The following is a 1,109,479-nucleotide window of genomic DNA, read 5'->3' as shown; positions in this document are numbered from 1 at the left end:
GCCAAAGGCTTTGCGTGCGGTGCTGGTAGTCCCCCAGAGGGACTTGTGGCCACAGGGAGCGTTTCCTGGATCGTTCCTAAGGTCTCGTCCCATCTTTATGCCCAGCGGGCTCTGCAGATGGCTGAGCAACCTGAGTTCTGCAGGAAGTCAAGGTTGTGCTCTGTCGCTCCTGAGCCAAGGCATGATCCAGTCCGTGGGTGTGCTGTAGAGCTGGAGCTTTCCTTGAGAAGAAACAGAGGTCCTCAGATCAACAACAGGGCTGAGGCATTTCCATTAGAGCCAGGCATTTGCTCCAGCCTCCTGGCCAACTTCTTTGAGTGTCTTTCACCATTATGCGGTTTGCAGTTGTGTCCCAAAGGAAAAGAAATTATACGTATGCCCTTTATGCTCTTCACAGTGTATTAAGGAGAAAAACAAGGAGGTGGGGGGAAACCTTTGTTTTGAGTTTCCTTCCAAATGGGGCTTTTTTGGTCGTCTTTGGATATTTTTGCCTTTTGTTTTGTTTTACTGGTTAATGTCATCATTCATCTTTCCTGTTTTCACTGTAGGACTTCTGAGATGGTTCACAGATGTGCACTGGAAAGCCTCTCACTGGAAATTAAAAGGTAGCCTGCTGAATCTTGAACACAAACAGTCTTCATTTGTAACTTGAGTTAGGTTATTGCTAACAAAGGCAGACAGAAAAGAGATTTCACTGGATCTTGCTGCTTTGGTTTCCCTTTTCCCTGGAATTTTTAAAAATGCCTCCCGATACTTGCGCAAGCCCCCGAACAGGGTTTTTACAATAACATCACAGCTCAGTTGGCAGTCTTCCCCAAAACAAGTCTTTCCTCACCCCATATTTTCTTCAACCTTTTGCTAAACCCAGTGGAACTTTCTAATCAACAGAACCTGGTGGTGGTGTTGTGTTTGTTTTTTTTTTCTTTTCCTTCATGTTTTCCCATTTACAGCAGCTTATTGCCTTGTGTAAGTTTCTGGTTTTGTTGTTTACTGCAAAGAACCAGGCCTCTTCTGCCAGCTGATCTGTAGGGACATTTCCCTGGTCATTCCCTGGTCAGTTGCTCTTCTCAGGATCCCCTTTTTATCTATTTCTCCACTCAAACTTGTACTTGAGCTCCTAGACATGACCCTCTCTCAATTTTCCAGGTCTAAGCAGAGGAGTTTCTGCCACGCCTGCTCCACATACTGAGCATCTTTGGAAATTTATTTTAGAATATCTTTCCTAATTTTGTATCTTCCTGCTTCAGATAGGGCATCCTGTTTTGGTGGAAAGCCATGATTCTTTGGGCCAACGGTGACAGCCCCATGTCATCTGTCCTCTAAAATCACACTCCCAACTATTTCTGCAAGTGTGTAGCATGTCACATATTTTCATAGAATCATAGAACCATGGAATGGCTTGGGTTGGAAGGGACCTTCAGGACCATCTAGTTCCAACCCCACTGTCTTTCACCAGACCAGGTTGCCCAAAGCCCCATCCAGCCTGGCCTTGAGCACCTCCAGGGATGGGGCATCCACAGCTTCTCTGGGCAGCCTGTGCCAGGGCCTTACCACCCTCTGAGTGAAGGATTTCTTCCAAATATCTAACCTAAATCTACTTTCTTTTAGCTTAAAACCATTCCCCCTTGCCATATCCCTACACCCCCTGACACAGTCCCTCCCCAGCTTTCCTGTGGCCCCCTTTAGGCACTGGAAGGCCGCTGTAAGGTCTGCCTGGGGCCTTCTCTTCTCCAGGCTGAACAACCCCAGCTCCCTCAGCCTGTCTGCATAGGAGGGGTGCTCCAGCCCTCTGAGCATCCCCGTAGCCCTCCTCTGACTCTCTCCAACAGGCCCATGTCCTCCTTGTGCTGAGGGCCCCAGAGCTGAACGCAGGCTCCAGGTGGGGTCTCACAAGAGCAGAGCAGAGGGGGACAATCACCCCCCTCGCCCTGCTGGCCACGCTGCTTTTGGTGCAGCCCAGGGTACAGTTGGCTTTCTGGGCTGCAAGCACACATTTTACGGTCATATTCAGGTTTTTGTCCCCCATTTCATCACAGCATGTGGTAAAGCACACGCGGCTGGACTGTGAACTGTTCACTGGAGACAGTGGCAGACAACCCCACGCGTGCTGTCCCACCAAGCGTTAGAGTTAATCATGTTCCTGCAGGGAAGCTGCACGACGATTCAGAGGAGAAAGGTGGCTGAGGATCAAGCGTATCAAGCATCTCTGGAAACTGTATCGTGTTATTTTCATTGGTTTCTGACCTCGGTAAGCTGGGATTGACTGAATGCTCCGAGGGAGTTCAAAACGAGAACGGCTGAATCACAGCAGACTCACTGCAAGGATCGAAGGCAACTGCAAGCAGAAATCTGCGTGAGTCATCCCAGAGAGAGAGGCCAGAGAAAAGGGTGGGTGTGCTTTGTGCTGAAGTACAGAGCTCTTGTGGGAACACAAACTTCTCGGGAGCTTTTGCTTTACTGTTCCGGTGTAAACCTGAAGGAAACCTGATTTGTATGAAATTGCTGTAGATACAGGTGCACTCTGCTGGGAACAACAAGTACAGCCCGAGCTCATACACCTGCTCTGTCCTTATACCTGTTTTCCACCTGCTGCAAGTCCACATACCCAGGAAGGAACCACTCCACTATAAAGACCATGGGTTGGGCAGGGACAGAACTGTACCCAAAGAGACCTTATGGGACCCTGGCCTCGGCTTCTTCCACTGATATCCCAAATGTGTGGAGAAAAATCACTGCTCCCCTTGGGCCGGGGCTGGGAACATGGTGCCTCGTGCCATGGGGCCATGCCTTGCACAACCTCCCTTGCATGCTCTGGATGACTAGCCGTGAACTCATCTCAGCAGTGAACTTCCAAAAGGGGGAAGTATCAAAAGCCTCAGCTTGAAGCCATAGCAATGGAGCCATTTATTTCAGGGGGGTTCCAAGGATGCTCTGTACCTCACATAAATGACGGGACACCCTCAGCTACAGCCAGCAGTAGGAAGAGCTGAAGGCACTCAGCACACCAGCAGAATGAGCTCCCAGCCCGGCAGGGAGAAAACGAAGGGCAGAAAAAGTAGTCAACCTGCCAAAAGCATCCCACAGGTTATCGGCTGTACTCCCGCAGAGGAGCCCCCAGACAGACCTCAGTGGCTGCAGACACCTGTCAGTCCCCTTAACCACCATCTAGCAGGGGCTCAGGTGGTGGGAACAGGCTCTGTCCCATTCACCCGGCTGCTCCCGTAGCGTACCCCCTCTCTGACTGGCTTTATTTTCCCAGAGCAGGTAGGTCCCTTGCTGCTTTTTCTGTTTGTCACAGGAAGAGAGCCAGTTTGACCATGAGCCCTGCATTCCTCCGTGGCAAGGCTCCTCCACATGCAAAGGAACAAAGTGAGTCTAATGTTTACAAGGAATACTCTAATTCCAGCGTGTGAAACCATTGTTTTGACAACTTCTTTATGCGGTTAAGCACTAAAATGTTTATGCAGACTGGACCGAGGTCTATTTCAAGTAAAACCCCACAGTCAGACAGTCCTGCGTCCTACAAACGCTTTCCCTCAAGCCAACCGTGGCAGGACAAAGCTGGCTGTAGCTGTCCCAGGGACAGAAAGGTCTGCTCCTGCTCATGCACTGTCCCCTTGCTTCTGAAAAGGAAAACCTCCATACCTAAGAAGCACTGCTGCTGTGGATGCCCACCATACACTAGGGAGACGGGCAGCTGCTCAGTTTAGTGCTCTCTGATGTCCAATGAAAATATGTACGACAATATACATGCACCAACTGCTTCCAGCTAAGCACTGGATTAACCTGGATGTTCCCATCAATCTTTAATAGCGGAAAAATATCTCCTGGAAGCTCTCTTCATTTCTAGTTTTTCTGTATCTTGATATGAAAACATAGTGTCTGACAAGATATATTTTTGTTGTTATTGTTTTGGTTTGGTTTTAGTTTCTTTTAGCTTTTTAAAAAACATTATTAGATGTCTTTTATAAAGCTTTTCTTCGTAATCTTATGGTATGAATGCTCTTTGGGGTATCATGGCCCATATTTTCCCAGACCAGTGTGGAATTGTAACCAGATGAACAAACAAAAGTACACTTACATATCCCTATACCTTGTATATAAGTAATGGTCCAACAGGTATGTAAAAATTCAAGGATTGCACACACTAATATGATAAATGCAAAACCAAGTGATATTCTTTGCAGAAAGAAACTGGTGACAAATGAAGTGACACGTATGTATGTGTCCATGTATATTGTGCCTTCCTGTTTCAGAGTGTGGTATTATTAACTCGGAAAACAGAAACAAGAAATGATCACACTTTCTTAAAAATATGAGAGTTTAAAAAGCCAATACACAGTGAATTCTTGGTCTTCCACTTTTTCAACCTTCAGGTTCTGCTCTGGTATGTACTTTCAAACTTAGGGAGAAAAAAAAAAAAAGCATTGTTGAGATTCCTATATAATCAAATCAGGGCTTGAAAAGACACCATTTGTCAAGAGACAAAAGAGACACACACTGAAGCTGTGAGAGCTGGCAGCAGTGACAGTATTACAATTAAGAATAACATTTTTTCCGGATAGGATAAACACCATTTGTCACTTCATAAGCTTTAGGATTTGAAAATGGAACTACAACCATTTCCTTTTCTCCTCCAGATGTAGATGATGTTGCTTCATCTTCTGACATTGCAAGTATTTGTAGACCTCATTAAATGAAATTAAAAGCCTCCTCCCTTTGTCCTCTTCTTTATTCCCAAAGTTTCCCATCCAAATGCTTTGCTACTGATTAGTTCTATTGCTTTGGACTCAAAAAACGCTCTAACAGAAAAGGAAGATCCATAAAAAATGACAAAGGAATACTTGAAGTTCTTAGTATCTGTACTGGAGAAATTTGGTATTTGTTATGGCAGTACATTTCATAATTGCAGGTCAAGGTCTGTGTGACAGAGATAAATTTGCAACTAAATCAGATGTCTGGACATCTTTTTGTTATGAGTTGCACCCTGTAGAAAAATGTCAGTAAAACTCATAGCTATTCATTCTGTACATCAGTAAACATGGAAATGGATGTGACCACGTCTGTGGGTGTGGATGGGAAGGATTATGGCACAGTATAACTCCACAGCATAGCACAGCAGAGGAAACCTGGAAAGAATCCCAGCTGGCATTTCCAAATACTCTCAATGCAATAATCAGGCGTGCATCACTCTGGAAAGCTGTCTGAGTGTTGGATATTTAATGCTTTTAAACACCTTTAAAAATCCTTCTGTCAAAAGAAGTATTCCACTAAATGAGACCTAACTGCAGGAGGCTGGATAGGCCTTTGTTTTTCTCAGCAAAGTTAAAAAGGGATTTTCACAGGTAAATAGGATCTAGGTAATGCCTCTTGCTCCTGGGGTGGCGTAACAGAGGGGTCCCCTCAGGTATGCAGAGGAAAATCTGCCAAATGAACGGCTGGTAGCACTCCTTGTAGTTCTCACATCTTTCCAAAATCTCCTTTTCTCTCCTGATGTTGTGTTCTGGCCTCCAAGGCATGGAGTGGGCTCCAGGCTGCCCGTGCTGCAGCTTCTTTTCCCACCTCCCTGAGTGACTGCTGGGGCTCTGCTCCTGCCTGGGCTTCGGGCACTGACAAGTCACAATCTTTCCAACTCCTTTTCTTTTACTGATCTCGATTTTCAATTTCTTTACCTCAGACAGCGCCCTCCAACGTGATGAGGAGTGGTGTCCCAAGGCAAGGAGGCCTGCTTGGTCCCCCATATACCATCCAACTTTGGAGGAGAATGGGGGCCAGACAGAAGTACAGGTCTTTCAGCATCTTCTGTTCCCAAAATAATGTATTTTTAACCTTAAAACAGTCTTTATAATCTCTAAAGAGTCTGGGAACTTGGTGTCTCCGTGGTCTCTGATCCTTTGGCATTCTGTCCGACTACCTGCAGTTTCCAGCATGGGAAGGATGGAAATTTCCTGACAGCGCCCTCCACTTAAGCACATGCCTGCCTTCAGGTTGAGCCAGCCCTGCTGAGTTGATTTGCAAAGCAAAGCAAAGCCTTCCCAGCCCGAGTTCAGTCTTTTCCAGCCACTCCTGGGCATAGAGTTTTGTTCATGATGCCCAGTCTCAGAAGCTGGAGAAGTCTTTGACCTGTATGTGCCAACTGTGCTGGAGACGGATCGGTGCGTGGAGCGAGAGGAGGAAGGCATGTCGCCAGCCTTTTGGTGTGTCTCAACCAGCGACACCAACAAAGACAGGAAAGGATTTTTAAAAGCCTCCCCGTGATAGCTGAACACAAAAGTGCACTAAACTGACAATTTGGATAGAGCTTCGGAGGCGATTTGCTTCGTATTGAGCCCGGTGTGCCCGCCATTTGACATAATTTGACAACTTGCACATTAAGCAAAGCCCAAGTGTTCTGGAAGAGAAAATGGCGGCTGCGTTACCTCAGCGCCGCCATCCCGCCTCCGAGGACCTTTCTCCTCTACGCAGTTAAAAGAGGAGGATAACCGTAGGCCTCAAGGTGGGGATGTTTTAGGCCGTGTTATGCAGGTATTTCCGAGCGAGGGGAGAGACAAAGAGAAGGGAAAAATCCTTCCCTTTTACCTGGAGCCTTTTTGCTTGCCCTCCCGCAGTGAGAAATCTCCATGGCCATTATCACCCACCTCCTGCTGGCTTTGCTCTGCCCCTGGCCCAGGAAGCCCTCAGCTGTTTAACCAACAAAGGCCAGCAAGGCAGAAACTGCAATGAAGGACTGTGACTAATTAAGATGTTATCTTGTGAGCAGATTCGAATGAAGGTTCCTGGGAAGAGAATACAAAAATCCTAAGTAGCTGTAAAGTGGCTCTTTTCACCAACCTGAAAGCACTGGCACCACATAATAACTCACAGCTGTGCATATTTGATCCTCATCTAGCACCAGCTCATGCATTATTTACGTCCTTATTACTGGCAGGGGAGCTGGGCAGAAATGACAGCAATATCTGCTGTACCTGATGGGACACCAAGCCTTTGGCACAGCTCGCACCTGTGGTGGAGCTCAGCCCCTTGGCTGGGAGAGGCAGGCAGTGAGGAGGTGGGAAAGCAACTGAGCTTGGAGACACTGGAAACCTGAAACATCAGGGAAAAAAAAAAAAAAAAGAGAGAAGGGGGGAGAGGTTTTGGACAGTGAGCAGGCACCCAGCGGACGAGAGAAGGAAAACTCACTTTTGTTGCCTCTACATTGTGCCGAAACAAAGGGAAAGAGCAGGTGAAGAGTGGAGAAGCACAGGTGGAAAATCCTGCGGGATTAGCAGCGCATGAGGCAACATCATGCTCTGCTCAAGTCCTTGTTAGTAGTGTCCTTTGACTGACACACGACGGCCTATGCTAAAGGTCTGGCAGGTTTCTTGGCCACCGACCAAGGCAGGGAGCTGGCACAGAGACCTCTAATAAGCACAGAGGACTCTGGTGTGCCCACAAAGGAGGTGCTGATGCACACCACACCCTGTGGCAGCCTCCTGCCATCAGGAGACCCAGGACTGCTGTCACGTAGGCTGCTTGGTGGTGGCTGGTGGCTTTTGCATGGGTGCTGGCTCATGGGGAAATGGATGGACACCACCAATTATGCTCCCACAAAGCACCAGGCAGCTGGGGGCAGCTGGGCACTTTCCCTCCTTCCCAGCAAGGTCAAGGACAAAACCATTAAAAGCTCTGCTTTCTGTGCCTGAAATCCATTTTGCCTCATGCTATGACGTCCCACAGGCAGCCTGGAACAGGTTATTTGTGCTGTCTTTACTCAGCTGCTCCAAAGTCCTTGCTGGACAGCTGGGATGGCCTTCCCAGGCAGACGCTCAGGCAGGGTGGTATGGGCTCTCTGTTGCTCCTGATTATCGTCAAAACAATATTCCAGGACCACATCCAGTCGTCAGCAGGAAGCTAACACACAACCTCGGCTACAAAAACTGCAATCAAAACCCAAAGCAGCAGCCCTTCAGTCAGCAGTATGACTAACCCCAGGTCAGCTGAAGCCAAATTCTCCTTTTAAGTAAACAGACCTCCAAGTACTGCTGTCTGACACATGCAGGATCATCGCATACAAGATGAAACTAGCCTTTCTTCTGCCGTGAACCTGAAGTCAGAGGCAACCTTTGAATGAATCATGGATTGGTTTGTCCAAATGCGTCTGATCCACATGGGTCATGAAACAGAACTGCCACGCTGCAAAAGCTCCATGTGCCAGCCTAGCTGCAGAGGAAGACTGTGAGGAGGCAGTCAGTGGTGCAAGCCTCGTGGCAGGCAATTCTGCATACATGGGAAGCTTAGAGTCAAGTACGCTACCAGCTGCAGCAGTCCAAGGCAGCCAGGCCTCAAGGACAAGAAAAACTTCTGTGGATGAAGGTCACAGGAAGAAAGAGGGTCCAGAGCAGTAAGAAAGCATCAGGCCCACTTGGAGGACCTCTGAGCAGTGGCCACCAGGGAGGCATAGCTGCCTGTGTGCATAGTCACCGGGGGTTTTAAAGAGAAAACCCACAGCACAGCATGACTGTTGACATTGTCCAGATCAAAGCAGCTTTGTGGTTTAGAAAATGTGTCATCAAAGGAAGTGGGGAAAAAAAATGGGAACCTCCTTCAGGAAAGCCTAACAGAAGGTAAGGGATAACCAGCTTGGGGTAGGCACCATGCGTGAGATCTGTATAACCAAAACTGTGAGCCTGGCAAATTGCCCGTAGGCTTGAGAAATAGAGGTACAGCGTGCCCCAGACCAAAGAGAAGATCCTTTGTGCATTTTTAAGCAACATCCCATCATGGATAGTTTAGCCTGCTTCCCCCTGCTAGGGCACCTGGACAATTCTGCCAGGTCACACATCTTCTCTAGTGTCTTCATGGTGATTTAGATGAGCTTTCCAGGAGTCTCCCTTGCACTGAAGCCTTCCAAAGAATGGTCGTAGGAAAGATTCTTCTATTTCACTCTTCCTCTCCCAAGTTCTCCTATGCAGGCGTGAGGTATAGGCATGCCTTCATGTTCACTACTTCAAGACAATCCCACAGTTGAGACCTTTATTTGACTCACCTGATTTGCCCTGGCACTTGGATGTGACTGATGTAAGCAGTAGGACAAGCCTGGTGCAGGGAACATGTTCGTTAGCACATTCCATCCATCCAGTTGTCCACAGATGCTTAACAAGACCCCAAAAGACAGCCATGAGGCCAGGCAGCTCAGGCCTCATCCATAATTGCTTCCTGTGCAGCAAGTAGCAATCATACAGCAGCTATAAACATTACAGTCTTAATGTCTATAGCTCCAACAGGAACACAAGCAGGAGCAGAGACCTTACTGACAGGATTTTAGTTTGAATTATCTCAAGATCCATCTGTGCTGTGAGAATTACGATTCATGGGCTAAGTCCTGAGGGTCTTTCTCAGTATTTTTTTCTGAAATTGAAAAACACTTGTGAAAGCTGTGTAGAAGCCTTACCTGACTAAATGCTTTGAGACCAGCTTTCCTGTTTTCCCTAAGCAGGCATCTATCACCAAAAAATGTGCCTTGTTTTACAAAACATGGAACAGAAGGGGATTCTCTGTCCTGAGGAATTTACAGTCTAGTAAGTATGAATATGAGGATGGGCAGTCTCATAGTAGTGGGTTACTCTCCATTAATCCTTAGACCTTTCACATTTTGTTTCCATTTTTTTTAAACAAAAAATGTCCAATGTTGTTGTATGAATCCCTTTAGAAACCTAAGGTACCAGACCACTCTATAACATCTACAAACTTGCTTTTCTCTGTCACCTCTTCTGGACCCTGCTCAGTATTTTCTACACCATGGTCTTATTCATGCTGTTTTAAGCAAAATTCTCTCTCCAGTAGACTTCAGCATTCCTGCTGCCCACACTGCTTGTGAGGAGCTCCGAAAGTGCCGTAATTGCATGTTGGAGTTCCTGAAGTGATGGCTGGTATTGACTGCAGGTACATTTCTAGACCCTATCAGCAGGCTGGAGATAGAGCAGGGAAAGAACAGGAATGCGATTCCTTGCATTAAAACAGGCAGGTAGCTATTAGGCAGTGCTCTGTGTGTGTTCAGGCAGTGCCTGGTGCGCCCAGTGAAAGCAGGGAGTCCTGTGGCACCCAGCGCTAGTCAGACACCTTATAACAGGCTCCCCCATAATTTTGTACAGAGCATGGCAAGAGGTCATAAAGATGTCTCTTCTGTTCAGTATTTATCAGTAGGGCTGGGGCTTGTTCAAGGACTCCCTCTTCTCCCCTCCCTTACAGGCTGAGGTCAAATGAGAACACAAATCTCGCTGATAAGGTTGTCAAAACATGCCAATTGAATGTCAGATTTGATTAATAAGGAAGATAACAGTGATGTGATAGGTCATGGGGAGGAGACTGCTAAACCAGTTGGATAAATGGAGAATATATTAAAAGGAGGCAATAGAGCCAAGCCAGAATGAAGACATTTGCACTGCACAGAAGTCTGTGTCAAGACTGTGTGCTGGTGCGGAAAACTTTGCTATCAGCACTCCAGGGAAGATTGGAATACCTTCAGGAAAGTCGTCCTTTTATAACGTGCAAATGGGTTTAGGATGGCTTCCAGACACTCCTGTGATTTCACTGAATTAATGTGTTGCATCACTTTCCCTGGTATACTGATTTTCAGCGTGGACATCTATCCAGCTGAATTGTCTCCGAGCAGTGGTAGGAGGCATTGTTGAAGAGTTTAGCTCTTCACCATTGTGCAGCAGACCAGGGATACCACAGAGAGGAGATCCTCATACACGGACCACTTGCAGGATTACAAGGACAACCCTGAGGTCCACAGCTTCCCCATTGCTTGTTAGCATCAGCTGCTGTGGCGTACAGGCTCCAGGTCACCCAGGAACGGCCATACGGCTCCTGTCACTCAGATTACAGTTTCCACCTCTGCACATGTTTGCACAAGAAAAGGCTGGAGGCTGAGGTGGAGGAGGAAGGGAAAGGCTGGGCACAGAGCACTGCACTTCTCTATCAAAGAGACAAGATAAAGGGCAGGACAGGTTTTGCCGTGCTCCTTCAGCCACCCCAACACACTTGTCAGCAGAGCTGTGGGGTGATGTAGTAGGGGTAAAGAGCAGATTGCTAGAAGAAAGTGAGGCACATAGAGGAGCTCTTGCTTTCCTGACCCATGCTTTCTTGCTTTAGCTTCTAAGAAAGTGGCCCCACATGATGCTTCAGGCCACTTCACCCCAATCTCAGCCTTATTTATTGCCCCTTCCCAGCTGCACCAACGCTCTCCTCCTCCCCAGCACTCCTGCGGCCTGGGACCTTTGCCAGCGCCACCACCTTGGCTGAGCTGAGGAATAAGCAGAGGTGAAAGCAAGTGCTTTGCAGCCATGAGTGCTTCTACTTAAACTGTCAGCAGAGTCGTACTGCCACACAACCCTGGCACAAATGCACGTAGCTGCAATTTGCTCACAACTTTACCCCAAAGAAGTATAACTGATGCTGACTTGCTGGTCAGTCAGGGAAGCAGGTTACTGGCCCTCAACAGCAGATATTTAAGTTAATCTCTTATGCCAACAAAGCCTCCATTTTAATTCAAACTGCTCTTTTATCTTTCTGCCTTTCTTCTCTAGAACAAACATGCTTTCACCTAGTGCAAGTGAATTGGATGAAAAAAACATTTTTTTTCTTGCCCTGACACAAAGCCGCATTCTGGAGCAACTGCATATGTGGAATTTTCCACGTGTTTGCGATAAGCAGCCCATGTGCACAGAAGAATAAACAGTGTGGCTTTTAGATGGTGCTAGAATTGCCCCTGATTACTTCCACAACACCTGTATAGGTCCTTAACCAAATCTCTGGCTGCCTCCAAGTGAAACAGAGCGTTGGACGCTAACAAGACAACCAAACGCCAAGCAGGGTGTTCAGAACGTGTCAGCAAACAATGCTGTCGTTGTTGGGATATTTAAGTGTCTCGAACAGCTGTAGCCAGCTAGAGTACATAAAAGGGCATAGCCATTAATTCACAGTAGTCCACACCACTGATTCAACGCACACAAATTGGAGAACCAGGTGGCTAAATGTCATGCTGCTGGCTTGTTTTTGAAGCCCGGATAACAGATTTCCAATTCCTTTCCAGACTTGGTAGAAAAAAATGCGTGCAATGACTTACTGCAGTAGCTATGGAGTTAGATAATTCTAGTATCAGGGGTTATTTACTCTGACTCAGAGAAAAATCAAGTGAAGCCCTCTGCCTCTATGTAAGTACAGAAGAAGTCCAGTATCAAGACACTTGCTTACCTTCTATTGTTTTCTTGATTATATTTTAATTTTCAGGTTTAGGTGAATTATTTCTAATTGGTGGTAAGCTATAGAAGTTCACTGTACCTGGAATTAGAATTTCACAGATTCCTTGGCACACTCCCACTCTTAAAACAACAGGAGTTTTGTTGCTGGTTGGTAGGAAAACTACCCCTAGGGCAGATGCTGATGATGAGATTCAGCGTATGAGTATCAGCAAGGTGAAACTACGTGCATAGGAAAACTGTACCTCCCTCAAACACACCTCTGCAAAGAGAGCCCTGTTTCTGGGCTCAGCAGGGTGCTCTGTTTGCTGTATGAACCTGGTGCACCCAGATGAGGTGCCGGGCAGCAATATGAATCCTGAAGCCAGAGGAAAAGGGCTAGAAGGAGCTTCCAGGATCTGCAGGCCCAGCCGCTGGCTGCCAGGAGCACTGTATCAGAATTCCTGGTGTGATTTTTTGGACGGGACAAGGGAGATAAACCCAACAGCCTGATGATGGCATGTCCCTTGGTGGCCCATGTGCCCGGCCTCTCCATGTGCGTGGGAGAGGGGCTCTCACCGTGCACACACTCACCAGAGCCCACCTCGTGCCTGGGGTTTCCGTGTGTCCCCAAGAAGCCTTCAAATGCCCCGGCAGCCTTGTTCAGGATTCAGGAAAAGCTCACGGGGTGGTGGTGGTGGGTAGTTATTGAATCAAAGAGTGGTTTGGGTTGGAAGGGGCCTTTAAAGATCATTTAGCCCAACCCTCCAAAGCCAGCTTCAGTCTTCTTCACAGAGACAGATTACAGAGCCAAAAAGCCTGTGGGAATAATAAATAAATAAATAAATAAATCAGCCTAAAGGCTTGAAAGGAGACAAATTTCTTACAAGCCACACTTCCTGCAGTGCTAACAAATTGTGCTCAAGAAATCCACCTCTTCTTTTAGAAAAATTCAGCCAGCTTGTTCCATTTTTTGAGAAATGTTATCGAGCCCAAAGTGAGTGCAAATGGATGCGAGCCTGTAAGAGCCTGGGCAAGGCCCAAGAATCTCTACAGGAAGAGACAGCCCCACAGAAATACACCCGAGACTGACTTTGAAATGTAATGACAGTAGCTCCAACCTGCACACCAGTGTCGGTGTCCAGGTGGATGACCCTCACGAAGCGGCCAGGCCGCTCACGGGTCCCTCAGCCCATGACACCCTTGCTCCATCTCCAAGGGCCATCAGAGCCCAAACCTTGAGGCCTCCACCACAGCTCCTGTGACGTAACCCGGTGTTTTTGGTTTAAAACCCTACACTGCAATGAAAATTAAACATTTACGAGGGGCATGAAATTAAATGTGGTTTCCAGCTAGGTCACCCCAGGAGTGATGCACGAAGTACATTATTCATTTTCATATTTAATTTATTCCCAAACTCCATTTGTGGATCCTGTGATGTGCACCGGGCCCGGAGCAGTGCAGGATCAAGGTTTCTTACCAAAGGACCTATGGGACCCATGCCACAGGACAGAGAGAGCTCAGAGAGCCCTCTTCTGCCTCTTGGGTGTCTTAGATGTAACAACAGACACACATCTGGGTCCCCACTACTCAGCATCCCAGGGATGTGGTCTGGGGCTTAAGGTCTGTCTTGGTTCTCCCTGGCCTCCTTTATCAGGAGGGCTGAGCACCAGACTGAAGTCTTTGAGTTTTGAAAGTATAATACTGTTTGGTAGCGGATGTTGTGAGAAATGAGGTATATCTCAAACTGCAAACCCCCAGTTTTTGGATTTTTCCCCTTAACCTATCTCTGTTTTACCAGATTAAATCTACTTTACCTTAATCTAGCTCGGTCTGCCATCACTGATGGGCATCCCTCTCACCAAAGAGAGGATGTTATGAACAGAAACTCATGAGGCTCTCCCAGGTGACAGAGATGAGCACCACTGATAATAAAGCAGTGAGAAAAAAACTGTTTCTCCTCTATAGTGGGGTTTCAATAGCACGCATTAAATAGGATGTAAACTCACATGTGGGACTGTCAGGGGAAAACCAATCCGGCCTCGTTGCTCTATAGGTTAGTATTACACATTTCATACAGCAAGCGAGGCAATGACTACGGAAAAGCAAAATATATGATCAGGCAATTATCATTATGCAGAGGAGACTGAATTAAAATGGTACAGGACTTCCTAATCCTGGTGTTGCCTATCCTGGTCTGCTTGACCTTGCAGCCTTCCTGTTCTTTGAACAGAGATTTGGGGTTATAAACTAGTATTTATAGTACAGGAATACCCTCATTTTCCCCTCAAGACAAGATGTACCGAGGCAGTGCAGCACAGGCACAGCATCTGATCCAGCAAGCCTGCAATCCAAGGAGAGTAACAGAGAAGGAAGAGGATGAAGGAGAAATAAAACAAGCTGAAATGTGTATGGTTGTGTATGTGTGTATGTGCACACATACACAAATGCATTCACATATACCTGTATGTTACACGTGTACTGATGTAAAAACTCAGGATCTGAACTATATACATCCATAGATATATACAGAATTACATATATATATGTCTGAGTATTTACTGAAGCACTGCCTTTCCCCAGCTGCCTTGTAGCCTAGCTAACATACGGTGGCTGGTTTTCCTGCTGGCGTCATAGCACCAGCGAGCTGTGAGAGGCATATCAAAGCCAAGGCCCTCCAGATTTCTTCGGGGAGATGCTCCACACATAAGGTGGAATGCAGAGATATTGCAAAAATATAAGTGAAAGGAATGGGCAAATTTGCTGAAAGCTTCTAGGAAATTACCCTTCTAATTAGATTTGACTGAAAATGTTTTGAAGAAGTGTTTTGATGGGAAATGGTTTTAAAATGTCTTTTTTTTTAATTCATTTTATTTTTATTTTTTAGAAATTTCCATTTAACCTACATGTTGAAGAAGGGAAAGCAAAACCATTTTTTTTTGTTTGTTTCAAAAATTAATTCTGTGTTTATCATTTGAAAATTAAGACTCAGTGCATAGGTTTTAACATCAGGAAACACTTTTTACCATGAGGGTGACCAAGCCCTGGCACAGGCTGCCCAGGGGCTGTGGGGTCTCCTCCTTGGAGCCCTTCGGAAGCCGCCTGGACGTGGTGCTGGGCACCCTGCTCTGGGTGTCCCTGCTTGGGCACGGGTGGCACCGGGTGGCTCCAGAGGGCCCTGCAGGCCTCAGCCACTCTGGGATTCTGCTTATTTAGGCTAAATATCTAACCCTGATTACTTAGATTTCTCATTTATATGAAGTCATTTGCTCTCATCTGCAAATGGCAAAAGCCGTAGTCAGTAGTTTTCAGTTATTTTTGAGTCATTAAACCCTAAATGTTTTCCAGTAGAATTGCAGATTCCTCTCCAGTGAAGTGAAACCTATCTGCAGGAAGTTTAGTTTTCTTGCTTGTAGTTTACTGAATCCCCTGGTCCTGGGTCAGAGGACCCCAGCCAGGGTTCCAGAGACCCCAGATATGTAATTGTTGTTATGAATAACTTTTATTTTCTTAGAAGGACTTTGAGATCTATAAGGCACAATCAAATTGCTATCAGTGAGTAACATTTATTACACGTACATATTGAGACACATGGCATTACTTCCATCCTTCAGGTCCTAACAGAGATGCCCTGTAAACAGCTGTGGGCTATTCGTGGGACACACGTATTTCCTTGTCAGTCTTGCACACAGCAACCCTTGCTTCTAACCTCCGGTGTGATTTGTTTCTGGGATTTTATTGATTCATTTTTGAAGCAGACGATTACCTATTTTAAAACCAGCCTCACCAAAACCCAGCTTTGCAATCGAGCCAAACGGCCCAGGAAACCCACACAAACATTCTTTTGCTTTCTCGAAAGCCTGATTGTGCTGTGTACAGACTAACAAATCAACGTGCCTTCAGTGGTGACTAATGCTGTAACCTCCCTTGAAGAAAAAGACTGGTTTTGTGTGATCTGCTGTACTTAGCAAACCTGCCTTTCTTCATACTCACCAGCGTAAATAAAGACTAATTTAACTGAAATCAGTGGTTATACCAGTGACAAACTGGGGTGTAGTAAGATCTGATTCAAGCCCACAGGGGTGAATATACAGTTGTTGACAAGTGTGCATACCGCAAGCCGATGTCTAGGCTTTCAAAGAGACTGGGAAGCCCTGAAGCTGTGCCTTGTATCGTTAGGAGATGAAATCTGCCCTCTGGAATACCCCTTCTGATACTGATCTGACAGAGAAAGGAAGAGAAAAAATCCCCTGTTCTCTTTGACCTAGCTGGTATTAGTTAGCATTTCTCTACATATTAATAGCACTCAAAGTGCCCGCCCTTCCTTCAGGACCTGCAGTGAAGGGATGAGTGGAAGAGGAATGACTTTTCAGTGGAGGAAACTGATGGAGCGATGAATCGAGGAGACGGCTCCTTCCACAAGGCCGGGGAAGACAGGGACGGAATGGCCGAGGGGAAGCAATCACTCAAATGCCACAGCTTCTGAGAGACTTCATCAGATCCTTTTTTTTTAACATTCAACCTTATTTCAGAACTGCATTCAGCTGCTGCAGCCTACACAGGGGCTCACCTGAGCACACTTGTCAGTCAGTGTTACAAGGCAGGGAAATGGTCTCTCTCTCAGGCTGCAGTTCTGTTTTTGTATTAAGCCTGGCTGCGTGGACCATGTGGATCAGAGTCACACCATAAGAGCACCCTGCCTTAAGTCTGAAGCTAAACACACATATATATTTTTTTCTTATTTCTGATATGATCTACTTGAAACACGTGTACTCAACTCAGGAAGTCTCTAGTATTTTATATCCCTCCATAAAGGCACTTCCAAAAAAGCACCTGTGTGCGCTGCAGTGTTTGCTAGAGGCACACTGGTAAATGGGTACTCTGTGTCCTTTCAGTTGGCATTAAGATTGTAATGAATCATTGATAAAGCTAATAATGTACTCAGTTTAATCTAATATTACAGCACAATAGCTGCACCCAGTGCTTACAGCACAGGAATATACAAAAGTAATTAGTTTTACACCACTGAAGCTAACTGCAGTTGAACCTCTCCAGGTTATGAAAGTTTGCTAAAGCAAGCGGTGCAAACAATCACCATAGACTGCACAAGGGCTGACTTTTAAACAGAAGGGGCAGTCTCAGTGTCACTTTAACAAAAGAAAAAAATATATATACATCTCATGCAACCCGAGCAAAAAGAGCTATCAACACCTGCACGTGAAACTGAGCAACACGGGAGCATCTCTCTGGCAGGCATTGTTGCTTCCCATGTCTTTCATGGGGCATGCCGTGTGTCTACCTTATGAGCTGACGCACTTCATTTGCGAAGTAAGTATAGATGGGCCAAAAGCAATCACAGTGCCGAAGCGAGCCCCTTTGCTGCTGTGTGCCATAATAGCTCTTTGATGGAGTAACATGGTCATGGGCCAGCTGAGGCTCTGATCCACTCGCTCCCCGAAATGGCAAATCAAGCACTGTCTTAAATTAACTTTCTAAACTTAAATCAGAATGTTATATTTCAGTGTACTACGCCTTTAGGTAATATCAGTTGACAGACAGCCCTCATCAGGTATCATATCCTGCCCAAGTGAAAAAAATTTAGTTGAACTCATTCTTCTGACAGCAGAAGCCAAAACCAGATTTAGCCCAAATTTATGCTGGTCTGTGGATCATCCCAGTCCAAGACGTTCACAAGGGCATTTACTGCTACTTCGCTAGCAACAGTGCTGCATTTTCTGTCTCTTCAGAAACTGTAGTGTTAACTACAGCAAAAGAAGCAGGATAGGGTAGGAAAGGACAGAACAGGACAGTGTTGTCCGTGGGAGGAAGGCTTGCTAAATAGTCTCTCTTTCTCCTTGCCCACAATTTCTTTACCTCAGGATGAGAAGCTACAACAGCAGATAGCGTTACTACTCACCTGAATCACACGGGGTTGGTTTGTCCCGTGCTATCACAACAGAAGGATGTATTTCATGTTTGGTTATGACACGGCTACTCTTCTTCCTTAGGCGGCCAGACGTGTTGGGATGGAGCTGGGCTTCAGGTCCCAGCGAAGCCAGAAGGAACATCTACCATATTTCTGTGTCAGTTGTAGTAACAATGCTAAGGAAGCAAGAGAGCTCAGTGGAAAAAGTAGTCAAAAGAGATACGAAATGATAACACAGATGGAACAACACCAGGAAACTAGGGTACTGTAGCCAACTGAAATAACACTGACTATTGGAAAATTGATATTAATCTGGGAGATAGCCTGTCAGAGCTGAACAACAGGGCTTCAGCACAGTCCCCCTGCTTTTACCACCTCTTGGTTAGAACTTTAAAGCTGGTCTACTTCGTTGTATTTATTTTCAGAACCATGTCCAGCTGGGCTATGGATGAATTTTACAGAGGAAGTTCACTGCGTCTATCAACACAAGGGTGAGTTTTGCCAAAAACACAACTCTGCTGGTGGTTTGTTGAGTTTTCTAGTGATAGTCACTTCGAACTGTTATTTTGAGCATTTTGCTGGGAAGCCTTTATCACCAGGACCACTTGTTTAAACAAAGAAGACGCTTACAACCACCAAATGTGGCTTTTAAATAGGGAAAGTTTCTGTAGGGTCACCATTTTGTCTCTAAAGTTACCATAAACTCCCATCAGCTACTTTCCTCTCTCTTTAGAGATCTATAATGATAACAATTATAATAGATCATAAAAAAATATGAGAGGTCCTAGCTGACTCGTTCCTACCCAGAAAAATAGGACCGACTTTGACTATTGTCCTTGCTATCCACAATTCCTGTCATCAGCTGACTGCAGTTAAAGTCTCTTCTGTTCCTGTGCTCATTTTCTTGCCATTCGGCCTGGTTTCCTTCAGTTTCTCTTTAGCTTTGCATAGAAAAGATTAAAAGAGACAAAAGAAAAGTGAAGAAAAAAGACCCAATTGCTTGAGCTGATTTTTCCTGGTGGCGAGAATGGCTGTCTCTTCAGAGAGACCAATTAACATTCTCGTCATCTCTCTGGACCTAATCTAAATATGAATAAAATATCAAACCCTTCCTAAAATTGTTCTTTGTTCTTCGTACCGTATTGAAATTAACTTTTTGACATGACGCCAGGCAGAACTTCAATACAAAATGCATAATTCCTCCCCCTCTACATTTGCATACCGAAATGCCGCTCCCTGCGCCACCGGCCACTGCTACTGTAACAATGGATGTCCAGTCTTCCCCAAAAGATCTTGAAGGTCATGCGTAACAATTCAGAACTGTCTCAAAAGTTTTTTTTTTTTTAGGGATCTGGATTATTACACATCATTTATGAACATAGTGCAAATTCTTTGATCTGCACCTTTTCATTGGCTCAAAGAAACGAGCTCGTAATAAGCATTGAACAGGTCATAGAAAGATGGAGAAAATCTTGTACGTGTGAACATTTGTAGGGTTCTTGCTCGTTTCTGGCTAATTATGGTCATTTCCACGTGTAATTACCCAAATTACTCTTGCAATCAATGTAATTGTGCTAAGTTTTTTAAAAATCAGCCTCATTAGATTTTGCCTGGTAAAAATATACTGTTTTAAAAATATATATGTATACATTTTGATCTTATGTTAGCCACCAACAGGGCTATAAAAGAAAATAGGTTTTCTTTGTCCCTTTTTTTGTGTGCCTGTGCGTGTTGTATGACTTTCATTACGGTAGTCTGAACATTTTCTATTGCCTCCTGTAAAAACCTATTATGTGTGTCTGCAAGTTATTGCACGGCACGCTTCCATTTTCAAACCTGTAAAACCTCCAGTGTTGATGAATGCAGAATTAAAAGAGCATTTCAAAACATGACCTGAATATTGAGCGTTTAGGTACTGCTCCCCTGAAATAACCGCGCTGGGAGATCCGAATGGTGGCACAAGGCACAGAGCTGTGCTGCTGGCTACTGCCACCCCACCAAGATGTTTTGGAGGAAGAGTGCAGTATGCCAGAAGTCGATCCCAACAGTTTTGACTGTGTTCTTCCCAGAACATAGCATGCTGCCTCTCGCTGTCTGAGCCCAGCATCTCTGCCTGGCCACCCACCTTGCTGCTCTTGTTTCCTTTCCAAAAAATTCCCTGCCTTTACGCAGTCGTTCACATGGAGAAACTATAACTGCAGCAGGGTGCCCCAAGTGTCCTTGACTGTGGCTAGCATCCTTTCGTACGACCTTCCCGTGCTGTAAGTGAGCATTCAGGCTGGCATCACAATCGTCTGGTGCCCAAAATCAGAGAGAACTGCGGCTTGTGCTTTGGGGTGAGAGGTAGGAGTAGAGCTCATCCGTGACAAGGCTTGGGCTGGCCGCAGCTCTGCTGCAAGGGCGCATCAGAGGGATGCTGCCCGTTCTGCTGTGCATGTATCCCACTGCCACGGGAGATCCAGCTCCGTACCAGCACTGCAGCTACACCAGGAGGTGATAATTGTCGAAAGGGTAGCAGTAAGTGCCGTGCTGAGTGTGAACGTTCACTGATATGTTGCTGCAATCCTCCGTCTGAAGGATACTTTTTCACACTGTGTTTGCTTTTGGAATAAAAAGCTATTTGCTCATCAGCAGTAGGTACTTGATTCTCTCTTCTCTGTTTAGCTAAAATAAATCTCTTGTGGTCCTAGAGACATGCCAGGATTAGGATTTATTCTAGAGAGGAAAGCACAAAACAGGAGAGGAAGATAGGTGCAGAATTTCGTTAAACAGGACCTTGAATTTGGTCCCGAGCACTGACTGAGCAGCTCTGACAGGGGCTGCAGAGGTTGTCCACGTGAGCTGAGGCCAGCATCTCCACCTGGCCAGCTGATTTCCCCAGCAGCGGCCACAGCAGATGGTGCGTGGGGGGCAGGGATAGCAGTGGGCTGAACCCCAGGTCAGCTCCTCGATGGGCTGCACGCGGAGCCAAGCTGAGTGCTTCGACTCTGCAGCCCGCAGCGTGGTCCCACGGGAGCGAGGGCAGGATTTAACCCACGTGTTCTGCTGGAAAAAAAAAGCAAGTGACAAGCCTAAGCGCAGCTTTTTCTCTTATCTGAAGATCTGTTGCTTTCCATGCCTCCCTTTGATTGTAAGGGAGGTTATTCTGAAGTCATCTGCAACAGCTGCGCTGTAAAATACCTCAGTCGTGGTTTTAAGCAACCCAGAGCAAAAAAAAAAAAAAAATAAAAATCACAGCTCTTTAAATAAAGATGCACGTATTCTTGTGACATTTCCATACAATTGCCATTTCCAAGGGAGCCAAACATTCATTACTATACAGACTGCTCTTTAGAGGCCAAACCTGGTCTTTAGGCAGAAAAAAAATTCCCATTTGGCCAGGCTTATTCATACAGCCTACAGTTTTATTTGAATTCTGTATTGACTGGGAAAATTTTAAACTAGACTGGACAAGTAATTAGATTAAGAGTACAACTGTATTAAAAAGCTCTGCGTTGGCAGAGAAGTGGCCCTGCCACGGGACCTGAGGATCTTAGACTGCATGTAGTTTCCAGGAACCTAGACTTAGAAGCAACGTGTCGTGTAACAGTGTATTGCAACCATGGGGAGGAAGATGAGGGTAAAGAATGGCCCGCAGGTGGTTAATCAAACTAGGACTTAAAAGGCCACTCAGATGTCCAACTTTCTTTTTTCTTTTTTCTTTTTTAATATGGTATATCACAGTTTAACGAACGGGGAGTATTGCAGACTCTGTCTCCCCCCGTTCAGGATGGTGGAGATCATTTTTTCTCCAGCACACATTCACACAATACCCCTGGGGCAGCCACGCTCATTATTTCTGTGGAACACCATTTTCCCCTGCTTTTATTAGAAGCTAGCAGCTGGAAAAGCTGAGGAGCCAGCAACATGTGATCAGGCAAGTCTGTGGGGACCACCAGGCAGCTCTCCATAGATCACAGTTGGAAATTTTGAGACAGATGGAAAAGAGTTGGTCTCGTTCTCCGCGCACTGACACTGAGACACTATGTTTAGGTGTGCCAGGAAGGATATTTAGTAGAGTATTATATGGGTTAAGTCATGTTTTTTTGAATTGTTCTATTAATGACCTAAAGGCAGGAGAAAAAAAAATAGAAAAATGAAATATTGCATGCTGTGCATGCAGTATTTCCAAAGCTGTACCAAAGTCTTGGCCTTTTGGCTAAAATGTTAGTAAGCATGATCATTCGTGTGAAAAACAAGAAGGGACAGGAAGAACCTGCAGAACACCAAGGGAAAATAACCTCATTGAAGTTCTTGTCAGGCTCGTCAAGACCGGAGGAGACACCAGAGCTGGGGAATGACCAAGCTGCAGAGAACTGGGGGGCACAGCAGTGCTGTGCTCCGGCAAACTCTGGCCGAGCCCCTTGGAATAGCTCCGTGTGTTTCCCGAAGGAAATGCCTTCAACTCTCTCCTCCATACCTGCTTGTGGATATGAAGGCAGGGAAAGTGTCTTCTTCCCGGGCCTGTATTTTCAAATTGTCTTTCATTTACCTGTCTCTAGAGAATGGCACTTGGATTAGATATAGACCAAACGGCCAGCTTATTTACCGATAAAAAAAATTGCTTATTGGTGCATTCCAATGTGAAGAGATCCTTGGGCGACTGTGATGAAGGAACCTTGACATTGAAAATGCTCAGAATGTACATTTAGGTGCTTTTCTCTAGCAGTGGGAACAGTAGCCAGGGACTTGACTAAGTCCTGTTCAAAACGCCACCTGTGGCTTTTCTTGTTGCCCTGCTACTTCATTCCATACATGAATTATTGTGAATATGTCTCTGGTTGTCGGTGTAGGAGTCCCTGATATCCTGTTAGTGCCAATTTCAGCTTCTAGAAACATAATATTAAATATTATGGATTATTCTTCTTACAATTACGCTAGCCCAACAAGTTAAATTGCTCAACTGGTTTCAGCTCAACTACATTTGTGGCTTTAGGACTTCTGGTTTCTCCAAAACAGTGCATACATTAGTGAAGTGCCACTTGCCCTCAATTTCCCCTTTTCTAGAGATAAAAATCTGTTCTCTCCAAGCATTTTGCTTGAATTAATTTCTTGGCCAAATGCAGTGTTTTATCACCTTCAGACTCCTGCAATACTTCTGAGATGGCCAGCACCGACAGCCTCACTGCTCCTGTTATGTACGTGTGTGTGCACGTGTAAAACAGAACACCAGGCCTCACAACAAAAATATATATTCAAATTACAGGTTTACTGGCATCACGTCTTCATGCTGTGCTAAAATAATCTCCTGCAGTCTATATTCAGCGCTGCTATTTATGCATCCTGCATTTTGCTTCGCAGTAAGACAAAAAGCAAGCAGGCCACCATGGGCCTGGTGTTGTGAGGCTGTGAACACCCTCCTCTCAGGGCACTTCCCAACCTATTAGCACTGAGGGTGAGTGTTGTTTTTAGCAATGTACTTAGAATTATTCTTTTCTGGCTTCTGTGCAGGGAACATGGGCCTGGACTCAGAAACGCGAAGAGGCTAAAGAGCAGATGCTCCAGAGTAGTTTGCCATCTCCTATTTTTATATCATTCACTCCCTCAAAGCCTCAGCGATAAGAAAAGGGAATTGTGGAAAACCTCTTACTGTTGGTTTATTCACAGCTGGACAGTCCTAGCATTTCGCCCAGAGGCTGGCTTCAAGCCCCTCCACAGCTACACAGGCCCACGAGTCAATGGCCACGAGCTGTGGGGTTTGGGTGCCCACACCACTGGCATCCCACACAAATCCCAAAACCTCCCTGCCTCCGAGCAGGAGGCCTTTTGGGGAGCCCTCGGTCACTTGGTAAGCCTTATAGCTCCTGTGATCTTATATTTTCTCGTTCTCCTCATTCTTTAGTCCTGACATGCTTTAATCCCACCTGGGGCACTCTCAACGCCTTTTACTTGGCTGGAGCATCCCTTGCATAGCTCTGGTACCGCACAAACACTTAATCAAGGTTTCATGTGCAATAAAGAGGAATAAAGCTAACAAGCTGGCTAGGTCACATCTCTGCACAGAAAAAAGAAATAAAAAAATCCTTGCAAAGAGCCGTCAGTGTGTCCTGTCCCTCCAGTTGGCTGTTGTGATCTGGCTGACAAAATCCTCCAGCTGCAGAAAATTTGGCTTAAGGATCTTAGAAATAGGATAAGAGTTTATTTGCAAATTAAACTATGATGTAAGCTATCATCACTGACTAATTATAGCACTTCGCTTTTAAGTATGAGCATTTATTATACCAAATAATTCTGCAGGAATCACTATCTAGGTTTTAGTAACGCTGTGGAGGAAGAAAGGAAGGAGCAGTTGATATATTTTGTGATATTTGACTAATTCTGATATTTGACTAATCTGCTCACGTTACCTAACCTTAGCTGTTCAAATGGTATGCATGAGTCTAAGCTCATAATCTGTGCTTTCTCTACACGGAAAGACAGACACAGGCAGAAAGTGACTCGTACAACTTCTTCGGTGACAACCAGTTGACATGGGGCTACAGTATGCCATGGGAAAATGGCACGCACTGGCTATATGATAAAATATTTACATTAACCTATGACTTCAGTGTCAGAATATGAAGTGTTTTCACTATATCCATTCTTCAGAACAGTATGGGATTTCTTTCATATCCTAACTCCAGGTGCTCAGGCCCCAGGTGTTTTTGCTCACTGTGGTATGTAAATAAATAAATAAATAAATAAATAAATAATAATAATTCTTTGTGCATTCCTATTACTAGATGGTAGGAACTCAGTTTGTGAGCTGGAAATTTCCTAGGCTTTTTCCTTTTTTGTCAATTAAATAAAAATAAAAAAAAAAACAAACATCCCTCCATACCTTTGACAACTACTTTAAATTTACCCTGAGGGCTGGGAGGCATTTCACCCGTGTAAATGGTAACCTAGTAAAATGCCAGTGGTGACACCACATCCTAACATCTAGCTGCACGCACAAAGAAATTGCAAACTGCAAAGTGATCCCATCAGAGCAGTGGGGAATTGCAGGGAATGCAAAGATTCAGTCCTCATAAATGTAAAATCCTGCAAAAGGGAGAAACAAAAAACATAGAAAGCAAATGACAGATGGGAAAGAGTTCAAAGAATTCATAAAAATAAGTTTATTGTCATTTTGTCTTCCTGTTAGGCAGTGATGTTGTTTTGTTCATGTAACCAAGCAATACAGTTGTCACGAGGCAGGTGGGAAATCAGAAGCAGGAGCGTGTCATGAGATCTCTGCTGTCAAGCCATGAAAAGGATTTCAGCTGATGGCACTGGAGTATCTGTCACGTCTAAGGTAATTACACCACTGAGCCCTGTCTCTAGCAATGGGCAACGTCAGGGGCTGCAGAGGAATTGCTCTACTATGAAGCCTGAACGCACTTGTGGAAGTGTAAACTCTTCCCTGGGCTGTGGTTAGCAGATTGCATCATTTGCCTATTCTTGTCCTCATCTTTGTAGTTATGCGAATGTCTTACTGCTCATAAACTCATCCAGCCTCTTTATTGATCATAACCTCTTATCCAGCCAGTACCCTCAGGATCTGGGTGTAATTATGAAGTCGGTCACCAAGAACACCAGACCCTGTACTTCAGGTCCCAGATCTGACAGCTAAATAGGGGCGACCTGAAGCTTACAACGTACACTCCTTGCCGTTGCAGAGAGACATCCACAGGAGCAGAGGCCTGTGTGGCCAGATACCGTGCCACGGAATAATGTTGTACCAAACCTCTTAATCTTTGCTTTGTGCTAACTCAGCACTCCCTATTGAAGCGAAGGGCAGAACAATTAAGCAGCAAAGGCCAGACCAGGATCTCGGAAGAGTGTTGCCAGCATGTCAAGGGAGGTGATCCTCCTCCTCTGCTCAGCCCTGGTGAGGCCTCACCTGGAGCACTGTGTCCAGCTCTGGGCTCCCCGGTACAAAAGGGAAATGGAGCTGCTGGAGCAAGTCCAGAGGAGGGCTACGAAGATGATGAGAGGACTGAAGCATCTGTCATACGAGGAGAGGTTGAGAGAACTGGGCCTGTTTAGCCTGGAAAAGACTGAGGGGAGACCTCATTAATGTGTATAAGTACCTGAGGGGAGGGTGTCGAGAGGATGGAGCCAGTCTCTTTGCAGTTGTCCCCAGCGACAGGATGAGAGGCAACGGGCACAAACTGAAGCACAGGAGGTTCCGACTCAATATGAGGGGCACTTCTTTACTGTGAGGGTGACAGAGCACTGGGACAGGTTGCCCAGAGAGGCTGTGGAGTCTCCTTCTCTGGAGATACCCAAAACCCACCTGGAGGCCATCCTGCGCAATGTGCTCTAGGTGACCCTGCTTGGCAGGCGGGTTGGACCAGATGATCTCCAGAGGTCCCTTCCTACCTCGGTCATTCTGTGATTCTGTGATCTCAAGATCACAACCAATTGTGTTCCTGTGCACATTAACGCTGCAACAGCACAGAGCATTTCTCAGCCTGGAAGGATGGCGAGCTGTTGTTCTTCACTGTGCTCTGTGGTTGCACAGCCAGCTGAACCTATTTAGAGCTAGCGCAGATGTATCTACGTACTCTGCATTATAGATAAACCTCACAACAGTGTCAGAGAGCCTGCCTGCTGAGCAGTGTGACTGCCCTTTTGGTGCCTCAGATAGAAACCTGGACTGTGGGTCAAACCTGTGGTCAAACTGTATCAAAACTTGAAAAAACAAAACAAAACAAACAAACAAAAAAACATTGAACAGGTTTCAGTGTTAAGTGTCATTTACAACCCTTTAGGGGGATAAATGTGGTGCAGAAACAGCTTCCAGAAAGCAATGAGTAGCACTGCAGTCTCCAGAAAGGACTCACTTCTGCAGGTCTCGTGGTAGACTGCATCTGCAGTGAGCACAGGATTAGGAATGGTATCTGAGGGAGAAAGTGATCTCCCAAAAAGCAGGTGAAACCCTAACCCTTCCTTCTAATCACCCAGACTTTGTGAGTCACTACCCTTGGGTGAGAGGAAATCTCTGTCCGTATATCTTGGCCAGAATTGAGTGCGGGGGGGCAGAGGGGAGGGTGCAGAGTGAGTGAAGTCTTCGGTGTCATGTGTCCGGCTGATCTAACGCAAAAATAGAAAGGAATCAGGGGAAAAGAAACCCTGTGAAGACAAGCCAAGAGGGAAAAAAAAAAAAAAGGAAGCAACACCACCACACGCTGCACCTTCTGCAGGCACAGTCCTTGGAGGAGCCAAATCTACTCATTCCTGCCTTGATGACTTTGGGACAGTAGGCAAATTCTGGCATGAAAGAAAGTACGAAGCTAACTCAAGACACCTGGCTGTAGAAATTAACAACTGTGGCCTAAAGCATATGTGAAATATATTTCACATCAAATCAATTCAGTTTTCCTTCTGAGGCCAGGCAAAGCAGGCACACCACCCAAGAGCTGCATTGCCCCATCTGTAGCATGGCAGAGGGGAAGCCAGATGGAGCTTCCTGGGGACCTTGTTGGACAGCAGAGAGACGAAGACACATAACAGCACTTTCCTCACTTCGTCATCAATGCAAGCGCACGTAAACTCCCCCGTGAATAAACTGTGCAGTATGTTTTCTCGTCCTGTGGTTTTGAGCACGATACTGGACAAGACTCTGCTAGATGTGCTGCAGAGGATTATCCTGTAGCTGGCCCCGTTACGGAAAGCTTTATGGACAGACCCACTGCCCATTCTCAACCACGCGCAGCTGATCCTCTGCCAGATACCCTGGTCTGCAGCCAATCTGAGGTATTCACAGGAATGTTTGGCCAACAATGTAGTTAAAGAGCTAATGGACAGCATTATACAAAACATCCAAACCTTCCCAGTGAACCCATTGGGATTCACTTCTTGCCTTTCATGGGCCCACAACCTATGTGTTGTTTCACTGAGTAAAGGCAGACGGGACTGTTCGTCCCTACGCAGGCAAGAAACTGAGCTGTCAAAGGCTTCAAGAGTGCAGGGAGGAGCTAGCAAGCAGGCAGAAGTACTTCAAATTCCCAAACAAATATTAATAGGTTGAAAAAGCTATTTAAAATGCCCATTTATGCTTGAAGTTGCTCTTCAAGCAAACTGAAAGAAAGGACTCCACAACACTCCTGGGCTGTTCTCACCCCTCACAAGCCCTCTCGGTGCACAGACTAGAAGGAAGAAGCTTGAGGAACATCCTCCCTTCATCTCTCTCCAGGCCTGGAGCTCACAGGGACCACCTTTGAAGTCTCATGGACTATCTGCCAGCTCAGCTTCCTTTCTTGCACATTCCCACCAGGAAAGCATATTCCCACCAGGGCTGGATCTGCAGCTGGTGGTAATACTGCTGGAGGTAGCTGTATTGCCACTCCTCTGCCGTAATGTCTTAGAGGGCCCTACTGCAGCACGGATCCTGAAGATACCTGTAACTTGATTGATCTTCACTGATATTTCTTCATCCCTGTAGCCTGGTCAGAGTGTTGAGTAGCCTGAAAACCTTTGGCTGCTTCAGATACTTCCCTTGGACATGGCAGGGACATTTGAGACCAGCAGTTATCTCCCAGTCATGCTCCATCATGGCCAAACTAGGCACGTCCTGGTATGATGCCCACCATGAATCAAAACTATTTAGAGCTCTCTGTCAAAGATTTAGCTATGTACCGTTCCTGGGTAATCTCACAGCACTGAAACCGTTGCCATCCCTCTGTGCAATGACTGTCCCAAAAGGGACCTGAAGTCATGGGAACTACCAGAGAGACCGGTGGATCTGGACTCTCTTTTCCACAGGACCTTGCTCTGTTACTGCCTTGTGTCTGTAGCCAGCTACATATGAGGGAGCAAGAGGTTCAGACCTCACCCTGGAGGCAGTCTGGAAGGCCCACTTCTGGCTAGGCTGAGGAAGGAGAGACAACAGAGGAGACTTTGGGGTGAAAGGTAAAGGCTGCAATTGATGCTTAACGAGGGTCATGCTGAGAGCAATCGCAGTAAACAGCAAACTTGCCAGAGACCTTGGCAAGGAGGCAAGCACAGTCACAAGTGCAACGCTCGTGGTGAAACTGTCACCCTGGGGGTGGCCTGAGCACACAGAGGAGAGCAGCTCTGTCTCGCAAGCAGAACTCACCCCTGGACACTGGGAAGGCCCAGACCCCCTCAGAGTGCCCTAGTCACGTGCCCTGCCCTCAGGCAGCAGCTGGGCCTGCAGGTTGTTTTATTGCAAGTGGGAATTGCTGGACAACCTGGTGTAGCTGTCTGCACCTCCCCACGCCGAGCGAGCATGAGTCTGCCCCGGTGAGGCCAGGAAGGATGACGCAGTTCTGGGAAGCTCTCCCTGTACAGAGGTCCTGTGTCCTGCTGCTGCTTGCCTCTCGGCTCTCAGAGCCACAGTCATCATATCAGACACCATCACCCCTCTAAGCGAGGACTAAAGGCAACCACTCCTCAACAACCCCATCTCTGTCCCTTTCCACATGACAGCACACACTGAGCTCTGATATCCTGGTATCAGGGATGATGAAAGCCATCCTGACATCAGGGATGGTGAAAGCCATGTGGAGTCTCTCCATGACGATGTGTCAGGACACTGAGAGCACCCACAGCCCTGACCTCCCCAGGCCTCCCCTCCTACCCATGGCCTAAGACCCCATTTCAGCCCCCCCTGGGACACAGGAGAGTCAGGTTGTGACACCTCCCTCGCTGTCTTTGCCGGACATGGGCTCGTGCTGGGTGTGCAATGCCTGGCACAACCACAGGTGAGTGTGTGGAAATTGGGTGGCGTGGTGTCATGCCTACCCAGAATCTCCTCTCCACGTCATCCAGGCTGGCAGCTGGCATCCTGGGTGCAAACATATGCTGCCTTCAGGTCCACTGATCTCCTTGCAGTTGGCTGGAGGCAGCTCATTGTGGGGTGCTTCTGCAGAGCTCTGATCAGCGGCATGAGGACGTGCAAAGGTACAAGACTACAAGGCCCACTATGACACTTCTGAAGATCTCTGTACCATCAATAGCAGACCGTGGCCATAGCACACATCAAGGTGGGACCTCCAAAGGCACCGAGTATCTCCCCACTGGCCTCCCTCATCTAAATCCGTATCTAACCTGTAGATACACTGCAGGTGAGCCACCCTATTAAGGGATCTGCAGCAATAGGGCAACTAGTGGAGTGGGACTTTGGGGTGTAATTAAAGTGTCACCATGAAAATAGGGGTGCTCTGTTTGTGACTCTGAGGACAGCTAACTCTGAGCAGACATTAACTCCTCACAGAAGGGCAAACCTAAATATTCTCTGCCTCTGCTGAAGATGGATTGTACATGCTGCTTGAAGGGCCCTCTAGCTGATTTGAGACCAACTAGAAAACAAAAAAAAAAAGCTTTCCTAAGCAGGGCTATTTCTGCCATGACTTTAATCTTTTCACATCTAGTGTTGCTGATGAAAAAGTTATTTAAAAAAACCTCAAGCACTTTTCCCTTTATACAATTCTTTCCCCCTATCCCACTGTCCTCATACTTAAAGCAGCAAAAACAGTCTTGCTCAAGCTTTCCAGAAACAATTTCACCTTTGGGCAGAGACTAAGCACATAACTTCTCAACCCAGAAAAACAGAAGTTTCAGTCTGTTCTGAGTAACAGAGGAGGAAAGCCCAGGGGACTAGAATGGAAACAGCATTGTGCAATAGAAACGATAGTCTGCTGCTTTTCACAATATTACTCTTGCTGGATTTTCTTTTCTTTTTTTTTCTTTTTTTCTTTTTTTTTTTCTAACAAATTAGAGCTACCCAAGGATACAGGGAATGATAGCAGCTGACCTTTAAAAAGGACTAGCTCCAAGAAAGTACATAGTTATCACATGAGCCCCTTGCAACTCCTCACCCATAGGTACCTGACTTCCAGAAGTCACCAGAGCTTAAGCATAATGTGCAGAGGTGGAGTTTTGGGTGTTCACAAAATTTTAAGCTCATTAATGATGCTTTTGCAGACTTTCAGAGCCTTGCAAGTTGAGCGATATCTGATCTGTGTCTAGGAACAACTTTTTGGCACACTGATTTCTCTAAATTGTTCTATTCCAGGTCTTTTTAGGGGGAGGCATGGCTCTAAATAAAAAGGAGAATCAGTGCATTATAAAAAGACATCTTTAAAAAAAAAAAAAAGGAGGAATTTTGAAACAGAATAAAGGAACAAAGAAAGCTCAAGTACATAATTTTACCTACATTGAAAAATGTTAATGATGGCGTTGTTATGCTGCAACAAATGTGCTTTTCTAAAAATGCCTACCAGATTGCAGAGGAACTGGGACGATATAAGGATTTCTAAGATTTTAGAATTAGAAAATATGATTTTTTTAGAATTTCAGGATTTATTTTTTTGGCAGGGTAACAGAGTAATTCCCACTTTCCACCTTACATGCTGCTTATGATCATAATTTACCAGCTGGCACTAACACACAGAAGAATATGGCTCCCTGCTATATGGCATACCTTACATAATGTTGTTTGTTTCCAGTATTTCATGTCAAGCAAACACTGCACATTTCATACACCACGGGATTTCTGTACTGGAAAGGAAAAAAAAAAAAAAGAAATAATTAATGGGAACTTTCTCTAAATATCACAGAAAGTGCCTTGCAGAGACATCTGGTATGTGCAGAGAGATGGACTGGATGACTTGCTACTCTTTTCCCATATACACCGTGAGACTAAGAGTTTCCAGAAATTGGCATAAAACACAACCTGTCACCCGAATTCAGTTGCCACATGGCTAGCACAGTTATCTGTTTGCTGACTAGTTGTCTAGTCTCTTCAGCGTCGATTAAATCAAATCTATTGTGCCACGAAAAAAAATGTTCGTATGACCAATTGTCACTGTTACTATATCAGATAAGCATAAAGTGCCCCAAAAATGTAACAATAATCAGATTTACTGATGGGAAACTTTAAAAATCAAGGGCTCCCTCCTTCAGTCGAGTTCTCCATTTACAAGGCTCCAGCTTGTGCCCGTTACTCAGACAGAGCTTGCTGAAGTCAGTAGAACTAACCGTAGCAGACAATGTGGTATCAAGCCCTGGGAAAATATAGTCTTCTTTTTCAATTTCATAAGAGCTGGAAATTAGCTTACTTAATTATTTTAAAGAAATTTTCTTTCTTGGGGAAGGCATGTTCTGGGACCTGTAGTTCTAGGTATCTTAAATTTTCTATCCTTTTTTTATCTTTATTGACTACTACAGTAACTGATTCGAACAGATGATGTAACTGCACGATATATGAGGTGTTTGAAATGGCTATGGAAGCCTTCATCTTTAATGTTTTATGACATGCTGAGAATTTGGAAATTCTCTGCCTGCACATTATTTACTGGTATCTTGCCACTTTGTAGCTTGGATCAGTGAGAGCATCTACCTCATCTTGCTCTATCTGATACTAATCCATTCTCCTAGGCATTTTAAATGTGCTTCTTATTATAGCACTCCTGTATTTAAGTATCCTTTCATTTTATCTTCAGGTTAATTATACCTTTTGAGAAAATCCTAATTTGGATTTCTCCTGTTGTATATATTTTTTAATCTGCTCCACTCAATACAATTGATGACAATCAGCACGTGGCAAAAGATTTTTCACAGAGTCAACAGAAAACTGACAGAATTCAACACTTATTCCAGTTCCTGTGCACTTTGTATCTTGGCCATAATAATATATGATATATTTATCAGGTATATATTGACATTTATTAGTATTGCATATTTTTTCATGCCTTGTCTAAGGATATATTTTGCTATCAATGGATTTGGCAGATATTTTACTTTTTCAAAGGCTTTTGTCCTTTCTTCTTCAGGTACAAGTCAGAATACATTTCTACACTAAATTTTCTCCAATGGCAAAATTGATATAAATCCTCTGTGTTTCCCATGACGCTTGCTGTTGCTGCCACATCAATCTTCTGCCATGCTTTTTGTGCAAATACAGCCATTTGTGGGGTAACACTGCAAGACAGATTGGTAAAATGAGGGGTGCTAAAAATAAACTCACCAGAAAGAACACTTTTGGCAAGAGAGATTAGCTGGTAAATGTAGGAAAGTAGTGGGTCCTCAAACAGGGGGGGTTCTTCAGAACACGATGAAAGATCAGAGACACAAATGTGTTTGTCAGAAGAGGAAAGGCTGAGGATGTCTCTTTCTCCCTAAAAACAATGAACTGGAGACCAGATGATGGCAGAGCTGTAGGAAATACAAAATGATCTACATGAAAAAAAAAAAAAAAAGAAAAAAAAAAGAGAGATTGGCTTTGGAGATTTTATGTTTAAGATGTTGGAATATTCACTGAAAGATTTCAGAGAGAGTCAGATGTGGGATCAGACGGATGGAAACATTTAGCCATCATGTTTGATACTCTTCCAATATAAGTTAAAAGAACTGAACATAAACACTTGAAGTTCTGGCCCAGGATACAGTACCCTTTCATATGAGATATGAACCTATGCTGAGACCAGCAGTCCATACTAGCATAGATTATGAGAATATACTATATTAACAGGTTATCCATGTCACACCCATTCTCCATTCCCTACCACCGAGGGAAAAAGCACTTTTCTTTCTCAGTTCTGTCCACTCACCTCCTCTGTGCATGCTGATATGATTTCTGCCCTTCCACATTTGACAGTGTGCTGTGTGTGCTTATATCTTTTTAGGACGTACCAGCTGCTTCGTTTGGAGGGCAGTATTTTTGTATTCTGATATACTACTTTGTAGTTTTCTGCCAGCAGCTGTATTAAATACCCAGCTATCTAGACAGAATGTTTCAATCCTAGATGTTCTCCAGAAAGTGATTTGGAAAGACAGTCTTGTTTGTTTTCATAAATTTTGTATACTTCAAAAAATGCACTGTGCATGAGGTATTTCCTCTTTGTTAAAAGGTCTGGGCAGCCCCTTCTTTTCCTTAGTACCTCTTTGTCATCCTGTTCTATAATAAGAAGAAGAAAGCAAGCAAACACATAAATATATCCTCCCTATAAATCAAAACAAACCTCTGTTGTCTTTTGGATGTATTGCTTGTGCAGAAAAGATTCTCTTTCCTCCCTGTGCTTTCTGTATTTTGCTAATTGACTATTTTGAATGCTTCTGTCAAAAAGCACCTACTTAGCTGCAGGCTCTCTGGTGCAACGCTCTCAGGAGGGCAGCTGGCTGGAGGTTTCTGTTTTTTCCCTCATCGGCTTCAAGGAGAAACCATCTGACCGCCACAATGACCACTCTATCTCCCAGTGCAGAATTTTAAAACGCCTGGACTCTGCTCCCCTCCTGTTTTCCAGCATTAGCCAAGAGACCTCAGAATATTTTTACTGAATTGCTGAATCCCTCTGGACATTTAGAAACCAAGACATTACTGCATTACTTTGCTTTTGTCGTTGCTGTTTTTCCTTTTAGTGCAATTGACAATTGCACATTTGAGTTGGTAAAATGGTTTGCTGTTCCTGTCCCAGTCAAAATTTGCCTTATCATACTATTCTGTATGCTGTCTATTCCCCTCATTTTCTACCCCTCATTCATCTTGTCTTTCCTTTTTTCCCCTCATTTTATGGATGTCACTTCTCTACTTCATTTCTCTGTACCAAATGTAATACAAAAAAAGTGTGCAAGACTTTACCCAGCAAAGTTATATATAACATTTTTCTGCTTATGTTGTCGTGATGATACAGTGGCACTACTGACAAGCCTTTAAAGACACGTACATGTTTGCAATAGCAGAGCCCAAGTAACTCATCTTTCTACTAGCTTTCACAAGCAAAGAAGAAACTGCCATTTTTTGTACATAACAGCAAAACTCCAGCATAATTTTATTGTTGTTACCCTCATTTCCCACTTGCCCTCCCCATTTGTTTTAAGTGCCTATTCTGTTATTTCAGATTAAGTATCTCACCGTGGAATGACTTGGATCCACCCTTAATTTTAATCCACACTGGAAGCTGTCCTACTGACTTAAATAGATCTATGCACATAAATGAAGCTAAGTATATGTACAATCCTTTAGCAGACCATACATTGCAAATTCCATAGGAAAAGCATGGCACATTTTAGTCATTTTACAACATTTGCACATTAAATGCAGGTTGGATAATTGGTAACTATTTCCAGAGTTAAGCTTTTAGGTTTCAAACCAGCTTAATGGAAGCACCACTGTTCATCTATAAACAGGGGATAAACTCTGGTTCTGGAGAATTCAGAGTTGCCACTAGAAAGTATGAATGATTAACTGGAGAAAACAAAAGGCACAAGATTTAAGACCAATGTAATAACTACGTATGCAAATAATTCTTGCAGCACGCCAGAGGAGAGTGATTTGGAGTTGGCCCTGAAGTGGAGGTCAACAAAACGGAGGTCAACAAAAAAGACAGCTACGGTATTATTGCAGATAGGGAGTCCTGTGAGAAAAGTTGGGGGAGGTCAGCAGCAAAAGGAGAAAGGAACCCAAGAGAGGGGCAGCCCAGCACAGCAAGCATCCTTATAATAATAATCTATGATTATTCTCACCCTGGCACCCAGAAGCCAGAGGCTGACTGCAGTTATGCAAAGGGAGAACAGGGCTGCGCAATCAAAGCTGGGGGGCTCCTGGACAAAATTTTGGGGAGGGTTATCTTTCCAGTCGCCTGAATGTGAACTGGCAGCGTGCCCAGGTGGCCAAGAAGGCCAACGGCATCCTGGCTTGTATCAGGAATAACGTAGCCAGCAGGACCAGGGAGGTGATCCTCCACCTGTACTCAGCTCTGGTGAGGCCACACGTCGAGTACTGTGTTCAGTTTGGGGGCCCTCACTACAAGAAGGACATCGAGGCCCTGGAACGTGTCCAGAGAAAGGCTACAAAGCTGATGAAGGGCCTGGAACACAAGTCCTGTGAGGAGAGGCTGAGGGAGCTGGGGGTGTGCAGTCTGGGGAAGAGGAGGCTCAGGGGAGACCTTAGTGCTCTCTGCAGGTACCTGAAAGGAGGGTGTGGGGAGCTGGGGGTCGGCCTCTTCTCGCAGGTAACTAGTGGTAGGACTAGAGGGAATGGCCTCAAGTTGCGCCAGGGAAGGTTTAGGTTGGAAATTAGACATTTCTTCTCAGAAAGAGCAGTCAGGCACTGGGACAGGTTGCCCAGGGTGGTGGTAAAGTCTCTGTCCCTGGGGGTGTTCAAGGTTGGACGTGGTGCTTAGGGACATGGTTTAGTGGGTGACATTGGTGGTAGCATGATGGTTGTTGGACCAGGTGATCTTGAAGGTCTTTTCCAATCCTAATGATTCCATGATTCAGTGCCATACCATGCCATGAAAGCTCTGCTTGCTCATTTCCACAACCGCATCAGCCCTCAGCCGCCCGACCCCACCGAAACGCCTCAGCAGCTCGCTGTCCCCCGGCCACCTTTACCCGTTACCGAGTACCAAGCCCACGCAGTGTTAAATAATTATTTATTAAATAAAGGACGGCGGGAAGGCCCGGTGGGCGGGCACCCCCCGCACCCCACCGAGCCGGGGGCGGCGGGCGGCGACTGTGGCGACCGGGACCCGCCCCGAGGCGGCGCCGCCGCCGCCGCCATACGCGTGAGCTCAGCGCGTCGCGGAAACCGACGGCCCCGGCGCCGCCTCCCCTCGGCGGGCAGGGCCGGCCCCGGCAGCGCCGCCCCGTTCTCCCTCTCTCTCCCTCACACACAGAGACACGGACACGGGGAGACGCTTCCTGCGCCGGGCCGGCTTCCTCTGCCGCCGCCCCGCAGGTACTCGGCGGCGGGGAGGCGCCCCCCCCCCCCCCCACTCCGCCCCCGGTCCCCCGCCGGGGGCTGGCAGCCGCCGCCCTGAGCGTGGCGGAGGGGGGCGAAGGGGTTGGGGGGGGGGAGGTGGAGCGGAGCCGCCTCTGGGCGGGGGTGAGGGGCCCGGGGGGGGGTCCGGGGAGGGATGGAAGGGGGGGGCCGCTGCCCCTCGCATTGCTGGAGGGTGAAGTCATCGCGCCCATTGTCTCCCCCCCGGGCGGGGCGAGGGGCCTGTCCCGCCCCGAGGAGGAGGAGGAGGAAGATGGGGGGGGGGGTCCGGCCCGTGCCGCCCCCCAGCCCGAGGGGAGCCGCCGGGTGGGTTCCTCCTGGGGGGTGGTGGCGGTGCAAGGGGGGAGCCCCCCCGGGGAACTCCTGCGCTGGAACTTGCAGGGCAAAGCCCAGCCGGCCCTTCCCCGGCGCTTCTGCGGCCCTGCCGAGGAGAGGTGGCGGTGCCCGGGGGTGTTGGGACACTGGTTCCCCTCCTCGGAGGTGCGGGGGGGGGGGACAGGAGGTGGCACCGGGCCGGGTTTCCTTGCCCCCGTCCCCCTGCAGCAATGGGGGGTTGCACCTGGCAGCACGGCGTGCTGCGGGCGCGCCGGGGGAGGATGGGGGAAAAACGGGGAAAAATGGGGAAAAACGGGGAACGACCCATGGGAAGGGCAGCAGGAGGGTGTGGGGGGGCTCCTGGTGCCCCCTGGTGACCAGGAAAGCTCGGGGGGGGGGAGGCCAAGGGGCAGTGGGGAGAGGGCAGCCCCTGAGCAGAGGAATGGGCCGCCCGAGCCTCCCTGCCCCCGGGGTCGCCGGCTGGAAACGTGCCTGGGTTTCCCTGCGAGGAGCACAGCAAATCCTGGTTCTGGTAAAATACCGGAGCTGGCGTTGGAAGCGATTAGGGCTTTATCTCGGTTGTCATCGAGGACAGCAGTATTTTTTTTTTTTTTTTTTTTGAAAGGCAAAGGGCAGGTTGGGAAATGGAGCTTGCAGGATTTACTTCTGCAGAGGAGCCTCCTCATAAACTCATTTTAAAAAAAATACTTTCATAATTTTTACTTCAAAGCTGTTTTTCTTCCAATTTTTTTTAGAAAAAAAGTTTCATTTTTTGTCAGATAAAGGGCTGTATTTCCCTATCTGATGAGATGCTGTGGCGTTGTTGTTGCTCAGTGGAAAAGAAGGCTTTCGGTTCAACGTTCAGAGCGCACCGCGGTACAGACGCTGAGCTGCCCACTTCACGGAACTCGCTTGCATACGTAGAAATGATGGTTGTGCAACAGCACTTACTGCTTTCTGAAGTTTTACCATTATTTCACTTGTAAACATTTATATGCTTGCACTTGAAACTTTCAGAAAGCTGCGAAACCGCTTTGTTTTAATTGCACGTGAGCTAGACACATTTGGACCAGAAAATGAAAATGAAAGTTTTTTGCATAATGGCAATAATGCTGCTCTTCAAGTCAGCTCACTGAAAGGTTTACAGGAAACCTCTCTTCTATATGCGTGTTTCTTGAACCGTGCCAGAGTTCTAGCGGTGCTTTATAAAATTCAGCATCTGTAAAATGCTGAATTCTGACTCTTGTCTTTACCTCGTCAGCTAGTTTTCAGTTTGAGGACATCAGATCATAATTTCTACGAGGGGGAATTGAAATGCGTATATGCGGTTTTCTTCCATCCACTTCCCCTTAAATCCACCAGACAAACGATGCTTTTCTTATAGAGCAGTCATCAGATTGTATTTAATTACGCTTATTGAGGCTCAGGAGGAAGGAAGGCACTTGATAGATGTATTTGTTTACCTTCATAGTGTGTGTACAAATCCTTGTCTCTGCCTTAGTAAATGAATCATTAAAGCTCCCTTAGCCATGGGATTCCTAGTTAGCGTTAAGATATGCATTAGGACAACTCGTTTGGTGTGAATACTTTCAACTTGTGAAAGAGCACAAGTCCTTGAATTCTTTTGTCGGTTGGGTAGAGCCTTCTGATGGAAAATGGGCAAACTTTTTAAAATTATTCATTAACAGTGTCTTACTATTTAACATGGCAAAAACTTTAGACTTTGAATTTGTCAGGTGGGTAGGTAATTCTTCCTAACCTTTCCTTTTTTATTTTTTCCCTGTTTACGTGGGCTTTTTTGATCTTCACGTAGTCTTATTAAAAAGGTTCTTCACAAGGATAGCTTTTCTTCCTTTACGGTTGGATGCCTGAATCTTTTCAAAGGACTTCTGAATCCTGGTTTGGAAGTGTTAAGAAAGGTCTTTGAACTCTGAACTGCAGCTACGCTGTTCTGTGCCACAGTCTGATGGCTTTTAGCCAAGCTTGTGGTCTCTATTATGGGGTCAGTTTACTCTGGCCCATGGTCAGACATCCGTAATTAGCTTTGTGATTTGTTTTCTGAATTGTACCTAAACGCTGCATACCAGCTTAGTAGGAGAAGTTTTAATACCTGACTGGAACAAACTGATGGATACGTGTTTTAGGTTTTCCATTTCTTAGTGTGATTTCTGGCATGTAGCTGAGTTGTGAGTCAGTCGGATTCGTAGGGTCAGCAAATGTTCTATGAAGGACTAATAAAAATAGTCATTTTAACACTGGCTTATCCACAAGGAAGTTAATGTCACTTTTTCTTTTCTCTTTGCGTTTGTCTTAGACCTAAGTTTCCGTTGTCACTTCTGTATTAACTGATGGAAGATGTGTAGCTGAATGAATTGGTGCACGTAACACGGCTTCAAGATACGGTGAGAATGGTGTTGGATCTAAAGTTGCTAGATGCATCTGAATTGCACCTGGAGGTAGACTTCTACCAAGAAGGTAAAATGTTACATTGAGCTTTAGAGAAATGGTTGTTTTTAACAGTGTTGGCCTTTGATTTTAGCAATGTACTTTTTTTTTTCCTTTTTCCCGTATGAAGAATATGAAGGAGGCTGTCAGTTCCTAGGAAATTGTTTTTTGTTTTTTTTTTAAATGTTCCTGAGATTTCTAAAGAGGGGACTTCCTTTTATTTTTGATTCTTTGAAGTGGAAGTTTTATCCATGATCTAACCTAATGCCAGTTAATTTCTAGTAGCTTATCTTTCAAATCTTTGGTGAAGTAATCTTTAAGGAAAACTGAAACTTTTTTTAGGTTAGATTTCAGATATTCTGTGCTCTACTTTAACTCAAAAAGAAAGAAAACTCCAAATAAATGACTTTAGCTTGAACTAAGGAATCCAGCCCCAACCAGACTTCCATGTGTTTTCTTTCTGTTCAGAGCAGAATTTCAGTATTTTCCTCTTAAGTTTTCATTAAAAGGTTATTTCAGAAGATTCCTTCAGTCACTCTTATTTATTTTCAGTGTTTTCTAACTTATTTGGTCTCTGGTCTACTGCTGATATTTATCGATTGACAGATTTATTCCAAACTTCTGAAAAATTGATGCTCACCTTGTTATGCCAGGCTTCCTTGTAAGGATATTTTCTTTAGTTGATAAGATCAGTGAAAGAGACTTTCATCATCTGAGTGGTAAGAAGGCTTAGTCTTCTTTCTTCAGTGATCTCTGGTTGTTTCACGTGTGTTTCTGGCAGTTTTCAACCACTGCAGAACCGTGTTTCACCTTGGTTTTGATTGCTGATCCTTCCCTGACATGTGTGGCTCCCTTCTCTTGGTGCGGTGGGCTCAAGTGTACTGATTCAAGGGTCCAGAACACGGCAATGATATCCAAAAAGAACTGTAAATGTTATGTGGGACTAGAATATTACAGGCCTTAATGACAAGTTTTTTATTGTATGTATGACTTATACTAGTTTGAGCTCTTGAAAGACAGAGTTGAGAGAAGAAAAAAGCCCCGCAGCTGAGCAGTAAGATGTCATTTGTGGTATCACTCTCTTTCCTCATTAAGACAGGCGAGGAAGGCGTTGACTCTGTTCTGCTTGACTTTTGTGGAAGGTCTATGAGAAGATTTAACCCTACCTTGAGCTTTATCCACAGAATGAAAAAAAAGTAGGCGTGTTTACATTACTCTTCTGCAGTGGAAGAATTACGGTAGGCTTTTCCACTCTTAACCTGTGGATTGAAGTCAGCCATCTGCTGGATGACTCTTAGCATCTCGCTGAACAGGTAGTCTAAGCACTGCAACCGCAATTGCCTTTTACAAGGTGAGCATAGCTATAGAAGATTTTTTTTTTTCCGAAAGACGAGTTTCTAGCAGGTTTCCTGCATTTCTAGATAAATCATACCAGACTGGAAAGCTGACTAAGAGTTGCTTTAACCTAAAGCAACCAAGCAAAGAGATCTAATGAAATGAGCTTAAAAAAAAAAAAGTTATATATACACAGGTGTTTCCTCAGGCATTAAAACTTCCTTTCTTTAGAGGTCAGCATATCCTCTAATGATGTCTTCAGCAAGGTGGTGGAGCACCACTGGAGCCCTTCTCCTATGCAGACAGGCTGAGAGAGTTGGGATTGTTCAGCCTGGAGAAGAGAAGGCCCCGGGCAGACCTTACAGCGGCCTTCCAGTGCCTAAAGGGGGCTACAGGAAAGCTGGGGAGGGACTCTGTCAGGGGGTGTAGTGATAGGGCAGGGGGGGATGGCTTTAAACTAAGAGAGGGTAGATTTAAATTACGTGTTCAGAAGAAAATCTTTACTCAGGGCGGTGAGGCCCTGGCACAGGCTGCCCAGAGAAGCTGTGGATGCCCCATCCCTGGAGGTGCTCAAGGCCAGGCTGGATGGGGCTTTGGGCAACCTGGTGTGGTGGGAGGTGTCCCTGCCCATGGCAGGGGGTTGGAATTAGATGATCTTTAAGGTCCCTTCCAACCCAAACCATTCTGTGATTCTGTGAAGACATTTGGGAGGTATCTTGCTGAAATAAACGTTTGTACTAATTTAATTTGGTATAGTCACTTGTTTTTGGTGTGGTGTTTTTTTGTTTTTGCTTCCTAAGTGAAGCACCACTCTGCTAATGCAAGTATCCTGTTATTGTTCAGCACAAACTGTCGTTGTGGAACTATGTCAGTTCTGTTTCCATTTATAGTTGAGATAAATTACTGTTAAACAAACATTTTTCCATAGGTCCTTTAGCTGCTCCCATAAGGCAGATTAGAGCTCTTATTCTAAATTGGAGCCCCTGGCTGTCCCCTTCAGTTTTTCCATTTATTGAATAAAGAGCTGCTTCAGCAAGAGGAATAGCTCTGGACACACAGTCTGCCATACGAATTACGTTGCTTTGTTCTCATTGAGATTCATCGATGCTGCATATTCTCAGTAAACAAAAATATCAATTTTAAGTTTGTCGCTTAACGTTCAGGTTTTTCACAGAAAATCAAACTGTGCAAGCCACATCAAGTTAATCAAGTTCTATTTTTATCTGAACATGCTTAATCTGTAGGAGTTCCAGTTATACTGTTGAGAGAGATGCTTCTGCTGAGACAGATTTACCTCGTATGTTTTCAAGAAAGGATTTGTAGGGATCGTGATGCAGTCCTGCCCCTCAGGGCGATCTGCTGAACGGTGGAGGCTGGGGTAACACTGAAGATCCTGCCTGAGCCGTGGGGTTTTTCAGGTGCTACCTGGCTAGCATTTTTGGTATGATGGCATCACAGCATTAGTGCTGCTGCACCTCATTTTTATTTTATACGTATTTATACATGCATGTATATGCATATATAAATGTATTCATCTATATAAATTCACTTTGTTAGCTGTCTGCTCTTAGGCAAGTAGGAGTCTTGGCACCATAGTGGCTGCGTTCCAGAGGACAAGACTTGGACAGATGACACATTTGGGCATATCATCACCATTTCCTTTGCTGGAAGCGCTTGGTGCGCAAAACTTACTGTATATTTCAGTGAAACTGGTCAAGGGGAGGGATATTCTGGCAGATCTGCAGTATCATCGTTCAGAGATCAGTCTCATGAAGTAATATTTATACCTTTATTTTTATGAAGTAAAAAACTTCTATTCTTGTCTAGATTAGATAGTTAATGACTGCTTTTCTGCCATTGCTTTGGGCTTCTCGTGACCTGGAAATTGGCGCCATATGCTCAGTCCAGATTCCATGCTGCAGCTTTTTCTCATCTTGAGATTTAATTGTACCTTGACAATAAATGTTTTATTGAAGTATTAAGTGAAAATCTGTAAGGGGGTTGTGTATTAAGTGAAGATGCTGACAGAAGGTGGTTGATGCAACATACTTACTGTGTTTCCCCCTTCATATCAAAATCCTTTATGTTGTGAGCTTCCAGCTGTCCCTCAAACATCGAACAGTGGAAGAACATTCAGATGGGAATAAGTAATGGCTGTAGTGAGACCACCCAACTAGTAAGGGAGTTGGAGTGAAGCCTGCTGAGAAACTTTTCCATCTGGTCAGTGGTTGGGAATATCTTAAGTTGGGCCTACCTTTCATGTTTCCATAGTGGGCAATCTAATAAGGTGATTAATGCAAAGAAATGTCTTCCAAATGAAGCGTAGTCAAGGTTAAAGGCTTCTTCTTAGACTGTGTTACTAGAAAAATAATTTTTCTCACAAGGATTTCTGTTGTACATCCTGATGAAGGTGTTCTTACTTTACATTCTTCTATTTTACGTCAAAAAATAAACAGAACAAAGTCTTTAAACTTACTCTTTTTGCTGAATTGAAGGCCTTGCTGCAGTTTCACAAGAAGAGCAGTTTCCTTCTCAGTTTTATTTTACCTGTAAAGCTGTATCTAATACTTTGGTTTCGTTTCATTCTGTACCTTCAAAGAAAGGTGTCAAGCTTTGCTTTTATATGACGCTGCTAAAAATACATCTTGGGAGACCAGGAGCCCTTTTACTCAGGGTCAGAGATGGAGGTATCAAACTTCTAGGTCCTTTTTAAGCAAAGGGATCTTCAGTGCTTGTAGCCCGTGAAGCCAGACTATTGCTTTCCTGCTATGTAAGATTCTGCAGTCTGTGTGGGACAGCACAGAGAAGAAATCTGCAAAGCTATTGTGTTTGCTCTATTCTCTAAATTTCACAACACTGTAGTTTTAAACTGCCTCCATTTGGACTGAGGGGTTTTTGTGTCCAGTAACCAGAAGTATTTTCCTCCTTGAGTTCCTACCTGAATAATTACTTTCCCCCTTTCATTCTTCCCATTCTTGTTCCTGTTTGCTGTGTTCTTTTTTCCCTTTAAGTGGCAGTACACTTTTGTTTGGACTTTGTCTGTGGTGGGTAGTTGCAGAAAAATAGGCTTTGCCTTCTGTGACCTGACACCAGGCAGAAATTCAGCTAGGGTAAGAATAGAAGAGAGCCTTGTAAGCTCAGCAGAGGAGTCCCAAGTCTTTCCATTATTAACAATTAAAGATGATTCCACGATAAATTAGGTAATGGATTAACTAAAAAAAAAAAAAAGAGAGAGAGCAAGGATAAACAAAGAGAAGGATCCTGCCTTGCAAGAATTCAGATTATTGGGATTACATGCTGCCTGCATGTCTGGAAAAGGAAGAACAAGCTCCCCTGTTGTCAGCGTTAATGTAGTTAGTAGCTAAGTTTATCTGGCACATCATATACCTTATCTCTTGCTGTTGAATTGAAGCTTCACAAGGAGGTGTTACTTACTGGGGGCATGGTTTAAGAAATAAAAGCACCCTGTTAAGTCCTGCCCAGCAGTAGTGCAACTCCAAAACAGAGTAAGCAGTGAAAACGGTTTCTTCCCACCTCCTACACTCTGCCCTAATCAACATAATCTTGTGGCTAGATCTAGACTAAGAAGTGTTGTTTGGGTGAAGTATGAGCAGTGACATGGTTTTCTTTTCGTTATAGCTTTTTCCTCTGTTTTGTTTCTAAGGTGTGATCTATTTTTTTAGGGCAGTGTAATTAATCCATATCCTTTTTGGTATCTCAATGTTATCTCAATATTACTTTTCTTTTTTAAGGGTAATAAATAATTTAGATTGAAACTGTGACTTAGAAATTATCCCCCACAAACTGGGAATATTTGTACCGTATGCTTTTCAAAGCCATAATAAGGTAAATGATATGTGCACAATTAATGTGAAGCCACAATATGCTCCATTTGTGGAGCAGCTCCTCTTTAACCGAATGTAAATGTGCTTTTGTTCACCTCCGGTGGTTGAAAGTAAATAAGAGAGAACATGTATTTTGATATGATTGGTGTTCTCCTGAAGTCCAGGAAAACGCACTGCAGTAAGAGCAGGCAGAGAATGAATGGTTTTATTGTGCTAAAAATCAAGAGAGACAAATCAGAACTTGAAAACGGGGGAGCTTCCAGTTGGAAATATAGCAAACAAAAATGCAACAGTTTATGGAAAGTATATTGATGCTTCATTTCTCTCTTTTTTTTTTTTTAAAAGTGATGTATGTTCCAAGCACTCTGTAAAAAATAGTCCTTTAGAAGTTAGAACTACGCACCTTTAAAGTTGAACTCGCAGAAGTGTGTGCCTTGGTCCTACAGTATTATTGCAGACAAGGTAGTAACCAGAATGAGTGGTTTTGGAATATTTGGTGATGAAGTAAAACCTTAAGTATTGTCTAAATGTATATTCTTAGTGTAGCTTTAACTCCCCTAATGGGCATTCTGCAAAACAGTGTATTTTGTGGGTGCAGGATGGCTCAGTTTGTAATAGCGTAGTATGCAAAAACTCAGTATTTCATGGGTGAAGACAGAGAAAATGCCTCTAGGATGAGGTGGTTTAACTTCATTGCTCAGAAACCATGATTATGAGCGCACTAGAAATATTAGAAACAGGTGGGTATGGTTTCTGTAGTGATTAGATTACTTCTCTTTGCCCTCTTTTAGTAATGGTGAAGGATTGCACACGTCAACAAAGTGGAATCGATTGTTCCCATTCCATGTAGTTTGTCATATTAAGGTTTCAGGTAAAATTCTCCAAAGTTGAGAAATACCAGAACTAAGGTTGAAGAAGCAACCATAGTTTGATCAGCTTTTGCGCCTACCCTTATTAAATTGTAGTTCTCAGTTATGCTGTGGCTTTTTGGTTTCTTCTTCCCCCAGAGAAGTGTTTCTCAGAACACTTTTTGCCCTGTCTACTGGATAGTCTGTCTAGGTTGGGCAGCAGTAAACCTTGCCTCTAGGGCAGTTGTTTTCCTTGAGTGAATTTGGAGATGTAATGCAAATAAACCAGAAGGCTGAAATTATTTTCTTCTTCTTCCCTGGTGAAGGCATGTGAATAATGGCTATGCATAGATATAGATATATCTATATATATATATATCCCATCCTATTCCTACTTTGCAGTTGATATGATATGTTTTCTCATAGGTTGACGTTCAGTGGTATTTCTTGTGGATTTTCTTTTTGCATGTGTACCCCCTTGATACTTCAGATATCTCTGGACATACAATTTGGTGTATAACAGTCTGAAAGAAATTACGTATCTCAGATCAGGCACCTGAGGTTGGAACTGTTGGCTATCCTTAATCATCTGCTTTAATACCATATCTGTTAACAGGGATAACCATGCTGCTTCAGTGGGATGAATATGATATTTTACTGTTGTAGCTATATTAATCTAACATATTGGTGCTCTGCAGTGGCCTATCAGGAAATCAGTTCCTTTTTGCAGTGTAGCATTATACTCAGTATTCTTTTCTCTTTTTTAAGATAAGAGACATGATCAGTAAGGACAAACAAAATACTGAATAGTAACCTGGTAATAACGAATGTGGCAAAGATTCTACAGGGACGAAAGAGGTAAAAGCCATGCATTTAAGCCCTCATAATTCATTTCCAAACTGCATCAAGCAAGCAGATTTAATCTCTGAAATTATTTCTAATGCAGTTTGTGTGCTGTTTCCTAGCTGTTAAAAATAATAATTGCAATCCTACCAGCAGGTTTGGAACCTACTCGCTAGGCAGACCTCTGCTATTTGAGCTTGTGGTATCTAATAATACTCTGTCATGCTTTATAGGGATCAGCCCCAGACAGTATGATCCATGTGCTTATGCAGAGGGTTTTATGGATCTCTTCAGACTGTGGAGGACAAGCTGTAGAGGAAGGCATGCTTTGACAACACAAGCCTCTTCTGCTGATGATTTTTTTTTCTTGTCACCAGTAATGTACCTTTTGCTTTCTGCCTGCTTAAGTGTTCTATCCAAATCCTATTCTTTCTTAGTCAGTTATGATCTTTGTTAAGAAGATTCTTAGCCAATTTAAATTCATACCCTTTCAATACCTAATTTGATGTCTTTCTTTCCTGCCGTTTGGCAGCGCTCCCTCTGTCAGCTCTCCCAGTTCTGCTGCTCTTTGTAGGGTCTCTGTGTTATCTGGGCCCCGTCCTTGTTAGCTCATTTTCCTCTAGTGTTTGTGATCAGTCAGTTCCCCAGCCTCATTGTTTTTTTCAGGAGATATATGGTCTCAATTACTTGTGCTACGAGTTCCCAGATTACTTCCCTGAACAACTCCTTACTCTGTGATTCCCATTTTTCTTTTATTTTTCTGCAGCAGGCTCTGATGACATCTGTATTCTGTCACCCAAGCCCTGTGTCCAAGTCCAAGCTTGATTTGGGTTGAAAGGGAGCTTTGGAGCACAGCTAGTCCAGCCCCTGCTCAAAGTAGGGCTAATCTTAAGTCAGGTTCTCAGTCCTCAGGACCGACGAGGCAGGCTTGGACTATATCCACTCTTGCTTTCATCTACTCTTTTTCTTCCCTTCGCCACAAATTTAATCCTGTCCCCCCCCCCCCCCCCCCCACGTTTGGTTAGAGGGTCTTCAGCAATGCCATTACTTCGTAGTGTGATCTTGGAAAGGGTAAGGCAACCTCTTAGCTTTTTTTTTTGGGGTACTTTGGCTTAGCATATTGGGTGCCTGGAAATGAAAGGAAGATCCTGTCCAGTTCCAGGCTGGATCAAGTTCAGGACAGATCTTTAGCAGCCAAAACACATGCTGTTTGTTGGAAACTGTGCATTCCTTTCTCATTCCCCAAAACTTGTAAGAATGACAATATTGACATTGCCACAGGGCTGATAAAATGTACGTCCTAGATACACAGGTCAGAATTCACATCCCAGTCTCAAAGCATGCTGGTGCTAAACCTTTGTGGAGGAAATACTTCAAGTTTTGGATTTATTTTCTTTCCTAGGATGACTTTCTTCATTAAAAGTGTTGGATTTTTTGAGTTGGCATAAGCAGCTTGGTTGAAGTAAGTGCACTGAAGACGTTAGTATATAACTTTTCAGTCCATTTTGCTTGAGAAGACTCCAAGCACATTTGGAAATGTGATCTTACAATGGGAAATGTCAGGCAGTTGTAATAATAGACTAACTGTCCTTTATTTTAACAAGAAATCATCATTTTTTGAGATAAATGACATACTAAACTGTAAAAACGAGGTGAGGCACAATGCGTTTAACTTCTTATTACTTCGCTTTCTGTTTTCAATAGCATAGTTATATTTTTCCATTTTGACTTAATCTGACTGTCTGCTTACATTCTCCTCCCCCATAACATCTGCTGTTTAACCAGGAGGTGCTATATCCATCCTTGCTTTAAGCCTGCTGCCGTGTATGTAGGACTGCTCTACTCTTTTTTTGTGCTGCTCGCGTCTGGCCTGCCGAGTAAGGTCTGAGAAACTGTTGATTTGGGAGAGTTAGTCCCACAAAATAGAGTAGCATGATAATGTAGAAGCTTAAGTGCTGTCGTAAGGACACTATTAATTTAGCAAATAGCCTCAGTGTTTTAAAATGTTAAACCTGTTGCCACCTCCTATTTATTGCTGTCCTCCTCTTGGAATTTACTAACCTATGGCCATCAATATTAGGAAATGCATACCCCTGCTTCAACTGAGATCTGGGAATTTAGTTTAAAGCTGCCTTTTAGGCAGTTTAAACAGAACATCTAGCTTTGCTCTGGAGGGGGTGAGGTGTCTCTGTTCTGGGTATCTGCTGTGGGGTGGGTTAACACACAGCAGAGACAGAGCAGACAACTACCTGTGCTAATTCACAGTTTTTAAGCTACTTCAGTAGGGGCTTCATCTTTATCTGAAGGAGTCACAAATGACATCGTGAAGCTTTCTGAGGGCACAGCCCCTCTGTGCCAGAGCCTCTTGCTGGGGACCTAGGAAGAGGTGTAGTAGCCTTGTAGTACACAATATCTTAAAGTGCAAGGAACAAACTTCCCATCTGTAGTCCTGTAGCACTTGTCAGCCTTGTGTCTGTACACACTGAGTAGCTTAGAGCATTTTTGGAGGAAATTCTATTAAAATATCAAAAAATCTGCACGCTGCCTGACTCTGCACATTAGTAGAGTTTTGTCCAAGTATTTTTTTCTGCTGCAGAAATAACCTTTCTTAAAGTTATACATGGCTTAATTAGTCTCAAATAACTCCAGATATTACTGTAACTTGAAGTAAATGACAAGAAAAGTAAATCTGAAACAAAACTGAGGGAACAATGAAAACAAATGGTGTGATATCATACAGAATTCTGTTGAATTACTGCAGCCTTGTGTAAAGTTTGATTTTTTTTTTTTTTTTTACTGTCGTGTCTCTAGGTATTTTACCATTTAATTGTGATATTCAGAATTGTCTTCCTACATCCGCAACCTCAAGTGACGCTGGTGTTTTCCTGGCACTGTGGCCATTTTAGTTTTCATTTTGGGTCACAGAGCAGCGCTTGCTGGTTCTGTGGAATACTCTATGGCTACTTTCCTTTTGTAAAATAGTAAGGCAAGTATTCAATTATACATCCTAGTAAGTAACTTAAGGAAATGTTTGAAAGATCGCCTGTGCTGAAATAAGGTTCCTTTGTAACAGACTTAAATAGCTTTTAAATGAGATTATACACCTGCTTCCTCTAATGTATTTGCGTAACTATTTTCTTTGGAACTGCAGGAGGAAATAAATGGTTTCAAATAAACAGTGAAGCTCCTGACTTCAAAGAACTTCCTTCAAAAGCGAAATAACTTCACTTTCCTTTCTCAAATGAATAAAAAACAAACATACCTTACCTTGGTGGTATTTTCTACCCATGTCTACAGGGATTTTCATCTTGGGTCTTTTATAGGAAAAGAAGTAGTGTAGGATGTCTAAATGAGTGCTGGAAAAGATTTATTGGATTTGTTCTCATCTGCTGCATATCTTTATTAGGGTGATGTAAAAAGATAAGCACTCTTTGAAGATGGGCTCTCTTACTGAGAAGAGTCTACAGCTAAGTATTTCTGCAGTAATGCTGTAGGACAGTGTCTTTTCTTCTTCAATGACTGCTTACCTGGAGTATCCCAAAAATAGACTAGATAGCGTCTGTTCTCATGCTGTTCTTAACCAGGATGTTACTTAAGGAATATAATTAAAACATAATAGATCTTACTGGTGGAGGCTGTTTAATTAGGATGTGTGCAGATAGCAGATCTTCAAATAAGCTTCTGTATACACACAGATCAAAAGTTTAAGTATTGGATACCCATTTATTTTCATTGTTCTTATCGCTAAAATACTCAGTGCTCCTCAATCTGTTTTAGGATTTCATTAGTTCATTTCTTTAGCAAATCTGACCTGTAAGGACTGCTTCTCACCTGGAGTATGTATACTTTTGCAGTGTTTGTAAGTGTATGTTTAACATTTTTAAAAGCTTGATTTTTATTTATTTATTTTTTGCTTTGGTCTGTTACCAGATTTATAAGAGTGTGCTCTTCTAATGCGGCATAAGGCTTACACCAATCTGCTGGAAACAACACAATTTCTAAGATTTCTACCAGCTCAGCGGTGCTTCACAGCAGTTTTTTGTACGCTTCAGAGAAGCGTTTTCCAAGTTCACGATTAGCAACATATTTTATTCTTCTTGGCAAGCCAGACCTGGTATGAATTACATATGAATAGAAGGACTATGTTTTACGTACAAAATGCTCTCTCTAGCTCTGTATATGATCTGGCTTCCTCTTGCTTTAATCAGGGCACAGCACAACTTCAATAAAGTCACTTTAATTCCTTTTTCTGAAGGAAGCTTTTCTTCATGAGCTTGTTTACAAATAGGTTAGTGTGTTTGCATCGTAGGAAAGTATTGCTTTGCATCCTATGTTATAAATTTGGTACTTGGGGCAGGATTTTTTTAAAGAAAAAAATTCAGTTAGAAAACTGAAATAATGTGTCTTTATATGGCATAAAGCTGTAACTGCAAGGTTATATATTTGGTTGAACTTTGTTAACAACCTTGTGCTAGATTTGAGTGAGCTTGCATTCCTCGCAGAAACATTTGTGTGTTCAAATACTTCTCTTTAAAAAAGGCCTGGACTTTAAATTGTTGAAGCATCTGGCATCCAAAGCATCAGTTTAAAAACTTTACTACTTGCCAGTTATGGTATCAAACTGTAGTTTATAGCTGACTGAGATGTTTCTGAGGCATTTAAAATAATGACGAAATAAAGATTTAGGCTAAAAACAATTCTTTTGAATAATTGGTTTGTTATTACAATATTAGTTATTTTTCTTTAATTCAATTACTTTGATTTAAAAAAAAAAAGTTTGGGCTATTCTAGATGTTATGTGTAATCAGAGGGGAATATGGAAATAGCAGGGAGTTGCTTCACCCCGTGGTGTGAAGAAAAAGGGAATTCACCTCTGAGCCCAAGTGTGGCAGCTGGTATGCCTGTGCTTACCTGGGCAATGCGTGTTGGTCATGTAAATCTTAATAACATGGAGAGTACCAGGATACTTCTGCTGTATTCCCAGCTTCTTTGTGTAGCCAGTCTCTGGTGCTTGACAAGAAGGCGATTTCCCCCTCCACCTTTAAAACAAACCCAAAGGAATCCGCTCCATCCACTCACCCAGAGAGAAGTTCTGCATTGGGCTTGGAAGACACGTTCATCTTTGACCCCTGCACGTGGCCAGCGGAGACCTTGCAGCCTGAGATTGCATTGCTAAACTAAGTATTAATTTCAGCTGAAACGTATCCAGTGTGCTCTGAGGGGATACTACCACAGGCTTAATAATGCTTCACAAAAGAAGAAAAAAATACGTCAGATTGCTGTAAAACTTATAAATAAGACAAAAGCCATACCTGGTCAGGACAGTTTCGTTCATTTTTTCCTTGACAACTAGTTATGAATATTGGGGGAGAAAAGTACTTTAGTCGAAAGTTGAAATTCAAGTGATTGCTCTGGTGTCTAGTTGGGCTTCTAGCCTGGCTCTGTTCTTCCTCTGTATATACAGTTAGCTGTCAAAATGTCCTCTGACATCCTGAGTTGAAATACCCTAGCTTTTGACTGTTGTTTTATTTTTTTTTATTTGTGGAAGGGCATTTTAAGAAAATGTTTAACGTCTGTTTTTTATCTCCGTGATTTTTGCTGCTCTTGTTCAAGAGATGGGGAAATGGGAAGAAATGGTCCTCAAGGCTGATAGCATTTTGCACTTGCACGGAAAAGCGATTTCAGAACTTGAAGTTAATTTTTATTGCTGTTGTCGTTGTAACTTATCACTTAAAGTTCATCGAAGGAACTTACATTGATTCTTGAATATTCTGTTTAATAGTTTTCAGAACTGCTCTATTCAGGTTAGTGGTTTGGGAACATAAATGAATAGCTGGATTAGATACAGGCGTTACCTAAGAAAAATAAATTGTGAAATTAAGTTACTGGGGACAGTCATTACAGCATGGAAGAAGAGCAACCATAGGAATGAGGCTTGCACTTGTAAGAGAGAGCACCCAGGAGATGCTTGGGAAACGCCGACCCCCTTTTAGGCTTGGGGGGTGAGAAAAAAAAAAATTGCCAGAAGAAATCTTGCATAAATTGAAATCATGATAGGAGCAAGGGTAAAAATTCCTCATTTTGCCTGTGCAAAAGTGAAAACGCCTTGTTTTCCATGGAACTAATTACAGAAGACAGTAATATTAGAATTAATATTCTAATATTAATTCTGTAATTACAGAAGGAGTAATATTTATCTTGTCAATTACGCAGTCTGCCCCCTTTTTAATTGAGGCTCCTGAGAACGCAGCTGATGTCTGAGAGTTCAGCTGTTGGTTTCCTTCGGGTGCATTGCCAGTAATAAAAAGTTATCCAGGCAAAATTATCTCCTACTTTTTCTGCTTTTGCAACACTTGTTGTCTTAATTCTGTTTTATACTGTACGGATGCAGCTTTATAATTTAAATAGAACAGCTTACCTTGGGAGGATCAAAATCTACATGCATCCCTTGATGGTGCTGTCTTTACAGCGTTTGTAGCAATAAGTAAAATGTTCTTTGACTAAAATAAAACAACTTGATAACTAGATTTGATTCTAGATACTGCTGTATCATCAGATTAATCAAGTTTAGTCTCCGTGTGATTCGGGGAGGAACACCTTGAACATATTTCGTTGCGATAATTCATTTAAATACGATACATTAAAAGAATATGAAGGCTTTAAGAGCAGTAACTCCCTAAGTAGCTGGTTTTTAACGTTTTAATCTGTTACGCAATGGTGAGATTTTAACCAAAGGAAAGCTGATTGCATATATAATAAATGGAGGAGGTTTTAGTGGAATGTAAATGCAGTATCAACAGCATATCTATAAAACAGGCCTAGAGTTGTTCCAAGTGAAGCCAGAAATCAGCCTACTGTGTGGCTAAGCTGGAAGGAAAACGAGGGTTCACTGTACTTTGGCACTGATGTTTATTTGGCAACACACCATTTTTTCATATCTTGGCTAATGTTTTATCAGTCCATGCTCTTCGATGTGGATCACTTGAATTCCACTTATTCACTATCCACCTGAAAATGTGAAGCACCAGAAACTGTGGAAGATACCTGTCGTGTGCCATAGTAAAGGGAAAGACCCTAATTTATTTTCCTTTACTGAACAATGTATAGCTATGGTATTAGCTATTGAAATTGTGATGTGATACAGATCAATGTCTCAGCTTCTGTTGCTTTAAAAAGAAAAAAAAGATGCAAGACCGAAAAATTTCATGGTGTTTCTTCTCAAGGTTTATTATTTCAGTCTGATTCATTTCCTGTTTTTCTGCTAATGTACTGACAAAAGCAGAAACAAGTATCCTTCAACTGTTTGTTTGTAAATCAAGAAAATATGTAATTTACTGTATCACAAGTGGCTGTGTGTAGCTGTAAATGGTGCAAAGGTTGATGCAGTTCTTCCTCAGACCCTGGTCATGCGTTTCCTTCCCCGGCTGCCCCAAGGATCCGGATGTGATGGAGGTGGTGATTCCCCTCAGGTAGGGGAAAGATGAAGGTAGGGTAGAGCTCCTCCTCTTCTCTCACACGAGAGCAAGGAGATGCTCAGTAAAATCAGAAGCAAAATAAGGCCTGATTTTAGGGGGAGCAATCTCTTTGCAAGCCAGGTTTCGCGAGACTGTTGAGCTCGTTACCATAGAACTTGCTGAGGATTCACTGCAATGAGAGAGTTTTGATATTAAACAGATAACAATATACAAAGCTAACGATAGAAAATGCTCGAACATACTGGCAGGGAGATAAGCGTGATTTTTGGATTTGAAAGTAGTCTGATGAAAGGTGCAAGAAATCTCCCACTGGGCCCATGCCCTAAACACAAACTCTCATCTCCACCATGGAGCCCGTCCTGTATGCTGTGGATGCAGGATCCTGTCCGCATGAACTCAGTGTAACTGCTTATGTTCCTGGGAATTTTGAAGGCAGGCAGGAATGCAGGTGGATGTTCAAATGACTGTGCTTTTTTTCATGGTTACTGATACCCTGAAATGTATTAAAATTGTAACACGTTAGCACACTTTCATAAGGTCTATAATGCTTGAATAAAAGATGGATTCTTTTAAATGCAATTTTTATGTTAAAGGTGTAGCAAAAGAGTATGTCTGGCATAAAAGCTAAATCCCATTTCTCTCAAGTAAATGCCTGGAAAAGATAAACACTTCCAGCAGGGTATTTCTCATGATGTTGGAGCTCATACTGTAATTCACAAATTTATGAATTAGGAGGCAGATGGAAGTTTGCAGCTTCTTTTAGAAAACGTAATCAAATAAAGTAATTGTTTAAATGGCCTTTTAAATTAAATTTGGGATTACAGTAGTCTAGTATTTAAATCCTTTTCAAACCTGTATTTCAGAATTAGTTTGATAGCATAGCAGGCATGGTGGTCTTGTACATGTTCTTATTTCTCGGTTGAAGAATGCTTCTCTTTGGCGAAGCAAAATCAAGGCCTTCAATCTTGTAAATTCTTTTTCCAGTTGAGCATTTCTGTGTTGGTAACGTTTTATTAGGCTCTTAACTATAGGTAATTTCATCTAAAAGTATCCACCTTTTTCTGGTACGGTGTATGATGTTAGTACTGGAAATTTTGTTAAGTGCTTTGCCCTTTTTCATCGAGTATTTGCCTTTCTAGATGTGTGGCTCCTTGAAGGATGAGGAAGGCATGCTCCTGAATGGCACAAAATGCCTCCAGGCCACCAGTATGGACCACATCTTCTGCTGGGCAGAGAAAAACTTCAGGGCTTTTTCTTCAGTGATGTCAGTCATATGGAAGAGGTTATACTGTAAAATTAGCAGTTGATTAAAATGGAGAAACAATCTTTTTCTACTGCGGATAGTTGAGAGAGACGATGTGGCTAAGTATGAGGAAGGAAAAAACATGCCTTATTTGTGCTCCAGACGGCAGTGGGATTTATAAATGTTGTTGAAGATAGCCATGGTGATGAGAGACCAGACTGCTGTGCTACATATCCAGAGTACGGGCAGTCGAGTGCACGTTGTGAAGTTATTGTGGCTTAATGCTCAGCGCTTGGTAGCTCGGATGCAGGAGGCTGGCAGTTCATGTGATCCCCCAGCTAGCTGAGAGATAAGTCACGTCCTCCCCTGCCCATAGTCAGCCTTGTGCGTTGTCAGCGTGAGAGTTTGGCAAGTCCCAGTATCTGTCCGCCTCAACCCCCTATCTGTGAAATAAGAGCGAGGCTTCCTTTCTCTTCGTGCTGTATTTTTAGAATTTAAACTGCCCGGGGAAAGCCACAGTCACACATATGTGACGTTCGTAGTGGTCTTGGTAGGCCTTCCAGTTTGATAGCAGGAAGGAGTATCATGAAGTCAGGAGCAAGGAATCATGAAGTAAGGAACGAGGAATACATCTTTTTAGGAGTATGTCTTTGTGTCTACAGTATTTAAGACTATCAGTATCTCCTATGATTAAGATTATTTAATACTTCACGTTGTAAAGGCAGGCTTTCAGGTTTTTGATTCAGTTTCATTCAGAATGTAAACTATTTGAAACACTTATATCTAGGTTGAGCCACGAAACATTAAAACAAACAAAAAACCCCACCCAACCATTGTTTCTGAGAACACAGAGGGAAGGTTTCTTAATGATCAAGAATATAATCCCTTGCAGCTGCTCTGATGGAGCTATGATGTCTGTGTTCTGGAGCAGAGGTGGCTGGCTCTTTCTTAACCAGAAGCCTTGCTCCATCTCTGTTCTGTGCCTCTGAGAGCTTGCAAGCGATGGCAGCTTTTTAGAAAACTGCTTTGAGCATTTGCTTTAAAGACTGGTTGGGGTGGCACCTACATTTCTGCGTATTTCACATCTAACCCCCTTAACCCCCTGCTAAGAACTGGCCGATGTGTGGGCCAGCGCAGTGTCGTGGGGGTTTGGTTCCTGGGGCGCAGGGATGGGAAGGCTAAATGAAGCTTAGCCCTGGGTAGCCCTCTAAACCACCGCTCTGTGCCTGCTGTTGATAGAGCACGCATTTATGTCGTGGTTCCTCGTGTTCTCCTCTCCGTGGCCCCTACTTCGAGCAGCGCTACGGCAGGCAGCAGCCTGTCTGAGGGGAAGGTGTTCTTACAGGTTTGTTTTCCTCTTTAGAAACCCATTGGCCAACGTTAATCAAACGTGATGTGGGGATAGAAGTCTGAAAGAGAAACTAGTTAATGCTAGCTAAGTCTTCTCTCTTGGTGTCTGCACGTTGCTAAACTGCATAAAATTCATATAAGAGAACATACTTATGCCCTAACCAGAGAAAAGAGTATTGTTGATGCTTAAATCATCATAGAAAACAGCTACGTATTTTGGAGGGTGCTGCGGTGTAAGCTTAGGTTAGGAAATGCTAGAGTGAGAAGTCTGTGGTAGCCTCGTTCGTAGAGTTGTGTACGTGGTGTTGGGCAAGGCCCTTAGGGACTTGTTGGGTGTTTCTTCTCCTTTCTGCCCTTCTCCAGATGTTAAGGGGTTGATTTAGAAGTAGCCACCACTGTCAGTGCTTAACAGAAGCTTTGAACCTATACAATCCTATAAAGACACAAAACAGCCTCACAAGTTGGGCAGCCTGCATTACCTTACTTCAGGTGGCACTTCTGGCCTTAGTGTCTGTTTCCCATTCTGTAAATTAGGAGAAATAATTTACTATCGCGGAATTACTATGACAACTTCACAGGAGTTCTCCAAAGATTGACCTGTTAATGGTTTTGAAGCCATTAGTCTGGTTTAAAAAACAAAAAATCTTAGGCTTGTATGGTATTTACGAATTCAGTGTTGTATAATGTTGTTATAAACCAAAAAATGTACAATAAATAAGGCATGGGGCCTCATCTAGTAAGGAATTGAGTATAGCCATCCGTGGAATGAGGCCAGCTCCACAAAGATCAGTATGGGTGTGATCCTCCACGCAGCTCAGAAGCCAGATCCAGTCTTTAGGATCCTTCTGCCTCGCTTGGTGCCCTTGTCCCCAGCATCTGGGAAATGGCTGATGAAGCACTGAACCGCATCCGAACAGTGGTGCTCTTCCATCCTCTCTTACTAGAGGTCATCTCCCCGGTGCTGTGCTTGCACCTTGTCCTCCCAGCAAGCGGCCAGCAGCTGGGTAATGTGTGTACCTGCAGGTGGTGGCAAGGGACGGATCCTCTTACCAGGCATCGTGTGAGCAGAGGTTGGGCCAGCATTTGCAGCATGCTACGGTGCATCCGCTGCGCAGTCCAGTGGATGGGCGGGGGATGCTGGATGTCCTCTTTTATGGACAGCTTGCATTCCGGCATCCTTAATTTCTGAGCGCTGAGCTGTGCAGTGTTCAGCATCTCCCTGACAGTTCTTCGTGTAGCTGCTCTGTGAGCTGCGGAGTATTTGATGGTGCTGTGTCAGAAGCAGGTAATACGAGTGAGGGCTTTCTGGGGGAGGGCAGAAGAACAGTAAGATCCTCTTTTACATCATTTGTGGTGTGGTTATGGTAGCCTTGCTGCGCTGCCCTGTATGGCATGGCTGCATAGGGCTATTATACGTGGTTAAACACCTTATGGGAAAGAATCGATTCCAAATGGAAAAAATCTTCCTTATTTAATAGAAAAGTTCTGCTGCTCTATTTGCTAGCAAAAGACATGGTAGCTCTGCTTTCTTGGTGCATCTTGCTCTTCTAATCTTGATGTTATAGGTAAATGTAAACAGGTTAAAAAAGCTGTTCTTCAGCTGGGAAGTTAAGGTAGGAAGCCTGGGTGTCAGCAGTGCTGGAAAACAGACTCGATCCAGACTTGTATGTTAATTGTCTTCTTCATGATCAAGCCAAACTTAAGGAGGAAGTAGAAGATGTCACACAATTATTGCAGACCAGGCAGAGAGAGCACCTAATGAAAAAAGGCATCTCCTAAAAACTCTTACGCTTTCTTCTTGCTGACCCGAGAACAACTTGTCGGGTTTCTTCCCCGCCCTGTCATTTGTATCTGCAGTATCGTTGGTGAGCTGAAATGAGCGAACAAACAGTATTGCATCAATGTGCCAGTTATGCAGACTTATGACTTCTCTGTTAGCTTATCTTTCACTCCACCCATTTCACATTTCTTCCGTCTGTCTTCTTTTCCTCTCCCTTCCCTGTCTCAGCAGCAGAGCTCTCTAGGATTGTGGTTCCGGTGGTGAGTATGTGAGTGGACGTTCGGGCATTAGACGGAAAGGAGAGGGATTGTACCCGGGCAGTGAAAGCTCTAATTAAATTCTAATAACTTGCTAGTTTTTACTGGCACAAACGTTTTTCTGTTCCATTGAAAAGCCACAAACGCAGCCGGAGCGGCTGCGAACTCTAATGGGGAAGTGTGGACAGATACAAACTACTCCAGTTATGTGAAAATTTAAATTTAAGCAAAGTGCTATCTTTTTGAACGTAGGCTCTTATCTCCCTCGTACGGAACAATGTCAGCCTGACCAGTTATGTAAAAAGGCTTCGCTCTGTGTACGTTTCGCTTTGAGTTAAAGCTTGCCCGGTATAAGTAAATAATGAAAGTCTTGTGATGCGAGGCAGAACAATTCCTCCTTGGACAGCGTCGTGCCTGATATCCGAGTTGAGTTGGCAGATCATTACTCTGCTTTATTTGTGTTTATTATTCATATTCTCCACCGGCTTTGATGTAAAATCCTTTTGAATGTGTCTTGGCCTTTCTGCACGCTTAAATTCCATTGCTCGGCTCACTCAGTAATACAACAGTGATAGCTACGAGGTGGTCTTCTGCTGGGTTAACGACAGCTTTCCTCTTCTAAGAAGGATTCGTCTGGAATAATGGTTAAAAGTTTGCAGCAGAGTACTTCTATAGCTGTGTGCAGTTGTAAAGAGGGAGGAGTCATTTGTCTCTCCAGTATTGGAATGGTTTCAGTCAGCAGATGTGGAGCTTCTAAATAAGTATTAAATCATAAAAATTAGTATTTTAACAGTTTGTGTTAAGATGGTCTGATTAAAATGCCTCACTTTTAGAGCATTAGAACTTTTTAACGTTTTATATGCCTATTTTTTCCAGGTGAAGTTGCTGAATTTCAGAGTCAGTGCAAAAAAAGTTACTCCTTTCTTTGTACAATGGAACCAGATGTGCAACTGGAGTTTTTACAGGGAACTTTCATTCTTCAATAACAGTGATTGGGACTGTTTTATTCTCAGTATTGGCACTGTTAGAGCACATGATTCATTTTTGTCTCATGCTAGCTTTAGCAAGGAAACCACATGCGTATTGCAGCCTACCAAGGTTAGAGAAGTACATTTCCAATTGCATGCAGACCAGCCGTCGAGGATACTTACTTATTCCATGGAAGCTGTGTCCTGTGTTACAAAGTAGACTTGGGAAAAAATGAATCTCTTGCACAGATGTGTTTTGCCTTCGCTGTAGGCAGCAGTTCTGCACTGTATGAAGAATTGAGCTGACAATAATGCTCCATTCTTGAAATCTGAGTTAGTTTTTGTAGGTTGTTTATGCTGGCTGTTTCCCCACCCTCCCATCCTCCACCACAACCCCACGCTGCATTTGTTGAATTTGTTTCAACAGCCCCTGGAAAGGGCTGAGTTGAGATTAGAGCCTGGGTTTTATACCTGTGCAGTAATCCTTAGAGCTGAGGGGAAGGGCTCTTGTTGTGATAGCTGCTGGAGTTTGCTAAGAGCTTCTGGCATCGTGTCTGAGTGCATTGCATTGATCCGGGCTTGCTGGGAGATGGCAAACGCAAACACAGGTTTGTCCAGATCACAGTCCACTGAGCTGGAACTCTAGGTGAACTCCAGATAACTGGGTAATGTTTGATAAAGTCAACAGATTATCTGGAAGGAGACGTGGCCATTTGTGAATCCGAAACTCGAAGCTCTTCAGCTTTGGTTTTCATTTGAATGCCCGCATCCTCTCTGGTTTGTCTGGTTTCTTTGTTAGACGCTCGTTTTTCTCCCAGGGGCTGCTTTTTTTTTTTCCTTTTCCAAGAACCAAGTCATGTTGGCAGGAGCTGTGGAAGCTGAATGTCGTTCTCCTTGAGTGTTTGTGTGCAGGTTTGTAAAATTCCTATCTTAAATCTGTTTCAGCTATTGCAGGCTTTTGTTCGGGTCCTTCTACCTGACATATGGTGCCACGTGAACCAGAAGCGCTGGCAGAAGTGGAAGGGGCTGTTTATTATATACACGCGTGTCTAGCTGGGAGTAACGTGAGGATGGCTCGCGGCATCCTTACAGAGTGAGCTGACTGAGGGCACTTCCACGTGCAGCTCAGCTCTGGGGGTCTGGCACAGCCGCTGTCAGGTTTGTGAACGTGCCTTCGTGCCTGCGCACAGCTTGTTTGGAGCGAACGCCTGCCTTTGGAGTGGAAATGCAAGGTGTTAGTGCTGTGGCACTGCAGCAGAGGGGAACCCCTGCAAGCTGTAAAATGCTGAGTGGACAGAGGGGGCTTTGGGGTTAATTTTTGAGGACTTTTTAGTATTGCTGTCTGTTCCCCAACCAGCCGGTGTGAGGTATTCTGCCACTGTCACGGGGTCAGTATCTGCTGGCTGTTTCAGAAATCCCTTAGTCTTAAGTGATCCGCAGTGCCTTCACACTGTTAGCTTTGGCTCTGTTTCCTGCTTTTAGAATAATTCAAATGACACTTTCCTCCTCGAGGCATCTGCTTTGTTTTTGAAGATGGGAAAGAAGACAAATGCCCTGCTGTCTGCCCTCTTTCTGTCTGGGTCAGGCTGTGTGGCTGAAGGGACGAGGTAGGCGGCTGGGGGGCTCGCGCTGCTTCCCTGCTGAGCAGCTGGGAGCATGGGGACATGGCAGCAAGCTTCACTCTGCCAGCCTCTCTAGCTCTTGCTGCCACTGCTTTGTTCTCCTCCTGGCTCTGGCTGGTGCAGAGAATTCACCTGAAGCTGGCTGCGTGGGGAGCGTGCCTGATAGAGCCGTAGTCTCCAGCTGCAAAACTGAATCTGTCCTCCCCCTTTTCCTGCTGCTCTGCATTCAGCTTCTGAGTCGGGAATGCAGCCTCCGAGTTGGGTGAAGTCCCCGTTGTGCTCTGCAACAGCTTCCAAAGCATCTGTCGGCAAGGAAATCTGACGTCAGCAGTGCCAGGGCGAGGGCTGCCTTGCGCACGTTCGGTCCCCTCGTTCATCGTGGGTGATGCCTTGTTGGGATCGAAGCAGAGTTAGCAGGGGAAGGAAACCATCGCGAATGCTGTCTGCAGCCTGGTACTCGCTGTGTGTCTTCTCTGGGTAGAAAATGTGCCTGACAAACTACGTGTATGTATTACAGACATTTCAGATTATTTTCTAAACATTTGTGCTTGACGTGCTTGGCTTGCAGGGTATTGCTTTTAGTTCTGCAGTAGCAGTTCTTTGCTGGTGCTCAGAGTGAAGATATTTTTCAGAAACAAGAATCACTCGAGGTTTTTTTTTTCCAGTGTTAATACGAGGTTTATTTAAGCAAGAAAAATAGAGAGTCGTATTCTGCAATTTGAAATTCACAAATGATTACCTTGCAGTAGAAAGGAAGCAGAGAGCTGAAGGTGCTGTGTGAACTTAGCATCTGCCAGAGAAAGTGGTACTGTGTTTTTAAAGATGAGCAGAGGATCGACTTTTGCTTTTGCTGATTAAACAAGTATATTTTACTTGGAAATAAATATGAAAGCCTGTGTGTTAGAGTGAATTTAAGATGCTTGTTATATCTGAGATTTATTTGGATGTGAACAGTTCAGGAGAGCTCTATTTAAGGCAGTCAGAGCAGAACCGTGGGTGTCACTGACAGAACTCAAAGTCAAGCCGGAGGATTGCAGCCGATTTAAGAAAAAAATAAACAAGAAGCTTTTGTAGCTTATACAAATTGTTTACTCTGCTTTTTAAAGAAAAATCCATGCTGACATTTGAGGACTTTATCTCAAGTTCAGGTTAACAAGTAGTCTTGGCCTGAGGCAGCGTCTTCTGTACTAATTCAGTTTACCAGATCTAATGTTTCTGTGATCTTAGGAAGCTTTTAAATTTGACTTTTTTTTCTTTGTTTTTTAAGGTTTACTAAAAAGGATATAGTTGAAGGCATGTACCAATGTTACTGCTTAAAAACCACAAAGTATGGTTTGACCTCAGAACCTGAAATAACCCCCCTTTGGTTGGAAGTCATAATTAGAAAGTGTCGAAGCTGATTTCAGTAATGGAGAATGGAGCACAGGAGCTTTTCTAGGAATTGTGTTATGCTCGCTTCGTTTCTTTCCCCTCTTGTAACTGCTTGAAATGGATAATGTGTCAGTGTTGCACAGTGCTCGAACTGATGGATGTTGCCATAAATGTGTAGAAAAAGCTCTTTGAGGTGATCAACGCGAAACGGAGGACTAGGGAGAATCTCCATCCTTTACTGGATGCGAGGGGAAACCTAGTTACTAAGGATGAGGAAAAGGCTGAGGTGCTTAATGCCGCCTTTGCCTCAGTCTTTAGCGGCAATACCGGTTGTTCTCCGGACACCCAGTGCCCTGAGCTGGTGGAAGGGGATGGGGAGCAGGATGTGGCCTTCGCTATCCATGAGGAAATGGTTGGCGACCTGCTACGGAGCTTGGATGTGCGCAAGTCGATGGGGCCGGATGGGATCCACCCGAGGGTACTGCGAGAACTGGCGGAGGAGCTGGCCGAGCCGCTTTCCATCATTTATCGGCAGTCCTGGCTATCGGGGGAGGTCCCGGTTGACTGGCGGCTAGCCAATGTGACGCCCATCTATAAGAAGGGCCGGAGGGCAGACCCGGGGAACTATAGGCCTGTCAGTTTGACCTCAGTGCCGGGGAAGCTCATGGAGCAGATTATCTTGAGGGTCATCACGCGGCACTTGCAGGGCAAGCAGGCGATCAGGCCCAGTCAGCATGGGTTTATGAAAGGCAGGTCCTGCTTGACGAACCTGATCTCCTTCTATGACCAAGTGACGCGCTTGGTGGATGAGGGAAAGGCTGTGGACGTGGTCTACCTTGACCTCAGTAAGGCTTTTGACACCGTTCCCCACAACATTCTCCTCAAGAAACTGGCTGCTCGGGGCTTGGACTGGCGTACGCTTCGCTGGGTTAGAAACTGGCTGGATGGCCGGGCCCAGAGAGTTGTGGTGAATGGAGTCAAATCTGGTTGGAGGCCGGTCACTAGTGGAGTCCCCCAGGGCTCGGTACTGGGGCCGGTCCTCTTTAATATCTTTATCGATGATCTGGATGAGGGCGTCCAGTGCACCCTCAGTAAGTTTGCAGATGACACCAAGCTAAGTACGTGTGTCGATCTGCTCGAGGGCAGGAAGGCTCTGCAGGAGGATCTGGATAGGCTGGAGCGATGGGCTGAGGTCAACTGCATGAAGTTCAACAAGGCCAAGTGCCGGGTCCTGCACCTGGGCTGCAACAACCCCAAGCAGAGCTACAGGCTGGGAGATGAGTGGCTGGAAAGCTGCCTGGCCGAGAAGGACCTGGGAGTATTGGTGGATAGTCGGCTGAATATGAGCCAGCAGTGTGCTCAGGTGGCCAAGAAGGCCAACGGCATCCTGGCCTGTATAAGAAGCAGTGTGGCCAGCAGGTCGAGGGAAGTGATTGTGCCCCTGTACTCGGCTCTGGTGAGGCCGCACCTCGAGTACTGTGTTCAGTTTTGGGCCCCTCGCTACAGGAAGGACATGGACGTGCTCGAGCGAGTCCAGAGAAGGGCGACCAAGCTGGTGAGGGGTCTGGAGAACAAGTCTTACGAGGAGCGGCTGAGGGAGCTGGGCTTGTTCAGCCTGGAGAAGAGGAGGCTCAGGGGCGACCTCATCGCTCTCTACAGTTACCTGAAAGGAGGCTGTAGAGAGGTGGGGGTTGGTCTATTCTCCCACGTGCCTAGTGACAGGACGAGGGGGAATGGGCTAAAGTTGCGACAGGGGAGTTTTAGGTTGGATGTTAGGAAGTACTTCTTTACCGAAAGGGTTATTAAGCATTGGAACGGGCTGCCCAGGGAGGTGGTGGAGTCACCATCCCTGGAGGTCTTTAAAAGACGTTTAGATGTAGAGCTTAGGGATATGGTTTAGTGGAGTACTTAGTGTTAGGTCGGAGGTTGGACTCGATGATCTTGAGGTCTCTTCCAACCTAGAGAAATCTGTGAATCTGTGAATCTGTGATGCTGGGTGAAGAAAAATGTAACGTCCAAGAAAGCGTACTTAAAGAGCTGCTAGAAGGAATACGTGGGCTTGCATGTGGATATGTGAGTTTGTGTTGTGAGGGGGAAGACTTAGGGAAAATGCTTTGTAAGCCCCCTTAAAGGCGTGAAGGCAGGGGAGCTGCATTTCAGAAATACTCCCTGTGTGATGGGGCCTGACGATGGGGATGCAACTTGCTCATTAAAAAATCATGGAGTAAACGTAATGGTGTGCAAACACACCTTGCCCCACAGTTGCTATTCTCCTTCCCAGCAGTTGCTCACAGAACATTGCTGCAGCATTCCTCAACTGTTGGAGGAAAATATCTGTCCCCTGTGCTTTCTCCGACTTTATATTCTAATATTAAATACATTAAGTGCAGCAGTGAACCTTTGAGTATTTTTTTGAGCTTAGTTTTAAGTGGAGTGATAGGATTTTCTGACACAGCATCGCTGGTGTCATCAGCACCGGAGCATCGCCCCACGTGCAGGTGGGTGCCGTGAGGGGCTGCCAGCTCTGTCTGCTACACGGTGAGGTGCAGGGGATTCACCACCCTCCTGCTTGCTTCTTGTTTTTAAATGTTATTAGTGAGTCAGTGAGGGCCAAGAAAGCTTTGCAAGGGTGAGTCTTCAAAGCCACAAGTGGGTGTTCTGCACTAACATTTCTTGCTGTTTGAAAGAGCAGATTTTTGCATAAAGAAACTCTGCTCAGCCCTGAGTCTATGTTACGGTTACGCTGCATTGCTGTTGGTGAAAACTGTTTGGAAAAACTCGCATCCACCAAGCTAAACCCTGCTGCATGCTGACACAGCATATTTTTTGGCATAGTGTATGATGTTGTAGGTGGTAAAACAGTGCTGGCAGAGTAACTTCCCCTGTTGGCATATACTCTATTTCCAGCATAGGTACAGCATCGGATGTACTTTTAATGGCATACATTCAGCATTTTATTGTTTTGTGCTTTTTAACTAGCATTTACACTATTTATACTGCTCGTGGAATCTGTCTATAAAGACTGCTAGATCATTCCCCTTCTCTTGCCCTGTCTCTGCTGACTGGGCTCTATCTTTTCAGCCCAGCCTTTTCTAATTTATTGAATTTCAATGGGACTGGAAGAATCCTTTCCACTTGCTCTTTTCCCCAAAGAAGCATCTGTAAGATTGAACTTTGCACCTCGTGTATTGGTAAGCAAAGATTTAGTGCTTTATGGCTAGCTGATTTGTCTTTGCTGCCCTTTTCTGCTGTTCCCGTTTCTTTTTGCAGCAGGTTAGGCTGTGAGATAAGTTCCGTGGTACTTCTGCCATTTCCTGACGCCAATGGTTTTTCTGGAGGCAGCGAGTGTTTCCTGTCTGGAAGCTAGAGGCAGTGTTCCTGGCAGGAGGGCTTATTTTTGTTTCCCTGGCTAGACCTTTCCCTGTCTTTGTTTTTGTCTCTTTCTTTCAGTTGTTCGTTCTGTTTTGATCTTGGTTGGTCTTTAAAATTGCACCAGTTTAACGAGGGCTGTCATCGAATAAAAATTCATCCACGCAGGACTTTGTAGCTAACGTTTGTATGTTGACAGAACACATTCATAGGCCAGGCGGCAGTGGGATTGGGCATGTTATGATAGGTTTTGCATTAATTTCTCTTCTGGAGTGAACAGAAGTGGTAAGTTCTGCTGGTACCTGGATGCTGTATGATAACTGTTTCAGCGTTTATGGCATTAGCCATGACAACGTTCAGGAATCCCTGCTGTGGGCTTGCTACTGCTAGCATGGGCTGCCTTGGGTTGTTCATTCAGGTACCTGACTTTTTCTGAAAGTCTTACACTGAGTTAGATTTATCAAAATGATCAGTTAATCTGTAAAGAGACTTCTGTCAAAGGAGACCCGTGCACAGAAGCTGTTCAGCTGCCAGGCCTGAGATGCACTTTCAGGTTACAGCGTCTGTAAGGAGGTTGCTGCGGGTTGTCCAACGGTGGCTTCCAGAAACCGTGACCAAGCTTGTGTCCCGTGCCCTGCTAAGGTAACACAGCCTGACCTGGTCTCACTGAGAGAAGTCAAAACCTGCATTGACTTGTTCCCTTTTTGATTTAGTTTGGAGTACTCTACAAATTTTATTCGAAGTATATGTATCCATTTTAGTAAAATTGATAAAATAGCACCAGAGAATTAGAAAGTAATACACTAATAGTTTCCAGCACTCTTTGAGACATATTTCAAGAACAGTGTGCTTTTTTCTTTTTCTTCCCCACCCTGAAAATAGAGGTTAGTTGTGCCAGAGGAAAAACTGGAAGAGGGCTGGAAGATGCTGTCAGTCAGCTGGTCGGTAATGTCTTGCCTCAGTGCAAGACAAACTCCTGGCTCTTAACAAATTTAAAGCTTACTAGGAGCCAGGACCCAAGATCTGTTAGCTCGTATGTATTCTTCCTCCCCCAAGCTGCTGCCTCTACGGCATGGTGTGCTGCTATACAGAATCTCTGTGCTGTCTCTGGCACTCCTGCTGTTGATTTCATATCCCACTGCTGCAATATTTGTCCCATCTTACATTGTGGTACGTTTTATTTGGTTTGTTTTAATAGTAGGGCAAATTAGGAAGCTTGTTTGAAAACAAAAGCTGCTCAGAATTCATTGTGTAGCCATTACTGTTTGATCAGGCATGATTACAAGCCTGAAATTACATCTGCATATTCTGGAATTTTATGAAAGTCTTCGTTATTTTCATTTTGGAGCAGCTTTTCCTGAAGGAATGATCTAAGTGTTCAGAAGTGTTGCAGTGTTTTCCCCCTGCAGTATTGGTGACACTTACAGGAAACAAAACCTTCTGGCATTATTTCACCTGTGTATGCGTTTGTTCCAGTTATTTTGCAATGTATAGTTCAGATTAAATTGCAGCTGAAGTAAATGCCAAGTCATCATCCAGTAGTAGGCTTAAAGAGCAAAAATAAAAGTAGGGAATACTTGACTAAAGTAAAGGCAGAGCTGAAAAATTCCTGCTTTGAGTTTTTGCCTTAAGCAAAGAAAACATGCTTTGGGATTATTTTGATATTGCTATCGTTTATTTTGTTACACTTATATCTTTCTTAAGACTGCATGGATGAAGTACATGGATCTGTTAATACCTTACGAGACTTCTGAGAAGACTGTATTTTAAATTATATATATAAATATCTCTCCACAGCATTCACAAGTAAAGATATATGCCCATCGTTGCACAAGAAGAAAACATTGCCATCACTTATGCAAGAAAAAACTCTGGCAGTGTGAAGCTTTTAATGGTTAAAGGAAAAAATAGTTCTGGTGTTTTGTTTTTCTTCCTTTTTTTTTGCTTCCCAGGGTTTCCAAGATTGGTTTGTGTTGGCAGAGTTTGGTGTACATTTGCTTGCACAGTGCCTAGAATAAGCATTTTTTTTTCTTGTACGGCGAGAGAATGCATGGTTAAACTAAGACTGCTCTGCTCAGTTAGATAAGGGAAAATTGATCCTGTTAGTCTTGTTTGCACCAGATGTAGGCTTGGAGATTTATGAATAGGAACAAGTCTGTCTCCCCTGAGTTGTTAGTTTTGGTCAACCATTGCGCGCAGTGTATCCAGATTTAATGCTGCTGGTTTGGAAAATTAATGTTTTTAGAATTTCAGGAATTGCTGCCCATTTGCCATTTGTCAGCAAAATGCAGGCATACGACATGGGCCCTTACAAGAATATCAGTCAACCTCCATTTTTACCGTGGCTGACCTCGCTTGTAATCTACGTCTGTGCAGAAGAAAGCTTTTACTGGACGTGTAAATTGTAGAGGAAAAGATATTTCTCTCCTAAGCTGCTTTTGTTTGATTATGGAGTGTTCCTTTGGGATTTGAAAGGACTGTGTGTGTGTCCCTGAAGAAAAAAAAAAAAAAAAAACAACCAAGCTGAGCTGGGAGGTACACGAGAATGCTTATAAATAAGAGCATGCAGCTCTGCAAGAGCAAGGGGAACAGTTTTGCTGGAGCTGGCAGTCAGTCACTCAGAGACTTTCAGAATGAGTTGAGCAGCTTGCAGGACTTCCTTTCCTAATAGCAGCTGTCATGGACACATGATGCAGGATGTATTGCACATAAATTTCTAAGGAAGAAGCATAACTGTTTTTTTTTTATAAGCTGTTGAAGATTTTTCTAGCTGTCAGGATTGGTTAGTCGTGCTAAATACCATTGTGAATTTTAAAGTAGAGCATTGTATATCAGTTAACTTCTGGCATTTCTGCGTTGTTTACTCTGCAGGGTTCTGTATATTTTAAATACTGTCAATCTTTTGATTTTAATGGCCGGTCAGTCTGACTGTCTTAGGCTCTGAGCCCAAGCGGGTCCATAGTCTGTCTGCTTGCTTCATTGTCTTACAAACAATTATGGTTTTGTTCGGTAAGTGAAAATAACATTTCCAGATAACTGACAGAGGACTGCACGGAAAAATACAGTTCAATAGAATAAACTGGGACATAACCTTGCAGCCCTTAGACTTTTAAGGGATTAAAATATCTCTGTCTTACAAACGTTTTTCTTCGTAAATCCTTGTACGTAATTGAAGCTATGAAAACCAAATTTTTTTATAACGTGATTTGGAATATGGAATAATAATGTAGGCATAAAGGCTATTAGAGAAACCATAGTATTTCTCTTTAATGTCTGTTGACGGATGTGTTACAGATGAATTGCAGTTGTCTTCTTGCTTTAGTGAACATCCCAGTTGAAGTGTAGATTCTCAGCTGAAAAGAGAGGCTGCGCATGATCAGGGACCTTTGCTAACTTTTTTTCAGCTTTTGGTATCTCAAATATTCTTTTGTTTAATTCTAACAATGTATTATTTATTTCTAAACCAATCCTAATTATTAAAAGACTTTGAAAGTAAATTGAGCCGGTGTTACAGGAATTCCCATATGTTAAAACAAGTCCTTTTGCTCCTGGGAGATCCCTTGTTTTTCACTTGACACTGATCTAATGGACTACTCATGTTGAGCTGGCTCTTCCTAGATGCTGTGACTCCCTTTCAGTGCTGGGATAAGGCCCATACTCTGTTCTGCTTATCAGTTTTGTGCTGATACAGGCATGTTTGCGATCATGTCAGCAGCTCTATTGAGTCTACTGCAAACTCCAGTGTGAAATTAGTGAATGTTCGATGCAGTACCCGCAGGCAGCTCAATTCCCAATCTTCTATTTCACTAGAACTGTTTTTCTGTTTCTTTAAAGTTTCTTTAAAGTTGATATGTAAAGTTTAAGACCTGTCATGACATTTCTAAAGGTTTTGGCGAATTTGTCAGTGAAATGTGGATTTGGGAGTCCTATTTCTGAAATAATGGCTTCTGTGCATCTATCAGTAAGTCCATCATAGATACAGAGAAGTGAGAGCCCAATTAACTAAGTGAAGAACTAATTTGCACTTTGAAAAAGATCTGCTAGTAATAGGACACACTGGTAACTTGAGTACGAATGGTCTTTTGTGCTTAAAGTGACGCGTTCGTGTATGTGGTGGCTGTTAGAATGACCTGGGACGCAAACTGAAAGGTATCTTGCACAAGTGTCTGAAAGATAAGAATTGCTTTTTGCTTAGATCAGTTTTGGAAGATGTAAACTACCATACTGGTGCCCTCCTTTTGAAAAAGAGAAAGCTATAGTGAAGTAAAATTGACCTTAGTATATACTTAAAGTAGTTTTACACAGCTCAGTTTGAGGCGAATCAATTATTTAGGTCACTTTGACTTCACATTTTTGCATCCTGGCACACTGTAATAAATTACTGTGAATGGTGAGCATAAGTTTCTCAAGGTCTGGGTACTTCTTAAAGCTTGAGAAAGCTTCTGATGTTCAACAGAAGTTAACAATTTTAAAATTTTTTAGTGTAAAGAGTTTATATTATTTGGATTACATTCACCTTTTATTAGAAAATAAAGTTAGAAGGCATGACAAAAATGCACAAACTGCATTTTGTAGAATCACAGAATATCCTGAGTTGAAAGATCATAAGGATCGCTGTGTCCATCTCCCGGCTCCACACAGCACAACCCCAAAATCAGACCGTGTGAGAGAGCGTTGTCCAAAGGCTTTTTTAAACTCTGTCAGGCTCAGTGCTGTGACCACAGCCCTGGGGAGCCTGTCCCAGTGCCCGACCACCCTCTGGGTGCAGAACCTTTCCCTAACCCCCAGCCTGACCCTCCCCTGTCCCAGCTCCATGCCGTTCCCTCGGGTCCTGTCGCTGTCCCCAGAGAGCAGAGCTCAGCGCCTGCCCCTCCGCTCCCCTCGTGAGGGAGCTGCAGGCCGCCATGAGGCCTCCCCTCAGCCTGGGCCTCCCTGCTCTGGGCTGAACAAACCATGGGGCCGCTCCTCATATATCCTTCCCTCTAGACCCTTCACCATCTTTATAGCCCTCATTTGGACACCCTCTAATAGTTTTATATCCTTCTTATACTGTGGCACCCAAACTGCACACTGTGCCCGAGGTGAGGCTGCACAGCGCAGAGCAGAGCAGGACAATCCCTTTCCTCGCCCGGCTGGCAGTGCTGGGCCTGAGGCACACCAGGGCAGGGTCGGCCCTTTGGGCTCCCAGGGCACGCTGCTGGCTCATGTGCAACTTGTCATTGACCAGAACCCCCCAATCCCTTTCTGTGGGTCTGCTATCCAGCCTCTTATCCCTGAGTCTGTACATATAACCAGGGTTTCCCTGTCCCAGGTGTGGCATCTGGCACTTGCTCATATTAAATTTCATATTGCTGGTAATTGCCCAGGTCTCCAATTTAAGGTATCTCTGCAAGGTCGCTCTGCCTTCAAGAGAGTCAGCAGCTCCTCCCAGTTTAGTGTTATCTGCAAACTTAGTGTACCTTCAAGTCCTGCATCCAAGTCATTCATGAAAACATCAAAGAGAACTGGCTGTGAAAAGGAGCCTGGTAGAACAGTGACTGGCTGCCAGGACGATGTAACCCTGTTTACTATAACCCTTTGAGCCCAACCCATCAGCCAATTGTTCACCCATCATATTACGTATTTATGTAGCTCTGTGCTGGACATTTTGTCCAGAAGAATACTGTGGGAAGCGGTATTGAAAGTTTTGCTGAAATCCTAAAAGTCTGCATCAACTGGCTTCCCTCGGTCAACTAAGAGGGTGACCTGGTCGTAAAAGGAAATTAAGTTAGTTAAACGGGACTTTCCCCTTGTGAACCCATGTTAGCTGTGGCCAATGACTGCATTGTCCTTAGGTGTTTCTCATTAACTCCCAGAATAAACTTCTCCATAATTTTACTAGGCACTGAAGTGAGACTGACAGGCCTGTAATTACCAGGGTCTTCCTTCTTTCCCTTCTTGAAAATTGGAGCAGTATTTGTCAGCTTCCAGTCAGATGGGACCTCTCCAGATTCCCAAGACCATTGAAAAATAATTTAGAGAGGTCTCGTGATGACATCAGCCAGCTCCTTCAGTACCCTGGGTTGAGTCCCATCAGGCCCATAAATTATCAGCCACTTGGAGCAGCAAATCCTGCACAAGCTTGAGGTTGGCTGGGAGTTTATCGTTACTGCAATCATAGTCTTCCAAACTGCCATGCAAATTTTCTCCCTACAATGGTGAACAGCATCTCTGTAGTCCTCCGGTGTCACCCAACCTTGCTTCCAGTGGCCATATACTTTTTTTTCCCACCTAATCTCTAGAAGAAAATCCCTGCTTAGCCAAGTTGGTCTTCTGCCCTGCTTGCTTGACTTGGGCATTTTGGAATTGCCTTCTCCTGTGCTCTTAGGAAGTGGTACTTCAAAAGTGACCAACACTGATGGACGCTAGTGTCTTTAAAAGCAGCTTCGCAGGGGGCTCTACTAACTATTTCCCCTAGCAGCCTGAAGTCTGCTCTCTTCGTATCAAGGGTTGAAATTTTGGTGGCAGTTTTCTTCCTGTCACCAAAGACTTTAAACTCAACTACTTTGTGGTCACTATGGCCAAGATGGCCACCAATTGCCACTTCACCCATGAGATCCTCTCTGTTGAGAAGGAACAAAGGTACCAGGAGAGTCCCTTTCCTAGTTGGCTTCCTTAGTTCCTGTACCAAGAAGTTATCATCAGGGTGTTTTAGGAATCTCCTGGACCTGTTTGTGTCAGCTATGTGAAAGTCACCCATAAGGACAACGTTGGCTGGTCTCTTAAATATATCTTTAGTCTTGTAAACATTAAATGGCAAATACGTTGCTATTTTTAACTGTAGTTTTTGAGGGGAAACACATCGAACTGTTCTTTGAAGATTATTCTTCACTGTTTTAACTCTTCATGATACCAGACTTCTGGGTGAACCAGTTTAAAGGCAGTAGAGGTATATTCTTTAGAAATACTCAGACAAAAGTGTTTTTTTTCCTCCCAATTTAAAGACTGTTATGGAATGAAGTGACACTTAAAGAATGCCTATTGGAGCCATAAACTTGATTGCTGTTTAACAATCCTGTTCATTGGCATTTAATTTAGTATCTTAAGCTTTTGTATGTTTTATATCATCCCATTTTATTTTTACATTTCTTACATAACGCAGTAAACAAAACAACAGCATGTTTTTGTGATGCCTTCTATAGATCTTTACCTGTGCATAAAGAACATCACGAATTAGAAATTCCAGGCTACTGTATGATCACAACAGGAAATCCTCATTGGAAGAGGGAGGTAGAAGTGGGTTTCAGATCTCTAGATGCATTGTCAGTGGATGAACTTCAAGCTCTGGGCTTTTTTGCTACAGCTAAGTTGAAGTAGTGCATCTCACAAAACAACTACAGAGCATGGGTGTTTGGAATTACAGATGTCAAAGGGAGCTGTTATTAATCAGTTTTATTCAAGAAATTGCTTTCAGTATACCAACACAGAGTTGACGCTTGGCTAAATCACCTGGAGGAACAAATGCCTGAGATGAAAGGGTGTTCATTTGCAACAGGAAAAGTCAAAATTAGCAATTTAAGCATCAATAACACGAGGGACTATTAAGGGTTTTAGTGAGGATGTAGCTGCATCTACCTTTATGCTGTATTTCTCCTTTCATACGTGAATACTTAAGCCTGCCCTCATTTTGCAAAGGTGTGTGAAACAACTTGTACTAGTAGCTGAGAATCCCTCATTTGTTGCTCCTGTGAGTGCATGTGTGGTGCAAGAGCAGGCAATGTGTTAAATTTGTGCCTCTGTGTTTGAGGGACAGTTTGGAACATGAGCACATTAGTCTTCTGTATAAAGTAGCTTATGGGAGTAGTACTTTATTGCTACTTTCTTGCAAAACCAGTAGGGTTGTACTTGGCTGTCCTAGAGCATTTCTTAAAAAATTTTGAAATTGGTGAGATCTTAATGTTACGTTATAAAAATACCAGAGGTTGAGAACTTCTCCCTTTCCAAGATTTCCAAAGCCTTATTTACTTTCCGTGCAACGGCGTTATGTGGTCAGCAATAGCATTTCCTTAGGGCAGCATGATCAAAAAGAGTTATAGAAGGGAATGAACTAGATGTAAGTGATGTTAGATTTCTCCATCAAACTGTTTAGGAGATGTTACTGAAGGAACAGGGAGCAGTTATGTGCTGAGCTTTGTGAGTTAACGTCTATAAATGTCGTTTGTGCTTTTGGAAAAGTTCAAATTATAAGGTGTTTTGTGCTGTGGTAAGTTGTGTCTTGTGGTCGTCTGTGGCATGAGGAGAATGTGAGGAACTGCTGGAATCTTGATTTGTGGTAGGGTTTTAGGCATGGCAGGAAGCCAAAACCATGTTTTTTCTGTCATCTGCAAGTGCTTTTGAGGAAATGTTGAGGACAGTGGTGAATTTATATTTTTAGGAATTATGCTGTGTGTGGCTTTTCTTTAATCCCTTCACTGCTGCCTGTATTAGTCCCTTCTGTATGTTGATAGAGCTTATACTGGGCTGTACGAGTGGTGCAGAGCTTGGAATAAATGCTGCTCAAACTCAGACTATTGATGTTCATAACCGTGTACCGCAGCTCCTTTCAAGTCCTTTGATTTCACAACTTCACTTTTCACACAGTGTATCTTCTTCGTATGGGCTCATTGTTACCGGAATAATACAGGCATTGTGTTCTCCCGCTGTACAGAGTGCAATATCTTTTCCTTCTCCTGTCAGCACAAGCATGCAGATGCTGCGTTGGGTTGGGCAACGGGAGGAGAATCGGCCAGGGCTCCACACGGCGCTCGTAAGGCTTTTGTGGTTCCGTACGGCTCTGGTCGTAATTAGCATTATAAGGTTTGTCTTCATTTCTTTGTCATAAATCATCTGCCAAGTCTTCTCAGCAAAGTCATCTTTGAACGTCACTAAAATGGCAATCCAGAATCACTATATAAGGAAGAGAATGGCTTTTAAAACTAGCTTCGTGCACTTAAATCTAGGGAGAGTAATTGATGATTGCTCTTCTAAAGAAAACGGCGGAAATTCAGTCAGGACTTAGCGAAGTTGCCAGTTATTTCAGGACAGTCTGCTATTTCTGAGAGGCTGCTTATGAGATTGCGTTACACAAAGAGAGCTATAGGACCTAGCCATCTGCTTCTGGAGAGCATGGGAGAATCTTTGTTTATTAAAAAAAAAAAAAAAAAAAAAGACCGGTTCATCATCACCAGAGCTTCCATTACTTGATTTCATACATCTGTTGGAGCTGGCAGAAATGTAATACACATTCTTTCCTCTCCAGAGAGAGGGAGGAGGAGGCTTATAGTCATAGATTTGGCTGTGTGACTGTGTTTACTTCCTATTTTTTTTACACGTATTTAGTTTTATTTAAAACAAAACAAAAAAACACCTTTACGCTTGAAATAAATGTTTTGATTTCTGTTCCTTTATGGATTCTCCTGGCTGAAGAAGACTGGTGCTTTCCACTAGTCTGGTAGTATCTGTGTGAATATGCAAATGTTACAAAGTAAGTAGTTATAATAATGCTTTTAAGGTTGTTCTTGCACTTCTAGACCTACAAACTGAATTTATAATCAGCTGTAGGCTTATAGGATTTGTTTCTGTAGTATATTTCAGGCACTATCTACGAACTGCAAACGGTATCTATGATTCAATGTCAAGATCCCAGACAGAAGCACATTCACTTCTGTCATCACTGAGCAATTTTTTTGTTTCACTTTTTTTTTTTTTAAGATAAGGGGATGTTTTAGTTCACTGAAAGACAGTGGCAGTAAAACCACTGTATTGTGTTGTGGGGGAACAGAAGCAGGTGAAGCATCCAAGATGTTCCCTCTGGGATGGAGACTCCCAGGGAAGCTGTGGGGTCTCCTCCTTGGAGACCTTCAGAAGCCGCCTGGACGTGGTGCTGGGCACCCTGCTCTGGGTGTCCCTGCTTGGGCACGGGTGGCTCCAGAGGGTCCTGCCGGCCTCAGCCACTCTGGGATTCTTCTTGGCTAGGTTTTACGCTGAGAGTGTTCCCTCAGGAGGGAAGAATATGTTCCTGAAATTGGCTTTATTTTAGACAGACCCTGGGAATAAAACTAAGACTTTTTGCATGGTGTTCCACAGAGGTAAGATTTTCCATTATTTAAAAGAAAAAAAGAAAGTAATAATTCAACACTTGGAAAAAACAATATAGTCTCTCTAATTTTTCCTTAAAAAAAAAAGTCTACTGACCTGAAACATAAGACATCTTTTAAACAAAACCAGGAGGTGGTGGTGGTGGTTTTTCTTTTAAATTCTTACACTTGACGTAGGTAATGCATCCATGGGGTACTGCTGTACCAGGCAGTAGCGTAAATGCCGTCGTGCTGACTTGGCTGCCTGCTGGCTCCTAGTCTTGACCCAGTCATGACAGAGGTGAGGCCTCAGATGTGCAGCACACAATATCCAGTTTCTGACTTTATCACACCATGGTAAAATTGTGGAAATCCAGTGTACTCCGTGCAGGGGGGGAGGTAAGCTGGGAAATGCTGAGGAGAAAAATGGTGCCAGCATTCGTTGCATCGAGCCATGCGCCACTGATGTCTCGTGAGAAATGTCTTCTCTTTCTTCTGTTACAGGTGGTTGACTAAGAATTCTTCTTGTACAATTAAGCTGGCAAAAAATGGGAATATTTACATGTTTGGGGCAACCTGGTGTTTTTGGTTGGAGATGGTGTGCTGCACCATCTGTGTGTGTGGAGATGGTTGTATCGGTCTCCTGTGTCAGAGGAAAATGGGAGAACACCTTTATTTCTCCTTTGAGCCAGTCATTTAAACAATAGGCACCCCTCTGTCTTAAAGAGAATAATTGAACCCTACTATGTGATAGGAATCTCTTTTTTTGTTGATGTTTTTGCTCTTTTTTAAATGTCATGAAAAATTCAAATGTCGTCATCTTAACTCTAGTCTTTGCTTGAATTGCAGTATGGAATTGGAATGGCAAAGCAGTGTTGCCTGTCACTCACTCTCCAGCTCTGCTTTCTGAAATATTCAAGTGCTTTAAATATAAAAATATGCATCTGCTTACTGCTCTGCAAACCCTTAGGATATGAGAATACCCTGAGTTGTTTAGCCACAGTGACTTGGTTTCTGCTGGTTGTCTAAACGCATTCAAAACACACAGAGAACTCCTTAGTTTCTTTTAACTAACCATATAGGCTCGGTACGTTATCTGATCACGCGTGGAAACTGTAAAGTAGAGGAAACAAAAATTTCCAATGCTCTCAGCTTGTTAGGGTGTTGTATATAAGAACTGGTTATACATTTACTTGTCACCTAGGATTATGGTGGCTCTTGTGCACACATCCTCAGGGAGCGGGGGGGGTGAGGTTGCCGTTCTCAGCACCACTTAAAAACAACAAAAATGTTCCTTGCCCCTGGGGAAATTTCGGACTTGTTAAGATGAGAAGGATGTAATGGATAGAAAAAAGAAGACAGAAGGAAATACTGGGTCAAAAGTATGAGAAGAAGATGGTAGTAATAGGAATAACAGGTCATTAGAGTGCTGTGATGTTTCAGAACCAGAAGTGATGGATGTGATTCTAATCTATTTTTTCTTTTCTCTTAATAAAGGGAATTCCTGTGAAGAATTTGCTGCAAGCGAAGAGATGTGTGAATTTTCTGCGTGAAGACTCTCAAACTGGATTACATAATAATATGACTTAAGCATGTATCCTCTGGCTCTCTTATTTTGATCCTTAAAAATGAGTAGGGTTGTATGTGAAATTTAACCCATTTTTGATGAGTGATCTAGACATGAGTTTACATCGGCAAATGGGCTCTGATCGGGACCTCCAGTCTTCTGCTTCTTCTGTGAGTTTGCCTTCGGTTAAAAAGGCACCAAAGAAAAGAAGAATTTCCTTGGGCTCTCTTTTTCGGAGAAAAAAGGACACAAAACGCAAGTCTAGGGATTTAAATGGAGGTGTTGATGGAATTGCGAGTATTGAAAGCATTCATTCAGAAATGTGTACAGACAAGAACTCTATTTTCTCCACGTGTACCTCTTCCGATAATGGAACAACCTCTAGCAGCAAACCGAGCGGAGACTTCATGGAATGCCCCTTGTGCCTTTTGCGGCACTCCAAGGACAGGTTCCCAGAGATAATGACTTGCCACCATAGATCTTGTGTGGATTGCTTGCGTCAGTATCTCCGGATAGAAATCTCTGAGAGTAGAGTTAATATTAGCTGTCCAGAATGCTCAGAACGATTTAATCCTCATGATATCCGTTTGATATTAAATGACGACATCTTGATGGAAAAATACGAAGAGTTCATGCTTAGACGATGGCTAGTTGCGGATCCTGATTGTAGGTGGTGCCCAGCTCCAGATTGCGGGTAGGTTTTTTTTTTTCCTTCCATACCTGCAAAAGAAGTGAGAGCATAAATAGATAACATGCCTAGCACTGTGCTTTTTGAAAAGTTAATTACTTTACCTTAGTATTTTGTTACGTGTTGTATGAGTGGGTAGCAAAGAGAATTCTCATTTAAAAACAAACAAAAAAACCTTTCCCCCTAGTTTTTCCTCAAGGAGGATTTTCTTATTCTGCACAGAGAGAATGTCAGTAAATTAATGAAACTTATTGGTAGGTGGTTGCTATGTATCTACTGCAGGGAAAAGCTTCAAATGTTGCACTGTTAAAGCAAGAAACAAAAAAAAAAGTTGAAAATTAGTTTACTGTACTTTTAGCTTAGTCCATTTATTTGGACTTCTCATGGAAGAGAAAGCAGATATCTTTTTTTTTTTTAACAATGAAATACGATTGAAGATTTTCTTCTTATAAAAAGCCCTCTCCGGCTTCAGATATCTTCTGGCTGGCTGACACACCACTTGTTGCCTGTCAACAGAGTTCTGATGTAAGATAATAATCAGTTTGTTCCTGCTTATTATCTGAAGAACGTAGTGTTTTAACTTTGCTTTAATATTTAAACAGCTCTGAAATCATTCTGAATTCTGACATGAGTAGGCTGAATACGACACCGCGGCTCATCACGCTTTTCTACCGTTGGTGTCTCATAATGCCATTTTTTCAGCAAGTTGTTTTTTTTAGAGGTTTTGTTTTGCATTATGATAATGCCTAAAGGTTATAGCTATGACTGCAATCCAGATGTGCAGCGCACGGTAAAAACTCTTAGAGAATATCTCTATTTTTGGGTATCACAGATGAACAATAAGTAGAGAGAAAGGGAGGAATGTTGGAAGAGTACAAGCTAAATAGGACAGGCAATTAGGTAGATTAAGCAACCTGAACATTAATATCAGAATATTTAATGGTTAGGAGGTTTTTCAAATATGAACAGTATATTAAGAAACATTTTAGATGAAATACAATTTTGCTTTCATAATTTAAATGAAATAGAACTTGCTAATGTGGATCACAAGCAGGGACTGGAAATATGACAGCTTCTTGGGTCCTCTGGTCTGACATGGATGGCGCTGCTGTGGTCAGTTCGAGTAGAGGAGGAAGAATGACTTGGGAGGATTGGTTGCATGAGTTTGTTACAAAGTCATGTGGATGAAGTCAGCAGAGCTTTACTACTAATGAAAGCAAACCGTGGAAAGCATTATTTGATAAGCCTTTGGTTGCTTTGCTCGGGATTCCCTGAGTTTTGGTGTTCCTGAACAAACCGATGTTCCTCAGGGTGTGTAGAAGTATATATGAACGTGGCCACGTCTTCTGTTAAACCATGTTTCAGTGATTCAGATAGTCTTAGTGAAGTGCTGGAAAAGAAAGGCACAGATTTGTTTAATGGAGAATTTTTACTTTGCCTTTTTTTTTTTTGGTGCACTTCATTTTTCTCATCTGTTTAAAGGAAATCTTAAGCATCTGTAAATGGTCAGAAAATGTAATGGTAATTCCTATTGATAATATCATTACAAAATTACAGATTGGGTCTTCAAGGTGAAGCTAAAGCTCTGTGCAATCATGTGGGACCATAGCCATGGATTAGTATGTAGCAAAATATTTAAATCTTTGCTCCAGAGCTGCCTCCTGCGTGCTCCTTCCTCTGACCAAGGGTGGAGTCCCACAGCAAGCACAGCCTATTGCCATGATGTCAAACTTGACAGTTTTTTGAGAGGAACAAACCGATGTGTTATATGGGTGTCCTTAACTGTACCTTTGGAAACACGCGTGGTAGGGAAATGCTTTACGTGGGATTCTGGTTTTAGTGCATAGATCCTCACCAAGTTCTCATTGCTAGTTAAAAACCAGGTGAAGTTGGTTATGTGGATGCTTCTCAGGATCATTGATCGCTGTCATCCTAAAGAAACGAGCTGATGCGACCATGTGTTGCCTTGCTCCCTTCCTCCTCCTGGTTGCTTTTGAAACCTTTAGCACTTTGAAATACGTTTGGCAGAGGGAGGTGGAGCTTTCAGAGTAATTTAATTTACTAAGTTTTGTGGAAAAAACACACAATAGTTGAGCAGAGGAGAGAGACATCCCCAATAACACCTCCAGCGAGGGAAAGGACCGCGTGTGAATCCTACGGGTACCTTCTCCAGCCTGGCCCCAGGCAGCAGCGCAGCAAATGGTTCGCAGACGTGCTCCTGCCCAGCAGGGCAGCTGCCAGAAGGCACCCGGCAGAGATGGGAAGGAGAAGCAGCGTCGGAAGTAACGGGGATTGTTATGGTGTAGTGAAGAGAGAGAGGGTGGAGGGAGGAGCTGGACAGGCATGAGATTTAGGGAAGCGAACGCGATCCAGCTTTTCACTGAGTAGCTTAGTTAGCAGAGGTGGTTTAAAGACTCCATACCACGTACAGCAGGCATAGACTTCAGCAGACAACTGCTTTACCAGTGATGTGGTGCAACAGCAGTCATGCTTTTCTACTTGCTTTGGCAACTGTACTCAGCTTGCCAGTTAAAATTGAGGGCTTCTTTTCTTTTCTGATCAGTTCTTGATGTGTATTACTGGTGGGTTGTGTTAAGGTTGTAGCTGACCTGATTTTAGGACGTATCAAAATTTTCCTGAAGAAGCCGGATGGCTCGCATTTACTGAACTTGCGATTAATCCCAAAGCAGGAGAGGTGCAAGAGCTTCAGGTGCAGGGAACGGGGTAGCATCCTTTGCTAAAGTCGAGCATTTCAGTAGGGATGATTTACTGCACAAGTAGGTAAGAGAACAAACCGAGTGGATGCTGTGTGACAGTGCTTCTGCCCAGCATTGGCAAAACATCCGATTAGGTAAAAGTCTCTGGACCAGCTGCAGCCTACCTGCAATAGCTTGCCAGGGGACATCAGCAAACAGTTGTTGTGTCCATGGGGTAAGGAAACCTCTTGGGCTTTCTTCCAGCCAAATTTTTCGAGGGTTCTGTTTCAACATGATGAGTTGTCAAATGTCGTTTTTATAAGCCTTAGTGAATCAGTATTCCAAAAGTGGTCCGTCATTTATTCTGCCTGAATTATTTAGGGGTTTTTGCGCAGAGATTTTATTGCTGACATTATTAGAAGAGAGCTGCAGTTCTTAGATTTTTATCTTTGTCAAGCAAAACGTAGATTGGGCAAAAGAGTGCGCGTTTTTTGTTCCTGTTCTGCTCCCACCATATATCGTTTCTGCAATTAGTTGTCCTTTTCCTGTGTTTTTTTTTAAACTTGCTGTTACCCTGAGTTCGGTTATTTGTCCCTTCTCTCCTCTCAGCCTATCCAGAACTTCGAGAATTCACACGCCCTGTAAAATGAATGCAGATTAAACCCGTAATCTTGTGCAGTTTGACCAAACACTTGCCCTGGTCTAAAAGGTTACTTCCAGAGGTCTGCCGATACATCGGTCCCCAACAGGGAGTGCTTTCAGGGATGTGCCCAGCCCCTGTTAGCCGTGGGAGGCAAGAGATGAATTGGTACTTCTCAAGCTCAGGCTGCCGAGTGATGCTTCGATATAACATGAATGAATCGTGGATGTGTCCCTTTGTGCTGAAGAAGCGTTTGGACCAGAGTCACTTTGTGTACACGCAGAGTAATTAGCTCTTCAGTCGCTCCAAGTGAGGCAAATTGAGCTGATTAACTTGGCAACCCTATCGAAGATTCCAGCAATTACTGAAACAAGTTTTTGCTTGGAAAGTAAATTGTTTGAAAACAGGCGAGCATATGTAGTTTTGTGTAGCTACATCATCTCTAAGTGAAAGGTTGAAAACTCCCGTTTGTTTTGCATAGCGTTTAAAGAGGCGCAACCTCCAACGTGCTGGTTTAAAACATTAATAAAATGATATCACATTAATTTTATGGAGCTTCGGATCTATTAACTCTGAAATTAAAATAGCTAAGTTTCAGCTAAATATCTGTGCGGAAATATTTTTAGTATCATTACTGAATATTTTATGTGAATTTAATGCAACTCCTAGAAATGGGGCGAGGTGTGTTGAAAATTAACGATTTACGCTTAAAATAAAGCTACTTTTGTTTGAACAGCCACAAACATGGGCTCTGCTGTACTTACAGATCTGAAATCTGTGCAGGGCAGCTGTTTGCATGAATAAACCTACACATCTGTTCTAGGTGTTCATAGCAGTGGGCATAGTATTTTTTTTCTATTTAAAATAAAGCTATTGCATAAAATCATTGAAAACATTACAGTGGGTAGGAATTAAAGGCGTGTGTATATGTATATGAGTATACATGTGTGTATATGCATATATTTAGCATTAATATTCATTGTAATACACGTGTTCTTTATCATATGAACTTCAGAATTTAAAGCTGATGGAGGAATTAGTTTCAGCTGTGATGTGTGGCAACAACATTATCATTGGATAGAATTGGTTATGTGGTGTTTGATCGCAAAATAGCACAACAGTTCTGTAAGTCTCAACATTTGGGGAGCTTTTTGGTCTACAGTATTGTCAGAGTAAAGGTGGTAGTGATAGCCCAAGCTCCTGTCTACTTCTGCATATATAGTTTGAAATTTATTTTGAAAATTGGGGTGTTTTAAAAAATTGTGCTACCAATTTAGAAAGCCAAATCCTTACATTATAATTCCTCTGTTTTGGTATTTTAACATGCAAAGAGTAAGCAAACATCTATTTAATGTAGATAGCAGCGTTCATGGTAGAAGACAACCAGTAAAGTACCAAACTTTCAGGCACTATCAAGTCAGGTGCCTTTCAAGGAGCAGATCACACTATAGATCGTAGAAACCATAGAATCATGGATTGTGCAGCAGGGATTATCCTAGATTAAAGAGATGGTCGAATTTAGACATGCCTGTAGTGACTGGGACACTTCTGAAAGCAGTAACTTTTTCCAAGGTACTTAAACACCTTTTTTTTCTTCCTGCTCTTCTAAACTGTTGTTGTTTTGTGACTTTAAACTTCTCAGCCTTAAATACAGTGTGCTTCAGTCCTGCTTGAAGTCATTAAGTCTGGGGAGAGCAAAGTGTTGCCTTGATTATAGTATTCCTGTGCAGTCTGAGTCTAACACCATAGCCATAGACCCGTGGAAGAAAAAGGCGGTAAGGAATTTGTGCTGGCCACATGATGTCACCTCCTGATCTCTGCTGCCTTCGTACCTCTTCTGGTAGCTCTTTTTAGCTTTAGTCTATAACTAAAACTGATTTTATTAAAAAAATTTTCTCTTGTACCCCCATTGATAATTTCAAGGTATGCTGTGATCGCGTTTGGATGCGCCAGCTGTCCCAAACTTACATGTGGACGAGAAGGCTGCGGGACTGAGTTTTGCTATCACTGTAAGCAGATTTGGCACCCAAACCAGACCTGCGATGCAGCTCGCCAGGAGAGAGCTCAAAGTCTGCGCCTGAGAACAATTCGTTCTTCGTCTATCAGTTACAGCCAGGAATCTGGAGCAGCAGGTATTTATGATCAGGATACTGGGCCTGTAAAATATCTTTCTGCTACGTTTGCACAGTTAACTTTGAAAAGGAAAGAACTGAATGGTAGCTTGGTAGATACTAACTCCTTTGCGTTTCAGAAACATAAAATATGCAATTTTAGGATTGATGTCAAATTTTTGATGTTAATATTTCAAGTACTCTGTGACCAGAGCACCTGACTTTGACCCTAGAGGCATGTCAGCATTTTAAATTCTTACTTTATAGCTGAGAAATGGAAACTCTTAGGAGCTTGGTGCAAAGCATTCTCTGTGTTTGACAGGCTGACTTCATTAGCTCTATCCCTTACACTCTGGGAACATGCATTTTCTACGCTGTAGGTGAAATTTCACAAGGATACTGCTACTAATAAATGCTGTTAAAATAAAACCCCACAACACTAATTTTCTGCTTCCAGAAGAGACTGTTAGGCTGAGGCCAGCTCTGATGTTTGACATCTATGTTTGTTATTTTTTTCCTTTTGAGTAGGCTACTCCCTGTTCACAGGGAGTTACCTAGTTTCTGTTTTTCAATAAAATGCTCATTTTTCTTGGCTATCAGAAACAAAGCAATTCCAGCTTCTGAAAATCTTGACTTCTTCATAACTTAGAAAAAGAAAAAAAAAAAAGAGGGGGAGGTGTGGGGGGGAAGATAAACTCTTCAGAGCAATATGTTGCGGAGTGAGAGTCCAGTTTGCTACGGATGAGATTTGGCCTTACGTTTCACCACACTCTGATCTATTTGGCAGCTTTTGTCTGGCTGAGCAAACAAAAAGTACATGTTTTGGGGAAAGTGCTTCTTGCAACTTGAATGTAGTTAGAGCTGTCATTCTCCAATCCAGCCTTAGCCTTGGGAGTCTTTAATTTGTTGTTTGTGCCGCCTTGTTTTAAATGAGGCGCACCGTCTTGCCTTAAATTGGCATATTGCTCTGGTGTTCAAATGAATTTGAAAATAAACTTTAAATAAATTAGTATGCTATCTCCTTTCCTTCCCCTTTCAGTCCCTGCTAGCTCGAACACCAGTAGCTCTGCCACATCCATGCTCAGTTTAGTTGTGTCTCTTCCCATCTGGGAATAGTTAGTGCATCCTTTCAGCTGCTCACTGTCCAACTGCACTGGACTTGCTAGAGTTGATTCTGCCAGTTCCTCGCCTCTTTGGATATTCTTTACACCAGGTATAAGCTGCATCCCTCTTCTCCTTTTATCCCCACTAGTAGCACAAAGGTAGGAAACCGGAACTTCTGCACGAGGAGCTGCAAGTTAACTTCAGCTGCTGTGTATAAATAGCTTGGCTCAGAGTGGACATGCTGACCAGTGACGTAAAGGAACAAAGATCACAACTGTGATTGTGTCAGCATACAAGTATTTCACTGTTGCGCAATGCCCCCTTGTTTGCTAGTGATAGGGCTAGCTGCTTGACTACAATTTTTAAATATTTGTCTTAGGAACAAGGAGAGCCTCTGGAATTTTCTTATTTCTACAACAGTTTTTTTTTTCTAGGCAATAAGTATTTCTCTTCTGTGAAGAGAAATCAAGAAGAGAGTGGTGATGCCAAAGAAATGTAGAAGGGAGATGGAAGTATGATAAGAAATAACATAGTGGAGTCGAGCAAAATATTCGTAACAGCATGAAATGTAAAAAAGGATTATATTTAAAGAGAGTGTGCTGTCAGTCCTGTATTAACATAAAAGCTTAATGTCTGACTCTAATGTATGTATATTGCATTAAGCTTAGAAAATCCTTGAACAGTGTGTACATTAACTATTCAGTTACTCGAATGTGATATAATACACCTTGTTTTGATTAGTATCACTTGGTCCATGGTTTACAAATAGTTATCAAAGAAGTCGCTGCAAAACCATGATTTGTAAAGAAAACTTACAATAAACTTTTTCCGTTTTTCAGATGATGGTTCAATCAGCTTTCCCAAATGTCTGTATTTTGATTAAATCCGTTTGCCTAAAGAACTGATGCAATCTTAATATTCGTTTTTAAACAGCTGATGACATAAAGCCATGCCCACGCTGTGCTGCTTATATAATAAAAATGAATGATGGAAGCTGCAATCATATGACTTGTGCCGTCTGTGGCTGTGAGTTCTGCTGGCTGTGTATGAAAGAGATCTCAGATTTACACTATTTAAGGTACATCCAAGAAAAAAGATCTGTATGGTTGGTAATTTATTTTTTAAAGTATGTAGAAGTAGATTCCTAAGTGTTATAAGTCTGGCTTTCTTCCTGTTGGAGTAGAGAATCAAAGCTGAAGTATCTGTCTGAGAATTAAGTTAGTTTTCAATGCAAGTATTTAAATTAGTACATTGTTTTATTATAAAATATTTTTCATGCATGCAATGTGTACAACAAATGAAGTGTTTTAGATGGACATAACCACTGTTTTTACTGACATCTTAATACTGCTGAATTGTGTTTACATAAAGTAACACAAGAACTCTGATTATATTGCGTTACCTGTGAACCACAGATTAGCACGTGGTAATCCGCAATATGCTTCTCTACATTTCAAAATATTCTCCAAAGCCACTCCTACAAATCTGAAGACATAATAAATAATTCGGTGTCTGTTAGTTGAACCTAAGAACAATAATTTTGTAACTAGAGAACAATTTAGTACTGTATAGTTATATCAGTTTACTTGCAATTTCTTTAAAGTTTTTCTACTTTTCTCGTAGCCCATCAGGTTGCACATTTTGGGGAAAGAAACCATGGAGCCGTAAGAAGAAAATACTGTGGCAACTCGGGACGCTCGTTGGAGCTCCTGTAGGAATTGCATTAATAGCTGGCATTGCTATTCCTGCTATGATTATTGGAATTCCTGTGTATGTGGGACGGAAGGTAAAATACTACGTTCAGTTGGTTGTCTTCACCAGCCTTTTTGAAAAAAAAAAAACAACAAAAGACACAAATTACTTAAGAAAAGGTTGATGTCAGTTGCACAGGAGAAAGTGTTTTTAAGAATGTAGTTGATCTTAAAAACAGGTAGAACAAAATGCTGAAGAAGGATTTCTATATTTTGCCATGGGAGTTCTTGTATGCTTTTTCAAAATTGCTGTCTTTAATCTCTGGTTTCCATTGTGTTCATTTGAACTAAACAATATTTAGAGAGAAGGAAGGCAAAACTAGAAAAACACTTCTTTGTAGAAACAGATAATTACCAGTATTTTAACATACAGTTCTACTAGTACAAGTTTGTGCATGCATACACACGTTTCAGCATTTATATTTGGCACCTTGTAAATTGCCCCAGGCCAGTCCACCGTGTGCAACATGGGCAGGGACATCAGCCACTAGAACCCATTCAAAAGGGCCCAAAGCCCCATCCAGCCTGGCCTTGAGCACCTCCAGGGATGGGGCATCCACAGCTTCTCTGGGCAGCCTGTGCCACTGCCTCACCACACTGAGAGAAGAATTTCCTCCTTATATCTAATCTAAATCTTTCGTTTAGTTTAAAGTATTTCCCCCTTGTCCTATCCCCACACCCCCTGACAAAGAGTCGCTCTCCAGCTTTCTTGCAGGCCCCCTTTAGGCACTGGAAGGCCACTGTAAGGTCTGCCCAGAGCCTTCTCTTCTCCAGGTTGACGATACCCAACTGTCTTCATAGGAGAGGTGCTCCAGCCTTTTGATCATACTCATGGACCCAATGATCTCTTGAGGTCCATTCAGACCCCTACGATTCTGTGATTCCCTTCCTTACCCACCAGCTCTGTCTTAGAAGGCCACCAGATTTGTCAGGCGTGATCTGCCCTTAGTGAAGCCGTGTTGGCTGTCAGCAGTCACCTTCTTGTCCTCCATGTGCCTTAGCATAGTTTCCAGGAGGATCTGCTCCATGATCTGGCCAGGCACAGAAGTGAGACTGACTGGCCAGTAGTTCCCCAGGTTTTCCTTTTCCCCTTTTTAAAAATGGGGGTTATGTTTCCTATCTTCCAGTCAGTGGGAACTTCACCGGACTGCCATGACTTCTCAAATACAATGGACAGTGGCTTAGCAACTACATCTGCCAGTTCCCTTAGGACCTACAGATGCATCTCATCAGGTCCCGTGGACTTGTATGCCTTCAAATTCCTTAGATGGTCTTGAACCTGATCTTCTGCAGCGGGGCAGTTCATTCTCCCAATCCCTTCCTTTGTCCACTCGGAGTACAGCAGTGAAGCTGAGCTTTACTTCTGCTCAGTTAAACGAAAGGGTGACCCTCTTCATATAAATACCTGTTGACTCTTTCTCAACAAGGTGCTATTTTGATGTCGTGTATTCCAAAACCTGTACCCTTTTTCGCAGTACTGGTACTTCAAGCAATTGGTCTCCTCCTAAGCGACATAGTGTACGTATTCCCATTGTGCTGTATCCAACTGTTCCAGGGCATTTTTTCAGTTTCTCAAGACTAGTCTGAGTTCTGGCAGTCTTGTAGCCCTGATAGGTTGGTATTGTCCTGAAAGAGGACACTAGAAATGCTTTCCTCCTTCCATCTTCCAAATTAATGAAAATGGTGAAAATACTCTTGGATTCAGAGCACATCTCTTGGAAGGAAGAACAGGAGAAAGAGTTTCAATTTGGTGAGATAACAACAACAACAAAAAAACCACAACCTAATGAGAAATCTGATGTTTTTCTGTCAGCTTTACATGAAGTTAATAGTTCTTTTCTCCAGACTGTTTTTTTTCAGTCTGGACCATTATAAAAAGCATCACATAAGAAAACTTCAAAATTTGCAAGTCTGTGTGTGGCATCTGCTTCGCCCTGTCCTCAAGGCCAGTCATCCTCTCACTGAAGAAAACAAAACTGATTTGCTACTGATTTTTTTTTCTCAAACCTTTCTGAATAATAAATTTCTAAAATTATTATTAGTGACTTTGAAATTGGGCCTGATAAGATATTTTTCAGATCAGCTCATGCAAGTATGCTCTAATGTGCTGTTTTCCTACAGATCTTACTCCTTTGTCACCAATCACCTGTCTCACAGGTAATCTTTAGTGACATCTGAAGGGGGGAAAAGAAGGCCTCCAATTTAGTCTGCTAGCTCTTCGTTTTTGTTAAATAGCAAACTGATCTATTTTGGTCTTCCTCTTACTAGCAGTGTACTTTTAGAATAATTTCTTGTTAGCTTTGGCCCTTGCTCTTTTATTTCCTCTCTTAACCTTTCTGACTTTGTCTTGACACCCTCATGCTGTTCCTTCGTACTTCTTGAAAGTAATCTGACCTACTTTCCTTTTTTTTTAATGCTGCTGCTTCTTCAGTAAAGGAGGCTACTTTGTACTTCTGCAACACTTTCTTCTGCACTGGGAGAGTTCGTGCTTGTATTTCTATCGTTTCCTTAAGGAAGCACTCGTTATTCTCACTCATTTTCAGAGATACATATCTGGTAACCTACCAGTTTTCTGCTGGGATTGAAATCCCTCTTCTTTTGGCGCAGTGTTCTTTCTTAGGTATTCTTTCTTTCCTCGGAATTCTTATCTCATTGTTATTATTACCAATGTAACCCTCTGTCTTCATGTTTTTAATCAGTTTCCCCTCTGTAACCATCCCTTCCATTCCTTTTTGTTGCTTTGTGTTTAAGGACTCCAGAACCCTTGCAGACTGGTGTTTTTTTTTTTTGCATATTCCTTTTGTTTTGGGTAGTTAAAATTGCCCATACCAATAAAATTCAGTGCCCGAGATGGTCCTGCTTAACGTCCCACAGATACCCGTAAAACGTGATATTTCTGAATTTGTAATTCCTACACACGTATGCTGTGAGAGTATTCACGTTCAATTTTTCCTTTTAATCTGTACCTGCAGGCCTTACAGGTATGGTCCACACTCAAGTTCCCCCTCGTTCCATGCTGTTCTCTCAGAGCAAGTACATGCATTCCCATTGTATAGAAATGCAGTGTCGTCTCCTTTTCCTTGCCTGCCTTCCCTGAACAAGTTCTTACTTTATTCCAGAATGAGAACAACCCTATTAAATCTCAAATTGAAAATATAGAGAGCATAACATGTACTGAAGTTTCCAGTTCAACTTACGTTGTCATTCTTCTTTCAGTAGTATATCAGTACAAAAATATTGTGATTGTCCTCTTGTTGTTCTTCTGTGTTCTTCCTTAGATGTACTGAGGATTAACGTAGCCTCATGACAACCATTGAGATACTGACCTGTTGTTCATTTGTAATTACATCTTAACCGAGAATGCTGACAAATGAAGCACATATGGCTAAAAAGCCATGTTTCCTGAGAGCTGAATAAAACAAACAAAAAAGTAGGAAATCTCTGTAAAAGTGATCTTTGAAGGCCTTTGATATTTGTGTGGCTGCAGATAAATTTGAGATGGTCACACTTCAGGGTTAGGGCAGACTTGAACCACCAGTAAGGGTTTTGGATAGCAGATCCTACAGTAGATAATAGTACTGCTAAGACTCAGGTTTGCTAAAATATTCCCTACCTCGACAGTTTGTCATGAGAAGGTGCCAGAGCAATGGAGTCCTTGCTGTTCTTCCCTCCAGGTTATGTTTGGTGAAGGCTGCCTTACTACAAGATTTTCATGATGTTATTTCAAGCTGTTTCCACAGATCTAATCTGTGGAAATTTCACACTGTATTGTTCAAGGGAAAGATGACAGAGAATCAGAAGGGTCAGTTTGCTCAGGGGTGGCAGTTCTTTGATCCAGAAAATTGTTGACTTTTCCCAACCATGTAAGGTAGAGTAATGATTCAACAAATAAACCAAAAAAACCTGTTCAGTGTTTTAGCTCTTTGAGGCTGAAAGTAAATGTTTAGTTGCTGAATTGGGGGATTTCTAGCTTTTAAGACAGTTGTATAAAATTGAGTATGAATTTTCTTGTTCTTTGAGAAAGGCTAAGAAATAAATCACGACATAGAACATGGTCTGTATGGAAGAGAGCAGGATATAGGTTCCAAACCAGGTCAGCCCTTCTATTGTTGCAACAATGTATTATTGATTATTATGATAATATTCTAAAAACCCTTTCTTCTCTTCTCTCAAGATTCACAATCGATACGAAGGCAAAGACATTTCAAAGCACAAGCGAAATTTGGCCATAGCAGGTGGTGTAACCCTATCTGTAATTGTTTCTCCAGTTGTAGCTGCAGTAACTGTAGGTAAGTAAATACTTCTGTTTTGTATATTGGTAGCACCTTGCAATCAGAGTTGTATAAACACTTGTGAATAAAACCCAGATAAGCCTGATAGCTTTCTTTTGCAGGTGAAGAAACCAAGACTTGAAAAACACATGAAGTGTCTGAGGTTATACATACATATTCATAAAACTGACATATTTAAAGCTTTTTCTTAAATGATTGACCAAAAAAAACCTGCTGCAGAGTCTGTTCATATTTGAATAATTTCATGTCAGGCTTTTCTCAACACAGAAGAGAAATAGTCTGTTACATTTAACATTACAGTAGTTGATAAACCTCTTGTTACGCACTGGGAGTCAATTTGAATTTTACCATGTTTTTTTCATAAGGATGTGGAGGATGGCATTTGAGGAAGATCTGGCTCTGTATTATGACGCATTCATCTTCTTACCACGTAGCTCTAAGATCACTGTAAACAAACCCTGATTTTGAGACCCCAGTTAGATTCATCGTGCCATTTTTTCAGTCAGACATCTTTCTGTACCTTCTGCGTGCTTCCATCCGCAAAGTCTTAGAATGGTTTAATTCATATGCCTGAGGAATAACTTTCATAGTCCACTAGAAGTGGTGGGATAAATGTGCACATATATGTGTGCATCTTAGCCCACGGTTCTTTCCACTGTGTTCCCTCTGCTCCCTGCCCCCAGAATTTAAGGAAAATTTATATAATTCTTAAATGGAATTAGTATGATTCAGAAAATATAAAAGATCCTATGGTAATAATGAGGTTAAGTCCTATTAAATCAATAGCAAAGCCCTGTCTGACTCCAGTGAATGCAAAATCCAATAGAACTTGCATGAACTTTAAATATGAAATATTTTAATTTTGTTTATAAAAGATGTTCCAGACCTACTGGAAGTATTAGTTCACCCAGTGTTATGCTTCTCTACCTACTGATACTTTACTGTCATTTCAGCTAGTGATTTATCGGTGCTTCTTAATTTTGGCCCCTCCTGGTTTCTTTCGGGTGTAAATTACTTAAGTAATCACAGAGTATGAGATCACTGTTACGAAAGAGTGCAAAATATAAGTTATTTTTCATAAAAGATTGTACTTCCCTCTGCAGGTATTGGTGTTCCTATTATGCTGGCGTACGTGTATGGAGTCGTTCCAATTTCCCTCTGCCGAAGTGGAGGTTGTGGCGTTTCAGCAGGCAACGGGAAAGGTGTCAGGATAGAATTTGACGATGAAAATGATATAAACGTTGGTGGAACAAATGCAGCTGTAGGTAAGAAAAATGTTTCATTTTTTTTTGTGAACGGGGGCTTTGTGACTTGTATTTCATGGCCTCAGATACCCAGAGTACCTATTTGCAGAAGAGGTACTGCACAGTCAGGACCACCTCCATACTTCACTGAAAGACCAGCTCTCAGATGAAGGTAGCTGCTCTGCGTTCATGTTCTGCTGTGCTGTAATGCAGCACCTGCTCACTTGGACCTAGAGCAAGACAATCAGTCTTCTTGTGTTTTTGTCCAGCTTCTGACACAGCACTTAGTGAAAGGTAAGAGCAGGAACATTTTAATTTTTCTAGAATCCAGTTTTGCACTTTGATCAGTATGACTGAAAGGTACCTGAGCATCCCACTTCTATTTTACTTCCTCTCTAATGGCCAGCAAGATCTCGAAAGTGCAGAAATGGAGGACAGCGCACCCACAGCTTTATCTTATGTTAAAAACGATTAAAGGAACTTTTTTTAAAAAAAGCAAAAACATTTTCTTTTTTAAAGTCAGTTTTCGGAATCCAAATTCAAAGTAGCCATGCATTAAAGCTTTACTTGCCCATTTTAACCAAAACCAGACTCATGTAACGTCCATTCCATAGGTAAAAGTTTTAAGATAAAATCAAAGCTGCTTTTTTCAGAATACTGGTTTGTGGAAGCTTGCTGGGTTTCATCTGTTTATCTATAATAATGAGAACTAAATACTTGCAGCTGCTGATCGGGTGCTTTTGTTTAAAAATTGTGTAGCAATATCCTTTGACGTTGGGTCTCTCCATGTTCCTTGGCTCCATATTGCATGTCCTACCCATGGTTAACTTTTCAGTGTCTTCGGTATGTCATACCACGCATAACCATTATAGCAACTCCAAGAAAGGTCCAATTTTCTTTGACAAAGGTATTTTATTTTATAAATCTTTCTTCTCAATGTAACTCCAGGGACAGTTTCCATGGTCATGCTCTAGAAGGTATTAAGTTCTGCTTCCAGGAGTAACGAGCCTTCTTCCTTTCTGTCTAGACACCACTTCAGTAGCAGAGGCACGCCACAACCCCAGCATAGGTGAAGGGAGTGTCGGAGGACTGACCGGCAGCTTGAGTGCAAGTGGCAGCCACATGGATAGAATAGGAGCCATCCGAGACAACCTCAGTGAAACTGCTAGCACCATGGCCCTGGCTGGAGCCAGTATAACAGGGAGCCTCTCAGGGAGTGCGATGGTTAACTGCTTTAACAGGTAAGTGACGTTCTTCTGACATGTAGTATCCACCTCTTAATGTAAGCAGAGAAAGTTGTGTTACTAGGTTTCTTGATGTTTTTTTAAAATTTAAGTGGTTCCTGTTAAAAAACACAGTCTCTGAGATAGAATTTGTCCATGACAAGCTTATTGATATCCAAAAGATCCTGCTAGACCACGGTCTTAAAAGAGTTTGCATTTTTTCCTTCTTCCCAGGAGGGCACCTCACATTTAACACAACGTGGCCTCTAACAGGAGAGCTGTCTCGGTGCATCTCACGGCAGTCAGAACTTCTGGCTTGTTCAGCAATCTGCAAATAGCAAATTGTCCCTTCTGAGCACCTTAGCCTTGCCCAGGTGACATCTTTTTGTCACCTAGGTGCTCGGTGCCTTCTGTGATTGGGGTCTTACTGTACGTTTTGGCTGTCCTGTATGCTGAAGAGACAGAGTATCTGGAAAGGATACTCTTTTTTAGGGATCAGGATGGAATTAGCTCCTTAAGAAAATGAGTAGTGTTTGGCACCTGGTTTAAGTAACTCAGAAGTCCAGGCTACGTAGAAAAAGGAAATTGTTGCAATAAATAAAATGCAATATAAAGCAGAGTAGAGAACACAGTTCTCTGACAGTTATTTCATCAGTAATAATTTGCAGCTATGGAAACATGGGAACTGCCTTGAACTTATGTATCCTTCTGATTGCTTTGTCCATTTTTTTTAGAGGACCATACGTTATCTGCAAAAGAATTGTAGATTAGTCTGAAAGTTGTTCTTGTAAATCTCAGGGAGGAAGGCATCCAGAAACTGTTTTTACATGCAACGTTTTGCTCTGCTGGGAATTTCATCTATTTTGGGTTTTAACTAATAAACTGTGCTTACTACTGAATGGGGGAGAAATTTTACAAGGTGACAGTAATTTTCAACTAGGGTGCTTTAACTGTAGTAGCAGTATATAAAACTCTTTTTTTTTCTTTCCCTCCAAGACTGGAAGTACAAGCAGATGTGCAGAAAGAACGATACAGTCTGAGCGGAGAATCTGGCACAGTGAGCTTGGGAACAGTTAGTGATAACGCCAGTACCAAAGCGATGGCAGGATCCATTCTGAACTCCTATATCCCTTTGGACAGGTAAGAGAAATGTGCTAAAAACGGAAGATTAATAAACCTTGCTTATTAAAGGATCTTCTAAGCATGCCTCATCTGATCTACTTAAAACTTTTGAAGCTACGATTTTTTTGTTAGAAATTAAATTATGTATGATTGCTTGTATTTGCCAAGGTTATTTCCAAAGAGGAGCACACAGTCATCGTGGCTCAGTAAAGCATGTGGTCTTTCAGACTGCATGCTTCTGTTTGGGCTGTTTGTTTGGTTAAATGCTTTTCCTAAAATAAGTTATATCACTGTAACTTTCTTCTGCTCTATGTATTTTGGAAAGCAGCAGGAGTTTGTTTGGCGACGTTGGCTGGCTTGTCTTAGATGACCAGATATACTCACAGGTTTTCTTGTTCTAGGGAAGGCAACAGTATGGAAGTACAAGTGGATATTGAATCAAAGCCAGCCAAATTCAGACACAACAGTGGAAGCAGCAGTGTTGACGATGGCAGTGCTGCAGGTCGTGGTAATGCTGGCTGTTCCTCGGCCTGCGTGCCAGAAAGTAAATCTAGTGCCACCAAGTGGTCCAAAGAAACAACAGCAGGAAAAAAATGTAAGGGTAAGCTGCGAAAGAAGAGTAGCATGAAGATAAACGAGACAAGAGAGGACATGGATGCTCAGCTGCTGGAACAACAAAGCACAAACTCCAGTGAATTTGACTCTCCCTCTCTTAGCGATAGTATTCCATCTGTAGCAGATTCTCACTCGAGTCATTTTTCTGAGTTCAGTTGCTCAGATATGGAAAGTATGAAAACTTCCTGTAGCCACGGTTCCAGCGACTATCACACTCGCTTTACCACAGTCAGTGTTCTCCCGGAGGTGGAAAACGACCGCTTGGAAAACTCTCCCCAGGCGAGCGGAATCCCCGCGCCTCTTCCAGCAGCCCCAAGCACTGATGTTCCACAGCTGAGTTACATCGCTGAGGAAAGTGTTAATAATGCATCTGCGGCAGATGGAGATTTAGGTGTTGGTGAAACGCTGAAAGAAACAAACAACAACCATTCACAACATGCTGCGGAATTAAGCACTGCTATCCAGACTGAAATTTAAGCCAAAAAGTGCTGCAAAAACGTATTTACCACTAACGAACCCTGCCTGAAAGCTGGTTGAATTACATGCAATGACTTGCGTAAGTTTCAGGTGACCAGCAGAAGCAAGGTTTTGATACAACTGTATTTTATATATACCTGTCTAATAAAGAAGAGTACTTCATATGGATCCTAGACCTGTGTGAAGGGGCACGAAGGCTTTAACAAGTGCATTACAGCAGTACAAATACATCCATGTTTTTTTATTTTTTTGCCACGACTTTGCTTGAAAGCATATGCTTGGTGTACTTAGATAAAAAATAAAAAAATTGGGTAATCGTTAATATGTTAAATGCTAAAATGAATACTATGTCCTGCACTGTTCACTTGAAAAATAGGGGGTTTGGGATAAATGGGTGTTAGCTGAGCATTAGTGACTTAAAACCATTCTAGTGTGAACTCTAAGGGAAGCAAAAGTTTTGCAGAGACCTGTCCAAACATCTTCCAGCAGTGAATATTCATGAGGATCGTTTTGTTTCATAACTGGACACACTATTTAGAATGCATGTAGAATGAATCGCGTGTCTTCAGGTGGATGTAGCCTGTGTCAGAAGCGTTTGCGTGTACACTTTGAGCAAGGTTACGGCATTTTACATAGTTCTGAAACAGAAGAAATTGGTACTTAACGCGTGGCGGAATGGAGACACCACCAGTGAAGAGCAGTGGGGTCACTTATTTATTCATGCAACCAACCATGCAGCAGATAAGGCTACTATATATCGTGTAAAACCTGTAGAATAACAATCCATTGATTTATAAGCATTGTAGAAAAGCAGATGCAGTCACCTTTCATGAGGGGGGAAAAATGGTGCCCCACCAATTCTTGGTGCCTTCGGAAAAGACTGGGTTTGAAGTGCCTGGTCGTTTGAGGATTTTACTGTAATGTTTTCCAGAATGTCCTCTTTGGCCACCTTCAATCACAAAAGAAAATTCTAGTGAATAAAATGACTGTGGTAGATAAATGTATAATAATAATGAAGTATTAGCCTACCAAAGACTCACTCAGGCTTTCGTGAATGACGTTCACGTGACATCTCGTTGCAAGACGTGCATAGCTGCAGTCCCAGAATCAGAGTGCAGTGCAATGACTGCCCACGTGCAAAGATGGGTTCCAAATATGCTGGCTTTTTTTTTTTCTTTTGCATACGGAAGATGTACAGCTGAACACAAGCTGAAGTTGGCCAAAGCGCCTGCACTGTTAATGTTTTTTTTTTTTTGCTATGTAAATCACTAAAAATGGGAAAAGAAATTGTGAATATCAGAATAACAGTTAACAATGTTCTGTCTTGTGTTTCATGTATTGCCATTATGGTGCTACTGGAAGTTTGGTTGGATAAAAAGAAAACGCCATGAGCTGCAGTCCTCTTCCATGACTTACCCTCACCGGTTTCATTAATATGCTTATAACACTAGTGCCAGTTATGTTATTTGATAATGCTTGTTACAGTATTTGTATATTTGCAATTCAGTTTTGCTCAATAATATGCGTGTAAACTGCATATCTGAAATAAATGTCTAAATACTGACTTCTAGTGGTCCTTGGCTTAGCGTGCTGAGAGCCTTGTAAAAATGCCTGTGTTCCCAGGGGGCACTCCTTCCTGTAAGGTGCTGACTGCTGTCGTCTTCTGCCTTTAATTTTAATTTTGTTTGGCGTGCTTTGGAAGTTGAGTGCTCTGATACTTGGAAATACAAGATCTGAAGATGGTTGTGTTTTTGTGCAAGACTTCAGCCTCATTTCTTTTCATCACACAGAAGGGCGGTCTGAGCTGCCGGCAGGGCAGGGCAGCGATTTTCAGAGAGGATGTGGCTCTTGCAAGCAAATCATTCTGTTTAAAAATGCACCACCTGGTACAAGTGGACAGGCTGTGGTTGTATTGCTGAGCTAGACTGAACCCTAATTTCTCCTACATCTAAACGGACACTCGTCAATTCACACTGCCTATAAGATGTTGGTTCTGAAACACTGCAGATTGCCCAGTATTTACGGTTAAAAAATGGTATTTCTTCCTTGGCTGAGCTCGAGTGTTCATTAGGTTCGTTTTCTCACCTGCATTTTGACAGGCTCAGGAAGTGAAAAACCAAAACTGATTGGGGTGCTGTGACGCACGGATCCCAAACCCATGCGTAAGCTCTGTTGATAACAGATTGAATAACGAGATAACTTGGCTGGGTCAACCCTAAATCACTAAAAAGCATCGAGTTTTTTATATTGTTTCCAATAGTGGATGCTCCAGGAGAGAATAAAAAATGGGATGAGTGAAACCTAGCATACTCTAGGAATGATAGCAAGGCATAAAGGCAATTTTTGCCATAGCATCAGGCACTTTTTCTAGGGTGGATAGTGTTAAGACTTCTTTAGTGCTTTATTCTGGACTGATATTTTTCCCCCCAAGTCTGAATGCTTTTAAAAATACGTTGCTACTGAAGGTGTTGAATTAGGTTCAGCATTTACTGAAGCATTTGCTGTTAATCTTGTAATGCCAGTTTGTGAGTTCTGATATAGTTTTTCATGCCTGTATAGAATCTCTCAGTTATGATCATGAATTAAAGCATTCACTGATTCCTTTAGGTAGAGGCTGGAGAGTGAAGTTGCGGTAGGACGCCTCTGACTTGGTGAGCTGCCCGTGCTTCTGTCGTTGTGCGTGCCACAAGTTCAGTTTTTGTGGGATCTCCTCTGACAACCTTAGGCCAGAAGTTACTCGCTCCTTCCCGCAGAGCAGGAGGTGAAACTCCCCTTTTGGCTTCTATTTTCACTTTAGTTTTGAATCTGATGCCTTGTGCAGTAGCAATAGAGTTCTTGTTGGTGTCTCCAGCTCTGAAAATGTCTGGTTTGGCTTTGTCCAGTGTATTTATGGAATGACAAGAGCACGTCAATTTACAGTAATGCAATCTAGAGCTTGCAGCAGGGAACTGGCGTTGGAGGACGTATTTTCTTCTGTTCTTAAACCTAACAATCTCTCAGTTCCTCTGTTTTGCTGTGCAGGAAATTGAAAACATGGCTTGATCCTGTAAATAAGCTTTATCAAATGGTAGTATTATTGTCAGTCACTCTGAAACCATCTTTGATAATTTATATTCACATTAAAATGTAGTTAATAGAGTTAATTTTTTTTTTTAGCAGAACACGGTTGTGCAGATTCATCTTGTATCATTCTTTATTCGGAGGTAATATTTCATATGTGAGGCAATCCAAACAGCACTGTCTAATAAATTTAAATTTGATGCAGCATTGAATTGTTTAGAATCTATAAAAAAAAAAAAAAGTAGAAGATATATCAGTGGATTAATGGAATGCTCTAAGTGTATTGAGGAGAAGATGCCTCTCATTTAGAGAATTACCGAAATAGAAATTCACTTAAGCAATGGGTTTGTTCTTGCACTGAAATAAACTACAGGAGAGGTCAATTCCCTTGAAATAGCCATCTGCTCTCCCAGCGGGCTGGTAGTTTTTCAGGTATTTTTTGCAATCAGGGCTGCCCAGAGAAGCTGTGGATGCCCCATCCCTGGAGGTGCTCAAGGCCAGGCTGGATGGGGCTTTGGGCAACCTGGGCTGGTGGGAGGTGTCCCTGCCCATGGCAGGGGGCTGGAGCTGGGTGGGCTTTAAGGTTCTTCCCAACCCAAACCGTTCTGATTCATGGTTCCTGGACAGTTTGACTAATTTATGACAGATTATGAACCTTGAGGAAATTGTTTCTAACCTCTGCCATATCAGAGAGCACTTGAGATAGGGCTGCAATTTTAAATAGATAAAAAGTGCTGCGTAAGCTTTCTGACCAGTCTGCAGATTTTTTTTTTTTTTGGAGTGAAGCATCTGGACTTGTACATCGCTTCCTTTCATTGAATCAGTGTCACTAAACTGTGTGTGTGAAAGTACGAGCTTTTTTTTTTGTTTTTTCTTAACTGGTTGGTAAACATTTTTGACTATGACGTATGTCTCTTCCCTCCCAGTAACTTCTCATTATGCAAATCCAAAGTAATTTTTAAATAGTTGCCTACTGAGTAATGCCATCGCTTTCATGGGTAATGATGCTTTATGAGGATAACCACGGAGATGGTTGAAAATTAACTAGAGTTAATGAACTTAAAAATAATTTCCGGATAAAAATTCTATTGTTCTAGGTGTTTAGGAGATTGATTTTAGCTGCCTCACGAGAAAAAGCTGCATGTTACAAAATTGTCTACTTAAATTTACACAATCATATTGGGAAAGGGGAAAAAGGGTACTGAGGCAAAAATAAGAAATACAGAAGAGGTGAAAATAAGGAACGCTCCTGAGGACGTGTTTGGAAAGGAAAGTTGTATCCCAGCTGGGTTTTCGGTCCGGGTGCGCAGGCGTGCGCTGATGACAGGTTGGTAGTGTCTGGAGCGGGCATCCTTGCCTCTGTCACCCTGGGCTCAAGAAATGAGAAGGTGCCGAAGAGCGGAGACAGCCGGGAGGCGAATGTGCGCGGGGAGGTGGAGGCGAGCAGCTGCTCAGCTGGTTTTGTCCTTGTTTCCTTCCGGATGAGCAGCGATGGCACACCGCTATAAAAGGCAGCGGCGTTTCGTGATACCTCTGCCTTGGCTGGGGGCTGGTCCAGCTGCAATTACAGCTGTCAAGCTGCCATTTTAAAGATTTCCAGAATGGCAGAAGTTCTTAGTGGAGCCAATGCTTCATGCACGTGGTCTTCTGAGGCACAATGTGCTGATGTTGCCGTGGGCACAAAAAGGTGCTGAGACGAGTCCTGACCAGGACACGTTAGTCCCTTTTTTTTAAACGTAAGCCAGAGTTCAGCACACAGATGCGTCCCTGCTTCAGGCTGTAGCTGTATGACGGGTCCCCTGCTAAGAGAATGAGAGCAGATGGCACCAGGAAACCCTGGGGCTGTGCTGCAGGAAGCCTCTCCAAGTTGCTGCTTTTAGACCTCCTCATCATTGAATTCAGATGGACTTATTGCTATAATAGCTTACTTAACATGGCAATTGATCTTCCATACTCGATTAGATTGAAACAGAGGTATTTAAGGTGCCCTTGACTACTAAGAGCAGCACTAGAGTTGTATTTGAGGCTGTTGAAAATTTTAGAGTCAAGACCCAAACTGCTGAGTTGTCAGGGATTTCATAGTTTAAGAACTACATATATATATATATAGTTTTTTTTTTTCCAGAGGAGGCAGAATTTATGTATGTATTATGCATTTTTAAATGATTTAATTGTATTTCCTGCAGTTCAGGGTTGAGCAGTGGCTAGGTGACCAGTGCTGCGCAGGCAGAGACCCGGTAACTGAGGGAGTGGTTTTGGATAAGCATTTAACACGTCTCCAGCCAGGCATCAGGGTGTGATAGCCTGCTCCGAGCTGTTTCTCACCCCAGCACCTGCCCATTGCCCTTGGGTGGCTGCAGCGCATGGTCTGTGAGCACTAAGGCAGCACCAGAGCAGCCTGTAGGGCCCTCGGCCAGAAAGGACACTCAAAGACAAAGCAGGAGCCTGGATGAAAGTCCACTGCCCTCTGCTGTGCTGGGGCCACACGGCTGCACTCAGGCCAGGAGGCTGCACGTCCGTGCCTTGTGTGGGTGAACAGCCACCTCTTTTTGGAGGCGGACAATTACAAAATCCATTCACATCAGCTCATTTTTCTTCTGTTGTCTTTGTATTATTATGCTTTCTTGCATCAAGCATTTTAAAGGACACTGGTGTTTCTAAAACCGTGCACATCGTGTCCCATGCTGCTGCAGCATTGTTTTGGTTCCTCTGAGTTCTGTTGACTCAAGCCATAAATCTTAACTTACAAGTAGGGAAGGAGTTTTGTTCCTGCTGCTCAAAATATGTATTTTGTTTATTTTAAGTAACAAGTCTAAATAGTTCAGCTTGCACCCTTCAGCAAGGCCTAGTGGACACAAAGAGTAAGTAAGTAACCCTTTTTGTTATGTGTGCACATGGATTACGGGGTGCAGAGCAGGTTCTCATCAGTGGAAAAAAAAACCTTCCTACATAAGAGCAAGAAGCATGGTTTACCAGTACTGGGCCCATGCCAGCTTCTGTTGCCTGTGCCACTTTGAAAGAAGAGTAAAAAAAGGTGTGGTGGTGATGTCCTTGTAGTGAATCAGCTTTTGGGCAGAGAAGCAACCAGGCCCTGACAACACCTGTCCCTCAGGAACTTCTTGCCCTCGCCCTGTGTGTGACAGCACCTGTTATACCTGGGTACAGGGATACTTCACTAAAAATTTCAGGCTGTCTACTACCCAGCCTTTTGGGTGGGTTGGTGGTTTGGCTAAATGTGCAATTGGGCAAACCTTACAGCCTTCCTTAAGCTGAAAAGGGAAAGTAAAACCCCCTTTGTTGCTCAATATCTAGTTAGTGCTGGGTTTAAGGTTTCTACTGAGGCCTGTCTTATCGCTGTCTAATGAACTAACGACCGGCTCTGTACTTTAGAGGATGGGTAACTGCAGAGCAAAGCGCTGATTATTCAGATCAGGATGTTTGTTATTTGATCTTTTGCTGACTGCACCTGAAACAAAGCTCTGACTGCAGCTGGTGATGGCTCCCTCCTGTCAGCTGGGGAACAGGTTTGCTTGCTGTGGTTCTTCATTTAGCACTTCTTATCAAGAGGTAATTTTAGCTTTCTGCTCTGCTATCTCTGGCAGTTCTGCCTCAGGCTGAGCAGACCTCTTTCATCTGGCATTCAAGCTAGAATGTATTATGAGAGAAGGTATCTTCCTGGACTACCTCTAGGCTTCTAGTAAAATGACTTTTTTCTAATCCATGTATTACTAATATATCTCCTCAACTTAGCAGGCCTTTACTATGTTCAAAACCAGTTTTCCTCAGATAACCACACTTCCCCTTCCACCACTAAAGATGCTAGAAACATTGTTAGAGAAAAATGATATTTTAAAATCTTATATCTTTTTGAACTCCTGACTTCATAAAATAGTGGCTCTTTGATGCTTCTGTTCCAAGAAGATCCCTGAAGCAAACTGTTTTGGTGGCTATACCCCACCTAGAGTAGAGGTATAGTTTATAGTATAGAATTTGGGTTGGTCCTTTCCAACCCAAACCATTCTGTGGTTCTGAAATGAGGACGAGTTATGAGTAATAGGCCTTATGGCTGGAAAATATGTTCAGGAGAACGGTGCAAACACAAATCAGTAATTAATCTTTTATGTCAGTATGTGATAAAATAGGAAATGTCATAACGGTACTTCAACTAATTTTCCACGTGTCCAACTTTGTTACATGCACGCATCTGACAGAGTGTGCTCAAACCTAGGTCACTGTTCCCTGTGAAACCTATAGAGGCAAGAGTCCAGCACTGCTCCTGATGGGTCACAGTGACAATAACCTCTTTGCATAGAGAGGCTGGGTTCTTCCTCCCTCCCTCTAACAACACGGTTTCTCTGATGCAGTCTGATAATTTTCCTCAGTATTATAGGAACCTTAAAACTAGCAATGGAAATAATCTTGTTAAGTAAAACACCCTACCTTAAAATAAATGTTGAAATACTCCTTTTAAAAGTCAGTAATTTTAATAATTTAAGCTGTTTTTAGCGAGGGGAAAATATGTGTTCTGTAAACATTGGAGAAAACTTCAGCAGGATTTTATGAGAAAAAAAATATTCTGACAGCCAAGTAGGAACTACAAGGAACCTACTGCGTTGATCAACAAAATATTCTTAAAATCTGTAATTTACAACCACCTTCAGCTCTGTTCATTCAAAGCTGCAAGCCCTAAAGCCGAATCACCTGAAACAAAGCTGCAGAAACAAAAGTTACCCATGGGGAAATACGGATAATCTATGTAGTAAAGCTGTACTTCTGTTGCAGAAGGCAATACCATCCCATTTGATTAAGGAATCAAGTCTCCACGCCAATCCCTACAAACCTGATAGTTTAAATTGTATTGCATTTCTACAAATGGAATGGAAACAAAATGCTCTCAACCCCAAACCATGCCAGTAAGCTGCATACGTACATAGCTTTCTCAGACACACTAAACTACAGCAGGAATGGACTGAAATCGCTATCAGAGAAATTAGCGAACATGAATACCTTTGTCACTACAACTGAAGAATAAACTGCCTGGCACTTCCTTGGATAAGTACAATTGGTTATGCACAGATTAGATCACCTACAGAGCTCTCGGACACATGACAATCTCACAACAAGAGGACATCTAAGGACAAGAAGCATCAGTTGTGCTGACAGTGTTTTAGGAATTAAAAGCCATTCTTAGTATTCTACTTCAAGACAAAACTCATAAACCATGTCAGAACTGAAAATCTGAAGAGTGTAGAACCAGAAATGAAGAATCCATAACCTGAACTTTTCAAGAAAAAAAACTTTAATTTTTAATTAATATACACCTGAGAAAAATATTATTTGAACAACATCCCTAGTGATACTGCTGCAGTGCTTGTGAGTTCAACATTGATTTATATCACATGTGCAAAGAAGGCATTGGGGTATTTGAAAAACTTTTAAGCTTAGTCTTGAGAAAATGCAGCTTTGTCTAAATAATACATAAAACATAAGTACTGCCCGAAATAAAACAAGAATCACATTGGTCCACAAAGCGGTTTTAGTTTTAGCTTTATGAATATGTCTGCAAACAGAAATACACCCAGTGTTTTAAATAATCTGATTACAAAACCCGGAGTTAAATATTTTTAATGTTAAGTGCAGCCACTTGTTCTGTTTTTCATCACTATTACTCTAAAAGCTGTGCAAACCAGCAATCCTTCTACACACAGAGAAAATAAATAATTCTCTGTGCACTAAAAATTACTTACTTGTTCGTCATTTAAAAAAACATATCCATTCATTTAATAATTAATTATTTTGATTCAAAGTGTTCCATGACAAGCTAATGTATTATTCATTCACCTTTGCTGCTAAGCAGTACTGCACCAAAATATTTAAATCTGTTTTGTGTAGATCAGATGGTGAAGAAACAGATGGTCTGTAGTAGTTTATCTGAAAAATGTTTATACTTTTTGTAAACTCATTTTAGCAAAGCTATTGCTAACTGACCCGTTTACCTTGAAGACACTTCTTTATCACAAGAACATACAACCCACAAAATGATGACTAAAAGTATATTAGCTATCGTACCATCATGATATTTCACATTATATAAATGTAAAACATATATTTTATGTAAGTCTAAATAAAATCAGTATGCCAAACTTGAACTTTGTTACTGAACATAAAGGCATGCATTAAACTGTAGAGATTAAAAACGTGTACAACTACAAAAGAGCAGCAAGTTTTAAATGTGCATATACTATCAAAACAAAATAGAATCTAAACAGTCCACATAAAGACCCACTTCAACCCGTGCAAGCCTGCAGTGTTTATACAGGTATTTCATAAACATCAACTATATCCATGCAACAAATAAATTTTAACTTAAGTTCTTCTTAAAGTTCATAAACCTTTTTAAGACTCTCAAGATCTTCTGAAGAGTATTGATGATTCTGGTTTTCTGCAAGCAAGTCAAACAGTTGCTGAACCTGTTCTTTTTCGTTTTTGCTAAGAAGGCCCAGCACCACCTGAGAAAAGACATTATTTTATAATTAGCCCAAGCAATTACTGTATTGTTTCCTACTGAAATATGAAAATTTCCTCTAAGTTTCTGTTCAACTTAAGTACTCATTCAACCGAGGTTCTTACCTTAAATCTTTCTGCTTTGCTCAAGTAGAAAAGATGCTGATATACAAGACTGGGATCTTTTCCAAGTACGTAATATTCCAATGACTGGATAAAAATCAAAAAGGTCTCTACTTCAAGTTTGTTACTTAACAGCACTGGAAGTTTTTTGGGATCAGTAATTGTTAAAAGATCTGCACAAGCAACTTTATCCTTATTGGCATTCACTACATTTATAATCTGACCAAAGTCGTAAGCATTAGATGGTTCGGAAATTGTCAGTTTTTCAGAGGTCTTCAATGTCGTGCTCTTTTGAACCGCTTCTTTAGAAGTATCATCATCAGTCACAACATCTTCTGATGCAGCAAACTGCCCCTCTTCCTGTTCATCAGATTCAGTCACCTTCACAGAAGAAATAGCATCAACTCATTAATTTCGTAAGCTGCATGCATATATTCAATAATAATGTCACTTCGTTATAGTTAACATTTTACTCTTCATAAAAGAAAGGCTCCTACTTTTCTCTATATCCTACTTCCCCCCCCAGAATGGTACCTTTCTAATTTAGCTTTACAGGTTTCTTTCTAGTCAAAAGCATGTATTTTATATTTCCTTTCACTGCAGAAAGACATCTGAAGCACCCCAGGAGATTGCTAAGGAGGACTGTATGCATGTAACTAAACGTGAAGTTGCAGAACACAGGCAGAACTGAAGTTTAGCCCCCAGATAGCAGTGTTCCATTTTATTGCCATGACTTCAGAATAGCACAGGCATACAGCAGTGGCATCAGGCTGCTGTTCAGGCTTGTTGTGGAAGCAGAAAGCTCACCATGGTGTAACTGCATGAATACCCACTTAATGTCTTCAGAGCTTGCAGGCTGTACTGAATTTCATGAAGCGGTTGCAATAAAATTAGCCTTGGGATCAACTACATTTGCTAAAATCCATTTCAAACCATCAGGAGTCGTGGGATTAGTACAAACTGACCAAAACAAACCACTGAAGGGGATCTCTCCAGCTGATGCCAAGCTTTTGGAAAAGTCTCAAGATATTGCCTTGTACAGTATCAGTGCTGTGCCGGGAGCCAGCTTAGTCATTTCCGCAGAGCACTGCACTGGGCTTATAGAGCTTTTGCTCTGTTCGTCAACAATCATTACTATCCACAGAGGTATCCGTCTTACATACAATTATAGCTTGATTAAAATGCAATAATGATAAATCAATTTCTAATTAAATTTTCCCTAGTTATCTTTGCAGTCTGTTTTCACGGAATTCCCATGTATTACAGTAGATAAGACAGGGAATGCTCTTGAAGGGGACAGCTATAATTACGATAGCAAATATAAATGCTTCCTGCCCCACCCCTGGAAAAATTACCACTGCCAGTAATGCAGTTAGCTGGTCTCTGAACAATGCCTTCACTTCCCAGACCTCCTCTGAACACTCTCCAAGTCCCTTTGTTTGTCACAACTCACAGCTTAACTAACATTATTCCCAGTAACACCAGTTATGTAAAGTCCCATGAACTTGTGACAATGAAGTGTATCAATAAAACAAGTTGTTTCTATATTAAAAATTCTGTTACACCACCATTTTGAAATTACACAATCAAATTACAGTCTCAGTTTCATACTGTATAGACTAGAACTTGCATCTTTTAAACAGAAAAGGGAAAAAAAAAACACATTTGTAAAGGACTAGCAAAGTTACAATCCAAAAACATCAGATGACTGAGAAAATCCCTTCATCACCTAATCCAACACACAACTCCCCAAAGCTAATATTTTGATCTTGAATGTAACATTACATCCTGCATTTCTTTTGTAAGATTCCACAGATGTTTCACCCATACCATTGTTCTTTAAGGCAGGATTTTCTTCTTTGGACCAGTAATTTTACTACTAAGGCAAGAACAGCCAGCACGTCTGCTAACAATGAACCTCTGCCAGAGGTTTCCTGAGTAGCACAGACTTTAAAAGAAAAATGGCTATTTGTCAGCCACATTCTGTAAAATAGGTATTTCAAAGTAAGCAGTTTTTGTTTACAAGGAGCATATGCTCAGGCTTAATGCCATCTAAATGTACTTTTTTCATTTCTGCTGTGGTTATGAATGTACCTCAAAGCATGCCAAGCTTTACTAAAGAACACAGTGGATGCCAAACACATCTTATGTAAGAATCTTCCAATATGCCCTCAGAATAACATTAAATATACAACCCCACCCCCCAAAAATATATAGCTAAGGACTGCAAAACAAAACCTTTAACAGTATTTTTTCAAATGTGTGGCTTCTGTACTGCTTGCTTTTAAAAATGAACAGATATACCTCTTGTATGGTTATTTTCTTCCTTTGCTTTTGTAGACTGCCAGTTACAGCGCTGCTGCCGAGGTTAAGCAGTTGGGTTACCTGCTCTAGTTCATTTTTTGCCTCAAGAACATTTGGATCTATTAGAAGGACTTTGTTGAGATCATCAACACTGGCTTGATAGTTCTGTAAGTAAAAGGGAAAATATTTTTTTTCAATAAACACACCACTAGAAATATAAATTGTAATTACTATACTGTCCTTTCCAATTAAGAGAAATAGAAGTGCTAGAATCTTGACACTAAGTAGATAAAAATAATCTAAATACAGTGTAATTTCATTAAAGGAAGAAAAAAATGAAACCACGGATGAACTTGAATATTTTGTGAAACAAGACTTCCTTATTAAATATGTACTATGAAATAATTTATGTTCTGAAAACCATTTCCTTGTGCCAGTGAATGGCTTACTGAAGATTGCTGCTTTTAAGCATAATTGCTTAACTCTGGAACACCTCCTGAAGATTAATATAATGCTAGACCATCAACAGTTTGCATATTTGCTTTGCCAATGAAAGAGAGTCACCTGAGTTAAAAATATGCCTAATCTTCCTGGGCATCACTTCAATAGATAACCTCTTACAGGTTGACATGGGAAATTTATGCTAATACTTGAGAAGACTGAGATTACTTTACAAATTCTGGAATAACCAAGATAAGGACAAATAAAGAGACAGAATGACATTAGGACATAATTCCTCATGGATCAGTCTTGTGATTTATTTAATGTTTTAACTTCTAATTTTGGCATTAAATATGAATTTTCATATTAAGTTTTCTGGACAGATGAAGTTAATAGCAGCATCAGTTCTGAGGAAGACTGAAACACCACATGAAAAAAAAAAAATCAAGATACCTTGAAGGCTGGAGTATCAAAAATAAGAATGACATGTAACTGCAGATAGCGAAAGACTATGCAGAAACACAATTTCTTCAAGTGAGAGACCCAATATTTCTTCTGTTCCCAAGCAGTATCACAAAGTTATCTTAAGTCATTCATATTACTACAGAAAAAAAAATGTCCTCTGATGTACCACTTGAGGTATTTCCTCTGCAGCTTAACTGTAATTAAAGCACCAGTCTACAAGACACTCATCATCTTTTCTATCCAGAATATTTTGTTCAATACCAATTAACTGTATTCAAGGTGCAGAGCCATTGCAGTAAGTCTGTAAATTAACCAAAGTTTGCTGTATTATGAACAAAGAGTTAAGAAAACCAGAATTATTCAGCCTATGCAAATGAATGCATGAAGGAGACAGATTGCTTTCATCAAAAACCAGCTACCATTTAAGCTAAAGCACTGGAACTACAAATGCGAAGATTCACAACTACAGAGAAATGAGGTTCCAGAACAAGGGTCAGAAAATAACCAGTCCTGGGTTTCAAAGTGCAGCCTGCCAGATTTCGTGACAAACTCATTTGATATGGTTGTACCCAAAGCAAGGAATTGACTATCAGCTGTAGGAGATACAGGCCAGTCCCACGTCCCACGTTATAGGCCTAATTCACCAGATGAGCATGATTTCCATTCTGATCTTCCTTTACATCTCAGTGAATCTATAAAAATAATTTACTACATTAAATTCCACTGCAGCTTTCTGCCAAATAAATACCCAGATATTTATAAACAAATAACACTTTCCAGCTTAGTTACATCTTTGCCTAAACAGATGCATCTAGTCAGTAGTATCTTTTGTTACACAGTCATTTGTCAACCCCAGATCACTTTTGTTGCTTCCTCTGGTATTACCACTAACTCACAACCCTAGAACTTGAAATAATGAAGGTATTAAATCCAACCAAAATGTATGTTTTTTTTTTTTTTAAATATTTACAAAAAAACTGCTAAACTGTTTTTCCAATTCTTGACATTCTTCGCTAGTGTGTAATTCTTTTTTTTTTGACCAGTAGATTCACTATTTGTTTTTGCTTCTATTTATACTATTTATTTATTTTTGTTATTAACTCCAACAACATACAGTTACAGATGATTAATACCTGGGAGCTTGGTACAGCTACAAAAAATGATTTTACACAAAATGAATACTTTTCACCTTCTCTGAAAATTAATCAAAGGAAACCCTCAAAATTTTGTAGCTACTGTAACAGAGGAACACATTTATCATCAAAAGATTCTCATGGTTACTAAGACCTAAATTTGGTGTTGTAACATAGAATGTGAATAGTCAGGTATCCTGATAAGCACATACAAACTGTTCAAGTGATTTGTAGGCTGAGTGACAACGAATTATTGTTAAGGCATCAAACATAAGGGAGCTCTGATGTAAGTATTCCTTTGAAGAACACTGCTAGAACTTGGTGGATATTTGGAGTGATCACCTCCAGTTACAAAAAAAGCAGGAGAAAGCGGTTAAGATCTTTGATTAAAGACACTTGTAAAATTTAATACAAAGTAGATGATGAAAGCTGACATCATGAGACAACAGAAATGAGAAGCTGACCGTTCAATACAAGAGTTGACAGGTAGAGTAAGGATTACTATGAAGGAATTATGAAGTATAGAAAAGCAGTTAACTCACCCAGTGAAGAAGGGGGAACCAACAGAGTGATGGACAAAATGACGGTTCAAATGATGTAACATGACATTTGCAGTCACACTCAGGATGGATATGAGCAATATAAGACCGCGTTTTATCAAGGTCAGATAAAATGATACTCAAGGAACTGTGATATAAGACAGGGATGGTACAGACAACTTCAATGTGCAGATGGAAAAGAAAAAGGTTCAGTCCCCATACTGCCCACAGAGTGAGAAAGGAACTCTCTGACAAAGGTTTGTAATGTGTTTAGAGGAGGAAGAGGGAAGAAAACAAGGATAATTAAAGGCCTGGTACAATACTGACAAGCAGTTATACATGCGCAGATGCCAAAAGACAGCTTGAGATTTTAGTTTGGACAGATGAAGACAGACTTGAAAAGAATCTGCGTGTCGTTACCAAAGATATAGTGAACACCCTGACAGGAAAAAAAAAGATTGTGACACCCAGAAGTATATTAGAACATTAGAACAGTTGAAACTTGCTTAGCTAATCTCCAGTCAAAGCTCATTTGTTCCAATATTCTTGTCTTTTCTCAAGTTACTGCAAGTCAACATGAAGATTTTTATGTTCCAAAAATATGTATATTTTATGTATGCCTAATGCTTTGCAAAGTAATAAATCATCAGCACTGCACGCTTTGTGTTCGTTGACTGCAACTACCTGATTGCCTTTGAAGAGGATAAGCAAGTTTAGAAGTGCTTTAAAATACCTGTCATGTTCTTTTTCCTCACCTGTAATCCTTTGTACGCTAGTGCTCTTCTATAAAAAGCTTTAATATTAGAATCTTCTATTTGAAGAACATGATCACAATCTTGCTTAGCCTCTTCATATTTATACAGTTTCAAGTAACAGAGAGCTCTAACACAGAAAAACAGAATACACTGCAATATAAGTAAATTCTAGCGTACTGTAGTGCCAACAGTATCTGACTCATAAACATTAATTACAATTATTTCACACAATCTTAATGTGTCTTTTATTTTTTTTTTTTAGAGTACATCAAAACCACTAAGTATTAATGACATCACTGGATGGATTTAGAGAATTCCTGTAATAAAAAGTCAAAATTCAACTATGAATAATGCTTGAAGTTAAGTAGGTACGTACACATTTTAGAAGCGGAATTTATCTTAGGTTAATATGATAGTATACTAATGGATACAATAGGGATCCTATACAGCCATTCTGGGTAAAAAAGTGCTCTAGATTAAATAACCACTACTACCTTCTGTACCTAGTTATAACTTGAAAGTCTCCTATTCAAGTATCGGCCTAATCAAATCCTTCTTAGTTCGTGGAAGCTGATAGGATTACAGTATAAAGAATTATATGGCAGAATTAGGTCAACCTTTAAAATAATGCTGCTGTGTGACCAGGTTCCTACTTTTATTTTTGCACTATGCCCATTCTCTGAACTATTATTCTTCATGGTTGAGATACTGCTACTGCACATTAGTTTTTAATTAAAATCATACCAGTATTCTCAAAAACAATCTGCAAAACACTATGTTAATTATAACTTTTACTGTAGCTTATTTTACATATATCTTAAAGTCTTTATATAACTATCAGTGACATTAATACTTGCTCCCCTTGGGAAGTAATGCTGTTTAACCAAAAATCAATTTTGTTCTTAGAAACACTTATCAAGCAGGAAAAAAAAACTTTCTTTACAACAGTGACTGAAGTGATGAGAAATCTCTATTTGCAGTAGGAAAATGTAAGTGTTGTTATTCTACAAAGGGGGGTTAAATTTTAAATCTTTACCTGTTAGTGTAGATTGTACATTCTTTGTCATTTAACTTCATGCATTCGCTGTATTTATTTACAGCTTCTTCGTATTTACCGTTCTTTACGAAATCATTCCCTTCGTTTTTTAATGTCTTGAACTCTTCCTCTGCTTTCTCACCTATGTAACAAAAGGATCACATTGTTACCTAAGAAGGTCAGTGCATTAAGGGTAACTGAGCAGTCCACCCAGACTTAAGAATAAATGCCAGGCACCTGGAGGATCTTTATCAGTTTGCACATTGCAATGTGTGTTCCCAATCTCCCTGCTGCTCTAAGAAAGGCATGAACTAACATATACACATTTGGCACAACATATACCTTCCAATGCACCAAGTTAACAGTTTTGCTGAAAATAATGTGAATGCAAATAGACAGCTCTACACTTTTACCTCTTCCTGTCAACGTGTTCTGTGCAGTACAGAGGGATTATGCATCTCCACTGACATACTGACTTTATTTACAGTGGTGGAGATTTGATAAACAGGATTAAAGGCCTTCTAGATCTTCACCATCACACCAAAAACCGTAATTTCACCTAATATTCTTTCTGCAAGCAACTGATCCATCATAATTTTGATGTTAAACTGACAATGACAAACAAATCATCACATCAGTTAGGGTTAGTGATACATCAATAATAGTCTGTTAATGATTTCTATAAAAAAGATGCTTTCAGAGTAACCTGAAAACATAAAATATATATATATATATATTTTTTATGTTGTGTTGCTCTTCAATAATTTTCTTTCCTTCTAAACTCCACATCCTTTGTTACATGTGCTTCTGGGTTAGTCTGCATTTTTTCATTATGTTTGTAGTGGAAAACCAATCCTGACTGCAGTTTCATGTCTAAGTGTGAGCAAACAAAATTTAGTGAGCAAGCAAAAATTAGTAACATAATTCCAAGTAAATAACATTTGAAAAATCTGTTTTCTGTACCTTGCTAAAAGAATATGAGCCCCCTGCCAAGCTTCAGGTTTTAAACACTGCATATAAAGAAGACCATTTTAACCAATAATTAGGCTCAGTGAGCTATTTTAAAAAAAATATGGCAGTCTCTGATGCCAGAAAACTACATGCGGACTTGGGGAAAAATATAAATAACAATCTGAAAGCAAAGCAGATTTAAGCAGGAAACATAACTAAATTATAGCTCAAGTTGTTAGGACACAAAAAAAACAACACACAATCGTTGCAAAAAAAAATGTCAGCTACGCATAATGTTTAAATAATTACTGAATGTTATTGCTGGCACGCTTCCAGTGCCAGCTATTACCAGGGGTCTCACTGGTTTAATACAAGTCCTAGAAGGCAACCACGATCTTTGAGTTGGCCTTCAGTGAAGAAAGTGGTTACACAGCTTTCATTTACTATTTCTAAAAACAAAACCCACTCTATTTGAAATACATTTATGTAAGTTTTTTGTATCAAAATCCTGCGGACCACACTCCATGAAGATATTGATGGCTGATTTCAGTGTGTTTCAGAACAGGTTAACGTGATCATCACTAGTGTTCTGAGGAACTGCTTATCTTCATGCTTTTCACTATGATGATCTTCAAATTATCTCTCTTCACAATGTTACACAAGGTTATATAGATGTAAATTTAATCCTTACTAGTTAAAAGGTTTAGATTAAATAGGTTGGTTATACAATGAAATAAATTAAAAACAACAAATTGCATCCCTTAATAACAGGGAAAGCCTGGAGTACAATCACTACAACAAAAACAATTTTCAACCTAAGAATTTCTGTTTAATAGCAACCCATTTGTGCAAAACATCAGTTTTCTACTGTATTTCAAAAATAAATGCTAAATCCAATTACTGCCCAATCCTGAAGAGTGATAAATCAGTAATGTGCTAACAACGCATATAAGTGCTAACAACAACTGTAATGGAAATACTTAAGTCACTGGAAATTTTAAAAAGTAACATTGTTATGAATTTAATTGAACTTAAATTATACATTGATATTCTTCACGTTCCATAAGTGAAAAACAACTTTCTGTAGTTTACCATACTGTTTACCATGCTGTTTACCATACTTCAGTTTGCACTGTTATGTAGATCATACATACATTATGCTATTCTAAGTTTCTAGAACAATGCTTTATTCTTGAGAAGAACATCCAATTCTCAAAAATGCATGCATCTGTAAGTTGTCTGTTGTTCTATATCAGGTACAAATAAATTTAAAGATGATCTTTAAGGTAATATTGAAGTCCTTAAACTTGTAGGGCCCAAGAACGCAAAATATTTGTGGGCATGCATTATTTCAATAATGGATTACTAACAGACAACCACGTTACATATTTGGCGAACAATGCAGCTATTCTTTGCAGTCTCCCCTCTCTTAATCAAGGGGAGATTATCTTCAGTGCTAATTTTCTTTATATTGAAATAAACTTAAAAGGGAACCAATTAACAGTCAAGTAAGAATCAAAAATGATACAGCTGAAGACTTTGCAAGAAGAATCTTTAACATCAATAAAACAGAATCAGAAGGGTTCCTTCACTTGAATTGCTGGAGTAGAAAAAATAAAAACTCCAACAAAGGGGAAAAATCAGGAGGAACAAAGTCTCCTAAAGGAATAAAGCACTTGGTGCTTATGTATAAAAAGTCTTAAACTAACGGTTTTGAAAGGTGACTACTGAATAGTCACAGTCAAAGTTGAAATCTGTACTTAAAAACATCAGAAGTGTTATTCTGTAGCCTGTTCAGTCTACCTGAAAAGCTGAACAATACTTCCACGAACAATTAAATGATGGCTACAGATTATGCAGCGGATTATGTTACTGAGGATGGGTTTCTGGTGTTGGTCTGGGGTTGTTTGATTGATTGTTTGTTTTGGAGGGGTGAGCGGGGGGGGGGGTGGGGGGTGGAACTACATTATAACTGTAGCATGAGGTTAGGGAAACCACTGATACTTGTGGTAGGACTCAACACACTGCTGGTGAGTATTTCTGCTCTATTTTATGTGGCTTTAGAAATGACTTGCTACAAACTAAATCATCTGGACTAAAAAAATTATCATTACTGTGGTTCCTTAAAGCACATTAACCCTAATTGTACCAAAAGACCATCATCTTATTTGCCTTTTCAAAAAAATAAATATTTTCTAAAGATGCTCTTTTGACATTATTAAATTGTATTCCATTTTTCAATTAACATTATTTTCTTGTATGTATATATACTTGCATTAGCTATACGTACGATTCATCTGCAACTGTTCTTCTCCGTTCGTATCTGTAGTATTGCTTGGCTTAACCTCTGAAGTAAAATTTCCTCCATCCCACCTGTGTTGCTGAGCAGCGACTGGGACAACTGGAATCGGTGGCAGTTTCTCCCTCCAACTAGAGCCATCCTGGTCAATTAAAGTCTTTGTTATTCTGAAAAAGAAAACTCCTATCAGCATGACTTTTCATATATTTATTTAATGCTTTAATAAACTACAGCCAAATAAAATAATGCAATGTTCCAATTTTCCCCAAAACAACCGAACAGTTATCCTTAAGACTAATGAAAAAAAGTTACAGCAGTCAACACCATTGAATTAATTTATTTGATTCAGACTTTTTTTCCATTTTAAATTAAAATACTTATGCTAGTATGTAGGAGACAAGAAACTGACATCAGCTACATCTATAAATATTTAAGCAAATGACTTATTTTGCAACTAAGCTCTAACTGCTGCCTGAAACACGCAGTAAAGAAATAGAGGAAAGACATTTAATTTTGCTTAGTTTTCTTAGGTGTTCATTGGTGTTATTTGAAGCATAAGTAAAATACAATACACTCAGATATACAAGTGGTACCTAAATTTGCCAGTGTCAAGCAAAACCTCTTACACAATAATTACCTCTTACATAGCAATTTTGTAGATAACCAGTGTAGGTCATAAAGTATATACTAAATTACATTTTATACAACAGTCAAATTTTTCAAATGATCATTCTTCATCCCCATTTAAAAAGGCAAAGAAAAATATATTTGATCTTTTCAGTCTCTCTTTAACCAATGCATTTATTTTGACACGCGAGAGGTTCGAGTCAAAATGCACTTAAGTGGGAGTTTCCCATTGCTGTGATATATTTTGGAGCAAGACCTAAATAAACACGAGTAAAGCCATATAAGACTTAATGTTTCTGTTACATTTTTTGCAGTGTTTTAAAAGACAACAATCAAACAAAAAAAAAACCACACAAATTAATCTATGATGAGAATAACATTGATGTAAGTCTTCTGATATCAAAATAAACGGCTCTTAAGTTCAACTGGTGATAAGTCTAACATATGCTTTAACAAAGAAAAATCCTCAGTTCAGTAGTAAAGCAAGTCACATTGATATTATGGAAGTCATTAAACTGAAATTTGGATAATAGGTGTGTTTCCATTTAACACAAGTTTGAAAACATACTACATGAATACTCTTCAAAAAAAATTGTTACCTTGAACGTGACATGAATGAGATAAAATGAGTATAAATAACCCAAATAAAGTTTACTTCCTTGATTTTATTCTCTTTAAGTATTTGAAAAATGGCTACACACTAATAATAATAATAAATCCTCAGTGAAAGATTATGGCAATAGAGTCAAAGCAATTGGGACCAAATTCTTTTCCAATTTGGGTCTGAGAGAAGAGCCAATACAAGAAGCAGCATCTGTTCTCATATTATTTCAGACTCACGGAATGGTTAAAGTTGGCAGGGACCTCTGGAGGTCATCTGGTCCAACCCCCTGCTCAAGTAGAGACAACTACAACAGGTTGCCCAGGACCATGTCCAAGTGGACATTTATTGTAAAACAGAAATTACCAGTGTATTTCAATGATGTAGATGAAAAACACTGTTCGTGGAGCAATATAACGTGATTTTATGTATTACATAAAATGAAACATACCATTTTGAACTGAAAATAAGTTCTTCATATACAGAATATCACATTTTGTAGTATTATATCTCTGTTCCAACTCTTTCTAAGTGAACAAGACTATTTTTCTATGTATTAGCTGCACATGCCCTTTCAGGGCATTCCTCTATCTGGATGATTAGTAAGCAGTATTTTACAGGACAACAGAGAAGCTTGTCCAAGTTCTGTTTTGCTCTAATTTTCCTAAAACGTTAGGTTTTTAAAGCGTCATACAAATGCAATTGTTAAGAAAAATGTGGCATACCATCATAAATTAAATAGCCCTATGATTTACTCTTTTTTTTTGTTAGAGAAGAAAATTGTAAACTTTATAGTAAAAAGGCAATTATTTCTGTTCTGCTGCTTCTCATAGAAAGTAACAGAGTTTCAACTGTAAACCAGCATCCCACTTCCTTCCTGTCAGTTCTTTTCTACTTATCATAATGGCTTTAAAAAGTTGGACAAAAAACCTGATCTAATTCATCAAAATCAGCAGAATTTTTTGATTGATTTCTTGTAATAGGGCAGTCTCTTCTTAGAATGGCCTTCTGCAAAAATGCATACCTGTGAGCTATGGCTAATTTAACAGAGCACAGGTATCTCACAAAAAAGGTTGTGACAGATACTCATTCCCCAACACTATCACTCTAACTTGACCTAACAATCTCCTTGCAGTTTTGGAATTTATCACAAAGACATAGTCGGTACACTACAATACTCATACAGGGCTTTTATTAAAAGTTCTCAAGTTGTCTATTGCAATTTACTAACTGGCATTAAAGGGGTTGAGAGAATTTTGGAATGAAATTTCAATTTAGTAAATGGAAATGCATGAACATACTGCCCCCCATTAGAGCTTGTGTATTTCTAACAATGAAAAGCAAATAATAAAACAATCACTCAAGAGGAAATTAAAATACAAAGAAAGTCACTGATGTTCACAAAGCTAGTAAAACTACACTAATTAAAAAGTATACTTGAAAGGCATTTTCCTGTGATTTGGCACAGACCATTAAAAGATACAGTCCTTCCGATTTAACTAAAAGTCACCTCAAAATAACCAATAAAAGACTACTCATTATCATCTAACCATGACAAACACTCAAATAATTCTTTATATTTGTTCTCAGTTACCTTTTCATAAAAATATGTACTTACGTTCCTTTCTTTGTTATTTTCTTTTGGTTGTAAAATGGTCAGGTAAAGGCTTGATCTTAAAAAATTCTACTCATCTTTTACATGAGAATTATCTGAAATATCAAACCCCTTGGATTCTAAGATTTCTGGAAAGCCTGCTTAGCTAGGTAAGGGCAGAAAGACAAGCCTTAACAAGATTCAGTAAACCTGCCTTCAGACATAAGTAGGAAGATGAGTTTATCTGTCAGCTTCCTACAGGATCACCATCCAATTTCCTCCAGGAACTTAAAATCAAGTAAATCCTCCAGTAAAAGCATGCTGTTACGACCTGACATTCCTGATAAATTCATAGAGCTATTTTGGGGTTGTCCCATTAAGTTAAAAGGCAGTAGAGTAACTACAATTTTTTGGTTAAAATTCATCTTAAGAAGGTGTGTTACTTTGGAAATTAAAATCGATACTTTAGTCGACAATTTAATTTATGAACAATAAATAATTCAAAAGTAAGTCATACTAAAAGTTCAATTATGCAGGAGGTCTAGGCTCTAGAAACTAAGAATTTGCAAGCAAAAATGAATTACCAGCAGAAGAGAAGAGAAGAAGGAAGAAGCAGCTGAAATAAGGTGATGGGTTGCCAGGGAGGAAAGAGTAATGAGCAGTGAAGCTAAAAACATAAGGAAGGCCTAGAGGGGAGAAAAGGAAGAATGTTAAGGGAAAAGAAGGAAATATGCTTATTACTAAGCAAGTTACAAGTCATTGTCAGGCGAAATGTGAAAAGAATATCTGCAGATAAAATAAGCAAAGAAAAAAAAAGTACAGTAATTCACTCAGATACCAGGTCAGTCAGTTATTTCAACAAACCAAATGGGCTACTATCAATGCAGACACAGATCAGTAACTATTTGATGTGTAATCAAATGTAAGACTTCTAAGAGGAGAAGTTAAAGCAGAACTTAAAGATATCATGGCCTCTTTAATGAAGCATAGGGAATAATGTAATCACTCATGGTGTTGCCTTGAAGAGAAAAGTACTAGATTCCATTGTAAAAAAGTTACATGAATGCAGGTTTTTGCTCAACTATTAATGTCTGTTCTACTTTCATAAATATTTTTGTTCAATAAAAGAAAAAAAGGAAAGAAAAGGGAATGGAAATCCTTTCATTTGTGTATGGAAGTACTTTCTATATGTTAATGAGAATAAATTTGTATAAACACTATCATAATTGTGAACTATTGCAATATAGTTACAGAAATTGAGACATCTCTTGGTAGCAAGAGTTAATGTTGGAAGCATCAGAAATCAAGTCAAAAATAAGATTCAATTCTATTTTTTACACCTCTAAGCCTTGCAGTCAATCACTGTATCAAGCTGCTTCAGTGTCTGCACAACTGCAGCATAATGGAGGATTAACACAACATATATCTTCAACTGCTACAGGAAGAGTGCTAATATGCACAGGAATGTCAGAGAAAAGGTACGGACTTAAAATATTACTTTACATTGCGTCAAACAAATTCAGAAAGAAAAGAATTTGAAGAACCAGTGCAAAAGAAAGCCTTTTAAATAATACATTTTTGAAATAAAAAATGACCTACTGCTGATGACAATGGTGAAGCAATGGGAAAACAACTAAATGAAATAACTGGTCCACTAGTTAGAACATAGTAGTTGTGATGACCCTGTCTCAGGCATGTAGAACAGAGGGAGGGTAGGCCCCAAACAAAACTGAATTCTATTTTTCTATTTGGACCGATGAGTAGAAAATGTACAAAGTGCACTTACCTATTAACGCTATCATTTGCTGCTTGTATGCTGCTGTCTATTTGCAGAACTGTTTTATAATCAACGTATGCCTGTCGATACCGCTCCATGGACTCGTATGCCATTGCTCGTCGTAGGAGAGGCTTAAGGGAAAATGCCTGAAGCTCCAGAGCTCTGGAGAAAACAGAAGGATATGGTGTTGAAACAGAGTAACGTAAATAACAACAGCAAGAATATTTTATGGGATAGACATCTATATGGAACAATTCTGTGATTTCAGACAGGTCATACAGTAACATAACCCTGGAAAACACACTTGGGTGGTTTATTATTAATACTATTAATAATAATAAATAAGATGCAGTTATGTAATTGTTAGTGTTTTTACTACAGCTTACTCTGCTTACATCCACATTTACTACAGCTTACTCTGCTTACATCCACATCTTCCTTCTGCAGAACTAATGTTTTCCTGGTAATGTAAGTAATATAGTGACAGCTGTTAGGAAAAGTTTTTTTCCTAACATGTCTAGATCATAGAATGTCATGTCTAGATCATAGAATGGCTCAGATTGGAAGGGATCTTAAATATCGGTGGGTATATGGTGCCTACACAATTTTCAATTCTTCAATTCTTCTTACTTACGTGGAAGTATGCATGTAAAAAAACTGATCTAATAAAACATGAATGTACCCCTATTTTCAGCTATTAGGTTTGTGCCTGTCTTTTGTCGATTGGTGCCTGTTCAACAGTGAACTCAATCCCCAATACTGTGCAATGAGAACTTCTGAACACCATGTGCTTTTCCAGGAAAGTGACGAAGCAGCCCACAAAGACTTTATAGATTAAAGATTACCTTTTATTAATCAATGATTCTTGCTAATGAGACAAAAAGATAAACTGAAATACTGAAATTAGGATGAGTCTAGGCGATTAGATTTCAAAGAATCACGAGGTAATTCAGGTTCAGAGGTCCCCAGCCCAACCTTCTGCTAAAGGTCACCTCTAAGATCAGAAAGTTGCTCACAGCTTTATCCCATCAGGCCTTGAAAACCTCCAAGAAAATTTCTGCACAGCCTCTCTGGGCAGCCTGTCGCAATACCCCCGTGTTCCCATGGGGAAAAGGGAAAAGTTGTTTGTTTGTTTTTCCCTCTAACATGCAGTCAGAACCTCTTGGGTTCCTTTTCACCTGTTGCCACTTGTCCACCCACAACGTACTGCCAGAAAAAGCCAGGCTCCATCTTCTGGACAATCTCCTCACAGGTTCTGGCAGACTGCTGCTAGGACCTCCTGAAGCCATTCTTTAAGCTGAACAAACCCAGTTTCCTTAGTTTTTCCAGGGAAGTGTTCCAGAGCCCACAGCCTCCTCAGCAACACTTCACTGAACTCACTCCAGTTGATCAGTATCTTTCTTGTACTGGGAAAGCCAAAAACCAAAACAGTATCATAGATGTTATCTATCATATGCAGAGTACAGGGGGATAATCACTTTCCCTCCATCCACTGGCTATGCTCCTCTTTATATGGCCCAAGATGCTGTTGGCCTTTTTTGCTGTAACTTAGTTTTTCTCCATCACTCTTCCATTAACAATAAAGAAACAATGATTTCCAGAACAAACATTTCCATTTCATAAGCATTTCCAGCACTCCACTTCTCCTTATCCTGCTGAAAGCGTTTGCAAAATACAACAGCATGACATCACGGCCGTTAAAAAACCTCTACAAAAATGCTTCCCATTGTGTAACTCAGACAAAAAATAACACAATTTCCAGGTCCCTAAAACTGAGAAAGAAGAAAAAACCCACAAATACACTCAGGGACTGAAGACACTGTTTGAAGAATAGTATCAGTGGGAATGGAAAACTCCCTTTTCATGGCAGAATATAAAGATAAAACTTAGATACTCTCTACAATTACCTTAAAGGAGGCTATAGTGAGGTGGGACTGGTCTCTCCTCCCAAGCAGTAAGCAATAGGACAATAGGAAATAGCCTTAAGTTGCGCCGGGGAGGTTTAGGTAGGGTATTAGGGAAAATATCTTCATTGAAAGGATTGTGAGGCATTGGAACAGGCTGCCCAGGGAATTGGTTGAGTCACCATCCCTGGAGGTCTTCGAAAAACTTGGAGACCTTAGTGACATGGTTTAATGATGGACTTGGCAGTGCTAGGTTAAAGGTTGGACTAGATGATCTTAGAGGTCTCTTCCAACCTAAATGATTCTACTCTATGATAATACATCCATGAACCAAGCAACACCAGTATATTAAATAAGAGAAAATAATATTAGCACATAGGAACCCTGTTTCACTCTCTGTAGAAAGAAATACAGGCACTCCAAATTACAGTCTTGAGACAGAGACATCCAACAAAGTTTTTTTTTTTTTTTGACAAACTTCTAAGCCCTAAGTAGCTAAAACTTAATAAACATTCAATAATTTTATATACTTTCTGTATCGCAAATGTAAGCACTACGCCATTTTTTACTTCGATGATATCAAGTAACCTCTTCATAGATTATCCCTTTTGTTGTGTTGCCTAGAGTGGATTTAATTGACATTGCCTAATTTCTGTGTTTGAAGTTTTGCGGTTCTGCCTCCCAGTTTCTACATTCTTTCTACCTCTGCTGCGCTCACTAAGCATTATGGGTCATCGTGGATCCAGAAAATATGCATGAGATTAAAATACTATGTAAGTAATAAGAAAACCAAGCTTCCAATCACTAAGAATAAAAAAAAAACCCAAACCTTTGTATTACTGACTTTGGCTGAAGTCCTACATACTAGAAACCTCCTGAACTGAAGAATGTCATGGCACTTAAGTATGCCATCTTGTCTCATCAGCAAGCCATCTATGATCCTGCATCTACTTTAACAAAATGCTGATAGCAAGTCAATTTTTTCAGATGACATTTTCAAAAATCTTTTTCATCAGGCAGAATTTATACAGTAAGTCAAATATTCAGTTAATATAAAGTTACATACATACTTTAGATTTAGTTGTTTTTTTTTTTTTAATAGTTGGGTTCAACTATATTAATTAAAAAAAAAAAAAGAATTCTGACCATCTTGGGCTCCTCTTTGGCCCTTTAAGCCTCAGTCTTACTAGTGCTATTTAAGAAATTACAGCAAAAGACATCTGGAAATACACCAATAATTTAGTTGACAGCAGTGTTAGGAAGTTACTGAAGGTGTCTGATCTTTCACACCTGCGTCCTTAAAAGCCACCATAAGCAGACGGATTTTAGCTCAATTCCTTAACAACTGTAATCACTGTTCCTAACTATGCTGAGTTTATATTAAAAAACAAACAAGCAAACAAACAAACATAGAACACACACATTCACCACACAGATGCTTGAAAGTCATTTCCAGCACTATGATAAGCAGTTGGTTTAACAAAATTTTTACATATGGGTTACCATAGAGCATTACTGAAGTAAGCCTGCTTTTATAATAAAGATTTTAAGCTTTCTATGCATATTTGTGAATATGATACGTCTAACAACAGCCTTCACACACTAAGAAAGCAAACTAAAACTTACTCTCTCCCTAGGTTTCATGTGATTGTTTTCATAAATGAAAAATAAACTTATCTGTCATTCAGGCAGGGCTTCAAAGTGCAATAACAAGATATCACTTAAAGTGTTTAATCATCATCAGGAATGTTGTTGCTCTACATAGGAGGTTGCAATTTACCTGTTACAATCCTGAATACAGTCACTGCAGTTGCCTTCTTTGAGGTAACACGCTGCTCTGTTCGAGTACAAGATACTTAAATCATCTGGAATTTGTTTCCCTAAAAGAAGTCACAATTAAAATCAAAGACCACTCTAAAACGACACTGCAGAATTAATGTAGCTGCACAGAGCAAGTTGTACTGCAGTGATGCAGTTTGCTGATGCAAAGCTGTAAGGAGCTTTCCTTTATCATGTCACTGAGAATATGGAGTTATTCAAACATAAAGAAATGCAAACATCTCTGTCCCAAGGAAGTTAGAAGATTACTTCACTCATCTTCCTACATTTTGTATTACATGAATTGGCTTCTATTGCCAATGACGAAGTAATACGGCACAGTAACTCCTGCCAAAAATCCAGGGATAGGCTCGGTGACTTCACTTCTAGTTCCCTTAAACCACCTACATACGGTTTAAGCAGAAGGTATCACACTCACCTAGACCAACGACGTGTTCAATGGCTTCGGAATATCTGAGCACAGCTTCTCCGAACTGTCCTCCCTTAAACAGCTCGTTTCCTTCCCTTTTCAGTTCCGCTGCAGCCGGCGGGAGCGAGGTGGACCCGTCCCCGTGCGCCCCGGGGGGCTGCTGCTCTGCGGGGCTCCCCCTCGCCCCCTCGCCGTTCGAGTAGCCATCGGCTTCACCTTGCTGCTCCGGCCTCTGCGCGCCTTCCTCGGCCGTGCCCTTGGGGTCGGCGGTGCCGGCGGGGTCCCTGCGCTGCTCCCTGCCCTCGGCCTTGGCGCCGTGCGCCTTCCTCTGCGCGCTGCCCATGGCGGCCGGGCCGGCTGCCTGCCGGCGCCCTGCGGGGAGCCAAGGGGCGGCTGAGGAGCGAAGCCCCGCCCGCCGCGGGGGGGGCGCCCCGCCCGCACCACGCCGCGCCTCACGCAGAGGGGTACCCGGGGAAGGGCGGGGAGGGGGGGGGAAAGTTAAGGAGTTTGGACGAAACGACCAAATACACACTCTAAAGAATTTTAGTTCACGTTAGTAATGAGGGAACCGACTTTAAAATGGAAGGGCTGTCAAAAATCAAAAGCTCTTGGATACCCTGAAAGGAATATTTGAAGCGTATTTATGTAACGGGTGACATCTTTCACTGGGAATGAATTCTCAGCTATTTGAGGTATTTCTCCTTCAGAAGCATGGCACAAAAATAACGGTGGCACAAGGAAAAGCAAAATATTTCAGCTCGCGGAATCACAGATGTTCCTTCCAACCCCTGAGGATCATTGAGTCCCCCCCTGCTAAAAGCAGATTCCCTACAGCAGGTTGAGCAGGAAAGTGTCCAGGGGGTCTTGAATATCTCCAGAGCAGGAGCCTCCACAACCTCTCAGGGCAGCCTGTTCCAGAGCTCTGTCACCCTCACTGTAAAGAAGTTCTCACATTTGTGTGGAACCTCCTGTGTTCCAGTTTTTAGCCAGTACCTCTTGTCCTACCGCTGCACATCACTGAGAAGAGCCTGGCCACAAAGTCCAGCTCACAACGAATTCATCTATGCTGAAGTCAGGTTCCAATGCTTTAACTGCTCTGGAATAGCTATATTTGAAGGCAACTGTGATGGTCCAAATCTCTAGAGATTAATGTTTAATAATTTTTTTTTTCTTTTGTGCCACACACTGTCAGTAAATCTGTTTTGGATTACATCTTCTTGGTTTGTACCTGGATTTTTCTAAACCAGAATATATAATAAAGAGATTTCTTAAATAATTCTGATCTCTGACTGCTGCAGTGCAGTAGTAAAGAATGAAAAAAGACTTACTGATCAACATTTATGCTGACACGGTAACTGAGGAGTTTTCTTAACTTCAAGAAATTCATTACAAATTAAATTCTAGAGTTAATTTTCAATGCTGTTTATTTTAACATGATCTGATTTCTCATATTGCAAGCTTTCAATAGAGCCTAAAAGCTACAGTGGGTTGGGCCCTGTTGTGCTAGACATTATACCAATCAATTATAAATGAGAGTTCCTTCTTCACAGAATTTACAATTCTAAAAATTAGAAATAGAAAATGAAAAAGCACACTGGAAGGAGGAACAGGGAATACAGAATAATTATGGTTATGGATAACAAGGTGGCCAAATGTCCTTGTACAAGACCCCATCAATAAGGCTTGTAACCATAAGGAGAACAGACACAGTGACTTATTCAAGGCCACAGTGTCAAAGAAACTTTCTATTACAGTAAAAGTCTGGTCACAGATTACTACAAATTAAGATTTGGGTAGATGCATATTCATATATGGCATAAAGGCCAAGTGAGAGAGTATACAGAGCTGCTGCCACTAAGTATCAAGAAACAGATAACATCTCAATTATATTAGAGGCTCAGTGGTAGAGGAGAGCATAAAGCAATGCCAAAAATACATCAGCAAGCACAACTGATCACTTGAGTAGGAAAAAGCTCTAATTGTCTCCTACCCAATATGTATTGCTCCTAAACAAATCAGAAACTTCAAAATGCAAATCAAGACCTCACTCACTGTTCCCTGTGAAAAACCATGACATTAACACCTATGTTGAAGAACTATCTGTAGCATCAAATAAATCTTCCGTTATTCCACGTGGAATAATTCAAGAAGTGAAAATAAGAACCCAGTCCATTACATAAAAAAATTTGTCCAGGTCCTTCTGGATGGCATCTTTAGACCTGCACAGGCTGGAGAGTTGGGCAGAGAGGAACCTCATGAAACTCCACAAAGACAAGTGCAGGGTCCTTCACCTAGGGAGGAATAACCCTTTGGCCATTACAGGCTGCTGGAAAGCAGCTCTGTGGAAAGAGACCTGGGGGTCCTGGTGGACAGTAGGTTGTTAATGAGCCAGCCACGTGCCCTTGAGGCCAAGAAGGCCAATGAGATCCTGGGTTGCATTAGGAAGAGCATTGCCAGCAGGTCAAGGGAGGTGATCCTGCTCCTCTGCTCAGCCCTGGTGAGGCCATACCTGAAGTATTGAGTCCAGCTCTGGGCTCTCCAGTACAAGAAGGAAATGGAGCTACTAGAGCAAGTCCAGAGAAGGGGTACTAAGACGATTAGGGGACTGGAGCATCTGTCATATGAAGAGAGACTGAGAGCAGGGAGGGTGTCAAGAAGATGCAGCCAGAATCTTTTCAGTGGTGCCCAGTGACAGGATGAGAGGCAACGGGCACAAACTGAAACACACTGAAAGTTCTAGCTGATTATGAGAAAACACTTCTGTACTGTGAGGGTGACGGAGCACTGGAACAAGTTGCCCAGAGAGGCTGGGGAGTCTCTCCTTTGGAGACATTCAAAACCTGCCTCAGTGTGATCCTGTGCAACGTGCTCTAGGTGACCTTGCTTGGCGGGTGAGGTGGACTAGATGATCTCCAGAGGTAATTAATTTGGTACTATGAAGTAGAAAACAGACTGATAAAAAAAATCACAAAATAATTCTCTGTAAACAACTTTTGTGGCATCCAGTAAATTTAATACCACACAGGAAGTGAAACTAGAAGACTAAGATGCTTAGTCTGCTTACTGCTGTTCACAGAGCATATCAAATTTATTCAACAGCTGAATTTACTTTGTTTCCAGATATACTTTAAAACCCACAGTAATCTATGAAGATGCTTGCCTCCTAAATCTTAAAAATACTTACGTATATCACATGAACACCTTACACTGATGGCAGTTGACAATCTTCCCTACATTCAAAAGCCTAACCTTTCATCAGATGAATGGGAGCCTTCCTGTGGATCTAAAAGGCACTTAGTCATCTGAATGCTCCCAATGGCAAGCAACCCCTACATTACCTATATATAATGTTAGGGACACGATCCATCCTTTCCTCCAGGGTATTAGCTGAGAAGACTTTTAGCTGAGAAGACTTAGTGGAAACCTACTGGTTTTGAAAAATATATTTTGCCTAAACTCTTGTGCAAACAATGCATTACTAATTCACACATTTAGAGACTAATATTCACAATTAAGTGGAACATCTTGACTACTGGAAAACTAACAGGCTGATTTTAATTTCAAGACAAAGAACTACGTAAGCCATAGAAAACACAAAAGCCACAGCTGTCTGTGGCCAAATTCCCTTAAAGAACCAACAGAAAGGAGAAAAGGGTGGAAATCAACAAAGGGATGTTATTCTGTGGCAGGCTGGAGTCTAGACATGCAGCTGAACCCAAAAGCAAGCCTCAGAAATTTCTGCTACCCCACTTCCTCCTGAAGTCATGCATTCTGATTAAGCCAGCAGTTTCATCTCAGCAGTCTTGCAGTTAATCACACACTAATACCGGAACAGGAGCTGCACTTCAACTGCTTGTGAGCTACAAACAGTACAAGAATTACAGGTTGTTTACCTCTAATATATACTTTCAGTGCATGCAGATGACCTCATATTAAAAAAACAAAACAAGAACAAATTTGAAACTGTTTTCAAAAACAACAACAAAAAAATCAAGTGCCACTTGATCAGTTTTAGGCCCTTTGATCCAATTGAGAGAGGAAAAATGCAGAAGAAAAAAATGATGGTAGGAAGGCAGAAGAATTGTACAAGATAAAGATCTAAGGAACACAAGATGTTCTCTAATCTCAGAATACTCACAGGGTACACATCAAAGGAAAGGTATAAAATTATACAGGACACAGGGAGGAAGGTGACTTTTAGTAACATTTTTCCATTTGCATTTGTTATACCTTTCTTAGAAATATTTTAAAAAATGTCTAACAAAACTGGATTCTAGACTTCCTGTTCAGATCTACTTTAAGTAGTGAATGTAGAGAGATCTGGACAGATTAGAGAGCTGGGCAATCGCCAGGAGGGCCAACCGTATCCTGGGGTGCATCAAGCATGGCATTGATGGGCAGTCGAGGGAAGTGACTGCTCTGCTCTGCGCTGGTGTGGCCTCACCTTGAGTACTGTGTGCAGTTCTGGGCACCGCAGTACAAAAAGGATGTGACACTACTGGAGAGTGCTCAGAGAAGGGCTACTAAGATGGTGAAGGGCTTAGAGGGGAAGATGTATGAGAAGCGGCTGAGGTCACTTGGCCTGTTCAGCCTGGAAAAGAAGAGGCTGAGGGGAGACCTCATCACGGTTTACAGCTTCCTCATGAGGGGGAGTGGAGGGCCAAGTGACGATCTATTCTCTTTAGTCACCAGTGATAGGACCCGAGGGAACGGTGTCAAGCTGCACCAGGGGAGGTTCAGGCTGGATATCAGGAAGAGGTTCTTCACCAAGAGGGATGTCGTGCACTGGAACAAGCTCCCCAGGGACACAGGCACAGCACCAAGCCTGTCAGAGTTTAAGAAGCATTTGGACTGTGCTCTTAGTCATATGGTCTGAATTTTTGGGTAGACTTGTGTGGTGCCAGGAGTTGGACTCGATGATCCTTATGGTTCCCTTCCAACTCAGAGTATTCTATGATTCTATGTATTTTTAGTCTTCAAACAGAGGAAATTATTTGCAAGCAAGTATGGATGAATTTTGTGAATGAAGATTATAATATCAAAGGCAACAATTTTTTCTTCAGCTTAAAATTAAACAGGAAATGACACGACATTACCTTTATCTCCACTGCTTCTTCCACATTCCTCTGCATTTTCTCCTCTTTCTTCACTACCTTCAGAATCCTCTATCTCTTCAATAAGTATTCTTTTTCCTTTGCCTTCAGTCTTAGAGACAGGCTTTAAACCTTTCAGTTTCTTTTCAGTCTCTAGCAGATTTTTCTGCAACGGAGAAATAAACAGTAATAGAAGAAGACTTTTTTTTTATACGTATATAAATTGTAATTTATACCCAGAAAGTACACACTGTTAAATAATACATATAAGGTCCTGAATATATAATTATCCTGATAAATGTTACCAATACAAAAAAGAGAAAATAAATGTGACTTTTCCAAGAGTGAGTATCAAAACCAAGATTAACACTCAATTTCTGTCTCTTAGAAACTTAATTAGAAGATACCACACAAATGCATACATTCTTTTCTTTGCTTAAGCATAGATAAATAAATAGATGTAGATTGTATTATTGTGATATCTGGCATGGTCTACTCAGAAGAGACCCATGGAAAACAGGCTCTTTCCAGAATCCCTGAAAAAACCCAAAAACATCAAAAGTTTTTATCAAAACTTATGCTATCAGGAACTCAGCGTCTGATAGATATTTGATGGACTAATGTAACTGATGGAACTAGAACCAAAAGAGACAACAATTTCTTAGCAGTGTAGCAGAAGGACACTGTTGAATAATGAAAAGCTTTGCTCCTCGTGTAAGAACTGCAAATTAGCTAATCAGACAGCCTCTCATTTCCATAAACATTTTTGGATGAATCAAAAAAAATGCTCCAACTGCACTTCATGCTTTCAGAGCAGAGTAAGACACACCCAATATTATGCTCTATTCTGTTTTGTATTCAGTGCTCTGTGAGGAAGTGCCATTTCAGTACTCACTTCAACAAGAAAAAGATAAAGGACAGGAAAAAGCAAAGATTCATGTGGAAAAGTGCACTGAAAAACTCCAGTTACTGACAAGCAAAAAAATCAGTGACTCAGCATATAAACATTCACTCTGCATGTGTTCCGTGTATTTTTAATTAGCTCAAGAGGCTTTTGAGGATCCTTCAAGCAGAGTAACTCAAAAAAAAACAACACCACACTGTGTCACCTATAGATGTCTCAGCCAAGGCAAAAAAGCTGGCACAGATAAGGACAGACATTTGCTTTCAGCAACAGCAGCATTATACTCAGCAAAGGTATTAACGTATTTGGATCCCTGGAAGAGTGTACTCACAACGAGTATCATATGTCTGGTATTATAATAAGTCTCAGCATAGCCTTTGCACAAAGACTTTTGTGGAGTTTGTCAGCACAGACTCAGAAGCTATTTAGTGCTTCAGTCTTGTAAAGGTGAAGACAAACAAAAGTGCTCTTTCAGAAGTCAAATCTAGAGATGTGTTCGAAAAGAGAAAAAGAGGAAAAAAACAGGCAGGTTGATTCCTTGGTTGATGTGAACTCTGGAACTATTCTGGACAGGAATTTAGCTGCAAGAACACCCCAATGGGCATGAACGCAGTAGGTGGTGAACTTGATGCACAGGCTTGGACCTCCCTAAATTTTCTGGTGCAAGCAATAGCAGTATTGGATCGAGTAACTCCACAGAAAGAAGTACTAATCAGTAAGCTGCTAGCAGCTTAAAGCGTGCAACAATAAGAGCTAAATGGAATTCATGTGATGAGGCAACTGCACAGCATCCAGGAGTCATATGTTATAAAATTGGGGGGTAGCAGTATGATGGACTCCTAATTAACAGGTGAAGAGCAGTTTAGTATCAAAACTGCCTAGTACGGAAGATTCTCAGGACAGGTAGCATCCAAATTAAAGGACTGGGTTCTCAGCCACAAAACACCCTTAAGAAAATACCAATGGAAGGATACAAACCAATCTTTTTCTACAAGGACCACATCCTGACCTTGAGTTTTCAAAGAAAGCATCCTGCTTTCTTAAGCCCAGAACTGACCTAGAAGGATCTATGTTTATAAGAAGGTATGCAAGGCTTTTCAAAGAATCATAGAATCATAGAACGGTTTGGCTTGGAGGGACCTTAAAGATCATCTAGTTCAAACCCCAGCCATGGGTGAGGACACCTCCCACTAGATCATGTTGCTCAAAGCCCCATCCAGCCTGACTCTGAACACTTCCAAAGACAGGGCATCCGCAGCTTCTCTGGGCAACCTGTGCCACCCTCAGAGTAAATGATTTCTTCTGAATATCTGATCTAAGTCTACCTTTTTTTAGTTTAAAACCAATACCCCTTGCCCTCCCACTACACCCCCTGACAAGGAGTCCCTTCCCCAGCTTTCCAGTAAGCCCTTTAGGTACTGGAAGGCTGCAATGAAGTCTCCCCAGTGCATTTTCTTCTCCGGGCTGTACTACCCCAATTTTCTCAGCCTGTCTTCATAGGAGAAGTGCTCAAGCCCTCTGTGGCCCTCCTATGGACATGTTCCACTATACCCATGTTCTTCTTGTGCTGGGGAACCCAGAGCTGAACGCAGTACTCTAGGTGGGGTCTCAAGGGAGCAGAGTAGAGAGGGAGAATCACCTCCTGCTGGTCATTCTTCTTTTGGTGCAGCCCAGAATACGGCAGGCTTTCTGGGCTGCAAGTGCATGTTGCCGGCTCACACTGAGCTTCTCATCAACCAACACCCCAGGTCCTGCTCCTCAGGGCTGCTCTCAATCCATTAATTTTCATTCTAGCATGGAGATGAGAGATGAGTATTTATAACATCACACTGAAGTGAGACCAGAACCCAGGTCTTCCCCTTTCAGGTTAACTTGATCAGCACAATAGAAGTCTAGCATCTCCTTTGATTTTTTTCTTGTGAATTATGTGTCAAACTTCAAATATTCCTACCCCAGTGGATATTTTGGCACAAATTTCCAAGTAACTTTGATCAGCCAATGAACTAATACTGTAAGCATGTTCAGCAGCTAAATTTTAGGCACCTAAATTACTTTAATACAGAACACTTCCGTGCTTATATGTTCTAACAATTAAGTAGCAAATAGAATATTTGATCACATTCAGGTACCTAATTTCCGTCACAGGCTGCTAAGTGGTGTTTGGAAACTGATCACTGGCACAGTAGATCGATCATGTCCTCAGAACTCATATTCAAATCAAACGATATAAATGGTATGCACTTTATCCTACAACTGCTTACAACCTTTTTCTAGTCATCTGTGGGTCATGTATCTTTACCTTAGCTACAGCGTTTTCTGGTTCAATGCACAATACTTTGTTCAGATCCTCTATAGCAGTCTCGTAATTCTTCAGCTGATTGTTAACAGTGGCACGGCGCATCAGAGCTACAAAGGGACAGAGTATTGTATATACTTTAAAAGCATAAAGTGGATAACTAGGCTATTTTTCTAGACATATGAAGTATAAGTGTATGAACTGTAAGTGTAAACAATTTTTAAGATTCTGAGTTTACTTCATGATGACTCTATATTACTAATTACTGTTCTCTTGATTGTTTTTAATGATGTAATTTCACTTGCTGAGATAGCAATCATGACTTGTAAAACACCTTCTCATATTTTTCCAATTTGTCTGCTCCTCAAATGCAAATACTGTATTCAGGCTGCATTCAAGCCTTTGTCTTCAGAAAGGATTAAATCAGCAACTTTCATTGTTTACAGGTTGCTTGTAAGGTGATTAATACTTCAGTGTTGTCATTATGTAAACAACATATTGCACAAATACAAGAGCACTTATTGCCATCATATAAAAAATGAGTTGCTCCATGCTTCTGCTTAAGTATAGCCATTACAGATCAACAGGATGGACTGTAAAAAAACATCCCTGACCCCCCAAATACTGTTAAAATTATTTTGGGGAGCTAATTTCCTCCTTCTTCATACTTGGAACTGATCTAAAGCTCAGTGAAAACAAGAACATGAATAGATAAAAACCATTTTATTTGCTAGAAATAAACTAATACATAAAGGCACATTTATGTTAAACTTTACCTTTTACGTTGTTAGGTTCCATATCTAACACCTTCTCACAATCCTGCAAAGCACTGTCCCAGTCCTGAAGTTTTATTTCTGCTTGAGCTTTGTTATTGTATGCAGCTGCAGTGGGTAGTACTGATATACTCCTGAAAAAGATGACCATGATGCGCTCATCGTTAGAAAGCCTGAATGTAGAATCATAGAATCATTAAGGTTGGAAAAGACCTCTAAGATCATCTAGTCCAACCATCCACCTACCACCAATAATGCCTACTAAACCATGTCCCTAAGCACCACATGTACTCTTTCCTTAACAACCTCCAGGGATGACAACTACACCATTTCCCTGGGCAACCCGTTCCAACGCCTAATCACTCTCAGTGAAGAAATTTTTCCTAATATCCAACCTGAACCTCCCCTGGAGCAATCCGAGGCCATTCCCTCTTGTCCTATCGCTTGGTGCCTGGGAGAAGAGGCCAACCCTCACCTCATCACAACCTCCTTTCAGACAGTTGTGGAGAGCAATAAGGTCTCCCCTGAGCCTCCTCTTCTCCAGACCAAACAATCCTAGTTCCCACAGCTGCTCCTCCTAACACTTATGTTCCAGACCCTGCACCAGCTTCATTACCGTTCTCTGGACAAGCTCCAGGGCCTTGATGTCTTTCTTATATTGAGGGGCCCATGATTAAGCTGCACACAATGATTTTTAGTTCTCCTAAACAGACGTTATTAAATCAATTTTAATTAAAAACACCTGAGATAATACTACCAATATGATTACTTCAAAGAAATTTCTAATTAATTTATTTTCTCCACCCACTCTTTATCATTTTATTTTTGTCAACCTGCCCTTGAATCTCAATGGTTTTGAAAAATCTGAGTAACTCTGTGACACCTGCAAGTTGTCCTATCACTATTCATCCACTTCTTCCTGATAAATAAAAAAATCAGTATCAGGATGCAACAGCGCTTTAAGTATTCTTCTGTAAGACCTTTTTGCAATGTTGAAAATAATCTAATTGTCCTACTGCTCTAAAAATAATGTTCACAAGTAACAATAATTAGAATAATACAATAGTATATACTCACCGAGTGTAATATGTCACTGCTTCCATGTAATCTCCACTGGCAAAAGCTTCGTTGCCCTTTTCTTTTTCACGAGTAGCAATAAAGACCTTCTCTTTCTTTGTCATGCCTAGAAAAAAATTTATACATCACAACAATTAATGACTTGCACAGATGCAATCACAACATTGTCAGCTAAAATACTTTGAATGCCATATTCTTTAAATTACTTTTAAAACAATCAGTATTATGAAAAGACAATTTTTATTACGTTTTCTATAATAAAAAACTAAATTATTTTTATATGCATACAATTCAGAACACGAGATGAAAGAGGTTACCCTACCATTGAATTATAATAGCAGAAGTGTGCTTTATATTTTTAACTGGCTCTCTCAACCTAAATGCAACAAATATTTTAACTGATTTATTAACTGATTTATTTTTTTTTAAATATGGCTTCACTTGCAGTTGACCTCCTAAGAACTTTTATAATCTCTAGGTGCCAAAAAATATAGACAATTTTACCTCTATTTTACTTCTTCAATTTAGATTCACACTCTATAACACAGCATTACAGTTAAAGAAAAAAATATTTCTAAGGCATTACCAGTTGTGTCTATTTTCTTTTCAATTAGAGGTAGACTTGGCCTATTAAAGAATCTTGATTTTGAGTTATTTTCTTCACCTCCTTCATCAATTTTAGAACACTCCTTTTCCACATCAAACCTTAAATTAATAAAAGTGACAAATACAATAATGTTGCACAGTAAAAGTCCTCTACTAATAGAAAGCCATACTTTATATTTCCATTTTAAACCAGAGGTAAGCAGGCATAAAGGCAGTGTTCAATTATCCTTGACTAGTTAGGAAAAATAAAAAGTTTAGTGTTATCTCCTTTCCTCATGTTATTTTTTCCATTTCTCCTGCATATATATTACCATTCCTTTTCCCATCCCTTCTGCTCAAAACCAAAAAACAAACAAAAAAAGTCTACCAACCCCCCTTCTCACCATCTCCAGCAAAAGACAGGTGAAGTTTATGAAACTGTATCTTCAGGTTTGATTCCACTTCTATCAAACACCGGTATTAACCTTTGTTAAAAACACTGAAGAAATGTCTTTGAAGTGATTAATAGTGTAATTTGAGAGAAATTTGAAAATATTCTCAGACACTTCCAAGATTACAATGAAACAGCTTTTGAAAACAGTGTATAGGAATTTATATTGAATAAATATTGCAGCTATAATCCTACAAAAATATACAGTAATAACCAATTCCTACACTAAACTTTTCTGTTATGACTATGGAAGATAGCCTTTGCTTTTCACAATAGTATTCTCACTCTGATTCTACAACATCTTTTAAGGAGTTAGAGGGAAGCCACTAGTGCAAAAAACAGAAGTATGTGCTTTGCGCCTTCCACAGTCAATAATATGGAGGCATCAATCTGTCATCCAACTGGGGAGGGTAATATGCCACTATTACATTCTTTCAAAAAAATGATAAATTAAGCTATTTTTAATTCCCTTTTCTTAATGTACCTCCATAGACTTGTATCTAAGATGCTGAAAGAAAAAAAAGAAAACTGAAACAAAAACATATTTTATTTATATTTTCTGTTGACTTGTTATACTACACAACACTTGAACAGAAAATACAAGACAACCTGTTTTCAGTTAGCAGCACCACAATGCATCATTTGCTATTTAACAGAACATTTATTATGAAAAACATAAGTTTTACTGAATCGTTACAATTCCCTGAAAAGTTAATATTATGATTCTGGAAAATATTTAAACAACAATCCCCCTTCCCCCAACTGTGTTCCATTATAAAATAAATAAATAAGTTAATTAAAAAAATAAATATAAAGGGCTTAACATACTTGTCCCATTCACTGTAATCCCGTGGTATGTTTTTCTTGTATCTTTGTTTGTTTTGTAATTTTTCATTCTGAAAGAGAAACAACCAGCCTGTAAGCCTATACGACAATTTTCAAAATAGGAAATTCAGCTTTTTTTTTTTTTAATTTCTGCAATACATATCCATGCTAATTAACACTGTTCATGACTAATTTCAGCATAGTCTTGAAAATTTCATTCATCTTGCTTTAAAGAACATCTTTATGTATTTGATGGATCATTGTAATCTGAGTCTCACACTTCCTCTCCACTGCCCTGTTATGTGTCACAGAGGTGCTGGATAAAACTTTCAGGTAGAAGAGACTGCTCTTCCTAATTAGTATCTCGTGTTGCCATCTTCTAAACCATCCTTCCAATACAGCAATGAACTCTTCTTACTCTTGGAAAACCCCAGCCTTGTAATGCGATGTTTATCACTGAGATTGAATCAGTAACCTCATTTTAGCCTTGTCATTCCCAAGAGAATGCAATGCACAGATTCTGACAGCCCCTGGAGCCCTCTGAACAAACTTAAAATAAAAATCTGGTTTGACTCATAGATAGTGTTTGTACTTATTTGACACACTCCAATCAAGCTAAATCCCAAGATGATTTACTCTCATTCTAGGTTTCAGACAACGTCCATCGTTGATATTTGCCTTAACTAAAATTTATCCTTAGGACAATTTATCCTGTAGCAATCAGTCCCAATAACTGACTCGACTGACTTGTATCGCAACCCAGCTCCTGTCCTAATGGAATATATTTCCATAGCCACCACCTTTGGCATCTCTTCCACCTCTGTCATCAGACTTATGTTTCTGATAATGTCCCTCCCTGTTTGTTGACTTCAACAATATTCAACAGCAAGGTGTGGTTCCAAACAGGTATTCCATAGTCGTACAGCCAGTTCAAAATATTCCCGTCTACTCTTCGCTGGCTGTTCAGCCCTCCTCTTACCTTGCAATCCATCTCTCACCAAGTTAGACCAGTGTAATTTCTTGTAGGATTGCAGACTTACAATTATCTGGGTTCAAACAAACAATTTAATACATACTACAGTGCAACCCCTAAATATCTGTACCAGTGCAAGTGAGCATGTGGTAAACTGAACCAAAGAAACCAACAGAAACCTCTTAAACTAGCTTTACCAGTGGTGACACTGTTACAAGGAAACACTTCTGAAGTTGAATATAAACACCTCAATTTACATAATGCAAATGTGACCCTTCCTATAAACACCTATAGCTATGTTAGGTTACATAAGCTTTTGTAGTATTCGACTTCAGAATTACACTTAATGTTCTCAGTCATTCAAGAAGCTAGACAAAATGACATACATTTAGTGATTAATGCATGTTTGGAGGAGGTAACTCCTAAATATGGCTTCCTGGAATATTACATCATTACGTATGTATCCTGGGGTATATTACAAACTTTGTAATTTTTAAAATACCAAATCTCTTTTCAAACCAGAAGCCCTTAATCTAAATGAGCACAAAAAAAAGATGAAACTCTCAGAACATTTATAAAGTAATTACACAAACTTGAACACATCCTTTCATGGAATAAAGCAGAAGCATTGACTCGAAATTTCAAAAATCCTTAATATTCTAGGTCTCATATTCTTGGGACCATTGTAACCAAATTGTGGCTCCAATGGAGTAAGGAATTTCTCAATCAGTAATATTTCAGAGCATCTCATCCAAGAACCTTTCATGAAAAAGCTACATTTGCATGCTGTATTAACTTTTCATTGGTACTTGGTATTACAGGCAGAGAACAACAACAACAAAAACACCTCTGCCCTTGTCATGTTTCTTGCCAAAATTCAAATCGCATGGATCCCAAAGGGTTTTGAAGCCCAGTGAGTTATGTCCGGATCAAAAAAACGAAGTACAGACTGGATTTAGTTCAGATGACAAACAATTTGGCCTTGGTTCTCCTCTGGATCCCATACTAACTCATTATTTTTCTGCGTCAACTAACCAGTATTCTTTTTCGATTTGGAGTATCCAAAATAACATGAGGGCTATATAGATAGCATCACAGCAGAGTTTCATGAAATACAACTTGGAATATATGTTGCATGCCCTGGACTGTAGCCCATTGTGTTTGGCAAAGGAACCGACGTCTACTGAAATCTCATCCGTACAATATTTTGGAATTGAGTATTTCTAAACCCATGCTTCCAGGACATGCTTTAGTTCTGTCCTGGAAAAAGGGAGGCAGCAAAATTGATTAAGTAATACAGACAGTTAGAAACAGAAACATTCTAGCTGTCTCTCCAGTCCTCTTTTATTCTACAGTATAGTTGTAACCTCGAAATTCTAGGCAGTGTGAAACAAAAACCAGGGTATTAAGAAAATTCCCTAGTGTGTATGAAAGGGAAGTTTTACATGAAGTATTTATCTATTCAGCTGTGGAAAATCTTTCCTATGACTTCACACCAGTAAAAAGAAAACACTATATAGAGATATAAGCTATATAGCGAATTAAAACTGTACTTTTATATATATAACTATATATATAATTATGTACTTATATAACTGTAATTATATTTAGTATCAGCTCAAAAAGCTCTATAGGCACAAGATGCTTCCATTTACCAAACTTGTACCCACTGGTGTAATCCATGGTTTTAGGGTCAATAAGGATTTCCAGAATTGGCTTCACTGAAGTTCCTGGGGATTTTATGCACCACATCAGATAAACATACGTAGTCTCCAATCAAATGGAAGGGTTTGTGGATTTCTTTCTAGCAGAGAGGATTAATTTATCATACCAACTTTATACTTGATATCACATTATAAAATTATGTGATGATAGTGTAAAGATAGTTACAGACCTAATTGATTAACAAAATATGTTTAAAAAATTACTACCTTGCCCATAGCTTTATCAAGTAGAAAGAAAACAAATAACTGATTCAAAATATTAATCTTCTTTTTTGAGATTTCGTTATACAGGTATCTTAGTGTGCACTATAGAAGAAGCCTCCTTTTATTCAGTATTGATCTAGTAGTGGTGTAACTGCACTGCTACATAAAAAAATTGAATTCTAAAACACAACTTCAGGCCTCTCTTTTCTATTCCAGGAAAGGTTACAATTATTTCAGAGGTAGTCTTCATTGACAAAAGGAATGAAAATCATATACCAAAAATAACACACAAAGCTGTATCTGGGTTTCCTTGGTAATACCACTAATACCTAAACCTTGCAAGGAGAATAAAAGTAATAAAAACTTAGAATCGTTGAATCATTTAGGCTGAAAAAGACCTCTAAGATCATCTGGTCCAACCTTTAACCTAGCACTGCCAAGTCCACCATTAAACCATGTCACTAAGGTCTCCAAGTTTTTTGAAGACCTCCAGGGATGGTGACTCAACCTTTTGCCTGGGCAGCCTGTTCCAATGCCTCACAACCCTTTCAATGAAGAAATTTTTCCTAATATCTAACCTAAACCTCCCCTGGCGCAACCTGAGGTCATTCGCTCTTGTCTTATCACTTGTTGCTTGGGAGAAGAGCCTGATGCCCACCTCAACAAAACCTCCTTTAAGGGAATCGTAGAGTGTGATAAGGTCTCCCTGAGCCTCCTTTTCTCCAAACTAAACAACCCCAGCTCCCTCAGTAGCTCCTCATAAGACTTGCTTTCTAGACCCTCCACCAGCTTTCTTGTCCTTCTTTGGACATGCTCCAGCACCTCGATGTCATTCCTGTAGTGAGGGGCCCAAAACTGAACGCAGTACTCGAGGTGCAGCCTCACCAGAGCCGAGTACAGAGGGACAATCACCTCCCTAGACCTGCTGGCCACACTATTTCTGATACAAGCCAGGACGCTGTTGGCTTTCTTGGCCACCTGAGCACACTGATGGCTCATATTCAACCGACTTGACGAATATGCCCAGGTCCCTTTCCACTGGGCAGCTTTCCAGTTACTCTTCCCCCAGCCTGTAGCATTGCAGTAAGTCTGCAGACTTACTGAGGGTGCACGCAGTTCCCTCGTCCAAATCATCAATAAAGATATTAAACAGGATGGGTCCCAATACCAACCCCTGTATTTAATAGTATACCATCCAGTATTTAACCCAACGAAGCATACACCTGTCCAAGCAGCCAGTTTCTCTTTGTACAGCACATATGGCAATAACTTTGCATTCTCCATTATCTTGGTCTGGTGTTTAAATACTGGCTGACAGTAAGAAGTAGTTTCTGACAATATAGGAACACAAATCAGGCATTTACTAAAACATAGTAACTCAAATCAGTAATTTGCATGTGTTACATTAACAATTAAGAAATACCACATACTCCATAAGGGTCTGTTCTAATTTAAATTTCTAACTTCCAAAAAGAAAAATGCTTCAGTGAATTTGTTATGACAGTGTCTCAGAATTACAAACAGAACATTAGGAATCAGACTGAAGCCATCCGTAGTAACATCTGACAACTCAAAAAAAATCCCATTCCCACGCCTACTTTTCTGTCAATCGCGCCAGTAGCACTGTATATAGTATTAGTAAGATATTATAAGATTATATATTGTATATATAATAGTAAGATACAGTAGAATGGCAGAATACAGCTCCTGGCATAGCTTCCTCCAAAAGGAACCTAGTTCATCTGCTTTAATACCACTCTGAAACGTGAAACAAACACATACAAGGGTGTTTAAGGAGATTTTCTTCAGAAATGACTTCTTGATCAGAATTATAACATTACTACAAGATGCATGCTAGTACTAAAGAAGCACTTTTGTTTAAGCATTGGTCTCCTGCAAGACAGCTTGAAGATTTTTGTTTTCTGGTTAACAAAATATTTAAGAGAGGCTCAACGAATAGAAGTTCTTACAGATGATATTTTCTGATTTTAGAAAGACATAATTAACATACACTTGTAAAAATAAAGCCTTAGAAAACTGGAGATACCTGATTAGCAGGAAGACAGCTGCTGGAACAACGAATAGGTGGCAAGTTATCTTGTCCTTCAAGCAGTGTGTCTGTTCCCAAAAACTGTGGTTTATGATCATCTTCACGCATTTCTGTCACCCAGCTCTGAAAATAAGTAATACATCTGTACCTTAAAGCAGTAGAACAGATACACGTAGTCTACAATGATCCAAACAGTTATCCTTATGATGCATTGCTTTTAATGGAGAAAAGCAATTACGAGGAAGATGAAAAATTAAGTTTAAAATCAAGCTTAAAAAAAAAAATTATTAAACATAAGCTTAAGTTCCTTACTCTAGGTTAAAAGGGTTATTTTTGTAAATCACATTGCCAATTCGATCAAAGATAATGATGAACACAGTAGGAGTTACATCCACACCTGCCTTTATTGTTTTTTCAACTCAGGAAAGGGGAACCATTTTAAAGACAAATATGCAAAATAAAAGCAAAAGTGCTTTTAATCATTCAGAATCATAGAGTGGCTCAGGTTTGAAGGGACCTTAAAGATCATCTAGTTCCAGCCCCCTGCCATGGGCAGGGATGCCACCCACTAGATGAGGTTGCTCAGGGCCTCTTCCAAGCTGGTCTTGAACACTTCCAGGGATGGGGCATCCACAGCTTCTCTGGGCAACCTGCTCCAGTGCCTCACTGCTCTCTGAGTGAAGAATTCCCTTCTAACCTCTAATCTAAATTTTCCCTCTTTTAGTTTAAAACCATTCATCCTTGTCCTGTCATTATCTGAATGAGAAAAAGTTGTTCTCCATCTTTTTATGAGCCCTCTTTAATTATTGAAAAGCAGCAATAAGATCACCCTGGAGCCTTCTCTTCTTCAGGCTGAACAGCCCTAGATCTCTAAGTCTTTCTTCATATGAAAGGCCTCTATCATCTTCGTGGCCCTCCTCTGAACCCGCTCCAACAGCCCCACATCCTTCTTGTGCTGGGGGCCCCAGACCTGGGCGGAGCACTCCAGGTGGGACCTCACGAGGGCAGAGCAGAGGGTGACAATCTCCTCCCTCCACCTGCTGGCCACTCCTCTGTGGATGCAGCCCAGGATGCAGTTGGCCTTCTGGGCTGCAAGTGCACACTGCTGGCTCGTGTCAAGCTTTTTGTCCACCAGAACCTCCCAAGACTTTCTCTGCAGTGCTGCTCCCATTGAGTTCTTCTCCCAGTCTGTTCTCATGTCTGGAATTGCCCCAACAAGAGGTGCACTTAGACTTGTTGAACCTCATTAGGTTCATGTGAACCCAACTCTCAAGCTTGTCCAGGTCCCTTTGGATGGCATCCCTTCCTTCTGGTGTATCAACTGCACCACTCAGCTTGGTGCCATCTGCAAACCTGCTGAGGGGGCACTCGATCCCACTATCTCTGTCATTGGTAAAGATATGAAACAGCACCGGTCCCAAGACAGACCCCTGAGGGACACCACTCATCACCTACCTCCGCCTGGACATAGAGCCATTGACCATCACTCTCTGGGTGCGGCCTTCAGGCCAATTCCTTATCCACTGAATGGTCCACCCAGCAAGTCCACATCTCTCCAATTTGGAGATCAGGAAGTCATGTGGGACTGTGTCAAAGGCCTTACAGGAGTCCAGGTAGATGACATTGGTCGGTCTTCCCCTATCAACTGATGCAGTCACTCCATCAGAGAAGGCCACCAGATTGGTCAGGCATGATTTGCCCTTGGTGAAGCCATACTGGCTGTCCCAGGTCACCTCCTTGTCCTGCACATGCCTTGACATTGCTTCCATAAGGATCTTTTCCATGATCTCCCCAGGCACAGAGGTGAGCCTCACCGGTCTGTAGTTTCCTGGGTCCTCCTTTCCACCCTTTCTAAAAATGGGAAGGATGTTTCCCCTTTTCCAGTCACCAGGGACTTCACCTGACTACCAGGACTTTTCAAATATGACGGAGAGAGGCTTGGCAGCTACATCAGCCAGTTCCCTCAGGACCCTGGGATGCATTGCATCAGGCCCCATAGAATTATTCTTGTTTAGTTTCATCAGGTGGTCTCTAACCTGCTCTTTGCTTACAGTGGGTGGGACTTTACTTCCCCAGCCCTCATCTATGGGTTCAGGGAAACGAGGGCCATGGGAAGCCCGACTGTCAGTGAAGACTGAGGCAAAGAGTTATTGAGTACCTAAGCCTACTCCACGTCTTTTGTTACCAGTTCACCCGTGTCATCCATCAGAGGGGGTACACTCTCATTGGCCTTTCTTCTTTGACCAACATACCCATAGAATCCCTTCTTGTTACTCTTTGCATCCCCGCCAAGCTCAGTTCCGTTTGTGCCTTGTCTTTCCTGATCCCATCCCTGCACATTTGGACTGCATCCCTGTATTTTTCCCAGGCCATATGTCCCTGCTTTCACTGCCTGTGCATTCCTTTCTTGTACCTCAGTTTGACCAACAGGTCCTTGCTCAGCCATCCCTGTTGTCTGCCCTCCCTGTCCGCTTTCTTACACATGGGGATGGAGAGTTCTTGTACTCTAAGGAAATCATCCTTAAAGAGCTGCCAGCTCTGTTTAGCTCCTTTGTCCCTGAGGACAGTATTCCAGGGGATCTCATCTACTAGGTCTTTAAATAGCTTGAAGTTCACTCTTCGGAAGTTCAGGGTCTTGACTTTGCTCTTTGACAGACTCATATTCCTCGAGATCACAAACTCAACCAGGGCGTGGTCACTGCAGCCCAGACTGCCTCCAATCTTGAGCTCTTTAATGAACTCGTCTGCATTGGTGAGCAGCACCAGGTCCAGTAATGCTTCTTGTCTGGTTGGTTTGTCTAGTACCTGGACCAGGAAGTTATCCTCAACGCACTCCAGGAATCTCCCGTATTGCTTACAGCCTGCTGGGTAGCTTTTCCCGCAGACATCCGGGTGGTTGAAGTCCCCCATCAGGATGAGATTGTGCGAGCATGATGCTTATCGTACCTGAAGTAAGAATGCCTCATCCACAGGCTCCCCTTGATCAGGTGGCCTGTAGTAGACCCCGACCAAAAGGTGACTTTTATTGGTGTGGTCCTTAACTTTCACCCACAAGCTCTCAACCTGTTCATAGCTGTTTCTCAGAAGCATCTCTTCACAATCAAACCTTTCCCTAATACAGAGAACAACATCTATCTCCCCTCCTTCCCTGTCTGTCTCTTCTGAAGAGCTTATTAAGCACTGGCAGAATCTTCCTTAAAGGACTAGAAATAAATGATTTCAAACAGAAATAGCATAATATGATCAGAACATGTTGTAAACAAAATTGCCTCTAAGTTATCCAAAAGATTCAGAAAGCAACAAAAAGCATCTGCCTATCTTCTCATAGAATCTATTAAAAAAATAAACAACTATGCTTAATTTCTCATAAAATGAATTTTGCTGCTTTACTTTTTCCTGCACAATTCAATTCATAGCATGTTTGCTTCTAGGCCAGAAAAATAGTTGCTTCATATACACATCATTTTTTTTTTTTTTTTTTTTTTTTTTAATCACAGGTAAGGGGTGCTAGTGTCATTCTTCACTATAAGAGAATCTGTTTTTCTTATAAAATACTCTAATCTAAAATGCTTATGCCCACCTAGACTTCTTCAATATTTTCAGCTGGATAAAGTACTCTTCAGTTCCTACAGTATAGAAACAGTATAGAATATTCTTCTACTTTTACATATACAGATTGAGAAAAGTGGATTTCATAAATGTAGTTTGCAATTATTTTGTGCTTTTTTGAATGAAAAATAATACATAAAGAAGTTCTGTAGAATTATAATGGGCATTAAAAATTCAGTAGCGTTAATAAATTAAACAAACAAAAAAAAAACAGAATTCTTCTACCACTTCCTGATTTAATCAAATAATCATGTTCTACTTAAGCACAAGATGAAGTTGAACAATCACGCCAGATTGATACATCAAAGTGATTACATTACTGACCACTATAAACTAGAGTAATACTGTACCATCAGTTCACCATTAATTGTTTCCCATTCTTCAGCTGTAAAATCAGAAGCTGTGGCTGCAGGCTTATCTTTCCTGAGAGCTCTGCTCCCTGGGTCTAAATGCTCAATACGCTTTTCACAAAACAGTGTCAGGTCGGGATAACATCCCTCTTCACCAGACCTTTAAAATGAAAGATATTAAAGTTACGAAAGAAAAATCTCCATACTTTTCTGCATACTACAGTGATGATAGAAGACTGTTTTCCTGTTACAACTGAATTCTATCATCTCCTAGTATCATTTTGATCAGAAAATTGCAGCGAGTTAACCTTCAACCACTTTCCAATGGACATATATACACAGTTCACAGTGCTCATAAAAACGTTCTTGTCATTTTCATGAAAAGTTAAACAGGTATGGCATCTGAGATTAACACCAATATGCAAGATAGCTTCATGACAAAACCAAAATCCAGTGGCAACATTTGAGAAAAAGATGGAATTGAGTTACTCAAACCTCTTTAATGGGTTAAAACAGGACTTAGATTTTTAGTTTAATCATCTGGATATTTTTAACATGACTACTTTAACATCATATTTTAATTTCTAGTTTTTAAATTAGAAAGGCACAAAGAGGTTCAAAGACAAATAGGATATTTAGGTCCAAGTTCCTCTGAATTTTACAGACGGGGAATAAAAATAATGAAGTTAAGAAAGTATGTTTACCTTAATACCCTGAGAATCTTTTCCAGGTGTTTAACATCAGTGCATTTTTCAATGAACTTGTAGTCCAGATGACCAATAGGTATTTGATAAGTTTTTGTGGTTCCTTGGTCCAGCAAAGATGGTACTGATTCATCACCCATAACTAAATAGTAAAAGAAGAAGGAAAAAATCTATGGACATCTAGTTATCTTTTAAAGCAACAGTAATTTAAGGAATAGGCCAAGTATTACTTTGTTATGCAAGCAAAACTATTGCCACAAAAGTAAAAACCTCCAATTTGAAGACCTGATCACACAAACGGTTGTTGACAGAGGTCTACTGACAAATGTATGGTTATATGTAAGATACATTTTGGAAAAAGAATATGCACAACTTTACTGGTTCTGCATGGCAGAACATATCAGAAAATCTTAAAAAAAACGTTACCATATTTACACCTACCCCTTTACCTGCTTTTCTTTAGACATGGTATGGTATTACTTATTTTAAGCAAGGGCAGTCAGGATAAAGAAGATGATGGTGCACGGACTTCTCTTTTTTTTTCTTTCCAGAAGGAAGATGATTCACTGCATCTTATGGAGTAATAGCCCTTGTCTTCTCTGTAGCTCAAACTAATCTGATTGTTTGCCTTTTCTCACTAACTGCATTTTCTGGGTCTTTGATTATATTACCGTACTAATATAGATCTTTTCCAGTATGTATGTAACAGATGAAGCGAGGTGTTCAAAGCAGACATTTCCTGCCTCTCTGTACCTTTGAACTGCTTTACTGCATTTTTTTTGTACTTCAATTCCAAGCTCTGCTCCACAGAGCACGTTACATTGTGCTTAAAATGCTGTTATTTTAACAGGTATTATGAGGGCAGCCAGCCAGGCAGCATGTGATGATAACCACGTGCAGATGTGAATCTAATAAAAATAAATTTGTTCTAATGTTGTGCATAATTACACATATTAATTTGTAATAGTATGAAATGTTTATAATACAGCATAATTTAAATAATAAGCGGTCGTAATTAGGTACTGCATAAAGACAGTATTTGGCCTCTAGAATCTACAGTTTTGGTATAGGAAAAAAAAAACATGCATGGAGAGACAGAGGAATATGCGAAATAACTAGATAATAATAACACCCAACCCAGGCAGCAGTCACAAAAACGCAAGCGTTTACACAGCTGCAGTAGTTCCACAAGTCTCCGGAACAGGGAACAAGCCAGCCCTCATCCCCAGGCTCGCTCACCCAGCTCTCGCGCAGTGCGGTGTGAAGGACACCGGGTTGAAGGGGGGCTCTCCACCCCGCTCTCCGGCTCTGCAAACGGAGCCTTCGGCCAGGGGGTAGCGACCGACCCCCGGCATGGCGGCCGGCCCCAGCAACTGTTGCTATACACAACATGGCGGCCGGCCCCGGCAACTGTTGCTATATACAAGATGGCGGCCGGCCCCGGCAACCGTTGCTATGTACAAGATGGCGGAAGGCGGCGCGCGGGGCAGGGAGGAAGGACGGGGCGGGTTCCGCGCCGCCCTCCGCGGCCGCCCCACACGCGAGGCTCCCGCAGGGTCCCGCTGGGTCTCGGCGGAGCCACCGGCGCCGCCTGAGGGCCCCCGGCACCCACCTGCCCCGTGCCGCGCTGCCTCCAGGACGGCCGCCGCCCGGCCCGCGTGTACCCCGCGCAGGCGCAGCGGGGCTATGGCGGAGGGACACGGCGCGGTGCGGCTCGGAGACGTCGCTCTTTCCGCCACACCTGAGGTGGCGGGGGTGGAGAACCACAGAGAAATCCCTCTATGGCTATTAAAAATACATGCCCCGCGTTATGTCGTATTAAATAAAACGTCCCTTGTTATAAATTAAAAAGCTATTTTTAGAAGTGATTTGACTCTGGAGAGTTTATTCACCTCAGAAATACAGCAATTTGGGGGTTTGGCCTTCATAAAACATCACCAGTTTACCTTCGACGTACAATTTTATCTAGCCTAAATGTGCAATTTGATCTAGCTCCTCGATAGTTTCTCCAAAGCTGTGTTATCTACAGCACCATTGCCTTCCTAGCCTTGTCCCAGACCCGGCCACATTTGCTTTCCTCAGCAGCCTGCACTCCCCGCTCTGAGCAGAGGCTCCTCTCCGTCACCTGTCAAAAGGGCCTGAACGCGCTCCCACCAGGCTTTTTGTAGCACGAGCACCTACCTCTCCCGTGGGCAGTTCCCGAGCAGACAGGAAAAATAGCTCAGCTTTTGTTCCTGTCTTGCACGCAGAATGTACATGCTTACGCACACCACTGCTAAAACTCAAACTGAAACTTTATTGCAAAAGCATCACCCTGCTGAGTGATTTTCCAAGGGAAATCCTAGATAAGTTTCTTAACAGGAACGATCTGGTAAGATAGCCAAGAAAACAAAATGGCTCTAAATTTTTTTTAAAATCCCATTTGCTAGAACAACCCAGTATAGTTCATTTATGAAGCAGTCAGTATATGACCATATATTCCATCAGAAAAGTATCTTGCTATATTGATAGGAAGTTAAACATGTTATGTCATTATTAAAAGCACCATTTATCAAAAGCACTATTATCAAAATAATAATTTACCCTACCATTTCAATAGGGTAAATTAGTATCAGACACAATCCAGCAATATTTTATAATACTCTTCAGTAATAAGGGTATTTTAGTAACACGTAACACTTTCTGAACAGTCAAACAGATGCATAGTTCTGGCTAATGAATACAAAACAAGCACTTTTTATTACAGACTCACAAAAAGTCATCTGAAAAGCAAAATGGTATTATTTTAGCTTTGGGACCCTTACCCAGGGTATCTTTAAACTATAATCCTCCTTCTTTTCCTGAGTACAACCAAGTCACACTGGTTGGAAATTTGTTTACACATGCTTTTTAATTTTTATACCAAATTGGATGCTCTCGAGTCCTTGCTCTTTTGAAGATACTTGCTCCTTTGAAATCCAAATCTGTGTTTCAGACCTAACGTTGTGTACCCTTCAATTTATTTCCATTGGAACTTATTCAAACCAAGATTTTATGCAGTTCATAGGAGTCCAAAGAGCATTTAATAAAGTTAAGATGCAAGTAAGGTTTAGATGAGAGCCATGAAAACAAGATTAACTCAAAACCAAATACAATACCAATGAATTTAACAGACTTCTACATACTCTGACTAAAATTTAAGTCACAGTTTTAGAAACCTGTAGTAGTACAGACAAAAAATACTAAGTGAAGTTTAATATTTTAATATCTCAAAACAAAACTATGCATTTGTACATTAATAGAATTACAGAACAAAGTCAGAAAGAATAAACTGCAGCATAATAATCAATATATCTTCAGCTCACATCACCGGGCATCAAAAACCACCACTGGAATGGTGCAGTTAAAGAAAAACGTGTTGTGGTTGGGAAGGGAAAAAAAGAGAGAAAGATCAGGGAGAGAAAAGGAGGCACTGAGGGAAGACTACCCAAATCTAAAGTCACAGGTAACCATATAAAAGCATTTAGAACTCATTTTTAATTAACCCCACAACACTTTCCTTTGTTAAAAGGCTGCATGATATCAACCATACACTATACATCACCCACAAGACTATCGTGATTATAGTTTTCATAGAAAATGGAAAATGAGACAATGCACCAGGAAACAAGGTCCCCAATTACACAGCAGAGATGTCTCTATAGTTTGCTCTACTGTATTGATTTTTGGCTTTGAAGGATTCTTGCACAATTACTCAAATTTTCCATGTTGTTTACCTTAGATGCCTTACCCCAACTCACACCTCCCCAAATGCATTCGTGTGACTTTGTGAAAGGATACATCTTTTTGTCCTTTTCTTGTACATTATTCTGTACCCGCATTCTCGGCATCTGATAGGATCTCTTGCCTTTATTTCATTTTCTGTATGACATTCTGATGTGATGGAGGAAGAGAATTGGAGTGAGTAAATAAAAACAGCATTGTTAATGCATAGACAACTTTCAGAAGTCTTAATTCCTATTTGGGGCAAAATAGCATAATACAGAAAATAATTTGCAGTGAGTTTGTATAAAGAACTGAATGATATTACGATTCTGTGCAAAAAAAATAAAAAGATTGGCAAACTCCACTTTTTAATATCAAAGAGGACCTTGCTAGAAATCACTAAATCATTAGTGGTATTGAGAATGGTATGTAGACTGTACAGTAGACTGTCTACTAATGAAAACTTCAGCTCAGCCCCTCCCAGCCTCCCAAGTTTATTTTCTTTCATCTCCAAAACACTTTGACTCTTAAGCACTCAAAATCTCCAATGTTTACATTATTAACTTATCTATAGGTGAAAGAAAAATTGACTATTACACTTTAGTAAAAGCTGAGTGACCATACTGTATTTCCAGAAAATCCTCCCCCAGAAATGCACCAAACAGAAGTTTGTCTTGTGGAGATGCAGAAGTATTGTCCTGTGGAGATGCAGGACTTCCACACAGCAACAGAAGCTCTAATGAATTACTTCCATATCGCTGTCTGTATGTATTATTATTATGCTACCATACACGTGGTAGCATTAGTGAGTAAAATTTAAAAGATCATGAGGATTCACAACGCTATTTTCATTTCTTCAATATTATTATGCATTATTATTATGCATTATTATTATGCATGCATTATTATTATGCATTATTATTATGCATTATTATTATATGAACACCAGATCTCCAGTAACAAGGAAAAGAATTCACTAATGTCTTTTCTTTACCTCCACAAATGTAAATCATTGGCTGCTGCTTTGGAGGCTGAACATCCTTCTGTGAATCCATGTTCTACATAAACAAAAAAACAAAATATACACAGGAGGTTTTTTTTAAAAGGCATACACAAATATTGAAACATCTCCATCAGAAGTCAGCAGAAGATGGAAAACTTCCTCAAAGTAAATACAAATTCCATCTCTATTTGACACACACCAACATAGGATGACTCACATTGGAAGAGACTTCAGAAACTTATCTAGTTCAACTGCCTTCTCAAAACAGCGTGATCAGGTTGCACTGAGCTTCACCAATTGGGTGTTGAAAAAAAACTCCAAAAATGTAGTCTGTATATCAGTTTGTATTAAAGATAATTTTAAACACGAAAGGTAAATAAATATTTTCTTTCCTCCCTTCAACCTTGATGGAAACAGAAAAATAAAACAATTCATGTATCATTCATGTAACAACCATGCTATCATAAACAAGATAATCCTCGTTGCCTTTTTTCTGCTCTCCAACAACACTAGCTAACCTAATTCTAATCTAATGGATTAGAAATCCTGGGAACAAACTGTAGGCAGGAAAGTAATAGGCGTTTAAATAAATAAAGAGGGGCCATATAGAAGAAATTCCACCCTCTAAACCCCAAGATAGGTCTCTATACCTAACTCAAGGTTAAAGTTAGATAGCCTAGTGGTACACTTCAAGCACCTCTTAGTGCTCTATTGTAATGGCTTAAGTTGTTCAAGCTTATTTGGAGGCAAGTATTCCTTCTCATTATCAGACAACAGTTAAGTCTACTCCACAAACATTTAATGGAGTTTTAAGTAATCCCAACCTATCACATAAATGTTTCCAAGCATCAAGGTTGTTACAATAGAGAGATAGCAAACAGTTTTTCTCCCACCCATTCTAAGACAGAAGATGAGTATCTCCTTGCAGGTTTTTGGGGTTGTTGTTTCTGCACCCACTGACATAGAGGATAGGAATTCCAAACTATTATGTCATTAAATGACCTTCACAATGCTTCCTCATGAGCATGAGTCCTGGACACTTTCACTTAATTCCCTGGTATATTTCCCTGATCTTCACAGTTTGTTCCAGTATAAATGCACTTGGGACTTAAGGACACAAGCACAGGCTTGACAGAAACAGTTCATCCTTTGTTTACAGGAGTCTGATCAGCAGGTGCCAAACCCCCTCGTTAAAAAACACACTATGCCATTCCATTCTAGATAACTCAAGATAATTCATTAAACTCTACAGCTTTTAAGTAAGGCTTTGCTCTACTGTTATCATAGCGGCGCCTTAAAACACACATTATAGCCTTATTGTATCATGAGCTATAGTAAGGTATTGGCAGGCATCCCCTGGCACTTGAGAATAACAATGTCTTCAAAGTGAGCCACACTAAGCAGCACCAACTACCACAGTTACATCTGAAGGCTGAACTACCACAGTTACAGCTTACTCGAGGCAGTGCTGGCCATGCAGCACAACACACAGCTGCAGCAGACAGCAGCGAACTAAAGCTCTGTATTTTGCAGGGAGGCATCATCATTTCGCTAGCGTTTACACACCCAGCAGCTAAAGCACAAGCTGGCACAGCCAAAAGGCACACAGACACACCTGCGTGCTACAAGCATTGAGGGTCACGCCACAACTCACCACGAGGACGCGGAGCTCCAGCCACGATCGCCGAGCCCTCCAGACGTACCTGCGGGAGAAACAAACGCATTCCTTAGCGTTTCGCTGGGGGCAGGCTGCCTTCCTCGCAGCCCCCTAGACACCCTGTAGAACCCCACAGGGACTTTAACGAAGCTTCCCTGCTCACCCCAGCCACGAAGGGAACCGCGGCCCTTCTCGGCCTCTCGGCGCCGGCTGATGACGACGCGGCGCCGCCGCCCCTCCGAGCGGGCGGCCCGGGAGCGCCGCCGGGTGGCGGGAGCGAGCCCGGCGCCTGCCGAGGAAACCTGAGTGGGGTCCGCGCTCGTCCCGAGGCCTCAGTGCTTTGGGTCAAACTCTGGGGTTTTTAGTTGGCTGTACCTAACCTCTGTCTGTGCAGACTCAGACAAAAATCCTCCTGCAGCTCGCATCGTGAGACTGCAGAATTTTAAGCCGCTGGGGTGTCTCACCTCACGGTCCTTGTTGTTTTCAGAAGCACATTATTTAAGGTTCTTGGATGAAGCTAAATCTGGTACCTTGCTGTGTGTATTCCCGCTTTAAACAAAATTTACAAGCTATGATACTATATATTTTAATTGCAGGATCGTATTATGGAAGAGGTTCACATTTCAGTGATTCCAGCATCCTGAGCAGAAATATTCCAGCATATGAACCGAAATAGTACAGCCAAAATATGAAATGATTCCAAGTGCTTTCTTAGTCCCTGGTGGTGTAAATGGTGTAAATGACAAACGTTCAGTAGGCATTTTGTAGACTGTTTTCTTTACTCAATTTCACAAGAATTCCACCTCTGGAAAACATTTAGAAAATATTGTTTTGTAAATATTCCGATTTAATGACTTCATCATTCAAGAGACTCCCTTGTTTAATGAAATGTTTCTCAATACCAAGTAAAAGGCTCTTTCTCAATGCTGAAAAAAGCAAATACTCTTTCCGAATACTGAATAAAAATTGTTTTCTGAGGAGCCAAATGGGTTGTTACCACACGAGTTTACCAGTTATAACTTACTGATGCTCTCATAGTAGCAAATCACCTTCATATGTTACCTATAACTTATCTAAAATGAACTTGAGGAACAATAAATATTTGCGGTTTTCCTAATTTTGTATTTAAGTTACGCATAATAAAAATACATTCAAGATTTTAGACAGCTTGCCTGTTTTTCCATGCTGCTGTGTATAAATAAAGCTAAACATAACTTTTGAGTGCTAGAATAAAACACAAGCAAGAGAAACGACAGGTGAAAGGCAGCGCTATTCATACTGATTCGCACTCCCCCAAATTTACTGCCTGTGTCCTCTTCGCCACGGTTTTCGTAAGTGTGAGCTGGTGCGAAGAGTTTTAAGCAGAGGAGAAAATAAAGCCTGAACCATAGCTTCACTTGATAATGCATATCAAGTAATTAACATTCCGGAAAGTAAACAAATAAAAATCAACCGATAATGTTTCTCCGGGCTCGTTTTATTTTTAAGACGGATTTGTCGAGCCGATACTGTAAAACTGGTCTACTAATTATACCGCCATGAAAAAGACAATTAAAGTTAATTATGTGAAAACAAGGTCTCAATGAAATCACGCAATTGCTTGATTGTTGCCATCGTTTAACTGTTCTCTCGGAAAAAAATAGGTTTTATCAGGTGCCTCGGTTCCTTGCTCCGTTTCTGTCAAAGCCTTCCTTCAAGAGCAGCGCTATCGTGATAGAGCCCAGCTTTGAAGGGCTGATAAACGCCAGTCCGGGGGTGCTCAGAGGGTTGGGAACATGTGGGACTTCCCCGTAGCGGAAAAAAATCCGGAGGAGTAGCACTGGTCGGCAGCCAGAGTAAGGGTTCGTGGCTGCGGGATGAGGTGCGCAGGGTGCTCGGGGGAAGGCAAGGCGCTCGTAGCCTGCCCGTCAGGGCGTTGCGGGGTCTCTCGCATTATTTCGTTTTAAAATTAAGGTCCTCAGTTTTTTTTCTGCCCGCTTGTGACGCGTTTTGTTAAATGGTGTTGTTTGGTGTGATGTTTCTGTATGTCGCATTAAGCACCATAACTATAATTTGTTAAATTCCCTGTATGTTTTTTTTTCTTTTTTTTTTTTTTTTCACCCGGGTACCACAAGTTCCTGGGGGCTTGAGAGAGACAGACCTCGCACCTTCTGTGTGCCGCTTCACGGAGCTAGCAAGCTGCCCTTTTCACAGAAAAAGCGTTTTTTTTTTTTTTTTTCTATAGATAAACACAACTATTTGAGGAAGAAATTCTCCTGATACACGTGGAATAGATACTACTACACAAAGCCCTTTGGGAAATCGATTTCTTTTCGATCAGTTTCTATTAATTTCTCCTTTTAAAATGGAAGTCTCTGGCATATTTCCCCCTTTCTCTTTTTATCCGTAACGGTTACCTTGTAGTCACGTAAAACAGTACTCTTTATATGCAAATATCCCCATTTCCCCCGCTTTGGATGAGCAGATTTTAAATTCGCCTTTCCTCCGGCCCCCTTTGGCTGCGAGGCTTCGCCGCCTCCTCAGTGCGACGCCGCTCCCTGAACGGGCTCCGAGCGGCGGGGCAGAGCTCGCCCAGCCCACGAATTGGAAGTACGGCTGAATTTCGGCGTTAATTTAGAAAGCTTCTAGTTTTCTGCTTTGGATGTAGGCATTACTCTTAGTCACGCACAACAGTTTAAAATCTCTTTCTCATCTGATGTCGTTTCTGGTGGAGGAAATAAAACGTAAACGGGGGGGGAAAAATAAATAAATAAAAAAAAAATAGAGGTAACCTGTGGTAAATCTCGTCTCAACGAGGTGAGGGAGAATGATACCCAGAAGGAGGAGGACACAATGACAATTTATTCGGCCTCTGTGTGACAAGCAGCGGCTTTCCCCGCTCCTTTTCCTCGCTGCTGCGAGGCCTGCGGCTCCCCCCGCCCACTGTGGAGCCCCCAGGTGTGTGGGTGTGTGCAGCCGCACGGAGCTCAGGAAATGCGGGCACCTAATTACTCATTTTTTAATGTACAGTTTAAGTAAAAGTACTGCAAAACGTAGGCGTCATCACTGGCATCTCCCACCCGACTGACAGATGATTTAACCGAGGCAAACGCTCCGCGATTATCTCGTTCCCGAGCAGTCGGATACAAACGCACTAATTAATTTGAATTAATTGGCACCCTTATAACTCAAGCTCAAAGGTTCGGGTACAGATAACGTTCTGCATCTGTAAAAGCCTAGCCATGATCGACCAGCGCCTGTGAAGGGCACCCCTCAGCCCTCACCCCCCGCTCCTAGCGGCTCCTGAGGAGAAGCAGAAAGGCTCTAGCTGAGGCGGGAAAGCCTCGCCCCCAGCATCTCCTGAGGAGAGGCAGAAAGGGACGGGGGAGCTGAGGGAGAGAGGGACAACGTCGGGGGGATCTTATGGTGGGCTGAGTGCGGCGGGAGCCGCGGCGTTGAAGTGTAAACGCGAGGGGAAAGGCGAACCTCGCCGGTGCCCTGCAGCGGAGCGGGTTCTCCTCAGGCACCCGCCCCGCAGACGCCTGAGGGCGGCGGGGGCGGGGAGGCGGCGCGGAGCGGTTGGTAAAGGCGGGCGGTTCAAACCCAAGCGAGGGAAAGCAGCGGCGGTGGCTGCACGCGAGGAGCCGCTTGGCTTCCCCTCCACCCACAGCGCCTCCTCACTAAGGGCAACGGGCTCCGGAGCCGGGCGGCGAGCCGCTGAGGCGGCAGGATCCCCGCCTTCTCCAGCCAGCCAGCCGGGGGCGAGTTGGGGCATCGCCTTCGCCTCCCCCCAGGGAGCCCCGCCGGCCTCCTCGGGGGGCAGGGGGCCGCTGTCTCTGGCCGGCGGTTTGCCCCATGAGGAGGTGAAGCTGTTGCTTTGCTCGTGTCCGGCATTTCAGGTGACCGAGAGACCCCCGAGCGCTGCTCCCTAAGTAGCCGTCAGTTGTCTTCATCGCTGGGTAATTAAACGTTACAGTGAAAGCATGTATGTAAACTCTCAGCTGTCACCAAGCTACTGGGTAACGTTGCTCTTGTAACTCTCTTTTCTACCCACGCCCTTCCCCACTTTAGGTTGTCGGTAGGGGTAAATTGTACTTTGAATACGGTACCTTTGCTTTGGAAGATCTCAAATTGCTTCGCAAATTAGGGTAAGTTACTCCCGTCTCACACACAGGACTGAGCTATGCCATCTCAGTATTGACGGCTTCTCTGGTTTTAGATCTGGGAGCTCGAAGAGCAGCCCTCAGATAAAAATCAGTTTTCTTGCAGGTAGGATCTTTATTTAAAAAGCTGAGAAAGCAGTCTTGTACTACCAAAACTTTATTTTTTTATCGGTTTTGTTAACGTGACGATCAGTGACGAATAAGGGCAGAAAACAGCTTTTTAGAAGCAAAAGAGTTCAGCGTCTGTTACTAAGGAATGTAAATTAGCATCTAGAACAGGTGTAATTCCCTCCTGGAACTCATGTCTATGTTATGGGTATTATTTACACTGTTTTCTAGTAACAAACTTTTTTTTTTCCCCCCTTCTTAGGATGCTTTGTAAAGCCTAGGCTTGTAAGATATAATTCCAGGTCTGCATACCTGAATCCTGTCTGTAATTTAATTTGGGTTTCTGAGCATGAAGAACTTTATTCTGTAAACTGCTGTGAAGTTTGCTGGTGACTTATGGATTTGAGGACTGCAGAATCAATAATAGATACCATAGAAAGGGACGGAGCACAAGAAACTACACTTAGCAGATGCGCATTTTATTTCTTTCTCTGTAACAGACTTGAAATGTGACTAGTCTTTTTTTCCTAACGTGTCTATTTCCTGATGTCTAAAACAAGGGTGAGAATACTTTCATAAATTATTTCAAGATCCTCAAATGAAAAGGGCTTGATATTATGTATCAGAACAAGTAGCTCAAACGTTTCTCCCGATAAAAAGAGAAAGTGCTTATAAAGCACTAAACAAGCCTCTGTAATTTTTACTAGGTACCTCTTATGAATGTAAATAGCATCTCACTGTGTTATGAGGGATGAGCAGCGGCTCTGAAAGGCTTTCCCTTTCACATTCACTTTGTAAAATGAGACCTTGTGTTTAATTAAACCTTAACTTTCAAGAGTAACATGCTTGGAAAAAATATTTAAGCTAAACTGAGGTGTATACTGGGATCTGTCGTAAAGAATTAGACACTGTTCGCTCAGGGTCTGTATTGCGGTATCTTCCCTACAAATTTTCAGAGGTTTCACGCCTTCAATATAGGAAGCTCACAAGCGTCTCCTGCTGGACGTTGGCATACTGACAGCGTATTTTTGGCTTTTGCTTAAGGTCGCAGCGTGGCATTTCCTTTAACTGTGCCATTCTGATCTCTACTACAACTGTAAAAACTCTTTTTTTTTAATTATTTCTAGTGATCTCATGCTACTTGAAACACAAGCTAGCTTAAATAAATAATTTTAAATTGTAATATTTCAAATAAACTCTACTCTCAGTTGTTCATAAGATTAAATAATTTCTCCCCTGAAATGTCTGAGAACAAAACTACAAGTGCGTGTTTTCCCTTCTGTTATTTCTTCAGCTTTCTGCCTGTGCAGTTTTCAAACCTGCAGGCCCGTATGCTTTTGTTAAATGCATGTATAGTTTGACTGTGAGTAGGGAAAATATTAATGTTTTTAAAGGTAAGTGTGGTGCTTTTTTTTTTCCTGTTGGTGTTGAAAATTTGAGCATCTGTCTCTAAACATCATTCAAAACTTAAATCTATCCGTCAGTATTTTTGGTAGGAATATCTCTTGGCCACACTTCTTAACTAACTGCAGTTCACCAAAATTCCTCAAGGAAAATGAGGCCTCTACTCTTTTTGTATTTTACATAAAGATCATGCTCTATTTTTAGTACTGCTGTCTTATAGCTCTTCCCTGTGAATAATCAGCTGAAGAGCAGCAGTGAACTAAAAGGAGATTTTTCATATCTCTTTTCTACTTTTTTTTATATTTGTCTTTTAGTTTGTTTTACAGAATTTTCAGCCTACTACCTACAATGTTGAAGAACTATGCAGGTGAAATGCTAGACACTGTGTGGAGTTGGTCCTGTGCTGTCACTACAGTTATCCCTAATCTATGTAATAACTAGCTTAAAGCTATGCCCCTCATGTGTCCTATTTACATTGCCTATTATTTCACCAAGCTAAAAGAGTGAATGAGGAAAAAGGCATGGAAAACAAATACAGAAGTGAGCTACTATAATAATGTGAAAATAAGGTATTTGTAGAGGTAAATGGGAGAAGGAAAGGAAGCAGCCCAGGCTTCTGTCTTCATTTTGTAATTATTTTTACATAAGTTTCTTTCCCTGAAGAGTTCTTCTCAATTACATGCTTTATTTTTTGTTTTGTTTTAAATCAGTTTGATTTCATACTGACATCAGCATGGTTCCATAGGCAAGTTCTTTAGAACTTAGACTTTAAGGCAAGTTCTCAGTCTGTTCTTGAATATCCTGTTCCTCTGAATTCTTTATATATTGCAATTTGCTTGCTGTAGACAGCAAAAAACTTTGTATATCCCAAAGATCTTAGAGTGCCTTCATCATAGGTCAAAAAATGTTAATTAAATGATCTGAGATCATCAAAGGATAGTTTCCTCCCCATCAGTTCAGCTTCCCCTTGCTTGTATTTGGTAGCCTAGGGCCTGACTGGGTCAGTACTGTTGAGTTATTAATGATGTCTTAATGTTTGGTGTTTAAGTCACCTATAAATTTTTGTCTGGTCTGAATGTACCTCACTAAAAGCTGCTAATTCAGACTTTGGGGGTCCTTAAATGTTGATGTGAACTGCTATGGTTTCTGAGAGAACAACCCTCATTCTGGCATTATTCACATCTTTTTGGTTCCTTTTTTGTGTGTATAAAGCAGTAACCTATTGCTGTTTGGGGTAGGGTGGAGAAACTGCATGTTTGAATGGCAAAAATCATTGCCCATTTACTTATATGGGTGTATCAGCTCTTTGTAATTTTGGGGGGAAAACTTAAAGCTTTGGTGTGTACTAAGTTTATTGTAGAAAGTTCATGTACGTGGTGAGAGGGTTTATGGCCAATCCATCAGTTTCTTTGAAGTTTAAATCTTCTGAACACTTAGTTTATCCACAGAATGGTGCACAAGCAGATACCTTATTGACAATGTAACATTTGTATGTTAAGGCAGATGAGAATGCACTATTTAATATGTAACTTGAGGAAAAAGTTTATTCTATCCAGGGACTGTAGGATCTAAATAATAGGGAGACCTGTAGACATGTCACTTCATGATCAATCCTCTCTCTTCTTTAGACATGTTTTTGCTAATTAATCTATTATCAGACCTTCCACTAGTTCTTGAGGACTAAACTGTTAGTGATTGCATGAACAAATAACACAACAATGATTTTTTTAAAGTAATTATTTAAAACAAATAAACAAAAAACAACAACAACACCCTGACCCTACTGTGGGTCAGTTCTGTCTCTGATTTCAGTGTAAATGGGACTCTCATTGCTGTGTTGCTTGTTTGAAGGCTTTTCATTGCATGAAGGTTATCAGATTAATCAGTTAACTGAAAAGAAACTTTAATTATGCTTGCTTATGATATAGCATGCATTTTATTTGCTCATTCTAACAACCTATTTGGTTGTACTTTATATTTGTGTTCATGTATAAGCACGGTTTCTATTAAGCCTAATGAAAATACTTTTAAAGTCTCTATCTTGGTAGATTTATTGAAGGCTTTTTCACTGTTCCAGGTGTCTTTTAGTTCTATTGTTTGTTTCAGAAATAACGCTGGTATCTTTATTTACAGAGCCAAAGTGCCAAGCAGAAGATGTCAGACAGTCATTCAATAACGTTCAATATTCTGAAAAAAAATAGACTAACATCTCCCAGCAGCAGTTTTAGATACTCCAATTTTAAAGACACCTGTTCCCCTTCAGTATTTATGGACAGCAGATGCAATGATCCTGAAGCAGAACATAAAGAAGCACCGAGTGCAACAAGTTCATCTTCTCTACGAGAGCATTCTGACCATATTCACCCAAACAGCCTCTGGTCCGTGTCATCATCTATTGAAAAAGAAATGAATGCTATCTCCTTATCAGAAAGAAGAGAAGCAAATAGAAGTACAGATATTTTTGAAACTCCTAAAGTGAGTAGAAAAGGCTCCTCGCTACGCAGGAGACTGCTTTTATCCAAGGCTGCTCCAGCTGGCACACCTGTAGGATCCTGTGAAAGACAAGCTGGCTCTTCAGGAAGTGGCCGGAAAAAACTATTCTCTTGTGTTTTGAGCTCTGAAGAAAAACCTTCACAAATTGCCTCAGGTTCTTCAAAAGAAAACAGTTGCAAACGCCTGACAACTAGCACTTCAGAAACTGAGGACTCTAGTCCTAATTGCCCCAAACGGAGACTGTCATTTTCTCAACAAAGGACTTCTACTCTAGATGAGTCCAAAAATAAGGACCCCTTATCGCTAGAAACAGAATGTTTATCACCAATTCAGTGTAAGGATGTTAGTGTTAGTAATGCTAGTGAATTTGGTGAAAGTGTCCTTATGAGTGTTAATGAGGGGTTGCTTCACACTCCTACTTACAGTGTGTTACCTGAGGCCAATGAGAATAAGTGCCTGACTTCTGTTGATAGGCTTTTAGAGAACTTTAACTTCGAGCTGTGTAATAGAAACACTCCCGCTGTTAAACTGGCCAGTTACCCAAATCTTTCAACGCCTGAGGACAGCGGATATAATTCACTTCATCTAGACAAATCAGGAGACTTATCTGATTATGAGGGTTCTTTCCAAGAGTTCTTTCAAAAACATAAAGAAGATTCCAAAATTCCAGACAGTAAAAGGAAAGCAAGAAAGCTTGAGCGAGTTAGAAGGTTATCCACTCTTCGGGAACAAGGCTCGCAGTCAGAGACAGAAGACCATCATGGCAGTCCTTCTAATTCAGAATATATGCTAACAGAAGAAAGAAATGTCAATAAAGACTATGGAGTAGTTTTAAAAGAACAGACTAGTGAAGACTTAGTTGTAAATTATACAGATCTCTCCAGAACTCCAGCTCTGCAAATAGTCCATGAAATTTGCTTGCAGAGACAAAGATCAGACCAAAATCAAGCATCAAAGAATATTGATGGAACAGAAATATTCGCATTAGAACATGTTCTTTCTGGACTCATTGGCAAGAAAATGGGCCTTGAAAAATTAGATATTTTAACTGAATTAAAATACAGAAATTTAAAACATGTTCTTGCTATAGTTTTAGATGCTTTGACAGTGGAAAGTCTCTGCAGGTAGGTACTGCTGCTGTTCCCATTCCCCGTGCCCACTTCTCATAATGTTGAAAATGTGTTTCTGATAATAAATTAGAATAATTTTTGGAATAATTGGGATTGTCAATAGAATTTTTTTTCCTTAAATTAAGGAAATTAGAAGGGGTTTGTCACTGGCAATCAAGTGGTTCTTTCTATGTTGTTCTAAAAACATGTCTTATAGACGAGTTAGGGGGGAAAAAAGGAGGGGATTGATAAAGTTAAAGCTATTACAGTACTTGTAAATTTAAAACATTTCTTTAAAAAAATATCTGGGAAGTCAGTTCTTCTCACTGCAGGTTTCCTAATAATGCATAGAACTCAGAACACACTTTCTAGATTTTTCTTGCATATTTAATTTCCTCAGTCACTTCTAAGCACAAAGACAAAAATGCTCAAAGAATATTGCTTCATGGGTAATGTTCTGGATTCATTTGAAATCAACAGAAATTGTCAAAGAAACCAAGTGTGCCATGTGTTACTAGTTACAAAGGGAATGTGTAGAAGTATAATGGCACAGATATTTTCGGAGAACTTAATACATAAAAATGTGACTTTAGAAACAAAATTAAGTGTCTTATGTGGAGAGAAGAAACATCTGATTTTGTAAGCCAAAGATATGTTGTGTTATTTATATTGCAGTCATTCACTAGACTTGTGTATGTATTTCTGAACAATGGTGTGGAATACATTAAATTTGTTTCACGACAGTACAGTGAACTCTTGTAGTATATAGCAATAGTCTGTAAAATGACCAAAATAGTATGTGAAATCACGCAAAAAAAATCTTAAAATCGTAATTTTACTGTTATGGCTTCTGTGCTACTCTGCAAAACTGTGAAAATGGATAATTTTTTAAATTCATTTGTTCCAGCATTTGGAAAGTAAGCAAAAACTGGCGTGAAATCATTGTACAAGATAAAAGTGCAGATAGGAGGAGAAAGTCGTACATAAAACAGCTGAAGGAAGAAGCTGGGGTAAGGTTGTCTGAAAGGTAATATTTTACATGTGTGAACAAATGCAGGCCAGAGGAAAGACTGAACATCTTGCAAAACTATAGAATTGTAGCTGATAGCAACAGTTCTAAGTAGGTTATGTAAAAGATTCTGACATGAGATTGTAATTGCTTTTATTTTGTTCTTTTTCATCTGGCCCCGGTTTCAGTAGCAGTCTTTCAATCACGATTCCCCTTCTCCCACACCCTGAGGATCTCTTCCTCAACTGATTCTGGCTTTGGATCTTAAACTTTGTTTATACTTTTGTCATGTTATTCCTCATCTCCCATTTCACTGTAGTCCATTAGAACCCACTCTGGGCTACTTCCCAATTATTTTCAGTACCACTTGTTGCTGAGCTTCTTTGTGGTGTATATCTGAGCATCAGAAGGGCATATAGATCACTTGTTTTAAGGGGTTTCTTGAAAAGTAGCATATTATTAATAGGAGTGTATTTTTTAATAGATCCTCCACGCGTGCTCACAACACTTCAGGGTAACCTTGCTTTAACGGTGACAAAACTTATGTTTGATCACTTCATGCTTGGTATTGAGATGTATCCTACTTCAGAAGTTGAGGATCAGTAGAAAGTAATCAAGTGCTAAAGGCTGTTGGCTTGTTTACCTGCTCACGGGGCTTTGTTTTTAATGGTTCCTATCTTGTCCCCTTACTAAATACAAACTTTTAATTGGAAATATATGCACTATAAATCACTTCCATTTTTTAATGTGTTGTTGCAGGGGAAAACTTAAAATATGAAGCAAAACACAGCTGCAAATGCTAAATTAAATAAAACCCTGATATGCTTCCTTTTTATTTCTTTTTTTTTGTAATTATCAACTATAACAGGAATATCTCTTGAAAGCTGAAGATGCTGCCACAAGACTTAATGTTCTCAACAGATCTGCTCTAAGGCCTGTTCAGGCTCAAGCCAGAACTCCTGTACAAACACCACCTTCTCACATTGAACTTACTCCCAGGAGATGCAATTCTGTCCCCCAATTAACTAGTAGACAGGAAGAATACGTAAAAGTAGGTCTCTAACAAACTCTTAATTCTGGGGCTTTGGAAAACTCTAAATTACAAGAACTAAGTATCTCTTGTCTCCCTCCTCTTGCTATAGGCTGCTAGAACTCTATTCACCGATGAAGCTCTGAAACCTTGTCCAAGATGTCAATATCCTGCTAAGTATCAATTGGTAAAGAAACGGGGGCTATGTAGCAGAGAGGCCTGTGCATTTGAGTTCTGTATTTTATGTCTGCATTCTTTCCATGGGTCAAAAGAATGTAATAGTTTATCTGCAAAACGGAAGAACAAAGAAGATGCTCCTCCAGGAAGTGCTCAAAGCAAAAGAAATTTAAAAAGACTTTAAATTTGTAAGGCATGCAAGTCCTTACATTTGATTCCTTTCTACCTTCTCCTAACTTCCCAGTCTTGTTCATATTCTTAAGTATGCACATTTTGAAAGTCTAATTTGATGTGTTTTTGCTGACTTATCAAGATAACTTGTCATGCATGTATGTATCTTAATCAGTTCAGTATATTTTATGTTTATGAAAAAAGTGAGTATTTTAAAACATTTTGTCTTGTTTTACCTGTCATGTAGTAGTTAGGCACTTACTAACATCTTAATTATTCAATAAAGTATCTTAAATGTAGTCTTCAATACCTAGCTTACAGCATCTCACAGGTGTTTAAAAATGTGATTCTTGTCTTAATGACAAATTAAAGAAAAAATATTTTTTAAAAATTTGGGGATTTATTTATTGTTCACTTTAACAGATTTTTTAAAGATTTACTGTGAATTAAAGTTGGACCTTAAGTACACATGCAAGGGATACTTCCACTTGTATAAATGGTGATACCTCACAAGCAAATTATTCGTTGTCTGAATTTTATATCTGAATAATTAGAATAATGATTCTGTCGTTCTTAACCTCCATAGTGCAAGTCAATAGAAGAGGAATCTAAATCAAGGTGATGCTCTGTTCTATTATACTGGTTTTCATGGCATGTTTTCCTCTCCTGAAAACTTCAGGTGACATAATATGCATCTAAATAAGCTGTTGCATTACTCTTTTGATGTGAACTTGTGCTGTATACTTAGTCAGACTTAAATTCAGCTCCCAGATGCTGGATAATTTTCATACTTTTTACTTGAGTTAAAGGACAGAAATATTCCTTCTTCCATCTGTAGACTTAATAAAGGAAACTTGCTGATTTAGCACTTGAACAAAATATACTGACCATTTGCAGAAAAATAACTCAATCTTTCAGATTAAGTGAACTTTGTGTTTAAGTCCTAGCAATTTTAAACAACTTGAAATACAGACAACACAGTACTTCCTGCATGAAGATATATCAATTTACATCTTCAATTGTCATTTTTCTACTTGCCATTTCAAGGAGGTTTTTTGTCACAAACATCTTGCGGAGTGTTTATAGTCAGGTCTTCCCTGCCCCCCCCCCCCCCCCCCCCCTTTTTTTTTGTCTCATGCATTATGTTTGTGACTTTGTAATTTTATTATGTGTATTTGTAGGTAAGCCTTAGCTCTGGGCTGTATTTAAAAAGCATCTTGTTAAAACGGGCTTACAACTAAGTTATAATCTGTATGTTTGCTTGTCTTCATATTTATTTATTCACATATCTGTTACTTTTATAGTCTAAAAATTATGAATTGGAACTTCAGGTGTTTTTTCCCCTTCCGCACCATTTGTGGATATTTAAGAGAAATTAACTGAGATAATTCAGTTCAAGATGTTCTAGAAACCTAATTTCCTATTTCTCATTTCTAACTGTTGTAATTTGGTTAGTCCTTGTAGCATATTTGATTTCTGGGATAGTGCTAGTAGTTCCAGACAGCAGTTCCACACAGCATTTTGAAGGAGGAGGAAAAATACGGTAAGTAAAATGTCATAGTTTTAGTACTAACCTTATTAACCAAGCATAACAACATTAAAGAAGTGATCAACTCAAGCATCTGGCAGAAAATCATGTTTATTGTGTTAATTTAATTAACAATTTAATTCCATGCTCATTTGCATTCTGTTAAGCCTTTGTGTTATTCTTGTCTAGGGTTAGATTGGTGGCTCTTGAACTGGAAGACTGAAAGAGGAGTTTACATAAACTCTGTTCTGAGGGGGATAACTCAGGGGAAGGATTCTGGGGCAAGCCAGGAAATTTAAAGATATTTTTATACATAGTTTTGATTTAGGAAGAATTTAAAATCATTACAAAAAAGATGATGACAAATGGGGAAAATAGCTAAGTTATTTGATTTAATACTTGCATTTTCTTTGTTTTGAACTTTGTGTTCAAGGTCTACTTGAAAGTTAATTTGAAAGTTAATTGGATTGATTCTTTTTTAATTTTTATGTATGAAATAAACATTTCTAAAATAGACAGTTAATTACTAGTTTCAATGGAAGGTTAAATGGACAGGATGAGGAGGGATTTCCTGCATAGGAAGTTGTGTTATGCAAGATTCTGATTACATGTAATTTGTAACTTTGCAATAACTTCATTTGGCTTAGCATTTGTTGATAGTTGTCATCAAACTATCAAATAAAAGAGGGGATGGTAGTAGCTGCAATGCAGAATAAGTACGGCATATCAAACCATGCCAGAGCGCTATACCCATTGCTGCATTTTCTTTGCTAAATATCAATTTACCCTATCTCTAACATTTAAAAAAAATAAAATAATGGAGCCTTAAATGCATCCTTGAAATTAGTGGGAGAATTATCACAGATGCTGAGATGATTTATCTCACCATTCTGATATGCGGTATTATAGCCTAATCCAGAAATACATGAGGAGAGCAAGTCTCGTGTTAAAAACTTTAGCAGTATTTCTCAAAGCATTTCTGAAATAGGTGCACCTGTTTCAAGCAACCACCTTTGGATGGAAAGCCATATGTGAGCTTAGTTTAAGAACCAGTTGTTAAGTATGTTTTAACTTAGCGGATAAGTTCTGCTAAGAGATGTGAATTTATACAAAAAGTTTGTTTTTACTAAATCTGAATAATTCAGTAAGAACAGGGCTAGCAAATTGGTTCTGGTATGGTTATTATTCAAACTTTGTAAAATAAAATGGCCCATGAGTGTTAGGGTGTCCAGGGATTCATGCCCAACATCTTTTTTTCCTACTGGACTGAATCCATTTTCAGAGACCTGGACCTGGTACTTGTTTAGTACTGCTGTAGCTTTAATCACTAAAGTTTGTCAGGTACTAGCACCACTTGCGAGCATAGAGCAAAAGGATGCAAACCTCTTCCTTGAGTAGAAGCAGTAAGATGAGTATGGTCGAGAATTTCCTAAAGTATTCTGCCGATGATTATTCTCCAGTTGCAGATTTTTTGTTATAGTAGTAAGATTGTGGGAAAGGGAGGAGTGAATTGTCTTTCACTCTGAAAGACATGGATAATGAGGTTAAAATTAATGCCTAATAAAATATAGATATAATATTGGTTTATGTATTTGCTGCTGAATTTTTTGTCATTCACATTTCCCTTCAGACAGGCATGTTCTCTAGTGGGAGTAGCAATACTGCCTACAAAAAGATGTCCAAGGAATGCGTTTAGATTTCTGAAGGTGATGGTTTGAATTCTAAACAAGATTTCTTAGAAATAGCCTTAGTCTGCTGACAGACCTTGCCTTAACAGTCATACTTCATAAATCTTTTTTTTTAAAGTAGCAGCTATAAAATTCAAGCGGTCTCTGAGAGGGAAATTGAAATGACTTAAGTCTCTGATCATTCTTTCTTTGGTGACAAGGAACTTGGGAAAAATTGTTATAAATTTTTCTAATTGCTTATAGCATAGAGAACGTTAGTATGTTTTACCACTAACTCTAGCTAAAAATGGTAGAAGAGTTGTTCACTAAATTAAGGAGCTCACCAACATCTGTCAGATTTTCCTTTTCTATATATTGGTTATTCATTAGTACCCTTTGGCAATTTAGACTATTTAGGTTAATTTTAATACAAGACCTAATTCCCTTTCTTTGTTTTCATAGGCACATGAAGAAATGCAGGAATGACAGATTAGAAAGGGACTCCTAGTTTTTGGAGTCTAGAGCTGAGATCTTGTGTCAGCTCGTGAAGCCGTCTTAAAACGGGATAGAATCCCATCTAATTACCTTTATATTGGAGGTCTATTCCAGAATGCTCTACTAGTCACTTAGTTGCCTTTTTTCAACATTGCCATTAAAATAGCTGTTTGATGCATCTGTTACTCACTTTTTTCCCCAATGTTTTGACTGTGTAGTATAAATATCTTCTCACCCTTTATATCATTGACAAAAACAACCTGAACTTAATATAATCTTATAGATACATCTTTTGTTCCTTGTATTGTTTTAATGACTTTCACTGTTTCCATTTGAATCTATTCTTTGTGTGTTCAGCCACTATTCCAGGTAAAAGCTTCTCATAACCTTGAATATTATCAGTGCTTTCCTTGATCTACCAGAAATACTTGGAAATACTAACACATACTAAGAGTAGAATTTCTTTTATATGGCTTCTGCACATTTGCAGTTCAGTCACTAGGTGTAGTACTCCCACATTCTTCTCTCTAAAATCTTGAAAAGATAAGATCCCAATTTCTTCCATAAATTCTTACTGAACCTTAAGTATATAACCTTGTACTTTGTACTACTAAGCTTCAGGATTTTTCTCTGCTTCAGTCTTGTCGTGATTTAATGTTTTCTGTGTTTATAATACATGTTTAAGTGCAAATTCTTTGTCTGTAGTGAATCTTATAGGATTTTTTGATGTAAAACTTATAGCAGATTGTTATTACTTGTCACATGCCCCAACAAAATCTAACCGCTTTTTGGGAATGTGTTTATTTTTAGTTAAGCAAAAACAAAGGTTAAGCAAAAGCAACGCTTGCTTTTACTGTCTGTGACTTCCTGAGCTCTGACTCTTTGAAATGCTCATTACAAAAAAAAATAACACTTTTTTATACTCTTATTTTTTACAAGCCTCTGTACAGTGTTGGAATCTGTACAAACTTGTTGGAAGCCTAAATGTTTAAGACCTTTTAGAGCTGAGTGCTACTGGATGATCAGTAAAGATACCAACTATTCAGCTGACGATATGAATGGCATGGAGTTCCGAATGAATCCATAAACATCGGTGTTGAATACTAGATGCTTCATATAAAAATAGTTCTTTACTTTGGAGACTGGAGTTCGTATGTTAAAAGCGACTCCACTTTTTTGTGCATTCGAAAACTAAATCTGAAAACAGCTGTGTGAGGGTTGCTGAATAGTGACTTAATTCTGTGGGCACCTTCAATTTCTGGCTAATGGGATGTGGAATCTGTGCGTTTCAGCTGCTCTCCTTCAGTCCTGAACCACGGTGAAAATCTGCTTCTGAGGTGTTTAAGCTTAAACAGTGTGTCATGACTAGAACCAGCTAAAGTGGTAGAGGGATAGCAACTTCTGGCAAAAGGTGGGTAGTTAACTGAGAAGTATTAATAGACTAGATAAAAACATTTGCTAGAAGCTATGTTTATCACTTGGAACTGCAGAATTAGACTGCAGTGGTCTTCTACTTCAGCAAAAACATTGATTATTACCCTAAAGTGCTTCTCATCCATAAATGGAAGAGTCCAGTCTGATGTTCACGGAGCAGACACTAACGTTCTCTGAGTCTTGAAAGTGTGTAGGAAGTTATTCAGGGCCTGAAGAATGTGCCTCCTAGAAATGTTTCATTGAGACAGTACTCAAGTAGCTCAATGCCTTGTCTATACATTAGTCACTGAGATCCAAAATTATTTTTCCTCCATTTTGAATCCAGTATATTTTCCCCGTGCGTGGTCTGATAGATTAGATGCTACACAAATGCAGCAATAGCAACATCTTTTTTGTATTTTTAAATACAAAAACTGGTTGTGTTGAGAACGTTCTCCTATCTCTCAAAAAAATTCTACAAGAGAAACACTTCCACAGTGTTGGAATTCCACTTTCTTTCATCCTTCCTGATTCTTTTCAACCTTTCCTCACTGTGTACTCCGGAGTTCAAAAGCTATTGTTGGGATACAGTTATTCTCTAGCCTTGCTGTTCAATGTGTTTCTGTCAAGAAATGGTTCAAGACTTTGAATTCTAAAAGGGCAAAGTAAGAAGCTTCTTTTTTTTGTTTAAATCTTGTGAAAGGCAAGATAGGGATACAGTTTTCTGTTCCAAACATAAACGCTTGCTGGTGTAAGGTCTTCTTCTGGATTTCTTCTTTAGTTTAAATAATTGTCATCACCTAGAGGGAATGTCACACAACAAGGAATGGTTAACAAGAAAAGCTAATTCCAGGAAATGCTTTGCTCATTTAACTAACTGAAATGTGAATGTATCTCAAGGCCCAAGGTACTTTCCTCACGGTAAATAGACCCGGATTTCAAATGCACACATTCTGCTGATGAAAATATTTTATCACAAGGGGGCACCAAAGGTTTTTCTTACAGAACAGAACTTTAATTTTTTTTTTTGCTTTAACCTTTGCACACTAGCTCAACATTACAACTACGAAATGTTTTGAATAGCTGGGAGCAAGGATGGCTGTAATTCCTGTCCCCAGGAGCTGCATACTAAAATCTTCAAATCTTCCATGAGAAGAGTGACATCCTGGGAAGCAATCGATATGGTGATATTCCTCCAGAGCATCCCTTGCAGGGTGGGCACACAGCCAGGTCCTACAGCAACCAGGCAAGATTGGCCTGAACAGGCTCCATTCCTTTCTCTCAGCCACAGACTTGATCATCCAGCAGTCTCTATGCCAGCCTGGTGCTGGCTGCAAAATGTAACTGTCCATCACATTTTAAAACGATAGTGGGAAAAATTGTATGTTTTTCATATTTAATTGATACTCTGATGGCTTCAATGAACAAGAAAGGGAAAATAACTTAAAAAAAAAAAAATCAAATTTGGGATGGAGCTAAGTATTCCCATGTCGCTTTCTAACCAATATCAGAATCACAGCATTTCTTCTTAGTTGAAGCTTGTCAGATGAAGTCTGGACTGCTAACTTGGGAATCTTTTATTCTTTAACTAGATACTTCTGGAGTCCAGGAGAGCAATAGGCAGGAAAGAAGAATAAAGGGGTGGAAATGCTGTAACCTTGTCGACTTCTCTGAAGCCTTGAAATCTTTGAGTTCCTATTAGTTATTGACTCTTACACCATTCTTATGACCCGCATGTTGGCGCTACTCTGTTCTGGAAAATAATGTACATGAAATCTTTTTCTTTACTTCTGATATTTTCTTAGGTGGATAGGTCTCCCTGTCTGCTTCCTTATAGTTCTGGACAAGCAGCCGTGGCAGTGTAACACAAAAGTCTGGATCAGCGGTCAGCAGGAGATGCTGCCTGAAACAGCACTGGTGCTATTATGAATTCATAGGCTGGGTGCATCAGTAATATCCCATGTGGATAACAACTGTCAGCTGGGGAATCCTGGGCTTGGGGACTGTTGTTGACGCCTGTTTGCTTGTAACAGCAAGACTCAAACGGCTTGCATGCATTTACTGTTTCTTGTTAGGTATATGCTACCTGCTGCCAGGCAATGATTTTGTCAAAGGATATGTTCAGCATTATTGGCATATATTATTCCTATCTGCTGAAGCTACTGCTTATGTCTCTTGTGTGAGCTCTACACTTGGATAAAACACCTGTTAAGGCAAGATCAAGGAACTGATCCAAGAAACCAAGCTACAAGTAACACCAGGAAAAAAAAAGTCAGGAAACTTGTTCATACAACTAAAACGAAGTGGTGGTAAATTTGTAAAACTTGAACTAGCGTTGCCAAAATGCATTACAAACCATGACTCGTTTTATCTATGTGAGAAATAGAGAAGAGACAGTGACAGTGCAATCTCTCAAACACAGTGCCAAAATTTCTAATACATCCCCTGACACTGAAACCTCTGCGAGAAATATCTGTAATAGGTTATTCTGGTCTGTGTATCTTATGTTTCATTTGAAAGCTATGTTATGTTAACTGTAGTAGGGCTGCTAGCAATAAACTGTCTGCCTTGCTGTAAATTTATTCATGTGCCAATTTTTTTAAAATCTTCTATGAGGCTTAATGCTTAATAGCTGTGGGTCTAGTAGTTCTTTACTGATTTTTGTCGTCTTCAGAAAATGACTATTTCTAAGACACTTCTTCAAACTGCCACAATTCTGCTGAATAGTTTTTTTCCAATCAAGTATTAATGCTCCTTTCCAAAATTAGGAGAATATTGCAGCATCTTTTCTAAAGTTCTAGCGCTTCTCTTCTCTGAAGATGATAATGGGAATTTCTGAAGAGATCAGGTATTGCAGGTATGAAGAAGGTAGCTGACATGTACAAGGTAGCAAGAGTACAAATATGCATCATAAATTGCTGTTTTTGGTTCTATGAAATTCCAATTCAATTTCCAGGTATGCCTCTGTATTTTCTTTATTTTTTTTCTAAGGTTTGTAGTAAGGAAAAGGAAATCAAACTTGAAATGAACTCTTTAAATGTGATAAGACACCTCTGCCTTATCCTGGTAGAATAAGATTTGTTACAGGAATCCGCAAGCCCCCTGGTGACATGGACAAGGCAGAGAATATTTTCCACTGACCATCCAAATATTTACCTTTGTACAGGTCAAGCTCCCTTGCATCTCCTCCTTTCCTATTTAACCCTTTCTATCTTAAGCACTTTTTTCTTTTCACCTAGCCTATCTTCAGGAATATATTTTTCTCTTTTCAGAAATGAGTTCTTGTTTTCCTAATAAGTATTTCTTCTGGTGTCTGTGTTAACATTTTCCATCAGCCACAGGATCATGTTAAGCTGTGCTGTAAACCTGTATTATCAGACTCCACACATGGAGGCCATGCCACTGCAACAGCTGCCTTCTGCCATTTTGCTACTATAATCATTCCAGGCGTGGAAGGGCCAGGTATCTGGTGATGAATTCATGCTTTCCCCTCAAGGTCCGACTCCCATTTTGGCAGCCCTGTAGTCAATATTTAAACAGGTTTCCTAGCACCTGTTTTCTGATTATGAGATCGCTGCTTTCACACATGCAAAAACTAAAACGTATATGGCGATCATCCAAAAGAGAAAGAATGGCTATGTTTAAGGGTGGATTTTTATAAGGGTAGTTAAGCATTGAGGATAACATATGATGAAGTGCCCACGTATATTTGAGATGGGAAGTTTCTGTTGAAATCAATGGAAATTCATTCCTAGCTGCCCTTGATGGGCATTTTAAAAAAATGTTATTTACTAGTTTTGAATGTCATTATTATAGGGGTGTTCATGATTTCACTGTGACCATTGACAGGAATCAAACACAGGTTAGCATCAAAAAAGCACAGGTGGACATTTGGATTTAATGAAGCAATCCAGTTTATGTCTCTCCTTCAACAGAGGAAGTCACAAGGAGACTCGTTCACCCAGCAGGCTGGCATAGCCTATAGGCTTGTTTCTTCAGGTGCAAAGTTGTCTCGGCAGTTTTGATCTGGTTTACATAGGTGGTACTTTAAAACACTGCTCCTGGTAAATGTTTGAGAGCCTAGGAACATTTTAAGTTTTGGAGAAACAGGGTGAAAGGGACAATAACAAGTTAGTTTTGACTGGAGGTTTACCTCTCGAAATGGCTCTTCGGTAATGAGCAGTAGAGGGAGATGCCAGTGGGGATGGAGAGGACCCATTTATGTTATCCTCTAATTTATCTTCCTTTGCAAAGCTGTTCCGGTGCGGGCCTTCTGCTTGACTATCGTTTTGTCAAAATACTAATAACTTGAGACCTACTTCTGTTTTTTTTTTTTAATTTCTTCTGTTTAGAATTTTACTGGTATAACCTTCTTTGTAACTTGTTCTCTGTCCTGTCCAGCCATTCATCTTTTCTACGTGATCAGATGCTCCTTGGGGTAGATCATAGCTTTGACTACATTTATGAAATGTTTTTTAGGTCTGCATTTCTGTTAAAGGAAATATTAATCAAGATTAAAAGAAGAGGAGAAGAGTATAGAAAGAAAAATGTGGAAGAGGAGAGAAATGAGATGAATATTTATATCCCAATTTTATCAGATGGTGAACTTTATCTGGCAATATGAAATGAGGAGTGAAAGGTTCTGTTTCTCCAAACACACATACACACATTGGTCAATTTAAATGTGTGCTGGTAACTAAGAGAATGAGAAAGCAATAATGACTGCAAACAGATTCTCCATGAGAGTACAGTGTGCATTTCCTGATGAGCTCCCTCCAAAATGCAGTCTTTGAAGCATACTACAAAGAGACCAAAGACCTAAGAGTTTTATACCAAAATACACCAGATGACGGGAGAGAAAAAGGACTATTGTTTTTTTTATTGACTTGTTTCCAGACTTAGTTTCTATCTAAGCTGACTTGTGGCTTCTACTTTGTATTTTAAAAAAGATTCATTCATCATGTTTCTATTGTTGTTTGTTCTTGTAAAATTACAAAGAAGTATGGAAGTTTAAGAGAATGTTATATGCCAAAGATTATATCTAAACCTACATCAGAAAGAAAAAGAGAAGGGGGGGAAAGGGGCGAAATCCTCCCTTGAATCTTAACTTAAAGATTGAAAATCATATTAAGTAGTTTGGTTATAAGACCATGCAGTCTCATATAAAATATCGTGCAATTCTGCTACCTGTTAGAAAGATTTCACTTTACATTTTATGGATTATCTTGTTACGTATATTTCTCTTACATATATGTTAGGTATCTCCGTTTGAAATATTTCATAATCACAATAGAATGTGTCCTGATACATGGCACTAAGAAATCACATGTTTAAATGTGTCGTTTGGTGTTAATCTGTCACCTCTTACTGAAGAGAAGATACATAGAGAGCTTTGCTTATGAGTGGTTAATAATTCGTCAGAATACTGACCACAAAAATTAAATTGTCTGTAGCTTACTTAGGTTGGGAGACTGAAACTTTATATTTTGTTCTTTGCTTCTGTTGAGTATACTTTTCAGACATATCAAACTTTTGGCCAAAATGTGTATCTTGGCTATGATATTATTCAGACTTATTTCTTAGGTTTTTGGAAATACTGTTATTCCCTTATGTGAAAAACAAGACATAACAAAACACGCTAAAAAGCTAAACTGAGAGCAAACAGCACTCCACCAAGACAACTAGAGGCATTATTCTGGTATTTAGTGATTAGAGCAATGATCAGGGTATTTGGGCAGGCACCCCCGTGAGTGGTAATGCACATCTGAAGTAAAGGCTGCAAAATACCACGTCTTTCCAGGAAATTAAGCAATTTTTCCCTGCCTCTGAGATATTAAATTTGCTGCTTGTTTGTTTTTGATGCTTGTCAGTTCCAGGACCATAAACTGTAGTCCCTGAGCATGTGTGCTTCTCCTGTTTTACTTCATCATGAACTCCACCAAAGTCACGTATCGATTACAATTATCCTTTTTTCACACCTGGAGAGTATGTCTGGAGATACTGTATAGTTCTGTGTTCTGTGAAAGCGGGCACAAAGATAAGAGTTTGCTGGGAATGGGAAGCTCTTTGTCTGTTTTGGGTCCTTCTTGCACATACGTGTTGGATTAGGCTCCTTAAAAGAGACCTTTATGTAACTTGTACATGTGACCTATTGTACTGCTTCTGATCCCAATGGGATTTATGCCAAGCTACTGGAATCAGTACTGTTCTGGAAATATGCAGCAGTAAAACCTCTGAGGGAGATTTTATGAAAAAAAAAAAAAAAAACAAACCAAAACCAAAAAGCACCTGTAGGTGACTGAAGAATTTAAGCAGTTCTAGGTAGTCTTACCCACTAAGTAGGAAGTTTTCATATCCCAGCTGTAGCATACCTAAAACCCACTGAAATCCTCATGTAGGAGCCTGAATTCCTCCCTCATATACAGCTTCAGCTAAGCAGGTCAGAAATACGGTTTTCTCTTATATCCTGTATCTCCTTGAGCCCACTAATGTTCTGGGAGTCGGCTTTCTTCCGCTTCTCGCTCTTTTTTCCTTCCCCCTAGGCTGTTTATAATCTCCCTAAGTGAGGGGAAACATGGCTGCCTTTGGATTCCTGAGAAGTCAGGGCCTGGAAGCAGTGGGAGTGGGGCAGGCTGTTACCACGGCTGCAGCCCGGGTATCCCGCACATCGCTATGGAGCCATTGGCACCTGCTAGGAGCAGCCCAGGTTTCAGCTCGGCCTGAGGAACACCAAGCTCCTCTGCTTTTCTTACTTGGCTCTACCACAGATGGGACTTGCTTTGTTACTTGGGATCAAGCCTCACTTAAGGATACAGATTTGTGATGTAAATCCATTGGTCATTAATCGTATGGTTTGAGATTTTTTTTTTTTTTTAAAGGGCAATATCCCAACTGGCTGAAGAGATTTGCTAATGTAGGAGAAAAGCTGAATACCATTTTGGACTAAGAACTGCCCACGTTGGTTGAGAAGAGAGTGTTTTTTTTCTTTTTCCTTCAAATATCCTCAAATTCCTGTTTCCCAGGCATCTCTTTTGGGACTGTATCCCCAGTGTGCCTGATATGTGAGCCCCGTGCGTTGTTTGCAGTGCCATAGCAACCCGGGCTTGCCGTGAGCCGCACAGCAGAGCCAGGCTGCCCTGGTGCAGACCAGGAGTTCAGAGCCAGGCCCGGCAACTCTGCAGCTTCTATTTCTGACCTGCAGGGAAGGATTTCACCTTTGCAAATGAGGTCGTCATCTTGCAGGGGTGGATGCCGGCCCTTTTACGTGTAGCTCCAGCATGCAGTCGAAGAGGCTTACCACTGGTATGTAGCGCTTTCTAAACAGGGTAACGGACTGACTCCGTGTCAGACACGAGTCTGACCCCTGGCGTGATTGTCTCAAGTTCAGAGACAGTGATAAAAAAGGAGAACGATTTGGAACTGTTAGGTTTAAACTTGTTTAGCAAAATTAATTAATCTGAAGAGAGAGCTGTACTATCTTAAGTGGTATCACAGAAGATGAAGACTTTTCCTGGAATGCCTGAGATTTGGCTATTTGAGAACACCCCAAACTCGTTTGTTTTTAAATTTTAATCTTATTATTCACAATACTTGCTGGTCAAGGCTCGCAGAGCCTCATGCAAATCTGTATTTTCATTAAAACCAGCAAACTTCTAGTCATCAATTTTGCAGAGGAAAGATGACAAGAAGTTAGCTGATATATATCAGAAAAAATCTAGTTAAATGATACTTTCATTATATTTAAATCATTCTTGTGATATTTGACCTTTTTATGTATGGGTTAACATTTCTGCATTTTCTTAGAGTTTATTTTTTTTCCTCAGGTTATATTGTTTTATTTCTGAATATCCAAGGTTGTTGTGCCTCACTACTTCTTGTTTCTGCCCAGTACTCATAGTTGAACAAACTTGATTGTATTGCTTGTACAATGTATAACAGTTCATTTTTCTATTTCAGAGCCTCCCTGTATAACAGAAGACGTGTTTGTAAGTATGCTTTATAAGGCTTGATCATACATTTCATCATGTAACAGTAGAGCAAAAAAACAACAACAAAAACGTTACTGGAAACTGTTTTGTGGTTTCTTATTTCTTCCCTCTTCTAAGTATGGAGTGGCAGAACAATGTCTTACAATTTTCTCAGACAGAGGAAAATACTTAGTTTGAAAAATAATTAGCAAAAAAAAAAAAAGAAAAAGGAGAAAAGAAACTGTGGAGAATAAAGATGAAAACGAAAAGAAAAGTGAAATAGGAAGGAAACAATCAACATGTTTTGTTCAGCATGACAGATATAACAATCTTTTCCACAAAATATCTAAGAAACAGTTGCATTCCTTTGCAGAAATAAGTTTTAAATTCCTTTCAATGTTAAAAGACTGATAGAATTTGTACAGGCTGTATTTTACACAAAAGTTGCATGAAGGCAAAACTGTCATCTATTTCATTAAAATCATACTTTTTGACCAATTTTTAGCACATTGACTTCCAGCTGCAATTGGAAAACAGCTTTTTCTAGGTATAATTTTGACTGTGTAGGAGGAAAGCTAGCATGGGAAGAAATTAAAATTTTTCCTGGCACAAAAAAATCTAAGTTATAATATTGAATATGCAACTCTATAACCTATAATGTACAAATATGAAAGCACAACTATGCTTTCAAATGAAAATAAGACTGACCACAAAAAAAATAAAATAAAAAAAGATCCTGAGGAAAGCATGTTGTGTATATCAATAGATGCAGTAAGTAGCAAAGCTTGCATTAATAAGATCATAAACATTTTATTGATTAGTGATCCAGTGTGTTTATATTTCTTGCTGTTATATGGGACTACAGAGAATTATATTCCTTGCAAATTAAAAACACATGTTACCTGCGTATTCTTCAGCAGCTTATACTTCAGCCACTAATAAATGAATTGTTTTGAATAAGTCCTTTGAAACAGTGAAATGTGAATGGTGTATTACATATAGCAATCTTCAGATTCCTCTTTATCAGTTTGAAATCTAATTGTGCATTACCCAAACCAAATGTGAGGCAAACTGCAGTTTGTTTCTAATGATTTTCTTTGTTAATTGTATTAATACTTGCTGAATTGAGATTTATGGATCTGATTGACTGCCTAGTGACATTAGTGGGAGAATTTTCTCTTGACTTCAAAATGCTTTAGTTTAGACAATTTGGTAAATACAATCAGTACCCTAACATCTCCAGGTCCATGGTACTACAACTGCACTGGATCATGGGCCTGTGATCCAAATGATCAAAAAGCATGATCTCTGTAAAGCAAAAAGCCTTGCTTTCAGTGTTGTTAGCTCTTTCCAGGAATGAGCATGAGCTAACTTGCCTTTCCTGTATCAGTCAAAGCAGTCACTACAAGTGCTTAGGAATAGATGTTGGCAGACGAAGAGTGGACAAACACCGCCAGGGGTGGTTGTGGCTTGTTATGCAGCACATAACTCAGGACCTTCCTGAGTTCATATTAAGTAGAGATTAGTAGAGATTTCTTCCTTACGGAGTATAAGCTATCCTTAATTAGTTCAGACTCCGTGGAGTTTGGATCAAGATGTTGCCTGTCTACACATGATACCAGTGGCACTGTGTGTAACCTCTCTTTAACACTATTCCTCACTAATATATTTTAATGCCATGAACTTGTGAAAGAGAACAAGATTTGTGTCAGAAAACCTTTGCTGATATTGGTAAACAGATTTGACTTGGGTGCGTTCTGCTTGTGTTGCAAGGCAGAAATAATATTCAAGAAACTGTTAAAACTTTTCAGAAGTCTTCATGATACTAAAGACAGATTTATGAAGACAAATGTAATAATGTTCTTCTACCTTTTGTTGAATTGAAATCAGGGGTGGTGGTATTGGTAAGGTTGGGATTCATATTTATTGATTCAAAAACAGCAAGGAAGACAACTGTATTCTACTGAGAGTTTATGAGTCTCATTTGCAGTATTTAAATAACAGGGGTCAGAAAGGTACAAAAACCTGTGTATGCAGCCTTGACTTCTGATGAAATCAACAGGAAGCTCCCCAGTTCTGTCAGATTCCAGGTGTGGCATATACTGCTTGCTTGGCGAGCCGAATTATAGATCAGTAAATTCAGTTTTGTTTCCTAAACATTCCCTAAACCATCTCCAAACAGCACTGTGGGAGTAGAAGCAGGCTCTGCTGAACATTTATACTCTTCTCACTCCTCAGTGGGAGAGAGACAGGTATAATGTGGGGAATATCTAGACTATTAGCTTATGCATTTTTTCAAAAGCAAACATGCAGATGTCCAGCATTTAGAATCTGCTGGGTTTATGAAGGCTTTATCTGTAAATTTCTTGGCAAAGGATTTAACTTCACGTGTGTTTTTTAAATTGCTAAGGACCTCAGTGGTGTGCAATGGCCAGAATATAACAATGATGCAATGACTATATTCTCAAAAGTGAGAAATAACATTTTACAAAAGTTTGCATGTCATATCTCATGGAAAAAACATCGCTTGAGGCAACAGTGCATTCAAAACTTGTTAGCATAGATTAGTATAAGCCTTGCTTTCTGGTTTTGTGTCTCCACAGGAAGACTGCTTAGCCACAGATGATATGCTTGTGGACTACTTCAACGAATTTTTGAGTCTTCCAGTAAGTACCTTACAGAAATCCCTTTCAAAATACAAGAAACACCTTACTAAGATTAGTGATAAGGTAATCCATCTTAGAACATTTTGCATTTTGCCACAAGGAAGCTAAACTGCTTTTACAATTTGTTGTATTTTAATGGTAGTAACTCTTACTATTCAATGTAATTATCAGTGTCAGGAAACTAACACTTCTGGGGACGGATTTTCTCCTCCAAATTTACTTATTTAACTCACAGTGCACCAAAATATTATGAACAGTAAATGAAAAAGATATATAAATGCTTACGTAAAAAGTATAAGGAGTCCACTTTTATTCCAGTATCACGACACGCTGATAAAACCAGTGATTGTCCTTTTAAGTTCTTCTGGCAATGCACTCAGCAATTAATAAAAATTTTAGCCGACGAGCCAACACTGTGTTTCTTCATGTCTGTGAAGGCCTCAAAATTGGTGCTCCCCTCTTTTTCTCCTCCCATCTGTAGCTAGAAGGATGCAGCCTTACCTTTATTCTGTGTGCTGATCCAGCACTTAAACCAGCAAATCCAGTGCCCTGTATATAACCACGTGCCCTATACTTTGCTCCTTTTCCCCACCAACTACCCTGCCTCCCCACAATCTCATACGAGTCACATATACTGTCCTGCTCCCTCAATGTTGCAACTTCACCTAATTTCATCTTAATGCTCCTTATTTAGTATATCCCAATTTTCTCCATTGGCACACATCACATACATATTCCCCTGCGTGGTGGCACAGACCTTTCTACAGCGTCACTCGAAGTTCCCATGGGACCTCCCAACCAATCTACCCCAGAGCTGCCCCACAGCCTTTCACCCTCCTAATCCACTGCAGCCAAAGATGTTGCATATACTCATTTCTGCAACTTGCTTGGTAGGAATCACTGCTAGCATTAGGAAGGGGCAGAATATTTCTTGGATGCTCCTTGGCCAGTATTGGAATGAATTCAGCTAGGATTCAGGCTTACCAAGTTGATCTACACTTACCTGTACTTTCTAAACCATATCACACGTTTGTCTAAAATACGCATAATAGGAGTTGCGCATGGGATACCTATATCATTTTTTGATATGAAAATAGAATCTTGAAGCTTAAAACAACCATATCAGAGTGTGGGTTTTGTGCACAGCAGTGATACTAACTTCTAACAGTATCTCAGGCTTTATACACTTTCACCTCATTGCAAGATTCCTAAGAAAAATTTTTACAAAGCTATGGAGACACTGCCAGAAGAAAATGTATGTTGAGAGTGTTGGGTTTCTCTCTCTTTTTCTGCAGCTGCTTTAGGGTAATTGCCTAAATCCAAGCCTAACTACCTAGCCTTTAAAGCCAGGCCTCCTTTTGAGGCCTCCATCCATATGCCAGATTTTTCTTAGCACAGAAATACCATCCTCCACGCCTTCCCTGCTTATTTGGAAACTATGCTTCAGGTTTTCCCAAAATCACAGAGGATGGAGTGGGAAAAAACTTCAGCCTGCTTAGTATCTGGGTCCCCTTGGATATGCACAGATTTCAGGACATCTTTTAGAGGCCAAAATTCTCTTTGGCCTCACAGGGCTCCTCAGCCCAGAGTCCTGGCTCAGTTCAGCAGCTCTGAAATGCAGCAATTGTCCAGGCACTTCTGACTGCTCTTGAAGCCCACAGAAAAGAGTTCACAGACAGTCCTGAGTAAACACTGTTTTATGCTGGTAATCTTGGTAGGTTTCTAAAACCACACATGGTCTCTCTTTATTTACTTACTTACTTTCATGAAAACAGAAGATGTATTAGCTATGTTTATTTGTCATGTCCTCATAATTGGTTTTATTTTCTCTTTGATCTTTTCTTGGGGATTTACCCTCTGCAGGATTAAGTTCTATTAATGCCTTGGGTTCTGCGGTTTGAATATTTTATATTCCCAACTTCCCTCTCCTTCTCAGAACACTTCTACTAAAACAGCGCCTTGAAAATTCCATTGCTTTATTCTTGTTGTGCTTATATGCTGTTGCCTAGAAACTGTATTACCCAGGTGTGTTAGTAGTTAGGCAACAAGTTAAACTGAAAATATTGTGTGACTTGATACAAGAAATCAGTGGTAATACGTGCTTATTTTAAGAGCCTGTCTCTGTATTGATTTATAATGCACCTCTGGCGTATGGAAAATTATATCACTGGGAACTTGCTATAGCAGCACATTTTTTTTTTCTTTGATTTACAAAATATCCTTTAAGCAATAATATAGATATAATTATCATCAGTACAATCTGAATATCTATGAATATCTATGTACTCCAAAGAGCTACATATGGTAATGGAAGACAGTTTGTAAGGAAAATACTTTTGAAAGATAAAATAATAGAAAAAATCCCATGAGGGCACTTACTGCCAGTAGTACAGTGATTTCACAGCAGCAGAAATCAATCACATGGCATACAAACAAGTTGCACTTTCCATAGTAAATAATTAAAAATGAAAGATTTAAGAGAAACATTGGTATGGATGCATTTCCATTTTGAGCTGGTCAGGAATCCATAGCATTGGAATCTTTTATCCAATTAAAACATCCAAGATTATGCTTACCCAGGAATGAAAATTCAGAAGTCTGAAATCTCCATCCAGCTCTGTGTTGTAGGCCTCAGTGAGAAAGTGCAGTAATGTCAACTTGTTTCTCGTGCTCCTACCTGCTATTCGTTCCACTCCCAAGTCCATGCTGGGGCCTTGCCTCTCATCTTCCAGTTACCAGTTCCAATTACCAGTTCCTGATGAAGACACACTCCTCTGTTCAGCCTGCTTGAAGAATTTCACTACAGACCACTGAGCTACCTGTACCTCATTTGAATTGTATTCGGGAGATGGTACCCTTGGTGGCTAGACCATGGCTGTGGGTTTCCTTTGCACGAGAAAGCTACGAAGTGACCACAATTTTATCAACTTCAGATTTGAAGGCCTACTTCTTTTAGAACTCATTCCCACTATAAAAGCTCTCCACTCATAAAAAAAGAAAAAGAACCTTACAGAGATGTATTAATAGGGCCACAAGGATAGAAGACACAATATACTGCAGGTAGATTGCTTGATATTGTCATGATAGTAGGAACTATTGTGGTGGGATTTAAAAAAAAACAACAACATGCTGAATGGTCTAAGAAGTATATGAACCAGTATGCAGCTAACACTTTTAACTGTAGTATGATAATCTTCAGAGGTCCCTTCCAACCTTGGCCATTCTGTGATTCTGATTCTGTGATTTGGTGACTCTCCTGAGTAGTCTGGGCTCCAGGATTTGACCCAGGTGACAATTCTGAAAACAATTAAACCACAAGGAATAAACAATGAGCCCATTGGTCTTTCCGAAAACAGAATGGACCTGAAAACCTGATACTGTCGAGTAAAATCAGGCCTGATCTATGAGCAGCAGATGATGGAAAGGGCAGTAAGAAACCCATCTTCCTGCACATTTCAGGCCCTTTCTGTTTTGAAGATGTCTGTGAATCATTCTTTGAGGCATCAATATTTCCTCTTGTCTTTTCCAGGTATATGGAAGGAGGCTGCAGGAGCCATTACAACCCCCTTTAAAAAAAAACAAACATTTGCATCAGTGAGACCTTACATACATTTTATGTTGAGTCTTATCAAGGCCTAAAACTTGCCTCTGATATTCAAGGAGGCAAAAAAACATAACCTGAGTTCTCTTCTTATTGATAGTAGGTTTACCTAAAATGTTCCTCTCTTTGTGGTGTGTGACTGTGACTTGAATCTTACTCATCAATGGAAGGGGAATCCTGGACTCACTGAAGTCAATGGGAGATTTGGCATTGACCATGTGCAGCCTGAATTTTCCAGGCACTTCCTAGAGCTGCTCAAATTCTTTTCTGGTCTGGATTCTCACTGACTTTTATTTATGATATACACATACCCTTCTTAAAGAAGTTTTGGCAAAGTTCCTGGATGAGGTCTCTACTCATTCCCACCCTTTCAGGGCCTTAACCTAAGAGGCAGCCAAGCTGTGGTCATTCTGTTTCTCTTGGGATCAAACTATATTACTCGGGGTGGGATGTGGTGAGCATATTTACGCATTTGTTAACTGTATCTGAAGTTAAGTATATCTGAAAACTGTTAAGGCAGAGAACAGTAAGATTTATATGTCTGATATCCTGGCAACATGGTGATGGATGCTGTTTTGGTTTCTGTTTTGGGAAGACTGAGGGAAATTTGCCTTCCCTTCAGTTAAGTGTATAACTTCAGATTTCAGAATTATGTATTTTATTTATTCTTAAGCTGAAACCATATTCAATGTGCATTTGACAGCCACAAAATTTCTTTGCTGTCAAAAATGTACATGCAATTGTTTATTTATTCAATAGTATTGCTGTACCACAGTGTGAAAACATCTTTTTGTTGTTTGCTTGGAGATTTTTTCTGAAGCTAACTATGCTGAGTTATATTGGTCATACTGGGGCCAACGGGGGAATTGCCTGTGGATTACAGAGTTAGTAAGCTTATTTGTTAGTATTCTCAAATCCTTGTTGATCCTTTCTATTGTGCTACATTGATAATATATGAATCCCAAGTTTCAAGACTCCTGCCAAAACTGATTTTTTTTAATTTTATTTTTATTTTTTAACATCTTGAAGTATAATTTGGCTCTGGAGTTTTTCCTCTTTATCTTCAAAGGATCAAAAACTGGCCCAAACTAGAGAAAGAATGTAGGGAAGAATGCATTGATACTTTTAGTCTTTGGTTATTGTATTTTACTTGTCCGTAAAAAGCTAAAGCACTTGCCAAATCTGGGGTAAGAAAGGCATTTCTTAGTATATTAGATTGGCATGGATAATTTTTTTCCCTTCTTTTATAGTGTAGGCTATCATCCACTCCTTAACACAACATAGTCATCTTCACTGAAGAGATTCCTTGTTATTGCAATGACCCAGAATATTGGTGGTGCCATAAACCTCTCCCATTATTGTCCTGTGAAACATAGGATTTTATGGCACTTGGCTTCTGTGGGAAAAGCTTTAGGTTTGCTTGCTACAGGGTATTGAGCTTTTTTTTTTTTCTTTTCTTTTTTTTTTTTTTTGTGGTTGTAATGTGTGGGAATGGTTAGATTATGTGTTTTGTTCCAAAATTTTTGTTTTTCATATGCTGAGAGAACTGAGTGACTCTCTCTGTCCTGTCCTGTAACTTGGAAAATGCTGCCTACAAAGAAATCAGCTTTTTTTTTTTTATTTTTGGTGCTCCTATTTGATTTCATCATAACATTATCATTTTTATTTTTTTGGTGGGGATGATTTAAGAAGGTCATGACCTCTTCTTTCATTATGCCTATAAAAGCATTCTGATTTATCATTCTAGTTTTCTTAAGCAAGGTAGTGAAATACACTTCCCCAGGAAGGCTTAAACTGTTCTAAATTGTTTTTATATGATGCTATGATGCTTTGATGAGATGTTCTCTCTGGTAGAATTTGGGACTTGCACTTCATGCTGGAAAGGGCTTTGGGGAGGACTGTAGTCTGGCCTCCTGCTCAAAGCAGGGTCAGTGCTTTAATGCTGAGACCAGGTTGCTTGCAAATCTCCAACAACATATTCCATAGTCTCTTTGGACAGTTTGTCCCAATTCCAATTATCCTACTATCATTTTTTTTTTCTTATATCCAGTTGGAGCCTCTTCTATTTCAGTGTATGAACATCATCTCTTGTCCTTTCACCATGTACCTCTCTGAGAAGCCTGTCTTCTCAGTAATCTCCTTGTAAGTACTGTCAGACTGCTGCTAGGTCTCACACCAGAGCTGTCTCTTCAAGCTAAACAAGCTCTGTTCCCTCAGCTTTTCCTCACAGGGCAAGTGCTTCAGCCTTTGACAATCTCAGAAGTCTTCTGCTGGGCCTACTCAAGTTTATGAATGTTCTGCTTGTACTGGAGACCCAAAACTGGATACAGTACTTCAGATGCAATCTTGCTGGTGTCACGTAATGGGGAATAATTATACCTGGGGACAAGTAAACTACACCTTGGTCCATACCTCAAAACTCTAGACCAGAACCACCTGTTTCAGTCAAGTAGAGGTTGGACTAGGTGATCTTGGAGGTCTCTTCCAACCTAAATGAATCTGTGATTCTGTATGTACTGTGTGAAGTCTTAATCCTCTTAACCGTGTATGTCCTTTTGCTCCATTAGTGTATGTCTTATAAATGATTCATAGTTGGACACCCAAAATAGCAATACACTCTACATTTTGAAACTTGCCATTGCCATCTGTTTCACTATATTAAAGTTGCCATATGTTTTCCATTCAGTGAATGAGAATGTGCATTGAAAACCTAGATCTTGGGTAAGTTACACAGGATTTAGTAAAAGCAGGTATGTGTGACAAACTTTGTCATCTTTCCTTAGTTTTCAACTTGAATAACATGGTACTAAAATAATCTGGTCATATCTAGTCATGTAACCCTAGATTACGGAATTTGCATTTTGATTGCTTTTTTTTTCTGCAAGCAAGTGCATTTCAAATTCTGAGAGACTGAAGCACCTTGTTTCTTAGCTTATATTCTTCTGTTTCCATTTTAAAAGCACACAAAAAATAAGAAAGAATACATTTGGAGATTATTAGGGTTGCACAGTTAGTCTCTTAAAAGTTAGTAGCTGCCCAAATTAGGTTTGAAACTAAGTGAAACGTATGCACAACAAATGGGGAGCAGGTCGGAATGAAGTATAGAGAACACATAAAACAACACATAAAAGCCTCTTTTAAATGCTGCTCACTACATCTGGAGAAAAAGCACTAAAACCTGCAGAGTACCCTGGAGAAAATTAATGCCGAAAGAGGCACGAGGTGTCAGAGAACAAAAAACAAGCCTTGATTTTCAACTGAAGTTAGGTAACTCAACAGACTAGTGCAATTCCATGCATGGCTCTGACCAGTGACAGTCTGATGTCATAGGCCCTAATCATATACTTAAAGCTCTCACGTGCTACGTGCTTTGCCAGGCTGAGCCTCCACAGTGAGACATTATGGGAGAAGCAGGGAATGTTCTAACCACACGTTGCAGCCACATGGGCTGATTTGGGGCATTCCTCTATAAGACATTTATCAACAAAGGTGCTTCAAACAGAAGCAACAAAATAGCCGACATTGACATGGTTGCTTTGGACTTACATAGGTATAAAGAAGAATAAAATTGGTTTATAATATACTTCTATATTATATGTAGCATGTATTCAACATATGTAGTATGTGTATGAATTATGTCTGTGTGTGTGTATATATATGCTTCTATATGTGTACTGTGATACATGAAGAAGTTCAAGGAAATGAAAAATACAGTGCTTGAAAAAATATAATAATCTTATTAAGTGCAGGGGAACGACAACTGTACAAACACCAGGTGGGATCCTGGTTGGAACAATGCCAAAAAAAAGTCTTGGCACTGGATCTGGATATGGCCAGGATTTTTCACTCCTGCTTTCTTCAGTTATTAAATACTACATGTCCTCTAGTCCTCCAACTCAGGATGGAGATACTCATATGCTCTGGTTGTATATAGCCTGTTTCATAAATGTCTTGGTTATCTCCCAAGATTTCCGTAAAATCCATCAATATTTTCCCCTCTTCACTTGAAAGATAGAAGTATGTAGAAGAAAAGGAAATATTTAATATGAGAGCTCAAAAGATGAAAGATGCCTTGTGCTCTGTTTTAAAATGTACAATGCAGTGCTTTGTTTGTTTGTTTTTTATGTGTGCGTGTGTGCTGACAAAAGTTAAAATTACGTAGCTGAAGCTTAAGTTTGGTCTGCCTCATGTATACTACTGTATCTGACTGATGTAGTGCTGTATATTCACTATAGGCCGTAGGTTTTGGTAGGTGCTTGACCTACAAGTAATAATATGGGGAAAAGCCATTCCTATATTTGGGAATCTTCAGATTCATCCTCCTCAAATGCTTTCACATTTAAAAAGTCAGCTTCATTGCTAATCTTTTCAAGTCTTGCCTGTTTGTGGTAGTAAATGGGAAAATAATACTGGAGATCTGATCCCGTATCTAAAGTAGTTTCTTGCAGAACAGTTACTGAAGTCACTATGAACTATATGTTCTAGGCATTTGTGCAGTGGATCTATAATTTGCATCTGAAAAAGAATGGTCTGTGATCTAGAGTGAATTAGAATCAAGAGAAAGAAGCCTCATAATACCAGCTTGCATTCTGTAGGATGCGACTATACTATAAAAAATAATTTTCTTAAATGAGATATTTCCCTTATTACAGTGCTAAAAACTTTCCAAACTTCTTTTTGTAGACTTTTGCCCAGCCAGTTAAATTTAACCCTGACTTTGGGGTTTTTGAAGTAGTTAATGATGCCCCACAACGCCTGGAAAACCAGCTGAAAAAAGTTCTACATGATCAGAAACCTCCAAACCCCATTTATGATGTTATAAGGAAAGCAAAGAATGATGGGCAGCATTCCAAAAAGATCAGCGCTTCTCCAGTCTTCAATATTGATCCAAATTACAACACTATGGTAAGCATCTTATAGCCACTGAGTTTATATTTAGATCTTGCTGTAGAGATACTGGCAGTAGTTATTGTTGTGTTTGGCTTGGTAGCTTGGGAAAAATGTTAATTTATGTTAGGAAAACATAATGATGGGCCAAATTATGCCCTGCAATGCACATGTGTCTACCAGACAACTGAATGGAATTACACATGTACATCCTGTAGCACAGAATTTTGAAGATTCTGTAGGGCAGGATTCAGTTGTGTGGTCTGAATACTTTTTAATATTAAAAGAAAAAATATTATGACAACAGTTACTTTACTAGTGATCCCTGGAATGTGCAAATTGACTGAAACTAATGCATCTCAGTCTTTCCCTATTAATTAATTTCCTTATGTGGCTATGAGCTCATCTGTGGTCTGGCAACACATAAGTCTCTCCCCCATCAATTCCCAAAGTATTTACATGGTTAGCATCAATTGAAATGGCCAGAAAAAATAACCTTTGGCAACAAGAATGGTAAATTAATGGAAAAATAGGTTGGATTTTAGAAAAGAAAAAGTTTCAGATTTGTTCAGACACCATCAATTTTGGTATTGTTACCTCTTTACTTTCAGGACTTTATACAGCACCAGATTAGGCATCTTAAAATCAAGAATTGAAGCACCATGTGCATCTGTGAGAATGCAAGACATTAGTTGTGGGAGTTTACCTTTAAGCAATATCTTTGGAGGACAAAAAAATATATTTCACTGGGATACTTGGTTTATTCCTTTCTTGCTTACTTTGCATTGGTGTGACTGATGTGACTTCAGTTCATTTCATTCAAGGCCAGTTTAAGGTCTTGCTACATTTTTAGAGGCGGCTGCTCTAAATTATGTCATAGCTGGAAAGCTGAAAGAAAATCAGGGAGTTAAAACAGACTGCTGCTTTGCTCAGTATACGTTTAATGATTTTCAGAAAAGAAAACACAATGTTGAGAGAGGTCAAAAGGCAATGATGTTTAACAAAGTGATAGCAATGTGAGATTGCAACTATCTGCAATATAAACTGGGAAAATGCTAAAACGGGACAAAGCTCACAGACATGCCCACCACGTTAAATGATTATTTTCATGAATATTTTCCTTGGGACAAAAGCTCCAAAGCAGAAGAACTATTCTCGATTTCTTATTTGGGGTCAGGACTCAACTGAGGAAATGTTTTGTGCTTGTGCAAGAGTGGCTAACATTGCTCTCTTGGATAACCTCACATTATTGTGACAGTGGATGACTTCTTCGACAAATTCAAAGCCATCACCTTGTCTTCACTATTACTTACATCTCTCATGGATTAGAGCAACAGGGCTCCTATATTATTTAAGGATATCTTTCCTTCTCCATGGAATTTTCCAAAGATGGGAAGCATTATGGCTTTTTCAGGAACAATATGACTCAGCGGGCAGCTAAACCCTACACAGCCACTTGCTCACTTTCCCCGGTAGAACTGGGGAGAGAATTGGAAAGGTAAAAAAGAGAAAACTCATGGGTCAAGATGAAGGCATTTTAATACATAAAAATAAATAAATAAATAAAGCTGCATGTGTAAGGAAAGCAAAATGAGGAATTCATTCACTACTTTCCATTGGTAGGCAGATGTTCAGCTATTTCCAGGGAAGCCAGGCTCATCATGTGTAATGGTTACTTGGGAAGACAAATGCCATCACTCTGAACATCAGTCCCCTCAGCTTTTATTGCTGAGCAGGACACCATATGATTTGGAATATCCCTTTGGTCCGCTGGGGTCAGCTGTCCTGGCTGTGTCCCCTCCAATCTTCTGGTTCACCCCCAGCCTCCTCGCTGGCAGGCTGTGAAAAGAAGAGGCCTTGGCACTGAGTAAGCCCTGTCCAGCAATAGCTAAAACAGTATGTTTTAGTCACTGTTTTGGTCACAGGTTCAAAACATAGCACCATATGTGCTAATATGAAGAAAATTATCCCAGCCCAAACCAGATAATTTAGGCCCTCATCCACTTCAACTTGGCATTTTAAGGCTGAGCTGGAATTAAGCAGCCTGCAAAATACTATGCCAAAAATCAGTACTGCAACTGTGTAAGGTGAAAGATGTCAACTTCATTCATTGTACCACACTGTGACGGAACCAGAAGTCATCCCAGACCAACTGCATCAAGTAGTTCAGTTCAAATCAAATAGAATTTGATTTTTCAAGTATAGAGCAATGCTGCCTCTGTTTCTTTGACTGCTTCTATTTTTGCTTCTGTCATTGATTGACAGTTGATCAGCCATCACTCGCACATTACTGATGCAAATGAGTTGTGACCTTTCAGGCTACCGCCTGAATTCAAATGCACCTAGTCTGAGAAATAGAGAGAAAAATACTACCAATATTACTTTCCTTTCACACTGCCACAAATTTATGGATAAGCAAAGATCCTTCTGCATGTGTGCATGCACACTTGCTAGTTATTGATTTGGAGGTAGCTTGATTTGGAGGTAACTTCTTATCAATAGTCAAAATCAACTTGGTGTGAAATATATTGAGAAAAAAACCTGCAGAGTTGGGTAGACCCAGTCACCACTATGGAAAGAAACTGGCTGGCATCCCACATACCTTACTTCAGAGAAACCCCAGTTCAGCAAAGCACTTAAGTGTGTGTTTAACTTTAATCAAGTGAAGTTAAACACATGCTTAAACTTAAACACGTGCTAAAAGCTTTACTGGATTGGGTCCCAGCATGGCCTAAGGCTGACTGGGTAAGGAAGCTAACCAAGGTAACAAAACCCACCAGATTAAATGTTGCATCTGTCTTTGGGGAAGGGGAAAGAGTAGAGATTCTTTCCTTCTGATAGTATATATAATTTTGTGTACCAGCCATGTACAGACGTGAACATGTTATGAATCATTCAGATAAAAAACTGGGCTGTGAGTCAGTAAATACATAAATATTAAATGCAGACTGACTGGCCAAAATAAAGAGACAATCTTCTGTATTTCCAAAAGGCTTGTTAGTTACCAAAAGGAGGTATATACGGTATGGTTGGGAGTAATTAGTCTCCATCTCCACAAATTACATTGTGTGAGCCACTGCCAACATAAGCTTTCTATATTTTGAAATATTTTCTTCTCTCTAAATGAAACCACCCACTTTCTGAGTAATTTAGATTTTTTTAATCCCCTACAGATATGTATGAAGGAGAAATAAACCTGGTCCCTAATGAAATATTAGCTCATGGAAAGAAAATTTAAAATGTAATTTACATGAACTGGTTATTTGATATAGCAAGTAGCAAAAACATTGATACTTCCATCCTTGCCCCAAATTCACCTGTTTCTCTGGACAAGAGGAGTTATTGCATTTTTACTAATCATCAATTAGTAAAAATCTCTCTAAAAAGAAAAGCGCATCTCAGATAAATAAAACCAGTCGTCCCCTAAGAGTGTAAAAAACACACACTTTTTAATTATTTTTTTTTAATAAAAGTTAAAAGGTGTGTCGTGTCATTTAAACAGTTATGGTTCACTGTGGCCCACACTCAGAGAACTTGCTGTCTTTGTAATACCCTTAGGCAAGTTTTTCAGTTAGCTGTTTCTGTGTAGCTCACCGCTTAACACCTCCTTTTCACCCTCCAAATCACTCTTTGGCGGCACCTAGCTTTCTGCTTTGACTAGGCACTGAGATTTAGACCACCTGAGCGGAAATACATTAAGGGTCTGATTCTATTCACACTTAGATTTCCATTTAAAGTGTTACTGTGTGCAATGCAGTTATGCAACATAAAAGTGGGAAAGGTGATAACTGATCTTTGATTATTATTATTATTATTTTAATATCCAGAGTTCTACCATTTGCAAATTATAATTTATGCCAAAGATTCCCTATTCCTCAAATTATTGAGGAAAAAATGTAATAATGTCTGTTTATAAAAGATGAATAAATCAGAAAAATTATCAGTTTCCTACTGCAGAAAATTTGTATTGGAATTGTGTGGTAAAAGCATGACTCAGCACATATTCCAGGGCCTCAACATCCTTTTCATACTGAGGAACCCAAAACTGAACACAGTACTTGAGGTGCAGCCTCACCAGAGCAGAGTAGAAGGGGATGATCACCTCCCTGGTCCTGCTGGCTACACTATTCCTGATACAAGCCAGGATGCCGTTGGCCTTCTTGGCCCCCTGGGCACACTGCTGGCTCGTGTTCAGGCGAGCATCAATCAGCACCCCCAAATCCTTTTCCTCTGCACAGTTTTTGAGCCATTCTCCCCCAGGCCTGTAGAGCTACGTGGGGTTGTTGTGGCCCAAGTGCAAGAGCCGGCACTTAGCCATGTTGAACCTCATCCCATCAACCCTTCTTGTCCAGGTCCCTCTGCAGGGCCTTCCGACCCTGAGGCAGATCGACACTTTCCCCCAACTTGGTGTTGTCTGCAAACTTACTGAGGGTGCACTCAATTCCCTCATCCAAATCATCAGTAAAGATATTAAAGAGGATGGGCCCCAACAGTGACCCCTGGGGAACACCACTGGTGGCTGTTTGCCAGCTGGATTACACTCCATTCACCACTACTTTCTGGGCCTGGATGTCCAGCCAGTTTTTAACCCAGCAAAGAGTGTACCTGTCCAAGCCATGGGCTGCCATCTTCTCCAGGAGAACACTATGGGAGACCGTGTCAAAGGCCTTGCTGAAGTCTAGGTAGACATTATTTTTGAAGAAAAAACAGCCATGATTTGTTAAAAAAGTTGTACTCTCATAGGCAAAATCATATTTAGGCCTTATTACTTGTTAACAGCAAAGTAAAGAAATTCAATTGTCCTGGTACAGTTAAGGCTAAACTGGATAACAAAGGCGATGTACATTGTATACTAGTTTTTGTAAGACAATGCTTCTTTAGAAGGGGGATGGAGAGAATCCATTACATGTCAAGCAAAATAATAGAGTCAAGAATACTGCAAATCTTTGGCATTTCTTTTTTAATAGCGTCTTAATCGAGAACAAGCGGTTCAGTGGATTAAGAAAGAAAGACTTCCAGCTTTTCTAGAAAGCGACTGCTACTTTGAATACAGGTATTACAGTCTTTTATGCTCTTAGTTTTAAATCTACATTTGTCTTTTAACTAATCTTGACAGTACTCAATATATTTTCTCTCACCTCTTGTCTTTTAGAGTTTTAACAACCTGGATAAATTAAAATCAGTGACTTTTTTTTCAGTTGTTTTTCTGTAATTATCCTTGACCACAATTACATACTATATTACAACACTACAGAGAGAGTAGGAGTGGTATTTGGTGATTCTTGGATCTCTCTTTCACAGAGATATCATGGTAGCAATACATTTCTCTCTAATCAATATATAAGCCATATGGGTAAAAGAGATGAATCCATAAAATCTATTAAAAAAAGACAGATAGTCCTTTTTATCTCAATTATCTGTTTTGTATCTTCGAGCCTACTTCAGATTTCCTTTTGCAAGGTTCTCTGTGGGATGCCATGGTGAAGTTTGGAGGATTTCCAGTTATACACTTGCTGTATTTTTCCAGATGTCCTTTCAGCCTCTTTTCTAATATTCAAGAGGTTTGGTCTGTGTTTCAGAAGGACCTGTCTCTACAACCCTTAAGGTCGTTTCTAGATGCTGATAATTGTAGTGTGTAGGGTTCCTAAAAGGAGAAGCAGCTTGGCAGTATGGTTCACAAAACATGTTTGTTAATTGTTATGACAGAATAGTTACTGGGGTACTGACTTCTACATGAAAAGATTCAAAATTATTTTTAACTTCCAATATCCTGAAGACTGCACTTGGGAATGTTTCATGAGGGAAACTGCAAAGAATAAGAAAACCATCAAAGAGTGTTCCATTTTACCTTTAGTGGAAGCCTGCTTTATGATACAGGTATCTGGGCATTGTGAAACACTATAAGTTTTATCTTCTGCTATACCAAAGGTGTTTTTATCTATCTATCTATCTATCTATCTATCTATCTATCTATCTATCTATCTATCTATCTATCTTTATGAAGCAGGGTTACATAAGAGAATTATATAAAACTATCTTAGAATCACAGAATCATACAATATCCTGAGTTGGAAGGAACCCACACAGATCATTGAGTCCATCTCCTGACTCCACACAGGACTACCCAAAAATCAAACCATATGTCTGACAGCATTGTCCAAATGTTCTTGAACTCCAGCAGGCTTGGTGCCATGATGGCTGCCCTGGGGAGCCTGCCCCAGTGCCCGACCACCCTCTGGGTGAAGAACCTTTCCCTAACACCCAGCCTGACCCTCCCCTGTCCCAGCTCCATGCCGTTCCCTCGGGTCCTGTCGCTGTCCCCAGAGAGCAGAGCTCAGCGCCTGCCCCTCCGCTCCCCTCGTGAGGGAGCTGCAGGCTGCCATGAGGCCTCCCCTCAGCCTGCTCTGCTCTGGGCTGAACAGACCAAGGGACCTCAGCCGCTACTCATGTGTCTTCCCCTCTAGACCTCTTCATCCTCTAGTCCCCCAGTCTGTACATGCATGTGCCTAATTTCTGTAGATATCAGTGCTTTAAATTACGTTCCTGAATCAGGAGCAAGATAAGCTGAGGTGTTAAACTGGAAGCTTGTGTTTAAAGATGAAGATAAGATGAAAATATGTATTAGGTTTATGTGGCAAGGTTTTGGTAGTGGGGTGGCTGCAGGGGTGGCCTATGTGAGAAGAGCCCAGAGGCCACCCCATGTCAGATCAGAGCCAGCTCCAGCCAGCTCCATAAAGGACCCGCTGCTGGCTAGAGCTGAGACAGTGGGCCATGCTGGTTGCACCTCTGCGAGAGCAGATTTAATAAAGGAAAAAAACTGTTGTGTCACAGCAGCTGGGAGAGAGGAGGGAGTCAACCCTTTAGACACCAAGGTCAGTGAAGGAGGGCAGCAGGTGCTCCAGTTGCCAGAGCAGAAGTTCCTCTACAGCTCATGGGTCCCACATGAGCAGATCTCCACGCTGCAGCTCATGGAGGAGCCCCTGGTGGAGCAGGTGGATGTGGCCTGGAGGAGGCTGTGGCCCATGGAGAGCCCCCGCAGGAGCAGGCCCTGGACCAGAGCTGCAGCCCGTGGAGAGGAGCCCACGCAGGGGCAGGAGGGCTGGTTGTGGGGGACCCACACTTGAGAAGTCTGTTCCTGAAGATGGACACCATGGTATGGACCCATACTGGAGCAGTTCTTGAAGAGCTGCTGCCTGTGGGCAGCCCCCCCAGGCTCATTTTGGGAAGGACGGCATCCCGTGGGAGGGACCCCACGTGGAGCAGGGGCAGAGAGGGATTGTGAAGGAGTGGCGGAGATGAATCGTTAGGGACTGACCGCAACCCCCATTCCCATTCCCCTGCGCCTCTCGGGAGGAGGAGGTAGAAGAAGGTAGTTGGGGGAGGAGGTGATTTTGGTTTGCTTTTAGTTTTACCACTCTAGTCTGTTATCAATATGCAATAAATTATATTAATCTCCCTATGCTGAGTCTGTTTTGCCTATGGTGGTAGGTGGTGAGTGATCTCCCTGTCCTTATCTCAACCCATGTGCCTTTTTTCATCATATTTTCTCCTCCTGTTCTTTTGTGGAAGGGGAATGATGGTGGAACTTATTTGCCCTCCAGTATGAAACAAGTACACAAGGTACTCCAATCCTAGAATGAAATCCTTTTCACCTTCAAGTAATGGGGACAAACAAAAATGGGCATTCAGTTCATGGTCATATGCTAAGGCGTAGGCTACTTCTCTTCATATGCACCTAGGTTTTATACTGCTATCTGACTTAACTGAATAAGCTCTGCCACAGTTCTTGAGGCCAAAGCATCCTCAAGATCCTCCTGGTCATGTGGTTCTAATACTGCCTTTTTCTGGACATTGCAAGGTTCACAATATCACAAGGTAGCACTGGAGTGCTCTTCAGCACTATGTCTACATAGAGCAGCCAACTGAACATAGTAGCACCTGCTGTCTTGTTATCATCTGAAAGCTCAATTAGTATGAGTACTGCTGTGGCATTGCTGCTTGAAGATTGCTTGTGTCAAGGACAGGAAATGTAATGTCTGGTACTGATACAGGGCTTCTGCAATCTGAGAGAATAGTTCCATTTTAGCAAACAATATGTTCAAGTGTTTCTTGGCAGGGTTTGGAGCTGTATGGATATATGCAAGATCATCCTGACAGAAATCAATTTTGCTGGTAAAGATTTATAATGTAAAGCAGGCCACCATCTGTAAAGCTGGTGGACTATGGAATGGCAGTACTGGTGTTTACATATGTGACAGCAGGCGAGTGGTGAAATAATAAAGTAGAACATGAAGTTCCCTGTGGCAATTTATTTTCAGAGTGATCATGTTTTTTATTGCCTATTCTAGGGAAAAATCAATTGTTTCTCTGACTAAAAGCTAAGATTAACTATTTTCTTGTCTGAACATTTAATTTCAGGCTAGCTAAATTGATATCACAAGTAGAATGGAGCCAGACTGGCATTAATTTCACTATAGACAGTAACTATTATCCCTGGATAAGGAAGAAAGTCCCTAGTCCTCCCTCTCCTGAAGAGGATGACACTTCATTCACTATGAAGAAGTTCTATGTATCACTTGGCCAGGTAAAATGAATGTTTAGTGGGTGTAACATTGAGCTAGATTGAATGCATTGGGTTAAATTATTGTAATTGAGGTCCCAACTTAATTGAACAACTGATTCTCTGAATATTCCTTCTTTTTAAAGCTCTTTGTGCTATAGAAGAAGTTTGATGGGTCATACAACTTAAACAGAACTGCTGCTGTGTTATGAGTATGCTCAGCTACTGTCATACAGCTCTTTTCACTGGGAACTATTGGCATAGAAATGTATACAAATAGACTGCACAAAATGACTACAGACAGTAAGCCCTCTGTCAGAAACACTGCAATAAATAAAGCTGAATTATTCTATGACTTATCTTTTCATAGGCTACAGTTTCTCAGACAAAGGATTGGTTTACGTTAGCAAAAGAAAGTGAATCCACAAAAACTACAGATTCATTTACGTGTCCTGTAGCTTCTAGTCAAATTCAAGATATTCAGCATTTGCCTGAGATGCATGAAAGAGATGATTCATTAAGTGACAAAACTGGCCTCCTAGGTAAGTAACAGAGGCACAAATATTGTATATATAACTGTCTGACTAGGTCAAAATAGAAGGCATTCTAAGGAATTGCTACTAACTCCACTTACTACTCTCTAAAAGTATCACATGGTATCTCAGGCTTCAGATGGGGGAAAAAAATGGGTTTGTTTCTTTCCCTAGCCACAACATTAAATGTAAATTTGACTTAGTAGTCAAGTAATTTTGTGATAGTAGAAGCTTCTTTCCTTACACGTTTATGTCTCACATATATCTTTAAGTTTCAGCTGAGTTTTTTTTTGTTTGCTTGTTTAGTTGGTTGGTCTTTTGAGATGATTTGAAAGACTTAATTGTCTAGATCCTTTGGGTATTTGATAATATATGATTTGTACTGCAGCCGTCCCACGGTATTTATGTTGGGCACTTACAGGCCTTCTGGCTGCCAGTTTTTATGAATCTTAGAGAATGTAATTGTTTGTGACATTCTTGTCTATCTGTCAAACTTAACTGAAATTGTTCAGCAGGTTCAAAGGTACTGGGAGAAAACACACAGACACACATGTTAACATACATGATTGCATAGCTTTGCTTCTGTCCTGTAGGCAATAGCAAGATGAACAGAGTTGCTAGGAGTTCTCTCTCTCCCCATTCTCAGAGAAAAAACAGCCATACCTTGAGACTTGTACTGCTGGGACCTTGGAGTTGAAAGGCTGAATGGAAAATTGGAAGACGTGGTAATTCCAGAAATCTGTCTTCTTTCCCAAAACCCATGTGGATTATCTCAGGAAACATATTGCTGATTCATGGATTATTGATGAAGTTATTCAAGTTGCACTTGTTTGCAGCTCATGACTCTACCAGTAATTTTTGCAGTGCTTTGAGCAGAAAGGTCACAAGTGCACCATTCTTGCAGTGCCATTATGTAGCATGGCTCCGTATTGCAGTGGACTGAGCATAGAACTATAGAAAACCTCTCTGACCTCTGAGCATTTTGCCTCAATGAATATCTTTTATCTTCTCGCTGAAAGCTGTGTTTTATAACATAGACATTGATTTTACGTGTACTTCTTCTTTCACGGGAAAGCTAGCATTTATTTTCCAGTCAGAAAACTATTTTTAGGCACAATATTAATCTATTGTAGGGATCAAGAACTAAAAGCAATAAAGGGCATCAGCTAAGTTTCTCAGAACCAGCCTACAATTAAAAAGAGTGCAATAGCTGAAGGTATTTGCTTTGACAATACAGTTTGAATTCCTTGCTTTCTGCTTCAGTTGGATCAGGGTGATGAACAGATGTCTTGAGCAAAAACATTTACCACTTGGCTTTTGATTACTCAAAAGCTGTGCGTCTCTCTCCCTGGTTCTTCTAGGTCATGTGAAATCATTGTTCATGTTTCAGGTTCATAGAACTGTGTTGAGAAATTATACTTTGTCAAATGACAGTATTAGTAATAGTTTAGTAATAAGAAAAGATATTTTAAATAACACTGACTTTTAAATTAATGTCAACGTATTGTGTTGTAGGTACTTACACATGAAAGTATGTAAGTGCAGAGCAGAGAATTTCTATGCCACAATACTAATCCAAGGTTCTGTCTGTGACAGTAGCCTGCACTTGGCTTCTTTGTAGATTGACACAAGGAATGTCTAACTGCCATCGCCATTTATTGACTAGCCTACTGTAGAGAGTTACGTAGGCTAATAACAATGCAAATGTGAAGTTAGTGGATCGGAGGACTTTAGCCCTTTTCTGTCACAGTCCGATGTAGTACATGTGCTCAGAGTTTGTAGCATCTGTCTCATTGACAATGTGACTGAACGTACCCAGGTGTTTACCTTACTGATACAATAGAATATCAATGCCTATGTCTTAGCTTTAGGAAAATACTGAAGATTAAGCTTATCCAGTACTTTAACTACTGGATTGATATGAAGATATTGTAAAGCCACAGTTGAATTATGACTGTTTTTTTTTTTTCACTTTCACTTAGATTCTGTTGATGTTCAAAATATCTGTAGTCATTCTGCTCAATTTTACAGGGCTGACCAGTGAAATGATAGCAGCATTAACCTAGGTAAACAGTATGTATATTCAAATCATCTCCACTAACATGCTCCAGAAGCACTTGTTTTGTAGAAAATCTGTCAGAAGTAGAAAAGGTGCTTGAGTAAGTTAAAGCATCAAGTTTCTTTCTCAGCAGACCAGGATGGCAGGGCATGCCTCATAGCATGGGCACAAAGAGGAGTGGGGTAGTGTAGACAGCAAGAAACCACCAACCAACCAACAAACCAACAAACATGGCCAGTCATTGTTATGAACTTACCAGTTATAAAACATCTTTAAACAGAAAGGAGCCATTTCTGGGTGGCAGACTAGACTGCAGGGTTGTTAAATATTTCCAGAGTCCTTGACATAATCAAGGGCTTTGTTGTTCTCCTGTGTATGCCAAGACTTTACACAGCTGACAGAGGCACATTTGATGTTTTAGACACTTTGCAATAATTAAACAAAGACTTATCACTTACTAGCTTCCTTATGCCTAAAGAGAAAACAGTCCTGCTACGAACTGTGATTTTGATCAAACCATGAGCAAATGCTCAGGGAAGAAGCCAGGCCCTGCAGCACAACAAGGTGGTTTACCAAATGCTGAGGATCTGTAATATTCAGCTGAGTAAACAGGACAGTTGACTCCAGAGGGATTTGTTCCTGAACTCTGCTGTTCTGCTGGAATGCAATAGGGAATGAGTTTCTGAGTCATGGGGCTGAGTTTCTAGCCAGATAGCAAGAGCAGAAGCACCTCCACTGATACCTGTGCTGCAGTGCAACACGGCCTCATTGTTCTGCTGCTGCAGCACAGTATGAATAAGTTGCATTGGAAATGTTGATATGCAAGAGAACAGTCCTGAACCAAAAGTGTGTTCAATGATCTTTTCTGATTTAATGCAGAAGCAGGTTCCCTGTCTAAGGAATATCACCAATGGAGTTTCCTTTCCCCTTCAAGGACTGCGTCAGCAAAAGCTGGTGATATTAGGGAGAAATCCAGAGAGGCTGAGGAGCATTCTTCTGTGGCTATTGCTGAAACTCCTTCTCATACTCAGCTAATTTATGTAGACCAGAAACTGGAAAGTGCATCAAAAGAAGAAAGTGGACAGGAAAATGCAACTCTTCAGACACCAGAAGAAATCATCCCATCTTATACTCAATTTGTAATGGAGGAATCCATTTCAGAACTGAACCACCAGCCAGCTGCCGCGATTGAGAGTGATGTGGATTTCCATAAACAGCCTAAAGTGTTTGCACATGAGTTAGCAAATAATGAAGTTGCATGTGGTACTGTAGAGCCACTCTTTTCCCAACGTTCTTCTCCATTTACTGTCTTAGACTCCATGAGAGATGTAAGAGAACAGGATACTGAAGAAGCGAGCTTAAGATCAAGTTCTGAAAGTGATGGGGCCGACAGTAGGGCTGCCTGGTGTATTAGCCACAAAACATATGATGCTGGCAACAGAAATGAGTTTGAAAGATTCAAGAAATTCATTAAAGGAACACCTGGGGAGAGGTATTGGTGTCTCTGGATGGATATTGAGAGACTAAAGGTTCTTAAGGACACTACAAGGCAACAAAGGTATTTTCCATTATTTAACATTTATTCCTATTATTTTTTATACTTGTAACACAGATCAATGGAGGTTTTGAGATTTCAGAATAAATAATGTTTGAGTGGAATGGACACAATTAATCATGAGTATCCTGACAGGTAATGTCAGAAATGAGTCTGGTGAAGCTCATAAAGCAAAACTTCCATGTGCTCAGAATCACCTTAGCATTGAGGCTTTGTTAGAAAGAAATTTAGAAAACAGAAAGCAACAGAGAGGCAAAAAGAATAAAAGAACTTAAAATCACAAGTGGGGCATTCTGTATGACAAACTGCTTTAGTGAAAGGCTCTACCAGATTCAGGTTGTCTATCCTAAGGCACTGTACATTTTTTCTTATACACAACCTGTCTTTAATTTGTGGAAAAATTGTTTTGGCTTCTGCCACTTGCAATTAGATACATTGCATGACAGCAGGTTAACCAGTAGAATGTACTGTACTTAGTTCTATACAACATATGATACATGCTTATGTGACTATTTTTGTTTGACTCAAGGCAACTTGATAGGATGAAAAAATTCTATCTGCTGAGCAGTGGAGACTATTTCCTCACTTCTGAAGTGTTACTCAGACTTGATCTACTACGTGGAGATCAGTGGAATATAAAGCATTTAAGGCGGATTCAGCCTGAAGTAGTGAAACCTCTTCTTCTTTACTGGTATGAAAAAACGAACATGAACTAAGATCCTACTTTTTAACAAATCTCCCTTTTCTTTGATAAGCCTCCTAGGTTTATTTCTTCTCACTTATCCCACTGCAATTATGGAAGTAATGTCACATAAATACTAGCAGATGTTGCCTCTCAGTTTTAAGTTGAGACTAAACTACACTGCAGTCTGTTGAGAAGACAGGTAGATCTGCCTTACTGAACCTTTGTTATTTTACTGCCAGAGCATCTGAGCTACCTTGTGTATAGCTACCTTGGATACCATTCTAATAAACTTTGGCTGCAGGGTAGAGAAATCCCTGCAGGCGTAGAAGGTTAATTCTGTCCTAACCTATTCTCCATACTGCCCTTCTCAAGTTTCTGAGGATGCTCTGTGTATACATCTATGTGGAATTTGACCTTGAGACTTTACTGTTCAATGTCTGTTATACAAAATGCCTTTACATATTGACAGCTTAAGCAAGGATACAAATTCTAGCCTGCTTCCAAAACATTAGCTAGATTTTTGAAGGTCTTCTCTACTCCCCAAGGGGTATCAACACATTGCAGGCAGAAACAAATACCTGCAGTTGTGTACTTTGCTGTGAAGCCTCATGAGAGCTGTGGTCTATGTCCTGTGACCTAAAATTCTTTCCTATTCTTTTCTGTAGGATGAATGTGGCATATCCCACTACAGACTTATACAAAGACAACTGTGTAATGAATGGTGCAGTATTTGGAGTCTAAGTTAATGTATGTGTAGATTGTTTGTAAGAGTGCAATGTCTAAACATATCTTTAACTGATTTTCAGTTCTAGGTGCTTATAGCACCATATCTTGATACAGTAAACACCATCATGAAAAAAAAAGAAAGAAAGAAAAAACGAAAAAAAAGGAAAAAAAAGCCAAATAGCCTAGTATTTCATGCTTTGGAAAAAATCTATTTATTAGTTTTTGTTTGTTTTTGTTTTTTCCTTTTCTTTTTCTTTAGGGGTCCCAGATTCTGTGTCACTCATTCAACAGCAATAGATACTGCCAGTGCAAAGCTGAAGTTCTGGCACACATGCCAGGAGAGACCAAGGGTAGACATTGATCCTTTCCCACAAATGGTATCATTGCTGCCATTGACATCTAAATCTTGCATGCCCAGGATGCTTCCTCAGGTAGGTAGTATCATGACATTGAGACCTTGTCCCATCAAAAAATAACAATAGAACTCCTTGAATTCAACATAACAAGGATATCATACTTGCTTGTTAGGAAGTCAAGATTTAGCAAGCTTGTCTCTTCCAGATGGTTATATAGCAAAATACAGTATCATTTTACTACATTTTATGCAACAGGTCACTGTAAATTGAGCCAAACTTTCTTCTCAGTTATATCCTGGCTATTTTGTAAGTCTTTCGAATACACATTTTATTTTCATTCTTTTTAATTAATTTTAATTTAATTAATAGAATTAAAATACTAAAATTCTAGCAGCATAGATTCTGACCCTCAACCAGCCTTATCTTAATCAAGAGTAATTCCTACAAATTCACTGCAGTTACCCTCAATCTACTTTCATGTTTGTAAAAAGGGCAGAATTTTGCCCAGTTTCTATCACCACAGTCTTTCAATAATCTAGCTACACAGGACTTTTCTTTTCTACAGAGGGTCATGAACCACAGGACAATGACCTGTCTTTTTCACAGCATGTAGCTTGCAGATGACCAGTTCAGTTTTGACTCTGCTCTTCCCTGAAAGCCTCAGTTTGAGAGGTGATTGCAGTGAAAGCAGTAGGTTTTCAGCAATGTTGTGATAAGACTCTGGACAGAAGGTAGTTGGAGAATGTGACTCTAGAGTGTGCTTTCAGTATCAAGAACTGGGCGGTCTATGCCACAGATCTATTCACACATACCTCTGTTACTTTCAAGTGGATAGTTTTAGACTACAATTTTAATGCATGTTTTCAAAAAGTTAGTTCATAGGGATAATGGAGGAGAAACAGCGGGACAGATTTCCTTTTCAGAAGCAGCTGAGTTCAGGATGAGATTCCCACTGAGCATAGCAGGAATGGGCCAGAAGCAACTGCTTCTTACAGAGACCAGCTCTGGCTTCACAAGGTGTGCTAATGACCCAGGACTAGCTGTAGGTCATGGAGACAGGATCCTAACTCTGCAGGTTTTCCAGCCCCTGTTGAGTTCAATGCTTGAAGAAAACTATGACCTGGCACACATGACTCTTACAGAATCAGCTGACTTCTTGCTGCTGTTTTTGCTGTGAGAAATCTGGATTTCTGAATCTTCTATATCCACTGTGCTTGCCAGAGCTTAGAAAAAGCAGTAACTCAGGCTGAATTTCTGAGAGCACTCTGAGTACAACTGGCATCTCCAAAAAGTCATAACATGATTTTGTTCAGAATAAGTTAGTGAAGGTGTAGCAGAATGCACCCTTTCTCTCTTAGTCTGAGTGACTATATCTGTCTTACAGCCCTGATTTACAGATAGCTACTCAAGGTGTCCTTGAGATTCTCAAGATTCACAAAGCATGCTTTTCACCTGACATCTTCTGTAATTCTATGCAGTGTGTGTAACATATTTCTACCTGTTAAAAACGTAATTTCTAAGCTACCGTAGTTATTAAGTGTCCTGAAAAATCTAGAAGGATACATAGAGAAGTTTTTTTGCAATTTCCAGTTTTACATATTGTGATTAATAAGGAACAATGGTCCTGAAAAGCTTTTAATGCTTTTGAGTAGTTAATGAGAACATGTTAAGAAAATGGAAAGGTGGAAAAATAACCTAATTGCCCTATTTTTCTGCTGTGTCTTTTAGAGAAGTAGAACCAGCACACCAACAACATTTTTGAAACTAGCCACACCAAATTTCTCTTTGAAGAGTTCATCAAAGTTATCACCTATTTTGTCATCACGTCAGAGCCCCCAAAGGGATGACTTTTCTAGCAGTAGAAAGTGGTAAGCACAAAAGGACTTCAAAAAGTACTTCAAAAAGTACACAAAAGTACATCTTTCTCCACACCAATATACCTCAAACATTTATGAAAGGCTTTTAGATCCTACTCTTTTCATGAATACTTATCTTTAATACAGTATTCTACTTAGTGAAGCACATTTATGCTATAGATTGCTTGCATGGAGAACTTCTTCCTGGTTGATTAGTTATTCATTTGTTTGTGCCACAACACAAAAGGGGTTATTTCTCCAAATACAAGTTTTTCACTCTTTCATGTAACCATTAATATTCTCTACATACATTTACATTCTTTAAACCCACCTCAAGCATTTGGCCTCAAAGATATATCGTGTCAGTTATTTCCACAGGGTCACATGTATTTCTTTACATTTTTTACATTCGCTATAAGTTTGAACTACATTTACTTTTTCTCTACTGCTTGCTATGTTGTTTTACCAGTCTGATGTCCTTTCTTAGTTGTTTATTTCATTGACAGTCTTAGTTTTTTTCTTAAATAAGTATTAATTTTTTTTTTTGTGTGTGGATTCAGGCCAAAGCCAGTGAGCAGGGACATGATACCTTGCATAACTTTGGATGACTCTACAGAAATGCAATACCAGGCTCGTAGAAAGTATACCTATGCTGAGTTGCTCCCAGTAAGTAGTACCTGAAAACTTTAGTTGTCTTGAATCATGGGTTAAAATATTTTATTCTGTAGTATTAAAGGGGAAGTAGGCAATGATGGGGGAAATGGATTTGATTATGTGAATGTCAATGCCTTATGCAGAGGTATAATTAGAATGTCAGCATTTTGTGTGTGGTATCTGTCACCTATTTGATAGGAAATCATGGCACATACAGAGGTTTATTTTCACTAGAAAGTGTTGATCTTCTCCATGGTGACCATGTGTTCAGTAGGCTATTATGGAAAACTCAGTGGATAAATGCTTCAGTGGAATCATTACCTAGGAAAGTGTATCAGACTTAAAGTGTAACTGAGAACTGAATCTGGCATAGGAAGTCATTAAAATAGTAAAATTCATAAGGGGAAAATATTTCAGTTGTAAAAGTCATCTTTATTGCTTGCGTTCTTTGTTCTTTTGTTTGTTGAATTATTGCCTCCTAAGCAAGCCCTCAGTCCAGCAAGCCTCAGGAGGGACAGGCTGCCCAGAAGAGCCTTCTCTTAATAACTACTAAAATGCTGACAAATCAAGCAATTTGAGATGTCCAGATTTAGCAATTTAAAACATATCTAAAACTTTAATGTTTGTGGAATGTTCACAAAGCAGCTTGCTGTTTCACGGAGGTACCGATACCCATGGCCTCACTACTAAAAAAAGTATGTTATGAAATCTGGGCCTGTTTACATATGCATGGAATTAGTTGATCAGTTGAGCACATGATTATTTGCTTTTCACACCAAAATCATGCTTTGTTTATTACTTCACTGCATTCTTTTTATTTCTCTGTTAATTTTGACAGAAGAAAAGCTTTATCTTTGCAATTAGGGACATTTACATTCAGAAACTTACATTCAGGAAATGTTTACATCATGAACTATTAGTTTTTATGCACCTTCATCATGCAGGGTTTCTCTCTGGCTGAGGGAAGGAAAATTCTGTTTACACTTGTAAGGCTAGACTGGAACCTACAGTCAGGACCCCACAATTTGCTATCACAAATACAATGTAAAGGGGAATGCAGGGATCCACAATTTAACTTCATACTGGGGAGTGGGATCTTCCTACTCTGCTTCAGAAGCCTTGCTTCCTCTTGCCCTTTTCCATCCCTGTTACTGCTTGGAAAGAAGCTGGCTGCCAGCCACAAGACTCATTTACTTTCACCTTTTCTATCAGAGGTGGCAGGCCAGCCAAAGTTTCTCTTTTGTGATCATCAGAAGCTAATGTACTAGTCTGTAACCTCCTCTGGCTTCTCTGTGAGCATTGGCAAAATGGATGTATTCCTCCTCAAATGCCCTGGGAGCTAGCTGCTGTAAAGGGTATGATTTTCCTCCCTTAAAATATTCATGATTTTGTTGCTGATGTTGGTGGCATACCTCCAAGAGACATATTTTATTCCATGGAAATTAACCACTATGAGGTTTGACCAAAAATATCACTTGGTAACTTCTGTTAGTACAAAACACAGTAGCCTGAGCTGAGACAGCTTTTGACAGCTAAGTGATATAGTTTAGTATCACTAGAATTCCCTGGATTCAGTGCTAAAGAGTCAATGACAGAATTAAGGCCAAGTTTCTTTTCCTATTTCGAGGAACCACCTATGGAATGCTACAGTCATTTTGCTACTCTGCACACCTTAAGTCATCAAATTTACTCCATAGGACATGAATATTTAGTAGGAAAATTGTAAAGAGAGCTATGATCAGTTGCGTATGTAATAGAAAATGGAGTCTGGTTTCTTGGGATGAACGTACTAATTGAACACACTGCATGGCCCTCCATTGCAAAGTACTGACATTTAAAAATAATGAAAGTCTGTTTTTCCTTGTTGTATAACTATATATATATATATTTTTGTCCAGGGGAAAAGTGCTGCTGGCAGTGCTGTCTTAGGGAAATCAATAATGGAAAGCATGCTGCAGTCTCTTTATTTGGAAAGCAGAGCAGGCTACTACTTCACACACTTCTGTGAGAAGTCAGGGAATAAGGTATGAGCATTTTCCTACCCTGTGATAATTTAGTCCATAATTGACTGAATGCCAAGTTATAGAGGGCAGCCAGACTGAAAAAAAAAAAAAGAAAAATTGGAGAAAGAAAGATTGATGACTGGATGAATTATTACTTGTGAGACTACAATCCCTCAACAACAATAAACTGTTCATATGTATATTCAAACTAATGACAGGTCTTAACCAAGCTGTCAGATCCTAACTGTCTCAAACCTATTGGAAATCTGAATGTACCATCAGGAATAAAAAAAAAAGACTAATCATTTTTAAAAACTAGCCTTTAACTTGGCAGAAAAAATGAGATCTTAACCCACAAAAACATTTTTTATAAAGATGGAAAATCCGCTATGCTATTACTCATGATAATCTGTCTCATTCTTGCTTGTTGGGTTAGCGATGTCCAAACTCTCCAATGTTTTAAAAACGTTCTTCTACTTCCATGAAGCTTCTTGGATTTCTGAGAAACATAACACTGTTTCTTCCCTGCAGTCAGTAAAGTCATCATTCTTTGCTGGGTGTAAATTGAAGATTGGTTGGAACAATTTATTGATCTGAGTCAGTGTTTAGTGGCTTTTGAGGAACATTGAGTCTTTAGGGGAGACTTGAATACGATCAAGATGGACATCTGTTTCACTGCTAGCACAACCCAGAATCGAGCAGCAGTAGCTAGAAATGCCTTTGGCTACTAGAAGGAAAAAGTCAACATTTTCAAAGCTAAATACCTTCAACTAAAAATGTTAAATGTGTATAGGTAGAATCTAAGTAAAAGTAACTCATTTTTCACGGGAGATAGGCACCAACCCATATATCCTCTAGTATATGCAGGTGCCAAACTCCTTTGAAAATTATTTCCTTAAGGTCTTGTCTAAAACTGTGGAACCTATTTCATTTATATGCCAGGTTTGGTGGGCTAAAGTTTGTGGAAAAAAGTTTCCTGCCCCTATCTTTTTGAAACACATCCATTATTGTCCAGTGATGGCGGTTTCGGGGTATTTTTCAGATCCAAACACCATAATTAAAACAGAGGATTTGGGGAAAGATTTAGACTCCTTTTTCTAAAAGATAATTTGGCGTTTGTTTGAATTTATGAACTGGTTCCAAGACTCTATGCCTCAGAAATTCATGTAACAAAAATGCAATGATAGTCACAGTAACATATATCAAGCACACAATATTTAATTGTTTTGGTTATTGCTGCAAAATGCTATTTCACCGTGGCACAAATTCTGCATGTCCATTATCAGCGTTTCTTCTTAAGTGCTGGCTTTATGCCACTGAAATGTGGTTACTCTTCATATGTTAACTACAATGTTAACAATTTTAATGGCCAATTATGCATAAAGGATACAATAAAAGATATAGTATCACAGTGACGATGCCATTAAATATGTTGTCCTTCTGCCAGTATGCAACAGAAGATTAAATCCATCTTAAATTGAGCTTGATTTATGATGACCCCAAGGAGCTAAATAATTACTTGCATTGGAAACTCAACCTTCTATAAATGACTGATATTTGGGTAGTAATAACTTAAAGTTTTTTTCATCTCTAGTTGTGGAAGAACAGTGCGTACTTTTGGGCTGACCTACAGGCTTATCATCAGCTTTTCTACCAAGAAACTCTTCATCCCTTTAAAATATGCAAGCAAGCTCAAGTAAGTTGTAAATAATGTATTTTTTCTTCACAAATACATTTGTTCATTCCCTTCACAAATGCTTTTGTTCAGTGTAAAGACTGAAAAGAAGATAGAAAAGTTTCCAAATCTTGACAACTCACACCAAAGTATATCTGGTTTGTGGACAATAAAAGAAGCTCTTTGGCTTGCTTCCACAGAATTTCTTGATTTAAATGTTAAACATGCGTAGTTTCATTTCTAAGCTCTGTTGTCTGTTCCCAGTTTTATCTATTATACTCACTTTACCTAATCTCCCCTTTGCTACTCTACGTCGTATTTGGAAACCTCCTGTTTAGTATTAACATCTGTGATAACATTTTTTTATAAATCATCTAATTGTGTTTTACCTTTCTTTCCATCTCCTGTGTGGGTTAAAATTGCAGGTCTCATAGTCCAGGCCTCAGATAATGACCTTAAGTCATGAAAATGGATCTTTCAGTTGTCAGTCCTGATTTTCCTTTTCTGGTTGTCAGGGCATTGTTATACTCTTTACATAAGCATCTCCTCCACCCCCAGATTTGATCTTTAGACCCTTATTTACTGTCAAGCAGAATGGATGTTTCCTATAAACAAGTATTCTTAACAGAATATGCACTTTAAGTCAGGGAATAAAACAAAACTAAGCTGGTTCACCCCAGGCAGTGGGTACTGATAGCTCTTACTGACTGCAAAATAGTCTGATACTGTCAGGGAAGGAGGCTACAGCAGTGTGATATTGTGAGAAGGATTCCAAACAACTTTTAACATCATTTTGTGAAACTTCAGTCTGTTTTCCCTCTGTAAACCTTGTGTAGGAGTATATTCTATCTGCATATTTGAATATACGCTGTAATAGAGCAAAACTACTTCAGAGGTTGTTGGAACAAATATCTCTAGGAAGCATTAGAGAATAATCTCATTGTATAGCTTACGCTATTGAGCATCTTGAATTTGTCTTCTAACTTGGGAGTTTTACTGGGGCAAATTACACAATGTTGCATATTTGTACAGGTTTTTCACTAGAATCAGTGTTAATTGTTTGGAAACTCTAAGCAGAGGCTGAAACTTGGACTCCCTCTCCCCGTTGCATACTGGCTAACCCGAAGTACTCCCTTGTTTATTTTTTTTTCCCCCTCTAGCTCTACTGATGGCATTCCTAAGGCTGACCATCTCCCATATCTTTATGGGTTTGTGGCTAGGGACTTAGTTCACAACAGGTGTGTAAGCTATCTGCCTGTCCTGGAGTCCTTCTCCAGAACTCTCACCTATCAAAGAAGCTGCACAAGCATGTTGGACAGCGTGGATGTTTTGTCCCTATCCTTTTAACTGTGTAGCTGAGTCTCTGAAGTTGCGGTATACTTAACTAGATAATCTTTTGGGAAACTTGATAGGGATTGTTACTCTGGGGAATGTCAAGATGTGGGAGATTCACAAGCAGATTGGATAAATCCCTTTTTCCATTAGGCAAAGATATACTGACCCAAATTTACTGTGTCATTTGTGGGCACAGTTAGCTTGTTTAATCAGAGAGTTAGGAGTATAGCAGTGGCACTCTGTGTAAAGTCAAAAATATGAGAAATTTCTTCTTCTTTAAAAAAAATATTTAATTATTTAACCTACTGTATCTAGCCTGTGTCTTGATCTTCTTGTATATTTTTTGTAGGCCAATTTTAGGTTATGGTCTATGATGGCCTTAGGTTAAGATGATTCAGTTTTTAATTCATCTTAATTTCACACCAGTCTCCTCTCTTTTTGGTATGGTTGCATTGTTGATAATTAAGGTTCAGGTCTTTTTTATTTTTCTTATCTTATTTCCAGTGCCGGCCTGGTGGTGACAGCAGAACATCGCACAATCTGTGTTACTAGGCAATTGCAAAGAGCTACATACACATAGCCATTAAAGTAAATACATCAAAACGAAATATGCGAAACTGTTCCATTAGCATAACTAACAGCTGAAATGTAACATAACAAATCAACACATGTGCTGCAACATTTGGTATCATTCTCAAGCTTGCCTTTTAAGGCTTCACAAAAATTATTCTTGTTTTCATTGGAACACTGTTAAGAGTCAAGCTGCATCCAATCTACAGGGTCTTTATGGAAAAGATGCTCTCCCAGATTCTGTGCTCACCTTTGGCACAATAAGATAGTCATACCAAATACTCCTAAGAGAATGTGGATCAGATTCTAACAACACATCATCCTATGTATTTTACTATTTATTACAGAAAGAGACATCCAGAGTATTCTGTATGTGTTCTGCCTGCTTCCTGTTAGGAACAAGAGCAAACCTGGATTGCTGTGTCTGCTACTCATTGTTTCATTTGTTAGGTATTTTTATCTAGTTTTATGATAGAGAAGCACATTCATTCAGGGGGGTGTATATTCATTCATTCAGGGAAAACAAAACAAAACAAAACAAAACACCAACATAGAATGAGGATGAAATCTGATACATAAGAAAAATGATGGGTACTGGTAATCATCCAGGAACGTATGTGGTTATTCACTATAACCATGCACGCAGGAGTGTAAAATAAATTGGGAAAGAAAAACAATAAAGAAACAGATGTATCCTTTGAAAAAAATTGTTACTTAGAGTTGGAAAGTTTAATATAGTTATAGGAAGTACAATATTTTACACTAGAATCGGCTTAGATAGAGGAAGTTTTCATTACTGTGAAGTTCTAGGGTCAGATGCAAGATTTATGTTAATGGAAAGTGATGATGGGGGTTAAGGCAGTGCAGCCTTTCCATTTAAGGCCAGACAGTGCATTGTATTCTTCCCATCATGTAATTCTGTCAAGCAGCTGCATAAGCCCCTCATTTAGATCAGCGCAATATCCACACCAAAGAGCAGCAATATGAAGCACTTGGGCTTAAATTTTCAGTGTGTTTCTTGCTTCACTCTAGTCATTCTGAGATTACTTACCAAAGCTGCCTCATCTGAGGTGAATTCACAAAAAAAAAACAAGGCCTGAACAATCCCTGATTTGAAAATTAATAAATGAGGCCAAAATCTTAATCTGAATTTCCTGAACATTTCATATTTTCAGATTTGTGCCATCATAATTAATGTCAATATGCAAACTCTGATCAAAATTCCAGATCAGGTTTTTGGGCTGGATCCATCACTTCTTCTAATGCACTTATAGGAAAATGTATAGCTGGCAGGTAGGAAAGTTCTCTGTGTTTTACAAAAGAAACAAAACAGCGAGTAAATGAAGCATGATGTGCACTTGATATAACATGCCTAATATTTTTGTATGAGTTTTATAAACTTCAAATTCATATAATGTCATTTTTTTTTTCTGTTGATCCTTTAGGACATTGGCCAATACCACAGTTTCACTGTTCCACTGAGAAAACCACAAAATTTCCATGACATAGGAATCTAAAAAGGCTATGACTATTCCATTTAAAAGGACAAAAACCTTTTTTTTTTTCTTTATGTCGTGTTAATTTCATTGCCCAGTGTTGAAGGCTGTGTACACAGAATTTTTTTTTCTCTTTTCTGACATGTCTAGAACTCCTAGCAGTTGGTCTTCCTGCAGTCCTTGCACTGAAATCAGCACAGACCTACAGATGTGCCTGAACCCTCAGCAAGGGGCAGAGGAATGAAAGCTCCTTCTTTCTCTTGCCATTTGCAAGTGCATGCAGTCAATTTGTGGCTTTGTGATGTTATGTTTTTACTTGCTGGGTCAAATCCCATAGCAATGGATTCTTACAAAGATTAAAGCAAAAAGATGGCATCTCACCAAATTGTCAGACAGTGTGAATCTGCATCCTTCAAAGGTGAAGAGGCTGTACTGATTACAGCACTGAGGGTCTGGTTCTTCAAGTTCAGAAACGTGCACACCTATTGCTGGCTTAACCACCTCTAAATTTCTGCTTCACATGTATTACCAGCCCTAACAATTTTTTATAGGAAAAAAAAAAAAAAGAAGTCTTTCTTTATTATACACTAATTTTGCAGATGAAATTAAACATGGTTAGAGTTCTGCAGGTAGAGTAGTCTGCAAAGGCAGTCCCTAATACAGCAAAACATTACAACAGTGTTTATGTGAGCAGATTGCCAGTAGGTTTTGGTCTATTTAAAATTTTAGAAATCTGGGCAATTTCTGACCCTGTAGGTAGATTTTTTTTGTCATCTCGAAGAATAATGGTAAAAATATTTAAGTTAACATTTCATACAAAATCATCAGGGAATAAAGAACAGCACCCAGTCAGTTTTTTTGTTGTTGTTTTTATTTTTATTTTTTCTTAAAACTTTACTAGAAATGACCAGCCATTTAAGGAATGAGGCTAAATGTCTGTGAAAATATTGAGGACCTATTTTGGCCCCTTTCACCTATTTGCAGGTTCCTTGTGTGGTTTTATGAGTCATGACAGGTAGACCAATGTAGCCCTAATGATGAATAAAATGGTTAACCTCTCTTTAAAAAATCTATTTCTAAAGATATCACATCTTTTCATCATTGGGCTGTTCCTTTCTAATTTGTCTATTTTACATGTTATATGGTTTGGATCAGACTAGAACATGATATAACTGAAACTTTAGTAGTTTTCGGGTTCTTCAAAGTAACGTCTAAGACTTGAAGTCACTGTGAATCTAATTAATGCTGTCCCTGTTAAATTTCAATTTATTTGGGGATTTGCTGAGAAGGGTATAAGTTAGGATAAACGTGGTCTTGTTCTTTAGCTAGGGCTCTACTTGTGAATGTACTAGTTCCTTGGCCATGCCCTTACACCCGTGGCCCTATACTGCACTGATAAGGTGGTCCATAATAGCTACAAACAAGGTGGCCTAAAAAGGTGGTGATAAGGTGGTCCAAAATAGCTACAGTCTTTGTTTTCAGTGATTCCATCTACATAGAAAGGGGGCGAAATCCTGCAGAAACAGTAAATACACTAATCACAAGCTCTAACTGGAGGATGTCAGCTATCATAGCTCTGTATTCCTCAATGACCTGATATCATGAGAGTCTAGAGGGTATGTTTCAAATTGTTAAGGTCCAAAAGAATAGAGATGTAGTCTGGTACTATTACTGTTTGAAAGAAAGAGTCCAATAAGTCAGAATTTGATCTAAGTCAAACAGAAATATAATTATTTAATGTACTCAAACATTCTCTCAGTGCTAGAAATCTAATCACAATAGTGTTCTATTATAGCTAGAAAACAGAGTAGATGTACTATTTTCCTCTTTCTACTGCTTTGCTCACCTGCTAGTTACAGCTGGATTTTAGCAGCATAAAGAAAAATGAGATTTATCAGAAACCTGCATTCTTCATTGTCAAAACTGTGTGAAAATAAATACCAAAGATGGACTCTTCAGTGCCGTCCTACAGAGAAGTTCTGATTTTTTCTACTAATCTGAACCCCAACCATATGTTTAAAAATAGTTGGACTTTGACAATGTGAATAAGAGAAAGCATTTATATGAATTTTATTATGGCAGTATCTCTTTTCACTTCATTTCTTAGCTGCAGTCAGCATTGTGATGTATCAGAGAGATATTCGTGAATACATGCTTTCAAGATATTCCTGGAAGAAAGTGCTTTTCTCCGACTCTTCAGTATTGTCTTTCATAGCAATTTGTGAAACATTTAAAATGAAAGAAGAATTTGATCTAGGTGTCTGTTTGAAAAAAGAAGCCTTTGGGGGGAAAAAAAAAAAAGATTCTATGATTCAAGAATGTGCTGCTAGTGAAAAGAAAACATTCTCCAGGCTCTGCTTTTCTCTATTTTTACATGTTGAATGGCAAATTCTGTGTGTTTCATTAAAAAAAAAAAAAAAAAAAAAAAAAAGCATATTATAAACCTTGCTTTGGTAAGAATTTCTTCTGTTTTATTACAGTTCCTTTATGCAACTTACATTGCCCCATCGGCCAGTATGGACATTGGACTTCATCAGAGCAAGAAAAACATGATTTATCAGAAAATTGACCCAGCTTTTGAGGATCTTTTTGACTTGGCAGAAGAATATATCCTCATTCTTCTGCTAGAACCATGGATGAAAATGGTGGAAGCAGACAGGTACACTTATGGAAAGGTAATTGACTTGGATGACACTGTGAAAAATTTCTATGTCGTTGAAGAAAATCACAAGAACCTTCATATACAGCCTTTTCCCACTCCCGCACTTAATTCTGCTTCATTTATAGTCAGGAAGGGTGCAGTATTATGAGATATTTCAATCACCCACTCACTTCTACAAAGATGCAGGGAGTAGGCTGAGCTTCCTGTGAAAAGCAGACTTCCCCTTCTAAAGGGTGCTGCAGGCTTAATAGACCCCACGCTCAGTGAAATGGGAAGGAATGCCTTTTGCTACAAGCAAAATTTCTCTTTGTGCTCAAGAAAGTGTCATGCTTCTTTAATCTTGTTGCTGATCAAAAGTAATTTTGTAGTACAGTGTATTTTTTTTTACTACTTTCCTGCATGTATGTATGGACAAGTAGCAGAACGTATATCTAAATTCAAATTTGAGAATGGTCTTCTCGGCCTATTAGGAAGTCCTAGAAGGCCATTTCTAGGTGGTGAGTAGTACTACATGTTTAAGAATGGAGTATAAGGACAGAGAAAAAATGTACAGCAGCATTACCAGCTTCAGCACTTTGCAATTGAGGAGGTTCATAAAACAGATGTCTTGTTCACATTTTTGTGTTTAATAGTCTTTGATGACCCTTTTCCCCATGACTTTATGTAAACATGTCTTGGGTCATTGTATATCTTCAGCCTCACTGTAGCAGTTAGCATCCATGGTTATGAAAATGAACCCAAATACTTATTTTGTTATGTCGTCAAAGAAAATCACAAGAACCTTCATATGCATATAAAATACAAATACTTATTTTGGTTCATTTTCAAACCCCTCCCTGGTAATTTCACCTGATGCCCTAGTTCTGTAGGCATGAGGAACAGTGAACAATTGTTATCTTGTCATATTCTCACTGTTAATGCTTTTACATGTCTCTGTCATAACCCACTTCAATTACATCTCTTTGAAACTCAAGAATCTGTGACTATTTAACTTCCCCTTTTACAGCAGTCAGTTCATACCTTTCTTAAATTTGTCAATCCCATCTGTATTTGCTATTTTATATTCTTTTCAAGAAAGATGCAAGCAATACTTAAGATTTGGATGCACTAAGGATTATCTAGTGGCAGAATGGTGTTTTCTGTTTTGTTCTTCTTTTCCTTTCCTAATTGTTCCTATTATTCTAACTGCCTTTGGATTTCTGGTGAACTTTGAGTGGATGTGCAAAATGTAAGCTAATAGCCATCTGCAATGATTCCAAGATCTCTTTATTAAGTAACAGGAGCTAATATAAAGCCCTAATTTGGAGCTCATCTGAATGACTTAACGTTTATTGTTGTTGAATTCAGCTGTCCTTGTATCACACAGGCATTAAAGTATCCTGAAATCCTGCAGCTCTTCACAGTCAATTTATTTTTTTGCTCTGTGGAATCATTTTGCAAACTTTGTTGTCTCCTCACTCACCTCCTTTTCCAGAAAATTTCTGAATACGTTTGAAAAAACAACCTCAGCATAGATCCCTAGGAGACTCCAATAGGAACCACACCCCACTATGAAAACTATATTTCTTTATTTTTGATTTTCTACCTTTTAAATAATTCACAAGGGGACCTTTATCTCATCCTGTGATAACTTAATTTCCTTAAGAAACTTTGAAAGTTTGAACATTGTTGAAACTTTCTAAAATGAAATATGGGAATCCAAACACATCTGCAAAATAATCTATTTAATTTTCAACCTTTTCTGTGTTATTTTTTCCAAGTTATTCATCTAAAATTGTTTGTGACCTGCAGAATAACGTAATTGATTTGTGCTTTCATTAATCTGAAATTTAATTTACTTTCTATCAGACTACTTTTAAAATAAACTGTGTATCATTTATAAATGTATATTTTACATGTGTATGATTATTACTAGTTGTCTAGTATCTACTGCTAATGCTGCACTGAAACAAATGATCGGCTAAGCAGAGTATTAGGATACACCATTTGCGTATAAAAAGGACTCTGCTTTTGAGGACTCTGAATACAGCATTTTCACTGCTTCTAGTGATAGCAGAAGTAAAAATCAAAACCAAACCCTTACTTTATGTTAATTAAATGCATGTGTCAGGTAATACTTCCTTGAATTAACTGAGGAGTAATCTATTCCCCTTTCAGTTTAGATGATGCTTTGCTTTGCAAGCAGACTTCTGCAGGCAGACTTCTAAATAAGTGCCCTAATAATGAAAGCATCCTAATCAAAGATTGAAAAAAAAATAGAACTAAATCCTTTTGAATGCACAATATATGTGTTTGTGAAGAGTTATTATAAACAGACATAAACCAACCTGTTCTAGGAGGCACTAGAGTCTCTTTGTACTGGGCGCAGGCTGTTGCATTAGGCACACTCCTTCTGAGCACAAAGAAAAGGTCTGCTTTGTATTTTCTTCAGTCCCTGGCTCTACTCTCCCCCCTTTGTTCTCCCATACATCAGGATGTATTTGGCCCATAATGAAACAAGATATTTTATCAAGAATTAGGTGAGTTCAAAATTGTTTATTTGGGACATAGTCAGTATGTATCTACATTTTTATCTTTAAACAAAACATGAAAACAGGAGAGTTCCTTTTTATTGTTGACTCTCATCCTGCCTCTGTCTGTTCTCTGTTTGAAGTTTGTGAAAAATGTTCTGAATTATTTTCCTATTTGCTTTTAAACTACATTTTCCTTTAAAGAAAAGAATACCCCAAAGCACTTTACAACAGTGGAGCAGAGTTACATTGAGCCTAAAGGCATTCAGATAAAATGGTGATTAGTGTGGTATTCATGTTTACATAAAAGTGTAATGAATATCAATCTAAAAACTCTTTTCTTTCTCTTGCATGTAAATTCTTGTGTAATTAGACCACAGCTTTCTAATCTTTGTAATAGGAGTCCTAATTAATTTAATTAATTGACTCAGTTTTGCTAAATGTCCTAAACCTACATTTGAATGGTTTAGTCAGCCGAGAGGGACACCAAACTATTCTTTACTCAGTTACGGGTTGTTTGCACATAACATGGAGAATTACTCTAATGATACATGTAATGCTTCTAGTTAAGTTAAAAAAATACTAACAATTAATGAGTTCCAATCATGTACAATTTACTGTTTTAAGGCATTAACTGTTATGAGACTGAAGAAAGGGACAGGACTGAGAGTCTGAAAGCTTTCGGCTTAATTGTTTAGATATTATAGTAAGATGTCATCCTTGTCTCGAATTTCCTTTTCTGGAAACGTGTCACTTTATCTTTTCATTATTTCCCACTGAGAGCGATAGTTTTAAGACCTGGCTTTCTGCTTCTCAGTGACACTTTGAAATACAATTTGCTGGTAGAGGCTATCAGGTAAGTCTGGCGTGCTTTACACAATAGAATTCAACAATTTTTTAAATACGGTGTTCTTCCCTTAAAGAGGTTATTTAGTGGTGTTTTGTAGAAATCTACATGTGAACCTACATAGACCTGAAAATTTTGTTCCACCAGAGCTTTTAATTGAATTGTTTGTCACAAGGATGTGACTTCTAGTGTCTCCTAAACATCTGTCTCATTATTGGCAAACGTATTCTTTTCTATCCACTGTCACTGGCAAGTTGCCTGTCCAGTTCTCCATCTTTCTATAATGTGTACTGTAGGGATGACATAAGATATTATTTTTATTAGGTGGAGTTGGTGGAAGAAACTCGACAGCTGGACTCCGTGTACTTTAGAAAGCTCCAGGCTTTGCATCAAGAGAGTGTTTCCAAGAAGGATGAGGTAAGACAAGTACCTACTAACAAAAACAAACTCTTTTTCTATCAGAGAGGGTTAACGCTTTGAGTATCAGCAACGAAAGACTGACTAAATGCCAGTTTGGAGAAGCAAGTAATCTGATTTCTACCATCCAGTTTTTGTGTAATGATTGATAGCCATTGTGTTAATTACAAATTCAGTTTTCTGTCAGTTACATCAATATTACACCATTGTATGATTGGACCTAACACGACAGTTTCCACTAGTTGAACACGTACCCCAATTTCAAGTAAATTACAGGTATGTATTGGTTTATTTGATTAGAGAACCTGCACACGATATGTTTAAAGCAAACATAAAAATAAGGCTGTATAAAAGTTAGGGCCTTAACTCAATCTGTTTTCTTAGTGATCATAAAGCTGTTCTATGGAGACCGAAATTGTTTAATGCAGGATTATTAGACTGAGCAAATATAGAGACAACCAAAGTAGTTATGCAAGTGAAATCATTTCTTCCCTCAGAGTACTGTTGCTGACACTGGTCTCCCATCCTGCCCTGACGTTCTCAAAGAAGCTCAGAACTTGTGTCAAGTTCCCAAAGAATCGGCAGGTTCTAATCTGTATGACCTGATCCACGACAAACAGAAGTTAGAACAGTTCTGGGTTTTTCTGAATGAGCACTCTGCCAGGTATGTTTCTTGTTTATTATTAATTTATCCATTTTAAAGTTCAGAAGAAATCTTTGCTGAGAATCTTGGCTATGTAAATGTTCATGGATTTTAATCTTTTTTTTTTTAAAGTGTTTGCATATTTATGAAGTAGACATGCATATTGTCCAGACAGCTGAATTGTCTTAACTTTTTTTGAGGGTAAAAATTCTTCTTCGTAACATGTTTGTAGTCCAGTTTTACTTTCAGTTTATGCTTTTATTAGTGGTAAATTCCTGAATGAAGCAATTAGACAATAACGAGTAAAAAATATCTTTTTTAGTACAGTTTCAATTGAGTACATTTTAAGAATTAAGGCAGGATGTTACAAAAATGTACAAATAGAACACAGCCATGTTATGCTTATCGTGTGAAGGCAACCGTAGTTTTGTTTGCACTGAGCTGAACAGAACTAACTACCAGCCCCTAACAGATACAGTTTATGCAAGGTTCTTGAAAAACAACCCACTTATTTAAAAATGAAGATTTAAACAGAAGTTCTAGCAGAAGTAAATGTGAGTTTGCCACTGTTTTTTTTTTTTTTCTTTTTTCTTTTTTTCCAAGCCTCTCACTTATCTCTATTCTGTTTTAGGAAAAGGCAATTGTAATTTTTAAATAAGTGCTAGTAAATCCCTTAATTGTCACTTCCTTGAACCTGGGTTCCCATGAGCTGATGCTTATAGATAAACACTGCTATGGTTTTAAATTGGATGTTGGTCACCTTCTTCTAAAGTGCCCAGAGATGGTCATCTAGCACAGGATTCCTCTGGCCAAGACCAAATGTCACTGCTTCTGCTTATCATCATAGGTTCCCTTTGTAGTCAGAGAGATAAATACTTCTGGACACAATTCTTGTAATTCTGAAGGGAACATCTAGAAACAGTTGGATGAATCACTTCTAAATATGGCTGTTTTTCTTCACTGACTACAAAAAGACTGTGGGTAACAAGCTTAGACTGAAAATTTCATGGCGTAGGTGTTCATGTTCAAGCAAGCACTGTGCCACATTTCTTCTTAGTTATCTAGATCAGTGGTCTCCAGACTTTTTTGATTGTGCACACCTGTCAGTAAAAGTGTTTTGAGCGTGCATACCCAATATATACATATGCATTTTATTAATAAATTATAAGCATGTACTACTGAAGTTCTAATATTTTTTTCCTCCCTCCCAGTGGATTGTTTCATGAACCCTTGCATGCTCACACTCCACTTTGGAGACCACCAGTCTAGACTTCCTCTCTAACTGGGGTGATGGTAGCAATCACCAGTGAACTGGCTAGAATGGGGGCTCAGATAGGTATGCTAAATCACCTCGGTGAGTTCCTGTCTCTCTGTTAATCACAGGCAAGTCCTGTGTTAAGTAATAGAGCCAGCCAGAGAAATGTTTAATCTATGAACAATTTGCCTTTTAAAAAAATTCCTTATGAAGAAAAACATTTGAAAAAGTCTCAGAAAACTGTTTTAGAGATAGGTCCAGACCTAGTAACCCAAGTCTGTTGTGGCCCAATTGTAAGTGATTCAAGTTTCATGAAGTCAGGTTGCTAAGCACCTGCACACAAATTCTGGTAAGAAACAAAATCAATTTCCATTAATTAATAGTCTGTTAAATATACAGGATACAATCACACAGTTGCAGGACAATTTGTGTTACTTAGGTTTAATGGTTTATTTATAACTAACTTGTTAGTTTTGCCAGAGCAACTGACCCTGCACATGCTCCTGATCTGTTGGAAGTAAAAAGTAGAGCATGCTTGGATAAGCCATCGCCGTAGACAGTTTAAGCTAATACACTTTAAGATGATATATTCTGCTTTTTAAGTAAGATGGACATATTTGGTCAGTTGGCATGAGCAGATGACAAGGAATAACTCCATAAACCACAGCAACTTGGATTGCTTTCCTGTGGGTGAACTTATTTCCCTTTTGACAAACTAGCAAATGAAAGAATTTCAGTCTCAATAGAACTTAGGCCTGTATGGGTCTCAAAAGGCTTTTGAAAGGGAGACATCTGTTCTTAAAGCAGTTGGATGCTTTTGAAAGTTTTACTCAAAGATTAATGCTTCAAAAAAGCCAGTTATTAAACAAATGGAAAAGTGAAACAGATTTGTCTGAATTTAATGCTTCATATTTCCTGCTGCAAATACAATGAATGTCCTCATTAAAGTGCTCACAAAAGTCCAGATAGTAAGATACTATCAGAAAACAGTTATGTGAATTATTACTGAAACCGTGGGTATGTCAACTACTAGGTCCTCTGGTTTAAAGAATAAAACCAATATATGTTCCATTTAAACAAACTCAAATAGATAGTATACACTCAAATGATTATGAACAATATATAGGCTACGTATTGCATATAGATACAATTAGTCATTTATTATAAATAATGAAATAAGTAGTGGACTCAATAATTTATGAAAAGGCAGCCCATGAAAAGCCATAGAAATCAGATTTGCCATAAATTCTTTTTGTCTGCTTGACTTGTGGACTAACGCAAAAGCTCTAGCACCTCACATGGGGTAGGAAGGGGGTTGATTCCCAGGGCTGCTGTTCCCAGCTGTCAACCTGTCATCCCTGTTCCTCTGTCAGAAGGCAGGACCAGAAGGCAGAACAGCAATGTTGACTTATTTCCCAGTGGCTCACAGCCTGTGGTATCAATTCAAATTCTCATAGTATCAATTCAAACTCTCATCTGTTTCTTTTTGCATTCACTCTGTGAGCTCTGCTCTGTGTCTCTAGTTTGCAGTCCCTGCTAGATTTAGCAGCAGCAACCTGAGGAGGTTGCTCCATTCAGGGTCCTCCATAAGCAACCCTGAATGAGCTCCCCACGATGCTTTTTGATCTGTCTGTTCAGCATATGCCGCAGTCTCACCAGACAGTACAAGCAAAGAAGAACAGACATAAAATTTCAGTCCAATCTGACCTGGTATTTAGGACTTAACACTTTGGTGGTTTGTGGTTAAACTAATAACTCTCTAGAATGTTATGAAATTAACTCAATATTGAAAAAAACATTCTGTTTAAATTTGTCTGTAGGATGGATCTCATGTGCTGGCTAGATATTGAACAGTTCAGAAGGATGCTCCACAAGGATAAAGAAGGAAGAGAGGAAAAATCCAAGGACATTAAAAACAAGTACCTGAACAAAAAATACTTTTTTGGACCCAACAGTCCAGCTACCAGAGAGCAACAAGAACAGGTACCAGTTAAAAAAGCATTCATTAAGAAACTAGTTGCTGTGACTGAGATGAGTCTGTCATCAGCTTTACTCTTACTTTTCCCCAAGCCATCTCTGCAACTGTAATCTACTTTTTTTTTGGCCAGTATTTTTGGAACAGAACCAGTCTGGTTCTGCTTTGGTTGTGGGGGTCTCTTACTTCCTGTTCAGGCTCACCCTTCCGGGTCCTCACAGAACATTTCTCTTAAATCCTGATCTGAGGCCACAGCCAGGGCACGCACAGCACAGCTCAGAAAAAGTGTAAAAATGTTTTTCAGGCAGAGTGGCTTGTTTCAGCTTTCCATTTTTGGTATGTCAGTAAAGTCACAGACGGCAAGTCTGAGCTGTGGTACTCAAATATATCTTGATACTTATGAAATTTACTTGGTCAAGTTGGGGTATTATTTGCCAGAGTCTGTATTCTATTATAGGTAAAGACAAATGTAATCTGTTCCCTTTTATGAAAAGTACATGTGAGCCTTGGGTAAGCATGCATTAAATACTTTGCTTACAGTTAAGCTCTTGCTTTGCTAAATCAAGGATGTAGAGAGATAAAGGACTTCTGGTATACACAAAAGTTTATGTCGTGTTATTGTGTTTGGATTGCTTAGCTAATGCATTCAGGTGGAGGATGGGGACAAATCCTTCATGATCAGCTTCCTCCAGCGGTTTTGCTAGAAATTCAGCAGTGCATCCAGAAGAGATTAGAAGAACAATGGCTGCCATTGTTCCAGGCAGATGAACAATGTGGGGCGGAGGGACAAGCAAAGGTAATTTTTTAACAACAGCAACACATATGGGCATTGTTTTTTGTTTGGTTCATAATTTGCCATTGGGATAAAAAGGTTCGGGGGAAAAACAGCGTATAACTCACATTCAGTTTACATTGAAAAAGACACTCTAGCACATACAGGTTGAAGCATTTAACTTGATAATTGTGAAGGCAGTTCCTCTGAAGGCAGAGTCTGGCTGACAGTATTATTGTTAGATCCTAAATCTGAAGAAGTTGGTGTTGGCTCTGCTGCGAGCTAGGCTGCCAGGGGAGAAAGATAATCTTTGCCATAATGTTGCACTCTCCATGTGCCATTCTGCCAGAGCCATACACTTGTGCACAGAAGAAATTCTGCTTTGTAAAGGATTTGCCCAAGGGGACACGAACACAAGCGAGTGGGCTTCCCATGCTGTATTCACCCTCTCATATGGTGTCCATATTTTCCCTTCTGGAGCTACAGTGCCTGTAGAAATGACTGCCGGACTTCTGAAATTCTGCTTGGGGGGGATGTTAACTTCTACAAGCCTTGCTTCCAATTGGTTACCCTAAAAAGTTGCCAGAGAACTTGGAATGAGGAATCTTTCACTCTGCTGGCTCATTAGAAAGACTGGGGAAAGGGCAGAGCCAACACCTCCCTTTTATGGGAGCGCCTCTGTGGCTGGGATCTATGGGGGGAGATCATCCTGCTCATGACAGTTGCAAAAAAACTTGTCTTATGCACTTCCACAAGAGCTCTGTAATGTGAATGTCACAGCAGAAGGAAACTTGATGGTTCCACCATGCGGACAGACATGCACACCGCAGTGATTCATAAAACTTATTTTCTATGATTTGTTTTTAACATCAAGAGGGTTTTCAGAAGCATTGCCAAAAATGCACATGAACTGGATCCTTTTAATTGATTCAGAGCATTAAGCAATCGGAAAAGCGTAGATTCTGGTAAGACAAATTGTAATCTTAGTAATGATAAAATTAAAGCAAAATTTCCTAGTCCTCTGCCCTTTGTAGCTGAACTCTGCTTCCCTTATGAGCCCTGGCACAAGACCATGGGATGAGGCTAAGCTGCTTCCAGTTCTGGAAGCTAGCTTTTGCATGCCTCTTCTTGCACCTGCTGCACTGTACTGGCAGGGAGAGTAGCCCCTGCAGTTTGGAAAATGCTGTATTAAACTCTAATAAACAGTTTACAGGAAATGCATAGTTTTAATCAGCTTTTAGTCTTTCCCTAGTCTTCATTTTTGTCTCACTGCTCTTTTCTCTTTCTTACTGCAAATTCAGAGGATGAAAAGGTCCTTTGAAGAACGTATTTTAGAAGAAATGAAACCAGATGACATTCTCTACTTGGCTTCATATTTCACAGTGACCAAACACTGTGGGCATGCTATGTAGTCCTTATTCAGAAAATCTGCCCTTGATTTGAGGTGTATTTTTTGCTACAAAGAAGGTGAAGGATCAAGTCTGTATTTCTGATACAGCTGTCCAAAGGAACAAACCCAATTCATATTAAAAAAACCAACACCAACTTTAGACTCAAAATCTATTCCCAATGTAAGTGGTACCTCAACATTATGGGTAGGATAAATCAGGGGAAGAGCGCCGTTTGACTGCCATTGCCCTTGACTTAACTCGTCAGTGTTAATGAGCACGAGCTCATTTATAGCTTAACAGCGGATGGTGTTCAGTGCGGGTCCACAAGTTTCATATATCAAGAGCCAAATAAAGATAGTTGAAGTGTCAACTATTCTCCCACTGTGGTCTCAATCATTAGAGGGCTGAATATTAAACAAAATATTAAAAAAAATACAATGATAATCTTTTGTTCAACTGTAGGTAAGGGACAGAACTGAAGATCTCCTAAGCCAAAACCAGGAGAAGACAACTAGGATGTGGAAGGCAAGTGAAGTTTATTATGTCTCTTGTGTCTGCAGTTTCACTGTCTTTTCTGTTCGGACCTTGCACATCCTTCACCATTTCCCGGCTGACAGCATGAGGCCCAAATGCAATGCTGTCAAAAGCAGGCATGATTGTATTGGCTACAGTGGGATGATTACTCACATTACTGGTGAATCTAGCTCCCTGCTGGATGTTCACGGTAAATTTCTCTCCCTTCCTGGCTAAAGAGGTCATACTTGAAAAAAACATGTCTCTTGTCCTTCTCTGTAGAGCACTGTTAACCCTCCTTAAACTGGTATTGTACCTTTAATTCACATTTATCTGTATTTTGCATGCAGTGGACTTATTGGGACAAGCTGTTCATTCCAGCATCTGGTAGTTTATTTATTATTGCGAGTGGATTACGTGCAGACACAAAAGGGAATGTGAAGTATGCAGTGGAGTGGGCAGGTTTAATCATATCTCACAGTATCTGTTTCATTTAGAATTGTATTTTAATCTTACAGCACTGAGATAATATCAATTTTAAACATCTTAAACCTTTGTAATAATACATTTCATCAGATGTTTGCCAGTTTTTTCTCTTGAAGAGCAGTGAACTCTTGGTGATTGCCAACATACAAGTTGTGTACATTTATTCAGTTGAACTTTTATTGTCTGTTGAAATCAAACTGGAGACCCGGTCACCAATTATCCATGCAAACCATTAGCTCGGAAGGGATCCAAAGTGCATGTGGGTTCTGTTAACTGAGTTTTCTTTTGTCTGTTTGTCAGGAAGATGGTTATTTTCCATATTCTGCTTTAAGGTTATTAAACCATAAGCTAAACAGTATTCGTACATTAGGCGGGAGCAGCGTTTTGTTCTTCCTTTTATGAATATGCCCCAGAAAGAATTTTTCCCAATAGCTTCTTAAATCCTGGTCACAGCGGAGGGAACATGTTTGGAAATTTGGAGGAGGGCCGAGAAGATGCCACCTTAATGTCTTAAGTTGCACTGACTTCATTTTAACCAGAGGACTCTTTGGACAACCACCACACACCCTCCGGCAAGGGTAGGCGCCCAACCCTGGCAGGCTCCACAGCAGAATCTGCAGCGTAACCTCCGTCTTTAAGCAGTTGCAGGAAGTCTTTCAGCTTACCATCAGGTTATATTGCCAGGACTGTCTGCAACAACTACAAATGTTTCTGTCCCATGCAGACCATTGAACAGCACTCCATCTCTCCGGGACTTCAGGAGTTTTCTACCACTGTTACAAGACAGTTTTCATTCATCCATCTGATAACAAAGGGGGATTGTTTGGCTTGCTGCTCAGTTACAGCACAAGAACTGTTTGTTCAGGAAGGCAGGCCAGCCTGAACTTCATTTCAAACAAACTGTCCCTGCATAAGCCATCTTTCTTTCTCCACCCTTTCCTGGCTGCCTACTGCTCCCTGCTTTGCAGCAGGAGGATTTCCAAAATGTCTCGATGACTTTAAATTCTATTTTACTATTGGTAGTTTTATTCCACAGAGAGCAAACTCTCCAGCTTCTGTTGGTGATCATGGCAACACATTTCAAAGCTCATTTTGTTAGTGAGATCCCTGTCAGAAGCATTTTACAACTTTTAGCTATGTGGTTTGTCTGTTCCTTTTTCTTTGTTGTTTGTTTGCACAAAACTCAAACTGTTCTCTAGAAAAGTAGCCTGTTGCCATAATCAATAACAATAGCTGTTTCCATACTTTATAGTATGTACTCATATGGTCTAAATCATTGTCAGTCATTTCCTCTCCCATCACGTTTTCCAAAAAATGTTGCCCAAACCAAACTGGAAAAAAAAAAAAGAAAGAAAAGAAAAGAAAAGAAAAGAAAAGAAAAGAAAAGAAAAGAAAAGAAAAGAAAAGAAAAGAAAAGAAAAGAAAAGAAAAGAAAAGAAAAGAAAAGAAAAGAAAAGAAAAGAAAAGAAAAGAAAAGAAAAGAAAAGAAAAGAAAAGAAAAGAAAAGAAAAGAAAAGAAAAGAAAAGAAAAGAAAAGAAAAGAAAAGAAAAGAAAAGAAAAGAAAAGAAAAGAAAAGAAAAGAAAAAAGAAAAGAAAAGAAGGAAAGAAAGAAATGAAACCTTGCCAAATTCTATTGTATCCATGTCATAAACTCATAAACTACTGAAAGTTAGGGTCAGTGCAAAGATAAGAATCAGACAGTTTACGCTAACTAATGCCTTTGTTATTGCTTTTTGAAACAAAGTTTATTTGGTGCATTTATTTCTTCTTTGACAGCATGTGGACAATAAGTGGGTTTCTTCATCTAGTGAAATAATTGCTTTCCGCAAAGCGCTGTTGAATCCAGTGACAGCAAATCAGTTTCAACGCTTTGTGTCCCTGAAAGGAGACCTCCTGGAGAATGGAGTGCTCTTCTGGCAAGAGGTACAGAAGTATAAGGTACGGTAGTAAAACGGCACAAGGGGAGCATCATTCAACTTGTAAGCAAATGCATCCATTACTGCAAATTAGGAAAATTTTAACAAGAATATCTCTAAGCATTTTCTTATTCATAGTAAAACCTCCTTCACTATTTATTTGTCTTTTTCTTTGATGAAAATCCTGACTCCTTAAGGGTAGCTGTTTTTTAATGACTTGAATGTATTATGCCTGTGTTTCTTTGTGCTTCTTCAAACTCTACCTTTCTTTTGAATCTCTAAAGGGATACTACTAACTAATGAATGCCCAGATTTTGGTATACATCTGTTGAGCAGTAGAAAATATGCAAGCAGTAAATGTTCATTCTGTCTTTATAGCTAAACACTGTTAAACAGAGGGATTATTGCTGAGTTGGGTAGTTACTCAAAAATCAGAAAGAACTTTGAAATTCAATCAAATGTACAAATGTTAAGATGGTCTCTACCCAAAAAACTTGTATGTAAAATGCAGACATCATCTCCCTTACACTCTGCACAGTTGCATCTGACTGCCACTGAGGAGGTGGCCAAGGTTAGCAGGGGTTTTCTGTCTTCCACATGCATTCCTCTTTCTGCAGCTGCTGTAGTGTGAAGCAACACACAATCAGAAACCTCTGGAGTGAGACTTTAAATCACACAGCAGCCTCCGAGTAGCACCCTGGACTGAAGGCAGGGGCACCACAGATCTTTCACTTGTTCCTTACTCCTTTTGCCTCTGGGATATTGCTGGTGCAAACAAAGCCTCTCCTGGGCTCCTGAACATAGTCTGCATGCACATGGAGAGCAGGCAGCATGAGGTTAGCTAACATGCTCAGAAATTAGGAGCCGAACACAGGCGATGCTGCAGTAGCACTTGGAGATCCTGCTGCGGGCATGTGGGTGCATTTTCACTGGATAGTTTTGGCATTTGAATTTGGGGTCTACTTTAGAAGCTGAAGCTTCTCTGCTTCCAGAGGGCAATCCTTCTGTCCTCACAGTGGCTCTGACCCCAATGTGAGGAGTCACAGAGTTGTAGGCTGATACGCTCTCTGGAGGTGCTGCTGTCTCTCTTGGTTACAGAGTGACCATCTTATACTAGAAAGTTCACATTAAGGCACCTGAAGTTACGTGATATAAATGCTTCTCACAATATCCGACATTTTTTTTTCAGATTTGTGACTCCTCGTTGCTACATTTTGGAGGACATGGAAACTTTCTACAAATGTGGAGTGTAGTTTAGACTGTTTTCTTTGTATGTCTGCTTTCTGAAGAAAGGCTTCATTGTTTTATGTCCCACCCCCTCTCCTTCATCTATGTTAATTTTATTTGTCTTCTTATCAAGAAAAAGCACAATCTGACCATATTTCTACATGCATGCGATTTGTCATGGTTGGCAGTTGATGCTCTTTATAGAAGCAAAGGGCTGGAGCAGTAGGAGTGTTGTGGGTCAGGCTGAACTGGAGGAACATTGCCAAAGATGTGGGCAGTACTTTGCATAGTGCATGCTTGTGTTGTCTGAGCCCTATCACGCCATCAGTTTAGACAGAACTCCCTTTGGGAGTCAGTGTCTGCATTGCTCCTCATAACCCATTTGGGCTGGCGGCACATATTGGGACAAACAAAAAATACAAAATTTTTTTTGAAAACAAATATGAAGAAATATAACTCTGTGGATCATTTCCATCTGTTTCTGTATGTTCACGTTTCATTCCTCTTCATATCTTATGGCTTGTTTTTCTTCCCTCTTACTACAGCTCTCTGCATTTTCTTCTGTGCTAGATGAGCAAAGAAAACCATAATATATTCTTAGGATATATTGAATATGTTTTTGTATTGCCTTACTTTCTTCATTGTAGCTGTTATCATTCTTTTTTTCCTCCACAAAACTAAAAAGTATTCATAATAAAACAAAACTGTTCTTCCACATACCACATTTCTGGTTAAAAGCCCTGTTTTTAATTTCTTTGCAAAGTAAATATCCAGCCTCCTCTACCAAAACTAAATGCCTATTCTTCATTTAGAGAGCTCACTTCCTGAAAATTCTCTGGAATGCTCATTGTGCCTATAGAAGATACATGCGATAATCTCCTGTTGTTATAGAAATGTCTTGATGTTTATAGATAGATGGAAAGTACGTATTTCAGAGGATTTCAAGGAAGCTCTTTGAATGATTTTTCTCTCCTGTCACAGCCCAATAGTAGCATCATCAGAGTGTGAAAACACAGTAATAATAGGTTTTAACAGAATGATAGGGTCACATTAACAAGAGTAGAAAACCTCAATGCTCCTTTGAGATCTTACCCTTGTAAGTTCAGGTTTGTTTTGTATTCTGTCTATCCTGCATGAATTATTTCAGACATTGAGGTTTTGGGAAACTACAAAATCTTAATGACTGGAGAAACTAGAAATGAATGGAAGACTGTACTTGTAGCTGAAATTGTCTCCTCCTTTGCCAACATTCTTGGTTATAATACCTTGTACCACTCAAAATATTCCCCTCTGTTCTTGGAGTTTGTAAAGCATTTCTTTGTCTTTTTTTTTTAAAAGTTACTTTACTAGTCATAGCAAGCTCATTGTGAAAATCGGTGCATTTCAGACCTGCAAATGTGTTTGTCTTTTCAGAAATGCCTCCTATTTACCAGTAATGTGCTCTGATCGAGTGCAGGACAAAAACTACACTGTTCCATCAGAATGTGCAGGCAGAGACTATCACCTAAAATCAATGACTGCTGTATATCTGCATTTGCAAACCAGAAGTCCCACTCATGTTTTAACTATTGCTGTGACCATGCACATTTGCTATAAGAATTTCATCCTACATACTGAAGAAATCTCTTTGTATAATTATTTTTGTATGACTGTTACTCTTTGATCACTGGGCCCCTGGAAAGGGTCTTGCATCTCTCTTTACACTGACTGAAAGTGCTATTTTTCATCTTTCAGGACTTGTGCCATTCTCACTGTGATGATGCCACAGTCCAGAATAAGATCACGGCTATCATCGACTGCTTTATTAATTCCAACGTACCCCCAGCTTTGCAGATTGACATCCCAACTGAACAAGCACAGAAGATTTTGGAGCACAGGAAAGAACTAGGACCTTACATTTTCAGAGAGGCACAGGTAAGAAGCTGGGAGAATCTCTGTCACAGATTTGGATAGAGTTTGTGTGGCTGATTTTAAGGACATTCCTTGTTGCTTACATGACAATTTTGACACCATACATAAACCTAACCATGAAGCAGAACACTAGAGTCATCCATTTCAATTAAGATTGTAGGGTGGAGATGACAGAGAAGTTTCAGATATTTGCTGCCAAATAAACTGACAATTTGAGTCAGCCAGCTGATATGGGAAAGGTGGTATCCAGGTCTGTGTTAGGAGTGCTGTCAGTTGAAATGAACTTCATTTATTTTTTGAATTGCTTGTTCTTTATCATTTGGTTAATGCCAGAGAAGCAATTTACAGTTACAGGATTCATTGATATAAATATGAAAAAAAAAAAAGCAGATGTAAGTGAAGCACAAAGCTTAACTTGCTGAATCTTTCCCTTTTTTATTACAGAAAGTCTGCAGAAAATTTTCTCTCTGATCTTTTTACTAATCAGACCGAACAGTAATCTATAAACCTTTACTACAGACTTACTATTTTCTTATTCCTCATTACTATCTTCTACGACTTATCTTCTAAACCCGAGAAAGCTAATTCGTTTTCTTTTCCTATCTAATTTCCATCAATACCTTTAAAAATCAAATGCGAGTGCGCAAAATATTTGGATTACAAAAGATGAGTGGTTTGTCAGACAAAAGGGTACGTATAGATCCTAAGAGAAATAAGTTTCATTTCAGCCTGTGTAAAAGACAGTGAACTCCAGAAATGTGGCACAAAACCAAGGGAAGAACTTGGCCAAAAAGTTGTCACTCAAATATGACAGTGACTCAAATGTCACTTTCAAGTACTTTAAACCAGAAGCAGTGAGGTGCTGAGCATACTTGACTACTTAGAAGCCAAGTTTCTGAATGAGAATTAAATATCTAAATAAACTGAAAAATGTGAGCCTTAGTACATGCAGCAACAGAATTCACTGAGCCCTTCTGTTTGCTTTTTAAAAATTGTTTTTCTTATTCTAGTTCAAAAAAGACCCTGTGAGAGATTATATCATTTAAAAATTATCCAAGATTTGCTCATAGATCTGTAATGTGGTTTAAGAGGCTTTCCAGAGGCAAAAAAGTATTTCCTTTCTCTTAAGGAGGAAAAAAACCCTCTCTCCCTAATGAACTGAATATTTGAAATACTTGAACAGAACAGTGGTGCAAAAGCAATTCTACTGGTGTATATTTTATCAAGAATACTTGTAAAAAATGATGGATGTTTTCATTAATGCAAACAATTGTTTAGGGAAATATAAAAAAAGAAAGTGCCTTTTAACTATGTTTTAGGAAGATTTCTCACCAGTAATAAACACACTGATGAAAAAAGCATGTGCCGAGCAAAGCTGGGTTGAAATGTCAGGACACAGTACGTAGGAGGAACAAGGCTGTGTATTCAAAAAGAAATAGTTATTACATTCTCACGGTAAACTATACTTTATTTTACAGCACACTCTGTCTTCCTAATACAGTCGAGACTGACTTTCTTTTCTTTCTGCACAGATGACTATTTTTGCTCTTCTGTTTAAATTTTGGCCAAAATTTTGTAAGTTTCAAAGCCGTTTGGCTAGTGATGAAATTTTGCTTGCCTTGGAGAGAAAAAAAGGAAAAAAGATGCAAAAGAAGGAAGGCAAAACATTAGAGGAAAGGCTCACAAAGCTTCAGGTGAGAGCTGATGGACTGAATAAAAACTGTTTCATGAGCAAACAGATAGGAATCCAAATATCCTTTTCTCAGCCTGATCCAAAGCTACCGAAATCTTTTTGTTAGAATTCAAGCTTTACATACAATGTAGTCCTAGGGCGATTAGTTCCCAATCCTGCCAATGCATATACATATGTTTAACTTGAAGCAGATGAGTCAGTGGAATACTCCTTTCATTAAGCAGAGAGGAAAATGTATTTTAGCGATCTTTTGTGCCAAGAGAATAGCGGAAGAGAGGGATGATTTTTTTAAAAAAAAAACAAACATGTATACTCCATGTGTAGAATGGGTAACTGCAAACCTGTTTACACTTCCCATGTGTACTGTCCTTTTAAAAGAATTTACAGTCCTGCTGGGTCACAATTGACAAAACAAACAAACAAACAACAAGATTTCATATTTCTTATTCAGAAGGAGCATTTGAAACGGCTGCACATTATTATTTAAAATACTTATGTGCTAAATGCTTTGTATACTCTTTGTCTTTACTTGAGTATTTCTCAGCTTTGACAGTGAAATTGTGAGACTGTTCACAATAAGTTTCCAGACAGTGTCAGTGCATTAACACAACTGTGACCTCTGCAGCGGAATGCTCACTTGTAAAACTGTTTTTCTTGGAATTTTATTAATAAAAAAAATATATATTTTTTGCTATTGATTATAGGCTTTGCAAAATATTATTTTTTATGAAATGTAATTGTTCAGCAAGCTTTGAGGAGAGAACATTCCTTTAAGGGCAGAGAAATTATTGGACTTGCAAACTATCATAAGTAGCGTTAAAAGACCTTTACATATTTTAAATGCCATGTACACATGTGTTGAGACATTGCTTATGATGAGAACCACATGAGTATCCGAACAGATAAAGACATATGCCTGTACATCGCTATCCTCCTTTTAGACGTGTGAAAACTGAGGACCAGTGAAGTGTTACTCAAGGCCACACAGCAATGTCAAGTGAAGTCTAAAATCCAAAAACTCATCTTGCTTTCTCCAAAGCATGTTGCCTCCATACAGATACGTCTGGCAAGGCCATTGGCAACACTTACAGTGCAAGAATGCAATATTTCAAAGTAATGCACTTTTGTGTTTTTGCAGACTTATTTTTTCCATCTGTTTGTTGCCTGTCTATAAGATTTCTGATTAAGATCAAGGAAGTAAAGAGCAAATCTTGGCCAGGAGGGCAAAAGCCTAGTTTTTATGGGGAACAAATGGGAAAGGTGAATTACCCATCTGAGCTGGGAAAAAGGGTAAGAAATTTTAGAAAGTGACAGGCAGGGAATGCAGTTCAGTAAACAGTTTACAGACTATTCACAAAAAAAAATAATTATCAGTAAACCAGTTATTTCCTCTTGAAAGAATAGGTGGAACAGATAAATCTTTGAAACCCTTTCCTCTTCAATTATTTTTAAGAGTTTGCCATTGTTTGTTCTCTTACTTGAGATTTCTGTCCCCTTAGTGACAACATAACCATTCAAACTATTGATCCAGTATCCTTGGCAGAGCAGTGTAGGAAGCTCCTAAAGCCAATCAGCCTAGTTCAGGACAAAAGCCTTTCCCACCTCCTGCAAATTTCTGTTCCTGTTCCCCTGCCCCTCCATGCTGAGGGAGAAGAATAATCTGGCAAGCATTACAAATGATATTTTTTCTTATAGCTGCTTCCCCCCCACATATCATTTTTGTTTTATGTCAAACAAGCAACCATCCTCCTGTGGGAGGAATTTTGCTTTCTCCCTTCTCCCAGATTTGTCCCTAGGGTGGCTGATCTGTGTGGGCTTGCCTCACTGTCAGAACTGACTAGATAAGGCAGCCAGGCCTTGATGCAGCATAGAGGAAAAACAGGCAGACAAGGTGGTTTTCACTGGACAGTGATGCGTGCCTTGGTATCATCTGACTATCTCATTATTTTTTGTGGGTGCCTTTTGGTTATTTATGGGGCAAAGGTTGTTGAAGGCTTCCTGGCCCTGGTCTCAGTGCAGGGGATGAGTGGCTGACAGTGAGGGTAGTCCTGCATGTACTGTGCAGACCTCTTCGAGCTCTGTGTCTGAAAGGCAGGAATGAATAGGTATGGTGTGAAGTAAGCTGGAATATTCAATACCATGTGATTGCTTTGGTATATAGTTGAAATCATTGTTTTAAAAGATATTGCCTTGGGAGAGTATGCTTTGCTTGTCCCTTTTCGTCCTTAGTGTAGCACAGCTATATGGGTTCTTCTTCGCCCTTCTGTGGATTTGTTCCTCTGGTAACTGCACATGCCACATACTTTTAAAAATATCATTAGTCACTTTTTGCAGACTGCCTTGATGCCATTATTTGTAATTTATCGCCTACACAATTGCCCTTTACCCCCAAAACAGATTTTGAAATGTTAGATTTCAAGTGGACAAAATAATACTTACACTGTAAATCTGTCCTTGCTCTTTCCGTGCCCTTTAACAAAGAAAGGTTAAAAACATATATATTAATTTCACTTTTCCATGTTTCCCACCATCTCTTTTTAAGCTTCTAAGCAGTAAGCTTATTTGTTAGTAAGTGGTATAACATCATGAGATATGACATTGCCCTAACGTGGCTAATTTATTATGAGAAGACATTATTAAAGAACTCAGTTCACTTTTCTCATTTAGAAACATAGCAAACATAAATGTTAGTATATTAGTATATACACCCTATTTCTGTATTGGCTTTGGCCTCCTTGCTCCAACAATTGCATGTCCCGCAGATGGTAGTGAGCCTGCTTGTGGAGAGAATATAAACACCATGCTGCCTGCACAGTTCTATGCCCCAAAGTCCCCATTACAGACAATGGGTCCATTGGACAGAGGGGATGATGAGGAAGGAAAAGGCTCCATGGGAGCAATGAAGTAGGATATTCTGGTCCTTTTCCAGATCTTTCAGGGAGTTTCTGAGCAACTTTGGAAACATTTGACCTCTTTTTTTTTTTTCCTCACTTTCTCATTTGCATGCGGGAGAGTTATATTACTTGCCTCACGGGGATTTTGTGGGTTAATTATGTGAGGTTAAATATGAACATTGATTAATGTCCATAAAAGTTTTGGGATCGTCAGGCAGAATGTGCAAAGGTGCAGCCTTAATAAAACACTAAAACAACATGAAAATGACAAATACTTAATCACTAGAGCAGTTTACCAAGGGTTACAATGCCTTATCCTTCATTGTAAATGTTTTAAACAAGATTGTCCATCTTCCTAGCATGTATGCTGTAGCTCATTCACAGCTTCTGGACCAGGCTGGAATGAATCATGGGAAGTCCTATGTACTACATTTATACCCAAGGCTAAATCAGGGTACCACAATGGCCTCTCTGTCCTTAAAATAAATTCTCTTGCTGGTGTTCCCTCGCACTTAGTGATAGCTCACTCTTGAAGAAGTTATTAAATCTGAAATGAAGATAGTCAGTAGGAGTGTAGGGGTCGGGAAATTTTGATTAAGACAAAGAAAAGTATTAAAAAATCTGTACCTCCTGATATCTTTTAGTATGCCCAAAACAATGAATTATAAAACTGGGCATTATAAAACTCTGTCCACAGTATGTCCATCATATAAAATGACACTGCTTACAACACTGTTGTGCTTCCAATGACAATTTTTGCTTCCTCAGATTTGCTTTTTATGTTAGCTCAGCAGCTCCTGTTTAGAGCTAATTATGAGTTCTTATTATTGTCAGGGTAAAGAAGTGGATACAAACCTCATCAATCTGGCAAGTAGTGCCCTGGGACGAGATGTTGGCATGGAGAGAAGACCAACATCATTTTCAGATGGATATGGGTGGCAGGTGAATAATAAACATTTTGCTACAGATATCATCATTCAAGAGAGATAAAATGATCTTGGCAGAATGGGAAGGTGGGGTTTGGTCTTGAATACTACTTCCATGTGGTTCTTCAATAACTGTTCATTCTTTTACCATAGCTTTGCTGCTACGAGGTTACTTTTTCATTCCTTCCTTCTTTTCTCCCATCCTTCCTTCCTTCCAGATTTAGGTTCTGAGTAGTATTAAGGCCTAAAAACATATTACAATCTTTAGGTTTGGAGATGTAAAAATAATCTGTATTTAAAGATAAGCTGAAGGAAAGGAAGTTCAAATCTGGAATAAGAAATTATTCACTACTTCGGAAATTCATATCTTGAAAAAAATTGGTTTAGGCTTGAGTCCTGTTCTGCTCATTCACCAAAAACTGAAGCTGAACTCATTTTGGAAATCTAGTTACTTGGACAGAAATTCAGACAGAAAATAGCCATTTAGTACTTCTTGAAAACAACTCACATGATGCACTAAATCTGTAGTGAAAAGGTAGCAGTTATTTTACTGGAGAAAATGGAATAATAGACACACCACCTTGGGCATATGAAGTGATTGTTCATAGCTGCCCTGACACTGACATAATACAATGGGAAATCTGTGCAACCACATAATCACAGCTATGTCACGTGATAGAGGAGTAAATTGCACTCTGGCCACTGCTTAAATTCCACAGAACTCTTCCTGTGGCATTACATTAGTGAGAGCAGAATATAGAAACAAGCAGTCTGAAATGCTCTCAAAATCTGAAGCCACACTACCTGCTGTATGAAGCTCACAGTCTTACTCCTTAAATGAGCCTTTTAACCTTCACTCACAGCTGTTCCAAACAAAAACAAGAAGTTTACATGGAACGTGAACTGTGGTTCTTGCAATGTAAAACGCAACATTTGTTCCTTAGAAAAGGAAAGAATGACCATCTCTGGACTGTCTGCTTCTACTGGTAGCAGCTTTCTCCTGGAGTGGGCCAGCAGAAAGAACTTTGAGCCTAATGAGACTTTCTATGATTTGAGATGTGGTACATGAAAGGATGTGTCAGGGAGATAAAATAAAGTCTTTAAAAACACTAAATATTGCAGCTTTGGAAGGGGAAAGGACTGTTGTGTTTAGTTTTTGAAGAAGAAATGAGAGAATAGTACTCAGAACTAGGGATAGAGAATAAATGAAGACATTTTATCTGTCAGAGTTGCTTACATTACATCTCATGGTGTTTTGAGATTTGCTCACTTGTAGCAATATATTATTTTTCATGGGATTCTAGTATTGTCATGACAAAAGTTCTCTTTTCAATAACAGAGATTATTCAATAACTGGGATATAACATAAACAAGTTCTTTATCTCACAGTTGAAACGGACCATGAAAAACCAGTGGTGTGGTCAGGAGGCTGATTTTTTTAATGATTCTTGCAGGCTTCCTGGTCCTATTCCAAGTACATAGAAGCCTTGGAGCAGGAGAGAGTACTCCTTAAAATGCAAGAAGATCTGGAGAAAAATTCATCATCATTCTTTACAGGTTGTTATCCAAGTTCTGTAGTTTATGAGGACAAGCTTAGCTAAAATTCTCTCAGTATAAGGACTTTGTTTGCTCTTCTTTGGAGTTGCATTCATAAACATCTGCCTCTCTTATGCTATCTGCAGGAGAGTTGCTTTCTGCACCACACTGATGAATAATTTTTCTACAAAAGAGAAAGTGAAAGTTGCAAGGTACCAGTATTGCCTTTACTGTACAGGCCCTGTTGCAGAGGTGAATACTGGCCATTTCTTCATTCTGCACAGTGACACAGCAGTACTGTTTGAGTCACACACAAATTTCACATTCATGGCTTCTTGTACTTCAGCAACTTATATACAACCCAAGAGATTAAACTTTTTTTCACCAGTTTGTCAGTATGCAGCATGCTTTCAGGACTTGTACGAGGCATTACCTTGTGCTTCTGTGAATATCCTCTTACCATCTTCCTCAAAGATATTATGACCTGTTTGTTCCTTAAATAGCTCCACTTACCAGTAGGGCTAGCAACAGCACTATGTGATATTAAACCATTCAGATTCACATCATTTAAATTTTCTTTTTATATACAGGTACCTCATCTAAATCCTTCATGAAGGCTAGAAACTCTGAAAAATCCACTATTTCTCCGAAGAGTAGCGTGACTTTGGAGAAACGCTCAGATCTTCCCAAAGAAACAGAAAGTGAGTACCAGACTGCCAACAAGTGTGCTTTGAAATTTGGATTCTTAAAAGCTAGTTTTCCTGCTGTCAGTGCTGATGCTCATTAGTAGTGAGCTGTCCCATTCCAAATCACGTTTAACTGAAGCTGTACAGCCTCAACATGAAGGCAAGATTATTTTTTACTCCAACCACGGTAAGTGGACCTAATGTTGGCCAGATGGATTTTTGTTGCAAAATGGCAGTCTCTGAAATGTGGTTATCTGGGCTTTCCAGTTAAAATATTTTAAATAAGAGCATGGGATGACTGGAGTAAACTCAGACCCCATGGAGTCTGGCAAAGACCTGACACAGATCTAGCAATAGATCATCTCTGCCGAAGCAGATTAAACATTAGAATGGGAGAAAGAAGTAGGACAGCAAAGAGATCTGTTAAAAACAGAAAAACAGATTTTGCTTCAAAGCTTGGATTTCTAGATGAAAGAATCCCCTGGAGAGTTTTTTAAGCCTGTGCTGAAATTAGATAGACTTAAAAAATAATAGAACTTGGATTATTGCTCCCCTTTCTTCTCTGTTTCTCCTTCATCTTCTATTTCTGTACTTCAACACTTCTATTTTAGGTAAACAGGTGTCCAGCCCTCCCTCATCCTCCTAAGCTTGCCAATGCCTGAATACAGTCTTCTTGTGGCAGCGTTTTTTGTATGTGGCTTCAGGAAGAAAACCACAGCATTCCTCATTCTTTTCTTTCCTCATGTTCTCTTTCTGCCCTCTCATCACCTTTAGCTGCAGGTAAAATTCATTCAGTTGTGTTGGACCTTATGCCTCTCTGCAGATATTACTATACTTCATGCATTTATGCCTTTTTGCACTGCAGTTCTGCTTCACGTGCAATTATGTCAGCATGGGGAGTTCTTGTGCAGGGTCTTTGGTTCTTCTCTGTAGCTGAGAAACCTCCAGCTGGGCCCAGTGCTCAAAGGGGCCTGCAGTCTTTTCTGCAGACCAGACCAGCAGTCCCTGGCCCACCTTGATTTTCTAAACCTGAAAAAGGCATTCCTGACAGGCACCAGGCTGTGGAACAGGCTAACGAAATGAGAAATGAGTGGTCTTGAGAGGTTTGATAGGTCTCTCCTACTAGTTTCAGCTACAACCCATTCTCCAAGCCCACTGGAAATTTGCCTGCTCTGTCTCTTCCCAATAGCTCGTGTTCCTGCTGTCTCTGGGTGGTTTCCTTTTTCCCTCATGACTCTCTGGTGGCTCTCCTCACCCACATAGTGATCTGGTCACTCTGCTGATGGGGCAAAACACCTGTGAAAGACCACTGCTGCTTTTGATGGGACAGTGTCTCTCCACTTCGTTACAGAGAAAGTCATGCCTTGTGCATTGGGTATAAATGGCAAAGTTTTGGTAGTGGTGGGCTGCAGGGGTGACCTCTGTGGGGAGAGAGCAGGGGCTACTGGGCACAGCTGATACCACCAAGGTCAGAGGAGGAGGAGAAAAAGGAGGTATTCCATGGCGGAGCAGATACTCCCTGCAGCCCAAGTAGAATCACACTGGAGCAGAGGGAGAGTGAGAAGGATGAAGCGGCAGAGAGAAACTGCTGTGTACAGACTGCAGCCTCCCCACTTGCACTGCCCATTGCCTCACCGAAGAGGCTGTGTGTGACCCATGGTGATAACAAGTAGGGGAGGAGAGGTGCTTTGGAGTGAACTTGAGCCTGGGAAAGGAGGAGGAAAAGTGTTTTCCCTAAGTGCATCCACATTTCTTTCTCCCTTTTTGTTTGTTTTTGTTTCCCACTACCCAAATCAGTAGTTATTTATTCTAAATGGCAACAAATTAAGTTAATTTTCCCATTTTCAGTCTGTTTTGCCTGCAACAGTAACTGATAACCAATCTCCCTATCATTACCTTCATACACAAGCGTTCTCTCTCCTGCTCTTCCTGTTTTCTCCCCTCATCCTGCTGGGGGCAGAGTGAGCAGCTGTGGGTGGGAGACGTGATAGCCAGGACCAACCCATCACACCTTGTTTCTCAGGTGCTTTGTTACACTTTTTGATGCACTTGTTGAAGACTTGTTCTGACTATTTCAAGTGGCTGCCGCACAGTAATGATATTCTGATACCTTTTGCAGGCAGATTAAAATCTCTCTGAGGAAGGAAATGCAGAGACATTCGCCACAGGTGGGCAGGAGACACAAAACTAATGTGCGTGCAAGGTTTGTACTTAATTTCCAGAGCAAAGACAACGACTTCAAATATTATTAAGAACCATGAGGCATTAGTCAAGGGTAGAAAAGAAACATCTTCCAATACATTCCCTATCAACATGATTGTGAAACTGACTCTTGTGTCATTTATTAGTTTAACAGTACGCCTTGGAGGCTCAGCTTAGAGCAAGATTCCACTGAAGCATGCACAGCACAAACAATGACGTCGTCTTGGTCCTAATGATCTTATAACCAAGCCTAGTTCTTCAGCGCCTAATCTAATGAAAAAGTAAAACACTGCATTAACTGATAGCTCTGAAGCAGAGTGTCTCAGCATGCTATGGTCTCAGTACTGCAATTCACACAACTTCTGGTCATCAAGAATAACCCATGAAGTGTCTGAGCTATTCTAAAAACAAACCCTGTTGTGGTTTGTTCCCAGTCCAGTCTGATTCATGGTCCAAAGTACACCTTCTGCCTCATTTCTCAGTTTTGATCCACATGAAAGACTCAACATATATCAGGACACCGATCTGACTGATAATTTTTGCAAAATGTCATTCTTCCCAAGGCGTAATTCACTGGAAGGCTGCAGGAATTCATAGCTCTTGGGTAGCTCTCCCTTCTTTCTTAATTCCTTTTAAAACTTTAAGAGTTGTAAAAAGAGCTGGAACAGAGTTGATACTGGGGAGTGAAGGAAGGGCAGGGGCAGAATTAACTGCTGGGTAGGGGACAGGATGATGATAGACCTCTCCACATTTTCCAGACCACTTTAAACACCAGTCCCTAGCCACAGCATTGTTGGCTCCATTCTCCTCTGCATGTGGGTAATGCATGTAAGAGAAAGGCAGATCAGGGAGCTCCAGTTTGCTGAGTTCCTGACGACTTATCCCAGAGTTAGGGATGGGATTGTCTTCTGCGCCCCCTCCCAACATCCTGGACAAGAAGAAGGAGCTACGCGGCCCTCCGTGAGTTATCAGAAGTCAAGGACCTTCACGTGGAGCTCTTAGATCATCTGGCTAAGGACAATTCATGAGTGTTTTCCTCTTCAGTGTGGAGTGACAGCTAAAGACAACTGATAGTCCTTTTCTTTTTCACTCTCCAAACAGAATTGTATGGGATTTCCATCAGAAGTTCCTTTAGAGAGCCTGGCAGGGAAGCAACACATGCATGTTTATGGCTATAGCTCTTCTGCCATATAACCTCACAGAGCGAACACGGGAAATCACTGTTTTGGTTCCTACTTTCCCTACAGTTCAGATACAGAGTTTGCTTCATGCTTTTCTCTGTTCCTTCTGGGTTTGGGTTGTTTGCTCACAAGGTACTACCTGAGAAAGACATCTTGAGTAGAAGCCACAGCAAGGGAGTAAAAAAAGTTCCTGTTCCTGTTTTTCGTGTTATCCCAAATTTCACAGATGCACTGAACTGTAATGCTCAGTACATCTGAGGAGGGCGGAATGCAGCATCTTGCAGTGAGCAGAGCACATGTGGTGCCGTGTGGCCTACCACTCATTAATGTGAAAGGCAACGGATCATCATGAAATGCCACAAATGCAGTGCTGTATGTCAGTCTGAAAAACATGTGAAAGGCCACCTTCTACTGCAATGGTCGGTACAGTGCATGCAACCAAACGTTGGAGCACAGCAGTCAGTTTCTGTTTTGTTGTATTCTTGCCTTCGTGGCATTTCGAGACAGATAAATAACATGCAGACAATGCTTATCTTATGCTGGTAGCTTTTACTTGAATCATACTTGGATTACTTATAAAATGAAAAAGATTATCCAGATATTTGTCACAGATGATGCATTTCCTTGCATGTTTCAGCCTTACAAAATTGTTTGCGAAAATTTACCAGCCCTCCTCCTGCTGAAACCGCTGCCCTGGACAGTTACTGTGATTAATACCGTACACATCTATCAATTAAGAACAAACAAAACCAAAAAACAGACCATGTACTTCATGTACTTCCATGAGTGGGTAAAATTCTGCAAACTGGGTCTATTCACTTGAAGTTCTGCAAACAAATGATAGCCCTCAGTCCAGTCTGCAGTTCTGTTGCCATGTTAACTGAAATATATATATATGTGTGTGTGTGTGCATTTATAGGCCATTTCTGTGGGCTACATGGTCACTCTGTGTCACTTCGGAAAGCTCATGCTGGTACTGCCTTTTTGTCTTGTTCTCGAGATACATTCTCTCTCAGGTTGCTGAGCCACCACCTAAGTGAGCCCAGCAGTTTTAAGGGACTAGAAAAGTTTCAGTCAAAAACTCTAGCACCTCTCCGTTTAGATAAATAAAATTTTATTCCTTCTTTAGCTTAACTATGTATACTTTGGGAGTTTCAGAATTATATAGCACTGTAGTAGAACAACAGTTCTGTGTGGAACAGAAATAAAAAAGCTCTATTTTTAGAAACCTGGAAATGTAGATTTTTTTTCTGGATGGATCTGTGCTTTGGTAGAGTTCAAAATATAGAATCTAATAAAATACAGAGTGTAATCAGACTTTTGTTGTTTACTACCAAGTAATGCAACATATTGGAACTATTTCGAAATTTTTTAAACCATCATTTGGATTCATAAATATTTAGACTTAGATGCTATTACTGTGTATTTCACTTTTCTCTCATCAGACTTGGCATTTTTATTAAAATATTTTACAATCTTTGCATGCCAGACACAGCCTAGCTTAAAGGACGCAGTCCTGAAATCGATCACTCAGATACTCCTGATAGCAACACAAGCTGTGACTACTCGCTTACGAGCCTCAATGCAGTTTGCTTTGACTTCTTCCTGCTACCGCACGACACAAAGCATCAGACTATGGCATGAATTCCTGAAGTTATGTAGGGCTGGATTATGTTCTTAACATGCATTCTTAACATAGCTTACAAGTGCGGTGGTAGTGGTGGTCACCAGGCCAGTTAAAAAGGAGTAAAATGCTTTCTTAGTTGTATCTGTACAATGCTGCTGTGCCATTCCCTCTGTACTCCTTGAAATCTTTTTTTTTTTTAGTGACTGTTTTTTTTTTTTTTTTAATGACTAATAATGGGAATGGTTTTAGACAGTGAGCTGTAGATTTATGTATCGCTTTCAAGGTGTGGAAATCTAGATTTAATCATCAGGCACTGAGATCAGCAATGAAGAGAGGTGCTTTGCAGGCAGCAGCAGACCAGATTTGCCAGACCCAGCTTCTACTGTTGTTTCTCTTATTAAATAGCACAGGGTAGCCCAGGGCAGGTTGTTTCTGCCACACTTTCTACATCTTTTACACGAGAATGATCACTGTGAATCACTTTGCAAACATGTTTGACTTCAAATGAACAAACAAACAAAAAGCAGCATGCATTAGTGAAGACTACAGATGAAGCATCTATGAATCAGGTAATTTTATATACGTGGGACCCTCCGTTTCTGGCTGAAAATTTCCGGAGCACTGAAAAATGACAGGTGTCCCGTCATTGCTCCGTCTGTGCCTTTAGCCTCACACAGTATTGCAGACCTGGAGAAATTTTCTATCTTCTGTCACATGTACATTTGTGAAACGGCAGCCTCAATCCTGCCCAACCCTACTGCTCTAGTCAAAACTACTGACTTGAGCTTATTTTTTAATAGTTTTTAATTAGCATGTGTGAGCCTGTGTGCATGCGTAAAAATGATTGAAAATGAACCAGGTGCTTCGAAGTTCTGTTCCAAACTCAGAAAAGACATACCTTATGTTATTTATGTTTCTAATGTTAAATCTCATCACCGTGTAGCTGCCAATGCCAATGCAGCTGCAGTAATCCAGCTTGAATTTGACCTGTTTAAACTGTCCCATTACATTCAAACGGTATTTTTTGTTTCTGCTTTCTTACAGAAATGCTTTTAGTCAGTCACTGTGAATCATGCCTGAACAGAGCTAAGATGGGGTTAATTTTTTTATATTTTTTAAGCTTATGGAACGTTGGTTTTAATACATTCAGTAGTTGCTGTAAAAATGTAGGGAAAGACAGGTTTCAACAAAAATTTTAGATCTGGATCTGTACTCACAGTTCAAGGCTACCTCTAATGGCCTGATTTGGAGCTTTCCCAGGATTTTGGAGAGTTATAATTCACATCTGTGTTTCTAACTCCTTCATGCATGGTTGTTTGAATGTGCACTTTTGGAACAGGTCCATGTCTAATAGGCTAAATTGTAGTTCCCAAATCAGAAGCCACATGGTACTGCTATATAGTTTTTTATTTTTCCTTTTATTATGTAGCCTTCAAACAAGGTTCTGTCAGTCTGGCACACTGCACTAATACAAAACACCAAAATCTACACTTTCTACCTACCTGCTAATGAACTCATACATTTTGATTTCTACCAGTGATTTAATAAAGCATTTACACAATGGCCACAATGGATACTTCTCTGCCAAGTAATAATTTCTCAGAGTGTTAGAGCAGATTGGAATTATGCAGGACCCATTAAGCTGACACGATACGTTACGGGTAGTCAAGGTATAGATTAGATTCTCTCATTTTTAATATTCATTGAGCCAAACTAATTTATATCTCAAGCGCAGGCTGCATTTACTTGGATTTTCTCCACTAATTAAAAATATTCAAGTTTCATGGTAACATATGTGAAAGTGTTGACAACAACGTTGCTTATTCCACATGTTAATTATGTATTTGTTCAGAGTGTGCCGATGAACTATGTGCACTTCTCATGTTAACTTTTCATTTCATGTCAAAAGCAAATGTAGTAAGTGGATTTGTGCTTTTAATTTGAGAGACTTCTTTTTCCTCTAAAACAGTCTTGTACACGATTCCTCTGTACCACCTGCATTTGAAAATCTTTTGTTGGCAATAAGTTTAAGAAGAAAGTACTGCTCTCTTCTCAGAAAAGGACTTTTCAACAAAGCAAAGCAATTGTGCCATTAATGAGAAAGTTAAATGAAACAAATGACACGACAAGAAAAAAAACACAGCATCACACTCAAGGAATGCACAGGCACACAATAGCTTATGCAATGTTCCCCATCTGTCAAAGCCAGTAAATACAGAGATTTCATTGGAAATATTCATTAAAATCGTCTGCGGTGGCTGTGGCTCAGTAAATGCGATCAACCAGCTTTTAGCATTTTTAGTAGTTTTCACCTGTAGGCAAGCAAATGAATTTCATCCCAGCTGTAGACCCAACTGAGCAGTATTGGTTTTGGAAGCCCCAACCCCTGATTTTAAATACCACTCATTCCTGAAAAAGGTATTTTGGGAATCAAACCTGTTATATCTCTAGAGTAATTTACATCTTTACAGTTTTGTACGTGTATAGCTGTGTATATGTGTCTGAATTCTATACTTCATAAGTTTGTGTGTGTTTATATGCATAAATATACACTATATGCATATATGCATAAAATTAACTTGCTCAGTAAACTACTTGACTGTTATAATGACATAGGATTTAATCTTGATGTACATCACCATTTTCCTAATACAATTTTCCAATGAGTTGCTTCCGTATAATTTTTTGAGAATGAATGTCTTTTGTTTCATTAAAATGATTCATTCCGTACTCGCATTTCAGAGGATGAAGCCCTTATGCTTTCTTTGTTGAGGAATATGGCTCTTCCCAGAGGTATGCGTGGCTGCTGGGAAGAGAAAATTAGTACACTTTTCGGGAGTTCATTTTGCTCTAGAAAGCATATACAAGAAAAAATTAACTTTCCCTCTGTTTTTTCTCCCAAATGAGAAAGTAATTAGCAGCACATGTTGGACCACTCACTAAAGATTACAATAAATGATTTAGTATTTTCAAGCTAATGAACCCAATACTTGATCTAAAAATGTCGAGTATATATGATTGTGTTCATCTTCCAGTTACGACCTTCCAGTTCAAAGATCACCCTAACTCCTGGCTGCTGGATCCTAAAATTTGCAGAATTTATTGAAACTCACTCTCTTAAGTTGTGTCTCCAGAGATGCTCAGCACCTGGCAGTAGTAGGTCTTCAGAAAGTTATCCAAAGGACTGAAACAGATTTTTTTTTTCTCTCAAAACAAACAGACAAACAAACAGGGAAATAGCACTGCCTTGTCATGCAGCTCCACAACAAAGAATATTAAAAAACAAGGCAAAACACAATCAAAACACAGAAATACATAGACTCAGTTGGGCTTGCCAAGGCAACGTAGTACTAATCACAGATTGTATGCTGAGACACTAGCTAAGCATTGGAATAAACTGCCCAGAGAGTTTTTGGTATCCTTATAGTCATCAGAGGGGTTCTAAAAACAGATAAGGTATGTACATCTGCCAGGAACAACTAAGTATTTTCAGACCCATACTGGGGCAGGGGAGTGAGTAGATGAATTCTTGAGGGACTTATTTTCTCCGAATCCGTACTCAGGTTGTTCTGAACGCAAAAACTTAGCCTCTGCTAAGGAATATTACGACAGTCAAGGGCCGTGACACTTCATTTGCTCTGCACCCGAAACTCCCACTGAAGCCAATTATTCAATCTAATTTAACAAAGACCACAGCTTCTCTGGCTGTGCAATTGTTGGTAACCATCAACAAACTGATTCATCTACCATTGGGCCAAATGTTACAAAATCTGTTTCTGAGTTCTTGTTTGTACCCCCTTCATAAGATTACACCAAAATTAAAGCATGCAGTACTTGAACTAACTTCAAAGGCTGAGCTTGCACTTCTAGCTAGTTCAGCCTTTTTATTGGTTCATGTTTTCCATTTGGCTTCAACATCCTGTTCTTTACTGATGCCCTTCTAGAGTTTCATTTACAAATATTACGTCCCTGGTTAGTGAGCCATGCTAATTAATACTGTGGTGGAGGCTATGGATTATAGTAATCTTATGCCTCCTGCTTGGAAAAATGCTGCAATTTTTCCACCCATTTACATGTAATGCCGTATTGAACATGGCCAAATTTGTCTTAGGAAAATGTATCCTGAACTCATTTAATCATAATATATTTAACTAAGGTTGTTTATGCTGTTATCTATTGCCAGTTTTGCTAATCATGAAGCTCAGAAATTTCAATGCAGTAGAAACGTGAGACCTACAATATCCTAATTAGATTATTTCAAACAAAAGAGTAAAGTTGAAACAGGCTGGTTTCAGTATACATATTTTTAAAAGTTTATGCCAATAACAAGTTTGTTAAAAAAACACCAACAGATGATTTGACCACTTTCTGGAAGCCTCACACTTCTCACTGTGCCCTACCTTTCAAACCTGGGACCACAACCTGACCTGGATGGAGCTCCACCAGGGATTTTGTAGCCAGAGACTTCCTGACTGCTAGCACTCCATGGATTGCCAAAGTTATGCCTGTAAAAAAAAAAAAATGTTTTATATACAGTACCAACCAATATCAAATAAAAGTTATGAAACCTTTACACAACATAGCAATCCTAAGTTTACAGGTTCTTCCAACACCAGAATAAACAAAAGCAATGTCATTTTTTAAGAAGAGGCGGTATCTTTTATTAGACCAGGTGACGTAAGTGGAAACAACGGACAAGCTTGCAGGCTCTCAATTTGTTCATCAGGTCATAAATAGGTCAACTAATACATCATCTTCGGGGTACTTGTTATTTTATTTCTGTTTTTAATTGTGTTCATAAACTCTCTTTTCATAAATGGTCAGAATTTGGTTGACGTGACTCCCGTGTGATGATACAAGGCACACCACGAGGCACACAACAAACCTGCAAGAGATGTCCCAGCCCCAACCAGATTGTCATTGCAGACCCAGAAAGGAAAATTTGCCAACATCCTGTAACACTTACCATGTCATCACCTCGACATGAATTAAAAGACTGAAATGAGAGGTTTGTAAGCCTATGAGAAAAATGTTTAAACACTTGCTATAGAAACTGACTGCAAAAGTGCCACTTGAAACATGCCCTTGGTCAGTCTTTTTTGACAGAATGAGCAAAATTTCAGGTGTCCCTCTCCCAGGACTCAGTCCCTAAACTGAGCAGGTTTCTGTGCTCTCCATGCAGCACCCTATGGGGGCTCGGTCCTCTGCTGGCCCACGGAGCCACCGGCTGCCTAGGGTAAGCAAGCTGAGTCTAACCAGGGAAGAAAGGCAAAGGTAGCACCTTGAGAAGAGCACAGATCTGCTATTTGAAGGAAGCTTTCCCACTTCACAGACACTGCTTTATGCCCGCAGATATGTTGGTCTGTAGTTTTCTGTCAGAAAACAAAATGATAGCTGGATGAATGGCAGCAGCTAAAAACTTTCTGTTTCCTAGAAGTCAGATGATCACTGGTTGGGTCTAGGAAAAATAAAAGCCAGCAAAAGGTCTGGTCTGAGCCCTGTTAAGGTATGAAGAACACTGCTTGTTTCAATGTCTTTGGACTACTGAAATGTATCCATGCATCTTCTGCTCAGACTTACCGTAAAGCATTTATAATCAGGGAGGAGAGTACTGGCAAATGTACTAAGTGCTTGCGTGCATGGACTCACCGGGATTTCTGGGCAGGCCAATGCAGATGCTGTCTTCAGTATGATAAAGTTTGCGTGTATGGACTCACCGGGATTTCTGGGCAGGCCATGCAGACACTGTCTTCAATATGATAAAGCTTCCATATGGTAGATGATGTCTAGAGCTAGAGAATTTTGCCTCCTGTGAAACAAAACCACGTTACAGCACATCAGCCAAACTGTGCTTTGAAAAGGAGCGTGACAAGCTAAGCTTGGCCTTTTTGTGTTGTGGGCCTTGCTTTTATTTTCAAAAGGAGGAACTCTGTTCCCAGGCTGCTCTTACCCGGGATGCTTTCTGGAGCTGAACCCAGGCTCAGGATGCTCGTGGCCTCCTTTTGATGGGCTGCCATTTGCTGAGGTGGGACCGTAGAGACTGCAACGATTGCATGTCACGATTTTATGTGTTCACTGATTAAAATTAAGATTGGAGTATTTGTCTGTATGGGTGGTTTAACTCCACAGGCTCCTGTCTGGAAAAACAAGGACGAGGAATGAAAAAACTTAGAGTAAGGCATCTCTCAGCAAATACCGAGGAGTGGAGGAACAGCACAAAAACATTGTTTTTGATGACTTTGTTTCCATTGCAGACAAACTACATAACGCTTAAAACCCCAAAGGAAAACAGAATCCTGGCGTCATTCAAAGGGATTTGAGCAAGGAACAGGGACTGGAAGGAGGTGTCTCTGTGGGTGTGTTTTTGTTTTTTGTTTTTGTATTTTTCTTTTTCCTACGAAATCATATTATAATGTAGAACGTTTTTGGCAAGTTAGACTTGTCTAAGCTAAACTTTTAGGTAAGAACATGTGCATAGAGTACTACTTGTTTTAAAACTCCAGTTAATCTTAGCAATGTTTGCCTGTTGCTAAAAAAAAGCAGTGTATTTGTTTCAGATAGGCCTTCTGAACCCGGAGGACTTCAGAGTAAGAACAATTAATACAGAACCATATGCCAATTAAAAAAAGTAAATAAACATCACACGAATATTAATGTCTAAGCTGTGGGACCTGGTGTGTTTTCTAGTTTTCGTGCCTGAATGCAGACATTAGCCATGCCTTGACTGCTGGTTGGGAACTGGGAAACAGCTGAGTTTCTTTGTTTAACAATATAACTCATGATGGTACCAAGCACAGAGTCCTTCGTGTAATTATATCACCATTTGAAGTGTATAAATTTACCAAAATCTGTCTCTTTACAAGTTGAACAAAGCTTAAGAAATTAATTTTTGGAGATTTTTTTCTATCTTCAGAAGCATGCATAATATCAACAAAGGCTTGTGAAATCCTTGTCTGCTCCATTTATTCTGATTTGAACTTTTGCCTTTTTTCTCCTTTGTTTATAATGCCCTTTTGGAAGCCTGAAAATACTATTTTCCCTACTAATTCTGAATTTTTCCATTTAGGAATAATTGATTCACCCTTAATTTTTGTATAGCTGCCATTCCAATTTTGTTAAATAACTTCTTGTGCCACAATATCTTTGTTTGTTCCACACCACTCTTGACTGATGTCAACACAGCTGTAGCAAAAGAGTATTTAACTTGTTAATTTCTGGCACAGAAATGGGATGAGGAGCACAAATGTATTCATTCTCATATGTGGCATATAGCTACCAGTTAGCATTTTTTTTTTCTTTTGTGACAGAGAGGTAGGTATTATAATAAACTATTTAGGAATGCAGCTGGCTCAGGGGATTGCTGATGTCCCATGTGATCTTTTTTTCCAGTGGAGTTTTGGTTCTAATTTGATCCAGATTATGAGTATCTAAAGACTCTTTGTGGCATATGCAAAATCACTTGACTGTCACAGCCCTGTTCCGAGTCGGCTCCAGTCCACACCGCAGAAAGTACAATCCCAAGTATCACAGCTGGCACTCTTTGTGGAAAAGACAAGGATTCACTGCCTAATCTTTCTCTCACTAAATTCAGAGGTAAACTTTATTTAAAAGTTCGATGCAGCATGAGCAAGAAATGGTATCACATTAATGCCTGCTTTCCTTAAAAAATGATCCCTTTCAAGGAAACCATGAAGAAGTGTCAATTGTTGCTGATGCTCCAGTAGTATGCAGAGGAAAGAGGACTTATTTTGGAAACTGTGGCACCTTTTGGTCAAACAGTCCTGATATTCAGGTACAAAACCCAACTGGAACAGGTGTCGGAAGCCCCACGGACTGCATGGACTGGGAAGGAGACAACTGCTGTTGTCTGTGTGTTGTACGCCTCAGTGTTTTCAGAAGATTTCTTTCCTTTGATGCATTTTGGATGTTTGGATGTCTGGAAACACATTCAGCCTTATAATCCATTCAGAAACCAGCAACTCTGTGCACTGACTTAACAAAGCTGGTTACCTCTGCCTGCCTTCCATGGCTCTTCTTCTGCTGTATCCTGTACCCCTTTTTATCCTTTATTTGCACAGTCCTGAACTGCCCTTCATGCAGAACAATAAGAAGCTGGCTGTATATTCCACAGTAATGATGTCAAAGAATAAAAACAATTAGCTTTTCAATTAGCATCTTAACTATAACACAAGGATGCCTGGCCAGCAGTATCTCAGGCACATGGGGAAACACGTCACATAGAAAAGAATTTAATGACCTGGCCAGCCATGAAGTAAGCTATTGAAAAAAGTCATCACATCTTATACGCAGACCTAGGTCCATCTACCAAAACATTGTCTCATAAACACTGTCATTTATAGGAAAATTCCTCATGTGTAATTTATAATCATAGTAGCCATGAAGCCTGCTGTGCTTTTATTCCAGTTAAATTCTCTTTTTCTGACATCGTGTAATATGAGGGTGGGTTTATCAGAGCTTTACAGACCTCCTAGACAACTTTGTGGCCATTGCTCTCCTGGTCACATTGAATGCAGTCAACAGTGCCCTTCTGGTGTTTCCTTAGGCCCTCACAATCAGGTTGTGCCTGTATCTTGTCATTCGTTCTGCATGCTGTCACTAACATTTGCCTTTTTGTATTAATCCATACAAGAAAAAACTCTTGGGCAGCCATTCTTCAGTTTGGTATCAGTTACTGCAGCAGACTTCTCTTTGGTTTGAGAAACGCTGTTCAAATTAAATCTATTCAGAAATGCTGTTGCAAAGACTGTTCCCCCAGCTTGCTGCTGGGGCTGTGTGATTTCTCTCCACGTTTTCTACTGACACCTTCCTCTGTTTCATCTCGCCAAACGAAAATCCCTTATCCTCAGTTTTAGGGGCCTGTCTCCTCCGCCATTTGAAGTCAGGGTCCCCTGGCTTTGGCAAGGGTGTATAAGGCTTGAATGAATGCTTCACTGCACGGGAGGCTTTCACGGCAGGAATTTACAGGATTGAGTGTAAAACCCATCGAGTTTGGCTAGGAATAAAGTGAGTGAAAACGAACACCACCACCACAGGCAGGTGGTGATGAGGCGGAAACCCGCGGCACCACACCATTTCCAAGAAAGGTCCAAAGAGAGGATGCCTAGAAGGGATTACAGTTTATCGTGAAGCTTGGCCTTGGCAAACTCTATAAAGATTATTCTACGTTTTCCAGAGGGCAGCGGTTTGGGGAGCAACCCCCCCGCCCCACCCGGCCGCCCGCCTCAGCCCAACGCGCGCGCGGCGGGGCTTGAGCCGAGCCGCTCCCCGTAGCCGCGCGGCCCCGCCTCGCGCATGCGGGGTGGCGGCGCCGCAGAGGGCGGGCGGGAGGACGGCGGGGGGCTCGCGCTGAGGTGAGGCCGCGCTCGCGACACCCCCTCCCCGCCCCCCCCCCCTCTTCCTCACAGCCGCCCCCTCCCTAACGGTCGCCAACGGTCACCAACCGTCACCAACGGCCGCCAACGGCCGCAGCGGCAGCGCGTGACCTCTGCGCGTCCCTGAGGGTGGCGGTGGCGGTGGTTTCCCCTCAGAGGGGCGGCGGGCACCCTCTGCCAGCCGGCAGGGCCGAGGGGTGTTTTTATTTTGTGTTTTTAGCGAAGTCTTTGCAGGTATCTTTATTTACGTATTTATTGGCTTCTGATGCATGCAGCAGGCCTGAAAGGGTAGGCCCGGAAGGGAAGGAAGGGTTTAGTACGAACCTGTCTTTATGCTTGCCTTGTTACCGTGAGCCCTGGGCATAAATAACATAGCCAGGCACCTATATTCCTGTCATAATTAGCTTGCTCTTCAATGCGGTCCATTGAATACTCTAATCACAGAACGGTTGAGGTTGGAAAGGATTAAATAGCCTAGTCACAGAATGGCCGGGGTTGGAAATGGCCTCTAAAGATCATCTGGTCCAACGCCCCTGCCGAGCAGGATCACCTAGAGCACGTAACCCAAAAGTCAAATAGAGAGGGGCTCTGTTGCTTTTGTCAAGGTGACTTTTACATGACATTAAAGGGTATGATCTTTCTAGAATAAAATTAAATAAAAATATTCAAGTGGAGCTTCTTGTCCCACAGTCCTCTTCCTTTCTAATATATATTTTTTTTGTTCTTTTAGGGAATACAATCACCATGTCGTCTGCACTGTTGCCTAAGCCCCAAATGCGGCGCCTCCTGGCCAGGCGGATGAAGTTTCACCTCTTAGGGGCATTTTTTGTTTCTTTCGGATGTGCAGCGTTGTACAAGGTGAGATCACTGCTCATTCAGTCATAAACTGGACGCACTAGAGTGTTTTAAAATTCATAATATCACTTTGTTGAGATTTGAGTAAGCTCTTCATCAGAAGGCTTTAGTAACGTATTTTTATAAGGGTATTTTCAGAACATAAATAAATCCTCATAATCTCGAAGAAACAATGTGAACAAACTGATGCCTTACACTGTAATTAAGGTCATGCAATTTGTCATGACTTAACCTTGAGTCTCCTAGGCCTAGGCTGCTTTTGATTTTTCACACAGCTGATGCTCCTCCCGGTAACTGTAGATAGCCTGTGTCTCTGTCACAGTGTCGGAGGCTCTGGAGAGCTGTCTTATCTTTTGATTGACTTCTGAGATCTTGATAATAAACAGGATGCAAGCACTGCCCGTTACACAGAAGCTTTCAGTATGTGAAGGGCTAGTATGGTGATTTCATCCTTTTTTCTGAGGTAGCAGGTAGAAATGGAGCTGTACATTTCCAAAAAAATCCCACTCACAGATTGCGGTTTGTTTTTCGTGGTCCTTAAAAAGCCTCCTGACAAAGATAAGAGGGGTAGTTGTTTTCAGTGCCTTTACTAAACCCTTCTTGGATCTTACAAGTTACATCTTATCACAGGCAATTAGAACACACATTCCGTGAATTTCATGGAAGAACTGGGTCTTGCTTCACCCACTGAACTCATTCATTTGCAGCATTTAAATACTCAGGAAACTATTGATAAAAGCGACTAGAAATTAAGTTAACATCAGGTTAACAGTGCCGATTTTGTGGTAAGCAAAGTCCATGAAGGTCAATAAATGTCTGTCAGAAACAATAAACCTGCACAGTTAAGGCTCAGCATCCACTTCTCACACCTGCTGAGAGGTGGGCAGGCTTGCTTGTGATGAGATCTGCAGTGTCTTTTTTTAATAGTCTGTGGTTTTATGCTGTATTTGGCAGCCCCCCATTAATACATCAGTAAGGCAGTGGGCCATGTTTATAACAACTCTGATCTCAGAAGGAATTCACGATGTTATCTGTTGGACAAACCCACCTTAGCCTTTCCTGCACGTTTTTTTGGCTTTTCGGCGTATCCTCGTGCCTCAGAGGAGCGAGTACCCAAGGTATCAGGACCACATCTCTTGATGTCAGTGAGCTGGAGGATTGGTTTGGGAGCCTTGTAAAATTTTACCAGACTTTTGCAGTTGACCTACAACATAGCTCAAATGCGGTCAATTATTTTGGGATGCCATTTTATCTGCAGTTACAGTTCTGCAGCTGCCCACGGACATATTCAAAGCTTGCCGTAGCAATTTTTGTTACATGTAAAACAATCACCAGGCTGGGCAGAGGACATCTGAGTATCAATATAGACAATGTGTATCTGGATTTTAAAAATGCAGTCTGCTTAAAAATGTAATGCACTGTCTTTTAACTGGCTTTTTAAGGTTTCGCTTTAGATGTTATTTTCCAGACCAGCAGTCAGGTAGCCTGAACTGTGGATTTGAACAGGAACAAAGCAATTTTTTACTAACTTCTGTCATTGAACTAAGGCTTTTTAGACTGCTATCCACCGCTAAATTTATTAGCGTTAATAGCAAATAAATAAATACTGCTTGTAAAGGTTTGCAAGCTTTAATCTTCTGTGTGTTACTTTCCAGTTTGGAGTTGCTGAACCCAGAAAAAAAGCTTATGCAGAGTTCTATAAGAACTATGATCCTATGAAGGACTTTGAAGCCATGAGAGCAGCTGGTGTGTTTGAGTCTGCACCCCCCAAATAATGGCAGCCTGCATTTCCAGGTAATAAGCTCCTCTGCATTAGAAGGGTTGGTCGAGTTGTTTCAGTAAAATAAGGTGCTTCTGTTCGGACGTCTTCCTTTTCTATCAATCAGAAAGGCTCTCCCAAAGAAAAGGGTTACAAATTGCACTACTCAAGAGACCTGTGGGCAATAAAAACTTGAAGAAATATGGGAACTGGGAAAGGGGAGTAAGGGCAGAATGGGAATCTCCTGAAAACCTTTTGGGTAATTTGTTTAACTTGTGTGATGTAGCAGACCTCTGCAGAGCGATGCTGGGCCTTTCCCTCTGCAGGCAGCTGCCTTCAGAACAATTCTGCCTTTGCATAGAGAGGAGACCAAGCTTCTGTATGAGACTTGCCGGATACCAATATGTTGATGCGGTGACATCTTGTATCGCTTAGCTTCGGGCTATTAAAGTCAGCTTATGTGCTGGTGGTGGCACAGCGACTGAGAAAAGGGAAGGCTGTCTGCCATAGCATGGATCTCTGTATAAGAAACAGAGACGGCTTCCACACATCCTTTTGTCTTTTGAAGCTCGTGAGGGGACAGATAACTACCCGTGAGGGAAATATGTATTTAGTACATATATTTACGTATTTCAGTATATAAATACATGCTTTAAAAAAAAAATAAATGATGGCATGCAGCTTCTTTTGTACTAAATTCAGAGTTTTGCCTTACTGAATTCAGCTTGAATAGAGCTGTGATCACGATACTATTCTCCTAGTGCTTTTTTTGTTAGAGCACTGCCAAACTTTTTTCTTCTTTACTTCTTATCATAACGCCAGGAAAAAAAAGTCTTTATTTCAACCTTGTTACAGTTATTAATAAGCACACTCAGTAAACTGCACAGGCTCGTGATGTGACAACTCAACAAAGAATTCCTCCCCCCTTCTAGATCAAGATTTCTTACATTGAGTTCTCTGCTTCTCTTAAAATGACTTCAAACTAATCTAGAATGATAGCTTTTTCATTCTTTTGGAATGTTTTCATATTGTGATCATTATGTGATAATCTGTGGCTCTAATTATCCTGGCCAGCTGGGTTTTCTCAGCCTGTTTGCTTAAAGCAGCAAGATTGAATAAAATAAAACATTTGTACTTAACACTATTAATACAAAATTCTGTTGTGTGACAATCTGCAACTATCTGGTTACCGCATAATGCAATTGTATGAAAGAAGCAGAGCTCCAGCTACTCTAAAAGATTAAAAAAAAAAAAAAGCGGCAGTCCCTTTTTTTCCTTGAGGAAAAAGTGTCTCTCCTTGAGTGATGACTCCAGCCAAGGTAAATAATGAAATGATAAATTTACCTGGTTTTATTCTCAGTAATTCACCCTCTCGTTTGGCCCTTGGTAGTATGTAGGGACTTTCTAACTTTCTTAGACACTGGAATTGCATTCTTTAGTCAGGTGGCCTTCATCAGCATGTTCTGAAAGGCCATCTGGTGGTAAAATCATTTGAAACAAACACTGTCAACAATGATCCATGTTAAATATTTAATTGGAATCACAAACGGGATTTTTCAGTGCAAATAGAGCTCCGTTCTGTAAGCTTATGTTCCCATTTGGAACTTAAAAAAATCAAGTTGCACATTGTGTGCACCTGTTAAAATTAAACGTTTCCTAAACATTTCTTCCATTCCTTAATTACACCAGCTCAAAAGAAAATGTGAAGGCTAAATCTTGATATGTCATTTTGTTTGAACTGCTGATGCTTTTTATTCCTTATCCTATTTATGTAAGAACTTGTATTTTTCTGTAGAATAGCAGGAGAGAAGGGAAAAAAATGCCACTGTTTCAAATGCTCTAAAAAGGCTGTGAAAAAGACAAGTACCAAAACAGATGGAAGACATTTTCGTTTTCCTCAGCAATTTAAATCTTAGCTATGGAAGTTGGATGGAGGTTGAATCTGATGCTTTTTTTGGTATAGTTACCTAAAGGGTACGGTGGTCATGCATATTCTACATCTGCTCCCATTTTATTGGAATCTATTTTGTATGTGGCAGCAAATACAGTGGTTTAGCTTCATTTAATACTCACTCTGGAATCAGCACTTGCCCCCGAAACAAAGGAAATGCTAAGCAGGGAGGAGAATTAATTAGTTAAGGTGTTAGTTTGGAAGTCTGTCTGGAGTTTGTTCTTGCTGGGCACGTAGAGAACTTGGTATCTACGTGTGAATTTGCAGTTTCAGCTACCTGGCGTGGACTTTGGGGGTACTGGTGATGGAAAAGAAGCACAAGTATAAATCTGGGGAGTGTCTTACCTCTGGAGCGTGCTCAGCAGTACAATAAAGGGGCAAGTCATGGTGCTAACCACTTGCATGACTCTTGTCATGGAGCACAGCTGGTCTTGGATTGCGTTCAGTATAATGTGGAGAAGCAATTTGAATTTGGTTTTCTTCCTTCCTTGGTAGGTTGCCTACACCACTTGTTTCCTCTCTGGCTCCTATCTGAAAGTTGCATTCCTTTCTCTTTCAGGCCCTTAGCAAGATTGATTCAGTTATCAGTGCTGCATGTATAGTGAATCTGACGTGCTGTGCAGGATTGTTCCAGCTCTTGATTTGTTCCATGTTTCACTTCTGTTTGCCACATGAAGGGTGTGTGAATCTTAAACTGTCAGGAAATAACAGGGGGAATTCCTCTAGACTAAACCACCACATAAACATTTCTCTCTCTTGCTTTGCATTCATACATACTAATGTCTTTACTGAGGGTATGAAGTTTGTCCAACATAACTTAATTTCTTTTTATCTTGCAGATCCCGTTCAGTCTGAGGAGACTTGATGACCGAACCTTACTTGTTCACTGAATTATCAAGTGTAATGCACTTCAGTGCATGACACGCTCTAATGTATCTCAGTAAATAAAAAATGTACATCAGTGAGGCTTAATTGTCTTCATTAATGTCGAAATGCTTAAATACTGGAAAGAGCGGTGGAAGGTCTTCATAAACTGCTTTAGACAACCAAGTCTGTTTTTCTTTCCCCCAAGAATTATTTGCATCTTTGTTTTGGCCAAGTTCCATATTTGATAACAAAGTATATTCTTAAGCAATTATGGCTGGGTTGTCTTTGCTGCTGATGGGAATGTTCAAGAGGATAGTTGTTACTGGAAGGGAGAGGCTGCATTTCTGGAAGGGTCTCAGTTACCTCTGGCTTCAGAAGTGAACAGACCTTGAGATGAAAGAAACTAGAGGAATTCTGGAAACGCACCAGCCAACCTTTGTATCTTTTTCTGGTGCCATCGTTGTGTTGCCTTCTTTACGGCAGCAAAGTGTTACATCAAGACTTAGAATCTACGCCACTGCCCACTCCTATACATGGTATGTAACTGTAATTGGAAAATGACCCCAGACTGCAAGTATATTCGCATGTATTTGATGTACAAAGGGAAAGACGATAAAAGGAGACATAATAGAAGAGGAAATACTTACTTTAGGACATTACCGTAATGAAAATGTTTCCATGCTGCTTCTAGACACACACATCTCTTCATATCTGGAAGCAGTCAGCTGAGCACACTTAATTTTGGATACGTTCTGTAGTCCAAGACCTGATGCTCTACCTTCTGCCTCGTTACCGGCCACTTGGAGCGTGCTTTGTGCGTTGCCTACAGCTGAGGTTGAAAATACACAAGTGATACACAGGGCTGGAACTCCTGATTGCTGAATGGGGCACTATGAGAGGAGTCAAAGCTGATCATGAGAAAGAAGGGGAGGCTTTGTATGAAGCAGCATGACAAATTAAGCCATCTGTGTTGTATTTGAAAGTCTTCAGTTCAAATCCTGTTTGGAGTAACTCTTACTATTCTAAATGGATCATTATCTACTTAACTTAATAGGTAACTGTGAGCAGCATTTGGACTAATGAAAGCACATAAGTAACATATTTGATCCAGAACATTAATATGGAGCAACATGGCATTTTCTTTAAAGTTTCTGTAAGTGTGGGGCTGCCTTTGAGCAAAGAAGGAATGACATTAGTGGTGCAGGAGCAACCATCTAGTAATCAAAATACCCCTGTTCCTATAAATGTAAACCCAAGCTTAACAATAGCAAATGATACCAATTTATCTTCCAAATGTACAGTATAAACATTGTGTGCCATTAAATACTGACTAGCATTTTCTCAGCCATGTCTGCAGGTTTAAATAGCCAGGGGTCTTTAGTCATGCTGACAGCTTCGCAGGCAAGGGATTGTGCTGCTGCCAGGTGTGCAGGCTGGAGGAACTGACTCCCTCTCAGCTCTAGCCCATGTAGTCTTCCCAGTTGCTAGGTGTGAATTGACTTTTAAATTCCAAGTTTCTTCTAAACTGTTAAAGCCAACCACAGTTGTGTGTTCATTCCGTTACCAGTGTTGTGTGATTTAAAGAAATGAGAACGTTGTGGCCCACGTTGGCTTTTTGGTCGGACAGCAGAGCTCAACGCTGTCCCTGGCTAAATGTATTCAGCAACAAGGAAGAAACGCAGCTCTGCTGGGTGTTTGCAGTTTGTGTCAGCAATATGAAAGTGTTGTTTGCTTTATAATGCTACCATGTTTTCACACGGGGTGCGAAACAAGCACCTCCTTTCAGCAGGCACTGCCAAGCAACTGCTAGCTTTCCTCTGAGTGCGAAGGGAGGGCAAAACTGGGGCCCTCCTCAGGAGCTAGGCACAAGGGCTAACCTAGTCTGAAACCAGCACCAAGCCATCGATTTTCTTTCTTTATGGCTGTTGCTAGAAAGAGTTCAGCTAATCCTATTGGGTCTCAGCTGTTGTTGTATCTTAGAACCAATTGGGCGCGAGCCCTGGTGTGGCACAGGAAAGGACTGTGTGAGCAAGCCCCTAATCAGCTTCTTGTTATAGCAGCTGGCACGCTGCTTATAGGAGCTGCAGAGCTGAATAACATGCCTGTCTGCCCAGAGACCATCTCCAACCATCTGTAAAGGTTTTTGCTATATTTTTATATATGAAATAATATATAAAAAGGGATTGTTTGATCTAAACTACTTTGGGGAAGGGCTTGCCATCCATAAGCCTGAGTATGCCTCCAAATTTTTGGCTGGCTTGCTTTATTCTTGAGTGTTTGAGGAATGATTGATTGTTCTGGAAGCAAACTAAAAAGATAGATTTGAAGTTGTGAGCTCTCCAGGTCTAAAGAGCACTATGAAAGTAGGTATGCTTTAAGGGTACACATTGGAGTGCTTTAGCAGCTAAGTACAGGCAGCTGCTCTTTGGACAACTTTGTTTTCATAGTTCACACAGCTCATATGTAGGGGAGGCTGATTTATATGCCATCTCCACACATGTTTCCATACATGTGGTCAGAAGGGGGAGAAAGAACCTGCCTAATGCAGTAAAGATGCTAGCTTAATTCATTGAAGAAGAGTGTAATTTAAGCAAGTGTTTATTCCAAGGGAATATAATTCAGGAAAAACACAAATATAGCTTAAACAATGGCTGCAATCTACAAACTTTTAGGAATTAAACCGCTGCCTTCCCTCATCTTTTACAGGTGTGTTTGCATCCTCTTGGCTGGTTCGTGTACTACCTCCATAATGAACAGATTAGGCTAATTCAAATGGTGACTATAGCGCTGTTTTGATTCAGTTAGTCACAAAACCATAAAACTTTTCAGCACATGTTTTGGCAAGCTAATCATCAGGTTTTTTACTTCCAACGTATTGTCATGATCTATTGCATTTTCTGGTATATGACAAAGTCCAGTCACCAACAGGAATCTAGTGGGGTCGGTCTACATGAAGCTTGCGTGTCTTTGTGGTCATTGTTCTACACGATGACTGTTCATTCACTCGTAACCGAACGACCAAATAGCTCACAAAAACAACTATTATAGTAATAGCTTTATTATCTTTAAACAAACTCTATATTACAATTTATGCATCAATATGCAAAATTAGAATTATTAAACCATTTCCATAAAATACCAGGAATGAATTGTATGCGTATGTACATTTTTCTTAAAATAGTGTTATTTAAACAATGACTACATTATTAAATCACTATGAAATGTTGATAATTAATAGGCTTATTTCACATTCAGAAAGAACAACTCAGATCCCAGGCTACTGTATTTCAGTACACAAGAGACACGGCTTTTAGAAATACCTTTTAACAAAGCTGAACTCACGAGAAAAACATTACAAATACTACATTCTTATGTACTGTGCTTTTGGTCATATCAGGTATGCATAGAAGGTATTAACTAACTAAAGCAGATGTATTTACTCAAAATGATGATCAGACTTTATTCCAGTTCTTGTCTCTAATTCTGGCCATGTTCAGGAATCCCCAGACAAAATGAATGTCCATATACATATAACAGGGGAGAGAAGTTAGAAGTATAGTTGAAAACCAAGCAGGATTTTTTTTTTTTTTTAACTAAACTTGCTCTAGACAGATTTGGTTTATAAAGTAACCTAACTGTGCCTGGAGAGAATGATTTCTTGTCTATTACAAACTGTAAAACATCTGAAAATAAGACACTTAGAAAGCTCATTTGTCTTGATGCGTTTAACATAGTATTCTTAAGTGTACTGTGATGGCATCATAACTATTAATGTAATCGGACCCCGTGGGTCTTTACTTTTGTAGCAACCTGAAAAAGAACCCAACTCATTTTGCTTTGCAGAAATATATTTGAAAGGTCGTATTTCTAAATATCCCTGTTTTTATCACTTCAAAGATGATAAGCATAGAATGAATTAGGGCTTAATTGAACATTTACTGTATGTAGTGGTGGCAGATCAGAAGGGAGAGAGACCCAACAAGGCTATATTTAGCACCCGCACATCTACGGTACAGTGAGCTTTAGATTCTTGGTAGATTTTAAGGAGGCTAAGCTCTGGTTCTTAAGTTTTTGAATTGCATGTTACTGGCTTCCAGCTAATGACCAGACAATGCACAATGTCATATATACATTGAAAGTCCTCAAAATTTGACGGTGGATGAAATAAAGTTTCTGTATACAGACAGTTTTAAAAATAAATTCATGTTGTAGTTCATGTTTTGTTCTCCAAACCAGACAAAGGCACTAGTTTACATTAAGGACTAATGTCCTGCAAAACTTCAGTCAAATAAAGGAAGCTATTTTAAGGTTAAAGTGGTGCTAAAACCCAGCTGTCACTAGTAACTTAAAACAGCCACACTGGGTTTTTCAGATTTAGTGGGGGAAAATGTTTTGCCTCAGGATGTACATGTTGGGGGGAGTGCATGTGTGGGGGGCAGGCTCAGCCTTGAGCAAGTTTTTACAGCTGAGTTATAAACCTGGTTTATAACAGAAACTGGCAGACCCTAAAATATGATATAGTATGTATTGATATATATTTTTTGTGTGTGGCAAAAATGACTCTGTGCACTCAGTTCTTCCTTATTCCCTGATTTTTGGTAATTGAAAGAAAAAGGATTTTGATTGACCTATAGTCCAAGGCTTTTCCCTTTCACTTCATTTGTTTGCTAGAACACTTTCCTTCCAGCACTGGTATCTTGGCTAGGGAGCAGGAACGTTGTCAAGGTTAGAAAAGCTTAACTTCATTATAATCTCCTACTTCAAAAATTACATGCATCTCTACTTGACGTAGGTTACTGCATAGAAAGCATTATGCTCAAAATGGTAAGATATTACTACATTCACCACAAATATTTATTAAAAAAATCCTTTCCTCAAGGCTTTATTTTTTACCATGGTGAATTTGCTAATGAATACTTGGGCAAAATTTGGATCAACTACATACTGATACGTTTTCATTACAGTTGGAAGGTGTTCAGCAGCCACAGCTTGCAGTGTTGGCATTGCAGCAGCACTGGGGGCGAGGTGGTAAGATGTCTTCGTGATGTACTCCACAAGGCGGTTGTATTGTTGTTCTGATAGTCTCTCTCTAGCTCCATCTGCCTGAAATAAGACAACATAAAATGATTATTGAGTAATTGACAGTAACTGAACTCAACAGTGAAGACAATAACTTGCATATCACTTTGTAGAGTTAAAAATTGTCCTCCCTGGGATCTTTCTTACAGTAGTTTTGTGGATGTTTTAACCAGCAGAGTTCTCCTGTAGTTTAGCGGTAGGTGGATTACTCCTTTCCTTTGCATGTTTTGGACAGTTCTATCCTGAGATGCTGTAACTCCTACAATTACCATAAAGGAGGCTGTAGCAAGGTGAGGATCAGTCTCTTCTCCCAGGCACCAAGTGATAAGACAAGAGGAAATGGCCTCAAGTTGCACCGGGGAGGTTTAGTTTGGATATTAGGAAAAACTTCCTCACTGAAAGGGTTGTGAAGTATTGGAACAGGCTGCCCAGGGAAGTATTTGGGTCACCATCCCTGGAAGTCTTCAGAAAAGTTGTAGAGCTTGGTGACATGGTTTAATGGTAGACTTGGCAGTGCTACGTTAAAGGTTGGACCAGATGATCTTAGAGGTCTTCTCCAACCTAAATTATTCTAACTCCACCATGTAAAAGTCTAAGCAGTATCTTCAAACAATTTCAGGGATGGACTCCACCCACCTTACTCAAGAGTAGATCTTTACAGCAGATCAGCTCTTTGTAGACAGGAAAAGCATCTAAAGCCATCTCAGAAAAATGTCAGTAGCTCCCAGCAGTGTTTATCAGATAGACAGCATTTATAATTAGCAAACCTTTCTCTTGCAAAATACAATTTATGACAACCCACAGCCATTTCTGGGAAGTTAAGTCTTTCAGTTACTTGATTCAGAGTAAGAACTAGAAGCTACCTTCCAGGTGACTGGTCTATCTATGACTGGATATATCCATTTGCCTCTGCTAACCAAAGAAGCACTCATTTAATTAAATTTTTTTAAAACAAAAGATTTTTACTACAGATAGTTTGGGAATGTTATTAATAGAGAAGAAATTAAGGTATACATGCAAACTGCCTTTTCCATCATAAGCTGTAGGGACTCTTCTGAAGAAATCCCTTTTTGTAGGATGAAATACGCTGAGGTTCAAGGCTCTAGTAAGAAGGATACAATTAACCCACTTCTAGCTAAAACCGATGCTGCCAACAGAAAGGTGGCATCTACCACATGATTTCAACCCAATAAAGTATTAGACGAAAAGCCATGGGCAAACCTGGAAAATCAGTCTGCTGTGCCCCTTTTTTATTTTGAAGAAGAAACTGAAGATGACTATGACTAACTTGGGAAGGGCAAGCATGCAAGCAGACACCAAGCTAGCTGACTTCAAAATGACTTCCAAAAAAAGATACTCAGAAATATCGCCATTGATACTACAGGGGTATCACTATCAAAGTCATTCAGAATATAACTTATTTCCAAAATGTGAAAATGACAGAAAGGCAGACACTATCCTAGGGATAGGGTCTGATGCTTCCTTATTTATAGTGGGAGAACTGCTGAACAATTTCATTTTTGCATGGTTTAAAACATCTTTCTTTGTAGCATGTCACACTGAGGATTCAAAGACTGCTGTCTTCTGACCGTCTTTCAGGGGGTTTTACCCATGCCTCAGTAGATGTGATGATATTTCCAAGCAGTGCCATTGGATTCAATTTAACAGCCAGGATCAATATCCTGTCACATCTCTGGACATGCGAGGCTCATTTTATACAAACCATTGCTTATTTGAAGAAATAATTAATATGATTCATAGATTGTGACAGATGTCACGTTCAAATCAAAACAGTCCCCTCTTTTTTCTTTTTTCTTTTTTCTTTTTTTTTTTTTTTTTAAACTATGCCTTTGGAGAGGAATTTGCTGCTCAACAAGTAGGAACACTCCTGTTTTCAATCATCACCACAAAAATGCTAAAGGAAGTAGGCTCATGCACAAACTCAGAAGCTCAAAGTTGGAGCCTATGCTTAGAAACAGTGGAAATGATGAAATGGACAGAGGAAAGCTTGGTTTCCTCCATATTCTTAAAGGGAGGGGAAAAAAATTACAAGGCAGACTGCTGCAGCAGATAAATAGCTAATGAGGGAGAATGATGTCTGAATGATGGCTTCAGTCTGCTGTCACAGAAAAGGTAACACCTCATTAGTCAATCTGTTTTAGCAGTTGAAAGGAGAGAAATATGCTGAAGTAGCATCCATGTAAACTAGATTACACTTCTGACTCCACTCTGACCAAAAGATCAAAGTTATAATAGGAGATGGAAATGGTGCTGGCATCCCACTCCCATACTTGTGTGAACCCATTCTTCATAGGAGCTCTCCCCATGCAGACAGGCTGAGGGAGCGGGGGATGTTCGGCCTGGAGAAGAGAAGGCCCCGGGCAGACCTTACAGCGGCCTCCCAGTGCCTAAAGGGGGCCTGCAGGAAAGCTGGAGAGCGACTCTTTGTCATGGAGTGTAGGGATAGGGCAAGGGGGAATGGCTTGAGACTGAAAGAGGGTAGTTTTAGATTAGACACAAGGAAGAAATTCTTCACTCAGAGGGTGGTGAGGCAGTGGCACAGGCTGCCCAGAGAAGCTGTGGATGCCCCATCCCTGGAGGTGCTCAAGGCCAGGCTGGATGGGGCTTTGGGCAACCTGGGCTGGTGGGAGGTGTCCCTGCCCATGGCAGGGGGCTGGAACTGGGTGGGCTTTAGGGTCCCTTCCAACCCAAACCATTCTGTGATTTTATGATTCATTCAGCTCCAGGCTATATCCCATAGATATAGCACAATTATTCGGGAGGAAATATTAACTGTGCTTGGACAGTCTTCCAAAGTAACTGGGACCCTACTTGCTTCCAGATGACTTCATCTGTAACTGTCTACTTCTCCAGCCAGTTTCAGTTTAGCTTATATTGTCAAGACAACAACAGAAACTTGGAGTTGCTGTTATTCTACATTTTTTTTTTCCTAAATGGGACGTAGTATTGTCATTAACCAACTATTTTAAAAAACTGTAATATTTATAGCCAAACCATTCAATCAGTCACAACTTGGTTAATGGTTGCTTAATGCACCTGTTAGATGAATCTTAGAGATTATATGGCCTTTAATGTTAGAAGGTCACATTCTGGGGGTTAAGAACTCTTATTTTTTTTCTAAAATTATGACTTATAAAGAATAATACTTCAGCAATTCTAACAAAATCAGCAGTGGCTATAGCATATTTGTTGTGCAGTCCAGATTGTGTGTAGCACTAACAGTCTGCTTAGTGCACACTCAGTAAGTAAGAAGGTTCTTTATTTTTTATTTCCACTACTTCTTTGAAAATTCAGAGTGGTTTTCAGCTCCAGGTATGATACCTGTAGCACTATCATGAAAACCCTGTTGCAGATCATCACAAAGAAATTCAGGAATATTTGGGATTCCAGGGCCCGTCAGTTTTTTACTCTCTCCATGATATTATAAGCTACACCAAAAGCAGCTGGAAGAAGAGGCCTTTTAGAGTTTGATGTCTGTCTGGAACCAAGCAGTGTCTCAATTACTTTGGAAGATAATCCAAGTACAATTAATGCTTCCCTTTCAATAACAACCTTGTCAGTGCCAGAGTTTTCAAGAATCCATCCAGGCTATTCCTAGCCAGATGGATTAAGTTATATATTGTGGAGGCAAACAAGCCATCAGGCAAACCTATTGCTGAAGGAGTCAAAATATGTTCTATAACATCTCTGATGATTACAGCTGTAGAATAACTCATGTTTTGTTTCCTAGTAGTTCCAAGAAAATGAGGAGAGGCAAGGGGAGAAACTGTTTTGGGTAGAGCTGAAACAAAACTTTTGGCAACTATTTTGGGTGGACAGTAAGACACAAAAGTGCATTTTTATAATGTTGAAATGGATCGTTTCAATTTGTTGTATTATTTCTAGGATCTTTGATTAAATTAATCAGCAAATTAGATATAGTTTACATTTGGCAACATTACCTCTGTTTTTTGGATGACATGACTGGGCATTTTTTTAAGCAAAAAATTTTGGCCATCTTCACCAATGTCATCATGTACAGAAGTGTCAGCACTTCATGTAGCAGGACATCTTCAGTGCAACAAGAGAGCCCACCATTAATATTTAGGAGTCATGTCTATTTAGGTGTAGGTTCTGCAGCTCTGAGGCTGCTTACCTGCAATTCATAGCTTGCTACTCCTAAGGATGCTTTTCCCTATCAAAATCGAAGCTGTTTTTTTTTTTTTTTTTTAATAAATGTTCTTGCTGGGGAGCTGAAAGGGAGGCCATGGCAGAACAGCCCCAAGCACCACAGAAGTGAAATGCGCAGCTGCAGAAAGAAAACTTCCAAGTACGAAATGTCCCAATCCACTAAGGCAAAAAATAAGGGAGCTTTAATTACAAAATCATATTACATAACTCCAGGTAATTAGCAATACTTTATGAAGCTTTTGGAATCTGTTTTTGCGTAGCTGCCTTAGCATAAGAAAAAAAAAACATTTTCTTATTCTTGCCTGCCTTATTTTTAACTGCTCCTCTTTATAGCACATTTCTTTAAATATTCACACAAATTCCACTGTGAATTCTGCATTCTGAAGGCATACTTATGCCAAGTCAGTTTTGTACAGCATCGCTTAGCTTTTGATGTCTTGCCATCACTGACATTGCTCCACCCCTGGGGACATAGGCACTCTTCACTGCTTTTATCATGCCATACATTTTCCCTGCGTTCTCAAGGGCCTGTGTCAGCAGAAGACATTGTGTACTGCAGCTGGCTGGCTCAAGGTTTATAGCTCCTGGCATTGCTATGCCACTGGAATAAGGGTCCCATATTTTTATCCAGAACTACACAAAGAAACATATGTATTTCATCCAGTATCTACAAGGCAGCTCACTTACTGTGTGTATTTGCATATGTATGTGGGACTACTGGACTCTTTACCCAAGCCATGTAGGGTTGTGCTTGGACAGGATCCACTTGGCCCAGCAGTCTCATATATTTCCAGCTGCAGCAGCTATGGGGACTAGAATTAGGCTCCCTGTCCCATGTCTTTCCTCCTCCCAGGCAGGCATCACCCTCCTGCAACAACCTTTGGGCAAGCAGTGCTCCCGCAGAGTAGCAGCCTACTCCTCACCCCTTGGATAACCAGATATAAAGACAAGAGCCACCACAGGTGCTACAGCCCAACAAAAAAATCAGGGCTGGTGCTAAGTTAGGGTTAGGATAGGTTGAGTGCATCAATAGTCTCAGGGAGAACAAATTATCTTCCTCTTTCCTCCAGGACGGTAGCTCTGGACTGAACAGGATGGTCTGGTTTCAGCACGATGGCTGCCTCCAGCAACCACATAGTGTTCAGGGACAGAAAAACTGAGCTTTGCCCACTTGGACCAAATTTAAGTAATGCCTTGTTGTGGTGCAGGAAGGCAACTTCAGTCAACAGTTGGGCAAATGTCAGACTCTGTAAGACTGAGGTTACTGGAAAGACAATAAATGTAAGCAGAGAATTCAGCACTTAAAAAAGGAGCTTTCACAGAAATTCCAAGTGCTGTCATGACTCAGATGAAGTCCTTGTTCTGCTGGAATCGACAGCAAAATTCTTTGGTGACTTCAGCAAAGTTAGGATTTTACTGAAGGTGCTGAAGCCTCGCCTACTTTTTGGCACACCTCATACTTCCTGTTGTTTTACATATGCTCTTTTTGCATATCTGAAACGGAAATTTCTGGTATAGCAGTCTATGAACTACCTGACACACGCATATTTGTTTTTGAAATGAACTCTCATATGACTCCACTTGAGAATTTAATACAATAAACATTGTTTCCCAAAAGTGTAAAAATATACCATTCTTCTACCATTAAAAAAAAGAAGATAATTCATCCAAAACCTCAGTATTCAAATGGCCTAGAAATCTTTCAATAAGATGAAAGATTTATGCTTTTACTGGCAAACACATGGTACATCCAACCTCAGCAAAAGTACTGGTCCATTTTAAAGTCAGCGTTTGCAAAAGGAGGCAGATTTAAGGAACTAAACACAGCTGGCAGCCAAGAAAGAGCTCTGCATTGAAACTGGGGAGATAAGAAACATGCTGAAAAGAGGGAGCATCAGCATTACTGAACTGTTAAAACAGAATTCACAGAATAATAAAAGGAACTGTTCTCACTGTGACTCTGTAGGCATAGGCAGCAACTCTAACTTGCAAATAATAAACACCTGACACACAGGAAGCTAGTCCTGAGATCCTCTTCAGAAACGAGGAGGTGATTACCAAAAAACCTACAGTTCTGCTTTTTCCCTCGGAAAATTGCTGTCACAGATGTTCGATTTCTTGGTCAATAAGAGGACAGAAGAGAGGAGACATGTCCCTTTCATCCAAAGGGCAACCCAGTCAACAATGAGGCGTGTGAAATCAACAGGTCCCCTGGTTTGGCACTTAAATCTCTGGCCTCCCAAACCCAAGGTGAGTGTGTGTGCCCATTGCTAAATGCATCACCCCCCACTGTAACTTTATCTTTGGATGAAAATCTTACTCAGTCTTTACCTCCACATCACAAGGCACCCTCTGTTGTTTTAGCTGCACCTTCAGCAGGTCTTTTTGCTGATCATCTTCCAGACAATCAATTTCAGTCACAGGGAACGCCTGCTGCTGCGTGTCTTCACTGATACTGACCACAAAGAGCACCTCTGAGGTGAGCAGCAAGCAGCCTTCATGCTGCTGGCCTGATCCACTCACAATCATGACATCTAGGGCCATATGGACTTCTGGCCTCCCTAGAGATTGCAGCATTTTCCTGTGTTACCAAAGAAAAAAAAAAGTTAAAAAAAGAGGTAGTCAGTGTTAGGCACTGGATCCTTGAGGACTTCTTTTGATCACTAATGTTCTTACTTAAGCCTGTAGCTATTGCCTACAAATACAAAATAAGCCATGGAGTATATTCCAAATCTCCATTACTGAAAGATGTAAGACTTAAGATTTAGAGGATAAATGCGAAAATGTTATTTATCAAAACTCCTTAATCATTCAATGCAAAATTGGCTAATAACCATGCTAGGTCAGCCTATTTCCCATCCTAATAGAAAAATTACCCTGAGAAGCGGCTTACAAATTCAGCACAGAAAATAAAGCTATCTTCACTAACAGCTGTTTCTGGAGATGTGCAGTATTTTTCTTGGGCTCAGTGCAATGATAAATAAGTAAGAGCTCACTGAATGCCATTAAATAAAGATCAGCTCTGTAGTTCCAAAGCTGGAAGCAGATCAGCAGCCCATCATTTGCAGATTGGGTTTCTATGCACTACCTTTGTGTTTAATGTTCCTAAACAAACTGCCATAACTCAGCCTTTCCTAGGGAAGCAGCCTGTTAACTTGACCACAGGCCAGAACCTATTAATAAACAATGTGGATGTAAAAATGAGCAAGTGTCTAAATAATTTTACCAGACATATTTGACGTGGCTATTTGGAGCCTGCTCAACATGTTGATCATTTGGATGAGAGCGCTGCTTGGGAAGCTGAGAAAGTCCAGCTCCATGCAAAATACCTGTGGTAAGAGAATTTAAGTTTTTTAGTAGTTGTTTTCTACAAAACAGCTACATGTTGTAGTGATGTCATCTGTTTAGAGCAGTTCATAAAACAGTGCAGATCCAAAATGATGTCACATCCTTGGAAGCTGTAGTCAAGATAATTCATTAAATATTACAATGCAAGAGTTGTGCACTTAACCCCAGTGATCTTACATTAGCAAGAAACAAAAAAAACAACAACCTACCACTGCATGTTCTAAAAATCAGCCATACACTTGCAATTAGGAGAAACATAATGCTCCTGAGAGACATCATTTCATAGTAGGATCGGACACATCACTTACAATTTATGTATAAAAAATCAAGACCGTTGTTAACTTTCTTGCTTAATATTAAAATACTTCCACATACATGTCACGATCGGTACAAATTAGAAGGAAAGTTTGCCTAGATACTGTATTTAAATGTTCAGTTACTTAATCCAGCTGTTAAACACAGATCCATACACATTTATGAGATCTCCCGGGGCATCTGGTTTATTGTGAATTCTTCTCAGTGCCAACACAGAATGGAGACTACAAGAAGCAGTTAAACAGGTTTCTAAATAGACTATCCAAAGCTGAAGATGATACAGTACGTATGCTTTCAGATGGCTTGTAAACTTTTAAAAATGAGGTATGGTCACCAGAAAGAGAAAGAGCGATTGCAAAACATTCACAAATTAAGTAGTTTTATAAATTTTTACAAGAAAGTCAGGAAGTAGGTTAAGCAGTAAGCACCAGTGTTATAAGGTTTAGTGCAAAGTTACTCTTTCATAAACAGAAGATTTTTTCTTTTTTGGTCTAATTAAGCATTCCATTGAAGGAAAAGGCATTTTTTTGCATAAGGGTGTCAATAACTTAGATTCCTTTTTACACAATGGATAATAATTTAAACAAAACATCAGCACTGAAAAAAAACCTTTAATTTTTAACACACATGTTGATGGTAATACTTAAAAGCAGCATCCCAGTTATAACAGTTGGCTTACCGAGGTTCTCAGCATTATGTGAGTGAAAATGTTATTTACAGATGGAGAAAGAGAGAACATGTGTTTATTTCTGTGTGGTCCCCCACCCCTTGGTCCCCCCCAAGAGGCACGGTCCCACTTCCAATCCAGTTGTGGGTAAGAGTTACTTGAACTCTTGTGTTTTCCTCTCACGCACTGTCAGCTATTATTGATACAGTTTTTATGTTTTTTCCTGGCTAACTCTTTTTGTCACATGCTCATGGAAAACATGATGTGTTGTATACCATATCTGCAATGAAAAGTGTCCTTCTACTGTTACAAGCTTCTTGATAAAGACTGCACCGAATAATTCCCCAGTCAACAAAAAGAACGCACTGCCAGCTGACAACAGAAAGAAGCTTCTGATTTTACCAATACAGGTTTTGCACCAATGTTATGCACAATTCAGGAGAACAGATATTATTAGCACTCATACAAACTAGATAAAGTCAAGACAATTATTTTAAGGAAATATAATAATTAAATATTTACTTATTTCTTTCAATAGATTACTTCAATGAACGAGTTTTCAATGTAGTAGAAAGTGAGGAAACAAGATCCTAAACTTAAACTCTAGGAGAACTACTCGTATTCTAAATAACACATCACAAACGTAAATGTGGCTAGTGATTAAAGGCTTAAATCTTCAAGATTTGTCCAGTGCAATGAGTGAAGTAAAATCGATGACATTGTCCTTGTATCAACAGGTGTCCCCTGCCCACTGCTTCTTAAATATCCAGACCGACAGCTTCCATTTCGTGATACTGGAAGCAAAGAAATCGGTGTATTTTGATATTTTGTTCTTGTCTTTTATGGTTCTTGCTGGTTCAGAAGCATCTACTTCAGTCTGAAAGGATTCATCACTACCGCCACTGAGTGCTTAGTCTAGCCCGAAAACCCACCTCTGGTCGTTAGGAGGTTACCCGTGCAAACCAGGGCTGTCCTTGCACAACTCTCCAGATAAAGGGGATGATCCCACTACACGACTCACTTCTTTCTCCCAGGAACATAGCTCCCTCTTTGTGCAGAGATAACCCAACTCCTTCCTTGCTGTAACAAAGCAACCTCAAAATAATGCTGTAATTGGACATAGTGTTGCTCTACTACATTTATGTCAAAAACTCTTTTGTAAGCACATATGTTTCTGTAACTAATTCTTCTGTATTCCAAGGATTACTTCATGCTCTCTGCATTCCGTGTTTCTGTGGCTGTACAAGACTGATCGGTAACACAAGAGAGAAGCACAACATGATGATTTTTAAAGAAAATTAATACAACATTTAAAACTGTTCAGATGTGGCACTTCTAACTCTTTCTCGAAGTCACACAGCTACGAAGCCAAGTAAGTAGACATAGCAGGTTGTGTCTGAAGAGCATTTTAAAGTTCTGGTCATGAAAATTTAAACAGAGATGCTGGGCACAGAGAAACTCACCATAACCTGTCTGGGAGACAAGTTCAGCTGCACCTCCAATTGGCTTTGTAAAGACTCCCATGATTCCTTTGCCCACACCAGAGATAACGCCCTTGGCTTTACGTCCTGCTGAAGCCTGGCCCTCGGACACTCTCTGAAAGTTCTGCATCGGCTGATCTACTATACCAGCAATTGCACCTGAAAAAAAATAATCCCCAGTAATTAGTGAAGATTAACATTCCAGAATAAGAACAAATCTTAATAATACAACTGAGTGCTGTTTGAATTTCAGATGGTAAGCCACCCATCTTATACAGCTATTTAGCAAGCAGCCCAGTAGCTAAACAATCCCTTAGCTTCAGTTTAAGTTAAAACCCTACTTCATTTTTTTTTTAAAATGTATTTTATTTTTTTAAACATTCAGATCACCTGACAGTATGCTTTCATCCTCCGGCTACTTTCTCTAAATGCTTCTGCTGAGTTGGTATAATGTAGCTCATTCTGGGTAGCAATTCTGAAAATGCTGGGCTTGGAATGAAGTCCACCAGTCTTAGTTATGGAAATGAGATTTTCACATAAGCCTGAGATAGAATTCATGAGAATAAAAACTGCCTGTATTCAATAGATCATTTTTATATCCTCTTCCACTGCCAGAAACGTTCATAAGCTAATGCAACTTTTGATATATTACTGAGATTAGCAGAATTAGACTTTGAGACTTTTTGTTACTTTTTTGTGAAAACGATCATATTTTACTTTAATGTGCACAGGTCAAACTTTTACAAGTGACACAGTGACCTTCCCAGCTTTTAGTATCAACAGAGAACTCCAACTTAAATCTTCCTAAATGTAAACAGGTATGTGAGGTGGTACGTTTCTTTGATCTTGAGTTTACTCGAGCCACTTAACCACAGACATGTCTCTACTTATTGTAATTTTGATAGATAAACTATTTGGAAATTGCTAAGAACACAACGATTGGACAAAGTGACATCAGTTAGAAAATGGTTTGCCTTATCCAAAGTTCTTTGCTCAGTGGAAAGCAAGGCTTTGTAGGCTCCTTGGATAGCTCTTAGTATGCAGCTTCTGCTGCAAATATCAAAACAATTATTTAGTGACAGGACTGAGTGTCACCTTGGTAACCAGGCATTTTTACTGCAGCACAGACATCTCTGAAGATACTGCTTTGTATGTGGAAGCAAATCCAGGCACACTTCCACAGCTTCTGACAATCACGGCAGAGGTATTTGGCCCCACATGTTTACCAGCGTGACATACGCTAGTCAGCTCGCCGCTAACCGGTTTTCAGATGGTTTTAGTTACTGTTACTGGATAAACGGAGAAGTTGCTGCCTTCGAACAACAAGAACCAATACTGTACTCGTACACTGGTGTTCTGTCCAAATGAAAGACGAGGATAGTATCCCTGGGATACTATCTATTAGCAATTAATGTAACTTGCATCCCCCATAAATGCGTCCCCCATAAATGCCTCCCTCTCCTCTTAGATGCTGCTTCCAACTCCTGTACGTATACAATTTGCTGATAAATGTATAGCATTTCTTCAGAAAATACCGGTCTACTTTAATGTCATACTCAGTTTTTATTGAGATCACTTGCTGAAGCCAAGTGTTCAGCTGAACATTTACTCTTTGTAAGGCAAAGCTTCCTTAACTTTATGTCATGGAAATGATACAATTTTCTATTCGATTCTGTTTCACTGGTACTTACAGCTGCTCCTGCTGCTTGACTAAAATAATACCCAACACCACATTACACAATTGGGATTGTTTGTTCAGTCTTTTCTTTTGTACAATTGGGATGCATTTGAAGGCATAAAACAATACTTGGTGTTCTGCTAAGTTACAGTATTACATTACCCTGTGACCTCCTTCACCCTATCTATCGAGGTCATCCACAGCAACTGCGCTTTCAGAACAGAAGTTATTGCCTTATTAAATGTAATCCACCTAAGTCCTTGCACTAGTAAATTATTTACTGCAATACACTTGAGCAATGTTATAAGGTAATAATAAATAAGAGCCTACTCCAAGGACCTGTGGTATGCTCCAGGCACTTCTCAGCTGGAATTAGGCCCAGAGGACAAGGAAACAGAATGGAAACTGCTGTGACTGTGTTATATAAGATTATTTATAAAGTACCCAAAATAATATATAGCTTAATTAGCTGGTTGTTTAGTACTTCCACACTTTCTGTTATTCTGCCATTTTCTGCATGCTCTGCATTTCTTTGTTAGGCCACTGCCCTTTCACATGTCAAATCCTTTTGCACGTTGTGTCTTCCTACCTGCAAAAAGTATAACCAATGATCTCTTCCTGCTCTGCACACCCTTTGTAGTCTCTTATCTCCAACTGCAACTCACTGACGTAACTCATTCATTGTGGTGTGGACACTCCCACAAATCACATAATAAACTATAACCGTACTTCTTCAATTTAAGGAGTGGCTGGTCCTAACACACTTGCATGAGGAAGCCAGATCTGTGCAGCTGCTTCCCTGTACACATCATGTATGAGCAGAGGGAAAAAAAATAATTAAAAAAAAGGTCAAAGACTGAGCAACCTCAAAACCCAACAGCAGTGAGATAATGGTGACACATGTGAGGTTCACTACATCTCCTTGCGCCAGAAACTGTGCGAAGCAGATATCCCATGGTATTCATGTGGCTTCTTTCTTTCTAATGTAAAGTTAGTGGAAGAAGCACCATGCTGGATGGACTTACCACAAAAGGTCTCTCCCCTTAGTCTTCTGTTGGGCATGAGGTACATGTAGTGGTTCCTCCATTCCCAGTCTTACCCTCATAGTCTAGAGAGAGCTGTGGCATCCTACCATTGTTCCCATCTCTTCTTTTTCTCTTCTCTTCTTTTTCTCTTCTCTTCTTTTTCTCTTCTCTTCTTTTTCTCTTCTCTTCTTTTCTCTCTTCTCTTCTCTTCTCTTCTCTTCTCTTCTCTTCTCTTCTCTTCTCTTCTCTTCTCTTCTCTTCTTTCTCTTCTCTTCTCTTCTCTTCTCTTCTCTTCTCTTCTCTTCTCTTCTCTTCTCTTCTCTTCTCTTCTCTTCTCTTCTCTTCTCTTCTCTTCTCTTCTCTTCTCTTCTCTTCTCTTCTCTTCGCCTCACCCTATATTCTTCTCTTTTCTTCCCTTTCCTTTTCCTTTTTCTCTTTTTTTTTCTTACTTTTTCTATTCTTTTATTTTCTCTTTTCTTTTCAAGAAATGGTTCCCCATTTTTCTTTCCTTCCTTACCCTAGGCATTCAATTTTATATGCATGTCCACATATGTACACACACATTATGCATGTATAAAGAAAACCTCAATAAAATTAAACACCAAAGCAACAAAACAAAAACATATTCTTCTATTACTGGACCAAAGAAGTTCCAGCAACACCGTAACATCTGCTAAACATCAGCTAAACTCTAGTTAATACATGTTGCTCAGTAAGCATAAAAAAGATACTTTGATAACTACAAAATTCAGATAGTCCAGAAGTATATCACTGTATTACTTCAAGAAGAATTTGATTACTGGCAGCAACTCTGGTTCCTGCTCAGATTGACAATATTTGGTGATCGTAGCAAAAGCATGGCTTACAGAATTCAGTAAAGCGTGGTTTGCTTGCAACAAACTCTTTTGGACCAAGAAATAATTGGAAAATATTCCCAATCCCCCACCAGGAGAAACTGGCCATGCTTTGTCATGAGGCTGGAAGCTAGCAAAACTGAAACTGTTTCTGTTCCTTTTCTTTTCACTGTTGTCCTTCCGAGTTGCCGCAAGTGTTTTATACTGAAAATACAGCTGGAGCGTAGTCTCCTTACAGCAAACACCGCATGAAAATACAGCTAAAATAAAAGAGCACCTGTTGGCTTGCATTAATATATTTGTACAATTAGTGCGTGGAATAGCAAGACCTTCAGGATTGTAGGCAGGCAAACTTAAGGCAGCCCTGACACAGTGATCGTTGCACAGTCAGAACAACAATAACAACCCTTAGTAATAGAAATCTGAACTTCTGCAATCCAGGCTTCTCTACCAGGACAATTACATTGTCACTCAGTATTGCTATTAATTCATTTCCCTAAAAAGCAAGTAGCTTTTAGTAGCACTTTAGACATTGTGAAAGATGTTTTTTTAATATTTGTCTGCTTTTCAGTTATTCAGAAATGACTGACTTCCTAACGGGAGCTACTTCAATATGGTACTTTTCACAAGGATCAGCAGTTGAAAACGAAGCCCATAGTTTCAATGCTCTTTTATACTTACTATTTTACGCTCGACCCTGTCAAGCAAAATACAAAAGATAGTCCCTCGGTGGGGAGTGCCTGTCATCTAAACATTTTAAGTACAATTTCACTCCATTTTTGTCTGATCATATTAAAAAAAACGAAACAAAACAAAAATAACTATCATAAGCTTTTGCTTTTTCACGTACAAATGTGACTAAAATGACCCGGGAGTCTCCCCCAAACTAGAAAAGAAGAAGATAGCCTGCCAAAGATAACAATCAAATCAAACAACACCCTGACAGTGCTTGAGTCATTTAAAACGAGACAGGACAAAGCACTTAAGAATGTACCATGGGGAACAACTTGCACTGAGGAGGAGACAAGAGTACATAATTTTGGACCTGATTCAGCAAAGCTCTTAAGCACACGCTTAAGAGCTTTCCTGAATTGGGGTCACCATGAGCCAGATTTTCAGAAAAATCAGAAATGAAGCTCTTCTTTCTATGTAGATACCACAATGTATTGGTGAACTGTGTACTCTTACATGCCTGTGCCTAGGCATGAAATCTGCATTTGGAATTCTTTAAGCTGCTTGCACGAGTCAGATGGCTTTTTACAAACACGATAGTGCTTTGACTATCCTATAAATCCTTCTTACACTTCTCAATTTTACAATTACAATGTCATAGAAATTATGTCTTCAAAAGGTCTTGCTCTCTGCATTCCTGTACTCATCTGAACTCTTCATGCTTGCGAAGGAAAATAACACAGCAGCTCCTTTTTGTTTCGTTATGTAGGAAGAACCTGGAGGTATTTTTTCAGTAAGCATTTTCATGTTTACTCTGAATATGCTGGTGAAAAAGAGCAGCACGGCAGTAGCTCCCTTCAGTGACTGTTTTTGGGGGAAGGCACAGTATACATTAGGCTAAATGGCCAGGACAGAAACAGCTTTGTAATGCATTTGTAAAAAATTGAAATGTAGGTCTATTCATAATTTAGGTCTCGATGCAATTTATGTGAGTGCTGCTGTGTACACACAGAAAATATTCTTTTAAAAATCAAGTTTAAATTAGAAATTATGCCTAATACAAATTCATTGAAGTATTTCTGATTCTTCCCTTAGTGACAGGTACCATAATTGCCAGTTCCAGTTACGTGTAACCTTGGTTAGTATCTGAATACTTAGCTGTCTGCCATGCTGAGAGTAGAGGCATTTTGAAGTGAGAACTCTCTAAATAATAACAGCAGGAGTAAGGAGAGGATTACAACTTGCAAAGGAGCTCTCTTTAAATGCTAATGTGAAATTCAACATTTCTACTATGAAGTTCAATTTCTTAGGAAAATCAGCGATATTAAAATTCTAAATCTTGTTTTTCTAAACTCAGGCGTTCTCCTGCAGACAACCAAAGCATTGTGTACTGGGACGTATTATACTAGCACAGCATATTTGTGAACGCATCTTACAAGTTCCTGGCTTCCCTGAACAGCAGAAACTTTACATTGCAACAGCCAAAGCCACAAAGTTTTGCTCTGTAGTTCTGGCTGATGCTTTCAGCTCTGAAGGGCTCCGGTGTCGGTGAAGGGGACAGCAACGACGCTATCTTCCTTATTAATAACTGAGCCAAGATCACCAAACCTTTTCACCAGCTCACATACACCAGGCTGACACAGTGCTTCTAAAAGTATAATCTTTCATCCAGTTACTCAACCTGACTGCCCTTAGCCCAATAAAACAAGAAGGAAAAATAAAACCTTCTCTGAGCTGCCTTTGATTTGCAACACCAGTAACAGCTTACTATTGGGGTAGTAGCTACTAATATATGAAATTTCTCCTTTATGCACATTTCTCCCAGGACACTCGCTTTCCAGTTTACAGGCATTATCAAATGACAGTACTTCACATCATCTAATGTTATTGCTTAAAATAATTTCCAGTAACTTAACCCAAACTTGTAACATTTTTACCACTTCCTCTTTGGGGCTTTCAGGGCTGCGGTTGCAAATTTAGGAGTTGTGTACACTACTGAAGATTAGGAAAGAGGACGAATCCTTTCAAGCTTTAGCTCTTCTAACCTTTTGCACTGGACTGCATTTGGTCACTTTGATCTCTAAGGGATTCTTACTCTTTAATATGCACTAAGGAACTGTGCCAAACAATACAATTCTGCATTCTTTTGCTGTGTGACAAATAGAAGTAACCTTGAAAATCCATCCCCTTACGGCAAAACTTCTTTCAGAGATTTTTCCAGTATGGGTTAATTTTCAATTTTTTAGGTACTATTTTGAAATAGTGAGGGTAATCTTCACTTCTAACAAAACCACTTTGATGCTTGATGAATATAATTACACCGAATCAGGATGATCTGGGTCTCTTTGGAAAAGCAGAATTCCTCATCAAAGATTACTTAACATCTGCACTAAGTTCAACTGGTTTTCAAACAAAACCAAGAATCCCCGATATCTACAGTGCATCAAAAACAATCAGTTTTGGAAGGCATTCCTATAACTCGTTGGAAGTAAACACCAGTGTGATGACGTCTTTGTGCTGACTTAGTTACAAGTCACCCTGTCCAATGCAGAATATTCTTTTCTTCTGAGATTTACGCCATGTACCAATGAAAATATTTCACAAAGAAAGAGAGTGCAAACTTGTTCCATATCTGCAATTATTTCATCAGCAAAAAACACACACAGAAGTCACTAAACCTTGCTAAAAACAAATGGTATTTCATATACATACTATGCGACTATTTCACACACAAAAAAACAAACAACAAAAACAAAACAAAACAAAAGAACAGACTCTGCAATTATAACTCACATGTAGAAAAGGCTGATGAGCAGATTAGAAAACAGAATTATCGCTCAAGTTGATATGTAATAGTACGTTACCTAGAAGGCTAATGCCTAAACGAGAGAGCCCTTGTCTCAGTCCTTCTCCCAGACTCTCTGGAAGCTGCCTTCTCCATTCTTCCTGTCTGTTGTAATGTTCCTCATCCAGCGACAGCCTATCCATATTCCGAGCAAGACTTGTTGCCAGATTGGTAATTGACGTCAGTGTACCTAAATACATGGAGATATACATTTGGGTCCGGATCAAAATGCTTTAATTTAAAACATGGAGTTGTTCTATGCCTCACTGAAATACTGTGCTTACGAGCAGAACAGCAAGTCAATTGAAAAGTTGCCCATGTGTAACATTCTTTACTATTTGTTAAGCATCACCACACTGCTTTCTACGGTCCACATCATGCCTTTTACATTAGCCTTCATCAGGTTTGCCCAGCCAGTGGGAAAAGCAACTCATCCGAACATCCTTCCCTAGGTCCCAAACTTCTGTAAATCTAACCTAAACAGCGAGCGGGCGATGGAAAGGTAAACAAATATTTACAGAATGAGCCCGCAAGGATGTCTCCTGAGTCTGAATCACCAGCAAGCAGCTGCAGCTGCCGAGCTGCTGTCTCTGCCGGCCGGCTGAAGCCACGCGATGGCACTGTTTATACAGACTTCACAAAACAAAAGCTGCTTGTGTTTTAAATCCAGATCTGCCCTTCTGTCAAAACCTATCCGCATACTTACACAGTTATGACAACTGTATCTACTTTTTTTCAAAAGAAATAATAAATATGATGAGGCAACACAGTGTAGGATTTCTGATGGTTAGCAGAAGTACAGAACACCTTTAATATTTCTGAAGTTATCACATGAAATACTGGCTGAGCCAAGCTGGATTTCCCAATGGGAGGTTTAAAATTCTGAAGTTTCTGAAACATTCTTACACACTGTAGCTAAGCAGTGATCTGTTTAATACATAAGATGTTATATATGAGCTTTGTTACCCTCCCAGCATTTCGCTGCAGCCTAGCAAGCCAAACAAAGCTGCTAGCAATATTGTTTAAAACTTTTAACACATCCTTTAACAATGCACGACAACAAAGCAGCAGTAGGAGCGACAAAGTGAAAGATCTACCTTTGGAAATGTGTTTTACAAATGACGTTGTTCCTCTGGAAACTCCACTGACAAATGCTCCTGGGCCTCTGGTCAGCCCTTCGTAGGGGAGCCTAAAGAAATCAGCTATGCCGTTTCCTATGCTTCTCACCAGGCTAGCTGGGCTTCCGAGGATTTCCAAAGATCCAACAACCCAGCCTGTATGGAGAAACGAGACAAATGTTACGGCTGCAAAAACTGCAGAAGCAGCAGTTGTGAAAAGGTTATTCCTTAATTCTCCTTTTCACACTAGAATTCATCGCATTATGAACTTCCTTTGAGCAAAACACGGGAAATAACTCATCCACTATGAATTCAGAAATGGCAATCTTTCATACTTCGTAAATCAAAGAAATCCTTTTGGCAAACTCACAAATAGCTTTAGAATGACTTCCTTCCAGGAGCTTCCCGTATTTCTGCTAAAAGTGTGTTAGGGTGGTGGATGCTGGATTCTCACAGCTACGGAGGAACAGTACTGAAAGTTCAGATCGCTTGGTCGGTTTTATATGCTATAAGGCAACGTTGTGATTTCACATCCTTATGTGATAGAATTGTGACAGCAAGTTTATACTGATACAATGTACTGCTTTACAGGAGTGTGGAGGTCAATTGCTTGATGGAGTGTTAGGAAAGGGGATGCAGATTTCTGACAAGTGCTTAAGAAGTTATTTTAAATCCACCCCAACCCTTCTAAGCTGATCATTTTCTTTCAGAGTGTAGTGAAAGCCAGACAAATGTCTTTTTCTCAGTACAGTTGTGTAAACACCAATGACATCTACATGCTGATTAGGTTACTCATAGGGGAGTATTCCCTATGCATATCCCATGAGAGGTATCTGCGGATCTAGTTTCCTATATAAATGCAGGGTTGCCAGCAGCTTGCAGGATGGCCAAGCACACAGCAATTTCTGCGAGCCTTGCTGGAAAGCTGTTTGCAGGTCTTTTCTTTCTCAGGGTGGTTGGCAGCAGATTTATTAGGGAAGTAGTGCTGCATGACTTTTTTTTCGGCGGTCCAGAGAGAGTGATTCAGAAATGGCAATAAACATTAAACGGGAACTGCCTGGTCTTTGAGCCTTGGTATCGTGAATTTCAGCTAGCACTGTCAGATCACCACAAGGCATGACAGGGACAGAAGACTGAAAGATGGACTGATTTGCCTCCTGCTCTCCCGCCGAGGGCCCTTGATCTGTGTTGCCCTCCTCATTCCCATCTCGTCACCGCAAACTCCTGCTATCCAGATGCTGTTCTTGTTTTCTAGTAACCCCTCCCAGTCACTCCTGTGGAAGGCTGAATCATGAAACTGAACAGAAGAGAAAATGTTACTCATATGAAATGAATTAATCTCATACTATCATTCTAAGCTCCCGGAAAATCTATTATTCTTGTTGAATCTGTCCCACATTTCAGCCCTGGCAGGTTGAGAGCTCCGGTACATGCAGTATAAAAAGAGGGAATCGCACTGGACATAAGGGAGAGGGTGGGATGGAGTAGGAAAACAACAAAAAAAAGCACTACTGGCAGCTCAACGAGCAGAGCGGCCACGAGCGCTTCAGCCCCGCCGTGGCGGCCCGGGAGAGGAGTGTCCCACTGGCAGCCCGCTCCTGCTGGGGACCCAGAGGAAGCCAGCGCTCCAGGCTGGGCCTGCTACTCCCTCAGTGTCATATTTGTAACAAATTATACTTGCCACTGTGTGAAGTGATGAAAAGCTGGAGGGGTGGGGAGGCATGTGCAGATGGAAAAGATGCTCTTCCTGCTTTTTCTGATCAATAATATTGCAATAATCCCTTACAAACAGCCATATTTTTTTTTTTTTTTTTTAAATCTTCTTGGCATTCCTGAAGCAGTTGCTTCGTTCCCCGAGGTGTAACTGTCACAGCGCTGTCCCTCAGGCTGAGGCAGGCCGGATGGCGGTGCCTGATAACTGACCCGCTTGCCAGAGGCGGTGACAGGACAGTGTGAGGTGACAGCCCCGGGCTGTGGGACACAGCGGGGCAATGCCCCGCTGCCCTACAACACCTCGAGCAGGCACCGACAGGCCAGGACGCGATAGGCTCCAGCTCCACACACCTGCTTGGCCAGCCAGCGCTTTCAGGCAAGAAAACCAGAATAAAACCAGGAGTGAAGCTGAGAGGGGCTGCCTGGTATCCCGGGGATGGGCTGTTACAGCCTGGCCCCAGCCAGGGAAGCTCTGGAAGCGGTGCACAGCGAGGATGTGCGACCTGCAGTATGGGTGACCCTCCTTGGTCAACACTGAGAGCAAAACTTATGGCTTCCTGCTGCCAGCATGGACAAGCAGACCCGAGGAAGGTGTGGGACTAAGTTGGAATAGAAAAATGAGACATCAGGAGCAATCCCTCAATTCACAAACTCTCTGCTACTTCACAGAAATACAGTACCATGTTAGACTACCATATCCCAAAGTATGCTTCGTAATTATATCCACCAATATGAAATAGTTATGACTATATTAGCTAAAAGTCACTGCATTTCCTTTGTAGACAACTATAGGGCTAGATCTGTATGATACTAATAATATTTTTAAATGGATTTTTGCTAACTTTTAAATAGAAGCCAACATAATTAGAAAAGGATGGGAGATTTCCATTGCAAATTTTGCTAATTTGAGACAAGCAATGCTAATCAGCATATTTGAGAAGAGCTCTCCAGCCTCATTCATTGCTTACCAGACACGGAGTCTGACTGCTCCTCTGCAGCACATGGGGCAGGCAGCCTGATACAACCCCATGAGGAGGTTTCGGGGCAAATCCTGTGCCCTGCACAGGGTGGCAATGGTCTTGCACACAGCTAGGGGTAAAACAGGAGTGTATCCCACAGGGAGCACAGGCACAGCTGTATGGGAATACTGTGTGCAGATGCTACAATGATTTATGCATGGGGCAGAGGTGACGAGAATGGGGTCAAACACCCCCTCATCTTGGAGAAGACTAACATGGTTTAAATGTAGCAGAGTGACCCCTCTTCCACGAGAGTCCAGTCCAAGAACTGTAACTCACCTGACAGTGAGGAAAAGATTCAGGGCTTGCAAACCATATAAAGCTTTCTACACTTTTTTTTCCACCTTTTTAACTTTGTTGAAACAGTCAGACTTTTGACAAGTGTCACAAACGTTTCGAAATAAAGCAGTTGCTTTGTCTGCCCAGGCAAACACTTATATACAAAATTCACCATTTTAATAATGGTAACCCCTTTCAAAAATACATGTTAGTTTTAATGTTCTGAGAATGATATAATTAATGACTAAATATAAGGTTATGTGCTTTTCTGAAGAGAAGTTCCACTGAAGCAAACCTTATTTCTTACTACCTAAATTTGCTTGATTTCAGCTATGTTATGCGCCCAAAGTAAGGGGTGGCCTCTGCACTGCAGCACTCTGCAAGAGTAGCACAGGAGGAAAGACCAATATCAGGCTCAGGAATCTGTAACTAGCATATGTGCTTCACCTGGGATGTTGCAAATGAAAAGCCAATATAACCCCAATTTCCTGCTGCAGTCTATCACCACTTGTAGCACCACTCCCATCCAGTTGTGGGGAGGCAAATTCACACTGGGGACCACAACTGGCCACAGTTTCACTCTTAATTAACAAGAAAACAGATCTCCCCTTTTCTACTATGGGATTTGACTGTAAAATAAATCCAAACAAGTAGCAAAAAGCAAAACCTGCAAATTTTGCAAGCAACTACATATGAAAATAATGAAACCATGTTCAATGTTATGGTGCCCAACTGTACACACAGTACTCTGCATAATCAGCTATGCAAGTCAGATACATGCACAGTGAAATACCAGATCAGGAACTCACTATTTCTATTTATAAATACCTGAAATGCATGTGTACAATTTGGGCAATCATGCACAGAAAACTGGTCACAGCTATGCTTGCAGCACAAATGGAAGAATCAGGTTTTCAGAAAATCAATATGCAGGAAAATAAAACCTACGTTTCAGTGTGGAGTATGTTACTTGTGTGCGATTGTGGAGGGGCTTCCTCCTTTTTCAGGTAAAAATTATGTTGTATGCTAAGATAATTTGCACGCTATATAATCTCATTATTTATAAATTTATATTTATAAATATATATTAACATTTACAGGAAACAGAATGTACCTGCTAAACCTACAGACTAATTGCTCACTATTGATTCTATCTGGGAAAAAAGTTAGTAACAGCAAACTTCATAGTTCTTGGATCAAAGGACAGCAAACATCTGTGTGCCAGTTTAGCATGAAGGCTCTATGAAGAAAGACAGATTCCTAATCATAAACTGCAGCCAAAAGGAGTTTTAACAACAAAACAACATTCAGGGCTATAATTTACTTCTGAATGCAGAGCAACATGCTGAATAATTTGATTAAATGTAGTTTTGGGGAGTTTATGTGAGGAATGTGGGTTGATTCAGTCTAGCACTATAATATAAAATGACAAAACCTAAGCCAGCTAGAATACATTTTTATGCTGTGTTCAGGGTTTAGTAAAGCCTTCAGGCGGCTGGCTAATGTTTAGCACAGCTTTACAAATCTTCACTGGTGTCTGCTCGGCCATTTTATTTCCCTTCTGTCGTATGGCAGGACCTGAAACATGTCTCAAAATATTGTATCATTATTAAACAGTGTCTGAGAAAAACAATAATTGTATGGCTCACATCTAGATTACTCAGCCTGAGAAACAATTACAGAATCCTGGTACCTAATAAAAATATTACAGGTTAAGAAAAAGAACTGACCTGCTCTGAAAAGTGCTCCAGCAGCATAATGCATGGCCAAGGCATGGACAAGCTGCCTGGCAGTGGTGAAGATGGGTCCTCGCTCAAACACAGAGAAGGACAGCGGAGTGTGATCTGAGGCTATATACAGTTTTAACGAAGCGTGAATGCTGACGAGCAGATTAACAGGTTGTATTGTTAATTTTCTTAACTTCACTGGCTTGACTAAAGCTCTTGCATGCTCTCTCACTTGTTCAGGCAGTATCTGGGTAGTATCTGAAATATTAATGGACTGCCAAGCAGCTTTGTTTTCTGGAAGGTATGTATCAAATAAAGTCTTAATGTAATAAACAAAGGTGTCTTCCACATAAAGCCTAGCTGGTTTGAGCTCAAAGCTGAGGTCATTCACATGAAACATGAAATTCTCTTCCTCAGAAAAAGCAATACAGAGTTTTATAAAGCAGTTTTCCTTATAGCTTTCCAAATCTTTGTTAGAAACAATGAGGTTGTTCACTCTGGACCACTGCATGGTCTCATTTTTCTCTCCTTGGCACAGCAGGACTGCAAAATGGAAATTGGATTTGCTGTACAACTGATTGTCCAGTTGCAAGTCTTCACAATACACTTGGAGACTATAAAACGGTGGGAGGCCTTCCCCAGTGTCTCTCTGGAACCCCTGCGACAGGGGTGTCAGGTAGCTGGTTGCTGGGGCCATGTGGAGGAAAACGTTGTCTGCTGTGAGACGCAGAAGTTCAGATGACACTTTGTGATTTGTAATATCATCAAACACAGCGAGACTTAACTGACTGATAAACATTTTCAAGGACAGGCTCTGTTCTTGACTTCTAGACAGAAGGGAAAAAAAAGTTTGTTACTTTACATACTTTGAGTTCAGCTAGCATCTTGCTTTCTCAAAAAGCTATCAGGAGAGATGTTCTCTTTAATATATGGGTAACTCATTGTGCAAGTCCTATTAATGGGATCTGGCAGCCTTGATCACCACAGTGGGTACCACCCAGGAGATTTTCTAAGAAGTGGAATATTACAGATCTATGCCAGGTTTCTTTTTCTTTCTTATCAACGGGATAGTTTTGACAGGAATTCCCTATATACACAGTAATCCCCTATCAGATTTGCAATATAGCCAAATATTAAAGTGGACAACAAATAACATTTTCTAATAACTCAACTACAGCCTCAGCTGTACAGTATTTTCTTGGAGCCACTACTGAAGGCTGCTATTATGGATAATCCATTTCACTTTATCGAAGCAAAGTACGCTCCAACTAAACCACCACAGCATTTTTATAACAATGGCATTGAGGGCTTCCCCCCCTCCAGTGTTAACTGCTCTTTGCCAAGTTTAACTAGCAAGTGGGCTATTAAGTACTGCTGATGACCAATTTCTGAGGGATTAATACTTAATTATAGCTCAAATAAAAACAGTACAAGACATTCCACTCTAATTGTAACACCATTGCTGGAGGCCAGGCGTTCTGCATGTTAGAAATAGGTAGTGCTGTAATCACAATTGAATGGAGTTGAGCACCAGGCGGTGTGTGGTGTGTGGTGGAAGTAAGGGAAGTCTTCTAAGGAAGAATGTTATAATCAGGTCCAGTTAATTACTGGGTGTAAGACTTTTTCTACAGTCCTTACACATCAAGCTTCCCATCAATTTTAGTGGGAGCTCATATGATGAAGGATGGCAGGATCTGGGTAAATACATTTTAAACTTATGAACACACTCAAAATTAATTATGATTGAAAATGCTTTTTTTAATGAACAACTCAGGACTTCTTTTTGTATCAGACATGTAGTGTTTACCCTAAAGCAACAAGACTTTTGATGTTAGATTGTCTTTTTTTTAAACTGTGATATACAAAACATAACGTGGTCTAAATATATGCTACGGAACATGCAGCAGTATTAAACAAAACAAACAGTTAAGACAAAGTCCGTAAGTCAGTTAACACTTGGTAAGCAGCCTGACTTCTTGGGACTAGTCAGATATGCCTTTACCATATTTTATATTCTTTATGTACCTGTTGAGGTTGATCTCGATGGGTTCCGCTCTTCCCTCTGGGGCCAAGGTTATAATTATTGTTCCACACTGATGGGCAATGTCCACATAAACATAGCCAAAGCCAGTTAAGAACACAATCTAGTGGAGAGAGGTAAACACATACAGAATGCTACAGAAACTCTTATTTTTCATGTCAAAATTTGAATTAATACTATTAATGCCTTCTGGTTGAGATCTTTTACTCAAATCATAATACTGCTCAGGAAAAAAAGAAACAGATTTCAATAGTTCAGAAAATAATAGCTCTGATATTTAAAATATTTTAGCTGTCAGCTAGATGAAATTTGCACCTCATCCTTTAACTGAATACATTTTAATGAGAAACTTCTCTTCCAGGAATAAGCAAGATATACTGTGGGGGGAAGTTATGTTAGTAAAGAAAAAATTTTAATTTGTGATTTTGGACTAATGAGAAAGGCATATTCCTGGAGCTCTGCAAAATCCCACCTTCTCCTCTAGAAAACAAACCCTAAGTTAACATTATGCTGCTATGCTGTAGCTCAGAGCTGGTTAGATGAATGGCTGATAGCATGATGCAAAACACATGACAGCAAAATTATAAAAACTAAGGCTAAAAAATAAGTAATGTTGTGGATTCATGACAACTTGCTTAACAGCTCAATACTGAGCAAATTTTTAAGCCATCTACACTGATTTTGTGTGAACATCTTCACAAGCAAGATACTGTCACAAAGAAATGGCAATAGTCCACTGGAAAGTTTAAAAGGTTTAAAAAGTCAGGAAAATGGGAACTTGACAACAGGCTTGTGTCTTGCTTGTACAGATGTGCAAATGTTCATTCTGAACAAGTTCCCTTTAGGATTAAACAGTCTCGTTTAAAACATGACATTGTTTTTGGAGCTTAATTGTGTGGTATTTCCATGTAAGTTTTGTGTTTTCCCGAATATAAAAATTTAAGGTCTTTTTAGGTCTAGAAGACTCACAGCAGTCCTTGTTAGTATAAGCTGGATTCCCTTTTCTTGTAGTCCTACTATCAACACAATTATTTACTAGACTGTAATGACAGAAACTATCATTTAAAGGAATGAAAACTCAGAGAATATCACAAAGATAATGGGCTAGCACAGGTGAAATAAATAGTGTTTATCTTGAACAGTCTTTACTGCTGGTAACAAGTCACCAGAAGGAAAAGCACTTGGAAATTCAGTAGGATCAGCATTTAAACTGATTCTAACTTAAACTGTTATCTGTACATATTTTGTATAACATTGTACAGATAATTAAGTTTCATTCACCAAATTACACCTTCTGAGAATTTTGAGAATTAATCTGAGAATTACATGTAAAATAATTTCATTTAGCTACGTCAACTTTAATCCTTTGCTTATCTGAAAGTTATTTTCAATCCTGCATTATGGAATTGGTGAAAAAAGGACATTTACTGACTTTTCAGTGCAATCTCATTATTCTGTAAAATGTCATGGATCTTAAAGATTGGTCATTTTAATTCTAATCTCAGATAATTCTGATGACGGACAGCAGAGATAAATACCTTAAGTTTTAGTAAATTAGTAACAGTTTCTTCTACATATTAGCAACATATTCTAAGGGAACAGTGAATAAGAAGTATCTATCTGAGACTAGACAGAAAGAGCACAAATTACTTAAGATCATCTAAAGTTCCAGTTATTTCACAATCTCAACCAAATTGTATGTGAAGTCAAATCTAAAGCTATTTGCATCTTCATTATTTTTTGTATTTATAGTTTTCTAAGAGAAAGACTGACTGAGAAATCCTGGGGAAACTCTCTACATGTAAACCCTAAAACTTCAATAACAGAAGGCTACAATTTTTATTTGGAGAGTTCTTCAAGTAGACAATGATCCCCAAATGTTGTCTTAGCATCTAATTCCTTCTAGGAGCCAGATACTTATAAAGAACCCTGGTCTGGCATAACATTAATGACTGAAATTTGAAACCTCGCATTGCTTGACTGGCTTGCTGAATGAAACTGAACTACTTGCTATATAACATAACACTCAATAATCAAGAGCATTTTGTGATTGGTCCCCAGGGAAAACATCTGAAACTAGTATTTCTTTCAAAGAGCCAAGCAGTTTATGTTGATTCCATGTAAACTAATGACTTCAAAGATGGAAAAAATTCCCATCAAAAAGAATTACTCCAGTCAAGGAAGTTTTCATTTACCTCAAAACAGGAGAAAAATAACAGAAGGAAAAAAGTTGTTTTTTTTTTTTTTTTATAAAGACACGCTTAGCTTCTGTGAAGACACAGAGGGAGAATGACAGTGACGATTCCTACAAGATGTAAAGATAAAAAACCTGGGATAATGAAGTTACCAAATGGAAGGATTTTCCTGGATCTTGTGTGATTCTTTGCTTCCAGGGACCAGAAATTTTCAGGACTGATTTTTCCAGGGAATGCCTCAGCCTTGCCACATTGGCCAAAATTAAGTGAAAAACTTCAGCTCTAGAAAGTGTGTATTTTCGATCTATGTTTAAAATCAGCCACTGATATGGGTAAGCCATATTCTACAAATTCCACAGGAAGGGCCTTTGGAAGGAGAGCTCCCAAGACTTAAATAAAAAAAAAACAACAAACAAGGCCAACAGAAGGAATGTGCACTTTGCAGAGGAACAATATCCTATGCAGGTCAAAAAGAGATTTATGCTGTGAACTAGGAAATAGTTTATAGATTTACTTGAGTTCCTTGATTGTTGATGTCCACAACATCGCTCCATTCATTCACTAATTTGTCTGAAGACATCACTTTCAGAAGAATGCTGGGTAACAAATCTCTTGTTTTGCAATCTGGATAGCTGGAGACTTGATGGTAAAGTTCATGATGAACTGAACATTCAGCTGGAATCTTTCTACAATAAACTTCAAACTTTGGTGTATCTGCAATTTTGTAAAATATATAAGATTAGGTCTCTCTAAAACCTGTATTAAATGAAAACCCACCTGTGCTTCCACAACTAAGTTTCTAAAATTCACTGCCTGAAATATTACTAATAAATAAAGACATTACCTTTCTATTGGTTTGACTTGTATGTGGTTTTTTTTTCTTCTTCTCTTTATATTATTAAGATTTACATAAATTCTTTTCCACTTATCTTTATATTAACATACTGTAGCTGGAATTTTGAAAATATGTTTTGTTTTAGTTACATTTGCCAATCTGAGTAGATTTACATGTTCAATGGGATCGAACTGATGTCAACAGAATTTCACCATCTACTAGTTTCCTACTACCAAGTCACCTTGACAGATGGAACCATGGAGACCCCAAAACCTGTAGCCTTGTAAGTTCATACTCCTGACCTCATGGTTAGTTTCAATAGCTTCCAGGCTTCAGTATGTTCCAGAGTCTCTCTGAGATAGACCTTCATGTAAGCATCAACTTCTTTTTTTAATGAGAACACATAATGAATTCATCTTTGTATTGGAAATACTGTAAAACTGTTCATACTACAACAACACATTGTTTCTGATTACTGCATACTACATACCTTTGAAGTTCTCCTGTACAAGCAATGAAATGGAGCACCTGTTGTGGATAATTATACGAGGACTTGGATCTTCTGTAAGTGTTAGGTATGTCACACCAAGATGCTCTTGGTAAGTCAGCGTTATAGCTCTAAAACAGAAGAAGATGATTTGGATATATGTTTTTTTTTTCTTTATTTATTAACTTTGTATGTATTGTTACTCTGGACAAATAAAAACATTCAGAACTACCATCTATAAGATTCTTTATGATCGAGTTCCAATGTGACCAATACTTATGCATTTAGGCAAGTACCTGTCTTCACTAGGCATTGCATTTAAATGGAAGACCACATGGAGATACCATTAAACATAACAGTAGAGAAAAAATCATTTCATAGAGACTACTCATGAGTTAAATGGAGCATGTGTGTTTGCAAGATGAGAGCCCTCGCCAGCACAGATTTATATTAAATTAAAAACATGGGATTGTAAGCCCAAATTTTTAACATAAATCTTTAAAATTTTCCAGAAGAATTTGCACACATACTTCTGTGATACTCATGAAAGATATTTTTAACAAATACATAAATCTGTAACTGATTACTCCCCTGGAATGACCCACAATGCTATTGCCCTTTCAAACATTGATGTTATAGATCATCACTACATAAATTTTCAAAATGAAAATGAATTAACTGTATACTACTCATTAGCTACTTGAATATAAAGTAGTATAAACACAAATTCTTTTTTTGCACGTGCAAATTTATTGGCTATTTCTAAAAAAACTTCACCTCTTGGTGATTTTAAAATCCAAACACTCTCAAAATTTTATTAAGATCCTCTATAGCTGTCTCATAATTACAAGGAATTCTTTCCTTGTTCTTCAAAATTGGTGTTTTTTTGTTTTGTTTTGTTTTGTTTTGTTTGTTTTTAAATTGAAGTCTGTGTGGGAATCTTTAGCATCCACAATATCTCTTAGATTCTGCAGAGGAACCGTATGAGGGATTGAATGATATCAAATACTTCAGGCAAGAGAAAGATTAGATGGATGATAATTTATACTGATGTAGCTTCTCTAATTTGAGCAGATTGTTTCTTATTTATACCAATACAAGCATGTATAGATTTATATATCAAATCTGAGAATGAAAACTGGGCACTGAAATGTAAGAAGCAAATGCGCAGGCAGTGAAAGCCACGTGGCCTGGGAAGAGCAAAGATGTGTAGGGATGGGATCAGGAAAGCCAAAGCACAGATGGAACTGAACTTGGCAAGGGCTGCAGAGAATAACAAGAAGGAATTTTATAGGTACATTGGTCAGAGAAGAAAGGCCAGTGAGAGTGTACCCCCTCTGATGAGGGGGTTGAACTGTAACAACAGACATGGAGAAGGCTTAGGTACTCAACAACTTCTTTGCCTCAGTGTTCACTGACAATCAGGCTTCCTACATCTCTCAAGTCCCTGAACCTCTAGGCAGGGACTGAGGGAGCAAAGTCCTTCCCACTGTAAGCAAAGACCAGGTTTGAGACCACCTGATGAAACTAAACAAGTACAAGTCTATGGGGCCTGATGCCATGCATCCTAGGGTCCTGAAGGAACTGGCTGATATAGTTGCCAAGCCACTTTCCATCACATTTGAAAAGTCCTGGCAGTCAGGTGAAGTCCCTGGTGAGTAGAACAAGGGAAACATTACTCCCATTTTAAAAAAGGATAAAAAGGAAGACCTGGAGAACTACAGAGTGGGGAGCCTCACGTCTGTGCCTGGGAAGATCATGGAACAGATCCTCCTGGAAGTAATGTCAAGGTAAGACAAGGATGTGATCAAGGTTCACCAAGGGCAAATTGTGGCTGACCAATCTGGTGCATCAGTCAACAAGGGAAGACCAACCGATGTCATCCACCTGGACTTCTGTATGGCCTTTGACACAGTCCCACACAACATTCTTATCTCTAAATTGGAGAGACATGGATTTGAAGGGTAGATAAGGAATTAACTGGATGGCTGCAGCCAGACAGTTGTTGCCAATGGCTTTTTGTCCAGGTGGAGGCTGGTGACAAATGACATCCCTCAGGGGTCCATTTTGGGACTAGTGCCGTTTCATATCTTCATCAATGACAGAGACAGTGGGATTGAGTGCACCCTCAGCAAGTTTGCAGACAATACCAAGCTGAGTGGTGCAGTCGATACAACAGAAGGAAGGGATGCCATCCAAAGGGACCTGAACGAACTTGAGAAGTGGGCCCACATGAACCTAACAAGCTTCAACAAGGCCAAGTGCAAGGTGCTGCATCTGGGTCAGGGCAAACCCAGACAGGAATACAGGCTGGGAGAAGAACTCAATGAGAGCAGCCCTGTGGAGAAGGATTCTGCGTTACAGTGGACAAAAAGCTTGACATGAATCAGAAGTGAATGCTTGCAGCCCAGAAGGCCCACTGTACCCAGGGCTGCATGAACAGAGGAGTGGCCATCAGGTCGAGGGAGGAGATTGTCCCCCTCTACTCTGCCCTCGTGAAGCCCCATTTGGAGTGCTGCATGCAGGTCTGGGACCCCCAGCACAAGAAAGATGTTGGTCTGTTACAGTGGATCCAGAGGAGGGCCACAAAGATGCTCTGAGGCTGAAGCACCTCTCCTGTGAAGACATGCTGAGAGAGCTTGGGATGTTCAGCCTGGAGAAGAGAAGGCTCTGGGGAAATCTCACTGCAGCCTTTCAGTACTTAAACGGGGCTTATAAAAAAGATGCAGAGTGACTTTTTACATGGCCAGATACTGAAAGGACAAGGGGGGATAGTTTAAACTAAAAGAGGGGAGATTTAGATGAGATGTTAGGAGGAAATTCTTCACTCAGAGGGTGGTGAGGCACTGGAACAGGTTGCCCATAGAAGGTTGGAAGGTCCAACCAGGGATGGATGCCCCATCCCTGGAAGTGTTCAAGGACAAGTTGAAGGGGCCCTGGGCAACCTGATCTAGTGGGTGGCATCCCTGCCCACGGCAGCGGGGTAGGAATTAGATGGGCATTAAGGTCCCTTCCAACCCAATCCATTCTATGCTATGATTCTATGGTCTGATACGTAATAGGACTTTTATTTTTAACTAACTGGATGCATTTGTTTGGAAGCAGAATGCATATTTAAATATTTCAAGCTTTAAAACTTGGAAATCTCTCCCTGTTATAGTCTTAAAATAGTTTCTCCCCTGTATCACTTTTCCTGTTTTTCTCTTATTATGCTTACTAAAATGTATTTTTACCTTCTATAATCAAAAACTACATTTTTGTATTGTATTACTACACATTGTCCCTCACGTTTTAAATTGTTACAAAAAAATAGAAAAGACCATAATCTTGAACATAAACTTTCCATTCTCTTACTTTGTATGCATAGATAAATAGCAGCCCATACATCATAAAAATCATACAACTTGTACATGACCAAAACATTAAACCATTTATAATAAAAACAGCAAAACCATCAAAAGATAACAATTCTTAAATTAAAGTAAGACTTGCCTTTACATATGGGAGGCATGTGTTAATCTGACTTTTGAGTTAATCTCTTATGATTTGTTATTAGCTGAGGCTTTATAACAACAAGGAAAGTTCACTATTCGTGACTGTTCAGCGTCTATGTTCAGCAAACTGTACCTGGTACAAAATCCACTTTCACTATGAACCCCTATGGGCACTGCCACGCTCTGTCTTGGAAACTCCTGTTTAATCACAGCTGGTAGGCTCCAGAACTCAGAACTGCCAGCACAGCCACCTGGACTGAAACTCAGAAGCATGCGTTTTTGAGTAGGAGGTGTCCCTGAAGTTAACGGACTGGCGTCCGACATCAGGTCCCAGCACGGCACAGAAGTCAGTGCTTCAGTGGGTGGTGCCCCAGCCGGACTGACACTGAACACAGTGCTGTCTGGTGAGTGAAATTCCTGGAAAGAAAAAAGATGGTAGTACGGGGACGTGCTGGCTCGTAACGGGACTTTTATACATGCTGATATTGCACAGAACAGTTTTAGGTAGCCAATTGGCCACAACTTACTATAAGTTGCACTGAGTCTAATGCATTAAAAGATATTTGGCCAAAATCTGTCTTCAGTTATACTTAAGCAGTTAACTGAGCACAGTTATCTACAGCCCACTCTCAGTTGCACAAAATAACTCTACCAAAAGCAACAGTTACATCACTGTAAAATAACCGTGAGAAGAAAATCCATTGATAGATATAAAACTAGTAATGGATTTTAGCCTCAGCATTCTTCCAATTCCCCTTAAATTCCCCATAAGACTACCACAAAATGCACAATGCACAAATTTAGATACTGATGTAAAGAAAACTAATGCAGAAGTAAAACAATACAGAAATAGGGAACTTTAAAAATATGTATATCTGCCAAATCCTTTAGCAACTTTGACTCTGAGAATTTTTTTCCACATATTTTACAATAAATGTAATCTTCAATAAATATATATAAATGGTTGATTAAAATATATTGACCATGCATACATTTTGGTTCCTGTAAGCTAGTTCTTAAATATACTGTGAGATTATTAGAAAACTGATATTCACAATTTGATGCAGTTCACTGAAATACATAAACTTTGGGCACGTCTCTAGTTCTGCAGCTTTGTTCAGATAACTGGAATCTTCCCAAAAGGATAACAAAAACTTTTCAGCCTGCCAGGCCAATATACCTCTTTTACACGCAAACTCAGTAAAAATTCTCAGAAAAATTTCAACAGCTACTACGGATTATGCTGCCTATTTTACAGAAATGGCCATTAGTGTTTGAACAGATGGAGAACAGGCAGAACTAATTCTGCAACGTGCAAGAATCTCCTGCTTTGCACAGATTTTGATCACAGTTAATTACTGCACTTGAATTTGCCTAGGATTCTGTATTTTAAACTGAAACGATATACCATAAACTACCACTATTATGTCTAATGATTTCTGTTCAAGTTCTGATATATGCAGTTAAATATAAATGCCCCTGTAAAGCACATGACAAACAAAAACAGTATTTACTTTACCTCTTCTCCTGAGTATGGTTTCGAAATACAAAGCTGTGGCCTATAATAGATTTGATATGATGTATCATTGATTATTGTTGTCTTATCTTCTATCTGTAGAATTTGTATACCTTGTTGAACCATAGAAGAAACGCAGAATTGACATAACTGTAAGGTAACAATAATGAAGATGATGAGATCACACATAAAAGCATGAAACACTGAAATACACTGACAGAACTGCCATTTTTAACTCTGGAAGTCCTTTCTACATTCATGTACATTTTAACTGAAGCCATATCACATACTTCTGAAATTGCATCTGTCAATATTTTTCAAACAAGATTGAGAAATCATTAATTCTTTTTCCAGGAAGTCTTGTTTCTTGATGAGCTGAACAGAATGTTTCTGACTATCTAATGCTTTAAATTATACTTCATACACTGTTTATATTCTTGTTATGTTTTACATGTATTAACATAATCAGGGAAGAGTTTTTACGCTACATACATTTGATTGTTTTCATCTGCTGTATGATTTTTTATTAAAGCTATATGATTTTCTCCTAACCTTTTGATGACCTGGAAAAGCACCAAGTTTTATTTCAGCTTCAACAAAACCTTCTTCATCCAGTGTTACCATTTCCCCATTCTCAGCATCCTTCCATTTCGGGGAGGTCACATTATGGACCAGTTTGATTGCGACTGATTTGTGCACAGTATTAGTATTTGCCCAGTATATTCCAAGCTGAAAAGCTTCCTGTAAGTGAAAAATGACCAGTTATCACTTGTTGATAATTCAATACATTTCTACTACAGTTAAATATAGTTTCCAGTATGCGGCCAGTCTCATTTCCTGCCTTTCTCCCTCTGATTCTTTCTACACTGTACAAGGATAGATGAAACCACAATGTGATCCAGACAGTGGAATCAAGACTTTAGGCTACACTGAGATGTGTTAATAGGCAGACCTTTTGTTTATTAACACACATTCATGGGGAAAAAGAAGGACAGCAAAATAAACAGGAAGTATCAAATTGTCCAACTTGGAATTGACAAATTGTTCTGTTAAATTATTTTAATCCCTTCAAAAATAAACAATACTAGGGTTGTAATAAAAAAACCACATGCATGATGAAGCTAAGGTATGTGAGAAGATCTATTAGACAAAACTCTAATTTCAAGATGTCAGGCATCCTAAAGAACCGTCCCCATTTGTAATTCACCCTATCTTGCTATCAAGATTCACCCACTGCTATCAAGTATGCCATTGTGACCCACTCTTACTTAGTCAGCATAGCAAATTTCTATTGTTATTTCTACTTCCGATCATACAAGTAACAGACATAGTGACTGGAAGGTGGGAATCATCTGGATTAATAAGCATGTTCAGAACCAGAATATTAAGCAGAACTACGCCTCTTAACTTGAATGGGAGTTACCTCAAAGTTGGGGGGTATAATTACTTTCCCAGTAGGTACTTGAAGCACTATCTTTTCTCCTTCAAACAGCCAGAGGTCCCACTTGGACTGATTGATTAGCAAAGCCCAGGGTAGGAGTTCTATCAGCAGAGTTTTAACACATGGTTTCCACACTGACAGCTTTACCCGCATTGGACTGTCCCATTGGGAGAGTTGTTCGTTGCTGTTCAAAAACAAATAAATGAAATGATAAAGTCAAGGAATAAAGTACAAATTCAAGATTACAAATGACATGCAATCATTTTCATAACTTGCGAGGCTTTACCTTTTTTGAAACAGAAAAACAGTCTCCTCTTATCATTCTGGAACATACTGAGATGGTTTCAGACAGAGCTAACTGCTTGTAGGCTATAAAGACATATTTTAAACTGCACAAGCTCAGCCTAAATTTGATCAATTAAAGAAATGCCTTAGAAATAGAATTATTGCTGTCCTCCAGAATGAAACCTGTGACTTCCATAGTCATAAAATCAAATTTCAATTTTTCTTTGCGAAACTCCTTCTCCCCTGTTTCTGTGCTGAAACACAGCTGCCGAATACACAGCCTCTACAGCTGCAGTAAAAAAAAAGTTGTATTCACAAAAATATAGTTTCATTTCTTTAATCCTTGGACTGATGCAATCTTCTCAGTGTAATCAAGGGTAGCCCCTAGGCTAACCTAAAGTTTTTCCTGCCTGCAACCAATTCTGCAGCTTACATACTGGAATCATATAATTACTGAAAACATATTCAATGTTGATCCCATATAGTCTTCTTGAACTTGATTTCACAAAGTTGGCTATGCAAACATGCACCATGAAAAGCTCTTGGTAACAAAGAAAATGTTATAAATAGTATTTCTGGGTTGCTTTTTTGGGGGTGGTGGGGTGGCTACAGAAAACTGGAAGCATGACAATAAATTTTGCAAATTTATGATCAAAACTATAGCTAGTTCAGAAAATACTGTTGCTTAAAAATACATTTGGAATAATCTGATGGAAAATAAAATGCATTAAGCTTGAGCTTTTACAAAACTTACAGTATAGAGTGAAAAACAAAACATACATGGTGTCAACAACTCTCATTAGTATATATAGCTTTACCAGACCATACACAACAAATCTGAGATTACTGAGATAAATTTTAATTAACAAGGAATCCAATTTAAGCTACAACGTATTCACAGTTGACCTAACTCTGCAAAGGACATAGGTTGACCTATTAATGTGAGTGCATGCAAGGTTCATTAAGGGTCTTGACAATCCTTTCCTTAAGTAAGGAAAGTTGTTCAGATGCATAGAGTTTATCCTTGCTCAAGACTCAAAACACTAGTTATTGAGTTGCACTATTAGGTCGTTTACTTGAAATTTCATTAACAAAGTTTTACAGTAAAAACAGGTATCAATCAGTTTCATGCAGATGAAGAGAGTAATCTAGATAGAAATGGGTCAGATCAAAGATCCATCCAGCCTACTATCCCTATAGCAATGACTGACATTGGTCAGTAACAGATGTCTACAAAACTCTGTGAAAAGACAGCTGGCATATATGCTCTGCCAGTACATTCTCCCAGCCTCCAACAATCTGTGATTGAGGGAGTTATTTAGCAGTAAGCGATACCTTTGTGCTTAATGATATGGATGGCAAAGTGTTAGTCAGCTTCCTAGATGCTTTATTTCAACTAACAGTTGTATCTTTTAAAAGACCATTTTTATGTGAAAAAGCAATGCAACAACAATGAAGAAGGTTTAGCAAAGAATTACCTGTCTGAATCCTTCCTGTTATATGGCCATACAGGCTGGCGAGGATTAGCAGTGCCATAAAACTCGGAGAGGATCTGGTTGACATTGCCACCTGGATGGGATTTAGTTTCTATCTGTTTAATAAGTGTGGTTGAGATAGGGACTGCACACTCTGATGGATCATCTTCCTCCCTGTCATTGAAAACAGCTTCAATCACTTACAGAACAAGATCAAGTACTGGTAGCACAAACATTTTCTTTAATGAAGCTTTCCAAGCATATTCTGCAACAGAAACATTCTCAAGGTAACTGTGGATGAATCAAGCTATGATGTTTAATAAGTTACTGAGCATCTACTGACATGCATGAATTTGTTATGATACTGTAATGACCTTTTGTGTCTGAGACCCTAGGAACTGAAAAATATTCTCAAAGAACAGTTCAAGAGAAATTAGGAATTTACTTTTCAAAACACAAAAACATGCATGGTTTAAGCAAACAAATGCCAACATACTTAGGATAGTGATATTAAATTTAATTTTTCTATCATACAATTTCAGACCACATTTGGTAGTTCTGTTACACCTCCTCTGCATACACTGTACTCTTTGAAATATTGCACCAGAAGTGAAAGTGTAATTGATTTCTTATTTTCTATACAAATGAACCATTTTAAAAGAAAGTGAATATTATACCTGGCTTGAAATGTCAGGTGGTGAGTAAGATCAGGTTCTATATTTTGCAGTGCTTTCTCTTGTCCTTTCCCTGGAACCACCTGTGTTTCATTCAATCCCAGACTTCTTTTTTCTAAATGTATGATAATAGGATCTGGAAGATGGCTCCTTACAATGAAAAGAGGGCTGAAAACAATCTACAAAAAGAAAAATATATACCAATTTCATGGTAATTTTATTTCAGGATTATAACTGTTGAAACAAGCTATTAAGAAATCTTTACAGTGGGTCATTCTGCCCTTAATTTATTATATGGCATGTAAGGTGTAAACGTTTAGATTTCAGAGGCATTACATGTACTTACTATTCGTTGTTGCACATGAGAGTTGGGCTCTAAAGTCAAAATTGTGCACCACACATACGTAATTGAACTCTTTGAGGATGGTACCTGTATGCAGATAGATCAGCATTACGCCAAAATTATTTCAAACTGGTAATACTGAACATTTCATCATTTCAAACAGAACTTTGTAAAGTTCCCAGTTCTCACAGACATTTTTAATATTATATTCTAAATATCTATTACTAGACATACCTGAATGACAGTGCTGTGTTCTGTATGTTTAGAGCTTAGACGTACATCTCGGGACCAGTCTTCATCTCCTGTAGCCTTCACACTCAGCTCTGTGAGCTCATTGTCTTCTAGGACATAAGAAGGCAACTTCTGCTTGGCTGCAAGGCAGTTGGTGTGTTCTTTTACGACTGCCTGTCCATCCTGACTAATGTAATGCTGAACCACCTTCAGTTCAATACTTTCTGAAAGGTAACTACAGACTGTCTGTCTTCCGCAGATTAGGATCTAAAACACACAAAAATATGCAGGTCATATATAAACAATTGCAAATAGGAAAGGTCAAAATTGAATTATAGAGTGAAAACCTGTACAAGAATAATCTATTTTAGCATTTTGATTTTGTTAGATTTTCCCAAGCACTGCTGAAGGCGGTGAATGGTAAAATGTTATTTTTATTGGCCAAATGTACATGCAATTTCACAGAAACCTAGGCATTAAGAATCTTGAAGTGCTGCTAAAGCAATATCTGGGTTTGAAAGACACTTGCAACATAGCCACTTTCATTCCCACTGAATGCAGCCCATGGCTGACATAATTCTGGTTTTGATTTTAAGAATACTCTGATGGTCTCTGAATACTACACCCTTTTTGAGTAGACACAATGATGTACTTCAGAAGTAAGGTTTCCACTGACACCTCATATTCTCATCACAATTCACAGATCCAGACCTTTCAATATGTTTGCTGTTTCAAAGCTTATAATTCCGATAAATGGCTGTGCTATATTTCCGTATTTAAGTGCATCCACCTAGAAAATGACCATATAGACTCACGAGATGTTGTTGTCTATAGTACATGAATTATTTCTCATAAAACATATATCTGACTTTTTCTAATGTGTACCAAGAAACAGTATTCTATGTATATCCCTACTACAACCACCTTCATTTGCTTTTCACTAATGAGGCTATGCACCATAGCTACAACCTAACAAGGAAAGTCTCAGCAGGGCTTTCAGCAAAGCCAGGAATTGTCCTTGCCTGATCAGCTATATTTCTTTGCACAACATGAGGCACTCCGCCATATCCATGAGCTGAACATGTTATGTCCACCCCATGTTTTGGCTCCTGCCAATGCAGGCAGAATGACTGCTGTGTTATTACAGATCTCTATACAAAGATTTTATGTGAAAAGTTAAATTTTCAAATGTTAACTTGGTCCTTACTCCTTTCTCTTTTAACAATAAAAAGACCAGAATTACACCCCAGAATAAAACAAGAACAGTTTCTTAACTAACTAAAGATCTTCTGCCCAAGAGCTTAACACATCCAAGAAACTGTGGAAGTTACCACTGTCAGAATTTAGTAACCATGCTAAGGCAGGTTTATGGAAACATGCATGTAAAATATGTGGTGATAACAGCTTTTATATGTTAAGATCCACACCATAGTGAATTCTTACAGAAGAGTTGTAAAAACTCCTTTAATGAGACCAGAATACTGTTATACTTACTTTTTTGCAGGTCCCACTAGGAAAGGAATAATAAGGCAACTTATTCATGAATAAACAATGGTTTAAGTCACTCAGATTAAGTTATTTTTTCCAAGCAGGATCAAATACTTACTTGTTTTTGTACTCCACTGAGCTGCTGAACCTTGATAATAAGTGATGCCGTTCGGCCCTTGTACTGAATAGTACGAATAAAGGTCCCTGTATTGTCCACACTGAATGGCTCAGACCACCGCCAGTTTCCCCAGCCTTCGATACAGATGTGTAACAGCTGGAAAGAAAACAATTACTACTTCAATACACAAGCACCCTTGCAGTAGGATAGAAATTCCCATGATAGGGAAATATTCTTGTTTTTAAAACTCAGCAATGCTAAGCACACCAATTCTCTGAATGATTCACTTATTCTGTGATTTCAGATACAAACAGAAGAATGAACAATACCGTAAGATGGCTCTGCATCATGCATTCCTATAAATTACCTGTTTAAATTCTGTTTATGGATGGAAAAAATCCAGTACACAACTGTTCAAAAATGTTACATAGACTAGAGCGCAACAGGAAATAAGATACTTTCTTTACTGCCCTTGAAATTGTTCTAGAAATCTACCCTCTTTATTACCAGCAAGGTGATTTGGAGAGCAGGTCATATTTTTGGCCTTCAGGATAACAGAGAAAATTGCGAGTACCCTTCACTTCAGAAGAAGGATGCAAATCTATTTGTATGTATATATGTGGAGCTCATCCATGTGTTAAATGTTTAAGAATGTCGTATATTGCTGAGAGATGGGAAACATTTCATTTCTTATACAAATGTGGTGGCACGTTTAAGCTTGACTGCATGAGAAGAAATTTAACTGCATAATTATACTCCCTGTGTGATTTATTCCGGAAAAGGAGTGGCTTTTTTTTTCCAGTTTAACTTAAATCACTTCCAGAGCAATATAGTCTTTCATCATTTGAAGAGCCTTTCATCCACTTACCCACCATACGCACTTACCTCTATCCCATGGAGATTCTTTAAGCCAGAGTAGTGAAAATTGGTACTGTTCCATGTAGGTCAATGAAGTTACATAAATTTACGCCAGCTGAAGATCTGGCTATTTAGCTCTGTATAGATCTTTTGTGGCTGTGCTAGCTTAAGAATGTGAGTTATATATAAGGGATCAAAGCAATATGCATTCTGGGTAAAATTTATTCTTTGCAGAGGGCCAGCACAGAGTCTAAGCATCACTTAAGTCCTTTAAAACAGTTATATAAAGGCCTTGTGGGAATTCTTTCTTGAGGGTTGAATTTCAGTCTGATTTTGGACATATGTCATTAATTAATCTAAGTAATTGGGAACAGGATCAGGCCCAAAGTTTGGTTATTTACACTAGCAAAAAATGAAACTTGTAAATATTATGTTCTCCCATGATTTGTTTCCAAAGAGAGATACCACTGGCCATAGATCTGGCCAGTTGGACTTCGTGAACGTCTGCAAGTTGGTTTCTTTTCATTGTTTTAAGAAACAACGACAGCGACAACTTTCAAAGATATTACAACTCAGTAGCCTGTTTGCAATTTGTGGTATCCTCAGCACAAGTTACTCACAGAACAAAAACATCCATTCAGTGGGTGGCTTTTGAATTTGCTAGAGTGATGACTGTTGCATTCAGATTCAAATTAGTTTTATGCTGGAAGCACAAAGGCTAGTATGTGCCAGTGGGTGAATGGGCATTTGTTTGGGTATATACATGCGTGGGCACTTTATATTCAAGAATATGTTGAGGGAACTATGCACTAGGACACTCAAACTCATAAACAAACACATCGCTTTGATACTTGAGTATTAGTTACAGAAAAGGAAAAACAAAGCAAAAAAGAATCCAACTGCAGTGGCTGGAATCAGTTCAGTTTCTTACAGAGGCAGCTGGGAATAAATCTCATCACATATGAAAACTAAGAGAAACAAGAAAACTGTTTGCTTTGGAGAGACTGGTAGCTGGAAATGACAGCCAAGTAATGAGAAAAGGTACTAAGAAGGCACAAAAAATGTGGTGTGCTCCAAAGATAGATGTCACATGAATGCCATAACTGATGATTAGTAATTGCATGTAGCTCCAAGATTAGGATGTCTTCCACCCTGTATAAACAGCTTTCCTCATGAGCTGAACATTCCCAAGAAACATGCTGTCAGCTTTCACTGTGTAGTTATTAGCTTACAAATGCTGCCTTACTAATTTTCTTTGCAGCACAATAATTATTGTGCATTTAACTTCATAGTTCAGGAACAAAAATAAAAATGAGATATTACCATATATTGGAAATTCTTATTTCCTAAACATACTATTTGTATAGTGATAACTGCTACATCCAACAGGGAACAACCTTCATAAATTATTTTAAATATATCTAATATATTTGTATTAATGACATAGTAATATAAAAATTGGGTATTGCAAGTTTCCTTGTGAGCCAAGAAACTGCATTACATGAAAACACAAAGGGATCTCCTGGTGAACCAGTTACATGAATGTGAGATTCCTGCACAGCGTGGCTAGAAGTGATTAGCAAATGACACTAAGTGATATAGAGATATATGGCAGGAAACAAAAATTGAAGTAATTTTAGAAAATTAAGTAATCAGGTGTGAACATTATGTTAACAGATGTCATATTAGATGGTGTTAGATACTCAACAAGACAGACCTCTAATGTTATAAAGCTGACCTAATACTACAGATTCAAGGCAATTGCCATATAACCCCTTTCATTTATCAAGTTTTAAGTAAACACTGAGTATTTCTCAGGAACTACTTAAAAGTTTAACTAATAAAGCTGAGTATGGTATAGATTAGGAGAAAAAAGAAGTCATAGCAAAAAGGTACAAAATATTAAATGAACTTCAAAAACATTCTAACAAATATAATCCAGAGACAAATGGCAATTTATAGTTTAGAGAAAATTTAACACAGTTTGTTATGTCTAATGATATGTATTCATTTGTGTAACAATTTGATTTCTGCATTTTCTGTTGGGGAAACATAACAGATAATGCAGAGCTTTTTGTTTGGACTCGATGTTTGTGGGATTTTTAACTCTGAGCCATTATGGATCTCTGTTTTGAAAGGGAAAGGAATTGCCTTCAGGGAGGTAGACTAAGATGAAGTTGTTCCTACTGGCGGGAACGCTTAGAAAAGCTGCATTTTTATCACAGTTCCTTGCAGAATGTTTCCATGCACTCCTCAAAATTTGCTTAGGTTTTCAGCTAGATGTGTGGGTGAAGGATATGATCTGAGTAAATAAAGCGAAGTGTCATATGACAAGGCATGGAGACTAAAATGGGGGATTAAAAATGAGACTAAGAATGGAGTCTGTCCAGAAAAGGCAGCATTTCCCAGCTGTATAAGTAATTCTAAGCTTGTGCCCTCAAAATGCTTAGTGACACAAATTTGATTTCTATTTTGCTTGTAGAGCCACTGAAGTTAACTTAGGTTCACTTTAGTTAAATTTTATCTGTTTTCCAGGTGAAAGTAGTAAATGCCTTTTGGGAAGAATATGAGAGATTGCTGTAAACTCTGAGGGACTTGAAGGAATCAGGTGAGGAGCTGGTTAGTGCATGGAAGCAGATGATTATTTTCAGAGATATGCGACAGTAAAATAAAAGCTGGGATGATGCAGCAGCATGGAGGAAAATGGAGACCTGGAGATGGGAAGTGAATTGTAAGACTTGAAGCTAAAGCAGTTTTTAACTGAAAAATTAAAAGAGGATGATCTTTATTTTTGGCTGTGTTTTTAGCAATTAGCATTTGGGAAAGCAGTGAATGAAATGTTCATTCTGCATATTGTCAACTGTAGCAATCACCAAAGGCTGCATTTCATTTTGGCTTGATTTTCTCATGGCACCTGGGAGACCTGATCATTTCTATGCCATCACCCCTTGTAAGACAAAAGGATTGAACAGAGGATGGGAGAAAGCAATGTTCATCATCCCTGTCTTGGCCAGTAGAAGCATGTCACACTCAGCAGATAAATTATGACCTTTGGGGGCTCCTGTGAGTCTCAACAACCTGCACAGCAGGCCTGAACCTCGCAGGTACAAACTAACTCTAAATACCATGGAACAGACTTTTGGTTAAAGTATGGCAACCAAATTTTGAAGATTCATGTGTCTCATGGACAATATGAATCTTTACCTTCCCCAGATATCATTTAGAAAGTAATACAGTCTAACCATTGATTTTGAATGTAGATCCCCTGAGGAAAGCAACAACACATTTCTCACTACTGGAATAGTGCAAAATAAAATAAAAACTTCCAACCTCCCCACGCCCAATGTTCTGCAAATAACCTGGGGAGGATTATACGAAGTACAAAAGGTTGTGCAGAGCATCTGTAACATCCTTAAACAATAAAACAGGAAAAAAAAAACAATAATAACTGATGTATAAGTCACAGCTTCTAAGTCTGAACCCATAGAGTACTGTATATCACCTTACACTTAACAGGATATAACCCAATACCTGGAATAATAGCCATTTGGAAATAAGTAACAATGAATTATTTTCCTGGTGGATATGCAACATAAATTAAAATTTGGCTTAATTTTTTTTTCATAGGAGAAAGAGGATGAGGTTCTTAAAGCTATTTCCAAATCTACAACTGCTGTTAACAATGTTTATAAAATTCTAGCAGAAGTCGAGCTTTGCAGGCACGCTATTTGAAACAAGAGGAGAATAACTTTAAATGGATTATACTGTTCTAATGAACATATTATTAATGTAATGACCACTCCTAATAACTTTTCAAGAATGTATAAGTGTACATTCAGAAGAATAGCAAAGCAAACAACAGAGCTTTTCTCTCAAATTCTACATAACTAGCAAGTCAAGTGACACAGAGTTGTTTCAGGAATACATACCTACTTTGTGTATGTGGTTTATAAACAATAACTTGGTCACATTCTCACTGAAGTCATTGCTCAAACCAAAATACAAACTGATTTTTACCCACTGCACCTGCAGTGGGTAGAATAGAGCAAAGTGAAAATGGGCTGCTGCCAGTAGACTCTGGAGAAAGGTGTGGGAGCTGCTACTTTAAATGCAGACTTCCCCCATGCAACATTATGGTTTGCATTAAAAGAAATATCACAGATTTAGATCCTGTCTGAGTGTGGGGAAAACTGAACTAGTGTGCTACAGAAGATTTTTGCTGTTTATTTGCAAGCAAGCAATCTCTGCAGAATACATTTGGAGGACTCTCATATGAATAGCTGGTTTTCACGTTTGCTGTGATCCCTGGTGGGACCCTCGGACTGCCTACTGTCTTGCAAGACAGAATTCCTTAACCCTGAGTATATTGCTAGGAAGATCTGATCTCTTCTAACTTCAGAATTTCACCCTATGTATCATATGCTCCAGTTCTCCTAAAAAATGCAGCTGTCTTGGAGACAAACATGACTTTTGACATAACTGGGGCCCATCCCACAAAGCAACTGGAAGATCAAGATAAGGAGCACAGACTGGATCCAATAATAATGTAGGAGCCAGTGTTGTCTGTACAACACAGGAGTGATGTAGCTTCTCTTCCTTTTTAATGATATCTAACAGACCTCTAACTTTCATTAAAATCTGCAAAGAGAACTCACGAGGTCTGGCAACTTTTGCTGGAATTGCTTAAAGCTTCAAATATCATCAGTTTTGGACTTACCCCAACTCTGAAAAGGAGTATATACTGGGGGTGTCTTATCCCTAAGGAAGGTCAAAAACTCATGAAATCTGAGGAAAACATGGGGGATGGAACAGAGCAGGAGAAATAGCACTGGACCTCAGACTTATTACTGAAATATTAGCCAAACTAGTGAGACTTGCAGGAATCAGAGTGAAAGTTAAAAGGGAAATGTTAGATTCCCTGAAACATAGAAGATCCAGGCTGGAAAAAAAACAAAGGAAGGAAGGAGTTTCAACCTAAGCCAAACAACTGGAGGGACACCACCAATAACTGATATATCCAAATCCTCGCTGTGCTGTATCTGTTTTCTTAACTTTAAAAAGTTTAATAATTTTTAATTATAGCCTATTGTAACTTCACTAATATTAAAAGAAATCTAAATACAAATAAATCATTACAAAACTACCTGCTATTACAAAAATAATGGATTTTAGGTAATATATTTAGTTTTGTTAAATTATTCAAATAGCCAGTTACTGCATCTCTCACTCTGCTTAATTAGCAAAAGAAAAATGGAGAATTTTATTGATGTGAATGTAAAAGAAATACAATCCTTTAAAAACTATTTATTTTCATTTAACTGAACTGCCTTGCCATACTAAAAAAACATTTTGCAGAGGTTAAATAAAGTATTTCATGGCAACCGCTGCCTCTTAGTGCCTGTGTAACAAGAAACATGAGCCAGCCGAAGTTGTGCAAGTTGGTTTTCTTTCCCAGTAAGAGAATGTGGTATCTAAGACCTTGTCCTAACTCATTTTATCCCCAAGTGTAAGTCAAGTAAGTCAAGTATGAACTAATGCCTGGAGGGAAGTCCCTGACTCCAGAAGTATGGATTATTTCACATTTATCTTACAATCTGCTCTCAGAGTTCTTAAAATTCACTAACTTGGCAAGTCGGGAATTATCATGAGAAATGAAATAATTTCATAACTATGAAGTCATCTAGCATTCCATGAATATGACACTTGTAGGGTTTGTCCATGCTTGGGCATTATTCTGACCTTTGGATAATAAACTGCTAGATAGTTTTGTATGGAAACAATTAGAAAAGTGCCACAGCATAATAGGTACAACCTGATGTCTTAATTGAGTAGCTGTTTTTGTTTCAAGGATTTGTATTAATCATTAAAAAATCTGCGCATGACAACATTTGTAATAACCTTTAAACAAACTCGTTTCATATGATCAAAAATGACAAAGGATTGCGCTGTTTAGATGAACTGCCTTTCTGAAGCATGCTATATTTACAGCAATTCGTATTTAACATTAACCAAATGAACAAAGCTTATAGATGCATGCCAAGATCCTGTGACCTTTGTAAAGAAAATTTGCTTCTATCTCACAGTGTGAGGAAAGCTTACGCTTCCATATATTTTCAGGGAAATTATCTCAGAGCTGTTTTTTAGTCTCTAAGTTTCCCAGCAAGAAATGGTTGTTGAAAAATATTAAAGGAGCAGAATACTCTTGAAATTATTCCAAGGGCTGGGATAAGTGAGGCATAGCCCCCCTACAAGAAGAGACTGCTGGCCAGCAGTGTGGTTAAGTCAGGAGGAGTAGGCTGTTAGCTTCGCCATCTCCTGGGATATGGGAATCCAACATGACACTCGTGACTGTTTATCAGCCCAGTTCTTCAGTGAATCTGAATCTGATCAGAGCAAAACAGACCGGGGAAACCCTTTGACATCACCAAGTTTCAGCTGAAGAATGAATATCTGAAAAATGAATCTGAACTTCTTACTGTCACTTCATCCACTCCCTAATCTGTGATTTGGTTTTCTTCTGGAATTTTTCACCTTCCATCCTGCATTTCAAATTTTTCGTTTAATCTGAAACTTACATAGGAGCCATGAAACTGAATATTTTGCACAGCTCAAGTCTGTGCCAGAAAGGACAAGTTAAAGATCAATGTTTTAAGTTCTGCAGGTGTTAGATGGCTAATGCAATATGCTGTGCTGGTGGTCTTCAGCAGCTTGGCTGCAAGTGACAGAAAGTATCAGGAAAATGCTATAATTCAACTCTTCCACTTTTCACTTTCCTAGGGATAATCCTCATTTTCAAAGCTTTCCAATTATTGGAAGTACATCACTACTAGAAATCCACCATAATTAGAACTATGCTACCAGCAGAATGATCGAGAATGATGGTCAAAAAGAGGATTCTCCCAGCCTGGGTAATCTTATACAGAACACCAGAAAATGGATGTGGAAAGCCTTACTTAGTTCTGTTTTGAGCATTTCTTTCTTTTTCCATGTATTTATTAAAAGGTTTAAATGATTTTTTTTGGGTGACTGCTACAAGTGATAATTGGTTATGAAAGATGGGTCACATTTTGCTGACTTGCTAATACAAGCCCTGTTGTTCTTTCTCCTTCACATGACTGAATGAAGTGATGCCATTTGTAACCCAAATGCAAGTGAGTACTGTCAGCTGATGAGTGAGGATCCTGTCTCACCATTTGACACATGCCCACTACACTGCACATGGTTACCCATTTGGTTTGCTTGACCATGGGCTGGGCAGTCACAAGCACTTTGCTTGCATGAGAAAACATGCCGTTTTTGAAAATGTGACAAGAGACGTATTGTAACTCCAGTGTCTCTGCAAGTCTCCAAAGGCCTCCCTCTGTGCACTACTACACCAGCACACAAAGTTTATAACAGCTCCTCTGTTGGTGGCATTGAGATGGTCCTTTATTAACCTTCCCTCCTCTCAATTTATGCTTTGACTTCAGTGTCAACTGCAAGTGTTTACTCTGGCTGAATTTGCTCTGCAGAGATTACAGCATTCATGTACAGTTCGGTAGTTTTGCATAACCACTGACATATGAACAAGAACCACAGTGAGTTTGTCATCTCTGTTTCCCAGTGAAACTTGGCGGTAGTGGAAGTGGGCACAACTCCTGTTGAGAGTGACCATCCAAACTTCACCTTCTTTTTGATGTCCTAACGCTGGTATTTTCCAAGGCTCTACAGGAGCTAGGAAACCAGAGCCACTACACTTCTCCCAGGTTCTGTAAAAATGTCAGTAACTCTCCAGCGCAGGACTGCTGCTCAGCAAGGGGGGTAGCATAGGCCTCCAGTGTATCACTCAGCAGAAGCTGGGTGTATACTAAAAGGAGAGAAGAAATGTTTTTGCTGCCCCATAAATACCTTCTTTTAAATTTTAAATCCTGCCTTATCCTGAATCAGAAAGAAAAGCCCACTTTTCAACACTGCTCAAGAAAACCAAAAACCTGGTTTAATTGAAATGTTGACAATTTTACATTATTTTATTTTGGTTTCAGTGTTTATCCCTAAAAGAACAAAAAAAAAAAAAAAACACCAGAGAAACTGCATTACTTAAACTATATAAATGGGATGTTTCTGACGATTTCCGTTCTTTTCTAATGCAAGCACATGGTGAGTTGGGAGATTTGTCCAGTTTGACCCTATTCTGCAAACAATTTCAGTGAACAGATGCTTCTGGTAAAAACAATTCATTAAAAAAATTCCCCAAATCTCTAATGTACATCACAGAAAACAGACACTGATCACTTAGTTATAAAAACCTGGCAAGCAATCTTCTTTTGCTTTTTTTCAGAAGCTTCAGTTTCTACAAATGCTCAGTTTTACAGAAAGCGGTTGTGCACATGCAGATCCACCCTTGAGTAACTTCTAAACACTTCTGGCTTTCCTCACTCTTTGTTTACCTTTTCTTTCTGATGTAGCCACAGCATGTGGCTCCTGAAGGAACTGGAGCATTGCAGATAGTTGACACCGTACAGAAAATCAATGCATAAAGCCACCGGTCAGTTCTAGCAGTTGCTGCATTTGAAGGGCTGTTTCTGACATACCTGTGGGGACTTGTGAGAGCGCCAGCTGTACTGGTGACTGTGGAGACTAGCCAGCAAAATATTTTCATCAGTATCCACCTGGCCAAACCGCAGTGTCTCCTGTGTGTCATTACAGATCACAAAATGGCTGAAGACCAACTCCTCTGCCTCAGGGCATTGGTTCTGAAAGGAAAAGAATATGAAAGCCAATAAGCATCAGATTAATTGCAAGACGTTTGGCAGCTGTCTGCCCAGTGGCGACTGTTACAACACAGAAATGCTTTAAGATCTCTTGCCATTAGCCTTGGTCTCATAGTATTCTACTCTCAGCAAAAACTAGTGTTTGGTTTGACAAAATATAACTAAGAACGTATATTCCTTTATTTTTCTGCAATGCAAACCTTAAACATTTAAAACTAAAATAAAAAATAGATTTCCTAACTGATGAAAAAGACTTCAAAAAAATTAACCTCAATGGGAAATGACATGGCACATAGGGCAGGAGGGACACCACAGGCTGATCAGAGAAACATGGAGAGGATTCTCCAGGCTTGACAACTGATTTCTCAGGCCAACAGGCTGCAGTGCCCCTTCCCCAGCTACAGCCTTTAGTTTGAAATGTTGCTGTAGGTCAGGAGAAGACTCTCTCCAGATACTGCAACACTTAAAAATAAATAAATAAATAAATGGACATGTGGGGAGAGTATTTTCACAGATCCACAAGGCTAGTTTGAAGATACATCTTGTAATTTGATCATCCAATATGAAAGCATCAAAGAGTATCACAGGTTTTGAATTTTAGATTTCACAATACTCTTTATCCTGTCTAGAGCATTCTTACATTTCTCTCTCCACTTTTCATTTGGATACTTTTCATTCTGTTGACACAGTGAGACTGTATGATAGTCATAAAAATTACCAGAGCTACAGGTCTTCCATCCCTGAAGGCCCAAATTATAATCCCCTATACAGGAGAGGTCAAAGTGTGACCGACAATTTGATTTGAAGATTGTCCCTCATCTAGTATCATAGACTCACCAAGGTTGGAAAAGACCTCCAAGACCACCTGGTCCAACCATCCCCCTACCACCAATGTCACCCATTAAACCATGTCCCTAAGCACCACGTCCAACCTTTCCTTGAGCACCCCCAGTGACGGTGACGCCACCACCTCCCTGGGCAACCCGTCCCAATGCCTGACTGCTCTTTCTGAGAAGTTACTCCTAGTTTCTAACCTGAGAAGAAATTTCTCCTAATTTCCAACCTGAGAATTTCTGTCCTTGTCACTAATGGTCTGGCACTGTCCACTTACAAGCAACTACAAGAAAACACTATTTGGACAGCATTCGTGCAATTTAATGGGTGTAACATAAAAAAAATAAAATCATCTTCTTGTGTTTTTCGTTACCTGTTTTTGACCTATCACATACTTTTGACAATGCTTAATTATTGGTCGGTTCCCTTCTTCCCACAATATAGCCCAGCTGCTCTTTTCTCATCCTTCATTCCCATGACGTTTTCTCTAACTTAAGGGACCTCCATGGTCTTTGAGATCAGATTCTATTTCCCCTCCTTGCTCTCTCGGTGGACCTTTTAAAAAGACATAATGAAGGTAGCACCTCCTCTGTTTGTGATCATATGGGCCTCTAGTTCTTTGATAACCATGTGGGTGGAAGCCTGCAGATATTCAGAGATCAAAAAAGAGAGAAAAAATACTTCCTGATAGTTCCCTATGGATCCATAGTTATCCATGAAAAACAGTTTGGTACATTGCTCATAGCACATTGCTGGGTGATACACGTTGAACAGATTTTCTGAAAAGGGAATGGTGCAAAGTATGACCAATTTAACATCCTTGAATGCACACTCACTGCTGTTACTAACTTCAGAAGAACCTAAGGTGCACGTCTATGGACAGGTTGTGATTCCCTTTGAGGCCATATGTCAAAATGGTTCACTGTGAGCTTTTGTGCAAAAAAAAAAAATCACTTTGAAAGTATCGAAGCATGGGAATATTTAGATTAAAGCTTCTCTCCAAATCTCATGAATTCTTATGTGTAAGACCAGGTATCTTTTGTGAAACAACAGTTAGCCTGGCATAATCAAAATCTCACTTTTTCAAAGCAGTAAAACTCATTACAGAGCACGTCTGTATCCCATGTAGTAGCAGATCTGGGTATGCTAAAGGCTGACATTTACAGTGCCACTTCAGAGTGCACAGTTTATTTTGGCATTTTCTAGTGGTGGATCTATGACTTTTTACTGTCAAGCTGCCATACCCACATACCCATAAGTCTACCACAAATACATATATTTCCCTGTTACAGCTTTGCAAAATGTTCTTTTTAAAAGGGAGGATTTGGTATCCATAGAGCTCAACATGTTGTTATAGTCAAACCTAGATACAACCCAGGGGAATTTAAGAAAATTGTTTTACTCCAATAGGTTTGTCTTGCTGATTACGCACAGAAAGTCTGAGAAAGAAAAACAAAATAAGAGGATGAACTTCCTTCTTTTACTTGACTATTGGTTCTTGCATTTTCTGAATTGAAAAGGGAATCTAGCAAGCTTCAGTTTTCTGTCTTGACTTTTTGGCATGTACAGAACTCCTAAATTGTACTGGGGGAATATGGTCACACAAGGGATTATTAATAGATTTGCATCCATTTTGGTGCTGAGGAATGACTGCCACCACTAGTCTTAAATGTTATGCTACTAGAATCCATTGCTTTTAACAGCAACACTTCTCAAACTTAAGCCAGAGAGATATTTTAATTACATTATTATTTGATTTTGTAACGGTCCCAAAGTTTTAACCAAGAAACCACCAAGATTTGCGTAATAGGAAGTTGTTCTGTGCTGCTAGGCTTAACAGATAGCTACTGATGCCTCAAGTGTTGATAATAACAGATGACTAAAGGATTATCAAGGAAATTGGGCATTCTTTAGCTCAGTACAACAGCAATGGACTGTGCAGGTAGGGTTCTAGGGAAAACTCTCATTCTCCTTGCAGTAAATGAGGGAGATTTTCCTCTGGTGGAATAGCACCCATGCTTTTCAGTCCCTGATGCACCCATCACAGGGAAACGCATTCCAAAGGTACTGCTGAAGTTTGACAGCAGAAGCTTCTACAATACACAGAAAGGGACAAAACAAAACCAAAAAATAACAGACAAAAAAATACAATCAGAAAGAGGACTGATTGATAAAAGTGAGTGTAAAGAAACCAGACATAATAAAAACAAACAGAACTGAGCCATTTGTGTGGCAGTGATGCTGAAGGGCTGAATGATGACTCCAGCAGTTGAAAACACCTAAGTCTGGATTAGGAAAAAAATCCTTCTCTGAATTAAAACTGCAAATCAAAAGAATCAGCACAAGATCAACAGCCTGAATCAGATACAGATTAGGGTCAGTTCCTGGGGGACAATTTCCTGCCCCTCTTTAGATCATTTTTCAGCTGTTCTTTTCTCTCTGAGAGGCCTGGAAAGTGTCTCTCATTTATTGGGCTTTCAAATATTTTGTGAATTCTATTCAGAGAGGGGAAAAACACCCCACATGATACTAGTCACCAGGCTTTGCCTGTCTCAGGACTTTCTGCTCACATCTCAGCTCACAGCTATTTCAAAGCGTTTCTGGATCTGGAAACAAACCATAAAAGCATAGGCCCCTTTATGTGCACAAAGTTATTTTCTGCGTGCTTCACAAGCTACCGAAGACCTGTGCAAGCACATGCACACACACACTCCTTCTCTCTCCAGTACTTATTAATGTTTTTCAGACAAAGTCTTCAGCAATTTCTTATCTCCCTCCAAGTTCCTCCAAGAGAAAAGAACATTTTTCTTCTGATTAAGCTTTGTTGTAACTTCATTCTCATGGGAGCACCCAGACGTTATCAGCTAGAAACTTAAACTGAAGCAACACGCAAGCTTTCTGTACCGTTTTCCTTTGTTCTTTGTGCTTGGGGTAGAAAGACAGGGAAACTGCTGTGATCATTGATGTCCTTTTGACTGATCCCGACTCATTAAGAAAACTTATGCAACTGCTAACAGAAAGGTTAAGGACCACGCAGACCTCGAGGAAAAGAAGCTCTGATGGTTTAAAGCAGGTTTAAAACAGGAGCTTTTATAACTTCTGAGGGGTTTAGGAAAACATTTACAGTGGGACACCACAGAGGAATAGTTTCTCCTCAGGAATACTCACTTCATGCCATACCTGGGGAGCTGTTTTCTCAGCTGACTCTGTGTCTCTACATATCACAAAGCACTAACGCTATGAAACAATTTGTGAAGGATTAAGTACCCAAATAAAGGGAGTGAACAACAAACAAACAAACGAACAAACCCCACGTTGTATATTCACAGGATACACACATTTTATATCTTGCTTGATACTCCGTACGTTATTAAATACTAAAATCAATTAATAACGATCTCGATTTTCCCTGCCTAGCTACTTGATTATTAAAACTGTTACTTTAGCTTTGTTTTTAGACATTCATTAGCCTCTTATTGCTTGTATTTAAGTAGGGATTTCAGATTAGACAGTGAAATATGCCAAAAGGGCAAACAGTTTTTAAAAAGTGCTAATCCTCTCAGATTTTCAGCATGTGACTTAGAAGTAAAAGCAAGTTGTATGCCTGGTGTTTTTTAGGCTTAATCTACTTTCAAAATGGTAAGCATTACCTAACAGAAAAATCAGTACATATCTAGGAAACTAAGACACTGACAGAGGCTTCTGTTAATCTTGAACTCCTGACCTAAAGGTGCAAGGCCAAATTGTTTCATGCTTCATCTGTCCGTCCACTGACTACAGCATCACTTGTTTCAGATATTAATCCAGTAAAAAATATGTGGAGAATTCAAATAACCTTTCCTGCTTATTAAATTCATGTTTCTAGTTGGCAGCATCTATATTGTTTTTTTTTGTGTGAACAGCAAACATCAAACTATGCTTATCATTGCGAAATTCATTCCTTCCCCGTGCAGTGCTCTCTTCTCCACCAATCTGGAGGTAAAGCCACATACAAAACATCTTTGTAACAATTAATTTAATAAGCCATTTTGAACACACTTGTGTGTTAACTGTTCCCTAATTTCAAAGCGGTGCGAGTTTTTAATCTCAAATACTCAGGGCTAGGTACCCACCACATCAGAACATGGTGGCAAGTACCCTTGACATGAGAGGAAACGAGAAAATTACAGCAACAATTACAGAAGTATATCCTCCTGTGGCTCATGTTAACATTGCCAAATCCATGTATAAATCAGTACCAACTATTCATAGAATGTACCTGTCAGCAATATACTAGGCGACATATGGCTCTACTTAATCAAATATACAATTCCGTTTTTTCAACTCTGAATATTCCTTCAAGGCACAGAGTAGTCAGTCAGTCATTCACACTGTGATGTGGTTTAAAACATTTAAATATTTATGCACCATATTTTATTTATATGTATAACTATGTCTGAGAGACCTTTTTTCCCATCCTAAGAGGAAACTGACCTTTCTGAAGGCCATTTTGCAGTAGTTGCCACACATGTCTTAGATGAGAGACTAGTTCTAAGTCAGAAATATTTGGGGTTTAAACAGCCTACCAGGGACTCTCATATACTTTCTATGTTTGTTTTTTATTAAAAGCATTGTTCAAAATATGACAAAAAACAGAAATTGGAGCTACAAAGATTTTTGTTCACATTGATATCTGAGCCAGCTGTAAAGATTTAAATCACACTAGATCTTGTTTTATGAATGTCCTTTTGCAACAAGAAAACCATGGAATGCCCTTAAAAAAGATTTTTTTTTGATATAAAACAGATGTTTTATCCTTTTTTGGGGGCTTTGTTATTGTAGTGCCATGATAGGTAATTAATTCCCAGGCTCCACATAGGTCTTCAGGCAGATGAAGAGAATGATTTGATTTCAAGGCTATAGTGGAATAAGGGAATTACAGGCCTTCAAGGGGTCATTGCAGAAGCAAGGTTCTTTATGCTGGGACCGGCTTCAGCCATTAATGCTGCTTGTACAGCATGTAATGTGAAACTAGTGTTGAACTTCAAATAAGGATAGAAATAGTAACTGGAAACAATACGCTCTACCGCTTAGAGTGAGCTGTGCTTACATATCATGCATCATTCACCTTTTCATAAATTAACAGAATATTGTGCATTTCAAGACCAAGATTCTGATTAGTCTGATACAAATCCATGTAATTTCCCTGAAACTCAAGCTGTTCAGCCTACATTTACCTTTATATATAAAAGGAGTCATTGTCTCCTAATTTTCACTGCTATCATGGAACACTTTTAGTATAAATTTTTATATCTTGGAATTCTTTAAATGAATTCAGTTCGGAATCATCCTAATTTGCTACTAAATTAATCAAAATAGCTACAAAATTTATTTTTTCTCACTATTAGATCAGCATACCTGCTGCCAAGCTTGAATTGCTGTATTTAGAGAATGAATTGCATATTGGCCAAAGTTGATCAAAATGGGGTCCACCATTATTGTGCAGTCAAATAGCCTTCCTACTGTGCTGCTGGAAATGGCTGTCTGCCCCCAGATTTTGAAAGGCTTCACAACACTCTGCATTGTCACGTTTCGGCACTCCAGAAGTTTACAGTCGGCTTGAGATGAAAACTGGATCTCCTGGAACATTGACTCATCTCTCCACTGACGAAGATAAACATGAGGCTCATCAAAGGAAATTATCATGTATTCTAGTTCAGATGGCATGCTCTTATCAGATAAAAATGGCTGAAGAAACTTTGGTGGTGCTGAAAAGTAAAAGAACAAACAAGGTTAGACTAGAACATCACTATTGCCACATCATGCATGTTTTTGCAAATTATTTTTAACTGCTTGTACATGTGATTTAAACAAATAAAATTCATAAGAGTGTAGACATTTCTGAAATCTGAAATTAAAAAGTAACTGCAAACTAAATTCATTTCATGGTAAAGAGACCAACAACAGAGACAACCAAACTGTTTTACCTACAAACCATACAATACTTCAGATTGTCAACCATTTGGAGCAGAGACCATATTTTTGTGGGAGCTTTTGCTACAGTAGATGTATATGAAGTTCCACACATAGCTCATTATAAATGCAATAGAAATCAGCCATATAACATTTGCTGAAATTGTGATTGATCAGGTTAAAAAGCTCCACAAAGAAAAATGTCTTTGCTGCATCTACAGAGTACCCAAGACCACAGATGTGGAGATATGCCATATTACCCTGTAATACTAATAAGTATTACTACTGAGACTAAAGCATGAGAAATATATCATCAAAAAGGTTTTGCTGTATTCACTGAAGTCTCAGTCCTGCAAGTGCAGCACTGTGGCAGCAGACAGTGCAGAGCATGTATGCTGCTTGTTTAACATTAGGCATGCAAGTATTTCCACTGATGCTATTATTTATATTGCTGGAACAGCTCACATGCTTAAAATTAGCATATGCTCAAGTGCTCTACAAGTTTGGAACCAAAAAACTGACCACTTTCCAGGATCAAGCCCTATTATTCTATAAAAGTGTAATGGATGCAATAAGCTTTGTGCTCCCTTTATGTATAACATAGTAGAGCAGAACCCCAAATCTTAAGATTTTTAGGTGCTATATCAAGAACAATAGCAGCATCAGCATAAACTCAGTCGTTGTTGAAAAAAAAACCACCTGTGTTTGACTTTAATCTGTTTTTTTGCTTTTTCCAGTGTATGTGATTTTCAAGATCACACATCTGGAATTTGAATGCACTAGTGAAGAAGATTATGTGCAGATAGAGGTAGATGACAGGCAAATAATTGCTTGCTAGATGTTGAGTGTCAGACTTGGCATGATTTGATGATGAATATATTATAATATTTGCAAAAAAAACCCACCAAAATTACTCTTGAAAAAGAGTAAAAAAGCTGCTCCTGTCAAATTTGTCTAAGATATTTGCTCATCTTCCAAGGAAAGCATCCCTGGCATTTGAAAATCAGACAATAATCTAAAGATCTCTTGGAATGTATTTGTCATTAATGCAGTGACAGAGAGTACTGAACAAAACCAGATGTAGCTCCAAAAGTGATCATAATTGAAATAACAGTTAAATCTGCAGTTCTCAGAGCTCTTCCAAGGAACTCTTACTAAGCGGGTTGCAAAATCTTCAAATATTTTAATAGTACTGATAATATGCTGGAAAATTTAGAAGATCAAATTCATCCACTAAGATGGCTCAGAAATGAAGTGGCACCTGCTGCCACTAATCAGACTAGGAAAACTGGACTGCTTCTACAGTTACCCACGCCTGAGGGAGGAAGGGAGCTGATCAGCTAGCTGCACTGCTTACAGCATTTACTTTTTCCGTGCAGAGAATGGAAGTCATGAGTTTTACCCTTAAGTCTGTACCACTGGTGGCTGCTGGTGATAATTTATTGCAAGAGCGGCTGTTTGAAAGAGGAAATGGGGAACACAGAGAGCAAAATGATGATGAAGCAGTACATATGAACAACTTGCTTTTATTATTTTACATGAAGGAGTACATACCTGTGCCTAGTTGATCAAGGTGATGGCAGAGGTGGACTTCCAAATAAGTAAATTGGACCAACACACTGAGTGATGGCACAAACCAAGGAGTAAAGCAGGAGTCAACCCTGGTACAAGCTGCTAATGCTGTAGGAGTTACAAGCTGATCGCATGTGCTTTGTGAGCCAGATTCACTTTCTGAGCTGTGGAAGGCAGAGAACAAAGCGGTGGTTCAGCAGTTGCAGGATTTTATCACTTTACAGTAGGAATTGAGCATGTGCTGTGTTGGTTTTCAGACACCCAATGTCACCACTTTGTTTCACATTTAACTACTAATGTCAATGTATATATTTTTCCTTAAGCACAACATCTCAGACAAGATTGCAATCCAACAATTTTTGTATCAGAGCGAATGTTCAATTTACTGACTGAAACACCTGAATCACAGAAAAAAAGCATATTTACAAAAAATAAAAATTAAAGATATCAATTATATTTAATAATTGAAATAGCCAAACAAAGTACATATGAAAATGATCTGAAAGTTAGTGTGGCCAAGACAACAATTTTTTCATTCAATTTTAAGTAAACCAACTCACAACCATCTTAACTATTTTTATGTTCAAACCTTGTCCCCGTAAGCTTTCTTTCCATTATCCTTCTCATTCTACAGTCATCACTTAAAAAGAATCTCTGACTGTTACAAGGTCAGCCCACAGTCTTTTACTAACACCTATTACAACATATTTACTATACATTTAAAATGCCACCCCACTGATTTTTTTTTCCTAGCAGTGTTCCTGACCCCATGAATATTTCCAAGCATTATCTTTCAGTCTCTTGAGAGAAACAAAAACTATATCACAATTCTATAGGTTGCTAAGACACCACTGAAGTACAAATAAACTTTCTAATTTAAGCCAAATCTATCCTTAATGTTCCTCATTCTCACTCATTCTCACAGTTTGGCACTAAGAGTTTTCATTTGAAAGCATAATCTTGATTTAAGACCTGAAAATTAAGTCTGTATTCTCAGTCAAACACTACCTCTATTTTAAAATAGTTTAAATTTGAATATTGGGTTTCAAATAAACATGTTTTGTGATTTTTGTGAAAATGTAATTTTCCTTATTCCCCGTGTGCCTCTACAAAATCAGGCACAAATATGTAGGCACTCAAAACATTCATCTATAATGCGTGAAAGTCCACTGATGGGTAAATTTATCAATACTATTTTGTGTTACAATAATTAGCTAGTATGGTATTTATTTATGAGATTAAATCCAGCTTTAGATTTGTGGATATAAATTTAAATGCTTGTGTAGCAGTAAAACTCAAATAAAGATAAGCTAGTTATCAAAGCTTCGAGGCAGGATATAAAGAATGGATTAGGTTGCTGAAGGATGAAAGACACCCCCCTTAATCAGGTTTTCAGCTGCTTTTCGTTGCTTCTCTATGTCTTCAATGGCCTGTTTGTGTTTCAAACATAGTGTTTTAGGTCTTTCATGAACTGGCACCTTTGGAAATAATTTCTTTCTTTGGGTTCACATGATAAAACATCTATGACACTGCACTAGAGTCAGAGAAATGGGATGTTTTTCTTTGCTCTTCCATGGGTATTCCTTAGATTGCTGCAACAGAACTTGAAAGCAATCCCCAAACCCACCAAAATTCACATTTTGATTTAGACCATTAAATACTTTTGAATCTGTGAAACTGGTTAGTTCTCTCAGAATAACTCTCAATATTGTAAGAATTCTTGCCTGTTGCATTTTGATTAGAAACAGAACTGCAGGGATGTATGGAATGAAAGCAGAATAATGGTAGAGGGGTGCAAACAAATGTTAACCAAACTGAGAAACTTAAAAAAAAAAGACTGATACTGTGAATTAAGTCTTACTTTGCACAAAACAGCTATAACTCTTACTGCAGTAAAATAGAAGGGAATTTATTTCTGAAAGTAAAAAATTATTTTCCTTGGAAACAAACCTATCAGTGGCTCAGCAATTTTTCCCCTTTGATATGGATATTTTTATAAAATATTAATAATAAAAAAAAACAACCCCCAAATTCTTATTTAGTCAAATTTTATATACCTGCTTATTCCTTATTAAGCGTTTTACTGTGATGGAACCTCTGTTACTTCCCACTCATAATCCCAATCCACAGAATGGTTTGGGTTGGAAGGGACCTTAAAGCCCACCCAGCTCCACCCCCCTGCCATGGGCAGGGACACCTCCCACCAGCCCAGGTTGCCCAAAGCCCCATCCAGCCTGGCCTTGAGCACCTCCAGGGATGGGGCATCCACAGCTTCTCTGGGCAGCCTGTGCCAGGGCCTCACCACCCTCTGAGTGAGGAATTTCTTCCTAACGTCCAATCTACCCTCTTTTAGTTTAAAAATGTTCCCCCTTGTCCTATCACTACACTCCCTGACAGAGTTTTCTCCAGCTTTCTTGTAGGCCCCCTTTAGGTACCGGAAGGACGCTGTAAGGTCTCCCCAGAGCTTTCTCTTCTCTGAGCTGAACAACCCCAACTGCCTCAGCCTGTCCTCATAGGAAAGGTGCTCCAACCCTCTGAGCATCTTTGTGGCCCTTCTCTGAACCTGCAGCCATCTTTGTGGCCATCCTCTGGACCTCTGGACATAGGTCCATGTCCTTCTTGTGCTGGGTCCCCAGAGCTGAACGCCAGGTGGGATCTCATGAGAGCAGAGCAGAGGGGGCCAGTCTCCTCCCTCGCCCTGCTGACCATGCTGCTTTTGATGCAGCTCAGGATACAGTTGGCTTTCTGGGCTGCAAGCACACATTGCTGGCTCATGTTGAGCTTCTCATCCACCAACACCCCCGGGTCCTTCTCCTCAGGGCTGTGTTCAATCCATTCTCCACCCAGCCTGTATCTCTGCTTGGGATTGCCCCAGTGATTAGAGGACAAAATGGCATGCTTGATGCTGGAGGAAATACTTTGCTCGGATTTTTCTGCCCTACAAGCAGCAGACCAAGTGGAGGTAATATTCTGAAACTCATGATGTTGGGAACAAGAAGATTCAAATCTGCTTTTTGTTTCTTCATGGAGAATCACATTAGAAACCAAAAGGTCCCACTATTGACATGACTCACTAACAAACTTCAGAGTCCTTAAAAAGTAGCCAGAGAGAAAAAGCAAATGAGAGAAGAACAATGCAGCTCCCTGAGATGCAACTGGCTTTGCATCACCTCCTGTGCTAGGGAAGGGACAAGTGCTGGCAGTGAAGGACTGGGAAGAGCAGGACAATGTAGGTTAAAACACATTTTGGACGGAAAAGTCATGCTACAGAGAGAAAATCACTTTCTGGAAATTATCTGTAAAGAGATATAACGAAGATTCTTTCATCAGTGTTTTCCTAGCTGCCCAGAGCACAGAAGTAGATCTGACTGTGAAATTGAAATTTGTGCATCCAATGGTACATTAACAAAATAATCCTGCATTCTCTTGGCTGTTCTAGAGGTACCAAATGCACTGTGGCCTGTCCACCATTTTTCAGCTCGGGAGAAAAGGAGGAGCTAGCTTCTGCTGTGTCATGTTAAGCGCAACATGCTGTGGGATGCAGAACCAGAGGAAATTCTAAATAAAAATATTTGACTTCAGAAGACCAAAATTTTCTTTTCATTATCCTTATGTATCAGAATTTTTAAAATGGAAAATAGTTACAGCTGAAGTCATTACATATTATAAAGTATGATAATTTCACATCATGCAAAGCAGTTCAAGCTAGCTATATGGCAACTGGGAACAATGACTTAACAGTGACCTGCATTATTCTTGTTATTTTAAGAGTGGAATATTTAAACCAAAACTGCCATTTGTGATGAAACCACAACACGGGAAAATATCCACTGGGAAGTAGAAAGGGACCACTTAACGCATTTAATTTATGACTCAAATGCTGGTCTGAACTCAAATTGTCGGAGGTCAAAATCCAGTACATCATCTACTTTGAATAAAAGCTAAAACAATTAGCAGGAAACACGATCATGATTTCTCACTTTAATTTTATAAAAAGAGGCAATTTAAGGCTTATTTAAAAGTTTTTGTACTTGTTTCATGGTTTGTATTTTAAGGTGTTTTCTATTACTATTTCACATTAGTATGTCATTAATTATAAAAATACTCTTTACATTACACAGGAGATACACAAATGTATAAAACATCTTGGAATGTAACCCATTTAAACAAAGAATGATAAACTCTTCCTTACCAAACTGGGGAGCAGCTTTAGTGTCTCACCACCCAAACTGAGACCTAAATAAAAGCCATTACGATTATAACTTGCTAGCTCTGCAAAATGCAGATGTAACCTATAAAAATAATGTATTCTAAGATAATTTCCATTTAATCCCCTATTTTAAGGTTGTCCATGAATTGTCACTTATGCCAGATATGATTCTTTCCATAGACACGACACTAAAACCCCGAGGAGATGCTAAATTATTGCACTTAAGATTTCAAGTTTGTTCATTCATTGAATAAACTTTCGTGAATGTTCATTCAAACCTTACTCATTCTTCAATGAATGACCTACAATACTCTTAAAAATAAACAATGTACACATATGTATTATGTCTACAGCCAGATAGCTCCTTGATTTTTCTACTTCTAATTACTTCCTGATCAATCTCAGAAAGAGCTTGCATACCACAGCATTTGGATCATGACATTGTTGCATGTTCCCATATTCACTGTGCTTGATACTACTTCAGCCTGCCAGCTACTACTCAACGTATCAGCTGGATCCACATCTTCTCACAAACCTTGTTGTTTTCCTGTCACACGAGCCATATACGTTTCATACTTTATTACTGATGTTAGGAATCACTAATAAAGTACTTAAAACACAAGGGATCTGCTCTCTAGTATTAATAATTAGCATATCATAAAGGTTTTAACAAAAAAAACCCACAACCCTGTAGAATTTGAAGCAAAAAAATATTATCACTGAGCAGCAGCTGTGTGCATATGGCAGCTGTTAGGGTCTGACCCAAAACAGAAGATCAAACTAAGAAAATAAACTTCAACAAGACTAAGCATTTTTATCCTCTCCCATTAGTAGTGAACAAAATTTTCTAATCAGTCGTATGGTTTCATCATGTTATTAACGTCAAATTGTCAGGTGTCCACAGGCAAACTGAGATTCAACTTTTATACAGTCATTGCGTCTCGGTCTCAGTTGCAGACCTCTCAGCCCTGGTCTAACAGTTGGCACTGACCCTTGTGGCTCTTCTCACAAGTACGTAAGATCTCATGTTAAATACTTGCTTGTTTTAGAAAGAAGCCTAACATTGGACACTTACTGAGACATGGGGCAGTCTCTCTCAAAAATAAAAAAGTTGGGCATTTTTTGGTCAGGTAGAATATCGAGTACATTTGAGTGTGCTTGGTCACAAGAAAACATCCACACTGGTTGCAGTATGTTCATTTGATGAAGACGAGCTACAGCTTTCGGAAAGCTACTGCTAACATGGACTTCCTACCCTACGAGGGGTCTAGAAAGGCTGCCCTTCCTTGCCAAGTCCACAATATCTGTCACCATCTCCTAAACAAGATTTCTCTAACTGAACTTCATCCTTTGGGGCTTAACTCTTACCTTAATTTTACCTTAAATTTATTCCACTCCTTGGCTGTAATTGCATGTATTTCAGTAGTTGTAAATGGTCTCAAAACATCCAGGTCAATGATATGCCATTGACATTATTTGCTCTAGTTCCAAGAAAGAGATCCTGTGCCTTGAACACCATGGGTCAAAGCCTCATCTCTGAGAAGCAGCTACTCTTTTCCTGATCCATTAAGTTTCTTTGAGAAGGCTCACTCCAGACTAATCAGGACTACTACTTCCACATCAGTCCATGCTTAAGAAAGTTTGCAGTGTAGCCTTGTTTGAAGTTCACACAAGGAGAGATCAGTTTGAACTTCTATCCAAAACTGCAGGGAATACAGCCTTGTCTTTTCTCTGACTGGAAATGAAGGCTTGCCTCATGCACCCCTCAGGTTCCTGGCTTCTCAGTGGAGTTCACCGTGACCCACATGAATTCTTAAATTTCCATTCTACTGTTAGCATATTTAGGTTTAAATTCATAAAATAATTATACATTCATCAGACCACCAAAAGCATCCAGGCCAGCGACTCTGCAGTCTCTGTGTTGGTGCCTAAAGGAGCTGGCAGTTCAAGGCACCTTCCCTCAACTTCCCTCTTTCTCTCCTTTTTTTTTTTTCCTCTTCTGTTCAAATGCTTAAGTGGTGGACTGCATGCTTTTTACTGCCTTCTTTCCTTCCTGCCTTCACTATTCAGTGAACTGGTTCAGTTTAAATCCTGTTCTTTCAGATGTAGTTTCTGGTTTAGTTCTTTGTATATACACACAACCTGGAGAACAGTGTCATTGCTGTGGACAGAGAAATTGTCCTCCTAGGAGTCTTCTGGTACCTCAAGGCCATTCAATATTTTTACCCCATTTTTATCTTGAAAAACCAGTGAGGATGTTCACTATTCTGCAGAAGACTTGTAGCCTTCTAGCTGAAAACTCATGAGTTTAGGCCTTCTGGGCAGGTGAATGCATGTTGTGCTCTAAAATATTTCTGATGTTAGACACAGTCCAAACTGGTGTTATGATTTTTTTTGTTATTATTTCTATTTCATTTAAACCATAGATTCTTTCTTAAGAATTACTACTCATTAGCTTATCAGAGCTCCCTGAATGAAACACTGCATATAGTGATGAACCCTATTTGAGCAAAAAACAATATGCATGATTACAGTGTAAAATGCCTTGATAAAAAAAATCTACTAAATTTCACTACTTCATTTTCAGTTCCCACCGAGTTCACATTTCTGTGGTGTTAAGCTGACCAGGAAGGCAATTTTGCCAAGGTCCCACATTCAGAGGAATTAACCTTGTCTGAAACACTTAACTTCTCAATGATGAAAATGCATTCTTTCACAATTAACATCAAGAAATCATTTCCAACCTGATACTATTAATGGAAACCAGATGTTTAATTTTCTTCATTGATTTTGTTAGCCATGTTCATATTTCCTGATTTCTCTGAATTCTGTAGCATCTTGTACATATATGTGAATACTACACATGCACTCAAGCATGTGTTCATACACAGACATTGACAATCAGCAAATACCAATGATTCAACAAGGTCATTCTGGGTTCTCTGCTCTAACTACAGATGTTAAGAAGGTCTTTGACAGCAATTCCACTGCTGTTTATGAAGCCACCTTGCACTCATTTCTTCTGACTCTACGTATTAACTATAACTGAACGAATACAGAGTGAATTCAGAGCGTACAATGACAGAACTTCAATGTACAACATTTGAAGGTGGAAGCTGTAGACATAATGAAAAATTGATCCCCCAACAATTTTTACTGGTAGCATAGTAAGCAAGCAGTGTAAATAAAAATGTATTATTCTTGAAGAACTAGATTTTTTAAAATAAATATATTTAATAGACACATGGCTTGTTTTAGTCATTGGCTTGCACCGAGGTCAGTTAAAAGGTGATGTATGGGGGGGATACATGAAAGAATGATCACTACTACATTATACAATGTAGTATAGTACATAACGTAGTACATTATACGTGTCTCAGTCTCCTTTTGTTAATCACCCAATTTTAATACCTTGTGCAGTTTCAGGACCTGGCCTAACCGATTCTCTTCACTTTTCAGTAATTCTTGTATTCAGAAAATTATAATGCTTCCAGGCTGTCTGTAAATCTAAGAGAGCTCTTTTTGCACACACTCCATGACCTTGTGTGAAGGTGAATGACAGTCCAAAGCTTGTTTAAGATTCATTCCTCTTACCATATATGAAAATAGTATTTTATTTCCTAAGTCTCTTGAGAAAGATCTCTCAAGAGTGTAGCATTAGATTTCTGTTTTCCCCTCCTGCTTTATGATTACCTTTGGTCATCAGCCGCATTCTGACTGCTGTTCAGGACAATCCTCCAAAGATCGGAGGCTATGAGCTCCTTCTGATCACTCACAAGGTTGATGCTGGGCAGCTGTAGTTCACAGACTTTGCTTTCTGATAGACTGAATTCCCGGAATGCAACAAATGATTTCTGAAGCTCGTCCCAGTACTCCAAGCTGCAAGGAATCTGTGATAAAATGGATAAGTCGTAATTACTTCATTCTTCATCATTAATATAATGGCATCTATTGTACACACTAAAAATGGAAAACTAACTAAACTAAACAAAAGCTGTAGTGTGGAAAATCAGAATTGTAACTATTACTCAGATTCTGTGCTGTCTTTACTTAAATTAAAACATTTTTTGAATTTCAATGCAGCATAACATTTCAAGCTTTCTCTTACTAGGTACAGAAATAACTATTTGTTCCATAGTACCCAAGAATAACGAAGACAATGCAACAAACCATGATTTGTATTATGTAGTCAAAAAAACCCCAAACCATCAGATGTCATTACAGTGTACTATTGAATAAATTTTAATCTTCATTGCCGGGTCCTGCACCTGGGGCGCAACAACCCCAAGCAGAGCTACAGGCTGGGAGATGAGTGGTTGGAAAGCTGCCTGGCGGAGAAGGACCTGGGAGTACTGGTTGATAGTCGGCTGAATATGAGCCAGCAGTGTGCTCAGGTGGCCAAGACAGCCAACAGCATCCTGGCTTGCATAAGAAGCAGTGTGGCCAGCAGGTCTAGGAGGTGATTGTCCCCCTGTACTCGGCTCTGGTGAGGCCGCACCTCGAGTACTGTGTTCAGTTTTGGGCCCCTCGCTACAGGAAGGACATGGAGGTGCTCGAGAGAGTCCAGAGAAGGGCAACGAAGCTGGTGAGGGGTCTGGAGAACAAGTCTTACGAGGAGAGGCTGAGGGAGCTGGGCTTGTTCAGCCTGGAGAAGAGGAGGCTCAGGGGAGACCTCATCGCTCTCTACAGTTACCTTAAAGGAGGCTGTAGCGAGGTGGGGGTTGGTCTGTTCTCCCACGTGCCTGGTGACAGGACGAGGGGGAAGGGGCTAAAGTTGTGCCAGGGGAGGTTTAGGTTGGATCTTAGGAAAAACTTCTTTACCGAAAAGGGTTGTTAGGCATTGGAATGGGCTGCCCAGGGAAGTGGTTGAGTCACCATCCCTGGAGGTCTTTAAAAGACGTTTAGATGTAGCTTAGTGATATGGTTTAGTGGAGGATGTGTTAGTGTTAGGTCAGAGGTTGGACTAGGTGATCGTGGAGGTCTCTTCCAACCTAGACGATTCTGTGATTCTGTGATCATTAAAAATTACTTTTTATTCAAACTTGCTCTTTTAGTGTTAATGCATACCAAAACATCAACTTGTTAATTACTAATTTATTAATTGACATATTAAAATCATCAAAGATACAGAGGAAAAATATTGATGGGCAACATAATGCCACGTGGAAGGTCAACACATGAATAAAAATCCTGGGACAAATCATAACGTACTCATAATCACATCATCTTTTCTTTCATGGAATATGCAATTTAGACAACTGCATGCTTTGGGAAACCAAGTCTAATAAATACATAACTTCAGTTTAATCACGTCCCTAATTTTAAGTCTGCAAATAAACCACTTCGATTATTCCTGGCTGCACCACCCATCTGGAAAGAAAGTTACTAGAAACATTTCTAAATAAATCATAAAACAAATTTTAATAAAAAAATAAAATTAAAGGAGTGTCTTAGACTTTTTTTTTTAATATTATGAAAGTGAATGAAAATGTGAATTTAAAATAAATGCTAGCTCAGTAAGACAGGAAGATTTTACAATTAAGACACAAAAATCCACAGTTATGACACTTTTACATATCCAAGAAATACTGAAAGTGAAGTTGCTGTAAATATTAAAAACAACAACAACAAAAAAAACCATACATGTATTCACGTGTATGTGCTACTCCGTTTTTTTTTTTTTTAAATCTGTATATGTGTGTATACAGACAAATATAAATAACCAGGAAAGAATTGGGAACATGGTAGAAATTTAAATAAATCTAGACATAACTGAAAAAAAAAAGCTGCATGAGTATTTTTTCTTGTTACTCAGTAAGGACTACAGTGCACATGCAGGTGACAGCAGGTTAATTAATTAATGGGAATGAAGGTTAAGAAGGAAAATTCAGGGAGCTCAGTGGTTCAAGCTGGGGAGAGCAAAGGAACATAAATAATCTGCACCAAAGAATTCTGCAAGAATTAACATGTGGAACCACAAAGCCTGAAAAAAAGATTTTTTACTACATCGGTCAAGTCACAGTGATACCTGAAGACAGCAACCACAACCACAAACTTTTTTTAGGTCAGGATGGAAAAAAAAATATAAATCTGATAACTGCTAGCAAAACTCTGATGATATTAACATATGTAACATAGAGTAGCATAAGACTATCAATCAGGAATGCCAATATAATTTCAAAGACTTGAGTCTGAGAAAAAGGGATTGATTTAACATCAAAGAGTGCACATCAGATGCGTAAGATAGCAATACATCCTTTATAAGCTGCATATCCAATCGAAAATGGTGCAAACCTCCAAGTGTCAGCTGGAAAATTACGAGGCAGTAGGACGATGCCTGGAAAAAGCAAATGTCATCCTGAGAAACATCAGGTGAGATATTTGCAAAAGAGAGGGACAAATATTAATTGACTTGTATGAGACACCAGTGGGCCACATCTGGACTGTGGCACGCATTTCTAATTATTCATGTTAGAAGTGCTTCAACTTGCTCACACTGGAATCCGTGCAGTGTCGAGGACCAATTCAAGCAAAACAAAAGGAAGACCACTGCTCTCTCCAGACACCTCGGGAGATGAACAGTTAAAAGACGAAAAGGTCCAGAGAAACTCTAGGTTAAAACTGAGTTGCTCTCAAAAGAAGAAAACTCGGAGTTGCTCTTCTATTGAGTTTCTGCTAGAAACCAAAAGAAAAAAAGAAAGATGAGGAGGTTTGAGCATAGCCTTTGTGCTCATCACTGCTGCCCTTAAAAGCTTGATTTGTTAAGATAGAGACAGCAACCAACATTGCCCCTGCTGGGAGGAGACTGGGCTTGGTGACCCAGAAGACATCCTTCTTGGTTCTGTTTTGCCAACTCTGCAATGGTACTGTGCACAATAACAGTAGTATGAAACATTACATTACTATGCTTGTAGCTATGTTTCAAAGTCAAGTTGTACTTATTCTTTTTGCTCTTAGTGTCACTATAGAGTTGAATTAAGATCATTTTCATAATATAGCATATATATTATTTTCATAATACAGTTCTTCAAAACTTCTCAGTGTTGACTGTTTTTTAGGCTTTTATGCCTGTGGACAAACACTCAAAATTACAATGCCACGGTAATGTTCCTTTCATTCAAATACTGATATATCCAGGGAAATTTCCCTGTGCTAACTAAACATATAAATAGTAACTTCCATCATGTGATATCTTCCATACTACATTGTGGAGCCATTCACACTCACATACATATTTTCTAAGCCTTCACAGTCTCCACTGGTGATAAAACATTTTTTTTTTTTTATTAAAAAAAAGTAATATTTGCTATATTTCCACAAGGTCTTGGAATTATATGATTCTAACAAAAGATTGCAGCCTTTCATGGTTGTACAGTTATTTCTGAAAATATGACACAGATTTAAACTGCAGTCTTTATTTCCATTTATTTTTAAATCTCAGTCTTGAAATGACATTGACATTTTTAGGAGTCTGATTCAATATATTTGAATACTTGGTTTTCAACTTGGCCCAACACCTAAGTTATCTTTTCTTGTCAATGCTGTTGTGTAACACGTACAACAAAAGTCTTGAAAAGCTATCCTATTATTGTAGGGTATTTATTTCTTTCAGATCACATCTCACAACATAGTATTTTTTCCAATATGCAAGGAAAATAATCTCTAACATGAATCTCACAAAACTGGAACACAATGGCAAGTAGCAGACATTTTAAAAGAGATTAAGCAAGGTGATAAATTCTATTCCTGCTAAGATTAATGAGCTGAAAGAAGTTGTTGAAGAGCACAGTAAAGGAATTTCACAAGTGGCACTGCAGTATGAAAAACATAAAACAATTAGTAAGGCTAGAGGAAACTAACATAGAGATTGAAAATAAACACTGAAGATAAAGGAAGAGGGAAAGCTTGAAAAAAACACAATTAAACAGATTTCACACATATTATTAACAAAAATAATAAAAAATACAGTTACTCAGTAGGTGGTAGGGAAACTGATCTTGAGGAAAAGATGGCAAAACAAAATGATCAAAACAATTATTATGGCAAAAAAAAAACATTAACTACTCCTCTTAAGGCTCTTGTATAGTCTGACACAGTGTGATTACTTTTTAGGAACTTCATGGTAACCTCCTAAGTGAATTCTAAAGAATTTGGAAAGGCAGATTAGCAACCACTGGACTCAGCTGTATGAGCAGCCAGAAGGAACATACCAGCTACCAATTAAAGCAGGCTGGTAGGCATGCTGAAAAGATTATTCCTATTTACTTTTACTCAGGAAATTTTTCCTAACTTCACTGCAGGATGTCAAGAAATCTACCAGAGCAAGATACAGTATATTTCAAGATGTCATCTACATGTTAGAAGTAAAAAGTCAAAATACAGTATGTGATAGCCTATACAAAATACAGCTCATGCTTTGGGACTGTCAGAACCGTAAGCTTTCTAGTTTGAAGCTTTCAAAAGACTTAGTTGACTTAGAACCTTTGATTCCTACATACCTAGCTTTATTTGTTCTAGGGGGTTTATTGCTAATGCCTGATCTGGGCAAATTTAAGGAAAGATGGTAGCTCTGGGCAATATTAGCTGCCAAAAATAATAGTTGTGAAAGCCTGGAAATGGGCTATAACCCCAAAACTGAGTCATAGGCAGTGGGAATAAATGAATTAGCTGCAACAAAAAATCCCCGCATGTGGAATTAAATATGGTGTTTTTGCTTTAAAATATTTGAAAAAAACCTACGCTATAATTCAGATAATTGTTACCGCTAGTGCTGCCTCTATAAAACTAAACACCGAAGAAGCATATCTAACCACAAGCTTCTTTGCTAAACAACAAACACACTTTAACAGACACTTTTCCATATTTTTATATCTTCCTTCCTAACTCTCAAGAACTCTGAATTACAATGATTTTATTCACCTGTAACATGCAAAAAGAGCCATTAATGTACAGCCTATGTCACCTATAGGTGTATAAAACTATTATTTAACTCTGGGCTCAAATTTAACTAAGAATTTCCAAGCTGAGTTTTGCAAGAAAAGCACATGCTACTGCACACTTATTTAGAAGGATGACTATGGCAGTAGAGAGAAAAACATCAGTCAGATGTTTTTTGAACCACATTAACAACAGAGATCAGAAGCAGAAGTGAAAAGGTACATGAAATTAGCCTAAATTATTAGTGCTTGTGAAAAAAAATGTTGCTAAGATAAATTTGAAACAAAACAGTAAGAAAATTTGAAGGTTCCTCCTTTTTCTCTTTACCACTGTGGACTATAGATATGGGAGATCTGAAAATTGTGTGTGTCTGACAAACTGTCCTTCTTAAGAATGAAAACGGTGTATTAATAATTCTGTCAGGAAGGAAAGCAGTTTCATTGGAATGACAGTTTCAGTTCTGTTCCCTGCAAGGACAGGACACAAAGAAACAATTCTACTGAAATAGTTGCCTTGGAGCAGAAATTTTTTGAGTTAGGAGAGTAAGAGAGAGTGGTTTCCTATTCACTGTGAAATTTATCTCTCATTTTACTCTATTTTGAGAAAAAATCCTGATACATATTACACTAACGTAAACATTGTAAGAATCACCTCTGTGAACATAAATCAGTTCTGTACAAATAGCTCAAACAACAAACTCTTTTGCTTTGAAACCTTTATCATAAATATTTTTCAAAACAAACAAACAACAACAACAAAAAAGAAACTTGAAACCTCCTTTTAAATGCTGCATCCTTCGAGTCATTTCCTGAAAGGTTGTTAATCTATCAGCAAGACAGTATTAATAACCAACAAAAATATTCCCTCTAGTGCACTACAATGTGATAGACCCATGTTTTTAATTTTTCATCATGTATTATGCCTCACTTTATCTGTACCAGAATAATTTAATTCCTATTTGGAAACTGAAGGTCAGGCCTTGCTACGTAATCTGTTAACACTATGTTACTTATTAACATTTTCATCCATGTGTTGTACATCCTATTGACCACATGGATATTGTCTATTTCTACTTGAAGTTAGGCATAAGAAGATAGAATGGGAAAGAAAGGATTGTTGATCCATATGTGCTTTTTAAAGGCTTTTATGATGACAACATGCTTCTAGATTTTCCTGTGACCTGATGTTATCCTCCCAGCTTCAGACTACTTGGTTAATCTGGACTTTAAAAGCCTTTGGTGCCTACCACGTATTGCTAGGTATGTTTCTGCAGCTGAGCTCTGCAGCTAAATATTAAACAATGCCAGACTTCTACAAGCTACCAGGTTGCCATAAATGATAATTAAATATATATTATATACATTATATATATACATAACTACATATACACAGGTGTATTATACCTATATTATTCACTATACATATTGTCCTCATGCTGACAGGTCTCAAACAGGAACGTTTCAAACATCAAACAGGTCTCAAACATTATTGCCACTTAAGACAGAAATAATTAAAATATCTCAATTTCTTAGCTAATCATATCACTTTCACAGATATCTTTTTTTGTGTCTAGGAAAACACTATAGCCATCCACCTAGCTCTTTGAGGTTGCTGAATTAAAGTTATATTAAAATATTGTGGTCTTATTACTTAAAAACTAGAACAGTTAATTTTAAAATCAGTATTAAAAATGGACCTTTAAATATATACATACAGACCTCTAAAGAGAAAAATATTAATAGCTGGGTTACAGAAGAATGTGCTTAATGCTACTTTCAGTGGTGCATCCTTTTAATTTATGTTTTGTTTTAGTTTTTGCTGGAAAATAAACTTCTGCAGAATAAATGCTAATTTCTTGAGTCTCAGTCCCTCAGATGGTGGGTGTTTCCTCTTGGAAATGAAGTTACTCTTGTTCCAGAAACAACTACTGTACAAGAAAATGCACACAGAAGACAGGAAGCATGTGTGTGTTTTATCTTCTCTGAGAAGGGCCACCTAAGTGAATGAGAGGCAGAATACAATACAAACTAGCACTTTGTGTGAGACGCCAACCCATGCTGAGATTTTAACTCGAGCTTCCTGAGCATGAATAAACTGATTGCTCTGTAATAACACTATTCCGTTTTTAGGATATTTTCCTGTTTCAAGGCCAACTGCCTTAAAAATACAATTCTGTCTTCAGGTGAACAGAAGTAGCAGCAGTAGAAAACAAAGAGCTCTATCCAGATTTTATACAGGGAACATTCTTGGCAGTAACTACCAAGAACTTTAATTTTAAATTTGGTTTTGAACTATGATTTCTATAAAAATAGAAAAAAAAAACAGAAAAATTAATTACGTAAAAAACATGCTGAAAAGAAAATACTTAATAAAACCTCCTTACTATGCCAGTTTACATCACACACACAATCTGATCTGACCACTGGAACATTTTGGACAACTGTAGGATAGTAGGATACTTCAATATACACATGCACGTTTATCTTCTCATGTAATTGACAGTGAAAAATCATGCTACAAATCAAGCTGCTAGTTGCATAACATTTTTTTTTGCCTTCCTCAGGGCTAACATTGTATCATACCAGTGTGGAAAACCTCTCTGAGCAGAGCCACAGACCACCAGTTTTCCCTTCTCATGAAAAATCCAAATTAAAAAAAAAATAATAAAACTAGCTTATTAGTATTAGTACTAGTATTAAATACATTTTAGGTGTTCAAAGTATTTGTTGTCTTCCCACTGCAATCCCCTCTGTATTTTTATTATGATTTTCTGTTACTTTGACACTATTTTAATGCTTTAAATACCCATATGTTTTGGGCAGTAAAAGTTATTCCACAGTGGCATGCTCTTAATTTTCAACAGCCAGTAATAATCAGATACCACAACTGGAGAAATTAAAAAATTAAAGAAAAGTATCATTTCTTTACAGTTTGCTTTTTTTCTCTTTGAAGTGTTCTAGTTTTAAGACAAATTTTGTTAAACCACATTCAAATTAAAATATTCACTTCCAAATGTTTATCTGCCTAATTTCTTTGTTTTCCTATGCACATTGAAGCCTTTGACTGAATAAAGAAAATAGCTACTATTTTGTTTACTGAGGAATAACAAATACCTTGTCTCTTTCAACTCCATTTAACAAATATATTTATGGTACCATTAGCATATTTATTTAATTTTGCTTACATTTACATCTGTACTGCAGTTTATAAAGTAAATATTAAAAACTCAATTATAAAAAAGAGATGTGAAGGAAAACTCATGTCTTCTGAGAGAAATTGATCTTAAAAAACACATAACTGCCTTTTAGCTGACTTTGGAAAAAAAAAAACGCTTCTATACATCTTCAACTAATAGAAGCTATAAAAAACCCTTTGTAATATTGGAACCAGTTGAGAAACCACAAGTATTCAAATGCAGGAAATCATGATTTTATAACATTTTAATGTGATCTACTCTTGGGAAACAAAGTTAACCAAGCCCTATTTCTGTACAGGAAATATTCCACTGTACAGTTGTAATACATTGTGGTGAGGGGTACAGCTGCAAATTTTTCACCTGTAATGCCCCACTGGTATTGTGGCTTACTGAATTGCATCAAGATTGCCTTCCTGTCCGGAAAGCCCTCTAAGTACAAACAAGACTCTAAGCCCAGGTTTTATTTTCCCTTGGTATCACAATATGGTAATTTAAGAGCCCTGAGAAATGCTTTTTAACCTTTTAGAAGAAATATGTAGAATTCTTTTATTAGGAACTCTGTTCTTTGCCTTTTAAAAACAACATGTGACCAACTTATCTTATCAATTTATCAGGCTAGCAGGTTCAGAACGAATGCAGGTGTGTATAGTAATGTAATCTGTCACTGATATTGACTTTTTTCGTTACAGAAAAATTACTCTAAACACACTAATAGCTTTTGTTAAGAGAGCAGAGAGTTGTGCTATGCTATAATTGAGAAGATTTCTGCAGCATTTTTTTAAACAAGAAAATGTATGTACTACTAAGTGTCAAACCCATTTTTTCTACTGTGACATTCATCTTGACACTGAATTTATGTGAAGACCACTCATTTCTCCAATAGCAAAATCAACACCAGTTCATTTAGTTTACTAAGACCTTGCTTATTTTCTTAATTTATTTTTAAGTATTGACAAACAGATTTATATAAACAGGACATCTTACATTAGAGACCTAGTTACTTACACTATTTTTTAATTCTCTTTTTCTGAGATAGGAAAAATCTTCCACATTTTATTTCAGACTTTCATTTTCTAGGTTTCCATATTTGTTAACAATGTAAGCAGTATACTGTTGAAATGCAGTCACCTCTGGGACTGCGGGTAGCAGTCTATTAAAACATGAAGTACAGCATAATTTTCAGTACATGGGATATTTTGACCACATATTCTCACCACAGTAAAGCTTGACTCCTACAAAAAGTGTCACAAGATCAGTGAACGGCAGAAAGAACTTTGGTTTGCAAAGTTTCATAAATCAGAGTTACAAAATCTGAAAAGTACAGAACACAATGAGAGTGTAAATCTGTCATTAAGATAATCTGATGGTTTCGTCAGTCTTCTGGCACCCGGTAGAATTTTCACTAGCTCAGTAACCCCAAAGGGTAAATTTCAGTGAGATGCACAGGCAAATTATGCACAACTTCCATTAACATTCCCAACGAGTTACGCTTAACTCCCTGCAGACTGCACCGAAACTGTAGTCCAAACGATACAGCCTCATCTTGATGCAGCGAACACTAAGATCACACAGCAAAATAATTAAGATTATACACACAAAATACATTAACAAAATAGTGAATTCTGAGATAATCCTCCTCTCAGGCAAGGAAGTTCACAAATAATGCTTAAAGCTGGAATTTCTAAAGAGAACGGGCTCTGTTTCAACATCTGCTTACGACTCAATGTGTAACACCGAAACTTCTTTAGCCCCTACTTCCTTCCTTGAAAGAAAATGAAGACAACACTGATCATTAATAGTCAGAGCCTTAATGTTCGAAAACATGCAAAATTTTGCCTAGCATCACAGTGCTTACATCCAGATCAACCGAAGTGTTATTTGTTTAGTCTAAAAGCAAGTCTTCAGCCCTCTTAAACATAGTAGTTGTTTACATAATGACCTGCATTCTTTTTTGTACACATGCATGTATGCAAACTTCAGTTCTAGTGACAGGAAAGAAATTTCCTCCATTACATTAAAATGTGTTTGTTAAATTTCTAGTTTACAGTCAGATATGCTCAATAATGATAACATAGTGCTTTGTTTCAAGCTCGTTGCAACTCTTCACATAGTAGAGAGATCATAAAAACACTATATTCTACTGCAGTCATTTGAAATAACATCAAAAGGCAGAACTATCAAAATATGTTTTAAAAAGGAGAATCCCATATGAAGCACTGAATTGCCTTCTGAGCTGCTCACAACAATTAGACGAATTATTTCACCATTCATTTAAAAAGTCTGATTATTTAAAGATGATACAACTGCATGACAGTAGATTTAAAAATTTGCAAACCATCAAGTATATTGATGAGAACAGCTGAACTTTACAATTTATTATCGAATAACACTATGAACTTCAATCACTAACCTGTCACACACAAATTATCTGGATTTCCAAAATAGTTGTTGCTTGGAAATATAAGAAATGAATCAAAGATGAATAAAAGTTGTGGTTTCCCAAAATGCTCTTTTCCCAGACTCTCAAATGCCCAGCTGAATATTGTAGCCCCAACAGGGAGTTAAAAGCAAAAAGGAAGCAGAGCCAGCCAAAAATGAGGTATTCTCTGTCAAAAGGGAAAATGAATGTTTTTGACATTGATCATAATTCTTTTCCTGTTGACTGTCATGTCAAATCTTTCCTGGAATAATGACTTACAGTAGGTCTAATGTCAGTCCTTCTTAAGCTCGTGCTTCCTTAAGCCACTGTTTAAACAACCACAAGGTGTTAGAAAATGACTGTTTATTGGCTGACAGTGTTGAAAAAATCAGATTCCAGAATGTAAAGTTTGCAAATGTGTTAGTTAAATACTGTAAGCATGTAATGCAGTGCAACAGACAATCTTTTGAATCCTCACCTTTTGAAGTTGGAAATATTTTATGTTCTCTTCAAGGAGACTTCACCATCTCAGCAAATACTCTGGATGAAATTTACCAGAGAGGGATTATCTACCTAGTCTTTCCTTATTAAATCTCACTTAAGCCCTTGCAACCTCAAAACTATACTTACCTTCCCTAGTTTCCTACCGTAGACCTTGAGGTCTGGTTAATTTAATCACCTCTTTCTAAACCAGGAATAAGTGCTCTGTTTATTAGGATACTATATGAAGAAGAAAGGCCAAAAAAAAAAGAAACCTGGGGACACATTCATCTTTTCATCAGCTCTTACAATACTGACTACACTTGCATGCAATAGGAATCCTGGCAGGTACACAAGGGAAACATCATCAAATACAAAAAACCTGTCAGGGTTATAGCTCAGTAGATATTTTAACTTCACATGGAGAAATGAACAAATGCCATAGATTATCTTCCTTTTGTCTTGTAAGCATTAACAGCTTGTATCTATCACTGGCTAACAATCCAGGAGAAAGAATTTTAAGTCAGTGTTGGTGATGCAGCTTAAATAAATCACAGAGCTCAGAAGTCAGAGTATTACACACGATGTGATCACTTTGATTAGACAAATCTGTTCTTCTCCACCATTTAAACCCAGGGCCACTTGTGTAAACGCTATCGTGACAATACAGAGTTTTTTGTTTGAGGTATGGGGCAGCGCCAGCAATATCCTTTATTGCAAAAATTACTCTGCCACAGAATAGAAAACACTGAGTATCTCTGTGAACACTTCACTAGCTAAAACAGGCCTCCAGCTGTACAGGAAATCATTTGCATGTACTATTCACCTGCTGGCACAGAAAAGCCAAATACTTCCTTGATAGCATACAAATTGCTTTCCTGTCTTGGTGAACCCAACCACCCTCAATCTTTGCTCCCTTCCCTGCCAACCCAAACCTGTTGAACTTGTTCCTGGTAAAGATAAATAATATAAAAATGTGGCCCAGGTGAAATCAGAAAAATACATTCTTCTTAAAAGTATTGTACATCAAGAACTCCTCTTCATGCTTCTGACTGAACATAGGCTATTCTGAGGAAAAGACAAAAGTAAATCTGAGAGTATCAAGGCTGCAGAAAGACACAGGAATATTTTGGAAAACCAGAAGCATTGTGGAAGTCTAGCTTCAAGCCTCACAGAATAAATATCCACTACCACTTTCTTTGAGCTTAAATCCCTAAATGTAGCTAACTCAATATTCTATCTGTACAATCTAAAAATCACTACTGAATCACTAGGAGATTTTTATTCCTGCCACTCTCCTCTTTCAAACTGTAAATATGACAAAGAAATGAAGAACACTTATCCTTCCTCAGCTGTTGCAACCTGACAGACTCAAGGAACTGTACAAGCATGGTTGAATTCAGTATTACACCACACCTCTGAAATTAGAGTTCCTTGTTATGGTGTGGAATATATTCCTCTTGCATTATCCTTTATGGTCTGGACTGTGTTATTACCTGTATAACCACAGCCTATTGTCTGGAACTAGAAATGGTTGCCCTTACTCCTTTCTTGCTTAGTTGCCAGAATAACGGCACATTTCCAAAGTAGGCAGTTAAATCAGGACTGAGGAAACAGCCCCAAATTCTCCTTCAGTTGTCCTTGCCACCAGATCAAGCCAATGATCTCATCAGTTGGGTGATGAGGAAAGAAACTACCAAAGCCCTTTCTCTGCAGTTTAGACTGACCGGCACACTTCTGCTCCTGAGGTGCTCATGTCTTCCGCAACTCTGAGATTTTCCCTGGAGACATTTCTGTATAACATATAAATTATATTCTGCTTGACGGCTACTACTGTGCTTCTAAGTCCTCGGTAGAAGACATTTTATGGACACAATCACAAGACTGAGAATAATCTCCACCAGCAGATTACAACTTTAACTGCTACAGAATAAGAATGTCATGGAGCAAAGAAAAGACCTGTTACCCTGCAACAATGAGCTGTTTGCCTTATAGAATATAGTTTACAGTTAGAGTGGGAAACTGAAGCACACCTTAATTAAGTCTCCATATGTGAATACTTGCTGAGACAAATCTATAAACATGTGCACAATTCCAAAGTTCCAACACCAAATTTTACTATAGAAATTATGTGCAAAAGCTGATGTCCTAAATATAAATGTCCTTTTAAAATTACTCTTCCTTTTATCTTCAACCATCAGACTTCCTCTTATCATCAATCTACTTGTGTGATTTAAAAGTTGCTTCTGTTGCAAATGAGAAAATCTCAGAGGACATCCCTTTTGACATAGTAATGGTATTGCTACTTCTTTTCACACAGTATCACAGTATCACAGATTTCTAGGTTGGAAGAGACCTCAAGATCATCGAGTCCAACCTCCGACCTAACACTAAGTACTCCACTAAACCATATCGCTAAGCTCTACATCTAAACGTCTTTTAAAGACCTCCAGGGATGGTGACTCCACCACCTCCCTGGGCAGCCCGTTCCAATGCTTAATAACCCTTTTGGTAAAGAAGTACTTCCTAACATCCAACCTAAAACTCCCCTGTCGCAACTTTTGCCCATTCCCCCTCGTCCTGTCACCAGGCACGTAGGAGAACAGACCAACCCCCACCTCTTTACAGCCTCCTTTAAGGTAACTGTCGAGAGCGATAAGGTCGCCCCTGAGCCTCCTCTTCTCCAGGCTGAACAAGCCCAGCTCCCTCAGCCGCTCCTCATAAGACTTGTTCTCCAGACCCCTCACCAGCTTCGTTGCCCTTCTCTGGACTCTCTCGAGCACCTCCATGTCCTTCTTGTAGCGAGGGGCCCAAAACTGAACACAGTACTCGAGGTGCGGCCTCACCAGAGCCGAGTACAGGGGCACAATCACTTCCCTAGACCTGCTGGCCACACTGCTTCTTATGCAGGCCAGGATGCCGTTGGCCTTCTTGGCCACCTGGGCACACTGCTGGCTCATATTCAGCCGACTATCAACCAATACTCCCAGGTCCTTCTCGGCCAGGCAGCTTTCCAGCCACTCATCTCCCAGCCTGTAGCTCTGCTTGGGGTTGTTGCGCCCCAGGTGCAGGACCCGGCACTTGGCCTTGTTGAACTTCATACAGTTGGCCTCAGCCCATCGCTCCAGCCTATCCAGATCCTCCTGCAGAGCCTTCCTGCCCTCGAGCAGATCGACACACGCACTTAGCTTGGTGTCATCTCGCTTATTATCTTCATCTTGCTTATTATCTTCTAATTCATTCTGTGAATTTTTTCCTAATTGGACTTTTCTCTGCTCCTGAGCTGTGAATAAGATTCTCACATCAACACTGTTCTACCCCTTGCCCTTGCTGATTCGGGCAGTAATTATCCTGGATTAAATATCCATAGATGGAATCAGCACTGGGATTGACTTCACTCCTACAAAACTTGTGCTGTCCTAAGTGGAGTTACCAGTGTAATAGGGTTTCTCTTCTCCATGTGTTTTAAAAAATAATCTTAGCAATAGTCAAGATCAAAAGAGTATGCCTTTACCAATATTTGAGTCTCCTGCTGCCTGAAGGTCTTTTCTGTAGACCTCCATTATACGAAAGGTACAGTAGTGGTGTCTTATAGGCAGTATTTATCACATTACTTGCACAAGCCTAATTGCTTTCTTTTCATGAGAAAATTAAACTGTTGCTCTTGTGCATATTCCTTTATCCCATATCAACCTTTACTAAAATATTTAGTTGTACCTAAAGCTTTCTAAATACCAATAAAAAAAATTCTCACAACTTGGATAACAGGCAACTATTAGTGGAATTAAAACAGAAGCTGATGTAACAGTCAAGACTTAACGGTTTTGATCAAGGATATTCAGAATAAAAGACTAAAGAAAATTCTGTGTTAATAGCACATCTCTTTCCTGATATAGAACCCAATACTAACTTTTTTTCTGTTAGCTATACAAGGTTGCACCCAGACACTTGTAAGCACAGCAGCAAATTGATTTTTGCTTCATTTCACTGATTTTGTGTTCCTAAAATAATATGATTGCATGTACTTTCTTCACTAATAAGAACTTACAAATACATGCACTGTATAATTTGAATCTAAATTGATTTATAAACTTAAAAATGGTCTTGAGTAGGTATATTCAGAAAGTTATCTTGGCAGTGATGTAGACATAAAGGGGAGTAGTAGGAAATACAGCAAAGGCATCCCAAACCAAATCTCTGCTCCTCTCACAGTTACAAAATTCATATTGAAAGAAACAAGTTTCCCATAAAAACAGCACGTGACATTTCTTTATATTAATTTAAATACTTCTACATGTCTTTATTTTTAATCACTAACCATACAACAATATTTTCAGTCATAATGTTTTACAAGACACAAAATGACCATGGTTCCTGGATGCCTTCTCCTGGCATAGACCAACTACACCTTCAACCTGAAATCATCATAATCTCGTTACCACTGTATTTAGGTATCTGTCTGTTTGTAGGATGCTTAAAGATTTTCTTCTGTTCTGTGTGAGAGACTAAGAACTTTAAGTTTTGGAATTGTGTTGATAGGTTAGGACCCACTCTATCAAAGAACAACCAGGTACAAGAGAAGGCAGGTCTCCTTCTCTGCAGATCAAAAGGGTTAGAAGTGATGCCAGATAATGGTTTTAGTACTTGAGAATTAGAAATATCTCTGAACTGTCAGTTTAACAGGAACTCCTTAAAAAATTAAGAAGAGGCACTAGGGAAATCTAAAGGTGTTTCACCAAGTAGTTATCTAATAGAATGGTATGTCACACAAAGAACATTTTAGCATGTGAAAATGGGACAGTGAGAGATCAATAATTAAATAGAAAGGAGCTGCAATGTCTGGTAAACAGGAAGAAGAACAAATTTAAATTCTCTCAGTCTCACAGAAGAAATACAATCCGGGTGCAGTTTCTTGTAAGTGCAACTGGGATTCTCTCTCACTGCCTTCAAATGAAAAGATTGAAGTTCTATTTGAAATCACTAAAGAAAATGCAACATGCTATACACCATAGCAGAAACGCCCATTTTTCCTTTTCCCTATACAAATAAAAGCAACAGTGCTGGGATTGTAAGCAAGTAAAATATTAGAAATTTGACAAGTGAAATTGCTTATCCTTGCAACAACACAAGTAAAAGCACAAGAAAATAAGCCCCTGGGACAAACTACAAATAACAACAAGGTGAGGTTTTAGAGAAAATTATTGTTCATTTCGACTCGTATAAGCTGTAGCTGTTAGCTTGTCCTTTGGTCACAGCAGATGACGTACAGCTTTGGTATCTAAAAAAATTCTCTTTATGGTGAAGCTTTTGCAAGTTCCAAGAATTCAAAGAACAGTTACAGAAACAAAGAGACTTCTAAATTGTATTCATGATTAAAAAGATATGCCAGAAGAAGTTTAGCAAAGATAGAAAGCTAGATGAAATGTCACAGCAAGTAACTTGGAAAGAAAGATTGTGCAACTAGCAAACTTTTAAATCTGTTAAACTCAAGAGAACTTACAGAAGTGCACCTTTGCCTGGATTTATGTGAAGGATTAAGGGAGACTGGTAAAACGTGGTGACATTATGGATTCTCCTAGCATTTGAACATACATGCAATCTTGGGAAAGTTTTTAAAATATATTTTTAATGTACTTTGATATCATTATTGTCTTGAAATTTAGTTCCTTTTTCAAAAAAGCTTAAGTCTTTGGCTTGCAGATGTTCCTTTATCGTTTCATGTCAAGAAGTGAAGGAAAGTGTTGTTTTATCTTTTTCCTCTTTATATTTTGTGAATTTTCCATACACAGTAAATACACTGTGCTTAAGAAACAGAGATATATCCATACAGGGAAAAAGTAGAGCTGACGAAAGACCTCCTTATTCATTTAAATCAGCACCAAAAGTTCGAGATCTGTATTTGGTGAATTTGAAAATTGACTCTATTATTTCTTCCACCCACCTATTTGTTAGATTAATTAATCATTTTTTAAATGGCTGCTTATCGACTTTGTGCAAACCTGTTCTGCCTATGCAGATTTGCCATTTCTGGAAAATGTGATAAATTACCACCTATAGTCAGGCAACAGTTACTGCCATAATTAATGGCCCACTACCAAAATGTGGATATTTTTGTAGGCATTTCTGCACTCCATCTGCCCAAAAAGCGTAGCTGTTGAGTAGATGTGTTAGTCAAGATCACACGTGATGTTGTGCTCTTATTTGGCTGATATCTTTAATTTATTTCTGTGTAAATGAAAGCTCAAAGTATTAACTACTAAGAAATAATCCATCACAAAATTGAAAGCATCATGGAGGGAAGCTATACAGAGATGCTTGATTACAAACTTAAAACAAGATGGAAACAGTTTGTTGTGGTCAATGTATAAGATAAAATACTATGCTGAAGGATTACGTGAAGACCAGTAGAAGTTTAGGGAACATCAGAACTGGCAGCAGAGCACATGCTGGTTTCTGTCTTACTGAGTAAGGTAATCCCAGAGGAGATGACAGAAGATTGCAACTAACAGCTTTTCTCTTCACTGTAGTATGGAAGCACAAAGGGGCAAAACGTGCTTGCTACAAGAAGTCCAGCTGCATATGCAGTTGAATCCCTGTCGATACCCACTTGAAGAACTGATGCTTCTCTTTTCAAGGGACAGATTATTACAAAACACATACATTATGCTCATGATGTCTGTTATCTATAAGGGGAGCTTAATGCACTTCATGCCAAAACCTTGGTGTGCTATCTTCTGAAAATACCACCCTGAAAGAAGGCAAATTGCTGGCTTTCATAGCAACATAATAGGTCATCAAGAAAGCATACAATAACATAATTTTCATCTTTGATTCAAACCTCATGCCAAACGGAGCTGGTTTTTTCCATTTAATTTTAATTTTCATATAACTGAAAGGAGCTGACATTTGGCTGTCTAGAGGGCAAAGAAATTGGCAGGACACTTACATGATCTCACTAGCAGTATGTGCACGGTAATAACATTATACCATTTATCTGAGGAAGATTATACTTCTCATCCAAAACTCAACACATATTGCTGCATAATTCAATTTTAAAAGCAATTTTTTAAAGTTATAAGAACAATAAAATATAATTAAACATTTCTGAACAAATAAGAAGAATTGGGAGATACTTAATTCCCTTGACTCACAACACTATAATGCTATTCGGACCAACGAGCAGATTAGATTAAAAAAAAAAAAAAGAGAGATCCAATTTACAATACAAAAGGAAAACCAATAGTATTAAAATTGAAAATCAGCAAAAATCAAAATAGGCATGCAAGGAGTAAGTAACCTTTATAAACATGAATTACACTACACAGGAGACAGTGTAACTACCTAACTATAAATTTTGGAAAGCAAAAATTCTCAGAGTTAAGGATCAGTGCAATGGTGAGGTATGGCCCTATTTTTGAAGCACTGAATCACAGATTTGCAGCACTCAGCCCCTCTTTGAAGGGCAGTTCCATGATCTCACACAGTCAAACTGCCCACTTCAACCCTGTCAAAGAATAATGAGAGAAACTAGATCCTTTCTGTGAACCCTGTGGAACTTACTAGAAGAGGTACAGCCATCTACCATCACAGACGCAGGAGAGAACGGCAGGATTGGAGATTTTTGTTCAATGATTCCACTGCATCTCGGCTATTTCAGACCAGGTTTTTCTTTATATGTCTCTCTTTCAAATCAAATGAAATCTTTAAATAAAGACTGATGGGTGAAAACATATGAAGCCAGAATAAAAACTTGGTATGCCTGGCAAACCAGAACAGATAAAGCTTGCTACAGCTGAAAAACTTTGCAGATAAGTGGTTAAAATGTTTGGACAAGTAGTTTTAAAACTAAAGATACGTATAAACTGTAGAATCTACCTCCTATTGATTTTATAGAGCTCCTGACATTTGTTTTGCACTCATTTTTAATAAATGCGAGTTTGAAAACATTCACTTTACTGCTGTAATATTTTCTTTTGTTAGGGAAAGCAGAAAACTCTCTTTACCTACCTGAAGAACATCTCCGAGGTCAGCAGTGCTGATATCAGGATCTTCAGTGGTATTAAAAGGAACAGGATTAATTCTTACAAGAGTGAGCACTCTGGGTTCTGGATATCTCCATAACATCATTCCTGGACTATCCTCAGTTTCATTGTAAAACACAACTTCATAGGCACCAGGCAGTTTTTGTGCTTCTGTCAAATGAAAGAAAGCTATAATCTGTTATATAATTTCTAAAAAGAAACATGCTGGTTTATGAGACCAAAGTAGTTAAAAATAAACCCCTCAGGATCAAAAGCAGAGAAAGTAAAAAAAGCAATTTCCCTGACTTTTAAAAGATTACAGCTTAATGGAAAGAAATCAAAAAACTATTTTTTTCATTCTAGCAGATGTCATTTCAATTGCTTTTCAAAAAAAAAAAGAAAAAAGTAAAGAATTCATTGTGAGAGGCAAGTAATCTTTAATAGGTTACTACTGTACTTACTTTGTAATTATTAAAATAGAGTAATAATATTCTTCTTACCTGCATCTTGTATATACTGGAACAGGCCTGTTCTCAGATCATCTGAGGTATGCTCAGTTTTTGAGGCCTGATTCCTTTCCGTAGAAAAACAAGTGGGGTATCTACGTTCAGACATGAATGTCTCTACACTGCCGTTTTTAGTAAGATACTCCCACAGAAGCTCCTGGAGAAGAACTAAACAGTTCAAATGCTCTTGACCCCAGAAAACCTTTAAAAAAAAAAAAAGACAAAATGATTACCTACAATATTCAGTCGCATTTGAAGGGAAAAAAAAGGAACTTTATATTGCTTTCAGTCTGCTCTACGAATATCTTAATTTCTTCTAAGTATTCTTAACATGAAAATAATGAACAGGAACAACAAGAAACCTCTCCAAAAGAATTTTGGTAAATTTATTCTTTTAATCACTCTAAAGAATACATTCATTCATAGCACTAGCAATTGAGACAGATGCTGCCTGGAAGAGCACAGAACTAAAAAGTGATATGCAAAAACATACAGTTGAGTGCAGTACGTACTGCTAGGACTAGTCACAGGTCTTGCAATTTAAAATAGGATATAGCTCGCTAAAGTTTCAAAGTTTAAATTGTTCAAAGAGGATGTTGGAATTCTGGAACGCATTAAAAACTGAACATGCGACAAAGCAAAGATGATGACTAGAAAGACATACTCTAGGTCACCTCAAGCAAATACTGAGTACAATCAGAATATAGATTGGATGTGCTGTAAGTTCTGAGAGCATGGCTTGAATTAGGAAAAAAAAAAGCACAGAAATTTATAAAAATATGGAAAGTCAGAATTCAGTGTCACCTAAGGTGATCCCTGAGGTGATCCCTGAGGCCTCAGTTCTCCACTGGTGGAGGAAAGAAGGATGCTTTTTTCCACCCATTCTCATTTATTTTATTTTTTGGCAGCTGGAACTCCAGAGCAAGGAGCTCCTAATAGAGATATTCACAGATAAGGCACCAGTTTTACATAAGCTCTCTAGGCTTTGCTGTAATACAAATTAACAGTGGTAGAAAATTTGGTCATATTTAGATCTGGTAAAATTAGCCCCAAATAAATTCATTTGAAAACATTCTAAAACCTATTCTGTTGGACTTTTTTTTTTTCTTTTTTTTTTTTTTTTCCTTGAAGGGCTAATTACTGCAGGATATATTCTAATAATTAATTGTTTCTCAGATTTATAGATGGTCCTTGTCAGAAAATAAAATAAAATTGAAAAACAAACACCAAAACACCTTTTTAGTAATAATATGCAGAGGTGGTCAGCCAAGTATTTGTGAAAAACAAATCAAAAAGAAGCAGAGAAACAAACTGACTTTATTGATTAATATATGTATATATTTAGTTCGTATTATTCGCTTAGCCCTATTCCAAGTGCTGTGGTATTAAGAACTTTTGATGTCGATTCTGGGAAAAGGTCTAATTACACAACTAAATGTCAAAATTTCCTTTTTTTGTTTTATATACTTGATTTATATATTTATTTTAAAACATTTGGTGTGTATAGATACTACAATAAAAATAATTAAAACAAGACATATCTTAAAGCCTACTTGTTTAAGTCCCACAGAATCTATTTTTCATTTCAAGAACTCCCATGTTTCTTGGACTGGTTTCAAGCTATGGGCTTCCATACTTCCAAAAAGGAGAAGACAGCATGGAAAACTGAGTATTAATTACTACAAACAACAGTTTATAATTACTCCCCTGAGAAATTTGTGTAAGTTTAAAAAGAAAGGATATGCATTTCTTAAGACTACCCCTAGGCATTACAGAAACATAGCTCATGGACAGACAAACACACACAGATCAGAACAGGGTCCTAAATATTAAGTGTTAGTAATTTGATCCAGTACTTTTAAGGGAACACACACATACAGCTACAATACATAGCTTAAGTAGCATTAAAAAACAACACAACACAAAAAATCTTACACAATTTCTCAATCAACAATTTTACATAAAAGAATACTTGTTTTAAAAGGTAAAAATAAAATAAAATAAAATAAAATAAAATAAATAAAATAAAACAAAACAAAACAAAACAAAGCCAACCAAGCAAACAATCAAACAATAACAAAAACACACCCAAATGAGCTCTTGTTATCTGCAAAGCTTTACAGGCTCCCATGCAATTTGCTTGTAAAATCTCAATCATCCAAAGCCAGGCAAGTTCAATACCAGAACCATAAGCATGCATCTCATACAGACCTGCAGCAGTCCTCCTCTCAAATCAATGTATATTTTTGGAATGGATTGCTCTGGGCCAGGATCACCGCTGTGCTTACACCACTTGGCTTCCACACTAACAGAACAGCAAAAAGGGCCGATCAGAGACCTGGTTCTTTCTTTGAGACTTGTTTTAAGTAGGAAATCTTTTATGTCCAGGACAAAAGATGATCCATGGATTCCTAAAAAGACAGACGGAGAATTTATCCTACCGGTAGTTATTCTCCCAGCATTTTTATGCCTGTTGTTCAAATTCACTTTAGGATGACATTGTGAATCTGCACCAGCACGCAGTTTCCCACAGAAGCAGTCCCACTGACTTCCATGGAAATATTTCTGTGGACCACCGCTCTGCTGTCCAAGCAGGAGGATCACAGACCACAAGACTTGTGATTTTTTTTTCCTTCAGCTTGCTCTTCCAACATTATTGAGTACACTTAATGCAGTGTTGCAGTTATGGAGCAGGTATGTTTCATGCACATTCCTTACAAAGAGCTATTTGCCAAAGCATTATGACTTTTTACATGTGTGAGTATTTTAAGGTTTATGAGAAGAGACATTTTTCATTAAACTATGAAATTTTTTCAAAAGAGTATATTAAGAACAAGAACAGCTGCTTCACTTGATTATATTTTAAACTGATAGGAAATAGCTATTTTGAATTATTCTCTCTGCTTTTGTTCAGGTTACCTATAAAATATTGCTTTGCTCGACTTTGGAGTGCTTAGCAGGAGAATAAGAGTAATGTTTGAATTCAAATAATTCAAAGCAATTACTGTAACTCAAAATATATAACATGTGTTTACCTAAAAAACAATTTAATCTAAACTTTTCACATCATAACCATTTGCAGTTTACATAGCTTTATAAAACATAAAAAAAGACAATGGCATGTTAGATTTATGATAGGCCTTGTATACTCTCATTAAAGACAAACATTGTTAGGAAAAAACCACCGTCTAGAAATTTCACATCTCCTGTGAATTTAACTTATGCAATCACAATTTAATAAAACAAACCGTACTTAATATCTCTTTAATTCTTTTGTATATTTACATGAAAAGTACTACATCTGAGGTAGTGTTAACTTTACTCTTCTGGTGCTCACAGCTGGAAAAATCACACCGAATATTGAATGTCACCATACTTTACAATGCCCATGGCTTATTTTTCTAATGAAACAATATTTACAAACAGTGAATGATTCAAAACCACTTAAGGCTTACACATACAGATATTTCATGGCATAGTTCCACTTAACAATTTCATACCCTCGCTGGTAGAAAAGTCCCCCCAAAATACAACGTTCTATTTTGAATACATGCTGTAAAACTTCTCCCATGAATCTTGGAGAATCCAGAAAAAAAGTTTGTCTGCCTCCTGGGATGTTATGATTTCATAATACCAAGAAATATTTTATACAATGGAAGGAAATATATTGGATTTTTTTTATATTTATCCAGCATCTACTAGGAAGGTGGTCCAACAGTCCCAATAGCTCTAATGGCATTGAATTGTATTCAACTTGAGTAGGAATCAAACAAGAATAATCATTCCCTTGAGCTGTTTGGAGTTTAGTAAGAATGATCAAGGGCTCGAGTGGATGTTTGTCCCATGCCAATCAAACAGGACTCTTGCCACTGATTGTGAAAGGGATTTTAGCTCAGGGTTATTTAGGCTGGCTTCTGAGTCCCCAGGCTTGGTGTTACGTGTAAAAGGCTTACACGTCAGAAACTGTTCAGTGTTTTTCTGATACTACAGTGATAACCAAGAATACAAACAACGTGATGCCTCTCCTTTGGTCTGAGTTCAGACTTGGTTCTGCAAAACTGTGGAATGAATCAGCTTTACATACAGTCTTAACCCAAGAAAAAGAGGCGTTTTAGGGGAAGAGATCACCCTCACCCTGCTATGCTCAGTTTGGTTATTTTCAGAGGCATTACAATCTTTGGAAATTCTTTTTTTTTTAATACTGTACACAGAACTTTGTTTTTAAAGAGGAGAAATTCCTGTTAACTATTGCACAATTCCGCAACATACAGAAATGTTCTATAGTTTTATTGGAGTATGTGCCAAGTTGCAGAAATAACAAAAGGGAAAAAGGAATGCCAGAATACAAGTGGTTTTATTTATGTTTTCTTTCACTGGGATTACACTTGGAAGGATTATGTTTTGCAGTCTTTTTCTGTTGTCATTTCATCTCCACGAAGTACAAAGAAAACACAATATTCAACTGCTTAAAAACAGAACTGAGCATTCAGCACATAATCCTGCTGGTTCAGAATCAGCAGTGCCTTTTTTCAATCACTATGTAAACAATTGAGAAATGAAGACACAATTAACAGAAAAGGATGTGTTGGTAAATTCTAAACAAATAAATATTACGAAACACCTCCACAGATTGTTTCCTACAAATACCAGGTAAAGCTCACAGACCCAATGAGAGATTTTTCTTCTCACTGGGACACAGATTGCTCTTCCATGGGCAAATATGACACCTTTGTCCTTCCCAGCAATTCTATCTACATGCTCCCCAGGGGATGAAGTGAATCTTAGCATAAAATCTACTGTGCTCTTAATAAAAAAAAATGCAAAGAACATTCAGATAAGTTTGGGTAAAGGGATGTCCTGAGGAAGCTTAAAGAAAACAGATGAAGATTGACACGGATGCGCAAACCCTAAAAAGTAATAGCAAACAAAGAGGGCACGACGGAAGCTTCAATAGGGTACCATCAGGACAGAAATCCGAAAACAATGACATTAGAAAAGAAATAATCTCAAATCCTAAGGGAAGGGAGTGAAGAAATATCAGTTTGTGTTAGACAGGAGCTTATTTTAGCATTGCTAAATGCCATCCTAAAATTCAAAGTATAAGCTCGCTCAGTGAAGTCGCTTTCCTAAGAATGAAGCAACCACCTCAGAAAGGTAAAGATGCAAAGTATTTCTCCTCTGTTTTTTTCCTCCCACGCACAATTTTCTGACAGTCCTTTCAAGCATCTCTCACAAACTTCAATTGTAGAATTCTAACTTCAGTTTAAACAGATTAAATCAAAGTCTCCATTTGAAGTGAACTTGAGATGGCACCACACAGAAGCAATATATCTTCATAAACGATTGTTGTGATATGTAGAAGTTAACTTGTTCTGTTTGGATTATTGCTCATGAACACCAACACACTTTTCAGTATGTGCAATAATTTACTTCTAGAAACAAATAGTTTCACGACTTTTAAAATACTCCTCCAAGAGACTAATAAATATGAAGCACTTGCTTTAGACAGTGTTTAAAAAATGCTGCCAACCCTCCATTGTCAGACCCCACCCCGACTCACAATAGCACCTCAAGATGCTGCCAGGCTAAGTGAGCAGAGGTTTCTCTATGTCACTGCAAGGAGTACCTTATCACGACATATATTCAAAAGGAATATCTAGATATATTTATACAGTTGGAAATAATGTAGGAGGGTTTGAAAAACAGCTAGCACTTACTTGGTAATATCTAGCAATTAACTTGCACAAAAATTAAAGATGGAGATCATTACAAGAGAATAATGAATAAAATTTACTAAAAGACATTTGCTTTGATTTGTAACATCTCCTTTCTTTTTTCCCAGTCAGTAAAGACTTGATTTATACTAATATAAACATTAAAAAGACATTTCATAGAATGTGAGTACCCCAATATAACTATCTTGGGGCTAACCAATAATAGAAGGCTCCACATTAATTAAACTGTCCTGTGTGCATGAATCTCTGTGTATGCATGCACAGAAAAACAGAGCTGGCCCATTTAAATAGCTGCAGCAAATACACTGAAATAATCCTTGCCTTACAGTAACAATCACGTAGTGTTTAGGCAAAACAGGTGTTAAAGAGTTCTGTTATTTTTCCTGGTTCACAGACAAAGGGAGAGACAATGTTTTGACATCAGCTACATACATCTTGTTTTCAAAAACATTTAAAAATACTTATACTTGAATCTACTCCAAATGAAACAAGTAGAAATGCAGCAGGAGTTTTTTTCCTTCTATAATGCACTATACTGCTCTTCCTTAGGTAGCTGCAAATCCTGTTCGGTTCACTGCCCTGTCACCTAATACGACAGAAAGCGCTATTTTTGTTGGTAAATTTCTACATGAGGAAACTGTTTTAAGAAAATGGAAGCGTACATAATAAATACAACAAATCGCACCGGACTACACACAAGCTATATTTTGAAAAGCCTGTTGGAAGCGAGTCGCAGCTTTACTATAAATCTTATCTCTAGGAAGAAAATTGCTTTTCCGAGTTTGGGGCAGCTCAGGAACAAGACCAGGCCCCAGAGCCAGAGCCTGCTCCCCAGTTCAGACTGGGCAAGAGGCAAGTGAGTGACAGGGCCTGCACCCTGCAGCAGGCCGCGCTCCCACCCTTTGTGTCCTCCACTGCTGGACAGCAGAGACAGAACCTCTTATTAGCAATAAGAGGTTAATTAGCAAGTAGTTTTCCTTATCACCTTCTACTTTATGTCACACATTACACAGGTGATAAACTGTGATACTTGCTTCTGAGCATTTGCTCCTCGTATTTGCACCTTTAGTATCTAGTTTATAGCTGCCAAAGACAGGACAGCGATGAATATGTAAATATATTATAATTACCTACATGAACTATTTTCCTCGAAAACTCTAAGACACATCACCTAATGAGTACTATAAAACAATACTATGGTATAGTTTTTCCAGAAAACTTGAGATACATAACCTAATGAGTACTTATACTACGGCTACACTGCTTTGTTGATAGGTATCCTCTAAGAAATAGCTTCTGACAAAAAAGGGTAACAAAGCTATGAAAATAACTACAGGGAGAATACTGCAGTTAATTTAAGAGGCAGCCAATTTATCCAAGACTGGAAACAGCAGTAGCAAACAAACGGTGAGACACGTAGTAAGGGACAATTTTCCAGGAGAGATTTAGTTAACAATCCACTGACTGCACTGGATTTCTCATTAGTCTCGAGCTGAATCTTATGATAGTTCATTCTCCCCATGAGAACAATATTTACACATTACCAATTAACTATTCTTTAGTAAAAGAGCGTTTTTCAGCGTTACATATGGACACATGTGGGCTCTGTAAAACATGAGATGTGTAACACACGGTAAACAGAAAGTAATGATCTTAAACAGGCCAAACCCTTGAATTCGTCACTAATAAATGTCCCCATGCATTCAGCAGTCCTGGCTGCTGGGAGCCTGTTTTCTTCAAATACTTCAAACACTAAAATCCAGGAACATTTATTATTTTAATCCATTACAGGCAGTGCTTGATTTAACTTTATTGGTTGTGGTGGTGGTGGTGGTTATAGTGGGGGTAAAGCTATGTTCTTTTACACATCATTTCAAAAGGGCTTAATTATATTTTATAGCTCAGGCCAGGAATCCTGCTTGTTTTGTGTCTAACAAGGTTCAAATGGAGTTCAGGTCAGTGATGAATCAGAAGAGAAGTCAAAGATGGTTATCTATTTGAAATGAGCTCATCTCCCTTAAAGAATAACTGGGCAGGTACATCATGTTCATTACACTACTGAATACTAAAGAGCTGAAAAATTTCAATTCACTTGTTGATTTGGTATTTTTGGATTCTGCCTTATCGGAGAGGGTGTATTAAAATTTAGATCTAAAGGGACTTTCAGTTTTGTTCAAGACTGTCTTTCGTATACAATAATTATTAAGCTATTCGTAAATTACTATACTGACCTGTCTTATTCTAATTAAATGGAGAAAAATGTATAATGGAAAACAATGAAAATACTGCCTATTTCACATTTGTGAGGCCAGCTTTCAGAACGGACTGAGAGCTATACTGACATGAGTAATACTTAACTCTTGTATCATAAATATTTTATCTTTAGTACTAAGTAGCTCTCGGAAAGGTGACTAAATTTTCTTATTCCTGCTTTACAGATGGGCATGAAGAGGTTCTTCAATTAAAAAATTGTATCTACACATTTTTGTATCTTAATTTTAGGCATTTGGTTGCAAACACTGGTTTAGTTTCCAGGTATACCTGGTACCTGTGACTCTCACTGATTTATGTACTTGTAGATATTTAGTGCCTATTAAAAAAAAACACAACAAACAGATGTTGAATGGTTGTACAGTAAACAAAGCATCACAAAAGTGGAGGCTGCTCAAAATGTAGCCCTACATAATTGCCACATGGTTGAACTAGAATTACAACGTTGCTGTCTTCTCTTTTGCTCTATGCTTGATTCATCAGATTTCAACTGCTTTAATAAACTAAATAGTCTGTGAACTAGATGGTAACCTCTTGTAGGTAAACCATCCTGCAGATAGTGCCTGGCAGCACCTTAACTGCTTAAGCCTCTGAAACCCAGTGAATGAATCATGCTTGTGCAAGTCCAAGGCTCGACAGATACACCCAGGCTATACAAGCTGACTGCAGAGGTTGAGACAGAAAATACATCTCCCCTGCACTTCTGGTTCTCCAGCATTAAAGACAGTCCAGGTCCAGGCTCCTGTATTCCAAGTTTCTCCTCCCTTTCACCCTTCCTCCCTCTGCCTTCCTTTATACACTTTTCTGAATTCTCTTTTGTGCCAGTATGGCCATTAAGGTGTCCCCATCCAGTGAGCCAGATGAAGGAGATGATCTCGCCGGAAACTCTTCTTTCCTGTTGGATTAGTTTTCAGACAGATCAGTGCCCTGACTCAACTCACTGAACAGCTGCATGAGTAACAGAGCTAGTACACGGCAAAGTGTGGAAACGCACGGTCAAGATAACCTACAGTTCCTATGGAAATGCACCCTTCCTCCGGGTAGGAAGCTGGTGAAATCATCCATTAAAAATACGCCTGTCATAGAAAAAGCAGAAACATGTCACCAGCATGTCAGCAATTTAAACAACCTGGGGAACTGGCCCTTAAGACGGAACAATAATGACTGATCGCTGCTTTCTGTACTTCAAGCTATGAAATATAGATTGAACTGGAGGAATTGCACAGAAAGTATCAAACGTAAAAACAAAGAACTCAGCTTTCACTATTATCTATATTTCTTTGTGAATTTAAACATTCTGTAGAATCGACTACTGTGAAAACGCTGTACCTGCTACATACAGCACTGGGGTCCACGTAACAAAAGAAATTCCAGACTCAAAAAATACGCAAACACTTTCACAATAAAAGCATATGAGATTACAGAAACAACTGTATTTGTTCTGAATTGAATTTCGTTTGAAGTCTACTGTTTGAAATTATTTCAACAGTAAATGCAATTCCACAACATTGGTGTGCGCTGTCTTGAATCAACAACCTACAACTGATTTTCTTCCTTTTTTTTTTTTTTTCTTCGAAGTTAACATGCTAGCTCCTCAGTAGCAATTCTGAACCCTGTTACACAGTACCAGTAGGGAATCTGACCAGGATTAATAATGGTACTCAGTCCTGGGATTAGGTGGTGTCTTGTTTCATGGATTTTAGGCCATCTGTTCTTCCCTCCTACATTATACTCCTGCAGAACTATAAACGCACCTCCACCTCGGGGACTATAGAAAGGAATTAGAATTCTTCTGCTTTTCATTATCACAAGATTCAGTAACTCATTTCATTGTCAAGATAATCCCCTTTTACTCTTTCTTTTGCGCTTGCAGGGTATGCCAAAATGACAAATAAAATCCCAGATGTTAGAGACCTGATGAGGTCTCCACCTTTTCTTGAGTGTTGGGTTTAAGCTACTTGGGACATGGTGTCAAATCTGACAGGACCCTGATGCCCACACCCAATATTCATTAAGGTTTGTTAGTGATTTGTATAGCTGTCTACAAGCTGCACTTCCACCTCAATCCTCGGTGGCCATTTAAATATTTAGTTTGTCCTCTGGCTTTTACTGACAAAGAATTAATTTCCTATTGTTCAAGTGTTGGAAAGAGTTTATATTTCGTTCTAAAAGTAACAAAGGTCTTCTGGGTGTTGTAAATGGCTTGTTACTGCTGCATATTATTTTAGGTAGTCATATCTAATTTAATGTTTTATTTCCCCGTGGGCTAACTTGCATATCTGCAGCATCAAAAGGCTATGACAACGCCTTAGCAGAGCGTTCTCAAGAGAGCCGGTTAACTCCGAAATGAAGTTTGGTCTTTGCTCTACATCAATTAATAGCAGCATTTAATTTTTAATATTTCAGTAAAATATCTTGAGTATGTAAATACTCTCAGGTTTAATAAAACTACTTGCGATTATCATAGACTCAACTAGTGTTTACTTTTTTTCCCTTCTTTATATGCTAAAGTAATTATATCTGCATTCAGGACGAAGGGCTGGGAACTCTGTCTGTGATCTTTGGAATATTTTATGTCCTTAACTCCCTAACTTCAGACACTGCACAGCAAGACTTCCCTCCCGTGTCCAGCTAGAGCAAAAAAAGGCTCCACTGAGAGGCTACGAGCTTCTTGCTGTCTTGCACTCTGGGGAGAGTACAGTCCTCCACTTCTCTCATTTATCTGCTATTCTGGCAGGTAGGTAGTGCTAATTTCAACACCAAACCTAAATTAACTGGAAGTCGTATGCTGAGAATTGCATTCTGTTCCCTAGTATTTATTACTAAAAACAATTTGAACTTGAATGGCATGTGACTGTTCCACAGTGAGCTACATAGCTCAAGTGTGATACCAAGCAGTCGCAGGCTGAGACACTTGAGAGGTCTAGCCACTTTCTAGAAGATGCCACATACCTCAGAGGACAAAAATCACTGAACCAGGACTAATGATAATTCTTGAACTCGGGGTTCTCGTCAACAGTACAAAAAAGCTGCCAAAAATGAGCTAAATGTTGCTTGCTTGCTAGTATGAAACTGGTACAAGTTTTACCTTGTAACTCTAAGCCACAAAACCTAAAATGACTACAGTTAATTATCTTATTTAACAATGATGTGACTTAAGTTCTTGTCTTTTAAGAGTACCAGAAAAACATATACCTTTAGGCTTTTCTAAAGTAAAATTAATAACAGTTTTGGAGGAATGTTTTTTTCCTTCCTTTTTTTCCCCCAATACACCGCATCACATTCTACAACAATATTACTTTACTAAAACCAAAATAGTCAGGATTTCACCATAAGCACAGAGAAGAACATAAGTATTCTAGCAGAAATACTAACCACATTGTTATAAGTAACTGTTGTATTAAAACATGAAAAATGTCCAAAAAATGAAGTCCCTTGAAACACTAAAGGTTTGGGGTTGTATAACAGTGCAGCAGAATATGTAGAAATGAAGGTGTTTTAATTTGATCCAACTGAAATGTGAGCATTCAATACTTATAATTAATTTTGTTAAAGTGAAACAAATAATTCAACTAATTAGCCATTCGGTTTTTCAGAAGCTACAACTTTCTTACTTTCACAGAAAAAATTAAGAAGAAAAAATAAAACAGAAGGCCTTTATCTTCCATTATTAAGCCACGAAAGTCTAGAGGGAAAACTGATAATTAAGAAAAAACTCTATGGCAAGCTTTTTTCTTAATTTCAACTAAAAAAAATCAAACCATTACACAAGGTCACGCACTTTTGTTTTCCCCCTATAAGGGAGTAAAAATGCCGACAATACATTCTTATGAGTTTTTTTCTAAATAATTCCTAGCAAATAGGATTCCTTACAAACCAACTTCATCTCCTGCATTAAAACTCATCTGGAAAAGGGGTCGTTTACACTGTTTATAAAACACTGCCACATAAAATGTGTAAAAAAACATATTTCACTAAAAATAGCTTGCGTAAGTAAGGGATTAGAGTAGTTTCTACTGCTGTAATTGTTCCTTTGTAGTTTTTTCCATGATGTTTTTGAACAGTGTTTTTAACTATGTTTATTAAATTCAGCACATCAAAAAGGATCAAAGAGAAAGCTAGTGAGAACCAAAGAAACCCCAAGCGTATTGTGTTGTCTCACTGGGGAGTTATGCAGATTCAAGTAAACAAGTGCAAATTGTTGAGGTTTTAATGAAAATTTTCTACAATTATTGTATCTGAAGTCATTCTATATAATAACATCTGTACAGCAGATGGCCATACTGTACAAAAGGCAAGCAATGCTCCTTTTTCTTTCTCTGTTTTAACAGTACATCTGAGATGACTACTTTTGTCATTGTGCTTAGTTTGGTTCAGCAAATAATTCGTAAAATGCAGCTGCTGCAGATGGTCACAATAGTTATTTGACTGTAAAATCAAAGACACGGTGAAGTATTTGTGTATTAGTTTCATCCTGTAAAAAAAAATCTGACATTAACCCTGTTCAGCTCAAAAGGTGTATCTATAAAACGTTCTGTAAAAGGAAAAGTTAGTGAAGAATTGATGTATTTAAATGCTCCTTGCTCCCAAGACACAGCTACTACACTTTTTTTTTTTTTTTAAATTGAGTTAACTTGCATAATTTCTTTGCAATAATAAAACAAATCTAGTTAGTAAGTGTGGTATTCTTTTAAGTAATTCAACACAAGATTTTAATACCATTTCCTTCACACAGAGTAATTAATTTTGTTTCCTGAATTTATATTTTTCAATTTGGTTTCTATCAGAACTTTAATTTCAAATTGATAATTTTAAATAAAAACAGAATTTATTAAATGATTATTTTTTACAGTTTCAGTCAGCTTTGTGGAAGTGTGCCTTTTGTACTTGAAACAGGAAAATGTCTTTTACAGTCACACTTGCACGCAAAATGTCATGCACATGTATTTATCTTTTTATAAAGCAAAGATAAAGCAACTTTAACTGCAGAAAATGTGAAAAGAGTCTGTTGATATCTATTTATTATCTTGTTATGGCCGTTCCTCATAGAGAAGAACTAACTTCTGTTTTCATTAGATTCAGCATCACTATTGCTTTATTTAACGCTGCTTGCCAGACTACAAACATGCTGAAGATTCACGCATGGCTTGTGACACGAAAAATAAAGATCCTTTTCCTCAGACTGCCAGAAGAATTAAGAATTAGAGCTTCGTAGCAGAGTGTTTCCGAGGCTTTAATGCACACGGCAAGGTAAGTCCTCCTTCTGGGAGGATGAAAAATTCCAGGGTAAGTGATACGCTCTGCTGAGTTTGCCAAATTGCTTTATAGTGCAGTGACGGAACAGGCTCGGCTTTGATATATTGAAGCTTGCTGTGGACACCATAATGTACCATGGGACGGATAATGTATAAATGATAGAGGGGAAGTGATGGAAGGAAAGAGGATTATAACACACAAAGAAATCTAGAACTATTTAAAGGATATTAAAAAGACCCCTTACTCCGTTGCAGTGCTTTCTATGCCAGGATTGCGATATGATTGGAAAAGCGTGGGAATGCAGTCACTGTTCCTGCCTGCACTGCTGTTTATTTATGGGTAAATCAGGAGTTTTAGGCTCCAGCACTTTCGCAGGCTTTCATGTCCTACGAACCTTAAATTTTTCATTTTTAACTTTTAAAACAATAAAGAAGTACTGAAACTTGCTGGCCTGAGGAGAAATACTTCTGATGAAAAAGAAATAAATCACCACCTAGCTTGGCCTGGGACTCGCTCCTCTCAGCTACAGACCATTTTATCTCTCAAACGACTCTGCCAAATACCTACATCTAGCTCAACTCCAGATCATGCAAATGTACCATCTTATTAATTACATTAAAAAACTAATAAAGCAATTTATGAAGGTATTCAAAATGTCTTGATTTTAAACAAGTCTCTGGCATTCTGCTAATTCCACCCAAGGTGTAAAATTTCCTCACATTTTTGCAGCAATGAAAGCAATTTTGGGACAGGCACCCTCATTTTCTCTGCGAGACTCTCAGCTAGGCAGAGGAAGCATGTAACAATTCAAAACTTCACCAGCCTGGAGCGGAATAATGTTAGGACCCAATATTTACACAGCAGCATATGTCAGGACTCTGAACACTTTTTTCTTCTTTTTTTTTTTTGAACATAAATATAGAGTCCTAGCAAGCAAATGTAGTTACTGAGTGAAAACTGTCAAAATGTTGTCCTTTGAATTATCTGCTGCAGAGCCAGAATCCCAGAATCCCAGTTCTTGTAGCCATTATTCCATCCAGAATTCTGTCAATAAATTAGCAATCACAGTCCAGGGGATATTAACTACAAAATTATGCACTCTCGGGTGCTACTGAAAGGAAAACTCAGGTAATGGAGTCTATTGTGGTTTTGCTATTTTCTGCTGTGGGTTTACTATGTCAGCCGGAGGAGTTCCCCTTGATGGATGTCCCATGCTTTAAAATGGTTACTAGACCACCACTTGAACAAATCAGCAGCAATTCTAATTTTCAGAAACTCTTACCTGTAGTTTTATGGCCACTTTTAACATTCAGGCTTCCACTGAGGTTTGATAAAGAGGCTAACAAACACGGTTTACTCGGATGTGGGATGGTTTCCATAGAAACAACCATTTGGACAGTGTGAATGGAAATTTTCTGGAAGCAGGACAGAGCTCGCCATAGGTTTTCTTGTACCGAAACCTTCTGCGCAGCATTGGTGTGTGCTGCAGGTAGCAAGTCCTTTGTACTGGAGTGTTTGGCTACTGAAGTGCCGGCCCCATCTGGATGAATGCCAGCTGATGGAGCAGCCTCCTTCCTGGGCTCATAATCATTCGTGGTCATGATTTTTGTCAAAAACTGGTTTATTTGATCAAGTCTGACAAAACTCAGATTTGCTTTCAAAGGTTTTGATATATCCACATTGATGTCAGCTGTAGGAGAGAAGTGGAGAAAGAAGTATTAGAAGTTACAGTGCAATCATTCAAGAAATGGAAAAATGTTAGGCTTTTAGTGAAGAAAACATTATTTCTACTATGTTTCATTAGTGGGACATAATCAATGATAAATATAATAAAGCAATATTTTTATGAATAAATCTGAATTAATGCACCATGAAATGTACTATAAGCAATTTTCATCATTTAGAATTCTAAAGGAAGAAACATGCCTCAACCTAAATCTTATTTTCTTGTTTCTTGCCAGGGACCACCACAGCTATCTGAAAGGTATACACTTCATTTCAGTGTGTAGGAGGGTAAATACATAGCCCTTTTGTGTCAAAATGAAAATATACTTCACATTCTCTTGAGTTTTCCATACAGTAGAACTATTTGACTAAACTCCAAAGCCAACAGTGAACATTTTCAACACATTTAAATGAGTGAATAACATGTATATTCTTTTGCTTCTTGCACAACTTATAAGCAGTATTCTTCAATGCATTACCATGTTGGAGTGTAAAATAAAATCAAATATAAATGCTGAGGTATGTTTAGATTTTTTTTTTCAGGGAGATATATCTAATATGTAATATAGTAGAAATAATCTAATACTAAATAAAAAAATTAGAAATAATCTAATATTAAAAAAAATCATAGAATCATGCGTTCTTTGTCTCCTTACAAAAGGATTTTGGTACCTCCGAGACTGCTAAAAACCTCAAAGAAATTTTAAAAGTATTATGAACAACATTGGTAACAGTGGTATTTCTTGTAACTCAAATGTTGCAATTACCAAGATTATTTTGCAGATGGGAAGCAGGATTTTATGAAGCTGAAACTTACTTTTGTGCTACCTGCTTCTTTATCAGTAAATTACAGTTCATTACAGGAATCAAGCTTTTTCTTAGTTAAAATTTTTCATTTCAAATTAAACTTTCACCTAGTAATGAGATAGCAGGGGGAAAAGCTTGCTTTTCACTTAGCTCTTTCATTCTTGCCTCCCTCCCCTCCAGGAACAAAACAGGATGAATATTCTGCACATATACCTAAACTATATTAAATTGTTCTGAGAAAACATTGCTACTTAGTTCCAAGTTACACTAGAAATATATAATGGAAACAGTGTTTGTTGAAGGTTTCACACAGATTAAGGGATATTTCACCAAAATTAGGATGTAGTTTCAAGTTGTCCAGGATCACATTCTACACAGATGCAAACTGATAAACCGGATTCTCCCATCTTTTGGTAAATCAGAAACTTTTAGCACAATACAGGAGCAGAGATTTGGATCTGTTCTTAAGCATAACCTCATAGTGACATCCTAGAGTCCCAGGCACATGGCGAAGCTCTCCTCTGACTTCCCAAAATATCTGGAGGGTGGGATGTGTATATGTGTGTGTGAAAATTGCAGTTAGATACTTTGGTATCTGAACAGATAAGTGCAAATTGTAAACTAGCCCTTTTTCTACAAAGATAAATTTGCCCTGTAAGATTCGTTACACCTGAATAGAAACACAAAAATAATGTTCTCAGAAAAGTCTCAGTAGTACTTCACAAGCCAAAGATAACTGAGATTTAAGACTGAAATCTAGTTTAATTGTAACTTTCAATTTTAACTATTAGTTTTCTGAAAATACTTTCTCTTATGTTAAAGACTTTCATGCTGAACTAGAAACTGTGGCAAACACTACCAAACACAAGGGCCTAATAGAAAGGCAAGTATCAAAGCCAAACATTAGAAAAGGGCAAGATTTTTAAGCATCCAAAGCCATACATGACAGACTTGAAGATTTTTTCAAAACATGTATGTACCACTTTTAAAAACATTTAAAAACAAGGGAAGAAATATGTTATAACGCTTTTGAAAATATCCCTACCCTTCTTGGCACTACAAAATACCCCAAGGCATGCCTGCCTTTGCACATAATCATTGGTCCTCTCTTCCCTTTGAATGGAGGAAAGGAGAGCTATTAAAGAAGTATGGATAGACCCATGGGACATTACAATACTCACTTATACCCAGATGGAGAGTTATTCTAATGAATTGTTAAAAAAAAAAAAAAAGGAAAAAAAAAGCAGCATTTTTAAAAATGACCCAAGTTTGAAATCCAAGTCACACTAGGATTTGGGTCCCTGAAGCACTAAGGCACTTTCAAAAAATGTCCCTCATCAACTTAATTGTCTTCGTTAGTTAAGTAGTAATAAAGGACTAAAATAGAATCAATTTTTTTTGGCTTTGCTACATAATTAAGTAATGAATATGAGGAAAGGACCCTTCTTGCTTGGTGTGACAGCATTCATATCTAGCTTTTTTGCCCACGGTGCATTTTATGGCTAATGCTTTCCTATGGTAGTGCAGCCCAGAAAAGAAAAAAAAAAACACACCCCAAAACCCCCTAAAACCTGAAAACCACCTTGACGTAAGTTTGTTAGGACAGGTGTAAAGCTAAAGCCAGAGAATAAAGTGATTGAGCAAGACCTGAAAAGGAGCTGAATATGAGAGCTTTAGCTCTCTCTGGGGTTTTGTCAGGCCAGGGCAGAGAAGAAACAGGGTGCTGGTGATGCTCCGTGCTGGATCGTGCAAGGCACTGGTGGTGCTGGGCTGGTGTGTAATTGGTGCTGTTAATCACTCATTTTCGCAGATGCAGAACCCCTCCAAGAGGGCAGTAAAAAAAAAAAAAAGATACTAGAACACCAAAGAAATGCAAATGGCTTCCCTGTTTCGTGCTTGGAAACCGCACGTCACACTGCAAAAATGCTGTCATGACTGATATCTTGACAAAGGTTTGTATTAAGTTGTTATTATCCAGTGAATCAGCCCCGACAGAAAGTGGTGGCAGCCAGAAGCATAATTGCAGAAAATGTAACTTTGGAACCTTCACTGCAAATATTTTAACTATCTCATAATGACATAGGTTATTTTTACAACTGGGGAAAGATTATGTAAGGAGATTCTTTGGCAGTTTAAGTAAAACGTTAGAAAAATAAAAATCCAATTGAGCAATCAACATGTTTTTAGTCTTTGTCCTGTTTTATACTTTATACTTAGCCCTGTAAAAGAAACTTTAACATTCCCTCTAAGAAAAACACATTTAAGTGATGGACAGCAACAGTGAAAACTGATGAAATATGAAGAGCTATTTATAGCAGTTGATGAAGATGGATGTTCAGCAGCTTCTCCAGCTATTCAAAATGGGCTAAAAAGAGATGTTACAATGTAAAGGGTCACCTAGATGCAGCTGGAAAAAAATTCCCAAGGTGCAAACTCCAACAATAACAGTATTTTTAGATGATGTTAAACACCTTGGGAAGCACACCACACAATGCTGCACATTCCTTACTAGTAGGAAAGCACAGGTTCCCACAATTCAAGCAACTCTTTCAATTGTCCAAAATTGCATCAGAATCCAGACAGGGCAAAAAGTAGCTCAAAGTCTCCTTTAACTCCTCAATTACATTGCAACAATTCTTTCCTTTCCCTACCAGTGACTGGCTACCGCAATTATACTCTGACGCTTTGGATTTAAGGCAAAATAGCAATGCTCGATTTTGCCAGATGTTACCTATTTCCAGCAAACAAATAATAATGGAATTACTGTGATTGTAAATACACTGTGTTCAAGTGACTTATTTATGTTTAAATCAAGCTGAACTAGATGATATCAAAACAATATATTTTTTTTTATTACAGATTACCAGTTGAGTGTAGAATTTGTATTTTTCTTTCTCGCTCTCAATTTCTTCACTACATCTCTTTAGATTACCAAGTAAATCCATGCCTGTCAATTATTAGTTTCTAATTACCCTTCACAACTTTCTGAACAGCTACTAGGAAACAGAATGATGAAATAACTATTGAGTTAAAAGGAGATTAGATAAATATAAATAAATTACACTTATTATATGCTCCCACCACACCAGGAGATGACTTAACAGTGAAAGGAAAAGAATCACATTGCAATAATGAAATCAGAGAGGGAATTCAGGTCCCAGAGGCGATTCTACGGAGTTTATGTTAATGTACACCTTGTGGGGGACCAAAAATCAACTGGAATAGTTTCCTGAAAACTGTTTCCAGCTATTTTCTCATTTAAAAAGTTCCAACTTCACTTGACCCATTAGTCATCATATTACTTACATTTATTATGTATTTTGAAATCTATTACAAAAAACCCAATGGATTCAATATGGCCTGTTTGAACAAAATCATAACATCTATAAAAGAAAACCTATAAGCAGCACTCTGAAATTTCTGTCTGAAACAATTTCTTTCTTTGTCATTTTATTACTTATAGCTTCAGATAAAAAAAAAATCAGGGTTACGAGTATTTTACCCTTGTTCTCTGTAACATTCAGATTTGTACCGTGAAGATAAAATTTTATTCTGTGAACTTGGGATAATGATATTACTCCAAAGGACTTTTTATTTGGTGAGCTAAGGATGAATAAGCAACACAAAAATAACAGAGCTCCCAGCAAGTTGCTTTAGGTCAGTAACAGCTCTTATTGAAGTCAGTGGGCTTATTCTAATATATGCCATAACCTAATGTGCACCAGGTTACTATTTCTATGACTAATAAACTACCATAGGATACTCGTAATCTGAAAAATCAGAAAGTAAACTTCATGAAAATTATTTATAGGTTCTATTTATAAGACTGGGGTCTTTTCACAGACTTTGAGAAATGTTGAACTATGAGAGAGTAAAATAAGGCATTTTCCAAGAATTTGTTAACTTCTCATACACCTCATTCTGCAATGGATCTTTCATTTCTCATAGCTAATATGGAAAAGGCCAGATCTTTCTCCCCTTGCTGGACACAGGTCTCTCTCTCCTTTACCCCAAGAAGGCTGTAAAATACAGAACATAAAAAATAGAACAAAATACTATTTGCTGTAATCTCAGGATGATTGAATTTCCTAGTTCTAAACAGGAGAGGAGCAGACGACAGGCATGAAACATTTTACCACCAGTAATATCCTTTCTCTGGAAGCCACCCATTCTGGTGTAAGAAGTCTAACAGAGGAAATCTGAGGAAGGAAGGTAAAGGTAGTATTGAGCCCTGATTCTGATTTGTAGTCAGGGTGGCCCTTCAGTAACAGGGAAATGGCTGAATTGCAAGAATTAAGTTTATAAAAATAAGGAAAGAGAGAGACATGTAAAAAAAAGACTAGTTGTACTGTTCTCAATTGTCCCTGGTTAGGCATCAAAAGAGAAACAAATTAAAAGAAATTGAAAAGCAAGAAGAATCCAAAAGAATTGTTTTTATCTTCTAATTCATCATTCCCAATTTGGATCAAGGAAAAAGAAAGAAGAAACTTGAGACAAGGCTTCAGAGGCCATCTGCAGTCCATCTTGTATTCTGCTTCTGTGAGACAGATGCCAATTAGTCTGGAAGAAACTGGTAGTCACCGCTCAGTATTTCTACCTACTGTAATTTTTATGCTGCAGCCCTGCAGAAGAAGCCCTCTAAGGCCAATATGGCAAACAGAAACCTTCAGGGAGCTTAATAAACTTGAGCCATCTGGGGTGCTCCCCTGCGGTACCAGCTACTACCACAACCTAGTATATCAATGATACTATGCGAAGGTGACGTTAACAGCTCTAACCATTGCCTGGGTTGGAGATCTCAGACAAGGCTCAGTGTGATATAGCTGTATTTTTTTTTAATTGTCACAATTGAACCGAAATAAATTGTTGTCGGACTAGAAGACCAAAGTTACCAGTGATAAAGGATGGAGGATTACTGCTTTTTATAGGTTGTTGACTGAAATGAAGCAACTGTGCAACTACCGAATAGATTACAGACGTGTCAAGGACTGTGTGGTGAGGCCAAAAGTTATACCATGGGCATTTGAAGGCACTACCATGATAAGAAAACCCTAACTAAGAGAAATATTAACTCTCTCAGGTAAGAGTCAGTCAAGTTGAAGCACAGTGAGAATAAATAAATTGTTCCAGGTGACTGACCATGTTTGCGGAAAAGAATCCATAAATGCTCGCTATTATCTGCTTTAGCTGCTGAATAATACAGTTATAGTAAGACATACATGAAGAAAAAAAATAGAGTTTAGAAATTTGAGCAAACGTTTGAAATAAGTTTTAAAGGAATGCCAATATACTGTAAAAGTTACCAAGAAAGTATTTTCAAACTTATCCACATGGCTAAGATGTCCAGTTTTTGTTTCAGTATTTGGGAACTTAAGAAACTAAATTTCATTTAAAATAAATATTGCAGACACTGCTGTTAGGAAGGTGCTTTGCTAATTTTACACATTATTACACTGATATTACAGAGAATAGATGTGTTAAAAACAAAGCAGTACCTACAGGCTGGTACACCTGTTTGGAATATTTCTGCTTGCTCTCTTAATCAAATAAATATCATTTCATGGCTATAGTGTCAGTGCTTTAAAAACTTGTTTGTAAAAGAGTAAAGGGAAAAAAAAACCTACTAGAAAGCTCAAAAGTTTTGCAAATGACCCAGAGTTAATTAGAAAAGTCTGCACCCTGGCTAGTTCCCCTTCTCACGTGTCAGCTCTCATTAAATCAAAAAATTCTCATTTCAAAGTTAACAAACACCATGGTTAACAAAACTGTTAAACTGGGATCAAGTGGGCACATTCCTAGGTTTATATATGATGTCATGCTAAGCAGCCCACAGCTGAACTTGCAAGTAGTATGAATGATTTTTCAATATATTAAGTATCTGATCTAATGCTAATTTTCTCTCTATAGGCTAACTGTGCTGGGAACAGGTGGCCCTGCTTTCAATTACGGAGGGCTAACATGCCAGTGTGAGGCCTGGATTAGTTCACCTTCTCACAGGGAATTTGCCTCGGTTGGGAATGGATTTATTATGGCTTCACACATGGAACGGGGCTCATGTCAGCTGAGGGCAGTGATACATCATATGATTCAAATTAACCTGCTGTGGACTGCTCCGCAGGGCTGATATTGTGTATTAAAATGACGACATTTTTAAAACAGCTTGAAAGAAACCAGGATTGCTGAAGTGCAATGGTTCCAATTTGTTCCAACTAATCTATCACCTGCTGGAGATATTATTCTAGTGGGTTTCTGGTAGCTGCTATTTTCCAGGTTTCTCCAAACCACTGACCTTGCTAATGGAGACAATTGTTGCCTTTGGAAACAGGGAAAAAAGCCAGGGAGAGCGCGAGGTGCAGCTTGGTTTGGTGCTCTCCGTGCCTATGGCGAGGCCTAGTGCTGTGCTCCTCCTCACTGCGTCCCCCCGCTGCCAGGGGTGTCTGGCAAGAGCAGCCCCCAACCCCACCACCGTTATTTTATCGTTCAGTGGGAAATGTCTTCATTTGCCCACATAGTCTGCTCCATAGAAATTATTTCCAAAGGCAGACATCAAGGATCTTAGTTATTTCACATCAAGCCTAACTTCTTCCCAAGAAAATGCTTGGGGAAGAGGACTTTGGCATGAACGTTTATATTTTGCGTGTATATGTGTTTTGTATGAAGCTGTACTTCACAAATTAATGAAATGTTTTACATCATTTACACACAGAAAGAATACGTCAAAAAGACAGCTTTTGCAGTTAAAGCGTAGTTAGATAAATTTTAAAAAGACTATTAAAACAAGATGGTCATAATTTTTCCCCACCTAATGAATAATACCTGATGCTGAAGCAATAAATAGTTCACTTACGTGTATTAGACAAGAATTAAATGTACAGTCAGTAACAGACTGAATATAAAAGAGAGAAGGTCATGTAAACTGATGTAAATGGAATTTAAAAAATTTTAAATAATTAGTTACTGTAGAAAGAGAAAGAATAGTACTTTAATACATCGTGGGGTTAGGGTTAAGGTCTGTTCCCACAGGCCTGATGATGAATGCTTATTTCTCCTAGGATCCTATTACCTTAAATCTGGAAGAAATATCATTTTTCTTTAGTTGCCAAAAATGTACAAAATAATCAACTCATGTGGCAAGAAGCGCATTAATGTATCCTGTTATTCTCATTTAATTAGTGGTTTCCAAGTTTAGCTACTTGCTGTAGTTTTTTGATCTCCAAGTTAATACAGACTGACAACCTGGTTTCCTGTGTGGTGAAAGTATACAATTTTTCTGTGGAACACTATCTACTTATCTACTTCAGCTGACAAACTATTTACAAGGAGTACAGTTTTCACCTAAGACAGCAAACACTGGGAACCATTTGCAGATTTTTCCTTTTAACTGCTTGTATAGTAGTTTGCATCATAAACCACAGCCATGTTTGACTGCTCTATCTGAAACTTAACTTCAGCACGCCAACAAAATTCTTCTTAAGAATTATGGCATTGCAATTGAACAGCTGAACTCTGAACACTTAAAATCTATAGAGAAAACTGTGCATTTATCACAACTGCTGCATCCAGATTTTTGTCTGTATATGCACAGCTTTTAAGAGTCTTCTGAAAAGCAGATCACCTGTGCCCAAACACTAGCATCTACTAGCACACGTTGCCTTCAAGTACATTAAAAAAATGAACTTATTGGATTTATGAAATGCACATATATAAATGAACATGAAAATACACAACATGTCCTTAGAAAATACTCATTAGTGGCTCCATTATTTGCCAGATGTTCACTAAAAAACCCCTAGGCCTTTGAGGCATGCAACATAAGCATATTTCATCAGTGTATTTATTTAATCAATTTAGGTATTTGTGATGGGAGACATCATAATTAAGGTTGTCTGCTGATCTTACAAACATTTTCCTGAGGTTCCTGTCCTTAATGAACACCTGCAGGCTTAGTTAGGACCTGGTGATGTAGATACCTTCTCCAGATCCATGCTCTGTAGGCCAAGCTACGTCACCCAAGAAGTTGTGGTTAGAGAACTTTTTCCCCCCCAAGTAGAGTTAGTAACAGTAGTCTGCTCAGGAGTTGTCAAGCTTTCATAACCCCTTTGAATGTGCTATTTTGATGCAACCGCATGTGGAAAGTGTCTTTCACTACTAACTCAACAAAACACCCATGGAATAGTTCTTGGTAAAGGTTAGCCTAGTTGAAGAGTATCTCATACTCGCCACAACTGAGATGAGAAAAATCTGCAGAGGAATGCAGAGCTGTTTTATTATATTACCCTGGTAAAATACTTTATTAAAATTCGGAGTAATTACTGTTGAGTCATGTTTAACGATAGTTCCAATTAGCAGCAAATAGATGATAAAAAGAATGCCTTTTGGCTAAGAAGAGATCCTGGATGAAAGTTCTGAGGTTTTATGTGCCTTGCAAGAATAAATAGACTGGATTTTATGATGAGTTAATTTATGTTTTTTTCAGTTCCCTATTTAGCCAAATACCATGGAGGGGAGAGATTTAACACTGATTCAGGATCTGACTGAATTGTTGAGAATGGGGTAGAAACTGAGACCACTCGTGAACATGTATTTTGCAAGCTTGTACCAACTTCCTTGTATGCTAGTTTAGTCAGAAAGCTGTCCTACTAACAGGACTGTGTCAGGGAAACACCTTCAGGCATTTAAAAAATTAAATATAAATGCTGGGCCAGGAAACTGCAATAAGAACCTTAAGAAACAGGGGAATGGAAAGACAAGGGATCTGGGAATGTGGGAACCTGCCAGAGATGTGGGAAGAGAGGACTAGTAAATCAAAAAATTGGAAAAACGAGGATAAAAGAAAACAAACCAGCAGCAGTGACCAAAATATTGTAGTGTCAAGAGAGAATACATTTTCCTTTTGGCTTTCCAATGGAACTCAAAAATCTTGACTCCCCACATTTCTCTGCTCTTATCAGGTATCTATAAAGCCCACTGATAGTGTCTCTTCCCCTCTTATGCTGATCATGCTTAGACTGAAAATCAACTATTACTATTATTAATCCTTTAGCTCAAATGGCAGTAAAACATGCAGTAGGTCTGAAGGTTCAAAATCCTATTAATGAAGCCAAACAGGGATCAATATAAGAAAAACTGCATTATCAGGTGGTTTTAAAATCTTGTCTTAAAAGAATGCCTTTAAGGCAGCACAGAAAATGAAAAAAAGTGGCAATGATGAGGTTGTGAACTTTATTCTTTCTTCAAGACTCTTGCCTGCCTGCATGTAAAAAATGGATTTTCAAGTTACCTAACGAAATATTCGTAATCAGCTGGTAAATATATATCACCTCTCATTCCCTGGTTGTTCAGTTTGGTAACCTGGGGGCTCATATGCAGAAATGGTAACTGTTTCACCCAAAGACAATAGGAACTGTGCTTCCAACACCTAAATACCTGTATTTTTAAGTAACTTGGACACAAAATTGTCAGTTTTAAATTGGCAACGTTAATGTAATGAAAAAAACCTTCACCTCTGTTACCTCCTGTGAAATGGCAAGGGCATACTACCCCATCACCCACAGGAGGGTTGTGCAAGTAAATGAATTTGTTTGTAGTGCTCAGATCCTAAAGCAGTAAGCAACACAGAGGAAATATGTAATTATTTTGTAGAGCTAGGTTCACATAATGTGTTAGACTGTATAAACGTGTGTACCGGGATTAATAGAAAAACCCAACACTGAAGAGTTGCTCACTAAATGACTGATAACAGCTCACTCTGTGTGCTGAGTAAAGAAAAGATATTTATGAAAAAAGTTACACAATTCAACAAACTACAGTAAGTACACACAAGAGAGACGAATTATGACGGCATAGGAAAATGTAGGTCTATTTTCTAACTTTCAATACAACCTTAATTATATTCTACATAGTACTGTAGCTATAAATACATAATTCACAACATAGATAATACATAACAGTTTAATTTGCAGGAGTCTGTGATTCTTCAGGAGTCAGACTACAAGTCACTTAAATCTTTTTAACTAAATTCTAATGAACTGTCATACTACACCACTTATATTCTGTATTAAAGAAACACAATATAAATATTATTTTCATGTTTGCAGTGTTAGCATTTTAGATTGTATGAATTTGTAGTGCCAGGTATCCAGATTCCAAAGAACCCAAGAGAAGGCAGATCATTAAATTTTCCAAAAACAACTTAAAAGTCAGCTTTTATAAACATACTTCAATAAATTTTAAAATCTCAGTTGTTCAAGAGCCAGAAGCAGGTTGTTTACATTTTATTGGAAATTTGCCAAACTCAGGCTTCTAGAGGGGTAAAACTTCTATAATGACCTTGAAAAGAAAATAAATAATCAGGCCTTAAACCTATGACTGACCTAGGACTGACCATTCCTCAACTGTGATCTCAATTCAGGGTAACGATGGGAGGAAAATTTCACGTTCATCAGCAAGGAATACATTTTTCTGATGATCTAATTGTGTGTATACATGTGCATATCTATAAATAGATTACGTTATGAAAATAGAGCTTAAAGTCAATGCTTACCTGGTCCATTAAGGAAGTCTTTAATTTGTACTGTGATAAGAGGAGGTGGAATACCACTTTTAGCATCTACTTCTCCTGCTACTGTTTGCAGCCAAATCTTGCAATAATCCAGAGCTTCTGGTAGAGTCTTTCCAGGATCTACAGGTGACAATGATCATATTCATTAACACTATTCCAGGAATATGATACATAACGAAATACTAAATACGAAATTCATTAAGTAAAACTGAGAAGTTTAAAATGTATACACAGTAGACAAAATTCTTAATACTTTTACACACATCATTTGTGCAGACATAGATAGTGCATGTGTTTAACAATGCATGCATACATATGCAAGAAAGCAAATCCAGTATCACACAAAATGAAGAAAAATTGCAAAAATACCAAGTGAAATATGAGTAAAAGATATTACCCATCACAAGACAACTTTTAATGGCACTTAAATTGATCTTTTGTTAGCAGTACTACTTAGAAGAGAAACAGTGATCAAAAATCACTTTCTAGACTGTATTTTCATTACCATGTAAGAAAACGGTAACAGCAACATAAAGTTTAAGAGATCAGAATGCTAACAGATCTCGAGGACAAAGCACGATGATATTGCAGTTATATCATTCTCTTCAGAGTTTCACTCACACAGCATGTTTAGCTTCTAAAAACAGTAGCTATTCTTGGATAGCATCTTGAATGGTATTCCTTTGATCGGTCCGTAATATCACACAAGTACATGAAAATTAATTTCCTCCAAGCGGTATTCCTTTCTTTATTTTCTGCATATCACAGATGGCAAAAACAGTGCTGTAGATAGGCTTTTTATTCTTTAGCAACTTGTGACCTTTGTTACAATAGTCCTGAATTCTGGTACTACACATTCTTAAATTCTAAATACTCCATCATTCTTTAGTATCAAGATTGCTACTTAAATTATCAAATATCTGCCTCACCCTTAAAGATTTAAGATTTTCTTGATTAAAGTTCATCTCTCCCATTTTCAGTCAATTAAAAATTGTTAGAATTGTTTTATTTAACTGAGTGTTACTGAATGGATTCCTTTCAAGAGCAGTATTTACATACCCACTATTATACTCAACATATGGTATCGTGGTATCACAGTCATATGTGGACTGGGTATATAAAGTCAGCTTTGGAATTTGTATTTCTTGACCTTATCATGTGATTCATATAAAACTTGGCACATATGAACCCTTATGTGATTTCAAAGAACCTACTGAAACCAATTGATCATGACTTTAGATCTATATGGAAAAGATCAAAAGTTAGCACATTCTTCTGTTTTTATTTGATCAATTTTCAGGCAATGACTTTACAGCAGTATTTGTACTGCATGGCATATACATTACAGCCTTTCCTTCCCTTTATTCCCACTATACATTTATAAAGTCAGCTCTCAACAGTTGTTTAAGAGCTGTCACTGCATACAACAGATTTGTATATTTTCCATGTGAATTTCTACATTTTTATGGTTTTCAGCCCTTTTCTTTAATTACACTAACCAGAATTGTATGGCATACTCTCTTTTCTGTAGTAACTGCTTTAGGGAATTTCTTTTTCCTGTGTCTGGATTTTGGCTAGCATACTGAAAATAATAATACAATTTTTTTTTTTTTACCACTGAGGTACACATTATTTTCAAAACATAGTTTTGTAGTTGTTCCGAGCAAGGATCTCAGACTTGGATCTATTTAGTTTTGTACTGGTAGCTCGTCATAAACAATATACTCATGTTTTTCAGAACATATAGCATTGTAAAAATTACATTGTGCAATGCACATCGCTAAATCACTTAAATTGATCTTTTTATTTTTTGTTCCTTCAGAAATACTAATGTAAACATTGAGGTTTGCTAATATGGAGTAAAATATTACAATATGCTATTACTTTGTCTCATTTCTGAACGATATTGTGCCATACTTTATATAACAACCTAGATCAACCACTAGAAATTAAGAAATTCCAGTAAATTTAGTCAAACATTGCTTTTTCAGAATATACTTACAGGTATTCCTACTATCCTAAGACATGTTTACTTTATAAAACAGCTAATAACCATTTCACAGTTGCAGTTGTTCAAAGATGAAAATTTCTTTAATGAAAGGAACTTACATAGCAGAAAATCCATGCATGACATAATACATTAGCTATACAAATACCAGCCTCAGGGCACTGTATTGCAGGGTTGCATGTATTGCAGCAAGTAAGCACAGAATCAAAAAAAAAATAATAAAAAAATAAAGGAGCCATTGGGCTCTTGGAAGATTATTTTGCTCTGTCATGTCTCCAAGGTGTGCAGCACCATCATCAACCCTTCAGTACCTGGGATGTATCAGGACTGGGACACATGAGCAGTGAGAAAGACCTCAGAATTTACACATTAGGGACACAATGCAAAGACACCTCAACACACAAAACTAGCCCAAGCCCAACAAAATATATTACTTTTAACCCAGCACTGGCCTTACAGAGTTCAAGGTTTTTTTTTCTTTTTTAATTTTTATTTATTTATTTATTTTTATTTCAGGTGGAACCATGCTATGATGAAACCGAGATCATTCTGGAAGCAGGACAGCTGCATTGTCACAGTTCAGCATCTGAGGTAATAATTCTGAAGGGCCATGCAAAGAATGAGTTTGAGTGTTTCCAAGCACATGGCATGGTTTATTTGGACCTGCATGACAGACTTGACTTTACATCCAAGTATATCAGGCATGGATCAATAAATAATTTTTTATACAATGAGAAGAAAGCTAAATTCCAGAGGTTTCAAAACTGTCTGTACAAGTGCTTATATTAAAAACTTGAAGAAAGCTCCATAGAGGAGCTGCTAAATGTATCTGGGTAGGACAATTTCATTTACATTGAAAGTCAAAAGAGTAAAATATGTGTATCTTGATTAAAAAAAATAAAAATCTTCTACGGCAGAAAACAGCATACGTGTTTTCGTAGGATTAAGGATCAGGAAAAGAATAGAACAATACAAACAAACAAATAAATTCCTATGCCACTGGGCAGAGGAATCACCAGAGAAGCAATAGAATGAAAAAAAAAAAAGAGAAAATTTAGGCTGAAAAGTAAGAAATTCCTGATGGGAAGAGCTATTAGGAAAAGGATTCTTCTCCCTCAAGGAAATGATGGAAATGTTCAAAATGTTTAAAAATACACTTGACAAAACACTATAAAATATACAATAGGGAACAATTATGCATCAGCAGGGAACTGGTCTGAATAATGTATTATAATAGGTCATTTCCATTTCCATTTTCTATGATTCTCCCAAAAATCAACACTTAAATTTGCAGTTATTTGTATAAAGAAAATGCTGGAGAAAACCCAAGGGATGCATATATAAGCAAAAGGAGAGGCTAGAATTACTCCGCAGCAAGCCAAGAGAGAGAAAAGAAAGGCATGAAAAGTTGAGAGCGGTGAAGACGGCCAGAAATTCTATCCTCCGCACGATGTGAAAAATTTGTCTGGGGCAGCAAAAGAGAAATGCTAGGACAACTATCACAGATCGACAACCAAGAGTGTAATTTAAAATCTGTAAGACTGAAAAGCTGCAAGACCTTGAATACTTCCACATTGTTTTCCTTTATTATAATTATTATTCAAATGAAAAAGATATATTTCTGGCTATTTTTGAATCCTCTGAACATTCAAAGCCACTTTTAGTCCTGGTAAGTTTCAGACCTCGTCTCCAAAATTCACAGTTTATGAAGTAACTTCCTAAATTCGACTTGGATTTGCAAGTTTTGATTGCAGTTACCTCCCCCTCATTCTCATGTTAATAGGAGACGACAAACCCAAACTTCTGAGGGGGGAAAGGAAAGGATGGAGGCAGGAGAAATTTCACATCTCGAAGATTTTCATTTTTCAAAACGTGTTTTTTGACCCTGTTTGTACCTGACAGCCAGGGCACCCTGGGGGAACAGCCCACGGCAGGCGTTAGCAGGGCGACCGGGCTACCGAGCAACTTGGCCCCTCCAGCTGGAACCTCACCCAGGCCGAATGAGATCTCCAACAGGCTTTTATTTCAATGGATGAATCATGGCTTGGTTTGCAGTCAATTTTGCAAGCCAGTACGATGCTGCAATCTTCTCTGCACTTCCAACTCCGAAGTGGGACGTTTGGTGTTATTTTAGAAATGGTTTCCATTGGAATTTAGTGAACTTAAATGGGAAAACATTTCTGTGAGTGTACTCACAAGTGCTGTGTCAGGAAGTTCCCAAATGAGCATTTACAGTAACCCAAGGCATGCACACCCCTAGGCCAGCTCATCTTTACTGCTGGGGGCTGCACACCCTTACATCCCTGGATGCGGATGCGCTGGACGATAAATATACTCAGAGGGGAGCAGGTGATACTCCAGCACAACTCCCTCAGTGCTGTGCTAAGTAACAGCTTTAAATCCTCTTTCTGCTTCGGAGGAAGCCCAAGCTGACAGAGAGGCAGTGAATGAGACTTCCTGCCAGATCCAGCCTGTGTTTCTCTCCATTCAGCCTGGGCTTTTTCATTAGATCAGAGGTTACATGTGGTCTTAGCTACTGCATCTGCTCTTCATGGACCCCCTGCCATCAAAGGCGTGGGTGTAAAAAAAAAATAAAATTAAAGGAAAAAAAAAAAAAGAGAATAATTTTGGATGGCCTCACAATGGCTATTTTTTTTGCAAATGCTTCATTGGAGGAAGTTGAAGAAATTCCATGCATAACACATTTATTTGGAAATTTCTCTCCTTTATAATGGCCAAGCAGCACAACCTCCTCTTTGAAAATAAACAAACAAACAAATAGAAAAAAGATTTTTCAAGAATGCCCAGAGCACAATGCTCAGGAAATGAGGCAATTTTGTATCTGGATTACATTACCTGAAACAAAGCAAATAAAAGTTTAAAAAAATATTTATAAAAGCAGCTTATGAGATTACATTAAAAACAATTGCACCCACTTTTATTTAAGTGGAAATGGCCAACGCTCTGTTAGCAAAAACTAACGGCTAGCAGATGCCATTTTTTTAAAACGTAGGATGAGCAATGAATAAAAAGGGTTGTTTTATAGTATCTTTTAGGCTACCTACAAAGGATCTTACAAGTCAACTCAGGGAACAGCTAGTCTTTTTAATAACATTTATTGAGGGCTTAATATTTATCCCATTAATACATTTACTTTGATTTGAAGTTCCTATACCTGGCACTAAGTACCATAACCATAATCAAGCTGTGCGAGTACAAAAATAATTTAAAACACAAATGAAGCAGCTTAGCACAACCATAATAAAACAGAGCTAACATTGTAACAACCTAGTAACTTTCCTCCTCCTCCAGACTGACTTGCCAGTGGACGTGCTTTGAGAGAAAGATTGAGGAAATTGAAAGCACAGCCACTAGTCTTTAGCTCTAAGGCAGGCAAATGCTCCCAGATACAGACACAGGCCTGCTGGAAATGTGTTACTGCTAACTGATAATTGACATGCTAATAGTACTTAACTTTTAAATATTCTATTTCCTCCAATTTTCTTCTTATGCACTTATTTCTTTCATCTTTCAGAGTAAGTAAAAAACAGCCCCAAACACAGCTAGTGAACAGAGGAACCAAGTTCTTTGGAAAAAGCTCAGTGTTTTAGCCACTGGGCAATACTCTCTCACACATAAAAGAGTGATAGCTTACTGTAAAAATCCTGAATTTTAAGCTCCATTAACTTGAAATCTTAAAAAAAAAATAAAATTCCTTATCCCAAATAAAATGTATGTGGCTTCATAAGAGTATTAGAATCTTCACATGTTCAAAGTAGTAAATTATCACAAATTTAATTTTGTCAGTTACCTACGGTTACCTATTATTTTCTTCAGACTTCATGCTGGTGCAGTTTTACAGGATATTTTCCCTATTTTATTCAAAGCTTTATAAAACAGACTCTCATCAAATACCTGTTAGAAATAGCTATAAGGTCCAGAATATTCTTTGTTGATTTACAGTTGAACAATGTAATACACTCATGGAAAAGGTAAGGGATAAAAGCCATAACTAGGTCTAAACTACGATCAGCTTTTCTTTACTCCCAAACTGTCTTGGGAGCTACCTTCCATGAAAAAGTAAGACCTTTGTTGTTTCATAATAGAATCTTGTATTGCTTCTGCCTTGCAAGATTTGAGAGAATTGGTTTAAAAATGTAGACTTTTTGCTGAAAAGCAATAAGGAATTATAGCACTGCATTTCGTAAGACCTGAAGCCATTGCAGTTGAACTAATAGCAGTTGTCTTCAGAATTACACAACAAAACTGATTCAAAACAATTTTCCAAATGTTTTAGAATATTCCTAAAATGTTCTTATGCGGCATATATGGTATATACACATGCACAGGATGATTTGAAATGTCACAGTTTTTATTAGCATGTTTTGGATCTAATCTACATAGTTCATATACAGTTAGCTACGTAAGCTTAACCGCATTAGTATAAGTAATGAGAAACCACCCCCACAGGAGTACCAATAAAACTTCATAACAAATGACATATATTTTTTCTTCTGCCCGGAGGAGTCTTAATTTCATCAGGTTGTGATGAAATTTGCCATGTTATATCTGTTGCTGTGCTGTTGCCCATCTCCATCCTGTGGTGTCATGCACACAATGTTTTCATCAGGCTTAGTCCCACTGTTAAAGATGTTTTTCAAGGGGGAATATGCTCCGTTGGTAACCTAGTTTAAATATATCCTTCATATTTAGCTTGTGGCCTTCTCCCCATTGTACCTTAGATAATGGAGAATTAGTTGGCATGCTGACACACAGACACAAGAAGGGAAGTCTTTTAGAATTTAACTGGAAATATTCTTTAGCAACTTTCCCTGTAAATTAAACATCATTTCTACCCTCTTTCCACCTTCCAGTCCTTAACATACAGAGAAAAAAACCAAAACAATACATAGCTATTGTACAGACGGAGAGAATCCAACTTATTTTTTTCAAATGAACTTTATATCATTCTTCATTTGGACGATACATCTCTTTCAGATAAAGCTGTCAGCAAATAATCACAATGTCATGAAAAACTGGAGTGATTGATGAAATTGACTGCAGCAACATAGAAAATGCAGTGCAACATTCCTGATGTTGTATTATATGCTATGTAATATATATAGTGTGTGTATATAGATATATACACATATACACACATACATATAAAAAAATAGTTAATTGCAGTTTTGCCTCAAATATGAGTGCTAGAAATTAAAAATACAAGTTTCCAAAGCTACATGTTACCACAATGGTATGACAACATTAATCTTGAATGGTGCAATCACAAGCACAGCAGGTCTTCCTAAACAAGAGGCAATAAAAACTTTATACTGCCTATTTTGTTGTGCAAATTAGCATATGACTTAAAGTGTTTAAGTGTGGATTAGTTTTATTAACTTACTAATACATTTAGGGTGGTGTTTTCAGGCACTAGAACTTTGGCACCCACCTCTCAAACTCTATTAAAAAAAGGCATAATGCTTTGGCAGAAAGCACAGGATTCTGCCTGATACACGAGTTAAGTATTTATTACTGCCCACAAAAGCAGCAGGATGAGACCAGAACTTCTGCGTTCACATCATGTCTGACTCCCACCTCCACACTGTTTCACCTTTGCCCGACACAAAAACAAAAAGCCAAAGAAAAGGATGAGTCCCATGTAGGACTAATCTCTGGTTCTCCAAGACCTTTCCAGCTCTCTAGATGGTGAGCTAGGAGCTCTCAGACCGTGTGTTCCTATCATCTTTTCTACTCACACTTCTTGCCATGCTTCTGTGCTCTCTGATCCACCTTTATTTTGTAGGAAGACTTTATTGCTTTATAGCTCCCATAGGTACAAAGGTAGCAAAAGGCTTTGGAAGTTAACAGTAGCTGCAGAATGGAGAGAACTTTGCCCAGTTTATTGGTAATGCAATAGCAGCTTGTACAAGGACACATCTGAGTGTCTCAGACATGAAAATGAAGTTGTAACTTCATGAAGTTGTGATCTTAAACTTACAACTACTCCCACTGCCCTTCAAGCTTTGCTTTGTTAATGGATTTGTTAATTCTTTTCATATTAATTATTACAATGATAATCTTTTATATGGTATTTAACAAATAAAGATGGGAATCTGAAGTAAATCAAACTCATGACACATCTATGTTTCTCTCAAGACAGGATAGCAAAAACAAAGGAAGATGAAAATGGAGGACTGATAAAAGACGCATTCTCTGCCATGTTTTCTCATCTCTATTTTAAGTTTTTTCTCTCCAGCTCTCTATTCTTCCTCACTGTTTAATCACTTTATAAGTTCCACTATCACTCAGACTTCTGGAAGAAGTTAAGATTTATCAAAAATAGCATTTATTAGTCTTTAATGGCATCTATTAGTCCAAACACATGGCTTTAATCCCAATTTTCAGAAGATACAATCTATACAATCTCATTCAGTAGAGATTCAGTATAGCTGCATAAAAAAGATATTATACTTTTTGTAACTAGTGTGCTGTATGAAATCTGGCATGAAAAAACTAGCAATGTTTTTTATCTACAACTCTCATTCAGTGAATAAGTTAAAAAAGAACAACAAACAAACAAACCCGTCTCTAGCTATTTTTTCATCAAATTCCTGCATCCTCAGGTACACTTCTTTTTTTTTTTTTTTTTTTTTTTCATAACAGTCTGTAGTGTAATGATGCATCTCATTAAATTCTTATACTAAGTACTGGCTGTCAGAGAAATGAATTGCAACCATTCGATTTCTCTCTTCATCAGTACACATAAGACAGACAAAGAATTTTTCTAAATTTTTCCACTAAGCAGTTATTCTGTTCTTTCTTACTATAAACTTTGCATATGACATGAAAAAAGAAGTAAATTCATTAAAAACCTATATCTCAGCTGAATGAAAACTTAAAATAAATGACATCATTAGATGCCTTGGAAGATCACTATATTTTTCTTATAGATTATGATCAAAACACCAGGTGCTTCTAAAATGTTTTTCTTTAAATTTTACCAGTATTTTAATTTGGGGAAATATTGTGATACTCAGCCTCACGAAATGCTTTTTTGTATGAAATCTGCTTGACTTACAACTATTCTGTAGAAAACACTGAGAAGTTGAAGTAATGGAACAGTCCCTATGACAATCTGGTGTTGAGAAAGTAATATTGAGGAACAGGATGAAATGGTTGCTGAAAGGTTCAATCTTAATTAATTTCAAACGTTTTTCACACTCGACTGATTTAGCTGTGGTGTATAATCCTTAAAAAATGAATATTTACCGATTGATTTCTAAAGATGTCCTAGAAGTCCACCAGTTGTTTTCTCTTCCACCACCCCAGTAGCTTTAAGAAGTGTAATTATTTTGACATTTATACCCAGGAATGAATGTTGAATGATCTTACCTGTACACTTGTAGTCTGAGGCTACTCCCTTAAGACCAGCATCAAACACTGATATTTCTACCTTCTGCTTTCTGTGGTGGCAGCTGAGGAGCACAGAGGGCTGTGATACAACAAGGTAGAGAAATGGTTGCAGCTCTATGTCACCAGTTCCCCTGCGACCGGGCTGCCGAACAATAGTTATACCCAGGGCTTGTCGAGCAGATGACCTTGTGGAAGCATGCAGACTTTCCAGAGACAAAAGACCAGTTTTTCTTCCCGTAGACGGGGGAACATTGCTGCTCAAAAGATCATCTGCTGTGACGGAGGAAATGCATGGCTGACTGGGCTTCTTGGTATCATGGCTGCTACCTGAGCCTGCTTCTGGAAGGTTCAAGGAGCTTTTGCTTATTTTCTCACCATCTTTCTGCTCTTGTGGTGATTTTGGTTTAGGTAAGGCAGTGCATGAGTAAGTCATCAGGGAGATCCGACTTGCTGTAACAAAAATGTCAAAAGGGATGAAATTGAGATTCTTCACAATGGAAGACTGGTGGGAAGGACGGGCAATGCGGTGCTGGCTGGTGCCACTGTGCTGCTCGATCTGAACGATTCTGATCTTAACGCTGTCACTGCCAATTCCACTGTCCTGTGCTCCACTGTAACGTGAAGAAGTCTCAACTGTTCCCCCATCACACACGTCCATTTTTTTCTGCTCTTGTTTGGAAACCTGCAAAGGAAAATATTATATTAGCTTATTATATCCATATCCCAACTGTTTCCATTTCAGTGGCAGCAAACAATCACTCTATAAACATGATGTCAAAAAAGAGAATTATAAAAAAATATCTGCCAAGTTAACTTTAACAGAGTAATCACTCATGAAAACACAGCAGGTGTCTGTTCCAATGAAATGATGACTCACAACAGATGAAGTGCCAAAAGAACATGTGAAGGAAAAAAATAAAGATTTCTAGGCTTACAATTCATTTTTTAAATGGTTCCTTATATGGTAAAGATTCTACAAGAAATATATAGATTAATATGAAACCATATCTCTATAAAAGAATCCATCGTAAATAAAAAGCCTAGTCATAACTATTCTCTAGTTTTGAGCACTGATGCTCAAGAAGTTCTCTTTGGCACTAAAATATTTTACTGTGGTAACACGAAGGAGATAGCAATATTAATCTACTGCAAAATCACGAAAAGATTAAATAGAAATTGTAAGCTGAAAAGTGTAAATATTATGTTGCAGAACTAATATTTTTCTTAGAGTAATGGAAATGACAGCTAACTTACATAAAACACCAAAGTTGAAGGAAACATCACACAATATCTACACACTGCCCCTGTGATGGGGTATGAGTTCTTAAGCTTACCAAGGCTCACCGAGCGTAATCTTGGCTGTGACATCCACAGGGTTTCAGGTGAGAAATCATTGTATATAGAAATATTTCAAAAATAAAACATACACCACTGAATAAACACTTAAAATAACTTCTATTGTAGAAAATAAAACAATGAAACAAAATTTATTTGCAAGGCTTACTATCCAGGAACAGGATACATTTGTAAATACTGCCACTGAAACAAGTAGAAATCCTACAAAGAACCTGAGGACAAGGGGAGCACATATGCAAAAATATTTGGAAAGAAAAAAATTGCATAAATTCAATAATAATAATAACAGTAATGATGATGGAAGACCAACTCCTGTGATTCACATGACTTTAGAGACATGCATTACCATGGGTTGCTTCCACAGAATTACTAGCACTTCTATCTGTGCTGCCCAGAAGAAGTGTTTCTGCTCCACTTAGCAGAAGCGTTACCATAAGAAATGCCCTACTCAATCAGACACATGATCCATCCAGGACAGCATGCTGTTTCTGACAGTGCTAGGAGGAGACCCTATTGAGAGAGACGGGATGCTGGCCACTTACTGCAATTTGTTCCCCTTCTACTCCCTAAGCATCCATAGCTGCTGCGTTCGGGATGCTGGTGGGTACACATGCCTGTGTAGTCCTTTTAGTGACACTTTCTAGACTTCTTGTCATGATTCCTCCACTTCGTTTTTGAATATGCTGACACCGTCTGGCCTCCACAAGCAAATTTCAAAATCTGTATTCAGTTTAAACTAATCTCCTGCTAGTTCTACTGCATGTCCCCAGTTTTTTGTAGTGTAGGATTTGAACAACTGTTTCACGGTCAGCTTTGTCAGCACCGTTATGACTTTGTAAACCTTGATCATATTCCTCCCTCAACCTTCTCCTCTCAGGACAGTAGGGCCCCAGCTTTTTGGGTATCTCTTCACAAAGCAACTGCTCCAGCACATTTAGTTTTTGTTTCCTCTCTCTGACTTATCTAACTCCACTATGCACTTCTCGAGTACTCTACACAGCATTCAAGAAATAGGACTACTACAGTTTTATAAAGCAGCAAAATGATGTCTTGTGTCTTGCTCTCAATCTCCAAACTGATTATGTCCAGTATTTTTTTTTTTGGCTGCCACTGCACACTGACTCAATGATATCATTTATTTTTTTCCAGGACCTACTTCAACAGTTTCTTTTTGTCTTTTCCACTCTAACGAATCTTTGAAAAGGGGGATATAAAATAGGGCAAAACATACCTTAACTTCCATTTGAAAACTGTAAGCGTGAATTAAAAGAACTTACAAAATTTATCAGCAACTACAGAAATGAAGGGCAGTGATTACCGAATTTCTTCAAACTTCAGTCTTTATACAGCAGTATATGTAGATTCTACATTTACTTTAGAAATTAGGTGGTGGTGGTAGTTAAAGAAAAGCTGCTTTTCTAAAGGTTCCTTTACATTGCGCTTTCTGAAACAAAGGGAATAAACCCTCCCCCTCTTTCTTTAAAGGCATGGCCATACTAAAGAAAAGTATTACAAAGGAAATCCTGAAACAGAACCATTAACTAGCTGAGATTTTCTTTGAAAAGTTTTTTGCCAGCTCTGGTTACAGTCTTTTCATATTCACTCACGTACATATTTTTCAAATAACCAATAAACTTCCTTGTGGCTGATTTCTATGACAGACTCATATCACTGACTTGTAAAAGTGATACCAGTTTTAAGGCAGCCTCTGTAAAAATAACTGGAAACCATTCTAATGAATTACCACATTATAAGCCAAGAAACTGTGACCTCTCCTGATATCCTAGCAAGGTTAGACTATTTACACCTCAGCCTCTCTGTTTGGTAAACCATGAAGTGCTTTGGCCGTATCTTGTACTGATGGTACTTTCAAAATGGCATAGATGGTTTTACTGTTCATGCATTCAGGGCAAGCAAAAGGCAGAAGGGATGGAGCTGTGGAATGCTCTTGCCATATCATTTCATAGAAATACTGCCTGAAATGAAGTAGACAGCATATGCTGTTAAACACAGAAGTTCTTAATTACTCCAAAGCCTTCCATTCAGCACTATGAAAAAAATCTTTTTAGAGAGTACAGTTCTGCAGAGAAATACACTCTTCTGGCATCACATGGTATTCTCTTGTTTTCCTCTATGCAGGAGTAATTTCTACAGATACCTGACATATAAGTTATACCTGACTTCGCCAGAGGCATTGCAAATAGAATATCAGCCACCAAGTGGTAATCTTCCACAGAGAAAAACATTGCATGTGTATGACTGAGTGAAGGGAGAAAGCATCCTACTTCTGTTTTCTGAATGGATCATCTAATCTCGCACCTAAGTATATTTGACTTAAACCCTAGTTCTTTTCTTCTGCCTTGTTTTATAACTAAGCATCTATTAAATGTGCTCCTCTGTGTGAAGCACCTCAAGGAAGGTAGAAAACCAGCTCTACCCCCATCCCCATTCAGACCTTGGTTTCTCTGACTACTCTCAGTCTACTGCAAGGGTGCTAATTGGTCCCAACTGCTGAGTTTCCTGTTCCGTGGACATTCAACTAAAAGAATTATTGAGACCCCCAAATCAATTCACACAGGTCACTGAACAGCAGTCAGATGGTAACTTCTGCTTAGTACTAAGTAGCATGCAATACGAACCAGTGCCCAAAAGGTAAAAAGCACCATATCCTATTGCAATTTTCCATGCCATCCAGCCCAACAATTAAACTTTGACTTACGTATTCTCTTACCATACATACTATAAAGGTTGGAACAAGTGAGGAATGATTTGCTAGACAGCTTTTTAATAATATTACCAAGTACGAAACAAAGGTGCAGAAGTACCACTGGAACTGTTTGCATCAATTTCTGCTCAGTAAGCATTAAGCCTTCTCCCAAGTTTCACAGTTAACCTGAAAGTATGCCTAATAATAAACCTGGGCATCATTTAGGTATTCCTCTAATGGGATAGGAGACGAGAGGGAATGACTCTCAGGGTAACTCCTCCAAAAAGATTTTTTGCTTTATTATGGAATAAATGGGCCAATACTTTAAAGACGTCAAGAAAAGCAATATCAGCTTGCTGTTAGCAAATGTAATGGTAACATTTATCATTGGGCTGTATTATATCAATTCTCTTACTCTTTACATAACCCATTTAAAATGAACAATAAAAGTTTTCTTTAATTAGCTACTGGTGTGCATTAACATGATCATGATTAAACCATAAAAACCAACTGTACATTACTCTGGTCCCCTATCCCATGTGTTTTAAATTATTTTAGTTGAAAATGTACTTTGAGTCCCTTTTAAAAGTTCGACCTTCTGCTTTCAGAGAATTAAATGCATATTACTGTAGTGGAGAAGATAATGTTTCAGACCTCCAGGCATATATTAAACACACTGGCAGCACATTAGACAAAATGCTTTACTTATTAGATACTTCCTATTCTAAACAGTGTCATCAAAGGCTAAAAACAAAATCCATATAAAAGCTGCACAATGCTTCCACACAGAACCTGTGCCAAAATCCCTGTACTTTCCAACTAATGAGGAAAGGATGTGTACTCTTAACATATGAATGTAAGATTTTCCAAGCATTCACTTTAGGAAACAGGACTATTGATTCCACATGGCTTATGTTAAATGAAACTGTATTGGTAAAATAACCTTTAAGATATTTGGCATGATAACTGTAATTAAACAGTATTCAAAGGAGTAAAACAAAAGGGAATTTGGTTCCACAATGGCTAATTAAAATAAAATGAAAAAACACAGCATGTCATCTATCAAGATAAATTGTTATTGTTTAAGAACTATTTAAATACTGTTAAAATATACTTTTAGATAAAATCTGAAAGGACTGGAAAAATATTTGTGGCTTAAAAATGGATAGTTTGGCGAAGAAAAAAGTATAGGACGCTGAAATTTTATGCTGAGATAATAGCTTTAAAGCTTTGAGCATAACCAGATGGTACTTAAATCAGAGGAATTCTACAGTTTCACTGTCAGAATGAGTTGCAATATGGAAAGGTTTTCAATAGCTAGAAAAAACATGTCAAGATGATAGTTTACTTAGATCACTTCAGTGCATTTTCTCGTCTTTTCACAGTTATATATCCTATCAATACTAGACACCGTAGGAAAGGTGTTGAAAGCTACACTAGTAGCTAGGGAACTGCGGCTAATTCTTCCTTTTCATGTGTTGAGATAGGTAACTTTACTAGCTTAACCCCTTGAGTTCAATAGGGCATATGACATATATATCTATCTAGTGAGAGAGTGTGGAAATAGCATGTCCTGTAGAACACACACTGAGAAGCACATCTTAAAATCTATGGTAAATAAACAGATTTGCTTAACAAAATTGGCGAGCAGTCCCATCTGAGGTCAGTGCAACCTTAGCCAGGTAATCCTTATTTATTTTCTATTTCTGATGGAAGTCTTCAGACAGTAGAGACATTTCTTGAAAGTTTCAATCCAATTTAGACCAATAATTGACACATTTTCCAAATCAGAAAACGGTGTTTTACAATTGACATTTTTCATTATATTTTCACTTTCTTAATCTCTCTGGAGTTTTCAACAATAACAAACGTAAACACATGCAGTTTCACTGTAAACCTTTCTACCAGTTTTATTTTCTTTTACTGGTACTTTACTGCACTTTACAAACTAATTCTCTAATTAATGGATCAAACGTAAGCAATATAATCTTTGGAAGTGCAACTGCTCTAGATCAAAACAATCTACATCTGCATAATTTTTCCAGCTTCTCATATTAATTATGGTTATATAATGGTACTATTGAAGTAAAATTTCCAGCCTTCAGCATAGCCATTCCTTAACTCTGATCAAAAGCCTTCAGCCAATCATGAGATCATTCTTCACATTACATAAATTATGGAAAGAGTCACAAGTGTGAAACCACAGAATCAAAGTGCCAATCACATCTGGTACATCACCGTGACATGTGACCTAGTTTTATTTCTCTTGCTAAAAAGTAGCAGTATTTTCATGGAAATAAAAATCCTGCCTACCACACAAACTGAGCTAGAGAAAAATGAACACGTTCCTTTTTTTTTTTTTTTTTTTTTTTCTGTTGTGCTTAAACTGGAATTATGAAGAAAACACTGTGTATTTTCCTTCTGGATTTATTCTACATTCTTCATCTACTTCATCAAAGATTCTCCAACAGCATATGAATTTATTTGATGTACCATTGTTTTCTATAGATCTATTTTCGTTTTCTTTGTTAACTTGTTTACCACTTTGTTCTACTGAACAATTTTGTTTTGATTTGAATATGAATTGTATGAATGACTATAATTCTGACCACTATCAAAGTTAGTTTTTAAACTGACATATTAATCTCACATGGAAAATATAATGAAACACACACACAAAAACATTTTGGACTACTAAATTACTTTTTCTGGTCTAATAAAGTTGCTCTTAAGTTTTAAATTAAAACTTCAGTCCTGCAGTTTAATATAGACAACTTGCTTGTACTTGTATCAATGTGACGATGCAGAAAGAGTTCTGTATCCCAAACTTTCCTACAAAAAGGCAACTAATAAATGAAGTCAAAATGATGCAACTAAAATATCAGAAATTTTTAAAGTAGCTTATTTCATATAAAAGTCAAATTGTTTTTTCACTAAATAATTTTCTTTTTAATCAGAATTTGCTGTAAAATAAATGATGTGAATTTTAAGTGTAATGCTGTTTATGGTCTCACAGGCCTAAAGAACTCCTCCTGACAGGAATTTTCAATTTTAGTTTTCATAATACTGCACGAATTATGTGAAAGATGTGACGGCTAGGAACAATACAACACAGCTTCTTTGTGTAATGTTTTTCCAGCTCTTCAAAACTAGAGTAAGAGGCTACATTCTGTTAAACACTGATCCAAATATTCATAAATCAAAGCTGTGCTGAATGTTCCAGTTGTAACATGGTTATATGCAAATGCTGAATCCTTTCTAACTCCAACAGAATTACTTTTTAAAATCTTAATACAAACAGTATGCTTATTATGCTATACTATTAAAGGCCAGTAAGAAATTTGTGTTCATTTTTTTTTTTGCAGGCACACTTTCAAATTGAAAAGACCAGGCTGAAATCTGCCAGAATTCTTTGTCAAACAGTAATTTTTCCTTAATATTTTTAATAAAAGTATTGGGTTTTGTGTTATTTTTGAAAACTTAATTTCATAATTTTTAAGTTCATATCTTTGCCTTTACATGAAAAACATCTGGAATAAAATGAATATACATATCTACTTTATACACGATCAGTGTTTGTTCATTTTTGCACATGCTTTTTCTGGTTAAGGCCAAGAAACAATATTTTTCATGGGAGTCTGCTTGCATAGCTCTTGTACAAGTTTAAAAAAAAAGTAGTTGAAATTTCAGCTTGAGTTTGTATGACATTCTCTAGCATTTCAGTATTAAATTTTCAATATAACGATGTAATTGTACCAGTCACAGCTTTAGATCACATTTTCACATGCAGAAAGATCACTGAACTAAATTGTGCTTTAGGATTGATCTGATCTTATAAAAAGAACTTTGTCTCACCAAGCTAATTGAAAATGTCATAAAGCTGAATTAACTCACATTCACTGGTGTACCAAAGTACATTATAATAACAACAACATAACAAACAACCACTAACAAACACCCAAAGATGTGCAATTTTAAGTAATTAAGGCTGTACCTTCACAACAGAGAAAGATTGCTCTCAAACACTAGAAGAAGACCAGTTACTCAAATCAGAGGCCAATACGGCTGCATAAACAGGTTTTCCATCAGAATTGGCACATCACAGCCTGTGGTGGGATTGTTTTAAGTGGTGTTGTCACTGACCAGTCCTGGGAAATCGCAGTGCAACTGGGTGGGATTAGGTGCAAAAAATTCAGGGTCCTACACACTGATGTTTTCTTGACCAGGTGTTCTATTATGGGTTAAAAACTTTCTCACGTGATGAGGATGTTTAAAATAAGAACTCAATGAACAATTTTTAAATTCAAGAATTTAAATCATTTTAGAATTCTAAATATGGAAATATCTGATGATTCAGTGTTAGGACATCCAGAGATAAGAAATTTAACAAAGTTATTTACTCCCATTGGAGTAAATTGGAATATTCTGCCATTAACTACTATTCCATGTTTGATGCATTACTAGATGCCAAATACCATAGCAGTGATTCAAAGCAGGATTCAACAAAACCTCGGGATGCTAATTTAAGCATTGTTTTCTAGGATAGAATGAATGAGTGTATGAACAATGAAATTAGTCATTGCTGCAACACAGTAACTTATTAGTTGGCTATCATAACATAGATTCTACCTGCAGACCCTTAATCAAATAAGCATACAGCTAAACAAACTATCCCCCAAATCATACGCTACAATTTTTTCTTTCAGATATATTGGACCCTTTATATGTTCTGAACATCCTAAAGACAATTAAAATAACTAAAATCACAGCAGATTAGAAGACGTTATGTACAAACGTTGCCCAAGTCAACAAACTTCCTTCCACATTATTTCCAGTAATGTCAGACTGAGTCAGACTACATGCCACAAGCTGAAAAATCCACAGTACAGCAATCTCCAGTGAGAAATATCCAACTGCTGGCACACGATTGCTCACTGAAACGTATGCTGGGATGTTGACTGCTTAAGGTTTTAAAGCTTCCAGATGTCTGGAAAATTATCTTTTTTCCCTTAATGTTTTTTTTTAAGGTTGTTACATCTCACATGTATCAAGCCAGATACACTTGTACCTAGCCCAATGTTTGACTAAATCATGTTTCAATTTGTGTAGAGTACCTTACCAAAAGACTTCATGGGGAAGTAAAGCACATGAAGTGCTGTATGAACTGAAGACCAGGAAATTAAGAGTTCCAGAATACAGTTAATTTGATCTAGGCCATCAAAAAATATCCTCATTTTTAGCAAGCTGTTTGTCAGGGCCTTGGTGTGCAATTCCATGATAGACTGTTTTTGTGTCTTCTAAATTGTGCTTAGCATGACTGTATAAAACAGCCAGTTCAAGGTCCTGAAGCACACAAAATAATACCTCCCCCCCCCCCCCCCCCCCCCCCCCCATAAAAAAAATCGGGGGAAAAAAGAAGGTATTTGTTTTTGGCATGTTCTATTTTGGGCACTGGTTCATTGTGCTATGTCTCAAGAGGAGGAGGACCGATTGTGGCAGTCCAGTTTGTAATCACTCAATTAGCCTCAAAATTACACCCTAAGTTGTGTTCTCTGAACTTCCTTAAAAATAATTAAAGAAAACAATTGTAGTATTGGAGCAGGAATGAGAGGTGAGAAACACAACCCTTGTAAGCCCGCTTCAGGAGAAGAAAATACACGGAACTACACCTTCAGGTTTTTCTGACTGATCGACTCTGGCAGTCTTCCAAGTGCCCTCATCTCCTCGGTGCTAGGAAGCTGGCTTCAAAGTGCCCAGAGCTCAAATCATGCTGAGATATGACTATATACCTTACTGGAAAATCAACTGAGAATTATTACGAAAGACATCCTGTAGTAGTCTGCCATTTTCAAAGCTTCTAACTGCAATGCTAAGATTTCATTAGAACCATGTAACAGTGGGCTGGTGATGACATTAAAGAAAAGAAATGGGCCATAACATACACATAAGTTTTGTTCTCTCACTGAAAAACATTTTTGGCCTTTACCTGCTTCTATATGGTATTATTACGGCATATTATAATATATATTTAGATGTAAAAAGACTTTAGATTATTACTCAACATTATTTATATACTTTTTTTCATAAAAAGAATTTTTCTAATTTTGGTTCATAAAGTTTATTTTCCTTCACTAAGAACTTCTGTTTTCCTGGTTGTGGAAGCTTATTAAAATACTTTCTTAAATACTATTCCAAGTATTATTGCTCAATTATGCAACTGCTGCATTGGCCATGTAGAAAATATGCACTGCTGTAAATGTAAATGCACACAACATAAAACCAATATGACCATGATCCATACTTTTGAAGTATATGTGAGGTGCTGCCTTAAAGCTAGTGTTCCAAATAGCCTCCAACTCTTCCACTATATCTCCCGTCATGCAAGGTACTCCTTTCCAAAGACAATTTTTAAGCTGTTGGTTCTCATTTCTAGTACTGAAAGAATAACCTTTGAAAAGCAAGCTCTGGATGGTTCATCTTCAGGAATCTCCAAACAGCTTGTACAAAAGATGGACAGAACTGCATTATTTATTCAACACATGGTAAAAAACAACTTTTACGAATGTAATTTAAAATGTTTATCCTTTATTGTACTGCTATAGAATAGTTTATCAAAAGCAATCTTGGATGAGGTATCTTAACATTTACTGTTTGTCTCTAAAGCCTTTTTAAGATACCAAACCTACAGTATATGCAGTGGTATGACACAGCTATGAACTCCTTTTATTCAAATCTTTCATCTACAGCAAAATAAAAGTCAAGGAGAAGCATAAAAATGAATGGAACAAAAAAAACCCCAACGCATAAGAGATCAATGTTTTGCTTGAGTTACTACATAAATACTAACAAGCTTTAATTGCTTACAGAGATAAGCATTATTATATACTCATATTTAAATTATATATACAAATATATATTACAAAATGTATAGCTTTTATTCTAAAATTAGTTTTCAATTTTACAGTACCTACTGGAAAATTCTCTATCAGACTGCAGCCCATAAGAACCTGGGGAACCTGCTACTGAAGCTGAGAAACACATGGAGAATACAGTGAGAATGTGCAATTTATAAAAGCTAAATTTCTGACATATTATTTTGTTAGTTGGGCCAAACTGATTCTTGGCACAAATCTACATGCTGTGAGGGGCTTTATCATGGACAAACCCGGACAAATAGCGAGGCACTCAGCTCAAACCAGCCTATTGAGAAATGACTTTGTACGAACACCAAAGATCCAATACACATAATGGGTAAAAATCACGTGTTCAATGTGTAATAAACATTTACCTGAGGGAAAACGCCTTATTGCCAGATGGAATCAATTTTATGAAATGACGAGAGATTTTCAAAAGCATGTAGATCAGTTAGGTGACCATATCCCAGTGAAAGACAACAACAGATTGGCAAAAAAGTTATTTGTGATTCCAAATCTTTCTTACTCTCTTCTCTCCCTGTTTTGGAAGCCTAAGAATCACCAAAATTGATTGACCTTTATTAGCAGGATTTTGGAGACTAGATTACTTATTCCAGTGGGAAACCAAAGAAGAGATAGAAATTACTCCAAGATCAGTGGTGAACTACTCCAAACAAACACTTAATTACCCCTATAGCTACGTGAAAAGAAGATGCCTGACTTTCTAAAATACTACATTAATTCACTGCTCTTCAGATGAGTTTGATGAAATCTGTAGGCAGGATCCCTCCTCAGTAAAGCCAATAGATTTTTAGAATCATAGAATCACCTAGGTTGAAAAAGACCTTCAAGATCACCAAGAAAAACTATCAACCTGACCTCATCACTAAACCACGTCCCTCAGTGCCATGTCCACACATCTCTTTAATACCTCCAGGGATGGGGACTCCACCGCTTCCCTGTGCAGCCCATTCCAATGCTTCACCACCTTCTCTGTGAAGAAATTCTTCCTAATATCCTATCTAAAACGCCCCTAGTGCAACTTTAGACATTCCCCTCACATCCTATCACTTGTCACCTGAGAAAAGAGACTTACACCCTCCTCACTGTATCCTCCTTTCAGGCAGTTGTATGGAGTGATGAGGTCTCCCCTCAGCCTCCTTTTCTCCAGACTCAAGAATCCCAGTTCCCTCAGCTGCTCCTTATGAGTCTTGTTTGCTAGTCCCTTCACCAGCTTCATTGCTTTTCTCTACACATGCTCAAGCAACTTCATATCCTTCTTGTAGGGAGAGGCCCAAAACTGAACACAATATTCGAGGTGTGGTCTGACCAGTGCTATGTACAAGGGGTCAATCACTTCTCAAGTCCTGCTGACCACACTATTTCTCATACAAACCAAGATGCCAATGACCTTCTTGGCCACCTGGGCACACTGCTGGCTCATGTTTAGCCGGCTGTCAACCAGTACTCCCACATCCTTCTTTGCTAATCAAGTTTAGTTTTCCACATTTTCTATTTTACCCACTTTCCCAATAATTTAAAATAGTTGTCACTGTTCATTTCCGAGAATACCCTACCAAGTCATTATTACTCCTATACTTTGATGGAGAGAGCTAAAATTAATGGAGATCTTAGGAGAAGTTCAGAATGAAGCTTTCAGTCCTGATTCATGCAATGAGTCACAGGTAGTTTGGGGAGAAGGTACGGTGTCAATTAAACAACATGAGTTGGAAATACTGGCTAGAAACATGTACTGAAGAAAAAATTCTAACATTGAAGGTTATTAAGCAAAAATATTAATTAGCATAGCAGAAACACCAGAGCTACATACTATGGCTTTACACTGTTCCCTCTGAATAGGTACTAGTGGCCACTTATCTGCAGAAATAAGTTCAGAGCTATTTGAAGTGGCTGCAAACCTGAATTTGATTCACTAGATGTTATTAGTATCACATGCATGACTCATATCAGTCTATCACAATTATAATCTATGATTTCACTGTTTGATACAGCAACTGGTGACTTGATCAGCTGCAAAAAAGTACAAATGGAAATATTTTCCTGCTTTTTAATCTTCTCCATACTCACCAAAGCCACTCTGCAATGCAAGTCAGTGAGACAACTACCTCTACTATCTAAATGGGAACACAAATAATACTGGATTTCATCATACTAATCAAAGCCACGGGACCTATACATGTGGGCCTTGTCACATTTTTCATTGTGCACGTGTGCTTTCCATTGTGCATGTGTGCGCATGCGCACATCTACAAGCATGCATACATTCTTTTGAATATTCCTTATGTGTTTTGTCTTCCTATCTGCAAAATGGTCCCTTTCTTTTAAGATTTTTTATTTTAGGGTGAGTTTACTTTAGTCTCTTGCCTCTTATTTACTTTGTTGAAAAAAAATATTTCTGCATTGAAGAGTCATAGTAACAAAGTAAATTTAAAGACATTTTCCCAATACATGAATTGCACCTAGGTTTCTAATGGAATGAAAACATTTGCTTATAGGAAGTATCAAAAAAGTATTGCACAGCCCTTCAAAAAGATTTCTCTCTGCTGTTTTTGGCAACAAAATCAAATGATGAGACAAAGCTTCCTAACAATGGAAACAGGGTATGGCGATGACTCAAGATACTGGCAAGGACTTTATTTTGATAGTGTCCTTGACCTAACCAAAGACCAGTTTATTTTCAGGAAAACATCCGACAAGTGGCTATGTGGGATTCCTGGTAAAGCTACCAGGAAAATGATGCAAGAATTATTCAGCTATTCCAGCTAAGGGTTTTTATTGGCAATCTCACAAAGTTACACTTCTAGCACTCTCTCTGAAACTATCAAGCTACAAGCTTACTTTTAAAACTTTATGAACAGAACAGCCCAATGACAAAAAATGATCAGAAGATGACCCTCTACTGTCATTTATATTTCAAAAAAAATGGCCATTCCACAAATTTTACTGCATTAAAAGCAAGATGACACAGAAACCAAACTAAAGTCCAAGTATACGTGGACCAGCAAAAAGTCTATTTGTCTTCATATGAACTCCTTATAAATCACCCTAGCAAAGAAAAGAACTTGGTTCAACAGAAATTGTAGATCAGGAATCTAATGCAAAAACCTTACATCTACTTTTAACAGAGATGGGGTAAATCTTTTTTGGCTTCCCAAGGGAGAAGTCCTCACTAAATTTTTCTCAGTTGAAGTGAGAACCTATTTCAGATTTACCAGTCAATATGCAGCAGGACCATTTACAGATTTTCAGAATTACTTTCTCTTTAGTCTGTGCCTTTCATTCAGTGTGAATAATTTATAATAGCTACAATTCCAGCATTTCTAGAGTAGTGTCCCATCTTTAATATGAAGTAAGGATCCTACTGTATTGCACACTATTAGACTTTTCATATCTTCTCAACTGTGGGCAAACTGTGAACACAACAAGCTCAAGTGTTTGTAAGCAAAGGGAAGAAGTGTCTCTTTGCAGGGTTTGGAAAAGATACAAAGCAATAGGCTAGGACTTGCAAGATGAAGTACTTCATCCAGCTCCTGTGATTTTCATTTGTGACCTTGCTATTTACGTTCAAATCCCTCACTTGTCAGAGCAAAATGGTACTATTGCCAAACAAGAAATGGGATCCTGTGATGATCTGTTAATCCATGAGTGCTGTGCTGAAACTGTTAAAAAAAAAAATACACAGCAACTTTCCTGCTTTGAAAGTACAGGGGGGGAAGAAGACAACTTGAAATGTCCTCATCTCTGCTCCTTCCCCACAGCTTACTTGCTTCTCAGTTACATGTACAAAGATCAAGAAAAGCAAAGGCTGTGACATTCAGGGTTTCTGCACATATACTAAAGCTATTGCTTGTGGAGAGGAGCTATACACGAAGACATTAGGCTTTTCTTTGTTCTGATTAACAGACAAATGCAAAGTGATATTTTTATATCAGAGAAAAATGTCTTCCTTCAGCAAATAAAGATTAATTTTAAATTTATCATACAACACAGCAAACTATGGGCAACTGCAAGGAAAAAAAAAACAACGAGGACAACAGTTACTCTATCCCAAAGGAAAGTAAGACTTTGTTAGATGTCAAGGTATATGGATTTTAAGTTTATTAAAATCTTTTTTGACATAAAAGAACTCTCATGCAATTTAAAAAATTAAATCTAATTACTATCCGAGTGGCTAAGATTAATCTCTGGAACAACTGAAACTAAGAAAATGAAGTTATATGTAGTGCAAATTTTGTCCATGAATTCTATGCACATGTATATTACACACAATACATTACATTACAATATATTACACACATCTTCGTGTTATTATGTATTTGGAAAAAAACATGCAGGCACCCATTTATCTCATACAGCTTCCTTTTACAATTCAAGGTTTCAGATCTTCAACATGAGTAGAAATAGGAAACAAAGCTCACCTTATAATTAAATTAAACCTATCTTACAAAGTCCTACTGAATACAGATTCTCAGATTTAGATGAGATTGATTCATTGGCAATTCCCTGAATTGAAGGAATATTCATTTTTTTTTATTTTTTTTAGTTTAAAACATTATAGAAATTATTAAACTGTAACATGGCTATAGCTAATCCTGCTTAGCATAAAACTTGTTGTAAATGGCCCAAGGATACTGCTGCAGCTCAGACTCATGAAAATTCACTTGAGAGGAACCAGTAAACAACACTTAATTCTATCCAATATAATAATTTGGGCTTCTTGAACATCTTTGCATCTTTTTGATCTTAAATAAATAGACGGGTATTCTCTTTTATGTTTAAACCCACTACTGATAAAAAAGAAACTTTATTCATACAAGTAGTCTTGTCACTCTTAAAACTGTATGAAAAGCTCTTGAATTTCTACTAGGACAGGCACATGAGTTTTTGAGAAAATAACCACATTTGTTTCCTGCCATAATCTCTGGGATGAGTTACAGGATGTAACGTTCCATTAGGCTGTCTCAGATGATGCAGCATTACCTGAATATGAAAACAGACTACAGCTGGCCAGAAAAACTGAAAAAGTGGGAAGGCAGCTAATATGACTAAAAGCAATATACGCTGAAAGATTATGCCTATTTGAAGGCATTCATAATTACGAAAGATTATTGCTTAAGATACAGGGCAGTACTAAAGTGAAATCCTAGCCTTATGAAAATCAGTATGAGATTAAGCAGCATATTTATCCCAGGCTGACCATGCTGATTACACAAGGCACACAAGTGGCCAAACAGTGTCTCCTGCCAGCTACTGAGTAAGGGCTTTTGCTCAGTGGCAATACCTGGTTTGATTTCTCACCATCCCTTTCCTGATTTTCACAAAGCAAATAAAAAATGAACATCGAAACTTCTAGTCCACTTTTCAAATTTGGCTAAGAGCACAAAATAATACATATTATTTGCGGAAGCCTGATACACAGAGGGATCATGTTAGCTTCATATAGTTCTAAAAATAGGTTCAAACGCAAATAGATGAAGAAAACTGTTTCTCATGAAGGAATGTCAGGGAAAAGTGAGGATCCTTCTCTCAAAGAAAAGTTCAAAGTTCTCAAAGAAGTTCAAAACTTGAGACTGCTCACTGTCCACTGAGAATTACTTTAATTAGCTCTCTACTGGCTTCCACTATCCTTTCTCTTTTTATACCTCAGCTTTCCCTTTAAGAAAAAAACAAAAACCAAACAACAACAAAAAACAAAAACAAAAACCAACAACAAAAACAAAACAAAAAACCACAAAAAAACAAAAAACAACACCATTATTTCACTTTAAAATCAAGAGAATTAAGAGAGTCCATGTGTTTATAATTAATGATAATAATAATAATAATAATAATTAATGTCAAGAATCAAGTTTTCCACACTAACAAGCAGGTGAAAAAACTGTACAGAAAAAACATACAGTGAAAAAACTGTAACTGATGGTGTCTAAAGGTAATGTTGTCACAGAGTCAAACCCTCCTGTATACCAGCATTAGATGACTCAAAGGAGAAGGTTAGTAAGGATCAAAGAACGCAGAGCCCTCAGTCATACTTCGTATGACCTAACACTCAAATTTTCGTTTCTTCATCAGACGATTAAGCAAATCATCACCACGACACATTCAATGGCCATAGTGTGAGAAAGTCCAAGCACATGCTCTCTCACATTCTGCTTGTGGTGATTTTTGAGCCCATGTTGTCCACTCTTTTTTGACATCTTGAGATTCACCTCCCTTGACCTGCTATTGTCAACTGTATCTGTGATTTATGGCAGAACTATCATAATACAGTGGGTTTTTTTTGTTTTTTTTTTTTTTTTTTCAAACAACAAAGCAACAAAGTTAACCAATGAGGGTTTTTCCACGTTCTGTAATTTAAGGAACAGTTTGAATTTTGGACCTATTTCATAGCAATATTTTTATCAACTCTGTAAGGAATACTACAGATTTTTTGGTTAATACATTAAATGATCTGGAACAGCAAAGTTTTAAATTAACTTCACATACCATTTAGTTATTAAAAACATCTTTATTTTGATAAGAAAGTACAATAATATTTAAGTTAGTGATAATAAAAATAATATCCACAAGTTATGTTCAAAATATTGCTAGGCAGGCTATCTAATAAAGAGACTGGACAGAACATTTCTCTTTTTTAAACTACCCTGCATGAGGGTAGCACGAGACAAAAGAAATATAATCCGTAGAGCAGAGACAATAGGGTATGGTTCCTGTAGTCAAGTAACGTAGACTAAGACAAAAAAAAAAGTAGGAAGTCTTTAAATGCTATTGATAAGGAGCTTCTTAGTATTCTGAAGAAATACTTGTATTTTTCATTTCGTTAATACTATGAAGTCCCTTTTGATTTTGAAGCATTTTTGATGCTTTGGAGTGCTTTTGATGCTTCCTTGGATACAAGGAAGATTCGGAAGCATGCTTATTATTCATAAACTTATTTGCAGATTTTTGTTTTTGGGTAAATCTCACCACCAGCTATATTTTATGTGAGATCTTGGTATGCACGAACATCTTAGCACCTTACGTAGTCACACAAAACATTAAGAAAATTGTTTGAGAAACGGGTCCCGAATCATTCACAGTGTTTAAAATGTTATGGGTTACAACATACCATTTTTTCCCATGAATTTGTATGTTTGTGGACTTCAAAAACAGTCAGAAAAAAATAGTTTTTTCCTAGCAGAAAATAAATAAATTTTGAATCCACAATTTCAAGTTTGGTTTTGCTATACTAATAATTCTTAACTTTGTAAATTTAATTTCTACCTTTTTCCATATATTTATTTATCTTTCTGAATTACACCTGTTAGAATGCTTGTTAAACAGATACTTCATTGTAAAATAAAATTTTTCTTAGTTTCAGATTTCAAAGAGAGAACACAAAACATGTTTTTCTCACTTAAATTTTATTTTTGCAGAATCTGAGCATAAGTGAAGATCTCTTCAATACAGCCTTTTTGGTTGCAAGAATTATTCTGGAACAATTCAACATCGCTTTTTTTTCTAGTAATTTTAGGATGCAAGCTAAAGATAAGATATATTTACAGTAAAATGGATTTTCCTGTCTCCTAGTTCTCCTTTTTCACATTCTAAGAACAATGCTCTCTTTGAGTTTGATATGAAATGCCATTCCTCCTTATCAAAACTTTGTGGCCCTTTAGGTTACGGAAGTGATTCTCTTTCCTAAATTCTTGTGGGGTGTACATCGCACAATCTGGATTTATAACCATGTGGAAGTGACCTCACTACACATGAAAGGAAGTGTTAACACATCTCTTAGCTCCAATTTATGTCACTGGTGTTAATTTGGATATTTACTTGTGGTACATGCTTAGGATCTACAACCTTCTGCAATCCTTCTTATCTGAGAAAATGATTTTCTGGGAATATTGCATTATTTACAAACCCACAAAATAAACATAGGGAGAACCATCAAGCTTAAATTTTAAGCTAACTCATGGCAAACTGTTTGAGAACCTCCATCAGACCGCTTCAAATCTAAATAATCCAAATTTTGTAACTTTCTCTTTACCTTGTTTCCTACAGCTGTTATCTTAAACTTCACACTTTGTAACTGAACTATAACTTTTATAGTGAAAAGGAAAAAAAAAGCTACATTAAATAAGTATCACCATTTTGAAATTATTCATGCAAAAATGCAGTCCCACATCCCAAGTAATGAGATCATCGCTAACAACTTTATTATCCATTAAGCATATTAACCAGCTGCAATAAACTTGTGATTCTCCAGTTACCATAACCAACCAAAAAAGCATCTCATAGAAGCATAGAATCATTGAAAAGATCATTCCACTAGATCAGGTTGGTCACAACCATGTCCAACCTAACTTTGAACACTTCCAGGGATGGGGCATCCACGACTTCTCTGGGAAACCTGTTTCAGTGCCTCACCACCCTCATCATAAAAAATTTCTTCTGTACATCCAATCTACGCCTACCTTTTTTCAGTTTAGAACCACTGCCCCCTGGTCCTGTCACTACAGGCCCTGGTAGATAGTCTTTCTCCACCTTACTTATAAGCCCACTTAATAGATTGAAAGGCCTCTACAAGGTCTCCCCAGAGCCTTCTCTTCTCCAGGCTGATTGCCCTCAACTCTCAATCTTTCTTCATAGGAGAGTTGCTCCAGCCCTCTGATCATTTTTGTGGCTCTCCTCTAGACCTGCTCTAATAGTTCCATGTCTCTCGTGTGCTGGGGACCCCAGAACTGGATGCAGTGCTCCAGGTTGGGTCCCATGAAGGCAGAGTAGAGGGGGAAAATCACCTTGCTCACCCTGCTGGCCACACTGCTTTTGATGCAGCCCAGGATATGACTAGCTTTCAGGGCTGCACATACACATTATGTGTATGTACTCATATCCAGTTTTTCATCCGTTGGTATCCCCAGGTTCTTCTCTGCACGTCTCCTCTGAATCAGTTCACCACCCAGTCTGTATTGATACTGGGGACTGCCTCAGCATATCAAAGATATAGGGTTACATGCTGCATGATCTCCCTTTCCCTGAAATGAGCACTGAAAGCTTAACACACGGAGCAAAACTGAGCAGGTATACAAGATCTGATAAATAATGTGCAAACTATGAAAAAGACAAAACTATGAGAAGTTTTTTATGGCTTCACGTTTCAATACCTACTGTTTCTGGGATGTTACTGTTACCATACACAATGCTTGCTCTGCTTCTAGTCATTGCAACAATTTTCAAACGTATAATGAAAAAAGACTATAAACCCCTCAGGAAGCTATCTTCACTCAACATTACCTTTTTTATGTGCCAACACACTTGTGACTATCAAGACATACCTAAATTCGTCTGATCTATACAATATACAGAAACTAAGGCTGTTTTGGCTCTCTAACACTGATTACCTTAGACTTCAGGAATCAAAAGGCAAAAGATAAACAGATTCTTCAAAAGAAGCTTGTAAACGAGGATGCCAACTTCTCAAAGTTTCAACATACTAAAAATACTTCCAATTACACAAGCTTTCCATAAGGACACTAACCAGTCAACACAACATCTGTGCAACATGTGCATCTGCCATTTCACACTTTGGCTGTCTGGCTTCTTAAGTAGTATTATCTGGAACTTGTTTTACCAGTTTTCTGATTGTTATTATTTTTAAACAAAATACAAATGGAAAACAAAATTATGTTTGTTTTCAACACCAACAAAAAATATACTATTTGATTTTTTTTTTTATTATTCACATCAGTAATGCATTGATAACCTCGAGTAAAGTTTCATTAAATTGATCTTTACTCAAGAGAACTTGCTCTGTTAAAGTACAATAGGCAAGAAACACTGCTATAAACTCCATTAGCTATCATTCCTTCAACTTTTATGTGAGATGCAATTGTCAATTGCAATTTTGTACAAACCTCCTGCTGATCATGTGCTTTATGGTACAGTGAAGTTACAGCAACAACAGAAAGTTGATGAGAGAGCCATAAACAGAAATTAACTACAAGGGAACATACGAATGGCCCCACTGGGGCCAAAGGTCCTTCTAGGCTCCTGTTCTCCCTGACAGCAGCCATATGTGGATGCATAGGGAAAAGAAGTATAAAAAAAGCAAGTGTAGAGAAATACTTCTTCAGGATACTCTCCCAGACTTCCTGACCCAGCATATTACAGCATATCATAATTTATCAGAAAAGCTTTCTTAAGCCTAATCTGCAATGACAGCGGATGATTTATATCTTCTGCAGATATTACTGCATCGTCTCTAACGATCAATCAGTACAGAGTTTGATTCAACTAGGAGAGAAAGAAACTGGCTGCTCCAGGTGATTTTTCTGTGCCTTCCCCTTCTCGGAGACCTCAGTTAATTAGTTTGCTGTAATTAGTACGTTGCCTATCACTCACTGAAGCATCTGGTGATTTTGATTCGGTATCTGAGCCATGTAAGAGCCATACTTCTCCCCCTTTCCCTCCCCCCTCATATTAATATCATTTATTCAGGAAGCTGGTGGGTTGTCTTTGCAATTTATCGGAGTGTGGGGGTGAGCCTTATGGAACATGTCACATCTGCTGGTGGGGTTTGCTCAGAGTGATTGGCCAAGAGCCAGGTCTAGAGGCAAAATATCATCTGGCAGGCTGATGAACGCTGCTGAGGCCAGTGCTTGGGTACCTCAGACAGAGCGCTCAAAATTTAAACACTCAGAAGCAGATATCATAAAAGCAGAAAACATCAGCAGGCCATGCCTTGAATTTTTGAAAGAAAACAACGATCTGTCCACACCAGCTTCCCACCCTTTTTGCTCAGCACTGCCCCCAGATCAATGACAACTTGCGTCCATGGGGTATTGGTTTTGAATGCAAATTATGCCTGGGATACGATCTGTTATGAATAAAAAATCCAAGCAGACATTTCAGTCCCAGGTCATTCTTTGTATGACCACTTCACCCGTACACTAGAGTCTATCCTTCACCATCTCAATAGTTAAATATGGTTTCTCCTCAAGTTGAACAAGAAGTTTTCTTCTTGTTTTTTAAACAAGTTTGTGTGGGATCTACGATATTCTAATTGCTAACAAGACATAGCTACGCTAACAGCAGATATGTTGAAGAATTTTGGAAGCTTTTTTCATTGCTAAGGCTTTAATGGCAGAAATAGTGGAACACAAGAGGTCTGTCTGAGAGGGCTCCAAAACAGACAATTTTTTGGACTCTACTTCTTCTGTGTGCAAATATTTCCATATTTGCAACAGTTGATTGTTGAGTGCTACATTCACCACCGCAATTAAAAACTTGTGAATACGAAAAGAAAGATGGATGGAAAAGATGACGAATCTGGCTATGGTTCTTTCAAGAAATAGCTTATGCTGGTTTTTATTACTATATCAACTACCTGTTTGATTTTCAGATACTGTGGGATAGGTATAGGCTTGTAGCCTACTGAAGCAGGCAAGCAGAAAATAAACAAACAAGACTATGCAACCTGGCAAACAGGGATAGAGGGAACAGGGAGAATATGCTGGTAGAAGACAAAGACTGGGTGAAAAATTTAGATGACATCCTCTGCAAAAGACTTCAGATTCTTAATTTCCCTTATAGTTGATATGTAAGCATCTTGTGTTCAGTAGTGTAGTTGTTTTCTCTCCTAGAGCCATAACCCTCATAAAAATATTGTGAAGACAAAGTAAGCATTTGAAAATACCTTTTACGTTCTTCAGCGAAGGTACAAAATTTTGTATTCATAATTACCTCCAATGTAGATAGTTATTAGGAACACTCTTTAAGGTAAGTTTAAGCAAAATCATTATTTGTGGAGAAATTAATATTTTTCCAGAAATCTAGCCTTACTTTGAAGCTTACAGAGGAGTAATTTGTGTAAAAAATAGTTTGTAATGACCTCAATGACCATGTTTAATTCAGGAATACAAGATATACTGACTTGCCGTAAGATATGCTATCCATGCATGCCTATACAGAAGCAGACCAAGATGAGTGTTGCTTTGTATTTAATTTCTTTTTCAAAGAGAAGTCCTTGTATTTTCTACTTCTAAATGCTACCACGACAATAAGATGCTCTCTCGCCAAAAATCTCCAGGTGGTAAGTGATGGACAGCAGGAAATGGATTTGCCAGACTAAGAAATAAACTTCTTGAGAACTCACCTGTTCTATTACTCAGCAGTAAAAGCAGTTACCATCTATATTAAGAGACATTAACCAGAATATTAAACTATTAAGAATATATAAGAAACTGTTAATAATTTCCTCATGATGAAATACAGTCCTTTTATTAATATTGCACCTATTACCTTAGGTGCATCACTGTACAAATATTACATTAACTACAAGTCACTCTTATATTTGTATTTCTTTTCCTAGCACTTCTGTTTCTGTTCTCCATGTGGAGGTATTATATCTTCTTCTTGTAAGAATTTGGCATATATTAATTCTAAAAAAGTGAATAATTATGAAAAGGCAGCAACGTTCTTTACCCCTCAGGTAATTTATCATACACCACATATGTGTCCATACTTTAAAACTGTCAAGCAGATCAAAGCAATATTCTTTGCAATAATACACTATACTCTATGAATAAGTCAGTACAATAGGTCTACTGTACATCAAAGATGAACTTATAAAAGAGTATAAAGCTAGGGCTTACAAATAAGTAAAAACACAACACCGGAGACCAGGCATGAAATTCTTTACAGAATATTAAAATACTTAAAAAAAAAAAAAAAGATTTACACATAAATCATCACTACTTTATTATTTTTGTCTACAGTGCTCTTTACAACGTTGCACTATAAACCACCAAATACAGTCCATTTGGAAATCACACCTTTAAAGTTTAAACTCAGAGTCACTATTTGACGACTGCCTATATTTACGTAAACAAAGCAAAAAACAGAGCACCACAATGCATTTTATTTCTGAGGCATGCTTAATCCTTCTATTTACCAAGAACTTCCAGTGAAATCAAGTTTCCTAACTAAGATTAATGATGTTTATAGTTGCTCAACAATCTTCAGGATTTGATCTAGTCAAATATTTGGAAAAGAGGTTTTTTTTTCACAGCTTAAATGCCGTTTTTCCCCTGCATTTTTCCCTCATTCTTCAATACAGATGAAAAACATTTTTCCAATGATAATCAAAGCCAGTATATATTCAGCGTATTTTCTCTTTATTCTTCCAGCTTTAAATATAGTTAGCTATTTCAAATGTGGTTTCCAGACAAAAGGGAAAAGAGATAACACAGACTGTCACCTATTTTCTGATACTTGGGCATTAACAGCAATTATTCATCTTATAGAGTAATAGATTATCATATTTAAACAAGAAATTAGATGCACATTTTAAAGAGGTGAATAATTAATTACAGGAAAAGATTAAGAATGATGACAATGGATTCTCTATCAGTGATTTATTACTTTTAGAAAAAAACTTTTTAGAACATTTAGAACATTTTAAAATCCCTCAAAGATGAGTTAATTGAAGGAGGTCTTATAGTCTGAGTTAATTCTAGTTATGGTGATTTCCATTGTCACCTCAGTCAAGGATTCTATACAACTGTGTATCAGGAAAAAAAAAAAAAAGGTAGAAAAGCTAGTACACCTGCCAGGCTGCTTCCATTGTTAATACAGCTTTCCAAAGGACATCCTCTTTATTTGTCCAAATCAGTTTTAATTCAATTTCTTTCAGCTTTAATGCTGATTACATGTCTCTTTCACAGGGCTTACTTGCCTGAAATTGCACCCCCTATCTATTTTCCAATTAATACCGTAAACTTAATTTTGGCAATCTACCAGTTTTCATTAGAGTTTGTCAAATTCATAAATCAGTAAAAGTTCCAGTGGTTATTTCTACCTTAAGTAGTGATTAAAATGGAACAAATCCAGTATCGATATTAATCCATCAAAGTACACCCAAGGCCTCCAACAAAACCCATGTATACTGATGAACAGGTTAATCCCTTAACGAAACCAGATGCGTTATGATTGATAAAACAGTACTGAACTATATTTTCATGCTTGGGAAAAAATAACAGCAAGTGGATTGGCTTAAGTTATTTAATTTATTGATAATTTATTGATGAGGCACCTGCAATGATTTAATATAATTCTAACCTGCAATGTTAAACTGTTGAAAGGAGACAGTTAAGAACAGCCCTTGACACTTAAGAAGATCATAGTAGGCTGATCAGTACACTAAACAGGATTCTAAAAATCCTTATTATTTAAACAATGCTGCTTATGTAGTAATAATAAAATATTCCAGAACTACAGCAGCGTCAACTCTTCTGTTTCACTAGTAGAGCTAATCAATTACAACTACATTTTGATCATACCGTGTTCAAAGCACATTTTCAAAATTCTCTTTTTAATTGTAATGTTTTGATAAAAACTAACAAACATCAGTATAATGTCTCTAGCCCTACTAAACAATTTTTTTTTCATGTCAGTAGAATCAGGGAGTCAAATTCACATTTAGTAGTAGTAATGGTATACTGAGTAACTGCAGTTTACCAGATTGAAGTACGTCTGTAGGTTTTGAGATCCATATTCTGATCGTTCTGAATTATTTAAAGGAAAATTCAGGCATAATATAAAAGATATTATCATTAAGGTATATTTTATTGACAGAAGCTGGCAGCAAAGAACCTACTCTCTTCTAAATACTTTCTCAGATGACCGTGATAGAGTTAATTTCCAGCATATTAACAGTATTAAATGTTCTTTGCAATCTTTCATCAATCAATCTTTCATTATACTGTTAAAACTATTCAGATGTCTTTGCAAAAGCAAATATTAAACTTCTGAATACTGTCAAATCAAAACGTATTAAACTGTTGTCTAGCTTTGTTAGATAAACCAGTGATAAGAAGCAACTAGGAGAGATCTTCTGTTTTAAGCCTGAAGAGCAAAATTACAAATTCAGCTTTCAAGACTACCTTGAAAAACTTATTAGAACAAATTTTTAAGAATAACAAAAGCAAATAAAAGTAAAAACTTTGAAATATTTTAATACTGGCCTAATTTCAAGGTCAATATTCCCATTTTATAAACTGTAAAAACAGAGAGAGAGAAGAAATCTGAGAGATCCTCTCTAGCAGATGTGAAGTAGTACCCATGTTTTTGCAGAGAAGAAAAAACAGTATGGTGGTCATCTATGTTAGGAAAGATTTGCTGGTTGTAATCAAAAATAATTTCAGGATGTGACTTCTGCTCTACTTCCAGAGAAAGAAAGCTTTTATAAATCAAGGCCTAATTTTTTCAGGTTTCTGAAGTTATTGGTATGAACATAAAGTTATTACGCACAGGAAGACTTGTAATTTTCTGTTTGCATGTTTTTTAAGGGGAGAAAGTGAATATATAGGTCTTTTTTGCGCCAGAAGACCTGGATTAGAAAGATTAATATAACAATATACATTATTAGAGTATAATTGTCCTAATTAGAATGGTAATACAGTCTTTTCTCATTTATTCACAGTATGGGTGCATTTTATCAAGAGTAAGATAATCCTTAAATAATCTACTAGTAGCTTCCGGTTGCCTTTTCAAACACTGAGAGTATATTATAAAAATACCTGTTAATAAGTAAAGGCATACTCTAAATAAATACTCTAAATTATAGATATATACCGATTCTCACAGAATATTGTAAAGTACTTAAAACATGTACAAGGCACACGTTGTATGTTAGTTAGCATATATCACCAAGGATTAACGCATGGTCACTTCATATCTAGAGTGAAATCCAGAATGAAACTATGCTGAAAACGGATCTGTTGTAATACTGCTGATTCCTACAGTAATAGGAATGATTTGCTACGAGTCAACAGCAAAACAGGAAAAAGGCAATCATTGCACTCATTCCCTTCCCTTCAGAAAATGAACAACAATGTTCACAGCCAGACATGTAATGACATTGCTGTAAGTTTTTTATTTTGATAAAAAATGAGCTGCTTACATGAGGTTTTTGTGTTGGACTGAATGCTAAGTGGATTACTGCTTTTCCATGTCCTGAACCTAATATTCTTAATTTTATTTAAAACTCAGATTTAGACCATTGTGCTGCCACAGCTGGCTGGGGGAGGAAATGCACAAAATGAAATTTCGCATTTGTCTAAAAACCTGAAAAATAACCACTGCGCTCTAAAGGTCAGATATCTATGAACACATCAGAACAGGCAACTGTGTCCAGTTCTGGACTCTGTGGTATGAGAGGGACATGGAGTTACTGGAGTGAGTCCAGCAGAAGACTACTAAGATGATCAGGGGACTGGAGCATCTGTCATATGGGAAGAGGCTGAGAGAGCTGGGCCTGATTAGCCTTGAGAAGAGAAGACTGAGAGGGGATTTTATCAACGTGTATAGCTATCTGAAGGGAGGGTGTCCAGAAGATGGGGCCAGACTCTTTACAGTGGTGCCCAGCAACACGAGAGGCAACGGGCACAAAGGGAAACACAGGAAGTTCCAGCTGATTATGAGAAAACACTTTACTGTGAGGGCAACAGAGCACTGGAATAGGCTGTCCAGAGAGGTTGTGGAGTCTTTTTTTCTGGAGATATTCAAAACCTGCCTGGATGCCATCCTGGGCAATGTGTTCTAGGTGACATTGATTGACAGGGAGATTGGACCAAATGATCTCCAGAGGTCCCTTTCAACTCCAACTAATCTGGGATTCTGTAAGCTCACTGTATTTCTGGTCTTCATTACCTGATGGTTTAATAACTTATCCATTAGTTTATCATAATCAAGTATAGATTATGATAATAGATTATAACTTATTGTGTGAAATTTTACACTTAATGTTCATACATGTGCATATAGTCATGGGCTAAAGGCAGGGATCCAAAAAAATGTTTACTATAACTGTGATATTTTAAAACGATAAATTAGTAGCATTTCATTAGATTATTGCTGGATTTTGATTACTGGAAAATTTAGACAAAATTTTATTATATAGCTTAAGATTCTTCAAATCGACTTGGAAACAGAAATGTATTTCGTTTTGAATGCAACATCCACAGCCACATGAACCCACACACTCTTGGAGACCCCTGCGTTTCCCTATAAAACATTAACAATGTTGACTAAGCAGCAGGAATGAATGTGCATTTATGTAAAATTTATGTAAGAAAATCAGTCCTATTTTCAGCATGCGAGACACGTGTAATATGTACCTAATGCAAAACATCAAAAGAAAAAATGTTTTCCTTCCAGTAACTGGTGTCAAGCAGGTCATATCCCTTTATGGTACAAACATCTGTTGGGCGTGAATTAATTTCAGTGGCATAGGTTTTCTTAATGAGCGATGTGCCAAAATTGTAATACAATGTGGATAGCCACCTGCTTTCAATCTGCTTAAATCCAGTTCCTTGAAAAGCTACATTCCATCTCTTTCCTAGGTATGTCCTCATTTACACGTACAAAAAAGGCAACTGAAACATTACTTATATAATAGTGACAATTCAGCTGAAACTCCAAAGTCATCAGGAATGTCACTGTTCTGACACCGAGTTACCAAATTTGTAAATGCTAAACTTGCTTGCCTAAAGGATACTTCCATTTTTTTTTTCCTTTAAAAAGGAAGAACAAACAAGCTCTTCTACTCCTTCTGCATCAGCCGTTAAAAGATTGCTTTCTTTCCAATCATACAGGTTAAATATTCAAGAAAAAGCTCTCTGGACATGAGCCCCAGTTAGGTGCAATTGAGAGAAGGGCCTTTGAGAAACCTGCTGGTTCTCTGAAGTTCTTTCACAGCTGAGACCTGAGGGACCAAGGAGTAACATACCAGCAGTAGACTCCCTTTTCAAAAGTAATGCTATGCTCTTTGATTTCTACCAAGCCAGAGGTCGTTATCAATTGGTAATTTGTTTGTTTTCCTACAATAAAAACTTGATGCGTGATAATCAGAAAGAAAAAAAGGGGGTTGGGGGGAGCTCTTTGCTACAGTTTATTACAGGTGATTAATTTTTTCAAGAATTTCAAAGGTAACTGGGCAAATCCATGAGTAAAAAAAAAAATACAACTCTGAAGACTATCAATTACAAAGACATCACCACTACCTCTGCAAGTGGCTGAGCTGCAAATTACTCAGAGAATATTATAGGATGCATAATTAATGCAACTGTTCTTATATTCTTTCCAAGGCATTAGCTAATGTAGGACTCAATGAGCCTCAGTTTAACCCACAACGGCCATTACTATATCAGTTCTATACGATGTACCTCATATCAATTATATTTACATAGTCATTTCAATCATATTCATCTGTTAATGGGCCTGAAATTTTTCTATTAGCTTGTTTCTAAATTCTGTGCAGGAAGTTCAAACAGTACTGATGAACGTGATAAAGGAAGTACTTGTAAAATTTCAGGGTACTTACAAAAACAGGAAGACAGAGTTAGAAAATTGTAATGGTGCTTTCTAGAATTAACAAAATAAAACAAACAAAAAACCAGTGACTAATACGGTGTAAAAGGAATAAGTATGTTATCCCTTCCAAAGGATGATACAGGAAAGCAAGCAAGCAAGCGAACAAACAAAAAACACTCTTTGAATAAGAACAAATCTGCAGATGAAACCAGTAAGGACCAAAGAAAATGTTCAGACATGTTTTTTCACTGTAGCCTAAGCTCAGAAGTAAATCTACAGAAGGTATTATGATATTCTGAAGAATTTTTCTTCCTGTGTGAGAAACAACACAAGTCAAATATTTTCAGAAAACACAAAACTGTATTTATCCTTGCTTTCATTACTTGATTTCTAAACCAGAAGAAATACATGTAATGAAAGACTGGTGATCTGCAAATGAATATCAAAAGTGGGTCAAGACTACTGGAAGTCAAGACACTTGTGTATGGATTTCTGAAAGACAGCAGACTGTAGGAGACCAAGAAGAAAGAAAGAAGAAAGAAGAAAAGAATGTTACATTACAGCTTTATGACTTAAAGGATTTTTTGTTTGTTTGTTTGTTTGTTTTTGTTTTCCTGTGGGATACTGGGCAGAATACATACATAGATCAAAGATCACCCCCATCTCTGGTTTGCTTAATGATGTGGTTCATCCCTGCCCCCTTAAAATATGTTTTTTATTTTGTTAAAAAGTATAAATATTTAATTTGCTTGAAAACACTGGTTTCAAAAAATAGACATGTGTTATTCTTTATATATGGTTGTTTTTAAAGGAGATTTAATATGATGATTGCTTGATATTAATGAATAACAAAACTAATTACTGTTGGTAAATCCACATGCCCCAGGCATTCTTAATATGCTGACGTTCCTCTTTATCTAATAAAAAAGGATTTAGCTGCTTAATGATTTTTAGTCTTCAGAGAACGCAATTCACTAATTTTTCCCATTTGAACTAAGTGTGGCATAGTTTTTGAAACCCAGGGCAGACGAATGAAATTTATTAAACCCAAACCCACAAAACTAGAAATTTATTGGGGCTGTTATGATCAGTTAGAGATTATAACAACAGAACTATATAAATCAAAACCATGGCAGATAGTCTTGTCCTTATATGAAAAATCACTGAAATGACCTGAGCTGAAAATCTTCTTGTCACATCCTGTGGCAGTGTTCTTTCTACACCAAAGGTGATTTTTTCCAAAGTTCAAACTTCAGTGTTTCATTTCACTTAACTATATAACTCCTTCTATATCTCTATAATTCTTTCTAAAGCTCTAGATGATTCTATTTCAGCCTTCTCAAATATTTGTGGATTCACAGCTCCAAAACTTTCACTTTGTCATCTTACAGCCAAGGTATATGCATTTGACTCTGAAGTTCCACCCTCTGCCTCCCAATAAATCAGTACTCCAGAATTCCCAAATACTTTTGTTGTCTTTCTTGCAATATTGGTTAGTTGCAAATGGCTGCTTGCTGAAAGAGCTGTCAACAGCCCACATAGCTGGCATCCTTGGGTGCTCACCTTGCTGGAGAAAGAATCAGCAAGGGAGGCCTACAGATGAAAGAAGCAGCACAAGAGACAATCTTTATATATCCATAGCTTTTACTTGGACATTTACCTCCATTTGGAGAAACTACTGGCTCTGGGAAAATGCAAAGCATTGCTAAGAATCAAAAAAGATAAATAAAGCTAAGTTTAATGAGCTTCTGTCTGACATGCTTAGCCTTGCCTCAGAATCCACAAAGCTGGTATCTAACAGATCACCCAATTGCCTTCTGTGATTAAACAGATGGATATGTGGACAAGGGTAGACCAGGACATTTCATGTACCTCAACTCTGACAAGGCCTTTAACACTTTTAACACAATGTATCTTGCATCCAAGTTAGGACATTATGGTCTGGATGGGTGAACAACCAGACTGATAAAAAAACTTGTTGAATGACTGAGCTCAGAGGGTATTCATTCATGGAAGGTGGTGATATGTCCATCATATTTATCTGAGAAGTCATGGCAGTCCAGTGAAGTTCCCACTGACTGGAAGAGGAGAAACATAACCTCCAATTTTACAAAAGGAAAATAGGAAGACTCGGGGAACTACAGACCTTGACTGTATATATCAACTCCAGAGGTCCTGCCCAGCCTAAATTATTCCATGATTCTGTCCTACCTTAAGATTAAAAGCAACTCAACCATAACTATCCATATATGTATAACTGTGTTTAAACAGATACTATCAGGATACAAATAAAATTAGACATATCTAATAATACAACGCTATCTCTTCTTCTGACTTTTGCTTTAAAGAAGACCTCATACTCTAAAAATGGCTTCCTGAAAACATGCTAAACACAGCATCTTTAAATGGGGTTGAACAGCTTCCCTGAAGGAAAAATGCACAATCTAGATTATTATTTTAATTAGTAACAATGTGCGTGCCTCAAGGAAAGCCAAGCAGACGGTCGTTGCCTTAAGTCAGTGTCATACAAAATCTCATTCCTAATGTGAGTTCCAATATAACTTCGGTTTGTCTCCCCATCCTGGTGCTCAGAAGTCCATTCAGACCACAAAGTTCTCTAAACCTTGTCACTAGATACTGTGTATTCTATATGCTGGATTGTTTTTTCTTAAAAATAAAAATAAATTAAAGCAAAATCCTTACTAGCAATGCAGAATTTTCAGTCAGCTGGACACCTTAGGGAACAATAATTTTTGCAACATTCATTGGCCATGGTCAGATTGGTATAAATTCAAAAGTATTTCTAGGAGGTCTTTCACTATTTTCCCTGCAGTGTTTTTAAAGTGGTATCAGTGAATTAAAAAAAGTGAAGAATTTACCATTCTTGTTCTATTCACAGTTTTAGGCATCTCTTGAATCCTACAGTTCCTGTTACAGTTCACTTTTCAGTACCGAAGTTCAGTTTTTGACAGATACTCAACAAAATTTTTGACAGGTATGTATCTCAGTCTTTTCATTATTTTAGCAGATAGAAGTACATTCAGTAAAACTCTGATTTCTTTTACAGTCAGCTATCTCAAGAAATTCAAGGCACTGCTTTTTCCCCTTTCCTTTTCAGAAATTCCAGTGGGCAATGTTCACATACTTTTGTATGTGTGGTTGCTCATTTATTCATGAGTCCCCAAAGAGATGCACTGAATGGGCATAGGTTCTTAAAACCCTTGAAAACAACTGAACAAATGCTTAATGCAAATAGTTCAGTAATGTAAATTCATGTACAAATACTAAACCTGCATTATTAAAAAAAAAACATAATAACGTATTCTCTAGAATTAAAATATTCTATACCTTTCAACTACAAAATAATCACTGCCATGTTACCTTGTGGCAGGTTTGGAAGACAGCTTTTATACAATCCTATTTGGAACTGCAAGCTTTCTTGCTTTCTCCATTTCATTTTTTACTTTCCTATGGAAAATTAAAAAAACGAGAGGGTGGTCGAGTACTGGAACACGATCCCCAGGCAGTGGTCATGGCACTGAGCCTGCCAGAGTTCAAGAAGCATTTGGACAATACTCTCAGACACATGGTCAGATTTTTTGGGTGGTCCTTTGGGGACCCAGGAGTTAGACTTGATGATCCTTGTGGGTCTCTTCCAACTCGGGATATTCTATGATTCTATTATTCTAAATACAATTTCTTTTGCTGATTTCTACTATTCTATTAATCTTGTTTATGCATTTAATAAAAACACTGGTGAAAATCCTCACATAATACAAACCAGAAGCTCTAAATCTGGAAAGCTAACAGGCACTTTTGGGAAAAAACAAACAAAAAAAACCAAATACACCTTAAAGCTATTTCTATTAATCACCATGCTGAATAAGGCTGCGTTAAATGCAAGTGCAAGAACAACACTGCAGCAGGAGAAGCAGAGCCCAGGTTCTGTGTATCACTCTGACCTGCATAACAATCTAGGTAATTTGCAGTACTGTAGGAAAACCTTTAGAGGTTGGATAACTTCAGCTCAATTTTTCTCTTAAAAAAATGAGACAGGACACAACCAGAGGTGTTTGAGGAACTGGCCAGTGCCACTGCTGAGATCCTCTTTATCTCTTTTGAAAGTTTGTGCTGTTTGGGAGAGTCTTTGACAGCTGGAAACAGTAACTCTCATGTCTAGTTTCAAAAAAGAGCAAGGAGAAGGATCCAGGAAACTACCAGATAGTCAGCCACATTGTACTCTCTGGGAAGGTGACAGAAAAACAAACAAACGACCAACCCTTTTACAGTAACCAGTTCCAGGTACTTGAAGGGAAAGAAAGTGTTTAGGAACAAACACCACAAATATACCAGATGCAAATCATGCCTGACCACAACCTGACTGCCTCCTATCATGAGACGATTGGTTCTGTGGATAGAGTATTGACTGTCATCTGCTTTGACCTTAGCAAGTTTGGACAGTCTTCCACAGCATGCTCTTACCCAAACTGGTAAGTGTTAACTGAATGGGTGGACTACAAGGTGGGTAAAAACCAAACAGGACCACTAAAATCAGAGAGTAATGGTCAGTGTTCCAAAGTCTAGCTGAAGTCTGGTTACAGATTGACTTGTCCTCAAGATTTTATGGTGTTCGATGTTTTTATTATTGACCCTAGCAGTGATACAGACAGAACATACCCAGGGAAAGTCCACAGATGACAGCAAACTGAGGGGAGTGGTTGATACACTGAAAGGTGGGCTGTTAATCAGAGGGACATTGACAAAATGGAGGAACGGTTTGACAGAAACCTCATAAAGTTCGAAGGTAAATGTAAGGTCCTGTACCTGAGATGGAACAACCCCAAACAACAAATACAGTTTTGAGGCCAACTGTTACAGAGCAGCAGAGAAAAGAACTCAAGGGTCCCACTAGACAACAAACTGAACATGGGACAGTGGCATGACCCTGTAGTGATGAAGGATAATCACCTATTGGGCAGCAGAGCCAGAAGATCAGAGGTGAGATTACTTCTCTTTTGTTAGATACTTGTGAGTTCACATCTAGAGTACTGTCTCTAGCTTTGAGCTCAATAGCAGAAGAAACAGATTGACAAACTTGAGCAGGCAGAGGATCATCAAGAAGGTTAGCAGGTGGTTAGCATGTATCAAAGGATATATAAGGACAAGGTGAGAGGGCTGGGTGTGTTTAGACAGAAGAAGAGAAGGCTGAGTATGGTGAAGAGAAATCAAATTGCTGTTTCCAGTTACCTAAAGTAGGGTTATGAAAAAGATGAAGTCACACTTGTTCTTCAGTCTGAAGTGAAACACTGAAAGGCAGTGATTAATAGCTGCATCAAGCAAAGTGGATATAAACACAGAACTTCGCCAGAATGAGGGTAGTTGAGCACAGGGAATTTACCAGACACATAATTCAACCTCCATTTCTGGAGATATAGAAAGATTTAACTGGACAATGCATTGAAAAGCCTGACTTTAGTCTTGTTTTGAGAAAAAGAATGGCATCCAGAGATGTCTCCCAACCAAAGCTAAGTTTTGATTCTTGCAATGAAATAATTAGCAGGTGTGAAGTATGAATAGTTACGTGTGGGCTCCACACTTGGTTCACTGAGATGAAAACAGCAGCATACAGTGTATTATGTTTCTCTCTGCTGACTAAAGAAACATTATGAAGATAATAATATATATGCATATATTAGAGGATGGGGTAGTTTCATATAGGCACATGTGACCACAGAACAGTGAAGAAAGAAATGGACAGAAGAGTAAACAAGAAAAATACTGGATTTAAGATTTTCACTACAGTGAATCAAGGTACAGTTCTAAAACTTATTAATGAGAAGGGAACCACCACCTTGAGCCAGAAATATTCTCATTACTCACTACAGGAGACCTCAATAATGCCAGGGAGATAATAATGAAGGACAAATATGTATCTTAGGATGTAGTCAACAAAAAGCTTAATGAAATAATTTAGTAAATTACATTTAAGCTTGCATGGTCCACATCAGTAGTGAAGCAGTTCTGCACAGTGTCAACTCAAAATTAAAGTTTTTGGCAGCCACTGAAATCTTTTGATTCCATCCATTCCGCTGACAGTGGGAAAACAGTGCTTCATGAAGTATTGAAGATATTCCCATACATACTTATAATATTCACATCCAAAAGAGACCCTGCATCTGCAAAGTATCCAAGGAAGAGAAAGATACATTGCATTTCCTTACTACATCACTCATGTTTCAACCTGGTAATGAAATACCCTTTATTTACCCTATACTTGGGAAGGAATAAAGGAGGGAGCATGACGTGATACCTACATTAGCAGGATATAAACAACTTCTGGGGTTTTGACAGGGTGAGGAGAGAGGAACATAATCAATTTGGCTTCTCTAAATCATTTCCCATTTCCACCCAGACTCACATGCATGCTGAATCTGTGTGGGCAGGAAAAAGGAATAGTTTTTCCAGCTATTCCCTTAGATAGACTTTTGGAAAGGACAAGTTGATTGTCTTGCCTCTTTAACTCTCTCCTTAACTCTTCTTATTTGTGAAGATTTCTCAGTGGGTCCAACAGCCATTCCAGTGGAGTTGGTGTCTTGTCACATATTGACGTCTACTGTCTTTAAAAGATGTTGTCAACCTGACTACACTTTGGTATGAAGATAAGCAATAGGTAGTTTTTCTTAGGGCAAAGTTCTCACTTTCTTTTCTCTTGTCTTTTTTTTTTTTTTGTACCGACCCAGAAGTTTAATTATTTAAACTTACAATTCTGTCACTGTTAATGACTAGTCTTCCACATGAGCTGAAGTATTGACTTCCAGAAATAAATAAGAATGTCAAATTCAAGAGATGGCTGCTGAACACTACAGGATTCCATTAAAAAATATAATAATTTTAATTAATTTTTTAAATTAATTATTCAGAAGATGATCCCTCATGTGTTCCATCATCTCTCTCACTGAATAAGTACAAGAAGATTCAGAGATGGATTGAATCCTATGATCTTGAGTGAAGATACTTAATGTGAGTAGTGGGTACCAGGCACAGAGAATATTTTACAATTTATTGGTTTTAATGAAGAACATAATTAGTGCATACAAATATGAATTCATGAGAAGATGCCAAAGCTTCAGTAAAAATTAAACAACTCTAAAAAACTACTTTAAAATTTATTTTTTCATCATTTATATCAGATGATTCTCCTTCTACATAAGGTGTTGCAAAATAACCTCGGTCTAATTTACTGAATAATATTCTTATTAAAATAAGACCCTTCCTACTGTTAGAATATTAGAATGAGTTATAAGGCTGATCAAACAAACAATAATAAAACACCATTTCGCTTACCTGTCTAATTTTGTCATTGTAGATGATGTAAACACCTGCTCAGAGCTATGGTATTATAAAAAGAAATCAGCTGCAAACCAGGAAAAAACCTACCTCAGTGGCGGTACTGGAAGATTCCAGTCCAATCACATTGGCTTGTACCAACTGCTGAAGAAGTTGTACTTGAGCCACATTGAGGAAGAAATCCAGATTTGTTGTCATATTCACCTCCAAAGAATGACCACACACCAAAATTTCCTATGGAGAAATGGGGAAATATTAGATAGCAGGTAGTGGGCAAATAATTTTCAGCTTCTATGTAACTATGTATTGAAAATAAGGATTAGTAAAGCTCAGAGATTTCTTCACTGAATAAATTCTAAGCATCCTAGCCACCTTCTAAGCTATTTCTTTTTTTTTTTTAAAAAAAAAGTTATTTTACATCTGCACTTCATCTGTGATGACCTTTTACGCAAAACATGAAGTTTTCAATTTTTACTTTCTATATGCATTATTTGTTACTTTCCAACTGTGCACATCTATTGCATTGTTGTAGTACACACCTAATACCCTTTATGTTCCTGCATCAGTGTTGCTCTACCCAGGAGGTAGTTATTATGAAAAATATGCTTTGTGAGCTGACGGAAACTTACTGGCATCTTCCTTACATAAAATGTTTTAAATTCTTGAGATATAAACTATACCAAAAAGAGAGTCAATACCTTTTGTGTGTAACACGCTTCACAGACTAAGCATGAATAAGCTGACCCACAGACTGGTAAAAGTGATTGTTAAATCTGGAATAACTTTGAAGTACCCACAGTAATGACTGGGGAGTGGAAATTTGTGGGCTTGAAAACTTGGCTAAAAGAACACAGCTCAACTAGCTTCTTATAGACAGCGTATACATTGCATTTTTAGATTTCTTTATGAGAAGCTTGTGAATACATTTTGTAATGTTGTACTATAGCACCTATTTTCAAACTTCTTTCCATCACAATTTTTTTAAGGATTCAAATTTTCTGAACTGCAAACAAGCTTATCTACCTCTGGACAGGCTGCCTTTAATATTAAATGCCATACACAAATTCTTTCTCCAGCAGAGAGAAGACACTTCAGTTAACAATTAAGATTTTTTTTTTCTTTGCAGTTGGTGATGTCTGTATTTGAAAATTTACCACACCTGTGATTTAAAACAGTGAAACAGTAAAATATTAAGATTGTCCACATATTAAGAGTTCTGCTTTTTCTGTTCACATTTTATACTAACCTCTGGGTGTAAATTTTCTGGAGCATCAATTTTTGTAAAAATAATTGCAGGAGCTGCAGTTATTCGAACAGTGAAATCTGTTAAAATTGGAGTTAAAATGGCTCTCCTTTCCTGATGCCGCTTTATGCTAAAAGGAAAAAAAAAAAAGGATGAAATCACATTATAAATTGTTGAGATGCAAAAACTTCTAATGTTTTTCTTTACATCCATTATGTAGCATAAAACTGCTTCAACAGTAGTTTGGCTTTCTGGTAGTTACTTCAATAAGCATTAAATATCATAAATCACATCTATTCCAATCTTGAAGGCAGGCTTCTTCCTTCATTTCATGGAAAAGATATGTCTAAATATTTGACTCTTCAATCTATCTCCAGTTAGACAACTGGCACATTTGGCATTGCTTTTCTTTTGTTTAACCAAACTATACAAAATCATTTGAACAAAGATAAAAACATTATTAGAAGTATTTTTCAAACGTGCCTGTGGATGCCCTTCATTTTACAAATAACTGTCCTGAATCCTCCATAATACTTGAATACATGCATTAAAACCCCGCGGTGAAAAAATTACAGTTGCTGCACACAACAACAGAACCGACAGAAAATCAGAGATATGAAAAATGAAACTACCAAACATCGTAAAACTCTAGGATTTGCACATTTCATTTATAACAAATAGTCCAAAAAAAGTCCAAAATATTTAAAATGCCTTAAAAATTGAGGGGTGACAGTCCTTCTGAACTGCTTCTTTCACTGCTTGTTCCTAGTTGGTACCTTTTCATCTACATATTAACATTTGCTTGCCAAGAATATTTGCGCCATTAAACTTGATAATGATGTTTGTTTTCCAGCTGGGTATTTATTTTTTTCCTTTAACCAAATACAAAGCCTAGAGGTACAAGCTCATTATGGATGGACCGCTAATAGCTTATGACAACACATTCCAAATAGCCAGAATCTTCTGTGTCGGGTCAAATAAACTATTGCCACAAAATGCCATCTGAGAGCCTCTGATCGGGAAAAAAATAATGTAATGAGATCAAGATGGTGCTCAGCCCTTAAAAGAGGATACAGCTCGAATTCCTGGGACAGCCCTTCCATCATGATTGATTTTGGTAATTCTTTCTACCTATCATAACTTACAGAAATGCTAAATGTCTGCATTTCCCCAAGGAGAAATCTAGAAATTATTGAAAAGGTTATTGGTCTTAGGTAAATTTTCCAATGCCCATAGAATAAGAAATTATCAACTGTGAAACAATGTAAGTTAAACTATACACTGAATTATGCAAACTTATATCGCAATATAAAAGACCAAACCACACTGCCACATAAAAAAAAACCAGAGAATATATCTATACAGAACTCTTCAGATACATCTACTTGTCAGATTGGTATACCTGTGTTAGACTTAATCTCATTCTATCTAGTAATGGAAATGTGGTGGTTCAGACATCATCATAAATTGCCCAAGTGAACCAGACACGTGAACTATGTAATTATACAATCAGTTCTTACCATCAACTAGAATTATCTATATTAATGTCATTAAATGATATGGTTACATATCTGTCTATGCAGGAATCTCTTGACACGTGGAACAGGTGACTAAAGTTCTTGATTAAGAACAGGTATTGATATAGATATTCTAGAATAAAGATAATAGTTCTGAAAAGGATTCTGTTGAAAAGCACACGATCGCAAATGTTGCTGGTTTGTTGGCCAAGAGTTAGGCAGAAGTGAAATGAAATAGATATCATAACATGACTAGAAGTCAGGCTTAGATATATTTCTAGCAAGATATAAAACCACAGATCGCAGTTTACTGCTTAGACTATTTTGATGCTTCAAATTTCACTAACAGTCTGAGAGTCCTCAGAACTCGTAGGAGGCATGGCAAACAATAAGGGAATGTAAGCTGTCATATGGAGGTAGGCCTTAAGTCTTTTAAATTTATTTAGGACAACAATATACAGAAGTTAGCTAGCAGATGCTACAGATCATAGACCTATTATTTACTGAGCACAAGTGTAACAAACGTTTGTTTCAAATGACCGTCACAATCACTGCCAAGTTGGCTGCACACTAGTTACAGCAATATGCTTAAAAGCAAGTTGATTTGTGACTGTGAGAAATTTACCATCTTACAGTAAAAACTTTAATATTTTGGTAAGCTGTTGCTCTGCTGGTCTACAATTATGGTTTCTGAAGCAAGATTAGTCTAATTAAATCCCCAAATTAAATGCAGACCAGTTTTTGGTTAGTGTACATCTTCAACTGAGAAAAGTGTCTTAGATTTTGCCAGGTCTACAAATGCTTCTCTCCCTGCCATCACCTTCATTTTAAATTTAAACCAGATGGCTTTCTTCCCAATTCCTACTTCCCCTTCACAATAGGATGAGAAAGAAATGCCTTCGTTTCTGAGGAAAATGGAACAGCTAAGTCGTAGAACAATTCTATGAGAGAGCACACATCTATATGTTAAAAAACTTCAATGGGAAGGGACATAACACTGCTAGTACGTATGATTTTGACAAATGAAACAGAGCTATAGAAATAAGCTATTTGTTAAACCCCAAATCTACAACTGGCTCTTTTCACCATTGTTCAAATTATTTCTCAGCTTATAAATATTCCAATTTCTTAATTTTCAAATGTTATTCTAGTAGGTACCTGGTACACTGCAACTCAGAGGACTTTTTTGGTAATATAGATTGGTTGCTGATTTATTTTTTATTTTTTTTTTAATCATCCTTATGTGGTATTCCTGTCCTGCTCTACTTACTAGTTTCCACATTTCTAGTTGGTGAATTTGAAGCTCAGCCAAATCAAGTATTAGCAAAATAATTGTAAGTACAAACAGAAGGCAAACAGAGCACAGTAAATAATGAGGGGAGAGGATATGAGAAAGTGCACAAAAGGAACAAAGAAACAAATTCCACTTTGAATTATTAAGTCTTCCACACTGCACCTAAGTGCACCGTTAACTTAACACAGGTGTACGCCACATGAGCTTATGAAAAAACTTGATTGTGAAGAGCGTAATGATGGCTCTGTGTCTGCAGCACATTCATTCCATGGTTCATTTGTGCATCTGTTATATATTTGTCTCGGAAAAAAAATAAAAAGGAAAAGCTAGTACTTTTAGAGATGTTAAAGCAGTTGATCATCTACACTTAAAAGTACTGCACATAGTACTTGAAAGTCCATATGTTAGCACAGAGCAACAAGGAAGCAAACCAGTTATGATAAGGTCTGGAGGTGCCTTTTACTCAGTGCTGAATTAGGGCTATATCTGAATGATTATATGAACTCTGGTTATTGACTACAGATCCACATTGTAAAATCACAGGACAAAAATGGTCTCTGTCCTCAAAGGTTTACAATTTAAATCTAAGAAAAAACAGACCTGAAGACTGGGAAATAAAAGTAACAACTAACAGCATTGTAGGTAATGACATCAGTACAGTGGCAACGTTATAGCTGTTTTATGAGTTTTTCTATTACACTGTAATAGAAATGATTTTTTTTGGGGGGAAAGATGACATTGCAATAATTTTGTGAATGTTCACAGGAGATGCCTTTAAACCTGTAGGATAACCTAGGAGTGAGCAAGAAAGTACTTTTTTGGAAATTAAATGCAGCAGCCCTGTTAACTGGAATGGTGAGGTTTGATGAGCACTGAGTGTACTTGAGTCAAAGCAAATGAAAGAAGACATACAAGGAGAAATGGATAGTTTGGAAGTACCTTGAAAGTAAAGACGTATCTAATGATTAATGTAACAAAAAATGTTGTGGAGACAAGATAAAGAAATATGAAGAACAGAATTTTGTATTCAAAGCAGCATTTGATTACATCAAATCATAGAATCATAGAATGGCTTGGGTTGGAAGGGACCTCAAAGATCATTTAGTTCCAACCCCCCTGCCATAGGCATGGATGCCACCCACTAGATCAGGGTGCTCAGGGCCTCATCTAACCTGGTCTTGAACACCTCCAGGGATGGAGTATCCACAACCCCTCTAGGCAACCTGTGCCAGTGCCTCAACGCTCTGAGTGAAAAATTTCCTCCTAACCTCTAATCTAAATTTCCCCTCTTTCAGTTTAAAACCGTTCCCCCTCATCAGCATTTGATTACATCCACTCAGAAGTGCTTTGAATTTACATGAGGAGGAAGGACTGCCAAAGAGATGATGTTGCACTAACAGAAGAGGTGTGATGATGTGAGACTGGAAAAGCTATGAAAGTGTACAATAAGGAATATAACTTGGCAATTTTATATGGAAACAAAATCCAAACAAACAACAAATAATGGCCAGTAAGAGATAAAGCATGACCTAGATGTGAAACTTGGAAATGTCTGCCTTATTCCTAATTATCATTTTTTTTTAATGATACCTTACTCAATCCAGAGTTTGAGTCCTTATATAATTAAAAAATACATAGCTCAGGAAGTAACTCATATATATTGAATTCATGAATGACAACTAAGAGCTCCCTTATGCCATGTAAGTTTACTATCTACGGAGAGAAGAATCCTCACATAAAATTCCATTATGTGAAAAACAAAATTCAAGTATTAGCATGGAATATCCCACATAATCAAACAGTCTTTTCTAGAAGTGTAAGGCATGCAACCTGAAGATGTTTTATTAGTTAGCATGCTATCTTTGGACTTAAAAAGACTTTTACCTTGCAGGCTTCCCTTAGAGTCGTATAATTCATTTAATTGCTGATCTACAAATGCATTGGAATACCTAACTACTGATGAAATCTGTGGAAACCTGCATCATCCTGCCTCTGATCTCCATCTTCCAAAGGGTAGAACAGTTCACATCCTTTTAGCTCTCTGAGGTGTTACAAAGAATCACCACAAGACAGTGAAATAGTGTAACTCTACTTCGCGGACTATCTAATGACCAGAACTAGACAATGAACAAATGTACACCATCTGGCTGGACAGAATGACTATTGTTATGTAATTACGCCTCAGTAAAATTAATCTTCATCTTTTTAAGTATGATGTGCAACATTTCACTGCTGTGGATTAATAAAGGAAATAACATACCCCTTGTTTTTGAGTACGACTTTGTACAGTGCAAATAAAAATACGACTTCAGGTACAATAAATACAACAAACTGAAGTACAAAACTGAACGCAAACATATTGTATTTTATTCCAAGATTCACAAGGAATGCCCCTACTTCCCCACACATGGATCTACTGATCATTTCTTATTGGTCTTCCCTACTAGAATCTGGCAAGCTGCACTTCAACTTTCCAAAAAAGCATGAAAATGAAAACTATTCAAGGAAAAATCTGCAGGAAACATTTCTGAGGATCCTTGCAAAGCAAGAGTGGTATTTTGTTCAGTTTCATACAACAGATCATTGGCTCCCTGACATACTCAATGAGAGTTGCAAAGAGCTGTTCCAGATGGTCGTATGCCAAGGACAGAACTGTAACGCAGTATATTGCCACACTCAATTCATTACCACACAGAGAAGTAATGCTTTTAAGCTCAATTAAATTTTTTTTTTTCTAAACAGAGTTTATTCAGGCTGCAGGAAGCAGAAGTTGCTGCTGGGAGCTGTAGAAGGATTGCACAGGGATGGGGGCGAGGCCTCAAGAGAGGATATATTTCTTTATTTCCTTCAGGGCTGTTGTTTTTTCCATTGCGAGGAGGGAGAGGGAGGAGGAGATCCGCAAGCTGAAAAAGCAGTTTTCAATCAAGAAAACTTCTCTTGGTTAAGTACTCCCAGTTCCCCACATGCTGTTTGGTAAAGGGAATAAACGTGGACAGGTTTCATTTGTACGTAACCTTATTAGAACTGTCTGACTGTTTCCAGTACTCTTTTTATATATTACACCATTAGGGAGCTTTTTATAACATCTACAGTGAAGGATAAACATTTTATAATGGGAAGAGTTATGACCCCCGATCCCCAGTACAGCATGGTATTTGGACAGGTTTTTCTGAAAGCGGGCACCCACCCTGCCAGAGAGTTCTAGTTCCCCCATTCTTCCTGCAGTGACCTCCGGAGGCATGGGAGGCAGCACATAGACGCTTCAGGATAACACTGAAGAATTTTAGACTAATCTCCTTGAAACATTTAACACCTAGTCTCAAAGTAAGATTACTTTCTTTCCAAATCACACTGTAAGAGATAAAAAAAAATAAATAAAAAATTCAAAAGCATGAGATATTCAGTACTAGAAATATTGAACTCCAGAAGAAGTGGTGGGAACATTTGAATGATTTACTTTCCATATAAATGTTGCTAAAGCATTCAAATTATAAATTATGTCAAAAGCTTTCATATATTTGTTTATATTACATACAAAAAAAATTATATTTAGAATGATTTGATTTTCATTCAAGTTTTTAAAACAAGACCATATTTCAACTCAGAAGACTAAATTACAATATAATAAATTCTAGAATTTTTACAGCTCTTTAATTAAACAAAAACAAAACCAAAAACAAACAGTAATACATTTGGAAGTGGGAATGCAAAATAAAAGGTGGCATCTCTGCTGAAGTTTTCTGTATGTGAAATACTCGGATATAGATTAGATTCTATACTGTACATTACACCGTACATGTCTATACATTAAAAATGAGTAAAGTAAGAGAGAAATGGATCTCAAAAAAGAATTTTAAAATCCAGTTAACCGAATAAACTATAGCATTGTGTCTAAATGATAAGTAAAACCAAGGAGAAGTACATGTAAACCAAATAATGAAACTAACCCTAAAATAATTCAGTAAATATCATTATGTTCCAGGTTAAACATGTCAATGAAACTTAAAGAATTAAAAAAGAAAACAATATCACAAGTAGGTCAAAGTATAAAGCTTCCATGATAGTTGCAGTAAATCTTAAGATGAAAATCACCCTGAAAACACTAAGCACCATGTAAAACACCATGCAGCCACCCTCTTGGTACATGCTGGAAATATCTCAATGGATGGCAAAGTTCAATATGGGTTCTTATAGTTCTCAGCACACCACTTCCACAGATCATAAAATAGACCCAGATGCAGCAAAGCTGACTGCCAACTAAAAAGCAAAAATGTGAATATCCTGAAAAAGAATTGTAGTAAATGTGTAAAAATGTAAGCCAAAAGGACAAGAAAACACTCATTCCAGCCTTCTCTTTGAACATATTCAACCTGGAATTAAAATACAGCATTGCATACCACAAAGGAGAAGCTAATGTATTTAATTAAAACTGATCTAGAACAAAAAATGAAGTAGAAGACTCATGTAAAAACAATTTCAAAAGAAACTTACTTATATGTCAAATACATTGTAATAAAATTTTATTTTGGAAGTCTGCTGAGAAAAAGAATAATATCCAAGCACTTATACGAAAAAAAGAGAATTCTGATTATTTTCAACTGTTTCTCTTATTCTTATCTCTATAGCTTTCTAGTAATCCCACCAATTTTCCTATCAAAATCTATAACCATAAAGCTCAGACTGAAGTTTGCTAGCAACATGACTTCAGCCACCAACGGGAAGGAAAAGGAAAGGCAATTCCCCAGTGGCTGGTTTTGTAATGTTAGCTTTACTCACAGATTGGCCATAAGTCCTTTGGAAATTAATGTCATCTTTAAAGAAATGCCGGTGGCCCCACAACATTTTGTGAGAAAATGGGCAACTTGCCCAAAATCAAGGTCTAAATAGAAGGGGTCATGTATATATTTTCAAGACCAAGAATTTAAAAGCAAAGTTGTCTATAAAATTGTGTTAGTAATAAATAAATAAATAAATCGTTATATGGCAGGAGAGAACCAGGTGATCTTATAATTGAAGAACCGATACTATCACTGTGTTTAACTGATACATATAAATAAATAAAAGAATATACAAATATACAAAAAAAAAAAGAAAAACAAAACAAAACAAAAAATGTGTTTTCATCTGCATTCCAGTCACTCCTTGTGATTTTATCATTGCTTTGGTTAGATCTGCTGTTACTGACCTCTGTTTTTCAGTGATACACTAGAGTTTATTCTTGGTCATATTGTTTTCCTGCACGTATTCCTCCAGAATGGCCTTATATGCTCTTTTGATCTTTCATCAATTCATCATGTACAAATCTTAGGCTTCATGCCATCCTCATGTAGCTTCTTTTGCTACGGCTTGCCCTACTTTCAGGAAAATCTCACAGATTCCTGTCATCTTCCCTACTCCTGAAAATTAAATGAACAATAGTTCAATTTTTGTCTTCCCTCATGATTCGTCCTGTTTTTCTATTTCAATTTCAGGAACACATCTCTTAATTCAGACAGGAATCTGTATCTTGGGAGACATAAAATTGTGCATATATTTCATAAAGATTGGACTCACGGCCAAAGAGCCAAGCACACACAGCACCACAGAATGGGGGGCCAATAATGCAGAAGAATGGAAGCTTGACATGGCAAGGACCAGCAGGAGGAAGAGATTTCACCCGAAGCCTGACGTGCTCTTGCTGAACCTCTTCACCACTCTCTAGACTGAAGAAGAAAGATCCATCACATCAGGGGAGACTCCGGAGTTGAGTAAGGCAGCCTGATCTGCTCCTCATATATCAACCAGGGCAACTAAGAATAGGCAATGGCTGAGAGTGAGACTGTAGGGAAGCAACTGGGCCAACAGACCCTGCGCCGTATGGGAACACCTAGAAGAGGCATTGATTGTTGTGGGTGACTCCATGCTGCAGGGGACAGAGGAACCTGTCAACCTGATCTGTCTAGAGAGTTTTGTTGTCTGCCAGGGGCTCGAATATGAGATATCCTGGAAAGACCGCCAAGGCCTGTCCACGTGTTGGACTATTACACTCTGCTGCTCTTCCATGTGGATATTAATGATACCAAGGGCAAATTGTAAACCATCAGACAAAATTTCAGAGCTCTAGGGATGGTGGTCAAGGGTCTGGGAGCCCAGGTCATTTTGTCCTCAATCCTGCCAGTGAGGCAGGAGGATGGGAGGAGTAGCAGACAGATTTTCCAAGTTAACAACTGGCTGCACTGCTAGTGTTGGCAACATGTTTTCAGTTTCTATGATCACAAGACCCTGTCTGAAGACTGAAAACTGACAGGGAGAGGCGATATCCACCTTATTAAGTGAGGCACGTGTGTCTTTGCCAACAGGTTTGTCAGCCTGGTAAAGGAGGGCTTCAAACTCTGAAAGAAGGGGGACAGGGAACATCACAGAGACAGAGTAGTCAGCAAAACACGGCTTAAGTTGGGATGCCTCCAGGGGGTGCATGCAGCCGAGGAAGTGTGTACAGGACATGGCTGTGGAGGATCCTCTTACAATCCTGCTGGGAAACCTGCATGCTCAATTACCTCTCTGAAATGCCTGCATGAAGCATTGGGAATATACAGAAGAATTAAGAGATCTGCGTGTGGTCACAGGGCCATGATCTCATTGTAATTACAGAGATATGGTGAGATAGCTCACATGACTGGGATGCTATCAGAGATGGCTATGTGCTTTTTAAGGAAGACAGGCCAGGAAGGCAAGGTGGCGGAGTTGCTCTTTATGTGAGAGAGCAATTGGAATGTATCAAGCTCTGCCTCGGTGTGGATAAAGAGTGAGTCAAGAGCTTATGGGTAAGGATTAAAGGGCAGGCTAACATGGGTGACTGTTGTGGGTGTTTACTACAGGCCACCTGATCAGGAAGTCAACGAGACCTCCTACAGATAGCTGGAAGTAGCCTTACGATCACAGGTCCTGGTTCTCATGGGGGATTTCAATGACCCTGATATTTGCTGGAAAGACAACACACCTAGGCACAAACAGTCCAGGAGGTTCCTACAGAGCACTGATAATAACTTTTTGATACAGCTGCTGGAAAAGCCAATGAGGAGAGGTGTGATGCTGGACCTTGTACTAGCAAACAAGGACTGGTTGGAGATGTAAAAGTTGACAGCAGCCTTGGCTGCAGTGACCATGAGATGGTGGATTTCAGCATCCTGCATGGAAGAAGCAGGGCAATAAGTAGGATTGCAGCTCTGGACCTCAGGAGAGCAAACTTTTGCTTCAGGAATCCACTTGGAGGAATCCCATGGATTAGGGCCCTTGAAAGCAGAGGAGTCCAAGAGATCTGGTCAGTATTCAAGCATCACTTCCTCCAAGCACAAGATCAGTGCACCCCTATGAGAAAGAAGGTATGCAAAGGGGGCAGGAGATCTACATGGATGAGCAAGGAGCTCCCGGCAAAACTCAATCAGACGGAGGTATACAGGAGGTATTTTTTGACTGTTAAATAACCTGTAAAACCTGTATGCACTTTTATAGCATATGTATGAATTTGCAGAGTAAAACAAAAAAGCATATTAAAACTAGAAATTAAATTTCCAAAACTCCAAAATCAGAAAAAAAATTAAAACTAGTATTTTATAATTTTAAATTTTAAAACTTAAAATACCAAGCAAGTGTATGCAGGCTTTACCTTTCAGTTTTGTTTATATAGAGGGCAGGGCTTTGCATGTGTATCACACAGTATACAGCAAGGAAGACTCAGTTTAAATATCTCATTCTAAAAATTTGTCTGGTTTTAGTTACAGAAGCACAAAAAACAGTTCAGAACCAATAGGAAATGTTCTACTTTATCCTCCTCTAACTTAAAAATGACTAAGCTGGTTTTACTCAAGCTTTGTAATAATACAAACAAAAGAAGTTAAAAACAAAAACAAAACCTCCTGTTGCTTGTAGACTGAGAAGCTGAATGCCATGTCTCAGCCCCGGAGTTATTTTTATGGACATAACAATAAGCCACTCAGAAAAGAGCTTATAATGGAAAAAAAGACACAATAACTAGACAATAACTGCAGTGCAGCAATTAATACTGATATTCCCTTCAAATGCATAATCCAAAACTCCGTGCAAATGTGCTTGCCATGCAAAAAAACAATTCAGAGTTAGTTGATTCAGATATACTGCAAATAATACCTGTAATGTTTGTGCTATGTAACTTTAGAAGAGAGTAAAAAAAAAAGTTCCTACCTACTGGCCATGTTCCATTCAAGTGCTGGATTTTGAGAATTTCTTTCACTCTCTGGCAAAACCCCTCCTTTTCCATTTTCCTTCTCTGGTTTCAACTGATTCCAATGAGCAGTACCAATGTTTATAGATTGAAGATCTATTTGATATTGTCTGTCTTCAACTTCTGATCCAGGGTCTCGAAGTATTCCTAGATTCAGTGCTCTTCTGTAATACCAAAAAAAAGCACTTCAGAACAAATTGCAATGAAGAGAGCAATTGTGAACAAAGCTCAAAATCAGACTAAAAATTGCAATGAACAAGTTTTGCTTAGTAAGACAATGAAGATACAAAAATAAGAAAACTCAGGTATGTGTTTTGCTACTCTTGATTACATCTAAGCCTTAGTTTAGGTCCAGATCTTCAAAAGTATCCAGCTGCCTCTCTCTTATGGATTTGAATGAGGGATACCTAAATAAACATATTTCAAAGTTTAGCCAGATCCACCAAAGTCAATATGAGATCAATCCATTGACTTCAGTGGACTTTGAATCAGGTCCATATGAGCAGCCTTATGGGAAATGCAGGAAAGCATCTACTGAATAGATAAAGGATGTGTTATTCAAGTCTTCAAAAAGAACAGCTACATGTCGGTATGGTGAACAACTATACTGTGATATAATTGTTCAAACTTACCTGAAAGAATACAAATTAAAAAGAACATTCTAAGATGAAGAAAATCTTTTTAACACAGAATTTCAGGACAGAGTTCTGTTATTAAAATTCTTCTGACAAGGCAGAAAAAAAGCATTTTTGAGTGAACCACACTACTTGTGGACTCTGCCAAATTCTGCTGCATTGGAAGATTATTTGTATTTGCAGCTGAGCTTGGAGAACAGTCGTATCAAGCTTCAACAAAACATCAAGAGATTTAAGATGAGTGGGTGCTGTGAAGACCATTTGTTCTTACTAGTAACCAGTGTGGGAGGAGTCATCTACTATAATTTGCTTTTTGCTAATGAGAGCTAGGAAATCTTCCAAGAAATGAACTTGCCCTTTCTACATGGTGAACAACATAACTTTATCCACAATGTTCATTTAGTAATACAATAAAAAAGCACAATTGAACTTAGCACTTTTTTTTTTTTTTAACAAGCTAGGAAAAGGCACAAGGATATGATCTTGTTCATTTTGCTTTGAATCTATGCTCACATCAAATTATAGTCTATTTTTAATGATTTCATACATTACTGAGTTGAAGTTTGATTTGAAGGGTTAAAAGCAGCACCCTGCAATCTGTGATACATGCACTAATGCAATGTATAGGTATTGGTATGCACCATATTTCAAAGTGCAGTCCCTATGCTGCCCAAACCCAAACACCGTTGAAACTGCTGATACCATTGCCATTGTCACTGACGGAGTATGCTAGCAATTAAAATAATGAATTAATTACCTACCCACAGGGGCATGCAAATGGCAGGAAAGCCAACAGTTCTGACAAGAGTCACACCTGCTGAGGCAGTGTGATGGCACCATTCAGTAGCCCTATAACTTTCTGAAATGCTTATCTGAGATGCACTGAAAATCTCTTATGTCAGCAGTGATATTTCAAAATTAAATGTGGTTTCTTAAAACTTAGGAATGTGTTTGTCAACTTTTCACATAGAGAGATCTAACCACAACAACTGTGTCTTTTATTATTCTTTCTGGGCATTATTTCCTCAACATGTATGTAGTCTTATTTATTTATTTATAAACTGCAGATTACTGTTTGGCCCAGTGTCTATTTACTTACCTTGTTTAATGGAAGTAAATATTGGAATATATGTTTTGTGAAATACTACTGAAATTAAAGCACCAACTTACATATTTTGTGAAATCTGTTTAAGTATACAAAATACAGAATATGATCATTTCACCTGCATAATGAATCATTCTCTCCACTACTTAACAGTAAAGAAATTTTTTCATTCATTCTTTTATGAGCAGCTCGAGAGCTTGCATTAAACTGTACCTAGCACTATATTCCTTAGGCTTGTTCAGCACAACCATGATGTGGTGAACGGAATTCCTAGAGCAAAACTTGTCTGTGTGCGGCAATATGAAACTCCACATTGTGACAATGGCTTTCTTCCCCTCAAAAATAACTTATTTAATTACAAAAACAATGAAATCACCCTTTGACACACACACACACTTCCATGCAGCAAAATACACAGAGCTACTATTTGGACATAGGGTACTAGTATATTTCATGGCTAGTATAATATTAATGTAAAGGATTTTTTTTTTTTATTTTTTTTTTTTTACATTTTGACCAGACTGATTATTGCTTTCAGAAGTACAACTTGCCAGCTTTATACAAGGATCAAAATATACCTTTTTTTCCAAATATGTACATAGACACATTTACATGACCACTTATTTGCGGTTTTCTTTACGAACCATTTTTATAAGTAAGGCCCCTGTTTTATTAGGTATATACCTTCTAGAAGGATGAGAATAGGTTAAAATGAAGGAATTGGCCTAATCTTAAACACATACACTATGCATAAGGTCTGTAGTCTTTTTCATTCTGTAGCTTTCAAAACCCTTACAGAAAATAAAATCAGGGAAAAAGAGTAAGCTGAGATTCAAGACTTCTCTAGCCCTAGCATAAAAGATATTTTACCATCTGAAATGTACTGTAGGAGTAATGATTTTAATTGCTTCACCCTTCTGAAAACAACCTCACTATCCCATCTGAACCTTTCAGCAGGTGGTATAGACTACAACAGTTGGTCAATAATACAGTAAGATCATAAGCAAACAAAGAAGACCATCAGCATATAACAGGAAACACAGCTTTAATGTTTTTCTTTTCAAATTGATTTAGTCTGGGTCAGGCTTTTTGTATGTTTATATAAGAAACAGCTCATGTTGAACCAGTTACTTCATGCTGCTGAATAGGCATAATTCTGAGACCCACTATAAAGAAGTTAAATCTATCCACTTATAACTCATCTGAGACCTACAAAAAGCTGAACAAGGCAGGAAAAAAAGCATTGAAGTCTATACATTATGTAACAATCAAGAAATATATATAGACTTCACACATAACAGTTAATTTCTTTCAGCACTTACTAGATCTCTGCGTGTACTCATTTCCCCTCCCAGGTATAGAGATGAGAAAGCTATCCATTCAAATTAAAGGTTTTGCCCTGACGGTAAAAGATGCTTCCTATTCTAATTCCAAAGGAAACAGACAATAAGCTTGGATCAAAAAACACCCTCTATTTTATAGAGGTAAAAGTTGGACCTGGATACAGATGCTATGCAAAAGGACTACTTTCTCTTCTGCTTATACAGTTTGAGTCTAAATGAGTAGGAAATCCCATGATCTACGAACAAGGAGTGGCTGAACTAGTGCTGAAATCACAGCAATATTTATAGCTGACCTCGTACTCCATAATTGCATTTTCCCATTCTGTTCAACATAATTTCTTAACTTATTCTCCCTGACAAAGCCACTAAAAGTGTTATACCAAATATGGGGGAATTTGAAACAACTGTTTCTTGGGGAAGCAATAGGCAACAGCCCCATTTGGAGTGAGATGCTACAGGACATGATGTTAAGGGCAGAAAGAAAAAGTGTGGTAAACCTAGGGCATCTATGATGACAATACTGGCCTTCCAAAACGCTGAGCTTTTATTAGTAAAACTCAAGGCAGGAACCAGCTTTCTGAAAAAAAAGACAACTTTTTTTTTGCTCTCTCTCCTTTTCTTACAGCAAGTGGATGCCATTGCCACAAAGAAGCTAAAGCTTGAGTCACTGGGAGAAAAAAATAACTTTCCTATCATTGCAGAACATGTGCTACATGGACATGATCTTGGAGCATGAATGAAAGAAACACTGTATCACAGCAGTTGGTAATGGAAGACTTGGATTTGATTAAATTTGGAGAGATTAGAAGACATATTTGTCAGAAAGACCCAAAGAAGAAAGAGAAAAAAAATACAGGACACATAAGACACAGGAGAGGACAGGAGAGAGAAGAAAGATGGGATCTGGCTCTAATGCTAAAATTAGATAAAAGCTGGAGCTAAGAAAATTCTCTTATTACAAGAAAGGAGGAGACATCCTTAGGCAAGAAGCGTCAGTCCTGACAAAATTCTAAAATTTTGTTCATAATCCTGGGTATGCTTTCTGCCATATAGCCTGAGCTCCATATCTTTCCTAATGGGTAACCTCAGCGTTTCTTCCCCACTCTGCCATCCGTCCCTACAAAGACTCATTTGTGGCTTAACAGACATAATGTTTTATGATGGGAACAGTTTAATCCATGTCAGTAGAGCAGACTCAAATGCTGCCAGCAGTATACCCCACTTCTCACCATTTCTGCTATTCTTCTCAGAGCTATGCCACATATGGCTGGCTTTGCTTGTAGCCACTACTTCTCCCCTCTCCAGCTCAGCCCCAGAACTCAACTACTGCCCCATCTCCACACTTGCTGGCAGCACACTCTGGATTGGATACCATCAAATTCTTTATCCAGATCACCATTTTAGCAAATTAATTGTAAACTCTAACTTTTATATAATTCTTATCTCAGCACTGTAATGATTAAATACAAACTCAGTACAGTAAGACTCCTCTGTTTAATGCTTTACTGATTACCAAGTGATGCTGTCTTGTACACTTTCCATTGTAACATTAATTAATCTTCACAGGCATCTGCTTTATAACAACAAAAATTACATTTCCCTTATTAGCTCATTAGTCTCGTGTTCTGTACAGCCAGATACACCATCATCCCCTACAGAAGTACACTACATGGTGTGAGTGTCCTGTAAGTGAAAGTGGTTAAAGTACCTGGATTTAGTTTCAGCTTTGGAGGACCTTGTAAAAGAAAACAGCAATGCTAGCTGCATGAGCAAAGTAAAAATGATTAACCGCTTCTAAACATTTACGTAGTAGACAAATACATCACATTACTAAATCTGAGGAATAAGTTATTAACTGAATTCCAACCGAATACTTTTTGTAGTCATCAATGGTCATACTTATAACTATACAATGGTTTGCAGTGTTTATAGCTTTTTTGCATAGACATAAATCAACTTAAGAGGTAGATTACTTGTGCAATTAGCATGCTGAAAAAAGAAGACCAGCAGTAACTGAAATATGTACAAAAACTTCTTGTGATTGTGCTAGGCAGTTTCAAACAATTGATACAGTCAAGCAATAGTCGAAAGTACAACCTGGATAATTTTCCTTTGTTTTTATATAATGCTGCTTAAATGTTTGACTTGTGTCTCTTATGCAGCTTAGTTCCTTTTGCTTTCTGTATACCTCCAGATGAATATCATGGCCAAGAGAGAAATTGGTACAAGTGTAAAAAAGCTAAAGAGGAAGATGAGACACCAAGTAGTTATAGAGAACTTTAGGTAACTCAAGAATATGCAAATTACAGCAATTATGGAACTCTGTGCTTTCAAATCATCATAACAATAAATAATAATAATAAAAAGATTCTTCTGTGCACTAGTGTGTACTAAGGCATCATTCAAAACATGAACGTCAGAGCACCTGGGGAAAACAACAAAGGACAACTGGATCTACAGGACAGATCATCCAGCCCCACAACCATCCAACAGACCAACTAATAGAAGAGTACTAAGGTTTCGCCGAGTGTCACTGTGTGTCTGTTAGTCTCCTCAGAGTCTGGAATACATATGGATGTGGTGTTAGATACATGTATAGAAAATAAAGCTTTGAAAAGGAGTTCGATTTATTGCTGTTTCAAGACAGCTGAGCTTCAAGACACTTCAAGCACAGTGCAGAATCTACTACGAAGAATGTCCAAGTTCTCTGCAAACGAATGACATCAAGGGAAGATGGTCATCTCTTCCGCAATGCCATCACACTATCTACAATTGTTTCTCTTAAGTATTTCCAACTGTTATTAAACAGTCACGTTTGAAACAAATGTAAGTAGGATACATACAAAAACAGACTTATCCCCTTTCACAGCTTCCAGACTTTCCCAGTTGTTCAGCAAAAACTGACTTCTACAGAAAATAGTAGTAATAAAGCTATTTTTTTCCAGGAATCTTACCAAAATATGCCATTTACTTTTTACTAAAAGTTTTCATCACAGCTTTTTTCTTGCCAAGCTGGAGCAGACAGGTCTTCCCTTACAATTAATTTGTAAACTTTGTAAGCATAAATATAGACGACGGTACAGGTAAAAATCTCAGTTCTTAATCCTGCTCAGAGATACTTTTGAAATAGCAGACAATCACTTCTCTTCTGGCTAACTTTGTGTCCTTAACTTAACCAGTTTCATCAACTACTACAATTGAATTGTGCAGATATTTACTTTCACCCTAAACCATTTTTAAAAGGACTGATTTTCACTGAGCTACCATAATGCAAAAGGAAAGAAATATGGGTTTTGAACACATAGAACAAGAAATATGAAGAACTGAATTGAATGCTTTGAGAGTATTTTGCACATGTGGCTGATACCCTCCCCAAAAGACTAGAAGATTCTCTTTTGGCTACAGCAGAGGTGACATACCTAACTGGGTACATGGATGTGCAGAAGAGCTAAGTCTGCCAGGTGCCCAGACATTGTGCACAAGGAGGCTGGGGACAAGGGAGGCTGCTGGGACAGGCCTCTGGGTTGGCCACGTTTTCCTCGCTTCAAGGCTAGAACATGCCAAACGAAAATAGGAGAGGCAAGTTTCATTTCTACACCCCCCCCCCCCCCCCCCCCCCCCCCCGGCTTATTATGTGACTCTAAGCAACAAAATCAACATCTTCAGCCACCAGTTTACTCATATATATTTTGAGCGTCATGTCAAAATCACATTGTGAATACGATTAATTGCATATAAATCATTTCGAGATACAGTGTTATATGAACACAAATGTATAAAAACATTTTAAAATTAAGTACTGCTAATTTTTAACAGGATGTTATTTATGTAACTTAAATATTTTTACTTAACTACTTTCACTTTGAAAACCAGCCACTCTGAACCAGGTACATGTTCAGAGGAAAAAATAACAGCATCCCTCCACCCCACTAATTACAGTGGTGGTGTCAGGTGAGTGGTACTATAATTCTGTTTGCTGTCCATTTAGGAAGGTCAGAATTTAGTGAACTGGACTACACCAAGGACAGGACTGGTAGCTGTGCACTGATCGTATAAGAGCCACTGAACACATGAAAGGAATTACAGTAGATCACACATCAAACATTTTGGCCTGGTGCTTCCTTCCACTAGTCCTACAGGCAGGAAATGCTCTACATATCCTGTGAGGTGACCAGACATTTAGAAGCAGCCCCTTGCTCCAAGGGCTCTCGTACAGTCATTTCCTGCAAATAAGCTGATGAACTTTTGCAGTGCAGTCATCTTCTAGACTTGTATCTGGAACACAGAATGAATGATCCTACGATGATAAGGTATGGTATGGTAAACTACAAAGTAATTTCAGCCTGTCAGGAAAAAAAAAAGCATGAAACGAAACAAAGCTAAAGTTTGCAGCTGTGCATTTAGATGTCATCTGGTTTAATGACTTTTGTAACTTTATTGTTTAAATTCCTCAGCAAAAATAACAGCCTGAGCAAGTCTGAACTTTTAAAGATCAGTTTTTCATTTTTATACTGTTTAATGTTTAGACAGTTTGAGGAATCTCATTATATTTCTTAAGCATTCACCCAAATTCAGGGAGCATAGTATAAATATACAGTTGACAGACTGTATAAATGATAAGTATGCATAATTCCAAAGGAAGGTCTGTATGATATTTTTGGATGCCAAATGTTTCTACGAAAAACAAGTGGAATAGAGTTTCTCTGAACAGAGTCAGTGACGACTGAGCTTGAAGAGTTTTAAGTGGAAGCCTGGGGTAGGGAGGTTAGCAAAAAGAAGTCAAAATACATTGTAACCCAAACGCTTTTATGCTTTTAGATTCATGGTAGAAATAATTTTATCTCAAAACTTAATGCTGTTTGGCTGTAAGAGGATCTTTAGTCTTGATTTCTCAAATATTTCATGCATGATTAGTTTACCACCTAGCTAAGGTAAACAATCTTGTTATTCTGTCACTGCTTTCATCCTGTATTTTACTTTAGTTTAGTTGACCATTTCACCTAGTTTACTGATACAATACCTCAGTCTTTTCAGTTGTTCTATAAATTGACCTGGAAATATTGAGTTTCACCAAACACAGTCTTCATGTTTTATGCATGGTCTATCTTTAAGTGGTGCAGTATAGTCAGGTACGATGGTACAATCTAGAAGACATACTGTCCACAGTTTGCTTGATAAACTGACATGGGACAGGATTTCTTTTTGAAATATTGTATATCGAACTCATACCTAAACATAAGTCAAATTCTGTACAAGTATTACAGAACATTAGAAATAAATACCAATTTTTTCCTTTATACTAAACAGTATCTACCTATCCGTATTTTCAGCATGTATATATTGTAGTAGATGTTTGCAGCATACATAGTACAACGCAAAACCACACTGAATGGCAAATATTTAACTATTTAACTTTTCAAGGCGTAATTCACATTTACCTTTGACATAGATTGATCCCCCGAATGCCACATGTTTTTTTTCTTTTTGCAGAATCATTGCATTCATAATGGCAAATTGTAAATTAATTAAAAAAATATTGAATATTATATTGTAAAATACCCCAATAATAGTGTGATACCGGTAATAGCCCAACCTACTGTTTTAAAGTCACTTTATGCTGAAAAAGATGAAACACTCAACTTTCTTAAAAATTATATTTAAAAAAAATACTTCTTTCCTGTAGTCCTTGCAGTGCCTTTCTCATTTAAATGTCATTGGGAAACTGTCCTGGTAGAAGACCCATTCCGTAATCAATATGAAATATATTACCTTTCACGTTAAAAACAGTATTGTGTCTTCCTTTATACCCCATTAAACTATTGTTATTAGCATTTCCACATTTAGTACAAATTCAAGATAGATTGAAGGGTAGTTTACTACTAAAAATGCTCTGAGAGGAAAAAAAAGAGAAGATAGGTACAAATTTTCTGAATTCATTGTCAGTGATTCTTAGACTGTAAAAGGAATTATTCATAATACTATGGAAATAAAAGATATATTGCATGATGTATATTTTACATTTCAAAAGATTTATCACATTAATACTGAAAGAAAACAAAAGATTATGAGTAGAGAGTCAACACAGTTTCAAACTTCTGCTAATCAGTTAGATTGTAGAAGAAACTCTTAAAGCCATCTATACAAATCTGATCTTCCCACATGAATCATTCTCTGATAAAATGAAGAATGGCATATTTTGTACACATTATGAGCTGTATGGGAGTAGTTATATCTTCATATTTTGTGTCTTTTAAGACTATAATGACATGACTAAGGCATGCTAATTTTTATCGAATATTCTCATCTATCAACTTATCTACAGGATGCATTTGGATCTCATTAGAAAATTTGGAATTCAAAGGAAATGCGGGGATTCACTTTATTTAAAGTAATTTTGGAAAAAACCTACTTGAAGATAGTAAAATACTTAGGTTCAGCCAGACCTCCCCCAGCTCACAGGTTATGAAACTGCAGCCAGCTAACCACTGCTAGTCTGTTGAAACTAGATGCTCAGCTCACGATTCTGAATTGTTCTTGCTTTTACATTCTGCAACTCTATAAATATTGTGAAATGTAATAAATATATAATATGATCTTAGTATATACTCTATTATTTCAGTCCATTACTAATGGATAAAAATGTATTTTTTTTATTTTTATTTTTTGTTGTTGGAAGGGACTTTAAAGGCCACCCAGTTCCAGCCCCCTGCCATGGGCAGGGGCACCTCCCACCACACCAGGTTGCCCAAAGCCCCATCCAGCCTGGCCTTGAGCACCTCCAGGGATGGGGCATCCACAGCTTCTCTGGGCAGCCTGGTCCAGTGCCCAGAACAAGGGAGGACAATCACCTCCCTCGCCCTGCTGGCCACACTGCCTTTGATGCAGCCCAGGATACGGTTGGCTTTCTGGGCTGCAAGCACACGTTGCCAGCTCATTTTAAGCTTCTCCTCAACCAACACCCCCAGGTCCTTCTCCTTAGGGCTGCTTTCAATCCATTCTCTGTCTAGGCCTGTATTTGTGCTTGACTTTAGATACTGAGATTTATCTAGATTTACTGACAGAATATGTAAGATTTGAGCTGTCTCAGGAATGTACCAAGACTAGGACTGGATGGAAACATGAACAAGGGCTAGCTCAGACCACTGACATGTTTTTGTAGTGGAACGTGGAAAATTAAGAGATGTTGAGACAGCTTTAGAAGAGGAAGTAAAAATCACCTAAGCAGCAAAACAGGGGCAAGTGACTGACTGATAACCCAATTAGGAAGCTTATACATTTCCTGTTGAAAACACAATTATCTGACTTGAGAAAATCTGATTTGCTTTAATGTTGATTTTTTTTCATAGCAATCCACTTCTTTTTTTTTCTTTTTTAGCAGACATTCACTCTCTTCCTGTTTCTAATTTAGGTTGCAAATTTACTTGTTTCTCATGATATTGATAAACCTGTGAATGCCAATTTCCTTTCATAATTACCATGGTCTCCTCTTTAGACATGATGAATCTCTGCATATTAATTGCATCTACTCTACCGTGTTTTCAGGCAAGGAATTTGGTGTACTCCCACTCTTCCTAGTCCTTCCTCTTTCTCAAAGATGTTTTACCCCCTGAAATTGATTTTCCTAAGTTTACATCCTGAATATTTGTACCTGTAAGTCTGACCTTTTCCCTTTGTGATTTAAATTCAATTTTACTTCTTTTCTTCAGTTATGTCCTATGTAATGAATAAATCCTCAGTTCAGGGAAGTCAGTGCACAATCATCAGTGCCTGTAAAAATTTACCACTGTAAGTTTCCTGAGAGAATTACAGCTTTGAGTTCACATGCCTGTGGGCAGAAACGCTTGCTACACAGACAGAAGCTAACCTATACACAAGACCTCAGCTATAAAATAAATGATTCTTTTAGTTCCATGTCTAGTTCTTTCTAGAGCAAATCTAGTATTGATGAATTACTAACTAGCATTCCAGCTTGCTTAAATGCAAGCATGCTCGTTTTAATTCTTACAGGAATTAAAAGTCTGAAAGGTAATTTTCCAAACTGCTGTTTCTCCTATCTTTTTTTCATAGAACACTGGGACTTGAACAATCAAGATGTTGTTATCAAAACACAGGATAAAACACAAAATACCTGTTAAGTTTTCTCTTTTCTCTGTTTAGAGAATTCTTCTTGAACATTAAGTACAGAGTGCCCTTGAACTCCCTGCGCTTGTATTATTCTGTATTGGATATTTATAGGTTTCTTGTCAAATGCTTGAGAACCAGAAAAATGTAGTCCCCAAAACTTCCAGATTCCCCATGCCATTATGTTGGATTCTTTTTCCTCTCAGAAAACCCTTTTGAACAGCATCTCCATTGAGAAACCACTTCCCCACCATCATTTTCCGATTTTTCTCTGGCTTTGAGGGAAGACTGAAGTAGAGGAAAAGAGTGCTCCACTATAGTATATTTTGGCTTTGGAGATTACAACATACCTATTGAAGGTATTTCATCAGTTCTTTTAGGGACTTAAGGTAAAGCTTTTAATTATGTTACTACTAGTGAACTCATTTCCTCTTTACAAGATCATTTCTAATCTTTCTCATAGCATGACTATCTGAATCACACCTAAAAGTCAAGCATATTCTCCTTGACATACTACCACCAAATAAAGTTTTCAAGTATTAACAATTTTTGACAAGAGGTATCAAATTCCATATAGAAATCTAGGAAGGCTTTCTTAAAAAGCCCAACCAAAGAGACTAAAGCCATGAAGAGGTATTGTGCACATCACTGAAAGGGACTCTCTCTCTCTCTCTCTCTCTCTCTCTCTTTTTTCGAAACATTTTTAATTAATTTAGTGAAACATTCAAAAGATGTGGAAGGATGCAGCAGAGCTCCAAGAGAGATCTCCCTGAAAAGTCAGTTTACAAATGAAATTCTGATACACAGATTCTTGCCTTAAAACCTGCAAAAAAGCTATGAATATAAGCAACACATTTTGAGTCCCAGTCCTTCGGTCAATTGTAAAACCATTAAATCTTTCATATTATTAAACGTAATTACTGCAACTTAAATTTACAAGCAGTTATCTGAGATTGAAGTGATTAGATTTTTGTTTCTTCTGTGACAGAAAATAAATTGATAGCTTTTGTTTTGATAGCATACTATTGCTAAATCTTTAACTGTGATACCAACAAACTGAAGTTCCTAAAAATAAACTTTTAGGAACTCAAAGACCACACTATCTTAAAAGGGGTATTTATGTAAAAGTTTTAAACATATTTGGAGTTTAATATATTAATTTGGAGTTTAATGTATTAATATATGTTAAATATATTTAACAATATATTTAATAAATGTATTAAAACATCTATGTTTTAAACATACTTTTAAACGTATTTAAACATGTTTTTAAACATATTTCACCTTTAAAAGGTGAAAAACAGAACAAGTGGAATCTGGTAGGAAACTGACCTCAAAACTCATCGTTAGTACAAAAGTATAAAATATACAAAAATCATAAAGAATCATAAGGAACAGGTAAAGGACATGACAAAAACAGCCAAAGCCTAGACTCAACAGTATTCTTATTAATGATAAACTGTTGCTGAGGCAACTTTTGGTAGCAGGACACAATAGATTCTTAGAAGTCTACATCCCACCATAGGAAGCCACAGAATACACCATTGCTCTTTTAAACATTAAATAGAAAACCTTCACGGTAAATCAGTTAAAGCCTATTAAAGCCTACAGCATATACACAAAGCTGCCACAGATGTTTTTGAACAGAGGTTTTACGTAAGCTCCACTCACAGTGCGATGTCAGGCAAGACTAATCCTCATCTACTAGAAAAATCCCTATATATTTACACTATCGACCGTGAAGACTATGATTCCATTGTCAGGTAGTTCGAGAAACTCCACGAGGCACCCAAAACATACAAATGATGGTGGCTATGAAGAAAATTCAGTGTTTTACTTTCTGCCTGGAGCTAAAAAAAAAAAAAAAAAATACTGCAAGGACAGTACATAGATGCAGACATACACACAAATACCCTGCCCACTTGAGTGCCCATTTGGGAAACAGCAAATTCTGTCATCTGCATTTTGTTTGAGTCCAGTTTAGTAAATACTCTTTAATTATTTATTTTTATAAGCTGCAATGCATGAGGAGCGCAATAGATTTGTTAAAATTATTTTTAGAAAGCAACTTCACAACTCTTGCAGTTAGATAATACAGTGGGCATTTCTGGGGGGGCAAGAACCAAGAAAACCATTGCAAGCTGTCTGAAGAATAAGGCATATGTGATGATGGTCTGAAATAGCGCATAACAGAGAATTGCCCTCTTCTCAATTTTTGTTGAATATATGTACGTATCCTGCCTTAAATGAGGAAACCGAGAACTTTCAGATCTGCTTTGCAGCCGGATTTGCTAATCTGCAAGTTTCTTCTTGTTCTTTGAAAAACTGTCACATACAAAGATCAAATAATACTATTCGATAGTTAAACACCTTTGGTTATCAGGAAAAGTTCAAATCCATTCTGTTCCTATCTTGCAAAGACAGGATATGTCTATATATGTATATTCCTATGTCCTACTCATATCACCTCTGAACCTGTTTCTATTTTACTGCTGGAGAAAAACTATCAGACTATCATGTCAGAAGAATGGAGTATCTGTGATTTATATCAATCACTGACATTGAACTCAATGGAGATGCCTGACACTATCCCTGTATTTTATTACTCTCAACCTACACTTGTGTTAGCCATTAACATACCAGCGTTAGCCATTGCCTTCTCACAGGGACAAGAAACAAAAAAAAACCCAATAACTACCAAAAGCACCAGAGGGCAGGAAAAATGTTTTGAGAGGCTGAAGAATGATGGATTTATCTTTGTGTCCTACAACTAACAGACCCATAAGTATGTATGAACCAGTCCTCAAAAACAAACAAACAAACAAACAAAAAAACCCACAAATGAACAAAAAAAAAACAACTAATGGATTTATGTCTTTAAGGACACACACAAAGAATAGCCTCTGAAATGCAACAAGAACACTGTATATTACTTTTAAATCTGTATTTAACTGCATCATAATCAGGTTTAATAGCAACTAAGCATGACTTTTGTCTGTACTTAAGGTGGTTGAGCACTCAGCTCTCTTGGAAAATCAGTAAGGGCCAGGAACCGTACTCACTTAAATAATACAATTTGAGTTCTTCACGATAACTGCAATTAGGTTTTAATTTTGCCATGGGAGCTTTGAATTGTGTTGCATGTTCAAATATCTTTCCTGAACTAACTTAACATATAATGAGTCTGTATATTTCTGATAATCTTTTTTGTTAAATAATCAAAACCCGAAGTACTTAAAAAACGTTAAATGGAAAAGAAAGACTTGAGCAAACTGTTTTTCAAAAGAAAAGATCTCCTATCCAAAAAGTAGTTTAAGAACTGTGGTATGAATTTGTCATAGATAAAAACCCTGTGAGGGACATCAGAGAACCCACAAATATCTATGGAATGAACCGCAATCTGTATACAGAAGTTAACAAATGTCTCATTACAAATGGGGTATGGTTTTCCCAGTAACAGAAGCATAGAACTTGCATTATATTTAACTTGAGATCCTGTCATAATTAAAAATACTACAAAGAAAAAAGTCTGTTTTATATATTACTGGAAAATACTTTTCGACAAAACAGTTGTTGAACCAAATGTGATGGGAATTATAATTGCTCACTAACAATTGAGAAGAAAATTGTAATATAATAATAAGTTTTTAAAAGTTTTCCTGAATTATTTTAGAATAAATTATTTACCACAGCCGTGACCTTTGGGCGTTAATTTTCACTATATAAGACAGAAAAAGTAAACTAGAAGTGGTCACACAATTATTTTATTTTATTTTAAGAATCAGCAAAGGAAACCCAGGGAAGAAACTAAGGAGTCTGCAAAAAGTAAATGAACTTTACTGAACTTAAGTAACCTGTATAGGTGGACCACTCCGTCTCTTAAAACGGCATTAATTCCTAAGGATCAACTAATTATTTTTTCCCACACTAATAGAAAACCAGACACCTCTTTCTCTTACGTCCCAGTATTTTACAGTAACAAGCAAAATACTAAAACTAAAGGTTAGAGAAACAGAAAGATTAAAGGGAGGTAACTTGAAAGAAGTAAAGAAATGTAAAAACTGCAGTAATGTTGCTTTATGACATAAAACATACAACACAACTCACATAAATAACTCTACTTTTCAGATTTCCTTTTATTTTTCAGTTTTACAGCTTATCTGCAAAATTTTTCATTGCATTCAAGTTGCTGACTATCTAAACTGTGAAAGGCATCCTGGGATTTTTAAGTGCTATTTCATGTCCTTTTTCTTTGTCTCTGTGCCTTTTTTGTTTACCTTTTAAAACTGTTACAGTATGTTTAATAATGCCAATGCTCAATCTGAGAATTTTATTAAAATTCCTAGTTCATGGTGTCAGAATCTGTGCTGTGTTTCAAAAGCCATGAGCATGATGGTGGATTAAGCTGCTGCAAGCTCAGGCTGCTGCAATCCTACCCTTTTGCCAGGGCTAATCCTTGTGTGATTATGCAATAAATGGGTTCAGGGGAATGACCTGACTGAAAGAAAAATAAATGCCTCCAAAACATTTTGAGCTCATTTAGCTCCCTCAGCCAGCTCTCTACACACATGTACAACCAGTAACGCCACAGAGCTGCAAAGAGGAGTATGTCTTAGAAGAGCTTGAATTTAGATCTGCAGCCTAGGTGGGCACAAAACTCATGGTCCAAAGAAGACTTTGTCCAAAGTTGTGCTTTGAGTCTCTGCCCATGGCAGTGGGGTTGGAACTAGATGATCTTCAATGTCCCTTCCAACCTGAACCATTCTATGATTCCAAGACCATGGCTAAAATAATATTAAAAGTCAACGTTACATCCACTGTACTCTGGGCTTCTCCAAAGAAATTCAGACAGTATCCAGTCTTCTATCCACTGTGTTGAATCAAGAATTCATATTTTTCGAACTTTTAGTTCTTCTCATATTTTCAAATGGGAGGGAAGTAAATAGTTACGCAACCAGATTTCAGCACAGGAGGTGTGTTTTAGTGCTTTTTGAGGAGAAACAAAGACATAAGACTTCTAAGGGATTCATTTAAAATGTGCAAAAACATTATGAAAGAAGAAGGAGAAGAAATGACTCTTCCTTGGTAGCAGAACACAAGAATTGCAAGAAACCTAAGGTCTCAGTTAAAAAATAAATAAATCAAAAAACTATGCATAGAAATATACATAACAATCATTTAAAGATTAGGAAACAGCAAGGCAAGTAGTTCAAAATAATGAGCAATTCAGTTTGTAAAATGGTAACAGAATATAATGAGAAGTTTAAATGGTTTAAAACTAACCATAATTCAAACAATTCTTTGATTTTATTTTGATTGGCTTTGCTATAATAGGCTTTATCACAGCAGAATTGCAGCTTTTTTGTCAGGAAATGGAAAAAAACATGACTTTATACAGCACCTCAAAGCAGTACATACAAAGGAAATCATAATCTCTTCCCCAATTCAAACACCATATATATATTACAGATTTCTAAACTGAAGTTATAGCAATTTCACGTGAAAAGCTCCATACGTGCTACAGCAAATGCTATATAACTGTTAAAACAGTATTTGAGACAGTGAGAAACATCAGAAGACCAAGGAACTGAGTTCAGGTTGCTGTGTATCTTGAATTTAGTGTCAACTTTGCAATAGTTAACATCACCCACAGCTGAGAAACTTTGTTACAGAACAAAGGGTTGTGCACTGGCACAACAGAGAAATAGATGTCCTTGTGGAAGTTCTGCTTTGCAACTGCTATTTATGTCTGATCTTCAACTGTCCAGTGATGGCAGTTTTCTTAATAGTCATGGAAAGGGAGTAGACACTATGAAAATTACATAAAATGTGATATCGAACACTTTGCAGACTCTTTTTCTCTCATGCCTGTCTCCCAAATTCACAGCCCAACTGGCTGACCTGAGAACTTCACAATCTGAACTCGCAGTCTGAAAGCCTTTCCCAGTTTAGCTCAAAATTATACACAGTTATTAGTGAGAATGAGCTATACCTGAATAATGAAACAATCATAATAACCACACCGTAAACTCAAAAGCTTTGCCAGAAAAACTAAATGCAGTTGGCCTGGGCACTGAGATTTTCACTCTACTGCAGCAACTCCTTCACCAATTAGCGAAGGGAGTGAGGCAAACAGCCAAAACAAGGCTTGTACATGGAACACAAGACAGTTATAATCATATTTGCCTGCTGAAATGTGTGTGCAGTCACAGCTGGTCAGTCATTGACCTGGAAGTGGCACACGAGGCCATGGGGTACCCCTGTATTGCGCTGCACTGCTAGCCAACAAGCACCTCCACGAGGTGCCCAAGCTCACGGTGATTCTCCTCACCATAGCCTCTGCGCTGGAGTCCCTCCCAAACACATGGTGAAGTTCCCGTGATCTTCTAGGTCAAACCTGAAGGAATTTGAGAGATCTTTGAAGAAATCGCTGCCAGCCTCTGGATCTGCACTTTCTGTCACAGACAAGCTGTGAACCTCCATGAAATTAACTTCTTTCCTCCTCCCCACTCCCCATGAAGCGCTGGGATGCTGCTAGGGTGAAGATGACATTTGTGCAAATATCTCAGCCAAATCAGGAGCAGTGTACTCAACTGAAAACAAAGGAAAACTTTGCAGATAAAACTGACACATGAAGTTAGTAAAGCAGAAATGAAAGTAACAATAAATAACGGGGGGAGTGCTATTTTTAATCTTAAAACCTTTTCTTTTTTTAATGTACACATTGCATGAGAGTTATTGGAGACTTCAAAAAATAACTTCAGCAATTTAATGGATTTCACCTTTGCTGTGTTTGAATGAATTGGTTAGTCGTGTGAATAGATTCTTTATTGACATTTACTTGACAGTTTATTTTCCTGACATATTTAATAAGGTTTACGAAACAGCTGCCCTGATTAACAACAAATGGATGTTTAAATGACATAATAATGGCCATGCTCTTTGATAGCAGTGTTTCTATAAAGCTTGTTTCAATTTGTTTTCCATGAGGAACTGCACAAAGAAATTCAAAATCATTGTAAGAATCAGAGGAAAAAATTCAGTGCTACTAAGTGAAAGAGAAAATATAAAGTGGGTCTGTGTATTGCACACACAGTGATTAACCTGATTAAATTCAGGAGAAAAGTAAAGTTGTAGGAATGCTTTACTTATTTTGACATGCATTTTATTTTGAACCATCACAGTATAAGGGAAAGAAATGATTTTTAAAATATGTATTTAGCCAAATTAGTTATGTATTACTGCAGTTCCAGTAAAATGCTCAACTGAAGAAATCTCAAATAAAAATAAGATTGATGGTTAAAGTTGAACATTTTAAAAGTTGAATTCCAAATATAAATGAAGCTTTGAATAGCTCTTGGTATTAGATAATTAACAAGCTACATTTTTGAAATTAAATGGGCAGTTCCAGCTGTTATTTTACAATTAGTTTCCACTGAGGGTTTTAAATTAATAACTGCTGCAACAGCCTCAAACATGCCAATGTTAATTAGCAGTGATGTTTCCATGTAATGTTATCCATATATATGAATATTTTACTGGGGGAAAGGTCTAGGTAGAGTATTTTTCCCTTCCACTAAAGATAGAAGAAGAGAGAAATGTAAAGCAGGAAAATGTTACTTCCAAACCCAATTCCAGACAGAAGTTCAGGAAATTTATGCAAAGGAGAGATGACTTTCCTAAGCTCTTTATGCAAAACAAAACAAAATAAAACAAAAAACCAAGCAGCTAAGGTTCAACTACAGTAGCAAAAAGCAGTATTTAGAACCTAAGAGCTAATGGGAATAATTTGACTTAAAACCCAATTTGATAATTAATAAAGCTAAGATCATTAAACACAAAATAAAAAAGAATTTTAAAAGTTTTTTTTTTTTTACGAAGTAATACTGTAAATGTAGAGACAAGCCTCTTAAAAAAACAAACAAGTATGTTGATCAATAAAAACATACTTGTCTAAATTTCAAAAACTTAGAAGATAAGTTAGAGGAGCAAATTTAAAACATTCACTGTTACAGTATTTTTTATTGCCTTAGTATAGGAAGAAAAGAACTGAACTTGATGCTAGTGTAACCCTGCTTCACAGTTTCTATGTGATACATGAAATACCTCTCCTTGAAATACTGAGATTTTTTTTCTAAAAGTTATTTTTATATATTACCTCTGCTGTTTGAAAAATTCTGAAATTAAAGAAAAACTGCAATAGAGAGGTCACGATGCATCGTACTTTTCCTAATTCCTTATGACACAAATGCACATTTTAATAAGCTGCTCACATTTCCATCAAAATCTATGCATGCACTTTTTTTTTTTAAACTGATTATCTTTGTTGTCTTTATGCAAAGAAAAAGAAAGAAGCTCAGGTTGGCATTAGCTACTGCCCTGTTTGCCTACCAAATAAACTTCAATGAAGTATTAAAAAAATGAAGTAAAATGGAAAATAAGTTTTATTTAGAGCCTTTATAAAATAATCAACTCTTAAATGGAAATGATTAGGCATGTATTCCTGGAATCATTTAGTTATCTGAATACTAAACATCTATGCAAAAACAGAAGATTTTTTTAAGTGTTAATTGGTTTGAAAAGGAAAACAAAGAATTAGCCTTATTGCTCATACTATAGTTGTAGAAATTATAAGCTTTTTATAACAATAATTTAAAGGTACGGTTTTACAAATGTAAATATGGTCCCACAGTAATTTAATACTGAACAAAAAATGTTTCTGAAGAAAAGATGCTTATAGATGTGGGTGCTGCTGAAAAGTTTTGAAAAGCATTTGATTTTCCAAACCACATTTGAAAGAAAAAACAGATTTCCACGCAGATTGCTGGCTGTGTCTGCACTTCTTGCATAAACTCCTTCCATCATTCTTTCCTTCCTCTCACTCCAGCACTATCAGCACAGACACACAAAATTGTTTACTACTGCTTTTTTCACCAAAGGACTTTTGTTAACCAATTACGGGCATTCAATGATAGTATAGGTATGTTCTAGATAAAGTTCCTTGAAATAAAGATAGATAGAAGATATAAGAGAAATAAGATTGTTTTGTTATTTGCAAATGTTTGAGTTATCAAACAGTGGAAAACAGTAAAGTACAAAAATGAAAAGCAGTAGATGAGATACATTTACAATAGAAAGACTTGTATTGATGAAAGGTTTTAAGAAAAATGCTAAGTAATTTACAGCTATCTTTTCATGATTATACTCTTCACATGTAATTTTTGTGGGGGAAATGGGGGGAGTAAAGAATTTCCATTTTACATTCACAAATTGAAAACAGTCCAAGTACTGCTTTATGCTTTGATCTATGAGAGATCTACACATGAAAATGACCATGGAACATTCAGACCTGGACTATTAAGCTTTGATGTATGACATGAATGAAATCCTTGGATCTCAAAAATGATGAATCCGGAGTGTGGACAACAATTAGATTCTTTATTGGCCAAACTGAGGAAAGCTTATGATTCTACTCACCTAAATCTCCCAAACTCGATAGTTTAGTAACAGTTATGCAGCAATTCATAAACCAGGCCTCCAACACCTCCAGTCTGTATTCTCTGTGCTTTTTGTCAGTCATTTCTTTTTTTGTCTCAACAAACTCCGTTAATACGACAATACAATATTTTACCTTAAATTTATTTCACTCTCTCTGTTCATGGATATTCCCTAAAATTCTATTAATTAATCTTTCATGTCACAGTTTGAAAAAAAACGACCATTTTGGGGATGACTGGCAATTATCCATATAACTGAGTAGGTAATTTGCACAGTCTTCGTTATAATGGGGCCCTTATCCTGAACTAGAACTAAATGCAATCTCAATTTCAACTTTGTGCTCCTTCATACTTAAGCATGGGTTTATTTCCTCCTATTTCAGTTGGAGAAACAGAATTGCTGGGTCCTGTGATGGAGTTTTCTTACTAATACTGTCTAATCCTGATGGTAGCTTAGCACAACTAGTGTTATTCCCCATCATAAACCCTCAACACGCATAGATTTTTTAAAAATCCAGTCCCTTTTATGTTAGCTTTCCACTGATTGCACTAAGCACTGTTTGTATATACAGAAAAATATTATTGTAATCTAAAAAGGTGACAAAAGACAATGTGAGATAATTGAGCAGAAAACTGCTTAAGATGACTACAGACACATTTGATTAGTTCCACTTCTTTAGAGCATTATAATTTATTCACGCTGATATTCCACATTAGTCACTTTTATTAAAAGAGAAAGAACTGAGGAAACGACAAAGGGAAAACACATGAAGACACACAAAGAAGGAAATGTGGCCTTCTGGAGCTACCCCAGGAGATGATGCTCTGTTTGCCGCAGCCATCTCCATGCACGGAAAAGGATCTTCTGGTCTGGTGCCCTCAGAATTGCTTTATATACATCAATAAAAAGCCTTTGTTTGTTTGTTTTTGGCAAGGGATTATCATTTGTTGTCTTGAGAAAGACATGAGCCACTCAGTCTAAATTGCATTGAGGAAGGGGTTGGACTAGATGAACTAGAGAAGTCCCTTTCAACCATTCATTAATTCTATGCTTCCCTTTGGTTTTTCTTCAACAGAATCAGCAACACAGCTCCTTTTAGTACTTTTCCACAAATGTACACATATATATATGTTTTTAGAGAAATGCTCACTGCTAGAAAGAAATTTTAAACAATGTCCTCCAAAGCAAACAAGCTGTTGCTACTAACACCACAATGGTTTGTGAACGAGCTTTCTCTATCTCAGCACTCTTCCTCCCCCAAACTGCTAGAACTTCCTCTGTTCTGTAAAATGTACTTGAAATTGGCCATTTCAAAAGTTACTGCAAAACAAACACAGCATGATCACACAAGGTAAGAAACGACCACGCCATCTTTTCTTTCTGTGACCTGCTGAATCATCTCCATGTAGCAGCCCCCTAGTCTTAAGTTTATTATGATGAGATAGTTAAAACCACAAAAATACAGTTGTCTCCTTCACTGGTTCAGCAGAAATTTCATTTACTCTGACTATATGACTCCTCCACAGTTCTAATTCACTGCTCTGCTCTCTCTTTTGCCAAGCTAGGCAGCTGCCTCATCTGCATGCTCATCCAAAATCTCCTTTATTCTGCTCACGTGTCCCCATCACAAGAACTTCGGGTTCTGCTGCACAGAACAGTCAGTCCTTGACAAAAACACCTGATTCTGGTTGTGCTTGTTGAAGACGAACACACCTTAGTTGGGGATTAAGAATCATAAAGTCACGATGAATCATTAAAAAAACACAAACTCCTAGGACTTAAGAGGAAAAAAAAAGGAGAAATTGTTTCTCACTGTGACCCATACGGTGTAGCTGTACCTCTTTCAGGGATCCTATATTTACTGTTATGGTATACAACATCTTTGTCTACTATAGTTATTAATAGGTCTAAAAAATTAGACCATTTTCGATTGAAGGAAATAGTTATTTTTAGACTAATTTTTATATGGTAAAAGAAAACTGAAGTTACTGTGTCAATAAATTTCTTTCTAACTCGCAATAATCACCTGAAAAAATATTTGTGTCCAAACTTTTGGGGCACATTATGTTTCCAACATTCCATTTTCTATTTAATTCCCTCTCCAAGTCAAGCAAGTAAACTATTTTTCCTAAGACACAGATGGAGACATTCAGCTCACAAGGCCCGGTTTCATTTAATATGACCCGCAGCCATACCAGATTTACCTTTTATGCACTGATATTCTGTTAATACTAAACGAGCACTTTCAGTTTTTCATGTATGAATTTATGGGACAAATTCAGAAGATATTTGGAAATTCTATTCAGCCATTAGCCATGAAAAAGTTTCTCAGCCTTTCCTAAAAGAACAGTTTCTAAATGAGACACAAACATTCTTCTTTCTCATGAAACACTACTAGTGACATTAATTGCATGTGGTTGTAGTTCAGACCTAAACAGAAGACTGTTTAAACCAAAGTGACACCGCAAATTAAGTTTGAATCCCCACTCCAGAAACACTGTAAAGACAGTGGTTCAGACAATGATTTATTTTCTTTTATTCTATTAAAAGCAGCAGTAGTAAATTAGAGGAGAAGAGAGGTTGGAAAAAGAGGGAAGATGACATGTTGGGATTATTAGAATGCTGTAGCAGCTAATTCTTCAGTAATCAACAGGCTGCTGTAAGGGTTTTTTTAAGCATCTCTTAAACTGGATATTGTACTACTTGTACCTCTGTTGATATTTACTAAGAAATCTTTCACCAAAAGTCACGAGTTATACATTGAGTGTGAGCTTCTTCATTTAACTATCTAACTTCTTTTAAGCATTCTGTATCAGCACTACAATTCTCCCGCTACACATTTTTGCTATCCAGTGTCTTGTACCACGGACAGGTTAAAAAGGGCAAATACCACCTAACATATGAAATTTGGTATTTGGAGAACAGAATACTAACACTAGGCCTAAGTGTTAAAAATATCCCAATATCCCAACACTTTTTTCTTTTTTTTTTCCGCCTTTGAATATAGATTGTGTGGCCCACCCTAACAATCCAAAAATGTTTGCATTTTGTTACCTAATTTTCCAAAGAAAAACTGGCAAATGACGAAGTGAACACCACTCAATGCCACTGGTCAAACACCAGTGATTGTCACGTAAGAAAATGCACATGTATCTTCAACCATGCGTCTGTAACTACAGTACGTTCTGAATCAAAACATATGTAATTAGAAAATGCATTTATTTCAACACTAAACTGGAATCTTAGTATTTTGTGATAAAAAATATTCACTGATATTGCTAGAAAGTGTTGAGTCTTGCTTACACGCACCAAAATAGTAATGCTCTTCCCAAAAACAAAAGACCACCCACTACCAACTTCAATATTGTCTCATAAAATTCTGCAAGTAACTTGACACTCTGCCCCAATGTATTTTAAAAACACTAAAGCTAGGATAATTGGATGATTAAAGGAACAAAGATAAGACTGAGTCATTTGACAGCTGCTGAGAAATGAGAATGCTCAATGAAGTTAGAGGAAATTTCTGAAAATGGCAGACATTTCCCAAAAAAAGACATCAGAAGCATACGTTGTGAGGCTGGTCACAAAGAAATCAGCAACATTCAGATGAGAGACGTCTGTGGCCCAGACCTTATTTCTATCTTACCCCTTTAGTGCCTTGGTTTCTAAAGGAAGACTGGAGCATATCATAAAACTATGAAAACCAAACATACACTGCACAAACCTAATCCAGGATATTTCTGTATATATGACCCTGAGACCCATAATGCAAAAGAGTAGCAGAACCTTTAAGCAGTTGAATGACTTCTGGTTTGAACAGCACAGAATGTCTGCATTTCAGGTAAAGCCACAGCTGCAAAGGTATCAGCCTCAAGAATGTAAACTGGCATAGCTTCACCGACCTTGAGGTAAATGGCATCCCTCCCATTGCTTATGCACTGACTTGTGATGTGCACACAAGGAACATTACACAGTTCCCCTAAGTGACAGAAACTACCTTACTCTAGCTGAAACTCACAGATTCCATTTTTTGACAGGGAATTTTGCTGACAAACTTTCAGTTGCAGAGAGAAGAGTGGAACCTACTTTGATTTTTGCAACTCTCAAAGCAGCAATCAGGTGGGAGGAGCAGGGTAGAAGCAGGGAGAGCCTGTACAAATATCAGATCTCTTTTGTCTGTGGGCACACTGAGGGTTGGATCAGGCCTTGCCACCCAGAACAGTTGTTGGTGCCAGGCTTGAGATTTCTTCCACGAGAGCTCCATAATAAAATAGATACAGGACTCATTTAAAAAAACAAAACAAAACAAAAAAACACATCCTACTATAAACTACTATAAGTAAACATACAAGCAAATACAGTATTTTAAGCATCTCCAAATGGAAATATGAAGAAAAAGACTCTTACAACTTCTAAGTGTTCTGAAGAGAAACTGGAAATATTTCATTGGTCTCCTAAAAATCCTAGTCTTGACAAAAAGTAAAACTTGCTGTCATTTTCTGGGCAGTAAATGTTTTACTGCTGGGAAAAGATTTTGATGTTTGTAATTTCTATTGAAGAGCACTATGAAGTAGTTAAAAATATTGCCACATCTGAAAAACAGACCAGCGGGAAGTATAAGACACTTGTTCATCTGTATTTCTGTGACTTTTCTCACTTGGTATTATTTGCAACCATACTTTCATGTCTGGCAACAGTGCCAACTCTACTAAGGATCATATATTACTTTTATCATGTTGATTACATATGTTCCCCAGTTTTGCTGCCTATATATGATTAGTGTGGTTTGCACATACTTAGTGACACAATCCAGAGCATGACATTTTCACAGAAAGTATGTTTACTGGGAAAGAGTTCCTTAGAAGTTTGCTTTCCTTTACAGCTTTGATCTACATGACATCAAGAATCCTACAGTTTGACTATGTGTTTACCATTTATATTATTAAGATCTATCTCCTTCACACTATATGGCTACTGAGCATTTTGGTAGTCACAAAAAATTCCTTTTCTCTTAGGTGAATTTAGTAGCTAAATAAAAGAAAGCCTCTGAAAATGTTCTCATCTGTGAGCTTAAGCTGTGTAATGACTTGACATTTAAATTCTGTTATTCATCAGCACTTCACAGAAGAACTTGATTTGTCTAAATGCATTTGAAAGCCCACAAGTGAAGAAAATCAGAAAAACCTGGTTTTGAATATCAAAAGATTGTATGTGAAAAGTATTTTTACAGGCTGCACGTACCCATTTTATTGATCAATTAACTTCTCCCAAAATGAATTTTTCTGAGACTATGAAAAACCAAACCCTTCCCCCAACACTTACTGATAAATGTCTTTTCTGAGTACAGCTCTGCTTAGAGGGTTGTCAGCCTGGGGAGCCATAGAGACAGATCCAATCTTGAGAACCAAAGTGTCTTCTTTAATTGCTGAATTAGCTGTAGTTAAGAGAAGAGAAACGTGTGTTTGATTAAAAGTCAAATGCACATAGCATGGAAAAATTATTTCTTAAAAAAAAAAAAAAAGAACCACCTATAAGAATGTCTGTTAAGGATTCGGTTCTGCTTAGGAGCAACAACTTTGCAAAAGTAATTAAAAAAACCCAACACCTACAAAAACAGTATTGTTGTTGTGATATATAAAAGACAAAACTACTGTCATTTAACTTCCCCACAGTTTTATCATGCAACTAAATCCTGACCTGTGACTTCCTATTTTCTCTAACAGTTTTTTTATTTCAATTTTTTTTTTTCCAAAATGAGTTCAATTCCACAGACTTCTGTGTGATTTGTTCTCATAATTATCTGCCCACATATTTGCATGATAGGCACTTTGGAACATGCACCCTTTTTAATATGGACTTAGGTCCTTTAGAGGTTAAATAACCCGCAGGATATTACAATGCAACCATCCCAGTAGCATTTGGTTTGGGTTGCAACACACATGCAAAGTTCAAACACAAGGGCTGAAACAACAGAATCTGAAATCTGCCCCAAAAGGAATGAATGAGATGTAGCACCAGACAGTAAATTCCACATCAATAACAAAATTACTCAAAGAAGAAAGATCTTTGCTTTCCACTTTCTCTCCATCATATTCAAATTTCAGCCACATGTACAAATTCTTAGTTTTCAAAGCGCTGGTAATATTAGTCAGAAAACCCAAGCTCTGCCCAGAATAAAACAGTATGACATGTCTTCTAGTAAACAAACTCTGTAAAGTTTGCTTCTGCTTAGAAGACTACCAGACAGTTGGGAAGCTCCTGAGAACATGTAATGAAGGTTCAAAGAGTTCATCATCTGAAGTGCAATGGTTCACTTCAACACCAGTGTGACACGTGACAAAGATGGAATAATATCACACTTGCTCCCATGTTCAAGAAAATTCAGCAAGACTCTTATACAATGAGCTTGTTAAGCAGATATAAAAAATAAATAAATCACAGGGTTCACGGAAATTCCAATACAATATTTTGAAAACATTGTAGGGAATACCACAGTAAATATGCAGTAGAGTAGTAATACAAGCTACAACACATAACTTAGACATGAACATAAGGAATTTGCTTAAAAGAACTTCATCTACTTAAAAAGCGAAAGTCAAATCCTTTTGTCCCCAAAGCACATCAAAAATCATATACAGATGCTTTGGTTGCCAGAATGGAGGTAGAAAAAATTAAGTTGAAAACAAAATCCTGTTTGTTATTAATTTGAAATCGATTTTCAATTCGATATTAAATATACTTGAGATTCTAACTGTAACTTTATGGCAAATGCCTTATTCTGAGATTTGGTTTTTAATGAAACATATTTTAGGGTAAGAATTGTCATTTGGCTCTGACACTTAGCAAAGCAAAATAAACACAGGACTGTTCATTATGGTCTCTACTATGTAAGCTTTTTAGGATTATTATTATTATTTTTAAAGTCTGTCTTGGTTCTTTTGTGTACAGTTTCCTTCAGGTTAAGAAATTAAGTCTTAAGATTAAACCAGAAAGAATTACAAGGATTAATATTTTCAGCTGGTTTGTAATGAGTGGTGATCTGAGTTGTGACTTAGGGTGACGAACTCCTAACTCCATTCACTAACCTATGAATTCTCCTATCAGCTTTTCAAAACATGGAAATAATGTGGTAAACGTAATCACGGTCATTATGAAAAAAAATTTGGAGGGGAAAGTAAGTCTACACTGTACAAATACAATCTAGGAAAAACTTACAGACCCAAGTATAACAATGTTCCTCACACTCTCAGATGGTTTTACACATTCATCTCAGGCTTATTTTTGCTAAGCTGAAAACATTATGCTCCTTTAACCCTTCCTTGTAAGGCAACTTCTCCAGCACTTGCTTAACATTTCTGGTGCTTTCCAGAACACTCTCCAACTTCATCAATACCCATTTTTATAACAGGAAGCAAAGTGGACATGATATTCCGTCATCTGCCCTATGCAGAAGTACAGCTACCTCCCTTCTTTCTTTTCAGTAAGTCCACTGTGACTCTTGGGCTCTTTTCAGCCTCTGCTTTCCAGGAAAGAGTCTCCAGTCCTGAAGATGTAGTCTGCATAATCTTTTACTTGATATATAACTTCAGCATTTGAATAATTAGTATATTTTCTACAAGCAGTGCTTTAAGTGCACTGATCCAGATGCGTACCCTGTAGAGTCCTTAACATTATTTTTCCTGGGAAATTCTTACAGCAATGATTTAATATTTACTTTCATATTATTATATAGCAATTTCACTTACGACTCCCAACCGATAATAATTTTTCAGACCTTTAGTTAGCTATTTCTAATTCTTTTAATATTTCCACAGACATTAAACTGGGATAGATTTAAATTAGAATACCATGAGACACCGTGTTAAACTCTTTAGGAAAGTCTAAGCATATCAAATCTTTGCAAACATTTTATCAACTGGAATAGCAACCATCGTAAAGAATGGAAAGCAGATGTATTTAAGAAGACTGTTTTTCTATAAAATCATATTTATTATCATGTAATAAATATAATATAAATCTTTATTAACTGAATCCTGCCTGTAATAGATTTTTCCTTTATGTATTCCAAGGGAGAAATAAAGTTACCTCTCTTAATTTTATTTGCACATCACACTTTTCATTTCAACAGGTACACCTTCAGCTGTCTAAAACCTGTTATTCCAAGGCATGTTAAAAATTAACCTCAGAAGACCAAGATCCTTGAGCACAAGTTATTCAGTCTGACCAATTTGAAACTGTTTAATAGTAAGCAAGGAGGATGTTACAGACCATATGTTATGACAGACTTCAAAGTAGAGAGTCATGCTCATGTGACAAGAATATATCACTCCTACAAATGCAGGACATACGTTTATTCGGTATGCTGCCTTTTCTTTTTCACTATCAACAAATTTGTCATGTCCATTCTCGTGACTCGCGGTATTTTGCTCTTGGTATATATTACAAATATTTCTTGTTGTCTTCAAACCAGCCAGATGCAGATTTTTGTTGTCTTTACCACTTATCAGTTTTATGCAATTTACATGTTTTTATTTGATTTTTAGTGGCTGTCATACAGTATTTCTTTTTTCTATTTGTTATATATAGTTATATAGTGTGTAAACTCCTGAGGAAAAAAACCTACAATTTTGATTATTTTTTAATGTTTGGGTACTACACTTCAGAAGTTCAATTCTGGACTGCAAAAGTAAAGAACAATTTGCCTTTTTTTTCCTTTTTTTTTTAAAAAAAAAAACAACAACAAAACACTACACCTCTATATGAATCACAATTATATGTGTTTGATGGGTAACTATGGGTAGTTTAGGTAACTATCTCTAATTATAAGGTTAGAGTTGCAGACAATGGACTAAAAGACAAACCAAAGTCATTGCTTCTCTACTTATACTGCACAACTCTTTTTGGACTAAACTGTCTTAATCAACAGATGATGAATGAGGTCTTATTGGTGTATATATCCATGATATATAAGTTTTCTGATCTAGCACACCCGTAACATGGGTTATATTCAACTCTTACACTGCATTATTGTTTCTAAATTCTATGGGGCTTGAAGACAATAAGCAGTAGAAGATAGAAGTGATTTATTTCACATTCAGAAACAGATGAAAGTTTGGAAGAATGTGGATTGAAAATGAAATGAAAGGAGAATGGAACTGATTTTCCTATTGATGACATTTCAGAATTTTCCACTGGAAGAGATTAATTGACTTTGTTATTAGTTTAGTAAAGATAATCTTTATCATTATTCTTTAAAAGTATACATATTTTTTCTACCTACATTCATGTTTAACTATAGGCATTGTATATTTTGCAAGTGTTTTGAAACAAGGGATGGCAACTAAACAAGGGATAGCAAACAGATAAAGGATTTTTTAAAATTTCTTTTTAATGAAGTGTGCAGCTACAGAGCCACAAAAACATACTTCCAAAAATTTCCTTGACAGCATGCCCCATAACTCCCTTCCAGCCAGAATAATAATTCTTTCTTGCCAACACAGCCAGTCTAATTTCATCTTCCTGTGTTTGCACCATTCCCCCCTGGAAAATTGTAGAAGATACTGGCAAACAAATGATTCAAGTAAATTCTAACTGTCTGCACTTTTGCAATTAGGTTACAAAAAAAACCACAACCCACACACAAAAAACCTATATTTTTAGGATTATATCGTGTGCTATAATCTAAAATGGTTAATAAAAACAAACAAAAACCATCAAATACCTATAAGACTTCAGCAAACATATCATGATACCAGTAAAATACATATTTTTTAATTTCTAGAACAATTGTTGCTAATGGAAGTGATCACATTCCTGCTGTTACTAGGTGTACTTTTAGCCTCAGCATCTATTTCTGTACAAAGACTGTAAAAGTGATGTAAATATATTTTATGTAGGATGGAAAAATACTTTTTTAAATAAAAATGCATTGTTCATGGATCAAATGGCTAATTGCTGTTCTTTGAAAGAACAGTTTATGCTATCCACAATTTTGTAAATAACTGGAAGCTTCTTACATAAGGGAGTTTGAATAACTTCAGCTAAGAGTTACTAAATAAATGATAAACTGTATCAGCTGTTGGGCAACAATCACAAAGTACAGTTTGCAGAAAATAATTAAAATGAAACAGGACCTGCTTCACTACTGAATGGTTTCCTACGTGCCTATTTCCACAAAAGCTAAGGCTTCCTGCTTAGACTCCTCTTCCAACAATGGAGAGTATGGAAGACGTTACTGGTATCAGCATAGTAAGAAATGACAAAAGAATCACCACTGCAGAACTGCATTTCTCTTTTCACAACCTGCAACTCTCTTTTCAACAACTGCAACCTCTTTTCACAGTTCTTGGATGAATGACAGATGCTTTCCACCTCTGCCCCTTAAAATTCTGAAGACCCAAGCAATCATTCTAAATGTAAAGACAGTAAGGTCAGCAAGATAACGAAGTTAGAGCATTTGGTTGCAATACTGAACAGCAAATTTCTCTAACATAACATACCGTACCTTCAGCATTATGGCGGTCTTCCTCTTTGGGAAAGAAGACTCTTATTACACCAGTGTTGATATAAATCAGAGGCAAGTTGCGGGAGGTCAGAGTATGACTCCTCATAGGTTGGCCGGGTGATTTCCTTTTCTCCTTTTGACTCCTTGGCAACCTGGCTTGAAAAATGCTTGTGATTGCATTAAGCAAAGGAAAACAGAGGACCACATCAAAAGCCTGAGCAGAGAGAAGGATCTCGTGAAGAAAGCGAGGAGAACCATCAGTGTGGCCTTCGGACAGCTTATGGAATGTTCTTCGTTCATTTCGTGATATTAGTTTGTGCCGGACATTTTTTGTCACAGCTTTTGTATAAGTTAAAGAAAGAAATCCATGTTGCTGGTGTGAGCCATCTAAAAGTTTTGCAGTTGTCTGTTTCAAGAAGAAAAAAAAGGATGAAAAAATGTACACATACATCATCAGTCAATTCTCTGTTAGTTAAGATGTTTAAGGTTCTATATTTCCTAATAGCTTCCCACCCTCTCTGAATCCCAGAAGAAAATTTTTCCTTTTTTTTTTGTTGGACAATTCACCCCATAGTGTGTCCATATTTCACAATATTGTCACCTACAACTATAAATAATTTCCTAATAATTATTCACACAGTTACATGTATTGATGTCTATTTCATTTTAGAAGTAAGTCTTACTTGCTTTCACTGTCCTTTAAGTAATTGCAAACACCATGGGTGCTAAAGCAACCCTCTGATGTTGAGATAACTTCACTCCCTCTAAACATGAGTAGTCAACTAAATACTCGACGAATTCAGTTGGTTTTGCCCTGATCAGTTTTGAGTATTTTAAGAGAATAGCTGTAACATGTCTTAAAGCACATCATTTAAATAAGGATATATTACACTGTAGTTCAGAAATACCAGATTCCTTCACTTAGAAAGATTTCCTTGATGAATATGACAATTAGATACTTAACTCCCAGAGGACATATATTGAATTTTCGATATTATCTTTGAAAGTCTTTGGGATTTTGGTTATACATTGTTAGTGACTGAAAATTGCAAAAAAAAAGCAGCAACTAGGAAAAATATTATTTTAAGTGTAATTGTTATTTTAACAGTGTAATTGTAACATTTTTGATAGAATTCTCTATGAGTGTTCAAACATTACCTTCAATCATTTGAGCACAAATAAAAGCAACTACATTGTGCAAGCAGTTGCTTTTTTCAGCATCTTCAAATTAGATTAAAAATAATTTAAAGTAAATTAAACCACATTAATAGAGCAAACACCTCTTTCTTAAATAAACAGGATACACAGATTAAATGTAGCTTAAATGTTGAAAAATTTGAAGCTTTTATGATTAAGTGAATTAAAAAAAAAATAGAAAGTTATATTTTCTATAAGATATGAAACAAATAGAATAAGATAAAGTATTACCAATCAATATTCATGAAGAAAAAAAAATCAGACCACACAGAACTTCCACTAACATATAAAGATTCTATACAGTCATTCATTTGTGAAGACAAAGGGCCCAACGCCATTATATATAAAGTCTTTCAAGGACAAACCAGTAAGAAGAAAAAGTTTTTTAATATCTCACACTGATATATTCTGACTCAACAAGTAATGATCTAAGCAGGCAAAAGAAAGACACAAACATGAAATTGTTAATTGTTGCATTATCATTATTATATAAAGTAATTCTAAAAGGTTGCACAATGGCATACTGCAGTAATACAAACCAATTAAATCCCCAAGTACGTATCAGAACTACATGAACAAAATGCAGTGCTCAGTACTGGCTCTTATGTTAGTCTCTGAACATTACTGTATGTGCTTACTTTTAATATAAATGAATCGTACTGACTTCAGTGGACTGCTGTTATGCACTGGATTGTGAACCATAAACCCTTATACCCATATCTAGTCAAAAACGACTAACAATTATTTCTAAAAGGTAAGTGGGAAAAAGCACAACTTATGTAATCAATATATACAATAAATATATCCAGTACTACTATTTAGGTGAAATTGAGATTTTTAAAAAACGTCTCATTTTTTAACCCAGCCCAACTAGCATTTGTTAGTGGAAGTCCTGTTTAAAAAAAAAAAAAAAAAGGATTCTTACAGAGGGAAAGAAGCCAGAGAAATTACTGAAAGGGTCCTGCTTGCTGATGGGTCGAACCAACAAGGTACGTCTGTTCAGCTTGTCAGTACAGGAAAGGAATACACCTCCACATTGCCCCAGAGACCAAGAATCTTCCCCAAGGCTTGAGGTAATGAACAAGGCATGGAAGAAAGGAAGACAAAAAAAGAAAAAAGAAAAAAAAAAGAAAATCACCATAAGCAAAAAAAAAAGTTTATGTTAAACTTGCCCAGTTCTACGTAACTGCAACACAAAGCCTATGCCATACTCTCTCCTAAAATGTCAAAATTCAATTAGATAAAGCAAAAAACTGGTATTAAAAAAGAAACTTTGTAAAATTTTATATGAAAGGACAACCTATTGCAGGAGGAGATAACGTAAGAAAATAAAAGTATAATAGACTCTTATTTACAGAAAATCGACTTACCCGTGGATTTTCAGAAGACAGAATGAGGAGGAGAATGATGACAAGAATCAAGAAATTGTGAATGAAAAGCTATACTCAAATACATTATAAAATCATAGTATTGTTTAGAAATATTAGTTATTAAGAATTAAAATGTTGCTTTGTATTGTAATTCTTGTAATCATTCTTTTCAACATACAAAAGAACAAAGAAAACGATGTTGCTTAGGAAGAGTTATTCAGGTAAGCACCTTAGGTTACTAAAGAAATCTCACCAAAAACTTTTGTCTGCATTGTAGAAACATTCCTTCAGAATGTCCTGACTGCCAGCCTTCCCCTGGTCTGGAAGACAGAATGTTCACCTTATCTATTCTCTGCTTTTGGCTTTAGTTCATAGAAATTTAATGACAGAGAAGGTTATTCTGAAGAGATTATGAAATGTAAATTAAAACGGTAACAATTTGGTCATGTGAAATGACTTTAAAAAAATAAAGAAACCTCAATATAGCTTTAGGAAACAGGAACACTCTGAAATTGAATTTTTTTTCCAATGGAAGCATTATACTCCTGGAAGTGAGGTATCCTCTCTCAAGCACTGCACAAACTTTGTGGACAATGCAGCTTGTTAAGAGCTTCTGGCTACTGGGATTCCAAAGCATTTTAAAGCAGCATGACTTGCTTTAAAATAAATAAATAAATAAAATAAAGTACAGACTTTGATTATCAAATATTACCATATGTTCAAACAATAATATTTATAACTCAGGCAAAAGAACAGGAATCAGATTTTTTTGTTTGTTTTAGACTGTTGATTAGAAAAAAAAGTCTCAGAAATGTCAGTAACTTATCTAAGTTGATATTAAACCTCCTTCCTACACAGGCAAGGATAAGGAATGTCCAATAAAACCATGCATTCATAGGCTCTTAAGTCAACATGATTTGTGCTTCTAAATAGTTTAGTCATTTTCAATGCCAAAGAATCGTTCTAAAGCTTTCAGTTATTTTTTTTCTCCCAGGAAATAACACAACAGCTATCCTATTTCCTCTCAATTTCCGTCTCTTAGAATCTGTTGAGCTGTAACAGCAAACAATAACCCAGATGATCAAACACTACGTAATTATCTTTCATTTGTGTGCTCATGGCCAATACGTGCTATAAGAGATACGCAATATCTCTACAGAACTGTGCATTTGGGTGCCAAATGAATACAGTTACATCTCTGCAGTAAACTAAACAAGATTTGCTAAGTGGCAAGATATATAGTAGCTCTAACTCCCTAGCCTAAATGTACATAATATTGATGACATACTGGCTGACTGACATTAATGTCTGAAATGTTGCTTAGGCGTCTCTGCAAAACACTATGCCACAGAAACAGAGATGATCAGCTTAGTTCCCTCCATTACTGTGTTGCTGAAACACGGCAAAAGAAATAACTTGATTTGTTAGAAAATTCTTTTTAATATGTAAAAGTATGGCACCACGAAACACTAAACATTGACAAATTGATAAAGGTAATGTGTCATGAAATGGTACTTAAGAAATTTCCCATTCAAAAGTTCAGCTAAAATAAATGATTTTTGTCAATGGACCAACAGAGAAGCAAATGTGAAAAAATGTTCTCCTAATTTGTAATGATTTCCATGTGTGTTTTTTTTTTTGAATTGGATACAATTCTGAGAAAAAGAAATTCTGATTTTGCTTACTTAACAAGATAACATCTATCTCATTTAAAGGAAATTCAACAACAATCTTAAATTCAAGCTAAGAAATAGTAATAAGAAAGAAAAACCTGCCTCCCTTCACACTGACATTATAAAAGTGTAACTCCCAGGAATTACCTGTTTCTGTAATGGTCAATATTGAAGCTTTCTATTTTACATTTGATCTTCGTATACACATCCTGCATGTCCACTGAGGCGCTGAGATCTTCTAATTCACTGACAACACAAACTTCTGCAATAGTCCAAGGAGATAAAAAACAATTAATCTGAAGCCTGTAACTTTGAAAGCATAGAAATAAACCTGGGATGCTATGTTTCATAAATAGGATGATGCTAACTTGACTCAGAGGTTTTTCATATGGCACACTTTTATTCAACTGTCATAATGACAGGAACCAGAAGAAATCCTATAATCCAAACCGTTTTATACAAAAGCGTAGAGAGACTTATCTATGGGTGTTTTAGTTCAGGTTTTCGTAGTATAATTCCTGTAAAAATACAAAGATATTTGACAAGATATTTACTCCAACAACATCTGAGATTTCTTTCTCTCAGGTAATTTTTATCAAAGGTTCAAGCATATCTCTTTGAAAATTAATTTAATCACTAGTCTCCTTATATTTTCACAGTTCTATGATTAACAGTGTTAAACTGTTAATCATCAGTTTCCTAACAAAAACATATCTGAAGTCTTTCAGTACATTTACAGAATGAGTTCCTTTCAAACAACTACTGTCCAGATGATAATCACTGTAATCTCAAATTTAAAAAAAGCTAATTGTGTTCCACACATATTTCTATTTTTAATATGAACTTCAATCTTCCAATGACTTTACCGATCATGTGTGATCTGTGATGAAAAATAATCTGTGGTGAAAATAATCTGTGATGATTATTTTGAATTTATCAATGTAAAACTACATGCTTATAGATGGACACACACAAAACACACTATTAAATCATATAGAAATGGAACACGATTGCTATTAAGGCAAAAATGCAGTATTCTATTAAGTAAAATAACTGACTTATTTCCAATTTAATATAATCATCTTTCCATATGGAAAGGGAAGTTTAAGCCAAAGAACAATGCTGAATTATTTTTACATGCACTAACCTAACTCCAGCTTGTTGCTCTGATCCAACCATTTATTTTTGTATTAAATAATGTCTAATATTACCAACAAACACTCTGTAGCTAATACTGTGTTGTAAAATAATGTATGGAACTTAAAATTGTACATTAAGGGAAAAAAATGTTGAATACCTGTGCCATTATTTCTAGGATCAGGAGCAAACAATTTTATAGTAATTTTTGGTAACATCCACTGCATCCACAGGCTGACACGTCCACTTGAGACTCCAATATTACTTGTTGTTTGTTCCAATGTAATGGAGTCGGAGAATGGAGAGTCATCACCACCCTGAAGAGAATCACCCTATAAAACAGAAGTAACAGCTGAGAAAAGAATATTTGCTTTTCACCGCTGCCCATTTTTCTTCTGTCTAAAGTGATGTAGACCCACCAAATTATATGCATATAAATACAAGCAGACTCACTGACAGTGCATTTGAATTAAGCCATTTTTTTAATGTCAGGAAAAAAAATAGAACAAAATATATTATCCTTTTTTTTGTTGTTGTTTTTAGGTAGAAATAACGATTATATGGTAAAATGGTGATGTTCCATGACATCATTCCACTTGGTATAGGGAGCTTTCCTCAATAGCTTACACCAATCTTGCAGGAATTGATAGGAATATTCTGACGTGCAATGGGAAAAGACAAGTAGATATGTGTATATCTGAAGGGCAAAAGAAGAAAGAGTTGTTGGAGGTGCTAAATGGAGAAGATCACAGTATGTCAATAACATTTCCATACTGCATATATGGCATTAAACTTTTTTTTTTTTTGGAACTGCTTGGGAAAATGATTTCACCTAATAATAGCTGTGTGTAAGAACTGAAAGCATTTTAGTTCCAATGTTTAAAGCTTTTCTGTTGTTTAAAAAGTTGATTGTCACTTGCAGTATTCTTCAATAAATGAACTGTTGATAAATGGGCTTGTAGAAGCTTCTGCGCCACCATTAATCCTTGCTCATTCCCTAAAATATTAAGGACTCAGCAAAAACAAGACATAGAAGTATATGTTTTCTTAAAGAGAGCATGACATATGAAAGACATACTGAAAATCTTATTAGGAGAGCTTATCAGAGACCTGCAGCCAAATTCTGATAATTCTTCATAGGACAACTGAAAAATTCACCAGCAAGGGGATTTCACCAGAACTTTCCTTTGCCGGAACTTACTGGGTCCAGAGAGGAAAGAAAAGATGCTCCTCAGTTCTTAGTATTTACTGCCTATTAAATTCAATGCAACTGACACACAAGTCACTAGTGTGAACCAGAAGCCACTAACAATCCCCAGCACCTTCACTTGTAACCCCACCAAATGCTGCAAGTTTCCTTCAATATTCAAGCATAAATGGAAAAGAAAAAGGTATTGCCACTTTGATTCATTAAGACCAAGTTGTTTTTAACATTTTCAGACCAATAAACATCCAAACTTTTAATGAATGCTTTGAGGATTACAAAATATAAATTATGATGAACATTCTTACGAATTTTGACATTTACCTAAAGATTAACCATGATGATTTATATGGAAAACAGCCTAAAATCAGACACACATTGAAGGTATTGCACAGTTTGACTGAATCCACTTTAATCTGTCAGGCAAGATATGCTAATACACTCACTTCAGTTCTGGAAAAAACTTACTTTCAGTAGCAAAATCTAAAACCTGACATTACTTGACTCATTTTGCAGCCCAAGACTGCGAATATGGAAATTCTGTTAGCAATCTATTTTCTGGATGGGTAGAACTTATCCCAGACCAAGCAAAATAGCTCATATGGAAGCATTTATGTTGATAAATCACATTTTCAATCAACTCAGGCCTACAGTTTAATTACAGGATTTCTATCATGTATACATGTTCTCTTATCACCATCCCAAGCATAAGACAAGACAAAAAGGTAGGTCAAAATCTTTCAGAAATTTTGTATGCAGCATATTATGACTTTGGGCTATTTGATAGACACCAAATGGAGCAGCTGACATCGTGCTGTTATAATTTACTACATAATGAAGAAAACAATTTCTTTTTCCATCTTCTTCACAGAAACACTGAACGACAGCTTCTAATTCAAGCTTTCAGCTTTAAGTCACTCAAATTAACATTTACTGTTTTTTTTTTCCTGCAAAACTTTTAGAGGACACAAATAGAACGAAAAACAAAGGTATTTTATCAGTGTACAGCTACCTCTATCCTTTAAAAACCTACTGATACCTGTAAAGATGGGTAAGAAAACTTAGCTTGTGCACCTACGACATGTTACTGGAAAGGAATACCTAAATGTGAGACTACAGTATCTGGAGCAGTTCAACAGATACAGTATGATGTGCTGATACAAAAACTAAGATTAATTTCACCTTTAATTTTCCCAGTGATGGTGGTTTTGCATTAAAGAAATGCATGAAACCAAGTATTAGCACAACTGATTACAGCTCTGAACAGACTACTTGTAGAGTCACTGGCGACTGTCTTTTGAAAAATTGTTACACTACAGAGAACTACAGAAAAATAGCTGCTAATTGAGGCTTATTAGCTCTCCTCCCTTTCTTGCTTCCCTCCCTGTTCTTTCTTGTTTGAGCACTACACCGTATTCTCATTGAATGAACTTCCTTACACAAAACCACCCGAAATCCCTCTCCAAGACATGGACTTAGCAAGATCCTTTTGCTTTTATCATTTGTTTATTCCTCCTCCTTCTGTTTTTCTCTTACACTGACTCTAAATTTAGATTATTAATGAATAAAAATTGGGAAACAACCATGAAAAGTGGCAGGCCTGGCACTCTCCGAACATGTGAAAGGATACAAGGAGAGCAGCCACTTCTCCAGTACTATCCAGCATTAGTCCTTATTGCTTCTCCTGAAATGGCAGCCTCCATTATTAGGAAAGCGACACATGCAATGAAGCAAGGTCCCATTTTGCCATCCTCTGATTGTCACCCACAGAATCATAGAATAGCTTAGGTTGAAAGGGACCTTAAAAATCATCTAATTCCAATTCCAACCCCTCTGCCATGGGCAGGGACACCTTCCACTATACCAGGTTGCCCAAAGCCCCATCCAGCCTGGCCACGAACACTTCCAGGGATGGGGTGCCAGTGCCTCACTACGCTCTGAGTGAAGAATTTCTTCTTAACGTCTAATTTAAATCTACCCTCTTCTAGTTTAAGATGACTCTCCCTTGTCCCTTCATTATCTACCCGAGTAAAGAATTCTTTACCCATCCTTTTTATAAGACCCCTTTAAGTATTGAAAGGCCACTATGAGGTCTCCCTGGAGCCTTCTCTTCTCTTCTCTTCTCATCCCCAGCTTTCTCAGCCTGTCTTCACAGGAGAGGTGCTCCAGCCCTCTGAGCATCCTCATGGCCCTCCTGTGGACCCTCTCTAACAGCCCCACATCCTTCTTGTGCTGGGGGCCCAAGATCTGGACGCAGCACTCCAGGTGGGGCCTCACAAGGGCAGAGCAGAGGGGGACAATCACCTCCCTCCCCTGCTGGTCACTCCTCTGTTGTTGCAGCCCAGGATGCAGTTGGCCTTCTGGGCTGCAAGTGCACACTGCTGGCTCGTGTCAAGCTTTTTGTCCACCAGAACCCCCAGGTCCTTCTCTTCAGTGCTGTTTTCAATAGGTTCTTCGCTCAGTCTGTCCTCATGTCTTGGGATTGCCCCAACCCAGGTGCAGCACCTTGCACTTGGCCTTGCTGAAGCTTGTTAGGTTCACGTGGGCCCGCTTCTCAAGTTTGTCCAGGTCCCTTTGGATGGCATCCCTTCCTTCTGGTGTATCGACTGCACCACCCAGCTTGGTGTCACCTGCAAACTTGCTGAGGGTGCACTCGATTCCACCGTCTCTGTCATTGATAAAGATCTTAAGTGGCACCAGTCCCAGGATGGACCCCAGAGGAACACCACTCATCACTGGCCTCCACTTGGACACAGAGCCACAACTTTCTGGCTGCAGCCATCCAATTAATTCCTTATCCACCCTTCAGATCTACATCTCTCCAATTTAGAGAGAAGGATGTTGTATGAGACATGTCAAAGGCCTTAGAGGAGTCCAGGTAGACGACATCAGTCGGTCTTCCCTTGTCAACTGATGCAGTCACTCCATCATAGAAGTCCACCAGATTGGTCAGGCACGATTTGCCCTTGGTGAAGCCACACTGGCTGTCCCGGATCACCTCCTTGTCCTGCATGTGCCTTGACACTGCTTCCAGGAGGATCTGTTCCATGATCTCCCCAGGCACAGTGGTAATGCTCACCAGTCTGTAGTTCCTCGGGTCCTCCTTTCTATCCTTTTTAAAAATGGGAGTGATATTTCCCTTTTTTCAGTCACCAGGGATTTCACCTGACTGCCAGGACTTTTCAAATATAATGGAGATTGGCTTGGCAACTACATCAGCCTGTTCCGTCTGGACTCTGGGATGCATGGCATCAGCCCCCATAGACTTGTGCCTGTTCCGTTTCATCAGGTGGTCTCGAACCTGCTCTTTGCTTACAGTGGGAGGGACTTTGCTCCCCCAGCCCTCGCCTATGGGTTTGGGGAAACAAGAGATGTCGGGAGCCTGACTGGCACTGAAGACTGAGGCAAAGAAGTTGTTGAGGACCTCAGCCTTCTCCATGTCTGTTGTTACCAGTTCTCCCTTCTCATTTATCAGAGTGGGTACACTTCCTTGGACTTTTTTCTCTGACCAATGTGCCTACAGAATTCCTTCTTGTTATTCTTTGCACCCCTTGCCAAGTTCAGTTCCATCTGTGCCTTGGCTTTCACGATCCCATCCCTACACATCCAGACGGCATCCCCGTACTCTTCTCAGATGCATCTGCTTCCACTGCCTGTGCATTTCCTTCTTACACCTCAGTTTGCCTCCAGTCTGCCTCCCCTCAGCTGTCTACTATGCTTACATGCAAAGGTATAAAAAGCAGGAGCAGAAATGTATTCTTCCAGGGCCTGAATGAACACAACGATTTGAGAATCCCTTTTTAATCAGTCCTTATTTGCAAGATCCTCTCTCATCAGATGTCATGACTACATCTCTTCATCCTATCTTATCCATCTACATGTCTTTATCCTATGTCATGACTACAGTTTCATGTCATTCGGCATGGCATCTGTTCTGAGAATTTCAGTTTCTGCCAATACATTCCTTTCTCATTTGTCTTTGTATAACTCATCTGAACAGTTCTTTGATACACTGCCTTCCAATAACTTCCTACAGCTTTGTAACTTAACTAGCCTTTGAATGATACCCCTACAAGATGATGCTTCTGTTGCTGGTGTTCCATTTGTCTGGCTACAAGAGAACTTTAGAAAAGGGGGGATCCTGCAAGCCAGGCAGCTGTGGAGGGATCAGCCAGCCAAGGACAACCTGCCATAGCTGATATCCTCAGATGAATTTCACAGGATATCAAGAAATGCAGGCCAGTTAAAGGTCAAGGAAATGGAGGAACAATACTTGTTTAAACCTGAGACTGTTTATTTTCAGTTCAAGTCAAAGTTGAAACCAATATCGATGTGTTGTGGACTGATCTGCTGCTCTCTATTTTTTTTCATTTTATAAAAAGTATTTTCCTTTTACTTTTTTGAGCTGGAGCATTTTTGAAGTTCTTTTCGTACTGCTGGCACATTTCATTTGCTCGACTGCAACTTACAAACTGTGATGGAGGGGGTAGGAGTGAGAGACAGTCCCCTCCCTCCCCATTCACTCTCACATTAGACATGTTCCAAAATGCTTTTTGTATGAAAATCAACTCTGTTCTAAAATGTTGGCAGATCTCTACATTTCTGGTAATTAAAAAAAGTAGAAGACAACAATAGTAAATTAAACATTAAGTGGTGCACTTAACAGCACATACGTACCGCCACCATGGCAATTTTTTAATTTTACACTTTGGTTCTTCTTTTTTCATAATGCAATGTGTTCAGATGTTTCATGCATTTTTTAAACTTTTTTTTTTCTCTACAGAGAGCTGTTTTTGTTTAGTGGTTTGAGGATATAGATAACTTTGTTCTGCAGAAAACTGAGGCAATCGTGTTCCCACACTTTTCTTTAAGCTTATTTTTCTGTAGCTATTAAATTATGTACTTCACAAAAGTATCAGCCAGTTGATAATTTTGGCACAAGGTTAATTGTAACTGTAGTTCTTCAAGAGTCTCACAAATACTGTTATATAGCATAAACCCAGACATATATAAAAAGCAAATTAACTCAGGAATGTGCAATCAAATTTAAAAGCAGCAAACCCTGAATTTTAGGGAATGTGTCCCCTACCAACTTCCAAGCCCATTAAATCTATGAATTTTTATCAAAAAACAGTTACAGGGACTCATTGTATCATTAGAAACTGCTTCTTCCTTTTCTACATACCTAAGGTTTTGGAACAGGCTGTATATCTGATACGCTATAATCAAAAAATATACAGGTGAGGAAAAGAGGCCAAGATGCTTGCAGTTTCCATTGATGTTGCTGGAGCAAAGCTTACACTGGTACAATTCCAGTTATGTTTTTGCTTATGCTTGTCTGATTTGCAGATGTTTCTGACGTGAATTTCTGTAGCGTGTGAGGTGGATTTATTAAAATAAATTCAAATGCTGTAGCACATAGCTGTGTAGATGTAGAAAGAAAAACAGTTCTTGAATATCTAGGAATTAAGTGGAGGCTGTTGATATAAAACACCAGCGCAGAAAAAATAAGTATCTTGATCTGCAAAGCAAGCAATGCTATCAGAAATAAAAGAACTATGAACCTCTGGCCAGAGCTATAACACCAAGGGGCTGTTTTCATGGTAGAATAAGTTGGGGGTCTGACACCTGGACCTGCAATTGCTAGGATTTTAGGGCTTATTTGGTCACAGGGACTGCAAAACCTAACCAGGGCCTCAACTCAGTCGTGCTTAGCTTTGCTCCCTAATTCTGTACTCAGGCTAGCGATTGCTCACCTGGTATTCCAAGTCACTTATGTGTTTTACCACTTGCACTTGCTAGCTCGAAGACAGAGTTAGCTAAAACTGCATTAATCTGAGGCTTATGGAGAAAACCTCTTCTGCTTGCAGCTATGCCAGCTGAAGAGCTTATCAACAGACATCCCCAGCTGCTCATCGCTATGTCCCAGTCAAAGGTTACAGGCCCCTCCTATCTTCTACTTCAACAGTTCAATATGAACGTACTATCCACATTTTTTTTTCTACCATTCAAACATACACAAACAGTCGAATTGGCCCATTCTCTCTCAGTAGCAGGAGCAATACAGATGGATCCTTTGAAGGTAGAAGCTGCTATGTGGCTATCCTTTGCAGTGAAAAATGGAGATTACATTTCTTCTAAACTTTATATTAATGGTATTGTATCCTAAACCATTGGGCAGAGTCACAGGGATTGAAAAAGTGATGAACCGCAGTAGCTGAAGTCTTTTTTTGTTGTTTTAATAAGCTCAAATTCTTAGAATTTTTTTCACTGAAAAACTAAGAAAATGAAGTGAAAAGACAGACTGTGCTCTTGTTTCTCATGCAGTTTCAATTTTCGTTTTGCATTTTCAGCACCCAGCGTGGTATTGTTAAATATGTTTATGCATTAATTTTCCGCTCTGTTTCCAGATCTACAGAAAAATCAAGCCAGAGTCAGAAACACTGAGCTATTTTCCCACAACTTCTCATGCCAAGTCCTAAAATATACAATTTAATTCTTTCACCAATTGTTGCAAATTGACCAATATACTGAGTTTATTTTCTTAGCAGAATTTATCTTTGTTCATCAGGAAGAACCAAACATATGAGGCCTTCATCCTTGGCCTGCCTAAAGCTCAGGGATGATCACAGTTTGGCCACACTACTGCTATGCCTTATCAAAATAACTTCTGCGTTCTTGCTCAATCACTGAATTTCCCCAAGGACTAAACACTTCTACCACTGTTTGTACTTAAGTAAACAGTAACAAGTGGCCTGTTGTAGTCTGTACTACCTTTGCTATTGCTGTTCCAAAGGAGGGATGGTAAAAATGATTAACTGTTTCCATTCCTCCAGCAGTTATAAGCCTCTCACGGTTCCCTGTCTTACCACCACCCAGACTAAAATTCAGTAAGCTAGGTAGCTTTATCGGCATTGGACTGTGGTATTCCCTATCAACCTGTCAGCATGGGAAGAATTATACACAGCTTAAAATATAAATCATCCAGGGACCGTATAAACAAATTACTTCTTTTACTGTTTAATACAAACAGTTGTGAGAGTTTGCTTTCTTCTTACTCTTTTACAGCAAGTCCATGCAGCTGAAAGAAGCTTTTAAAAAAATCATGTCTCCCACAGAACAAAATAACATTAAATGTAAAACCTCTGAAGTTAAAAAAATGTACCTATCGTAGTGAATTATTCTTGTTTGACAGATTGCAAAATTTCAGTATTAAAAACTGTAGGAATATATAAACAAAATAAGAACTCTGATGAACAAAACACAAACAAGATTTCCCAAATTCTTGGAAAACGTCCCTAAGCCAAACCTGTAGATGAATATATTACTGTTTAATTACTCCATATGCTTTGTTGCTGTTAGTCTGCAATAACGGCTATAAAAATAGCTGCAAGCTTCAACTGTGGCTGATGCACTCCATTTCTTTCATGAAAAATCCTAGTGTTACAGTAGTCTGAATACAAGTTACAACTGACAAACATAGGATGGTATCTTCCAATTCAAACAAAAAGGACCTAGCTTCCTTCCCACATTGCTTGTAACTTTAAGCTGATATAAAGTACCTTCAAATTTCTGAAGATCACAATATGCCTCTATCAGTAATCAATAATGGCATTTTAGAGAATGTAAAGAAGTACATGGTATTTAAACGGAGATATAAAAATATTTTTCCATTTCTCAGAGTATTTGCAAGTTGTCTTCAGACGTGCCAGTATCAAGGCAGTGACCAAGCAAGGTTTTGTTGGTGTTAGGTCTCCTGGCCAGTGAGTGCCAGTACTTTAACTGCTTTGTGTGCATTTATTGATCCCTTGACGGAATTCATTCATCCTCTGCTTCCATGCAGTATGACTTACTCTCACTTGGTTAACTTTCCTGACATCCCAGCTCCTACAATCATTATTTCTGTGACGTATTAAAGATCACTTCTGCCTTCTCCTCTTCAAACAGCAATCCCTCTCCATGGCTCAGATTTTCTGTACCATTTTGAAGAGTACTTGAAGACACTTGGAAGTACTGAAGAGTACTCCATGCTATATGAAGCTGGTAAGTACTGGGTTACACCCCCCACTCTTCTTTTATACTTTTTTGAAATTAAAATTATTTTTTTCAGAAGGCACTCTGAAAAATACTCAGCTCTCAACTGAGGGATCTCTCAACAAGATAATGCAATCGAGTTTTAAAATACTTGATTGGATTTCATGAATTACGCACTTACGAACAAATGGGGTCTCCAGATAAAATCTTATTTCTAAAATAGCTGTCACATGCAATGATACATACGTAGACAGACTGTGAAGGACTACGCTTTTACACCAGACCCACAAGAAAACCTTGGCCTAACCAGAAGTAGCATGGCATAGCAGACTGACATCTGTAGCCCATTAGGCAAGTTGACAGGTAGAACTAACTGCTGTACTTCACAGGAGACAAAACAATCAAAAAAATCTGTCTCCATTTCTTGCCTGCAAGGCCTGTTGACTTACTTTGACTACTTCTGGGGCAGAGGAATAGCTGGACAGCACTTCCTCTCTGTACAGATGCCTCTCAGATGCACCTTTACTTCTATAATAGGAAACCATGCATATTTGAACATACTAAGAAAGTTACCTTTTTTTCGAATAAAGTCTATACAGACTATGCCTAAGGCTTTCAGTAGAATAAAATAGTCCAAAGTAGCAGCTGGAGACAGCAGAAGAGACCAGGTTCTCTCTCTCTCATCTTCTTATTCTACCCTCTTCAAATAAGGAATTAGAATTTCATGATCACACTATGTACAGCAAGGTATGGTGACTGTAATTAAATTAGCAAAAGGAAACAAAGAAACTAAGTAATTAATTACTCTCAGAGGACAAATGGCTCTCGCTGATTAAAAAGAATGAGGGAGAACATTCCCTAGCTTATTTTTCAATACATATTTTTTTTAATTCTCAACACGCTTTACCTCAAAGAACTGGACAGCAACCATGCCATTAATGAAAATCTAGCTTGTACTTTGATACTAGGAAATATGTTGAATAAGTTCAGAGACAGCCACTAACTGCAGAAGAAAATGTGTTGTGGAAATACTGCCAACCATTATGTTACCCATTATTTAATTTATATTGTCTAAAATAGTCCATTAGAACTCTGAGAAGACAGTATGGTTCCTTTTATTATTTCTCACTGGTTGGCCAAGGGTGTTTCTCCTCCCTCTTTCCCTTTCCCATTCCCAGCAGTAATAATACACAACTCACAGACATCAGGACTGTGCACAGTCTCAGGAACAGTGTTTGCTACTTTTCACAAGATGATCCACGAACGCTCATTTCATACCTTCAGAATGTTTTGAGATTTATTTTTGTTTCACCGTGCAAAACTAACTTTCACCACTAACTTCCTTCAAGTGATCACAAGACCCATATCAAGGGAGAACTGCAAGTATAAACATAGACTCTCAGAGTAATAAATGCTAATAGCACCCCACAAATTCAAATACAGCATTTTTGTAGCTACCAGTGTCGCAGGAATCTAAACTCTTACTTGACTTTCCATACCAAAGATTCTCTCCAAATCTTTTTTTTTTTTCAATCACAGTATTTCTGAACCTTCTCCTTTCTCTTTTTTATTGTAAATTTACACCTTTGCATGCTCTACATATTGTTTTCAACTTAATCACAATACACTTGATATTCCCACCCAGTTAACCAGAAATGGATTAAGATTCTCCTCAACTGCTGGGCCAAAAACATTACCCTCCTATACTTAAATAACTTTGTGAATCCTTTCCTGACAATATCAAATTTAGCCTTCTAATTTTCATTTTGCATTTCTGTAAAAGAACTTCCAACAACCTCACGTATCTAGCTACATATCATTGATTTGATGATTCTAAGAATGGTTTGGGTTGGAAGGAACCTTAAAGATCATCTAATTCCAATTCCAACCTTCCTGCCATGGGCAGGGACACCTCCCACCGGACCAGGTTGCTCAAAGCCCCATCCAGCCTGGCCTTGAACACTTCCAGGGATGGGGCATCCTCAGCTTCTCTGGGCAACCCGTGCCAGTGCCTCACCACCTTCTGAGTAAAGATTTTCTTCCTAATACCTAATCTACCCCCTTTTAGTTTAAAGCCATTCCCCCTTGTCCTATCACTATACTCCCTGACAAAGAGTCCCTCTCCAACTTTCCTGTAGGCCCTGTTTAGGTACTGTAAGGCTGCAATGAGGTCTGTCTGAAGCCTTCTCTTCTCCAGGATGAACAACTCCAACTCCCTCAACCCGTTTTCATAGAGAGGTGCTTCAGCCGTTCGATCATCTTTGTGGCCCTCCTCTGGACTCGTTCTAGTACTTTCATGCCCTTCTCTTGCTGGGGGCCACACAGCTAAATGCAGTGCTCCAGGTGAGGTCTCATGAGAGCAGGGTGAAGGGGGACAATCACCTCCCTCGCCCTGCCCTGCTAGCCACGCTGCTTTTAATGGAACCCAGGATACGGCTGGCTTTCTGGGCTGCAAGCGCACATTGCTGGCTCATGTTGAGCTTATCAACCAACACCCTCAGGTCTTCCTCCTCGCGGGTACTCTCAATCCACTCTCTGCCCAGCCTGTATTTGTGCTTGGGATTGCCCTGGCCCAGATGCAGGACCTTGCACCTGGCCTTGTTGTACCTCATGAGGTTTGCACAGGCCCACCTCTCAGGCCTGTCCAGGTCTCCCTGAATGGCATGTTTTGCCTCCAGCGTGTTGACCACACCACACAGCATGGTGTCATTGGCAGACTTGCTGAGGGTGCACTCAGTTTCACTGTTAATGTCACCAACAAAGATTTTAAATAGTGCTGGTCCTAATAGTGAGGAACATCACTCACTACTGACCTCCACCTGGACATTGAGCAGTTGACTGCAACTCTTTGAACGTGTATGTTCTCCCACCTCACTGTCTCCATTAAGCAAATGACACCTGCCTCAGTATGTTTTTCTGCCAGTGTATTTGCATATCTCTTGTGCCTGCTCTTTCTTCTGGACTGCCTTCCTACTCTGGACACAGATGGAACACCTTGGGCTGAGAGCTTTGAATGGAGATGATGGACAGGAGCTTCATTCCTCTATCATTCTTTCAGACATGTGGTCTATATGTTTTCACACAAAGATTTTCTCCTGTTTGCATCTTTTTTCTTCTTTCGTATCTTAAATAATGATATCCTCCAAGCACAATCAATCTTTTAAATTTATTTATATTGTCTAGCATAAAGATATGTTCCTTACAAAGCAATTTTCAAATCTTGTTTGTAAAGTGCTGTCAACTCTAAGTCCCCTATTGTGAAAAAAATCCAGTATTAATGCCATGTGTTTTAATATGACTTTCTATTCTAACAAGATTGAGATGCTGATCCCAGCTTCAGAGTGGAAAAGGCTGAACACAAATTTTACTATTGCTCTGTTAGCTACTTCACCAAACTTCACTTAGATCAGGAGAAAATTTATTTAGCTAGAGCACAATATTTGTTGAGAATAGGAAGAAAATGAAATAAATGACGAACAATATTTTGCAAGTAGTAGGATGTGAATGCTGAACTTGGACCCACATTGCCAAAATAATCTTGGTAACATATGGATTAAAACAATTACTGAATCAGTTTCAAGTAATTCTTTAAGTACAGCATGTACTCTAAATACTGCTGTCTATATAGAAAGAGGGTCAAAAACAAATTGTTATTTATAAAGCTGGTGGTTTCTGGTTTTAATGTAAAAGGAAGTTGATGTTAATAGGTAAAAAAATTCTACTTCTGTGGACATACTGTTTTCTTACTGTTATTGCTTACATTCAATTTTGCATCCATGGCAAGATTTTTTGCAACAGAGATCACATGCACACAGAAAGACACCAAAACACAGGCTAGTCAAAAAATTTAGAAATTAATATTTTAGTGAAATTACTAAAGAACTAAAGCTTCATCTCTAACACCCTTTAATGAATTACTTGTGTGTATGTATGTGCATGCATGTTATGCATATGTTATAGTAAGCACTAGAAATCACCGTTTTATTCTCTCCAAAACCTGGAATTGATACAGGCCACACATAGGGTTAAAGCAGTCCTGGTCCACTGTTGTTGAACTATGGAATTGGAATTAGTATTCAAACTGCCAAGTATTTGACTGTGTCTCAGAACTTCCAGGTACCCCTAAATCACTGTAGTTATCCTGAGAATGGAAAGAATTGAGCATTGCATACATATTATAAAATATCGGTGTACCTTCATCTCATCTTATGCATTTACAGGTCCCTGCTGGAGCACAAAGAAGGCCAACTAATTAATGTAACCAGTAAGCCTGTGAGGGGTACTAAGAAAATCACAAATACTTGGCCTATTCAGTTGCATAGGCTCCTGTGACCAACCACGCTAACGCATCAGCTAGCTGGTGAGCTAATGATAGTCATGGATGACATTTAACAATGTACTTATGCTGACAGAAGAATTAGCCTTCTTTCCTTCACATGGGAAAGAAGCAGAACTCCTTCCCATGCCTCAAAATAACATTTTACAGTTTTAGGCACACACAGAGATTAAGATCAGGTACCAGTTAGCTCCAGGCAGTTATGCAGTGCTGCAAATTAAGGAAACAGAAATAGATAAAAACAAGCGGCCAATCTTTCTCCTATTTGAAGCTGCATACCAAAATCCTCATGTGACAAAGTTATGAAAACACCCCTGAGACAAGGGACAGCTGGGGCAGTGGAAGAAGCAGAGCTCCTGAAGTAGCTCACAGATGGAGGATAACAGTGCCTGGATGGATCTGGCATGAGTGCACAACTGGGTAACCTGCAATGCCAGCGCTGGGAGTCTCCACATCCCCAGTACCTCTTCTGGCTCGTCAACAGAGACTACATGCAGCAGTTCTGCAATGTCTCAGTCTTCGTTTTGACTGGCTTCAATGCAACAGACTGACCGCCTGAAGCTACTTGGAATGACTCACATGCAGCACAGGTACCACAGGTACTTCAAAAGTACCAGTTACTATTCTAGTAATTCTGGACCTGAAAAATACCTTATGCTTCTTGACCTGAAAACACTAACCATAATTTTCTTACAAGAGTTAATATTCATTCAATTCAAAGAGAAAAAATCCAGACAAATAAAAGACATAGGAGAAATACTGCAACCTTTTTTTTTTTTCTACACCAAAGAGTAATGATGTATCCTTCATTAGTTGATCAGGAGCAAAGCTACTTTCCATAGGGACACCACTACTCTTTATTGATGCTTTTCATTTGTACTTGACTGAACTCCGTATCTTGTAAATCAGTATTCATGACTTTTTTTTTTTTTTAAAAAAGGAAAACTTACCTCTGTAGTGGTCCCAATGTCAGCTGATGGGCTGTATGTGCTGGTATCTGGTGGAGCGGTACCAATGCTACTTTTAACTGGAGAGCTAGGAGGAGCAGGTCCTGTCACAGTTTCAGGATAAACAGAAGACTGATACAGAATTCCTTTCCTCTGAATTTTATTCCAAACTTTACTTGTAATCTCAGCCAGTTCATATAAAAGCTGCACCTGAAAGAAAAGAAAAAAGTAAAGGAAGCATTTCTTAATGAGGTGGAGGAAGATCATCAAAATCAAAGTCCTCCAGTGAGACTTAAAACATAGAACTGAAATCCTCAGAATTTATAATGTTCTGATAAGCAACTGCATTGCAATTAAAATAATTAGCAGCAGTCACAGTATAGTGATTTTGATAAAAATAATCTGCTCTTTGTCTAATAATCCAGTATGTAGTTCATAAAAGTACAGCCAATGATCTGAGCTTGTAAAACTTTTACTAACATAAATTTTAACAATTAAACAAAGGTAATTTGTGGCATACTTCATATGTATAGATACTGCCTCTAGAAAAACGCAAACATATAAACTTTATGAAATAATAGCAACACAAAATTTATTCATTTAAATGGTATTAAAATAATGATCCCATGCAGCACATGAAACTGTTCTCTGTTTATCTGTGTTATCATTATTAAACTCAACAGTCTCCTGGCATATGTCATTCCAATATTCAGAAAACACACTGTTTAACTTGCACATTGTTTGACTCAGTTCTAAGATATTTACATAAGTTTTTGTAAATAAGCATTAATCACGGAATTTGTATGACAACATACTGCAATATACTGTATAAAACAAGCTCAGGGAAAACTGCAAACAATATATAAGCAGATCCACAGCTGGATACCATACCCAACTTGCCATTATAAAAAATGGAAATTCTCATATTTATAAGAACTTTAAGCCTCAGGACACATCTACTCTATGAAGCTGGCTTCTTATGTGGGCAGAACAGATGCAGAAAAACACTGCTGTCAATCTACATTTGATATAAAACAGTACTTGATTTTGTGCGTGAGAGTGTGTGATGAAGTCTCAAAGAACATGCTACAGTCCTTTCTTAAGAGGTGAAGTGCTGGAATTTTATAAAAACCTTCTTCGTTCATCTTGGATTTTCTTTTGAAGTTTCAAGGCTTACACTGAGCAGGTCATACACACTTTTGACAGAATTTTTCCTTACAGGAGATAAACTTCTCAGTACTTTTTTTTTTTTTTTTTTAAATCTTCATACATGGTGCAGTCTATAGACAAACAATAATGGCGGCTGTTTTCACTTATAAAAAAACCTTCTTTTAGCTTCACTTTAAAAGGTTTAATGTCTGTTGCACTTTGATATGCAGTGGTAGCCTTTAAATTGCTATTCACAAATTTCCAAGTTTTCCTGAGTTTCTTCCATGTAACCCAGGAAGATCAACTAATAATGTCCATCTGATTGATTGAGTAATATAATATTAACTGGTGTTGACACTTTACTGGCAAAACAATCTCTAGAAAATTAATAGGATACAGGCACGCATCCAAATCATACATGCTTGCAGCCTCCCCTCCCTCAAAATATTTATTGGTCAAGAGATGAAAGGATAATTTAAGCTATGCTTCTCCTGAGGAAGCAGGGCTTCCAGAAATTTAATTACGCTACTGTTCATAAAGGCCCAAAATGACACAAAGGAAGAAATGATGCAACTTCTCTGTTTACATGCACGCTATTGTACAGCCTGACGAGGTTTGTCATAAAATAATCCAGAGTTTAGACCTTATTGGGACTACAACAGTCATAATCATTAAATCTTTCCATCATTTATCGGCAGTCCTGGCTATCGGGGGAGGTCCCGGTTGACTGGCGGCTAGCCAATGTGACGCCCATCTATAAGAAGGGCCGGAGGGCAGACCCGGGGAACTATAGGCCTGTCAGTTTGACCTCAGTGCCGGGGAAGCTCATGGAGCAGATTATCTTGAGGGTCATCACGCGGCACTTGCAGGGCAAGCAGGCGATCAGGCCCAGTCAGCATGGGTTTATGAAAGGCAGGTCCTGCTTGACGAACCTGATCTCCTTCTATGACCAAGTGACGCGCTTGGTGGATGAGGGAAAGGCTGTGGACGTGGTCTACCTTGACCTCAGTAAGGCTTTTGACACCGTTCCCCACAACATTCTCCTCGAGAAACTGGCTGCTAGGGGCTTGGACTGGCGTACGCTTCGCTGGGTTAGAAACTGGCTGGATGGCCGGGCCCAGAGAGTTGTGGTGAATGGAGTCAAATCTGGTTGGAGGCCGGTCACTAGTGGAGTCCCCCAGGGCTCGGTGCTGGGGCCGGTCCTCTTTAATATCTTTATTGATGATCTGGATGAGGGCGTCCAGTGCACCCTCAGTAAGTTTGCAGACGACACCAAGCTAAGTGCGTGTGTCGATCTGCTCGAGGGCAGGAAGGCTCTGCAGGAGGATCTGGATAGGCTGGAGCGATGGGCTGAGGTCAACTGCATGAAGTTCAACAAGGCCAAGTGCCGGGTCCTGCACCTGGGCTGCAACAACCCCAAGCAGAGCTACAGGCTGGGAGATGAGTGGCTGGAAAGCTGCCTGGCCGAGAAGGACCTGGGAGTATTGGTGGATAGTCGGCTGAATATGAGCCAGCAGTGTGCTCAGGTGGCCAAGAAGGCCAACGGCATCCTGGCCTGTATAAGAAGCAGTGTGGCCAGCAGGTCGAGGGAAGTGATTGTGCCCCTGTACTCGGCTCTGGTGAGGCCGCACCTCGAGTACTGTGTTCAGTTCTGGGCCCCTCGCTACAGGAAGGACATGGAGGTGCTCGAGCGAGTCCAGAGAAGGGCGACCAAGCTGGTGAGGGGTCTGGAGAACAAGTCTTACGAGGAGCGGCTGAGGGAGCTGGGCTTGTTCAGCCTGGAGAAGAGGAGGCTCAGGGGCGACCTCATCGCTCTCTACAGGTACCTTAAAGGAGGCTGTAGAGAGGTGGGGGTTGGTCTATTCTCCCACGTGCCTAGTGACAGGACGAGGGGGAATGGGCTAAAGTTGCGACAGGGGAGTTTTAGGTTGGATGTTAGGAAGTACTTCTTTACCGAAAGGGTTATTAAGCATTGGAACGGGCTGCCCAGGGAGGTGGTGGAGTCACCATCCCTGGAGGTCTTTAAAAGACGTTTAGATGTAGAGCTTAGCGATATGGTTTAGTGGAGTACTTAGTGTTAGGTCGGAGGTTGGACTCGATGATCTTGAGGTCTCTTCCAACCTAGAGAGAAATCTGTGAATCTGTGAATCTGTGAATCTGTAAATCTAGTAATTATTTATATTCTCAGAGAGATTTTTAAAAATTTCTGAGGCTGCAATTCTTGCATCTACTCTGAAATAGTGGCTATTTCAGACAGCTACGGTCACCTTTCAGACTGTTGCCAGCAACCCATAAGCCAGTAAGTGTGAACCTAATGAACTTTATCATCTAAAATCAGAGACAAAGCAACAAGTTCACTAAGAAAAAAGGCACACTTTGATTAGAAATTGATAGAGATATTTTAAAAAATAGAAACTACAAAAAAGCCACACTATGAAACCTCTTTAAAGAAAAAAGACACGTCTATATGTTAAAAACAAAATAAAACAAAAAAACACCTCTCACATAAAGAGCTGAAGCTGTCTTTGATTATTTTTTAATACTCTTAATTTTACCGCAGCGGTTGTTACTCATTAAAATTGAAGGATTTCTGCTAATCTTGTTGGTTAAATTTCTTCAAGTTTTGAAAACCATTCCTCATAATATCAGAAGAGCTAACGTAAGCGTGAGGTCTCTTTGTTTTAGAAGTATTTTGGAGCACAACAGTAAACATATAATTATGTTTAGTACTCCATATTCAAGAAAAGAAAAATTGTATGACAAAAATAGGAATAACTCTGCCAGTATTTGTTAAGAAATGTTTCCCTCTCTCACTGCTTCCAATCCCTTCGCAGCAAAACCACACATAACTCAGTAAGACCCCACTGGCTACTTGGCAAGATCTGTGAATTTCAATATGTTACAGTATTTTATACTTAAAACACATTACTACAAAATTGAGAACAATACAACAAAAGGCAATATCCTGACAACTTTGCACACAGAGAGTATCTATCGACTTTACAGTGACACAACCATCAGAACATGGTTTCACATTAAATCATAATAGTCAAACAGTAAAATACTTCACCTTTGCTACCATTTAACAAATTCACCAGGTATCACCTAATTTAAGGCTGTCATCTGCAGACAAAATATAGCCTGTCATTCTAAAGAATCAAATTTTATAGTTACTCTAGGGCGAGTTTATAAATATCAAATGGTGTTTATGTAATTGTATTTTACATCTTCTGTTCTTGAACATCTGGCTAAAGAGGACTCATTTTCTTTCACCTTTTGCATAAATAAAGCAGGAAGAAAGAATAGCTCAAAAACCTTCACTACATTCATACAATTTGTCCACGTCTTTTTGGTCATTATAAAACTTCAATAAATGTCCTAATGTGTAAGAACATAATTTAAGACAACAACATTTAGTCTATTCAGTCTGATATTCCATTTCACTGAGCACGTAAAGTCAAACACAGTAAACTATTTTGATACATAAACATCTGAAAATATTTACAAATTCTCTGAATAGCTGCAATATTACAGTGAAATCTGTACAGTTTTATTAATATGGAATAAGGCAGGTTTCCATAGTCTGTGAAATTATTGAATATTAATGCATTAAACATTATGGAAATACCATGAAGTTGCAACGTACAGACTTCAGGAAGACTTGAAACGTAAAAAGTATAGTTTTCAGCAAAATCATAATTCTGTCCCTTTCTTATTTACACATTCATAACACAGTGACAACCTTTTATATGTGCAAACACACTCGTCATACAGATTAAAAAGCCTAAGAAGACATTGTTTAGGTTGCTCCGTTTCAAATTTGCCACATCTGGTGTGCAATCTCATTTTAACCAACCCTCTTGCTAGTGAATTTGAGCCCAACTAGTGCAGAAGACAATGGCATATAGCAAGTGAGTCAGAAATAAGTTGGATGGAAGTCAGTGAATGGGGCAGGAGAACAAACATTGACGATAAAATAAACATACAGTTTAAAACACTTTTTTCACTCATAGAACACAGAATGAGGCAAGGGAAAAATAGCACGTGACTGAGGAGCACATTGTAATGAATATACACAAAGGACAACATTAAAATTACACCAGCCATCATAGCTTTAGCATTCTCAGTCTTAGGCCATAGATCTATACATCTTTATAAGCATTATGTGCTGCATTTCAGATAAAAATGGTAATACTTTGTGTTCTTTTTCCTTCTACCCGTTAAATAAATCTCTAAACAGTCCATTTTGTCCATGTTGTCCTTTGAAAAAATTTTACTTGCGTACAACACTTTAGAGCAGATAATAAATGGATGCAGAGCCCTACTCAGACATAAGCATATTTGCAATTCCCATTAACATGAGTGTTATTGCCAACACCAGTGTTGTTCATACATTGCAACTGTCATGAAAGTGTTACTCAATTTACAGTAAAGATTACTCAAAATTTTGCAGAGAAAACCTACACTATTTTGACTACAGTAAACTTGATGCAACTCAGTAAAATACAGGGTGCATTTTCTGAAAATCTAACAACCTCTTTGACTTTTAATAAACATACATGAGGTGGTAACTTATTTTCAGACATTCATATGTTTTTTCCTTACTAAAGGATACAATTGTTTGCCTAAAAACATTTTATGTTCAAAGAAATGCTAGTTCTATGAGAATACGGTTAAAAATTACATTAAACCATTTCAATATACGAACCCACAGTGACAGCAAAAAAGCACTATAGCATTTAATGGTACATCTGCAATTCATTTCATTCCATCAGCCAAAAGATGCATTTATATTGTAGCTATTACATTTTGAGAAGAGTTTAAATTACAAAACTTGAGAGAGCTTCAAAGCAAATCTTAATCTAAGCACCTTGATCTTGATGGCCCAGTTAAAAAAAAATTAAGACAGAAGAGAACTTCTTCGACCAAATGCAGAACAACTGTACTTAAATCAAGTTATTTTTAATTTCCTTTCATAAATCAATTAAATGTACCAACCTGGGGGTTCGAGCATTTTATTTCAAGGGACTCAAGGTCAACATGGAGGCAGACAACAAATGAGTGTCTGGATTCTGGCCCCGAAGCAAGTAGTTTCTGTGAAGTAACAGCTAAAGTAGAAGTACAGCCCATTGGTTCCACTAAATTAAGTGTCATCTGTTGTCCCAGAAGAGTATACATACTGAAATGATGCAGACTAATAGTCCATGGAAAGGCATCACCTAACGGTGAAAGAAAAAAAAAAGAGAGAGAGAAAGAAAACAATTAAATATTAAGATGTCATCCATCATAAACACTGGGGTATGATTTTCTCAAAAGTCAGTAAAGGCCTTAGAAATCACTTAGAATTCAGCAATTGCTGTCAATGAACATTAAATTAATCCCCAAACCTCAAAAACATAATTCAATGCTCTTGCCACTGCTTCCCTTTAATGCCCCAGTAACAGAATGATGTATTTTGTAAAAACAAATTACTATAGACATACACTGAACACTCATTTCCTATATTTAGAATGGAGGCTACCCAGAGAAGTGCCTGACAGCCTATCATGGACCTTTATCGAGAATAATCAATTGGCAGAGTCCAACAACACAACAATACAGCTTTGATACAACCAGTTTGATTGTATCAGAGAAACAGTAAGGTTTTCTTTAGATTGTCAATAGATGGGAAAAGAACAGACAGGAATATTCTCCAAAGCAGGACCAGAGAGAGAATTATTTGGGTCAGTCATCAAAAGGCCCACAGGAACTCTTTTTAGTGAGAGAAAACCTCTGGCTCTACCAGCCAGAGGTGAAAGGAACTGCCTGAAGAACTGAGAAAACAGATGATGCAATGATGCAAACTGAAGGAGTATCCCACATATCTCTTTCCCAAAGAAATAATTTGGGGTCTGCAAGAGACCGTGAACCAAAACCCAAAGAATGCTCAACAGAAGTGGGGAAAATAAGACAAGGAAAGATAAGTGGGTAATTCTCATTTCACATGCAATATACAAACATGTATTTTTTTTTCCTCTTTAGAAATGCAAGAGCATAACAATTATTTCAGATTATTATTTTTCCTCTAAACAAAGTTTCATTATTCCATTTATCAGATTTTCCGCTGAGGAAGTTGGGCCTTTTTGTCCCCACTTGAATGACAGAGAGTCAGTGCCCAACACATGAGCCTTCAATCCACCAAGAGAAAGCATCAGCCCCAGTTCAAAGTCATGTAAAGGTTGCTAGATGCAGTCTTGCATCCAAGCATAGCACGCTAGTGCTCATCCATAAATCTCACTCAGGGCAGAAAAATTCTTCATCTTTGTACAGAGCACACTCATTTGGAGGAAGAAAAGGACAAAGTTCTCATTTCTATATCAAAATTCAGAAGATTATTTGATATGATGTTTTATTTTTCACAACTCATGGCCTGGAATCACAGTGGTAAGCAGAGTCCAAATTCATCTGATAACGCAGAAGCATGGGAGCCAGTCTTAAGAATCAGAACAGAAGATGGCAGAAAAATGCAGATGTACACTGGGATGGATCCTAAAGGTTTCATAAAGCAATAGATAACTTGAACTTGAGAATTTAAATAATATATGGAGAGTCGGCTTGCTGCCTTTTGTGTCGTACGGTCAACACTGTCCTGCTGAGAAATCACGTTGTTGAGAAATACTACTAATTAAGTGTTAACTCTGATTAATTAAAAGACATTTTAGAAAAGTTTAGAAAAATAAAAATGGACCCAAACACCTTTTTATGATATTATTTTAGTAAGAGTTCTATTGAGTCATCCGCAAGTAGTGGGTATATATGGGTATATATGGTCAGGAATATATATCAGGGAAGCCTGTGTATCTCATCCCAAGAAAGAACTGAAAAATTCAGTAGTTTATTTTGCAGCTATGACATACTGAAGATTTCAGCTCAGCCAAAGTAACTTGAAAATATTTTGGAAATGTTTCAGATTATAAATTTAAAAGTAGTTAGCAAACTGTATTTTTTCCAAGTTCAGTCAGCCAAGAAATACAAAATATTAATTGTAATAGACGGAAAAAATTCAAATGCAAAGTCAACTCTAACGATATGTTTCTAATTACTATGCATGATTTTTTTTTTCCTGTGACCATCACATTAAATTAACATTGCTTTTATTTCAGGGATTAGGAAGAATCTCTGAAGAGAGATACTGTTTTACACTGTATACAGTATCTACCTTAGAAAAAAATTACCAATCAAATTTTGTTACACGTATAGAAACCGCAGTATGCTGCTGAACAAATACTACAGAACATATATGACAAATTTACAACTATGAAATCCCCCTTATTTTCATCAATTTCCTCTTTCTCAGCTCCATATACACTATGTGACATTCTAACAGTACACCAGAACTGTCCACCTAATAAAGGCTTGTTTTGTGGTTGTACTTAAGTTTGCTTTATTTGTTAAAAAAATAATAATTGCTTACATGCATTCATTTGCAGATTGGTTTTATGAAAATATTTCAGCACCTGAAAGTGCTAACCATTAAAAGCAACAGTGTTTATAGATTTTATTTCAAAACTCATTTATTAGTAGGAATAAAGGATGGAAAAAAGCCAGTGCCACACTTTGCAGATGTTTTCTCTATATGTCTAACCTTACCATCCACGTTTCATCATCTAATTGCTGAGATTCTTTTATACTAAAATATTATAAGTAAAACTTATATTGCCTCTAATGGAACCAGAGCTCACCTCTTCTCTTACTGGCAAGAATATAAAAGATACACATGAAAGAGCCCTAGTACGGTTGAAGATTCCGGTTAGTTCCTGACCTATAGCTGTCATAAATACTTATTTTTAATTTCTCTAAAGATCACTTATGTTTGAAAAACCTGAAAATGTATTTATTAAGATCAACTGTTTTGATAACTTCTTAAAATTAGAAATACCACTTTCAGATCTTTGGCAGTTGGCTGACCTGATCACCAGACAATTTTCTGGAATTCATAATTTATTTGCTACATTTTGGCAAGACTTCTTTTCTACAGAGTGAATTACTTTTGTAATGTGTATAAGAGCAGAAGACATCACCTAGAATCATTAAAGTTGGAAAAGACCTCCAAGACCATCTGATCCAACCACCCCCCTACCACCAATATTACCCACTAAACCATGTCCACACACATGTCCATGCCCACATACAACCTTTCCTTAAACACCCCCTGGGGCAGCGACTCCATCACCTCCCTGGCCAGCCCATTCCAATGCCTGACTACTCTTTCTGAGAAGTTTCTCTAATTTCCAACCTGAACCTCTCCTGGCACAACTCGAGGCCATTGCCTCTTGTCCTAATCTACCTGGACTTGTGCAAAGCGCTTGACACTTCTCCCCCATCATATCCTTGTCTCTAAACTGAAGAGACATGGATGTGACAGATGGACCACCTGGTGGGTAAGGAATTGGCTGCATGGTCGCCTCAAAGTGTTGCTGTCAATGGCTTAATGTCCAAGTGGAGATCAGTAATGAGTGGTGTTTCTCAGGGGTCAGTATTGGAACTGGCACAATCTAACATCCTTGATGGTGAAATGAACAGTGAAACTGAGTGCACCGTCAGCAAGTCTGCCGATGACACCAAGCTGTGTGGTGCGGTCAACACACTGGAGGGAAGGGATGACATCCAGAGGGACCTGGACAGGCCTGAGACGTGGGCCGGGGTGAACCTCATGAGGTACAACAAGGCCAAGTGTAAGGTCCTGCATCTGGGCCAGGGCGATCCCAAGCACAAATACAGGCTGAGCAGAGAGTGGATTGAAAGCAGCCCTGAGGAGAAGGACCTGGGGGTGTTGGTTGATGCGAAGCTCAACAGGAGCCAGCAATGTGCACTTAAAGCCCAGAAAGCCAACTGTATCCTGGGCTGCATCAAATGCAGCATGGCCAGCAGGGCGAGGGAGGTGACTGTCCCCCTCAGCCCTGCTCTTGTGAGACCTCACCTAGAGTACTGCACGACATTCAGCAGTAGAGCAAGTCCAGAGGAGGGCCATGAAAATGATCAGAGGGCTGGAGCAGCTCTCTTATGACGACAGACTGAGGGAGTTGGGTTTATCCAGCCTGAAGAAGAAAAGGCTCCAGACAGACCTCATTACAGCCTTCCAGTACCTAAAAGGAGCCTACAGGAAAGCTGAAGAGGGGCTCTTTGTCAAGGAGTATAGTGATAGGGCAATGGTCTTAAAGTAAAAGAGGATACGTTTAGATTATATATAAGCAGGAGATTTTTTATTCAGAGGGTGGTGAGGCACTGGCACAAGTTGCTGAGAGAAGCTGTGGATACCCCATCCCTGGAGGTGCTCAAGGCCAGGCTGGATGGGGCTTTGAGCAACCTGGTCTGGTGGGAGGTGTCCCTGCCCATGGCAGGGGCGTTTGGAACTGGATGGACTTTAAGGTCCTTTTTAACCCAAACCATTCCGTGATTCTACGATTACTCTGTCTTTGTTCATGCAATGTTTAAATAAAGAGATATTGCAATAGTTACTATTAGGTCAGCATTGTACTTACTCCCAGTCATGCAACATGGTAGCAGTTATTATGACTGTATATATGCACCTAGTTGAAAGCACAGAGAGCTTTGTCCAAGTTCAGCACTCACTGCAGGTGAGATTTAGTTCTACAGACTTCAAACATAAGCACACACATGACTTGCTAACTTAAGCCTGGCTATTCAAGAGCTCACATGGATAAAAAGCTCTTTAAGTTGAACTTCATTGCCATTCAGATCCTGAAGAATGTCACTAAAATGTGAATGCTAACTTTATAAAGTCATTACTCATAACAGATAAATTGAATACAATTATTACCATGTTGTGGAGATGGTGACACGGAGTATAAGCTGAACCAGATCACTATTTGAAGGCCAAATAGTTTTCCACAAAATAATTGGCCAAATGACTTAAATACTCATCTCACAATTTACAGAAATTATTTTTATGTTTTTATATTGAAATACAGCATTATTTTAATCTAATGCAAGATAATTATTTCTAGGAATGGCCTAAATACTACTGCCAAAATTCAGCTGCCATTTTTGGGTGTTCAAGTCTATATGCTGCTATTGTATTGTAGTAGTTTATTATCAAAACACTTCATTACAATTAATTCAGACACCAGTATTAGATATCCTAATCTTCTACTTCCTTACAAGTCACATGACAACTTACTGAGTTGCTACAAATATGCTTACTGATATGCTACAAAATATCCGTGAGGTTACATAATTTGTCATAGTTCACAAAAAAAGCGCCATCTCTCAGGGATTGTCCTCATATTTAAATGTATGGAATACAGTGATTTACATAATTGTCATTACACTGTGATTCATATGAGAATGTGAATGTGACACCTAGCAACTGCAGCAACAATTGAAGCTATTTTGAACACTTTTTTCCCCTGTATTTTTACTATTTCTTACTTAAATACCTGTCTTACTTTATCTTACCTAAAAATAACATATTTACAAAGACTGCATGATAGAAATTACCAGTATAACCCAGAGAAGAACATCTTACACATGCCAGTTAAGGATTGTAAAAAAAATAAAATAAAAAAATAGAAATTGAAGCAGGGGGAACAAACTAACAATCAGTAATTAATTTAAAAATACGAATGGAAGCCGGGAAAATATTCTAAATAACTAAAATGCAAGCTTCTAAACACAGGAAGACTTCACAGATGCCAAAAATGTTCTCATTATTACTCTAAAACACAGTGCTACATCCAAAGCAACATTTTAATTCCCTTCATGTTTTCAATTTCTTTTCCTGTTATAACATTTCAAATGTGAATGCAAACATTTTCGGAAGAACACATAGCAGTTCAGAAGTCCCATCCGGAACAACTTTTGTCCATATCTAACTTCACCATGTTTTATCTTACTGTTCTGGGGGGTGACTAGAACAATATATAGAAGATTTGTCAAGTAGCTGATGTCAGAAACACACAAACATTCACAGAAAATCACAGCTCACTTTAAGCAGTTCCCTAAACATTTCAGTCCTGCTCTTAAATCGAGTTTCTTTCTACTTATTTTCTCCTTTCTAACTGTTTTAATTTCTTCAGTGAATACTGCCTCATGGGTAATAACTGGGTCTAAAATTTTCCTCATCGGCTTGATTTGAACTATAAAGATAATACTTAATGTAATCTAAAACTTTTTTTTAAGGATCTTATTAAGTAGTACCTGTAATTCAACAGAAATTCAACAGAACACCTCATTCTTTACACAGTTAAATCTATTTCTGATCATATCCTACGTAGTGTGACTGAGCTAAGTTATGTTCCCAAATCAAACTACTATACTTAAAAGTTCTTTTAAGTATAGTACTTTAACTTCTTAAGTTTTTAAGAACATAAAAAGTTCTTTTAAATATCCCTACAAACTAAAATTACTTCAGAAAAGACCTGTATACAAACTCTGAAAACAAATGGAAATACATGATTAAGGAATTTTGTATAAGCAGTTTTTACAATATGTTGATATCTTAAGTCTTTGTGAGTAAGCTGTAATATCACCAAATGACAGTATGACTATGCTCCCTTTTTTATGTCCTTTTTTTCAGTTTTTCAGGTGATAAGAAACATGTATGACTGAGCACACAGCTTTCTTAAAAGTAATGATGCATCTTTGTAAATAAGCCTTTCACATCTTCTTCATGAAAGAATGAATGATTCAAAAAATAGTTTCCAGGACAAGCAAGGCTGAATAAATATCATTTCAGAGAGGTGGTAACATGTTTTATGAATGATGCTATGTCCCTGAAGTCTTGTTCAAAGACAGAATGCAAATTTGAAAGACTCCCAATGAAAGTCCATAAAAAATATTTACCTCTTCACGGGAAGAAACAAAGAAGTTAACTTAAAAGCTTTGAAAAAACTTTGTAATAGTCTGTTTAAGGGGGAGTTTTGGCATGGGAGAAGGCAACAACTCCATTAGAGAATCAAAAATATCAAGATTGTGAGAACTTCTGTTTGGCATTATTCCCAGAGCACAAAGCCACACACAAATAAATTCCTTACCATAGGCTTTATCCCAACCAGGGGGATTCTTTTCTCTCACTAGGATCTTTCCTTCAAATCTGGGTTTGACAAAATTCAAATGACTTCTTACTTTTATAAATGGTTTAAATTACATCATCAGCTTAAAGCAAACAAAAGACTTTTATTAAATTTATCTTTTATCTGTCACTATGATTAGCAAAACAGATCATTCCTACTGAAAGTAATTAGGAAAAAACCACATTACCTTTCTCTCTCTTTTTCCCCCCCAGTTGGCTGCATTTAGCACACCTCTGATATGACTTTCAGTATCAAGAACTGTATTTTGTTTCTGTTGATGCAGGTTAAGTTAAAATATAGGAAGGAGAAGAAGAGTTCAACCAATATAAATGGTAAAACAAAAGAAGAGGGAAAACACTTACAGATCCAAACAAATTTGAGATTGCAAAAGCAGAGTAGTTCTTGAATATGCTTCAACCTCAATTTTTCACAGCATACCCTTTATAACCGCTTGTTTCAGCAATATATATGCAGAAAACAGAGTATTTTTTTTCCCAGAAAAGGCCGTCCCCAAACCAGCATAACAACTACTGCATCTTCCTCTCGTCATTATAGAACAAATACACAAAATAGCAACAATACTTTCCAAATAATATATTTCAAGAATACAATAATGATCTAACCGCTCACTGACATTTCCATGAACTTTTCAACTTTGTTATAGGGCTAGATCTCATGGATGCCATCAAAATAATCCAAAAACCAAGACTGAAGACTGTTAGGGATATTTGTCGCACCTATTTCCAAAATATGTTTTTTCACATGAATATGAGTAAACCAAGATTTTTACACTGGTATTCCTTCAAAAGACTGCTGCAAATCCCTATGCCATTTACTGTGGTCATTTCTAAGGACTTAATATGATTACAAAATCATATTAAATTTAAGTAGCTTGTTTTCACTTCCTAGTTCCTTTACAGCTTATCCCCTCCATTTCTCAATCAGTTGCATAATGTTACAACTTAATTCTTCCCCCAAATTGGTCAACAATTCAAATCTCTGTCAAATATTAGGTTTTCAAATAAACACTACCAAACTTTTTCCTCATCCTTACCTCACGCACAAGAGCATCCCACCCATAAACATTCATACAATTTTCTCAATTTCTCCTTATTTCTCTACAAAAACCTTTCTACAATGCCCTACAGACACACAACCCAGAACATGGCTGTTGCTTATCATGATGACCAATAAAGTCTCACTGTTCTGATAGTCTGCTATATTTTTCTTCTCTCACTTCAAATATTAGATCCAAGACGCCTTTTTTTTTTTCCCCCCAGAAAAGGTGGCATAAGATATTTTTCCCCACCTGCCTCCATTCTGTCTTAGAATTCACAGCTCACTGCCCCCTCTGTTGTGTCAAACCAACTGCTTGTGGCTACACAATAACTTGAATGAAAAAAACACTGACTGAAAAAAATCAGTCCTTACTTTTTCTGGCTTCCCCAAACATTTAAAACATATTACAGGACTACTGCTAGTTCAGTGATGATGAATTTCACTTTGATTTCCATGGGGCAAAGATTGTTGTGAGTATTGTTAGCCATCATTAATATACAACATACTGCTAAAAAACTGCCACAGCATCACAAGTTTTCAAAATAAAATGAAGATAACTTTCATATAAGTTATAAACGGAAATTAAAGAGTAATTTTTGAATTTATCACATTACCTTCTTCAAGGATGGGTCTCAGCACAACAAATGGGATTTCCTGCAGGGGTTCCATATGTTTGTGTCCAGCACTCATGATCTTTACCTGCGGCAAGCAGACAACTAGCGTGCCAGGCATACTGGCCTGGCCATGGTACCAGCTTCGGACAGTCCCAGGAATATCACCTGATACAATAGTACTTGGGGAAGGCAGGCTGTCATTTGGAAGGAACACACAACATGACTGTACTTCAAGCTGTAAAAACAAAGTCAGGAAAGATTTCTCAGAAACAGATTATCATTTCTCCCCTTTCCTCCCTCCCATGGCATATTCATTTTGGTACAAAATCTCATGTTACTTATCTATCACAGTTGATTTAAAATGGCTCTTAGTAGAATTAAGAGGAAATATAGCACAAAATGTTAGAGAATATAACAGTCTTGTAATATATGATTACGGAAGGTGATGGAAGAAAAAGCATCGTTTTGGTCTGTAAATTTCATCAGAATGGTGTTACCATGCAAACTGAATATGTATCTATCTACCTTTCAACAGCTTCTTACAGGAAGCATGATTCAGCTAGAAAATTTTCTCACAATAAAACTGAGGAAGTCCTCCTTTTTTGTCAGTGCATTAGTTTTTGTAAGCAACAGTTAAGTCTCTAGAACTAACCACCATTTTATATGCTCTTAGTTTCTACAAAGACTTCAGCAAAGAGTTATTTCATGGTGAATTCTGTCTTTACTTTGTAGTCGATTGTGATGTGTATGTACAAAAAGGTTAATCATCAGACAAACTAGAAAAAAAACACTGGTGAAAATTTGACTTTAAAACAAATGGACAGGTACATACATAAATTTTTAAAAAAGGGAGAAAAATTAATAAAGTTCAGCTTTTGCCCTGTTTTCAGATATAATACATGTAATTTCATATGAAATAGCACTTTTTGTTCTTTATTTTCACACAATGGTGGTACTCTGAAACATTTATGACCATTCTGCCATCTTCTTATGAACTTCTAGCAAGACTAAGTGAGTCCAAATAAAGGACTGAACTCATCATGACTTGTTAATTCAGAGGTGGTGTAAGCTGCAGACTGTTACCGTCTTCCTTGGCTCTTAAAAGCAATATTCTGCACCTGGATATCAAATAGTCCTAACAGCCTGCACACTTGAATGCTTTGTTAAGCAAGTACAAACTATGATTCAGTTCACTTCTTCATAATAGTTTGGAAAAGTCTAGTGTACAAAATATTGGATACAAGATGTTATTTGTAGCTGTGATAAAAGAACATTTCTTTGCTGTCTAACTCTGTTAGACTTTCTAACAGAGTCTTCCAATTTGCCATCATTAAAGACATCATAGCTAAAATTGATAACCAAGGTTTGTACATCACACCCCCTTTCCCTTAAGGCTAATAATCTCTTAAGACCACAACAGTGATTTGGAATAGAACTGGAATTCCTGAGCACCATAAGTACTTTGCCAGTCTAGTCAGGAGAACGCAGATATTCATCTTTATTTCAGCATTTTTGTGCCCTTTTGCTTAGACAAACTGACAAGAATTCACTGCAGAAAAATATAAGTAGAATTTTGCAAAAATAAATACATTGTTTCATGAAGTCTGTGTTTGTTTCTAGTTTTAGAACTGTTTGAGTTGTAAAATGAAGTTAATTACATCTTTGATAAGTAGTTTATTGATCCAAGGTTGCAGAGTGTACATTATTTATACTGGATGAAAAGCAACAGTGTATTGTTACAGATGTAATAGATTTAGATTTTTTTTTTTTTCAAACTGGTAAATTAGTCATTGTGTCAATTTGCAAAGATTTTTACGTTGACACGTTAGATCATTTTCTGGTCTATTAGTAATAAGTTGCAGGTCAAACCATTGTGAGATAATGATAAATAGATGACAAAAGAAGTTACGATCAATGTAACTTTTGTTTTATCAGTACAGTTACTGAGTAAACAGTTTATAACAGATCATCCATATATATATATATATATAAATATATATATTCATGATGACTAACATCAAATACTGCCTGGATATACAAACCATGTGGTAATAATAACCCAAAAATTCCACCAGCCTGGAGAGATGCAATAGTTTATCGCATTACCAGCAGCAGGATCTACAGGAGATGTTTTACAGAGTACTCTTGAGAAGAGCTCTCAATACTCAGTAGAGTTGTTACACTTAATTTACAGTTCAGTACAGCTTTGTATTGAAGACAAGTTCTTCAGGTCATTTTTGTTTTACTTCAATGCATCAAGAATATTGAAGTAGACTCACAATAGTTTCACTCCTTCAAATGCTTGAGGGAAATTTCATCCATCCATAGATGGATATTTTAGTATTCATTTTCAAAAAATTGCATTGGACTTGGACAGTGAATTTTGATGGGGTGTACTTGACAGCATCAGGCCCTGAATATGTTAAATTAAAGATCTGCTTACAGCTATGGTTTGTATACTTGTGTTTCATTTAAAGTTTTACAAGGATAAGTGAAATTTGCCAAACATTATTGCAGGATTTCAAAAGCCAATGCAGAGAAAACATGGCAAAATTCCACATTTTAGGGTAAAACATGCAATAATTGTAATAATATAAGAAATTGCCAACTTGGATGCACCAGGGCCTGGTAAGTGCAAATTCAAGCATTTGAATTGCACCTGTTGAACTTCTCAAAGGCAGGTTCTACTAAGACACAACTACCAACTTCAATTGGATTTGTAAATATTTGTCTGACAGAATCTGGGAAATCTCTCTAAGAACAAGTTCCACTGAAAGAATGGTAGACTGCACCTAAAAGGATGGAATTATATGTTGGACAAAAAGTGAGAATGTGTGCTACAGATTGCTTCACCAATCAGAAAGTGCTTTAAAATATATGTAGTCCAAATATCTTAAAATTAAACTACATCAATAGCATATATTAAAGCTATCATATAAATCTTTTTACACTTTTTAAATAACTGTTAAACTGTGTGTCTAAAATTGTGAATTTAATGTAAAATGTGACTGATTTATGTAACTGAATATAAATCTGCAGCAGTAAATCTTGCATTAATGTAAGGATCTGACAATCCAAGGGAAAGAAAATGAAGTAATCTGCCAGTAAGAAGTCCTCAAGCTGGGGGTCAGATCCTGTTCATGGAAACCATCTGGTTGGGACCCTCCAAGCCACACCAAACACAAATGATCTTTTAAAAAAATATCCTATTCATTAATGCTTCGCAGCTGCACTGAGTGTTACTTCATTTTTCCATGGCAACATCCTTTCTGTTTCAAGGATCTTATTTCAGTTTTGGTAGCAACGTGTCCTTTTGCCAATACTGAACACATTCATGTGTTAAAGAGAAGGAATTATTACAAATTCTTGAAACAGTATCACCCTCTATTTTCATTTCTATTATGTCAAGGCCTACACATGCTAAGTAACGTATGCTAATGATAAACCTATGAAGTAAGCAGTATTTTCCCTTCTACTTTCAAAAAGGTACTCAAAGCATATTGCTCTAAGCTTTCATTAATATATAAACCTAAAAAAGCATAATGACTTTAAGATCTCGGTTGTATAAGAAGGAAAGTATTTAGTTACTGGAATAAACGGACTATTTTATTAATTCATATTTTAGAAAGAGGATGTTGCTCTATAGAGAGAACTGTGAAATATATACACTACACAAGAATTAGGTCTTCAGAGCTGAGGAGAGTGGGTAGGGAGAGAGTGAGCAAAGCAAAACAAGTGACAGTCCATAGCTATTCTGTACAAGCACAACAAAGAGGGAAAGGTTATACAAGAGCCTCTACAGCCTTTCAAGACAGTGAAACAGTGAGATTCACTTCCCTAGCCCACATTTTACAGCTATGTAAACCAATTAGAGGTGTTGAAGATGACCTACTAGGTGACACTCACATAAAGCTGTCTCCTGGGGAATGGCCTCTCTCCGCATTAATCATCATCTATCATATTATCTCCTCAAAAAGGCTGAATTGTTTTTCAGGGAGTTTCAGATATGGAATATAATCTCGTAATTACTCCCCAAACGGCAAAGATCCACCGTAACACATCCCATGTGGGTTTATGGTGTAGACATTATTGTAGGACTCAGCTTCTGACAATCACTCCAACCCGACTCTACCAGTTGCAGTTGAGCCAGACAGCACCGTCTGTTCAAATTTTAAAAGGCAGGCTGGAAATTCATGTTTTAAACAAAAAAAAAAAAAAAAAAAAAGATATAAAAGGAAAGCAGAGCACATGAGTATGAGGACTAAGAGAGCAGGCTACCTGTATATAAAAAGGAGTATAATAAGGATCAGCTGCATTTTTCTTTTACCACTTGAAACACTATGTCTTGGCACTATACAGTATTCCTATTTTTTCTAAGTAAGCTTCATTTAAAAAAGCTTATTGTTATTTACAGAAAGCTTTTTGTTTGACAGTTTGTGATAAGTAACCATCATAAGACATCATCCTAGCTCATAACTGCTGAATAACTGCTTATAGCTCAATTGTTAAATATCACAAAGTCTCTTCCTGACCCAAGAATACAAAAAATAGGAGCGTTACTCAATCTCATCCTCAACTTCTGTTCTTTCAGTCAATGTTTCACTTTGACTAAAATTTTGTATAGGTTATATGCCTAAAAGAAAATATTATTTTCAATAATTTCAGGAAACAGACTTATTTTTTCAAATAATTTCAGGGATAGTTAAAAGCACGTGGAATAGCTGGCTAAGCTTTATACGAAATAATTACACTCTTAGTTGGCATTCATTGCAAGATTACTCATTAATTCATTTGCTTTTAATACAGATCCTTCGTTATTCTCACTGGAATCCAGTATTAACAACCAATTAAAAATAACTGTGTTTATACTGCTCCACAATTTTAGCAACTATTAGCATGAAGAACACGTGAAAAGTGAGTATTAACCTCCTACACCGTGTAACTGCCAAAAAGACTTAAAGGCTGCATATAAAATCCTACAACAATTAAATAATAAAAGCAACTTTTTACAGTTAAGTATGGAAGTCTTTTTACTAAAATACTAATAGCTTACCACAACTCCAATGCACAAAATCTTCATGCAATATTCTATCATTAGCAAGCCAGGGCTAGGGCTAAGCAAGTACCAGCTTTGGATCCAAAATAAACTTTCCAGTTACTTTGGTTCCAAGTACATTTACTTGCTCAAACTTCCACTAAAAGAATAATCCTTTGATGATTTTAAGTTATGAAGTTCTGTTTTATCTGATGACAACTGTAGACTTTTCTGTTCTACAATCATGTTAATAAAAGATCCAGGAACATGAAAATAGCTTTAGAAAAAAAGGCTAGAGTCTAAGTGCTCCAGTATTTAACCAGAAAAAAAAATAAATCCAGAAATTTGGCTTTTTCCTATCCACAGAAAATCTAAATGCACAGTCTATTTTATTAAAGGTATAAATATCTAATACTGTACTTGAACCAAAAAACAGGGTCATAACCCTCCTCTTCTAATAATCTACACATTGCTTTGCACAAATTCACCTTTCCTATTTAGGCTGGTATTGAAGGAAAAAAGCTGTATATCTATATGCATTTATGTCTTCAAAAATATATTTAAATAAAATAGTCAAAGGAACTGCTAGGCAACAAGAAGAACAGCAAGCACACCTACCAATCCCTTATATTTCACTATGAAGGACTACTGTATATTTGTTTGGAAACACATTCTTGGATATTGGCTGTGTTTGTGCTATTTCTGTGGAGTCTGTTGCAACTTTCTACTGGTACTTTCTACTTCCCCTTCTGGCAAGATATTGGATATACTTTACCAAGTATGATCAAAGAATAATAATGAAACATATCAGAAGTGTGTAAACTATGACTTCATAAGGTCATTGAACTTCAACAGAGATAAAAAAATATAATTTCATATTCGTAATGATGAAATTTGAAAGTATCTGAGTACCCTACCAAAAAATAACAACAAAAAAAAACCCACAAAACAGCCCACCTTCAAAAACTAAATAAATCTAGAACTTCAGACATGAGAAATAGTTCTTAAAATAAATAAATAAATAAATAAATCCTCAGCCACCACTAGCTCTAATCCATAAGTGTTTTATGTCAAAGTAAGGCTATATTTACCAATTAGTCTTTGAAAAAAAACTATGCCTATCACTGCTATCAATTTTCACCTCCACAAAAAATACTAGTTTGAACACATTTTTTTTCTCCTTCGTAACAGGCAAACTTAATTTTTAACTAGTTCTTACAAGTTAGAATCTTACACATTCTTCAAAAAAAAAATTCACTTGATTGCTTGCTTATGTAACAAAGCTTACCATGGAAAATGTGAGCAGAAGAAACAGACAGTATCTTAGTCCTTATTCAATTTTTATAATTTAGAAAGGATCCAGCTCTTCATCATCCTAAATATTTGATTATTATTTTCATTATGACTCAAACTGCAGGACTCATTTATATAAGGAGTTTCACTGTGCTAGGTATCACCCAAACACATAAAAAATATACAGCTTCTTTCAAACGTCTTAAAAATGACCTCTCAATTCCCCGTATTTAGTCATTCTCTTCTCCATTGGTGACAACATTAAGAAAGAAGTGAAAACAAGCAAAATACCTATGAAACAATAATAAAAGAGCTGAATGAAACCTAGATCAAGTTAACAGAAAGTGTCTCCTCAACTTCACTATGTTGTGCAATTAAGTTACTAATCTGAGGTTCTTGCTCAGGAAAAACTTAACTTTTCAACCTTTGAAATATTTTGAACCCAATCAAATTATTTTCTGCCTCAAACAGGAGAAAAAACAGACAAATTCTGAGAGGAGGCTGTATATGAATAAATATTTTTCTTGGTAGGAAGGTATTGTATTTCCTGACAATAAATTTTAATTTAATTAAGTTTTATTTTAATGTGAAAATAGTTCAGCTACTACATGCTGATGTACCATAAAATACCATTCTCATTGAATGTACTATTCAAAAGTTACAGTTTACAACAATCCTAAATTAGGGTAATTTCCAAGCGGGCATTTGATATATACTTGGAAGCACAGAGTCCTAATGCATTTCTAAGCCATCTAGTATTTGGTCATGTAATCAAAACACAAGATTTCTAACATTGCCTTTTTGTTTGTGTGTGTGTGTGTATAGCATGCATATATTTTGATGCCTGAAAATTCTGACCACAATCTAAAGCAGTCTAGGATGAAAGAATTTAATCTGATTGATCACGTAATTATCCTTAATAAAAAGGTACATAGGTAAGCATCTGAGCCACTACTGTATAACATTGCATTGTATCATACACCATCCCCCAAAATATATCATATGCAGTTTCCTCAAATATTTTTAAAAAGGAAGGTACTACGCAAATCTAATTATGGAAAAAAAGGTAGCTAACTATGTTTATAATATAGAAGACTGTGACGAGCATTTATTTCTTGACGTAACACTTTAAAGGATCTTCCCCTTAAATATAGAAAAGTATTTTGAAAACTAATAATCAAAAATGAAAAAATTCTTAGCCTAATTTACCAAAAATCTGTATTTTATTTTTCAGCCTCTAAGACTTTGAAACTACTGAAATAAAACAGTAAAACCTGGGAGCTCCTTTAAAAACCCTCCATAAAAAGCACTAGGATGCATAAAAAATATCATAAAGTTTGGAAAGACATAGTTTTTCTCACTTCCTTTTCATCTTACCTGAAGTGTAAGGCGCTTAACTGCATTCCATACTCTTCCAATAAATTCCTTCATTCTTTCTTCAGGACTTCTGCAACTTTCAGATGAGTTCAGCATGGTTTTCACGGGAAGTGACAAAGGGCGAGATTCTAATGCAAACAACAAAAGAATATACTGAGTGTATGTATTGTTTTACAAAGATTATACTAAGTAACATATATACTGGTAGCAAAGAAAAAGATTACTCATTTTAAATTCTAAAACGGATTTTCTCTCACCACGTATCTCACTATCTACGTGATAATAGCATGTAGCAGAAGCTTCTATTACTAGTTTTGAACTTGGGCAATACAACTGTACCAGTTAAACCTGTTGAGAAATGCAATGTTTCAAAAGCATTTGGACAAATACTTGAACTTTTTAAACACAAACTGCTAAGAAAATATTATGGAGAATGCTTGACCTAAGCAAATTAAGCCAGATTTCAAAGCATGATAACCTGTGGGTGATAAAATAGCAGTACACGAGTTTTTCACATACACTGCTGCCAGGATAACATAAAAAAGGTTTTAGTTTTTTTAACGTGTAAGAAATGAAGCCCATATTAAATTACAGCCTTTGATTTGTTTTCTTTAAAAAAAAATCATTAGGCAAAAACTTTGAGTATGTATCAAAAAAAAAAGTCTAAAAATTAAACCATTTTCTGACTTTGTCAAGCTTAAAAGGTACTAAAGTAAGTATGAAATATTTCAGCAACATTCAATGTTTTGTAGTAAAAAGATAAACTTCCTTAAGTTTTTAGGTATTTTAATATATGCTCAAATATGAGCAAAATAGAACTACAAAAAAGGAGTGGATCAAGTAGTAATTGCGAATGTATTAAAGAATATGTAAGTGGTACATAGTTCCTCCTTTCATCTCTTCCAGAACATGTGCTCCTTTCTATGTTTTAGGATATGCACCAAATTATTGTCAGCTTCTTTAACACTCCCAGTATTGGCCTACATCTTATTGAGTTGACGAAACTGCAAGAATAAATTATGAATTCTTCATGACTTCATTTAAAACTAAATTGAAATCAGCACAAGTGTTACTATTTATGCTTCCAAATTATACTGCTAGGAGAAATCTGTAGCATATCAAGTACAGAAAAGATCTTAAAACAAAATTATGCTATCAACAGAACTCAGGTGAGCAAAATTATGTCCCTTTATATGCATTACTGGTCTTCAGTCAATTTTGAACATGCAAGGAAACATCCAGGGAATTGAAAATTAAACATCTGAGAGGTGAATTTCTGCCAAGTGTGCAATGTTCACGCCACTTGAGGAATTAATTTGCGATATTTTCCCAATCAAATCTAGAAAAGACCACAGTTGATTAATATCCTGCACGAAATCCTTCAACAAATTACACTGCAATGATCTGAAAAGAAATTCAGACTTTAGTTTTATTAAAATGGTGAGGAGTCAATAAATTCTAAGAGAGATGGTCAAAAGAGTGAGAGAGAATTTTTAACCTCTCGGATATTCCTGGCTCCAATTATGGATCTGTTAAGAGTTATAAACAGTTAAAACTGGATCATAAGAATGTAGAAAGCATGACACTTCAGGATTGTTTATTGTCAGTTGTGCTGGAGAGACAAACTTAAGTAAATTGTCCATATGGAGAAGCAGCATGGAGTCACGGAGTAGCTATTTCGTAATATTTTCTTGTAACTATTTCATAATATTTTCTTTCTTGACTTTTATTGCATATAGTGAGTATTCAATCCACATTATGAATGGATTAGGTTAAAATAAAGACATTTAGTGAGGAATAGCTGCTCTTCTTTAACTTCTTACCCTACCTCAGTTCACACTATCTTCTCTGTGTAGACAAGCCCTGTACTACACTTATTACAAGGTAAGAATTAGGAACAGCTTGACTATGAAGAAAGACTAAAACAAAAGAGTTACTGGAATGCAGAACTCAAGAATAAAACTGTGGGTAAGGGGGAGAATGGTGTCTATAGTCACTGTGAGACTGGAAATATGAGAGGCAGGAATGCCTCAGCTTAGGATGAAAGGACATGTAACATAAAATTGCTTTTACAACACAGTCAACAGGAAATATCCTATGCCACTGAACAAGTGTATTCGTCATGAGCAGGATCTAAAACTACGTTTTGCTCCAGTCTTCCATGGTTTGTTGGCTGGGAAACACACACTCCAGTAATTCTCTCTCAGTTAGGGGAATCAACCTTCTAGTGCCAGAAACAGCTACCTATGATTTACAAATAAAATTAGATAGCTGAAACACCACTCATTTTTCTCCATATATGTACAACTCAAACCTGCAAAGCTGTTCAAAATTCCAAGAGTATCCATCATAGACAATAGCTTCACTCTAGTACCCCAGACTCAACAAAAGACCAAAAAAAGAGAAAGCTTCTGTAATCCAAACAGATAAAGACCCATTCTGCCAGAAATCATTGAGAACAGAGAAGCAATAAGAGGTGTTTCAGGGTGTAAAGAAACCAGCACAGAAATAATTCTTTGGAAAAAAAAAAAAAGAAAAAAAAAGTAGTCTTCTATTGTTATTTATTTTTTCTGTACTGGTAAGTCCTACAGCTTTGTCTGAAGGGTCTGAAAGCATGTGTCATAATTCCCTATCAGGCAAGGCCATCAGCAGATGGTAGCTGCTAAGAGACTGTAGTAGTCTGGTGTGGCTATCCTGTGTGTTTGGCTAGTCCTCTATAGTAAATACATAGACTGGATCGGCTCCATCTGTCTCAGTATGAAGGTTAATCTCCTAAAATAATTATGCTACTCAGCTACTACTGAACTGAAAAATCTAGGAACATTTCCTGGCACCGTAATCAGCCCTGTGTTGAAGCCAGGAGCCAGTCAGCAATAGCTGGATAGAAAATAGGATTTGTCTGAAACATTTACAAACTGGTAAGAAAGTAAAAAAACGGAAAGGGGGGACTGCCTCAAGTTGTACAAAATTGAATTTTTAAGAAAAAACAATGTACAGACACAATGCTCCTACTCTCATCTTCTAGTCACATATTGCATAAATGGTATTTTGGTAAAAATATACACCACATCTTTTTCAAAGTCACTCAGAGGCTGCCATACTCACCAAACTCAGATGACGCATTGGTAAGGAACTGACTTTTTGAAAAGGGCTGATCAGCTCAATCTGGGCTGAGCTACCAGAAGCTGCAATTTTCATAATTTATTTCACAACTTATGGTTAGAATATAAGGGAAGTTCCAAGCGGCAATCCTTCAAAATTAATTGTAAACATCCTCTCTTAGGAGATGCCCCTAAGCAAGACTTAAGGCATACATTCAAGATATAGATGTTTTTCCTATAGGGACAGATACCTCTATCTTCGTGTTTTTTAGCCTTCTGGGAACTGGTTGCTTTGGAAGTCGAATCCATAAAACATGAGTTTTAAAAATAAAAAAGATCTTTGGAAAAAACAGTGCTACACTGTGCTATTAATATTCACTGACCTAAGGAATGCAAAGGGGAAAATAAATCCTTTGAAGTGAGATGATTTGGGGGCAAATGGACATTTCCTCTAATAAATAAAAGAAAAGATCACAGAACAGAGATTTTCCACTACTGGGTTGAGGACCACTGATAATCTGTACTCACCAGTGGCCTCATGCTTTCAGTTCTTCCTCCCTCCTTACAGCTGGTACATAAACTAACAGCAGGTAAAATACAATACTAATACCTTACTCCTAATTTGTATGCAGTGCAGTTCTACCATGTCTTGTCCTTTTTGCTCGACTTCTCTCTCCCGACCCACTGTGTGCCTCAGGCATTTTATGCATGAAGAGGGTAGAGCAGCTTCTTCATGGCTGGAAAAGGTCATCCTGCTGCAGGCAAACCCATACTGTCGGTGATCCCCAAAAGCTCAGAGAGCTCCTACTGGAAGACAAGGTTCGCACAGAAACACCCACACGGCAGTCTGCAGCAGGACAGCCTCTCCACCATCCCATCGCGTGACCCTACTCAAAATGTGCATCGCATGACCTCAGCATGCTGGGCAAGCTTTCCTTCCCACATCACATCATCAGTCATACACTTCTCACACATCAGAAATGAGTTAAACCGAGAAAAATGCTATTGCAAACTAATCATCGATGCTAAAAGGCTATGGCAGCAAAACACATGAACAGGAATAATATTTCAAAGAAGAAATCAAAGGAAAGGATACTGTTATTACATGGATCTTTCTGGAAAGACTTTTCCTCTTCTAAAGTCGCCATAGCATCAAAAAACTCATTGGGGTTTCTTAATAACAATTCATACTTTATGCATTAGATGCGACTTTTTATCAGAAAGAAAAACAAAAATACCAAGGTGTTTGCAATAAATGCAAACCATTGAGGAACTGACCAAGGAGTCTAAGGAATTAGAAATGAGATTAAAAAGCAGTGGAGGAGAAAATTCAAACTTCAAACAACTCTGAAAAAAGGTGAAAACCTAAATGGACTCTAGGTTTGTGCGTGTGCGCATGTGTCTCCCCGCAAGATTAATTGGTTTCTTCGTATGTTAAAGGAAAAAAAAAAACAGTACAAACAACACCTACTTAAAACTTTCCTTCTTCTTTTCTGTATATCAGCAGTTTTTAGTTTGTACATATATATAATATCAGGCAAAATCAAAAGCTCAGTGGAACTTGTTACATAAAAGCTTGTTTGTCCTTTGGTTGGCATTTCAGTTTTCCTCATAAGATTATATATTTTATATTTGCAGCACAACATATATGTATGTAGAGATATATGAAAGCATTACAAATCATTCACCCTTTTCTATATATTACGGTCAAAGAAACAAGTTCTGTTCTCAATACAATGCATTTCCATGTAATAATTTTGTTCCATGATTTGATATTAAAACAGTATACATATTTTTAAAAATGCAAAAAGGGGAGTATCTTGCTGAAAATGCTGGCTATCTTAATACACTAATTTTTCCTATAATCCAATTTTAAAAGTTCATCTAAGTAGCAGGTGAGTTATTAGGTGAGGCTGACAGCTCATAGTATTTACTAATATTTTCTGAACTACCAGTGTCCATGAGAAGTGTTTCAAAAATATTCACAGTTTATTTTTATGGTGGTGTATCAGAAGCTATGCCCTATGCCTCCACTGATGGATGACTAATATTTGAATTATTCATGTAGCTGAGCGTTTTTTAAGGAAAGACTACGATGACCTGTATGTAAAAAAGTTTGCACTTTTCATCAGTTGCTTGAAAAGAAAAAACATAATAAATACTGTAAAAAAGGCATAACAACTTAAATAATCCAAATAATAGCACCAACTGCTTTTAAACTCATAAAATAAAAATGCAATATGTATGACCACATACTTAATAGTCTTTGCATTAAGTATTTGTCTACTGGGGATTGAGCATTTTTACACTCTACTAATGGTACAGATGATATGTTACTTTTATCAATCCAGTTAGTAGTTGAGCCACAGAATCCCTGATAACTAGCCAGAGGAAGTAGTTTATACCCAGGGAAACTGTAGCAGAGAGGTGTAGAGACTGAATTAGAAAAGTCCTTCAAATGAGTTAGCAGTAGAATAAATGTTAAAATCCAGAATCTTCAGACTTCTTACACAACATTCCTTTTTCTAGAGCAAATGTATGTCAGTAAATCAAGATAAATGTGATATGAATGTGGTTATGCAAGCAAAAAAGCTTTCAGTGTGAAAGCAGGGGTTGGCTAGAGAATGGCTATGGTTAGTGTTTTCTCCCATCAAATCCAATGATTACTGCACTATTTCTGGCAAACAATACCCATTTAGTTCTGGGAACATAAATAAAAAAGGACTGACACTTTTGTATAAATCACTAATGGCCTTTCACAGGCAACACTGAGCTACTATATTAGCAAATAACAAGATGTGTTGTATGTGTGTTTGTATCTAAAGTCCATGTCTGAATTTATCTTAATACTGCTTACCATTCCAAGTAACTTTTAGTACCTTACAAACTAATAATTTCGGCCTTCAGGTTTGCAAGAACTTTTCTGCTAAATTCAGGAAGAATTTTGCCTGATTGTCTGCCTCACTTTTTAAATATACACTGAAAATTCCTTAGTCTTTTAAATAGTATATAAAAATAAACACCTGTTCTTTTTCTTTCAACTTTTCCATACAGAAAGTGTAGTTGATGTACTACACTGGCTTTGTGTTCCTAATGCTCTTTAAAGTCCACACAGAACTGAAGAAATCATGCCATCATTTAACCAAACATTTCACTAGCTAAGAAAACCCACAATAATTATTTCTCAATATAGGTATGCGACTGTCCAGCCATTTAGAAGTTACCATAAATCATCTGAGCCCAGAGACCTTCTATTTAAATAATCCTTCCAAGAACTACAACCCTTTTATAAAAATATAAAAATCCTAGTACTTTCAGGCACCCTAAGTAAACGCGTCTGATTTAAATTCCTGTATTTTACTTAGCTTACTTAGCATCTATTTAATTTCATTCATCTTCCCAAATAAATCATAAGTGATACATTCCAAGACAGGCATGAATAAACAATAATCATTCAGTTCATTGAGCAGAAGTAGCGATGTACAAATTCTTCAGATAATCCATTGATTTCTCACCAGCCAGACTTCTCTCACATTTGCCAGTTTTGGGGTTTTCTTTTGCATTCCAGCAGCTCAATTCAGCAGAAATCTAGTTCACCATTCTAGTCGTGCTTCATAAGAAAAAAAATCAGTAACTGCACATGGGTTTGCTAGGTACAGGTCATATTATGCCACACTTCTTTTTTATGTTGAGTTACCTTTCTGTTGACTAAAGATGAAGCTTCAAATAAAAACACTAACACAGAATCAGTTGATCTAAACAGTATGCCGTCTAACAAATTCAAGAAGTTATCACACTTGTCCTAAACACTTCTACCTACTATACACCAGTAGTAAGACAAAATAGGTGAATTATTTCTTCATTTTAGTAATAGCTATCAAATGCACCATGTGCTCACTGTGTACTAACTTATGAAGAATGGAATATCTAAAATAAATACTCTTAGATCACTGCATTAACAATGTGGCTGCCACCTCTTTGGGCTGAGCATAGCTTCACTGCCATTGGACAAGGCACTGGGAAAGCTCTCCTGAACACATTTGGCTCCTCCTGGGTTGGTTTCTTAGTAATGAATTGTAGCTCCTTTTTGTCACACAGACCAACTATAGATCCACTCATTATTAGGTAAATGATACCTGACTTTTCTGATTTTTAGAGCAGTTCAGAAGCAATTTGTTTATAATCCTTTCCACTTCTGTAATGCTAGCCTAAACTGCATCAGCAAAACAAAGATATGTCTACATTTAAAGCTTCCTCTTCTCTCCACTTAGCTACCTTCAAAATAGTTCAGAAATATCACCTATGTATACTTGGAGGGAATTTTAACAATTACTTTATAAAAGCTTTCAAAATTGAATTAGTAAAGCTTCCCATAATAACCAAGAAATTCCATTTCTAAGAAGAATTTAATGACCAGTTTATAAGCATGTAATTATATCTACTTTATCAAATGTTAGGAAATGGTTGAAAGGAAAGGCGGGTGGTGGTCTTTGCCTCGTTTCCTATAAAAATAAGACTCATGGAATCCTATGGTCTATACGTGCACTTATTTGCTTGTATTTTCCCTTGGTGCTTACTGTTCAATATAAAATTTAACAAGATAAAACTCTCAAAGATTCTATGCTTCTATAAGCTCTGTGAAAATAAATAAGCAGGGGAAAGAAGGGAGAAATTGGCCACCTGAGTCCTGTCCTTACTAGAAATTGGACAATTTATATAGGACAGAGGATACAAAGGCCATCTTGGATTAAGCTTTAAATTTTCTTGTTATGACACCAACATCCATCTGCTTGAAATACAAATAATAGAAAACTAGGTTTAACTTAGCTTTAACTTCACGTGTATGCAACTTTGGAACTCTAATTACATCTCAAAAACAACAGCTCCACAGAACAAAATATTAACATTTCAGTAATGCAACAGATTTTACCAAACCAGAATTATTCTGTGTATTTTAAGTAATTATATTATGTTACATTATATTTTTCAAACAAAGTGAAAATAATTACTACCATTTATTAACATAATAAGAATGAAATCTGAAAGTTGTTTTAGTATTGAATGAGGACCCTTTTGAAAGAATGAAAATAGACAGTTTGGATTGATTAATCCTTAAACAGTAGTGCACAGGACAGCTTTCAAAGGCTGTCCTATCTACTCAACAACCCATATTACCTTCTTGCATAGGTATTCTACATATGCTATACATATATTACACATTCACACATTTTCCCACTACACAGTCGTAAGAGCTACAATTCTACACCAGGCTACAAGTCTGTAAATTACTTTTTATTGAATTAACAAGGAGCTCGTGAATTGCTGAGAACATGAAGAGAAGTGGGTGGACAGTGGAATTCAGGTAAATTTTTTTAAAATATTCTTTATCATCTTGCTCGTTCATGACCGCATCATACAAAATTTAAACCATATATTCTGTTATCTTACTCTGTTTTTGAGGCCTCTGTGGTTAAGGAGATTTATAAATAACTACCATTTGAGACTTAAGAACAGAAACTTTGGATTTTCACAGGCAGTTACCATATAAATAGTAGTTTTGCTCTTTTCCCATGCTTCATTTTTGGCAAAGTCTCAGCAGCCATTAGCTAATAAACTGAACTCAAGATCAATGTTTTAAATCATTTTACAGCTGTGATTACAAACTGCTTTCATTTAATACATAGAGTTGGTTTCTAGCAGTTCTCAAGGGACAGACTGCTAAGATCATATTAGACTCGAAAAGGGTATATTCCAAATCATCACCTGAATAGTATGATTTTAAGATATAACCTCTTTCAGTCTGCAAGACTATGCATATGGGCTTGCTATCAATGCAGCAATCTCAGTTATCTGACAACTTAAGGCATCCATAGCTACAGCTACAAGGCTGACAAGGATTTTTGCCTTTTACCTAGAATGCTTTTGTAGCATAGGTAGCATTGTATGACCTAGACCTATAATTATGTGCTTTTTATTTCTGGTTTTAAAAAAGTGAGACAAACAAAGAAAACTCAGACAGAAATTAGGTGAAATGAAAAAGAAAGGAAACCAAGTGAAAATTACTGGTAGGAAGGCACCCAGAAAAATCAGAAAGGAGAACAATTACAGGCACTCTATTTTTCATTTAAGAAACCAGTCACTCATTCACCATATTCCAGCACATACTGCACCTGTAGAGAAACAAATTGTGAAACAAAGCATCCACTGAAACATTTCTCAGAATCTCAGAATGAGATCTCACCTTTTACTCTTTCATTCATCCTACCTTTTCTAAGCATTTTAACCGGTAGCTTCATAATCAGAGACTTTTTTTTTTTTGGGGTGTGTGTGTGTGTGACACAACATAAGTGCTAGTATTTACTGTCCCCCAAACCTTCCAGGTCAAATCTAACTCTGTTAAACAGATGGAAAAGCTTTAAACACCACATGGTGCTTCAGGAGGCTATACAGAGAATGAGCCTGCACGGCACTGCAGTGTGACATGGCTCTCCTTCCATTTACTAAAGAAAATCTGAGTGGTCTACTGAAGTGGACAGAATATCCCTTTAAATTATTTCATAGTAAATTATTTCCTTTTGCTCTTTGGCATTTGTTTTATACTTTAATTCCGCTATAGGAATTAAAGGTAAATCTCAAATACTTCAGGTATTTTGCACCCGGCATTTTATCTCCAGCATAAAACAAATAGGTACACAGTTAAAAATACAGGCTGGTCTTCGAACAAGCAATTGTGTCATGCATGCTACATCTTAAAAACAAACAAAATTTAATGACATTTTAATCAGTTAAGGAGCCAACTTTAATGTAATGACTGAATGTACCACCCCTGTATGTTATCAGAATGTTTGGGTAACTCCAAAAAACAACTAAGTCCCTTCTTCTCTGAGTAAAACAACAGCTTTGGCAATCGAAATTTTCAAAGCTTCTCCATGATTGGGCTTTGTTCAGACAAAAAGGGATGCAGAATGCATCATTCTTTCAAATGAAAGTTTCTTCAAACACCAAGCAAAACAAATTAAATTCCCTGATCAGCTTCATTCCAGGGTTATATATGTCTCTGCAAAGAAAGGTCTTACAAAGGACATTTTTAATCCTATTTCTGACAGTCAAACATAAAAATCACACAAGTTTCTCTAGTGCATTACACCTCTGTGCTTTGTTGTTAGGCACTGGTAGAGCTAATCACAAGAGGAGATGAATGGACGCAAAACACATATGATGTTGGTGTAGCAGGACTATACATGCTAAATATCGCAAACTGAAGAATATATTTAATACGGTCATTTCATTACAGGTAAAAACAAAGGATAGGATGAAAGAATGGTAAAAATAAAAGGATAAATTTCATAGAATCATAGAATATCCCGAGTTGGAAGGAACCCATAAGGATCATCGAGTCCAACTCCTGGAAAAGTAAAATTTTGAAAAGAAAAATTTTGAAAGTAAAATTTTGAAAAGTAAATTATTAATAAATGAAATAGATAAATTTCCAAGATTTCCTTCTATTATTCTATCAATTTCAACATGGCAACCCATGTAATATTCAGATTTTCTGGCTATAGCCCTTTTTATCTCAAAATAACAGTTAAACTACCACTAATGGATAAGATCCTAATTTCAGTTTCAGTAGACAACATCTTGAAGTACTTCATGATTAACTGGAAATAAACATCAATGCAAAGGAAAAGAGTATTTGTTCAGTGTATTTCAAAAGGATTACTGAAAGTCTCAGCTGGATAGTCACTTTTGTTGGATGATGTCCTATTTTACTGCTTGCAAACAGTACTGTATGATTAAATAGTCCAGAAAATCCCAGAATGCCATATCATCTTGATTAGTAATAATGAAGTGTAACTTTAGCACTCCCGATGTGCCAGGGAAGATTCCTAAATTTAATAATTTCTTAAACTCCAGAAACAGAAGTGACAACAAATGTATTTTCTATGGGAGAAAAACTGTGAAATTTACTGTATTTATGCACAAAACTTAGATCTGCAGTGACTTGCATAAATGCCAGGTTGGAAACAATGGGAACAGTTTGACTGAAATCAAAGAGATTAATCTAAGTGTATAAAGTCTGACAAAATTAAGGGCTTAAATATTTAATATCAAGCAAAATAGCTATCTTCTATTGAAAGGACAACTCCTTTATCTTGTCTTAGAGAATATATTTCATGAAATTATCAGGAATAATCAGGACCCCTGAGGTAGTATCTATATTAAAAATAAGATGAAAATTAAACATTTTTATTAAAGAACTGGTAATTTTCTGGGACAATATTTCTTTAAATCTGAAAGATGTTCCCAAGTATTTGCACAGCTGATACTGTTCAATTGCACACGGATGTTATTGAGTAAGGCTAAAAAGGCTGAGTAGCTAGTTTCAATTAAGATGTGATCATACCTGTTATTGTTTTTGTTTTGACAGGACTGCTGGCATACTCAGAAGCTTGATTCGATTGCTGCCTTGCCAAAGGCGCACTTCCAACTGATGCTTCATCCTCTTTTTTTCGAGTTACTGACACACCAAGTGGAACAGATCCTACAGACTGCTAGAAAAAGAAGTGCTTTGAGAACCACGCAAACCCAAAAAACATTAATATTGAATTATGATATTGTCATGAGAAACATGTCTTCAACTGCATTTTTTTTTTATTTATAGAAGACAACTTAAAATGATGATTGAAGCACATACATTATGAAAACAAATTTTTACAACTTCATTAAACAGCTGAAATACTACATTCGGACTTGCAATTCTTTTTTTCTCAGACTAACAGGACTAAAATAAGCTCTACAATAAAAAAAAAAAAGTTAAATAGAATTTATTTACTTAAAATACCATGCTCACTAGCCCATCAAAATGTATATGAATAAACCTGGATCATCCTCAAAGCAAAATCATTATCTAAACGTTTAATGGAAACTGGACAAATTTAGCCAGATATGAAGATTCCAATGTTTTGCAAAGCAATTTATCAACCTTCATTAATTCAACTTCTAAAGAAAAGACACACAATTTAAAAGAAAAAGAAATGTGTAGCCTGACCCCGATCATTACTGATTTTGAATTACCTTTTGACTTTTAAGCAGACTGGTAAAATTACCAACTGCTCAAGATACAATACTGGTTAACAAAATTGAAGGCATTCAAACCTAGTTTGAAGGCCTGCACCTCTATTTCAAAGATTAGAAAACAGCAAAATACATTAACCCACATAATGCAAAAATGATGAGTTCAAGAACTGAAGGTTCAGAAATGAATATGATTGAAATGAATACAATTGAAGATTTTTCTTGGTGGTGTTGTGGTTTTTTTTTTTTTTTTTTTTTTTAAATCAACATGAGTTAGAAAAGACAAAATCATTACTAAAACCTGATCTTCCATTTTGTGTACAAAAACGTTAACAATTCTCTGTAGTGCTAGCTGCTAGGTAAATTGTAAAGACATGCCAGCTGAGAAGAGCAGAGTATTTCTACTGTTGATGTTGCAGAGGGTTATCATTTAAAGATGGCAGAAGTTTTTTCTAAAGATCAGACATTAGGATTACATGCATCTTAATCAATTTTTGTGTAATTTAATTTTGTTGGTATTGGAGTGAAAATGTAATCCATATAGCTGGGTAATGAGAAACCTCACACGTTGCATTAGGAATCTCTGTGGGAAACAAATTCGTGTGAGGCGGGCAATATGCTTGTAAATTTTCTCCAATGGAAAACAGATCACTGAATCAAGCAGTGTGCAACACGTGCACACATACAAAACCCCAAAACAAACAGAAAAATCGTTTAATTGAAGGAGAATGACTTCCAAATGCCCTTACCATTTTCCACTATAAAAGTAAATTAAAATAAGACAGACAATCAACTATTTAATCCTATTCCAGTGAAAACAATCAACTTACATATACAAAGGTATGCAAAGTTAATAGGAAAATACTAATGCCAATGACAAACAGAACTCTCATCTCTCTCCTCTCTCTGAATGTACAGTCATCAGCTTTGTCTCCAAAAGCACTAAAAAGCAATTCTGGAAGACAGTAACATGTCACTTTGGTGTCCTCTAGCCATAACAACAACAAAAAAACCAATCAGCTTTGAAAAAAAAAAAAAAAAAGTTTTACACCGTAGAAATACTTCCCACATGTAGACAGAGAGAGAGAGAGAGTCTCAAGTTTTATAAACTTCAGTCAGACATATTACATCACTTATTTTCAAAATTTATCTGATACAACCTTTCATACGGCAAAGCCACCTGCAGCTTTCCCATAACAGCAAGCGTTGAGCCATGTTTTGGCATTTCTGGATTTAACACTAAGAACACCGACTTGCCAAAGTGAAGCAAGAGTTCTGAAGAACGAATGCAGATAATACAAGACAGTACAAAAGACAATAGGATGGAAAATAGTGTCTGAAGAAGCTCTATCTGTTTCTGAACCACTGAAGAAATGGATCAGCGACATACAATAATAAGTTACACCACTAGTCATATAGGGAAAAACATCAAGGCTATCACAGCCAGCCAAAGCTGGAAAAAATTATGACCAAATATTGAGCGCTTGAGTGCTGATCTGGACAATGAAACAGCTGTTTCATCTTTGCTCACTGAAATCAAGCCTGATGTTGCTGTTGATGACGCCCAGTACAATCTTGTCAGATTTTTGGCAAAAGATTTCTGGTTAAAAGAATGCAGAAGATGAAAGATCAACGTTGAAATAGATGGAAAAGGATCATCAAGATTTGGGTTTTAGCCACAGACTGATGAGGAAATTGTGGCTTGGGAAATAGCAGATGACAAGAGCACCACAGCTGTACGAGAAGATGAATCTGATGGGAAAGGAGACATTGCAGTCAAGTGTTTTCATAAGCATTTCATCACAACAATCCAAAAAGCTGGCAATGAAGTAGCATGCAGTAAAGCTTAACACACCTACTTGGGATGGAAGCTTTATGGTTATTAATTGGTGGTCTTATAAAGAAGATAAAGAACACAACAGAATTATGGAACTACAGTAACATTTATATGAGGCTCCTTTATGCAGAGGACTACTGTAAATAGAGGCTTCTCACAACAGTCAGGAAAATGCTTTCTACTAGAAAATATTAATCAATTTCTATACAAGTCATCAACAATGTATGAATTACTATTGGCTCCGTCCTGAGTAATGGACAACTTTCCTGAATTCTGGAAACATAAAAAATCACCCAAAATGATGTAAGCTGAAGCTTCTGTTTAAATACAAATCTGTCTTCACATATTACATAAGATGACAAAGTTTACACTCAAAAAGTAAGCCCAATTTCATGACCTACAAGAAAACCCAGTATACCTTAAGGTATTTTGATTTCACAGTCAAAACCCAAATCCTATTCTGTTCTGGAATATTGACCACAGGTTTATCAACGCAATAATATTTTGTGGGTATTACACAATGAACACTGGATTAATAATAATTCATGGTATTCAACCTTTTTTTTTTTTTTTTTTTTTTTTTTTTTTTTTTTACTATTTCTTCAGTGAGTCTGAAGAACATGCAGGCAGATCAGGGAAGATGGGGAATGTGTTTGTCATGGTTTTGGCTGGGATAGAGGTAATTTTCTTTGTAGAGGCTTATATGGTGCTGTGTTTTGGATTTTTCATGAAAGTAGTGGTGGTAACAAACCAATGTTGTTGAAGAGACAAAGACTTTTCTGCTCCTTGTGCTACCCTGCTAATGAGGGGGCTGGGAATGGGGAGACATGCGGAGTGATGATGTTTGTGTTCCCAAGAAACTGTTAAGCATGATGAGCCCTGATTTCCTGGGAGTGGCTGAACACCTGCTTGTCAATGGGAAGCAGGGAATGAATTTCTGGAACTAAAACATAATAAATAAGGTTAAAAATGAAGCACTGGTCTGTGAGACATTGAACTCAATGCAGAAGACCCAACACAGACATGGATTGTCATCTGTGAAATGAAATCAAACCCAGCCATCCTGTTAGCGGCTGCTCCGTGCACACAGACTGATCTGTACATGTGCAATAGCTTTCAGCCAGCAAGCAGAAAGTGAAATTAATGAGGTCACTGGAATGGGCGCAGATGGCAGTTCTACTCAAGACAGGATGTTTGTGAACATGTAAGATCACTGTCATGCAAACATTTTATCTGCCTCTGAGAAGAACATTAATTTATCCTGCAGGACGGTCCAAGCTCTGACAGCTCCAAAAGCAAGGAGGATCTACCTTGTTCACCTTGAGCCAAGTTCTAATAGCACCTAATCACAGTTGCTGTTTGGCCACAGTTACATTTCACTGTTTTGGTTTCTGACAGCAATTATACAAGAACACACCTAAATCGCTTCAGAAAGCATTAAACATTAGGCCCAGTTTCTAGTTAAAATTAACCAATTAAATTGTTTCCTAATTAAAAACATTAGGCAAGCTTCACCTCTGGGGTTCACAAAAGCAGCTTCAATCCCAGCAGATAAATTTGCTAATCCAAACGAAACTACGTGACTGCTTCAGCTAGAAATTTCAGGTATGCTCAGAAAAAGCGCTTCTGCCAGGACCAAAGATCAGCCACTGGTTGATGAGCTGTAATCTTTCCAAACGTATGTGATAGACTTATGCCAGCCAAGAACCCCTACATTTTCATCAACTGACGAAAGCACTCTAATGAGCAGTTTCAAGGTTCCTCTGAAGTAGCACATAAAAGGGTCTAGTCCCATATAGCTCCAGCTCCTTAAGCAAGCATTAACTTAATTCCTACAGCCTTCAGAAACAAGGGTGCTCCTTGTATGTGGAGAAAGATCCAAATAGGTATAAGCATAGTGCTTTTTGCCTATCAGAAATCAAAACTTACTACGGTCTTAGAACCCTTGATGCATCAACAGGATAATTATGTCTACTTTAGAAACATGCTTGCTTTTATCACAGCCTTTCCTGCTATTTATCAAGGTAGAAGAAAAAAACTAGAACTAAAGTAGGGCAACACAGTTCTACCCTCAATAGCCAACTTTGCTACAACATGCAAAAATCTTAAGTTTAAGTGCTGAAACTCACCCTTATATTGCGTTATTTATTCACTGTCATTCATTATCAGAAGTGTTTGGCTCTTGAAGACACAAAGATCTGCAATATTCCAAAACACACCCTGAGTAATTCCTCAAATTACAGGAATTACTTGTTCTACATGAGTCTACTGACCAACTCATAATGACCAAACTACTTAAGCAAAAATTCCAGGAAGAGCTCTTCTGCAAACCACTTGATTGAAGAATTACCAAGCCATAGAATCAAACAGTTCAGTTGAAAGAGACTTACAAAGATCATCGAGTCCAAAATGGGATCAAGAGTTCAAAATATCCTGAGCTCACAGTTAACTTTCCATACAGCAGTGGCAGGATTTTATAATACAGTATAATTCCAAAAATAATGGTAGAAAAAAGGCAAAAGGAGCAGAAAAAAAAGTTGAGGGGAAAAAATGGATAAAATTGAATTGCTACAGACCAATTCTCTAATCTACCTACTCAGCTAATGGAAAAGTCCATTTTTCAATCGGGATATAAAAACTTCCATGGCATAGACGTTGATGAAAAAGGAGAAATTTGGATTTGGGAATCGTATAGGTATATTAAATTCCAGTGCTTTAAAATGATGAATCTGGAAGAGGAGCAACGTTGTTTCCTTCACTATTACTGTACATGACTAAGGATGTTCTCTGTGCACTGCAGTTTTTAGATCTATTCCATTTCTGAAACACTTATTAGACAATAACACTTACAGATGCATACAGAACAGCCAAAGAAAATGGCAGAAATGTGCAGCCATACACATTCATATACAAACAGATATGTGTAGGTATACATTTTTGATAGTTTCAGTCTTCTCTGGGATAAGATGATTAATTTTAGTGAAATGATTAATGTAAGAAAAATACAAACAGTAGAGGCTTTACAGTATTGTGCATTTGAGACAAAACAAGATTACATGCACTCATATTTTCACTGCAAAGAGCATCATATACCTGATGTCTCACCAAAGTATAGCTCATGCTTTTTTTGCCAAGGAAAATGAATTCTTTAAATATTTTTTGGTGTAAAGCTAGGTAAGGGCTTTTATAAGAGAGTAAATATGTGATAAAAACACCACTGGTTTACCAAAATGAAGAATGCCATAACTGAAAACATCTTAAAAAATAGTCAAAATAAAATATTAAGTTACTGGAAGCAAAGACTCTAAATGCAGCTTTTTTTTTTCTTTGACTTTTTTTTTCTTTAATAGGAAGGCAATGTAAACATACAGTAAGCAACGTATGTACAAGAAGTCACTCTATACAGTTGCATCTTTCCTGAATACTGTTCAAATCAATTTTTCATAAGGCATTAAAAAGCATATCTATTCAACAGGGCTTTCAAATGAAAGAAACACAAAGGTTTAGGTAAGCATATGTTACATAAGCTGAGTTAAAGAACTGTTAAAAAGCAGCAAATACGCAACTGGTGCACATACTACATGAATGCAGCTACTGCTGCTACACATATAGCTCAGCTTTACCAGAAAAACCTATACAGAATAAAGTGTTTAAAAACAAACGAGCACCAATTTTGGCTGACACATAAAAAAAAACATTTTAAAGCAAAATCAACTCTGAAACTTCTATGCCAGTTTAAACCCTGTTTAAAATCTAGCATAGGTTCATCAATCATCAAGCAGGGTATGGAAGATATCTATTGAATTTGCTGTTCCAACTTCATGGATTATTAACAGTTACTGAAAAAAATGTTGGTAACAAAAACATATTTCAGAAAAGTCTAACAAATTCAGGGAACCAGAAATGTGATTATTTTTAACACCCAAATAATGTAAAATATGTGATTTTTATATGGAGCATATGGATGGAGTGCAACGCATCTGGCATATACTAATTTGCCTTTGAGCAGTTACACAGAGTATATATAAATCAGAATAATTACCTTTTTATCAGATTTCTTCTTAATGTATTACTTCTGAAAATGTAGATCTTAAGAGCACAACATTATAAGAGTGTATTTCCAAAGCCAGTGGCTTTTCTGATTAATTTGAACTGAATCATGCAGTCAAAAGCTGATTTTTTTTGAAAAGTCACCTATGTTTCCAACATAATATTCTTCAGAAGCACTGATATCTTTAAATCTTTCTTAGTCCTTCAATTTCATACAAACTGTTAAGTAATATAATACAGCAGATATTAGTACATAAAATTTACCATTGAATAACTTTCTCCAGAATATTATTTACCTCCTCTTCAGGTTTTGAACTGAAGGAGAGCAAAATCAAAAAGGATATTTTTTAAAAATTTATTCTTGCAATATTAATTTAAAAGTTTAAAAGAAATTAAAAGTTTAAAACTTTTGAAGTTGAGAATCAATCCATTAAACGTTAGAACTGTTACACAGTGGATTACTATCAAGATGGTATGACAAATTCACTCTTTTTAAACTTACAAATAAATTATAAAGTTCTGGTTGTTGGGTTTTGACTTTTTTTTTTAACTAATAATTTGTTGTACATACTGTAAGTGACACAATGTTTGGAAGGTGATTAATTAAAATGCATCTCTCAGATGACTTTAGTTGACAAGTCCAAGATTAAGGATTTTGAAAATCAGTTTTGAACTTTAAGTTACAGTACTTTGATTTATAAACTTCATTCCTTGCTCTGCACCAGGTCTCAAGTTATTTCAGCTCAGTATTATTGAGGAGTAAATTAATATAACTTAACTAAATCATTTCCAACAGCTGCCACCATTTCTAACAATATAGTATCTTGGGTGTCCTAGGGTTTTTGTTTTTTAACACATTGGCCTGCAAAGCCTTCTGGTGTTGATTACTACACGCTATATACACAGTACAGTGGTCCAAACAGGAAAGGTATTCTACTAGTACTGTCTTTTTCTAGACATAGCAGCACGTAATGCTTGCTACGCTGCATATCTGGAAGACCATCAGCTGACGATGAAGTGAAAACACTCTCATGATAGCAAGTACCTTTTCCTTACCTCATCCTGTTAACATTATTTTTTTCTGACTCAAAATGACTGTTTTCTTCCGTTTATATGTTATTCGGGGTATTAAGTTTGAAATCAATACAAAACAGTTTTGAAGAACGCATATAAATATTATACAATCTTACTAATATTAACTTCCCATGTTCACTTAAGTTTAGAAAAGGAGTAGAAAGTCCTAAATAAAAGCAAGCTACAATATTTCCTTGTCTCTTGGAATATACACTGATACAATGTCAGGAAACCCACAAGCAGAAAGGTTCAGTAATTGAATGCCTTCTTCACCTCAATCTTTACTAGCAAAATGGGCCTTTAGAAATCCCAGATTCCAGAGGGAAAGACTGAAACAAAGAAGATGTGCCACCCTTCCTGAAAGAGGATCAGATCTGAGAGTACTTAAATTGGACATAAGAATGTCAGTGGGCCCTGGTGAGAGGCACCCATGAGCATTGAGGAAGCTGGCAGATGTTACCACAAGGCCACTCTCAACGTTCTTTAACTGACCATGGCAACTGGGAGAGCTGCTTGAGGACTGGAGAAAAGCAGATGTCACTATCTTCAAGAAGAACGTCAAGAACTAGGAATCTACAGGCTGGTCAGCCTCAACTTGATCCCTGGGAAGGTGATAGAACAGCTAATCCAGGCATATGGACAAGTCATCAGGAGTAATCAGCATTGATTCTCCAAGGGAAAGTCATGCTTGACCAACTTGATAAGCTTCTGTGACGGAATGACCAGCCTGATGGATGAAGAGAGAGCAGTGGATATTGTCTTCACGGACTTCAGTAAGGCTTTTGCCATGGCCTCCCACAAGATCCTCACAGACAAGCTGATGAAGTATGGGCTGGATGAGCAGGCAGGGAGGTGGATTCAAAACTGGTGTAACGACCAGGACCAAAGGTTAGTGATTAGCGGCACAAAGGCTAGTTGCAGGCCAGTAACTAGCCACATAATCCATGGGGTCAATCCCGGGCCCAGTCACATACAATGACTTCGTTAATGTTCTGGATGATGGGGCAGAGTGTAACCTTCAGCAAGTTTTTAATTGACATAAAACTGTGAGGGCCACGCAGCCATTCAGAGGGACCTCAACAGGCTGGAGAAATGGGCTGACAGGAAACTCATTAAGTTCAATGAGGAAACCTGCAAAGTCCTGCTCTTGGGGAGGAACAACCCCAGGCACCAGCACAGGCTGGGGGCCACCCAGCTGGGAAGCAGCTCTGTAGAAAAGGACCTGGGGGGTCCTAGTGGACACCAGCTGAACATGAGTCAGCGATGTGTCCATGCCAGTAAGGCGGCTAATGATATTCTTGGCTGCATTAGGCAAAGTATCACAGCAGGCGGAGGGAGGTTGATCCTTCCCCTCTATCCAGCAACAGTGAGGCCACACCTGGAGCACTGTTTCAAGTTCTGGGCTCCCTGGTACAAAAGAGACATAGAAATACTGGGAGGAGTCCAACGATGGGCTATGAAGATGATCAAAGTTCTGGAGCATCTCTTATGAGGACAGGCTGGGAGAGACAGGACATTGCAGTCTGGAGAAGAGAAGGCTCAGGGGGAATCTTATCATTATACATAAATAACTGAAGGGAGATTGCAAAGAGTATGGAGCCAGGCTCTTTTCAGTGGTGCCCAGTACTGAGACAACAGGCAACGGGTACAAAGAGAAGCACAGGAGCCTCCTGTTGAACATAAGGATGCACTTTTATTTGTTTATTTATTTATTTTTTACTGTGAAGGGGACTGAGCACCAAACAAGTTTTTTATTGAACAAGACCTTGTACAACTTGTATTAAGTAACAGGACTACAGACTTCACACATGAGAAAATTAAAGAGCTTGCCTCAAGTTCATTTCAAAGAGGTGCTAGAGATGTTAATTCTATTCCTGATTAAAATAAACTTCAGCAGCATTGACTTTTTTGTATCACCTTCTAAAGAAAACATGTTGCATGTTATACTATACAGCGTGCAAACAGGAAGTAGGACATCCTATTAAAAAATGTTGAAGCAGGTGCACTTTCCTCTATTACTAAAAAAATTTACAAAATATACGCTTGCAACAAACATTAAAATATGCCCATCAAAAGCACACAACAACTCTTTTGTATGTGTTTTGTATATATAAACTTATTTTAGTGCTGCCAAACTTAATTTTATAAGAAGCATTACTATTTTGAGATTAAAAATCCAGTTACGCCCCTCCAAACAGTATTATATTGACCTATGTCCAGTATCACCAGTTAGCTAAGAGGTGATAATGGACAAGTCTATAATGTAGAATAGACTTAGTTTACACAATGCTTTCACTTCAGCATAGAAACTTAAGAACCATACCAAATGTTACTAGTAGCCATGGGAGAAATTCAAAAGCAGTTCATGGAAGCATTGAGAGAGAGTCTCATGGATTTTTAGACTGCAATATTCTCATTGTTTCTGTTCTTCAAGTGGGACAACGGAAAACTTATAGAAGCATGTTGAAACTCAGAACGAATATAAAAAAATGAGTTACATTTACATCTATTTACCCTAGAGCACTGACCATATAGTCACAACAGCAACCACACAGATTATTATTCAAATGTGTAACAGCATCCACATTTTGGCATGCATAGTCACTTTATAATAAAAGGTAATACATTAAAATGCCATTCATTGAAAGCATCTGGCTCCAGATATTCCATTGTATTTCAAAAATTATGCAGAAGCCTAAAAAAGGACCAGTTGTATTTCCACGTTTTCTTCTTTTTTTTCCAAGTTTTAAATAAATGTGAACAAGAGTGATCTATGCAACTTGCACAACATACAGAGATAACTTAGGTGGAATTGCTGTGCATCATTAAACGAACTTCTGAATTCTAACATTTTCTTTAGTTAAACACTAAATTCAGTCTTCTGCAAACAGCTGTTATATGTATTGCTCCTAAAGACAGAAAATTCTGTATTGGAACAAGATAGAAAATTTCCTTCTGACAAGACTAGAAGAAGCAGAAAACCTTACTGTACTCTTAACTAATGATTTAAAAATGTCTCACTTCTAGCCAAAACATATTAAGAACCTGTTTATATTCACCGCTTGTTGTGCCAAACTTAACTTTTTATTTAAATAGCTTCTCTGTCCTTCTGTTTTTTATACCCTTATTCAGACTTAAAAAAATTTCATTTATAATTAATCACATTTTTCAGACACTATCTAAGAACATATCAGGACATCTGGCTTATTGTAGTAGATATTACATACACAAGGCTAAAGAGTTCATAACCTATCTGTACGAAATAGACAGACTCAGTAGAGGACAGGACAAAATGTAAAGTAACAACCATTTAAAACTGAGTAACATAATGGTTTCAGATGTCACACTGGTTTGACAGTGGGTAAGCAAGGTGCAGAAGTAGGTTGAACAAGAAGCTAACAAAAATAAATGAAAAGGGGTGATCCTCATTGGGCTGAGTTTGCCCCACACATCCCAACACCATTTTTCCATTGCTCTGTACCAGCTGAATAAAATCTCAATAAGGCCAAAGGCAATTACATTTCTTCATGGCTGTATCACATTAATCTTAAAGGAGATACAGCACGGTTTCATGGAAAAATCATTGAAAATTTATGTGCTTTGTGAAAATGTTTTGATGTCATGCTTCTGTCCTACCTCATTTCAGCTTAACTAAGTTAAAAAGGTTCTGATATTTCTGTTTTCATGCTTTCAGAGAAAACTACACCAACACAGTTACACTGCAAATACTGAGTATTTCAGTAAGCAAGCACACTGACAAATTGGCATTATAAACCTAAGAGTCTCAAAGTAATAGTTAAAAGGCAAACAAATCTGAAGAAGTTCAGGTACTAAAAGGCATACTTGTCTCTGGAAACACAGACAAACCCAGCTGCACCCTGTGTGTGATAAGTTAGTACCTTACTGTGGGCAGTAGTTGTGGTCCCAAATTTTTAACTTGATTTACCTTATCACACTTAAAATGTTATGACATGATAGGATGCATACATGGCACTAAACATGACCGAAGACTTTCTATGTGTTCAGATAAAACCCACAGTTTTGACTTACGCAAAATGGGAGAAAAAAATAGACATTAAAATTTAAAATATCTTAACATTTACAATCTTTCAATCACACACAGAACTTCTAGAATGATTTTTCTTTTTTCCTGTTGCAATTGTGTAAGACTGACAGAGAGGAAGAAAACAGTTTTATCAGTCAATAACATTTTGATGATAACACTTGTTTGAAAGCATCATGTTTTAGATTTCATTAAACGTTCAAAAATCATGATGGTTACACAGAGCATTTTTGTTACACCAGACTATGGTAACTGAACTTTTTCCAATATACAACAATATACAAGGCTATAAGTTTGACTACAATCCCTCACCTAGAATAATTACAGTCTTATACGAAGAAGAAAAAGAGTATTCTGTTAATATTTTAATAAAGGTATAGTATCTTTTCAAATAAAGTTTCTTCATGGCTGCCACAGACACTCTTTTTAACTTATATGTGCAGCCTACTACTGCAGTTATATTAATGGTGAAACTACTGCCATGTTGACAGATTTCTAAATTCACATTTAAAACCATTTCAAATGACCAAGCAACTCAAGCTGGTAACACTAGAAGCATGAAACTAATTTTACTTAGAAATTGAATAGAACAACTTTTAAGAGGCTGTATAAGCTAAGGTCACAAATTCCATAAATAAATAAATAAATAAATACAAACTAACCAGTTTAATTAACTAATCACTGTTGATCAAAACCATGGATAAAGAAGTTTTCTAATGTAGTCGCTAAACTGTTCCTATCTCTCAGTATAAAAGGGCAACTGAAAGAGAAAAGAACTGACACTGTTTAACTGCTGATTACATATATTAATGTTAAAGAAAGTCTTTTATTTGAACATTTGTCTTTTATATGAACATTTGAACAGGCTCAATTAAATTTTGGAAAGATACATAACAGTATTGCAAAAATACATAAATGGTCTGATTTTTTTAAAAAGAGGTATATCTGGAAATATCTAGCCCAATTATGATGCAGGAATGAAGAAAAATTCAACATCATTTAAAAAATTGTAAAGGTATTAAAATGATAACAGCAATTCACACACTGAAGTTTTTCAGGTGGTGTTGGTGCAGAATGAGCTTAATTGGACTTGAATGTTTGACAATTACTACGTAACAAGATCATTTACACACAAGAAACAGAAATGTTTGCAGATCATGTTAATCCTCACATTTCAAGGGCCAGCTATGAAGCTTGGTTAATGTGCACACTGTTCTGTGTATTGGCAATGAGATCAGTAGTGAAAGATTCTTGTGCTGGCCACTTAATAGTTGACAACTTATAACTGAGAGAGCACATCAGGCTACACAGACCACTCATTTGGTCAGTTATGACAAATTTAAGGTTTAGAATACTCTATTGGTCTGCCAAAAAACAGTGAAATATAAGTTTAAAACCAGGCAAAAACTTTCCAGATTCTTTCCAGGTCAGGAGTCTGCAGGATGAAAGTTATGATCAAGAATACTTCAAAGCAAGCACTGTGCCACACAGACCTTAACTTCCTGTATCTCTTCCAAGCACTTTGCATACAAATATGTGTTTTGACATTATATACAGAATCCATTACAGCATTCAATTGTATCAAGTTATGACCTGCATGGTTCATCTCCTACTAAAATCGGTTTTAATAAGAGTAGTGATTTTTCTTTAACAAAATTATGTAATTATTTGATAGACCATCCAAAATGACTAAAACCTGACTGATCCTCAGCAAGGACTACCAGAAAACACACTCTCTTTTCTTTTACTTAAACACTGTCAATGAAAACATTGAGAAACAAAAATTTTAATACGCAAGGTTTGACATTTTAAATAAATCAAAATCAGATCAACACTATGTGCAGCAAACTAAAATGAACAGGGCAACAGAAAAACATGTGGAACAAAAATGCACTACTGGTACACATGTAAGAGAAAGTTTTCTCTCTCTCCACTCCTTTAACTCCAAGAATACATACCTGCTGTATGTGTCTACTGGGTCGTTTCTGAGGCTGGTAGATAAGCCAAGTATAAAGCACTGGATCAACATTAATCGCTAATCCTTGTATACTGGACAAAAGTACTGCACCTATACAGCACAGAAAAGAGAATGTATTTTCAGAATATATATATTCACAGAAAATAATAACTGTCATATAAAGAATCTCCGTATATATTCATTTTTTTTTCTTGCACATACATCTCCTTTGATGCAGACTTTCATTTGGATTGTACTTCAGATATATTTACTCACATCAGATTTCTACTAAGAGTAATAATTACCACATAAATTTCAATAACTTTCTGAAAATGAGAAACTTGCCAGCACTGCTATCCTTAGAGACGCACACACACACAAAATCCGGAGAACTGCATTTTGATCTTTCTTGTTACTATTTTTTGCCAAGAAAAATTGTTTTCACAAAAATCAAGCACATAACTGAATATAAGTAACACCTTTACTCAGATTCTCGGCCAACAATAGAGTTATGCAAGAAATGAGTCAAATGACCCTTGACACAAAGAAAAGAATATAATACACAACTGCATGACTCCCCACCCCAAAGAAAAGCCTGGTTTAGGGCACTGGATTCTTCTTTTTTTTTTTTAATATCTTTTAATAAAGACAGTTTTAGTCTAGGTTAGTGTTCTGCTCAAGACAAACATTTTCTGTGTAAATGCGGTCATAAACACTCTTTAGCAGACTTGCTGGGTAAAATAAGGCAAAATTTTCAACTCTGCTACTGTTGTTAGTCTTAGTATTGTGTACTTTTAGAATTTCAACCTAAGTTTTACAATATGTTTTGTTTTCTTTAAATCTGATTTTTGAAGTTATAGGTTTATAAGATAGGGCTACTGTAACTTCATTTCTTAAAAGTAAACTCACAGTTTACATATGCTTGTGAAGAAACACCTACATGGGAAGCATAAAACAGGAGAAAAACTGTTCTCAGTAACTAGAAATCTTAACATACTACAATCCAGGCACCCCAAAGCCCAATTTAAGAGGAACTATTTCATTTCTAATTGCATTAAAAATCTAACCGTGCATTAATTTAGTGAGACTTTTCAGTAAATAGTACAGATAAAGTATTGCTATTCACTGTAGTTTGTTTATTGCAGCAGAAACTGACTGAGCTACAAGATTCAGAAGCAAATAGATTAATATAACACAAAGATAGTGATTATATTGAAAAAGTACAGCAAGCATTCTTAAGTAGCTGTCTTTTCATGCAAGTTGTGCAACTTGATAATGAATAAATAAATTAAATTAAATATTCCAATAAATAATGAAACACATTCAAAAAAGAATTCCTAGCTACTGGAAAGTCCAGTACCAAGTTCTATAGAATGACAGTAGGTTTATAAACCAAAGAATCGTAAGTTAGTTCCATAACAATATCTATTTACTCTATAGTATACAATTAAGCAGCAATCTGAATTTAATAATAAATTTAAATCCAAAAAGTTTATCACACAGTTCAACATACTTTCCAAAAAAATGAGAAATCATATTCCTCAAAACATAATATATCACAAAAACAAACAAACAAAAAAGAAAGTAATCAAGCTCTATACTTATTGTATAAAACAAAATCTTAAAACCTGCTGAATTCCAAATGGCAGAAGTCCAATCAAACCGGGGCTACACAAGCAAAGACTGACAAGTACAATGGGAAAATGGCAGTCAAGAAATACACAAAGATAAATCACCAGCCTAGCACAGGCTTGGAGTTGGAACACACACTGTGAGGAACTCCTATACTTAGAATAGTCTTTGTGATCTGATGGTTTTAAATGTCAGCAATAAACCTTAGAAATAAATCTGCAATTTAAGGCAAAGCTGATGTTGAGCATAAAATAAAAGGGTAATGTGCAAGTAAGAACAGCAGTGAATGTGTCTTGCAGCAGGATCTGGAGGAAACTAGAAAATGGAAGCAGAAGGTAACAGATTGATAAAAGTATATGCTACAATCATTAGCTTTTATAAGATACTTGGATGCCAAAATGAGAGAATCCTGCATCTTTAAGAGACACTGCCTGTTGTCAGCAATACTTAATGAAAGGTTTAATGTATGTGATATGACAAGTGGGAGTCAGAGACCTCCCAAAGAGTGAGGAATAAAGTCAGCCTACAGGCAAAATCAACAAAAATCCCATATTTACAACAGACTCTTGAAAAAAAATAGTGTTACTGTAGCACATGCTGCTAGTTACTCAATTTAGTTTCTTGTTTACTGCAAAAAATGAGCTAAAACTAAGATGTTCAAAACACTTAAGCCATGCTTTGAACTGAAATGTCTTTTAACTTCCATGAAGTCACTATCACAACCCCATAAAACTTTAATGTAAGGTAGAACGGAGAGCAACATAGTTTATTTTTCCAGTTGTCTTTTGTCATTGATAGCTTGCATCTGGGGAGAAAAAAAAAACCTAACATACAAGTAGTTAGATAAGCAATTGCACTATTTGACTTTCAATTTGACTGCAAGGTAATTCTGGCCTCCTACCAAGCCATTTCTGTCACTCTGAATTACCAAAATTTACTGCCATGTTTGCTGCTCAGCTGCTCTATTCACACAGCAACATAATCACCTATATCACTGTTTTCTGTGTAACGGCTCTCCTGAAAATAAGACACTAAATAATCAAAGAAAATATTCTCAGATTTATCCCCCCCCAAGCTTAAACTCGAGTTCTCATTCCAAGAAACAAGAAGCCCCCCCCAAGTTTTCACGGAAATCTCTGTGGGAGAACCAAGCTGTAAGTTGGCAGCAGGCTCCTTACATGGTTAAGAAAAAAGAATAAATTAATTGTTATTTTCTCTCTGTCAAGATGCAACACTAGAGTTTCCTGGATTTCATTAAGATTGTGGTGAACTTTCTTTTCTCCCCTCCCCCTTTTCTCCTCCTAATTAAATTTACATCTCAGAAAAAAAAAAGCAGACCTTAGATCCATACCATACTAGGTTTCGTTTTCAGATCCCAGCTCTTGCCAGAGTTATCTATTACATCTCTCTAGAAAACAGCTTAAAAACAAGATCGAACCCAACACCACGCAATCTTTGCATGTTTGAGAATTTCCTCAACGTCGCGTTGGTGTCATGTGCCAGGTGCAGCTAGGCAAATAATTTCTTTCCTGCCCAACTTAAGGCTGGCCCTGAAGGAATGAACCCAGGGAGGCGGCGGGTGGGCAGGCGGACGAGCAGGAGGCGGCTGAGCGCAGCTGCGCTCTCGCCCTACAGACGAGCTTCTCCATGAGTTTCCTTGGAGGACGACAGCTGTGGCTACGGCATTCCCTTTCCTGAGGCTTTCCTGAGGGCCTGGGGGCCCGCAGGGGATAATAACGCAGGGCCTCCTGCAGGGCCTCCTGCGGCTGGGCCTGCTCTGCCGCCACCTCCTCCTGCCATGAGTAGCCAGTAAAGGCTGCCTGGGAGGAGAGGGGCCCTTAGCATGGGGTCTCTAGCCCTCCCCTTCACAAGGAGAAATTCAAGCATGTAAGAAGTGTGCCTCGCTTCTTGTGAGGCAGGTGAGGCAGAAGAGGACACTTGGGGAATGAGGTGGCAGAGAAAGGAGGCCAGAGGTAAAAGGAGGATTGGTGAAACAGGGCATAGTCAAGGAGCAGAGTGATGGTGCTGAGGGATGCTCAGTGGTGAGTGAGGCACAGAAAAGGGCTTCAAAAATCAGAGCCAGAAGAAAGGAATGACAGCAGCAGGACAGTGAAAGGAATGAGGACGTGAAATAGTGTTTTGGGAATGAGAAAGGAGGTGGCAATGCCTGGAGCAAACAGCTGTTTGTTTGGAAGAATAAGAACCTCATGAAAGAATAAACTGCATTACTGAGTCATTCTCACCACTGTGGTGAAAAAGATTTACTATGAAAAGTAGACAATAATAGGTCAGTCAGAAATTTAGTTGTTGAAACTCAACATCTAATGCAGCAGCAATAACATACACTGTAACTCCCTTGACATTTAGAAGCAGCCTTGCTATTTATGTGCAGAAAAACGTATTTTATCTCTGCAACAGTAAAAGATCATCCTGGCAGTGCTATTTCTAAATTCTGCTGTGTGTATGCAGTACCTAAACACATCTATATTGCTATTTACAGTAAAAACATCCAGTAAAACATTTCAGATAGTCTCCTACAAAATGAACTGAAAAACCTTTACAGGAAACTAAAGTTTAAGTTAATGCAGTTTGTATTGAGGAGGGATCACAGATATGAACAAAGGGAATGATCTACAAGAAAAACTAATTCTGACAAGTTTTGTTTATTTTTAGTAACTAAGTAACTAAAGAAAACATTACACCATCTTGCTATATAAACGGCACCATGAATTATTTCAGCATTGAGCTTATGACTCCTACGTCTCAGGACATGTGAATGATAAGCAGGTGCTGATACAGGTCAAGGTAGTACTGTGAGTTTAGTATCCAAATATTTTAAAGGATAACAGAAGAAATAATATTTTTTACTTCTCTTATTGTTTTCAAGGGCATTTCCACTAAGGCATATTGTAAAAATGCAGACCTATGTATTACACAGAAATGAAAAGTTCTTTTTATAAGAAGTATATAGGTAATTAGTTCTCTCTGCTAGTTGACTCAGAACAGATGCACTGTAAATCACTAAATGTGGAAATATCTAACTCTGTTTAATTTTAGCCTGGGAGTCAACTAAGGGAAAAAGAGTGCTCTTTACTACTCCGCTCACTGCCAAAATGGCTCACTTATCCACATTCCAAACAGGCTTTACCAATTAGCTATCCCATGGCACCACAGCCATTTTCAGTTACATCCCAAGCTGAAGAATGAGAGCTGAAGTAGGAGCTACAGACTGCAGTTACACAGCATAAAAATATAACATGCAAACTCTTTCTCAGTGTTGTAATATCTATAACAAGCCAATGCGATTGTCTTGCAAAATCTAATCTAATATTACGTAAGAGACGGAGACCCACATTTCATCTTGAATTGCTGACTAAGGCAAGGAAAATAGACAAAGTTTGTTATTTTGAAAAATTGTTTTACATTTTACTAGCTACAGTAACTTGACAAATTTTGTCTAACCACTGAAATGTATGTCTGCATGTGTCTCAATTCAAGGTTGAGCTGAATGATTACAAATGGCCTTTTAGATAAATATTACCCCAATTTTACCTCAGAGAAAAAATCTCCTAGTCTACAGTACTTTTACAGAGTTTCACATTGGCCAAGTGCTTAAAACAACCCTAAGATCAATTAACTTAGTTGCCTGGACCAATATTAGACTATTTCATTAAAAGAGAACTACTAAAACTTTCCCATGCAATAAGCATTTTGTTCTGCAATATCAAACACAGTTCCTTCACAGAACAGTTATACTTTGCTCAAACATATACACACCACAATATTTAAATACTATATATTTTTGAAATAATAGCTTTTGATCTTAGGAAACATTTAATGAGTATGTACTTCTACAACTACCTTGTAACTCTCCAACTGAGGTTTATAGTTGAAAAGCTCTAAGCGCTGACACAAGAGGTCAGCATCATTATTTTTACTTCAAAAATAGAGAAAGTGAGGCATAGAGGTGAAGTTATTAAATCACACAGCAGGACAGCAGGACCTGGGGATAGAATTCAGATGTTGAAGTTATGTGCCATACCTACGTATCTACTGTAACTAGTAGCAAAAAAAAATAAATGTAGGGTTTCAACCTGTGTTAAAAATAAGTCTAAATCACAAATGCCTAATTTCAACTGAGTGTTCTGATAAGCCATTGTAAGGCTTAAAGAAACAAAACATCCTCTCTCTATTTATATAAATACCCAAATAGTCACAAATGCTGAATTAAGGAATTACAACCAAAGACATAACATAACGAGGCAAAATACAGAAACGCTCAATGCATTGGTTAATACAAAGCTCTGTATGTCAGACATCATTTTTCTGAAGTACAAGGAGCCATATTTCTGTAAATCAGCCTAAAGCAAGGTATATCAAGTCAGGGTATGGAGAACAATCCTCAAATATTCCATACAATCTCTGTCCTTTGATGTTAAGAATGGAAATGAGTCCATTTAGCATTTTGCCTTTCTTACTGAGGAAAAATGGCGTGCTGAGATGCAAGTTTTCAGAAAACTGCTGTAAGATGTATATTTAACATGGTTGCTATATGCTTCTGAAAAAAAAAATAATGAAAGGCTGCTTTGTTTTCCAAAATTCACTCGACCAAAACTTTAATTTCCTTTAGAGAATATGGTGATGTGGGTTCAGGGACACAGCTTAATAGGCAATAACAATCACGGGAAAAACGGGAAATGTGTAGGCAGCTATAGTATAAGAGATGTCAACTTTATTTGGGTGATTACTGAATTGTCTCCATGAAAATATAACAGCAATATTCCTATGCTGAGATGCTGAGATGCATAGCCCATCTCCGTTAATTTCTATTCTTTAATATAAGAAAGCTCATTCAAGTATAATTTTGTCATGTCCATCTTTAGGTCCTGCTAATATATTTAACTATCACACTGACTGTCCTGTAAATATAAGGAGAATGAGGAGCTCTACATTCAACTGACAAAAAGGACTATACATACAAGGACTCTACAGCAAGGATATATTACAATGACTTCAAAAACATCATCAGTGAATGAATAAAAAAGGGGGAGAAATATGATGGCTCAAGTTGCCTAGACAGTTACGTTTCCACTCAGAAAACACAGGGTGGTCCAAACTGATCATTTCAACCAGTGCTACAGAAGTAGGTCTTCAAACACCCAGTAGTGCTTACAGCTAACCACCTCAGTTTACAAAGGGACCTACCAAAGTCACTTCTCTTTGTCTTTTTTTTTTTTTTCCTCTCAAGGTCCCACTAGAAAGCCATCTCTTGATGTTAAAATTCCAATCATAAATCTGGCCCTGAGTCCTTAGAGAATTTATTATAAAACTTTATTGATAAGACCTGCACTGCTGGCATCATGATACTTCCACAAATAAGAGAGTTAGCTCTCAGACTCAATAGCTCTGCATCTGATGCCACCGCAATTACATGTATAACAAAGTCACTTAGATTTCTAATGCCAGAAGCTCCACTAACTTCACCATACCTGACCAGGTTTTCAAAATGGGCTGAGAATTTTAGCTTGTTTATCTCTGTGACAAAAGAACTTAAATACCTATTTTCACGTCAATGTTGTTTTGTTTCATTTCCTGTTTGGAATAAAGTACAGCTAGCAGTTGTTCACCGTCTTAGGGATCAAGAGGACACCAAACATTCCATTAAAATAAAAAGTCCCAAAGATACCATGAGGCAGATCTTCTCAATCCCATTTGAAAGGCTGTTGCTACTTTTCAGCTTACAAGAACTTTCAGTCTTGCAAAATTCAGCAATTCCAGAGAATGGATTTCTGATGAACCACTGAAAAAAGACATTATCTCAAAATAAATAAATAAATAAAATGTGTGTATTGATATTTTTCTGTTAAAAATATAGGAATTTTGGTAATTCCTATATTTAGTGGACTGAGATTAGAAATGAGATGAATAGGGCAGAAAATCCCTTTTTTCATTTGATCTCAAGTGTCTTGCACTGCTTTTGTATTATGTCCTATATAGCAACAAAAGATATGAACAAATGTAATTGCAAAATAAGATATACTATGGATCAAGCTTATTTTAGGCATAGTGATTCAGTACAGTGTTCAACACATCTTGTGTAAAGCAACACTACACCACAGAGACCCAGAGCTATCCTAGGGAATCATCAAGCATAAGGACAAGGCAGATTTAGTTCTCTAGTCTACTTAAATTTCCTACAGATATTCTACCAGGTGTTTCACCAAAGGCTTTTAAAGAAACTATGCCATTTTTAAGGGATATGAGAGGAAGTTAAATGGATAAATAATATAAGATTGAATAAATTATTTAGAAGTGAAACAGCGATAAGAAAACATGGTAGTTTTCACTATGGAAGAAAGCAGTCATACACGATGATGTTTTAGGATGATGAAATGTCAAGACGTTTCAGGAGATGAATGCGGTGCTACTACTAATGTGATCTACTAAGCTATCCAGAGCAACCATCAGCTGGGCTGGATGAACTGCTGAAGCATCTGGCCTGATTCAATACAGATAATATGCTTTTCCTACTGTTATCACTGCAACATAACTTTACATGTAAAGTGATGACTGAGCTGACTGCTTTGACTCCAAAAAAACAAGATTTACATTATCAAAATAGGTCTAGAAAAGTTTTAGCTCAATGTTCAGCTATAGGGAATGAACAGACAATGAAATAGAATATCATCTATACCACTGTATAAATCCATTGTGTACACAGATATTAAGAACACTGCATGCAGCTCTGGTCAGTTAAGAGGTCACTAGGTCAGTTTTAAGCATTCAAACATGGAAACTTCTGTTTCACAATACCATTCATTCAGTATTTATGCTTGCTAACTCACACTATGCTCCGTGCCAAAAGCATTATACATCCTCCAAACCCCCGAGCAGAGAGCACAGAAATAAAAATGCATACACACGTCTTCAACTTCAGTTACTGTTTAAGTAATTTTATTTTCTTCATTTTTAAATGATTGCTTATTTACTACAAAGCAAATGGGTTTTGAACTACTCTAGGTCCAAGCCACCTGGATGCGAACTTCAGAGCCTTAGGCAAACTACAACTGCAGACGCTCTTTTCCAAATGCAATAATATTTGCAGATTTTTATGATTTCATTGTTCTTGGAAAGCACGTACACAAATGTATAAGTAAAACCAGTAGCTGTACTTTACATATTGTCTGCACGTATATTATTTGATGAAGACACTGAAGTCTCCAGTTATGTAATAAGGGAGGGCTAATCACTGTAGACACAGTTGCTTTAACAACCCTGCTAAAGTTTGGTTTAAAAAACAACAAAAAAAAACACAACACAACAACAAAAACAGCCTCCAACTTCTACACAGAAACTGCTGCACAGTTTGAGCCTCAGCTGAAGGGACAAAGGGCCACGGAGAGGTAAGCCACTGAGAAAACATATGTCAATGGACAAAGACCTCGTAAGTGAGTGAAGGAAATACTACTCAGACAGGGTGACTGCTGAGTAAAACTTTGGGAGTTGCCTACTCTGGAGCTTCATTCAAAAATTCCATCCATACGTGGAAAATCTTAACCCTCTTTGAGGAAATGATGGCTGTCAGGAAAGCCTTCCTGGAAAGCCTTCCTTTCCCTTCCTGGAAAGGGAAGGCCTTAAACAGGTGATTTTACTCTATGAACTTGTTCCTTACGGAATGACAGGACTGCAAGAACGGTGAGAACTGAACATCTCTGCACCATCCAGTTAGTGGACTGAAACTGAAGTTACAGCATCCTGACCATCAAACGGCTGATCTTTGAGGTCTAAAAGGCAGTCTGAATCCTCCGGTTGAGGACTGTGGTTGGCTTGGATAAACAATCTCTTTTGTGATCTTTCCTGCTGTGAATAAGGATGTTTTCAATAAGGCTTAGACAAGGCTGAAAAGCTATCTGATCTGTTGTGAGATGGACTAGTGCAAGGCTAATCAAACTTCCAGGTCAATAGCTTGTATAGAAGCAAGAAAATATTGGAGAAACTGGCAGCAGAAGTCCTAAAGCTATCTTAAATCTAGAACCACTCCTAAGTTCACAGATCACCTATAAAGGCAGAGATATGACAGCAGAAAAGAAGCCCACATTTAACTTCCTCTTTAAAGCTCAGATGTCCTCTACACATAACAAAGAGATGTGTACAGGGTAACGAGACATTACTATCACTTACACTGAGACATTTTTTAGTGGTGGGACTCAGTAGGTCAGGCTGACAGTTGTTAGTCTTCGTGATCTTAAAGGTCTTTTCCAAATGAGATGATTCTATGACTCTATGGTGTTCAGCCCAGAAAATGAGCCAGGAAGATGAAGTTAGATTTATCAATATCTCATTCGGCTTAGAAAAGTAGAAAACAGCCAAGGTCTGCTCCAAGTCTCTGAGATCATGGGAAACTGAAGATTGTTGCTGGAATACTTGATTTCACATTTGCCTCAGCAGGGAAGAGAGGATGATATGTCACCACCTCTCTTAATGTAGAAGATAGTATCAGTCATGATCCAAACACATAATCCCTAACTAAGCGAACAGAATGCCTAATAAGCTCTCTCAACTTGTCTATTATGAAAAGCATCAGAGTGAAGCTCTGCTAACTTCAGAGTTTGCAAACCCTGATTTCTATGAGCTGTAGGTCAGTTAACCATGCGGCACAGTATATATAAGCACACTGATATCAGGACTGCTTTCTTTATTGCTAGATTGGAAGAGTGCTACCATACCATTTCTTTTACAAAACACTATAGGAAGATTGTGAACTAATGATACAGTTAAAATGAACAATGCCTCAATATATTTCCTTCTATGTGTTTTTCAATACATCCTTCACTTTGTTACTTTCATAATATGGGTTTTAAAATGAAACCAGAAAATGCTATGAAAACTGCCAAGAAATTTCTTAATACATTTCAGCTTCTGTATTTATAAACACCTCACTATCCTTTGCAATTTTTTACAGCAGTATTCCTCTGTGAATTGCAACGTGATTCTTCCCCTATGGCAACAGGGCATCAAGGGAGCTATTTTCATTCCTTTTTCAGCAGTTGAACATTTGTAGCACTGTGACTATGGATACCAACTAACTGGTTTTGCACTTGAACTTATAAAATTGAAACCTTTTTAGCAGTAGATGATTCACGTACTTCTTCTTAGAAGTAATTTGAATAATATACAGCTGTGATTTTTTTTTTCATTTTTCTTTAAAAATTGTAGGTGCTCAACTGAATGAATGCACACATGCTCAAAGGTTGATGATTAAGAAAATAACTTTAGGAAGGTAAACAAGCTTTACAGTAGAAATTACATGTAAGGGTATGCTTTTCTGTAGCAGAAATGTAAGCAGAGGAAGAATGGGAACTAAACAGAATATCCCACTTAATTCACATATTCCTTTACATTATTCAAGAAGCTTTCATGCTCCACAACAGTGATTCAGGACTGCAACAAATACCATATAAATGTGCTGCCAAACAATGAGCCAGAATAAAAATAGCCTCAGTACTTTACACTATCACAGTTGTGACACTACAAGATACGTAAAATGACATGGGCAGTTCTACCATATTTTTCTAAATGTGCATTCCAACAGAAACTTGATACATAAGGGGTTAAGATGAAAACAAATATTTCCTTTTTAATTAAAAACTTGGAAAAACATGATTTTCTTAATGCTTGGTAACTGAATGAGAAAGAAATACAAGTTTTATACCTTCAGATACTAAAAACATAAAATGAACAAGTTTTCTAATGGGCAGTCAATCCTGTTCCTTTTTGCAGATGATGTTTGCATAGGCAATAATTTCAAAAGGCACTTGTATTTGTGAATGACAGTACACAGATAATAAAACAAAACCAAAAACTTTCAATTGAATTTGTGTCCAGTTTACTCACACTAGGAAAATTACATTTTAGAGGTAAACTTAATGATAACATCAAATTAACTTAAATTTAACTCCAAATTTGAATGAAATTCCACAAGCCCACTAAAGATAATTTGATTTTGAGCTTTCCAATGCCATTATTGACAGACTTACATCTGTCATACAAAACAAAAAGCCTTCCTCAATGTATGCAATGTATGTTTAAGGAAAGACAGATGAGAACAGAGAAGCAAAGTTAGCAGTCCTCTCATTTCCACTTGTTGTACCAAGACACAAAGAGGCATGGACTCTCAAATGGGGAAATGACTCTGTTCACACCTACAGGAGGTGAACCAGCTTCCGAAAGTATTGGGAAGGTGCTGTAGTTTCAAGAGATTCGAGAAAGAAGAATTAAAATTAGCTACATTATATACTGGAATAATTCTTCAAGATATACAGCATACTTCTAGCTGGAAAATTTCCACGCCATAAACACCAAGAAAAAATTGTTGCTGTGTATTGTGAAATGGCCTGATATTCTGATTAAATTTACGTATCGTCATATTGAATGCATATAGTGCAATCTGCATTCCTTGCCTGCAGTTTTGTCTGTTATTTCTCTAACTTTCAATTGGGATACTAGTGAACTCAACAGAAAAAATAGCTTTCCTTCGTATATTGTTCTTGTAAATAAACACAAAACCTATAAACAAACAATGACTGTATTAATCACAGAGAGATTCAGTCAGCACTAAGAAATGGAAAGTTGCACCTTGAGTGGTACCAATCTTATCCCCTTCAGAAACAGCTTCATATATACTGGTTACAATGAATAACTGATATGGTGCATCTTCTTAATTACTTGGTAGCTTCCTACACCAGCGTTTATGATACTAGAAATGAAAGGTAACACAGATTCCGTAGACCATGGTGATGGTCTCTGTGTATGTTACAGATGAGATTAAAGAAGAACATGAGATGGGCAGGGGAAAGCCCAGTTCTTTTACAGAGGTGAAGCAATCAGCGTTAAAAATGCCAGTAAAGAAATGGTCTAACACAAAGCTCCAACTTGAGTAATACTGGAGGAAACTGTTGATCATTCTGCCTTCATCAAAAATACTCAAAATTGCCGGCAGTATTTTAAAAAGTGAGATAATCTTCAAAATTACTGAGATAAATGTTTCCAGATAAATTCAACAGAAATTTGGAATTACTGAAATGACTTTCCTCACTAATATTATGAATGTTACCATGATCACTAATAGACAAAGAAAGAAAAATATAAAAATATAAATATAAAATAAAATAAATATAAACATAAAAATATAAAATCAATGACAGCCTACAAAATATCCTTAAAGATATTCAGATTGCTAAACTAGTTTACTATAAAAGTTGTTATATTCTTCTGCCTGAAATTCAAATGTGTGATCTTTCAATGCAGCAAGCAGAAAAAGTAATTGTTAGCATTTTCACATGATAAATGTGAAAGTTTGTGTCATTCATTTCTACCTGCAGTGGACAGGACAGGAAGATGATTTTTTACTAGTTGTTTCAAAATTACTACATCATTTAGTTGATGAAGAATTAAGATTTTCTTCACAATACTGGTATGTTTGTAAACTTCTAAAGTACAGTTAAGGTCAATCGTTAAGATAAATGATTCAAAACCTTCAAAAGAGCTAGATATGATGCATCCAAAAACCTGAAACACCCTACAGAGTAAACTCATTTTCTTTTACATGCGTTCTTGAACGGTGTCAAGACTTCTGATCATTATCTTCTCACTCATCAGAACCAGGAATGTACCAGGTTACAGATGTGTGAAATCTCATAATTAATACAGTAAAAATTAATATTTCTAAATTCTAGGAAATCTTTGGTATGAGATTAATTGTGCTTAATATAAATTAAAGCATGAATTTACTATTATATAAACATATATATTTTCAAATCTGGGTGAGTTTTTTTATTTATTTTTAACCTCTTCCATCACTGCTAAACATTTTAAAAGCCTTTTGAAACAAGGTAAAACTGAATTGATTACATCTGTTTTGTTTACTAAATCAAAAATGTTTAGATCAGTCATTGTTTTAAATCCTTTCCTAGATAAAGTGACAGCAGGAATTTTACTTTCACTTTTGGGCTTGAGTGACTGCTTCTCTTCCTTAAAAATATTACCAATATTGCCTAGTTGGCTATTAGTTACACGAAAAAAAGCACGAACTTCTTAGATTTGGGTGCTGCAAAATCACAGGTAAGTTAAATTACAGAACTGCATCTCTTAACTGGTAGTGCAGAAAGCTGCTGTCATACATTTAGGCCACAGTGGGAGCTTTTATATAGATTGCCTTGAAAAACTGATTTTTAAGTGAAACCAGCTTTCACATTTTTACAGTGTCTTCTGAGAGAAATGTTACAAATAAACAGAAACATGTAACCTTTAGTATTATTTTGGCAGTAAGCTGAACACTGCAGCTTTATGATTTTACAAACCTCATTAAGATTTTTAGCAGAAAAGTGTTAAGCAAACCGTACAGAACATCTGCGAGAGCATTAGAAGAACGCTGGGTTTATTTACAAAGCAAATATTCCTGCAGATGGCTGACAATATATCACAATGTCTTCCGAATACTAATTTTCTGAGCAGATCTTCTGGGGATGTGCTCCATGAGAGTGGTATGTGCTTTTGCGTCATATTCTACAGATCAGCAAAAAAAAATGAACGTGCTACGAACTACTCAGATGAAGTTTGCCGAAGTGCTCATTTCAGACTGCAAAAATTATGACAATTTTTCAAAAAGAAATCCAACCGTGTAAAAACACGAAGAAAATCCTCGGCGTTGTAAGCACCGACATGTCGAAAAGAATGTTTTCTTACAATGCTGTAGATACTCCACGGGATTTCGGATTTTCTGCCTGCCGAGCCATGCTGCGGGCCCTACCATGTAACCATAGCACTGCCTAAACAACTTGCTTTCTAATCCCACATACCTCAGAGCTGCATTTCTAAGCTGGGACTGGAGAGCTTCCAGTTTTCAAACCAAGAGGTGAACACAACATTCCTGTAAGAGGAAAAAAGCTGACAGTTTTCACCTCATCTTCCTTTTCTTGATATTAAGGGCAGTAATTCTGGCTTCTTCCTCAGCTTGTTAACCTCACAGCCCCTTATTATGACTGCAACACTGTGTGGAGAAAACACATTTCTGGAATGAAATGCAGATGTTTATGAAGATTTGATACTGTCTATAGCTTTGTGTTTTGTGACATGAAGTGGACAGTTGGCTTTTATTTGTGTGTGTTTTGTTTTTGTTTTGTTTTTTTTACTGGTGAGAACGTTTTAAAGCTGTTTGAACAGTGACAGATATATAGCATTTGCAAGCCTACAGTTGTCATTCCAACAAAACTCCATCTTGGATCACAGACGGAGTCATTTCAAAGTTTCATTAAATCACAAGTTTAAGATAAAACTGGTTGATACATACTGTAGGCAAAAGGAGCAGTGTCACACATGCTGTGTTTCAGTGGCTTCCCTTTCCTTACCGCACCATTAATTCTACATGGAATAAGGGTTCGTCTGCTCTGTTACTGTACCTGCACATTTGTTTTCTCCTCTTGTATAAGTTTATATCAAGTCCAAAGGCAATTAAATCGCATAATTTCTCCGTAAATATTAATCTGCTCGGTTATCTCTACCCAAGACTGACAAGCTAGATGCTAAACAGCGTCCAAATGAAAAACATGACACAATATTTCATAACTGTTTACTTAGCTGTTTTCAGTCCGAGGCAAAAGTGGAGGAATAGTTAATATGACTATGAAATCGAAAACTTCCAAAGAATTCTTATTTTACAGATGCGTGTAAAGAAAACACTCTTTGTGTTTACTTTAAATCCAGATAATTCGCCAGAAAACAATTTCACGTAGTCGATAGCTAGCAATAAATATCCCAGTTGCTTTTGCACAGTAACTAATTTGAGCACACCCCAATTTAAGGAAAATAACTTCTCATCAACTCAAACTGGTTGTGTTTGTGATGTGCCTTGGTGAAAGAAACAGTGAGGCTTTCAAGAACAGCCTACTACAATTACGGACATGTTAGAAGAACATTATTTAATAGAATCTACTGTAATTTCTTGCACCCCCAGCAGGAAAGTTCCCACAGAGTTTACTGTAAAAATTGCAAGGTACACAAAGCAAGCACCTTATTGTGCTGCACATTAGAGATCATGGTTATGTTTGTGTCTGCATCTGTCAGATCTCAGAAGACCTGACAGCGTCCTGAATTATTTCATTGAATGCAACTTTCCCCAGCATGACCCCTTACATATCCCTTGTAACTCAGACAATTATACGCTGAATTGTGCATTAAATTGATCATATTCTTACCTCATTGCTCCATACGCCATAGCTCCATTTACAACCTTTTCACAAGACCACAGCATATCTTTATCACAAGATCACGATTTTCCTGTTTCAACTATTTTCGATGTCTTACAATCAATGCTTTTTAGCAGCCTGAAAGATTTGTATTTTGTAGTATATGCTTGTCTAGTTTTCCTTGTTTGTCAGTACATTCAGCTACACAAGAGCAGAATAGCAGATTTCAGTGGATGCTTAATGGATGTTTTTGATTAAAACAGGCTAAAAAAACCTGAATTTTACTAAAAATCCTAGCCACTATGAAAAAGATGTTCCCTACTTGAAATAATTCTAATAATGAAAATAATAATTCTAATAATTGGAAAGAAATGCTATGATACCTGAAATCTAACCACAGCAGTATAGTAAGAGTGAAAGAAAACATGAAAGAAGTATTTAAACATAAATGAAACTCAGTTGCGATAAATACAATAATCAAATGTATCCAACAGCAAAAGCTACTGGAGTTGAAAATTTAAGGTAAATGTGAATGGTAAAGTTAACCTTACTAAAACTTTTGACTTTTACATATCTGTCCTAAGTTGCATATTCATATGAAAAAATCAGATCACATATTCTTTAAATATATGATAAAATATCAAAGGTGCAAAGTCACCTACATCAGAATTATGGTATAAAGATATAACAAAACCTGTTTTAAACATCTATTTTGCGTCAGACCACAATTTAAAGAATACTAATTGTGCTTAAAAACTAAAGCATTAAAAAAAAAAAAAGAAAAAGGGTTCTTAAACATGAAAGATGAGCATTTTTAACATCAAAGTACCTACTCAACACTTCTTTATTAGACATGACTTTTTCACTTAAGCGGAATAAAGCAAATTAATGAATAGATAATCTGTGGATCTAATCTCAGTTTTTGTAGTTCTACCCATATCTTACATTCTCCAGCTGTAGTGGCCAACTGAAGCAGTTACAGACATTGAAAAAAAGACCCAAGTTTTATAAATCACATAAGTGATGTGAAACATTTTATAATGTTTCAGAGTATAAGGAGAATACTATGGGGGTAATCAATACAATATATATAATTCAAATAAACCTTTTACTGATCTAAAAAATCACAGATTAGTTCAGTCTTATGCTATCCTATAGAAGAACAACCATAACAGTTTTGTCCTGATACCTGAAAAATACTTAACATCAACTCCTCTAATAAATTTTCTGGACAATAGTTCTAATTTAAGAGATACTGCTGTTCCTATAATATCTAAAAATGGTGAGATTTCAAAAATTTTTTACAACTGAAAACATTCTATTCAAAATGCTCCTTGAAAATTACACACTGTATTTATTCCCACTTGCAGACTGAATCCTCCAGCCCGAGCAAAGACTGCTGTCATGAGAGACTACTACATCCAGGAAAGGGATGAAAATCCTCCACGGGTTCCAGCTGAAGAGCAACTGCTCCCAGCACCTTCCAGCAGAACTAGCCCTCCCTCCCAGGCAGGCCACCCATGCCTCCGACTCATGAGCCAGCAGCCCTGTTGGAGGTGCGTGGGCACCTTTAGACTCTACCATGACAAAAAAAAAAAAAGGCAGTTACCACTTATGCTTTCACTCTTAAATATTGGCACCAATAACAGGTAAACTGCTCGTGAAGTGCCTTGAAAGACAACAGCACTAATAGCGTTACCTCCATACAGCTGGTTCAAGTGAAGCAAAGTCTAATTGTCACAGAATATGACAAAAGGATTCTATCGTCTTAAACATCTCACTGGGAAAAAAAGTAATTTATCCTAGCCACAAGCTTCACAGTACTCATGCTCGCATATAGCATGTCAAAAATAAAGCTCAACTCTAATGTAAATCACGATTACATTAAAGTTTATTTTCCTGCAACTATTGCCACAATCAGAAGCATTCTACAGTCCTGAATATCTTCTCTTCCATTAGCATTAAATGTTTATAATTCCTCTTGAAACTGAAGACTCAAACAGGTGTTTTGTGAAGAAACTTTTCTCATCGTTTCATTGTGAAGCGAATGTATACTATAAGATAATAAATTAAAAATATTATGAGAAGCCATAATCTTCCTGTAGGGAGATACCATTTATTCACAGAGAATGCAATTTTCATGTGGTCCCATGGGAGCACTGAATTGCCATACACAAGTGCATGTCTCTGCTGATTACCAGGAAACTGTGGATCCTTAATGTCAGTCCCGAATCATTTCTTAGATGCCTGATGTAGGAATTCATGAGTCAGGCTTCCATGGTTCGAGGAAGTGGAAAGGGCAGGGGGGAGAAATGTGCCTTCTATCCTTTTCTTTCTGTATCTTTTATTTGACCAAGAAGGAGAAAAAAAATTAAAAGTATTACCAGAGAATAAATTCTGGAAAAACAAACAAAAAACAACAACAACAAAAAAAGAGCTAATTCTACAGTCATTGACTATCTCCCAGGCATAAATGAACAGTATGGCCCCGTAAAGAGACCCAGCAGTGCCCTCTGGTGATTCAGGCCAAATTTACCTGCTTTACATGGGAAAAAAAATGGACCACTGCCCCACAAAAGCTCCAGATAAAGAAGAATGCTGCTACCTTCATTGGGGAGTTACACATGGGCACATCCAATTTGCGTATATTTGTACTGGTCTGTGAAATTTCTACTACAAAAAAAAATTTGTTGGAAAGAATAAAAATCACACCTGTATTTGGGAAGAAAAAGGCACATTTATTTTGTCCACCATGCTTGTGAGTAGTCAACTCTCTAGTAATAGTGAAGATGGCAGTGGGAGGCCAAACAGTTTTAGAAGACGGGACAAAAAAGAGGTATTTGTTTTCTAGTTTCTTTGTGTGGTGGTTTTTTTTTTGTTTGTTTTTTGAAGTTATGTAAGAGATTCTGTCCAGGAATCTGCTTTGTGGTAAAGCTCCTGTGAGAGTCTTGTGTCCTAGAGATCCCTTCCTACAAGAACGTGGCAGGTTAATATGAATAAAATCAAGTAAGCGCAGCAGACTGGCATTATCTTTTGGTCCTTTCACATCTTTGGGAGAAACAATGGAAAATGGCAGCATGGGAAATGCCGGCGCAGCATTACTGGGAAAATCTTACTGGTCTCAGTGAAAACCCAGTATTGAAATGCCACCCAAAATGTGCAACTGTATGGCAAGATCTAAGAGGCTGGACTCCCAAAAGAAAAGACTGAAAAAAAATTAAAGGAGTAAGTAATTTAGGTTCTTAATATACTGACTTCATTATTCACGTCCCGTACTTCAGTTACTTTCACTTAGAGCTCCAATCTTTCTTCTGTCTATTCTGAATGTCATCAGCTTTCCATCTGACCCAAACCTCTTCTGCAATTCTCATGTTACATTGTTCCTGACATACCAAATATTTTTATTCTCATTAGCCTCTTCCCTTACTTCTTCAAATGCAGCCCCTCAATCACATTTAGTTTTCACTTTCTACCCATCAGTATACCCCTTACTGGTATGTACTGATATGTTGTCTGACACCTACTCTTTTGGGTTTGTTTCTTAACTATGTTGAGCTTTATAAACTTGGAATAGAGGTATTCTTGGGGAACACAGAATTTACTTTTAGAGCACAACAAATAATTTACTGCCATTTCATTTGAAATTCAGTATTTTGGTAACTAAGGTGTTATGACAATCATTATATGTAGGTCTCACATAGCAAATAATTATCACTTATAAAGCTACAAGGTCTGTATTATTAGTATTTTAAACATAAAAAAAAAAAAGTCAAGAAAGCAGGTTTGTTGCCTTGTATAAAGTTTGACACTGTAAGCCAAAGCTGAAAGTTACCTTTCAAATATATTCTTCAGTTGAATAGATTTAACTGGAACATAAATTAAAAGGAACACAAATTCAGAAACAGGGAAAGTCAGAAAAAACATATTTTGTTCTGCTTTTTTTCCCCCCTGTAATATCTATGGTAATAGGACAAGAAGTTTCTACATATTTTGAAGTCTCACTTCACTGAGATTCCCTACAATGTTGTTGCAGAAGAATCAGTTAACTTAGACCATGTGGGTCTGTTTTTCCTCCTAAGGAGAGTAAGGCACTAGACAAGCAGTGTGTCACTCATCTCCTCTTCACCAGCTGTTCTTTCACTCCATTCTATGTCAGCTAATTTTTCTCTGAAGTTATTTTACTGCTATCTCCTGCGCAATTGGCTTTTGTTCCTGCCCTAAAATGGCACAGAAGAGCAGCAGACTCATTACCACTTAGCATTACTTTAACTCTTATCTGGTTATACATCAGGTTTAGAAGGAAACACTCTTTTAACACAACTTCTTTCCCGAAATACTATTACTCCTTCTCATACATATTATATCTCAGCTATCAATAGGTAATTAGGAAAATGAGTAATGTGTGGTGGAGCTACTGTTTCCTTTTCCATAGCTCAAAAATGATTCCACTCCTTTTCTGTTCATCACAGGAAAAAGCAGCACATACTGTTACGCACATGCTTTGATGATCTACGCCACTTAGCAGCACAGCCTGCTTGGAAGGCACATTGCCGAAAGTCACAACAGAGCAAACACTTTTGTTGCTAGCAGATAATTACAATGCAAAGCTTTCTATCCCTATAATACGGGTACATTTGTAACTTCTTTTTTTCATTTTGTCTTTATGTGTTTTGTGTTTAATTCCATTATTGCATATGAAAGCCTCAATCATGAGATAAATCAGAAAAGTAAATGTATAAGTTACTAAAAAGATAACTTACTGGTATTTAGAAAGGTTTGCTGTAGATGTAAAAGGTACTGTTGAAAATGTCACCATTCCTTCCCCTACAGACATTAAAGCACTATTGCCTACTGTCAAAAAGAAATTCACACTTTAGAGGCAAGAAAATACCTTTTCATCTGAAAAATGACTTCTATCAAATTTCACATTGAATGAGCATAAAATAAAGGATTCCATAGATATCCTAGATCGATTTCTTAGATATCAAACAGGGAAAAAAAATATTGCTGCCTGAAGCAAAAACTGCTGTATCCAAATGTGGAGGAAACACAAAAAAAAAAAAAAGGTACTTTCATTAAAAAAAATTGTCTGAAACTTTTTCATCCTGCCCAAATTATTGGCTACACTTAATAGCTATAAATCAGAGAGATTCTATGCAGAACAAAGTTAATGTTGCAAATTGTAACATATATCAGTGTGTTTAAAACAAACTGGAGTTAAGCAAGCATATAGTGTAAGTATAACACTGACTTTGTACTTGTAAACATCCTTTCCACACAGAGCCCTTTGGGACATTCAAAGAATTTACTGAATGAGCTACTTGGAATAAATAAAGAACACTCAACTTGGCCTGCAAGAACATTCAACTTGGCCTGTAACACTTTAACTGATTTTAAAAAAGTTTTAACTGTTCCCCTAGTTGCCTGGAAATGGCTATTTAAAAAATGCTGCTGTGGCAATAGTAAATCTTTATTAATTCCTCATTTTTGGATTTTCCTCCACGGGGCCTGTTAAAAATAATCTTTCAATCCAACCAGTTCTGGACTTCAAATTTAGTATAATATAGTGAACCACACAAATGTATTGAAAAAATAGTCGTGCTTTTTTTCTTTCTTTTTTCTTTTTTTAACTGATTCACAGAAAGCAGTTAATTTTGGCAGTAAAGTTAGCTTAAGTGATAGTTCCATAATCTAAACGGAAAAGATGCAATTGTGCCAGCTCATTACCATGCTTTGCTTTAATACAAAATCTCCTTTAATTCAGATCTATGTACCAGCCACATGACTGTACAAAAGTTGTTACAGATGACCTGTCAAGTTTTATTTTTTAAATCTTCAAATAGACTTTAAAAGTTTATGTCTACAATTATGTAAAATTCATTTGCAAAGTTTAAGGGCTTGAATCTCTATTTATTAGCAAAGCAATTTTATTAAAAAAAATAAAAATAAATCTGGGGCTACAGGTGCATTGGCAAATACCACTAAATTACCAGTGTAAAAATTACTTTTAAAGCACATTTCTGTTCAAGTTATCTATTTGAGAACACCAGCCCCTAGTTTACCATATATTTTGTTTGATTCCCAAGCAAATACAAGCAAGTTGAAATCTTGGGAGCTCTGAGTTGACAGAAAAATGATTTTTAAAACTGCTTTATACACAAAATGCCTTCCCTACAGCCAATGTATTATCTGAATATATCCATATGGGGGCAGTAATGTTAAAGAAAATAATACCCAACAGCAGCCACCTTAATTAATTTGTTCACAGACCCTTTCCTTCTACACCAGGCACTCAATACAACACTCAAATTTAAAAAACAACAAAATGGGAAGGCTATTGCTTGTCAAGCCTCTCTGTTTGAAGTGCTGCCACAGAATAATCGCTGTATTCAGAGTCTACATCTAATTCTCAGTGTACTTAATTGTCCCTATGAAGAATCTCTTATTATTTTTGCATTGCACTTAGCAAGCTTCAAGCCGTATCTGCGATGCAGGCACTGTCCTAGGGGGACGTTCCCAAGGGATGGGAAAGAACTGGCTCGTCCCTAGTACCCTCTGACGAAACAAGGTGCTGAAACACAGCTGTTATGGATTGTCACCAGAGTAACACTTCCTTGATTAGAAGGAACTAATCTCAATTTAAGTGATTCTATCAGGCCTGCTTTTTATTTTTATCCCCCCTCTCCATGGAGTAGCTGGAATCTCTGTGGGATGACCTCTGGACATTCAGAGCTCCAGCTCCTCCCTCGAACTGAAGCTGCCCTGAATCAACAGACCTGCCAGACTCATTAATGATTTTTTTTCAACCTTCCTACTGTACCTCTCACGCACACTTTCCCAATTTAGCTGCAAAACCACCATCACATCCTCAGTTGTACTTCTGTGAAAAACCCACCAGTTCTTCCACAGCCTTTCTACAAAGCTAGATTAAGTCGCCATCCCGCTATTCAATGACTTCCTGAATTTAGTGGTTATCTACAGGGAAAAAGTCATTTATTACTAGGTGAAAGGCTGTAGGAACACAGCAACCAGCACTACAATTTATCTTTTGAGGCAGACCAAGAATAAGAGCAATGGAAGCATAGATGTTTGTCATGTTTCACAGAAAATCCCCCAACAGAAATCAAAACCAAGTAAGCACAAACAACAGTGATCGCTACCCTGACCCCTTCACTAAAACTCACCATTGCATTCCCCAAAACTGTCTTCCAAGTCTCCTAGCACAATGCTTCCCAACCATTTTTGGCAAAAGGGTTGGGGCCAGAGGGTGTCTGTGTGAAAACAGACCCTCTAAGATGCAGGCTTCATACCATTCAAGATTTCAAAACCCACTAGTTTAATACAAATTGCAAATTACTGCAATGTAACAAGCAAATAAACAATTAGAAAAGCCTTTTTTTTTTTGTGCCTACTTAATAAATTAGGGGGGGGAAAAATCACTCAAAGTAGAGTTGATTATATCAACAAACCTCCGGACCACTATTACAGCTGTGCTACTTAGAGATGGAAATCATGTAACAAAATTATCTTCTAAAAACGATATAAAGCTTAACTTGCTCTGAATACCATCAGCTTAGGTGGTAAAAGACCTTGAGTCTGCTCAATATCAATCACATGATTTTGTTTAAAACATATCTTACAACCTACATCATTTAACGTGCAAAGGGTATAGCATTTGCAACCAGTTTTGAAAAGCTGAGTGGAAGCCTCCTTTCCTCCATCTCTGTATATACATTTCAGGATGAAAACACAGCCATTGCCATTATCCTTTAATGAAGGTAAACTTATTGCTCCCTCACTCTGCATTTCCCAACTCTCCTCTCTTCACCTTCCAATCTCCATCTTCTCCTGCAGCTCATCTAGCTGGTATTCATAAACATCATCCAACCATTCATCCAATTATTCACAGATTTTTCTTTTGTTTATTCTCTCCTAATCATAGAACAGAGGGAAATGGGAAAGTAACTGGTTTACTTTGAACTGAAAAAAAAAAAAAAATTAAACTCCAGGAATGATACTTTAAACAAAATCACAGTTATTAGTAAATACTCATTTCATCTCAGGACTCAAAATCCCAAATACCACTAAAGTCCCACTACACTGGGAAATATGCAGACACATCCTACAAAGCAATATAGTAGTTGATACAAATCTGGAACAATTTCACCAAACCTTTTGATATCAACAAGATGTGCTGAGCTCCCAGCCGTTTTGAAAGAAAGAAAAATAACTCAGTTCTCTACCTAAGAATATAGAGGTCGAAGTTCAAGACCCAGATTTGAAAAGTTCTAATGAGGTCTCCAAAATGACATGAAGTACCACAATTTATCGCAGGTAATTTGATCCCCATATGAACGGAATTCATATTTGATGATAATAGCTTGTATTTCTTTACTTCTTTTTTGTTTTGCTAACAAGCTATCAGAACATCTGTGACCTCTGTAAAAAATTAAAAGGAAAATGAGTAGAGAACTTCCTAATTTCTTCCTGTACTACACAAATAACTATGATTGGCAAACATTATTCAACCATTGTGATGCATAACAGTTTTGAGTATTAGAAGAAATTAAAACGGATAATAAGATGGGAAAGACTTTCAATGTAATTTTAAATAATGGGAACTATCTTGTCTTTTTGAAGATGCAATAGCCTGATGTCACTTCTGAAGTAACTCATCAATCCCAAATCTTGACTTGCAGTTTTCAAAGAAGCAGTGGTGAGCTCTCTTAAGTTTGAGGCAAGCAGGGAATGTATTATGACTGAACAGCAACCTTACTTAGAAGAGAATGACAAGCTTGAAGTAGATTTCCGGGGCAAGGAAAGGAAAGCCTTATTATCTGTGTCTGATCATTAGCTCACGAACAGACACTTTCCTATATAAAGGGCAGAAAAGGGTCAAAGCCACAGAGCATGTCTAGTGATTATGTTGATAGCTATCATGCCAGCCGACAGCTGGGGGAATTGTGGGGTGCATTACACATGAAGTTGACTTTATGGCTGCAAAGATATCAGCTTTCTTCATAATTTGGAACTAACAGGGAGTTTCCTCTTAAGGCAGATGGATTTTCTCTGGCCATTTGAGAAGGATCTTGGTTGTTAATGCTAAGAACCTGTACAAAGAGAGAGAATGCTAACAACTGCCTTAATTGCACTTCTGACCAGAATACCCACAGAGATCTACACCAGCAGAGCTACTGTATCAGATAAAAGTCTTTCCCAAGACATTTGTTTGTCCTATTCAATCAGGATATCTCAGATAAACATTTTGGATTTGGCACTAGCAGATTCTAATTTCACTCATGAAAAGATGTGCTGAAAGGTTTTGGTTTTGAAAACCAAACATGAGACATCCCTGGTAGACAAGCTCATATTGAATGAAAAAAAACTTGTAATAAATTAATCATTATGTATATACGGGATTCCTGGTAAAAACTCAAAGGGGCACTAACTTGTCCACTTTCAGATGTCTAAATCAAGAAGGGATTGTGTTCTCCCTGAGTAACAGAGCAATGTGGCAACAGGTTCCAGTACTGATGAGTTTCTGTTAGTAACTACTGACTGAGTTAAAACAAACAAACAAACAAAAAAAAACCACAAAAAAACCCATATCAGCATATGTGCTTTTTAAGTCATTGACTCTAGTTCCCTTATCAGAAGAATCCAAAACACATCACCTGGTTTTACCTACTGGGTTGAAAGGCTTGCTGTTCAATTGCTAAGAGCATATGAAGAGCATATTCACAGTTTAAAAAGGATTGTAAGCGCACTGCAATAAATAAACAAACCCTGAAATACAGTAGCTCTAAGTCAGACTTTTATAAAATCTACTGCCCAAATTGAGTAGAACGTGGAGGGATTTTTTGCCTCTGACCTTCATCAAACATTCCCATCTATTTCAAAAGACATGAAGGGTCTCTCTCAAAGGGATAGGCTCAAAATATCAGGTATCTTTAATTTCACTTAATTATCCAATCAGATCACATACACATTTAAGCCAACCTAGGACTGCTCAGACACTGATAGCGGGTTGTAGCCAACCTGTGTTCTCCTAACCACAGGACCTGCAATATTCAAAGAGCAATTAATGCATCACCCTTTCACTGACAACTAATAACTGTATCAGCCCAAACAACAAAACCTGTCTTCACATACTAACTGACCTGCCTATTCTGTTAGAATGAGATGTTGAATAAAGTTAGGGACAGAGAGGTGTAGACATACATATATCTCTATATGTACACAGATATATACATGCATAGACGTATATATGTGTAAGTGGTAAAATTTTTTTGTCCCCCTTAGTAAAGACAGTATTATTATAAACTACTTCCTCATCATTCCCCTTCACGTCAATTTAGTATCCAGTTGTTTTTTATTACAGTAGTTAAAATGATTACATACATTTTAAAAAACAAGAAAATATTTCACTTGCGTTGAACTACCATTCAGATTTTATTACCTTTCATCTGTAGTGCAGTGCCTTTACAGGATGACAGAACAATGAAATTCATTCCTGTGAAATAGCTATACACCGTATCATTTACATATTTTAAGTTTGATCTTCTTTCTGGGCACTTCAGATCACACTTTTGTAGCCAAGGTAGCTAACATATTAAGTCTCAAGCAGGTGTAAGATACTGTTCCAGCCTCTCCAGATACCACGTATGGACAGGAAGTTTTCCCTGCTCATAAATAGGAGTGTGTGTGTATACACAGTACATATATATCTACATGCTCCACACACAAACGCTTGCTTCTTAGTACCAGCATTTAATTTCTCTTACACATCTCAGATTCTCTATTAAAAACCAAAGCTTAATCCATAGTATATGTTCCAGGCATCGTATTATGGTTACTTCTACCAGGCCCATTAGTACTCAGCAGAAAACACAGATAACTGCTGGGCTTTACTCTGGATGTGCCACTACTTACTTGAAAACACAGAGGAAGCTTGAAAACCTTCCCTCTTGCTGACCTCTCCTCGCTCCAGTGACAGTAAGGATGATGAGATGACCTAACAAGCCGTTTCCATCTCTTACTGCTGAGACGCTCACAAAAGTAGAGTTTTTTAGGAGGAATTTCAAGGCAAATGGGGAAATGCAACGCACAGTGTAAGAAGAGTAAAGAAACGAATGGAAACAAAAGACACTTGGGAGACTGGCCAATTTTTACCACTTCAAACAAAACTGACTCTTTTGTCATTTGAGCATCTCATCAGCAACTGAAGTGTTTTTGCCTTATGTATCTTCCATACTACAAAACGCAACCCTTACATAAACAATATTATTGTTTTTAAAAATATTCACTGCTTGCAATCTTAAAAAATGTTTAATAGCTGAAAGGCACATGTGGGTTTACACATATGTACCGAGTTAATAATTGTTGAGTTTTCTATCATCACAATAAAGCATCTTTTAGAGCAATAAAATATAGCCAAGGATCTATTAATAATTCAACAAAATTATAGATGGCAAGTGAGAAATCACTTTACAGGTTGTAATAGTGCTTTCTACCAATACTACCGTAATTACGAATCTGTCAGCATTGCTACTTAAGAAAAAGCAGTGTGTGGGTTTATACTTTCAGTCATAAAAATCAAAGTTATTTTCCAGGAAATAAATTGTGTTCAGCATCCCCATTCTTTTTCAATAAAAGTTGTGGTCAAGAAAAGTAGCCTCTTGAATTCATGTAATCAGTTTTTGTATCTTTTCTTGTAAACAGAAGCATATAAATAATCATGCTAGTATTGTCATTTCCTGGTATTGCAGAAACATTTGAAGTAGCATGTGCCTTGCAGTATGCAATTATAGTACATACAGTAATTTTAATACTAGATTCATAAGTGGATACACTTTTTCAAAAAATTAAAATTCCATTTAAATAGAACATTTCTCCTTATCACAGGCAAACAACTACAAGAAAACCTCTCTTGTTTTCAGACCATTCTCCTTCTGATGTCTTTTTTTCTTCTTTACCATTTGTGCTTAGATTCTCACCAGCAGAGTCCTGTAAGAGCATGAGCGTTTTAAACAATTATACAAACTAATACATTCAAAACTCTTGAACAGACATACCAAGGTGATAGTATCTACTGTTCGGTCTGAGAGGGTACAATTGCTTTCTATTTTTTGCAAAGAATGGCAAACTTCTCGCTCTGTCCTGATAAAAACCACACACTTGCATGACACTAATTTAAAGCACTGCCCTAACCCTCCTAATGCTATCACTGCAGCTACTGGTTACACTTTTTGCCACAGCAGAAGAAAGTCGACTACTTTCTCCTTAGCAGACCTGACACAAGAAACAAATAAATAGGCAGCAAAGGAAAAAAACAAGCTTGATAAGAAAGGTGTTAACAATGGAATTTGCTGTCACCAAAGAGCTGTTTTACAGACAAATCTATAAATTAGCAGCATAATCCAATGAGACTATAGTGACAGCTCTAAAGCTCTCATGCCTGTTCTTTATCAGGCGAAGACAGATCGAGCTCTTTGACATTTTAATGAAGTAGAGTTATTACTGATTTGAGCTATCAAACCAATAAGCCAGAAAGAAAGAGCCAACCAGCAGCGAGCTGATCTTTTTAGCATCAGTCATTTACTGGTAAGAGATAAAGGCTTTAAAGAATCCAACAATTTCTACTTAAAACTTGAATTATGGGATCGTGGTAGAAAAACACTCTTTATCTTAAAAGACATTTAGGCTCTTTCCAATAAAGACAAGAAAAGAAAGACTCTACAAATTGGCACCTTAGGTCTATGCTATAACTTGAATTCTCTGTCATATCTGAAGTATAAAGTGTCCCTGAGCTCTGACAATCTAGGAAAAAAAAAAAAAAAAAAGAATTGTTATAGCTCAATTTCCTACATTTTTCTACATTTTTTCCTTTTGCGGTGCATGGAAAAAGGAAAGGAAAAAAAATTAAGTTTTATGGACTCTCAGCTTCCACTAAAAGGATAAAAAAGTAGCTAACTGAGTGATTTTAATCCACCTTCTAAGGTTAAGTACTTCTGGTAGAATGATAATTTTACTCCTATCATATGATCATGAGATCATATGATTAAACATCAAATGACTTCTAGAAATTCATGTTCTCTTAAATAAACCATTGGTAAAGATCTGTGTAAATAACCTAATTACATTAATTAAGTACTTTTTAAATGTTAGCTACAAAAAAAACCAACATTTGTAACGACTTTAACTCCCCAAGCCTGATGAATCAGACGAGTGATTTTAAATGTTTGCTTCGTGTATTTGAGAAGCAATACAACTTCACGGTTCCTGCAAGTTTCTTACTAGCCCCTGAGTTCTCTTTTTAAGACCTTCTAATGAGTTTATTTTCATTTTAAGAGGTATATGTGATACTCATGAGGTAAAAATACTGTGATAACTGGGCTTAAAGGAGCAGAAGGGGACGGCACAGTAGAAAGAGGTAAAAGGAAAATACTGGAAACTTTCCTTTTATGAGGTTTCTTTGCGTTACATGCAAACTAATCTGGCTTTTGTTGGGCTGGCTTTCCAACCCCTACTATCATTAGGAGACTTCCTATGTTCTCTTCTGGCCCCAAATCTTACTAGGTTCATGACCTTTTCAGCAAACAAATATAAGCTTTACTAGTATTGGCATAAAACAAGCCTGTTGAAAAGTTAAAAAGGATTAAAGAAAGACTCTTGGTATGAACAGCTGAAGAACCATCTTTAGTTTCTCAGGAAATAACTCATTTCTAAGCCTTCAGAGTGCATACGTAGGGACCCTCTGCTTATTCCTGAGATTTGCTAGTGCTCAGAAGAGTGATGAGCTGTGAGACTTCCAAAAGCTCCCTAAGATTTTGGTGTGGGCCAAACACATGCAGTGATGCCAATGGGGATTACGAACTGAAGAACCCTAAACTTGCTGGATGGAGTGGAAACATTAAGAATTAAATTGTACGAATACTTTTTTTTTTTCCCCAATGGAACAGAACTATACAACTTCTTTCTTTCTTTCTTTCTTTCCTTTTTTCTTTTTAAATGATGCAATACTACTCAAACCACCTACCAATTCCATGTGTGGGAAAAGTTTTCCTCAATTCATTGAAGATTTGCCAACATTGTGTTTTTATTAGTAAATACCACACACTCTCAAGTGATTTAAATGTGGCTACTGATTGAGCATAAATCAAATTTTGGTTGACTTCTGTTTTCAGGCCTCTACCCTGACAATAAACTCCAACACCCAGTTTTAAACCAGACTACACAAACACCAATCCCGGACAATCCTTAAAATGTCATATTAGCTGAAGCTTTATACGTTTTACCAGTCAAAACCAATGCTTCTTCTTTCATTCTAGTGAAATGGGAGTAAATATTGTTCATTTGTGTCTTATTAATGTTATTGTATTTTCTAACACAGATTCTGTTTTTAAGTAACAAGTTTATAAGCTGAAATATTGCTTATACTTTGGTAAAAGATTTAAGGTATTCAACTTAAGTTTTTATTGTTTTCTCATCATCGAAGCAATAGATAAAGCTTTTCTAAAAGAATTTTGTAGCAATCCTAAGATTTTCAGCTGTAAGCATTATTCCATTATTCTTTGCTTCTCCTAAAGCAGCATATGAAATAATTTTACAAAAAGCTAACAAGATAAATTATTGAAATCTTCCTAATGTGTTCTCAGCTGTCGTTTAAGAACAACTAGCTAACATTTTACTTCAAAATGACTCTAAAAGCAAGCTGTACAGATAAACTGTGCTTTGGTAATAAAAGGATTCTAATCAGGAAGATCTTTCAAATCAAAACCTTCAAGAAAAGCTTGATTAGAAGTTAAAAAAAAAGTTCATAGTGCCCCACACTTCATAACCATGAAGTTAAAGTGAACACTTGACTAAAGACCCATTCTCAAATTTAAATGATATTTTATATTTAAGACATATTTATATACATAAGTAGGATATAAACTAAAAAAGATTTGAAAAAAAGAACCCACTCTCTATATGATTTTTTTCTTATGATCCTAAGACCTCATTGTACAGTACTTGGAGTTGCCATTACACACATTTTAGTTTCTGAGACTATAATGCTCTGTTATCTCACCAAGTTCCCCTGTTAAACTCACTGACCTTCTTTTGGTGGAGGAAAAGAAAAAATAACACAATTTGACTTCATGAGCACCTAGTTAGTACACTTTATGTGCTTCAAGAACTCATACTGGTTATATTCCTTCAAAGAATAACATGACCTCCAAGGGTTCCTCCAGCTGCTTCTCACAAGCCACTGCCATCACCACATCTGGCTTTCAGCCAGCTTGCTCTCATCCAAATTTTGTGTCTTCATTAGATACCAACAAAGGCACTATCCAAAACAGACTTGTGCATCAGTGCTATGCAATCACTGTTCCACTACACAGTGTCTGTTAAAAGTTGTTAAAATTGAAATATTTCAAGCCTGCTTTTCAAACCCAACTTCTAAATTTTGCTATCAAATAGAAAGAAAAAAATGGCAGTTTTTGGCGCAATCTGATCAGAAACAAGCATGAATTAACTGAAACACCTGACTGCATCTTACTGAGGGCACATCTGAATGCCTACTAGACTGCCAGCTGAAATTTTAGTTTTCAGCACATATCTTCCTCTTATTAAATATGTCAAACATCACATCCAATATAATTATTGAATTATTGGCATTAAGGGGCACATTGAGCTTTTTCTTCATGTATTTTTTTATTTCTAAACCTCAAGAGGAGGAACAAACACTACAGAACACGTTAATAATTTCCAAAAAAAAAAACCTTCAGGGAATATTGGTAATGGCTCTGTATTGGCTAACTTACCAGATTTTCTTTATTACAGAAATCCTATCAGTAACATGTATTAAGTACAAGACAGTGGTAAGCCAAGATCCATCCATCCACCTAGTTACTTAATTGTACTGAAAAGGAAGCAGTAGAACTTTCCTGAATTGGTCTCAATGAATTAGCCTTCAATCAAACAGCTGCACTTGAACAAATCTTCTGAAAAAGTCCACACTTGATTTTAACATTTCTAGTAATACAGAACACATTGATTGCTCTTCATAAATTGTTCTTACCGTTATCTTAAGAAAATATACCTCTGAGTTCAAATTATTATACAATCACTATTCAAACTTTGCTTCTGAAAATCTTCAAAATTCTGTTTCCTTATCAATATTTACAGATTATGAAGCTATCTCTCAGCTGCCTTTTAAATAATGAACTGAGACACTTCGTGATTTAAAACAGGAAATTTACACAAGCCTATGTATATTATGTCAATATTACAACAAGATTTTTCTAGTGCTACTGTTCATTATAACAACATCTGGCTGGTTGAAATAAGCATCTTAGATTTCACTTTCCCTTATGACCGTCCCTGGCATTAATTGTACTCCATAAGATAAAAAAATCCATATACATATTCCATAACTTATCCAGAACTGGTATCAGCCAACAATGCTAGTTAACCTGTTTCTTTTTAAACCTCTCCTCCTCTATCCTTCCAAAACCCTTAAAAAAAAATACAGCATTTGCACCTTTGCAGTGCGACAAATGTGTTTTCCCAAAACTTAGTGAAAATCAGTCATAGTGCTCTAGACTGATACTCACCCCATTCTTTCATTTACCTTAGATGAAAACATCCAGTTAAAGATAAATGCCACCATGCAGGCAAATTTAAGTTTGTCCAAATTTAAGTTTGTCTGCCCCCTGCCCCTTTTTAGTATCAGGCAACTAAGTCTATCTACTTTTTAAAATTACCTAGCAAGCAATTTTCCCAACTTTTTGTTTCCTACAGTCCCACTGTTCAGCGTAATCTCTTTTTCTTTGAATCTGAATCAGTGATTTTTCCCAAAATAAGCTGTATCCTTTCTCTTTCGTATTAGTACTTGTCACGATATATAAGGAAACCTTATTCTAATGCAATTCCCTGGTTGCACCTCTGAAAGAAAAACAAAAATCTTCTGTCCCGTGGAAAAAAAAAGACACACTCCCCCCTTCAAAAGAAGGATTACCATTTTCAAATGACAATTATTGATCCCTTCACACCATCTCATATCAAATAATGTCACAAGAAGAACTTAAAGCTCTTCAAGTGAGCAATACTGAACACCGAACAGTGAGCAGTTGAAGATGCCGAGTCGTTATAGAGGGAATCTGATCAAAATCCTCTAAGTGACAGTTAAGGATGGGTTTTACTGGGATACAAATTCATACACCTGCTTCCCCAGACACGACCTGCGCCCCCAGCTAACAAACAGCACTTTCACAGAACAAGAAACAGCTCATCCATACGTTTCTTCATTCCCTTCACACCAAATTCAAGATCAGGTCATGCCTGAACAATGTAATTAGTGCTAGACTTGTGTAAGTAGCTCACTGCTTGGTTCCTTGGGAACTACAAAGGAAAGTATTGAACATATTTTCCCCAGAAAAGCAGTTACAGATTCCAGGGATTAAAATTACTTTAGTCAAATGTTTCCCTGAAGTAGTACTTTTGAGAAGAAGGTAAAGGTCTGGCACAAACAACTTTTTTCCTCTTTAAAAAAGTGTCATTATAATGTATTACTATGCAACTAAAAGGAAGAACAATTATAAGAACTTTTTGAAATAGGAACAGTTTTTAAAATTTTCTTAAAATTGGGAGGGATGGAATGACCCTCAACTTTGTCCTTTCAACAAGACCAAATTGGAAGAAGAAATGTATGTAGCTTAATTTTTCATTACTTTATTACATCCAAACCACCACTAAACTTCAAAGCCCATTTGCCAGCAGAGATCCAACTGTTAGCTTTAAAAGAAATTCCCATTGCTTTTATCTCTTAGCTACTGTCTGCGAGGATCTCCCCCAAAAGCCCAAAGTAAGGACTTTATGCGTGCTCAAATCTTCCATCCCATCCTGCATTCATTACTTCACCCCATTAACATTCCACGCAGAGCCCTTTGCTAGTTTTATGAGGCGAAACCACAGAATGTCAGGTTAACAAAGCCCTGTCGAGAAATTTCCCCTTAGTAAAACCGTTCATCAGGAGTCTGTTTACATAGATTTGAAATGAATTATTAGCATTATGGAACTGGAGGAAAATTAGAAACGTTGGTAATAAAATACACAATACATCTCCTATACCTACAAACAAGGCTGACCACTTCCATCGTTGATAATATTTCATCATATCACTGTTTCTTACAAGAAATTAAAAACAGAATATCTCTAACACTGTATGTCAGAAACGTTTTTGAGCGTCTTTTTTACTCAGTTTGTTATAGGGTGGTAAAACGGAAAGGCTTTGTGCCATTTAGGACAGGTGGACTGGATGTAAAAACAGTAAAAATAGTAGTTGTGAAAATTATGTATAAGATTAATATCATAACTGAACTACTATGAATGTGCAGACCAAAATTTGTGTGTGCACCTATATCCACAACAGTACGCAGGCACAATATTCAGACATTTACCCTGTACCCCATCAGGACTCCCTTCACACCATCCACATCTTCTGCCCAGCCATGCTTCTATCTTGCTGCTCTAGATTTAATTAAAGTTCTGTTCTCTCAACACTTCTTATTTTGCAGAGAAACAGAAGTTCTTTGTATCCTTCAATAGGACCATCAGAATGCTTGCATACATTTCAGATCAAATAAAACTGACCAGATAAATATCTACACATTTGCTATATCTACAAAGTAAATTTCACTCCCCTAGTGAAGACTGAAATTTGTTAGTTAGTGCTTGACTCAGCTTGCAAAAAAAAAAAAAAAAAAGGAAAATTAGATGTTATATTCATGTTTTTTAAAGCAGGATTGGAAGGAAATCAGAAAACAAGATGTTAAATAAAAGCTGTAGGGAAAAGAAGGCTAAAGAAATAAAGTAACATGTTTTCATAAAGTTTTACATAATGTAGCCACTGCTTACTTGTAAATATTTTTTCTAGCTACCTAAATAAGAAGGTTACAGACAAGATTTTACTGAGACATGATGGGAGGGATTCTGAACCCAAACAACAGCTAGTATAATAGGAGGTATTTTCTCACAGCAAAGATGGTTTATATGTTTTAAGTTATCAACTGTTACAATAACACAATTGCCACAAAAACATGTGTATAAAAATGTTGCTTTAAGTGTTAAATTACAAGACTTACACTTTATCTAACAAATTAATAAAGACCTGAATGGGAAAACATTTTGGAATGACAGTTGCCAGAGGAAACACTTTAATGCAACGGGATTTCCCAGCATTATCTATTTTTAATTAAGGAAAATATTTCCATTCTTCATACCCATCACTTCACTGTGATTTTAAGGACAAAGCCTGCTACTTTCAATAATTTCCAGAGGAAGGATTTTCTACATTTTCCAATGGCAAGTTAAGCCTGGGGACCCAGCAATTGTCGTGTTGAATCAGCTGGTTTCATATTACACCGTTTCTTACAAACAGAAGCACAATTAGGGCAGTTCAAGTAAGAATTATTTATTTATGAGTACTTCCAATTTGATTCTCATTGCAAATCCTAAACGTGGCCTCGTTCCATTATCCCCCATTCAAAATTTCATTTACACATGGCACTAAACAAACTCGGTAATACTTTGATATCTCTGCTCAACAGAAGCTCATCGCTAATCTACTAATTTTACTTTTGCCCTAAAGGGAGAAGAAAAAAAATTGTAAGGGGAAGGTCAGAAGTAAATAAGGAGCGCGAGTTTCACAGGGACACTGCTAATACAGTGGGAACTTACAGGAAGGACCACCTCCAGTAGGCAGCCAACTTCTTTAAGAAATCATTACTGAGTCTTTCCAAGATCTGTGATACAACTTGTTCGACCTCTAGCAAAAGGCCACCTCTTTCAGGCAATTGCCTGTTGTCGGTCCCTTGGGTGGTCCAAGACCTGGGTGGTCTAGTGATTCTAGCTTGGACAGCTTATTTCAGTTTTTACTGTATTTAACTGTCTCGCATCACATTTTAGTCTTCTGGATAAAGGATTCAAGCAACTGAAACAAGACAGCCTCTTCTTTAAATCTCACTTCCTGAATATTATTGAGTCTTATGAGAAAACTGTAGCACAAAACCAAACCAAACAAATGAAAAGCTGCATCATGCCAAAAGGAGATGAAGGACCCTATATATCCAAAACAATCCTGAACATATAATACATCTGCACAGTAGTTTAAAAGATTTAACGTTGAGGGTACTATTGAAGTCCCCATACCACAGTTTCCAGCAGATCACCTGAGAGACATGTTGTGAGAATTAGATTCTTATTAGTGTGGGATTTATGTAAGAAGGGAGAGCGCCCATCAGTTCAGGTGAGGTTTCTACTTCCACTGCTGGTTACAGGGATTCTGTCACCTGGCTGATACCTGCTTCGATTTCCAGCAAACACCCTGAGCAGACAATCTGCTGTGATGTGAAAGCGTTTAAACAATGATGACATGACCAAGCACTTCTTGTAAAAGTGATTTTTAAGACACATTACTAACCCGAAAAAGAGCAGCAATGACAGAACTCCACAAATGACTGAGTCCTAACATTTGAGTAAGAAATGGAGAATGGTAACACTGTGTCTCGATGCAGACCATCACACTGTGGAATTTCAGTGCTTCTTAAGTACTGTCCAAGAGTTTTTGCATAGCACTACTTCAAGTTCAGGCTTACCCTTTATTTTTGCTGTCAGACTGGTGTTACACTTCTTCCCCATGTTCTTATTCATTATACTTATATATTAAGTATATATATAAAAAACTAAAGATAATTAAATTGTCTTAGTTATCAGTACTCGTAACAGTTGGCAGCAGACAGCTTGGCTGTTCATTGCATTGATAAAAATTCATTAAAAAAAGGTCTAGGCAGATTCAAATTCAAACAGTAGTCCAGTTAGGTTAATTTATTTGCAGACTCAGGGCAGACACTGAAAACAATATATGGTACCAGTAAATGGAAATGATGAAGAATGGTAAGTGACCAAGAAAAAAAAAAAAGCCACCAAAGAGCAGGACCTTATAAAAACAGAATTTTGGTCTAATCAAACCAGAAAAATTTTAACATTTAAAAAAAGCATTTTTATATATTTCTAAAAACAAAAATGTGTACTGATTTTTTTAATGTAATTCCCTCCTTTCTTTTCTCCTGAAGATAGATGATTACATTAACGCAATGCAGAAAATTTATTAACTATGGTCACAGAAGTTATGAAAAAATCAACAAGCACACTGGCAAACAGGAGCCCGGACACTCTAAGATGTGAACTATTATTATTAGCTCCCATGCAGTCTTTAGGAAGACTTAACGTTGCTAAACAAGCCTGAAATTTTTCCTCAGTTTCAAATTAAGAGTGTATTTAACAACACAGGGATTATCAAAATCTAGTTTTGTGATTTGTTTATTCTTAGCTAATTATTAATGCATTAAATGCTCCACCTTGCCTCGCGTATATGTTGTCATTACATCTTCTGGGAACTATTACTGTTACATAGATGTTTCTCAAGGACAATATGGGATTGAGGAGTTAAAAATAACCATTATCCGTTTCCTCAGAGAATAGAGTCCTGCTCTTTTTGAAGAAAAAAAGCTTAAAACTTGTATGTATGAATTTTTTTAAACGTACATTCATTAGAGCCCTTTAATATTCAAATACATTTAAATCCTTATTAAAATATTTAAGATTAATCAATACACTTATTTAATAAAATTAGGATTTAATAAACTTTTGAATTCTTCCCTATCAGCATTAATGCCGGTAAATTAGGTATTATTTCAAATTAATCAATACCCTTACTAAATAAAATTAGGATTTAATAAACTTTTGAATTCTTCCCTATCAGCATTAATGCTGGTAAATTAGGCACTTCCCAAATGTTAACGCCCCATCAGCCACGTATGGACAGCTGGTGTTCCCCAGTCTTTGGGGAAGGTTTTGGCTCTTTTTCACAGAGGATCAGGTATTTTGTGGCATCTGGGGGAGAAATAGCCCTAGAAACAAAGCCTGCATTTCTTTTGTTTAAATGCATTTTAATAGCTTGATTAGGCAAAAGTAAGCTTTATTGTGAAAAGTGAAGCAGCAGCAGGAGACAAAAATCCCTCTCTGACTGAAGGACAAGCTCCAAATACCCCAGGTGTGAAATCTCACCGTGGAACAGAAGAAGCATATGAAACACCACGAAAAAATATCTTTACATGCACCTATGTACCAAGCAATCCACGCGTTTAAAAACCCGCACAAGAGAATTCTGCGATGTTCCCAATTTTCATATGGAAACTGTCTGAGCAGCATATGTAAAACTGCTCAAATCACTTTGCTGTTAAGCAAACAAGCAAATGCCTAGAGGGGACAGAATAAAGTAACCGGTCTCATTATGATGAATAGCATTAACTTGTTCTGTCTTGCCAAGTCAGTAAGCGGTGTGAATTTAATGGCAATTAGCTGAGATCAAAGTTGAAATGCCATGAACAAAGTAGGTAAAACTGACGATATCAAAGAAGGTAAGTGTACCATGGGTGACTGAAAAAAAATTACTTAGATTTATTTCGAATGTTTGGAGCTGTTAATAGAAAAGGACAGATCCTTGTACAATGTTTATTTTCAAAACAGTATTACTGATTAAGCAGATTTCTAGGAGACTGCTTTCATGGGTAAATTGACCAAAAAACCTGATAGTGAAGTAAACTATTCTGTAGTAGCTCCTGTTGTGGACACACTGCTCTGAATGATATTTTCTCAAGAAATTCAATTCTGAGTCAAAGTCAGGCGTCCTCCCTCCAACCTGGCAAACAAATGGGAATGGTAATTTAGCAGCCATTCAAAGCAAAAGTCCAAAGGCATCAGAAAAAGGCAGAAGGGGAGAAAGTTCATGTGTTTTACACCCAGTAGGCTTAAGGACTATAATAGGAAAAATATTCGTCTCATATTAAATCTATATGTCTTAATCAAGACTGACATGAAAAAACTATAAATTTAAATTATACATGAGTAATCTGGGAAAACCAGCTTGGGTGGTTTTTTTGGTTGGTTGGTTAGGTTTTTTTTAGGGATGAAGGCGATCTCCACTTCCATGTAATATCATGTAGTATTAGCAGGAATGAAATACTTATCTCAGATATTAGGTGTTTAAAAAAACCTACAGCATGCTCTCTAATAGTTAATATATTCTCACCTACTATCAATATAAAATTTCATGCCTCATGTAATACCTTCTGAGTGAGGTTCTGAAAATATTCTACGATAACCCCTCTAGCATTTTGCATGGATAAAAATATATATTTTACTGATGAGCTGAAACACAGAGAAGTTAAATAATTAGCCAAGACCAGTAAGTCAATGGAAGAAGAAGGGATTAACACAAGATAGTTTCTTTTCAGCTGTAATGACTAGCCCATTCATTCAGTGTAGGTAGAGTAAGAAACAAGTTGCAATGCTGTTTGAATTAAAACCATTAAACCTGGACACAAAGAAATGGTCCAGTATAATAAGCAGCAGTATATTTTTGACCTTAACCTGAAGGGTAAAGACCCAGAAGTTCTTAGGCAATTAGTCAGTGAGGTCAATGAGAGATTCGCTTGAGCAAGAACCAAGTTTCTCAGAAGATCAAAGATAACTAGTGTTACACTCTGCCCTAACCAGACCCAGATTCACACTTTCCATTACTTATTTACATTGATCTTATGACTGTTTTTACAGATCCATCAGAATAAGTGTGCTTTTACTCTTTTACTAATATTTAATTAAGTTAATTAATTACAGCTTAACTGAAATATCGTACAAAAGACCTCACGCAGCTTTCAAAGTGTAGGCTGAATCCTAATCCTCTTTTTTTTTTCGTTTTAACTAGCAGTGAGGATGAAGTCAATAAATTGTCAATTAATAACATACTTGCTTTGATGGCTCTTCAGTAATTTACTTTCATACCACTTCATAAATTTCGTAGGAAAACTTCTGGGATCTCTGATACAGTACCTCTGCCATGGGAAAATTTGGTTTAAATCTGCTCGACTGCCAATAAACCAATAAGACTAACTGGCTGATAATCCTCCCACACTACACTGTTTAGGTATATGCACTCAACCAGCGAAAGTTTAATTTGTTCCGCTAATGGCACAGAAAACTACTCAAACTTATTCACCATATAAATTTGAACTCCAGTCTGCTACTTTCTGTTATTCCTTTGGCAGAAAATTCAAGCTATTGAATGCTCTGCAATTCAAACAATTTTATCTTTTCTTTGATCTAAAGCACAACAATAATAGTGGACAGTATCAGTAATTAAATATTAAACCGCACTTCACGGACGAGGCATATTAAGAAGCCTTAGAGAAGTCTGAATATTATTTGCATTGGCACACTGACATGCAAGGCACATTCTACTGCTCTAAGCAAGTGTAACATTAGTCTTAAAGTAATGCACTAACACCAGTGATGCCAGCTACTTTTTATACATTACGAGCTTCCATACTTGAAAGTTTTTGCTTAGGATTTCTAGTGGGATGACACACATCTCAACTAGATACGGCCCTTTTGTTTGAAAGAGAATTTAATTTATAACTGAATGTTAAAAATTTAGTAAATTGAAGCTCAAAATACCAATTGCAGCTCAAAATACCAATTTTTGCTAAAGTTATGTTGACAGCGCTGATGCACTGACACAAGTTTATATATTCTAAAACATTTATGTATAAGATAACGTGGCGTACCAGCTTCTAAAAGTGTTGCAGGAGTCATACACTGATGACAGGCCAAATACATTCATGACAGGCCAGGTGGAGTTGCGTAAAAACTTCTGAAAGAACTATGAAGAAACATTAATGTTCTAATATATTTAATTATTATCCCATCTGATAAAAAAAAATAAACTGGAGAATATAAAAAAAAACCTCAACTACTACTGTATTTTATATCCCATCACACATAAGGAGAGTTTGTCTATGCTTCCCTAGAAGATCTCAACAACACTGCACTGGTACCGACAGAAACTAGCTAGAATTTGTCAAAAAACTTCCAAGTGTTCTGCTGGCATCTTTCCTGGGGTATGAAGAACCAGCTGGGGATTTTACAAAGGGGCTGAGTTAGGGATAAAGGAATTAAAGAAATCGTCCTCCTGTTCCACTTCCAATCCTCCGGAAAACAAGAGCATCTAGAGTTAAAAAGATTTATGTTTTCTCTCAACTTGTAGCTGATACATTCATAGAAGTAGATCGAACATTGTACTGTGGATTAGAACATCGTTTTTTTCCAACTTTCTCTCCAAATATAAAAAATATTCAGAATATCCTATTCACTGATATAATGCAAATAAATGTATTGTTCTCTCCTTACACACTTATACACATACATGTGTATACACACAGGTTCAGTGAAATATGAAAATATTCAGGAAAATTATGACAGCTGTTTTCTAAAATGTAATTAGGGATTCCCACTTTTTTCAGCTCTCATTAAGAAATCAACTCTTGTCATTCTGAATTTGTATTTCACTGTTCCAGTTTCAGAAAAGGCTGGTAAGGAGGGAGACTAACTCTTCTAGGAAAATATTAAAAAAATTATCAGGTAAAAAAAAAAAAAAAAGCAGAGAAGGACTGCAAGCTGAGATAGATTCACATTTTTATTAGTTAAACACTTTTTTTTTTTTTTGTTAAACTAGTTTTACTTCTGTGCAGATGAAACAAGAGGAAGGCTTCTATGCTTCAGTGATGCAGGGAATCATGGCCCTGTGTGGTGCGAACCCCAGAAGACTACCCACAACGGCTAGGTCAAAGGCTTCTGAGCACACAAACAGCAGTCCTACAAGCTGTGTGCTATGCAATAAGGCAGTGGCTTCCCTTAGAAAGAGCAGGAAGGTCCAAGAACAGAAAGAGAGATCTGTATTAGACACAAGTGGCAGAACTTCGCTTGCTCCATGCTTCAAAGTGTGGTGGGAACTCAGTTGTTGCTCTATTTTCTCAAAGCCAGGACCGAAATGCGGCTGTTACTGCTCTTGAGTTATAGTGGCTCCCAATATAACAGCACTCACTGGCAAGTGTTTCACTGTGGGACCTCGCGGAGAACGATGGAAGAACATTTTGTTCCCTCAGCATTACCTCATGCTGCTTTTATACAAGTATGCCTCAATTTCTAATTCCTGTGCTCTTAAAATGTTCTGGAGTCACTTGCTGGAGTACATTCACACCTCAAGACACAGCACTCATGTCAGAACTAAGCTGAGCGGCTGCCATTTGAGGAGAGGTGACAAATTGTTGTAGCTAAAACCAGTGCCAAGCTGCAGTCAGGGCTACAAGGGTTAGTACACCCTTCTTGCAAATATCCCTCCATCATCCCCTTGGAGCTGCACATTCGAGTACCTGAGCGGAGAGCAATGAAACCATTCCAAAATGCTCCACTTCGTGCAGTAGCGTAGGAATACTGCCCTCCTTGGCTGGACCTCCGGTACCTCTAACAGCACTCGTGAAGATTTTAACCATCGTATTTTCTACCTTTAAGGTGGATTATTCTTGCCTCTCAGTTTTTCCATTAACAGGAAGGAAGGCACAATCTCCGAGCCCGGGGCTTAATTTGCTGCCATCGTGTAGCAAACACCTGCTCCTTCCATCACGATTTTGAGAGAGCGATTTTCCAGAGGAAAAAACAAGTTTGCACAATGTCTGTTAGACACACCCTGTTCCAGGAAAAACACTGAAATGAAGTATAAAGAATCTTAATTCTACTTGTAACAGAAACAAGAAGAAAAAATGAGTTGACGGTTTCCTGAATGGTCATTAAGTAAGCACTCTGCAGTCTTAGCAACTGCTGTAAGATCACTGTTATAAGTACCCTTGGATATATACAACACTGACATTGTTGTCTGTCTGCAATGTGCCCCACAAAGACCAAGTGCCCGGTGCCCTTGCAGAGATCCCAAGAAGCAGAAGCGGGCATTCCTGCTCTCCCTCACCTCATGCCGTAGCAGCGTGCATATCTCCAGCACTGAAAGAAAGTCGTGGTCGCTCCTGTGCTGTTTACTTGGGAAGCACGAGGATACTTGAGACACAACATCTGGCACTTCTGATCAAAAATCTCTCATTCAAGTGTAATGGGATGCACACTCTTTGGTACTGTGCAAGCATTTGAAGAAAAATTACAGTTGAACAGTTAATTTCCTACATGTCTATCTTTTCAAAGGAAACATGGGATCAAGCTGTGAAGACAAGGAACCTAGCAATGGAAATTCAGTGCAGTCATCTGCAAAAGATTGTGCAAGCTGCAACATCTCAACAGTGCAAAGAGACAGACCTGCTTTTAATGCACAGACTTTACCAGCTATTATACATACTCTTATGTCCTTAGTGAGCAAACAGGCAGAGTTTTTTGAAATTGCTGCCGATACATATGCCTTATTTTGATATTTTACAAACCTATAGTATTACCTCTCCCTCATCACAAGCATAATAAAAGTTAGAGCAAAGGCTATGTATCATAAAAAATGTTTTAAAGGCTGGAAATTGGAAAAACCTGTGCATTAAAAATGTGCAAAAAGAAGATAAATATTCTGAATGTTAGCTCCTAAATATTAAAGCAGCTCTTGAAAGTCTTGAACGGAGGATATAGTGATTAAAATAATGCTAACCTTGGTTAGCAATTAAATAATCGCATCACCCTTCAGTCTCAAAACGCAGACACCAGTAAGTAGCTGACATCTCACTTCAACATTTTACAGCTGCTCTACGGCAAAGACTTTAGACATTTGAATGCATGCATGCATCTTATTTTCCCAGGATTTCAAAGTCCACATCCAGGCTGCTGCTCAGCCATTATAAATGAGTAATTCAAGTAGGGCATGACTGCTTCTTGTATTAACTTGATAAAGATGTTTCACTTGAAGTGCATCAACAGTTGTGTTAAGTCATCCCTTTCACAGGATTATACTTATTTTGTGCTATGTTACCAGGGAAAAAAGCAAAACTATTTTGTTGCCTTCAAACTTCCTTATACTAAAAACAATCACTGTTATTAAGATTATTATGTTGCTACTACTACACTTGCTTCGAAACTCCAAAATGCAATCAAATATTCCTTAATTATTTTTAACTAAAGATAGTTTTATCAAATAACTGCACTCTGCACTGAATTTTTATTTCATTAAACATGTAAATTTCCACTGATAGGGGCATTTTAAACTACATCTATCTGTCTTCAGAAAATTCAGTTATACCGAAGACCATTCCTTATCTGGCAAGTTTTCCTAAAGTTGGTTTAAAAGCTCTGATACAATAGGTTATATCTTTTTTAATATAAATAAATTTTAATACAGTAGATTAACTTTATTTTACTACAATAATTAATTAAAACACAAATTTAATAAAATAGATTAATTTTAAGCTCATCCTTTAATAATGAGTCTATTATCAAACACATACAAAACCCATTTTGCTATAATTTTAATGTCTGAATAGTTTTAATCCAGAGCTCGGGCTAAAATATATTTTGAATACTATACTGACATATTAAACATCTTTTGTTTTCTTCTGTGAATTTTCAGCACACAACCTAGAGAGATTTACTAAATACTGAATTCCCGTTCTTATCTCAGCAGGGACATTGTAATAAAGCTCAAAATTAGAGGGAGAAGAGAATTCACGTTCTCTTCTATGAATTTATTTCAACTGAATAGATAACCAAACATGAACAAAGTTACACTGAATATCAAAAATATTGTGCATATAAGATTGCAAAGCCCAGTGAGTACAGAATGTCCAGTTTATTTGAAAGATGATTAATTATGTCTGATTAGAACTACCCTCTATGCTATGGACATATACAGAACTGAAAAAAATACTATCCAGAGGTGATGACCCATCACATGCACTCTATAACCCTACTCACTGATAGAATCATTAGGGTAGGAAAAGCCCTCCAAGATCACCTGGCCCAACCATCCCCCTACCACCAATGTCACCCACTGAACCATGTCCCTAAGCACCACGTCCAACCTTTCCTTGAACACCCCCAGGGACGGTGACTCCACCACCTCCCTGGGCAATCCGTCCCAGTGCCTGACCAGACACTCTATTTAATGCTTCATCTGATTTGATTATATCTTCTCTATTTTTCCAATGAGAATTGTTTCTTCTGACAAAACTTTCACTATTTTCTCCCTTTTGAGAAACAAACAAAACCAAAGCTATGGTAGGCAATACCAGTGCTACACTCTTCACTGTATTTAAGCAACATTTCTGTATGGTTTAAGTGGTTTTGCCACAGAAATAAAACAAACACAAGCACTTGTGGGAGAAGGGGTGGGGGGTAGGGTGGGAAGAGATAGCCTCTGATTTATTCAGATTATTACTCTAAAATTAATTTTCAGGATTAGACTTTATTTTCATCTAGGGTTTGAATCTCACTGTTAGAACATGGTCACTTTCCCCCTCTGGTGTGACAGATCTCAACACCGAAATTCAGAAAGCTGTGGCTCGAACTGCGATGGGTCTGACCCCTTTCATGTCCATCTTCCCACGTGCAGCAGGCTGTTATTCCAAGATTTCTGGACATAAGGCAGCCGAGTCAAAGCTACTTCTGCAGCTTGGCACCAATCCCAGGCAAATGGCCCACGAAGCTGTACAGTGACAGATGATGCACAGAGGCTAAAAGTGGAAGAGCTGACAGATGCAGGCAGGCTCTTACTGGGACGATTAAGAGCTGACACAGTTGTTTGGGACTCCCCATCCTTTCGGTTCCCATTGTTAGGGCACCCGTTCCTCTGCCCACGCGTGCATAACCAGGCGATGTTCTCATTAAGACAGTACAGCCCCCAGATGATTTGCTCTTCTGTTTGTAGATGCAATGAAGCAATTTTATAAAACTCATGGGGAAAATCAGTGGGTTTTTTTTCAGATCTATTTACTTCATCTTGAAAAGACATCAGCAATTACAAAAACACTTAGGAAAAGCAGACTTAGCATTGATTTGCTGTGCTGTAAGCGGAGCTCAGTATCAACAATTAGCAGCAGAAGAATGAATGGGAACTCCGGACTCAGCAAATTACTTTTCTCTGGCAAATGTTTCTACACCTTAACTGAACCAGCTGCAAGATTAGGGCAACCCCTAGAATTTTCTCATTCAGATAAATTCATAAAACAAATCGTTTCCATTTTTCACCGTGTCTTTTCCTCTAATTAAAAATGTATATTAGATTATAAACAAGAATTAAAAATACTGAATTTTAATTGAACTATATCCAGTATAATGTTATCACTGCATTTCTCAAGTAAGTTTAGATCTCCATGTAGTACAGAGAATGTCAAGATAACTCAGAGGGGGATTTTTAATAAAAATGTACTGTAAACTTAGTAGTTACTAGATACACAGTATTTGTGTCGAAGTTGTACTACTTCGAAATCTGTTATATAGAAGTATTCATAGTTAAATGCTCTCATTACATGTATGTAGGATAAACTGAGGTATTAAATAGAAAAAAAGTTGCATGATGAACTATTTTCCTTGTATTAATTTAAAGTATTTCTGCCACCATAGACAACAAGTACATACACAGGTAGCTTGCACGTATTAGTTCTGTTTCAGTGCTTCCAGAGGTAACAGGAAAATGAAGTCAGCTCATACAGCACAGAAGTGATTAAAGGTTGGAAGTGGCTAATGGTTTCTGCAGTACTCATTTCTACATGGTTTGCAGACTTTTGATAAAAATAAATGTTGATTTTCAGAAGCTTCATAGCACATGAAGGAAATTAAGCTTATTTAATGCAACCTGGAGACCTTAAAACTAATCTGTTCAAAATAATTTTCAATTCGCTAAACTGTAGCAATGTGGCTTAGCTCATCACTGGGGTTATCTAGTTGAATTAAAAAATCAATTTACTCCTAAGACTTTAACTTGTTTTGCCTAATCCTGGCTGTGAATTGCTTCTTTCTACATAAAACTAACTATTCAGCCAAGTGGTAACAGCACAACTTTATACTGTGACTGCAAATGGCTACTTGCAGCATCATGAAAATGAATTTCTGTGGGAACTGCAGGACAGTAATGTTTGGGTGGGAGAGAAAAATGTTGTTGAATAGTCACTCTGCATATTTAAGACTGCATCCCAAAACACGTAAGTGAGACTGTTGGTACATTTATGTGTATTATAATTGGAACGTGAGACTTTGGAATGGAATGGGTCATCTGTAGTTTTGTTTTTGTTGATGCTGGGTTTTGTTGTTTGGTTTTTTTTTTGTTTTGTTTTGTTTTGTTTGTTTATTTGTTTGGCATTTCTTTTTTAACCTATTACAGGGTTGAAAATAGCTGGGGAAAAAAATATTTAGAAACAAATATGTATTGAGATTACACTTCAAATGTGATTACTCCTTGGGCTCAACTACTTCATAATTTCTGCATTTAAAATAATGGAAATACTGCTGTTTTTCATCAAATATTTCTGTTCAGTAACATGTTATTTAATCAATTGTTATTAAAATTTGGAAAAACAGAAACTGAGTTGTTCAAATTGCATTTATATTTTATTACCAAAGTCTACTGTTTTTCAGTTATACCTATTTATCATTTTGTTACAAAAATTAGCCATGTTATATGAGCCATTTACATCACAAAAGTGGTAGTGAGAGCAATATAATTCAATTATAAAAGCTGGAAACGGTTTAAACACCATTTGAAAGTAAACAGTTACAGTCCCTTATGCCCATGTCTGGGAAGCATCCAAATGGAAGTTAAAGATCCCATGGCATTTTTTTCAAAATGAGTAGGAGCTATCCCAATATGTTGGCCAACATATATTTTCTCAATTAAAAACAGATTTCAGTGTCCAAAGCTGTGTGTCAGCAATTGCTGAGAGCATATGCCTGTCACATTTCCAGAAATCTCTGCACCATCAGTAAGTATCTAGTCGCCTTGCTGAATAATGCTTTTCCAGATGCCACAAGTGGAAAAGGTGAATGTATTTTCATAAGTATATGGAGGTCAGAAACATTATCCTACACTTTTTTGGAAACAGAAGTTATCATTTGAACCCACTTTTTTTTTTTTTTTCCATACCCGAAGTGTTAAATATGACTTTGGTGGCCATATGAAACACTCGCATAGTCTTCATACTTTGATTCTGCCAGATTGTGGAAAGAAATCCTGTGGCACACACATGCATACACACAAACTAAGGTTGCAGGGATAACCTCCTATCTGCCACTCTCTAACTTTTACACATTTAATGAGTTACAGGGTTAAAAAAATATTAACAGTTTTTGATTTCGTTTTACAGTATTTTCTATGTTATTTTCTGGTTAAAGAGAAGGTAGGAACATTTCCCTTATGCACTTTTAATCATGCATACTCCATATAAGCCACAACTCAGGAGTTATTTCAGCAGTTGTCAATACTGAAGCACAAACTCCTACCCCAGGAACTATAAAATCAACTCCAGTACCTACAGGCAGAAGGCTGTTATCCAGAGTCAAAAGCAAAGAGAAAGTCAAGCAAGGCGTTTCTAAAGAAAAAGGTGTAAACGCAGCAGAGGATCACACCTTCCGATTCCCTTGCTCACCAGACCTTGTAGTGCAACATCTCAGACTCCTGCTATTTGGAGTTGAGTCCACATCTTCTTTGTCCAAGTTCTGATATCATTCTGCCAGGTTACCAAACACTTAACTGATACTATTAAGAAGAGGAAATTGGACAAAGGCAAAAGCACTTTGGATAACGCTTTTACTCTGTTGACTTTCACAACACAGCTGAACAGCACGACTTGAAGTCAGCCATGCTTTGAAATAAAATAGAACTTAACCATGCGGGCTGACTTCCTAACAACTGAGAGGACAGAGTGTAGCTTTTTTTTTTTTTTTTAAGATTGTTTTTCCAGTATCATTTTACAAATTTCAGAATCCTACTCAGTCACAATTTCAGAAGTCAAGGGGGCATACATTGCTGAAGGATTTATGGCACGTTGAGAGAAGCAGAATGCAAACAGAACACAGGGGGAGATGAAAACAGCCCTTCCACGAAGAAGACGTGCAGAGTTCCTTGATGGAAAGTTGAACAAGCTGCCTTATTCCATTCCCGCAGCGCGCAATTGCATTTCTATAACCAAAACTTACTACCAGTTGCTGGAGTTATGCAATCCCCTGGAAATAATGTTAATCTAGTTAGTTGTGAATACTATGTCCCTCCCTGATGCTCCTCTCATGGCCAAGAAATTTTTAACTGGAGCCAGTAGAGTAACAGCCTGTGCTTCTTACTCCCCCCTTAGAAACAGTAGTAAGTTTGGGGTCTTTATAAGACAGTAGCTAAAGGGTGGTTTAGGTCTGGAAAATACTTGATACTTAACCTGTGCACAACATATTGGGCTGTGGGGGTAATGGGGAAGGACAGAGCACACACAAACTGGTAAATGCGCTTAAAAACAGGATTTTACTTTTACCGATAAGTTTTAACTAAAACTTACATTTTCAGCTGTTATTATCCTGCTCTTCCCCACACGCCCTCCCTCCTAAACCACCCAGTACCACCATCTGCTGCCTCCACTTGAACTTATGTTATTTGGTATGTTAGTTTCCAGGGCTAAAAACCTTTACATTTTTGTTGTACATTTTTTTGTTTTGTTGTACCTTCAATGAGGAAGCTGAGAAAAGAGAAATTGATTCACATGACAGAAACCAGCTTCTTTGCCACAATTACCCATCACCATTAAACAGAAGCTTTTAACATGAACAAAACCTTGTCTAGAGGTGAACATCTTCTTTAATTCCAGCCCTATACAATTTCTAAAACACTACCTTTAAAACACATTAATTTAGAAAATAAAACCCATCCTTCCTCATTAGGAAAAAAATATCTTGTTCTTTGTCAACAAAGTGTCAGACATTTTGTTTAGGATGATCAACTAATCTCAAAATTGAGAGAGCGGTTGCACTACCACAAAATACTTCTGCCCACAAGTTTTGTAACTCAGAAATCTTCTAAATTTACCCTCTCAGGCTGAGGCAGTTGAACTGCAAATTTTTAATCTGACCTTGAAAACTACACACCACCACCACCAAAGTTCTTCTAAAACTGTGCACTTATCTGAATTTAAATTCTCCTTACTCCAAAAGAAGTATGACGTTAAAATTGTGTTTTCAGTAGCTTACACTATTAGCATTCATATTTTCCAAGGCCAAATATGTGAATAAGCCAGATTTTTGGCGTAATTAAGACAATATCAATGCTGTTTGCTGCAAGAGCACAGATCTCAAAAGACCGGAGTCCTGGCAACTATCATAACCCTTTTGAAATCGTTCATATTAAGATTAAAGATCACTTTGTTCCTCTATTCCCACAACTAGTTGGTATGGTAAAAAGATCAGTCCCCTAGTTTTATATGTAACATCTTTAACATTTGCTCTCCTTTCTGTGCATGTGATTAAATGTAACATTTTGAAATCCCAAAGTTCTGAGAAAAACATAAATCCTTGTCCACAGCTGCTGTTTGACTCTGGAAACACATGCATTTTCTTTTCAAGACTCTACCATCAAAAAATCCCAAGGGATTTGAACTGGGGAACACCTGCATCTCTTCATTTAGTTCCAATAACAGAGTCTAAACTTCAAAATTACAAAAATAGATGCTATGTTCAGCTGCAGTTACATTCTGCCCCTAATTCCCGTGAACAAAAATGCTAAGAGCATGAAATCATTCAGGCAAGCTCTGTCATCGAGAGGATAAGATTTTTTGCACCAGAAGCCCAGTGGGAACTTGATAGAAAACTGGCAACAATTACAGATAAAGTACATAGTGAAATCCTCAGGGAGAGAAAAGGAAATGTAATAAGATAGATGGGTATAATTTTTACACATTTATGCCCAAACCACAAATGTGAATTGTCTTTAATTACTGCAATATATTCAGCATTCTTACTCATTCATTGTGTCAACTTGCTCCAAAATACATCAAAATTAGTTTAGAAATACTCTTTTACAAGTTTTCTTTATTTACTAGCACAAGCATTCCTTTAAATTGGAACGGAAAACTTAAAAAAAAAAAATAATCACTGTTCTAGTTTTAAAATCCAGACTCTGCAGTATCCCCAGTCTAAGCAGTCAAAATTTAATAAATTAAAAGATGTTAATGATGTTAATGACAGATTTTGTTCTGTTTTGTTTTTAACTGTAAGAAATGGGAAATTGGAGGCATAGAGAGCTGTTTATACATTTTTTAAAAGTATGTAAAAAATGTTACCTCCTTTCAAATAAGCTCTAGCATATAAAATCATATGATTTGTGATAGGAAAAAAAAATATGTTCCTGCTGGTACAACATTTGCAACACTTTTTTTCATGTTTGTGGCTGTGATATCTTTAATCGTTTAAAAATATTTTCACTGCACAAAAATATTTTTCCTTTTTTTTTGGGGGGGGGGGCGAAGTGGAGGGAATGAAGCAATCTTATCTAAACTCACAAAAAATTTACAGGGGAGAAAATAATCCAAAAATCTTTGGAAGCTTAAGAAAAATAGCACTTAAATGAGGAATAAACTTCTCCTGGGCTGACTATTTGCTCTTCACTCTTAATCGAGCTTTCACACAAACTCGATAAGCTTTCTTTCCCTTTTACTTTCATCCACGGGGTTCATCAATTTACCATATATGAGCATGACATTAATACTGGTACTTTTATTTACTTCCTTATTTCACTGCTGCATTGCTGAATGTTTAAGTGGATCTCAAAGAAAACTTTATTCATTTTATTTTTAATTTCATTTCCTCTTGATATATTTAATAAAGCTCTCCATATACTGGCTATGCATGCACTCACAATTATTCAATATGGCAAACCAAATAGAGCTTAATCAGCTCACCTCGTCTATTCAACAGCTGCCCATAATTAAATACTAACACCCACATTCATTTTGAAATCTCTATTTCTCTCAAAGGCCAGGTGAAATAAACAAGGTCTGCAGCTTGCTCTGAGGGTTAATAAATCCAAGGTTATTCTAGAGAAGCAGTAAGACGACTTTCCCAAACCTGGGGCTAGTGTAATCATCTCCTCTCTCACACATATTGCATATGCTGCAGTTCAGATAAAGACTGGGGATCACATCCACTCATTTTTACAACTGTGCACACAGATTCCTGGAGTGTTTTTTTTTTTCATATAACAAATTTAACCAAAATTACAAGCATTAGCACGCAGACTTATAATTAAGGACTGAACAGAATTATATTTATTTCCTGTGTCCCTAAATACTTCCTCTAACATCAGTTCTCGGTTGTGCTAATGCTACTTGGTGCAGCAAACAATAAAATATTGTTACTAAATAATCACCTGTATATGCGTTTTTGTTATACGTAATTCCTACTTTGCCTGCAGGTGCTATATATAGTGCACTTTAATGTTGCCCTTTTGGGATAACATTTTATAAAGATATTTTTCTTCCTTGCTGCTTATACTCTATGCAGCATGCTACTACTAGAATCATAACATTTTTCTCTCCCTCTCAGTAGCCAACAAGAAATAAAATAGTCGCGTAAAATGCTTTATCAATCCAATTCTAAATACACACTGCTGTATACGCATCTTTGCAGGGCCACCTGCAGAAGAGGTAAAAGGAAGCTGCACAGCAGTCTGGGTCATTCTGGATCATACGATAAAAGTGGTACAACGCAGTAGGTGATTGCAACAAGAGGAGATAAGATCCCCTACCTGTTCTCCAGGTAAACTCCCCCTGAATTATTCAGGGAATGCATGCCATTTGCACAGCATCCTCCCCGGTACTTTATACCTAAACAACTGCTTTGATTTTAATCCCAGTTGTTTTCCATTCAATTTTACAGATGCATAAGGAATTCATTAGTTACTCTTCCTTCACTTAATTTTTATATAAGCAAATTCAAAAAAAAAAAAAAAACAACACTTGAACAGACATGGTGTTGTATTCCAAGATTCTTCCATAAACTCTTTATGTTGTGGTCCTATTGTTTGCTAGAGTACCCAGAAGTTCCTCTGCAGTTTCTTCTCTTGGTTTTATCCAGAAAAGCACATTATATTATTCTGTTTTTAAAGGTGGTGGCTAATTTGCAGCTCTAAAGCTTTGTATAGTTCCAATATACCCCTTCTCCCTACTGCACAGTGTGACCAGCAGCTTCACTGACATCATGTTTGCCAGGTTTTCTGAATCCCTGTATATGGTACCGAGTTTACCTGAGTGCCAGGTGACATCTGAGTCAATCCCACCAAACTGGAGCTGCTGTCCTCCTTAGCTCTTTCAGAAGCCACACGTCTCTTGAGTGTAGCAGCTAAATGGCTCTTTCTGTGTCGCCAGCCCTGGCCCTATCTCTAGCAATCTGATAATACGGAACAACACTAAGTAATTACTCTCATCTTGCATGGATAGCTTTTTTTTTTTTTTCATTTTTTCTACAAGCAGGTTGCACTATTCTCTTTGCTCACCTTTGCAGTCTAAATTCCTATTCCAGACATTCATATCTAACATTATTAGGATAAATGGCTCAAATAGCACAACTTCAGTACTGCCACATCATCTCCTGTAATACAGCTTTATTCCTCTGTGGCATAAATTGAATTTACTGTCAAATTATTCAGTATAACTTTAGTTCCCAGAAGTGACTGCAACTGACAGCAAAAGCATTTTTATGCTCTCAAATCATTTCATGTTTTCCTCTCCATGTAGTTTCATAGTCTTCATGAAAAGGATATCCACACCTCCTGTGTTAAATGGCCTCAGTTCCTTCAGCAAGTATTTGAAAGCAAAGGCTTTAATCAACTCCCTAATCCTTTGTATTGAACCTGAGATAATTTAAACACAATTCCTTTATTGAATTTAAAACAACCAACCATCATTTGTAGTACACCATTCTCCACGTTTACTGGGACCAAAGCTTGAACAAATCCATCGGTTTTCGCCTCTTTGTAATCAGTCCTGCCTGCCACCTTACAAACCTACAGCTATAGAGCAAGGCTGTGCAGGGTATCAAACTATCGCGGAGTACGCAGAAGCAATACTCTGAGGCACCAGGGAGGTGGTGCAGTAAATTTTAAAATCTCAGCATTTAAAAATGTATCTCCATTCATCTGCAGAATAGGTACCACAGACATTTGTCTATTAGGAACCAATTTTCTGCTGTGTTATTAGCTGGCCTCTAGAAGTTCCTGCATACAACTCTGAACCGCACTTCATTTGTTGCTGTCTTAATTCTCTTAGGCATCGTCTGTCACAAACTATCAAATATGCTCTACGAGCTAACTGGACTGTCCATTATACTGATGAGCTAAAATATATGCAGTCACTGAGAGCAGAAACAATTACAATTATTCTATAATATAGGTATGTGGGTGTTTTTTTTTTAACATATTTTAAGAACATATTCTCAAAAATAGCAGAAAACGCAATAATCAGTAACAGTAATAAGTATTATTATTATGAACATTTATAAGTTATTTAAGTGAGACAGCAGGTCCAACAGATTTTCATCACTTTTTTCCTGTCCCCTCCCTCCCCCCAAAAAAAGAATCTGAATAATTTGGAAACTGTTGAATCATGAGTTGATTTTAGGCAATGTTTTAGTGGCAAGAACTTAAGGTAATTGTTATAAAAACAGTGTCATAAATATTTCCAATATGATACTTTCCAAGAAACATACAAGAACTGTTACTGAGAAAATAACCTAAAAACTGCTAGAGTGCACAGTGCTTACAAATATTTACTTTGCATAAGAAAAGAAGATTTTGCTTATATGTGCACATAAAAGTTACGAAGATGGTAATAAATTCACCCTGGCTTCCCAGGGTAATGACATTCAACAACCATTAAAAATAAAATAAAAAAATAGAGAAAAGCATACTTTTAAACTCTTTCTGTGTTTGATAATACTGGGGTCAACAGATTCTTTTGATTTCCTTTACCTATAATATTTCTCTATTTTTTTTTCATTCGATCCTTAGCACGGCAACAGGACAATCCTTTTAATGTGATTTGCCAAATGCAACATACTGACAGCAGAACTTATATCCATGTGTATTCCACAAGCTATATTATAGTTATTTTAAACTAGACAGATTTCAAATTGTCAGTGTTGCTTGAAACAGAACAATGTTATGTTTAAAGCCTAGAGAAATCATAAGACTGTTTGATAAGATTATTTATGCCCACAAAGTCAACATCTTTAAATTTATCCAACCAGATCTCTTGAAAATATTATCTTGTTTCTCAGTTATATATCCACTACAACATCAAATTTAACAGTCAAATGTACACCCACAAGCATCTTAAAAATTACCTTTTTATTATTTTTTATGATAAATTAATTCTTAATGTATTTCTAAATTATCCTGCAAATTTATGTGCATCAATTTCAATGTATTATGTCAACTTCAGTAAGAGAAGCTCAAATTATTAGATGGAGGAAAGAAAGAATAAAGTATTTTCAGTATCAATCCTGCCCAAAAAATAAAAATGATTACAAAAGGTCCTGCATAATTTATTTAAAAGGCAACCAAAGTCAATGAAGCTTTTCTTACTGAAGAGGACATAGATCAAAATGCTGCTTTAAGTGTTTGTCTCATAGTGAGCTAAAGTTATTATGTGTGCGGTATGTGAAAAAGATACTTTGGCATTTGGCACACTTTATATCAAGCCCCTCTTGTGAAAATTACATTGGATAGGTAAATGTAATGCAATACCAGCTTAACAAGAGTTTTGCACTTACCAGAATTATGGCAGTAGTCCATATACTGTGGAATTTGGATTGTAAAGGCTACCAAATCTGGAGCTAGGAGAGATTCTGGCTTTCTACTCTCATTCAGCCATTTACTGCTGTGTAAGTCTCTGGTGTCAGAAGGCCCTTGAATTAAAGGAATCAGCTTCTCTTTTCCACCATCACCTAAGATAAAGGTTAGACTTCTTCAGCTTTTATTGTAACAAGATAATTTTCAACTTATAAAAATTCACTAGTCCAAAGAGGGTATCTATTAACGTTATAAGTACAGAATTAAAAAAGGAAATAGAAAGATCAACCACTTATAAACTATTAAACAACTTCCTTAATGTTATCTTGTAAATGTCTTCACATCCAGGAGGATTTCATATAAAGTAATCAATTCTCTTTAAGATAGTAATTTCCATCCCAACTTTATAAAAAAGTATCTTAAAATATCATCATGAGCTCAATTCAGAGTTAAATATACTCCATTTTTAGTGCTCTTAACACTAGCTGCCTGATATATACATAAAGATCATAGACACTGATTTCAAAAGTAGCTGTATACTTTTAAAAAAATGTTAGAGAAAATAAATTTATCACAAAACCCTCAAAAACTTCTCAAGTGAAATACTTGTACCATTTATGGGAAATGAGACATTAAAAAAATAAACAGAACACAACATTAGACTACTAAATAAAGCAAAATGCAAATATCCGGTGTAATATGAAAACGCAGTTCTACTCCAGTTTCTTCAGTGCTTTCGGATTCATTTTTATCTCAGAAGAAAAAAGTAAAATCTATTTTTTTCATTCAGTGTCAACATTGGATATACTAAGTCCAGGCTGGATCACCCTCTGGCACACATAATAATAATAATAATAATAATAATAATAATAATAATAATAATAATAATAATAATAATAATTTTTAAAAAGAATACAAAAACCCCTCTCTGATTCATAGGAACAATGAGTAAATTCTTGTTTCAGTAACTCTCCTTGTAAAAAGCAAGGCCAATTCTCCTATACAGGCAATAAAGTTTTACATGGTCCAGCTGCACATACCTGGGGCTTTGGCACAAATTTTTATTGATCCCACGGTCCCAGAGGCACATTTGACCAATGATGTGCTGCAGTACTTCAATTCAACATTCTGGATTGAGCCCTCAAGAGTTGGCAGGGGATTCTTAGATTTCACACCTAATAAAAGAAAACTGCAAATGTACTAGCCTGTTGAATTTAAATATTTTTATATTCCTTCACCAAGGCATTTAAACTTAATTATACTTTAATTATCTACCTTAGATGTTCTTATAGCATTTTTGTTGTGATTCGCAGTTTTTAACTGGAAGTGAGAGAACACTGTATACAGATTTTTTTAATACAAACAAGTCATACATAAACTATATGTAGATACAGAGAGAAAAACACACAAAGCCACTTAGACACTGGAATAATAAATACGTATATATACACATACATACACTTTTGTTTTCAGTTTATAAGTGCCTCCTCAACTATTCACTTTCATGTTTTTATTATGACCCTTTCATTTCGGGACTTTAAAATGACTAAGTGTTTTCAGCTTACATTTAGACAATAACATTTGACTCAGTAGCAACGTGAAAGCATTAAATCCAAGCAGCTGAAGAGCACAGAAGGCCAACACGCTTGCCGTTTTTTGTCGGAAACTAGAGTTCAAACCTTGCCTTAGGTCACAAGTGGAAATAAGTTCTGGTGGTCTTTGCTCAGCCCCTATTTGTGCACACCAGAAAACCACCACACGCTTTGGAACAAACCACTGCATTGGCAGGCACTTCTGAAGAGCTGCCTAGAACTGCAGCAGCAGGGGATGTTACAAGTCAGGACTGAGATATGTTGGCAGCAATCTAGAGGGCAGCTTACAAAACAGCCCTGTGCCATGTAGAGACTAAGCCAGCCCTCCTATTCTGCACAGGGCTACCTATCGGAAAAAAAGAAAATACATAAATTTACTCACAAATGAGAAAGAAATAGTTTCAACACCTGTAAGTAGCATGAAAGGAAAAACTAACAGAAGTTACCACTTTTACTATTTTTTCCCCCATGCAAAAGTAATGGGGAATTTGGAATCAGTAAAAATTGGCAAGACCTTCTTAATTATGCAAGTATTAGTGTAATTACAGAACCATCCCCTTACATATGTAACATGGATTTTGGAACAAATTCTATGATTATGCAAGGAAAGTATTACAGAATATCAGATAAAAAATTAAAAAGCATTTTGATATGTATGTCAAGACAGACGAACACATTAAATAATATTTGCTCTAAAGAACAAATTCATTAGTTTTTTACAATCTCTCAAAGACGTCACCAAAATAACAACCTCAACCTTTCCCTAGTAAAGAAAAATTCCTAAAATTGGTAGGAAACAAACCAAAAAAAAATCAGGATTAAATCTGATAATTGGGCCTAGTTCACTGTGCCTATTCCAGTTCCTAAACATCAAAATGTATTTGGTAGTACACATAAAATCATTCAGTAACCAGACTTCTTGCTGGATATCTGTGCCATATATTTATGTTCTGGACGTACATTTTTTTTATGTCTATTTTTTGTTCTGGAGAGACGTTAAAATAAATTTTGAATAAAAAAAAATAATTTCCAAGGTAGGAAGAGAAACAGCATACAAAGGGACACACATAACAGACTGACACGGGCAAGTTGGTTCTACACACAGTTTCTTATCAAAATTTAACCTGTTTCCTGTGGTCAAGGTGTGTCCAGCCTTCTCCTAACTTGTGATGCAGGAAGTTTTCAGGCTCAAAGAACGCTCGCTGCAACCCATTTGTATGTCTGGCACTATAACACCCCATCAGCTTTCAGTCTAAAAGATGAGCCACCAGTTTTAGTCTCCTGAAAACACCCTCGTACACAATCTTGCCTGGGGCAAGCCTTTTTTAAAGCTGAAAATCCCCTTTCATCTAAGGTTTTATATCAGAAACGATGCATGAATTTGTCAAAAGCAGGTAGCTGTCTTCAGGCATTTCCTAGTCTTGGCTCTACCTCCTTGTACTTCCTACACACCTGCAAACACAGTCCATTGTGTTGAAAAAAAAAACAAATATTTGTTTTTTCCTGTCTTCTGCCTATTCCAAAGCAAAGATAATAAAATACTGTTAGTAGCAGCCAAGAGTACACTCGAAGTAGAACAATTTGGAGTTCACGATTTGACCCTAATTTTTCATGTCTTCTCTGAACTGGTAGCTTCATGCTATATCCATCTCTCATCAGCTCTTCTTTGCCTCAAAATACAAGCTGAGATGTCTGATACATTCCTCTCAATTCACCATGGAAGATTAAGTACTTTTAAACCTAAGTATTTTCCATCATGAAGTCTGCTTCTAGATGAATTACCAGGGACAACCTGTAGGTACTGAGGCTAAAACTTTCCATGTAAGTTACATGCATAACTGGAACTCTGTTTTGGTATCACATCCAAGAACAAGAAAAAAGGTTTCATGTGACTGTGCTACCTATTTGTCTCTGATCACTCCTATTCCCTTACCAAGTAACTTCTGGACTTGTTGGATTTTAGCAAGATACAGAAGAATAATTAGAGACGTTCTATAATCTTCATGAGAATCTGGGTGTATATTTGCCGTCACCTAAACCATCAGCATATTCCCAACAACCACAAAGCACAGCTTAAAGTAGCCAGGGCATTTTCACCCAGCCAGAAGTTAGGGATAACAACGGGAAGCTAGGAATGCTGAATGGCTTGGCCTTGAAGAAACCCACAAACCCTCAATATGTGCTCATATAATTAACTATTATGTGATTAACGACTAAACTTTAATGCACATGATGAAGAAGTAACTGAGTAATAAGATATTTATTTTCAGAACACCTGTTAGAGGGATAGGATGAATACTTTCCCAGCAAATTTCAACTCTGAAAAGAACATAGGCAACTATTGTGACATAGCACAGTCACATCTCCCCTTTTCTACATCGTTTTGACATCAAATGGCATCACCATCCTGCTCTGTTTTTACACCTGATAAACAAGGCACACCACAGTAATCTGGGTGGAATTACAAGAAAAATTAATTCTGCTCAGCTTTCACAGCTCTAGGCTGAAGGATACTCAGAAAACCCATCTACTGAATGTTAAAATCCTACGCAGAGCATGCAGTAAAGAATACAAAACTTCGGATGGCTACCTAGACTTTCATCACAAAGACAAAAATCCACCTGACCCCAAAGTGATTCCCCTTGCCAAGTTTCCAATCTCATTTTCAAAGCACAACAAAATAATTTAATAAATTAATAAAAAAATTAATAAATTTTTGGTGAACCATTTATAAAGAATAGGTTTAAAATAGGGAAACAGTACATTTTCTTCAACGGCAGAAAATCTGGGGGAAACGATGAACCACCCTTCACAGAACTTGTCAAATTGGCAAGCCGTCCCACACAGAAGTAAGAAGCCTTTTTTCCTACCTATCTGGCCTCTGGCCATCTGTAGTTTCCAATCCTCCACCTTCAATTCTTCCCAAATATCCTCCTCATTAATCTCTTCCATAATGACAGTATCATTATACTCGAAGTCTCAACAATTGTATACGCAGCTAAAATGTTCCTTAAATACTTTTTTTCAGAAAGTAAACATTTAAATGAGTGAAGACTGGGGCTCCCCTCCCCTGTAGCACTTATAAACTTTCTGGAAGTCTTCTCAAGAAATTGTTTCAGCAGGAATATGTTAATATTCCTAGATAAGAAATGCACCAAGTATCTACCTTCAAACTCAAATTTAGTATGGAGATAAACATTCCACATTTATTTTATTTATTTATTTTTTAAACTAAGACATTGAGAATGAATTCAAAGAGGAAGCAGGCAAACCAGCTCTCTTATTGCAAACAGTAACATTATCTAAATTCAGTTTCATGGAAGATCCTGAAAATTAAGCATGAGAAAGGCTTATTTTTGAGGTCTATGACAACAGTGTAGTATTTATGCTGTAGTTGCTCTTCTGGAATCACACTTTTAAAAACAGCACCATGATTTACTTAAGTTTCTGTTCAGTGTAGTCAAAAAATGGGGAACACAGCAACCATGTCTATTTTTCAGTGCATTTCATGTTTTCCTTAGTTCACTTATTATTTTCATCAGGGACACGATAAACAAAGACTTTATGGAAACAGTGAGATATGCATACCTGCCTCTACCAAATACAACCCAAGGCTACTTCCAAACAACAATGAAAATTTTCTACTTGTGTGACTTTTGTACTAGAAATATCTTGCCCACTGTAAAACTACTTGCGATAAAAGCCACCTTACCTTCCCAATATCTAACCACGTTGGTACTTGGTGATCAAACATCATCTATTTTAGCCAGATCAGAATATCTCACACAGAAACACACCACCAAAGGCCTAAAAAGCTCTTCTTTCCATGCTGCAGAACTCAAAAATCCACAGAAAGGTTTTCTAACTTAAAATCTAAAGAGTCCTTTTGCTCTGTAAACATGCACAGAAGCATCATGTCACTGGGGAATGTTCTCACACACTTTAAAAGCAGGTATTCACATCTTTTTGATAAGAGCTCTTCTGATAAGAGCTTTGGTCCTCACTTCCCCAAACCCCTACCCCAAGTCCCTGCATTGGGTGACATTCTATGTGCAAGATGGACGGAACAAAATACCTGAAGACTGAACACATTTGTGTCTTTGTAGATCAGCCCAGACTTCTGCTGACAAAGATGACAATTCTGAGCAGTAATTTAATTTAAGACCTGTTTAAAAAATTATCTAATTAGTGATTTTCACTAATAGCCTATGTGTCTTTTACCAATCCATTTGTAATAAAAGGAATTTGCAATGATTGTAGGAAAACCAAGAGAAAATCTGAAGTGATCAATAGAAAAGACAAGAAACCAGCAAAAGAGGTATGTTACTGATTCCTGGGACAAGAGTCAGGACCATGTGCCCCCAAATCCCTGAAATATAATAAATAATTCTTTAGAAAGATCATAAAAGAGAGAACTGCAAAATATGAAATAGGAAATGAATAAGGCATGACTAAAACTTCTAGAGGCAGCTCCACATGAGTTCTCCCCATATTTAGGTTATGGCCTCAGAAGGAAAAATTGCAATATTTAAAGCATTAAGTACCAATAAACTATGGTTTGGCAACATGATATAGTAAAAGACTGTCACATACATGTCAAAATGATTTCAAACTGAGTAAAAAGATCAATCCATGAATAAAAGCAAATAACTATTAACCAAATGAAATAACATTTAGGCCTAGGTCTTACTGGAATCAAAAAGAAGTTCCAATTATTTTCACAGAAACTTTTATTTAAGTTCATATGACTAATACAAAACAGCTAATAAATAAATTAAATCATCACAGAAACCTCACTTTTTCATGGAAGACACTCATTTGTGTTAAGTTCAGCCCCTGCTTAAGCAGGGCCCTCAATGAGGACTTCAGAAAGTCTGTACTCGACTAGGTTAGAGATGGCTTTTGCGAGGAACTCGATGTTAAAAACAAACTTTGTTCCTTCCTGCCTGCAGTACAAACATAGCTAAAGCCATGAAGACCAGCTCTAGCTGGTGTCGGTGCTGCTTGTCACGTTCAAAGCATTAGGGGAACATGGGCTTCCATGTTCTTCATCGCAGCAAGACAGCAGCAGCATGGGAATTTAAACATTTTTTGTTATTTGTTTCCTTGAACAGAACACCAGACAAGAAAACATTGGGTGTGTTTTCTTGTTGTGTTTTTGGTGTATGTTCTTTTTAATTGGAATAAACAGAAAAATAAATTTTCTAAAATGCAGAAGTCAGGTTACAAAAACTTTGTCTTTTTTTTTTATTTTCTGTGGGAAAAACTATGTATTTGTGATTAAAACTCCTCAAACATCTTTACTGTGTTCACAATTCCACGTTTTTAATTTGTCATCATAATCTGCAGACCACATTTTGCAGTCTTAATGTACACACTCATAAAACTATTTTCTCTCTTCCTTGAAACACAGCAATTCAGACAGCTTATTTTAAGCGAGTGTCACTACAGATCTTTTTTTTCCTAACTGAACTTTAATTGGCAATATTAGTGCTATTCTGATTCATATAATTATTTATTTTCTCATAATAGTGCCAATCAGTAGACGTACCGATATTCTAAGAAATTATTTTATCCCCACATCTCTCTAGAGTTAATGGGGAACAACAAGAGGAGTCTCATAGACTTGTTTCTAATGTCTGGTGATTTGGACAGCTTTTCTACTGCCTGTGCTTCTGCCACAGTACCATATCTGAAAGAAACCTGTCCTAAAAAATATAGGTATTAGACATTTTGAAGTGTCTCCCTCACAAGGTAACCTAGGAACAGGCCCAAGCAAGATATCACACTTAAGCTCACACTAAACAGCACAGGTCTTTCCCCGCGATAGCACAGGCCTTAGGAAGCTCCCAGGGCTGCACAGGACCAATAAATGATAGGACACAATTTAGTAATGGAGATTACTATATTGCAAAAATTGCTAAAGAACAACAGCATTTCACCTACAGGAAGAGTCGATGAAATCTGGCAAAACCCTGCTGCTATATTTCAGTTTCGAGACTCTACACGATGGCCTTCATATAGCTTCCCATCTGCCTTAACGCACAAACTTTCCTATTTTCCTGAAATCCTGCTTCAAAATTGTGAGAGAAATAAGAAACCTGTGATTCAAAGACTGAACATCAACATTAGGGAGATAACAGAATATTAGGAATAACATGTTGAGTGAGGCATTCTAGGTCAGAAGCACCTCTATATCACTGATAATCTGCCTTAAGTCACATAAAGTAATTCCTTAATTTTGCTCATATAAGAACTTAACAGCTAATAAAAGGAATAAAAAATAATTAAAAAACAATTAAAAAAAACAACAAACTTTTCTGACAACATATCACAGGGCTGCAAAACCTTCCAGAACTCCCTTTACCCACTGTGCATGCACCAGCCAGCAAACATTTGCAGACTTACCACAACCTATCAAGAGGACAACGACCATCCTGAAACATCCTCAGTTTAGGGTATAGAAATACAATTCATGCATAGCCTGACTGCTGTTTTGTTAATCGAAATTGAGAAGGAAAACTCCCTTTCAGCTTTAAATATACAGCATGGCAAACAGCTCTAGAACCCTGCTGTGAGAAGTTTAATTTCAGGCAAATGCCTCCTTAACCTTTTTATTCCTAACGTCAAGTAATTCAGGCATTGCCAGCTATAAGCTAACTGAAGGAAGTATTTTAGGATGTGGTAACATGACAATGGGCAGGACACAAGACTAAAGTGGCTTTAGTGGCTCTGTTCCTGTGATTCTAACTAAAGGTTCAAAAAGAAGAGAAGGATGGATTTTCCTTTCTACGGGATTCAACAGCTGCATTTCAGATACTACTGTATCATTTGACACAAATGGTAAGAACCCAAGTTAATGCATTAAAATAACTTTTTTCTTCCAAGAAAACACAAAAATATGGTCAGTCTGAATCCTTAACTCTCAGAAAGTGTGTTCTATCAACACTCATATCTATACACAGTCAGTAGACAAACGCTAAAATGACATTGACTCAAATGCTTCCAGGATGCAATAAGAACTTGAGAAACTTTCACCACAAAATACTTGAAGTAAGATCCCCAAAAAGACAAAGACAGGCTGGTGGACAGAGGTAAAAGCTTACAGTTCCCATCCCCAGAAACACATCCTTTGCTTGGAAGCATGCACTCACAATCAGTTGCTTTCATCTCGGTCACCTGTGCCTTCTATCCCTTTCAAATATAGTAGTTTGGCTGTATGTGATGTCAAGTCCAACACATCATGTGAAATTTCAACTGATTTGCAAGAAATGCATATTCTCATGTGTATATGCTAACCTGACCACACATAACCTGAACTGCATTTTCTATTCTGATTTTCCATTAAGACTAGTTCAAGTTCAATGCAATATCAGTTCAAATGCCTTATCTTCAAACACACTAACCTCAAGTTGCCATGTATTATAGGCTCTAGAACAAAATCTGCATTTCTGCATTTTACAACCCTGTTCTCTAGTTACTAAAAAAAAAAAAAAACTACAGCCTTCTAGGACAGCAAAGCGTAGGGCGAAAGAACAAAGTCTTAGGAGAACCAGAGCTCATCTCAGATCTCTTCACCTTCTGTGGATCTCATTTCTTTAACATGCATCTATTTAAATAAGTTAGTTGGTAATGATAAAACTAATAAAGCCTGGTTTCCTATGGGCTTGTATTCCTTTGTCCTTTAAAAGCCTCATTCACCAGAGCAGGTCCAACCCTTAAAGTGCTATGTAACATACCTACTATGCAAGAGAAGAAGTGCTAAATCTCACCTACGTATGGTTGTAAGCTTACCAGTAACCCAACATGACACCTGGTCCGTTGCTTGATGTCAAACAGAATATCTCATGACTAAAATTTGTCATAAACTCAATCTGAGATAATTGCATACTGGACAGAACAGTTATGGACCAGTAGAAAGGCCATCAAATTGAGGAAGAAGATGGACACTAATTCTTCAAGCGAGGAAACAGCAAAGGTTTATAAAAATTCGAATGAACATAGGTGTTCAGTAATGGTATTAACAAAAGATAATCCACAGCTGACATCTAAGGTATAATCATTAACTGTTTGATTTCTTGAGCTGCTTGGCATGGAAATGAAAGAGAATGTTAACATCTTTCAGTTAGGTGAAGAAAGCCAACAGTGATGTGGTTAAAAGATGGACATCATCTCCTGTGGACACTGACTGCAAAAAGTAGGAAAATCTAGAAGACTAACTCAGACAGGATGGGAAAGTAAAACATGATACAGATTACATACAAAAGTATTGAAATACTTGGTATTATTGAATGCTTGGTAATATTGAAATAATTGGTATTATATAGAGCAGTTTAGATATTCCATTCTTTTCATTCTCAGATAATATATGCTGCTTTAAACAACAAAAAGACCTGGGGCTACTCCCTCATATGTAGCTTTCCACATGCCTGGATGACAAGATTTCACTTTCTTTAAAGAAGATTTTTGTTTCTAAGTAGAATATCGTTCTTATTTAATGACAACTTGCTTTCTGTATTTCACTGCATTTCTTTATGGTATCACCGTGCTCCTTCCAGCAATTTAAATATACATGGTTTAGGATACAAACTTAAAAAACACAATGCTCTAAATTTAGTAAAAATGTTTGTTTTCTTTTAAATATTCTTTGCCACTACTAGAGGGCTTAAAAAGAAACAGTACATTTAGTGTCTGGAATGGCAGTTTCTTACACCAGGAGGATATTAACCTTTAATCCTTGAAATCATTAAAGAAATGTTTGTAGAAATATTTTTAGCCTCTTTATCTGGTCAAAGTACTGGAAGTTAAGTCGTGTCTGTACAAACCAATCATTTCACCAGCAGTTTTATATTTCTTTAAAGCCTCATATAAAAAGCACCTGCTTAAAGTGAGTAATGGAGTTTTATATTCATTGCACTTAGGAACAGCGTATGTAACCTATTCCGTTTTCCTCCCTTGTGGAATATATTTCAGCTTATATTGCACAGCACATTACCGATGTGTATAAAGACTCTCTGATCAGCAATTTGGACTGCAGACAGCAACCTGCATGAGTACACTTTTTTCCCTTCCTTAAATACAGTATCCACTTGATTCAGCAACACAAATTAAAACCATCCTTTAAAGATGATGATCTCACCTTCACAGTGAATGCATGAAGCACTTACATGCTAACACCCGAACAATGTCAGGCTACAATCCGTGGCATACACCCCACATAACCAATTGACGTGCTGTCACCATGAGAAGTTAATTATCTTATAATCTTCCCTGGCCAAAGAATAGAAAATCTCCACTAGTGTGATTAATTTATGTGACGTTAAAAATTTTACTGCCAATTTAGATATGTACTTTAAAAAACTCAAATGCAAGGCAAGTCCTGTAACAAAATATATGTTAAGGATGCAATTTAATCCTGGAGTTAGCATTTTGTCATCAAAAAGCATTTTAAGAAGATATTTCCATAATACAGAATATTAAAGCACATGCTTGTGTCCTATTTTAGTTGAGAAATTTAAGGAATTCTTCACCACAACCTCAGCGTAAGGTATCCCTGCAGAATTGTTCAGTACTGTTTTTTTGAAAAAAAGTATAAACTTTCAATAGCCTAACAACAGTGGTCTTCAATTACAAGAAAATTAATACTAAAGTCAAGAATGTAAAGTAGGTATGACCACAAAATAAAAAAAATACTATTTTTTCAGTCAGCTGCTCTTTCATTTGAAAAGCAACGGTGAACTCTGAGAGAACAATTTAAATAATTAATGTGTAAACAATTTTGTATAATTAACTGGAATCATGCAATTGTACTCATGAATTCGTTGTAATAAAAATTGTTATATTATGCATAGAAACATATTGATTTCAATGCATTTCAAATAGCATGCATAGCAGACTGATTTATCCTCTGTGCACAGAATCAGATACTACCTAAAAGTATATGGTTAGTCTTTGCATCTTCTTCTACCCATGTACCTCTAGGTTGATAAGTTTTAAATAATGCAGAAAATAAATTTGCCAGAACAACTTAAACCAAGCATAGAATTACCCGTCAATAGTATTGCACGCAAGTACTTACTCACTGATCTAAACAGGAAGAAGGGCTATATTACATTAGCTTGATTAGTACCTCATGGAACACTGCTGAAGAAGTTTTGAGGTCAAAGCAAGTTTACATAGCCCATGAGAAGTGGAAGGATTAGATATTCTATATGCATACATATGAAGAAGTAATATCTGTGACTAGGGACGTATATGTTTTCTAACTTACTATTATTAGGTTAGCACTACAGTTTGTTTGTAACACATTTTAATTCTGAAATACTTATTACACTAAAACTTGATACATCTACCCAGCATTGTAATATCTGGGGAAATAGAGAGGTTAAAATGAAATCCTGACAAATCTTCACAGTACCTTAGAGCGAAATCCAAATTTAGGTAGAATTTTTGACACACAAAAAAGTAAGTACTAACAAAGTACAGGCAACTGACAAGCTTACAATTTTTTCTTCTACCAATGAAAAAAAAAAGTCAACTTTTTAATACAGAGGAACGTGACTATGAGCATGCATTTTTAACTGCTCTGTTTCTTTTGCCAATTAGATGTCCTTACCGTAATTTGCAATCTGTACTGAATATCCATATAGGTATTGCAGCTCAACTTAGTTTATACAAAAGAAGCCTATATGAATGCCAGTTGTATGCTTTTCAACAGAAGGATGTAAACTTATTTAGTGATCTGTTTTTCTCTTTCATCTTATCTCTAGTTTCTGTGTAGATTTATAATGCTCATTGTTTCCAATTTTAACAAATCACCTAATGGCAGAAAGGAAAATATGTTAACCTTGGAATTATTTGCAGTTGTAGAAATCCCTTTTGTCTGGCTCATGCAAGGCCTGCAATCTGTTTTAAACACAGATTGTCTGTCTTTTGTCTGACAGCCACCAAGCTGCACAAATTACTTTCTGCCTGTTCACCTGTTTGCAGCTGTGTCTGTAAGCTAAGGATTCTGTAGTTTGACTTGAGCAACCACACCAGGATTGATGACATGTGCTGCTGATAAACTGAGCAATTTGAAGAAATTACTGGCTAAACTTATTGAAAGACATCTGTGCATGAGCTGAGAACTAGAAGCCTTCAATTGTGTGTTTGCAACCTGCAGTGGCGGCAGTCTGTTTGAAGTGATATCCTATAAGAGAGCTGGCCCTGACACAAAATAACTAGACCATCTTTGCAACATATTTCCTCACAACCAGCAGAATTCTGGTGGGTTTTTTTTGGTCTTAAATACACTTCTTAAATAGAGGATGTAACAACAATTAAGACTTCCTATACTCATTTAGCAGAAGTAACTTCTTTTGAAGTGTTTCTGCTTTTCACTCAGCTTTGGCATTCTGTGTTATTTCTCAACCTTCTCTGCTACGTAGACGAGTTTTCAGCAGTCACTTTAGTAGAAGCATCTCACAGGCACAGTAAGTCTTTTCTGTTAGCCAACAAGACATGCAGCTGCAATACTGCAGGGTACATCTCAGCTCTTCCTTCCACTTAAGTCTATTTCATTACCTCTTCATACTAACACCTGAAGTGTCTCTCTGATAATTAGCAGTCAAGACGTTTTATTTCTGAACTTTGTGAATCTGGACTGTTTGAACTTCTGGGGGATATTTATAAACTTTCACTTTAAGCTCCGGAAGCCAAAGACTGCTGTCTTAGGGGGAAAGTGTGAATGCACATGCATGTATGCATTAAGATTTTGGTTTAAAAAAACCTCCACCAGTCTGGTGAGCTGTGTATCATGGCGAGTCATTTCCAAGCCGTACACAGCATTTAGCAAAACTAAATCCTGAAGTCCTTGGGGACACGTTCTGTAGTGATATACCTCAAGGCTGCTCCCCTTATGTTTGTTCTTAAGCATTTAGCATAAATATGTTTCAAGTATGCACTACTATAGAGTAGGCCTGAGCAAAATTCTGTGCGTTTTCACATGCTTTAGTAGCCCAGAGCAAACAAATCAAAAAAAGCACTAAAATACTTTCAACAATCAAGACACGTCTGTGCTATTTGTCAGCTTCAACAAAGGAAATCAGTGTTATTTGCATTTCTTAAGTATTTGAAGAAAAATACTACTTTTAAAGTCCTATTCTTCACAATGTCTAATAACAATGATAATTTTCAAAATCCATATTGTATTTGATGAAAAATTATCACTGTGCTATAAATTAGACACATTTGAAAACAGGAAAGCAACGCTTTCAAGTTAAGTAGCTATATAAGTTGGGCTTTCACATTTCAGAACCCATAAACTGGATTCAACACAGAGCTGAAGTGACCTCCTGAAAAAAGGGATATATAGCGTAGTGTATATGCATACAATAAATCAAGTCCTGATTATGTGCAGCTAATAAGTATACATCACTAATAATAAAACCCTGAAGACTCTCCTGTACAGCAGATATTTATTTAAATACGGTACATTTTTATCTGTAACCTCTATGCATATTGCAAGTTCAAGCATTTTTAACGTCAGCTTTTATTTTAAAAGAGCTAAGTCGTGAGAACATTCTTATGTACCACTTCATAACTCTGACACCAAGTATGTATAAAAAGATTAGCCTTTATTTGGTATAAAATCAGTTGGCAGTTTTACATCTGTGCAATGCAACATAAATACCCCAGCTGGCATCTCAAGCTCACACACATATGGACTTCAAAACAGAAACTTCCTTATTTGCAGCACTGCCAGGGTAATTTTGTATACTCTGCATACTACAGCTATTTGTCAGGCCTCTGCAGGTGTGCAGTGCACATAAACACACAGCTGTAGTCTAGCAAGCCAAGTGTTCCATCAAACACATAAAGGGAGACCTCAGCAGCTGGATTAGTCATCCCTGCAACAGGTCCAGAGAGAACAATATGGGTTAGTATTTTTGGAAAAGCATGGATGGTAAATTTATGATTATGCTGGCCTTACCAAATAACTGCTGGATTGTGTCATTTTTATGCAATGTCTACTTATTAAAGTTTTTGTTAGAATGGCTGGAACAGACTGAATATTTTTTAGTTTTTAATATAAACAATAAGGTAGTTTATGTATAAAATAGTTTATTAAGTGCAAAATGTTAAAAGGTTTTCATGCTAGTGGTTGGTTTTTGACAGATGTTACAATTATTTGCATTGGCTTTAACAGACAAATCACTGGAATCAATTATAGTTAGCATATCATAAAACTTCTTACTAGTTATATATTATACTTTGTCACATTTACTATAACTACATAGCATTTTTCTATCTCTCTATGTATTTCACTCTTAACTGCTTAGTTCACAGGTGAATCTAAAAATCTAAAAGCACTTGATAAAAAGTGCAGAATAAACAGTTTTCTGTAATTCGCTTGCTCATTAATTTAAAGCATGATTTTAATATAATAAATATATAAATAAATAAAAAATAAAATGACTCTCAGAAATGTTTGGAAGATAGCAGCATCCGTAGAAATTCAAGGTGGTCATAGAGATGCTAACGATATTTTAATGAAACTGTAAAAGCAGTAAACCTAATTTTATGCAACTTTCCTATAAGAAGTTGCATATGTATGTCAAAAGCAAGAATAAATTAAATTAGGAAAAGGAAAAAGACCTTTAAAACAACTTGCCACATATTTATCCAGAATGCTCAATGTACGGTGTATATTTTAACATTTAAAAATGGTCTCAAAAACATATGAAAAACCACGAACACAACCAAGACAGACCTGTGACAGATTTCATCCATTAAACATTGAATTTAAATACTATGCATGCGCATGTGCTTGCTTCTCTTTGGTGTTTATCAATCCCAAAATCATAAATCATAACATTTTGAACAAATCACAAAATTTGACCAATACTTGCCTATATGCTCTCTTTTCTGAAGATGGTATTTCCACATTCATGCTAATAACAACTCTCCTAGATTTCACGCGCTTGGACGATGATACCAATTCAAAACATCAGTAGAGTGAACATTCATCTGCACTGAGAAAGTTACCCCATTTTTCGTTAGGTACAGCAGTATTTGACAGAACCTGGGAACACCGAGAGCAGGAATTCATTCCCAACCGCCACTTCTCATTAAGGTAATTGCATGATTTAAAAAAGGAAGAGAAGACATTTCAAGACCATCCACCAGAAATATCACCCCTGTTGGCTCAGTAACATACTCTAATTACTCTTTTCCGGTAAACTGAAGACAGGGTCCTTACCGTAGATGCAAGAAGCAATGAAATAGGGCAGAACAGACTGATGGTTTGATGGCAACATAATCAAAATTTAATGGCATAATATACCATTGATGAACAAACTACATTTCAAAGAAGAAAAAAAAGAATTATCTTATTCATCTCCCATCATATAAGAGCTCAGGAGAAATCAGTAGGCCCTACTTCAGAAGAAAACTAAAGCACCTTTCTTGAAAAAAAAAAAAACAAAAATGATCATGAAATTATAGAGCAAATTAATAAAGTGTCCATAAAATAAACCTGTGCTTTTCTAAACAAGTAGTCCTCCTGATAAAAACCTTAATTTTCTGGAAATCTTTAGAAAAGTATAACAAAAGTTTCTAAAAGATTTATTAAAGGTCAAAAGTGTTAATAAAATGCAATGGACCGTACAACGACAGACATTCGAAGGAGGAGGGGAGCGAGAGGGAGACAGGATGAGCGGGATTGCTTTTTCCTAGGCATTACAATGATACAACAGATTATACAACAGATCTATCAGTCAGAAACTTTATTCAGCTACATTTCTTGTTTTGATTTATTCCAGAAGGCATTCATACACTCTTGGGTAGGACCGGATTAAGATATACACACTACAACTGTGCCTAAAATCCCAGCCAGCTAAGGTGGACAAATAGTTGAATTTGAGTTTTCAAATAAAAGAAAACAAATGTGTAGATTACTGGATTTGGAAAAAAAATCCTGGTTTTGGTAGGTATTTCCTGTTTGACCTAAAGAAAAGCATTCAACTTCTTTACATTAACTTCCCTAGATAAATACAAGGTCTTAAAGGAACATTTAGTCATTAGCTAAGGGAAGAGTCATGTTTTGTAATAATTTTATTACTAATATACAAATTAATCACTACACAATAGCATAGAACTACTATACCACTGATGTTATATATGCAGATCTAGAAGAAATTTTCTACTTGAACACAGCGAAAAGTCTTAACCCTTCTGCTACAGGACAATGTTCTGAATTAACCAAATGTCACAATGACTGCCGTGATACGCAGCAGATTTAGTATTGTCAAGTCACTTGGACTGAGCCTTTCAAAAAGCAAGCCTTCCACATCACCTGGCAAAACGAAGGACTCAGACACTCCTGGAGGCTCTGTATATTCTACTGAGAGTATCATAATTTTATACTACAAGTGCATGGTGCTTGGACAGGGGGGATGTTCCTAGTAAGAGACAAAAGACCAGGAAGGAAAGTCGTGAATACTGTTGTAGTAGTAGGGCCCCATAAAAAGTCCTAATGAAGCCAGCAAAACATCAGGCCGTATTTTCCTAAACAGCCAAAATGTAGAACTCGGCTAGTCCTTTTTGTAGGTATAGATCTTGGTCTGACCTGAGCTGAGACAACCCTTCGCAATTTAGAAAATAATCTATGCACGCCATGACAACGGCTTCCCTTAGCCCCTTCCCATATCCTGTGGAACTGCTTTCCAGGACAAATAAATCAAGTGGTAGATCCCTCTTCTCTATCTAGAGAGCTCAGGGAAGTGAAGTACTTTAAACGAAAGGTCCTCTCCAGGCAGTAAAGTGAACTTATTTGAGCTAGCTGATAGCAAAATGCAAATCTTATTCTAACTATGTAGTTATCTACATAGCTAGATGGCAGGAATGAGTGGGGTTTTTTTGTGCATTTTTTTTTTTGCATACTCATTAGTCAAGTAGTACACAGAATTTCTTCCAAATTTAATAATCTACACATTTGTTTTATCTGAAATTTAGTTTATTGAAGTATATGTATAAATTTTAATTTGAAATTTAATGAAATATATGTATCTTGCCTAGCACAGGAAAACTACAAGTTATTGCTGAAACAATAAAAACAGCTTGCACTTAAGTTAATGCATTGACACAACATATCTAAGGGAATCCACACACAACTACTGGAAGGATGCAAGGGTTTTCTAAATTAAAGTTGGAGTTTCAGCACTGACTTCTAAATTTCAGAACACACTACTGCTAACATATTTAATGTTGTGTAAGAAAAGAATTTATTGTCCCTGTTGAAAGAACTTATCAGCTGAGAAAGGGACAAAAGCAAGATGGCAGATGAAGAGATACATTCCTTGTATACAAATGCAAAAATAGTAAAAATAAGATTTTGTAGTACAGAGAAGTGGAGGGAAGAACTGCAAAATATTCTGTGATTTTAGTCTTTGTTCGAGCTAAATCTTTTTCTGATAGATGTTACAATTAAAACCCAACATCTTCAAATAATTGAGAAATGCATATTGACAGTATTTCCAGAACATTTTAAAACCCTGAAAAAGCTAAATTGATAAGGAACTCCCTCCATTGAGAACTACGCTGCTACCAAAACAGCTGAAGCAACATTACCAAACTGTAACCCATTCCAGAGCCCTTCGGGCATCACATACACCAATGCTTACTTCTCTCTCCATTCCTATGCCCACTTTTTCCCATTTTTCTTAAAATACAAGCTATTTTATAGGGTGATTGTAATATGATACAATGATCATTGCTGATTGCAGTTAGAAACAGACCCTTCTAATCCAGCTGCTCTCCACTTCAACAAATGCCATTTAAAAGCTACTTCATAAAAACATTATTGCTTCATACTTAAAAGACATTAAGTCAAGATTTTGGAAATTCCATTCACTTGATTATATCAGCAAGTGCACTATATGTTAGATTTATCATTAAAGCAAAATCCATGAGAACTGTTTTCCAGACTTTAGTTAATGCTCTTATGACACATTTGGCCAATGAAAATGGATGAAAAACAGTAGTGCTTTGAAGCAATAGCCAGTAAATGCCGCTGTGGTTTACCAAGAGTGGGATGCACAACATATTAGACCACAGTTAATGAAATTAAACCCTTTTCTTATGTTTCTGAAATGTGTCCTGTATTACTTGCTTGGAAACTAAACAACTGCTTCATCTTTGAGATTTTACTTCTTTCTGTAGTAAATAGTATCTCTTACATCTACTGGTAATTAAATCAGTAAGCGACTACCACTGTTTTGTATTTTATAATACTATTTAAGGCAAAATAACTCAATAAATAAATGCATGTTCTTTTTTGTTTCCACATAAAAATGAAATTGTAACTTTATGTTCCTTATTCAAAGATCTGGGGAAAAGATTACTGTGAGGAAAATAGGATAAAGTATTTGCATACTACCTACTTGTGTGAGATGTGCATTGATAAGTAGTTTCCTTTCATAATATGCCCATGAAATGTGGATTTAATGTAATGCTTTCTTTACACTATTTTACAGGGGAAAAAAATTCTTCTGGCAAATATTTTGGTGCAGTAGATTCTAAAGCTTTAACTACAGCCTTCCTGCACAACTTACCCAACAAAGCAATGAGGTGGGTTATTTACCACAATAAAATACTATTTTCCTCTAGTCTTCTGAAGCTCTGAAGAACCAAACAGGTAATTCAATTTCCAAATCCATTTACTTCTCTAGTATTTTTAATTATTTACATAGTAATTATAAATCTATGGTTAAAAGCCTAGCTAAATTAAATCCTTAAGAAGACTACATGTCTCCTTATTTACATCAAAGAAGGTATGAAAACATATTTTTTCTCTGAATTTAAAGCAGAGAGCTCAAAGGTTAAAATGAATTGCTTTCTGGCAGCCCAACCAGCTGTGGTCTCAAGCTAAGAACTCAATTCTTTTAAGTCCTTCAAGCTGTCCAACTGAAGTCCCTCATACACTGTATTTTAACAAGTTAATTTATAACTCAGCAATGTTAACTAGTAAACTTCTCCAATTATCATAATTAGTTAACAGTAAAACTCAGGGATGGTCAGTAGTTCAGGTCATATTTACACAACGACACTGTAAGAAGCCACCACTACTCTTCTCCAGGGACTACCAAGCCACAGTTTGGACCAGTGATAACCATTAGCAGCGAAAAGGTTTATACGTGAGACTAGTCATGAAGCAGCATCAACAAAGAGAGAGATGGCAAACAGCAACAGTCCTTCTACTACCTAAACCAGAAAAGATGACAGTTTATTCCCATTTTGTCAGTTACTTTCCTGTTTGCTACTTAAAAACATTTTAGCAACTGTTTGGAAAAACAGTCATATCAGAATTAGAACTCTACTGATAAGGGGAATGAAGATACGGATCTTCCCAATTAACAGAACAAGATGCTTTCAAATAAATCACATTTTTTCCAGATTTAAAAAAAATAGAAAAATGCAAAGGTAACATAAAAATTCAACAGTGGTGCTCTCAGTGCAACTTTCACTATTGAAATGTAATTTCTGTATGTATTACAACAGAAGTCTCCTAAAAAACATTAAAATGAGATAATTATTGTGCTTAACAGAAAACTGTCCTTATTAGCAGAAGTGTTGAATAACACGGTCTTTAACACAAGTTACACTGCACACCAAAGTGGCAGTGAAGCTCAAATCACATAGCCTCATTTCCATAATCACTTTCAGATGTGTACAATGCATTAAGTACAGTACCATCTTAAAAATGAAAAGCAGACATTCCTTTAGAAATTAATTCAATATTTAGCATGTCACACTCAAAAAAAAGATCTTTTATAATGCAGAAAAAGTGGAATCTAATAAATAACTACAGGTTGTTTATTATTTCGTTTGCATTAATTTTGTCCTATAGGCACAATCATGCCCTACAGTTGTAGAAAGATGGCATGCATGTATAGAACAACATATTCTAAAGATGTAACACAAGGTCCTTCTCTGGAAATAAACATATAAACAGAACCTACAAAATAATATGGAACCTTCTTTACCATGTGTTTCCACATATTTCACATGAACTACTCCTGCTGATAGACCGATCCCAATAGTCTCCATCCACTTCCCACCAAGAAACAAACACACATCACAGAACATCACCTCCTATCAGACTGTTTTACCACAAACAAAAATGTACGCCTACACTTAACATATATATGCATCTTGAATGCAAGTACGCTAGTATTGCAGAGGTCAGAGCTAAGGGTCCATGCAGGCATGCTAATGTGGAATTACTGTGAATATTGCTTCTCTACACACTGATTTTCAAGAGGATCATATTTTTCACTACTGTCGGTATTTGGGCTATCCATACTCAACTTAATTCTCATGTTAAGCTTAGTTCAGAGAGCAATTGTTTACAGAACAAAACTAAAATCCGTGCATCTGTACCATGGCACTGTTGCTCATTTGTATATATTATTTCTACATGCAGCCTGTGGTTCTTCTCACACCACAGCATACTAAGCAAAAGTATTAAACCCTTCAGTGTGAAGAACCTGATTCCCTCTTCTGGATAAATGGTATAAGTTGTGAGACATCACTGAAGAATTAGTAATATGCAAGTAGAGCTAAGTGACTTTCTCCCTGAAGATCACAAGATGAGACACATTAAATGAATCTTTACCTTGCATCTTCTTTCTGGACTTCTCATTATGCTACCACAAAAAAATCAGAAGTTTTGTGTATGCGAATGGGAATTAATTTTGCAGAGAGAGAAGACGGCCTTACTCAGCAAATGGGTAATAAACCGACAATAACAGAACTTCTCAAATTGAAGTGTGTGAAAATAAACAGCGGAGCAAGGGAGAACTCCTCCTATTGTTCAATCATATGATAAGATCAATAAAATCTTAATGTATTCTTACATCAAGCTTCTTCATTTACATCACAATACAGTAGCTACTTGTAGCAGTTACACAATACACTATAGTGTAGCTCTCAAGTCTTCAGGCAATACTATTAAATGCAGGGGAAAAAAAATTTCAACACCCCAAACAGAATGCATAATTAATAATCAGACATATGTTTCAAATGAATTCCCCAAGGAAATAGTTAACTAATAACCTTTTCATAGAGTACACAGAAGCAATGTGTGGAACAGCTTTGTGAAATGGTAACCGATGTTTAAACTCAATAGCTCTCAATTGGCTTCATCCTACCATGAGAAAATGTATCTGCCAATACATTCAGCCAATACATTCACAGGTGTAAAGATTTTGGTTGTTATCTTGCCAACCCAAAGTATTTTATTGCAAGAAGAGACAATACACAAAGGAAATATCATTAAAAGGCATAGACTTGTTGGAAAATCAAAGAAACAGAAGATGATGTTAATATGATTTGTGAAAGTCAATTGACCCTATAACAGTGATTTTTTTTTTTAAAGTAGATGAAGGTTGTTTTGTTTTGTTTTGTTTGTTTGTTTTTAAACTCTGGTGGCAAAGTTAAAATAGAAATGCTTCCCCTGTACTTAAGATTCAAATGCCTTTTAGAAAATATGTCCATACTGTTATGGATATACATAAATGCAATGTGTAAAATAAAACAAGCCAGAGATATCCTTTCTTGTACAAAGAATGCACATTTTTTATTTCCTCTGCTAAATATGTCATCACTGTCGGATAGGGCCAAAAATATCCAGATGTTTTAATAAGGAAGATCAAGAATAATCTTGTTGATGATTAGATTTTATTTTTCTCTCGAAGACAGTTGTTAGTGTTAAAGATGGAGGCTGCTGGCAGTTTTAGAAGCCTGTTCATTTAAAATTATTCTAACAGCTTCCGCACAAATAATGTATTTGTTATATAAAAAAGGGAACACAGAAGCTATACAGTTCATTAAGCTGTTTCTCAACTGCACGTAAGCTGACAATTCTCAGTTACACTCCCCAAAATTTTGCAGAAGTCTAAAACATTGCTGCTGCTATTGCATAAAGTGAGTAGTTTGAAAACCAAAACAGTACTGACAAGTACCTTAGAAGAATGCCACCTAAAGAAATCACATTTGTGTTGCAGATCAGTTACCAGTATAAAAAAACCAGCACACCTATACAAACACATAATATACTAAAGGGAAACATAAAAGCGTGGAGATCGAAACAAAGGAAAACACTCCTCCTTGCTCCCATTGCACCCAACGATCACGCCATCGGTAGACCATTCAAATACCAAAGCCATCGAAGGAAAGGTTAACCCTCCATAGGAAACAGAAGTCCCGAAGGAAATGAAAGTGGAAATGAAACCAAGGGAGAAAGGTATTTGGCTCTCCACCCTAAGAACTGCCTACAGCAATGCATTACAGAGGCGTCCCTGGAGTCTGGCTGAGCTTCCACAGCAGCAGCATTACACCGCGAGTACTGGGTCATCGGTGGCATAGTTGGCTGATTATGAGATGAGGTCATGTATTGACTTATTTGAGTAAGAAACCACATAAAATACAGCCTGATGTACAGGGAGGTTTTGTGCAGATAAAAAACACTCCAAAACAGTGAAATCATTTATTTGGAATTAGAAGGAATTAGAAGAGACTGAGGGACTTCAAGGAGAGTGTATCTCACCTATTTACACAGAACACAGAGCAAAAAAAACACCACGCCCCTTCCTGCCCCCCCAAAAAAATAAAAATAAAAAATTACAAACTGAATAAATCCACTTTTGTTCTAATAATACCAGATGAGAAAGATTTTTTAATAGATAATTATCTACAGGCCAGGTGTGGTAGCTCGTAAAAAAAACATTCTGATTTTATACTCATATTAATGCCAGGAATAGTTCTGCATACAAATAGTTTTCTTTGCACAGTATACCCATGCAGGTTTCCTGACCCTTGCTTCACAAACCTTTACAACTGCAGGACCCCTTTGCAAGCACAAGCTTCATATGTGCTTTCCTAAAGTCAAGAATTTCTACTCTAATGACTCCTACTTTAAATTTTTCCTCTTACTTCTCCAAGCCAGGCAAGATGACAAACTCTTCCATTTTTCATTTTTTTTTCCTTTAATTGTAAGCCCAGAAGAAAAGAGTTGAATTTTTCAAAGCAGTATAGCTACACAAATCCCAACATAGGAGACTGGCTAAGCAGTAACAACTTCAGAAATGACCACCCAACAGTAGCAGCATATGCAGGAAACTGAAGCTTTGTTTTACAGAAAATTATTTCCACTTCAAAATTGAGGGACTAAATGCTACCTCCACGTGAATTACAGACATCCACTCCTTAAATCTTCAGTGTAGGGATGTTACCTAAACACATTTCAGCTATTTTACCTTTCAGGAGAAATGCACGAAGCATTTTTTGCACAGTGCTACAATTATGTTAGCACATAGCAGAGTGCAGAATTTAATTGATTCTGACATCCTTTCATCTGAGGTAGTATGGACTCCAGCATTAATGTAGGAGGCACAGATAATCCTGTCCAGTTTACATATACCTAGCGAAAACAATAAGTGATTATCAATAATTATTTTAAACGCATGAAGAATGTAAACAATCTGAACCTGAAAAATTGTGTATCTTTCATGAAAGCAAGAGAACAGAAGCTGGTGCATTAAAATAAGAGCTTGAGATTGTCGCAGAGTGTGGCATCAAGATCAGCTTATAAATTCATTTAAACTCTGAGGTGCTATACCTTGGGGCAATGCCTCAAGCTGCCTCTAGTGCTTATGTGGGCACATTATAAACTGAATAAATGGGTAAGTTGACTGAAAAATAACCCTGAGGAGGAGCAATTTCCAGCTGGTCCCACAAGCTGAACTAACTGCTCACATATCTGCCTGATCATTAGAAGGTGTGGGAAAGCTGCTGTCAGGAGTGGAAGGAAGGTAGGACCACCCCTTTGCACAGTAGTATGATCCTACATCAGCTAAAAATAAAAGGAAATCACGTCTTTTGTAAGACAGTGCAAATGAGGCTTTAAAATCCTCTTATCCTTATGGAAGTGCTCACAACCAAAAATCTGGCACCAAAACTCTTTAATAGCATATGCAGGAATAAACAGGTGCCAAAAGTTTAAAAAAGACCATCTATGCATTTGAAAGAACTAGATCCAAGTTTTATGTGTTTATTCCTTGAACTCTTAAAGCCTTCCATTAGGGATACAGAGATAAGACCAAAACACAGCTGAAAAATAAGTCTGGCTCAAACACACTTTAGTCATGGGACTGAGGGGGAAAAAGCAAAACTATCAATCCATTATACGTGAGATACTATAATTACAGAGAAAGAAAATAAAACACTTCTTTGTTTCTGTGTAGTGTGCTTAATATCCTGCCTTGCAAAGATAAATATTATTTGTTTTGAGCTACTGCCTACAGACCTCAGGCATCAGGGCCCAGTTTAAGTGATTCTGAAGAGCAGCTATGAATGCCACCACCACAATAACTTAATAGTTTTAAGTGTTAAAGCCCATTATAGATTTGCCATCAAAGTAAAATATTAAAAATTAGATCCATGGTCTAAGATACTATAAACATATTACTAAAGGATGTTCTGAATTTAAAGCACTTTGATCCTAGCTAAGGATCTGGAATCAGGAAATATGGAGGCAGACGTGTACAGGACAAACTCAGGATTTGAAGTTTCCACCTCATATTCTTACAAATAAATTAATCAGGGAAAAAAATATCCAACTGTGTGCCAAAAATTTGGGATATTACTTGATTTTCTATTTTTTCCCCCATAAAAGGAACAATGTGTATTTCTTCCAAAGGGTCCTGGAAGAGTAATTACAAATGACATACGCTCAGAAGCAGCTCAGATGCTTTGGATTCTCAATGGTAGAAACAAAAGAGAAAAGAATGGACTGTCTAACAGAAGAGGAAGAAGAGATGGAAGCTTAAAACAACTTAAGACAAGCCCCTATGGCCTGAGAAAAGACAAGACAGCAAAGATAAAGGAACTGTACAGAAAGTCCCTCTACACAATCAGAAAGAAAGAAAAAAAAAAAAGAAAATGAGCTAATAGGCTCAGTAACAGAGCTTTGAGTAAAATTATATAAAGAACATTTGAATATATCCTTCATTTTCTCAGAACAAGTCCAAGTATCTTAACCACTGCTGGTAATGTAAATCACTTCATACATACATATATATATATGTATGTATATATATATGCTATGAAGATTGTATTTAAAAACATATTACATATACTTTTCTGTTTGTTTTCTTATTCCAGAACTTTTCACCATTTCAAAGGTATATACACCTATATATATGTGTGTGTATATATATACATATACATACATATATATATATATATATATATATAGCATGTGTGCAAGAGAGACAGCAAGAGGTCATTTCTTCCTATAACATGATCCAGCAGGACTATCTTCAGCACTGAGTACCCAAGCCAGGCACCTGTCCTTGATGGTGAATATTACATGAGATAACAAAAAGTGCAATACTTATCACCTACTGTAAATACTGATTTCCTATTAAGAGCCACTACATTGTCCAAAGTTATTACTAATTTTCTTAGAGATTCACTGGGTACTAAGAAGGAAAATTGCAATAAGAAATAAGGGAGAGCAGTTCTTTGTACAAGGTAATCTGAGTTTGCATAAAAATGGTAACTATACAACATACATTCACTGTATATCATTTTAGACTAAGACACTAAGACAAAAATATTTCCTTCACATAAACAGTTCTTACACAACCTATTATTTAAGAACGAGAAGTTAAACCAAAAGTCTACCCAGACCCACCTGGAGCCAGTGCTGGATTCCTAGGGAACGGAGCACAATGGAGAAAGTCTGCATGACATTTCCTAGACTATGCTCCAACTGTCAAGAACATGACTCCTGAACCAGAAGGGGTGTCTTCGCTTTAAAAATTTTTCCATCATTTTGTTTTTCTTTTCCATATTTATCCAGTTGTTATTTTTTAAATGTAAATTTACAGCAACCACAGTATCTCGTAAAAGGAAGTTTTACCGTGTGACTACTTCCCATGTGGAAATGACTCCTTTCGCTTGGCATCTTTTGGAACCTGGTATCTACTAGGTTCGTCTGATGATACCTAACTCAAGAAGTAACTGCTTCCTCCAGTATAAGTCACAACATTTTTGAAGCTTCTACATTTCTATGGGTTGACTGGCCTAAACGCTACCATTCTTACTATTGGAAATGTGTCCTTTATTTTAAGTATATCAACTTCCAAAGATTTACTTGGAGGTTTTTAATCAAAGAATAAGGATATCAATATGAACAAATTCTTTGCTACCGAATTATTATTCCTTTCAAAGTTCATAGGTGGCAAAATCAGAATGATTTTTCACATCTCAGAGGACAAAGAGATGTAATCTTTCCTTATCTCAAAGGCCTCTTTCTCCAATTCTCATATGAGCTTTACACATCTGTTCTGTGTCCTCTCTACTTTTCAGTTTTCTTTTTAAGCTACAGTAAAAAAAAGACATACATCATCTTTAGCCTCACAGAGAGCATATATAAAACTTATGTTTGCATATTCATATTTTTACTCACCGGTCTGTTATATCACACAATTGTCATTAGCACCTATTGACATATCATCGCATAGGAAGTTCCTGTTGCATTGTGGGCCCCTATGATCCCTGCCTGCGTTCAGTATCCGTGCATTTGAAGAGTGAGATACTCTTAGGATAAGTTTGGTCTACACTTCTTGTTCAAACGTACATAACCCTGGATTTTATTTCAATGAACCCCAATAACCATGTAAGTCAATCATGTTGTGCAACTGCCATATTACTATCATTTGACATTCCTCCTAGATCTTAAATTATATATTTTGCAATGCATAATGGTGAGTTTTTTTCCACCAGTTCTGAGAAAATATTTTACCTTTGAAATGATGAAAAGTTCCAGAATAACAAAAACAGAAAAGTACATTTAATGTGTTTTTAAATACAATCTTCATAACATTACACAAATGTCACTAAGCCGTACAGATGCATAGGCAATCTTGATTCAGGTAAATTACATATTAGCATGAACAATCATTAAAAGTGCATAAGGAGTAAGAAGCCTATTTAATGAAAAAACATAGAAATGTTTCCATATGTTTTATGAAGTATTCTTTACCCTTTAAATGAGCACATTCAGATTTAGTCGCTGGCTTTGTTTCAGAGAAACCCCATCTGTACGCTGCATCGCTTACAGGCACATCTCAGTCATGCAATAGCTATGTCACAGCTCATATATCAAATAAAAATCACATTCAAGGCCACACAACCTTATATACCCAAAGTCTTCCATTCTATTTAAAGTAATCCTAAGAGAGCTCTTATTGCACCTCACTGCTGATGTCACATGACTTTTGTTGGGAAACAGAGTCCTACAACTTAAATATCAAACAGCTCTTAACACAGATGAGAATGATCTAAAGGACAACTCTATTGTACTTACATATTCTGGAAGTTGCCTTTTTTTTTTCTTTAAAACAAAGAAACAGGTGTGGAGCTAAGAAAGTATAAAAATAGTAGCACTGCACGCTACATTGTACTGTGGAAAGCAGGATGAAACACAGGCAACTCACAGTAGGCTTAAGGAATTCATCCGGTGAATTTAGATTCCAAGGCTAACCAAGATGACTGCTCACAGTAAGGACAGAAAGCAAGAAAGAAGTTACTTACCTTTCTGACAGAGTTCAGTGGCAGCACAATCTCAAGTTCAAACCCAACAGCTAGGATAACTGATGAATCCAAAGGCTTTATTACGTGTCAGTACACAAACCCATTAACTTTTGTAATAAGCAAACAGTATGAACAGCCATGTCAGAAAACTTTGAAATCATACAAATCCAAGCTGCCTCCTTCACAGAACACCTTGAGCACAGATAATGCTGCTGAAACATTTCTCTTTCATTATTTTGCCCCTTACTATCAACAAGCTTCCTTTGTCAAAGAAATTGTACAAAACAGAAAAAAACATCTAGGGTAATCAGCTAAATGCAAACACCTAACAATGAAAAATGGCCATCTCCAATTACAAAGGGACAGTCACTCTTGCCAATGTCTAAAATTAAAAAATATTCCTTATGTACTTTCAATACAGATGATTATTAAATAGTTGTTGCTTCCTAACAAGGTAAAGAATGTTTCCAGAAGTACATGAAATAGCTGAGGGACTACAAAGCAGACTGTTTGTTGCTTTAGCTCTTTTTTATTAAAAATACAAACATAAATTACCCTGATGAATGAAATGACAATCATCAGGAAATTATATTACACTTACCCAACTTAAAACAGTCAGTTTCATGGGATTTATTCTAACAAAATTTAATTGTTTGTATTTAAAACAATTAGCAAAGCAAAAGGAAGATAAGCCACCTTTTGTAATGCGTTACAGTAAACATGCTTTGTAAACTTTTCTTATGATGTGGTATTGTAAACCCAGATTATTTTAATACTGAAGAACCATTTCATTTTCCAAAAACCTCTCCAAGGTAATTAACGAATACATTTATTAGGTTAATACACAACAGAAGCCTCATATTAAGAGAGCATATACACAGTAAGATACCGATCAAATACAAAACAATAGCAAAATATACAACTTCAACTAGCACCAAAAGCTAACATGAGTCAACTGTGTTAAATAGACTCAGCCTGACCAAGAGGACAGCTCAGAAATCAGCTGGCTCCAGTTAGAGATGTGGGTGAAATAACATTTCAAACAGAAAATAAGTCGCGAAGCATCAAGTAACACAAAATGAAAAAGAAAAGAAGGAAGCCCTGTGATCATTCAGCCTCAATTCTTATAAAATACAGGCCATGGAATCACCCTTCTGTATTTAACCAGCAGCATGCATCTATCAAAACCACTGCTACTAGCACCACCACCAAAAATGCTGTCTCAGTAAGTTGTTTCAGTCATTAACAGTTGCATAAAAAAGCATCTTTTAACTGGAATTCGTTTTGGCTATTGGCACTTGTTACACCTTAATTTTCTAGACATGTTTCATTTTTGTATACATGGTGCAGTTGCCTCAAATACCACTAGATCTGCCTCCCACAAAACATCTCTTCCAGTCTTGCAAACAATTTTGTTAAGAGTTTCATTCTCTACTCCAAATTCCACATGAGCCTTAGATCAGTGGCTTTCAGAAGTTCAAAATAATGACTGGAATTGCATTTGGAAGTCAAGCTGTTCTTTGAGGCTTCTGGGGGCACAAGGCAATGTACAGGGTTAATGTGACACAGGACAATCATGGAGCCCGTTCTCTCTATTAAGCTATTTTGGTTTACATGCCTAAACTGAGTGAAAGCAAAGACAAAAAAGACAAAGAATGAAAAGATACTCCCCACCAGAATGCAAAGATTTAGCCAAGAGGGTGCATATATATTTAATAAAGAGAAAAGAAAAAGTGAATGACTGAAATAAGGTATTATCTTTTGTTTAAATAATAATTTTAATGATCTGCGAAAAAACGAAAGCATTGTGATGCTAGCAACTTTCTGAGTTCCCCCTAAGCTCTCTCCTAACAGCAGTCTTGGAAGCATCCCTAAGGGTATGTCAGCTCTTAACTGTGATTTAAGTGCAACTGCGTTAAGAAGCTTTCTAATGAACTAAAATAAAAAGCTCTCTATTGCCTCAATGAAATAGAACACGATTCCAAAGCACAAAAGAAAATGTAAATGTTTTTTGATAGGAAAAAAATGAAATATCTTTTTCCTTTAGACTACGAAATGCTAAAAAGATTTCTACAGATCATGACTGATTAACAATGCATTAATGATGAAAAAGTTTCAAAGCAACTATAAAACAACATTAGAGCTGGTTAACAGAAATTTAGACTGTAGTTCATGTCCCTATTTTACTTACTCTATCTACTCATCATTTTTCACTACCATTTTGAGCAGCAATTTCAATTCACACTGCAGGAAAGAAAAGGATTCTTAGCTCTAAGTGGCACAGGAGTCCACCACAGACTGTAGTTCTGCTACACTGATACAGAGAACATTCACATATCAGAGCTCCCCTCCTTTTTTATTCTCCGTATTTCATGCTATTAGACCATAACATTGAATCTTCTCTTTGCATCATCAGGCTCTTTTCAATATCCTACCACCTAAAACAATTTTTTTTTGCCATTCTTTGTAAAGTTTTCAAACTGACTTCTGCAATACTTCTGTGACCTGTCATAAGCTTATACTTTCAAAAATGAAATATGGACTGGAATTCGAAAGAGATAATACTCAGGCTGGCATATTAAAGCCTCATGCTTCCCAGGCCTTGAGCACAGAAAACTTTTAAACTACTATAAACGCATAGGAACCAAACATGATCAGGATAAGTTCAGTTATATTCAAACAAGTAAGAGCAAAACACTGAAATACCAGACTGTAAAGGAAATTAAGGAATGTGACATATGCATATAGAGAAATTCTTATTCTAAACACAGAAAGTCTTATTTTGTTACTGCAGGTAAGAATTCCAAGGGAAAATTAAAGATAATCCCTCAAAAAATACTAATTAAGATGCAGATAACACATGCTACTTTGACAGACTGAGAACAAAGCCACCTGGTGCAATAAAACATAGTCTCATGTTCACCCTGGCAGTAATTGTATAGTTAGATGGGTTCCAGGAAAGCTTGGGCAGTATCATACAAACCTAAATGACAATCTTCATAACTCAGATCAGCTTCTGAATGTAACAGGAAGGGAAACACACTAATCCAGGTCTCTAGAAATGTGTCTGGATTATTTGCATATGTGTTTCAAGGTATTCTGATATAGAACTTCCAGCTTCTTTTTCTGCAGCCCAGTTTCCCCATCAAATGCTACCATAGAAAATGCAGCATGCGACTGAATGCTTGATAAGAGAATATTAGAAAAGATGTTTTTCACTGAATGCTTAGAACTGTTCTTCTTTATTTAATCTCACAACTATGGTTGTGGACTTTTAGTGCTTACTATGACACCCTAAAAACTGATCACTTGCTCTTTTCTGTTAATCATTTTCCCCTCGAGTTTTTAAGTCAGGACAGCTCTCTGCTGACATCATTAGAAATTCCGGAAGTTTATATTCAAACTCAGACAAATCATAAAAATGAAGGTGGCAAAAGAATTGGGAGGGCATAAGATGTGAAGCACTATTCCCTTTTTCAGCTAGGTTTTACAGTTTTTGAAGTCTTTGTGCAAATTTACACCAAGCAAATTTTATGAATTAAAGAGGTAGTTGTTCTTAATGCTGAATATGGTAGAGGTACTGTCTTGGTGATAAGCACAAATCTGCTGGCAAGCTGTGTTTCATTGATAACATATGGGATACTGCAACATATGAATGGATAGCAGCATAAAAGTGATCCCACTGGGAAAGTAGCCTTGACAAGAAATACACATCAAAGCAAGTTTTATAAAAAGCTCTCTTGAAAGACAGAAGATCAAGTGCTTAGCACTTTGGTGATCACAGCCACCTAATCTAAGCCCAATGGACGGAATACGGAGTTAACTGATGAAACCAGGAGCTGTGAGAGCTATAGCAAGACGCAATCATATGAGCTTTCAACAGCACTGCAAATGCTGTTATGTCAGTGCCTCAAAGCTGGACTTTAAAGCTTAGTCAGTCTAAAAAGAGTAGACATAAATATCTACGGATTCGTAATGTCTCTGAAGTGACCTGGTCTGCTGGCCTTACACAGTATATTTTTAGATGCAATTTCCTAAGACTACACCCAGAATAGTGCAGTTCACCCTTTCTGAACTATATCTTAGTTACAACACAATTTCAGTGTTTGTAAAGCTGTTGAATACATGCAGAAATGATGTTCTTTAGAAACTAAGTGGGACCCTAAAAGAATCTGAAAAAAAGAAGTACAATAGATACAGAGCAGGTGTTTTACCTGGTATACCACCACCACTCCCCCCCGCTCTAAACGTGCCAGACATTTACTGCCAACAATTTACTCTGCACACAGGAATGACAATAGGACAAAACTACTTACAATAGCAAACACTCACTGTCAAGTACTCACACAAAAATTTAAGCATGTTTAAGCATGAAAGAGTACAACTGGTTCCTGATTCCTTGGTTTGTAACAAAGCACAACAGAGACCTCCTTTCACTTTGGCAGAAGATTTTCTTCCTCTTTCTGGTGATCAGGACTGCCACTTATTTCCACTCAACTGGGAGAAAATGGGCTCATTACTGATAGCATACCACAAGAGACTCATGTGATGTCCAAAGGTGCCTGAAAAACACCTATTTTATTCCTAACTCCAGTCATCCTTTTTTTTTTTTTTTTTTTTGAAGTCTGCTCTCCCACCAAGCCAAGACCTGAATCAGGCTCTTCTAACTTGACTCCTCCTTTCTCTAACACCTGTTGCAGGCGGATGGATAACCAACTCTTGTAATGGTGGTAACAAATCTAAAGGTACTCAGAAAAGAATGTAATTCTGTATCACACAATTTAATTGGGGTCTGAATTTGAGATGACTGAGATATATATAAGGCGAGCAACAGAACACATTATATTCCTTCAATAGGGAAGATACCAGAAAATAGAAATTCAGAAAGCTAAGTGAACACAGCTATCAAAGAGTGGGGAGCATGTTTTTTGCTATCTAAACTGAAACTAAAAGACAACAGATTGCTTCTGAGTACAATCCACTGACCTCATATTAAATAGGCTGATACAGAGAGAGCAAAGAAGATTCTTGTCAGAAAAATTTTCTTTGAGAAGACAGTAAAAGATGGATGAAAGTGGAAAACTCAAAGATTCCTTGACTTCCAAAAATAGTAAGTTGGCAGAGCTCTTTAACTCAGCAGAGAAACTCTTCTTCATCAGCCTGTAGTAAAGCATGTAATTAGTTTAATTATTGTTACTTTTCTTAAGATTTTTTTTCTCCAATAATTCAGGGTTGACCTGTGTGGTGCCAGGAGCTGGACTCAATGATCCTTGTGGGTCCCTTCCAACTCGGGATATTCTATGATTCTATGATTCTATCATTACTAATAAGCATACGTAGTTTAAGGTAGCTTGACTACATCACAAATCTGAGATTATATCCAGGAGAATGAAAAATGCTAACACAAGAATAAAGCAGTTGGCATAAAAAAAAATCGCTGTATCTAGCTGTGGTATGTCATGCAAGCCAGGTAAAAGTGAGAGATTTAACATAAGAAGGAAACTCAAAGCATCTGCCGAGATGCAAGGTTATATCACTAGCTTCTGTAACATTGAACTTCTTGCATCTTCCTCAGAAAACAGGCAAATGTACCTCTAAAGGTGAGAATTCATATGAAAAAAGAAATAAAAGCCGTTTCTTAACATGAAGAAATGAAGCTTTTCATCCTGCAATAGCAGATTAACAAAAACATGTCAATGTCTTAAATTAAAGAATTCAAAATTTGCATCAGTCTGGAGTTAAAGCATTTCTATAAGGCTATCTGAGAGTTGCATTTCTTCTTAATTTCTGTATTTTGTTCATACTTAATTCCCTATGCTCTGCAATAACTGAGAATTTTAAAAAAAGTTACAAAGCCTTCTAGTTCAGGAAGCAGCATCTTTAAGAAGGAAAACATTTGAAGCTCACATGCAGGAGAGTTTTTATTCCACCCCCCACCCTCCCCCATAACCAAGCGATCAGATCCTCTACCGAAATGGCTCAATTTTCAAACTGACCCTCTTACATAAAAACACAAGTCAAACTTGCTCTAGTATAACACTTGATGCTGGTAACTGCTCTATTTTTCAGGGTGGCTCTTAGAGCTTGACTTCTCCCATCACACTTACTGTCACTAGTGCTAGAGCACCAACTTCTTTACTTCTTGCTTGGAGTACTACTTGGACATGGTCTTGGACTAGATGATCTCTGAAGGTCCCTTCCAACTGAACTATTCTAAGAGTCTTACATAAGCCCTTTTCTAGGACCAGAATTGGAAATAGGTGTGAAAAGAGTATAAAGGGCAGAAGAAGAATCTATTAATTAATTTGTTTCCCTTTTTAATATAGATCCTTAATTCTGCCTGTTCCATCGCTGTATACAGTTCTGCACCATTTCATCCCACCTTCCTCTTTCCCAGACAGAACTAGGGATTTTAAAAGACCACTGTCTAAAATAGGACTGTCATACAACATTGTCTTTAGGTCAATTAAAATATATTTACAATGGACTGAACTTTTCAATACAATTTATATTATTTTTGGACATAAGATGGTGCTTTTCAATTTAACTTTTCAACAGTAAATAATAAATTAAATTTGCTAGGACACAGTTAAAGATCAAATGCAACTATAAACAAGCTTGCTGTTATTAATCAGACAAGAAGTAACCAAAAGGGGAAAGGAAAAAGATCAGACCAGAGATGTCCAATAAAGCAGAAAAGGGTAGAATATTCCTGGGATCAGGCATAAGAACAATAAAAGAAGGAAAACATCAAAAATGAGATGCAGCAACAAAATGAGGGTGTAAAGACAGGAGAAAGAAGTACAAGAAGGTGTAATATCTGGATTTATTTATCATATTACCTCCAAAACAAAGAAAACAAAGCCAAAAGATGACGTTTGAAAAAAATATGAAAAAAAAAAACCACACATTTGTTTGATCTGTATCCATACCAGCCTTATGAAGCAATCTCAACAGAAGAACTATGGCCAGGCTGGGGACCATACTTATTTAGATGATCTCCAACTAAAACAAAGGTGTTTCTGGAAACGGCTCTGATTACCTTCTTTGAGTCAACTTCAGCCTTGGTTCCAAAGTATGTTTTGGAGGATGGTAAGCAGATGTAGGGGCTCTTATTTTGCATAAGACAAAGCTCCAAAAACTCAGGAGCTGTGCTCATACATAGAACTCTCATACTTCCTCCGAATCCATGCTTTTAATTATAATATCACGTACACTGTCATATGTATCTTTGTTAACGAAGCATAGCAACGCTGTAAAGCAAGGAATATTTTCCAACAATAGTAGAACACTTCAAAGTGTGATCAAAGCAGTTACATCTGCTGTGCCATATTCAATGATGCTATCATGCTTCCCTTCAGATTTTCATTTCACAAAAAAGAAGGGACATTCACTTGATGCTGTTAAATAACAATGTAATAGAACACTGCTGTTAATAATAGTAATAGTACTGTACTATTGTAATACTACTGTAATAGTACTGCTGTTAAAGACAACAAAAAATCCTTTTACAAATACATCAACGCGAAACGGAGGACTAGGGAGAATCTCCATCCTTTACTGGATGCGAGGGGAAACCTAGTTACTAAGGATGAGGAAAAGGCTGAGGTGCTTAATGCCGCCTTTGCCTCAGTCTTTAGCGGCAATACCGGTTGTTCTCCGGACACCCAGTGCCCTGAGCTGGTGGAAGGGGATGGGGAGCAGGATGTGGCCTTCGCTATCCATGAGGAAATGGTTGGCGACCTGCTACGGAGCTTGGATGTGCGCAAGTCGATGGGGCCGGATGGGATCCACCCAAGGGTACTGAGAGAACTGGCGGAGGAGCTGGCCGAGCCGCTTTCCATCATTTATCGGCAGTCCTGGCTATCGGGGGAGGTCCCGGTTGACTGGCGGCTAGCCAATGTGACGCCCATCTATAAGAAGGGCCAGAGGGCAGACCCGGGGAACTATAGGCCTGTCAGTTTGACCTCAGTGCCAGGAAAGCTCATGGAGCAGATTATCTTGAGGGTCATCACGCGGCACTTGCAGGGCAAGCAGGCGATCAGGCCCAGTCAGCATGGGTTTATGAAAGGCAGGTCCTGCTTGACGAACCTGATCTCCTTCTATGACCAAGTGACGCGCTTGGTGGATGAGGGAAAGGCTGTGGACGTGGTCTACCTTGACCTCAGTAAGGCTTTTGACACCGTTCCCCACAACATTCTCCTCGAGAAACTGGCTGCTCGGGGCTTGGACTGGCGTACGCTTCGCTGGGTTAGAAACTGGCTGGATGGCCGGGCCCAGAGAGTTGTGGTGAATGGAGTCAAATCTGGTTGGAGGCCGGTCACTAGTGGAGTCCCCCAGGGCTCGGTACTGGGGCCGGTCCTCTTTAATATCTTTATCGATGATCTGGATGAGGGCGTCCAGTGCACCCTCAGTAAGTTTGCAGACGACACCAAGCTAAGTGCGTGTGTCGATCTGCTTGAGGGCAGGAAGGCTCTGCAGGAGGATCTGGATAGGCTGGAGCGATGGGCTGAGGTCAACTGCATGAAGTTCAACAAGGCCAAGTGCCGGGTCCTGCACCTGGGCTGCAACAACCCCAAGCAGAGCTACAGGCTGGGAGATGAGTGGCTGGAAAGCTGCCTGGCCGAGAAGGACCTGGGAGTATTGGTGGATAGTCGGCTGAATATGAGCCAGCAGTGTGCTCAGGTGGCCAAGAAGGCCAACGGCATCCTGGCCTGTATAAGAAGCAGTGTGGCCAGCAGGTCGAGGGAAGTGATTGTGCCCCTGTACTCAGCTCTGGTGAGGCCGCACCTCGAGTACTGTGTTCAGTTTTGGGCCCCTCGCTACAGGAAGGACATGGACGTGCTCGAGCGAGTCCAGAGAAGGGCGACCAAGCTTGTGAGGGGTCTAGAGAACAAGTCTTACGAGGTGCGGCTGAGGGAGCTGGGCTTGTTCAGCCTGGAGAAGAGGAGGCTCAGGGGCGACCTCATCGCTCTCTACAGTTACCTGAAAGGAGGCTGTAGAGAGGTGGGGGTTGGTCTATTCTCCCACGTGCCTAGTGACAGGACGAGGGGGAATGGGCTAAAGTTGCGACAGGGGAGTTTTAGGTTGGATGTTAGGAAGTACTTCTTTACCGAAAGGGTTATTAAGCATTGGAACGGGCTGCCCAGGGAGGTGGTGGAGTCACCATCCCTGGAGGTCTTTAAAAGACGTTTAGATGTAGAGCTTAGGGATATGGTTTAGTGGAGTACTTAGTGTTAGGTCGGAGGTTGGACTCGATGATCTTGAGGTCTCTTCCAACCTAGAGAAATCTGTGAATCTGTAAACCTCCCTTTCTTTATTCTTCAGTAATTCTCCTCCAAATACAAAATCAAAACTACAAAATGTTAAATTTAAGATTTTCTTGCTTACGATAATTTTCTGAGAATCTAATGTTTCCCTAACTTTATCTGCCTTACTATTTTTTTCATAGAATGGCTCGGGTTGGAAGGGACCTTAAAGATCATCTAGTCCCACCCCCTTGCCATGGGCAGGGACACCTGCCACCAGCCCAGGTTGCCCAAAGCCCCATCCAGCCTGGCCTTGAGCACCTCCAGGCATGGGGCATCCACAGCTTCTCTGGGCAGCCTGTGCCAGGGCCTCACCGCCCTCTGAGTGAAGAACTTCCTCAGAATGTCTAGTCTAAACCTATCCTCTTTTCATTTAAGACCACTGTCCTTTTTAAAAGAACCTGATTTAATATAATAATAGATCATCTGAGGCTTCAGACGAGCAGTTGGTATTGCAGCATGTCATAGGGTGGTATCTTAATATGGTGAGATGAGTGCTACTGGTATCTTTGTCTGCCACAAGAGAAAAAATGCCCCCACAAACATGGAAGCCACATAACATTAAGAGTCATTTTCAATGTTAATTCGCTACAGTGCATTAAATAAAAGTAATTCTAGAGCATATTAATATTTTAGAAATTATTAACATTGTAGGCACTGTTACAGCAAGTTTTAAGTCCAATATTTGGAATCTGTCACATGATTTCAACTGCGTGCGACTTTTATTTGATCAAGATACACGTTATATAAACCCACAGCTTTAGCTTAGCTTTCAGTATTACATGGTTGCAAACAGCAAGCATGCTTCTACCATATTTATAAGTTCAACAGCTTATAAAGATGCCTACTCTTAAACCTATGTATTTTGGATTATTGTTTGTTTGGTTTTATTTTTCTAAAGAAAAGATTACTTCTACAGCAAACATCTTTGTTACAAGCCTCACAGGAACTTTTTCAGTTCTGTACTTACTTTATTTTCATTCACCTTCCGTAATAATCTATTCCATTCATTATCCTTGCTCATATTTTTCCATCAACAAAATCAAAACTCCAATTAGATGATACTTTCCCACTACAAAATTTCTCATTATGAATAACAAGGAGGAATATATACTATTACAAGCTGTTCTAAGTTTTTGTAAAGCTATACGAGGATCACAAAGCATTTCTATTAAATTTAATTCCATAACAGCAAAACAAGAAACAAAAAACCAACGTGTTGTTACTCAAACAAAAGTACTGTCCTGCTCAACATTACAACCTGAATAAACCATTTCACTTGGACTGAAATGCCTAATAGAAGAAGTGACCAAACTACAATTTTTCTCATTACTTTTCTTCATAAACCTTAAGACGTTGGCTTTTACTCTTCAAGAAAAGATCTTCAGCCAGAATGTAACTTCTGCAAGTGACAATCTACATTGGAAAACATAACGGGAACATTTTCTCCTGGATTTACAGTGATTTGGAGAAGCGAGAAAGGCTTAGATACCTAATTTAGTCACATATTTTTGTGCTCTTTAATGTGTACACCATTGGCTCCTGCAGCTGACAAAAGCACAGAAGATACACACTCATTTTCAACCATGTCCACATAGGAATTTTTTCAATAGTGGCTACTGAAGCCCCGGAAGTGATACTTTTGATCAAAACCCCATACCAGGCAGTTTTAGCAGCCCACAACAGCTTCGTTTAGTGTTTAAGCTGAAAGAAGATCACATGAAACCATAAAGAGAAAAGATGAGACTACTAGTAGACATAAATTATTAATTCTTTGTGTTGCATCACCTGTACACACCTTCATTTCCTTCTCAGAACATTTCACTATATAAACTGACCTGAAATCCTTTAAAGTAGGATTCTTTAATTAAAGGGGAAAAGGGGAGATAACGACTTCTGAAATTTCCACAACTGTCAAATTACCACAGAGTGATGGCTTGAGATGGAAGTATTCAATATTGTACACTAAAAGACTTACTAATCAAGATGACAGTGTGACTTGAGTTTGTGTGTATTGATAGCACTGAAGCTCAGGTTAAATCTAATCGGTGTGAGAACTAGAACAGGAAACAATAGAAAGGAATGACAGCACTTCAGATATATGCATGTGAAGATCCACTAAAGCTGTAAACACTTGTATTTTTTGGTTTGCTTACTGAACAACTTTGCCTTCCTCCAGAAAGAAAAGAAAAAAACAACAAGGTTTGCTACCAAGCCATAAACAAAATGTTCCATTCTCAGATTACACTGGGATTTTGTACCACTTCAACAAAGAACTCCCATTTAGCATCACTATAATTGTCGAAATGGCAGTAATAAATAGAAATAGAGACAAGAAAAGCCCATTTATTTTTTCTACATGAGTAAGATACTAGGAGCACCACCACTGCATTTTAGCAGTGGCTTAGGACATCAGTTATGGTTTTCCTTCAATATTAAAAAGGTGAAAAGCAACAATAATACATTTGACAGACAAAATGGGAGATTTTAGTCATTGCTGCTCCAAGTTACTTTCCAATAGTCCCATGGACATGTTTAATATCAACTGAAGAAAAGAATTAGGTATTTGTTACAAAATACTAGTTCTGTAGAAAAATTTGTCTCTCCATCCCAAGTGACCCTTTATCAACACTTCTTCACCTGCAGGATGAAATGGTTTTTATTTTCTGGTTACGAATAATCACTGATCATTCACTGAAGTAACTGGCACTACTGCCAATATAGCCAGATCTGAAGATTCAACTAAACATTAGCCAATATGCTATCACCGTGTTACTAAAAAGTACATTACTATAATTTCTTCATCAGTCCACTTAGAAAACAACTTCCCGAGGTCCCTTCTAATCTGAATTTTCCGATGACTGTATTTTTTTTTTACTTTTTCTTTTTTTCCAGGAACAAAGAAGTTTCCTTTTGCTCTTCAGAGAAGCAGTGTTCATCATTACAACTTGCAGCACGAGTAGGGGCAATTCTTCTGTTACAGAACCTCTACATGCACCTTCTTCATAAAACACAGGCAGCAAAAAATACCACCATGGCATTCTCATTCGTGCTTCATACTTATAGTAGCAGTCACTGGTGGCTTCCTGGCTGACACTAAATTTGACACCAACTTCTCTGGATCCTCCCCCCCTAAAAAACAATCTTTCCTCCTGTCAACTCTGAAGCTTTTGTGTGTCTGCTTCGAGCTCTTCTCAGGAATTTTCCACTTGCTACTATGCAGCAGATTCAGGAGCTGGTACATTGTTCCCATCCTTCTTGTAATGCTTTGTATTCCAGTATCTTAGCCTCAGCACCCTCAATTGCTTTTAGAACAGAAGCCACCTCACCCTCCCTGTAGTTTTTCACCTGACGTAGCACATGGCAGCTAGAACAAGGCAAAAAGGCAGCCTACCTCCCTGCTGTCCAAACACACCTTTCTTAATAGAACATGAAATAACATAAAGCTAACAGCTGAGCAAACAAAACAGGTGCCCTCCGTTACTGCTTCAATTGCTATTTGTGCAAATAAACTACAGACTCCAGAGGAAGGGCACTATTTATAGCTCTAGGCTTAGGTGTCTTGTTTTTGGTAGCCCACCAACATACCCAACAAGAGTTTGCTGTTAATTTAAACAAACGTACATGCTGAACAGAGTTCTTCTGCAATTCTGAAAAGAACCTTATATATGCTTATGTATATGTATAGACTTCACATAAGTATGTATTCCTTTCACGATCTATTGATTTTTTTTTCCTTGGCTGTGCTATTGACGCTATATGTTCACTTTCACCAAAATAGACACTTTAAAAGTCTCTAATGGATTTTTACATACATCTGATTTTTAGTATGACATTACAGATTTGAGTTAAGCTTTTATGAATGTCTTGACTAAGCATATCACCATTCTTTCATCAGAATACCATGATTTTTCCATTTCAAAGCTTATTTGTATACATAAATCACAGCAGAAAAGATCAAAAGGTAATTATAATTAGAGGTTTACATGTTTACCTCATACGTTGGTTCCTCATTTCAGGCCACTACAGAATCATTGCTTCAAGGAGGGAATTTATTAAGAAGATACTTAACAAGCTAAACAATACTGATTACACCTAAAAGTGACAGAACGTCCCACCTACTCCACGTTCAGTGTAAGTCACTTCAGACTTAGGAATATCACTGAAAATGTCTGTAATAAGATGAGAGAAAAGATTACAGAAAACTACATCACATTCAACTATTAAAGAATTGCGCTTAGATTGGTTACCCACACCTTATACAGATCTGAAATTAGAGCTGATAATCTACCACACTTTCACAGAAATGTACAGCGTATGAAACTACTTCTATTTACATGCTGCAGGTAGATGACTGAGTGAAGGATAAGGACACATGTGGGTACAATCACCATGCAAGACAGTAAACTGTTTATACTGTGCACATTTCGTACAGCTGTGTCCTGCCACTCCCAAGTAATTACTTAAGAGAATGCACCCTTACACTTTGATTTTAACCAGAAAGGTTAAGTCATAGTCCTCAAAATGAATGCCAAAACTGGCCACATTGTGTGGAACAAACACAGATTAAATGGCAATATGTTGCAAGGAAGCAATTAGAGCTTAACAACTTACATTACCACTAAACATAGAAATTCTAGGCTTTTGCTGGGTTTTGTGTTTTGGGGTTTGGTGGCAGGGGAGAGGGGTAAGAGGAAAAAAGTAGTTTTAAAACCAGGGGTATTAGAAAAGCAAGTCACTTATTTCAGTCTTTTTCCTAAGTGGTTAAAAGAACTATGCAGCAGCTCCACAACCCTTTTTTATATGTACACCTGGGAAGAATACTGAATCCTGTTACTTTCCTCAGTGTTACCCTGATGTGGTTTAGACCAGATGTTTAAATGTTACAGTATGTACATTTTCTTCTCTTCTTCCAAGGCAAAAGCAAAATAAGAGGAATATTTGACTTCACTCCACAAGAGACCTATTTAATAGTTTGGCGGTTATGTAAGTAAAGGTAGCTTGGCTAAGTCAATGTTGACGACATACAGAACGACATGATCCTAATGAGTTGGAAAATATTGGCTCTCATGAGATTCAACCAGATGCTACTGCGCTGAGAAAGCTACTGTATTATTGAATTTCATTTTTATGAGGTAAAATTTATTATTCAACCATTAAGGTATCCCACATGAAATCTTGCATAAAATAGTTTTACAGTTACTTTCTGGAAAGTAGATTTTATTTTAACTTTAAGACATCATTTACATGAGGGATTCAAATGCCTATTTGATCACCTTCAATAGAGAAATGTAAGGTCTGCAAGCAATTTTCCTAAAAATACCAGATTAATGGAACCGAACTGTCAACAAAATAATGAACTACCTGAACAGGACAAGGAAAAAGTGGTAGCAAGTTCCAGTTTTCCAGAGTAAACTAAAGCCATGTGTGACTGTGTATATGTTTTCTTGGCAGGCTGAAATGCTTAGAAACTGAGTGCTTCAGGTACCTACTAAGAAATAATGAGGAAATACACAATAAAATTACTCCATAGGATTATTTATGCTCAACTTCTAAAAGATATTGTAAAAGTATTTTTCCAAAATTTCAGTATATTGTATAATTGTTTTTGTTAGAAATAATAATAATAACAATTGTAAAAGAATGTTATTAGGATCATCAATACATCTACTCGTAAAAATGTAGAAAGCATGATGTTATTTCTGCTTCATGTTTCTTTCCACATGTACATGTACAGGAGTTGAAATGCAAAAGCGGGATGTTTCTCAAGCATGTGCAAGCATAAGAACTAACATACTATTTAACTAACATATCAATACACTATTGTGCTTATATACGTCAAGGGTTATCAAAATAACTTAGGGAAACAAAAAATAAATACATCTCTAAAGAGCTATGTCTGGGCTGAAGACAAAAATCCATTAAATAGTTACCAATACCTACAGATTTCAAGTCATTTGTAATCAAAAATCTGTTTTTTGCCGAATTAGTTGCAAGGTAAGTAAGGCACAACATTTAAACGAAGAGCGGTATTACAATATTTTTTAATGTAAAAACCACATCCCGTTCTTGAAATACTCATATTTATCTGTTCTCCACACATTCTGAGCTCAGTCAGGCAATGACAGTACAGCTTGTATCTTTTTATTGGTAGTTTTAACATAACATACGTTACCAACGTGTGGTCAATACAAATTTTTAGTAGCACCTCATTCTTAAATTCTGTAAGAAACCAAAACACAATTTGCTTTTGAGATTTCAAAACTTATTTTTCAGCCACCTTTCCTTTGGACGAGAAAAAAAACCTCTCAGACTATCTGATGGAGGCAGCAAGTCTGCTAACCAACAACTGCAAAATACTTCAGGAAAATGTATTTCTCCTGGTAGACAAAAGGTTTTGGAGAACAGAGGGAGATTGAAAGGTGGGGGAGATAAGAGTGTTAATCTTTGAGATGGTTTCTCCTCCTAGTATTTCTTGAATCTACTCATAATAAGAATTTGTACAAGAAACACCTTGAGAGTTTGTTCTGAACCACCACATCACCTTTGGCCTAAACTAGTTTGAAGGAAGTTTTGGAGTAGAAAATATTTCTGAAGTAACCTAGGACTGAATCCCAGACACTAGGTATAACTTCTGCTCCTATGTTTCTGGGAATACACAGTGCAGAGCTCCCTTTTGAAACTTCTGCTCTGGGGCCCCAAACACAACAAGGACATGGCCCTACTAGAATAAATCCAGAGGAGGGCCACAAAGATGATCAAAGGGCTGGAACACCTCTCCTATAAAGACAGATTGAGGGAGTTGGGGTTGTTAAGCCTGGAGAAGACAGGGCTCTGGGGAGACCTCACTACAGCCTTCCAGTACCTAAATGGGGCCTACAGTAAAGCTGAGGAGGGACTCTTTGTCAGGGAGTGGAGTGAGAGGACAAGGGGGAATGGCTTTAAAATAAAAAAGGGTAGGAATTAGGTGATCTTTAAGGTCCCTTCCAATCCAAATCATTCTATGATATGGTGATAATACTGGTTGAGCCAGGGGACATGGAGGTGGTAGCAGCAACCTCACTTGGACTGCTGGATCTGGCATCATCCAATTCCCTTTAACAGATCTTTAATTTTTTTTTTTTTCTGAAAGGCAAGCGCTGCAAAAATTCTAAATGTTTTCATACTGGTGTGTATGAAAGTATTAATCATCTTGGTAATAAGCCTAATAAATGTTTGAAACCACTAGTGGTTATACAGCAAACGACAAAGTTGTCAGTTGGATGGGACCTCTATAGGTCACCTAGTCCAAGCAATCATCAACACGAGACCATCACTAACACCTAATTAGGTATGCTATGTCTTTGTCTAGCTAAGCCTTGAAAACTTGCAAAGGTAGGGATTCCTTAACCCTGCTGCGCAATCTTTTCAATGCTATTCAGATCTTGCAAGTCATAATTTGTGGTCTTTGTTACATGATCCAGCACTGCCAAAAAGAACGTGGTTCCATTATCTTTGAAACCGTCCTTCAAACATTTGCATGCTGCTGTTAAATTGTGCCTTTGTCTCCTTTCCAGCAGGCTAACCAGACCTAGTTCCCTCAACTACCTCCAATGGAAATACGCTTTATGTCCCTGACACCAGCTGTCCACTAGACCCCCTCCAATTTCTTTACAACCCCGCTCGAACTGGAAGGTGCCACACTAGGTGCTGCATTGCAGGTGCAGCCCCACCACAAAAGGAGACCTAAGTAATCCTTGAGATGGATTTCACATGACAGTAAACTAAGCAAACATAAAACTCACCTCAGAAAGGAGGATGCAGGGAAATAAAAATCTGACAGCTTATTTAACCTCAATTTCAGATCAGAAAAGTGGGAAAATACCAAATCACAAAAGGTTACAGAAGTTAGTATGTATATAAAAATGAGAAGAGGAACCGTGATGAGTATCTGGATACTACAGAAGGACTGAGCGCCCAGCCAAAGGCAGTAACTACAATACGAATAGGGAATAGGAAAAATGTTCAGAATTCATCAACTGTTGTCATATATTGGAGAAACTAATTCTTATCTGGGAATTTCCTCACAATTCTAAGAGTCTCCATTCTATTCAGCCCCGAATCAACACTGAATTCAATGCCAATTAATGCCTACCTGCAGCTTCTAAATGAGCCACTGTCCTGGAAGGTCAGACAGACAAATTCAGAAGGATTTCTCTAGAATGAGAGGCTTGCCACGTTTTTACTGCTTTCACTGGTTTACACCCTTTCCCGCCCCCCCCCCAACAGAGATGCATAATATCATACTGGTAGTAATATCTAAATACAAGAGCCTTGCCCAGTTTCAAAAGACGAAAACCTTTATTAGCATTTTCCTGGTTCTTTTCTTAAATCCTTTACTGATAGTGCTAGTAAATCTTGGATTAAATCCTGAAAATAATTTAAATTAATACTCCATGCTAATGAAATAGCTTTGTATACTGAACATGGAAACTAAGAAAAGCAAATTGGGTTTGTTTCCTAACTTTAGGCAAAATAAACACATTCATTCGGGGAAACAAGTGAGAAGAAGGAAGAAGAATATGCCAGCATTCAATACACTGAGCAAGTACTCATCCATACTACAGTGACCACAGTCATAAAAATATTGGATGTAGTCAACTGAAGAAGTCTTAACTTATTTATGAGCTAGCTAATCAACATCAAGATTCAGAAATGTAAAGCATTCAGATCATGTACGTTGGTGACAACCTCTGCATTTTATCAATATTCTGGTTAAATTCATCCTTAATTTCTTCCTAAAATTCCTAGATGTTTTGCTAAAGCATGACAGGTAGCCAGCTTCATTATGTACATCATCACATCTGAGACCTGCTATCTTCAGCAGTTTCACAACAGAAACATTTATTTATGAAACTAGATGAGAAACATATGCAGCACTTTAAAAAAAAAAACAAACAACCTCTGTATGCCACTGATTAATAAAGCCCTTAATAATCCGGTATTTTTTATTTCATCCAACAGCTTCACCTCTGAATGATCTTAAGTTACAACGTGACACCATATAAGGTAGCAAGGGTGGATGTTTCAGATGAGCAAAGTATAGAAAAATTATCCTGTATGGGAAAATTAAATGCATCCAGAATTGGTGCCAAGGAGTGAAGCTTGGTGGCTTAGCTTACATCCTGGTTTCTAAGCATAAGCTATAAATACCCATATACACACAAAAAACATTTTGTCTGTTAACTACTCTAAGTAAAAACCTGGATTTAAAGGATATAGTTGTATGCGCATTCACTAGCAGCACACTGTAGCATAATAAGGGTATTAATCTAACATACTTAACCAAAAACATCACAAATTTACCTGAATACTGGAAAACCTCATTCAGTAAAGCTTCGTTTACCACCACAGAACTGCCACTTCCAACAGGATGACACCAGCTCTGGTAAATAGTTTGGAGCAGAAGGGTTTGAGCTCTAGTTGCTTGAACTGTCAAATTCGGAAGCTCAAATATGCATTCTGTTAGTGGGACGTGAGCGCGCTTGTTCCTGTTTAAAAATATTGAGATAAAAAGAAAAATCATTACTTTAGTGCATAAGAATAATAATTCAAAAACTGAGTCATAGAATAGCAGACTGCAAGCATTTAGCCTGTAAGGACAGAGCTGTGTGCCTGTTAAAATTTCTTCTCATAAGAGCTGATTCTACTTATATTGAAATTCACCCTATATAGGAATTGTTACATTCTTTAACTTTACACCTTCCTGTAAAACAAGAAAGAGTATCAGATATTTTTAACTAATTTTCTCTTGGTTTTAACATATATAAACAAAAGCAAGTCACCCAAATAAAAGTGACACATAAAACTGTGCAACTACTAAAATCAGAGAATATGTTAAATTTTTTTTCCTGAAAACGTTTTAAAGCTTACTGTGAATCAGTAAACAAAATGAAATATATCTAGTGATCCAAAAACCCAAATAGGCAATATCCATACAACTAAATACAACTCACAAAAAAAAAAAAAAAGAGTTCTGTACTTATCCTCATATTCCATATTTGGCTGACAGATTTGGCTCAATAAGAGATTCCAAATAGGTACTAATATTTTTCAGTGCTTTATAATCTGGTGAACAGTTGGGGATATTGGGATGACAGGGCAAGATAAAGGGCATTCTGTTTGGACAGAAATTCTTCTGCATATAGTCCAGTACCAACAAGAGGGCTCTACAACAATTATCAAAAAGTCACTAAATTGCTTTCTCTTCCTAATATATATACTACATATTATACTAGTAATATACTATTACCTAAAATTAAGCAATAGATTGACTTGCTACATTCAACAGAAACCACAACAGCTTTTCATTTCCACTCTGGAGCCTTTTCCTGCAGCATATTTACAACATTATCATCTTTGACCTAATCACCTCCTGCTCCATCACTGAGATGTACTCTTTGTGTTTCAGCATAATTTTCTCCAGTGTCCCCAGAATATAATCCCTTGCACACAGATTAGCTTGTCTATATAGCTGCATTATAGGACAGTCCCTTTAAATATTCTGGGTGTACTTTTTAGAACCCTTCATAGTGTATTAGATTTAATTTAAGGTACTGGAGCATCTCTATTATGCGGAAAGGCTGAGAGAGCTGGGACGGCTCAGCCTGGAGAAGAGGAGGCCCAGGGGGATCTCATCACTGCCTGTAAATCCCTGAGGGGAGGGAGCAGGGAGGACGGAGCCAGGCTGTGCTCAGTGGTGCCCAGTGCCAGGACAGGAGGCCCTGGGCACAAACTGGCCCCCAGGAGGCTCCCCCTGAGCACCAGGAGCCCTTCTGTGCTGTGCGGGTGACGGAGCCCTGGCACAGGCTGCCCAGAGGCTGTGGGGTCTCCTCCTTGGAGCCCTTCAGAAGCCGCCTGGACGTGGTGCTGGGCACCCTGCTCTGGGTGTCCCTGCTTGGGCACGGGTGGCACCGGGTGGCTCCAGAGGGCCTTGCCAGCCTCAGCCATCCTGTAATTCTGTGTATATCTCCACCTTCAATAAAGTCATTTAGACACTAAATGTTGGAAGCTGGAAATATCTGCTAGGAGAATAATGATGTCGTGACCGTTCTCTCTTTATATTTTTTCCAATTAGCTTTAATATTTCTTATGAATTCGCATTTGCCATCCGATTCTTTTTAACCCTTCAAGATGTTCTCAATGCATCACATGAATACGTATTTTAAGTATTTAAAAGGACCACACATATAAATCACCCGGATGTTAACTTGCAAGCCAAGGGCATTCACATAAAATACTATAGTTCACAAGAAATTGATGGGTGGCAGGGAGAATAGGGAGACTGAATTCTGGAGAATCTCCTCTGTTACAAGATTTTAGTTACAAGCCTAATGCCACATGAAAATTAACAATAGCAGGTTAATGGTCCATTAAGAATCATAATCTTAAAGCTGCTGAAATTACTCACACAAGCCTTTAGCTCACGAAAAAAAGGAAGAAAACTTTTACCAAAATCATCAAGGGAGGAGCTGAAAATGTAAAGACATTCCCTTGCAGACCTTGGATGCTTGGAAGTTTTTTTTTTATATCAGCAGAATCAAAGCCTTCCCTGGAACTGTCACAAAAGTCACAATACATTGCATCTGCTACCTGGCTCCATGGGAAATTATTCCAACCATGTGGCCTAACACAGATAAGTGAGATCATACTAATAAGTGGAGACTCTATGAAGCTCCGTGAATACAGAGGCAGACTAGGGGAAATGTGGTTCTTGATGTTCAAGCTCTAAAATCTCTAGCAGAATGAAGTGCCAAAAAGTTTGGGCAATAAAGAGATTTCCTTGCACATTCTGCCTCTGATCAGGAGAGTAACCCTTCTCCAAGAAAGCTGTGAAGGAAAAAACACACCACCACTTCTCCGACTCATCACCATCATCATCTAGATGAAGAAGCAGAATAGCAGAGTATCTTTCTTGCTAACACTTCTGGCCCATAAGCTAGAGATAACTGCATGATGAATGAAAAATGGCTTGGAAACAACCGTTCTGAACATCAGAAGGCTTGTATCAACTACCCTGTTGACACAGTGACAGAGTCACAGGTAATGTCATCACTCTAAATCTGGACTTGCACAAACAAGCATTCACCTTAAGTCACAGGCAGATCTCCTCCCTTGATTCCTTTTGAACACCAGCAAACAGCCAACTGAAAATCTTTTTATCTCAAACAAGAGGAATTAATCTCAAACTTGACACACCTACAGTATAAATACACATCCATCTAAGATGGCTGTCTAGACTTAAGGTAAAAGGAAAGAAAACACAAGAAAGCATTTACAGGCAATACAGATCTAATTATTCTAGAGCTGAGGATTATATGAACTGCTCTCTACTGGTCACTAGATCTCCCTTTGAAAGGAGTGGGAAGAAAATGATAATTATCTCAGCTGTGTATGTCTACAGCACAGATCAAAGTTTGATAGATGAAGCCCATCTGCAACAGCTAATTCCATTGTACCATGCTAAAATTAAAGGAATAAATGAAAAGCTGATTCTTATGACAGAAGACACCCGTGAAAGAGTGTCAGAGAATGGATGTAACTACAGACAGAAGACAAAAAAACTGCATTTTGTAGCCTTCTGTAAAAGTAATCTCTATTTGTTAGACCAAGGTTATTCAGCCGTATAAAGCTTGGAATAAGGATAGCCGGTCTCAAAAACATGGAGAGGAAGGGGAAGAAAAAAAAACAGTAGCAGAATTGCCTCTGAGGTGTGACTCATTTGAAGCTAATGACAATTGTGCTGTCAGCTTTTCAATTTAAGCGGAAAAGGCGTGCACAAGTAATGGAGTGCATGCAGAAAGGAGTACATAAGGTGACTATGTACTTCGGAAATTCCTTCCCTGCAGAACAAAATGCTACATACCCAGTAAATAAAAAATGATTTTAAAACTCGAGGTTAAACCAATAAAGTCATTTACTCTGGTGTAATCCTACTCTTACGTTGTGTTCTTATGTAGAAATCCTGAAAATGAGATATGGCTGTTAGCAAAGATTTTGGAGATATATCAAAAGAAATGTAATGCGTGGTGACATCAATCTGAACGTTTCCTAACATTGCTTTTATCAAGCCATTTACTGTGATTTTCTGCTACTTAGCTCATTGCAGAAGTGCACTGTAACTTCTTTTCTCCTTTATGTCACTAATAAGTGATATTTTCTACTTTTTCTTCTCATTTCTCATCACCATATAGGATTAAAATTAAGTATCTCAGAAAAAGATTACAAAAAGACAGGTTCCCTAATGTAAAATTTAGAATGAAGGAAAAAAAAGAAAGAAAAACTTTTTCAACAATATTCAGGACAAACACAACTACACTATTATTCCATCTAAAATAACACATTTGTATTAACAAACTCATGCACTATAGAGAGTTCTGTGAAGACCTGTCACAACAGTAGCACACAATGCAGCAGTGGAAAAGATTTTGCTTTAAAAGTTTGGCTATTCATTTAATACATATTACAGCTACTGTACTGAACTATGTGAAACTTAGAAGTTTCACATAAAATATCCCCTCATGGGTAATATCAGCGTATGAAATATTTTCTTTGAAATAATATGCAAATTCTAAGCTTATTGTATTTTAACAATCCCATAGGAATACACTGGACTGTTCTTTTTCAGATGACTTTATAGGATAGGAAGTTGAAGAAAATAAATCCTTTTTTACAGAAAAAAAAATCAAGTCCATAAAGGTGTGGGGAGGGGGAAGGTATTGTACCATGTGTGCAGCAAATGTTGCTTAAGGAAATTTTAACTAGGCCTGGCTAGTGATGAAAGTGCATTTATAATTCAGGATTTATTATGATAGTTTTGAAACACAAATAATGCGTTTAAAAGAACTTAAAATACAAGCTTGCTACCAAACTGCACCTGTTAATACAGAAAATCTCTCATTAATAAGGTACTGAGCTATATTTAACCATATTTTATGACCCAAGAGATATATTCAAGCAATAAATGAAAATACAATTATTTATATTTTTCAATAAACCAAGTCAGATCTATGTTTCAGTACTGTATCATTAAATTTGCATTAAGCAACTGAATGTGACTTCATATCAAAACTCATCACCACATTAAAACAGTTACGAAAGTTGGATTCGAAAACCACTACTTCAACTGCACTGTAAAACTGTAACAATACAAATAATTATTTCTTGAATCTTTACACTCAAGAGTTAAGATGCAGTTCTGAACATATGTTCATTTAACTGAACAGGTTAAAAAACTACCAATTCAAACGCTCTTCTCTAGGGGAAAATAAATCCTAATGTAACTAGCGGGATAGACTACTCATTAAAGCTCAACTTGGACAAATTCCAGAATAAATTTAAGGAAATATGAACAAGCAAGTCTTGCTGTGTAGTGGCATGGAGTGAAAATGAATCTGTCCTAATTAAATGATTTCTAAATACACTTTGGTTGTACCCAGTTTGCTGACAAACTGTAATACAGACTTGCTGAAATATTTGGATAAATCTGGCGTACCATTAAAGAAAATAGTTTTCTTCGCGATTTTTGAATGAAAACACGAATTGGTCCTTATTATACACCACGCACAGGCACCAATATAACCAATCCATGTTAAGTTCACAGGCCTGCTATGAAATATTTTCAGTTTGTAGACTTCAGGAACAGCAACTCATTCTTTTAAAATCAACACCTCAGAATGATTGAAAGAATATAGTGGTGAACAGCTGGCTCCAGAGGTTTATATAGAGTCCCTAACTGCAAAGCTGGAACCTGCAAAATGTTTCCAAAAATTTAATTTTTGTTATTACTCATATCCTGTACAGTAAAAAACTATTAGTTCATTTTTTCCAAAATAACAAAACCAGTAACCTGCTACTAGAACCCAGCAACTGTGTCTTAGAAGAACCTGAATGCAATTTAAATGCCTAAATAACTTCACTCAGCATTTGTACACCTTTCCTCCTATGCAAACAGAATATGTATGCTGGCTTTATACTTGACAGGAACAAAGGTTTCACTTACACACATACACCAAATACGTATTCCTACTTAATCTGATCCTTTATATCAAGTTTAAAAAAAAATGACCATTTTGATCCTTTCACTTAACATCATTTAAGTAGCTGCTATTGGGTAAGACAAATATCAAAACTTTGAAGGCAGCCTGCAGGTAGAAGAAGAAAGGGAAAGGAATTTAACCACTACAATTTTGAATTTATTTAGTTTTTTTATGCACAACTTATGTCACTGCTCCTCACAATAAAGAACAGTCATATCACACAGCCACATACACTGCCACAGGTTTTAGTCTTAAGGCACAGTTATTTATGCTAGAGAACCAAGTCTTAATTCCACAAAATAATTAAACCTACTTTGGAACACTTAATTCCAGAAACATCTCCAAGACTCATGCCTTCGAAACCTCTTCTGCTCTTCTATAGATATCCCTGAAGGATGCATGACCTCTTAAATCATCTCTTATGCAGGTGAGACAGCTGCAGCTATCTTCTTTCTCTTATTTGTACGAAATACTGCTAATCATACAATTTATTGCAAGGGAGAATACAATTAACTTTGAGATTTATCAACTTTTTTCTTTTTTTTTTTTAAGAATAAAAAACTTCTTTCTGTAAATAATTTCAGATATGGGATTAGAAGAGAACAATATGATCATTTCTAAGCTGACTATTGTGTAGCTTTTCGTTTGTTTAGCATCAGTTCTGGAACTGAAATTGTCGGGATGAAAAAATCTTTGTGAATTGTTAATTCATATAAGAACTTCAGAAAAAAAGATTTCCTTCAAACAACTGTGAAAATAATACAAAGCAGGCAAAGTCCAAACTTGAGTATATCTTAGGAAGAGACTAGAAAAGTTCTATTCTCAGTTCTCAATGAAGTGGGAGTTTTAATAGAACAATGGAATTTTTCAGCAAAGAAAAATTAAACGCATTATTACAAGAACAAAAATGATTACTAAAATCAAATAGCATCCAAAAAGGAAGAAATCTTACCAAGACAAATGCAAAGCAAAAAAATGCAAGAATATGGACATGCATGTTAGGAACTGTAACCTTGGTTCACTTTTACATCATTTTGGTTGCTTTGTTACAACCAGGCATTAAAAACGATGATCGATACATGAGAATAATATTACTGGTTTGTGAAGCAACCAGGAAGAGAGAAGCAGTGACCTCAGTGGGACGGTTACTGTCACTTTATCTGCTGTGCGAAAACACTAAAGGGAGCAAGAAAAAACAAACACCTGGAACGTGAGGACAGGAAATTCTTATTTTTTGTAGGTTTGAATCCAGCCACACCAAACGTCAGATGAATCTTTCTATCCACTGGAATAAAAGTTTGAGAAGGCAAGAAAGCAGTCTACCTCCACTACGAGTTCACTCATAGGCAACATGTCCCAAAATGCAACACATTTGAACTAAAACCCTTGTTGACAAGGGAAACTTGTTGAACAAAGGAAAACCTAAAAAAGGGTTGGGTTTTCAGTCTTATTTATGGACACGTTATAAACAAAGGTGGCTACTGAACCTGTAATGCAGGAACTCATTAAACCCGCAGCTGCATTAGAAAAACCATATTTAGGAAGTTTAGATCAAATTTGGCTTCCTGGCTTGCCTTGCTCATGAGTGGAACAGATACCAAGGGTCTACACTCTCAAGTGGAAGTCAGTCACTAATTACTACTTCCTCCTTTAAAAAAAAACCTCCTTTTCTAATCACTAGTTAATACTTGTCTCCAGAAAGAATCATTGAATTGATATACGAAAACTATGAAATAATACAATTCCAAATTCTCTGCTCTAAGTAGATTACAATACGAGCACTCAGCCTTGTCTAGTCCTTAATATATGTGGTTAGCTTTACACCTATCAACCACCGACTGAATCTTGTGCATGAAATTATATCTTTGAAGAGTTGTATCTTGACAATTCAGGTGTTTGGGGGAAATCAGTAAACAGGGGATAAGAAACTTACCTCACAGAATGTGATTAATGACAATTTTTTCTTTACTCACACATTAGATATCTATTCTTTGTTTATTTCTGCAAGACGGTCTGCCATTTTTTTTTTTTGAGTCTAGAAATCTTATTGTCATTTATTGTGGTTATTAATGGAGAAAAGGGAAGGGATATGACGTTTAGCTGCATTATGTCCAAAAGGATGCAAATATAAGGACCAGGAGAAATTTGACATTTGTAACTATGACAAAAGATCAAACCATACTAAAAAAGATGAAGAAATCTGAAAAGAATTATTTCCTATAGGGAACCACTGGCTTTATGAAGGTGGTACAGAAGGAATCAGACACCGAGCGCTTTCACAGCTACTATTTGGGGTGTGCCTGGTCTCTTCTGAGGAGAGCTAGTCTGCTGGTAAATGATTTCCTGGGGAGGTGTGGGGGATGCAAATCCACGGCAACTTGGAGATGCTGCAGCTGAACAACTGCAAATGACCAAGACCACCAAACAGCCAGAGGTAACAAGGTAAAAGTAAAAATTACTACTATCCATAAACCTCCAAAGAGCAAAGATTTGTGTTTATAAAGAGAAAGAAAGAAGAAAGCATTACTTTTTTGTAGCTTTCCTAAATCAAGTATCATTGCTTTAGATACTGTAGTGTAATCCAATCTCAGCAGCCACAGGGGTGGAACAGAGCTCGGGGAGCTGCCGTCCCATAAAGTAGCCTACTTTACTGTCCAGACACACAGCCTCTCCCCCTCCCTCTCCCTTTTCCTCTCCTCCTTCCCCCTCCACACACTCCCAGAAGCAGCAGCAACAGCCTTTAAATCAATCCTCTAAACCTGCCACACGGAGCCATTTGGTTGCCATTAGCAGGTAAAACAGGGAGCCAGGAGGGCTCAGAAACATGTTGGTGCTCACTGAGGAAAACTGCATTGACAGAGTCATCTGCAGGACGCGATGGCACGGAACAAGAGTTAGACACGAAAGCTGCTGCCATCGGACAAGGAGATTCGTGCTGAAATTGGCGTTATCAGGAGAGGAAGAGTTGTGACTGTGGCTGCCCTGAGAAGAGCCGTGACTTCCACTTTCCTTTCATGCCGTCAGAAAAGCACCAACTCTCACAGAAACCACCCCCTCCAACCTGGGGGAAATTCACACAGTCAATTCAGCAGCTAATAGCACAGTCATTTACAGGATAGTTTTATAATGCTGAATTACTATCAGCGCAAATAAGGATTTTTTTTTAATACAGATTTCTGTCCAATATGGTCTTTTAAAATTGCACACATTGTTTTTAGGTTAAATTACCTTTCCTATTTCTAGGGAAGCTGCAAAATTTGGCAGATCAAATGCAGATTAGTTACCTCCTAATAAATTTATTTAAAAAGGTAGTGATATTCAATTTCTTAGCCCACTCCAGTCTATTAATGATTTCAAATTTCAGACTCTCTTTCTACCCCAAAGTTGCATACAACTTCCATCTTTGCTATTTCTTACAATTCTTTGGAAATCATCATACATGTTTGAAGATTACATATATATTATTTAAGACAAATAACCTGAAATCCTCCCCAGTTCATAGGCTCTATCTGTGGGGAAGACATTCCCATTTGCTAGAGCGCAGCTGACCAGATATGACCCTACCCTGTAGACTGGAAACATCAGAAAAACTGTAGTCCAGAGCCCTACTTTATGGGGACGAAAAGTGGCTACCCCATAAATCCGATCCTTCTCCAAAGGATGCAGCTGTGAGGATTTCTCAGGAATGCAGATATGGGGAACAGAGGCTTTGTTTTCTTCTCATCTGAAGACATCTCCTGAAGTAAGGATATTAGCGAGTCTTCCAAGCTAGGCACAGTGCCTTCTGAGAGCTAACCGAGATGGAGGAATGGGAGGAGAAAGGACTGAAAAGTAGCCTCTTTCTGGGGAGCAAGGATAAGGAAATGCTTTGAGCAGGAGCAGTCACAAGGACAGATCCACAGACTTCGCTGTCTCACAAAAAGCTGTCTAGGTAATTTAGCATCCTCCTAATCCTTGTGGAAATGGTAAGACAGAAAATGGTAGAAGAGCGTACTGGTATAGAAGAAGGAAAGAGACACAAAAAGGGCCACAGTTTTATCTTCCCCTCTCAGGTTTCACAGGATAGGAAGAAAAGAAAAAAAATCATGGGAGTTTAACAGATTGTGGATGAAGGAACAAGAATGAAGAAAAGACACCAAAAAAAGAAAAGATTTTAAAAAGACAGCAAATACGAAGGAAGAGAAACATTGTTTGAGTATTCCTAATAAAATGCCCACAAGATGGGAAGAAGAACATAAGAAAAATGCTCAAGCGTAACCTCCCACAAATGCTAACACACACACACACCTCTCCCCTCCTTTGCAAATTTCTCACATACACCACTTCAGACTGTTTTAATTCATCTCTAAGTAGTCACATGAAAATTGGTAGAAACTGGAAAAAATGTGACCAAATTTAGGTAACTTTGCCTAGTTAGACATTTTCTTGAAGATTATTAACAGTTGCAAAGTTGTCAAAAGCTGGTCCACAGCTCTCCGAGAGAAGCACAAAACTACTTTTTTGTTTGAACTCTGAAAAGTTCAAAGATCTTTGAAATTAACACAGTTTTCAATTCCCTGCCGAAGATTCAAGAGCAGAACAGAACCCCGACTTCAAGTAAATGCTAGGAACTGACCTAAATAAGAAACTCTGTCCAAAGACGTAAGCTGGATTTTCTGTGAATTTGTTCTGTTATACACTTCTGTATATTGCTTATTTTGTTTCATAAATTGATAAAATCTTTTGGTGGTAAAAGATGCACTTAGAGTGAGAGACTTAAGGCTGCTTGAAATTCTGGTAAATTTTTTATAGTTAGATCATGAAGGTCAGAGAGGTAAGAAGGTACATGTCCACGTTAGCTACAACAAAAGGCTTCAAAATATTGCACTGAACTCTAGAAATAAACAAATGCACCTAACTCTACTCTTCTTTGCCTGCAAGTAACCCATAGACCCTTCTAATTTCCTTTAAAATTAAAGATATAGCAACAAAAGGAAGTTGCTGGAAGGCAGAAGGGGTGTTTTGTTTTTCACATTACCAGAAAAGCCTTTAATGTAGTGAAGGATGGGTCAAAGGCATCATCAACAGCAAGGGCAGGGATGAACAAGGTGTGTTAATGCTCCATGTATAAATACTGCATAAAGAGCAGAAAGACTATAAAGGCTATTTAAATTATATTGTAAGCCCATTAATTAGTAACCTCAAAGGAATTTTTAAATATAGCAGAAGCTATTTAAAGCAAAATATTACTTTGTTATGTTAAATCTCAGTAAATGCATAATACTAAGTAAATTTAGATTTAACAGTAGTTGTAGTTTGTGAAGTACAATGTTATGCACCGATTCCAGAATTGACTTTACATTATTCCTTCTCAAAAGCAAGATAAACTTTGAAGCAGGTTCTATGGATATAGATTTTTTTAATGCATTTGGTCTTGTCTATCCACTGTGAACGTCTCAAGTCTATGTCATCACTGACCTCACGAGTTTTAAGACCATCAAAGTAATCACGTACACTCATGCTGAAGAAAAGATACTGCCAATAAAACACAGCATCAGAAAAACATTTTATTGCTGTCACATACGTACACAGCCAAAGACAAAAGAAAAGCTGAGGTATAACAAGTACGCTTACTTCCAAAGCAAGACACTAAGCCATTGACAGCATTAAGTTCCAAAGAAATATTCTAATCATGCTTACCAAATATATTTCCTTCTACTGAAATGTTTATTTAGTCATTAAACTTGAAGTGAATGCAAGTTAAATATCAGCAAACAAAAATAAGTAAAAAATACTTTTAAATCCCTTAGGTTTTTCTTATAAACATACATTGTAAATGATTTCTAATGGATAAAAATTCTGATTCTCATGGTTATCAAATTCATCTGAGCCTGCCACATCAACATGCTTACAAAAATAGGTGCATTATTTAAGTCTAGAGAATTTCTGTTACCTCACTCCAGGCAGAACTGAAACCTACCATCCCAGGCAAACTCTACAGAGGTGAGGAAGGACATGCTATGGCTTGTCCAGCAACACAATAGCGCTCCGTAATCATAATGAAGATAACCGTAAAAAGATAAAATTGGCAATTCTATACAGCTTATTCAATAAGCAAATAGCATAATCAAAAAGCATATAAACAGAGCACTTCTGTGAAGGAGGATTATTTGCTACACAAGGTGAATAATACCTTTTCAGCAACATTATTCTACAGGGAACTATACGAGAAGTCTTGATGCTTGAAAAAGTCAATCTAATTTTTTCTTCAAGTTACAGAATTGAACAACTACAAATTTCTTAAAAGAGCGCTTTCATTCCTCACAATTCCCACATTTTCTTAAAAAGTTGCAATTAAAAAAGTGAAAGGGAAAAGAGCAACTGTAACACTAAGGTGCACTCCTTCAAAATCTATGTAACAACCAACATTCGAATGGGTCTGGCTAGCAAGATGGCACAACAGTTGTGCCCCATGCCCTTAGTTGCAGGGTGCAAGTTTCAAGCAGGGTATACCTTTATTAGCCAAGTAAACATGGCCAAGTGCAGGCATCAGTAATGGCCTCTGTACATACTTTTTACCTGTTTGCTCCCTGCCATAGTTTGGGGCCATGGCAGCTGACACTTTCTCAAACGATGCCTAAGCAATGCTGAAGGGACCAACAGTGCCAAAAGCTCTCCACAGTCCAAAGCCTGGTTCTGTCTTTCTTAGTTTTATTTATGTTTTTCCCCTTTTGGGGAGGGGAAGTGAAGGAAGGAACAGCAATAGGTAGGTGTGTGGACTCGAACTGAGCCAGGATAGGCCACTGTTTTCTGGAATGTTTTATTTAGTAGTTTACGTATAGTCAGAGAGATTATATTTCTCTTCATGATTCAATGACACAACGAAAGGAGCAAAAAAAAATGAAGCAGCAAATTGCAGGCAAAATTCTGGGGGAAGAAAGGCCAAACTCTGTGTGTAACGAATTGCTGCCGATGGACCTACAGAGGACCTAGAGTTGACACAGGTAAAGACTCAAAGCAAAAATCACTGAAAATCCTAACCATTTTTCTACAGATGGTGGTATTACTAAGAGAAACAGAACTTCCAAATACATCTAGCAAATAAAGTTTATCTTAGGGATTCAATTTTTCTTTAGCATCAACTCTACAAAACAGCACTTCAGCACTAAGACAGGAAGTTCTACATCTCTCTTGTATGTCACAAGTAAAGCAAAAAGCAGCTTTAACCCTGAAAACCCTACATATTTTTAACTACATTCCATTAACTTGTTCTTAGAACTAACGTCAGCAAATACCGATGGCAACAGTTACTAAAACCAGGATAATGTATTCACCATGTGCAATCACTTTCCTTGGACAGATATTAGTTAATAGGCTTAATTTATTTTCAATGAAGAGTCTTGACAATTAATTAGTCTAAATAATTACACTAGGAACACTACAGATGACCAACCTTTGCAGTCAGCTTGGCTGATTTTCCTCCTCACAGACAATACTGAAAAATACAACTGCTTCCAATTTACATTGATTAAAAGTTCACTTTTAACAGATTTGCTGAATGCTGTCTGCCACATCTGCTGAGAAGCAGTAACTTTAGATCTGGACTTGATTTAAAAAAAAAAGTTAAACTTGAGGTTTCTAACTGAAGTTAATTTGTAGTCACAGTAATCAAGCTGCAAGTCATGTGGCAGAACGCAAAACCCCTCCTGGATAGAGGGTCCTTCCTGATAACCGACTACAAGTCTTTCCAGAAGAGCACAGCTGAAAACTGCCACAAAATGTTTCTGTTGAACCTTGATATATTAATATCAGTGCAGATTAAAAAAGATTCCACAGCATTAGCAAAGATTCCTTAAGCACCTTCATCCTTATACACGAGCACATCGTACTTAAGCTTTTATAATGAAAGAGATGTTATCAATGAAAGATCATCATCTTGTCAAAACTATTAAGCACCCTAGAGTGCTGTTCCCAATTAACTATGATATATTCATATACCTACTCCTCCAACAAAGATGCAGAGCCGCAGTGAAAGCACACACCTACCAAAAAAAAAGTCTGATTTAGTGTTATGGTTTTTCATGCATTTCCTAGGTGATGGCATAGACGTGCATAAAGCTGAAGTAATTCAGCATACTACCTAGGCTGATTGTTCACATCTGAGGCAATTTGACACAACCACCTCTTCAGAACCCAAGAGAATGCCTGTTTCTGTCAGTTCTTGCACAGCCCATATCACTGGCATATCTCAGCAGTTCAAGCAGGTTTTCACACGTGCTAAGTAACTCACATGACTCTGTCTCCGCTGTCCCATATGCCGATGGCATCTGTTCAGGCATGCAATCTCAGATATTTTCCGTTTCGAAGGATACCCTGAATTTTCATCTGGCAGTTAGATCCAATTACTGACATAACTAATAGTCACAACTGAATGCTACGAAATGAGTTTCATGTGTTTTCAACCTGTTTCTGCTTCTGACCCAGGAACCGAGCATGCCCCTCAACTGCCCATGTGAAACATAATCCACGTTCAATCTAAATTGACATTGCTCTTGATTTACTGTGACTAGTCAATAAAACAGGCTGCCAAATTCAAGACCCAAGTGTCAATTTATTGGAAAACTTCCTAGATTTATGATCTAATGTTCACAGTCTTTGGATATCTGCCTCTGTGCTTCTTGCCAGCAAGGTCCACTTGCCTCTTACTAGCACACAATTGCACTGAACTGCACAATGGCTGCATCTCACAACCCTCAAGCTCACAAACCTACTGCAATTTCTAGTTCAAAGCTGCATTACTCCACTGAACTTGCCCTGCCAAAAGGCTTCAGTCAATTCTTACACACTTGGACACTTTTAATCCTCTCTTTTTTAATCCTCCTTATACACTTTTAATCCTCTCTTTAGCATGCAGCGAATCCTAAGAGGTCCTATTGTCATCACAGTAGTACCTTGCTGGTAAAGGCCACAACAGCAGGAGCTAATTTGCTTGCCAAACAACCCTCTTACTGTTCAAGCCACATCTTCATCCACCACATTACCTGTGGATCAACATTAATTGCTCTCGCTCGGGTCAATTCACTGTGAGAGTGATCCTGAACACAGGATTTTCAAGATGACCAAGAAGGCACACATGAGCAGATGCACATCTTAACTTACACTGAAGCTTGTAACGCCCTTACTGGATACTGTAGAGTCTACTGATGATGAATTCTGCTAGTTAGAGTTATGTGGCACACCAATACATGGCTCTGATTAAACTAGGGATGTTTGCCTTTCTGGGGATACATAACGGGAAAACAGGAGCAAAGCTTTGTAAAGATTAAAACGCCTTTACAGCAAGAAAGCAGTACACTAAGCAGTAGTAACATGAGGTCTTCAGAATCCTCCTGTATTTTGTAATGTCAAGTTATAAATATTAAAAGTTAAGATAAAATGATGTGTACAAAATATCCATTTGCCATCTACGTGGCAACAGAATCAAAACAAAAGCTAGAAATTAAGAGGTAAAAAAACTCAAAACGCAACAGGCTGCTGGCAAAGCATGTTAATCAATGTCCTGGTATAATCGTTAGCCAAAAGGAGGTTAACACCTAGCATGTCAATCTAATGCAGATGTAACAGAATCTGGAGACATAGTAAATATTTACCTTTACAGGTAAATCTGTGTTGAAATATTAAGAGCTGCTACATTAACATCAATATTCTTAAGGCTTCATAAAAACAAAGTGTACACACACACACACATATATATCCTGCATGAGGATCACTGTATCTAGATTTCTGCTGCAATCTTTCAGTATTTTCAGGACACACATTAACAAAAATAACAACACTAATCCTTAGCTTTAACAAGTGAAACAAGTGTCATCATATCTCTGGGCAGCTGAGATGCCCAGCATTTGATGCATACAACTTTTAATAAGAAAGCAAATCTTGCAGCCTTTGTCAGTAATGGACAGATCTTCAATAAAAGCATTGAAGGAAATAGAAGAAATATGAAGACAGTAAAATCTTCAAACGGGGTACAGTGGCTCATATTGAGCTCTATCTCATTACTAGCCTGGACAAATCTAAACTTGTTCTCAAGGTTCAAGAAAGCTCCTAAGTCCTAGATTCATGTACTGAGTTTGTTCAAGATGTAATTAACTCCTAACTTGAGTACTTTATCCAGGGGTAATAGTGTTCACTGCACGCAAATATTTCAGCACTCCTAATATTAGTTTTTAAAAAAAATTAAGCAAATCTCCAAAACTAGCTCTGGTCTCAAAATAAGAAAGAAGAGACTCACTCTTAACCCTTCAAAATGGACTACTGGACTAAATAACTGAATGGAAAGGATGCAGAGAGCGAACACTTCACCCCAGTTTATATCCATACTCCACCATGTTTCAGAGTCTCAAAGGCTGTCACTGATGAAGACAGTGACAACCTCCCCAGAACTGATAAAGGATGATGAGAGTCTAGAATGCTTGTCACAGGAAGGGATTATAGAGAATACCAACCAAAAAAAAGAAGAAAAATCAATAAAATGACACACACAACTGGACCAATTTCTAGCTCATAGAACATATGGATGACAGTTCAGATTTACCCAGTTATCAGAAAAACGAAGGCTATTCAAAATCAACATTCTTTAATGTATTTAAAATTCTTTAAATGCACAATAAAGTAGTACGTTATAAGTGACAGACTGTTATAACACCGAACTGTCCTACCCTGAGTTGTCTCATCTGTTACTACAGAAATTGTAGCCAAAAAGAAAAAAAAAAAAATCAGCTAATTCCTCTCAAGATTTCTGTTTGGCCATAAACATTCTTGTCATTCATTCTGGGCTTTTAACCATATTCTGCTAATTCTCAGTTGTTTTTAGACATCCTCCTGAAAGCTTTGAAAGCTGCTTTACAATCTGGCATGCAACACTACATAAAGTAGTTGTAAAATATTGACATTAACATAGTATTTTGCATCTTGTTATGCTTGACAAAAACAAAAGACCAGATGTTTTTACTTAAATATAAAAATAGATTAGGTATACAACAATTCAAAAGATGTCAAAGACATAGTTAACTAGTGAGCTTGAGCAAATTTCTTTTACAAGAAGAAAGTGTATTAACTGAAATTAAAACAGACATCAATCTAGCAAATAAAATGAAACAGCACTTTTGCTACATTAATGGTTGTTTACTGAAATTTACTGGGTTGATGTTGTTCAAATTTTATCTATTCAAAAGTTAGCAATGGTTATCAGCTAAAGTTTTTAAAAATAAATACCACTAAAATATTTAATATACAATATACATTTTGAGATTATTATATTGAAACTAAAAAAGAAAGCTATTCTACTGATTTATGTCAGAAATAAAGTTGAGATTTTCACTGCTAACTCAAAACATACTACCTGAGGGATTCCATAACAGTTCATAAAATGTCTTTGTTTTTAAAAGGTATGGTCTGTGGTATATATTTTCTAGCAAGAAATAGAAGAACACATGTAGCATCAGATGTGTGTACTTTAAGAAACTCTGGAATGCGAAGTCTAAAAATCCAAATAAAGCAGGTGGTATAATTTGGGGGGGAAAAATGAATTTAAGTTTAATGACATTACCAGGTTATCCTACCAGACTAATTCTCACTCACTGCATGACTTCAATGAAGCTCTGAGTCTTCATGCTGATTTCGATTTAGTTCAAGTGCTATTTGATGTATTTCATCTGGAGTTTTATTCACTTCAAACTACACTTCATTTAACCTGGCTGCTGCTGTACTCATTTGTTTTTCTACTTTATTACCCGCAAATTGGTGTTGCTTAGTTTAGATAAATTGTTGGAATAAATTAACTTTATATAATTATTTCACACTGTTAATAAATAAACAGCCTTTAGAAAGATCTCATGTCACAGAAAAAAGTGAGAAAGCTGCTATGATTTTTTTTAAAATACTCTAGTATTTGTCTCACAAGATCTACTAATAAATGCTGATAGACGATTTGCTATTTTAAGGCAGCAGCATTGCCCCCACCCCTTCAACTACTGCTTGTTTTTATTTTTCCATGTTATGAGTCTACCTGGTTTTAGTCTACCATACTCCATTTTCCAGCTGGGCACACATCATAATATGATGGGGGGAGTGGGGAGAGAGAGAGCATGAGACAAAATGTGATGGCAAGCATACAACAGCGCGTGTGTGACAGAGCACAGGAAACCAAGCATGAGCAAGACATTGAGTGCAGTAAGTGCAAGCACATGCGAAAGACAGCACACGTGCACTCACAAGAAAGCACCAGGACTTGGATACCATGAACTTGTCAGACAAAGTATTTTTCAACCATTTTTCATCTCTAAAATAATGATTTTTTATTACAACTACCAAGGGGTCTTACAGCAAACTACATAAACCTAAGTTTGTGTAACACAAATTTATTTCTATGGTATACTAATAAGGATCACAAACCAGAATTAAATGTTAAATGCCAGTTAATTGTCAGCTGTCAATCCTACCGGAGTCCTAAAGTGCTCTGTTTATCAAGTGCTGAATATTGCTTATCCTTGTTTATTTATTTATTCATTTATTTTAGCGAAACACCACAACAATACAGCAATTCTTTTGAAGTGGTTAGTACTCTTATGATTTATTGATGGAAAATATGAGAAAGTCAATTAGGCTGCTACCACCTGGTGGTGTTCTGATTATGCTAAAAACCTCTTATATTTAGCATGGTATCAAGGCTTTTAAGAGAAAACCTAGTATATTCTGAATATAGAACTAAGAACAAACTCAGTAGTAGTCTTTTTTTTTTTTTTTAAGCAATCCATTAAGCTTTCAGAAACAAATCACTGTGACAAATCAGCAATACAATGCAGAACGTTTGAAGCCAAAATATTTAACAGATTACCCTGCTTGCCTGTTATTTTATGTAAGGTTCCTCATAAGGATTTAGTCATAAAGAAGTATTACAGACAGTTACTGCTCAAAATGAGGGATAAAGAATAGTAATGACTTGTCCAACACATTGGCAAAATGCGTTTTCTTGAAAATATTTTTTATAAATACAATTCATAAGCGATAATTAAACAAAAAGAACTATTATGCACTGACATGTATGATTACAAAATTTAATTTGTAGAGCTAAATTTAAATACTGAATTTCCATGTCATTACAGTACACAGTAAGGTATTTTATATAGCTCATTTCATAGTAAAGCACAGAATTGTTTTCAAAATGAAAATATTTGCTTTTAAAGTCTGAACTACTACTAGGGACTTAATACATGATCACAATGTTAAAAATACTTTAAACCGTAACAAACATCAGAAATAACCATCTGGTAGAAACTGTTCTTGGGAAGGGAATTTTTTTTTTTTTTTTTTTTTTTTTTTTTTACTTTGTTGAGTTTAAAACAGACTTGACCTATTCAGTTCAACCCATGAAACTTTCCATCATTATGTAACTTTAGCTTTTGTATCCACCCAATGAAAACTGGAAATTGGTTCACAGGAATTCTACGAGGCCTAAAAGAAATCCATTTACTACAGAGTTTGCATAGCCTGTTCTCTCAACAGTCTGAAATTCTGATTAACAGGCATCCTTACAGAGAAAATTATTAATGGCAACAGACTTAATAGTAGAATATGATAGAAAAAACAAAGAGACGTTTAGGGAACTATATAGCTTGGAATTTTTAAACCATTCATTATAAACACAGAAGTAGTTGAGTACATTACTTAAATCACTATACATCGTTCATACTCACCAATATTTAGGAAACTTGATCAGCTTGCCATAAAGAGCAGTACTGAAAGAGGGAATAACTGGCACAGGGAAGCAGTACAAGCCTTTACTGTCCAAAGAGGTCAGTGCTGCCTGAAAACCAAATACCTGAAAAAAAGGCAGTTGGTCAGTGTATACTATCACAATTAGAACATTTCAAAGTATTTGTATAACTTAATATATAAATTGATCTTTTGAAAATACAAGCAATAAATATGAAAAATAAATATGAAATAAATTTTGTATTTTTAGGTTATTCCTTTTTGCCCAAATAACTGAGAAGTTCTGACTAACTTGTCTCCAGCAATAAAATAATATCCCAGTAGGAATAAATAACAAATATTTTTGATCAAAAAATCATGTTAAGTATGCTCTGCTGAATTGTTTAAAGACAATCAGTTAAAATACATTATTCTATATCAATCAAATATGGAGATTGCACATTGTCTTTCATTTAAAGAACATTTTTTGTGATTACAGCAACAATAGCCTAAAAAAATGATATTTAAGGAAATAAGAAAAAAAGCTTTGCAAATTATCTTCTCAATAAGACAATCTAAAGAAAGGTTCATCCCAATTGTTCTCCATTAATTTTGCCTGTTCAGTATGGAAAATGGACAGTTGTAACTCTCAAAATTATACTCCAAATTTTGCAAATGCTGATCAATCAGCTGCTAAAAACTTCTTGAACAGAAAATCCCCATAAACTGAAAAACAAATAGATGAATTGCAATCTAGTTATCCCAATCACTTTCAATGTGATGAGAGTAAACATGTCACCCAGAAAACTGAAAGCTTGCCACATTACTTTGGGATGGTGTTTGTGATTTATATACACTGTAAGATTTGTTTATTTTTTTATTAAGATATCAGCACACAGGTGAACAGCTAACTGAAAATTTTAGCAAAATTAACAGTAGTACATATTTACATTTAAGTAGCACTCAAAAGCCTTTCAAACTGCCTAAGCACAAAGCTCATCCTAAAAGTCTCGGAGGTCAATTTTAAAACTCCTCTTTAGTTTTCACTTTTTCATTCTACTATCATCTCAGCAGATGGCAACTTAATATTTTCAAAGCTTCTTAAAATTCACTCAGCCTAGCAATAAGAACTGTTCTCATAATGGATCTTTAACTGAGAACATTTTGGCAATAGTCTGCATACTCCATTATGATGGTTTTGGTCAATCAGTACAACTAAAAAACAATGATTTTTCCTTATAACCTATCAAGTTGCTAAGTGTAAATCACTGTAATCTACATATTCTATGACCATTATCCTAAAATAACAAAGGTTTCCTTCCAAATTATTTTAACTCAATCTTGCCACAAAGACCTTGGGGCTTCCATCTGTATTGTTGACTTGTGAAGTTCACTGTTCATGTTACAAAACATTTAGCTTAGCACAGAAGTAGCAATCCCAAATGATGATATTCTGCAAGATGTATTTACTCTGCATGTCCTTTTAGATAGGTTGAAAACATTCTTCCAAGAAACCTAACTGTTAACACTTAGGATTATCTATACTTGCTTTAACATTTTCTCAGCATACTGAAGTAAGAAATAGATCTCAAGACTTCTTTTACCTTCAGATAGCAGTGCGAATAACAGTAATGAAGAAGGTTATCAGACAGCTGGCTGAGGCTGCTGACCATGTGCACCAGTTGCTCAGCATACATTGGTACAGAGTGCTCCAGGTTAATTTTATCCACCAATATTCTCACAGAAGGTAAAGGCCGCAGGGGCTGGAAGCTTGTAGTATTTAGCAATCCGCTTAAGTTCTATGGAAGGGGGAAAAGCATGCAACTATTACATTTATATTCTATTATTTATACATTTTTACATTTCTTGCATCTCCTTTTCTCTCAAAATACACACACACAAAAACGAATCTACATGTAATAAATTCTTTACTGCTTACTGCAGCATTATGATCAAAATAACAGGAAACCTTAAATATTTTCAAAATAACTTCTTCCTCTGTGTTAGAAACTTAACTTTTATGTCTAAAATTTTCATCTGTAATTCCACTGAGTGTCACTGTGCAGGTGTTGGCAGCAGGGCAGCTGCAGGGGTGGCCTCTGTGAGGAGAGGCCAGGGCCACCCCATGCCGGACACTGGTAGTTCCAGCCAGCACCACCACAGAGCACAGCTGAGGCCAGCAGCCAAGCTGGTGGTGTCTCTGTGTAAATGTATTTAAGAAAGGGTGAAAAACACCACACAGGCTCAGAGAAGTGAGGAGAAAAAAAAAAAGTGAGAAACAGCAGCAAAGACAGCAACGCCAGAGAAGAAGGAAGGGGGGGAGGTGCTGCAGGCACAACAGCAGATCACAGAATCACAGAATGGTTTGGGGTGGAAGGGACCTTAAAGCCCACCCAGCTCCAGCCCCCTGCCATGGGCAGGGACACCTCCCACCAGCCCAGGTTGCCCAAAGCCCCATCCAGCCTGGCCTTGAGCACCTCCAGGGATGGGGCATCCACAGCTTCTCTGGGCAGCCTGTGCCAGGGCCTCACCACTCACTGAGTGAAGAATTTCTTCCTAATATCTAACCTAAATCTCCCCTCTTTCAGTCTAAAGCCATTACTCCTTCCCCTATCACTACACTCCCTGACAAAGTGTCTCTCCCCAGCTTTCCTGAAGGCTCCCTTTAGGCTCTGGAAGGTTTCAGTAAGGTCTCCCCGGAGCCCTCTCTTCTCCACTCTGGAGTAGGCGTCCTCCCTGCAGCCCACACAGGACCCTATGCCAGAGCAGATGTTTCCTGAAGAACTGCAGCCCATGGGATGGACCTACAATGGAGTAGGGGAAAAGTGCGAGGAAACAGGAGTGGCAGAAACAAACTGTTATGGACTGAGCACAACCCCCGTTCCCCATGGGCAAGGGGGAAGAGGCAGAAGCATCAGGAATGAAGGAGGGAAGGTGAGCCAGGGAGAAAAAGGGGTGGGCGCTGGGGGGATGTGTTATTTTGATTTTTGTCTGTCTTTCTCACTACCCAAATCTATTTTAATTGGCAATAAATGAAATTATTTTTCCCCAAGTCAAGCCTCGTTTTGCTCATAATGGCAATTGGTAAGTGATCACCCCCTCTTTATCTTGATCTGCCTTCCCTGCCCTGTTGAGGAGTGAGAGTGAGAGAGCAGCTGGGTGGGCAGCTGGCAGGTGGCCAAGGTCAACCCAAGAATATGGTAAGTCAAAATATTTTATTCTATAAAATGTTTACTTTTCGTCACTCCAAAGCACTATCACCATACTAAACTCATGCTGATCTAACCTTTACGTGGTCATATACTACACATTCACAATCACGCCAGCTGTCTCAGAAAAAAAAAAAAAAGCTACTCCAAGATATAAATATTGCAATTTTACACATCTAACAGCTACTCCAAAATATAAATACTGCAATTTTACACATCTAACTCTAGTTTTCATAGTATCCATTAAAATGGAGTACTGCGTCTAGTACAAGAAAGACGTGGACGGAACAAAACAAACGCACTGAAAGGCTACCAGGGGCCCTGGAGCACATGAGCTCAGTCTCGGGAGAGACTGAAATAACTGGGGTTGTTCGGCCTGGAGAAGGACAAGGGAGATCCCACTGCTTTATACAGCTGCCTGCTGGGAGGGTACAGAGAAGACTGAGCCAGATTCTTGTCAAAGGTGTACTGTGAGAGAAATGACAACAGACACAAGATGAAACACAGGCAGTTCCAATCCAAGCAGGTACACAGGAAAGCTTGTTGTGGAATCTTCATCCATGGAGCTATCTGGCACTTGGCTGGACAAGCCCTGGAGCATCCTGCTCTAATAGGACTTGCTTTAAGCAGAACGTTGGTCTCCTAGAGATACTTTCCAGACAGCTCTTCCAATTCAAATTACTTTATGAATTCATTTCTTTAAACTTCAAAATTGGACATTAAGTTAATCAGTTTCAACATAAAAGTTGAAATTATTATTTTCAATAGGCTTGCCTTCACACAGGAAATATGAATTGAAACTTCAAATAAAAAAAATTAATAACCAAAAAATTCACTTGAGTTGAACTTGTTTTCCCCAAACCTACAATAGAAATGGGGCTATTTTCCCACTGTAAGAAGGCCATCTTTCCATACACATTAGGCTAGAAGCGCCACAATCCCAAGCTGAAAGGAAAAAGGACTATATCCCAAGCTGAAAGGAAACAGGACTATACCCCAAGCTGAAAGGAAACAATGCTTCCCATTAGAGACCTGGTAAGGTCCCATTTTCTAAAATTAGAAGCTTACATATGTATCCTAATACATCAAGAGGTAACAGTTTTGTCACCAGTTCACTCACTGCAGCCAGAACAGATAAGCATGTCTAAATTGAAGAAAAATATACACATTCCTGAAGTATACTCACTGAAGAAATGACAACACTTTTAGAATAATGTTATCTCAATTTCAGACAAGAAATTACCAGTCAAAGAAAGGCTGATACAAAAATTATTCACTAATTCTGGAACGCAATTTGAATGCCAATTGTTGAATATTTAGCATAGAAAAGGACTTCATAAATAAATGCCTAACTCTCACTGCTTTAATTGTAACAACTTCTGAGAACTTCTACAAGATACATCCCACTAAAATAAACAAAACACCTCATCTGCAAGTACAGAGAACATGCAGTTAGTAGCCCCTTGTAAAAAACACATTGGAAGTGTTTAATATCAGACAAGAATTCACAGAAATTTAACTCAATCGATTCATTTTTATTCTTCCAGTCTCTTTTCTTATCCTTTCTGCTTCTGCAGCCAGAGGTAAAACAGTAAGTATTCATTAAAAAACACTGATTCATCCCCATAGTATGTTGATTTCATGCACAGAGGAAGGAGTCCTGTAGGAATAAAAACCGTACAGGATTCTTTAGCTGAAATTATACTACATATATCCAAAAGATGAAACAAATCTGGGCTGTTAGGAAACTTAATTTCTGTCTCTTTCCGAGATAGTCACTTTACAAAGATCTTAATCGTGGGCTTTTTGTTTTTTGTGAGTGGGCTTTTTGCTGTTGTTTTAAATATATTTATGTGATTTAGAATAGAATAGAACAGTTTAGTTAGTACAGACCCTTAAAGATCTTGTTGTCCAACTGCCTGACCACTTCAGGGTCATTTCTTATATTTTATAAGCATGCTTTCCCTGTACCTAGTTCATTCCCAGCATTTTCCAGTCCTCCCACAGACCCCTCTGATCAACTCTGCATCCAGATCAGAAGTTCTTCTCATATTCACACTGTCTTGAACATTCAGAGGGATCATTAACAATCAAAACAAAAACTGATTCCCTGCACAGTTTAAGTGACCAGATCAAACATGGTACAATCTACTATTAGTAGCCAAAGTCTTGAAGGTATCCCAGCTGGGACTTGAACACACAGAGCTACATGTTACGTCTGTGAAGCCTTTATAAAGCATATGTAATCAAAGATTTCTGATTTGACCAAGTATGGGAAGACCTGAATGGGAAAATGACGATGGATACCCTTCTGATTCAAAAGTTTTCCTAAAAAACTTAGAAGTCATAGCTACTTCTTTTTAAGTCTGATGACCAAAAGCAACACAAAAACATTCTACAATTTAAATTTTTTTTCCTCCAAATGTTATTTTCCTACTAGTACATACCTTCAGTTTTAACAAGTCTATCTAGGTACCACACACACCATTCATCTTAACTATCTGAAGAGAAGGCTGGCAGGCAAACTAATTAGGAACTCAGTAATACACCTCGCACATCGAATAATAGTTCAGTGAGAAAATTATACTGTTCCACCCCAGGATAGGCATAGTTTCAATTTTCAGTATTTCTCATGAAGACAACAGTCAGAGATGAAAAAGTAGAGATGCACCTAGGCCTATTATTAAGGCAATATGTGTTTGATGCTACAACTTCATATATCTTAGCCTTTATAATTCTATGAAATAGCACATGCTGATATAAACAACTGAGTAAGCATTGGCGAGTACATACCTTCTCACCCATTATTACGGGCATCAAGTGGTCTAGTAAATTGAATTCTGCCACAGGGATTATAATTGTACACTTAAGAATGGTGAATGTTGTGAGTCGAGTGGGAATGTATTCCTCCAGTGATGCTACTTCTTCTGAGCTTGGCATAGTTCTATTTCCATCCATGAGATCTAAAATAAACCAAGATTACATAAGTCTGACTAAAATACCTATCTCCAACAGTGGCTTTTTCAGAAACAGTTAGGAACTAGCAAAAAGTAGAAAGCACATTTTTTTTGCCCCTTCATATTTAATACATGTAACAATCAGCGTTTTATTATAAACTGGTTCTACCGGAGGTTAAATGCAATGGTAACAGCATTGTCTTCTCTTTGAAATCCAAGGTTTGGATGTGAGAAAACTGTACAGCTTTTTCTCAGTTTCATGCAAGAAACTCATCCTAACAGTTTTAGCATAGTTTGCTTCAATTCATTTTCTTCCCAGTATAAGTATTATTCGAAACAAATAAATGCATTTTTTTCCTCTCTTAAGACTCCAAAAATAAGCTCAAGTTGTCAATGAAACAAGCCCTCCACACAAGAGATTTGAATCAAATGGCTTCAGATTGTCTGAAACTGTGTTAGAGGTATCGCAAGCATTGATGGGGATACCACAATGTTTCATTTTTATTTAAAATTTTGCTCTTTGGACTGGCAAATTTGAAGTTTAACTATTTGGAATTTGCAATTTCAAAAGCATTGAAGTTAGTCTGCTTTAATTCTGTGTATTTGTGTATATGCAACATGCATAGAGGCAGGCAACGTGCAAACCTGGCTTAGTTCTGCTATATGGCTCGTATTCGTGTTCCAGAGCGCACACTATCATTTTCATTATCCGGTGTACAGCACTACTATCCAATCGGAGATTGAGTGGACCCACAATGAGGCTTTTCGTAGACATCTCCTGAACATTTCCAAAATCTTCATTCTTAACTGAAGAAAGGTCTTGCTGATTCCCAGAAACTACAAGAAGTTGTATAAATAATAACAAATTACACCAAACAACCAGACATAACAAAATTATAACTTTGTAAGCTACTTTTGTTTCAAATCCTGTGATCACAGACTTAGCATACACAAAATACAACAATGCAAACTGAACACGTTAATATATTATGACTGTCTTAACATATTATTTAAACAAATACTATACCTGTCCGATGCTGAACAAACAAGACAAGATTTTGCCTCAACAGCATGCACGGTATAACCTAGTCAATGAGGGACCTTTTTATTATGTTTGTATCTTTCAAGCTTGGGATTCTTTAACAATATCCAAACTTTTTGTGGAAACTTAACCCCAGGTGCCAGTGACAGCTGTGCTGTTCAACACTTTTTAAACCAGACTGACAATTGAAGATAAACCCTTCCTTCCATTCAGTGATGAGGTAAAGCATGGGCAGGGAGAATGAAAACTTCTTTAATCATCGTGTCTCAGACAATTTTTTAGAAGGACCACCACAGGGATAAAAGGGTTGTTAAGTCTCTGCATCAAGAGATCTATAACCTTTGTGTTCAAAATAGCTACTAGTATACCAATTGAAGTAGAACTATCGTTTTTCTGATATAAATGTAGGATAATGAAGTAGACCAAAATCACACACTCAGTGTATACAGGCCACCTGTCAGCTATAAAACAGTATGCTTACATTTCTCTTAACATATTTTATTTGAAATGCTTCAGTTAAATTAAGCAAATTTCAGACACTTAAGTTTTCCTGTTGCATATGGCTTGTAAAAAAATAAAAAATACCTTCACCCCTCAAACACTTATTTTGCAAAATTTCACTTTTTTTCTCTTATAACTCATCAGTTTGGAAGTGTCTTCACTGTTCTGGTACAAGCACTAAATATTGAATGTCTTGCAAACCATGACAAATCAACAGTCTGACAAAATAAGCGTCAATTTTAAATGGATTTTCAAACCATTTAACAAATAAGAAAAAAAATCGTTTTGAAAAGAATATTTTTTGTCAGCATTCCTTCTGATTCTATCTTGAACACTATCAGAAAGCGCAAAAAATCTAAACGTAACACAAAAAACAATGCCAAAAGCCTTGAAAAGTAATAATAGCCTAGTTTTTCAATTAAAAAACTCACTTGCATTTACCTGTGTGTATGGATAATATACTGAAGTGACGGAATTTGTACAAAACAATTTATGGAAAAGTTACATTTAATTATAACTAAGTGCAAAAAGAACAAGAGTAGAAATTTCATCAGTTCTATAGAAGTCAGTGCTTACAGGTTACTTTCTAAACTTCACAGATGCATGAAGGAAAATCAGGTTACCAATCACTGGGTATTCAGCCCCTCCATAAACCTTTCGACTAATTCTAGTTGACAAAAAGCTTAAAATCAGAGTGCTGCAAAATAAACACGCCACCAAAATGGATAGATACGCATTATAAACAAAGCAACTTCAAAATTACACTCTGTTAGGTCTGTAGGTCATGCAAATCAGTAATCAATGAAACTGATATACTATGCAACGTTTCAGCGAAATATTGAAATGCAAAGCAAAAAATAGAAAAATGCAGTTAGAGGGGAAAGACAGGAAGAAATTCAAAATAAAACTACTGTACATGACTCAGTATCTTGTTTTTATTCAAAATACTAAAAGTCATTAATACGTTTCTATAAGTGACAGATGAAACTCCTGAGGTTAATGTTATCCAGGAGGTACTTGTGGTTTAATCAGTAATTGTATGCTTCAGAAAAGGTTAAAGGGGCAAAGAAGGTGTCAAACCAAAAATGCCTAGATAGATAAAAATCTTACAATCACAGTAACTGCCTCCCTATAATGTAAGCTGTGTTGTTTTTTTTAGGGGAAAAATGGCATGCACTGATTGTAACTGAAAACATACTTAATGTCAAATAGAAATATTAAAGTATATAAAAAAGTATTTGTTTAAAAGTTTAAACACCATATATTAGAAATGTAGTAAGATTTATATTGCTATCAGAATTCTGAAATATCTATATATTCATTTTAAATGAGATAATTTACACCTACTTGTTCATGTTCTATTTATTAATTACCTACTTGATGTTCTATGTGGAAAATTAGCTAGAAAATAACTAACAAAATTTCATCTGCTTTTCTGAGAAACAAATGTATTTGAAAACTTAGGGTTTAAAATTCTTAATTCTATACATACAGCCACTATTTAAACTATTAATATAAAATTAACTATCCTATTCCTTTATGTGGTCAGATAGCTGAAATTATAGGAATAACAATGAAATAAAAGCACCCAGAAAGGCTTGATAGGAAGCCAAACTACATGTTGTGAGGTGTTTTCCTAGTGACTGATGAAGAAAATAAACATCAAGCCCCTGAGAAAGGAAACTGAAAGAAACAGAAAAGAAACGGAGGAGAAGAAAGTAGTCTGGCCTTGAGCTAAAAATAAGTGCTTTTGAGTTGAGCAATTTCTGAAAAGAGTTAGTTACAGTCAGGAATAGTTATGTTGTAAGATTCCTTGAGTGTTCAGAAAAACAAGGCAAAATATTACACATAATCAAATATTCCTCATAATCAAATATCTACACATATACAAATTTCAATACCAAAAGTCAAAAAAGAGATGAGGTTTATCCTGGTCTTCAACTTCTCTACATAAAAGTATTGCGTGCATGTAAGTGGTTATTTCTTTATTAAAAACAGAAATACACTGCAGTAGAAGCTTGACTTCATGTATATTTTCTCAGCTTTAAATCACACGCATGGTAACCAGACAGGAAAGCCTCAGGGCTGGGAAAGAACTGTTAAATTACCTAGTCTATCCCTCAACTATTGAAAGCAATGGCATCACTTATTTCTGTTTGCAAGCTTCGCATGATCCATCCTCTAACCAAGTTGGAAATTTCTTTCCTACTCCTTTTATATTTAATGTCTAATAAATCCCAAAATCAAAAGCATTAAGACCTCAGACTTCTCTCGGACAAAAATGAGCAAAAAACATTCTGATGAATTGGGCTAGGTAGCAAGAACAAATAAAAGTTTAGCCACAAAACAGCCAGAAGTTCCCAGACATCCATAGAGACCGTGTTCATGGTAATAAGTACACAGGTGGGGAAGAAAACATTAGTCAGTAGGACTGCACAACACCAGCTGTAGATGACAATTTCCCCAAGGGTGGGGGAATCACACTGCAATTCATTTTAAGAATATCTATATACACAGATACGTGTGTATATATATATACATACACATATATTACTTATTGACATACTAACTCCTTTATTCTGTGGTTTTTTTTTGTGACGCTCACAAAAGTAGGCACACTTCCTGCATCGAACCCACTGTATTGCCTCAGATTTAGAGGGTAATTGATAGAAATCTCAAAAATGACTTAAAATTAGCAAATACCTGGGTTTGCATGGTTTAGACTAGTATTTGCTTACAAAAATACTTGGGATATTTATATTTAAAGATTATTTCTCCCCAACATCTTCTCTGCAACCATAAATGCCACCTTCCCCTATATTTTCAGATGAGTAATTCTAAAGGTATAGTTCTCTCTTCCTTGCATTTTCTTCACAGGAGAGAATGAGAGTACTCTTCATCTTCTGTATCATGTGGATGATCAACATAATTCCAGGGTTTCTCAAAACAGTTATTTTCCAAAGTCAGTAATAATAGTAACTTTTTAAAAAGACATCATACTTCATGAACTTTACCACTGCTACATGAAAATTATTTTCAGTTTAGCCACTATGAAAAATATCATCTCAATTACTTAGGCAGAAAAAAAAAGAAGAACGTCAATAAATAAACAACAAACAAAACAGCTAAACACATTGATGAAGATGAAACTATGAACCTGATGGCAAATCTAAGGTAAGTTAGAGGACAGCTGGTCAAGGACCAGCTCAGTCTGAAGAGTCTTTGTTTCTATTATTTAACAGGGTAAACAAAGAAAAAAGGTACCTTTGCCACCAGTGCTTTCCATTGTGTACAAGTAATCCATGTAGAAAGCCCCAAACCTCTGCATTCCAGCTATCTCTGTGTACGTCTCCTACCAACAAAGCAAAGCAAACAAAGAAAATGTTGTATAAGGAAAGAATCTTGAGATTACCAACTGATAGGCTGGTATGAGAGAGATATATTCGTGTTTGGATTTGTGCATCAACACACGGAAAGGCTTATCAAAACAAAGGACAGAGGTTATCCCAAAGAATTCACCTTTCCGATAGGTAATGTAACTTCTATTTGAGGCCACACAAAGGCACATCCATAATTCCAGCGGACACACTGACCAATTCATCAATAACATCTAGTTAATTAGTACCTTTAATGGAGTAAATATTCTTCACTTGACCTCTTACATCCAACATATCTGCCTAATTAACTACATCCAAAACTGAAGCTCATTTATTCTCATTTTTTTTTTTTTACAGAATATGGTGTTTTTATCTTCAAACAGTAGTAATCTGAGCAAGACTTTATGTCATCACTGGGATTTATATGTAAGCTATTCCATTACTACACATCAAATTTGCTTTCCTACTTACCAAATGATAGGCAAATCATAAAAGCATAGAAGGCAGCTCAAGTAAATCTTAGAACTATGGACAAAGTTTGAATATGAGTGCTTGTCATTTTACTAATTAATTTCATTTTTTTAAGGGAGTCTTCATGGTTAGACTTCGTCAGTAGTACTAAAAAGGTGAAAATAATAAAATTTAAAAGAAAATAGACATATTTGAAATTGTAAGTGGCTTTGCCAGTACAATTACAGAGAGCACTTAACAGCACCTATGAACACACCTGGAAAGGACCACCTTGGTCACTGCATACAGTCTTTAAAAATCACAGTCAGGGAATAAAGTTTTACTGCACAAGTTACAACACAGACTATTTGTGACTGAAAAGTCTCTATCACAGGCAGAATTAGCAAGACTCCTTCTAAGTAGAAAAATATAAGAATAATACATGAGAATACAGTATCTACGAATATGGCACTCACTGACAATAAAATTAACAAGTTGCCAGATCTGTTTTCCAGGAAAGACTTTCTCAGCTTGAAGACCACAAACTAATTATTTGTTTGGTTCAAACAAGTATATGTCAGTAAGCTTGACCTTTTGCTAGCATTTCTGTCATATCTTTGTGTTTTTTTTCTCTGTGGATGTTTTGTAGTTAGCATTTTTGAAAACAATGGCATTAGATTTAGCTTTCAGGATAGGAGGGGTTTTGAGATTTCTTTCGGACATGTTTTTGTTGCCTTTTTTTTTGGAACACAAATAGGTTTATCATTTTTTGGCCATCTGCAAAGTAAGATTCAGTCAAACATGACTAAGTAAGTAAATCAGTCTTCTAAGAGTACACATCCAAAAATCATTAGAAATTCATTAGAGAGCATTAGAAAATATTTTTGAAAGAAAAAAAGTAATTCTCTGACCTTATGATGAGCTGCATCCAATATAAATTCTGCACGAATACTATTATTTTCTGGACTTCTGTAATCAAATAGTGAATTGGTAAGGTATGTCATCCCTTTTGCACTCAGATTTTCTCCACAATTAAAGAAGTAGGCCTCCTTCATCAAGTAGTCAAACATAATAATAAGGCAAGGGAGGGAAAAAAAAGTCAAGTTAACAGAGCAGTTTCAATTCTGTTGTAACACAATAATGACATGATGTCAATCCCTCAAGAGAATATTAAAGAGGGCACCTCTGCTCCAGTCACATATTTCATCATGAAAGAAGGTAAGATAATTAAAATCATTTTAAGTAATGCTGATGTTCTTGTCCACTCCCACCCCATTTTCAAGTTAATGAAAACAGCCTGGGCTAATAGTATACAACTAATAATACAGAACACATACTAGCTTTGTTTTAACTAAAAATTAAATTTAGATCATTGTTGCTCTGAAATCTGCTCCATCCTTTTAGCTATATGGGAACTTGTCACTCCATAGTCCATTTCTCTGACTGACCAATGCCTTTCAGACACTTCATCTATTCTATTCATAAGAAGTAGTTATCTCAATGTATGAGCCACTTGCTACTTGAACATTCCTCTTTCTTCACCTGGGGTTTTACATGCCTTATTCTCCACATCCTAAATCCGCTGCCCTTCTAAAAATCAACACAACCTTACTACCAAGAGTTATTCCTTCCAACAGGGAATACATGTGAGATAATTTTTTGCCAACCATCTATTCTTGACCACATGAAACAAAGCTGGAACATGTATGAAAAGCAAGATGTCCCAGCTGTACCAGTACAGAGAGACAACACGCGAAGCAGTGTCAACATCCCTGTTTCTACAAAAGCAGAGATTTTCTTGAATTCCCACCCTAAAGGGTAGCAGGAAATGGAAAAAGGGCAATGCCCCGAAGTCCTTTATCAACGAATCTTCAAGAAATTCATTCACTCACCCAGCAACCACAATTCAAAATTTAAGCAATTACCCTTAAACTAGAGTATTGAACCAGGGACGCAGTGGTTCGGCTATCTAGCAACACTAGTTCATAAGGACACATCTGCCCTCCCAGTCACACTCCTTCAGTTAAACCAACACAACAGGCTAACAGAGAAAGGAGATGAGGGGGTCAACTGAAGGAGCCACCAGACTTGACAGGAATGAAAAGAGAAAGGGAGAGAGGGTCCCGGGCACTCACAACAAGGGGAGGGCCAGGGGGAGAGTTGTAAAAACACAACTGAGGAAACTAATTTCCAGTACAACCATCAGTACACGGCAACACAGCCAATATCCAGAGCTTCCCAAAGGACCAGTGGGGAAAACCCTCCCAGAAATCAGGACATACATCGCAGCATGTGGCAAAAGAGAAGAGGAGAAACAACTCCCCTCGTGACAACCAGAAAAATTCTGAAGAGGAATAGTAACACAATATATATCTGGAAGAACAACTCAGACAGACTGCAAAAATCACACAAAGTGTACAAACGGAGGCCCATAGAAACATTGTACAATTTAAGTTGGAAGGAACCTCTTCCAGTCTTTAGAAAGGATGTTAAACACTATAGGCCTAGTACAGATCCCTGAAGGATGCCACAAGTAGGCAGGCAGACACCAGTCGGACTTCATACCTCTTTTGAGCACTGTGGTCCAGACACTTTTTCACCCAACTTACCCAATCATTATCTCACTGATTTGGGAGTAAACTGTGTGGGAGCCTGTTTCAGAGGCCTTGCTAAAGTCAACACACGTCCTGAATATGGTTGTTAGTTTTTCCTCAGGCAGCTAGCTACTTACTCGGCCATGTAAGCACAGCCCACCACCAGGAAATGGGTTCCTCTTCTGCAGTTTTTGCATGCTGCAGTTTAAGATATAATTCATATTTTATTTGTATTTTAGTACTGTCAGGAGTTTTTTTGTTCATCCATGCTGGACTTCTGCCATACTTTCTTATTTTTTTTGCACATCAGAATGAGCTTCTTGTGCTTAAAGAACGCTGTCCTTGAAACTCAACCAGGTTTCTTAAGTCTTTTTGCCCGTTAGAGCACTATTCCACAGGATCCTGCCAAAACCTGCTCTTCTAAATCCAAAGGACACCAATCTACTATTCATCTTGCTCACTTCACTCACAATTTTAAACTTCACAGTCTCATAGTTCCTGCAGGCAAGGCTGCCATTCACTGCCAAATCCCTTGCCAGGTCTTCCTTGTCTGTAACAAGGCCAGCAGAGCATCTCCTGCAGATGGCTTATCCTCGTCTCCCCAGACTGTTCTCCTGGCAAACCCTCTAACTACTGGTTGCAGCATACCAGTTATATATCGCATCCCACCACACTTCTGTATTCCCAACAATATCATGTTCTACGGCTACGTAAGGACACCTAATTCTTCATTTTTTCTGCTTCGTGTATTTGTGTACAAACACTTGAGAACGGATGACAAGCCATACTGCTCTCACAGGGACAGTACAAGAACGTGACCCAACAAACCATATCACAGTATTTGACCATTTTCCAAATAACAGTATATTTTACCTTCATCTATGTTTGCTTTATATTGTTTTTGATGTTCTTGATTTTTCTTCTTGAAATACTTTCTAAGAATTTACAGGGAACTAATATCATGCTAAAAGGTCTGCAGTTGGCTGATTTTGCTTAAATGTAGTTCTCCGCTACAATATGGCACTGCTTTATCTATAGCTCAACTAAAAATCCCTACTATTAAATTTACAATTTCATGCATCAGTTCACTGCTTTTTTTTAACAGTAGTTCATATGAATACCTGGGTTTGTCTTACTAAGCAATTTAAGTTTGCTTCTACCTAAAATACAGTAATTAATACTCTTTTTCACTTCACACCATCAATGCTATTGAAAAATGATGAAACATACTTGTTCACTATTTGAGTTACACCTCTATTACCCTTAGTGTATCACATTCCTATTTCTTCCCCTCTGAACTTCTGCTGATTTAAGTACTTTCAAAAAATTTTAACTGTGTTTTAATTTCCTATACAGAATCAAAGTATGAAAACATATGTAATAATGGGGGGGTAAGAGCGGTTGTCAAAAAAAAAGTCTTATTTTTCACAGCTTCTCACTCTTAGATGTTTGTCTTATTTTCAACCCTAAGGATAAGGCATTGAGTTCCATATTCCAGTGACACATCTGAAAATCTTATACAACAGTTGATAACAACAGCTTTTCCAATTCTTGCACATAAATATTTTAATAAAGCACAGCAGCACTGCTGTATTCAACAAGTCAACTAATACTGTAATATACTCACTTCATCATTCCTGTTCATGTTTTCTTCGAAGTCTTTAATTCCCATAATTCCTTTAAGGCACATGGCTTGGCAGCCAACAAAACCTATTTGGCAATCAAAGAAACGTTCACCTTTCATAAGGACCTAGTGGGGAAAAAAATGTGGTATTTTGAAGAATTCCAGTCCATGAGAAACAGAAAAGATGAAAAAAGTGAACTAGAATATGTTCACATTTATATCTTCAGTGCTTAAATGAACAGCAAGTTAATCAAACAGGATGTATACAAAATCTCTAAATTTCTAGTGCTATGGTGGTCAGACACCAAAGTAACCCCTTCCTCCTACCTGTGTGATTATTAAATATAAACACATCTAATATAGCAGAATATGAAAATCACTAATGAAGTAATTCAAAATATTTTGTCTTAGAAATTATTTACTGCAGTATTTACAATGAACAATAATAATAAAAAAAGTCAACAAAAAATTACCTCAACTGTGGTTCCTTCTTGTTCCCAGCATATAACTTCTTTGGATTTTACTTTCTGAGGGCTATAATAACTACTTTCAGCTTGCATTTCAGTAAGCTACAAAACAATAGGATAAACACTTTATAAAAGTCAGTATTAGTATTAAGCAGCAGTAACATCATTAATATACAGAACTGATGAGGACAAATTAAACTATGGCCAAAATTTATTAACAAGCAGGAAACAGGTGCAGTTCAACAGCTGTAACACATTATCCATATTAGAACTTCTCATATCCAACTTCTGGTTGAAGTATGCCATAACAAAAAGTTTTAAATCCACTACAGAACTTTTAGTTTGCTTATCTAAGGAGAAACTATGTGAAAAGATGAAACAGATATGCAGCTACATTATTAACATGGTATCAAATTAGTTTGTAAATTGCTGTAAAAATCCATAAATATATTATTTACTCTTCCCAGCAAAAAAATTAAACACCATGACAATATTAAGGAAATGTTTTGAATTGCAATCATACTTATTTTTGTTTCTTGTCATGGCAATTCTGAGAAACATGCATTCATATTTCTTGCATGATTACAATATAAAAATTTAAAGTGCTAATACACACACTCTGTGCTTAAAAAGCATATAACCTGGAGCTAAAAGAAAGGGAGAAGACAGAGAGGTACAAAATATTCAAGACTCTTTTGCATTAAAAAAAACTTTTATTTTTACGTTGAACAGCTTAAATAGTTCTAATTTTTATATAAAATATCCACAAACTCTCATTATTATTTTTGAGACTTGATACACATGGTTGTTGTTTCAAAGTAAAATTTTGTAATCCAAATGTCCATGAAAATTGGATTTAAAAAAATCACTGATCACCCTTCAGCTGTATGCAATTATTGCAGAGGAAAAGCAATTAATTGATTAAAAGAACTCAGACATTACAAGAATCATTTTCACCATTATTAGAAAATGCAACATTTAATTTGGCATGATTTTTAGCTGGAATGATATCAACTGTTCAGAATGCTAATGCAGAAACTTGACCTTATTTTTTAACCAAAATATGAACCACAAATTAATTCCATACATTCTTTGCATGCAAGTAGAACAATGAATTCTGTTTTCCTCCTAACTGTCACCATATTCGTCTCATACTTCTCATTTAAAATCTATAGAATTTAAGATGTTATATTTTAAGCAGTTTTTATCACTTCCTAATATAAAATGCACAAGCTTGCCAAAGAAACATTAGGAAAACCCAATCCAGTAACTTCTGTTCAAAAAACATGTTCCTATTGTTTTAACAACTTTTCTCACGTCCGGAAAGAATACGTAAAACTAATACTTTATGACAAAGCACAAAAGAAAGTCCAATCTGAACCATGATAATGAGAATTTTGAGGGGTTTCTTTAGTGGTGTCCCAGAGGTTTAATTAAAGGCTGAAGAAATATTCTATATCATTTATTTTTAGCCTTTTTTTTCAATGAAGGCTGAAGCAGGTTGACAGAAGAACATTACTGAATGTTTGCTGATGCTTCACATCCTCAACTTTTGCAACCAAGTTTGCCAGGAGACTAAAGACTTCAAACATGAACAGAATACTTGCAACTGTCAAAGTCACTTGCTCCATCCTTTCTGCCCGCTGCTGAGCAGCTAAATGCTCTGCTATGCCACCAAACAAAAACAGCTACGAGAAAGTAGCCGTGGAGCCACTCAAAGCACTAACTTTTGCTCAGTTGGCAAGCCAAACAGGCAAAATGACAGGAGGTTCTGATGATTCTGAGTGTATAAAGCAGGCACTAACATTATCTAAGGGTTATGAAATCATTGCACTTCATCCAAATGTCTCAAAGGCATGTATTAAAAGTATTTTACAAAATCAGAACCTTGATTTCTAATTTCTGTCAGTGTATTTCAGTATCTTGTTCTAACTCTGTATTCCCTTCTGCAAACACAAAGTATCAGAAAAACCCAACAACTACTTAGAAATTTGATTAGAGCAAAAAAGAATAATAATTTCAAAATAAATTTCAATTGAATTCACATTTGCACATATTATAAGGAAAAAAGGAAAACAAAGGAAATAAATTGCTCCAGCATTCATGAACAAGCTCTACCAAGCTAAAATTCTTTTATTATAAAATACATTTATACAAGCAATAGATGGATAGAACACTGCAATAAGCTTTCACAAAAATCCTCTTAAGCTTCCCTCCCTCAAAAATATTCATCCAAGTATATTAACTGGTTTCCCTTCTTCAAGGTTAAATGTTTGCAGTTAAATTCTACCTCAAATAGCAAACCAAACCACCTAATTATGATGTGACATGAACTTTCAATATTCATTGCCCCTCATTTTTTTGTTATTCCATCCATGTAATGTCCCTTGTCTCAAATCAAACAGTAAATACATTCATACAGTCTTCATGCACTTTCACAACAAACCAATGAACTCAAATATGACACAAATACTTGCCTTAAATGTCACTGTTGCCTTTGTACAGTAGAATCCAATTGAAATAATAGGATCCTTGAGGGACTGAGATTTCTGCTGATGGAGCATTGTTCCATCATCGATTCCACCAGAACTGTTCTCTTCATCATCATAACTCACAATGGCAGGAACAAAAGACCAGGCCCAAGAAACCCATCCTTGTTGCTGATCATCATCTTGATGCAGATAAGGATCTTGATTAATATACTGCGTAGGATATTGCATCACTGAGCCTGTTTCATCTTCCGTACCTTTAAAAACAAGAGCTAAGTGAAATTTCAAATCAACCATGCTTTAAAGTTCATTTATTATACTCAAAAGTATAGCATGCAAAATTTATCTAGGACAAGATTCCACGTACCATTCACTGATATTAGGTGTATAGTGGTAGAACATACAATTAGAAATCAAAAATTTCTACTTAAGCTTCCAAATGCTTATTTACATCACTAACATTTTCCTCTTTGCAATAATTTTATCGTTTGCAGTGACACCAGAATTTGTCTTCTATACCACATGCTTTCAAGAGTTCATCCATTAAGGTCCTTCTGAAGTTGCAAATTAAATCCTACTAAATAATGATATATTACTGTCCTTCAGTTTTCAATTTTAAAATGCAATAGTAAAGGACTTCAATTGAAAAAGCCATAGCAAGGAAAATGTAGACACAACACAGCTCCAAAAATAAGGTTGAAAACCTCCTTTAAGTCAGCTTTTCACGTAGAGGAAGATACAGGTTTATCTGCATTCTGCAAAAAGCACAAGTATGGCACCTATAAATCAATAAGCCAAACATGGGTTTCCTGTGAAAAAACATTAAAGGTAGCATACAGAACAATACAGGGATTTCTCCCATGATTCATGATCCAAGTGGGTAACACTGTGCGCAGCACAGTTAACTTAGCCTATTTGGTTTCATCATCACTCTTATGGGACTCCAGAGAGGTATTAACTACTTCAGAGTTACCATACGGAGTGCATGATGTAGCACTGTTCTCTCAGGAAAATAATACTGAACAGAGTATTAAACAGAACAGAGATAGGCATATCCCATTTTTACTTGCTCATTTTAAACTCAGAGGACCCACTCTTACAAGCTTCAAAGCTTTAGTCTTCACATTAGAATAAGGATCAACAGGTACCCAAATTATCTGGACACTGGCAGGACAGGAGAAAGAAAAAACCCTCATGAGAATGCTCTGCACATTCTTGGAGGCATCTCAGAAGGGCGAAGCAAACTTCCTTACCCCTTTCCTTAAAAATATTTTCAGAGATCAGTTCTGAATCTAAACATAAATCTTGAAATATAGGAAATACAGAAAGGGTGCACAAAGTCTTGGAAATGGCCAAGAGGCAGGACAGTCAGAAGCAGAAGCAAAAAGAACTGATATGGAGCAGACTTGAATAGCTTAGCCTAGACTGTGCAGAGGAAGAAACACAGAAGAAATGGTGGAAAAGAAAAACTTTGGAAGTGTCGTAGGTGGGTTATATATAATATTTGGCCTATGTAATCATATTATATAATATATATAACATATACTATATATCATATAATTATGTATTATCTAATTATCTATTTTAGAATATACAATATTTGGTCTATGTAGTCATATTACGTCATATAGTCCTATTAAGTCATCATTTAGATTATCTCTTGCTGCAGTATGTGTACAACAGTAAAAAGACGCCAAACACAAGTTTGTTTTATAATATATCTTAGCATTTTAGAAGCCATTAAAATAAGACAGAACAGCAAATAGACTGAAACGGTTGTATCTATATAGCATGAGACAGAAGATGTAAGAGGAAGACACACCTATCTTCTATCGCTAACTTTTCCACAACCGTTATGTAATCAATCAAAATGCAGACAAACACACCGAGAAAGCAACCCACAACATCCTCTAAACACCTCGAAGAACAATCATAATCTATATTCCTTTATAATACATAATACATGAAGGAGTATGTACTTTGGAATCATAAAGCCTCTGTGGTTTTAATTAACTACGCTAATTACTACATCAACTGCAACTATGTATGACTGAAATCTAATGACAAAAACCCTATGCTAATGTGAAGTTAAGGGTGCACAGTAGTATCTTTGTCTTATTCAATAATAATAATAAATTGCTAAAACTGAAATGTCGGGAAGCTTTGAGCTAAAGAGTTGAGCGACATCCCTAAAACACTAGTTTTGCCTTTCTCGAGCTGGCTTTGAACACATAAACCCCCACGCTACCTTACGCTGTGATGCTGCGTCACCACCACCTTCAAGTAAGAGAGCCGCCAGAAAGGGCATCAAAGCAAAAACACCACAAGACATATGGAGAGGAAGGAGGAATAAATCAAACCAGCACAAAATATTTGTTAGTAAAATGAAGAATAAAGTGAAAAGCAAAATAAATAAAGTCAAGGCTTGTAATAGAGAGAGATGAGATGACAAAATGAGTCATCTATATTCAGACAATCTATATTCAGATAATTCAAGCTCTCTTTGAGTTCCATCAGTTCCTTGCAGATTTTTTTTTATAACTCTGTAAGAAACAGTAAATTGTGTAAAGCCTAACAACAAAAGGAATAGAACATAAATCAGAAAAAAATCCTATCCTTGCAGAATTTATACTAGTCTTATAACTCTATTATACAGTATTAGCAGAATAAAACCTTTTGCCAACTTTTTTCTAAAGCTTCTCAGTCAGCACTGCAATTCATAGGCCACCTATGCATTCTTAATTCTTCCACAATATACAAATTATTTGATCCAATCACCTCAAGTATACTTTGAAGGCCTGCAGTACTAAAGAAGGTGTCCTGGTTTTGGATGGGATGTAGTTAATTGACTTCACAGAGGCTTGTATAATGCTAGGTTTTGGATTTCTGATGAAAATAGTGGTGAGAACGCTCCCAGTTGTTGCAAGGTCTTTTCTGCTTCTCACACTGCCCTGCCAGCAGGGAGGCTGGGACAGCTGACCCAAATGGACTGAGGAGATAATCCATATCACGCTCAGCAATAGAAGCTGGGGTACAGAAGGAGGAAGGGGGGGATGTTCCAAGTCATGGTGTTTGTCTTCCCAAGAAACCATCACACAGGACGAGCCCTGCTTTCCTGGGCATGGCTTAACATCTGCCTGCCGATGGGAAGTAGCAAATGAATTCCTGGTTTTGCTTTGCCTGTAAGCGTGGCTTTTGCTTTATCTACTGAACTCTCTTCATCTCAACCCACAAGTTCTCGCACTTTTTCCATTTCTGTTTCTCTCCCCCATCCCACCTGGGGAGAGCGAGCGAGCATCTGCATGGTGCTGAGCTGCTGCCTGCCAGGGTTAAGCCACAACAGAAGGCAAAGTTCTGGAAGTTCAGAAGACCCCATTCTCTTAATGGCTACCTTTTAGGAAAACCTATCATGCTGAAAAACAAGAAAATTGGGATAAAAATCATTACTCACTGGTGCTTATACTTCTACATGCTACATTTTCAAACGCTGACACTACACAATAATCAAATCTCAGTCTTCTGCTCTTCCTTCCGCTTCTTCTCCCCAGTATTTTATTCATTCATTATGTGACTACCCTAATCACAGCAAGCACTAAAATTGTGACCGGGCATGTGTATATGTTCCTTCAAAAGCAGAACAAGGTAGATGAACCTCTGATACATATGCAAGACACAAGAAATAAAAGAAACTGTCTCGTACTGCATCCTTTATATCGAAGCCATAAATCCAAGAAATTTCAAAACCTGGCACAACACAACTGATTTTTACCAGTGTGAAATTTACCCACACAATATTAACAGTGATTCTCTAAACATCTAAAAGGCACAGAAACTCTTAAGGAGCAAAAATTCTTTGGATAAGGACACATTTTATCAGCTGTCCCTTTTTTTGCCAGTGGTGTCAAATAATGTTCATCTGTGAGGGACTGCAGGGAAGCAGACTAACAATTTACCTTAAACCATCACAAGTACTCATACAGACCTAAGCTAGCTATAACCCAAGAACAGCTGTGATACAGAGCCTCTATGGAAATTCTGCTGCACTACTGAAACAGGATGATTATTCTGCATCTTCTTACAACACTGAAGGAACTTGTACAATCTCAATTTTGACTATTTATCTCAGCATTAAGAAATTTCTTTGTCTTAATGTATACTGCAAGGGAATAAAGAATAGTGCAAAAAATTATTCAGTCATCAAGAGAGAAAACCTACAGGAACTCTTCCACCACCACAAGGCCAGAAGCACATTGGAACATTATGCTATGCACCACTTGTCAAGTTTCTGTCTCTACCCTTTCTAGCTACCATAGCTAAGATCACAGTGGAAGAACTTTGCTTCATAGCTTAGGGCAGTGATTCCAGTTAAGAAATAAATTTTATATAAATTAAATGACCGTATGGCATGGCTGCATCTGTTTCCATGTTCAGATTGAGTTTGATCTTTGGAAATTCACTTTTAAACGGTTGGAGATACTTAAGGTATCTCTGACTAAGAGTCTGGAAACCAGCATCTCCCATCCAAAATCTGGAATTAACTGAGCAGAAAATTACTCTTTGTACTTACTTGTTTTTCTGCCTGTATTAGTTTTCAGCCAGGTAAGGTCCCTGATCCAGCTCTGCCCGTGGCTACAAAAATACAGGTGCTGGCACAGGGGGAAGCAGGAGGGAATGCATCACCATCCCTTCTGGCAATAACATGAATTTTCATCTGGCTGAATCAACCATGAAATGCACAAATTAAAGTTAATAAGTACTTCAAGAACACAGCTGTAGATGTTCATTCTTGTATCATTAAATAATGTAGATATTAAAATCAATTTCCTCGTCCATGTTCTAACTGCTATAAGCTAAAGAAGCCACTGCAAACTCACTGCTACAATGACAATATCATTAGTTGTGTAATCATAACTTCTGGAACTAATCATGCTAAGAATAGAAAAAGAGAGGTTTGCAGTGGAGTTATCTTGTGACAACAGCATTGGTGCTGACTTAGAGAACACAACAAACCTTAAATTTGTCCCTGCAGCATGAACTGTCCTTGGGGAATCTCAAATATAGTAGCCTATATGCTTTCAGAGTAATAAACATTTTCTGTACCATTTTCCTTTGCATATGTTTATTATCTAAAGAACACATAGAAATGACTGATGTACAGAAAAAAACAAGTTCAATGTTTGTAAAAGTTGCCCCTAATATGTTTATACAGCTATTCAGTGGCAGTGTTGCCAAACTGAATTTTATTCAAAAGAAGATACACATTATGGATCTACACCACAGAAAGACAATAAATTGACTCCCACAAGATAACCTGTAATATTCACTATGCTAATAGCTTAACGTGTTGATGTTTAAATAGTTTCACTTCATAGTACATATTTAAAAATAATGTCTTGTGTCCTATTGCACATGCAGTACACTAGCACAGCAGTATGAACTAAGGAGCTGACGTGTAACTAGAAGTGGCATTAACACCAGCAGAAATTAAAATCCTACGTACCAAATTCTAGTCTGAAAGGTATTCCGCATCTCCATTTAAAAGCAAACTGCACCTAGCCCCAACACTTTCTAGTTGAAAATCTGATGCCATCATAGCTGTACCATGGATATTACAACGCCACACGTTCAAGGGACAGTACTTTTACACATTTAAGAGATACCACTTTCATTTTGTAGCAGACAACCTGCTGCAGTGATTCAGGTAGTCAGGATGGCAAAACAGTAAGCCAAAGGTTTCTTCTTATTCCTGCAGCCAGAATATCATCTTCCTTAAACTGAAACCTCCGACTCCTACTAGACCAGAATAAGCTCCCACCTTAGAAACTACCATAAATCAAGGGGAAAAAATGTAATTCCCTTTTACCGCTGAGTTATACAGTCCATTGGGTATGGACTGTTACTGCAACATCTGAAAGCTTCAGGTTCAACTCCAGGGAACCCACTTTTTCAAGCCATGTACCTTTATCTCTTAAACAAACTTCCCCAAGCTTCTCCATGTCCAGCTGTCTTGTCTTGCTGTAAATTGAAACTACATTACAGTAGAACTAATGGACAAGAGAAGGTGGAAGGAGGGGAAGAACGAATCACCTTAATTGGAATTTTCCTAACAAATTTGGAAAGAATAATGCCACAATTCTGAAGTGCTGAAACACCACCACGAATCACTCTACAGTGCTCCCCATGATTTTACTTGGGGTTGTTAATCAATTATTTAAAAATAGCCATCATTTAAACAATATCCTAACCTCAATAAAATTATGAGCAGATGCGTAAGAGTTAGTTAAGGGTGAGCTACAAAACAAGCGATAGTAATTCCAAAACACCGGCAACAGGGCAAGAGGTAGGAGGTCGTTCTATTTTAATGACAAAGGAGATCAAACAAGTTGAAATGCCACAATAAAAGGGCAAGAGCCTCTGGGTTGAAGTACAAATTACAAAACAACTAAGCTCAAAGTGGTATGCTCAGTGTAGATCTCCAACAGAGAGAAGAAGGTGCTAGTTGTCTTGCCTTGCCAAACTGAATGACAAACTGGAAAGTGTTTTTGTTTCATACCCTGCACACAAGTTCAAAGAGAACAATTGGAAGTACACTTTATTCACTGGAAACATTAAGAAAATGCTTATATTCAGCCTTTATATTAAACCACTTTTAAAATCAGCAGCAAAAAAGAAATCTGCTATTTAAGCTTTTATGCAATAAGTAAAAACAAAAGGTCTACATGTGACTGATGCCAGTGCCCTTCAAAAATGTAATTAGATTTGTTGGTTTCTACTCAAAAAGGAGTATTAATATTTTTCAAGAAAAAATAAAATTGCAAGACAATATAAAATAGATTTTAAAAATGCATTCAGAGAAATCTAATTCTCCACATAAAAAGTTACAGTTCCTAAACAATTAAAACTTTTAATATAAACAAATTTTAGCTCCCTAATTTAGGCATTTTATAATTTTGGAATTTTAACTTTTTTTTCTTTGCTACTCATTTTAACTGCTGCTCATTTAATTGATGTTGGCAGATGCAAGCAATTCTATGTGCCTAAACGTATATTCCAAACTAATGAAATCAGGCCATCTCCATACAACGAACTTGATACCCATCCTCAGCATATGGAATCTCAGCAGCCACTTACAATGCACTATCACAGAAGCCTACAACGAAGTTATTCACTGTCACACTGGCTGTTAGACAGCTGCGCAATGCACTGATCCCACAAACTGCTATCTATCTACATTGCATCTTTACAGCCTGTTGAAATATGAATTTCAAGTACACCTAGTTTCCTTGGGAGGTTATCAAAGCGTATTGGCAAGGAAGACACTCCAATAACAGAGCTAGACTGGAGTTAAAAAAATGACTGTTGGCTTTCCTGCATGGACTGCTCATTCCAGAGCACACGGAAAGATGAGGAGCCCAAAGAGCATAGCGTACCCCAGTCTTTCGCAAGAATAATACACGCATCTCCAAGTCTCAGATCCTCGAGAGAAAACACACAAAAAGTGCAGCAACAAGAGAAATAACAGGTAAATCTAAGTTGGCACACACACAACCTTTTATCCTGATATCAACTCTGCCAAACTGGCAACCATTTTCTCCACTGTTTACTGATAACTCTCATCTACCCACTCTTCAATAAAGTGCCCAACTGTATTTCCTCAGTCAAACATGGATAAGTAAATCTAATTCCATTCCCTCATTTTTATCCTAGTACTTTATCGCAGAATCAACCCCTTCTCCAACAAGTAATGCTCACCTCTAATTTCTTGCTATCGCAAATTGTTTGCAGCTGGTTTTCTCAGTCAACCCAAATATAATTCAACCCAAAGTTGACAATATATTAAACTCATTCTCTTGATCTGATTTTTGCTCCATTAGTATCCTAAACACTCCCCATGCTACTGTTCTTACCACTGAGTTTTCAGAAAGGAGTACTTCAGTACATTAAAAATCCGAGTTGCGTAGGATCTGTGCAACATTTTATTCTGTTTAGTGTTGTAAGAGTGTTAACTACTCACATTCACAGACGACTTCTTGATTTTTCCTTTTTTTTTTTGAGAAAGAGTAAAGATCACGGCAGGGCCAGCGTGCTTTACAAATAATAGAAAGTTTCACAATATTCCTTTGGAATGGAACTATATTATTGCCATTTTACACCTGAGAAACATGCTCCATATGTTACAATCAGATCTGCATGGATCTCAAGGCAATCATTCAGAGGCAGCACCCGGAACTGTTAAAACCACCCTCAGAAGCTCAGCAGCTCATACTGAGCTCATACTCTTGATCCCAGCCTCTCGCATCTGTACCAAGCTTCTTGCTCAGCAACTCATTGTGCAGACACATCTCAGCTATGCTACCACCCACCTGCTCTGCACTTCTTCATTTTCATTTTTAGCCCACTGTTTGTATTGTCCACTGTTTGGACATTTGGAAGTCCACAGAATCACAGAATTGTAGGTGTTGGAAGGGACCTCAGAGAGATCATGGGCTCCAAGCCCCCTGCCAAAGCAGGTTCCCTACAGCATAGGCCTTGACAGGATGCACCCACGAGTGTTGAGGGAGCTGGCAGATAAGATTGTGAAGCCACTCTATAGTCTTTGGTCAATCATAGCAAATGGGAGAAGTGCCTGATGACTGGAGGAAAGCAAATGTCACTCCTATCTTGAAGAAGGGCAAGAAGCAGGACTCACTGAACTACAAACTGGTCAGCCTCACTTCGGTCCCTGGGAAGATGATGGAACAGCTAAACCTGGAAACCATTTCCAGGTACACAAAAAGGACATGAAAATCATCAGGAGCAGTCAGCATACATTCACCAAGGAGTAGTCCTGTTCGACCACACTGATATGCTTTGATAATGAAATGACCAGCCTGGTAGATGATGGGAAAGCATTGGATATTGTCTTCCTGGACTTCGGTAAGGCCTTTGACACTGTTCCCCATAACAACCTATAGAATCATAGATTATCACAAGTTGACAGGGACCCACACTGATCAGAGTCCAATTCCTGGCTCCACACAGGACCACCCAAAAATCAAACAATATGTCTGAGAGCATTGTCCAAATGCTTCCTGAACTCCAGCAGGCTCGGCGCTGTGGCCTCTTCCCTGGGGAGCCTGTTTCAGTGCCTGATCACCCTGTCAGTGAAAAACCTTTCCCAACACCCAGTCTCAAAGTAGCTGTTGAAGTATGGGCTGGATGAGCAGACAATGAGGTGAATCGAAAACAGGCTGAACAGCCAGGCCTACAGGGTGGTGAATCAGTGGCACAAAGTCTATTTTCAGGTCAGTAATGAGCAGAGTTAGCCAGGGGCCAATACTGGGTCCAGTCCTACTTAACATTTTCATTAATGTTCTGGGTGATGGGGTAGAATACGCCCTTGGTAAACTCACAGATGACAAAACTGTGAGGAACAGCTGATTCACGTGAACACCATTCATCCAGAGGCAGGATGAATGCCTGCCTGGCAACAGGCTGGAGGAGTGGTCTGACAGGAACCTCATGAAGTTCAACAAGGAGAACTGCAAAGTCCTGCACCCCGGGCAGGAACAACCCCAGGCACCAGCACAGGCTGGGGGCTACCCAGCTGGGAAGCAATTCTGCAGAAAAGGACCTGGGGGTCCTGGTGGGCACCAAGCTGAACATGAGTCAGCGATGTGCCCTTGTCACTAAAGAAGGCTGATAGTGTTCTCGGCTGCATCAGGCAAAGTATCACCAGGAGGTCAAGCGAGGTAATCCTTCCCCTCTGCTCAGCACTGGTGAGCCTGGAGCACCATGCTCATTTCTGGACTCTCCAGTGCAAGAGAGATGTGGACATACTGGAAGGAGTCCAAGAGCCTGGAGCACCTCTCCTGTGCAAGAGAGATGTGGACATACTGGAAGGAGTCCAAGAGCCTGGAGCACCTCTCCTGTGAGGAGCATCTGAGAGAGCTGGGAGAGTTCAACCTGGAGAAGACAAGGCTTGGGGCAGGGGATCTGATCAAAGCCTATAAATGCAGGAAGAGAGGGTGCAGAGAGGACGGAGTCATGCTCTTTTCAGTGGTGACCAGTGCCAGGACAAGAGGCAATGGGTATGAACTGGAACACAGGAGGCTCCTTCCAACCACCAGAAGCGCTTCTGTGCTGTGCAGGCGACAGCACTGAGTCGCCCTGCTTGGAGTCTTCAGAAGTTGCCTGGACATGGTTCTGGACAACCTGCTCTGGGTGTTCCTGCTTGAGCAGGAATTGAACAAGATGACCTCCAGAGTCATCCAGCCTCAGCCATTCTGTGATTTCTTTGTTCAAGAAGTGCCAAACCTCCTCTTCCTGTGCTTTTCCTATTGCTCAAACCTCTCAGTATCATACTTCATTAAAAAAGTTACAGTATTTCAGCCTTAGATCATCAACCTCAGCAATTCCATCCAACTAAATTCCATTTTTCTGATGTATCCTGGCTTCCTGTCCTCTTTCATGCCAAAGTCATTTTCATTTCTATTTACATTAGTCCTTTTTACCTGACAAACCAAAAGCCTATTTTCAAGCCCCAGTCCCCCACAGCTACCACTGCCATACTCTTGTCCAAACCCTTCTAACTTTTGCATCTTTTTACACTGAAACACAGCAATTTCCTTCTTTGTACTACCAAGACATTCAAGATCACAATGCAGACAAGTCTCAAATCCTCAGAAGCGAAGGCCCTGTTCAGCCCTGAGCCAGAACATGGTTCATCATGCATGCAGTATTAAGTGAATTCACCCATAGTACTGAAGGCAGTTTCCACATGTATTTCTGACCCATAATTTTTACCTCTGTATTTTGAATGCTTTCCGCATAACAGAATTTAAGTAGATTTTCTTCAGAGGCAGCAAAACGTACGTTCATGACACAGGCTAACCCTGCTGCCAAATTTCAGGATCCTATTCTTACATGTGGGCGTACAACAACACTTCAAATTGCTGCTGGAATACCCTTAAATATGCATAGTTGATGAATTCAGTTGACAACAATACAAGAAATTCTATTCAGAAGACGAAGATATAGATAAATTCTTTAAACTGAAATGGTTAGGACTGCTTCCTAATAATTACTGGGCTGAACTACTTAATGAATCTTCAGAACACTTTCAAAGAGTTATAAAAACATAACCTATAAAGTAGGTTAAGTACATTGCTAAACTGTAAAGAATTCAGGCACAATTCCAGTGTAATTAGTCTTGGATTTCATAACATGGTACTTTTGAAAAAAAGTGTGGCTAATATAGCTCAGTAGATAAATTGCAAGTCATTTATTACTTTTATTAATTCCCTTTTTTTTTTCTGAAAATAGTAGCATATTTGAAGTTTCCTCAGAAAAGTTCAAATCTGTGGTTGGAAACTGTGATGACAAATGCATCATGAAGTGTTCAAGAGGAGGAAAGCGGGTTTTTTCCTTACCATTCACAGATATAATATGAAGTCAGAAAAAGAAAAAAAGTTAACTCACAAACTGATGGTATGGATAACACGGTAATGTTGGCACTCGTATACTGGCACTGAATGTGAGTAAAAAAATCATTAGGTATCAAAAAGTTTTGTTTGTGTGTGTGTACATGGTACACGTGCATGCATGTGCACATGTATGCCTCCAAACGTATATTGAATTCTAACGCAGAAAACAAGCATAAATGGCATAAAGAAAAACTGTTGGTAACAGTTTTAGGCTACATGCAGCAGACTACTTTGTAGTAAAGATAGAAATGGACTTCCAGAACAGTTTCTACAGCTCTGGCTTGGCAACACAACAATTGCCATCTGTTTTGTGTTCTGAAGGGATAATTCTGTCAAAAATACACGATCACATAATTAAGTGGAATATTAGTGGAATAGCGTTTGAGTACAGCATAGTTGAACAAAGATTGCATAGGAAATTACAGATTTCCTACTTGGTAGTTCTTGTCATTGCAACCATAGTTTAATTTCTGACCCTTCTGACAACAACTGCATACATCAGTATGAAATTACACATCATTCCTTTTTTAGATAGCTATTTTATGAAAAACTAAAAAAAATCACATTCACAGTTGTTCAGAAAAACCACATAAGATTTACAGACAGCAATTGCAATTTAACCTTCTTGAGGACATACATTAGAAAGGAGGATGACAAGAGACACTTTGTCAAAGAATTTACTCATATTTGGACATAAGAATCTTGAGTTCCATTCCAGATGCAGAAAACACGAAGTGTTTGTAGGCAGATGCCTTTTGTTTTAACCTCAGTCTTCTCTTAAGCTGTATTTCTGTTTTACCACCCATCTCACACACTAACCAAAAGAAGCCAAACAAACAAAATCTCCGTCTCTCTCCTATCCACTTGCATCCTCTTCCATACACACATGTTCTGTCCAATCTTCTCATTACCCAGCTAATCTCCCTCTCCAGTCCTTGGACCTTTTCATCTGAAACCCACTGCCTACCAATCCCAGCTGTTCATTGATTCACAGGATTTCTCTACCCTCTATCACCCTCCTACATTCAAATGGTCCTACTCACCTTAGTAGCTCCAGGAATCCAGCTACAAAATTCAAGCAACACTAAACACATCACAATTAGCTATAGCATGAAGCGTTAAAGGTGGCTGAACTTTGATGGGAATGAAAGAAAGACACCCACAGTACAGATACAACCCTCTGTCTGAAAGCAAGGGTAATGCAACACCACAGAGAACAGCTCTTCACCCTTTCTCTGCCAACATTACAATTAAAACATTGGTTAGATGCAAAGAGTTCTTGAAATGCACACTAAGGATTCTTCTAGAAACCATGCTTTTTAAAGTCTCAGGAGAAAATTAATTCAATATTTTCAGAGTGTTAATAATTAAGTACTTCTAATCACATGGTGTAACAAACTCCACATTTCTTGTAAGGCAAATAGTTTAGAGTACATAAAAGTATTTGATCTTTAAAGAAAATACAGGAGAACTATTTACAGACATCTTATTTATTTGCTCTGTTCCACATAGTGACAGCATGACAGAGAATTCTACATCCGGCATGAGAGTGAAATGGTTATCTGTGCCAACCAACATTAAATGCTATTTTTCTGTGAAAAACAAATTCCACTGCTGTAATCTTTCCAATACGATATTATTTTTCTGAAGTCAGAGAAGACAGCAATACAGGATCAAAAAAATGGAAATTGAAATTATATATTTCTTAAACAGAACAAAATCTATTAATGTTTTACACTGAAGGTCTCTAACTACTCTAATACTATAAACATAGCTTAATGCTGATGCATCTCCTTCACATACAATTCCAAGAATTTTCCAGAAGTCATCATGCAGTACTTTTGCCTCTGTGGTAAATACTGCATCCAACTCCCCCAGACACAAATTCAACCTTGGATTGATATGCAAAATGTCTCCTCAAGACACTAGCCACATGCAAAGAAAATTCACCCCTCCTTTTTCAGAAGATCACATCACAGTAAATGACCATAAAGTATCACCAAAAGGGAACACACGTTACATAAAAATAAAAAGCAGGAGACTAGATGATTTTAAAGTATATTGGAACTACTGAAAACAGTGCAAAGTTTTTGCTCTTTAGAACAAATGATGATGTATCAGTTCTCAATAAAATGTTTCAAAGAAAGGTAAAAAGCACATCACTTTGAAACTGGCAGCAGCCACACCTGAACTACCCAGACAAAATAAAAGAAAATCAAAATTACCTAAGGACAAGTATCTTGTTGCACTGTACAGTGATAGATAAATTCACACTACCCTACCATGTCACAACTACAGAGATGTCTTTATCTAAGTTTAGCCTCAGTTTTGTGAGGTCCATATGAAGATGTTTCAGAACATAACATGAAAAAGATATTCATTATATACGTAACCAGCACAATGAACTAACTGTATCAAATTACAGACTGCCAAATTACTTTGCAATGGCTAGGTCTTGGTTATTCATATTTGCAAAAAGCAAAAGAAAATACTGGTTTTAACACTTTTTTCAACAAATAAAAATTATATTTACCTGTGATGTTTCCCAACATATCCTTAGTGTGGCATACCGAATCTTCACCTTCCCCATCTTTGAAGTTGCCTATTTCTCCATAATAAAGAGCAATCCCAAGCTGCATGATACGTATAAACATAGGAAGCTGCTGATCAGAGATTGAAAGTTTCAAACTTTCAACTAACGTGTGAATCTATAACATGAAAGAAAACAAAAAAAATTAAAAACAAAGTAGTGTCCACATTAAATCCTCTTTTAAAATATATGACTCATCCATTTTCTATGTGCACTGTAATTTCTAAAAAACAAAACCTGCAATACAATACAAGGCAAAGGGCTGCAAATGGTGACTGTCAAAAACTCTTCAGGTTGCCACTCAAGAAATTTTTATGTTAAAAAAATCAAATGTAAAATGTTTCACATGGTTGTGTTTTTTGTTTTTCAGTTGTTGCTAAAGAATTTTCTAAAGCAGTCACGTAAGTGGTTCTGATTAAACTTCTATTTTCATGAAGAATTCTTAAAAATCTCTGCATTCTAAAGGAAACCTAAATATACTGGTTTTCATATACAAATTCCTTCATTTTGATTATTTCCCTCTCCCGACATTGCTGCAGGTGGACAAGTAATGTCAGGGGAGCGGTGGAAGCATTCATTCCAACTGAAATGTGGCAAACCAGCTTCTCTGGATATTCCAGTTCCAAACATGCCATTAAGCAGAACTCTCTAAATGAAAGAGTTTTAAAAAGATTGGAATTACTAGGATGAAAATTTATCCTTCTTTCAATACTCTTTTAGTTATTTTATTTAATACTTCAAAATAGCGTTATGACTATGTGTTCATGCTACAAAAATAAAAACTTAGACTTGATAAGAAAGTTACCTTTATTTCACATAGGAGCTCCATGTAATAAAATTATGTTAATAATGCTATTTTCTGTAACATTAGGCGTATTTGTTATCTCCAGGTCCAGTAGCTACATATCAGCTCTGCCCTTAATGTAGAGCCTCCTCATCTGCCTCTAAGTTCACTCATCTCAACAAAATTCATAAAACCAGCAGAAAACTACTTTAGAACTGTTCCCAGGAGCTGGACTCAATGATCCTTGTGAGTCCCTTCCAACTTGGGATATTTTATGATTAAACTAAAGTCATTAAGATGAGTTTGGTCAAAATGTTACAGTATTACAAAGGTTGTAACAATACTCCCTACAACGAAACCAAAAGAATATAAGCTATTATGAACATGGAAGCCTTGGAAACTTTCACTGAATGCTGAAAAAAAGATTTGCTTTTACCAAGTGAACAACACAGAATACGGAAGTTTTCATTAGAAAATCTCCACAGATCTGGAGAAAATCATTGGGTTCTGCTGACTTTTGTCCTTAGCTGGGTAACAACAATAATACAAGCTGCTGACGTTCCAGGAACGTCACCTTTGGGTGCGCTGAAGCCATGGTCACGTCACGTGCAGCACAAACTTCAAAGGCTTTAAATGCCCTGGAATTAATCTCATTAATTAAGTACCTAAACTTACCGACAGCGGCTTCTTTTACTTAACTTGTGTAAGAAATACAGCTATGTCTATTCAATATTCAAATATTTCAAAGACAAACTTTTTAAATTCACAGAATACAACCTCCACGCATACAACAAATCATTAAGTTACCAAATGTGAAATTTGTTAGGGTCAACAGGTTTATAGAGCTAACTGTGGCATAATTTTATAGCAGTGAAATACTGTAAAATATTTAAGTTAAAGCATCCTTACCCTTGGACCATTATACTTTGAAACATAATTATTCATCTGTGATCTAGCATCATTAAATTAGATTTAATTGAGTACATTTCTGAACACCATCATTAAACAATATTTTATGTTTAAACATTCAAGAAAAAAGAGAAAGAATAAAAAAGGAAAAAAATAGATGAAAAAAGAAAAAGGTAACTAAATTATGTGTAACATCACCAAAAAAATCAAAGAGCGTGTATAGGAAAAAAAGGCATAAAATTTTTGAAAAAAATGAAATGTGCCTAAAGAAAGGGCAGAGGCAATAAACAATCACCAAGTTAAGCAAAAGAGTTTAATATAAATTTAATTGAGTCACTGTTACCTCAGTGCACCCTAGTATGTTTTATTTTTGTCCAGTATCCACTAAAATCATACTATAATAATAATAATTTTTATAACAACAGTACCATTTTAAATTATATGGAAGGCTGTGTCACCATTTCCACTATACGGTCTGCTGTTGGAAACTCGTAATTTGGCTATAAATTTTTGCTCTGCGTTAAAATTTGGCATATAGGACTTGAGCTAGGTATAACTTCTCCAAAATTTACAGAACTATTTCACTATTTTTTTTTTTTTAATCGGGCTTTTTAACATTAAGATTTACTGTCTATATACAGTAATCATACTGTCACCACAGAGCATAACGACCGTAAGTGGTAAACTCTAGGCAGTCATATGATTCCTCATTATCACTGGCGTTCATATAGATTCTGAAATCACAAGGCATGTGGTTAAGAGTCTTAATATCACTGAATATACACGTTTTTAATTACAAAACTAAAAAAAGGGATAGATCCAGAATTGTTACTAATTACTGAATCAAAAAAAGAAAAATTCCAAAATATGTAGAATAAGTCTTTGCACACTTTATTAATTTAAGATCAGCATATAGAAAAAAAATCTGCCAACATACATACTACCAGACTAACAGTGTGCAAATATCCATTTTGTTAGAATTCTTATCTGGGTAAATACTCATATGACTTTTGCCATATCTGACTGGGAAGAGAGGGGAAAAGAACATTTCACATCTTTAACTTAGTCACAGCAGAAATCCAAATGTACAAGTGAAAGGTAGTTTAGTCTATCTACCAACTCAGCATTCGGCTTTTGCAGTTCAAAATGTAAACATGTCACAGGGTCAGACACCCACAGGTGATACTGCACCCCTGCCCAATAAGAGTTGGATTTGGCTTGCTAATTCTTTTCTTGTAATTCACTAAATAGTATCAATACATTCACACTTCTTGCTATGTATGAGACTTTGGGCTACACTTGAAACAGTAACATAAGCAAAAAATCATTTCCACCATATTGCAGACACCTTATACCATACAGTATTTTTTCTTCAACAGATTGTTGGGGACATATATTTCTTCCTTACAATTATGATGATTTCATTTTTAAAGCTTTAGGAAAAATACAAAAGATTAAATAGCTTTACTTCCTTACATGCTGTAAGAGACTAATTGCATCACATGAATCAAACACAAAAAAAAATCTTTTAACAGGAAGACAGCATTGGCTTTTCATCTTACTTGAAATTTCAAAGTATATTTTGAAAAACCTCAAAATCGTTCACACATGAACACAAATGAAAGACTTGGGGATACCTACTTTAATAATAGATGGCATTTTGGAGTTGAGGTTATCATAAGTAAAGTGCAGACGAGTCCTGAAGGAACATTTGTACAGCAGAGGTTCCTGGTAAAATTCAATTTTACCACTAGCATTTCTTTTATCAAGACATACTGTGCAGTCAGAAAAGTTGATCATCTTTCTCAATACCAGATCAGTGGCTTTAAAAAGAAGAAAGTACATATATATATAGGTTAAAAAGTATATTGGATCAGAAAAATAACATATATACATGTTCTTAGCTAGAAGAAAACAATACAAGATAGTTGCATGGTCATTACTTAGACCATCAGCAAAGCACTTGCTTATGTGATTAAAGAGCACAATTTAATACACATCACAAAGAATGTTTTTCAGCTGCATACTTTAAAAGTGCGGACAAATTAGTTACAGCTAATCAAAAAAAAAATTGAAATTTTCATCCATTCCCTATACAATAGTTATGTATATAAAATAGGAGTAGTGCATTATGTGCAAACATAATACCAATTAATATTATCCTCATTATTTTCCCCCCAAAAATCTTGTATATTTTGCCCCTCGGGAAACCATTACTGAAATTCCCTGGTCTAGCAGGGATATTCTGTGTGATCCTGAAATACTCCATGCTCAAATTTCACCTCTATCAGACATCAGTAAGAACAACTAGACTTGGAGAACTACTGTGAATACTGGTAATTTAAAGACTGAGACATCAGGCCATTGAAAACCAAGATGAATTTTTTTTTCCTGAAAATATGAAATGAAACATGTCTTACAACTGTTATGCCATCGTCACTACAGTGCAGCGCAGTTTACTACACCTCTACCTCGCCTATTTAGAGAATTTTAATATAACATGAACAATTGCAACACGTTAAGATGGTACTGTTTATTCATAGAAATAGAAACAGATTGCATAAGCACTCACCATCAGTGGCAAGTACAAAATAAAATGCAATCACAGAAGGATAGCAAGTATGAGCAAGGAGGGCTTCAGAATGTGTTGTATAATTATCTGTAATCAGATAAGTATGCCTTAAGAATCAATCTATATCATTACAATTCCTCCATCCTTTATTTAAAAAAATATTAATAAGGTAACTTCTGCCTATTTTCACACCTTATTTCTGACATAAAAAGACATTTGTATTAGACTTAAAATTTTTAATATAAATTTGACTATCACCGATACACAAAGCCAAAAAATATCTACCTACCAGAGATGTCCATAAATGCTCGATCCCAAAACTCATCCACTGTATAGCATTCTGCAGAAGTTATATTGACTGAGAGAACAATATCATCCTCCACATATTTTAATATGAGATTGTTGATCACAATGTTGACATTGTTTACAACACGCCTAATCAAACTCTGAACATAACCTATAAAACAAAACAAATATTAAGCAGTTGTAAGGAAGACACGATATCAAATCTATTTATTTCTGAAGCGATTATTTCCAAGTTGTATTCCTTTATAATTGAAGACTAAAATATCAAATCAAGTATCATTGCCCTTTATTTATCCAAAAATCACACGACTCAAAACTCTTTGGGCATTCAGGGCAGTTAAGTCAATGAGACCCTTGGAAATAGAGCAGAGAAACTAAAAAGGGAAAATTGTAAATACTAAAAATCTATTACAGCATAAGAGACTATTTTTGGTGTCAAGAATTAGCTTTCAAATTACATCAAAGATAATAAAAAACTCTGGATTACTGTAGACCAAGAATTCTAATGGCAATTTTTAATTGAAAGTTATTTAGAGATAGGATTGAAAAGATGAACACCACAGTCGCTATGGAACTTTCCAAATATGCATCCATTATAACTATTTTCACTCTCAACTATTTTTTTTAAAAAAGTTAACCAAATATTAATATTCCTAGCATTTTTTCATTCCATGAGCTAATATATCCACATCATGCTCAATAAGAACCCTGTGAGATATAAGAAAATCAGTTTCTGTCAACAACCAAAATAGTAAGCACCTGCACTGAAGCCTACTGGGATGAAATCCATTTAGATTTTTTCAGATATAATGTGACTGGAAAAATAATCTCTTCTGTGAATTCCCAATATGCAGTAAACACTCATATTTTAACAATATGGTAAAGAAATTAAATGCTGCCCATATTCATGTCTTTTCTGTATAATGAATTTAACTATGGAGCTAACTACCTTGCACTGGAAAAGAAATAAGTCTTAAAATTTCTACATTTGAAAAATTATAACATTACTCACATACTCTATCTAAAAATAGATTTAATATATGCTAAAAAAATCAGTTAAAATCTGTACAGGTATAAATCCACAGGTTTAAAGGAGAGCTTTCTGACACGTGCATTAAATAAGACTCATTTGTGTCTAGAATTTTCATTCACATAAACTTAAAATGAACATCAAAACATCACATGATCAGTAGGAGCAGACTCAGGCTGCTAATTACATTCTACTCCGCTTTTTTCCAGCTATTCATAGTTTCACATTTAAATATTAGTTTTCATCTTAGAGTATATTTTACCACAGTGATTTTCATCAGTCCCGCAACTGCAAGTTTACACACTTGACATCAGTAGTTTTTCTTTTACAGCATTCAAAGCCTCCAACCACCTCCTTTATTAAGTGCAAGACATGCTTTCAGATATCACTAGTAGAATATTTGGATTCTGATTAAGCACAGTTGTACATTTAGAAAGTATTTCAATGTTATAATCTTAATTGTAAAACATGTATCACATTTCTTATCATAACACAGATTGCTTCATTTTATGCTATTCTTGAGCATAAGTTACCCTTTGAGTAAGGTTAGCTTTAACAGCGCAGAAATAACATTAACTTCTCCTGTCATCTTAATAGCATTGTAATTGTATTGAAACAAAATGTGGAAAATGTTTTAGAGCATTGTCTACACAAACAGGAAAACCAGAAACCCAGCAAAAGTCAAAAATTCCAACAGATTATGTTAGAAATGTGACTGCATTAAGCTTTTTGGTGCATCAATCTAAAAAACTACTGGAAAGGAATACATAGAGTAATTTGTTTTTCAGAATTTTCTCGCTGACAAGACGGTAATGCATACTTTTAGATTATAGGAATTCAATAAACCTGCTGTATTATTTTAATACTTAAGGGTATGATTTTAATTTCCATTCATATATGAATAAAGTACATAAGAGACCATTTTCCTCACCAGAGTGGTGTGAACTGGCTTGTCTATTAATAGATGCTGGCACAAATCATTTAGTTGTTTTTTTTTTAAGTGCAGGGTGGAGATATTATGCAGACTTTATAATTGGAAACTACAAAATCATAAACAGTAACAATTATTTTGGAGCAAGCTACTAATTCCATTGAAGAAACTGAAGCTGTCTTTCCACAGAACCAAATTTTTGTTGCTGTTGTTTTTTCAGTATTTTGCTTTCCAGAAACTTTCAAAGTCATCCTAATTTACGATTTGCTGCTCTGAAATACAGAAACATTACAAACTCAGTATCACAGCAGCAAAAACAAAAAATAGAGCATTCTATAAGTAGATTCTGTGGGTAGATTCCAACATTTTTTCAGGACAGAACAGAGCAGCAACAAGGACTAACCTAACATCCAAACCATGAGCTTTCATCAACATGTCTTTTTGCCTGGATGCACAAAAAGAGGGAGCAGAATTCTATCTCCCAAATGAAATAGGGGTCAGGAATTTGATAAAACCTTCATTACATTCTTCTGCAAAGACGTTTCCAAACTAGTGGTGCAGCACACTGTCAAAAGTATGATGCAGGTACCATCTTTCGAATTAATTTTAAGCTTCAAACATACTACAAGCAGATTCTTATGAACGAGGATCAGTCTTTCAAGAAAATCAATTTTAACTGTATTTTTTAGCATTCAAAACAAAGTTAAAAAACACTGGCAACTTCATGTGTAAAATGAAAAGGTTATTGTTTGAAAACATAAGTGGGAGAAAACAGGTGGGGGTTGATTCTTATTTCTGTAATTTTTAAACCTAACACGATGACTATCCTTGCCACTAAAGTTCAGATATTCCACAATGAAGTGACCAAAAATACCAAACAGTCCATAGGGGTAAGTCCTCTCCTGAGGTTCACCATAAAATCCACGCAGATGCTTTTTCCATATTCTCCAGAACACAGTAGACTGCATTGTGCAGTAAGAACTCTGTCTGCAGGTTCGGCTCCAACACCAAAGAATATCATAGCACTACAGCTCAGAGTAGTCTACTGATTCAACAGAATTGGCATCATCAGGCTCCTCCCCTATGTCTAGCAGTGCTCTGTTGTTACCAAAGCTAGATTTTTTGATGAGTTCTGCCTAGCTCCATCCTGCAAAGACACAGCACAACTAAAGGACACACAAATCTTTGACAAAAATAATGACAAAAAATTACAGCACTAGTTTGATACCTCTATCTTCCAAAGACTAAAGCAAATCTTACTAAAATACAAGATGTACAAATTAAAGCTGTAGCACAGAGAATTAAACCTTCCTGTAAGGAAGTCTCTACTCCTAATCTAGGCCACTTACCACATAGGATTTGTGATTAAATAAAGTGTTATTTATACATTAAAAAAAAAAAAAAATGTATTTAGGGAATGTAGCTGCATGGAAAGTAACTTCAAGCCCAACCAATAAGGTAAGCTTTTCCCTAATGCTCTCTGCTTCATTAGGATTCACTACCTACATACTGTATGCAATTGATAATGCAATGTGATCCCAATGAAGGAGGTGATAGTGCACTACAGGTTCAAAGAAGCACAAAGAACACCTACAGAACCTATCAAATAGTAACATAAGAAGTTGTCACCAGACCTTGTAATCTGCTACAGTATTGCAAATACCTTATATATCACAGAATCACAGAATCATCTAGGTTGGAAGAGACCTCCAAGATCACCTAGTCCAACCTCTGACCTAACACTAACAAGTCCTCCACTAAACCATATCACTAAGCTCTACATCTAAACGTCCTTTAAAGACCTCCAGGGATGGTGACTCAACCACCTCCCTGGGCAGCCCATTCCAATGCCTCACAACCCTTTCAGTAAAGAAGTTCTTCCTAAGATCCAACCTAGACCTCCCCTGGCACAACTTTAGCCCCTTCCCCCTCGTCCTGTCACCAGGCACGTGGGAGAATAGACCAACCCCCACCTCTCTACAGCCTCCTTTAAGGTACCTGTAGAGAGTGATAAGGTCGCCCCTGAGCCTCCTCTTCTCCAGGCTGAACAAGCCCAGCTCCCTCAGCCGCTCCTCGTAAGACTTGTTCTCCAGACCCCTCACCAGCTTCGTTGCCCTTCTCTGGACTCTCTCGAGCACGTCCATGTCCTTCTTGTAGTGAGGGGCCCAAAACTGAACACAGTACTCGAGGTGCGGCCTCACCAGAGCCGAGTACAGGGGGACAATCACCTCCCTAGACCTGCTGGCCATGCAGGCCATATACAAGCCAGGATGCTGTTGGCCTTCTTGGCCACCTGAGCACACTGCTGGCTCATATTCAGCTGCCTATCAACCAGTACTCCCAGGTCCTTCTCTGCCAGGCAGCTTTCCAACCACTCATCTCCCAGCCTGTAGCTCTGCTTGGGGTTGTTGTGGCCCAGGTGCAGGACCCAGCACTTGGCCTTGTTGAACCTCATACAGTTGACCTCAGCCCATCGGTCCAGCCTATCCAGATCCTCCTGCAGAGCCTTCCTACCCTCGAGCAGATCGACACACGCACCTAACTTGGTGTCGTCTGCAAATTTACTGAGGGTGCACTCGATCCCCTCATCCAGATCATCAATGAAGATATTGTGTCACAGTATGAGCACAGTAATCATTGAGAAGCACAATATATTTATAAAAGACGACATGCAAACCAATTCTCAACGTCCATGTTGAATTTGGACACGTAGAAACACATCTTTTGGAATATTCAACTTTATCAGATGTCAACATCACAATACGCAGGCCTCCAGCCTTTCACTCCCTAAGACTAGACCTTTCTGGGAAGCCCACAGATGACACTCATGGAAACAAACTCAAACCAAATCCTAAAGCCATCCTAAAAGGCTTCCAATACTTTGGCATGTCTTTGCCTCCTGTTGTTCACAGGTGAGACCCCAAGATCCAAACTCCAACGTGCTGCAAGAGCCAAAGCGCTGTCCATGGTAGAACATGGTAGCTGCTACGAGTCACTGGAGGTTATTGGATCTTGGAGCTCCAAGAGCCTCCAGCTCTGGCTCTACAAGGACCCATTCCAAAGGAAGACGATATGAGTACATAATATTCCACACACTGAACTTTAATGTTCTTTTTTGATTCAAGCTAAGGCACGTATAAACTTGAACAGTTAAAAAGACAGAAAAAAATAACACAAAACTGTCATGTCTTTAACCCATCTAAAATTACATGCCCTCAGAAGGCAAACTGCAATTCATTCCAGTGCTCTCAAGTTTCATTTTTCTGCACAAAACTAAACCTCATACATGAAATTTCTGTGCAAACTGAGACAAAAATAATCAGATAACATAGTTCTTCAGGCATTTTTGTATCATACAAATATTTCCAAGTTCAACTGAGACAAATTCCATGTCAGAAAAATCAACATCTCTACAAGTAGACAGAGGACTAAATAAGCAACATCTGTCAGAATTACTACTCTCAAAGAGAAAACCTTACCTTTAAAAGCGTTTTAAGGATCTGAAAACATGTGGGAAAAGAATTTAATGTGAAACACTGAGCAGTTAATGAGCAATAGAAAACAGAGTGATCTGAAACAGAAGAACCAGAGCAGCAGAGGCTAAAATCTAACACACTACCTCTACAGGATGGTTCTCACACTAACCCTAACCCTGCTTACATACAAAGAGGTTATGTAAATTTAAGGATACAACAAAACGGAAGGGAAAGATGCAAGGATTAACCAAGTTTTATTGCACTTCAGTTCTACTATTGTATAATATTCAAGCATTCTATTCTTCACTGCTGTATGATTTTCAGACAGACAGAACTACTAAAAGGTAAAATCATTCGACAGAGGTATGAAAATAACTTTCATGTTCTGGCCACCAGAATAAAATTTAGATGTTCTATCATCACTCAGGCAAAATTGAGCTTCTGAAATATTATGGCCTACCTGGAGGTAAATCAGGGTCAGGAGAAGCAGACTGCTGAACTCGTCGTGGTTTTACTGCTGATTTCATGCTTTCCGTAGTACTGCGGTTTGTTGAACTAGAACCACAACTTTCATGGTCTTCCTGCTACAGGAGAAGAAAGCAATTGAGTCAATCAAACAAAGAAGAAAAATAAATAAAATAAATGTGGGAAAACCAACCCAGTAAATATTTGGTATATTAAACTTCTGGTCGTACTTTTCCCTCAGTACATCCTGTACATCCATCTAACTACAGAAATGATTACAGAACATTTATGTTTATTAAAAACATAAAAAATAATTTATAATTAATACTTCTATTAACTTTAATAATAATAATAATACTCCGTTATTTAACTACTAATTTCACTTGAACAAAGTACATCTAGCTGCATTTCTGCTGAAACACTCCTTCAAACAAAGCCAGAGCCCTGAAATGAGAAACACTACCTCGTTTTACGAGCTTATGTGCCTGCTCATGAAACAACCTCACACAAGATGTCAGAGTCATGCCTTTCCTAATACAACTAATTGAAGCTGTTTCACAATGCAAAATATTTTTGCAGACTTGTAAAATAATAAGCGTGGCCCCAGAAAAGATAAATGAAGCAACTGCTCATCTTGAGCTTTCATATAGCTTATTTAGCTTATTTACTCTCTGGAGTTCAGCAGCAGGAAATATTGCTTGTAATCAGAGAATAAGAAATATGCCTTACACAATGAATTTTGCAGACAAGAAAATCCTAATGAGCTGAACTTAGGTTTGAAATACCCCACTAGTATTGCCACTGCATTCCAGAATGACAGTTTAATTATAAAACTCAAAGGCAGGAAACCCAAGAAAAGTAATGTGAATATTCCTGTAAGCATATTAGGAGAGCAGCTCAGGAAAGAAGCAATTCCTTACTTTTGACGCAACTTGAATTCTCTCTTCAACAGATGCAGCCTCCTACAGGAAATTAGTGGGGTACTCTCTGGGTACTACTATTATCGTAGAGGGTCTTCACAAAAAAAGGGTTCAGGCAACAGATGTAAAGCACCACAGTATGAAGCTATAATATTCCTAAATCCTCTAAACACTAAAAAGCATACAGCTATAGTGGCTTTTTATTCCTTACAGAGCAGATGACACACTTCTTACATGCTCCCTGGCATTTTTAATAATCTCAGAGAAATTATGAAACAAATTTCCCATTACTTGTTTTCTTAATGCTTAAATGAAATTAAAAGAAAAAAGTTAAATGCAATGATACATTTTAAATAGAAGTCTACAGCTTCAAAAACAATTGAACAAAGTTTATTTCCTTCCACTCTGTGTTTACATACACAGAATACAAGGGAAATGATCCAATAAAGTAGAAATAACTTTTCAGAAAGAAAAGCAGAGATGATGAGCAATATAAGCTTATGTTGAAAAAATAAACAGAAGACTAAGCTTACTTTGAGAAAATGGAAAAACAGACCCATTCATACTTTGGAATGGGTAGAAGATAACTTCTAGAAGAAGGGTGAGTACCATAAAGGATTTGAAGTTTTCTAGTCATGAATATAGAATTAAATCAATTTATACATCTTAAAGAGAAGTTTGGTCATGATCAGATCCTAGAAACTTCACTTTAGTCATATGGGAATCTCACACCGTGATCCATGAAAAATGAAGTGGGTGCTTAGTCATGCAGGACTTTCCATTCCAATGCATGAAAAAAATAAAATTGGTGTTCAATATCAATTCTGTTTGGAAGAAGCCACTTCATCAAAATAAATGTTTGGTAATCAGAAAAGCTCCTCTCTCTTTCACATCTCCAGCTTCCTGAGAAAAAAATAAATTACAGACTCTAAGCTAAAAATTTTAAATAACTTTTAACTGAACCCTTTTTCTTGGAAAGTAGTTCATACATACTATGAAAACATATTTTCAGATGAGTCACCATACTGCTATTTAGTTGCAAGAAAATGAAATGTCAGGGTTACCAACCAGCTCAATTAGCACATTTCCTTCTTTCCTGAGCTCAGACTGTACAGAGCGCTGTGGTAGGACCACTTAATGAATTGACCTGATAGCACCACATTATGCTCACCTTGCAGTATTTATGTTGGCTACATGAAAAAGAAAATTGAGGAGAGAAAAAAAGCATTCTATTTTGGAAGTGTTAAGTGTACCAAGCCTTCTTCTGTCCCTGTACTGCCACAAGCATGCCCAATGAACTTTTTCATAACTTCAAGCAAAATCTGTGCAACACATTCATCATACATATTACTATCACTTAAAGATTAAATACAACTGATTTATCTTTCTACTACTTTCAGAGAGGAGTACAAATAGTACATTAGTTGGGAGGTGGGGGGGTTATTTTTTTAATTTTTATATTTTTTTAGAGGAGCAGGGGAGAAACCATGGGTTGCATACATTTTAGAAGAAAGTCTCAAATATTCACATAAATTTAATAAAGTTTTTGTATTCCCCTGAGCTACAAGTCTGTTGTGATGGAAAACGGTTGCAATCGTTTAGAGTAAATTGGATCAAGAAGCAATCAAAACAAAAAAACTTACATGTCCTAAGTTAGTACCAAAACACAACACACATAAGTTATCTTAGAAATATACCTGTATGACTTAATCCATATGAAGTAACAGAGTCTACCTACATTTAAGAAGAATTGAACCTGACCAAACATTTGAAAAAAGTTCTTTTAATCATGGACAACACCCGCTCGTTTCCTTACATTACACAATTATGGAAAAGGTTTTAAGAGCTGTATGGTTTGTTTTATTTTAACAAGAACACATAGCATTTTCACAACAGCTACTGATACTTTCTAAAATAAGTGTTGCATTCTTTAATTACAGAAGACGATAACAGTGGCTGTGACCTTAGAGGAACTACGTTCCTACTTAACTCCAAAAGCTTTCTGTGTCTGCACATTTCTGCTCAATGTTAACTTTAAGAGCACACTATTAATTTCTCAAACATGTGGCTGTCTCATAAGCCCACAAGTAAAACATGTTCATTAAAGAGATGTGAAAAAGTTCCAAGTGAGCTGCCAAAACTAGCATAATTATGAAAATATTTAACACTGGAAACAACTGAAATCACATACTGTATATAGATTACAGTGATGTCATCATAAACACGCAGCCAAAATGTACTAAAACTACTACACTCTAATAAATCTAGCTCACACCAGATGACAAACATTTTAAAGCTAAAGTAAAAATTATATTGGGGATGGGAAGGGAATAATATTCTGAAAGTGCTAATAACTTTAGTTAGAGTATAATATTTGATAGAGTGCCCATTCATTTTAGCATTAATGGAAGCGATTCCAAGTAAAAATCACAACAGTACAAAACTAAAACTACGCATGATGCATCTAGAGTGCTGATTTTTAAGAAAGTAACTCATTTACTAAAATCTGCTTTCTCCTCTAGCTTATGTCATAAACAGAGCTGAGAAAATTTCAAAAATGTTCATGTATGGTTCTGCGTATGGGCGTTACTACACTAATATATCATGGTAACTTCTAACCTATCAGGAGAAATAAAAGTTTGTACAGTTAGGCTCCGTTCTTTTTCCCTTTTGGCAAATACTTCAGACCAGGTACTGTGCTGAAACATTTTTATAGAGCGCTATGGTTACATCTAAAACTATGCATAAAGTCATAAGTAACATGCTACTCGCACCTAGGCTAGTAAATTTACATGTGAGCTCCTCAGTCACTTTTCTATTGCAATGCGCCATATAAAACAATTATTGCAAGGCTTAAAGTGAGCTAAAATTGACAGAACCTGAAAATATACTAGATGAGGTTTATTATGATCTTTCCTAACAGGCAGAATTTATCTTTGCTCATTATTCTGTTTTCCACACTTAAAATGCGTACTTTTTCTCGGAAAAAAGACACTTTCTCATTTTAAAATACATAAAACTTATTTCATGTCTCCAAACTGTCTCATGAGCATGCTTTATGGGAAAGAATGTTTTCTCTTGGGGATCACTTAGCTATTTATGCAAATATTGTCCCTTTGACTTCATGAAACCAAGTAAAAAAAAATCTAAGTTCTGTTTAAAAGAAAACAGGAGAATGTGTAAAAGCAATTACCATTATGAATTAAAAACTAAAAAACCCAACCAATTCTAAGAAACTACTACACAAACTTGCATTTTCTCTGTCACTGTTTTGTCTCTTACTCTACAAAAACCTTGCTCTTTTTTTCCTTCGTCATTTCTAAGACAATGAGCTTTAATACCCTTCACTGGCCAGTAAGAGATATATATTCCCACCTATGTGAAGTGTATCTTCAATTGCAACATGCAAAATCCACAGAAGAGGAACTTCTTCCCTGCTGGTGGGCTGTCCTTACACAGCTGATACTGACTGGACACGAAGGGTAAGTTGAGTGGAAAAGCACCTGGACCACCAGGCTGCAATTTCAGGTTCAAAGCCAACTGGTGGCTGGTTACCTGTGCTATTCTTCAATCACCAGCCCCTGCAATTTAATATCCTTATTAAAGGCCCAGCAGATGGGACTGCACCATAGCAAGGCTGTGGGTGGTATCAACCCATGAAGAGGAGCTTATGTGCTGGTGAGCAAGACTTCTGTTGACAGAGACCTTGAGTGGCTGAGGAAATGGGCTGTCAGGATCTCCACAAAGTCCACCAGAGGCAAATGCTAAGCCTGTAACCTGTGACAGAACCACTCTGTGCAACAGTATAGACTAGGAGCCAAAGGGCTTAAAATCAGCTTTATAGAAAAAGATATGTGTGTCCCAGTGGGTAACAAGTTGCACGAGAGCCAGCAGCGTGCCCTTGCCACAAAGAAGGCCAACGGCGTGCTGGGTTGTATTAGCAAGGGTAAAGCCGACAGGCTGTGGGACGTGATCCTTCCCCTCTCTTTGGCCCTTTTGAGACCTTGTGGGGAGTACTGTGTCCAGTCTGGGGCTCTCCAGCACACACACAGTTGTCCAGAATGAGAAGGACGTGGGTGTACCACAATTCCAACGGATGACCGTCAAGGTGGTTAGGGGACCTGGAGCATGTGAGCTCTCTCTCAGGAAAGACTGAGATAACAGGGATTGCTCAGCCTAGAGATTATCAAAGGGAGATCCCACCGCTTTACACAGCTGCCTACTGGGAGGGTACAGAGAAGACTGAGCCAAATTCTTGTCAAAGGTGTACTGTGAGAGAAGTGGCAATGGACACAAGTTGAAAAACAGGCACTTCCAAGCAGGTCTAGGGAAAAGCTTTTCCACCAGATGGGTGGTCACATATTGGAACAGCCTGCCTAAAGAGGTTGTGAAATCACCTTGGAGCTATTCAACATTTGGCTGGCCAAGCCACAGAGCAACCTGCTCTAACTGGGCTTGCTTTGAACAGGTGGTTGAACTCTATCATCCCAAATTGCTCTAGGATGGCTCTACATGGAAAAAAAAGATATAAAAGTAATACAAGTTTTTTAAAAAGATTGCTTTTAAAATATGTTTAATTAAAATGGTAAGCACTATCAAAACCTTGCTTTCAAAAAGATGTGATTGCATTTCACTGCCACATAGTTGTCAAAACATATTATATACATAGATCCATACAGATTCGTTATATTCATACAAATTCATTAATATTACACTTCTGTGTGATCTTGCAACACTTCTGATAGCTAGCACAGGTCAAGCATTGCTACTTACAAATGAATCAGCAGCTTTAATACAGCCCCAATAATTGTGTTGCACAATTACCCTGATAGGAATATTTCATTAAGAGTCATCAGCAAAGTATGTCAATAAGAAAATAATTTTATGATTGTTCTAATGAATAGCAATTTAGGAATGTCACAACACTGAACAGAAAAAAAAACAGTGATTTAACCATGACATCTGTAAATCTTTTGGAAGGTATAGGTTAACAGTCTTAATGCACATTAACTTTATAAAAAGAAATAGTTTATTATACGACAGGACATACACATGTACATTTTAAAATCATGACACTATAAAATATCAAAAAGGAATATTTAACCAAATCAGATTGGGTTGCTATTTTGTACAATAATTAAGGAGTTCAGTACTACATATCGAAGTTTGTATATATAAATATATGTATATGTATGTACACACACACTTGTCCTGATGAGAATCTTTCACTATTACAAAACCCAATTTTAAGACTTTTCAAACAGGCAAATCACACATCTCAGAGTGAGTACTCAGGGATTCATCTCTGTCTTTCCCTAAGACAGACAAGACGATGGAAGGTCTTGATTTTTCCTACTTATTTTTTTTCAGTATTACTTCATGGAGAAATATGGCAAAAACAACTCTTCAAATTATGTACTGGATTATTAAGGAGAAATACCAAGGAACTGGGGAAGAAGTGCAGTCTGTAGCCAGCTGCCAAAGCACCTCGATGAGTGGAAGAATAAACAAGGGTAACCTGGTTAAGAATAACGAACAACCTGAAGCAATCAAGAACTCATTTAACAAGGTGTTAATCTGTATTTGCTCTTCTTGTTGCATCTGGTTTCAGCTGATGTTAGATTGAGATAGTCAAGTAGTAGCAGTGACCAACAAAGCACACCGAACAGTTACCTGTATTAGGTCGGGAACATAATCCATGTTTAGTTATTCTATATTAGCACAGCACGATGTGCTCTGAAATATGGGTCTGAGTTAAACTTCTATGTAAAAACTGAGGATACACTAATACGCTGCACCAGCAGCCCCAACTGAAAGCCAAGAAGCTTGTGGTAAGCTGCCTGTTACACAGATACTGCAGAATCTGGCTATTGATTTCTGGGAAATAACATCTCCCCGTGACATCGCTACTGGTTTGATTAGCTGATTATCAGAGGTATTTGAAAGGAGCATTCTTTTGTTTACAAGAAAGGGAGCTGTCAGAGTCTGAAAGACTGTGGTGATAAGGCCACAGAGGCAAAGATAAATAAAACAGACTGTTCTCACTAAGTGCTCCTCAGACTGCTCAGAAATACACCCCAGTTTCTCAACACCCAAGACAGAGCGACTAATAAAATGATTTTGCAAGACTTTTTGAGGGAAGTGAGTTGTACAAATATCTTCTTTCTGTTTTGGGAAGAAACTTATATTATAAACTGTTAACTGATCATCTAGTAAAGTTTCTGATATGTTTATTGTGCTTTAAAAAAAAAATGAGACCACCTACCATGATGTAAGTGCTTTTTAATAGAAATAAACATCTCAAAACAGCTTTTTCCACAATTTCTCCCAGGTTAAGCTTTTCAAAGATTTCACTCTTCCTCGTATTACAGGAAGTTTGCCCAGTGTTTTGGTTTGGGGAGATAGGGGTGGGAGAGCATCTTAATTCTGTAACGTTATTCCGTGTTTCATACCTAGCACCATGGAGTCCTGATCCTCAACTACAGCCCTCTAAGCTACACAGAGGAAAACAACAAACAGTTTTAAAAAATAAATAAGCATTACAGTAGCAACTGGCAGCTATACTCAAGATTTGACATTGCTATAGTAGGAAGTACGGAAATAATAAAAAAAGGCAAATCCAATGTGTTTGTTCCAGAAAGCTCACAGGGCACACAATTCTGTAACTTGGTAATTCTGAAACCCAGGTGGCCTGGCAGAAGGGGAGTCAGAGGAGAGAAGTACCAGAGAGACTGGTGCTAGCTGAACTCTTTCAGCAAAACTGATGGATGTGGGGCACCCTTGGTGTAGGCTGGATATGGGTTAAAAGCAGCCTCCTGCCCCACTTACATTCTCTATGCCTGGAAGAAAGAGGAAAGATTGGCAGAAAGAGCTGACCAGGAAGAACCAGGAGGAAAGACTGACAGGAAACATGCTCAGGAGAATGGACTGCAAACATAAGAAGAAAAGAGACCAGAAGCGACCAACAGCATTTTTATCCTCTTTTTTGACTCATGTTCAGAAAAAAAAAAAAAGAAAAAAAAAATCAAATCTTACAAAATTAAGAGTTATAAAAGAACTGACATCTAAAAAGTACTCTCTTGAACATTACATCTGAACAAAACAGAACTTATATTTATTTCAAGCTCAACAGCTCCATTCATGGAAACTGTACAACATACTGCTGTCACTCAGCTTCATGCACAGGTCAGGGGTGGCGATGGGTTCACATCACAGACAGTTCCAGCCACTAAACTGGTCAGCACCTTAACAGGCACATTTCTTCTTACATCACTGCACTTCTTCTGTCCAGAAGCAACAGTATTTAAACCAGTTCAAACATTTTGCATGGTATTTTAGAAGATGCTGCGTCAAATACTGGGCATATTCTCATCCTTGTTACAAGTCCCTTGAAATATTAGTTAAGAATAGCTGAGCTCTGTATTTCTACAGCATTCATCAATGTGGTCTCCTGAAACACCGCAGGAAGAAAAACTGTTGTGAGCATGGTTTGATCACATTGCTGATTTATTAAACAACATCTGGGAACTATTAGCAAAGTGTTGGCCCATTCAGCTTACTCTTCCTATTGTAATCTGTTCCACCTGCTAGAGGGCTAGCACCAGTCCTCAACCCTATTTAAACTGGCCCCAGACCCTTAGCCAAAATGTCACTTGCCTTCACAGTGGAAGATCATTAAGGGTGCTTGTTTCTCCCGTGTACTGGTGCATTGCAGTTGCAGCTCCATTTCACGCTTTCTTTAGGGGCTACTTTTCCCTAACACACTTACAATTCAGTTTATTAGAAAGCCAGACCCCTGTGCAAGAATTCCCTCCACCAAGCACCTGCCAAGGATGTAGTAATAATTTTTATTACAACATAACCTTGCCACCCACTTCCCTCAGAGGAGGGTATAATACTGTCCAGACCAAGTTTTCTCCTAATCCCTAACAGTATCGAGCAGGATACCTACAGCAGGCCCCCAGCAATAACGTGGCCAGTTGAGCAAACCCCAGTTCTCAAAAAAACCTCTGCCACATGACAGAGGAAGGCACAAAGGCACAGAGCTTTACCTGGAGAACTTCCTATCCATGAGAGCTCTTCTTATTGCTGAGCACCACTTGGGCACTGTTTGGTTTTTAGCTGCTGCTGGGGGTGGATAGAGAAGAAAGGGGGCAACCAGATGGAAACGGATACTACATGACAATAAGGAAAGGAGTATACCCACTAAAATCTCCCCACCTGCTACTGATTTTTCAGAAATTCATAGGTTATCATCCTTTAAATCCTATTTCTCCATCAAAAGTGTTTGAAATTAGTCAATAGACTCAATTTTTAATGGTTTAGCACAGCAGAAGAGGAAGAGAAGAATGAACAACAGACATCTAACACAACCGTGCACATCTGGTTTCCTTAAGGTACCAATCTTGAAATCAACACAACTAAAACATGTTTGGGGCCACAGACTTTTAGCCTCACAGTCCTTTCTTCCTGAGCTACTGCCTCAGATGGGTCTAAGCCAAATATGAGCTTGTAGCCATTCCAGCACCAGGAGAATTCTTCTCTAGCTGGAAATGTTACTTTGGCGATCCTTTTGCCAGTGCAGGGAGCTTCATGCAGGAATGAAATTTGTCAGCCATGGGCACGGCAATACTGAATTTCTTCATAGTCTTCACTGCCTTCTGCAAATTCAAAAGTGTGGGGAATTTCATTATAGAAGAAGTAGGGTCTCAGCATACAATACAGTCTACAAATGGAAATTGGAATTTTTAACATAACATGACTGAAAAAATATTTCTAAGAAAAATTTTTACAAAAAGAATGCTATGGACTTTTTAGTGCTATGTTAAGACAAAACGTAATTCTAACTTATTTATGATATTTACTCTCATGCAGCATACATGCGTATGCTATGCGTACATGCTATGCACATAATATAAAGTAGTAATATAAATTAGTATTAATTATATGTATTAATGATATTAAAATATCTTTAATATAAGTAAAATCTGCTGCATGATTATAATTGTATGGTAAGTTTCAGAGAGTTCCATACGCCTGGCAAAAATGCTATTTGTCCTAACTTAAGTAGTTTTCTTACTTTTCAACTGATCAATTTCTAATCACAGAAGCCAAGTTAGTGGTGGGTTCCAGTTATCTTCTATTATTTAGTGTTTCTAGACAAAACTTCAATAAAAAGACTATAGGTTTCATCAAGGTGGTTGTATTTAAACTTGCAGTCACAAATTAATAATAGCATTACTGAGTTTCTAACAACTCAGTTTCAATTCTGTATTCTATTTCTTAATTATTTTTAAGTTAACTTCACATACCACTATTGGGAAGAACAGTTTTTCACCAAATGTAATTCATCACCCACATCTTACCTAAATAACATTAGTTAACAAAACTAATGGACTAAACCACCAAACCACAAAGCTAGCTGAATGGCTGCACAAACGTCTTGGTTAATAAATGGAAAAGAGTACACATAGGTGCAACTTATTCAAAATGTACATTAAGGAGTTCTTACTTATAATCCATCATTTCTTTTGCGATTGTCAGTCTGTGATGTGTACACCATTTCAAGGAATTTATTGCTATTTATAACACACCGCTTTTAAATCAAAAAGCTTTTGAAATATTACTTTAAACCTAAACAAACAGTAATTTGTCTTCTAAACCAGTCAGCAATCTGTCACACAAAACCACCATATGTTAAAAGAAGTGTAACTGTCAACACTGCATTATAACTGTTGCAAAGTTTCACAAAAGACCTCTCTAATTATAAGATCACAACATGTAAATGTTTATCATATTGGATAGTTTAAAAATACAACGTGCCTTCTCTAAGGTAGTTGGGACTTTTTATCAGGATGTGACATTTATTACTCTTTCAAGTAATCACCCCATGTATGCCACGGCCTTCCTTATTATATTACAAATTCTTCAAATGAATATACTTTCCTTGGTACAAATTATTCAGAGAAATGTTTTCTTTTGTTTGCTTGTTTTAAGCTAAATTTAATAGTAAAACCCATTCTCCCAAATCTGTGCCACTCAATTTGAATATAAATTAATTTTTCTTCCATAACTAAAGAAAGAGGACAGTTTTAAAATGAGGGAGGAAAATGAGTGTCAGCAAAAACTGGAGCTGAATGCCCAAGGAAACAAAAAGACACAGGACTATTAGGTGTTCAGCTGGGTACTCCAGCCACGTGCGAAAGTGAGAGATGAAAAACTGGACAACATGATGGAGAAATAAGAGTAAAAAGTAACCTGGGGGAAAAAAAGTGTGGGGAGGAAGGGGATCAAAAGCCTGAAAAAAAGCCTCTAATCTTATATAATGCCAAGCAGGAATGCTCAGGGAGCATTTAGTGTGACAGAAGAAAAGAACATATCTTGTTTCAAATTGAACACAGAACAACATCTGTAACAAAACTACTGAATAACATAAGCCAAGGAATATATTTAAACACAAATACTCTCTTATATTTGTAATTCATCAGTTTTTGATCTATTAATTTACATTAAGAAATCTTTTATAAATTTAAGTGACAGACTAATCACAGGTAACACCATTAGGTCATCAACTCATGCAGGTTCCTCTAACATCATTTTCCATGGTATATATTTGCAATGAGGGTGGATAGTTTGAGCTTCTTCAGAAGCTAACTTAAAACATACCACCCACAAATACTGCTATACATTTGTTTAATACACCTGTATTCATACCAATGGAAAGAGTGCTTTCCTTGACTGATGTTATTTTTATTTGTAGCCCTCGAGCAGTTCGTACAATCACAGAAAATCCTGAGTTGGAAGGGACCCACAAGGATCACTAAGTCCATCTCCTGATTCCACACAGGACCACCCAAAAAAATCAGATGTGTCTGAGAGCGTTGTCCAAACACTTCCCGAACTCCGGCAGGCTCGGTGCTGTGACCACAGCCCTGGGGAGCCTGTCCCAGTGCCCGACCACCCTCTGGGTGCAGAACCTTTCCCTAACCCCGAGCCTGACCCTCCCCTGTCCCAGCTCCATGCCGTTCCCTCGGGTCCTGTCGCTGTCCCCAGAGAGCAGAGCTCAGCGCCTGCCCCTCCGCTCCCCTCGTGAGGGAGCTGCAGGCCGCCATGAGGCCTCCCCTCAGCCTGCTCTGCTCTGGGCTGAACAAACCATGGCCGCTCCTCATATATCCTTCCCTCTAGACCCTTCACCATCTTTATAGCCCTTATTTGGACACCCTCTAATAGTTTTATATCCTTCTTATACTGTGGCACCCAAACTGCACACTGTGCCCGAGGTGAGGCTGCACAGCGCAGAGCAGAGCAGGACAATCCCTTCCCTCGCCCGGCTGGCAGTTCTGGGCCTGAGGCACACCAGGGCAGGGTTGGCCCTTTGGGCTCCCAGGGCACGCTGCTGGCTCATGTTCAACTTGCTGTCGGCCAGAACCCCCAGATCCCTTTCTGTGGGGCTGTTCTCCAGCCTCTTGACCCCCAACCTGTACATATATGCAAGGCTGCTCCATTCAAGGTGCAGAATCAGGCACTTGCTCTTGTTAAATTTCCTACAGCTGGTGATTGCCCAGTTCTCTAACTTGTTAAGGCCTCCCTGCCCCCATGGAGTCAACAGCTCCTAACTTAGTATCATCTGCAAATTTAGTAAGTTGTTGCAACAGGCAATTCCATTACTCAGAAACTAAATCCTTAACTTTACAGAAGTCTTAATCTGAATTTTAGGTAATGCCTCTAACTTAAGGACTAAGATGATCCAGGATTGTCTATCCACAACAATCACCCATGGATCAGGTTCATGCTTCAACTTCCTGTGGCACTGCCCACAGTACATCCACTCCTGAATCCACCATGCACAAACATCCTCCACTTACTCATCTTTCCCCTCATTCCCCACCAAGCAGCTTGAGGATCAAATATTTATTCCACATTTCATAGACTAGGGCTGAGTCATACCGTACTTGTGCATATAAAGTTGGATACTAACTACTACCTGATTCGTTGTACAAAGAGATAAAGTATTTGTTCTATATTTGATAAGAAAAAAAAAGTTATTTAGCTTCATGCTTCATACAACTAATGGGCTACATCACTACTTCTCACTACTTCTAAAGCCTGGTGGCCAGAAAGTTACGATGCAATGAACCACAAATCCCCAATGCATACACAATATTTAAGTGCTTAAAAAGTCCATATATGTCTACGTGATCCTCCAAAATCAGCTTCTAAGCTGAGACACTAGCTTTTCACTTTCAGAGAATTTTAACTACGCTTTGATTGATGTAAATCCCCGATGAAATCATACTTGCTACCTGTCATTGCTGTTTAAATAAGGTGCACAGCACTGATTTTCAAGGCCTCATAAGACAGGGGTTTCATCAAGGCCTTTATGGCCAGTGACCACTTCATTTACATATTCCTAAAATATTGTCAAATTATAGTGTTCTTCTAACCTCTGTAGCAAGTCTGAACAAGAAATTCTCTTTCTCTCTCTTCCTGATGTGAGGATGGGAACTGAAGGAAGTACTCTCTATTTCTGCCTCCCAAGAATCTCACATTGCTCGTCTGCTGCATATGCCATTAGCCCATAGCGTACATTTGTGACAGCACCAGCCACATGCCAATACTGACATCAGAGAGAGAAGCACTGAATCATTAAAGTTGAAGTTCTCTCTTGTGCTTCGTGTAGCAAGGCCAGAGATACTCAATTTCCTAAGGCCACTAGCCCTGCAAACATCCTGATCAAATTAAAAAAATCTGTCAGAAATCTGCCAAAGAAAAACTTTCAGCCATTTTTTCAGGTGCTCAAAGAAAAACATGATTTCTGGTTGACCGAAAAATCAGGGAAAACTAGATACCTTTGTATAATAAAACTGGATTAGATGACCAAAAAGCTCCTTTTGGTCTTAAAGGCATATTAATCCATGACGGTAGAAAGCATCTTCAATAATTACTTACTCTCCAAGACTTACTACTGAATGGTGACTAAAAAGACAGATGAGTAGATGATCAGAAATGGAGATGTGATAATATGACAAAGATGAAAAAAGAAAGAAATCAAAAAGTGGTAGGAATAAAAACAAAAGTGCTCCTTTAAAAATGGAGGATAGAATAAGAGGTTTCTTAGCCTCCACTCACATTCCATCTTTACATCCTTTTCTTCTCCCACCATAACATTATTGGGTTTGATTCTTTTCTTTCTCTTATTTTTCCTACATTGTTTTTTGCATAGTATTTAACCATTGTCATGCCTCGGATACTTGCAGAAGGTCTCTGCGATAGACATTAATCTAGCCTTTCATTTCCTAGCAACTTCTGCTTCATGTTCTAGAACAGCGGGAGATGCAGCTCCTTCCACTGGTACCAATCTCAAGGTGTATTGTGACAATTTCTAGCTTATGAAGGATCTGACAAGGGAGAAGATCTCATCTCCCAGTGTCTCCTGACAGAATCCTTGGAGTTTTCTCATTGACATTTGACTGTCTCTATCCATGGCCTCATTCTGGAGCCCATAAAATCTTAGTGATCCAGTACTGTGTTTTTTCACTCTACTTCCCAATGAGTGAAGAAATCACCCCAGGTGATACTGAATGATATTTGACTATTTGCCAGGTTAGATGGGCTTTGGGCAACCTGATCTAGTGAAAGATATCCCTAGCAGGAGGGTTGGAACTAGATGATCTTTAAAGTCCCTTCCAACCCAACACTTCTATTTCAGATGATTCTATGAAATACAACATTCATTAAAGAGTGAGTGTCATGGCATGGCCAATCACCTGGCATACTCCATGGTTAACAAAAAAAGTAGCAGATGTTTCCCTTATTTTCTTTTGCTACATAGAACTCAAATGCATTGATTGTCTCTCAAAGGTTTTTAAGGGACTAGACTTCACTAAATGGCTTACTATATATAAGATCTGTAAGTCAAAAACACCAAGCTCACATTTGACGGTAAATTTTAATTTGGTATCTGAATGTAAAAGTATGTCCAGTAATTGATTTTGATCATGTATAGACAATTACATACACAAATATTATTAGACATAAATTAAATACTGCAGTATCTATAAAAGTTATTGGAAACAGGTTTTTCCCATACTTCCCAAACTTGTTGAGATGAATGCCTTTTAAAATCTGAGTTCCCCATGACACGATGTTCAGAAACTAGGTGCCAGTATGCACCTCAGACACATCCAGCTGTTCTTGATATAAAACAGGGCCATACAAGACAATGGAGTTAGAGTAAAGCCACAGATACCGTGTTAAAGCATTTCAGATAAGTAATGAAAGGCATGTTTGTCAACTTTATATACACCTAGCAAGGTTGGATTTCTTCTTTTTCTTTCTGGAAGAAGACGAGTTTTCCAGGAAGGAGAAGCCTGAGTTTCAGAGTTACTCTGCCCCAGTGTTACCTTTTAAGCATCCAGGGACATTCTTTATCACACGGAGAGGCCAGCAGCAGGGGAAGACAACTCATACATCAAACCTTCTGCTGGATTACTGTAGGTATACTGCTTATCATGATCAAAAGCAATTACTGGACATACTTTTACATTCAGATGGCAAATTAAATTTTGCCATCAAATCTGAGTTTGGTGTTTATGTGCTTCCCACACCACCAATTTAGTAATGCTAGAGCTAATGCCTACTACTCTATGTGTACCTCAACGTGGTATGTTTATTGCTGTGAGATGGTTTTTTGTTTGTTTTTCATGATAGATGGTTTGTCTGCTGTTCACAGAACTGTTTATTTTCATAGTTTCTTCCAACCTACTTCGGTAAACTTACAGATCTTGTATATAATAAGACATTTAGTAAAGTCTAGCCCCTTTACAGCCTTTAAGAGAGAATTAACTGCTTTCGTCAGGTAATGTTTAAGACACCCTAATCTTTAAGAAATAAATATTTCCAAGTACTGTAAACAATTAATGAAAACTATCTTTTTCCTCCAATTAGTTGCTACTCTAATTTTCAACTTAGTTTAGATCAGGATTCTGGAAAAAAAAAAAAAAACAAGTATTTCTGGAAGCTGATACGGGACTATAAGACAAAATTCTCAGAAAATAGCTCAAGTGGAAAACAGCATCTTAGAGAGTAGCAAAAAACAAAGCAAGTGGTAATCTGAACTACATGATGAGTTCAAAGCTGAAACATGAGATCTCCTGGGCAGTAAGCTCAAGAATTATTCTCAAAATGTTCAAGATCAATACACGGACTACCTTTACATCAATACGCATTCCTGTGCTCCCTTCCCCATCTTCATGCCTGCCCTGCAACCATTACTAAAAGAGCATTGGAACTGTAGCAGACACAAGCAAAAAAACACACATGGAAGACTCATGTTGTCCATTTAGAATCATTATCAATTAGTCAGTATATATTTGATTGCGAGAAGCACTATGCTTTAGTATATGCTTTTACATGCTTATGGTACCTTTCAGAAGCAAGAGAAGGTAACAGATGAATTCCATGTTTCTTTTTCAAAAGGCCACACATTACACAGAACCAAAGTTACTGCATAGGCAGAATGTATATTTAGGAATACGTTTTCATTCTGTCTCTTAAGTTGCAAAAATAAGAGGATAACTTTGCATACGTACACAAAAAAATCTTAATCATAAGAAGGAACATAACAGAACATATGAATTTATATGCAAGAAGAAAGTACCAAAAAGACTTCAATTTGTACAAGAAGCTGTTACATGTTAAAGATGCAAATATCACTATTACAATTTTGAATCAGTTGAAGGTATCAAAGAATTACATACACAGAAAATACATGTTCTATACCAGGCATTTTAGACTCACAGGAGGCATCAAAAACAAGCAGACATCAAGAAGACTAGAGTAAACAGAAGAAAGAGAACCTAAAAAAACAAAACCATTTTGAGATGTGACTCAAGCAAGTGGGGGGAAAGGAACATGTATGCATATGGTGCTGCTTTTGGACTGCTTTCAAGCAGAGCAAGATAGGTCACAACCAGTCATAAAAAGCTCAATGCTCTCAATCCGCTTCCTCCATATTCCTATTACAGGACCATCTCACGAGCAGGATCATTCTCCAAAGATGACAGCAGCAGCCCCCATAGCTTTATCTCTTTGTGCCACTACCCATCATTTGTTCTGGGACTGGCAAACTGCTTCCCAGTTTTTTCTTTTCCACAAAAACTGAGAATTGTTCTCTGTTCAGGAGAGCTCAGGTTCACTAAATCACAAGTCATGAAATACCAGTGTCTGCAGACCATCAAAAATTCTTCAACAGCTGGGATCCACCTTTTACAAGCAAAGCACACAGGTCTTCCAACAGTCAGTCCCACTGGTGCTGGTGTCTGCACAGGATCTTGGCACTAGTAATACTGATCACATTGGTTTAACATGGGATAAAGACATGAGTATTAGTTTCAAATTAGCTGTATTTTACCCTTACGTAGAGTCACAATCCTACAACTGCATCCCAAACTAATATCTGGCAGGCCAGAATCATCCATCTATAATCCATCCCTACAGAAGGAAGGGATGCCATCCAAAGGGACCTGGACAAGCTTGAGGAATAGGCCCACATGAATCTCATGGGGTTCAACAAGGCTGAGTGTGAGGTGTTGCACCTGGGGCAATCCCAGACGTAAGGACAGACTTGGAGAACAACACATTGAGGGCAACCCTGCAGAGAAGGATCTGGGGGCTCTGGTGGACGAAAAGCTTGACATGAGCCAGCAGTGTGCACTTGTAACCCAGAAGGCCAACTGTGTCCTGGGCTGCATCAACAGAGGAGTGGCCAGCAGGTAGAGGGAGGTGATTGTGCCCCTCTGCTCTGGCCTTGCGAGGCCCCACCTGGAGTGCTGCATCCATAGTGTGGATCCATTAGAACAGGTCCAGAGGAGGGCCATAAAGATGATCAGGGGGCTGGAGCACCTCTCCTATGAAGAAAGGCTGACAGAGCTGGGGATGTTCAGCCTGGAGAAGGCTCCATGGTAACCTTATTGCTGCTTTTCAGTACTTAAAGAGGGCTTATAAAAAAGATGGGAAGCAACTTTTTGCCTGGGCAGATAATGACAGGACAAGGGGGAATAAGCTTTAAGCTAAAAGAGGGGAGATTTAGATTAGATGTTAGGAAGAAATTCTTCACTCAGAGGGCGGTGAGGCCCTGGCACAGGCTGCCCAGAGACGCTGTGGATGTCCCATCCCTGGAGGTGCTCAAGGCCAGGCTGGATGGGGCTCTGGGCAAGCTGGTCTGGTGGGAGGTGTCCCTGCCCATGGCAGGGGGCTGGAACTGGGTGGGCTTTAAGGTCCTTTCCAACCTGAGCCATTCTGTGATTCTATGATCGCTAGCCAGATCCCGCATGTCTGGATAGAAGACAAATGCTTGTCAGCCAGGTCACCTGAAGCAAGTCTGTTCCTCACGGAATGCTAAAAACACTGGCCAAATCACTGCAGTTAGGCTCCATTACCCTAATACTTGCCTTTGGTGATAGATCAAGACCAAAACTGGTGGAAAAAAAAAAACATATAATTAGGAGAACCAGGAAAGTTTACTTCAGAAATATGAAAAATGCATTACAGTATCACAGATTTCTAGGTTGGAAGAGACCTCAAGATCATCGAGTCCAACCTCCGACCTAACACTAAGTACTCCACTAAACCATATCGCTAAGCTCTACATCTAAACGTCTTTTAAAGACCTCCAGGGATGGTGACTCCACCACCTCCCTGGGCAGCCCGTTCCAATGCTTAATAACCCTTTCGGTAAAGAAGTACTTCCTAACATCCAACCTAAAACTCCCCTGTCGCAACTTTCGCCCATTCCCCCTCGTCCTGTCACCAGGCACGTAGGAGAACAGACCAACCCCCACCTCTTTACAGCCTCCTTTAAGGTACCTGTAGAGAGCGATGAGGTCGCCCCTGAGCCTCCTCTTCTCCAGGCTGAACAAGCCCAGCTCCCTCAGCCGCTCCTCGTAAGACTTGTTCTCCAGACCCCTCACCAGCTTGGTCGCCCTTCTCTGGACTCGCTCGAGCACGTCCATGTCCTTCTTGTAGCGAGGGGCCCAAAACTGAACACAGTACTCGAGGTGCGGCCTCACCAGAGCCGAGTACAGGGGCACAATCACTTCCCTAGACCTGCTGGCCACACTGCTTCTTATGCAGGCCAGGATGCTGTTGGCCTTCTTGGCCACCTGGGCACACTGCTGGCTCATATTCAGCCGACTATCCACCAATACTCCCAGGTCCCTCTCGGCCAGGCAGCTTTCCAGCCACTCATCTCCCAGCCTGTAGCTCTGCTTGGGGTTGTTGCGCCCCAGGTGCAGGACCCGGCACTTGGCCTTGTTGAACTTCATGCAGTTGACCTCAGCCCATCGCTCCAGCCTATCCAGATCCTCCTGCAGAGCCTTCCTGCCCTCGAGCAGATCGACACACGCACTTAGCTTGGTGTCATCTGCAAACTTACTGAGGGTGCACTGGACGCCCTCATCCAGATCATCGATAAAGATATTAAAGAGGACCGGCCCCAGTACCGAGCCCTGGGGGACACCACTAGTGACCGGCCTCCAACCAGATTTGACTCCATTCACCACAACTCTCTGGGCCCGGCTATCCAGCCAGTTTCTAACCCAGCGAAACGTACGCCAGTCCAAGCCCCTAGCAGCCAGTTTCTCGAGGAGAATGTTGTGGGGAACTGTGTCAAAAGCCTTACTGAGGTCAAGGTAAACCACATCCACAGCCTTTCCCTCATCCACCAAGCGCGTCACTTGGTCATAGAAGGAGATCACGTTCGTCAAGCAGGACCTGCCTTTCATAAACCCATGCTGACTGGGCCTGATCGCCTGCTTGCCTTGCATTTTGATATTTCCATTTAAAATGAAGTGTTCGAACATTCCTGAAAGCAACAAAACTTACTTTGTCAAATCAAAATATTTTGCTGTTTTCACACACACCTCCCTTGTGGTGCCTGGTAGTCACAGTACTCCTGAACCTTACTGGGCACTTATATGAGAAAGAGGACAGAAACGTTTCCAAGGAGACATAGCCAGAAACACAGTTCAGAAAAGAGAACCAGACATCCATGCTGCAACTCACACACACCGAAGAAGCAGGTTAATTAGATACAACTCAGTAGTGAATGGTCCCAAAAATATGTCACTTGACAGGCAGGGAAACACTGCTTTACCTTGTTCCAAATTCAGTATCTTGTTTCAGTGTCTTGCTTTTTTCAAGACAAAAGAAAAGTCTAAAAATAACCAAAGTGGAATTTCATTACAAGGTAAGGATTATTTTGCAGAAATTATGTTTTCATTAAAAAAAAAAACTGATCAGCTGTGCATAGCACACTTCTTTTCCAAGTCAATTTGGACTATACACACACCAATAGAAAGGAGTCTCAAGTTTTCCAGCAACTATATGCACAGTGTGCTTGTTTTTGCTTTACTGAGGACAGAACAGAAGTACTTAAACAATCAGTATATGCTAATAAACCACAGTTTTATAAGCCACATTTATGAGTGGAATACTTTTAGATACGTAATAAATGAAGAAAAGATGAGAGTATCCTGACCTTTAAGTAACAGTCTGAGGAATGAAAGTTAACTGCAGAAGATACAGCATTATCAAAAACTGGAGTATTTCAGATGAAAAGAACTGCTTATACATTCAAGTAGATAAAAAAAGATGTCCATTGTTAACTCTGTGCCACCCAATTTCTTTCAACTTTTATATGGATACAACCATAGTTCATTTCTGTACAAATCAAGCAAAGTAGAACATCCTTAACTGAGCAGGAAATGAAGTTTTATTCATTGCACAAAATAAATCAACAAAAATGTAATGTCTGTTGATGACAATGAAACCACTAGCATATGCACTTGGGACTCTGATCTATTCTGTCCACCAGATGCTCCCTCCTTGTGGAAGGCTGGTAAAAAGAATTAGAGAGTTCATTGTGGCTTAAACAGATTTTTCTCATGCTGTTAAGTATTTTTTCTGAAGTTTTACTGCAAAATCTTAATGTTCATTATGATTGTAAGCAAATATCAAGAATGAACAACCTACAGCCCACAGGCCACATGCAGTACGGCAGGACAATCCGTCTAGCTTGTTCCCTTTGGCCTCCTCTCCTGCGAATCTCAGCTGCACGCCAGATGACTGCGCTGGTGCAGGCAGCCTGCTCCCCAGGACCATTTTATTACGGAGGCTTGTTGCCTCTCTCCCATCATATAATGAGCCATATTTAAATGCATGCTGGGAAAAGGGGTTGAAAAGCTTCCAGGAAAGATGGCCACTTCCCACTGACAGAACAATGCACTTAACCCACAACCCTGTCACCGTCCACATCTGAGGAGCACATGGGAAAGAGTGTCCGGAACAGGCTGAACGAATTGTTTGGGATCAGCAGCACGCTCTTGTCTGCCCTCTTTTCTCAGGTCTTCACCAGACCTTGCTGGGGGAAAACTCCAGGGCAGAAAACTTAAACACTTGATATCTACTACAGATGCAGGAAGGCAGGGGCTTCCAGAAAGCATCAGCACATACACAATGCAGTCCAGGTGTTAGTCACATACACAACGTGTCTGTCCTAGAGGCCATGAAATACGACACTCTCCTGCCACTGGGAATAATAATAATAATTAAAAAAAAGAGCAGCCCACCCATCCAAAGCACTTGAGCATACTGCTTCCCCCAATACACTGTACAGCAACATTGACTGCACTGCATTGATCAAGAGATCACTCAGCTCACAGAACTGTGTTGAAAACTGCTGTGCTTCTTGTTACTAATTATCACCACAATTTTAAGATACCAACACCAACAAGCTTCAGGCCTAATTCTAAGTAATTACATATTACCAACACTGCAGCAGCTGTTAGCTTAGTCCAGGGACTCCTACACTAACCTAAAATGTTGAGTAATGCTGACAGGCTAACAAAAAACAACAAAAAACCACACTAGGACCTTGGCTATCTGATGAAAACATAATATACATGGAGGACATATGAGGAGCAGCTGAGGTCACTCGGCCTGTTCAGACTGGAAAAGAGGAGGCTGAGGTTGGGACCTCATCATGGCCTACAGCTTCCTCACAAGGGGGAGTGGAGGGGCAGGTGCCAATCTATTCTCTTCAGCGACCAGCGATAGGACCCAAGGGAATGGTGTCAAGCTGCGACAGGGGAGGTTCAGGCTGGACATCAGGAAGAAGTTCTTCACCGAGAGGGTTGTCGTGCACTGGAACAGGCTCCCCAGGGACATAGTCATGGCACCATTCCTGCTGGAGTTTAAGAAGCATTTGAACTGTGCTCTTACCCACATGGTCTGAATTTTTGTGTAGACCTGTGTGGTGTCAGCAGATGATTCTTATGGGTCCCTTCCAACTCGGGATATTCTATGATTCCATGATACATTTTCAGCTTTAATTGAAAATATTTGTGAATGAAGTATCTCCAATCAATAGAGGCATTTACATGACAAAGTTTCCCAGATGAATGATTCATACACATACAATACAAAATTGTAAAGCTGCTTTGTGTTATTCATCCCCCAATTAGGGGCAATGCAATCAGAAGGTATACCAAAAACGAAGGAGTAGAGGTTCAAGTACTCCGGGCTCTTTAGATCTTTGCTTTTTGAGAGATGGCCTGGCTAGACACCAACTGGTCCAGAGCAGATCAGTGCCTGGGTAAATGAAACCAAGTGAAGATCCTCAGTAAGCCAACATGATGGCCTCAGAGCACGGTTTCTTATCAGCTCAGAGGCAGACGCAATAAAAAACATGTAAATGGAGGTGGGGGGGAGTGTCAGGAGGAAGACTTTCATATTTCTCAGTGGAGCAATCAAGTTTGTTCTCCAAAGAAATAAATATTTACAGTTGAAGTCTAACTCCACCTGGTAAATAAACATAAACTAAGATACGTGAGACAACTGGATGGTTCAGGATACTGCCAGCAGCATAACACAATTTCCCTGAGGTTCTGTGGACTGTTAAAAGGTAAGATGGTGGTATTTGTTTACAAGAGAGAGTGCACAATTAAAACTGAACATTTGCCCACTCTACTAGCAAAAAGCACAGTTCACTGGAGTAAAGTTTATTATTGTTTCTAAGTGCTGAAAATAAAACACAACCTGCATCACTTGTGCATCAAATTTACTTAGCAGGAGCCACTGCTCAAGTGCAGGTATTCTGAGATAAGTCACAAGTCATAAATGAATGAACTTTTTCTGCTCAAATTCAGTAACTGTATCTAATAAGTTATATTTGAGTCGCACCCTTTCAGAGCAAACACCACTCTTTCCAAAGAGAACAAGCTATAATTTCAGAGTACACTCTGTACTTTAAAGAATTAAGAGTATTTCTTGTCTTTCAGAATTTAAAGAAGCCTTTACCAAAGGTGGATAAATTACAGGTTTTTTCCACTACAAAGTCTGTAATCATGCCTATTCTGAAATAGGTTTTGCTATAATGAGGAGCTAAAATACATTCCAACAAATTTAACTGCGCTTTAATCTATCAACATATGAGGAAAAACTACTTCCTCTCTAAGGAAATATTTTTAAATGCATTACCTCACCTCATTCCCTGTTAAGCCATACCAATCCAAACTCTTCACCCAACTACATGAAACAAAGCTGGATTGTAGGGTCCTGATTTTGATGTCAGCTGGACTGGGACAAACCTGGAATTACTCCAAAGTAAATCAGTTGAGGTATTCCAGATCTATGCCAGGGAAAGGGGAATCAGAATCTAACCCTAGATTTCTAGGAATTACGCCAAAGATGATACATAAATCCCTTCACCCTGTACGTTGAAACAAAGACACTGACTATTGGCATTGTATTTCCTTGCTGTAGTAGGTCAAGGGAAAAAAGATAACTAAAACCAGTAAAAGTACGAGGATTACTCTTAATCTTTCTGCTTGATACTCCTCTATCTACATAGCAGAACAGTTTCTCTGTACTTCATAAACAGAAATACATGTCAGTATTGACATTTGCCTCAGTAAACCTATTTTCTGGAATATAAATATGTGAGGTTTTGGTATCCAAGTTTCAACTCTGATATGTGCTTGTCCACTTGCAGAATTATAATAAAAACATTTTTTAAAGAATGAACTTTTGTTGATAAACTTGCCTGCTGAAAGTAGAAAGCAAACAGTCTAATATCATGTTCTTTATTCTATAAACTTGAAGAAGTGGTCTGCTCTGAAATGTGATTCTATAGTGATGGCATCGCAGCAATCACTATCTCTGTCCCCATGCAAATGGGTTCCTTTCCAAAACTCAAAAGCACCTACCATGGCATCAACAATTACTGATTCCCCAAATGAACCACAGCAATAAAAGAAAACCAAACAACCTTTTCCAGCTCAGGCATCACCTTCAACAGTACACCTAACTACTTTGTTCTGAAAGCAGTTGGTGTGAAGTCTGTAACTTGGCTTTGAATTTGAAATTCAGCTACATCAGTGATGTACCAGCCAGCTTCCATTCTCAGACCTTATTAGTCCCCACTGGGGGCAGAAAATGGACCATGGCAGGGAGGAACCACAGTGCTGGCTGGCTAACACATGCCAGTTTGGGCAGTTACCTGCCCGGGACAATCCCACAAGGCAGTTTCTCAAATATACAATAATTCTGCATCACGCTCTTAGCTGTCTCAGTATACAGTCCCCCAACACACAAAAACACTGAAATGGCGTTTGTATTATGTTTCCAAGTGTAGGAAGTCAGGATACTTATAGATTTACAAAATTATTATGTATCAATGCATATATTTTGGGCAAGACACTTTTATTACCCTACTAATTTTGATATACTTGCATATGACAAGCAGTATCAGGGGGATATTAAAAAACTCAGAAGCATGTGTCATTTTATTCCAACTAGTCACTCTGAAGCAATTCCTAAGTTGTGCAACTACAAGTTTCCTTAAGTTTATGCAAAATGCAAGTTTGTTAAACTCTCTATTGTACCTGCATGCATGACCTGCTAAGGCAGATGTTCTTTTGAAGGTTAATAGTCTTTGCGATAAAGATACTAAGCATGAAATACAGAGCCAAAGATTTATCTTCAAGGGGTTGTATTTCAGGAGTGAATTTCCAGAAGCTCAGAAAGAAAAACCAGCAGCCTCATCACCTTCTGGAGTTACAGGTAGGTTTGGTGAAGCGTTCTCCAACATGAGCACTCAAAGTTTTATTTCAGAAAACTTGTATACATATACACACATCCCCATTTGTACTCGTACATATCCCAGAGACCGTAAATCATTTAACACAAGTAATCTTATCTGAAATATATTAGCATATGCAAATCACTGTTGTTAGTGGGAGGTATTAATAGTTTCAATTACTAATCTGTTGACGATTTTTTATTTTAATTTTTAGAAGCAGATGGTATTAATCTGTGAATTTACTGAAAGCAATTTTCCTGAACTTACGCTCATTCTACCACAACACTGAGATCCAGACTCTGAAGTTCTAGAAGCCAAGTTGCAATAATCATCCCTGCATTAGCTCTGATGCCAAATTTACTGGACCATCCCTTACCTTACTAAGATTATCACTTGATACATGTAATTCCCTCAATTCCCTAGCATCACAGCGACTTCAGGAAAAAAAAAAGTTCTGGATGTTACCCTAGCTGGTACAGAACACAGCTATTCTTTACATCTCAACAAGCCACCTTCTAACTCGTGCTTTGCCAGGAGTTCAACCTGACATTGCAACTAAACACTCAGCCTGGGGTCTGCAGTTTTCTAGTGATTACAGAATATGTGAAGATGGTCCATGAAACAATGCCAGAAAAAAAGGGGGGGGCGGTGGTTTGTTTGAGGGGAAGAAGGAAGGAAGTTAAATATACATTGACGACTATTCAGGTGGACATACATGACAGTGCCTGCCCACAGAACAGTCAGAAACTGGTCCTTCGTTGCTATCATCGCCTTAAAATGTGGAATAACAGCGGGATTATGAATTTATAAAGCAACCGTTTACCTATGTAGTATGTTCTACTTAACATTTCTTGTCCCAATTGTTCCTCCTAAACATCATGCAATAATGAAAACTAGTGAGATGGGAAGATACCATAAATATACATAGATAAATATATACGTACACACAAATGTATGTATAAAGGACTAGCTTTCTACATCAATGAATTACAACAGATAAGCAGGTCTGCTGCTTCCTTACTTCTCAAGTAACATGAACAAGCAAGGAAATCTAAAGCAACCAAGTAGGAAATAGAGAACTGCAGTTTCAAATGAGTAAAAGAAGCAATATCAACTTCCTCTGAAATCAAAACGATACCATTCTCACCCCCCGTATGGGCAACACCATTGGACTGTCAACTTGTGAACTACTTCCCAGGTGAAGTGGGAATAACTACAACAAAAATGGGATATGTACAGATGTTGTGTGTCAAAGAAATCTAAGAGAAGGAGCAGTAAAGTGAGGTTGTATTACAGGAGAATTTACATACAGAGATGAGCACAAAAACATGATCACACATAGAGAAAAGGGAAGCACCTGCTTCTGGTTAAAAAAAACAATACTGTTGTTAACATTGGCATTTGATGTCGGTTTGTAAGTTTTCATATGCATGACTAATGAGAAATGTGTGTGCTTGGGGTCAAGCACTTTTACTGGCTGTTGGTGTCCTGTATTTATTTATTTAAATGGAAAACAACTTGCCACTGGCAAGTTACAGCCAAATGCTAGGATCAATTTTAAAGAATGTTGTGGAAGCAAAAATAAAAGAGGAGGACGTGGAGACAGGTACAGAAAGAACTATGTAAAAATGACTATTACTTATGACCCACTTGCAAACAATACAATATTATCAACAATATACAAGTTTCCACAACCCTGAAATGGTTAAATGCTTCAGCCAAGACATACTCATAGTATGGTTTGAGGCTTCTATACCAGCAAAACTCTACTCCTAATACACTCCTGTTCCAAAGAAGAGTCTTACAGACAGATTTCTAGCTACAGAGATTTCATTTTCTTGGTAGCCCATGTGCAAGAAGCTCCTGACATTCCAATTTTCAGCAAGTGAAAATAATCATTTTCCATCAACAGTGATAGTTAACCTTCCTAACCAGGGCTCCCAGCTAACTTACCATATTTAATAAAAAATAAAAAACAAAAACCTCAGCCACCAAACATGAGAAAGTTGATCTGGGAGTTAAAATGAAGTTCATATGTTCAAATGCACTTACATGTATTAAAGCTTTAAAACATTAAACGTGTCCAATCCATATCTATACATAAGTAAATACATTTCTGTCCTTCTGGAATTTAAAGGATAATTGAACTGCTGTTGGTTTTTTTTTTGGAGAGCAATGGTAAAACACAAAAAAAAAAAAAAACACAACAGACTTGCCAAAGAGGAAGCAATACATTTGCCACTACAAAACATACAACAGACATCTTAAAAATCAATTAATCAGTCTAAGCCAATCTATCCAAATAATAACGTAAACCAAATCTTAAATTCTAAATATCTATTTTAAAAATAAATTAATAAAAAGACCACAAGAAGCCCAGTTCCTATCCTTAACACAAATCAACTGTGAATATAGTAAAAGGTATGAAGTACACAAATCATGCCAAGGTGACTAGGGAACCTGAGGTCTTAAATCTCATCAAAACCCTGATGGTTGCCTGGAAGAAAGTTGTTTTTAAACTGCAGTCCTCCATCAGTATAGCAGCTATGAGACAATACATCCATGCCCAATCAGCTTTACAATTACCAGTATCGTGTTACGAAGACTGCCTCTCAAATCATTTTTTGCAAACTGAAGCAAACCATACGTTTAGAAAGAGGTAGCCCAGGGAGGCACAAGGAACGAGACAACAGGAATTTTAGGACTGAATTTAGAACTGAGTTTAGAAGAAATAAAAAGCAGAAAGTTCTTGCTTCTACCAGTATTGATTTGGGTTCCTACAGTACACAGCAGCATAAAACAAACAGCAGCAGCAACAGCATAAGATATTTATTCATGATAATGAGACCATGCCTTGAGCTTTATCTGTATAAAGGACATAATACGGACTTCATTTACTCATGCCTAAGAAAGAAAATTAACGATGAAAATCTGAAGTGCAACTGAACCACTTAGTTGTGTCCATTACCTTCCTTCTAAGTCACTGCAATCTTCATACATCAACAGGTCTTCAATTTTACCTTGAAGTCTTCTTCACAGATACTTTCATAGCAGAATGATCTGCTGCTTATACAGAGCTTGAGACACTGCTCTAAGTAGGACAGCAGTAGTAATTTGCTGTCTCCTGTCCAGGCCAAATATATAGGTAAGAAGTACAGGTATTTGTCTGTAGTATTACTGGACCTGCCTGACTACCAGACAGATGGCCTTTTTCTTATAGCCTGGGAAATACTGCATTATGAGAGAGCAATTTCAGACTGTTTGCAGAATGTTTGCTACTTCAGCTATTTTAAAAATGAACAGAGTGATAAAAAGCTGTCATTCTGAAAGCTTATGTTCTGCTTCCCTAGCATATAAGCTTTTTCCTGAACCCTTAGGTAAGAAGCAAAGCAAAATTTACCAGTCTCACAAAACAGTAGAGGAAGGTGCTTTTACAATGGAGGGGAAAAAAGGAAAAAAAAGTGCTTGTGCCATGTTCGTAATTAGATATTTCATGAAATGGCTGTCATGGACATGCTAAATGTGAAAAGCAGCAAGGTAGGCATAAAATGTGGGCAAGACATAGACTTTCCAAACCCAGACAGCCAAAGCGACTTCAGAGAGCTGACTCTATTAGCAACCCAACAGTTCTCCACCATTTCAGTTAGCAGATGAAGCGCATTACAGATGTTCCTAGAGTCAATTTTCCTTTTGGTTGCAACCCAAACGGACCCAGTTCATTAATTCTGAGATCATCGCATAAAGCAAAACCATGGTCAAAGCACACTAAGTCTGGACAGCCAGATTTCTTCAAGAAGTACAAACTTGATCTGAACTACCATACAAGAAGATAAAAAGAAGTTCTTGTTCAGAAGACAATAGGCAAGCTAAAAAAAAAGGCAACATTTACTTACTTAATACTATTACCTCAGCTACTATAGTCATTAAAAGGAAAATTAACTACATGCAAAGCTCCTGGCAGCTTCCTTATCTTCAATACATACACTAAAACAGAGCCGCGTCTTTGTCTTGTCTTTGTTACACTGAAAATTCACAAAGTGCATCCATTAAATATAATATATACATATGTATATATATAAAATCATTGGTGTTAGACAATCTCAATACATTTCGTAATAATAACCAGGATGATTTGGACAACATTCCTCTTGAAATTAACTGTATTCAAAGCCTGAGCTCTTTCATAAGAATGCAGCCCAAAATATGTTTCTAACTGCTTTCTGACGTATCTTGTTTACGTCTCCCATGTCCATCTGTACTGTCACGATAACACTGGAAAAATATTACCACAAGCACAAGGTTTAGTTTCACTGAGCACTCATATACTCACTGTCCTGTTCTGTTGTCCAGTGTTGGGCTGCTCAGAAAAGCATCCTCCTAGCTTGGTCTTTCCTACATAAACACAATACATGTGTAGTCTCAAAATACACATTTATTATGCCTTGTCCCTAAGGGTATTCTCATGAGCTAGTTACAGCACTGCTGCTGAAGATGTCACCCAGATGGGCCCAGGAAAGCCAGCAGGAGTGCTTACTATCAGAAGTCTTGCTGCTTAGCAGGAACACCTAAAAGCAAAGCTCGCTCATCCAGACTAAGCTGGAGCATTTAGAAACGTGCCCACAGGCATCTTCAAACAAATTCAAAGCACAGGCAATTTCTTCAGTTGTAAACAGAATTACTGCAACTTAAAACAATACCTTATTTTTAAAGTGTTTTCATATGAAAGCGATTAGTAGGAAAAAAAAACTAGGTAATTTACATGGTCACTCTTGCTTGCTCAGCTAAAACGTATGAATATTAATCCCGGTTTAAGCAAAGATGTTCAGTATTCCCTCTTCAGCCACTCGTTTGAAAACTCGCTTTTGATTAATTTACTCTGACATAGTCAAAAAGAAGGCATATATATATCTTTAGATCTATATTAATCTCCTTAATAGCACCCATGTGCTCAGTTTCACATGTTGCATAAGACAGTAAAAATTAAAATAACCTGATTAAAAATCAAAAAGGCCAAGGGGAAGTGAGAAGTTTATGTTGATGCCATTTTACACGGCTAGGAAACGCAACATTCTCCATGTGGTTTTTTTTGGGTTTTTTTTTTGCCCCTTTCCCAGGTGATTGGTTGGGTGCCAGGTGGGCCTGATGGTATATAAGCCACAGGTGTCCCATCAAAGAGCTCCTTCTACCTGAGCTGTTCTTTGGGGTAAGTGCTTTGTTTTTCCTACTGCCACTTGCAGGGTTCTTTAGGTGGGTCAGAGCATATGGGCTGATGTGTTTCCAAGTTGAAAGAGGTAAACACGTCTTTTTGAGGTAACAATTAGTAGGATCTTTTAGAGTAAAGCAAGCTATATAGTGGTAGGTGCTGCTACTGCATGCAGCTCTTCTTCAGGCGAGTAACTTTAAGAGCATGCTTATGGATAGGAAGATGATGATACTACGCGTGTTTGCTTTGTGGTTCTAGGTTTCTTATGATTTTTGCAGAATTATGGGGCTTACTGGGAATGTGACCTTATGCCTTCACCTGCATGTCAAATATTGTCAAAGTTACAACCTTGGTGTTCAAGTGATGGAGCAGGGTTTAGGGGAAATGTATCATCCAAGTTCCCTGTGCCAGGGAGATCTGAAAACAGGAGAAGCAAGCATGTAAGGTGTAGTCTTTTTCAGGGTTAGGGACAGTTGCTTCAGTTCTGGAGCTTTTTTCCACTGTTTCGCTGGCTGTAGAGTCTTTAGATCTTGTAGCCTTCTAGATTTTAAGTGCTTAGAACTCCATTAATAGAAGGATGTTTAGCAGAGGTTGCCAGCTAACTTGTTTTTGGGATGTGGTGAGGTACACTTCTGGTTTTGGGTTATATTTTGATCTCTAGATATATCAAGCCATTTCTGTAACTCTCCAGAGGATTCACAAAGAGCTTCAGTATGCACTGCAAGGGGCTTGACCATGTAGGTGCAGTATTACCAAGGGACTGAGCAGGGTCACCTTTTTCATCTCTGAAGGATAAGTCTGTGATTACCCCTGCTGGGGTTGCTGTGCATTCATGTCCTGTTGGCATTTGCGGACCTGAGGTTTTTTTCCTGGCCCTGGTCTCTATGCTTGAGTCCTCTGCAAGGAGCTGTACTGTTTGTGTGTCCATCTCAGATGTGACCTTCTCTTTTTGTTTCTTGTAGAAAGAAAATAAATTTATTTTACCCCAAGCAGTGCTACAGGCTGGGAGATGAGTGGTTGGAAAGCTGCCTGGCAGAGAAAGACCTGGGAGTACTGGTTGATAGGCAGCTGAATATGAGCCAGCAGTGTGCTCAGGTGGCCAAGAAGGCCAACAGCATCCTGGCTTGCATAAGAAGCAGTGTGGCCAGCAGGGCAAGGGAAGTGATTGTGCCCCTGTACTCTGTGCTCTGGTGAGGCCGCACCTCGAGTACTGTGTTCAGTTTTGGGCCCCTCGCTACAAGAAGGACATGGAGGTGCTCGAGTGAGTCCAGAGAAGGGCAACGAAGCTGGTGAGGGGTCTGGAGAACAAGTCTTATGAGGAGCAGGCTGAGGGAGCTGGGATTGTTCAGCCTGGAAAAGAGGAGGCTCAGGGGCGACCTTATCGCACTCTACAGGTACCTTAAAGGAGGCTGTAGTGAGGTGGGGGTTGGTCTGTTCTCCCACGTGCCTGGTGACAGGACGAGGGGGAATGGGCTAAAGTTGTGCCAGGGGAGGTTTAGGTTGGATATTTAGAACTTCTTTACTGAAAGGGTTGTGAGGCATTGGAATAAGCTGCCCAGGGAGGTGGTAGAGTCACCATCCCTGGAGGTCTTTAAAGGACATTTAAATGTAGAGCTTAGTGATCTGGTTTAGTGGAGGACGTGTTAGGTCAGAGGTTGGACTAGGTGATCTTGGAGGTCTCTTCCAACCTAGAAAAACTAAAAAAAAAACACTGGAAGTGAGAAGAGGAAAAAGTCTCTTAACCAACTGCTGCAAGGACTTTTCTAGCAGCTATTGCAGTCTGCCTTTCTGCTACTGCTTCTTCTATTGAAAGAATACATTTAATAAATATTTTTGCAAGAGATTGATGGGGTCTGGTATTTCTTCCTTAGGAAGATAATATTCTTGAAAGAGGATATCCTACCTAAAACATTCCATTTCACATCAAACAGTTCATATGAAAGCTCAGTTCCTTCAAGTTACAATTCTTAACAGAAACAGCATAAAATCCAACCAAAGACTGACAAACCTTCCTGAACCTTCGGAAAACATTTCTTGAGAACTCTTCTTAGCTGACCACAGCTTGCCCTATAGATTACAAGTTACTGTCTATGAGATAGATACAGAGTGGAATGTGAGTTGTCACTTCACCTGCCCCATCTCTCAGACTACCATTTCATGGGTCCATGTCTGTCTTTGACTAGAATGTTATGGGAGACCATGTCAAGAGCCCTAATGAAGTTAAGATGAACAACATCCACTGCTCTTCCCTCATCCACTTAGCTAATCATCTTGTTGTGGGAAACAATCCATTTGGTTAAGCACCATTTTGCCTTTGTAAATCCATGGTAATGACTCCCAATCACCTTCTGGTCCTTCACATGCCCAGAAATGGTTTCCAAGTTTAGTTGCTCTGTTGCCTTCTGAGGAACTGAGGTGAAGCTGACTGGCCTGTATTGTCCCAGGTTCTCCTTCTTGCCCTTCAGGAACCTCTCGGTCACCATGATCACTGTGATCTTTCAAAGATAATCAAGAGCAGCCTTGCAATGGCATCAGCCAGTGTCCCCTGCACTAGTGGGTGCATTCCATGGGGTCCCATTATGTCCAGTTTGTTTAGATGTTCCCTAACCTGATCCTCCTCCACTGAAGAGTACTTTTCTCTCTGGTGTCAGTGGCCTTGGGTTCCTGAAGGCCAGTCTTACTAGTAAATATTGAGGTAACAAATATGTTGAGTATTTCAGCCTCTCGTGTCCTTTGTCACCAAGGCCCCTGTGCCATTCACCAGGGTGCCCACATTTTCCCTAGCTTGCTTTTTGCAGTTTAGGTACTTGTAGAACCCTTTTCTGTTGCACTTCACATCCCCTGCCAGAATCAACCCCAAGCTGGCCTTGCCTTTCCTAACCTCATCCCTGCATGATGAGACATCTGTACAGTCCTCCCAAGTCACCTGTCCCTGCTTTCACCTCTTGTACACTTCCTTTTCCACATCTGAGCTTAGTCAGGAGCTCCTTGTTCATCCATACAGGCCTCCTGCTGCCTTTTCCTGCCTATTGAGATAGATCATTCTTGATATATGTTGGAGGAGGTATCCTTGAATACCAACCACTTTTCTCTCCAGATCTATAACCCAGGGCATTCTTCTATGCAAGTCGCAACAGGTGCTCTCTGTAAGTTCAAGGTTGCAGTTGTGCTTTTTGCCCTGCTCTCTTCTCTCAGGTGCACAAAATCCACCACTTCATGGTCACTGCAGCCAAGACTGCCCCCAGTCTTCAACTTTGACTAATTTTTCCTTTCTTGTAAAAGGTCCATCAGACCACTTCTGTGTTAGGGGCTCTATTACCTCTCTCTGGAAGTGATTGTCTCTTCAGAAGTGTCCTAGATTGCTTGTGCCCTGCTGTATTGCCCATCCAGCACAAATAGCAAGGTGTTTAAAAGCTCCACTGAAGATCAGGGCTAGTCAACATGAGCTTCTCCAGTTGTTTGGAAGAAGCTTAAGCTCAGCGAAGAGACTATTCCTTCCAACACGTCACGTAACGGTTATAAGGGTCTATAACGGTCTTCATGCTTACCAAGACCTACAAGGCCCTCATTCCTAAACAATTTAAGTTTGGATGCTCCATGCTAGAAAGAATCTCAAAACCATTAGCCTGAACAAGATGAGATGATGAAAAGATGTAGGAAGCAAGATTAGAATGCTGAGAGGATACTGAGAAAGGTGAGAAAAATTAAAGTAATGCACATTTGGGAGGAAAAAAACTAATAGCTCTCCCCCAACCTTTTTAACCAGTAGATCTAAGATGGCATCTTTTCTCATTTGTACCAGAAAGAAAAAGCAGACTTGCATTCACATTTATAACATTCCTTCCTAAATTTTTCACAGGGGTATTTTAGAGTCCATAAGGACAGCGAAAAACAGAGGAAAAAATATAGAGTCTATCAACAAGCCAACAGAAGCCAAGAACTGCTCTTTGAGGCAATGACTTCACCCTTACCTTATTTTGTGCACCTGGCATCGCAAATTGGTGTTTGCATCTCAGTTAGGTAATGTCTTTGAGGCCTTAAATAGTACATAAAACATCAGCATTGAAGACTTTCTCCAGAAATTGAAACTATGAAGTCCAAGTCAATTTTAATAATGTACATACAAATACCTTTCACAAATAGGTTAGCATGTGACAGATATTCTGAATCAGTAAGAAAATGTTAAAGTTTAGTCCCTATTTCAAAGAAAATGAATCATCAGAAAGGACAGAAGTTAAATGGAAATCAAGATTTCTTTTTGGTTTAAGTGGGTCTCAATTCCTGCCTTGAACCAAAAAAGCAAAAGAAAATTGCCAGATTTTTTTTTTTTAAGTCTGATCTACACAAAAGAATCTTTTGTTAATTAAAAGCAATATAGAAAATCACTCTTTTTACTTAGATATACTTATTTGCATGTGCACACAGACAAAATCCTTCTTGTTATATTAAGGTATTAAAACACAAAAGCAGCATGAATTAACGCTGAATTTCACATGTTATTAACATGAAATCATGATTTGAGCAACACTAGCTGACAACAGTTTGCATCCTGTAGGGCAGCCTCGATGTGCTCTTTACCTTACACTCTGCATACAAATGTAAAACTTCACTATCAGATTTACTGATCTAAAAAGACATCACCATGAAAATGAGCAAGTACCAAATGAAAATATTTCAAAAATAAAGACTTGGCTTGAGCTTGCACACAAGCAAAAGAAAAGCAGAAAGGTGGACCACTAGACTCTCAGTCCTCTGATTTCAAGTCTTACCATATTTTTGCTGTCATTGAACAGCATACACATATATTCGAACACAAAAAACAACACTGATTGTCCATACAATCACATTCAGTTGAACTACTACAAGCGAAGTGAGAAGGTGAAAAAAATAATAAACCACTATTAAGGACCTGGAGCTAGCTTTACCACCTAAGCAAACACATTATATAACTATAACCTCATCATCAAATACAAGCCTTCTGTCTTCCCTTTCAAAGTCCTTCATAACCTTTTTGCACACCCTATCTACCATCTCGATCATCTGCTAGTCAAGATCAATTTCTGCTTTCAGCATTCTTCGATGACAGTCTGCTGATTTTCAGATAAGAATGTGTCTGCTCTTCTGACAACCACGCTTGTGAGCTGTTTCTCCACTGTTTTCACAAAGTTATTATATTCCTTCAAAACCTTCTTTGTAATGCCTTATGAAAGGAACAAGTGGTTAATTGTCTATATGCTGATCCAAACAACTACTTAGTTTCCTTGTGCCCCTGTAAGTGTCTGTATCCAGTTGTCTTCCCCAACATGGTAATTTGTTACAGAAACATACAAGATCCTGAGTTGAAGGCACCCAAAAGTATCAAGTCCAACTCTGAGCTCTACAGAGGTCCTTGGGGTAGAGACATTTTTCACCATATACACTGGCTACTCCTGATGCACTGTGTCCTGATTAAAAACAAGAATTCAAAAGCAAAGCAGTAACACAGATAATACATTTCTCCTTGAATCTCCTTTCCATTTGCGTCATTTCCAAAAAAAACACAAAATTCAAGAACAGAAAGATTAGTCGTGTGGTTAGCTAAATGCATTAAGAAGGAGACAGACAGACTTATCCTTCCCAATTAGCGCAGACTGAATTTAAAGCCTCTGGTTTGGGCACACAGTTATTGTGGCACATGAGAGGAATGAGCAAAGAATTTCAACCAGCTTTCAAAAAAAATAAAATTGGGCAGGAAAAGTAAAACGTTAAGAAGGGTCCAACAGGACAAAAAAGGCAACTGAAACTCTACTGTAGGGAACTGCCCCAACTGAGATTTAGCAAAGGGATTTCAATTCTAGATAACATTCTGACATACAAATAATTACAAGAATATAATACAGGAACTTCAACTACTCTCTGAAACAATACCTAATATTCATGAGGAACAATCTCATAGAAGTAACTACCATAACTAAATGAATGGAAGTCAGTGTACAAGGTCAGAACCACGTTTAAGACTGTAAGAACACACCTCAATCATACTTAACCAACATTTTTCATGGATTTGATAATTTAAGTGGTCACGTTTAAAGCTCAGTGCTGCAGAAGGCTACACTCAGAAGCAGTAAAACAAGCACAGTCGCACAAAGCTGACAGACATCAAAGCAATGCAAAATGCTGCACACCAAAGTCTGAGTTCACTATCTAACATCAACCAAATTTATAACAAATTATTTACATACAAAGCATGTTTTACCAAACACCACCTTATTCACTGCAAAGTTCTGTCCCTGATGCACTTAAGTTTTATCTTCTTATAAAGCAGCCGTACTTATTCAACACTTCCACCAGTTACAGAAATGGTACTGTCATCTGCAAAGAAGGCAAGGAAGGGAGGAAGGAAAGCACAGTAAAGATGGGAAAAGCAGTGACCTTCGAGATGCTCCAATTTCCAAATTTGCTAAAAGCATCACTAATTCCACGCTGTGGGCTTTATATACCACTTGCACAACAGCTCTGCTTAGAATGTTATCATGAAACGAGAAGTTGAGCCATTATTGTCCATCTTGCTGTCTACTCCAAGTTTTTGTCTAAATACAGGAGACACAGCAATAGCATAAAAAAGAAACAAAAGAAAACAAAACTAACAATGAAACTAAGCAGTGACATGGTATCAGTGAAACTAAAGCACTGACATACAGAAGCATTTCCAAGGGACTAGCACTCCTCAGAAAGACATAAAGGGAAAGAGGTTTTTTTTGTCCACCAAAATCTATAAGGTTCAAGGGACAGTAATGTCACATAATGCTGTGAACTATAATCCCCATACCTCTTCTAAACAAACACTCTTTGAAACAGCCCCTTTCCAACAGAGCAATTTACTCCATGTTGAGGATTTTTTGCTCAGGTGAATTTATACTTGTGCTCATTAAAGGTTTTGCCTGAGGAAGGAAATGCAGAACTAAGCCAATAAACTTTTGAGAACTAAACTGAACTTTCTTGCTAATTATGCTATTTTCTGACATGAAGTCCTGGGCAGAACGGTTCCAGTTTCAGCTAAATTCTCCAAAAGTGATTTTGCTTCCATCTTCCACAGAAATATTCTATTTCATCCAATTTTTTAATGTACTAATTACAAACATTTTTATGACAACTGGTCTTAGCCAACTGCACAGTCACACTGGAATTTACAACACAAGAATTTGTCTAAATATTTTCTTTTTAGAACAGTAATATAAGAAATAAAATTCAAGCTGTCAACTTCTTAAACCATATCCTCAGAAAACAGCATAAAAGTATTTTCATTTACATTCTTATTAGTCAAAGATAATCCTACTATGGCACAGATCCAAATTTTACTCTCCTGAGTGTACGTACCACTGAATAATTTGTCCAAATGTCAATTGCAATTTTGAAAAATCCTTTCTTGCCCCTGAATCTTAAACATCTGTAACAAATACTTGTTTTGAGAGCGCCTTACATTCATGACATTTGACCTTTTGCTGTATGCACCACAAAATTTAAGTTTCAAATACCATGCAAACAGGAAATCTGATCATTCCAGCAGTAGCCATCTGCATGGTCCAATATCAAATATTAGTTCTGGATTGCACAAAGGGGCTACAAATCTTTTCCTGCAGCTTCTATAATTAATTTTAATTTGCTGCTTCTAAAACACATCTCTCAAGGAACATCTGGCCTCAAAATCTTACCTTAACATTGGAAAAGTACTTAGCATTTAGCTGTTGGTCTGTGTACTTTTGTATGCGCATGCATGCAACACAGATTAAGTATAACTACAGAACACAAGTATATGCTTTGCTGGTGGCATACCTAGGGCTAGAGACTTCTAGTCCAGCAACAAAAGCATTTTAGCTCTCAAACTGTGGAAAAATTACAAAAAATATCAAACATAATAGAAAAGTGCACTCTAATGTTCTTGCTGGCTAATAACTATTTATTGATGTTAAATGTTAATAGCTCATTAAGCTTCCTACCGAACAACTGAGAGCTTTGCACAAATTGCAAGTTTCTTTGGCAGGATACTTAATAAAAGCAGAGGACTGTTGAAATTAAAACATGAACAAGACTTCCAAACAAACAAAAAAGCAAAGCTTCCCTAGAGTTAAAGCACCACACTGACTAAAAAGACAAGTTCCAACACTAACATACCCAATTACCTTTTGTTGACCAAGTCAGAAATACAACAAGATTGAGCCACTGCATGTTTGAGCTTTGCTGTGTCAGAAGAAAATCTTTTCTAAGCCTGTGAAACAGTCTAATGGACAAATTATTACAAGCAACTAAACAAAAAGCCCTTTAACACCCTTACATGTAATTATTCCAAGTACATTCAATTAAGTAAGTATGATAATGTAAAAAGGGAGAAGAGTTCCTGGGAGGGATGCTATATTGCTCTCACAACCCATTTGTTGTCAAGCAAAATGAAAATTGTGGCAGAGCACTATTAACAGGGATTTACACCTGAAAGAACGCTGTTAGAGCTAATACAGCATTAAAAATACATATAAAGGACGAGACTAGTCATGATGGGAAGAACTACAGCTTCACTCGCCTGATTCTTCAGATGGCTTAAAATAAAGTGACCTATAGAAACTATTATTCTCATCAACCTCTAAATGAGAGAAAAACAAACATTCATCACATTTCTTACCTGAGCCCCATCCTTTAATTTCAAGATACATTCCATTGTATTGATAGTGATGACAACTGGTTCTGATCCTAATTTTGTCCATGGCACATGAATCCGAAGTTCATGAATATGCCCACTTAGAAAAGTGAATGGTAGTTTCAGCTCCTAACAACAACAAAAGAAAAAGGGTGATCAATTAACTACTGAAATATATCAAAATTCAAGACACACTTGTAATTTATTATTTGTAACTTGAACCTTATTATTTTAAGGTTCTGGCACAAGACCTAAGTCAAAGGTTCTTCTCCCTCCCCAAATTAGCAGTGTGACTCTGAATTTGGCAACTAGCCCACTAATTGCTCACACATTACAACTAGTCTGTTTTAAAGACTCATCTGGATTCCTACGTCCTTGATAATAGAAGGTTTAAAGCCACCTCTTCCATGGAGCTACCACAAAGTGTGTCACTATTCCAGAGATAAGTAGAAATGAACCAGGTGAAAGTAAATACTTAAATTGATACCCAAACTGAATTATTCTGAAAACAAATCTGGAATTAAACAAACATTGACAAAGCCACAGCAAGGCAACTTCTTCCAAAATATTTTAGTATTTTTGAGTTGTAAGAGCTCAGGGCTCTTAAGATTGGACACAAACAAAAATGAAGCCTATACAAAAGCTATGAGGCACTAACAACTTAAAGTAGAAAATACTAATGAGTTTTTGTTAGATACATGCTTATTTGGTCCCTTTATTTTATGTAAATACAGTTTGTACTCTCATTCTAGTGTTAAAATAAATTTAAAGGTTAAGGAAACAGAAAACATATCCTGTCACGGACTCTTGGCTGCCACCTTGACTATACCTACACAAAATCACAATTTCAAGTCCTCATTCCAAAACCTGAGTTACAGACCTTCTCTTGAAAATAGTTTGAGAATTGTTAATCTGATTTTACAAGTGTTTCTTCATCTCTTTCACAAATACACTGGAAGATTTTAGCTAAAAGCCTCTCTCCTTAGGCATAAAATCACCACACATAAAATGTTAATCCAGACAGTTGCAGTTAAGCCACTGAAAACCAAGTACAGGACGGTTTAGTTACAGACATTGCTACACAGATAATACCAAAAATGAAAAGGTATCTTCTGTCCTGCAGCTTTGTGGGAGCCCACGGAAATAAATGATCAGAAAAACATGCAATCTAAAAAACACGCTACAATTTAAGGGACGGTGCTTTCATGACTCAAACAGCAAATTATTACTATTTATGATGATAGAAATAAACTCCCTTTCCTCACTCACAAATATGTAATTTTTTTTTATGTACCTCAGTACTACAATGTCTTTTTAGATCCTGACTTGTTTTCACACATGGAAGTTATGAATTTACTTCAAAGACCATTTTACAACACATCTTTTTCTACCATTTGCTGGACGGATTTAACATATTCCCACTTTTTTTCTAGCTAACTGCATGGTATTGAAAAAATGAATGGAAGTCGGAATCCTTTCAAACTGAAGCAATACAGCCAAATGCATAGCGACACAGAACTTCGGCGTATTTAGAAAACATAGTTCCTTTGTTTCAAAGGAATTTTGATACAAACAGTGTCTGACATTATCCTAATTGCACAAGCAAGTTTCGTTACAGCAATGCAGAGAAATCTTTGTTGTGTTACTTCGGTAGACAATACAAAACAAATGTGTGCCAAATTTAGTAACTTGTTTATAATCCAACATAACAAAGACCAGTTTTATTTCTCTTCCTTTCCTGTGCAATCTTTCCCCTTTCATTAAGTATAGCATGAAATTCTGAATGTATTTTTGTACTTATGACAGATTAGGCCTTACCTTTTAAATTTTACATTTACATCATATAAATCTTTCAAAAGTTATGACATGGCTGAAAACAAACTCATGGGCTTGACATGTAAATAACTGGCTGACATCATGCAAGACCGCAGACCAGATGATCTTAATTCCCCTTGCTCTAAAATACAAGGCTCTTCTTAACTTTGGGGTGTACGTACTGTTCCTCAAAGTCAGTGTTCAAATACCTCTTCTTCACATTCAAGGCGGTGCTTCGCAAGTAACACAGTGGCACATCGCTCAGACACTTAAGATATTTTTACACCCTCATTTCCTTAAAGTTATTTTAAGTACATTGTCATTTTTCGTATTTGTCTTTGCTATTATTTGAATGCTTTCAGATTAAAACCTTCAGTCATTATAAAAGTGTAACACTATAGTAAGGTTTCCTGGATTTTCTACTGTGCGCGTTTATTCACATACACCATCCCTGCAACACAGTTTGTGTTTCAGGTGTCAATGCAGATTCAATCTTTATGAAGTCTTAACACAAACCATGTTTTGCTCTTCTCCCCATTAATCTATCTTTACAAAAGCAAAAGACAACATAGTGAAACAACATACATGACCCAAAAGGTACTGGCAGTTACCACTGTAACCAATGGTTTAAAGACCCTACAGTCACACACTGATTACATTTTTAATTAACTTTCAAAAACACTTTGACCAAGATACCAGACAGAACGTGTTAGCTAGCTAAAATGTTTAAAGAATCTTTCCATCACTAAAGAATTATCAAGCTATTAACATGTCTGAATAGATCTGGCAACTACAGTAACTTTTTACTTTGTACTGTTAATCTCAAAAATATCTTCAGAGATCCTAATTTTATTAGCTTTAATCTTCAACTGAAGATAATTATTATGAAATTAACTGAGGATTCAAAGAATGCCATAATTATGTCTGAAAGCCACATTGTAGCTAGAAGGTTGAGCCTGAGTGCAAACAAGCACTCAGCTTTCACTACAGAACTGGTATGGTCAAAAATACTGCCTAATGGCAAGTCAGGTGGGGGAAGAGACAGACCCTAGAAGTTATTGTAAAGTTACTCCAGAAAGTTATATTATTTTAGTTTAATGACTGCGTATAAAATATACATATATATATACATATCAAGTATATATATATTTTTTTTTCACGTACAGAAATGTTCTCTCTTTGGGTTTGATAAATTTAAGTCAGCAGCTATATTACAAAAGATTTCAAGAAAAGCTGGAATCCTCTAACAATGTTCAATGTTCCCAAATACATTAACATGTACAGGTAACTTCTAGAGAGTTCAGCTTTTTAAGGGAATTTCCTGCCAGCTGCAAAGGCTTAGGGATGTTGCATTATTACATACTCAAAAAAAAAAAAGTTTTGTTGAGCAGGAATAAAGCAGTATCCCTTCAAAAAAAAAAAAAAAGGAACAAAAATGAGAAAGAAGAAAAAAAAGAGATAAAGGACATCCTAAATATGCTCTGTGGGTCCAGGCAAGGTTCAAAGCATAAGAGCCAAATGAAGATCACCACATTTCACATAAACACACAGCCAAATGAACTGTTAAAAAAAAAAACTGAGCTACATTTTGTATTTACTATACATCCACATCCCCATCAAAGCCAATAAGACTTGCGCAAGGGTTCATGAAGCAGCACTTGCCAGTAGAACAGCCAAGACAGCAACAGATCGCACTGGGTATTTATGGACCGAGCTGAAACACGTACAGGCAAGGATCATCTCTGAGAAACTCCTTGAAAGTAGGCGATAGCAAACTCCTATAGGGCCAGGTACCATGCATGGTTTGATATATCCATCCCAAGTCACTGTTTGTTGTGAGAACAAACTTTATCCCTATAGGAGCGGTACAGCACTGTGACAGTTTACCCAAAGAGGAGGTTTTCACAACCCAGGCTGGAGATTCCAAGACTCAACAGAACAAAACTGATCTCATGTAATGCTGGTAACAGCTCCGAGTGCTCCAAGCAGGAGGTTGGATCAGACAACATCCAGAATTCCCTTCTGATCAATCCTCCTTTGATTCCATAGCATGTAAAATTAAAAAGACTTTAAATATACACAGGAGGAACACATCCTACCAACTGCAATCTAGTACCCACACTAATTGTATGGGCATCCCGTACCAAGAAAATGAGGAACTGAAAGGCATCTGCCTTGAGAGAAAATACAAAGGCCACCAAATACTTGGAAGGAAAATTAATCAGGCTCTTTACAGAAAGACTGACAATATCTCTTGAAAGGCTTGATCCTATTCTGAAAGTGGATCAGAGATACTTTATTGGCCATAAACACTTCTTTCATATTTCTAAAGGTTCCCCTGATAAAGACAACACAGTCTCCACAGTCTACTCCAATGCCTCATAATCTGATTAAAACACGAGAAGAAATTTCCTTAATGTCCAGTCTAAGTCTCCTGAGTAAAATTTATTCCATTCTTTCTTATCTCACACATAAAAGACATGCAAAAAAGACTCTTGCCTCATCTTACTTTATTTAAAATTAAGACACGGTCCTTGTCTTTTACATTGCTCTTCCATAGGCCGTATTATCTATATCTTCCATTAGTTTTTGCTTCCACTATTTTATTTCTCTCTCAGCCCCTTCATTTGGGATACAATTGGACACGGGACTCTAGCTCAGACTTGCTACTCCGTGTACAACAGCTTTATCTGTCTGACACACTTACACCGTCAACACGGATAAGCACAGAAGAAAGCAGTTCCTCAGCAAAGACTTACCCGGTTCATTTTAACTACAGGCTCCAAATTCTTCAACAATTGTTTTACTTGGTGAAGCTTTTCTTTTTACTGTTAAGTTACGGGGCCTCAGATCTAATCCACGTAAACTAGCTGACAAAATTCTCCCCTCAATTACTCAGGCTCAGATACAACTAGAATGATTAAAACCATAGCCATAAAACAATACAGAGAACACAAATCTGTGTTTGGTTTGCATAATTAAAAAGAGGTCTTCCTTGACTGTGTGACATTCTGAACTAGTTACTATATGCAATTGGTAAATATGACCGGAAAAGCGATTTAGTTAGATGTTTCTGTTGTTAAACAATGGTCACTGAAAGAATAAACATACACACAAAAGAGCCTCTCTCTTCACGCCCCCTTAGCTTGTAGAAAATGAAAAAATTACCATTCATCACTAAACAAATAGCATAGAATTAATACGAGAGTAACTATATGCAGGAAAAAACAATTTGCATAAGAAAAACAAGTAGTAAGTGAACATTTATCTGTGCAGACCCATGTAAACTGGTAAACTCTTGATTTTCCCAAAATCAAAGACACATAATACAGCTACTCTAATCAGAACATACCTGTTCAAGTACATCCAGCTTCAATTCAAGTTTACTAAGCACAACATCTCCCCCCCAGAGTGACAACTGTAGATCTGAAGGCTTCAAGTTCTTGATGTAGCGATTCACATAACTCATCAAAATGGGAGTTACATAGGACTCCAACATTCTGGAAGATTTCTGTATTACGGGTCAGGCACTAGAAACAAAGAGAAGACAATGAGGTATTATTTACAAATCTGTCAGCATAACTTCCAGTAAAGTGACAACCACGTTGTCTGGACATAGGCAAAAAATCTACCTCATATTCTAAACAAAGGATACGTATACAGACATAGAACCACAGAATGGTTTGGGTTGGAAGGGACCTTAAAGCCCACCCAGTTCCAGCCCCCTGCCATGGGCAGGGACACCTCCCACCACACCAGGCTGCCCAAAGCCCCATCCAGCCTGGCCTTGAGCACCTCCAGGGATGGGGCATCCACAGCTTCTCTGGGCAGCCTGTGCCAGGGCCTCACCACCCTCTGAGTGAAGAATTTCTTCCTTATATCTAATCCAAATCTACCCTCTTTCAGTCTCAAGCCATTCCCCCTTGTCCTATCCCTACACCCCCTACCAAAGGGTCTCTCCGCAGCTTTCCTGTAGCCCTGTTTAGGTACTGGAAGGCTGCAATGAGGTGTGTCTGGGAGCCTTCTCCAGGCTGAGCAACCCCAACCATCCGTATACTTACACTTAAATATGAAATAGATATCAAGATGAAAGCAAGTCTATTTGGATTTATGAATACCCAGCTTTTAGATATATATATACACACACACATATACACATATATATATATATATAGGAGCTAATAACTAGGATGTTCACTACCCAAAAAAGACAGAGGGAGGGAGATGGAGAAGATATCAAGCACCCTCCCATACTTTCACCTAAAACTCACACAAGTAACTTACACTACAGCTAAACCCATACAGATCCTACCGCTCTTAACTAACAAACGCCCGTATTAAGACACCCCCGAGAAACACCTCGCCGCTCTCACACCCCAACCAACGCGCACAGAGCCAGAACACCTGCTTGAAATCCCCCTCACCCCAACGCCCCCCTCACCCCAACGCCCCCCACCTGCACCTGGGCTCCCCTAGTGCCACCCCCCCTCCCACACTCCCCTCCCTCCCCGCACCGCCGCGCTTCCCCAGGGACACGCACCCCTCCCCAGCGAGCCGGGGCACCCCCAGCAGCTCCCGTGCCGGCCGTGCCCGCCCGCCCGAGGCTGTGCGGGGCCGGGTGCCCGCCCCACAGCGGCTCGGTGCCCCCCTCCCGGGCCGGCCGGGCAGCAGGAGCCCGGCGCCCTGCGCGGCCGCCTCACGGCCGCTTCCTGGTTCCCCGCTCCGTGCGCTCCCCTCTATCGTCCGGGCGCGTCTGGGCTGGCCGGCCCGGCCGGAAGGGTTTAAGGGGAGCACCGCGGTGAGGCCGGAAGGTGGGCGTGAAGGCGGAGGAGAGGTGTTTGCCAGGAGTTCCGCCCCGGCGTTATGGGGCGGGGAGGGGGTGTGCGCATGCGCGGTGCCGGCCGCCCTGTGAGGGAGGTCGCTTTGGGGTGTGGTGGCTGCCGGTCGGTGTCCGCGGCTGAGGAGGAGCCGCCTTCCTCGGTACATTGCTGCCGTGCGGGGCGCCGAAGGAGGCATCTCGGGCTGAGAGCACGGGCTCCAGCCTGTCCTGCATTAATCCTGGGATGTGTTCCTGGAGGCTGCAGGGCTTCAGCCCGCTCCCTCCCCGCCGCCTGGTTCCCGCAGCGCTGACGGGTGGCCGTTGGGCAGATGTCGGTGGCAGCAAGCGTGTAGCTGGTTCTCAACCTGTCTAATAAAGATGTGTGTTTCCCGTATCGCTTTCGTGTGGTGTTCTAACTAGGCTCTGAATTTCAGTATTGAACGTGAGGAGAAAGTTACTCAGAAATATCTTGGGCTTTAGGCATGCCCAGAGCAATGCTGACAGAAAAAACCCTCTGGGACAGCGCCAATGCCCTGGGCATGCACTGGGGAGAGTGGATTAACGGGATCCTCGTGGGGTCGATGTGGGAAAGAGCAGGGGCTGATTTTTTCCAGGGTGAATGACTAGCCTGTTACAAAGGCCTCCTACTTTGGTTTTTAAAGACGAGTCTGATATGACCATTGAGTTTTACATTCCTTGTAGAAATTCCAAATCTTATGCATTTAACCTGTACGGTGTAGTTCCATGTCTGGAAACAAAAGACGGCATACACATGCTGAGTTAATCATGAATCTATCCTTTTTTTTTTTTCAATAAACAGTCACCTCACTTGCTGTGCCATCTTCACTCAAGAGTCACAGCCCGCAAGGCAGTTTTCCCTCCACAAACCTGAAGCAGTTTGGACTGCTTTTACCCTTATGACAAAGGTCACCACTTCCAGAGCTCATGGTAGAGAAGTGTTAGGCCCTTTTCAGCAGCTGTGGCATGTCAACCTGTGAGAGATGGTAGCAGGCACCTGAAGGTCAGAAATACTTTAACAGCATCAGTGATGTTTCAATAAGAGTATGTTTTCAGCCTGCAATTTCTCTAGTGCTAACGTTCTTGAAGCGTTCCTTTACATAACCGCTACACATTTCTGTCCCTGTGCTAGAGTTGTGGGAGTGGTGAATTTTACTGATAAAACTTTTCGGGAGTGTGCGCTGTGAGCCAGCTCAGTGAAATGATGTGTGTTAATGGCAGCAACCTCATTCATAGCACGGCCTCCCTGTAGACTTGCATTGACACAACAGAGGGATATGCCAACAGATAAGTGTAATGCTGAAGCACACCCTAAGCATGCATCAAAAGCCTTCATATTCAACAGAAAAACATTCCTCTGTTCCTTTGTCCATTATGTGATTACTTCTGAATGACACATCCAATCAACACTGGAATGTTTTCTGAAAGTTTGGAATTGAAGAACAACGCCCTATTTTGGTGAAAATCAGTAAACTAGAAGAAGAGTAGGGGAGACACGTGGTGTTCCTGGCAGCTGCTTGGCAGACCTAGCAGCTCTGAACAACTCTGTAATTTTCCTGGCAGTTATTAGCATTTCATTATAACTACCTCCATCTCAGTTCCAGTTCCAGTATGTTGACGCCCTGAATAATTTATTTCCTACAGAAGAGAAAAGTACAAAAAAAGTGGGATCATGCAGGAATTGGTCTTTGACACAAAGGAAGCGGGTGGCACAAAACGAAAGTATCCAGAGAACGTTCCAAGAGGTCCCTGAAGAACAAAGACACGAGAGCTCAGGGTGCAGGGAATTTGCAGGTAATAGGCGGAGAAATTAACTTGGGCCCACTGAAGCAACAAAGGCATATCTGCTGGAAATGTCAGCGTAGTGCAGCTGCCTGAACTAGCCCAATTTATTCAGTATTTCAGCAATCCGGTGAGACACGCAGGTAAGGTACAACCTAAAACTGCATGTTTAGTGACATACATGTCTTCATTCATATAGTAGCTGACTTGAGTAATTCTGAATCCATTAAAAATTAGTATATCTAAAACTAGAGAGCGGGGAAGTGTGCACAAGATTGTGTAACATTTGGCCAGACGTGTGAAGATGACAGGACTTCAGGGAAGTCCTCTGGAAACGTATCTACCTGCACAGGACTACATCTTGATAAAAGAGACTGTAGGAGAATTTCTAGTTTCAGTGTTGTTGCTGATATGTATGATTTGCCATTTTCTGCAACAGAAGCAGAGTAAATGAAACATGGAAGGGAAAAACAGAGTTCATGAAAAATGAGGAAAGATGAGGAAACAGGGAGTACAAATAAGTGACTATCCCACTACCAGATGCTGCAGTCAAGGGGAAAACAAGGAAATTAGACTTTTAAATAGATTTAAAACAATAAAATAAAACAAGAAACAGCCACGCAGCCAAATTAGTCCAATTCTACCTCTCTTGTTCACAAACTTAAACCAGCCCTTTCTTCTGAGCACAGTTTTGCAAAGCCTCCTGCTATGACATCGGTGTTTGACAGCCCTTAGGCTACCCATGTACGAGAAGAGTCTGCTGTTTTGTGATTATATGCCCCATAGACAATAAGAGATTGACAGAATGAAAGAGTTGCTGACTGTAACCTGTGAAAGAAATAAAAATGATTTGGGCTTCTTCCTCCTTTTCTGTTTATAGGTGCTAACACATGGACTAGTTAATTTGTAATGTTTCCCGGTGGTTTCTTTTTAAGTTTCTACTGCAATGATATTGCATTTTGTCCTGTTTTACTGGGAATTTGCTGAGCTCATGGCTATACTGACTAAAATTACAGACCTTCTAATATTTTTCAGGCTTTTAAAAATTACATCAACAAAAGCAAGCATTATAAATCAAGTCTGTTTCTCTGTTAGAATTACACTGCTTATTAGTAATGCCACATATCTAATTATTAAATCATATGTGGTCATCAAAAAGTGGGAAACAAATCGTTGCCACACTGTATATATCACTCTGAAATTATTTTCAAATTCACCAAAATGCACATAGATTTGATATTTGGGAAAAAAAAAATAATTTTTATTAAATTTGCACATACACTTTCATCATGATGTGAATGTTAGGTATATTCCAGATTTAAAGGTACAGACAGTTGTCTATTGTAGGCTTCATTTGTTCTTCTATTCCCTAAATTTTGCCTGAAAATTATACTGAAGAAGACATGCAGATATGGGCTTAAGGTAGTAATTTTTTTTTCAAGTGTTAAGGAAGATTGACTGAATTATGGGACTTTTAAAATGGAAAATCAAAGTTCAAAAAGAAAAAAGCTGTTTTTAAAATAAATTTAGAGTTTGTAACTAATATTATGAGCATGACTCTGTCAAAATGGTGAAGTCCAGACTAAGTAAAACTAGAAAGTATTAATTTAGTGTACTAAGTTCACAAGGTTCTGGAAACAAGTAGCTTCTGGTATATAATCCCAGCTCACTGCTGCCTCATCTGACTTCTTAGAAAATCACTTTTCCCAACACATTAAATCTTTTAAAGTTAAATTCCCATAACAGATGATGAGCAGAAGGCTGAGCACGCTGGGGACTGAGGCACATTTACAGAGGTTTGGGTGCTAACCTGTCTTGAGGTTTTTGCTGGCTTCCCCAGTCCTCCCTGTTAATGAGTGCACACTCTGTATTTAAGGGGGAAACATCTTACAAATCAGGAGACATTTCTTCTCAGAAAGAGCAGTCAGGCACTGGGACGGGTTGCCCAGGGAGGTGGTGGCGTCACCGTCCCTGGGGGTGTTCAAGGAAAGGTTGGACGTGGTGCTTAGGGACACGGTTCAGTGGGTGACATTGGTGGTGGGGGAATGGCTGGACCAGGTGATCTAGGGGGTCTTTTCCAACCTTAATGATTCTGTGGTTCTATGGTTCTAAAGTCCCTCTTCAGAAGAGTGTGCAATGGTCTAACAACCAACTTAACCAGCACGAGCATTGCTGGTGTGCAAAGGGTCTGGCGCGGACAGCTGGGCTACACTCAGGTGTAAGGATTTAACTACAGAAACTGGGATTTTTAAATGTAGACTGCATGCATAAATTCTTTTTACGTACATTCAGGTTGCTTTTGGAATTATTAGCCCTCCGATATAGAGGTTATATTGTTTCTGCAGAGTACCTGTGGTACTGAACTTCTATTCACATACCAGAGTGAATGAAAGATATGATAGGGAACCTGAACTGAAGGCAGCGGGAGCATACAAGCAATGCAGTTTTGGTCTTCTGGGAGTATTATTTCCAGATAAATCCTAGGAGATGTGCATGCACAGCCAGATCAGGAAGGTTAAATCTTTAAAGTCTTTTGAAAGGTTTTGTTGGATCGGTAATGAAGGAGAACAATTACCTGTGTTTCAGTAGTGCAGTTTTAGGGTATATAAAGCTATTTGACCTGTTTAGAAATGCTTAAAGAGTTTATGTATCCTTTGGGTCTAAAGAGAGATCTTTGAATTCTATACCTAATTATGGAACACACCAAAAAAAGTCAACCAAGAAGATATTATTCTTGGTTCCAATACATGAAATGTATATTTGACAATGGTAAAATGTATCTGTGAAGAAACATATAATTTATTACTGCCTCCAGGCACGAGGAGATTTATGCACTAAATGTTTCACACAGGGTTTTGCTTGACTATTGCTGTACTGTTCATGCAAAACATATGTACTTGTAATGACAACTTCTAGCATGCGTTCTTTCAGAATAGTCCTGCTTTTCAAAAGTTAAATGGGCACTGTTCTCTGACCTTAATGTATTTATATTTAAATCTCTACAGATAAAGAACTATAAATAGTACAAATATAGAAATTTGTATTTGTTTATTTACATGTACAAATAATTGTAAATAAATAAGAAATGCATAAGTATAAATACCAAATATTGCATTTTTCCTTTAAAAACATTATGTATTATCAAAAGATAAAAAGTAAATGGCAGCTTTATTTTGTGTCACCAGGTGATTCTTTAGAGGATGAAGGTAGAAATGGCAAAGCTCAGGAATGTGTTTGGTTTGAATTATGCTAAAATCCAGTTGCTTTCATTATTTATTGGCAAAATGAGTTTCTCAGTGAAGCTGTGACACTCTATGAAGCCCTTTGTCCTGCAACTGAAGCCAGATGCATTTCTACAGGAGCTGATGTTTGTTCCAAAGTTTCTTCTTAATGTGAATGAAGACATGTTTAGACTTGATTTGCATATTTAGAGCTGATATTAATGAATATCAGACAGGTTGAACAGCTACTAGAACTGCAAAACCATGAAAATGTGTGTCAGCTCCAAAAATCCAGCCTTGGCATCTTGTTGGCTGCCACAGCTCTGTGTGAAGAAAATGTTTGTTGTTTCAGCAGTGATCTCCTGGGCTTCCAGGACTTTATAGGTGAGTAAACATGGGTTCTAACACTGAAATCTGGCTATATACATTGAAGTCAGGCTACAAACGAGACCAAGGACTAAAGAGAACATATAAAGCATATGATCAGTATATTTGGATCTTTTATATGAAGGAAGCTCTTTGTTATTTCCAGAATATTTGGTATTTTTTTAGTTGTTTACACTAGATTATAACTTAAGGGTCTTAGGCTTACTTTTTTCCCTGCAAAAATTTACAAATGTTAGTATTAAATGATTTTCTGATGCATTTTGCTGTAAAGCTAAGTAGCTATTTCACACCTCTCCAAAAATCAATGGCTATAAAAGAGCTGCAAGGGTCCCACTTCCAATGGGATGACTGCTCAGCATTCCCTCTACTCCTGAAAAGTGACATGTAGAGTCTGGCAAAAACACCTGCACACAGCGGGAGATTAGGATGAAGTGTATGACAACCTGGAAAGATGGACATGTGACCACTCTGACACAAGAAAGGAGACTGCACCAATGCTTAAGGCAGGAAGCCTGGTGATTTGATTGAATTTTAAACTGAGGTGAAGACAGAGCAGGTGAATACAGCAAAGAAAAAGCAGAGGAGACCTGGAAAACATGATTAGGAGTTGTATACATCACCTATTGATCATTTTGCAGTTTTGACACATTTGTTTTGATAAGTTTTGAGACACTGTGGATTTGTTATTGCTTTAAACCAAGTGCTTCTCACTATCCAGGCAGCTGTTATCAATTATTTGCTTCCCTCATTTATTTCTTTTAATCCATGCTATTTTCTTTTCATGTTTTGGGTTCAACATTACTAACATTAATTTGTTATGAAGTGGAAGTTGGAGAAAGTGGAAACCTTACTATTTAGTGTTAAGTACACTGAGTAGGCAGCATTGCACATAGTGTGTTCTACTCCAAGGACCTGCTATTTTTGGTCCATACTTTTACTTAACCCATTCTCTGGCAACTGGTACTGACTTCCAGTGTGTCATATCCAACATGCATTTATGTGATGCACAAGAAATTCTGAGTACGCTTTTTATATCACCCTGTCACAATGCATTGAACAGTTCATTATGTACAGATAAACATCATTCAGTAGCCCAAAGAGGAATAATTATACCATACAATTTACACTTTTCTTAGTTCTAGTTCAAATCGGTGTTCCTAGTTCCATTTGAATTACATGCCATCCACCGAGTATTTTTCCGTGTAATCTAAAACATGGAGGGATGGGAAGAAGGATGGGAAGACCGCTGACTTATCTCAGCCTATTACTAGTAGCTGGAGTTTGAGAGACTGCTTTAGAGAACATGCAAATATTTGTAGCATGATTTAAGTGAGAGATGATCGCAATGTTTTATGAGTTATTGCAGAGAATCTTATTAGATAATTTATTACCACTCTTTTCTGAATCTTGCTCCATAATGGAAATTCTTAATATCTATGTGATAAATATGTAAGAAAACGTGACTAGCACACTCCATTAGTAATTTGCATTTGTGACACAGACTGCAGAAATGTTTGCTGATATCAGGACACTGGGTTTCTGATAGCTTGGTCAAGCTTTACGTAGATATTTCATGGCTGTGAATAAATATGAGTCTATGAGATGGAAAGAACTGACTCTTAAAAACGAATTCTTAACTTTTGTTTCAAAGACTGACACCACACAAATTACAAGGGTTACAGTAATGAATCTCATACCCTTACATCTACATGTCTCTTCATCACCTTTATTGTGTTTTCAGACAAGCACCTGCCATTTCTAGAAATGTAGAGTCCTGAAATGGTGTGCTCCTCCCAGCAGAACACAGCTGCTGATGCAACCCATCCTGATTTTAATTCTGGTCAGAAATTACCTGGAAAAATTAAGTAATCTTAGGCTATTTTCTCTTCATACCCATGCTTTCCCTTATGTTTAACACAGTTTCTTCTCCAACAAGAACAAATCTCTGTGAAAAGGGGAAAAATAATTGTATTTTGTAGGAGAGTACATTTGCTTCTTTCAAACATACAAATATGGTACTGAAAAAGGATGAATGTTTGTTTTAGAGGAGATGAACAAAATCATTACCAAGGTAATCTAAACTTTACTCATTTACTCCTTGCTATCCTTTGTCGTCTCGCTCTATCAGCAGGATGTCTACCAAAATGACAACAGCTAGGAGCAAGTGAACTGATACTCTCCCTGTCTGGTGGATCACTGTCACAGGGTTATGTCCTTGGGCTCCCCATCCATCCATCCATCCATCCGTCACATCTCCATGTTACCTGTTACCTTAGGATGTAATTAGGTGCAACATTTCTTCGCATGGCAAGGCTGATGTACAAAACACATGCCAACTGTTACATCTGGGGAAAATGTAAAGACAGATGACACCTTTATTTTGTATGTTTTTCAGGCAGGGACCATCTTCTTGTGCTGTACGTTGTCATATAAAACGTTAGCTCAGTTTGTGACTGCAGCTGCTAGCTGCTGCAGCAATGCAAATAATTTTGGTAGCAAAATCCTTTCAGTGAGATCCAGTCCATCGGACTGAAGTAATGCAAATCCAGTTTACATTACTTGGATGACCTTTAAAACCGTTGGAGTTAAAAGCAATGGGTATTGGCTCATGAAGAATTATGGGGCTTCTAAAGCTGTCTATGAATCTCTTCCAGCTCAGGAGCTTCCCAGCAGTAGCCGCTGTGAACTGGCAGGAGGACCAAAGGCCTTCCTGTGTACTGCACTTCTCAGAATTTTTGCACTAGATAGAGAGGGATATAGTGGCCACAGAGAAATGCAGCCAAAGAAAGGCAGTGTGTAAATATGACTGGAAAAGTAGATGAACGCAAGTCTGAGTAGAGCAGGAGTTTAAACCAAAACATCCTCCAAACTTCAGGGAGTTGGGAGCACCTCCAGTTGGTTGTCTTTGTCCAGATGCAACAAGAAATGAAGCACTTCTTTCCAGACACCGAGACAAAAAAAAAGAATGGACAGCAGATGTGTCATTTTCCCCAGCTAAACAAACTTCTGATGGACTGTTTCACTCTCACTGTACAAAGAGGAAAGAACCAAGCAGGATGCTCTTAACTGGGTTGTAGCAGACAGACCGACCCCGCCTGTCCTGCTCTCCAAGGGCGTGCTGCCTTTGTGCTCTTTCATAGATGGTTAGCACTAAAACCACTAAAACATCGCCATCTCCAACCAAGTGAGAAGACAGGGCCATATCACAGTAGTTCCTTGCTTCTGAATCGGTGCTCGATCCATTACAAGAAGACAAAAATACAGAATAAATATTTTTACTAGAGTACATATCCTGGTCATATTGTTTCAGGCTGTTTGGCCGTACAGGCTGCGAGACAGTGCACTGGTTAACATTGTAAAGGCTCCTTTCAGAACCTGGAAAGTTAGAACATATATTATTTTAATGAAAGCATAGATTGTGGAGGCTACAACAAAATCCACAGGAAGATCCTAAATCCTCCAACACTTTGGATTTTTCAACAGCCTGGATTTGGATTGACCCTAATAATGTGTATACTTAGCGCTTAGAATCACATGTGTAAGGTCCATAGAAAATACAATTTACCAGCTGTGCAAGTATTTTTCTAATGACTCAGACTCTCTGCTTTTTTGTTATTGTATAAAAATGTGATGCTTTTAAACTGAGCAGCATAAATTACATTGTTGCTTCTCTGCAGTAATGTAAGGTAACCTTTTCCCTTGGTTATAGGTTTTTAAAGGTTGGTATGGATTGTTCCATGTATCCACTGCACCTCCTGGAGTTTGGTTATTCTCTCTCCTCAGATAGAGTGTCTTTCAGGTACTTTTGATATAATGTGCTTTTTAATTATGAAAGATATTAAATCTTCCTCTTAGGTATTTCTACCATGGGAAGCATTTGGATGTCTTGCTCTAGTTGAGGAGATTAAGTATTTAATTGCTTATTGCAAAAACACCATTACTGTCACAAAACATACTTTTTATTGACTGATGCTGGTAATTTATGTAAGTCTCATATGAGAGAAAAGTGGCCAAAAAAAACCTTGCATCTGTGGCAGTTTCTTTATAGGGAAGAAAGCAGGTGAATACATAATTTTTTTCCAAGCACGGAAGATAACAATTCTGTTTTCTCATCATTAAGAGCCTCACTGAGATAAATAGGATCAGGACATGACTGAGCCCTGCACTTATAATTCTGGACAAAACTGAGTCAAAAGTATTGCATTACAAAATCATCTTCTTTTTTTTTATTTATTTATTTCTTAAGGTTTGGCATAAAGATTGTACCGTGCCATCAGTCATTAAAAGGTATGTGCAAAATATAGCAAATGTCTCAATTAAAATCAGAGGAAAATATTCCTCTGCATTACATTTTCTTTAAAGAGACAAAGTTAAGATGATGATGCAATAAAGCAAAACATGAATCTGGAAGATGCATGGCATTGCTTTCTGTGTAGGACACATTTTGACTCATGACTTAGCGAGTATCCTACTGGTTATAAAACAAGTACCCCTGTAGTGGGACCTCCACGTGAGGGAATCAGTTTCCAGAAGGACAATAGCATCTTATTTTCTGCTCACCTAGATTTATGGCTGAACTACCACCAGTAGTTTGGCTGCAGTGTAACAAGTATCTGACACCTGGAACACAATCCTAAGGGCTAATGACCACCAAGCTGATGCAATGTGTATTTCCAGAGGCAACTTAATATAAACTTTGGGCTACAAAGTACCACATTGTGCTCTAAGTGCCCATTCTTGTGTAATTTAAGTTTTCCTCAAGTCCAGCTTCCTATTGTATACCCACATTTCTGGATGTTAAAAGAAACTATCAATTATTTTTCCTTACAAAATAATTGCAACAGTTTCAAATGAAACATAAAGAAATGAATGCTGTTTCTTATATTAATGAAATAAATACATAGGTTGTGTTTTTCAAGGAAGTGTTACAAAAAGATTGATAACTAGTGCAAAAAAGTAGGGGTATGAACACTATTATGAAACTGGGAACAAAGATCATTTATGACCTCTGTTTGTTTATTGATAAAAGATTTCCTATTAATCCAGAGAATTATATTTGTAAAATGTGATTTCCCTAGATATGGTGATGCAAGGCCATTTATATTCTTTTAATTTCTTGCACCTCTATTTAACTTAAGTACCATATACATGCTTGGAAACCTAGCTTTCAATAGCAGCAAAGTATGTACATAATTAGTAATGGGGCCTTCAATCATTCTCCCTCTCATGTTCCACTGTTTTCCCGTATTCCAGCACAGTTATGTGCCCTTTAAGCTATTTTTATCAAGTGTGACAACTTTGAACTTGTTCCAAGACCATATTGCCTTAGATGTGACCTTCTGGTGTGGAAGTTAAATGTTCTCTGAAAATCTTGCATATAACATGTACTTCTCTATATTTACTCTTAATGTAATATCTTCAAAGAATACCAAAAAGTCAGTGAAACATGAACTTTTTCTATAACAGCCTTAGAGCCTGATCCTTTATACATGACTTCAGTAGGATTTACACATGTGTAAGGGCTGTGGACCATGTGTGCAAATATGGACACATGTTGTATCATATTAAGGTTCAATAATAGGGCTGGCCAGGAAACAAGGATTCTGTTTCGTGAAAAATTCTGAGGTTTTGGCATTTGGTTACATTCTGATGCAGAATGAGATGAAGACTTTTCAGGATGTTTTGAAAGCAAGACAGTCCAAGAAAGAGACAGACAGACCGACTGACCACGGGGGCTAAGTAGTTACCTGTTGCAGCGAATCCCCGTTTCAGACAGCTTCAGATCTGACAGCAATGATTTAAATCTGGACAAGATGAATTTCCTCACTACCACATCATTTGGTGTCCACAAGCAAATGAAGCAAGCGTCCTTGTTTTGAATGAAATTCCGCTCTCATTTTGGGGTGGGCAGCTCTTGTCCGTCTCTAAATGATAGATCCCACATCACTGTGAATCAGTGGTTCTCTGTGCTTTGACCTGTGGAGCATCACTTAGCCATGAGATGTGTTGCATGCCAGGGGATGCAGGGGTGTATTTTGTCACAAGGCAGGTGACAGGCCACAGTGCTGTGCTCTGCTACCCAACAGCGCTCTTTAAACCCGTGTGGTATTCCCTGTGCAGCCACAATGTACTCAGCATGCACTCACGAAGCAGGGTTTGGGGGCAACGATGTAAGGAAAAGGGCTGGGTGTGATGGTTTTATCCCTCAGTTTTTTATAACATGCCACAAAAATTCCCGTCACTCGAGTTGTTTGCGTGTTTTATCTGCAAAATATTTGTCCAGGATATACACCTCTTAAGTGTCAGCTTTTCTCCAGGTTTACAAGGAATTGGGTATCCAAGGGAGCAAATTTTCTGTTTGATGAATGACGTCTAGTTAGAAAAGAAATACTGAATGAGTATGAACTCCATCAGGTCTGTTTTATTTCCTCACAAAATGAAAGTTAACGTTATTTGATTTATTCCTTCAGAAGAGTGTTGATAAAAAGATTTTGAGAAATTTGTATGCATTTGAGAGAGATATATGTACCACTGCAATAGCAAAATCAGGATAATTTTAAGTGTACCTGCAGCATTTTATGCCCCAAAAATAACACCAAAACATTGTGCTGAGTTTTCCTGCAGTGATGTAGATAATTACATTAAAGCAATTCTTGCAAAAATTACATTTCCGTTTGGATTATGTTAATTAAAAAATGACTTTTTCAGGTTAGGCATAAGCTCTAGCAAACATTTGATGATAATTTAACTGAATATATATTTGAATAAAGAAGAAAAATAAAAAGAAAGAAGGAAAGAAGGAAAGAGAAAGAAAGAAAAAAGAAAGAAAGAAAGAAAGAAAAAAAGAAAGAAAGAAAGAGAAAGAAAGAAAGAGAAAGAAAGAAAGAAAGAGAAAGAAAGAGAAAGAAAGAAAGAAAGAAAGAAAGAAAGAAAGAAAGAAAGAAAGAAAGAAAGAAAGAAAGAAAGAAAGAAAGAAAGAAAGAAAGAAAGAAAGAAAGAAAGAAAGAAAGAAAGAAAGAAAGAAAGAAAGAAAGAAAGAAAGAAAGAAAGAAAGAAAGAAAGAAAGAAAGAAAGAAAGAAAGAAAGAAAGAAAGAAAGAAAGAAAGAAAGAAAGAAAGAAAGAAAGAAAGAAAGAAAGAAAGAAAGAAAGAAAGAAAGAAAGAAAGAAAGAAAGAAAGAAAGAAAGAAAGAAAGAAAGAAAGAAAGAAAGAAAGAAAGAAAGAAAGAAAGAAAGAAAGAAAGAAAGAAAGAAAGAAAGAAAGAAAGAAAGAAAGAAAGAAAGAAAGAAAGAAAGAAAGAAAGAAAGAAAGAAAGAAAGAAAGAAAGAAAGAAAGAAAGAAAGAAAGAAAGAAAGAAAGAAAGAAAGAAAGAAAGAAAGAAAGAAAGAAAGAAAGAAAGAAAGAAGGAAGGAAGGAAGGAAGGAAGGAAAAGAAATATCTACAACCTTGAGTGAAATTCTTACAGACAAATGGAGTATAGCTTTGCCTGTGGGTTGAAAAAGACTTGGAAATATTAGCGGATGCCTGTTTTGTTCAGCTGCTTTACTGTCTGCAAGCACTCAACTGTGATAATGATAGGAAACAGTTAAAACAAGTATAGAAAACTTTCTAGAAGGGGAAATAGCAATTGACTGATACTGCTTATTTTAAATTTGAACAGTTAGAAAATTAATGAGCAGAAACAAAATCCAAATTTCCTGAGTTTGTTTCCAAGACAATTGTCTAAATTTAGTCTCTATGTTTTAAAAAGTTCACAAACTAAAATAAAAATAATTTTAAAAAGTGTTTGCTTTCTTCATCATTTGTTGCTAGCATGACCCAAGACAAGTTTCTGGAACATTTTGCCTAAGGGCCAGAGTAATAATTTCAGTCTGAATGTAAAGTACTATCCAGCAATCTGTCCTAGATCTTGACATAAGAATTGGCCAAGTAGACTTTTTTTCTGTTCTCTTTTATTAAAACAGTATTTCAAAGGGTAGTTTTCCAAAAAAGGCAGGGAATTGGATCTGCCCTTTTCAAAGATCAGATGATGGTAAGTTTTAGCATTTATGTGGTAGCACCAAAGAGGCATGACCTAGTCAAGCAGAGGCAGCTTAACAGATGATATGAAGTGTAAATGCTGAAGATCTGCTTCAGTGTGCCTGGTAAGTATTATAAGTATGGATTATTCCCACTTTGTAGATGTGGAAGCAAATCAGGAAGATCATGACTAGATTTAGACCAGAACTCGGTGTTAGAGACAGGGTTAGCATTTGAAAGCCGATTGCTCTCAGTTTTGCTCATGAACTCCAGCTGCTGGCTGTGCTGTGAGGTACCTGGCACTCCTGCGGCTGGCAGTCACACCACAGGTGGCCCAGCCCTGATGTCCATGGCTCTGAAGGCATCGCTTTTCGGCTCTGAGATCTGACCCGCAGCGTCACCAGCTGCGAGTCCTTGCCCACGTGGCTATGCCGCAGCAGGCCGCGGCCAGAGCTAAGAATGAGTCTTTTCACAGAAATTCTTAGCTTCACTAGGGATGTACTGTTAGCATAGCATTCCCCCCCCCGACTGTGCATCCAGATATAGCGAACCATCAAGGCTACCTTCAGTTAATGCCTGTCTGCCCATGTCTCAGATCTCCACAGAACCAGGAGACCAGCAGCCAGGCTGTCCTGCGCCCCAGAGCTCAGCTGGGAATGGCCATGTGAGGGACTACAAGCAGTGTCATTGTGGGGAGGAAAACAGTGGCACTGATGCACAGTAAAATACCAGAAAAACCATTTTATCAAACAAAGCCTTGAGTGGACTCCATGGACTGTGAAAGCTTTTGTCTGAAAGACGGAGGTGTCAGTTTTTATGTTCCATTGACTGACCAAAGGTGGTGTGAGCAGCCGTGATCTCATAAATGTATGGAATATAATAAGCAGAGTGTTTTAAAACTCTTTTAAAAACCTGGAGGAACCGAATTTGACTTTATTTTGATCTTGGTGCGTAGAGGCAAATGCCAGCCAGAAGAGGGAGCACATGTCAACTGGAAGACTATTCCCAGAGCTCCCCTGACCCAACTCATCATTCTGCTGACGAATACAGCCATGTTGGCAAAATAAATAAAGGAGATAAATCATGGCTTGCCTTCTGCATAAAGGGCAAAGCTGATAAGAATCAGATACTTGCCTACCCTGCTGAACTGCCTTAGCAGAAGGATTTCCACGTTTAAGAGTAGCTGGATTTGAGACAGAAATGTGTGTCATTGTGCTTTCCTGTACATCTCTCAGCTCATGAGAGCAGCGGTAGGCTCCTTGCTGGGCTCTCTTACTTTCAGCTCACAGGGATCACGTATGTGTAGCATGAGTCACTCCTTTCTCCAAAGAGGCCGCGACCATAAATTACTTTTCCCAACTCTCTCTCAACTCTCTTCCCTTTTTCGCCCTCTTTCTGTGACCCTTTTCTCACGACGGCTTTCGCTTAGCCTTATTTCTCCTGCTGCTCTCTTCCCCAGCTCTTTGCCCAGCCTCACCTCGTTAGGCTCCTGCACCCAACGAAGACAGGAGGCTGCAGGGGTCTGGCTGCTGGTGACAGCTGTGCCGCGGTGGGGTGGCTCACCCCGTGCCCAGGGCAGCCCCGCTGCCTCCAGCTGCTGCTGGCCGCCGCTGCCCCTGGGGCAGCTCCGCTCAGCGCTGGCAGAGGTGCCGCTTCCCCGCCACGTGGGACTTTCTGACATCTTTTCCCACTGGACAACGGCTCCGAATAGTTATCTTGGCATCGAGACCGAGCAGCTACGGCCGTAGGGTGCCTCGGAGGAGTTACATGTGTGTAATTGGGAAGCACTGATTCATCCAAGAGGGACTTATCACTCTTCCTTCAGTTTAGCACTCAACTGTGGTTGTGTGTGTGTTTATTTTCCTCCCTTTTTAACTTTTTCACCCTGCCCATATTTCATGTATTTCTCTTTTATTTTCCTTCCCCTTCACTACTTATGCTCTGTCCCCACCAGCCTCCACTTTTTGCTCTTGTTTGCCACATTCTTTACTCTCCACTGTTTCCTATTGTTCCTCGTTTTCTTTAGCTGCCCCCCTTCCACATTTTCTTTCTTTCACTTTCTTGCTCTTTACTCTTGTTCCCATCTCTTTGCCCCTAATCCCATCTCCAAAGTGACAGCTCACATCTTCATTCTGCCAGAAAATAGTCCCGCTTTTAAAATTAACATCTATTTTTCTTTCTCCTACTCTTCATGCCACTTAGTACACCTTTCCCCGTTTGAAAGGAATAGTCGCTGAGCAGGGTTGCAAACTTGTTTTTAATGTTCAGAATTAAACAAGGGTTTCAGGAATATTAATTTGATAAATTATTTTCTCATTAATGTTTAATATGTTTACTTCTCAAATAGTCATTGTATTATGTTACAGCATATTTCACTTCTAACAGCAATCAATGAACGTATAAATAACAAACTTAAAATAATAAAAATTCACTTGTTACCAAACTGAAGATATTTTGAAAGGATAGAGCTTGGCATACACAAAACTCAGATATATTTGCAAATCTCGTTTTCATTTCAATTTTTCTGATCATATATGTCAATCATGTTTCTGCACATATAAATCAAGATGCTAGGTATAAGTATTCATTTTTTTTTTAATTTGTCCTATAATGTGATTTTTTTCCAGATATTTTTCAAGCTGAACCAAAACCAGAAAACTTTCTTCCTTGTTATATTATTAAGACCAACAGAAGAGATATAACTGACAGTTTTATTTACATACTATAGTGGAGCAAGAGACCATTAGGCTTTACATAGTGTAGAGTAACTAATATTATTCTTTTCCATCTTTTTTTTCTTTATGAGCCATTGAGCCCTTGATCTTTTTAAACAACACTAGGTCAAGTCACCTATCTAAGGAATAGTTTGCTAGAGAAAACAAAAAAGCAATGCAGTCTGATAGTCTTCAGATGCACTTTGTACCTTGTTATTTTAGTGTCAGCTATTGACAGATGTAGCTGGGGAATTTTCTGGTCCTCTTAGCAGCAACAGTTCAATCTTATATGGCACTTTTCACATCAGAGCACGTTACAAATAGCATTATCATCCCTTCTTTGCTAGCACAGGAGATTGGTAGTGTAGGGATAACTGACAGGTTGTGGGTAAAGGAAAACTGGCTGGAAGAAATAAAATTTCGGTAAAAGACAAACACGAAATTACATCTTGCAATGACACTTTTCCCCAAAATATGATAAAAGAAGAACATTTCAAACCCTGCTGAAATTCACTATTCCTTGATCTGGCTTTAGATAGAGTTGCAAAAATAGTGAAATTAGAGTAACTTTTACTTGTACCATTTTGGATTAGTCCAGGTTTTAGTCCATTTTTTTTCATTTTTTTTTCCTCTTTGCTTTTTTTTTTTTTTTCCTAAAGTGCAAGTTCAGTCTCCGAGGAAACATTCCGTCTCTACCACACAAGTGGTAAATAAAATCTACAAATAAATTCTACTATTTCCCCAAATGCATAGGATACAAAAAAATGTATTCATTAGTGTGAGATATAAAAATGTACACTCACACTTCTGAAATCTCGGGCTGTTCATTTCACACTTGTGCCAAAGGCAAACAAACATAATTCTAACTGGCAGCTGGACGACATTCCAGGCAGCCACCACATTAATTCACTCACCTCCATCAGGCTCCGCTTGCAACCTGCACAGCTTGCTGCCAGGAAGCCTGGCAATAAATTCGAAGTCTAAATACCAAACAAGGTAGAAAATACCATGCAATGCGTTATTCCAAAGGACAAAATGGGCTTGCTCGATAGGAATACCAAAGAAGGGGCTTTTCTACCGGCTTTTGGCGTTTGTATTATTGCACCTGTGGAAGTTGGGAGCTGCTCACATAAAGCATAGATTTCCGTTGGTGGCCGAAGTCTTCATTTTTAACTCAAAATTGGAGACATTTTGTCAGTGCAGTCTATAGCTGGTTTGATTAAAATTAAGGGTGTGTATTGATGGTTTGCCAACCTCTGATAACACCTGATGTGGTTATAAGGGCTTGCAACAACTGTGTATTTTGCTGCTTCTGGAGACAAGTGTTGCATACACCACATAGCAGCTCTGCAACATCTGTCGTTGCAGGGCTGCTTACTTTCTCTTCAACAAAATGTATGTGAGAATGGAAGGCAAGTACCAAATAATAGCACCATTTATGGTTATATATTTATTTACTTGTATGTATGCATATGTACACAAAACCATTCCATTCTTCTGTCAAACTGTAAGTCATCAAGATGAAAAACAAGAATTAAAAAGCAATTCTGTTCTTGGAGAAAACAGCATGCACCTCTCTTGCTTAACAGCAACTGCACAAAAAAATGGCCACTGTCTCAAAAGAGATACATTCTCATCAAGGCACAGCTAAGTTCCACAACAGAGGCATCACAAATCCAAAGTTTTGCAATATTGGCTATTTTGCTACTTTGTCAAGTTCACCTTTTGGGGGGGCAGTTGTGTATTCTGAAACAAAATGAACGCAATATGTTAATTTTTATTTCCCTGCAATGATTTTCAGGAGTCTGGTCTGGAAGAACACCCAGCAATTGAAAAGCCTTCCAAGTTCTCAGGTTCTTGTGAGCACGAAGATGTGGGCTGGAAAACTCAAGGGAACAACTGTCAGAAAAGGTTATGACAGTTTTGGCTTAAGGTTGCACTCAGCACACAGAAAAGTCAGCCATTCTTTACATTCGGGCCCCGGCCAAAAGTAAGTGGAACAAATGGGATAGTAAAGGAAGAAAATCATTCTCAGAGCTGCAGCAGGCACTTTAAGTTTTACTTTGCGTTTCGGGCAAAGTTGCTGACAATAATTTCATGCAAGCTGCTTCCGCCCATGTTAGTTTTACTGGCTTTGGTTTCGTTCACCGCCTTTAGGGATGGCAAAAAAACCTCGCTCTGTTTGATTAGCCTTCTATCTCAACTTTATCTTTTTAGAGTTTTGCAAAGCTGATAAAAATACAGAAGTTCACACAGAACAATTTATTTGGATTTCAGCCAAGCCTTTGATAAATTTGTGTGTCATGAGCTTCTGTATCAGCAAAAGTAGCTCATTTTTGAACAGGAGGATAAGAAGTCCTTTAAAATATATTTTACACCTTGGAGAAGTGCTGTAGTAAGTTAAACCTTACACACTGTGATCTATAAATTTCTCAGACTTTCTTTGAATTAACACCTACTCCACGTTACGCCAATGACTTATTTTCGGAGCTTGTGGTGTATGTGTGGGGGTGTCCAGCACACGATATCCACTTTTCTTATTTTCCTGAAGTCGTACCAGGACCTCCACCTGTAGGCTGTTTATTATATCGAGTGGCTGTAGTTTCTGTAGAATTAGAGCTAAAATGAGCTTGCTAACATAAATTGAATTCAATCCCTGTTTATTCCTCTTTCCAAATGCTAATTGCACTACATTTCCTGTCATTGGACCCTTGCCTTGGATGGATTTTTGTACTGCAGGGTATAAACTGTGCAAATGTCTCTTTTTTTTTCTCTTTTTTTTTTTTTTTTTTTGACAGCATAGTTGAAAACTTTCCCTTCGTAACTTTGAGTTACTACACTCTCCACGAGGACTGATGCTTTCCAGTCCCATGCTTTTCTTCGTTATGATTTTCTGCATCTTTGAATAGTTTAAATTGTTTTGTGGACTTCCTAAAATACCAACATTGGCTAAGGAGACTACAGGGTCAACAGGTCCTGCTATAATGACTAACTAGACAAGGACTAAGTGCTGCATCCCTTTCACATTTAAAACTCCTGTTGACCTCAAGAAACCGTAGGGAGATAGTCTGGTTTTAACTGTCTTCACCTCAGAAAGGGTATTCACTGCGTAAAGAGGACCGGAGACAAGATTACTGCACTTGAGGAACAACTCGGAGAAGTATCTCTTCATTTGCATTTGCAAGTCTTTCCCCGTTTGAGTTTTTTTTTTTTTCCTGCCATATGCCGAGCATTAAATGGCAACTTTTTGGCAATTTTAAACTGAATTTCTTTTTACACAAAATTACATTATTCTGCTGTATTTTTGTTCTATTTTCTTAGTGAAGATTTAAAATCTGAACTACGGAATAAGAGCTGCTTTTGGGCAGGGGGAGTGGGGGTGCAGTGTTCAGTTTTGAAAAGTCTCAAGATTTTATCTTGAGTTTCAATATTTGCTTCTTCCTTTATAACTGCCATTGTTGGACATGAATGAACCCGTGACCGTTTTAAGTTTTTTCCTTTTTTTTTTTTTTTTTAAACTGGGTTTCTACCTCTTACATTCGTAACATCTGAAAATATAAACGCTAAATTGATAAAGGGCTAAAACTTTAAATATTCCTTTCTTTTTTTTTTTTTTTCTTTTCTTTTCTTTTCTTTTCTTTTCTTTTTTTTTCTCTCCTGGAAGTTAAGATTTTTAAGCCAGTCTCATTATTTTTGAAGCCCGTAGAACACCAGTTTTAGGGTTAGCGAAACTATGTAAGGAAAGGAAAGGAAAGGAAAGGAAAGGAAAGGAAAGGAAAGGAAAGGAAAGGAAAGGAAAGGAAAGGAAAGGAAAGGAAAGGAAAGGAAAGGAAAGGAAAGGAAAGGAAAGGAAAGGAAAGGAAAGGAAAGGAAAGGAAAGGAAAGGAAAGGAAAGGAAAGGAAAGGAAAGGAAAGGAAAGGAAAGGAAAGGAAAGGAAAGGAAAGGAAAGGAAAGGAAAGGAAAGGAAAGGAAAGGAAAGGAAAGGAAAGGAAAGGAAAGGAAAGGAAAGGAAAGGAAAGGAAAGGAAAGGAAAGGAAAGGAAAGGAAAGGAAAGGAAAGGAAAGGAAAGGAAAGGAAAGGAAAGGAAAGGAAAGGAAAGGAAAGGAAAGGAAAGGGAAAGGAAAGGAAAGGAAAGGAAAGGAAAGGAAAGGAAAGGAAAAAGGAAAGGAAAAAGGAAAGGGCCATAATTAAGGTACTCAATTATCATTTTCAATGATGTCCATACTGTGTTTGCTAAGATTACAGGTCAAAAATCTGTTGGTTTGTTTGTTTGTTTTCCAGCTGCCAACCTGCATCTTCCACCTGAGATTTGAAAGTAAAAAATACTCACTCTGCCTCGTAGGCAACAAAGATTCTGCAATAGGAAATCAGCTGACAATTTTGTTGATGATGTGCAAAACAGAATAGGAGCCAGCTCACCTTCCCAGGGCTCCCTGGCTCCGCAGTGCTAACAACAGTAAAATCAGGCTTCGGGTCAGGAAAGCCAGCAGCTCTAATTGCAGGATCCACGGGAATGGCCCCGTTGAGTGCAGGTGGGTGTGTTAATGTACAGCTTTGCTGACCGTAGCCTGCCTTAAGCCCCCAGCGCTCAGCTCTGGGCTGTGCCCGGCAGCTGGCTCTGCCTGGCCGCTGGTGCTGGGCTCCCACCGCTCTGCCCCAGCACCACCAGGCTGCCGCCCTTCCCTGCTGGTGGAGAGGACAGAGGGGAGCTGCCCGGCTTGTGGGGACAAGGTGTTGTGAGTGGGAATGCCAGCACAGCCGAGATGTTCCCTGGAATTAGGGACTGGAGCGAACAGTGCCTGGCTCTCCCGTGTGGCTGAGCAGCAGCCACAATCTCCCTCATGAGCAAGGGTGGGTGTTTTTCTTTCTTCCTGTCCCTAACAAAGAATTGACGGTCACTTGAAGAAAGAGGTCTTCCTCTTCCTAAATGAACTCTGCACAAAACTTCACCGTGATCTCCAGGGGTTTTAAAGTGTTTGTGGCTCTTCCTCCTGCCCACAGGAGAGGGAGAGCGAGGCACGAACCGGGGCTACGAGTCGCAGTTTGCTCACAGCCTGGGAAGAGCAACCACATGCATGAGCAGTTGCAACCCCTTACAAGGTTAAAATCTTGCCTGTGGCAAGGATTAGTTTAGTGAAAATGCATAAATAACATGGGTTTGTCTGCAATGATACATTCGGGTGTCTGACTCAGTATTATTACCCAGAATAATTAACTCAGCAATGGGGAAAACACACATATGCACAAATGAGGCGCTGATATTCATGAGATAAATTTCATTTATCATGAACTGTCTCACCTGCCTTCTGTTCTGTGTGCCATCAAGGCCTCTGAGACTAACTTGAAGAAGCCTGAAATTCATTAAGAATCAAATAACTAAAAATACAAATTGCCAGATAAAGTTTTCCTTTCTACTTTAGAGGTGGAACAAGCATGGGTCTTGGATAAAGAGATATTTAGCATTGCATCTGGGATAGATTCAATGGGGAGAACAGTGCAGGAGAGGGAGGGTTTCAGAGAGAGCAGAATGACAAATTACAGCATTATTAAATAAGGAGAAGCTATTCTGGGGTTCATTTTAGATTATTCTTAAATTGTAAAACATTCTCTTCTGGGTTGTCTAATTGGACTCATGTAAAATCAGTAGCCTGATTTTAGAAGACAGATTTGAAAATATTCTCAGAATAAAACCATAGTTACCATTTAGATGTTAAATAGAAGGGTCTCGAGAAAGAATAAGGATAGGTAGGAGAAGGGTTTTACCGTGCTCGGTTTGGGGTGGGTGTATTACTTACAAGCACATCTCTCTGTTGCCTCAGATCATAGACTGCATCCCTTGCGCAAGGGGCTTCTCCAGAACTTTATTTTTACCCCCAGCATTTTGGAGCTGACTTTATTGGCAAACACTGTAAAAAGTCACAGATGTCTGTCATTGAAAGAAATGAACTTTATGCAGTTTGTTTCTTCCCACAGGAGTAGACAGCCATATCATTCCTTCTGGACATTTGCCAAATCCTTTTGGATAATTGGATAGAGATGCCGTGGACTTGTGAACAGTTGTATTTCTGCTGTGAACCCACAGTAGCTCTGTTTTATTTTTTTTCCACTGTGAACCTTGCTTGAGGAATGCTTGCTCTGTGGGCTTTATCTGCTCCTTCCTGGTAGGATTACTGAATGCTGTGCTGGCTTGCGATGTAGTGAAGCCATGTGAAGTGACATTAGCGGCCACGGGAGGATCTCTGGAGACATTAGCACACACACTGCCCTCGGATATCTGCTGAGCAAAGTAGGCTGAAGAAGAAGGAGGCATCCTCATTGCACCGGGCAAGAAGAAATAGTGGTGTGGCAGAGCACTTCTCATCACATAGGCTGAGAAAGAAAAACCCTGCTCTGCTTTCAACAAGGGAAAGGAAGGGCTTGGCTTTGCTTCTGCAAATACATATGGAAGGGAATAAAAAGACTAGCCCTAGCAGATATGCATCTGCTGCTGCAGAGCCATGTGCTACATGCCTTGAGTCAGGCAACAGGTCCTTCAACATCAAATGGCAACGTTGGGAATTTTGCTCTAGTAAAGCTAAGAAGTTTGGCCCATTAAAAATAACTAGATTATCCTTCAATTTTCAATCAGCTTTTCCAAGCCATATTCTTTTTCTTGTTTACATTCGTGTAAATCCATAGAGGAAGTAAGATGAAGTCATTAGTCCCTAGGTTACCCCATCGTAAAGGTTTGTTTTTCTAAATTCCATGACTCAGCTTTTAGGGACTTGGTTTGTTATCATTTCAGCAAACATTCTGAATCCCAGGAAAGTTCATCCCCTGGCAGTCTTTTTTTTCTGAAGGAGTTTGACACTAAGAAGGAATCAAAAACCACTTAGAAGGTTTTACTCGGGACTACAAATATTATGGAGGCACAAGTATTGCCAAGTGGTTAGCTGGAGGCCATATTCTGCAAATCCTAAAATCACAGGAGTATTGCTGTTTGCTTGAAAAAAAAAAAAAAAACTCACAATTTTAAGGACCGCTTATGTGAGTACGGAGCTGCAGGATGTGGCCTTTTCTGGCAAGGCCAAAACCATGGCTTTGCTGCATGTAGTTAACCTACATTTTGTTTAAAGGTATCCCATCAGTAAAGTGGAAACAGATTTTTCTTAACTAAGTGCTTACAGTGAAATTTAAAAATGCTGCCCTTGTCAGAGGTTAAACTGTTCCCTGCCTTGCTCTTATAAGCATTTTAAACTATCTACATTAAATACTGTAAATAGGAAATAGAAGGAATGAGGGTACAATCTAAGCAAAGTAAATGTAAAACAAAAGGGCGGTTTTGCTGTCCTTCCTAAAATGCATAAAAAGTCTGGCCATCTGCTTGTGTTTAACCAATAAAAAGTATGGTTTCACACCAAAAGAACAATTTATTCTGTGAATTAAGTCATTTTGAAGGCCTTATTAGGAATGGTCAGCCCTTGCACACGCAAGCAGAGTCAAGGGGTATATGCTTACCAATGCTAAATATTAAGTGCTTACTAATAAATAAATAAATAAATGGATAGATATTAAGTGCTTACTAATATAGATAGTGTTGCAAAACTGGGGTCAAAAGTGTATGGAACAAGTGGATGCTGTTCTGACTCAACCCTGATCCAAGCAAAGCCCAAAGATCTGCACCACTGCCATAAAATAAATGACCCCCCTGGAAGTGGGGTCTGAAAAACCATGCCCAGTTTCTAATTTCCACAGCATCCCCTTCTATCGTGTTGCAGGGTTAAACATCTCGCTGCTTAGGCCCATCTCTCCTGCTTACTTTCTCTGAGGTCTTGCCTTGTTTTCTGAGTGAAGACAGTTGGGACTTTTTCCAGCATGGGTGTAGCTAGAAATGCTTACACACACCTCACTGAACCCATTGTGCTCCTGTCCACCCCCTCTCAATGTCAATATGCTCTGCATAACACGATCAGTAATGCGGTGGTGTAATTAGCTACAGAGGTCTAACTGTGTGCTAATAAAAGGCCTAAGGAAAACAAAAATCTGTCTTCCAGCAGGAGTGCCTGTCTAAACATTTATTTCCAACCTCACAGGCTTTACGTAAAGATATAGTGCATCTCTTCCCTAATAATACCTATAAATAAATAAACACTGACTTCAGTGAATCATCACTCCTTAAAAAACTATGCAGTGACTTACTTTTTGGCTTTTCTTCTACTTATTTTATTGTTTCTACTTTCCTTTGCCTTGCCCTGCAGTTTTCTTTACTTTTTTCCCACCACTTTTTGTCATATTTCCTTTTACCTACTAATTTTCCCCCTTTAAATTCTAATTTTGCACCACCTTCAGTTTGAACATCACTTTCTTTTCTCTACCCAGTAAGATCTTCCTCTTCCATATTCTTCATTTTCCATATTCTTCATTTTCCTTATTCTTTCATTTTCCGTATTCTTCATTATTCCTTCATTTCACTTTGGGCAGCTGGCTGCCCTCGCTGTGTCACTCACCTCCAAACCCTTCTCCCCACAGCTCCCCCATCCCCTTTTCTATCTGGCTCTCTGCACCCTCTGTGGTTATAGCCCACCTGTACTTGGAAATCCCAACTGAATTGCATGGAAATCTCTCAGGGAAGCTTATCCTACGTTTCTCGTGTTTCCCTGAAGCAGCTGTGCAGTGTATCAACTACACAAGGAAGGGCAGAGAATTTCCCTTAATGTGGCAAAATCCCTTAATGTGAAACTTTTAAGAGACAGGAAACTTAAGGTAAGTAAACAGGGCAGTATGAATACATACCAGTAGCAGGGATGCACACGTAAAGCTACAAAAAGCCCCTTTTTGAGTTGGCTTGTCAAGACAATGAAAAAAAAAAAAGTCCAAATTTTTAAAAAGACAAAATTATGAGAGAGGTAAGAAGCAGCCAAAACTGGCTGTAAGCACATTTGTCTCCACAGCACATTTTACACCAAAAGAGAAATAACCCCTGGACAAAAAGTCCTCACCCAAAAAAACTCCAACTTACCAAAAGCGATTTAAAAAACTGACTCTATGTTCTTTGTGTTTCTTCAGTGTCTTCACACTTTTTCTTCACCTTTACATTTCTTATCTTTTTCTCTTTTGAGAGGTTTCCTCTTACAGTGTGCAGGAGTTGCTTTCGTCTGCTGTTCTCCTCTGCCTTTTTTGTGCGGTCTCACCCTTTCTCTCTGGATCACTCCTATTGCTCTTTCTCTTTCCTGTGTTCGCCAGTCTGACTCTTTGTGGGCTTTCTTTGTGTTCATCTTTTAACCCAGATGTTTCATCATACTTTCATCACCATAGAGGTCTTCTATGCTAGCTTCTTCCCACGCTACAAATTATGTATTTATACTCTGCTGGCATATTCACAGAAACAGCCTCCTTCTCTTTCACTTGCACGCACTCTCCTATGATCATGCATTACACCAGCACTTCAAAACTAAAATGAATATGTGGATATATGAAGATTTCCCCAATATGTGTTCATACATGCAAGCTCCACAAATCTATTCAAACCCTGCTCACAGGCTTGGTGCCAGAACCAGTTTATGTGGGAGTTGTAATGCAACCTCCCACAGCAACACATGTTCAACCTTTCTTCAGCACATGTACCCCACTTTCTTCTAGATTGTTTTTCCACATATGCATGGAACCTCCTTCTCATGTGTTTTCTTCTTCCGTTTGTTCCATCCTCAGAGCCTTTCAAATAAAAAAGGTTCAGGTTTTGAGTGATTAGGTGTCAGCTAAGCTGAAAGTAGTTGGGGGAGCATTGTGAGGGAGAGAGTTTGTTCCTCCAGTTTGGAAAAGCTCTCCTGGTTTTCTCTTTATTGGTTTTAGTATATGTATATATACTAAATTTATATACCTGAAAAGGGCAAGGGGCATCTTCATTTTGAAAAGTAGGATATTGGTAGCAGCTCATTAAGCAACTAGCCTAGTCCAGTATCCTTACTTGATCTTAGGAAAAATCTGCTTTGACTTTTCAGAGGACAGTATTTATAGAATGCTCCTGTCGCTCTTGTTTTTATGCTTTTGTACTTGCCCTCAGGCATGTCAGAGAAGGAACTAAAAACTCAAAATATTGTAAGTAAAAAAGAATGTTCTCAGGATAAGAGCAGTTTCATGACAGAAGTGAGGTTCCCTAAAGCACTGCAAGGAAGGACAAACATAACTATTGACTCTTATTTGACTAATGACTGTGTAAACGATACAGGGCTACCAACCCTTCTGGGGGCTAAGTGACACAAAAAGGCTCACACACTCTTCAGCGGGTCTAATTTTATCAGGACTTGGGTGAAAATATTTTACATTTCTCCAGGTAATGTCCCCTCCTCTTGCCCACCGAGAGAAAGACAACAAGGAGATGGGACTTCCAGCCTTTTGCAGTCTACCTAAGGTACTGAAGGTCAGCAGAGCGCTCTTGGCACTGGAGATACCGGATGACATTGCAGCTACCTCCTTCCACCTACATTGCATGGGAGGGAAAGGCAAGCACCCACAGAGGGCACAGTTCAGTCTGACTGTCCCCTCAGCATGTGGCACGTACCAGCTACTCAGTGAGGATCTGGAGGAAGTGTTTCAGTGTGTACTTTGCCAAGAGCCCTTCAGAGTTGTGACTCTTGGCCTCTGCAATGTGCCCCTTGCCAACACCCTCTCAGCTCCTGTGAGACTTTCCCTTGTTGATTGCTGATGTGCTTAAAACCAGGATCTGAGTGAAGTTTATCCGAGCTGCCTGTTGTTGCCCTGTGCTTTCCCCTTTCAGTGCCTCCACCACACAACAAAACTGTGTGATCCAGGGCTGCCTTCAGCCCCCAAGCTGCTCTCAGGCTCTCCACACAACCCAATACCAACTTAGCTTGCACCTCAGCTTTGCTAGGAAATTTTTACAAGAAAAAAAATTTAGTCCTCCATACCACAGTGAAATGTTCTGGTGGCTGTGTTTCCTTGGATCAAAACTGTGGATCTGGTAAACACACAAGGAAGATCTCTTCTGGACAGGGTGCCCAAGTTTCTTTTTGATGGAAACCCAAGTATAGTGGAGCTGAGGAGGAAAGTGATATGTCATGAGAGTCAAATTTAACATGGGTTTCCTATGCGGATATGTTGCTTGCCTCATTTCAGGAACCCCAAAATGTTTCCAGGTCCACCAGCTGAGTGGTAACCTTAGCTCACCATGCCAGCCTGTCAGCAAGCCATAGTGGAAGATTTGCACCTCACTTGTGCACCAGGAACCTCACAGTGTTTCTTGTCTTACAGACAGAGGACTAGAAAGTAGGAGACTTAGACACTGACTCTGAGACCCGGTGCTTGTCTTACAGCCAGCTACAGCTGGTCATTGGTAGCAACTGGATTAGACCATCAATTAAAGGTTTGTATCACTTCAGACAGAAATATCAGCCACCTTCTAAACATCTAGTTATTATTTGCATAAAATGTTATCACATCCTTTTATAGTCACCTAATTTCTCCTACGGCAAACACCTTCCAGGCTGTTTCACCTGTACGCCAGTTATGCCACAGGACAGACCCTTGTCCAATGGTTTTTCTTGAGAGCTGGGCATTGCCTTTGTTCAAACCCTGCGTAGTAGCTGCTTCCTCCCCTATTATGTGTGTGAAAAGCAGGTGCACACAATGCCCCTGAAGCCTGAACTCACAGAAGGCCCCATAAAAGCATTGTTTAGTCTCCGGCATTAAATAACGTCCAGGAGACTAGGACATGTCTACCTTGCAGATGAAGAAACTTCTGCCTGAGCCGGCGTGGGTTGATAAGCAGGAGCAATGTGCCTGAACGAACGGGTTCTGCCTTACGCCATCCAGCTGCCAGACCTTGTCTAGCTCATTTGCACGGCGGTGATCTGTATGTAGCATGCCAGCTTGCTGACGTGGCTCTCTGCTAGCTTGGGCATCGCTGCTGTGCTCCACATGGAGACAATGCTGAGCAGCATCTGTCTGCCAGGGCGCGGCGGTGGGCATGAGGAGGAGATGCAGCAGAGGGAAGGAAGGCTGGCTGCTGCCATATTTTTATGGCCTTCTCATTTTACATTCTCATCATCTTATTTACATATGTTTTTATTACTTATGTTTGTGTTTTTTTTCCACAATGTTTTCTCTCTTTTCTCTTACTAGACTATGATAAATGTCAATTGACATTTTTCTTCGGGACTCGAATGCGTGGGAAAACCTTGGTGCAGCTACTGGAGAAAGAAACCATAGGAAGAAAACAACTTTGACATGATCCTGTCATTATGCCTATCAGGGAACATATCTCACAACTTTAAATGTAATGACCCTATCCAATAGGCAAGGATATAATATGCCACTAAAACAGGATTGAGACATTGCACCGATGACAGAAACATCCTTTTCTGTCAAGGTCACCCTTACCAACTGGATAAAAACACACACTGGGAAGAGTGTCTTGTGACATGGTGTAAGTTTAAGGACAGAAAGTCATAAACAACTTTCAACACAAACCTCTGACACTGCAAAATTAGACTGATTCTGTATACGTGGAATTTTAGCCAGAGCTGTGCTGTAGCATGAAAATACAAAAAATGGTCAAGAAGCACTCTGATAGAGAGAAAATCCAGCTATATGCTATTTCTAATTGGAGTTTAAAAAAAAAAAAAAAAGTAAGCCTCTGACCAATGTATGAATGAAGTGACAATAATCCCTTTTTTTTTATTCTTATATGGCTGGTTTCAAGGCAGAGATTTGGAAAATACCTGAAAACAAACTTTTCAAGACAAAGATTTGCAACTGCTTATGTCCAGCTTTCTGATAGAGTAGACACGCATCAGAGAAAATCTTTGCTTGCCTCTCAAGAATACTGGAGCTACGTGGATGAGTTGGGCAGAGGGGGTAGTGTATGTAAGGGCAGCTGGATGAACAAAAATAGAAACTTTTGAGAGTAAGGCAGAGGCATTTTGGAATAGAAGTCTGTATCTGGAGAGGCAGACACAGAGCATACTGGCCAAACTACATCAAGGATATCCAGGAACCTGGTGAGCAGATGTGAGGCATGTGGGGAAATGTGGTCCAAGCAGCACAAGAGACTGAAAGACTGCAGCATCCCTAGTGGGCCTCGGAGCACCACAGGAATGGATCTTGGGAGCAAATGCACCAGAAGTTACGATTTTGAGCTGGAAGTTGCTTACACACTACACATTCACACATCTTTTGCAAATGCAAAGTTAAAGTGCTGTCACAGCTGACTGTAAATTTTGCTCACATGACTTTGCTTTTGTGCTGCGTGTTGTGAGTTGAGACTCTCTCAAGTGCGAGGCATTAACCTAACCTAGGGGTGTGTTAACGTGGGCAGCTGCAATCACCTGAACAGAGCATGAGGCTGTATCTCTGCAAAAAAACAAATAAAATATGTAGTCAGCCATTCCTGAATAAAGGAATAAGTGTACCAAGACCCTGAACAGCATCCTGAGGCTGCACACAATGCTGTCTGCATACTTCTGCATCCATAGCCTCAGCTGTGTTGTAATTGGGTACCTCCCCAGGACAAACTGTGATCTTGAAAAAACTCCGGGCATTGAAAAAGTAAATTCCTGTTGATATAACACAGCAGTGGGCAATCATGTATTTCTCTGAGACATTATTATTACAACATCAGGACATTTGCATCAGCACTACATTGAGAAACTACAGCCACCGGAAGGACTGAGTGCGAGACAGCCTCTTGGCACTATTAGGAGATAAACACTCATTAAACTCCTACGGGGAATATCCAGGACCCTGTGCTACAGCACAGTGTGGAGCAACAACTCGCCAAGCCCTGAGGAAAATACCTTAGATCCCACACACAGTTAAGGGAAGAAAAATAGAGAGAGATGATGTTAAAAGTGTTAAAATATGTATGATGCTAGAGACGTTAAGACTTCAAAGGCGTGTAACACTGCTATGCACATAAGTTGGCCATGCTATTGCACTTAATTTTGGTACGTCAAAGAAATGCAGTAAATGGAACATCAATATACATATATTTGCTATGGGAGCATTAGCATGGAATAATTTACCATAAAAAACTGTTGGCTGATACCAGTAATATCTGTGAAGGCCCATCTATGCTGCTGCAATAAATACAATGACAGCAGCTGGAGCAATAGCTATGCCACCTTTAATCTAAATAGCTCATACAACAACAGTGACTGTGCACAGGAACAAGATTCAGCAAAAGCTTCACTAATCTGCCAGGGATGAGTGACTGGTTTACATAGGTACCCATGCAAGTCACAAATTGTTGATGACACTGTCTGAAGTGGTGTGAGGATGCTTACTTCTACTCCAGAATGACTGACGAGGTGCTTGGTCAGAGCAGACACCATGCAAGGCTGAAGGAACACTGCCAGGCTATTGAATTGTCTAGACTCTCTCTCCACCCTTGCTTGAAAACTGAATGATCCAGGCTCTCATTGCCTTGTGCACTTACAGAAATCCACCTCCGGGCACCCCCTTGCCTCCACATGTGCTCCTTACAATCTTCTGGGACCGGTGGTGCCCAGGGAGGAGATGCCAGAGGACATCCCTCCTCCTGGCCCAGCTCTGCTGCACCATGGACAGGTGGGGAGCAAGTTCTGCTGCTGGTGTGTGGCTGAGTGGAGACACTCATTTCTGTCTTCCCTTCTCTCCTGCAGCTGGTTTGCTCTGCACTGGAGCATGTGAAGTCACTCTTATCCCGCACTAAGCACTAAAGCTGTTGTACAGAACCACCTACCTGGATGTGTATGAGAGAGTCAGGGGAATTCCTTCCTGAACCAAAGTCCAGCTGTGTCCAGTCTGGATATAGTAGAGTCCTACATAAAGAAGTGAAAATCTATTATATACATTTTTTACTTATATATTACTCATAACATTTAAAAATTGTACTTAACCTCTGAATATCTCTTTTTTGCTTTTACATGCAATCCAAGACAGTTCCCCCAATAGTTTTTTTACCTGCAACTAAATGCTGAAAATAAAAATCTTCATTTTCATTTCATTGCTGTTATTGCTGTCATCACTAAACCTAGTAACTGGGGTTTGTACTGGCCATCCAATACTGGCAGGTAACTTTAAGTCACTGCTAGTTAAACTTACATGAGAGTTAAAAATTTGCATAGAGAAATGGTAAATAATAAAGAGACAGACAGATAAGGATGACTCCTGTTTGAAAACAATAACAACAACAAAAATGCAACAACCAAAAACAAACAAACAAAAATAATAATAAAAAAGAAATCAGACTGTTTTTCTTGTATGTAAGTTACATAGTCAGGAATTAAAATATAGCCTGTAAGATGGAAAGTTTGTGCTATTAAAAAGTTCTGAAATTCATTTTCATTCTGAAAATTTCATTCTGAAAATGAATTTGGGGTAAGAGTCAATAATTTGCTGAATGCAACCTTTCCATGGGCACTGCAGCCAAAACAGATCCTAAGGGATCAGCCAGGAGCCCTTATGAAGAGTGAGGAAGATGATGTGACTGCTCGATTTAGCTTTGGTAAGACTCGTGATGGACTAGAGTCGATTCCTGATGTGCACCATCCATAAAGGATGCTGATAGATTACTCAGACTATGGAGAAGAGCCATGGGACTCATTACAGGATGTGAAAACATGTTTTACAGCAATGGACTCAAAGAGTTTAATCTGTTATTTTAAGAAAGAGGAGGCTAAGAGATGAGATGATCACAGTCTGTAAGTATCTATGGCAGGGATATGATTTTGATAAATGAGCGTTAGTCCAGCAAACAAAGGCTTAACAAAATTTAATTGCTGGAAGCTGAATCGAGGCAAATGCAAAATAAAAATAAGGCACAAAAATGTAAGGGCAAGAATAGTTGTTCCTTGAAACAATTCACTAAGTGTTGCTGTGGGCTCTTCATCACTGGAAATATTTTAATTGAGATTGGCTGCTTCTCTAAACTTTGTGCTCCAGTTCAAACAGGAATTAATTCAGGGAAGTCCCATGGCTTGTATTATAAAAGAGGCCAAGCCAGATGATCACAGTGGTCCCTTCTGACTTTCTAATTTATGAACTCTGATATAATCAGACCCTAGCACAATATAGCCATAGGCAAAACCACTTCCTATTCATCACAGATTATTCTGAGAAATGTTAACATCTTCTCATTATTTCATCAGGATAAATCAGGCATTACAGCTATGGCTGTATTAAGCTGGTAAAACATAACTGCAGTTTCACGTGTCTTTAACTCATTACCTTAAAAAACCTCAAAACATTTACCCAGCTCATCCTAACTATTCGGTGTAAAAAGCATTTAAATGCTGAGAACAATGAGTTCAGGCTCCAATACCACTGAGTTGTCCTTCAGTAAGAACACACAAAATGTATCCTTATAAATGAGCAACCCTAAAGTAAACCCTACATCACTATCACCTGGATGTAACTACACCTAATGTCCCCTTGATCTTTGCACAGAACTCTCGGTGCGTACACAGCGAGAGCAGTAAATGGCTCTAAGGAGGTAGATACTGTTTCACAAAAAGGTTTAAGACAAACACAGACAGCAGAGAAGTGCTGATTTAGTAACAGAATATTTTACAGCAAAGAAGGTCACAAATTGGCAGCATTAAAGGTTTTATTTTGGTTAGTTGACAAGTGCGAATAAATGCTGTACAGAACAGGTAGTCAAGTGCCAGCAATATTTTTCTTTTGAAAATGTTATCTTCACTTAGATCTTCTTCAGTAGAATATCACCAGTCAATCATAAAGCTGGCTGTTCCAGCCAAATACTTTTACCATTACACAATCCTGTGTGGATACTAGGTTCACGCGGTGGAGACATAATCCTGCAAAGCCTGAGGAAGATAATGTTTTCTAATCCAAAAAGAACCCATTTCCCCTTTATAAATTAGGAAATGAAACTTTTCAGAAAGTGGCTTTTAAAACCAACTTAAATTCCAACTCCAGATAGATTGGCTAAATTAAATTCACAGTGTTGGACCTTGTATTGGTAGGAAGAACGTCGGACAAACAGCTTATCTCCAGCGTGTTTTTAATGCACAGTCAGGTCAGTATCTTGTGACCAGCTTCACAGAACACATCAGACTTCTTAGCTAACGCACAATTTCCAAAAATCAGATAACTAAAACAAGCAATGGACTTCACAGTGACTTTAAGCAGAAAATGCAAAGAAATTTGTCAGAATACTGTGTAGCTTGTTGTGTCGTGCTAGCCACTTGTTCATTCTAGTTAAATTTACGTGAACTGTCCAGATCAGATTGTTTATTGCTTTTTTTTTTTTTTAATGTTCATGAGAAATTAGCATATTTTTAGAAATTAAAGTTTTGTTCTCATGGTCACCAGAAAAGAAATTTCAAAAGAGCTGTAGAGTCTCACTAATCTCCTCAGAGCTAAGTCATATTTTACATGATGGAGATGTCACATAATATCACCCCAAACATTTACATGCTTATCATCAGCAATAAAAAAGCAAGTGGATTGACTTAATGAGCTGACAAGCAGCAACTTGTGGATGAAGTTTAAGTATGCTACAGAACTACCAGCATGGCTCAAAGCTGATAATATCTTCTTTGGGTTTTCTTAATTTTTAATAGTCCTGACTGCATCTCTGCTACCTCATCTTCCAAATCTTTTCCCTCTTCTGGCTGACTACAACACTCTCCCACTGTGATCTCCTCTAAACAGCTTTCTTCTATTCTTGATGTTGTCTATTCTGTGTTACGACCCTTTCTTTTAACTTATTCCTCTCTGAATTCCTCTGTGTAATTCCTCTGAGTTACTTATTCTTCTCACTGGGTATTTACCTAGTTTATACTACTTGAATTCAGCATAAAACTACTAAAAGCAAAGTCAACATTTTATCCAGTTCTTCACAACACGAAAATGTCACATCTTGAGATGTACTTCCTTGCTTTCATCCCCAAACTGGTATTTAGAAAGGAAAATGTGAAGTAAATATATTACTGGCAGCTGTAACATAATAATTTGAGCACAAGCAAATTAGAGTAATGGTTTTGATATGGGCAATACCTTTTGGTAATGGGGTTGTATTCACAATATTGCTTTTGATTGCCAAAGATGCATGGATTGACCTGTATTCACCAACAACTAGCAGTCATGCTGTTACACTATCAGGAGGAAGAAAGCTATTGGCTGAGAAAGGAAATGAAAGACTATTTATTTCAATCCCCAGGAGGAAGTAGCAAAGCAACCTGAGTGAAAGCAAAAAACCTGAAAAGAGCATTGCATCTCTGAGAAGATGAAAGGGGGGTGTCAGTGATATCTTATGATTTATAATAGCTTTGCAGTTGGGCTGCAAAGTTGGCTGTGATGTGTGAATGTAATGTGTTTTCCTAATAAGAGGAATAAGTGCTCCAAGTTGATCCTTAAATAAATGTATAAAGTGCTGAAAAGCATGAGCACAGAGTATGGCTTAAGAAGTGTAAATACAGATATGAAATGACTGCTCTTGAGTGCAAGAGGCTGGGTGATGGAACAATGAGAATGAAAGAATATAGTGTTCCTAAAGAGCTTACTGTTTGGTAAGAAGGAAATGAGCATACTGTCTTCAGTCCTACACTCCCTCTTTCTTTCTTCCCTTTATTATCTTGCCAAAATTGTTTGCTTTTGAAAAATAATGAAGTTTTTCTGAAATAACAACCCTCCTTATACCTTCATACATTGCTTCATTTCATTAAAGTGCTCAGCAAACATTGCCAAGTCATCCTAACAATATGGTTCTTAAATATGACAATGAGATAGAGAAACTGAACCCTGGAGATGAAATTACTCAGCTGGGGTCCCATATTTAAAGCTTTACAGTGATACTGTTGGACAAATTGTGATGATATGAACAAACAATGCTATTAAATAGCTGATAGTGGAATTAAGAGTGGAGCACAGGACTTCCTGCTTCTTCTTTTAATGTTGGGGACCACACAGCCTGCCTGTAGAATTCCATTTAATACCGTTTTTCTTCACTATGTTCTTACTTTGCTGTATGAGCTTCTTGCCAATGAGTAATCAATTCCTGAGCTATCAGTTTAATAAGTTACACATTATGCCTTACTTGCACGTTTTATCAAATGGGATCTATGATCCATCCTAAACACCTTGCGGATTTAGAATATGTTGGGAACCCTGTGTGACCTGGAGATATCCAAACACTGCTGGATGCTCAATGACTCCAGCAGAAGAACGTGGTAGTCTCCACAGCAATCTGATTAGGAAAATGTCCCTATGTCAGACAAAAATTGTTCCACAATTGACAAACCAAACTGAAAGAATGAAGACTTCTAGTTCACTCAGATTATACCTTTTACTAATAACAGTGTTCCTTCCATGATCAAACTGAAGCACACTTAAGAGACAGCGTGAGTGCATTTTGTTGTTAGTATCTGTTCATATCTTTTTATTTAAGGACAGCTGTAACCTATGAGCAACTTGCAGGAAAAAATCAAATATACAACACCCACTCCCACTTACCAAATATCTAGGATTCAGGTTTGCCCTGATCTGTCAGTAATAGTAAAAAATACATAGTTTGCAAGAATGCAACAAAACAGGACAAATACTATAGAACATGCATAGAATGCAATAGGATACACAGAAGTACTTATTCTGTACTATGGGATAGCATTCTTTTCTGAAAATGTGTTCTTCAGCCGTGTCATCCCTGAACAGATAATCTCTATTACAAATGCATTTTGAAGATCTCAGAAAATTGTAGTGTTTTTTTTTTTTTAAATCAATTATTCATCAAAAATATCTGATAAGAATACTTTTATATGTGATTGTTCTTCACCTCTGACGAGTTTAACAAAAACTGCTGGACATACACTGAATAGGAAGTTATATCTTTCTGCTAACTCACTGAAATACCAAATCCATCATTCTGGATTTGGAACACTCCCTTGAGGACTTTGTGCCCATAAACCAATAAATGGATTACATTCATTCACATGTGTTTTTCCCATCTGTGACAGATAATGTGGCATGCCACAACTCAGGTAAAATGGGATGGTCAAAATGCAGTTTTTTTCATGCCCTACAATTCAAGAAGCATCAGGATAGATGCCAAGACTTTCAAAATCTTGAATCAAATACAGAGGCTGAACCCCAGAGGTTTAAATAAGGACACTGACATTTTTGAATATCTGGATGTAGACATCGCTGTTACTGAGGAGGAATACTCACAGCCCAGCTGCAAATGGGTAAAAATTGCACTGAAAGCATCAGCTTGGGACTATGAGGCAATAACTCCCACAGTTTTCTTTCCTCCTCCCCCAAGCAGCAATAAAAATCCCACAGAACTGAAAAAGTTCTTTTTAGTTTGGATTTTAGAAGTTAAAAAATAGGTATGTCACTTTTATACAGCGTCTGATGTATTAAGTCTCAAATAACACAAGAATTCTTATGTAACCCAGTAATCAGTGGACTCAATTGTTTATAATATGCCAACAGTAAATGCAGGAGGAATTTATAATCATATTTTCATGGGGAGTAAGCCAAAACCCCTTCTGCAAGTCAAACAAACTGCTTCACTTTTTCATTTTGGACAGGTTTAAAACACAAAGAGATATGACAACGTGTCAGATAAATTTCTCTTCTGGCATTTTCCCCATGGAGGTGACGCAAAGAAACGTAAGAAGGTGAGGTTGTTATGTCCACTATGTGTGTTATAGTTACTCTACAGGTGGATAGTTATGATAGTCTAATGACAATCTCTCCATAGTGAAAAGAATACAAAAAAAAAAAAAAATTGGCTACATTTTCTACACTTCAATTCTTCTCCATTTTTTTCCTCCTCTCAAAATTTTCATTTCTTTCTCAGCATATCTTTCCAGTAGACATTTTTTTTTCTTTCTTTCCTTCTTCTCTGCCTCGTTTAGATTCCCTCAACAATGGAAATTAAGTGGGGTTGACTGAATTGGTTTAAACACAATAGAAATACAGTTCCAGTGACTGGAATTTAAAGACAGATTTCCCCTGACTGATGTCTGCTAGTCAGAGCAGTTTTAAGGCAGTATTTTAAAATTATTTCAATACTTTAAAATTATTTCTCAGATGTTCCCTTTTCAAATGAGTGGTCCCAATTTCAGTAGGGAGACAGCTCCTTTCTCATCTCCTTGTTGCTGCTGGCCATCCGCTGCTTTTTCTCCTCAGCTTCCCCTGTTTCCTCCTCCCCCTATTCCCATGTCCAGCCTGAAGCCTCTCCCAGAAGAGCATTCAGCTAGGGACATGCTTGAGCACCCCAAAAGCCAATCCATGCCCCCTGTCAGTCTCCCAGTGCCAGCAGGGCATTGTCCCTGCATTGGCTGGTCTACGCTAGGATTTATAACATGGCAGCACTGCAAAAGCACATCTTCTCTCCTCCCTCACTTTCAGTCAGGGCCATTTTCAGACGCAGGCTGCCCTGGGGCTGGCTACCAGGGAGAAGAAAGCAGCCCTCACTGGAGCAAACTGGGCAGCAGCACAGGAGGAGGGGAGACATCCTTCAGGCACTTGCAGATTGCCAAAGTGAGTAAAGGGGACACGGATGACGATGGCAGGGAAGGCTTTTTGCCCAGGTGTAGTCAAGGAAATGTGAAGGACTGAGGGGTGACCTGGTACTTGAAGCTTAGTGGACATTTTCAAGGGTCCCCCACTCAGTGGGGCCCCCTGATGCTTTCCTGATCTGCCTGTGAGCCCTCAACCCTTGTGCTCCTGCCCTTTTTTGCCTTTGCTCCTCATGTGTTTTGTTTTGTTTTTTTTTTTTTTTTCCATTTGTCATTTCTCCTCTGGGGAGGCCCTGACACTTTGGTTAGCCCATCAGTGCCCCAGCCGAGCCCCGAGCCAAGACTAACAAAAGCTTCACTGCTCCCCATTCATTTCTGCTCAGAAGGAAGGAAGAAAGGGTAGACACCCCGGGGAGGTGGGGGGGAAATGGTGATCATCCCAAGGCACAGCTATGATTTCAGCTTCCAAATGTGGGTTGTAGTAGAGAAAATTAAGAAGCTGTCTTTCCCAAGCCCTGCAGACAGGCTGGTCTGGGACACAGTGGAGGCTGCTCTTTTCACCTGGAAATGTCTCACAGATTCCTACCAAGGCTGATTCCTCTCCCAAAGTCCAAACCCTACTTCGCTTTAACACCTCTGTTTATGCTACAACTTTAAAGGCCAAGATCACAGCCTGAAATGGTGCAAAACTGCCAGTTTTTCCTTGGATTTAGGGTGAAACAAGCCTTTCTGCACTTGGGCAAAGGCCCTTCAGTGATGAGGCTGAGAGATTTGTGCTTGAAACATTCTTCGTAATACAACTTCAAGATGCTTGGCAAGGCTGAACTCCCGTGAAGGAATCTGATGCAAGAAAACAGATGAAAGCTGCAACGTAGTTGAAGGGAATTGCAGAGTTTTGATTGAGGACAGGATTTGGCCTCTATCACTGAACATTCATGAGGCCAAACATGATATGGAAACTGTTTCAGTAAATGTACTCCACAGAATCTACATGCCAGGGAGCCTGAGCAGCTTCATTTATCACTGCTGCACTGCTGGTGTTTGTCTTTATACAAGATTATAACTTTTTTTCCATTAAATCCCATGTCTGAGTAGCAGTCCCTATTGATTTCTAAGGACGCAGAAAGTGTTTATAACCAAATCAGTGTTATTTGGGGAAAAAAAGCTACGTGATTCAAATCCTTCTGCCCGAGTGCATATGAGTTTGGATGTCATTCTGAAGCCACTGAGACTAAGCTGAAAATTAATTGCTACAGATAGGTGTGGCAAAGAGAAATATTAAAAGCTAAAAATACCATCTTTAGTACAGAAGACTGTCTGTGGCGGTACCCTAGCTTGACAAATAAGGAGAGAACTGTGGAAAAATTGAGGCTTTTTGATATCACTGAGAAAAACTAGTCAAGGATGTAGCTGCTTTTTCACTCTCCATCTACATCTGATTCATTTATATTACTGCTCCCACGGTGTTTCTTTGAAGCAGCCCAAACACCACTAGCTAGAAGAGCTTTCCACTGTATTTTTTCCCACAAATTTGCTGATGGTTTTTCAAAAAAACATTTCACACATATTCACTTATTTTCATATGGAAATCTTTAACTCATGAAATAAAAAGAACTCTTTGGTCTCATATCCAATATTTATTCTAGTTACACACTTTTAAAGAGATGATACTGATTTGCGCCACTAAACAAAGAGCACATCAGTATTGCAAGCAGTCATTTTCCATCCAGCTAAGCTTTCTTTGGAATGTAGCTGTCAATTTTTCCTTTTTCAGACCCTGAAGGAAGTATCCACATTTATTCAAAATAAAGAATCCAAACTCTTGGACTCCTCAGAGCAAAATAAGCCAGAAGGTGGAGTTGCAACTGTAATTATGATCTCTTTAGTGCCTGAGGACAATGTCTTTAGTTAACTAGATGCATTCCACTGCTACTAATGCAGTCTGTTCATGTTTAAAAATGTTTATTTTTCCCTATCTAGTCCTAGCTTTCAATGTTATTGACAAATACAAGCAATGTGTGCATCCAATAAACATATGAAATGAATCACTGAAAACATCTCTTTCTTATCGGCCTATACCGGGTTCAAAGAATCAGCTTCATAAACTACTAGCTATTCTGTTATTTGATGTAAATATGATAAATATAATGCTTATCGCACCTTATTAATGCTCTTTGAATTGTTTTAAAGAAGTGTCTGTGTACCTAAAATGGAACTGATCAGATCATTTTCCCATATGAAAACACTTAAATTGCAGAGATCAGGGAATTACAGAGGTCAGAGAAAAAGTGAATCTTTGTGCACTTCAGCAGTGTGTCCTGTGAAGAAGGTATGGAAACCACACAAAGATACAGCTCTGTGAGGACACTCTGCTGCCAGCAGCTCTCCAGTTTTTGCACGGTGTGTTCCAACAAGAGGCTGCTTTCAGCTCCACTTGCAGCACAAACTATTGCAATATTCTTTGCACAAGCAAATATTACTTGATGTGGAAAAGAGTTTTAAGACAGTGAGCTGAATTACACAATGTGGTATAAGTGTGTCTACCCTTATTCTCCACCTTTTTTAGTTTGAAATATGGCGGAAATTTTTTCTCTGGGAGAAATATCCCTTTTTGACATTATATGCTGTACCTTCTTATTAGAACGTGATTAGGAGAGCTAAGAAAGGACTTACTCAACACTGTAAAAATTAGCACTTGTTTGAAATACGAGAACATTGTCCTGTTGCAAGCATTCAGAAATGATACTTAACTGTCAAAATCTTTTGCCGTCATTTATTGATTTTCCTCTGACAAAAGTTCCTGCCACAGATTTGAGATAAGCTGTGGTGTTGTAAAGCTGATGTGAAAGTTTGCCTACAATAAGGGAACTGAGAATAGTATATTATTTAGACATCTCTGTAACAAATTACTAAATTGTTACAGTAATTTAGTAAATTTAGTAATTCTGCTATACTACAAGTTGCTCAGCTGTTCCAAAGGCTAGGAGTCTGTGTGCGGATGCAGGTTGTGTCTATATGGAATTTGCACGGCAGTGCATTTTTTTAATCTACAGCCACATACTTCAGCAAAGCTAATGCAGGTGTGCGTCCTTCAAGCTGAATGAAAAGAGCCGCTTAGTCCCTTCATGCACAGGAGCCCGGAGACAATGAAAGATCCCAATGCCACCCAAATCATAGCAAAGCCCATATGGATGCAGGCTACACTGGACGAGAGTCAGCTGGGACATGCGGAGGCTGGGAAGGTGACTGGTTGGGTGTCGTGTGTGTCTGTCTGTGTGTGCCTGTCCGTAAGTAACAGCGGTCAGAGAAGCCATCCTGCGAGGGGCCCAAATCAGAGCGGCACGGCTCTGCGGGGAACACACTCCACACCAGAAGCAAGCTTGGAAACTCTGAGTAAGAAAAGTGCCTGTTGTTTGTTTCTGCTGTGTTCAGAGAAACAAGATTCTGAGTACATGCTTTGTAAATAAACCGAAGACATTCCTGACTCCTATCATCAATTTCTCCTCCTAATGGAAAAAATCCAGCAAGTTTCCACTCAGTGAACAGGGGCAATAACATAAGCACGAACACAAGGGTCAAGTCAAGTACTATCCACACGCGTACTGGTGCAGCCCTGCTCAGATCAACGCAGAAAAAAGGTCCCTCGATAGAGGAATCAGAGATACTCTTTCTCTCGCACTTGAAATTTTGAAATCAGAAAACTGACTGTAAAGGAACCAAAGGTCTCATCTCTTTGGCTAGAGAGAAAGTTGCACTTCCAACAAAGTGAAAGTAGAATTTGATTTCTCTGAACATTTTTAATTTATGGACGATCATTTTTCTAGACTTGAATGTACAGAATTAGCCTGGTCAAATCCCTTCTTCTTCAATCTTCCCAAATACAAAACAATTCTTATATCACAATACCAGCCTGTCTCATGAGGAATTGTGAGAGCTAACTTTTCAGACTTCAGTGATATGAGATCCTTTGGATAACAGATAGAAAGCACTCGGTTTCTATATGGACAAAAATACTTTTCCATAAGTGCAAGTCTTTGGAAAATATTGCAATTGAAAAACAAACAAACCAACAAACAAAACAAAACAAAGCAACAAAAGCAAAACAAAGCAAACAAAAACAAAGCAAAACAAAACCATCAGAGTATCTGTAACTGCTAGCCACATGTGCCCCTTAGGATTGAACATCATGTTCATTTCCATTTGATAATTTAGCATCCATATCAATGATATATTACAGATAAACACTAGTAGAAGCCTTGAAATTTTCTATCTTCTATTTAAAAGTCACCTTTGAAAAATCACCTTCATTCCCATAAAAACACTCTTTGAAAGCTTCTAACTTTTACTCCTGGGATACCGCGATAAAAACGTGCATGTGGGGTTGAGTGCAGCAGCTAGGGTAAATCACATAACACTGCAACGCCCAGGCAGGGACTCACCAAGTGCATTCCTGCAAACAGTCTCACTCCCCTTGGCCACGTATTGTAGGCAGACAGAGAAGAGAGCATACAGGAGAGATCTGGGGATAAACTGAAGAGCTTGGCTACAAAAACTTTCATTACTCTAACACTCTATCATTGAATAGCAGTCTTAGTGCAAGAGTAGTGCTCCTGACCACTGCCATAACATGGATAAATAGACAAAATTGTTAATATAATGATAACTAGACTGTGCATTGAAAGATGGTCTTACCAGTCTTACGTTCTTTCTGGAGGACCACCTCTCAACCAGATCTCCTGCTAAGGGTGTCTTGCAGGAGTAGGGCAAGAGCCAAGAAAGCACAGTAGCCTAAATGGTGTCAAAGGGATGACCCTTTGACCATGTGTCAGAGGGCTGACCATTTGACCGTGAGGGAATCCTTTAATCCTTTGGACGCTGCCTCTCTAAAGGTGCGTCACTGTTTTCTAGAAAGGAAAAGAAATAATAGCTGTTAGAAGTAAAAAGATCTTGCATGATCTCTAGATATAAATGGGAGGTGGGGGGAGAATGACAATTACCCCAAAATTTAAAAAAATAGAGATTGCAGAGGAAGTTGACTTAAAAGTTCAGAGGAAAAGCTGGATGAAAGGAGAACGAGTGACTGTCCTTCTGGTCTTGTGAGTTCTGCATTCCTGGCTGTATGGCTGCCCAGATTTAAGGAACAGGAAAACATGTCTCTTTTTGTTTGATTGTTTGTTTTGTTTTGTTTTGTTTTGCTTTGAAAGTGGACAATGAAAGTAAAAGGCGTGAGGAAGAGGCAGGAGATGCGCAATAGGTCTGTGAGCTGTTAGCACGATAATGACTTCTACATCATGTTTCTGATGAGGTGGTCCAGAGGTGCAGTGTAGAGAAACTGGGGAAGGAGGTCAGAGTCAAACCCGAAACACCCCACTGAAAATCTGTAGGGGAGGATAAGAAAGAGTTTCCAAAGAACATGTTACAAGAGTGATTGCAAAGCTGGGAGAAGCAGTAGAAGGCAGAGAGAAGACAAGAAACAAGAGGACAAGACTGCAAGAGGAGGCTCTAATTGTGGGGGAGAGGAGAGTGGAGGCATGAAGTTGGAAGTACAGTCTGAAAGGAGTGAGACTCAAGGATGAGAGAGGTCTGGAAATACTTCCCAGAAGCAGACCTCACTTACTCATAGGGAGTTTGTGCCATTGCCATGGAGTGAGAGTCCAGCTATGTCCCAGCCTCAGCACCTCCCAGCAGGGTGAAGGCTTGGCTCCCCTAAGCTGGGCTGATAACCACTTCCCAGAGCTGTGAGTTCACTGCCTGCAGGGTGCCCCATTCCTCCTCCTCCCACCCCAGCTCCCGTGCCCCGGCGCTCGTGCTCACCCAGCCCTGTGTTAAGCCAGAGTAGAACTAACGCAAGGAAGCAAATAGTTTTCCACCAGCTTAGTGTGCTATTAAGCACTACTTTAAATAGCAAAGAAAATACATGGGATGACATACGGAGACACTTTCCCACAGAAGCATTAAAGGCAGTTTAGCACAGTGCTTAGTTCCAAGACGTATGAGTATCTTTGATTTCTGAAGCCCCACCTTTACTACTGCTTGCTGCCTCAGAATGCTGGATGGAGAGAAGGATGGACATAGAGAGGCCAGTGGTTACTCTGAATAACAAACTAAAGAGGCTACATTATTTAAAATATAAGAGAATAATGCAGTAGCATGTTAATTGTGTATACAAATTGGAATTACAAGTTCTCATCACACTATGAAACACCTTATATATTTAACAGAAACTGCAAATACGTCAACCAGATGTATTTGGTCATAAAAAACACAATGTATCATTAAAGTGGAGACAGAAGGTGGGAAGATAGCTCTCTGCAGAGATAGGTGTGGAAGAAATATGACAATGAAAAACCAGGTACTATTAATGTTACAACACAAAAGACAATGGGACAAGGCAACATCCTATTCCCATAGGGCTGCCTGGCTGTCGCTGCAACATCTAGCTGCTGTTTTAGGATTTGTACAATATGCTGATGTAAAAAAAAAAAAAAAAATGTTCTAAAATCTCAGAAAATGCTTTGTCTAGACAGCAAATAATGGTGTTTGGTAACACTTATACAAATTCAAATATATAATACTATAATTATGATTAGATTTTATAGGAGCATAACTGCATGCTAACTGCGCAAGCTATTGATAGTATTAACAAGCAATATAGCTATTCCCAGAAGAAAGATAAAAGGAATATAATGATGAAAGTGTATGTGTGGAGGCAGCTACCCACTGTGATGGTACATTTGCACACAGAGAGCAGCCACGAGGTACTGGGACTCCATTTTCAGAAAGTTTTTTGATGAGAGGGGACGTGATTCATGGAGGAAGGAATAAAAGCTGAATGTTTCACTATCTTGGCTCTGTTTCTTTGTTTGTCACAGAGCAATTGCTGACTTCGGCTGAGTCCGACGTTGCTCAGCCTCTTCTCGGTGCTTACTGTCAGCTTGTTCTGAAACTTTGTGATAGTGTCTGTTCATCACAAACACTCTAGGATATAGACCTGGACACAGAAGGCCATGGTGCACGTTAATCTAGCAGAACTAGCTGTTTATTCAGACAGTTCGCTGACACTTGTCGCTCAATTTTCTGAGGAGCATTTGGGAAGGGCGGGCTGCTGGGTACACACACCACAGGCAGTAATGGTGTAGCCATGCCCAGGATGGGAGGGCATGACAGTAACATGATGTTTCTGACCCAGTTTGTTGAGGTTCGAAGCATTTTGGGGGAGCAGAGAGATGTCTGGAAGTTCAGGTCTGCCAGGCTGTGGGGCTGCATGGCCCACACTCCTGGAGAGATGTAAAAGTTGCAAGGTGCACAGGCAATAGAGAGAAGGGCCTAAAAAATCTCTGTCCTAAGAGAGAAAGCAGCTGGGATGAAGCTGATAAACTGCTGATTCCAGAGCCCAGATAGAAAACCAGAAAGCAGAGCTGCAGAAAAACAGAAAGCAGAAAACTCTTTGGAAAGGCTGAGCAAAGAAGTGGCATGACGCTCTCGGTTCCCCCTCTGGTTTGGGAAAGCAGAATCTCTGTTTATTCTATTTAAATAAACAGAATTGCACCATCAATCTCCCATCCAAAGGAAACACCCCACAAGGCCTTAAATGCTGGCTCACCTCTCAGAGCAAATTATGACAATACATCTTGTCCAGTTTCTAACCTCCTGAAATACCTGTGTGATACTGGTCCAGCTGGCAGACCTGGGCACTCTCCCACCCTGCAGACATGGGAAAGGAGCAGCTGTTTCTACAGCAGCCTCACTCTTCCCAGAGCTCCCATGGGTGGAATTAAACCCATGGGGAAGGAAGCATCAACGGTCGGATGGTCTGAGGCAGGGAATTTGTACTGGGCTTGATTGAACCACCTGTTCCTCGTATAGAAATTGCACAATTTGCTTCTGATAGCTTTAGTACCACAAATAGATTGGCACAACTGGAGCTGGAAATTCCAGGTTTGCTTTACAATTCATCTCCTTTGAAAAGCTTTACCTGGGAGGGAGAGCGGCTGGTTCTTGGGTCTCATCCTGCAGGTGCCGGCTGCATGCCTCATCCCAAATAACTTCTCTGGGAGTCGAGTTTAGTCCTTTGATTAAAGCTAGCAGCAGTTTGCCAATGATAACCCAGTCCTTCTGTGAAGTAATGCAATTTAATTAACATGCATCTCTCCTGGCCTGGCTAGAGGTGCAGGGTACTAAATGTGTTGAATACAAAGTAATACTGGTTAGCAGCTGAGGGCAGGAAAGGCAAAACTCCCACCTCAGATCAAAACTTCAGATGGAGAGTGCCTGGGCAGAATATAATCACCCAGACTTCTCCACTCAAGTTGGCATGCCTAACTCCTAGGAAAAATTATGTGGGATCTTTGTCATGAATGACAACGGCTGATTTCACATCTTATCCCAAAAGACTCCACTAAAGATCTTTAGGAATTTCTTAAGTAACCACATATGTTGAACTGTTACTTATCTTAATGAAAAAAAGATAGTCACTTAACAAAAAGATATCCAGGGATGAGTTCACGCTACAGATTATACAATATATAACCACTCCCCCCACTGTCCCCCCCAAAAAAAATAAAAAAAGAGACAACTTTCATTTATACAAGCACAAATTTTCCATCTGAAAATACTAAGTGTAATTGTTTTCTGTCATTTGAAGGAAGTCCTGGCTCCACTGAAGTCAATGGCAAAACTCCCATGGACTTCAAATGGATCAGGACTTAAACCTTCGCCTTTAAGAACATGCCGACTGATTTTTAAATTTTCTTAAAAAAAAAAAATCAAAAGAAAAATAAATGTGCTTGTATTTAAAAGTTTTGATGCCAAGTTTCATCTCAGGATGAATTACTTCAGCCTTGATATAAATCTATCAAAAAAGGTTTAAAAAATGTAAAGATGAACACACCCTTAAAGAACAGCCCTGCTTTCCTCTTGTTCTTCTCTGGTCCATATCAAAGAATTTTGTACATAAAATAATATGAATAAAAGAGAAAAGATAAAATAACAAACCAAATAATCAACAACGTTACAGATACAGCCTGCAATTTAAAAATAGGCTAGATGTTGTAGTCCCGAGCATTTAATAGAAAAATATGTATTTCCCCAGCTTCAATTTTATTGAGATGCCAAACATTCAAGAAATAAAGCATAGCTATTTAAGTTAATTTACATCAAGTAAAAATGAATTCATTACAGATACTTAATCTGAATTAAAAAGAAAAAAAAAAGAAAGAAACTTTTTCCATTGAATTAAATGTCTTACATAATACAAGAAAGTTGACAGTCCAAAGATCAATCTGTCACTGTATCCACACTCTTTGGCAATTTTTCAGAGTGTTTGTTTAAGGACAGAGTGTAAAACCAGGTCAGTGTCAACTAAAATGCAGAAGATGCAGAGTAAATGAGAAGATTTTATTGTTTCTAAAAATGCATGTGAGATTTTCTAAATCTGTTATGTATCTGATAACGTTATCTTGCAGAGATCAGTGAAATAATGCTGCGGTTTGGTGTTAGCACACTACAGATAGATCACACAGAAACTTCAGCTTAAATGAAATATTTGCATGCATCCCATTGTAATCTTGCTTCGTTTCTAGCAACGTTAATCAAGAAAAATTTCTCCTGCACTTTCACATTTAAGTAGAAAAACAGCTGGTGTCTTTTGTCTCCGTCTGAAAATTAACCAAGCTCCTAAGCTCGAAATATTACCCAAACTAAGCAATTTATGCAGTTTTCCAGGATGCATTAACATAGCTCATCAATCATTGCAATGATAGTATGACGATGATGATACAATTTTGCTCTACTAGTTACAGTGATACAAAGCAAAAAGAAAAAAAAAAAAGAAGAATCAAGCTGCTGAATGTTGTAGAAATGATTTCCCTACTTTCTGATTATGATTAAATCTTGGTGTGCTTTGAAATCCCTAATGTGTAATGCAAACCAGGATTTGGGGTGTTAGGAATGCATCCCCACCCTTCTTCCACAACGCTCTGCAAATTATCATCTGCAGACCCCAAATCCTTGAGTGGAGGGGGGAAGGAGTAAGAGGGAGGCAGAGAGCAGAGGAGGGGAGAGAGAGGAGAGATTAGAAGCACTTTTCACCTCTTGGTCCCGTCAGTGCGATCAGCGCTGAGAACCGTGCTTCAAATCCAGTGTTATCGTTAGGCCCGATTCAAAGGAAGTCAAATAGTCTACTGAGAAAACAGTGGAAAAAGTCAGGTCCTAAAGAAGTAAGTGCTGCATGTTGAAACGTATGCATGTCACACCCCATTTGTCTTTCATATTGAAGAATAAAGCAGCCTGTCCCGCAGCAGTTATTATACACCATATTCTTTATTTTAAAAATGCAAGAAATTTGGCACAAAGAACAAAAAATCAACTGATGAAAAGCATTTATGTCATGGTTTAAATTAAGACCTTTGTAATGCAAGAATTACATCAGCAGTGGGCTTAGCTTAATGAAAATAAGACAGTGTTTTTAAAAACCATGAACGAACAAATCCTCTCTGCTTTCTGAAAGAGACAAAGGGCAGAAATAGATAAATAGATAACTTAAGCTGAAATCAGAGCAAATCACACTCTACTACCTGTAGGAGTTACTGAACTTTTTATTCCACTGACAATTCTGTGTCAAAGAAGTAAAGCAAGAGGCTATTTTATATTCACATGTGGATTTTAAACATTTTCAGGGAATATTAGGTATTATGAAGTTTCTTCAATATTCTCATTGCTTGAACTTCTGACTAAGATTAATAATTGAATTTTTAGCTTTTCTTCCCTTTTGATGTGTTTTTGTTTTCAGATTCATTACAGGACTAAAAGTTCAAATGTGCTATTTTATCAGCTTTTTAAGATGTTTATCAGCATATTATTTTGATATAATGATGATTAAGGATTTTTTTTAAATATTTTAAATGAGAAGAAAATGAATATGAGTGGTTTGCGGCTAGTAGTTATGAAATAGTAATCATTTGATTAATGTTAAAATATACGGGTAGAGGTAGCAAAAGGGAAATGGATTCTCTTCTCTTCAGTATATAATGTTTTATATAAACTTTTGTCATCTATTCGTTGTGCACATTTTTATCTTTATGGGTCTGCCGAATGTTTTATGAGAATACGAGCAGCAATTCTCTGAAGTAGAAGAAACAGCTTAAGCAAGATAAAGTAGAATAGATTTCTAGGGGAGATCAGTAGAGAGTTTAAAAGCTAGAAAGAGAACTTCAGTGGTATGGTGAGTATAATTATATACAATATTTACATTTCTTTACTGCATTTATGTGACAGAACACTGTAATGCAATTGGATTGAGTTCGTGTTTTGCTGTTATTGATGATGAATGTAACTGTTTCAGTCACTAAACAACATATATATCGGGGGAGGCAATGTCCAAATATCTAAGTATTATTTACTCTATATAAAAATACATAGACAACAAAAATTGATTTTAATGGTATCAGTTTTCCAAGACAAAAATACTACTTGGTTTCTTTTTTAAATATGAACTGGTTATGAACTAATCATCTACATATTGCAAAATGATGTTATCTTAAATATTTGGGGATGTAAACATTTGAGATGGGCATGCAGAGCACACAATGGACACCAGTATTTATGTTTTTACAAGTCTGTTGGTTTTGAACAATACGATCAAACTAATGCCAATATTTGAGACAATGATATATATTAACACCTTGCCAATAGATCTGTTCTAAAGATTCCCTGAATTAGTTACGCAGAAGAGATTATTTCTGACAGAGATAAAACTAGCTAGCCAAACCCTGAAACATCCTTATTCTTATCAAAATTTCTCGATTGGGATTTCCAGGATGATGATAAATTCCCTGATACTGCTCCTTCTTGTAATGCATGATAAAATAAACCTTATCCTCTGTGTTTACATGCACATCCAGTAATGAAGAGATGAATAGTAGAGGTTTTGTCAAAAAAAGATGATGTCAATGCAATAGAAAATAATAATTATCTTTCACTTTCAGGGGACTTCTGGCATCTGTTTCAGTTTTATTTTAAACAAGTGCAGAAAACAATTGACTTTCATTTTTTCACTTCCTTTGGGCTGTAGGAATGAAAGGGTGAAGTGGAAGGATTTGGAAAGACGGGGCCTGATTCTGTACCCAGAACGGGTCAGCAACCACCCTTGGTGTCAGTGAGACCTGCTTAAAAGCAGCAGCTGCAGGATTGGGACCAATGCTAAAAGCGATCTGGTGTAGATGAAGAAAGAAAGAGAAAGGAATCGGATATGCTGTTATTTTTATTTGCACACACACAAAAATGTTTCTTATTAATCAAATACTACCATTCCTCTTGTAATTGATGTCTCTTTGGGAGGACTCAGGAGGCTTGTTTGGAGTCTGCCCTGTCCTTGAAAAGAAGCAGACAATACACAGTGTTTACCAAGAAAGCCCTCCCTCTCTCTAAGTATTGTTTTCAAGGAATTTAGGTAGGAGCTAAACAAAACAAAACCACTATTTCAAGCTGTCTAAATAAAGAATAAAAAAAAAAAAAAGGAGGGGGAATTTCTTCCAAGAATTCTCTGCCTCCTTGATGTCTGTCCTGTCATCTCAGATACCTCGTGCCTCCACCACATGAAATATCCACAGTCCCCAGGAAATGAAGAGGGGTAGTACACACCTTCCTGCGGGCAAAAAGGGGAAAAATACACCAGATTTTCTCCATGCATGATTCAAGAGAAACACAGTGTACTGACAAAAAGCAGCTAACTGCTAACCCATTTAACAGAAGCCAATAGCCAATGCAGCATTATCTGCCAGGAGGACACTTCTGCGATGTGGTGGGAGCAGCAAGGGGCTGGGGCAGAGAAGGTTTTCTCCCACCCGGGGTTTCCTGCCGTGTTGTGTTGAGCTGCTACGTAACACCCTTTGCTACAACAGTACACTTCTTAAAAACACAATGAATAAGAGGAACAGCCATTCTTATTGGAATAACTGCTACTTCTGCTTTTCCAGAGGACTTGACAGATGCCATTGTGAATATAAAGATAACATTTCTTTCCTCTCTGTCACTTGTAGGTGGGTCGGAGTAGGAATCTGCTCTCCTGCCTGCCTATAACTTCTTAGAAAACACTTCCACTGGTAGAAAGGGCATCGACACAAAAATCTTTCAAGCCAAGGGACTTTTTTTTTTTTTTGTGAGCAAGGTTCAGACAGCTGAGATTGTCAGGCTGGATCCTGCATGAGACGCTTCGTGCTATAGTTTACAAAGCAGATATTCCTCCCGATGCAGTAGGTCAAAACAGCAGGTCTTCAAACGTGGTCAACCAGGCATGGTTTCTGAAGAGCTGGCTACTCACCTGGTACTAAATTTCTTCCTTCTGCTAACTGCTAAATTGTGTTAGACACAGACAAAAACCCATTAGAGATTTTCCTTATATTAATTTTCTTAATATTAATTTTCCATGTCGGCAAGGGTTCTCTTTACCGCAAATATGTTTTGCAACTGTGGGCTGCATGGCTAGATCTGCATCGCAACTGCTATCTATTAAGGTATGAGCCACATCATGAAAATATTAGAGGATGTCTGTGTTAAAAAATGACTATCTCCTGTTTAAAGCAGATTTATATTAATAGAGATCCTAAGCCTAAAGTGTTTTGGGAAAACAATCCATAAGAAGCTTGATGTGGAGCTCATGTTCACAGGGCCTGATCTTTGCAAATGTGTACGCTCATAAATAGTTTTATTTGTGACAGAAGCTTTGCAGAGTTTAACAGCTCACCCTGTCAGATGACACGCAAACGTGTTTGCAAAATGGCCGTGCAGGCAGCCGTCTGAGCCTTAAAAACGGCACTTTGGTGCAAGACCGAAGAAGAATCTCACCAGCAAATGTTATTTGAACACTCTCGCTTGTTTCTAGACTAGAGTAAAAGGCGATGCAGCTTTAGACTCGGAAGTTTTGAAGATTATTTACTGCTAATCCATCCCTATTACAGGCTATAACAAGAACTCTGCCCATGCCGTAAAAAAACACCACTAAGAACTGCCTTGACTCAAGGGCCTGGTAGCTGCCCACCTTGGGAATGAATGACCCGTGTCGACTTTGCCCAGCTGGATAATTAAATAACACTAAATAATAATTAGCAAAATAAAATTGTAATAGTCTTTCTTCTTGCTCAAGAGGGGAGAATCAGTTATAAATGCATTTTCCTAATACCGACCTGAATTGTATTACCTTAAAACTTTACAGCTAGATGTGTGAATTTTTTTCTGTAGAAAAAAAGAAAAGTCTAATTTTATCTTCCTCGGCATTTAAAGCTGAGCCTGATATATGGATATATATTTACACACAGATGGATTTTTGCCCTTCCAGCTCCAGAGATTTCAGTCTTTTCATTTGTAATTGCCTTGACACATTCCTACCTCCATTTATTTTAATCATCTCAGATTGCGACTAGTATTTGGAAACTGGAGCGCTTAGGCTAATTCAGAAGTAGTTTCTGAAAGAAAAATTCTCTTATACAGTATTCTGCAACACTGCTGTTGTAACATATTGCAAATTGGTGGTGTTAGACTACCGTAAGAGAATACTACCACTTAACTCAGCCCTTCTGAAATGTTTACTTTATCCCTACAAAAAATATCTAATTAAGCCCTGCGATCAACTTCATTACATAAATGTTAGTTTCCCTGGGCTGGCAACATGGATACTGAGACACAGATGGGTTAAATGAGTTGTTAAAAGCCACACAGTAGCTGCATTTTTATTATAAGGGTTAGCTCGAAGGGTAGCTTCACTGATTTAAAATATGAACAAAGGAAAGAGAATCCATATGAAAAACAAATGAAAAAACTTCACCCTCTGTGGACAAATTTCTGCTGAAAAGGATATGCGTAGTGATCAAAGCAAAGTTTAAAGAATGAGCGTCTGGAAAAAAAAAACTTTAAAAGATGTTTTAGTTATAATAACGCAGTTATCCAAATGTCAGTGAATTTGATCAAAGCTGATCTGCAGAGCTCAGGTTTAGCATTAGGTGAGTCATTTTCTTTTATTAGTGATGCTTTTTCATTCAAATGGGTAAAAAGGTGAGAGTTTGGATATGTTGAAGGTTTCATTGGCTTACAGTAGGGACAGACAAATGAGGCCCACCTAGTTTTACAATCTGGCCCACAGCTACTTTGTTTTTAATAAAATGCAGCATATTGAAAGGGCATGTCTCAACATGTCTTGACCCATCCAAACTGGATCAAGATGGCGAGTCCCGTATAGAAACCAGTCCGCTCCCAGGATGGAGCCTGTTATCCCTGGGGAGCAGGAAGGGTCAACGCCATGCCCGTGGAGAAACTAGCCGGCCCTGCTCCTCCACCCCTCACCTAGGGGCTGTCAACCATCTTGACCAGCCTTTGTGCTGCCACAAGCTGTCCAAATTGTGGAAAACAGAGGGCTGTCAAGTCCCCCAGGAATCACAGAGCGGTTTAGGTTAGAAGGGACATCTGGAGGACCTCTGGTCCAATGCCAGGTTCAAGTCAGTGGAAAGCCCACCTGATTTAGAGGCAGGGGCCTTCTCCCCACCTGTGCTTCAACCACACACATATGAGAACAGTCTCTGGGGCTCCCCAAGGAGAGGGAATAATACCCCAGTCAAAAACTCAATTTCTCCTCCTATGGCCCCTGACCAACATCCCTCACTGCCAGAGAGGAGTATTCCAGAGTGCCTCAGCTGCTACCTGGCAAAGATAGCTTCTGAAAAACAAGCTTTAAAAATAAAACAGTCTTTCTCACCCTCTTTATTGTGACCAGGGCATTGCAGCATGCTCAGGGACTTGCTGGCATGCTTTGGCTACAAACTATGTGAAGGTAGGACAGGGAGTTCTCAAGCGGTTTTGGTAGGGTGTCTACTTCAACAGGGCCCTGATCCTCCATTGATCTTGGTGCTATTAGAATATTATAGTATTAATAGCAGTGTTAAGGTTGAGAGCTTGGGGAGCTGCTACTTTTCACAGCTTGCGACTGAAACCGTATAACTGCACTTTACATTGCTTTCTCTCATCTGCAATTTCCTGTTGCTGAAACTTGAAGAATTTCAGTCAGGCCGCGTTGCTGTGCGCAAGTGGCTGCGGGGCAAAGGCCGGGGAGCTGGGAAGCGCCTGTGCCGCTCTCTCACCTGGATCAGGGTGTCGCTGGGGGGCTTCTGGGGAAGTTAACTGATTGTACCCCAGAGTTTGGGGCACGAACAACTTACAGCAAGGCAAGGTAGTGTCAGCCTGCAGCTGGGTAGCTCTTGGGTGGCAAGCATCCATGTGCACTCTTGTAGGCGGCAGGACCTGGTAGCAAAAGCCAGACATCTCATCCTTTGGGTGGGAGAGGGAAAGTTAATTCGTGTTTATGAGGGGGTTAAAGAATACACAAGAGCAGTTTCTTGGCAGTAGTTGAGATGCTGAACTTTCACACCCCCTGTTTTCCCTGCAGTAACTTGTTCATCTGCCCATATCCTCACTTCCCAGTTGGAAAACACTCTTTAAGCAAACAAATTGAATGCTGCATCTCTAGGGCCAGTCTTCAGCGAAGGCTGCAAAGTCTACAGCTCCAGCCCAAGCTCCTGCGTCATAATCACAGCTCATTTGTCATTTATTGTGTTATTTTAGGGAAACGAGCCAGTTGTGCCCCCAGGAAAGGACAGGACCATGCGACTACAGCACTATGTAATATTCCATTAAAAACTTTGTGTTTCTGGAGTTTGTTTGTTTGTTTTTTTTATTTAGCTAGACAAATGAGACTCAGAAACATTTGAGTTGCCCATAGCTGAACCAGAGATGAACTGTTCAGTTAGATAATTTTTATTTTTTTAAATAGCAGTTCAAAATATGAATCATGACAAAGATACAGTTATAGCTTAGCAAGAACATGTCGTGATGGTATGAGATGCCACATGCCTCATAATGCAACATTAATTTCAAGACCTACTTCTCTGTGGAAGAGAATTAAAGAATAATGGGCACATTGTGAAAGAAGAGAAGGATCTAACTTGTCCACCCAGACTCATTTTGCCATCTCCATAAGTGAAATCTTGAAAGCTTCCATGTTTTCCTAGGGTTTCTCTGTGGCAGTCCATGCCTTTGCTCTGCAGAATGGGGCCAGGCCTCTTGGCTGCCACCACTTCTGCCATGGAGTGGAAGGAGTCTGCGGCATGGAAATAGGAGGCAGAGGCACGGGGTGCTTGCATGGTGGCATGATTCACCCCAGCAAAACCAGCTCCTGGCCTGGATCTGGGAGGTGTTTACATTATACCCCAGTAAGGCGGACTTAAATTTGAGCTGAAAACCAGGGGCAGCCTGCGGGTGAGCCGCCTTTGCATTGCCCCGTAGGCAGCCTCAGCAGGCCCTTAGGCCGGAGCCGCCTCTGAATCCCATCCGCCATCACAGTCAGGCTTTGGAGCCTTCTAGAAATACCCCTGAGAGTTTGTCTTCCTGCTGCCCTCCTCACCAGCCCCACGCAGAGGCAGACAGGCCTGCACAGCCTCAGGCTTGTGCCTGCACATCACGGGTGCCTCAGGGTTGTTCTGGAAGTGCTAATTATTGCCGTCCCCAGGGCAGGCCTCAGGGGCAGGCCAGCAGGCAGCCTGTGACTTTAGGTGGTGCTGAGTTTGCAGGCGACGTAGCCTTTTTCCTGCTCGCACACCAAGCGGTGGGCATCGCCACCCAACCTAACCTAGCAGGGCCCCCAGCAGGAGGGGTGCCCACTAGCCTGGGAGCATTTGCTAGCTGCTGAACCCCCAGTGAGTCTCAGATGAACAGGGGCCAGCTGTCTGAATCTGTTTATCAAGTCAGAGCATTTACAAGGTTTAAATAAAAGGCACCTAATGCACATAACTTGTGCTGAAAATACCAAACCTGGGGCGGCTGTGCTGGTTTTGCACAGAGATTTGAGTATGAGCTCTCCCTGTGTGCGCAGCATGGCACGTGCCTGCTTTGAACACGGGCGAACTTGCATTAACACGATGGGAAGGAGCAGCTACATTCTAGCACACCAGTGATCCATGCAAAATGGGTCACCGGGAGATTTAGAAACTGTACCTTTCAATCCCAGCCAAGGAGGTGCATCAAGGCACACTGACGTGAAGGACGACTGACACACCTCGAGGCATCTTCAGTGCACTGTGTGGCAGTGATGCCAAAGGATGTCAGCTGGCAGTATCAGAGACAATGCCTCGTAAATAAGCTCAGAGGAAAAAGGGGAAAGAAAAAAAAAAAAATCTTACTTCCTCTTACGCTTGAGAAAAAGAAAACCAATCAATCAATCAATCAATGTCTCCTTCCCCCCCAGATGAATGAGCAGGTCTTCAAAATGCCCCGACGTGCAGAATAGCCCTCTCAAAGGAGCTGCGGTCTGACGCGCTGCCAAGGAGCGGGAGGCTCAGCACTGCCTACGGCAAGGCGCAGCGCCGGCAGGGTGCTCGGCGCCTGCACCAGGTGAAGTTCCTCGTCTGCAAAGCCAGAAGTCCGGGGGATTTTTCTGCACCGAGGGGAAGCTGCAAGGTTTGCAGCCTTCTCCCAGGCTCAGCCCGCAGCCCTGTGAGGCGATGGAGCCACTCTCTGGATCCGAGGAGAATTTCAGGGAAGCAGAAGTCCTGCTGCTGCCCTGGTCCTGCCGGGAGCAAGGTGGTGGTGGATGGGCCACCAAGGCCCGTAGACTGGCTCTTTTGCTCTCATGCAGCCAGGGGACTGCCCAGCACCTTCCTCGTGCTTTTAAAGTTTTAAATCGCTATCTCAAGCCAATCTGCAATGCAAAGTTTAATCCCTGTCCTGGAAAAAAGGAGAGGCAGTGTCCCACTGGCAGCACCGTGCTGGCACCAGTCATGCACAGCTCCAGCTCAGCCATGTGGGGATGGAGGTGTGAGGTCCCCGCGTTGGGGACCAAACATTTTCAGGTCTTGCTCCGCTCATCAGAAATTCCTGCTTAGCTGCAAGCAGTGGCTGAAAATTGCACCCTGCGAGCAGTGCTCAGCCTCCTGGGAGAGGCTGGGAGGAGTGGGGGGGAAGCCTATACCTCCCATTTCCTTAATTCCACAGATTTAGGAAAAAAAAAAAATTGCTGCCCTTGGCATAAAGATTTTTGCATTTCTCATTTCTTCTCCTAGAAGATTTCAGGCAAAGTTTCACAAATGAACAGCTGCATCTGGATTTTTTTTTTAATGGAGTTTTAAATGAATGTTTTATTCAGATGCCATGCCTTTATTTTGAAAGTAAACAAATGTTTTTTAAATCTAAGTATTTAATAACTTCAACAAAAATAACTTTTTGGCTAATAGGTACCCTGTGTTTGCCATAATTATACTTTTATAAATAAGAAAAAGAAGATACGAGAGCTTCTGTAATCAGGGAGGAAAAGAGATGCTATGAGGAGGGAATTGTGAGCTGGAGACATATTAATATAAAAGCTACATATGCTTGTGTAACGTAGTTTAGTAAAACAAAGTTGCCCTTCTACACAAAGAGCCTCTATGCAGTTACAGAACGATGAGCACAGAGCTGGTGGAGGCTCTCCACCACCAGAGCAGCTCAGCTGACTGACCGTGTCCTAACATTTTGGGGATGGCAAGCAGCTTTTCTTGTTCACCACAAACCCTTCACTCCTTTTGACCTCAGGGCTCCCAGGGCCATGCTGGTGGCTTTGTGCCAGAGCTGGTGTCACTGAAGTGGCCTGGGTCTGCCTGTGGCACCTGCACGCTCACCTGAGCAACAGGGGGATGTGGCATCTCTCCTTGCTGGGGAGGGCAAGGAAGGACTGGCAGAGTGTGAGAGGTACCAGGCAGGGAAAGAGAGGTGTGGGTTAGTGAAGAGAGAGGAGCTTGTGTAAGCTTGTAGCTGGAGGAAGCAACAAGTGGAAGCTGGAAGGGGCAGGTTCAAAAAGGGAAGGAGGTGGGAGGGAGAAAAAGTTCAAGTAATTAAAAATTCGGATGCATTTAACTCAAATGACATGAACTGATTCAAATAGTGGGACCCTCAGCACCACGTGTCCATGCCACATCCCTGGGGTGCTGCTGTGCTGTCCCCGTTTAGATCCAGGCTGTGCCTGGCTGTGGGGTCTCCTCCTTGGAGCCCTTCAGAAGCCGCCTGGACGTGGTGCTGGGCACCCTGCTCTGGGTGTCCCTGCTTGGGCACGGGTGGCACCGGGTGGCTCCAGAGGGCCCTGCCGGCCTCAGCCACCCTGGGATCCGTGATTCTGTGGTCCTGGGGCGGGACTGGCACAGGGGATGGTGTTGTCAGCAAAGCTGCCCTGGCATTGGGAGTGCCGGTGTGGAACAGCGTGGGCTGCAGGTGCTGTGCGGGAGAAGCCCTCGCAGCAAAGCGTTACGCGCACACAGCTGAACCGAGCTGCTCCACCGTCAGCCACGACAGCATTCATTCCAGCAACTCATGTACAAAGAGCTCAGTTAGTAGATGTAACTTCAAGGACCATGATTTTTTTTTTTTTTTGGTCTGATTTGGCCCCCAAAAACGGAGATTGTGGCTGCAGTATTCAATTATCTGCTGCGTTTTGTCCCCAGCACGGCCAGCCCTTCTGCCTGCTGCCCACCACAGCTGTCTGCTGTCTGTAACGCGGCCGAAGGCGCAGAACGAGCAGTGCCAGCGCGGGAGCAGGAGCCGCAGTGCAGGAAATAAAGAGACAACAAGGGACAGAGGAGCAGGCAGAAGCAAGAGGCAGGTGCTTTGGGAAGCGGCAGGAGCACGTAGCTGTGCGCCGTGTGCTGGAGCAGAGCTCCGGGAGGAAGAAAGGTACTTTGTACAGAAACAAATGGCAGTAACGGGGATATTACTGCGTTTAGTGTTTGCATTGGGAAATTCAGGATGGCACTTTATGGCTGTAAGAAAACTAGCCCTGCCCCAGAGATAGCTTTACAGAACCTGTTTCTCTTCCAAACAGGGCTAAACACAATGAACCGCATATATATTGTAACGTGTCTTTTATAGCTGTCTCCGAAGTTTCCCAACAAGAGATAATCTTTTAAAAGTGAATGGAGCATGTCAGTGCCATTGGAAAGTATATTGATGTCAAAGAGAAACACTAAATCAACCCCTGACGTTTAAGATTATAGCTACTGGTTTAAATTTAAAGTACAGCCAAGGGACCGACTGTTGGAGATACTTGTCGCTGCCCCTATTCAGCTCTTTGGTCTTTGTTCCGTCCGCTGAACTTTTGAAATCCCGAGAAGATAAATTTACAGTCTGTGTCTGCTCAGTGGGAAGACTGTTAAACAAGAAACCCCAAACAATTAAATAAAACCTTAGCTATATGCAATCGTTTTAATTTAGTCCTTTGATATGGTTCATCTGATTAAGTTCTTTCCAAACAAACTGCACGTCGAGCCTGGCCTAGGAGCAGAATAAGCCCATATGTATCCTGACAGGGGTGTTTACTCGAGCAGAGCTATCCCAGCCTCGCTGTGCACACTCGGTTCTGAGAACAAGAAACTGGGGACACAAAAGGGCCTGGGGACAGGAACTCGGAGAACAATAAGGGTAGAGAAGCTTAGAGGAAATAACCTACTGGGAGAATGGGAATGCACTGGGAATAGAAAAATCAGTCAGACAGGAAGAAATCAGATATTGGGAAGATGCCCGCAGAGAGGGAGCAAGGGATGTCTGCAAAGAGAGGTTGGGGTGGAGGGGTGTGCTGGGGAGGGAGGACATGCCGCCAGCCCTGGGGGGACCAAGGGTGCCCCTGGGGTGTGATAGCCCGGCAAGGGAAGGGGTGCCAGTCAAGGGGGGTGAAGAAAGCAGATGGCCCTTAAATAAACTTAGACTAGGGAAGCTGTCCTACAGCCAGCAGACCAGTATCTCTGGCTGCAGAGACACTTTTTTCCCTCCCTGTCTTGCTGGACAGGAGCAGACGGAGAGATAGGCCTTGTCCACCTAGGAAATTTCGGCTGGGTTTGAGGTGGCCTCGCCTGCTGCATCAGTGGAAATCCACCTGGCTGCCTTGGCCTGGGGCAGAGCGGGGCTGGCTCAGGGGTCCGCAGCCCTATGCGGGGTAGCGAGCAGCAACGCAGCCCTTTCAGCACCGATGGCCTGACCACGGCTCAGGCACTGCTGGTTTTGACTTGCTGCCCATTAGCAGGGTTCGGGTTCCCTGCTGTAGGACCGGTGAGGGACGGGGATGGGGACACCGCAGCCACCCCAGCCCGGTCAGCATCTGCTGACCTACACCTGGTGGGACCTGTCCCCAAAGCACGGCACATCCCACGGCACCTGCCATGGTGGGGCACGGGAGTGGAGCCCCCCCCTTACTGAGTTGAGGCCAGGAGGGTCCCCCCCGGGGTCAAAGCTTGCTGGGGCAGGGGGGAAGATTTCTCCTCATCTGGACCAGACTTCGGGAGAGGAGGGGGGGCAGGACAGGTGTCCCCAGCCTGGAAAAGAAGAACTTCTGGGGGGGGCTAAACTGGGGGGAGGAGGGTGCTGGGAGCGACAAGGGTGGCAGAGGAGGGGGATGCACCTCCAAAACTCCCCACAGTAAGGGGGGGGAATGACACAGGGTGACCGGAGACACTGGCAAGGGCGACAAGTGGGGGGAGGCTCCATGCCTCCACTCTGCTACCTGCAAGCAGGGGCCCCCAGGGAAGGGAAGGAGGGAACTGGGGGGAGAGGGGGGGGCGAGGGTCTCCCGGGGGAGCGAGCAGCCAGCTTGGGTCCCCCTTTCCTCCCGGCTCCCCCCCCATGCTCGGTGGAGGGGAAGGAGGGAAAGGACGGGGGGGGGGGGCAACACGAGGGGGGGGCTGCCAGAGCCCCCGGCCCTCGAGGGGTCCACGGGGTCCCGGGGCGTTGCTCGGGGCTCGCTGTTTGCTCGCCGAGCGGTGGGGAAGGAATCGTCTTCTGTGGGATAAAGTCCCTGTCTACGCGGGTGAATTGCCCGTGTCCAAAGTCTAATGGCAGGGGACTATCTCCTGCAATCTCCACGAAAGGGATGACTTTTACAATACATGGGCTGATTGCAAATAAGTTACTAATAAGCCGCTTTGGCGTAAGAAGGGCTCTATACATTATTTCCTAAGATCTGTTTATTTGCAAGTATTTCTTTCTTTCTCTTCTTTTTAGGAAAAAAAAAACGTATTTCGTTCGGGAAAATAATAAAAGTACAGAAGTTAATATTTAGACATTCGTAGTATTAAGTAATAGAGCTATAAACTCTCAAATACGGCACTTTCATTTTACTTAACAATAGATAACACAAAAGCAACAGTGAAACAGGCCAAACAAAAGCGATCACCAAAATTGTTGTGACAGTACAATTACCCGACTAGGAAATTTATTCAATATGCTTTACCATTGCATCGACACAGCAGGAAAAAAAAGCCCAAACGTTCAGAGAATAATACAACCAGGCAGGAGGTATTTGGAAAAAAAAAAGGATTTATTTTGAAATACACTTTCTTAAGAGATACTTTGACTCCCGGATTTGTTATCGCCGTGCATCTGACATGACAACACGAAACGAACAAACAACGAAAACCACATTTCTGTACAGAGCTCTAAAATGAGCCGCGAGTATCTACAAGGAGTAGCTTTACGCCTCGGTGTGGCTTGGAGAGGGGCCCGATCCTGCAGTCCACGCTCTCTTAAACGAGTTTTGCAGACGCGTGCTAGGAAAGATTGGCCCCTGAGCCTGCCCTGCGTTGTGTGTGTGTGTGTGTGCACGCCTGTGACTTTCTGCCATACAGTCCTTGAGTAAAATGAGCAACTCGGAGCTGCGGGCGCGGGTGCGGGGTCCCGGGCTGCTCTAGAAGTCCTGCCGGGGGGTGTGAGTTAGGCTGTGCCGCCGTAGATCACAGTTTCGCCTGAACACTTTGCCGCACTGCTCACAGTTGTAGGGCTTGATGTCTGTATGGGTAAGAAGGTGAGTTTTCAGGTTACTTCTCTGATTAAAGGTTCTTCCACATGTGGGGCATTTGTGTGGAGATTCCTGTTCAGATTTGAAGCAAGCAAAGGATTAATCCTTCACAAACTACCTGCCTTTCGCGTATCGCTGCGCTTTTCGTTAGCAAAAACGCTTCGAAACGTCGGGAAAAGCGGCACGGGCGCAGGGCGGCCGCCCGAGGTAGGACGGGGGGGGACACACGGCGACATCGGCCGCGTCCTGCCCCACGCCTCGGGGGCTCCGGCGCCCCCCGCGCCCCCCTCCCGCAGCCCCGGCCCCGCGCAGCCCCCGCGCAGCCCCCGCCGTCAACGAAAAAAGCCCCGAAAGGGCTGCGCGGATAAAACCAAAAGCGAAGCTCGCTCCCCGCCGCCTCCAGCGAGCCCGGAGCGGCCGCGGATTTGAAGCGCCGGCTCTCGCCGCCCCGTGCCGCAGCCGCAGCCCCGTCCCCGAGGCAGCCCCGAGCCGTGCCGAGCCGTGCCGGCGGCACACGAGCGGAGGAAAGGGGAGGGCAGCGCCGGGCTCACCTGCATGTGGAGGGTTTTGTGGACCGCCAGGGTCCTGGACTGGCAGAAGCCCTTCCCGCACTCCTGGCACTTGAAGGGTTTCTCTTTGGAATGGATGTACCTGCAAGGAGGCAACCGCGGGGGTGAGCGGCGCTGCCGGGACCGCGGGGGGACAAGGCGGCTCCCTCCCCCCCAGAACCCCTCGCCCCGCTTTTGCTTAATTAATTAATTAATTTATTTATTTATTTATTGCTCTTTTTACGGCGAGCCCCGTCGGCTCAAAACGCTGCCGGCGATTCGCAGCCGCTCCGCGGGGCCGGCTTCGGGCCGCACGGCCGGGGAAGCTCCGCCGGCGGCGGCCGAGCCCGTTCCTCTACCCGGCGGCAAAGCCGGGGGGGGTCCCGCCTCGCCCCCCCACCTCCAGCAGGACCCCGCTTCGCAAGGGGGTCTCCGAGCGGCCCCCCCGACGGCTTCACCCCTGCCACCCCCCCGGAGCAGAGCCCGGGACCCCGCAGGGCTCGGCTTTTGGCAGCCGGGTGATTCGGGTTTATTTTTGGGGGGGTCCCCGCTGCCTTCCCTCTCAGCCCAGCGATGCGGAGCCCGCGCCCCCACCTCCCCCCCCCCCCCCCCCCGCTGCTCCTGCCCCTCACCGGTGGTCCCGCAGGTGGTCCTGCCTCCGGAAAGCCTTGTGGCAGATGTCGCAGGTGTAGGGCCGCTCGTCCGTGTGGGTCCGCTCGTGGATGAGGAGGTTGTAGGACTTGGTGAAGTGCCTGCCGCAGAACTTGCAGATGAATTCCTTTTTCGTCTTGGAGGGCAGGCGGCCCCGGGAAGGCTTTCTGTCCGGGGACAGCTTGCTGATCCCCGACAGGGGGGACGCCAGTCCGGGGCTCAGCTTGGCCAGCTCGCCCACTTTCGGGGGGTCCTCCTGCGTGGCGGCCACGGCCAGGTTGGCAAAGTCAAAGCGGGGCCTGTCCTTGTGCAAGGCCGGGAGGACGTGGGCGATGGCCCCTTGCTTGGGGTGGAAGAGGTGCGTGGCGAAGGGGAGAGCGGGGAAAGGGAAGCGGGAGTCCACCAGGCCCTGGGCGGCCGCCATCTCCGTGATGGTGGAGCGGGTGATTTCGTGCACATTGGGGTAACCCAATGTCCAGTGGTTCATGTGCATGGTTTGCACGGCGCTGAGTCCGTACAGACCTTGCAGCTGGTCCACAGCTGCAGGGAAGGTGTTCACAGCCTGGAGGAAGGAGTAGTTGGTGAGTTGCAGGGATGGGTGCAGCGGGATGGGGGCCGGCAGCGCCTTGCTTCCCATCTTCCCGGGGCGCCGGAGCTGGTGCCTCTGCTGGCCTTTTGAGACGGGGACAAAATCCTAGGGAGAAAGAAAGGGGAAAAGGAGGGGAGAGAGAGACTTTTACTGAAAGCGGCGTGGTTTTTTTCCCCCCCCGGGGCCGAGGCGAGCTGCCGGGGCCGCTGCCGTGTTCCTGCCCCCGCTCCCCGTCCCGCCGGCGGCCGCCACCGGCGCGATGGCTGCGCCCGCAGAAACGAAAGCGTGAAAAAAAAACCAACAATAATAATCAAAATAGCCCTCCCAGAAGCACTCCTTCAACCGAAACTTAAAATACTATTTTTTTTTTTAAAAAGAGGAAAAAAAAAATAAAAGCCTGACTCCCATCAGACAAACCGCGGAGAAACGCACCCGGGACGCGCAGCCGGAGCCGCTCCGCGGGGTCCCCGCGGTCCCAGCGCGGCCACCTCGGGGTCCCCGCGGCCTCCCCCCTTGTCCCCCCCTGCCCCGAGCTGGCCCCCGGCCTCGCTGCCAGCCTCGGCTCGGCCTCCCGCAGCCCCCGGGGCGCGGAGGCCCCGACCCCGAGCCCTCCTTGGCCCGGACCCCCCCCGGGAAGGCGCAGGGTGCGAGCGCAGAGCCCAGGCAGAGCCCGGGGTGGTGGTGGGGGGCGGCTTTTTATTTTATTATTATTTTTTTTAATCCCTTCTCGGCTGCTTATTTTTCTTCCTTCAACACCAACCCATTTATCAAGATAATCGAGGGAGAGCGAAGCGGCTCCTGCCCCCCACACGCACACCTCCTTACCCCCGCCCCCCCAACCCCCCCACCCCCCTTCCCCGAGCTGCCGGTCCTAAATAAATCCACTTTGCGCTCAGATCCCTTCCAGATGGCCCCACACAGCCCAGCCGAGCCACCCCGGCTGCGGCCGGCCCCGAGGCCTCCCCGGCCGTCGGTGGCTTTCGCTCAAGCCCCTCCGGCCCGAAACCGTCGGGGCCGCTCCTCCCGGCGGCCTGCACCGGCACCCCCGCAGCCGCTCTGCTCCCTCCAGGCCCGGGGGAAGCTCCCGTCCCGCCGCCAGGCTTCGGTGCCGGGAGCCCAGCGGCCGGCCCAAGCCGTGGAAAGGGGCTCCTGGCCCGCAGCGGAGCTTTGGGAGGGCCGCGGGGTGAGCCGGCTCCTCTTGGGGTTTGGGAGCAGGGGCCGGCAAGGCGTGCTTCCCAAAAATATTAAAAAAAAAAATAAAAATATAAAAATTATAATAATAAAAAAATCGAAAGGCCTTATCCTTAAAAAATAAAAAAATATATAGATCGCACCGCTCAAAAAAAAAAAATACAGCGATTCGAAATAAGAAGAGGAGTAAAAGGGAAGGTCGAGGCCGCCGAGCTGGCCCCGCACGGAGCCCTCCAGGCCGCCGCAGGGCTGGGGCTGCCCCGCCGGCTCCCCGCAGCCTCGGCCCCTCGGATGGGTTTCGAAACCCCTTCGCCCCCAGCCTCTGCACCGCTCCGGGCTGGCCCCGTGGAGAAGAAACGCGGAGAAGCCGCTCGGGGGGGCATCCCCGAGCGCTCCCCGCTCCCATTTTCGTTTTCTTCGGGCCGCGGCTCGCCACTGCCCGGCTCCCCCCGTTTGCTCCCGAGCCCCAAGGGCAGCGTTATGGGGGTGACCCCGCGCACACGGCGACGTTTTTATTTCTTATTTTTTATATATATATTTTTTTTCTTCAGGGAGGTGGTCGCACGGAAACCCTTATTTTTAAAGACCTCGCAGCGGCGGCTCCTTGCTCCCACTCCGCCTGGGAACACCGAGGAGCGGGGAAAAACCCTCCCGGCCTCGGCAGGCTCCGGGGCTCACCGCGAAGGGACCCCGCAAATCTCGGCGAAAGGAGCGCGCTCAGCGCCGAAACCCCCCATTTTTAATCCCCAATTTTTTCCACGTGCCCCCCCCTTGCCCCAACCGCGCTACGCCTGGCGCTGCTCTTTCGGGGGGGGGGGGAACCCCATTAAAAACTATCGGAAAAAAACCACCGCCGAGCGTCCCCGTGCCGGCTTTTAAGGCCACTTTCCACCAAGGTGAAGGGGGGAAAGTCAACCAAAAACGGATGTTACTTAAACCTTGGCACTTCCTTTTCCCTTCCCATCCAGGGCGCTTCGTTGAACGACGCCTGCTGTCTCCGCGGCGAGCCCCTCGCTACCTGCCTGCCCCCGACCCTACCCGGGCCGCCGTTCCCCTTCCTCCTGCTCCGATTTAGGGCCGGGGAACGGCCCCGGTGCTCCCCGGGTCCCCTCCAGCCCCCCGCGGCCACCCCCGGCTATTTCGACGGAGCCGGGGCTTCTCCAGCGCGACCCCGGGGAAAAAATACATACATATATATAAATTCCTCCCCGGCAGGAATTTGGCGTGAACACCTCCACCGAGCTTAACGGGGTGCGGTGGGAGAGGAAAGGGGGTGCCCAAAGGGTGGCACTCGGGGACCCCACGGCCGAGCCGCCCCCCCTCCCACCGACGGCACCGGGCAGCGCTTACCTACCGCAGCGGGCTGCTCCTCCCGGGCCTCCCGGGGCAAAAGCGAGGCGGCACCTTCACGGAGCCATTACATCCACAGCAAGGCGGGGTGGGGGGAAAGCTCAGCGGGGCCGGGACCCGGCGGCGGCCGGCATGGTGGGGACGTGGGGGGCTGCAGCTGGCGGCCGGGGTCGGGGGTCGGGGGTGGAGGGGGGGGGGTGGGGGCCGCGCGTGTCCCGGTGTAAAGCCGCCTCCTGCCTTCGAGCCCGGCGAGGCTCGGCGCGAGTGTGAGCCGCCCCCTGCCCGGTCCATCACATTTCAGCGGTGAGTGGTGGCGAGGAGCCGCTGTCCCCGCCCGCCCGCCCGCCGCCGGCCCACCCCGCGGCGCGCTCAGCCCCGCGCTCGGGGCCGCGCACCCGCCCCGGCCCGCCCCCGGCCCGCCCCGCCGCGCCGGCCCCGCTGTTTACTCGTGTTTGGGTAGCAACTGGGCTTTAAAGGGGCAGGATCGCCCCCCCTTTTCCTTGTCCCCCCCCCTTCAGCGCGGCGTTACCTAAGGTGACTCGTGCCCCCCCCCCCCCCCCCCTCGCAGCGCCGCTGCCGGGGGAGGTTCGGGGGCGCGCACCCCGCCGCCGGCCCCGTTGAGCTGCCCGCAACCCTATGCCCTGTTCAGCACCCGGTGTGAAATAAAACTAAAAAAAAAAAAAAAACCAAACCCCCCCAGCGCAGAGCGGGGCCCGGCAGGACCGGGAGGCGCAGGTAGCGCTCACGTCCAAAGGGCTGCGCGGCCGCCATGGCGGGTCGCCCTCCGGGCCACCACCTCCTGGGAGCTCCTGGGCTTCCCCGCAGCAAGCCACCGGGCGACAACCAGCGGAAAAAAATCCCTGTGTGTGTGTACGGGGTGGGGGGGGGGGGGGACGCATCGGTGTGCGGGGTGCCCCCGCGCAGCCCCGCACCTGGGGCAGGCAGGGCGTTTGCGGAGCGGTTTCGGTTTTCGTGCCCGGGGAGCTGGGGCTGGATTCGGCCTCACTCCGGATTGCTCGGCTCCAAAAGGCGCTGAGCTCCTCGCTCCGCAAGGCTCCGGGCCGGGGTTTTAGGGAGTTTTAATAAGAACGTTATCTTTCTCTATACATTACTGAAATCCCAAGGGGGGGAGGGATTTATTGTATAACCTGGCCGGCAGATCCGAGGCTCTGAGTGTAAAAAGATGTGAGGAGAAATGGCGTGTGCGAACAGCTCTGAAAATGGCTCAAGGTAGGCTGTGTGGCGTTTAATTCAAGCCCGCTGAAGAGAAGAGGACGCAAGCGACGTTTGCATTGGGAATTTTTTCTCTTTTTAGTATATAGGAGAAAAAAATATCCCAACCTGGGGTGGGCAAGGGGCAGCTTTGGACGTGTCCCCGCGCCGGGGACAGGGAGCCCAGGCTCCTGATCCTAAAGGAACGCGCCGCTGTAAATCCCGGCCCCATACACAAACGGCATTTGGGCTCCTCGACCCGAAAACGCCGGCGGGGGAGGCTCCACTTTTGGGGAGCCTGAAGCGGGGATCCCCGGAGCCCGCTGCGGGGCTGGGTGCGGGACGGGGCGCGGGGAGCGGGGCCGAGCCGAGCCGAGCCGGGCCGGGCCGGGGTCAGCGGCACGGTGCGGTGGGGGTGCCGGGTCCCCGAGGGGTCGCATCCTGCTTCGGGGCCGGCTGGTCGAGAACGAAGCGGCCACGGGAGTTTTTATTCGCCTTTTCCACCCCGCGCTGCAGCATTTCGGGGGGCCGTGGGGACCCTTCCCCGTCGACAAAAAGGCCGGAGGGGGTTGTTTCTCCTCCGCCTTCGTTTCTCGCCTTTCCAGCGAGGCAAAGAAAAGCCGCACTTGTTGGGGAAAGAAAAAAAAAAGACAAAAATCAAACAAACAAAAGCCCGAGTTCGGGAAGCGACCGGCCGGCCGGCCAAACGAAAAAAAGCCTCCAAACCCAAAAGCAGGAGAGGGGAACGGAAAGCTCCCCGGGCCGCTGGCTCCGCAGACGGCTGGCGGTCCGGGGCCGGTCCGGGGGAGCGGGGAACCCCGCGGGCAGCTCGGGCCGGCTGTCCCCCGCTGTCCCCGGCCAGCAGGTGCTCGGCGACAGCCCTCGGGGAGCCCCGGGAGGGGGGGCCGTCGGACCCCGACCCCTCTGCGCCCCCCCCGACGGCGGTGCCCGGCTGGCACCGACGGCAGCGGCCACGGCGGCTTGTGGGGCTCGGGGCTGCCGTCCCGAGCAGGTGCCTTCCTCCTTCTCCTCCTCCTCCTCCTCCTGCTCCTGCTCCTGCTGCTGCTGCTGCTGCTCAGCACAGCCCGCGGCCGCGCCGTGCCCGGGGCGGTGCCGGGCGGTGCGGCGGGGGCCTGGGAGCCCCGCACCCGGCCCGCGGTGCTGCAGCGCCCCCTGGGGGGCTCCCGGGTGCACGCCGCCCCCCCCCGGCTCGGCTCGGCACGGCGCGGCTCGGCACGGCCCCGGGAACGGGACGGCGGCGGCTGCCGGCAGCGTGTGCCGTCGAGCAGTGCGCAGTCGCCTCGGTCTTCTCGCTCGTCTCGCTCGTCTTTCTTAATTTTTATTTTTATTTTTAGGTTTTTCAAAGAAAAAAAAAAACAAACACCGCGACGGGGAAAAACGCCCCATTGGGATGCGGGGCCGAGCCGTCGGGGAAAGGGGGCTCCGGGAGCGCAGCCGCTGATGCTGCGGCACCGGCGACACCGGGGACACCTCGGGGGGCTCTCGGCGGCTCTGCCGCCGCGGTGCTGCCCGCTTCGGGAGCCGCCCCGACCGTTCCCCGACGGTGCTACGAGCCCGGGGGCAGCGACAGCATCGCCGTGCCCCCCCCCGGGGCTCCGCGGCTCCTCGCCGGGGTCACCCCGCCGCCCCCCGGCCCCGGGCGGTGGTCGGGTCCCTCCCCGGGTCAGGCCGGTGCCTTAAACGGCTCGGAGCGAGCACCCAGGGCTTAGTTCGTTTTCCTTCTATTATTTTCAATATTATTATTTTCTTCCTCTCTTTTTCTTTATCTTTTTTCATTTTTTTTTAAGGAAAAAAAAGTGACCGCCCGTCTATCTGGCACCCGATTCCGCCCGTGTTTCTTGGTGACCGAGCCAGCACCTACTTCCCTCGGCTTTATTCTGTTTTGTTGTTGGTTTTGTTGCTGTTTTTGTTGATGTTTTTATTGATATTTTTAGCACAACAGCCCCGAAATGGCAGCGTTCAACACCCACGCGTGAGCGGCAGGAGGGGGACACGGCGGGGGCGATCCCCTGGCAGCATCACCCTCCAGAAAAAAAATCCCCTCGTAGCATCACCCCTCCAAAAAAAAAAAAAAAACCAAAAACCTAATTCCCCCGTAAAACATCGCCGCGATGAGCTGGGAAGCGAAGCGAAGGGAATTCGGAGCGGCTGCACCTCCGTGCCTCCCGCGGAGGCTCAGCCTCCGCCACCCCTCGCCCACGGCCTCTACCCCCGGTGGTCCCCCCCGACGGCCCCAGCCCGTGCCCGGTGTGTGTGTGCGTGCAGGGGGGCACCGCAGCCCCCTTCTCCCCTCTCTCGGAGCCCGGTGCCGCACGTCGGGGCTGCCCGCAGCCTCCGGCAGGGAGCCGGGGCACCCAGGGGGGTCGGGGGATCCCAGGGGGTCGGGCACCCACCAGTTTGAGCAGCTGTTCCAGGCTGGGAGGCTGGCGAGGTGCGCAGTCCCAGAGCCAAGTGTTATTGGGGAAATGCGGGGGAAATATCGTAGAGATGCCATAAATTGGTTTAAGGAGGGCGGCTGTGATTTCGGGCTCCTGCCTCGTAACTCACCTAGGACGGGAGAACTCGGAGGGGGCAGAGAACAGGGCACGTACATCTCGTCCCGTGCCTTATATTAAATAACTCGCTCTCCTCTGGAGTATTTTCTTTATTACGCGTGGTCATTAGATACATCTGCGGGCTGAGCAGGGGTTTGTTTATGCCAGCACAATACTCCGAAACCGGGGCTTTTCCATCGAATACGTGTACGCCGTAATCCCCTTTTACCTACCCTCCCCGTGTGCGTTTCCTGTTTCCAGCACACATTCTCCGTGTCTGAGCTATGGCGAGGGATATGTTATAAAGCAGGGTGCCACGGAGCGTTTCAGATAGTTCCAGAGCACTACAAGCACGGTGCGAGCATACGCAAATCATCACTTACAGATGTGCGCGCTGTCTGTATTAATCTCGGCATGCTTTTCCAATTGTTTGTGGCATCTCGTTCGAAGAAAAGCACAATAATGGAGATTGTGAATAAGTACCAATTGTTCCTGGGCAGACTCGCCCCCACGACGGGCAGACGAACCTTTCTGACGAAACCTTGCGCTTCTCAGCAAAATTAGCCAAAAAAAAAAGGGGGATTGAAGATTTCTGAAAGACGAGGAAATTGAGGGAAAACTTACCCCGGAAAGGTATGTGAAGCATCTAAAAGATGAGGGCTGTCTAAGGCTGAACGCTACCCTGTATATCTATTGGATATGATCCAGAAAAGCACTTAAGTGCATGCTTAAGTTCGTCACAACACCCAGGACAGTACCTAGGCAGGTGCTTCAGCTTCTTTATATGCCAAAGTCCCACGCTCAGCACCTATTTCACTGTTTTCTTAAAGAGTTTCTGAGTCAGGGCCATTACTAGTTAGATCCTCATCAAAATAAAGACATGAAAAGAAGTTTATTTAAAACAAAAACAAACAAAACAAAAACAAACAAACAAAAAAAACAGCTACCATTCCAGGCAAGGTTCAGCAGCAGCAGCATGGGTGCTGGCCTTGTGGGTGGAAGGACGGCTGCTGCTCCATGAAGCCTGCAGGCAGGATGCTGGTGTGCCCTGAGATCGTTCAGAGCAGAGGTGTGGATCTAGTCCGTGGCATGGGAAAAAAAAAATATTTTGCCATGATCTCTGAGGGAATCAAGTGTCCACAGCCACCTGGGAGAGACATGGGCAAGGTCAGGCTGGGGCACAGAAAGGCTGCGCGGTCAAAGCAGTGGCTGAGAAGGAGGATGGATCAGCTCAGGAGTGGGTCTGCCAGAAAGCAGGAAAATCTAGGACAAATCGGACTGACACCAAGCACTGTGTTCCCACCTCCTTTGCTCACAAACCCTGCTTTCTGTTCCCGAGTGGCACAGATCCCCGCTCAGAGGACTGGCATTCACCTTCCTTCCCTTAGTTTCCTTCCCCAGACCCTTCAAAAGCAACTGAGGGACCCACCCAGGCTGGTAGGCAGGAGGATGAAAACCAGTGAGCAGACGTTTCCCCTGTTTTGGCCGTGCCAGGCGGCGTGGTACGGCTGGTAAAGAACATCAGCAGTTACTGCACATCTGCCTCGTTTGCGCCGCCTGTTTCATTTATTTGACCTGCTCACTCACGATAGGCTGGGGAAACTTATTAGCTGGTTATAGTGCTCGTCCAAATGCCCCTTTGGGAACGGTTTCCAAGAAAAATACAAAGCCCATTCATTTCAACAACAGAACTTATTTTAGCCACAAGAGAAGTGCTGAAAGCCTGGACCATTGCGCTGCAGCAGAAACAGCAGTGCCTCCAGGCTGCTATTTTCAGCTTCGCAGATCGATGAAGAAAGGCAGGAGATACTGTCAGCCACACCACAGACTTCCAAGGGCAGTACGCATTCCCCTTTTCCACTTCATTTGTCCTGCTGGTTGCTGATTGCTCCAATACAGTCAGGACTGTTGAGTTTCCCCACTGCACTTGTCGGAGGCTGCCTGCCTAGGCGTAGCTCTGTTTCAGGCTGTTTCAGGCATGAAGGGGAGCAGCAGAGGCTCTGGAACAGAAAATGGTTTGGAGAGAGGGCCCCCGGTTGTGAGGGCAGCAAGGAGCCCAGACCTTCAGGGAGCCTGGGACGGTGGCCATGGAAAGTCGAGAGGAAGCCTCCACCATTAGCAGAAATGTAAATGACAGAGAAATCTGAAGCTCCTTACAGTAAATGAAAAAAACATCTTCTGAGTCTAAGAAAGGAAGACTCTTGATGCCACCTGAAAGGTTCTTTGGACAAAAAGCATCTTGTGTAGGACCTGAGGGTGGAGAAGTCACTGTGAACTTGGCCAGAGGGCTTTGCCCAAGCTAGCAGTGAGAACATCTGCTGGGAAGAAGGGACAAGCACACATAACATGGCATCTTACCCTTGGTGAGAGGCAGCCTGCAGCCAGAGCAGGCACTCCTGAGCTCTGCGAAGGGGACCACCACCAAGGGTCAGCAGCAGGTTAAGCAGGGCTAACCCTGACCTTTCTCCAGTCTCCAAGCAGACAGCTCTTGAGCAAATACAAAACCACAGTTATTAAGGAGCACTTAAACAACCCCAATAACAAAATAGAGTGAAGTGGAGCCAAAACTGCAGATCTGTTTTGTCCAAAGCATAATATTTATAGACGACTGAAAGGCAGAAGAATCGGTTTTCGGGACCGTGCCTACACCCAGATAGTGGAGGCACACTGGAAAGTGCCTGTCCTTTGAAACACAGCGAGACATGAATTTCAGCTTCTCGGAAATAATGTTGTCATTCCTAGAGCTATTACATGTGCTTGGTAAATGAGAACATTAGAAATAACTTACGGATAGAGCTACAGGTGGAGCCTGAAACGCTAAAAAGCTGTTCAAAGCACCACTTATGTCTGATCTAGTTCAGCATTAGTCTAATGTTATCTTTCCCCCCCTCAATGGTTTCAAGAAGATGTAGAAAAACAGAGCAGAGCTGATGTTTACTTTTACAGCTAATGGTTCCTCAAATCTACGAGAACTTCTAAGGAACAGATAAAAGCAGCTGCAAGAGTGATCTAGAAATAAACATCTAGAAGAAAACATAGCTGCAATCAAAGTTCCAGCTGGTCTCTTCTCAATGCTTATCAGGAGTCTTTTTAATCAGGCATTTTGAAGTCAGAGGCTTATTTCCAACAGCTTTTGCCCATACATATATATATATATAAGTCCCTTGAAATATTACAGAAGTTCTGTTTCACATCAAAATAGCATACATTGTCACTGAAATTATTAATTTTCTTTTCCTCATCCCCCATATTCTCTCTGGGCCCCTCTTTTGCATCTGGCATGTGTACTGATACTCGAGATGACAAATACTGATAACTGCGAGGCTGCAACGCTGCATACTTCCACAGCGCGAAGCTCAGCCAAAGTTAGGCATTGATTTATGGGCTGTATTCTGTTCAACACGGCAAGGTTGTATTTTTTTTTTTCTTTCCTAATTCCTTACCTTTAATCCTTGCCACCTTCAACCTAGCGTGTGTCAAATTTCCATCTTATTGTTGCAGCTGTGGTTTCTTACAACTAAAGCACGCTTCTTGAAGGCACTGACACATTCTTAGGTTTATTCGCAGATTTAAACGCTCAATTGTTCAAAAAAATGCCTGAGCTCATTAAAACGTGATGGCATTTAGAAGGTTGTTTTTTTTTTTTTTTTTTTTTTCCTGTTAAAGAGTTGATACAGAGGCTTAAAAAAATGGGGATGTTGGAATGACTATTTGTATTCAGCCCAAATCTGTAGAAAGTGTGGTAACTTATGCAGAGGTAGAGACCTGAAGCCCAGGGTTCTCATTAGTAAAGAGGTTGTTTACAAAATACCCAAGACAGCAAAAAAAGCTCTCTCTCACATAAAAAAGTCTTTTGCAGGTGTACAGACGAAAGGAAGCAAACCCTCTATCATCCAGGTATGGTGTTACTTTGGGTGCCTTCGTGACCCCTAGTAGGAGACAGCAGACAGATCGCCCAAGGATCTATATGCTTACAGAAAGGAGCTCCAAAAGTGAAGTATTTTTGTTACGACCTTCGCTGCTTGAATACCCACTTCTCTGTGCTCTCCTATGGAAAACGGACCAGAGGCTAGACGCTATAAGTATTCCTCCAAGGAGTGAGTGCTCCCAAGGCAGTGAGAGCTGCTCCGGGCAGCTCCAGGGCCGCGTCTCCGTCTCTTCCCACAGGTGAGCTGGTGAAAAGCACCAAACCTTTACTTCAGCCTTTCCAAGTTCAGTCTGGCACAGTAACTCAAGCCCGCTTTTATCATCTTCGACAGCTAAGATGATAGCGTTTTCCACCAGAGCAGCTGAGATATGTCCCCATTCCAGGAAAAGGCCAAGAAAATAGCCGAGAGCAGTAAGAAGTTAAACCTCTGCAAAAAATCTGCCAGAGGACATCTGTCAAAGCCCAAAGAGTTCCAGTTATGTATGATTTCATTTGATCCCAGAGGCTAAATAATGTACAGGAAAGATTTAATAATGTTATGCAGATTATGTGTGGAAATGTAAAAGGACCCGAATACAATGCCAGTTTGAGAAATGTTCGTGTGCTCATAGCTCTATTATGGCCACAAAGTCAGAAAACACAGCTTGAGCAATAGGCTATGATAATAAAATTAAAAATTGGAAGTGCTAGAATATTTACTCAGGTGAGACTGTTTGATTAAAAAAAATGATGACTTAATATTTTCTCTCTGCCAGGAAATGATCAGTGGAGAGAGCCCCGTTCCCGTTTCCACCACATTTCCATGTGAAACCTTGATAGTGAAAACACCGTAACCAAGGGTCGCTGGTCACAACATTTCCAAGTGCTCGTGCAAAGGAGACGTCAGCTATTAAAAGAGGAACAAAAAACTGAATGGGCCTCAGCCAGGATCTGCCAAGTGGCATCTGTCAAGTCACCGACTGGCGTAATGCTCCCACGCCACGTGGCACTGTTTAAATGCTGGCAAAAAAATGGATTATTAAGCGGGCTTCTTCACCAGGGTGGCCATGGGCTTCATCATGAAAAGATGACCTGAAAGCAGAAGCAAGTGGATCCTATCTGGAAATACCTGAAAACTTCAGTGCGGACTCTTACAAAGAAACAAGTGCAATGTTTCCTGAGGCTGGCACTTGCGGTGGTCTTTCTTTGACCGGTGCTTTTAGCTCCCTCGGGATAGTGGTTATAGCTTTAGCAGCTGAAAACTTATGCTCACCAGTTTTTTCTTTCAGTGGAAGGATCTGAGCCTTTTCCTTCTAAGGTCGGATCTCTATTTGAAAGGAGTTTCAGCAGGTTTCTTAGGTTTCTCATTTCCTCTTGCTATTTCTGCTCTCATCTGTTTTGCAAATGGCCACCGTAATATTAAGCTTATCTAATGGCCAGGCCTCCTCCTGGAAGAGTGCCAGTGGCGGTCTGAAAACGAGGCATCTGAAAGCGTTCAGAGGAGATGGCCATCACCTTCTCCCTGAACCTCAAACATAAAACTTCCCTGACAAGCACATACTCCAATGTCATGAAAAGCAAGAGGTTACTCTTAAATTCAGATACCACGTTAACTGGCTTCCTCGGTGACGCTTGGACATAGCGCTGAACTGAGCTCACTCTAAAAATAATAAGTTCTTTTTTTCCAGTGTTTAGAAAAGATGCTACTTGTACATGGACAGAGTAAAGAGTGAATGTCCCAATGACAGCTTCACCGTGAACGTGAATTTCATTCTACAGTTGCTTCTCCTCATTTTTTAACTTCGATCGTTTTCTCCCTCGCTGTGGCATATTCCAGGTCACCGGATGGTTGGGGTCAGAAGGGACCTCTGGAGGAACTCTGGTCCAACCCCCCCGTCCATCTATTCCTGGCCTTTGACATTAGGCCAGAGTAAGTGCAGGCACAGCTGTGTCCATCATCTCCTCAACCAGGGAGACTTAGGGGCTTTGTAACTATTCCTGCTGAGAAAGATGGCAAGGGTGGAACAATTTTCTTTTCCTTGGTAAGGGGAAGTCTATGAAAATGCAAGATGTGACACAGGTCTTTATGTGCAGACACACACAGAAGACAAAATCTCCTGGATTTTACCATTGACCTTGGTGAGACCTGGATTTTATTCAAAAGGAGGAATTCAGTGGGGGTGCTGGGTCTCCGGTGTAGGAACTTGAGAAGAAGCCTAAAAAGTCTGACCAAGTTCTGCATAAGACACTCTGAGGACTCACCATATAAGCAATAAAGACTGACACAACAGCTAACTAGCTGAATGTCATAAAAAGAAAAAACACAGGTTTACTGTTGTATCTTTTATTTGTGTGAGACCTGAGAAGGAAGAGCCAAGAGTGGCTTCTATACATCTTGAAGAAGAATCAACGCTGTAGGAATGCAGGACCGGGGTCTGTGCGGACAAATCCTTCATCTGGGTTTCTGCTTTGCCAAAGAGAAGGAGTTTTGACTTTGTGGGGGAGAGAAAGAAAGAACAGGCCCAAAACTGGAAACTGAAGTATGTAGACACCGACACAAGAGGGTATTGCCTGGAGTAACTTTTTGTTTTTCTTTTTTGGAAAGAGGGTTGACAACAGGAAGAGGAAGGTTTGCTGGCTGCTGCGATGTCTGAGGCAGGCAGGTGCGATGAAACTAAAGGAGGTATCATGGTGTGCAATGCAACATGTCCTTCTGGAAAAGAAACAAGTCACCCACTTAATAATGTTTTATTAGACTAAGGGTTACTTTAGCTTAGTTTATTTTATTTTTTTTTGCATAAATAATAATTGATTTAGAAGGATGCTCTTATTTAAGTGACGTTAGGCGAAAGTTAAGCTGAAAACATCAGATGGACAGACCGTCAGCTGGTATAAATGAGCACAGCTCCGGGGGTGTCTGCTGCTGACTTACACCGGCTGCGGGGCTGCCCCAGCAGAGCCCTTGGTTGATGAAACAACCTTTCCTAAGGCTGAGGAATCCAAACAACACTGCCCAGGCTCCCTCCAGTTTCTAGCTCATGCGATAAGGTCTTGCGCTGGTCTTCCTGTCCTGCAACTAGGACAAACAAACAAAAACAGAATTTCTGGAATCCATCGCGTTTCTGCAGGATGTTATTTAAAAATTATACTGCAAAAGATTATTACCACAGGCACACGGCTTTAGAACAGACTTCCTAGAAGCACAGCAAGTTTGGGGAAAACCCCACAAACAATCCCCCTTACTGTAAGGCACCTGTTCTCCTTAAAACACTTTTGTTTTTAGTGGAAGTCACCCCAGCTGAATTAAATTTGTTTCCCTTGGGTCTGCATTTTCTTTAGCCAACACAACAGCTGCACCATGTGGAGATGAGCCACAAGAAGTGTAACAACACATGTTTGTGATTGCTGTATCAGCTTTGGCAGATTTAAGTGCAGAGGTCTTTAGCTGCCTTCTATTAGAGAGCCAGCTTTACAATATATACAACATCTTGCAAAGTAGTAGCAATAATATATGTAGTTTTATGTATTTCTTGTACATGCTGGTACAGTAAAACCAGAAAGGAACTGGCTATTACTTATAGCTATAAATATTGCGTTAAGCACAAACATTTTCTTTTGCATGTAAAAGTAGGAACAGAACAGGAGGATGGGTTGGCTATGATAAAATCCCCAGAGCCCTCCTGTGCTAGCTGTTACCAGTCCTGCAGAGATGCTCAACCATCCAGGATTCGCAGCAACCCTCTTATTTCAAAGCTGCAGTAAATTTATTCTCTCCAAGAAATTGCTGAATTCCTGGAAAATAATGCATAATCTTGGTACAGAGTGCTTTTTTTTTTTTTTTCTCGTTTCAAGAACAGGTGCCAAAAACTGGTCTCGCAGAGCCTAATTCAATATATGTTGGAGTGCAGCTTTAAATTCTGCATTTGGGACATTTAATTAAGAGCTGTTGAGTATCCTACCCACGTCACGAAGTGAGGTACTTGTTTTTGAAAGATCATTTTGAAGCTCCAAGATAAATGCCAATAATAGAGCACAAAATCAAACATTTGTGTTTAAAATGTATTGTTCCTGTTGCTTTGTTTTCAACTATTATCATGCATTTATTTCAGTGGGCGCTCTTTCTAACTCCTTCATGTGATTTTAATCTCCCAACACACTTTCTCAGTTAAAATTACTATACTATATAAAAAGCCAACACAGCATTGCGTAAGTGTCCCCGTGACTCTGAAGAGCACTTTCTTCCACTGTCTAAAATTTCAAATTCTTAGAATCTATTCAATGATAAGGAGGCTGCTTTTACGTTGCCTATTTTATCTCCTTGGACTGCATCATTTCTAATCAAATGAACCCACGACACATTATTAAGAGGTTATGTCAAAGAAATGGTTGTGTCTAATGTGATCTGCCTCTAATTTTGACCTTTCCTCCATCCTCTTGGAATATGAATCGGGCTGAGGGTGGAAACACCAGTCAAGCAAAAGTCTGCGTTTATACTCACACTCCCATGAGCAAATTAGGCAGGACTCTCCTCTGAGAACTGACCCCAGAGGAGTATATCTGAAAGAAAGACGTCATTGATGCTAATAGATTTTGGACCAGGTCCTAGAGATCCTCTGCCTAGTCAGAACTGTAAAAAGCAGGGATTTTCTATCTATTCATCTTCCTGAGAGACGCAATATATATTAAAATGTGTAGTTTGGCTTTTTTGCTTCTGTTTCAGTTTTGCACTGTATTGCCTAGTATTCAAATTAGCACATTCGTTTAGAAATTAGCTTTAAGGAATTTAAAACGGGCATTGTTAATCCAGTAAGAGCAGCTTAATACCACCAGTGTAACAAATTAGATCATGGAACTACAGAGGAGCTCAAGGATGAAGCAATAAAAGCTGTGTATCAGCCAGTTCAAGGTTACAGAAAACATTAAACTCTCTCTTGTTTAGAAGACATTGAAATGTGATATATGAACACAAAAGAAGCAATGTCTTTAAATCTTAAAACGATTAGCAGCTTTACTCTGTAGGGATCTTGGGCAGGAGATGGACTCCACCCCGAGGAAGATAAAAGACCTCAGTTTTCTCAACTGGAAGGAGTGATTCATTTTAGGTGGAAGTGGTATGCATGCGATATTCCTCATGTGGTAAATTAACTGTTTCCATTAAGAAAGTTCCTAGCATATGGAATTGGTCTCTTCTGCTCTGAAGAGAAAATTGTGCCACCAGAAAAGTGCTTCTTTTATTTTTTCTTTTTCTTTTTTCTTTTCTTTTTTTTTTTTTTTCAAAACCCAGTCTGCTTAAAAATGGGCAGTGCTGATGGCTGTTGATAAACCCTTTTTTGCTATTCAGTAAATTGATTCGTCTTTCACTGTTTCCCTGCTTGCAACTTAAGAATTAAGAACTTGTATTATTTAGTGAAGGAATAATGGGAAAAGCTTAGTTCTGAAATTTACTGGAGTTCATAAGCTCTCTAGATAGTAACTTGCTTTATGTTTTGCTGTGTTTCTATAGGCTGACCTATGTATACTCAGTCATTTCAAGAGCTTTCTTTTTTGCAGAAAGTGCCCGTGTCACTGTGCGGTGACGGTACTCAAAAGGACTCATCTTAGGTAGAGGGGAGGCTGCTGTAAATGCTCCCATGCTGAACCAAACTGAGCCCGATTAGTGGGGGCTTCAATCAGTGCACTGCATAAAGCAAGCCTGTAAAACTTCATTATTTGCTGCTTTGTTGTTCTGTTGCTTTTTTTTGGTGCCTTTTTTTTTAAAGTTATATTTTATGGGTCACCGTGAGGAAGGCTTCCTGCTGCTTTTAAGAGCAGAATGGGAATGTAAGTGCAAATCCTAATCTTTTTCTTGTTTTGAATATATTCCTGCTTTCCATGGTATCTTATCTTGTAATCAGACCCGTTACTTCAGAGGCAGTCATGAAATGGTTGTTATACCACTGAACTGAACGTTTTTTGTGAAGTTTTAAGACTAGAAATGTATTTAGGTATTTCTTTAAAAGTGACTGTGCATGTTACATGAGTAGCTTATTTGGACTTGAATTATGATCTTCAGACATGTTTTGATTGGGAGAGGTTGGAGAAAAAAAAGTAGGAAACTGAAATTTGGTGGTTTCTTGATTGTAAAGTCATTAGAATGAGTGATTTGTTTATTTATTTTTATTTTTTTTTCACATACAGAACAGCTTCATTGCTTTGTAGCTATGAAGCAAGCTGGAGATGAACTTCAGAAATACATAGATAGGGTTTTACTAAAAAAATAAATAGAGAAAGTCCTGTAACTAGAATAAACTGTGAACATGTCATGGCATAGGTTTTGTAGTGCTCAGCACTCACGGGGTTCTTTCAGTAGTACTGGGTTCTCCTTATATGTACTTTGTTGGTCTGTACTTGTGCTTTTTATGCTTTTCTTCGTGCACTTCTGTGAAAGGTCCACAAGAACGAGGAAAATTCCCTTCTTTGAAGCTGAAAGAATGGATCTTGTTAGCCTCTTGAAAGCGTTGTCCCCCCAAATAAAAAATATCCTAATGTTCCCTAAACACTTCTGTCCCATATTCTGTCCCACCAGCTCTCAGTGCAGGAGCTAAAGGAAGACAAGCTGCAGCCTTCACAGCGGGGGAAGCCTTGGGCATAAAGCTGTGTGCAGTCAGACAGCTGAAGTTCGTTTCACGTAGGACTTGTTTCGTCAAGGCATGAGGATTCAATCATTCACTAGTTATTGATATTAGTTTCCATTCCTAATGCGGGCATCAGGCCTTGCTAGATAATTATCATTTATTCTCCAGTGTCCAAGCACATGTCTTTGCAGACTGAAGAGCAGATGGCTGCCTCTAGAAAGAGAGGGAATATTTTCACATAGATGGGAATCCAGAGTCACTCAGAGTATTACCACAGCAGCAGTAATTCCTCTGCAAACCAAAAGGAGTTTTTTTTTCAAGTGGATGCTAATCCTTAGATCCCATGAGCACAATCAATGCAGCTGTACTACACACTGGGATATCTTTTGTGGTTAACTGTAAATAGCAACTCGGTATCCATGGCTTATTTTTTACCATAGTGTACTATAATAGGGAAAATAGCAAATGGTACGGCTATATATAGCCTGGTACTAAGACTGCGATCTAAACGGTCAGTCAATAGAAAAATCCTAGCCTAATCAACAAGTGTCTTTAGGTCTAGCGAGGCTATTTTGGATACTAAAATGATGTATAGGAGGTAGTGAGAACAGCTGTAGCAGTACAACTAATGTTTTATTATTCCATGTTTTAGGAACTTTCTGAATCACTGATTTTGTCAGAGTGAATACAGATGGCAGAATCTGTACCTCTATTTCCTGGCTATTTATTTTCTGCACCTTTCTTTTGCTGGACTAGCAAAATGCGAATGCTTTCCTTTTATGCAACATTAATTGTCTATTAAGTTGTGAGTAGCTCAGGAAAAGAAATCAAATACTCAGGAAAAGAAAACAAATTTTTATTCCTAACCTTCATAAAAACTTGATTTTAAAATGTAAATTGGAGTCCAAACTTGAGAATATGCTGTTCTTTTTATTTTATTTATAACTATTTTATGACTGACAGGGTTAGGAAAGTATATAACAAATTCTTAGATAAGCCTTCAAGGTTACTTCACATTAGACATGATAGGTAGGAAACAAAAACAGGCAGAAGTCAGTTTTTCTTATCTTCTTTATAAACAAGCTGGTATTTCATTCAAGGCCTTTCCCTTAACTTTCAGCATACCAGATCACTATCAGGCAATCACCCGGAGAGACATGCAAACATGTTGTTGTTGACTATTTGTCTACTGAATTTATGAATCAGTTTCCTAAGGAAATAAGGCTCCTGCTTTCATTCCACCTATGTGCATGCTGCTGAGCCTTTCCTTTATTACTCCTTCACATATACATATATATTCCCTTTATTCACAATAATTTGGGACTCTTTAATCATACTAATCAAGTCTGATGGAAAGCTGAAGGTCTGTAATGATATTGAGTTCCTATCTGCACCAAACCCACAGCTGATGGGTAGAGGAGGGCACGTCCTGTTTGTGGGGCTGCCCACCCCACAGTAAGGGAAGTTCTGGGTTTGGCTGCTGGATTTGCTGCCGTGCTGCGGACCAAAGTGCCAGCCTTTCCCCGTGAGTTAAACAGGGAGTTATAATGCAGACATGGAATATGCCATCTCATAGCTCTTTGGGGTAATGTCAGGGTGGGTCAAGGCAATATGAGACATTTGGTGATGTGGAGGGGTCAGAAGGAACACAGAGCTGGGGGCGTGCCTCGGCATCTACGAGGGCACTAAGGGTACCATGGGTTTTGGCATGCAGAAGTGAATGGAGCCATTTTAGGATGACAGAGGAGACATTGGGCACTGAGGGCCCTGTCAAAGAACCGGGTGGCCTCTGTGGTGAATGGGTAGAAAACACATGGAGCAAGAAGCTGGGCTGTGAATGGCACCATGGATGTGATGAAAGGCTACGTATACTGCGTATGAAGAGCATAAGACATTTGTGACACCAATCAGTAAGAAAACACGTAGTATTAATTCTGTTTTTGTTTTCCTAAGACTACTGTGTTTTAGTTAAAATGCGTGTCGTTTAAATGAACCTGATCAAATACCTTTTGAAGTGAATGTTTCTTTTATTTGCTATCAAAGGAACGAGATAAGGTCCTTCCTATAACATACAGAATTTATTTACATGGTGTTTAGGAATATGACTTTGAAGTATGTGTTTGTAATTTAAATCTTTTGGTAATACCTGTTTCTAACTCAGATGTGAGATTTTCAGGTAATTTTTATCTTTCTCAGTTTTACTGTGAATTCTGCACAACTGAGGCAGGAGGGATAACTTGGAACATGTTGGTTTATATATTTAGGGGCTTGGGGACTGTCTTAGCTTGTGGTTATACACCACCTAATTCTTGGCCATGCCATCATAATTTCTAATTCTATTGCAGAATAAGTGATTATAATATAAATTGTTTTATTTGATTATAAAATAACATTTCAATATAAAATAATTATAGTACTCAAAAGCTAAGTATGGTCTTCATCCATCCTTTGGTCTAAGGACTTGTATTTGATGTTGATGCCAGTTCTGCAGAGAAGGGAGTCCTAATGCATGCCGTTAAATTGGTGAAGTGGATGAAACACTTTAGAGGAAAATGAACAACTCAGTTAGTTTTCTCCTATATTTTTACGATTGGGCTACATTAAGAATTTTCTTACTCACCTACCTTTTCAGTAGTGTTATGTAGTTCCACTCTTGGAAGAAATGATGGGAATAGTCCTGTAGATTGTCTGCAACTTCCTCATCTCCATGTTGTCTAGACACCAGCAACCTCATAGTATATATTCATGCCTCCAGAACATTTAGACTTCCCTTTACTGGAAAGCCTGAATTAGGCAGTAGGAACAGAGGGAGTCTGTTTTCCCTTTCAAAATTCCTTCTTTGCTAGTGGCTAGGTACAGTTTTGTAATGAATACCAAGTCAGTGTCATATTTCACTGCAAGGTTCCCAAATTCATGTTGCAGGGAAAAAGTGAGATGATGTTATTTATTCTAGTGTTACAGATGTAAAAATACCATTTGAAAGGAGAGGAGATAATAAAGTGACCTTGAAAAATACTACGGTATATATATTATCTTCCTATTAACATTTTATTTTCAGCATAAATGTACCTAGAGAGCATTCTGGCAGTTCACAAGGCGCCACTGAAACTTCTGTGAGTAAGGCATGGAATTGGTCCATATTTTTGGCACTGCTCACCTCACCAGGTTATAAAGCTGGGTTACCTAACTTTTTCTGTTTCAGACGTCCTGAATTCTTTCACACTCTTCTTGCTTCAGTGGTAGAGATGGAAGGCAGTACCATACCCTTCTTCCACAATTTTCTGGTGGTCAGGGTATTTTTGGGTAGTGGGGTTTGTGGCATTAAATCACTTTGGATGAAGGCTAAATCTACTATTCTAAGACAAGTTTTCTTTAGCCTTGTTCTCTTCAACTGTTTTTAATGTAGGGGGAGGAGTGGCAGATTAGGCCGTTTAGCCTTTTTTCTTTTTCTTTTCTTTTCTTTTTTTTTTTTTTTTTTTCGAGAGAAAGGGATTTGTGTGAATGGGGAGATAAAGCATTTCTTGGCTTTTTTTTTTTTTCTTTTGCCTTGGTGTTATGACTATAATACAGTACCTGTATTTTTTGTAAAACTGCTTTTCCTTGCTGAATATGCAGCTTATCATAGCTGTGGCTTAAGAGGAGGAACTGGAAAAAACCTTCCTCCTCTGAAATAACTTGAACATATTGTCTTCAAGTCTTGTGTTAAAGGATGTGGAGGCAGTCTCTGCATTCCAGGAGTGACACAGCCAAATAGGGATGCCAAGTGGCCCTTCACTTGCTGAAACTGGTGAAATGTAAATAATAATACTGATGAAAATAATAATTGGTCAGTGTATCAGCCAAATATCCTGTAAAACAATGTTGGAAAATAGCCACATGGCATCTTCTACCTGCCTGACCTCACTATTCCTAGAACAGGGCGATGGGAAGTCTTGCAGGGTTCCTCCCCATCATTATCTAATGCACTCATACTACACTGACTCTGAGGCATCTGCTGGCTTCTTCTCCTGGGTGTTTTTTTTGGCATCTCCTACAAGCAGTTATCCATACCATAGACAGCTCTGGCAGTACTGCTTGGTAAGCCACTCTGGCTTATGGGATGATACTTGAAGAGCTCCGTGTTGATCTGTTGTGCGAAGGAAGATGTCCTTGCAGTTTTTCCATGACTCAGAAAAAAAAACAAAGAAACCCAAAAGGTCACATGGTGGTGTGTGATTTGTTTCATGGGCTCATTCAGTATTGCCATTGTGTATTCAGCCTGACCACAGTGAGTCAACTGGACTGGATTGACTTCAGGCGAAGCAGACAACTTTCACAGCAGCGGGACTTCAGTCATTCAACATTCCCTTGCTAACGCACATCAGGGAAATCACATTAGGTGTGGTACATGGATTTTTATTTTTATTTTTTTTGGAGTGCTTGTTGTGCATCTAAAATCAGCTTAATAGAGGAATTTGGGCATCTCCATATTTTTATGGGTCTTACCCAAGTGTTTTACTACCTTGAACTCCTATTAGTGAAGCAAATAAACCAGCTTTCAGGAAAGGATATAGATGTTGGCTGACACATCTAACTTTTCTTGTATTGACTTGGCTGGCTCTGCTTGGATGCACTGTCAGTCAGCCTCTTACATTGCTACGTAAACAGCCCAAAGTTGGAAGTTGTAACATGGAGAACTGCAGATAACTGTCCCACGGCAGTCAGCAGCCTTAAAAAACTGCTGTTTGAATAATTATGTGCCAGCTTCCTATGGCTTTGCAGGGTAATTGTATGCTTTGGCACTAGAAAAAGCCAGGCACCGACTGCCAGCGCTTTCTACCTCAGAGCGGTGCTCTGCCACCCGAGCCAGCTTAGGAAAGCAGCTCCGTGATTAATACAGCCATGATTAATTAACACAGACATGATTAATTAACGTAGCTTTCCCCTGCTCTGGAGCCATTTGCCCACTGAAAAAAAGCCAGGATGCTTTTTTTTTTGGGGGGGGGGGGGGGCTGGAGGCCGCCTGAGGCGGCCGGGCCTGGCCCGTTGGCAGGACTACAACTCCCGGCATGCCCCGCGGGGCACAGCCTCACGGAGCACGCCGGGAGCGAAGCGCCGCGGGCCGACCTCCATTTTCTCCCCCCCCACCGGCCTCCCGCTCTTCCCGTGGCGCGCTGGGCGGGGTCTCCTTTGAGCGACTTCCCCTCTGACCAACCAGCGCTCGCCTTGCCGCGGCTTCCAACCAATGAGCGCGCGCGTCCCCGCCCCCCGAGGAGGTAGCGGTAGTGGCGGCAGCCGGCAGCGGCCGCGGCCGGGGGAGGGCGCGAGCTGCGCTTAAAGGGCCCGCAGCGCGCACGCCGCGGTCCGAGGCGCGGGGTCGGGGTCGGGCGGCCGCCGGCCGGGGGCTGCCCGGGGCCGCTCCGCACGGTGGCGGCGGGGCCGGGGGGCGGCGGCGGCATGGAGCAGGCGGCGCCCAAGAGGTAAGGGCCGGGGCCCCTTCCCCTCCCGGAAGCGAGCGTAGGCCTTTTGGGGCCGGGGCTGGTGGGGGGGAGCGGGCGTGTTTTTATTTTTATTTTAATTTTTAATTTTTTTGGCCCGGAGCTGTGCGCTCTGTAGGTGGCAGGGTCGGGGTGCCTGTGGGCTGGGGCTGCCCTCCCGCACCGGGGAGAGGCCAGAGTCGAGCTCCGTGCCCGCAGCACCCCGCTTTCCCCGGGTATTTACACGCCTGGTCATCTTAATCCCTCTTATTTTTATTTATTTAGCCTCCAGCCTTTGCCTTTTGTCTCTGTGTAATGTTGTGAAACCTGCTTTAAACGTGACGGTCATCGCAGTGCACAAAACTCTTTTGCAAATGGGCGTACTTAAAGTGGAGCAGTACTCGCTGGGATGTAGTTATCCTATGTGGGAAGTGCTTAAAGTGGAGCAGTACTTGCTGGGATTCACTTATCCTGTATGGGAAGTGCTTAAAGTGGAGCAGTACTTGCTGGGATTCACTTATCCTGTATGGGAAGTGCTTAAAGTGGAGCAGTACTTGCTGGGATTCACTTATCCTGTATGGGAAGCGCTTAAAGCGGAGCAGTACTTGCTGGGATTCACTTATCCTGTATGGGAAGTGCTTAAAGCGGAGCAGTACTTGCTGGGATTCACTTATCCTGTATGGGAAGTGCTTAAAGCGGAGCAGTACTTGCTGGGATTCACTTATCCTGTATGGGAAGTGCTTAAAGCGGAGCAGTACTTGCTGGGATTCACTTATCCTACATGGGAAGTGGCCGTGTGCTGTACAGATTGCAGTTACGCAGCTCTCATGTGCCCACCGTGTTGGAGCTGCAAGTGCTTTACTCCCACTTCCTGTTAATGTAATGAAAAATATAGGAACTGCCCGATGTAAACTTGGCCCAGAAGATAACAAATCATTTTTTTTCCTTTAAGCACGCTTGTTTGTGTTCAGAGCCCTTAGAATTCCTTAAAGCGACTTCCTGTGGGATGACAGGACTTGGGGAAAGTGCAGCTGTGAGCTTGTATTGGTCTTTCTCCAATAGTAAGTCCAGTGACAGTATCTACTACTGAAAAGTTTAATGAGGAACTGATTAGTAGCTATTATGCGGAGTTCCTTTACGTGCTCCCAAAGCCCAAGCTGAAGGTTGGCTGGCTGCTGCAGAAGCTGCACCAAATTCAGTATCAGTTCTTACTTTCTCCAAACTGAACGTGTGAGAAGGAGCACCCAGTACAGGCTTAGTTTGATTTGAGGGTTGGGGATGAGCTTTGTAGTGTTTGACTCTGCTTTGGGATGAAACCCCTCATCCTGGGTTTGACCCGACATGTTTGGGTGGATGGGTAGTACAGAAATTAACTGGAGAATCTTTAATACAGCGTAGAGGCGGCGAGGTGGGATTCTGATGACTGAATTCATTTCTGAAGTGGTACCGGCGTGGTTGACAAGATTTCCCACAAACGTGTTTTCTGCAATCTCTTTTATTTTTGGGGGGGTGCAGGGGTGCTTAGTTATGAGACTTAGAAGTGTAGCATTCAGCCACTTTTCTGTTTTAAGCTTATATGACTTTAGGGTATGAGGTGGAGGGAGAAAGGAGAGGCCTGCAGTGTGGTTCCACACTGGCAGTACTACGTGTCTCGAATAAAAGGAACGGGAGAGGCAGCAGTAAGCGTTTAGGAGAAATGGGAGTGTGTGAGAAGTAATCAGTATTACAGGCACCGGTGCAAAGCTTGGGCTCCGGTGATACCAAAGGACTGAAAATAAAACTTGAAGCTAGCATATCCTACAGTGTTGTGTGTGTGTGTTTTGTCTGCTTGTTTCTTTTTTTTTTTGTTTTTGTTTTGAAGATCTAGGCATTGCTCTAACGTTATTACCTAGCTGTAAGTCTGGCTAGCCCGGTAGATGTTGGGGAGCTGTCTAAATCCGTAGTTTGAGTCAGGAGGAACTACAAAGCTGATGAGGGAGCTCTTAATTTCGGGCAAGTTCTTATACTTTTCGTGTATTTTGATGTTTTATTTCTGGAAACTTAAATGTCATGAGACTGTAGTGGGTTTGTTTCTTTAGTGCGAGGGGAGGCTTTTTTTTAATGAGATATTAAAGTTTGTGGTCTGTGCATGTATATCTTCTTGATCTGTTTGTTTTTACAGTTTGCTTGCTGTTCCCAACAGTTCTTGTTCTGCTAGGCCACCCCCATCTGTGAGGGTAGGCGTACAGGTTTCTTTTGTTCTCTTATTTTGCGGGCCGCGTTTTCGATGCCTGCCTGGGAAGCAGTGGTGACTTGGGACGGATAAATGTGTTTCCTGGCAGAAGAGATGCGATCAGGCTGCTTTACGTTGGTGCCTGCTGTCCACGGGAGCAGTTACTACTTGGGCCCTGTTGCTGCAGCGGGCCTCACGTAAGACGTTCATCCAGAGGTAGCAAGAACGGCACGTGAACACTGCAAAACTACAGAGACATCTTAAAATCTGTGTTCTCTTACTGGTGTAGGACTCTTATTTCCCAGTTCTATGTAAAGGAATGCACAAAAATTCTCCTGTGTAGAAGCTTGCAAATCTTAAAACAGCCCTTCAGAGAGCAGCAGTGATGGTGTCCGAGTGACAGGCCAGGCCATTGCAGCTTTTAAAATGGGAATGGCATCAGAAGCTTTTAGTGTTTGTCTCTGTGCAACAGTAAGAAAAGACATCTGAGCAATTCTTTTCAGAATAATTGTTTACTTTTTAATAATTTAGAGTAGGTGTTCTGATTTCATAGTCAACTCTTGTCACAGTGATTGACACACAGCATTTTCTTGCATCTGAATTTCTGTTTCAGATCTGTTTTATTTATAGTTCCTCATTATATCAAGAGTGAATGTCATTTCTGTAGTCACTTACAAGTGATCGACAGTTGCAGAGTCTGCCTTTGAGTTGTTAGTGATTTGTCCCTGCTATTATGATTGCATTTTCCTGATTAAATGAACCTGCTCACATATAAGGAAATAGATTGCATATGAGGGAAAGTAACCAGAACTGCCTGAAAAATGCATGGTGGTTAATGTTCATGTGAATGGGTGTGTAGGTTCATATGGATGGCAACTCTCAAGTTCCTCCTGAAAAGTGGTAAGACACAGGTGTAAGTTTGCTTGGGTCTTATTGGTAGAAAACTAAATGGAAGTACACGATATAATAACGTGAACTCTCTTAAACTTGCATCTGTTTGTGTCAACTGCGTAAAGCAGTGTAAATGTCTCAAGGTTTTCACGTGCCACTTCTATTTCTGATGAGTACAGTGACTTGTCTTGCTAGATTCTCTTCTAGTGCATCATTATAATTGATCCCAGCCATTCTTTTTAAATGTTTCAGTGTGCCAGTTCTTCTGCAAAATAAACCACACATTCATGTTTCATGGAGTGGTCTCCAGTTTTCCATAACTCATGACAGTAATTGTTGGAGCTGTATTCCTTAGTCCTGCTTTATTTATTTATTTTTGTTAGCTTTCTTTTTTCTTAATACCTACCTCTGTAATGCATCCCAAATTTATTTTGTAAAATTTGTACATTATGATCATAGGACACTAAACTGATTCTTCTTTGTAGGTTGGAGGTGGGCAGGGGAATCTCATGCTCTTTTAGGTCCCAATTCAGATTTTTATGGTCTTTATGCTGAGATTGGTAGTCTTGGGTGCCTTTCACTGTTTCTGAAATTATTTTTTTCTGTTTATTTAGTTTTGTTGGCATACTTCAATGATGTGTAAGATTCCAGTCATACTAATAAGTATGGATGTTGTCTCCCATCGCCTGGATGAAAGTGAACTTCTTTGTTAGGGTGTATTTTCCTTCTTTAAGGAATTGGGTCTTATGCAGCAAGTCAAACCTGCTTGGGACAAGACAGTTGTCCCAGACATGTAGTTCAGTTGGTCCTCGTGCTTGCAGGAAGGCTTCTCCTTCTGGACAGCTTGAAATTGCCCACAGTCACTACCTGATGCTTGGGGCAACCTTTCTGGAGCAAACAGAAACAAAATGACTTTCTCCCTAGGGTTTATATAGTTAACTTCTACGCTTCTTCAGACTTTCTCACAGTTACGTATATACATGGCAGTTGGATCCTGTGGCCAGCATTAAACTGTTTCGGAGTTGGCTGATAGCACTTATTTCTAATGTAGAGCACCTTCATGCTTAAGAAAAGGCAGTGATGCTTCTGAATGTTTGGCTTGGTGTCTTGTTTATTTGTGTACAGGAGGGGAGGCTGGCGGGATGGACAGGTGCTGGGGAATGGCTGCACGCGTGCACTGATTCTGAAGTCTTGGATGTGTTCCCCTGTCCCTACTTGCAGTTGCTTCTTTTTAAGAACAGTGATATTAACATTTGACGTTGATGGTAACATCCATGGTCCTTTTTTGTATTCTGCGTAGTGCTTTGCAGCCGTTATAGCATCCATCTTCCTCCCTGCCCCTCACTAAGTTTTCAGAAGTGCTTTCTCTATTGCAGCCCTTTCAGGCCATATCAAGTGCTGTTGTTTAATGACTTCTATTTCTAGAAGGTTAACAGAATCCCCAGCTTTAAGCAGCCTGAGCCATGAGGATCTTTCTGCAGCTCAAAGAACTGCAGTGCTAATAGTGTCATCTGAACTCCGGACCTAGTGTCTGTACTCTTACTGTATCCTTGTAAAGCAGCGTGGAGTACTTGGAGCAGTGTGTTTGATAAAGTTCCTGAGGCCGGCATATCTTTCTTCCCTGAAAGAGGTTTAATGCTTAGCTGTGCTAGTGCTCAGCGTTGGTCTCATGATGTGTTTGTCAGAGTTGAATAATGGGAAAATAATTTTAATGGCAGTGTGCATGGTTTTTTGTCTTTAGGCTGCCTCTTGAGTAGTCCAGGTCATTTCTTATTTGACAGGGATGCTTGGTTTTGTTCAGTTCTTGGCTGGTCGTGGTTGCTTCCCTCGCTCTTCTCAAGCAGCCCCAACATCCTGGCATTAATGGTGCTGTTGAAACTCCTTTGGTATTAAGCATATTCCAAAGTTCCTAGCAAATCTGCTTCATGAAAGAGAAGATAAATCCAGAAGTGAGAACTCGAAGCACGTTTTGAAGAGATGATAAGAACAGATTCCTGCCTCCCTTATTTTAGCAAGCATTGTTCTTTAGAGCAGGTGGAAGTGTCTCTTGTTATGCCTCGTGGGGAGAGCTCACTGGGTTTTCTTCCAGCTACTATCAAGTTCAGTCTCTGGACTGTGCTGCTGAGTATGTTTTTGTTATGCAGCCCTTCAGCTGAGTGACAGACTCAGCTAGTGGTCATGCTTGCTATTTTTTTTGAGGCACTACTGGCATTGCAAGCATTCTGTGAACGCTTTCTGCTGGTGGCAAGCAGCGAGTGACTGCAGTAACTTTCCTTTTGTGACTGCTGCCTTTAAGGATGCAGGCAACCTGTTCAGAGAGGGGCAGAAAAAAAATTGGAACAAAAGAATCAAAATAAATGACTTGTTTCTTTAATACCTGCATGCAAAGTCTTCCTCCCTCCATTTCTTGTTATGACTTACTCATTCGGTAACAAAATCTGTACTTTCCTGCAAGACTTTTTTAAGTTCCATCTTTCTGCTTTCTAGTTTCTAACGAGCAGAGAGAGGGCGAAAAAGAAAGCAGATTGTTGTGTGTTCCTGTGTTTGATTTGTAGGCTGCTCATGCGGACATTCTTGAGCTGCTCTCATCTGAGCTTTCAGCTGCTTTGTCTGTGTTCATGAGTTCTGATTTCCCTTTGCTCTAGAGATTTCTATTCTCCCTTAAACATACAGGTTTTCCAGGTTCCTGCCTGTTCAGTTTAGCCAACTGCATGGTCTTTGGAGCAGTTCATACGCTTTGCATTACTGATCACGGATGAATGTTACACTCAAATCACTGCTACATCTGTCACGTAGGTATTTGATATGTAAATGCACGTGTGTAAGCACTCCAGCACTGCTTGCTTTCCTTGTTTAGCACCAGTCCGTATGACCAGCCCACTTAGCCACTTTCTTTACATTTCTGTCTTTACTTAGATGGTTGGCAGTCGCAAGTCCCTTTTTGCTCAGGAATTGCTTTGTCAAGCACTTCACCTATTGATTTATTTGTTCTTTTAGTTCTGTGTATCACAAAAATATATTTTAATATGAAGGAGTTTCTTTTCAGTGCTGCTGTTCTAATGTTAGATCTGTCAATCTCTTCTGTCCGTGCCTTCTTCCCTTCCCCTGTTTCGTATTCATTTCCAGGAAAGTGTCACAGGATAACGTATTTTCCATAAGGTCTCAATGATCTGCAGTGCTTCAAAGTCTTCCCCTCGTGCCCCGTTTTCTCCTCTTGCATATGGAATAAATCGGCTCTATCTAACACTACAGCACCAGCTATTATTCTTCAGCTCATCTCCTTTAATAGTACCCTTGGCTACCACATAGAGTTAAACTTGTGATTTCAGTCGTGTAGCAGAATTCCCTGTAGCTGTCAGGGTGAGGGATTTACACGTTGCAGCCACACGGCCTCGCAGCACCATGTGGGTGGTTATATTTTTCCCGCTCTGTGTTCGGAGTCAGCTTCATCAAAAGCTTGCAGCCAGGTTGCGTTCTCGGATCTGCGAGGCATCTGGGGAGAGACCAGGGCTGCTTGTAAGGGACAGAGGGTAAGCAGTGAGAGTGAGTTGAAGATGCTGGGAGAAATGAGTGACACAGATTTGCAACTGCCAGAAAACTGGTGGAGAAAAAAAAAAATCAGTGGTGTGTAATCAGATTTTGTTGCACCTGTCCCTGTGTATATTCCCCAAGAGGCAGGAAGGACTGCACCAACAACTCTTAGAGTACTTATCTCTTAGGAATGTAGTGTTTTGATACCGTTTGTGTGGCTGAGGTGCCACCCTATGCTCCTAGAGTCATCCCAACTCTGGGTTCTGCCTTTTAACCTGATGTAATTCATTGCCTTACCCCAGCCCTTCAGATGGGTGAAGGACTGGTTTATACTTTCTCAGATAATGGTGACGTAGGGTACTCTAGTCAGTAATGACCATGTGTTTGCATGATGGCCGCTTTTTGATGAAAGGTGTGCCTTAGTGTGTTCTCTGGCAGCTTCTGCTTTAGCGAAGGAAGTGGTTTAGACAGTGAATTTGTCCCACACTGCTTTGAGTTGAGCAAATGCTAGTGAGAAAGTGATAATGACAAAAATTGGCATAACTTTCTCCAAGTTGTATGATGGTTGATAAAATTCTTACTGCGTTTTAATAAGACATATTATTTTCATTGCACTAAGTTTTTCTTTGTAGTCCTTTTCTTCTGTCTGTGTACTTGTATGAAAAAAAGTTTGAGTTCTGTCTCTCTCCCCTGCAAAAAATAAACAAGAAACTTTGTCTTTCTTCTAGCAAACTGAAAAAGCTCAGTGAAGATAGTTTAACTAAGCAGCCTGAAGAAGTCTTTGATGTTTTGGAGAAACTTGGTGAAGGGTAAGTGCAGCTATTTATGAGGGGATGGGATCAGAGGGAGGCAGTATATAAAGCATGTGTTGGAATATTAAGTTACAGAGAGAGTGACTGTAAGTATCCTAAGGAATGCTTCTCTAGGCAACTTTTAATAATAAAGCAAATGCATACGTCAGTAAACTTCCATGCTTCCCCAAATCTATTTGTGTTTTTGACATCCCTCAATTATTGGGGTAGCAACGGTTTGCGTCTGCATGGAAATTAGATATGCTACATCTTGACAAAGATTCATTATTCAGAGTCACAACTTTGCTGAGGTCCTGATAGAACTGAAATTTTTGCAGCCTGACAAAAACCTCAAACTTCTACTTGAACATATGGCTTCTATGACTTTTTCTGCATGCTAGAAGTGAGAGGCAATTTATATTGTAAGAAGGATAACGCTTTGATTCCCTCTTTTAGGTCTTATGGTAGCGTGTTTAAAGCAATACACAAAGAGTCTGGACAAGTTGTAGCAATTAAGCAGGTCCCTGTGGAGTCAGATCTTCAAGAAATAATTAAAGAAATCTCTATAATGCAACAATGTGACAGGTAGGTATAACAATTCTGCTTCGTTTCTAAGACTTTTGTGAAAATGTATTTGTACTTGTAATGTATTGGTAATATAGTTGAAATATAGGCAGCTGCAAACTTCCATATGGAAATTTAAAGCAGTTTGTGTTGGACGATCTACATAAAGCAACCACTTTGAGGACCGACTCCTATCCTTACCTTGGATTGAAGGAAGTACCAGCAGTGTACATCATAGAAACTGTTGAAAGAATAAGTACTTGCATCTGCTTACAATTCCCCATGCTTGCTTCACTGTTCTTGCATTAGCAAGCCCAAAAGGTTAATATTTCCTGTCTATGCTCTTAGGCAATGTGAATTCTGAATTACCCATTTCAGAAGATCAATCAAAATGTTTCTAGCACAAGGTTAATGGCTAGCTGTTAACTTCCAAAACAGTATTCCATTGTTAGTCTTTTTCATGCAGGAACGTACCTTTTGAAAAGTGAGCAATCTTCAAGTAGTTCTGAAGGACTGTTACCTTACACTGGCTCATAAGTAATAAATCTTAGGATTTTTAGTATTGTAGGAATGGAAGCCTAAAGAGAGAGTGTCTTGAAAGATGCAGAAATTATTTCTTGTTTCTTCTCTCTCTCTGAAGTAGGATTTTTTTTCCCCTAATTTTTTGGAATAATCTGACTGAGAGGTTATAAACACAACCTTAAGATGAGTATTTAGTCTGATCAGTGGTACGAGAGTATTGTTTGCAACTCAAAGCCTAATTCAAGTTGGGAGAAACTTTGTTTAAAATATTGATTGTTGTAGTTATTATCTTGGTGAATTGTATTACAGCCAGAGGTCTGTTATTTCTCAGTTGTGTTTATGCTTTTGTGCTGTGGTGATGTTGAAGTTGTCTTTAAATGAAAAATTTGTCCTTGTTTGGCAGTAGCCCATGAGAATGAGCTGTTCTTCAGACTTCTTTAGCACCTCTGCCTGCAAGCCCTGATCCAAGCACTTGGTATCTGTAGCCTATATACATGCACAACCTTAATCCATTCCCTTCTGGTCTTGACTGCTTTGAACTGCAAGAAGTTTGTTAAATCTGTGGGCAGGGTAAATGGGAGGAAAAGGAAAGATTAACATTTTTTCCACACTTTCATGTGTAAAATGGTTATTTCGGGTGATATTAAGAGGGTTTGGGACCCTTGAGTATTGTTTGAGGTGCCTCTTAATCCTTTTTGTCCCTGTGAGACTTCATCTGTTTGGTCAGTTGAAACTCTGTAACAGGCATGTACTAAAGAAGAAAGTGATCTTGTTTGTCTGCTTTATGATGGAACTAGACAAGATTCCCAGAGTAGATCCTCAGATTTTCCTGTACACTGAAAAGAGAAACTCAAATATATTTACTTGGATTGTTCTCATTGCTGTGCTCCTAATTCCATCTTCCAACTGCTTCATTTTTTTCTTATTATTTAAAGGAAGGTATTGAATAGGTTGAAAAATAGCACCTCGTGAATTCTCTGAAGTAGCTGTCCTGTGGGGGTCAGTGGTAGGATAGCAGCTGTTAGGCTCTGCACAGGCTTGTGCCTTGTGAGCTGATTGGAAGCAGTGGTCATTAGTTTGAGATCAGTATTGAAATACAGTCTTAAAACAAGTGTCTGTGAAATACAGCATACGCTGACAAAAAAAAAAAAAAGTGATACTTGATGATCTTTTCAAATTTTCAGCTTTCTTTTTGTACTATGTTTCTTGTGCCAGTTTCATTCTTGTTCCTAGGTGAGTCTACTCATCTCTCACTCGTGTCCCCTGTCCAGCCCCTTACTTCTCTGCTTTTCCTCTTTGTTCCCTGCTTCTCCTTGAGCAATGTAGAGCATTTTATTAGTAGTAGGAATTGTACTATTGTATAATTCTTGAATTTTGGAATAAGGGTTTAGAATTACAGAACACAAGCTCTTCGTGCACTGGACAAGATGCAGCTATTCTCTGTTTGAAAAGGAAGGTTGGGTTGCAGCTCTGCACCATGCGCTTGGTTCTGTGTCCTGTTCCTCAGTGCAGAGAGAGTGCTGCATAGCCCTGGTGGGAGGGAGGGGTTGCACACAAAACCAAGTCTTAGGGCTCACTTTTTCATGTAGGATGATTCCACAGATGTTACAGGAAAGCACTGTTGTTGCAGCATCTCAAATAAAATGCCCAAATCCTAATGCTGTTTCTTTCTCCCCCATGCCTGCTTCTAGAACTGGTACACTGATTGTTCTGTATCTCTTCTAGGGGAAAAAATGCATATTCTAAGACAAGCAGTTAATATGGAAAAGACTGTCCCATGTAGCTAAACAGGACAAAGCCTTAAGTAAATGTGAGCAATGTTTTGAGGTTGCATAGCACTTGATATCTTGCCTTGATTTGTATGAATACACAATTAATGCTGGGAATACCAGCATAGTGAAAGTCTGACAAGAGATGGTCACAAAAATCAGTGGGTTTTCTTTAGAAATAATAGTACTTTTCCTCACATCAGGAGTTTCACAGGGGCAAGATCAGCATGTAGTACTTGTGTTTTTAGAAATAACGAGCAGGAGGGAATGGGCCCACCTTGTCTCTTGTAAAGGCAAGTTCCTATAGTATTAACAGTTGCTCTTTAATGAAGTAGTTTGCTTTTGGTTTTGACCAATGTATACAAAGAGAGCATTAAGTTGCAGGAGTCAAACAAATCTTTTTCTAATAGTGCTTTTCTGATAACAACAAGTTGCTGTCAGACATGCCCATCCAAAAAAAATAATTCCATGATAGAAAAAAACGTTTAGTTCTACGTGATGATGTGGGTGTTCTGAACAGAAGCCGCTGAGGTCTCAGTATCTTATTTGCTGTCTTTGTAGGAGACTGGTGGCAATCTAACTGTAACCTCCTTTGCTTAAGTTCCTGGGAAAAATCCTTCAACCTTTTATTTCAGTAAATACACCATCTAATCACTTTTGTGGAGGAAGATCCTTGTTACATCTTTACCACATGCTTTTGCCTTTCCTTTGCATGTGCCTCAGAGGCAGCATGCCTCGTGACAAACTGATGAGCATGAAATGAATGTGTTGTGTGAGGATATAGTACTGTCAGAAACTTGAGATGCTTCAATATGAAAATGCTTTTGCAGATCCATAAGTCCTGTTCAAACCAACACTAGATTCTGTTAGTAGTGTAGATCTGCACTTAGTAAGTTCATGCCTGAAAAAACACAAACATTTGGGAGTCTCCATGTTTGTTTTTTTTGCTCAGTACTAAGAGAAGAACACAAGATGACTTTCTTTTTTTTTTTTTAAGACAGTAGTGAAAGAAGGAAAACATCCAGTAACTTTATGAGAAGAGTTAAACAAGTTACTCCTTAGAGTAGGAGAAAATGAAGCTTCGTATGAGAAGACTAATGTTTGGGGAAACTGTGTCTCTATATGAAGATCACTGGAAGCTTGTGATATGTACAGTGTCTTTTATCATTTTCTTAATCAGCCAAACCTTACCGTTTCAGCAAAGCATTGGTTATGCTGACTACAGTTTTAAAATGTATTTGGTTAAATTTGCTCTTTGCTTGTGTTAGTGTCTGTCAAACTGTTTTATTTTTTTTTAACACCACTTATACTGATTTCCCCCCCCCAAGAGTTCATCTATTTATTTAATTCTTTTTCTCCCCATCCAGTCCCTATGTTGTCAAGTACTATGGCAGCTATTTTAAGAACACTGATCTGTGGATTGTTATGGAATACTGTGGAGCTGGCTCTGTTTCGGACATAATTAGACTTCGTAACAAAACGGTGAGTTTTCTTCCAGAAGTGTATATAGCATGTATTTAAAATAAACCATGAATTAAGACTAGAAGCTGTCAGAGTTACAAGATGAGACCTTGGATGATGTGATGGGACTTACTTTTGCATTGGTTGTGCAGTTGCTCTGTATTGTTGTTAAGTATTTATCCATTCTTTGCTGATGTAATCATGAGAAGTGGAACATGCATCTTGAAATGGAAAGGTCCTGTAAGTGTCTTAAAAATTACTACTTTGTGAAATGCAGAATTGTGTGGCTTCTTCCACCCGATGGCCTATTAGCAGGCCGTTTAGTATATGCATGACTCGAAAGCAGGCACCAAGTTGTCTTGCTTCCACTCAGTAATTAAGGAGCGTGTAAAGTAATTGGTATTATTCAAGGGCTGAGAAGGGAAAGGGATGCCAATTAGGGAATGTGAGAGGGAACTAAAAGGGAGATCTGTAGGGAGGAGTTGCAGAGTGGTGATACTAGCAGTAACGTAGGGGAAGATGAAAACCTGTAGGAAACAGGCTTTGTTATTTTCTTCACAGAAACTGCTTAAGTGAAGACTTTATTGTAGATATCCAACAATCTTTCGATCCTTTGAGGACACTGTCTCCAGTGGTGGCCTGTAATATAAGATAAACATTTGACTAACAAGTACTATGAGATGGTACTCCACTTGCTAGCTTTCTGCGCTTTGTCATGGTACTCTGAAATACTAGTACCGCATGTGAGTGAGGAGAGGAAAAAGAGGCTTAAAAAAAAGTAAGGGAAGGTGGGGTTAGACTTATTAAGAAGTAGAATGATATCCACTGTAGGGGGAACCCCTATGGAAAAGGTCGCAGGGTGCTGTGATGTTAAACTGATGACTGGAGAAAAGCCAAATGTGACATCAGATTGCATGGGTCAAGTTCCTGCATCCTTTGGAATTTGTCCTTACAGTTTTATACTATACGAGGGTTAGGAGAATCGCAGAATGGCTGAGTTTGGCAGGGACCTCTGGAGATTTTGTCCAACCCCCCTGCTCAAGTAGGGCCCAGCTTTTGAATATCTCCAGGGCTGGAGATTCCATAGTCTCTCTGGGCAGCCTGTGCCAGTGCTTGGTCACCCGTACAGCACAGAAGTGCTCCTGGTGCTCAGGGGGAGCCTCCTGGGGGCCAGTTTGTGTCCAGGGCCTCCTGTCCAGGCACTGGGGCACCACTGAACACAGCCTGGCTCTGTCCCCTCTGCACCCTCCCTTCAGGTACTTATACATGTTGATGACATCTCCTCTGAGCCTCTTCTTTAGGTTGGACAGTCCCAGCAGCTTTTCAGCTTTTATAGGAGAGATGCTTTGGTCCCTTGATCATCTTGCTGGCCACCTGCTGGACTCTTTCCAGTATGTCCAGGCCTCTCTTGTACTGGAGAGCCCAGAACTGGACACAGTGTTCCAGGTGTAGCCTCACCACTACTGAGCAGAGGGGAAGGATCACCTCCCTTTACCTGCTGGTGATGCCTTGCAGCCAAGAACATCGTTAGAAGGCTTAGCAGCAAAGGCACATCACTGACTCATGGTCAACTTGGTGCCCACCAGGACCCCTGGGTCTGTTTCTGCAGAGCTGCTTCCCAGCTGGGAGGCCCCCAGCCTGTGCTGATGCCTACGATTGTTCCTGCCCAGGTGCAGGACTTTGCACTTCTCCCTTTTGAATGTGATGAAGTTCATGTCAGCCCATTTCTCCAGCCTGCCTGGGTCCCTCTGGGTGGCAGCACGGCCCTCGGGTGTATCAGCCATTCCTCCCAGCTTTGTGTCCTCTGCAAACTTGCTGACTGTGCTCTACCCCATCATCCAGATCATAACAAAGATTAATTGCAGGAAGATTGCAGAAGATTGATGTGATTAAATAGCATAAATTCTATTCTAAGAAATAAAATCAATAAGTAGGTGGATACATGTAATGAGGGAAGAGTCAGCATACCTTTTGTAAAAGCAAGCCATGCTGTGCATGGCTAGCAGAATTTTGTAAAGGAGTTATTGGGCATGTGAATAATGCTGGCCGGTGTGGATGTGCTTGGTATCAAAAGGGTTTTGGACAGACTTCCACACCAGAGGCTCTTCAATAAATACACCTGTAGTGGAGTAGATAGAAAGTTCTGTCACTGGTGGATAACCCTTTTAAAGATAGAAAGGAGGGAGCAGGGAAGCAGTCATGGTGGGAAATCAACATGAGTCTATCCTCTTTGGGAAAGAGGGTAGAAATACTGATGAGATACTGTTTTTACTAATAGAAACACACTGAAAGACTTGAGAGGCTATGTGAAACTGAGCGTGTGTGACTGAGAAAGTAAGTTTAAGTAAATGTGAAGACATGCATTTGGCTTGGTGGTGGCAAAATCTCTTTTATACAGGTTCAAGAGCGCTTCAGCTTAATATTAAGAAGTAATTACATAAGTAAAGGAGTTGCCAAAGAGGAAAATAGTGTCAAGGACATCACAGAAAAGAATATTGACAGGAATGATCAGAAGTAAGGAATTCTTCTCAATAAGGAGTACTGAATATATTAGGATACTTGTGTGGAACAGAGGTAGCAGAGGGGGAGACAAAGTGGAAGGTTTAGAAAAGCATGAGTGGCATGAAGTCAGTAAGATATGCTTTTGTGCTTTTTTTTTTTTTAAAGTTATCACTTGTATTAGATTGAAAGCAAAACTGTTTTCTACCCTTGTGGAAATTCTTCTCCATGTATCTGCTGTATAGTTATAGAAGATCCTATAGATTTTAAGTTTGTTTTCAGAAGGAATTGAACCAGACCAAGAAAAAATAACTGCTGCTGAACGCAAATATTCAATATCTGGAGCAGGACATACAATATTCTATAGATCGCTTATGAGAAGGTGAAGCAGGGAGCTATGACTGTTTGCTTGATGTGTTCTTACGTTCTTCCCTAGTTGCCTGCTATAGGCTGCTGATGAAGGTAGACTACCAGGCTACATAGAACTGTTATTCTGCCATTGAATAGGAGCTGTTGTGGTGTGTATAATAATAAAAAAGCCAAGCAAAATCCTCTATTTTTCACTTTGTGTGCCTATATCTCACAAATTTTGGAAGAGTTAGTCAGGGGCTTTGGATTTGTTTGAATTCTTCTGCTCTAGCCCCCAAAATGTTTCATAATTTTAACATCTCCCTGCATCATATGATGCTGAGATTCTGCAAGTTGAATGTTACTGGGTATTTAATTTGTAGATACTGGTGAGGGTTGCCATTCAGTCTCCTTTGTTTTATTGTTAAATATGGAAGCTATTCAGTGTTCTGTCTGCATGAGACAGTTCAGACTGACAATTGTTATTGTGTCTATGCACTGGATTTAAAACCCCAAAATGAGCTTGAATTTGCATATGTCTTTACAACTCTCTTGTATGGTAAGCTTGTGGAAAATATTATTCGGTCACAAGAACAGACAATGTGATGTGGTTCCAAGTCTTCCCTGGCAAGCATGCGTGGTGGTGGTCTGCATTGGACACTTTATAAAAAAAAAGAACTTGTAAAGCAAGAACAAGAATTTGACTTTTGCAATTGGTATATTTTTTTAAAAGTATCTATTTTTCTACAGATTAAACTTAAAAATGAAAAAAGGTTGCTTCCTGTGGTGTCTAGTTAGTGAAACAGAAATAATTGCTCTAATTTGCTTAAATTACCTTATTTTAAGAATGTGCTCTTTTGACATTAGTCTTCTCTTTTCAATTCCATTTGTATTCCCTGGATATAATTCTAGGCTGTCTGAAAGAGCTCTGAATAGTTTAATAAAGCTCTGTACAGTTTAATTACTAGTCTACTAAAATTAACTGTTGATATTGAAACTCTACATGAAAAAGTTAACCTTAGTAACCTGAAGTTGGTGCACGTTCCCTTAGTTGTTGCTATAATTTATAAAACTGAAATGAATTTTTTAATGATGACTGAGAAACAACAGGAGAACTTTTTGTGAAACACTGATCTGATTACCTTGACTATTCTGCGAAGGAAAGCTTGTGACTTAGTTGAATGAGGCTGGTTGAAGTATTTCAGCTTTCTATTGCTCACCTCTATTTATGTTTTTTTTTTTTTTAATGGGAAGTGGTGGTTTTACTGTACTTCTGTTTTTTCTCAAGTAAATAGAAGTGTCTTCACTTGGAAGTGAGGAGGGAATTGATTCTTACTTTGTCAGAATGTGTACTGAGTAGCCCCAACACCAAGAGTTGTTGGTTGTTTAATTTTCTTGAGTTGGCAAATGAAGATCGTGGCTGGGCCAAAAAAGTTTTCCCATTTCTCCTTGTCTAAGGGAAAAGAAACTGAGGAAGAGAGATGAAGTGAGAACCTGAAGTAAGGCCTTCCTTTTCTGTAGCTGTGTTTTCTCTACTTCAACAGTTCTGATCTTTTACTAGAAAGTGAACAGTACTGTGCTTTGCTTTATTGGATAAAAAATGAGGAAAGCAGACTCCAAAGCTAAGCTCTGACTGGTGACTGATGGCCTGTTTGTATCCAGGGGTGTTCAACTTGACAGGAGCAGCACCTCATCTGAGAAGCCCAAGCCACTACTTCAGAAGTTAATTCAACCCCCAGAATTTGGCTTGTTTTTTAGTGTGTCAGGCAGATGAGCAGCGCTGGAGCAAGCTTATGATGCCTGCTAGCTCATCTGAGGTGTGGCATTTACCAGTCCCAAGGCGTCAGAGCTGTGTATCTCATTTTGTCTGCTTCTCTCTGTGGTTGACTTGGGCGATGCATTTATCTGATATGTCAGGCTGTGGGTTGTTGCCAAAAGGGCAGTGCCCCTGTTATCCTCCGACCTGGCTGCTGTGTTCGTGCCATTTCCATATCTCAGACACAGCGATTGGGTGGTTACGGGATGATCTTGAACAAGCTTGAAGGTCTGATGGGGGAACTTCTTCCTTTCTGGTCTGTGCCTCCACTCCTGTGAGCCAACTTGAGACTCGCTGTGGCAGCAAAGTGGCTAAATCTGTTGCGAGAGAGGCATTAAAAGCCAGTAATGGGGAAAGGGAGGGAAAAGACGGAATGGGACTGTCTTCTCAGTGGCAGCTTGCAATGGGATGAGATAATTACAGTGTGAAGCACTACTTTGTCCTGCTGGCTGCTGTGAACATGCTGGGGTGGTGGTGGTGGGGAGGATATTGACACACCAGCAACCCTACCTCTCTGCTGATAACTGGGGTTGCCCTTGCTCATTCATTGATCATAATTAATTGGGTCATCCTAATCCCATCTCTTTTGGAGACCAAATTGAGTTGGTTGTAGCATGCCTCTCTAGAGATGGGTAGAAAGGGGTTGATCCTAGATGTCTTGGTTACCCCATTCAGTGTTTAACCTTATAAACCAAGATAGTCTACAGTAGCTTCTGCAGTGTGGCACACAGCCTATGAAGAGCTTGTGTAGCAAAATCCTATTTATGGCTCTGATCAAGTGGCTGTTACATAACTTCTGGATAGCATTATCCTGATTTTAGCAATTATTATTGCTTAGTTCTTTAGAATAGCATTGTAAGTTCCTTCAGAAATGGGTTGTAGTCTGAATCTCAAACTGATAGACCTTTCATGTGACATTGCAATAAAACAGTATCAACCTACCTGGAAACTTGTTCATAGCAGAAAATTAGTGTTCATCTCTTGGAAAACAAGTGTTTGTTATGTGTGTGCCAGAAGTGAGATGAATATTATATATCGGTTAATTGGTACAAAAGAAGAACAAGTTAGAGCTACTGTTATTCATCTGTTTCCAAAGTAACTATTCATATACTATATGCAAATATGACTGCAAAAAAAAGTATTCAGAAAATGAGAAATTCTGGAATGAAGACTGGTTGTGTAGCGTCCTCTGGATGTTTTGAAGACGGTGACAAAGGAGGAGAACAGTGTGCCACTGATTTGAAACAAATAGTAGTTTGGAAGGGACTTCTTGGAAGTCATCCAATCCAATCTCTTGCTTCAAGGAAAGTAAACTGTGAAGTTTGATTAGATTGATCAGGACCTTGTCTATCTGAGTTCTGAAAAATCTGTGAAGGTGGAGGTTCAACAGTTTATCTGTCTCTCTGGATTTATTTCTTCTTGGATCTAACTGGAAGTTTCTTTGTGGCAACTTGTGACTGCTGCCTATTCTGCTTTTTCTTTGCAATTCTGAGGAGTGTCTGCCTCTTCTGTGTGTGGGTTGTGTTGTAGTATGGTGTTTTGTTTTTCTTTTAAATCCTCACGTTAGGTAGTTAGAAATGGCATTGAAATGCCTCTTCAACTTGCGCTCTAGCCCCAGAGCGCTTAGTGGTCCACTGCTAATCGTCCTCCAGTTTTTCAGTGTTTCTTTACAGTAGCCTGCAACCAGGCATGATGTTCCAGATCTGGCTTTATAAGCCCTGAATAAAGGGGAATATTTATGTGCCTTAACTTGCTGACTGCTTTCCTAGTGATGACTGATACATGGTGAGCCTTCACTGCTTCTTGGGTGTATTGCTGACTCGTGTTCAGCTTGTCTTGGGATCTTCTCCACCCCAAACCTTTCCTGCCGTGATGCTACCTGCCCCATTGATCAGCAGCCCACACTGTTGCATGATATGGGGTTCGTGTGTCCCAGGTGTAGGAATTTGGTCTTGGTTGAACTTCATGAGTTTGCTGCCAATCTATTTCCTCCAGCTTGTCGAGGTCCCTCTGAGTGGCAGCCCTGCCTTTTAGTGTTGCCTTTTAGTGTAGTGATAACTTCTCCTGTTTTGCCTCACCTACAAGCTTTATGAGGGTATGTCCTAGCTTACTGTCGATGTTGTTGATGAGGATGTTGAAGTATTTACCCTATAACCAACCCTAAGAAATAGCACTTACAGCTAGTTGTTAGTTACACTTTGAACCACCACTGTGCCCAGCAGTTGAACCAATTGTTCATCCTCATCTGCTCCGAGTCCCCAGTTTGGCTGAAAAAAACATAGGAGAGATTTTCAACAGCCTTCCTAAAGTCAAAGTAAATGATATCCACAGTTCTCTTTTCATCCTTTTGAGAAGGTGACCAGGTTAATTTGGCATGACATCTCTCAAGTAAACTTGTGCTGGTTGTTTCTAATCACCTTCTTACCCCTTCTGTGTGTAGAAAATAGCTTCTGCAAGGATTGGCTCCATAATATCGCCGGGAGTGAGAACAAACTGACCAGCCTGTAATTACTTGCATCATCCTTCTTGTGCTTTGTGAATATGGTGTTTTAAGGGATGTCCCCTAGTTGTTCCAGCTTCTTAAAGATGACAAAAAGTAGCTTTAGGTTAGCACGAGCCAGTACCTCAGCACCTCTGAATGCATCTCATCTGTTCCCATGGGCTTGCGTTTGTCCAGTTTACTGCAGTAATTACAGGTTGCCAGGATGGCTGAGGCTGGCAGGGCCCTCTGGAGCCACCCGGTGCCACCCGTGCCCAAGCAGGGACACCCAGAGCAGGGTGCCCAGCACCACGTCCAGGCGGCTTCTGAAGGTCTCCAAGGAGGAGACCCCACAGCCTCTGGGCAGCCTGTGCCAGGGCTCCGTCACCCGCACAGCACAGAAGTGCTTCCTGACTCATTTCTTACTCATTCCAACATGCTGCTAGGCAGAGAGGACTGAGATCCAGAGGAAACCCTAATAAAGATGGAGACAAAAAAGATGGATAGGAACTTTTCTGCATCTTTGCTAACAGATTGACCACCTCATTTGGCAGAAGGCCAGAATTTGTCTTGATCTCTTTTGCTGCATATAGACCAATAAAAGCTGCTCTTGTTATCCTCTATTGCTGTCCACTTTCAAACCCAGCCTAAGCTTGACCTTCGTAATGCAGCTCCTTATTACCCAGGCAATGCTTCTTTATTTGTGTTTTGTAATCTGTTACTGCTGCTGTCTCCTATCCACTGTGGTTTTTGTACTTCAGTTCAGTCAGAAGTTCACTGTTCAATCAAAATAACCTCCTGCTATACTTGCTCACTGTCTTGCCCGTCAGGATGGACTGTTTTTGTGCTTTGAGGAGGTTGCCCTTGACGTTCAACCAGCTCTCCAAGGTTCCAGTACCCTTCAGGGCAACATGTGCTGGGATCCCACCTACTGATTTCTTTAGCAAGCCAAGGTTTGCTATCTAGAAATCTGGTTTTGCTACTTGCCTCTGTATCGTAACGTTCACCATCTCATCATCACTGCCAAAGCTGCTGCAGATGCTGACATGCCTGGTGAGTTATCCTTGCTTATGAATAGCTGAGCCAGTGGAACACCTCCCATTGTGGGCCTGTACAGCACCTCCTGTGACAATTATTACTGTGCGCTCCTGGAATTTTTTGTACTATGCTGTGTTGCCCGACCAACAGGTATTGAGGTGGTTGAAATTCCCCCTCATCAGAACAATAGCCTGTAATTAGGGGTGCTTCTTCCAGGGCTGTGGATGGCTTCATCTTTGCCTCTTTGTGTGGTTTGTTGGAAATGGCACGATGACATTCACCTTTTGGGTTACCCTTCTGTTTTTTTTTGACTTGCAAGCTCTCGAGTGTCCCGCAGCAGAGCTACATGCATTTAAACTGTGTGTCTGTGTAGAGCTCAACTCTCCCCTGCCCAGTCCTGCTTATATTGCATGAGGTGCCTGTACCCATCTTTCACACCAAGCTGGTTGTATGAGTTATCCCATCATGTCTCTAATTCCAGCAATACTTTGGCTCTGCAGCTGTGCACTAGGTTAGTAAGCTTTTTAGCAAAGACAATGTTGGCCTGTTTTGTGAGGTAGATTCTCTTTTTCCCCAGCAATTCTAATTCCTCTGAGGATCCTGTGGTGATAAAACCCTAGTGCTCTGCTGGTGTTACCGGGCATGCTGAAGGGTGGTGATCTGCAGATGTACCTGCTTCTGCTCAGGCCTTCCCCTGCTCTGGCAGGATCAAGAAAACCATCACGCTGCCCCTTGTTCACTTCAAGCAGGTGACTTGAGGCTTCTCTTGATAGCATTGTCATGGTTGGTGGGGGTGAGCAGCAAAGGGTGGTGCTGTGAACAGGTGTGTAGCGTGTGAGCAAAGTGATCTGTTTGCAAGTATGTTTTTTTATCACTGTAAAGATCTTTTAAGCAGTGACAGCTCAAGTAAGTGGTTCCTGCTGGAAAGATGTGTGGTGATACTCTTTTAAGCAGCCTCTGTCTAGGGCTTCCACTGGGCTTCTTGACCCTAACTGCAGTGCTTGGTCAGAACATGACTTGGAAGAACCACACTAAATAGGTGCTGATCACAGCTGTTTGTCCTGATTACACATGCACAACAAAATACATTAGGGAGGTGATCCTCCTCTGCTCAGTCCTGGTGACGCCTCACCTGGAGTACTGTGTCCAGCTTAGGGCCCCCAAAGAGGAACATGGAGCTGCCGGAGTGAGTCTAGAGGAGGCCTATGAAGAAGATCAGGGGCCTGGAGCACCTGTCGTACGAGGACAGGCTGAGAGAGCTGGGCCTGTTTAGCTTGGAGAAGAGAAGACTGAGGGGAGATCTTATCAATGTGTACAAATATCTGAGGGGAGGGTGTCAAGAAGATGGGGCCGGACTATTTTCAGTGGTGCCTAGCGAAAGGACAAGAGGCAATGGGCACTAAGTGAAACGCAGGGAATTCTGGCTGAATACGAGGAAACATTTCTTTACTGTGAGGGTGACAGAGCACTGGAACAGGTTGCCCAGAGAGGTTGTGGAGTCTCCTTCTCTGGAAATACTCAAAACCTGCCTGGATGCCACCCTGCGCAATGTGCTCTAGGTGGTCCTCCTTAGCAGGGGGTTGGACCAGATGATTTCCAGAGGTCTCTTCCTACCTCAACCATTCTGTGATTGTGTGACATTGTGATACTGAATCATAGTTAAAATCCATTTTCCCATGTTGTCTGTACTTTGTACAGTGCTGAAGAGGCTTTGTGCTGTTCTGCAATAGTTCCAAGTCTGTCATCAGTACCTCCTAAACTTGTTGAGTACGTCATAGCTGTCCTTCAGCAAGCTGAAACTTGGTAGTGGACAATAAGGCCTACCGAGTCTAGCTTCCCTATTCTAATCAGTTTTTGATCTTGCTGTCTGCTAATTACAGCCAGCTGATGTTGGGCATGTGACCATGGGAGATGCATGAGATTTCCTGAAATAGCTTTCCATACTAGCCATTAGATGTTGATTAGATAACTTTTTATGTTGCTACTGGGTTCTGCTGTTTTTCAAACTACAGGTAGAACTGGAATTCTACGTGCTGCAGTTTTCCTAGTGCATCTTGAGCTATCCAGGTTCAAAAATGCTAATTTAAGAAAATGGGATCTGTTGCATGTTACATTCAAGACATGTTACAGAGGTCATGCTACTGGGATTACATAGTCAAAAACTTGAATCTGAAAAGCTTGCTGTCACCTGTGCAGTGCTATTTCTGTGGATAGGCAGTATGTCTATTACTGTACAATTCCCATGTGATTTTATGTGCAGAATGACTTAGGTACAGTAGGATGCATAATACTTGTTGCTTCCCTTCCTTTATCATATGATCCTGTGCCTAAGTTTTACATCTGTAAAATTGGTAATTCTCCTTTGGCAGTGAGTTCTTTTTTCCCTTCAATACCATAATATTGAGCTGTCCTCTTAGCTATAATACAGGAAGAAAAAAGGGGTTATATACCGTAGTTTGAGCAATTACTCAGTCTTCGACCACACCATGTCAGCATAAGTAATTTAAATGTCACAATGTGGTATCTCACTCAAGACATAGGCTGTGAATTTGTTTGAAGAGTACTGTCCTCACATAGAGTGTGCAGAACTGCTTATAAAAGAAGTCTCAAAGGCAATTGCTCTGAAAGTGAAACTCAGATAATTATTGGCTTTGGGAAACTGTAATCTCATTAAAGTTCGTAGCAGTCAGAGTAGGAACCAGAATTTAATATTGGCTTCAGTCTAGAGCTGCAACCATAATATTTTTTTTCTCTGAAGCTTTTTGCCTTACTTGAAGAGTAATTTATGAACTGTTGCAGGCAGCAGAGGTGTCTCAATTCTCCCATGCTTATTTGCTCGTGTCCCCCATCTCAGCATCTTTGTTAGTCCAGCCATATTTTCACATAAATGAAGAAGAGTGGTATGTGATATGAGGAGATTGGTGATGTCCGAGCTTCATAGCTTCTTCTGGGGAAGGAATGATTATCCCATGGGCCCTTTATTTGCCGTGAAAAGGGACCAACCCAGTGTGCTTGATCTAATCAGTCTGTTCAAATGCAGTGATGTGATACTTCCTGGAAGCATCAGGCTTAATGTGCATGTATTACTTAGTGTAAAAAGAGCAGCTGGGAAAGGACATAGGCAGTTAAAGCAATTGAGCTTTCTAAGGGGCCCTCAGGAAGAAGAGTGACTGACTGTGAGCAGAGAACCTGGTTAGATGAGTTGTCTCAACAGCTGCATGGATTAGGTAGTGTGTGATAGGCTGTATAAAGGCACCCTTCAGTCTCCCATGTGTGACATCCATAGCCAGTTAAATAGAAATATGTAGATTAGCTGGCCTCTGAATAGATGTGAAACACCTGAGTCTTCCGTGATTTGATTTGTCCCAAATTTCCACTTTAACGATTGCCTTTGTTATTTGATGCTTTTATGTAGGCTATGGAGTTATTTGCCTTTTTCTTTCTTGTACTTTTTAATGTGTAACTTGCATGTGGTTTTGATGATGATGGATTTGAAGCTGCTTCATGGGTGACTCACGTTTAGAGGGTAGCACCAGCTATCAGAGGGACACAGCATACAGAGCCAGAGCTAGCCAAAGATACCAAGGAGATAAATGAGGATCTGGACACAACTGGAAATCAGAAGTGAAGCAGAAAGATGACAAGTGTGAAATTGCACTAAGGTGCAATGTACAGAGCATGCTATGCTCTGAAGGAGAATGGTGCTGTATGTTTAAAGCCTCAGAATCAAATAAATCAACTGTTTTAACAGGAAACATAAATCCCATATGGCTCAATCTAGCAATAGTACAGCATGAGAACCATACATCTGGACCAGGATAGTAACCCTGACTGTAACGTATCCCTAGTATTAAAATATTAAATAGCTTTGTTAGTTTTAATTGTACTGGGTGCTAGTTATTAACGGCACAAGTTGTATCTCTTCATCAAACTACTGCTGGAACTAGAGAGCGCTGGGTGTTAGTAGATAAGTTGTTTGCTGCGACAAGGAGTATTATGGGCGGACTGCAAGTCGAAAGTCATTCAGGAGGATAATACAGGCACTATGCAACTTACGTGGTATAGCAGGCTGCAGTACACTCTCTTGTCGCTTGCTGGTTTCTTGATCCTTAGCTTCTTTGTCAACCTCTTGATACTCAACCTTTTGATACAAGTGTTGTGATAACCTCTCCTTTTGAGAGCTGGATTTTGCCATGCGGCTGTAAAAGCACTTCTCCATCTAGAGGTGACCCCGAGATCTCCATGTGGTTTACCCACTAGTATTTCAAGAACTGCAAGCAGGGCTTTACTTCCTTAAGAACACTTAGTATTGAAGAGAGACCTTCCCTTCAGAGATTTCTAATCAGTTTCTCATAATACTTCTTTCTAGAGGAAAGCAGGCAGTGAGTTACATAATCTCACTGTACGTTTGTCGGTGCTCTGTTTTTTGTTGTTGATGGTGTCTTTTAATATGCATATTCATGATTGCATGGGAGTCATCAGAGACTAAGGACGCTGTTTCTGAACTGGAGTAGATTTGGCAAAGCTCCAGCAGTAAGTGTTACATTCAGCATATCATAAACTCTTTAACTGAATTTTGTTAATAGCTAGAACTTGGATCGCATGTAGTGTGAGTCTTCAGATAATGTTTTATTGTACTTAACCAGAAAACTACTGGCTCGTGCACTCTGGCCTGTCTCTTTCTCCAGATATCCTTCCTTCTGACCATAGTTCACTTTACTGTACACTTGACTTTGGAGTCCCATCTTGCTTGATTGCAGAGCAGGTAGGCAGTTTTCCTCCCTCAGGGACAGAGCAATACCAGGAAAGCTGCCGTGCTTGAGCTGTGCACAACAGGGTTTTCAGTTCTCATGGCATACGTTTGAAGCAGCGCAGCAGCCAGCATGAAGAAGCAGCACAAATAAAGGCTTTGAGCAGCATGCCACTGAATAGAATCACTGTGCAAGATCTCGGAGAGAAATGGCAGGCAAGGAATGCGTAATGCGCTCTGGAGGCGGTCACCGATGACTGTGGAGCATGGAGTTAGTCCCACCATAGAGTTCATCCTCTGCTTGCATAGGGAAAGGCTCATACAAGTCTCTGAAAGCCTCTGGGTGTAGTAGCATGTACTTATTTGGAAGGAGCAGCTCCTACCTCTGCTACATCCCTGTTAACTGACTGTGCCGTTAATTGAATTGTGGAACTGATTTGTTGGAAAAATAATTTGGCAGGCAGGTTTATTTTTAACTAGGGTCAGTTACAGTCATTTAGAGGAAGGGCTGACAGTAGGAATTACTGCTGTAGGCTTCAGCGAAAGGAGGGACTGGAGCTTGGCACTGCAGCTTAAGTGAGTGCATGTGTAACTGTGCCCTTGGGCTCCACGCCCAGGTTTTATGAGACTGGAGTGAAGCAGGAATAGGGAAGTGGTTCTATTTGTTAAATAATTAAAGCTAGTTATGAGTAACTCAGGTGCGGATCATCTTGCTGACTAATCATTTTTTCATTTCTGTTGAGTCATCCTGCTGGCTTGCGGAGGGATTGTAAGCGGTTTTGGTTCTTGGTTTTGTTTTTGGAAGGGAGCTGCAGATGTGTACCAGCACTTTCAAAACTGAAAGTGGAAGGAATTGCTATTGCTTAACTTAATTTCTGGATAGGATTGTGAAAATAGAAGGAAATTACAACCTGGTCTTGCAGCCAAATTAGAATATTCATCTTTGGTTTGGTAGCTTCTTGCATTTCCAAGCATGTCCCAAGTTCATTTGATTAGTTCTTGTATTAAAGCACTGACAAGCTGTAATTGAACAGCATTTCAGTTGACTGAACAGTTTCTTAGTATTTCGTTAAAGTTGCATCACATGGGATGAATCATGTGTATGTGGGTGTGTTTTCTTTTATTCTAAAATGTTGATCAAAATCTGAGAAGTGTACTTCAGGGGTCTGATACGTGCGAAGGATTCACTCTTACTGTTTCTCTGGTAGCACTTTCGCAGGAGGTTGTGTGTTCCAGTTGTGCTGATCTAAAGCAATGAAGATAAACAATTGTGAAGTTCACACTGCTTCTTTATTTATAGTAGATGTTTAATCAAGGATTTTTTTTTTAAGTTTTAACACTGAAGTTTGTCTAGTCTGCTTGAAAAAAATGAAATCAAGCAAACACTAGGAACATTTTCTGCTTTGTGATGCTGTCATGGAGTTCAATAAACATTCCTGCTGACAATTTTTTGTTTGTTTGTTTTACTCTTCAATTTTTCATTTTCATTTTTCAACTTGTATTCAGTCTTACTGTGTCCTTTCTTGCTGCTGTGACTAACTTGAGAATACATTTCCATTCATCCTGACTGACAAATAAACAACAAATGTGACAATGTGAAAGAGTGCCAATTTAACTGTGCTAGCTGTACTGCTGACTTCAGCAGCACTAAACCCCAAAGAACTTTAATTCTCATACCTGAATCCTCAGAAGTAGTTGAAGGACATGCTGTTACTTAAGAATGCAAAGAAACCCGTTAAAAATTCAGCATGGCTGTAGATTATAGTGTTATAAACTGGTAAATGTTATGTAAGGGAATCATTTTTTTTGGAGATCAGAAGTTATGTCTGTGAATACTTCTAAAGTCATGGGCTGACATGTTATACTATCATTTTATAGCGGTACTTGTGCTTACTGAAATGTGGATCATTGAATAAAATATATTCAGGGCCAGCTCTAGCTATATGAAGATTCCTGTTAGTTCAGGTATACAATTTTCCAGTGCAATAGTAATACAGTATATCACAGCGTAGCTTTTGGGGATTATCTACACACTAAGAACTAACAGGAAACCTTTGCATAGACAGCAAAATAATTAATGTTCTTGGAAGATATTTTAAAGGATACAGTGTTCGTGGCTGAAATGGAAGACCCATTATATTTTCCTGTGAGGATGTCACCTAACAGTTCTTGAATAATGCAGGTACTCTAAAAAGAACCCAAAAGTTCAGGGAGCATTCATTCTTTGCATCAGTCGACACCAAGAAAGAAAAGTAGTGGAAGAAAAAGCGCATAGCATCTGGTTGGCATCCATTCTCAGTCATTTCTGTAATTGTCTATGGATCAAAGGAACAGGTGATAATAGTTACTGGCACCTTCTAGCATAAAAGTACCCTGACATCTTAGTTGCCTTTTTTGGGCTGAGTGGGACTTCGGGAAGGTTATAGGGGCACATCTGTGTGGGTGTAGTTCTGTAGCTTTGTGTCAGTTTGGAGCACAGGCAGAGTGAGAAATGTTTATCTTCAAAAATGAGCATTTACTTTTATTCCATATAAAATGAAAGGACCAGTCTTAAAAAGAACATAAAAACATCTCCTAAAAACATAGGCTTCAGTAGAATCCTGCAAACTAGTTAGTCAGACAATCCTCCTAACAATTACTACCTGTATTTGTGCATGCTGCGTTATCTAACTACAGGTAGTAAGTAATAAGCTCTCTGCGATGACTGTTTTATACTTTGTGAAGAATATATAATTTATTTATTTATTTGGCTATTTTCTGTATACCTCTATCCCTTGCTTTTTTCTTTTTTTTGTTTGTTCTTGGTGGAGAAGCTCTTGGTTCATCCTCTCTAATTTGTAGACTGCTAGCAATAAGAAACTAATAAGTGATGCAGAGTTTGGAATTGCTGATGAACAAAAGCAGATACTTTTACAAAGGATGGCAACATCTAAAGAGTAATAATTTTTAACAGGCAAGAGAATATTGCATATTCTGCCATCTGATCTGCATCAGTCAGCCCCTTTGCTAATTTTGCAGCTTGCTTGCTCAAATCGGATTCTAGCCATGTAAGAGTATGGCTATATGGATCAAGTTACTAGATAAAGAGTTTTGAATTGTAAATGCTATTGGACATATTCCTTTCCATAAAATACCTCACGTACATCGTGTGATAAACGTTATGAAATGATCGTATTTTAAATAGCCTAAATGTATCGAAACAGTCTATGTGTATACCTGAAAATGAAAATGGTTTTGTTTTCTTGCAGCTAACAGAAGATGAAATTGCAACTATTCTGAAATCTACTCTTAAAGGACTTGAATATTTGCACTTTATGAGAAAAATACATAGAGATATCAAGGCTGGAAACATCCTTCTCAACACTGAAGGGCATGCAAAATTAGCTGATTTTGGTGTAGCTGGCCAGTTAACAGTAAGTACACGTGGAAAGATGATTTTAAAAATGCTTTAGTGCTCCTAACCATATTTTATACTTTTGTCTTTTTCTCTGCCTTGAATTTTGTGTCTGAAGAGAAACTAGTGGTGCTAACAGTCTTTATCATGATGAGTATTTTGTGTATTACAAGGCTATTTATTTTCTTTTTTCTTTTTTCTTTTTTTACTATTATAACCCATTGCGCTTCAAATGATTGCTGATCATGCTTTAAAGTTTTGTCACCTCTTTGGCTTCTAAAGGCTGGTGGCATGAATCTGTTTGGTCTTAATTGATGTCATTACCATTTGACCTTTGGGTGGCTAATTTAACTTTTAAATATAGAATTAATATCAAAGGAATTTGTGAAAATAAACATCACTGTTTTAATTGCATAAATAATATAATTACAGGATACAATGGCAAAACGTAATACTGTTATAGGAACTCCGTTTTGGATGGCTCCAGAAGTAATCCAGGAGATTGGCTATAACTGTGTGGCAGACATCTGGTCCCTTGGTATCACTTCAATAGAAATGGCTGAAGGAAAGCCTCCATATGCTGATATTCATCCAATGAGGGTAAGTGTATGCCCTCGCAATTACTTCTAGCTGTATTTTTTTTTGAAGTGCTAATACTGGAATCATAAAACGGTGCATTCATGGACAAAATTTAGGACTAGGGATTTCTACTTGCTGTGATGCTTCCTATTTGCTGCAGTTTGTTTTTTAACATGTGTTCGTAAGGTGTCAGAGTGTTATCTCCACTAGAGAGAGAACTAAAACAGTAAGTGCTTAATTGACTTAAGGCAACATACAGAGTCTGTTTCAGACTATATCTGCTCTTTGTAGAGTTCCATAACCAAGAGGCCATCCTCCTTTGTAAGGGAGTTTTGACTTAAAGGTCGTCTAGAAGAGTATTTAGGATTCCTCTGTGTGAGCACTGCTGATATTAGTAACCTTTGGTAGCTTTTATTTTCTTTACCAGCTCTTACAGTCTGTTGCTGAACCAATGTACTTCTTGCAAAATAAAAATGTAAATAGAATTAGTCACTCTATGAGAAGTAGCATTTATAAAGGAATTACTCTGAGAAGTTCATGGGGAAAAATGCTTGTCTAGGGATAACTGCTGCCAGTGCTAGTCATGCTTTTGTTTTCTTTTTTGAAACAAACACTAGAATAACTACACTGAGCATCAACAGATAATCATTTCTTGGTTTGTTTACACGTAAAACCCATTTGGTACTAAAAAGGCACTTTATGTTAAAAGCAGATTATTTTTCATCTTTGTGCTTTGCTGTAAAAATCATATACACATTAGATTATCTTATTCAGTTTTCTTTTGCTCGTGTGTCATATATCAGGATCACAATATAAGTATGCCAGCAGTCTTCAGAGAGAAGGTGCTGTTCATATGTGATTACTGTAAGGTAACACATTTCTAAGTTCAAGTATATTTAGTGCTGTTGGCTTCTTGGTTTTTGTTTGTTTGTGCTTTTTGGACCTGAGATGTTTCCTGAATTTTTTTCAGTGTGCAGCTCAGCTAAAACTAGTGAGTGTTTTGTTTCCAACTGCAAAACTTACTATTTTTCTTGCACCGCTTTTTTTTTTCTGGGTAGCTAACTATTTTAAAATTAGTGTCCAAACTGAAAATACTCAGATGAAAGCTGAGAACAAGATAAGTATCTCTGTAGCTTGTTTCAATTTCAATGGGAATGTAATTTTGATGAACTGACATGTTGGGGAAAAATATTTGAAGAATTATTCATTATGAATCAGTTGCATTTTATCATGGTGGCCTTTTTGCTTATACTTTCAATGAAGTTGTCCTTATTACAGCTGAGTTCATTTGACATAATTGTGTGTAGTTGCACTAGCTGTTGAAAGGTGAGGACTGCATTATCAGTGAGGATTTTATAAGCATGACAATAGCTGCTTATAAATCAAAGGTCACTGTTTGAGTTTGAAGGCTTGTGAATCTGTTTAATTCTTGTAATCAAACGAATGCTATCAAAGGCCAAAGTAATTTAACACAACAATTCTGGATTACATAGAACATGTTTTCTTGTTAATAAATTACGTTATGGTTTTTAAGGGCTTGTATGCAGTTAGTAGTCTTTTATGTATTTGATACCTAGAGTTTTTCTTAATTTTTATTAGTGAGTTGTTACAGTGGTTAACAAGAAATACACAGATTTAAGTTGCAATAGTTTTCCCAGTGTCATATGATACAGCTTCACAGGACGTTTGGACATATGTAGATGCTTTCCTACTTTGTTTTAGTTATGACACAGAATTGATATAGGCAAGCATGAAAGCTTGGGCAAATTTTCGTTGCATTTTCTAGATGTTGTTGGAGTTCTGTGGTATTTATGTAAGGCACAATTTTGTTACTTGGGAATGCATGTTGAAATTACCATGTGCGCTATTTTGCTGTAGGCTGGTTGGCACTGCCACAAAGGTAATGCACTGCCAGTAGGCCATTTCCTTGTCAACTGCATTTACAGCTTAATAGAAATATTACATGACTTCTTTAAACAAGTGTTTTGGCAGAGAGGAAATAGCAGATTCCATGCAAACAAGCATAGCTTCCTCTGCTTAACCACACTATGTCTACTCTGAAGAGTTGTGCTGGTTTCAGCTGGGAAAGAATGAGAAGCAGGGGGTGCAAAATGGAATTTGGTGTGGGGGGAAAAAATCAGTTCCTCTCTGTTCAAGTATTCTTGGCTTAGTATACTTGACTGCGTAAGTGTCATCAGTGATATTTTCACTTGTTTCTGGGGCAAATCAGAGTTCAAAATAACCTGTTGTTGTTGTACTTGGTTTGAGGCTCAAAGGTCAAGACCATTTGCAAGCCTGGTAGTCTAATGCTTTGTTCATGTAAGAATTACAGAATGCCTCGCATATTTCATGTCAGAGTCCTTTTTTGTGCTTTTGGTGGTGCTGTAATAATGGTATGCTTTGTTAGTAAGGGAAACTTCTGTGTTTTCTCTGAATTTTCCTCAAAGAAGTGTTTTCAGATAGGGAAAAAATTCAGACATTGTCAAGGCTGCCCTAAACTATGGTGATACAGTCGCTAGAAATAGCAGCGAATCTGCTGTTGAGTCAAAACAAACAAACAAAAAAAAAACACACTATAACCTAGATAATTTAACAGGGCTAAAAGTCTGATTGCAGTAGTCAGTGCAATGACCAGGGTTAATGTGGGTAACGGTGTATGCATCTGCCTTTGATTCCCCTGCTGGGATGAGCAGTTCTGAATTTATTAGAGTGGAGCTAATTAAAGGGGGCTTCTGCGTGGGTCTAGAGCAAGACTAAAGCTCCTGTTCTGAACCTGCACTGAGAGGCTTTAACAGCTGTGCTCCCGTGTTTCCTATGGACTGCAGCATGTGTGCTGACTGTTTGAATTCAATTCAGACAGTGGTAGGAGAAATACTTGATCAGAACAATTAACCGCTTTGTGTAGTCTCTTCTCTTCCTGCAATATCTGTCTTTAATGTCTGTTTGTTTCTAAAGGCCTCTCTTCTTTTTTTTTTTTTTTTGGTGAAAAGACAAAGGTTGGCCCTATTTTTCCATAGCAGGTCTGATTATGCTTTTTGGTGGAAGGTGGTAGAGTGCTTTTGATGTATCTACTGTGTTTGCTAATCAAGCTGTAATATGAAATTTGGTGTGTAAATGAGTTGTCTTTGGAAGATTGTTTAAGCTGCAGGGTTTTTATTTGATCACAATCTACCTACTGCTGACACTTGTCTTTGTTAAGTAGACTAACTTTGCCATAAAGCTCACCTTGCACCTCAAGAATGGCAGCTTTTGAGGCCCTTTCTCTAGGGACCACCCTTACCTTATGTATTTTCAGTACATTAATGCAATGGTCACTTACTGCCATGAGGCTGTGATTTTCATGATCAACTTAAGCCCATTAAAGCATGGGCTGGATTAGGAATCCTAGCCAGGAGCTACTGCTGACCTTTCTGGTAAGCAAACACTGGCGTTTTTGTGGCCTCACAAGGAGCTGGGCAGAAGAATCAACCTTCTGGGAAGCTAACCTGAGAGGAACCTGCTGGAGCTGAGCAAGAGGAGCTGCAGGAGCACGCAGGTGGATGGGGGAAGTGGTTGAGTGGAGTTACTACTTCTGGCCACAGCTATGTGCTGAGCCTTGTAGGCTGACTGTGAAACTGCAGCCTGTATTTCATAAAACTTGCTCTTCTTTGCAAGGTCAACACTTACTGACAGGATGGAGCGTTTCAGATAAATGCTGGTAGCTCAAAAAAAAAAATAAAATTCTTTCATGCTTATCAGGCAGCTGCAACAATTCATGTTGCTGCAGTATGGAAGAAGCTGGTGGTAGATGCGTTTTTCAACACTTCACAGTATTGGCCTTTGTTTCTTTCTGGTGAGGTTTGTTGGAAATGGACCATGTGGGCATCACATGTTCTACAGTGACTTGGAGGAAGCCAATTTGAACTGCTTCCATTTGCTTTAAGTCCAATCATGATATTTATTTTTCCATGGCACTTACCCAGATTATCCATGCCTCCTGCTTAGCCTGTGTCATTTCCATCCTGGACTAATCTGTTTGTAATAACCTTTTATGCCTGATGTATCTTATAACAATCTACCATTTCCCAGTTATTTATTCTCAGCATATTGCATTAAAAGTGGAGACTGAAGTGAGAATTATTGCTGTGTAAAGCTGCAAGAACCAAGGAAGGTGTCCCGTTGAGCATCACTGTCTGATTTCGACCGGTTTTCAATCATTGAGTAAATGGTTTCCTCTATGTTTTTTATGCCAGAAGTTGAGGATGGAGGGGAGGAAAAAACAAACAAACAAACACCTTTTGGCATTGTCAAGTGATTTTTCTATATAACCAGTTCAAATAGGAGGAATGCTTACTTTTTTTCCCCTTCTTCTCCAACAGATGAAGTTTTCTCATCAGTTTCTATTTTATTTGAGAGGTCACATTAGCATTACTGCTTTCAATTTAAAGCAGCATTATAAAAGTATATTATACTATTTTCTTATTTTAGTGCTTCTGCTTATCTTTAGAAAAGAGTTTGAGGTAACTTCCAAAAGTCATTCCCTTTTAAAAAAAAAACTCTCTATGAGGTACTTGTTAATTTGTAACTTGAGATCTTGACTGCTGTTTCTAGATAGAGCAAGTTAATATTTAAAGAGATTTAAATATGGATTGTTGATTGTATATTACTGTTTATTACTTTACTACCTGTTCAAAATCTTGTGGAAGAAGGCAGTGAGTTGTGGTAGGACTCACTGAGTGGGATTCCTCAGGGAGGTCATAATTCTTCAGAATTTCTGTTGTGGATTCTGTGTTATGATAAGTTATTTAACTGTAGGCAAACAATGTGCTTTAAAGTGACTAGAAGCACTAGGATTATTTTAAAATAGTTAAACCATAAGTCTTGGAAAAAAGCATGTGAGACCCTAACACATGCAGTTCTGTCAATGATAGGGTTATACTAATGCGTGTAGTTAAAGGAACAACAAAAAAAACAAAACCCTGGCTTCCCTTTTCTAACTGGATCTTCCATTGTGTCTGGTCAGTTTCTTAAAATTTGGTTCCTCAAGATAGGATTTTAGTGTGTGCTGTCCAACACAATGCCAATTTAATTCTAAATTCTTCAATACTAAATGGTGATGCTCTGTATAATTAGGTATGCTAATATGTGGTGACCTAATTCTGTGACGTGATATGGTTGAAGCAGAAAACTAGAATTTGAGAAGCCTGTATCTTGCTGCAGGCTTCCCAAAGAGCTGTTGGGAGACCTTTAGGTGTCTCTGAGCTTTACGTGGAGTTTTTGTTTGCTTTAAACTGACCTTAAATGCAGGTGCTGGCTTCAGAGGGGCTTTCTTCCTGCCATTTCTGTTGCAATGAGCATTTAGGCAGCCACATGATGAACTGGTTCAGAAACTGACCAAATAACAAGTATTAGTTTTCACTGATACGTGGTGCTAGGATGAGGTTGGAGGACCGAATTGTGTGTCTAGAACTGGTAGGAGAATCATCCCTTTTGGGGGATCAACCAAGTTTCTGCTGAGGTTGACTTGAAGCAGTTGCAAAACTGGAGTCTGAGCTATGCATCTGTAAATATGCTATGATTAAAATGTAAGAGTTATTTAGGGAAATTCCTGTGTGTATATATAAGTACAGAATCATCTAGGTTGGAAGAGACCTCCAAGATCACTGAGTCCAACCTCTGACCTAACACTAACAAGTCCTCCACTAAACCATATCACTAAGCTCAACATCTAAATGCCTTTTAAAGACCTCCAGGGATGGTGACTGAACCACTTCCCTGGGCAGCCCATTCCAATGTCTAACAACCCTTTCAGTAAAGAAGTTCTTCCTAATATCCTACCGAAGGGAGCTACAGCAGTAGTTGCAGTGCTGCCATGTTATTTTTGCTGCTCTTGCTTTCATTCACCTTTTGCCTGTGGGAATGGTCTGAGAAGAAGGAAAGAGATGGATTGCTCTTCTTTCTTCTGATAGAATGGGAAGTAGCTACAGGCCATAGAGCTTCTCTTACTGCTTTGTAGCCTATCTTACCTGTCCTTTCAGACTTTTCTAATGGGGCATATCAATAAAGTGAGACAGGTTTCTAGACTTTTTAAGGGTAGATGTGCCCTCTGCAAAGCTTCCCTCCTTCCCCACCTCATCCGCTCTTCCAGCGGTACCACAGCAACCGTATTTAAAGATGAACTTCATGACGTAAACTTCTACTGGCATGCATGTGGCTGAAGGCCAGTGTTGTTTCATGAGCTATTTGCCCCTGTGGGGCAAAATAGGGCCCCTGTTTCAAATAGGTGTCATAACTTTGTTCAAGAACAAAATGAGCACAGCTGGTACTGTCTAACAGAAAATCATGTTCTTTATATCAAATTTTTTTTCCATCAATGTCAAAGGAGTTGTTTCCCACATAATCACCATGAGAAATGCAATTCTATATAGTAACAGGATATGTAGCAATTTTCTTTTTAGACAGTAGTAGTGTTTTGTGGTTCAAACCAGTTGTACCTACACTAATACCATCACTGAGCAAGGATTTGTATCTTGATTTCTTTTTTGTTCACAGCTTTCTTCTTTCAAAGTTGAATTCCAAGGAAGTATGACTTTAATATTTAATCCCTGTGGGATGCAGGGAGGAATCAAATTTTGAAAGGATTTCATTTGCTTACTTGCTTGTCACCAGCCCTGCCATGGTCTGAATGTAGAGGAGGAGACTACTGGGAGCGTTCTGATGAGTGAGGAGGTCAACCCAGACAGTACGCCGCTGGTGTAGGCCAGTTTCTTGTGATAAAGAAATATAATTTCTTCCCACTTTCCGGCATGTCTAGCATAGAATTTTAATGAAGGTTCCTATATACCAAGCATTGCTTGCTTTTGGTAAACTATACACTGGGAAAATAAACATATGTGAATTGTGCTCACACATTGAAAACAAAATATGAGTAAGGCCTGTGATATTTTACTTATCTTATGAAGTTGAAATTGCTTAACTTTACCAGGTTCAGTTAGATGCCTTGCATCTGCTAGACAGTGATAACATGGCAGCAGCCAGTTCCCAAGACTTGACAGCTTGTTGTGCAAAGGCATAGCATGCTTAGGATCAGCCCATTTCATGCAGAAAAGGGAGTTTTTTGTAATACTGTTATGAAAGCAAGTTAGGAGAAATGTCGTTTGTCCTCTGGCAACACTTAAATGAAAGATTTTTCTCCCTAATGCTCTAAGGAACTTTTTGAAGAGGTTTTGTCACGTTGCTTTATGCAGAGTTAGTATTCCCTTCTTCCCACAGAAAAGATCGGCAGATAGCTGCGGCTTACTGGACTTGGCGAGTGCAAACCATGTAAAGGAGTGCATACATACAGTAGTCCAGTTTCATTGTTTCCATAGGGGACCACAAAGAGGCACAGAACTGGTGTGATGATCTAGTTTCTTTCAGCTAAGATACTACCTCATCAGCACAGGGCTCTTCATACAGAGCAAAAATGACACCAAGCAGGATGTAAGGTAGGGAGAAAAACAAAAGATGGGGATAACAGCAAACATAGTTGGGTTGAGTTCAGCTTCAGAAGTGCAGAAGATACTATTCAGGTAAGGCAGGGGAAGCTGTGTAAAATCTGGAAGAGTTGACTAATGGGAGAAAATCCACGCATTATAAATGTTCACATTCATTAGTATTTGTATGACTAGCCAGCACAGAATACTAGGATAACAACATTGCTACATGTATTATGAAAACAATAGATTAAGGTGTGTATGATCAATTAAATCAAAGGATGCCAAAGCTCCATTCCTGCTTTTGGAATGTCTGTAGTCTGATGTATATAATTCTTCTCTGCTCTAGGCATTGCTTCTCTCTTCTATTCTTTTATTTTTTTTCTCGCATGCCTCTACTTTGTTCTTCCCTTAAGAGAAGAAATGTCTTGAAATGTTACGCAGTGAAACTGTTGTGATACAACTGAAGCACAATTAAAACGGTGTGTGGTTATAGAATCCTGCATAAATGCTTCACTTGTTTTTTGGAGAACGCACTTTCAAATCAATAGAATTATTTGGGGCAGGATAAATAAGTTTATCACTGTTAAAAGTATATATTCTTTATTTTTTTTGTGATCCCAGGTTTGTTGGTTGCATCAGTGCACAAAAAGGAAATGTTAATCTGTCATGTGTAATAAAGTAGCAGAAATGGAGAATATTTGAAATTTGGACTGGAACTGGAGTTTAATTTGAATTAAATGGAAAACATTTATTTCATGTTTCTAAATGAGGATTTAATTAAAATTAAATTGGTTCATCTTTTTAGACTTACCCCTGAATAGGAAATTTGAAACATATTTGAGTTGATGGTTGGTTTTCTCTGACTTTGATTAATCACTTTCAAAGTAAGCGGAGGATCAGTACAGTAATTTCATAATTACACACAAGTGAGTTAACTTGAAACCTTAACTAAAATAACTGTAAGGGAAGTTTGATGTTGGTTAGTTTCATGTAATGCTGTGTATCTTTTGTGTATGACTCAAATTCTTAGAAGTGCTAATCTGAAAAAAGGACCATACCATGATACTACCCACTCATTTGCAAGGTACCTCAATAGGGAAATGTTTGACCTGGTAATATTGTTTTTCAAAGACACTGGAACACTAAATGGGGGCTGAATGAAGCCATGAAATAAGTGGAAGGATTCTTGATGAGTTCAGTGAGCATTGCATCCAGTGCACATCTGTAAGCATTGGTAAAAGTTGTTTGATGGACCTGTTCTTGTGGTTAAAGCCAGGAATATATTCAGCAAACCAACCTAGCACAGCGTGGGTTAATGTTATTCTCTACTACTGAGCTGGTCTCTTTCTCCCTGGAGGAATGTTGGAAATAAACAAAAAAACACAAACAAAACCCTCCACCAAAAAACTCATTCAGAAGTTTTAAATCACTGTAAATCTGCTCATTTGTGATGTTAGGAAAACTGTAAACATAGATCAAAGTGCAAAGCAAAACTATTCTGCAACTTGATGATCTCAAAAAATTTTTATTTGAAATAGACAACCAGTAGTAAATCATCAAGATGCATTGAAACTAGAATCACAAGTTGTATGTTACAAGACTTGTTTATTAATTAACATTACAGCATTCTTGCTTGAATAAGCCTTTCCATCATTTGTACACATAATTGTATGCTGAGTTTGTTCAGTTTATTTTTACCTTGCGCAATGGACTTGGAAAAATATTCGGCAAGGTGTTTATGCACAGATTTATGAGAACTCCTTTTACTAAAAATTCTACAATACCCTGCAGGATATTGTAAAATACAGCATGGATTTCAAAACTTTAAGTGAATAGCTATATATATGCACATATATACACACACACAAATGTATACATGTCCTTAAATATACATATATGACGCATACGCATGCATCAATTTTTTTATTTCTAGCATCTTTCAAGTTCCATGATAAACCCAAAATATAAAAGGTGAATTTTTTTATTCAGAGGTCTGTCAGCTAGCTTTATAGAAGAGGGAATTCGTGCATTGCTTTTAATTGAAATAGGTCCACTTGGATTTTTGCACCCAACTAGTGTCTTTTTAAGCCAAAAAAAAAACTCAGTAAATCTTAAAACTTCGTTGGAAGCTTGAATCAATGCTTCTTCATTCAAGTGAATCTGTTCATTTTTTTCTTAAACGTTAATGATTTCTCTCTGTATAGTCGGTAGACGTAGTCCTCTTCAAGGAGACTTGACTAGTGTATAGCTCAAGTCTTAATACATTATTACACTTTTTAAAAGCAGAAGTGTATTTACTTGGGTTTTGGTTAGAGGGATATTTGATTTTGAATCATGTGGCAGAAAACCGCAATCAGATTAGGAGGAAAATATTATTGCTACTCACCGTAAGATTTCTTTTTTTTTTTTTGTGATTTAAATTTATACTGTTTACTTAGTTTAAAAAAAAATCTAAAAATTGCTGCAATTGAAAGGAAGGTAAAATTTGGAATTGATAGAGTTCATTAAGACTGTATGTACCCAGTTTCTGGTCTGGTATTATATTGCCTTAAAATGTACGCTCAGTCACTTTTAAAGAGGATGATGCATAATAAATGTAAGAAATTTATTTAAAAGGAAAGGTTGCCAATCAGACTAAATTTGTTTCAGTTAAAACTTGATGGTCTAAAGACAACTTATAATCCTTTTCTTGTTATAAAGTATTGTCAAATTTGTAGTAGTATCAGTTAAAAAGTTTATGGAAACTTTGTTTTAAGGTGGTTTAAAATAGAACTAAATCTTTAATTTGTATTTGATGGCACCTGTTTTCATTTTGTTTCCCCGGCAACAGCAGTGGTATCAAAAATTGCCCATAGACCACCCTGGTTTTAGAGAAGAATTAAACCAGCCTGTCTTTTTCATTTCAGCCTTTTATTTTACTGACTAAATATTTAAACAGAGCTCTAACACGCAGTCAGTGGTCTGTGAACTGACTCCGATGACTGGGAGATGCAACTTGTGATTTTTTGTATTACAATTTTCTGTATCAATTTCAGTTTTTATAGGTTATTTTAAAAATGCCATAAGAGAATGTATAGGAAATACTTTCAATAATATCCCATGGCAGAAAGCAGCATTGCTTACCTGCAAAAGTAGAATAAAAGTTTGCATTTGTTAGCTAGCATGATCTGTTTTCAAAACTATATAGATCCAAGTTCTTATTCCAGATGTGAGTTCTCCATTATTGACGTTCCCCTGGGAAGGAAAGAAAGCCAAGACAAACGTTACCTCCAGATTTCTGCTTTCTTCTGTGCCTCTTTACCGTGTCTGAGAACTCACATTGATTGTGAAGATTGTTTGAGGTGTTTGGAATGCCATACATATCTCAATGTGTTATGGTTTTTATGCACTGGTCCATGTTTTAGAAAAGTAAAACTAGATTAACTCTTGGAAGTGTTGCTTATTGCGTGCCTACCTGAAGAACTCTGCTAACAAAAGCCTCCTGTGCCAAGCATGTTCCTGCGCTCCGTGCCGTCCTGGTGTGTTCTCATGGAGCAAATCAGAACTATCAAGACAACTTCTGATTTAGTGCGAATTATGGAACACGTGAGAGTCTAGGAAGTGTCAGGTGTGTGGTGTTTTTCATTCTTCCCCAGAAATTTAGAATAGTTTACGAAGTGATCTGATCTAAGAAAAGAATATTTTGGTGGGGATGAACTCTGAAGGTGTTCTAGGGAACATGTGTAGGCCCTTGCAGTACTTCCCAGTACCTGGGGAGTGCCGGAACCATGGATGTAGAGTTGGCAATAAAGGTGGAAGCCCAGTATTCTCTCTGCTGCTACCTTTTTTCTGTGCATGCTATGAGTAGTTGCGTGATTGGAGCCTCATATGGTAGCAAGCCCAGGATTTATGGGGAAACGAACATGCATGTGTTGAAATACCCTTCCTGTTAAAACAGATGACTCCTTAAGGAATGTCGTAATGATGAACCCTGGCCTGGGGACAAAGGGCATTGGACAGGTACGTGCAGACACAAGTGAGCTTTGTCTGTATTGTCCTTTCACTTTTGGAGAAAAGTTTGAGCAACAGAGTGAGCACTTTGAATGCTTTAATTTTACGTAAGGTGAAGGTGGAATGTTAACTCTATCTTGCTTTTGTTTATTTTTGATATTCAGAGAAACACATTTGTGTAAACTTTCCTTTCGATATGCAGAAAGAGTAAATGCTTATTTTTTCGGGTGAAAATGAGCGTGTGCAATTTCCTAATTTAAGAAAAAAAAGAAAAAGAAGAAACAGCTTTATTGAATACAGTGCAGCTCAACACTGAGAGGTAATTGAATTCTGTAGAAAAATCAATGCAAAGTTTCTTAAGACTTGGTCCTTCTTTTGTGTGAATTGTTAAGTATCCTTCGACTTCAGTTTGAACAAATGGTGAGATGAGCAACTGGATATGATGCCAGGTTTTTGGTGGGAAAATACGTTGAGTACAAAGTAGCTAGAAGGTTCTTGCTAGACTGGAAATCCTAGAGTAAGCTGATGAGGCTAGAGAAGGGTCTTAGTGCTGTATCCCTGGATGAACAGTAGGGCAGGCCAAAGGGCGTGACTGCTTCCGTGGGTGATGGAACGTGGACGGGTGCTAAGCTATGGGTGCCCTCAGGGAGCAGTATGTGCCCCTGCTCCAGCTCTGTGGTCGCACGCTGCACTACTGTGCAACTGTATGCCAAGTGGTATACCTGGCCTCTGAGTTCATTCACTTGTTCACCTCTCTCCATGTAAAAACATACCTGCCATCTTGGGCTGTAATTGATTTTAGTACTAGATTCCCTCATGCTGCCAGGACTAGCTTGTTGACTTTATGTCAGCTGAGGGTAGGTGAACCTTCAGTTCAGCGTAACGTGAGCTGGTTCAAAGTTAAACCTGTGAAATTTCTGTTTTTAAGTAACTTGCCTGAAGGGGGGAGAGTATTCTGTTGCAGTGTTTATGATCCGGCAGTAGGATTCTGAAGACTGCTTTGGTGTCATCTGAAACAAGCCCTGCTAAAAATCACTTGGATCAACATGCCTGTAATGTGGCTAAACAGTGTAAGTGTGACTAATATTGACAAACATGTCTGTGCCGAATGTGTTTTATCTGGTGTGTGTGACAACAGTGATGATTGTGATAGAACTGGCAAGATGGGGAGAGCTGGCCAGTGGACCTGGACAGACTTCCCTGACGAATGCAGAAGATCGATACTGCCACGACGTGTCCCCATCTGTTCTAGCTATACCGAAATAGCACAGTCACACCCTCAGCTGCGACCTTTGTCATCCAGGATTCTTCGGATAACTTGAACAAAATGAAAGCATGGCTTTAACTGAAGACAGTTTTTCAGAGTTTGAACTGTATAGAGAAAAGTTTTTAATACTTTCAAATCTTATCAAAAGAAACCACCAAAACTTTCTCAATGCTAACTGAGAAAATAATCACACTCTAAACACCTTTGCTACCTTTTTCTTCCGACTTGAAGTGCGAAATGTAATTAACTTGGCTAGCTGTCATGGAAAGGAACAACTCTAAGATGTGTAAGGATTTTTGCACCTGCTGTTTTATAATGTCTTGTGCTTGTCGTAGCTGACAAACTTGTCTGTTATCATCACTGCACTGATCTAAATTTCTGATTTTAATAGCAAACTTTTTTGAGGTTGTGGCAATTTTCTTACAAAATGAGTTGCTTTTGTTTAATGCAGTTGGAGAAAGGCAGGACTTGGAAGCATGGGAGAAGTCGCCTCCCTTTTCAGTGGTAAGAAGCTGTTACATCAGCAAAACTGTATCACGTCAGGTGTGCTGACACAGCTGCTTTTGAAGAGTATAGAAATTGTTTAATTGAGGTGATACTGGCTGAAAAATAAAACTTTCTGGAGGAAGAAATTTAGCATACATGGACATAAAGGTCTGCAGGTGGAGGTTTTGTGGAGCAACTGCTCCCACAAAGGCAGCCTGTCTTCGTCTTGAAATATTTCTAGTTTTACAGATTATTATTTCAAAATATTGCCAGAGATGCACAAACAACTCTGTATATTGAGTATGTTTGGTGTACCTAAGCTCTCACTAGTAACGACTCCCAAAAGAATGGAAAGGGTTACTTGTTTGTATTTATGGTATTCCAAGAATTAGGTGGAAAAAATTAAAAAGCTTGGAAAGAAGTGCTCCGATTTCTGTTTTGGGTGGCATTGATCATTTTGGCCAAAAGCCTTTGGTGTTCTTTGTTCCATCAAAGAAGGTAGGAGGAGATTAAACACTACAAGAATGCAGTCAATCTCACCCTTTATTTCTGAATCAGGCATAATGTTTAAACGACCTAACATCTTTCACAGTTCACAAAAGCTGTTCTCTCACCAGGCCTACTTTTGCACATTTGATTTATGCAAGAGGGGGTCAAAGCAGGCTGTTGCCCTCTGTTGTTAGGTTTGTCCTGTGTTGTCTACGATCCTAAAACATGCTGCAGTTACAAGTGTCCTATTTGCAACCAAACTGTGCTTCTGATTGATGTGCTTCTTGAAAGTGTGTTGTTTTGTTGGTGCATTGGGATCTTTGCTTCTACATCAGTGGCTGACAGGTGTCTTAAAGAAGCCTATTTGACCCCCTATTAGGCTTGCTTTGTATTCAGCAAATATAGTTTCAAACAAATCAATTTCCTTGTATTTGATAAAAGTAAACAAGTATTTGGTGCCCCTGGGGATACACTTAACATCAGGTTACATACAGACACACAGAAAAGAAAGTTTTCATGAAAATTGTTCTTTGTTTTTGTTTCCTTTTCTTTATAACCTTGTCCTTTGTAAATATTAAGCTTTTAATATAGCTTCAGAGCGGTGGTAAAATTACACTTCCAAGTAATGGTGTTTGAACTGTGGTGTTAACCTCAGATTGATTATTATTTGTCGTCATTGTTTTTAAAAGAATTGTTAGGACTTTGTTTCTGATCTTACATCTTTGACAATTCTTACATAGATAGGTTTTGTTATAACACATTTTGGCTTTCTGGGGCTACTTTCACTCATGGGCTTTTTTTTTGTAGACTAGTTCTTGACCTTTGGTATTTTCATTTTTTTATGGATTAAGTCATAGTTCTTGAGTTTTGGTATTTTCTTTTTATTATGGGTTAAGTCAGTCGGGTATAATGTTCATTTTCACAAGCCATTAATGACCGTGTTTATACTTCATATACTTCAGGTGCTACTGTATGTACTGGGTGCATTTGTTTTCCACCACTGCTGCTTGATAGTCCAGTTAGCATGTTACCTTGCTCACTTACCTGTATGCACACAGTAAAAACACGGTTGGCTCACTTTTCGCTCAAATCTTAAGGGAACTTGTTTTCTATGAAGTTAACATTTGCTGTTAATGGAAGAAAAACATTTACAGGGAATGCCATAATTAGGTTTGTAACATAGGTAACTTATAACAATTATCAGAAGAGTCGTGGTGACTATAGACTGGTAACTCTGGCAATTGCATAGTAACCTTTTTCTTTTTTTTTTCTTTCCCTTTTATAACTTTACTTTGATCAAAAGGTGAGTGCTACAAAAATAAGTGACTTGACACTCCAGAATTCTGGTGGCTGACGGAAGTCTCTATCTTGTTTCATTTCCTTTGACAATGTTTTTATAAATAGCTTTGCAGAGCAACTTTAGAGGTGCTAAGACAAAACTAATTTTGTAGCAGTTAGTTTTTTTGAATATTTAACTCCAGCCTAATTGGCTAATAAATAGATTTCACTTGCAAAGAAACAGGGTATTGACTTGTACTGGGTGTTACCTGTGCGTAAGCAGATAATGCTGTGGACTTTTTTTTAAGTGTCCATCATAGATAACTCCAGTGTAAGTTGTATTAAAGCAGTTTTGTCCTGAAATGACAGTGGTGCATCTCAGTGTTAAATACACATATATTTTTCTTGTGGTTTTCATTATATCTTTTTATTTTATCTGTGAGTAGGAGGACTCTGCGTATTTGCGGATGCTTCTCAGAATCAAAATATTTAGTTGCGTTTCCCTTCTACACCCTAGAATTGCTTCTGCCAAAGAAGAATAACAAATGGTTCTGTTTTTTGCTCTCCCAATTCTGAAATATTTTACATCTTATTGCTGTTCAGTCTTCTGGACTTGGACATCTAGCTAGCTGGTAGGATTATTCTGGACCATTTAGAAGTATTACCAGAATATTGTAGGAATTTGTTTTTTTTTTTTGTGATGTTACTATTCTGTCCTCCCCCTTTCCCATGCCTAATAGTAAATTACAGGAGTCTTTTTGTATTTATGTACTTGTTTCTGTGCTTATTTGTAAAGATACAGGGAATTTTCTATTAAGTTTATAAGAATTCTGCTAGGCTTTTGACATTTAAAATATTGGCTTTTGGTTGCTGTTCAGAACTCAGAATTTCTTCAGAAATAAAGATCATCATCTGCGAGAGAAATTTGTTCTACTAAGTAATGTGTTATGTTTCTTATGCCTTTGCATTTCAGTTGGTGATGGTTTAAATTATGACACCCAGTCCTTGGCCTTAGGGCTTGTGATTCTGTAACTTTTTTCAGATGCATCAAGTAAGCATTGCCTAATCTGTTATGAAAGTGAAAGAAAAGTTGTTCAATAATTCTGACTAAGTTGTGCTGCTAACATCTGTTTCCGATAAAATATTGGTAATATAATAAGAATTTGAAAGAATTGTGTGATTACTGGGTTCAAATAACCATTCAAATGATAGTCAACCAAAGATAGCTTTTCCTTCCTTTAGAGAGTCATTTATATGTATGAGGTGTTATTAAGTCCAAATGGCAGAGAAATCTAATGCTGAGTGGCATGTGAAGGCAATGCGTGTTGTTTTGAGATGCTGTTCTTCATGGAAACTGACAGGTTTCTAAGATAAGTTTGTAATTGCTTCTTGAATTCGTCATTAAGTGTATTTATAATTTAATTAAGGAAACTGGTTGAATACTCATTGTGAAAATGAAGGTGACTTGCTGTTACAGAAAATTCAAAAATGTATGCTTGACTTTTGACTTTTAATCACTATTTTTAATCCACAGAACAGTGGTTCTCAAAAGATTTTGTCTTTTGATGGGCATGGTGAGTCCTTCAAAACAGCCTGTTCAGAACCAGAGTAATGGCTGAACTGAAACTTGGCTGGTCCTGCACCATAATTTAAGGCCAGACTTTGATACTTGGTCTGTGGTGTTAGTCAGGCAAGATCTGCACAGAACTTCTGGCTGTTTTGCTGATTTCCACGCATTCACCTCCTTTCTTTTCCCTGGTCCTTTGGATATGCGAAGGGAGACTCTTTGGCAGGCAATAGAGAAAAGGTGAAGTCAGAGGATGGGACCATCGCAAAGTGTCTTTCCTGTAGGTTTGCAGCTCTGTTTCATAGTTTCTTTATCAATGTCTGTGAAAACAATGTGTGCATGTCTGTATTTGAATGTCGTTCATTTTTTGAATGACTCTTAGACCACAGAAAAATTTTTGGTCTCCATATATATATGAAGTTTGCATATTACAGGGAGAACACATTCTACGCTTGCCTTTAATTATATTTTTTTCCATGAAATACTCATACATTGTGTTAGGATCTTCAGTGAATATGAGAATCCAGCCCTGGTGATCTCCTTCACTGCAGGAACCTCTACTTCCAAATTTTTCAGTTGTGTATGTTTCAGCTGTATTTCGTTGTTACCACATGGCAACTTCCTAAGGAAAAAAACAAAGCAGTTGCTATAAGGTCAGGGTGTGCGTGTGAGCATATCAGGTGATGTAACTCTTACACTGTAAGAACTCACCCTTTCTTAACTGCTGCACCTTGTGTGTACGCTTTTCTGAGTATCTTCAACTCAGATTCAGACAGCCTCGATCGACAAATGTGTGTAAGTCTTATTTGGAGTCAGGCCAGTGAATTTCAAAAACTAGCTTTAGGAGATACCTGGATAGTCACGGGCCTCAGGATTTTCAGAGAAAGATGAGCAGAAAACTGAGGCTCTGTCAGTTTTATTATTAAGGATGGAGTGTCTCAGGAATGCTAAACTAGTATGTAGAAGATACTCATTGTTTACATGGTCTTTCTAGTTATGCATTCCCAACATTAATCGGATGCCAAATATTTCCTTTGGAGCAGAATTCACCAGAGCTCCTGGTAAATCATTACTTATTTATCTGGCTACACAGATTCACATGAAAACTTTTTAACTTCTGTCTTCCAGTAGTTGAATATTGTTGTATCAAAAATATAATTACAGGCATTGAACCTTTGTATGGATTTAGTCCTGGTCAGCTACATAGTTTGCATGTATGTAAAATCAATATTTTAGTTTAATCTGTGCTTGAGTTTCAACTCATGCTGCTGAATTATTTGCCTTGCTTTTCTCTTTACGCAGTTAATGTTTTAAACAAGTGCTTTTGTCAGTCTAACACAATAAGGCATTTCAGCCTAGTAATCTGTAACAGGCATGCTCTTTCTAGCTTCCTGCATGTAGGGGAAGGATGTAGAAATCTCATATCTCCCTTTCCTTTTGTATGTTGGTTGAGTTAGGATCGTCTTCAGAATTTGCTCCTGCTTGAAATAAAGGCCTGGATGGGTGAGATTTTCTTTGCTTTCTTTGGTTCAAGATAATGCTCTTTATTCTTCCTGGATAGCTTGTTTAATCATCCTTACAGCACTCCTAGCTGAGTTTTTGCGTTCCTGTTGACTGAGGAAGGCTTATTTCGTTCTTCAGTGTCTGTATCCATTTGTGGACAAAGATGATTCACCAAAACATTTGGCTTGCTGAGGCCTTGGTTGTGCAGTATGTTGGGCAATGCCACCAGGAAGGCATGTTGGGGTATGCTATGCTGTTTTTGAGTCATTGTTTCAGAACGTTGCCCTACATAGCTCTTTGTAAGGAGACAAGAGAAACTGCAAGAGGAATAATCAAGATATTGATCACCCTCTGTGCTTTCTGGTCTTGCTGTCTGTTCTAGAGAAACTCTTGCTTTATTACTTGTGCTTGGTGCTTTCAGGCTGACTGCCATGTTTTCAGGTAGAGCACCCAGACTTTCTCTCCCCAAAGTTTGAGCCAGTAGTCTTTGGCAGCTTTCCAGCTCTTGCTATCTTCTGATCCTGTTGCTCTTCTTACCCTGACATGAAATGGATTTGTAAAATTGCAATTTACAACCTGATGTTAGGCTACACACATAGGATTCCAGAGGGAAGATACGAGCCCGTATGTGGCTCTAAATACCATGATAGAGGAAAGACTGTTCCAGAAAATTTTAAAGGGCCAAGAAAGATGTAGATATTGTAAGTACAGTAATGGCACTCCTAATGCAAAGTTGTATGATGACTTCTGGTTTATATCAGTATATTGTTTTGGTATGGATGAGTGCACTGTATGTCTGGAATCCACATGTACGCTGTGCTATTCCTGTCCTTGCAAAAGGATGCCACTATCTTCCATCTCCCATCAACAACACCAGAAACCGTCAACATCAGAGCTCTGCTGTGGCCTGAGGACATTGCTCTTGTTGGTCAGATGTACATATGATCTCTTTTATGAGAGGAACGTTGCCAAAAGAAAGATGTAAGAAGTCAAGGGAGGTTCAAGTCGCTATGAAAGTGTGTGGCCACTATGCTTACTTTCTATCTTTTCATCTTGGATTTATACAGTAATGTAATATTTCTCAGGATCAGCCTCTGACAGTTTTCAGACAGTAGATCTGGGGCAATGTTTCAAGACTTACCCTTTGAGACTAGGGACTTGCCATAGTATGTCTCTTTTTTTTTTTTTTTTTGCATTGGAGAAAAGCAAAGAAAGTAACAATTTCCCCTATTCTGTGTCAGGCCTTGTTTTCAGATTTTTTTATCACTTCTCCCTTTATTGGTTCCCCTGAGGTAGTGCTTTAATTCGGTCATCATGCTATGTTCGAGTGCTAGGAGTTCTGGTCAGCTAAGAAGTGTGTTAGAGCATGCCTGAGATATTCCCTTACCTCCCCAGTCTGCTTGGATTCTGTCAGTGCAGGTAGGTGGTCTTTGCCTTAAGTTCTGGATCCGTTTGCTGAGGCTTAGAGATCAGTGTGTCTTTCTGAAATGTGATTCGGATTCACAGGGGTAGCATATGCATGGTTCCGCTTCAGATACTCCTGAGCCTGTACCCATTGTACTTTCAGCATCAGGGAGACAAGATCTTTCTGTATTCTTTGTGAATAGATCCCCATTTCTTTCTCCAGTTCTAGAGTGCTAAAGTAAGGAAAGTCTTTTCTCACTTAAGCGTTGTGATGTGGCAGGTACATAATTTCAGCTTTGCAAGTGGAGAAGGTATTTTGTATCTTGTCCCTAATCACAATTAGAGTTGATTAAGAGTACAGTAAATTTCTTTTTCTTGTACTGAGAGATTCTGCTCTGCAGTAGCATCAAAGGCTGATGCTGAAGTCTGAAGGCACCAAGGTGGGAACAGCCACATGCTCCAGTACAGGGTAGGGCCTGCCCAGCTGGAAAGCAGCTTGGCAGAAAAGGGTATGGGGATCCTTGTGGACACCAAGTTGAACGTGAGCCACTGACATCTTTGTTGTTGACGTGAACAATGACACTGAGTGTACCCTCAGCAAGTTTGCCGATGACACCAAGCTGTGTGGTGCGGTTGACATGCAGGAAAGAAGAGATGCCATCCAGAGGGACTTGGGCAGGCCTGAGAGGTGGGCCTGTGTGAGCCTTGTGAGGTTCAACAAGGCCGAGTGCAAGGTCCTGCATCTGGGCCAGGGAAATCCCAAGCACAAATACGGGTTGGGAGGAGAATGGGTTGAGAGCAGCCCTGAGGAGAAGGACCTGGGGGTGGTGGTTGACGAGAAGCTCGACATGAGCCAGCAATGTGTGCTTGCAGCCCAGAAAGCCAACCGTATCCTGGGCTGCACCAAAAGCAGCGTGGCCAGCAGGGTGAAGAGGGTGATTCTCTCCCTCCGCTCTGCTCTGAGACCTCACCTGCAGCCCTGTGTTCAGCTCTGGGGCCCCCAGCGCAAGGAGGACATGGACCTGTTGGAGTGAGTCCAGAGGAGGGCCACAAGGATGCTCAGAGGGCTGGAGCACCTCTCCTATGAAGACAGGCTGAGGGAGCTGGGGTTGTGCAGCCTGGAGAAGAGAAGGCTCCAGGGAGACCTTACAGCAGCCTTCCAGTGCCTAAATGGGGCCTGCAGGAAAGCTGGGGAGGGAATCTTTTTCAGGGGATGTAGTGGCAGGGAAAGAGGGAATGGCTTTAAACTAAAAGAGGGGAGATTTAGATTAAATATTAGGAGGAAATTCTTCACTCAGTGAGTGGTGAGGCCCTGGCACAGGCTGCCCAGAGAAGCTGTGGATGCCCCATCCTTGGAGGTGCTCAAGGCCAGGCTGGATGGGGCTTTGGGCAACCTGGTCTGGTGGGAGGTGTCCCTGCCCATGGCAGGGGGCTGGAACTGGGTGGACTTTAAGGTCCCTTCCAACCCAAACCATTCTGTGATCTTCCACATGAGGAGAGGTTGAGAGAGCTGGGACTGCTCAGCCTGGAGAAGAGGAGACTCAGGGGGATCTCATCACTGTCTATAAATACCTGAAGGGAGAGTGCAGTGAGGACGGAGCCAGGCTCTTCTCAGTGCCAGGACAAGAGGCAGTGGGCAAAACTGGAATTCAGGAGGCTCTCTCTGAACATAAGGACTCAATTTTTTCTTTTTAAACTGTGTAGGTGACAGAGCATTGGCACAACAGGTTGTTAAGAGGTTGTGGAGTCTATCTCCTTGGAGACCTTCAGAAGCCACCTAGACATAATCCTGGGCACCTTCCTTTGGGTGGGACCAGGTGGCTTCCAGAGATTCCTGCCAGCCTCAGCCACTCTGATTCTGTGGTGTCTCTCAGAAATTCTTTTGAGTTTATAGCCATTTGCTTCCATCTACGCCTTTTAATATAATCCTCCTTTTTCTTAACCTTTGATCTGCAAAAAGGAATGGAACATTTCAGTTAATTTTCTTACTCTTGCTGCAGTCTTTCATTAGGATTAAGCTATTGTTTTCTTACATTGGGAAGTTAACCAGCTGATGTTTTTCCAGAACTACATGCATCCCACAGCTAACATTGTAGATGTCAGGCATGCTTTATTTTTCTATTTGTCTGTCAAGTTCTTTTGCTTCTATTGTCTCTGCTGTAGGAAGCTCTTTAAATACTGTTTTCTCAAGCTGAGGACCATCGTGTTGGATAGAGGCATTTCTGTGAAGCTGTTTGAGTGGAAGGAATGAATACATACAATTAGAGAGAAAGAGAGTGGTGAGATCTTCAGCATTTTCAAAGCATGTCTTTCTCAGATCTGCAAAACCTTTGCTAGGTAGATCTGTGCATTTGTTGCAAAACATGATGCTATTCAGAGGCTGCTCAAAGTGAGAACTCTTGACAAGATGCTCTTTGAGCTGCTTTTCATGTGAACTGTGTAGTTCTCTGGAAGTTGATCATTATCGCTGGAAGAGCCAGGAGTATGAATATCAACATATCTGTTCAAGGATGAAGGAAGGCACTTACATGTAACTGTATACAGCTGCCATATCTTGAAGAACCTCTGCAGTCGAGATTTCTTCCCTAGCCCTTCTGCCTTGAGGCCTTTTTGTAGAAACCTGGGACAAGCTGCTAGGAATTAAGGGTATGATATGGCCCATTTATATGATATCAGTGTTTCTAGTCACTGGTTCAGCCATTGCTGTATTGTTTGCATACTTGAGTGATTACAACAGCCGCATTGCTGAACTGAAATTTTTCCAGTAACACAGGTTGTAAATTTTTGTTCCCTAAGCTGTTTGTGAAGGAATGTTATTTCTGTTTGTACCTACAGTAATGGAGCTCTGCTTTCGATTTTTTTCTCCTTACTGTCAGTCACTTATGGAAGCTGTGATAAGCATCTTTGAATGGAACAAAATGCAACAGGCTAGAAGAGACCCTTAGAAAAGTTAAGAAAATGTGATTAATAAGAGTGTTTGGACAAGGCAGTACAACACCAAAACCTGGATCAGAACCAAAACCTATAAAACTTTGTCACTGCTGAAATGAAATATTCTAGGTTAAATACTTTGGGAGTCTTAATAAATGCCTGCTTTGCATTTTTTTATTCTCCCTTCATATTTGTTTAAAACTTGGTTTAAGCAAAGAAATTTGGAGGTCAATTCCTCCTACTACAAACCTTCTGTCTCAGTGTCTGTATTCTTCTGGCTTCAAAATTTTACTTTTAAAATTTTTGAAATTTTTCTTGATTAAATTCTTACAAATCTTTCTTAATTCACTTTTTTTAGTACTGTAGAGTGACGACGTGCATGCAACTAAGGAGTTTATCTGCTTGAACTCTGTTATTTCCCTTAGGATGTAGAGTATTGTGAAGATAATGACCAGGCTTGGAGATCAGTAATGGCATCTAATTAGTGCGTATTGCACCATGGTCTGCTTTCTGTATTGGGTGAAGTTTGTTAAAAAGTGAGTGGGTCGTGTTGGGAGAAAGTAAAGATGGGTAGAAATGCCTTGAGATGTTGCAAATAATAACAAACTTGCATCATTCAGTGCAGAGTAGAATAAGCTACTAACTGGGCTACTATTTTTAAATACTTGTTACTTTTAACAGTTGATACTGCTATTCCAGAAGTGTAAAACTTTTGAAAAAAGCATGTCAAATTCAGAAATGGGTAGAAACAATAGTATTGATAGATTTACAGTCAGTTACAGTAGGTCTAACTTTGGTGTTTTATTTAATAGTGCAGGTTTTAGTTATTTTATAGCTAGTGGTTTTGTCAGAATAATCTCTGCCTTTGATCATGAATAAGACATTAACAAAGACATATTGTTTATTTGCTTTTTGGTGATAAGCTTGAGGATTTTCCTACCCCTCTGGAACTAGTTTCTCTGCATTATCAGTAAAGGTTATTGTATGGCTAATTACATGTCAGTTCAGGTTGATTTAAGAATACAAATGTTATTGCAGAAATAGAAGAGGCTTAGACAATTATTATTTTTAGTGTTCACCAAACCTCCAGGGCTATGTTTTTCTTTTTTATTGCAGTAAGTTCAAATGAGCAGGCTTGAAAAGGTTAGTTAGCCACTTGGGATATTAAAAATAAAGTGGAAACTACATTGTTTGTAGTTTTTATAATATTAAAAATGCATTAAAAAAAATGAGTAGAGAAAGAGGAAACAGCAAACTTCTGGTGAGTCTGTTCCTGTCTATCACCTACTGGGGGAGCAGGAAGAGATGGCTTTTAAATGAGTACATCCAAATGTGAGAAATCCAGAAGGTGTGCAGGAAAAATAAGTAGTTTTTAGCTTCGCTTCTATGTTTTGATGTTAGTCAAAATGTAATTCAAGCAATTGTATTCTGTAGCCACTGTATGACCTACCCAGCGGCAATCAGCCCCCCTCCCCCTTTTTTTAAGCTAATTGGCCAATGTTTAGTTTACTAAATGTCATCTGGACTCAGTAAAAAGCAAGTGACCTGCATTGAATTAGTGTAATTGTAATACAAACAGAACATCTCATAGTTTTGGTCTTATACAGGAAAAGAGAAAGTTGGAAAGATTTTTTCAGTTTGATAAATAAAACTGAAAATATGGGGAGCCAACTTTTGGCTCACAGTTCATTTTACCTGTTAGTGGCTTACCTCTTAGAAATAAAAAATGGCATTTGGATTTTGTGTGTATGTTTTCTCTTTGGAACTTTGGCCCCTTTGGAAGAATCTTTTAGGTTGTATTGTCTGTGAGTTATTAAATCATGATCAGTCGTTACGAATGCAAATTTCATCAGAGGCATTGCCATTTCAGAAAGATAATTTTTTTGATTACTGTCTAGGATTTGGTGTTTTATTTTACCTCTGTTGTGACTGATTTGGTAGTATCAATTTTGATTGTTGTTACAGGGTTCATACTTTCTGCTCTCTGTTTCAGAGAGCAATGCTTGCATCCAAAATAACAAAGTGCCATCAAGTATCATTTCCAATTGTATATTTGAATTTTTAACTTTGACTTTGCTCTTTTAGTTGTATTATTCAGTTTGGCTTTAAAAGGTGATACTTTAAAATGTAAGATGAGCGTCATTGTGTAAGGAATATTGTCTTGATTCTACTTCTACTATCATTTGGTGATTCTACTTCTCATTTGGTGATTCAAATGTCCAGATTGTACTTCGTTAGGCCTCCTACAGCTTGTATCTGTATCATGGCCTACAGAGTAGGGGGGGGGAACTCAAAACCTGCATGGATGCCATCCTGTGCAGTGTGCTCTAGGTGATGCTGCTCAGCAGGGGGGTTGGGCTGGATGATCTTCAGAGGTCCCTTCCAACCTCAGCCATTTTGTGATTCTGTGATTCTATGCACTAGCAACTGCATTCCCTTAAAGAAAAGGATGTAGATAACATTTACACTAATGTAAAAATTAAATTAAACGGCCACAGTGTAAATGGTATTTCTGTGAAACTAGCTAAGAGTTCCAATGTTCTCCCCAATAGGTAAGGAGGATAATGGTGTTCTCTGTACGTACCTAGTATCTGGGAAAACCACACTTCTGAGTCTTGTGTTCTCCCAGTACTGTGTGTCAGTGGTCCACAGACAGGAGAAGGTGCTTTCCGCCTTTACTTGAAGGAAGATGGAGCTTTGAGACATAAGGAGATAGTGTTCAGTTACTAGTAGTAACATGACTACTAGTAGTATTACTACTAGGTAGTGTTCAGTTACTAGTGTTCCAGTCATAGACTACGAAATCTTCTGTAATTAATTAGACGCTTCCATTATTTCAGTGGATTGTGGGTGTTTAATATTTGGAATCTTGTAGTTCTATTTTTGTTCGTAGTTGGAACACTGCAAATGAATGAGTCATTTCTGCTTGTGATAAAGCAAAAACCAATCCCAAACACCTGTTGGTTGTCATTCGTGAAAGAAATAGTAGGAAACAGTAGGAAACAAATGTTGTTTCAAGAATTGCTCCTTAGTGTTTTATGTTTCTTCTGTCGGGTGTGGTCATTGTTTGCCTACGTGGGTTGCTCTAACATGATGATCTTCCTTTGCTGTTAACAACATCACCTTTGGAGATCCCCGTGAGCAGTCAGCCACTGTAGCTTTCACAGTCACAGCGTGCAGGTCATTTTTCTAGCAAGGTTCTCTACTGGTTGTGACATGGCTAGTTTCAATGACTGCTTTCTTCTGTGTTATGTGTAACTTCTTGAAGTATTGATTCTTAGATCTAGGTCCTTATGTAATCGATGTATAATCAGAAGCGAAGGAGCTGTTCCAGGGAGAGAAAACAATCTGAAGGACTAGTTGCATATGGAGTGTTGCGAAGACTTTTCTTTCATTTCATCGTTGTGTAATGCACCATTCTGCTGAATTTGTAAGTTAGATGTGGGGAAAATAGCATGTCTTTTCAGGCTTTGTTGTGTGAACATTTAGGGAATGTATACGGATGGTTTGTGTGGACACAGGGCGAATGGGAAGGTGGTGGTGGCAAAGATTTTCCAATCACATGCACAAATTTTCATTGTGCCATTCTGAAGCTGTTTTGTGTGTGATTTTTTGGTAGAATACAGTTAATTTCAGTTAATTTAAAACTTTCCTACTTTCTAATCTGAATATTCTTTGCTGAAACTTTAACTCATTAGCTCTTTGTTCTGTTCCTTACAGACTTGAAGAATATTGTTTTTCCCCCTTTAAAGTGGCATTTAACATGTTGGAGACATTATCATGTTTCACACTATAGTCACCTCCTCTTTAGTCTAAGCAATCCTAATTCGTTCAAGCTTTACTTGCAGATTGTGGTTTTTTTAAATATCTAAGCATTCTAGTGGCTCTCTTTTGGACCATGTTCAGCTGGTGCGCATCTCTCCAAAAGTGTGATGCCTTAAAACTGAACACAATACTACTGCTGGAGGTCTAACGTGTCTTAAACAAAGAACAACTACTGCATATTTCTTGAATGTCTTCTGTTGTTACTACTGTGTGTGGTTATGGCAGAAGTTTCACGTTTACTGGCCAGCCAATTTACTGCAGCTTTTTCTCACAAATATAAGTTACTCACTTTTTGACTCCTCTATTAGTAAATAAAACTGCAAATGCAGTTTTTCCACTTCATGTCTTAGTGAATGTTAATGTATTTCTGGATGTAATCACTGCCTCATTTTCTGGGAAACTATGGAAAAGACTGTGGGAAGAAAAGAAAAGATTCTGTTATTAAAGTAAACTATATTGTTGTGGTTTTCTTGGATGGAAAGTAAGTTTCTTAGTCTGGATAACAGAATTGATGTAATGCCTTTAAGGCAATGCATTAATATGCAATACACCACTATGTCTGTGAACTTCAAAATACTACTGAATCAGCAGTAGAAGGAAACTATAGTGAAACAAGAACAAATTAATCGAAAGAATATTCCCTGGATTTAGTCTCTTGTACTTTGAGAACAATTCCCATGTTTTGTGACTGATAAGAAACAAGATGTTCAGGTTCAATGCTGAAAAATACTACTTGTTCGTGTTCCGTACTCATGTTCTTAGACCTCTCAGATTCTGTGCAAATTGGAATTTAAGTGGTAGCAAGATGCTTCTATCTAAGAGAGGTACCCAGAACTCATGAAGGCACCTTCTTGCTCTTTGGTTTCCTGGACACTGGTGTGCCTGTGAAATATCCTTTAGGCAGTGAGTTGTCTGGCTCTTGAGTAAGGTCTGCCCTCATGGAGAATCTGATCTGAGAGTCTCTTAAATGAAGCTAAAGTTATGGTAGGACCCAGAATTGCCTGCTCTGAGGTGGAGCTGGCTCGGTCTCTGTTACACTGATTTTCTCACGAAGAGCTGGTGATGCTTGACATGATCAAAAGGAAGTTTGTTCCAATACACTATATTTAAAAATACATTCTTTTACGAGTCTTCATCAAGTAAAAATTGAATTAGGTTAGACCACTGCATGAGATATTTCTTTCAATCTAGAGGCAACTTGTTTAATGCCAGTTTCTTTTGTCCTGCCTTAAAGAAAAAAAGAGGAAAAGGGGGGTGGGGGTGGGGAACACAACAACAAAACCCAACCTACCAAACCCCTCTTCCCACTCTTGAAAAGACCTCTAAAAACATGTACATCCTCCCTCCTTCTGCTGCTAGTTAAGTGTATCTTGCATGGTCAGTGTTGAGACAGTGTACTTCTCAGAATGATAATAAATTAATTTGTGGCTCATTCTGAGTTTTTCTTTTGGTGAGTGGAATTGTTGGACATGCTATCAAATCCTTTCATAGACAATGTCTGACTGCTTCAGCTTCTTTCAGGTGATTGAAACTCCTGAGGGCTTTTGCATTTCTTGCAGGCTTTTTTTGTCGTGTTTTGTGGTAGTGTTCGATGTATTATTATTATTATTTTAAATCACCGTGAGTTTTTTTTTGTCCTGCACGCTGCAAAAATGTGTGGACTTATAATTACTGGTGATGTGATCTTTCAGTAAAATGTGTCAATAAAAAAAAAATCTATAAAATGTTAAGTAGTTACGTGGTTTTGTACTTATTTTTGAATTATTCACAATTATATTTCTCTGAAAAATCCTTTACGTGGTGTTTTTTAATATATATCCAAAACCTCTAGATGCCTGGGGTAGTTTAAGGAAAAAATCTTGAGTAGCTTGGAATGACTGTGTTTTCAGTGAATGTCTTCACTTTAAAAGTTGTGTAATTTGGTTTACTTAAAAACAAACAAACGAAAAACCACAACCAAGTGTTAGTGCGTAGTCAGAAACCTTCATTAGATTATGGATATTTTGAGGCTTTCTTTTTCATTTCTACAAGCTTTGAAAAGACATCTATTGCACTGCTTTACAGACTTGCTATCTTACATTGCAGGGGAGAACACTGAGGGTCAGATTGCTGTTTCTTCTGTTGCAACTTCACTGACTTCAGTGAGTTCGTAGCATTGCAGGTGAAATGGAAACGTAACGTTACTTCTCTAAAAAAGAAAGGAAATGGGAGGATGAAATTCATGTAAAGGGCAGATTTCACGAATATTTTGTACTGAAGAGTTAGGTTCAGGAAAATGAGCCCTGCTGAATTGGATGGAAAAAATCTTTAACTATGCCATTTTAAAATACAAGATGGAAAGCTGGGACAAGATAATGGCTGAAAAACCTGCAGGCAAAAGTCATGAAAACTTCCCCGTATCGTGGGGAAATATTTAACTACATTGCCTGGAGAAAAGACCTGGGTAGGTCTGCTGGACTTGAAGGGAGAATAAGAAGAATAATCCAGCAACAAAATAAGGCTATTGGAGATAAACAAAGTTGTTTCTTGGCATACAACCTAGTTAAGTACTTCATTGAGTTGCTTCCAGATCTCTTTGGATAGTAAAAGTGGTAATTTAAGAGAGATCAAAAATTAAAAACAAAAACAACAAAAAAGAACGACAGCAAAAACCCTGGATAAATTAGAGAGTTAACTGGCAGTTGGACAGTAAGCTGAGGGGATATTTCTGGGAAAAGATTGGTGGTAATAAATATTTTTATTACTCAGCAGAAAAAAGGATTTGAATAATGGGCACGTACGTAGGTGGCACAGTCCTTTATATGAATTAGCAGTGGGAACTTCCTCTTGTTACTGCTAATTGGATAACAGCCAGTGTAATAAATGCTGCCTTTCAAGCACGCTGATGCAGGTTTGTCTCAGGATATGCTAAAACTTAAATCCCATGACATGTCATAACTTCAAAAAAAAAAAATAAAAATTGCTTGTATGAGTGAGCTTGTTTACAAACAAAAGAACTAACCCCTGGTCTGGATTAACCTGTGGTTTTGACAATGGTGACTATGTCAAGTTGTCACCAAACAAATTATCTGTAGTATTCTTTTGAAACTGAAAGCAAAATTTTTTAAGTGTCACCTTCAAGTAGAAAGAATTCATTTTAGATGTGAGTCTTTTGCAGCTGCTGTTGTGTGATGATGTTATCAAGGTGAAGGTTGATTCTCTTCAGCGGGTGTACAATTCCACCTGCTATTGCGAAATGTTTGAGATCGGTATCTTTACATTCTTGACCTATTGTAACGCTGTCAAAATGTTATGAACTTACTAGCAATAATAAATATACGGGTCAATGTGTGTCTTATCTTTCAGTAACCCATCTTTGTTGTTAATCATGTGATTATTCTTTTCATTATCTGTCTTTTCGCTGCGTTTATTACTTTATTGCTTTACATCTTAAATGCATCATACTTTGCTTTGAACAGCAAAGGTCATCTTTCCAGAGAAGCCATTCCAGTGAACGGCTGTTAAACCACCGGTAACAGCTGTGGTGTGTTCTTCCTTTTCTTTTTCCCCTCAGAGTTTTCATTTTTTGTTTGTATTAAAAATGCTACTGGTGTTAATATGTGAGGTGTCTGTCATGTTTTCATAAAATAAATGGAATATTGTTTTCACTGTGTGGAGCTGTTGAATATTCTATGTGGTGGTGAATATAAATGTTACGTGTGTTCCGTATGTTGTATTTCCCACCATTAGTATTAAAAATTCTGTATTATTGTTTGTCCAGAAGGTCTCTGGACTAAATCTCCACCTACCCCTCACATGCTTGAGGGCTGTGTTCGTAATTCTACCTCTGCTTCACTGGGAGCTTGGAGAAGCAGGCAGGTATGCCAGCACCCTGTTCCGAGTTTCTTCTTCAGTTTGATGAATTGCCAGTGCTAACTCTGTGAAGAAAGTGACTTTTTGAATGAATAGTGGTAGAAATCTTCAAGTTCTTGCTTAATGTTGGAATTGTAGTCTTGCTGAAAGTATTTATTTTTTTAAAAAGTTTTGCACTGTCCCTTTTTCAAGTTTTGTGAAAGCGGAGAACTTTCCCTTCCGTCAAGATGATCAGGCTTTCAGAAGAATTTAACTGCTGTTTATTTCAGATGGGATTTCAAAACATTTTTCTTTTGATACTTCATTATTAATGTTGACTGAAAGACAATTTACTGTATACTTTGTGTTTGGTAGGTGGACCAATTCATGTATTAGTACTCTGAAATGTCACACATTAGTAACAGTCCTCCCATTTTATTTATAGTGCTTTTTTCTTGCTTTATCAGTTTTCAGCCAGTTCAGCAGAGCAAATGAGACCTCAAAAGATACTGTTAAGAAAATGTAAGGTGTTGGAAAACTCAACCAGCAAGATCCCAGCACAGTGTAGCATGTTAGCTCCTGTCTGCTTCAGGCTGCAGGCCCAGAGTGAACACGGGCAAGAGTTTGACAAGCTAAGAAAAATCATGATAAACGGCAAGCAACAAAATCCAGAATAACAGTTGATATTTCACAGCAAGGACCTGCAAATAACGATAACGTGATATCCTAGGAGGTGTTCTCTACCCTGCTGGAAGTCAGGAATGGCACGAAGGTGCTAGGCCGCATGTGGCGTTGAGCTCAGGGTGGGCACAGTTGTGTCTGTAGAACAGGGACATGGAGTCACAACATAGAGTGGCACAGCCTGAGCCAGCAGGGGAAACTGGGGCTGAACCTCCAGGATTTACTTCCACTTGGACCTTCAGGGGCTACCTTGACTTGATGAGCCTATGAAGGGTATTCCCAGGAGGTCTGACTGATGCATCTGCTCCTCGGATTGTCACTGGGACAGGCTGGCAGGTGGCAAGCGCTCTGTCTGTTTAGCTCTGTGGAGACACAAGTGTCTCAAAATACCAAAAGCGTTGCTACTACAGTCATGTAGCTGTTATTAATTTGTGGCTAATAGCTTCTTGAGGGAGAGGCTTAATGAGCTGGTATTCAGATGTATAATAGCTTAATTTTTGCAAGTCCTGCTGTGTTTCTAGGAAAAAAAAAACCCCAAACCTCAATAAACTGTTGGCATCTTCAGGCTGTGGTCTTGGTTCCATTTTGCTGTCCAGCAAAGACAATGGTTAAAGAATTCAGAAGCAAGTAGGGGACCTGGGTGAAGGTCTCGCTCTCTCAAGTTATTGATGTCCTGCATAGCGGGGCCATCTACACGTCAGCTTTCGGGGTGGAGGTGAATGTGCAAACTTATATGCTAATTTTGTGAAATGATTTTTTAAATATGTATACCACCATGCCCTAATCAACGATCATCATGGCTAATTCTGATTTTGATAGGGATTGTTTTTTTTTTTACTGATATGCTCCAAGTAACTTTACTGAGAAGAATATATATTTATAAATGGAGAACATCATCTTTGATAGCTTAAAACAAGAGTGTGTTTTTTGGCTAAGGTATTGAAGAAGCAGTTGTCCTTTGGGTGGCTGGATCAGTCTGGAGTGGTTATCCACTGATATCTGAAGATACATTCAGAAAATGTTTTTTATGACACAGTTTTGGAAAAGTGTTACTGATAAATTAAGAAAATAATATTTACTTGAAAGCTTTAGCATTTCTCTGCTCTTTAATTCAGGGTAAATTGTTATTCAGCTTTTCTTGTGCAAAACTGAAGTGTGTACTTTTCTTCAGTGTAATTCTTCAAGCAACATCTGTTTGAAGTAGGAGAGGCAGTGAAAATGAAGAAAATGACATTGCACGGGCCACTGGATGCACAGTTTTGATTTGAGTAGTTCATCTCAACCTCTAGTTCATGCTGCTCTGTTGCCACTGAGGTCAATAAATAGCAGTGCTCAGGGGAGGGTGTGTGTGTAATTGAGTAAATGAGGATTGGTACATGGCTGAGGAAAAGAAAAATTAAAAAAATTGCTATGGGGTACTGTAGTGACACATAAAGATAAGCTTTTCAAACACTTGAAATCAATCACACATTCAGATTCCAGTTAGGGATTTTATCAAAATGTGGGGATACTGAAAATCTGTTTGGATCATCTATCTAGGAACAAGACCTATTTGTAATTCTGGGCAAAAGAGGATGAGTATGCTAGGTCTCCACAAACTGCGTTTGTGGGCTGAAGGAAGGTAGTAATTAGGATGCTTCTAATAATTAAATTAAGCTTACACTGAAACGGAACAGGAACCAACTTCCTTGTTGTTAAACACACAATGGGTTGTTCAGTAAACTTGTTTTTCACTGTTGCCGAGTTTTTGCCAAAACAAATAGAAAAGCTGAGCAAAGCAAAACCCACATAGGACCTGCAACTACCTCTCCCTTCTTGTCCATGCTGTTGCTTCATTTCTAGGCAGTTGTTGAATTGTATAATTAGTCATGTTTTGGTAGCCTTTTTGAAGCCTGTTCAAGAGGAGAAACAAGTTCTAGGACATAAATCACAAGTTTTTTTTCCAGCTGATCATTTGTTTCTAAAACCAATAAAATGTTGCATTGTTTAGTATACATAATCCTCTTCTCTGCCTTCAGTAGTATTTTGTGATCTGAAGTGTGCTGCTGTGTTTAAATGTATGTTAGAGTCTACTTTGTGCAGGTGATTGATAACCATGTATAATTGTGGTGCCCAAAACTATGGATTCACAAACCATCAGTGGATGTCTTGTATCCTATCCTTACCCTGTTTCTTAAAAATTAAATGAATAAATAAATAAAAAAGCATCACTGCAGATGCTAGCTATGCTGCTTCACAGCACGAAAATGATAAAATTACTGCAATCTAAAAATGTTTGCTTATCCTTCAGTAGCATAAATGAGATAGAGCAAATAACAGTAACAGGAAATCAAAAGCCTTTATTACAAGTCACTGAAATAAGTGATAGAGATAAGTTATTCTAGGAGCTTTTTTTTTTTTTTTTAAAAAAAGTACGTCTACCACAATTGGTAGATCAATTACTGTTGATGACTTAATGTGGTTTTGGGCTGTGTGAAATACAGATGGATTACCCTGACTGACTGACGGGAGGAACGAGCTGCAAGGATTTTCTGAGTAGGGAATTCCAAATGCAATGTATGACGATATCATTTTTCTTTTGGCATTGCCTAATTCATCTCATTACACTTTCACGCCAATAAAAATTGTCCATAAGAGAACCTTCACCAATGAAATGTTTGCAGCCTGGCTTTATTTTAAAATGCTGGGCCCTTTAAGAATAATAAAAAGAAAATTATATGCTGACTCGCTCGTTTCTGCTCTCTCTAGAGACTCGGCCCGCTGTCCAACATTCAGCTTAACTGCAGCAGCTGGTTAGTGGGCAGATAAGTGCTTCCAGAGTAAGCTGGGCAGTGGCTCTGGTAGAAACTGGATTACGTTGCCTAGTGCCCAGAGCTGGCCACTGAAAGCTGCCCTAGATGATGTCTCATCTCTTCAGCACAGCACTTCCAATGCCCCTCTGGCCCTATTCTCTTGTCATATATTATATTGTTGTATATATTGTATTCATCTGGTTTCCCTGAGGGGTGTAGAACTTGTCTCAGAGCTCCATGTTAAAGACGATGCAGAAAAGAGTTGTGCTCGAGGCTTAGGAGTGGCAAGGGTAGTTCAGGACAAATAGAGCATCGGGTCTCTGTTAGACAGGCAAAGACAAACACAGGTAAAGCTGTCATGGTCCCTAAGGCCTGAGTTTTGATGTCTCACAGCTTAGAGATTTATTTAAAGGATGACTAAATGGTTAAAACTGAAGATTGAGACTTCTTCAATCCCACTGCCTTGACAATATTTGATCCCTTACTTGAGTAAGGCTTGCCAGCCTGCCTCAGGTACACAGGGCAGTGTGGAAAGCGATGTTGAACGTGGGAGAGAGAAGAATTAACCCTGTTCCTTTCTTCACAGAAAGGGTTGTGAGGCATTGGAATAGGCTGCCCAGGGAGTGATTCGGTCACTGTTCCTGGAGGTCTTCAAAAGACGTTTAGATTTAGAGCTTAGTGATATGGTTTAGTGGAGGACTTGTTAGTGTTAGGTCAGAGGTTGGACTAGGTGATCTTGGAGGTCTCTTCCAACCTAGATGATTCTGTGATTAGTATGTCAGAGCCCTGTCTGTGGAACAATTTCCTCTGATGTGTCGTCCTGCAGTTGGTGCTGTGGTGCTGCCAGGAGTGGCTCTAAGGTGGATGGAAGGATGCCTTAAGTGCTAGCTGGTGCCACAGCGGTGGAATCTATCTATTTATTTAGAGCATTAAGTACATAACTAATAATAGCTGTAGGAAACTTTTAGAGAAAATTATAGGTGGAACGGAAGCAAGAAATTGCTACAGGTAACACTTTAGGAGAGCAAAAGAAGCAGAGAAACATAGGATAAGATGAAAGAAGAATGTAAGAGAGAAGTGAAATGTCTTTTATTTGAAAATAGGATGGAGTTCTGTTAGGATAGAAAAGCTGCATTTGACAAGAAGTGAAAGCAAAAAGTAAGGATTAAATTCCTGTTAGATAAGAATTTTGGTTTTATTCCAGGAGGTCTGGGACTAGTTTTATAATTCTCTGGTGATTGCTTTGCAAGTTCCTTGGAAAGAAACGGAAGAAAAGAGAAGCTAAATTGTGGATTGTTTTGAAGGAGAAAGGGAGCTTAACTTTTATGCACAGAAGCATGCAAGCCAGTATTAGGAAGTAAAGGGGCAAGGTGGAATTGAAGGTGACATCCAACATTTCAGGCTAGTTAAGAAAAGGGAACAATGAGGGAAGTTCGCACGAGCAAGTGCATGATCTAATTAGCATGTTGGACTACGCATTTGGAAGAACTAGTTTCTATGCTTTCTTGTATTACAAAATTTTAATGCAATCCAGTTTTTTTTAGATAACACAGCTCATATCACATATTGAGATTTTTAAAAAGTCTGCAGTTTAAGCATTAAATAAGTATACATGTTTCTGAAGTAGGCACTTCAGCAAATGTACAAAGCATAAATGTCATCTTAGGACTCTAGCTTTGAGTATCTCCCCTTGAGACTTTTATTGCTTGCCATAAAAGAATGATTCATTATTTCTGACTTGTCATTGTCCTTTTGTAAGGCATTAAGAAGTCAGTTCTTTGTTATAGTTTGCTGCTGTATAGTTGGTCAAAATAGTTTCCTGGAAAACTTTCTGCACATTTGAGCTTGATACAACTCCAGAGCTACTCTCTTCTTATATGCTGAGACAGGTCAATGTTTATTGTCAAATAGGAGGTATACATTTTGACACCCCACAAACAGAAGTCACCAGTTCTCTGTCATGGCTGTGTGCTTTCAATAGCTACTGAACAGCTAGCAGAGCTAGCTGTTACAAGTAGCTATAGATAAGATTAAAATCATCAGCTCAGAGTTCAGAGGAATCATTACTTTCAAGGACAGGAGCAGCTGAATTTGTTCTACACTGCTTTACCAGAAGCACTTCATTTGTACTGGCAGTCTTGGATCATGAATAAGTAATTATGGCCAGTGGCAAGGTAATAGAGTGCTGCTTCTTCTGAGTTCGCTCACCGGCTTGGCAAGGCTGTCCACTGACAATATGAAGCTATTGTAGCATACATCTTAATTTATTACATAAAATGCCTAGATTTGGTCCTGTAATGTTTGTATTAGGCAGTGTTAGATAGTGAAATAAGTTTTGTACGTGTTTAAGTATTTGAATTGAAATAAAGTATTCGATACTGAAATAATTTATCAAGATACAATAAATAAGTGTATCATTCTGTATGGGTCCTGCCTTTCTTCAGCATATGTGAAGAATTTTAGAAAAAGGATTTTGAAAAAGTTAAACCCACTTTGAAGACCAGTCAAGCTTCTCAGGAAGCTATGGATACAGTATTGGGAAGCTTTCTCTTCCTTCTCCCCATGTTTCAAATGGTTTGAAGCTTCTGCTGCCTCTACTATGTTAGTGGTATGCATATTTAATTTTTTTGCACTTTTCACTTTTCCACTGAGTATGTAATTCTGTCTATGCTTGTAGAGAGAAACATATGAAGGACTGCAGGCTTACAAAACTTCCACTTCCTTTCACTTTTGAAAACGTGACAAAACTGTGCCTGCTGTTAGGAGGAGGAGAAAATGTTCATTTCTGTCAGTAGACCTGGTTTTCAATAGGTGTCTTGCTGTCATGTGTAAATCTTCTGAAGTGATGCTGTATGCATTTGGTATTACATATGGAAGTTCAAAATTTCCAGTTATCTTACAGTGGTCTGTCATAAAACAAATGGTACAATTTATCTAGCTTTTGAGATTTCTTTATATATATATACACACACGCACACACACATTTATATATACATATAAAATGAATCTTTTTTTTCTAATTGAAGAATGTGGGTATGGTTCTCAGCAGTGTGGAATTTTATTTGTAGGTAAAATGTTGCCTTTTCACTTTAAAGTAAAATCTAATTGCTAATAGGCAAGTTACTTGATTATTTTTGTCATCGTTTAGGCCTTAGGTCTTACAGCACTTGTTTCAAAAGCATATTAGGAAAAACAAGTTTTAAAATTACAACCAAATAATAATGAATGCAGAAGCAAATAGTAGTCCTACCAACTCTCCTGAGCAATTCTCATATAAAATGAAATGTAGCTAAGAGATGAGAAGGTGAACTTGGCTTTTCACAGTGACTTTCTTGTGTCTGTTTAAGTGAGCAATACCATTATTTCTACGAAGAAATTTCAAAAGAACAAAATCATCTCTCGAGACTGATAAACAATAGATAAAATGGAGAGTGATGTGCTCAGTGGGATACAGTTTAAATAGAAAAATCTAATGGGAAGTAGCTACATTAGTAGCAGATGGATTTGCTTCCTGAATCTCAATCTGAGTGGAAATCCTAGCCTACTTAAAATTTGTTTTCCAGATTCTTAACCTGATAAGGAAGGTGGATAAAGCAATTTATTTCCTTGGCTTCAGTGCTGTGATAATGTGTTTTGTTTAACTTGCTATTGTTTGCTTTTTATCTAGGCTATTTTTATGATTCCTACAAATCCTCCTCCAACCTTTCGGAAGCCAGAGCTCTGGTCTGATGAATTCACAGATTTTGTGAAGAAATGTTTAGTGAAAAATCCCGAACAAAGAGCTACAGCAACACAGCTGCTACAGGTCAGTATTTAAGTTTCTGAGGAAATGCAAGTTTTATGGTGTTTTTTCCCCTCTGGTTTTAAATCAGAACTGAAAATTTCTAAGAGCAAGCCTTATTTTAGCTATTATGCCTTATTTCTTTTCTATTTCTTGGCCTTCTCCTTCAGCTCCTGTATCATTTTATTTTTCCTTTGTTGCTTCTAAACAATAAATTGCTTATTATACTGTTTAGGGCTGGTTCGTGCTATTAGAATTGTATTCTTGTTTGCTGGGTAAAGGCCTTCAGTAGATCTCAGGGTTTAGGCACGTGTTAAGTAAAGGAACTGAGCCCAGGTGACCCCTCAGTGTGGACCACCCATGGAGTATACTCAATCTGCCCTTTTGGTTATGTCAAATTAAACAAGACAGGTTGTTCTGTGCCCTAGAAGGGTCTGATGCAGATGGACAGTATAAGAAGGTTGTTCCTGGGCTGAGTTACCCCAGTTTTTAAATTGGAGCCACAATAGGCAGCATGGACATGTGCGCCAGGTCACTTGCTGAGCTGCTTAGTGCTTGGAAATTTAACAGTTGTTTTGTTTTGGCACTGAGGTATAAATGAAACAGATAAATTTCTAAGAAGTACAGAAACGAAACAGGAGGGACTGATCTATCAAGGAAGACTAAGTATTGTGAAATCTACATCATTTTACAAGGGCTGCACATGTTGGTGCATGGGGGACAGAGAAAACGTGAAGACAAGTTTCTTCCTTTGGCCCTTTATTTGTGTTATCCCCTGCCTTCAGTGCTGCCATAGTCAGCCTTCAAATAACTAAGGGAAAACATGCCTGTCTGTGTGTTGTAAAACAAAGGTAATGAACTGGGGGGGGGGGGGGAACCCAGCATTAACAAAAAAACAAGATGTGTCAATTTCTAGAAAAACTATAATAGGTTCTTGATGATGGAAATGGAATCTAAAAATTCTTGTAAATAAGCTTTCATTGCTAACGAGACAAGTGAAAAATGTTACTCCTTTTACTTTCCTGATTACTAATTCATTAAGCTTCTTCCTTTACACTTTTCACTGCTATTGGTAAATATTATTCTTGATTTTCTTTACCAGTCTATATAAGAATCTGATTTTCTGAAACTTCTGCTTTTAAGACAATTGTGATAGATTTATTTATTCTTTAAGTTGGAAGTTGGTCTTTTTAAAATTTAAATTAGTCAACTCCTCTACAAGGAATAACGTAAAAAATTTTCAAAGTAGTTTCCAGTAATAACTTAGTAAATTTATAAGTCATGGTATGAAGTGTTTTATTTTTCACACTGTGAGAACACCATGTAGAGTGGAAGGACAGTAAAAATTGGAACTTTGTGATTTTTTAGTATGATGACAGTATTTGAGACCTTAAAGATTAGAATTTCATGTGGTTAACTGATGGCTGGCATCTGGATAAAAGAGACTTGCATTAGTGCACACAAGTAACACAAAAGCGTCAGTGCTACTCTTTCCAAATACTTACTGGCCGGAGAACCAAGTGCTGCATTCATCACACGTAGGTGTTGCCTCTTCCCCAGCTGGACCGTGGAGCGTGCGCGATGGAGCTGGAGGTGCTGTGGGCGTGTTGAAAGGATATGAGCAGGAACGAAAGCACTGCTTGTGGGGAAAGGTCACGGAGGAAAAAGGAGGGTAATTGGATTAATATATCAAAGGAGAAGATAGGTAAATAGGTACAGGACAACTGGATTCGTCAGTTCTTCACGGAACAATTTTTTAATGTTTAACAGGACATTTCTGAAGCTTGCAGAGCTACTTTTTGCCTTGATTGCATTTTCATATGATGGTACAAAACCAGGGTATTACTAACAGCAGATGTTTACTAGAGAGTAAAATGAATGTAAATGGTATTGTCCACAGGTTGTCTTAAAGGAGGAACTGTTGCTTTAAATGGCCTTGAATTAGAATTAGTCTTCCTGCTAAAAGTAATGTATTTTGTTTTGCTTGTTCTACGTTTCAGCATCCTAGATGAAGAAATGTTTTATGACATATTAAAGTACAGGTTTGTTGAAGTAAGCAACAGCCACAGTTGCTCAGCTTACAGCCACTAATTTATGCTGTCAGCTTGTTAAGATTAATTAAATGCTGTAACTGAATATCTGAAAAAGTTTGTTTTTCTATGTCAGACAATCACCACTCTATTTATTTACTACTGAATGCACATTTCCTTTGGACAATTATGTCCTTAACTATAAAGCAGTTGTTTTATGATTACATTTCCCAAGGCTTGCTGTTTTTTCTTTTTTATTTTTTTTTTTAATATAAGGTAAGTAAAAGTAAAATCTTAGTTAGGAAGCAGCTAAAAGTTATCGCAAGTTGTGTTAGTGCAGATTTTAATTACTGTGTGATGTGAAGTTTATCACATTTATCACTGATGTCTGTGGTGTTGAATAACACTTGCAATTAAATCTGAATCCTATCTGTTGTAATGATGTTATATAATTTCTTTTTTTTTTTCTAGCACACGTTTATAAAGAATGCAAAGCCTGTTTCAATTTTAAGGGACCTGATCACTGAAGCTATGGAGATAAAGGCAAAGCGACATGAGGAACAGCAGAGGGAACTAGAAGAGGAGGAAGAAAACTCGGTCTGTGATTTTTTTTTTCCCCCTATAACCATCCATATTTTATAGATAAGTTACTGTTCTTTTTTGCCTGCTTCTTGTCCTTATATGTTCAAATACTTTTCTTTACTGTTTCTACCAGTTCTTTAGCCTGTGAGGTCTGAGTGTTCTACTCTTATTCATAATGAATAATGCTTCTGTGAGTAATGCTGTACGAGCCACCTTTCAGCACTATTTCATGTGGTGCCCTAGTAAGTTTTAGGAGGTGGGAAAAGAAACCATGTCAACTTCAGCTGTTCAGACTAACATTAAAAAAATAAATACTGTTGGGGTCCCATATTCACACGTGGGCTTTTAGGAAAATGCTATAATTTTCAGAAGTTCAGACTACTTAGCTTTTTTGTAACGTCTAATACACAAAATAGTTATTTATGAAGCACAATAAGTACGTATTACAATACAGTTTAAATCAAGTTGTGCGTATAAAGTGAAAATGGCAAAAACATTTCATTCCTCAGATGCTGCTGTTAGCATATGTTTGAGGTGAGAAGCAGGTCATGTGGTAAATAGATTGTATTTGTAATTATTTGGCAGTGTTGGAAATAAGCCAGTGTTCCTAGCATTATTTCTCTCCCTACATGATTTATTTTAGGTCAGTCTTATGCAATGCAGCACTATGTGCTTCAAAGAAGTCTATTGCCACACACACAATGAGAGCCAAGGTCATTGAGGAATAACACAGAGAAAAGATGGAGACTGGAATGTCAGTAGAAATCTTACAGCTTTGAGTAAACAAAAGAGAGCGGGATAGCAATGCGCTCTGCCCTATCCCAAATCATAGGATCTTTATGTATTATGGAGTGTTAGCTGATGATCTGTATGTGGGAATACTTTTAAAACAAATACCATGCAGTATTTCGTATCCTAATTTATAGTATGGTCTTCTGTTTGCTGGATGTCTGGTTGTTCGAAGGGTATATTCTAAGAATATATATATAGCTTGTCTTTTTTAAAGTTGGTTTACTCTGGATAGTATTTGCTTAGTAATAAATCAACCAGGGAAGGTTGGGAATTATTTTTCTACGTTAGGAAATGCTACTTGTGAGATGTGTGACTTGACATGCGGTGTTGATGTTCATTACTTAATATATAGAATAGTTGACATCTGAAGAGACTGATTATTACAGATGTTAAAAGTTAATGTCATTACTAGCACGCTTTCCTCCCTACTGTTGCCTTATGAATTGTGGACCTCAAACGTTTGGGCATTGTTGATGCTTTATTGATGAACCCCAAGGTTTAGTATAAGGACACCTCAAATATAGGGTTTGAGTAGTATTCTGCTGCCTCTGTTATGTCGCACTAGATAGGAGTTTTACCATGTACTTCTGTTGTTCGGTGAAGTGATAGATTATAAGTTTAAAAAGACAGTAAGACCCTGCTTGTCGTTACGTGTGAGAGGTGCATCAGATCTTGAAAATTACAAATATCTTTGGTAATCAGGGTTGAGACAGAAATAGCTGTTTGTTAAAAATAAGTGCAGTTGTTTTATAGTCTATGAAATGTGAAGTTTATCTTTTTTTATTGATTGTATCAGAATTTCTAGGGACTGTAGTCATCCGCCAGTGCATGAGCATCATCATACTCTGAACCAGAGGACAGCATCTGCTTGAAAGAAATTGGTCTTAAGTATAAGGCAGAAGACTGGAGTGGATAACAGGGAAGAACAGACAAGGAGATGCAGATTAGTTAGCATGGGAAGCTCTGGCATTAGCTTGCCTTGCTCCATCTTCTTTCAGGATCGTGCTGTAGAGGAGTTTTAAAGGACAGTAATGGCAGTCTTGCAGAGGGCTGGGGTCAATCCTGCCAGTAGTAGCAGGGGACCTGAGGAAATGATAAAGGCATTCACTTTGAATTTGTTAGCTCACGTGTTAAGTGAGTCATGGAAGAGACCAATTTGAGGTGGAGTTGACTTCTGAGGACAGAATGAGATGACAGAACGGGAGAAGGCCACAAAGGGGTCCTCATCAGCTCAGAAAAGGAAGGCAGTTGAAAAATGAAAACTGAAGTATGACTTTATCATAATGAAACACAGAAGTGGAGAGACATACAGCAGCAGACTAGGCTACACAAATAGTCTGAAGTCAAATTCATTGTGGGCTAAGGTAAATGAGGCTACCTTATGTTTATTACAGACCTTTGTATGCTTTTGAAGCTACCGTAATTCATAAGATGTGTTTGCTTTACCAGGGTAGTGTGATTGTGAGCTTAACTGTGTAGTTTTCCAGCAAAAGTCAGCATTGCTCGTGGTAGATACAATGTCTTGTTTTTTTGTTTTTTTTAGTCTGTGTCATTCTTGTAAACTTCAGTAGGGGAAGGAACAGATCTCCTTTGAGCTTGGGGAAAGTTTCAGACATAGAAGACCACATGCAAATGTAAAAAGAAGATACCATAGTAAGTGGAGCAAACAAAAAGGACGTAATAGCTGGTGCTGCTGGCAGACTGGGAAATGACACTTGTCAATGATGATTTCTTCACCCACCCCCCTTCCTCCCATTGATGGATAAATAAATTTCATTATTTCTGGGTGGTAATTATTCTGGAGAGGTTTTGTGCCTTTTTCCTCTTTAGCTTCATCAGATTATCAGAAAAAACTTAAAAGCTACCATAAGCTATTTACTACAGCAAAAATACCATGTAATAAATGAAAGGGTATCCAGGTATTTTTGCTATAAGATTTATATTGAATCATTCTTCAAAAGTTTGCATTTACCAAAAGATTAGTAAAAAGAGTTTTTAATCCTGCTTTGTTAAATATTTTGGTTCATGTTCTTCTGTGCTGTTGAGAGATATATTCCTTATGTCTTTGTATGGTTTTATGATTCTAAAAATAATCTGTGGTAAGGATTGTAAAGCTGTGATTGGGATGTAATTTTATTTCTGTTAAAATTGTTAATATGATATTTGTCAGTAGGCATGATCTTTGCTATCAGTAAACATATGTCTATATCCATTTTGTAATGTTTGGTAAGCCTTGACTGAAAAAAGTTTGGAAATGCTCAATTTCATAGAAAAAGTGAAGTTGTAGGTGAGTAAAAGAAAGATTGCTGATGGTGAGGTAAGGAGGAGGGATTTCTTTATTGACAAATACAGTTAGTCGAAAGTCCATGTGAGGTAGTGACCTGCAAATGGTTTTCATACTGTCACAATGTACGACTCATCTTGTTAAAAAACGGTTTTAATAATCACTCAGTTGTGACACTGACTTCCCAAATCTTGCCACTGAGTTTTAGTGCAACACGTCGTCATAAGAAATTCCAGATGGCTTTGAGAGATGACACCAACATCTTCAGTTGCACTTGTTAAAGATTCTGAACAGCTGAAAGCACAAAAATAAGAAATTGTGCTGAACAGCGGGACAAGCTGTTACATTTTTTTATTTAACTGGAGAAGGTGTCTGTACCGTTTTTCCTGAACGTGTGTTATTCGTATGTTCACAGTGCAATGCCATGCATGTTAGAAGACTGGAGCACAATGTAGGAGTGAGGCCCTACTCAAGTGACATTCAGGACAGTGCAGATTTGAGTTTTTAAAGCTTACTAGGCAGATATCAATGAATGAGGCCACAGGTGGTTTTAGGAAACCACAATCCTGAAAAATACAGGTGGTCTTGTGTGCTGTTTGCATGATCAAGCAGCTCAAATGATAGCATAGGTTTTGGTCAGCCAACGTGCACTGACGGCTGCGGTTCTACGACAGGCTGTGGCAGTCCCTGCCTATTCTTTGCGTAGCATGAGTGATGGGAAGTCACAAGTCTATTTCTTCATCTTTTAGTGTCTACAAATGTTTTCAGATTGTATGTGGAATCGGAATCACTGTTCAGTTGGAAGGTAGCAGCCACATAGCACATAAATTCTGCAAAACAATACCTTAAAAGTGGATTTGTCCCAGTGATACGGCTGTGAAGGCCTAACCTGGAGGTGCTAAGGCAGACTCAGGCCTGAGGAATGTGCGTGTAGTAACTCCTAGGAGCAAGGGCAAGTGTTGGTGTTAATGGTAAGCAGACAGTCTATCAGTGTTAAAGGTCTCTCATGGGCAGTGACTTGAGTCCATATAACTGTTGAAAAAGAATGGTTTGAGTTAACCTATCTGGGGCTTGAATTTATTGCTCTGAAACCCCAAGAATTTCCTATGCGAAGCTTGAGCAGTTGTGCTAATTGCTCACTGCTACGGGTGTTGGGACCCCTCAGGAAGGAAGGCGTAAAATATCTGTAGTGTGATGTTCTTTTAGTTAGGAAACAGGATTTAGCTCTAACTACTATATTTGCATATGTGTATGTACATTTAATTCCCTCTTAGTTACGTATGTATTGTAATGGACACCTGACCAAGTGGAATGAGAAGGGATGGGTGATTGTGAAAAACTGCCCTGGGGGTGTTCAAGGAAAGGTTGGACGTGGTGCTTAGGGACACGGTTCAGTGGGTGACATTGGTGGTGGGGGGATGGTGGGGCCAGATGATCTTGGTGGAGGTCTCTTCCAACCTTTATGATTTATGATTTCACAACTAAGTACTTAATTTTCAGGATCAATTCAGTTTGTTATCCTTCAAGTGAGGAAGAGTCACATCACCAAAACCACTTTCTACTTCTTGGATTTACCACTTGCTGTGAATGCTTTGTAGTACAGGAAGTTGTCAATCACAATGAAAATATTTTCTGCTCTTCAAAACCGTATAGTATACAGCCGTAAATAAACGGCTGTGTTTAAATACAGTCTTTATGTCTATATCCTTCCAGAGATATATAATATCATTAAAAATAGCGTGCTCTGAATGGACTTCATGCCTGTTACAAGAGCTGCTTGTGTGATGAGAATGCGTTCTGACAAACTGACATGTTTTGATAGGTGCTGAGGTAATTGTACAGATTTTTTTAATTAAGCAAAAATTGCAAGTGGTGTATTCTACAGAAGGTTAATCCCAATATCAAAGTTTAAATGTTAGTTTAGGCATTGCTAAACATGACCAATCTCTTCTCGTGTGCGTTTTTTGAAGTGTGGTGTGAGTTTGGTTCTGAGGTTGGGCAGCTGTATTGTGGGAATGCAAACCGACTTGTTGCCTGGCAGCTCGCAGGAAACACGTCTAAATATTTATTTCTGTGGATCTTTAAAGGAATGAGCTAATAAGCAGCTCTTCCTGTATGTTTTCTTTTGCATTTTAATGTCTCTATTATGTGAGGAATGTTTAATTATTTTAGGGTACTCAAATAATTACTGCTCCAGTAAGCAATGTTTGCTTTTTTCTTAGTCAGTTATCAGCTGGCAACTACCAGAGACTTAGACAACTGCCAGTTATCAGTTATTCCTATGTTAAGGCTTATTCATTCAAAAGTTCATTTGATTAATCATATATTAGTTATGAAACATCTTCTGCCTTTTGAGACCTTAGGAAATAATTGTTGTTCTTATTCCTTTATATGTTTATATCCTTTTTATATGTTTATAGTCTTTAAGTCATTGTTTTAAAAGACTACTGAGTCATTTAAGTTATTTTGTATTTTAAATCTGATACACCAGACTGTATTTTTAGAGGTTTTTATATTTACTTTCATGCATCTTTGTGTGTATGTGCTTGTGTGTATGATATGTTACATCTATTTATCTACCTATAGATAATATATGTAGCTTTGCAGGACAAATATAATGTTAAAACTTCCTGTTCTCATAGCATTTTTCCTCTTAAGTCAAAGGACATGTGTTATATGTAGCAATTGATCTTGACTACAGTCCTCTAAGTGTCCTGAAATTAAGTAAGAAATACCTAGAGGTTATTTTGTCCATTGAAATACACCTATCCAAGGGGTACCAACAGCTTTTCAGGAGCATATTGTTCAAGTCCTCAGCAATTTAGAGCCAAAAGGATGACTAAACAGTGTGGCAGGTGTAAGCAACAAGTCATTGTCACTAGGTTTGTCAGTTAAAAGTGTGTAGAAAATAAGTTTAAATGTTGTTTCATGGCTAAATTTAGTCTGAATGTATAGGTCTCTTGGAATTTGCTGGGATCTGAGCGTGTGCTGAAAGTCAAGTCTTTGTGTTTTTGCTGATATGTTTAAACTTATGTGTGTGCTCAGTACTAAGCATGTACTCAGGTTGTAGCTGGGCTTTATAGGTGTTAGGAACTTTTAAAAATCCTTGTTCTTTCCCAAACTGTAGTATGTATTTATGTAGCTACTATAGTGCTTTTACAAAAAGATAACTGCGACTACAGCCACGTTTTTCAAGGGTGATGATGAGGTGTTAATAGTAAATGAAATTATTTTACAGGATACTAAATTTTGCCAGCATGTAAATCTTCCTTTAATGTCTTGCAGTCTAGTCGCTGTCTTTGGTGCCATCTAGTGTTTTTTTATTCACACAAACCACAGCTAAAGAGATTTCAAAGGCAAGCTGCTATATTTCCTTGTCTTTTTTTTTTTTTTTTTAACTAGTCTTCAACCTTTTTTTTCCCCATACGAATCTTAAAAACACAACAGGAAAAATCAATGAATCTTAATCACTTCTCATTTGATTATATTCTAATGTAGGTTCACATATGATATGCAAGCTCATCTCTTCTGTGAATACTTTTCTTGTGTGTTGATGCTATCTTCTATGTAAAAAACATATTTTTCGAGTCTTGCACATTGCTACTGAATTGTTCTTGAGTTTGCTCTCCTGGTAATCGAGTCTCCATGATTATGTTTTTGTGCTTTAAGGGTTTGCTTTGTTAATCTTCTAACTTACTTTGGTAGATAAAGAGATCCAAAGAATTAGTCCCATAAGGTTGCAGGATATTGGCAATCTTTTACTTATTCTTTCTTTGGGATATAATGTTGTTCGGAGTTTCTGTGGTTGATTGTAATCTCTTTAGCATCTCAAGAGATGTTAGCTGTCTTGCTTGTGCACACTTCCAGTTGCTGTGTACTGGCAAATTAGAAATAAAAGTTTGATGCTTGTCACTTGTACACAAGAGAATGGCAGACAGTTTAAAACCATAGCTAGCTGTTTCTATTACTTGATTTTTGGATCTGTTTTTGTAAACAATGTGAGAACACGACACTTCAGCTTTAAGACCTTATATTCTTTCCTCGTTAAAATTGATATTATGTTTGTTTTTTATTTAATCAGGGAGTTTACCTGTTTTAATAACAGATCAGAAGTTCTACATCAATATTTATGAACTCTAAAGTATGAATCATAATTTGTTCAAGGAATCACTTTCATCTGTCATATAAACATGCACTTACATAATTTTATAAAAAAAATATCCTGTTACTTTTTCAGGTCCACTCTGCTTTTCTGCAGTATTAGCTAAATCTCATATTTGTGAGAAATACTGGGATGACAAATCTGGAAGCAACTGGGCTTACTTCAAAAAATTGATTACTTTTTTGTAGACACAGGCCCTGAAAAAACTCGATATTGCTCTCTTTCATTATATCATTCCTGATCTAGAGAAAACACTGCTGATCAAAATTGTTGTGTGCTTCCATTTTTGGGGCCACTACCCTGTTAGTACCGAGGTTGGCTTATGTGATTCCCAGTCTTCTAGATACTGGATGATAACTGTTCTCTGCTGGGAGCTAATAGTAAGACAAAGACTTTTGTGACTCTTGGATTGGAAAATAAAATGCTGTTCTTTGAAAAAATCCCGATACTTGATTTGACTCAAGAACTAAAACTCTGTATTTTTAATGAAGCAGAAGATATGAAAATGGTTCACTTATGAATCCGTTTCATATTTGATCATATTTCTGGCCATTACTCTTTTCTTTTTTTTTTTTTTCCCCCCCCACTTCTAAAACAAGAATTGAAACTTCAGGAAAATGTTTTTTCACTTCTGCTTTCAACTTTAGTAAGTTTAGCATGCGGATGTTAATACTAGGCAAGCAAACCTGTAAATCGGATGTTACTGTGTTTTAAAGTCAGAGATTTGCCCGTGTGTTAGAGATGCTTCATTTGTAGCCTTCAGTAGGAGAAGCAGCAGGATGTCATGACTAAGTCAGGCACTGTAGTGCTGTACTGAAAGAAACACTCATAAACAAACACCTTTGGCACTTCTAAAATACAACAAAAAAGAGAATATTGGATGAAAAAACTTTACTTTCCAAGTAAGGTACTTCTCAGGAAAGGTAAAATATAACTTACAGAAACCAGCGGGGTCAGCAAGAACATTCAAGAAAAATAAAAGTAGTAACAAAAATTAAAGTTGCCACCAGGAGGAGCACTACTAAAATATCCTTATTTATTTAAGGGCACAGTCCTCTAGTGCTGTATCTGTAAACTATCTCTATCTTTGGGAATATCATACTTTTTTAAGATAGGGTACTAAAAAGAGTGTTTTAGGACGCAGATTAAGAAATGCAAATGAGCTAATATTTTTAGAAATTATAATCTGGAAAATGATGATTCTTTTGACATTTGGAATTTTATTCACAGATTTAGATCTGTATCCCGGTTTCAGTATGTTACGCAGTTAGCTAGACTCTCTGAATTAAAATTAGATCTATTTTTGTGTCTCTGGGTTGAGACGTAGCAAGATTCTTTTCAGGAGCTGGTCTGTTGGTATTGCTACTTACTGCAGTTCTCTGTATCTGCTCTGACCAACGATTGGCAAAACAAGCACTCATGTAATATAGCTGGCTCTTCAAATTACATCTGTACTGCAGGCAAATCCCTGCTATGTTAGAGAATACCAGGAAAGGAAAGGAACTAGTTCAGTAAGAAACAGCAAGTTCCAGAACTGAAGGGTTTGGGGACTAGGGTTCTTTTTCCTTTGTACAGGTCTCTTCATAGTTAAAACATAAAATATATAAAGCAATAGGAAGATGTAAGCAAAAGGGAAAACTAGTGGGTCAAGTCTTGTTTCAACATTACCTATAGCAACAAGCATGTTATTTGTAACTGGCAAATAATAAAGTGTTAGATGATAGCTTTTCAAGATGAGCTGTGTAGTTAGAATATTTTGCTAATCAGGGATAGAGTTTGTTTGGAATGCAAATTAAGTTTTGTCATAGCACAGGGTATGCATGCATATATGGATCTTTTTTCTGTCTTGTCTAGGAAGGTTATAAAATCAATGAAAGTAGCATTTATACAGAAAATTAAAAAAAAAGGCATACAGTGTCTTCATGAAGAGGGATATTATTTCTTGCACTATTAATTACGGGTACACTTATTAAATTGTTTTTATTATTGTTGTTGTTGAGTAATAAAATTTACTCATAGAAAATGTATGTAGCCCATCACGTTATTCCTGAAATCCTGTACTGTCGTGCATATCCTCAAAATCAAACTTCAGAAGTGACTGAAATTTCCCAGTAGTGTTTTCAAATATTAGTATTCCACATAAATTTTATAATTCGTTAACTGCATTGTCACTATTTCTGTTTTACATTCCTGGCACGTTACTGTCATTGATTCAAAATGCTCTTTTATCTCTTCATAATGTTAGCTCTTCCCTCACCCCCACCCTTGGCTATTAAGCATGGGCTTTATAGATGTTTTTCTACACTGTATAAATCGTTTTGCTTGCTCTTTTGAAAGTTTTTCTTTAAAAGAGAACTAATACTTGAAGTAAGCCAAGCTGATTTTTCCATTCCTGGGGTGGACTTCCAAAACTTTCAGAAGGTTGTTTAATACTTGTTTGAACTGTCATCTGGGTGCTGTGTGATATAAGATGCAGGGCATGGTATTTATTTAGGGATGATCAGCACAAATCCTTGGTGATGGTCTGCTACAAAACAACCAAATCACCTTCTGTGACATGTGGTACTGATCTTGGATCCCAAAGAAGTAAAAGGGGTCTTGAAAATCAGTGAGATGTTCAAAGCTGGGTGCTGATGGAAAGTGGGTGTGTGGGACACACTTCTGGTAAATCCATCCTGCCATACATCTGGCAGAAAGAAGAAAGTTTTTATTCTTCCTTTATAAAGTGCTTTTTTTGTTTTGTTTTGTTAAATATTTTTAAGTCTGGAAGTCTAGCAGTACAACTAGGTCGTGTGAAGATACAAAAACCAGTGAATAAGCATCCAGATTTCTTCTTAACTTTGTTTTTTTGAAATGCGCTACTGAATTCTGACAAACTTTTCTTGATAGGATGAAGATGAGCTGGACTCGCACACCATGGTGAAGACCAGTTCAGAGAGTGCTGGTACCATGAGGGCTACAAGCACGATGAGTGAAGGTGCTCAGACGATGATTGAACACAACAGTACCATGTTAGAGTCGGACTTGGGGACCATGGTAATAAATAGCGATGATGATGAAGAGGAAGATGGGACCATGAAAAGTATGTTGCTGTTTTACTTCCCTTTTCTATTAATGCTACACTATGTTTTCTGCATGAGAATGTTGTGTCATCAGTGTCCTTTATGTGTCAAATTCTGTGGTTAAAAGTTGGTAAGAGGGGTATTTGGCACTGCTATAGTAGGAGATTCAAAGCATAAGCCTGGTTTTGGTACTTTGCAAGTCTCTCTGGAGGACTCTGAAATTAGTCTTTTGTGAATTCTCCTTTCTGTTACTTGTCTCTTGCTTTTTGCCTCTTGTCCCACATACATTTGCACCAGTTCCTTGGAGCTAAAGTGAAATGGTGTGATTGTGTGGGAAGCTGCTGCTTCAATGTCAGTGTTCATGGGAACTCGTCATGACTCTCTATGGGTGCAGCAATCACTGCAGGTCTTGCTGCAAAGTTGTTTTGTATTTCATGATTAACTAGCAGATTTTTCTCTTGGAAGAGAGTATTATTATTTGAACATTTGTTGAAATCTAATTCAGTAATGCTTGATTTAAAGGAATGATCAAAAAATAACAAAACCTAAATAAAAAAAAAAATCTAAATTGACTTCAGCAGCATAACTGATTACATAACAACGAGGAAAAAAGTTTCAAGGTATAAAATTATAAATTACACTGAGATATGCATAATGTGTAGTTGTTAAACAGTAAATTTACATGTTTACTTTTTGATCTGTTCATTGTTTGGCTGAGGACTGCTGCAGAATTAGTCCCACTGAATTAAACATAATTATTTCTTTGAATGGGCAGAATCAATAGGTGAGTCTAACTCTATGTGCCTGATCCTGTAAGTCATAATGTAATGTATTATTCCAGGATATTATTTAAATATGTTTGCTGAATCCAAGTATAAGGTTGCATTTCTGTTTGCATATATACACTTGCTGCAATTTGATTGGAAAGATGGGTTCGAAGTGCAAATCAGGTATGTTTTCTTTTTGGTTCAGTGTATAGCAAATGGGCAGGAAAGGGGGATTTGTTGATTTGTGTTTTTCTTTCTTTTAGTTTTCTTAGCAATAAACATACCTCTTGATTAGTGATTAGTTTAAGTAGGATGATTCACATCATGAAACCACTCTGTACATGCTTTAATTCGTTTTCATGCTGAAACAGTATTTGTCTATTAAACTGAGAGGATAATGGAAGGTTAGAATAAGTGATCTTAAACTAATACATTTCAACAAGTTAAGGAAAAGATTAGTGATGCAAAAAAATCTGAAAAGTTATTGCAAACAAATTTAGTGTAAAGGATAATAAAATAATTCTTGTGGTGGAAGTATTATGAAGTAGGGGGGTTATGCAGTTTCTATGCAGTTGTTCAAATCACCAGGGCTTAATAACTATCCACGTAGCTTTTCTATGTACTGGGGGGAAATACCTGTCAATATGCCAAACTGATCAAAAACGTTTCCTTACATTTACACTGAAATCTCTTATCGTGATTCTTTCTTATGTTGTTGGAGACGCTGTTTTTTTAAAAAAGTACAGTCATTTTCAGTCTGAATTTATTCTAGTAGCAATCTGTAATAAGAAAGTAATTACCTTTCTATACCTTGACATTTTGTCAGTGCAGTTCGTAAACCTGTTCTTCCCTCTTACCGAACAGAAGAATGCAGTCCCTGGGACAGCAGGCTTCCTCCCCCAGAGCTAACTGTCTTGACACCTGTAACCCCAGCAAAGGAAAGCCAGCACCCTGGAAGCAGTCTGATAGCAAGTGATGGTTTCATCTGGCTGGCAGGGGACAGGTTTGGGTTCCTGCATTTGCACAGTGAACTTTACTGTGTTTTACATTAGATGCTGACTGCTTAAAAGTTAGAACTGATTCAAGAATAGGGCCTCCACATCTGTCAGCTGAAAATATAAATCATGTTTACTTTAGCTGGTCTTTCTCCGGTTCTGTGATTCGTGTGTCATGGGCTGAAGCAGGAGCACTAGCAGGTGTCCTAAATAAACGTCACCAGGAATGGATGTACAAATCATTGCTCTTCTTGAGAGGCAGATGCAGATTTGTCCTACTTTCTGCTTGAAAAAGACAAGATTTTAGAGATCGGTTGCTTTTTTCAACCTTTATGGGCAAGATGGGTGCTTCCTATGTGTTTGCGTGACTTGATAGTAATAAATCAGACCAGGTAGCTTAGAAGTGCTCTCTGATACTTCTGAATAACACTTGCAAGCAGTATGGAGAAATAAGCTTAGTTAACTAGGGAAGAGGGCTTTTATTTCCTTCCTAGAGACACAAAATATTTATGACAAACATTTCTGTAATGCTCTTGTTTAGTTTCACATTTGTTTCCCTCTGCCTTTTGTTTCCCTGCTCAAGGACAAAATAAGAAACAATAATAAGTTTTTATTTATAAGTGCCCATACTTAGAGGCCTCTGGGAGCCATGACAGAAAATAATTAAAACCATGTATATATATTTTTTTCACAAACAGTGAATTGTGCCCAAATAAAACTGGGATTTGGAACAAAGAGGGCTGTCATCCCACCCCAACAAACCATACACAGCCCAGCAATAAACCACATTTGTGCTTTCTTGCTTAGTATGCCTGTACACGCTCTTCTCTCCTGCTACATACTGATTATGCAGTATGTAGCAGGAGGGCAGAAAATGCAGAGTACACATAGGTGGGAGGACTGAGTTAAGTCAGTCTCCTCTGTAAGGGTGCTTGGGTAGCTCTGAAATGCATACTTCTTAGGAAGGTCCCACAGCTGGATTTTCAATTCAAAAGAAAAAGATTATTTTTTTTTTATAACCTCTGACCTAGGTTCTGTAACAGTCTTGGTGTGGCCCAGGCACATGTACAACCCCCCTGTAGACTTCAGTAAGACTCCGCATGTTGTCTTGCTGTACATATGTTTATGGGATGGGACAAAAGAGTTGATGATAAAAGTTAAGAAGAGGTGAAAGAAGGACAGAATAAATAGCTAGCTTTGCTTGAATGAAATAAACGTTTTGGAGTGTAGTTTTTGATTTTATTATATTTTTTCCTTTAAGGATGAGATTTATTTTTCAGACCCTTAACTTGATACCAATATTCTCAGGGCACTTCATTTTCCTATTCTGGATATAACCCTTTAAATAAGACCTACTTAGATGTCTTTTCTAATCAAAGAAGTATTACTGATCCTGGTGTCTATTAGTTTTTGCACATTCTGCAATATTTTCTCCTCTTGTTGATAAATATAATTGGAATACTCTTACCAGTGCTTTATATCTGGAGAAAAAAAGAACTGCAATGAAAGCGATACCTCAGAATTTGAAAGCCATTTGCCATTTTCCTGTTTATGGACAAGTTCCTTATGATCCTCTTCATTACGTACTGTCAATGAATTCATACATACCGTAAACAGGTCTAAGAGATTGTTCTTTTCAATCAAGATTTCATTGGAAGACATTTCTGGGGAGGTTTTCTGTTTATGCTTTTTTTTCCTCATAGGTAATTTATAAGAATGAATGAATGCTCCATTTATGGTGGGGGGTTTTGTAATGTATACTATCTTCTGTAATGTGGAATTTTATCACTTTGAGAAAATCCAGTCATCCGATGTCAGTATATACCCATGTGCATTACTATAATAATAGAATAGAATAGCTGTGCTAATAGAAGTTAGTAAGGTGTGACTTTTTTCCTGTAGCACTGTTAGTTATTCCATGTTGGGTTCCTAAATGTTCACATAAATGGCTTTTAAAATTACCCAGCAACCTAATTCAGACAGTACTTCTCTAATGATCTCTTCAGCACTTAGCTTGCTATCTCTTGAGACTACATTGCTTTAGTAAAAGAGACTCAAACACAGAGTTCTTTGGATTTTACATCTCTCGTAATTTAAAACAATTCTTAAAAATTGTCTTCCCTTTTTGGCAATTAAGATGTCTTAGCTTGAATAGTGTAATTATGAATTTATAGGAACTCAGCAAGGAAATTTAATTATGGCCTGGTTTCAACAGTGCTTTAGCCTGGGCATTGATATTTCATTGATGTAGTTTTGTTTAAGCATGTTTACTGTGCTCACGTTAAGACAGTTTGCTTGATGCCATATGCAGGTGTACTAATGTTTTTCCTCATATGTACAGAAACTATGTACGGTAGCTGTTTCCAAGCCTCTTCCAAGACTTGAGACCTCTCCTGTGATTGGTGATCAAGTTGTACATTTATGTCACTAGTAGGAGTATGTTTTACAAATGGGATTTTTTTTGAAAGAAAAATAATGTTGGCAGTTCTGGTTCAAGAGCTGTTGCAAAATACTGGCTTAACATGGATTTCTTTGTTTTGCAGAAATAAAGTGCGCCTCAGCTGGAACACAGTAATGAGTTTATAACAGTAGTGTCATTGAATTTTTGTATTATATTTTTGGAAAAATATAACAAAATTGTTAAACTAGTTTTACCAGTCTCATTCTCAGGAAGCAAAGAAATACTTTGTGCAGGAAACTTTTTCTATAAAAGCCTTTAAACTTGAGTTCACAGACTCAAAAAAATAGAAAGTTTTCTCTGGTTGAAAAACAGCTGAATTTTCCACTTAAATGCCAGTTGCAATTATTGCTGATAAATAGGTATATTATGAAACAAAAATCTTGTATAATAGAGTTTTCAATAGTATAATAAATACCAGTTTTGTACTTTCATTTTTGCCCTGTTGCGTATCTGCCCTGAATACTGAATGAGGCCTGGGTTTGAATAAAGACGTGGGTGTGTAAGTCATACTGATACGACAACTACAAAATCAATAATCAGTAGCTACTTTATTAGGCAGATATCTGTAGTCAAACATTTCCTAGATACATTTCTTAGTCCTCTGTTAGGTTTCCGCCTGCTCTGGCCTAAGTAAATGGCGGTCAAGTTTCTGCTGATACTTCCTTGTGATTCAGAAACTCTGCAGACTGACCCTGAAGCCTCTGAGGTGGTTGCCTAATGGGCATTCGTAAAACGTGCCTGATACGTACTGGCAGAACTGGCCTGCTCATGAAATGCAGTCACAAGCTGTTTAGAATATGTCTGAACCACACAACGGCTCAGGTTGGAAGGGACCTTAAAGCCCACCCAGTTCCAGCCCCCCTGCCATGGGCAGGGACACCTCCCACCAGCCCAGGTTGCCCAAAGCCCCATCCAGCCTGGCCTCGAGCACCTCCAGGGATGGGGCATCCACAGCTTCTCTAGGCAGCCTGTGCCAGGGCCTCACCACCCTCTGAGAGAATAATTTCTTCCTAATATCTAATCTAAACCTACCCTCTTCTAGTTTAAAGCCGTTCATCCTTGTCCTGTCACTGACTGAGCAAAAGGTTTCTCCCCATCTTTTTTATAAGCCTCCTGTAAGTATTGAAAAACAGCAATAAGGTCACCCCTGTAGCCTTTTCTTCTCCAGGCTGAACAGCCCCAGCTCTGTCAGACTTTCTTCACAGGAGAGGTGCTCCAGCCCTCTGATCAACTTTCTGGCCTTCCTCTGGACCCACTCTAACAGCCCCACATCCTTCTCGTACTGGGGACCCCAGACCTGGACGCAGCACTCCAGGTGGGGCCTCACAAGCATAGAGCAGAGGGGAACAATCACCTCCCTCTACCTGCTGGCCACTCCTCTGTTGATGCAGCCCAGGACGCAGTTGGCCTTCTGGGTTGCAAGTGCACACTGCTGGCTCATGTTGAGCTTTTTGTCCACCAGAACCCCCAAGTCCTTCTCCACAGGGCTGCTCTCAATGAGTTCTTCCCTAAGCCTGTCCTCATGTCTGGGATTGCCCTGACCTAGGTGCAACACCTTGTACATGGCCTTGTTGAATCTCATGAGGTTGACACGGGCCCACTCCTCAAGCTAGTCCAGGTCCCTCTGGATGGCATCCCTTCCTTCTGTCCTGCTGACTGCACCACTCAGCTTGGTGTCATCTGCAGACTTGTTGTGGGTGCACTCGATCCCATCATCTATGTAGTTATGAAGACGGTAGTTGTATGCACTTCTGATGCGGTAGTGTACTGGTTGGAGAGCTTGCCCAGTGACTGAAGTCTAAAATCCAGGATCTCTTCAGCCCTATTGTATTCCCCACTCCCAGCTCCCATTTCCCAGGAGAATTACCTGCCACTGTGTTGTAGGCTAGGTATGAAACAGAAAGCCTAAGTATGTGTTATTGTGTAAGCTGCTGTAGCCTTTGTAGGGAAGGGGATAGTCCAAGGAAGATTAAAGCCGCTTGTGATATGGCTTCTCACACTCATAGTGACAAAGGAATTTATTCAGAGGAAATAAAGATACTGGCAGGAACTTCACAGAATTGCTGCAGCTAGGAGAGCCTCATCTCCAGACTTCACAGAAGGGGCAGCAGCTGAAAATGTAAGTCAGCTGAGCGGCAGATGGGGATCCCCAGGATGGGGAAGGCTGTGGAAACTTGTGGCTTTTGGCAAAAGGAGGAAAGCTTTGCTCTGGAGATTTGCAGCTGCAGAAGAGGTCCAGTGCCCTGGTAGTAATGGTGTGAGAGAAGGCTTTGCCTGGGGAAGCCTAAGAGGCTTCCCTTAGGAAAACGTAAACAAAGAAACTCTCCTTTGTGTTGAGATAATGTTAGTTTTCTTTGCAACAGCTGTAGTTGCACTCTACCTTAGCTTTGTGATGTGATTATACCCTACATTATTCTACATTATATCCTACATTATTCTTCATGAGCACGTTGCCCTTGCCCATCATCCCTGAGCCTTCTCCCAATCTAGGGGTTTATTGGTCAGTCCCAGGGACTTAAACCTCCCTGACATCGACTGGAAGAGGCACTGCAGTAAGAAATCCAGGAGGCTTCTGGAGGGCATCAGAGATAGTTTCTTGATGCTGGAACTGGAGGAGCTGAAGAGAGGTAATGCAGAGCTGGGTCTGCTATTCACAAGCGAGGCACAACTGGTTGGGGTTGACAGTCAGTGGCAGCTCGACTGTATTGACCATGACATGGAGGAGTTGAAGATCCTGAGTAAGAGGGACAGTTAGGTACAGACCCTGGATTTCAGGGAACAGATTTTGGCCCTTGAAGGGCACTTACTGAGGCAGCTTCAGAGGTGGCTCTGAAGGGCAAAGGAAGTTGAGAGTGCTGGCAGCTCTTTAAAGATGGCATTCCTCAAGCTCAAGCACGGTCCAGAACATCCCCAGAATCGGGATATGGTTGATATGTTTGAGGGCATGGTTGCTATCCAGACAGACCTAGACAGACTGGAAGAATGAACCTTAGGAAGTTCACCAAGGACAAGGGTGAAGTCCTGCAACTGAGAAGGAAGAACCCCAGTAATGCTACGGCCTGGGGAACTCTGCTGAAATGGTCCTGGGGATCTTGGTGGGCGTGAGCCAGCAGTGCGCTGGAGGAGTAAAGGTGGCCAGGAGCACGTGGGCTGTATAAGAGCATGACCGGCAGGCATATCAAGCGAAGTGGTTGTCTTTTGCTCAGTACTTGTGAGACCACATCTAGAATAGTGTCCAGTTTTGACTCCCTGAAACTGGAAAAACATGAATTGAAGGAGTTCCGGGTAGGATTACCTAAATAGTTGGGGTTAGTTTGCGAGGACAAGCTGAGGCAGTGACAGGTGTCCAGCCTGGAGAACGGTGGCTACAGAGGACCTAAAAGCAGCCTTTCAGTATCTGTGAGAAGGTTGTGAAGTTGGGCTGTTTGCTGGTATGTGGCAGGACGATTCAGAAAAACATAAATTGAAACAAAAGAAACTTGATATAGATTATTCCCTCATGAGGGTAGCCCAGAGAAGATGTGCAGTGTCCAGTTGTGCAGAGGTATAGTGATCTCTCGTCATCCCTTCCAACCCGATTTTTTTTATCGTTACCCTAAAACCTTGTAATTACATTTTATACTTAATGTATGTGTGTACTTTAATACTTTATGTTTTTTAATAGTTCAGGCTCTACCTGTACCTTCTGTACAAATCTCTTCTTTGCACAAGTTTTCCTCATAAAAAGGAATAATAGAATAATAGAAGTTTATTGAAGGACTTCTAAAAGGATTTAAAATCAATTTAACATTAATATTTTGCTGTTGGAAATGCATCATTACGAAGGTGTTTCTTCTTTATCATAGAACCATGGAATGGTTTGGATTGGAAGGGGCCTTGATGATTATTATTTATAGATGATGTAAATTGAATTTGATCAAGATATGCGTTAGAATGGAACGTGTATTCTTTCTTATTTTGAAATGCCTATTTAGAATTAATTTTCCCCATTATAGCTCTTTTAATTACAGTATGTTATTTAAAATAGGGTAACAGAGCTGATGTTGTGTTACATAAGTCATTGCCATGTTCATTTTATCCAGCATATGTTTTGGAGGAAATCTTACTATGCAACTCTGTGGGAACAGCCACACTGATTGTGTTCCTGTCAATGGTATTGCAGAGGTAGAACACATTTTTCCAGCATCCATGGTAGTCACTGCATTCCATGACTTGCAAACAGTTTCACAGTACAACCTATGTTGCTTTACTCTGGCATAAGGAGTCTAAGTCTTCTGTAAAGTCAACACACAAGAGAGTCTTTGGAGGGTCTTTAAACTAGTAGCTGTCAGCCTGTCCTTTTTTCCATGAAATACTAACTAAACTTGTTCATGTTGCATTAGCTGGACATCAAAAGGAGTCTCTTTTTGCTTTGAATTACTTGTAACAATGAAATAAAATGTTAATCTTGAAATAAATTTCTGATTTTTTTTTTCCTTGCACTGGAACAAAACAAACTTTGAAACACGTCGTTTTTCAGGAATAATATTTCTGGTTTTGCATGGTAGTTTTTGTGTTTGCAGTGCATGAAAGCAGCTTTTATTCTGTTAAGTAGGTTAACTAACTGTGTACTAAATTAGAATCAGAAGCAAGTCCTAAATTCTTTTTTGTCAAATCAAGTAAAACAAGTCCTGAAAGTGTAAATTAAATATGTTTTGTTCATTTCAGGGAAATTTAATTTTCTAATCCTGCTGACCCACTTTCCTTAGTATGCATTTGATAACAAGGAATTTGGAGGGGTTGTGGTTTTTTTTTTTTTTTTAACATATGTAGGCATTCTTCTATTGCATAGGTAGGGAAGATAGTTATAACTAGCTCTAAAATGTAATGCTTGGAAATATTTAGTATTTTCTGTTACATGAGAGGAGGGAGAGTGTCCTGTAATGGGCAACATAGTGGTACTTCAGCATTTCCTACAGAGACATTGTTAATCTTGTTTAAAAGTATGTCTTAAGGATGAGACTCAAGTGCAGCAGTCTGAGCAGAAGAAAAAAATTGGATGTGAAAGGTCATCAACGTGGTGTCCTATCTTTCTTGTACGAATAGTTTCATGGGTTTTGGGAAGTCATCAGCAAGAAATAAAAAAAAAAAATAAAAAAAAATTAAAACAATGCATTGTGTTCTGATTTTACCCTCCTCTTCCTCTGTGTGCTACTACCTTCTCTTGGGTGTTTTCTGAATTTATGCATTGTTGAAGTATAAATTCTTCTATTTTTACTCTTAAGTGCTTATTTCTGTGTTTTGTGGCATCCCTGCTGCTTTCTTTTCATCCCTTCTACTGCTCCAGACTCAGGTGATCTACAAATGCCTAGGATATCTGCTCTGTGGTCTGCTAATTTCAACCTGAAGCTTAATTCCCTAAATATTTCTGTATGGTTGACAGTTGTAATTAAATAAATGATAGAGCAATGAGATAATTAAGACCTGGGATTAGAAAAGAATATGACTACAACAGAAGGAAAAACTGTTTAAAAAAAAAATGAGGCGAGAAGATGTGTATGAAAACATGGCAGAATGAATGGGGGAATCATCATGGAGTAGGAGAGAAGCAAATGGACTCCTGTACAGTAAAGCTTAGATTAATACTCGAGGCAGAAAAACACATTCAAAAACCCAGGAGAAAATATACTCCTACAGAATGATATAGAAAAGGCAGAAGGAAAAGAATAAATAAATCAACATGCTACAAAAGAGGGTTGTGCAGAAATAAGGTTTAATTAAAAAAAGCTATTAATCAGGCAGAAAAAATAGAATGAATTAAAAAATTTCAGGACAGAGAGTGGGTTATCATAAGAACAGATGATGAAATAAGAGGTGAAAGAGGAACAAAAAAAACCCCAAAAAACTAATAAAATAGTAAAAACAAACTTAAGGCCAGATGTGGAGATAGCAAGATCTAGTGATCATGAAACAGGCTCAAAAAGATATTTCCAGTATTTTTCACTGTTTAAAACTAGTGGTTTCTATAAAAGAAATCCTAATTCTTTTATTATATTTATAATTGAAATTTTTTGTAAATATTTATAATTGCAGTCCTACCTGCAATTTTTTTTTCAGCTTGGTTATTTATATTTCCCATCCTGTTTCATATTTTACTTGGAGAAAAGTATTTCATTTCTCTGTGGGATGTGTTACACTGTAAGCAAATGTGTGTTTCGTGAATCATAATGCTATGCAGAATATAGGCTCTGAGGTGACATTTCTGATATTTTAGTTATTGTTCAGTTTAGTAATTAACTTGTTTTGAAATAAAAGCAAATTTCAGTCATTCAGTGTTGTAGATATTTTCTTAAAATTTAGTTTCATGAAAAGGATATTAGAATGGGAGTTTGCAGTGATCTTGATCTGATTGGTAAAGCTCTTGCAGCTGCATACATGATGACAAAAATCCCCCAGGATTTCCACTCCATAGAGATGGGCGCTTTACAACCATCTGTAGAGTGTGATCCCATAATATGCTGAGAATCCTAAACTGGCAGTGAATTTGATGGAGTAGCATTTAGACATGGTTTGCGTGTTTTGTTTTTTTTTTTTCTCAAGTTCTAAATAACTTTTTAAGTCATACCTTGTGTGAAACTACTGGAACTTTGTTGCTTTCCTCCATGTGTATGAGGACCAGGCCTTAAAGTTAAGGGCATTCAGCACCCAAAGGGATGCTTAGCACCTTGTGTTATTCAGTTTCTATAACAACAAATAGATATCGCATGAAGTAACTTCTAATATTATTCGTGTGCAACTCTGAAATGTGTTGAACATTTCTCCACATTGTATCTTGCTACAAAATTATCATTCTTCGGCTATGAGCTTTTATGCAAAAGATCCTCAGGGGACAAATGGAGGCATGCACCACGTACGGATGACTGTATTAGTTTCTGCAAACTTGTAGAAAAATTAAAAAATGGAGTTTATTTTACAATGCAGTAAATCTTATATCTTTAAATTTTTCTTTTCTTTTTTTCTTTCAACTAAGGAAATGCTACTTCACCGCAAGTTCAAAGACCTTCTTTCATGGACTACTTTGATAAACAAGATTCCAAGAATAAAAGCCCTGAAAATTGTAATCAGAACATGCACGAACCTTATCACATATCCAAAAATGTTTTCCCTGATAACTGGAAAGTCCCTCAAGATGGAGACTTTGATTTTGTAAGTACATTTTTATACTTTTAAACATGCTGTTTGTTTTATATTTGCCAAAATAATTAATCCGATTCTAAAATTATGTTGATTACAAGCAAAATAAGTAATCTTTCAAGAATATTATCCAATTACCTAATCGTAATGTTTCATACTGGCTGTGAAATAAGTACGTTTGCTTTATGCAGGACCTTTTTAATAATGGGTGCCATGTGACATTATAAATATACTTCTTTCTAACTACAGTTTTTTTGGAAAAAGTATTTTTGGTTCTTTATAACTTAAGTTACAAGAACTTTCACATTTGACCCGGTTCCATTAAAAAAAAATTGCTACAGGTGTGGAATATTGTCATGTTTAGTGAGTATCTCAGTGAGATCATAAACATTTTAAACTGGATGGAGACATTTAATCAATATCCTTGGAGATGGTTAAGATCACTTAACAACCTGGCTTCTGCAAAATAGTGATATTATTCCAAGAGCATGTATCTCTCTATGTAGAGTTATTATATCTAACACCCATCTATCTGTTCAGGATTTTTTCTCCCCTCCATAATATGTGTAGTTTCTTTTTGCCTACATTGCAAGTTATAGCAGGGGCAAAAAAAAATTTCTAAGCTGTAATGTGTGTATATTAATTTTAGGATGCCCTCAAAGTGGCATAAATATCTCTTGTTCAGAAACCTGCAGATAATTACACCTGGTTTTTACTCATTATTTTTTTAACATTATTGAATGAATGAGTTTAGTTTATCTGCTGAAGCTTAAACATGTTCCTCACTGCAGTGCAGTAGCTAAATATGATCACATGGTACCTTTTTGAAAGTACACTTGGGATTTGGAGAAAAACATTGTGTTTAATTTTAGGTGACAGCTGTAGGTGTGGGATTTTTTTTTTCCAGTTTTCACTTACTGCATTTCTACATAAAGCTGACTCTTAAATTTTAAGCTACTGGAGGAAAGCCAGCTTAACAGCACAGTACAAGCTGTTGCTGACAGAGTTTTGATTAAGCTGGATTTTAGTTTGGGTATTTTTTTAGGCTTTTTTTTTGACCATTAGATGTAATAGTCATCCTGATAATTGACTAACAAAATAATTACTTGCATTATTCATTGGAAAATAACTGGCTGTTAGTTAAGTGGGTTTATTATAGTAGCAATAAAATTGCCCTTAAAACGATTGAAAATTCATTCTATCTTTTCCATCACTTGCTAAGAAATGCAAGCAAAAATGTTTCTTTTTTTGTAAATGCTAAAGATCCTGATTCTGTAAGTGCTTATTCATGAATACTTTGCGCATGAATAATCCTGTGGAGCTGGTTGATACTGCTTGTACATGTGAGTTTTCCTCCTGAAGTAAGAGTTTGTCCTAGAACCAAACCTGGGGGAGGTCTGATCTTCAGAAGTAACGATGCTGTGTGTGGTAGGCGAACCTTGCTGGTCGTGTTAGTGTGACTGGCATGTGCAAGGCTTTAGAAGCTGCATGATGTACAGTTTGTCCTCGAGTTCCGAAAAAGGCAGGCAGTGTTGTAAGATTTGTTGCTACAAATGATTCTGATTGAGGAACAAATAGGGTTTTAAAAAATGAATAGCTATCCACATGGGCAATGTATGTTACTTAGTTTTGTGGGAGATTTGGTTTTAAGCACGACAAAATCCAAATACTTCGATGGGTAAGCCAGCCTAAGAAAGAGTTTAGGAAGACTTATCAATAATGGATGCACTGTTCAGAGTAGCCCACTAAAGGAATACGTTTCTCAGAAACATGTGGTACCAGCTGATGTCACACAGGATACTGGTTTTAACAGCCTGCTGGTTTGAACCATAGGCAATTATTATTTATTTATACATTTTAGAAGGACTTCCCTTTATCTTCTAGTCAGTGAGTGGCAATATTGGTAAGTGGCCTGCGAGAGAGTTTCTGAAAGGCCAAGTCAGTGGGCAGCATGCATAATACATTGTCTACTTTTTATAAGATCATCATGAATGTTTTAAGCTGCTGACATGAAGTCTTTAAACAGTTCTTGAAAGGGATAAATAATGAAAACTTTTTGTACTAAATCATTCTGTTCTCTTTTGGTTGGAGTTAGCTTTAATGGGATCTAGAAAGGGATCCTGACATTAAATGCTGACAGTCATCATTTTATTTAAAGAAGGGATTAACACACTGGAATTAAGGTATAAATGAACAAAATCTAACTTACTGGTAGTATACTCTCATAGTACTCTATCTCTCTATATAGAAGGGGGTTGTCTAAGTTGGAGGTAACCTAACTTGTTTGCTTGAATGATACCATTTTCCGCTGACAGCTTTCTTAACCATGTACCCTTGTAAGCCACACATAGCGTGCCAGCTCTGGCAGCCAGCAAGCACTTTACTTGAGAGCATGGAGTGAGACAGTGCCATGCTGAGAAGTGGTATTTGAATGTATTGCATAGAAAGACTTTGAAGTTTATTAGTGTATAGGTCTCTTACAGCATAAAATGGAGAAGCAAAAATGCTACAGAGAGAATGGTAGGAGGGAGAAGGTAACAGGATGAGGAAACGATCCTTATCATTCCTTGCAATTAATCAGTTTGCTTATTTCTCTGTATAAAGTGAGACCTGCAGAATTAGGAGACAGTTCTGGGCAAACAGTATGTTTGCTTTAGGTCTCAGTGATACTTTATCCTATTAGAATTACTAGTATATTCTACTGTTTTAATAAAACAATAAACAGTTATTTAATTTTGCTAAAACAGACATATAATGCAGAAATAGCAGTTAGCCTTACGCACTTGCTAATGTTTTTAGGTAACGTAAATAAGTGATGCAGGAAATTCTTCTCATAAAGTGGATAAATGAATGTATAAAATGATGCAAAATGAATTTAGCACTAAGTCTGGTTTGAAAGTTTTTGTGTGTGTAGTTTTCTGTTCTGACATAAATGTTTTAAGAACTACTTGCCAATGAAAACAAGAGACTTTTCCAAGAAAATAAGATGCTCTGGTCACCAATCTGAACTTTAAAAAAAAAAAAGCTAGCAGCATTTTTTTCTTCTGAAAGTACGTATTTACACTTTGTTTTTCACTGTTTCAAGTCCATCTGCTTTGAAAATCAAAAGCTGCTCTTGCTATTTTTTAACTGATATGCCATATGGGAGTTCGAGATCCCTCTCTCTCCTGTGGACTGTTGGTCCTGATGGCCCTCAGTTTCTTGATCAGTCCGTGCTAGTTACTGAAGTCATGTTCCATGAATTGGTGAGAAAAAGTTGCCACTGCAGACTTTCAAGTTTTGCTTTGTACTGAATCAGGTATATTATAAAATATAAATAAAATAAATAAAAAATATAAATAAAAAATAATAAATAAATAAAAATAAAAAATATAAATAAAATAAAATATAAAAATATATTATAAAAAAACTTCTAACTATACTTAATTCTGAAACTGTACATCACCTGGAATATTATGTTCTTCCAAATGTACCCTATCATGTATGCTTTGGGACAAGGATGTTGTTTTCCATGAACAACAGGTGGGGATTGTTGTTGGTGTTGTTTACTACATTTCTTCTTGCTTTAAAAAAAAGAAAAAAGCATTCTTCAGTGTTCTCTTTTCTGTGACCAGGAACTTGTATAGGGTTGGAGGGTTGGATTTTTGAATCATCGCTTTCAGTTATTCTATGGTCTACATATGTTGTCTCATGGTAAATTCTGAAAACCTCAAAATATGCCTCTTTGATGTTAGTCAATCTCAGGTAAATGCATTTCTGGTGAAGTACTTGTACGTATCACTTCAGCATTTAGAAAAGGGAGTGTTCAAGGTATAAATCTTACAAAAAGAGACCAGTGCTTGTTGAAACTTCAGCCTTTATTAAAATTTGAATATATACTTCACGCTCAAACATCACTGGGTTTTAGTTTTCAGTGATTACTTCTGACCATAGGCATTCATTTTATTTACATGCTTCCTTATTTTTAAGGCGTGCAGCAAATAACAAAATTAAAGCAGTATTTTAAACCTTAATCTGCTCGGTTTTATTTGGGGTTAAGTGATGTTTTATTCACAGCAAACCTTGATGTCAACAATATACTACTCCTTATGAGGAGAAGTGGAGAAGTGGCATAATGTCTTTGAAGAAGTAATAATGATACTCACGGAAATGTTAATGATGTATGATATAAGCAGCTTTTCATAATGAATCTTAACTATTTAACGGGCCTACTTCTAGTCTTTCTGCCTCACAGCTCACAAGACTGTTGTTTGGAACAGCGTACCAAATTATACTGAATGATGTGGTGCTTGTTTTGACTGCCTAAGCGACCAGTCCTTTTAGGAACAGATTTTTTTTTATAGGTGTTGGGCATTTGAATAACCCTATTGCTATTATGATGGTAGTTTTCCATCAGATATGTTCATGCCGGAGAGAAGTGTGTATTAAATGAGCAGTATAACTAAAGGTGTCATGGAAGCAGCTTGCTCAGATTTATCCTTTTGCTGTTCTCAGTTCAAGACGTTGTGGTGTTTTGTATATAGCTATTGTCTTTTTTTTAATGTATCTTATATGAAAGTTTTCACCAAAAAATACAGTGAACTTTTAATAAGCAAAAAAAGTTTGAAACTTCAAATGTGGGGAAAAACAGATAAAATTTAGCTTGCAAGACTAATTTGCTATATTTATGCTTTGTCAATTGACCTGCTTCTTATATTTTTACTGTATCATAACATTTTACCGCTCATGAAGATATGAAATTGCTGTGTAGAACCTCCTGACCTGATTGCTGTGTAAAACCTCCTGATGTGTGTTAGTGTGGGACACGATGTTAACAAAGGGTTTACATGCACTACAATGAAGTGATATCTAATTGATGATAACCTGTGAGTGGACACTACTTAGAATGAGGTGCCAAACTTCATTTGCATCGATTCAATGTACAATTTCATTTGAAATGAAAAAATATTTACTTTTTATTTTTAAAATGTTGATGATAAAATGTTAAAAGGCAAATCTATTTACTATAGCAATGCTAGGGTAATGATTTCTGTCGTTAGTAGAATTATTTCCAAACAGGAATGGTATCCAGATTGTTAAATATTAAACAGTGAACATGTAGATCATGTTTTCCAGTAACTACAGTATCATGTTTAAGTAGATGCATTTTGGGTGACTTAAAGATTCTGGAACAGCAACAAAAATTTGAAAAGCCATCTGTTACTCTAGGCAGAATATTTTCCTGAGTTTTAACCAGATCAAATTCTTCAGAGCATAATCATTGTGAAATAATAATATTGCAAATACTGAGTATTTTAGTTATCATTTACAAATGTACAATGTGACAATTTATTCACTAAAAATTCAATACCATAAAATAACTGAAAGCCACACAAAATTTAATGAAAACTTCATTAATGAAGCCAAGCAGATCTAGCCTAGCCTGATCTTCATTGGAAATGCCTCTCTATCCAAAATCTTGGCTGTATTTAGTCTGATTTTATTTAAGCAGCAGATGAGTTTGTTGATACAGTCTTCTTTCTAATTAATGGGAATGAATGTATTTCATTTAGTTTCAACCATTTCAGACCCTTCTTGAAGTCATGAAAATTTTAAATGAAGTATTAACATAGATTCATTCTGCTTTATTTTTACTTAGTTGTATATCGTGAAGCATTTCCAGATGCTGACAGGAAGAACATCAGAAAATAGAGATATCTGTGTCGTGTTTTCTTAACTGAGGAAATAAACTTAGGTTTTTGGTTCATGTGGTCTGTACGCAGATGAGATAAACAGAAGACTACTTACCGTGTCATATCATTAGCAAAAGTACTGTGAATTGGTGTCAGCAATTAGTCTGTGTGCAGAATTTTGTTCACTCCTGTTCAGAGACACCGCACAGATGAGAGAGACTGTGAAACGAGTATAATGCATATAATGCACTTTATCTAGATCGTTGTGTGAGGACAGTGTGAACTTCAGCACTGGGGATTTTCTGAGCCTCTGGTAATAGAAAGCCAGTACAGAAGCTTCTTGTGTGTTGAGTGGTTATTTAAAATAATAAAAGGTGTGGGGGTAATTCAGTGGGAGGAGTGCTGTCGGTGCTAGGAGTTCAGTGTGGATAACTTGCAAGCCATGGCCATGGTTTATTCCGCTGTATCATACAGCTGTGCGGGAGGTCAGTAGGGGAGATTGTGCTGGCCTGACATGTAAACTGAAAATGTAAATTTTTTTTTCCCTTAGGCAAAGAGAACAGACCAACCTATTAAATTTTTAGTTTTTAATTCTGCAAGTCAAATACCGACTGATTTAGTTAAATCCTGTTTATATATTCTAACAACAGAAAGGGAATTATTATTAGAAGAAAGTGGGGGAATATACTACATGAGCAAAGTGTTTCTCTGAGTGATATTGAATATACGATCTTTTCTCTTTGAAAATGCTCCTTCCCTAATTATTCTAGATGTAAGTAATGGAAAATCAAGCCTAATAATTTGGTCTTAAACATGAATGAATTATTTAGGCTGTAAACAGAATCCATCCTTTCTGTTTGTCTTAACTTGTAGCATTATTTTAAAGCTGCTACTCTGATCACTAAATCATTCACGCCAAAGTGCTGGCACTGTACTTCTGCAGTTTTAGAAGGTGAATATGAATTTTGTATCCTAAAAGTGAACAGAAGACACCTCTCCAGAACAAAAAGCTTTTTGACATTCTTATTTGTGAATAACAGGATTATGTATTTTTACTTATCATTCACACATCCTCTGAGGATGAGACAAGAACTCAAAGGCTTAAATTGCAGCAGTGTATTTTGAAGCTAAGCAGCGAGAAGAACGTCTGATGGAATAACAAACTGCTACAGTCGGTTGCCTCAGAGGGTTACAGAAGTTGTCACTATTGCCTGTTAAAGACCTGGTCAGATAAACATGTCAGGAATAGTTTTGGTGTAGAGTTAATCATGCTTGGAGCAGACAACTGTTGTAGATGACCTTCTCCTATAAATGTCTCCAACAGCCTTAAATCCTATGAGGATTTAAGCTACTGCTGGTGGCTGAACTTTGTAATCATAAAAAATTTTGAGAACACATAGGTCACTACAAGCTCAAGCTTTCAAAAATAGTCACATACCTAATCTGTTTATTAGGCGTCTCAGTATTTTGGAGGATCTAGACCTTGGGTAACCTTGACAATTTTTGCAATTAGCAGTCAACTAGTGTTTCCAAACATGAGTCTGCCTCTGGAAAATTTCAGCCAAGATTCGGTGAGTAAAACTTAACAGGGTTTAAAACTTAAAACTTAACCTGAAAGCTTAAAGCATTCCTGCTATCTTCATATTTTTATCGTGTCAAATAGTTTCAGTGTGCAAAGTATTTTTTTTTAATTATAAAGTAGCTTCTAGTTGACAATGCACTACAAAATTTGTTTTTCAACCAATTTTCAAATTCTTGGTTTAGAGTTAAGAATGAAACTGCTTTACTCCAGAGTCTAAATTTAAAAACCTAAAAAGGTCTAGCTTCCTTTTTTTCTCCCCCTCATTAGTTCAAATAGAGTCTGAAGTGTAGTTATAGCGTATATATTTAGTTACACAGTATGCCTGTAATTTATGCGTAGTTTGAAGAGAACAAATGAAAGGAATGAGTGAATCCGATGAGCTGGGACAGCAGTGCAGGTTAAAGGAGCGCTTGTTTCCATAATAACCAACTGCTTGTGCCTCTCGGAGACCCTTGGAAAGGCCTGGTAATGGGCACAGCCCAGAAAGAGCTTTGCAATACTTGGGGAAAAACAGTTCTGGTTGGATAAGTTTTAGAGAATGCTTTTTTGTGCATCTAAACAGTTCAGTTTCTGATCTCTGTATTCTGTTTTCTCTCTCATAAAAAAAAAAAAAAAAAAACGGGGTGGTGGTGGTGGTATTTAATCCAAATACTTTCCATGTTGCATAAATGACTATTAATGACAGGACAGCGTACCGCACTGTTGTGTATAATGTCTGATCCCCAGAGTGAGTGCTGACACCAAGGGGTGCGCGTGTCATTTTGTGGGATTCAGCTGAGTTCCTTAAAACCGTCTCTATGAAAGCATCATGCACGCTTACCACCAAGAAACAAAATCTGTTCTCCTACTCTTTGGTATGATGATTAATGATAATGAAAAGGGGTAAAAATAAAACTTGCCTCAGGAGAGTGGGCGATTGGAATTTTGCAAGACTGTTTTAAGTTAATTTTTTGTACCTCCTTAGTTTTGAAGAGGGTTTCCTCATTATGTGGTTTGGTAAAGAGCATGGGGTATTTTTTTTTCTTTTCTTCAGTTAAGCATTTATGTTTTGTTTGTTTGTTTATTTTACTGGACTCAAATAGGAGCATGAGAACTTGTCAGATAGCATTCTAGCAATTTAAGAGTAAAATTTTGGATTAGTTTAGTATCTGTGTGGCCAACTCTCAATAATCAAGAAGCTCGTATTAGATTTCTGTGCCTTGTGTTTTGATCGGCAGCCAATAAGTACCATGTGTAGACTACATATTAAGCATGGATGATAACAATATTACATAAACAAAACACTAGAAATTAAATGTCTGATATTTAATACTATTGAGCTTTATGAAGAACTGAAAAATTTCTATGTGGTTTTTGTTTGCAAGTAATGTGGAATTTGAAGGAAGACTTTTTGCATTAAGACATCCAAATAGAGGGCTCTTAATACTTGGAGTTCTTTGTTATTTGGAATTAACGTCTGTAGACATCTGATTAGACTGGACTTTGCACACATGTGCCAAAAACAGGGATTGCCCAGAATATTTTGCTTTACATGTACGTTTTAATTCTTTTCTTATGATTTGCATAATTCAGAGGGGAAAAAAGGGAATTCCTACGAAACTTGAAAACAAAATCTTTCTGTAAGAATATTTTTATATTCTATAAAATGATTCCTATAAAAATTCTGATTTGCTTGTATTTTATTAATGTGTGAAATGTTTAAATTAAAGTGATCTAAACGTCATACTTTTACCCTAGAACTCTGCCTAAAGATACCTCATAGCCCATATTTACTTTTATTTTGAGTTGTACCATTGCTATGCACTAGTCAATTTAATTTTGGTTAAAGAAAAAAGAAAGTGAGCGTTTTTACAGAGATGTGTAAAGCCATAAGGTGATTGTTTAGAGACTTGATTTTTTTTTTTTTCCTATTCATTGTTGTTAATTGAGTCTGGATAAAAAGTGTACTTCGTGGACAACACCGGTCCCTAGCAAGGTGGAAAACATGATATAAAATCACCCAAGTAGAGGGTAAAAAAATACAGAATGAAATTGGCAAGTTCTTGTACTTATTTTCTAGTGTTGTATGAGTAACAATTCAAAAATAAAACCATACATGCCCAGTATGTGAAGCTGTAGCTATTGACAAACCCTCTCTTGAAGGGTTAATCTCATACTTGCTAAAGTCAGTGACAAAGTTCCTATTGACAGCCATGTTAACTTTAGATGTCCAGAGTATTTGAGAGAAATCACGTTCATTTGTTTGCCTAAATGTGAAACTGCATTTGGATCTAGGGTTGGAAATTACACAGCTTGTAATGTTTCTCCTAGTGTCACTTAGTTTAGAGCACGTGCGCCTGGTTCCTAGGAAATAAATGCCTGAAGAACTAACGCTTATGTAGCATCTACTTCAAGATCTTTGTATTACTGATGCTTATATTTGTGTTGAGAGTAGGAGTTATACAGACATAAGAATGTTAGTAAGAAAACTTAGTTTCTGAATGTAAGTAAGAGGCACCAGGGCAAAGTTGTGCTCTAGGAAAGCTCTGAAGTTAGAGTAACATGGTTTCTAGCTGTTTCAAAAAGCTGCTTGATGCTGAGAACCCTAACAATGTTTCCCTGACAGCTTTCAGTGTGCCATAGTGAGAGCTAAAAGAAGTTAGTTTAAACTATTTTGAAGAATTTAACTTATTTTATTTACATTGGAGCGGACCAGGGTCATGGGCTAGGGCTCTGGTAGCTGTGAAGCAAGAATTTTGCAAACTGTGCAGCCTTGGGTGCACGATATTATCATCAGCATGTTGTAGTGCTTATAGATGTGAATTAGTTCGAACTTTTTATAAACATGTTTGATTTTTTTTTCCCTCATGGTGTCACTACAGGCCAATATATTTAGATGTTTTTTATATTTGGATGTTCTTCTTTCAAGAAAGAATGGGAAAAAAATGTTCTTTGAAGATGCTTGCAGACCAGACTTCCCCATCACCCCAGAAAGTTCTCTTGGATCCAAAACTTTCTGTTAGTCCCAAAATTACTTTCTCTTTTCTTTTGTTGTATCCTCGTTGAAGATTGTGCTTTTTGGCATAGGGAATTACTTTAACAAGTGTGTGAATGGAAGTGGAGGCTATCTTAATGGGAGTTCTTTGGGCATCAGTCCCACTGGAACCTGTAGGGGAGGTACTTACATTTTCTGAAGGCGATTCATGTGTTTCTAAAGTAAACATTCTTTTTCTCCAGTATGAAAAGGAAAATTTATGGAAGGTAACAACCAAAATAAACACTAATAAAGGAAAGAAAATTTACGTGTACTCTGTGAACAGGATTGCATTTATGTTGAGCTTATTCCTATTAAAATTCTGAGGGACAAAGTGAAACAATATCAAAAGTTTCTGTACTCAGGATTCTCTTCTAGAGTAGGTTTGGACACATTCTGAAGAGCTTTTTTTTTTTTTTTTCACTCAAAGTGCTGTAAGTTTGGTGTATATAAAGTGCAAAGCTTAATGTTAAGAATGGAGCACAGGACTATGTCTCCACATAGCTGCAGTGTTGGTTGTTATTACTTTCACAGAATGGCTGTTTATTTTTAGTTCAAATTACCTGTACTTCATTGTCATCCATACGTGAGAACATGCACCTCTACAAGACACATAAGAACTAAAGATAAGAACTAGTATCCAGATACCATTCCTGGTGATAGACTAGTGGTAGCTCCGTGGTGCTTGTGATGTGCGTGTATAAGATGGAATGGGCTTTTTAGTTTGCTTTTGCAAAGTTAGAAATTTTGTGGCTATTTCTATATTTCTATCTTTCTGAAGAGTTTCCGTTAACTCATGGAATACTACTGCGAGTCAAGATAGAGTCTGATGTAAGTAAGCCTTATATTCAGGCAAATTCAATTAAAGTAACAAAGGCATTAAATTTAAAAACTGAAGTTAATGCTGGTCCTTTGGGATTTTGTGTGTGACTAATTATTCACTGAGATGTGAACACCTGTGTGCACCCCACCAGCTGTGTTACTTGAGAGAAACAGAGGAGAAAGTGGTAGGAGTGTGTTCGTCACCTCACAGCTTGAGATATCTCTCTCTGTATAATCTTGTGCTCTACTTTTGCTCATCCTTTTGCTCTACTGTTTTATGTGTTGTCTCTTGAGCCAGTTAACTTTCCTTTTCATGGGTTTCAAACAGGCCTGGTTTGCTGTGATTGGTTTTCCCTACGTCAAGTACTCTGACAAAGCACAGCAGGTTTGAGTGGTACTGCAATCCAGAGCCCTTTGAAGCAATGCGGTTACGGCCAAATAACGCTCCTTTCACTTATACTCGGTGGTTTACAGGGTTAAACCCTCAAATCATGTAGCACCCTTTTATTACGAAACAGCAAAGCAAACAAACCAACAAAAAATAAGTTTGCAGAGGAAAGGAAATGGAAAGAGGGGTTGCTTCTGAAGAGGAAATCGTGAAGGATGTGGGGAAGGAGCGGTGGGTGTGCCAGGCCTGGTGTTACTGAGCGCCTCCGCAGCCTGTGAAACTGGAGAGCCTTGCCTTCTCCTCACGGCTGGTGACACCACGGCAGCTGCCCACTGATCATCTCAGAGGTGGGCTAATTCGAAACTCCAGGGGAAAACACATTGGAAACAGTGGTTAGTTTGAAACTACCTGACCTGTTTTCCATGTTTTAAAGAGCTGTTGCTACGGCAACAGCAGCTCGCAGAGGACGAGCGCTGCCGAGTTTGAGGTTGGCAGTCATGGGCGTGCGGAGGGGGCGTTTCGCTTCCAACACCGAGCTGTGGTCCCTGCCCACAGCTTTTACAGATACCACTGCTACCCCAGACCTAGCACGGATACAGGAGAAAGCATGTTACCTAAATCCTAATGGAGCAGTTTACTAATCTGTCTTGATTTCAACTCATTCTTCCTTTGTTCATCTCCCTCTTATGGCCTGCTTCCCGAAATAGATCACCACCAAAGAACAGTAGTTACCATATCCTGTGGTCCTCAAGCTGCCCTGTCACCAAACACCAGGATCATTGTTCTGCAATTCCGTGTCCCATGTTATGGAAGTCAGCAAATGTAAGCTGTGTTTGACCATGGGTTAGGGAGAAATTAATTCCAGAGCTGAGATGCCTTCACTGAAAAATAGCCTGACAGTTTTAATCAGTGAATTGCTATCTGAAATGCCTCTGCTGCTGGCAGTTGCCATTGTAACATATGGGGGAGAGAAGATTTTGCAGATGGCCAATTCAAAAAACTATTTTACAGCTTTAAATTGAAAATCAGTGCAGTGAACTTCACCTGACATCTGGAGGGTACTGTGCATATTGTGAAAACAGTCACTGAGTAGGTGGACAACAATACAGTATGCTAACAGAGATGTTTGTCTAGTAGAGGTGTAATCCAATTTTCAATTTACTGCATTTTTTTTATTATGGAGTGAGAAAAGCAACTGTAGCATGATCCATGTCTGAAAGGAAAATGCATTCTTGCCGAGCACAGATTTTAAGAGGAGACCTAGTCATAACTACAACTTGGATAACCAGGAGCGGTTGGGAGTCCAACAAAACACCTTAAGTGTAGTAATCCTAGAGCTTCTGCCTTACTGAGTGGGAGCTAAGAGAAGAAAGAACACTAGCTGCTTTTTTTCAAATCTCTAAAATTTCAAACTTGCCCATGTAGAGCCATCGATTGAAAACCTGCATCTACCTCTAACAAGCAATTTATAAGCATAAACATGAGAGTGCTGTTTTTCCCAGTTAGCAAAAAAACAAACAGCACAGACAAACAATGTCACAATTGTGAATGATTGTCAACTAAAGTAATCTCATCAAATGAATAAAGTGTTAAAAGAAAAAAAAAGAGACACCGTTGAGATGCTGATCCAGATCACAGTGTCTTCAGATGCTGAGTAAGTATATTGACTAGTAGAGAGAGGAAATCAAAAAGAGGAATAAAATACTGTGAGTCTGGGTGGAAGGGACAGGGAAGAGAAGGAAATGAGGAAGATCATGGTTAGTTTTTCCAATCCCTGCTCATGGGATTGGATTAATCTGAGCTGGTCCCACAGAGGTTTTTCTCTGAACAAGCAGCCTTGAGCCTTAGTCATTGTGGCAGGGTCAGCCCAACCCAGCCTTCAGTGCAGTAGTGCATATGTAACAGTTGCCACTTGAGTGTATTAAAATGCATGTTGTGAGATGAGATAGGAGCCGATTAGGTAAGACTTGAGAGTTCAAGTGTCAGTTATTTCTGCTTCCATGAGAAATGGCACTAGCCTCAGAATGCCTATGCATTTTTTTAACGTGCTATCAGTAAGTTCTTGTGAAACACGTGCTAGAAGAAAATGTCAATTATAAATAGTTTATATCCCAGAAGAAGCTGAATAGAATTTTGCACAACCAAGCAGTTGTTCATTCATAAACCCCGGGCATTTTCAGTTTACCCAGTACATAACGTCTGCTGAAGGAAACAGAGAAAGCATTGCAAATACTTAGATTAGATAACTTTCTGATGTGTTATGTATTATCTCAAATCATTCATAATTTCATGTTTAATACTGAAGTTAAGGGTTTTGTTGGCATGTCTAGACTTTCTTAATGTTCTCTTCTGACCATAAAACTTACCAAAAGGTGTTGAGGGCTAATTGGAAAGGAAGATATATAGTTGTTTTACTTATATCTGGATTCCAAAATTGTCTGAGGGTAGAGACTCCACACCTTCTAGGCAATCTAGTTCAGTATATGAACACACACACACTACACTGATCGTGACTTGTACAACATTTTTCGTAATGTTTGCCTTCATAAAACAAAACAAAACAAAAAAAACCCTACACTTTTTCCTTTCACTATATATGTTTGAAAACGTACTACTGACCTTTCAGCAGCTCTATAAATTAAATTTTTATTTCCACAGTTTTAGATAAAATTGTCATCCATGCAGATTGAGTCTGGTAGGGTTTTTCTTTAAGCAGAGACTTCATCAAGAGAATTTTTTGCTTCACTGAAGCAGTGCTACATCTATTCAGAATCACTCCTTTATGTATTAGTAGGATGTACCAAGTGATTCAAATTTTTCTTTTACTAATTAGGGAGAAAGGTTTTATGTTTGGTAGGGCAACAGTAATGCAAATCCAGGCCCTCTGTTTGAACAGCAAGTTCAGAGTTGGTAGGCCCAGAGCTGTGCAACGTGTTAAGGTGTGTGGCACATGAGTCATCACTGCTGTGCATGCCAAAAAGGCCTCTTATGCTGAAATGGAAAATGGTGAGATCAGTGATAAACTTGAGTTTTCTTTGATGCATATATAAACATGCATGCACGCATACATATATATAGAAAAAATCCAATATAAACTTAGGCCACTGGTGACCTAAGACTGCTATAGAGACTACAAGCTGAGACTGGCTAACTGTGAATTGAAGTATGAAAGCTCTTTGACACAAATAGAGATGTCTCAGTTACAACGATGGAGAAAACTATCCAAAAACGTGAACGAAATAGTTTAGACCCTCTGCTGCTTGTAGCTTGTTGCTCCTCTCTGTGTTATTCTTCTTGCTTCTTGGAACGTGTATCTAATGTGTTACAGGTGAGTGGAGACCAGCTATAGCCTGACTGACATTGTGCTGGTCAGAGGCTGAATGCACTGGTCATGATACTGCACTAGCTGGTCATATTGCTTCCAGTTCCCTCAGCGTACTGGAGTGTATGAAGGTACGCAAATAGACATACCTTTTCCTCTTGTGGGCGTCTGTGTAACCATTTCTAGTTGTCACCGTATTCCATTTATTGTGAGTTATTTGTTGTCCTTCAAAGATTTTGCATCTGTGTGTGTTGTACACGTTCCAAAAAGAATGACCCTCCCACCTATTTGAATTTTGTGTCTAGTCAGGTTGTTCTCACAGAGCAGTTCATCTGAGCTATGTCTAATGCAGACGAGAATGATTCTCAAAAGCACTAGGAAGGATTGTGAACATACCAGATATTCAAAATACTTGAGGAACTTTAAAGTATTCACCATCTTCAGTTCCACTAAAAATACACTATTTTGTATTTACTATATATGTAAATATATATATTTGTATTTACTATATATGTAAAAATACACTATCTAGCAGTACATACGTGAGTTGAAATAGTTTTATTTAATATATAATTAACTTTGTTTAGTGGAGTTATTTCAGTCATGCAGATGTTCACCTGTGTATGTAATCCAACAGGCACGTATTCCTTCAGTGTGTATGTGTATTGGTACACACCTCTATCTTTCGGAGAGGGATCGCACATTTTACAAAAATTTCATGTTGTACCTAAAAGTACACTATTGACACAATTCTGAATAAATGGTGGTGTGTAAAGGGTCTGGCCCTGCGGAGGTTTGGAAAACATGCCTTGGAGGAATGTTTCTGAGGCATGAAGTTTTCCAGTAACTTAGGTTGAGTGGAGCAAAATGCCTGCCATGGAAGTACTTGAGACTGATTAAAAATGTCAGATTTCATTCTTTTTATATTTAGTACTTTTCTTTTGTCTGAAGGGCTTTTTTGTTCCCCACTGCATTTTTGTTGCTTCATACAGAAATACCATAAAAGGGAGTTTACCCAAAGTCATGACTCAGAGCTGTATACATATGCAAGCTTTGCTGGTTGCCCGTTAAACCACATTGTTTGAAATGTTTTGGTTATGATTAGGTGTGGCTGTGATATTGCAAAGTGCCCATGTTGTTTGATCCCTAAACTAATGCCAACTGCTTTTGTAAAAGTCAATGTTTTTATGTGGTTTTAGTTTGAACAAACGCTCAATTATGAAAGAACTCCTAGACCTGCAAAAGAACTACAGATCTCTTTCTTCTGCAGCTTTGTATAACATACTGAACTATTCATTGCAATAAGTATTTTTAGTTTAAGAGAAGTGTACAAGTTCAGATATGAAATGATACTGATAAGAACGTGATAGTTTTCTGTAAATATTCTTTGTGTATCAAATGGTGAATCTCAAAAAGCGATGGTGAGGGTATTAGAACTGATACTAACTGTACGTTGTGGGAGGTTGAAGATTATACTGAACTATCTGTTTTGGTTACTGACTTAAAGAAACAATTTTTTTTTTTATAATTAGGAAAAAATCCCCACACATTTACGACCATCCTGAACAGGCATAACAAATAATCCTATCAAAGAAGTCATCTGCTTTATTCAGGGTGTTGCCACATGACGGACTTTGTGATTTGACTTCTGAAGGTTCTCGGGAGAGGCTGACACGCGTTCTTTCCTTAGTCTCACCTCCTAGTAATGCACCTATAGGCATGTTCGCAGGTGGTGGTGGGAATTTTGAACACTTACACTAGAGGTTTCTGTGGTCCTGCCCTGTGGTACACCCACGGAGTGGGGATTGGGCTGAATGACACTGGGCTCCAATTCGTAAGCTATTCCTATTTTTTTAATTGCTCTCTGAAGTACGTTTCATTAGGTCTTCCTTTTCTGTGTTTGAATGTATTTTTCTTTCTTTTTTTTTTTTTTCCTGGTCCTTTTCAGAGTCATTCTATTATTTTGTTCCTTACTTGGATTTCATTTAAGTTTTTTTTGTCCTAATGTTTTGGGCCAACAGTTGCTTAAGCCATTTGTTTTGAATGCAATAGTCATTCTTGGTTTTAGTTTGATGAGGAGAAAACATACTCGAGAAATTTCTATTTATAAAGAAGTTAAGTCTCCAGTTGTGAAAAGTATCAAAAATTACTTCAGATATATCATCCTGAAAGATGTTTTATTTGTTTGGACTTCTGGATCAAGTTTGCTCCAGTTCTTGTTTGACAGAACTTTCCCCAGAGAAAAAGTTTGATGTCACGACTTTAAATTTCATCTTTATTCCATTTTGAGCAAATTCCCACCTTGTGAAAGTGAAGCTCCATCTTAGCTTTTAAATATGGCGGAGCTCTTTGCTTCCCAGTGCAGGGTGTCTGCGGCGAGGTTTTGGTAGCAGGGGGAGGAGGTGAGGTGCTGCCATGGGCAGCAGCCAGCTCCGCGAAGGCCCCACTGCAGGATGGAGCTGAGCCCGTCAGCCAAGTTGGTGGTGCCTCTGGGAGAGCACATTTAAGAAAGGAAAAAACACCCGTTGGACCAAGGAGGTGGAAACAGAAAGAGTGAGAGACAATAGAGGGAACACCAAAGCCAAAGGGGGCAGAGGAGGAAGCGCCCTGTGGCAGAGCAGAAGGCCACGCTGCTACAGCGTGTGGAAGACCCACACTGGAGCAGACAGATATTTGTGAAAGAAATGCAGACAGTGGAGAGCCCATGCTGGAGCAGAGGAAGAGTGTGAGGAGGAAGGATTGACAACAAGGAACTGTTACATGTGGACCATAACTGCTGACCCTCCATCTCCCCAGCACTGCCTTGGGTGTGGTGGTGGCAGGTGGATAACTGTGGAGAAAGTGGAGTGAAGCTGAGCCTGGGGAAGAGGGGAAGAAACGAGTTGCTTTAATGTTTGTCTTTTTGTTTCTCACTACCCAAATCTATTTTAATTGGCAATAAATTGAATTAAATTTCTCCACATCAAGTATGTTTAGCCTGTGATGGTAATCAGTAAGCGATCTCCCAGACTTTACCTTGAGCCACAAGCTTTCTCACCCTTTTTCTCCCCCTTTGCTGCTGAGGAGGGGGAGTGAGCGAGCAGCTGGGTTAGCCAAAGTTAACCGATCACACCCACTAAGATTCATTTCAGCAGTCTTCCTTGGCTAGAAGTTCATCTCCATCTTTGACATAAGCATATGGGAGCAGTTTTGTGGCCCATAACAGCTCTTCTTTATCTTTTCGTGACACAGTACTTCTGTCGTGCAGCCACAGCTCAGTAACTAGCATCACTGCAGATGCTTGCTTGGTTGGAAGGAGCGCCAGGTCTGGTTCCCCCTCAGTGATCTGAAGCACAAATACCATCTGTCCTACAGTTAAGATCACTTCAGTGGGTTTCTACGTAACTGCTCACACTTGCCAGACACAGAGAATCAGTCTAGTAATTTCTAGTAAAATCAGTCTCTGTAACTTCTTTTTACAGAACTGTCCTCAGATTGCCCCGTATCACATGTACAGAAGTACTGCTTCCAAATTCCTCCTCATTAAAGTCAGCAGCTTTCTCTGAAACTTCTAAGAAGGTCTTGTCTTCTGTATAAGGACTTCAGGGTGGCCTGAATGAGTTTCTTGGCTTGTCTCTGGAGTGACTAGCTGTCCTCAGAATTGTGATCAAGTCAGAGCTGGCTCAGAGCTGGTGATGTTTTGCAACAGCTAGCTGATTGCAAGTAGCTATACTAGTGAATGTTTAAGTCTTAAAGCTGGTGAACTTCATCAGGCAGACACATGCTTTATACAGATACAGCCCAATGGGAAGTTACAGTTGAAGAAACTGATTTCCTCCCACTGCCCCGTCCCACTCCGTGCTCCCCTGTGTCAGTAGAGTATTAGGAGCAATCTAAGCCTCCGTACGTCAAGAATCCCAAGAGCACACCAGGAGGATAGTTTGTATGAACACGCAAGGAAGCATGAGATCTTGGTGCTCTACAGAAAAGAAGATACTTGGAATTAATCTATCTAGTGTCAGACTCATATATTGACTGTCTGTTTCTTGACATCCCTACTAATATTGGGTAATGGAGACTGTTGCGTAGTCTGCGAGTAGTCTGCAGGATGACGTTCAAGCCATTTCTCTAGGACCTGGGATATGTTTCAATAGGCCTGTCCAGCTTTGTTTTCTTCCACTGTGTTTTGAGGGGGAGGTCTCCTTCACTGACTCATATCAGTTTTGGAAACCAAAAAGAACAGTTGTTCTTCAGGCACTCTTTAGGAGTGCACTTACCTGTTGGAAATCTTTTCATGTCATTCTTCAGTAAAATTTCCTAATAGCTTAATAGGAGTTTCTGGCTGATTTAATGAACCATTTTTATTTTATTGAGACTTTAATGTTATCTTTACATCCCCTTGCGGATCATCTCTTTGAGCTTGTGGCTACACATTCGCTTCTTCATTATTCTAATTCTTTTAGTGAAAAGTATTTTCTATTGATTACTACATTCTTGGAAAAAATATACCTCAGGTCATGCTGGCTTTCTTTATGTTGGTAAGAATATACAAAGTGTTGCTCTTCATGTGATTCCTGCAGAATTTGAGTCAAGCCAGGAAATCAACCTCACTGTTTTCTTACCTAAATGACATACATCCAGGACTGAGACATCAGTGTTTTTTTTTATTTTTTTTTTTTATTTGGACGAGAAGATTTAGGAAGATTGTTCAGCTTGTCAAGTGTGTGGCAGAAGGGCCTGTGTATATAATGATTTCCGCACGAGGAAATAGTGTAGTGAGAATAGTATCCAAGAGTACTAAGAGTGTGATTCATGTGCATCCACATGAGCACAAGTGTGCTTTGAGAAATGTATCCATCATTGAGGCTTGCAGATTTGTCTAGGTAAATTCCATGCAATCATCTAAGCACAGAAACATCATGGAGGGCTCCTGGGAGTGATACAGCTCGTGAGAGTGGATCTTCAATCATTGCTTTCCTTAAGACACTAAGTTTCTTCATCAGTTAACCCGTAGGTTCATCTTTTAATGGAAGTTCTTCAAGTAGCCATATTTACGTGTGTATTCCTAACTCTATCTGTTAAAGTCCTGTCAAAATGTGTGTGGGACTGTAGATGTGAAGAACTGAGGATGCACGTGTACCAGTTGGTACTTCGTGTGTGCAATCTCCTCAGCAGAGCCTTGAGTTCCTTTGCCGATGAATACCGGGATCGTGCATAAGGGCAACACATTTCAAAGACTTTCTAGTTACTACTCAATAACATTTTTTTTATCTGGTGCTGTATTGTCTTATTTAGAAAGAAGCAAAAAACCATTTGGGAATTAAATAGGGAGCATACTCAGGGAGTATGTTTCAAAACCCACTAGTTCAATTAGACAAGTGGAATTACGGGATACCAAAACATAACAAAATTGATAAAAACATCTTAAAAACGTAAAACAATGACCACAAAAAAAAAGGGGGGGGGGGGGGGGGGAGAAGAAACTGTGCAAAAAACTCTTACTGAGCAGGAAAAATAGTAGAAATTGGAAAGAAACAGGAAAAGGAAACAAAACAGATTTTAAATAGGGAACTTATGATGAGGACCATTTAGAGAGGGACACGACTAGAGGATGATTTAGTATATAGGCAAGGATGCAGTTATGTTTATGAGAGGGAAAAGGGTAAATAACTTAAAGATGAGATAACATCAGGCTGGACAATGCTTATTTAATTTTCTCCTTGAAGGATCCTACATCTAAATGTGTAGTTTTTTACCTAACAACTACTCATTTAAGTTTTGGGATTGTTAACTTCACACATTTCCAGAAAAAACGAAAATAATGAAACCGCCATCAGGCTTCAAGTCTTCTGCTAACATTGGAAAATGTGTAACGCTTGTTCTTTTTCACTGCCAGGTTTATGTTTTTGATTTCCTATCTGGGCATTTAGAAGAACTGGGATTTTTTTCAGGCGGAAGGCATTCTGGGACAAAGATGAAGGGAAAAGCTTTAGGAGTAACCAAAATCAGAAGAAAGCTTGAACTGTGGTTATTCTCCATGACAATACAATCTAATTATAACCATATTAGAGAAGCAGAGTTGTGGAGGTAAATAGCTAGTGCAGTATATGAGTTATACTTTCGTATGTTAATATGACTATAGAAGACATTCAAATTGTTTTATTTCAGCACTTACTGCTATTCCAGTTAAAGCTGTAATTCTTCGAATATCCATACAGTATGGAAAATATTAAAAATAACAAAAAGCAGAAAGTAGCTCTTTTAATTGGAAGGAAGGTGGTTTTTTTTTGAGTTGCTGCCTTGTTTCTGTTGTAATAGACATAAAACCCCCATCGTCTGTTAACCACACCATAGCAAGGCACTTAATGATAGTTGTCACTGAGAATTTTATTCATTTTCTGTTAAAGCTGTTGGTGTGAACAGGTACCATTTAGAGTATTTGTAGACCCAAACTCTCTTATTTTCTGAAATTTATGTTGTCCTGTATTTTTTAAATGGTTTGTATCTTATAATTCAGAACTTAAAATACTAGTTTATAGAAAGTTAAACTAGTGAAGGAAATCACTGATCTGAGCCAAAAAAAAAATTTTATATGTTCTTTCATAAGACTGATGATAGTATCTGCTACCCTTGTTTTAGATGCTTTTTCTAATTTTTTGAGTTGCATCCAGTTTCTTTTATACAAACACTCACCTTGTTGTGTCTTCTCCTTCTACCTTTCCAGTTACTATAAATGCTGAGTTACAATACTGTGATAACAGTTAATGAATGGCTAGATCAAAGAATTTGTAATAAATTAATCTCACGTGACATCTCACAAGTTACACAGGAGGTTTTTGTATGAAGTGGGAAAATGTGTAAACTTAATTCTGATTTAGTTAGATTTTGTCACCAGTAATTTGTACTTACCAAAAGCTTTCTTATCTCTGCAAGATATTTGTCAGTCACTGTGTTTGCCCCTCTGAGAATTTGTAATGACCCTCTTTGACCCTCTCATTCCTTTTCTTTGCAAATACCAGGTTTTACCTCTGATTCAGTATGGTATTGACTTACTCGTGTTATTTAAGCTGTAGTTTGCAATTTGTGCTTATACTACCAGTTCTTTAGTCTCAGGAGTCGAATCTTCTGCATGTTTTCTGCAGAGTACCTAGTAGTTTGACGGGTGCTATAAACAAGAAAAATTAAAGCAATTACGTGAGAAAATCTGGATGGTCTCAACAGTAGTTTGCATCTGCCACTAACTTGTGGGTAGGCAGGATTACCTTGAAGACACCTTGTATTTGAGGGAAAACTTGCTTTTGCTATTCATTTTTGGGCAGGCAGAATTTCTCTGAAGATATGTTGTACCTAAATGCACTACTTATTGACCATCACCACTTTCTGATCTTAGCTTTTTAGATTTTTCTTAAACAATCTGGATAATCCTGACTCCCATAAGTTTTTGGGAAAGAATTCTCAAAGTCATTTTTCTCCTTGGAATCGAAAGCAGATAGGTCTAAAATATTTCAAGTATATTGTTTTCTTGAGAAAGGTATAAAGTAAAGGTGATTTCTGTAGACTGTTAAGAATTTTTCTTGGCCTTTTAAAATTTTGCATTCAGATAAACTTGAGTTTCTCTTTCCCTTTATGTTTAAATGAACAACTAACTTGAAGAAAATACTGAGTTACAAAACCCCACAAATCCACTGGTAATATCTGTTACAACTCAAAATAACTGGAATGACTATTTCTTCTTCCCATGGTTTCTGAACTTATACTTGAGATGTGTGGACCTGGTAATTTAAGTATGAGTGCAAGCAGAAGTCATGCTAAAGTAGATTAGCAACTAAATAACGCTTCCAACATTTTATTTTCCTGTGTGCTACTGAATTATTTTTATTTAGTAAGGTAGTTCTTCTTCCAAACCACCGTTAATCCAAAAACCGAGAGATTAAAATGACTCACTAAATGATCTTTTCTGTATCCCTACTAAAGTAGATTGACCCAACAATGTGCTACTGAATGCAGAGTAGTTTAACAAGCCTGAATTGAAGTTACTTTCATCACTTTCCTTGGGAGACTGCATCACAGTTTTATAGATCAGACCACTAAGGGATTTTTTTAATTTATTTTCGGTTTAAAATTTCATGAAGATATGCCTATGTATAGCTCTTAGAACAGTCTTTAGCAATTCTTATTCCTCCAAGGAGTAAGAACTTTCTCAATTTGTGTAGGTTATTAAATTTTCCCTTACACGTCCATCTCAGGGAGAATATTGCACAAATAAAATGTTTGAGTATACAAATACCCACCGCAGGAATTAAGATGAAGATTTGGAGTTCGTTTCTACTTTGAAGGGCTCTGGAGCACAACCAAGCTGTCAGTAGCTGCCAAGAACACGATCAGTTCCCCCATGTGTCAGTTCTGTACTTGCATCTTGAGCATCCACAGGTGGGAATAGCTTGTTCTTCAGGAATAGGGGCATCTGTCAGCGGGGCACTGGTTGGAAGTTGTGACAGTCTGTCTCTGGTTCTGGAACAGCAGCACAGGAAAAAATACAGTAACTGCCTTGCGGCCCCTTGGCAGCAGCAAGGCTGTGCAAGCGGAGGAAGGGGGGAGTTAGTCTGTATGCCATCTTCCTAAAGGAGCTGCTTGCCATCTCGCTGTATTAAACTAACTGTAGAAAGACTCAGAGAAAAGGTTTTTGAACTCAGAATCTTTCCTTCTGGGCACTAAGACAAAACACTGTCAAATTAAAAATAAATAAATAAAATACACTGTTGTTTCTTGTGTGAGCTGTTTTCAGATATCATGCAAATAAATTATTGGTTTCACGGAAGGAAGAGGCTAGCAAGTGGTAGACAGCAAGGAATTTGTCCTCAGGGATGCTGCCAGGGTTATTAAAATAGTGTGCAGTGTAGAAAGTGTAGATGCAGCCATTATCTTCAGTCTCAGTATTTCATTGATACAATCCAGCAGTTTGTAGGAGTGTTTTTTTTAGAGTGAATGGACTTTATTGAGATGCTTTGTAGCTGCTATTCAGGGCTTGAAAGAAGACAGTATCTTTTACTATGCAGTATATTAAGGAAGGTTAATTAAGTTCATTACTAGAAATATGAATTCCAACATGAGGAAATGGTCTTTGAAACTTCTAGATTGCATCTTGATAAATAGTTCATTCAATAAATAAATAAGAATAAACGTTTGTGGACTGATTTTTAGGATTGAGTTCTGATTTTCACTATAGATTTGCTTTCTTGCAATATTTTGACAAGTTTATTGTGCTGTGATTCCAGCTATAGAAATGTGTTTTGAACAATTCAGAGACTAAATAATGTCAGTTTATTTGGATCAGATTTAATTGAACACAAAATTATATTAATTTGCTACTGTTGTGATTGTGAAATGGTGACTTTTTTTTCCTTTGTTTATTTAGGAAAGGACTCATCAAGAAAACTGCTAGGGTTTTTGATTCACAGATGAACTGTGCTTTAAATCTTTGTGCCCATTCATTTCAGAGTTCATGAGCACTCAGTTATATTAGAGCATTTTGTCCTGCCTTGTCTCAAGGTGTTTTTTCCAGATTATCTTTTTAACCGCTGGTTCTGATTTTATTCCTCTGTGCTGATGTAACGCACCTATTTTGCTCCAGGCTGTGTTTGTGTCACTAGCATGGTTTGACAGACAGCATTTTTTTCCTTTCAAACTAGCATAGCTGTGCCAGAGCTTAAGGAATGAAACACTTTTTGAACCTCTGAGGAATGATTTTCCTGGTATATGAATTGCAGAGTTTTTGAAAACAAGACAATAATTATAGGATTCAAATACTGTGGTTTTTAGGGAGACTTGTCTTTATTCAGCTGTGTACTACACATACATTCACGTAGTTTTTCAGTGTGCAAAATGATGGAAGAGACTTAATATATTAAACAAAAATGCCTTCAGGTTCTCACCCTTCTGAAAATCTGTTGTGCTGTCTAACCAGGTCATGTCAGGGTGTTGGCTGAACAGGAGACAGTCGGGAGTGATGGATAAGCAGGGATGAAGGGAAGAGAAGACTTTTCCTGAGGGGGAAGGTGCTAGCTCTGGCCACTTACATGCTTTATTGGGGGCAGTATCTGTGTGTTTGGTCTAGCCTATGTTGCAGGAATAAGATTTTCTGATAGCTAAAGCAATGTAATTGCACTGCCAGGGACCGTTTTGTTGCCAGACAACAGTGAAAGGATTCAGATCTGAGTGTTTATTCACCAGCCTTTTGTTGCCTCGTGTAAAGCAGAAATGAATAAATTGTTACAATCAGGAAAACAGTGGCACAGAAACAGAAAATGAGCGTTTCCAAGATAAGCTCACAGCAGAACTGCGGTAAGATGCAGGAGTTTGGACTTCAGGCCTTATGTAAAGGGTAAACTCCTCTTACGGTCATATATCTCACCTTCACTTCCAAATGAAGTGAACTACTACTTTGTGACATGCTTACCTTACTTAGATTGTGTCCCATTCTGGGCAGGTTGGAAATGCCACGTAGTGGAGTCTTGGTTCAGATGCTGTTGCAGCTCAGATAAATAATAAGTAATGTATTTTGTCTTTTAATCAACACCTATTACCTACATGATGTGTGTTATAAAACATTTTCCTACTATTTCCTCTTTTTCAATATATTGTCCTCTTTTTCAATATATTGAATTCTGTCTGTTGGATGTTAAAAACTTGGGGTTCTTTTCTCCTTTAGACAATTGCTATTCTCCTTATTTTGTCAGCCAAAAAAAGTGCTGGATGTTTGTCAATGTACATGATAACCTTGAATATCTTTGCTTATCTGCATAAAGTACTTTCATGTGAATTGTGTAACCAAAAAATGGATTAAGAATCATTTTTCTCAACAAGCACCCACCCCTACTGAATATGCAAATCAATCTATCTAACTTTGTCACCTCTGTTCAAAACTTGGGATATGTCAGTGGTGATAGTAGCCTGTTCTCATGCAGAAACACTGTCAAAATTTCTAATGGCCAATTTCTGCATCCCTTGTGCACGGAAGTGTTTTGTTTTAGAAGTATGCAATGGGCAGTGATACAGAACATAGGAAAATATTCTGAGAGTATGCATTTGTAAAGCCAGGTGTTTATGAATTAATTAGCCAGTAGTTTGGTAGATCTTTGAGTGTGTTTAAATTTTAATTCCTGCCTTTCCTACTGCTGTTATTGATATGGTTTACCTCGAACGCACCGTACGTTCACTGTTCTGGCACATTGAGGAGGGAAGGATTAGAGCTGTAATGGTGACCAAATTCACAAGAATAAGGAAATGACTGGAAATCTTTTGAGGAGAACGTGTACTTAAGTGATTCCTTTACTAAAATGAATTTGCAATGTCAAAAAAGTACATAACGCAAAATGATACGTGGTCTAGTTACGTTACAGAAATTCTGGGCGTTATTGAATTTTGTATAGGCTTTACATTCTGATGACTTTAAATCCCAGATGCTTTATTGAATATGCTGTGCCTAATTTAGTGTTTACTTGGACACAAATAGGAGTAAAAAATGTGCATCAAACGTATGAAGACTATTCACCGAAGCATTTTTATAAAAACAAATTTTCACTAAAACTCTTCAACTGAAGAAGGAGTTTAAGTACGTACTCGATTTCAAGCTGTAAGTAACCACGTTACAGCAGTAGGATAACTAATGTGCTTAAAATAAACATGGCTTTTAAAATAGTTTCTTGTGTCAGAGCCCTTTGCCTCTTCTGCAGCATATTTTCATTGCTACAGTTTCATATTCCCTTTGTTCCTATGGCTGTGATACTCATGCAAAATCACTGGTTTCTGAAAAATGTTGCTTCAGCTCCAACAGGCTGCTGGTTGTCAAATCTAGATTTAGTATAGTCTAACACATTAAAAATATCGGTAGTGTGAACTTGGTGTTTACCTATAGAACTGTTTATAGCACTATTGAAATCTAAGAGGGATTTGCATTAATAATGAAGAAAGCCATAAAGAGTGTGTACAGATGTTTCCTAATGCAGTAAGTCTGTTGCTCTAAAGGCATATGATCACATTTGGAAAATTGCTATTGCATGTCTTGGCAGTTCGTTAAAAACTGAAAACTTCAAGTTAACCGGTATTTTGATAGACTAAGTTCAAGGTCACCTTTTGTTTAAATGATGTTTTGTTTTCTGTAATTAGACCATGCCAGGTGTATTAAGTATGTAATTAAAAACACAAGGTTTGGCTAATTCAGAGTAAATGAGAACGAAATACAAGGTCATTATTCGTCTCTAGTGAGACTCCAGATGAACAGAGCACATGGAACTATTTATAAAACATTTTGCATGGTTAAAAATTGCTTTAGGTTGCTGTCCATGGCTTTTAAATTAAACTACTCACAGATTTTTACAAAAGTACCTGTAGCGTAGAAATATGTTCCCATGCCGAGTGCTGAATTTGGATGGAAACAAAATATATGTGATGCATAATTTTATGGCATAGATCAAAAAAAAAGAAAAAAGAAGAAAGTAGTATGAGACACTCTGCAAAATGTCATTAAGGTGCACTTCCAGTGATAGCCACAGTACCAAGCAACTGATTCAGAGCAGTAGAAATAATATTGGAAACTGCAGGGGCAACTTCTGTGTTTGTGGGTTGAATTTCTTGCTCTATAAATGCTCTGTGTAGTACAGGGGTGGAAAGTTGCCATTTGACACACAGTAACCAAATACAGAATTTATTCATCAGTGGTGTTCTCCATTGCTTCTGCACCTCTGACCCACCTGAACTTCTCTTGAGGGCCCCATGGGTCTCACAGCGTGCAGCTGGAGTGGGATCTGACCAGTCCTGAGTAGAGCCAGAAGAAGTTGGTACATATACATGTATGACATATATATATGTCATATGACATATATAGTAATGTGTGTTTCTTAGATTTCATGTATACAAGAAGTTAAATTCCTTAGATTTGTCTTCAAAAATTAAAATAGTCCAGTGCTACAGGGGTGCGTGAAGTTTAAACTACTGTTTACAAAAGTAACAATGATATTTTGGAAAATACCACTGGAGATCAACCGATTGGTGTTTTTAGAAAATCAAGTCCATGCTCTAAAATCAGTCACTTGGAGGCACCGTAAATTGGCCTCAATGAATTTAGGTGAAACAAGGAAGGCTGATACTTTGCTTTCACGGGCCTTTGTAGTTTGAATATCTCTGGTTGAAAAGATAAAAACTGGATTGTTTAGAGTTGCATGTTTTCTTCAGAACTCTGATGCACTTGGAAGTGCTTTCTGGGGAGAGGCCCCTATTCTTTTGAGTTTGTATCAACATCTTCACTCCGCTTAAAGGCAACCAGGAACTGAAGAGGGGTGCCGCTGAAACACCATCAGGAGTAGTGGAGTTGTTCCTTTCAGTCCTGTAGAAATGCAGTCAACAGAAATGAGTTGCTGAACCTCACACTTAGGCTGTAATTTCTAAGACAGAAATTTCATGGAGCTCAAATAAAGTAATTGGAAAGTTCATTTTGCGATTTGTCTTCTTGTAGAGGTAGGTCCAGAAGTGCAGCAAGCCTAGAAACTGTCAAGAGTGTGGATTAGCATGAGAGAACAATTCGTATTCTTCTATTTGTATCTTGTCTACTGTTTGTGTCTTGTTATTTCTTTTACATCTGAGGCTTGTTAAACTCCCAGGTGAGGAGGAGGGATTGCCGTGGTATTTCTGGGATGGTTTAGTTGCAGTTATGGGAATATAATGATGTTTGAAATTACTTTCACCTCAGATTACTGCATGCGTTCCTAAATTATTTCTCTTCATAGCTTTGCCTTCCCCTTGTTTACTGTTACATTACTAATTCTCTTTTCCTATTACTTGTGTTTTTTTTTCCTTGATCTTATTTTCTACTGTAAAATCTTCACTACGTTTCCAGTTTGTCTTGACAACCTTGGATCTGCAAAAGCATGTATTTTGTGGAACCTACAGCCAAACCATTGCCCTGGTTTCTCATTACATGATAATCCTGCTCTTGAGATGCAAAACAAAGCAACTGACATTTGCAAAGGCTGTCTCAAAAGGAAAGCAAAGGTGGCCAGATGTACCTGGGTCGTGTGGTGCCGGAGCAGTCTGTAGCATACGCTAGAGCTGTTGTAGGTAATTGTAACCTATCTCAGCTGCCAGCAGTCCTCTGCAGCTCAGGGGCTCTATAGCACTGAGCAGTGAAGCCGGCACACTCCCTCTGTGTCCATCTTGAAGTGTGTATACACACACACACACTTTTCTTTGCTGGGGTTCACGAGGCATTGAAGTAAAGAGTCTGCATGCATACGCCTACAGCTATACATACGTACAGGGTCTGTAACTGTACAGCTCCTGTATTCCCCGTCTGGGAATATGCAGTCCCCTTTGTAAAAGTGCATGTTGATGCCAGAGTCACGGGAATGCCCCTGTCTGTTACCAGGCCATGATTTATTGGAAGCTTGCTAGAGTTTTTCAGCTAAAAATTAAAATGAGTGCCTGATGTATGAAACTACTGACTTAGGAGGCTGGTGATCCTGCCAGTTGTCTTTGCAGGACTGACTACATGTAAAACATTTTTTAAAAATAATTATTAATTTGGAATGCAGTGTCCCTGAGAATACACAAACACATCACATAAATCATATTTTAAGTAAGATCTGGTTTGCCTCTTATTATCAGCAATACAAGTTTCTTTAACTGAACAAAGGTGAAAGATCAAAATAAGACACATTCCATTCCTGATGTTAAATGAAAGCATGTTTATGCTTGATATGATGGGAAATAGCTTAAAGAATATTTTATTCTTTAAAGGGGGAAAAAAAAAGGAAAGAAGCAAAGAAAGGAAGGAAAAAAAGACATTTTAAAACTGCCAAGGACTTTGAATGAAGGTGGTTATCAGTTGAGTATGTGTCAGGTATTTAAGTGAAAGCTGGCTGGCTTATCCGTATGTTTTAATATTAATTTTTATCTGACTGTGCCAGCAAACTTCATGCTTTGGTTGGCTTGTACTCCTCTAAATACATGGTGCTTAGTGCCAAGCAGTCTGTGATCACAACTGACCTTTGGTGAAATTTAACTTGAATTGCTGTGTTTGATACATTTGTGGATATGGGATATGCATCTTTATGTATGTGTAATGTCTTACATATTTCTCTGCAGGACGTTCATTCCCAGTGCGTTCTCCAAGGGAGTTTTTCTGCTTGCTCTGGTGGTTGCTGTTGAATCTTTGTGACATTTGTACAATAGAAAAAAACATATGTAGATTTGTGGGAAAACACAAAGTAAAAATGCTGCTTTGTGTTACTTCTGTTAATAGCAGACGTGTCCGTTTGTGAAGCAGGCAAGAGAGAGAATTTTGCTGTAAATACAGCAGGACTTTATATCAGTTTAGGGAGGCCTACAGGAAACATCTCAGGAGGTTGGTAAATGTCTTAGATTGTTAAACGTGATCTGCAAGTTAACAAAAACAATGATAACATGGTGCTGCATTTTATTTTATGGAAATTGTTGTGAAGTCTGCTTTGTTGCTGCTCTTGTTTTGTTAATGATTTTTTAGTGATGATACCTTGAGGCGTGTGGTCAGTTTTATAACAGAAAGGTATTTTGAAAGCCAGGAAAAAAAAAAAGTTTGTTTTCCTTAAAGTTCAGTTAATGTTGGGTGGGAATGCAGATCACCTACAGCGATGTTGCAAGTGGGAAGTCTCATGCTGGCACTGATGCTTTAGGAAGTTAATATCTAGGTGGACAATGTGTAAATCTTGAATAGGGAGCTTCCTGTCTTTGCTCTCAAAGTTTTCCTTTATATTCCTTCCTTCTTGAGTAGAAATACTAGGTGACTTCATAATTGAGTGTAAAAGGGCTTTCAGTTATTATTTGTGGGAGGCTTATGTTAAGAAATACTTCCTTTCAGAGTGTATGTATTTTAAGGTTAAACTGAAACATGCTCAGTCAGAGCTTTGTCATTGACAGTAGCCATCTCAGATTTTGAAATTTTGTTCTGATTTTGAAATTTTCAAAGCAGTCACCTGAAATGAGTTGAATTCTTTTATATTGACATGTGTGATGATGATGTGATACACGGAATCTACATTCAGTTTGACTGCACTTCAGTCTTTTCTTCATTAAAAGCCATCAGCCTTATGGCTTAGGTATTGTTAGAGCTCATCCCTTGGTCCTGGACACGTGCTGCCCTGGATGGCAGTGAGTAAAAGCCTCCTGTACCCTGCTGGCTTTGGTTTGCCACTTTAGGCTGGGAATAGCCCTAGCATGTCATTTTAGTAACACCTTTTGACCTCAGTGTTACAGGTTTCATAGTATGAAGTGTTTCAGTCTTTACCAGTAAAAACAGTAATTGCTTCAGGAGTAAGCTACATTTTTCTTGCGGTGTTGTAAAATCTTGGTATTTGAAAAGTTGTAGTAGGCTATGAAGTAGCATACTTTGTAATACATATTTTTTTCCTGTTCATATATATGTATGTATATATGTATATATATCTACATATATATAAATATGTCCACAAATGCCTTTTAATTACAGGAGAGAGAATTTCTTAATAAACATGCACTTTCTGGTGAAATGTTTCCTAATGAGATTGTGGTTGTGACTTAAGCTTTTATTCTAATTAGTTGCATTGTTTTTAATGATCAAGCAAAATCTGTGGTAAAAAGTGAAATAGTAGTTTCCTTGCTGAAATATTTTAATTGAAACATTTTTTTTGAAGAGTTAAGATTGCCAAAAACATCACATATTTAAAAGCAGCGTATGAATAGCAGAGCTGCAGTTCTTGTGATAGCTCTGATGAAAATGCAAAGACAAAGTGGTGCTTTTGCACAGTGGTGAGGAGCTGTGATGCCAAGTCACTGAAGACTTCTCAAAAACCTTTTGAATGCTTCCAAATTAAGCCGTGGGCTGCCCAAGCAGTTAATTGAAAGCAGGGCAGGGCTTCAGTGATAACACGACATAAAGGACAGACTGTCAGTGGACTGCCAGAGACACCTTAAGCTTTTTCTTTAAAGTCAGTATTTCTTCCTCTTCAGGGGTGTGAAGGCTTTTTAGAAAGACATTTGATGAGTTAGATCGTGTTTGAAAATGTATTGCTATATGACAACTGCAGTGTTCAGTTGGATCCCAATCTACATCCAGTATTAAGGCATAATTTACATCCTTTTTGTAATGTGAGAAGAGCAAATTTATAGAGAATAAAATAATCTGGTACTAGACTCTTGTTCTTCTGCCTTTATTCTCTTTTCATTTTGCTCATGACATTTGTATTTTATGTTATCAAGATACATAAAAATGTAAGAAATTATTGCAGTGGCTTATTTTGTAAGATGGTGTTTTAAAAAGCAGTTGCCAAAAGCAGGCATTGTACAGTCTACTGCTGATACCACAGCATTTACTGTGTGCATCTTGCATTTTAAAAAATACTGTTCAAGTAAGTAACAAGTTTAGTAGCACCTAAAAATCCCCAAGAAATAATTGGTACAAAAGCTTTGCTTGCTTGCGTTACATTTTCACCTACCACTTGTCTGGTTTTGAGATCCCCTGCTATTTTTGTTATGTGTAGGGCAGTCTTGTTATTCCACTGTCAAATGTAACATGCATCCTAAAATGTGTGGAGAATACACCATCTCTGCGTTTCTTTGAAAGGGATGTGAATACCAGAACGAGCGAAAAGCCTCTGTTTTGATTCCCACCCTTCTGCAGAATCCCTCGCTGCTGTATTTAGGTTACTTGCTTGCAGTTCTGCTTGCAGACTGGATTTGAGGAAACTACCAATCCCGTTGCCAAAGCTTTGGGGGAAATATTTTATACGATTAATTCTTTAGTAGTCGTAGTGTATAAAATCAATTTTACTCACTTTGCCATGAAAGCATGATCATCTTTCATAAGTTTTTCTGACTGCCCCCCCAACCTATACTTATCCCAAATGGGATATTCAGTTTTACTATGTGTTTTCTGTTAACATTTAATCGTGTTGGTGTTTCTAATTTTTAATTGCCCTGTTCAGAGAGAAATCTTTTGCAATCTAGCCGTATATTATTTTTGGTCTGTTTCCTGAAGAAATGTGACTTACACGATGGTGCTGTTTGTCCTGGTAACTCTGGAGCATTATTGTCCAAATTCGACCAAGGTGGAGGTCTCGAAGGAAGTTAATTTGCCGAAAGTTTCTTAAATAAAACAAAATAATTGGTGTCTGAGAAGAGGCACGCAGATTAATACCTGTGCTGAGGTGTGGGTTGTGGTCTGAGGCCTGCCTGTTGGTCAACGCTCACCCCAGTAGCTTGGAAGCAGGGATGAAGGGGGACACCTTACCCTCGTGCACGGAGGACATGGGGTTATGGGGTGAGAGGCAGGTGAAAAGAGGGCACCTGCTGGTTTCTGTGACTTTCCCTGTATTGATCAGAAACCAGTGAGGTGAGCCGGCCTGGCTTGCTTAACAAACATCTGCCTCCCCGTGCCGTGCCCTCTCTCCCAGCTCGCCCCGCAGTTGCAAGTTGGTAGAGCTCATGGAAGGAGGCAGTCAGGAGCCCGAGGGTTTCACACAGTAGGACTGACCCCTCTGGCTACCTCCTGTCATTAGATCAGATTAAGTGTAAAATGAATCTGCTTCCTTAATCTCTATCCTTTTTTTCGACAGCTCCCCAACTCTACTGCTGTTTTATTATCAGCAAATCGAGACGTCCTTTCTGTTCAGATTCGCCTGTGGTTTAGTTGCATCTCACCTGAACTAACTTTTTTTATGCAAGAATTCCCTTCTTTATGTAATGGTTTCCATATGTCTGCTGAATCAAATCTAAACTTACCATCTTTGGTTCGAGCTCCATTTTAATCCCATCTGCTTTTTTGTCCTTCTTTGAAACAAGAGAGATGTGAAAAGAAAGTGTTTTTTTTTCTTGACTGTGCTCTCAATACGAGTCAGTGGATGACATCCAGAAATGAGTTTTACTGGATGGAAGTTCAATTTTTGCTTTGTTAATTCTTTGAACAAAGAGCTGTAAATGCATTATTTCTTCTACTGTATCCAAACTTTGATTTTTTGACTGGTCCGTGTGTTGATTCTAGCTTTGATATAAAGGTATCTGTTTAACATTTATTTTTATTTTGGGAGAAATTAATGCATTAAAGGTGTTTTGCTTGTAGGTAGGAATGTCATATTATCCAGCCTGTATGACTTCCATGTCAAACAAAATTCAGGCTTCAGGATGTTTTCTCGGAAAGGTCGTTGGAAAGGTGAGGAGCAGAGATGAAATGATATCATTTCATGTTTACATTTATTATACAGTGCAGTAGTGGGTTGACCTACAGGAAAATAGATCCCTACATTTGAATTCCTTTGTAACTTCCTAAGTCAATTGTTAGTTCCTTCTGCTGGAGGGAATTTTAGCAAACCATGTAGAACTGGCAGCAATTTAGCTATTACTGTATTCTGGTTTTGAGGGCTTTTAACTATTTATATAGTATGACACTGTAGCGCTATTATTATAAGCAGGAGATTTAAAAAAAAATCAGAAATGAGTTTGTATCATTATCTCTGCTGGATGTTTTCACAAAAAATTTCATCTAATATGTTTTAGTTTTCTCAGAGGTTTCAACTAATCTGCATGTAATCTCTGTTGGAGAACACTGGTAATATTCCATGTAACTACCTTTTTGATTTCCCCACCTTAACTGCCCTTTTCTGTTTGCCCACCTTTTTATAATTCTATCCATGAACTTGTTTGTGCGTAAAATTTTCCTTGAGGCTACTGCTGACACAACTTGTTCTATTCTTATCTGTTTCTATGGCGTTTTATCCTTTATTGCTTGGTATTTTCTTATACAGTTGTCTATGGTTGTTATAGCAACGATAAATAGCAAATTTGTCAATTTTCAAGCAGCGTGGCTACTTTTTAAAATATTCTGTGATATTAATTGCCAAGCAAGAGATAAAATATGTTCAGCATAGTTTAGCAAATTAACATGATTAAGTTAAATTATCTTGTAGGGTTTTTTGATGTTGCGGCTCCTAGATAAGGGGTTATGCACTGTGCTGCTATTTGGGAGAGTATTAATATAATCCATTTGTGGGGAAAAAAATCATTAAGTTATTGAAACTTCTCCTTTGCTATTGTTATGCTAATGGCCAAGATCTGGTAAATGTTGCTGGCATTCTAGCAACATCCTCATCAGCCAGACTAGTAGGTGTGTAGTTCATAATTGCCAGAGTTCCCTGTGTGATACAGACCATCAGGTGGCGTAAGCACAAGCTCCCAGAATGGAAGATGTTTGGGGATACTGATGTCGAAACCAACAGAAGATTGTGTTTAATGCAAGAGGAAATACTGATGGGGGAGAGAGGAATGTGGTTTGGGTTCAGAATGGTTGAGGACTGCAAGAAGCCAATACTTCTGTAAATGAGTGCCTAAAGTCAGAATCATTAGTGAGAGTGGAAACTATCAAATTAATTATTTTTAAAAATGAAAGGTTAAACAAGCCCATGTTTTTTATACAATATGCTATGTTGCAACTTTAAAATATCTCCTGATATGTTTGAAATTTTAAAATATTTTGAAGTCATTATTTATATTGATTGTGCCTTTTATTAAAGCCTTTGGTGAATTTGACATTCACCTGTAACAATAATTTGCCATAATAAATTATTTTTTGTTTTCCCTAATATATTTCACATTACAGCATTGTGAATTCTTAGAAAATACATGGCATATGTAATTTCAACTGTGTGCAAGTGTGTGCATAGGATTAACTACGAATATTATAATGAAAACCTTACCTTCTCAGTGGCATCAAAAAAAACCTGCCATTGCCTTATCCATGTCCATAGTGTTCTTAAATTGTTAGCGTAACTTCTCTGATGATAGGATGCTGGGACATCTAGGCTTCGATTACACTGTGATTTCAGACCGTAAGAATGCAAGGTCTTCAGCTGTGTCAGCAGCAGTGCAAGTCTCAAAGACAGTAAGCAGAAAACGAGGTATAATTTTTCACCCATCCAAACCAGATCTGGCAGCTTTTTTCTTCTGGAAGAAGAGAATAAGCAAATTGGTCCATTATTCGATATGTGTGGTAGTTCAACAAGGCAGTTTGTATTCAAACCCTAACAGCTTTTCTGAAGACGGTGGCTTAAAGCCAAAATCCATTTTTCTGTCACTTGTAGGTTCTTCATGGAAAATCATTCGAGCATACAAATGGAAATATCCCTCTTTTTTATACAGATTGAAAGGGGAGAGGAGAGGGAGAGGAGCGGAGCGGAGCATTGGGGACTCCTTCAGTTATTGCATTTCTACAGTTCTTAAGATTTATTCCTGTATTTTAAAACCAGTTTTTAAACTACTTGATAAGGTGCTGTTTTCTACTTGTGACATTTAATATGTTAACCTTTTAAAGATACTGATTTTTATTTCATCCTTCTGCCATGTAAGGTGAATTTCATTAGCATCAACTCAAGAATGTGTAATATTTGTGCTTTTTTCTGAGTAGTTTTTCTTCAACATTAAGTCTAATGTCTGCATCCAGATACGTGCAATAACTGTATCCAAAAGTAATCCACGCGTGTTGCTAAATTCATATTTAATACAGAAAGTCTAGGACAGATATGCAGTCTGTCTGACACTAGCCCTATGTTTCCCTGCGTTTGCACTCATGCATATGCATTAGATCTGTTGGTGATGAGGGAGTTGTTCACACCCTCTCTGTTCTTCAGGCTCTGAGCAATGACACTTAATAGGCGATCAGACCCATTAATTTGTACCTTGTGTGTGTTCAGTGTTATGTCTCTGAATACAGCATGCCATTCATACTGAGGAATAGATGTGCTGTGAGCAGAAAACCCAGTGATGCATTTTAAATACATTGCAAGAGCATTTAATAACTCTAGCATTTATATTTTTGTCTTTACTTTGGAAAAGCACTACCCTGAAGGCGGTCTTGACAGTTGAACTGCTTTTACAAGGCAATGTAAATTGAAATCAGCTTTTAATTACTTCTGAAAGTGCAGTTGTGAAACATAATTTTATTTAAAGATGAGCCTGTGAACTGCATAATAGTTGACTGAATTGAGCACAGATTTTGTCTGAGTACTGACACCTTGTATTTGAGGAGTGCATTTGTCTGGCTCACATTTTCCTTATCCTTTTTATACAGTCTAGGAATGTGCTGGATGGATTGTTTGGCGTGAGTTGGAGCTTGATAGGAGCTCTTCAGTATTTCCTGCCATGATGGTTAGAGTTGGAAATAATATAGAAGAGGCCCTTGCTTTTACTTCAGTCTCCAAATTATGAATGCTAATCAAGTTTAAAACCTAGATTAGATTTCAGTGTTTTTCAGGAGAAGGACTTAGATTTGAAGTTACAGCCATCTCAACTTCAAGTGCAGTATGTGTAGTATTTTCATGGTTGATACACTATGTAATGAATAAGATTTTATGATTATTTTCCTTTACTGATACTGTACAAGTAATAGGATTTTATGGTATGTTTTTTTTTCCTTTTCTTGACTGATTTTTTTTTTTTTTGAAACACAACCAAAATGTAGATAATCAGTAAAATGAATTGAAAAACAGCAGTGGGTAAAGAGGCCAGAAGGATTCTACTGAGGCTGGGGTCACATCATACGTCCGGAGGGTTTGCAGAGCTTGTACCATTCCCTTGCTGTGGGCTGTATAATTGATGTAATTTACTCCAGAGATGCGGAAGTGGAATAGTGAGTGCTATGAATTGGGACTGGGATTAATTGACAGTGTTGTCACAAAAGCTTCCACAGTACCTGTTTGCATTGAGGTTGGCTCTGTCTAATGTTTTTCCCTCATCGTAATAAACCACAACTATATCTGCAAACTGTAATCAAAAAAACCTGATTAAACAAACTAATGTTCTGCGCTCTATAGCAAAGTGAGTAGATCAAATGTTGTAGACCTTCCTAGGAGATAATACTGTGAAGGTAAGAAAGCTAATTTTTGGCTTAATCACATGAATGTTTGAGTCATGGACAAAATATTTGATAATAAAATATTTCTCTGGCAAGTGATTTTGGCAATTCTGGGACTCAGTAAGTGAATATGCCACTGAGTCATTTTATCTTGTTCAGTAAATAAACGAGGTTTCTACACTAATAATACAGCAAGCATCTCACTTTTCACAGGGTGGATTGTGTTTTAGATAATAGAATTAGATTGTGTGTCAGTGTTGAAATAGCCTGCATTTTGTGTTCATTAAAATGATAGTGCTTTTTACTGTTATTTAATATTGCTTGTGTGTTTTGGTTCATGGGCCTTTTGATTCATGTGTTTTAATTATTGTCTTGTTCTATATTTTCTTACTTCCAGGATACTTCTTAGTATGATACTTGTAGTGAGAGTAGTGTCCTTGTTTTTAAAGGATAAGACAGTGTGTATTATTGAAAACCTGCAATCTTAGTGGTACTGTGTGATAGGTTATCAATTTCTGTATTTGTTAACTTATTTTAGATCTAATCTAGTCTGGACTAGAAGCAAGACAGCAGCAAATCTGGACATTTAGTCCATTGTGATGTGGATTTCGCCAGGTTGGCTAAAGATTGTTTGATGCTCAGTGTTTTTTTAATTAAAATTGTGTTTCATAAACGTAGGGCTGGTGCATTTCACTGAAAGAAAAACTGATCCTGCTTCAGCGAGCCTGCTGAAACTCAGCATTGTCTGGCTGATTTGCAGATAAGACTTCAGTGAAACAGCTGTGTTGTTAGGAAGAATTAGAGCGTCCCTTCGGCTTGTAAAGAGGTTTTCAAAAATCTTCTGAGTTCTTGAAGATGTTAAGAAAGTTTCCGGATGGGTTTCGATCAGTTTTCCTACCACCAGAGCTGTCCTTGCAGGGCAGCGATCTGGGACTGGGGCCTTGTTCCCCAGCTGCTGCAGGTCCCTGTGCAGCATCCGCAGGCCCTGTGTCTGTGCCCCCCTCAGCTAGGTTTGGCTGTCCTCCTTTCCATCTCCCCTGTCCCCAGGGCATTAATCTGTGTGGTTTTTGTGGGGCAGGAGTCTCTGTTTCTCCCTGCTGTGACTAACAGCTGGGTTAAACTTCTCCTCTTAGCCCTGGCTTTGCCCAGTTGCTGCGTTCAGCTTCGGCCCTTCCTGGTGTATCTCAGGCCTCTATCAAATGATGTCTCCGTTTCGCTGTCTTTTTGCTGTCTTTGCAGTATTTTCTTCCTTCCCATAGGGAATATGAAACCTGGCCGTTGTTGCCTATAAATTACCCTAAGTTTCTGGACATAAGATTTTTCCTGTCCGTCTTGTACCCAAAGCGGTTGAAACCTATACGTTGTCAGACGTGACTGCTAGAATGCTTTCTGCATGAAATGCAAACCAGCAAACAATATGTCTATCATTTTTCCACTTATTAAAGATGATATGTTATTTTCCTCGATCCTTTCTGAATAGGCTATTTTAAACCGAACTGAGTTTTCTTCCTTATAAAGAATATAACCAAGTCAGGGTTCGTCGGCAAACGAGATAAGAATTTGTGTGTGCATTTAGGGCCGGGGGGAGGCCGTCCTCCCTCAGACTTTCCGTGTCAGGAAAACTTAGTTTTGCTGTATCTGTTTTTGTTTTAGTTTGGGGCATGAACATTCTGTATTTCTAAGAGGTTTGAGATTCGCCTGTGTTGTTCTTCACTACGACACTGAGCTTTAAGGTTTAGTTTAAAATTCTTTTAGCCTCTTCCATAGCTCTTCAGGTTAAATGCTTTTCTGCGTCTGGGCTTAACTTTGCATGTATGTATCTCGTGTGCCTTACAGAGATCCTGATTATTTAATGTGCTTAAATTTTTTTCTCATATCATCTTAAATTGAACTATTAAAGTAAAATAGCTTTAAGTGATATCATTATGTATTTTACGAATTTGCAGGTTTTAATACTGTTTTCTTCTTAACTTCAGGACTTGCATGTCATATTCTTTATGCCTTTAACTTTACTTCTAAATACAGTTTTGCATTTAGAAAATATTGTAGCACAAATGGAACATCATTCATATTTTATTATATCTTTGCTATGTTTGGGGGTCCTTAGCTGAATGAGTTTTACATTTTTTAATGCTTCTGATCCCAAATCTTTTGTATCTCAGTAGTTAATGCAGTTTACATTTGCATGTAGATAAACAGAACTTTAAAAAGATGTAAAAATGTTGTTTTCTGAGCATTTTATAAGTGATCTTGTCATGGAAGAATCAAATGTCAAGAGGCAGTGCCTTAGCTTGAAAAAACTTTTGAAGTAACATCTGCATTTATATATAGCTGAATGATAATTGCAATTTGCTGAAATGGGATACGGAGTTCTTGTGTCTTGAGTGCGCTGTGAGGTACCTGCTGATAGCTGAGCTAATTATGAAGGACAACTAAAAGTGCTTGCCCTGGGGATTTACACATTAATAAATATAAAATGCTGACTTTTAGGTACTACATATCTAGTACATTAAAAACTCTAGCTGCAGAATTCAGTTTTGTTTTAAAACTTGGTATCTATGTGGGTTATATTTGAAAAACTTTTTTTTTTTTTTTTAATCCCCCCCCCTCCAAAAGCAGAAAGAGCCAGGGGGAGATCCTGTGTGCTTTTAGATCAGGTGTGGCAGCTGCTCTGCTATCAGCAGTGTGTGATATTTGCCACCCAGCTTAAATATCATCATAAATATCCAGATGGAGTGTTTTTCCTAAGCTTTAGATTATTTACTCTGTTGCGAGCTCCACTAAACATTTATAGTGTATTTTGTGGCTAACTGTAGCTTGAGATGCCTGATATAGAAAATCACAGTATTTAAAAAAAGAAAACCACCAAGGTCTCCCTCTAAGGCATTTCAAACGGTGATTTTTTTTTGCTTGTGATAATCTAAAAGTCATTTTGAAAAATGTCTGTGATGGATGATGCAATTCTAGAGAGAGGGCAAAAGCAAATTAAAATATCGTGCTTCATCAGACTCAGTTGTAAGTGTATAATGTAACAATACACTCTCTAAATGACAGAAAGAAGAGAGACTGGTACGCTTTTTTTTTTCTTTTGTGCACTCTTTAAATTTATTATCTATCAGATAGTGAAGAATTGATCTCAAAGTTACTTATTAATGATATTTTCTACCAGTTTTCCTGGGATACATTGCTTGCAGTTTATTTCCCTATGTTCAGGTTCTATTTACATTGTTGTATCCCTTTTAGTGAAAATTATAACCCCCCCAACCACGTGAACATCAGCAGCTTTAGTAGTAAAAACAATGTAAATGATATTTAAACTGCTTAGGATATGATAAAGCATAAACACATACTACATGACGAGTGTTGTCAGGAACTGTAAAATTGCAATATGCAAGAGTTTCAGTATCATTTTTACATGGCTTTTCATGATGACTTCTGTTTTTCCTTAGATTTCGATTCCTGTAGTCAAGTTAGCTCATTAAAGTTTTAGGCTCCTAGATTTTTTTTCCCTGAACTGTTTAGCCGTTACAATTGCAGAAATGCTTTGATTCTGGCTGCCTCCTCATGACTCAGAAATAAAAAGGGAAGTAAAAAGACACCTCCCTCCTCCAAGGAATTGTCATTTTAGGAATCTAATTTTTTATTGGTAGTTTAATGAAGGTTAAGGACCCAGCTCGTAATTTTTGAATTTTAGGATTGGCAATACTTAGTGTACTTAAAGGAAAAGCCCTGGGTAGTATGCAACAAAGGTATGCAAATGATAGCATGCACTAATGCTATAGAAAACTCATTTTTTGTTGGTGGTGGTTTGCTATTTCAGTGTAACTTTGTATGAAGCTGAGAAAAGCTTTCTAGAGCTGAGAAATGCTGATGATAGTAACTGAGATTAAGCTTTGTGTTGTTAAAGTGATATATGGTTTTAATATATGAACAGAGAGGGTTCTAGTAGTGAAGACAGGAATCAATCATGGAACATTTATATACAAATTTATTCCTAAAAGGACTTTTTAAAATTAATTGAAGCTGTCCCTGTTTAATTTTCTGTTAATGTCCTGTGCTTATTTTAACCCTCAAAATGCTTAAGGTAGTCCTGTGGAATAAAATTTTGGTTTTATATGTTAGGCTACTGGTTCTGCCCTCCTGTACATAAATCGTCAAAAACAGTGATAGTAAATGAGGTTATTTTTTATATTCATTGTATTTTTTATATAACACCATGTTTTGTGTTTTGCAGTAAGGATACTCGCTTCCCAAACATACCGAAATAAATTCTCTTCCCTGTCCAAGTTTTTTTTCTCTTGTGACTGATTTGCCTGTTCTAGCGACAACAAGGCTGCGATGAGAGCGGCTCAGAGCTCTGATGTGTGGCTAGTGGGTGTTTCAAGTAGGTCATTGCCCGATGATGCTACTGCCAGGTCAGTAAGTTTTGATGTATGTGCAGAGCAGTTCTCCCCTTGTCGCTGCACGGGAGCAGCTGACGGTAACTGTGGTGTATTTCCTTGCATGTAGGGCTAAAAAAACCTACTAGATAAGTGAGCTTTTGGGTTGGGGTACGAATTCATAGACCAGAAAAATGATTTGGAGAGGCCCACCTTTTATCTTGGCATCCTGACTCAAGTCTGATTTTTTACATTGGTAAAAAGGATTTTGAAATCACCAGTGGACCTCATTCCGTAAAAGAGAAGAAAGCTGCTCAGCAAAGGTAAAGGAACAGCTACAGCGGGAAGAGAGTTTCTCTTACCCAAGGCCACTAACAACACAAAACAATCCAAGGCATGCACTGGTTAAATCTTAGAAAGTGCTATAGGCAACCCACTTTTGCAATTGCCATAGAAAATTATTGTTGTTAGCCATTCTGTTGATAGTTCATATTGTAGGAATTACTAGCAGATGGGAAAATAGATGACTCAGAATACAGTATTAACAATCCATATTTTTTTAATCAAAGGCCTCTAATAAGGCATGTTGCATCTGTAAGATTCATTTAAGCAGTTGCTAGGAAGAACTTGTTTTTTCAAGTAAACACAACAAACTTGATACAGATTATTTTTTGATTGAATATCTATTTTCTTAACAATTTAGACCCTGAAAATACATTTGCTTGTTTTCGTTGCACCAGCTTAATGGCAGTATTCCATAATTTAGTTTGATAGACTGGAGGTTTGTAATGGTAATTCATGCATTATGGAATTACTAATGAAATCTAATTTTATCATATTGAAAACATCACAGGCCTAGAGATTTTATTTACCTCCGTTAGCTGTCAAGGGTGGATTAAGATTATAGTGTGCTACATCCACCAAAACTTTGGATTTCGCCCCCTGAAAAGTTTGGATGGCTATAGATATGTGCTGGCCAAGTCTAGTTAATGAATTCCAGACTCTTTTCCAGACCCCTTCGCTGCAATTCATGGTCTGCAGGCACCACCAAGTATCTCAGATACTTTTCCTTCCTCTTGAGTCCTTTGCTGGACACAGGTAATTAGGATTTGCATTGCACCCCTTGACTTGATGACTTCTGAGAATCCACTTTTGGTTGTACATCATCTCCTTTCTTTTCACTGTATTACTAGAGAGCTGTAGTCTTTAGACAGCAACACATATATATTTTCCAATTGACCATTTTGGCCTGAATCTTCATCAATATGATTTGACCAGGGTTGCCAACAGAATATGTAAGGCATGTTGTAGGTCTTCCTTCAGGCAGAAGTATTGACTGCAAGTAATTATTCTTTGCTAAAAATGCCAGTCCGAATGAAGCTGGTCCATCTGGAATGCAAGAAGTTAGACTGAAAAAAAAATAAAAATAGAATTTGTTGTACTTCCCATGCTGGACTTTAGTTCTAAGAGATGATCACATCAGTATGGGAGGAGAAAATTCCTTCCGTGGCATTGTTTGAAGACATGTAATAAAAAGCAAGCTACCTGAAGCCAGCATCGACCAGAATAAAAATGTTTTCTTCATAGAAAATCATCCTCTGATGAAATGGTAAAACTGCGCTGCAATCCAGCTACCTTCCATTATACCACTGGATTAGTTTTTCTTTAGCTACGGCGCTTACAGCTGCTTCTTAAAAACCCAGATAATGGTTCTGATTTGTTCTGCTGCTTTTTGAGTTCTGCATGTAGCCTTTCTTGGAAAACTGACCCAATTATGAATAAGTTGAACAGCGAGCCGGGAAGAGGCAGACAATTGGTGTCCTACTTGCTAAAAGTTCAAGATGAGGTACACCAGGTTGCCACACTTCTGCCTCCTAAGAGGAGACTTGTGTTGTGCAACTGGAAACGGTAATTCAGCCACAGGGTTAGGTGCCTTGCTTCTGTGCTGGTTGTCTCCAGCTCAGAGTGGTGCTGCCTACAGGGTCTTCTGCCACTGGCAGCTTGGGCTGATGGAGCTCCTCTTTGCTCAGGTTCCTTTCGTCCACCAGGATTTCACCCTACATCAGGGAGAGGAGGAGGCAGAGACGAGAGCTGCTGGCATTCAGCTTGCACCAGCGGGAGCTCCTTGCACAGGGATAACTTCGAGCTGGCCTCTTTGTAGGCAGTCAGCATCCTTTAATAGAGTTCCACCGGGGCTTCTTTGGATGCGACTGTCTTGAGAATGTCACCTTGTAGAAGAAATTATTCAATGTTATCCAGCTTTGCTTTGTATCTTATTCCTTGCCTCTCTTACTCATTTTAAGTCTCTTTCGCTATTAAATTAAGAAATACACCTTTTGGAAGAAAAGGATTTTTTTTCTCTACACAACTTTTTCTACTAGAAACCTGAATATGCATAGCCACTCCGAAAGACTCGGTGTGTGAAACAGATATACACATCTTTTTAAAATATTATGTATTTACATTGTGTTGCACCTAATTGATAGGTTCATGGTGCTGTAAGTCTCAGCTGGGACTGTTGCTTTCCCAAAGCCAGTGATTCCCAGGTGATACAAGGGGTCCCAGCGAAGACAAATGCTCCATTTGCCTTCCAGAAGCTCCATTCACTGGAGACTGCCTCTGTAACAACAAACTACGCGGGAAATCAGTTCTGGCTGTTTAAATTGCAGGCTGTTTGCAGGTGAAAGTAAACGGGAGTGCCAAGCTCTATCACTTTAAGAAATCGAATCAAAACATTCATCATGCAAGGGAATAAATTGCATAGGGATAATTACATTTCCTGTATGAGTTGTTTCTGCGCATCTCACTTAACGTTTGCTGTTGCATTCAGTGTTTGCTCTTTTGCCAGCTTTAGGGTTCAGGAGGTAATATCCGTAAAACAGACAGAAGTCGAGAAAAAAATATTCTGAAATTTGCTGAAGAGACATAGACATATGTGCACACAAACGTACACACATCCCAAAATGAGCTGCAGCTTTTAGATGTGATTAAGTGGTTTTCTATGGTGCGTAGAGCTCTGTGACCACTTCTGTCTTATCCAGCATCTGAAGCCAGATAGATGAGATTCATAACTCTGTTTTCAGATCCTTCATTTCCCTCTTTTCTGTCATTTGCTTCCTCTGAGTGTCCCAAGCATCAACCACTTATACAGATGAGTACTGCAGTTCCCTGAGTCCCCTGGGTGACGTGACTGAGATCACTCTGCACAATTCTCATTCTCTGGATTTAAAAATTCATTCCCTTCGTATTTTAATTTCCAGCCCAGCTGTCTGTGATCCTTAAAGATTATTTAATTCTGTTTGCTGGCTCTGCTTCCTGACTGAAATTTAAATAAAAACATACCCATCATATTCTTCTCTGACAATTTATTTAAAAAATATATATATATGTCTTTCAGCACAGAATAATTATGTGATCACATGAATTTGAGTCTACTGTGTGCAGTGTAAGCCTGATGTCTACAGCGGTGATTCAGAGGGAGTAAGTGGCTGACCCAGACCAGACAGGAGACTTCATCAGTGACACTTGTCACAAACACACAAGTGGTTATTGATGGTGCCTTCCTTAGTCCATTTGCTAGTCCATGAAGCTGCATATCATAGAATCATAGACTTTTTCCTCCCCGACATGCTAAAAACCATAGTTTTATTGCTTCTCTCATCCGTGCTGCTTGTAGTCGGTTAAAGGGGAATCAGTGCCGTTATGTCGCCTTGTAATACTGCAAGTTCCTCTGACACCTCACTGCTCTAAAGAATATTCTCACTGAAAAGTGTCTGTAATATGCTGGTTGCATTTACCAAGTGGCTAAAAAAGAACTTTTTTTAATCTCTTCTTTCTCTGAAAGCGGGAAGGTGTTTTTCTGTAAGTGTCTTGGTGTCCGAGAAATTATGATTCTTCTCCCCTATCCTTTCTTGCATTCATCAGTGGGGAGAGGTGTAGTAAACCAGACTGTTTAATTATATGGGTATTTAATTATTTGGGAGGCAACTCCTTCCCTCCGAAGAAACAAAAGGTGCCATTTGTCCTTGTGATGATGAGCTGCTGAGCACATCTGGGGTGTCTGAAGCTGATGCTGCTCTGAGGATCTTTGGTCATTGAAGATGTTTCTACTTTTGGCTTCTAATTCTCTCTTTCACAGGAATCTTTACTGTTAAAATGACATGGAATGAAAATGGGTGTCTTTTCCTCTATGTTCTTGCATGATTTTCTGGGCTCCACTCCCTGTGGATTATGACTTGAAGTTATTTGTTTACTATGTACAACATCGTGTATTGGTGGAAGTCATAGCACCGGGGTTTGGACCGTATGTAGCAATATGTGCTGCTGATTTACATGCCTCAGAAGCTGATAAAAATAAAGATCAAAAGTAGCATTTCATTTCTCAGGGAAAGCAGATCAGACGGTGTTGATGGAAGACTGCCCTAGATTCATAAACTAAGCGTTGACTCATTAGTAGGTTGATTCAGAAAATGTTGTCTTTTTTTTTTTCCTGAGTTAGGTGGTGTGCTTGTTTGCAATGCCAGCATATTTGCAAACAAAATATAGATTGCCTCTTTCCTGGGATGAACTTGTGTGCTGTTTGCAATCTATCGATGTGTGCCACACTCATCTCTGACTGAAGAGTAATTGGCACATAGGCAATTCCGACAAGAGAGAGATGCAGAGAGGTACTCCGCTTGCTCAAGAAAAAAATACACAGGCCAACCAAAGGAAGATATTTCAAATGTAGATCCTGCCCTGCGAGAGCAGATGGGGCAGTAACGCCCGACGTGCCCCAGTGCCTGCCGAGATCCAGCCTTTACTTGCAGCAGCCAAGTAGCCAGAGGAGGGGTTTACTTGTATGACCCGTTGCTCTTAATGAATGAAATGTAATGAACTGATTAACACTGTGAGAGAAGAGAGTGGGCAAAGGTAACTCCCTCCCACGAATTCAGGAGGTTGGTTTGTGCATTATTTAACCACCCTGCTGGCAGTTTGCCTTGCCTAGCCCTGGCAGTGGTGTGTTGAGGAATGCAGGTGTCTTGTCATTCTTATCAGAAAGTACCTCCAGATCCGTCAGGCTATGCCTTACAGCAGTTCTCTATTTCTTAAGGCTGCTATGAGAGGCTGAATTCAGTAAAGAAGTATTTCATTAATCAGTATAATGTATGTACATGAATATACTCCTGTATAGTATGGCGTGCATTTTTTCAGCCTAAGGAGTTTAACTCCAGGCCTATATTTATTCACAGTGTATTTACAAGGTATGTGAAGTGTTTGCTGCTTTTTCTTTTTATTAACTGTACTGCATATGTGTGTGTGTTTGCATATGCTGTTAAATTATTTACTGTGGAGCGCACTAAGGCTTCTGACTGCATGAACAGGGATATATGTATGTATACACACACAGTATGAAAAAAGACATTGCAACTGTAAATTAAAAGGTTATGAAAGGTGGTTTTCATTTTTATCGTAATGCGTTTTTAACCTATTTTGTGTTTTTGTTTGTTTGCCTGTTTGGTTGTTTTACAGTTAAAGAATCTAAGTTTAGAAGAATTACAGATGAGATTAAAGGCTTTGGACCCTATGATGGAACGAGAAATTGAAGAGCTTCGTCAGAGGTACACTGCAAAAAGGCAACCTATCCTAGATGCAATGGATGCCAAGAAGCGGAGACAACAAAATTTCTGAGTTTGTTTTACTTTCAGAGATAATGCTACGAGTCAATGTGGACACTGGTAACTTTATAAGTCTGAAGGAGTTTTAAAAATCCAATCTTTTCAATTTTCCTTCACAACCGATGACAATTGGAGCAGTGAAAGAACACATGGTGTTCTCCAAAGGCAGTGAAACACATGACCACTCGCTATATTTTCAAATGTTTAATGTAATAGAAGTTTAATCTGTTACTTCCCAATCTTTTTCAGGTGTATCGTGGTAACTTTGTGTTGTACATTAGGAGTTGTGTTTTGGAGCACCTGGAACTATTTCTTGATTGTGCAACACTACAGAGCCTTACGTTGCAATATATTTTCCTCCCACTTAGTAGCATATTTATTATGTAATCTTTGGTTATCCTATTTATTTTATGCCTGTTTTCTTTTTATTAGGAAGTGTTAGGATAATATTGTGGAGAGCAGAGCCAGATAAGATAAAATTAGTATTGTAGTATAATGAAAAGAAGCTCACCACTATATTGTCTTTTAAAACTCCGAATTCAGCAATTGTCCCAATTCAGGACAGCACTTGAACATGTGTCCAGTCCATTCCTATCAGTACAACTTTAAGCGTAATCTAAATAATAAGCACATGTTCTCTGTTCTGAATCAGGGATTGTAGCTGTAGTTGAGCAATACAATTGCTACACTCGAGACCATTCTTTTAAATAATATTTCTATCATTTTTAAGCACACCGAATGATCTCTCACTAAACAAGAAAACAAGTGCCTAATTGGTTTTGATTTTTCTATTGTTCAGGAGAAGCAATGCTTGCAGTCACTCCTGCAGTGTAAATTTTCAATTGCTATCGCAATTCTGACCAGTATAAACCCCTGTTTTGCACCATAGTTTTATAATGAAGTAACAGCTACACTTTCTGGATATGTGGGATTATTTTTTTTTTTGGTTCATTTAATTTTATAGCACTATTTTGAGGGGAGAGGGGAGTTATTCGTGGTTTGGGTTTGGTTTGGTTTCACATTATAGACATTAAGGGATAGTAATTTAAAAGCCAAAGAAAATCAATTGAATACTTACACATAGTAAGTACTGAAAAGAAGCAATGTTTTGCAGTCCTCTGAGGGTTCTGTCCTGCAGTCACTGAACATTCAAAATTCCTGTAGTCTTCTGTGGTAGATTTTGGGGAATCGGAAATGCAGGACCAAGCTCTTAATACCTTTTTACAACTTCTTCTGTCTGATTTATATTGTGTGATATCTAGTAGGTAGAATTTACAGCATTGCAAGAACTATTTCAGACTTAGCCGAAAATGTGATCCACTTTCTGAACAATCTACTGTGTTCTCTATTGCAATCTTTACAATTGTTGCCTTTTGTGTAATTAACTTTACTGTGATAGTCATACTTTTTTAAACAGTACAGCTGAAAAGACCTTTACTTTCAACCTCCAGCTGTTAAGCTTTTAATGGTGACTACTGTACGGGCATCTTCTGTTGAATGTTTTCTGGAAGTTAGTAATCATCTCATACCTCTTAACAGTTACTGTCATCATACGTGGACCATTTAGACAGAACAGTGCAGATTTTGGAAATGGTGCATTAGATCACAAAGCTTATGCAAAAGGAAAACAATAGATACTACAAGATCAGCATATTACAGCCGTGCTGGGACCAGTATTTGGTTTGAGCTGTATCACAGCCATTGTTGTCACTGTCATTCTGTGTGTGTGTTTGCGTGCATGCCACGCTCTAATTTGTAAACCCTAGAGTCAAATAAATTTTAATTGTGATTGTTAGAACATCCTTACCCTCAACTCTTTTTATATTTCTTGAAATAAAGACCATCCCTTATGAAGAAGCAAGAGCACAGAAGATCCATAAAAATTACTTTAGGCAAGATAAATGCACCTTGTATTCTTATGCCTCACATTTATACAATGAAATGATATAAAGTAAAAAAAATAGCATAATCATATCATCGTATCATTAGATTATAATCATAATGCAGGAAAAATAACAGCGGCAACCCCCTCATTTGTGTGGTTCTTATTTATTTAAAGCTCATTAATTCTTCAACTTTCTGGTGTGTGTGTGTATACATATATACATACAGACACGCACCCATATATAAGCAGAAATCTAGAACAGGAAGATTTAAACTATCAGGAGAGGAACCTAACTTGCCTTTTGTTGGTGTGCCTTTTAAGCAAAGTGTCATTGTCCAGACACTCTTGCTTGCATCATTAGCGGCTTTCTTTCCCCTTATTCTCTGAAACTTTTCCCAGCAAGAAAGGGCTTTGATTTGAATAATGTCTTTACAGTGTAATGTATAATGTAATATAATGATCACAATTTTCCTATTTTGTGTATTCTGAAAGCTTTTTAATGCAGTGAAAGCTTTTTAATGCAGTGCGCTAAATATGAATTAACTGTCCAGCAGGACTCCAATAAAAGGCCATTTTAGACTAGAGGTGTTGCAGTCTGACATCTGAAAGGTATCAGAAGACAAAGGACGTCCTCTCTTCACTCCTGATCTGTCTGCATAGAAACAATTCGTGTAAACTTTGTGCACTAGCGCATACACACATGCAGGAGAAAAATCTGAAAGCCATGGAATAAATAAAATGCAAAAGAAAGAAACAAGCCACTTAAAGGTTTAAAAAAAAAAAGAAAAAAGCTTCTGAGACACTGTAACCTGGGTAGATACAGGAAGCTTGTGACCAAAGAACACTTCCACAAATGAATATGAAATTATTCACGTTGCCCTTCTGGGATGTGCACACTGCAGTCAGTGTCAAAGCTGTCTTTGGCTTCAGAGGCCAGAATATCAGGCTCTGAATGATGATATCAGGCTCTGAATGATGTGCAAGCATAATATATAGAAATAGGTTTCATATTAAGAGATGGACACAACTTATTATTAGTTTCTACTGTTCATACAAGTGAATCAAATCATCCATGTTGATAGCTACACATCTCTACTGGAGGGTGAGCGTCTCTGTAGAGGAAAGCAGATAGCACAATAAACAGGACATTTTAAAAGCAAGACTTGGAGGAAATCTGGTAGAACTACTGACAAGTTAACCTTCAGTGAGATTTTAACTGAGCGATTTCTTGTTTGTTTCTGACTTTGTTTAAGTTTAGGAAGGAAAAAAAAAAAAGAAAAAAAAATTACCTATTACTAAACATTTGTAATAAAAGCTAATTTTTCATGTATAATGTTGTCTTGTTGTTCATTCTAACTGAAGGTAATGTTAGTGGTAACTGTTAATGTTCGTTTACATAGCCATCTCTCATGTTTTTGTTTCCTTTCTATATTATTCACAGTGTACTTCTGTTATACTCACAGAAAACCACATCTTTCAAAGTCAGCTCTGGAAAGGATCTCAGTGGAAGAGCATTAGGCCAATCTAAGGAAAGAAATCCTCAATTGTTCGTGGAGGTGTCTCTCTGCAGTCTCCACTTCCTAATGGCCTAATCCTGAGAGACCCCAGTAGGTTGGAGGTATTCGTAGACATCCTTTACTTAGAGGTTTCATTTTCTAGGGTAACGAGAATAATAATTGATGAATAGTCTTAACTGGGGAAAGCTACAACATTCAATAACTCAGTTTTGATTCCATACCCTATGTCTTTTCTGATTTTTTTCTTTAGTTATTCATCTCTGAGAATTTGCCCAAAAAGACGCTTTAGTATAAGGGACTCATGAATAAAACTCCTTAGACAGCCACACTATCTTTGAAGTGACAAAATTCTACCGCTAAACTTAATTAATCTGACAGTTATTGGATATTATAATTATTTACTGTTTATCCACAGTAAATAATAGCTTGCCTGTATTTGCCCAGGTATATTCAGAGGGGAGTGTACAGTGGCTCAGGCTGTGTCCATCTGCACGGTGTTGAACTTCCAAATACAGGAGCGGCTGATGATAAATGAATCAATGCACAAGTCCATGAGATAGCATTAGTCACTATTAACAGGCATTGGTGCTTCTAAGTGGAATGTATTCTGTACAAATTCTGTACAGCACTCCGTGTGCACGCTGTTTTATCAAATGATGAAGGTTTCATTTTCTTTTTTAATTGTATTCATGGATATAAAACTAATTAAAAAGACCTTATAACATGAGGAAGCCTTTATTTCTTTGCATTTGTAAATATTCAGGGCTCCATCTTACTGTAGTGTTTCTTTCTGTACTTCAGAAGGCAAAGGCGGGTGTTCTCTAACATACAGCGAGTTGGGAAATTGGTTTAGGGAATTTTCTGTACCAGGCTGTGGTGCGACAGTGTTTTGTCCACTATGGCCAATGAAAACCTTGGAGAAGACAAGTCTGGGTAGCAGGTGGTGTTTCCTGCCAGTGTTTTGTACCAGGTGTTGCAGTATTGTAATCCTTTTTGGGAAAGGCAAAATTACATTGATGGCCCAGCGTAAGGTCATTAAGTTGCACATGGTGATTAGCCCCGTTAAGTTTGTTGTAAAATACATTTTCTTCACAAACCTATTTTCTTTTTATCGTTTTAGTGTATTCCATATGGAAAGGGACTCCTATTTACATGGTGTGCCTCATCTGTTTTTTGTTTTCCTTTGTTAGAGTGTTTAAAGAATACTCATTAATTCCTCCTGGTTTGCTTCTCCCCTTCCCCCTGCTCAGGAGGACAAATGTGGGCATTACTTATAAGAGCTTTCCCTTAGTCAGCTGTTCTTGGGATGTTGTCCCACCAATGCCAGCAACAGCATTTATTCTTTTCTTCAGTGACCAGAGATCATTGAAGCAAAGTCTCAGCTGCCCTATTTTCCCATTATTTGACAATATGGTATGTTCAGATCCTAATCAAAACTCTCTTTTTTCAGAGTATTTGTTAGTCCCAGACTGAATAGGTACTAAGTGCTTTTTTCCGTTGTTTGCTTTACAAATCCCTCTGTGTGGACTCATTTTTAATTTCACTAGGTCTTAGAGAGTCTTCCAGGTTAGAGGAGATAACTCTATTTGTCATAAAAACGGGAAGAAAAAAAATTCTTCAGGGAGAGAAGAAACACCATATGGCATTTGCACCTGGCCAGGTTTCTTCCAAGGCTAACTATGGATGTTAGGAAAAAAAAATACATTGGCTGACATCAGCATCTATGTAACTTACTGTTCCATGTCTGTGTTTCACATCTGACTTGCTTCCATTAATGTTTGTTGGTTTTTATGTCTGTGCTTTGTTATTCAGTTGCCACTTGTACAGATAGTGTTGTTTTTTGGTTTTAATTTATAAATGAAAACATACCATAACGATGTCAAGTAAATTAACCATGGGGGGAAACAAAACAGAAAAACAATTGAAGTCACTGAAGGGATGGTTCTTTCTCTTCCTTCCTTTCTCTCTCTGTGTATTCAAACCAATGCCTGTGGTCAGGGAGGCCTTGTAAGAGCCAGCTCACCATCCTAGGGTCAGAGCCACGCTGCGGTGGCAAATGTCTTTTGATGCAACTTTTCTTTGGTGGCTGGACTTCATCCTGGCCTGGTGCAGATGTAGGTATGCCCACACGATTGTCAAAGGTGTTTGAAAATCATGTTGAATCTTTGGAAATGAAAAAGTTCCTTGTGTCCATTTTTATAGTGATGTACAAAAAAAAAAAAAAAAAAAGGCTTGGTGGCCATTAGGAAATAATCTTAGCACAGTGGGAGAGTCTGTGTAATTGAGTCAAGTAACAATTCCTTACCCTACACGACAACGTTTCTTAGTCCAGTTGTGCCATTCCTTGGCTTCTCAAGGTTTCACTGTAGGCAATGGGTTTATCTTTGATGGAAGTGATGGTGGGAGCAGGAAGCTTGCACGTGCTAGGGGCAAACAGCCGAAGATCTCGCTTGGTGCATGACCACATGCTTATGTACCTGGATATATGTTTTACTTGGTCAAATTAATTAAACTGTATGGTCTTTACTAAAGACCCAGCTTGCTCAATGTGGGTATTCTCTCTCTCTCTATATATATATATATATTATATTACAAAATCTCTCCCTGTCCCATTCCCAGAGAGAAACAGCCCCCTAATCACGTTTCTCCCCTCAAAGACAATATTTGGAACTGCCTGGTATAATCGATGTAATCCTTCTCTCTCTGTACACAGGTGTGCACATGTACACACACAGACACACACCCTCTGCCCCCAGCTCATTCCTTCACTCACTTCTGGTCACTTCATGTCTCTGGCCCTCGGATATTTATGGCTCGACGCCTTTCCCTCTTGAGATTTTTCTGCTGCTTTGCACTCCTCCTGGACTTCCAAAGCCTGCATGGTTACTGTTAAGGAAAAACGCACAGCAAATACATCAAAGAGGAAGACCAAAAGCTTTTGATTTGATTTATCTGACGCTAAGCCTTTAGTGTGATGCATCAATTGATATTTCATTTTTATTACAGTACAATTGGGTATACAGACTTAACAGCGAGAGGTGTCCTTTTGATCTCTCACAGCACATGAAAACAGGTGTCATAGTCCAGAGATTATGTAGGTCAGAGATTATTTGAAGAAGGATTAAGTAGAGTTACCATTTTTCTTAGCAACCATATCCAAAAGCATGAGATTCTTTTTAAAATGTGGGCCTTAATTCAGCTTGTAGATAAGTCATATTTATTTGTCACATGCCCTTTCCCTGCTGAAACTCTGGAAGGACAGAATTTTTCAAGTGCTTTGCATTAAAAAATGCAGAAACAAACCAAACTCTGTACTTATAAATACAGTCAATAAAATAACTTCTGAGTCTCTTAAAATGCTGTTTTGTTCTTTTTTTCTGTTAGTTGATCTTTGCAGAATAAAGTTCTTGAGAGCCTCCAGAAAATAGCAGGGTGATGGGACTAACAATACTCAACGCTGTACTGATTTATGCACACACCTAATTAATTATAATCCAAATCTGATTTACCTCTGAAAAGTAAGCAGAAGTCTCCGACGCAGTAAGTACTGGTGCTGTATTTCAATAAATACAGCTGTACTTCTGAAATACTGCTCGTGTTCCAAGAATCTCTTTGATCCCATTAGAAACCCAAACACACCCAGAAGTGATTTGGTAGCCCCCTATGGGTTTGTGCTAGAAAGGGCTGATGGGCTCTGCATCTCTTGTGTTTTTTCAGCAACCTCTTACCGCCAAGGAAGCAGAGCCACCACCGACTGCTCGGCTTTCAGACAAGCCCATTAGCTTTTGGGGTTATTTGTAGTCCACAATTTCATGTGTCTGAAATCAATGGCAATAATGTTGTGTTTGATTCAAGCAACCTACGTCTCCTGTTTAGTGTAGTTGTGTTTTGTTGACACAGATGTTTAAGCAGCCCTCAGGTATATAATTATTGGGATAAATAAAGGATTGAGAATTTCTATAATCATAGGACCAATAGCCCCACATCCCAACAGTTAATGCAAATTTATCCAAGAGCGAGTACAATTTTGAAGCCTTTTAAACGTGGTTAACATTGATTTATTCAGCCTATCAACTGACATAATTTTTATACATCTCATAGCACTTATCTTCAGTTACTGCCTCCACAAAAAGCACAATAGTTAGGTCTTACCTTGCAGCTGAAGTAGGAGGGAGTCTTATTAGCAAAATGTTTGACTAATAATTTATTTTGTAGACAGACATGCTGAAGTGTTTAGTTCAGCTCTTTGCTCCAGAACAAGGAACGGTGATTAAGTCGTATTTAAGAAGAGATTACTCTCGTGTTTCTGAGCCATCTTCCACCTTCTGTACTGTTCAGTGGAAACGAGGCTGCTCAGGACTGAAAGTGTGCAGTGCTGCAGACCCCCAAAACTACTGGGTTCCCTCATCACAGCAAGCAACAGAAGCTTATTTGCCTCTTCGAGCTGCTTCCATTCATGTGTGTGGGTTTTTTTTTTTTTCTCAATGTATAGGATGAATGTTTTTATTTTAAAAGCCCAGTGCCCAAGTAGCTTACTCTTTCATTCACCACAGATTTTTTGTCACCTTCTCCAGCAGGATGAAGAGATGCATTTTGCTTTTAGTTGTGTTCCCTAAGGAAAGAAAAGTGCCTGATATTCCAGATATCTTGATTCGAGAAACATTAGCTCTCTGTCAAAACACGCAGCCTTTCTCTATTCTTGGTATGCCTAGACTGACCTCTCTGTGCATCTAAAGGGAAATCACTGAAGAAAATCAAATGCACCTAAAAACACCTGCTGCCTCCCGCTCCCAGCGTGACTCCTGGCACATTGCATGGTTTCATTGCTGCTCCCAGGGCTTCACTGGGACCAGAAGATCCCATTCTGACTCAGGTTCGCCTGAGAGGGGGCTCAGGGCTGTGGCCCACGCTCACGGAGGAGCTGCAGGAGATGGCGATGCTGCTGCTACCTGGTCTCTGGCTGTCGGAGCTCCTCACCCTCAAGGAGTGCAAAAAACCAGTTGTCCAGCCCCGTAGGTAGCTCACCTTCTGGCTGAACGTAGCGGGTCGGAGACTTGGGCAGTCTGAGATGTTCCTGCTGGGATACCGACCTTGCCCGTTGGCTGGCGGTGCAAGAGGGCGTCGCATGGGGGCAATGACCAACTCTTCCTGCAGGTGCGTGCGAGCACCGCCAGCCTCTTTCCATCTTTCAGCTTTCTGCAAGGCATGCTCCCACAGTGAGTTAGAAGCTGTGCCTTGCTTTGGGAAGAAGGAAGAGTGAAACAGCACAATGAATGGGCTTTTCCTAAATGTAAATTACATTTCTAGTGTGTGATCTTTTGTCATGCCTGGAAAACCCAACGTACGGAAGCGCTGGCTCAAGATCTGGGGTGCTTAGGCACTGGTACAATGGAAATAAATTAAGAATGTACTTGGTAATTAAAAGGCTGGTCATTAAAGGGTCTGTGCTGAGGTATAAATGTTCAGAACATTACCTGGAATGGGACAGAATGTGAATTTCAAAAATAGCATGGTAATTTAGGAGGAGGATTTCCACTGGAAGTTGGAGGGATTCGTATTCCTAAATCAGGAGCTCCGACCACTGGCTTTGCTGTGCTATGACCCCACCACATCACCCCTTCGTCACACGCCGGGGGGCTGCAGGAATAGCCACATCACAGATGGAGAGGGTGAATCAAGAGAGCAGGGCTTACAATGGGGAGAGCTGTGGCTGCTGGTAAGCCAACGGTGACATTAGAGCGTCACCAACCTTCCAAATGCGGTAACAATTTCTCCAAAGGCCAGCAGTGCGACCGGTGGAACAGTCTGCTCAGAAGTGCAGGCTCGTGCGCCACGCAGAGCACCTGCGCTGGTGGTGACCACCAACAGATTTTGGCCTGCAAATGAGCAGCACTCTTCCGATGCATAGAACAAATCAGCAGGTTTATAGCAGAATTTGTCCAAACCCTGAAAAAACGAGCCATGTTTATCTCCGAATAGGGTTCAGTGAGAAGCCAAACCCCACTGGTACCTTGGAAGGAAGAAGAGCTTGAGGTGCTGATGTTTCTTCTGCGCTTCTGTGAAGTTGAAGGGTTGGCTGCACGCCGCTGCCTCCTCCAGCCAGCTGCATGCATTTATCAAAGTGAAGACTTCCATGATTTAGGGTTGTGTGAAAAGGGTGAGATGATGTCAGGCAAACAAATTGCTCCTTGTCCGGTTTGACTCTCAACCAGAGGCTGTGAGATGATTCCCCATTTGCTGTACTAGCAGCAGAAATAAACACCAGAGCCAGAGCTTGGCCAGCAGCATCGCGCTATTTCAGGAAATACTTTCTAGATTGCTTGGAGGTTGCCTCTTCCAGCTGATGACCCATCCCTTTATGCATGAGAGGTGAAGAGATTAACGAACCTTGATGAGGGCGATACAAACTCAGCGGTTGCTCAGAAGGCACATCTGTAATGACCGTGAATCAACTAGGTGGAGAACCAGTGCTTTGAGTAATGTATTGCCTGTTGTGGCACTGGTAAACCTGTCAATTACTCTCAGGTGAAAAGCACAGTCCTTTTATTTATCTTTTTTTTTTCCCCAAAAGGAAAAGGCAGAATCTGTAAAAGATGCTTCAGAAACCGGATGAGAATATTGTTCTAGCTCTGCCTAAATAGTGGGGCATCTTAAAAATAAGTTACAGGAGTTAAAATTAATTTCTGGTGTAACTAAAGGGGAAGCTAGGCGCATAAATTGGGGAGAAAACAAACAAACAAACAAAAAAAGAACATGGTAAGAAAATACTTGTTTTGGTACAACACCTCACCACGGGGTATGAGTGGTGACTGTGGGTTGGATGTTGTTTGGAAGTACCATCGAAGGTAAATGAAAGTCAGGAATATTGTGAGAGGAAACGGATAACTAAGACAGCAAGAGCAGTTACTCCACGGGCTTTCTGCAGCTTGTATGTGCACAGCTGGGGCCTCCGAGGGTGGGGGTTGGTTTGGAGGAGATGAAAGGTCATGTCAAATTGATTTAGCACCTACAAGTGCTATTGGTATGCTGCTTAGTCCCTAATCTATGAGGTAGAGAACAAGAAGCTTGTGCTATTTGCTCATCTAAAATATGTGTTTCAATCCCTTCCCTCCCCCAATTTACTGCATTTATAAAGTAGAAATTTAGCTTGATGTGTATATTTAAAATAAACCTGTCTTCACAAGAAGATGAAGGCTTCTCTTTTATTATAATATATACTAACAATATCCTGAAATGTAAATAAATTCTTAATCTCTGTGTTAATATACATATTTTGTGCATTTAATTTCCATGTTGTGGCACAATGCTGAGATCTTGAGTGAGTAGCACACTACGGGGACAAGAAACGCAGTACAAAGAGCACCAGATAGTGTAGTTCGCTGCCATCTCATAAAGTCCTGTACAAAAAAAAGGTACCAATACTGAAGGTATTCAAGTTGGAAAATTAAATGCAAAGTTCGTTGTTCTTAAGTTTTCCTTGTGAAGTAGATCATGCTGTACTATGTGAAGAAAAGACAGTCTGCTTTCAAAGTGGGTAAGGTAGTCTGCAGGGAGAGAGAATTTGCAAGTGATGGAAGTACGTGAATCATAAAACAGGCAATAATACAAAATCCGAACACACATAAAAAGCTTAATCACAATCTATGTATAGATTTTACTTCTCGGGAAAATAACGTAACATATTGCTTCTCGGGGACATCTCTGAACGATAGCCTAGATTTGTACTAGAAGTCAAGATTCTCTAACAGTTCATTCCTGGCAAGAAAGTTTCTTCATTTGGAATATTACCGTAATCCTCACTGAAGCGCTTCAGGGCTTTCAGCCTAAGGAGAGCAGTAGCAGCACTTATGCTGCTGTCAGGCAGGTGACCATCAAAAGGCAGGAGGAGCACGTACCACGAGCAACGTTTTCACTAAACTGCACACCCATAGTAAGCAGGTTGTTGACCACAATGATGCTCAAGTGTCAGATACTGGAGAAAGTTGCCAATTAGTCCACTAACACTTTAATTCAGACCTGTAGTTTTATAACTGAAGATGCCCTGCTCTTACAAACCAGTGATTTAAAAAGCCTGGGGCAAGTACTGGTTACTCAAAAAGTACTCCTTCTCTTCGCCTCATAAAAGTTTTTGAGATATTGAAGTTTTCTGTCAAAATATAAACATTTTCCTGTTTAATGAGAAATGAAGACCTCCACCACGGGCTGGACTGAGCACTAGCAAGAGGTTACTTCATAAAATGGCAGGAAGGATGGGCCTCGTTCTTCCTTGCCCTGGTATATTTGGTGAGTTAAGACAACATTACTTTACTCGGAATAATTGTCGTCCTCCTCGGTGAAAAATTCTGTTAGCCTAAGCAAATATTAATAGTGCTGTATAAAGTGATCTCATTCAAGATACAATGCTGTGCAGTGCCAGCTCAAACAGATTAAATCTAAGCAGAAGTAAGGCAGGAAAAAAAAAAAAAAAAAGCTACATCCCCTAGGATGATCAGAGGAACGAGGCTTGCAAAAAAAACTAAAGGGATCTTGGCAGGTATCGCCCCCTGAAAATAAGCCTGTAAGTGCATGTGATGGCTGTCTATCTATACATCATGCATGCAAGCGCTAGGAGGAAAAGGAATTATTTAAGCTACAGAAGAGTGCCGGCATGAGAAAAGCCTCATATAAAGCAGCTGTTAATAACATTATGCTAAAAGTTGCACAAGCCTCGGAGAGCAGCGCAGTTCTGGAACGCAATTCCAGAGTAGTGGGAGCAACGTCTGACTACTTCTAACATGGAGCTAGTTAAGTTTATGAAGGGAATTCCTGCGTACTGCATAAAGTCATTGTCATGATAATAAGAACATATTAAATTTCAGTACTTTATTTATTTAGTGTCTTTGATCCAAAGCACTTATATAAAAAAGCAATAATGAAAATTCCTTTCAACCAGTACAATAAAAGTCATAATTCCTTGGGGTATTTCATTTTCTTTAGTAAAATGCAATTTGGACACATTCCATTCAATACTTGCAGAAATGACAGAGCATCAGCCCTATGAGTAATAAATCTAGAACATAAGATAAGCTATAGGTTATTGAAATGATGTGTTGCAAAGTTTGGAATCAACCTTTGCAATGCTAAACTCACAACAGCTGAGGAAATTTGTGACTCTTTGGCAAGTTTACAGATCTCCTCAAATAACTTCCCGGAAAGTCACTGGTTTTGAACTCCGTGAATCTACTGCTCGCGAAAGTGAGATAAAACCACTGCTTAGAGTGAGGTTGTCTGCAGGTCCCGAGGCAACAGACCCGATGGGGGCTGCATTGGCCTCGAAACCAATGGGAGATTTTGCCTCCCTGGCAGTATTTAACCTGACTGGAGTGTACGGATGTGCTACGCAAACCCTTCTCTTCCTTCTCTTACTTCTTTCACAGAGTTTCAATCCAACAGGTAACCTAGTGCTGTGCCGTGTTTCATATGGGTATCTGTAGGTGTATGATAGTTTAGACTCATGCAATACGAAGAAGAGACAAGACTATTGAATTTGTGCCTGTGATGACCCAGTAGAGAACTTGAACCAGCCTTCCAGAAGTGAAAAACCTCGGCAAAATGTTTCAAATTTGGATGCCTAATTTGGGTCATCCAAGTCAAGCTTCAGGGCCATGTGTACAGCTTTTTGATGTTTCGAGCTACCGAGCAACATCTCGCCTACCGACTTCACGGCTTGTATAGGCTATGCTGAAATCTGTACAAGTTTTATTCTGGTAAGACTAGAAAGGACCTGTTTTCCTCACGATTCATGGCTTATTGACCTCAGGAGAGGGTGTTCAAAGGAACTTTTGGGCGGGGAGGGTGAGGTGGGGTGTAAGTTATTTCCCATTGTGTAGCCTTTGACAGATCACTGGAATCTGATCCTGGGTGCTCGGCTTTCTGGTTTTAGGTGGAGCTGACACACCACCACCACCAAAAGATCCAGACCAGACAGCAACCCCTAACAGTCTAAAAAGGGACTTATCCATACCATATTTGCTTTATTCTGCCAATTGGGTGACTTTAATTTGGGTGCCACTCCTTGTTATGGTATGCAAACACAGGCTTCCAAACAGGATAAATTCAGCTTTAGTATTTTAATTTCCGTTCTAACCTGTTTGAATTTATTTTCCGAACCTCTCCAGTCTTCACAAGAAAAAAATAAAAACAAAAAAGTAGCAGAACGCGTAATAAATGGGGCAGAAAAACTGCAGGATTTGAAGAGAAATGCTGCTCTGCCCTCTGAATGCCGGGAGTTTGTTTCACAGCACAACTCACCAGAAATGTAAGGGCTCTGCCTGTTGGCTACAAGTGCTTGATCTCTGTACAATTACATAAGGGAAAAGGCTGATCACTCAAATAATAAGTTTATGTAGATTCATGGTTACTCTTGAGAACCCAGATGATCTGCTCTCTTAAAAAAAAAGACTTGAAAAAGTACAGGCCAGCCCTTGAGAGGATTTAAACCAGCTACGTCACAAAACCGGGTGGGAGGATCTGCCCACAGTGAGTGCAGTATTAAGCTCTTTTTCTGTATCTGTTCTTTTCTTAGGCCCTTACAGTCTTTCTTAGCTGTAACTTGTGAGTTCTTTTCAGAGGGAAAATGTGACTTGCAGGGTATTTTTTTTTCCCCTTAGAGTTTCCTTGGCAGAAAGCGTAATGGAATTGGCTGCCATCAACACCTGCTTTCAAGCTTTCCTGATAAAATTAGATTTTGTATCTCAGCATCACATATGGCAACTTTATAATTAGTCTTTTTGCAGTATATGAATGTCAGTTCCTAAAATGCTGCCTGTACTGTTCATGTGGGAATATTTCTCTTCATTAAACAAACCCAGATTTTCCACTGGAGCTCCTAATTGTTGAAAACCCACGTTTTTGTGTGGCTAATCTCAGAACCATTTTGATGGGCTGAAATGCAGAGCATTTCATTGGAACAAGGCTGTGAGCACATCCCTTCTGAGAAGAGAAACCCGAGATGTCTTCATGCCCCTCCACACCTAGAGTCACTTGAGGAACTCTCTGACTATGCAGCTATCTGAAAATGAGGGTTGGGCTTCTCCAGAGGGCTCGGTGTTGACCTAATGTTGGAAACAGAGGTAGGTCTATGCTTAGGAGCTTCTAAAAAGTACTACTGTACACAGCATCTCAAAACAAGAACACTCAGTTTTTAACACATGTGCTAAAGAGTAAGCAAACTTCCACTGAAATGTGAAGCTCAGAGGTGTTTTCAGACATGTGATGAGCAGAATTACCAGTCAGAAAGACGGGGAAAAGTGTTCCCGTGTCAGTGATTCACAGGTGCTTCTTTAAAAACAGTTATAAAATGCATCAGAAGTCCTACATTTGCCTCGTGATGGTCTTGAACTAGTACAGATACCAGTACAGGTGATAGGTGATTTGTTCATCGTTAGTTACACAGCTGAGAATTTTTATTCCACTCGGTTATGCTCATTTCTCTGCTCAAATGAGGAAGTGCACAAAGTAATAAATCATCACTATACTGCTAGCACTAATGCCATGGGAGTGGTAACACTTGTATGAAAAGGTCAGCATTCAGTACCGATGCAACAGGATGAGGATGTGCAAACTGTCAACTTGTAATATAAATTTCTTTAGTTTCTCAAGTGCAAAGTTAGTGCAGTGTCAGCAACATTATCCTCTAGGGAAAAAAAAAAAAAAGACAAATAGGAAAACATTCATAAACGTAGCTCTTGATAGCTTTCATGCAAACTGCTGTCAAACTTGTACACTAATGCAGTGAATCATTCAGGCTCAGCTCACTGGGGGTACTCCTGCTCATATTGGTAAGACTGGCCATAAGGGATTTAACTTTATAAGCATAGTAGTCCCTTAAATTGACCGATGGAACTTCTTTCATGCCATCACCAAAATCACAGCTTCTCATGGCACTCTCTAACTGCTTCTGACGCCTGTAGAAGTGGGAGAATTTATTGAAGATCAGTGTAATGGGAAGCACTACCACTAGGATACCGGCTAGGATGCATGCAGATGCTGTCAACTTGCCAGCCGTGCTCCCTGGCACAACATCCCCGTAGCCAACCGTGGTCATGCTAACCGTAGCCCACCACCAACACGCAGGGATGGTGGCTAACCCCTCATTCTCTTCTTTTTCAATGGTGTAAGCCACGACTGAGAAAATGGAGATGCCAACAGAGAGGTAAAGTAAAAGAAGCCCTACCTCTCTGTAGCTATACTTCAGGGTGGCTCCAAGAGACCTGAGACCTGTTGAGTGTCTAGCAAGCTTTAAGATGCGAAAGATCCTCATGAGTCTCAGGACTTGTGCAACCCTGCCTAAATTTGCCAAGGTCGGACTACTTTCCACCACCAAGTTGACAATTAAGGTAATATAAAATGGTAGGATGGACATTAGGTCAATCAAATTCAGGGCATGCTTGAAAAATTTTAAAAAGTCAGGAGCTACTGCAAATCTCGCCACCAGTTCAAAAGTGAACCATGCAATACCAAAGTGTTCCACGATTTCAAAGCGAGGGTCCTCCTCGGGGGTCCCGTTGCTGTCAACAATCTGAAAGTCTGGGAGGCTGTTCAGGCACATGGTCACGATGGAGCCCAGCACCACCACTATTGAAAGGACACTGAAGATTCGGCTTAAGACTGAGTAGCCAGGATTATCCAAAGCCAGCCAGAGCTGCCTCCTTATGTTTCCAAAGGGTTGTTTGTCAAACTTAGAGGCATCATTGTAGAATGCCAAAATCTCATCAAAAGAAGATGTGGTACTTTCCTGGTCACTTTGTTCCTCCCATTTCTCTTGGTCTGGCTCCATTTTCCTCCCATGGTAGCTGTAACTGCAGCATGAGTCTATAAAGAATTCATTGATTCCCCAATATTCAATCTCCTGGCTGAAAGAAAACACACAGAGTTCACCCATCACATGGAGCTTGCCAGTGTTATAAAAATGTAGCACGTAAGGGAAGAGCTCAGGGTTCCTGTCAAAATAAAATTCGTTCTTGGTGTCATCATAGTCATCGCAGAGCTCCAGGATCGACTCCTTCGAGTGGCAGCTCAGCAGTTTGCCCAGTCTGGTCTCGGGGAACCTTAGCAATGTGTTGGATCTCATCTTTTTCTTAAAGCCTCCAACGTTGATGCTGATCTCATTGTCTTCGAAATTTGCCTCAGATAAAGCCTTCAGACTCTGCCCTGTCATAGTGAGCTCCTTCGAAGGGTGTACAGGGAGTAAAAACCTAGGATACAATTGCACAAAAAAATCAGCAGAATGGGCAAATCTACAGCATGTTCACCCATTGACTTTCTTTCTCTCCTATTCTTTCCCTTTCCTTCTTTCTTCCTTTCTTTTTTCTCTTTCTCTTTCTTTTTTTCTTATTTTTTCATGTTTTCTTTCTTTTTCTTTCTTTTTCTTTTCTCTTTCTTTTTCTCTCTTTCTCTCTTTCTTTCTTTCTTTTTCTTTCTTTTCTTATTTCTTTCTTTCCTTCTTCTTTCATCTTTTTCTTTCTTTCCTTATCTTTATCTTTTTTCTTTCCTTTCATCTTTATCTTTCCTTCCTTCCTTTTTTCTTTCCTTCTCTTTCTCTTTCATCTTTATTTCTTTCATCTCTTTCTCCCCTTCATCTTTCCCTTTCTCTCTCTCATTCATCTCTCTCCTTCTCTCCTTGCATTTCCCTTTCTTTCTTTCCTCTCCTCTCCCTTCCCTTCCCTTCCCTCTCCCCTCTCCCCCTTTCCTCCCCCCTTCCCCTTCCCTCTCCCACCTCCCCACCGAAGCCCCCCCAGGGCTGCTCCTTTGTCTCAGCGCCGCTCCCCTCCCCGCTCTCCCCCGGCCCCCTTCCCCCCCTCACCCCCTTCCACCCACCCCTCGCTGCCCCCTCAGCCCCCCGGACCTCTCCTCCCGCACCGGGACAGCCCCCCCGGGGCCCCGCAGCCCCCCGCAGCCCGGGGCGGGTGGGGGGGGGCGGCTCCCTCCCTACCGTGCTCCCTCAGCGGCCGCGGCGCCCTGACGGCCCCCGCCCGCGTCCCGCCATCGCCGCCTCCTCCCGCCGCGGTGCTGAAGGGACAGCGGCGGCTCCAGCGGCGGCGGCGGCGGCGGCGCAGCTTCTCGTCATGGCGACGACCCCCCGCGGGGGCCGCCCTCCCCTTCTTCCCCGCCGCTCCGACCTCACAGCCCCGCCGCTGCCGGCTGGGGAGGGGCGGCACGGCGCAGCCGCCCCTGGGCGGTGGGTGTGCGGCTGTCTGTCCGTCCGTCCGTCTGTCTGTGTGTACGGGGGGAGGTCTTCTGACGACCCCCCCCCCCCGCCGCCGGTGCTGGCCCCTCTTGAGGCGCGGGTGTGCCTCGCCCCTCGGCCGCCGCCCACCGCCCGTGGCTGGGTTGGGGCGGAGGTTGTACCTCACGCGTCAGGAGGCACTGGGATCGGCCATCGAGGCTGGGGAGACCTCCGAGATCACCTGGCCCAACCATCCCCCTGCCACCAATGTCACCCACTGAACCATGTCCCTAAGCACCACGTCCAACCTTTCCTTGAACACCCCCAGGGACGGTGACTCCACCACTTCCCTGGGCAACCCGTCCCAATGCCTGACTGCTCTTTCTGAGAAGAAATGTCTCCTCATTTCCAGCCTGAACCTCCCTTGGCACAACTTGAGGCCATACCCTTGAGCCCCACCCGCGAGACACCCCCCGGTATTAAAATACAACCCTGTAAGTAACTGCATGCAGACACGGGGTGGGACAGGTCAGTGATGGTGTCTGCCATCGGCTGGGTCTCCAGAGCCTACTCAGACTCCTACATGGGGTGCCAGCAGCACCCCGCCGTGCCCCGCTGACACTGCTGCTGTGTGTGGCTGGAGCCCCACACCTCTGGGGACGCTCCCACAGGGCGGTGCATGAGCCACAGCACCCTCAGCCCCCCAGGGACACTGCTTCTTGCAGGCACTGCTCCTGCTTGCCTTTTCCTGGCTGATGCTTGGCTCTCCTGACGGCGGGTGCCTGGGATGGAGGCTGTCCTGCTGCCCCCCTTTCCCCCTGGGTGTCCCTCCCTTTGCTGTAGATGCCCCAGGGCTGGGCTCTGGGTCCCAGGGGGCTTCGCCACTCGTCCGCTGGCGTTTCACGGACCTCTCGTGCTTCCCATCGGCTGCACAGTTAAGTCAGTGTGTGACAGCCTCCCTCAAGGCTGATTAACCCATCACCGGGGAAGGACTGATTATACCGGCTCTTAATGCCCAGGGGCAGGGATGGCAGGACACAGGGCTGGGAACCACCACGTTGGGCTTTCTGAGCTGGATGTCCCTCCTTGCTCCCCAGGGCTTGGCTAAATCACAGAACTTCTCTGCTTTAGTTTCCCACTCACCATTAGAACAAAAATAACTCATGTTCCTTAGTGATGTGGCAAGGAATAGTGAGCTACTGCTGACAGTGCATTCAAGCAATGTCTTTTCACCAGCTCTGCACTATCCTAGATATCTAGCGGGGCTTGAAACATATTGAATTTGAAAAAGATGTATTTTTCATTACCTTTCTTTTTTAGTTTTAAATTAGATTTTTTTCCCCCTAATGCTGCTTTGGAAGAAATTGAATGGAGATATGCTTAGAGGATTTTCAAGCTTTTATACAGTGTCCTCTCCTTTTAAGCTACTTGGCTAAGGAAAAAAATATATATATATATAGGCAGCCTCATGCTAATTTCAGGAAATGCATTTATCCACCTCTGTTCTTATCCTTTCCCTGGAAAAGTCACCGGTCACTCTCCATATCTAACCTGGGATATTTCTGTATTTTCTGATTAAATGGCACAGCAGAGTTCATGCAGAGATGCTGGAAATAACTTAAACAGCAAAGTAATATAACTGTGTTAGGATACAACTCCTCCAAGGCTAATATAACTGCTCCTGTAATTAGGGCTAATTGGCTCAGCCGGAGCATTTTCATAATAAGGCTAAAATGCTGCTAGCACCCAAGGTAGTAATCCAAAATTGATCTGAACGTTCCTGCAAGGCATGCGCTCTGCTCCACAGCCACCCGCTATCGCTGACACAGTGCTTTTGCCTTTTCCAGCCCTAAGAACAGGACGAATTGCTGCAGACGCACTCACGTTGGTGGAATCTAAGGCAAATGATCCACTTTGGTATGTCAAAAGGAATCAGATATGTCATTTTTTTTTCTGAAGATGAGCCAGTGATGTATCAGAAAAGAGTGAAGTTCAGGAAGGACTAGTAATAAATCAAATAAATAAAAAAAAATGGCTTCGACTAAACTGCCCTATGGATGTTCCCTGGATGGGGGAAAATGGAAGAGGAGTGTGGAGGTGGGGCTGGCATGGGAAGGAAGCAAGAGAGGATTGCCTTTTGGGCAAGGTAAATGGGTGACTAACATCACCTGAGGGCCGCATCACAAATAACCAACTAGCTTTGGGTCTGCTGGCGTAAGCTGTTTGACTCTGAGACTGTGTGAGAAGGACAGGGTTTGTTTTATTGGTACACAGCGTACCATGTTATTTAAGGAACACGAGAAGGTGCCAGCGCTACGTGAAGGCATGGGCTAGGTGCTGGTGCGTGGCTGGGACTCCTGTGGCGTGCCTCGCATGGCTATACACCCTGCCTTGGGTTTGTACTGACCCAAAATGTGACAGAATGGGGAATTATTGCCATGCTGGCAACAAACCGGGGGTAGGAAGCTGCCACCTGGACACGTTGTCCGTGTCCCTGTCTGGCCCCTGTTGGCAGCCCCACACCTGCACTACCCTGCAGGGAGTTTAATGCTGACGGGGGCATGTGGCACTGAGAACCTGGATGCCTTGTCAGCTTTGGAAGAAGTGAAACGGCTCCTTCTGCAGCCTTAATTAAATATTGAATAGGATCTAAATGAAGATATTGGACCTAAGTCAGTGTTTTAATCAGCACTTCCACTGGCTGGTGGATAGATTCACTTTGGACGTAAGGCCACAAACATCTATTAGGCTGGAGGTGGGAAGTCTGAAATTAAGATTTACTGGAAGATCATCCCCCTTCGGTCCTGGAACCAGACTGAAACTTACATTCTTGCTGACCATTTTCTTTTGCACCAGATAGATTGGGAAATCCTGGAGTCTTGATGTGTTACTTTGAGATCAACAGATAAAATCTGATTTTCTTTGCAAAGCCTCACAGATAGCTGGGAGCAAAGCTTAGATCTTTTCTTGACATCATTCCTGCTACCTCGACCATTGACTGTGGCCAACTGGTAAATACGTTTATAAATATTTATTCATTTATATATATATTTTGCAGATAGTGCTCATTTAAATACTGGAAGAGGCCTGTAACAGAATATTGCCAAGTCAAAAAGAATGAATAACTTGACAACGAATTTAAACAATTTCATAAAGGCTACTTCCCTCTCTGGATGCTTACACAGATGATGTGAGTGCAGCCAGAACCGGACAGAGCCCCCATCTGACAGGAGATATGAAGAGGAGGGGTTGGTCCAAATCCACCTTGCTCTTACCCTCTCGTGTCAGCATGGTGGCTGCTCTAATATCTTTTAGCTGCTGGTGATCTGTGGCCAGCTTTTTCTAACTGAAGTTTTAAAGAAGCCGAGTCTAGCCCATCTGTAGGATCTTTCAGCTGTTCTTGAAAGAACGGTGTCAAACCTCCCTGCCGTAACCCCAGGCAGAAGTGCAGTGCCATTTGCTCATGAACCTGCTCATTATGTAAGTGTCCTGACAGACGTGCCTGCTTTCCTTGGGAGGCAAAGCCTTTCTGTGAGCTGTCGTGGCATTTGCAGTATAAGGCTGGGGAGGGAGGTGAGTCAAATGCATTACTAAGCTTGAAGTGCATAAAGCAGTGGCAGTGATGTCTGAAAACAAACCTCTAATGTGACAAACTGAAACTCCTGTGGACCACAGAAAGGCCATCTGGAAGCTAAAGAAAATGAACCACGCTGCCTGCATTTCATTTTGCCTGACAGTGGCTCTACAGTGGCAAATCCTGATCATTTGTGGTGCTCTGAATGCATGAGCAATGAAGGTTTGCTGTGATGACTCTGCTGTCCCCTGCCTTTTGTTGAGACTTGACCTGCTTAGTCACTGCTGTGCCTGCAGCACCTGATGCTTGACTACAAGGGACACTTGATAATATTTACCTTTGCAAGCCCTGTGGGCAGGCAGCACTGTCTTCCTTGGGGAAATCACTATACCCTGAGTCATGGAGTGCAAGGCAAGAAAGGACCATTGGCTTCCATTTAGCACAGACTGTGGAACTTCAGCCTCTTGTCCCCTACTGAAAACTGGTGTCTGTGATGGGGTGAATGAACCAAGCCTACAAACCTGACTGAAAAATATTAGAGGAGTCTGCAGCGGGTATGTTTACATGAGCATTCTGCTTGGGATTAGGGTTGCGCTTTTGAAGTCATCCTCCTGATTGGCTCCAATGCTTTGATTTGGTTTACACTGAGGCTGAGAACTGCATTCCTTTTGGATAAAAATGTCCCAAAAGCTGAGCTGCAGGAGTATGTCTAATGCAGTCCAACACAAATGAATATTCGGTCCACAGGACTAGCCTAGAGCTACTCCAAATAACCCCTGAATCATCTATGGCATGCACAAAATATCCTCAGCACCATTTTTTTTTCACTCTATTGAGCTGCTGTGAATGAGCCACCCCAGTTGTGAGTGTATTTATAACCAATGCCTAGCTCAGGTGTAGGTGTCTGTACTGTAGGTACTCTATGTTAAAGGAGAGGCATGGTTGTACTTTGGAATTGGAAAGCATTTCCAGTAGCAATAAGCAACGGGGAAGAAGGGTTCCCAGGACTGCAGGTTTGGATTTAGGATGATGCACTGGGAGAAGAACTCATTAAGAGCAGCCCTGTGGAGAAGGACCTGGGGCTTCTGGTGGACAAAAAGCTTGACATGAGCCAGCAGCGCGTGCTTGCAGCCCCAAAGGCCAACTGCGTCCTGGGCTGCATCAACAAAGGAGTGGCCAGCATGGGAGGGAGGAGATTGTCCCCCTCTGCTCTGCTCTTGTGAGGCCCCACCTGGAGTGCTGCGTCCAGGTCTTGGGGCCCCCAGCACAAGAAGGATGTGGGGCTGTTAGAGCAGGTCCAGAGGAGGGCCACGAAGATGCTCAGAGGGCTGGAGCACTTCTCCTGTGAAGGAAGGCAGAGAGCTGGGGATGTTCAACCTGGAGAAGGCTCCACGGTGACCTTGTTGCAGCTTTTTAATACTTAAAGGGGGCTTATAAAAAAGACAGAGAGCAACTTTTTGCTGTCAGATAATGACAGGACAAAGAGGAATGGCTTTAAACTAAAAGAGGGAACATTCAGATTAGAGGTTAGGAGGAAATTCTTCACTCAGAGGGCGGTGAGGCCCTGGCACAGGTTGCCCGGAGAACCTGTGGATGCCCCATCCCTGGAGGTGCTCAAGGCCAGGCTGGATGGGGCTTTGGGCAACCTTACCTAGTGGGTGGCCTCCCTGCTTGTGTCAGGGGGATTGGAACTGGATGGGCTTTAAGGTCCCTTCCAACCCAAGCTGTCCTACAATATGATTCCGTTCTATGACACTGGGGCATACCGGCATACCAGTGACATTCTCTGCACATTGCAGAAGTGTTTCTGCAGAGGGAGAGCAGAAAATCTATGTGCCACACCTGGGTGGCCACTGCCACCCCTCACTAGCTACCCAAACATCCTGATGCTGCAGGTAGTGTCTCACTAACCTCTGCCTGCTGGAAGTCCTGGAGCTACTCTTTAATCTGCCACATAAAACCTGGTAAAACCTGCATTTGCCTGTGTTGTGATTTGCTGTCAATGACTCACGTTGTGTTTTTATTTTGACTGAGTGTCACCTGAAAGCTGCAATTTTGGAAACAAAGAAGGTAAATGGCTGTGAGCAGCCTGTAATTTCTGCCCCATATGGATGGCACAAGGCAGAGAGGGGTGCAATGTTCCTGGACTGAGGCACTGTTTCCTTCTGAGTGCCATAAGTTGCCCACTACATTATCCACTGTATAGCCCCAAAGACAAATGCTTTCTGCCCTCTGTAACATCCTTAATTCCCACGAGCAAGAGGAGTTATCTCAAGATAGACACAACAGAAGAGCTGCCCATTTTGTCTGGTGTCAGCTGTGCTCTTGTAGGTCAATCCTGCTTCCTAGGAAAGGGAGAGACCAAATGCTGCCTTGAGAGAACACTCACCTAGGTCCTTGGACGCCTCTGTGGTTGAGGTCATAGAGATTTGGGTAAAAAGATTTTTGTGAGATAACATAAGTACTGGGACCCAGCTCTGATCACAGAGGACCATCAGAGGCTCCAGCACTTCTACATCCAACATTTGTCCATCTCAGTGCAGAATCAGAAGCTGCTGGTTCCTGTCTCCTGCACACGGTTCTCAGCTTCTTCAGTGTGAAATCCCAGCAATGTCTGTCTTTTTATGAAGCTACCTAGAATCAGAGACTTTGCTTTATCTTCATATTCCTTGCAAAGGATTGAGCTGGTACATCGTGGCCTCTGGAGTTCACAGTTCTTCAGTCTCCACTTAGGTTGTACCAGCTGCTCCGCCAAGAGGAGAGCAAAGTTTGCCTCCAAAATCAGCCTGACAGTGAAGAAGGCAAAGGGCCCTGGGTGACTTAGGAAGTAGCTACCTGACAAGGAAGGGTCCCAGCCTGACAGCACACGTACATCCTCACTGCCCAGCATTGCCAAAAGGGAGTGAGTGACAGGCTCGTCACGCATGTCACACATGCCAGCTTCCTGAAGCTTCCCAGGACAGCTGCTGTGAATACTCTCCCCTTGTTTGTGTCCTGTGGACCATTCACCATTCCCTCATAAACCACCATGTGCAAAATTTGCCAGCTGGCAATTTAAGACAAATCTCTCTCTCCTTGAGCTGTCTTGTAGCACATAGCCTGGAAGGGCACTGTCTAGGAGATAAGTAACCATTACGCTCAGCCAACAAGATATGTTTCTCTAATGGCATGGCCTTCAGCGATTTCTCCTCTTTTAGTAACAGACTAAAGCAGAAAGAGAAATATTTTGTGACGCACAGAGCCATATCGTGATTGCTACAGACTATTTAAAAAATTCTGCTTAGTGGAAAACAGAGTCAGCTTCAAACACTTACTTTTTAATAACTGCCCACACAGCAAACAGAATTTAAAAACTTTTCCATAGCCTGCTTAATGCTTACGTGACCATGTTGAATGGGACAGCACCCCCTGTCCCGTCAACACTGATAATGAACCGTTTGCAGCAATGGTCCATCTCTGATTCACCCACTAAAACTGTGCCATGGTAGTGCCTTTCCTGAAATGTATCTCAAATGCAGTTTGGGCTGTAATTTATCCTAAAGGCTTGACTTGCCTGTCTGAGAGTGTGATTGGGAGTTTGCACATTCTTCTATCTCTCCAAATATTCCAAAAAATATTTAAGAAATCTCTCACTAGTGGATGAAGGATCAAGAAGCTATTTCCTTTGGATTCATTTTGATATTTTTGGATTATATTTAAAATAAGAGCAAGCCAATTCAAAAAGAAAAGAAAACAAAACAAACCCCCCAAAAAAACCCACCAAACTGGATCGCTAAATAAGATTCTAATTAATGTTTCCCACTGTTATCATGAAACAAAAGGTTTTAAAGTCTCTAAAACATGTTGGGACATCTGTGCTCAGTTTCTACACACAATGCAGAAAGTCCAAAACATCATGGGAAACCTTATTTTGAAGGGATGCCAGTCCAGATCCATGCTCAGAAAAGTTTCATATGGTTCAGATCAGATTTTAAAAAACTCTCTGAACTGTTTTATCCTTTGCTAACATGATTTTAAACTTCAGATTTTTTAACCTTAATTCAACAAAGCACTTAACGATATGCTTAATTACAACCACCTCTGGTTTTCAGAACCATGCTTTTCTTTGGTCTCCTGGAGTTTGTTATTTCTATAATAAAGAGTAAGAGGAAATAATGCAGTAATTTTTTTTTCAAGAGCATGCTATGGAGTTATGAGAATACTGCAGTCATTTAAACCTCAGAACTCAGCTCACTGACATACATTTGGTATAAAGTCGAGTGGGGCTAGCGTGTTGTGAGTACAGGGAAACATGAATTCCATTTTATTTGTTTTTCTTTTCAAACCACTGCTTTGTAGAGCAATTCTGAACTTTGCTGCAGTCAGAACATTACACTAACCAGCTGCTGAACAAAGACTTCAGTGAATCTAGGTCAGGTCTAATTTGTGGAGCTAGTGGAGTTAGTCACTAATGGCAGCTTTCTGAAAGGTACAGATGGAGAATCCATGAGCTGTGGGAACAGAATTACGGGGCTTCTTCTCACCATCAGTTTTAATGCGATTTGTTTTATTTCCTTTTCCAGGAGTTCCTTTTTCTCAGAGTTCCTAGTAAAAGAGAGATTAAATGTGACAGCCACATCTGTTTTAGGAAATTCCCGTGGAGATATCAGATTGGTAGCTGGCTCAAGCAATGTTAAAAGTGAATGCTTCTGGTCCGAGCAGGTGGTCTATGAACACTATGAAAAATCCCTAGCTTTTTATAGCGACTTTCATCTGAGGATCTCAAAGTGCTATATAAATATAAGTTGATCAGGCCTTACAACATCGCTGTGAGGTGATCACTTTGTAATTGTAGGGAGTGGGTTTTATGGCTCACAAGTTTGCTGCTGGCTGTGAAATCCTATTTGTGACTCACACAATCTGCCCCAAGTAGAGCAGATGAATTGCTGCTGTGTCTGGAAATGAGAGCTGTTTGAGATGCAGCGGTACTTGTTCCACTCTTACAAGGGTTCTTCTCCCCTTCCAGCTTGCTCCTTGTTCTTCCCTTCACTTTTCCCCAGTACCCCTGCCAAGTGCACACACTAGCCGTGCTTCCTTTTGCGTGTCCCACCTTGGGCCACATTTTCCAGAGGTAACTTGTCATAGATTCATGCTCTGCAGATTGTTTCTCTGCAGTTCCTTGGACAAAATATGTGCTTAGATGTACCTCAGCCGGCCAAGGCATGGCAGTAGGGTTAGTACTCAGTAGTAGGGTAGTTAGGGTAGTAGATTAGCTAGGGTAGTTCTCAGTGTTTTTGGGGTTGATTTAAAGTGTTAACAGAGCATCACACAGATCATGTCAGTAGACAGAGAACATCTGACTGAGCCATATCCTGCAGCCAGCAGAAGAGGCTGCCTTGTACAGCAGTCCTGTCTGCTCTACAAATGGGCTGGAGCATCAGGGTAACCAAGGGCATGTTTGCTTTGGTGAATATTACTTTTGTATTTCAGAAAAAACAGCTTATTTCAGAATCGGGTCATAACATGAGAAATATTATTAGTGTGTATGCATCTGTGTATATTTTTATGTGTGTATCTGCAATGTTTATGGTATCCATCGATATTTATTAGTCTTTAGGACAGGGCTTTGGCACAAAATCAGTATTTTTGAGTTTTTGTTTGTTTCTATAGCTGTAGAGGCTACTTATGCTGAGCACGCTTTGATTTGCACTGAACATACTTTAAATTCTGCCATATTATATCTCGCATCCTCTTGGAATGTAGTTTTGGGCTCTCCAAAGACTCTGTCACTTCCTTCAGTAAAATGTGAGTTGGAGGGTATGGGGAAGATCAGTATTTCCAGATGAAAATGCACCTGGTTGCTTGGATAAAGACATGAGGCTTTGTTGTCTGTGTGATAACACTCAGGTTATAAATATCAACTTCTGACAACGTCAACCCACAATCCCTAATGCTAGCTGTAAATCCTGGTTTGTTCTTTTAAGCATTCTGTAAAATATGATTGTCGTCCAAGGCTGAGAGAAGAGTCCCCCACAGTGTTAGTCTGGAACTTGAACTGCATATTATACCTCTTGGTATAATAAGGCTGATAATACTAACTCTATCCCCAGCCAACATCTGCAGCGCAATGAAAACCTTAAATGCAAAGATATTTGAGGTTTGTATGCTATTACACCGAAGAAAAACTTGCCATCAGATTTGCAAGTGTTTATAATTTTTAAATTTGCTTTGTAAAGGGCTTTACCTTCCGATCTCCATAGCAGGCAGCACATCTGGATTTCCACCCTGATTGTGACCTCTGGATATTGCCATAACATAAACATTAAACAAAAGTAATTATTGATAAAAACGTGGTCAAGTTATTTCTTGTCTTGATTTGTGGTTTAGAAGATTTCCATGGACATGTGTTGTTCCTAATATACAGCTACCAAAAAAAAGATTAATGAAATGACCAGTGTCTGAGGATTGTGTCACTGGATTAAAAAAGCTGAGGATTCTTTCCAATGGCTGAACCAAAGTGACTGAGCTCAGCTCACAGTCCATTCACATTTTGGCTATGTGGCAACACGCTACAGATTTGTTAGCAAACAGCATTAAATAATCAGATGGAACCAAAAATTGTCTGGGAGAGACTGGGAACTTGACTGGGGGAAAGGAAGCAATCAAGAAGTTTACTACTGTAAAAGTTCGTTCTGTACCCCAAAGAGGAGAGCAAGGAGAACAGTTTCTTGGAGTTTAAGATGTGTAATAGCAGGCAAATGCTCAGAGCATCCAGTTCTCAACACAGCAAACAGTAACCTAGAAACATATGTGGTGTGCAATAACACTCATAAATCTTAAGAGATTATGTGTTCCTAATGCAAGACTTCAGACTGATCTATTTTGTTAAGTGCCAAACTTCAGCATGATTCAATCAAGTTTTTCTTAATCTGAATTTATTTACTCTCGGTGATGATGATTCATTGAACATGCCTGTAGTCCAGTCTGTTGAACTAATTTATCAGGCATTTTGATGGACTGGTGATTTGTCTTCTCTGAACATTTCATGGTTTATTTATTTATATCATCTGGATTGTGTAGAACAAGAACTGCAGTTCTGCTAAGAATTAGACATTCCTCAATGATGCCTTTAGTAACAGGAAACGCTTTCTAGATAGGTATTCTTATTGCAATGTAGCCAAATAGCTAAGCCAGGAAAATTTCTCTTATCTACAGATCCATTTCCCCTCACTAAATTCCTGTGTTAATCTGGGTAGATTTGTATCAGAGACACAGCCTTGGAAAGATGGAGGGACAACAGCGGTGAGGCTTCCCTGTGCAGGACATGGGCTTTTCCTGGAGGTTTTCCCAAGAGTATAGGTCAGAAGAAGAAATAAGACACAAGGAGCTTGCCTACACAGCCAAATGGACATGGGATTACTGTGCAGAGAGGCCTTCTCACACTCTCTGTCCTCTGGCTCTTATGGATAATGACAGCATGCAGACCAGGCTGGACTTCAGCGTATGTTGGCAACTCATATACATTCCCAGAACGGTACTTAAATCACTGTTTTATACTGAAACCCATCTCAATGTGACCACAGTGCTGTGACCACTTATTAAAGCTAACATCAGCTCAACTGCAAGCAGCTGGCATGCCTACCTTCAACACAGGTATGTTGCTTTGGCCTTCTCTTCTCCAAGGGAATTTATCTCACCTGGTGATTTTCAGAAAGACTTACAACTCTCTACCTGTGAAAGGAATAAAAAGTAAACATGTAGAAGAAGCTAACTATTTCCCAAAGTCAAAGATGTTCATTTTGTGTTTGGCTGGGTGCAGAATGAAAACGTGGAACAGGACGGAACAGACCAGGACAGCAAAGTCTTCCGAAGGGGAGCAGTCAGGCAGGTCTGGGCTCCCCAGTACAAGGGACATGGACATAGCTAAAGCCAGTTCAGTGATGGGCCATTAGGATGTTTAAGGGACTGGAGCATCTGACATAGGAGGAGAGGCTGAGAGTTGGGGTGTCCAGCCAGGAGAAGAGAAGGGTCAGGGGGATCTCAGCTATGCGTATAAATACCTGGCTGGGTAAAGAAAATGGAGCCAAACATGGCAAAGGGCACAAGCTGGAACACAGGATATTCCATTAAGATGAAAGAAAAAAAAAACACAGTTCAAAGCAAGGGTGATTGATCAATGGCACAGGCTGCCCAAAGAGGCTGTAAGTCTCCATCCTTGCAGATATTCAAAACCTGACTGGATATGTCCCTGGCAACCTGACCCTGCTTTGGGCAGGGACTGACTAGAGGTGCCTGCCAGCCTCAGCTGTTTTGTGGTTCATAGAATCACAGAATGGTTTGGGTTGGAAGGGACCTGAAAGCCCATCTAGTTCCAACTCCTCTGCCATGGGCAGGGACACCTCCCACCAGACCAGGTTGCCCAAAGCCCCATCCAGCCTGGCCTTGAGCACCTCCAGGGATGGGGCATCCACAGCTTCTCTGGGCAGCCTGTGCCAGGGCCTCACACCCTCAGAGTGAAGAATTTCTTCCTTATATCTAACCTATACCTACTCTCTTTTAGTTTAAAGCCATTCCTCCTTGTCCTGTCACTACACCCCCTGCCAAAGAGTCCCTCCCCAGCTTTCCTGTAGCCCCCTTTAGGCACTGGAAGGCCGCTGTAAGGTCTGCCCGGGGCCTTCTCTTCTCCAGGCTGAACAACCCCAGCTCCCTCAGCCTGTCTTCATGGAGAGGTGCTCCAGCTCTCTGATCATCTTCATGGCCCTCCTCTGGACTCAACCTAGTAAGTCCATGTCCTTTTTATAACGGAGGCCCCAGAGCTGAACGCAGGCTCCAGGTGGGGTCTCACGAGAGCAGAGCAGAGGGGGACAGTCACCTCCCTCACCCTGCTGGCCACGCTGCTTTTGGTGCAGCCCAGAATACAGTTGGCTTTCTGGGCTGCTGGCACACATTGCTGGCCCATGTTGAGCTTCTCATCAACCAATCTTGTTCCATGAGATTCAATTATAAAATTTCAAGTATTTGTTAATGCAGATGGTAGCAGTGAGCTGAGCATTTCAGTGCATCAAGTAGATGTTAACCCTCTTGACTCTCAGGCACGCGATGTTCTTTTGTTGAGCAGGCAAACAGTAGACCTAAATTACAGATCAAGCATCATTAGTGGAACAACAGAACTAGCACACATTTGATATTATATATGTGAACAAAGGTACGTCGCATGGCTATCAGCTAGTAGGGATGCGTTTCAAATACAAATTGGCTGTGCTTTATTTACTACTGGTCAAGGACTGATGTTCCTGCCATATCACTAGGCCTTATCAATGACATTAGATTTTGGCCCCTTTTCTTGTTGTTGCTCTTTCATGGGCTACATCAGCTCAACTTGGATCAAAGACTTCCTGAAGAGTTGTGTCATTTGGGGATTTTGCCCAGTCATTAGAAAGAAACTGTAACGATCTAATGTTCCTCGGATTTTTGCTGTAAGTCACTGTGTTTGTAAGTAGCACTGATCATGGCAAAAATATGTCCTTTTTTTCTCTGATATGTTCTTCTGGCTTCCCAGTGTACTGACCTGCTTGGTAGGTTAGCTAGCCCTAAATACAAGCCAATTCTTGCATACCTGAGGACAGTGAAATGCATTTAAGATATCTCTAACACATTTGGCATGTTTAAATATATCCTTTCAGCTTGTCTTCTTTCACATAGCTTCTGAGTGATATTAATAATAATGTCATTTAATTTGGATGAGTGGTTCTATGGTTCTGGCTTCTACATCCCAAATGCAATCCTTCCAGCCTTGGCCTCTTTTCCTCTGCAGGGAAATTGATTAGACTTTTTCAGTCATTCTATATATTTAAAGCTGGAAGACCCATTTGTATACAGGTCTAAAGTTATTAAACAATCAGATGTACTTCAAATCTAATAGTTTTATTAGTGCCTCTATGTTGACTTTGATTGAGGTAAGAGATTTACATTGCCAAGAAGAAATTAATTGCACCTTTATGTGTAGACATATGTACTAGATCATTCTTGAATTTTTAACATGGGAAAGCAGTCACACTTAAATGATAAAATGTATTTATATAACACTATCGTTACTTGCTGGTGTTACGTATCTGGAAACAACTATACAGGAGTCAGTGTAATTGGATGTATATAAAACCAGTGGAAGATCAGAACTGAGATCTATGCTGTCAACTTTACTTTAGGTTCAGAAATCAGCACAGGAATCATGCACAGCTTCAGGAGGAAGGTACCAAGGTTTCCTATCCAGTTAGAAGTCCACAGTGTGTTACTTGTCCCTGACATTGATGCAGACAAATGTGGCCAGCTGACCCTCTTTTAACAATATAGCTCTGATTTTTTTTATAACTGCAGGTTAGCCAGCATACCATTATACCTACAAAATTAACAAAACCTGAAGGAAAGAATCTGGAGTGACAGAAAGAGATGTACATTTTTTGAGGAATATTTTTCAAGAAAAGAAGACATATCGCTAGTTCCTCTGGAATGCCAAACCACATCTGAAAATATGCAAATGCAAAAACCATCTGAAGATAGCAGCCTATCGTTATTAGCAGCTCTGCCAGTGTATCTCCACAGACCACTGAACAGCATGGAGGATAGAAAAGGTTCAGTTCTGCTGTTTACCCAGCTGTGGATCAGCTGGTTCCATATGACAAATTTGTCTTTCCAGTTTGCTTTTGTAAAAAACTAAGAAATTACTTGAAACAGTAAAAAAATAAACCCATAAAAGAACACCATATTTGTCAAGCCAGGACAGAGAATGCCAGAAATAAAGTTGCCATAATTCAGGTCCACTCTGTGTATTGTCATCCAATTTGTAATTGCATGACCACAGCCTGTTTTTTGTTTTTTTTCCCCACTGCACAGGATGGACCTGCTGTGGGATGAATCATGGTTACCTCATTGCAGAAACTGGAATTTGGAGGGTGATGGCAGAGGATTTCAAGATAGGAAAGGATTGTGCTGTGGTTTGGGAAACTGAGCGTTGTCCTGGTATTGGATTTTGTTGCTATTATGGATTTTGTTGTTATTATCTTGAACATCATTCCTATGAAATGCTGGGCTAGTCACTTAACTCAAAACTTTTCACAGATGTTAACTGATTTTCTGGAAACCCTGTCAACTGGAACCTGGTTTGGGATATGGTGAATTCTCACTATTATGGGAGCTGTGCTTTGAAGATACGTTGTAGATCCTGAAAAAAAATCTATTCTTTTAAGCACCTCAAGTCAGAAACCAAAGTTATGGTTTCTTTTAACAATTTTGACTTCTATTTATTTACACCTCAGCTGCTATGGGTAAACAAGGAAGTTAATGTTTCCTCCTCGTCTTCAGGAGCCCTGGGAAGATAAAATATCAGTGTTTGCAGAAGACTGGGATACTGCAGAGGAGAAGACCATAAAATGCCTTTTTGGGAATAAGTAGTTGAGTTTCAGTGCTGTGTCAGATGATAGGTGCCATACTTAGAATAACAGTGTTTTAGGTTGTTTTTTTTTTTGTTTTGTTTTTTGTTTTGTTTTGTTTTCAAATATTCAGGCTGTTATTTTCATATAGAGAATTAGCTGAGATCCATGGTTAGGCTTTGAATGTTCATTTAGTCCATTCCTCTGCTTGAGAGCAGTATCATTTAGGCCTAATATATTCCTGTGAGGTACTTGTCTAAGTGACAGACTTTTCACAATCTCCTTGCATGATTTTCCATTGCTTTACTTTCTTTACCATTAAAAGTACTTTTCCAGTAGCTAGCTGTAATCTCCTCTGCTGCTTGCCCAGTCCTCAGGGGAGAGGGAAGAAAGTTTCTCTATGGGACAGCCTCACCGTGTGCATGTAAAAGGGCACAGAAACAAGGTTCTTCTTTTATTTCCAAAGAGTTTTAAATACTGCCCCAAACAAATAGTCTGCAACAGCTCAGGCTGGGGGCTGACTGCCTGATGACCAGCCTGGCAGAAAAGGCCCTGGGGCTCCTGGTGGACAACAAGCCAGACACGAGCCAGATCTGGGCTGTGCTAGGTGGCACACGGCTATCAGGTCGAGGGAGGGGATCCTTCGCCTCTGCTCAGCGCTGGGGGGAAACATATGGAGTGCTGTGCCCAGCTCTGGGCTCCCCACTATAAGACCTGGACATCATAGAGTATACCCAGTGAAGGGCCATTAAAATGTTTAAGGGGCTCAAGCACCTGATGTACGAGGGTGCACTGAGAGAGCTGGGAGTGTTCAGCTTGGAGGAGGGAGCTCATCGATATGTATAAATATCTAAGGGAGAGGGTTGTAAAGAAGATAGGACCAGTCTCTTCTCAGTGATGCCCTTGGGACAAACTGAAACACGGGAAATTCCACTGAGAGATCGGAAAATACATCTTCAGTGCAAAGGTTGTCAAATACTGGCCCAAAGAAGTTGAGGAATCTCCATCCTTGGAGATATTCAAACCTGACTGGACATGATTCTGGGCAGCCTGCTGTAGCTGACCCTGCTTGGGGCAGGGATTGACTAGATGAACTCTACAGGTACCTGCCAGCCTCAGCCATTGCGTGGTTTGGTGACTACAGCAGTGTATAGAAAGCACGAGCCTGCATGAGCAGTTCCTGCTGAGAACTGAAGGTATTGAGAAGCTGTTCTTGGAGACAGGTGTTTCACTCACGGGCAGTCTGTACATTAAGGGGAATCAAAGTAGATACACTTAATGTTTGAATACCTTTTACAAATCTATAGGGTGAGACTCCTCCCTTGCTCCTGAGGATCTGGAGTTTGGGTACCTTCCCAGCTCTCTGCAGTAAGGCGTAATTTTTAATATATATATTTTTTAATTTATTTCCATCCTTGTGTACTTTTTCAAAAACATTAAGTATTGCTTAAGTAAAGAAATACAGCTTGCTGCCAAGTCTAATGCTCCTATCACCAGTGACACATTAAAATGTTCCTCACTTTTGCTTTTGTCCTTATCTTCCTCAGACAGCTGGGAAGCCTGTTCCCAGTGTCTTATGCTTGAAGACATTATTTTCAATGGATTTCTTCTTTCATTTTCTTCTTCTCCTTCCCTTCAGCACAGAGCATGAGATCTCATTTTATAATGCATTATAGCTGCTTGTCTGGGGAAGGGAGTTATCTCAATGAAGGGCAATTTTCCAGTATATTCTGAACATTCTTGTGGTGCACGTAAGAGGTTTAATGTCTTAAAACACTGATCCTGTAAGATATTAGTACTAGATTAACCTACACCATAAGCAAAACTAAACCTCAAAATTCCCATGCCCTTTCCACTTCACCCTCAGATTGCCTAAATTCCTGAGCCATCTGCGTGTCTGTCAGCCAAGTTTCTCTCAATCATCTGCTTCTGGTCCTGCCTCCAGAGCCATCCAAATCTGTATTACACTGAGCAGCCAGCTTGGAAGTTCACAATCTACTCTTGCCACCCCGCCTTTTCTTCTCTTGAAGGTTTTTCATGCCTCCTTCCTTCTCCTGAAGAAGAGACGGTGTGAATGCTTTCCTCTAGCTCTGCTGTTAGAGCAGTCACTCCTGCTGAACGACGGAATATTTTTCTTGGGACTGAAAGCTAGACCTGTGGCCTCCTGCACGATGAGAACATCATTTTCATTTCTCATCCAGTAAACCCTCAAGGGGATACAAGCATCAATGGAAGGGATGGTAACCACTGTTCCTTCTGCTAGGCTGAGTAGTTAGGACGCTCTTTGAGGAGCTGTGAGATGTGAGCTCAAATGCAGCCTGGTGAAAGGGGGAGTGTTCTCAGGGCTCCCATGTCCCCAGTGAATAGTCCAGCCCCTGAGTTTGAGGTGTCAAGGTCTCTGATCTGAACCTGACTTTTTTCTCGGTACTACCTGTTGGCACTTTAGTTCCTTGGCCTCCCTCTCATCCTTGTGTTTTCATTAGTTGTCCCCAGGTTTTATTATTTTTGCCTTCCCAGAAAACTGTGCTGCGTGGATAGTTTAGGGGAGAGAAAGGCTCACATCTTAGGATTTTACAACAGATGAGATGTATTAGCACACAAACCCTTTTATCTGGACTGCAGTCACCCTGGCTGCCATTGCCCTGTATATTCATTCAGTCCATCCTCTCAAAGACAAAAGCCCGTTTGCTAAAGCACATTCTCTCATGTGCCTTTGCGCAGTCTAGTTTTAAGGGATTCAGAAAGAAGAAATGTCAGACCCCTTTGCAGGTAGCTGTCTCACGGGGCAGTACAGCTCACACTGTCACTGAGCTAGCCTATATTTCTTTTAGCTTGTTTCTGACCCTTGTTCCTTCCCACTCCATAAATCAGTCCTCCTCCTCTTTTGTGGTGTTTACACTGTCCAAATAGATAGAGGTCCCCGGGGTGGTTCCTCACCTCCGGCAGATTGTCTCAGCATTAACGCCTGAGCACACTCTGATCTCTTTGCTCAGCTGTCAAGCAGCCAAACTCATCTCATTGTCTTAATTCCTCATAAATCAATAGGTCCAGATACTTACCCTCGTGCTTCCTTTGGGATGAGTCTGTTCCACAAGCTCACAGCCAGTTTGTTGGTCTCTGCCATTATTAAGACCTTCTGTCTCCTTTCCTTAAGCACATTTCTCCGCTTCATGTCTGTATTTGAGGCTGTGCTTCCTCCTGCAGACCATTGCTTTTGCCCATCCACTTGGCTCTCACTTCGCTATTTCCAGCCTGTCTAGGTTTCTTTGTGTTTTGTGTCTGTCCCCATTGGTTTACACAACACCTCTCTAATTCATAGGAGTCGTTACATCAAATATAAATTGAATGAATGTGGTGTTTACTGCTTCCTTCCAGATCATTAATAGACATTAAATAAAACCAGACTTAGAGCAGATTTCTAGCCCTCTTCCCCTCCCCTCCCCACACCCAATCCATGCCCCAGATACTCTCCCATCGGCTCTTTATATTTATCTTTCATCCCTCTTTGTTTATGGACTCACAGCCTGTGTTCAATCTCTGTGACAGTGCTCACTTCCCAGCCAACTTGCATTCATTTTCAAGGCATGTTTTGTAGCTGAGGCTTTTCTCAGAACTGGCCGTAGGCTGGTTCTTCATTCCCTTCATCTTTTGGTCCTGTAAATTAAAAAGAAAGGAGTGATCATATATTTTTTTGACAAAATTCAGTCTTTATTGACTCTCCGGGATGACTTTCACACCGATGCTAAGCAAATGCACCATCACTCGTGATAGGGGATGCATTCCCTTTTCCACCAGTATGAAATGTTCTTGTCCTCCTCACTGTTTATTGAATGCATTAATCCCATTGTACTTACTAATCCAGTCACTTAAGAGTGTAATATATGGGTCATGATGACCATTCAGTTGCTCTTCCATGCTGGCTCTCATCTGCCTCTTACCAGCAAATATTTAATCCATCTGCTTAGGAAGGTCTTGAATTTGTAGGAAGAGGAACGATATTGTCATTGACAAATTATGAGAAACAAATTGTGACCGATCAAGGAGGGTGCAGAGAGGAGGGAGACTCATGTGGTTGAAATGTCATCTCCAGCAGAACCAATGTCCCTCACACATTGCAGTTGGACCTGTAATATGACTGCAGAAACCTGGTCTCTGAAGGCAGTATTAGGGAACAGGAGGAGTTGCATCTCATCTCTTATCCTTGTTGCTCCACAGCAGGCTGTTGCTGTGGCTCAGTCATACAGGTCAGCAAAGAAGGCAATGATGGGAATTGTTGAGATCTTGCACGTGAGGATTACCATCACTGGTGGAGTTACGAGGAGAAATACTATGCGAGCTTTCCATTTCACTGTTGGACATTTCATTTCTCTGAATTCCATCGGTTCTGAGAAATGCATGTCAAAAACTCATTTATTTCCATGAGAAAGACATCTCAACATCTTGCCAATCTCTTCTTGCCCCTTATATTAGGGGCAGAGTTCAAGTCTTTCAGTGCTCTTGGTTTTCTCTGCTACTTCATTTTCTGCTTTCTTATTCTCTGCTTTCTGAAGAGACACTTGACCTCCCTCAGTTCCTGTACCCTTACAATGAGTCACTAGTTGGGCAAAGATCTGTGGGAAAAAGGCACAACTCTCCCTGGAAAATATCCAAAGGATCACTTGGAAGAGTAAAAATGGCTTACCAACACTTGTCTTTCATCAGCAGGTTCGTGCCTTGCTGCTCTAGAGGCTTTGGTCTGTTACACTTTTAAATTGTTCCCTGCTTTAAGAGGCTGGGGGAGGACACTATGTCGTTGTGGTACACTATGAGCCGGATACAGATGGTGGACAGGGTGGGGGAAGCACAATGAAACAATAAAACAGTCTTGGTCAACCTGATCAGCACCAGTCTCAGCCTGTTCGTGGCCTACCTGCTGCAAGTGTCTGCTGGGTAAGCTTCGGGACAGAGGATTTACAAAGAGGGCTTTCAGGATGAGCAGGGTACAGAGATGTACCTTGGTCTTGATCTAGATCTGTATCTTGAGTAAGCAAAACTGATAGATAGTAAAGACAAATCTTGAACTTCCACACCAGGAGAACCAATGATGGGATTCAAAAGAGGTGGTGTGGGCGGAGAGGTGTGGGCCAAGGCTGAGCATGAGGGGTGGGTGGTAGGACCTAGTGTTTGATCCAGCAGAGAGCTGGGTAGGAAGCAGGGCCAGCAGCCATAGCCCAGGCAGGCTGATATCAAGGATGGGAGAAGCCAGGAGCTTTTCAGCACAGGGGGACCGTGCTCAGTGATCAAGTAGAGGACACAGGACCTAATGAAGGGTTCTGCACTGACAACTCCGTAAATTAAAGTATGCAGGCTGAATCTCTGGCACGGATGCTAACTGGCACAGGATGGGCCTTATTTATGCCTGTTAGCTCGCTTAGCTTCCAAAAAAGGATGAGTGCGTGCAATCCCTGACTTGATCTACATCCCAAATCACGCCTTTGAACTGTTTAGGAGTGTTTCTTGGCACAGCCCCAAGGCATGACAAGGGCTGTTCTTACAACCTTACAGTTACTGTGATAGAGTTCAGTGCCTAGGAACGGTCCCTGGTGCTTTTTAATTTACTTACACGGATGATGCTTTATAAACAGCAAGGCAGCAAGGGACAGGATAGAGTGTAGGCCAAGGTTCTGACCAAAGGTCAGCACCGTGGAGTCCAAACAGCATGGCAGGTGTTGTGGTTTAACCCGGCTGGCAGCTAAACACCACACAGCCGTTCGCTCATCTTCTCATCCTAATCCAAAACATAGCACCCTACCAGCTACTATGAGGAAAATTAACTCTGTCCTAACTGGAACCAGGACAGCAGTGCCTCGGGATCAGGATCAGGAAACCCCGGAGCAAGACCTAGGAAGAAAACGAGAAAGAGGTGGCAGGGCAAGGCAGCAGAAGGCAAGATCAAGAGTCAGGACCCAGAAACACCCCTTGAAGAGTGACGGAACGCAGCAGGCCAATAGAGACAAATCTACCACAGCTCCCTGTTACCAGATCCTGCTAGCTGCAGGGCTAAACATGTATTCTCAACAGGCACACACACAAACACGCATTTGTAACACATCCACACACCCCAACACAAGGACAGATAAACATAGATTAACACAGGCAGAAGTTCTCAGCACTTACAGAAACACAAACAGCACCGAAGGCCTATCCAGTTCCCCTTCCCTGGTTGATCAGGATAAAAGTCCTCTGGTGGCAAATACACATACATATTCCATATGGATCCCCCCAGTAGCTGGCAAGGTCAGGCACCCAACCTACCCACCAGCTAGCTCTTGTATCTTCTTGTCTCCAGTCACCTCACCTACAGAGACACACAGACACATGCACATGCACCCACCCACAGACAGACGGACTCCCAGTTGGCCCTGAGAGTCCAGAGTCTGTCTAGAAGTTGCCCTGGGCCTCCTGGTGCCTCCAGCAGTCAGCTCCCCCTGTGGTAACACACATATATGCACATGCCCAGCCCAGGCTTAATGATAGTAGGCTCCCAGGCCACTTGTCACCAGCTAGTCCAGCCTGATATCTGCTATCGGTCATGTACTGACGCACGAGCCCTCACTTGCTCCAGCTGCTGCCCCCCAGGCATGTGGGCCCTTATGGCTTGCGGTCCAAACCCAGTTGCTGACAGTTAGACCTCCACACACACTCATGCATGCCAAGAAGAGTCCATTCACACTGCAAAATAGAGATGGAGGTTAATGAGCTCATTAAAGACAGGACAGACTGAGCTGACCAGGTACAAGCCATAGCCAAGTAAACACACTGACCAGCCACGTGTTTGCGTGCAAGCAGCCTCTTTTATTTCCTTGTCCCTCTCTTTTCCCATGCTTCTTCCTCCCAGACAACCTTTGTCACTTCCTTTCCCTATCTGTGGTCCTTCTAAACATCCCAAAATAAGTCCCGTACCTCCCCCTCACACTGTGAGGTGTGCTGGAGAGCCTTTCCATTGGCTCACCTTGCTTCACGTCACCCCTGGCCCATGGGGCTGAGCATGCCCTAGGGAGAGTCCTCAGGAGGGCTGGGTCAGGGGCTGTTTCTCTAATAACAGTTCTTAACAGACACAAAGCAGCATGAGAAATCCCTTATAAAAGTCATATTTTAGAAATAAAATACAGGAAAAAATAGCGGGTAAATATGAAGAAATGAATGGATGCAAAAGCCTCAGCGAGTCATGGACCTCTCTTTGCTTTGTTCCTATGTGTCACTGTGGAGATATTGGTGATTATGAATGAGATCTGGCTCTCTTGGCCTCAACAGGAGTGTCACTGTGGAGTCACTTGCTTTTTGTAAGGATGGTTCCCATGGTAAGGGCTGCAGTCTGAAGAAATTATTTTTGTGAATGAAGATTATTGGTGATTTTGTCAGCCTCATGTAAAACACACACGTAACAAAGACAGCACTAGCTGCCTATCCACCTGCTGAGGAATGGAGAGATCAAGAATTTTTCATCTTTGGCATAGACAGCATAAATGTTGTACAGAGACCCTGGTTCTTGGAGAGCATGGGAATAACAGTGCAAAAAAATCACATTTCCGATACTTTTAGGAACCAGATTTTCAGCTTTATTCTCCACCTAAGCCTTTATTAGGAATAAGTGTACTAGGATAAGGGAATAGATGGAGTGTTCTGTCTTGCAGTGAATCCTTTAAGAGCTAAAAGCATTAAATGGTACTAAGCTCCTCCAACTCAGTTTGAAGCCAGAGTACAACAGAAAATTAGACGCCACTAACTAGTCCCTGCTGTCCTTGCTCCTCAGTTTCACTAAGCAGTCTCAGCTGCTTTGGAGGATCTGGACTTTTCTGTTCATGAGAAAAATGTTCTCAATGACTGTGCTTATAAAGACACAAAGCATCAGTTTCACCAAGCCATGTACCTAAGTGCAACGTTTAAAAGGGTAAAGCCACCCATGGTTTGAATAAAGTTGAACTGCAAAAGTCATTAAGATGCTACTCCTCAGCCAGCATGGTGATTCCAGGGAGAGGGTCCCCAGTGCAGAGGCACAGCGTTAGTGAGCTGCCAGTGCAATTCCCAGCCCCACGCACTGTGCCGAAACCACATCTGCAGTAATGACACCAGACTTGGACAGCTTGGTGTGGAAAATTATGGCAAGCTCAAGTCTCTGGAGAGAGGAAAAGGGAAGGGTTTAGAGTGACTTTGCACCTGCGAAACAATGTGCTGCTATTACAATGCCCAGCACCAGCCAGACTTTGCTCCAGGGAGGCCTGGAGTGCTTTAGAAAGCTTTTTGCAACAGCTATGGTCGCTATAAACACAAACGGAGAAAGCAGCTATTAAAAGATTCTTGAAAGGCTCTCTGTTGGTTTCTGCTCTCTCTAGCTGCCTGTGGAAAGGTTAAGGATGCAGTGAATGCCAAATGATAAGCTTTACAGTCCTCAGGACTCCGGAGACCTGAAAGAAATCTGCTGGTAATTGTTTTAAGCTAATGATTCCCTGCAGGTTGATTGGTGCTTATGTGCCTAGGGGCGAGAGGCTGTAGTTACAGAAGTTATGAAAACAAATTGCCTCTGTGTTAAGGAATGCCAAGCCGCCTGTTCAGTTTAACCCACTTCTACATTTTTTATTTTAAGGTCTGTTTGCAAACTCTGAGTTTGGGCCCTGCTGATTAAACAGCCTCCTGCTAGGACGTACTGGGATAAATCCCTGAACCATATCAGGGCACTGACGGCAGGACACTGTCTCTCCTGGTTAAATTAGGGGGACTTCAGTGTGTTGCATTTAATGCGCATTACATTGGTTATTAGGCTTTTGGGATTTCCCTTCCCTTGGAAAATTTGAAAAACCTATAATGCTATCAACAGATGGGAGCTGTGTTTAGTTTCAGTCTGTGACTGACAAATGCCTCTCATGGGTACTAACTTGGGTTGGAGCTGGAAAATCACCTGGTCTCCAGAAAGGCCATCAAGGAGACTTTGTTCTGGGGCTGGGTCCTCCAAAGGACTTGGATACACAGGTCCTGCCTGCATGGATCAGCCAAAGCCAGCGCAAAAAGTATGGTTCCCAGAGACCACAGCTCAGACTAATTTTGCAGATACCTTAGGCCTCTGGGAAAGTTGCAAAAAAGGTAAAAATGTCTGCTGGAACCTAGCATCAGGTTCCTAAAACCAGGGTGGATGCGGAGCAATGTCAATGCCTGCCTGGACAGACAGACACGGGCAGGTTGGAGGCTGCTGGCTTTGAGCCAGCTGGCACCTGGGGTCAGGCACTGCCTGTAGCTGGTGAGTAGGAAAAGCTGAACCAGGAGGTCCTAACCCTGAAAACCCTGATGGTTTTGAGCCACAACCACATGGTGTGCCACCAAAAAGAGTGCTGCCTAACAGTGTGCTGCCCATCAACGCCGTGCCACCTGTGGGCTCCTTGACTGCTCACCAGGAGCTGTGCCACAGTGCCAGGCCCTCGGCTGAGATGCCTGCTGGGAGAGTTAAGCTTAACAGCTTGCCCAGACCTGGCAGAAGAGAAGACAACCACTGCAGGGACAGGTTTCCTCCATGCCCCATGCAGCTAAGTGACCAGCAGTGCCCTGGTCCAAAGTGTTTTGCAGGAGCACCTTTGCCAGCAGAAGACATTAGACTGGGAAGTCTAATCTGATGGCAAATCCTGTGCTCAAGAATAAAGGGAGATGTTCTGGCGTCCTGGGACACACAAAAAATTAGAGACCTGGAGTGTTTAAAGACAATGAGTGAAGGCTCAGGTGTTACCTTTCACCATGGCTTGTCTTCTTCACTTCCTGTACCAACAAGAGTAAAATGTGTGATTTCCAGTTTCAAGGGTCAGCACTGCCCAACCAGGCCATATTCGGCTTGCTGGGGAGCTACTAGGGAGCTGGCAAGTGAGGCAGAAAGGGATGGATTTGGATTTTCCTCTAACGCTTCCTGCAAGCTGAAAGGAAAAGTTACTTACAGAGCTTCCATCCCTGTTGCAGCCTTGTGACCGGTGCAGGGTTGGGTTAGGGTTAGGGTTAGGGTTAGCCTGGTGACCGGTGCAGGGTTAGGGTCAGGGTTAGCCTGGTGACCGGTGCAGGGATGGATGCTCTATGGCAGGGATTCCACAGCAAGTCTCTGGTGCTCGCTGTGTCAAACCTGCCCCAAACCCCCCTGCAGCCGTCTTGTCTGCCTGGTGTCGGCTATGAGATACAGCTTTAGGGTAAATGGACATGTATTGGACATTCATGTGCGACCCACACACCCAAAGGCAGGACGGCTCCAAATTCTCTCCATTGATTGCATAAAACCCATACTTGAGAATAGGTATCTGTCCAGACTACCTATATGGCATGTGATTTGGGCCCAAAACACAGTATTAGGTTCAGACTCAGTGGGCAATATAGACATAATACTTACACTTCCAGTTCTCTTTTGAAATAGAGATTAATTTTGTCAGTGTTATTTTTGAAGGACAATCAGTAAAAGTACTGCTCCCTTTATTATTTATAATATTCCTTATTTCATCATCACCAGCCATGTATTAGCTATGAAACAGTAGCACAAGCCCTGATTTTTTCCATCATGTGCAGGGATTGAAGTAATTCTGTAAACACCTCAGCAAATAGGACACAAGCTTCTCTGGGAACCCGTGCATTTTATGTAAGATGAGTATGTGATCGTTTTGAACTCAAGGGCTATTTTTGTGATGTGGGGGAGAGAAAGGCAGTTTGAGCTGGGAGCCTGGATGATTTCAGAGGCGTGCTGAGTTTTACCAAGGGAGGTGAACTTTCCCCCTCTCCGGAGCTTTAGCCTTTCAGTGCAATCACTGCTACATCTTCTGAAAACCTAAACAAAGCCAGCTTTGGGGAAATATTTGTTATTATCCACTGAGGGACGAGAGAGGCACGAGATACCAACAAACAAGAACATGTTCTTTTCCTGAAGAATTTAAATTGATCACAACCAGAGTGGGAAGCAAAGTACCTAACACAGTATTATTATTCAATCTGTCTGCATGAAACCTGCTCTTTCAGAATCAGCAGGACCTTCACAAATCTTGTAATAGGCAGCTGCTGCTTAAAATAATGTAACACAGACCAACAAGCCCATTGAAGGCAAGAACAGTAGATTGACTGCACATTCATGGCTTTCTTTAAAAATTACGAATTGATTACACCCCTCTCTGAGAAATATCCCTACCTATTGCAATACTCTGTTCAGCTACATCTAGCTGTAAGCTTCCAAGTCAAATAAGCTAGTAAGTGCATACACATTTATGCTTCTCTTGGTAATCATGACCTTTCCGTAGTATTCTGCAGGCAAATGCTCTAGCTGTCAGTGATATAATACAGATGCAAGTTTCTCTGTCAAATAAAGCTGCGCACTAGACATGCAATCTCATTGCTATTGAAATAAAATCAACATGGAAATATTTTTATTTCTACAATAACTTAAATTAGCAGAAAAATTGCAACTGACTATAATCCCCAAGCAACTAAATGGTATGCATTTTGGAGCTTGCTTCTCTAATAAATTGACTACTGCAATCAATATGGTCTGCATCATCCACATGAAAAGAGTGCTTTCTTCCCATCCGTACAATAAGGCACATAATCACCTCTGCAGGCCAAGAAATCCTTCGGCAAATGTACAAACAAAGAAATACAACAACAGAGGCTTACAACAAACATCTGAACAATTTCTATCAGTGATGTTTTTGATAGTATCCGTCACCTCATTTTAGATTTCATTAAGTGATATGCATCACTGGCCAATCAAAGCTGACGGTTACCCATTCCAAGAACATTTCTCTGCCTATTACACTTGTTATGAGATGAGGCAAATTTTCAGAAACACAGCTCATAGATTCAGGGGATTTTTAAGCCCAGGAGGGACTGCCAGCTGAGCCCAACCTCCTGTGTATCTCCAGTTATTCAATTACTTCCCATTGCTTCTGAGTCCAACAGATAGTTCTTTTTTTTTTTTTTGGTTTTTGTTTTTTAACTAAAATTTAGCTTGCAGAAAGGCATCCAGACTTGAACAGGGGACATTATGAGAAAATTATGGAAAATACATCCCTTCCAACTTTTTTCCCAGTGGTTAATTGTTCTCATTGCTAAGAATCTGTGCTTTATTTCCAATGTGAATTCATTTGGCTTCATCTCTCATCCATGGTTCTCGTTATGCTTTTCTCCATGAAAACCAAGTGCCCCTTCAAATCAGATATTCCATTAAGGTGGTTACAGATTAGTTCTTTATCTTTATCTTTTTTTTTTTTAAACCAATTTGGCAAACTGAGCTCTTTAAATATACAAAAATAAGACGTTTGCTCCAGTCCTCTAATATTTCTCTGTCTCTGCTTCATCTTCAGTTTCCCAAAAGCCTTCTAAAAAGCTTGAGAAAGAACATGCTGCTGATATACAGTACCATGGTTTTAATGCCCATACTCAGTGGCAGATTTCATTTAGTTTTGCCCACCATCAGTTCCGCTATGTTATTGCACTGGGAGCTTCCAGTAAGGTATTTGTTTACTGGGATCCCTACATTGTAGTCCAAATCAGCAATCCAAGACTAAAATCCCCTCTATCTGCAAAGATTTGGTCTCCATTACTTGTTCAGTAATATATAATGTAGAATTTACCTGTATTAAAGGTATTTAGAATCAGTGCACAGTCTCAGTCTTGCATAACTGTCCAGCCCTCACAATTATTTACCTTTCTGTTACCAAATATCTTATTAGCAATGATTTTCTGCTTCTAGATCACTGGTGAAGATATCAAGCAGTGCCAGGCTCAGCACCCACCCTGACAGAGCCTTAATAAAGCCAGCCTGATTTGATAACGGCTGTCATTATGATATGTCAGCTCCTCACCAGCTTAATGTTTACTTTATTGATATTTTTTAGTGCTTTCATCAAAGCATTGTGTAACACTAGATCTGGTACGTTGCAGAGGTGGAAATGCATTGTTTACACAGATTTGCCTTTACCAACATAAGATGTGATTCTATCAGAAAACTAAAGTAGGGTTGTTGGGAAAGAACTGATCTTTACCTTTGTATATTTATGAACTCCCTGAAGAAACCATGATCAGACCTAGAAAGGTGAGGTGTGAGGGCTCAGCTTCTCCCTCCACAGCTCATCCAAGAGCAACTCTGATAGCTTTCAGACTTGCGTTGCTCATCCCAGTCAGCTCCAGCAGGCTGGAGAGGTGGTGCCACTGGGGAGGAAGCTTGTAGTTACATTCGTTTCAGGTAGAGAAGAGGAAGCAAAATGGGGTTTTAGGCCAGCCTGGTGCTGTCGTCCAAGTTCCTGCTTAGCCCCAGGATCACCAGTGATCTCTGGTGAGCCCCTTTCTCACCAGTGGTTGCCTCTTCTGAAAATCCACTGTGATTCTCCCATGTGAAATGCCTTCCCAAGGGCCAGGGAGCCTTAGACAGGCTATGGTAGCCCTGCATGTGACCATTTGGTGACCTTCTCCATCCTTCTCCAAGATGGGGAAAAACACATCTGAATACATAGGGCAGCTTTAGATTAACTTCAGAGAGCTGGAGCAGTTCTGATAGTACCAGTGGAGCTGGAATTTCCTGCATTATATTTGACTGGCAATAGCAAAAAAAAAAAAAAAAAAAAGAGTGGCCAAAAAAATGTATGTGGGTTGCAAATCATGTGAGGACCTTTTCCTCCTCTTTGCAACTTCTCCCCCAGATTTAGTGTTTTCTCCTTGATAGTTGGGCTCTGCTTTTTTTCCTTTGTAACTGAAGAAGCTCATTGCGAGTTTGTGGGTTTCTGAAGAAGTGTCGCCCTTTATTGCTCATGTGCAGAAATGATATTAAAAATAAACCAGCCAGTTGTCATAGATCAGGAACATGCATATGAATTAGAAACAGACAGTAAGCAATATCTGGGAAAATTCATATCATCAAAAGCTTAGAGGGTTGTAGTCAAGTTCAGTTAGGTCACAGGTAAAGCTTTCTGAAAGTGGGATCAATAAATAGGTTTGTATGAACTGCGAGTGTATTTTTAGTGATGCAAATTTTAACTTGGATTTAACCATCTTCCTGTACAGTCTATAGCCCAAGCCCCGCCACGCTGAGTTACTGCGGGAAAAGCTGGAGAGGAAATTGAGCAGAAACCAGCCATAAACAGAAACCACACTAACTCAATTATTCTAAGTCCTGAGCCTGAATATAAAATAGGTACCATTAAAGTATGGATATTTTACACCATGGCTGGTTATCTCTCTGTTGGCAAAGACTGGGGAATTCAAAATATTCCCCCTTCACAGTAAGTCTGAAATTACTGGTTTTGACGGAGGACATTCAGCGTTGAATGTTGTCCCCAGTAGAGGATGAGATACCTACATGATAACAGTACAGGATATTTACATATTCATGAAATCAACATGTTACTTCTTCTGGGGTCTCAGCTCTGAGTAGAAGCACTCTGATGAGTGCTGACAGCTTTTCTTCAGCCGGGAGTGTGATGTGAGGGCTGTGGGAGAGGCTCAGAGGGGTCACAACATGTTCTTGCCTGATGCTGATGTGTGTTAATGGCTTATCTGTTCACACGAGCTGTGCACCCATAGAGCGATGGTTTGGTTTCTTCATCTGTACGGCAACCAGCTTGCCAAGGGAACTTATCTGCTAATATAATGAATCCCTAGGTTAAGGGGCGGTTGGCTACCGGACTGTGATTCTTGTAGTCAGCTATGTGTTGCTCCATGTTCCGGGCTAGTGGCAAAGTTGTGCTCAGTCATGGAAAAACTCAGCTTGAGAAACAGTGCTGCCAACACTGATTTTAACACAAGTGTCATCATATTTCTGGTTTGTTTTTTTTTTTCTTAGAGCTGTGGAGAAAAGTAATTGAGTGAGAAGCTTAGGGTATATTTAAAGAAGGAAGGGCAGTAGGAGAAAAACTCAAAATATGATGCACACACTTCCTAATGTCTCAGAAGACAGGGAGAAAAAATAGTGAAGGCATTGATTGATCTGTTAAAAAAATGTCATAAACTAACTTCATGATTGTCTTAAACAAACTTCATGATTTATATTTTGTAGGCATTTCTCCTGAGTGTTCGACAGCTTTGGGCTATTCAGATGCTTCGGCAAGTAACCAGATGGAAAGAAACAGGGGAAACTGAGCTAGGGAGCTGCGTTGTAGTGGGCATTCCCACCATCCCAGGTGAAAGGGAAGCTAGGCTTTGCTTTCCTGCTGTTTTCAAGCTACCGTCTATGTTTATGGATGGCTGGGAGAAGGTCCATGCCAGCTGAATGCAGGCCAGGGTGCTGCTGCTTCGTCTATGGCCCTCGCTGGAGCCAAACCCATATGAACCCTGTTCCTCCTTGCACCAGCCCTGGTGCACGTGTGGCGTGCTGGGGGCTCACATCAGACCTTGGGGATGGAGAACAGTGAGAGTGGGAAAGGGCTGAGGGGACAGCCTGGTCTAAGAGAGCCTTTCGGAGCTTTTCTTGCATGTGAAAAAATGGTGGTGGTCCTGCCTGCCTCTCAGGCACATTTCTCATCTCTAGGTGCCATCACCACAGTCCCTGGACTTCATAGTCCTCCTGGGGTCATAGAGGACACTTGTCCGTGACGAAGGGAAAGTGGGGCTGCTGGGGGAGTGTTACCCACACAGACACTGGCTGTGGGACTCCTCTTCAGGCATGAAATGTGGTGAGGGAATGGGGTGGCTACAAACAGGTCTGAGCCTGTTTGGGTAAGGAAATGAACTCATGGCCAGAAATATCAAATGGACAGTAGAAAAATTACAGCTGTGAGCCTGGAATACAACACAAACATAAAATAAACCTTAAAAGCCCCCAGAGAGAACTGCAGAGGTGCCTCCACCCTTTTAGGTTGTCAGCAAACATCTCAATGGCAAAGAGAATGGAAGGCATCGAAATGCATTCAAAAATCTGCATCCCTGCAGGCTCATAATGTATGCACCTCGTAACTCAAGAAACTCAGGAAGACAACATTTTTTAACCTCTTTCTTTATCATCTTTTATTATTATTATTATTTATTTTTTTTTTTCAACAGGAGAAAGGAGGTGATTGCACTAATGTATTTCAAGGGTTCATTAATTTGTCTCTTCAAATGGCAAGATGAATCACAAACTCAGACTCAGTTGTTTTCCAACTCAAAGAATGGATTTAAAATTTTCCTTTCACAAATAAAATTCACGGGGCCAAAATTTGACAGTTGCTGCTGGCGAGTCTCTTCCAATGAAAATAGGTGTCCTTCACATGCAGAAACCCCGTGCAGAGCCAGAGCCCGTAAGCAGAGTGCATTGTGCTTCTAAGTCCTTCTGAACTGGGGCCATGATCGTGAAATCTGTAACATAAGGACGGTGTTCTGAATTACAGCACACTGAATAATTGGTGGCGGCTGATTTGCCTAGTGAATGTTGCTGGCCTTCCAAAGAGACTTGCCCCAATGTTTCCTAAATGCGTTCAATGTGAGCTGCTCAGGCACAGATGTCTGTGCATCGCTCTGGCTTTGCGAGCTCGGTTGGAAGCAATTAATGATGTTAGTGTTTGATGCTCAAAACTCAGGCTGCAGAAGTCTCAAGAGTTCCTTTCCTCCCTTGGAGCACATGGTTTGCGTTGTTTCAGCGCACCAGTCAAAGGAAGCATTCAAGCATGTGCTGATCGATGGACGGGGCCGAAAGCAGGTTCCCAGGGTAGATGTGTGCAAAGCTGAGCTTTGTGCTTTTCCCTTGTGTTTGCTGACGCTGCCCTGTTCTGGCTCACAACCCTGCAAGTACACTCATCAGCCAAAGTCAGTGCTCCAGGCAACTTCCTTACCAAATTTGCCAAAGATTTACGTTCCAAAATCTCATCTTTCAGTTCTGAATAAAGGATGTTTATAGTCCTCATTACTGCGGAATAATGTGAAAAATGTATAAAACATGTCAGTGCTGTCTTTGAGCCTTTGTTTTTGACAAGCGGAGTTCATTTGAAACTCGGAGTGCTCAGAAGGCCATGGACAGATTCCTCCCTGCTCAAGCAAGCTTCAAATCAAGATCTGCGTGTCTTGGACTGCGTCTCGGCTGTCTCGTAACGGCAGCCTCAGGACCCCCATCAGGAGGGGCTGTGTCAGCCATCCTTATTCCTACCCTCCTTGGCACGGCCGGAGGTACAGCCCGCACACACATGCCAGGAGATGTGGGAATACGTGTCCGGATAGAGCTGCACACTGACCCACCATCAGGAGATCCTGCAGACCGAGTTGGCCGGTGGTCACCACGGCAGCCGGGTGACTTGGAGGTGCACAGGCTGCTGAGTCCATCATCCTGTGGAGCCTTGCAGGCGTCGAGGGTGAGGTTAAATGCCAAAATCACGGGGAAGACAGATGAGGATTTGAGCCCACAGTCTACTGAGAACGTAGCAAAGCACTTAAGCAAAGCAGCAGTCCAGCAAAGCACTTAGCATGCACTTAACTTCAAGCCTGTAAGCAATTCATTTCTGAGTGTTCGTAACTATAAGGAATCAAAAAAAAAAAAAAAAAGAAAGAAAAAAAATGTCCTATATTACATTGGTGAGCATACTCATAAGCCTGCAGTACAATGTTCTGCAGATGGCCGTATATTTTCCTTCCTTGTTGAGTGAATGAGATCTTCCAAAATTTTTACAATGTCCTTTTGGTAATTATTAGACTGATGAGTAGTTACTGAGAAGGAAAGCAAAGCGATGGTCAGACCTTTCTTGCTCAGAATCTGCCAGGTAAACAGCCACTCTCATTCTGCAGAACTCTTACTGATGCTTCCTTGTAAAGCTGCATACCACAAGTCTGTTAATACATAATGCTGAGAGAAACTCCAACACTATGCAATGTACGATCCACCCGTGTATATTCGAGCTGCATGAATCACAATGTATTTAGAGATCTCCTTCCCTGTAAGTGTGATCTATTTACAAGCATGCGTAGGTTTTCAGAGTTTCACAATAGCTGGCATAAGAGCATAATTTATCTAAAAGCACCCATTTTGTTCTGGCCTATTTGCTAGTCATGTGAGCATAGTTATTTTTTTGAAATACAGCATCTGATTCTGAATTCTTAGCAAAACTTTGTTCCTGCTCTATCTGAGGTGTTTTGTTTGCAAGAAACACTTTCTCCTGACAGGCCTCTGACATTTAACACCGAGTGTTTCAATGCAGAATAAATGTGAAGTTCATCCCTGTGTTTCTTGTCAAATCTGGTGTCTCTATGTACTGTGTACGTTTCAGAAGCTGAGGACATTCAGGCAAATAGAAGCCACTGGGCTGTGCCTAACACAACGCTGGTACAGTATATAACTTTTACAAGCCTCATAAGATTAATTTAGACTCAAAAGTCTTTATTACCCTCATTCTTTTGCTGAAAGTAATAACCGAAACCACAAACTACCATTCGAAGAACCACCCAAGCAGCGGGTTGGTCCCTGGCAGATCTCTCGTATTAGACCACTGGGGCTAAATTTCATCTGCATTGCTGTGCCTTGTGTTCCCATTGACCAGCTCCAGGCAGCTGCCTGCTTACTGCCTCCTTCAGGTCCTATGACTCACTCTCTGAGGCTCTCCCACTGCCGTAAGGAGATAGGTGACATTTAGACTAGCATTTTTTCTACACTTGCTCAAAGATGAGGCCAATTTCAGTGCAGCTGTGCGTGAGTGTGGGGCTAAGTCCCTGCGGCTGCTGGCTCCTGCACTGACCTGTTTGCACCTACCCTTTCTTGCAGGTTCTCCATGCGTGTGTAGCACCAGTGGCATTCTCTTGGATAACAGCGGCAAGTAAAGGCCTCCCTGTTTGCCTTTTCTTCCTGAGATGTATCAGATTGTGTAAAGGAATGAGCTAAATTAGGAACATGGAAATCCCATAGGAAAACAGAAATAAAAGGGATTTGTGTAACTTCATGAAACATTTACAGATAAATTGTTGGAGTGTTCTATATGCGAGCTAGGTGCTATCATCCCTATCAATAACTACCAATTTGGTCCAAAAATAAACGAATAACTAATATTGTAGAAAAATGGACCTCTCACTTTTGAAGGCTCTGCAGACCACATCTGCATTCACAAGAGGTGTCCCATTGATTGAGACTAGCATTACATAAATAATAATGAAATGACAAGCTGCAAAGGAGCATCACCAGTCATCTCTGCGTGCGTTACCTAAGAGGCTCTGTGGTATAACTCAGATATAGGCACTGATTACCCGCACCAGGTACCTGACGGCACACTCTGGGTTCTGCCTTGTCCCTTTTCTGTGTCCTTCTGAGGTGCAGGGAGATGCAGGAATCATTTGTAGGCAGGTCTTGCCCAAGTATAGAAGGGGAACATAACTTGGGTGTGTGCCAAGATGCTCAAAAGTACTCTCAAGTCCAGGAATTCACGTAAAAGGTGTGTAAATTTTTATTTTATTTTTAATCAAAAAAAAGCAATTTCTGCCCCAGGGTACATGCTCCCAACTCACACTTTGGAGATTACTCCTGTGTATCTGATAGCAGAATTTAAAAGCAGCACAAAATTGCCAAACGAGAAACCATAAAGAATCCATCTCCTGGGGCAGCAATCTCAAAATCCCATGAAATGGCTCTGTGAAAGCCTCCTGCAGCCAACTTTGCAGATAGTCCCTCTCTGTGGTTTCAGGCAAGTAAGAGCTGTGCAGTTCTCACCCTGTTGAAGTAAATAGCAAATACCTCAATGACTAAGTGCGGCCAAGATTTCACCCAGGAATTTAAGTGTTACAGCATTATAGCTTCCTTTCCTGACAACTCAGAGAGCTGGACAACAGCTTGTTTGGGCATATTTAAAAACAAACTGTTGAAAGGGAGTATCAGAGTGTTGCTAAGACCCTTCGGGCATGTTCCTCATTTGTGCTATAAAATCTGACACAGAGAAGCAGAAGGATTTGTTTCTGAAGGCTAATGTTCTTTCCTTCATGCCCAGCAATAGTGCAGTGCTGTACTGCTTGGAGAAGCCGCTCTGGAGAGCATCTCAGTCATATTTTGCCAGGAATAGGAAGGCTGATTTCACCGCTTCTGCTGGAATTGCTCCCACCCTGCATGCTGTTGAATCATCTGTGCTGATGAGGACATATTTTGGGGGATGCCTCCTCCTGTACAGAGATGCCATTTGCTTTTTGGAGAGGATCACCTGTGCCACATGGCAGGTATTTACAACTGGGGGTAAAGCCAGCAGCAGCCTCCATTAAGGTTTTTCCTAGAAATCACATTTCTGGTTGATCTGTCTGAGCACTTTGTCAGGAGGATGAGACTGTTCCATAACTTCTTGCCCTGAGATTTTTCAGAGAGCCTCTGTAAAATTTTCTCAGACAGGACAGAGCTTACCTGCACATAGATCTTTATAGTCACTGGTGGTAGTACCTTTTGTGGGTTGAGAAGAAGTGTTTTGCTTAGAGCAGGATGAAGAGAAATTCCCCTCCTTCTCATCAGCATATGTGACCCTGGCAAGTGAGATCTCACCACAGGAATTAGAGATGAGTTTTCTGAGACTGCTTTCTTCAGCTTAGAGGTATGTCAATGCCATGGACACCACCATGGCTAAGATACTGGGGTGACTACAGCAAGACAGACCATCGCATTCAAGCGACACTGAACAGAGGAAGCATGGGCAGGGTTATGGTGTCCTTCCTGGCTTACATTTGCAGTGTCCTGCACTCAGTCTTGGGGCTATGCAAACCCACATCTGGTTTCTCCGGAGAAATGTACCCAGGTCAAACCTCCTCAGACCCCAGCTGGGTGAGAACATCATTATATCTGAATCTTGACCAAAACTTGGTAACTTCCTTTAAATCTCTTCCTTTGTCACGTAACTTTTCAAACAGATCCCCTCACCAGCAAAATACGTGCAGACTAGCAATACCTGACAATGTGCATTTTTACTACTGAGGAAAATTTAACTTTGGAGCAGTTCATTTAGGGATGATTCAGGTTCTCTGTTGGTCGAGTCTGGATATGGATGTGTTCAACAAGAAATCTGAGACATGATGCAGACATCAGCCCAGATATTGTCTGTGTGACAAGAGATCCAGTTACATAATTTTCAGGTATCCTTCTATCCCTGGACTCCACTTTCATGTTTTCTTTACCCCAAAGATAAAGAAGGTTTGAATGTGTGAAGAAAGTAGCATGTGCTCACTGTGGATCAAATGGTTTGGGATCTAAAAGAGAGAACCCTTCTGTGTCTGGCTTTTTTTTTATGTTTTTCCTTGTATGTTAAGTATTTCTCTTTGCTGTCTCCTGAGTTCTAATTGCATATCTCAAAGTACTTTTCTTTAGTTTCCCTGATTTTGAGAATATTTGTACAGACATGAAGATTTTGCAAAGGCTGGGTAAGAACTGGATCATTCTTGCACAAAGGCAAATCTAGTACAAATCTATTCATTTCCATTCAGATAGCTGAACATGTAATTCATGTGTGTAAGATTCAGATGCAGCCCATAATAACAGTGCATGTATGCCAGGGAAGGAGATGGCCTCCTTTAGGTGGCCTCTTCAATTTGGACAAGATTCCCCACTTCAGTGCTGCGAGCCATTATAACATGTGAGTTTCGTTGTGTCACTAGAGGTGGTCCAAAACCAGAGTGCCTGCTCTGAGAAAAGCTTGTAAAAAAATTGGCTTGGGCCAAACTGGCCTGAAATCTTTTTTTTTTTTTTTTTTTTTTTTTCTGTCTTTCCTACTTAAGTTCAGGAGCTGTGTCAGTCCCACCCTACTATCCTGTCCCACGGACAGAAATGCCGGGGCTTGTCTCAGTCCTCAGGGACTGGGCTGTGCGGCTGGGAAGCAGGCAGCTCCACCTGAGGCTGGGTTTTGCTTGTTCAGTTTGGTGGAAGCTTGAAAAAAAGGAAAAAAAAAAAAAGAAAAAAAAAAGATTTGATCATGAAGTATAGTTCTGTTGGGAATACTATGCCGTGTTTCCTATGACTGCAGGCAGCCCCAAGAGCTGGTGAGATGCTTCTTTTCAAAGAATACACTTTATTACTCTGAGATAAGAAGCATTGAGCCCTTCTCACTGGTGTTTCCTATTAGCCACTACAGCAATCTGTATTACCTTTCTCACCTCCTGCAGATTTCTGGAAGATAAACTAATCGCATCATGAGGGAGCCTGGCCAGTTCAGACCAGATGCCCTTAGGAGCAAGGAGTGGCTCTCGGGATCCCTTCTGATCCTGTAATGGAAACCTTTTGTAATTGCGCTGATCTTCAAAGAAGCAACGTGAAAATTCATGGTGGAGACGACAAGCCACGAGAGCCGATATTTTAAAAAAATGGATCACTTGCCAGGACTGCCAGCTGCTGGCCAGACGCAGAATAAGCTGCCTTCCTCAAGCAGCCATGTCCCCCATCTGCTGAATAAATGCTCCTTTTGTGCACGTTTTCACAGCTGAGGCTTGAACCAAGAGCCTTGTGGTCTGCAGACAGCAGCTCCATGAAAACAGCCAAAAAGTTTCTTGCTCTGGACTAGACAGGCAGGAAGCTAAAACCTTTCTCAGCTGGAAGCATTCTTTGCCTATCTCACAACATCCCTTCCAATCATATAAAAATCTTTGAAGGAGAACATCTCCCTGCAATCCTTCACAGAGAAAATCCACTCAGGCAAGGCATATTTTTGGGAAGGGGCCAGCTTTGCTTGGTGGTCCTGGCTTTTGGCATCCGCCATGACTCAGTAGGGAAGAGAGAATAAATAAAATACTATTAGGAGGTACAACAATGTTACCAAATGGGATTGTGCCTTTCCCAATTAGAGTTGTTTTTCCTATCTCCATATGTTGCATATTACAGAGCCCTTTTGTTGGTAAACATATCCATGGCTCCCTGCAGGGGTGCCAGGGCCACTCACCAGCAACTTTGAGACTGAAATTGTGCATGAAGTCCAACATGCCATGCAAAGATGCTCGTGTTTCCATCTGTGCGCTGCCACGACGCAGAGACTCTCAGCATCTGGAAGCAGCCTGCACCACGGTCCTTCCACAGGTACTTCACCCTGAACGAAGCAGGAAAGTTGGGAACAGACACAGACTTTTTGGTTCTTTATACGGTGGATCCGCATTTAATAATAAAGCAACAGGAACATGTCCGTGACTCTGTCTGAGAGTCACTGAGACCGTAACAAGGCTGACGGTAACGTATGTGTATGTGTTTTGCCCTGTCTTTGGAGGCAGAGCTTGAGGTTACAACCTCATGGACAGGCGGTCATCGTGGCCTAGCCATCCATGGCTATCTGCTACATCATAGTATCTCACTTTTGCATCTAAGCTTTGAAATCACCCGGCACATTGTTGCCAGGACAGGCAAGAAAATTCCCAAATCCTGGTCCTCAGAGCTGCGCTTTGAGCACTGTTCATTTAACGTTGCAGCAAAGCAGGCGTGGGGTTGTAACAAAGCTTGAGCAAGAAGCACAGCAGACTCAATTTTCCCTTGTAGGTATGGTACGGGCTTTGAAATAGGATCTGCTTCTTACTGCAGCTGCTATTTTGTTAGCCTTTCCTGGCTAACCAGGGAAAAGCTGATGGGCACCGGAAAATTTCTTCATCGTGTATTTCTCCATTAATTGCTCCGAATGTGTGTGATTCAAGAGTGATGTAAATCATCACTGCCACCTCACTCTATTTATCTGTTTCCTCAGCAGGCTCTCATGGTAACCAGCAACTACTGTATTTAAAGAATGCGCTGCACCACACCTACTCTGCACAGTGCTTTGCTATGGAAGAGGGAGAGAAAGAAATAAAAAGGCAGAAAGATAGAAAGGCAGACAAAGGGAGAAAGAGATGGAGCTAAAAACCTTTTAAAGAAAAGAAAAATTCCCGTGTCCTTTATCAGAAAAAGGGAAAGATTAGATTTATTCCTGGAGTGACTATGAATACCAGATCAGCTAACTGCAGTTTAGGAGGTCTTTCTATATAGTCTACCCAATCCCAGTTATTTTAATTCTGTGTTGCCAGCTGGCCTCTGCAGAAATCTATTCAGGGTTCAATTCTAAACAGTAATGTTTGGGAAAAGTACAATCTAAAACAGACAGATCTGTATGTGTTTAGGTTTTGCTTTCTTTCCACTTTTAAATATTAAAAATTGACTCCAGCTGTGGGGTAAAGTAACGCCCAACCTATAAAGACACTGACAAATAAATCACAATGCAATTTGCTGTGCATTTTCTGAGGTCTAAACACCAGCTCTTGAAAGGAATTTTCCATGATTACATCTTGGGAAGATATCTTCACTACCAACAACGCGTTTGACTTTTATACTTCTTAAAAGTCATCACATTCCAGCAGGGCCAGACCCTGCCGTTCCTTCTCTGGCACGTATCTGAGGAGTTCGCTGAGCTATCTGATGCTACATAGGACACATGTAAAGCTTCACTGTCCCATTCTAGGATGCTGTTCACCAGAACAGCTACCTTGTGTACTTATAATTCACTTTTTTGCGAGGGTAAGTCACCAATTGCTCAGCCCCCTCAGCTGATCAGTTCTGCTTCAGTCCCCTTCTCTGCTGTGTCAAGTTTAGACAGCCTTGCCTGGAGTTAAAGCTTTTATTATTATTCATCTCAAAATCACCGACCAGCAGAAGGTTTCCCACTTCATCAGGGTGCAGCCCAGAGAAGCAAGGTTTAGCTCCTGGAGTCTGATCCAGCTCAACCTGCCTCATTTTGTGCCCTACAGCAATTGCTCCTTCCTGTCCTACGTTTCCTCCTCAAAAAGGGATAAATATTTAGTGTTTGAGAAAGGAAGAAGAAGATGGAAATTCCATCCCAAAGGCACCGCACTGCGTTTTTCAGGGAACAGCCATTAATCCACAGAGCCCCCTTCATCTGCACAGTCTAGCTAATAATCTAGAAATAGCTCTGATGTTGATATCATATTTTTAAAATTATAAATTAACTTACAATTGAAAAAAGCTGGCTTTGAACCAAAACCCCTTGAACTATCCTATTTCAATTATTTACAAAACATTACAAAAAGAAGGTTTCTGGCCATTGCCCTCTTCCTGCCAAAAGCTGCAACGTAAACTTTTTTTTTTTGGGGGGGGTGGGTGGGAAAATAATTAAAACAAAAAACATTCCTGACCAGCTCTGCTCCGCATGGCATTTTGCTGGCGCTTGCTTCAGATCTGCAAGTTGGTCTCCCCTTCAGAGCTGGCCTGTCCCCACCAGGGAGGGGAGTTAAGAGGTTCCTGCTGTTCCCTGCCTCCAGCTACGCTACTGCTGCCTCTGTGGCACTGGCTCAGTGTTTTGTGTACTATTGCTCTCAGCTAGACCAGTGAAAAAGAGGAAAGGCTGTGCAAAATATGCTTTTGTTTCCACCGGATCAGTTCCCTGATCCAGCCCAAGTTTTGTATTTTCCTAATGGGGTGATTGGAAAAATAACACTGGTGGAGATCAGCAGGATCCCAGAGGGGCTGAGGCCGGCAGGGCCCTCTGGAGCCACCCGGTGCCACCCGTGCCCAAGCAGGGACACCCAGAGCAGGGTGCCCAGCACCACGTCCAGGCGGCTTCTGAAGGGCTCCAAGGAGGAGACCCCACAGTCCCTTTGGACGGATGGTTGGAGCCTCCTGCATGTCTTCCTTGTCACTGGAGGAGCCCTAAAGTGCAATTTAATTTTTAAAAGACATCACTAGGCCCCAAAAAGATGTCCTTCTTGACCCAGCAACTTTGCCCCCCTATTCAAACTCCCGCACCCATGTTCTCGTGTGGGCAGCGTAAGACCACTCTTCAGAGCATCACCCTCCCCAGCCTCACCCAGATCTTTGCTTTGGGGTTACTGCGCCTTCTTGCCCCCATGCGAGGTGCCCTGCAGCAGTCTGTGCGTAACCCCAGGCTCTTCAAGGGGTGAGGGTCTTGGGCAGGGTGGGTGCCAGAAGCTGTGGGAGATCCAGGCAGGGGGTGGATTTCGTGCACCCTTTATTACTTTACAACTCAAATTGTTGTTCTTCTTCCCATGCAAATAGGTCACAAGCTCTAACAAGAACCACAGGAAAGAGCACTCTGCACTGAACAAACACTGCTCAAAGGCACCAGGGCAGTCTGGCATGGGAGGAAAACCCCTGACTGCACTTCAGAGCTCCTCTTCACCTGGAAATCCAAAGAAGAGAAGCAAGGGCATGCTCCCAAGTTAAATAGAAGCTACAGTGTAAGAACAAGATAACCATGAGAAAGACTTAGAGACCCCGAAGCAGTTACCATTAGCAAGAGATGTAGAAAAAAAAAAAAAAGGCTAAAGAAAGGGTTCAATGATGCAGCTGATGTAGATGAAGAAATTCTACCAAAAAAAAATTGAAAATAAGAATTTGTAAACAGATGCACAATGTAATTGATAGCAACAAGGGGACAGTGTCTTAGGAGAAAGCAGGGTGAAACATAAGAAGCCTATTTTGTTGGGTTAGATATCTCACACAGGAGGGCTTAATAAAACTTAGCGAGACAAAGCATTATCAAAACCAAACTCTGAACCAGAAGCAACTAACTTTGAATTGTGGCAATATCACAGAGTTAAGATAGAAAAAGATGCCTGTATTTAAAGTGGATGAGGGGTAGGGGAAGGGTCCAGAAATGTATAACTTAGACAAGTTCGTGATGATTTAAAGTTATTCAAATGAATGCATTTATTTAGGAGCAACTAGACAGAAAATACATGGTAAGAAACAGGAACATGCAATTGTCAAGAACAGATCACGTCAAAGCAATCTACTTTCCTTCTTTGAAAATAAATGGACATCACTGAAAAGGCAGAATTAGATGTGATCTGTCTTGACTTTGGTAAGATTTTTGACATTTTTGGATAAAATGTTCTCATGCAGGGATGGTCCAGCTGAAACTGCTATGGGGAGGATGCACAAATGGTTGGAAAATGTAATTAAAAGAAAGAAGTTCTCAAGAATTCGCTGACAAACTGGACAAGTGGTGTGCATGGGAATTCTTAGAAATCTGTCCTGGACTTGGTATTTTCATGAATGACTTGAATGATGGAAGAAGAGACGTGCTTGTGAAATCCACATGACTCCATGCTGGCAGGCTCTGTGGAGGCCAGGAGAAGAATTTAAAATGATCTTGATAAATTTAAGAAATGGTCTGAAATCAATTAGATGAAATTCAATAAAGGCAAGTGCAAAGTCCTAGACTTGGGAAGGGAAAAATCTATCACACAAAGACAAAATAGATGCAGGAATGTCTCTTCTAAAAGTAAGGCAACTTTTGAGCAGAAAGGACTTAAAATTTCAGTCCAATTTTCATGAATCCTGAGGACAACTAAAGTGTCAGGTAGTGAATGAGTGCTACTCTAAGGCTTCAGCCTTAACTTTCCACCTGATCAAAAGATCACAGAAGTTTTTACGTTTCCATTTCCTAAAAGACAGGGAAAGGGCAAAAGGGCAGCTTTGTTCTCTCCTGGCACTGGGACCCTTCCTTACTGTGCTACTGCTATAAGTTAAGGTCCATTTGGAAACTGCTTGAGCAAAGAATGAGGAAAAAAAATATATATGCCTTTTGTTTTCTCCATAAATATCAATACATCAATATCAATATCAAGAGCCTCTCTATTTTCCTAGCTGATAATATCCTGCCTGGCCACATGGAGATAAATCAAAGCAGGCTGTTAGGGAGAAACTAGCAGGAAATGAAACGATGTAAAGGTAGAAGTAAGTAGAAATGAATAAGGTCCTATCATGGAGAATACCAGGAGTACCCCAAAAAGTGATGGGAATTGTTAATGAGAAAATGGCCCTTTCCGTGGCTCTGAGTGTGTGTGATAGTTATTGCTGGAGAGAGATTTCATTTCCTTGTGGGAAGGCACTATTGCCATCAAATTCTGCCTGGATCCTGGTACAGGATCCAAGGAGATCCTCAGGCCAGGAGGACACTGGTGTGGGCAGGGACATCTGGAAAGAGCCACTGCCAGACAGCCTGCCACCCGGGGAGGAAAGAGGCTGAGCAAAGAGGCAGGAGAAGGGCTCTCTCACCCTCCTCCGCTGCTCTGCAGCTCTGGGAGAATGAAGACATAAAGCTTTGTTTTAATTGTGTTGGTTTTGGCTTTGGGATCGACCCTCCCAGGTTGCTGGCACACAACCCCGGAGCAGCCAGGCTTCTGCGTGCTGGACCAAGGTGGATGTCACCGCTCTCCCCTGGGGGCTGATTTAGCTTTTAGAGTAGTTGTCACTAACAGGGCTCCTTTGGTCCGCACGGAGCATGGGGTAAAATGGGAGGCTTTGTAGAGGCAGCTGAAGGATGTGCTCTTTGTAGAGGGAGTGACCTCTGCCTCCCCCATGCTGTGTGTGGGGTCTCCACTTCTCCTGTCATTTATAAGAAAAAGCTTTCTTGTGGATATAAAGGGTGTAGGCATTTCAGAGACCTTGGGAGTTAAGTGGGTGTAGGAGAGAGCGCATAAGTCCTATACAAACCGTCTGAAGAATGTGCAGAAAGAGAGGAAGGGAGAGACGATGCAGTGCTGGAAAAACTGAGCAAGTGACAAATTCTCTCCCTCTTAGTAAATGAGTAAGCAATAAAAGAAAATAAATATAAATTCACTGTTTTAACTCCGAGCCAACTCTTGCCATCTTCAGTGTGCATGCTGTTCCCGGGCACCGCAGCCTCCAGCATCACGCAGTTTTAGTGCTGTTTCTGTGGGTACACAGGCAAATCCCGAGGAGATCTGTGGCTTTACACAGGACACTTGGGTTGCTACCGTACCATCACATTTCTAAGCTCTGAGAAATTGATGTTTATTTCACAAACAAGCTGGAGATCTCAAAGCTGATGTGCCACTTGCAGCCACTCAATACCTAATGCCTTCTCTTTCAGGGATGACAGCTGATTAAAAGAAAAGTTTCCACCAAAAGCCCAAATAATCTCAGTATTAAATCCAACCACTTCTCAAAAAATGGCACTTTTTTGTCCTTGTCATGTTGCTGTAGGGGCAAAACAGAGACAATATTTTACCATGTATTAATATATTTGTGTTTAGTTCATCTAAATTATCAGTATCTTAAAGGCTGTCAGCTATCACCCGGAGAGACTCAGGTTCATAACAGGACTGGCTGCTGTAAGTGGATTGTGGTTGTGTGCTGGCAAGTGGCTGTGTTAAAACTGCCTTTGCTGTTGAAGATATGCCCTTTCTGCAGAGGAAACTCATTTCTGTGCAGAGGTTTTCAGACATAATTCAAGCACTGAGGATTTTGCAGGTGGATGACTTTCCCTCGGTGTGTATTTACCTTCTCTCCTGCTGATACCTGCTGAAGAAAGAGATCACTGCTGTCAGCTCTGAAGTACCAACGTGCCTTTGGGGAGGAAAACACCACCTGTGGCTCTCGTGCTTGCTGTCTCTGCTACAGGATGGCAATTTAGGTTTCCTGAATTCTCCAGCTGAGATCATGGCTGTATTCGAGCTCCATGCTCTCCCTGGAGATACAGCATTTCAGGCTGCTGTGCTTCTGCCTGCCAGCTCTAAAAGAAGAAGGATAAATGAATTACTTATCTTCTGAGGATGTGCTCAGTGATCCACCTAGCTTGGGAGGAGTCTATGAAACAGCCCAGTTATACCACTGTTTCTTGCCATGTTACTGTGACTTCATTTTGACAGAAAATGCTGGCTTCCCATCCATTAGCTAGGAGAGAGGAAAACTTCCTAAACCAGGCTCTTAACCATAGATTCTCATCTATGCTTTGAGGAGCAGGGCATTACAACTGCTTCTGCTTTTACTTACTCAGGCGTAAAGCAGTTGTGCTCAAGGGAGCTTCATGTAAGGAAAAATGTCACGAGCAAGATCCGAGGGATCAGAAAGTTCCTTGGTCTCCCTGCTGACAGTGTGAGAGGTCAGTGCTTGCTTCAGACCTTGCAATACATCAAATGCAAAGTATTATTATGATTATCATCATCATCTCTTTTTTCTTCCTGCGAAGTGCATCTGTGTGATGAGATGGGGGAAATTAGCTAAAAAGAGGGGGAATTAGCTCAAGTGGTAGAGCGCTCGCTTAGCATGCGAGAGGTAGCGGGATCGATGCCCGCATTCTCCAGTCTTTTATCCCTGCTCACAGCAGAGGGTTGGAGTTTAGATGATCCTTAAGTTCCTTTCCAACCCGAGCCATCCTGTGATTTTATGCTGGGTAAATTGAAGCCTTTTGAAACGTTCCTTTCCTTCTATGCCCTCCCGTCCCTCCCCACAGTGTCCTGAGAGCACTTTTTGTCATGTGTAAATGTCGAATTGTATCTGAGGCTGAGATTTCATGGCTCTGAAGTATCCACACGTGCCTGTAGGAAATCATTAAGTGTCCCTGGTCAGTGAGAGGGCCGGGGGGAATGTCACTATCAGTTGATGTACACCTCATAAATCTTAAAGTAACTGTGGGACTGTGCGAGCACATCCACTGGGCAGGCAAACGCTGCTGCTGCAGTCCCTGCTGCTGCTTGCTCTGCTCACCTCTGGGTGTACGCAGCACAAGTTGCCTCTCTTCAGCATGGACAGATGTCCTTTCCAGGGTCTGGTCCAGCTGCGCTGCTGGCAGAGATGCTGCTGGTAGGGGTCCCTGTTCTTCACCCCCACAACCTGCTCCTGAGGACACAGGTGCATGTGTTTTGTAGCTTAACCCCATCATCAGCTTAGACCAGCAATTTGCTTGTAACCTCCTTGCACTGGCATTCTTGGACATTTCTGCAACGCTAGCAGCTGAGCCCAGTGTTAGTGCTGTTTGTTGGCCTTGCAACTGGAAAGAGACACCAGCGGGATGGTTTACACTGGGAAATTACATCATGTAAGAACATGTTGCTCGGGACTCCTGGTGACTACCACAGTGTAATTTCCCGTCATAAACAAGGCCTGGGAGACAGCTGTTGGGAGGCCGAGCACCAGCAGGCTGGGCTGATCCTGCCCCTGCCTGAGCTCCTCGGGCAGCGCCTGGCCCAGCCGCACGCCGCTGGGGCAGAGCTGACCCCAGCCCACAGCATCACCCCGACAGCATGGTGCAGGCATGCTCTTCAGTTTGGTTTGCTGGCTGTGAGCTTCTTTTTCTTCTTCTTCTTCTTTTTTTTTTTCCCCCTTTTTTTTTTTTTCTTTTTAATGGCCTTCAGAGAGCTAGATACATTTTTATTTATTTATGGCGTGTTTTGTTTTTTTTTCAGTCTTGAAACAAGCAAAACCTTCTCCCAATAACTTTGGCAGGCTGCGACCAAGGAAAGTGTTGATGAACAGGCTGTGCATGCTCTGTTCTGTGACTGATTAGGGTGTCAGTGCTTTTAGGCAAGGGTAAATGTGGCAAAATGATGTGCAGGCTTTGAGGCTCCACTACTTAAAATTCAATTGCTCCAAAACAACACGGGTTCATTGTCTCCCTGCCATTAGGCAACTATGACAAATATAAAAATAGCACCTACATGAACTGCTAATTTAAAATTTAATTGGGAACCTACGGTTTAATTATGGACCAGGAAAGATTAAACACCAGAGGACAGTTGGTTGTATTGCAGATTAGGTTAATCATTCCAAAGCCATGCAAAAGGCCCCATTCACATCTCTCCTTGCATCCTGTGCGAATGCTGCATCACTTCACACAGGGCCTTGGTGAAGGGTGGTGGTTGTGGGACTTCACACACCAGATTCTTGGGCAAAGTTGAAGTAACATGTTGTTTTTGTGTACTGTAGTGTGTGCATTATTTCTAGGGTGAAGCAGGACATTTTTTTACATCAAGGTTAGGATAACCGTAAGAAGAAAAACTAACCCAGCAAAATAAAATAAAATAAAATAAAATAAAATAAAATAAAATAAAATAAAATAAAATAAAATAAAATAAAATAAAATAAAATAAAATAAAATAAAATAAAATAAAATAAAATAAAATAAAATAAAAATCTTCAGTCAGATTAGCTCTTGCCTCTGATTCTCCACAGGGCTGCAAGACTACAAGAGCCAAAATGAGCGGAGGGAAGGAGTGTGCAGCCAGGGCTGGGGAAAGAGGGAACTGGAGAAGAGGAAAGCCTCTTTCAGTGGCAGTCCTTGATAGTTTGACTCAAGTTACCTGTGAGGCCTCAGGACCAGCCACATCCTTTATAATCAACTTTTGTTCAAGGACAAAGCTTGGAGATTTTGAAGAGATGAGCAGAGGAAATCTGGGTCAGTTTTGGAATGAAAAACCTTCAGACATTGGAAAGTGGTAAATGGGGGGCAGAAGGCCTTGACTTCTGAGATGGCAGGAAGACCACGTTGGACACAGGGCTCTCCTAGTGCAGCACGACACTTGGGCTTGCTTCATACACATCTCTGTCACTTAACTCTACATTGTAGCTCTAAAGGTCCCGGGGAGAGCAGAGAGCGACTTCAGTCCTCAACATCTGGATGGAGTGACTTGAGGTGACAGGATTTTCAAGATGAAGCGTACAAAGCTCCTACAAAGCTAGGTCCCCACACAGCATTGCTGCAGCTCACTGTGAGCCCTGGCACAGGCTGCCCGGAGGCTGTGGGGTCTCCTCCTTGGAGCCCTTCAGAAGCCGCCTGGACATGGTGCTGGGCACCCTGCTCTGGGTGTCCCTGCTTGGGCACGGGTGGCACCGGGTGGCTCCAGAGGGCCCTGCTGGCCTCAGCCACTCTGGGACTCTGCATGAACTACCCAGAATGAAAACCTACAAAACCTCTAGCCACTTGAAAGTCTTTGTCTATCGTTATCCTCCATTGGCATGATAAATAGGAAACTGTGGGTAAGAGCCTGGGCCTTGCAGGGACACAATATTTAAGCTATCTCTTAGAGGAACTTTTTTCTTTATTTAATTCAAAAACACCTTCCTTTCAATTCCTATGTGTTGTTCCCTTTGTGGTTAGTTTTGCACACAATTCTGCTGAGAAGAAGCTCACAAAGAACCACTTCAAAGATAAAGATGCATTTGCAAAGGAAGGAATTTGTCTCTGACAGTTCAGCAGCACCAGCATGTGCTGGAAACTAAGCATGCACCACTAGGCCATGTGCTACACATGGGGAATCCTAAACAAACAAACTGGCTGTAACGTGACCGCACACGGAGATCTAACATGATTTCAAAGTAGCTGCTTTCAGTACCTTGGAGCATTGAATCAAACTGCACGGAGCAAATGGAAGTCGCTGTTCTTCTCCATGTGATAATAATTATTAGGGGAAAGCATTAGCATCTCGTTGTGTTTGTATGGTGGAGTCTTTGTGCTGGGGAACTGTAGGTACAACCAGAATGCAAATTATTAGCAATAACACACACAAAATACACCCTTCCTTCTTGAAAACAGCAGGATTAGTGGAATCTGTATTTATATCTCCAGACAAGGTAAGATCGAGCTACCAGCACTGAAGTCATTTGTTGCAAGAGCTTGATGCTTGCAACATGCTGTTTAAAACCACTGACATATCAACACAAGGAACACTTGCAAGCCATACCTGAGGCAGATGAGTGACCTACAAAGGCTAAAATGACTGGCAAATATATATTCCATGGAAAATTTTCAAATGAAAAGTTTGCTTTTCTTTATTCTTTCTTTTTGGTAACAAACCTGTCTTTACAGGGCAATTTTCAAACGTTCATTTGGAAAACTGAAGTTGAGTTGTGCTTTTTATTAAGTTTTAAAAAAAAAAAAGTATCATTGCAAAAGAATACATACCCATTTTCCAAGCAGCTCTCTCAGCGATAATACTGCTAACAGCAGGAAATTCATTTTCAGTGGTAGGTAAGGCAAAAATAGCTGATGGTTATTTTAGACTGCTTTGTCCGGAATGTCTGTGCAGCACTACAAAACTGGCTAAGGTTAGGGTGAAACCCAGCAGCCTGCTGCCCTGATCCCTGCCAGTGCCGTGCAGATCTGCAGCGTGCCAGGCAGACAGAGCAACAGAAGCTGGAAGGCAGCGTGCCCCAAATCCCCCTGCCTCCCACCACCAGGGATGGACACTTGTATCTGGGCTGGGCTGCAACACTGGTGCCTGTCTGTTCTCCAGGACTTTCTGTTTCACAAGCCAACCCTGTGATCTTTCTAGCAAAAATTAGAAGATTTTTATTTCTTCTTCTATTTAGCAGTATTTATTTGGATTATTTAGCAGTCTCTACATTTGGATTTCCAGAAGTAGCACACTCAGGAGCCCTGCAAGTCAAGTAAATGTGATCTCAAAAGTCCACCACAGGCTTAATGTCATAACCCCTACCTAACCATCCCCACGTCTCAGGAGAGAGGGGAAAAGGGAGGATGTACTCATATGAAGGATTCATCCTGAAAGAGAATACAAAAATGGAAAAGTCAGAGGGATGAGACAAGACCTTACAGCAATTGCAAATGCAGCTTGCATCCGATGTAAAAAGTTAGAGGAAACCTGCTATAGCCTTCAAATTCCAAAATATCATTTCTCACAGAGAATCTAAATCACCCTCAAGGAAACAGGGAAAAAAAAAATCAAAACTCCTCAAAATGTCATAGCCCTCAAATCCCCACAGCTTATAGTTTCTATGTATATCTCAGCTATTTATAAAGCCAATCACCACGGTTTCTGCCATACACTTCAGTTACACACATCCTGAGCTAGCAAACCAGTGGATACAATGCTGACCTAGATAACTGTGGTAATAAGTACAGATATCTGTGTGCGTTCAAAACTGTGGTTATTAAACAACAGAAATCACCACATTTGATTTATAAAGGGATGAGCGGGTTCCTGCTTGAAACTCTGGTAATAGTTGGAAAAGACAGCTCCACCATGGGCTGGAAATGGGCTCTCCCCACCCACACATGCATGTGGGATTGGATCACCGACCTTTAGGAGAAAGCCACAAAACCTGTTCCGCTTAGGAGAGTATATTACAGGGCAAAGGAAAACCTTGCAGACTTGAGATTTGGGTGGAATCCATTTATTCCACATGTGCAAGGACTGGATGAGGAATTGGAAGATCTGCAATGACCAAACTGAAACTTCTCCATGTGTTACACACATAAGCCACTCTTGATTGAAATCCTGTAAATCTTTTCCATATATAATACATTTCCTTGTCTGGTACAGCTTGATTTCAATTTATACTGTCCTTTTTTTCTTTCTATCATGTTCAAAACTATCATAAACAGTCTGTAAACTCTGTATCACAAATGGCTTTCTAATAATAAAAAAAAAAGGTATTTTCAGAAGAAAGATCAGTTCCTCATGTCTATGCTGAAAAAGGGACACTGTCATACAGACTGAGGTCAAAAAAAATCTGTGCATCTTAAAATTATTATAATATAGTAAAAATGTAATAAATACAAGGAGGAATGTTCTACAGACTCTAAATAAGGGCCTAAATTTCTGGCAAGAAAAGAAATGCTTTCCCCAAAAGAAGATAAATCTCACTCAGCAGCCCTGATGGAGGTACTTTCTATATAAGTTGGTTTTTAAGAATGTGAATACATATTTTAATAAAACTGTCTAGGTCTACAGAAACCCCAAATCCCAGGCAAAATATATATTTTCTGCATTAATGCAGTTAGTTTCTTCTTCTGTGCAGTATTTAAAATCCATCATTTGGCTGGAGAAAATGTAGCCCCCCGGCCCCAGATACCCCTGCAACATCTCACAGTCCTATTTGCTTACACCTGGTGTAAACTTCACCGAAGTAAACATCTACACTTCTGCAGCAAATGCATCAGGGATCTCTACTTGTTCTTTCAGGAAACATCTGTGTCGACACACCTCAGCGAGGATGCTCTCTGAGAAAGAAATCTATCACCATGCTTGTGATTTATTGTTATTTAATGTCATGCAGTCCAAATAATCTGAGTTTATCCACATCTCTGAGGATGTGTACAGGTTTTGTTTGCTTGGATGGTTTTACTAGGATTAAAGCAGCATTTCCAAAACACTCCAGGGAGTATTTCTATAGCTAATGTAAAAAACATTGGACTTTGATCATTGGCATGTAAAAAATCTATTTTATAATCGGGACATCTTATCTAATTTTACAAGGCAAAAAGATACATTTATGAAATCAGAACTTCTAAGGAAATCAACTTATTGAATCTTAATTTAAAATGCAAAGGCATAAAATGATTTTGTTCTTCGTATTATGAAGAAAGCTTGTTTCCAATTCCCCAAATATTTTAACGAGCAATATTGTGTATATACAAGCTTTGCAATATCAATTGACTCGTTTTTAAACATATTTGAACTCTTCCCCTGCTCCCAGCACACTCACACACGTACATACATATGTGATATTCATGTTAACAATTTATTTCTTGGAGGGAAGAAACCAGTGCTTTCTCTGTCCAGTTCTCCTGGAGGTTGCCTCAGGTTATTTTATTTTTTTATCCTTAATATTGCAGGGATTTTATGGATTTACCAAAATGCTATAATTTTTATTTTTAAATCGCCTTTTTTTTTTTTTCCCCCCAGATAGATCCAATCCAGATCAGACCTTATCATACTATGTTTCAGTTCACTGCCACCATATGTAAGTGTTGTCAAGGCTATAATATATAAAGTATCTGGCTCCAGGGCTGGTTTCACTGTGGTTTTGGAATACAGATTTTATAATACGCAGTTTCCTTCCTCTGAAGTCAATGGGCTATTCAGTGGAATAAGGTTACCAAGGCACAGGTCAAATCTTCAAAGGCACATAGGCACCCAAATCCTGTTTAAGGATATTCTGCTGATTTGAAGCAAGGTGCCTGCCTGTTCCCCTCGAAAGGTGGGGGAATTCCCCAGGCCATAGCCAGAGCCTGTTTAAACAGTTGCTGATGCTCTCCCAGGCAATCTCATGACTACAAGTCTCCTAGCCTTACTGCAAGGCCGCCAACATAAAACGTATGCAGGACATGTCCCTCTTCAGGTGAGACTTAATTGATGTGAACAGAGCCATCCTCACATTGCTCTAGCTCATACTGTGGGTGAGATTGAAAGACCTGATGGATCTTTTGCCCTTGGATTGCTTGAGTATCCGTGATGCAAACGCCTGCACACGTGCAGTGAGCTTGCTGCACACATGGTCTGCATACACATGCCTCTGCTACGGACATCTGATGCTTCTGGGATGCACCAGACTGAGCAGGAGCAAGCAGCTGAACAGCACGTAGGCAACAGCGGTGATAGTGTCCAGAAGCACCGAGCTTTTTGTGTCTTCCCTACAAACATGCAACGTCTAAGCTGCCCCAAATCTTCAGACCTGCTGTGGCGGTGCATGGTGACAACAGCGCGTGCCTGCGGCAGGATTTATCTGCTGCAGCACGGTAGCCACGGCTGCGAAGTCTGGAGGGGTGCCAGTGCTCTTAGGGTTTTTGTACTGGACCTTCAGCTAAAGCTGCTGAACACCCAGAAAGTCAGCCAAATGCAGGAAAATCCTCACAACTAAATTGTATCTTCAAGAGAGAAAAAGAGGCCGTGTCCTGGGAAGCCCAGCTGTACGGCATTATGACTGCCAGCTCCAGATGAACCTTGCTCGGCTGCCCCCCGGGCTCTGGCTACATTATCTGGACTTGTGCATTTGAATAGCTCAGTGCTCTGACTGCTTGGGACATGTGTGGTCAATGGCAGAGTGAGGGCAAAATCTAAGGTGGCAGAAAAATAGCTTCAGCTCTGTAGGTCTTCATTAAAAAATGTATAGAAATTTAAATTGTCAAGTCATCAGGACGTAGACTGGGCACATTTGTTTTTATTACAGGTCTTGTCATAAGACAGGCAAGAAAAAGATGCAAGAAGCCTGGCTGAAGGTTCGCAAAGGTTTGCCCTTAATCTGAAGAGCTTTGTTGTTGATTTCAGTAGGAGAAAATAAAGTCCTCATATACATAAATTACGGTCTAAAACTGGCATCACTTGTTCTGCTCAGGCATTAAACTGGATGATGCAGAGGACAGCTTTGGTTTACTGGCACTTGCCAGAGTTGGAAAGACTATGTCAGGGGAAAAAAATCACAGCACAATTTTCCTGCTACTCCTATTTTTTTCCCTAAGCTGTCACTTGTCACTCTCTGTTCCCACCTCCTTGGTGGGCTCTTGCGTTCCTACAGAGCCAGAGCAGATACTGCTGTGGTATTCAGGGCTGAGGTGAACCTTCACTATGGGTACAAAAACCAGTTCTCTGGATCCATAGCAAGTTCCTCCCCTTGCCCTGGATCTGAGGAAAATGCAGGTTTTTGGAGCTGTGCTGGGAAACCCCGGGAGGAGTTGTAGATGGCGGATGGGCCTGAAGACGGGCCTAACCTGCCGCAGGCCCGCAGCTGGGGAGAAGGGGTGAGGGAAGGCAGGACCCCCACCCTGCTGTGTGGGGTGGGTGGGCACCCCCAAGGAAGGAAGAACTGAGCAGATCCTCAAGCAAAACCTCCCAGACAACATCTTCCAGCTAATCCCAGCCATTATTTTCCCCACAGCAAAGCTGTACACCCGGTACATCATTTTCATGAGACAGAAGGCAGTTTTATCGCTGCTCCTTTCTAAGAGGTCTTAGACACTTGCTTTCAATCATATAGTGTATGCTGACATCTGGTGGCATTCAGTAACCAAATCTTCATTAAACAAATAAGTTTTGGCTTGAAAGAGTGTGCATTCTTCTTTTCATTTAGTTGGGTCAGGAAACCAAGGATTCCTCTCAGATGGTTTCAGGTTGGGGATTAGTCCCATGCACACCTGCGGGACTGGCATGGTCCTGGATTTCTTGTGAGACACTTATGTGGGCACTGGCCACCAGGTGAGGAAGGCAGCACCAACCGTGGGACCTGCTCGCCTTCAGACACAGTCATTCCAGCACAAAATGGAGCAAATGGCATCATGCCATTTCTGAACATGGAGAACCACTGCACTAAAACCGAGTGATGCAGAACTACCATGGGCACGAGCAGGAACAGACACTGTAAATTCTTAGGTCAAAACACTTTCGTATATTTTATCTTTATTTCAAATTGGAGAAAAAGAAGCAAACAACATGTATGAAGAGTGAGTGGGATGTACCAAAACCTTGTTTCATGGCAAGTGAGAATAAGTAGCATGGAGTCAGCTGTCATGGTTTAAAAGATATCCACGATGTAGCTGTTCCATTAAAATTTGGATTAAAATCATGTTTAAATTTCATTTCCTCCAGTCCTTATCCTGCTTTTGATTAGTTTTAAGAGCAGTTGATGGTCTTGTGATTTGAAGATTTTGCATTTTAAATTTTGTGTACATGGTCTGGAATTTTATGTGAAATTGTGGGTTTGATCTTTGACCTCTGTTTACTACAGTCCTGATTTGCCACTAATTTGATAGCAAGCCATAAGGGCCTACTGTAAACAAGCTGCTCACTTTACATAGCTATGTTTGGCTCCTAAATGAAGAAGTATGTATGGAATATACTTTGGGTACTGTAGCCTCCTAAAGGAATAATAAAAAACACATCACTGCTTAGCTCTCCAGGTAACGTTTACATTTGGAGAAAATAAGTTGCATGCCTAATAGAGAGAGAAAATGCAGTTCTTATACATCTTAGGTTTGTTTGTTTTAAATTGTTCTTTAAAGTATTTGAGAGCTCAGGCCATGTCTTTTGAAGTCAGTGGGAACTTTGCCATTGATTTTAAAAGGATCAGGATTAAGCCTAAATTGGTAGGGTTTAAAAGGCAAAAATGAAAATGTCTAAAGTCTACAAATCTCTCACTGATCCACCATCCAGAAAGGAAGGACAAAAGCCTTCTCCAAGGTCTGTAATGTACATCTTGATTCCAGGACTCCTGTTTTTTGTACATTTGTAGACTTCAGGATGGAAAGTAACTTCCAGTAATTGACAACATCTGGGGTAGGACATGCACCATGGACTTGTAAAGGTGCTGGGGGAAGGGAGATGAAAGCTGCTTGTAAAAATCAGTGGACTATCTGCCCACATCTTACAGAAGATGTCTTATGCTAACACTGCACCATGTACGGGCACTGGGCAGATACCCCAGCTCACAGGCTCAGGTCTCCAGGTACCGCCTTACACACACTAACTGACCCAACAAAAGCCTGCTGGTAGACAATTGACTCAGAAACATTTCTGATCATCCTGCACAAGTTTTGTATATTTTCTGCTGATATGACACTAGCAGCCATGTCCTCTGAGCAGCAGGTCAAAGCCAAGGGCTTCACTTCCTCCTTTATTACCCAGCTGAGACCACCTATCCCAGAAGTGAACTTCCCATCATCAGGGCTCTGTCTTCACAGTGGAGAGCAGATGGGGGTAGGAACACCTATGTACCCTGGAAGAAGGGCTGCTTTCCTATTTGACAGAGGAAGAAACCATAACCTCTATCATTTTCTGGCTTAAAGAGTCTTTGTAGCTATGACCAAAACCCAACAGTGAAGGATGTGTACTCTTCTTAGCTAAGAATGTGGTTCATCTATAATGATGACGTTTTCTTGCAAAAGCTCTTCAGACACCCAAGTGCACTGCGTGCCTGAAATGACCCAGGTGTCAGGTCAAGCTATCCATGGACGACTGGAGGAGCCTAAGGCAACCAGAGGTGGGAAACTGAAGCACGATGGCCCTGTTGGTTCATGTAGTCCCCGTGTCAGAGAAGCCAAAGGTCTGGGAGATGCACGGATCAAGCACCTTCCCAGATCATCTGGACCTGAGGTCAACAAAGCAACCACTGCGGTCTGACAAGTCTTGTGACCCAACAGGGTAACGCCATCTTCTGTTAACAGAGACCCATGGTTGCCCAAGGAATATCAGATAGAAATACAGCATCCAAGAAAGTGAAGTCGTGCAACTAAAACCACCAACAGTCTCTTGCGCTCAGAAGTGCTCATTGCTCGGAAGTAACCCAAGTGGTTGGTGACAGTCAATAGAGAAGGTGAATGTCATTTCCCAGGCTGTGCAACCCTTTCTCTCCTACCCCAAAATGACTGGCAACAGAATGTGAGCTCTCGAAGACTGCCGTCCCGCACATGGCTCAATTTAAAAACCCTTGAGGTTTTGTAGCAATGCTACCAACTCAGGCAGCATCTATTCTATCTTCACAGGTCCTGTTGCATGCTACTTAAAGGGAGAGAGCTGGTGAAAGCTGTGGTTCAGTCCTGGCTTGATTCTGATGTGGATCAGTCACCACATCCAGACATAAACCTGTACTGCTCTCTTTGCCTTTGCCTGAGGGTAAAGACAAAGACAGCCATGGCAAGCCAGGTCACATTTCTGAAGATATTTTCCCTCAGGTATTTCTTGAGTTACCCCAGATTCCCCACAAAATCAGGACAAAGCCTGAATATACACACGCAGGAGGAAATCACACATTGTGCATTATCCCTGGTGCTATGACCCTGACTCACTCCGATGCCAGATCACTGCTGTGCTGTCTTGTTAATATATTGTGGAGCCCACTGCAAACAACTCATATTTTTTTTATGTGGTATCGAAGTGGCTCTAGTTTATTCTACCTGCTCACCTGACAGAGGAGACACCTGCATGGAAGGACTCTCAAACAGAATTCGACTCTGAGCACAAGCTTGAAGAACAGCTGAGCTCCACTGAAGGCTGGAAATGATGCTCTCAGTCACAACATCCCACAGATCCTGTCTTCTGCTTCCATCCCATGGAACATTTCCTCAGACTACCTTGAGCATCAGTCCCAAGGGATTTAGGACCTTTATGCCCACCACTTCTGTATCACTTGCAGCCTGAAATCTGCAATGCACAAGTACAGGGACATATGCACATACTGAGTTGGTTTTACTAATGGACGGTTGTAACTGAGCAGAAATACCTTCTAAAATGCTGTTTACTTTCCTATTAGGGCTGGCTTAAAACCTAAAGAAAGGTTGAATTCATCTGAGTAACTTTGAGCTCTTATATATGCAAGACAATCTGAGATTTTAATAAATAAAGCATGCCATGAGGGCCCCTGGAGTGTTTAGACAGAGTGGGCATGTCTGGACCCAGTGCAGAACAGCGATCCATCACTGCTAGATCAATTTCAAAAGCAATTCAGCAAGGGCTCCACGTAGACAGCATTACAGAAAACCTGTTCCAATAGCTTTCTTATGCAAGAGAAAACCACAGTCACATTTGTATGTTAGGCAGTGACCCAACAAGAATGAAGCAAAACAACGAGAACTATCCTCAAGAGATATTTTGGGCTGCTCCTTTCCTCCCACTCCCCTTGGATTCCTTTTCGATCTCTAACCAGTTTGTGCATTTTTTGGCAGCGGAGGACCACACTGCATAGGTCACTGCCAGCCTGGTGGGGATCACTGTGGCTTGTGGCCACCAGAGAAGGTTTCAGACCCTGGCCTGGGGAAGTGACAACCTCTTTTCTCCCCATTTCGAGCTGGAGCAGACGTGAGTGTAGGTGATGGAGGAATGGGAGAGCTTTCCTCAGACCAGCAAGCCAGACAACCAGTTGCTGCTTTTCCTCCTCTCCCCAGGATCTGCTATCCAACAAGTGCAAATTGAGGATGACAAATAAGAACATTAGCCTGGTGTTTCTGCTAAAATGATCCGCCTTGAAGTAGCTGATGTTGACACTTAAATTGTCAGCAGACTTCCAGTTTAGCGCTCCAGTTAGAAGAATGGGTCCATTCACACTTCCCTCTGAGCTATTGTTTCAACTCTCTCTAGACTGGGCAAATATCACTGCAGCAGTTTACACTCCAGTTCCACTTTAAAGATTTTTTTTTTGATTTTTTTTTTTGCAACCATAACCCAAATTGCCTAGAAACATTTTTTAAAATGTAAGCTTAGACTCCAGAGAATAATTACGCAACACTGTAAAAATAGTCTGCAGCAATTTACATAGCCATGAAACATTGGAGCTGTTTTTTTTTTCTTTTTTTTTTTTTTTTTCTTTTCTTCCCTTCAGTGTACCTATGTATACATGGCTTCAGCTAGCTCTGGTATTTACAGAGGACTCATTGGAGCTGTGATCACAGAAACTGGTACTTCAAGTTGGACCACATGCATGAACAAAACATTTCTCGTTATAAGGCAAGGTTTCCTATTTTGGGGTGTTATATCATCATCTGACTGAAGCACTACCTTGCCACCTCAGCCTCTCCCATATCCCAGTTCACCTCTGACTGAATCCAAATAACATCCCTGTAGCTAATGCAGGCATTGTTATATAGTAAAGCAGAAGAGCATTGATTTAACTTCAGTTTCTTTCCTGTAATTACATGTTCCTTCCATTTTCAAATAAAATAATCATACTGAGGGTCTGTATCCTCATTTGTCTCTCTGCAGTCAACTTTGCTGCTGCTTATATCCATTAGGTATAATATCTCCTTGTCCACTGGAAGCTCACTCCCCAGCCTTCTCTGCTGCTTGCTGTCTTGTTCTCTTCTCTCCTTATGCATCTCTCTGATGGTGGGACCACCAGGCACACTGGAACTAAGAATAAATCCAGTTTCTTCTACCTAACAGCAGGACAAAACTCTGCTGTAGCAGGTGGTACAAGAACTACCCCCCGGGCCTCATCTGTTACAGAAATTGTCAGGGCTTTGGACATTTTCAAGCCCAGCTGACCAACATCCCAATGCTTCCAAGGTAGAGCATCGTATGAGCCCTCTAGATAAACAAGCAGTTATCCTGTCCAGAGCCTGAAGATGTGATGGCTTAATTTTTGCTTTCTGTGTTTCTTTAGAAGCCCATTTCTGTCCCAGAGTGTAACTCCGCCAAGCTCCTATCTGACTAGCTCCTAATCTCCCATTTAGGGAGCTTTTCTGGTTGTTTTCCTCAGGAGAGCTTAAGTGATTAAATCAAAACTAACTGAATGAATGGATAAAGCCACAGATTGGAAACAAAGCCATTGCCTGAAATCTCTGCAAAGAAGCTATTCAGGAAATGTCTACGAGTAAAGAATGCATGACAGAAATAAGAATTTATGCAAGTGACTATATGAATATGGAAACAACAACTTCCAGCTCTTGTAACCTATCCGTGAGGAGTGAATAATTTGGCCATTGAGATTTAGGCACTGATTTGAAGGAGTTAAATTCCCAGGCTGCCTTTTAAGAGCAGGGTGGGGCATTGGGGAAGTCAGAGAGGGAGGAAAAAAAAGAAAAAAAAAAAAAGTAAAAAGGCACCTGAGTGCCCTGGGAAGAAGCAGTGAAACTGCTGACAAATTCCCCTTCCTCTGCTATGCACCCTGATGTAAATCTTCCCCAGCTGAGGGTCTCCTGTTGCCCCCGGCCGCGCAGCACCGCTCTGCGCACCCCTGGGTGCAGGGTGACCCACAGGCACAGCCTTGCCCACACCAGGAAGTGAGTGCCACGTCCTCGTCCTGCTCGCCTCTGCTGCCAGCCACCTGTCCCCGCTGGTGTGACAGGGGGCTGAGGGCAGGGACATGGGCATCCTCCCTGTTTCGGAGCAGAATGTGTTCTTTGAGGGGCCCCTCTCTGGCCCCTGGTACAGCAAGCACAAGGTAAGTGCCCTGCAGCACCAGGAGGAACAAGAGGACTCAGGGAGAGCAGGAAATCATTTCAGCCTCTCCCCACAGTCCCCTGAAGAGCCCCCTTCCTGCACCCCTTTGCTGCTGGCACCTGCTCCTTCTTCATCCCAGGCCTCCTTGGCTTCCCCCTGCAAATAGCCGTGTCTGAGCACTAACAGGGTAGGGAGCTGTGCTGCTCTGTGCTGCAGCACCGCTGGTGTCTGCCAGCAGTGTTTCTGTAGTTGTCAGTGCTAACAATGTATTTGGTATTTGGGCGACTGCAAAGCAGAGATTGAAGCGGCCTCCGAGAACTAGCAAGTTGAAGCATCTGCTAACAATAAAAATGAATTGGAGGCTGATTAAACCCTTTACCTCTTCTCTGCTTTTTGCTTCACAAAGTAGGAGGCATGGCAGGATACTCAACATTCTTGTTCTTTGCAGCATAAGAAGCAAACCGCTTTTTTATGATGCAAAGTATTGGTATAAATTGTGCATAAAATGGCTCACGAGTAACTGCTCTCCTTTCTCTGTGAGCAGCCCAGTAGCAGGTCATAACTCAGGGAGAGTCCCCAAAACCTTCCCCTCTGGACTCTGCATGTGCTACTGGTGGGATATCCAGGTGGCAGGAGGCATCTCGCAGCCTCAGAGGAAAGGAAAACTCTGAATTCCTGTGCCTAAGCCCCTGGAGCTGCAGCACTCCTGCCTGACGGCTGATGGAGATGCTTCTGGAAACCAGAGCTGGGGTCTCTTATGGAGACAAGAACTGGGAGCCAGGGGTTAGTGAAGGTTTGGGAATTAGGGCCCTGGGTCTGGGAGTGCTTGCAGAGCTGATGGGGAGCCCCGTGACACGGGTCCCTTGTCATGGAGACACCTGCCTGCACGTCATGATGGGGTTATACCTTTGCTTGCAAAACATCCTAGCCCTACTCCTGTACTTCTTGGGGTGATTGCATGAGGATTGCTATTTTTTAAGCATGGTAGTTTTCTAATTCTGGTTTTCTGTACTTTCATTTACTTGCAGAGTTCAGGTTTTGGAGTAGGCAATGGGTAACTACAGGCCGTATACTGCTACCAACCTTTATCTTCCCAAGAGTTAGCTTCTTCTCTGCACTCTCATTGTGACATTTTATGTATTTGGGTATATCAGAAACCATTTCTTTCCTCCACTCCTGGCAAATGGACTGTCCTGGCTGTGTCCGTGGTTTGAGCCCAGTTTCAGGTTTGCAGGCAGAGGCTCTGTCCCTTCCCCTGTTCCTGGAGTTGTTTTGTCCACTTGGTTCGGTTTTGAAGGGGAGCTGTTTGTTTTCTGCCTCTGCCAGAAATGATAACCGTGCCAGCTCTCATCTGCCTGGAAATGTCCCAGGAAAGTGGAGGTGAATTGCTTTCGTGGGCAGCATTTTTTGGCCCTTTCAGACCCATGAGGTATCAGGAGGTGTAAGAGTGAGAGCCCCTTGCAAGAGCCCTCAGACACAAGGGGCTTAGCATGGCTGCTGGTCACAGCTGTCCTTGTGCCATGTGGGCATCAGGGACATCCACGTGGGCCTGGCAGATCTAACACGTGTTAGGAAAGTCTGTGGCACTACAGTAAGCCCTAAATGATGGCTGTAAACATGCGGCTCCCCGGAAGAAGCTAAAGTGCCCGTGTCCACATAACTGCAGTGTAACGCCTGCTTGTGCTGGCATTACTTTTTATTTTTCATCAGGGTTATTCTCCTGTTGGATCTCTGATCAAGCTGATTGATCCTAGCTGTTGGCACAAGGGTAGCAGGGGGAATGTGTGGTCATGGGGCAAAGGGTGGAGGTGGGACTTCTCCTTAGCATCAGCATGGGCAATGCTTGTTTGATGCCGTTCGAGGCTCAGCTCTGACAGCCTTCCCTGCCTCAGCCCCGTATCGTGTGCTGTGAGGCATAGACGTGTTTAATGATGTAGTAAAATCTGATGAAATATGTACTTAGTTACCTGAAGTATTTCCTGACAAACTAATATTACTGTAATATCTCGAGTCTGCTGGAGCAATGAACATAAGAAGCCACCACATGTGGATTTATTCTGCTTAATATAAAGTGTATGTAATTGCTTCGGTTTAATCCTTTTTTATTTCCCTCGGCACTTCTCAAAGATTGTTTATTTACTTCCAATACCATTGTTTATGGACAAAAACATTTTGCAAGATTAGTTGAGATTATTAACTACAATATTAATATTGGTTTGAATTTCTGTCAGAGGAGGAGAGAAGAGCTGGGTAGAAACAGTCAATGAAAGCTCAGAAGAAATTCTTCCTCCATAACTCAGTATTTCACACGGCTGTTGTGGGTTGTCACTGTGTGTGGTGGTTTAATTATGGAAGCTGAGCCTGAGAGGGAAATTAATTTCATTTCTGTGTCTTTTTCCTCCTTTGACTGTCTCTCAATAAGCTTGGAGTTATTACTGACTGCCCAGACACTCACCTCGAGAGGTAGTTTTATTTCGTGATTTTTGCTAATAAATCACTTTGGCTCTGTCCTTGAGGTTTAAAACATTGACAGCTCCTTCAGACGGATTGGTGGCCTCCTGTCCCATGACAATATATCACCGTTTGTCACAGGCTGTCTGTGCAGGTGGCCAGTATGTGCAGCAAGGAAACCCAATCCTCGTGTGCTCAGATCAGCCAGCAGTGGTGCCTACCATCAGGTGCAAGGAGAAATCCCAAGGATTAAACACATCGCTGTGAGGCCTTTCCATGCTGCCTTCTGTCATATACATGAAAGCTAGATTTCATGTAAAGTGCTACAATTAAGGCTTTAGCTCATTCTGTTCAAGGAGGAAATCTTCAGTGCTTAACTCACCCCATGCTGCTGTGGGCTTGATGCAGCCACTTGGTGGCCTCAGCAAGGTGAAAACATGGTTTGATCCCAGAGGGAGCTGCCACCCTGGAGATGAAGATTATTTCTTCATTTTCCTTGGCTGAGGAAGCACCCCAGAACCAGTGAGAGCCTCTTCAGTTGGCACTTCCACCAGAGAAAACAGTTGTTAGAGCACGTCCTACAAGCATTCACCAGGATGCTTAAAGCACTTGAACAATGAAATTTCCAGCCGTGGTTTTCCCCTGCAAGAAGCAACCACCACACATTATCAGGCTATTCAAGTTGAAGGCAAATGATGCAAACCCTCCTATTTTTATTTTCCATTTCAAGTGTTTTGTAGTTGAATTTTTTTTTTTAATGTCCTTTTCCCAGTCTCTGTAGGATTCGTCATGCTGCAGCCTGGTCCCTGATAGACTGCAGATGTTAACTGTTTCAGGTTAACCGGTGAGCCAGTCCCTGAGCATGAGGGGAGTAGAAACAAACATGCCCTTGCCCTGTTTTCTACTGCTGTACTCGTCTGTGAAGGCTCTGGTGGAAAGATTTTCCCCTACCCCATATTCTAAAACTGTTTGTTGAAAGCAAAGGTATCAAAACACTGACTCTGCTTCATCATATTATTCTTTACCTGTCAGGCTTCAGACTTCAGACAGTTTCAGTTTCCTTTGACTTTGTTCAGTCTTTCAAATACAACTCTTTTTTGAATCAGTCATAGGGAACCCAAAAGTCAAAACTTATAATTAAAAACCATTGCAACCGGTTGCTGACAGTGCTCCTGCCACCTGGATATCCATTCTGCCCTGCCAAAAACCAGCTGTCCCTGCAGAGGTAAAGATCCCAACATGTTTGGTGTGAAATGAGCACACAGCTTGTATAAGCTGCAGTCTCCAGGTTAAAGGAGGATCAGATGCAGCATGGGAACTTATGAATTAGTCAAAGATAAGGGAAATAATGAGTGGAGAGCCTTACCATTTGCTTGTCTCCCTTGCACTTGTACCATAGTTGTTGGTGTGACTACACCTCACAAATTCCTTAGGAAAATGTAACATTTTTCCTCTACTCACTGTAGGAAAAGTGTGAGCAAGACATGGGGCTGTTTAAGTCTTCATATAGGGGAGGTAGGGGATGGAGCAGCAGGTCTGGAGCAGATGCTATGGATGGGAAAATAGCCGAAAGATGTTACTGGCAGGCCTCCGCCACCCTGCCAAGGCTGGAAGGAACCAGGGCCCTGCAGGCAGTTTCCCCGAAAGCCCAGCATGGCAGTGCTGGGCAGCAGTTTCAACTCCACATTTTGGGTTTAGGGCAGACAGACCCAAAGTGAACGGCACCGGTGGGAGAGCTCATCCCTCATCTTTTCTGGACATTTTCATCTCTTCAGCATTGCTGGTACAGATGCTTGAATGGATGCTTCCTAGCCTGACAGCCAACAGAAGACGGTGAGCAAAGCCATTTTACCTGGGCTGATGGCTGACGGTTCATTTTGACCAAAGCAACCTTGATAGCCTCCTCTGGGACACCTCAGCTAGCTCATTGCAAACTCAGCTGCATTGAACCCCAGCTGTAGCTCTACGTAGTGCCTCTTTCCTGGTTCTCACTGGGTTATTTTTCCCAAATCTCAGGCTCTTTTCAATGCTTCCCCTCACATCTCTGTTATGGTAAAATGAGGTTTTGTTTTTTTCTGAGGACATTAAAGAACATGTGCATTTGTGGTGTTTTTTAGTGACTGAGGAGACAGAGTTAAATAGAGGCTTCTTAGTTATGCTAATTTGTTTTAGGACATTTGAGAATGGTAATTTGGAATTTTCTAGGCAATAATAACATTAAAAGGCTCATCACTTGTCAGAAAGACAAGTACAAAGAAACTCGAATCACAAAATTTACATATTCTGCCTAGTTCAGAAATTAGTTTTGCTTTGGACTGCTTCAAAATGGTATTTTACAGAAAGATTTGGGGTATAGTGCAGAGATTGTCAGATACCCAACTCAGCCCCCAATCGCAGAGCCTTAAAACAGGCACTGCCCATCAGCACAGTGATTCAGAGCAGCAGAATCAGATTTACTCTGGAGCCAGTAGAGCAGACTGAGTGCTGCTCTTCCCCTTGTTAGCACTGAGTAGGAAACACCAGCTATGGGATGAGTCTCGATCCCTACCCTACTTTGGAGGTGTCTGGCTCAGTGCAGTGCTTTGCCCTGCCCACCCCCAACCTGTAGACTTTTCTGCAAATAATGGAATCAAAGTTAAATTGGCCACAGCTACTGTGTTGGTTTTGGTGTCTCACAGCCTTGCCTCAGAGTTGCGAGGTGAGGGAGGGTGAAGGTCTGGCTGCTCAGGCAAACGCCAGTCTGCAAGTCAGATTTCATGAAGGTGCTGTGTGGATCTAAGACATCGCTGCTGCCTGATGGGGTGGTGCTGCTCCCATCTTGAGTCTGGGCTTCTGCTGTTTCACTTGCCTTAGTGCTCACTTGACTCCTTGGTGAGGCAGTTTGTTTGTCTAAATGGACAGGAAAATACTAATTGATTTATTTATTTTTTTTAAAATAAAAGTTCCCCTTTTCATAAAATTTTATGTGTGACAGTATGGGCCCTTACCACTTTGTGATCCAAAGAAGACTTTATTGCTCTTTGAAGCAGAGGTACGATGTTCACCTGCCTATGTTATGGTAGTCTGCTCTGGGCATCAAAAAAATAGATATCTGAATCTTACCCTTACATGTCTTCATCAGTCTTCTGGATCTGATTAACTCCTGTTTGAAAGAATCAAAAGAATCCCAGTTACTGAAGTAGAAATTTGACCAAAGTCAGAAAAATAAGGCTTTATAAAAATGAGCAAACCCCAGAATGTGCACTTCAGTCATAAGGGAGGTGAAGACCTTTGGCTAACCTAATAACCAAAGGCTGTGATTATTCCATTTGGAGTTTTGGTGACATGTATAAACTGTTATGTTCATGTTTATAATGTCACCATGAATTGTCCCAGAAGAATGACATTTGTTAATGTGAACAGTTGGGAGATATGCTTTTCATTCTGTGACTAATCTGGACTTTGAAATGTACTGCCAGTGGCTTCAAAAGGCAGCCAGTTGGTGTGCGAATCAACGCCAGGCCTGGAGCAGAGATCCTAAGAAATATGGCAGGGATATTTGCAGAGTATGCTCAAAAGTAAATAATCAATATCAAACCAAACAGATGCGTGCTGCTTAAATTGAGGTTATACAAGTGTAACTCCATTCTTCTCCATGATATTCACGGTTGATTTACGTCATCTAGGCTGGAAGCCTTGGCCTTGTTTGGTGACATGAACTGTTTTGTCCATAACGGGGAAATGAAGAGAGATTGTGGAACTGTGATAGACAGGAATCATGGGACTGTTGGAATTTAACACTTGGAAGAGGCACTCAGTGACTATCCAAGGAGAAGGGCTATATTTCTCTCTGTATCCTGTGCTGTGTTCTGTGGAAACAACCCTGTGGTGCAGAGGCCTATGGGGTGCTGGCCCACCATGCTGAGTGCAACTTCTGAAGGAAAACCCTCCCTGTTTGGAAGCACTGACTCACAGACAAGTAAATGCTGGCTGCTTGGACATGGCAACTTCTTGCTGGCTGAGGCAAAGTGATAACACAGAAGTGTATCTCCTCTTGTAGGCAAGTCTAACTTGTTGACGTTTAATCCCCTTGAACAAAATCAGCCTAATGGTAGCTAAAATCTACAGTATAGTCATAGCTGGCATGCCCAATGATGTAACTGTTTTCCTCATCAAAATGAAGTCATTTTGTCAGCAGATGCGGATTGCACTTGAAGCCATCAACAGCCAAGATATATGCACTGGAAAGAGGTTCCTGTGAAAAATAATCAAATGTGGGTTTTGTGTACATAACAGACTTGCACCCAGATAGTTAACTGTCAATTGAAACCTGCTTTAAATTTCTGGGGCTCCAGCTAGGGAGTAAACAGATTCTGACTCCATTTACTTTGCTTTATAACTCTAACCCACTCTTTCTTGATCTCTCTGTCTCTGGTACAATTTTCTGCTTTGGATTTGTCATGAGGTTCTTGCATTTATTGACTTCTTATGACATTAATCTCTTTGCCTTTTTTCTCTCTAATTTAGTGACAATCTGTTGCTCCCTGCAGTGACTAAAGCACCTTGAACATTATCATTCAGTGTCTATGTTATCATGCAGCAATGACTCATCATGTCAAGATGATGGAGAGCAAGGCTTGTAGTGTCTGCAGAAGTTTCAGTCAAATAAAGAATAGCAGCTTTTATCTGACCAGGACTCTAGCTTCATTTCTTGGCTATAGATCAGAAGCTGCTAGGACAAACCAGAGTATTGTGTGGTTTACAAGAACATAAAGTTGATAGCATCTGATTTAGGACAAGGGTGCTCAGTACCCCTTCATTATTTTTTTTAATTCCTAAAAGGCAATGGACTGATTTTTTCTTCATAGGCCCCATCTCTATATTATGCCTTGTCAAGAAGAAATTGTCTTATTATTATATTCTATATTAATATTTAAATAGCAGAAAAAAACAGCAAGTTTTATATTTGGAGAATCCACATAAGCTGAAAGAATACTAACAACTAGGAGAAAGTACTTTGAATCTCCTTATTTAAGTGCAAAGGAGAATTCTTCTTATCTCTTTATTTAAGTACAACAGAGAACATAAAAGGGTGATAAAAGTGCCTAGAAAGGATTATCCAGCTAAACTGACTTCTGTTTTCTGTAGCCGAAGGCAACAGTGCAATACATGTTTTGATTTCTTGTGAACTAGACACTTGCTCCGTATGCCAGCAACCCATCAGGAACTATGAAACGGTTCCCAATAATTTCAGTTGGGTTACAGTTCAAAGTAAAAGATCAAAATGCACAACTGTAATGTGTCACGTGGAAACAGAAGGGAAAAATGAGGCCATTGCCTATATCTCAGGCCCCTGCAAAAAATTTTTGTATGAGGTCATTTCTCTAAGAAATTTATTCATTATCATAATCCCCAGGTTTACATCTTACAGTTTTGACCAGAAGCATTTGCAAATTAAAAGCATCCAGTTGTGTTTGTGTGTGTATGCACCCACATACATGTGTGTGAATATTTTAGTGAGTGCAAGACCTCTTGTTTTTAAATCATTGCTGATAATCCAGCAGTTGTTTATATTTAAATGAAGGATGTTGCTAACCAGAATGTTCTGCCTTCTGGAGTCCAGTCCTGTTTTTTTTTGCATTACAAACTATCTGTAAATGATTAACACTCTGTGGAAATGAAACAAGGAGAGCCAAGTGCGTGAGGTACAAGAAGGAAAGCAAGAACCTAATGCATAGCACCCCTCCTCTGCAGGAACAGCAGACTGGAAGGGCCTTTGGGCTGTCCATTCCCCTACCACATAAGTCACATAAGTCTTTTCCCAGATGGCTCAAACTTCATTATAAATGCAGTTGAATCTCTTCTTTTTTCCCCTCCTGACTCATTACTCCTGTTTGGAAGTGTCATCTCCAGCCCACTTTTACCCCTGACCTATGTGTGTGACAATGGGGTTCAACAGTTGAGCACGCTCATGCAGGTTGTGACATGGGGGAGACTTTTTTGTGCACATTAACTGGAGGGTTAGTTATAGCTAACACAGGATTAATTGAGATGGGCTGAAAGACAAGCCTACCTTTGTTGGAAAGTGATGCTGGAGAGGTGCATGCTGGAAAAGGTATGCCATTGCACTGCTTCTCGCAACTGGCAATGGGAGATTTTCATGCAAAAGTTCTTTTTTGGGGTTGGTAAATAATGTATTCAGCTAGCTACATCACTGTTGAGGTTTTGTGTTTCTGATTTAAGTGGATTAGAAATAGCTCGTTTGTACTCCAGCAAGTTTTGTACTGAAATAACAGAAGGGAACAAGCTAGGTGTGTTTTATTTAGAGGCACGTTTGTGTGTACACACAGAGCGAGTCATCTCTCCAACAGTGTTCTCTGCCTTGTCTTGCAACCTAACGTAATGCCTGACAGCATAATTTACTCAGATAGGGCTCCTCTGAGCTTGCCAGTCTTTCCAAGTACAGGCAGAGCTAGCTCCATCTTCCAGAGCACAAACTGGGGCACTCGGGCTCCCCATGAACCTCATGTCTCCTTGGAACAAGGAGCTGCACCCTCCCTGGCTTTCCATTTCGGTGTCCAGGGAGCAACATGAAGCGGAGAGAGGAGCAGTGCTGCCTCTCAATGTGAGCCAGGCTGTAGTTTCTGCAAATTAATATACCAAGGTTTTTAGTAGTCTGGTTTATACCTTGCCTTGTGTACCAGAAACTAGACAGGATCAAACTGGAAGATCTAGGAAGCCTGCTCCTGGGCAGCAATGGAGGAATATCCCTGAGTCAACTGGCCTTCTTGTGGAGAAACTGGTCAGTCAATACTTGCTTGCATCCTTGTTTCTCCTGAGGGACCTGGAAACTGGCAAAAGTTTAATGATCCTTTTCTTGCTTTTCTGGGTATGTAATGGCTATAGTTGCCATGGAGATGTGATGTGATGGTCCTTGAGAAAATCTTTCTATTAAGGTGTTACCAGCTATGACTGAAATTTTTAGAGCCTGTATTATACATTAATTGGAGAGGCTTTTATTTGCAATCTAACAGGTAATATTAAAAATGTGAAATGCTCTCTGATTATGTGGCACAGTATCCCACGCTACTCATTTGAAGAACAGCGTAAAAATCCATTCTGCGCCTTCCCCATTCTCCCATTTATTTCTGATTCTGAGATTTGATTCTTCAGTATAAGAAATTGAAATTTAGGAGATGGTCAATTTGATTGTGACTCTTCAAGAAGGAGAGAAATTACCCCTCATAATGCTTGTAACATTATAGTGGATGGATATGTTTGTATATAGCCTTAGTGAGCACTGCTGAAAGTGACTTTATTAACTTTTACCGATCATATTCTTCATCTCAGTTTGGTATCCATTATGGACATTAATTAAAGTAATCAGACTGAGGAATGTAAATAAGAATACATGAAAATTATTAAAGCATGGAGCTGAACAAAATGGGCCCACTTCTGTAGTTGCTTTATCCTCTCAAACTCCCACACCTTTTGATACCTTAACAAGCTTTTCTTCCAACATTTACAGTTTGTCTCTTTTCTGGAAAAAGATATATTCTAAATTCATGAGCTAATGAAAGATAGAACCTAGTAAAGGCAAGAGCATTGTAATAGTTGTGAGATAGGAACTTTATTTACTGTTGTTTGGAATCCAGTGTGGCGACTCATGTAAAACCTACATCAAGTGTCTTGTCTCCACTCAGATTTACCCTGGGTTAGTTACCAAGTTCTCCTCTCTTCTTCTGTTCCTAACAAAAATGGTGACAAACATTTTAATTCTCTCTTTCCTGTGTATCGAACAATGTCCTTTGTCTTTTATGTCACAATGAAGAAACCAAATGTATTTTCATTACATGTTCCAACACTGGTAATTACACTTTTACTGTTATTTAAGGTCTCCTTCAGTACTTCATATGGGCCTGAAACATATGAATATATGAATTACATTGTGAAAACCATTGAAACAAGGACCTTATATTCTTTATACATCTGTAAAGCACTGAATACAGCCAGAGCTCTATAAATAATAATAGCTAAATGATAAGCCTCTCCAAATTCCAAAAATATGTTTTTTGTTAAGGATTCTAAATTCCTCTAGCTTCAGATTTAACACAGAACTGGAAGATTAGGAGGCATTTTTCCCCAAAGACTATTTTGTTATAGGATCCATTGAAATCTGGTAAAATTCTAATTACTGGAAACCAAATGTAGCATTTGAAGCTATATAGGTCATTACATTTGTTGAGAACACCTTTAGATCACAAATAAATACAGAAATAAAGAAAAAATAGGAGGAATGGTTTAACTAGCCTTGGTAAGCTAGCAGAGAACATACATTTGAAACTTTTTTTTTCTGTTCATCAGTTTAATTTACCAGCAAAGAAAGTTTCCATAAATAATGGCCATATACCTTTTACTCAATGCAAATTCAGTTAATCTTTCTAAGTTTTCATTTCATGGGCCTGGAAACTGCAGTTTAATGTGCATTAGGAAACACAGATGTAGTATGGGTAAATTACATCTCACTGTATAACTGAATCTCCAATGCAGATTTTACTCTGCAAGGGATAAATTTATTAGAATTAGTGCCAAAGATTTACATTTCAGCCTGGCTTTCATTTATCATAAGCCTCTTGCCTTACTTTGACAATAAAAAGAGACCTTGCATGTAAAGACCCTTTTAAAACACTTCCAGAATGATGTGGAAAGGCGTTAGGATAAATAAGCATCAGGCCCTGCACGAGTGCTCGAAGCAGGGCCGTATGCAGCAATATGCCGTACTGCCGCTCATTTATTTTGAAGAGCAATGCGTTGCCACTCCAGCTGGCAAATGGGTGCCTTCTGTCTGATTGTTCAGACCTCCCTTCCCCACGCCTGGGCTTGTGCGAGGGCCTCATGCAGTCAGGATGGGGGGTACCAGGCGACTGCTGAGGGCACCTTGCTTAAGTTTGCCACCTCTCGAACCCCCGCAGCAGCCTCCCGTGCAGTCACGTCCCCTTACTGTCACCCCTGGCAAACAACGCAGGGTCACCATTTAAAAACCCTCGCTGTGGCTTGTGAATTTTAATCCGCCTTCAGTGTTAAACATTGGCAGGTGGCTTATAAAGAACATAATGCTAATGGGGTATATTTTGGGAGGGTTATTTCAAACCTGGAACAGTGCCTTCCCAGCCTCACAAATAGTTGTTTTAACGCAAATGAGGCAGTGAGGAGTGGAGACCTAGCAATGGGGGGCCAGGGAAAGGTATTCCTCAAGGCAGCTTTGCCACCAAGGGAAATGTTGGCCGATACACAGCCTCAGTCCATGGTCTGTGTGCTTGGAGAATGTCTAGAAAGGACTGCAAAGCCAGCAAGTGACCTTCGTGGCTTGTTCCAAACCAAATTATGGTGAAGGAAATCAAATTTCTGTAGCGATTTTTTACTTTCTGGCAAATTTAAGGGCAGGATTTTTCTGGGATGAGCCTCATGCATTTGGAAGCATTGGAAGAATGCATCAACAGTCTGAAATCTGGGGTACAACAATGTGGCCTGCAGGTTCAGACAGATGTTTTGGAGATGAAGGGACTTGCGTTTTATGCCAACAGTTTTGAGTATTTCAGTCTTTTTCCTGTAGAAGGTCTTAGCTGAGTGAAGTAGCACGATGGCTCTGGCGTTGTGTATGCAACTGAATTCCTTCAAAGAGGTTTGTCTCAAGACTTGTGTGTGGGAAGTCCTGCCGTGCTATGGATGATATCACAACTGGATATCACAACTGGAAGCTCTGTGTTCAGAGAGTATCATGTTTATTACTTATAAAACTGTCTGTTACAGCAGTCCTCTAGCCTCTAAAGGATGTTGAATAGCAGACACAGCACAAATGATAATGCCTTTTATAGGACAAGATGCGAGCAGAAGGATTCTGGTGGCCTTTGGGGCAATACAGCAACCATTTTAGTTTGATAGGGTAATCTATCTCCTGTTGTGGGGCATCTTCTTTCATTGATGCCCAGTTTTATTAGCCCGAGATACAGTATCCTATTTTTCCTCTCCTGCTTTGAGCACTGTTGTAAATGACAGCTCTTGTGTGTTAGGGAAACCCTGCTAGCTTAAGATGCATTTTGATTTGTGAAGTTTACAACCTAGTTTTACTCTTTACTGAATTTTTGTTCCCTGTTGTTTTCTTTAACATTGACATGTCTGAATATGAATGAACCTGCACAAGAAAGTTTTGCCATGCTATAGCTGCATGGTGTGGCTATACTTTCATCTCGTCTCCCTGAAGGGATCTATGTGATATTTGACCTCCTTCATGCACCGTACTCTGCTTTTAATCTTTAGGGCTCTGTCCAAGCCCTGGGTTTGGAAGAACAGCACTATCACCCTATTAACCAGAGCTCATTAACGCATGTCAGTCTAGAGCAGTCAGCGCCATATATATGCCAACAGCAATGCTCAGGTGAACCATGTGGTCATTACAATCAAATGACCTGAGCAGTGAGGGTAAGTTTTGAGCTCAGACTGTGACCATAAATTTGCCTTGATCTTACACATGCACTGTTTTTCCCCTGGCTCCCCAGCCTGGGCTATGGACCAGGACCCTATGTCAGCAAGGCCACAGCAAGGCCAGGTCCCCACAGCCCTGCCCTGCACAGCCGTGGGCCCTGCTGAGCCAGGCCCACCTGTGGGCCCATGTCCCGGCCCGGCCTCATCCCATCCCCATCCCCAGGGAGGTTCCCAGTGCCTGGTGTCCATGACTGATGGGATGGGATGGGATGGGATGGGATGGGATGGGATGGGATGGGATGGGATGGGATGGGATGGGATGGGATGGGATGGGATGGGATGGGATGGGATGGGATGGGACGGGCTGGGCTGTAAGGCCCTCCTGCCCTGATCGCCCCTATGGGGAGTCCCTGACACTACTGGCCCCTGGGACATATAATGGGGAAAGCTGAGAGAAATGCTGATCCCCGTATTTCATAAGGGGATCATATATGTCTTAGTATTTCCGAGAAAATGAGAAGACTGAGAAGACCTAAATTTTTGAGCTGCATTCTGTTCCTGACAATTTCTGGTACCTACAAAAAGAGCAATGACTTTTGGGAAAAGGTTCCAGTTGAGACATGGGGGTGATCATCAGGTGAGATCTTGTGTGTCAAGAAGAAAAGCTCACATACACCTAACAAAGCAAAGCTCTCATGTAGTTAATGAGGCAACCACTGAGGTATGAAAGCAGCCAGTTCTAGAGGGGACACCAGTAATGCTCAGCATGGGAAGACTTCCTGCTGGAGTCCCTGTTCATGTAGTTTCTGGAAGTGGATGCTCAGATCATCATTAGAAGCCATAAGTGGGCTTAATTTTACACTTATTTTTTTTTTTTTTTAGATAACAGATTGAACACAGTCTCATCTTCTGCCTACCAGCTGTATGCAGGTTTTACATCAAGAGAAAGGGACATTTCTGAGAAATATTATGGGCCATCACAGCCATCCCACAGGGTGCCTTGCACCTGGGTTTTCAGCAACAACGTTAGGGATGGATGTCAGACCACAGGTGGGGATACTGCTTTGCCCGTCCATGCGGACCAAGCTTGGGGCCTTCCCTATTTCCACCCATCCTCTTTTTCACTGACAGCTTAGCTCATCCCTTGCTACCATGACTTATGTATGCCATGCATGGGGACCACTGACTGCCTTCAAGAGTTAGGGCTCTTGTCTAAGACATTTTACATTGAATGAAAAATGTGCTTTGGCAACTTAAAAGCTAGATGGAGAGCCTTCTTTGAGACCAGTTTTGTTTCCTCCCTGATGTGCTGCTTGGCTCCTGAGTCCTTCCCAGTGTCTATGATCACGGGCTGGGATTAAGGAGATGCAAGGGGGTGCCCAGAGATGCAGCTGTAGGAGCAGGGTTGGCTGCTGAAACGGAAAAAGCTGCAGAGAGACCTGGTTCTCTGCTGAGACTGGTGGGAATATATTAAAATTACTTATGTGAAAAAAAACAAAATAATGGGGTAAATGAGGTGGCAGTTCCTGTTTTCTGTTCCCTGCTGTCTCCTTTTTCTTAAACCCTTCACAATGAGGCTGACAAGGTCACCTCTCCACCCCCTCACAAAACGAACATGTTGCCATTTAAAAAGAATAAGTCTTTGGGAGCAAGAGAACAATTTTGATTTAGCTGCTGTTTTATTGAAATCACTGTTTGTGCAGGATGATGAGGGGAGCCAAACAGTCCACTTGTGAAGCTGTCAAACTTTGCACAAGATGTAGCGCCACCAGCATCAAAACCTGGGGGAGGAAAATCCACCCCTCTGATTCTCCAAGGCCCTGAGTGGGGGCTATCCGACTGCAGTTCCCCAGTGTGTAAGGAGTCTGCAGTGCTGCTCATGTCCCTGTAGTAGTTAGTCCTCAATATCAGCAGAGACATCCATGCCAATGTGTGCTTAGATGTCTTGTCATGCACCCCACTCTGAGGGATGTTCCCAGAGCATGGAAAATACAACACACATGAGAGCCCAGGGTGTGCTGCTGCTGGAGCATCCACTGGGGCATACTGGGATCTGGAGGAGAGGATGTAAGATGGGAAGGACCTGTAGTGGCCAAGCACCAGATGGCCTGGGGAAAACTCTGGAGTTAAGCTTGTTATTGAATGCTTCTCCCGTGCAGGTTGTGGCACTGGTGCTGTTACTTAGCACAGAGGGTGTGTGAGTGAAGGGAGCCCCCTTGCCTTCCCCTCTCTGCATCCTCTTGTACCTGTCAGTCACATCTTGGTGAGACCCAGCAATCTGCCAAGCATTTCACCCTGTGTAATTCTGTGGTCTGCTTCTCCTGAATCTGAGCCACCAGAAGTGCATGCAGCTGAAGACAGTTGGATTCAGCTGTGCCTCTTAAGATTATCATCCATTTTTAGACCTTTTGTAAGAAGGCCACTGTTTCTTCACACTTTTGGAGATGCTCTTTCCTCATCTGGGAATTATCTAGTCATACCAATAATCTCCCCTATTGTCCAAGGCCTTTCTGGACCACTTATTTATAAACCTCTTTATAAACATTGAGGTCAACATTTCTCTGCCTCTGGTAGGCACTGCCTGTTCCCAGGTCCCCAAGGGCCTCACAGAAGAAGAGTTATAAAAGCTGAAACCATGAGCCTGGTTGGATGCTGCTTTGCAGCTTGCAAGCAGTAGTTGTGCTGGGCTATGTTACTCTGACCTTGTTTGTAAAAACCCACTGGTAGTATGGTTCTTCTCTACAAGCTAATGGGGCTTCTCATGGCATTAAACCGGTGGCCTTGGATGGGTGAATACACTTAGGACAACGCATAGTGGCTACAACATTTTGAATGTCAGTGGGGAGTTCTTCTGTGGACCTGTTATTTAAACTTGCTGAGATGGCATTTTTCATTGGCTGCTCTCCAAAATAATGAGTCCCATTTGAATGTTTTTAATTTCTCAGCTTCATAGAAAGTTTGCAAATCTTACTGAAAATTAGACAGGCTGATTAGAAAAGAATTTGGTTAAATAACACAATACATTAAGGAAACTGTCAGGAGACCTATGCTTCTAGCTGCCCTGTCAAATAGCGGATATGTTAACACATAAAATAACTGTGTTCCAATATGAACAGTTTGATTGCTGTTGATTTTCCTTCTGGATTATGTAATAAAACAGGTCTTCATTTATTTATTTATTAATTTATTGAAAAGAAGAATATATGTGTGTAGTGTTCAGCTGAGACCCGTCTATTTTTTTTCTTTTGCGAGACTTAAGGACTATTCTACCAAAGGCCAGCAAAACCACCCCCAGCAGTGGGATGCCCTTTCAGTTCCCAGTTGTTTACTACTTAAGCCCTAGGCAAAATGCACCAGCTTCATTATTCTTATAGTCAACTATGCAGACAGATACTTTTTTTTTGAGTTTACTCAGTGCAGCATGAACTCAGTGACTGAAAAGTACAATAACTTGTTTTTGATTCCATTAAAATGTGCTATCAGAAAACCACTGTTGTATGTTTTTTATTAAACTAATAAGTATTTTTGTATTTCTCTGTTTTGTGATCTTGCAGACTCAGCTCTTGGGAGTTCTACTTGCTGCAGCTTCAAATTTTTTGATCAGTGTCTCTTTGAGTATACAGGTATGAAATTAGTGGTCTTTATTTTCAGTTGTTTATATTTGGCAAGTAACTTTTTTTATAATTTGTTTTTATGCTGAAGTTCAAAATACAAATTCTGTTACATTTAATAAGCATTCTCTCTCTTTCTTTAACTAGTGTTGTGCAGTAGTTTTCAGCAAGATGATAGCTCTCAGGCTGTTCTTTGCTGTGATTCTCATATGGGAACACAATAAAAATTCATAACTCCTCCTACTCTTCCTTATAATGTGCCATAAGTAAATACCAGCTGTGACCTACATACAGTCCCACTGGACATCGTGTGAACATGTCTCTGTATGTCCAAATCTAAAGTGGAAGTGACTAAAAAATTCTTGGGGGTAACTTAGTGGGGTGATTAATGTAATTAAATGCCCATAAGCATAATCTTGTTTGCATTTTATTTGTTTATAGAGACACAAAATGCTGGATGTCACTGCAAATTGTTGGTTTGTGGATCAGGGAAGTTTGATTTCATTATGCTCCCCTTTTCCTTCAAGGGCTAAACTTCTTTCTAGTATTTCAACCCCCGAGCATGTTCCACAGCATGAAGCTGCAATAATGTTCTGCTTTGTCTCACTGAGGGAAATGACCGAGACTATGGTATATCACAGACATTACTCTTTGGCCCATATTCTGTAGCATAACTTCCAGAGTAGAATGGAAGCCTGAGGAAAATGATTTACAACTTCCTTGTGACTCTACAGTGGCACTTCCAAAATCGTGTATCAGATGGTGGAGTAAAAAATGTATTTTACAGCCATTTATACTGTGATAGCTGTGTCATTTGGTTTCCAACTTCTTTGACTCATTTCCCTGTGCAGAGGGGCTGGTAAGGAATCTGAGAAAGGAAATGATATTCTGCAGAGCTAATGCAGATCATTGCATCCTTCCCCATAACGACACCTTCCTGATGATGCCTGGACTCTGTTTCAGAAGTCCACTGTGATCAAAGTCAAATTATCCTGTTATATACAGGTTCCTTCTGTACAGCCAGAGGGAAAGCAATTATGACATGCGTAAATGATACCTTCTCCATGTAGCTAGAAGTGCTGATGAAATATTACTCGAGTATATATTAAACCTGTTGACACAGGTATAGCTTTTTTTCCTTCCGAAAATAATGCTTTACCTGAAATCTTCTTCTAAGATCAAACAGGAGATTGTAGCCAAACCCTAAATTCTCCTTTTTGAATGTGAAGTCCTCCCTACAGCACATGTGGTTGCGTACTGCTTTTTTGATCCTGAAATTGTATTTCTGGCTGTGATACATATCAAGGGCAGGAGCAGCATGGAGTCCAGTCCTGTTTTCCCAGTTTGTTGCCACCATTCTCATTATGGCCCATCTCTTCCCTCTGAGTGTTTCCAGATTCACAGCAGGACCTACTGAGCTGTGCTTTGAGAGAAGAACAGAGGCGTGCAGGGACAGCTAGGAAGTACTAGCTAGTATTCACTTAATCTTTTTCAGATTTATTCAGAGGTCTAATTTTTCAGTCATTTCCACCACGGCTGAAAAAGCACACATCTGAAGCAGCATTGAGTTAACACAAAGCCGTCTGTCTGCAACAGCAAGCTGAAAGGCATGTTTAAAAAGAAAACTTTGACGCACCTGGAATTTGAAGTTGACAGCCCCCTTAATTACTCCACTTTTATTATACATAAGAACACAATGGAAGCCTTTCTTTTCATGCCTGTTCCTAATAATTAATTTTCTAGAAATGCGCTCATCTCCGACTAGCTTGCCAAACAGAGCCGAAGCCTTACTACACGAGCAAGCTGTGGTGGTGTGGAATTATCCTCCTGGTGCTTGGAGAGGTGGGCAATTTCACAGCCTACGGATTTGCCCCCATTGCCCTTGTCGCTCCACTAGGATGTGTGTCTGTCATAGGTGAGATGGTTTGCCACGTTTTGCTTGGGTACATTCTTTAATTGAATGCTTATTTGTGACTGGAGGAATAATACCAGGGGAACCACAGCAGGAATGAGAGGGGAAGATGTTAATGTTGTGGTTTGAAAAGAAATGATTCATATAATTACACGAGCTGACAGTTTAACACAAACCCTCTACTTAACTTGGAGACTCTTCTAATATTTTTTTTTCTTTTTCTATGGTTTTGTCTTTGTGGACTCTGTCACTCTGTGCTGTGCTAATCCCTGCCAGTCGGTCACCCAGAGGTGTAGCAGTGTTGCTGGCAGTGCAAGCCCTAAAGCTGATGCAAGCCCTAAAGTTGATGTCCTGCTGCCTGCAGAGTTCTGCTCTGATCTTGAGTACCTGCAAGGTGCTTACTGTGTTACCATCACACCAAGGAGTTTCTGCTACCTGCCCCTTGTCCATCCTCATGCTTCTTGGGCATATTGTCTTGACTCTGCCCAGCCATCACTGTCAGTTGCCCTCACACCCGGGTGCACCTCAGGATCTGTGTGGTGGCAGGGTTTGGTCAGGCCTGCACGCCAGAAACCCTTCTGAAGAATAATATGTTCAGTAAATCTGCAGCAATTTTTCTTTCATTAGATCATTACCTTCTTTTTCACACTGTGTTTTTGGAACCTTACTCTGAGCAAAGAATACTTGTGGTAGCAGAGTGGGACCAAAAGGGACTAGAAATTTCCTGGAATGGTTAGCTTATTTGTGGACATTATCAAAGTTGTTCATTTGTTCCTTCACATGCAGATTAATTGACCTTTAGCAGAATTATTTCTATCCTTAGGACTCATTTGATGCAATCTTACCCTTTACTTGATGATTGTTTTTTTTGTAGTTAAGGTATTTGGGTATATCTTGGGTGTGAGATGTCTTGATTCTGTGATAAAGAAATGTACATTTTAAAAGATGTTATCATGTTGTGCTAATGCAGAGCAGAGTGGACAGGACAATATATAGAGTGTATGAAAACCAGAATACAAGGTGCAGCTGTATCCCTTGGTCAAGTTGCTTCACATCCACAGCTGAAACACCCAGGGTTGAGATATCACAACAGCTCCGCACACGCTGGAGCTCATTCGCTTGCTATTGACAAGTGATAACATTTCATGGTCTGTGTCTAGCTACCAGTTTCATGCTTGGAAGCAACACTGTGGTCAGCGATTCTGCACAGGGAGGTAGAAAAGATGAATTATCTTCCCTGTGGACTGTCTGGCTGTAGTGGAAAGAGGCAGCCAAACATATGTGGGTGCAATTTAGCAATGAAGTAGTGGGGGAAGGAAACTGCAGGCAATTTACTGTAACCTTTAATGTTAAACTATTGCAGAATTTTGCAGAATGAGATATAAAACTGCTGTAGTTCACCGTTGTAGGAAAGATTTCTCAAGGAAAGGAATGAGATATTACCTGAGATGAAAATGTAAATTATGACATATCCCAGTGTGATTTTGGTGGCAGTAGTTATATCTTTAACGATTATAGACATTTCCAGATGTTTCTGAACATAAAGGGACTTGATCTAATTTGTTGCCCAAACTGAGGAAAATGCAAATGCATCTAGCAAGAAGAAATGAAAAGCATTGGGAAGGCAAAAAGTTACATTGGTTATTAAGCTACTACAAAGAAAAAAAATATTTAAGATGATTTTTATCTGGGCAAATTCCTTCTTCCTTTCCTTTGCAATATGTGAAGGAACGTTGCATCTGTTTCCTTCATTCTCCATTTCTCCTTACTAATAACAAGTATCAAGAAACCATTTTCCTTACTATTATATTTTATCAAAATTCTCACCCACTTTTTTTTTTACTTTTTTTTTTTTTTAAACTGACCCCAAAATGGTTATACTGGAAGACCCCAGAAAGCACTTCAATATCTTATTTTCCATTCCCACATATCAACTGAGAGTTTTCCTTTCGTAGCCCAAACAACAGAGATATCTGAAATTGTATTTAGTCTAGCAAACATTCCCTTAAGGAAGGGAAAGTAAAAATGATGTAGACAGCCAATTACAACAATAACTTCCCAGTAACACTTCCTACCCCTAGATACTTCCCTGTCTTCTGAAATTAGAGCTAGAGAGACAGAGAGAGAGAGAGAGAGCATCCTTTTAATATTAATGGTTTGTCATTTAGAACAATGACAAACTGACCAAGATACATGCAGTTCAGCTGCTAACAACTGTGCAGAGGATGGTTTAGGCATCAGGTCTTCCAGTTTCAAACATCAAGAAATATTTTTTAATTAAGTTGTGACATCTTTTAGGTGGGGAGCAGTGGACTTTGCACAGTCTAGTTGGCTGCTCTTTTGAGGGATTGTTGAATGTGCGACTTTTCATAAGTTATTTTTCAAAATGAAGAAATTAAGCACTTGTTAACAGACTCCAAATGGGTATTTGAACCTTAGGTCTGCCCTTCTTATAAGCACTTTTTTCTGAATTTGGTGTCAGAACATCTCAGATGGTAAGAGCTGGCTCCATCAGTTATGCTGGGTACTCAGTACCTGTGGCCGTGCAGAGGGGAGGTGTGCTTCATGCTATGCCCAGTCATCAAGGGGACTCTCTGAAGCTTTTTGTGACTCTGGGTCTGCATGGAAAGTTTTCTTCACTTGGAAACCAGGGTGTGGGGAGAGGATAAGGCACACTGCAGTCTCTCCAAAACAGATTTGGGCTGTACCCATCATGTATCTCCAGACCTCTGAAATAGGAAGCATCCTGGGTCTTAAAATAGATGGAGCCAACATCTATTATGCTCTGCTACCACATTTAACTGCATCCAACTGAGTTTTGTGTTTAATCCGGTATCAATTAAATAGTGAAAAGTTTTTGTTTTGTCCTATTGAGCTGGGTGCTTCTGATGGATGTTTTAGAAAGAATCTATCACCACAGACCATGAGTTGGCATGACACCAGTAGATTTTTCTTTTTTCTTAGAATTAAGCTACAAAGACTATATTTTTCTTCTTACACAGTGGAAGTATTTCTGTGTGTGGTTGCAATGATGCAAGCTCTACATCTGTTCAGGGTTTTAAATAGTTTGAGAAGACAGCAGTTGTTTTCTTCAAGAGGAAAAATTGGTAAATTTTTAATTTAAAAATGGAGGAGTAATACATGTTTGATGTGATCATTAAAAAGCTTTTTATACTTAAAAATTAAAAATCATGTTTTACATGTAGCTTGGGTAATTTTAGACTCCTGTGGTTTTTTGCTCATTCTCTTGCTTTTGCTTGCAGAAATAACTTAGAGGGGGTTGGATGAGGAGAGGCCAGTGGTATCAGAGATGGGTTCTTATGCAGTTTTCCTCATTCTCTAGAGATTTTTTTTTTTTACATTCAACTCACTTAGACTGACAGTGTTGAGATCCCTTTGCATTTTTGGTATGCTCCTTCTATGTAGCTGTGGGGAAAGATATTGCTTTAGACTTTGAAAACTGATATCCCTGATGGTGCTTTAGGGAAAAGATTCTCAGATATTCTTATAGAAATGGACTTCTCCCACTCACTGTAATGTAACACCTTTGCGGTCCAAGACCGTGGGATTTTGCGAACTCTTGTTAATGAGGACTGGGAAACATTCACCAGACTATTCTTTAAAGTGCTCTATTTGTACTTGTCTAGAAGATACAACAAAAGGATTTCCATGGTCCTTCCTTCTCTCTGCAGTGTGTATGGTCTGTAATCCAGTTTCCAGAATTAAGCTTGCCTTAATGGTATCTCTCTTGAGAAATTCCTCTGACATTTTGCTTGTTTCTTTATTAGGATATTGACAATGGGGATGGGGAAGAACATTTAATGTCCTGTCCACCACTTTTTCCAGTAGTGATATTTAATCATGTTGGAAATGTTACATGTTCAGTGTGCAGAATAGCTACCAAGAGGTCATGCACCAACTGACTAAATTCTGTAAAATCTTTGTTTTTATTTAGTACACCATTAATATCACAGAATCACAGAATGGTTTGGGTTGGAAGGAACCTTAAAGCCCACCCAGTTCCAGCCCCCTGCCATGGGCAGGGACACCTCCCACCAGACCAGGTTGCCCAAAGCCCCATCCAGCCTGGCCTTGAGCACCTCCAGGGATGGGGCATCCACAGCTTCTCTGGGCAGCCTGTGCCAGGGCCTCACCACCCTCTCAGTGAAGTATTTCTTCCTAATATCTAATCTAATCTAATTATCTCCCCTCATTCCCCCTTGTCCCATCACTACACTCCCTGACCAAGAGTCCCTCCCCAGCTTTCCTGCAGGACCCCCTTTGGCACTGGAAGGCCTAAAGGTCTACCTGGAGCCTTCTCTCCTTCACCGTCTTCATAGGAGAAAATATCTATCATATAAACTAAGAATAGGCTTGAGCGGTTATTTAGCTGTGACGAACTTGTTCCTATATGTCTTGGGCAGAGCTAGTGCTCTGTTTAACCCTAGATATATATTCTTTCGTTTTCTCCAAATTTGTGTTAATCCTCCTCTGGCACAAAGCTTTGATCAAATGTAATCAATGATTAAATGTAAACAATGATACAGCGATCAAATGTACTACCTGCCTCATCTTCTCTCCAGATCTTCCTGACTGTGTGGCATGCTACACTGGCTTGGATGGATTAAAGCATCTCCTACTGATTCTCTACCAGGACGGTCCTGAATTTCTTCAGCTCAGAAGCTAGAGAGAGGACTGAGGGTCTATCTGTATAAAGCACACTTTAAGGTCACATTTTAAGATGTGATCTTCCCCAGCAGCAGCAGCATGCTCACAGATTGAGTACTCCTCAGCAATTGTAGTGTGAAAATCAGCTGGGTGATCTTAAACTGCTTCATAAGATGGAGGCAGACCCTTAAATTGCATAAAACAGTGCAAATGCTTGGACTCAAAGTAAAATGTTTTCCCTATTTCACAAACTGAGACAGGTGAAAACAGTAAACAAATCTTCAAATCATGCTCCTCCTTTGGTATTTTATCCAGATTGTTAGTGAAATGAGTACAAAAGAGTTCTGCAAAATGGATGGTTTTGAGAGCCTTTAACAAATTGATGTGATTTTAGCTTTACTACCAATCAGTTAAGCTTAACTGAGTGAATATTAGAGGCTAACATTCATTTTGTGTGTCTATTGACAAGACAAAAGCAGCATAGGTAGTCTGTGTATTTATAAAGACAGTACTAATCTATTTAAACTAGTACATAAAGCTAATCTAAGACTTGAAATGAAAAAACTGAAGGATATACTAGCATTTAAAGTTATGGACAGTTATGAAAGTAACTAGTTAGGGTAGGGCCTGATAATAAAAACAAAGGTAAAAAGGTGAGATTCATAAATAGGCTCAATACCAGGAAAACAATAATGAAATACTATATATTTCATATTATATATATACTATATGTATATAATTATGAAATATTTGTGAAATAGTTTTGGGTGGAAAAATAAGTAGTAAACACTTTTTTGGATTGGAGAAAATCCAAAAAATACACTCTAAGGATCAGTATGTATTTTCTGTCTTTAACTTCTATTCTTGTATATTATTCCTTTCTTAAATACAAGCAAACAAACAAACAAGAAAAAAAAGCCTAAGCACAGATTTCATGTCTAGGATGCAGAGGAGTTGTTTTGTGAGCTGGATTCTCACCCTTCAGTGTCTGCTACTGGCAGAACCCACATATCATGCTATTCTTTATTTATATTTCTGCTGGAGAAAACCTGCATATGGAGATAATCTCACACTATCACTCTCCTAGGAGAATCAGCATCTGACTAATTTATGTGTAGCACCATTACACCTCTCCCTTAAGGCATTTAATTGCATATCATGCAGAAAATGGATGTTTCCTATCCTTTTTTTTGTTTTTAATTTCAATTGAAATTCACGTGCTGTAGTAATAGACAATGAATACAAACCAGACCATTTTATGCAGATATGTGAAAAGGCAAGGTTGTTTCAACATAATGATTAAGCTCCTGAACAAACCCATTTTTTTTTCAATTTTCTACCCAATAGTTTTTATCATGATAATTTTTTTTTATATTTTTCATTTGAAATATTAATTCCATATTTCCAGATTGAAGAGCTTCATGAGCCTTCAGAAACGTCAAACCATAAAGATACAGATTTTTTAACAACCTATTTGCGTCTCATTTTGTGGATATTAATGTAAACATGATGCAATCGAACCAAGAAAATAACTCAAAGACTTCATTAGGATGTATTTTCATTTGTATGGTCCTCCATGTATTTGCCCAGGCTTGAATCTGTAATGTTCAGTCCTTAACAGAACACCTCCCAGATTTTTCTGCCCTTCTCTTGGTCTAGCAGGCTCGCTGCCACTGCTTTCAGCAGTAGAAACTGTGCCTGGTTTTGAAAATTTTACCTCAATAATTAGTTAATAAGCTAAAAATATTCTGATTCAGCTGAAAGCATACAAATGTTCTCAGACAAACAAGGATGCAGTCTTTGCTTCAACGACTTACAGGCTGATACTTTAGGCTTAGGGTTGTACATGTGTAGTATTGCTAAAACCAGCCGTTCAAAAACAATGAGAGTGTAGAACAATGATAAATTGCTTGTTGTGTTGCCAAGCTGTTGCCAGCTTATGCTCTGACACAATTTTTTTTGTTTGTTTGCCTTTCTGCATTTTTGAATTCAATTGCTGACCAATTAAAAAAAATCAGAGGCTATTCCTCACTGACATGGATCTCGTTCTCTATGACTGTCTATAGCTTTTTTTTTTTAAAGAAAAACAGGCAAACAACTGAAGAGTTGCAAAGACACAGTAATACATTTCAGCACAGCAGTTGCCCAACGTCCTTGGTCTATTCATTCATAAGGTTGAACATAATGTACAGTGATTTACTTCCCGCATCAGTATAAAGTCAGGGGAGAAGGATGCCCCCAGCTCCTGTGACAGAGGGGGAACAGGAGGACCTTGGCATAGGAAAGGGAAAATGGTGGCTAGGTGGTAGGAAAGGCTTTAACCCGTATATCTGGTGGGCTTAGTTGTGGCCTCTGGCTGCCCACTCACTCTTCTGCCAAGGGTTCAGACAGTCCTGGGGTAACTCAGGCTGGAAGGGGCCTCAGGGTGCCCCAACCTCCTGCTCACCGCAGGGCAGCTTGGAGGCCACCAGGCACAGAGGAGACAGCAGGGGCCATGTGGTTGTCAACCAACATATTGGCTTGAGAAGCTTATGTCTTGCGCAGTGAAATGCACCTGAGACTGTGAACTGGAGCCCTGAGGAATTCAGGAAGAGGGACAGAGAGCTGTGAGGGCTGCACATTTCTCCCCAGGCTCCTGGGGCTCACAGGTTCCTTTCACACCCCTTCTCTTCTATCCCATTGTTTCTAACAAGCCTCTGCCTGCGCTGGGACAATCTGCCCTTGGTTTGTTTGATCTAACCTGGCTCAAACCCACCCTGCCAACTGGAGAACATAAAAGGTTGTTTAAAATTCAGACTCACAGAGCTTAAAGCCCATAAAACTACAAAATAAAAATAAAATTTAAATAATGCGTTAGACAGTGTATAATAACAAAGTGCTATTTTGGCTGTGCTAATGTTGCTTGCTTGGAATTCAGTCCTGAAAGTAGTAGCCAGAACTTGCCAGATGCTGATCAAACTCATGCATGTCCTCCAGCATCTCAGCCACTCTGTGTAACCGTTCTCTGCTTCTTCGCTTGGATATACCACTCTGCTTTTCTGCTTCACTTGAATGCATGTGAAGTCTTGGTGGCTTACCCACAGGGACAGTTGCCTTTTCTGTTCCGTCTCTGCCCTGGGTTTTGCTCTCTTCCCCTCCCAGTTGCACCTCCCCTCCTACTTCAGGTTTTGCCAATTCCTCCCATCCCAGATGGCCTAATGTATGTCCTCAGAACCTCCTCTTCTTTTTTGGTTCCTCTACATACCACACATAGTAAAGTGCATTAATTATACGTATATTCTGTTAAGCTCATGATCTCTTGTGCATTACCAGCTATCTCTGGAGAAAGAGCTTGCAGCATCTGAATGCATTATTAAAGCGGATGACAGACTGAGTGACAAGTTTCATTATCTGGATGTGTTCCAGTGCCTGCCTGTGCCCACTGCCAGCCTGAGAGCTTGTGATCTCCCCAGGCTGCCATCTCCAGAGAAGCAGGCAGTGGAATTTGGGGCATAACTCATCTCACCCCAAATTGGATGCCAGTACTGGAACTGAACTTTAAATTGCATTTACTAGATCTCTGCTGAATGCACTGAGAGCCCAGACAATGGGGCAGTCAAAAAAAAAAAGAAAAAAGAAAAAAAAAAAAGAAATCACTCAGGTCATTAAGCAACAGGTCTTTGCTGTTACAGTGGCTGCCTACAGGGGTGGTCTGAGATGTAGTTCGGGAGAGCTCTGACAGCAGGGAGACAGAGCAATAATTAATTCCTGCCCTAACTTGGGTTGCTGCTACTTCTTTCCTGGCTTTTATCCTCTTTCTTTTCTGAACCTAGGTAGCTCTGGTATTGCCAGTGTTGCCTGGATACCAGTGTCTTTTCTCCAGGAAAGTTGTCACTGAAACACAGAATAAAGGAAACCGTGTCAGGTAGCTTACTTTCAGTGAGGTGCTCTCAGTTAGAGCTTCTTGTACTGCTCTTACTCATTTGTATGGGTCTCCATCACTCTTCATGCTGTTTAAATTTATGACTTATGCTTTATCTGATTTTTAACTAACATGATGCTGAATTCCAGTTCTGTTTACCACTTGTTCTGAACCTTTTTTTATATATCTAGAGTACATCCAGTAGCTAACAACAGATTAATTTTTGCATCAGAACAATAGAGATAATGAAGCGAAGATGGTGAAGAAAAGATCTGTTATTTCAAGAATAAACCAATAATTTAATGCTGTAGGCAGGAACAAAGCTCCTGTAACAGCTTCCCATGATTTAGGTTCAATGTACCCTTTCAGAGTCCCTCCTGAGCAGTCATTCTCTGAGAGGTTTCTGAATGTATCTGATATTACCAACACACCTCCCCCAAAGGCCTTTCTTCATCTCTTCTGGACAGGAGCTTTTCAGCCTCTGTTGCTTCTCCTTAGAGGTAGATGCTCGAATGTTGCCTAATGGAATAGAGCCACCTCTCACAGGCGGCTGACAGTCTCACCCGTCTTAAGTCCAAACCCCTTCTCTAGCATGTGTCCACACCAAGCTGCTTACCAGAAACCCTGTAGTGATCACTGTGCTGCTGCTCACCCGCCCACCCAGAAGAGGCTGGGCTGGGAGCTGGCACCGGGGAGATGTGAGACCTGGACAAGGGAAAGGGTTGCCTGGACCCCAGAGGTCATTTCCAGGGCTTACTTCCATTTTTTCCCGTCTTCATTACAAGTCACTCTGGAAGACCATGGGCAGCACTTCTGTAGGGTATATATGCTAGCTCCCCCACCTGCTTGTTTGCAGACATCAAGACCAGTCTCTTAGCTCATTACAAATATTAAGTTTTTGCAGTGGCTTTCTTCCTCTCAGTTGTACTGCTGCTACTTCTCTTGCAAGCCTCTAATCCACTGAAGTCTAGAGAAGCAGAAATTTATCTCTCTGTGGGGCAAATTGTCTTAAGCAAGTCCATGCAGTAAACTGATGGTAAGATAGGGAGTGGAGCAGTAGGGCCGCTCAGTGCCCAAGTTTCCCCACGCTTCCAAGTATGACTGAATGAGGGCAGTTTATGCGGTGTCTGTGTGGGAGATGGGAAGGGTATTGCATCCCTGCAACCATCTAAGTGCCTGCTGGATGTGTTTAAAATCTTACAAAAACTGAGTGTTGGTTGGTTGCTGGAATGGACTCGTGTCTGGTTATATCGTGGTATGGTGCAACAACAACAGCCTTGAGATATATTTATTCTTGGCCCAGGGCAGCTTTTTGTTATAGCACTTGATATTCTATCATATATTTTTTTTAAAAAAATGTCTTTATAATTCTCTTCTAGGTACTGCATTTATTTCTGTCTTATTCCTAAAGCAGACCATGAGGGCTGCTGATATATTGGGTAAGTAAAGCGTTTGCTAATATGGACATGTGTGTTGCCATATGCTTAGCAAGCTGTAACTCTCACGCAGCCCCCCACCTTCACACTCCCACTTCACCAAGCAAGTGTTTCGAGGCAGATACTTACAAATTTGGGAAGAGGTGACAAAAAGAGGGAGAATCTTCAATGCAAGTGAAAAAGACTGCACTCCCAAATCCTCTGCTCTTATAACCATAATTCATTCCTTATGTGTCCTTCTGCTCAAATTTATTTTCATTGTCTGCTTTTGCCTCTGAGGTTGTATTTAGTATTATCTTTATGAGTACGACACCATTCTAATAAAAACGATGATACTATTGAGTTATTCATTCAAATATAAGATTTTTTTTCTTACTGCATAGACATTGCACAAAAATTCAAGCCCAATTAAAAGTGACAACTTCCCTTTTGGTATTAATTTTATCACTTCAAAGAGCAAATAATCATGTTGTCAAGAGTTTTGTTGGGAAACATGGTCTTCATTGCAAAAGCATGTCAACTTTTTGTGCGTGTCCAAGGTTTTTTTGCATATCAAAACTGCCCTGCTCGTAATAGTGAGAGACAAGCAGATTTCAGGGTCTGGGATTTACACCAAGCCGTCTCGACAGGGACAGTGCACCTGATGTGGTCGTGGGGCACCTGGTATTGCTGTGGGGTTCCTAACATCTAGGCTTGTTTGTCCATACTATAACAAGGACATCCCAGCTGTTCTCATGAATGTTTTGGAGAGATTTGTTCAGTATTGTTCCAAGGATACTCTATAATATTTATTTAGGTTTGGGATCCAGGTTTGCCAACTCAGCTGCTACATTCAAAATACTTCCCCCCCCCAACCTGATCATGTTTCCCTTATGGCCTTATACATTGTGTGTTTCTTTAAGTAGCGTTCAGCACTGATTTATTTTATTTCTGTGAGTTAGACTTTGCAAGAAGGATTTAACAATGTTGCTACATTCCATAGGAATGAGCTGTATGATGGGAAATATGGTGATGTTTTTGCAAGCACATAAATATAGAACAGTTCTGCTTTTCCAAAGAAACTGTGTGCAATAGCAGTGCCAGCAAAGTTCTCCGGATGTGCTTTGTTTTGTATGCCTGAGCATTGTATTCCATACCAATTTATAGGTTTGCCAAGAATTTTAAAGATTAGTTGAAAAAAAATTGATTATCTAATATCTTCCTTAATCCAATACAGCTTATGAGCTCAGGATCAGCTCACTTCTATCTAGATACCTCAATGAACATCTGTGTTTGTCAGCTGGCTGTCCACAAAGCAGAACTTCCAGATTTTTATTAAAAGCACAATAATGTAAGTTTGACCTTGAAAAGGGGCCCCAGCAACCCAATGGCTGAACAGTTTTTTTGCAAATCAGCTTTTTATAAATCAGTTCATAGGTCTGCAAATGCATCAGGGAGTGGCCAAAATGTTGGCTTCGTGACAGCTTCACATAAGCATTGGACTGGAACATATCTGTTGCACTTAATGTTTCCAGGGCAGGTCTGTAGCTGGTGCAGACCTCTGTGACCACAGTGACTTCAGGAAAGCAGTGAATATTTGTGTTGGTTAATGATCTAGCTGTCTGCCTCAGTAAGCAACTTGTCTTTTCATTTTAGGAGAAGTTTATGTGACCAGCTTTGTGCCCGTGAGAAATACAAAGGATAGATTCGCTTTTGTCATGCACTTGGTATTAGAATTGAGCATATTGGAAAATGTGTTACTGCATTGGAACCCTAATCCATGAGGCTTTACTGAAAGCTTTTTTCATATTTCCAGAATCCTTTGGATCTTTAATAAAACCTATACCAGATATGTTGGGTCTTTATTAAAAATTATAATAGATAGGACCACAAATGCCAGGCAGTCCAAATACCTAAGCCCAGATCTGATTAAATGGACTTCAGTTTTCTTCTGGAAGCTATTTCCAAGTGATATGGAGAGCGATGACCATGATTATGTGTAGTACCAAAATAATGTTCCTTTTTCTTTAAAGGAGGAACACTGGCAGTAGCAGGGACATACCTGTTGGTGACATTCGCTCCAAATGTACCCCAAGAGCTCACAGCAAGACGAGTACAGAATAATTTAGTAAGCTGGCCTTTCTTGGTATATGTGGTGAGTATTTGGTTCACACTCCTCCTTAAATAAGAAGAACTGGGGTTCTTGGGCTTTTTGCAGTATTATAAATTAGTGCCAGAAAAACTGCTGCTGAAGATACATGCGTTGTTCCCTGTGTGGTTATCACAGGAGAGAGAGCAAGTCTTTGAGTCATCATCCCAGTTCCCAAGCTGAAAATCTGACAAATCAAAAGATGTCTTTGGAGCCAGGGGAAAGTCACAGTTGTGCAGGACTGATGAGAAATAAAGATTTTATTTTTTAGTGGGCTTGAGGGAAAACCTAAACATTGGCACTGCTTATATTTCCTATGTAAGTGTTCATGCCACACTGTCTGCATATACATATTAGTTACAGTGCTTTCCTGGAATTTGATGAAATTCAGCTTTTGAAAATTAGGCTATGTATCCTCTTGATCCTGCTTTATTCTATCATATCACTCTGTTTTATCCCCATGTTGCTGAGGCTGTCCAAAAGGAGTTTTGTATGGAGCTGAAATGTGGAGAGATGAACTGCTTCACTGCCACTCAGGTTAATCTGAACCTGAGTTTGAATTCAAACACAAAAATACCATTTTGATTAAAGTATCCGTATACAAACTTCAAATTCCATTAATCTTCTTTGATGTATCTAATTAACATCAGGAACAAGACAAGAATGAGTAGGAGGAATTTCTCCCTCTCTTCCCCTCTGGAATGCTGAAAATTTGTTCCTCCAGCTGAATGTGGAAGATGCAATATGGGAGTTTCAGAAGCGGTTACTTTTTTCCCAATACAGTGCCTCACGTGGGTTAGATTATTAGCACACAGGTTTTTCTCCATAGGAAGCTGAGTTAGAAAGCCACTGAGTCGACAGATTAAGGATCTTAATCTTTTAGCCAGCCTGCAGGCTTTCAGTGCATCTTAACTATCCATGAGACTACTGATTAAGCAGAAAGTACACGCTAACACAAAAAAAAAAGTTGATCCTCTTGCTCTATTTTTGTGTATTTTCAAAGCTCCTGAAAGTTGGCGATCCAGCTCAATGAAAGCTGGAAATGAAATGATCATGCTCCCCAGATCATGGCATGCACTTTCAAATCAGGCAATGCCCAGAAGTTTTGGGGTGCTCAGTAAGATTATCTTCAGCCTCAGCAGGAGCTTCAGAAAATCCATGGAATTAGCAGAGGGAGAGGGACTCTTTTAGGAGGTGTTTCAGAACAGGAGGCTCAGTTGCTGCTTGCTGGAGGACCCTATCTTTTTCCTACTGAATATACCCTTCTACCATCCACTTCCACCTGTAGGTACCAAAACAGCCTGTCATTTTAGGCACCGACTTTGGACTGCTGCTTCATGCTTTTGTGTAGAGATGGTGGAGGGAGACAACTCTTCATCCACCCCCATTGCACCAGAAATTTCTGTGCTGTCTGGTGTTCACATTTTCTTAAAGCTAACAGGTAGCTGAAAAAGAGCTTTTCCCTATCTGAGGACATTTTGACTTTGTTTCAGGAAGAACACAGTTGAATGCCTAGGAAGACTGTCCTGTATTCTTCTTAGGAGAAATTATAAGGAGGTGATGGGTAACCCCTGGACTTTCTTTCTCCTCCTCTCCCTTTTGCCTGCCTTAGCCAACGTGCATCATGGATTACAGGGGAAAATGGAGCAACTATACAGCAAGTCTTGTTGTCTCAACAACAAATCAAGCTTGATTTATTCCTTCTGCTTCCTGGATTCATCTGGTTTGAGCTTCTTGTGTCAAAAGAAAAGGGAGGAGTGAAAGGCTCCACAAGAGACCCTAAGATACTAGCCTGATTAGCCTGATATGCTGCTGGAAGTTCAAGCAAACCCTGCTGTAAACATGCTGTTTGGACAGGGAGCTAGCTCTTCGTATTTGTTTGTAAAATTTCTAGCACAGGTTGACTGCCGATGTATAAAAAAGCACAGCAGAAGTTGCAGAGTTTCCAGTATAAATATATATAGAGACAGTACAGCAGTGTAATGCAGTCCAACAGTCTTTCTAAAAGTAGCCCTGAAGTGTGGTCTGCTGAGAAATACAAAGCCCCAGTGGTACAAAATGTTCTGTGTGGGTGATAAACCATCCCCATGTGGCACTCCACTGGCATCAGAGGAGTTCTGCAGAAATAGCCTGTAGTTCCCACATGAGACAACTTTGAGTCACCTTCTGAGGCTTTGCAGTAGCATACTCATGTCTGAGCAAGAATCACTGTCCTAGCTTGCTTTTTTTCTTTTTTGTTTATGTGCTCTTTGAGTCACTACAGAAGACATCAATTATGGATGTAGCTCTTAGGCTTCCCCAAACAGTAGTGTAGCGAACACTGGGTTGTTAATATTTAATCTCTGTAAAATCAGGTTCAAAGCATTTCTGCTTTTCCTTCAAAGTGCCTAGAAGACCCTCCTGGTTCATTGGTCCCTGTATTGCTATATGTCCCAGAAAAACTGTTGAGGCAGACAATGTGGTATTTTGTTCTGGTGCCTTCTGGTAATGCTTAGAAACATGGAAAACATCACAATTCTAAAAATGTTTATGATGTGGGCTTGAGGAGACTTCAGTACAGATTAGTTATAATAGTAAAAATGATTGTAAACAGGTCAAGTTCCTTCAGTTCCTTTAAGCAGAGTATATGAAGCTGTTACAATCTACACACTTCCCATTCCTGGTCTCTATATTTAACACGACCACAGCTATCGACTATGAGACCGAGCACCATTTCGGGTAATTCCCAAGACACAATCACAGGTAACAGCCAGTACGCCCCAGGAGGTCCTGTTGGGAGCCATACACTCCACTTCAGCGCAATGTCCTCCCCCTTGTCTGCTGATTCAAGGTGACCTGTTGGTGGGAGGAGGGATTTGGCTTCTGGGCAGCGTGAGGTGAGAAATAATTGTTTGATTTTTATGCTCAGAGTGCAAGAGCAGAGTTTTCTTGGTGGGTTTGTTAGCATTGGCAAGAGACGAGCTGATGACAGGATGAGGACCAACATGGATGGAGCTAGCAGTGGCAACATGCTTCAGCTGAGACTGGTGGTGCTCAGCACTACCTGCCACTCTGGGGGCTGGGGAAGAGGGTGCTGAGTGCCAGAGCTGGTGTTACAGAGCAGTTTGGGCTAGCAATGATCCCTGGGCTTGTTCTGTGGAAGATTGTTTGAAATTTAAGTGGTAGGGTAGGTAATGGTGCTTCCTTTTTCTCGTGTGGTGACTGGATCTATCACGGTCGTCATGGGGGAACAAAATGGATCAATACCTGAGGTGTAGCTAGCTGCTTAGAGCAGGGCAGTCTCATGGGTTTAGCATACTCTGCGACAACCGGTCCCAGGGGCTGGGGGAGGCAGTGGGTGCCCAGGTTTGCACCAGCACCAGGGGAGCAGGTCCTGCAGGGTCCCTGTCCCCGGAGCACCACCCTGTGTGCCCGTCATGGAAGAGGACACCTGGGACATCTCTGGAGCTTCTTTCTTAGCATGGGTTCCTTTCCATGTGGGGGATATTTATTTAGCACAGCTTTCTTCCATTCTGTTAGCAATTGTTCACTGTCAAAATAGCAACTGAAGCAATCTGAAGGCTGTTGTAGCTGCAGCTGGGTAACATGATATTTCCCTCTGGTCCTAAGATGTGTTTGCCAGGGGCACAAACAGCAAATCTGCTACCTTTACTTCTCCTCTTGAGTTCCCTCAAAACCCTGTTGCAGTTTTCCACAGGGAGGCCAAGATGAACTCACAAGTCTTCAGTTCCTAGCATGACTTCTACCTCGTTTCCCAATTCAGACATAACCAGTGTTTTGCTGTTGAATGAAGATGCAGAGGCTGGCGAAGTTCCCTGGTGTGAGACTGAGGCAAAGGCCGCTTTTCTACCATATGACGTCCTGCCTTTCACCTCTGGGTGCAAGCCTGAGGGGAAGGGAAGTTGCCCTGGAGGGAGAGGAGAACAGCACTCCACAGGAGATTGCAAATTTTACTGAACCAGGATTAGCCCGGGAATGCATTTTTTTAACCAGCAGCAAAATGCTTTCTTATATTCAAACAGTTTACAAAAACAAACAAACAAACAAAATCAATTTTTATTTTTTTTTTATCTCGTGATAAACACTTGTTGTTTTTTTTTAAAGGAAGGTGGTATAAAATCCAAATTTGCATTTGTCATGTTTTGAGATGCAATTGTCTCTCAGCTGCCTTTGGGAGCCAGGGATCAGTGTGAAGGTAAATCAAAAGTGAATAGACATGCAAATCAAAAGCATTGCTATGTTCTGTTCTTATTTTTGTACACTACTAAACTGGGGGAGGTGTGAGTGTGGTACAGAATTTTAGTTGCTAAATGTAGCTGATGACTGCTTTCCTAGTGCACTCATTCTCCAAAATGAGAAATTAGCTATGTTGCATTATATAACTGCTGCTGCGAACCGCTCAGTTGCTTCTTTTGAGATTTCAGCAGTACAACACCCAGATCTTTTTTATTCTAGTGCTGGGTGAAGAGTGGAGTGGCATCATAAAATATAGAATGGCACGTTGGTGACGGAACCAAGGGGCGAGATATGAGGATTTTCTATGGCTTGTTTCACTGGTAAAACAATGAAAATAACCAGATACAGTAATGATGACATTCTTGTTTTCTGTCTAATTTTCCCCAGTTGATTACTGCCGATGTGCACAAACTTCTCTTTCTCCATGCAGTCTCTAAGTCACCCCTCAACACGGAGGTCCCAGCGTTCCTGTTTTCAAAGCTTTCTGAGCTTCACGGGAGTTTCCTGGACTTGGAGTCCCTGTTTCCTTTAGGCAAAGAGAGGCATTTGGGCAACTGCCTGATGCCGTGGGTTGGAGGGGGAATACCCACACTTTTGAGCCGTGCAGAGCTGGAAGCTGAGTCGCTCCCCGGAGCCATTTCATCTGCCCAGCCTTTCAGCACAGAGAAGGGCGTAGTGGTGACTTGGGCAGCTGATAATAGCAGGGAGCTTCTGCCCAGATGATGATGCAATGAGACACGTTAACAGCAAGTCAGTAAATTTAACCGTCTGTCAGATGTTATTGAGGGAGCAAGTCTGGACCGTGCACAGCGTAAGGAAAACTGCTTCGGCAGCTGCAGATGTCCTGCAGTGTGGTCTGCTAGTGTGTCACTGAGCTTTTCCAGGTAGGCTCCTGACGGGTAGCCTGCGATTTGAGAACCACCACAGGAAATAAGTGCTTTCTCCATTATGATGTATGGCAGAAAGTCTGAGCAAAAAGACAGTGCTTTGGGGGATTTTCCTGAGTAGGATGGGGGAGAAGGGCAAAGAGGGTAGCAAAAATAATTTTGCTTGTCACAAGGAGTGACGCTAGCAATACCATAGCTAGGAGGAGAGGCTGCTGTTCCTCCAGGTAAGTAGGAGGAACTTGCTCTATAATTCCTTACTCTGTAGGAATTATAAACACAGAGGTTCTGTTAAAAATGTTTCCACTAAACATGGATATCTTTACTGTCATCTTAAAAAGTCTACCAGTGAGAAAATACAGCTAGAATTGCAAAAATGAGACATTTCAAAGACTTTGAATGAAACATTTATTACACAGCTTTACAGCTCTAACTTTCTTCTCTTTTATTTCCAGATTTTAGAAATTATAACATTCTGCATTCTCCTCTATTTTTACAAAAGAAAGGCTGTGAAGCACATCATGATTTTGTTAATGATGGTAGCACTACTGGGTAAGAGCATATTATTCACTTTAATGTTCTTGTCTGTTACTTGATGATTCCTTGTCATTCAGTCCCCCCAGCTAGTTTAGATTAGGGCCACTTCAAAGTAGTGTGCTGAAGGAGAATCACTGAAACATTTCACATCATTTTGCTGTGGTCTTTTTGAAGAGAAAAGCCAATTATGGAACATAGTTTCTGTGCTTATTGCTGGGACTATTTCTTTTTACAGATTTCCTTATATGAATATGGTGTGTGCAAGCGTGCTCTGAACCTTTTTTCGCTAACAATTTGACTTTAGATCTTAGGGAAGCAGACTGCTTGAAACTTTGTTTTGTAGAACAGGCCTAGCTGTGAAAATCAATTCTGTAAACCAGGGCAGTTTAAGACCTTGTAGGCACACTGTAAGCATATGCAGTGATACCCCATGTCAGTATGGGAACTTTTCTTTGAAGTATCTATGCCTGTTTGCATATGCAACATTTGTACTTTACCACCTTTCTGGAAGAATAACAAGAATTCAGTTTGCCCTCTGATTCATGGTGCCACCAGAAAACAATCAATACCCAGAGAAAAAAGGGAGGTCATTTTACCAGACAATTTTCAATAAAGTCAAATTTGAACCGGTTTTGAAAAATGTCAGGAGGCTGTCTCTAAAGTTCTGCTTGCAGGTGTATATTAATTTGCTGAGCCCATATCTTCGCCCATCTTTGTCATGTAAACTTGTCTATGAAACCCTGATGGGACACCACATTTTTCTGGTTGAAGTGAAAGGTGTTTGAGCTGTGCCACTGAAGTCAATGGTTATCTTTTCACTGAGATCAGTGAGGGCATGTATGAGCCTGCAAAGACCTACAGACCATGTTTCTAGTGGAGGTCGTCCAAGTTGTTTTGATTAAACTAAATTTCAGTAAAGTTTACCGGTTACACTATTTAGATGTAACTGAATTTGAAAAACCCTTGCAGGTTTATCAGCCACCTTCCTCCAGATCCCTGCCTGGTTTCTTACCCCGATGAAAAGCTCAGACTTTCTTTCAGATCTACCTTTTTGGGACAGTCCACCCATTAAATTTCCCAGCACCGAGAACATTAAGGTCAGCAGCTCTGCAGGACCCATGAAGGATTTCCTTGCTCCCTGAATGAGGAAGAGACTGAAGAGCCCCCAAAAGCTGTCAGTCTAACTGCTCTTGGTTTAGAAGAGAGAGTGTGAGCCCAGCCAACCCTCAGCTCCTAGCACGGGGTCTGGCAGCTCTGGCAGAGCTCGCAGGGTTTTCAGCCATGCCGTGATGCTGGGCGATGAGCCTGAAGATCTCAGGATGGATTTCCACACTCAACTGATGCAGTTTTGGGCAGACCCACCAGGAAGGCTGCTCTGGGCTAAGTCTAGGAGACCTGGTCCTTCAGGCTGTGAAGCCTTGTGTGCTTATTTTGCTGTGGAGCCTTCCAGCCCTGATGCCACTGGTGCCAAAGGGACACGAGGGGCTGATGAACAGCAGCGGAGCTGCAAACCCATGCCCCAGCACGCACAGACTGCAGCTTGGTGGTCAGGCTGAAATCAAGCAAAAACAACAACTTCAGCTGGTGGCTGCTGAGGTTTTGGTGGGCATATGCAGCTTCAGGAAAAATGTGTCATTATTTCTGCTCTGTTAGAAAAGAAACAAACAAATCCGGGTTCATGGGAACTTTTGAAATCCTGACAATTCCCTTGAGCAGGAAATCCAGAACTGTGGCTGGCTCCAGCTCTTGCAGCTGTCTTGGTGCCTGGTAGTCCCTGCAAAGCCCCACTGCTTCGTATCTGACTTTGTGCTGGGCAAAGCCATGGGATGCTGAGAGGGGGCTCCAAACCATCCAACACGTTCACTGCCCTTGGAGGGCCTGGCTGCAGGAGAGGCAGACAAGGGTGGGAGTCTCCATGCAGAATATTCTCAGGGGCAGCTTCTGGAAGGGGATTTCTTCCTTTTTTAACATCTGAATAGATACATTCTCAGTGGAGGGTTCATACAGATGTAAATAAGATGTAGAAAGGTTTCTTTAAAGAGAAGGCAGCTTTTGTGTTTCATTGGATATTAAAGCTGCTTTCATTCTGAAGAAAGTACGAAGGTGATTGTAAAACCTGAAAATATTTTGCTTACTGTAAGCCTGCAAGTTCATTTGGTGAGAATTATCTTACCTCATGTATATACTGGGAGTTATCATAAGTTTGGAGGGAAATATTTCAGATTAAAGTGGGATTTCTGAGTTTCCTGCTCTAACAGCTGGAAAGTGACATCATTTGTCATGCGAGCTTTGGGGGGATTGTTTTATCTGAGACAGAAAAACCATTTCCGAGGTTTTGAAACCTGTTCCAGGGCAACATTAACTAAAAGAGCATCCCAAATTTCAAACAAACCAAAACCAAAACAACAACAACAAACAACATAAACCAAAAAATCCTTACACTTTTTTTTTTCTGATTTGTATTTATTTTTTTAACTATAAGGGTTAGAAACTGCCCCTTCATCAGGAAGAATTTTTCAGCAATCTTTACTCTTAGTTGGACAATTCAAACCACTGATTTTTACCTCTAAGTGTTCTTTTACAGTAAATAACTATTCCATGTTACAATGCAAATATCAGTTTCTGTGGAGGTGGGGCTTGGGTGCATTTTTTGGCTTTTTATCATATCATCAGCCCCAGTACAGGCTAGGATTTGACCTGCTCTGCTCACTTTTACTGCTGTGTTTGGTAAACCACACCACCTATTTCAATTACTGCGCAGGAGGTGAAGCACTAGGTGCAAAGGTTGTCATTAAAGCAGTGAGTTTCATGATGGGGAGCAGGATCATCACCAGCTGTACGCAACTCTTAAACTCCTCCTGAACTTTCGGACTTGCTGTAAGAAAAAGGCTTGAAATCAAAACCCCAGACCTGAATCCATTCCTCTTCCCCCACCTTTTCTCCCAGCCCCTGGCCTGAACTCTTTGCACAGTGCAGCTCTCCTTGCCAATCTGAATTTTTGCAGCGAAAGGAGGATGAATCAGACACCGAAATCCAACACCCCCCAGCTCTGGAAGAGGGTGGAACTGGATCCCAGCTGGGGGACGGTGCTCCTGACTATGAATTACCTCTCTTCGAAGGTCATCTCTGCACCCTGACTCTTCTTACCATTTTTAGTTCGTTTTGAATTTGTTACGTTTTCCTTGCAGTAACCACAGCCTACTCGGTTTTGCTTCAACAAACCAAGAGCGCTCTCCAAAAGGAAATCTAAAGTAACTCTGAGCTCAGCTGTCAGCCCCTTTTCCAAAAGATGTGCATTGCAAAACTTCTCTGCCCTGGTGACATACATATCAAAAGCATTGTCTGCTTTCTTTTACAGGGGACTTTTTGGTGGTGATGCACTGACAGTGACTAAATGGATTGAAAACGCACTATTTTGGGGGCTAGATCCAGTGACAGTCTTAAGAGCCTGGCCCCAGAAATGCAGTGCAGACCCCTGCGTTTGCTACCTGGAATCTGCACGTAACCTGTGGGGAGAGTTAGGTCCTTGGTGACGTGATCCCAAAAATCAGCTCTGACCTGCTTTGACCATCTCCTGTCTCAGCAGAGAACTCCTGAGGGCGAGCAGCTATTTTTGGCTGCTGGTGTCACAGGCAGGGTGCAATCAGGTGTCCCAGCTGCTCAGCATGGATAAGGAGACCTCTCAGCCCCTCTGCTGAATAATGCAATAAGGGCTCCAAATTAGCAGCTGGGGCTAAATAAAGCGTGTCTGGGAGACGTGGAGGCTGTTGTAGAACCTCTGCCTGGTAGCCCAGCATTTAGGGCATGTGCCCAGCAGTGGGAAATGGATGCAGTTCTTTCCTCGACCGCAGCTCAGCCTCTCTCTCTCACACGTATACACAGTACCACCTTGCAAGGTTTTATCAGGCTCTAACCTCAGCCACTCTGGGGAAACCTGGGACAAATGCAGGGTGGCAGACTCCAGTGCTAAAAGAACTGCAAAGCACAACACACGTGGAGTTGAGATCGCTCGGAGTTTAGGCAGTAATTTAGCGAGTGTTGATAACATCACACACTTGATTTTAGGTGCCCAAACTCTACCTCAGTGTCTCTTAAGCTATCAAGCCTGTGGCACCTCTCTCACTGATGCTCTGAGGTCACTGCTGCAAATCCTGCCCTGCTAATTTTTCCCTTTCCCTTTCAGCATCGCTGACGGTCATCGCTGTAAAGGCTGTGGCCAGCATGATAACGCTCTCTGTGAAGGGGAAAATGCAGCTCACTTATCCCGTTTTTTATATCATGCTCATTTTAATGGCAACTTCTTGTGTTTTCCAAGTCAAGTAAGTGAGTTTCTACTTATCTCTTAACCTTTGTACCCGTTTATATGTCAGTGCTGTTCCGTACTGATACTGACTCCAGATACAAGTTGCACTTAAAGGTAACAAATTCCTGACAGAGCCTTGACAGATGCATGAATTGCCTGCAGCTGATTATATTGTTTATTTAGGCTTTATTTCTCAGTTTATAATTGATTAATTACACAGATGCTACCTCCTCTCATTATCACCTCATATGAAGTTTTCCCAAGCGTAGTTCTTGTTTTGGCACAGGTACTGGACTCGTTAAATGAAATTTATGTTCCTGATACTTTTTTTTTGGTTACTTTCAGAAATCTTCATTGTTGAATACTCAAATGGCCCCATTTACCCTCATTATGCGCCTCTTTTCCTTAGCTTATGTTACTGATTGGACTGGAAGAGAGTTTACCCTCACTATCTCCCCGCTTCTGTTAAAACTGCGTGTTGCTCTTTGCTATCCTGTATGTCTGTAGTTTTTTTTTTGGAAATAGTTAGCTTTTGGTGAGCGGGGGACATCGGAGTTTTCCCTGCTGGCCTCTGGCCTGTTAAGTGATTGTTTTATGCTGCCTTTGCAGATTGCTGGGGGTGGCAGCCTGGTAAAATATGACTTGCAGCTGAACAGAGGGTCCATTCCCTTCATGCTGGTCCCTGCGCTTCAGGTGCTGATAGCATCATTCAGTAATCTCATCTAGACTGCTCCAGTGTTTACTTGCATGATTATTTTCCGGTGGAAGAGCCAACCCAGCTTTCCCGTGGCAGAACACACCATTCCCATGTGGGATCAGAAAGCCTCTGAGTTATTGTGCAGTGACTCTCCATGGCTGAGTCAGGAACTCCGCTGTAACAGATAATGGAGTGATTTACATCCAGCTTGTCTTTGCACTGGGAGAATGGCTCAGGGCATTTAAAATAGGAATTAAAATTTGGTAAATAGGAAGCTGCTGAATTAACCTCTCCTTCTTGCCAATTCTTTCTTTCTTTTGCTGGGTCAAAATTAAAATGTGCCCATTTCATTCCCTGAAGTCAATGTCTCTTCTACTCTCCTCTGTTGGACACGTTTTCTAATGGAGACAGTGCTGTCAGTCTAATTTTTTCATTTTATTTGTTTCTTCTCTTATTTTATTTGACTGTCAGGTTAGCTTACGGCAGCCTGGGCTGCTACATCCTCCTGGATTCAGTGCTGGGCCTTGGTATCACTATTTTAGTCCCTGTGACCGAGTTTGTTGCAAATGGGAGAAAATAATGAGGTGTTTTCAATGACTTCAAAATCCTGACTATCCTGTGGATATGTAGGATTTCTTTATTTTTAAAGCACCATGGAGACTGTTCAACAGTTGCTAAAATAACCATGCAATTACTTTAATGGCTAAAACAGATCCAAGCTTGGATTTTTACTGTTCACATATATTGTACCAGTGAAACATTTAAGTGTGGTTCTTTTTATAGATTTTGAATACACTCTGCAGTCCCCTGATTTTTCTCTTTCGGTTTGAAATTCCCTGTTCATATAACGGAGTATCTGTTGGTGCATCCGAGAGTTCGCACTCATGATTCATCACCTCGTGGGTACATGTTGATAGCTCTGGTCTCCTTACAAGTGGGTTAATGCTTTGGCTTTTTGGTCCACTGATGCAGACTGTGTGGGCTGCTCCATGACCAATGTTATGGTCCTGCAGGTTTCTCTGCAGTTTAGGCTCATGTGGTCCTGCACGCTCTTGCCTCACCCTTCTGGTGGTGGTTTGTGTCACCTTTCTGAGGAGGAAGGCAGAGTTTCCAACCCAAGGCTTGCAGCCACCTCTCTGGACTTTCCCAGCAGGACAGAGCGTGTCTGGGGTGTGATTGCATGGATAAACATACAAATACGTGTTTTAGCCAAGTTGGATGGAGCAGCAACAGCAATGTGGGTTTCAGCTAAGTGAAACAGTTCCTATGAGGACTTGTACACATGTCCATGCTGGAAATATACCCTTACACAACCTGTTTAATTTAGAGTGACTTGTCCCTGGCTGCTTGCAGGCAGCACTGCTTCCAAGAGCTGAGGCACACCATCGGCAGCAATACCCGAGCATTCCTCCCTTATCTGTGGCGGACAGTTTTTCCAGCAGTGCTTCAAAGGTCTCTCCAATGGCAGTCTATGGCCAGAAGAATCCACTCCAACCTTCTTGCTTTGCCTTATTTGTTTGTACTCTGCAGCAGAGTCAAAACCAGAAAGTAAATTCAATACACATACCCGTCTGTCAAGGGCTATTTGCTGTCGTGGTAAGAAATGGTCACACTTATTGAACTAACAGAAACTGGCTAACTTTACTTAAAGTGCAATGAACATCCTGCAGCCATGAGGTGCAATAACGCTTGTTTTCTAGGTTCTTGAATCAAGCGATGCATCTGTACGAAGCAACAGCAGTTGTGCCCATTAATTTCGTGTTCTTCACCACGAGCGCCATCGTTTCAGGTTGGTTCCCGGCCTTCTGTCTCTACAAAATGATTTCCTACACACCAAGTTTTCAAAGGATCACCGTCTCTGAACAGGACCACAAACCATTCATGTTTGTCTTCACCAAAAGTTTTTCCTAAATGACAGGTGTTTATGTCCTGAAAAATGAGTCAGTTCACAACTTTCAAAGCAAAATAAAAATCATCAAATTCTAGCATTTCCAGAATTGATATGTACAGCTTGCTGTGCCTTGCTGGCTTACTAGAATTACCTGCATTTATCTTAGCCTCATCCTGACATCCAGCAAATGCATTTACCATGTGCACGCCAGCCTCCCTGTATCCGAACTGGTAGAGTAATTTTAACAGCCTGGCAAACTACTCAAATGACAACCAGCTGTGTTTCGTAGTAGTTAGTGTATATTCAGTTTCAGAAGGTGGAATTCTAGGTTAAGTGAAGGAAATAAAATGACTCCAAAGGCCTTTTAAGCATTTAACATTTTATTCTGGGTGAGAACTCTGAACTCGGTGCTGTTAAAGAGGGACTGCAAATCTTGGAAATGGTGCGGAGTGTAAGAACACGAGCAGGGAGGACGACTAAGATGCTGTATCAGCAATGAGCCAAAATGCTCGTGTTGTTATAACATTTATGACTCATTTTAACACGCACTGGGGGCTTTCCTGTCATTGCTGCGCAGGAGTTTCTCATGCAAAGCTGCCATTAATGAGAAGGGGAGTTAGCTTCGTGCACAGATTGCCTCGGCACCTGTGTTAGAGGAGACCTACACTTTGTGACTGAGAAGAGGCTTTCGCCAAAAGGGGGTTGCATTCTTGCAGCCATATGGGGAATTTGGCCTTATGCCTCCTTAAGAGATCAAGTACCTATTCAGGAATGGCTTAATAGCTTTGAGACTGGATACACATGCATTTGCACCAGGTTTGTTAAACCAGTGTGGGGCTTAGAAGAACAAGCTCTGCTGAATCTTGGTGGGGTGTTTGTGGAAGATACCTCCTCTCGTGATTCCCCCATCCCGATCTGCAGCCTTTGAAGATACGGTCATGCTTCTGTGGCTTTGGTTCACACTCTGGTGTTTCTAAGCAAAACTATGCTCATCAGTGGTTTAAAGCTAATATACTTGGCTGTCAACTGGGGCAGCTGAGATCCAGATACACATCTGGTTCTGTCACCTCCACTGCAGAGGTGCTAATTCCTGTTAGAGGGGTGACCAGAAGAGTTAGTGATCCCTTCAGCCGGAGAGATTTGGCAAACTTGGCTGCTGGAGCCTTTAACTCGGTGTAAACATCAGGGACACGGCTAGTTATCGAAAACCTGTTCCCAATTGTAGCTAAGATGTCCACATGGTCTGTTGGAGTGGCTTAACTAAATCCACGAAGAACCTGTTAGCTGTACTGGTACGACTCTGCTAGCGAATAAGACCTTGAGTTTGACCTGCATAAAAACTGTTGCTGACAATGCAAAAAAATACCTGCATCTGTGCAGTTATTAACACAGCACATGCTCCAACCTGATAGACTAAATCTTCTCCAGTCCCTTGCAGTATCTCGAGAAAGCCTAGATAATGGAATATGGGCACATAATGTGAACCCACAGCTACGTGTATTAATACCATATTTGGGATTTTTTTTCTCCACTTGAGCATGACACTGCTCGTGACCCTCCCAGCTGTAATTCATATCACTTGGAATCCAGTCAAGATCTGCAATTCTTGTTTCTGTCACATTCCAGGGGTCATATTTTATCAGGAATTCCAAAGTGCAGCTTTGCTGAACGTGTTCATGTTTCTGTTCGGGTAAGTGTGTCGGCCTAAAATCTGCACTAACGCTTCTACTGCAACAGCACTGCCTCGCAGAACCCCTTCTTTTCTCAGTAAGAAGAAACCTGTCTTGTTATTAAAATATTATGGAATAGCCATTATAGTAGGATAAAAAAACATTAAAGGAAAGATTAATATCTGTGCTTTGGGGGTTTGGAGGCCTGGCTTTGAATCCAAATATGTAAAAATGTGAGACACTTATGAACTACTAATCCCATGGTGGAATGAAAAACCAGCAGCATGTGTTCCTCCTGCAGGAAGGAGAAATCACTGCTCTCTACCAAAGATCATGTTTTAGGAGGTGCTGATACAACTGCAAGGAATCTCCTTCCCTGTTACCTTCCACGTGCGTGTCCGGCTGCCCTTTGCTGCCATTAGGTGTGGGCAGTTCTAGGAGCTGCTTGCTTACAAGGGTCTCCCTGTGCCAAGGAAGGCACAGCATGTCTGCTGAAAGGTTCAGAGCATGCTAAGAAGCTGCTGACAATGCTTGAAGAAGGCCCCAAGTGTTGTGAGAGCGGAGATCTGCTGGCTACCAGCACAGTAACAACTCAGAGGACAGGTGAACATTACTCGAGGGTGGGTGTGAGATGGCTGAAAGCACCTCCCAGAACTGCTGGACCTGTCTTGCTACCAAGCTGTCAAACAGCTTGGGCTGACAGCTGCAGACATCTCCATCCTCTGCAGTCAGGCTGGGGTAGGTGCACAGACCTGCGATGCTGTCTGACTGCTGGAAAAGCGACAGAAAACGGAGATGAGCAAATTCAACCCAGGTATTTGGCAGGCAGGAAGTAGCGATCGTGTGTCCAGCACAGAGCGGATAGAAGATTTATCCGAGTGTAGCAGTTTCTCATTGCTCCTGGCTTACAGCTTGCCCCTGAGACATGCAGTCGAACGAGAAAAACAACAGAGATGTTGATTGTCTGCAAGAAGCCTGAGTTGTTGACGAAATTGCAAATGCTAGAGTGCTAGTTTAGATGTTCTGAGAAGATTTGCTCAGGGATTCAAAGGCTGCGGTCTCACACTCGCAGGCATTTGATTAGGTATACATTACTGAAAGTGTAATTTTGTCTGCGGAGCCTTTGGAACCGATTGTAAAGCTTCAGGAGGCAAAAACTAGTCTGACAGGGAGCCCAAGATGAATTTATACAGCTGCCAGGAAGGAAAGTTTCTTTAAAAACTGAGCAGCTCGGGTTTGGAAGTCCTTGAAAAAGAAACATGGGAAAAGATTCTCATCTCAGATGCAGTGAGCTGTTTCTAATAATACGATGCCACTGTTATTTTGCAGGTGTCTCCTATCTTTCCTTGGTGTATTTGTAATTGCAAGAAATAAAAAAGAGGAGCATTTACAAGTTCCTTATATTGACTGTGGACATATTCCTGGTAAGTAGGGCTTTTTTTTCTGTCTCTCTGTTTAAAAATGAGATATCAGATAATGGAATGACCTGGGAGAGTTGAGTCAGAAATGTGCTCTAGTTGCATTTAAAAAATATACTGTTCCCTTAATTTCTATTCCTGTTCCCAACAGATTTTTCAAAGAATTTTTCAGAGTTTTTCCAAGCTATTGTTACAACCAGTCAAATGAAAACAATGATTATTGGAGCAAGGAATGTTTAAATGATGGATTGGTGGGGGATTTGTTTTATTAAAATTCTTCACAGAGTTGTTGTTTTTCCCTTCTCTCACCCCATTTCCTTAGGACAAAAATTGACAGGCAAAATACAACCAGATTCTTATAGTTCACGCTATGGCACTTTGAATAATGAAGATGACTCGGTGAAAACTCAGAGCTGAAAGAAGAAAGCACCTTACCTTCCATTTTATGAGAGGAACAGCACTGGAACAAGAATTAGCAACACCTTTTCATTGGACATATTCCAGTCGACGTTGAATTCAATTCCTGCATGTTGATGAGTCATGGCATTATTTAATCCTACTTAATTTATCCCCTGGCTGTCCCAAATGTGTTTTGAAGATAAAGCAAGCCTTAAGAAAAACTAAATAACCGTTAATGAATCTGAACATTCTCATAGTATAAATGCCTCTTAGTGATGACTGGGGATATTTTTAGAGTTCTAATTGCCTAGAAATGCAAATAGGTGCATAAAAGGATTTTAAAATTTGCTTTTGAAAACCCCCAGATGTGCACAGATGCTTAAAGACAAAGATGGGAAATGAGGAGTATTTTCATAAGAGACTTCAAAGTATTCTGCTGTATGTCTACTACCTTTAAAAATCTGATCCTTCCTGTCCATGAGTCAAAAATGTAGGCATATATGCAGTATGCATAAACACGTATATACATTTTTATTATGTGCAGAGGGAAAATCATGATTATCTTCTGCCATCAGACATTCTCTTACCTTCAAAGGCAATAAACACTTGTGTGAGAAGAGGGAAGGACAAGAACATTTGTCACAAACATGGGCACAGGCACACATGCACGTATTTGTGCGGCGCCCAGCCAAGGCAGAGCTGGGGAACCTCGTGTGACATTTAACATCCCCCCCATGCTTTGTGCTCTGGGCTGTACTATATGTTAGTATAGCCTAGTCCGAGGTTTAGCCACTGTTTTCAGGAAAACGGGGTTTTAATGATGGAAGTGCAAATTTCTGTAGAGGAAATGTGGGACCCAGGCTCCCTCTCTTGATGCATCTTGAAAAATATTCTTAAAATAGCAAAGTAGGGCAAATCCCACCTTGCTAAACCAGTGGTTATCCTGCATGAGGAAAGGCTGTAAAACAGGGTCACAAGAGTCACTGCACATTTTTTTCTTCATTAAATGGTAATTTCTACACTCATTTGAAGAGCTGGCAGAGATGGGGACCATAGCAGAAGTGTTCGAGTCTGGGAGGTCACAGCATCCCTCAGTCCCAGCCTTCTGGAAAGAAAGCTGCTTCTGGGCATTAGTTGTGGGTCCATTCACCCCTGCCTGGTAACACTGATGTACCTCAACCGGCACGGCAACACTCAGACACCTGCTCTGCAGAAACAGAGTGCTCTTGATAAGTGTTCAGTACTAACCTTCAAGTCTTGGACAAGATAATTTTTTTGGGTCTGGATTAATCTGCCATAATGGATATGGGCCACAGGCTGTGTGTGTTTTGTTTCAGTGGGATATGATGAAATGAGCTCTCTCACTCTCTCTTTCTCTCACTCTTTTCTTTTTTTTGTTTTATTTTTTAATTTATTTCATTTTAAAACAGGTACAGTCAAGGAACAATAGGACAGTTCAACTTCAAACAAAGTGCACACGGATCTGTAGTTTTTCCTATGCAGCAATGTCCTGGCAGCCAGGGCTTGGGGGATTTGCGAAGTGCTTTTTCAGCATGGACCTTTTCCAGCTGGCACAGGACAAGACTCAGGGTCTGCACCTTGCTTGTACCAGCTGCCTGCCCGTGGCCTTCCTTTACCCTCTTACAGTTTGAGTTCAAGTTTCTAAAGCTTAAAATGCAAAACACACCTGATTATGTATGCTTTCTCTGGGGAATAAGGGCATGCCTATATGCCCTCTATGCCACTTGCCTCTTGTAAGTCAAATTTAAGCCACTTTCTAATTCTCAAGTGAGACCATGTGCTAAAGATGGAAATAGGATGCCTGTAGTTTTTCATTCAATGACCTGGGAAATAAAAGTGGGGTGGGTGGGAGAAAGGAGTTGGTTTTGTTTCTTTTTTAAATTGTTGGCCTTGGGCTTCTTTCTGAAATCTGTCTCCATGATTTAGGAGGGAAATTATAAGGAGGAAATCATAAGGTCTATCAGGCATAGGAATTTCTCTTCAAGGCAGGAAATAATGTAAAAATCTATGGCAAAAGTTATTATTTATTTCAAGCTACCCTATTTCTTCTCAAACAACACTTCCTTTCTTCCTATAGGTTTATACAAAAATTAAAAGGTTAAAAGGTTTTCTGTAAACTTGAATGTAATTAAAAATAATTATAGAGCAAAACACTGGCAGGAAATATGTGCAATTAAAACTTGTGATTTGACAGAATTTTTGAGATGTGAGCATGTTCCAACAAATTAACATATCACAGGGTCAGAGAAACTCAATGATGAAAATTTATTACTGCTCTCCAAAGAAAGGGACATGATTTGTTTCAAGAATCAGTTTCTAATCAATGCCATTTTCAGATTTTACTTGTGACACTTAGGTGACAAGCAGCACAGACAAATGCTTACTAAAAAAAAAATGTTTCCCTGGAACAGAGAAAAGTCCTTGGAAGCCTTCTCTTTACCAGTGAGCTATTTTCTTGCAGTGTTTTTCCTGACATCATATACATGGGCCAGATACAAACTGTGAAACTTGCACCTGCAGACTGAACTTTCTTGAGTTCCGTGGGATCTGAGGAAAAAATACTGAAGGAAGAAGGCACGGAGGACAGTCAGCATCTCACGTGGTCCCAGCTGGCTCCAGCCTGGGATTTCTGACAGACCAGAACCAGCAGGACTCACTTAGTGCTTGTTCCACTGCTGGTCAGGCTGCAGTAAAAGATGAAGTATTAGCTGGCCACAGGCCTGGAAATGGGAACTCTGGAGTACAGCTAGGCAGTTATTTTTTTGCGATAAAATATCAGGATGCATTTACCAAGTGTTTTCAGCTAGCAAATAAAATAGTTTAATCTTGGATTGGATTCATACATCTGCCAATGGTAGGAGTCTGGTATTCAGCTGGCAGGCTTAGGGCCTGCCCCTCGCTACTGCCCAGCTTCTGATGGCCTCATGTTTTGCACTGGTCACCCAAAACCAAGGAAGGGAGGTCAGCCTTCCTAGAGGCTTGAGTTTCTGTGCTTTGAAGGTGTGGTTTTAGGTACCTGATGAGCTGCTTGAATGGTCCAATGTTGCTAAAACCTTACCCCCTGGCTGTGAGGTCCTGCTCAGCCGATGGCTTGCTGTGCACCAACCACTTCATCTCACTCACCCCAGTGAAACCGTCTCATTTGTTTTTCCTGCTGTGTTGGCTCTCTGAGAGTTAGTGAACTGGGCTGGCCCTCAGTGGAGGCTGACTTGGACATTTGGTGACGATGCAAAGCCCTGGGCCAGACTCACAGGGCTGTGGGTGGTGAGCACTGAGCGGCTCCACGTGGGGCTGAGATGGGCAGCCTGTGGTGTGAGAAGGGGTCTAAGGACAATGAGGAGCACGGACACGCATCTCACTACACAACTTGTTAATAAGGACTGATTTTTTTCTCTCCAGTTTGCATATAAACCATGCCGGAAGGACGGACTGGGACCAAATGGCCTCACTTCTGACCTCAAAATGGTCTCCCCTTGCACTTTTCCCTCCCAACCCACTTCTTGAAAGGTTGCTTGCAGAGAAACCTCTGATAACACTGGGGTGCAAATGATTAGACAGAGCTGTCTTTCAGCTTGCCCTTTTGCGCTTGTCCTCTGAGGCTTGGCCTTTTTCTTGTTTAAATTTTTTGTTTGTTTATCCCTTTTGGAGAAATCAGCTGGTCTCTGTTAGGAACTGGCCCAAAGGAGATAGAGGCTAATTACCATAATTATTATTGGAGGGCCAAGTTGGACTTTGTACAACCTGAGGTTGCTTGAGGAGAAAAAGGTAGAGAAAAGCTCTAGCTCTGGATTCTCAGGAGCTTGAGAAATCCTGTGTTTCAATGTTTCTGGGTTCTGGGGCAGAATTAGGGACATCAGTGAATAAACAGTGATTCCATATATTTTTGTGTTTTTAATTTTTTTAACCTTTTTTTTTTTTTTTAATTTGGAAGTGAAGGATGGCCATTCTCTGCCTAGAGAAGCAAAAAGAAAATAAGCCACTCCCTTGGCAGATGGGAGATGTTTCAACTTTTTGGAGCTGGAAGAAGCACGGAGGCACCTTCCAAGCTCCCTGGCTGGAATAACCATTCAGTTGTAACGTACAGAGGGGCAGTGCTGGCAAATAACACCACTACATAGCAAGCAGTCATGACTGTTTTGAAAGGATCTTTGTCCTTTTGTCATGTGTTGAACCTGTTCAGAGGACACGTAGCTGATCTGGCTTCTTTGGCTGCACATAAACATATTTTTGAAACATGCTGAGCTAGTCTACAGGGCCTGGGCCCTTTGAGCATCCTATTGATGCCTCTTTGGCAGGCCCTGTCTCCCATGCAGAGCTCTTGCCAGGTCCTCTCTGTGTGGAAATCAGACTGTGTGGTGGATACATACCACAGGCTTACTCTGTAAGAAGATAGAGTCTTGACAGGACGTTTCCCTTGACGTAAGAAGTGTTTAGACCTACAAGGATGTTGTGCAAACCTACAGACTTGGATTACATTCCCTTTACTTCATGATTCCCACCAAAATAAGCAAGGTCAGTTCTGGGTATCTGCAGGAGCAGAACTGTCACCTCAGGAACTTCCAGGCTCAACAGACAAGACCCTATATAAAGACTTACATGGCTGTTCAGTAGGTTTCTTATTTGATCTACATCCTAGTTTTGCAGTTAGGACCCTAAAGTCAGTCCAAGCCTTTGAGGGAGAAAGTGCACTTAATAATAAAGATCTGCAGTAGCATTTTGATTGCTGATGGACTTGGCCATTGGTGCCAGGGGAATTTGTGTCATTTCACAAGGTAACGATGAGGGGAGACAGTGTCCTGCAGCAGAATCGGAAATGTATTGTGGTGGCAGGAGAGTTTTGCATGGACACAGAGGAACGAGATCAGGAGACTGGCAAGCTACTGTGGCCTCCTGGGCTCCTTGTTGACAGTGTCAACAAGGCGATTGTTGACAGTTTTCAGAGTAGAGCTACTGTGAAAGAATGACCAGGCAGGTGGCTTAAACATGGACTGTTTAACGTGAAGTTAATGTATCACTGCAGCCTGCAGCACTAATACCTTAAACATGAAAAGTGGCCTGTGGCCATTGATGAAGGAGCCAATTTCTGTATTTTGCTAGGTCACATTGGGGAAAATGGAAATGATTGATTTAAGCCTCCAGCACAAACATGGACTTGCCAGATCTCCAGTTGGAGATTTCCACTCTTGGAATAGGCATTGCCTTGACTAGATGAAATCTTTGGAGTCTGCTGCCAGGTCTTTTGCCAGAATAATTAAATGGGTTGAAAGAACAGCACTGTCATTTGTCTTCTGTTTGATAGCTAGTGGGCATACATCCAGAACAGCACTAACACAAGATCAGGACTTTTCTCTCCATTTGAAAAAAAAAAAAAAAAAAAAAAAAAAAAGAATGTTTTTCTTGGGCTTCAATAGCATGTGCACCAGGCCCAGAGCTTTATGCTGTTGAACATGCTCTGGTACACTCAGCCCAGAACTAGAGAGAAAGCTTGCATGGCCCAGAGGCTGTTCGTTAGGCGGTTCTTACCTGTCACTGAAGGTTACTGCTGGTAATGCATCATATAGCAATAGAGTACAACAACAAAGTATTGGAGCTTCTACTTTATTTTCCAAGAACAGCTGCTCTGTGTTTTACGAGGGAAAGGAGATGAGGAATATGATTTAATATTACTAAGCATCACAGTTACCCATGTGTTTATTTTTTCCAGACAATATTTAACAGTTAACTAACAGCCATGTCCTGAAAACACTGGCTGGGTCCTGGGAGCATGGATGTACGGCAGGATTCAATGCCGTGTGAATAAGGGCAGACTGCTGATACAAGAAGGCAGGTTGGTGTCATCTCTCCTGGACTCCTGCACAGCTCCGGCCAGGCAGCCTCCTCCAAGCACTTCTGTGTAAGCCCCCTGGCCCACCTACAGAAGAAGGCACGCTGACCTCTCCTGCAAGTCAAAGGAGAGGATCCACCAATGCCATTAGCAATGTGTACTAGCAATGAGTCACTGTTTGCTTTTGAACTGTGCCTTATGTCTATTTTAAAGTGTCTGGATCTCACTCGCAGCTATTTGTCTTTCACCAGTGATTTAAAGCACTCGGTAAGTCCCTCTAGTAAAATACAGTAAGATGACTTGGGCTTTTTGCTGAGCCAAACAGACAGACCTTTTAAGTCTCTCACCATCAGACATTTTGGTCAGCCCTCAAACTGCTTTCTGTGGTTGTTTTCTGCTCTATCTCCATTTTTCCAGTGTCTAAAATTGGCTTTATGAGTGCCAAATACAGAGTAAAAATCTGATCTTAACACCGCTGAGGAAGTAGCGCAGAGCTGGGCCAGAGCCAAAATGCAGTGGTCAGGGTGCCTGGCTTCCCCTCTTCCCAAAGCTGAGCCCAGCCCAGCTGCCACCTCTCCTGGGAGGTGCCTGAACATTTTATTTTTTCACTGTGATTTAACAGTGGCTGTTTTACATGCCCAGAGATACAGCAGCCTAGATAGTTTTCAGCGATTTGACTTCTGACTCATTCCTGAGATCAGTGATGGTCCAAAGAGGTCCCCGGGAGGCTCAGAACAGCTGGAAACCCTGAAGCCAAGTGGCCCACGGATGGACACAGCTGTGGTGGCACAGGGAAGTAGAAAAAATGAAATGGTTTGGGTTGGAAGGGACCCTTGAATATCAGCTCATCCAACCCCTGCCATGGGGTTAGGGTGCAGTAAGTAAATAGGCTCTGGACATGGGGACACCCTGCCCAGATAAATTGCTCTTGCCTCAAGGATGGTGACAGCTCACCAGAGAGAGTGTTTATATTTGTGATGTATGACAGAAGGGTTTCTGCCCCCTCTGCCCCTTGCTGCTCACAGCCTTGCAGCAAGGTTGCATTTTGAAAGGATCAGCTCAGGCATCTCCTCTCTGAGAGGATGCAAGCACCTGATAACCCCAAATGGGGCATACAAACCGCAAAGGGCAGCAGCAGGCGGGTGCCAGCCCCGGCTTCTTTGGCTGATTTGGGGGACCAGCAATCACTCAGGCTGCGTTTGTCCCCACTCTGAGTGCCTCCTGCTTCTGGATGCCAGCACAGGGAAGGGAACCCCTCCAGCCCTTTTGGGGATCCAGGTTTTGGTATGGAGAAGAAATGCATTCATGTTGGAGAGAATTTTGGGATGCATTTATCACCCTTAGTCCAGTGTTACACCGCAGAGCAGGCACAGCTATTTTGCTGATACCCTTGCACTGTGAATGGTTTGAGTTCAGTGCTTTGAGGTATTTGATTTTTGGTTGTCTTTTGTTTATTTGTTTGTTTGTTTGGGTTTTTTAGTAATTTTAAAGGAACAAATCAGCAAAGTCACCTCAATTAACCCAACGTAATCTGAGGTGGAATTCTTCATTTAAAAAAAATGGAAAAAAAAAAAAAGCTGATTTTATAGTGAAGTCTTTGCAAATAAAAGGCCATGCTGGAGCACTTTGAATGTGATTATAGTGACTCACATTTTTAATGGCTTTTTTTTATCTTCAAAATGGCTTTTTTCCAAACAAAGTCCTACAAGGCCTCATATAACAAACAAGGGTTACTGCTCTTTTCCACACATAACATGAAAAATATCCTTCAGCAGAGCGGAGCGAGCTGCAGCCCATCTGCTGTAGCTTGGCGCGGCGCGGCGCAGCTCCCTGACCATTACGCATGCCTCTCGGTAAAGCAAACCACCTGTTTCCTGCGCAAGATTCCGCCTCGAGCCTCCTGAAAGCTTCTCCCAGGGTGAAATCCATCCAAACCGCTGATGGGGGATGACAACCTTGGCATTCCCTTTTGCTGCGTTTGTTGTCATGCCGGTTGTTGTTCGCTGAAGGGCTCCGTGGACTTTAGTCTTCTTTTCCATCCAGACTAGAAAAGGGCAGGCTGCGCCAGAGATAAATAGGCTCTTACTTTCCTATTTATCATGTTCCCCTGTTCTTCAGCTGTGGTCAGCAAAGTCTTTATTTGGGAGCCCAAAAAGAGCACCTTTGGAACAGAAGGAAAAGTGGAGAGAGAAGTCTCGGGGCACCTGGCCAAGGACCATCGGCCCCCCATCCCCTATTCAGGGCCTGATGCTGCAGACACTGAGCTCAGCTGAGCCTTACATGAAGCCCTCTCGTGTGAAATGAGTCCTCACAGGAATCCCAGAAGTATCCCAGACTTAACAGATGCTTTACCTAGACACTTGCAGCACAGGCAAGCTGTAATCCTGCAAGGGCTGTGCTGAGTAAAAAATGGCATTTCCCCCAGCTGCTTGCCATCACGCTGGCCAGACTGCAGCCAAATATTACACAGCAGGCTCTGAGCATCCTCACATTGGCATAACCACTGCTGCTTGGAGCAGGTTAGGGACCTTTCATGTCGCCCCATCCACCAGCTGCATTGGGAAGGTGCCCTTCAGCCCTGGGCCTCAGCGATGGGCAAGGCTTCAGAGGACACGGTGCTTAAAAACATGTCCTAAGCGAAGTCAGGGTACGCTCTGCTCCAGAGAACCTCTTAGTGGTCAAAACTGTGATATGAAATGTAGAAGTCTGAGTTGAAATGCTATCCCAATCTGAGCTGGAGACTGCTAGCCATGTCTTCATAAAGGGCAAGGACTCCTGCTGGGCTGTGCCCCTGCTGCTGCATCCAGAGGGTGCTGTGGTGGCACTTCATGTAGCAGCCGAGAGTTTTCTTGGGCCTGCCTGGGTTCCCCTTGCTGGGACAGGGTCACTGACAACAGGCCAAATCTTCTCGGTTGTGGTGGCAGTAAGTGTCAGAGACATGTGAAGAGAAGCGACCCCAAACCTGGTGGGTAACTCCTCTGGAGACCGAGGTGGCCAAACGCTAACATGTCCCTGGAAAGGCTTGTGGCTTCTCCACCTCGGACTGAGGAGTCCCCGACAGGGTGAGGACTTCACGGCATCCTCCTGCTCCAAAATGAAGGTGCCTCGCTCTTGCATGGAAATGAAAATGCGTCTTTCCTCCTACATTAAAAAGAACAGAGATGCAGTGCTGTTGTTTTGTTAAAAATATGCAGTTTTCACTACATTTTTTCTCTAAAGAAGTTAAACTGTACTGTTAAACTGACTGATTATAAATAACTACCAGCAGCTGCTTTCACCTCATTTGAAAAATTTCAGGTCAGAAGGTAAAAATTTGGCAGAGTTTTATGATCAGCTCAAAACATGATCTTACAACAGAGAACAAAGCCAGCTGTGCCTAAGATCAGGACATTTGCCTTCTTGAAATAGGATCATTCGGAGGAAAAAAGCATTTCTGGATTAGTCTTAATGCTACTTATGTAGCATTTGGCCAGGTTAATAACTCGGAGATACCGGCCCTATAACGTGCTCATGGGCGTGCAACGTGTCGTGCCACTTTGTGCTCAGAGCACACCTTGCCAGAAGTTGTGCAACATGCAGTTAATATCACCAGGAGTAGAAAAAAAAAATGCTTATTTGCTATGCATAAGTAATCATTCTAATGTAAAAAAAAAAAATCACAGCTTTAAAATGTGTCATCATTAACCATTGGCTAAAACAAAATCATAGCTAAAGTATGTATTAAGTCTGGCTGGCAAGAACTCGAGCCTATGTTAATTAATAAAGCTAAGTGGTGGCTTTAAGCACAGCAAGCCACAAGCAGGGCCAGGCTGCAGTTGGGGCTGGATGAAGTCGGGTGACTCGTGCAACACGCTGCAGTAAAGCTTTGTTTGAGATGATCTAAACAGAAACCTACAAGAATGTGCTGAAATGTGATAGGAAGAGTTTCTGCTCTGCAGAAAGCTTGTAACTCTGCTTCAGCACATGTTGGCAGGTACAAGGCTGGTAGGAACCTCATCTCCTCTCTGGAGCGACCACTCCTGTTGGCTCTGCAGTCCCTCTGTTTGCCTTTCACAGCAGGGCTTTGGGCCATTCCTGTGATCCCAGCGAAAGCAAAAGCACCAGAGTGGTGAGCAGCCAGGACACCAGTTTGACCCCTCAGCACACATTTGTGTTGTGCACCTCCTGTGTAGAGGCTCCCCTGCATCCTTTCGGGTCCCTCCGCTCACGGCCTGTGCGTTGGGTGCTTGGCAGTGGCTGGGTAGGGCTCACGGGTGTGACCACAGCACAAACAATTCACTGAGATAAAAGGCAGCCTGGATCCAGGATTAAATAGGTTTAGATCTACCGTACAAATGTGTCTGGAATTACAGCTTCCAGCCAAACTGGTGACTCTGCTGTGGAAGTCTTATGCTCCATAATCCGATGTAGCTGCTACACTCGGCCTTGGCTTCTTGCAGCTGTAAAGCTGCAATGTGAACCTCTGCGCATACCAGAAAGCATTTCCTCTCCGTATAGCAGAGCTGTGGGGAAGGGAAAAGACTTGCCCTTGAGCCCAGGCTGTACAGTAGCTGAGGTATTCCAGGAGCAATGTTTATACTGGAAGAGCCAACCCAGCCTACTGCAACAGCGGTAGTAAAGACTCCAGCAGCATCGGAGATGGTGTCCAGGAGTGGAGCAAAATCATATAAAACTGCTGTTTTTCACTACAGCACTGTCACATCTAGTATGCTTCATTCATGAGAATTAAGTACCTGGTGGAAGATGGAAGCCTGATATATTCTAAAGAGCCCAGACAATGTATGAGGCAGATATTTTGAGTCTTCCCAAGCAAATAAAAGAGTAGACATGCTTCTTCAAAGTAGTTTTTCTCCATGCCTTTTAATCCAAAGATCCCCAGACTTTTTGAAGGACTAAGCTGCAGGCTGCCTCAGCAGTCTTAATGCAGTGGTCCTCATGAATAATCAACTAAAAATTAGGCCACCCTTTGAATGTTGTGACAACATGTGTGTGTGGGTTTGGGCATTTTAGGGGTGGGTGAGATAGTGGGGAGAGTTGCTTTGTTTTAGAGTGATCTCACAAGCCATTTTCTGAAGCCTTTCAGACCACGAATGGTCCCCAGAGCACAGGTTGAGAAATACTATCCCAAGGACACTTGTGCAAAATAAAATCTCAGAGCAGAACTGCATTGTTCCCAAAAGCTGCCGAGTTCATGAGGGATTGCTCAGAGAACAGGGGGGTGGTTAGACCTCTCCATTGTTATTCACAGCTCTAATTTACAGCTAAACAGAAAATAGTGCTCTAATTGTTGTCAGAGTGAAGGGAATATTTAAATCCCAATGCAAATATAACCCATGCTGTTCTTCTGCAAGCATTAGTGGAAGGCCTGAGATGGAAGATCTTCTGGGTGTTCCCATGAATCACAGAATCACAGAATGGTTTGGGTTGGAAGGGACCTTAAAGACAATCCAGTTCCAATCCCCCTGCCATGGGCAGGGACACCTCCCACCAGACCAGGTTGCCCAAAGCCCCATCCAACCTGGCCTTGAACACCTCCAGGGATGGGGCATCCACAGCTTCTGGGCAACCTGTGCCACTGCTTCACCACCCTCTGAGCGAAGAATTTCTTCCTAATATCTAATCTAAACCTACCCTCTTTTAGTTTAAAGCCATTCCCCCTTGTCCTATCCCAACACTCCCTGACAAAGAGTCCCTCCCCACCTTTCCTGTAGGCCCCCTTTAGGCACTGGAAGGCCATTGTAAGGTCTCCTCAGAGCCTTCTCTTCTCCAGGCTGAACAACCCCAACTCCCTTAGCCTGTGTTCATACGAGAGGTGCTCCAGCCCTCTGAGTCTCTTCATGGCCTCCTCTGGACCCACTCTAACAGGCCCATGTCTTTGTGCTGGGGGCCCCAGAGCTGAACGCAGGCTCCAGGTGGGATCTCACGAGAGAAGAGCAGAGAGGGACAATCACCTCCCTCGCCCTGCTGGCCACGCTGCTTTTGGTGCAGCCCAGGATGCGGTTGGCCTTCTGGACTGCAGGTATGAAATAGAGTGCAGAATCAGAGCTGATACATTCAATGCTTTGTCAGCTCAGGCTGACTTCAGTTCATTGTTGATCAGGGTGTGCAAGAAGTGGGAGGGAGTCTAGTTTCTCTGAAAAGTTGCATTAGCAATCAGCAGTGTAAGAGCATCCCAAGAAAGAAAGGTAGGTGGGCATGAAAGATCTGGACCCCTGAAAAGTGCCAGGCTTTCTAATGTTTTTGGTTGGTTGGTTGGTTTCTTTTCTTCTTTTCTCTCTCTCTCTCTCTTTTTTTTTTTTTTTTCAGTGGCCTTTTTAGAGTCTGGGAACATTTTCTTAGTGAGTGAGTGAGAGGTGCCTCACGGAAGAGACATAAAAGGATAGTCTGACTAGTATTAGTATTCTTCCAACCCTAACAAATTTCCTTTTCCTGACTAGTAAAAAAATGTAAATATTGAGAAGTCTCCTTTCGGCACCTACAATGGTCTTGCTCTTCTGTTCCTTTTGAGGAGCACTTAAGAAAGATAACTCTTTTCCCCTTGTCAGTAAGAAAGCAATAAAATTACAGTCATCTGAAAAATACTGGCAGTAGCTCTGAAAAGGGATAACACAAAAGTATGCCAAAGAATAAAAGGGGAAAATGCAATTTTTGTTATAGTCAGCTATGTGTTTAAGATAACTGAAATCCTCTAGGCGAATAAAGCATTTATCATCATGAATGTCAAAATTTCCAACGGTAACCTTCATTAAGTCTCTTCAAAAGTCAACCATCAACACCCACACAGTTTAGGAGTCTGAACAGCAAAACCAATAATAAAACCAGTAGGTGTAATAATCACTGCTGTTCTCTCTCCCCATCACTTTCTCTATATAAGTGTGTGTATGTGCATGCACAAAACAGACATAAATCTAGTAAAGAGCAGGTCTTGCTTGTCTCTGCTCAGATCATGCATCGATGACTCAAAAATATATAATTCTGAAAAAAAAAAAAAAAAAGAGAATTCATCCATCTCCCTGTAGTAAGAACTTTCTTTTCCCTGCCCAAATGATCACTTAAAATATTTTTGTACTAAAACATGCTTTAATTTGTATTTGGAGTAAGCATTCTCCAGCGGGTTTGGGTGGTCAGCTGTGGAGTTCATTTGGCTCCCATGAAATTATTTGCAAAGGAAAAAAAGGGTTGTAACAAGTGATTTCATGTTTTTTCACAGATTTTCTTGATAATGTTATACAATAAACTCCTAATAGCTGGTTTATAGGCCAGCTCTACAAGACAAACAGACCAACTATACAAGAGAAACAGTGAACAAATCGGCCTGGCCAAGGAAAGCTTCCCTAAGATAATTAAAAACACCTCATGCCTTCATTGTGAGAAAGAAGACAGCTTTCAAAATGTTTATCTTAGAGCTAAAATACAGGTCCCAAGTCTGAGTTTGAAAAGCAGTTGAAAAACATTTGGCCCCAGTGAGGCGCCAAGGGCGCGCAGCTGAAGTGCTGGGGAGCAGTAGGTGGGCCGCGCACGCAGGGCCGCTAGCGAGCCAGGACGGTCCGGGGAGAGGTGGGCAGGGACCTGCTTCATCTCACCCCTGTGCAGCCTCACGTCCTTGAGAGACACACTCCCGAGCCCTCAGGGGTACCCTCCGCCCAGCTATCTCAAAGCCCCTCCCCACACAAGGTGCCCCGTGAGCTCACCCCACCGCCATCAGCCTCTCGGTTTGCTCTTGCCTTGCTCTTCCCTCATCCTTCCACCCCTGTGGATGACCACGCGGCAGCGCTCCCAGCTCCTTCTCCTCTCCTGCACTTCATCGCCTTGTCTTCCCTGGAGCATTCCACGCCTCTGAGGCCTCCAAGTTTCTGCTGTGCAGCACAAGGGCTCCTGGAGCTCACCTCACGCCTCGCAGGCAGCCCCCGATATCTGAAATGCATCTTTTCTCCCAACACGTCTTTCTCCTTCTGTTGCTTCTCCTCATGTTGGCTTCTTGTCAGTTATTTAGGCAATGCCTTCCATGAAAAACCAGGGTGAGAACAGAGGTCGACGTGGTAAAGTGGCTTTGATCACAACCTTGCTTTCAGTCCCAAACTTTATGAAACTGCCACCTCTTGATTCCAGATCTCCAGGCGTTGCGGCTGCTTGCAACTCTGTGGCTTTGTTTATTTTGGCACCTTTCCTTAACAAGAAGAAAGGAAGCAAAGTTCAGCCATTACTGAGTGAGCGGGAAGTGAAAAAAAAAAATCCTTTCCTCATTATAAAAATATACTAAGACCTTCTCCCTGCCTTCCCCCATGCTTCAAGCAAGACTTCAAAGCAAAAGGCAGTCTCAGGCAGTGACACTTGCCATGGAAATACATTCGTGGAGTGCAGCACGGGGCTGGGTCCCGGAGGACATTTTTGTTGTTGACTTGACAGTTACAAGGATTTGGAAATCGCCTAATGAGCATGTGCAGTAGGGTGTTTTTGCCTCGCGAACTCATTAAACCTGCACCTGGAGCATTTATGTGCAGCAAACAGCCACGTGCAGAACTGCTGTCTCCAGAAATGGCCCGAGGAAGCCAAAGGGCTGGAAAGGACAAATCCCATGCGCCGGGAGAGCTCCTGCCGAGTTCAAAATGGTATAGTAGTGCTGTAAGTCTCCCCACAGCACGTTTGTCCATCCGTTTGGGGTGGATGGGGACTTGGCTGAAGCGTGTGGGCCAGCTCCTGCTCCCTGAGCAAGTTCTCCTGCAGGTGCCATCTGCAGGTTCTGTCGGGCTGCACAACATGCACTGTGCTCCCAAGGAAAATGGAAGCAAGTTGGACTTCGAGTCAAACAACATAGTCACAGTGGAATTATAATTTTGAAGGCTTATTTCTGGGAAGTAGGGAATAATAGGTTCCAATAAACAACACAAGGACCCAATAAATGCTGGCCACTATTGCTCTTCAGAGGGATTTACACAGAAGAGTGGCATCTTTGTACAGGGATCATCTCTTATTTGTGTCTCTTACTCTCTTTTGGCTCAGATCAAGTGTAGTATCTCATTTTATTAAATAGCTGATTTCTCCACACTGCACTATGTGCCACTAAGTGGCTTTGTTGAGCCGGGAGATGGCACAGAAACCCTGATCTCTCGCAGGGCCTCTGAGACATTACTGTGGCTCATCGGCTGCACCACGAATAGCATGCAACTCCAAGGGGAAGATTAAAAGACCACATTTGTGAAGAAAAAAAAAACGTTGAGAAAGTTTCAGATGCAGTGAGAAGAGTTTCTGGGGCTGAGAACCATGTACTGGATATCTTCCAGCAGTGAACTACCAAATTTACAAAAGACAGGCAACATCGGCTATCATCAGTAATGCAGCCAGGTCATTATCATGTCTTTGACCACAAGCAGGTGGCCAGTGCAAAGGGCAGGAACGCCTGTATCTAGTAATTGTAGTTTAGTGAAAGTGTTGATGATCTCCTTATCAAGAGTCAAGGTTTCTAGGAACACTCTCTTCTAGGAAGAACATAGCGTTGTCTCATAAAATAAAAGGTGGGGCAGGGGGATGCGTCACCAAATTGTAAGGGTGAACGCCAGGGCAGTGTTTCCACTTGCTTATGTGCTTACTATTGACAAGCTAATATTCCATGAAAGCCAGACTTAAGCCTTCAAGACACACGAGACATGAATAACCTTGCACACATCTGAAGTTAAGAGGCAACCTTGTTTGTTGCATGGTTAGCAGCTGAGGCTTAGGCACATTTGTTACAGCAGTTACTTGCAGACTGAGCAAAACACAAATACAAAGCTGATAATTTCCACAATACATTAAAGGTCTGTAGCAATACAGGAAAGGGCCAAAATGGATGGTGGCAAATAGTGGGGAAAAGGTCATGAGAAAAAAAAAATGAGGGAAGAAAATTGTATTAGCAGAAAAGCAGGGCATGACCCTACCCTTTGGCAAAGTTACAGAAATCTTAACCTTTGGAAATGCTATTAGTTCATTGCTGTTGGAAAGTTGGCTAGAAACGCAACATTCAGGACTGACTCCATTCTAGGGTTTCTGCTGCGCTAAGCACAGTAACACATGAACACACCTCCCCTCTCAGAGGCATGCTTGCAATGAACAGTCACTAAATACTGTGTTATTCCTAATATTTTGCAACCCTAGGCAACCAACCACTGACTCTGCTCTGCGTGACACAGCCTGGAAGAACCAGATAGTCTAGAATCAATTTGCTACTCCAGTTGAGTTTGATTTTATGATCTTAACACTTGTCATTTGGGGAAGGAACAAAATATTCACTGTTCCCAGGGTATGTAATGCTACTGGGAAGCCATAAATTTTAATTCAGTACTTTATTTCCCTCATGAAGAGATGTTGCTCATATGTGCTGTCACAGTTGGGGGTTCCTCATTTTTTTCTCGAGTTGCTTGTCCCTTCATTAAGCTGGAGTATGCTCAGAAGCACGACAGCTTTTGTTTCTATCAGTGATTGATGTTATAGTGAGAGTTTTGGTTTGGTTTCCTTGGACCAGGAATTGTTTCACATGAGTTTTTTCTGCTGGATGAGCCGGCACTCCTCAGTCCTGGCTCCCTCTCCCAGCTCTGCCAATCGCTATTTTTTGTCCTTCAGCATCCGGCTTGAATTTGAAGTGGCAGGAAATAGAGATTGATGGTTTTATTCTTCAGAGGGAAGCAGTCAGTTCAGAGCACATGCTGGTGCCCGAAAGAGACTTAGAGAAGAGAAGCGCCCAGCAAGTTTATCCAAGGATATTCGAGGTCTTAGAAGTGGTAACCAGCTAGATTTAATGGAAACAGAAAATTTTATTCAAAATATTTGCATTTTAAATTTAAATTAATAAAGTATTTGAATTTATTGTGAAACCACAATCCTATTGAGTTTTCTCTAAGATATATTGCTTCACATTTTGGGGAAAAAAATACCTAAAGGGTCTAAAGGGTCAGGGAAAATGTCTGCCTTTCATTTCCCGCCCTCATATTTTCTTCTTGAAACAATTTCACCCTGACAAAAAAACGAAGGCACGTACAGAAAAACATCCAATTAGTTAAAGGGTGACTACTGCAGTCTATCAGAGAAGATACGTGATACCCTAAAGGAATGAATTTTTAATGATGACAATCAAAGTTCAAAGGGGATTCTTTTAAGGGTTTTCTATCATTTTATGATGTGGGATAAAAATATATCCTGTCCTTGAGGTCGGAAGCCATGTTGAGCTCCCGTTTGAGAAAGAGAGTTGAACTTCAGTCAGAAGATTGGCTGAAGTTTTTAATGCATTTCAGTACTCACTGGTCTTAACATTTTGAGGACTGAAAAGATGGAAACAGATACAGCAACTTGAATGTTTTCTCCAAGCCTAGGTCCCCACAGACTAATTTACATTCTTGAAAATATGTAAATTAATTTTACAAATGGATCTGGATGAGAATCAGTTTTTAATGGTCATTAATTTAATGACCTTGCAGATAGAGGAGGTCACCTCTCTTGCTTCTTAATAAATTCTGAAATCCAGCTGACAGTGGAGCTCAGCATTTCAAATTGCAAAAGGGAAGTTATTCTTTTTGGTGGGGTTTTTTGTTCCTGTCCCCGAAGACCACATGAAACCTGGCTACTGTCCTGGGACTTCTAGTTCAAGTTATTGTCTTTGTAGTCCCTGGAGTTAACCTAATAGCCTGGGATCTTGCCTGTAGAAAACATTTGGAGAAAAATGAATTTATGGTGTATTTCCTGCATATTTTTGATAGCTACTTGGCCAGACTAACAGCATCCCTCCTCGTACTGTGGGACAGTAATCTTTCAGCTTTTGATGGCCTTTTACAAAAGGAAGTCTGACTAAAAAGTACACAGTATTTCAAAATGAAGGCCAAGATTTACTCGGAGTAGAACCAAAATGGAATTTACAGCATAAACATGGCCTTTCCCTCCGCTGTGGTCTCCACTACACTGGAACAGGAAAGTTGTCAAAAAGTAATCCATCCCACACCAAACCAAATGGTGAGGGCATTGCCTGCATGGCTGGAGGAAACTCAACAGAGAACCTAGAGGAAGTACCTGAGGACAACCAGAGCAGGGGAAGCAGACCCAAACTTCCCATGAGCTGAGGTCTGCTTTGGGGTTGTGGCGAGCTGCACACTGCTGGTTTGAAATGCCATATTAAAACAGAAAAACATCTATCAATTTCAACAATTCAAGTGCTCTAGCATCATGAGTAAATAAGTAGAAAAAAATTAAAACAGACAGCAAGTGGATGGCTGCTACTGGTTCTACAAAAGGCTCCAAGATTAGTCAAACAATCATGTCATAATGATCTGACTTATACATGTGTGTAAGTCTCCTCATTGCTCAGGTCTTGGAAAAAATTCCAGGTGGGAACTGAATCCACCTTTCAAACCCTGGCAGGGCACTGCCCTGAGGCACCACAGGCAGGCGAGGATACAGGACCTGGTGCATCTTTGTGCCATGTTTAAAAATGTAAATGAAGAACACCTTCCCCAAAAAAGATATCACTGCAGCATTTTAATGTTTTTTATGCTCTGTGCTATCAGATAGCACACTATTTGTACTGGCCTTTCTTGGAAATACTTTTTTTTTTTCTGTTGTGATCTATTTTACTACATCTGCACCATTATTTCAACAGCACACCCACAGGCTGCAAGGATGCCTTCCTTCATAGCAACTGAACTTGAGGCATTTTTACAAGTTAAAACATAGCATGCTATCCAAACTACCTTTCTAAATAAAGAGAAAACTCAAGTTTCAAACCACAGCGCTTTTACCAAGAGAGATTAAAACCATCTCTGGCTTTGGAGGTTTTAATTTTAAAGCTGTGTCAAGCCTCTTCTACTCCTCAGGCAATCAAAGAGAAGAATTATTTGCATTGCCTACTCCAAGGGAAGAAGTGATTTAAATGTACTTTCATTAGAAAGCCTCTTACCGTGTGCAGCACGTGTGGTTACCCATGTGCAAGTGTTTGCACAGTAACAACTTGCGACAATAGTGAGTTCCTGCCTCGCACCAGCGAGCTGCACAGCAAGAAGGGCTTGAATGCATATGATGTGAGAAACTAGCCTGCAGGCAGGGCAAGCTTCCTTTTTTCTGGCTATTTCTGGTTTTGTTGGACAACTTAAAAAGGAGTTAAACTAGCCTTCTGCGTGTCTGCTGACCTAAAGAAAAAGAAAAGAAAAAAAGTTTTTTTCTTTCTTGGCAAATAAATCCAGAATGCCTGAATTGGTATCTCTTCCTCACCCTTCCTTCTCCAAAATCCAAGGACTCAGGAGCTTCGCCATCAGCACAGCAGGGTTGGGTTTCCACAGCTTTCAACAGAGAGCTGCTTTGCTCCACCTGCAAATTCTTTGATTACGCTCAAGTGCCCATCTCAGCTGGGGCCAGCTACCTGCATGCACCGTCGGGCAACTCTGATGTCCAGCTTGGACATTGAAACCTCCTCCGTCCCAGGGATGAAATGTGGTGGCACTTCAGGAGCTACAGAAACGTATAGATTTGGAGTTGCTGTTTAGAAGTCGTGTCACTGTGTGCTTCCCACAGGCATAAAAGTAAATTCTTGAAGGGACTAATAGAAACTATCGCTAGTTTTTTTAGTTTTCTCTAATGCTTACAGATCATTAACGCCTCAAAGTATAGAAGCTCAGAGAAAGTCTTTAAAGGACTAACAGAAACTACATTTAATTTACTTTTAAGACTTTCACCGGAGTACTATTTTATTAATGCACTAATGGTTATTTTCATCTGCTTCTCTTTGAAAAAAATCTGGTTGCAGTTCTTAGCTAATTTGATGTATTCTTTGTGATATCAGTTAGAACCCCCTTGATATATTTGCCAATACATTTACAAGAATTATTGCATTGTAAAAATATCCAGAGAACCTGGATGCAATTGATTCCTGTAAGACAAAATGTCTTACAGGAAAATAAATGATCTATAGTTAACCCTTTAATCCCTATTGGCCTGTGTCGAAACCACTTCCACATGCATCTTAAAAATATAAA

General features: G+C 39.4%; 11 protein-coding genes, 3 long non-coding RNA genes and 1 other non-coding gene across 42 annotated transcripts; 8 read left to right on the top strand and 7 right to left on the bottom strand.

The window, feature by feature from the left end:
- Positions 1-36,697: 36,697 nt before the first annotated feature.
- Positions 36,698-97,152, top strand: RNF19A (ring finger protein 19A, RBR E3 ubiquitin protein ligase). Of its 5 annotated transcripts, none has more exons than XM_066991234.1 (11): positions 36,698-36,856; positions 39,528-39,615; positions 77,556-78,319; positions 83,573-83,781; positions 85,798-85,942; positions 86,488-86,650; positions 90,790-90,904; positions 92,011-92,172; positions 93,179-93,392; positions 94,371-94,514; positions 94,898-97,152. In XM_066991234.1, the coding sequence occupies exons 3-11, from the start codon at positions 77,724-77,726 to the stop codon at positions 95,586-95,588; spliced, it is 2,439 nt and encodes an 812-aa protein (XP_066847335.1). In that variant the 5' UTR covers positions 36,698-36,856; positions 39,528-39,615; positions 77,556-77,723; the 3' UTR covers positions 95,589-97,152. The 5 variants fall into 5 exon arrangements, with proteins under 5 accessions (XP_066847335.1, XP_066847334.1, XP_066847336.1 ...); XM_066991233.1 differs by having other exon boundaries at positions 39,528-39,688; XM_048068715.2 differs by lacking the exon at positions 36,698-36,856 and adding an exon at positions 37,056-37,204.
- A 6,777-nt stretch (positions 97,153-103,929) lies between these two features.
- On the bottom strand, positions 103,930-147,314 carry SPAG1 (sperm associated antigen 1). Of its 3 annotated transcripts, none has more exons than XM_048068682.2 (19): positions 147,180-147,314; positions 145,568-145,709; positions 144,864-145,023; positions 140,902-141,027; positions 135,957-136,024; positions 134,679-134,797; positions 134,093-134,198; positions 133,019-133,149; positions 132,246-132,352; positions 129,046-129,208; positions 123,959-124,321; positions 123,482-123,581; positions 119,807-119,959; positions 115,190-115,365; positions 111,949-112,090; positions 110,913-111,039; positions 107,580-107,744; positions 105,279-105,656; positions 103,930-105,157 (listed from the first exon to the last, which is right to left on the bottom strand). In XM_048068682.2, exons 2-19 carry the CDS (start codon positions 145,705-145,707, stop codon positions 105,026-105,028), a joined length of 2,856 nt encoding a protein of 951 aa, XP_047924639.2. In that variant the 5' UTR covers positions 145,708-145,709; positions 147,180-147,314; the 3' UTR covers positions 103,930-105,025. The 3 variants fall into 3 exon arrangements, with proteins under 3 accessions (XP_047924639.2, XP_047924638.2, XP_047924640.2); XM_048068681.2 differs by lacking the exon at positions 147,180-147,314 and adding an exon at positions 146,807-147,115; XM_048068683.2 differs by lacking the exons at positions 134,679-134,797; positions 145,568-145,709; positions 147,180-147,314.
- Positions 147,315-147,840: 526 nt separating this feature from the next.
- Positions 147,841-152,262, bottom strand: POLR2K (RNA polymerase II, I and III subunit K). 5 transcript variants are annotated; one of them, XM_013180041.3, is made up of 5 exons: positions 152,135-152,262; positions 151,930-152,017; positions 150,306-150,369; positions 149,387-149,479; positions 147,841-148,935 (listed from the first exon to the last, which is right to left on the bottom strand). In XM_013180041.3, the coding sequence occupies exons 3-5, from the start codon at positions 150,364-150,366 to the stop codon at positions 148,913-148,915; spliced, it is 177 nt and encodes a 58-aa protein (XP_013035495.1). In that variant the 5' UTR covers positions 150,367-150,369; positions 151,930-152,017; positions 152,135-152,262; the 3' UTR covers positions 147,841-148,912. The 5 variants fall into 5 exon arrangements, with proteins under 5 accessions (XP_013035495.1, XP_013035494.1, XP_066847340.1 ...); XM_048068686.2 differs by having other exon boundaries at positions 148,288-148,935; positions 151,969-152,017; positions 152,135-152,224; XM_013180040.3 differs by lacking the exon at positions 151,930-152,017 and having other exon boundaries at positions 152,018-152,166.
- A 2,045-nt stretch (positions 152,263-154,307) lies between these two features.
- On the top strand, positions 154,308-163,627 carry FBXO43 (F-box protein 43). Its single transcript, XM_013180050.3, has 6 exons — positions 154,308-155,909; positions 156,022-156,098; positions 159,759-161,242; positions 162,135-162,237; positions 163,105-163,287; positions 163,379-163,627. Exons 3-6 carry the CDS (start codon positions 159,780-159,782, stop codon positions 163,625-163,627), a joined length of 1,998 nt encoding a protein of 665 aa, XP_013035504.3. The 5' UTR covers positions 154,308-155,909; positions 156,022-156,098; positions 159,759-159,779.
- Positions 163,628-175,547: 11,920 nt separating this feature from the next.
- Positions 175,548-244,628, top strand: RGS22 (regulator of G protein signaling 22). Of its 9 annotated transcripts, XM_066991228.1 has the most exons (28): positions 175,548-175,674; positions 175,919-176,019; positions 176,674-176,702; positions 179,288-179,350; positions 187,635-187,856; positions 192,806-192,891; positions 196,257-196,422; positions 196,769-196,940; positions 199,870-200,548; positions 201,075-201,236; positions 202,216-202,387; positions 204,041-204,180; positions 204,729-204,834; positions 206,721-206,846; positions 208,420-208,521; positions 214,382-214,576; positions 218,245-218,337; positions 218,835-219,001; positions 222,056-222,218; positions 222,848-223,006; positions 224,836-224,898; positions 227,150-227,311; positions 230,251-230,430; positions 231,960-232,121; positions 235,849-235,956; positions 237,395-237,497; positions 238,067-238,177; positions 238,774-240,257. In XM_066991228.1, exons 2-28 carry the CDS (start codon positions 175,995-175,997, stop codon positions 238,806-238,808), a joined length of 3,951 nt encoding a protein of 1,316 aa, XP_066847329.1. In that variant the 5' UTR covers positions 175,548-175,674; positions 175,919-175,994; the 3' UTR covers positions 238,809-240,257. The 9 variants fall into 9 exon arrangements, 6 of the variants coding, with proteins under 6 accessions (XP_066847329.1, XP_066847330.1, XP_066847332.1 ...); XM_066991229.1 differs by having other exon boundaries at positions 175,567-176,019; positions 227,150-227,296; positions 238,774-240,258; XM_066991227.1 differs by having other exon boundaries at positions 175,569-176,019.
- LOC106035315 (uncharacterized) lies at positions 244,614-252,020 on the bottom strand. Of its 2 annotated transcripts, XR_001206687.3 has the most exons (5): positions 251,183-252,020; positions 249,123-249,309; positions 248,890-248,981; positions 247,573-247,677; positions 244,614-246,356 (listed from the first exon to the last, which is right to left on the bottom strand). It is a non-coding gene; the product is annotated as an uncharacterized lncRNA (long non-coding RNA). The 2 variants fall into 2 exon arrangements; XR_010828955.1 differs by having other exon boundaries at positions 244,614-247,677.
- A 371-nt stretch (positions 252,021-252,391) lies between these two features.
- On the top strand, positions 252,392-258,090 carry COX6C (cytochrome c oxidase subunit 6C). 2 transcript variants are annotated; one of them, XM_048068684.2, is made up of 4 exons: positions 252,392-252,543; positions 253,295-253,422; positions 255,075-255,213; positions 257,969-258,090. In XM_048068684.2, exons 2-3 carry the CDS (start codon positions 253,309-253,311, stop codon positions 255,192-255,194), a joined length of 234 nt encoding a protein of 77 aa, XP_047924641.1. In that variant the 5' UTR covers positions 252,392-252,543; positions 253,295-253,308; the 3' UTR covers positions 255,195-255,213; positions 257,969-258,090. The 2 variants fall into 2 exon arrangements, with proteins under 2 accessions (XP_047924641.1, XP_066847337.1); XM_066991236.1 differs by lacking the exon at positions 252,392-252,543 and adding an exon at positions 252,639-252,798.
- A 3,465-nt stretch (positions 258,091-261,555) lies between these two features.
- On the bottom strand, positions 261,556-742,617 carry VPS13B (vacuolar protein sorting 13 homolog B). Of its 4 annotated transcripts, none has more exons than XM_048068672.2 (62): positions 742,418-742,617; positions 741,230-741,407; positions 736,048-736,191; positions 697,128-697,251; positions 691,214-691,381; positions 689,994-690,175; positions 686,603-686,777; positions 672,593-672,861; positions 670,122-670,217; positions 669,652-669,774; positions 666,342-666,479; positions 664,868-664,955; positions 660,706-660,897; positions 659,897-660,066; positions 655,499-655,693; positions 653,897-654,021; positions 634,432-634,616; positions 588,584-588,718; positions 587,525-587,698; positions 531,997-532,106; positions 518,344-518,488; positions 506,839-506,966; positions 499,134-499,368; positions 490,385-490,605; positions 484,241-484,447; positions 469,877-470,048; positions 468,727-468,841; positions 466,462-466,603; positions 464,340-464,745; positions 459,158-459,269; positions 433,094-433,297; positions 422,087-422,213; positions 420,931-421,074; positions 384,124-384,826; positions 374,703-374,840; positions 362,910-363,317; positions 350,577-350,776; positions 348,360-348,567; positions 347,846-348,030; positions 328,500-328,696; positions 320,579-320,760; positions 318,470-318,819; positions 312,059-312,220; positions 302,631-302,786; positions 301,028-301,291; positions 300,797-300,880; positions 300,454-300,629; positions 299,780-299,950; positions 297,999-298,200; positions 297,128-297,316; positions 296,579-296,725; positions 295,193-295,476; positions 291,569-291,696; positions 290,758-290,957; positions 288,033-288,151; positions 286,011-286,834; positions 281,249-281,425; positions 280,171-280,341; positions 273,060-273,236; positions 270,493-270,595; positions 269,598-269,847; positions 261,556-263,099 (listed from the first exon to the last, which is right to left on the bottom strand). In XM_048068672.2, the coding sequence occupies exons 2-62, from the start codon at positions 741,374-741,376 to the stop codon at positions 262,854-262,856; spliced, it is 12,099 nt and encodes a 4,032-aa protein (XP_047924629.2). In that variant the 5' UTR covers positions 741,377-741,407; positions 742,418-742,617; the 3' UTR covers positions 261,556-262,853. The 4 variants fall into 4 exon arrangements, with proteins under 4 accessions (XP_047924629.2, XP_047924628.2, XP_047924627.2 ...); XM_048068671.2 differs by having other exon boundaries at positions 518,344-518,491; positions 697,128-697,248; XM_048068670.2 differs by having other exon boundaries at positions 518,344-518,491; positions 742,418-742,616.
- Positions 742,618-803,301: 60,684 nt separating this feature from the next.
- OSR2 (odd-skipped related transciption factor 2) lies at positions 803,302-808,637 on the bottom strand. 3 transcript variants are annotated; one of them, XM_048068606.2, is made up of 4 exons: positions 808,480-808,637; positions 805,327-806,039; positions 804,698-804,797; positions 803,302-804,218 (listed from the first exon to the last, which is right to left on the bottom strand). In XM_048068606.2, exons 2-4 carry the CDS (start codon positions 805,980-805,982, stop codon positions 804,036-804,038), a joined length of 939 nt encoding a protein of 312 aa, XP_047924563.1. In that variant the 5' UTR covers positions 805,983-806,039; positions 808,480-808,637; the 3' UTR covers positions 803,302-804,035. The 3 variants fall into 3 exon arrangements, with proteins under 3 accessions (XP_047924563.1, XP_047924562.1, XP_047924565.1); XM_048068605.2 differs by having other exon boundaries at positions 808,476-808,636; XM_048068608.2 differs by having other exon boundaries at positions 803,302-804,136; positions 808,476-808,634.
- Positions 808,638-809,352: 715 nt separating this feature from the next.
- On the top strand, positions 809,353-820,211 carry LOC125183333 (uncharacterized). Its single transcript, XR_007165160.2, has 3 exons — positions 809,353-809,705; positions 816,102-816,409; positions 816,926-820,211. It is a non-coding gene; the product is annotated as an uncharacterized lncRNA (long non-coding RNA).
- Positions 820,212-828,042: 7,831 nt separating this feature from the next.
- Positions 828,043-970,302, top strand: STK3 (serine/threonine kinase 3). Its single transcript, XM_048068668.2, has 11 exons — positions 828,043-828,222; positions 835,582-835,662; positions 836,101-836,229; positions 839,867-839,981; positions 856,139-856,303; positions 856,717-856,884; positions 894,032-894,169; positions 896,647-896,772; positions 906,885-907,077; positions 918,290-918,465; positions 966,028-970,302. Exons 1-11 carry the CDS (start codon positions 828,200-828,202, stop codon positions 966,184-966,186), a joined length of 1,473 nt encoding a protein of 490 aa, XP_047924625.1. The 5' UTR covers positions 828,043-828,199; the 3' UTR covers positions 966,187-970,302.
- Positions 970,303-978,660: 8,358 nt separating this feature from the next.
- Positions 978,661-983,818, bottom strand: KCNS2 (potassium voltage-gated channel modifier subfamily S member 2). Its single transcript, XM_048068669.2, has 2 exons — positions 983,548-983,818; positions 978,661-982,810 (listed from the first exon to the last, which is right to left on the bottom strand). The coding sequence occupies exon 2, from the start codon at positions 982,771-982,773 to the stop codon at positions 981,340-981,342; it is 1,434 nt and encodes a 477-aa protein (XP_047924626.1). The 5' UTR covers positions 982,774-982,810; positions 983,548-983,818; the 3' UTR covers positions 978,661-981,339.
- A 44,850-nt stretch (positions 983,819-1,028,668) lies between these two features.
- Positions 1,028,669-1,028,741, top strand: TRNAA-AGC (transfer RNA alanine (anticodon AGC)). Its single transcript has one exon. It is a non-coding gene; the product is annotated as a tRNA-Ala (tRNA).
- A 13,887-nt stretch (positions 1,028,742-1,042,628) lies between these two features.
- Positions 1,042,629-1,097,038, top strand: NIPAL2 (NIPA like domain containing 2). 3 transcript variants are annotated; one of them, XM_066990617.1, is made up of 12 exons: positions 1,042,629-1,043,044; positions 1,056,838-1,057,005; positions 1,059,510-1,059,578; positions 1,061,310-1,061,481; positions 1,071,427-1,071,486; positions 1,073,496-1,073,617; positions 1,079,187-1,079,283; positions 1,083,452-1,083,587; positions 1,085,969-1,086,057; positions 1,087,786-1,087,849; positions 1,089,159-1,089,253; positions 1,095,372-1,097,038. In XM_066990617.1, the coding sequence occupies exons 2-12, from the start codon at positions 1,056,880-1,056,882 to the stop codon at positions 1,095,380-1,095,382; spliced, it is 1,041 nt and encodes a 346-aa protein (XP_066846718.1). In that variant the 5' UTR covers positions 1,042,629-1,043,044; positions 1,056,838-1,056,879; the 3' UTR covers positions 1,095,383-1,097,038. The 3 variants fall into 3 exon arrangements, with proteins under 3 accessions (XP_066846718.1, XP_066846717.1, XP_013035401.3); XM_066990616.1 differs by lacking the exon at positions 1,095,372-1,097,038 and adding an exon at positions 1,089,570-1,095,345 and having other exon boundaries at positions 1,042,652-1,043,044; XM_013179947.3 differs by lacking the exons at positions 1,056,838-1,057,005; positions 1,095,372-1,097,038 and adding an exon at positions 1,089,570-1,095,345 and having other exon boundaries at positions 1,042,652-1,043,044.
- An 84-nt stretch (positions 1,097,039-1,097,122) lies between these two features.
- On the bottom strand, positions 1,097,123-1,104,696 carry LOC136789784 (uncharacterized). Its single transcript, XR_010828730.1, has 2 exons — positions 1,103,183-1,104,696; positions 1,097,123-1,098,632 (listed from the first exon to the last, which is right to left on the bottom strand). It is a non-coding gene; the product is annotated as an uncharacterized lncRNA (long non-coding RNA).
- Positions 1,104,697-1,109,479: the final 4,783 nt, after the last annotated feature.

This window comes from Anser cygnoides, chromosome 2 (genome assembly GCF_040182565.1).
Source record: "Anser cygnoides isolate HZ-2024a breed goose chromosome 2, Taihu_goose_T2T_genome, whole genome shotgun sequence".
In the NCBI taxonomy this organism is placed as follows: Eukaryota; Metazoa; Chordata; class Aves; order Anseriformes; family Anatidae; genus Anser; species Anser cygnoides.
The sequence above is the reverse complement of the archived record's forward strand: the minus strand, read 5'-3'. Positions and strand labels throughout refer to the sequence as shown.

Coding starts and splice junctions, on each gene's coding strand:
- RNF19A (XM_066991234.1), top strand. CDS start 77,724: ATGAGTGATCTAGACATGAGTTTACATCGGCAAATGGGCTCTGATCGG. Junction 78,320..83,572: donor TGCCCAGCTCCAGATTGCGG/GTAGGTTTTTTT, acceptor GATAATTTCAAG/GTATGCTGTGATCGCGTTTG. Junction 86,651..90,789: donor CTGTGTATGTGGGACGGAAG/GTAAAATACTAC, acceptor TCTTCTCTCAAG/ATTCACAATCGATACGAAGG.
- SPAG1 (XM_048068682.2), bottom strand. CDS start 145,707: ATGGGTGATGAATCAGTACCATCTTTGCTGGACCAAGGAACCACAAAA. Junction 124,322..129,045: donor AAGAAGCAGTGGAGATAAAG/GTAATGTCGTGT, acceptor GGCTCCCCGCAG/GGCGCCGGCAGGCAGCCGGC. Junction 112,091..115,189: donor AGAACAGTTGCAGATGAATC/GTACGTATAGCT, acceptor TTTGTTACATAG/GTGAGAAAGCAGAGGAAGAG.
- POLR2K (XM_013180040.3), bottom strand. CDS start 152,038: ATGCGTTTGTTTCTCCCGCAG. Junction 150,370..152,017: donor TGCGTTTGTTTCTCCCGCAG/GTACGTCTGGAG, acceptor TTGTTTATGTAG/AACATGGATTCACAGAAGGA. Junction 148,936..149,386: donor CAAGAAAAGGACAAAAAGAT/GTATCCTTTCAC, acceptor GCACCATTCCAG/TGGTGGTTTTTGATGCCCGG.
- FBXO43 (XM_013180050.3), top strand. CDS start 159,780: ATGTCAGACAGTCATTCAATAACGTTCAATATTCTGAAAAAAAATAGA. Junction 162,238..163,104: donor AGCTGAAGGAAGAAGCTGGG/GTAAGGTTGTCT, acceptor CAACTATAACAG/GAATATCTCTTGAAAGCTGA. Junction 163,288..163,378: donor GACAGGAAGAATACGTAAAA/GTAGGTCTCTAA, acceptor CTCTTGCTATAG/GCTGCTAGAACTCTATTCAC.
- RGS22 (XM_066991228.1), top strand. CDS start 175,995: ATGCAGTCGAAGAGGCTTACCACTG. Junction 206,847..208,419: donor GTGAGAAGTCAGGGAATAAG/GTATGAGCATTT, acceptor TTTCATCTCTAG/TTGTGGAAGAACAGTGCGTA. Junction 218,338..218,834: donor GTGTTTCCAAGAAGGATGAG/GTAAGACAAGTA, acceptor TTCTTCCCTCAG/AGTACTGTTGCTGACACTGG.
- COX6C (XM_048068684.2), top strand. CDS start 253,309: ATGTCGTCTGCACTGTTGCCTAAGCCCCAAATGCGGCGCCTCCTGGCC. Junction 253,423..255,074: donor GATGTGCAGCGTTGTACAAG/GTGAGATCACTG, acceptor GTTACTTTCCAG/TTTGGAGTTGCTGAACCCAG.
- VPS13B (XM_048068670.2), bottom strand. CDS start 741,376: ATGTTGGAGTCCTATGTAACTCCCATTTTGATGAGTTATGTGAATCGC. Junction 654,022..655,498: donor ATTCGCACTGCTATCTGAAG/GTAAAAGAAGTC, acceptor CCTTTTTTTCAG/GTATTTGGTTTTCAGGCAGC. Junction 312,221..318,469: donor CAATTCAAGCTTGGCAGCAG/GTATGCTGATCT, acceptor TTTTCCTTTCAG/AACCAATGCCCTGAGGCAGA.
- OSR2 (XM_048068606.2), bottom strand. CDS start 805,982: ATGGGAAGCAAGGCGCTGCCGGCCCCCATCCCGCTGCACCCATCCCTG. Junction 804,798..805,326: donor GACCACCTGCGGGACCACCG/GTGAGGGGCAGG, acceptor GCCTCCTTGCAG/GTACATCCATTCCAAAGAGA. Junction 804,219..804,697: donor ACAAAACCCTCCACATGCAG/GTGAGCCCGGCG, acceptor AAATCTGAACAG/GAATCTCCACACAAATGCCC.
- STK3 (XM_048068668.2), top strand. CDS start 828,200: ATGGAGCAGGCGGCGCCCAAGAG. Junction 856,885..894,031: donor CTGATATTCATCCAATGAGG/GTAAGTGTATGC, acceptor CTTTTTATCTAG/GCTATTTTTATGATTCCTAC. Junction 918,466..966,027: donor AAGATGGAGACTTTGATTTT/GTAAGTACATTT, acceptor GTTGTTTTACAG/TTAAAGAATCTAAGTTTAGA.
- KCNS2 (XM_048068669.2), bottom strand. CDS start 982,773: ATGACAGGGCAGAGTCTGAAGGCTTTATCTGAGGCAAATTTCGAAGAC.
- NIPAL2 (XM_066990616.1), top strand. CDS start 1,056,880: ATGCAGGTTTTACATCAAGAGAAAGGGACATTTCTGAGAAATATTATG. Junction 1,071,487..1,073,495: donor GAGGGCTGCTGATATATTGG/GTAAGTAAAGCG, acceptor TTTTCTTTAAAG/GAGGAACACTGGCAGTAGCA. Junction 1,073,618..1,079,186: donor GGCCTTTCTTGGTATATGTG/GTGAGTATTTGG, acceptor TTTTATTTCCAG/ATTTTAGAAATTATAACATT.